This window comes from Hemiscyllium ocellatum, chromosome 30 (genome assembly GCF_020745735.1).
Source record: "Hemiscyllium ocellatum isolate sHemOce1 chromosome 30, sHemOce1.pat.X.cur, whole genome shotgun sequence".
Classification (NCBI taxonomy): Eukaryota; Metazoa; Chordata; class Chondrichthyes; order Orectolobiformes; family Hemiscylliidae; genus Hemiscyllium; species Hemiscyllium ocellatum.
Genome location: NC_083430.1, coordinates 47436598 through 48579490, shown reverse-complemented (window position 1 = coordinate 48579490; position 1142893 = coordinate 47436598). Strand labels below are relative to the sequence as shown.

The following is a 1142893-nucleotide window of genomic DNA, read 5'->3' as shown; positions in this document are numbered from 1 at the left end:
CAACCAGACCCTCCGGTCAATACTCCAGGGGCTTGGGTTTAATTCTGGTCGATGGCGAAATTTGAATTCACAATAACTATCTAGAATACAAAGATTGTCAATTGTCTGGCCTACTTGTGACTCCAGGTTCATGACAATGTGGTTGCCTCCTAAATGGCCAGAAAGCCAAAGTTCAAAGGAAGCTAAAATGGCAAAAATGTTGGCCCATATGAGCAAATAAAAATGATTTTTGTTTTTTGTATCTCATCAGTTCCCCACTTCCTGCTTTCCAGGAAGCATAGCCTTTATCACTGAGTCACACGGCAAGTTTTGTGTCCAATACTAGATAGTGAATATTTTAAAACTAAGTATCACTGGGAGAGAGAGGTGATAGGTGATCAGTTTAATCTGATGGTCGCAATGTCTCTTTGGCAGGCAAAGTGTGCTTGGGTGAGACTTCAACTGGTACAGGAATCAAACAGCTGCTGTTGGTGTCACTCTGCCTCACAAACCTGCCTCACTAGCTCCTGATGAAGAAGCAGCACTCCAAAAGCTTGTACTTCCAAATAAACCTGTTGAACAATAACCTAGCATTGTGCAATTTTTAACTTTGTCCACCCCAGTCCGACACTGACACCTCCACATCATCACAAACCAACCACTACACTACATGTTCACCTGATCCTCCATGGTTACTGCTAGGTGAAGTTGCTGGATAGATGTGAGAAATTAAATACTGACCCAGTTCCACTCTTTAATGTACAGATATTGAGGAAATCTTGTATCCCACTATCTCAGCTGAGATCAGCTACAGTGGGATTATCTCACCAAAGTTACAATCAAAAGCTGATCTGTTGAATTCAGGCAATCAGGTAATAAATTTGCTGAGTTATTGGTGAGCTTTTAAGCCCACTTATTCTTTTTTCTCCTTTGATTTATATTTTACCCCTTCAACTGTCAACATGCCCTTTCCTCCGTCAGTGTTGGGTCCATCTGGCTCTGGCTAATTGGCCACTCTCACATGTAAATTTGTAACATGAATTTGAAGAGATTGGAAGAGGAAAACCCACTGTCATTAGAGACACTTCCATCGGAAAGTGCGAGATGGAAATCAGAAGTGGGACTGCCAGCAATAATGTTCCCCTCATAAAAGCGAAAATCCTATGGAAATCTGAAACATACCGAAGAAATGCTAGAGAAACTCAGCAGACCTGAGAGAAACAGGGTTAATGTTTCAAATCCAATATAGTTCTACTTTCACAAAAAAGGGCACAAATAAGCTCTCAGAAATGTTAGGGCGTAGAAGGGTCTAGTGAGAGGATAGAATTGAAGGAAATCAGTATTAATGAGAAAATGATGCTGGGGATATTAATGGAGCTAAAGGCTGACAAACCAGCAGGGCCAGATAATCTATAGCCCAGAATATTAAAAGAAGTGGGCTTGGAAACAACGGTTGCCTTAGTGTCATCTTTCAAAAATTCAATAGGCTCTAAAGCAATTTCTACAGATTGGAGGGAGATATATCATAGAATCCCTACAGTGTGAAAGCAGGCTATCCATGCCATGAGTCCACACCAACCATCCAGACCCAACCCCCCACCTTATTCCTGTAACCCTGCATTTCCTGTGGCTTACCACCTAGTCTGCACATCCCTGGAAGCTATGGGCAATTTCCAATGGTCAAAGCGCTTCACAGGAGGCTCCCAAGCACTGAGGATGTCACCTAGAAAGGGGGCGAAACATTTGCAACAAAAAAACTCCCAGCTCAGCGAACAGAACCACAACAACGAGCACCCAAGCTACAAATCTTCTCACAAACTTTGATCAATGGTCAATCCATCTAACCTGCACAACATTGGGCTGTCAGAGGAAACTGGATCACTGCTGAAAACCCACACAGACATGGGGAGAATGTGCAAACTTCACACGTTTGTGTGTTGAATCAAACCCAGGTCCCAGTGAGGGAGCAGTGCTAACCACTGAGACACTACGTCCCCTCTACGCCACCCCAAATGGAGAACCACTCTGTAAAAAAGAAGGGAAAGAGAAAGTGAAGAGTTTCAGAACAGTTAGCAGTGGGGAAAATGCTGGCATGGATTATAAAAGGCATGCTAACACACCATCAAAGGCAAAGTTAAAGCTTGTAGGATAAGGACAATATTGAGAGTTGGTTGACAGACAGAAAACTGAGAGCGGAATAAATGGGTCTTTTTCTGAGAGGCGGGCAGTATATGATGGGGCATCACAAGGATCAATGCTTAGCCCTCAAATTTTCACCGAATACCTTTCCCTCTCTTACGAAATAATTTGATTAGCACTGCTGCCTCACAGCACAAGGGACCCAGGTTTGATTCCAGCCTCAGGTGACTTTCTGCATAGAGTTTGCACATTCTCCTTAGGTCTGCGTGGGTTTCCTTTGGGTGTTCCAGTTTCCTCCCACAGTTCAAAGATGTGCAGGGATTGACCATGGTAAATTCTGGATGGTTTCCAGGGATGTGCAGGCTAGGTGAGTTAGCCAAGGTAAATGCAGGGTTATGGGATAGGGTCAGGGTTTGAGTCAGAATGGGATGGTCTTCAGACGTTCAGTGTGGACTTGATAGGCCGAATGGCCTCTTTCTGCACTGTAGGGATTCTATGACTCAATATCAATGGGCTGGGTGAGAGAAGCAGATGCAACACAAAACTTAGCAGGATTGTGAGTTGTAAGGAGGATGCACGGTGAACTCAAGGCGATTTAGACAATTTGAGTGAGGGGGTAAATACATGGCAGATGCAATGTGCCTAAATGTGAAGCTGTAAACTTTGGTGTAAAAAACAGAAAGGAAGAGGTTTATTATATTGTGTGTCTTGGGAAGTGTTGTCACACAAAGACCTCTGGGCGTCCTTGTACTAGTCACTGAGAATAGACAGATAGGTGCAATAGTTGAAAATGTGTTGCTGGTTAAAGCACAGCAGGTCAGGCAGCATCCAAGGAATAGGAAATTCGACGTTTCGGGCATAAGCCCTTCATCAGGAATGAGGAGAGTGTGCCAAGCAGGCTAAGATAAAAGGTAGGGAGGAGGGACTTGGGGGAGGGGCGATGGAGCCCTACCTTTTATCTTAGCCTGCTTGGCGCACTCTCCTCATTCCTGATGAAGGGCTTATGCCCGAAACGTCAAATTTCCTATTCCTTGGATGCTGCCTGACCTGCTGTGCTTTAACCAGCAACACATTTTCAACTGTGATCTCCAGCATCTGCAGACCTCATTTTTTACCCGAAGATAGGTGCAATAAGCAATGATTTAATTTGATTTGGTTCATTGTCACGTGTACCAAGACAGAGTGAAAAGTATTGTTTTACGTGCAAACCAGACAAATAATACCTTATGTAAGTACATCAGGATAATAGAACAGAATGCAGTGTATAGTGTTACAGTGACAGAGAAGGTGCAGAGAAAGATCAACTCTGATATATGAGAGTTCTGATCATAAGTTCGATAACAGCAGTAAGAAGCTGTTCTTAAATCTGTTGGTTCGTGTTTTCAGACACCTGTACCTTCTGCCCAATGGAAGAGGATGGAGGAGTGTATAATCGGGGTGGGAGGGCTCTTTGATGTTGTTGGCTGCTTTCCTGAAACAGTGGGAAGTGTAGACAGCCTCAATGGATGGAAGGTTGATTCTTCTGATGGACTGGACTGTGTTCACAATTCTCTGTAATTTCTTACAAGCTTGGCCAGAGCAGTTGCCAAACCAAGCTGTGATGCATACAGACAGGATGTTTTCTATAGTGCATCTATAAAAATTGGTAAGCGTCATTGTGACCATGCCAAATTTATTTAGTCTTCTGAGAAAGGCAATTAGGAAGGCAAATTGTATATTGTTCTTCATTGCAAGTGGTTTGGAAGTAGGAATGTCTTGTTTCAGTTATACAGGCCTTCTGTGAGACCACATCTGGATATTCCATTCAGTTTTGGTCTGCATACCTGAAAAAGGAGATATGTGCCATTGAGGGAGTGCAACAGAGGTTCATCAGGGATGGCAGGACTGTCCTATGAAGAGAGATTGGCTTGACTGGGTTTAGAGTATTCACCAGAGTTTAGGGATCTTATTGATATGTATTAAGTTCTAACAAAACTGGACAGCCTAGATTCAGCAAGGACCCCAGAACGAGGGGACACAGTCTCAGGATAGAGGATAGACCAATTTGGACTATAATGAGGAAACATCTCTTCATTCCACAGGTAATGAACCTGTGGAGTTCTCTACTATTGAAAGCTGTCAAGGCTGGGTCATTGACTATGTTCAAGAAAGATCAATTTTTAGTTTTTAGAGCATCAAAGTATATGTGGGAAAAGCAGGAATATGGCATTGAGATAGAGAATCAACCATGATTACATTGAATGACAAGTAACTTCAAAGTGCCTACTCCTGGTTTCTATGTTTGGATGTATGAGAATGACTATATTAATTGCTTTCTTTATGTTACTAATCAAGGAACAAATTTTGGTCAGGGCACTGGGGAGGACTCTTAATACTTCCTTAAATAGTGGCACAGAAATGTTTACATCCACCTGCACAGGGAGATGGGACCTTATTTTTGTATCCCATCTGAAATTTAGTACCTCCAACAGTGCATCCTCAGTACTACACTGAAGCTTGGTTTTTGGAACTCAGGAATGGGATTTGAAGCAGGAATCTGATGGCTCAGAGATGATAGGGCTGCCAAGAGAGCCCCAGCTGCATTGTTCACCAGCTACGATTTGTTAATGTATAAGTTAGTTTGTCTTGTTTCTGTTATGGACTGGGATAGGAAATCTGTGTGAGGAGGCCAAGCCAAGTGGGTCTATTCCTGATGAAGGGCTTTTGCCCGAAACGCTGATTTTACTGATCCTCGGATGCTGCCTGAACTGCTGTGCTTTTCCAGCACCACTCTAATCTAGAATCTGGTTTCCAGCCTCTGCAGTCCTTGTTTTTTACCGAGTGGTGCAGACAAGCGACAGGTGATGATGGTCTCACTCCCATGGCTCTGGTGGGATTGGATAGCAGCGGCAAAGTTGGGAGATTGCCTCCCTGCCACTCAACTACTTGCTGAAGGATCACTCTTATCGACAACGCATCTTGTTTACATTGCTCCAGGATTACAGAACACTGCTGACACGTCTGTTTGGAAAATTACTTCCAAGCCATTAGCCTTAAGTTCAGTAACAAAAACAGAAATCATCAGACGCAAGTCGGGTCATTGGACTCAAATCTTTAACTCTTGTTCCTCTCTTCACAAATGCTGTTGGACCTGCTGAGTTTCTTCAGCAATCTCTGTCTTTTTTTCAGATTCTCAGCATCCACAGTTCTTTGTTTTAGTTGAATCTTAGTTTATTGTCAACAGACCTACACATCATAGGAGGGGAAACAGCAATGCAGAAACCAAAGGAAGTATGTGAATTTACTCAGAATGTCAGCAACATGCACTTACTTATAACAAGGCAATGATACATAATGTGGCTAGCTGTGACTCGGTGTTCTGACCTATAGGCACACAGGATTCTAGGGTCATATTCCACTTCAGACGCTTGAGCACTAACACAAGACTGACACTTCAGTGCCATCAGAGGGAGTGCTGCACTGTCAAAGACAGCACTGTTTTTCTGATGCAAAAGTTAAACCTTGAGGAGAAAGTGAGGACTGCAGATGCTGGAGATCCAAACCCTAACTACCTGATGCCTGGAAGAAGACCACCTTATCTTCCATCTTGGGACCCGCCAACCACACGGGATTAATGTGGATGTCACCAGTTTCCTCATTTCCCCTTAACCCACCTTATCCTGGCCCCAAGCCCCCAGCTCGGCACCGCCCTCTTGACCTGTCCATCGTCTTTCCAATCTATCTGCTCCACCTTCCTGTCCAACCTATCACCTTCTCCACCACCTTTATCTACCTTTCACATTGTCAGCTACTTTGCCCCCAGCCACATCCCCCTCCCATTTATCTCTAAACCCCCGGCCCATAAATCTCATTTCTGATGAAGAGCTTATGCCCGAAACGTTGATTCTCCTGTTCCTCGGATTCTAACTGACCTGCTGTGCTTTTCCAGCACCACACTCTCAACACAAAAGTTAAACCTCTGTCTACACGCTTGGCTGGTTGTAAAAGACCCCAGCGCACTATTTTGAAGAAGAGCAGGGAATTTATCCCCAGAGTCCTGGCTAATATTTATCCCTCAATCAATACCACAAAAACAACAGATTTCCTGATCATTACCACAGTGCTGTTCGCTGTGTTCATAAAATGGCTGCTGCGTTTCCCATGTCACAGCAACAGCTACATTTCAAAAGTATGTGATTGGTTCTTTTAGCTGTCTGGCTGCGTAAAGTGTTCTATAAATGCAAGTCTGTCTAAAGGGACATAGTTAAGGATAGTCTGTTAAATAGATGGCATTACAAAGGTGGAAGAAATGTCATTACTTCAGATTGTTGCTAAATGTGATATTATTACATTGTGGTAATGGTAAGGGGTTGATTTTCGATGCTATGTTAGATATTACTTTTGGGTATTAAAGCAGGGATTCATTCAGCAGAGACCAAGAATGGGACTGTTGACGACATTAAGAGCTTTCTATTTACAAAGCATATTTAATACTATGATAATGGTAAATACAGACTGTTGAACTTTAATCTCCCTCAACTGATTGTTATACCTGAGACTGAAACAAAGAGTAAATTATGTTAGAAAGAAAGCAACATCAACCCAAGATTGCCACCTGACCAGAGATTGAGGTGAGCTTTGTGGGACCCCTGTGGAATAAACAAAACCATCAGCACTGAAATTGCCATTTTTATCAAAACAAGACAACTGAGTCAATGTCAAGAAATTCACACCTCCTATTTAATACACAGGTGTATGATAATGTCACATATTGGTAGGTGGAAGACTCCCTGGTCAGATGGATGGCTTGGAAAGACAATGGAGCTGAACTTCAGAACAGACAGTGATATTTAGTTCACATCTGCTTTTGACCAGCAGAGCAGAGGAAAAGAAAGATAATTGGTAACAACAAGAACCTGAAATGCGAGAAGATGTGAAGTTGTTCATTTTGGAAGGGAGATAAAAAAAAAGAGTATTATTTAAATAGAGAAATACTGCAGAAAGCTGCAAACAAGGGGACTCGTGGGTACTTGCACACGAAACACAGAAAGCTAGCACGCAGGGACAGCGGGTAATTAGGAAGGCTAATGGAATGTTGGCCCTTATTTCAAGGGGCTAGATTAGAGTGGTGCTGGAAAAGCATAGCAGGTCAGGCAGCATCCGAGGAGCAGGAAGATTGACATTCCTCATTTCCCTTTGCCCCACCTCACCCCAGCTCCAACCTTCCAGCTCAGCACCACCCTCATGACCTGTCCTACCTGCCTATCCTCCTTTCCACCTATCCACTCAACCCTCCCCTCTGACCTATCGCCTCCATCCCCACCCCCATTCACCCATTGTACTCTTTGCTACTGTCTCCCAACCTCCCACCCCCCCTCTCATTTATCTCTCCACTCTGCAGGTCCCCTGCCTCTACTCCTGATGAAGGGCTTTTGCCTGAAACGTCAATTCTCCTGCTCCTCGGATGCTGCCTGACCTGCTGTGCTTTTCCAGCACCACTCTAATCTAGACTCTGGTTTCCAGCATCTGCAGTCCTTGTTTTTATCTTATTTCAAGGGGTTTGGAGTGAAAGAGTAGGGAAGTCTTACTTCAACCATACAAGGTGCTGATGAGACCATACCTAAAGTACTATGAATACGTTTGGTCCCCTTATTTAAGGAAATACTTTATTTCACTGGAGACAGTTCAGTGAAGTTTCATTAGGATGGTATCCGGTATGGAGGGATTGTCATATGAGCAGAAGTTAAGCAGGTTGAGAGTCTACTCACTGGAGTTTAGAAAGATGAGAAATGATCTCTTTGAAATATATGGGATCCTTAAGGGGCTTGAAATTGTGTTGCTGGAAAAGCGCAGCAGGTCAGGCAGCATCCAAGGAGCAGGAGAGCCGACGTTTCGGGCATGAGCCCTTCTTCAAGAATCCTTATGGGGCTTGACAAAGTAAATGCTGAGAGGATATTTCCCCTCATAGGAGAATCTAGAACCAGAGACCATAGTCTCAGAATAAAGAGGCAGCAATTTGAGAATCAGAAAACGAGGAATTTCTTCTCTTAGAGGGTTGTGAGTCTTTGAAATTCCTTGCCAAAGGGAGCTGTGGGAGCAGAGTCCTTGTGTACATTAAAGGCTGAGAGAGATTCTTGATCAGTCAGGGAATCAAGGGTTACAGGGAAAACACTGGAAAGTGGATGTGAAGAATGTTGGATCAGCCATTGAATGGCGGAGCATTTTCAAGGGACTGAATAGCCTACTCCTTTTCCTGTTTCTTGTAGTCTTTTGCCCTATCTGCCTATCTCCTTTTCCACCTATCCACTCCACCCTCTCCTCCCTGACCTATCACCTTCATCCCCTCCCCCACTCACCCATTGTACTCTATGCTGCTTTTTCCCCACCCCCACCCTCCTCTAGCTTATCCCTCCACGCTTCAGGCTCTCTGCCTTTATTCCTGATGAAGGGTTTTTGCCTGAAATGTCAATTTCGTTGCACTTTGAATGCTGCTTGAACTGCTGCGCTCTTCCAGCACCACTGATCCAGAATCTCGCTTTCCTTGCCTATTCTTTCATTGTCTTGGAAAATGGAGCTTGGTTAAAAGAGGTTTGGGAAAACAACCATTTCTCGAGAATGCAAAGATATTTACACATTCCGCTTTTGCTGAGAATACAAATCAATCATTAATTAGATTACTTACAGTGTGGAAACAGGCCCTTCGGCCCAACAAGTCCACAGCGACCCGCCGAAGCGCAACCCACCCATACCCCTTACCTAACACTATGGGCAATTTAGCATGGCCAATTCACCTGACCCGCACATCTTTGGACTGTGGGAGGAAACCGGAGCACACGGAGGAAACCCACGCAGACACGGGGAGAACGTGCAAACTCCACACAGTCAGTCGCCTGAGTCGGGAATTGAACCCAGGTCCTTGGCGCTGTGAGGCAGCAGTGCTAACCACTGTGCCACCGTGCCTCCCTTTGATGATCTCAGGTTAAGAATCAAACATCTCAAGGACTGTAAGGACTCTTTAACTGCATATTATTTTCCCTGACTGTATCAGACACTCTTCTCTTTAAACTCATCACCTGAAATTGAGGTATTTGTTTAATGTTGTGTTTTTATTATTTTGTCCTAAGGGTTAGTAGTAAATAAAATTTCTTTTTTGTTCACTTGAGAAAACCTTGATAATTGCCTCCTTCAACTGCTAACAAACTGTTTTTTTATTAAAGAGTGATAGGTGTGTGCAGAAAGGAAATTAAAATATTAAAATATTCCAAGATGTTGTGCAGGACCAAGAGGAGGATACAAAGAGGACAGTTGATTTCTTTCTCCTCAGCTGGTTGTAACAATGTTGATCAATATTCCAAGGTGCCTAATGGAAGCATTATCAGACAAAAGTGATAGCTTAGAGGCCAATAGATTAGTAAGCATACAAGCACTTTGGTTAAGATGACTTAATCAACAATTTAAGAGGAAGTGATAGTGCAGTGGTAATGCACCTGAGCTAGTCGTCCAGACATCTAGCTTAATGTTCTTGTGGTACAGGTTGAAATCCCATTATGGCACATAGTGATATAGGAATTGAGAGACTCAGTTCGATTAGACTAGATTAGATTCCCTACAGTGTGGAAATAGGCCCTTCCACCCAACCAGTCCACACCAACCCTCTGAAGAGTAACCCACCCAGACCCATTGACTAATGCACCTAACACTACAGGCAATTTAGCATGGCCAATTCACCTGACCTGCACATCTTTGGACTGTGGGAGGAAACCGGAGCAACCGGAGGAAACCCACGCAGACACGGGGAGAATGTGCAAACTCCACACAGACAGTTGCCTGAGGCTGGAATCAAACCTGGGACCCTAGTGCTGTGAGGCAGCAGTGCTAACCACTGAGCCACCGTGCCACCCGAAATTCAAAAAAACTAGCCTGATTGTAGCCACTAGGAGAAAGTGAGGACTGCAGATGCTGGACAGTCAGAATCAAAAAGTGTGGCGCTGGAAATGCACAGCCGGTCAGGCAGCATCCGAGGAGCAGGAGAGTTGATATTTCGGGCACTGTGAATTGTCATTAAAAAACCGATCTGCGTCTCTAATGTTCTTCAAGGCAAAACAGTTATCATTCTTATATGTGCCTCCTAATTCTCAGCACTGTGGCTGTCTCTTGACCGCTATCTGGCCATTTATAAATATAGCAATACTCATATTGCATCCATTTAGTTTTAAAAAGATCAATATTTCAGAGTTATGTGACTTGTGAACACATCAGACTGAGCACCGAATGTAACATTTTTAGATAGACAACTTGAGATCTTGTTTTACACAATGTCACATTCACTTCAGTTCTTAAAATGCTAAAAGTTCAACCGTTTGTTAATTTTTGACCTGATAGACATGACATGGATTGAGTGAACCTGTAACATGTTGAGAACATGGTCAGTGGTAATAATACGGCCTGAATTAAAGAGTAAAACCTCTCTCCAATGTTTTGAACTCAAAATGTATGCTCACACCCTAGTGAAGTACTCAAGGAGTGCAGCAATATCTGAGGTACTGTGTTTCCAAGGGTAAAGTAACAATCTGTCTAAGGTAGAGAGAAAATGTCTCAAGACACAGTACACGGAGAAACTTGATTCAGGTCTCTTTGTTTCCTTCCCTGCATTCAGGTGTTTAGACCCCACCCTGTTTTGAGAGCCTCTCCTTTGTCAAAAGCTGTTTATCTCCCACTGCCTTAACTATTCACAATGATTTTGCTTTCTCCAATTATATTTCTTTCCATCAACTCATGTGAGCCATTAAACTGTTTTTCTGTAACCTTGGTAGTTTCTGATGGTTTCTGCCTATCTTCCTTCCCCTTTGTTCACTTTGAATTTCTCCCAGTTCTAGAAGGTTAATCTATTGGCTGAGCTGCTGTTGCTATTGGTAACACCTTTTGTCTTTGCTGCAGATTTTGTTGACATGCTAATTTGACTGGTTCTTGATGAAAGACTTTTGCTCGAATGTTAATTTTCTTGCTCCTCGGATGCAGCCTGACCTGCTGTGCTTTTCCAGCACCACATTCTCAACTCTAATCTCCAGCATCTGCAGTCCTCACTTTCACCTAATTTGACTTTTTGTCTTGGGTTCTGCAATTCTTATATTCCCATTATTCCTGAAAAACTGTATTCAAATAAAATATCCAAAGAAAAAGCAACATTTTGTGAAAGCTGGGAAGCTAATGTTGATCTCATTCTTTGTGCACCTTCTTTGCAGCCATAACATTAGATTAGATTCCCTACAGTGTGGAAACAGGCCCTTCGGCCCAACCAGTCCACACCGACCCTCCGAAGAGCAACCCACCCAGACCATTCCCCTTAACTAATGCACTAACTCTACGGGCAATTTAGCATGACCAACTCACCTGACCTGCATATCTTTGGACTGTGGGAGGAAACCGGAGCACTTGGAAGAAACCCACGCAGACACAGAGAGAATGTGCAAACTCCATACAGACAGTCACCCAAGGCCGGAATTGAACCTGGGTCCCTGGCGCTGTGAGGCAGCAGTGCTCTGGTCGGTTATCCTAATGCACTTTACATAGTATGATCTGCCCATACTGCACACAAAACAAAACTTTTCACTGTACCTAGGTACAATGTGACAATAATAAATCAAATCAAAATCAAAATTAAAATTATTAAAGAAACCTTTGAACAGGCTCCCTCCAATGACAAAAGTTGAAATCAATAGCCAAATCTTTTCTGTGATTTAGGATGAACTCTGAGAAAAAAAGGTAACAGATTTGATTTTTGAGTTTATCACCCTTGCCAAACCTTGTGTTATTCCAAACAATCCCATTCTACAATTGGCTGCCAAACTTCACAATGCATTCATTTTGTAGCCAATCACCTCATAGTTTTGATGCATATTAGACTGCCCCTTCTGTGCAATGATTGGGGCTGAGACATGACTGTTACAAATCATTGGATAACTACATCAACAAGTCAACTGTGGAATTTATAAAGGGAGGGTAATGGGGGAGGGGGAAGTGATTCAGTGAAATGGTTCATTCTGGTGACTGTTTTTACTGAGTTCAGCAATTCTGCAGCCGTATTTAACAGTCATGGGCCAGAACTGCTCAGTTCAGCTTGGACTGTCAAATCGAGTCAGACGAAAGAGTCTCAAAAAGTACCTTTGGCAATTTCGCGTTGTTTTAGTGGGTGATTCTACTGTGGGCAAAACATCCATTGTGCTCCGTTTAACTGAAGGAACATTTAGAGAAGACCACCAGAAAACCATTGGTGTGGATTATTACATTCATGTTCTGGAAACCACACCAACAGTCAGAGTGAAACTACAACTGTGGGATACAGCAGGAGAAAGGGAACACAGGTTTGCACAAGTTTTACTTGTGGTCTTCTTTAATAGTTTGTGGAGATGATGTTTTTATCTTCCAATCTTATTTATCATAATAGTTAAAACAGTGAATGGCTGGAACTGGTTAAACCAGTTTTATTGCACTTGATCTAATATTTCTGTTAGCGTCGCTGAAATCTATGTGCTGAGTGAAATCTGAATGATGACTTTGCTTAATGTCAAGTTTATAATCAGATCTAATGATGCTTGACTTGCAAATGCTTCTCTATTGGCAGAATGCTGGATCTGACCCAAAGTCCATTTTCACTGTTGTTTACATCAACAGTTCTTCCTGAAGTTCAATCTTTCTCTTCAATAACCGCTTTCTCACTGACAATTAAAAAAATGTCAAATACCTAGATGCTATACTTTTTAAAATTTGTAGTATGCAACACTACTGAATCTGATCTTAACCCCTATCCACTTACAAGGAGTTTTAATATTTCACTCTATTTTCTTTGTGAGAAGCTGCATGTTATAAAGCCACGTTCTGCAAGTTAATGCAAGCTGTTCATCTCTTTGTTTGGATAGACTTCTCTCAATTGTGAGCCAGACTCAAATCTTTAAACTAAGGGACACTGTTAACAAGCTTTACATTCCATGGTAAATTCTTTTGATGGCTGTGAAAGCAGAGAGATAAAGATATCATCTGATGAAGGAGGTTTACTGGTGCTTGTTGGTTGTTTTGGGTGTGGGACTTCCCTTGGGTTGAGCAGAAGGTCAGGGGTACGAGGAGAGAGAGGAGGGGGTGTACCATGAGTAGGATGGGCAGTTTGTTTATTTTGGTCTCTGAAGGGAGGGAGATCATTTGAAATCTGTTCATTTAACCTCTGTGCTTTTCAAGCCTTTCTTTCTGAAGGGCACTCTGAAAATCCTTGGAATTGAGTGATCTCAGTGTTAGTTTGGTGAGGTAGTAGTGAAATGGTAATAACATTGGACCTGTAATCCATAAACCCAGGCAAATTTCACTTAGAACATGGGTTCAAGTCCCACCAGGGCAGTTTCTAGAATTTGAATTCAATTACTAAATCTGGAATATAAAAGGGAACAAGCCAGTTCCAGTAATGGTGGCCATGGAACTAACATCAGTTACTATAAAAACCCATCTGCTTCACCACCTTCCTTTAGGGAAGGAAATCTGCCATCCTTACCTGGTCTGGCCTCCATGCCACTCCAGACCCACAGTCATGTGGTTGACTATGAAGTGCCACATTCTAGCAAGTCACTCAGTTCAAAGCTAGCCTTATCAGCAACACCCATCTCACAAAAGACTGAAGAAACAGGAATAAAACCATTTTCTTCTGTGTGTGTTATTTGAATAGCCATAGAAATAACATACAATTTGTCCAAAAGCCTAATGATGGCAAACTGAAATTAGTAACCTCAAAAGCTCCACAGGGTTTTGTCCTTGTTTTTGAATTCTACTATGGCCTGAACCCTCCTCATCTGTTACCTGCTCCAACTCCTCCGAGATCTCAGTGCTCTTCTAATTTTAGCCATGCCATCATTCGTGTCACCTTCAGTTACCGAGATACCACACTCTGGAATTCCATTTCTACACCTTCCCATCTCTCTACTTCGCTTTCCTCTTTCAGGTTCATCTTAAAATCTATGTCCTTTGGTCATTGGCTTTAATAATGTCATATGAGGTTAGGTGTCAAATTTTCTTGTAATAACACTACAATGATGTACTTTGGGAACTTTCAGTAGATTAAAGGTGTTAGCTAGTTTGGAGAAGATTTATCGCTCAGATTGAGGTCTTACATCCAAATTAAAGGTGCTACGTAAATACAACACGTTGTAGTTGTTGGTATGGTTTATGCTTTTACTCTTCACTCTTTCAGGTGTGTGAGAATCTGAGACAATTTGTAAAAGTCAGATTAACAATCGGAAGCATGAGATTGAAAGCATTTAAATGTAGTAACTGTTCATATATTGTTCATATATCAATTTTTTAGATTGCACGTATAAATTTCATAATTCATGTTTGAGAATATAACTAAGTTTTATGTGCAGATATACAAATGGAAGCAAGAACAGACCTTTTAGCTCCTTGAGCCTGCTCTGCCAATCAATGTAATCAGTCATGGCTGATCTAGTGTCTCCTACTTGCCTATCTCCTTTTCCACCTATCCACTCCACCCTCTCCTCCCTGACCTATCACCTTCGTCCCCTCCCCCACTCACCTACTGTACTCTATGCTAATTTCTCCCCACCCCCACCCTCCTCTAGCTTATCTCTCCACGCTTCAGGCTCTCTGCCTTAATTCCTGATGAAGGGCTTTTGCCCGAAACGTCGATTTCGCTGCTCGTTGGATGTTGCCTGAACTGCTGTGCTCTTCCAGCACCACTGTTCCAAAATCTGGTTTCCAGCATCTGTAGTCATTGTTTTTACCTCAATCTGGTGTGGAGTCAACTCTACATCCCTGTCAAACCCCACAACCTTTGACTCCCTTGTTACTTAAGAAGCTATCAAATGTAACCTATCAATATGGTCAAAGACAGTGTCTTCATTGCTTTTTGGGGAAGAAAGAGTTATGCAATTAATTTTTAATTTGGTGACACTTCACTACAAAAAAACTGGTAATGATCCTGAAGTAAATTTCTTACACTTAAAATGTTGGGACCGTATTGAATTAAAAGAATAACGTTGAGAATGGTCGGACCGTATAGCAGCTGATGGGTTGCATCATTGAAGAACTGGAGACATGAAATCTGCCATTATTTACGTGGTTTCCTTAATTAATTAGATTAGATTAGATTAGATTACTTAGTGTGGAAACAGGCCCTTCGGCTCAACAAGTCCACACCGACCCGCCGAAGCGCAACTCACCCACACCCCTACATTTACCCCTTACCTAACACTACGGGCAATTTAGCATGGCCAATTCACCGAACCCGCACATCTTTGGACTGTGGGAGGAAACCGGAGCACCCGGAGGAAACCCACGCAGACGCGAATTAAAGGTGAGTTAGTTTGTAATTCTCACTGAGAACAGCTTTTGTGTGTCATGTTGCCAAGAAGCTGGATATTTTGAATTATAGTTGTGAATTCAGTTTTTTCACACACAATGCAGCATCAAATAGTGAGATTTTATGGTGTTAACACATTCTTCATCTACCTTTTCAGAAGGCTCTTTATTCTTCAGCAGCATGCTTCCCCCTGCCCCCCACCCCCACCTCGAGTCGTCACAAACTCTTCGATGCTGGGTGTATTTTAGGGCTTCGATAGCCCACCCCAGTAAGTTGTCTACAGAACCAAAAGCAATTATCCTGCAGTCGCCTCAATCGGGAGTTGAGAGGATGGTGCTGGAAAAGCAGAAGGTCAGGCAGCATCCGAGAAGAGCTGACATTTCAGGCAAAGGCTCTTCATCAGGAATGAGGCTGTGAGCCGAAGGGGTGGACAGATAAATGGATGGGGCTGAGGGGAAGGTAGCTGACAGTGCGATAGGTAGATGGAGGTGGGGGTAATGGTGATAGGTCAGAGAGGGGAGTGGAGCAGATAGGTGGGAAGGAAGATGAACAGGTAGGACAGGTCATGTGGGCAGTGCTGAGTTGGAAGGTTGGAACTGGGATAAGGTGGAGGGGAAATGAGGAAACTGGTGAAATTCACATTGATGCCATGGGGTTGGAGGGTCCCAAGGCAGAAGTTGAGGTGTTCTTCTTCCAGGCATTGGGTGGTTCGGGAGTGGCAATGGAGGCAGCCCAGGACCTGCATGCCCTTGGCAGAGTGGGAGGGGGAGTTGGTTGGTGGGGGTGTCCCGGAGATGTTCTCTGAAGCACTCTGCGAGTAGGCATCCTGTCTCCCCAAAGTACAGGAGACCGCATCGGTAGCAACGGATACAGTAACTGATGTGTGGAAGTGGAGGTGAAACTTTGATAGATATGAAAGGCTCCTTTGGGGCCTTGGACGGAGGTGAGGGGGGGAGGTGTAAGCGCAGGTTTTGCAATTCCTGAGGAGGAAGGGGAAGGTGCCAGGAGAGGGTGGGGAGGGAAATATATATTTCGTGGTGGGGTCCATTTGTAAGCGGCAGAAATGGCGGAAGATGATGTAATGTATACAGACGTTGGGGGTGGGGGGGGGGGTGGGAAGGTGTTCTGTCCTTGTTGCAATGCGAAGGCTGCATTTGAGGGCAGAGGTGCAGAAAATGGATGAGATGCGCTGGAGGGCATCAACCACCATTTGGGAGGGGAAATTGCCATCTTTAAAGAAGATGTATTTTATCGTGGAACTGGTCCTCCTGGAAGCAGATGCGGCGGAGGTGGAGAAATTGAGAATAAGGGAGGCAGGCTGGGACGAAGTGTAGTCCAGGTAGCTGTGCAAGTTAGTGGGTTTGTAGAAGATGTCAGTGTTGAGTCAGTCACTATTGATGGAGATGGAACGGGTCAGGAAGGGGAGGGAGGTGTCTGAGACGGTCCAGGTAAATTTAGGATCGGGGTAGAATGTGTCAGTGAAGTTGATGAGCTGTTCAACCTCCTCGCAGGAGCATGAGGTGGCACTGATGCTGTCATCAATGTAGCAGAGGAAAAGGTGGGGAATGGTGCCAGCGTAACTATAGAAGATGGACTGTTCTACGTAACCGACAAAGAGACAGGCAAAGCTGGGGCCCATGCAGGTGCCCATGACTACTCCTTTCATCTGGTGGAAGTGGGAGGATTCAAAAGAGAAATTATTGAGGGTGAGGACCAGTTCAGCCAAACAAATGAGTATGTTGGTGGAACTGTACTAATGGGGATTTCAGGAGAGGAAGTAAAGAAGGGCTTGGAGGCCCTGGACATGGTGAATGGAGATGTACAAGGACTGGATGTTCATGGTGAAGATGAGGTGTTGGGGGCCAGGGTAACAAAAGTCTTGAAGGAGGTGGAGGGTGTGGGTGGTGTCCTGAACTTATGTGAGAAGTTCCTGGACCAGGGGCGATTAGGACAGTATCAAGGTATGTGGAGATGAGTTCGGTGGGACAGGAGCAGACTGAGACAATGAGTTGGCCAGGTAGTCAGGCTTGTGGGTCTTGGGTAGGTGGTTGAACTGGGTGGTGCAGGGTTCCTGAACTGAGGTTGGAAGCTGTGGGTAGGAGTCAGCTGATGAAATGAGATTATGTACAGTCTGGAAGATGATGGTTTGATCTCACAACCTTATCACCTCGGGATCTCCCACCCATCTCTATCAACGGTGACCGACTCAACACTGACATCTTCTACAAACCCACCGACTCCCACAGCTACCTGGACTACACCTCCTCCCACCCTGCATCCTGTAAAAATGCTATGCCGCACCTCAGCCCTCAAACCCCACCCCTCCAACTGCAACAAGGACAGAATCCCTTGGTCCTCACCTTCTACCCCACCACCCTCCATATACATTGCATCATCCTCCACCATTTCCTCAATCTACAAACAGACCCCACCACCAGCGATATATTTCCCTCCCCACCCCTATCTGCTTTCCGTAAAGACCGTTCCCTCTGCGACTCCCTCGTCAGGTCCACACCGCCCACCAACCTTTAGTGCATAGGGCTGTTGAGGTTGGATTGTTGAGTATAGTCAAGACTGAAATAGATATTTTTAATCAGTTAGGGATATGGGGATATGACAATGCTGTGGCTTTGAGGTTATTTTGTCCTGTTTTGTTTTTTGGAGACGTTGTAAGGCTGAGGTAAAAGCAGTCTACCAAATTCCTTAGAGTAAACAGCTTGTGAGGCCTTGGAATTTTTTAAGTTGGAACAATGGAGCAGCCTGGAGCCAGCTCTCTCAGTTCAGGCTTTTTTTGTTTTTTTAGTGTTTAGGTTGACCTTTAGGCAGTTGCTGTTGTGAACTTGAAGTAGAAACAATCTTTTCCCTCCCTCGTTTACAGCTAGAAGCTGGGGTTTCTCTCTGCTTTTGGGTTCTATCTGTGACACAAACTTACACTGAAAGATGGGTGAGGAAAAATTGGTTTCAAATCCAAAGTTTTATGAGTTTAGTTAAAACACTAATGACAGAAAAGTGATTTCAAGCTGTGAAATCTATTCGGGTTACAAGCAATTATAAACCTAACGCTTAACTTATTAACTAGGCAGCATTGTATTCTGTCTATGTCTTTAAAAAAAAATAAATGGTGTACATAAAGGTAAAAACTCTATGGTGTTCAAGACATCTGAAACTATACTGGAATAGTTAATTAGTAATAGTTACTGTATCTATTATTCTGTTGTTTCCAATAGTTGTTATTCTAAATTCCTCTTTTTGTTGTATTTTAACTATTGTTTTTAAGCAGTGGTTTTTTTTGTTTAACGTTGACTGGTTAGACCATTCGCAATACATCTGGGACATGCACTTCACATCTACCTTTTTAAAAAAAGGAGAAGGGTAGGGTCCAGGCATGCACCTTTTAAAATATTTTCAGGGGGTCTGGTCTGGTCCATAAAGGGTAAAGGCAGGAAAGTGCAGTTGACGATGATCAGATCAGTCCTGATAACATTGAATAGTGGAGCAGATTTGATGGGCTGAATGGCCTATGTCTGATTTGTATCTTGTGGTACTGTCATAACATGTGAAAAACAGTTACTTCAAAACCTAAAGTATTTGTACCTTCAAAGGTTTTCCATTTTGCCTGATGCAGTGGCTATTTCCCACACTGTACAATTGGGTAGCTGACTTAATGTTTGCCTGAAATATGTTCTAAAAGTCCAAGAAATAGTGGAATGGATTTTGCAGTTTCAGCTTGTACTGGATATTTTTTGGGATTGGTAGAAGGTAGGGGACACATTTGGAAGAGAACTCATTCTATTTTACTTTATTGTATTCACGGGCTATTAGCTGGGAAAATCTACTTAGTGTGACATCACTCCAAGAATTAAAGTTATGCTATTTGTGATTCTCTTTCAGAACCATCACATATTCCCATCTCCAAATGATACTTGGTGGACTGCTGGTATTTGATTTAACAAATCGCCAGTCTCTTGACTACCTCACAAACTGGCTGGATGAAAGTGGGACTGTGCTTGACCAATGCAAGTGTATCTTCATCCTGGTTGGCCACAAGAGTGATCTGTCAGCTGAAAGGCAGATCTCTCAAGAGGAGGCTGAACAGGTAGCAGCGAATTTAGGGGTGAGATACATCGAGACATCAGCCAAAGATGACACTAACATACAGGAGGTCTTTCGCACTCTGGCATCATCAATCGCTGAATCAGTGAAAGCTGAGTGACAAGTGAAAGTCAATGGCTGTTTATTTTTAAACAAACTTTTTTGCCAATTGATTTTTGAAAACTGATATGTCATTTTGGTTGGTATTGTTAATTTTGGCAACAAATCTACTTTAAGTTGGGGTGAAAGATATTTCCCAAAAGGGAAAGCATATCCTTGATCAACACAAGGCACTTTCTTTCTAACAACTTGCAAACTCGACCAATGAATGAGGGACAGTTTGAGGATGATGTCTTATAAACAATGAGTAACTTCAGAGTGAAGACCTTGCGTACAATGGTACCGCTGCGTTTGTAGTTGTTTTCTTTTTATTTGTGTAAATATAAGATTGTCCCATGGAACCAAGATATTGTCATGCCATTCAGCAAGTGCTTTACTGATGTCAGCATAACTACAGCATCAGATAGTTACAACCAGTTGCCATTACATGTCTCGGTCCCTGCACAGAGAGTATAAACTCTCAACTTTTACAGGAAGATGGGTGAGGATTAATTGGTTTTAAATCCAAAGTTTTATGTGTTTAGTTGAAACAATAATGTCAGAATAGTGACTTGAAGCTGTGGAAATTTATTGGGTTTACAAGCAATTATAAACCTAATACTTATAAACTAGGCAGCATTGTATTCCATCCATGTCTTAAAAACATTTTAAATGGTACACATAAAGGTGGAAACTTTATGACGTTTAAGATCTCTGCAAGCAAATCTTTGTATTTAATTTTTATATTGTCTTCTGAAAATGACCTAAAATAAAATAAACCATGTTAGTTATCCAGATTCTGTTTAAAGATTTATTCAGAAATCCCAATGTGTTTTGGGCAGCCTAGCCAGAATTAATTTGTTGTTGTGACTAAATAGTAAGAAATTACAAGAATATTAACGACAGAATGCATAAACTTCAAAAATAGAATATGACAGCACATCCCAAACTCCCTACCATCCACGATGACAAGGGCAGCAAGTACATGGAAATAATACCATCTGCAAGATTCCCCTCCAAGACAATCACCATCCTGACTTGGAAATGGATCACTGTTCCTTCTGAGGGCTGAGGAGTGACAGATGGAGTTTAATTTAGATAAAGATGAGGTACTACATTTTGGTAAGGCAAATCAGGGCAGAACTTATACACTTGGTAAGTCCTGTGGGGTGTTGCTGAACAGAGAGATTTTGGAGTACAGGTTCTTAGTTCCTTGAAAGTGGACTCGCAGGTCGACAGAATAGTGGAGAAGGCATTTGGTACACTTGCCATTATTGATTAGTGCATTGAGTATAGGAGTTGGGACTTCATGTTGTGTCTGTAAAACATATTGGTTAGGCCACTGTTGGAATACTGCTACATGAATGATGTTGTGAAACCTTGATGTGGAGGAGCCATTATTGGACTGGGGTGTACAAAGTTAAAAATCACACAACACCAGGTCATAGTCCAACAGGTTTATTTAGAAGCACTAGCGTTTGGAGCAGTGCTCTTTTATCAGGTAGCTGTTATCAACAGCTACTGCTACCTGATGAAGGAGCAGCACTCTGAAAACTAGTGCTTGCAAATAAAACTGTTGAACTATAACCTGGTGTTGTGATTTTTAGCATTGTGAAACTTGAGTTCAGGAAAGATTCACAAAGATGTTGGCAGGGTTGGAGGGTTTGTGTCTTAGGGAGAGGGTGAATAGACTGGGGCTATTTTCCTGGAGTGTTGGAGGCTGAGGAGTGACGTTGTAGAGATTTGTAATATCATGAGGGACATGGATAAGGTGAGCAGCAAGGATCATTTCCCCAAGGTAAGGTCAAAAACTAATATAAAACGTAGAACGTTACAGCGCAGTACAGACCCTTTGGCACTCGATGTTGTGCTGATCTGCTAAACTAATCTGATGTCCATCTAACCTACACCGTTCCATTATTATCCATATGTATGTCCAAAGCCCATTTAAATGCCCTTAACATCAACGAGTCTACTACTGTTGCAGGTAGGCCGTTCCACACCCCTACTACTGAGTGAAGAAACTACCCCGATATCTGTCCTAAATCCATCACTTCTCAATTTAAAGCTATGTCCGCTTGTGTTAGCCTTCACCATCCGAAGAAAAAGGCCCTCACTGTCCACCCTATCTAACCCTCTGATTATCATATACAACTCGATTAAATAATCTCTCAACCTCCTTCTCTCCAACGAAAACAGCCTCTATTCCCTCCGCTTTCCTTGAAATACATTCCTTCCATACCAGGCAACATCCCAGTAAATCTCCTCTGAACCCTTTCCAAAGCTTCCACATCCTTCCTATAATGCAGTGACCGGAACTGTACACAATACTCCAGGTGCGGCCTTACCAGTGTCTTGTACAGCTGAAGCATGACCTCATGGCTCCGAAACACACTCCCCCTACCAATAAATGCCAGCACACCATATGCCTTCTTAACAACCCTATTAACCTGGGTGGCAACGTTCAAGGACTTATGCACCTGGACACTGAGATCTCTCTGTTCATCTACACTGCCAAGAATTTTACCACTAGCCCAGTACTCTGCATTCCTTTTACTTCTTAAGTGAACTACCTCACGCTTTTTCCACATCAAACTCCATTTGCCACTTCTCAGCCTAGCTTTGCATCTTATCTACGTCTCACTGTAACCCACAATATCCTTTGGCACTATCCACAACTCTGCCTACCTAAGTGTGATCTGCAAATTTACTAACCCATCCTTCTACGCCCACCTCCAGATCATTTATAAAAATGACAAACAGCAGTGGCCCCCAAAAAATCCTTGCAGCAGGATGAACATTTCCCATCAACCACCACCTCTGTCTTCTTTCAGTTAGCCAATTTCTGATCCAAACTGCTAAATCACCTTCACCCCTGAAACACCGTATTTTGTGCAATAGTCTACCATATGGAACCTTATCCAACATCTTACTGAAGTCCATATACTCCACATCAACCGCCTTATCTTCATCCACCTGTTTTGTCACCTTTGAAGAACTCAATAAGATTAGTGAGGCATGACCTACTCTTCACAAAACCATGTTGACTATCCTTAATCAAATTATTCATTTCTGGATGATAATAAATCTTATCTCTCATAACCTTTTCCAACACCTTACCCACAACTGAAGTAAGGCTCACAAGCCTATAATTACCGGAGTTGTCCTGACTCCCCTTCTTAAGCAAGGGAACAACATTTGCTATCTTCCAGTCACCTGGCACTACTCCAGTCGACAATGATGACATAAAGATTGAAGCCAAAAGCTCTGCAATCTCCTCCCTGGCTTTCCAGAGAATCTGAGGATAAATCCCATCCAACCCATGGGGCTTATCTATTTTCAGATCTTCCAAAATTGCTAAAACCTCCTCTTTGTCAAACTCAACCTCCTCTAATCTTATAATCTGTATCACAGTGTTCTCACTAACATTGCCCTTTTCCAATGTGAATACTGACAAAAAGTATTCATTAAGCGCTTCCCCTATGTCCTCAGGTTCCATACACAACTTTCCACTGTCATTTTTGTTTGGCCCTAGTCTTACTCTAGTCATTCTTTTATTCCTGATATACTTATAGAAGGCCTTGGTTTTCCTTGATCCTATCCACCAACAATTTCTTATGTCCCCCCTTGGCTCCTCTTAGCCCTCTCTTTAGATCTTTCTGGCTAACTTTCAAGCCCTCTGAGACTTCCCACCTTATCCTCACATGAGACTTCCCACCTTATCCTCACATAAGCCTTCCTCTTCCTCTTGACAAGAGCTTCAACTTCTTTAGTACCCATGGCACTCTGTCTTGACAGCTACCTCCCTGCCTGATAGGTACATACTTATCAAGGATCTGCAGTAACTGTTCCTTGAATAAGATCCACGTTTCAAGAGTGTCCATCCCCTGCAGTTTCCTTCATCATCCTATGCATCCTAAATCTTGCAAAATTGCATCATAATTGCCTTTCCTCCAGTTATACCTCTTTCCCTGCAGTATGTACCTATCCCTGCCCATTGTTATTGTAAACACAACTGAATTTTGGTCACTATCGTCAAAGTGTGGGCGGCATGGTGGTTAGCACTGCTGTCTCACAGCGCCAGAGACCCGGGATCAATTCCCACCTCAGGCGACTCTGTGTGGAGTTTGCACATTCTCCCCATGTCTGCATGGGTTTCCTCCCACAATCCAAAAATGTGTAGGTTAGGTGAATTGGCCATGCTCAATTTCCCGTAGTGTTAAGTGAAGGGGTAAATGTAGGGGAATGGGTCTGGGTGGGTTGTGGGTCGGTTTGGACTTGTTGGGCCGAAGGGCCTGTTTCCACACTGTAAGTAATCTACCTCCAAGTCTAACACCTGGCCGGGTTCGTTCCCCAGTACCAAATCCAATATGGCATCGCTCCTTGTTGGCCTGTCTACATACTGTGTCAGAAAACGCTCCTGCGCACATTGAACAAAAACGGATCCATCTAAACTACTTGATCTATTGTATTCTCCGTCAACAGTGGGGAAGTTAAAGTCCCCCATAACAACTACTGTTACTCTTATTCCTATCGAGAATCACCTTTGCTATTCTTTCCCCTATATCCCTGGAACAATTCGGAGGCCTATAGAAAACTCCCAACAGGGTGACCTCTCCTTTCTTGTTTCTAACCTCAGCCCAAACTACCTCAGTAGATGGAAAACTGGAGGGGAATAAATTTAAGGTGAGAGGGAAAAGATATAAAAGAGACCTAAGGGCCAACTTTTTCACCAGAGGGTGGTGTGTGCATGGAATGAGATGCCAGAGGAAGTGGAGGTGGCTGATACAATCACATTTAAAAGGCAGCTGGATGGGTATATGAATAAGAAGGACTTAAAAAGGATATGGGAGGAGAAAGTGAGGTCTGCAGATACTGGAGTATCAGAGCTGAAAATGTGTTGCTGGAAAAGCGCAGCAGGTCAGGCAGCATCCAAGGAACAGGAAATTCGACGTTTCGGGCATAAGCCCTTCAGCAGGATTCCTGATGAAGGGCTTATGCCCAAAATGTCAAATTTCCTGTTCCTTGGATGCTGCCTGACCTGCTGTGCTTTTCCAGCAACACATTTTCAGCTCTTAAAAAGGATATGGGCCTAACGCTGACAAATGGGATGAGATTAATTTAGGATATTTAGTTGGTGCAGATATGTTGGACTGGATGGTCTGTTTCCAAGCTGTATATTTTGATTCTAGATAAGCCATCGTTCTGAAAAAGCGACACTGGACTCTATATTAAATGGTTTCTCTCTTCACAGATCCTGCCAGAATTGCTGAGTATCTGCCGTACTGTTTCATTTTACTGTTATCACTGGTTTGATTTACTTAATTTCAGGAAAATAGAACTTCAGAAGTGATATGGTGAACTCTTCATACAATTTGGAGAATGTTACACGTTATTCCCTTTGAAATTTGGCATTCTTGTATCGGTCTTGAGTGTAAGATGAGAAGCATAAAGGTGTGGTTTGACCTCAGCTGGAGTACTGTATGGAGCTGAAGAATCACACTTTAGGCAGCATATTAAGGTCTGATGGAGAAGTGACCTACCAGAATAACAACAGGTTTGAGGGATTTCAAATGAAAGTTTATTTTACTTTTCACAGCTCTGAAGTAGATGGGACTTGAACCCAGACCTCTCTGGTCCAGTTTCCATTATAAACAAATTGACTCCCAGTTACCTTCACTGTCTATCCTCACACCCTTCTTTCTGTAAAGACTCTACTCCATTCTCCCAAATCCTCTACCTCCAACACACTTGTTGTGATGATACCATCTTCGTCAAGGAGGCTTTTTAAATGTTCACCTTCTTCCTCAACTGAGGACACCCCCAGCACCGTTGTTGAGAGTCCTCAGCTGGATCTGACCCAACTCCTGTGCTTCAGCCCTCACCCTCTCTCTTCCCTCCCACAACAGTAATAGTGTCCCCCTTGCCCTTACCTACCATCCCACTAGTACCCACATCCAGAGGATCTTTAGCTGCCCTTTCTGCCACCTCCAGTAAGATGCCACCACTAGATACATTTTCCCCTTTCCTCCCTTGTCAGCCTTATGTAAGGACCATTCCCTCTGGAACATCCTGATCCACACTCCTCCTTCACTCTCAACACACCCCAAGGTAATGGCCCCTACAACGCAGAAGGTATAGCACCTGTTGGTTAACTTCCTCCCCCCTCAGTATCCAAACGCCCAAACACACTTTCCTGATGAAGCAGCACTTTACCGACACTACACTCAATCTAGTCTACTACACTGGGAGCTCCCAAATAACCTCTTACCCCAAGCCTAATTTTCTACCTTTTTTAACAAAAACATTTTCCTAGCTACCATCAGTTCTGAAGGGTCATTGGCCAAAAACGTTAACTGATTTCTTTCCAGATGCCGTCTGACTTGCTGAACTTTCCAATGATTTGATTATTTTTTTCCACTCTGGCCTGGGGGCAGGGACACTACCATTGTGCACAAAAGGGTCTACTTCACTTTTTCTTTTCTCCCCAAATCACTAGTGGTCAGTTTTTAAAAATAGAAAAATACTGTTTGTTAGGAATAGATTTTTGTATATTTTTCCTTTCACCACCAAGAAAATGTTAATGTGGCTAATTCAACATGAACAAGCAAAGCCTATTAAGGGGAACAATTTCATATAAAATGGGAGGGGGAGGGATAGGGAGAGGAAGGGACTAAATCAAAATGGAGTTGGATGGAAAATTACACACTCCATTCTCTGCTTCACACAAAGCATTGAGAGCAGTGGTGGGTACCATGTGCTCCCTTTCAAATGACACCTGGGCTTGGACGTAACTGTGCAAGAGAGGCAAGTGGTTGGCAGAGATTACCCCCCTCTGCCTGGTCCTGCTTATAGTCAGCCTGGACAGATCCAGGAGCAAACCCACGAGGAGATCCTCAAATCTGCCCACATCCCTCTACACCAGGTGCCCAAAGATCAGGAGCATGGGGCTAAAGCGCAACCAAAACATTATAAAAGGTTTGTCAAGTAACTAAAAAAATGGAGTGCAAACATCCAAGACCGATAAACACATGGCCCAAGGTTGACACACACCACAAAACAAACAGTTGGGCTGCAAGTCCCTGAACTACCTCAATCTATTTTGAGGAAGGAAGGGCTCACAGATCCCTTTGAACATCCTGAACCTCCACTGGGTCATTCCAGGCCAACTTGGATGTGCTGAGAGCTGACCAGGTGACCATTTCAAAATTGTCCCAGAACCAGCTAGATTCTACTGCGACAACCTAGATGCTTTACCAGAAAATCCCAGAGGTCCCTGATGGGGGATGGGGAGGCATGTTTAATTTCTCACCTGTTCCAAAGTTAACTCCTGAAATGAACAGATTTCTGTTCTGGCTTTATAATGAGCTTCTCCATCAGCTGTGTCAGAGGGCATGACTCTCATCACAGACAGGAGGCAGGTCCTTTTGTTTTTATTGATTCAAGGGACACAAATCTCACTGAGTTGGCCCAAATTTATTGACCAACATGAGGGTTGAGGGGTTTCTACTGAAGAATTGAATTTAGAGAAAGATATCAAAACCGTGATCACAGTAAACAGTAACTTGAGAACTGCGTATGGTAGGGATTGTTCCTTTAATGCTACTTATTCTGTAGAGTCAAGGGAGTGTGTTTCATAAGACAAATTTCAGTTGTGCTGGTTAGTTGCATCAAACGTTTTAAAAAGTCACATTCAGTTGCCAGTTAATATTTGATCTGGTTTGATTTTAGTTTTCATCTTAAAATGAATTTCAATGTTAGGAATCATTTCTCTTAACTTCTAATGAAAATAAGTTATCATTGAACACAACATTACAGCGCAAATACAGGCCCCTCAGCCCTCTATGTTGGTCCAACCTGTGGAGTTAATCTGAAGTCCATCTATCCTACACTATTCCATTTTCATCCATATGTTTATCCAATAGCTATTTAAATACCTTAAAGTTGGCAAGTCTATTACAGGTAGTGCTGCAGGCAGTGCATTCCACGCCCCTACTACTCTGAGTAAAGAAACTACCTCTGACATCTGTCCCATGTCTATCACTCCTCAATTTAAAATTATGCTGCCTTCTTCTAGCCATCACCATCTGAGGAAGAAAGCTCTCAGACTCCACCCTATCTAACCCTCTGATTATCTTGTATGTCCCAATTAAGTCATCTCTCAACCTTCTCGCTAACAAAAACAGCCTCAAGTCCCTTAAGCCTTTCCTCATAAGGCCTTCCCCTCCATATCAGTCTCTGTGGGAATTGTAACATTTAATAAATGGAAATGTAGGACAGCATGAGCCCGTGCAAAGAACTGGTGCAAAATTTAGAATATAAAATTGTAGTTGTCGAATCTTGAAGAGAAGTTAACAAAGTGTCTCAGTCTTTTTACAGCAGCAATGTGTTAGGTTGATTCAGTATGAGAAAATCCATCAAACTTTGCCATTGTACAATAATGATTGGCACATAATAGTAAAACTAATTAAATATTTCCCAAGACTTGAAGTTGCTCATAAAACTAAGTTGCACTGAGTCTAGATTTTGAGTTCACAGCTCAAGTCATTACCATCATTTACACACAATTGTTACTTTGGTTAATAAATGGAACTATTGACATTTGGTCACCCTGAAGTCAGTTTGTGATGGGGACGGATTTAAAACTAGGCGAAAGTGAGGACTGCAGATGCTGGAGATTAGAGTCGAGAGTGTGGTGCTGGAAAAGCACAGCAGGTCAGGCAGATTCCAAGAAGCAGGATATTTGATGTTACGGACAAAAGCCCTTCATCAACAATGATCCCTCAGATGCTGCCTGACCTGCTTTGCTTTTCCAGCACCACACTCTCAACAATGATTTTAAACTGGCAGTGCAAAGGCAAACGTTTAATGATGGTGGAGATCTGTTAAGACTGATAGTCATTTACTTACATAATTAACCATAAGTAAATGAGCTCTATGTCAGAGCTGGAATGGAGTGTATTATACAGTGCTGTACAGGGATGGTGCATTTAGTCATGAGACACATTTTTACATCTATATATAAAATGGCAGAAGTGCACTATAAGCCCATAAAACAGAGGAGAGGTAGGTTATTCAGCCCAGAGTCAGTCATGCCATTCAATGGGTTCACAGCTGATCTTATAATCTTCCACTCCACTGTCCTGCCTTTTCCCCATAACCTCGGTTCCCTTACTGATTAGAAATCAGGATCTCGGCTTTGAACATTCTTAATACCCAATCTTGACAGCCCTCTGCAGTAAAGAATTTCACAGATTCAATACCACAAGGAAAAAAAATTCTCGATCTCTATTTAAAATTTACAATGCCCTATTTTGAGATTATATCCTCTGATCCTAGACTCTCCCATTAGGGAAAATAATCTCTCCACAGCTATCCTGTCAAGTTCTCTAATCGTTGTGTTTCAATAAGTTTGTCCCTCATTCTTCTAAACTCCAATGAGTACACAATATTCCAACAGTGGCCTAACCAATGTCCTGTACAGCCACAACATGACCTCCCCAACTCCTATAGCTGAAAATGTGTTGCTGGTCAAAGCACAGCAGGCCAGGCAGCATCTCAGGAATAGAGAATTCGACGTTTCGAGCATAAGCCCTTCATCATGATGAAGGGCTCCTTCCTGATGAAGGGCTTATGCTCGAAACGTCGAATTCTCTATTCCTGAGATGCTGCCTGGCCTGCTGTGCTTTGACCAGCAACACATTTTCAGCTGTGATCTCCAGCATCTGCAGACCTCATTTTTTACTCCCAACTCCTATACTCAATACTCTGACCAACAAACGAAAGCATACGAAACTCCTCCTTCACTATCCTATCTACCTGCAACCCCACTTTCAAGGAGCTAAGAACCTGCATTCCAAGGTTTCTTTGTTCAGCAACACACCTTAGGACCCTACGGTGGGACTAGTTTGGGTTGGGATATATGGTCGGCCTGGACGGGTTGGACCGAATGGTCTGTTTCTATGACTCTACTAGCCCAACCTACTTAACCTATCGTCATAGGGCAGTCCCTCCCTATACAATATTAGTCTAATGAACCTTCTCCGGTCTTTCTCCACGCCAGTATATCTTTCCACTGATGGAAACCAAAATTGTTCAAAGCATTTCAAGTGTGGTCTATGTAGTGCCTTGTATAGTTTTAATAAACCATCCTTACTTTTGCACTACATTTTAGTGGGCGGCATGGTGGCACAGTGAGGCACTGCTGCCTCACAGCACCTGAGACCCGGGTTCAATTCCTGACTCAGGTGACTGACTGTGTGGAGTTTGCACGTTCTCCCCGTGTCTGCGTGGGTTTCCTCCGGGTGCTCCGGTTTCCTCCCACAGTCCAAAGATGTGCAGGTCAGGTGAATTGGCCATGCTAAATTGCCCGTAGTGTTAGGTGAAGGGGTAAATGTAGGGGCATGGGTGGGTTTCACTTCGGCGGGTCGGTGTGGACTTGTTGGGCCGAAGGGCCTGTTTCCACACTAAGTCTAATCTAAGTCTAATCTAATCTAATTTCCTTTTAAATATAGTAGATAAATCTAATTGTATTATCAGCAAAAGATGGTTCAAAAGGTGTAGATTATAATTAAATACATTCACATTCAAGTTGAGTAATATTTTATTGGCAAAAATGGTCAACATTACCTCTATACAAAGATATGAAAACCAACTACTTAACACTCCACCAAAGGAAAGTCTCAATTTAACACGCTACCATTAATCAACAAAGAAACATCACTGTTTCATACACACACCATCCACTTTGTACAAGTCCTTGTATATTGTTTTCAAGAAGGATCATCAAGTACCAAACATTTTGGTACAATATGTTGGTACCAATACAAAGCTATCTCAGTTCATTTTCACAAAAAACCAAATACAATCATCCATTGCAGGTTCCTCAACAGAAAGGAGGATAAGCCTGAGAATGTTTTGTAACGTTCATAACTTTGTTGTAGAAATGGTCTGTTCAGCCATGCTTTACTTTTTGGTTGTTTTACGTATCAGTGCCATTCTCTGTAAAATAAAAAGCCACATGGTCATACAAGGATTTCAAATGCAATTCTTATTTGAAAAGATGAGTCTAGAACAATAAATATGACCTGGGAATGCAATCTATACGGATAAAATGAGAGAAAGCATAGAGATAAAGAATGAATTTGTCAAGCCAGACCATTGAGGTAATAAGCATTAACATACCTATAGTGAAACGAAAAGCATAATGTTTGTCTCGTGCACTTTAGAAACATCACAAAATATTAAGTGTAAAATTCGTACTTTCTGAAAGAACAGAGGATAGGCAAAAGCAGCAGTCCAATAGAATTACAGTTGTGTAAACCAATCATTTAATGAAATGCATTAATGCCCCTATTCACCCCAAAACATTGAGGGGCTGCTCCACCGAAAGAAATACAAGTTGTAGTCTGGCCATGTTTATCTCTCTCTACGAGGCTGGTGTGGGCACAGAGGAAGGAAGGAAGGAGAAGCACAACAATAGCAGTGCCATGGGGAGATTGTTAATTTCTTCGGTGGAGATGGTCATTGCCTGGCAGTTCCATGGTATGAATGCCACTTGCCAATTATCAGCCTAAGCCTGGATGTTGCCCAGCTCCTGCTGCAAATCGACCAAAGACAGCATCAATAACAGAGCGGTGACGAATGGTGGATGGTGACGAATTGTTGATGACTGTCCAATTTTAAGATCAGAAATAAGGATGGAGGGGAGATTGATGAAACAGATGAAAATGTTTGGGCTTCGGACATTATTCTGAGGCACTCCTCAGAGACTCGGATAATTGACTTCCAGCAACCTCTTCCTTTCTGCTAGGTATGACTCCAACCTAGTGAGAATCCAGCTCTAGATAGAGCACAAGTCTTTAATATTAACTCCTGTTAGTCATTTGATTGACATCACGATTGATGACTTGGTGTGGAAGAATTATAGAACCTAGATTGATTGTGGGATTCAAAACGCCATCTTCCCGTATTCTCTCCATTCCCCTCGATGCCTTTCACTATCTTAAAAAAAGAAAATCAAATCTTTCTTGACTGTACTCAGTGCCCTGGGCTCCACAGCACTGTGGTAGACAAGTTCACAGTTTGATCGCCCGCCAAGTAGAGAAATGTTTCCTCAAAAAATACGATTTCTCAAAACTAGAAAGCAATGTGGTCTGCCTACCTGATTAAGAAATGGTCCAAGTGTCACTATGTTATCGGCTAATAATGATTACTGCAGAAAAGTAAAGTTTTCACACTGTATTAAAGTACATTTTGAAGAAGCCAAACTTCTAACCTGTTTGTGAGCTTCTGTTGTGCAGGCCTTTTTATACGGCCTAATTTCATCTGAACCAAATCCTGGTATCCACATGTTCCACTGGCGTTCTGTGCAAAAGAAAAGTAGATATATTTCCTTACCAATTTTTTAGTGTCTCTGAGAATAAGATTCTCTCACAACTCTGGTGGAAGCAGTGCACTGGAAATCAAACCTGACTACACCACAAGCCAGACCAGAGGTGTCAATGTCTTATTTCATCACCAGAATTAGTTTGCTTCTCTTTACAATTGTTAACTAGAAGAGGAGAAACTTCAGACTCAGAATCTCTACAGTGTGGAAGCAGGTCATTTGGCCCATCGGTTCCAAACTGACCCTCTGAAGACCATCCCAAACACCCTTTGGTTTCTTGTTGATGAGATCACGTTGCTGTAGGTCACAGAATTATAGAAAAACTTCAGATCAGGTTTCAAATTCAGATGAGAAACAGAACATTGTGCTTTCAGCTCAAAGCTCTTGACTCCTACAGAGACAGCATTACATCTTCGTAATCTTTTTTGGAGACAATGTTAATATAGTTAAGTGAGGTCATGCATTTTCATAGAATCCCCTAGTGTGGAAACAGGCCCTTCGGTCCAACAAGTCCACACTGTCCCTTCAAAGAGTAATCCACTCAGACACATTCCCCTACTATCCTATACTTACCCTTCTCTAATGCACCTAACCTACACATGCCTGAACACTATGGGCAATTTAGCATAGCCACTACACCTAAACTAGCACATCTTTGGACTGTGGGAAAAAACTTGCAATACCCGGAGGAAACCCATGCAGACACGGAGAAAATGTGGAAACTCCACACAGACAGTCGCCCGAGGCTGGAATCCAACCCGGGTCGGGGTGCTAGAGAGGCAGCAGTGCTAACCACTGAGCCACCATGCCAAACGTGAAATCAAGGCAGTTGTTTCATGATGGAATGTAATGGAACAGAGGGATGTGGGAATTCAGGCACATGGTTCTCTGAACGTGGAGCCACAAGGAGACAGGGCAGTGAAGGCAGATTTTGGCACAATGGCCTTCATCAGCAAGGGCACTGAGTACAGAAATTGGAAAGTTAACATTGAACAGATATCTTATACAGGGTGTTGGTGAGGCCACACTTGGGAGTATTATGTTCAGTTTTGGTCACCTGCTATAGGAAAGATGTTATTAAAACAGAAAGAATGCAGAAGAAATTTACAAGGATGTTGCCAGGACTCATGGGTCTGGGTTTTAGGGAGAGATTGATCAAATTAAGACTTTTTGTTTAGAGCGTAACAAACTGACAGGAGTGGGGGAGGGGCTGGGGGTTCTTATAAAAGAGTGTATAAAGATCATGAGAGGCATGGATAGGGTGAATGCACCCAGTCTTTTGCCCAGGGTTGGGGAATCAAGGACTACAGGGCATTATTTTAGGGTTAGGGGGTGAAAAAAAGTGAACCTGAGGGGCAACTCTTTTACACAGAGGGTGGCATGCATATGGAATGAGCTGCCAGCAGAAGTGGTTGAGACAGGTACATTAACATTTAAAAAGCATTTGGAAAAATACATGGATAGGAAAGGTTTAGAAGGATATGGGCCAAGTGCAGGGAAATGGACATTTTGGTCAGCATGGACCAATTTGTGCCACAGGGCCTGTCTCTGGGCTGTAGGACTCTATGATTGCCCACAGCTTCAAAGTGTGCACCACCCATTGCTTAGGCGAAAGTGGGGACTGCAGATGATGGAGATCAGAGTCTAGATTAGAGTGATGCTGGAAAAGTACAGCAGGTCAGGCAGCATCCGAGGAGCAGGAAAATGGATGTTTCGGGCAAAAGCCCTTCATCAGGAATTAGACCTCATTCCTGAAGGACTTATGCACGAAACGTCGATTCTCCTGCTCCTCTGATGCTGCCTGACCTGCTGTGCTTTTTCAGCACCACTCTAACCACCTATTGCTTAGCAAGTCTCTGGACTGAGTAAAGACAGAATAGATTCATAGGACCTTTTTGTCTGTTTGCTCCACCAATAAAGAAATAAATCTGTGTTACATTGCTTTCCCAAGTCACTTGCGTCTTTGTCAGCAACAAATATACCATAATCTTCAAAGTTTGTGAGAAGATTTGTAGCTCGGGTGCTCGTTGTTGTGGTTCTGTTCGCCGAGCTGGGAATTTGTGTTGCAGACGTTTCGTCCCCTGTCAAGGTGACATCCTCAGTGCTTGGGAGCCTCCTGTGAAGCGCTTCTGTGATATTTCCTCCGGCATTTATAGTGGTTTGAAGCTGCCGCTTCCAGTTGTCAGTTCCAGCTGTCCGTTGTAATGGTCGGTATATTGTGTCCAGGTCGATGTGCTTATTGATTGAATCTGTGGATGAGTGCCATGCCACTAGGAATTCCCTGGCTGTTCTCTGTTTGGCTTGTCCTATAATAGTAGTGTTGTCCCAGTCGAATTCATGTTGCCTGTCATCTGCGTGTGGGGCTACTAGGGATAGCTGGTTGTGTCGTTTCGTGGCTAGTTGGTGTTCATGGATGCAGATTGTTAGCTGTCTTCCTGTTTGTCCTATGTAGTGTTTTGTGCAGTCCTTGCATGGGATTTTGTACACTACATTGGTTTTGCTCATGCTGGGTATCGGGTCCTTCGTTCTTGTGAGTTGTCTGAGAGTGGCTGTTGGTTTGTGTGCTGTTATGAGTCCTAGTGGTCGCAGTAGTCTGGCTGTCAGTTCAGAATGCTCCTGATGTATGGTAGTGTGGCTAGTCCTTTGGGTTGCGGCATGTCCTCGTTACGTTGTCTTTCCCTTAGGCATCCGTTGATGAAATTGCGCGGTATCCGTTTTTGGGGAATACATTTATAGGTGTTCTTCTTCCTCTTTTTGCAGTTCTGGTGTGCTGCAGTGTGTTGTGGCCCTTTTGAATAGTGTCCTGATGCAACTTATTTTGTGTGTGTTGGGATGGTTGCTTTCATAGTTCAGGAGTTGGTCTGTGTGTGTGGCTTTCCTGTATACCTTTGTGGTGAATTCTCCATTCGATGTTCTCTGTACCATCACGTCTAGGAATGGGAGCTGGTTGTCTTTTTCTTCATCTCAAGTGAATCGGATTCCTGCGAGTGTGGCGTTGATGATCTGGTGTGTTCTCTTTATTTCTGTGTTTTTAATGATTACAAAGGTATCATCTACATATCTGACCCAGAGTTTGGGTTGAATTTGTGGTAAGACTGTTTGTTCTAACTTTTACATTACTGCTTCTGCTATGAGTCCAGAGATGGGTGAACCCATGGGTGTGCCATTGATTTGTTCATATATTTGGTTGTTGAATGTGAAGTGTGTTGAGAGGCACAGGTCCAGTAGTTTGAGTATGTTGATAGGTTCAACGTCCTGTTGTCTGTTCTGTATGTCCAGCAGGTTGGCTATTGTTTCTCTGGGTAAAAACAATGACTGCAGATGGTGGAAACCAGATTCTGGATTAGTGGTGCTGGAAGAGCACAGCAGTTCAGGCAGCATCCAAGGAGCAGCGAAATTGATGTTTCGGGCAAAAGCCCTTCATCAGGTATAAAGGGTTTTGTCGATAGAGGTGAACAGTGCCGTTACATCGAATGAGACCATTGTTTCTTCCTTGTCTATTTCTGATGATGTCCAAGAATCCTGTGTTGACTGTATAGTGTGTCTGGATCCGCTGATCAGGTGTTTCAGTTTCTGCTGTAGTTCTTTAGCCAGTTTGTGAGATGGTGTCCCTGGTAGTGATACTATGGGTCTGAGTGGGATGTCTGGTTTGTGCACTTTAGGTAGTCCATAGAATCTGGGGGTGTTGTTGCTTTCAGGTTTCATTCTCTGTAGGTCAAACCTGGTTATCTGTCCGTTTTTTTGTATGTTCCTCAGCGTGTTGTTTATCTTATTGGTGAGCTGTGGGGTGGGGTCAAACTCCCTCTTTTGGTAGGTGTTGGTATCTGCAAGTAGTTTTTGCGCTTTTTGGATGTAATCTGATTTGTCCAGGATGACCGTCATTCTGCCTTTGTCTGCTGGTAGTATGATTATGTTCTTATCATTTCTTAGTGATTTTAGTGCTTCCCTCTCCTAGGGGTTGAGGTTATGTGTTTGTCTTTTCCTTGTTATCAGAGGTACGGTACTTTGTCTAACTGTTTGTTGTGTCTCTTCTGTCAGTCCATTGTTCCCGAGTGTGCATTCTCGTGTACACACCGGATCATTAACGCCAAACTCACAGGAATCCGATTCACTAGAGAGGAAGAAACATCGATTGCGCTGCACTTTGGATGCTGCCTGAACTGCTGTGCTCTTTCAGCACCACTGATCCAGAATCTGGTTTCCAGCATCTGCAGTCATTGTTTTTACCAGGAAGAAAAAGACAACCAACTCCCATTCCTAGACGTGATGGTACAGAGAACATCGAATGGAGAATTCACCACAAAGGTATACAGGAAAGCCACACACACAGACCAAGTCCTGAACTATGAAAGCAACCACCCCAACACACACAAAAGAAGTTGCATCAAGACACTATTCTAAAGGGCCACAACACACTGCAGCACACCAGAACTGCAAAAAGAGGAAGAAGAACACCTGTACAATGTATTCGCCAAAAACGGATACCCGCGCAATTTCATCAACAGATGCCTAAGGGAAAGACAACGGAACGAGGATATACCGCAACCCAAAGGACTAGCCACACACCGTACATCAAGAGCATTTCCAAACTGACAGCCAGACTACTGCGACCACTAGGTCTCATAACAGCACACAAATTAACAGCCACTCTCAGACAACAACTCACCAGAACGAAGGACCCGATACCCAGCATGAGCAAAACCAATGTAGTGTACAAAATCCCATGCAAGGACTGCACAAAACACTACATAGGACAAACAGGAAGACAGCTAACAATCCGCATCCATGAACATCAACTAGCCACAAAACGACACAACCAGCTATCCTTAGTAGCCACACACGCAGTTGACAAGCAACATGAATTCGACTGGGACAACACTACTATTATAGGACAAGCCAATCAGAGAACAGCCAGGGAATTCCTAGAGGCATGGCATTCATCCACAGATTCAATCAATAAGCACAAAGACCTGGACCCAATATACCGACCACTGCAGCGGACAGCTGGAACTGACAACCGGAAGCAGCAGAGACAAACCACTATAAATGCCGGAAGAAACATCACAGAAGCGCTTCACAGGAGGCTCCCAAGCACTGAGGATGTCACCTAGGCAGGGGACGAAACGTCTGCAACACAAATTCCCAGCTCGGCGAACAGAACCACAACATACCATAATCCCCTTTGCAGCTGCAAAAAAATCAATGATAAATGCTTTGTAGTCTTGTCATGACCAAATGACTATTTTCCATTGCTCATAATCCATAAATATGCATTCTCAACAAAAAAACTTTACAATAAGTAAAACATGAACAAAAACATAAATCACGATAAATTCTGATTAAAAACTCAAATAATTAAACTTGAAAATAGCAAGCACTTCATCAGCCAATAACTCAGAACAATATCAGAAATAAAGTCAGAATTATAACATTTAACCATTTTTAAAAAATATCTCGATTTTTGAATACTAATTGTCCTCCATGTAAAGTGAATCATGTTGAGATGATTCTGCCAGTGCTTCTGCTTGCTAATAAGTCATCATTATTGTTAATAATGATGCTTAGGCAGCAGTAATTATACATTGTTTTCAAACAAGACAGCTACACTACATCTTAAACTACAAAATTTTAAAGGCCAATCATTGCAGTAAATCCACATAATGCCAGGTACCAAACCATTACCTGGTTTTCGGGAGGATTATGCCAAACATCTTAATGAGGTGCTGATCAATCATTTCCCTTTGTTTCTATTCTAAACCAGATAACTAATCTTAAATGGGAGCGGATGGCTCGGTGGTATTAACTAGGAGACAGTGAGGTCTGCAGATCAGAGTTGAGAGTATGTTGCTGGAAAAGCACAGCAAATCAGGCAGCATCCGAGGAGCAGGAAAATCGATGTTTCAGGCCAGAGCCCTTCATCAGAAATGGTTCCTGATGAAGGGCTCTGGCCCGAAACGTTGATTTTCCTGCTCCTCGGATGCTGCCTGACCTACTGTGCTTTTCCAGCAACACATTCTCAACACTGATGATATTATCACTGGACTATTAATCTATAGACCCAGGTTAAGTTCAGGGGACCTGGGTTTGAATCCTCCGATGGCAGATGGCGGAATCTGAATTCAATAAAAATCTGGAATTACAAGTCTAATGATGACCACTGCTGGTTGTTGGAAAAGCCCATCTGGTTCACCAATTCCTTTAGGAAAAGAAACTGCCAAAGTACCATCAGAGATAAAACTCTTCACTAATTTGAGGAAGCCTTAACTCATGGTTTTTCCATAAACTGGTAAACATTATCAGATATTATTACAACTTGATAAATTCACAGATGCAATGCCTTACTGCTGCAAAACACAACAGCTTCTAATCAGACTCTCGCTGAATGGTTACTAGCTTTAAATAAGCACTTATACATAATTACTGGTGTCCTGGCCAATATTTATTCCACAATCACTACAAAATAAAAACAGATTATTTGGGTCTTAATGGTGTTTTTGGGATTACGTGGTGTGTAAATTGGCTACTGTTTCCTACATTATAACAGTGACTACATTTAAATGTATTTAATCGGCTCTAAAATGTTTTGGCATGTTGACAGGTCATGAAAGGCACTATAAAAATGGAAGAGTTTTGTATTTACTTGCAATTCATAATTATCTCTGTTTGAAGTTTATTTTCAGGGTGGTGTTTTATAAAATATCAAGATTAGAAATGTTTATTCAAAACATACCAAGATGCAACTGAACATCCTTTACTTCCAGTGTGTTTGACTTGCGGTGACGCGCTAGTTGACATGCAGCACTCACTACACTTTCAATAAAATCATCAGCAATCTGCAAAAGCATCTGCAGGTGGGAGAACAAAATCACTTTTGATTAGAGCATTCTATATAACAGAAGCTGGAATGTACGGTCCTTAGCTAAAGATGCCATGCAATTACAGATATTTCATAAATATTATGATATCACAGTCTGAAATATTGCTCGTGTCCAAATCAAACACGGTACACAATGAAACCTTTATCACGTATGAATCACATATGATTGCGACTTTAGATATACATTCAAATCAAAGTGCTGGAGAAACTCAGGACGTCTGGCAGAATCTGTGGACAGAGAAACAAAGTTTCAAGTGCAATATGACCTCTTCGGAACTGCCAAATATTTGAAGGATATACAAACATGCAGCGTCTATAGGATGTGGACATTACAAGGAGAGGGAAGGGCAAAGTTTTGAAGAGATTGCAATAAAGATTTAAAATTCAAACTAATATTTTAAAATGTGGGTGTTGGTAAATCAGCAAACACACAGACAATGTATTAGACAGACCTGGTGCAGATTAGAATCCAGGAAAAAGTTTCAAGATTTTGCAGGGTGTAAATTCCAAGGCTGCTAGGAGAGCATTAAAACAGTTGGATTAGTGACAAAATATAGTGGATGCTGGAAATCTGAAACAGAGAAAATTCTGGATAAACTCAGGTCTGGCAGCATTGATGGACAGAGAAAAACAATTAATGTTTATAGTCCAACGTCCAATAGCACTCAAAACGCTTTTCTTCCTCTGCCTCTCCACAGATGTTGCCAAATCTGCAATTTCTCCATGCAGTTTTTCTTTTTATTGGAATGATTGGGTATGAAGGTATCAAAAATATGGACAACACTTTCAGGATCAGGGAAATTGAAGGAAAGGCAGAGAGAGGCAACAACGTAGAGGTGTAATTTGATGGCCTCCAATAGCATTAGCAGATTAACTTCACATAAAAGTCATTTCACTTTTATTTTGTCTAAAACAAGAGGGCAATCCACTAATTCTTAGCACAACTAAACTTAGAATCTGTAACATAAGCTTTACAGATCTAGTCTCATCTATTCACAGACTCTTAAAAGTACTGAATTCTGAAGTATTAAAGGACTCGAAACATTAACTGTTTCTCTGTATAGAAGCCAGCAGACCTGCTGAATCTCTCCAACACTCTTGGGGTTTGTTTCAGACTTCCAGCATCTACCGTATTTTCCTTTTACTTAAATTCAGGCCCATTTCAACAAACTCAGAATTCCAAATGACTGACAAACCACAGACATGCAGCTCAGAGCCTGCCTAAACAGCTCTCAATTCACTTCCACTCCATTTTGTGGAACACACTCCAATTATATATTTTATTGCAATTTAGAGTTCAAATTTCACAGTTCTTTGTCAAACATAATGCATAATGGCTTCAGTAGGAATGCATAATGGATTCTAGACCCATGCCCATTCTCACCTTATTCTAATCTATTTTAAATGATTAACTTCAGACAAAACAAGCTGGCTTTACTTTGTCATCATGATGTGGAGGTACTGGTGTTGGACTGGGGGGGGGGCATAGTTAAAAATCATACAACACCAGGTTATAGTCCAACAGGTTATTTGAAAGTACTTTCAAATAAACCTGTTGGACTATAACCTGGTGTCATGTGATTTTTTTTTACTTTGTAGGTACAGCTCTCCCTACAAATTCTACCCCTTTAAACAGTATTATAACTATATTCCAGGCAGGACTACGGTATATTGAATTTTGTTTGCTGTTAAACTTAAAGGAAAAAGTACTTCTCCATGCTCATTCCATAGATTTTAAAAAAAGGTTTGCGTAAATCAATAGGTCTCCTCAAGCACCTTGAGACATTTCATTATGTTAAAGCTGCTGCATATATGCAAGTTGTTATTATTGGATAGATTTCTGATTGGACAAGTTTTATGTGGGGCAGGAGAATTGGGACTTTTAAGAAACAACTCGCTCTCTAGAAGCTGGAAATACTCCAGGGACCTTAAGCCTTCTCCACCATTCAGTACGATAATGACCTTCCACCTCAATTGCAGCCCTTCCCGCTTCACTATCCTTATACAGAGAGAGACGTTTCGTTGCCAGTTTACTGTCAATGATGCTTTCCATAGCAGGTTTCTGGAAACTAGAGATGGATAAAGCGATGTTGCTATGCATCTCCTTAGCCAATCAGGCCAAAGCATTGTGAAATAAAGAGAGTAAGGACTGAGCAGGAAATGTAAATCAAAGCGGGTGAATTCAATACAAAAACAAAGTGCTGGAGAAACTTGCAGGTCTGGCAGAATCACAGAGAGAAACAGAGTTTATGCTTTAAGTCCAGTGACCCTTATGGCCTCTACATTGCAAAGGGCAATGGGAACCTGCTGTCAGACACTTCCAAAATGATCAATAATCTCATTTGATCTGGTGATCTCCCCACCGTTGCCTCGAAGCTCATAGATACCCCCAATCCTGCACAGTCTGCTTCTACCTCCTTCCAAAAATCCACAAACAGCATTGCCCAGGCAGACCCATTGTTTCTGCCTGATCCCACTCCACAGAACTCATCTACTGCTTCCTCAACTTGATTTTTTCTCCCTTTGCCCAGTCCCTTCCCATTACATTTGCAATTCAGCCTACACTTTACGCCAGTTTCAGAATTTCGCGTTTGTGGGCTCCAGCCGCCTCCTCTTTACCATGGATGTGCAATGTCTTACAAACCCTCCTCCATCAGGATGGTCTCAGGACTCTCTGCTTTTGCCTGGAAAAATAGGCCTGAACCATACCCGCCCCTCACCACCCTCCCCCACCTGGCCTAGTTTGTCCTCACTTTGAGCAACTTCTCTTTTAACTCCTCTGACTTTGAAATCAAAGGGGTGGCTTTGGATACCCATATGGGCCCCGGTTATGCCTGTCTCTTGAGATACATGGAACATTTCTTGTTTCAGTCCTATTCTGGCCTCCAACCACAATTCTTCCTCTGGTACACTCTGAAGAAAGACTCAAAACATTAATTCTGTTTCATTAAAGGTTTTCAATTTAATACAAAAGTGAAGTCAAGGTAATTTTATGAATATTGGCAATGTTCTGATATCTTACTTAAGTGATTCTACACAGTGTCACTAACCTGTTTGACCACACCAGAAGCCCTTCTTGAAGAAGGGCTCATGCTCGAAACGTCAATTCTCCTGCTCTTTGGATGCTGCCTGACCTGCTGCGCTTTTCCAGCAACACATTTTCAGCTCTGATATCCAGCATCTGCAGTCCTCACTTTCTCCCTGACCACACCAGACTCTACAGCGAAGTTTGATCACTCTTCTCATCCATTGGGAATACACTTATTTCCAGCAGGGGTTTTTGGATAGTCCAGAAATGGAAGCTAATGTACTTTCTGGCTGCTGAGAACACAGACTTGGACCTGTTTGGTCTAAGTGGCTCAGCAGCAAAAAATGAGCCACTAAATGAACCGTTATATATTTTCTATCACCACACACATACCATCCTCTACCTCTCCCCCCCATCTTCCATTCAATGTATCACATGATGAAAGGATTGCTGGTTTGAAAGAGTGAAGACTCCATGGAAAAGGACTGAAGATAAATGGCAACTCTTACAATTATAGACTGAGAAATCTAGATGAAAACTAAGACCAGCAGTGTAAACATGAAATCAAGACTGAAGGAGTGTGTGTTTCTAAAAAAAATCATTCATGATTGTGGGTGTCACTGCCAAAGTCAAAATTTATTGCTCAAGTTTAATTTCCTTTGGCAAGAAGATTGTGTGTCACTTGCCTAAGTTATTGAGTGACTTCACAGCCCTTTCAAAGGCTAGTTTAGAGTTAAACATATCAGTGTGGGTCTGAAATCACAAGTATGCCAGACAGAGTAACAGCATGATTTTATAAGCGTCATAAAAGTCTATCTGCTTCAAACACCTTTACTGATATCACCTTTTCATGCCAGATTTATACAACTGAATTATAATTTTCCAGATGCAGCAGTGTAATTTGAACATGTCCCTGGCAATTTGTCCAATGCCTCTGGATTATTACTCTCAATATAATCACCATATTGTCACACCTGATAACGCAAACAAAAGGTCGCAATTTGCTAACATCCACATTATGACTTTAAAACTTTCAATTGAAAGAATAAGGGAGGAGAGCATACAATGGGCAACCTGAGAAGACAGTGTGACAGAAAATCATTAACACCCCAAAGAAATGACAAGTAACAATACTCTAACATCTAAAGGAGATTCTCAACAGAAATTACATTTCTGATGCAAATAGTACTGAAGCGTGACCTGGACTTTTTTTGCATAACAAACTTACTTCTTCGACATCTTCATCAAGTTGTTCATTTGGATCAATTTCTCGCACCAGGTCCTGTAGCTTCTTCTTGCTTAACACCTTAACAAAACAATTAAAGATGCAGACATTTTGCAATTTGAAACTCGGGTTTGGCGCTTCAAATAAAAATTGAAATTACAGATATTCCTTTAAAACAAATTAATGAATTTGAAGTGAGATTTGTTCCATGGCGTGACTCATTTTAGATTAACTCCTAATCAATTACCAAGTAACTACAAATATCATGCAGACACTGACATGTAGATTAGATTAGATTCCCTACAGTGTGGAAACAGACCCTTCGACCCAACCAGTCCACACCGACTCTCCTAAGTGTAACCAACCCTGACCCATTTCACTCTAACCAATGCACCTAACACTATGGGCAATTCAGCTTGGCCAATTCACCTGACCTGCACATCTTTGGACGGTGGGAGAAAACCCACGCAGACACTGGGAGAACGTGCAAACTCCACACAGTCACCCGATGCCAGAATCGAATCTGGGACCCTGGTGTTGTGAGGCAGCAGTACTAACCACTGAGCCTCCGTACTGCCCAGCAACTTATCTGTCAATGGGCTGGTTCAATCAAACTTTTGCAAGTTAAAGGTTGTACCAAGAGTGAAATGCTGCATTTGTTTTTGGTAAAATATCAATCCAAGCTCCAACACAGCAGTTGAAATAAAACTGTTGTGGTTCTGCTCGCCGAGCTGGAAGTTTTTGCTGCAAACGTTTCGTTCCCTGGCTAGGGAACATCATCAGTGCTGTTGGAGCCTCATGTGAAGCACTGCTTTGATGTTTCTTCCGGTATTTATATTGGTTTGTTCTTGCCGCTTCCGGGTGTCAGTTTCAGCTGCAGTGATTTGTATGTGGGGTCCAGGTCGATGTGTCTGTTGATGGATGTTCTTGCCGTTTCCGGGTGTCAGTTTCAGCTGTAGTGGTTTGTATATGGTGTCCAGGTCAATGTGTCTGTTGATGGAGTTTGGGGATGAATGCCATGCTTCTAGGAATTCCCTGGCTGTTCTCTGTCTGGCTTGTCCTATGATAGTGGTGTTTTCCCAATCAAATTCATGTTGCTGGTTGTCTGAGTGTATGGCTACTAGAGATAGCTGGTCGTGTCGTTTTGTGGCTAGCTGATGTTCATGGATGCGGATTGTTAGCTGTCTTCCTGTTTGTCCTATATAGTGTTTTGTGCAGTCCTTGCATGGTATTTTGTAAACTACGTTAGTTTGGCTCATGCTGGGTATTGGGTCCTTTGTTCTAGTGAGTTGTTGTCTGAGCGTGGATGTTGGCTTGTGTGCTGTTATGAGTCCTAAGGGTCGCAGTAGTCTGGCTGTCAGTTCTGAGATGCTCCTGACGTATGGTAGAGTGGCTAGTCCTTTTGGTTGTGGCATGTCCTCGTTCCTCGGTCTATCTCTTAGGCATCTGGTGATAAAGTTGCGTGGGTATCCGTTTTTGGCGAATACCTTGTATAGATGTTCCTCTTCCTCTTTTCGCAGTGCCTGTTCACTTCAATTGACAAAACCCTAGCCAGAGAAACAATAGCCAACCTACTGGACACACATAACAAAACACAGGAGGCCGAACCTATCAACAAGGACGGCATACTTAAACTACTGGACCTGTGCCTCACCACACACTTTACATTCAACAATCAGATATACGAACAAATCAACGGAACACCCATGGGATCACCAATCTCGGGACTCATAGCAGAGGCAGTTATGCAAAGGTTAGAACATACAGCCATACCACAAATCCAACCCAAACTCTGGATCAGATATGTTGATGACACCTTTGTAATCATCAAAAACACAGATATAGAAAAAACACACCGAATCATCAACGCCACACTCACAGGAATCCGATTCACACGAGAAGAGGAAAAGGATAGCCAACTCCCATTCCTAGACGTGTTAGTAGAGAGAACACCCAACGGAGAATTCACTACAAGGGTACACAGGAAACCAACACACACAGACCAAGTCTTAAACTATGAAAAGTAACCACCCCAACACACACAAACGAAGCGGCATCAGGACACTATTCAAAAGGGCCACAACACACTGCAGTACACCAGAACTGCGAAAAGAGGAAGAGGAACATCTATACAAGGTATTCGCCAAAAACGGATACCCGCGTCTCAGAACTGACAGCCAGACTACTGCGACCCTTAGGACTCATAACAGCACACAAGCCAACATCCACGCTCAGACAACAACTCACTAGAACAAAGGACCCAATACCCAGCATGAGCCAAACTAACGTAGTTTACAAAATACCATGCAAGGACTGCACAAAACACTATATAGGACAAACAGGAAGACAGCTAACAATCCGCATCCATGAACATCAGCTAGCCACAAAACGACACGACCAGCTATCTCTAGTAGCCATACACTCAGACAACCAGCAACATGAATTTGATTGGGAAAACACCACTATCATAGGACAAGCCAGACAGAGAACAGCCAGGGAATTCCTAGAAGCATGGCATTCATCCCCAAACTCCATCAACAGACACATTGACCTGGACACCATATACAAACCACTACAGCTGAAACTGACACCCGGAAACGGCAAGAACAAACCTATATAAATACCGGAAGAAACATCAAAGCAGCGCTTCACACGAGGCTCCAACAGCACTGATGATGTTCCCTAGCCAGGGAACGAAACGTTTGCAGCAAAAACTTCCAGCTCGGCGAGCAGAACCACAACAACGGATACCCGAGCTACAAATCTTCAATCAGATTTTGAAATAAAACTCTTTGCCCAATTTATTGCGAGAGAAATGCAATGATTAAGAAAATTGTATGTTAAAAACAGAACAGATCCTATATGATCTTCCCATTTCAGTTGTTCATGGGTATCTAGGGTTTCTGGCAAAGTAGGCATTTCTTGTTCATCTTTAATTGTCTCAAGGAGATTGCAGTAGATTGCCTTCTTGAACCAGTATAATCCATCTGCTCAGTGATGATATGGAGGAAATTCTAGATTTGGGTAATGAAGGAATTACTATTGTTCCAAGTGAAGACGGCTTGTGCTTTGGAGGGGAAACTGCAAGAAGTGTCATTTTTACACTTGTCCTATTGAGTGGTGGAGACTTTGGATTTGGAAAGCAATTTAGAGAAGTGGCCACCTGGTGAGCTGTAGAAGAGCATTTTGTAAATGGTACACTCTGATCATGGTATGTCTGTGATTGAGTAAATGCATACTTAATGTTGCGGAAGGGTGTACAACCAAGGAGATGGCTAGTCTTGGATGACCATGAGCTTAGGTTGTCATTGGAGCTGCACTCAGCCAGGCAAGTAGGAAGTATCCCTCTTGACTTGTATCTTCGACATGGAGATCAGGCTTTGGCCCGCTGGGTATTGTTCAGGTCTTGATATATATGGATACAGACTGTTTCAGTATCATTCAGGAATCATGAATGCTGCTTAACATTGTGCAGTGTTCAAATTGATTTTTGACCTTATGATAGAGCCAATTGCTAAAGCAGCTGAAAATGGTTGGGTCATGTAAACTGCCCTGAGGCACTCTTACAGCAATGTCCTAGCATTCAGACTAAGGGACATTTATCACACCATCTTCCTTTGTGTTTGATATGACTCCAACGAGAACACAGTTTCTTCCAATTTGTTCCACTTTTTTTTTTAAAAAAGGATTCTTTAATGCCTCTGTGCAGATGCTGTCTTCATGACAATGGCAGTCACTCTCTCACCTGATCTCTAGAATTCGGCTCTTTTGTCCAAATTTGCACCAAATCTGTAATGAGGGCTGGTGCCAAGTGGCCCAGGTAGAAGGCATTCCAGTCATTCATGGGTATTTAGGGCTGAGGAACTGCTACTAATAACACTTTTGATGACAATTTTCATCACGTTTCAGAAACTATCAGCACGGACGGGATGGTTGGTAACTGGTTGGATTGAATTTGTCCTGATTCTCACAACTTTTCGCATTGGTGAGTGAATTTTTATGTTTTATTCATTCATGGGGTGAGGGCTTTTTTGGCTAGACCAGCATTTATGGCCCATCCCTAATTGCCCAGAGGGCATTGCTGTGGGTTATGAGTCACATAGAGGCCAGACCAAGTAAGGATGGCAGACTTCCTTCCCAAAAGGACATTAGTGAACTAGATGGGCTTTTCCGACAGTCAACAATGGACTCTTGATTCCAGATTCCTATTTATGAATTCAAATTCCCCCACCTGCCGTGTTGGGATTTGAATCCAGCTCCCCAAAACATTATTGGGTCTCTGGACTAACAGTCCAATGATAATACCACTAAGGCCATTGCTTCCCTTGTATTAGTGTCGCAGATGGACTATAACAGCTCCAAGAGCTATTTCAAGGAGGACAAGTTTTCAGCACTATAGCTGGGATGTTTTCAAAGCCTACAAGTATTGTAAAATCCACTGTGATCAGCCATTTCTTGATATGAGTGAGCTTCACAAGGTTTGTATCACAAGATGTGTGAGTCACCTAATCTTGCAGGCAACAGGGAGTTAAGTTCCAACAGGGACTCGAAACTTGTCACTCTCTACCTTCCATAAAAACATAGGCTTCTTATCAACTGCTGTATAGCAAAATTGGCAGCAACCATTATGATAGCTGTACTCACCATTGCTTCATCTTTATACCGGGAGGTTAGGGATAAATTCTACAAAGAAAAATTTCTGTAAAGAGTGGAAGAGTTTATACTGAAAAGTATGACATTCAAATCACAGAGCTAAAATACCTGATTGCCTTCTGGACTCATACGTCCCCCTGAGCCTGGTGTTCCAGGTATCTTTACCACAGCAGTGCTATTAGCCATTGTATTTGGAGGTGGTGTGCTGGATGGATCAGGTTTTACTGAGGGAAAAGTTGTCAAATTTATTAGCGCTGAAGGTCCAAACTGGTTCATAATCTGTTGGGCTTTGGCCTTCAAATCATTAAGTTTCTCCAAATCCTGTTTCTGTTTGGGGTTGTGGGGGCCAGGACCAATCAGCTGTTAAAAATATAAAAGGAAAGCAATTTTTTTACAAGCTGTTTGTTAACAGTCTATATCTATGCTTTAATTTACTACGCATTGTCAGATTCTGAAAACTTTAAATTACACTATTCTTCCTCTCCAAGTCTGAAAAATGTAAACCAATATTACAATATTCGGAATCCTTGTTCCAAGTTGTTTCCAGAGTGAAGCTCGTTCATGGATTAAGTTACACCATTTTTCTTCAGATATTCATAAAGCACATTTATGATCTTATACTATGACTCAGTTCTCTATAATTTGGGAAAGCCAAAAAAAAACCCATCACCCATCTGAACTCTGAAACCAAATAAGCAGCATCACTGCATCTGTGCAATTGGAACAGGCTGGAGACTGATCTAACTGCTTCATTGTGATTGCAAATAATTAAATAATATATCTTTTGAGAAGTTATCAATTTAACATAAAACATGACTGCAAACTATGTTCACTGGAGAAACTGTACTGATGCATGAGGATCTTAAGAGGAGAAACTTAACGATTGTCACATGTTACATTGTAATATTAGCGATTCTTATCAGGTTTTAAAATTTCAAATAAAAGAAAAACCTTGTGGATGTTGGAAATCTGAGACAAAAAAGCACAAACAGCAAATACCCAAACATCCCTTCATTCCCTCAGAATTAGAGTCATAGAGTCACAGAAATGTTTAGAATGGAAACAGACCCTTCAGTCCAACTCATCCATGCCAACCCGATATCCTAACCTAATCTAGTTCCATTTACCAGCACCCGGCCCATATCCCTCCAAACCCTTCCTATTCATATACCCATCCAGATGCCTTTAAGTGTTGCGATTGTCCCAGCCTCCACCACTTCCTTTGGCAGCTCATTCCATACCCGTACCACCCTCTGCACAAACAAGTTGCCCCTTTCGTCTTTTTTATATCTTTCCCCTCTCACCCTAAACCTATGCCCTCTAGTTTTGGACTCCCCCCACCCCAGGGAAAAGACTTTGTCGATTTATTCTATCCATGATTTTGTAAACCTCTAAAAAGTCTCCCCTCAGCCTCTGACGCTCGAGGGAAAACAGCCCCAGCCTATTCAGCCTCTCCCTATAGCTGAAATCCTCCAACTCTGGCAACATCCTTGTAAATCTTTTCTGAACCCTTTCAAGTTTCACAACCTCCTTCCAATAGGAAGGAGACCAGAACTGCACAGCTGCAACATGACCTCCCAACTCCTGTATTCAATACTCTGACCAATAAAGGAAAGCATACCAAATGCCTTCATCACTATCCTATCTACCTGCGACTCCACTTTCAAGGAGCTATGAACCTGCACTCCAAGATCTCTGTGTTCAGCAACACTCTCTAGGACCTTACCATTAAGTGTATAAGTCCTGCTAAGATTAGCTTTCCCAAAATGCAGAACCTCATTTATCTAAATTAAACTCTATCTGCCACATCTCAGCCCATCAAGATCCTGCTGTAATCTGAGATAACCTCCTTCACCGTCCACTACACTTCCAATTCTGGTGTCACCTGCAAACTTACTAACTATATCACTTATGCTCACATCCAAATCATGTATATAAATGATGAAAAATAGTGGACCCAGCACCGATCCTTGTGGCACTCCTCTGGTCACAGGCCTCCACTCAAAAACAACCCTCCACCACCACCCTCTGTTTTCTACCTTTGAGCCAGTTCTGTATCCAAATGGCTAGTTCTCCCTGTATTCCATGAGATCTAACCTTGCTAACCAGTCTCCCGTAGGGAACCTTGTTGAATGCCTTACTGAAATCCAAATAGATCACCAAAAGAGAAAATGCTGGAAAATCTCAGCAGGTCTGGCAGCATCTGTAAGGAGAGAAAAGAGCTGACATTTTGAGTCTAACTGACCCTATGTCAAAGGTTTCAGATTCCAGCATCTGCAGTAATTTGCTTTTATCATATAGATCACGCCCACTGTTCTGCACTCATCAATCCTCTTTGTTATTCCTTCAAAAAAAGTAAATCAAGTTTGTGATATGATTTCCCATGCACAAAGCCATGTTGCCTATCCCTAATTAGTCTTTGCCTTTCCAAGAGTTGGAATAAATCGGTGTTTCTCTGCTTGGAAATCAGTGGGGAGTGGGGTCATTTTAGTTCAATTAAAGTGATTCACCAACTTCTCAAGCCAACTCACCAATCGATAATTACATGCACCTCAGCTCTTAATTCTTAGCACTCAAGAATGGTTTTGCTCAGGCCCTAAAGAGTTTGATGAATTTATGTGCAGTGTAGCAAAAGTTATCCATTTTAAGCTAAGCTACAATTAAAAGCACAAAAAGTAGCCTCAGCAACCCTGGTCTTAGGAAGGGGCAGAACGGCAATTGAGGAAAAAGCCAAAAAATATCTCAGAGGCTCTAACTGTCTATCTCAGAAGTAGACTGAGTGAGTAAATTTGGTTGGGCAAGGACAGAACGAGGTTCAATTAGGACACTCCTCATGCCCAAATAAAGTCTGCCAACATTCGTTAGTAAAGTTCACAGTGGAATGGTGCCACCTAGGTGAGAATATGGAGCACACTGATGCACACTGCTCTGCACTAGAGAGAAAGGATAACTCTAGGTGAAGAAAATAATTGCCCTGGAAACCCTACTGTTTACTGTGCAAAATATAGGAGTTGAGAGTGCCAAATCTGAGGCAGCATAAGGAAATGCAGTAAGTGTCAAGGGAAATACCACTGCAAAGCATTCAGTTCAATAAAGGTTCCTCTGTTTTTGCATGTAAAAGCACATTAAAAAAATTAATTAAAGGTTACCCCAGTAAACAGTTGACATACCAACTGCTCAGCAAGTCAGTATTCAGCCATCAAATGTGCAATGTGTCTGGAAGATACTTGCAGAATTATTTGGTATAATCAAATTTGCATGGCTTACGTTAGTGAAGTAAAAAGTCTCAGTTTTGCATATGATCATCTGATTCCAAGTTCCATTTTATTTCCCTTGCTTCAACCCACTGACAAATACCTCAAGAATCCTGACACTATCCAAGACAAAGCAGACTACTTGATTGATATTGCATCTGCAAACATCCACACCTTAAATATACCCACTAAAGGTGTAAACAAAGATGTTTTGCCAATTTACCTTCCCTCTGCCGAATTGCCCTCCATGCTTTAACAGTATTGATGACTATTGGGTTATGGCAATATTCCCTAACTGTCCTCACCTTGTCCAAAAACAGCAAACTGGTAAGGGGGCACCTTGCCTGGGAGACTTCAATATCTAGCCATATTGAATGAGGGTCCCCACAAACCCAATTACTTACATAGGTCAAAAGCGAGTTTAATTGGTAATTTTTAATGTCTGGAAGGTCTACTCCCTCCAATCTGTGAGGCAACTGCAGTTTGGCTAATTTAATGAGGGGCCGTTTATGGTGCCAGATAAAGGAGCTGAACCAACTGTTCAGTCTCCTGAGTGTTTGTTTATTGAAAATCAGGGGGAGCACCTGTATAGGGTATAGCAAACGAGGGAGAATATTCATCTTAATAAGCACTATCCGACCCAACCATGAGACTGGAAGTGCCTCCCATCTTTGGGGATCTTGTTTAATTTTTTCAAATAATTGAGTAAAATTGGCTTTGAACAGCCAATACAGAACTGGAGTAATGAATATGCCCAAATCCACAAAACCTCCCTGTGACCACCTAATTGGGAATCTATAATCACTCTCAAGAGCCAACTCTTTCGTAAGACCACCCATAGGCATAGCCACTGATTTAGCAAAATTAATCTTATACCCTGAAAAAGCACCAAACACGTGAATGCATTGTATCAGGCAAGGCACTGAGACTGCTGGATTTGTCAAGAAAATTAGATCATCATCTGCATACAGCGAGATCTTATGTAATTTTGACCCCACTCCTGAAGCGGATATATTGAGATCCCCACGAATGGCCTCTGCCAACGGTTCAATCACCAACATAAAAAGTAATGCTGAAAGGGGACAGCCCTGCCGGCTGCCCCTAGAAATATTAAAATTGCTTGATCGTACCCCGTTGGTAATGACCGCAGCTACAGGTACACTGTAGAGTACCTTAACCCATCTTATGAAAACTTCGCCCAGACCAAACTGGTCTAGAGTATAGAAAAGGTACAGCCACTCAACTCGGTCAAATGCCCTTCTCTGCATCTAAAGAAATCACCAATCCCTGTATTGACTGCTGTTGGCATGCTCGAATTACGTTAAGCAGCCTCCTAACGTTATTGGAGGATCTGCGGCCCTTTATGAAGCCCATCTGATCCTCTTTAATAATAGAGGGTAACACAGTCTCCAGCCTTAACACAAGAGCCTTAGAGAGGATCTTAAAGTCCACATTTAAGAGCGAGATGGGCCTGTATGAAGCATAGTCTTCCAGATTATTTCACTTATCCTTAAAAAAAGGGAAGATTGGCCTCTCGCAGAGATGGTGGGAGACAAACATGACTGTATGAATCATTAAACATATTCAGCATCGGGCCTGACAGTATACTTACAAATTCTTTATAGAATTCATTGGGAAGTCCATCAGGACCGGGCACCTTCCACTCTGAAGCTGCCTCACCGCTTCCTGCGCTTCTTGATCTGATAATGGGGCATTGAGAAAGGACTGTTGTTCGGGAGTCACACCAGGGAGCTTCAGATCTCTAAAAACAGATTCCATTTTGGCCTGCCCCTCCTTACAATTCGCAGACTGACACAACTTAGAGTAGAATCTCTGGAACGCCACATTAATCTTTTTAGAATCACGTTAGGTTCCCAGACCCTTCCCTAATCACTGTAATGGTTTGTGGGGCACTTCTCTTTCTGGCAAGGTATGCTAAGTACTTGCCTGGCTTGTTACTATGCTCGTATAACCTTTGCTTTGCAAAAGCCAGCTCCTTCTTTGCCGTCTGCGTGAGCACAGAATTTAGTGTAGACTGCAGTGCCGTAATCCCCTGTAGTTTGACCGATGAGAGTCTGTCAAAATAAGCCTTCTTGGCTGCCTTCAACCGTGCTTCAAGGAGACATTGCTGCTCGCCCTTCTGCCGTTTCCTACTTGTGGAATATGAAATAACTAACCTTCTGGCATAAGCTTTGGCAGTTTCCCAGAGAACAGATGAACTATCAACCAAGCCTATGTTGATGTCTAGGAATGCCCAAAATTCCCTAGAGAAATACTCCACTAACTTGCTGTCTATGAGAATAAAGGGATCCATTCGCCAGTATGTTGAATCCACTGTAATTTTAACCATGAGGTACACTGGAGCATGATCAGAGATGGCAATGTTACCAATCGTACAGGATGCCACCAGATCCAGGGTTACCGCAGGGGTCAGAAAAAAATCAATCCTCGTGTGACATCTGTGCGGATTGGAGAAAAACGTGAAATCCCTACCTGTAGGGTGGAGACACCTCCAGACATCCACCAATCCTAATTCCCCACACAAACCCAATAACTGTTTAGTTTGTGCAGAGGGTATCGAGGGATCTTTAGGCAGCCTGTCTACTGTGGGGTCCATGAGGCAGTTAAAATCTCCCCCTATAATGATGTGCTGAGACTTGAGATTTATCAGTTTAGAAAAAGCATCTACCAAGAATTTAAGAGGATGAGCTGGGGGACAATGAACATTTAAAATGCCATATTCTTCCCCATTTATCAAGGCTTTAAGAATTACAAACCTCCCGTATGTGTCTTTAACATATTCCAACAATTTAAATAAGAGATTTTTCCTTACCAATATAGCCACTCCCCTATTTCTGGTATTAAATGATGAAAAATAAACTCGGTCAAAGCCATTCTGCTGCATTTTCAGATGCTCCTTGTCATCCAAATGTTCTCCTGTAACAAAGCAATATCCACCTTCTCCTATCTAATACTTAAATTCCAGACAGGAGGAACCCAAACCACAATTGCTGAGCCTTAGTGTGGCATGGTCCACCAAATATAAAAACTACATAAACTAAAACCACTACATTTAACAAACATACAAAATTATTAAAAATAAAAAAACAAAAATCAGAAAACAAACCAACATATAAAGTGCCAATAGCGCTGAGTAGGGGAAGTCATCCCCTGCCCGGAGGGGGCAACTACCCGTCCCGAAGTGCCCATAAATAGGCATCTAACCATCTCAACCACCTTCACTTCTCCCAGCTAGAGCCGCATCACAAGCGCAAGTTAAAAAGAATAAATACCCCATAGAAATTTAAAATGTACATCTTAACCACCGCCAGACATAGTTTGAACCAAATCATCAATAGAGGAAAAAAAAGGGGAAAAACAAAGCTCCAACAGGATTTCCTCCATTTCTTTTACAGAATGATAAACACATACCCAAGCAACAATATTTATACATACTACAATTGTTTAAATTAGGTTAGTTTGTCCACAAAGTCTCTTGCCTTCTCCGATGTGTCAAAGAGATGCATGGATCCATCTAAGGTGATCCGAAGCACTGCTGGATATCTTGGAGTACTGAATCCCAAGCTCCTTCAATCTTCTCTTGATACCATCATATGACTTTCGTTTCTGGATCACCACCGCTGAAAAGTCCTGAAAAAACATGATCTTAGACCCCTCGTAAATTAGAGCCTTTGGATCCTTCCCCTGGAGTCTGGAAGCCTCCATGACTCTCTCCTTATTCCAGTAATGATAGAACCGCATCAGGAAAGGATGAGTGCGTTGACCTAGACCCGACCTCCGTGCTGTGACCTGGTGAGCCCTCTCTATCTTCAATCCTCTCATGCCAGTCTCCAAGTCAAGGAATTTTGGAAGCCAATCTTCAACAAATTCCCCAGGCCGCTCACGTTCCATACCCTCAGACTGACCGATGATCTGAATGTTCTTTCTCCTGTCCCTGTTTTCAAGATCATCCACTTGGTCACGCAAATTATGAACCTGCGTCTTCAGGACTTGGATCTCTTCCTTGAATGAACTGGCATCAGCTTCCACCACTGTGACCCTGTGCTCCACCTCATCCGTCCTCTTCTCCAGGTCTCCCCGCTGCTGCTCATGCTTCTACAGCATGAGAGAGACTGGAGCCAGCTTCTCTTCAATCTGTTTCCCCAACATCTCGCGAGATTTCGAGAGCTGGTTCACCAGATTCTGGAGAGTAATTGGCTCCGAAGCTGCTGCAGGCTGAGCTGCAGATGCTCCTCCTCCCTTTTTAAGGCATTTCTGGACAGCTGAAAATACAGGTAAGTCAATTTTTAAATGTTCCTTGGGGTTCCATAATCTTTCCAATGCCCCAAGAAATCCTGATGACCTGGGTTGGGTGGGTTAAAGGACCGTCCTGCTCCTGCTGCAATGCAAAGCTCTGCAGTATGATCTTCTCAGATCGCTGCCATCTTAGATCCCCATCTCCATAACTATCTTAATTCAATAAAGTTCTTACTTAAGCACAAATCAATGCCGTAAAAACAATTTCTGATGTTCCAAATTTAAAATCACTCCCTACCCATCCCAAGCACAAAGCATACACTGCTTTTACCTGCTGCAAAAATGAAAAGCACCAAACATACAAATATTATTGAAAATAAATTGTATAGTTCCCAAAGTTTTGTAAGTACAAGGATTAGCAACAACAATGCAATTAATGGAATACATTTCCACAGTTAGCATATATTGACAGTTCCTAAACATCCTTAGTTCAACCAATGTTTCAAATGTCTCCTTTCTAATGACATGCCTTCATTCAGAGATGCCCAAACTTCAGTTGTCATGAGCTATTCCAGAGAGTGCAAATATAGCCCTAATCGGGAAATAGCCGTAGACATTAATAAGCCCAGATATTACATTCTAATACCATGCAAGAACTGTAACAAATACTACATTGGACAAACAGGCAGAATACTAGCCACCAGGATACCTGAATATCAACTGGCCACAAAACGACATGACCCTCTCTCACTAGTATCCTTACATACAGATAAGAAAGGGCACCACTTCTTCTGGAACAATACATTCACCCTAGGACAAGCCAAACAGACACACACAAGAATTCCTAGAAGCATGGCATTCCAACCGGAACTCTATCAACGAATACATCGACTTGGACCCCATTAACCACCTGCTGAGAAAAAGAGCAGGAAACGACATCACCATTGGAAATGACATCACCACCCTAAAGAAACCCAAACATATAAATAGAAAGCAGGAATCATCAGCAATGCGTTGTCCGGGGCTCACTGAAGACATTACCTAGTAGGGTGACAAAACATCTGAAAATGAACCTTCCAGCTCAGTGAGCAAACCTACATCCAGAACCTCAACCTGAGCTACAAATCTTCTCAAAATTCGCTAAATCCATTCTAAAATTTATTGGCTGGTGGGATACTAAAAAGCAACCATTTTAAAATCCCCAAACCCATGGACATCAAACAGGGCAAACTAGCAGACAGGGATGCAAAAAGAATGGCGTTACATTGGCCTCAATGAATGGAATGCCAGGGATCTGGTGCCACATATCTCTTCAGCCTCAAACAGGAAAATATTGTTTTAATATCTGCTCCAAACAAATTCTCTGTGAAACTAGCTCAATTCTTTTTCCTAATTTAGCATCTCTTCTCAGATGTATCATTTACAATGCAGTGGCAAAGCATCCCAAACTGTGAATAATTCTCTGCTGTGGGTCTGTAAGCTGTTTAGGACAGGATTTAAGCTGCTCAACTTTTAACATTGCCACAATGAATGGAATCAGTCAGTGCTAGATTCACACTCAACCAGAGGTAAATGCAGCAAGCTTAATTTAACTCCGGTCACAAATTTCAGACCACTGAACTAAAAAATTCTGATTTATTTCAAATAAATAGAGCTAAATGAGTTTCCACTCTAAGACAGAGAAGTTACTTGGGTATTGAGCAGCTATGCAAAAGGTAACCACAGGTTTGCATTAAAACGGTACAAGGAGATTCCTTTGATACAATATTATTCTTTAGCAAAACAGTTTACATGATAAATAAAGTCTTCATCTGTATCCAGTTGTACTGAGTATCTCAAACCCAAATGATTCCCTGCCAGGTTAACATGTGACCTGATGATTGAAACTGGACTTATCAGTAACTCCAAACCACAAGTGAAATGGTTTGGTTTTGTCCACATTCATGCATTCCATCTTGAAAAAAAGTGTTAAAAAAAAATCAAGACATAAACAATTTATTCTAATCTTTAAAATTACTCATTCATTTGTCAAATGTCACGAATCTGCACACTTGTATTTTAATTGGAATACAAAAAAAGTCCATCATCCAGTTCTTAAAACAAAATAAAACTGTCATGAAATGAAATTTTGATTTCTCAGTCAAGATCATGAATAAACTCAGTAGCTTGTCACCAGATAGCATCACAATGCTTGCTCAAATTCTTGTCAAAGCCCAGAGTGCTGCACAGTTTTAAATCACATTTTCGCTTCCAGGAGAATATTTGCACAGCCAAGAATTGATTCACGTACTATTAAAAGTCTTACCAGTTTTTTGGATGTTGGGATTCAGTGTTCATAGTTCAGTCATGATAAAGGTTATATTTTTCAACATGCTGCAAGATTCTGCAGTGTCTTTGACATTGGCATGAGGTACCAAAGATTTGAAGGCACCTTCCATTTTACAACACTTTAATTTCTCACATTAGCATGATTTACAATTTTTAAAAAAATTAACCTCAATTGTGCTTCAACATAGCCCAAGAGTGTCAGTATTGTGAAGGTCTTCCCTCAACAGGACAAGATCCTCCGTGTCATCCAAATCACACTCAAATGGTCATAAAGATGATTGAGTCAATTTTCCATTTTGGGTGTAATTAGCAAACTGAACATAAAATGCACTCAAAATATGCACTGGCTAGATTGCAATTCAAATGTGATAAAAATCATTGTCACAATCACAAAGTTTGCTAAAAATTAAAGTTCAACTTCTACGCTTCTTTGGCTGATTCACACCAATTGCACTGACATGACAAGCATGAAAGAATGAAAACTCTTACCTCAGTTGCATCAACGTGTAGCAGTAGATTAATTCCTGCCAGTCAGTTTTAAAAAATGAAGGCAGCCCCTCTGTCTAGTGAGACCATTTACTTGCTCATGCCTCCAGACAGAAAAATCAGAAACTTATGGACAGCTGCTTAATTTTAGATTCAGCAACAATATCTTCTGTGCTACAGTGTTTACAGTAAAGTTATTGGTAACAGTATCATTTAACAGAAGCTTTGCTTTCCTGTCTGGGCATTTCAAGATAATAAGCATTTTAGTCAGCAACAGCAAGTATGACGACATCTAGTAACAAGGGACGTCTAGTAACAAGGGACGTCTAGTAACAATTTGTTCATCCAAATGAGATCTGTGCTAACATGCTTTAAAAAAGTTGTTTCATTGAAATAAACAAGGAGTTTCTACTAAAACTAGACACTAGAGATAATTAATGGCTTTAATGAAACCAGATACTGGTGCAATACTCTTCATATTTAGCAAATATGAAATCTTTACCTTGTCAATCATATGTCAAGTTATAAATTACAGACAACTCAAGCCAGAATTAAAACCAAGTAGCTTTAACATGCGATATTATGTTAGTTTACAGCAACGTACTTGAACCTTTATATCTGCATCAGTATTTTAAAGCAGGTCAAATTAAAATCCCATTAATATTTTGAATAGGAATGTTATTTCAATGGACTGTTTTGCTGATTTGATGACTTAAAGTCAGAGAATCAAACATATAAAATAGGAGAAGTAAAACATGTGGCTCTTCAAGTTCTATAAATTCACTAAGATCACAGCTGACCTGTTTCCACATTCCTATTCCACATCCCATACTCACAACCTTCGAATCCCAGCCTTTTTAGGCTGGGAATCTATCCATTTCTATCTTAAAAATGTAAAATGACCCCATGTCCACTGCTTGCTGAGGCAGTCGTTCCAAAGCCATACTTGGATTAAAAAAATTCTCACCTTTCTGAAAGGGCGCGTCTTAAACTGTATCAATTTCGTAAAGCTCCTTTGAATTAGCTCCAATACATTTACATCTTTTCCTTAAGTAAGGAGACCAAAACTGCACATAGTACTCAAGACGTGATCTCACCAATGCTCTTTTTGCTGAATAATATGTAATGAAGAACAGCATATTAGCCTTCATGATTAAGTGCTGTACTTGTATACTAACTTTGTGATTCATGCCTAAACACCTAATGCTTCTGTATCTCTGAATTCTGCAGTCATTCTCCATCTTATTGATGCTCTGCTATTTCTTTTTTCCTGTCAAAGTGAACGACGTCACATTTTCCCACATAATATTCTACCTGCTAGCTTTTCATCACTCACTCAACTGACACAACCATTAGAAAGCCAAGGCCTCAGAGGGTCCTCGAAGTATCACATTGATTTTAAAAATGGAAACGCAACAACTTTTAAAATAAAATTACATTAGTATTATAACAATTACTTTATGAAGAATTGATCAGAGTAAAATTTGAGAAAGATAAGCATACAATGTGTGTTAGAATCCAAAGTGAACAAAACAAAGACTAACAATATACTGCATATTACAGAAACAATTCAAGCAGCAGTTGTGCAATACTGACTTGCATTTTGAAAAGCAGAACGCGTGGTTATCTTTAAAGGAGTGATTTGCAAGCAGCATGCTTTTTGATTAACTAGCTTTGTATATACTCAGCAGCAAAAAATGAGCTGGTGTAGGTTTCAAACATTAATTTTGAGAAGCATCTCTGCTTTGTCAAAAAAAGACAAAAATCTTCTCCAGTAGGGCCTGGATTATGAGATTCAGCAGTAAAAACTTACACATGACTGGCAAAGTTAAGCTGTAGTTAGCAGCAGTATGCTCTAAGGTAAATGCAGTTTTGCTACTAAGTTTAAGAATACATTTCTAAATTTAGGAATTTAGGAAATACTTCATTCACACCATTGGGGCACAAAAATATAATTGATGCTGAGGAAAAATAATTCTGGTCTCCTAAGAGATCTTACACCACCTGCAACAGTGCTTGCCAAACCTTTTTGCACTGTGACCCCATTTTAAGGCTTGAAAATTGTTGCAACTCCCTCAGTGAAAACTGGGAGTAAGAACCTATTGGGGAAGAGGTACTATTGTTATAAACACTGAAAAATTTTCAGAGCAACTTCAAATTTTCTATTCACAACCTCCACTTTGGAAAACCCTGATCTATACATTTATAAAGCCGTGTATTTTAAATGATTATTTTTCAATTTGTCTCTTTTTTATTGCTGGAGGTTGAAGGGGATCAGTTAGTTTTAGACATGAGTACTACAGACCAGTACACATGGCTGAGTTTGGATAGTGCAATTTGGATGCGCAAAGGGGGGGGGGGGGGGAGAGAGAGAACTTAAGTCAGATTTTAATCACTAAGTATCAATCTGCATTGGAATTATATGTATGGATACTAAGGAGTACAGAACTGGAGTCAAACAGTCTGCTGCCACTCATTGTATCTGAAGCTAGACAATGTCACTGCCATTGTGACAAAGTAACTTCAGAAGAGAAGGAAAAAACCATGATATTTTTAAAAGAAGGTTATGTTACAGCTAACTTAGTGACCATGGCAAAATGGTGACTTTCTACTGGATTCACATCAGATATCTGCAATTAGGTTATTCAAATCACCAATGCGGAAGCAACAAAGCAAAATTTAATGCAAAACCCCTGTCAGTGTTTTGCTACTGCATTCTCTCACACCAGTTAAGGCCACTCAGGCGCTACTTACTGCTATCTGAGAGTCTAGATCTTTAATCACATCAGCTACTGCTGTAGGCCCAGATAATGAAGAGTTCATTGTGACATACTGCCTAAAAACAAACAGCAAGGATTAAGCCACATTTAGATTAACTGAATCTAGGACTGCAAATGCTTTTCAGAAGTGTCTTAACATAAAAAATTAATATCCTAAAAATTACCACTACCAAGTAATATAAATACAGGATTAATTCAAATACTAAGTTTGATAACTTCTAGAATATGTATCATTAATTTACAGTGATTCTATAATGCAGATGGGATGAATCTTTTATTTGAAGCAAGTAAAATCTCCTTGGAGAGATGTGGCTTTCCAATCCTAAATCCTGCTACCAGATTTCCTATTTCTCTCAAAGCTCAAGGAAGAGTAAATAAAAATGTCTGGCTGCAATAAAATGTTTAGCGCATTAGAAACCAAACCAAATTAACTAATTGTTTACAACTTAATTTGGGTTTCCCTTTCCAGTAGACCACTAGCTAATGACTGGAGAGGCGTGATTGAAGATAGGGTCAGGAAACCCTCATAATCAAATCGCTTACTGATACTTACAGAAGAGTGGACGTTTCAGGCGTAAGCCCTTCATCAGGGATGTAATGCTGCCTGACCTGCTGTGCCTATCCAGCACCACACTTTCCAACAGTTGCTGCAAAGTGCTGCTTTTAAACATAAGTGAGATTTTATACTTTGTGAACTCTGCCTCCTTTGATGTGAAAGAACCAAAAAGGAAAATATCACAGAACTAAAGGACTTTGGAAACAAATGGAACCACTCATTGAATCTCGAGGGTTGGTGTCATTGAATCATTTTCTCAGTATTTTTTCTTTTCTTCATTAATAACAGCAATGCTTCTTCATCTGTACCTATCTGTATGATGTTAGAGGAGATTTTAGACATAGATTAGAGGTTTAACTATTAGAGATATATGTCAATAGTTCAGAGCTGTTGGAGTCTGTTTACTGGTAATAAACAGTAATTCTTGTTAAGTGCAAAAACATTGTGTCTTGTGTTATCCTGAGTTTATCAGATTGGTAAATTAGTGACTTTGCGTAGTTTGATACAATTTTTAAACTTGCGTCCTCTCTGGGGAAAGCCAAGCTTGATTTCCAGAACTTTCCCCCATTAGTTGTAACACTCCCCATGATCTAACACAACTACCACCTGTTACTTTTGAAATATATGCTCATTTAAACTTGAGCTAAGTGCCTGTCAGTTCTGAAAAGCAAAAACAACCATGAAAAAGACTTTATTTATACAGTGCCTTTCAAAGCTACAGAACATTCTAAAACACTTGTGAAGTACAGAAACTGCAGTAATGCAAGGAACAGCATCCAAATTCCAGCAAGATCCTGCAAATAACAACTTGACAGAGTTATAGAGGTATACAGCATGGTAACAGGCTCTTCGGTCTAACTCATCCACACTGACCGGATATCCCAAATTAATCTAGTCCCATTTGCCAGCATTTGTCTCATATTCCTTTAAACCCTTCCTATTCATATACCCATCCAGGTGTCCTTTAAATGTTGTAATTGTACCAGCCTCCACCACTCTCGCTGGCAGCTCATTCCATACATGCACCATCCTCTGCGTGAAAAAGTTACCCCTTAGGTCCCTTTTTAAATCTTTCCTTCTCACTTTAAACCTAAGCTGTCTATTTTTGGATTCCTCCACCTCAGGGAAAATAGCTTGTCTATTTACCCTATCTATGCCCCTCATGATTTTATAAGTCTGTATTAGGTCACCCTTCAGCCTCCGATGCTCCAGGGAAAACAGCCCCAACCTATTCAGCCTCTCCCTGTGGTAAAAAACCCTCCAACACTGCCAACATCCTTGTAGTCATGATTTGGAGGCGCTGGTTCTGGGGTGTACAAAGTTAAAAATAAAAATCACAACACCAGTTTATAGGCCCACAGGTTTATTTGGAAGCACTAGATTTCAGAATGTTGCTCCTTCATCAACCACCTGGCATCCAAATAAACCTGTGGGACAATAACCTGGTGGTGTTGTGTGATTTTTACCTTTGAACATCCTTGTAAATCTTTTCTGAACCCTTTCAAGTTTCACAACATCCTTCCTATAGCAGGGAGACCAGAATTGAATGCAGTATTCCAAAACTTGCCTAAACAATGTCCTGTACAATCGCAACACAACCTCCCAATTCCTACAGGCAATGCTTTGACCTTTCAAGGCAAGCAAATCAAACGCCTTTTTCACCTAATCTATCCACTTGACTTTACTTTCAAGAAACTATGAACCTGCACTCCAATATCTCTTTGTTCAGCAACACTCCCCAAGACCTTACCATTACTGGGTGGCATGGTGGCACAGTGCTGCCTCACAGCACCAGAGACCCAGGTTCAATTCCCACCTCAGGCGACTGACTGTGTGTAGTTTGCACATTCTCCCTGTGTCTGCATGGGTTTTCTCCAGCTGCTCCGGTTTCCTTCCACAGTCCAAAAGTGTGCAGGTTAGGTGAATTGGCCATGATAAATTGCCCGTAGTGTTAGGTGAAGGGGTAAATGTAGGGGAACGGGTCTGGGTGGGTTGCGCTTCAGTGGGACAGTGTGGACTTGTTGGGCTGAAGGGCCTGTTTCCACACTAAGTAATCTAATCATTGAGTGTATAGACCCTGGAAGAAAGTGAGGACTGCAGATGCTGGAGATTAGAGTCGAGAGTATGGTGCTGGAAAAGCACAGCAGGTCAGACAGCATCCGAGCAGCAGTAGAATCAACATTCGGGCAAGAGCCCGTAATCAGGAATGTATAGGTCCTGCCCTGATTTACCTTTCCAAAATGCAGCTCCTCACAGAGTCACAGGGATGTACAGCATGGAAACAGACCCTTCGGTCGAACCTGTCCACGCAGACCAGGTATCCCAAACCCAATCTAGTCCCACCTGCCAGCACATGGCCCATATCCCTCCAAACCCTTCCTATTCATATACCCATCCAAATGCCTCTTAAATGTTGCAATTGTACTAGCCTCCACCACTTCCTCTGGCAGCTCATTCCATACACATACCACCCTCTGTGTGAAAAAGTTGCCCCATTGGTCTCTTTTATATCTTTTCCCTCTCATCCTAAACCTATGCCCTCCAGTTCTGGACTCCCCCACCCCAGGGAAAAGCACCTCATGATTTTGTAAACCTCTATAAAGTCACCCCTCAGCTTCTGACGTTCCAGGGAAAACAGTCCTAGCTCAAATCCTCCAACCATGGCAACATCCTTGTAAATCTTTTTTGAACCCTTTAATGTTTCACAACATCTTTCTGATAGGATGATGACAAGAATTGCACGCAATATTCCAACAGTGGCCTAACCAATGTCCTGTACAGCCACAACATGATCTCCCAACTCCTCTACTCAATATTCTGATCAATAAGGAAAAGCATACTAAACACCATCTTCACTATCCTAGCTACCTGTGATTCCACTTTCAAGGAGTTATGAACTTGCACTCCAAGGTCTCTTCGTTCAGCAACACTCCCTAGGACCTTACCATTAAGTGTATAAGTCCTGTTCTGATTTGCTTCCACAAAATGCAGCACCTCACATTTATCTAAATTATTCTCCACCTACTAATCCTCAGCCTTTTGGCCCATCTGAGCAAGATCACGTTGTACACTGAGGTAACTTTCTTTGCTGTCCACTGCACCTCCAAGTTTGGTGTCATCTTCAAACTTACCTATGATCGCATCCAAATCATTTATACAACTGGCCAAAAACAGTGGGCCCAACATAGATCCTTGTAGCATACCACTGGTCACAGGCCTCCAATCTGAAAAGCAGCCCTCTACCACCACTGTCTTTTAATTTCAAGTAGTTCTGTATCAAAATAGCTAGACTTTTTTTAGATTTCCTACAGTGTGGAAACAGGCCCTTCGGCCCAACAAGTCCACACCGACCCTCCGAAGAGTAATTCACCCCGTCCCACTTCTCTCTAACTAATGCACCGAACATTATGGGCAATTTAGCGTGGCCAATTCACCTGACCTGCACATCTTTGGACTGTGGGAGGAAACCGGAGCACCCAGAGGAAACCCACGCAGACATGGGGAGAATGTGCAAACTCCACACAGACAGTTGCCCAAGGCTGGAATTGAACCTGGGACCCCAGCGCTGTGAGGCAGCAGTGCTAACCATTGAGCCACCGTGCTGCCCCAAAGCTAGAGCTAGTGCTCCTACTATTTTGTATGATCTAACCTTGCTAGCCAGTCTACCATACAGAACCTTGTCGAACTCCTTACTGAAGTCCATATCGATCACATCCACCCCTTTGCCCTCATCAATGTCTTCATTACTTCATCCATCAAGTACGACTTGATTGTCACTTACTCAATCAAGTTCGTGAGACACGATTTCCCATGCACAAAGCTGTGGTGACTATCCCGAATCAGTCCATGCCATTCTAAATACATGTAAATCCTGTCCCTCAGGATTCTCTCCAACAAATTGCCCACCATAGATGTCAGGCTCACCAGTCTATTGTTCCCCAGCATTTCCTCACCACCACATTAGCCAACGTCCAGTCTTCCAACACATCCCCTGTGGCTATCGATGATCCAAAAGTCTCAGCAAGGGGTCCAAGCAATCACTTCCCTCGCTTCCCACAAAATTCTCAGGTACACCTGATCAGGTCCTAGGAATTTATCCACCTTTATGAGTTTTACAACATGCAGTACCACCTCCTCTGCAATATGGACATTTTTCAACATGTTGCTATTTATTTCCTTACATTCTCTATCGTCCATATCCTTCTGCACAGTAAACATTGATGCAAAACACCCCTATCTCTTGCTGTTCTAACATAGCCATTCTTGCTGATCTTTAAGGGGCCCTATTTTCTTGCTAGTTACCCTTTTGTCTTTAATTAAATGTAGAATCCCTACGGATTCTCCTTAACCCTATTTGCCAAAGCTATCTCAGTGTAGATGGATTGACCACAGTAAATTGTCCATAGTATCTAGAGATGGGTTAGCCCTGGGAAATACAGGGTGACAGGGGTAGGATACGGTAGTGAGTTTGGGTGGGTCACTCTTTGGAGAGTTGGTATGTACTCTATGAGCCAAATGCCTATTTCTACATTGTAGGGATTCTATGACCTATGCTCCCTTCTTGCCCGCCTAATTTCCCTCTTAAGTATACTCCTACTGCCTCTATACTATTCTAGGGAATCACTTGATTTCTGCTGTCTATACCGACATATGCTTTCCTCTTAGTCTTGACCAAAACCTCAATTTCTCTAGTCATCCAGCATTCCCTACATATACCAGCCATGCTCTTCATCCTATGAGGAATATACCGTCTGTGGATTCATTACGTCATTTTTGAAGGCTTCCTAATTTCCAGCCATCCCTTTACCTGCAAACACACATCCCCAATCAACTTTTGAAAGTTGTTGCCAGACATCAAAATTAGTCTTCCTTCAACTTTGAACCTCAACTTTTAGATCCGGTCTATCCTTTTCTATCACTATTTTAAGACTAATAGAATAATGATTGCTGGCCCCAAAGTTCTCCCCTACTGACATCTCAGTCACCTGCCCTACCTTATTTCCCAAGAGTAGGTCAAGTTTTGCACCTTCTCTAGGAGGTTCATCAATCAGAAAATTTTCTTGTATACACAAATTCCTCTCCATGGAGAAAGTGAGGACTGCAGATGCTGAAGATCAGAGTTTAAAAATGTGTTGCTGGAAAAGTGCAACTGGTCAGGCAGCATCAAAGGAACAGGAGAATTGACGTTTCGGGCATAAGCCCTTCTTCAGGACAAATTCCTCTCCATCCAAGCCCTAATACTATGGCAGTCTTAGTTTATGTTTGGAAAGTTAAAATTCCCCACCATTATTACCCTGTTATTCTTACAGATAACTGAGATCTCTTTACAAATTAGTTTCTCAACAATTTGGGGGTCTATCGTACAATCCCAGTAAAGGATTTCTTATTTCTTAGTTCCATCCAAATATCTTCCCTGGACATATTCCCAGGAATATCCTCCCAAAGTACAGCTGTAAATGCAATCCTTGATCAAAAATGCCACTCCCCATTCACTCATGCCCATCTTTCAATCCTTCCTATAGCATCTATACCCTGGAACATTAAGCTGCCAGTCCTGTCCATCGCTGAGCCACATCTCCGTAATTGCTATCCCAGCTCCCAGTGATGCCCTGAGTTCATCTGCCCTGTTAGACCCGCATCAAAATGAATGCAGTTTAACTTATCAGTCCTACTTCGTTCTCTGCTTTGCTCTTGCCTGCCATGTCTGTTTGACTTGCTCATTTTCCCAAATGTATCAGTCTCAGACTGATCTCTTTCTTCATTATCATCCCCACTCTTACTAGTTGAAATGCTCCCAAGCAGCTCGAGCAAATCTCCCGGCAGTATATTACAATCCTTCCAATTCAGGTGCAATCTGTCTTTCTTATAAAGGTCACTGAAACTCCAGAAGAGATTCCAATGATCCAAACATGTGAATCCTTCTCTTCTGCACCAGCTCCTCAGCCACACATTTAAGACAGAGCAGATAATTTGGTTTTGAGATATTGGGTAGGAGATAAATACCGTTGAAGACACTGGGGAACATTCCCCCATTCTTCCTTGAAAGCATATCAATAGATCTTCAACATTCAGCTGAGAAAGCAGTCAAGACCTTGGTTCAAATCTCCTCCACCTCCAACAATGCAGCATTGATAATGTCAATCTAAGTTCTGCTCAAGATTCTGGAGTGGGATGTGAGCTCACAACTCTGTGAATCGAAGTGTTTTACCCACTGAAGTCTTTACAAAAGGGGATTTCACACAAGTTACATCATTCCCACCAGGCCATTGTCTAATAAAGGAAATATAAAGTCTGATTCAATTATTCAGATATTTGAAATTTATTGAGGACACAAGTCAACATTTCATTTGGTAAAACAGAACTAGAATATTCTTGAGAAGAGTATGCAGCTGAAGAAACACAAGAATGCTGAATGTCAAATGATCAGAACAATTTATATTTCAACAGAAAAGTTGCTAACCTGCTTGGCATGTGGATTTTGATTTACCGACATTACCATGAAGAAACATACAGGGAAATACAGCCCCAGGGTAACTCTCACAAGGGACGGGTTTGAAAAGATTCATTTCTCATGGACAGATAGTCCATGCATCTAGATGCAAGATTCCAGAGTTTATACTAGAGCCAGGAGAGTTCTGAATGACATAGCGTCGGATGATGTGGAGTCTGTGTGGGTGGAATTGAGGAAACACAAAGGCAAAAAAACTATAATGGGCGTTATGTACAGATCTCCTAACGGTGGTCAGGACCAGGGGCGCAACATGTACCGGGAAATAGAGAAGACTTGTCAGAAAGGCAATGGGAGACTTCAATATGCAGGTGGACTGAGTAAATAATGGTGCCAGTGGATCCAAAGAAAGGGAATTCATGGAATGCTTACAGGATGGCTTTTTGGAACAGCTTGTCATGGAGCCAACAAGGTAGCAGGCTATTCTGGACATAGTGCTATGTAATGAATCAGACTTTATAAAAAATCTTAAAGTAAGGGAACCCTTAGGAAGCAGCGATCATAATATGGTAGAGTTCAGTCTGCAGTTTGAAAGAGAGAAGGCAAAATCGGATGTAATGGTGTTACAGTTAAATAAAGGTAATTATGAGGGCATGAGAGAGGAACTGACGAAAATAGACTGGAAGCAGAGACTAGCGGGGAAGACAGTAGAGCAAAAATGGCAGGAGTTTGTGGGTATAATTGAGGACACTGTATAGAGGTTCATCCCCAAGAAAAGAAAGATTATCTGGGAAGGGATTAGACAGCCATGGCTGACAAAGGAAGTCAGGAAATGTGTAAAAGAAAAAGACAGATCCTATAAAGTGGCCAAGAGCAGTGGGAAATCAGAAGATTGGGAAGGCTACAATAACAAACAGAGGATAACAAAGAGAGAAATAAGGAAGGAGAGGATCAAATATGAAGGTAGGCTAGCCAGTAATATTAGAAATGATAGTAAAAGTTTCTTTCAATACATAAGAAACAAACGACAGGCAAAAGTGGACATTGGGCCACTTCAAACTGATGCTGGAAGCCTAGTGATGGGAGATAAGGAAATAGCAGGAGAACTCAAGTACTTAGTGTCAGTCTTCACAGTGGAAGACATAGTAATATCCCAACAATTAAAGGGAGTCAGGGGGCTGAGTTGAGTATGGTTCCTATTACAAAAGAGAAAGTGCTAGAAAAGCTAAAAGGTCTTAAAATTGATAAATCTCCTGGCCCCGATGGACTACATCCTAGAGTTCTGAGGGAGGTGGCTGAGGAAATAGCGGAGGCGTTGGTTGAGATCTTTCAAAAGTCACTGGAGTCAGGGAAAGTCGCGGATGATTGGAAGATCGCTGTTGTAACCCCCTTGTTAAAGAAAGGATCAAGACAAAAGATGGAAAATTATAGGCCAATTAGCCTAACCTCGGTTGTTGATAAAATTCTAGAATCATCATTAAGGATGAGGTTTCTAAATTCTTGGAAGAGCAGAGTCGGATTAGAACAAGTCAACATGGATTTAGTCAGGAGAGGTCGTGTCTGACAAACCTGTTGGAATTCTTTGAAGAGGTGACAAGTAGGTGAGACCAGGGAAACTTAGTGGATGTGGTCTATCTAGACTTCCAAAAGGCCTTTGATCAGGTGCCACACGGGAGGCTGCTGAGCAAGGTGAGGGCCCATGGTGTTCGAGGTGAGCTACTGGTATGGATTGAGGATTGGCTGTCTGACAGAAGGCAGAGAGTTGGGATAAAAGGTTCTTATTCGGAATGGCAGCCGGTGACAAGCGGTATCGCTGCGTTGGGGCCGCAGCTGTACACGTTATATATTAATGATCTGGATGAAGGGACTGGGGGCAGTCTAGCGAAGTTTGCCGATGATACAAAGTTAGGTGGACAGGCAGATAGTACTGAGGATGTGGGGAGGCTGCAGAAGGATCTAGACAGTTTTCGAGAGTGGCCCAGGAAATGGCTGATGGAATTCAATGTGAGCAAATGCGAGGTCTTGCACTTTGAAAAAAAGAATACAAGCATGGACTACTTTCTAAACGGAGAGAAAATTCATAAAGCCAAAGTACAAAGGGATCTGGGAGCACTAGTCGAGGATTCTCTGAAGGTAAACATGCAGGTTGAGTCCGTGATTAAGAAAGCGAATGCAATGTTGTCATTTATCTCAAGAGGGTTAGAATATAAAAGCACCGTTGTGCCACTGAGACTTTATAAAGCTCTGGTTAGGCCCCATTTGGAGTACTGTGTCCAGTTTTGGTCCCCACACCTCAGGAAGGACAATACTGGCACTGCAGCATGTCCAGCGGAGATTCACACGGATGATCCCTGGAATGGTAGGTCTAACATACGAGGAACGGCTGAGGATCCTGGGATTGTATTCATTGGAGTTTAGAAGATTAAGGGGAGATCTAATAGAAACTTACAAGATAATACATGGCTTGGAAAGGGGTGGACGTCAGGAAATTGTTTCCGTTAGGCGAGGAGACTAGGACCCGTGGACACAGCCTTAGAATTAGAGGGAGTAAATTCAGAACAGAAATAGAGACATTTCTTCAGCCAGAGAGTGGTGGGCCTGTGGAATTCATTGCCGCAGAGTGCAGTGGAGGCCGGGACGCTAAATGTCTTCAAGGCAGAAATTGATAAATTCTTGATGTTACAAGGAATTAAGGGCCAAGGGGAGAATGCTGGTAAGTGGAGTTGAAATGCCCATCAGCCACGATTGAAAGGCGGAGTGGACTCGATGGGCCAAATGGCCTTACTTCCACTCCTATGTCTTATGGTCTTATGACCTGACTGACTAAAGCATTGCTGTCATTTTGAATGCTTTGGACTGAAAGTTTACAACTGTGGGTCAGTTGGAGCAGACTTGAAGGGACAACCTTGGCAAAAATAAGAGGGGAGGCCTAAGTAATCTCAGCTCTTGTAAGAATCTTTGAAACATTTCTCAGAACAAGAGGCTGATCTTCCAACTTCTAATAAGTATCTCTGATCTGAACTATTGAGTTTGCAAATCAAATGGGAGTAGAAAGAAATTTAAGTAGTTTGGTTTAAACTGTAAGTATTTTTGCTCACTGTATTTTTAACATTATTTTAAATAGACCATAAGACATGGGAGTGGAAGCAAGGCTATTCGGCCCATGAAGTCCACTCCGCCAGTTAATCATGGCTGATGGGTGTTTCAATTCCACTTACCCACACTCTCCCTGTAGCCCTTAATTCCTTGCGAGGTCAAAGTTAAAAATCACACCACACCAGGTTATAGTCCAACAGGGTTGAATTGGAAGCTCACCAACTTTTGGAGCGCCACTCCTTCATCAGGACTATAACCTGGTGTTGTGAGATTTTTAACTTTGTCCATCCCAGTCCAACACAGGCATCTCCAAATCATGACTACTTGCGAGATCAAGAGTTTATCAATCTCTGCCTTGAAGATACCCAGTGTCCCGAACTCCCTTGCACTCCCTGGCAATAAATTCCACAGGCCCATCACTCTCTGGCTGAAGAAATGTCTCCTCATTTCGGTTCTAAATTGACCCCCACTAATTTTAAGGCTATGCCCATAGGTCCTAGTCTCCCGACCTAATAGAAACAACTTCCCAGTGTCCACCCTTTCTAAGCCATGCATTATCTTGTAGTCCATTATATTAACAACGTGCAGCTTCCAGTATTTATGCTCAAGTTTGATGGTCAAACTCATGTTTTAAACCATTATTTAAATACCTGCTTAGCTTTTGCTGTAAAACCAACAAAATAAGTTACCAGTTTTTACCAGGATCCTAAAGAATGAAAAAACAAACAAAGTCCTGTAGTTACATAGTGCCCTTCATGATTACTGCACATCTCAAAATGCTTTTCACTGTTGTAGATGGTGAGGACAAAAAGATTAGAAAATAATCCCTTCCATTGTTAACAATACTTCTAAAAATCACAAGTTTTTTACAGAAATTTCAATTTTGCATATAGAAATCTCAAATTATAGATTTCATATAATAATAATTCTTCTAACAATCAAATCCATTCTTCTTTAATGGACTTGGACATATATTACTGTAACTTTGGTATCGCTACGTCAAATTCTGGAACTCCCTCCTTAATGGTATTGTAGGTCTGCCTGTAGTAGATTCAGCGCAGCAGTTCAAGAAGGCAGATCACCATCACTTTCTAGGAACAGGCAATAAATTATAGCTAGCCTGCAAAATCCACATTCCAGGTGTGAACATTGTTCTTTGAAAAATAGGAATTATTTAACTCCCAACACACCCAGCCAAGAAAAAGGAGACGTTAAGGAAAAACACACAGGATACTCAAACTATAGAATACCAGCTTTATGTGAATCGTGTACACTTAAATGTTTACTCAGTGGGAACTTATCAAGCCTTTTCCAATTAAATCTTATTAAACAATGGGGCATACAAATTTCATACTGTTTGCATCTCTTCAAAACATATTTGAGAATATAAGTAAATAAGAGTTAAAAGAGTCATTAGTGAGTCGAAAACGTGATAAGTTAAAATATAATTGTGTTGCAATTGCCCATAAAAATTTAAACAATTTACCATAATGGATTATGTTGTAAAACGGATAATAATGCATTAGAAAAGTAGAATGAAGAAATGAAATCTGCATCCCACAGGACATTAGATACTAATAGGCAGTCATGTATTTTAATGTCACTGGCCGAGACATCTCGAGCCCTGAACTGGTCTGGGAACATGGGCCCAATATCACCATGGTAGATGGCTAAATTTGAGTTTAATTTTTTTAAAATCTGCAATTAAAAGCTAGTTATTGATTGCTATTAAAACACACCTTGTTTATTAATGCCTTTTAGGGAGGGAAATCAGTTAACCTCATCTGATCTGGCCCACATGTGACTCCAGACTTCAAAAGAAAATAGACAGACCACCTGGCATTAATCTAAGCATCAGAAACAACATTTTAAAAGTCAACAGGGCTGTTTGCCAAAGTCCTCCGTACCAACATTTGGGGGCTTGTGTTAAAGTTAGTAGAGCTGTCACACAATAGGCCAATAACAGTCTGACAGTAACCTGTATACTTCAGACAGAAATCAGGAAGCCAAAAGGGCATGACATATTTTTGGCAAATAGAATTAAGGAGAATCTAAAAGGTTTTTACAAATACATTAAGGACAAAGGGTATGCCCCTTTGTTGACATAAGTAGGAGGATGTATTGGGTAGGCTAGAGGTTATTAAGGTGGACAAATCCCTAGGACCGGATGGTTGCTGAGGGAGGTGAGAGAGAAAATAGCTGGTGCCCTGACATATCTTTGTGGCATCCTTAAATACAGGTGAGGTGCCGGAGGACTGGAGGGTTACTCATGCTCATGCTGTCCCCCTGTATAAGAAGGGTAGTAGGGATATTCCGGATAAGTACTGACCAGTGAGCCTGACGTCGGTGGTGGAAAGTTGCTAGAGAAGGTACTGAAGGATAAAGATCTGTTTATATTTAGAAAAGAATGGGCTTATCAGTGATAGGTAACATGGTTTTGTGCGGGGGAAGATCGTACCTTATCAACTTAATAGAGTTCTCCAAGGAAGTGACCAAGTTGATGGATGAAGGAAGGGCTGTTGATGTCATATACATGGACTTTAGTAAGGCGTTTGATAAGGTTCCCCATGGTGGACTAATGGAGAAAGTGAAGTCATATGACGTGCAGGGTGTTCTAGCTAGGTGGATAAAGAACTGGTTGAGCAACAGGAGACAGTAGTAGTTGAAGGGAGTTTCTCAAAATGGAGAAAGGTGACCAGTGGTGTTCCACAGGGGTCAGTGTTGGGGTCACTGTTGTTTGTAATATACACAAATGATCTGGAAGAGGGCACTGCTGGTATTTTCAGCAAGTTTGTAGATGACAAGAAGATTGGTGGAGTAGCAGAAAGCATAAGGGACTGTCAGAGAATACAGGAGGATATAGATAGACTGGAGAGTTGGGCGGAAAAGTAGCAGATGGATTTCAATCCAGACAAATGTGAGATGATGCATTTAGGTAAATCTAATGTTAGAGTGAATCATACAATGAACAGAAGAGCCTTGGGAAAAGTTGATGGGCAGAGAGATCTGGGAGTGCAAGTCCACTGTATCCTGAAGGTTGCTGCAAAAGTGGATAGAGTGGACAAGGCGGCATATAGTATGCTTGCCTTCGTTGGACAGGGTAGTGAGTATAAGAGCTGGCAAGTCATGTTAAAATTGTACATGACATTGATTTGGCCGCATTCAGAAAACTCTTTTCAGCTCTGGTCGCCACATTACCATTAGGGCGTGGACGCTTTGGAGAGGGTGCAGAGAAGGTTTACGAGGATGTTGTCGGGTAAGAAAGGTGCTAGCTTTGAAGAGAGGTTGAGTAGGTTAGATTTATTTTCATTAGAAAAAAGGAGATTGAGGGGGTACCTGATTGAGGTTTATAAAATCATGAAGGGTATAGATAGGGTGGATGGAGACAAGCTTTTTCCCAGGGTGAAGGATTCAATAACGAGTGGTCACACTTTCAAGATGAGAGGTGGAAAGTTTAAGGGGGATACATGCAGCAAGTACTTCATACAGAGCATGGTGGGCATCTGGAATGCGCTACCAGCAGAGGTGGTAGAGGCAGGTACGGCAGATTCATTTAAGATGCCTCTAGATAAATGCATGAGTAGGTGGGGAGTAGAGGGATACAGATGCTTAGGAATTGACCGACAGGTTTAGACAGTACATTTGGATTGGCTCAGGCTTAGAGGACCGAAGGGCTTGTCCCTGGGCTGTAGATTTTCTTTGTTCTTGGTAACTAGAGAGAGAATAGGGTCCCTCAAAGATCAGCAAGGTGGCCTTTGTGTGGAGCCGCAGAAAATGGGAAGGGGTACTAAACAAGTGTTTTGCATCAGTATTTACTGTGGAAAGGATATGGAAAATATCGACTATAGGGAAATAAATGATGAGACCTTGAAAAATGTCCACATTGCAGAGGAGGAAGTGTTGGATGTCTTAAAATGCCTAAAAGTGGATAAATCCCCAGGAGCTGATCAGGTGGACCCTACTACTTTGTGGGAAGCTAGGGAAAAGACTGCTGGGCCCCTTGCTGAGATATTCGTATCATCGGTAGTCACAGGTGAGGTGCTGGAAGACTGGAGGTTGGCTAACACTGTGCCACTGTTAAAGAAGGGCGGCAAAGACAAGCCAGGGAACTAGAGACTGGTGAGCCTGACCTCGGTGGTGGGCAAGTTGTTGGAGGGAATCATGAGGGATGGAATGTACATGTATTTCGAAAGGCAAGGACTGATTAGGGATAGTCAACATGGCTTTGTGTGTGGGAAATCATGTCTCACAAACTTGTTTCAGTTTTTTGAAGAAGTAACAGGATTGATGAGGGCAGAGCAGTAGATGTGAACTTCAGTAAGGCATTTGACAAGGTTCCCCTTGGGAGATTGGTTAGCAAGGTTAGATCTCACGGAATACAAGAAAAACTAGCCATTTGGCTCAAAGGTAGAAGACAGAGGGTGGTGGTGGAGGGTTGTTTTTCAGACTGCGGGCCTGTGACCAGTGGAGTGCCACACGGATCAGTGCTGGGTCCTCTACGTTTTGTCATTTACATAAATAATTTGAATGCGAGCATGAGAGGTACAGTTAGTAAGTTTGCAGATGATACCAAAATTGGAGATGCAGTGGAAAGCGAAGAGGGTTACCTCAGGTTACAACAGGATCTTGACCAGATGGCCCAATGGGCTGAGAAGTGGCAGATGGAGTTTAATTTGGATAAATGCGAAGTGCTGCATTTTGGGAAAGCAAATCAGAGCAGGACTTATACACTTAATGGTAAGGTCCTGGGGAATGTTGCTGTACAAAGAGACCTTGGAGTGCAGGTTCATAGCTCCTTGAAAGTGGAGTCACAGGTAGATAGGACAGTGCAGAAGGTGTTTGGTATACTTTCTTTTATTGGTCAGAGTACTGAGTACAGGAGTTGGGAGATCATGTTGTGGCCGTACAGGACATTGGTTAGGCCACTGTTGGAATATTGTGTGCAATTCTGGTCTCCTTCCTATCGGAAAGATGTTGTGAAACTTGAAAGGGTTCAGAAAAGATTTACAAGGATGTTGCCAGGGTTGGAGGATTTGAGCTATAGGGAGAGGCTGAACAGGCTGGGGCTGTTTTCCTTGGAGCGTCGGAGGTTGAGGAGTGACCTTATAGAGGTTTACAAAATTATGAGGGGCATGGATAAGGTAAATAGACAAAGCATTTTCCCTGGGGTCAGGGAGTCCAGAACTAGAGGGCATAGGTTTAGGGTGAGAGGGGAAACATATAAAAGAGACCTAAGGGGCAACATTTTCACACAGAGGGTGATACGTGTATGGAATGAGCTGCCAGAGGAAGTGGTGGAAGCTGGTACAATTGTAACATTTAAGAGGCATTTGGATAGGTATATGAATAGAAAGGGTTTGGAAGGATATGGACCAGGTGCTGGCAAATGGGACTAGATTGGGTTGGGATATCTGGTTGGCATGGACAGGTCGGAACAAAGGGTCTGTTTCTATGCTGTACATCTCTGACTCTAATTAATTCAAGCCTTATAGACAACGCTCCAGACAACACTATCAACATCCTTCAGAGCTCATGTCCACATGCAGCAAGACATGAACAACATTCAGGCCTGGGCTGATAAGTGGCAAACAAAATTCGTGCCACACTCGTGCCAGACAATGACCTTCTCCAAAAAGACAGAATCTCAATATTGCCCCTTGACAGTCATAGTAATTACCACGGCAGAATCTTCCATCATCGTCATCCTGAAACAGCCACTTAAATATTGTGACTACAAGTGCAAGTCAGAAGCTAAGAATTCTATAGTGACTGACTCACCTCTTGCCTCCCCACTGTGGTCCACAATCCAAAAGGCACAAGTAATAAGTATGATTGAATACTCTACACTGGCCTGGATTAGTGCAGCTCCAACAACGCTCAAGGAACCATCTAGGACAAAACAGCCTTTTGATCCACCATCTTCAACATTCACTCCTTTCACCACTTATGCACAGTAACAGCAGTGTGCACTTTCTACACGATGCACTGTCGTAACAAAGCGAGGTTGCTCTGACAGTTCCTTCCAGACAGATGCCCTCTAACACCTTGAATGACAAGGACAACAGATACATGGAAACACCATTACTGCAAACCATGCACATCCTGCTTTGGAACTAAATTGCTGGTCATTCACTGTCGCTAAGTCAAAATCCTGAAACTCCCTTATTGAAGAGTACTATCAGCATCCCCATATCCAAAGGACTGGAGTGGTTCAACGTGGCAGTTCAATATCACCTTTTCAATGGCAATTCAGATTGGGGAATAAATGCTGGCTTAGCCAATGACATTCGTTTCCCATGAACAAGTAAGAAAGATAAAACGTTATAAAACAATTTATGTTAGTGCTCTACTCCTGACCACTACAAAAATTCAGCAAAGCAGATCTCGTCATTAATTTCTTTAACCTAAGGGTGAATCAAGTGTTTTCCTGTGGGGAGGTCTACTAATAATTATCCATCACCATTTGAAGTCCAGATTATGAGATCATGTAACAATTTTAATAATTATAAATTTATCTTCATGATTTTCGCAGGAAACATTAACAAAACCATACTGAAGACTTGACTAGACAATAAGTGTGCAGTTTTAATCTCCAAATTGCAAAAATAAATTGACATGTTGTAGAAAACACAAAAGGTTTGCAATTACACTATTCAAGTGAGAAACTGTTAGGGAGGACTGAAACAGCTGCAGCACATTTTAGAAAAGAGAAGGATGAAAGATGACCTAATAAAGACTGTCACAACTTTGAAGGGTTTGATGAAGTATACACGGAGACGGTGTTATCATTTGTGAACAGTTTAGAACAAGGGGCCATTAACACAAGATAGCTATGAATAAATCCGAAAAAGAATTCAGGAGAAATCTGTTCAATCTGACATTGACTAGAAACTGGAAGTTATGCCGTATGAAGTGGTTAAGGTGATTACCAGAGATGCAGTTCAAGGGTACATGCAGCAAGAAAGGAATGTAAAGACACATTGACAGGGTTAAATGAAGTTGAGCAAGAGGACGACCACGTGGCATTAAAACTTCAGTAAAGTGGACGGGTCCTTAACATGAGCCAAGTATGGCTCAAGTCCCACCTGTCCCATAGGTGTCACAACATGTCTAAAAAGGTTGATTAAAATTAACTGGACAAGTTGAGTTGAAGTAGATTATGTGCAGGACTATCTGTTGCCAATAATGAAAGAACATTCTTCAGCTAAGTTTTAAAAAAAAAGTGACAAGCCAAAATTTTAATGCGCTGCACACTCAGGCTGAAGTGAAATATTTGCTGTAGAATGGGGTATTTGAAATACTGGAATCTGAAGAGAATGAAGAATTAATAAGCAACGTATGTAAACATTTCTCTGCATTGAGAGAAAGGTCAACATGGACAGCAATAGAAATATTGCAACCTATAATGTTTGGCATAAAATGATATAAAATTGAAGCAGGCTATTCAACTCTTCAGGCATCACAATTATTTAGACCTTGACACCATTCCACACAAGCCTCACATCCCTTAATCTCCTGTGGATTCAAATAAAAATCTCATTCTACTTTGAATAAACTCCAGAACTCCATGGGCTGCAATGATTCACAAACTATCACCCATGTTCTAGTGGTAGCAGGCAGCACAGCACATTTAAAATTTCTATTCAAAAATTTCTTTTTTGTTTTATACAAAAATACTCCAAGGTATAAAGGAATCAGAACATTACCAAAGCTATTTATATCTTTACTCAATAATCACATTATGGAGGAGGCAGTAATTGGCACATAAGATTTAATCTGAAAAGGCTGAATTGCTCACTTAACCATGGAGTTCAAGATGGTATTTTATAATCTTTTGAGTATTCAACATTTGCTTATTTTAATTGTGCGTGTACATTAATGTGAGTGCGAGAGTCTATGCAAGAGTGAATGTGGTGGGGGCTGTGTGAGAGAGAGACACACACACAGAATGTGTGCGCATCAGTGAAGGGGTGGTGCAGACTCTGCTTCGCTCTCCCTTTGGGCCTGAGAGAGTGGTTAAGAGTCATTGAGTTATATGCACGGAAAGACACCCTTCGGTCAAACTTGTCTATGCCAGCCAGATAGCCTAAATTAATCTCATCCCACTTGCCAGCATTTAGTCTACATCCTTCTAAACCCTTTCTATTCATATATCCAGTCAGATGCCTTTTAAATGTTGTAATTATGCCAGCCTCCACCACTTCCTCTGGCAGCTCATTCCAGACACACACTCTGCTCTATGTGAAAAAAATTGCCCCTTTGGTCCCTTTTACATCTTTTCCCCCCTCACCTCTCACCTATGCAATCTAATTTGGATGCCCTGACCCTAAGAAAAGGACCTTCACTATTCACCCTATCCAAACCCTTCATGATTTTATAAATCATGCACCTATGTAAGAGTAGAGTGCATAACCAAGAGCAATGCAAACTCAGGTATTCTCTCTCTCTGGGCCTGTGTGTACATGTCTGAGTGAGTGTGTCACTAAAAGATTGTGTGAACATGGAGTAAGTTAAACAAGTGTAAACAGGGCGGTTCAGACTGCACTTCTCTCTCTGAAGAAGGGTCACTGGACTCAGAGTCATAATGTTATATATCATGAAAACAGGCCCTTTGACTCAAACCAGTCTATGGTGACCATGATGCCCACTCAGCTAGTTCCAATTGCCTATATTTGGTCCATATCCCTCTAAACCCTTCCCATCCATGTACCAAAACTAACTGCTTTCTCCCTACAGATGCTGCTACACCTGCTGGGTTTCTCCAGTAATTTGTTTTAGTGTGTTTCTTCTCTCTCTCTGGGCCTCAACGAGTCTGTTAGAGTGTGCAAATAGGGATAGTACAGACCCACTTCAGGCTCTGTACACAATAGAGACATAGGAAGTGTCTAAGATAATCAGAATGTATGCAAAGGCAGTGTAGATCCTACTTTTCTCTCCATCCCTCTCTAAGCCACTGAATGAGTCTATGACAGACTCTGAAAGAGAGAGACCAGGGACAATGCAGGACCCTGCTTCCCTATCTTGGGGCTAGTATGTGCTTGAAAGAGATACCAGGGGCATCCCTCTCTTTTTTGGGGCCTGAGAGAGTCTGTAGATGAGACCAGGGCTATTCAGACCCACTTCTCTCCCTCTGAACCTTTATATATGTACCTGTCTGAAACAGGATGTCTGACAGCAAGTGTCTCTATGAGAGACATAGTCCATGAATTAGAGTAAGTGCAGAGGTTATGTGAACTCTACTTCTCTCTCTGGGCCAGTGAGTTTGACCATGGAGGGTCTCCTCTTTCTCCAGTGAGCTGGTGTGTCTGCAAGAGACCAGAAGCATTGCAGCCCCTACCTGTCCCCTTCAAGACCTGTATGAAAGAGATCAGGGACTCCTTGGTGTCTTTCACCTCCTCTGAGCCAGTGTGTCTGCCTGAGAGAGCAGGGACAGTCCTGACCCATTTCTTTCTGTCCCCTTTTCAGCCTCAGTGAGAGAGCAGAGACTCTGATGTCCCCCTCTCAGGGCCTGTGAGTGAGAGAGGGGAGCTGGGGAGGGGAGGCGGGGAGTATCTGTCTCTGTTCCTGACCTAACAACTCGGCGCCCCTCATTCCCTGTCAGTGAGTCTGTGTGTGTGTGTGTGAGAGTGAGTGAGAGTGTGTGTGTGTGTGTGTGAGAGTGAGTGAGAGTGTGTGTGTGTGTGTGTGTGTGTGTGTGTGAGTGAGTGTGTCTGTGTGTGTGTGTGTGTGTGTGTGAGTGAGTGTGTGTGTGAGTGAGTGAGTGTGTGTCAGGGCCTGCTCAGGCCGCACTGTAGGAGTCTCTACACAAGCCGGGTGTAAGTGTCCCCCACTCGGTGAACCCAGGGGCCGGTCACTGCACCCCTGTGTGTGTGTCTCACTCTCACTCTGTCTGTCTCTCACTGTCTCACTCACCCAGGCAGCCGCGCCGCCTCAGCACCGGCGCCCTCCGAGCCGCGCCCCCACCATAACGAACACTCGGCTGCGGCCGCTCATTGTAAACCCGGAAACAGTCAGCCCTCACCCCTGACCCCTGACCCCTCACCTCCTGGCACAGACACAACACAAAAATACCATCAACTAATTTTTTAGAAAACCCGTGCAGAGATTGATGAATTATTCACAGGGAGATTTCGACGTTCCGATGTTTTTTTTTGTTGGCGCTCATGAGGAAATGCGCATGCGTACGACGTCAGGAATACTCGCGTGCAGGCTGCTCGGCGGCAGTTACTAGGGGCCGTTGCTAGGTGACAGTTGTTAAAGACAGTTACTAGGGGTTGTTGCTAGGTAGCAGTTACTAGGGGCCGTTGCTAGGTAGCAGTTGTTAAAGACAGTTACTAGGGGCTGTTGCTAGGTGACAGTTGTTAAAGACAGTTACTAGGGGTTGTTGCTAGGTAGCAGTTACTAGGGGCCGTTGCTAGGTAGCAGTTGTTAAAGATAGTTACTAGGGGCCGTTGTTAGGGAGCAGTTACTAGGGGCCGTTGCTAGGTAGCAGTTACTAGGGGCTGTTGCTAGGTAGCAGTTGTTAAGGACAGTTACTAGGGGCCGTTGCTAGGTAGCAGTTACTAGGGGCCGTTGCTAGGTGGCAGTTACCCTTCCACTGGCACGCTCATTGGTTTGGCTGAACTGGTCCTCACCCTTAACAATCTCTCCTTCGAATCCTCCCACTTCCTCCAGACCAAAGGGGGAGCCATGGGCACCTGTATGGGCCCCAGCGATGCCTGTCTCTTTAATGGCTACGTAGAACAGTTGATCTTCCGTAATTACACCGGCACCACTCCCCACCTCTTCCTCCGCTACGTTGATGACTGCATTGGCGCCACCTCGTGTTCCGCGATTCATCAACTTCACCAACACATTCCACCCTGACCTTAAATTTACCTGGACCATCTCTGACACCTCCGTCCCCTTCCTGGACCTCTCCATCGCCATTTATGACGACCGACTTGAGATTGACATTTTTTACAAACCCTCTGACTCCCACAGCTACCTGGATCATACCTCTTCCCACCTGATCTCCTGCAAAAATGCCATCCTGTATTCCCAATTCCTCTGCCATATCTGCTCCCAGGAGGACCAGTTCCACCACAGAACACACCAGATGCCCTCCTTCTTTAGAGACTGCAATTTCTCTTCCATGTGGTTGAAGATGCCCTCCAACACATCTCATCCACATCCCACACCTCTGCCCTCAAACCCCACCCCTCCAAGCGTAACAAGGATAGAATCCCACCTGATCCTAACTTTCCACCCTACCAACCTTCACTTAAACCGCATCATCCGCTGACATTTCCGCCACCTCCAAACGGACTCCACCATCAGAGAAATATTTCCCTCCCCACCGCTTTCCGCAAAGACCATTCCCTTTGTGACTATCGGTCAGGTCCACCCCCCCCCCCCCCCCAACAACCTACCATCCCGTCCTGGCACCTTCCCCTCCTGCACCCACACCTCCTCCTTCACCTCCATCCGAGGTTCCAAAGGAGCCTTCCACATCCATCAAAGTTTCACCTGCACATCCACCAATGTCATTTATTGTATCCGATGTGGTCTCCTCTACATTGGAGAGACTGAATGCCCCTTTGCAGAGCACTTTAGGGAACATCTCCAGGACACCCGCACCAATCAACCCTACTGCCTTGTGGCCCAACATTTCAACTCCCCCTCCCACTCTGCCGAGGACGTGAAGGTCCTGGGCTTCCTCCACCGCCGCTCCCTCACCACCCGACGCCTGGAGGAAGGACGCCTCATCTTCCGCCTCGGAACACTTCAACCCCAGGGCATCAATGTGGACTTCACCAGTTTCCTCATTTCCCCTCCACCCACCTTACCCCAGTTCCAACCTTCCAGCTCAGCATTGTCCTCATGAATTGTCCTACCTGCCGATCTCCCTTTCCATCTATCCACTCCACCCTCCTCTCTGACCTATCACCTTCATCCCCATCTCCATCCACCCATTGTACTCTTTGCTACCTTTCCCCACCCTCCTCTCTGACCTATCACCTCTATCCCCACCCCTATTCACCTACTGTACTCTTTGCTACCTTCTCCCCAACCTCTCCCCATTTATGTCTCCACCCTGGAGGCTCCCTGCCTGTATTCCTGATGAAGGGCTTTTGCCCGAAACGTCGATTTTCCTGCTCCTTGGATGCTGCCTGACCTGCTGTGCTTTTCCAGCACCATGCTAATAAAAAAGGCAATTACTAGGGGCTGTTGCTAGGCAGCAGTTGCCAGATGGCAGTTATTAAGGGTCATTGTTAGGCGGCAGTTGCTAAGTGCAGTTGCTAGAGGCCGTTGCCAGGCGGTAGTTGTTAAGGTTGAAGAGTGTGGTGCTGGAAAAGCACAGCCAGTCAGGCAGCATCCAAGGAGCAGGAGAGTTGGTGTTTCAAGCATGAGTTCTTCATTGGGAAAGTAGTTGTTAAGGGCAGTCAGTAGGGGCTGCTGCCTGGCAACTGTCAGTCAACCCCAGAGCATCAACTGTCCAACGGCCATTTGGGTAAGCAAGGAAGGGATTACATTTCTATATTGCTTTTCACTTTGCAAACACTGTACAAATTGGCCCTGTCTCAGTTTGACACTTCTAATGATGTGGGTTGAACTAGGTCAAAAATCATGTGACACCAAGTTATAAGTTTATTTGAAACTGCAAGCTTTAGGAGCCTCACTCTTTCTCCAGGTGCTAGTGAGACATTTATGAGGACGTTGGATGGTTACTTTGATCGAAGTAGTGAGAAAGGCTGTGGGGGAGAAAGCAGGCGATTGCAAGAGCTAGTGCAGGCACGATGGGCCAAATGGCCCCCTTCTGCACTGTAATAGCTCTGTGATACCTTTGAGTGACGTATATTGGCCTGAGGGAGGAAGAACTGTTGTCTTTTTTTAATTCATTGATGGGATATGGGTGTCACTGGCTAGGCCAGCATTTATCGCCTGTCCTAAAATTGCCCAGAGAACAGTTAAGAGTCAGCTACATTGCTGGGTCACATAGGTCAGACCAGAGAAGGATGGCAGTTTCCTTCTGAAGGACATTAGTAAACCAGATGGGTTTTTCCAACAATCGGCAATGAATTATCATTCCAGATTTTTGTTGGTTTTCAAATTCCACCCAGATCCCTAGAACATACTTGCACCTCTGGATTAACAGACAAGCAATAACAGCATCAGACCATCATTGATTATCATCAATGCCGTGGCAGTGGGATCTTTCACATACACCTGAGAAGATGGAGAGTGGTATATATTGTGTTGTGTCCATCAGTATATCTGAGTAGATATAAAAAATATTTATATATGGTATGGGTACATTCATTGTCACCAAGCCTACTTATTGGTATTTATCTAAGTTACACACAGTCAAGAGTGTGTTGCTGGGAAAGCACAGCAGGTCAGGCAGCATCCAAGAAGCAGGAGAATCGATGTTTCGGGCATAAGCCTTTCATCAGGAATGAGGCTTGTGGGCCGGGGGAAGGTAGCTGAGAAAGCGATAGATGGATGAAGATGAGGGAGAAGGTGATAGGTCAGAGGGGTTAGTGATGGACATGTTTGGATGGCGGTGCCGAGTTGGAGGATTGGGACTGGGATAATGTGGGGGGAGGAGAAACGAGGAAGCTGTTTAAATCCACATTTATCCCATGTGGTCCCAAGGCATCAGGTGGTAATGGTTTGTCGATGGAGGAGGCCAAGGACGTGCATGTCCTTGATGGAGTGGTTGAGAAAGTCTATAGCCTTAAAACTTGTCCTTAAACATTTAGACTAAAATGTAATGTTGAAGTGTCAAACACATTTGCTGCAAACGAGAAAATAGACATGCACGGAGGGTTGGGCCACAAACAAAGGGTGAACCCAAGTTATGCAGAAGATAAAAACATCTGTTCTCATCAAGTGATAACAGGATGCTCTAAGGCAATTAAGAACATTTGTCTTAACATCAGTGAATCTGTGTAAACAGGACACCGAGTGATAACATTCACAGCTGTTCCCTTGTGAAACTAATGACAGTGTTTGATTCTGAGCCCGAAACGAAACTCGGTTTCACCAAAAGTCTTGTAATTAACGGTCAGGTCCTATCAATTATAATGGATTCTTATTACCCCTTGCATGCTAGGCTGTGCTTTTCCAGCACCACTCTAATCTTGACTCTGATCTCCAGCATCTGCAGTCCTTACTTTCACCTGCTTAGCTAAGTGTCTGATAACACAGGAACATTTCACCCATGTTTAAATCTCTAAACTGTATTGAGAATACTACTGAGTAATTGATGATGAATAGTCCACACCCATGTGAATGAACACCGTCAATTGTTATCAAGTTTATACTCTATGTACAAGTGATGGTAAAAGGGGAGGTCTCTATAATGTTACATAGTCAGGTCTCAGTTCCAGTGACCTTATGCCATCATGACACACCTTCTTATATACATGCTTAGAGGCTACAAATTAATCCTCTACTCTATGCTATTGCAAAGAAACACAGTTGGATAATCTTTCTTTGCCTTGCATGGATTGTATGGGCAAGTTCACTTGGACTGCCTTGATAGAAGTCAAAAAGTCTGGCACTGGAAAAGCACAACTGGTCAGGCAGCATCCGAGGAGCAGGAAAATCGACATTTCCAGCATTAGCTCTTCATCAGGAATGAGGGGGTGGTCCAAGGGGGCTGAGAGATAAATGGGGGGGGCTGGGGGAAAGCTAGCTGGAAAGGCGATAGATAAGTGCAGGTGGAGGATGATGTTGATAGGTTGGAGAGGAGGATGGACTGGATAGATAGCAAGGAAGATGGACATGAAGGACAGGTCAAGAGGGTGGTTGGAAGGTTGGATCTGGGATAAGGTGGGAGGAGGGGAGATGAGGAAACTGGTGAAATCCACATTGATCCCATGTGGTTGGAGGGTGCCCAGGTGGAAGGGTGCATTCTTCCTCCAGGCGTCAGGTGGCTAGAGTTTGGCAGTGGAGAATGGCCAGGACTTGCATGTCCTTGGTGGAGTGGGAGGGAGAGCTAACATGTTTGGCCACAGGCTGGTGGGGTTGTTTAGTGCGTGTATCCCAGAGATGTTCTCTGAAACATTCCACAAGTTGGCATCCTGTCTCCCCAATGAAGAGAAGACCACATCGAGAGCAATGGACCCAGTAGGTGTTGTGTGTGGAAGTACAGGTAAACCTCTGTTGGATGTGGAAGGATCCTTTGGGGCCTTAGACAGAGGTGAGGGGAGAGGTATGGGCGCAGATTTTGCAATTGCTGCGGTGGCAGAGGAAGGTGCCGGAGTGGAGGGTGGGTTGATGGGGGTGCATGAACCTAACAAGGGAGGGACTAGTCTCTGTGGAACGCAGATAGGGTTGGGGAGGGAACATATATCCCTAGTGGTTGGTCAGTTTGTAGGTGGCGGAAATGGCGGAGGATGATGCGTTGTATCTGGAGGTTGGTCGGGTTGAAGGTGAGGACCGGGGGTTTCTGTCCTTGTTGTGTTGGGTGGGGTGGGGTTCAAGGGCAGAGGCACAGGAAGTGGAGGAGATGCACTGCAGGGCATCATTGACCATGTGGGAGGGGAAATTGCGGTCTTTGAAGAAGGAGGCCATCTGGGATGTTCTATTGTGGAATTGGATCTCCTGGGAGCTGATGCAATGGAGGCAGAGGAATAGGGAGTAAGGGATACCGTTTTTACAGAGACAGGGTGGGAGGAGTGTAGTCCAGATAGCTGTGGAAATTGATGGTTTGTAATAGATGTCCCTGTTGAGTTGGTCACCAGAAATGGAGATGGAGAGTCCAGAAAGGGGTGGGAGGGAGCGGATGTGTCCGTGATAGTCCAATGAACGTGAGGTCAGGGTGGAAGGTGGTAATGAAATTAATGAACCTTGTGGAAGCATAAGGCGGTGCCAACACAGTCATCAATGTAGTGGATGAAAAGATGGGGGATGGTGCCCTGTAGCTGCGGAAGATGGACTGTTCCCCGTTCCCGATGAAATGTTTTCTGAAATGTTCCGCAAGTTGGCCTCCTGTCTCTGCAGTGTAGAGGAGGAGACCATATCGAGAGAAACGGACAGACCACCCAATGATCACGTTCCACTCCCAGCAGCACAAGAAGTGCAAAACCTGCACCCATACCTCTCCCTCGCCTCTATCCAATGCCCCAAAAGATCCTTCCACATCCAACAGAGATTTACTTGTACTTCCACACACATCATCTACTGTGTTCATTGCTCTCGATGTGGTCTACTCTACAGTGGGGAGACAGGACACCAATTTGTAGAATGTTTCAGAGAATATCCCTGCGACACATGCACCAAACAACCCTACCACCCTGTGGCTGAACACTAACTCCCCCAAGGACATGCAAGTCCTGGGCCTCCTCCACCGCCAAACTCTAGCCACCCGACGCTTGGAGGAAGAACGCCTCATATTCTGCCATAGGACCCTCCAACCATACAGGATTGATGTCGATTTCACTAGTTTCCTCATTTCCCTCCACCCCCGCCATCCCAGATTCAACCTTCCAACTTGGCACCACCCTCTTGAACTGTCCCACCTATCCATCTTCCTTCCCACCTAGCTGGTCCACCCTCCTCTCCAACCTATCACCTTCACCTTCATCTTCATCTACCTATCGCATTCCTAGCTACCTGCCCCCCCACCCCTTCATCTCAGCCCCTTTGGGCCAACCCCTCATTCCTGATGAAGAGCACATGCTGGAAACATCGATTCTCCTTCTCAGATGTTGCCTGACCTGCTATGCTTTTGCAGCATCAGACATTTCAACTCTGATCTCCAGCATCTGCAATCTTCACCTTCTCCTCCTTGGTTTGGTAGCACTAGGGTTCATGTGTTCACGAGCGAGGTTAAGAATATTCGATTTTTGGTTTCAGAAATGCATCATACCCAGACAGAGTACTGCCATGTTCCATGCTTTATTTTCCTCCTTTCCAATTTGGTCATTAATTCAGAATCTTACCTGAAGCCATCTATAAAGGACTACAGCCCCGCCTAGATATCTCTACCCCTCAAGTTTCCATGAGTTAACCAAAAAAAAGGATTTTGATAGTGGTGATCAAATCGTGCAGTGTGTGGACAGAGTAGAGAGTATTTTTGTGCAGAGAATAGTTGGGATCTGAAATGTTCTGTCTCAGAGAGTGATGGAGGAAGATTCAAATTCAACTCTCAAAAAGTAATTGGATACATGCATGAAGTGAAAAAAAAATGCAGTGATGTCCTTGGAGTGAACTGGCTGACCTCCCAACCTCTGATTTCAGATAAAGTCAGAAACAGATGGGAAGATGGCCTTTATCAGGAAATTGATTTTCGGCCAATGGCCATATTCTCTCTCCGTCTACCCTAACATGATTGAAACATCCCTTCATTATAAGATTCGGCCCTTTGAAAAGGTCCACTGAATTATACAGTCCTACAGCACAGAATTAGGCCCTTTAGCCCAAATTAGTCCATGTCGACCAAAATGTCCATCAACCCGAGCCCTATTTCCCTGCACTTGGCCCACATCCATATAAATGTTTCCTATCCATGTGTTTGTCCAAATGTATTTTAAGTATTGTTAAGGTACATGCCTCAACCCCTTTTGCTGGCAGCTCATTCCATATGCGTACCACCCTCTGTGTAAAGAAGTTGCCCCTCAGGTTCCTTTTATTCTTTCCCCTCTAATCTTAAACTGATGCCCTCTAGTCCTTGATTCCCCAACCCTGGGAAAAAGACAGAGTGCATTCATCCTATCCATGCCTCTCATGATATTTTACACTTCTATAAGATCCCCTCTCAATCTCCTATGCTCTAAAGAAAGAAGTCCAAGCTTGTCCAACCTCTCCCTATTAATCAGACCATTGAGTCCCTGGCAACCTCCTTGTACAAAAGAACCAGGAGCAGGAGTAGGCCGTTTGGCCCTTCGAGCCTGCTCCACCATTCAATAAGATCATGGCTGATCTTTTCATGGACTCAGCTCCACTTACCCACGCTCTCACTGTATCCCTTATTCCTTTATTGTTCAAAAAAAGTTTTCCTTTGTTTTAAAGATTTACTGAAGTAACATAAACTACTTCACTGAGCGAGAAATTCCATAGATTTACAACCCACTGGGTGAAGAAGTTCCTTCTCCATTCAGTCCTAAACCTGCTCCCTCTAATCTGGAGGCTATGCCCTCTTGTCTGTGGTTCACCTGCCAGTGGAAACATCCTCTCTACTTCTGTCTTATCTATTCCATTCATAATTTTATGTGTTTCTTTAAGATTCCCCCCTCATTCTTCTAAATTCCAATAAATATAATCCCAGGCTACTTGGTCTCTTCTCATGAGCCAACCTCCTCAACTCCAGAATCAATCGAGTGAACCTCCTCTGCACCCCCTCCAGTGCCAGTACATCCTTTCTCAAGTAAGGAGCTCAAAACTGCACACAGTACTCCAGGTGTGGCCTCACCAGCACCATCTACAGCTGCAACATAACATCCTTGCTTTTAAACTCAATCCCTTTAGTAATGAAGGACAACATTCCATTTGCCTTCCTAATTACTTGTTGTACCTGCAGACCAACCTGCTGTGACTCATGCACAAGGACACCCAGGTCCCTCTGCATAGCAGCACGCTGCAACCATTCAAGTAATAATCTTATTTACTGTTATTCCGACCAAAATGGATGACTGCACATTTTTTAACACTTTATTCCATCCGCCAGACCCTTGCCCACTCACTCAATGTATCTATATTCCTCTGTAAAGTTTCCCAGTCCTCTGCATACTTTGCTCTGCCACTCATCTTAGAGTCTTCTGCAAACTTTGACACACTACACGTAGTCCCCAACTCCAAATCATCAATAACAATTGTAAATAATTGTGGTCCCGACACTGAACCTTGAGGCACACCACTAGTCATTGATTGCCAACCAGATTAGCACTCAATTAGCCCCATTCTTTGCTTCCTGTTAGTCAATCAGTCCCCTACCCATGTTAATACTTTACCTGTAACACCAACCATTCTCATGCAAATTGTTAATTTCTTCTGCATTTTTTTCAGTTTAATAATATCCTTGCTATAGCAAGGTGACCAAAACTGAACACAATACTCCAAGTGCAGCCTCTCTAATATCCTGTACAACTGCAGCATAACTTCCCAACTTCTAAATTCAGTGCTCTGATTAATGAAGGCCTGTGTGACAAAGACTTCCTTCCCTGCCCTGTCTACCTCTGACTCCACTTTCAGAGAACTGTGCATTTGAACTCCAAGGTCCCTCTGTTCCATTACACTCCTTAAGGCCCTACCATTCACCATGAAGCTCCTACCTTGATTTGACTTTCCAAAAACATAAACCTCGCACGTACAGATATTAAACTCCATTTGCCATTTCTCGGAGCACTTCCCCAGCTGATCAAGGTCCTGCTGCAATTTCTGATAATCTTCCTCACTGTCTATGACACCTCCTATTTTAGTGTCATTTCCAAACTTACTAATCATGCCTTGTACATTCTCATCCAAATAATTGATATTGATAACAAATAGTAATGGTCCCAACACTGACCCCTAAGGCATTCCACTAGTCACAGATTTCCATTCCGATAAACATCCTTCCACTATTACCCCCTGCTTCCTATCATCAAGCCAGTTGTGTATCCGATTTGTTAGCTCCCCTGGATTTCATCTCCTGTGGCTCCACACGGAGATGATCTTGTTGATCTTTGAGGGTCCGTGTTCTCTTTTGCTCTTGATATACTTGTAGAATCTCTTTGGATTCTCCTTTACCTTATCTGCCAAAGTGATTTCATGTCACCGTTTTTTTTAACCCTCCTAATTTACCCCTTCAGAGTGATCATACACCCCATATACTCCTCAAGAGACTGACTTGATTGCAGCTGTCTATACCTGCCATACGCCTCCTTCTTTTTCTTGACCAGAGCCTCAATATCTCTAGTCATCCAGTGTTCCCTACGGCTGCCAGCCTTGCCCTTCACACTAACAGGTAGATGCTGGCCCTGAACTCTTGTTATCTTGCTTTTGAAAGCCTCCCACATGCTAGATGTCCCTTTACCTGTGAACAGCTTTCTTCCTGTCAAATCCAGTCTACTACCTTGAAAATTGGCCTTGCCCCAATTTAGAACTTCAACTTGTGTGCCAGACTTATTCTTTTCCATATTTTAAAATTAACAATTATAGATCCCCTGGTTCCAAAGTCCCTCAACCTGTGAATGAATTAAAAAAAACCTCTTCCCTCACCTGAGGCGTGGTGGCCTTCAGATTCTCATCACTACCAGCCATCTCTCTCTAAATGTTTCTTTTTAATGAGAATGAATATGCTCAGAATGAGCTCGTCATGAAAACAAAAATACACAACACAAAGATTAGCCAGTACGTTTATTTACAGTCTTTAAAACCGGTTAATATATATTCTTATTTAACCAAAAGGCTTGTGTTCCTTGACGATTGAGTATATTCTTACACATAGTGCATACAGATCTGCAGAAAGGCAATGTACACACCTCAAATAATAAATCTAGCGAGGAACAAAAACATTTCCCTCATGATGTTCCATCTGTGTATGCACCATCTGCTATTAAAAATAAGTATTCTAGGGCACTAGAATAGCAATTATACTTGTACTTTTAATATGATAGTTATTCTAGTGAATGTCTAAGTACTGAATGGCAGTACTTACACCTGTTCACAGGCTTCATTAGGGTGCCCTGTGACTGAATTACTGCCAGTGATAACCATCGAACAGAGCTGAAATAAAAGGCTATAATTTGGCATGAATCTGAATTTGTTACATTATGTCAATAATCTCACATTTATTTTTGCCAGTAATTTAATTTTAGGTTTGCCAATTTTGCAAAAGAAATAACATTTACCTGCAAAGTGGATGTCGAAGGTGTTTGATTGACTTACGAAAATGAGCTTATAGAAATCATCATGTGGAACATGTTTTGTGATTCCAGCCCCCAGTGGTGTTGATTTGTGCAGTGAATGCTACGAATAGGCCTCCAGGGTTCTTTAGTATTTCACCCCAATGTCTTGTACAATCTGAGAATGTGATACTTGTAGGCTAATTAACCACCAAGGCATCACAACTGACCCAATTTGTCCTCAATCAACAAAGATATCTCAGCACACCCCACCAGATATCAGGTCGGAGAAATAATAGATTCCAGGGAGGAAAAGGGATTGTGTCAAATTTTCTTATTCGAGCTCAGTAAATGCTGACACTAAGCAGTGCTGTTATTGCCACTAAAGCTGAGATTACTAACTCGGCAGTGACATGATATTGAAGCTGAGATGTACAGGCTACCCATATAAAATTAACTGTGGGAGTGCTATCGTCAACACTGGTTTCCTGCAAAAGCTTGTAGATTCATAGGACATTGTTTAATAACACTGTTAGTCATATCCAGTCTGCAGCTAATAGAATTAATATTGCCATTCATTGTAGGCTGTAAATTCATCAATAAATGCCAATGTAAAGTAGGATCCTTTATAGATTTTAATGCTAAGACTATTCAATAACATGATTCAAATGTTGTTGCATTGTTAAGCTGTATAAACCAGATTAAAACATCTGACCTGTAAACAGAAATTGATAAAACATTCCTGAGACTTGTTTATGGAAACATTGGCCAAATGCAAAAGTTGATTCTTTCGCCAAGAGGCGAAACGATAACAATTGCTAGAAACATGTGGTATAAACAATGCTTTTGCTTTTCCTGATTGTCTGTTTTCAGTCTTGAGGAGGGAGTGCTCTCAGCACAGGATTCTGTCCACAGCAGTCAATGTTCCTGTTTGAATTGCTGATGCCAGTTTTCTGTGGGGCTGGAATTGTCCTGCGGGTTCTGCCTACAACATGGGAAGCTCCGGATTCAGTTTCAGGGAAAAACCTGAATTCTTGCTTTTGTTCAGATCACAATGAAATATAATATTGATCAAATGGTATTGAGCTGTGACTATTACATATTTTTTCCTTAAATATCCATGCTGTAAAAGTTATTTAATGTTTAATTGCTTGTATTTTATACACAATGTGCATATAACAGTTATCGCAGTAATATAGTGCATTTAATTACCAACATATTTCCTGCCTGACCCATACTCTCAATATTTGTATTAAATACAACTTTTTAAGTTTTTTGTTATATAGACTACTAAGTAGGTTTACATTTTCAGTAATTTCTGTTTGATAACCTTAGTAAGCAACCAAGTTAGTTATATGCACCAAGACCCATATGGGATATAGACTTTAATCCATACACTTTCTGCCCTTGTCCTTCTACTTGATAAAGGTTGTGTCAAAAAAAGACACAATAGAGCCGTACAGATGTACAGCACGGAAACAGACCCTTCGCTCCAACCTGTCCAGGCCGACCAGATATCCCAACCCAATCTAGTCCCACCTTCCAGCACTCGGCCCATATCCCTCCAAACCCTTCCTATTCATATACCCAACAAAACTTGATGATATTCCTTTTATTTGCAGAGACTGGTTCCCGGCCGATGATTACCTCATCTTGTAAATGTAAATATGCCACATTGCAAGCTTGACCTTTATAGTCACCTTTGAAATGGTGCCATGGGATCTTTCACAAGAATGGAAAGAGCTGATGTGACCTTGCTTTCTGTCACATCCAAAATGAGTTGTCTGGATTTCGAAAGCTGGGTTGGCAGTGTTTACTGACCACATTGTGACCCCAGTTTAAATGTTCGTGTTCTTGCTCATGAATGTAATTTGGACATCCCGTGTGCCAGCTCTCCCATTTACCATATAACATTTCTTAGTGCAAGATTGTGGACTTCTAATATGGATCACTGACTTGTGCGAACTCAATGTAGCATTCTTACAGTAAGCAGCATTTTTAATATCCAATTACAAAATCTCCTCAACATTTTAATGTGTCCATTTTCCTTATAGGAAACTCCAAATAGCATTTGGTACACCATTGTTCTAACAAAGGCAATGTGACCATACTCATGATATGTATCATCATGTCATATTAAGTGGCACCTGTAATAGGATAAAATGTTACAGCAGTTCAAACTGCAGAGCTACACAACAATTACTGGAACACTTTATTGAAGCCTACTTAATGAACCAATATTGGGGTTGATTTTACATTTGGCATTAATGAAATCCTGTATGATGGGTTAGACCTGGTATTTCTTTTCTTGCTCAATCCCAAAGGGCAGGGGGAGTGGATATAGAGAACCAGACAGAGGCACGACTCCCAAAGTGAGATCCATAGAAGATCGACTCTCTACAAGTCTCAGCATTGGTGCCTCAAGAATCTCAGGCTTTCTTGACAAGTTATTGCTGATGTCCATAGCCTCTTGAGGCAGGATCTGCTTCTCAGCAGACCAGTTGGGTATTCAATGCTAATGGCTCTCACTGGAAGGTCATCGCAAACCCCGTTCTCTGACTTTCTCTGAAGAATAGCATATGCTTCTACAAGATGGTAAAATAGGGATTTAGCAGCATGAGAAATGGATTATGAGGAGAGGAGGGAAAAATAATGTTTGTTGATGATGACCATCAAACATGATTGAGATTGACCATGAGAACCTTTTTCCATGTATGGAGTCAGATATTACGAGGGGGCATAGCTTTAAATTAAGGGGTGGTAGGTATAGGACTGATGTTAGGGGTCGATTCTTTACTCAGCGAGTCGTGAGTTCATGGAATGCCCTGCCAGTAGCAGTGGTGGTCTCTCCCTCTTAATGGGCATTTAAACGGGCATTGGATAGGCATATGGAGGATAGAGGGCTAGTGTAGGTTAGGTGGGCTTGGATCGGCGCAACATCGAGGGCCGAAGGGGCTGTACTGCGCTGTATTTTTCTATGTTCTATGTTCTATAAGGGAGACTCTGTGTGGGCTATTTGGATGGGGATGAGGGGAAGCGTTCAAGGGAAGAGAATGAATGGATTACCAGGTCTGTTGATCTGGGGGGGTGTTGCTTGTGAGATTACTGAGAAAATCGGGTTATGGGGCTTGGCACCTGAAAGTGCTAGGCCACTCACTATATCCATCTCATAAGGCCTTGAAATTCTTGGCACACTGTATCCAGATTACAGGGAACACATTTGTTCCACTTACTTCCTGGCTACTTGCATCCATACCTATTAGCACGGAGAGGCTAGTCTGTTCTTCTTGCTCATGGGCAACATCATCTCAGTCTCTCAGATTCTCAGCAGGACCCTCAAGTTAAGTGTTAGAGGCCTGGATGGACCAACCTTCCCAAATTTCTTTTATATTCCCATGGCTGCAGATGCCTCAGGAATCTTTGTAAGGTTCAGCAATTCTTACTATATTTCTTTTAACAAATGCAGTGCTTTATCCCTTCCATCTTCCATCCCAGGGGCACACTGCTAACGCTCACAGCAAAGCAAATGGATTCCCATCATATTAATATACTCCCATCATCCCATTCACCTCAAGTCAATTTCAGCTAATTTGGGTGGAATGGTGGCTCAGTGGTTAGTATTGTCCCTTCACAGCGCTAGGGACCTAGGTTCGATTTCAGTCTCGGGTGACTGTGGAATTTGTATTTTCTCTCCGGGTCTGTGTGGGTTTCCTCTGGGTGCTCTGGTTTCCTCCCACAGTCCAAAGATGTGCAGGTTAGGGTGGATTGGTCATGCTAAGTTACCCATAGTGCCCAGGGATGTGCAGGCTAGATGAATTAGCCATGGGAAATGCAGGGTTATGGGGATTGGGTGAGGGGGCTCGGTTTGGGCGGGATGCTCTTTGGAGGGTCAGTGCAGACTTGATGGGCCACATGGCCTCTTTTCACACTGTAGGGCTTCTATGATTTGATGAATTCCATTCATTCTCTATTCAGCCGAGTTCCTGGTGCAGTGGTTTGTATCTCCAAACAAATGTTTAATTTGTATTACACAATTCCAACTATGGTTCTGTATAAAATATAAAGTTACTATAGTCTTACCAGACCATACGGCTGCTCTCTCATTACAGGAAGGCAACTGATGATGGTTTGACCCAAGGGTCATCATACCTCAGGTGAGGGGAAAGATTGAGAAGGAGAACCTCAGATGGTGTGGGAATTGAACACATGCTGCTGGCATCATTCTGCATTGTAAACCAACCGTCCTGATATGCTGAAGGTACCATTGTGGAATAATTCTTGATGTAGGCATCACGTGATATATAAATTTACACAGGTAAAGACTTGCATTCATGTAGTACCTATTACAACCTCGGAGCATTCCAAAAAACTCTACAACCAATGACTTGGCTCTTAAAATTACGTCACTGTTGTGATGTAGGATATGTAGCAGCCAATTGGTGTACAGCAAAATCCCACAAATAACAAGATTATAATGACTCAATTGTTGTTCTCATAGGGATGTTATGTCCCATTAATCATTTTAGATTTTTGTTAGACTATAGTATAACCATTTTGCTATTGACAATTCTTTAATAAGAATATCTTGTCATTTCCACTTCACAGGGAGACCTGAACATTCAAAATCAAGAGAATGCAAAGAAAAAAAATTAAATTGGAAGAACATTAGATACTAGGATGTGATTTCATTGTTGTAATTTCAATGCAATTTTTTGTGAGAAGCTCTAAGATTACCCATAGATCATCTTCATGAATGACTCCGAGAAGTGGCTGCTCTGAAATTGCTTCCATGTATTTATTCTGTATTTAAATTCTGCTATAAAATCAACTCATTGTTTGTTAAAAATATTTCTGGGAATATAGCCTGAAGGTGTGCAGTGCCAAAGACTGTGAATCCCATCATTTTGAATTTCAAAAGAGTCTATACCAAAACCTAGACATCACATTTTATTAAGACAAATCTGATTAATTGTCGATTAAATAAAATCAGTTTTCTCTGTTGTAAAAAATATCTGTAACAAAAATGAACAATTAATGCATGCTCCCATCCAATCCTATTTTATGAAGTGCTTTTACCTATTCAGTACTTTAAAAAAATACATTAAATAACTTGATTATCAAAACATTCCCTGTTGGAAATAACATCATGTATTCAGAGTTCAAGGTTTTCACGTAGTGATATAACTCCTTGCCCTGGAGCTACAATCTGACTTGACCATCTGTTCCACCTAATTCCTACCATTTGGCATCGATAATAGTGTATTGCCAAATTTCTTTGAAGTTCAGGAGTGACAGGTGATTTTAAAGCGTACACAAGTACTTGCTGTTCATGTGCTCAATGGTTTATTGACAAAGTCATGAGGGCAGAGAGGAGTTATTTTGGTGTAATTTGCTCGACGTTGTACCTTTCTGCTTGCTGCTTTTGCCTTCTCGGTTTTGCTTGGTAGTCTTTGAGAAGGTTGAGTACACGACACAAACCTGTCTCTTGTCTAGTTAGGAGACGAGTATCGAGGCAGCACAGCTGGCTTGATTGAGGTTTCTATAGTGCTTCTTGATTGGGTGGAATGACTTTTACTATGTAGACATTTTTCTTTGTGGAGGGTTCGGAGTCTGAGCTTTGCTCAACAAATGGAGTAGCATACTCCGGCTCCTGGTTAGATAACGGTTCCGCATATTCATGGCTCTTCCCAGAGAAAGGGACATCATAGTGACTCACAACAAGTGGTATAGTGTAGCCATCGTCTATTGGAGGCTTGAAAGTAGATGAGGCTTTTTGGGCTGTTATCCCGACTTGAATAATGTCAGGCTCTGCATACTCTATTGGGAGAAAAATACAAAAACAGTTTTGTGTTAAATAAACAAATATATGATGGGTGGTGCCTTAATCTATGGCAATGAAGCAGTCAAGCAATTTTCAAAAGGAATGGTGTGATAGAAGGCTGTTGATAGTGGTGAGATATGGGCTACTAAGGAACAGAAACCAGAAAAAGGGATTGTCTTTCTTTTTAATCACAAAGGGTTAGTACTTCTATGATCACTACCACATCCTCCAACCCTCCTGGAATCATGTGCTCCTCTAATTCTCATCTTTTGTGCAACCATCATTTTAACTCTCTCGGTCACTATTGGCTGTGACTCCAAGTTGTCAAAGTTCCTCCCGATACATCTCCACCTTGTTTTTTAAACCTTCTTTCAGGAAAGAAATAAGTTAAGTTATGAGTTTGACTGTTTACATAAATTCCTGATGAAGAGCTTATGCTTGAAAAGTTGATCCTCCTGCTCCTCGGATGCTGACTGACCGGCTGTGTTTTTCCAGCACCACACTCTTCAACTATTTACATAAATTGGTTGCTAGTTTAGTTATTAGCACAACTGGGATTGTTTAACAAGTGCCAACACAGGATCACATCAGTTATGGACCAGACCAGAACCCCTCAACGTATTTTAAGAAGGTAGCCCATTCCCTAATGTTTTCTTATTTTAAAAAGGTAGATGTGAAATGCTATCTCTAGATGCAATGTGACTGGTCAAACTACTTGATGTTAAGCAAAACACAATTTATTTAAACACTGTAGTTAAAATACAAACAAAAGAAAGCAGAATTTAGAATAATAACTGAATAATAGATACAGTACCAATACTAATTAACTGTTCCAATTTAATGACATCTTGTTAATAAACCCCTTGACAAAAAGCTAAATTCAGACACACAGATTTCCGCATGCAGTTCTCCAGTCCAGGAGGGAACAACATCAAGAGAAAATTCAGAGACAGTAGCAGCCGAGAGACTGAAGCTCCCAATTCTTTTGAGGTCCCAAAAACTTCTGCTGAAAACAAACGCTAAAAACTGAAAAAACTAACTAGAAAGCCTGTTCGGTGAGAGCCGCCACAGTCCGGCTACTTCCATTGTTCCAACTTAAAAATAAAACTCAAGGTCTCACAAATTGTTCCCTTTCTTAGCGACAGCTTGGTACCTTTGCCGTACACACACCTCCCCCCCCAAAAATAAAAGGACAAAATAACCTCTTATAGTGACCGCACCATCACACATCTCACAGCTGATGTGTTGTTTTGAGGTTTGCAGGAGTGAGACAGTTGAATATAGTCTGTACTATAGTCGAGAGTGTGTCACTGGAAAAGCACAGCCGGTCAGGCAGCATCCAAGGAGCGGGAGAATCAGTGTTTTGCCTGAAAAGTCGATTCTCCTGCTCCTCGGATGCTGCCTGACCGGCTGTGCTTTTCCAGCGACACACTCTTGACTCTGACCTCCAGCATCTGCAGTCCTCACTTTCTCTCCCATGGTCTGTACTATGTCTATTTCAGCCAACTGAAAGTACACACTGTTTGATTCAATCAGCTGATCACTGGGATATACCTGACATTGTGCTGGTTCTATTACACTTGTCATTTCAGAGTAAAGGAATATTAATACAATCAATAAGCTTGTTAGGTTGCTTAAAAATGACATGTTTTGACACAGTGGAGGGTTAAGAAATATTAAGGTGAAGTACATTGGCCCAGATATTCTGATGGCCCTATCGCCATTTCTGTAGCTTAAACTGGAGTTGTAATCAGGACTATTCCGAATTCCCAATGCAGCTCGCTCCAAGCATGCAGCCCAGGAAGCTGAAAATTCCAGGGGGCTATTCCCCTTACTGAAGGTTTGAACGAACCTTTCAGCTCAGTCAGCACACCTACATCCAGAGCCTCAACCGGATCTACGAATCTACTCAAAACCTGCTAATAGTCAGAGAATGCTATAGTTCAATTAAGCTCAAAGTTACCTGGAAAAGTTGGAGGATTAAAAGTTGAGAGTGTGGTGCTGAAAAACTACAGATCAGGCAGCATCTGAGGAGCAGGAAGAGCTTATTCCTGAAACATCGATTCTCCTGCTCCGCGGATGCTGCCTGACTGGCTGCGCTTTTCCAGTGCCACACTCTCGACTCTGATTGCCAGCATCTGCAGTCCTCACTTTCTCTTTGGAGGATTAAAAGCCCACTCTAACTCCTGGATAAAACGGAGCACCTTACTCACCACCGATTCTGCAAATACAGCTCTCTCTTGATCAGAACTGACACCTCTACACTGGACCTGACCTCACTGGGTCCGATATCCACCCTCTGACCGATTCCCCCACCCTCATTCACAAACCTCACCACCCTCGATATGACCTGATCCTACTGGACCAGACACCCCTTCCCTTCAGCATCTCCTTCCCTGACATTCCACTCCACCCCCAGCCCAGATCCTTGCGGACATTCCTGCCCCCTTCCAAACCAAACCTGCCTGACCCGACACCAACCCTGATTCAAACCTAAGCAGTCTACCTTACCCTAAACATTCACCCAATGACCTGGCCCTTCACCTACCTTACACACTGACAATGTCAAAGTGATCTTCAAACAATTTAACTTTTCAAACACAGCAGCAAGCGATGTAATAAAAGGGACATGTCTTAGCATATAATGGGGCTCCTGAACTGAGTCAATTTGTCCAACCAGAACATTCAGAACAAACCAAACCTCGAGCTTTCGCCAGAAGAATCACCGACAGGTTGGAGGGCAATCCTAAGGAGGACTACTGCCTGTTAACTCTGTTATCACAGAAAGCATAATTTCTGGATGATCATATCTCACCTACATTATATGAGTCAAATTATAAGCCATTGAGGATTTTTTTACAATAGAAATTAATCAATGGGGATACACTGCATTTAAGGCAGAACTGTACTTAGCTGCAAACCCACGTAAGACCACAGAGTCCAATGGAGATGGGTACGCTAATTAATAGCAAGAATTACACTTTGAGAAAAGGAACACTATGTGATCTAGCAGAGCAGAGGGATTTGAAGGTTCGGAATCATACATCTTAAAAGTAGTTCCTCAAGTGAGCAAGACCATAAAAAAGGTAATGAGTACTTGGTTTAATGGAAACATGTATAGACTCAGGCGACTGTCTGTGTGGAGTTTGCACATTCTGCCCGTGTCTGCGTGGGATTCCTCCAGGTGCTCCGGTTTCCTCCCACAGTCCAAAGATTAGGTGAATTGGCCATGCTAAATTGCCTGTAGTGTTAGGTGAAGGGGTAAAGATAGGGGTATGGGTGGGTTGCGCTTCGGCGGGTTGGTGTGGTCTTGTTGGGCCGAAGGGCCTGTTTCCACACTGTAAGTAATCTAATCTAATAAAAAAACTGAAATGTAACGCTGAATCTAATAATCTTAAAAAGACCACAGGTGGAATAATATGTACAGTTTGGGCATTTACATTATAGGAAGGATGTTGAGTCAATAGAGAGACCACATTCTAGATTCAGCAGACCACATAAAAAAGGAGCAGGAGTAAGCCATTAGCCCTTCAAGCCTGTTCCGCCTGTGATGATGCTGTCACTTCAATAAAGGTAATTTTGTCCTGGATTTTTTTGTGGTGAGGTTGTAAAGCCAGAGTCTAAGAGTCTAGGGAGCTAGGCTTTTAAAACAAACAGGCTTTTGCCCGAACCGTCGATTTTCCTGCTCCTCGGACGCTGCCTGACCTGCTGTGCTTTTCCAGCACCACTCTGATCTAAACTCTAGTTTCCAGCATCTGCAGTCCTCACTTTTGCCTTTTAAAACAGACAGTTAACAATGGACAGGCAGTGGCCAGTTCTCCTAGTTCAGAGGTTTCTTGTTGGTTTAGCTGTAGCAGTCACAAGATGTGTGAATATCAGAGGGGTTCGAGTTTCAGTAAGTGATCCCTAACTGACTTTGTCCAAAATCCCTCTAGATGTTGTTCCCTCCTGTCTGTAAGATTCTGTGCATTAATGCATCTTTTTACCAAGGGGCATGTTTATGGGATGCTACTATATTGGAACAGTTAATTAGTTAAGTTACTGTATTGAATATTCGGTTAAGTTTTCCAATAGTTAAGTTATTCTAAATTCCACTTTCTTTTGTTCGTGTTTTGATTGCAATGTTTAAATTCATTCTGTCTTGCTTAAAGCAGAGTGGTTTGACCAATTGTATCACTCCTGGAACAGCCACTGCACATCTGACTTTAAAAGAAGAAAAAATCAGGCCAAGGCTATCTTCTTAAAATATTTTGAGCGTGTCTGGCCTGGTCCATACCACACCATTCAATATGGTCGTGTCTGATCATCCAATACCGTCACCTGTCCCTGCTTTATCCCCATACCCTTTGAAACCTTTAGCCCTATGAACTATATCTAATGTTCAGAATATTCAATATTTTTGCCATCGATCATTTTCTGCAGAAGAGAATTTCCACAGGTTCACCATTCTCTGGTGAAATGATTTCTCCTCATCTCAGTCTAGGCCAGGGCTACGTGCAGGGACATGAAGACTTTATATCTTGGACATTTTCCGATTTTTGGTCATTTTCCTTTTTCTTTTGGCTCTGTTTCTTTGATTTGTTCTCTCTTTTTAAAAAAAAATCTGGTTTTGTATGTTGTATTTTAAGATGCCACTGAAAAATGGAAACTTTGTACACTTTTCACTGTGCTCCTGTGTCCCTATACTTGAGTACAGATGGCACTAAAACATGACTAAGTCTAATTCTAAATGGTCTACCCTGTTTCCTTAGACCGTGTTCCCGGTTCTGAACTCCCTAGTCATTGGGAACATCCTGTTTAGTCCTGCTAAAATTTAATAGATTTTTATGAGATCCCTCCCCTCCCCCATCTACTAAATAGTTTCTCATGAATAAATAACAACAGAAATAATTTATTGAATAACTGCATGTGCTTTTGTTTGGAGAGGAAATTAAGGGATGGTTTGACAGAACCGTTTAAAAGTATAAAGGGATGAGATTGACATGGTTTGTTTTCAGTGATTAATGAATGTAAAATTAGGAGACACAGATCGAATTAATTAAGACCTTCAAGCTAGAGGAGGAGAAACATAAAAAGGGACACATGCAGCACTTTTCACAATCTCAGGACATGCCACCAAATGATTTTTAAAGTTGCAATGTAGGAAATGCAGGAGCCAGTTTGCACATAGTAATCTTCCTGACAGAATAATGTTCAGATAAGCAGATAATTTAGTTTAGTGATGCTGGATGAGGATTAAATGTTGGCCACTTCACTGGATGAGTTTCCCTGCTTTTAGATATAGCATTGTGGGATCCTTTATAACCACTTAAGATAGCAGCTAAGACCATAAGACTATAACAAATCGGAACAGGAATAGACTGTTCAACAAGTCTCCTGCACCATTCCATAGGATCATGGCTGATCAAACATTTCTCATTGGTGAAAGTGAGGTCTGAAATGTTGGAGATCAGAGTCGAGACTGTGGTGCGGGGAAAACAGAGCAGGCCAGGCAGTATCTGAGCAGCAGGAGGGTCAACTTTCTCATGTCCGCTTTCCTGCCCTTTCCCCTTAATCCTTGATTACCCTCCTGATCAACAATGTATATTTATCTCGGCTTTTCTGTGGGGCATCTCCGCAACAAACATTTAGCACAGCATCAAAAACAGAAATTGCTGGAAAAGCTCAGCTGGCCTGGCAGCGTCTGTTTTTATTTTGGATTGCCAGCATCTGCAGTTCTTTCAGTTTTGATTTAGCACAGCGCTCTGCACTGCAGTACTCCTATATTCCTCAGCACTGCAGATTCAAAAAGGTTGTAGTTTCAAGTCCCAGTTCAATGTGTACAGCTGAGCAACAGCTGATAGTGAGGCTCCACACTGCTAGAGTTTGGGATTGAAGCAGAAACCTTGTCTACATTAGAAGGATCAGTGATGGGCAGGCACAGGGGATTGGGACAGCTGCTCATGTGGAGCTGAAGCGTCGACTTGAACTGGTTGGGCTGAATGGCCTGCTTTTCTGGTGTAACTTTATTGTATAAAAAGGCACAAGCCTGAAGTCCATAGGAGTTAATTATTGCACTGTAGGCTGAAGGTACTTATAAACTGCTGGCCTTAGAGTTGGATGAGATGGCAGGCACACAGAGTTGTACAGCATGGAAACAGACCCAACTCATCAATGCTGAACAGATATCCTAAATTAATCCAGTCCCATTGGCCCATATCCCTCCAAACCCTTCCCATTCATATACCCATCCAGATGCCTTTTAAATGTTGTAATTGTACCAGCCTCCACCACATCCTCTGGCAGCTCATTCCATACACATACCACTCTCTCGAAAAAAGCTACCCCTTAGGTGCCTTTTAAATCTTTTCCTTCTCACCTTAAATCTCTGCCCTCTAGTTCTGGACTTCCCCACCCCAGGGAAAAGACCTTGTCTATTTACCTTATCCATGCCCCTCATGATTTTATAAACCTCTGTTATGTCACCCCTCAGCCTCAGACGCTCCAGAGAAAACAACGCCAGTCTATTCAGCCCCTCCCTATAGCTCACACCCTCCAACTCTTGCCGATATCCTTAAAGCTTTTCAGAACCCTTTTGGTAGGAGATTGTAAATTTCCAGTTCTAGTTTGAATTCACAGTCTTTCTGTATTTTTAATGTCATTTTGACACTTTAAAATGTTTTATGTGATGCATAACATACACATTAAACTGTTACATAGCAATAATTTAGTGATGATTTTAGATTCATCTATTAAATAGCGAAGAAGCAGGAAAACAATGTTATTTTCAAAGAACAATGCCATTAGTCTAAATTGGTACTCTGTCAAAATCTGACAGTTAGTAGCCTGTTTTTCTGATTTGTTTCACTTGGAAAATACACTTTCCTACATTGCTTTATTTACATTTAGTTTGCCTACATTTTTTTTAGATTATTTACAGTGTGGAAACAGGCCCTTCGGCCCAACAAGTCCACACCGACCCGCCAAAGCACAACCCACCCATTCCGCTACATTTACCCATTTACCTAACACTACGGGCAATTTAGCATGGCCAATTCACCTAACTTGCACATTTTTTGACTGTGGGAGGAACCGGAGCATCTTGAGGAAACCCACGCAGACATGGGGAGAATGTGCAAACTCCACACAGTCAGTCGCCTGAGTCGGGAATTGAACCCGGGTCTCTGGCGCTGTGAGGCAGCAGTGCTAACTGCTGTGCCACCGTGCCGCCCATTTCTTGTATATTACTTCCCACCTCTCACTACCTTAAATTCTTTGAGACCCCATTATCTACCTTCTTTGTGAGGATACAGGTCCCACCCTCGTTCTGTCCTGAACCATTGGTCCAGCACCTTTCTGTGCCAGAATGTGTGCTCCTACCTCACAGAAAGGAAGCCTTTCTTTCCATACCCTTTTAATCCAAGTGTTAATTCTCCTGATCTCTTGGCTCTTACACCAACTTACATATGGCGAGAGAAAGAATCTACAAATTATTCCCCAGGGTCTCTAATCCTGAGAGTATTACCCACTGGAGAGGGTTCGTAGAGTCATAGAGATGTAGAGCACGGAAACAGACCCTTCGGTCTAATTCGTCCATGGCAACCAGATATCCCAATCTAATCTAGTCCCATTTGCCAGCACTTGGCCCATATCCCTTCAAACCTTTCCTATTCATATACCTCCAGATGCCTCTTAAGAGTTGTAATTGTACCAGACTCCACCACTTCCTCTGGCAGCTCATTCTATATACGTGCCACCTTCTGCGTGAAAAAGTTGCCCTTAGGTCCCTTTTAAATCTTTCCCCTCTCACCTGAAATGTATGCCCTCTAGTGCTGGACTCCCCCACCCCAGAGAAAATATCTTTCTATTCACCCTATCCATGCCCCTCATGATTTTATAAACCTCTGTAAGATCACCCCTCAGCCTCCAACACTCCAGGGAAAACAGCCCCAGCCTATTCAGCCCCTGCCTGTTGCTCAAACCCTCCAACCCTGTCAACATCCTTGTAAATCTTAAGGGGATACATATCAAGAAAGGAGAAACAGGCTGGACCTCCTTGAAAAAAACCTAATAAAAGCATTTTAAACTCTGTAAAGCATTGAATATGAAGATTATCTTCTCTCTTGTGGAGAGGAGTGTAACTAGAAACCATCGATATAGGATAGTCACCGAAGAAACCCAATAAAGAACTCAGAACTTTCTTCTTGGTACTTCTTACTGCAGATGATAATAGTGTAAATGTGTTTAAAAGAAGCTAGACGAGGGTATGAAGGAAAAGATAGTAGAGGGTCCTGGTTGTAGATTGGGATGAGGGAAGATGTAGACGAGGCTTGAGTGAAGCATAAATATCAGTGTGGGCTGATCGGGCTAAATGGCCTGTTTCTGTGCCATACATTCGATGTAGTTTTCTGAGGCCTTTCAGTCCCTCATGTATATACTGGCCCTGTAAGAGCCACTTCCACATTGCCTGCCATTTTTTCCCTTCTAAGTATCTATCCAATTCACTGTTCCAAATATATACATATATAAATATTCTTAAAGGGCTTGACAGGGTAAATGCTAAGATGATGTTTCCCCTCATGGTAGGGTCTAGAGCCTGAGCCCATAATCTCAAAATAAATTGGTGTCAATTTAAGACTGAGAGGAGGAGGAATTTTTTCTGTCAAAGGATTATGTCTTTGGAACTCCTTGTCACAGAGAGTGGTGGGGGCAAAGTCCTTATGTATACTTAATGCTGAGATAGATAGATTCTTGATTGATAAGGGATTCAGGTCTCATGGGATAAAGGCAGGAAAAAGGATGTGAGGAATGTTGGAACAACCATGATCCTATTGAATGGGATGAATGGCCTACTCCTGTTCCGACTTCTTACCATCTTATATTACTAAAAGTTATTGTTCAATCTGCAAATACCTGTAGGGTGTTCTTGATCATAATTTGCTCCTTTTTTTGAAAAAAGAAAAGCAGTCCTTATCTCTCTCCGGTTTTTCTCTTCCTCTGGGAACGATGGCAACTTCATTGTTTTTTAAAAATGGGATTGTGAACTAGTACGCTGAATTTGATCCCAGGTCTTTGTGTTCTCGCCTGTATTTTGCAATGTTGGTAACATATTATTGGTCCGGGCTATGAAAGTTCAATAAATATTCAGGAGATAAAATCACCACAGAAAAGAACAATGAGAGTAATCCCTACAGAGGGGAAATAGGCCACTTGACTAAACAAGTCCACAACTCCCCTCTGAAGAGTTACCCAACCAGACCCATCCCCCTAACCTATTACTCTACATTTAACTCTTGGTAAAAACAATGACTGCAGATTCTGGATCAGTGGTGCTGGAAGAGCACAGCAGGTCAGGCAGCATCCAAAGAGCAGCAAAATCGACGTTTCGGGCAAAAGCCCTTCATCAGGAATAAAGGCAGAGAGCCTGAAACGTGGAGAGATAAGCTGGAGGAGGGTGGGGGTGGGGAGAAAGTAGCATGGAGTACAATAGGTGACTGGGGAGGGGATGAAGGTGATAGATCAGGGAGGAGGGTGGAGTGGATAGGCAGGTAGGACAAGTCATGGGGACAGTGCTGAGCTGGAAGTTTGGAACTAGGGTGAGGTGGGATAAGGGGAAATGAGGAAACTGTTGAAGTCCACATTGATTCCGAGGAGGAAGATGAGGCGTTCTTCCTCCAAGCGTCTGGTGGTGAGGGAGCGGCAGTGAAGGAGGCCCAGGACCTCCATGCCCTCGGCACAGTGGGAGGGGGAGTTGAAATGTTGGGCCACAGGGCGGTGGGGTTGATTGGTGCAGGTGTCCCGGAGATGTTCCCGAAAGCGCTCTGCTAGGAGGCGTCCAGTCTCCCCAATGTAGAGGAGACCGCATCGGGAGCAACGGATACAATAAATTATATTAGTGGATGTGCAGGTAAAACCTTGATGGATGTGGAAGGCTCCTAAATGCACTTAAGTCTCACATCCCTGAACATGACGGGCAACTTAGCATGGCCCATTCACCTAACATGCACATGTTTGGATAGTGGGAGGAAACTGGAATACCCAGAGGAAACCCATGCAGACGTGGGGGCTTCATGCAAACAGTCACCCAAGGCTGGGATCAAACCCAGTTCCCTGGCACTGTGAGGCAGTAATGTTAACCACTGAGCCACCTAATGGTTTATATTAAAGGGCTAAGATATAGTCCGAATGGCCCTACTTCCACTCCTATGTCTTATATGAAGAATAGCTCTTCCATTTAAGATAGATATGAGGCAGAATTTCTTCTCTCAGAAGATTATCAATCTTTGTAGTTCTCTATCTCAAAGAGTACAGTCTGGGTCATTCAACAAATTCAGGACTGTTAAACACGTTTTTGATGTACAAGGGAGTTGACAGTTACTGGGAGGGAAAGTGGAGTTAAGTCCACTTAAAAGATTAGCCATGACCTCCTTTTGAAGAATGCCATGGGTTTTATAAACTTATCTTAATACAGTTGAATTAAAATCAAAATACGCCTAAGGTTAAATTTCGATGTGGGCAAATTCCTGTAATTGCCTGTTTGAAGTGACAGGTGGCGCTGCTGCCCTTATTTTGAAGGAAGTGCCCATAAAAAGATTTGAAATCGCATTGTTTAGTTATTACAGAAATAAGGTGAACAAAGTTAAATTTACAGTAGCTATGCTCTCTGTCAATTGAATTCAGAAAATCAATGCAAAGTGGCCACACTTTAAAATAATATCAAACCAAGAAATGTGTGAAACTGGAGGCAGCTCAGAAATGACAGTTTGTTGGATAACATATTGACTAAACGTACCCATTTCGCAGTGATAGTCCCCTTATTAGATACTATACTGCTGCAAGATTCCTTGATTCACGAAACATGCCCTCATATCTATTAATAACTAATATTGATCACTTAATAGATGATCCACATTCATTTGAGTGGAAATTGATTGGCCTTCTGAAATGTCAGACTTTGTCAAACCTAAGATTTTCGAGGCTAATCAGAGTTTGTTATTTATTTGTCAACCGATGTCCTCTTGGGATTCGCTGGATTCAAGGTGGTGGGGAAAAGGCCAGAAAGTGGAGTTAAGGCTACTTAAAAGATCAGCAATGACTTTCTTCAAAAGAATACTACAAGGTCTTCTGTGAACATCTGAAGGAACATCACCTTTAACAATGCCAGGGAGAGTTACTGAACAAAGAGACCTAGGGATGCAGATACATAGTTCCTTGAAGGTGGAGTCGCAGGTAGACAGCGTGGTGAAGGCAGTGTTTGGTATGCTTGCCTTTACTGGTCAGACCATTGAGTATAGGAGTTGGGAGGTCATGTTGCAGTTATACAGAACATTGATTAGGCTACTTTCGAATGCTGCCCTCAATTCTGGTCTCCCTGCTATAAGAAAGACGTTGTTAAACTTGAGAGGGTGCATAAAAGTCCTCACTTTCCTCCTGCAGAAAAGATTTACAAGGATGTTTTGGGGCCTGGAGTATTTGAGTTAAAGGGAGACAATGAACAGGCTGGAGCGTTGGAGGCTGAGGGGTGACCATATAGAGATTTATAACATCATGAGGGGTATAGGTACGGCAAATAGCCAAGGTCTTTTTTCTAGAATGGGGGAGTCCAAAACTAGAGGGCATAGGCTTAAGGTGAGAGGGGAAAGATTTTAAAAGGACCCGAGGTTAACTTTTTCATTCAGAGGGTGATGTGTGTATGGAATGAGATGCCAGAGGGAGTGGTGGAGGCAGGTACAATTACAGAATTTAAAAGGCATCTGGATGGGTATATGAATTGGAGGAGTTTAGAGGGATATATGCCAAGTGCTGGGAAATGAGACGAGGTCAGTTTGGGATATCTGGTCGGCATAGACGAGTTGGACTTAAGGTCTGTTTCGGTGCTGTACGACTCTATGACTATAATACAGCATCCCTCATCAGCACTGCAGTGGAGTATAAACCTAGAATTTTGAAGTTAACTGAGAACAGTGGGACCTAAACCCGTTGCTTCTAACTCCAAGTGAGAACATTGCACAGCTTAATGCTGAGCTTGTTTAGTTGGCTCATTACAAGATCAGATTTTATCTTGGGCTTTCCACGTACCTCAGCTGATAAAGGTGCTAAGACCAAAACAACTGATCTTGTTGAGTTGGCTTGTTGAGTCTGTTATGGATTATAGAGTGCAGTGGTCTTGTGGCTTGGTAGTAGTGTCCCCAATTGGGCTAGAAAGTTCAGGTTCAAGTCCCGCTTGCTCCAGCGATATATCAGATGGATTAAAATAATCCAATTTGCTTTAAGTTGAAAGCTGTGAAGCATCAGCCAGGACTCAAGCCAGAAGCATATTACATTTTAGGGCTAAAATGTTAAGATCAAGGAACATTTTTGATGTGATATGATTAAAGTGTTTTAAATGGTGAAATGATTGGATATCCAGATGCATGTTATTAATATTTGAAAGGGATGTGAGCGCTGAATATGAATTTAAAAACCTAGAAACTAGATTAGATGAATTCCTCTTCACTCAGAATGATTAAACTCAGGAATTTATTACCAATTGTCTGTTAAAAATAGCGATTTTTTTTCAGCTGCTCAAGATGTAGTTGATTCAGTTTTTAAAAGGGACAAGAACTCTCAGCCTTGGAACTCCTGGCCTCAGCAAAGACCCGATGAGGCATCCACTCGGTGATCTTTGGATGGTACTTGGTGGTCTCTCAGCCTGACATGGCTACAGTGTGGATTTCTAGTCTCAAGGTGATACCAGAGTGAGCTCCCAGCTTTGTGAACCCTGAGGTGAAATTCAGTGCAGGCTGGAGTCAAGGCCCAGTCCAGGCTGGAGTCAAGGCCCAGTCCAGGCTGGAGTCAATACAGTGTAGACTGGATTGGAAGACTATTGTTCTGAACTTCTGTTTTTCTCTATTTTATAATTTTATAACCTAAATCTCTAACAGTGGACTTTCTTACTTCTATACTTTACCAAGAACTGTAATTGAAACAGCTAAATCTAGGGACCTTTGTGTGTGTGATGGCACTGTAAGGGGTGACTTGTAAACTTTTCACAGTACTTGTTTGAGCACATGTGACAAGAAAGCTAATTCTAATTCATTCTAAGGAGGCATAGTTCTAAAGCCGCCTATAAAAGAACCAACAGCAAAGTAAGGAAAAACTTTCTCACACAGTGAGTAGCGAGGCTATTGAATGCACTGTTGTGTTCTGAAGTTCGGAAGAAGAGTCAAACTGGACTTGAAACATGAACCTGTTTCTCTCTCCACTCAGATGCTGCCACAACTGCTGAGTTTCTCCAGCACTCTGTGTTTGCTTCATATTTCCTGCATCTGCGGTATTTTACTTCTGTAGAATGCACTGCCTGGAAATGTTGTGGATATGGGTTCAATTGAGAAATTCAAGAGAGTAATAGATGGTTATCTGTATAAAAATAATGTGCAAGGACATGGGGAAAAGGCAGGAGACTGACGTGGGGTAATGCTGTTCACTTAAAGAACCAGTGGAGGCACAATGGGCCCAATGGCCACCTTGTGTGCTATAACACTGAATTTCTGAAGAACATCGAAGACCATTAGGGTGGCACAGTGGCAAGCACTGCTGCATCACAACAGCAGGGTCCCAGGTTCAATTCCAGCCTCAGGTGACTGTCTGTGTGGAGTTTGCATGTTCTCCTTGTGTCTTTGTGGGTTTCCTCTGGGTGCTCCGGTTTCCTCCCACAGTCCAAAGATGTGCAGGTCAGGTGAATTGGCCATGCTAAATTGCCTGTAGTGTGAGGTGCATTAGTCAGAGGGAAAATGGGTCTGGGTGGGTTACTCTTCATAGGGTCAGTGTGGACTGGTAGGGCCGAAAGGCCTGTTTCCACACTGTAGGGAGTCTAATCGAAAAAAAATCATCTCAGGTCAATCGAGGGCTGGGAGAAGGGTAGCTACTGTTCCTTACATTGTTGCTGCAGTCTCCTGAGGTTTGGGGTTTGGAGATTAACCAACACAAGTGTTTTTATCTGTTTCTTTTGTCTTTCAGAGGAGACTGCGTGACAGAGGAGATGAGGATCAATTAATGATGCCCACTGGCTCAGACATGTCTGCATGACAAGGCTGGATGGACTTAATTCCTTCTTTTTCATCTTTTCTCAGTTGTCTTGACATCATAGTGTGGCAGCGGCTGGGGCCCAGCACAGCCCTGCATAGTGCGAGCAACGAGGCGGGAATTGGCAGCTGGCAAAGGACGTCAGCAGCTGTGACAGCGACAATCTGGGTGTCAGGATTGAAGCTTTGTGAACGGTAGCAAAACCTGGCCTGTCCGAGGCGGCCTGTCCAGGGACAGGGAGGGAAGGAGCCCTCTAGGGGTGAGTGACTGCGTGAGCCCTCTTGGGGAGAGTGAGTGAACCCTCTCGGGGTGAGTGAGTGAGCCCTCCCAGGGTGAGTGAGTGCGTGAGCCCTCTCGGGGTGAGTGAGTGCGTGAGCCCTCTCAGGCAGAGTGACTGCGTGAGCCCTCTCGGAGAGAGTGAGTGAGCCCTCTCGGGGTGAGTGAGTGAGCCTCTCGGGGAGAGTGACTGCGTGAGCCCTCTCGGGGAGAGTGACTGCGTGAGTCCTTTCGGGGAGAGTGAGTAAGCCCTCCCGGGGTGAGTGACTGCGTGAGCCCTCTCAGGGAGAGTGAGTGAGCCCTCTCGGGGAGAGTGAGTGAGCCCTCTCGGGGAGAGCACAGCTTGGAGCATCTGCAGGTCCATGGCTTGAGAAAGTACTGTAACGTTAGACTTTTTAAACTTTATTCCTATATTTTTTCAACCATTATATAAATAAGACTGTAGTGCTGAATTATTTAACTAATTTCTTTATTTTTCTATGACACGATTTTGTATCTCAGTGCTTCATACCTAGGATGGCATCATGTGTAGTGACCCTGTACACTTTCCACTGCACTCTGTACACCAACAAGACCTAAACCGAAATCTAATTGGTCTTTCTGCCCAACATGAGGCTGCTAAGGAACCTTCGGCTGAAAAGTGCAGTTGTAGAATGAAGGTAGGCTCTGCTAGTTTGTCGATAGCTGACATGCACGCATGAATGCATGGGAAATTTAAAGGTTCCAACCACATGTTTAATTCAGCGTTAAACCCTATTTTCAGGAGAGGAGGGAAGGAATGCAGGAAAAGAGATACAATTGACCAAGAAAACCCATGACACTTATTGATGGAAAGGAAATATATCCAGTACCTGACAAGTTGTTTCCAGTGATGTACCTGCCAGACTCATCCTCACTGGTGTAAGTAATAATCTCGGAGTCAGTGGGCTGGTGTAGACCTCTTTGACAGTTCTGCTTTTTGACTGACTTGTCACATACTGCAGATAAAAAAGAACATGTAAAATGAACAATATTCCTAGTTGGACATGTTTATGCAGTCCAAATAAATGAGCAACACCACAAAAGTACTTAGGGGCACACACTGTGTCTGAAAGACACTACTTGAAGTTCAACAGATGATTAGGCTCATTATAGTTTCCTGGATTTAAGACAGGGTTTAACAGTTTCAGATCATAATTGCAGTTCCCATGTATTAGGGCAGGAGCCATTGGGGTTGAGACGCTGTTATCATTCACACCTCTGCTCGACTCATCTTTTATTTCTTTACCTGTCCCAATATAATTCACAACAATGGTCCCAGGAACGAAAAGCTTAACATATGAGGAACTTCTGAGGACCCAATGGAGTTTAGAAGGATGAGGGGATCTCATTAAAACCCACAGAATACTGAATGGCCTGGACAGAGTGGGTGTTTCCATTGGTAGGTGAGACTAGGACCCGAGGGCACAGCCTTAGAGTAAAGGGAAAGCCTTTTAGAACAGAGATGAGGAGAAACTTCTTCAGCCTTCTGTGGTGAATCTATGGAATTCATTACCACAGAAGGCTGTGGAGGCCAGGTCATTGAGTATATTCAAGATGGAGATAGATAGGTTCTTGAGTTTCGAGGAGATCAAGGGTTACAGGGAGAAAGTGGGACAATGGTGGAGCAGAATCGATGAGCTGAATGGTCTAATTTCTGCTCCATTTCTCCCATCTCATTTCTTCTTTTCCTATCTCTTTCTTCCAACCTATCTCAAATCTTCATTTTAATCTTTCCTCCCTTCCTTCCCTGTCCTCATCCAGCCTGAAAACATGAGACATATTTTACTTACTGCAGTTCTCACAAGGAGTCATCAACCTGAAATGTTAACTCTGTTTCTTTTGCGACAAGTGCTGCCTGAATTGCTGAGCATTTCCGGCATTGTCTTTTTTTTAAATCTTACATTACACAAAAGAAACTGACTTCTGGATTTATTTCTGCACTCTACAGGCAAACTATGTGTTAACAGTTACTTTCAAAGATGATGGCTCAGTGGTTAGCATGGCTGCCTCACAGCACTAGGGACCTGGGTTCGATTCCACCCTCGGGTGACTGTGTGTGTAGAGTTTGCACATTCTCCCCGTGTCTGCATGGGTTTCCTCCCACAGTACGAAGATGTGTAGGTTAGGTGGATTGGCCATGTTAAACTGCCCCACAGTATTCAGGGACATGTAGGCTAAGTGGGTTAGCTATGGGAAATGCAGGGTTATAGGGTAGGAGGATTGGTCTGGGTGGGATACTCTTCAAAGGGTTGGTGTGGACTCGATGGGCCAAATGGCCTGCCTCCACACTGTAGGGATTCCATGATTGTATGAAAATTAGGGGCTTGGCAGGTTCACGAGGAAGGTAGGCTCTAGGTATTTGTAGAATCCAAAAAGAACTTACACCAATCCAATAAAACATTGAGATTTTCTCTAAGACAGAAAAGAAATTGGGAGTGTTCTCCATGGAGAGAAAGCTAGGAGGAGACGGCAGACAGGTTTTCAAAGTCATGAGCGGGCTAGAGGGAGCAGATGAAGATAAACCATTTCCACTCAGAAAAGGAACCAGTAAAAGACGACACAGATATAAAGTAACCTGCAAAATAGGAAAGGGTGAAGTGAGGAAAAATATGTTTCACACAGCGAGTGGAGTATGCAAACTAGAAATGTGATGGAGGCAGGTTCAATTGAGGAGTTCGAGAGGATATTGGATGATCATTTCAATAAAAAGTAACATACAAGGGTATGGGGAAAAGGCAGGAGATTGGCATGAGGTGATGAGGCTCATTTAATGAGTTGGGGCGGGCACAATGGGCTGAATGGTCTCCTTCTGATTCTGTGAAAACAAATCTCCAGCAAATGACTAATCTTAAAATCACAGCAGTCGAGAGTGTGTTGCTGGAAAGGCACAGCAGGTCAGGCAGCATCCAAGGAGCAGGATATTCAACGTTTCGGGCAAAAGCCCTTCATCAGGAATGAAACAGGACTTATGTCCGAAACGTCGATTCTCCTGCTCCTCGGATGCTGCCTGACCTGCTGTGCTTTTCCAGTGCCACACTCTCGACTCTGATCTCCAGCATCTGGAGTCCTCACTTCCTCCTTAGAATCACAGCATCCAATCCGAACCACCGACACTCTCCAGCCAACACTCCAAGGATGGCAAGGCTTGGAGTTCCCCAGCCTTTCAATGCACCATCTGCATTGCCATTGGAAGGGCCAGAAACAAGCCAGAATCAGGATTTGCTCGACACCTGTCTGTGTTTCAGTTCCTTAGCACAGTGAAGACTAAGAGGTGATTTGATAAAATTGTTCAATGCCATGGAGGGTTTAGATAGGGTTTCCTCTTGGAAAAAGACACTTTTCCAATATCTGAGAGATCAATAACCAAAGAACACAGAGCTGAGGTCATTTTTAACAGAACCAAAGACTACAAGACCAAAACATTTACATGCAACAGGTGACTAGGATTTGGAACATGCCAATGATTTCTTAGTATCCTTCAATAGGGAATTGGCTAAATACCTCAAGGAGAAAAAAAATGAAGGGATATGGGACTCACTGGATGGCTCTTCAAAAGATTCTGTGCAGACTTAGTACCTTGACTGGCCTTCTTTCTTTCCCTTTATTCTTTCATTGAATATGGGTGTTGCTGGTGAGATCAATTTTTGTTGCTTGCCCTTAATTTCTCTTTAATTGATTGTTTTGCCGGGCAATTTCAGAGGGCACTTATGAGTCAACCAAACATTGCTGAGAGTCTGGAATCACATGTAGGCCAGACCAAGTACAGAGAGCAGATTTCCTTCTCTCAAGAACATTAGACAATCCTTCTGTAGTGTACAATTCTGTGATTTCCACTTGGGCTTTGAAAGGTCAAGGCTGTTGCACACAGATGATGCATATCTCTGTCAATCACTGTTGTAGAGTCATAGTGATGTACAGCACAGAAACAGACCATTCGGTCCAACCCCTCCATGCTGACCAGATATCCCAACCCAGCCTAGACCCATCTGCCAGCACCTAGCCCATATCCCTCCAAATCCTTCCTATTCATATACCCATCCAAATGTGGATTATTTGGATGGGTAATCCATCCAAAATATTGCAATTGGACCAGCCTCCACCACTTTCTCTGGCAGCTCATTCCATACATGTACCACCCTCTGTGTGAAAAAGTTGCTCTGTAGGTCTCTTTTATATCTTACCCCTATCACCCTAAACCTATGCCCTATAGTTCTGGACTCCCCCACCGAAGGGAAAGGACTTTGTCTATTTACCCTATCCAGGCTCCTCATGATTTTGTAAACCTCTATAAGGTCACCCCTCAGCCTCTGATGCTCCAGGGAAAACAGCCCAGGCCTGTTCAGCCTCTCCCTATAGCTCAAATCTTCCAACCCTGGCAACATCCTTGTAAATCTTTTCTGAACCCTTTCAAGTTTCACAACATTTTTCCGATAGGAAAGAGACTAGAACTGCACGCTGTATTCCAACAGTGGCCTAACCAATGTCCTGTACAGCTGCAACATGACCTCCCAACTCCTGTACTCAATACTCTGACCAATAAAGGAAAGCATACCAAACACCTTCTTCACTATCCTATCTACCTGTGACTCTACTTTCAAGGAGCTATGAACTTGCAGTCCAAGGTCTCTTTGTTCAGCAACACTCCCTAGGACCCTACCATTAAGTGTATAAGTCCTGCTAAGATTTGCTTTCCCAAAATGCAGCACCTCGCATTTATCTGAATTAAACTTCATCTGCCACTTTTCAGCCCATTGGTCCATCTGGTCAAGATCCTGTTGTAGTCTGAGGTAACCCTCTTCGCTGTCCACTACACCTCCAATTTTGGTGTCATCTGCAAACTTACTAACTGTACCTCTTATGCTCGCATCCAAATCATTTATGTAAATGACAAAAAGTAGAGGGCCCAGCACCGATCCTTGTGGCACTCGACTGGTCACAGGCCTCCAGTCTGAAAAACAACCTTCCACCACCACCCTCTGGCTTCTACCTTTGAGCCAGTTCTGTATCCAAAATCACTAGTTCTCCCTGTATTCTGTGAGATCTAACCTTGCTAATCAGTCTCCAATGGGGAACCTTGTCGAACATCTTACTGGAGAACATATAGAGCACACCTACCGCTCTGCCATCATCAATCCTCTTTGTTACTTCCAAAAAACTCAATCAAGTTTGTGAGACATGATTTCCCATACACAAAGCCATACTGACTATCCCTAATCAGTCCTTGCCTTTCCAAATACACGTACATCCTGTCCTTCAGGATTCCTTCCAACAACTTGCCCACCACTGACGTCAGGCTCACCGGTCTATAGTTCCCTAGCTTGTCCTTACCATCCTTCTTAAACAGTGGCACCACGTTAGCCAACCTCCAGTCTTCCAGCACCTCACCTGTGACTATCGATGATACAAATATCTCAGCAAGAGGCCCAGCAATCACTTTTCTAGCTTCCCGCAGAGTTCTCGGGTACACCTGATCAGGTCCTGGGGATTTATCCACTTTTATACCTGTATACTTATCAACATTTGTGAGAAGATAGTTTCAAGGTGTAATGTGATGTTATCCATTGTCAAATAGCTAGCTCACCAGTCTGTTAATGCTCACTGTCTTTTCTCACACATAGGTGAGGCACTGAGACCCATGATTAGACACATGCACGACAAGATTCAACCACATTGGCAAAGCTCGTATGTTAGAAATTCAAGTGCTCTGTGACAATTTAGCTCTTTCTGCAAATTAACAAAATAATTTACCTGTTAGCAAAGAGCAGTCCATTCTTGGTCCAGCCTTCCTGCAGATAATAAAAATCTATCAGAAGCATGCGTACATGCACAAAATCTCACATTTTACTGAAATTACAATGCATCATAGATTTCACAGATAAGATTTCATCATCTGTGTAAAATTCCTCAAAATTTAGCAGTTTATATCTTTAAAAAGTGGCAATAGCCCTAGTCCACTTCAACATTCAAATACTTTGAAAAGTTTTGGTAGTTCTCAGTTTTTCTGATGTATAAAGTGTTCTGTTGTTACAGCAGTTCATTATGATGCACAAATTCTACTCCAATAAAAAGACATCTCTGTAATGCATCCTAATGCCACATTATTCAAATAAGTAGAAAAAGATTATGGCATATTATTATTGAAAGCAACATTCATTAACCTCAATTCAACTGGATTCAGAACTAAGCTACAGCTCATTGTGAACATTAACAATTCACAGCTGACTTGGGCATTTTAAGTAAAATTAATTCATGCAAAAGCCAACAGATATTTTGCAAGGTTTCAGCATTGTTTCCTGGTCTCACTATCTTTCAACAACTACAGTCTAAACCTGTTACTTTTCACTAGCTTTGAAAAGTTTAAGAAATTTGTGTTTCTATTTAAAATTCTATAATAATGCAAAACATGCTCTCAGTCAACTTGAAATAATTTCACTTAATTCTAAAAGATTGGAAGCAAGCAGGAATACATTTGAACATCCTGTTCTAATTATTGAACACTGAATTTTAATAAAATATGAGAAAGTCTCACCTTTTCATGCAGTATAGACATAGTAACAGGACAGCTGTAGACATGATTATTACAGAGCCAACTACAATAAGTATCAGCATCAAATTAAAACCTGGAAAAGAGTAATATAAATTTGAGTGTACATTTGTTTGAATTTTACATAATCTAAATGCAGATGCTTTACAAGTATCTTTGTGAATGCAAGCTTTCATCCTTGCTTTTCTAACTGTGGAAAGAACAAGGTATGAGCCCCCACCAGGACTAGCATTCATATGTAATTGCTGTAACACTAACAGGTTTATGTCCCTGTTTCATCTAATTGCTAGATGACTGTTTCCAAAAAGGACAATAGAAGTGTCACTATTAGACTTCAAACTCACAACCACAGGCCTCCCACAATATGGTGCTTCAGTAGTTAGCACTATTGCCTCACAACGCTAGGAGCCCAGGTTCAAGCCTACCCTTGGGTGACTGTCTGTGTGGGGTTTGTACGTTCTCCTTGTGTCTGTGCAGGTTTCTTCTGGGGGCTCCAGCTTCTTCCCACAGCCAAAAGATGTGCAGGTTAGGATGGATTGGCCCTGGGAAGTGCAGAGGGGGTCTGGGTGGGATAGTCTTCAGAGAGGCAGTGTGGACTTGATGGGCCGAATGGTTTGCTTCCATACTGTGTGATTTTGTGATTCAATAATGTAACTGTGCCAGAAGCTGTTCACTGGCTTTCCTAGGTGGCCATAGAGAGCAGAGCTGGATATCTGTGTGGCTAGGGCTTAGAAAAACTAATAGTCCATAAATTTAAAAAACTGTGCAATGGAACATTGGCCATAATCATTTAAATTTAATTAGGTAAATTTAGCTTCAACATAACTTATAGAACCAAGACTGTAGATGTTATTGTTTCTAAAGTTTGCATTAATGCATTTCAGAGTAACTCAATTAAAAAGGTGGTAGGTCCTTTTGCACAGGCAATAGCAGGCCACCAACAGCATGTGATACTCTGAGAACTGAGTACGTTTTTCAACTGTGGGACAGTGTACCGATTCCAAGTCTACACAATTATCAGGAGACCTAATTAAACCTCTCTCTCTGCTAAGGCAAGAGCCACTGAGGCTAATTGTAATGTCCGGCAGTCTACCAGCAGCAATTATTACCCACAGCAGGGATTAATTGGAGGTTAAACCTGTTTGTTAGGCTCCACCACAGTGACTGCACAATAGGGAAAAATGTTTTATTGATCTTTTACTATTCTTATTTTGTGTTTCTCAGTTTCCATTCAGACTCACTGTAGCTGTCAATGTGAACCACAAACTTATCTTTCTCTTTGAAAGGCAAGAGCTTGTGTTAACAAATCCTGCTAAAAACAAAAAACAAACTATATTTCCTGCAGTCAGATGCACTTAAAAACTTGCCAGTCATTGCAAAATCACTCTAATTGTAAAATTCAGCAGAACCTTCAGTAGAAAGATAAGAAGGCAAATTTGAGAACTGAGTAAGAGTTGGCATGGTGGCTCAGTGGTTAGCACTGTTGCCTCATAGTGCTAGGGACCCTGGTTTGATTCCCATCTTGGGCAACTGTCTGTGTACGGTTTGCACATTCTCCCCGTGTCTGGGTTGTGGGAGGAAACCCACGCAAAGATGTGCATGTTAGGTGAATTGGCTGTGCTAAATTGCCCATATGTTCAGTAATGTATAGGTTAGGTGCATTTGTTTGGGATAATAGGGTGGGGGAGTTATGCCTGGGTGGGTTACTCTTCAGAGGATCAGTGTGGACTTCTTGGGCCGAAGGGCCTGTTTCCACGCTGTTAACTCTGACTTTTCTCTGCAGATGATGCCAGACTTACTGAGTTTTTCTGCTTTTGTTTCCGTTTTACAACACCTGCTATTCTTTTGGCTCAATACCTAAAATGTTCACCCTGCCCACTAGATGGTGCAATCTCCTGCTTAATCCTCTCCAACTACTCTGAGTTCTAACTCCCCAAGAGAAACATAAACACAGAAAGCCCTTGGCTACTTTCAGGAAGAGCCAACTCATAAATTCTCCTCCCACATACTCAACTAATCCTAATGCATTCCAAAATCTCAGTTCATCAGACAATAGCCACATCTCTCAAAAGATGATGGTGTAGCTATTCTTAATTTATCCACTGACTAATAGTTCGAATGAACAACAGAACTCTGAAAACAGAAACACTGTCCCACATCTTAGCTGAGTTTTTCGCCAAGATATTTTATAAGTTGTTACTGCTTGTCATTTTAGATATCTTATTCAAATTACTTTCAGAACTTTTAAAATCTTCAACTTTGCACTCTTGAGCCTTTATTTCACCAAAAATATCAGCCTTGGCTTTCGAAGCCTTAGCTTTTAAATAAAAGATCCAAGTTTAGATATCATTGTTGCTGCCTTCCTCTGCCCTCTCTCTACAGCCTCTATGTAACCATAGCCTGATGTGGGGACCACAAAGAAGCACAATTCAAGTGTAGAGACACCAAAGGCTATGAAGTGTGTGATTTTGTTTTATTGAGATAGCAATAATTCCTAGAACTCTTATTGCTTCCCTGCAGCAAGCTCACATTATTTCTAAATCTTTCGTGATCCATCCACAATTTCCCATTGTGGCTGTGTAACTTTTAATGGGTATGGAATATGTTAAAGTTTATGACCCAGCATGTAGTAAAATTCCACACGCAATATTTGCAGTGTAAATACCTATCCTAATAAATCAAAAGCAACTCACAACTTACTAATTTTCTGCTCCGACAGATCTTTTGCTGTGCCAGTAAGTTTCAAGACTTCTGTTTTTCTGTAAAGGGCAGAATTTATTGCCCATCCCCAATTGCCCAGAGGGCAGTTTCAGAATCAGCCACATTGCTGTGAGTCTGGAGTCACATGTAGACCAGACCAGGTACGGACTGCGGTTTCCTTCTCTAAAGGACATTAGTGAACCAGATGGGTTTTTTTTCTGACATTTAATGATGGGTTCACAGTCATTACTGGACTCTTAATTCCAGAATTATTTGTTATAGAATTCAAATCCACACATCTGCTGTGGTGGGATTCAAACGCGGGTCCCCAGATCATTCCCTGGGTCTCTGGAATAACAGTCAAGGTTAGACAGGTGCTGGAAAAGCACAGAAGGTCAGGCAGGATCCGAGGAATAGGAAAAATCAACGTTTCAGGCAAAAGCCCTTCATCAGGGATGAGACTAATAGTCCAGAATGGACTGGATTAACTCCCTGGATTAACAATCCAGTGATAATACCGCTAGACCATCACCTTCTCATCACCTGACAATAGGGACACACTTAGTTTAACCAAGTGCAAAGATATTAGGTCAGATTGGCTCAATCAAGGTTTAGGAATCCAAGTGTGAGAAGTTGATGTTTAATTAATTAAAATTAGCCAACAAGCTCAAGCAGAACATTGATTTGTATTCTGCTGTAATTCCAGTATTGTCCATTAATCCCCATAGGTTGCTGGAGCTGACTGAGAACTGGACCAGTGATAAGCCAGTGGGTTAATTAACCAGGGATATTTGTAGTGTAGTTTGTCATATGTAGGTTACCTACTCTGCCACTTCCATTGAAGGGGTGTTATCTTGTCCCTCACACCTCTCCCAGAAAGATGCAGCCAACATCTTTACTAGTTGGTCATTAGATAGTTGCTGAGTGAATTATGAAATGAGAGGTGTCAATTATTTTGGGGAGCTCAGGAGGAAGTTTGAAAATACAGCTTCTCCATGAAAAGGTGCATGGTTGGTTCTGATCCACATTCCTCCGCCATGTTGAACTGGCAAAATGTGCACTGCAGCATCCCAATTACACTAAAATTGTTGGTCCAATCCCATTGGCTTTCAGAGAATTATAAAATCCCTACAGTGTGGCCCCAACAAGTCCACACTGACCATCCAAAGAGTAACCCACTCAGACCCACTTCCCTGCCCTATTACGTTACATTTACCACTGACTAATGCACCTAACACACACATCCCTGAACATGATGGACAATTTAGCATGGCTAATTCACCTAACCTGCACATCTTTGGATTATGTGAAGAAAACGGAGCTCCCAGAGCTTTGTTGTGGTGTTTTTACTCACTCGAGCAAGTTCAAATCAGGAATCATCAGCTTGTGCCACCTTCAGAGTGGAAATGTAACCTGGGCAATTTGAAGTGCCCTAGCTTCCCAGTTTCTGGATGTATGAATGGGGCCTTGAATTTTGTGTTGTCCTGATTATTTAAATAAAGTGAGGTCTGCAGATGCTGGAGATCAGAGCTGAAAATGTGTTGCTGGTTAAAGCACAGCAGGTCAGGCAGCATCCAAGGAACAGGAAATTTGACGTTTCGGGCCAGAGCCCTGATGAATTCGAATTTCCTGTTCCTTGGATGCTGCCTAACCTGCTGTGCTTTAACCAGCAACACATTTTCAGCTTATTTTTAGTGAGGCTGACACAATGAAACATCTTTTTCCAGAACTTTATGTTTTAGCTATTTTTATTTCTTCATGGGATGTGGGTTCCACTGGCTAAGCCAACATTTATTGCCCATTTCTAATTGCCCAAAGGGCAATTAACAGTCAACTACATTGTTGTGGGTCTGGAGTCACCGTGTAGATCGGATCACATAAGGATGGCCGTTTCCTACCCTAAACGACATGAGGGAACTTGGTGGATTGTTTCAACAATCGACAATGGTTTCATGGTCATCATTAGTCCATTAATTCAGATTTTTAAAAAAAATTAAATCCAAATTTAATCATTTGCCATGGTGAGATTCAAACCTGGAACCCCAGACATTATTACACAATAGTCTAGAGCTGAGCCGTTGTCTCCCCAAGCTCCAGATTTTAAACATTTGCAGTTTTTATTTGTATTTCTACAATTTTATGTTACCTGGTGAGTGCTTCTCCACCATCACTGGGTTTACCGGGGTGCTGCTTTCTGTGAGGTGCTCCGTTGGCTTGGGTAAAGGTTTGGAACTACGGGGAATAGCTGGAGAGAGACATAAGCAGAGTAAGTAAACCGTCAAACAAAATCTCATGGGAGACTCTACAAAGCAGCAGCATCCTCAAAACCTGATGCCTCACCTCAAGACAATTTGGAGAACCTTTTCTAGATATTTCAGCAGCAGGGAGAATGTTCTAGACATTCCCTTTTAGTCTCTTCTTTACACTATCATCTATGCTCCTCCCATTCATCACCTCCTAGTGTAATACATCATTCCAAGCATCTAATTCACCAAATGTCTTTCCCCAAGCCTCCCTCAATACCAGGTAACGGTCACTATCCACATCAAACACAATTTCATTTTCATGCAAGTGTTAAAATTCAGAGTGGAGAAAACCACTCAACCCCTTGACCCTGCTGCACCATTCAATGAAACAATGTCAATGACAAAGAGGTAGAATTTTAAAACGACAGGCGCGAGGTTCAGAGATTTGAGAAACCACTTTTTTCATCCAGAGGACATGGGGGTTTAGAATGCACTGCGTAGGAGGGCAGTTATAGAATTATACAGCACGGGAACAGACCCTTCGGCCCAACTTCGGCACCAAATGTTTTAAATGTTGTAATTGTACTCATCTCTACCAGTTCTTCTGGCAGTTCATTTCATACACACATCACCACCTACATCAGGTTGCTATTAAATCTTCCCCCTCTCGCCATAAAACTACACCCTCTAGTTTTGGACTCCACTACCCTGGGAACAAGATCTTGGCTCTTCACCTTATTTATGCCCCTCATGATATTATAAACTTCTAGAAGATCACACCCTCAGCCTCCTACACTCTAGGGAAAAAAAGTCCCCAGCCTCTCCATATACCTCAAACCTTCCATTCTAGATGACATCATTTCTGCATCCTTTCCAGTTTCCATCCTTTTTATAACAGGCTGACCAGAATTGTAAGCAGTACACCAAAACCAGCCTTACTAACGCCTCTTGCAGCCACAACATGACATTCCAACTCCTATATTCAATGCTCTAACCAATGAAGGCAAGTGTTCCAAACAGCTTCTTCATTGTGTTGTCTACCTGTGACACCACTTTCAAGGAACTATGTATCTGCACCCCTAGGTCCCACCGTTTGACAACACTCCCTAGGGCTGTATGATTAGCTGTGTAAGTCCCACCCTGGTTTGTCTTCCCAAAATACATTTATCTAAATTAAATTCCAACTATCAATCCTCGGGCCATTGGCCAAGCTGACCAAGATCTCGTTGTACACTTCGATGACCTTCTGCACTGTCCACTAGACCATCAATTTTGGTGTCATCCACAAACTTATTAACCATGCCTCCTATATTCTCATCCAAATTGTTTATACAAATGACAAACATAAGTGGACCCAACACTGATCCTTGTGGAAAATGCTGATCATAGGCCTCCAGCCCAAAAAACACCCCTCTACCACCACCTTCTGTTTCCTACCACCAAGCCAACTTTGTATCCAATTGGCTAGCTCTCCCTGGAACTCATAATCTAACCTCACTAACCAGTCTACCATTTGGAACCTTCTTGAAGGCCTTGCTAAAGTCCATAGATGAGATGGGAAACTGCACAACCTTTTGAAAAGTACTTGGATGAGGATTTGAAATATCATAACATTCAAGGCTATGGACAAATGTGGGAAAGTGGGACCAATGTAGATTGAGCAGTATAGACCTATTGGGCCAAAGGACCATTTCTGAATGACTCCATGATTGAAATCATGGCTGATCATGAAGGAGCCTTCTTTCTTTTTCTTGGGAAGTCCCTCGAGATGGAGGATGAATTTCTTCCCCTCCGGAGTTGTAGGGCCTGAGGTGACTGAGCAGTCCATTGCTGGATCCTTTGGATAGTGAGGAGGGAGGAAGTAAACGGGTAGGTGTTACACTGGAGGTTGATCTAATGACTCCACATTCCCACATATTCCAATAACCTTTCATGTTCTTGCTCATCAAGGATCTCTCTGCCTCTCCCTTATAAATACTCAAGGTCACTGCTTCAACTAGTAAAGGAATATAACAAATGCTGATAATTTAACTCTGTCTTGTCAAATGTAAATGATCTGCAAAGTGGTCGCCGAGTCTTTGATTGGTCTCCCCATTGTAGAGGAGACCACATTGTGAGCAGAAAATACAGTTGACTGGAGTGAGCGAAGTGCCCCATAATCACGGCTTCACCTGGAAGGTGAGTGTGCAGCCTTGCATAGTGAGGAGGGAGGAGGTAAAAGGGCGGGTGTTACAACTTCTGCAGAGAGGCTTCAGAAATGTCCACCTTTTTCCACAATCAAGGATTCCCTACCACCATGGCTGACAGGGCCTTCAGCTGTATTTGACCCATTTCCTGCATTTCTGCCCTCACCCCTTCTCTTCCGACTCAACACCAATAGATTCCCCCAAGTCCTCACTTGTCACCTCGTTAGCATGCATATCCAAAGGATCATTAGCTGCCATTTCCGTCACCTCCAGCGAATGCCACAACCAGAAACATATTCTCCTTCCTCCCTTGTCAGCCTTCCACAGGACCGTTCCCTCTAGGACACCCTGGCCCACTCCTCCCTCACTGCCAATACCTTCCCCTGCAACCTTCAGTGTAACACCTGCCCGTTTACTTCCTCCTTCCTCACTATCCAAAGGATCCAGCAATGGACTGCTCAGTCACCTCAGGCCCTACAACTCCTGAGGGGAAGAAATTCATCCTCCATCTCGAGGGACTTCCCAAGAAAAAGAAAGAAGGCTCCTCCATTCAATAACATACTCAGCTCTCGAAATTATGGGCAAGTTTATGGTGGTTTATGGAAAATCTCCAGCAACTGGGATTAAGACAGTCCAGAATCATTTCACATGGGATCACACAACTACAGAAGACAGCAGATTTTTGTACCGGTAATATGGCTAGCTTCAAATCTAGTTGTCCAAAGGCAAAGGCCAGTGTTAACTCACTGCACCGTTCAGTCCCCAGTTCCATTTATAATTTTCGAGAAATGTAGGAGAACATTTTTCCCTTCAATGGGGAGTGATCCAATCTCATAATGAAATAATCAGCTCAGGAAGGATTTGGATGTACCATGTGATCTCTGAGACGATGACATCATGTTAAAAGCCACATCCTTCTTCAATTTATACATAGCTGTTTATTTGTGTTTCAAACACAGTAATCAAAACCTTATGCAATTTATATTACATTATCTCACATCGGTGGTTTGAAAAATGATGGTCTATTTCTCTGTTTATAATAATTATCCAGTTCAGAGTGGACAAATATTCCGTACAGTTTCATCCACTGTAGTTTTTTCAGTTGCATGTTTTTTAACACATCTAGTGACTTCCTTCTAGTCTAAATTTTTTAATCCTCATTTCCTCTCTCTCTCTCTCTCCTACATTAGGTTTGTTGATCTGAACAACTTTCCTTAGGTCAGTGCTTTTTTTATTCTCACAGTTTGACCATCCACAAATCAGGGCAAATAGTTATTCACAAGGTATGTTGTTAAAATTTATGACGGAAAATATATTAAAGATCCTACAGTGTGGAAGTAGGCCATTCAGCCCATCAAGCCCACACTAACCCTCTGAAGAGCATCCCACCCAGACCCACCCCATGCCCGAGACCTAAGTTCATCTCAGAGATGGCTTGGAGAATGAGAAAAAATTGGCGATAAGAGCTGCTCCTTTTTTGAGGTTTTTTTAAGGTGTTGGAGCTGATTTCCTTAAATTCCAGGAGCAGCTATTACTTTTTTATAAGCTGTTGTATTGATTTAGAACTTTGGGGGAGGAAAAAATCAAAACAACAATACTTTAAAAAGAAAGAAGAGAGAACAAGGCCAGAGATGACATGGTGAGTGAAAAGGCGTCTGGATGGGTACATGAATGGTAAGGGTTTAGAGGGATATGGGCCGAGTGCTGGCAAATAGGACTAGATTAATTTAGGACGTCTGGTTGGCATTTTAGAGTTGGACCAAAGTGTTTGTTTCCGTGCTGTACGTCTCTATGACATAACGACTCAGAATCAAGTTTTGGTATATTGTCCAGGGCAGGTCGTTATAAATTGATTTCTCCTCCTGATTGACATTATGTGATTTTGGTTAAAATTTTACACTCTGACAATGGTTATATTACTGCTCATTCACTTCTGAAGAGACTACAGAAGATAGTTTCAAAAACAGAAATTGCTGGAAAAACACAGCATGTCTAGAAGCATCTGTGGACAGAAAGCTGAGCTAAGACCTCAGGTCCCATGACTCTTAACAAACTTAACACACCCTTAACAGAAGGGTCACTGGATCTGAAATGTTAACTCTGATTTCTCTCCACAGATGTTGTCAGACCTGCTGAGTTGTTTCAGCAATTTCTGTTTTGGTTTCTGATTTCCAGCATCCATAATTCTTTTAGTTTTTTTTGTTAATAGAGGACAGTTTTGGAGTTTCTGGTGGATCTTGGAACCACAACCTCTGAGTTATTGATCTGGGGCTGACATCATACTCAGCCAATATGAGTAACTAACATCGATGTACACCATCACCACACGCACACCTCTTCCCCCATCACAACAAAGAAAGCAAAAAAGATGAAAAGCAGGATCTTTACCAAATCGGATTCTTTGTGAGACCTTGCAACCAATCAGCTCCACCTTCAAAGCTATTCTTTGGTACCAGGTCTGGGGTCGAATTCGAATGTACCGCCCCACGAAAGATGGGATAAAATTGTTGCGAACCGATTGACGGTCATTCATGTTGCCTTGAAAAATCTTTTGGTTGAAAAGAGAAAGGTAAAAATACAACACAGAACAGAAAGGTAGGTGGACCCTCAGGAGGATGTTCTGGAGGTCTATAATGCAACATTCAATTATCAAGCATCGGTGTTAAAGTTTGATTGAGAATTACCTTGCCTTCCTTGTTGTTCCTAGTCTTATAGATTCTCCATGTTTTCCCATCTCTGCTGTAGGTAATCTTATATGTTTTCACATAGAAGTTATACCCATTTGTCATGCTGCCTTTGGTCACAATCCCTGAAGTTATAGATGTTGCAAAACACAGAGTCATTGACACAGGTGACAGGACATAATACACTGGAAAATTGTATTTATTTGTATGTTTTGAAACATTCATCGTCAAAATTGAGTTTACTCAATATCCTTATTTATAAAGTTAAAAATCACACAACACTAGGTTATAGTCCAACAGGTTTAACTGGAAACACACTAGCTTTCGGAGCGATGCTTCTTCATCAGGTGATTGTGTCAATCACCTGATGGAGGAGCGTCACTCCGAAAGCTAGCGTGCTTCCAATTAAACCTGTTGGACTATAACCTGGTGTTGTGTGATTTTTAACTTTGTACACCCCAGTCCAACACCGGCATCTCCAAATCATGATCCTTATTTATAAGAAGAGTTACATTTCACAATCACAGGACATGGCAAAATGCTCTATGACTGACAAAGTACCTTTCAAATGTGTTCAATGTTAGAAAGAACAACATACAGATGATTAATGTACAATGAACCCCCCCAAAGAGTGATGTGATAATGATCAGACAACTTTGTTTTTATGATACTGAGAGATTAATATTGGCCAGGATAACTTCTGCTCTCTTCTTCAAAATGGTCTATGGGATCTCAATAATTCCCATTAACACTTCACCTTCCCTTCCCACTCTGCCAAGGACATGCAGGTCCTGGCCTTCTCCATCGCCACGTCCTTACTATGCGATGCGTGGAGGAAGAACATCTCATCTTCCATCTCGGGACCCTCCAAACCCACAGCATCAATGTGGATTTCACCAGTTTGCTCATTTTCCCTCCCCCCCCTTCCATCTTATCCCAGTTCCAACCTTCCAATTCAGCACCACCCTCATGACCTGTCCTAACTGTCCAACTTTCTTCCCATTAACTGCTCCACTCTCCTCTCTGACCTATCATCTTTATCCCACCTCCACCTACCATGGGCGGCACGGTGGCACAGTGGTTAGCACTGCTGCCTCACAGCGCCTGAGACCCGGGTTCAGTTCCTGACTCAGGTGACTGTCTGTGTGGAGTTTGCACGTTCTCCCCGTGTCTGCGTGGGTTTCCTCCGGGTGCTCCGGTTTCCTCCCACAGTCCAAAAATGTGCGGGTCAGGTGAATTGGCCATGCTAAATTGCCCGTAGTGTGAGGAAAGGGGTAAATGTAGGGGTATGGGTGGGTTGTGCTTCGGCGGGTCAGTGTGGACTTGTTGGGCCGAAGGGCCTGTTTCCACACTAAGTCTAATCTAATCTAGTTTACCAACATACTGTCAGCTACCTCCCCCCAGTCCCACCCCCTCCAATTTACCTCACCACCCCCTCGGCCCCCAGCCCCATTCCTGATGAAGGGCTTTTTCCCTGAAACATCGACTCTCCTGCTCCTCGGATGCTGCCTGACCTGCTATGCTTTTCCAGCTCCATACTCTCGACTCTAATCTCCAGCACCTGCACTCCTCACTTTTGCGCATGGGATATTTTATGTCCACTGGAACAGGAGCAAACATGGCCTTAGTTTAACATTTCATTTAAAGGGTGGCACCTCAGAGAATTCAGCACTCCTTTGGTATTGCACTAGAGCTAGATTCTTGTGCTCATGTCTCTGGAGGGGCATTGAATCCACGGCCTTGAAGTTTGAGGGGCCAGGGTGCTCCCAGCTGACCCATGGCCAACCCAATCTTTGGGATGTTGAAGGTCATCAATTTACTTTGCTGTATGTAATCTCCAAACTCAGTTCAAATTAATTACCTCAAACTAAACTGATTACAAGTGCCTGTTGGCTCTGCTTTTGTGTCACTGATCTTCTCCCAAAAAATGGCATTCCATTGTCAATCCTCTCCCCACCTCATAACAATTCTCTCAGGGGAGCAATAGTTTGAAGGGATGACTGTCAGTTGTGAAAATTTCCACACCCTCAATGAAGTCACAAGTCTGATTAATGCTATTTGGAAGGTGTACCATTGTTTTTCCTCTAGTTATCAACCCATGTACCATGCTGCTGCATGCTTTGCTGGTAATAGCCTGTAAGCCCTGGTCCAATTAGTGGATAAAATCAGTTCAGCACACCGCAAGGAAGAGAGTGCAACAAATTAAACTGTTGAAATTATTGAATGTGCTGTCCATTTTCAGCCAGAGCTGACTGTGATACATTCCAATGGATATTGCCCTCTTTCTGACCTTAAACTATGAATACTCCTACATTTTATTGTAAATATTTGTGGTAAGCATACTTTGGCCAGCACCCAGAAGCAGAACGCTGAAGAAAAGGTGTCGGCCATTTGGCTGATTGAGCCTGCTCTGCCCTCAGTATGAGCATAACTGATCCTCTATCTCAATGTCATACTCCTGCTCTCTCCCCATACCCCTTGATGGCTTTAGCCTCTCACAACCTGCCTCACAGCACTAGGGTCCCAGGTTCGATTCCAGCCTCAGGCTGTGTGGAGTTTGCACATTCGCCCAGTTTCCGCATGGGTTTCCTCCCACAGTCCAAAGATGTGCGGGTCAGGTGGATTGGCTGTGCTAAATTGCCCAGAGTGTTAGGTGCATTAGTCAGAAAGAGATGGGTCTAGGTGGGTTATTCTTCGGAGGGTCAGTGTGGACTTGTTGGGCCAAAGGGCCTGTTTCCATACGGTAGGGAATCTAATCTCATCTATATTTTTAGATTCCCTAAAGTATAGAAACAAGCCCTTCAGCCCAACAAGTCCACACCAACCCTCCGAAGAGTAACCCACCCAGACCTACACTATATTTACCCCTAACTAATGCACCTAGCACTATGGGCAATTTATCCTGACCTGCACATCTTTGGATTGTGGGAGGGAACCACAGCACCTGGAGGAAACCCACCCAGACATGGGGAAAATGTGCAAACTCCGTACAGACAGTTGCCCGAAGCAGGAATCGAATCCAGATCCCTGGTGCTGTGAGGCAGCAGCACTAACCATTGAGCCACCGTGCCCCCTTTCTTACACATATTCAGTGACGGACTCCACAGCTTTCTGTGGTAGAGAATTCCAACTTCAGAGTGAAAATAAATCTTTTCATCTTTCTTCTAAATGTTCAATCCTGTGTTCTGAGGTTATGGCCTATGTCCTAGAACTCCCCAGCCTGGGAAAAATCATCCCCACATCCAGCCCTGTCAGAATTTTATATGTTTCAGTGAGATCCCCTCTTATGCTTCTAAACACCAGGCAATACATGCCCAGTCATAGTTTTAGAGTCATATAGCACAGAAATAGACCATTTGGTCAAACTCATTCATGCCGACCAAGTTTCCCAAACTAAACTAGTCCCACTTGCTTACATTTGGCCCATATCCCCCTAAACCTTTCCTATTTACGTACATGCCCCAATGTTCTTTAAATGGTGTAACTGTAGCTGCAGTTCATTTCACATAAGAACTCTCTGCGTGAAAAGATTGCCTCTCAGGTCCCTTTTAAATCTTTCCCCTCTCATCTTAAAAACAAATATGCCCCAGGATCAGTCTGCAGGTCCTCAGTGGCAAGTATATCCTTTCTCAGAAAAGGAGATCCAAACTGTACACAATACTCTGGGCGTGGTCTCATTAAGGCCGTGTACAGCTCCAGTAAGACAACCCAGTTCCAATACTCAAATCTTCTTCCACTGCAAGACAACCTATCACATGTCTTCCTAACTGCTCGTTGAACCTGCACACAGACTTTCAATGACTGACGAACACCCGAGTCTCTTTGGATATGTACGTCTCCTAACCTATTACCATTGGAAGAATATTTTGCCATTACTGAAGTTGATAATTTCATGCTGACACTGCATCTGCCACATATTTGCCTTTTCAACTTGTCTAAATAGTTTGAAGCTTCCTCACCACTCACAATCCTATTTAGTTTAGTTTCATCTGTAAAGTTGGAAACTTTACATCTGAATTCCTCATCCAAATTGTTGTTGTGTCTTGTGAATAGCTACAACCCAAGCACTAGCCCCAGTGGTATTCCACTCCAAAAAAAAAATCTATTTCCACACTTTGTTTCCTGTCTGCTAACCAATTCTCAAAACATGTCTGTATATAGCCACCAATCCCATTCTGATTTAATTTTCAGCACCTTATGTGGAATTTTATCAAAAGCTTTCTGAGAACCCATTGACATCACATCCACCGGCTCTCCATTACTTATTCTGAAAGTTACATCCTCAAAACACTCCAGTAGGTTTGTCGAACATGATTCCCTTTCATAAATCCATGTTGATATTTTTAATTGATATTTTCAAAGTGCCCAATTATCATATCCTTAAAAGTGGACTCTCTCATTTTACCTGTCACTGATGTTAGGGCAAAGATAGATTGATTTTTGAATAGTAAAGGAATTAAAGGTTATGGTGAGTGGGCAGGTAAGTGGAGCTGGGGCCACAAAAAAGATCAGCCATGATCTTATTGAATAACGGGGCAGGCTCGAAGGGCCAGACAGCCGACTCCTGCTCCTAGTTCTTATGTTCCCATTTCTTGTGTTCTTCTGTTAGGCTAACCAGGTCCTGCTTTCTCCTTCCTTTTTCAAACCACACTGAAGTATCCTCAAGAAAGTAAATCAGGAAGTACATGAAAGATACTTCTATTAAGCAGAAATTGAAAATGGAATTCTAGTTCCTGCTTCTCATGAAATGTAATGGTGTGTCCCTGTGCTTACTGGATTCAATATGCTTGGTTTTAGTTTTCTTTGGACATTTGCAATTGGCATTGCGAAGAGGTGTTGATCCCACTGAGGAGGGGCTTGGGTTCTTCTATGAAGACACTTCTAGTAAGCAGAACTTGAAAATGGAATTCTATTATAAAGCATTCAATAAGAAAATAACAAACAAAATGCACAAAAGCAGCAACGAAGATTGGCTTCTGGAGCAGAAGTGTCTGAAGCATATTTGTGAAATGAGGGTCCAATCTACAGGCAAGGTTATATTCTGGGACTGATTGAGGTGCTGAGCAACAGTGAAACAGATGGTATCTTGGTGCTGAATGCAGAACTTGGTCTTACCAATTCAGAACGATTGCAAACTACTTACATGCACATTTAATACTTGTAACTCAATGTCAAAAATTTTCAAGCAAATTTGAATGCACGCTATTATAGGTTAATGTATAATTTAAATGGGCTCTTTGACTCTGATAAAAATGGAATAGTGAGTTTGCACACTGCCTTTTCAGCTCTGAACCCAAGCCCCTACTCAGTGGGATCAATGCCTCTTCGCAATGCCAATTGCAAATGTCCAAAGAAAACTAAAATCAAGCAGTTTTGAATCCGGTAAGCACAGGAACACACCATAACATTTCCCATAATTTAGCAAAAAATTACTATCTCATTAGAAGGACGAAATAGGTATGCAAAAAAAAATCATCATTAACAAGTTGCAGGAATAGTTACACGTGGTTCACATCATCCAATAGCCTGAATGGGATTAACTTTTGCTCACAAACAAGAAACAAGTGTTGGCCACTTGGCCGTCTGAACCCACTGACCTGTTCAATAAGATCATGGCTGGCATGATTTTAACCTCAACACCACATTCTTGCGTATCCCCAATAATGTTCAAAATCTTTGAGAAACGTCAACCATAATTTGTTGAAACCAAAACTTGACTATGTAATATTGTACTGACCTGTGATGTTCTTCCGTTCTCCCAAGTCTATTTGCAGCCACTGGCGCTCAGTGGGTAAGTCGGCTGCCCATGCCCAGGGATACCCATTGTTGCTGATATTTGCTTTGTCAGGGGACCAGACATGCAACTCTCCAATGTTGTTCTTCTCTGTCCAAGAGGATGAGGCACTAAAATGTCTAGTCTTCAAGATGGTATCACAATCTAAGAAGAGTGAAACAAATGGTAAATTGGTGACCCTGAACAGGTATGTTTCCTTTTTGCTCAAGCTCTTCCTATCTACACGGTTTCAAGTGTCCTCCAAAGGGACGAATATAAATTTCAGATTGTATGGAGTGAATTAGCATTTCTTTTCAGCCCAGGCACTGGCAGTGGTACATTCATTGGTCAAGCTACAGATCTTAATAATGACTCATTTGCAGAGGCTGTAGATGGCAAGAAGTATCAATGGATCCAAATCAGCAAGGAGTCAGTCAGGGGTGAACTTCAACTTGTGATCGTCTGGTTTACACCCAGCAAATAAGCAGCCAAAAAAGCGAATGGAGTCTCAGCCACTCCAAAGAAACCCAAGGCCCTACAGATGCAATAATCAGGTGGATCAATAAATGGTTGATGTCCCCCATACCTTGAGGGTGACATATTGTGACACAAAGAATCCTTCAAAGGAATAACAAATGATCCTAAAATCTTACACAGCAAACAGCTGGTTATCTGTACCAATAACTAACTTGACACAGAATACTTTCGTAGCAAAAGCGAATTGAGCTAAACTGAATTTTATTCGCAAAAACATTTAAATCTTTTCAAATTCATTCTTAAGTAACACAGCAAAGTAGTAAAGGAAAATCAATTTGTTCATGTAGGTATTCAGTAACTGGATTTGCAACTTAGAACATTTTTAATTAATCTCAGGATATGGATATTTACATTCTCAGAAATGGCACAGATTACAATTTAGCTGAATCATAGCAGAATAATAATCCAGGGTTACTAGCCGCTGTCAGAATTGATGCTGTCATTTGATTTATAATGGGAAATATTGCAAAACATCTATTAACTCAATAAGCTAACTTCTGACATTACATTATCAGAAAGAAAAACAATTGCCAAAATTCTCCACTCTACAGACTAATTTCAGCAGCACAACTCAAATAAATGAGTATGTACTAAAACTGGACTATTAAATTAAAATCTGGGTTTTGTCAAATGTTTCACCTTCTAGTGGCACTGGACTGATAGCCATCTTACAAAAACATCATGTTTCATTAGCCCTGGTACACATCTCACTGCACAGGCTCGGAAATACCATGGTGAGAACTTCCTGCAGAGATTCTACAGCTCATAATTTTCACATTATCAATTGATTAAAAGAAATTTATTTACTTGACTTATAGCCAGTAGTATTTTAAGTTTATTAAAAGATGTAATAATATCTAAATTTATCTGTCTAATCCTATCATTGCATTCAGTAAGTCTTACAGATAAAATTGCACAACATCTACTTGAATCCAGGATTCCAGAGATATTCTAAATAACTCATTAACAAATTTTAATGTGCCCATTTTAATGAGTTAGAAATGAGTCTGTCAGATTTCATTCATCTAAATGTAGCAATCTCCAACCATCACTTTAAAATATCGTCTTCATTTATTGCTAGAAGTCAATAGATTTCTATCACTACTCCTAGGCATCACAAATTCTGGAACAGGAAATTACAATCTATTATGCAGTTAGACAGAAACTTGCTGTGTGGCGGATGGCTGTCATGCTTGCCCAGAGAACAGTAGTCACTGCTGTTCAAAATAGTTCATTGAATATGTTGGTACATTCCTCAGATACATGATAAAACCCTACATTAATGCAAGCTGGCTGTTTCTGCCAATTAAAATTGAGAGTCTGGTACAACCCTCCCCTCCGCATCCTAAAAGCTGTGGCCTATTAAATTCAAGTATAAATGCACATCAGAGGACTTTTGTAATGCAGAGGTAATGTCCCTAGCTCTGAGCCAGGAAACCTGGGTTCAAGTCCCACCTGCTCTAGAAGTGTGTCTTACCATCTCTGATCAGGTTGATAAGGCAAACTATCTATGTACGCATCAGAGGCAGAGGAAGGTCACTAGGCCTCTTTAGCCTCTGCTGTCATTCAGCAAGAACATGGCTGGTAAAATTGTGGCCTCAACTCTACATTTCTGGCTATCCCCTAATTGTTGGGGTGGGGGTGGCAGGGTGGCTCAGTGGTTAGCACTGCAGCCTCACAGTGCCAGGGACCCAGGTTCGATTCCAGCCTCGGGTGACTTTGTGGAGTTTGCACATTCTCCCTGTGTCTGCGTGGGTTTGGTCCAGTTTCCTTCCACAATCGTAAGATGTGGAGGTCAGGTGGATTGGCCATGTTAAATTGTCCATAGTGTAAGGGAATTAGTCAGAGAGAGTTGGGTCTGGGTGGATTGCTCTTCGGAGGGTCGGTGTGGACTTATTGGGCTGAAGGGCCTGTTCCCACACTGTAAGGAATCTAATTTTGACTCTATTATTGGTCAAGAATCTACTTATCTCTGCCTTAAATGTGTTCAATGACCTTGCTTCCACTGCTCTCTGGGGAAGAGAGTTCAAGAGTCTAAAAGAAAGGAACCATCCTCATTTTCATCGCAAATGGGAGATGCCTTACTTCTAAACGGTGTCCCCAGTAGCAACTTCTCCTACAAGGGGAATCTTCCACTCTGTCAGGCACCTTCGGTCATAGAGTCATAGGGTCATAGAGGTGTACAGCATGGAAACAGACCCTTTGGTCCAACCCACCCATGCCGACCAGATATCCCAACCCAATCTAGTCCCACCTGCCAGCACTCGGCCCATATCCCTCCAAATCCTTTCTATTCATATACCCATCCAAATGCCTCAAATGTTGAAATTGTACCAGCTTCCACCACTTCCTCTGGCAGCTCATTCCATACAAGTACCACCCTCTGTGTGAAAAAGTTGCCCCTTAGGTCTCACCCTAAACCTGTGCCCTCTAGTTGTGGACTCCCTGACCCCAAGGAAAAGACTTTTCCTATTTATCCTATCCATGCCCCTCATAATTTTGTAAACCTCTGTAAGGTCACCCCTCAGCCTCCGATGCTCCAGGGAAAACTGCCCCAGCCTATTCAGCCTCTCCCTGTAGCTCAGATCCACCAACCCTGGCAACATCCATGTAAATCTTTTCTGAACCCTTTCAAGTTTCACAACATCTTTCCAATAAGAAGGAGACCATGTTTCAATAATCATTACCCACACTTTCCCTTTATTGCCAAGTCTTATTTTAATACAACAGGATCAGTCTGGGATATCTGGGTCCCTGTGTCTCTAAAACAACCAGTTTTCACAGTCTCCTTTTTAGGAGTCCCTTCAACTCTCACCTCTAACACAAATGCAAGGACCTTAAGAATATCTTGGTTTCAAGAGATGAAATTATCTCTAAAAATATGTTCAGTAATATAAAATACAATGAGACTTTTCTATTTTAAAAGATGCTTTATGAATTGAAGTTATCCTCCCTTTTGACTCCAACACTAATTATTGGAAATATATTCCATGAAAACTGTAGTTTCATTTGGAATTTGGTTGGGGAAAAACATCAGTACTTTAACCAACCATCTTCTGACTGTGGGCCATAAATTTCACATGGTATAATTTCTTCCATTTGCAGAATTGTACTGACTGCTTCATCTTAAACGTATTGGTGCATTAACAGTTTTCAGGTTCCACTTGTAGAGATTGTTTAACCATCTCTGTGAACAATGTGGTGCCATTAAAGTTTGTTCTTTTACCTTTCCTGATTTCGATCCGTTTCTCAGACAATGAACCTCTGGAAGAAATGGAAACATTTAAGATTTAGAATGATAATTGAACCAGATTCCCTTAGTAAAATGTACTCCATTTCACTATTAAAGGAAATGTTTTTACAGTTTAAATGTGACACACAAGTCCTACTGGAACTTGCCAATGATTGGCACCTGACTATTTATGCATTGTTGGTGAGGCGGTCATGTAATATATATTAAATTGTATTTATAATACTCCATACTAAAACCAAACATAGTTCAAGTTCCAGCTTCCATCAATCCAGATGGTGCAACTTATGTTTTGTTTCTTAAGTTTGCCCTTCCCTGGCTCCTACAATAACAAATGAAAACCAAACCTAAATTAAATGTATTGTCCCATGAATGAGGTCAAGTTGTTCTTATTTTTAAAAAGAAATGCCTCAGTAAGTCCCGGAGGCACATTTTTCAGTCACAAAATGTTGCAAAATGCAATTACAGTGGGCAGGATCTTTTATTTGGTGTTGGGAGCTCAATGGCAGAATCAAGTCCAGGTTTCAATCCCATACTGTGTCAGAATTGGTCATCTGGACATAATTCTCCAAGGAATGGCAATAAATGCGCACTCAAGTGTGGATTCTGAGCGGCTTCTTGCTTGTGGAGGAGCGACAGGAAGTCCTCCTGCACTTGTCTGCCATTTCAGGAAGGGAGACAGAGGCTGCCTCATGATGAAGGCACTCAGCACTTTCAATCTCACACAAAAATAAAACTTGCCACAGCTGTGGCCAGCTTCCCGTTCCTTCCTCAGTGTGGGAATGGTGGGGTATATTTCTCTTTACATTGACCTCTGCCCTACCCCCTCATTCCCCAAGTGAAGTCATATTCTTTCAAAGCTTTTTGACCACCCCGCAGCATCTGCCTGTTCAAAGACAAATTCCTGTCAGTGTGGGATATGGGCATTCATCCCGACCCTTCCTCATAACCAAATCCTGCCCCACTATTTTTTTGCTATAAAACTAACGCAAAGAAAGGACATGCTGCAATTATGATTTTTGACAAAAGACAGGTCTTGTAATTAAAACATTAAGGGCTGAATCCCAAGGCTTTTCATCTTGATGAGATTTGCGCCATTCATTTTGGAGGGATTTTTGATGTAAGGTCCAACTACATTTCTCACCATATCTTACCAAATGATCCTGCCCCACTCTCTATGGCAATCCACATATCCAACTCTAGTCCCACCTGACCACGTGCTGTTACTGGGACTATTGGCTGAGGGGACAATGTACAAAGAGGGAAGGCATGGCAGGGCTGTTGTGAACATCCCAGTAGACTCAGAGTGAGTGAGTGCTTTGAGAACTAGCAAAGGGTAAAGAGGTACAGCCTGGTCCAGTCCAAATGCTGGGTTCATATCCAGATTGTGACAGTACTGCAACATTTCAATGATTGTTCCCAGTGTAGTATTGAATTGCAGAAACATACAGTACTTCAGAGATGTAGACTTGAACCCCAAGAGCCGTCTCTATATCACTGCTGTTCAAGATCAGGGTCATGTACTATGAGGACATTCAGGGCTGGTACATGTTGGATGTCAGTGTCTTTGGACTTGGGGCATGTGTGTGGCACATGCCCGTTAGACCATAAGATAGAGGAGCAGAATTAGGCCATTTGGCCCACCCTGCCATTCAATCATGGCTGATATATTTCTCAAACCCCTTCTCCCTGCAATTCTTGATGCCATGGAGTGCACCCTGAGATGTTGATGTCTGGTGTCCAATGTGGAGATACTTTGGAGCAAGCAATGAATTGTAGGTGCCAGGAACCAGCTCCAACTTCCATGTCGGGAATTCTCAACTAGTTTGACTGATACATTTGGTAAGAAAGGAAGCTTAATATTGAAAAGCTGTGTTGCACTAATTAATAATGTGTTTAACAAACAATAATTCCCCCTTCATTGTCAACTAGCCTCTGCCTCATGATAAAATTATCATGCTGCTCATAAAAAAGCAGAAAAGGTGCAGCGAGACGTGAGAGGAATTAAAATTTCTGCTGGTGTTCTCCAGCTTACCTGCTATAGCACTGGCACCATTTCTCTGGGCATTGTGTCTGTATACAGCAACAAACCATGAAACCCGCCAAAGAAACTACATCTTGGGTTTATCTTACTTACGTTTTAGTTAGAATTCCATTTGCAGAAGCTGCTTCATACAGAGTGATGCCTTTGTTCAGAACCACTGAGACTTGGCCTCCAAGTTCATCCGCTATTGCACCAGCATGGAGAGCTGTTTTACACAAGACAGATGTCTATGGGACAGGAAATAAGGTATTATCATCAACTCATTTCATAAGCATTGTGACTGCAGGCTGGACCGAGTCAGGATGGGTAGTGCCCTCTTCATTATTGCCAAATGTCTGCTTTCCTGACATTGCTTTTCACAATGCCTGAGGTCTCAGATGTACATAGCATTTGACAACAACAACCTCTACCTATGTAACTCCTTTATTCTAATGATATATCCCATGGCAACTTGCAGGAATGTTACCAAAAAACAGCAAGATGAGCCAACAAAATTTTTGGATGGAGTATGAATCATGTGGATCATAGCAGGTAGTGAATCTGTGGAATTCTTTAACGCAAAGGGCTGTTGAAGTTGGGTCATTAAGAATATTCAAGGCTTTGCTAGATAGGTTATTAATCAGGAAGGGAATTAAGGGTTACAGGGAAAAAGCAGGAAAGTGGAATTCACAGGTTTAGAGAGTTTGAGTTATCGGGAGAGGCTGAATAGGCTGGGGCCTTTCTGTCTTGGAGCGTTAGACGCTGACCTTACACAGTTTTATAAAATCATGAGGGACATATATAGGGTGAATAGCCAAGGTCTTTTACCCAAGATGGACAGTCGAAAACTAGAGAGCATAGGTTTCAGGTGAGAGGGAAAAGATTTAAAATGGACCTAAGGGGCAACTTTCTCACACAGGAGGTGGTGAATATATTGAATAAGCTGCCAGAGGAAGTGGTGGAGGCTGAGTACAATTACAACATTTAAATGGTATCTGGTTGGATACGTGACTCAGAATGGTTTAGAGGGATATGGGCCAAATACTGGCAAATGGGACTAAATCAGCTTTGGACAGCTGATCGGCCTGGACAAGTTGGCTGAAGGGACTCTTTCCTGTATAACCCTATCATTCAGTGGAGATGAGGATGATCCAAACAGCCACGAGCTCATTGAATGGTGAAAAGCACATGAGATGGGCTGAATAGCCTCCTTCAGCACCTATGCCTGATGATCTTACTGACGTATAGATAACCAAAAGCATAGTCAAAGAGAAAGGTTTTATGGATTATCTTAAAGGAGTAAAATGAGGCAGGGTATTCCAGAGCTTAATTTGGCAAATGAAGGCACAGAGTCTAATGGTTAGATTAGATTAGATTACTTACAGTGTGGAAACAGGCCCTTCGGCCCAACAAGTCCACACCGACCCACCGAAGCGCAACCCACACATACCCCTACATTTACCCCTTCACCTAATGATGGAGCCATTGAAACCAGAGGTGCTACATCCTGAATTAGAGGAATGCAGATATTTGCTTAAAATTTCCTTAAATCTCGCCACCTCTCTTTCCCCCTCAGGACACTACTTAAATTCCACCTTTTTAAGCAAACATTTGGTCATCTGCCCAATATCATCTTACGTGGCTTGGCACCTGATTTCCTTTCTACAAACACTCCCTGGGAAATGCCTTGGCTTTGTTATTCCATTAAAGGCACCATGTAAATTGAAGTTATTTTTGGTCAGGACAGTCATGCATTAAAATTTTACCATTTTGAAGTGAAATGGCCCTGTGTAAACATGTCACATTGTAATTACAATCTCCCATCAGTGGTGGCGCCATTGTGGTTTATAATTAAAACATTGATAGGAAAAGTACACAAGATTTTGGACATAATAAATAGAAGAGTTCATTGCTGATATTATTCAGCACTATTTCAATTTATTTATCCTTGTCTAGATTCTTTATGAGTACAACAGAAAAAATAAAGGGACCTTGGAGTGCAGTTTCACAATTTCTTGAAAGTGGAGTTGCAGGTAGACAGAATAGTGAAGAAGGCATTTGGTACATTTGCTTTTATTGGTCAGTGCATTGTGTAAATGAGTTAGGAGGTCATGTTGCAGCTGTATAGGACATTGGCTTGGCCATTTTTGAAATACTGTGTTCAGTTCTGGTCTCCCTGATATAGGAAGGATGTTGTGAAACTTGAAAGGGTTCAGAAAAGATTGACAAGGATGTTGCCAGGTTTGGTGGTTTTTGAGCTATAGGGAGAGACTGAATAGGCTGGGGTTGTTTTCCTTGGAGTGTTGGAGGCTGAGGGGTGACCTTATAAAGGTTTATAAAATCCTGAGGGGCATGGATAGGGTGAACAGCCATGGTCTTTTCCCCAGGGTAGTGGAGGCCAGAACTAGAGGGCATACATTTATGGTGAGAAGGGAAGGATTTAAAAGGAACCTAAGGAGCAACCTTTTCAAGCAAAGGGTGGTACGTGTATAGAATGATCTGCCAGAGGAAGTGGTGGAGGCTAGTATAAATGCAACATTTAAAATGCATCTGAATGCGTATATGAATAGGATGAGTTTAGAGGAATATATATGGACCAAATGCTGGCAAATGAACTAGATTAATTTAGTATATCTGGTCAGCACAGACAAGTTGGACTGAAGGGTCTGTTTCTGTGCTGTACATCTCTATAACTCTATCCAGATTGATCCATTTGGGTTCATTTGCAAAAAATTCAGCAACAAAATGAAAAATCCAAAGGACATTGAGCTGTCCATAGTGATCGTAATGAGTGGTTTAGCTTAAAACATTGTTTTATTATTGCTGTCCATACTTTTGCAGAACTACATAATGAGGACAAAACAAAACTGCACACTGTTTGAAATCTGAATATCACTTCCATTTGTTGCAGTGACAAATATGAAACAGTGATCTGGGAACGACAAGATGAATATATAATGCTTGACAATATGCTATTCAATTTCTACAGCAAGAGGGGAATTTGAACTCTGCATTAACTAATTGGGTTAAACATTTTAATTCTATTTCACTGAGAAAATCCTATACCAGGGCTTCACAAAGTGGGAGTTGAGGCCTCAAGTGGGATTGAGAGCTGAAATTTCGGGGCCCTGAGATGTCAGACAGGAATCTTTGGAATTCTCTATCCCAGTGGGCAGTCAATACTGAATCTTTTAGTACATTCAAGGCCGAGATCGATAGGTTTTAGAAATGTTTGCACAGTATGGGAATAAAGGAAAATGGGGGATTGGGCAGGAAAGTGGAGTTGAAGCCACTTTCAGCCAAAGTTTTATTGAATGAAAAACAGGCTAGACGGGTCACATGGCCAACTCTTGCTTCTGTTTATTATGTTCTTAGTGTAACTGTTTTACTTCTCATTACTGCACATAGAATTCAACATATTTAATTCTCTAGATCTGCCAAACAACAAAAAACACATGCGATTATGTACAACCTAGTCAGAAGTCATACAACGCCAGGTTATAGACAATAGGTTTACTTGAAATCACAAGCTTTCGGAGTGCTGCCCCTTCGCCAGGTGAAGTAGGGAAAAACGCAGAAGCACACTGCATCTGACGAAGGAGCAGTGATCTGAAAGCTTGTGATTTTACATAAAACTATTTGACTATAACCTGGTGTTGTGTGATGTCTGACTTTGTCCACCCCAGTCTAACACTGGCACTTCCATGTCATGAACAACCTAAATGCTCATAGCGGTGATATATAGATGATTTTCAAAAAATATTGGCTACTTGTTTAATGTATTGACTTATACTCACATCACGATAACCCTGTTGAAGGTTTCCCCAAACTTCACCAATGACATCTTTACAACCTGCTGGACAATATTTACTAGAAAGTATACAAGAGGAATGTTTACACAAAGCCAGTGAATAACAGTAAAGAGCTCAGTAAAGTCATCACTGACAGTAAATGCTGTATGAATTGTCCTCCAAAAGTACTTTCATGTTGCTGCTCAAGCATTATGTAAACAGCATTGGAAAAACCATTCAAACACAATTTGTGACCTTCAAGTGCCACATTCCTTTGTAAGTACCACTGGACCTTTAAAAACCACTTGGAGGGCCATACATATATTTTTTTTGTTGACTCCCTTTATGGATTCATGCACTGTTGCATTTCAAGAGATTGCTTGAGGCATTGAGTTGGCTTCCTTTATAAGGGCCCAGATGTTGTAGGAGAATAATGAGGGGCTACCAGAACTTCTGTTATTGCATAGTAAATCTGAACATAACTTCAGGCATCCACACATCACAGAGCCACATAAATTAGATTAAAAAGGGTTTAATGTTTAATTTATTTTAAATTTCCAACAGTAATTAAAATTTGATGAAATGAAATTCCAAACTGATGGCAGTTAATTTTCAGAAAATAGTGAGGACTGCAGATTCAGAGTCGATGTGCAACTGAGCAATAATCGTTCACCAGGACTGAAACGTTGACTCTCTTACTCCTTAGCTGCTGCCTGACCTGTTGTGCCACAGGTAATTTTCAGGGCCAGGGAAGTTATTTGGTTAGTCCACTTGTGGAGGACAGCGAGTTTGGGGGGGGGGTGGTTGGGGTGAGGTGGAGGGTGGGGGGGGAATTGTGGCTATGGCTGTCAGAGCCACTCCCACTTCAGGGTTTTTTTCAGGGTTGGAGCAGATTTCCTCGATTTCTTGGAACAGTAATTACTGTTTACAAACTGATGCATTGCTTTGGACAACACTGAAAGACATCTGGATGGGTATATAAACAGGAAGGATTTAGAGGGATATGCGTCAAATGCTGGCAAATGAAACTAAATTAATTTAGGATATCTGGTCGGCATGGATAAGATGGACCAAAGGGTCTATTTCAATGCCGTACATCTCTATGACACTACATCGACTTAAACATGGAAACTGGGAACTTGCTGTGCAAGTCGCCCTGCTCCTCTGTCAGTTCTGCTACACCGATGAGGGACTCGCCATTTACATACATGGATTTGCAGTTTAACCTTTCTCCAAGCACGAAATAAACACCCCAGAAAGATTTTGGGCTTGTTCATTCAAGGATAATCACCTTTTAATGTCTTAACTTCTCTCATTTTTAATTTTTGAATTGTTAACAGTGTGGTAAATTATAATTCCTAGCTATCCCTATGGCCCTGAAAACTATCTTTTCTCAGTTTGGAATCTCACTCTTTCAGATTTTAATTATCATTGAAAATTTCAAATAAATTACATTTTAAACACTTTTAACTCTATTTTATGTGTTTCTGCCATAATTTCTTCATTCTTCCATTCTTTTTGTTTAGCTTCATTTCCATGATTTTTAAAACTAATCTAACTTAGATTAGAAGTCTTCATCTTGGTTGGTTAAGGACGCATATTATTGCTTGTCATATTTACACAGGTCGCAGAGCCCTTATTGATGGAGTGTATTGTTTAGAATGGAATAACCTTATTGTCAAGAGACTATGGGTCCAATTTTACTCTCTGCAAGGACCGGGATTGAGTCTGGGTTAAAATGCAGACCATGCCAGAGTCTGTGGGCCCCACTAAATACAATGAACAGTGAACAATATTTGTTCACCGCTGTTACTAAAACCTGTGGAATTATAGTGTTCTTGACAGGATGCCACCAACGGTATAAGAATTCAGGGTGTAATGATCATAATATTTACTGCAGATAGCCAGTTGACTGGGTAATCACTTGTGTAAGAATCACAGTTAAATAAATGAGGAATTTTGACTGAGTACAACACACGATATTAACCTATTCACATCCAAATGAGAAACAGAGTATTTTCCTTTAAGTAGGAGTTCTAATCATGATTGAAGAAAAGAAAGAGTATCTCTTTGGGAGAAAACAGTGGGATGTAAGCCTGTAAATATGTCCATTAAAGAACTCTTAAGAAACATAGAATCCCTACAGTGTGGAAGCAGGCCATTCAGCCCATCAATTCCACACTGACTGGCTGCAGAACATCTCACCCAGACCCAACCCCTTAACCTATCCCTGTCACCCTGCACTTCACTTGGCTAATCCACCCAGCTTGCACATGCCTGGACAATATGGGCAATTTAACACGGCCAAGCCATCTAACCTGCACATCACTACATTCAAAAACTTGTTTGGAAAAATCTCTAAAACATAGATGTTGGAATATGTGGTCTAGTACATCTGCGATTAAAAAATATAAAAATTAACAGGGCATCTCTCTTGAAGGAGGGAAAGATGGACATCCACTGGAGAGCGGTGCAGCCTGAATTATCCTGGCTAGCTCCCTCTTTACACTGGAGACATTTTCACATGTTAAGAATGCAGCTGACTTTGGATATGTTGATCATATTCCATGAGCCACACGACATGGTATAAACCAAAGCTAGGCCACAGGAATTGACTCCTGATGAAGGGCTTTTGCCTGAATTGTCGACTCCCCTGCTCGTCGGATGCTGCCTGACATGCTGTGCTTTTCCAGCACCACACTTTTGACTCTAATCTCCAGTCCTCACTTTCACTTACAATATTTGACACCATAACACACTTATTTAAGTTTGCGTCTACCCAATTTCCCACCTGGATAAGTGAGTCAGTTTAATCTAGGAGAAGATGGCCCTGTATTTTCTCCCTGTGGTCTATATTTGTGAGCTGTGTCCAGGTTAAGTCTGGAGACTGGTTCTCTCACTCATCTCTGATAAGAGGACATAGTGTATAGATATTCAATTACTTTAACAGGATTAAATGAGACCAGAATGTCTGAATCTGGCGTGTAATGTATACGGAAGCCATGCATGGATTAACCTTCCCTATAGAAGCAGGGAATAGAAGTTGAGACGATTGCCCAAGTGACAAAAGAGGCTATGTATGAGAAGCCGTCCATTTAAGATGCATGCATGTGCCACTGTGCAGCTTTCCCAAAGGGATTGCATAGTGCAACAAACAGGTCATGTACAGTGATGAAAAATCAGAAGGATCGTTCAGGTTTTGTCTGTTTTTGTATCTGAAGGGATATGCAATAGCATATCAATTCACATAAAGAGATACCATTGCTCCATCTCTGACATCATTGTGTAATGAACAAGGATACTATTTGTACAAATATGAACATTACATCCCTGTGATACATTCTTAAGTGTCAGTTTATAATGTCAGTGATCATACATATTCAATGGCAGAGATAACAGTATGCTGGCTGCAAGTGTCTCTGAGCTCTGACCATAATGCAGGAAGCATTTTCTGTCTCCACAATGTTCCTACTAATTTCCAACAGTTAGGGTGTTGCAAATTTTGATAGGAACTTGATTGTTTCAGTGACTGTGGACTCCATCCCACTTCCTCCAGTTTATTTAGCTGTTATTTAGTGTTAGTTTATGAGCAACGCGATCGCAGGCACATCCACACTGTTAGTGAGTGAGAGCCTCAGCAAAACTTGAAGGCAGCTAATACTGAAGGAGGACAAATACACTATCTTTTCACAACTAAGAGTGGCTGAAGAAACATTCCCACATTCTGTTACAGGACTGTAAGAGATCACACAGCTCATGCTTACTATTTATAAATGCTTTAGACATGTGTTAGCTTCCAAATGTTACTGGCAGCCGCATTTCCTTTATGTGTCCTCTATAATCTGTGCACAGTTAAAAAGGTACAGCCGTGGTGGAAACCTTGTAAATACTGGACCAAATATTAATAAAAATATAATAAGAACCTATCCTACTTCAGGTTAAATGGCTATGCTGCAGTTTTGATCACTGTGCATAAATAACATTTAAATGCTTGACATTTTCTTTCAAGTGAGCTTCAATTCAGTGTTTACAATTCTAACTCGAAGTAAAAGTTCACAGAATCATATAGAGTGCATAGGAAATTATTCAACCCATCATGAGGGAGACTGTTCTTTAAAGGAACTAACCAATCCAATCCTCTTCTTTCCTCGTGGCCGTAAACATTTTCCCATTTTAGCAGTTCTCAGCGATAGATTCAATCCAACATTTACAAAGCAATGACAATTTATTTGTTGATTTTAAAAGCAGGATCGGGAAAAAAAACCAGTATGATATTAACACAGCAATTGTTCCCAGAAGAGGATTTTTGGCTCGCTCGCTTTCCTGTCACTGGATGTCATCCTGTAAACTCCCAAACAGAGGTGGGACCACTTCTTGATCGCTGTCATTTATCTGGACGACAATTGCCTGACTGCTTCCACATCAGCACACCAGCATTCCTGCAATTCTGCTTTCAAAACAATGCAAAACTTTCCATCAAGTCTTACAGCATATTCAACAAGGTTAAACTGCATTTCAACTTACGTAAAATGCCGCTGAAAATAATGTATTCCTTTATCCAGACAGGAAATCAAGTCTGCAAGAAACAAAGTATGGGTGCATTAATAAATGGAATGTGTCATTGTAATTTTGATAGAAATGGTTCTACCCAAATGCTTCTGCCCATCAAAAAAAAATCCGTCTAACTGCAACATTCCCAACTTAGGTGCCATCTTAGAATTTAATACACAAAACGTAAGAACATAAGAACTAGTAGACCACTGGCCCATTGAGCTCACTCTGACATTCAATAAGATAATGGCTGATCATTTTGCGGTTTCAGCTCCATTTACCTGTCCACTCACCATAACCCTTAATTCCTTTACTGTTGAATAATCTATCTTTACTTTAAAGCATTCAACGAGGTAGCCTCAGCTGTTTCAAATGGCAGGGATTTCCACAGATTCACAACTCTTTGGGTGAGGATGTACCTCCTCAACTCAGTCTTAAATATGCTCTCCCTTATTTTGAGGCTATGACCCATAGTTCTAGTTTCACCCACCAGTGGAAACCACCTCCTTGCTTCATTCTTATCTATACCTATCATAGTTTTATATGTTTCCAGTGTGAGGAGACACATTTTGGAAGAGGCATAATAAAATTAATTGCACTTTTCTAAAGAGTGTATCAGAACAGAGGGCATATGCCAAGTGGGGTATTGGAGCTAAGTGTTGAAATGAATGATCCCTACTGGAATTATTTACCTTTCTCCTTCAGACTGAAAGGTCCATATAAAATGATCCATATAAGGTCCATATAAAATGGAGGAGAAAGTGAGGTCTGCAGATGCTGGAGATCAGAGCTGAAAATGTGTTGCTGGAAAAGCGCAGCAGGTCAGGCAGCATCCAAGGAACAGGACCAGGAAATTCGACGTTTCGGGCATAAGCCTGATGAAGGGCTTATGCCCGTAACATTGAATTTCCTGTTCCTTGGATGCTGCCTGACCTGCTGCGCTTTTCCAGCAACACATTTTCAGCCCGTATAAAATGGAAACTTGGAGAATGTACTGTGTATAATACTAAGCACAAACAGTGAATATGTTATTGTACCCGGAACAATTACCAGATGAAAGGGATAATTGGAAGAATTTATTTTCATGCATTGGGACAATAGAGTGTAGAATACTTCACCATGAGCATCTCTTGAGGCAACTGGATTTGTTCAAGCTTTTTAAATTAGAATAGTAAATGGAAGAAAGACAGGCAAGTAAAATGAGTTCAGATTCCTCAAGTTGAACAGTCAACATCATCAAAGGTAGAATGAACAGAATAAACTCCCACAAGTCACTTTAATCAATGAACTGCTCGAACTTGGTTAGTGGCTGGATCCATACAATTATGTACATTATTAAATAAATACCATGTATCATCTAGAATTAATTAAACAAAGAAACAATCTTTCGTAAACATGTTATGCCAAGAGTTGTCACAGTTTTACAGAATGGAAAGAGGCCTTTCAGCCCAAGCTGCACTGGTCTGTTCAAAGATTGGTGTTTTGGGTGCCATTCACTCTCTTAAACACCTCATGAACGCCATTCTCCTTGAGCAGCCAACATGGTGGCTCAGTGGTTAGTAATGCTGCTACACAGTGCCACGGACCTAATTCAATTCCACTCTCAGGCGAAGTGGCTGTGGGTAGTTTGCACATTTGCACATAGTGTCTGTGTGGGTTTCCTCCAGGTGCTCTGATTTCCTCCCACTATGATGTGCAGCCTAGGTAGATTTGCAATGGGAAATGCAGGGTTACAGGGATAAGGTAGGAGGGGTTGGTCTGGGTGGAATGTTCTTTGGAGGGTCAGTGTGGACTTGATGTGCCGAATGGCCTGTTTCCATACTGCAGGGATTCTATAACCTAACGACATATAGTAGACTTGTACAGTAGTCCCCATGAGAGGTTTCCAGTCCTGTTAATGTATCACCTGTCAGTAACTCTGATAATGGCATGTGGGTCACTTGTAAGAAACAATTCTTTCTCTGTCACAGTTACACCTGTAGTTTTTGGTTTCAATTGTGGTACAATTCTTATAGTACTTGTATCACTTTGGTGTCAGCTATGTCTCAGGGGACAGTACTTATGCCTCTGACCCAGAAGGTTCTGGGTTCAAGTTTCATTCTAGGTCTTGAGCATATAAGTCAAGGCTGGCACTCTAGTGCAGTGCTGAGAGGTACTGCACTGTAGAGACGCTGTCTTTTGGATGAGATAATGAACCAGATCTCTCTCTCAGTACACATAAAAGATCCCACGGTAATATTTTGCAGAGGAGGGGAGTAAGCTCTGGTCCCAGCCATTATTCATCTCTCAAACAATATCATAAAAACAGATGAATTGAATTAGCTTTATTGCCACATGTACTCAAATGAATACAGTGAAAAGTTTACAAGTCATCCCCGCCTTGGTGCCAAGGGTATAGATCCTTGAGGACAAATTCTTAGGAAACAAAATAGAAAAATAAAGCAATAAAAAGTCTAGCATTGCAGACCTTCAAAAGTACAAAATCATAGGAATGAATTAGAAAAATGAAAGAATAAGAAGTACAGGATGAGAGTCCTCCCATGATAATTTAATAAAAAAGAAATTTAAAAGAAGAGGGAACTTAAGAATAAATCCACTTAATCTATTGCACAGCTCTGGGCTTGGGAACCCGAACCCCTGTTGGAATCCTGGGCCGGATACCGAAGAAAATGCTGCATAGAGTCACACACTGATCCAAGGTTAAAAATCTCACAACACCAGATTATAGTCCAACAGGTTTAATTGGAAGCACTAGCTTTAGGAGTGCTGCTCCTTCATCAGGTGGTTGTGCAGTACCTAGTGTTGTGTGATTTTTAACTTTGTACACCCCAGTACAACACCGGCATCTCCAAATCAAAACACACTTGTCCAAGCTGCATCACCAAGGCGCGGACGGATGCTGAAGGAAACAGCCACCGGGAGGAGTCCCAGGCTGTCACCTGAAAGGATTCCAGACCAGACCAGACCAGACCAGACCAGACCAGACCAGACCAACCATGCTGCCACAAAGACCATGCCCCCAGTCAATATCACATTCTGACAAAAGGTCACTGGAATGGAAACATTCACTATCTTTCTGTCTCACTGTTGCTGCCTGAGCTGCTGGGTTTCTCCAGCAATTCTGGTTTGTTACACATTGCAGTTTGCTGTGCATAAATTCTGCTTACATTACATTTCAAAAGTTTTTAATTGGCTAAAAAGTGCAGAGAGGCATCCATTGATCATGAAAGTTGATTTATAAACATGAGCCTTTCTTTTGGATTGAAAAAAAAACGACTGCAAGAATTTCGCTTTATGGACTGCAGTCAACATAATGGGAGAGATAGGAAGGGAGGAACCTTAGTGGCACTTGGAGATGGAAAAGAGCTTACTTATTGCAAGTTTTCCACCGATTTTTAGATATCTTTCTTCTCCCTCTCTGTGTTGGCTGGAGAGATAGATTCCCCATCATTAAATCCTCCACTTCAAGATTCACACCTTCATCCAGCAGCCATCCAGTGAAGCAAAGCATTAATCCAGAGTTCTAAGGATGGGTCACTCAACCCGAAACATTAACTCTGATTTCTCTTCACTGATGCTGCCAGACCTGCTGACCTTTTCTGGCAATTTCTGGTTTCCAGCATCCACAGTTCTTTTAGTTTTTCAAAAAGTTAATACATCTGGATTTTCAGCTACAGTCCAATTTAAAATAATGTTGACAGCGCCATTGATTAGGACAGTACCCAGAGCATAACTGCAAGCAGAAGTGACAATGTCTATCAATGGAGGCAGATGTCCGAGGGATTTAAAAGAAAGCCTCAACAAACAAGTCTTTACTTTTAGCTGATGTTGGAGGCAGTGAGACATAATAACTGACATAAAAAAAATAAAAACTTTAAAGTGAAACTGACTGTGTTTTGGAAGTCAGCTCCAAGTTTCACTCCCTCTAGCAAAGGAAACGTATGGCTGCTAACTTTAAATCTTATTAGCTTCATTCCTCCATTTGCAGAAACCAGGTTACTTCAGGACTTGCAAACTGAGTATTTGACAATGTTCATATTTATGAATGAGTGTAAAAATTCACTGAAAACTCTGAGACAGGAATGGAACAATGTATAGTTTTCCTGATAAAACCACTGCCGATGCAGAAGACAGAAATATAATTAAACAGGCTCATGTCCCACAAACACTATCCACTATACATCCTTATACTTTCAGTCATAACCAAAGCAATTAGATTAGATTAGATTACTTACAGTGTGGAAACAGGCCCTTCGGCCCAACAAGTCCACACCGACCCGCCGAAGCGCAACCCACCCATACCCCTACATATACCCCTTACCTAACACTACGGGCAATTTAGCATGGCCAATTCACCTGACCCGCACATCTTTGGACTGTGGGAGGAAACCAGAGCACCCGGAGGAAACCCACGCTGATACGGGGAGAACGTGCAAACTCCACACAGTCAGTCGCCTGAGGCGGGAATTGAACCCAGGTCTCTGGCACTGTGAGGCAGCAGTGCTAACCACTGTGCCACCGTGCTTGCATTTCCAGGACATTACAAATCGACCATTACAGCACTATGACAGATCAGACATGGTCTTATTGAAGGGTAGAGCAGTCTTGATGGGCCAAATGGTCTACATCTGGTTCAAAATGGCAGTGGTGTAGCAACATAGCCTGCATGCTCCTACCTGGAGTTCATCCGCTCTGTCTTGCTTTGACATTTTGTTTCCTTCTTCAACTGCTTTTTATCTTCCTTTAACCTTACTTACCGTCTGTAGAGAGCTCGGCAGCTTTAGTGGGTTTGATGCAAGGGGAGATAACTCCACAGAGCCGGTGTCCTGCCACCTGTTATTTACATTACAGCACCAGCCAGCTCAAAGCCTGTCACCAGCAAGACAGCAATCCCTACGATTCCTGTTTATATCTGGGCTCCCTGATTAACCTGGGCCAATAGCCCCAATCAGGGAACTCATATTCAATGATGTCCACCTGGCCAACTTCACTCCGTTCACCACACAGGGGCGTTTCCCTTCGATGGTGCAGGACCTGACAGCTTCAGGGACAGCTGCATTATCGAGACTGGCCCATCATGGAGTCATGGCAGTGGCGGTAGTATTGTTGGTGAGGCAAGATGGCACTGATGAATGGTGTCTGGAGTTGGCCGCCTCCTTTCTACTGGTGATGGTGTCTGCGTCGAGCTGGAAGGGCCCAGTTTCAGGCCTACAGCTGACACTAAAGAAGGACTGAAATGTTGAACTTTTTAACTTATTTCTTTATTTTTCTGCCTTTGTAGCTAAGATTTTGTTCCTAGGTATCTTTGTACCCAAGATGGTGCCAGGGATAGTGACTTTGCATACTTTTCACTCTACCCCTGCATCCCTATACTTAAGTATACATGATAACAAAACCTAATTCTAATTCTGTTCCTATTTCACATGGTCCCGATGTGTTAATGAACGGTGAAGTTTCTGTTTTAAGAATTAGGGTTAGGGGTGGAGTTCACCCAGGAGAATCATGAGATGTCCTTTACTGACACATCTACACCTTTCTATTGTACTTAATCTTGAAATGAAAGTAGAAGGATGATCTAGACATGTCAAGTCAATCACTGATATGTTGAAGTGTCATAGATTGAGTTTGTGACCTGATGTTAACTATGTTCCCAGGTGCTTACCCTGGCTGTGCTGTTATCAGTTTTCACTTTCACTATATTATGGGCAAAGATATGAACCAAAGAATTCAAGGGATACCCGAGAAGTTCGACTTTCTGAGATATTCCACCACAGTAAGACCTGATCCATTCAGTTAAGTTGCAGCCATCTTTCAATTCAGCCAAATCTCCTCCACCACTCAAACAGAGCAATCAACCTTCAATAGAAAAGGTAAAGTTTCCATAACCATACCAGAGCATACGGCTGCTCTCTCATGTAAATGTGATGACTGGTGGTGGTTTAACCTGAGGGTAGCCACACCTCTGGTAAGGGGAAAGATTGAGATGGAAATTCTTTCATATCAACTTCAGTCAATATGGGAACCGAACCCCCATTATTGGCATCACTCTGCATCGCAAACCAGCCAACCAAGCTAACCAAACTCAAATAGCTTGGGCATTTACGAAGGATTTCCCACATTTGAAATTGGGTCGGGGCCCCCCAGTTGGGGTCACAGAGAAATAACACGGTTATAATCTCCCATTCCCTTGTATTGTCCCAGCAATGGGAAGTAGGACCAATCACAACCACAGTCCTGACATTCAATGTTTTAATTGGCTCTGATCAGACGTACAGTTGGGTAACTTCATGCCTGTGTAAATACTTCAGAGGTTTCCATAGCGACATCGACAGAGATGGATGTGCATTTAGTGACTGGTGTCAGTCAGGATTTTCATCACAAAATTTTATATTTATATAACAACCTATAAATGCGACTATGCTCCTTTATTCGCTGACATATGGGAGTGAGTAAAATTTTAATGTTACGATGAGATCACATTGGGAAACAATTTGCAGAATGCTGCATTAAGGGTCACTGACATACAATTTTCTCCCATCCACCCCAAATAGGCCTAGTTGTGGTTTGTAGCTTGCCAGCGTAAGTTGAAATGTATGAAACACCAAGATAAATGTGGGAGGTCTCACAGAATCACAGAAGGAGGCCATGCAGCCCATCATGCCTGCACTGGTTACATTACCTCGTGTCAATCGCCTGCCTTTTCCCTATATTCCTGGACAACATTTCTATCCAAATAACCTTCCAATGTTCCTCTTGAATGTTTCATTTGAACCTGCTCCCATCATAATTCCAGGCAAGGCATCCCAGAGCGTAACTACTCGCTAAGTGAAAAAGCTTTTTATCATATCATCTTCGCAAGTTTACGCCCTCTCATTGTCTCTTCTTTTATCAGCTTCTGCATACCTACTCTACCCATTCCACTCACGAATACCACCACATGGGGGTTGGTAATGGGTTGAAAGGACTTTGTGGCTACTGCAAGGTGTAGGGAACATGGAAAAGCTCTGGGAGCACCCGGCAAACAGGTGGATCTCAGTGCTGATAGTGGACCCCCCATCACTGAACGCAAAATGCAACAGGAAAACAGCAGAGAAAATGCCCAGGGAAGGCAGAGTCCGTGCCAGTTTGAATTGCCAAAAGTAGGATCCAGGTCATTAGGACATTGAAGGGGTAAATACTTGAAGCAGGTGTTTGCAAATCCCAGTTACATTCAATTCGTAATCATTTCTTCACCCACTTACAACTGTTTTAGGACAGCTCAGAGTCCAGCATCTGCATGAAAACAAGATGAATATTATTGCAGTGTAGTGTTTGCCTTGAAATGTAGATGCTTTGGTTTCATGAACGATATTTTCTAGAGAAAAGAAATGGTGGTAATTCATCATATGCAGTGGGATGTGAACTGGTCTAATGGAATTGCATCGACTTTTAGATACAGTCACCATTAGCACTGCATTCCTCAGCACTAAGGTGGTTTGAATGAATTTAATCATTAAACAAGAAGAGGTGTCATGGAACTTATAAAAGTGAGGTGTGAAAATTATGTCAAGTAAGGTACTAATTCACTTCTGCTGTTAACTGAAACAAATTTTGAAAAGTAAATATTCGGCAGCTTCCCTTCCTGATTTTTTTGTCCTGTGCCTAACCATAAGAATTGGGCAGAATTTTCCTACTGGGCTTGGAAATGGGAAAAGCAGAATTTTGGTTGTCCTGTCGAGACGGCTCCCTGGCACGTTCCATCCTGTCGGCGGGAATCGTTCCCGGGCAAGCTCCTGCCCAATGTGCCAGTTCCACCCACTGGTCAGAGCAGATGCCACATTCCGCACTTGGGGTGGGTTTCTCCTTCCGAAGCTGCAGCCATGGTCACATTTGGATCGATTTGAAGCAGCTGAGAGGGAACTCAAGACTAAAGCACTCTTTCTATCTCTCACCCATGACAAGTAGCCAGAATCACTCCATAAACAAGGGCACACCATTGCCCTACAGTTTTCAGAGTCCACCCATTGTCCTTAATTCAACATTAATGAACCTTTTGGTTTCTAATTTGCCAAAGGAGCCAGTCCAAGCAAAATCACATTTGCTGTTAACATATTGAGGTCAGGAGTCACACAGCATCAGATTATAGTCCAACTGGTCTATTTGAAATTTCAGGTTTTTGGAGCATTGCTCTTTCATCAGGTGAAACGGAGAGAGGCTCAGAGGCAGGCTTCCCCCGATGAAAGGGCAGTGCTCCAAAATCTTGCGATTTCAAATAAACCTGTTGGACTATAACCTGGTGTCGTGTGATTTCTGATCTTGTCCCCTCCAATCCAACACCAGCATCTCCACATCATGGTTAACAGATTGAGTTATCAGGACCCTGTTTGACTTTAGAGTCCATATCTGAAATGAAAAACCTTGCATTCCTTTCAAATGTTCTTTTGTGTTATAAAAGAGCATCTGAAGACATATGTGGCTACATCTGAAGATATCTCAAGGGATGACGTACCTTGCTGCAGCAATCAGTACTGCTCAGCTTCGTGAACAGCTGCCAGGAACACCAATATCTCCTCTGTCCAGACTCTGGGTTAGAGCAGCAGCAACAGACTGTGGGGGTGAGTGGGGATTGGCAGCAAATGTGGGAAACAAGCACAAAGCTATTGCTGTTCCAAAACCGCTGAAGTGCCTGCAATCATCCCTCCAATGCAGACTTCGCAACCAATATTTGCAATTGGTGATGCAACTTCAGACTAGCCTAAGGTCACACATGAGATGACACCCAGTGGGAATGTAAATTGGTTTTTCTTTTTATTCAACACTCATCTGTCAAAGTGATGGGAGAATGCATGAAACATGCAAAACATAAGTGAGAAGCATATTTTGTGCTGAAGATTCATCTATAAAATGAGCAGAAGAGGCCCCTGTGTAGGCGTGAGCTCTGTAACACTATAGACGTACATTAACAGTGGTGGGCAGCATGTAATCTCCTGTTTGCAGTGTGAAGGGATGGCCAGATGGGATTTTTATACATTTGGCTAACAAAAAGGCAGATGTTGCTTTATATTGCTAACAGATGTGGACAAGAAAGAGGAATTATTTCAAGGAGCAATCTGATTTAAAAAAAGCATGTTTTTTTAAAAAATGTATTTCACCATTTAAAAAGGAATGACAAAGGTGATGCTCAGTGGCAAATTGACACAAGGATTGCCAGCATTGATGTGTAAAGAAAGCTGCGGTGATGGGATTCAGGGTCAGTCACCTTTTTCAATTGAATTGCCAATTCCAAACAGCCACTGCTTTGGCAAGTGGACATTTCCCCATCACTGAAAGGAGTGAAAAGGAGAGCACAGTTACATCCAACAGAACTCCTAATCTGCTCCGAGCAGCTGGAAGACTGATGGAGAACCTAGGAAGAAGTCACCAGCCCACACACTCTAGCACAGCTGATTCCAAGGAATGTACAATGTATGGAATGGGATCCCTAAAGGCATCTGTTGGAGGTTAAGGAACAGCTGCCCATTTGTGTGAAATGGCCACCAGCAGTTGGAACATCCAAATTAAACTCTTGACCATTTAATTGTCTTTTACTTTCAAATGAAATGATTCAAAATGTGCCATTTAGTTGATTTGTTCCTGATACGAAGTATTTCAAGTCCTGGGAACTCAGCATTGTTCAGAAAGAAAGCTGCAGCATATTCACTTAAGTTATTAGCAATTTGCTTCTTCATCAATATGAAGTTATAGATCTTAGAGAGAGTTATTGGGAGGAAATAGGAACGCCAGGAATGAAACAAAATACTGGATATCTGGAGCAAACACAGAAAATGCTAGAGAGACTCGGCAGGTCTGGCAGCATCCGTGGAGAGAGAAACAGAGCTAACATTTGAAGCCCAGTTTGGGGTGGCAAGGTGGCTCAGTGGTTAGCACTGCTGCCCCAATTTCCAGGGACACTGGTTCAATTCTAGCTTCAGGCAACTGCCTGCACATTCTCCGTGTGTCTGCGTGGGTTTCCTCCCACAGTCCAAAGATGTGTGGGTTAGGTGAATTGGCCATGAGAAATGCAGGGTTTCAGGGATGGGGTGGGTCTGGGTGGTATGCTCTTTGGAGGGTCAGTTTGGACTCAATGGGCTGAATGGCTTGCTTCCACACTGAAGGGACTCTTTGGCTTCTTCAGAATACAAAGAGGACATTTGGTCCCTGAAATCTAGTCAACCACTTAATTAGCTCATGGTTAATGAGGATTGTGGTCTGAAGGGGTGACTAGTAGCTCAGGGAAGTAGTTAGCGCTGAAAAGTGATTGGATCGGAGACTGGGTGGAGGGTGGTCAACTACTGGAGGGAATAGTACTTTCTCATATTCACTGACCGTGAGGTTGAGAGGAGAGCTGCTGGCCCTGCCCTGAGGTAGGGGTGAGTTACAGTTCATTCAGGGAGTCCAAGTCACTGGATGCCCTGACAAGCTCTCTCATTCCCCGGCTACTACCAGTGTCACTATGGTTATTAGAATGTGCACCAATGTTTTACAGCACCTCTTGCTTATCAGGTATCACTGCCTTCTTAGCAGTAAGCTCCAAAGCATTCCTTTACTCTTTATACTGAAAGTAAAGCTCATTTGACACTGTCCCCAACAAACGCTCCCAGGACATGTACAGCCAGTGGTTAGATGCAGAGTAAAGCTTCCTCTATTCTCTTTTAACTGAAAAAAAGCTAACTCTACTCTGCATCAAACACTCCTAAAACAGGAACTGCCCAGCGTTCGATAGAGTAAAGTTTGCTTACCCTGGCCCCATGAAACATTCCCAACCAGGAAAAGCACAGGGTTAGATACAGAGTGAAGTTTGCTCCACGCTATCCTCATCAAACCCTCTCAGCACAGTTCAGCATGGGCTTAGTTACAGGGTAAATCTTGTCTGACTCTTTTAAACAGACAGAGAAGCTCACTCTACTCCTTTAAACCAGACGTAAAGCTTCCTTTATCTCTTTTTAACCAGCCCTTGATAGGATACTCCATGGCACCCCTTCATACTGTGACCGTTACCTTTTTCTTCCCTCGTTACTTCAAACCAAACTGATTGGAAGAGTGGAAGCAGTATTTGGAGGTTCCGAAGACAGTGTCTCCTGTGACGATATGGGATCATGGGCATTTGTTGTTCTTTGTGACTTCACGCCATTTTCTCACACGGAAGCTGAGACGTTGAGTGCTAAAAGGCTGCTCAGCCTTGCAAGGCTGCAATGTGGAGACCAATCTCATTTTCCCAGTGTCCTTACAAAGGCTCTTTGCAGCATTAGTCACCACTGACTGATCAGGAATTGCTATTTCTAACCTCTATAGTCCGGAGACACTGAAACCACCTGCAGTCTTCCTAAATGGTTTTTTAAGTATGGTTCAATGTAATTCTAGTAATTTCTGTTCTTAATTCACGATTTTAGCATTGCCAAGTACTTTCTTCTAAACCTTCTGAACACCAGCTTTAGGCAACGGGTGATTAGGATTTGAATTGCAAAGCCAATGATGGATTTACATTCAATCACAGTATTCAGGGAAAAGGAATAAATGTTTGCAGGAGAAAACAGTAGCGAAAAATGAGAGAAGAGCAGGGGAGTGTGACTAAATGGTTGGATTTCGAAACAGCCAGCACAGATGTAATAAAACCATAAGCTGTAGAATAGAATAGAATATCCTTTATTGTCATGTATATTCTAGTACAGGAAAACAGTGAAGTTTTTACAATGGCTGCCTCTAATGGTGAAATCTTAGGTACAAGTACCTAGGTACAAGCCTTGGATACAAAAGAGGAATAAAAGGAAAAGTAGAAGTGTGGCTTACAGTATCTAAAGAACAGTTAGAAATAAGATAGTTATAACATAGTTAAAGAATTTACATTACAGTTCAGTAAAGAATTAGGTTATTCTGCGCATTGAAACTGCTCCTCCACTCAGTGAGATCATGATCGATCTGATAACTTTCAATTACACTTTCCTGCCTTTTCCACATCACCCTTGATTCCCTTACTGATTAAAAATCTATCTCAGCTTTGAATGTCCTTAATGACCCAGCCTCAACAGGCCTCTGTAATAAAGAATTCCACAGATCCAGTCTCCTCTGAGAGAAGAAATTCATCTTCATCTCTGTCTTAAATGAGTGAACCTCGAATTATTCTCTCTGGTTTTAGTCTCTCCCATAAGGGGAAACAACATGTGCCCTGTTAAGTCCCCTAAGAATCTTAAATGTTTCAGTAAGGACACCCTTCATTTTTCTAAATCCCAATACAAGTCCAACCTACTCAAACTCTCCTCATATGACAGTCCCTCTACACCCAGTGTAAACCTAATGAACCTTCTCTGGACTGCCTCCAATGGCAATATATCTTTCCTTAGATAAACTGTTCACAGTGCCCCAGCTGTGGTCTCTTGACAAAGGGTTTAAAGAAAGGGAAACTTTGCTAAAAATGATACAAAAACCACACTGTACGTGTTCCGTCACCAGTTATTACACAGAATGAGTTTGACATCGTATAATGTGATAACAGACTTTTGAATAGTCTTGTATAGCTTTATAAAAACCTCCCTACTTTCATACTCACTTCCTTTAAAATAATAATGATGGACTGAATAGTTTTCTGTGCTGAACTATTTTCTCATTATAAAACATTGAAATTTATTCTGAAGATTCTGGAGTTATTCTAACGGAGCAGAAACAGAATGAACCTCAAATAAAACTTCACTCTATTAGCTTGAAAAGAAAGGGTCACGGTGCTCCAAATGTACTCCAGCAGAAAGAGATTCCTCTGTCCTTATTCAAGGCAAACTAAATGAGGACTTGAGAGTTGAAATGAGCCATGCACACAAAGTTTCATCATGCTGTAACTGCAAACCCATTATCCTTGCAATTATTTTCTTGGGAGTTCAATATAAACTGCAACTGCTTTATTAAGACACAAAGACAAAATGGCTATTGCCAATAGCTTCTGTGTTCACATGGCATTAATTGAGTAGATCCTTCCTGAGTTAAACAGTGAAAACAGAAATTGAAACAGGCTGTGTTAATTGCAACAACATAAAATTGTTCTCTATTTAAACCTGACCTTAATTCCCAAAGGGAAAATGCATATGATTTAGACCAGTAGGCATAATTTTGATGATATATATACTGAATGTTGCAAGTATAGTCATTAAAGTAAACAGCATGGTAGACATATTAAACCTTCTAATCCTACTGCACTGCAAACTGAAATCTGGCTTTGTTCAGTTAAATTGACTTGTGAGTCAGACATAAACAAACATTCCAGTCTTTATCGTTTACTGAACTCAGACAGTTAGCCAATCAAATGTTTTTGCCATCAGGCAATCCCATCCAACACAATGAATCACTGAAAACTCAACCAAAATATGCAGAAGACAACATGACAGATCAGATACAGGAACTAGCTATCCAGGGCTGTCACCAAGTATGTCTACACAATGTAAAATGATTTGCCTTTCTCTGGCACCTTGTACAACTGCAGGCCATCCAAAGCATTTTCAGGTGAGAAAGTGGTTTCGAAATGCGACCATTTACTGTTGTGATTAGGGAAATGCGGCTGCCAATTTACACACAGCAAGCTCTCACAAGCAGCTTGGTGATGCGACTGGATACACTTCTGAGCCTAATGGTGTGTGAGGACATGGGGAAATCTCCCTTATTGTTCTTCAAAATGGTACCACAAGGAGATCAACAATTAATACATCATCGTTTTGGAGAGTTTCTGAGAGAGGATTGAATATAAAACTGCCAACGTGCACAAATGAAAAGCCAGTTAAACAGGGGAACGATGGAAATGTCCCATCTGAATCGAACTCCAATTTGTACTAATGCTGCTAATTCTATGTTTTCCTAGTTGTTACATGGTTTCTATTCTTGAGCTCTGGGTTGGTTTGGTCCAATAATTCCCAACAGGTGGCTAAGGCTTTGGTTTTGTCAGTCACTATATTCAATCTTAGACCTTTGAGCATTGAGAGTAACAGGGGCTACAGTCAAGCAACTTCCTACAGCTGATTTTGGACCACAGTTTGCAGTTGTGGAGGTTGACCCTCAGCTGGGGAGAACCTTGGAAAACTTAGAAGAAAACAAAAGAAGTTGGTAGGAATTCATCACTGGTTTTGACAGTGACATCCACATCCTGGGACTGAAGAAAAGCAAAACTACAAGCTCTGGTCACCATACTACCAGAAGGACATGGATGTTTTGGAGAGCGTGCAGAGAAGATTTACCAAGATGTTTGCCTAGTCTGGAGGGTTTTAGATATGAGAAGAGGTTGGATAAACTCAGTCTCTGAGGTGCAACCTGATAAAAATCTACAAAACGATGAGAGGCATAGATAAGGTAGATGGTCAGAGGCTATTTCCCAGCATGGAAAGGCCAACTGCAAAATGGCTCAGTTTCAAGGTGTGATGGGGAAGATTTAGGGGAGAAGTGCAGAGAAAATGTTTCACACAGAGACTGGAGAGTGCCTGGAGTGTACTGCCAGTGGAGATGGTGGAAGCAGGCACTTAAGCAACATTTAAGGCGTATCTTGGTAGACACATGAACAGGAGGTGAGCAGGAGGATCGAAACCACACATGGGCAATAAGTAATGGGTCTAAATAAGGATTCGGATTAGTGCAGGAATGATGGTCTGAAGGGCCTGTTCCTGTGCTGTATGAATTGTTCTGTATTGGTTATTAAGTACAAGTACAAATATAAGCTTAATATAAAGCAAACCTCCTCTCTGAAAGTACAAGGGATCAATGCATCGAAAAGAGCTATGTTATTTAATGTGTGTCGCACCTATTGAATCTTTTACTCTGGACATATTTCTTGACTAACTGGCTCAGTTATGCTATGAAACATGTCTGGAGTAGGTGGGACTTGAACCTGGATCTTATGGCACAGGTGCAAGAGCCCCTCCTTTACCATGTATGGTAAGCTCAGCTGACAATAAGAGGAACAGTCACCACCGTCTTCCAAGATGATAAGACTACTATTTTAGTGGCTTCAGAATAAAAGGATTCAAACTCCTGTTTGGCTCTTTGACCTTGACCACCCCCACGAGCTTTCTAAATGTACTCTGGAGTGAGCTGTCTAAATCTATCTCCTCAGCAAAGGCTGGGAACGCAAAACATTCCAAGGCAACTGTAACTAGCAGCTTTCTGGTCTCATTGCAAAATGTGATAATTACTGTTCTGGCCCCAGCACAAGATTACACAAAAATATTACAGACAGAGAGGCTATTGGCCACAGATTGCTCTCACTGCTTCAGAGGCAGGTTCCAATAATTGGGTTTAACAGCTTAAAATTAAATGGGCAGGTTGCAGCAATTTAGTCAGTATTAATCGGAGTTTGGGTTTGATCTCACACAATAGTTTCACACAGCTGAGAACAGAAAGACACAATTCTCCCTTTGCAAGATGCGCAGTCAATTAATATTTCCAAAAAACAAATGCAGGGAATGCTGGGGACACTCAAAGTCTGGCAGCATCCATAGGGAGAGAAACAGTTAAAGTTTCGAGTCTGGCATTACTCTTGTTCAGACCTTCAGCACTTCAGATGGGGCTGGCAGTGGGGTAATAGAGCAGTGTGCAGGCCCCTGAGACCAGAGCTCACTTGCACCATCTACCTTTACTTTTTATTCTTCTTTCGTTACACTTAAAAAAATACTTTTAACCTTACTGACCTTCTGAGGAATGCATAGATGGTATCAAGGTGCCCAGCGGATCACAGAGAAGATTTGTTTCTGGCGGTGGTAGCAGAGAAAGGTGAGATTGTGTTCCTGGTGGTGATGGAGGGAGGTGAGATTGTGTTCCTGACGGTGACAGAGGGAGATGAGATTGTGTTCCTGACCGTGACAGAGGGAGATGAGATTGTGTTCCTGGCGGTGATAGAGGGAGGTGAGATTGTGTTCCTGACGGTAACAGAGGGAGATGAGATTGTGTTCCTGACCGTGATGGAGGGAGGTGAGATTGTGTTCCTGACCGTGACGGAAGGAGGTGAGATTGTGTTCCTGACCGTGATGGAGGGAGGTGAGATTGTGTTCCTGACCGTGATGGAGGGAGGTGAGATTGTGTTCCTGACCGTGACGGAGGGAGGTGAGATTGTGTTCCTGACCGTGACGGAGGGAGGTGAGATTGTGTTCCTGACCGTGACGGAAGGAGGTGAGATTGTGTTCCTGACCGTGACGGAAGGAGGTGAGATTGTGTTCCTGACCGTGATGGAGGGAGGTGAGATTGTGTTCCTGACCGTGACGGAGGGAGGTGAGATTGTGTTCCTGACCGTGACGGAGGGAGATGAGATTGTGTTCCTGCAGTGATGGAGGGAGGTGAGGTTGTGTTCCCTTATGATGGCAGAGGGAGGTGAGAGTGTGTTCCCTTGTGATGGCAGAGGGAGGTGAGGTTGTGTTCCCTTGTGATGGCAGAGGGAGGTGAGGTTGTGTTCCCTTGTGATGGAGGGAGGTGAGGTTGTGTTCCCTTGTGATGGAGGGAGGTGAGGTTGTGTTCCCGGTGATGGCAGAGGGAGGTGAGGTTTTGCCCAGTGCCCGCTGTGGGTCCTGGAAGCTTCAGCGGTGTCTGCATTGTGAAGTGTGACCCTAGATGGTCTCATGGCAGAGACAATGTCTGGAGAGATTAGATGGCATTGTTGGATGGTAACATGGGTTCCAGCTGCTGCGACAAAGGGACTCAAGGCTGGCCCAGTGCTTTGTGCTGATGATGGTCTCCGTGTCAGGGTGGAAGAGCCCAGATCCAGGGCCATGGCTAAGCACTGAAGCAGGACTATAATGTTGAACTTTTAACTTTATTTCTTTATTTTCCTGCTTTATACCCAAGATTTTGTAATTAGGTACTGTTGTACCTAAGAAGCAGCCAGAGAACGGTGACTATATACACTTTTCACTGTATCTCCGTACTGGAGTACACATGGCAACAAAATCTAATTCTATTTCTAACTTTCAAAGTCACCAAAGCTCTTTAGACCAAGACCTTCCAAGATTACAAACTCAATCACCATGAAGCACAAGAGCAGCAGATACACAGAATATTACCAGCTCCCAAGTGCCCTTCCAAGACACTCATCAGCCTAACCGGAAATATATTGCTCGTAATTTCACCAGGACAGGATAAAATTCTGCAAGTCCATCTCTAATAGCACAGTGGGTGTACCCATACCACGGGAACTGCAACTGTTCAAAAAAGTGAAAGACCAGCACCTTCTGAAGAACAATTAGGGATGGGCAATTCATGCTGGCCTTGTTATTGATGCCATTTCTCTGAAAATCATTGGAGAAGATGCTGCAGGGATAAAGATCAGCCGTGGGGCAGCACAGTGGCTCAGTGGTTAGCACTGCTGCCTCACAGTGGTTCGATTCCAGCCTTGGACGACTGTCTGTGTGGAGTTTGCATATTCTCCCCATGTCTGCGTGGGTTCCTCCCACAGTCCAAAGATGTGCAGGTTAGGTGAATTGGCCAGGCTAAATTGCCCATTGTGGGGGTCCAGGGATGTGCAGGTTAGGTGTATTAGTCAGAAGTAAATATAAGATAACAGGGTAGGGGAATGAGTCTGGGTTGGTTACTCTTCGGAGGTTCAGTGTGGACTTGTTGGGCCAAAGGGCCTGTTTCCATACTGTAGGGAATCTATGATCTAACTGAATGCTGCAAAGGGATCGATCAGCTCAGGAACAGGCCCTTCAGCCCACAATGTTGTGCTGAACATGATGTAAAATGTAACTAGTCCCTTCTGTCTGCCCTTGGGCCATATTCCTCCATTTCTTGCATATTCATGTGCTTAAGGGGCTGAATCAAAGCCAGGCGAATGCTGAGTAAATCCTCAACCTGTTGCTGATCTTTAAGCCAGACTTGGGGGAGGGTTAACTCGCAGATTTTCCAACATCCGTTGGTTGTTGGGCTGTCTTCAGCCAGTCAGGCAGGAAAACCTGTAAAACAGACAGACATGGCGGAGCAGCAGATGGTAGCGCAAATCCGAGGAAGCAGAATGGGAACAGTGAGATGGCAGGCAGGCAGGTAGAGAGATTTATAAAGTGGTCTGTTCAGTCTGCACCCCTGCTCCTCCTAGCCCACAAGCAGTTTTGTAAAGACCTTGTAGATCCAATCTCTGTCAGCTCCTTCTACCTGTCACTTTTCCTGAGAGCCATCAACACTGGGTTAAAACAGAAACTCTAAGTGAAAGCAGACGGTCCTCCTTCAATAATCGATGTCCTCCGGGTGGGATGGCTCCCTGCCTCTCATTGGTTAAAACCAGAAGTGAGCACGGCCTCAGTCAGCTGATTAGGTTCCTGTTCCAAACTCTTAACTTGTTAATCTTTCCCCTGTCGATAATTCCCCTGATTTTGGGGGTTAAAAGGTATTCCCGTTATCTTGCAAACAGAACAAAATAATTCTGGGTAAATGTGATGTTCCCAGTTGTTTGAGAAGCAGTTGTGGAAACATGGACAGGAAGGGCTTTGTGTAATTTTCCACTTTTTCTTGCGGTAGATGATTCCCTGAGGAGTGACACAGCTCTGAATACCATAAAATCACGTCTGCAATTTCCTGCAAGCCCACCCACTCAGTCATCAAAGAGAGTAACCAGCAAATGAATCAGAGGGAGATCTTTTAACCACGTTGCTTCCGATTAATTGGAACTACAACATTTGACCCAACAACCGTTGTATTATAGCAGTGGTCATTCAATGATGACTGATTTTCTTTCCAAACCACATTAACTTTGACATTCTTCTTAAGTGATTTGACTGAAGTCTCTAAATATACTTTGGACACTTTATGCCTCACATGTTCAAAACAGTGATCACCAAATTCTGGCTGTCTCAGGGTCTTGTGCCTATGAAATAAATCTAGCTACCAAACAATAGGTTGGGTTAGATTTGTCTGTCCACAGAAAAGATCAAAGACAAAACATTGTCAACTGTATTTGCTTGATCGCAGTAATATGGAAAATACTAACATTGAAGTTGTACGGCAAACTCTGTAATGGCTCAGAAGTAAAGATGACAAACTAGAAATAAATTGTGTCCAAAATGCAGATGTTAAAGACCAGAATTGTAAGCCTATTTAAATAGTGTCCAGATATACACTTTTCTATTCAGAGTTTTATTCCTACTTATAAATCCTTTCCCTCTCCCTAACCCCACTGATTCCCTCACTCCTCGTTATACGCTGAGTCACTACCTGCAATTCATGAGGTCATCCTCCGACTCGTTTCCCCCTCCCCAACATTGATAGGTCCCGGTGAATTGCATGATCCTTCACAATGTATAGGGCATGTCTATTATAGCGTTACCTACACTTTTCTGTCACCCATGGGACACCATAGAAACACAGATGGCACTATAATAGACTGCATTGTTATTTGGGAACTTTGGCCCTCTACCTCATGCAGCAGGTGGCATCCATCAAACACAACGTCAATAACTGGACCTGGCTCCTGGCAACATTTAAGGTCTAGACGCTGCCATTTCTTAGACCAATGCCCAGTGAATCCACTAAGGCCCACAGTTTCCACAGCAATTCCTGAGGACTGGGCCTAGCCGACAGTAATCTCAGAGAATTGCTTACCTCCGCAGTTGCCCATAAACATCCCAGTGAACAGGACCTGGTGCACCCATCTCTTCCCAACCTTTCAAAATCCCTCCCTGTGCCTCTGAATTTCAGTCCAGGGGTTAGCGTGTGACCTGGATTGGGAGTCAGTCCAACCTTGGAAAAGCTCAAAAGCTGAGTGTTTGAAGCAGGCTGGATGGAAAGCCTACCTTGGTGATCCAGCACTGCGCTCAAAGTTTAACAATGAACATGAAAACAACCAAACAACTACTCACTCCTGCCTACCCCATACACTCTCCATGCTCCATCCACATCATACTGTGCCCTAAAATCTCCATAGCTCCTTATACCCTCTGCTACCCTATGCCCATCTACCCAACCTCATAGGAGAAAGTGAGGACTGCAGATGCTGGAGAGTCAGAGCCGAAAAGGGTGACGCTGGAAAAGCACAGCAGGTCAGGCAGCATCCGAGGAACAGGAAAGTCAATGTTTTGGGCATAAGCCCTTCATTAGGAATGATTCACATTTTCAGCACCTACCCAACCTCATAGCCCCAGTGCAACTTATGCCACCGATAATCTCCATGACCCAGGATATCCCCCTTGCCATCTCATATTCTGATGTCCAATACCTCTTTCCCTTCCCTTTCGCTTACTACCCACCATCTACGAGTCTATGTGCAAAGCTCTGGAGATATGCTGACAGTGTCTATTGTTGACGTATCAAAAAAAATTGAGACAAAAAAGGATTCAATACATTGAAATTCCCTCAACTAATCATTAAAATGATAACAAATATTTTACTGTGGTGCTTAACCCTGAAGTGCTTAATTCCAAAGTCAACTAATAAGCAGTTGAAGCTTTTTTAACAAGACTTCTTAGGAATGACATGTTTAGCAATAACCATCTGCTTTGTTGCAAACCTACTGGACTCTTTGAGATGTGACAGGATGGAGAGCACCTTGGTTTCTGGTCTTCAGTTGGGAACAAGAAGCCTGCAAGGAAGGGCTACCCAAGTTTCTGAATATAAAGTATTCTTGTTGAGTCCAGGGTAAAACTTACTTGTTCTTCTTAGTGAGTGATTGGAAGAAATTCTTAATATTGCACTTACTGAGCAAGCTGTATCTGTAGAGACTCCAGAGAAAACCATGCATGTTTAGTGACTAAAAAGCTAGAACAACAGAGTGGCACATTCTAGAATATTCTATGCTTTATCCTTTTGCCTTCATGAATAATGCAGTGCTTTTCGTTTTCAGACAGTCAACCTTTGCAGAGAAATTAGTTTTGATTTTTCATGGTTTTTATTTTTCTTTTCCCAAGGCATGTGTTTGTGCATTGCAAATATATTTGGGTGATATTTAGAGGGATTAGCATTTATACTTCTATATTACCAATTGTTGCATTTCTGTTGAATAAGCTTTATTTTGATAATAAACCTAAGAAACATGGTTGATTGATTTTTTTTAGTTTAAAACGTGACCTAGATAAAGTGTTTATGTGGTCTATTTCGGGAAGTGGCAAAGTATCTTCAGTTTACAAAAACAGAAATTGCTGGAAAAGCTCCGCAGAAATGGCAGCATCTGTGCAGAAAAATCAGAACTAACGTTTCAGGTCCAGTGACCCTCCTTTTTCCATTTATGTTGTGCCCCCAGAAGTAATGAGACTGGAGGATGTGTGCACCCCTCCAGCTTCCGTAGTAACGTTATCAACACAGCCAAATGCATTGCAGATAAAAGAGTACTCACCTGGATGATCAGTAGTGGCGTAGGAGAGCATAAATCCTCTTCCTGATATATGAGTGATACTTCTGAACTCCACAGTCACCACACTGGATGCTAACTGTAGTTGTGAAGGGATTCCATTCATATTGCCACAATAAGGACCTGCCAAAAGAATTTGTAGAAAATCTATTACTGTGTGATGTGAAGTAACTACATCACTGTAGCTGAAACATGACTGAATGGGAGAAAATTAAACAGAATACCAAAGTAGTTTCTCTGTTTAGTGTTGAAGACCTTAGTTATTAGATAATTTCTTCCACCTTTTCATTCTCCCCACCCACTCATGAACACAATATGGCTTTTGTTGGGGTTTCATTCGGGAGACCTGCTTGATCAGTTGAACGCTCTGCATAAATGAAACGAAGTAATCATTCCCATCGGCGCACATCAGAGCTTTATCGGGATTGCTTTCACCTTTGTGATTTGTGCCATGAAATATCACCTGGCTGGGACACAGGAGGAAACATAGCCGGAAAGAGTGGACACTGGTTACAGAATTGACCGGATGGTCACGTTGAGTAATGAAGTGAATTTGGGTGACAACAGCAGCGTGCATGCAATCCTCTCAAACTGATTTTTCATTCCCGGTCTTTCTACCGCACTTTGTACAACCATCAGACAAATCAAGAGCTTTACGGCCAACTGAAGACTGAACTGGAGGCGCTGAAATAGTGAGGGAAAGCAGCAGTCCATTTCTGCACAGCAAACTCTCACAAACAGGAACATGATAATGATCAGATAATCTGTTTTTGGGATGATGATTCAGGAATAAATATTGGCCCAGGACTTGCAGGATAACTCCCCTTTTCTTTTGAATAAAAATTATAGAAAAATGTAGAAAATAGGAGAATGACTAGGCCATTCAGCCTTTCAAGCCTGCTGTCCCATTCAAAAAGGTCATGGCTGATCATCCAACTCAGTCCCTTGTTCACATTTTCTCCCCATAACCTTGGATCCCTCTCGTCCCAGAAATGATATCTAACTCCTTCTTGAAGAAAATCATTGTTTTGGCCTCAAAGGCTTTCTATGGCATAGAATTCCATAGGCTCCCCACCTTGTGGGTGAAGACTCTTCTCCTCATCGCAGTCCTAATGCCTCCCCGCTGCATCCTTTGATTGTGATCCTTTGTTCTGAACTCCCTGGTCATCAGGAATATCCTTCCTGTGTTTATCCTGTGTAATCCTTTTAGAATTTTATTGGTCTCTATGAGATAGAGTCATAGAGGTGTACAGCACGGAAACAGACCCTTCAGTCCAACTTGTCCATGCCGACCAGATATCCCAAACCATCTAATCCCAACTGCCAGTACCTGTCCCATATCCCTCCAAACCCTTCCTATTCATATACCCATCCAGATGCCTTTTAAATGATGCAATTGTACCAGTCTCCACCACTTCCTCTGGCAGCTCATTCCATACATGTGCCACCCTCTACATGAAAAAGTTGACTCTTAGGTCTTTTTTATATATTTCCCCTCTCACCCTAATCCTATGCCCTCTAGTTCTGGACTCCCCCACTCCAGGGAAAAGACCTTGTCTTTTTACCCTATGAATGCCCCTCATGATTTTATAAACCTCTATAAGGCTGCCCCTCAGCCTCTGATGCTCCAGGGAAAACAGTCCAGCCCTGTTCAACCTCTCCCTATAGCTCAAATCCTCCAACCCTGGCAACATCCTTGTAACTCTTATCTGAACCCTTTCAAGTTTCACAACATCTTTCCGATAGGAAGGAGACCAGAACTGCACGCAATATTCCAACAGTGGCCTAACCAATGTTCTGTTACCGATACCTAGATATTTTTATCTTCCCTCATTCTTCAAAACTTCAGTGAATATCGTTTTAGTAATCCTAAATCTATCTCTGAGCCAAAGACCAAAGTCCACTGAAACAATGAGCTTCGATTAAAGGTGACTATTCCAACACGACAACTTTGACAAAGAGTTGACACAGTAATTAGGTCAATGCTCCCGTATAAAACAAAAGTTGGAAATATTAATATGAGAATCAGGAATGATTGGAGGACACAGTGATCCAGTAACTGCACTCTAATACATGACACTGGCTTCAGAGGGAGAGAGGCTGGTAGTGAAATGGGTGATGCGGTTGCTGGGATGATTGGAAAACAGAATATATGGTAGAAAAGTAAAATTATTACTGCTGAACTGAACTTAGATCATTCCAACTGTACTGCTTCAGCACTTTACACTCACAGTACAAAAACCGATACCAGAAAATTGGAAATTAAGAGATTCAAATAAAGTTGATCTGTTTGCATAGGGACAGTCCAGACAGATCAGGGAATCAGAAAGGCCAATGGAACATTGGCCCTTATTTCAAGAGGGTTGGAATATAAAGTAGTCTAACTGAAATTGTACAAGGTGCTGGTGAGACCACATTTGGATACTGTGAGCAGTTTTGGCTTTTCATTGAAGGAAAGATATTATTTCATGGAGGGGGGGGGCGGGGCAGTTCAGCAAAGGTTCACTAGGATGAGCCCTGGGATGGAGAGATTGTCTTATGAGCAAAGGCTAAATAGGTTGAGACTCTACTCACTAGAGTTTAGATGAATGAGACATGATTTCATTGAAACATCAAGGATTTTTTAAGAGGCATGACAGGGTAAATGCTGAGAGAATGTTTCCCTTCATGTGAGATTCCAGAATGAGACGGTTTAGTCTCAGAATAAAGGGGAACCAGTTTAGGACTGTGATGAGGAGGAATTTCTTGAGAGAGAGAGAGAGAGAGAGAGAGAGAGAGACCTTGGAAGTCCTTGCTACAGAGAACTGTGGGGGCAGAGTCCTTTTGTATATTTAAGGCTGAGGTAGATCAGTCAAAGAAACAAGTGTTTCAGGGAGAGGGCAAGAAAATGGACATGAGGAATGTCAGATCAGCCGTGATCTTATTGAATGGCAGAGCAGGCGTGAGGGGTCAAATGGCCTACTCCTGTTCTTATTTCTCATGGTCTTATGGTCTCAGATCCTGGTTCGGAGACAAATCACAAACAGGTTTACTTAATATCAAACTAATTTGGCAGGTTACATAGAATCATGATTGAAGTGTTTCCATCCAAAGTTTGGAATTTAGAAACTTTGGTTGACAGGATTACTTTATTCTAACTGCCTGTTTCAGTCACTTCATGAGAAGCAAAATATGGCAAACTAGGAATTTAAATGACCGATATAAACACAATAACTTGTAAAGCCTAAATAAGACTGATGCAAAGATGATTAACTGTGTTCTATTGTTCCATGTGAAACATTAAGTGATCTCTGTTCTGTGAACCATGCATTTATGATGAATTCTAATATGGTTTTTAATTTCATTTTTCTTTCATATACATGCATAATGCGATCTTGAGATTGAATTGAAACTCCCAATGAAAGCAAATGTGTGAATTATACAAGTGCAAAAACAAAATTGCTGAGAATGGTGAACAATTTGCCGTATAAAGTCAATATTACTGCGATGGCTTTGCAGCTGGTGCGTGGGTAGATGTAATTTGTGTGACCTTTCCTAACTATTAGCTTTAGAGCTTAGAAGGCAGAAATGAATACCGAACAATTTTCTGCCAGTAAAATGAAAAACCTGGACTGCCAAGATCTTTATTAAACAAAGAAGTGAAAACAATCTTGCATTTATGTCATGCCTTTCGTGACTTTAGGATGTTCCAATATGTATCTTTCGTTTTTATGCATTCATGGAATGTGGGCGTCACTGGCTTTGGCAGTTTTTAACTGCCCATTCCTAATAGATTTGCTACTCTATTTCAGGGGACGCTTAAGAATCAATCACATTGCTCTGGGCCTAATTGGCATGTGTGTCAGACTGTGTACAAATGGCTGATTTCCTTCTCTAATAGTGAGTCTGGTGAGATTTTACAACTGAAAATGTGTTGCTGGTTAAAGCACAGCAGGTCAGGCAGCATCCAAGGAATAGGAAACTCGACGTTTCGGGCATAAGCCCTTCATCAGGAATGAGGAGAGTGTGCCAGGCAGGCTAAGATAAAAGGTAGGGAGGAGGGACTTGGGGGAGGGGCGATGGAGATGTGATAGGTGGAAGGAGGTCAAGGTGAGGGTGATAGGCCGGAGTGGGGTGGGGGCGGAGAGGTCAGGAAGAAGATTGCAGGTTAGGAGGGCGGTGCTGAGTTCAAGGGAATTGACTGAGACAAGGTGGGGGGAGGGGAAATGAGGAAACTGGAGAAATCTGAGTTCATTCCTTGTGGTTGGAGGGTTCCCAGGCAGAAGATGAGGCGCTCCTCCTCCAGCCGTCGTGTTGTTATGGTTGGAGGGTTCCCAGGTGGAAGATGAGGCGCTCCTCCTCCAGCCGTCGTGTTGTTATGTTCTGCCGGTGGAGGAGTCCAAGGACCTGCATGTCCTCGGTGGAGTGGGAGGGAGAGTTAAAGTGTTGAGCCACGGGGTGGTTGGGTTGGTTGGTCCGGGCGTTCCTGAGGTGTTCTCTGAAGCGTTCCGCAAGTAAGCGGCCCATCTCCCCAATATAGAGGAGACCACATCGGGTGCAGCGGATGCAATAGATGATGTGTGTGGAGGTACAGGTGAACTTGTGGCGGATATGGAAGGATCCCTTGGGGCCTTGGAGGGAAGTGAGGGAGGAGGTGTGGGCGCAAGTTTTACATTTCCTGCGGTTGCAGGGAAAGGTGCCGGGAGTGGAGGTTGGGTTGGTGGGGGGTGTGGACCTGACGAGGGAGTCACGAAGGGAGTGGTCTTTGCGGAACGCTGATAGGGGAGGGGAGGGAAATATATCCCTGGTGGTGGGGTCCGTTTGGAGGTGGCGGAAATGACGGCGGATGATACGTTGTATACGGAGGTTGGTGGGGTGGTAGGTGAGAACCAGTGGGGTTCTGTCTTGGTGGCAGTTGGAGGAGCGGGAAGTGGAGGAGATGTGGTGGAGGGCATCGTCGATCACGTCTGGGGGGAATCTGCGGTCCTTGAAGAAGGAGGCCATCTGGGCTGTGCGGTGTTGGAACTGGTCCTCCTGGGAGCAGATGCGGCAGAGACGAAGGAATTGGGAATATGGGATGGAGTTTTTACAGGGGCAGGGTGGGAGGAGGTGTAGAGATTTTACAACTGTTGAGTGATCAGCGCATCAGAAACATTGATCAAACTATTTTATTTGTCAATGAGGTGAGGATGTCCCTGGCTAGACCAGCATTACTACCCTCCCCTAATTGTCCAGAGGGAGTTAAGAGTCAACCACATGACTAGGTTTGGAGTCACATGTTTATCAGACCAGGTGAGGATGGAAGATTTCCTTCACTGAAGGAGAGTAATGAATCAGATGGGTTTTTACAACAATCACCAGTGTTCGCCAATGGGCTAGCTTTTAATTCCAGATTTTTTAAAAAATTGAATTTAGATTTCAGCATCTATCCTGGTGGGATTCAAAGCCAGACCCCCAGAATATTGGCCTCAGTTTCGAGATTACAAGCCTAGTGACATTACCACCACATCACCACCTTTCCCAGTAACGTAAAGTTCTTCCAAAGTATTGTATTAGTAAGGTACCATTGCCTAGAATGGACCAGAGACATCTCTCTCCATTATAGAGAGACAATTAATTGTAAGAGAAATCACTCCACAAGCATAGGGAAAGGTGAGGAAGCAGGCCCTTTGTGAACTACAGTTAATATGGTGTAAATATTCCCGTTGGGCTGTAGAATAAAAGAGAAGATACTGCTTTAAACTAAGAAAACTTTTTTTATTCACTCACAATATAAATGCTAGGCCAACATTTATTCCCCAGTCCTAACTGTCTAACGGATAGTCAAGAGTCAAGCACATTGCTATGGGTCTGGAGTGACATGTCAGCCAGCCCAAGTTAAAATGGCAGTTTCTTTCTCTAAAGAACATTAAGGAACCAGATGGGCTTTATAACAATTGGCAACGGTTGCACGGTCACTTTTAGACGTTGAAATATGGATTTTTATTGAATTCCAGGTCCCCAGAACCTGGGCCCTGAGCATGTTACTTTAGATTAATAATCTAGCGATAATATCACTTGTCCACCACCTCCCCTTCGCAGTTTTAAAAACAAGTTGCTGAAACACATTATGAATTTTATCTCCAGTATAGTCCTATTCAAGCAGTGAGGGAGATTTCTAGACAGCAAGGCACTGCTTGTTTGTGTTTTGGGCAATTTCACCCAGAACCAGTCTTCCAATTGTCTATTTCAATTTCAAACTATTGTTGTAGGCTCAGGAGGCTTAGCATAGTAACAATCACATGATTGGTTTTTGGGCAGGTACCCACCACCGTTAGGTGCAGGTAAATCAGTAAAGCATCTAACCTGTGAAGGGAAAGCATTCAACCTTCTCCTCCTATTGTGTGGAAAAGTAAAAGAAAATCCCGGGTAAATAGCTATTTTCCCGCACATTTCTTTGTAAGTTGGTCTCTCAGCAAATCCCCTGTGGAAAAGAAAACACTTCCCAAACTAATGAAAGCTCCAATCGTCAAGCAGTGAATGAAAGATTGAGAAATGGTGCAGACATGACTTAGTATCATTCGGAAAGACTTGGAAAATTTGAAAGGAAACCAAAAAAGGTGTAACTCATCAATGACTGTGTTCCAGACTGCTGCCAGATCGGTGTCCCTCTGAGGTTTGTTTTTCCTTCTCCACCCACAGGATTTGTCTCTCGTTCCTTTGCATGTCTGTTTGTATGTATATGGGAATTTTAAAAAGGGGTAATGTTTAAGCTATTGCATTATAAGTTAGCTATTCATGATTCTTTTTTGCCATTGGTCAAAAATAGTTTGATCACAATAAATAGCCATTCCCTTGTTAATGAAATTAAAATTGGTCAGCATAGTCTTTAGCCTATATCAGACAGTTCAGTAAAATTAGGCATTTCATTAGTTTGCAACAACTCTGGGAGTAGTGGGACTTGATTGCAGCAGGAGAAAGTGAGGTCTGCAGATGCTGGAGTATCAGAGCAGAAAATGTGTTGCTGGAAAAGCGCAGCAGGTCAGGCAGCATCCAAGGAACAGGAAATTTGACGTTTCGGGCATAAGCTCTTCCTGGTGAAGGGCTTATACCGCGGTGAGTTGGGACGACGGAGATTGGACCTGGGCTTACAAACACCCCACCTCAACTTCTGGAGCATAGCAACAACTCCTTAAAAGGTTATAGACAAGCGAGTGTAGCAGATCTCAACAATCAGCTTGCCCTTTTGTCTTGAGTGTGGCGGCCAAGCAAACCACCAATTCTGAATCCACCATGAAAACAGCACAATTTCAAGCAGATTCCTCACATTTTGTTGTGCAGACCAAACCTGGAAAAGCCAGCTGAGAGGAGTGCCATCAAGAAATGGCTTTACTCAAAATTCAGGACTCGTCCTCAATTTGTGCCCTGTAAGTTTTAAAGATGAGGAAGGGAGAGCCCTGCAATTTCCAGCACACACCACAGTCTACAGTTTCCAATGCTGTTCCCACAGCACTATCCACCCCCTAATCTCCTGCAAATGTCTTGGCTGGGTTTAACATGACAGGTCATAGCAGGCTTGGCCTCTGCCAGTGTCCTTCCCACCCAGCTACGGTCAGAAAATACCACAAAGCTGAGCATTGCTTCCAAACTGCTCACGTTTTGGAAAGCTGCATGGATTGCCTCAGCGTCACCCTAGGGTGACGGGAGAGTAAGGAGTAATACTTGGTGCAAGATTAAAACTGAACTTGAGTTTACAACAGCTATCCTCCAACTGGCGAGGGAATTAACCTGTAAATCCTTCCAACACACATCAGCGGCAGAGTTAAGAACAGGAAAAAACTGTCAGCCATGTGACGAAAAATTAATCTGGAGCCTCCACCATTACTAACCATAGTCTGCAACATGTATGGAAACTGCGTGTTCAGAATCTCTGCCAATGTATCTCGTTTCTGGGGTAGTGATACTTCCTCCATTTGTTCTAATGGTCTGGACGTGTGCTGAGATTACATATAATCTGACTTCAGAAGGACTTTTCGTAATTTATATAAATGATTTGGATGTGAGTATAGGAGGTCTAGTTAGTAAGTTTGCAGATAACACCAAAATTGGAGGTGTAGTGGACAGAGAAGGAGGTTATCGGAGAGTACAACAGGATCTTGATCAGATGGGCCTATGGGCCAAGGAGTGACTGATGGAGTTTAATTTAGATAAATGTGGGGTGTTGCATTTTGGAAAGGCAAATCAAGGCAGGACTTATACAATTAATGGTCAGGTCATGGGGAGTGTTGCTGAACAAAGAGACCTTGGAATGCAGGTTCATAGCTCATTGAAAGTGGAGTCAAGGGTAGATGGGATAGTGAAGAAGGCATTTGGTATGCTTTCCTTTATTGGTTGGTGCATTGAGTATAGAAGTTGGGAGGTCATGTTGCTGCTGTACAGGCTGTTGGTTAGGTCACTTTTGGAATACTGTGTTCAATTCTGGTCTCCTTCCTATTGAAAGATTGTTGTGAAACTTGAAAGGGTTCAGAAAAGATTTATAAGGATGATGCCAGGGTTGGAGGGTTTGAACTATAGAGCAAGGCTGAGTAGGCTGAGACTGTTTTCCCTGGATCTTTGGAGACTGAGGGGTGACCTTATAAAGGTTTACAAAATCATGAGGGGTATGGACAGGGGAAGTAGCCAAGGTCTTTTTGCAGGGTGGGGGAGTCCAAAACCAGAAGGCATAGATTTAGGGTGAGAGGGGAAAGACTTAAAAAGAAACCTGAAGGGCATCGTTTTCACACACAGAGTGGTGCATATATTGAATGAACTGCCAGAGGAAGTGGTGGAGGCTGGTACAATTACAACATTTAAAAGCCATCTGGATGGGTATAAGAAAAGGAAGGGGTCAGAGGGATATGGGCCAAATGCTGGCAAATGGGACTAGATTTATCTAGGATATCTAGTCAGCTTGGATGAGTTAGACTGAAGGGTCTGTTTCCATGCTGTACCTCTCTGAGACTCCATGACTGTGTGGAGAAGTAATTTCGATGTTTCCAAATTGCCAAACTTCCAGCCATTAGAAGTAGTAAAATATAATACATAGGGTTTTCCACAGAAAGTATGTTACTGGCAAGGCTAAGTCTGTATCAATGTCCCTTGATAATTTTATCTATCACAGCACTGAACTGATATATTAGCCTTCCATGCTCATTAATGGAGTTCGGCAACAGGCCAGGACCAAAGCACCATTCACTTGAAGAAGATTATTGCAATGAGCTGCATCAGCTGTTCCACTAAGGAAAGGAATAAAATAAATAAGAATTCATAAATCACCAAGTTTATATCACGCCTGGAGGCTATATAACTCTGCGCTTGAGTTGACTCTCTTCATCTGTTTGCTACCACTTCTCTTCACTATACATTCAATTTTCAAACATTTTCCTTGTCAGATATTTATTCAATTTCTCCTTAGCCATTGGGATAGAAATTTATTGTTATTTTGGATGCAAATGTGGAAAAATGAAAGGCTCCCAAACTGTGAGGCCTGAGAATGGCTTGAGATGGGGCCTCATTATGATAATTTGAGGGGTTGCAGGCACTGGCCACAGGTTTTATAGGAAGTTTCTGGTAAGTGCTAGAGGAGGAGGTAATCTCATGCTTCACTCACATTTTATTTCTGTATTCTCTAAAACTTTGTAACTAAAGAAGCTGTGCCTAGGGACTTGTATCAAAGTAGGCTCTGTAATTAAGACCATAAGACCGTAAGGCATAAGAGTGGAAGTAAGGCCATTCAGCTCAACAAGTCCACTCCACTGTTAATCATGGACATTTCAACTCCACTTACCTGCACTCTCCCCATAGCCCTGAATTTCCTGTTGGATAAGAAAATTGCTGATGTACAAACTTTTCACTACACTCATTCAATATATGTGACAATAAAGCATAGAGAGCTTTGAAAAATCATCAATAATTTAAAGAAAAAGCTACTTTTGAATGTAGGGCACATCAGCCTCATTAATCCTGGACCTGCAGGGAATCTTTGGTACATCTTTGACCAAGTTTATGGTAATCTGTTCAATATCACCTCCTGTGGCTTGGTGTCAAAATGTTTTATTGATAAAACTTTGTAAAACGCCTTGAGTTATTTTGATGTGGTAAAGACACTATACAAACTCAAGTTGCCATTTTTGAATCTAAAATAAACTTGACATGCTTGATTTCCACTGCTGAAAATGTGTTGCTGGTCAAAGCACAGCAGGCCAGGCAGCATCTCAGGAATAGGGAATTCGACGTTTCAAGCATAAGCCCTTCATCAGGAATATTTCCATCCATAACCAAGCCAGAACCAGTCAACTCTCAGAAAAATGAAAACAATAAACTGAATCCTTACTAAATGAAATAAATTAGTACACTCATTCATAAAATAACAGATTCAATACCTGTTTTATGTGGTTGCCTTAGTAATTGTACAGTTTAATGTTAGGTTGGAAGGAAACGGAGTCCAAAATTGGGCCTCAGTGTATCTATTCTATATCTTGAATAGGAATCTGTCCCCAGTTAGGTCCATCTCCCATGATTTCTGGGAGAGCAAGTCCAATCTTAGAGATCATCAACATCAGAAATAAGTCTCAGAATCTCTTCCTTTTTAAGTGGAAACACCAAAACAAAGAAACAGCCAAGGAACCACATTATTTGCATTTCATAGTTTACCTTTACAAGGTTAAAGTCTATTGAGCAGCAAATGATAATTTACAAATGTGGGATAGTTCACCGTTTGATTTCCCATATTCAGAGAATTGTCCAATCTGCGTAAAACGCAGTTAGTTATTCTACCTTCCATGAATGTGTATACTTACTTCATTTAGCAAGGAATTTATTGATCTCATTTTTCTGAGAGTTAAATGGCATACAACTCGAGGTAACTAAATAAATATTCCAATCAAGCCTAGCTAATAATGTGTCTTAGGAAAACTGCTGACACCACTTTTTTAAATTCACTCATGAAACTTTGATCATAGAATCCCTTCAGTGTGGAAGCAGGCCATTTGTTCCATTGGAGCCAGACTAACCCACCAAACAACATCCCACCCAGACTACACCCTACCCCCCACTCAATCCCTGTAACCCTGCATTGTCCATTGTCTAGCCTGCACAATCCCGAGGCAGTATGGGCAATTTAGCATGGCCAAATCATCTATCAAATCATATACTGTGTGAGAAGTCAATGGTGAGCTACCTTCATGAATCGCTGCAATTCTTGTGTACAGGTGGATCCATGATGCCGTTAGGGAGGGAATTTCAGGATTTGATTGAGCAACACTGAAGGAATGGTGATATATTTCCAAGTCAGGATGGTCAGTAGCTTGGAGGGGAACTTGCAGATGGTGATGTTCCCATTGATTAAAAACTCCAAATTCAATTGAAACATTATACAGTTTGCTCAGTTAAAATTGCTGATCTCTGGAACATGACACGAAATTGAGTAGAGTAGGCTCATACTCCCTCGAGTTTAGAAGAAAGAGAAGAGATCTTATTGATCCGGTGATGACCAACGGATGCTGAAAGACTGTTTCCAATGACTGAAGAGCCCAGTACTAGGAGTCATGATAAAGGGGTGGGGTCGGCCATTTAGAACCAAGATGAAGTGAAATGTCTTCGCTTAGAGTTGTCAATCTTTGGAATTTCCTAACCCAGAGACCTGTGTATTCTCAGTATTGAGTCAGTTCAAAGCTAAGATTGATTGATTATTAGGAAAGCTGGGTTACAGGGATATGACAAGAAAGTGGAATTTTTGTGGAAGATCTGGATGATTCTCCTGTACCTTATGTTCTTAATCATTCTTTGGAAGTGAATAAGAGAGATCTACATCCACAATGTGTATGAAGTTTGACCTTTGGAAAGATGAGGAAGGTCAGCCATTTGAGATTCTCACATCAGGTTTTACACAAATACATCACGAAACTCTGAGAACGTACTGCCTCCTGTAGATCAGGCACAAGGTGATCACAATGAGCAGGTAAAACAACAAATGGACCTGAGATCTTAAATGAACCTAGAAGTTTATAAGTGGTTACAATTGTCAAATAAAATGCCAAAGTCGTTTTTTCCTAATTCATTGCCCAGGCACCAGTTCCCTGAAAAAAGGAGCAATCAGAATCTCGTGACAGGTAATTCACATGTTGGTTTGAAACAGTTAAGAACATGTCTATCAACCTGTCACAATTTATAAGAGATATTCAGAGCACTACATCATGAGCAATTGTTGTTAACATGCCGAGTATTTAACTTGGGCATCATGAGATAAACAGATAGTTAAATCAAAGCAGTGTCACACGTCAGACAAAGCCCCACTATAAAAGTATTTAGTCTGTACAGTATCACATCCGAATGTTGACATACAACCTACAGACACCAGATGCAATGGTGAGTCAGTCTGAAATACTTTGCACAATGTGACACATACTAAACAATGATATTTTTCAGTGTACAGAAATGATTAACACTATCAAACGAATGGTCAGAAAGGCAACAAACATTTATACAAAACGGTTTGCAGAAAGCTCCTTTATCAGCTTAATAACCATCTTGCTTTTTTAAAAGCAATAGAGTATGTAAATACAAACCAAAAGATGATATAAATCGGAAACACTTCTGATTTTGTTTGCGAGTATGTAAATATGTTGGGCCTTTCTTGTAAATGGGCGATGACTAAAGGAAACATTAACTCATTCGTTGGGCACAGATTTTGAAAATGGACAATGGCTTTAAAAATTGTCCCTTTAGTGAATGGTGAAAGGTGAGAAAGGGGAGTTGGAGCATGCTCTCTGGCACCTAGAGATCAATGTGATCCTCAGACCTAACTTCTGCCCAATCCCCTCATCTCCATCTCCGACAGTCAACTGGGCAGCAGAGTGACTCAGTGGTTAGCACTGCTGCCTCACAGTGCCAGGAACCCGGGTTCGATTCCAGCCTTGGGCGACTGTCTGTGTGGAGCTTGCGTATTCTGTCCGCGTCGGTGCGGGTTTCCTCCGGCTACTCCAGTTTTTCTCCCATAACCGAAAGATGTGCAGGTTAGGTGAACTGGCCATGATGAACTGCCCATGGTGTTCATGGGTGTGTAGGTTAGGTATATTAGTCAGGGGAAAAGTAAGTAATAAGGTATGAGAATGGGTCTGGGTGGGTTACTCTTCACAGGGTAGTTGTGGACTTGTTGGGCCAAATGGCTTGTTTCCACACTGTAGAAATTTTATGAATTCTGCGATCAACTGAGCAGCTGCAGCCTTTGGGGATAGAAAATGTCAATGATTTACAACCCACTGAATGATGAAATCTCAGTTCTAAGTGGCTGACCCCCTTAGGCCAAGGTTACAGGAGAATTTCGCCAGCTCTGATGTGGGAATGGAGGTGGTTAGGCCAGTAAAGTGCCAGGGGGTTACGTCATGATGGCGCTCCATGACGGTGTTGGCCTTGGAGACGGTTCCCAGTGAGGGAAACATTGACTTGGCTACCTGCCCAATGCAAGAGGACTATGATTTTGAACAGCTGAAGGTCCAATTATTTTCCCAGGCTGTTTGCAGGGTCAATGCAGGCCTTTTGTGTAGGAGGCTTCAACAGGAGGGAGTTGTGGGGGTGGAGTTGGTGGTCATTGCAGATAGAGATTTTGGCTAGGAAAAGGCTGGCTTGAAACAAAAGTCACCCTTACACTGGCATTGGAGGGAGTTTCCCTCCATTCACTGGGGCTTGTCTATTCGATCCAATTAGATATGTGGAGTAATGCTCGCTTTTCTGAGGGAACTTCCATTTTGAAGGACCCTCACTCTTTCAGATATCACCAGAGCGAGTGGTGCTGGACAGTCATGGCGTTTGAAAAATAAATCTTAAAAGCTTCTGTTTTTCTTGGCTGTGATACTGTTCATTACATGGATAAAACCCATAAAGGTGCAGCAGAATCTTGGAAAAGCTGAATAACAAAAGGAATAGTTGCAAACACCTTTCATTCAATTACAGTAAATAATCAGAAAGGTTCCAGATTATTACTGACCCCATTTTGGTATCCGTCTGAGGAGACATTCGGCACATGAACCCTAGGCCAATCTGGCTAGGTTTTTCTGCTCAAAGCAGTCTGTTTCCCCTCACACCCTGAAGGAAGTAATTCCTGGTCAGGAAGATATTCAACTGTGGAAAGCATCAGAACTAAAATCAATCTGCAACAACGCAGAATCCTCATAAGTATACTAAATACAGCAGGAATCCCTGAATAGTCAAGAGGATTGGTTTCCTAATGAATCCAGCCCAGCTCTGCCACCCTCACAATAAAACAGGAGTGCAAGACCCTTACTGAGAGCTAAAGAGCCAATGGCCTCAGAGACAGTATATGCAATGACTTATTTTTTAATTTCAAGAGTATACTTTATTCATAAAGAAAATCACATATATACACACAAACACGTATACATACAGACAGACAGTCACAAACAGTTTATTTCTGTACAGTAGCATATGAGGAAACAAACAAACATTGGAGTTTGACTCTATCCTAACAAACTAAAAGGCTTCTCTCACTTGAGAGAGACTATATTTACATGCACTTGAGGCAGCAAGAGGGTCGGAGAACTGAACAGGCCCCATTTAACTTGTGCAGAAAGACCTCAGATAGCGGTCTTTCCTCACTGTGCCTTGGTGACAGCTGCCCTGAGCTTCAGTGTGTCCTGCAGCACGAAGTCCTGGACCTTGGAATGTACCAGTCTGCAACACTCAGTCAGGGTCAACACCTTGCTCTGGAAGGCCAACAAGTTTCAGGCAGACCCAAGAGAATCTTTCACAGAGCTGATGGTTCTCCAGGCACAGATGATGTTTGTTTGTCTCAATGCGCATCCTGGGGAACAGCCCACAGAGCACACAGTCCTGTGTCATGCAGCTGCTTGAATGAACCTCAACAAAAAGCAATGTACTGACTCCCACAGCCCAGATACTCCAGACTGGCAGGGTAGGGTGCTTAAAGCAGAATAGTGAAAATTGTCACCAATATGCATCAAGTGCATTGCCACAAAGTGGAGAGAGGAAAAAGTAGAAAGAGGGTTTACCGTGGCAGTCTGAAATGATGATTAAGGAGCACTTAGTCAATGAGTCTGTAAGTGACTGCGCATATATAGCAGATTTCAGAGTTAAAAATAGTTCAGTTAAATGAAATTTGATTCTCATTCATTGTGGCAATGTACTTGATGTAGATTGGTCACAATTTTCAACTGCTGTGTATTAAACAACTGAAACTATTGAATTCATCTGGACTGTATAGACTAGCATACAGAATAACTTCAATTATGGAATCACATCCATATATAATGCATCTTCTCTTTAATAAGGACTATAAATGTAACCACAATTAAATCGAAGTTAAAATTACCTTTAAATGCTCAAAAAAATATTGAGTTCTGGATAACTTGCTGTTTTATCGTCAATTGCAGGATTTCAAACTAATTATTTCTAACAAATTCTCTGTGTAACAAAATCTCACTATATTTATTTACAGATGAGATGAACACCTGCCTTTTAAAAGAATTCATTCATGGGACGTGGTCCCATTGGTGGCACTGTTATCTCACAGTGCTAAAGACCTGGATTTGATTCCAGACCGGAGTTACTGTGTGGACTTTGCATATTTTCCCTGTTTCCTCATGGGTTTCCTCTCATAGACTAAATAAATGTAGATTAGGTGGATTGGCCATGCTGAATTACCCATTAGTATCTAGGCTAGGGAGATTAGCCAAGGGAAATGTAGGGTTATGGGGCAGGTCTGGGTGGGATGGTCCTCAGAGGGTCAGTGTGGGCTAGGTGAGCCAAATGGCCTGTTCCCCCACTGTAGGGATTCAATGATAATTATTCACTCCTCCCTCCATCCTCATAAACAAGCAAGGGTGGGGGTAATTCAAGATAGATTAGATTAGATTACTTACAGTGTGGAAACAGGCCCTTCGGCCCAACAAGTCCACACCGACCCGCCGAAGCGCAACCCACCCATACCCCTACATATACCCCTTACCTAACACTACGGGCAATTTAGCGTGGCCAATTCACCTGACCCGCACATCTTTGGACTGTGGGAGGAAACCGGAGCACCCAGAGGAAACCCACGCAGACACGGGGAGAACGTGCAAACTCCACACAGTCAGTCGCCTGAGTTGGGAATTGAACCCAGGTCCCTGGCGCTGTGAGGCAGCAGTGCTAACCACTGTGCCACCGTGCCACCCTTAACCCAAGATAGCTTGGGTTAAGGTTTTAAAATTTAAGAGTTTAACTTGCCACCTAACCCAACCCTTGTTTGCCACAAAAATGGTGAACACAAACTGGTAGGAGTGGAATACAATCCACTCTAAGGCTACGTTGATTACAGTTACTCACAAAAGCTTCAGCATTGAGAATTTTAATTTCAGTGTCAATGTTTGAATAAGCAAAGGACTTTGGCCCTTTAAGTCTGTACTTTCAATGTCACATGTAGTTTATTCTAACATGTGCTCTATTCCACAAACTTGACTGCCTGTGTCAAAGCAGCATATTAGTATTCTTCAGGCCCTAAAGGTGATAAAATAATTCCAGAATATTTATCCATTTTCAAATCTTCATTGTTCAGAAGAGACTTTCACAAGTAATACTTAACACCACATCAAAACAGTGTCATTTGGAATATGTCAACATAAGCTCTCACTGTATCACCAGTGCAAGGCTGTTTCACTTTGCAGCAACTCTGCAATTAAAGTCAAAGTTTTGACAAAGTTATCCTGGACTCGAAATGTTAACTGTTTCTCTCTCCACGGATGCCAGCAGATCTGCTGAGATTCTCCAGCATAGTCTGAACTGGATCTGTACGCTCTGTCTGAGGTGAAAGGACTGGTTTTGGGGTCGTGGCTCAAAGTACCAAAATTAAACAGAAAAATAATTTCAGACACCAGGCTGAAACAGACATTGCACTGTTAATTCATTTTGTGCATATTCTCATTTGTTATTTCCTGGTTGTCATTACAGTCATCAATCAAAATAGCAGCTCTTGAAATTAGTCACCTCCCTGTTGCTGTCTTTACAGAGTCATCAAATCACAGTGCTATTGAAGAATTAGACAGCAGCTAAACATCATTCTTTCAAATGTTTGAAGGGTCATGAATCTGATCAACACTTGTTCTTGGAATGTTTTCATTCACAAATACAAGAGAAAGATAGCAATAAAATGCTGCTTAAGTTTTTAAAAACTGAACTTAGAATAAATTCACAGTCCAGAAATACTCTGGCAACCAAGGCAGCCCAAATAATTACACAGTCTCAGAATCATCAACTACCTTAGAGTTTTGCAATTAAAAAGTCTGCTTGTGCCTGGAAAGGAGTAGAGAGTAAGAGGGCACAGGTTCAAAGTGATCTACAAAAGAACTAAATGCGATTGGAGAGAAAAAAAAGGCTTTATCACCTTGCAAACAGCTGGGGTCTTGAAGGTACTGCATGGAAGTGTGATGGAGGCAGTTCAATTGAGGTATTTAAGAGGGATTTGGATGATTACTAAAATAGAAACAATGTGCAAGTGTGTGGGGAAAAGATCGAAGATTGACACAAAGGTATAATGCTCTGTTGGACAAAATGGCCTCCTTCTGTACATTTGTGACTCTTCTGGGAATTTTCTTCATGCAAAAAATTTAAATGATCATTTTATAATTATAATGTATAAGACTGAAATGAAAGTGACTTTGAATTGTTGCACAACCATTGGAAATGTTCGGAGTAATTTGCTTTCTTAAAAGTATTTGTTTGTGCACTTTATATTAGTTCTGTCTTGTTGACTGGAGCTCAACACTAATAGCCAATGATTATCTTTGAGGATCATGCTGTAAGAATTATGATTGTTGAGAACTATTATTAAAAGACACATCCTGCCCTGAAGGCATTACATCATGCTGAGGTTAAGACCCACAAGCAATCTTGCTTTTCTTTAAAATCTTGCCCAGGATAATCATTCCTCATGTCTACCGCAATAGACTGTGTTGACAGACAATGCCATCATTGGGTGGCAGAGGCGACAGAGCTTGTTTCTGTCTCATTTCATGCTCACACATGTACCTTTCCAACAGATACTCCTGTGTAGCAATGAGGAGAAGGGATCTTCCATTCATTTTCCCCTTCTCTGGGTCAAGGAAGTAGGAAATACAGACAGAGTCAGAGTTGTACAGCACAGAAATGAACCCTTCAGTCCAATTTGTCCATGCCAACCAGATATCCTCAGTCCCATTTGCCAGCATTTGGCCCATATCCCTCTAAACCCTTCCTGTTCATGCACTCAAGATGCTTTTAATATGTTGTAATTGTACCAGCCTCCACCATTTCTTCTGGCAGCTCATTCCATACGGGCACCACCCTCCGTGTGAAAAAGTTGCCTCGGAAGTCCCTTTTAAATATTCCCCCTCTCACTTAAAGCCTCTGCCTTCCAGTTTTAGAATACCCTATCCTAGGAAAAAGATCGTGTCTAATTACCCTATCCATGAGCCCTCATGATTTTATAAACCTCTATAAGGGTCACCCTCCCCTTCCTACGCTCCCAGGAAAATAACCCCAGCCTGTTCAGCCTGTCCCTTTGACTAAAACCCTCGAACCCCAGCAACATCCTTTGTAAATGGGTGGTATTTAGTCCAGCTGACAAGGGTCCCACCTGCCTGAGAAGGCAATTTGTAGCAGAAAGGATTGATGTCACGAGAGAAGCTCTGCTTTCTGTGAGCCTTCCCATTTCAGTCTCAGTGGGTCAGAGGCAGGAGGGTGCGGGGGACCTCCCTACCCCATATCTTCTCAACCTATTAAATGCTCTCCCTCTGTCCAAATTCCCTTCTGTCCAAACTTCTGCCTGATGTGTGCAGTTCACTATGAACAACAGAAGAGAAGTGGTTGGAACTAGGACAACCACCTGATAAAGGAGCAGCGCTCCGAAAGCTGGTGCTTCCAAATAAACCTGTTGGACTATCACCTGGTATTTTAAACTTTGTACACCCCAGTCCAACACTGACACCTACAAGTCAAAAGCAGAAACTATAAACGGCTCTTTTCCAGCGTGGTCCAGTTCACACCACGTATTTTAAAGCAGCAGAAACCATTTGTAATGGTCCCATTATTAAACATTTTCTGAATTTCACACCATTATTTTGAGAAATTGGTTGTGTACCTCTTTTATAAACAAGACACTGAAGTTTCAGAACCTTTGAGAGAAACTTACAAGTGACGCATGGACTCAGAATATTCAGATATCAATAGGAAACATACGAGAATTCTAACGACTTGCATCTATATAGTGTTTTTAATGTAGATAAACATCGGAGGCTATTTGACAGGAGCACTATCCCATAAGGTCTGTCAACAAGACACATAAGGATATATTAAGCCAGGTGAAGGAGTTGTGGGTTTGAAGGTGCTGTCTCAGGAGCCCTTGGTGAATTTCTGACACATCAGATAAACTTTGTTTCTGATTTCTGACGTTGAGCATATTTCCCTGCGCTCTTGATGACTATATCACCGCTATTCACTTGATTGATGCATTTCATGATCCACTACAATGAAGGAGGAATGGGCAGTGTGGATAGCTTTAGAGAGGGTATTCTAGAGCACATGGCATTTGCAGCTAAAAGCTGCGTCACCAAAAATAGAATCATGATCAGGGATGCAAAGGAGGCCATAAATCGACAAGTACAGAGAGGTTGGAAAGTTGTTGTTGTAGGAGGAGGAGGAGGAGGAGGAGGGGGAGGATGAGGTGGTGGTAGAGGAGGATTCAGAGATAGGGAAGGGCGAGATCCTTAGAGATTTGAAAATGAGGCAAAGAATTGTGAAATTATAATCTTATTCAACTGGGACCCAACGCAGTCTCATTCGACTGGGAGCCAGTGTAAAGCAGTAAGCAGCAAGAATGCTGGAAGAATGGGAGCATCATTGATTTTGCCTTGATCCACTACAATCAAGTGCATAGCTGTGATGGTCATCAAGAGCGTCGGGAAATATGCTCATCGTCAGAAATCAGAAACAAAATTTTTATCTGATGCGTCAAAAATTCACCAAGGGCTCCTGCGACATCACCTTCAAACCCACAACCAGCAGTATCTACAGTGACAAGGGCAGCAGACACATGGGAAAGCCACTCCCTGCATGTTCTCCTCCAAGTTATTCACCATCCTGACTTGGAACTATATCATTCATCATCACTGGGTCAAAAATCATGGAATTCCCTCCTTAATAACATTGTGGGTTTACCACAGACTGCAGTGGTTCAAGAAGGCAGTCCACCACCATTTCTCATGGACAACTAGGAATGGGCAATAAATGCTGGCCCAGCCAGTGATATCCACACTTAACCCAATAAATGAATATTTAATAATTTCTCCAGGTGTGGCCTAACCATTCACCGTATAACCACCTTGCAATTGTGCTTTGTGTAATAAAAACTTATCCCATATACCTCCTTTACCACCTTATTAGACTTTTGCTCTTCCTGCCAGGATCTGTGGATAGGCATAGCAAGGTCCTTTTGATCTTCAGTATTTTCCAGGGTCCTCCAATTCCTTGCCTTCTCAGCTCTCCCAAATGCATTACCTCACATTTTTATGGGTTGACTCCCATTTGCCATTGCTTTGTACACCTGACACATCCATTGCTATCTTCCTGCAGTGTATGGCTATTAACCTCACTATATACCACCAGACCAGTCCTCATGTCTCTGTGACATCTTGGTCATACCTGTACTTAAATTCAAATCAATGATGTACACCACCCACAGACAGGGCAGCAGCACTGAGCCCTAAAGAGCCCCAGTGAACAGAGACATCTTGTCACAAAAATATCCATCTAACGTCACCCTTCTACTTCCTGCCTCTCAGCCAATTTTGGATTCAATGTGTTACTTTCCCTTGGATTTTATGCAGTCTTACTGTCTTGACCAGTCTGCCATGAGGTACTTTATGAAAAGTTTTGCTAAATTTCACATAAACCACATTAAATGCTTTACCCACATCAACACCCCTGGTTACCATCTCAAATATTTGTCAAACATTACCTTCCCTTAACAAATCCATGCTGACTATCCCAGGTAAATCCATGTCTCCAGTGCAGACATAATCTGTACCTCAAAACTCTCAACTTTCCCACCAGAGGCTAGACTGACTGGCCTGTAACTGCCTGGTTGTGAGGAATTTTAATGATGGTCTTGTGGTATCTCACCTGTGGCCAGAAAGGATTTGAAAATCATTGGTCCCCAGGGCTCCTGACATCTACTTGATGTTGTTATTTACCATTAGGCCAGTTTGCCTGTGGCTCATGTAGTCATCCTGAGATTATTACCTTGGAGGTTCTGCTTTTCAAGTTAGTTTCAAACTGCTCAAAAACATTCAACACCACCCCCTTTTCAGTCAAAGTCGTTGGTACCAACATGATCCCTTCCCTCCCTCTCCGAGTTTCTCTCCAGCCTTGAGGAGCTATCCTTAACCCTGGTATTAGACAAGCAACACAGCCTTCATGACTCATGCTATTGGCTGAAAACAATTTTGGCGGCTGTACGATGTGATCTGGCTCAGGACCAGGAATATAATTTTTAAAAACAAAGTTTGAGATCCCAGGTAGCACAACTAAACCACAAGATTTCCAAGTTTTGAACAAACAATAGTACATTGTACTAATCAAATTTAAAACAATAGTACAGTCTATAATGCATATATTTACACAATTTATAGTTTAGCATCCAGAATTAACCTGAAGCACATATCAATAACCATGAAGTACCTTATCAAAATATTTGCTCATGTTCACAAACACCACAAATTTATGACCCACATCAATACTTCTGATTGAATTTAATACACATCGTGACGTCGAACACTTCTTCCGCCACCTCCACCTCAGAGCTTATTTTTACAATCAGGACGCGCGCCCACCTTCCAAGGACCCCTTTGCCTGCCTCCAACACACTCCATCCACCTGGATACCCCGCGCTGGCCTATTACCCGCCCTCAACCTCTTCATTTGCAACTGCCATTGGGATATTAACTGCCTCAACCTGTCTACCCCTCCAACCTCTCACCCTCACAACGTGCAGCCCTCACTCCCTCTGCTCCAATCCCAACCTCACCATCAAGCCAGCAGATAATGGGGGCGCAGTGGGTAGTTTGGCACACTGACTTCTACACTGCTGAAGCCAGACGCCAACTCGATGACACCTCCTCCTACCACCCCCTTGATCATGACCCCACCCCCCCCATCACCAAACCATCATCTCCCAGACCATACAGAACCTCATCGCCTCAGGAGATCTCCCAGCCACAGTTTCCAACCTCCTGGTCCGGGAACCCCGCACAGCCCGGTTCTACCTCTTTCCCAAGATCCACAAGCCTGACCACCCTGGCAAACCCATTGTCTCAGCATGCTCCCGCCCCACTGAACTCATTTCTACCTACCTCAATGCTGTCCTATTCCCCCCCAAGTCCAGGAACTCCCCAAACATTCGAGATACCACCCATGCCCTCCACCTCCTCCAAAATTTCCGTTTCCCCGGCCCCCAACGCCTCATCTTCACCATGGATATCCAATCCCTCCACACCTCCATCCACCATGACCAGGGCCTCCAAGCCCTCCGTTTCTTCCTCTCCCAATGTCCCCAACAGTTCCCTTCCACCGACACTCATTTGTTTGGCTGAACTGGTCCTCACACAACAACTTCTCCTTCGAATCCTCCCACTTCCTCTAGACCAAAGAGGTAGCCATGCGCACCCATATGGCCCCCAGCTATGCCTGTCTCTTTGTTGGCTATGTAGAACAGTCCATCTTCCATAGTTACACCGGCACCACTCCCCACCTCTTCCTCCGCTATATTGATGACTGCATTGGAGCCACCTCATGTTCCCACGAGGAGGTTGAGCAATTCATTAACTTCACCAACACATTCCACCTTGACCTCAAATTTACCTGGACGATCTGACACCTCCCTCCCCTTCCTGGACCTCTCCTTCGCCATTAATGATGACCAACTTGACACCGACATTTTTTACAAACCCAATGACTCCCACAGCTACCTGGATTACACCTCTTCCCACCCTACCTCCTGCAAAAATGTCATCCCGTATTCCCAATTCCTCCGCATCTGCTGTATCTGCTCCCAGGAGGACCATTTCCACCACAGAACACACCAGATGGCCTCCTTCTTTAGAGACCGCAATTTGCCTTCCCACATGGTTAAAGATGCCCTCCGATGCATCTCGTTCACATCCCGTACCACCGCCCTCAGGCCCCACCCCTCCAACTGTAACAAGGACAGAACGCCCCTGGTGCTCACCTTCCACCCTTCCAACGTTCACATAAACCAAATCATCCGCCAACATTTCCGCCACCTCCAAATGGACCCCATTACCAGGGATATATTTCCCTCCCCATCCCTTTCCACCTTCCGCAAAGACCACTCCCTCCGTGACTACCTGGTCAGGTCCATGCCCCCCAACAACCCATCCACCCATCCAGGAATTGCAAAACCTGCGCCCACACCTCTCGAGGCCACAAAGGAGCCTTCCACACCCAAAGTTTTACCTGCACAACCACCAATATCATTTATTGTATCCGTTGCTCCCGTTGCGGTCTCCTCTACATTGGGGAGACTGGACGCCTCTTAGCAGAGCGCTTTAGGGAACATCTCTGGGACACCTGTACCAATCAACCACACCGCCCTGTGGCCCAACATTTCAACTCCCCCTCCCACTCTGCCGAGGACATAGAGGCCCTGGGCCTCCTTCACCGCCGCTCCAAAACCACCCGATGCGTGGAGGAAGAACGCCTCACCTTCCGCCTCGGAACACTTCAACCCCAGGGCATCAATGTGGACTTCACCAGTTTCCTCATTTCCCCTTCCCCACCTCACCCAAACTTCCAGCTCAGTACCATCCATGACCTGTCCTACCTGCCTATCTGCCTTCCCACCTATCCACTCCAACCTCCTCCCTGACCTATCACCTCCCTCCCCACCCCCACTCACCTATTGTACTCTATGCTACTTTCTCCCCACCCCCACCCTCTTCTCATTTATCTCTCCACCCTGCAGGCTCTCTGCCTGTATTCCTGATGAAGCGCTTTTGCCCGAAACGTTGATTTTCCTGCTCCTCGGATGCTACCTGAACTGCTGTGCTTTTCCAGCACCACTCTAATCTAGAACCCACTTATGATTACATTTGTCAAACATGACCTTACCTTCTCAAACCATGCTGACTGCCCTAGGATCTGACAATCTGAATCTCCATTGCAAATGTCAAGTATCCTGCAGAATTTTCATAACTTCCCCACCACAGGGGTGGTGGACTGTAATTTCCTGCTCCATTCCTTCCTAGAATTAGAATTCCTCACAGAGCACATCAATTTGCAAATCCCATGGATTTCCAGCAAACTTAGGTGTCAGTGACATGAGGTCACCAAATCCCATTTAAACATTTTAAAGATTCCTATTTCTTCTCTTGCAAAAATCTAGCTTTTGAACTCCTTCAAAGTGCCATTCTATCAACAGGTTGCCTCACCAGTTTCTCACACCTTCCTATCTACTCTCTCCTGGGTCTGGGAAGTGGGTCTCGATCACCAACTCTCAGGTGCAACTCCAGTTTTTCTGCAGACAGCTAGTTTCACCAAACTGGCACTGCCCCAAATTTTTCCAGTGGACCAAGAAAATACCGCTTGTGGACTTCTTTCACCCCACTCTCTGCAGCATTGATCTTTGATCCCCCCCACCCCCAACTGATCCTAGGGCTTTTCTCAAGTTCTAAGCTGCAAACACTTAGGTGCACCTACTGCCCTCAGGACTTCTGTGTCCTAACTACAAACAATTATCAAACTGTTCCTGGAATATTGGATTACTTAGTGTGGAAACAGGCCCTTCAGCCCAACAAGTCCACACCGACCTGCCGAAGCGTAACTCACCCAGACTCATTCTCCTACATTTTCCCTTCACCTAACACTATGGGCAATTTAGCATGGCCAATTCACCTAACCTGAACATTTTTGGAATGTGGGAGGAAACCGGAGCACCCGAAGGAAACCCACGCAGACACGGGGAGAATGTGCAAACTCCACACATACAGTCGCCTGAGGCAGGAATTGAACCCAGGTCTCTGGCGCTGTGAGGCAGCAGTGCTAACCACTGAGCCACCGTGCCGCCCACTTCTATCTTCCTGAGTCCCACCAGTAGAGAAACAGTGCCCTTCTCAACAGTTCCCAGCACACCTCAAGCATGGGGTCTGCTCTTCATTTTCCGCATTGGACTAGCAATAACTGACATCTGACTGTTTTGAGCGAGTAGTGAAAACCTCACAACAAACCCCACCCCTATTGCTAGGCAGAACTGGACATAGCAACCAGCAGTAGGCCTTAAAAGTTACTAATGTGTTCTGAAGAGTTCCTTAATGTTGCAATATTCACAGATAACTGGCTTGCACTGTACAAATGGATAGAACAATAGAAAATTTATTTTATCATATAAAGGAAATAAAGCAAATAGCATTTCAGGACAAATAACAATGATTACTCAATTTTTGGATTGTAAACTGCATGATTATGCTGCAAACCACCTATCAAGGTAGAAATTATTACTTACACCTGTACATGAAGAAATGACTGCACATGCCATCTCTGAAGTTAAATTGATGCAAACATATGCAACTGTTCACAGCATCGAAATGCAGAAGCAGCAACTACCAAAACCCTTTCATATTGCTGAGGACTTTGAAATCTGATTCTGTCCAAACTGCAAAATCATTCTTTCCTCTTTTTCCCATATCCAGAAATACTCTTAGAACCAACCGAATATTTTCTTCCCCCAAAACCCAAACCATCCATGGTATTTCCACAGATAATGCCAGACATGCTGCGTTTTTCAGCAATTGCTGTATTATTTCTGATTTCCGGCATCTGCAGTTCTTTCGATTTTCACCTGTGGTATACATTTTTTTGTCATCTTTTAACCACCAACAGTAAATCACTCATATTTTCCAGTTGATTAATTTATGTGCAAAGCCTATTAAGGGTCAATGCACAAAGGAGACAGAGATTGGGACAAAAGGGAAGGCTAAACCAAAAGAGATTTGGAAGGGTTAAATAAAGCACTCCATTCCCTACAGTGCCCACCACTCTCTAAAGGCATCGAGAGTATTGGTGGACACCATGTTCTCTCTCTCCAAAGACACCCAGGCATGAATGTAGTCATGGAAGGGCAGACAGTCAAACTATGACCCCCTTCACATCCCACTGCCTGGTCCTATTATTAGCCAAGTTAGCAAATCCCAGAAGCAGGCCCAGGGGAAATCCTCTGACTTGCCCATACCCCACCCCACACCAGTTGACTGAAAATCAGGACTGTGGTGCAACCAAAAGCACAAAAAAAGTTTTTCAAATAATTAAAATTGCCTATATGCAAGTTCCATGGACTTCACAAGACCACAAGACAAACAGTTGGGCTGGGAGTGTGTGCACCACAGCAATCTGTGGAGGCGTGGTACAGCACAATCCACCCAGGGTCCCCAATGGAAAGTGGGAGTACTCCTGTATCCAGCCCGCTGCAACGCAAAAATACTCATTGCACTCCATTGAAAAGAATCAATATACCCAGCTCAGCAATATGGTGGGCAATGCAATTCCTCCCAAAGTATAACACTTCTAAACTCAGTTCAAGAGTGCTTAGGGACCAGATTCACAGCAGATTGTCTTACTGACTGCAAGTTGGTCATCCATGTTAAGATATAACATTCTTTCAATGGAGCAGTTCGATGTATCACACAAAAAAAATTATACCAATTAAAATCTCCTACTAGCCATACTGAGCCAGTCCCATAACAGATCAGAATAGCTGCATGATAACACAATTTTGGCTGCATTTGCTTAATGTGTCTTGTTCCCTTTACACAATCTGGATATTGCCAGGGTTGGAGTATTTAAGCTATAGGGAGAGGTTGAACAAGGCTGGGGCGGTTTTCCCTGGAACGACAGAGGCTGAGGAGTGACCTTACAGAGGTTTATATAATCTTGAGGGGCATGGATAGGGTAAATAGACAAGGTCTTTTCCCTGGGGTGGGGCGGGGAGGTCCAAAACTAGATGGCATAGGTTTAGGGTGAGAGGAGAAAGATAGAAAAGAGACATAAGGTGCAACATTTTCACGCAGGATGGTGGCTTGTGTATGGAATGAGCTGCCAGAGGAAGTGGTGGAGGCTGGTACAATTATGACATTTGGAAAAGGTATCTGGATGGGTATATGAATAGGAAGGGTTCAGAGAGATATGGGCAAGGTGCTGGCAAATGGGACTGGATTAGGTTGGGATATCTGGTCGGCATGGACGGATTGGACTGAAGGGTCTGTCTTCATGCTGTACATCTCTATGACTTTACATTGACAAATTTACTCAGTACATTAACTCCTTACCATGACTAATGTTAGCAGGTGATGAACTATAGACTTTCAAGGAACTGGATGAACAATCCTCAGTATACTCAATGTCCAAGTCACCAAGCCTCAGAATGATATTCTTCCCTGATGCAACTCGCAGCTCCCATTTACAAAAGGTGTGGTTCGGGTAAGTGCCAGGGTAGTTCTTGGAAGCCAGAGTACCACTTTCAGGACCAAAGACTGTATGCCCACATCCAGAACCTGAATCAAAAAAAAGTGAAAAAACAGCACTAAATCCACATGGAATGATTAGACCGGTTGAAATTTCTTTCTTGATCATTTCATTTTACATAAGTAAAGACAGTGAACAACTTCATTAGAATATCACAAAAACACTTCCAATTACACATGTAAACAGTCTTTCTTTAAGTAAAGCATTGAGCAAAAAAAACCATCCTCAAATCCCTGAAGTTCAGAAACAAGTCATTCAACTCAAAGGGCTAGATTAGAGTGGTGCTGGAAAGGCACAGCAGTTCAGGCAGCATCCACGGAGCAGTAAAATCGACGTTTCGGGCAAAAGCCCTTCATCAGGAATACAGGCAGTGAGCCTGAAGCGTGGAGAGATAAGCTAGAGGAGGGTGGGGGTTGGGAGAAAGTAGCATAGAGTACAATGGGTGAGTGGGGGAGGGGATGAGGGTGATAGGTCGGGGGGTGGGGTGGGGGGGGGGGGAAGGGTGGAGTTGATAGGCGGAAAGAAGATAGGCAGGTAGGACATGTCATGGGGACAGTGCTGAGCTGGAAGTTTGGAATTGGGGTGAGGTGGGGGAAGGGGAAAATGAGGAAACTGGTGAAGTCCACATTGATGCCCTGGGGTTGAAGTGTTTTAGATTAGATTACTTACAGTGTGGAAACAGGCCCTTTGGCCCAACAAGTCCATACTGACCCGCCGAAGCGAAACCCACCCATACCCCTACATTTGCCCCTTACCTAACACTACGGGCAATTTAGCATGGCCAATTCACCTGACCCGCACATCTTTGGACTGTGGGAGGAAACCGGAGCACCCGGAGGAAACCCACACAGACACGGGGAGAACGTGCAAACTCCACACAGTCAGTCGCCTGAGGCGGGAATTGAACCCGGGTCTCTGGCGCTGTGAGGCAGCAGTGCTAACCACTGTGCCACCGTGCCGCCCATGTTCCGAGGCAGAAGATGAAGCATTCTTCCTCCAGGCATCTGGTGGTGATGGAGCGGCGGTGAAGGAGGGCCAGGACCTCCATGTCCTCGGCAGGGTGGAAAGGGGGAGTTGAAATGTTGGGCCACAGGGCGGTGTTGATTGGTGCGGGTGTCCCAGAGATATTCCCTAAAGTGCTCTGCTAGGAGGCGTCCAGTCTCCCCAATGTAGAGGGGACCGCGTTGGGAGCAATGGATACAATAAATGATATTGGTGGATGTGCAGGTAAAACTTTGATGGATGTGGAAGGCTCCTTTAGGGCCTTGGATAGAGGTGAGGGACATGGTGTGGGCATAGGTTTTACAGTGGCAGGGGAAAGTGCCAGGATGGGAGGGTGGGTTGTTGGGGCACGTGGTCCTGACCAGGTAGTCACGGAGAGAATGGTCTTTGCGGAAAGGGGTGGGGAGGGAAATATATTTCTGGTGGTGGGATCCGTTTGGAGGTGGCGGAAATATTGGCGGATGATTTGATTTATGTGAAGGTTGGTAGGGTGGAAGGTGAGCACCGGGGCGGTTCTGTCCTTGTTACAGTTGGAGGGGTGGGGTCTGAGGATAGAGGTGTGGGATGTGGCGAGATGCGTTGGAGGGCATTTTTAACCATGTGGAAAGGGAAATTCGGTCTCTAAAGAAGGAGGCCATCTGGGGTGTTCTGTGGTGTAACTGGTCCTCCTGGGAGCAGATATGGCGGAGGCGGAGGAATTGGGAATACGGGATGGCATTTTTGCAGGAGGTAGGGTGGGAAGAGGTGTAATCCAGGTAGCTGTGGGAGTCAGTGGGTTTGTAATATATAAAAAAAAAAATCGGTGTCAAGTCGGTCGTCATTAATGGAGATGGAGGGGCCCAGGAAGGGGAGGGAGGTGTCAGAGATGGTCCAGGTAAATTTAAAAAGGTCAGGGTGGAATGTGTTGGTGAAGTTGATGAATTGCTCAACCTCCTCGCGGGAGCACGAGGTGGCGCCAATGCAGTCAGTCAGTCAGTCAGTCAGTCAGTCAGTCAGTCAGTCAGTCAGTCAGTCAGTCAATGTAGTGGAGGAAGAGGTGGGGAGTGGTGCCGGTGTAATTACAGAAGATCAACTGTTCTACATAACCAACAAAGAGAGCCATTGCTGGGGCCCACATGGGTGCCCATGGTCTGGAGGAAGTGGGAGGATTTGAAGGAGAAATTGTTAAGGGCGAGGGCCAGTTCGGCCAAACGAATGAGTGTGTCAGTGGAAGGGGACTGTTGGGGACATCGGGAGAGGAAGAATCGAGGGCTTGGAGGGCCTGGTCATGGCGGATGGAGGTGTAGAGGGATTGAATAACCATGGTGAAGATGGGGTGTTGGGGGCCGGAAAACGGAAGTCTTGGAGGAGGTGGAGGGCGTGGGTGGTGTCTCGAATGTATATGGGGAGTTCCTGGTCTAGGGGGGATAGGGCAGTGTTGAGGTACGTAGAAATGAGTTCAGTGGGGCAGGAGCATGCTGAGACAATGGGTCGGCCAGGGTGGTCAGGCTTGTGGATCTTGGGAAGGAGGTTGAACTGGGCAGTGCGGGATTCCTGGACAATGAGGTTGGAAGCTGTGAGTGGGAGATCTCCTGAGGTGATGAGGTTCTATATGGTCTGGGAGCTGATGATTTGGTGATGAGGGGGGTGGGGTCATGGTCAAGGGGGCAATAGGAAGAGGTGTCCTCGTGTTGGTGTCTGGCTTCAGTGGTGTAGAGGTCAGTGCGACAGACTACCACGGCACCCACTTTATCTGCTGGCATGATGGTGAGGTCGGGATTGGAGGGTTGCGCGTTGGGAGGGTGAGAAGTTGGAGTGGGGGAGGTTGAGGCGGTTAATGTCCCGGAGGCAGCTGGAAATGAAGAGTCAAGGGCAGGTAATAGGCCAGCACGGGGTGTCCAGGTGGATGCAGTGTGTTGGAGGTGGGTGAAGGGGTGCTTGGATGGCGAAAGATGCCCTCCAACGCATCTCGTCCACATCCCACACCTCTGCCCTCAGACCCCACCCCTCCAACCGTAACAAGGACAGAACCCCCTGGTGCTCACCTTCCACCCTACCAACCTTCGCATAAACCAACTCATCCGCCAACATTTCCGCCACCTCCAAACAGACCCCACCACCAGGAATATATTTCCCTCCCCACCCATTTCCACCTTCCGCAAAGACCATTCCCTCCATGACTACCTGGTCAGGTCCATGCCGCCCTACAACCCACCCTCCCATCCTGGCACCTTCCCCTGCCACCGCAGGAATTGCAAAGCCTGTGCCCACACCTCCTCCCAAGACCCTAAAGGAGCCTTCCACATCCATCAAAGTCTTACCTGCACATCCACCAATGTCATTTATTGTATCCATTACTCCTGATGTGGTTTCCTCTACATTGGGGAGACTGGACGTCTCCTAGCAGAGCACTTTAGGGAACATCTCCGGGACACCCACACCAATCAACCACACCGCCCTGTGGCCCAACATTTCAACTCCCCCTCCCACTCTGCCGAGGACATGGAGGTCCTGGACCTCCTTCACCGCCGCTCCCTCACCACCAGACGCCTGGAGGATGAATACCTCATCTTCTGCCTCAGAACACTTCAACAGTTTCCTCATTTCCCCTTCCCTCACCTCACCCTAGTTCCAAACTTCCTGCTCAGCACTGTCCCCATGACTTGTCCTACCTGCCTATCTTCTTTTCCACCTATCCACTCCACCCTCACCCCCGACCTATCACCTTCATCCCCTCCCTCACTCACCTATTGTACTCTATGCTACTTTCTCACCACCCCCACCCTCCTCTCATTTATCTCTCCACCCTTCAGGCTTTCTGCCTGTATTCCTGATGAAGGGCCTTTGCCTAAAACGTTGATTTTACTGCTCCTTGGATGCTTCCTTGAACTGCTGTGCTTTTCCAGCACCACTCTAATCTAGACTCTGATTTCCAGCATCTACAGTCATTGTTTTTACCTATTCAACTCAATTCCACAACAACCCTCCAAAAACATCCCACTCAGTTACCCGATCCCTGCATTTCCCGTGGCTAACCCACTCAGCCTGCACATCCCTGAACACTACAGGCAATTTCCCTTGGCCGAGCCACCCTACCCTGCATATCTTTGGACCGTGGGAGGAAACCGGATCACTCGGAGGAAACCCACACAGACACTGGGAGAATATGCAAACTCCACACAGGTAGACAGTCACCCTAGGCTGGAATCGAAGCAGATCCCTGGCACTGTGAGGTAGCAGTGCTAACTACTGAGCCACCAAGCCACCGAAAACGACTGCAGACATGACAAATTTGAAGCAAATGGAAAAAAAAACATCGCTCAGTGTGTTAGCCTGCTTAATGTTGAAGAAAGGCAAGATAATTCTTTCAAACAGTATGTAATTTTTCCTCTTCAGACTCTACATTAACCAACATGTTTCACTTCAATGCAACTAAAACATGCTTCATGTCTGTATTAATGTACCATCTTGTGTGTTATGTCAATAAAGCTTTGGCAAATTTTGTTCATGTTCTGAGCTTCAGGTGAAATCTATTCACATTTCTGAACATGTTCTACACCACACCATCCCACACTCCAGTCATTTTCCTGGCTCTCTGTTTACCAGGAACAAAAAGTGATGGCTCTGAATTAAAATTAAAATTAAAATTCATCCTCACTGTTTCAGCAGCAGTTGCAGTGGCTACGGTCGTGATTCTAATGAGATCAGTAAGGTGGATCTCATACAATAAGAGTTCCCTGATTGGACCAGGTTAACAGCCCCAATCAGGGAGTCCAGGCCAATAGATTTGAACTGGAGTCTCAGGGGGTTCTGCTCACTCTAGGAGCTGGCTCTAAGCTAGCTGGGTCAGTGTCATGTACTACACACATGTAAGTAAAGGGTGACTTGGTGACAGGAGAAAGTGAGGTCTGCAGATGCTGGAGATCAGAGCTGAAAATGTGTTGCTGGAAAAGCGCAGGTCAGGCAGCATCCAAGGAACAGGAAATTCGATGTTTTGGGCATCAGGAATGAGGAGAGGGTGCCAGGCAGGCTAAGATAAAAGGTAGGGAGGAGGGACTTGGGGGAGGGGCGATGGAGATGTGATAGGTGGAAGGAGGTCAAGGTGAGGGTGATAGGCCGGAGTGGGGTGGGGGCGGAGAGGTCAGGAAGAAGATTGCAGGTTAGGAGGGCGGTGCTGAGTTCGAGGCATTCGACTGAGACAAGGTGGGGGGAGGGGAAATGAGGAAACTGGAGAAATCAGAGTTCAGAGTTCATCCCTTGTGGTTGGAGGGTTCCCAGGCGGAGGATGAGGCGCTCTTCCTCCAACCATCATGTTGCTATGGTCTGGCGATGGAGGAGTCCATGGACCTGCATGTCCTTGGTGGAGTGGAAGGGGGAGTTAAAGTGTTGAGCCACGGGGTGGTTGGGATGGTTGGTCCGGGTGTCCCAGAGGTTTTTTTTTTAAGATTAGATTACTTAGTGTGGAAACAGGCCCTTCGGCCCAACAAGTCCACACCGACCCGCCGAAGTGCAACCCACCCATACCTCTACATTTACTCCTTACCTAACACTACGCACAGACACGGGGAGAACGTGCAAACTCCACACAGTCAGTCGCCTGAGTCGGGAATTGAACCCGGGTCTCAGGCGCTGTGAGGCAGCAGTGCTAACCACTGTGCCACCGTGCTGCCCACAATTCTCTGAAACTTGGTAACAGGATACCTGCCTTTGTGGAGTTTGACTAAGTGTTATTAACCTTATTAACTTTCGAAAAGACTCTTTAGGCATTCAGCTGCTCACATACAGGGGATATAAAAGAGACCTAAGGGGCAACTGTTTCATGCAGAGGGTGGTACATCTATGGAATGAGCTGCCAGAGAGTGTGGTAGAGGCTGATCCAATTGCAACATTTAAAACACATCTGGATGGGTATATGAAAAGGAAGGGTTTAAGAGAGATATGGGCCAAGTGCTGGCAAGTGGGACTAGATTAGGTTAGGATATCTGATCGGCATGGATGAGTTGGACCGACGAGTCCGTTCTGTTTTTTAAGATTAGATTACTTACAGTGTGGAAACAGGCCCTTCGGCCCAACAAGTCCTCACCGACCAGTCACCCACCCAGACCCGTTCCCCTACATTTAACACTACAGGCAATTTAGCATGGCCAATTCACCTAACCTGCACATTTTTTTGTATTATGGGAGGAAACCAGAGCACCTGGAGGAATCCCACGCAGACATGGGGAGAATGTGCAAACTCCACACAGAGTCGCCAGAGGCAGGAATTGAACCTGGGTTTCTTACGCTGTGAGGCAGCAGTGCTAACCACTGTGCCTCCGGGCCGCCCACATCTGTGCTGCACATCTTTATGACTTGATGACTATGATTGTTTTTACATCAATCTATGTCCTTTAGGGAAGGAAATCTGCTGCCTTTACCACGCCTGACCTACATCTAATTCTTGACTCACACAATGTGGTTGATCCTCATCTGGCTAGTCAAGGATAAAAGTAATTGCTAGCCTAGACACACCCCACAAAAAGAGTGAGTTAATCAATGGTTCGGATATGTAGGTCATTGTACAGTATATTCCAGTTAGGTTGCAAATTGTGCAAAAGGTGTGCTGCATGCTGCACTGGAGCAGCTGTAAGCTTAGGTACATGTTAAGAAGGAAAGATGACGAGAAGTGTCTTGGAGAAATCATAAATAAATATAAAGGGTCTTCATTCTTTTCTTGATGTTTCATTGAACTTATCAAAAAGTAACCAACCAGCCCTCGGGAATGCTGTAAATAATGACTTAATGACTACCAAATGGAAGTTGACGCGTGGTCTGTTTATTAAGAGTACTGAAGTTACAGCGTTTGCCTGTGTGATCAAGACAATGTGCCCCTCTGCCCACAGCATGGCATAGCTTCACTGCTGCTTTGGAATGACATGACTTAACAGCAACACCAGTGCATAGCTTCCTCAGAGAAGCAAGTTAACTGTTATAGAGTCAGAAATGTACAGCATGAGAACAGACCCTTCAGTCCAACTTGTCCATGCCAACCAGATATCCTAAACCAGTTTAGTCCCATTTGCCAGCATTTGGCCCACATCCCTCTAAACACTTCCTATTTAGATACCCAACCAGATGTCTTCTAAATGTTATAATTATACCAGCCTCTACCACTCTCTCTGCGAGTTCATTCATTATAGTTCATGCATGAAACAGTTGCCTCTTAAGTCCCCTTTAAATCTTTCCCCCCTCGCCCTAAACGTATGCCCTCTAGCTCTGGACTCCCCAACCCAGGGAAAAGACCTTGTTTATTTATCCTATCTGTGCCCCTCATGATTTTAAAAACCTCGAAGGTCACCCCTCAGCATAAGATGCTTCAGGCAAAACAACCCCAGCTTATTTAGACTCTCGTTATAGCACAAACTGTCCAACCCTGGCAACATCCTTGTAAGTGTTTTCTGAACCCTTTCAAGTTTCGCAACACCCTTCCGATAAAACAAAACAAAGAACTGCTATGCTGGAAATCAGAAACAAAAAACAGAAATTGCTGGAGAAACTGAGGGGGTCTGGCAGCATCTGCCGACAGACAAACAAGAGTTCATGTTGCTGGTCACTGAAGAAAGGTCACTGGATCTGAAGCATTAGTTAAAGTTTTTCCAGCAATTTTGGTTTTTGTTTAAATGAACTGTTGCACTAGTTTGCGTGACAGAATGATTCGCTTTCCATTGACGGTCCTGTGAACTCAGAGTGGTTGAGGTGAATCAGCAAGGCCCCGTAATTCTATGCCTCCTCTCAGTAAGAACCTCACCCTTTCTCAGCCATGGTCTTCACCGTCCCACAGTTTGATGAGGTGACTCATTGTTTCAACTCCTAAAGAGCCTTCCACATGTCTCCCCTCTGTTCTGGTGCATGAAGTAATGATGTCACTGAGTGCAATGTTGAGGTTTTTTTTGGCTGCTGAACTTTATGAACTTTCTCAGAGGCCAGAGGAAAGAAAGGCTCAAGATAACTCAGTGCAAATTGTCAGATCTGTTCTTATTTCCAACAATATGCAGCACAATTAAAGCCCAACATTAGACACACAGGGAAAATATGTGGTCATAATTCGACATGCCTGCAGGAAATTCATCTCCTGCTGTTTGTATATCATCCATATTGTGCCCAACTTCTTAGCTGATGGTCTCAGAGAGGTTTTTTTGATGGCAATAATGAATTCAGCTGGACAGGTCCCTCCACCCATGTGCACTCTGTAAGATTAATGAGAAAATTCCAAGTTCTGTATTTTAAGCAGAGTACTGCAAGTTTATACATACATTCCCTGGATGTGGAGATCTCAGGAGCAGTGTGTAATGTTCCGGCCTCTGAGCCAGAAGCCATTATTCAAGAAGGCAGCAATGGATAAACCTGGAAACTACAGGCCACTCAGTCTAATCTTGATATGGGGAAGCTATTGGAAACAATTCTGAAATGATAGAATTAATTTGCAGCTTGTTCCATATACATACCACCCTCTGAGAAAAAGCTACCCTTCAGGTCCCTTTTTTAAAAAAATCTTTCCTCTCTCATCTTAAACCTTATGCTTTCTAGTTTTAGACTCCCCTATTCTGGAGAAAAGACCTTGGCTATTCACCCAATCTATGTTCTGCATGATTTTATAAACCTCTATAAGTAACCCTTCAGTCTCTAACACTTCAGGGAAAATAGCCCCAGACTATTCAACTTCTCACTGTAGCTCACACCCTCCAGTCCCAATATCATTCTCATAAATCTCTTGTGAACCCTTACATTTATCAACATCTCAACAACCAACTTGATCGACTCTTTTGGCGTGACTAGATGTGTAGATAGGGCAATACATTCAATGCAGTCTGCTTGGTCTACAGAGAGGCTTTTCATAAGATCCCCCTGGGGAGACTGATGGTGAAGGTCAGAACTCATGGGATCCAAAACAAAAAAACTTCAGCTAATTAGATCCAGAATGCTGAGGGGAAGAAAAGGGAGATGGCCAAGGGTGTTTTTGTAATTGGAAGCCTGTGGGGTTCTTGGGGATTAGCGTTGGATCTTTGTGATATATGTTTAGTCAGTAAATTTGCAGATGATATAGATTGGTGGGGTGGTAAGTAGTGAGAGGGGTAGCCTTAGATTACAGGAGGGTATAGATTGAACTGTCCATATGACCAGCCTTTGGTAAATAGAATTCAATCCAGATAAACGTGAGTTGTTCCCCATGGGCAGGACAAACAAGGAAAGTATTCACAATAAATGGTAGGACCATGGGAAGCATAGTGGATCAGAGGGACCTTGGGTGTGCAAGTCCACCAGTCCTTGAAGGTAGCAGGCAGATAATTCGTTAAGAAGGCGTACGGTTTACTTGCCTTTAGTAATAAAGGCAGAGAGTTTAAAGAGCAGAGGAGGTTATGCTGGTCCTGTAGAAAAAGCTAGTTAGGCAACAGCTGGAGTATTGTGTGCAGTTCTAGAATTCACAATATAGGAGGGATGCGATAGCACCGGAGAGGGCACAGAGGGAGATTTACCAGGATGTTGCCTGCACTGGAAATTTTTTACTTATAACAACGTTGGACAAACTGGAGTTGTTTCCCTTGCAGCAGAGGAGACTGTCGTGGACATGATTGGCATGTATAAAGTTATGAGGGGTATAGATAAAGGTAGACTGGAGGAACCTTTCCCCTTGGTGGAAGGACCTGTGGTGTGGGCTGGGGAGGGGGGGGTTGGAATAGAAGGGGAGGTGGTTTAGAGGGGATGCGATGAAATATCTTTTCATCCAGAGATTGGTGCGAATCTGGAACTCACTCAGTGCTCATAAGGGTGTTGGAGGTAGAAGCCCTCAAAACAGTTTAGTATTTAGATATACATATGATGCCAAGATATAAGACTATGGGCCAAGTGCTGGTAATTGGGATTAGAATAGTGAGGTGGTTGTTCTTGACTGTCAGAGACTTGATTGCTTGAAGGGCTGTTTTATGTGCTGTAGCCCTCTGCGACTCAGTTTAACTCTTGAAGACCAAGGAAGCTGCATTCATCACATGGCCAAACAGGTAAAGACAGGTCACTTAGGACATGAGAGGGAGTGGACTATCTTCAATTCAGAGTGGGGAAGTTTGGAGCTCTCGAGGCTTAATAATTAACTATTTTAAAAAACTCAGATTGGTAGATTTCTGCACAGTTAGGACAGCTAGAGACACAATAAGTGGGAGAGTGTAGAAAACTGGTGTTGAAGTAAAGATTTAGCTATGACATCATGGAGTGGTGGACCAAGTTCAAAACGGGCTGAATGGTCTATTGGTCAGGGATAGGGAAACAAGGGGTGGCTACTGAAAGGTACCACCATTGTTCTTGCCTCCAACCCTCTCTTCTCCCTAGCCCATGAGAAAAGTGAAAGATAATGGTCATAGGAAAAGATGGAGATGGTCTGTTGAGACATTCAATTGACTCTGTAGACAAGAAGAAAAAAAACAAAAAAAAGGTCAACACAGCCAGAAACGGTCCAATTCATTAACTTACAGGAGTGAGTGTGTGCCTGTGTATGACAGTGTTGGTTGCATATGAGAGTGAGAATTGGAGTGATTTTAATTTATTGAGTGTTAAGGACACCAAACGCTATTTCCTTCCTTTCAAAAAAAAACTTAGAAAACCTGTCTTTTGTAAGTGCCTTTTACAATCACAACATCTAAAATGGTTAATTTCTCACTGAATTGCCAAGAAAAGTCTTTTATAAACAGCTGACAGTCTACCGAGAGAGGGACAGAGTGGGAAAACCAATCCCCTTTCGCCTCCCAAGGCAGTAACAAGGCATACAGGTGACAATTCATTAGTTTGAAATCATTTAACTGTTATCTGTATAAATTGTTATTTATTGCACTGAGTAAGACAAACAAATATTTACAATAGATAGCCATTATCAAACCTCCTGTTTTACCCGGTGTTCAGGAGGTGTAACAGTAAGCACAATACAACCAAAAAAAAATTTCAGACTTTGAAAAATTATACACAAAAGTCACTGAGGAAAAGCATTTATGAAGATTGCAGGCGTGTTGTAGCATAATTAACTGAGGTGAACTCGTAACCAGGAACCCAAATGAGTAAACTCAGAACTCCCTTCTGAAACAGCCTCACGGTTGTACCTCCAGCACATGGATGGCTGCAGTTCAAAAAGGTAGCTTCACCACTATCTTAAGGTGACTAGGGATGGGTAATAAATGCTGGTTCAGCCAGTGACACCCATGTCTTATGAATTTAAAAAAATGCTGCTGTGTCCTCCTACCATAAATCAGCAAATTCTTATTCATGCAATTGCCTTACTATTTCTATAATAAAATCAAAGTGCAGGAGAAACACAGCAAGTCTGACTCTTCTTCAGTAAATATAAAACAAAGAACAGTGGATGCTGGAAATCTGAAACCAAAACAGAAATTAATGGAGAAACTCGGCAGGTCTGCAGAATGAAAACAGAGTTAACATTTCACATCCAGTGACCCTTCAGTTCTGGTCCATAATGGAGTCATATTAAACTGGAACATTAACCCTTTCTCTCTCTAAAGAAACTGAGTTTCTCCAGCACTGTTTTTATTTCAGATTTTCAGCATCCAGAGTACCCTGCCTTTACTACTTTACGCTGTTTTTCCACTTCATACAGAAACTGCACATTAGATTGGTTTTGGATGTTGCCTCAGTCATGTCGATTGCTTCTCTTTCTGTTTAACTTATTTGGTTATCCAATGTAATCGGAAGTTAAATATACTCAAGCAAAACCTGCTGGCAACTACATTTTCCTTCACTGGCTGCAGACACATTGGCCATTCTCATTATTTTCTTCAAAACTGGACACCTTCTGATAGCTTTCAGAACTTTCCTGGTATGTGATCTCTTGTGTGCAAACCTCAGAAGCCAGTTCAACTCCTGAGCATCAGTAGCAAGTCCCTTTCTTGCTGGGAGAACATTTGATGGTGACGTGCAGGTTAAACTTTCTAAACGCTATTCAGTCCATTTTGCTCCTCTACCTTGGAAAAACTGAATACCACACATCCTGAATGGACCAGAGAATGTTATTTATTCGACCTCAGTAGCTGTGTAACCACCGAAGTAATACTTACATCTTTTTCTTTCCCACCCCCAACAGCCACTTTAGTGAGAAGCCAAAACAGAAATTGCTGGAAAAGCTCAGCAGATCTGGCAGCATCCGTGGAGAGAAGTCAGAGTTAATGTTTCAGGTCGAGTGACCCTTCCTCTGTTCTGAATCATTAACTCGGACTTCTCTTCACAGATGCTGCCAGATCTGCTGAGCTTTTCCAGCAATTTTTTATTTATAGCATCTGCAGTTCTTTCAGGTTTTATTTAACTACTTAAACATTTTGGTTAATACATTCAAATACAATAGAGAGGTCTGGAAATCCGGGGGTTAAGTCTGGTATTGTAGCAAATGCATTAATGTAGGCAATAATTTAAATTCCACCTAACGGAAAAGTTTGCTAACCAAGGCGGTTGGTCTGATTTTGGAGTGACTTAAATATTTTTTGCTGCAAATAGGATTTCAAACAAGAATATTTCTCCAGGGAAGAGTAAGGTTGGAACGTTGTGACTTCACTTAAAATCATAGTTACTTCTACATCAAGTTGTAACTGTACACACCTGTAAAGAAAGCAATATTTTTTAGTTCAAGGGTACAGGCCAGGGGAGCTAGCAACATATTGATAATGTTAGCAATCCGCAGGCGACAGGGACACAGTGTTCAAATCATCCCACATTAATGAATAGAATTTGAATTCAGTGAAGAAATCTGGAACTACAACTAGCCTTGGTGATGATGGCCATGAAACCATAATTGATTTGTGTTTAAAAACCCACCTAGTTCATTAATGTCCTTAAAAGGGAGGAAATCTGCCATTCTGCCCCATCTGACCTACATAGGATTGTAAACTGACAGCAATGTGCAATAAGTGCCCTCTGTAATAGCTCAAACAAGTTACTTAATACAAGGACAATAATGAATGGACAGCAAATGATGGCCTTGCCAGAAATGATCATATTCTTTTTGTGGGGTAAGAAATGGTTTTTAACAATTAATTGTGCTGATTAATTAAAGTTACTTTCTCCAAAGATTGGCTGGCTTCCATTTTACAATAATCATGTGAACTGCAAAAATACATAGTCGTTTTTTTCCACCAACCCCACCCCCCCACCCAAAAGTTTCCTGGACAAAATTCAACTGAAGTATAACTGTGCCAAAATTGAAAATTAATATTGGCTCCATTAGGGCTTGCAACCATCTGTACCCGTTTATTCACTGTAGCAACTAGTAAATATGTCAAAAAAAAAATGGTTGAATGCTTTGCTTTTATGGAGCCAATCACAAACAAAAACCAAACAGGATTAAAGTTATGATGACCATAATGTAAATCTTCTATTAATAGATAATTAATTTGGCAGCTTTTCAATTCAGCAGCAGAAGGTTTGTTTTATCCACAGTTGATTCCAAGATAAAAGGTTTCTGATGACACTGTCAGGGAAGTGGGCAGAATACGATAATAGAAGTTTACAGCACAGACAAAAGGCGCTTCAGGCCAATGTATCCATGCCTAAATTATTCTAGCCCCATTTTCAAATGGCCCTGAATGCCTTGGCATGGCAAGTGCACATCTCCATACTTCTTAAAATGTTATGAAGCTTTCTTCCTCTGTCACCCTTCCAGGAGGCAAATGCCAGATTCCCACCACCTGAGATGAAAAAGATATTCCTCAAGTCCTTTCTAATCCTTCTGCCCCTTACTTTAAATCTATGCTCTCGGTCATTGGTGCCTTCCACAAAACATCCTCCTTGTCTACTCGATTGAGAAGCTTAAAAGGGGCATCAATCATGATCACCCCTCAAGTTTCCCTTGGGGTAGAAACTAGATACTTATAAAAGGAGCAAGAAGGTAACTAGAGAAAGGGTTGGCCCACTCAAGGACAAAGTAGGAAAGTTATGTGTCGAGTCAGAAAGTGGGAGAGATGCTTAATGAGTACTTTGCATTAGTATTCAGAGAGAAGAGGACATGATGCACATTGAGGTTAGGGATAGATGTTTGATTACTCTACGTCGTCAGCATAAGGAGGGAGATGGTGTTAGATATTCTAAAAGGCATTAAGGTGGACAAGTCCACAGGTCTGGATGGGATCTATCCCAGGTCACAAAGAAGAGAGAGGTAATAGCTGGGGCCTTGACAGATATCTTTGCAGCATCCTTGAACATGGGTGAGGTCCCAGAATTGCTAATGTTGTATCCTTGTTAAAGAAGGGTAGCAAGGATAATCCAGGTAATTATAACCTGTCAGTGGTAGGGAAGCTGCTGGGGAAGATACTGAGGGAGAGGATCTATTTGCATTAAGAAGAAAATGGGTTTATCAGTGATAGGCAACGTGATTTTGAGCAGTGAAGGTCATGTCTTAGCAATTTCATAGAATTATGAGGAAGTGACAAAGTTGATTGATGAGGGAAGGGCTGTAGATGTCACATACATAGGTTTCAGTAAGGCTTTTGATAAGGTTCCCCATGATAGGCTGTTGGAGAAAGTGAAGTTGCATGGGGTCAAGAGTGTATTGGCTAGATGGATAGACAACTGGCTGGGCAACAGGAGACAAAGCATAGTAGTGGAAGGGACTTTCTCAAAATGGAGACCTGTGACCAAGGGTGTTCCACAGGGATTCGTATTGGGACCAGTGTTGTTTGTGAGATACATAAAAGATCTGCAGGAAGGCATAGGTAGTCTGACTAGCAAGTTTGCGAATGATACTAAGATTAGTGGAGTAGAAAATAGTGAAAGGGACTGTCAGAGAATGCAGAAGAATATAGATGGAGTTCAATCCGGGTAAATGTGAGGTGACGCATTTTGGAAGATTCAATTCAAGAGCGAACTATACGGCAAATGGAAAAGCCCTGGGGAAAATTGATGTACAAGTCCATTGTATCCTGAATGTGGCAAACAGGTCAAAAAAGAGTGGTCAAGAAGGCACCATAACATGCTTTCCTTTAAAAGGATGTGGATGCTTTGGAGAGGGTACAGAGGAGTTCACCAGGATGTAGCCTGGTATGGAGAGCACTATCTATGGAGAGGTTGAGTAGATTAGGATTATTTTCAGAGAGGTATAGACAGGGTAGAAAGCAAGGAGCTGTTACCAGCCCCTCCCCCCCAGAGTGGGGACTCAATTACTAGGGGTCACAAGTTCAAAGAGAGCAGAAAAATTTAGTTGAGATATACATGGAATGTTCTTTACACAGGGGGTGGGGATTGCATAGAACACATTGCCAGTGGAGGTGGTAGAGATGGGCAAGATAGTGTCATTTAAACTGTATCTAGACAGATAGATGAATGGGCAGGGAGCAGAGGAATACAGATCCTTGGAAAATAGGTGACAGGTTTAGATAGAGGATCTGGATCTGCACAGGCTTGGAGGACCGATGGGGCCTGTTCCTATGCTGTAATGTTCTTTGTTTGTTGGAAACAACCCCAGTGTATCCGATATCTGTTTATAACTAATACTGTGCAGTACAGAAAGATGCCATTTGGCCCATCATGTCCATTCTGGTTCTATTACCCAATGCCAATCTCCTGTCTTTTCCCTATATCATTGAACACCATTTCTAGCCAGATAACCCTTATGAATGTCTCATTTGAACCTGACTCCACCACACTTCCAAACTCCCTACTCTAATTACTTGCGATATGAAAATGTTATTTCTCACATCAGCCTTGCTTCATGTGCACATCACTTTGAATCAGTACCTTCTCATTCACGTTTCTTCTACAAGCTGTAGCAGCTCCTCCGTATCTACTCTGTCCAGCCCGCTGACTTTGTAAACATCTACCAAGTGTCTTTCTTCTCTCAAAGGAGGACAGACCCAACTGCTTTAATCTATCCTCCTAACTGAAGTTCCTCATCCCTGGAACCACTTTGGTAGATCACTTCTGCACTCTCTGCCCAGTGTATTCACATCTTTCCCTTGATGTGGTGAACACAACTGTACACAATACTTCAGCTGAGGTCAAATGAATGTTTTGTACAAGTTCAACATCACCTCCTTCCTCTTGTACCGTAAGCCCCTATTAATAAAGCAGAGAACACCATATGCTTTACTAATTACTCTCTCCACTGTTCAGTCACCTTCAGTGATCTGTAGATACATGGACCCAGGCCCCTCTGCACCCCCTTTAGAGTTGCACCATGAAATTCAAAGAAAGGTTGAGTTGGACTGATGTGTTTTGTCGTCAATGGTAATTTGGAGAAGTTTAAACCAGTTCTCATTGTCTGAGGTTAGACAGGCCTTTTCTGCAGGATGGATTCAACAACCTACAAAGGATTTACTTACTCATTGTCACGACAAATGTATACATTCATTGTAGTCTTTGCAAATCAGATGGGTAAAGATCCATGTGGATGAGCATTGCCACTGTCACATTAGCTGACTCAAACAGAGACAAGGTGGTAGCACAGTGGTAATGTCACCGGCCTAGTCATTCAGAACTCCCAGCTTAGTGTTCTGGTGATATGGGTTCAAATCGTACCAAAAGCAGATGGTGGAAATTGATTTTTAGTGGAATAAAATCAGGAGTTAACTATGAGTGATTATCACAAAGTCCTATCTGGTTTCCTAAACACTAATGAAGCAAATTGTCTGGCCCACATGGAACTCCAGATTCACAGCAATGAGTTGACTCTTAATTATCTTCTGGACAATTACAGAAGGTAATTGCCAACATTATGCATTTGAAAGAAAAGGCAGTGGTGCTTTGGGTTCAGTTTCATTCCCGATGTCAGTGACATTATTTCACAGATGAACATTACATTTTGTAATGCTCCTGATTTTCCAATCTAACAGCAATTTAAGTTAATTAATAGTCAACCAATGCTGTCTAATATTTATATTAGGCAAACTATGCACAAGCTATACTTCACGCTTGTACAAACATGCAACTAAGTATTTATATTAATTGGTTTTCAACAATTAAGCAATGCAGGGTTCTGATTTTTATTTGCCAACTTGACAGGGAAGAAAAAAAAACACAGAATACCAGGCCATAAAGTCAGATCTTAATTGTCTAATTACAAGCTCAGGAAGTGGAATCTGTGAATGGTTTGATCCCAATGGGAACCAAATTTCAAGGAAATTCCAAACAGAGGCCTGGGCAATTTCATTCAGAGTAGCAGAAGAAATAAATTCAGACTGAAACCAATCATCCACAGTTTATGATTAGTAATCCAATCATCCCAAGCACTTCATTCATTCTAGTGGTGCTACAGTATGTTGCAACGGTTAAAGACACCACCCAAATGTTCCACAGATCAGAAATGCAATGCCTACCCAGGATTATGACTGCATGATCACTATTGGGGCAGCAGTTGAGACGGCAATTAGCTCCACTACCCCTGGGCTAGGGTGGAGGACAATTAATTTGGAATTCCTGCTTCTGATTGCTGACTGGTAAATCCAGGGGGGGGCGGTGAAGAAAGAGAGAGAGAGAAAAAAAACGAACATTGGACAAGGACAGGAACAAAGATGTGATGCTACTTGTGGTTGAAGAGCATGATGACATCCACTGTCTCAGTGCTAAAGAATAATAGCCCGGTTTGAGAGAGCAATTACAGCCCATAGGAAAACAAAAAAAAAGGGAATTATAAAATAAACATTAATTCTTCATTGAAGATGTTTTAATGTATTTTCTTCAACTGCTCAATAATCTAGACGTTTAAAATCTGATTGAAGATTTGTAGCTCGGGTATCCGTTGTTGTGGTTCTGCTCGCCGAGCTGGAAGTTTTTGCTGCAAACGTTTCGTTCCCTGGCTAGGGAACATCATCAGTGCTGTTGGAGCCTCGTGTGAAGCGCTGCTTTGATGTTTCTTCTGGTATTTATATTGGTTTGTTCTTGCCGCTTCCGGGTGTCAGTTTCAGCTGCAGTGATTTGTATGTGGGGTCCAGGTCGATGTGTCTGTTGATGGATGTTCTTGCCTGAAACTGTCAGTGTCTGAAACTGACACCCGGAAACGGCAAGAACATCCATCAACAGACACATCGACCTGGACCCCACATACAAATCACTGCAGCTGAAACGGACACCCGGAAGCGGCAAGAACAAACCAATATAAATACCAGAAGAAACATCAAAGCAGCGCTTCACACGAGGCTCCAACAGCACTGATGATGTTCCCTAGCCAGGGAACGAAACGTTTGCAGCAAAAACTTCCAGCTCGGCGAGCAGAACCACAACAATCTAGACGTGTTTCGACAGATGTTTGTCAACGTTACCTGCAACACTCTTTTCTGGTTCATTCATGAGATGTCGTTGCTATTGACTATTGCCCATCCCTAATTATGCTGCAGAAGGTGGAGGTGAGGTGCCATCTTGAACAGGTGAGGTCCATAGAGATATGGGTACACCCATAGTGCTGTTTGGGAGAGAGCTCCCAGACTCCAAGCTAATCTTTGGCAACAGGTATATCCCTCGGGGCAAAGCTCACAATTCCAATTGGGAATATGCACAAAGCAGCAGGACATGCTGACTATGACAGCCTTGTTGCCATGCAGAACATTAATGGGCAAAATATTGCTATTGGCAGCTCCCCACATCCTTCTCAAGGTGAAGTAGAGGCAGACAACAAATCCTGGTCCAGCTGGGGATGCCCATGCCTCACGAGTGAATTCAAAACAAAACATTCCGTGCACACAAGCAGTGTGTCTAACTGGGGCAATTCTGGAGGAGCTTTGCAAGTGATTCTGGGCTGGTATTAGATAATGGCGTGCAGTTGTTTGCTCCACTCAGCATCATGAGGAATCAGGGAGTAGGCAGAAGTAGGACTGTGGATGCTGGAGAGTCAGAGTCAAAAGGTGTGGCTCTGGAAGACCACAGTCAGTCAGGCAGCTTCCGAGGGGCAGTATAGTCAATGCTTTGGCCACGAGCCATTCATCAGGAAGGTGGGATCATGAAGGATCAGCTTCTGCCATCATCTGGGTATCAACAAATGTTAGACAAGGGCAAGAAGAATGAGAAAAGGGCAGAAAAGGTGCAGGGTGTTTACTTGTCGGAGTCCTAAGTACTGGACCAAGAGCAGCCATTCACTTTGATCAACCCTCCCATTCTGCATTTACTCACAGGACCACATTTCTTACAAGCACTATCTGGTTGTGTTAGTTCTCTCACTCCAGACTGATGCAGTTTTTTCTTCCTTTACAAAAATTTACAATACCATCAAACTATTAGAACCATATTTTTCCAAAGATTCTCAACTCATTGTTGTGGTTCTGTTCGCCGAGCTGGGAATTTGCGTTGCAGACATTTCGTCCCCTGTCGAGGTGACATCCTCAGTGCTTGGGAGCCTCCTGTGAAGCGCTTCTGTAATGTTTCCTCCAGCATTTATAGTGGTTTGTTTCTGCCGCTTCCAGTTGTCAGTTCCAGCTATCCGCTGCAGTGGTCGGTATATTGGGTCCAGGTCGATGTGTTTATTGATTGAATTTGTGGATGAGTGCCATGCCTCTAGGAATTCCCTGGCTGTTCTCTGTTTGGCTTGTCCTATAATAGTGTTGTCCCAGTCGAATTCATGTTGCTTGTCATCTGCGTGTATGGCTACTAAGGATAGCTGGTCGTGTCGTTTCGTGGCTAGTTGATGTTCATGGATGTGGATAGTTAGCTGTCTTTCTGTGTCCTATGTAGTGTTTTGTGCAGTCCTTGCATGGGATTTTGTACACTACATTGGTTTTGCTCATGCTGGGTATTGGGTCCTTCGTTCTGGTGAGTTGCTGTCTGAGGGCATTTCATACATCAAGAGCATTTCCGAACTGACAGCCAGACTACTGTGACCACTAGGACTCATAACAGCACACAAACCAACAGCCACTCTCAGACAACAACTCACCAGAATGAAGGACCCGATACCCAGCATGAGCAAAACCAATATAGTGTACAAAATCCCATGCAAGGACTGCACAAAACACTACATAGGACAAACAGGAAGACAGCTAATGATCCGAATCCATGAACACCAATGAGCCACGAAACGACATGACCAGCTATCCTTAGTAGCCACACACGCAGATGACAGGCAACATGAATTCGACTGGGACAACACTACTATTATAGGACAAGCCAAACAGAGAACAGCCAGAGAATTCCTAGAGGCATGGCACTCATCCACAGATTCAATCAACAAGCACATCGACCTGGACCCAATATACTGATCACTGCAATGGACAGCTGGAACTGACAACGGGAAGTGGCAGACTCAAACCACTACAAACAGCGAAGGAACGCTGTTTGTGGGCAGCACGGTGGCACAGTGGTTAGCACTGCTGCCTCACAGCGCCAGAGATCCGGGTTCAATTCCCGACTCAGGCGACTGACTGTGTGGAGTTTGTACGTTCTCCCAGTGTCTGCGTGGGTTTCCTCCGGGTGCTCCGGTTTCCTCCCACAGTCACAAAGATGTGCGGGTCAGGTGAATTGGCCAAGCTAAATTGCCTGTAGTGTTAGGTAAGGGGTAAATGTAGGGGTATGGATGGGTTGCGCTTCGGCAGGTCGGTGTGGACTTGTTGGGCCGAAGGGCCTGTTTCCACACTAAGTAATCTAATCTAAAGATCACAGAAGCGCTTCACAGGAGGCTCCCAAGCACTGAGGATGTCACCTAGACAGGGGACGAAACGTCTGCAACACAAATTCCCAGCTCGGTGAACAGAACCACAACAACGAGCACCCGAGCTACAAATCTTCTCACAAACTTTGAATTCTCAACTCATGCCAACAATGAAATAAGTAACTCATGAAAACACCCTTGTGCAGGCTGCCAATGTCTCGTTTACATATTCATTTTCCAATCCCCCTACTGATATGGAAAGAGAGTTTTGCCCTTTAAAGGACATGTCACAGAATCTGGGCAACCCAAAGTACATCACAACAGTAACAGCAGTCACTATAGGAAACATGGGCAACCAATTTGCACACAGCAAGCACCCACCAACATCAATGAGCTAACAGCCAGCTGATCTCGTTTTCTCAGGAATACTAACGGAGGCTGAAATATTGGCAAAGACAAGGGGAACATCTGCTCTGTGATTCTTTGAAAGGGGACTTTGTATGTCACTTTACCAACTGTTCAACGTTTCATCTGAATGCTGGATCTGGCTATGGAGTTTCTATGAGCATACCAGATAGCCTTGAGGAGTGACGTTGGCCAAAAGAGCCTGGATGCAAACTGCAGCTGCCTCTCTGTGTCATCAACTCTCAATTGCTGGAGGAAACGTGTCTATTGTTGTAAAGGGGTTAACTAGAATGATGAGAGAAGCTTTGCCCCATTAAGTTGGATCCTGAGAGGAGCAAACCAATATGCTTGTGTTCTCCCTGAACAGTTGTTCAAGCAGCAATGCATACTCACTCTTAGTCTCTTCTGAGAGATCAGGTTATTAAATAACTCTTGATTAGAGTGGTGCTGGAAAAGCACAGCAGGTCAGGCAACATCAGAGGAGCATGAAAATCGACATTTCGGGCAAAAGTTTCCTGATGAAAGGCTTTTGCCCGAAACGTTGATTTTCCTGCTCCTGACCTGCTGCGCTTTTCCAGCACCACTCTAATCTAGACTCTTCTCTCCAGAATCTGCAGTCCTCATTTTTCCCTATCAAATAACTGATACAATGTAAGTAGCTAATAAGTACTATGCAATAAACCTATTCAGTTTATCAGAAACAAGCCTATTTTCTGTTGAAGACTCAATGTGGACATCCTTTCCACTTGGTATCAGCAATGTGGACTAATGCCACTGGAAGGATTGATAGCAGTGAATCTACAAGGCATCTCAAACAATTCTGGAAAACACAATCACAGCATATACTGTGCTGAGAGAAGGGCAGATTTTGTCATACATCTATCAGGGGCACAGACATGGCTCTTCTGTTTAGGAGAACAGAGCTTTAAAACATTGATCTGAGGCTCTGGAAACCATTTGCTATAGGGGCCCCTAATTGCCAAGATAACACCCATTTGAGATTTCATGCCAATGGTTTGTGGTTGCAGACCATTCTTCCTTAGCCTCAAGGCACTGAGGTCACATTTAGCAACCCAGTAAGACTTATATTGGCCAAGAATTGAAGCTGAAATTTTCTGATTCCCCCAAATGGCATGCTGTAATTACTCAGAGAGCTATTGAGAACACCCATAGTTCAGAACCTTTGCTATCAGTACTTATTTATGTTTGTTTTAAACAAGGAATATGTTGATTTCATTGCCAGCAGCATCTGACCCAGAATTGGATTAACTGGACTTGAATGTTAATTCATTTACCCTTCATTGCTAAGGGTGGAATAGTTTGAGTTACTGTAAACGTGGGGGTGGGGGAGACATTTGGTTGCGATACTTCCGAATGCCACACAATTCTTTCATTTACAGTTTCACTCTGAAGACCCTTGTTGAAAGAATAATACGCACTGTGGCAGTGGCTTGCCAAACAAAAAGAAACACTGGGCTCCTTGTTAAATTGGGGAAATGTAACGAATTGCTAATCAGTGTAAATACAGGGTTACTTACATGCTATTTTATCAACAGGCAGATAGCATTGCTTTATTATACACAATAAATCTTTGAAGTTGGCAGGACAAGGATGTTATAAAAGTTAATGAAATCTTGGGCTTTAATAGAGGCACAGTGCAAAATCAAGGACATTATGCAAAATGTTTATAAATCAATAGTTTTATCTCAGCTGGAATACTGTATCCAATTTTGGACACTGCTCTTTAGGAAGGTTGTCAAGACTTGAGAGAGAGAGACAGAGAGACAGAGAGAAAGGGAGAGGGAGGGATAGATAGAGAGTGTGCAGAGGAGGTTTATCAGCAAGATACTGGAACACATTCTCTTTAGAGACTGGAGAAGCTGGAATTATTCCCCTCAGAGCAGAAAAGAGAGAGATTTAATAGAGACATGTTCGAAGTCGTACAGAGTTTAGTGGAGTAATTAATGAGAATCTGTTTCCACTGGCAGAAATATTGGTAACCAATGGTCACAGATTTAAGGTGATAAGGAAGAAAAGGGAGAGCGAGAGATAAGGAACAGTTATTTGGATAAGGATAAGTTATTTGCACACAGTGAGTTGTTTTCATCTGGAATGTACTGGACACAGGTTCAACAGTAACTTTTTATATATTGAGATAAGTTCTGTGATGTGTGAATAGCAACACTTGAAGAAACAAGAACTCGATCAGTTTAATTCTTTCAGGCTGCTGCTACAGCAGTCACTCCCAGTTCAGTCTACTTCAGTTCCTCGTGGGTTTTATTATCCATTACATGTTGTTATCAGGTGCAGCAGTGAAGTGTTCTATACTGAAACATTTATATGTAACACTTTAATTCTTAGCACTGATATATTCAGAACATATAAATTTAAAACTAATGTTTTGTCACATTAGAAGTGCCTTGGGAGATTTACAGGTATTTAACCATGCTAAATTATAATTAAACTATTAATCAAAAAATTGAGGTCTTTCTGTCTTCAGCTACTCTCAGCCCTGTTCTTTGCTTGAAGGTAAACATCCCATTTTCTCCTGTCTGCATATGAAAATAACGTGGATATATTGTACTTGGAGGAAGTTACAGCCTCTAGCATAGAGCCTTCATCTGATGTGATCAATGGGTCTGGGGCAGGAGACTGGCTATAACTGAGGCAGGAGAGTTGACACAGTTCTCTGCAGGAAAAGACTGAGAGTCCAGAAGGCAGTGTTGCCTGCCAACTTCCAGGGTTGGAGATAAACTTCCAGAGGGAAGGAAGGATCTGGTCATTGTGCTCCTTGTAACTGTCAATGATATAGGCAGGTCTAAAAACAATGTTAGTGTGAAGAACTAGGCACCACAGGAACAGTTCATTGGGAAATATAACAAAATTAATAATCAATGTAAATACAGGGTTAATTACATGCTGTTTTATCAACAGGTAGATAGCATTCATTTATAGCAAACAATAAATCTTTGAAGTTGGCAGGCCAAGTATGTTATGAGAGGTAATTAAACCTTAGGCTTCATTAATCGGGACATATGTAAAAGTGAGAATATTATGCAAAATGTTTGGTCGCGATATTTACTATGGTCATAAGCAAATTGGATCCAGAGCAAATTATTAGAGAGATGAACACATAACTAACTGGTGTGGGAGAAGAGGGTTTTGGTTCATAAGAGACTAACATCAGTAGTGGGGAAAGTCAAATGATCCATATCTGAACTGTTCTGGTGCCACTGTTTGAGCAAACCACAAATTGGGAAGAAGTGAAGGATTTAAAATTAAATTTGATCCTTTGTAGTGATTGTAACAAGGTCAGACAAGTGGACCTCAAAGAATACAAGTTGGAGCAGATTAACAGCCCCAGTCAGGGAGCCCTGGCTGACAGTTAGCAACAGGGTGTCAGACAACCTGTTCACTAGAGTTGGCTCCAAGGGAGGTGGATCAGTGTCAAGGACTCTCCATGCGTAGTAACGCCTGACTTGGTGATGTGATACTAGCCTCTGGAGTCTTCACATGGCAAGACAGAAAGAGATCAATTTGGGAAACGATAAAAAGATGTGACAGGAAGGAATAAAGAATACAAATCTCAGAGTAAGTTGGGAGATAAGGCTGGAAGTTAAGAAGTTTTTAAATGCACAAACTAAAGACTGTATCTGAACACATAGCATTCTAAATAGATAAACTGACATCTCAAATACAAAATCAATAGGATGATCTATTGGCTGCTGGATGACAAAGGTTGGGACCTGAATATTGAAGGAAATTTAGGGAAGATGTGAAGCTAGGTAAAAAGGTGGAGGGATGGCTCTGTTAATTAATGGCAGTGTTAACATCTTAGAAAGGGATGGCTGGCATTTACAAAACCAGGTGTAGAAGCAACTTGGGTACAGACAAAATATGATAAAGGCAAGAAGTCACTTGGGGGAGTGATGTACAGTCCCCTAAGAGTAATTACACAGCAGGATCGAGTATAATACCGAGATATAATAGGAGATGGTTTGAATAATCCAGCGACAACCATGGAGGATTTAAATCTATACTCAACAGGGAAAAAAAAATAAATCAAGGAGGCCTAGGCGAAGAACTTATAGAACGTTATCAAAATAGTTTCTTAGAACAGCATATTCCGGAGCCAACCAAACTGCAGGCAACACCAGAATTGGCATTGAATGACAAGACAGCATTAATAAATTGCTCATATTGGAGGTGCTGTAACTCAACTTTATTGGAGTTCTTTCAGGGAATAATGTGTGCTGTGGTTAAAGAGCAACTGGTGAATGTACTGTACTTAGATTTTTAGAAGACATCTGATAAGTTCTCATGTCAAAAAATACTTCAAAAATAATAAAGAAGGCTCATGCTGTCATTTGACACATGCACTAAAAGGTATGGTTAACGTTGCTGCTGACAAAGATTGGTTGGAAAGTAAGTTGTGAAGAGGTCATTAAGAGGCCACAAATGGATATAGATAGGTGAAGTGATTGGGTAAAGATCTGGCTAATGGAGTAGAATGTGAGAAAATATGAAAGAGTCTATGTGCAAAAGAGTTTCACTCTTATTGGTTGTTTGAGAGGAGTTGGACTGATCTTTCACTCACAGTACTGATTAACAGCATGAGGTTACTCCCAGATTGGTTTTAAAACCAAAATCTCACCTTGTGAATAAGGATCATCAGTCTCCTACGGTCACATCAATTCTTCAACTTGCATCTCCTCTGTGCACAGCTCCCCAAGTTGAGACAAGATCAGTAATGTGCACTTTACAAATTTTAGTAAGATATGTTTTCCAGATTTATGAAGCTCACTATACAACAAATGGCTGCTGGATTTTTGAAGAGGGGTTTTTCACAAAAGCAATGTGTGTGTGATAAAGGAAAAAATTTTTTTATATATAAAAACTACCAAAGCTACTGTGTGCTGTGTATGAGATGTTAAATACATCACAGATAAATATCAGACTGGTTTGTAAAAAAGACAAAATCACCAGAACATAGAGCTGCCCTGCTCGCTCAAAGAAAGGTGACTGGTGGTGGGTTAACTAGAAGATCACCACACCTCAGATGAAGGGAGAGGCTGAGAAGAGTTCTACATGGTAACTCCAGCTGATATGGGAATTGAACCCACACTGTTGGTACCACTTTGCATTGCAAACTAAACATCGGCTAACTGACTCCTAATTAGTTTGCGATAGGATGCTGTAACACTATTGGGAGCACAGAATTCATACAAGAACGAGGCCTTGCATTCACAGAGCATCTTTAAACACAGTAAAAGATTACAAAACACTTGATTAAAAAAAAACTGACACCAGAGTTACAAAAGGAGAAAGTAGATCAAAGAATTGGAAAATTCTGGGTTAGAAGGGTCATCTTACACAGGAATTTGTTTATTAGGGGTTGTAAAAACATTTGATCTTATATTTTGATGTGGTGTCATGCTAATGTCCATCTTCAAGCAATGTGCCAACGGTATGGCCCTTTGCATGACTCAATAATCCTTTGATTAGCATTGAGGTGATTACTAGTTCATTGAGCTCCAGGGTTCTTCTTTGGAGAATTCATACTCTTACCCTTTACTGTCTCTTCTTTTGACAAATTTATCATCAGACTCCAGGGGTTTGTCTGAAAGGAATTCCACTCTGTTAATCCTGATGTGATTATTTACCTTGAGCTGATGTTTGAACGCTTTCCAGATTTTTTTATACATCTTTCCAGCCTCCTATGGAAAGGCCTGATGTACTAATTCAACAAAGCCCCTACATTCTGATAGCAAACTAAAACTTTCCAAGGCTCTCTTCACAAGATCATTTATCATTTGGTCTGCAAAATAAAAAGGTGCAAAATGTTGCTTAAACAGCCACAATTCTGTAAAATGTACCATTGGCTGCCCAATCCATAAATAAAAGCAGAAAGAGTGGAGAAACTCAACTTGTATCTGTGCAGAGAGAAACAGAGTTACCCATTTCAAGACTTTTGTTTGGAATCCATACTTAGTTTGCACTTCATTTCTTGCTTTTTTTAATTTGTTCTGCTTTTCTGTCCTTTTGTTTTTCCCTTTTTATACTTCACTTTATTTTTCTGCTGTTCGTTACTTTACTGGATTGTAATTGTTTTTAAATTGCTCCTTTAAGAAAGGGAGGTCTTTAGTAACAGAAAGTAAACCAACTCCTCACTTTTTATTCCCTTCATCAGAAATTCTTGCTATTAGTTAGAACATAGAAAAGTACAGCAAGAAAAAAGTACCTTTGGCCCATGATGTTGTGCTGAGATTTAACCCGAATGTAAAATATAGTAACTTAACCTACACACCCCTCAACTCACTGCTATCCATGTGCATGTCTAGCAGTCACTTAAATGTCCCCAAGGACTCAGCTTCCACCACCACGCTGGCAACGCATTCCATGCATTCACAACTCTCTGCGTAAAGAACCTACCTCTAACATCTCATTTATACCTTCCTCCTAATATCTTCAAACTATGATTCCTTGTACCAGTCAATCCTGCCCTGGGAAAGTCCCTGGCTATTGACTCTATCTATTCCACTCATTACTTTGTACACCTCGATCAGGTCTCCTCTCTTCCTCCTGCTCTCCAGCGAGAAAAGTCCAAGCTTAGTCAACCTTTCTTCAGAAGACAAGCCCTCCAGTCCAGGCAGCATCCTGGCAAACCTTCTTTGCACCATCTCCAAAGCCTCTACCTTTCCTATAGTAGGGCGACCAGAACTGGACACAATATTCCAAGTGTGGTCTCACCAGGGACATGTAGAGCTGCAGCAAAACCTCGCGGCTCTTAAACTCGATCCCCCTGTTAATGAAAGCCAAAATACCATATGCTTTCTTAACAACCCTATCTACTTGGGTGGCAACTTTGAGGGATCTATGTACTTGCACACTCAGAACCCTCTGTTCCTCCACACTGCCAAGAATCCTGTCTTTAATCCTATATTCAACATTCGAGTTTGATCTTCCAAAATGCATCACTTCACGTTTATCCAGGTTGAACTCCATCTGCCATTTCTCAGCTCAGCTCTGCATCCTGTCTATGTCACGCTGCAATCTGCAGTAGCCCTCTAAACTATCAACGACACCTCCAAACTCTCATCTGCAAATTTACTAACCCACCCCTCAACCAGAGTTTTGTACCTGTACCCCTAGTTCTAACAACACTACCCAAGGCCCTGCCATTAATTGTATAAGACCTACCCTTGTTTGCGGTACCAAAAATACAAACTTTGCATTATCCAGGTTGAACACCATCTGCCATTTTTTCAATCCATTGACCCATTTGATAAAGATGTCTTTGTAATCTTTAAAAACCTTCCTCCCTGTCTACTATGCGACCAATTCTGGTTTTATGAATGCTTTGAAGTCCAGAGCGGTCATCCAGTTGATCTTCAAATGAAATTTCTAAGTATCCACGACTGGGAACATGGACTATTTTATCAACAGCCATTCCTGTCTACCATGATATTATTGTGTCATGAGCATGATCTGCCATTGTGGCTTGGGCTTGCCTCTAACAAATATTTGTACTTGATAAGACAATGTTTATGTTAGCACCAAAAGAAAAAAAAAGAGAACCAGACATGGATAATGTAGTATTGAATGTATCAGATATTTATCACAGCTTCTGATATGTGTGTGTCTTATAGTCACAGGCACTTCTATAAGTAAAACGTGAAGTCTGCAGATGCTGGGGATCAGAGGTGAAAATGTGTTGCTGGTTAAAGTACAGCAGGTCAGGCAGCATCCAAGGAACAGGAAATTCGACATTTTGGGCCAGAGCCCTTCATCAGGAGAAGGGCTCTGGCTCGAAAACAGCCCCAGCCTGATGAAGGGCTCTGGCCCGAAATGTCGAATTTCCTGTTCCTTGGATGCTGCCTGACCTGCTGTGCTTTAAACAGCAACAACATTTTCAGCACAGGCACTTCTATATCCAAGTGATTTGGTTACAAATACTGGCAGACTTCCATGAGAGTGTCATGCTTCAAGGGTCTCTAGACAAAATGGAGGCTAGACCTTCATACTATTAGGTCACAAAGTGATGATATCACAAGCAAATCATTGAATTATGTTGCACACTAACCATGATACTTTACACTACATGGAAACAGACCCTTCAGTCCATGGCCACCGTAATCCCAAACTAAACTAGTCATGCCAGCCTGCTCCTAGCCCATATCCCTCTGAGGAGAAAGTGAGGACCGCAGATGCTGAAGTTCAGAGTTGTCAGTGTGGTGCTGGAAAAGCACAGCAGGGCAGGCAGCATCTGAGAAGCAGAAGAATCGATGTTTCAGGCACAAGCTCTTCATCAGGAAGGTTTATGCCTGAAACATCGATTCTCCTGCTTCTCAGATGCTGCCTGACTGGCTGAGCTTTTCCAGCACCATACTCTCAACCCATATCTCTCTAAACCTTCCCTATGTACTTATCCAAATGTCTTTTAACATTGTAAATGTACCCACATCCACCACTTCCTCAGGAAGTTCATTCCACATACAAACCACACTAAAGATTTGCCCCTCATGATTTTTAAATCTTTCTCCTCTCACATTAAAAATGTGCTCCCTAGTCTTGAAATCCTTGTCCTGAGTTGTCTGAGAAAAGACACCTACCATTAACTCATCATTTTATAAACCTTTATCATGTCGCCTCTCAACTTCCTACACTATAGTGCAAAAAAGTCCCAGCCTTTCTTTATAACTCAATCCTTCCAAACCCAGTAACATCCTCAAATCTCTTCTGAATCCTCTCCAACTTAATAATATCCTCCTTATAACTGGGCAATGAGAGGCCTCATCAATGTCCTGTACAACCTCAATGTTACTTCCCAACTCCTATACTCAAAGGACTGAGCAATGAAGACAAGCATGCCATATGCCTTTTTTAACCTCCCTGTCTATTTGTGATGCAAACTTCAAAGAATTTTGTACCCTCTCTGTTCTACAACACTACCCAAGGCCCTGCCATTAATTGTATAAGACCTGCCCTTGTTTGCGGTAGCAAAATACAAATCTTGCATTTATCCAGGTTGAACACCATCTGTCATTCTTCAATCCGTTGATCCATTTGATCAAGATACCTTTGTAATCTTTAAAAACCTTCCTCCCTGTCTAGTATGCCACCAATTCTGGGGTCATCTGTAAACTTATTAATAATGCCTTCTATTTTCTTATCCAAATCATTTATATAAATGACAATAAAAAAAAGGACCTAAAACTGATCCTGTGAACACTGTTGGTCACAGGTCTCCAGTCTGAAAAGCAATCATCCATCACTCTGTCTCCTGCCATTAAGCCAGTTATGTATCCAATTGGCAAGCTCACCCTGAATCCCATGTGACCTATAACTTTACTAATTAATCTACCATGTGGAACCTTACTGAAGGCTTTAACTAAAATCCAAATAAAAAATGCTTTCTGCTCTGCCCTCAATCTTTTTGGTAAATTCCACAATACACTTAATCAAGTTTGAGAGGCACAATATTCCACACACAAACAACAAAGAAAAATGAACAGAAAATAGCAGGAAATCAGGAAAGACAACTGTACAAAGTTGTTAAATGAAAGTTCACTGAAGTTATTCAGGTTTCCATTTCAAAGTATGAAAGGGAGAAAAATTACAAAACTTAATTTAACAAGTGCAGAGTTGTTAGCACACAATGACTTAAAGTAATGTTATGCTTTAATAAAAATCATCTTCCAATGTACCACTTTACAATAAACAACACACAAGGTTAACAGATACTTTGCTTGTACTTTTCTAAAACATTTCCATATAGGCAGTTTCAAAACACACATTCTGGAATAAATATCCTGATAACAGAAGATACATTCCTCAACATGTTTAAGTTGCAAATTTAAGATCATTATTTATATTTAATTGGAACAATAGGAATCAAGTTCACATCTCCTTCAATTAGCATAATTGTAAAGTCTGGTAAATATGCAATTATAAAAAGTTAATTGCTAGATTGTGAACCTGTGCTGTCCACAATAAAAGCACTACATTTAGTTCAGGTGTTTGAAGTTTTAACATTTCCCTGAATATCCAATTTTCATTTAGATTAGATTCCCTACAGTGTGGAAACAGGCCCTTCGGTCCTACAACTCCACACCGACCCTCCGAAGAGCAACCCACCCAGACCCATTCCCCTACATTTACCCCTGACTAACGCACCTAACACTACAGGCAATTTAGCATGGCCAATTCACCTAAACTGTACATCTTTGGACTATGGGAGGAAACTAGAGCACCCGGAGGAAACCCACGCAGACACGGGGAGAATGGCAACTGTCTGTGTGGAGTTTGCACAGAGTCAGGAATTGAACCCAGGTCCTGGCGCTGTGAGGCAGCAGTGCTAACTGTTGAGCCACCGTGCTGCCCTAAAGAATTAAAATGAATTCTTGTGTAGACTATTGTCTAAATCACATAATTGGGCGATGCTTTGAATTTTAGAATAGAGTCATAGAGATGTACAGCATGAAAACAGACCCTTCGGTCCAACCCATCCATGCCAACCAGATATCCCAACCCAATCTAGTCCCACCTGCCAGCACCTGGCCCATATCCCTCCAAACCCTTCCTATTCACATACCCATCCAAATGCCTCTTAAATGTTGCAATTGTACCAGTCTCCACCACATCCTCTGGCATCTCCTTCCATATATGTAAGATCCTCTGTGTGAAAAGGTTGCCCCTTAGGTCTCTTTTATATCTTTCCCCTCTCACCCTAAACCTATGCCCTCTAGTTCTGGACTCGCCGACCCCAGGGAAAAGACTTTGCCTATTTATCCAATCCATGCCACTCAATTTTGTAAACCTCTATAAGGTCACCCCTCAGCCTCCGATGCTCCAGGGAAAACAGCCCCAGCCTATTCAGCCTCTCCCTGTAGCTCCGATCCTCCAACCCTGGCAACATCCTTGTAAATCCTTTCTGAACCCTTTCAAGTTTCACAACATCCTTCCGATAGGAAGGAGACCAGAATTGCACACAATATTCCAACTGTGGCCTAACCAATGTCCTGTACAGCCACAACATGACCTCCCAACTCCTGTATTCAATACTCTGACCAATAAAGGAAAGCATACCAAACGCCTTCTTCACTATCCTGTCTACCTGCGACTCCACTTTCAAGGAGCTATGAACCTGCACTTCAAGGTCTTTGTTCAGCAACACTCCCTAGGACCTTACCATTAACTGTATAAGTCCTGCTCTGATTTGCTTTCCCAAAATGCAGCACCTCGCATTTATCGGAATTAAACTCCATCTGCCAGTTCTCAGCCCATTGGCCCATCTGGTCCAGATCCTGTTGTAATCTAAGGTAACCCTCTTCGCTGTCCACTACACCTCCAATTTTGGTGTCATCTGCAAACTTACTAACTGTACCTCTTATGCTCGCATCCAAATCATTTATAGAAGTGACAAAAAGTAGAGGGCCCAGCACCAATCCTTGTGACATTCCACTGGTCACAGGCCTCCAGTAAGAAAAACAACCCTCCACCACCACCCTCTGTCTTCTACCTTTGAGCCAGTTCTGTATACAAATGGCTAGTTCTCCCTGTATTCCATGAGATGTAACCTTGTTAATCAGTCTCCCATGGGGAACCTTTGTCGAACGCCTTACTGAAGTCCATATAGATCACATCTACTGCTCTGCCCTCAATCTTCTTTGTTACTTCATCAAAAAAACTCAATCAAGCTTGTGAGACATGATTTCCCACGCACAAAGCCATGTTGACTATCCCGAATCAGTCCTTGCCTTTCCAAATACACGTACATCCTGTCCCTCAGGATTCCCTCCAATAACTTGCCCACCACCGAGGTCAGGCTCACTGGTCTATAGTTCCCTGGCTTGTCCTTACCACCTTTTTTAAACGGTGGCACCACGTTTGCCAACCTCCAGTCTTCCGGCACCTCACCTGTGACTATCAATGATACAAATATCTCAGCAAGAGGCCCAGCAATCACTTCTCTAGCTTCCCACAGAGTTCTCGGGTACATCTGATCAGGTCCTAGGGATTTATCCACCTTTAACCGTTTCAAGACATCCAGCACTTCCTCCTCTGTAATATGGACATTTTGCAAGATTCACCATCTATTTCCCTACAGTCTATATCTTCCATATCCTTTTCCACAGTAAATACTGATGCAAAGTATTCATTTAGTATCTCTCCCATTTTCTGTGGCTCTACACAAAGGCCGTCTTGTTGATCTTTGAGGAGCCCTATTCTCTCCCTAGTTACCCTTTTGTCCTTAACATATATTTGTAAAAAACCCTTTGGATTCACCTTAATTATATTTGCCAAAGCTATCTCATGTCCCCATTTTGCCCTCCTGATTTCCCTCTTAAGTATACTCTACTTTCTTTATACTCTAAGGATTCACTCGATCTATCCTGATCCCATCTGATCTAAGCTGATTAGTAGCTGCTTTGGAGACAAGATTTTAATACGGAACAACAATGGACCTCAGAAAGGGTGCACCCCCACATTAACGATTAGCTCAGTCCATTGTTGCTAATCACAGTTCAGCAAATAATCTGAGCATGTTGAATTTACTCTGTGTATTGATGCATAATTCTGCTAGCAGTGATTTTAAAAAAGGAGAAAGTACATATAGAGACTGCACTTGTAGAATGTACATGCAGAGCATTTGTAGTTATTTGGCCGTGTCTCCAACTGATTGGAGGGAAGGACATCATGTTGTCAGTATTTGTTGGTCTACATTGTCTCCCATGTAAACAACAATTTTCTGGTCTTCAAATCTCCCCAGGACCTCACTCCCTCCTTTATCTTTCACATCCTCCAATCCTACCATCCTTGGAGATCTTGGCCCTCCTTCAGTTCTGGCCCTTTGATCATCCCAATTTCAAATACTTCAGCTAGCACTCAATCCCCTGGCTCCAATTCTGAAATTCCTTCTTTTAATCTTCTCAACCTCTTAAGACCTCTTTCCTCCCTTAAAAGGTCCTTAAACTGACCTCTTTTGATCCATCTTTTGTTCCCTTCTGAAGGAAAACAGTGATAATGTTACTGGGAGAAGCAATCCAGAGATTAAGGTTAATGCTCTGGGGATCCCATAACAGCAGATGGTGACATCGGAATTCAATTTTTAAAAATAATCTATAAACTAAAGCTAGCCTAATGGTGACCATGTAAGCATTATTAATTGTGATTAAAATAAAAATCACCACGTGTATTAGGGAAGGAAATCTGTTGTCCTTATCAGGTCTGGCCTACATTTGGCTCAAGATTCACAGCAATGACTCAGACTAACAACTCAAGTGCATCAAACTGCTACAAAGTCTAAACAAAGGAGTGGACCATCAGGATTCATCGAACATCAACCTTGCTAGTGGAAACAACAAAGGCAAACTCAGCCTGGTCAACCCTGCAAGCGCCTTCTTTTTAACATATGGGTACTTGTGTCAAACAAGGGAAACTGTGCCACAGACTACTCAAACAATACCATAGCATTGTCATTATTCTCACTATGTCAGACCAATAGGACAAACCTATAGAGATAGTGAAACAGTTGGATCAAGTCAGGAAGGAGTTGCTGTGGAGTCTTCAACTTTGACTCCAAATCCTATGAAGCCCTGTGGCATTAGGGAAACATAAATATCAGGACTTTCCTTGCCTATCACCTGCTGCCCCTTCCCCATTCCCTGGCCTCTCAGCTGATCAATCAGCACTTCTCCATGCTGAATACTGATTGGAAGGAGAACTGAGGCAAGGGCACATAAGGTGTTCAGAGAGTGAGGGATTTTAATGTCCACCAGTGGTGACTCAGTGGAACCACTACTGGCTGAGCTGGTTGGATCCTTCAGGATGTGTAGCAGGTAGTGAGGAAGCCAACAGGGGAGAGAGACTTACTTGACTTCTTCCTCAGCAAATTATCTGTTGCTTCTATAGGAACTGCAGCAGTGACCACCAAACAGTCCTTTTGGAGACAAAGTCTCATTTTCTCATTGAAGATGATCTCCACCTTGTTGTGTGATACCATTGCTGTGCTAATTGAAATAGTGTTCAAACAAATCTAGCAATTCAAACCTGGGCATCCATGAGGCACTGGGCCAGCAGCAGCAGCAGTAAACAAAGCAGAAATTAAACAATTAACTGGAGGAGAAGGCTCCACAAATATCCTCACCCTCCTTGATGGAAGAGCCCAGCACATCAGTGCAAAAGAGAAGGCAGAAGCATTTCAGCTGAAACAATCTAGAGCTGGATGATGGTAATCCATCTTGGGCTCCTCCAGAAGTGCCCAGCCTCAGCCGATCTGATTCACCAACATGATGTTCAGAAATTACTGAAGGCACTGGATACTGCAAAGGCTGCGATAAAATACCAATACAGCACTGCTATTGCAGACGTGCGATAAAACTAGTTGTGCCCCTGGCCAAACTTTTCAGTACAGTTGCGACACTGACATTTACCTGACAATGTCGAAACTTGCCCAGATTGTGTCCAGCAGGAGAAGTCTAACCTGACTATTTGCTGTCCTATCAGTCTCCTCTCAATCATGAACAAAATGATGAAGGGGTTGTTCAGAGCTCTCAAGTGGTATTTGCTCACCAATAGCCTGCTCACTCACTCTCAGCTTGGGTTCTGCCAAGGCCACTCAGCTCCTGACCTCATTATAGCCTTGGCACCGACATGGTCAAAGGAGATGAATTCCAATGGTGAAGTGGGAGTGAGATCCCTGGACACCAAGGCAACGTTTGACTGAGTGCGGCATCAAGGAACTCAAGTAAGACTAGAATCAAACACAGTTGTTGTTGAAAAGTGTGGTGCTGGAAAAGCACAGCAAGGTCAGTAGCATCCGAGGAGCAGGAGAGTCGACGTGTCAGGCATAAGCCCTTTATCAGGATCAGGAATGGGGGGGTGGGGCTTTGGGGGGTAGAAGGGGACTGAGAGGTAAATAGGCAGGTGGGGTGGAATGTAGCTGGGAAGGGGATAGGTTGATGCAGGTTAGGGGGAGGGGATGATGACAGGTCAGAGCAGAGGGTGGAGCAGATGGGTTAGGACCCTCCCCTCCGACTTACATCACCCACCCACCTGCATCTACCTATTGCCTCTCAGCTACCTTCCCCCCTCATTTATCTCTCAGTAACCGTCCCCCTCCATTCCTGATGAAAGAATCCGAAACATCAACTCTCCATCTCCTTGGATGCTGCCTGACCTGCTGTGCTTTTCCAGCACTGCACTTTGACTCTGCAGTCCTCACTTTCTCTCTAAAAAGAAAGGCAATCAGGGTAAACACTTCACTGATATGAACCATTACTTGTCCGAGAGAAGATGTTTGTGGCTGTTGGGGATCAATCATCTCAGTCCCAACACGTCCCTGCAGGAGTTCCTCAGAGCAGTTTCCCAGGCCTAAGCATCTTGAGCTACATCAATGACCATCCATCCATCATATCAAAAATGGAGGAAATTCACTGATCATTCTACAATGTTCAGCACCATTTGCCAGTCTACAGATACTGAAGCAGTCCATGCGCAAATGCAGCAAGACCTCGACAACATCTTGGCTTGGGTTAACGAGTGGCACTCATGCCACACAGGTACCACTCAATGACCATCTTTAGCAAAAGAAAATATAACTATTGCCCCTTGGCTTTCAATGGCATTGATGTATATTGCACTTTTAACATCCTCGGGATTACTATGGATGGGAAATTGAACAGGATTGGTCATATAATTTCTACAGCTACAAATACAAATCAGAGGGTAGGAATGCTGTAGCATGTTACTTCCACCTGACTCCCCAGTATCTGTCCACAATCCACAAGTCAGATGTGATGGAATACTTCCTGCTTTCCTGGATGAGTGCAGCTCCAACAACACTCAAGAAGCTCAACGCCAGCTGAAGCAAAGAAGCAGAGTAGCACTCCATCCACCACCTTCAACACGCACTCCCCTCACCACTGATGCACACAATCACAACAATGTATACCATCTACAGGATGCACTACAGCAACTCACCTAGACTCCCTTGACAGTATCCTCTAAAATTACAACTTAAACAACTTAAATAGACCAGTTCCCCTTCGAGTCACACACTATCCTGACTTGAAACTGCTTCACCTTTCTTCCTTGTGGAGTCAAACTTCCTTTCCAACAGCACTGTACGTGCATCTACACCACAAGGGCAACAGTGATTCACTACCACCTCTTGCAGGACAATTAGAGATGGGTGGTAAATGCTCTAGTAAACAGTACCCATATCTCATGAATGACTATGAACAAGTGTTATTTTATGTGCTTAAGCTAAAACTTTATTGGACAGTACTCCCTTGGAGCATCTTGGGATATTTTATTGTATTTAAGGTGCTACAAGTTGTTATTCTAATAAATTTGAGTTAAAGTTGTCCAACTAAATTGAGAGAGTTCCCACAGTTGGATTTGATGCAAGCACAGTTTTGCTCAGAAATATCTGTCATGGTAGATGTTACAGGGAGAAAGTGAGGACTGCAGTTCAGAGTCTGCAGGCTGGAGATTAGAGTCAAAAGTGGGCTGCTGGTAAAGCAGAGCAGGTCAGGCAGCAACCAAGGAACAGGAGAATTGATGTTTCGGGCATTTCCCTGATGATAGATGTTCTAACCTGGTGCTTCAAGCAGTTGAAGAGTGCAGACATTTCTATTGAGGGATGCACAATTGAAAGTATGGGTGGTTGTTTGTTCATTTTTAGAATCGATTGTGGATTTTTCATGAATAAATGTATGGTGTTTATATATAGTCTTGGCATCAATGTGTAGCAAATACATTGACACTAAAACTGACTAAACTACAGAACATTGTGAACACAGCCCAGGCCATCAGGCAAGCTAACCTTCCATCCACTAACTCCGTTGATACATCTCAATGCCTCAAAAAGGCAGCCAACATTATCAAAGACCCTTCCCACCTGGTTCTGATCTTTCCAACCTGTTCCATAAGGCAGAAGGCACAAAATCTTACCCACAGGTTGAAGAACAGCATTTTCCCTACTGTTATTAGACTTCTGAATGGGCCTCAAATTTCAAATCTAATGTCGATCTTGTTTTTTATGCTGCTTCTTTGTAGCTGTAACTTTGTATTCCTCGTTCTGATCAATCACTCTGATCTTTGTATGATATGATCTGCCTGTATTGCATGTGAAATAATACTTTTCAACGTACTTGGGTATATATAAATAAATAAAATCACATCAAAATCAAAAATCTCCATAAATAGGAGGGTGTAGATTACCAGTACTGGAGACAAAAAATAACTTCATACTTGTCATTTGAACCTGAGTTTGACAATCATAGTTTATGATGATACCTATCCTGCACACTAATGTAATACTCTTTTCAAGTCCGCATTGACACCAAATAAATCAATTCAGAAGAAACAATATTGAACAGAAGACTCCCCTATGTCCTGCCCAAGTCACCACTATCAACAAACTCCCTAATTCTCCACATCTCCCGGACTCTTGCAATTTTAAGGATTCCCAATGATCAGTTATAAGTCCATTCTGTTCAATGTTGCACTTGTCACTTGAGCAGAGAAGTAACCTCTGCCAAATTAAAGCAACTTTTTACAAAATAATAGAAATAAGTGATAATATACATATTAATACAAATAAGCAATTCTCTCATACACTAAGAATTTCAGATAAATAAGCAGAGAAACACATTCTAGTCAGTCAATAGAACCATAAATCCCTACACAGTGTAAAAACAACCTATGGAGTCCACAGCAACCCTCCTAAGAGAGCCCCCCCCAGCCCTAACCCATCCCATTTCCCATGGCCAATCCACCTAGCTGCACATTCCTGGGCAATGTAGCATGACCAATCCAACCTAACCTGCACACCTTTGGACTGTTGGAGGAAACTGGAGCGCCCGAAGGAAACCCACACAAACACAGGGAGAATGTGCATACTCCACATAGACAGCTTGAATTGAACCAGGGTTCCTGGCACTGAGGCAAATATCTTGGTGTTTCTAACATTTTCTGAGTCTTAGTTCTGAGGAAGGGTCACTGGACCTGAAACATTATCTCTGGTTTCTTTCCACAGATGCTGCCAAATCTGCTGAGCTTTTCCAGCAATTTCTGTTTTTCCTTTCTGATTTCCTGTATTTACAGTTCTTCCGGTTTTTATTTTGAGTTATGTGTGATGACAAATCTAGCGTCAGCCCTGCATCATCCTCAATATTACCAAACCCTGGACAGCTCATTATGTTCCACAGAAATCTTTCAAACTCAGACTGATTGCAACAAATGACTGACTGTAATTATATATTGCTTCAACTCTGATAAATGTTACAGAAATTCAAGTGTAACCTCAAAAGGAAGCACCCACTTTCCACAGATCCCCACTCTCAATACAATGCCTTATGCCAAGCCAAAACTTCTGTTCTCTTTAACACGCTCAAGTCTACGTGCAACTTGAAAATTGCTCCCAGTTCAGGAAAATTGTTTCCTAAAATCTCATCGACGATCCTGAATAAAGGACAAGACATACCAGACTATTTGATAGACAACATGGAGAGGCAATAGCCTAGTGACCTTGTTTTTAGACTTACTTACAGTGTGGAAACAGGCCCTTCGGCCCAACAAGTCCACACCGACCCGCCGAAGCGCAACCCACCCATACCCCTACATTTACCCCTTACCTAACACTACGGGCAATTTAGCATGGCCAATTCACCTGACCCGCACATCTTTGGACTGTGGGAGGAAACCGGAGCACCCGGAGGAAACCCACGCAGACACGGGGAGAACGTGCAAACTCCACACAGTCAGTCGCCTGAGTCGGGAATTGAACCCGGGTCTCAGGCGCTGTGAGGCAGCAGTGCTAACCACTGTGCCACCGTGCCACCCACAGACTGTTAATCCAGAGACCTAGGTAATGTTCTGTGGACTCCTGTCATGGTGGTGTTTGAATTCAGGAAAATAAGAATCTGGAATTAAGAGTGTAATAATGGCCATGAATCTATTGCCAATTGTTGGAAACACCCATCTTGTTCACTAATGTCCATTAGGGAAGGAAATCTGCCATTTTGACTTGGTCTGGCCTACATGCGAGTCCAGACTGGTTGTCTCTTAACCACCCTCTGGGTAATTAAGGATGGCCAATAAATTCTGGTCTAGCTAGCACTGACCTTCTCTGTAGATGAATAAAAGGAAACCCATCTTTATCATTACCTTTTGTAGCTTGGTTCTAACTTACCAATGATGTGATCATCATTCCCAAAACCTTTTTCCCATGATCTACACTGTATTCAAAATGTATCATTCTACACCGTCTTCTTCATCCCTATAACAGCATATAATTATGAAGTACTGTTAACCATACAAAATGTCCCAACCTTGACTGTATCCTTTCACTAGGGACTTTAGTAACTCACCACAGTTTTAAGTATTGACAACATTGAAATAATGTCATGGCTATTTTGAAGATTAAGAAACCAAAGTACAGTCAAGTGATGCAGAGAACTTTGAGTGAACAGATAGATGAAGAAATCTGGACTTTCACAGTCTGCACATTGATTTCTAATGCTTTAGTCACACAATGAAACTGAGTGTAACATTTGAACACAGTATACAGCCAATATTAACTTATTGTTAGAAAATGAACAATACTTCAGTGATTGAATGAAAAGTGGCATTATAAGATTTTCTCCTTGGTGCCACAATGGACCTTTAAAGATTGTATTTTTTTTTAATGATAAAATTTAATTCAAGCAGCCATTTCAAAAAATCAAGTTCTATTACAACAAGATTCAGAAAAAAAATAAGCCCCCCCCACCCCAGATCAATAACAAAAATACATTTTGTGTTTTCATTCTTAAGCAGCTCAGGACGAGTTAAGGACTAACAATGTGAACAGCGCAACATCTCCTGAACAACTGGCCCAAGGGAGAACTGCATTCTCTTCCCATCACAGACAACTGCAAATTATTAAATGCATCAGATTTGAATTACAAGTACCCATACCAGCCAATTTGCTTTTGGCAGAGGAGTGGAAAGTTGCTTCTTTAAACAGTTTCTCACAGTATGAAGCTGAAATTGTGGCAATCATTAATTGTCGCTGGTAATGATATTAATCGTGATAATTACTATGTATGGAATAAAATAAATGTATCAACATATAGATACCAGGGGTGGATGGGAGTCATGTCAGAAAGAAGAGTGGTTGAACCCAATTTGCTAAAAATCAATCAAGATTGGTGTTGGAAGGAATTTACTCGAAATTTAGCCCTTCAATAAAGCTAACTTTATGTAATGCTCTGCTGCCAAACGATTAACTTGAGGACAGATTTACAACAAATTCCGTTGCTGCTCCTGCTGTTCAGCTGGCTCTCAAATGATCTTCTACTACAACTTCAGAGTGAAACATATAAAAAAAGACTGCAGGTTAATCATTAATTTCCTGAAATCTGCTTATTTGCCCTTTTGAACGGTGCACACACACAAAGTTGCAAATAACATCAGCCTACAAACATTCTAGATTCTTGTTTTGAATGGAAAAAAATAATCCTTTCTCTCTCTCTCTCGCTGCACGCAACTTCAGCTGGAAGTGGTCACTTACCCTGCTGTGCTTGTACAAGGTTTCTCCTGACGGCCAGGAGACTGAGTGTAGTCAATAACGTGAGCTGGAGATGCAGCTCTGATACAAGGTGAAGTGACACAGACATGTTTCACCAGGCACAGCGCTAAGCACCGTCTAATATTCGGCTGTCGGAGCGATTTAATGGAAGGCAAAACTAACAGCCCAAGCAAATCCAACCCTCCCTCCCCAGCCTTCTCCCTCTTATTGGCCCTGAACATCCGAGGAGACCCTACGAGTGGCTGCTCTCTCTATCAATCATTCAGGGAACGTATTTCGGATGTGCGGACCCAAATAAGGGCAGGAGTGACAATTTGAGGCTACTCTCCCAGCAGTGACAGAAGGGATGAAGGGCTGTCAGAGATGGGGCAGGAAAGCGAACCAGCTCCAATATCTCTTGCACATAAACCAAATCTACACTGGACCTTTCAGGGTTCTTTCCCCCCCTAATATTTCTATTCATTTTCGGTGTCAAAAAAAGACATAGATTAACGATTAGGTCAGAAGTCACAGGACACCAGGTTTATTTGAAATCACAAGCTTTTGGAGCGCTGCTTCACCTGACGAAGGAGCAATGCTCCAAAAAGCTTGTGATTTCAAATAAACCTGTTGGACTATACTGTGACGCCCTGTGACTTTGGATTTTAGTCCAACACCGGCGTCTCTGCACCATTAAAGATTAGAATGGAGAAGACTGAGGGGGGACTACGTTTTTCTGAGGGACATTGAAAGGTTAGATAGGGCAAAACCTTTCCCCCTCGAATAAAGTGGTCAGTAACCAGGGGGTACAGTTGAAGGTCAGGAGTAGAAGGTTTACTGAGGATTTGAGGAAAGTTCTTTTCATCCTGTGGGTGATGGGTGTGACTAGAACTCACTGACTGAAAGGGTAGTGAAAGTGGGAACCCTGAAGACATTTACAAACTTCTTACTTGAGGACCTACAGTGCTGTAGTTTTTGCATATTTAAAGCTGTGATAGATGTTTGATTAGTAGAGTTATCAAGAGTTATGGTAAAAACGCAGGAAAGTGGAAGTGAGGAATGTTTGATCAATCCCGATCCTATTGGATGGTGGAGCAAGCTCGAGGGGCTGAATGGCCTACTCTGTTCCTGTTTCTAATGGTCTTATACAAGGGTATGGACGAAGTTCAGGGAAATGGGATTAATATGTTTGATCGCTGGCAGGGGCATGTTGGACCGAAGGGCCTTTTTCCATGCTGTAGAATACTGTATAACTCTCTATGATTCTAAAATATGTCTTATAGAGCAGAAGGAGGCCATTTGGACCATCATGTCTGCACTGGCTGTCTGAGCATTTGAACTTAGTGCCAATCCTCTGCTTTTATCTATATTCCTGCACATTCTTTCCATCTAAATAATCATCCAATGCCATCCCAGATGTTTCAATTGAACCTGCCTCCAGCACACTTTCAGACATTGCGTTCCAGCCCCTACCCACTTACTGAGTGAAACAGTTTCTTCTCTCACCATGCATTTGCTTTATTGTGAAACACTTTGCAATTCTGTCCACTGGTTCTTGATTTTAACTGGCAACAGTTTCTCTCTATCCATTCTGTCCAGCCCTCTCACGGTTTTGAATGCTTCTCTCAAATCACCCCTTAGCCCCTTTTACCTCTTCAAGCAGGAACCTATCCAAGTGAAGTGCCTTATCCCTGCATCCATTCTCATAAATCTGTCCTGCACTCTCTATAATACATTCACATTCTTCCTATAGTGCAGTGCCAAGGAACATACACAATACACTGGCTGAGGTCAAACAATCATCTTATATGAATTCATCATAACTTCCATGCGCTTGTATTTATACTTCTACTAATAAAACTTCTATATTTTATCAACAACTCTCTCTACTTCATCTTCTGTCTTGGGATGCTTCAACCACACAGCATCAATGTCGACTTTACTTGTTTCCAAATCTCCCCTCCTACCACCTCATTCCAAATCCAACCCTCCAACTTGGCACCGCCCTCTTGAACTGCCCTACCTGTCCATCTTCCTTCCCACCTAACCTGCTCCACTGATCACTCTGAACTATCACAACCACCCCACACCTGCGTCTACCTATCACCTTCCCAGCTACCTTCCCCCCATCATCCTATCTATCTATCCCCTTACCCCCACCACATTCTTGATGAAGGTCTTATGCCTGAAACGTCAACTCTCCTACTCCTCAGATGCTGCCTGACCTGCTCTGCTTTTCCTGCACCATACTTTTCGACTCTGATCTCCAACATCTGCAGTCGTCACTTTCTCCAACTCGCTCTACCAGTCCAGTAACCTTCAGTTATTTACGTATATATTCACCCAGGTGTCTCTGGTCCTGCAAACCTTTCTAGATGACCTTTTATACTGTCTCTCAATGTTCTTTCTACCAAAGCATTATACCTCACATTTCTCTGTATTAAACTTCATCTGCCACCTATCCATTTATCCCATCAACTTATCAAGTCATTTTTAAGTATATCCTGTTCTCAGCCTACAATTCTACCAAGTTTTGTGTCATCCACAAGATTTGAAATTGTCCACTGCTCGCCAAAATCATATAATCAGGAAAAACAAGGGTCCCGTAACTAATGTCTGCGGAATTCTACTACAATCCTATTCCAGCCCAAAACAATATCCACAAACTGTCATTCTTGATTTTCTATCCCTCAGCCAATTTTGTACCATATTCCCTTTCATTCCACGACCTATTACTTTCCTCACAAGCCATCATAACTTTAAATAAATCTTCATTGCAATATTGTTTTCAGGCTGGGTGCAGTTTTCTACTTTGCGATTGTGACTATTTTCGAAGGTGCTTCATGTATTCTAAGTAACTCTGAGACATTTGCCAGCTGTGAAAAGAGTGAGATAAATGCAGGTCTCCATTTTAAGATTTCTGAGGTAATTATAAAACATTTCTCATGCTTTAAGAATGTCAAAAAAAACATCTTTCACGGCCGACAAAATGATGTCAGGACAGTGTGGAGAAATGGACAGACAAATTGCATGCTAAGTCCTGGAGAAACAATGAGATAAATAACCAGACAGTCAGTTTTTAGTAATGTTCATTGGAGGGTAAATATTCACCACAGTCAGTGGGATAACTGTCCTAAATGTTTTTCAGCAATTGCTATTGAATCTTCTGCATCAGCTGAGAGGACAATCAGGGTTTGGAATTAACATTCCATCTGCAATTTAGTCCAGAGGGTATTTTGTCAAGGAAGCTCTAATGCAGGATAAGAAGTGATGGCTTAGTGGTATTATTACTGGGCTATTAATCCAGAGAACCCCCAAAAAGTTCTGGGGATCTAGGTTCAAATCTGGCCATGATGTGTGGTGGAATTTGAATTCAATTTTTAAAAAATCTGGAATTAAGAGTCTGATAATGACCATGAATGGATAATTCGCTAATATCCTTCAGGGAAGGAATGCTGCCATCCTTGCCTAGTCTAGCCTACATGTGACTCTAGATCCATAGCAATGTGTTTGACTCAACTGCCCCCGGGCAATAGATGCTGTCTAGCCAGTGACACCCTCTTCCAATGAATGAAAAAAAAGAGATTTACTCAACCAGCTTCCAATGTAAAAGTGAAAGACTCCTTTACTCAGAAACATTGACATGAATTTCTCCAGAAGCAACATTTTCAAATATACTTAAATTTAATTATTGTGTCAATACCAGAATAGAAAACATGCTTTAGAAGAAACTGTTGTGTAGAAAAACCTGCTGTACATGGTCCAAACTTATTGTGCTGGAAAAGCACAGCAGGTCAGGCAGCATCCAAGGAGCAGGCGAATCAATGTTTCGGGCATAAGCTCTTTATCAGGAATGTGTAATATGATGAAGGGCTTATGCTCGAAACATCAATTCTCCTGCCCCTCGGATGCTGCCTGACCTGCTGTGCTTTTCCAATGCTACAATGTTTGACTCTGATCTCCAGCATCTGCAGTCCTCACTTTCTCCTAGCTAACTATACGGTGCCTTCCATGACCACAGGAAGTCCCAAGATGTTTCCAATGAATGCTTTCAAACTGCAATCACTGTTGTTTGTTAAGAAGCACAAGCAAGATCCCAAAAAGTCCAATGCTAATGACCAAATAACTTTTGTTTTATTGGTGATGTTGATTAAGGGATGTTCTACCTTGAAATAGTATCATGGACTCTTTGGCCATGCACTTGGTACAGCACCCAATTCGTTGGGCCAAACAGTAGCACATCCAACAGTGCAGGACTCCCTCAATACTACACTGGGAGTACTGGCCTGCAATTTTATTTTTACATTCACTTGTGGAATGTGGGCATCACTGGTTGAGCTACCATTTATTGCCCATCCCAGATGCTCTTGAGAAAATGGTGGTGAGCTGGTTTCTTGAATGACTGCTGTTGGGGAGCTAATGGCATTGCTGCTAGACTATTAATCCAGAGATGCAAGCTTATGTTCTAGCAACCTGGGTTCAAATCCTGCACTAGCAGATGATAGAATTTGACCTTAATATACATCTGGAATTATGAGTCTAATGATGACCACCAGACCATTGCTGCTTGTTGGAAAAACCTATCAGGTTCACTGATACGCTTTAGGGAAGAAAACCGCCATTCTTATTTAGTTTGGCCTACGTGAAACTCCAGACCCACAGAAATGGTGGTTGACTCTTAACTGCCCTCTGGGCAATTAGGATGAACATCAATGTCCACATCCTGTGAACGAATAAAAAGAATCTCGTTTGCTGTGTGTGATACTGTTCAGGAGGAAAGTCCAAGATTTTGAATCAGTGTCAGTGAAGGAACAACGATATATTTCTAAGCCTGTACACTGAGTGACTTGGAAACGTTCAGGTGGTGGTGTTCCCATGTATCCGGTGCCCTTGTCCTTCTAGATGGAAGTGGTCATGCATTTGGAAGGTGCAATCTGAGATCTTCAGTGAATTTCTACAATGCATCTTGAAGATGGTAACTGAAGGTTTGAGGATGTGGTGCCAATCAAATGGGTTGTTTCATCCTGGATGGTGTCAAGTTTCTTGAGTATTGTTGGAGGAGCGTCCATTCAGGCAAGTGCAGAATCTTCTATCACACTTCCAAGCTGTAGATAATTGACAGGCTTTGGGGAGTCAGGAGGTGAGTTACTCGTTGCAGCATTCATAGTTTCTGACCGGTTCTAATAACCACTGCATTCATATTGTGAGTCCAGTTGAGTTTCTAGTCAATGGTAATCCTTAGAATGTTGATACTGGGGCTTTAGCACTGGTGATGCCATTAAATGTCTCAGGGCAATGGTTACATTTTCTCTTATTAGAGATTGTCATTGGCTGTCATTTGTGTGGTGCAATGTTATTTCTCACTTTTCAGCCCAAGCCTGGATATTGTCCAGATCGTACTGCCCTTGAACGCAGACTACTTCAGTATCTGAGGAGTCGTGAATGGCACTGAACATTTTGCAGTCATTGGTGAACATCCCCACTTCTGACCTTACCATGGAAGGAAGGTCATTGATGAAGCAGCTGAAGATGGTTGGGTCTAGGAAACTATCCTGAGGAACTCCTACAGAGATATTCTGGAGCTGAGATGACTGATATCCACCAACCACAACCATCTTCCTAAGTGCCAGGTGTGACTTGAACCAGCAGAGAGTTTCCACCTGATACCCATTGACTCCAGTCTTGTTTGTGTTCCTTGATGGCATACTCTGTCAAATGTGGCCTTGATTTGCACCAAGGTCGTGGTGAGGTCAGGAGCTGAGTGGCCCTGGCAGAACCCAAGCTGGGTGTCACTGGCTATCACTGAGCAGGTGCTGCTTGTTAGCACTGTTGATGACATTTTCCACCATCATTTTAGTGCCCATGACTCTGGAGAAGGTAAGAATACAATGATATTTGGCATGGTGGCTCAGTGGTTAATACTGCTGCCTCATGGGTGCCAGGGACCCAGGTTCAGTTCTAGCTTCAGGCAGCTGTCTGTGTGGAGTTTGCACATTCTCCCCGTGTCTGTGTAGGTTTCCTCTGGTTTCTGCCCACAGTCCAAAAATGTGCAGGTTAGGTGAATTGGCCAGGATAAAATGCTCATAGTGTTCAGATTTATGTAGGTTAGGTGTATTAGTCAGGGGAAGTGGGTCTGGGTGACTTACTCTTTGGAGAGTCGATGTGGACTTGTTGGATCAAATGGCTTGTTTCCATACTGTAGGGATTGTATGATTTGAATGCACAATGAAAATAAATAGCAAGTTGTGTATCTGCTATATTTAAAAATAATGTTAATTTTAAAAAATATGCACTTATATTTGGCTGTTTTACTCATTTACTACTTTAAGTTCATTCCTAATTTGAAAATATCTTCCTGAGGATGTGTGGTCTGGGATCTATTATTCAGAAAGGAATGCAGGACTACCCAGAATTCCACACAAAATAAGAAACTGAGTGTAAGCAAATCCTAATTGAAGTAAATAAGCTCACCACAAAAATGCTGCTTAGTATTCAAGAAAACAAAGCTGGGAACTTACACATTAAGGGATTTAAATGAGAAGCAAATTACCCAAGGAATAGGAGACCAGAACTGTCTCTTGGCCAGTTTTTTGAAGTGTGGGCTCCACCTAATGGTGACAAGTGAAACTGTACCTTGATTCCCCGTCACCAAACCCGAGCATAATAAATAAAATTTCAATAAAACGCTTTGCTGCCGAGGTAACATTTCTGTCCTGGGCAGACTGCAATACTCCTGTGGAGCACAATGCGTGCCTGGGACGCAACATTTTCCGCTTATGCACTTCACACTCTCAAAGTTCCAATCCTGAATTCAATAACTTCAGAAACTGACCTCATGCCATCTGTTCCCCATTTTCTTTTACAGTCTCTCCCCTCCTCCTCCTCCCCCACAATCTTGACTTAGTTCTGCCTTGTTTACTTTGTTCTTGATAGAGAAGACCCATTTTTTCCCTTTCACATTTTAATTTAAACTCATTTTGCATCTCTTTTTCTCCATCATTACCAGCTCCTTCATGTTTTGCACTTGTCCTCCAACTGTATCAAAAATATATATAAAACATGTTTCCATCACCGTTCAGTTCTGAAGAAGTCATACTGCACTTTAAATGCTAACTCTGTTTCTCTCTCCACAGATGTGAGATACTGTGTTTCTCCTGTATTCTCCAGCATTTATTTCAAGCATAGCCCTAATTTGTTATAAATATATCCACTTAAAATATGACTAATCAATGACCAACAGGGAATTTCATAACAAAGATAGAAGTTGCTGGAAAAGCTCAGCAGTTCTGTCAGCATCTGTGCAGAGAAATCAGAGTTAGTGTTTTGGGTCCGGTGATCCTTCCTTAGAACTGAAATTTAGTCTTAAATTTTACAATTTCTGAGCACATTCAATACTGAATGGTCACTGGACTTGAAACATTAACTCTTTCTGTCTCCACAGATGCAGCCAGATTTGCTGAGTTTCTCCAGCTATTTCTTTCTCCAGCTATTTCTGCTTTAGTTAAGATTTCTCGTGTCCACAGTTCTCTGGTTTATATTTTAAAATGACCTTGTTTGCAACTTGCAAGGAATTTCCAGCTGACCATTCAGTTTCACTCATTAACCAAATTCTCCTCCCAGCTTTCTTCAGCCAGTGTCATCGATAAGTTCTTCCATTCATTTCTTCCTCATACGTCTCTTCAGCAATCTACTAAATTGATAAATTAAAATGCAGAACATCAATGTATTATTTGGGTGGCAAAGTGGCTCAGCAGTTAGCGCAGGGATGCAGGTTTGATTCCACCCTGAGGTGACTGTCTGTGTAGAGTTGACATGTTCTCCCTGTGTCTGTGTGGGTTTCCTCTGGGCACTCCAGTGTTCTCCCATGGCCCGAAGATGTAGAGGTTAGATGGATTGGCCATGGAAATTTGTCCTGTAGTGACCGTGGATGTACAGGCTAGGTGAATTAGCCATGGGAATTGCAGGGTTACAGGAGATAGGGAGGGTCTGTGCAGAGTTGATGGGCTGAATGGCCTCTATCTGCTCTGCAGGGATTCTGTAGAGGAAGTAGTGATTCAGAAAAGGATGAACAATAAGAAGGCACAGATTTAAAATCTTTAGTAAAAGAAGTAAAAATGATATAAGGAGCAATATTTTCACACAGTGAATGGTGAGGGACTAGATTGTATTGCCTGAGAGTGTGGTAAGGGCAGGGTTCAATGGAGGCTTTCAAAAGGGAATTAAGACCATAAGACAATAAGAAATAGGAACAGAAATTTATGAACAGAAATTCAACGCCCCCGAGCCTGATCCACAATTCAGAACGATCATAGCTGAATCGACATTCCTCACATCCACTTTCCTGCCTCTTCCCTTTAACCCTTGATTCCTTGACTTATCAAGAATCTATCTGCCTCAGCCTTAAATATTCACAAGGACTCTGTTCCACAGTGGCAAGGAATTCCAAAGACCCACAACCCCTCAAGAGAAGAAACTACTCATCGAGTCATAGAGTCATAGAGATGTACAGCATGGAAACAGACCCTTCGGTCCAACCCGTCCATGCCGACCAGATATCCCAACCCAATCTAGTCCCACTTGCCAGCACCTGGCTCATATCCCTCCAAACCCTTCCTATTCATGTACCCATCCAAATGCCTTTAAATGTTGCAATTGTTCCAGCCTCCACCACATCCTCTGGCAGCTCATTCCACATACGTACCACCTTCTGCATGAAAAAAGTTGCCCCTTAGGTCTCTTTTATATCTTTCCCGTCTCACCTGAAACCTATGCCTTCTAGTTCTGGACTCCCCGATTCGAGGGAAAAGACTTTGCCTATTTACCCTATCCATGACCCTCATAATTTTGTAAACCTCTATAAGGTCACCCCTCAGCCTCCGATGCTCCAGGGAAAACAGCCCCAGCCTGTTCAGCCTCTCCCTATAGCTCAGATCCTTCAACCCTGGCAACATCCTTGTAAATCTCTTCTGAACCCTTTCAAGTTTCACAACATTTTTCCGATAGGAAAAGACCCGAATTGCACACAATATTCCAACAGTGGCCTAACCAATGTCCTGTACAGCCGCACATGACCTTCCAACTCCCGTATTCAATACTCTGACCAATAAAGGAAAGCATACCAAAGGCCTTCATCACTATCCTATCTACCTGTGACTCCACTTTCAAGGAGCTATGAACCTGCACTCCAAGATTTCTTTGTTCAGCAACACTCCCTAGGACCTTACCATTAAGTGTATAACTCCTGCTAAGATTTGCTTTCCCAAAATGCAGCACCTTGCATTTATCTAAATTAAACTCCATCTGCCACTTCTCAGATCCTGTTGTAATCTGAAGTAACCCTCTTCGTTGTCCACTACACCTCCAATTTTGGTGTCATCTGCAAACTTATTAACTGTACCTCTTATGCTCACATCCAAATCATTTATGTAAATGACAAAAAGTAGAGGGCCCAGCACTGATCCTTGTGGCATTCCACTGGTCACAGGCCTCCAGTCTGAAAAACAACCCTCCACCACCACCCTCTGTCTTCTACCTTTGAGTCAGTTCTGTATCCAAATGGCTAGTTCCCCCTGTATTCCATGAGATGTAACCTTGCTAATCAGTCTCCCATGGGGAACCTTGTCGAACGCCTTACTGAAGTCCATATAGATCACATCTACTGCTCTGTCCTCATCAATCTTCTTTGTTACTTCTTCAAAAAACTCAATCAAGTTTGTGAGACATGATTTTCCACTAACAAAGCCATGTTGACTATCCCGAATCAGTCCTTGCCTTTCCAAATACATGTACATCCTATCCCTCAGGATTCCCTCCAACACCGACGTCAGGCTCACTGGTCTATAGTTCCCTGGCTTGTCTTTACCGCCCTTCTTAAACAGTGGCACCATATTTGCCAACCTCCAGTCTTCCAGCACCTCACCTGTGACTATCGATGATACAAATATCTCAGCAACAGGCCCAGCAATCACTTCTCTAGCTTCCCACAGAGTTCTCGGGTACACCTGAACAGGTCCTGGGGACTTATCCACCTTTAACCGTTTCAAGACATCCAGCACTTCCTCCTCTATAATCTGGACATTTTGCAAGATGTTACCATCTATTTCCCTACAGTCTATATCGTCCATATCCTTTTCCACAGTAAATACCGATGCAAAATATTATTTAGTATCCCCTCATTTTCTGTGGCTCCACACAAAGGCCGCCTTGCTGATCTTTGAGGGCACCTATTCTCTCCCTAATTATCCTTTTGTCCTTCATATATTTGTAAAAACCCTTTGGATTCTCCTTAATTCTATTTGCCAAAGCTATCTCATGTCCCCGTTTTGCCCTCCTGATTTCCCTCTTAAGTATACTCCTACTTCCTTTATACTCTTCTAAGGATTCACTCAATCTACACTATCTATACCTGACATATACTTCCTTCGTTTTCTTAACCAAGCCCTCAATTTCTTTCATCATCCAGCATTTCCTATACCTACCAGCTTCCCTTTCACCCTGAAAGGAATATACTTTCTCTGGATTCTTGTTATCTCATTTCTGAAGGCTTCCCATTTTCCAGCCATCCCTTTACCTGCGAACATCTGCCTCCCGTCAGCTTTCAAAAGTCCTTGCCTAATACCGTCAAAATTGGCCTTTCTCCAATTTAGAAGTTCAAATTTTTGATCTGGTCTATGTTTTTCCATCACTATTTTAAACAAATAGAATTATGGTCACTGGCCCCAAAGTGCTCCCCCACTGACACTTCAGTCACTTGCCCTGCCTTATTTCCCAAGAGTAGGTCAAGTTTTGCACCTTCTCTAGTAGGTACATCCACATACTGAATCAGAAAATTGTCTTGTACACACTTAAGAAATTCCTCTCCATCTAAACCTTTATCACTATGGCTGTCCCAGTCGACGTTTGGAAAGTTAAAATCCCCTACCATAACCACCCTATTATTCTTACAGATGGCTGAGATCTCCTTGCAAGTTTGTTTCTCAATTTCCCTCTGACTATTGGGGGGAGTCTATAATACAATCCCAATAAGGTGATCATCCCTTTCTTATTTCTCAGTTCCACCCAAATAACTTCCCTGGATGTATTTCTGGGAATATCTTCCCTCAGCACAGCTGTAATGCTATCCCTTATCAAAAATGCCACTCACCCTCCTCTCTTGCCTCCCTTTCTGTCTTTCCTGTAGCATTTGTATCCTAGAACATTAAGCTGCCAGTCCTGCCCATCCCTGAGACATGTTTCCGTAATTGCTATGATATCCCAGTCCCATGTTGCTAAACATCCCCTGAGTTCATCTGCCTTCCCGGTTAGGCCCCTTGCATTGAAATAAGTGCAGTTTAATTTATTAGTCCTACCTTGTCCCTGCCTGCCCTGACTGTTTGACTCACTTCTGTTCTCAGATGTACCCGTCACTGATCGATCTCTTTCCTCACTATCTCCCTGGGTCCTACCCCTCCACATTACTAGTTTAAATCCTCCCAAGCAGTTCTAGCAAATTTCCCTGCCAGTATATTAGTCCCCTTCCAATCCGTCCTTCTTGTACAGGTCACTTCTACCCCAAAAGAGATTCCAATGATCCAAAAATATGAATCCTTCTCCCATACACCAGTTCCTCAGCCATGCATTCATCTGCTCTATCCTCCTATTCCTGCCCTCACTAGCTTGTAGCACCGGAAGTAATCAGATATTACTACCCTTGAGGACCTCCTTTTTAAATTTCTGCCTAACTCTCTGGAATCTCCCTTCAGAATCTCAACCTTTTCCCTTCCAATGTCGTTGGTTCCAATGTGGGCAATGACCGCCTGCTGGCCTCTCTCCCCCGTGAGAACATTCTGCACCCTCTCTGAGGCATCCTTGATCCTGGCACCAGGGAAACAACACACCATTCTGCTTTTTCTCTGCTGGCCACATAAACATCAATCTGTACCTCAGAGTAGAGAATCCCCGAACACAATTGATCTCTTGCAATGAAGTGCCCCTCATTGCATTCGAGCCAGTCGAATACCAGAAACTTGGCTGTTCGTGCTACGTTCCCCTGAGAATCCATCACCCCCTACATTTTCCAAAACAGCAAAACTGTTTGAAATGGGCATATCTACAAAAGATTCCTGCACTAGCTGCCTACCTCTCTTACCCTTCCTTAGCCCATCTATGTGACTTTCCCCCCTTCCTATAACTGCCATCCATCACATACTGTAGCTGTTGAAAATTCCTCATTGCTTCTATCTGTCTCTCCAACCGATCCACTTGATCTGATAAGATTCGCATCCAACAGCATTTATGGCAGATATAATCCACAGTAATCCTTAAACTCTCTTTAAACTCCCACATCTGACAAGAAGTACATATCACTGCAAAGGCCATTTTTGCTCCTTCACAATCTACAGACCCAGAAAATAACACCGTCTTATTCCTCTACAAACACTGCCCCAGGTTAAATTAATAGCTATGGCTTATATTTTAAGTTTAATCAAGAGACTTATCTCCAAAACATTCATTATCAAGAAAGAATCCACTATACTCACTACTGCAGCCTTTCTCTTGGACAGACTTAAAACAACAATTAATGTATCTGATTCTGTGCTGTGAACTTCGCCCAACAGTTCCTCCAAGATTAGTTGTGAATTTCAATGTTAGTTAATTTTCCCAGATGCACTCCGATGTCCAGCGATATACGAATTCAAACAGCAAAGGCAGCAACTGTGCAGGTTCTCTCTTTCTCTCTCTCTCTCTCTCTCTCTCCTGCACTGTCCCCACCATGTGCTTCCTTTCAGCTCAGTATTAAATTTAAGCCCCTTTTTTCTGAGGCTATGCAATCTGGTCCTAGACTCTCTGTGTCAGGAACTATCTCCCAGCATTTACCCTGTCAAGCCCCTTAAGAATCCTACATGAACTGGATAGCTGTTTGAAATGAAACAATGTGCAGTGTTGAGGGAAGAGGCAGGAGTTTGGCACAAAGTCAATGTACATTTGTAAAGCTGGTGAAGACATGATTGCTGTTCTCCAGGCTGTAAAAATTCAGTGTTTCTGTTAAGCCTGTGGCTGTTATAATAGGTAAGGTATTGGCAACTCAAACTTCTTTCAATGTTGTCCATCTTTGATACATACCATAACCATGTTGCGAAAATGGTCAAGATATTTTCTCCATTTGATAAAATACGACACGCTATACAGAGGGAGTTGGATGCTAGTTGTTAATGGCTTACCAATCTTGCAGTTAACATCAGTTATCTGACAAACAATTAATTGATGAACCTCTGTTCATTTTTCTTTCGGAAAATAGTTGCCCAAAGAAAGAAGGAAAGACTTTCTTACCTGAGGCAATCAAAGGTATCTTCTTTCTGATATCTTCATTAAATGTTCCTTCACTCTATTGTCATCTGCTGTAAAGATCAACAACTGTTAGAATTCAGAAGATTAATGCTATTGCTGTAACTTCCTATGAGTGCTGCAACGTATTGAAGAGGAAAGACAGTCAGATCTCCAGCATCTGCAGTTCTCACTTTCTCCTAGGAAAGACAGTCTGGCATAATATGGTCTGTATAAATTAAATCCTATTGTAAATGACTCTTGGTTTAAAGTACAGTCATTTGATCAGGTTGAAGGGAACCAGTGGTGTTGGAATATGTGGGAGCAAATTACTGCAGATGCTGGAATCTGTGCTGAAAGCAAAAAAATGTTGGCCGGAGAAGCATCCATGGAGACAGAGCAAGCTAACATTTTGAATCTAGATGACTCTTCATCAGAGCATGTCTTGTGGCACCAATTCTCTGTGGTCACTCAATACTTGAAAGCACATTGCTTTGAGATTCTACAGCTTCTGAATGTGTAAACTGGTAACAGGTTTGTATACTAAATAAACATATCATTGACAAAGAAGGAAGATCAGGTGGGTGAAAGTAGGTACTGCAGATGCTGGAGATTAGAGTCAAGATTAAGGTGGTGCTGGAAAAGCACAGCAGGTCAGGCAGCATCCGAGGAGCAGGAAAATTGATGTTTCGGGCAAAAGCTCTTCGTCAGGAAGATCAGCCTCTCCAAGTGATAAAATAGAGACAGCATGGGAAATGCTGTACATGTGGAATAATTATTCCACTCTATCCATGCAAAGAACATGTGTCAGTGAGGTGAATGGACATATTAGCTTCCTGCGGCACTCTCTTGCACGGATTCTCAGGAATAATGGGGGCAAAACTCCTGGATGCAGAAGCTCCTCCAGATTAACACTCTCAGCCAAAGATAAATCTTTTTGTGGAGTGTGCTGGTAGCTGGAGTTGCAAAGAAGTAACAGTGTTAAGTTGTGAAACTTCCCGCAAACTAAATGCACTAGAATGGATCGGAGTTACTTTTGAGTGGTACAACAGAATATAAGGCAGAAAAGCATAAAATAGGTTACACAACCTCATACCCATTGAGACTTGGGTAGCTCAGTTTACTCCATGGAGCCCTCTCAGTACATTAAATAAGTGTGAGTCTCCATCTCTATCATTCCTATGCACCAAATTACTTTGAAGAACTGGACATAAAACATTTAATTGCAGAGAAACAGAAACACACCACCAGTGCTTTTCATTCTGCACTGATCAGGACACAATTGCAAGAATGTCAAATCTCAAAGGGAACAACAATTTATACTGCATGAAAGAAGGTGTTGAGTGGTTGTCACATGGATACTGGTCAGTGGAGACATTAGCTGAAAATGTGTTGCTGGTTAAAGCACAGCAGGTCAGGCAGCATCCAAGGAACAGGAAATTCGATGTTTCGGGCACAAGCCCTTCATCAGGAATTCCTGATGAAGGGCTTGTGCCCGAAACGTTGAATTTCCTGTTGCTTGGATGCTGCCTGACCTTCTGCGCTTTAACCAGCAACACATTTTCAGCTCTGATCTCCAGCATCTGCAGACCTCACTTTTTACCAGTGGAGATATTAGCACAGGAAATGTACCGATGAACGTGGTCAAGATCTTAGTTGTGAAAAGTGCTATATAAATGCAAGTGCTTTTATCTTTTACTTGCAAAATCTTACAAATATGTCACCTTTAACGAGCAGGGCAAACTCAGCAGGTGCATAGCATGCCACGTACTTCAAGCCTCCCTCCAAGTGACACACCATCCTATCTTGGACTCAGCTTGTTCCGATATAACATGATAGCTCTGTTCCCACATGATCCCACATTATAAGAAAATTGTGTAATAGCAGTACCATTTAAACCAATGGGGCTGGAATTGCCTTATAGCCAATACTGGGAAAGGAAGTTGTGTTCTATAAATAATGGTCTAAATTCTTCAATCACATTATAGGCAATTCACGTTGAAGAAACATGCGTTATAGCAGAACTGACTGCATATACCATCATTTTCCCATCATTGTCGAGTCAGAATTCTTAACCTTTTAATAGCACTGTACATCATACACACACCATCAGTTTTAGAATTTTCTTATGGATGGGTCATAAACAGCCTTACCATATCTGGAAATTCAATCTTAGCATTTCTTTGAAAGAAACTGCAGCAAAACCCTCTTCTGTCAAAGAAAATACCTGAGCAGATTTTACGTGTTACCATCCATGAAAATTGTAATCAGCCCTTTGTAGCTGAAAAGAGTTTATTAAAAGTAAACTCTCATGTCTCGTTGTCATAGCTTATGCTACCTTTTATTGGTCGACCAAACCTCATGAGTTAAAAAACAATTGGCACCAGCAATTCTTATCTGGAGTTTTCTTTAACAAAGATATAGTCAGTGGCTCAGGCACCAAGTGCATGTGGATCCTTTGTCAAAACAAGATTTCTACAGAAATTCTGTATCCAAAATGTGAAACACTTTTTTCTGAAAATGCTGTCTCACTTGCTGGGTGTGCAAGAACTTTTCTCTCTTTCTTTCAGCTTTCTGGCATGTGTAGTTTTACATTCTCAAAGTGAGGTTTAATTCCCTCTGCTGAAAAGTACACTTATACTTTGTAAAAGGGGACAGGATAGTGACAACACTTTATTACAATGAAGTTTGATGGTAGATTAATTGCTTTGAAGCTTATCCTCACATGCTCTTAAATGAACAAATGTCATAAGTGAAGTAAGTGTAGACCATTCACCCCCTCAAGCCTATTCCACCACTCAATGAGATCATGACCTACTTCCATATCTTTAGCCCATATCCCTTAATACCTCTACTTAACAAAATTATATATTTCTCAGATTTAAAATTAACAACTGATTCAGCATCCATTGCTATTTTTGGAAGAGAGTTTCAATCCTTTGTGTGTTGAAGTGCTTCCTAATATCTCTTCGGAATGATTTAGCTCTAATTTTCATTCTGTGTCCCATAGTTCCAGAATCCCTGACCAATGGATATAGTTTATCTTTATCTACCCTGTCTTTTCCAGTCAATATCTTGATGACTTTGACCAGAATTCTAAGAAGAGGAGTTCTTTCTGGGACCCTGGTCATAGTCTCCCCTCAGTCAACATCACAAAAAAACCCAGCGATCTGGTTATTATCACTTCAAATTTTATAGGAAATTGCTGGTTGATCATTCAGCTGCCATGATTATCAAATTACAACATTCACTGCAGTTTGAAAAGCACAATGCAATTACACGTTGTTTTTCTCTGATTCCTGCTATTGTTATTTTTCTGACCAGTCTTTTGTGAGGAACTGGATATAAGGGACCTCTACAGAACACCGAGGACCTAAGTATCCATCTATATTATTTAATCAATGTATCTGGAACCCAAGTTTGTTCATCCTCTTTGGAGATTTTGGTTTATGAGTGCTTCTGAATTTTGGAATGAGAGTTCCCCAACTTGTTCAACTATCTGTTTGAGACTAAACAGATATTCGAAGGGTATCACAACCAAATCCAGTTTAAAAAAAAAGTCACCAAGTATTTTCTAAACAGTCATTTGGTCATAAAAAACTTGAGTATTGCTAAAGAAGAGACACAGTGAGTTGAAACTTATCATCTTGCACTCATCAGGATAATTCACAAAAATACCAATGTCACGTGAAAACAACATTTATGCTATACAGGAAGAAAATGCTGATTGGTTGGCAAATAGATTCTAACTGGGAGAGCATTGCTGTGGAGAATGCACATTTATAAAATAAAGATGTAACTTTTAAAAATGCATTGATCTGATGATGGTTCCCACTTGCTACCAGAAAATATTGACATCCTCTACTTCCAATGTATTTTATTTGCTCTCCTAAACAACAATATAGGCATCATTTAGAGTCATAGAGATATATAGCATGGAAACAGACCCTTCAGTCCAACCTGTCCATGCTGACCATAATCCCATACTAAAGTCCTCCCACCTGATTGTGCTTGGCCCTCCAAACAAAGCTCTGAACAAAGAAAGCAAACAAGTTAAACGCCTTTTTAACCACCTAATCTATATGTCCCTGAACCCCCAGGTTTCTCTGTTCTCCAACACTGCTCAAGGCTCTACATATTAATTGTTTACGTCTTGTCTTTGTTTGTTTGATAAAAATGTCACAGCTCGCATTTTGCCAAGTTAAACTCCATCTGCCACTCTTCAGCTCATTGACCCAACTGATCCCGTTTGTGTTCCAATGCAATCAGTCAGCTATCATTTGATATCAAATACACCCAGAAACAATCATATTGCTTTTGTTTTGGCAAACTGGCAGAGTATGACGGCACTAAAATGTTTGCAGTTAGCATTATTTAATTCCCATCAGCGACCAGAAGCTGACCAAAGGCAATCATATGAGAATCTCAAAGATCACAAGACAAAATTTGACTAAGCTGAATACTCAGTAATGTACTGTATTGTGTTTCTTAGTATGACTGATACCATAGAATCCCAACAGTGTGGTGACAGGCCCTTCAGCTCAACAAGTCCACACTGACCCTCCAAAGATGATCCCACCCAGATCCATGCCCCTACCACACATTTACCCCGGACTAATGCACCTAACCTGCACACCTCTGAACACGATGGGCAAATTTAGCATGACCAACTCACCTAACCTGCACATCTTTAGATTGTGGGAGGAAACCAGATATCCAGAGGAAATGCACGCAGACACGAGGAGAATGCGTAAATTCCACCCAGACAGTTGCCTAAGGCCAGAATCGAGACCAAGTCTCTTGCACTAAGAGGCTGCAGTGCAAACCACTGAACCACTGCACGTGTTATCCAGTGCGTTATCCAGTGTGTTATCCAGTGTGTTATCCAGTGTGTTATCCAGTGTGTTATCCAGTGCATTATGCAGTGTGTTATCCAGTGCGTTATCCAGTGCGTTATGCAGTGTGTTATCCAGTGTGTTATCCAGTGTATTGTCCAGTGTGTTATCCAGTGTGTTATGCAGTGTTATCCAGTGCGTTATCCAGTGCGTTATGCAGTGTGTTATCCAGTGTGTTATCCAGTGTATTGTCCAGTGTGTTATCCAGTGTGTTATGCAGTGTGTTATGCAGTGTATTATCCAGTGTGTTATCCAGTGTGTTATGTAGTGTGTTATCCAGTGTGTTATCCAGTGTGTTGTCCAGTGTGTTATCCAGTGTGTTATCCAGTGTGTTGTCCAATGTGTTATCCAGTGTGTTATGCTGTGTGTTATCCAGTGTGTTATCCAGTGCGTTATCCAGTGTGTTATGCAGTGTGTTATCCAGTGTGTTATCCAGTGTGTTATCCAGTGTGTTATGCAGTGTGTTATCCAGTGCGTTATGCAGTGTGTTATGCAGTGTGTTATCCAGTGTGTTATCCAGTGTGTTATGCAGTGTGTTATCCAGTGTGTTATCCAGTGTGTTATGCTGTGTGTTATCCAGTGTGTTATCCAGTGCATTATCCAGTGTGTTATGCAGTGTGTTATCCAGTGTGTTATCCAGTGTGTTATGCAGTGTGTTATCCAGTGTGTTATGTAGTGTGTTATCCAGTGTGTTATCCAGTGTGTTGTCCAGTGTGTTATCCAGTATGTTATGCAGTGTGTTATCCAGTGTGTTATCCAGTGTGTTATGCTGTGTGTTATCCAGTGTGTTATCCAGTGCGTTATCCAGTGTGTTATGCAGTGTGTTATCCAGTGTGTTATCCAGTGTGTTATCCAGTGTGTTATGCAGTGTGTTATCCAGTGCGTTATGCAGTGTGTTATGCAGTGTGTTATCCAGTGTGTTATGCAGTGTGTTATCCAGTGTGTTATCCAGTGTGTTATCCAGTGTGTTATGCAGTGTGTTATGCAGTGTGTTATCCAGTGTGTTATGCAGTGTGTTATGCAGTGTGTTATCCAGTGTGTGGATTGTTGAACAAGCAACATGTAGGTAATGTAGCAGTGGGGCAAATATCCTCCTTTTCATTTTCCCAGTTCCTGTGTATGGTTGGCTGTTTATATGTGTACATTGTGGAACCTCAATCTGTGTTAATTTCAAAGATATTTATTGCTTCTATTCCTCATCGTTAGATAAAAATGCAGTGCATAGTAACTCACACCAGATGGTGTTCTATATATGAGGTACAGGATTCATGGGCCAACCATAAATAAGTGTTTTCTTTCAACTCATTCATTAGGTAGCATCCCCAGTTGTTCATATCAGATTGATCTTTAAGGTGAGATCTTTAACTTAGAGATAAACCCAAAGATTATCTTCTCAAAATAAATATAGTTCATATCAATAAGCTTGAGCTGTGACAGGCAGTCATGTGGTGCTAATAGCATATTTGGCCTGTTTTCGATGTCGATATTTTCTTTTCAGCTCCTCGTGTATCTTTTTCCATCCTATTCTCTCTTGAAGAGTCATTTAAGGCTGAGATAATTAGATTCTCAATCAAAATGGGAATAAAGGTTACAGGGAAAGGGCAGAAAGTGGATGTGAGGAATGTTGGATCATTCTATTGAATGGAGGAGCAGGCTTGATAGACTGAGTTAGAAATGAAAAAACTGCAGATGCTGGAATCCCAGGTAAACAAGCAGAAGGCTGGAAGAACACAAGAAGCCAGGCAGTGTCAGGAGGTGGAGAAGTCACTATTTTGGGTGTAACCCTTTCCCAATCCCAAAGACATTTTGATTTCTCTACTTCCTGATGCTGCCTGGCTTGCTGTGTTCTTCCAGCCTTCTGCTTGTCTACTTTGATAGACTGAATGGCTCCTCCTGTTCCTATTTCTATGGTTGAAGGAGCTGGCTCCTCTGTTGGCAGGTTACGGCTAATACCTTAGTCAGATGGGATCCTTGATGATGGTAGGAACCAGGGCTATCCAACTTCAGGAGGCATCATAAGTTGGTCTGATCCTTGGGTTAAAAAGTGAGGTCTGCAGATGCTGGAGATCAGAGCTGAAAATGTGTTGCTGGTTAAAGCACAGCAGGTTAGGCAGCATCCAAGGAACAGGAAATTCAACGTTTCGGGCCAGAGCCCTTCATCAGGAATGAATTAAGGGCTCTGGCCCGAAACGTCGAATTTCCTGTTCCTTGGATGCTGCCTAACCTGCTATGCTTTAACCAGCAACACATTTTCAGCTCTGATCCTTGGGTAATCAGGAATAAAAATCTAGGTCAGTTGCAGCTCTTCTCAATGACATTTAGACCTAATCACCCAAATTATCAGAGGTAGAAGACTGAGTTATGAGTAATTTTGCCTAATTAAGCAGGTTGGGGATTAGATTTCATTTTGTTTAATTATGGATGCAAGACATTTTCTTTTGGAAAAATGTCGCAGTCATCCAAAAATGGTGATGGGTTAGTTTTAAAAAAAATTTAAACAACTCAGAGGCTTGTTGTAAAAATTCAAAATCTGAAAGCACTGTTAGCTGATCACTGGCTTAAAAGTTGTAGCAGTTACTTTGGGGGAATTGAAACACTGCCATTGGAAATGAGAAATAGAAAGAGTGAAATAGAAGAACCTAAATTTTAAAAAAAGTGGCACTTTAGGATATTGACGTGATGCTCTTTGAAATGGTTGAATGGTTGAAAAGAAGGTGAGAGTAACTGATAGAGAAATGAAAAATGTTTGGCTCAGGAAAAGAGAAATGAAAGAAAGGTGAGAATAGAATTGGTAGTTTCTATGGCACAACAAAAGAGACAAGACACAATTTTTAAAACATTTCCTGTAGGAGCTGAGATAAATTGGATAGGAAAGTAAATGATAACAGACAAAAAAATGTAGGTCATATTTCTGAATAGCAAAGGGAGAAACTTAAAATAAATCCATAAAATTAAAGAAGAGAATGAGGATTATTAGATAAATTTAACTTACAACGTGACTTCAATTTTTTATGGAGCATCATACTGATACATTGTAAAATCAGATCCCAGCCACAGCAGGCTGCAGGTAAAGCTATCCTCCAAAGATAATTCAATCATGTTGTCTTTTTGTAATAGTGTTCATTGAAGTAGGATGTGAATGCACTCAAAATCATTTAGAGAAGCTTTGTCAGGATAAGCTTGTCTCCATGAAACTTCATAAAAATGACAGGTGACTGGATTGAAACATTCACGATCCTGAGAGTCCTTGATGGATATAGAGAGGAGTGTCCTCTATTGGGAGAAGCTAGAACTGGAGTCAATGTTTAAAACAAAAGTCACACGTTTAGAAAAAGGTTTTTATTTTCTTACAGAAAGTCATGAAGTGTTTTGAACTTCCTTCCTTAAAAGGTGCATGGATCAGCCATGCTAGATGGTGGAACAGGTTTGAGAGACCAAATGACCTAGTTCTGCTTCTGTGTTGATATGTCAGCCTCTGAGTTTCCTCTGTTCCACCAAATCTGACTTCTTAAACATCCCTGATTTACTGCAGCATCGGAAACCATACCTGTGTTTGGCAAGATATTAAGCTCCGGAACTGCCTCCTTTAAATCCCCTTGTCTCTCTCCCTCACTTTCACTTCCTTCAAAAAAAAATATACATCATGTCATTCAATATCTTCTTCTGTAGCGCAGTGCCAAACTTAAAATGCCTTATTCTGAATTTAATTAATGCAAATTGCTGTATGCATCTCAACTAAATTTTTAACACTTGCTGTAAATGTGCTTGGCAATGTTAAAAAGAAGTTAAAGTAGAAGTCAGCATCTTTATCTTGTCAAAAGGTCATAAATTAATATTTATTGTCATCTACATCAATAATGTTTCTCCATGGTTGGAATCATCATTGCCATCAATAGCGTCACCGGTAATCATTCACTAATAAGGATGACTGTCCATCTAGGGAATTCTGTGTCACTGGTCATGGGTTCTGTGGTTCCTTGTGTGACAGCCAGACCTGATCATCTCTGACCGCACATTTCAGAATGATGTTGGAATCACAGCAAGTACAGTTGCAGATTCTCCACAATAGAGGTCTCCATGTCATGTCTCCTCCAAATAAAACCCTATGTTCATTCCAAGTAAAATAAGAAAATCAATTACCAACTTTGAGTACCATCTGCGCATCATCATTTTACAGCCTACAGCAGCTATTTTTATTGATTATCAGGATGTGGGCATCACCAACTGGGCTAACTTTCATTGCCCATCCCTAATTGCCCCGGAGGAGATGGTGGTTATTCAGTCTCGGGTCAATTTATAAATTATAGGCCAGTAGCACTTGAACCAGGAAACAATTTATGACACTTCTCTGCAGTTACACTGTTATTCGCAGTGACCTAAAGCTCCTTGCTCTTGGTTACCTGACACACTCTCTTAACAGTGCATACATAAGAGCGGTGAACCACCTTCTTGAATCTCTGCAGTTCATGGGGTGCAGGTGGATTCACACTATTGTTCAGGAGCAAGTGCCAGGCTTTCGACCCAGTGATGGTGAAGGCATGGATTGAGGAATAGAAGGTCTCTCCTCGCAAATCCCACTGGCATTTCTAAGTGGTGGCTACCAATGTGGGCTAGAGTAACGTTCCCTCTGATACACAGATACTGCTGAGCTGGCATGTGGCTCAGATTGGCCAATCTGAGAGAAGGTGAGAACTGCAGATACTGGAGAGTCAGAGTCAAAAAGTGTGGTGCTGGAAATCCACAGCATCCAAGGAGCAGGAGAATCGATGTTTCCGCCATAAGTCATAGAGTCATAGAGTTATTGAGATGTACAACACAGAAGCAGACCCTTCGGTCCAACCTGTCCATGCCGACCAGATATCCCAACCCAATCTAATCCTACCTACCAGCACCCAGCCCATATCCCTCCAAACCCTTTCTATTTATACCTTATCCAGATGCCTTTTAAATGCTGTCATTGTACCAGCATCCACCACTTCCTCTGACAGCTCATTCCATACACGTACTACACTCTGCATGAAAAAGTTGACCCTTAGGTCTCTTTTATATCTTTCCCCTCTCACCCAAAATCTAGGCCCTCTAGTTCTGGACTCCCCCACCCCAAGTAAAGACTTTGTCTATTTATCCTATCCACACCCCTCACGATTTTGTAAACCTCTATAAGGTTACCCGTCAGCCTCCGACACTCCAGGGAAAACAGCCCCAGCCTATTCCACCTCTCCAAATAGCTCAAATCCTCCAACCCTGGCAACATCCTTGTAAATCTACTTCAGTCCCATTCCCCTGTGCCCCTTCATTCCTGATGAAGGGCTTATGCCTGAAATTTTGACTTGCCTGCTCTCCGGAGGCTGCCCAACCTGCTGTGCGTTTTCAGTGCCCCACTTTTCAGTTCAAATCACCAGTTTCCAGGAATATGGATGCCATATTAGAGGGGACATTATGCATGGACGAACACTGAGAATAAGTACAAGGTATGTGTGTGCACTCAAGATTGCTTACTAAATATTACAGTTTTCATTAGCACTGTAGGATTTCAATTGCATTTTCACTTACAGCTTGAAGCATTTTAGAGGTCAAACCATCTGAACTATAATCTTGTTTCTCCATTTCCTCACCTGAGGGTGCTGAACATTGCTCAAGTATTTTTGTTATATTTGTTCACAGGAAATGGGCATCACTAGACTGGCCAGGCCAGTATTTATTGCTCATTAGTAACTGCCCAGATGGGAAGGCAGTAAAAAGAACACAGAGCAGGTGGAGTCCACGCGTTTGAAGAATTCTCCTTGATTTTGTCTTATCCATTCATGGAATGTGGGTGTTGCTGGCTTGGCCCAGCAGTTATTGCCCATCATTAATTGTCCAGAGGGCAGTTAAGAGTCAACCACATTGCTGTGGGTCTGGAGTCACATGCAGGCCAGACCAGGAAAGGATGGCAGTTTCGTACCCCAAAGGGGATTTGTGAACCTGATGAGTGCTTCGAAGAATCAGCAAAGGTTTCATGATTAACATTAGACTCTTAATTCCAGACTCAACGTGGCAGGATTTGAACCCAGCCCTCCAGAAAGCTATCTGGATTAACAAACCTAGTAATAATCTCACAAGGCAATCACTTCCAGGTTTGACATCACAACTACTTAAGGAACTTTCCAGAGTTACCACCCTTTATTGTAGGTCTGCATAGAGAATGTTGGCATGCTCTTAGGTCTTTACGACATAGTTGTAGTCAATAGAACTAACAAAGAACAAACTAGCTCTTCCCAGAGACAGTTATTTATACATCAGGAAGCAGAACTATCCCAATATTTCTGAGATAACCCTTTCAGCCTAACTGCCTTATGAAATATTTGACACTGTACATAGTTGTTATCATGGAACTGATGCACACTTTTGAACTGATGGAACCATTTTCTTTATTGTGTCTCCCTCTAATGACACACTCAATAACAACAAAACATTAGCTATTTTCTTGGTTCAAATCAGCGACCAGGAATTACGTTTGGGACCTTCAGGTCTATATTGACATAATAACAAACAGAAGAGTGCCTTCCTGGATCAGTGGTGCTGGAAGAGCACAGCAGTTCAGGCAGCATCCAAGGTGCAGCGAAATCGATGTTTCGGGCAAAAGCCCTTCATCAGGAATAAAGGCAGTGAGCTTGAAGCGTGGAGAGATAAGCTAGAGGAGGGTGGGGGTGGGGAGAAAGTAGCATAGAGTACAATGGGTGAGTGGGAGATTGGATGAAGGTGATAGGTCAGGGAGGAGAGGGTGGAGTGGATAGGTGGAAAAGGAGCTAGGCAGGTCAGACAAGTCCGGACAAGTCATGGGGACAGTGCTGAGCTTGAAGTTTGGAACTAGGGTGAGGTGGGGGAAGGGGAAATGAGGAAACTGTTGAAGTCCAAATTGATGCCCTGGGGTTGAAGTGTTTTGAGGCAGAAGATGAGGCGTTCTTCCTCCAGGTGTCTGAAGAGTGCCTTTACCCACCAGAATGTTCATGCATCTATAACCTATAAAAGGTCTTGCTGCCCTGTGCATGTTCTGTCAACTTATTAAATTATACATTCCTAAATCCACATTTATAATTCTACTGGGGATGAGGAACTTTAGTGAAAACCTTTAGAGACAGAGTTAAGTTGCCCTCCTTACAGCAGAGAAAGTTACGAGTTGATTTAATTGAGTGTTCAACATCATGAGAGATATTGTTTTGGTAAATAAGGAGAAACATTTTCTGGTGGTTGAGGGATTAGTAATCAGGGAAACAGATTTATGGTAAAAGGACTGGAGGGCAGGAGATTTTTAGATTTGACAAAGCTTTGTCTTCTATTTTGCTGGTGGTGAAGGGATTGAAATCTAAAATAAATATTGTAATACCTGCAAAAAGTTCCAAAGTGTCATGACTGACCTCCACAAACAATCTAAGTGACCCTTCAACAAGTCTTTCCATCTTGATGGATCGATTCCAGCAAAGTGGCTCATTTAAAACATGAGCATTCTCGAGGGTGAAACCCTCATCACTGATGCATTTCAGTTGGTGAAGACTCTTGGCTTTAGGAAAGATACCTCAGTTTTCAAGTTCCACTGCACCAAGTTGGCTGGTGCTCCAGTGCTGTACTGTGGGAATGCTACTCTGCTGCAGAGACTACCTTTCAGATGAGATGTCAATTCAGATCCATAGTCAGATTAAAGCATCAAATGCTGTTTTGTCTGTCATGTAGAGATATGACTAGACTCTTCTACAGCAATCATTATTTGCTTCATTTGACCATTTATGTTCTGTTAACACTCTTTAATCTTGATAAGTTAAGAGACAGGTTTCCCATAAATTGCTAATCAGCATTGTGTTCCAATTATGCTGAAGGGCCAAAGGAATGCCTTGATGTATTGGAAACTGCTGACATAACTGAACATGATTTGAACACCAAGACACCACCTTCAAAAAAAGTGGGATCCAATAGAAATGGATAAGTTCTTTGTTTCCTTGAGTGAACTTGTCTCCAGGAGGCAGATGCTTGTTTACTTGTTCAATGTGTGGACAAACATTTTCTCTGCTGAAAGACAAGAAATCTTGCTACACTTCCTTGTTAACTGACCAGTGTGACAACTCCGGATTATGGGTTTTGCCCAACAAATATGAAACCAAACTCCTACTCAAGTTCATATGTCCTATATTCCAAAATGTCAATGCTATAGTAAAGAAACTGCATTGTTCTTATAGTGATTGTAACAAGATCAGCGCTGTGGTTCTCATTGAATATGAGTTCCCTGATTGGGGCTGTTAATCTGATGCAATCAGGGAGTACTGGCTGACAGATAAAAGCAGGAGTGTGAGAGGTTCTGTTCACTCTGAGAGCTGGCTCTGTGGGAGCTGGGTCAGTGTCAAGGACTCTCCCCTTGTCAACAAAAGGGTGACTTGGTGACAGGATATCTGTCTCTGTGGAGCTATTTTGATTCTCACTCAGTTTGATTTGATTAGTTTGGTTTGATTATTATTATGGATTGTTATGATAATAGCATTATCAGAACAAAAAAGGTTTTACATTACTTGCACCAAAGTTTCTTTTTTTTTTGCAACTATCCAATGCTTGAGCATTAATAACCCAGAGATGCTGGAGATCAGAACTGAAAATGTGTTGCTGGAAAAGCGCAGCAGGTCAGGCAGCATCCAAGGAACAGGAGATTCGACGTTTCAGGCATAAGCCCTTCTTCAGGAATGGCTGAAGAAGGGCTTATGCCCAAAACGTCGAATCTCCTGTTCCTTGGATGCTGCCTGACCTGCTGCGCTTTTCCAGCATTAATAACCCAGATACAATTTTCACACCCAAATGTGACTTCTCACCTGAACATCTGTCTAGTTCTAGCATAAAAGCTCAGAAGTAGTCACTGATTGGAGTGCCTGTCCACAACACTCAGGGTGTCTATGCAAGACCATCACACTAACTGTCTTCCAAATTGGATTCTGTGATATCAGCCTATTTGCAGAGGCAGATCTTTATGTATTAAGGAAATGCTGACAAAAACATAAGCAGAAAACTTCTGCGTTCAAACTAAACTTCTCTCTATCAAGGAAAGTCCCTGCTCTGGAAAGTTATTCACTCTACCTGTACATTCAATTGTCCATAATCTTCAGAGACATAGACCAAGTAAGATGTTATTTATAACCAGCAAGCACCATACGCTAAGCATAGGTGCATACTTTGCTGAGTGCAATTTTACAAGAACTTTTATTTAAAATGGAAGGAATTGCATTTATGTAGCAACTATCGTGAACACCTGACATTTGAAAGCATGTAACAGCCAATCAAATGATGAGTGATCATTGTTGCAACCCTGAAAATGTAGCTTCCAATTTAAACTCCAACATACACAGCAGTGCGATAGTGACCAGATCACCTAGTCCATTGTGGCGCTGAATGAGGGATAAATATCAGCAGGACACCAGCATAACTCCCTGCTATTCTCTGAAGTCTTGGGATCTTTTACATGCAGCCAGGAAGTTATTTGGGAATTGGCTTAAAATCTCATTCAGAGACAGCATTCCATGACTGACTTTTGCAGTAAAATCAAGGAGCAAGTTTTACACCTAGAACTTCATGATTTTGCAATGACCATGCTGCTAACTGAACCACAGCTGGCTCTCAAAGGAATACCAGATAAACGTACGCTGAGAGAGTTATGTGATCAGGGTGAGGTGAAGAGAGGTGGAAGGGTGTTCATGCAGAATGTAAACACAGCAGGAATCAGTTGGGTCAAATGGCCTGCATCTTTTGATGATTAGATCCCCGAAAGTGTGGAAACAGGCCCTTCAGCCCAATAAGTCTACACCAACCCTCCAAAGAGCAATCCACCCAGACCCATTTCCCTCTCACTAATGCACCAAATACTATGGGCAATTTAGCATGGCCAATCCACCGGATCTGCACATCTTTTTTGGATTGTGGGAGGAAACAGAGCACCTGGAGGAAACTCACACAGACACAGGGAGAATGTGCAAACTCCACACAGACAGTCACCTGATGCTGGAATCGAACCTGAGTCCCTGACGCTGTGAGGCAGCAGTGCTAACCACTGAGCCACCATGCCACCCCCTTTTTTAATTCTGTACTGTAATTCTCTGTAAGTACTGACTTTTATAATCTCACTTTACAGTTTCATATCTGAGCTAAGTTATGGGACCTTGTGGGAATTATGTTGGTGGGAGGTGATGGCATGACAGCATTGTCATTGGGCCAGTGATACATTGGAGTTTGTTTCCCACTACAATAGATGGCAGAATTTGATTCCTTTTAAAAATCTGGAATTAAAAGTCTAATGATAACCATGAAACCATTGTCTAATATCCTTAAAAAAGCATTGAGTTCACTAATGCTCTTGAGGAAAGGAAATCTGTCTTCCTTACCTGGCCGTGGAAGTGCTGGTGTTGGACTGGGGTGCATAAGGTCAGAAGTCTGGGCCAGGTGCTGGCAGATGGGACTAGGTTGTGTTGGGATATCTGATCAGCATGGACAAGTTGGACTGAAGGGTTTGTTTCTGTGATGTATATCTTTGTGACTCTATGACTCGAAGTCAGGCGGCACCAAACTATAGTTCAACAGCTTTATTTGAAATCACAAGCTTTCAGAACATTGCTCCTTTGTCAGGTGAATTGACTGGTAGGATAGGCCCAGCAGACTTAGTGGCACAATGATATATAGGAGAAAGAGTGTTGCCCTAGAAATCCTCATCATGTCATTAGATTAAACATGGGCAGAGAAATCTCCAACTGATTACCATGTCATGGAGTCCATTGCCTGATTAGTGTTTCTCTAATGTTGAATTACATTTAGAGGAAGTACTGTGGGTGACAGGGGTGCAGAATATATTCTGGTTACAGAACATCAAAGTTTTATCCTCAAGAACGTCTCCACAGCACCACTCCTGATCAAGTTGTTTGGATCCTAAAGGACATAGCTGTTGGACTGTGTCTGCAACAGGTAATGAGGGAACAAACAAGAGGGAAAAAACACACTTACCCTCCTCCTCATAAATCTGCCCACCATGGATGCACCTGCCCTATGCAGCATTGGTCAAAGTGACCTTGTGGAGACAATGTCCTTCTTAACAGAGTCCCAATCCTTCTCTGACTTCTTGTCTTTGCTTCAAAACAGTACAGTTAAGATTTACCAGCAACTGATTAAAAAGATGAAAGCACAACATATCTACCATGAAATAATTGACTGCGATGTCAAACATCTTTGCTTTACAGCTTCCTGTGAGAAAGGTTATTGTCCATGTCACCAGAATATTGCAAACTTTCAGTTTTGTGGTAAGTGTCTTATTCATGTACCTCTGCCTCCTCTTGGAGCCTATGGAAGGGTAAGTCCCATCTTGTTTGGATTTGATAAGTTTGAAGTTGCCTGTATCAAGACCAATCAGACTCATGTCTGGAATGTTATCTACATCTCAAAAGCATTTTGCTGATCCCAAGAAATATGTTAAGTTTCAAATTTTGTATGTTAAACTTTGTGTATTCCGCATACTGTATGTCAATACTCTTGGTGAAACATAACAGTTCCAATATCCAGGTCCTGGGCAAACCTATTAAAAGCACAGACAATAACTGGAGGAAAACATATTTGCAATGACCAAATTATTTTTGCCAGTTTGAAACAATGTGTAGTGTCCAGCCCATTAGATTTGCAAATGAGTGTGCATTTTCTATTACTTCTCATCATGAATATCACAAGCGAAGCAAATTGCAAATCTATCAGAGCTTCCACAATCCAATACACAAATGGCTACTTGTCAGAATTACATGCCATTTAGTTATTGTATGTGTGTAAATATACAGAAGCGAATGACAAAGATGTTCCTGATCTGACATTAACCCAATCTATTAAAGATTCAGTATGAAAATGACAATAAAGAAACAGACAGGCAAGAAATTACCAGCTGTACTAGAGGTAGGCCCGGAAGCAGGAGGGGATTGCTGATTAAATAATGGTAGAAGACATCAGGAGTTCAATATGGTCGCTTTGTCTTACTGAGGTAAGTCACCAATAATGAGAATCTCAGTGGGATGGCTACCCATTGCACAGCCAATAATGCCAATTAACTGCTTCATCAATTAAGAGCAACTCTGACAACTTCAAGAATTTGCTATCGTTGGGTTGGGGTATCGGGGCACTGTCATCACATGGAAGGCAAATGTTGGTTGCCGACTGGTAGATTTCCATTTCTGGAGGAGAGTCTTGCCAATGGACACTTCAAGGTGGCACCGCTCGCCCCTAACCTGGTTGATAACTCAAGGCAATGGCACTGCTACTGGAAATCATCTTTGAGGACATCTCAATAAGGGGGTGTTCTTTTTTTGCTTCTTGCAGCCTCAGGAATGTTCAGCTATAATAGGGGCATTGCCAATACTGCAGTATCACTGGCCTTCAACTGAGCAGGGAACTCTGGGAGGAGAGATACTATCCCCAATTGGCCAGTGGTCCTGGCAGTGGCTTTGTTATGGGAGAGCCACTGGTAAGATGCCATCCTGCATCCAGGGAACCTTCTATACAGGATGTGATTGTGGTCCTGGTAGTGGCTCTGTGAGGAAATTCTGACCATGGAATGTGTAGCATTTATAGTAAAGAGTGGAGGCCTGTGACCAGTGGAGTGCCACAAGGATCGGTGCTGGATCCACTACTTTTTGTCATTTACATAAATGATTTGGATGCGAGCATAAGAGGTACAGTTAGTAAGTTTGCAGATGACACCAAAACTGGAGGTGTAGTGGACAGTGAAGAAGGTGGCCTCAGATTACAACAGGATCTTGACCAAATGGGCCAATGAACTGAGAAGTGACAGGTGGAGTTTAATTCAGATAAATGCAAGGTGCTGCATTTTGGGAAAGCAAATCTTAGCAGGACTTATACACTTAATGGTAAGGTCCTAGGGAGTGTTGCTGAACAAAGAGACCTTGGAGTGCAGGTTCATAGCTCCTTGAAAGTGGAGTTGCAGGTAGATAGGATAATGAAGAAGGCGTTTGGTATGCTTTCCTTTACTGGTCAGAGTATTGAGTACAGGAGTTGGGAGATCATGTTGCGGCTGTACAGGACATTGGTTAGGCTACTTTTGGAATATTGCATGCAGTTCTGGTCTCCTTCCTTTTGGAAAGATGTTGTGAAACCTGAAAGGATTCAGAAAAGATTTACAAGGATGTTGCCAGGGTTGGAGGATTTGAGCTACAGGGAGAGGCTGAACAGGCTGGGGCTGTTTTCCCTGGAGCGTCAGAGGTTGAGGGGTGACCTTACAGAGGTTCACAAAATCATGAGGGTCATGGATAGGACATATAGACAAAGTCTTTTCCCTAGGGTTGAGGAGTCCAGAACTAGAAGGCATAGGTTTAGGGTGAGAGGAGAAAGATATGAAAGAGACCTAAGGGGCAACCTTTTAATGCAGAAGGTGGTGCGTGTGTGGAATGAGCTGCCAGAGGAAGTGGTGGAGGCTGGTACAATTGCAACATTTAAAAGGCATTTGGATGGGTATATGAATAGGAAGGGTTTGGAGAGATATGGGACGGGTACTGGCAGGTGGGACTAGATTGGGTTGGGATATCTGGTCGGCATGGACGTGTTGGTCCGAATGGTCTGTTTCCATGCTGTACATCTCTATGACTCTCTGATTCAAATTCATCTTCCACTTGCTGTGGTAGTATCAAGTAAAGTTCAGACTGTCTGTATTGGGCCAACACAAAATGGCGTTCTCGTGAACTACCTGTGTCCAGAAATCTCAAAGTAATTAGTAATAATTTCATATTCTTTTCTAAATAGAAAATCTTCCAAAATAACCCATTGTGTTATTCTGTTATATACTGACATAAAGTATTTAGATCATTAAGGATTTCAATTGCATTGTTTAAAAAAAAACTTTAAAGTCAAATTAAAATCCCACCCTGTCTTTGCTTGATGTCTGTTTTTGCATTTGCCAGAGACTGCCTACAATAGTGCCTATCCTCCATTATTCAATCTTCATTAAGATAATTGTGAGTAGGAAATTAAATAGACTGATCTTTAGGAATATGCACTATGAGCATTTGGCCCACTCAAACCTGCTCTACCATTCAATGCAATTGTTGCTAATATAAATTGAACCTGAAATCCACATTCCCATCTACCTCCATGGCCTCACCTTTCCTAGCTCTGTAGCCTGCAACTGCCTACAAGCCTCTAAAATATCTCATGTTGGTGTCTTGAGCATCCCCAGTTATAACTTCTTGCCTCTTGACCTCACATTCCCCTTTTAAGATGCTCCTTGAAGCCTATGGTCTTCGACCTGACTTTCCGTCATTTGCTCCAGTGTCATTGTATGTGCCTTAGTGTCAAATTTTGTTTTACTACACTCATTTGGTGCACATTAAAATTTTTGTTGATATTGAAAAGTTTTTGTATGATTCTGTTATGAACAAGAGCAAACCCTCTCAAAATATATTATGAGAATAGCCTAGACCTGGACCTTTTCTGATTTTGAAGGCATGTGCCAGGCATTGTGTTCTGGATAAAATTCATTTGATCAAACTATCAGTCTTGAAGCAAAACATATTTTATTCATACCCTATCGTTAAAATACAATTGAAAAAAGAAATTGGAACAACAGCTCTATTGGAAAATTAAACAGAATAATAGATTATTTAACTATTAAACAGTAACTGTTCCAACACAATAACATCCAAGAACTCACCCTTGGCCAATGCTAATTCAGTAAAACAGATTGTCACCCATGCAATTCTAGCAGCAGGAAGAGAACTCTCAGCTTTTATCATAGAATTCCTTCAGTGTGGAAACAGACCATTCGGCCCAACAAGTCCACACCAACCCCTTGAAGGGCAACCTACCCAGACCCATTCCCCCTACCTATTATTCTATATTTAGCCTGGACTAATGCACCTAGCCTACATCCCTGAATACTATGGGGAATTTATCATGGCCAGTTTACCTAACCTGCATATCTTTGGACTGTGTGAGGATACTGGAGCACCCAGAGGAAACCCGCGCAGACACAGGGAGAATGTGCAAACTCCATCCAGACAGTTGCCTGAGGCTGGAATCAAACCTAGATCCTTGGTGCTTGGAGACAGCAGTGGTAACCACTGAGATGCCATGGAGAAAGTGAGGACTGCAGATGCTGGAGATCAGAGCTGAAACATGCGTTGGTGGAAGAGCGCTTTTCCAGCAACACATTTTTCAGCACTGAGACACCATGCCATAACAGAGAGACGAAAAACATCTTCCACATCCAACTTCAAGACCCTAGCAGCAACTTCTACTGAAAAATTAAAACTAAAAGTCCTGGCTCTGACCCCACCCATTCAGGCTGCTTCTATTATTCCAGCTTAAAAAAAAACGAAGGTCTCACAAGCTGTTTATTTTAATTGACAGATTGGTACCTCTGTCTTAAAACTTGCCTTCAAAAAAAACTAGGACAAAATACACCCCTTAAAGCCGTAGTTTAATGACATTGCAAACCATTAGATTAGATTAGATTACTTACAGTGTGGAAACAGGCCCTTCAGCCCAACAAATCCACACCGACCCGCCGAAGCGCAACCCACCCAGACCCCATTCCCCTACATTTACCCCTTCACCTAACACTACGGGCAATTTAGCATGGCCAATTCACCTAACCTGCACATTTTTGGATTCTGAATTCGGATAAAAATCTAATTTGGAAGTGTTATATCATTTGTCCCATATCATGAGAATTTGTGACATAACAGCAGTTACAAACTGGGGCTATTGAGACTATTCACCAGAAATTTTGCCATACGCTGCTAATAAATGACACATCATATTCCCTTAGAATTGATTCTGTGTATTTATTGTCCTTTAAACATACCAGCTCCCATGTGTATGACTTAACTAGAATGTATGCATTTATAGAACTTTTATAGATCATCCTGTCTGTGAATATTAAGACTATTTTTAAAGGTAAATCGGGGTTAATTAGCATTAATAGGTGATAAACTCTAATTTAGCACATTTTAGCATGCTGCCAGATTTAAATTAAACTGGAACATTTGATGGGACTGTGTAATTAAAGAACTTAACAACAGGGAATGAATCACATGAGCTTTGGTTGTAATCAGGACTTATTTTCTGCAGGCAGTAAACAAAGTCAAATTGACAATGAAATCTCACAAAGCCAAGTAAATCTGACTATAAATTTTAGCAAGATGGGAAATCATGTCATTAATTGTTCTTTTAAACTTCATCTTATAAACTAACTGGCTAGTCCAGTTCTAACTGGTTCTGTCTAACAGTGACAGTTACCATTTTTTAAATAACTGTAAACAATGCTTATACAATAAACATTGCTCTAACGTATTGAAACCTCTTGGCTACAGCTGCACTAATAAATGAAAGCTCCTCTGCCTGCACTCCTAATATCAGCATCACATTCTCCTAACATGTCCTCAGGCTCTCCCCTCCTAAGATTGACACCATTGAATAGTGGTGGGATTTGATATAGATAGCACTATCTAGAACGCACATGTATGGCACGATGTAGTGAGTTGCGTTGGTGTTTATGTGGACAGATAACATGATTGAAAACTGCAGCAGGTCAGGCAGCATCCAAGGAGCAGGAGAATCAACGTTTCAGGCATGAGCCCTGAAGAAGGGCTCATGCAGGGCTTCTTCTCCTCCATACCCTTCCCGAAACATCGATCCTCCTGCTCCTTAGATGCTGCCTGACCTGCTGCGCTTTTCCAGCAACACATTTTCAGCTCTGATCTCCAGCATCTGCAGTCCTCACTTTCTCCTAGATAACATGATTGGGCTGGCTTGCAACCAGAGATACTAAGGCTGTGTCAGTGGTATTCAGACTGACTCTTCAGTGCAGTACTGAGAGAGTGCTGTACTGTGTTTTCTCATGAGATATGAAACTGAAACCTTCTCTTCCCGCTGAGGTAGCTGCACAACATCACTCAGTGCAAATTTGAAGAAAAACTGGAAGGTTCTGCCCTTGGACTTGTCCAAAGTTTATCCCTCAAAGAAACCAATGACATATTGGATATTGCTCATTGCTGTTTGTGGGAGCTTTCTGTGTATAAACTGTTTCCATCTAACAATATACTTCAAAGGAATTTCATTGGATGCAAAGTGCTTTGGTGCATTCTGAGGTCACGGTAGGTGTCACATAAATGGCAAATCCTTTTCTTCCAAAACCATAGTTACAGTTTTTAGATTACATAGGAAATAGAAGCATGAGTAGGACTGCTCTATCATTCAACATAATCACAGCTGATCATCCAACTCAGTCCCCTCTTCCTGCTTTCTCCTCCATACCCTTTGATCCCTTTAGCCCAAGGAACTATATCTAACTCTTTCTTGGAAACATTCAAAGCTTTGGCCTCAACCACCTTCTGAGGCAGAGAATTTCAAAAGCCCATCCCTCTCTGGGTGAAGGTATTTCTCCTCATCTCAGCCCTAAATGGCCTATCCCATATCCTGAAACTGTGACCCAAGTTCTAGTTTATTTAAGGAAACACAAATCAATTTTTAAAAACAGTTTGCTAACCCAAATAAAGACAGAGGAATACCAAACAAAGGACACTAAAAGAAAAAAAAGGATTATTCACTTTATACCATTTTTCCCAAAATTATATAGATTCTACAGCAAGCAGAGAGCCATTAGACTTAACTGGTCTTTATCAGTGTTTAGAATCTTCCCACTTTAATCTCTTGCACCCCCCCCCCCCCACCCCCGCCCAGCACCTGAAACCTTGTTTGTTTCTTCTATCCTGGTGTATTTGTCAATTCTCTGCTCAAGCATAAAATACTGCCTCTCTGCATCAACCATGCCATTTATTTAAAAATCATTTGTGGGATATGGGTATTGCTAACTAAATATTACCCGTCCCTAGTTGCACTTGAGAAGGTGGTGGTGAGCTGCCTTCTTGGACTACCACAGTCCCTGTGCTATAGGTATACCCACAATGCCCTTCGAGGGGAGTTCCAGGATTGGGCATTGTCTGTGATACAGAGTTCCATGTTCTCACCAAAATTGGGGTAAGTGTAATTCTGACTTTGCAAGTAGTATTTTAAAGTTTGAAAGATAAAGAAAATGAAAAATCTTCCATTTATCTCACACACACACACACACACACACACACACACACACACACACACACACACACACACACACCTCTTTAATGCCTCAGTTAAGCCTGTCTCCTCCACACTTACAGTGCATTGCATAATCTAACTCATCACTGAGTCAAAAAACTTTTATCTCACATTTCCCTTGCTTCTTTTGAAAATCATTTTAAATCCATGCCTTCTCATTCTTGTTTCTTTTACAAGTAGAAAATGTTTCTCCAAATCCATTCTATCTGCCTCATTCATGATTTTGAAATCATCTATCAGATCTCCTCTTTGCCTTAAGCACAGAAGAAACACAGCAAGTCTGGCAGAACTGTTGAGAGAGAAACAGAGTGAATGTTTCAAGTCTAATTTGACACTTCTTCAGAACCATTTTGTCTTCCTCTTTACAAGAGGAAGAGTCCCAACTACTTCAATCTATCCTCATACCTGAGGCTTATCATCACTAAAACCAATCTAGTATATCACTTCTGGACTCTCTCCAACGGGTTCATGTCCTTCCAATACTGTGGCACCCAGAACTGTACACAATAATCCAACTGAGTTCTAACAGTTGCCTTATACACGTTCAACATTACCTCATTGTCACTCACTCACACACACACATGCACACATTTATACACAAATGCTCCCGTTGATTTTGCATTGTTTTATAACAAGTTCATCAGTGCCAAACCTCTTGTTACTTAAATAAATCCAAGCTGTTCAACACTACAATACTTCTTCTTCATCTTCTCTTGACTGAAGGCTCTAGTGTAAGATCACGCACATGGACTTCCACAGAATTGGAAGGTCACATTGCCGTTATTTGTAATCGGGAGAAATTCTACAGCTGCACCATCTCTGTCCTTGCTCTGGTCACATTGGATGTTGCGTGTTTGTTATTGATGGCCCTTGATATGTGCTGAATTTGGCACTCACATCCATGTGGCCTGGTCAGCTGCAGTCACTTTTACAGGCAAAGTGGTCTGGAATGAAGAAGATTGCAATGCTCTTTTTACAGATTAAAATGTGTTGCTGGTTAAAGCACAGCAGGTTAGGCAGCATCCAAGGAATAGGAAATTCGATGTTTCGGACATAAGCCCTTCATCAGGAATGGCTTTCCTGATGAAGGGCTTATGCCCGAAATGTCGAATTTCCTATTCCTTGGATGCTGCCTAACCTGCTGTGCTTTAACCAGCAACACATTTTCAGCTGTGATCTCCAGCATCTGCAGACCTCATTTTTTACCCTCTTTTTACAGATTATCCTTGTAATGTTTGTATGAACCCTCTCTGCCCTGAGAGAGTTCCCCATCTGTTTCTGGATTCTGTAGCCAACCACATGGATGACAGGGCCTCCCATATGGGTTCTGAAGGGTTCCCATATTAAGTGCATCATACCATTAAAATCTCACTTTTATTCTAGTGCTGAAGTGCTGACATGTTTAAAATGGTCAGTTCATTAAAGGTCACAACTGGTAAATTTACAGGTCTCAAGACATTATTATGAAATAGTAACTGACACTGACATTTTGGTAGATCTTATAGATTTCAAGCCGCAGAATGAAATAACTGTCTTTCTAAGATCAATATGACTGAATTTGAAATGGGTGATCTAACATGTGACAGAACTCCTATTTTGAGTACTCATTTTAGTATAGACCCTTTAGGCAAAGGGTTAAGTTGAAATAAAACATTCATTTGGCTTTTGCGGTTGTTTTGGTCTTAAGCAAATCAAATGGAACAACTCCAGCCATTTGTTAAGATAAAGTCCCATTCTTTAATTTTTTTTGTGTTTCTTTACTCCCGCGATGGATAGATTTGGCCTTTAATAACAAAACCTAGTGGCTACTGGCCAGGATTTTATTTCAATACAGTCAGGAGTCTATTTGTCTGAAGAAGGTTTTGTTACATTTTAAAAGATCTCTCCAGCACACCATGACTGAAACTGGGCACAGATAAGACCAAGATGAAACCAAGTCTTATCTGACCACAACCTGCTCACAGCTATAAGATGAAAATAAACTCCATGCAAACAAAGGGTCTAACATTCCACCTTCTTTTCATGTATACTTAGTTCTACCGTAAGCAATGTCAAAGATCATGAGCAAATAGGTTGGAACGTGGTCAGAAAATGCAAACACAACAATGAAATTATTTATCTCATTAAATGGTAAGATTTGTAATTCCACTCCAATGGGTTAGCAGGAAGGTAATAGAATTTGTGGGATCCATTAGCAACCAACAATACATTTCAATTCAAAGATCAAAGTTTCCCTCATTGCACCCTGAACAACATCTGATATAAATTGTTTGAAGTTCTACTGTTAATCCTATGCCATGTGTATCTACATCAGTATGAGTTTCCTTATCTGTCAGAGGTTAGACACTTGTAAACACAGACTGTTTAGTACAGGTAGTCAGCAGTCAAAACATAAGAGAATTACATTGCATGCAATGTTCTGCTGTCACTGATGATGGATGATGCATTTCCTTTCAATGGTATTTTCTGCTTTGATTGTTTAACGAGTGAATATTTTTATTTTCTCTTCACTACTTTCATCAAAATGTCATTCATGCCAAATTATGGCAAGCTTTATTCTTGTAAATTAATCAAGGGAACAATCAAAAGGTCATTATGGAGTAAAGGGAAACTTTGGTAAATCATTATTTTAAAACCAGTAAAGGACTTGAATGATGAACAGCAATTAGGATCATTATAAACATCTGAACATTAGAAAGAAATGTTTGAAATTTTATTTTAGTTAAACCTGATAACATTACCTTCATCCATATTTCTGCAAGCTTAATATTTGTAAGTTTGAGAAAAGTAATAGCATGTGAATTAGGCTACCCTCAACTGGACAACAGTTATCATATTTATTGCCTTCTTTATTTACAGTGAGAAGGGGCAGAATTGTGAGCTCACATTCAATTGGGACAAGTTGTGAAATTAAATTTTAAAAACTTTTTTTTGGTCTGGCGCTAGGGAAGAAATAATATGAGAGTGTTTTTATTCGTGTAAAAACTCAACTGCTTCAATACATTAATAGAGTCATAGAGATGTAAAACACAGAAACAGACCCTTCGATCCAACTCATACATGCCAAACAGATATCATACTGTCATAGTGTGGTACAGCACGGAAACAGACACTTCGGCCTAACCAGTCAGTGTCAAACTAGTCCCACCTGCCTGCTTCTGGCCCATATTCTGGCCCATATCAAACCTTTCCTATTCATACATGTATGCAGATGCCTTTTAAATGTTGTAGTTGTACCAGCCTCCACCACTTCCTCTAGCAGTTCATTCCATACACGCATCAACCTATGCATGAAAATGTTGGCCCTCATGTCTTCTTTAAATCTTTTTCCTCTCACCTTAAACCTATGCTCTACAGACTCCCCTATCAAGGAGAAACATCTTGATTATTCACTTTATCTATGCTTCCCATGATTTTATAAACCCATTTAAAGTCAACCCTTAGCCTCTGACACTCCAGGCAAAATAGCCCCACCCTATTCAGCCTCTTCCTAATCCTCAAAAACTCCAACTTTGGCAACATCCTTGTAAATCTTTTATGAACCCTTTCAAGTTTCACCACATCCTCACTATGGCAAGGAGACCAGAATTGCACACAAAATTCCAAAAGTAGCATAACCAATGCAGTGTACAACTGCAACATGATCTCCCAACTCCTATACTTAATGCACAGACCAATAAAGGAAAGCATACCAAACGCCTTCCTTACTATTCTGTCTACCTGCAACTCAACTTTCAAGGAACTATGAAATTTACTTGCGGCAACAGAATTAGCCAACTTTATAGAGTCTAGATTGCATTTGATGCCAGTCTTACCAATGTGTTACTCTTCTTAAATTACAATAGTGCCCACATTTCAAAGTACTTTATTGGTTTTGAGAGGGATTGGGGCAGCTTAAGGCTATGAAAGATCTATATAAATTCAATTCATTCAATCTAAATATAGCTAAATCCTAGCATCTATGAAGTGAATTAGCTGACCAATCAATTGTAAAACAATAGCTGTGAGGCAAGAATCAACTGAACATAATAACTAGGAATGGACAACATTGGTGGCCTTCCCAGTGATACATATATTCTGAAAGTGAGTACAAAAATACAGTTCTAAAGCAAAATGAACAAACACGATGTCTCCTCCATGATGGACAAATGATCCAACAGATGTTCTACCTCTCTCTCTCTCACTCACACACACAAAGTAACAGAACTTGAATTAAGATGTAGTTGGTGTATGTACACATACTGTAAATACAGTTAGTCTCAAATTAGTGTTAATGCCAAAAGAAGGGTTCAGCTCCTGAGTGTGGGGTTCAGTCACTCTTAGTTCCTGCAGCAGGTTCTAGGGCACCACACAGCTTCATTACTAGCTCTGTAATGTTTTTGCTTTGGTTGACCTGGGGCTTTCTCATGTCCTCCTGCAGGAGGCCGGGACCCTATGTATCTCCTGCTCCAAATGGGGTCATGGCATTGAAAGATGAAGCAAGACCCTGTAGGTCGACTCAGAGGCAGGGCCCCATCAGTCGATGTTCAGTGTCAGCGGAGGCTGTGGGACCAGTGCAGCATGACTGTCTCCAGCTCGGAGCTAGTGGATGTGAAAGCAGGGACACCAGTGGTGGAGGAAAAGGAACAGATTATCATGACCCTGGGGACGATGTCAAATAGTGAAGGAGCAGAGAGGGTGAAGGCCACAGAGAGGGAATGTTGTACTTTTGAAGTTGATATCAATTTGATATCAACTTATTTGGTATTTGATATCAACTTATTTGGTATTTTACTATTTATACAATTCATTCAGTGATTTATTCTGCAATCCAAGATGGTGCCAGAATGTGGCGAAGTTATCCACTTTTCATTGTACCTAGGTACAAGTGACAATATCAAATAAATCTTATTAAATCTAAAACCGCAAAAATAAATTACTCAGACAGAGTTTATGTGGCAAGCTCTCAATCAACTGATTGTTGTTCATGGAGTAGGAGAAAGTGAGGACTGCAGATGCTGGAGATTTGAGTCAAAAGTGTGGCTCTAGAAAAGCACAGCCGCTCAGGTTCCAGGCATAAGCTCCTCATTGAGAATTCCTGATGAAGGGCTTATGCCCAAAACGTCGACTCTCCTGCTTCTCATATACTGCCTGACTGGCTGTGCTTTTCCAATGCCACACTTTTGACTCTAATTGTTGTATACACCTACGTCATTCTAATTCTAATAAAATACAACTTCAATGTCTCTGTAAAGACTCATTAAATACTTATGTCTGTATGTTAAACGTAAACTTCATTATTGTACAGGAGTCAGCCTTCAATCACAAATTGTTACAGAGACATTTCATTTTGATGATATGTGGCGTGATTATTTCATATTCTTGTAATTGTGTAAGCGAAAGGGTTAAGATCCAGAAGGTATAAATTTCAGGGAATTGGCAGATGAAACAACGAGGCAGGAGAATACCACACAGCAAGATTGCTGGGACTTGGAATGTGCCACCTCTGAGCGGGGCAAGGCAAATTCAATTATAGCATTTGAGTGGGGAGGAAAAGGAAGAATGTGCAGGTAGTGAAGAGGGCTGGTGAGCGGCAGCAAGTAAATGTCTCCATCAGAGAGCCAGTTCAGACATGTAGGGTTGAATGGCCTCCCTCTGTGCTATAACCATTCTGTGAATAAAAAAGTTAGATTACCTACAGTGTGGAAACAGGCCCTTTGGGCCAACAAGCCCACACCGACCCGCTGAAGCGCAATCCACCCATACCCCTAACCTAACACTACGGGCAATTTAGCATGGCCAATTCACCTGACCTGCACATCTTTGGACTGTGGGAGGAAACCAGAGCACCTGGAGGAAACCCACGCAGACACAGGGAGAACGTGCAAACTCCACACAGTCAGTCGCCTGAGGCAGGAATGTTAGCATCTTCCCCTCATAAAAGCAACTTTGCCATCTTCTCTTTATCTTATCTATCTTTTTAATAGTATTTATTTATTTATTATCATACATAATCTCCACTGCAGGCCTACCCCACTCCGACTCCTGCCAGGAGACCCCACTCTAGGCACTACCTCTACTAGAGCCAATAACTTGCTGAACATCTCTCTGTCGAATGTAAGCTGATTTGGAGATGCCAGTGTTGGACTGGGGTGTACAAAGTTAAAAATCACACAACATCAGGTTATAGTCCAACAGGTTTAATGGGAAGCACACTAGTTTTCGGAACGCCGCTCCTTTATCAGTTGGTTGTGAATATAAGCTGAACGGCCTAATTCCAGTATTGCCTGCCCTGCCTCAATATGCATGCATCAAAATCAGAAGGCTCCAGTCTTCATGACATTTTGAATGGATTAACACTTTCGCATATACAAATGCAGGACTCATTCATGGCTCAGTCGACATTGGGGTTAATGGATTTACAATACTGTCCTCAATGGTTAATTAAACTGTATTGGTACTTATCACTCTTACATAAGTTTTAAGATTGTCCACCTTTATTTGTTTCTGCATTAATGTTGTGCTCAGTTAAGGTGAAATGGTGACTTGGTTCAATAAGAAGCCTATAGGTCTGCCAAAGATTTTTTATTATTAATGCACCCAGACCCCCGGTCAAGTGATAAAGGCTCCAGCACTCAAAAAAGAGCTTTCCGCTTGTGAAAGCTCACCATCTAAGGTAAATCCTAATCAAAGTAATGGACAAGAATGGTGTCTGACCTCACTTTTCTAAGAATACATGAATGATATTATTGCAGCTGCCATGTCACCACTATCTTAAGAAGGAACTATTTTTCCACAATGAAGAATATAATCATTGGCTATGTGTTGTGTATCTATAAGCTGCCCACAATAGCATCACTGATTCTAAAATTCACATGATTTAACGGACAGTGTACATTTCATGGTATCAAATGCAGCTCAGCAAGATGAATGAAAGTTGTGCATATGGTAATTTTGAAAGATCACTTATGAATGTATGCGGTTACAGAGAACATGAATTATTTGGTTCAAGAATAGCTCATTACATAATAAGGCAGCAAAACCAGAGTATTTGAAAAAGTCCATAAGCCTTAATTAGCAAATTAGCCCATTCGATGTAGAAATCCACAAGCTATAATACAAGATCCATCTCAAAGCAGATAAAACTAAAAAAAACAAGATTTGAGATAAGTTGAAGGAAAATTATGGGTGTAAAAACTTAGGAATAGTTGTGAAAGGAAAGATTTTGAAAGGTGTTTTACAACAGTTTCTTCTACATAAATGTCTCAACATTACAATATAATGATCTTATCTGGAGTTTTGTGTACAGTTCCGGTTACCACATTGCAGAAAGGATGTGAATACACTGGTGAGGGTACAGAAGCCTTTTACAAGAATGGTTCTAGTTAATGAGACACGTTAATTATGAAGATAAACTGGAGAGGTTGGGACAGTTTCCCTTGGAGAGGAGGAGATTTGATACAAGTTTTCAAAATCATGAGGGAGCTGGATAGAGTGGATAGGGAAAAACTGGGTCCGCTAATTAAAGAATTGAATATAAGATTTAAAGCAACTTGGAAAAAGAAGCATACATGTTTTTTTTCTCACGCAGCGAGTAATTAGGCTCTGGAATGTACTGTATGAAAGCATGGTGGGGGCAGATTCAATGAATCATTCAAGAGGAACATTGGGTGATTGTTTGAATGGAAACAATGTTCAGGAAGATGGGAAAGGGTGGGAGATTGCTTTAATGTTTTGGGGAACATGATAGGCCAAATGGCCTCTTTCCACACTATAACAATTCTATGATTCTTTAAAATCCTGTTTAAGATAGTCAAGCTTATTGTACATGTTCTTTGCAAATTCTAAATCACAGTGACTTTTTTTCAATTCAAGAAGAAAGATGGAACCTGATGACAAAGGAAAATATCTTCTAGCCTATCATGCCGATTTTCTCCAATGTAACTTTGCATATAATTTGCCTTGCTTTGGCCCCCAACTTCTTAAAACTACCTGAAAGAGACGATTAAGCATTGGTACATCATCCAAAATCTTACAGTCTATATGTTTTCTCCAAGTTGAAAGGCAAAGATGGTTACATGGTTAATTAAAAGTAATAAGTGCAAAATGAATAGTAATAAAATTCCTTCAGGTATAAGCTAGACACACAAAACTGATATTCTTTCTAATCACATTATACAAAGGTAAAATAAAAGGTTTAATTTGCATTATAAGGGATACAGCTTTTTGCTTGACTTCCACAAGAGCACAAAACATTGACACTTAAATAACAATAAAAAATGGATGACAAGAATACTTACATATAGTTAAGTTCATTTTCACGTTGTTGTGTTTACAATAATACATCGAATTTGGATGTAGATATTCTTTATCACACTGCAGATTAAACAAGTTATTGTATTCACACTACATGTTCTCTCACATTAATAAGGTCTCTTTATGTACAGCCTAATTTGCCTCTTAATTAAAATTGCTTTTATTCAATCAAACCAGTGTGAATGACAGTGAAACACTTTAGTTATGTATGTCTCAAGGCTTACATTCTTTTCCTGCATTATGAGGTGTTGTAGTACTTAGTGAAAACACTTCATTGCTGAGCACTGTGGCATTTCTATTTTGTATTTTGGATAGTCCTGTTGTACAAAAATAGCAACCAGTTATACTGACAGTTCTTCACTCATGTGAAATGGTTTTAAATTTGTAATGGCATTAAACCAGTAGCATAAATCAGAGTGAAATAGCCAAGTAAATAGTGTTTAAATATTCTGACTAGTTTTTCTTCACTTCAAACTCTATAAAGTTTTCATTTTGCATTCTATTGGATGGACCATGAGACGATTGTTAAATTTGCTCTTGAGCGATATTAGAAATTTGACTCCAATTTAGACGTTGTTGAGAACAAATATATTACATTCTGTAGATTTTAACTTTCACTGCCCAGAAATTGAGGCAGATCCAGCAGTATAACTTGGATCTGGTGGATCCTATTGTTCAAAACCCACGCGGCTCTCAAACCAGTGTCCATAATGCCACTAGTACATCTAAGGTCAGGTTTGTGTTTACCTATGCTCTCTGAACAAGACTGACACCATTAATTACCACCCACCATTTGAGAAAGCTTCATAATATCTTTACAGGGACCTCATGCATTTTTTTTTGCAGAAGCAACAAACTCTTCAAAAAATGTTCTGTTCAGAGGATTAAATTTTGTAGTCTAATTCCCCAAGAATTACCCAAAATCTTCCTTGACAATTCATGTAGAAGTGGTTTGAAATCATATGAAATCAGGCTTCCAAAAAGGGAGAGGCACGTTTTCAGTAAACGTATGAGTAATTGATTAGTACTTGTGTTTAACTAAATGTAATATGTGTTTCTAAACACAACACAACCTCTTGTGGCAATGAGTATGGAAGCAGTTTAATAGATAATGTATGTGTCCCTATCAATAGGAAAGCTACATTCAGGGACAAAGAGTGTACAGTATTCAGTATTCAGCTACAACAGATCTGTTCCTGGGAAGAGAGGGAAGTAGAGTCAGCTGGGGAGGAAAAATGCAGCTAAAATCTTTAGTTCACAGAACATAGTCACTGCAGAAGAATGTGTTTGCTTGAATAACCATTAATGATTGTACTGACAGTCTTCATGACCTCAAACTGTATCAATTAAGATTAGACATGAATCTACATTGAACCATTTAGACAAGCCATGTTGGATAGTAACAACAGCAAAAAAATTGTGCCTTCAAATTTCATACAACACCAGTCACATCTAAGACAAAGATTCACCAAATACCATAAACATAATGCTTCAAATAATTAAGGCTATGTCAAATCAGCAGGAGCTTGCAGAAGTCATTAAAATATTTGTACCTAAGTTAGGTGCCCAAGATCATTCTACTATCAGTCTCAGTAATATATGAATTGTAATATCAACCAGGTTTCAACATTTGAAGAGTATTGTGCAATGAAGCAATTTCTTCATTTTGATTGTAGTTTCACTTTCAAGCAACAAGCCCATCACAACATCCCTGTGCAGTAGATACAAACCAATGGGAAGATTGAAACACCTAATTCAACTTAAGGAAAGTAAAGGAAAATATTTGGATTTATATATTACTTTTTTACAATGTCAGTTTGTCACAGAAGTGGTTAATGTGTGCAGCTGACCAATCAATTATTTTTAATAAAGATGATAATTACTGACTTGGAGACAAGGAGAATCTCCACCCCTCTTCTTTGAGTAGTGCTATGGGATTTTCCAGACCCTCACAAGGAAGAAGGTGGTGCTTCATCTGAAGAATGACACTAGATCTGAAAGATCTTCATCAGTGTCATCTTCTTTCAGTTTTGGAGCGAAGTCTAAATCTAAATTATGCATTCATGTTTCTAGAGTGGGGATTGAATTAATTAGCTTTTGACTCAAAAGTGGGTGCATCACCCATTGAACCAATCTATCCTATACTACACCCTATTGCAAAAGTGTTCTTATGATGAAATGGTAGTGTGCCTATCTTTCAGCTGGAAGGTCTGTGTTCAAATCCTACTTGCTCTAGTGGTGTATCATAGCAGACCAAACAAGTTGTCTAACATATCTTGTAGTGCAGTGCTGGTGTCCCCGTTTCTAGTCCAAGAGGGTCTATGTTCAAGTCCCACCTACTCCAAATGTGTTCTGAACAAATCACGGTGGCACAGTGGTTAGCACTGCTGCCTCACAGTGCCTGAGACCCAGGTTCAATTCCCGACTCAGGCGACTGACTGTGTGGAGTTTGCACATTCTCCCCGTGTCTGCATGGGTGTGCTCCGGTTTCCTCCCACAGTCCAAAGATGTGCGGGTCAGGTGAATTGGCCATGCTAAATTGCCCGTAGTGTTAGGTAAGGGGTAAGGGTGGGTTGCGCTTCGGCGGGTCGGTGTGGACTTGTTGGGCTGAAGGGCCTGTTTCCACACTGTAAGTAATCTAATCTAAAAATTGATTAAAAATATTGAGCTCAATTGCAAGGCAGAAGATCTTTTGGTTCAGCTACCAATGCTTCACTGAGAATGGATCCATGTCATTTTCTAAAACTGAAAGCACTTCCAAGCTACATACTACAAGCCAGAGGGAGTTTGGACTGAGCCAACCCTAGAAGATATCAATTCCTGAAATAGGGAGGAGGCACAGCAGAGTCTCTTGGCTGAATTGAAAAGAACCGGTGCAGAAACAACGATGCTTGACTGAACATTTTTTTAACTGATTTGCAAGATGTTGAATTACAGAGAAAAATGGGGTTAGAAGAAAGGGCTTTCCTGCTTTACAAAAAGGTTCCATGACATGGAAGCCATTCGTGTTGAGACAGATACTGTAGCAAAGGCACAAGGCATACAATGAGAGCTCCAGGATTACCTGCAGCAGCCGGAGTTAAACGTACTAGCCTAACCGAGTACATGATAGATTCACCTTCCTCAGTCCATGAGGTAACTCAATCAATTTGACACAAACAAAAACAGAAATTGCTGGAAAGGCTCAGCAGGTCTGGCAGCATCTGTGGAAAGAAATCAAAGTTAACTTTTCAGGTTGAGTGGCCTTTCCTCAGAACTCAATCAATTTATCATCCAGGCTTTCCATCAGCATCTTCATAAAATGAGATTATCAACTCATCTCCACTACTTGCTGTAATACTTGAGTAAGAAAGTAAAACGGATGAATGTTTCTCTCGTAAGTGTTGTTTTTTCATCAATAGATCCATTTTGGAAGATGAAATAAAAATTGGATAATCTTTTCTCTTTCCACAGCACCATTTGAACCACTCTCGGTGACGTGTGGTAATTCCAACTGACAGGTGTGAAGTGATCCTTCTTAACAAAATGGCTGGAAAAACAGAACCCAAAGAACACACATTTCCATGATGAGGCGTGTTTGATGTTTTTTAATCCTTTAATCACTGCGAAATTCTTCACATCAAAAAAAACACAAAGAGAGGGGGAAAGATAACTGAACCACTTTATGATAAAAACTGTGATTATCATTTCTTTTCAGTCCTGTTTTCCAGTTTCAGTCACATGAGAGCTGAAGGAATCCTCCTTTGCGATAATCTCACTGAATGCTTTTTCCTACAACATTTTTGCATGTGTTGTCCCACTTATAATGAGAGGGAGGTTAGCCCCCAAATCCATTGTTGACAGAGAATATGTACAAATAGGTGTGCCTATGTCTGTGTGTGTGCGTGTGGAAGTTTTCTCTAAGTCGTCCCCAAAGTCTTCCAGAAATCAGCTGAAGAGGAGTCCTCCAGGAAGACAGCAGGGTTGAGCTGTAACCGAGATCACAGTACATAATTACAGCCGGTACACTTAACCCCGGTGGCCACACATGTCTAAAACCAGAACACATCCTTAGCTCTGTCGTGGTTCTGAAGACCTGACAAGAAAGAGAGATGGAGGGAAAAGAAAGGTTGAAAGGAAACCAGGTAAAGAAATGAACTGCACCACCAAAGGAAGTTAACAGCCCAGGAATCCCAATTATCAAAGAACAATACAGCACAAGAACGGACCCTTAGACCTACCAAGCTGCATGGACACACAACGCCTTTCTAAACTGAACACTTTCTTTCACTAAGCTTTTGGTATCCCTCTATTCCCTGTCTGTTCATGTCCTTGTCAAGATACCTCTTAAACGTTGCTATTGTATCTGTGTCTACCACCTCCTCTAGCAGCATATTCCAGGCTCTATGTAAAAAACTTATCACTCACATCTCCTTTAAATTTTCCCCCTCTCACCTCAAACTTACATCTGTTATTAATCAACATTTGTCCCCTGGGAAAAAAGTCTGACTATCCATTCCTCTCATGAATTTATAAATCTCTATCAGGTCACCCCTCAGCTGCCAATGTCCAAGTGAAAACAAACCATGTTTGTCCAATCTCTGATCATAATTAATACCCTCCAAACCAGACAACATCCTGATAACCATTTCTGTTCCCTCATCAAAGCCGTCATATCCTTCTGGTAATGTGGCACTCAGAACTGAATGCAATATTCCAAACGTGGTCTGACTATAGTTCTGCACAGATGCAACATAACTTGCCAATTTTTATACTCTATGCTCTGACTGATCAAGCCAAGCCATTGTACTAACGAATGGCTTCACAAAATAATGTATATCCTGTAGCTGCTCACTGTAAAGAACTCTAACTCTGTTCAGAGGCTCTGCTCTCTCTCTTGAAGATGGACGCTCACATACAATCAATCAAACCTATACAAAACAATTTATGAAGCACAATCAAAATAGACACCAGGGGAGAGGGTGACACAACTGATCAGAAATTAAAAGTCATAAAGTTGCCAAATTACTAGATGAACGTGGAACAACAATGTCAAAAATTGCCTCCCAAAATACTTTAAAACTGAAACCACATGTTAATCGAAAAGTGAAAGTGAAGTGTTTAGTTTTGCAATGTGAGCCACAGTAAAGGTTAATTAATGTTAAGAACATGGATCAGAGCAGACAAGAAGTGGTGAATTGATTTTTTATATCTATTTTTAATAAACAAGTAATTCAAGCACAATCTACAAGAGATCTTCATCCAACAAGAGATTGAAGGTTGGAATGAATGGCACAACACTGCAGGATGTAATTATTGGGCAGTGATCTTAGATATTTTTAATTAACTTCTTCAATGGGTTATGATATACCTCTGAAACAGGTGGGATTTGAATCAAGGCATTCAGGCTCGAAGGCAGGGACACTGCGCTGAGAGTGCAGTTATTGCCCTGGTTCATTCATATTTCCACATTGACATTGATCCTTCTCCGTTTAACATTGGACAAGAGGCTTACCTGCTTCCACGTTTAAGTTTAAAGTTTGTGTCACTTCGGCGGTGGGGAAGACCCCTGTCCATGGGGAGCTTGTCTCTTGGCCGGAAATGGCTGGCTGCAGTCGGCTAGAGCGTAGTGTTGGCACCAGCAGGGAGCTGTAGCGGGGGTCCAGGTTGGGGTTGACTGGGTAGAGTTCACGGATAGTCCTGGGGTGATGGTACGCTGCACCCTGTGGGCTGAGGGAGGCACCCAGCGGGTAGTGCCAATGCTCCGGTGGCTGGGCTAGGTGAGGGTGTAGGGGGCCCGGGTAAGGCTCTGTGGGACTGAAATGGAGCTCAGCGGGGGGTGAGTCAATGCTGCTGCTGCTGCTGCTACTCGCTGCTGGGGCTGGGCAAGGGGCTGGCACCTGGTAATTACTGTCCCAAAAAGATGCCGGGAAATTGCGCTGAGTCAGAGATGTGCCCTCTGGAAAAGATGAAAAGAAAGCAAGGCTCGAGTTACTGACTGATACACAACTGAAAGCTTCCATTCTGAAGAAGGATCATTGGACTTGAAACCTTAACTCTGCTTTCTCTCCATAGATGCTGCTAAACCTGCTGAATTTCTCTAACAATTTTTGATTTTGTTTTAGAACCTTCACACCCTTTTTAGACGAAAATCTCTGGATATTTTTTCCCAATCAATCTGTTCAGAGATGTCATTATACACCTCAGGAACAGGTGACTCTTGAACCAGGACACCTGGATCAGAGGGAGGGACATTACCACTATGCCACAACACCCCCGATTACAGCTGTATTAAAATAGGGAACTGGTCTTCACATTGACACAAAATTACTGCAATTGGTTTACAAAACAAACAACTTGTTTGTAAAGCACCCGTAGCAAGTTTTTCTCTACTCATTACCGTTCCCCAGATTGCTGGACAGCAATAGATTGTTAGCATTGTAAATATAGATAGAATAGCCCTCCCCATGGCTCACAACTCCCCTCGACCTGTCTGAAAGACCGTGCCAAGATAGAAAGTGCTGCAAAAATTTAGCAGGTCTGGCACCATCTGTGGAAAGAAAAACTTGGTTAACTTTTTGAGTAACTGAATACCCAATTCTGAAGAAGAGTTTCTTGACTCAAAAGTATTAACTCAGTTTTCTCTCCACATAGTCAAGATTAGAGTGGTGCTGAAAAAGCATAGCAGGTCAGACAGGAGCTCTTTACCAAGAATCTCCACAGATGCTGCCAAATTTGTTGAGTTTCTCCAGCAATTTCTGATGCTGTTTCAGATGTCCAGCATCCAGTGTTTATGAGAACTTAGAATCCCTATAGTGTGGAATCAGGAGTTCTTGGTTTTATTAAAGAAGGTGCAGTCGTCATAGAGTCTTACAGCATGGAGACAGGCCCTTTGGCCAAACTTGTCCATGATGGGCAGGTTTCCTAAACTGAACGCGTCTCATTTTCCTGCATTTGGCTCATGCCATAGAGTCATAGAGATGTACAGCATGGAAACAGACCCTTCAGTCCAACTCGCCCGTGCGACCAGATATCCCAACACAATATTTTCCCATTTGCTAGCACCCGGTCCATATCCCTCCAAACCCTTCCTATTCATATACCCATCCAGGTGCCTTTTAAATGTTGTAATCGTACCAGCCTCCACCACTTCCTCTAGCAGCTCATTCCATACACACACCATCTTTTCCATGAAAAAGAACAGGTCTGGCAGTATTTACAGAGGCATACAGCACAGAAACAGACCCTTCAATCCAAATAGTCCATGCCGACCATGTTTCCAAACTAAACTAGTCCCACCTGCCTGCTTTTGGCCCATGTCCCCCCCAAACCTTTTCTATTCATGTACTAATCCAAATGTCTTTGAAATTTTTTTACTTCCTCTGGAAGTTCATTCTACCTACAAACCACTCTTTGTGTAAAAACGTTGCCCCTCATGTCTTTTATAAATATTTCCCCTCTCACCTTAAAAGTATGCCCTCTGATCTTGAAATCCCTCACCTTATCTATGCCCCTCTTGATTTTATAAATCTCTATAAGGTCACCTCTCAACCTCCTATGATCCAGTGAAAAAAGCCTATCCAGCCTCTCCTCATAACTCAAACCCTTCTTTCCTCCCAACATCCTGGTAAATCTTTTATGCAATTTAATAATATCCTTCCTATAGCAAGGCAACCAGAACTGCACACAATACTCCAGGAGGCCTCACATGACATCCTAACTCAATACTCAAAGGCCCGCGCAATGAAGGCAAGTGTGCTAAATGCCTTTTGTCTGTACGTGATGCAAATTTCAAAGAATTATGTACCAGATGCCCTAGGTCTCCCTGTTCTACACACTACCCAGGTCCCCACCATGAACTGTATAAGTCTTGCCTTTGTAGAGAAAAAGCAAATTTTCGAGTCCAGTCACCCTTAATCAGTGTTGAAAATAGCTGAGAAAGTGTGACCTTTATGTAATGATGGGATGGGGGTGTTGAATGAATAGAGTACATGGAGAATGTTCAAAGAGGGAGAGAGAAAAGGGACAGGTCATTGAATATATTTAAAAAGTAGATAGATAGGTTCTTGAGTATCAAGGAGATCAAGGATTATGGGGAGAAAGTGGGAGAATGGGATTGAGAAACCTATCATTGAATGTTGGAGCCGACTTGATGGGCTATGGCCTGATTTCTGCTTTTTGCTTTATTGTCTTATGGTCTTTCCTTTCCATATACCCATCCCGATGCCTTTTAAATGTTGCAATCAGAGACAGAAATATTGGTCAGGGAACATGGTGTTGTGTTGAAGGGGCATGCAACTGGGAGCTCAGGGTCATTTTTATGGAAGGAGTGTGTGTGTTCCACAGAGAGGTTGCCAGTCTGTCATTCACCTCCCCACTGTCATATAATCACTACAGGCCATTTGGTCCATCAAGTCCATAATGGACTTCCAATGAATATCCCACTCCAACCCAGCCCCCTAACCTGCATCTTTGGACTGTTGGAGAGGAAACCATCATCATCCACACAGACAGAGCGCGAAAGTGCACCTTCCACACAGGCAATTGTCTGAAGGCTGGGATTGAACCCAGGTCCCTGGCACTTGTGAAGCAGCAATGCTGGCCACTGGGCCACTATGCTACCCAGGGAGATCACATTGTGAGCAGTGAATAGTAGAATAGTAGGATAGATTGAGTGAAGTGCAGGTAAATCACTGTTTTACCTGGAGGATGTGCCTGGGGCCTTAGATAGTGAGGAAGGCGGAAATAAAAGGGCAAGTTTTTCATGTTTTGTTATTGCATGGGAGGATGCCATTAGGTGTGGGGGAGGTGTTTGGAGTGGGGGAGGAGAGGACCAGGGGTCCCTATCAAATGTTGGGGCAAATTACTGCAGATACTGAAAACAACAAATGCTGGAGATGACAGTGGGTCAGGCAGCACCCATGGAGAGAGAGCAAGCTAACGTTTCCAGTCAAAGTTAAAAATCACACAACACCAGGTTATAATGCAACCTGGTTTGTTTTTGGAAGTACCAGCTTTCGGGAGCGCTGATCCTTCATCAGGAAGCTGATTTCAACTCGAGAGGACTTGGCTGTTTTGGAACACTGTCGAATGCTGTCTACTATTAATGAAAGCGAGAATGTTTTTTTTCCGTGTTGGCGTTGATATTTTGTCAGGACGTGGGGAAAATTAGGCCGCGGGGAGGAGTGAAACACGGGTCAAAAACAAAATACACAAAAGAGACGTTCGGCCCATCGCGTGTGTTCTGACTCCTTGAGAAGACCGTGTTCAGCGACTTGAGGGAAGGCTGTGCTGTGTTTAGCGGCAGCCCGGAGGCGGGGGTGGGCTGGTGCGTGTTAGTTTAGATCAGTAGCAGCCTCTCTGCACTACAACGCTGTAGGTGCGCGCAGCGCGGGTGATGAGCCGCGAGTTCTGTGGCCACTATTGGAATTTGAAATTTAAAATAAGAGTATTGACCAGTGCACCGTTTAAAATAGGTCCGGTCCACGACCATCCTATTATTAGTCAGAATTCAGAAGCCATCACAAGGTCAAATCCCAGTCTATTAACATTAAAGCATTTTTGGAAACTCATGTTCTATTTTGAGGGCTGTATGTTGGAGATGTGTAACCGATTAAAGAGACTGATCTATAGACTCTGCTATCTGCTGACATTAATTACAGTCCGCTCCCTATTAACGACACACCAGGAAATGCAATAACGTGAGGAGAGGCAGAAGGGGAAGGAGAGAGTGTGCTGTGTAGTTTTCACTATAACTTCATCATTCCCCCTAACCCCAACGCAGTCATTGATTCGAAAATTTGACGCCATTCCCGTTTCTGTGTCAAATTTTACTCATTTTGGATCGGTTAGGGTGACCGCTGTTAATGAGGGAGGATGCCACACTCTCCTGTAAAATATTTACATCTGAAATACTTTCCTGAAGTTTAGTTCGAAGCCCGTTAGACCATTCAGTGTGAGCCGGACTTTCCTGGCGCTATTCTGGAAGAATTGTGAGAGATCCATTTTTAGCACTGGGAATCTGCGGGAATCCGCCCATTTTGGGATATTTTATTGGAGGAACTCAGCAGGTTTTTAAATAAAAGCAAATTACTTGAATGCTGGAATCTGAAACCAGGTTTTCTGATTAGATTACCTACAGTGTGGAAACAGGCCCTTCGGCCCAACCAACCCACTGAAGAACAATCCACCCAGACCCGTTCCCCTCTGAATGATGCACCTGACATTATGGACAATTTAGCACGGCCAATTCACCTAACCGGCACATCTTTGGGACTGTGGGAGGAAACCCATGCAGATACAGGGAGGAGAATGTGCAAACTCCACACAGACAGCCACCCGAGGCTGGAATTGAACCTGGGTCCCAGGTGCTGTGAGGTAGCAGTGCTAACCACTGAGCCACCGTGAAGATGGCATCCTGAAGGTTTAGATGGTTACCAGGGTTGGAGGATTGGAGCAACAGAGAGTAGCTGTATAGGCTGGGGGCTGTTTTCTCTCGAAGGTTGGAGGCTGATGGATGATCTTATAGAGGTTTATAAAATCATGAGAGGCGTGGATAGGGTAAATGGGGTCTTTTCCGTGGGGTGGGGGAGTCCAGAACTAGAGGGCATAGGTTTAGGGTGAGAGGGAAAATATTTAAAAGGGACCTTAGGGGCAACTTTTTTAAGTTGAGGGTGGTGCGTGTATGGAATGAGTTGCTGGAGGAAGTGGTGGAGGCTGGTACAATTACAACATTTAAAAGGCACCTTGATAGATATATGAATAGGAAGGGGTTGGAGGGATCTGGGCTAAATGCTGGCAAATGGGACTAGATTAATTTAGAATATCTGGTCCATGGACAAGTTGGACGGAAGGGTCGAGAGTGTGGTGCTGAAAAAGCACAGCAGGCCAGGCAGCATCGGAGGAGCAGGAGAATTCACGATTTGGAAAGTTCCTGATGAAGGGTTTTTGCCCATGCGGATGCTGCCTGACCTGCTGTGCTTTTCCAGCACCACTCTAATCTGGACTCTGATCTCCAGCATCTGCAGTCCTCACTTTCGCCGAGTTGGAGTAAAGGGTCTGTTTCCGTGCTGTATATCTCTATGACTGGAAACATTAACTCTTGTTTCTCTCTCCACAGATGCTGCCTGACCTGCTGGGTTTCTCTAGCAGTTTCTGCTTTTGTTTTAGATTGCTACATCTACAGTTCTTGTTTTGCCCTGTTACATTCATAATCAGTTATCGTTTTATGTTGTGTGGGGCTGTTCGGGAAAGGAGTACAGTACCCAGTCAGCCTCACCCAGTCTTGCCCAGTCTAACAGGCAACATGGCTTTAGGGCGGGCATTTCTGGTTATCAGATGTAGGTCAAGATATATCTTCCCTTTGCCCCATTTATTGCTCAGGTAGTCGAAAGTGAGGACTGCAGATGCTGGAGATCAGAGTCAGGAGTGTGGTGCTGGAAAAACACAGCAGGTCAGGCAGCATCTGAGGAGCAGGAGAAGCGACGTTTCGAGTATAAGCCGTTCATCAGGAATGAGGCAGAGTTTCAACCTGAAACGTGGATTCCCCTGCTCCTGGGATGCTGCCTGCTCTTCCAGCACCTCTGATCCAGAATCATTTATTACACAACCAACATCTTTCACAACCAACTACTGTCTGTGGGATCTTACTGTGCACCCTGTGACTGCAGCTGTTTCCTGCATCACAATAGTTCCTACACCTTTCAGGTACCAGCAAAGAAGCTGCAGATCTGATTTTTTTAAAAAAACAAAACCCAGAAATTGCTGGAGAAACTCAGCAGGACTGGCAACATCTGAGAAACAGTTCACGTTTAGAGTGCGGGAGGACTTCTCAGGAACTTGGAAAGGGGCATGATTGGATTTGAAACGTTAACTGTGTGTTCTCTCTCCGCTGAGGCCGCCTCACCTGGCGAGCTTCTCCAGCACTCTCGGTTTTTAATGTTTAAAAATATTTCTTTGGCTGCGAAGTGCTTTGTGGAGGCGCTATATAAAGGTAAGTTCCTTTCTTTAAAACTCCTTTGGCACGTTCTGTGGTTTGATTTTAGACCATAAGAACATAGAGTGGAAGTAAGGCCATTCGGCCCATTGAATCCTCTCCGCCATTCAATCATGGCTGATGGGCATTTCAACTCCAATTACCCGCATTCTCCCCGTAGCCCTTAATTCCTTGTTTTGTTCCTATTTGTTTGAGATAATAATTTAGCTTCTTATTAGGGGCTGAGTTAGATACATATAACCATCAGGCGTGAATTGGCAGGTGAGTGTAACACGTTCCTGGTAAACATTTATCATGTTCATTAAACCAAGAAACAGGAATTTGTTTTTTTTCCCCCCAATATGGGTCTATGGGCTGCCTGCAATCTCTATATCTGGAGGGAAACAGAAAGTAGTGAGGGACTGTTGGGCGGCGAGGGAGTGGGAGAGGCGGGTGGTGGGGTGAGTGTGCTGTGTTCTTTTTAAATAATTAGCCAAACATTTTTTTTGTATCCAACCTCTTTTCCAAGCAACCTGTTCAGAGATGTTATTACACACCTTTGGAACAGGTGGGCCTTGAACGCGGGCCTCCCGGTCCAAAGGTAAGGACATTAGGTGGCCATGTTCCCAACCCCAATGCAGTCGTTGATTCGAAAATGTGACCCCCTCCCCATTTCTGTGTCATATTTTCCTCATTTAGATTCGGTTGGGGTGACGGCTGTTAATGACGGAGAATTCTACAGTCTCCTGCAAAATATTCATATCTGAAGTACTTTTCTGAAGTTTTGGTTGAGTCCTGTTCTGAGGGCCCTGAGCAGAACATTGCTGGGGCCAGGGACCTGAAAGAGAGAACTTTGTGGGTTGGGAACCCGAAACCGTGAAAGCGCGGGAGAAATTCAGGAGGTTTCACAGATTTCTCTGGACTCGGCAAGAACTGCAATGTATACCCTCAATAAACAGCTGATCACACAGAGCGCAAATTCCCGACAGTCTCAGACAGTTCCTTGAAAGTGGAGTCGCTGGTGGACAGACTGGTAGGGTAGACATTTGGTACGCTTGTCTTTATTGGCCAGAGCATTGAGTTGGTTTGTCATGTTGCAACTGTATAGGACATTGGTGAGGCCACTTTTTGGAATACTGCGTTCAATTCTGGTCTCCCTGCTATCGGAAAGATAGTGTTTGAGGCTGAGGGATTACCTTGTAGAAGTTTATAAAATCATGAGGGATATGATCGAGGAAATAGTCAGGGTATTTTCCCCTGGGTAGGGGGGACCACACAGTTTTAAGGTGAGAGCGGAAAGATTTAAAAGGGACCTGAGGGGCAACTTTTTTCACACATAGGGCAGTATATGTATGGAATGAGCTGCCAGAGGATGTGGTGGAGGCTGATGGAAATGCAACATTTAAAAGGCATCTGGCTGGGTATATGATTGGAAGGGTTTATGGGCGAAATGCTGGCAAATGGGACTAGATTAATTCAGGACAACTGGCGAGTCTTATGAGTCTATACACAATCTGTATAATAGCACAGTTCAAAAAGATTGTTTTAAAAACAATATTTGATGCATTTGGGGGAAAAAAAACACAAGGGAAGGAGGAGGCACGCGCCTCAGAAATGCTGTGTTCACTGCGCTCGATTACCTGATGACCCTGCAGTGCTTTTCCTGGGTTTGTAACTCCTGCTCTCAGGGCTGTAGTTGCTCAGTGCTCTGGTAAAGTGCTCATCCACCGTGCTGCTGATATCCCCGTTAAAATAGGTGAAGAGAACACATTTGGAGTTGATGTACTCGGCCTCAGGTCTATCCTTGTCCAAGAGGGAATCCTCTTTGCCGGGGGCCGGGGGGCGGCCAGTGCTGCTGGTTCCACCTTCCATCGCCACTCCCTGAACTCGCGGGTAAACAGAGAGAGTCTGCACGGAGGAGATTGCGGCTCGTTAGAATGGTCAGGGAGGCTGGGAGATCTTTCAAATTTCAAAAATATACTCTATTCATTAAAATCTTTACATATATATAAAATCTTTTTAATACATATAAAGATTTACATTATATATATATAAAATACTCCCTTTATTCATTAAAATCTTTATATGTATAAACATTTTATATACATGTAAAGATTTATATTTTATATGAAGAAATTCCCTTTATTCATTAAAATCTTTATATATGCTGCTGCGCAGGACTGAACTGTGTGTGTGACAACAATTATATATATAATTTTTTAATTTCAAAAATATACTTTATCCATTAAAATCTTTATATACAAAGATTTATATTATATATTATATATAAACCCCTTCTATTCAGTAATAGAGAAAGATTTATATTGTATATAAACTCCCGTATATATAAAGATTTTAATGAATAAAGTTTTTTTATATTTTTATTATGTATAAAGATTCATATTATAGGTAAACTCCCATATATAAAGATTTTAATGAATAAATTACTGCAGATGCTGGAATCTGTACTGAAAACTACAAATGCTGGCGATCACAGCGGGTCAGACAGCATCCACGGAGAGAGAGCAAGCGAATATTTCCATCTCCAGCACTTGTCGTTTTCAAATGTATGTTCACTTAATCTGCTGCTGTGTAGGACCGAACTGCGTGTGTGACAATGTATTATATATATTTTTAATTTCAAAAATATACTTTGTTCATTAAAATCTATATATATATAAACTCCCTCTATTCATTAATAGAGAAAGATTTATATTATATATAAACTCCCTTTATTCATTAAAATCTTTATATATGGGAGTTTATATATAATATAAAACTTTCTCTATTAATGAATAGAGGGAGTTTATATGTATAATATAAATCTATATATATAAAATCTTTATATCTAAAGATTGTAATAAATAAAGGGAGTTTATATATATAATAAAAATATAAAAATCACTTTATTCATTAAAATCTATATATATGGGAGTTTATATATAATATAAATCTCTACTAATGAAGAGAGGGAGTTTATATATATATATATTTTAATGAACAAAGTATATTTTTGAAATTAAAAATATATATAATACATTGTCACACACGCAGTTCGGTCCTACACAGCAGCAGATTAAGTGAACAAACATTTGAAAACGACAAGTGCTGGAGATGGAAATATTCGCTTGCTCTCTCCCCCAGGATGCTGTCTGACCCGCTGTGATCTCCAGCATTTGTAGTTTTCAGTACAGATTCCAGCACCTGCAGGAATTTGTTCCGACAAAACATTTCAATTTGACTCTATCCCTCCAATACCCAGGCGGTGGAAGTTCAACACATAATGAAGCAAACTCTACCCCTCAGCACCTCCCCCTCCCAAAACCCTTCACAATCACATCGTTTTTTTAAGGAAAAGGGATGAACTTTCATTCCCAGTTTTCCTAGATGAAACAGGCACAGCCGCTCGCAACCTGAGCTTGATGGTAAATGGATTACTCCCACACTGCGGGGACACAGAGAGCTGAGAGACAGAAAATGAAATTGCTGGAAAAGCTCAGTAGGTCTGGCAGCATCTGGGTAGAGAAAACAGAGATAGCGTTTCGAGTTCCGAGATGCTGATCTTTTCCAGCAATTTCTGTTTCCGATTTATCCAGCATCCGCAGATCTTCTGGTGAGTGAGGCCGGTGATGGTTATACCCTACTTACCTGCGATAGGAAAGTGCTTCACATCTCACTCTGCATCACACAGAACCCGTCCTTATCTGTTGTTGCCCTCTCCCCGGGCTCTTACAGAGTGGAAAGAATTCCCTGTCGGATTTGGGAAATTCTTTCCGATTCCCTTACCCAGTTTCCCGTTTTAAACAGCGACGTGTCGGTGGTGACATAATTCGATTCCAGTAATAACACCCCACCCCTGGCTTTCCACTCGCCGAGCCCCACGTCCGTTCATTCGCTCCCACCGCCTCTGCTCCCATTGCCCGACAGCGCAGCCCCAACATGGGGTGGGTAGGTGAGGATCTGACTGTACCACATTAGGAGATGGAGGTGTGACAGGGAGAGGGAGAGAGAGAGAGAGAGGTGCGGGTTTTGGATTCGTTTGAGACAGGGAGAAGGGAGGTTGCTGGATTTGAATGTTTCACAGAGACAAAGGTGCATCGGGATGTCAACCTCTTATACGGAGACGTGCCACATGTGTTACCACAGTACATTGGCATTACTTGGAGGTGCCAGTGTTGGACTGGGGTGGAGAAAATCAGAAGTCACATGATACCAGGTTATAGTCCAACAGGTTCAATCTGAAAGTTTGTGATTTTAAATAAACCTGTTGGACTATAACCTGGTGTTGTGAGATTTCCAGCAATGGCATTACAATAGCATTACAACTCTGGGATTACAATTGCCCTTGGCATTACAACTCTGGGATTTACAATTGCCCTTGGCAATACAACTCTGGGATTACAATAGCCCTTGGCATTACAACTCTGGGATTTACAATTGCCCTTACCATTACAACAGTGGGATTACAAATAGCCCTTGGCATTACAACTCTTGGATTACAATAACTCTCGGCAATACAACTCCTGGATTAAAATTGCCCTTACATTACATCTCTGGGATTACAATTGCCCTTGCCATTTCAGTTCTGGGATTACAATAGCTCGTGCACATCACAGACACACTCCTCCTTCAACAGCAAAAGCGTTGATTTTTGTTTAAATGAGAATTTGAATAGAAAATTAAAGAAAACATTTCGCAAAGCGGCTCGGGCCCCAATCCCTGCTCTGTCCTAACCCAGGGATGGGGGGGGGGGGGGGGGGGGGGACATTAAGCAAAACAGCAGGTTCAACCAGAATGTTAAAACCAGAGACATGAGGAAGGGAAACTTTCGGAAACGATGTCAGGAATGATGGAGACAGACCCTTGCCGACTGTGTTTTCTACTCAGGGTCTCCCCGGAGGTATCTCTCTGAGCTCCTGTTGAGGGCATTTCCCCAAAGCAGCTGCTTTACCCCGGGAGTGGGGGGTAACCACCCCCGGGGGCTTCAACTCAGTGAAAGAATCGGCAGCTCCAACACCGCCCCTCCCCTGAGTTTAAAGGGACAGCTCCCCACCCCTTACCCTCACCACCAAGGAGATCCCCAATTTAAATCCGTTCCTTAGTAAGGACAGACCTTCGCCAAAGGGGAGAGCCGATTGGAAATATCACGTCCCATGGAACCGCTGCTCACTCGGTTTGCCCCAGTCCCAATCCCTCCCCCCTCAGCAACACCCCCTCCCCAGCACTACCCCCAGCACCATTTCCCCCCTCAGCAACACTTCCTCCCCCAGCACCACCCCCAGCACCACTCCCCCCTCAGCAACACCCCTCCCCAGCACCACCCCCAGCACCACTCCCCCCTCAGCAACACCCCTCCCCAGCATCATTCCCAGCACCACTCCCCCCAGCAACACCCCCTCCCCCAGCACTACCCTAGCACCACTCCCCCCTCAGCAACACCCCTCCCCCAGCACCACTCCCCCCTCAGCAACACCCCTCCCCAGCACCACCCCCAGCACCACTCCCCCTCAGCAACACCCCCTCCCCCAGCACTACCCCAGCACCACTCCCCCTCAGCAACACCCCCTCCCTCAGCACCACCCCCAGCACCACTCCCCCCTCAGCAACACCCCCTCCCCCAGCACTACCCCAGCACCACTCCCCCCTCAGCAACACCACCTCCCCCAGCACCACTCCCCCCTCAGCAACACCTCCTCCCCCAACACTACCCCAGCACCACTCCCCCCTCAGCAACACCCCCTCCCCCAACACTACCCCAGCACCACTCCCCCCTCAGCAACACCCCCTCCCTCAGCACCATTTCCCCCCTCAGCAACATCCCCTCCCCCAGCAACCCCTCAGCATCATTCCCCCCACCCCCCAGCATCATCCCTCTCAGCACTACCCCCCGTCAGTACCATCTCCCCCACTGAGCAGAAAGCACACTCTCAAACAGAAACTGCTGGAGAAACGCAGCAGCTCTGGCAGCTTCTGTGGAGAGAGACAGAGACATGAGAGAGGTGACGTTTCGAGTCCAGTGTGATCCTTCCTCAGGACAATCTGCTCAATCCGACCCGACTGGCCATTCAAATTTTCCGTCCAGGGGCTGCCTGCAATGTGACAGTGAGCAGGTACCGCTTTCCCTGTGAGAAATGATCGATCTCGGTGCCCAGTCCTACCTGTGCTGCATACGCTGGGGTGCTTGTGAAATAAGGGCGATGCGCTCCATACGTGTGGTACATAATATCCAGACAGCTCATGGTGAGAACAGGAGGTCATGTACTGGACAGACTCCAGGCTCAGACAGCTGAGAGCTCCATGCTGTCACTCGGAGGTCCCCCCACCCCAGCCCCCACACTGCTAGTCACTCAGAGAAACCCCAGGGTGTGTGTGCGTCTCTGTGTGTGGGTGAGTGACAGTCAGTTACTGGAAACAGCAGCGTGTGCTCCTGCAGCCGAGACTTTAAACCCCTCCCAGGGTCCCGGCTAACCCCGCAGCTGCCGAACCAATCGCCTGCAGCAGAAACAGAGACCCATGCAAATGAGAGAGACTTTCTTTGACAGGAATTTGGAAAAGTTGGATGTGGGTGGACCTTACTAAACAGTCCCCTCGGATAAAAACAGACACTGCATCGAAAATGATCAACAATTTTGTGAAAAAATTCTGCTAAAGAATTCTGAACGAAACAACAATAAACACGTCCCCGAATTTTTTAAAAAAGTTGCATATTAATAAACTGGTCCTGAAGATTTTGTGTAATTTCGGCTTTCCAGGACTCATGCCCCATAAATAGTTGTGGGATTTTAATCCTTGCTTTTAACGCGTTTGTGGAAATGAAGCATGAGATTGTCCCCTGAACGCCTGACTTGCTGAAGGTAGGAGTGGGGAATATTGCCCACTTAAAAAAAAGTTACTGCGCTTTCTTCGCCCACAACCTTTTGAGTTTGTTGCTGTCTCCGCCGCAAGTCAACATTTTCACAATCAGGATGGGGAGATTTAATAAAAAGAACTGTTCTCCCGGTTTATTCTAATTTAAAATACCAGCTCTTTCCCCACGTCTCACAAGTGACAAATATTTGGAGCTGAAGGCATTTCGTGTCGCCCTAACCTTATATTTGTGACTCTGGATAGTCTGATACCTGCAGGAGCCTGGAGCACAAACTGGTGACTTTTTTTTGTTAATTCCAGGTTAGTTTCAATCAAAACAGCCACTGGCATGAATCGATTTCCAGGCTTTTGTTGTAATACATCTGGCCTGATTTGTGAAAATCATGAGGAATTCTTCCTGGCATTAACAGCAGTAAATACAGACCACCATGAGAAAGCTGCAGGATTTAGGGACTTGAGCTCAAAAGTCAAAACTGGCAATCCAGGGCAACTCTGAACTGTTAGTATTCTACTTCTTGAACTAGAATGTTCTCAACTTCTTAAGTTGCCTTAAAACAACCACTCCACTCTAATGCAGTTATCCCCATTGTCAATATTTATCCCTCAATCAACATCAGACACATTGAAACATTACCACACCATTCTCACATTAGTGTGGATGGGAGCTTGCTGTGTGCAAATTAACTGCTACGTCTCCTAAATGGAATCAGTGATACAAAATGGCCAAAATGGTCTTGTATTGCAGAAGTGGAAGGTCTCAATTCGAGTTCCAGCTGTTCCTAAGGTGGGTAGATATTGGATGTAGGTTTGCTCACTGAGCTGGAAGGTTCATTTCCAGACGTTTCATTACCCTACTAGGTAACATCTTCAGTGGACCTCAGGCGAAGCAATGCTGAAAATTCCTGCTTTCTATTTACATTTTTGGGTTTCGTTGGGTTGGTGATGGCAGTTTGTTGTTCTTTTCCTCCTCTTTAGTGAATTTTATGCCATTATTGATGGTCTTGAAGGTTTCCTCTAACTTGTTTCATTTAGTGATGACAAAGGTGTCATCCACGTAGCGGACCCAGAGTTTGGGTTGGATGGTTGGCAGAGCTGTTTGCTCAAGTCACTGCCTCTGCAAATAAGCCTGATATCGGAGATCCCAGGGTGTTCCGTTGGTTTGTCTGTAGGTTTTGTTGTTGAAGGTGAAGTGGGTGGTAAGGCAGACATCCACTAGCTTGATGATATTCTCCTTGTTGATGAAATTAGTGGTGTTTGGTGTTTGGTGTATGTGTCTTTGGGTCTTTTAATAGTGTAGTCAGTGTTTCGTTGGCCAGGTTGATGTTGATTGAAGTAACAGGGCCATTACATCAAAGGAGACCATTATTTCATCCTCTTCCATCTTAGTGTCTTTGATGGTCTTCAGGAATTCTTGTAGGCATTCCAACCGGAACTCCATCAACAAACAAATCGAGTTAGACCCATGTACCACCCCCTGAGAAAAGGAACAGGAAATGACTTCACCATAGGAAATAACATCGCCACAGGAAATGACATCACCAACCCAAGGAAACCCAAACATATAAATAGAAAGCAGGAATTTTCAGCATTGCTTCCCCTGAGGCCCACTGAAGATGTTACCTAGTAGGGTAACAAAACTTCTGGAAATACACCTTGCAGCTCAGCGAGCAAACCTACATCCAAAACTTCAACCTGAGCTATTAATCTTCTCAAAACGCGTATGTAGACATTTTCTGACCAACTTGTTCAGAAACATTATTGCACATATTCGAAGTGGTAAGACTTGAAAGTTGGCCTTCTGGTTAAGTGGTACTGGCACTACCACTGTGGCACAAATGTCCCTTCTTGTATCTTTATTGCAGCCTGTAGACAATTGGATAGCTCAGTTGGCTGGATGGCTAGTTTGCAATACAGGATGATGCCAACAGCATAGGTTCAATTCCTGCATTGACTGAGGCTCACCCTCTCCCTTGCCTGGGGCATGGTGACCCTTAGTTTAAGCTAACTATTAATTGCACCAATCTAATGAGGCAGCAGCCCTGTAGGATGAGTGACTTTACCTTTATTGTAACAGATCCAATCAGGCTTATCAAAGTTTATGATAATATCACAAAATTACTTCTTTGGCCATAAAGTGCTTTGGTGTGTCCTGTGTGTCTTGATACTATCTAAATGCAGATCTTTATCATAACATTTTCAAGGAATTAAAATGACCCTTGAAATGTTTTTATCTTGTGTAAAACTTATGAGGCAAACCTTAGACATAGATAATCACATTTGAAAATAAAGTTGACCATTTTCAAATTAACCAATACTTTGCATCAAGAAAGAAGTCAGGGATGTACTACTGCAAAAAATATTGAAATATTGAAATTAAATGAAGTGGAAGTGCCGTGTTGGACTGAGGTGAACAAGGGCAGAAGTCAGACAACACCAGGTTATTGTCCAACAGGTTTATTTGAAATCACAAGCTTTTGGAGCATTGCCCCTTCGTCGGTGAGGTGGATTTCACCTGATGAAGGGGCAACACTCTGAAAGCTAGTGATTTCAAATAAGCCTGTTGGACCATAACCAGTGTTGCCTGATGTCTATCCTATTGAAAGTAAAGCATTTGAAGGAAAAACAGTCTCAAGTAAAAGGGCCAATCATGATTTTGATACAAATTCCATTATAAATATGCATGCAAATAATAATGTAAAAAATGGCTGAGAATTGCATAATTTAACTTTAAAACCAAAATTGCAATCAGATGACTTAAAAAGAATAACATTGACCCGCAGAAGTAGCATTTCATCAAAAGGTCACATTAAAATAAATTGCACTTTTCTTCAAAATGATTCTACCATTGCTGGCAATTCACGCAACATTTGATCCAATAACACAAACAACTCAATAACATTGAACTTTGGGCAATATTTATTATTGTAGCACTAGAATGATAAAATTGAAAATAAAGTCATGCTAGAGATTTATATCAGTTGACATACTGTTCTTCAGCAGACTGAGAGAGGATGAGAATCAGTTCTATTATTGCAGAAAGAAAACCACTATATGCTTTTAACATTTTTAGTCTGACAAGTAAACAAACTTAGAACTTGCTGATTGTGTTTTAAGTTATCAGGGAGATTAATGCAAACAAAAAAAAACTCTTCCACCAGTGAGTGGGAGTGAGAAATAGGAATGAGAAATAGCCAAGATTTGTTCATTGCAATCTCAACCTTGTGTTACTTTTCATTTAAGATTCAATGACAAGGACATCTTTTCAGCTACATTCATCAGATTATTAATAAAGATAGGTCATTTTTAACATCTAAAGTTTGCCCTCAAAATAACAGATTAAAACTCAGTTTATGGTTCATATTTTACTTAAGAGAAGGGAAACATATTACGGACACACCCAACATTATTTCTTACAACATCATTGTATTTAAACACTGTTGAAATCTAAACACATTTCACTGTTGCCTGCCATGATTCAACCATAACCAATTTCTCAGGACTTCAAAGCTAAGAATTCCTGAGTATAACATAAAACTGTGTATCATATGTACCTTTTTAAATAATTTAGCTACCTGTCCTGTTACTTTCTATCCTGCTGTCTGTAGATATGTACACAAAGATCCTTGCTATCTTTAGTACTTTCTAGGATTTTACCAATTGTAATATAAACTCTTTTCTTCTTAGCTCTCGCCATTACCCCAAAATTTTCCATGTTGATTTCAATGCGTCACTGCTGTGCCCACTGGCTAGTCTCCAGTTTATGGCTATCCTCTTTAATACACACATTACCAATTTTTGTGTTTATATTATCTTGATTATATTTCAAATCTTTAATATACACCGCAAACAGCAAGGGTCCCAGCCTTGAGCCCTGTGGAACACCAATAGAAACAGACTTCTACATACTATCATTTCCTGCTTCCTACCTCTCAGAAAACTTTGGATCCAAGCTGCTGCTTTGCTTTGGATCCCATGGGTTCCTACCTCTTTGACCTGTTCACTATGTGGGACCAGATCAAAAACCTTTCTAAATTCTACAAAGGCCGTATTATATGTATTACCCTTATCACCACTCCTGGGTACTTCCTTGGGTAATTTGATCATATTTGTCAAATCCATTCTGACGATGGCTAATTAATCTACATGTCTTCAAGCGCAGATATGTATATCCACCAGAATATTTTCTAAAAACTTCCCCACTGCTGAAAATGTGTTGCTGGTTAAAGCACAGCAGGTTAGGCAGCATCCAAGGAACAGGAAATTTGACGTTTCGGGCATAAGCCCTTCATCAGGAAACTTCCCCCCACTTCAAGTCAGGTGGATTGGCCTGTAAGTTATTGATCTACTACTTCCTCTCTTTTTAATAATGGGACAAGAATATCTGCTCAAGAAAGTTTGTAAGGATAAGCAATTATAGACGAGTCAGTTTAACTTCAGTGGTGTGATAGATTTTGGGGTCAATTATTCAAGATAGAGTTAGCAGTCATATGGAGAAAGGTGGGTTGATTAGGAAAAGTCAGGATGGATTTTTAGTGGGGAAATTTATTAACTTAATTGAGTTTTTTGAAGAGGTTACAAAAAGATTCGATGGAGATAATACCATTGATGTGAAGTATGTGGACTCTCAGAAGGCATTTGATACATTGCCAGGCAACAGACTTGTGAGAAAAGTCACAGGTCATGGCATAAAAAGGTCAGTAGCAACATGGATCCAAAATTGGCTGAGGGATAGGAAGCAGACAGTAATACTTAATGGATTTTTCCAGGCAGGAGGAAGGCTTATAATGGAGGTCCCCACAGGTGAATATTGGGGCTCTTGCTTTTCCTAAATATATTCATATTAGATTAGATTCCCAACAGTGTGGAAACAGGCCCAACAACTCCACACCGACCCTCTGAAGAGTAACCACCCAGACCCATTTCCCTCTGACTAATGCACCTAACACTATGAGCAATTTAACATGGCCAACTCACCTGAACTGCACATCTTTGGACTGTGGGAGGAAACCCATGCAGAACATTCAAACTCCAAACAGGGCAGTTGCCCATGGCTGGAATCAAACCTGGGACCCTGATGCTGTGAGGCAACAATGCTAACCACTGAGCCACCATGCTGCCCATAATCAATCATAGTGGTAAGAAGGGGATAATTTCAACATTTGCAGATGACTCAAAGCTTGGAAGAATTGTGAACAGTAAGGAGGACAGTGCAGAGTTCCATAGACAAGTTGGGAGTTTGGGTGGACAGGTGGAAGACGAGTTTCAATGCAGAGAAGTATGAGGTAATGCATTTTGAAGAACATTGGAAAACAACATAAAATAGGGCATTCAATTCTAAAGGGATGCCGGAACAGAGAGATGTAGGTGTATATGTGAATAGATCATTGAAGGCAGCTGGACAGGTGGAGACAGCAATAATGATCCAGCACCCTTGACTTCATTAACAGGGGCATAGAGGAAAAGAGCAAAGGGGTGATCATGTACTTGTATAAGACACCTGTTAGACCCCAGTCGGTGTATTGTGTACAGATTTGGGCACCACATTATAAGAAAGATGTGAACAAATTGGAGAGCGAGGAGAAGCAATTTATAGGAATGATTCCAGGAATGAGTTACTTCATTTATGAGGATAGATCAAAGAAGTTGTGACTGCTGAATTGGAGAGAAGAAGTCTATGAGGAGATTTGATAAAGGTTTTTGAAAATTATGAACAGGCTGAATAGGATAGAAGATTGGCCGAGGTGATGCTCATTTGAACAGGCAGTGCAGCCAACTAGCCTCTTTCAGTGCCCAAAGATTTCTGTGATTCTGTGACAATGCTAACAGTGTTCCAGTCCAGTGGCACTTTATCTGTGGCCAGAGAGGATTTGATAATTACTGCCACAGCCCCAATATCCTCTCCACTGCTTCGTCAACAGGCTGGGATCCAACTCATTGAGGATTCATCCACCTCTAAGGCTGCTAAACACAGCAGTACCTTCTCTCTCTCTTTCTCTCTCTCTCTCTCTCTCTCTCTCTCCCTATTAATTTCTTCTAATGTTTCACAGTTCTGCACCTTGATGTCTGTACCTGTGTTGCCTTTTTCTGTTGTGAAAATTGATGTAAAGGATTTTTTGAGGACGATGCTCATATTTTCCTGATCAACACATAGATTATCTCTGTGGTCACTAATGTTCCCTTCTCTTTTCCTAGTTATTCTCTTGCTCATTAGGTAATGAAAAATATCATTTGGGTTTCCTTTATTATATTCACCAATGCACTTGTTTAGTTTTCCAAATTTCCCTTTTAAGTTGTCATAGAGTCATAGAGATATACAGCACGGAAACAGACCCTTCCGTCCAACTCATCCATGCCAACCAGATATCCCAACCAAATCTAGTCCCATTTGCCAGGACTTGATCCATATCTCTCTAAACCCTTCCTATTCATATACTCATCCAGGTGCCTTTTAAATGTTGCAATTGTACCAGCCTCCACCACTTCCTCTGGCAGCTCATTCCATACACGCACCACACTCTGTGTGAAAAAGTTGCCCCTTGGGTCCCTTTAATATCTTTCCCCTCTCACCCTAAACCTATGCCCTCTACTTCTGAACTCCCACCCCCAGGGAAATGATTTGTTTATTTATCCTATCCATGCTCCTCATGATTTTATAAGCCTCTATAAGGCCATCCCTCAGCCTTCGATGTTCAATGGAAAACAGCCCCAGCCTATTCAACCTCTCCCTATAGCTCAAATCCTCCAACTCTGGCAACATCCTTGTACATCTTTTCTGAACCTTTTCAAGTTTCACAACATCCTTCTGACAGGAAGGAGACCAGAATTGCATGCAATATTCCAACAGTGGCCTAACCAATGTCCTGTACAGCCTCAACATGACCTCCCAACTCCTGTACTCAATACACTGACCAATCAAGGAAAGCATACCAAATGCCTCCTTCACTATCCTATCTACCTGCGACTCCACTTTCAGGAGTGATGAACCGGCACTCCAATGTCTCTTTGTTCAGCAACACTCCCTAGGACCTTACCATTAAGTGTATAAGTCCTGCTAAGATTTGCTTTCCCAAAATGCAGCACCTCGCATTTATCTGAATTAAACTCCATCTCCCACTTCTCAGCCCATTGGCCCAACTGATCAACATCCCGCTGCAATCTGAGGTAACCGTCTTCGCTGTCCACTACACCACCAATTCTGGTATCATCTTCAAACTTACTAACTATATCTCCTATGATCATATCCAAATCATTTATATAAATAATGAAAAGTAGTGGACCCAGCACCGATCCTTGTGGCATTCCACTGGTCACAGGCCTCCAGTCTGAAAAACAACCTCCACCACCGCCCTCTGTGTTCTACCTTTGAGGCAGTTCTGTATCCAAATGGCTAGTTCTCCATGTATTCCGTGACATCTAACCTTGCTAATCAGTCTCCCATGGGGAACCTTGTTGAATGCTTTACTGAAGTCCATACAGATCACGTCCACTGCTCTGCCGTCATCAATCCTCTTTGTTACTTCTTCAAAAAACTCAATCAAGTTTGTGAGACATGATTTCCCATGCACAAAGCCATGTTGTCTATCCCTAATCAGTCCTTGCCTTTCCAAATATGTGTAAATCCTGTCCCTCAGGATTCCCTCCGACGTCTTGCCCACCACTGGCCTCAGGCTCACTGATCTATAATTCCCTGGCTTGTCCTTACCACCTTTTTAAAATAATGGTACCACGTTAGCCAACCTCCAGTTTTCTGGCACCTCACCTGTGACAATCGATGATACAAATATCTCAGCAAGGGGCCCAGCAGTCACTTCCCTAGCTTCCCACAGAGTTGTAGGGTACACCTGATCAGGTCCTGGGGATTTATCCACCTTTACGCGTTTCAAGATTTCTAGCACTTCCTTCTTTGTAATATGGACATTTTTCAAGATGTCACCAGCTTTTTCCCTTCATTTTTCCATCTTCCATCTCGTTCTCCACAGTAAACACTGATGCAAAATACGTATAGTATCCCCCCCATCTCCTGCGGCTCCATACAGAGACCACCTTGCCGAACCTTGAGGGGCCCTATTCTTTCCCTAGTTTCCCTTTTGCCCTTAATATATTTGTAAAAACCCTTTGGATTCTCCTTTTTCCTATTTACCAAAGATATCTCATGTCCCCTTTTTGCCTTCCTGATTTCCCTCTTAAGTATACTCCTACTACCTTTATACTCTTCTAAGGATCCATTCAATCTTTCCTGTCTATATCTGACATATGCTTCCTTCCTTTTCTTAACCAAACCTTCAATTTCTTTACTCATCCAACATTCTCTATACCTACCAGCCTTCCTTTTCACCCTAATAAGGACTCTTGTTATCTCATTTCTGAAGGTTTCCCATTTTCTGGTCATCTCTTTACCTGTGAACATTTGCACCCAATCAGCCTTTGAAAGCTCTTGCCAACCATCAAAATTAGCCTTCCTCCAATTTAGAACTTCAACTGTTAGGTCTGGTCTATCCTTTTGCATCACTATTTTAAGAGTAATAGAATTATGGTCGTTGACCCCAAAATGCTTCCCCACTGACACCTCAGTCACCTGCCCTGCCTTATTTCCCAAGAGTAGGTCAAGTTTTGCACCTTCCCTAGTAGGTACATCCACATACTGAATCAGAAAATTTTCTTGTACGCACTTAACAAATTCCTCTCATCTAAACCCTTAACACTATGGCAATCCCAGTTTATTTTTGGAAAGTTAAAATCCCCTACTATAACCACCCTATTATTCTTACAGATAGCTGAAATCTCCTTATAAATTTGTTTCTCAATTTCTATTGCCAAATCTATTGCTCTACAGTTCTTTCTCTTAACTCCTTTGGTTCACTCCCTTGTCTTCCATCTAATAAGACTTCCTTTGGGATCCTTCTTAAAACTCAAGTCTTTTGGCACCTGGTTCTAACAACATTCTTGACACAGTATGGTCTTTGAATGCAATGTATGAAACAATCTGTACCAAATAGTAATATGGTGCAAACATTCTCCCTGAGCACCATTCCTAGTGAATTAAAAACAAATCTTAAATTCCAAATCAGCAGAAATCTATCAGGTATGTTTATAAATTTATCAGCACGTCAGAAATAGTCTTCCCCAAAGGAACAAACTTGAAGGAAAATCTTGACCATCTTGAAAGCAATTTATAACCAATTAAATACTTTTTGAAGTGTGATCACTGTTGCGATGTTGGAAACTCCACAGCTAATTTGCACATTGAATCCCCCCCCCCCCCCCCCCCCCCCACCCCTTCCGAACAGCATTGTGGCAATGTATAAAGAATCTACGTTTTGTGTTATTAATTGAGGAATTAATATTTGCTAAAGACTGATCTTCTTGAAAACATTCCTTGGGATCCTTCATATCCATTACCAACAGCTTCCTCAGTATCTGCACTGGAAGACTCAATTTTCATGCTTAAGCCCTGGCCTATAGAATGGCTGTTATGTCGAGAACATTGTGATTCAGAGGGAAGTGTTCTGCCAACTGATGGCAGAGTCACAGGTTGGCAGTTTCACATTCGTTTAGATATACACCAAACAGTTTAAACAGTTTGAATTCAGAATGATCAGATCAGAGCTAATTTTAGAAGTGAAACATATGCTAGGTTTTACCGTTATTCATTTATATGACATTATACTATATTGGATGGGAAAAGGCTTATGACAGTTGGAAAGGAAAAATCTGCTCTGAAGATAAAGGCTATTCTTTTAAATTTATGTTTTTGATCATTGTGGACCACTCTGAATGTATCTGTCTTCACAGCAATGTAATATTGGGTAGACATCTGCTGTCTGGTATGGATTTGTGTGATATGAGACTTATTTTCTCTAAATATAGTGTTGAGTGAGTGTCAAACCCTTTGCATGTTCCAGCAGACAGCTAATATTTAGCTTCATGGTGGTCTCCACACTTACTTAGTGATTATTGCTTCTTCTAGCTAAGTGTTTCCATTTAATGTTCATCCTTCTCTGTGTGCCTCATTCTCTGGACAAGAAAGGCCAGACTAGTAACCTGCTCTCAGTCTGGCATTGTATAAGCCAAGGTTCAATAGCTAACACCCTCACCTCCTCAGTCAGAAGGTTAGGAATGCAAGTTAGGAATAGAGTACAACAGTCTAAGGCAGGCTGAACCTCCAGTGCGGCACTTAGGGAACATTCCATTCTCTTTGTTGAAGGAGTGCAGCACTGTCAATGGTGCTGTCTTTCAGCAGAAGTGTTAAACAGAGGCCCTGCTTGCTTTTTCAGGTGATTGGAAAATATCCCACACAGCATTTTTAAAAATAGGAGAGTTACTCAAAGAGTCCAGGCCAATAATTATCCCATGACAGCATCATAAAAACAGACTATCTGGTTCTTATTACATTTCTGTTTGTGGGATCTTACTGTTTGTAAATTGGTGGCTTTAGTTCCCACCTTACAAGTTATGAGAACTTCAAAATACTTTGTTGGATTTAAAATATCTGGCTGTTATGAAAACTACTGTTCTAATCTGAATGTTCCTTTCATTTTAGACTCTATATTAAACTGATACATGATATTGTGGGTCTATCTGTTAGTCAGGACACATGAAGAAGGGCTCATGCCCGAAACATCGATTCTCCTGCTCCTTGGATGCTGCCTGACCTGCTGCGCTTTTCCAGCAACACATTTTCAGCTCTGATCTCCAGCATCTGCAGTCCTCACTTTCTCCTTTAACCTACTGTAAATCCTCTTGCAAGGATGCCTTCTTTGAAGAAGCTCTCTTCCTCCCTCTACAAGGCTCTCAGTGAGTTCCTCTCTCACTGCACCCCCCAGGTCATCTCCTCTGCCCAGAAGCTCTTCAGCCACATTCTCAAACAGACTCGCTACCACAGCCACTTCTCCTTCCTCAGCACCTGTCTACGGAACCGACTGATCCTGCACGGACTCCGGACTACGTTCAGATCAACAACATTTGGACCCAGCCAGGACAACCAGTACCTACAATAAATCCGAAGCCTCCAGCAACAGACCTCCCTCCGGATCCCCCGCTCCACGCTTGCAGCCATGCGTCGCTACCTACATTCCCTGCAATTAGCCCTACCCCAGCTCAGGACAACACTCTCACAGACTTGCAAAGGACCTCTACATTCCTGAAGAAGGGCTCATGCCCGAAACGTCGATTCTCCTGCTCCTTGGATGCTGCCTGACCTGCTGTGCCTTTCCAGCAACACATTTTCAGTTCAGGACACATGAACCTAGGTAAGAGAGCTGGCAATATTTATGATAAACACGTTGTTTATTCCAAATGATCCATCCACAAAAACCACAGACAGAAGAATGTTGAGTGAATGTATTATGCATTGAGCTGCCAAAGTTACCAGCACTGATAGGTTTGAATAATCATTTGGACTAGCCAATGGCTGTGAAACAGGCATCCTGTGACTTTTATTCAAGTTTACCAGCTGGCTGGATGAGAGTTCAAGAGTTGGATTGGCTGATGAATCATTAGCTACTGGTAAGGGTAGTCTGGTTAAAAATGAGGTTACAGGATTTTAGAGTTCAATGCAAGTGCTGGTCAAACCTGTATCCATTGAGTAACTTTCTTAACCATGAACAGAAAAAGTAGAATTCCAAATGTTAATTCCAGAAATGTCCACTGGAATTGAAAGAACAAAGCTGTTTAGATAAGGGCACATAGATATTGCTAAAACTGGCAGTCTGACAATGGAAACTATGCCTTGGAGCCTGTTACAATAACTTTAATGATGTGTAATATGTTGAAATTCCCAAGTTCCTGTGTATGCAGGGAAGCTGTTCAGCATCTAAATCCAGGGTTGTCAAAGAGAATGCAAGAGAGCCAACAGTTAATTTTCACCTCTTAAATGTGGACATCTTGTTTGCACAGATAATTAATCTTCAGACCAATGTGATGGATTAACAATAATACCACCTTCCCAAATAAGATTATTAGAATGTTCCCTCTTGCTTAGAAAGGCATGGCAAGATATTAAAGCAAAAACAGCTGCAATTTTGAGGCTATGAGTAGCTGTGAATAACACTGCATTTTGACCGGGTGAAGACATTATATTTTGGATTATGGGGTTTGACCTGCTGCCACCAACATTGCCAGAAACCACGTGGCCATCACTTTATTCTGTTTGTAGTTATTCTATTTTATTTGAGGTTATAGCTGTATTGCACTGCTGCACTACCATGCAGAGTCATGATCTATTTTTTATGACTATTCAGTGTGAGCATGAATATTAAAAACACCTCAGTCAGCTTGGGAAGAAATAAAAAGAAAATCTGGCTATGCACCTCATTGTTACCCCCTGCTACTTTGTTCACAGCTGAATTCATTGAGTTGGAGATGCTGGTGTTGGACGGGGTGTACAAAGTTAAAAATCACACAACGCCAGGTTATAGTCCAACAGGTTTAATTGGAAGCGCTAGCTTTCTGAGCACCGCTCCTTCATCAGGTGGTTAGGGAGCAGCGCTCCGAAAGCTAGTGCTTCCAATTAAACCTGTTGGACTATAACCTGATGTTGTGTGAGTTTTAACTGAATTCATTGAGGATTGCTTTCTATCTTGGAATCATGTCTCAAGGAGGATAGATTGAAAAAAAAAACTTCCATCTATTCAAAAAGACAATTCTTGATGCGTTTGTCCTTTATAGTTACATTCATGATGCTATGGACCAGCTCAAACCTTTTCAAAAGATAATCTAGATAGTAACATTTTCTTATTTACAAGGTAAATGTAAGGCATGGCGTAGATGCAATTCTATTGGAGAAACTATCAAATTTAAAACAAAACACACTTTATTCATCCACTATAATTAGAATACAACAAAAGAAAGAAGAAATTGGAATAACTTGACTCTATTGGAAAATCTCTATACAGCACCTACTACTAATTAACTGTTCCAATATAGTAACATCCCACAACCTTTGGCAAAAAGGTAAATTCAGAAAACAGATTGTCTCACATGTAAGTCCAATAGCAGGCAGAGAAACCCTGACTATTGACTATAACTGAGAGAGGCAAAAAATAGCATCCACTTCTTCAAGGCCCCAACAGCAACCCTAGTCACCCAGGAGGAAAAACATCAAGCGCAAACTCAGAGAGAGTGAAGAGCTGGGAGAGATTTACTGCAGCGTCTAACCCTGCTGAGTTCCCAGCAAATACTGCTGAAAGCTAAAACTAAAAATCATAGTTCTGTAAGTGGGAGTTTAACCACACCCATTCAGGCTGCTTCTATTGTTACAACATTTAAAAGGAATATCCGAGTCTTCACAAGTTGTTTATTGTCTCATAGACTGCTTGTCACTTGTCCCCCAATCTCTCTCTCTCTAAAATAAACCAGATCAAAACCACAGTAACCTTACAATGGCCATCAGACACTCACACATTGCAACTCTGGAAGAACTTTTGAAGCAGTGTCTCTGTTGTAATGTAGGAAATGTAACAGCCAATTTGTACACAACAAGCTCCCATAGATACCAAATGATAATGAATAGGTAAAATTTGTGTCTCTGATGTTGGTTGAAGGATGATATTAACAAAGACACGTGGGATAATTAATCCTTCTTTACAATAGTATCATGAGATCTTTTGCATTTACCCAAGTGGCTAACTGGAGCCTGGGGTTTAATATTTTTAAATTCAGCAGTGTAGCATGCCTTCACCACTGTATTGGTGTTCCAGCCTTAATATTTACACCCAGATCCCACAGTGGGACTTGTACCTTGAACCTTGTAACACAAAACTGACAGTGCTACCACTGGATCATGTCACGGAGCTCTGTGTGATATTAAACACCACTTTCAAGTCAGTTACAATGGGATACTGAAAAATAATCTTGACTTTGGTGTTTCAATGTGTTCATCTTTTAAAATGCAATTTGTTCAGCTGGGTTGTGGAGAAGTTAAAATCATACCACTAATAAGATACAATTGTACTTCAGGAAGGAGATCACTGAGGATTCCGGACTGCCCATGTAAGGTATTGGTCAGTTTTTCTATTCATTTACAGGATGTGGGCAGCACCAGCTTGGCCAGCAATTATTGACCATTGCTAATTGCCCAGAGGAGGGTTAAGAGTTGACCACATGGCTATCACTTCATTCCATTTCTGTTACAATTTGTGTCTGGAGTCACATGTCGGTCAGACTAGGTAAGGACAGCAGATGTCCATCCCTTAAGGACATTAGTGAACCACTTGGGTTTTTCGGATAACCAGCAAAGGTTTTATGACCATCATTAGACTCTCAATTCCAGACTTTTATCGTATTCAGATTCTACCAGCTACCCTGGCAGGATTCAAGCCAAGGTCCCCAGAACATTGCCTGGATTAACAGTCCAGCAAGATTGCCGCTAGGCAATCATCTCCCCCTTCAACAATCGTGTATCTGTTCAATTGCTTAGACTTTCTTCAGTACTTATTGAAACCCTTGACTGACTTTGAAAAGCTTCTTGTCTTCATCATAGAGTTTATCTATTTGCATAAAAAACATAATGGAAGCATACAGAAGGTGTAATCTGCATGTTTAACTCCATCTGAAACTGAAGAGCTTGGAACAACTTGGGGGCCCATTCGTCTTAATCCGACCTCTCTAACTGACGGTGAAAGGCAAAAACCTTAAATTGAATCATTCAGACTTCTTCACCACCACCTCTTAAATCCACAACATCCATCACTGGGAATTACTAGGGCAGCAGTTTCCTGGGAACACCATCACCATGTTCCCCTCAAAATTACTCATCATCTTGACTCAGGACTACATCACCATTCCTCCACAGTTGCTGGGTCAAAATCCTGGAACTCCCTTCCAAACAGCTCTGTGGGACATACCTATATCCCAAGAACTGTAGCAGCTCATCACCACCTTCTTAAGAGCAATTAGGATGAGCAAGAAATGCTCACTTAGTGAGAAAGTCCCATGTCCCATGAATGAATAATATAAATAAGACCAGCAGTTTGCAGGACCTTTCGTTCTTCTTGTAGCCAAGTTCAACTAATCCCCACAAACCAAAACTAAACAACTTATCACAACCCTTTCACTCAGCTTACACCCAACATAGTATTATGTCCAGAAAGTTGGATGCATCACATACTCCCATAGTATCGTGAGATCAAAATGCACATAACTTCTTAAAAGACACAAAAGAATGATCTTTTTTGACAATTCAAATGAAAATAAATATTGATTTGCATTGGTGATTCATTCCACACAATGAACATCTTACCTTATTTAATTCTTTCTAATCTAAAATCTGTTCTCCAGTGTGTATGACATTATATGACAGTGTACATCTTGATGAATGACGGAGTCGACTTAATCGGCTAAATGGCCTACATCTGCTTTGACATATTATGCCCTATGGATAAAAAGCCCTATTTGTTTCCCACTTACTGGAGCAGTCCATAACAGTAAAACTTGTGGTTGTGTTACAGTGAGAAAGCTACAAGGAATACAGTTTTGCTCTTTGACCTCCGGTGTTAATCTTGCCGTCTTCTGCTGACCCTTTTCCAGTGGGATAATAAGGGAAAATAAGGCCAAGACTGCAACGTCTTCAGAGACCCATGCTGATGCTGCAGATGTCAGGAAAGGTGAAAACGTCTTTTGTTTTCACCTGAACTCCAGTTTCTTCCTGCTTCTCCTGATTGCATTAATTATGCCAAAGTTTAGCTCCAGAAGGAGCAGCCACTTCTTTCCTGTCAGCCACATCAGTCAACTTTGTCAAGCTGTTTTACCGTGAAAGGCATCATAGCCACATTTGATTATACTCCACCGAATACCCATATTCAGAACTCTGAAATAGGAGGACAGCATTCAGCTGCTCAAGCCTGCTCCAACATTCAGTTAGATTCATGGCTGATCTATCTCCTAACTCCAATCACCCACCTTGCTTCAGTTTTCTTCAATACCCTCAGTTGCCTAATAAAAAACTATTTAGCTCAGTTTCGAAATCTTCAGGTGATGCCTCAAAAGCTTCATGAGGAAAATATTTCTGGATTTCCACTTCCCTTTTGTCTGAGGTAGTCTTTCCTGACACCATCAACAAAGGGCCTGCTTTTGAGGCTAAGCCTGCCAGTTCTGAACACCATATGAGACATTTTTCTCTCTTTGTTTACTATTCCAAGCCCTTTAAATCATTTTCAAAATCTCAATTAGACCACTCAGGGGAATACAAGCCTAGCACATGAAAACTGACTTCATAACTTAAACTCTTGAGCCCTGGCATCATCCGTCAACAGCAGTCACTGACCAGAGATCAGGAACAGAAGTTCTGCTTGATTTTCTCCACCGTCTTAATCAAGGATTCTAAGACCAGTTATAATATTTATTCCAATGAGATCAACCAAGTTAGCACCAGTGATGGTTCAAAGTTTGTGAGAAGATTTGTAGCTCGGGTGCTCGTTGTTGTGTTTCTGTTCGCCGAGCTGGGAGTTTTTGTTGCAAATGTTTTGTCCCCTTTCTAGGTGACATCCTCAGTGCTTGGGAGCCTCCTGTGAAGCGCTTCTGTGCTGTTTCCTCCGGCATTTTTAGTGGCTTGTCTCTGCCGCTCCTGGCCGGTTGTCAGTTGCTGTCCTCAGCAGTGGCCGGTATAATTGGGTCTAGGTCGATGTGTTTGCTGATAGAATCTGTGGATGAGTGCCATGCCTCTAGGAATTCCCTGGCTGTTCTCTGTTTGGCTTGCCCTATAATAGTGGTGTTGTCCCAGTCGAATTCATGTTGTTTCTCATCTGAGTGTGTGGCTACTAAGGATAGCTGGTCGTGTCGTTTCGTGGCTAGTTGGTGTTCATGGATGCGGGTTGTTAGCTGTCTTCCTGTTTGTCCTATGTAGTGTTTTGTGCAGTCCTTGCATGGGATTTTGTACACTATGTTGGTTTTGCTCATGCTGGGTATGGCGTTATTTGTCCTGGTGAGTTGTTGTCTGAGAGAGGCTGTTGGTTTGTGTGCTGTTATGAGTCCTAGTGGTCGCAGTAGTCTGGCTGTCAATTCAGAAATGCTCCTGATGTATGGTAATGTGGCTAGTCCTTTGGGTTGTGGCATGTCCTCGTTCCGTTGTCTTTCCCTTAGGCATCTGTTGATGAAATTGCATGGGTATCCATTTTTGGTGAATACCTTGTATAGGTGTTCTTCTTCCTCTTTTTGCAGTTCTGGTGTGCTGCAGTGTGTTGTGGCCCTTTTGAATAGGGTCCTGATGCAACTTCATTTGTGTGTGTTGGGGTGCTTGCTTTCATAGTTCAGGAAATTGTCTGTGTGTGTGGCTTTCCTGTATACCTTCGTGTTGAATTCTCAGTTTGCTGTTCTCTGTACCATCACATCTAGACTGCTGCCTGCTCGCCATAACCCTTAGCAGTAGGCTATTCAGTCCAATGAGCATACTGCACCATTCCAGTAGATTGTGGCTGATCATATACCTCAATGCCACTCTTTCACATTATCCCCATTTCTCTTCATGCCATGTTTAGATTAGACTTAGATTAGACTTACAGTGTGGAAACAGGCCCTTCGGCCCAACAAGTCCACACTGACCCGCCGAAGCGCAACCCACCCATACCCCTACATTTACCCCTACCTAACACTACGGGCAATTTAGCATGGCCAATTCACCTGACCCGCACATCTTTGTGACTGTGGGAGGAAACCGGAGCACCCGGAGGAAACCCACGCAGACACGGGGAGAACGTGCAAACTCCACACAGTCAGTCGCCGGTGTATCTAGAAATCTACTGACTTGTGTCAGGAACATGCTCATTGATTGAGTTTCCACAACCCTTTCAGATAGAGAACTACAAAAGTCCACCACCTACAGAATGAAGAAATTTCTCCTCATCTCAGTCTTGAATGGCCTATCCTTTGTTTTGTGACAATTCCCGAGCTGTAGACTCACCAGCCAGCAGAAACATCCCATCTATAATCACCCTGCCACGTACCATGTAAGAATTTTGAAGTTACAGCAATGTTGATTCTCATTTTTCAAAAAATTACAGACCCAGTTTCATCAATCTCTCCTCATAAGACAAATTGTTCATCCTCTCGGTTATTCTGGTGAACTTCTGTTGCACTTCCTCTATGGCACGTATATGGGGCAGCACAGTGGCTCAGTGGCTAGTACTGCTACCTCACGGTGCCAAAGACTCAGGTTCAATTCCACCCTCAGGCGGCTGTCTGTGTGGAGTTTGCACGTTCTCCCCGTGTCTGTGTGGGCTTCCTCCAGGTGCTCCGGTTTCCTCCCACACTCCAAACATGTGCAGGTTAGGTGAATTGGCCATGCTAAGTTACCTATAGTGTTAGGTGCACTAGTCGGAGGAAATTGGGTCTGGGTGGATTATTCTTCAGAGGGTCAGTGTGGACTTGTTGGGCCAAAGGGCCTGTTTCCACATGTTAGGGAATCTAATCTAATCATATCCTTCCTTAGATAAGGAGACTAAAACTGTATACAATATCCCATTTGTGGTATTACCAGGGCTATGGGAAGTGTATAATTTGCTTATGCCTGAAACATTGACTCTCTTGCTCCTTGGATGCTGCCTGACCTAATGTGTGTTTCCAGCGCCACATTTTTCAACTCTGATTTCCAGCATCTGCAGTCCTTACTTTCTCCTTTACCTTTAATCAGGCGAGTTTTAAAATAGAGAACCAAACAAAGTCGCTAAGGAGCAAATGTGCAAGGTAGTAACATGGTGTATTCCTATACAATGGAAAGCTTGTAGCTCAGCTTAAATTTAGCTTGCATTTGACACAATTGGAGAAGGGGCTGATGCAATGCAAAAGTCCTGGCGAATGTAATGCCACATATTTTAGTTGCATGTCCCATTTCCAAAAACTTATAATAAAAACATAAAATTCCTTTTGAGGCAAGTTGTTAAATGTAGTTTATCAGTTCAACATTTTCTTCCCACTCTCTGTTTAAAAGTGAAAGCGTTTGTAAACTGGTTTCCTACTGTGAGGTATGTTTAGAACTATGTTAAATGGTGCTTGGAATTGATGTTATTAATAATCAAATACCTCATATAAAATGCACTAGTTCTTGTAATTGTACAACAAAATGTTAGTAAGAAAAACAGTCCCTTAATCCCAAGGACTGATCATTTGTATGTTTGGTAATATTATGAGAAAAGTGTTCAGAGAACTCTTCTAGTAGTTCAAATGATAATGAAAATGTTTATCAGAGCTGAAAATGTTTCAATTAATTCTGAGTCTGTACTAATTTCATTGAAGTGGCATAATGAATGATCCAGTTCACTGCAATGCCCTGCGAACTGGAGCAGGGCAGAGGAAGATCAGCCAGCGATCTCAGTCACTATTCAGACTCTTGCCAAAATGTGTGGCTGTGTGGATCTTGGCTGAAAACACACTTGCACTTTGGCTGTAATGCCAGCCCTGCCCCTATGCCCTCTCATATAATTCAATAACTTGCCAAAACTCAGGGTGTAGAATGCTTGGTCCACATCAAATCAGTGCACAGCATTTCTGGGAGGGAGGTGAAAGGAATAAAAAAAGGGAATTAGCTGGCAACAAGGTAAAATCAAAGAATGTTTAAAATAAAATGAGAGAACTGCTGAAACTATTATTTTTAATTAGCCCATACTTTTATAACATGCCACTGCAAGATGCTTCATCAGGCGTCCATACAAAATGGCGAACAATTAATTGTTTCTACGAATATTTGAATTAACTTTGCAGAAGCCGACAATTGTCCGGTTGAAAATATGCAGCTAATGCTTGGTGTGTAATGTTTGCCCAACCTACTGGATCAGAAGTTCCCCAAGTTAATCTGACTAGATGGCTGGAGTGGGGTTCACTATGTTATAGAGTTTCAGGTTTAAAGAGTCTGGCTGTGAATTTCCTTGGATTTTCTAGTGTCATTTGGCACATGGGTGATGGAGACCGAGAGTAATATGGGGATATTAACTATAGTCAGTAGAGAACATGATTGGATATTTGGGAACAAACATACCAATGTGAAACATTGAAACGCTAAGTGCATGATAAAGAAACATCTAGAGGCAGATTCCTATTCGCTGCTCTAGCAATTGATATCCAGTTAAAGCTTTATCATGTATGTTTCCTATGTGGCATGAATAAAATAGCTAGGAAGAGGCTGTTGGTATACCCTGAAGGGGGTTAGCTGGCTCTGGACAGATGTGCCATCTTCAGCCTTTCCCACCTGTGGCCAGATTGTCGTCCAAGAAATTTGTCAAGTTTTCCATTGCACAACCCATCCCCAAAGACTGATAAAATTCACCCTGAGTCAGTTGCTTCTATACACTACACTAGAATACTGAATTGTAGAATCATTACAGTGTGGAAGCCATCCATTCAGCCCACACCACCCCTCCAAAGAGCATCCCACCTAGACCCAGCCCCCCCCCTTACCCTATCCCTGTAACCCTGCATTTAGCAAGGCTAATCGCCACCTTTGGCGATACACATCTTTGGACTGTGGGAGGAAACTGGAGCACCTAGAGGAAACCCACACAGACATGGGGAAAATGCGCAAACTCCACATAGACAGCCGTCCTAGGGTGAAATCAAATCCAGGTCCCTGTGAGGCAGCAATGCTTACTACTGAGCCATCATACTGTCCAATGAGAACATGATTTTAAAAACTCAGGGTACATTATTCCAACACAACAAGACTACATCGGCAGCTGCTGGGACAGAATGCAATAGCTGCCATGATTGTCACCATAAACACATGTTGATAAATTTAAGGATTTGAAAGCCAACTGCTGACAGTCAATCAGGCTGGTGGAACTTTCACAGAGATGCAGCAACAACAGTTGTAATGACAGTTAACACATAAATGCTTCAACCCACAACTAGTAACTGCAACAGCTGGCTCAAATCATTTGTCTTTGCTGTGTCATTAATTTTTCGTAAGGACAGATAACTCAAAGTGACCAAACTAGGAAACAATTTCGGGTGGTGACTTTTTGCAAAGTGGGAATTCAATCTGAAGCAGATCAAAACATATTCAGGTTAAAAATAAACCAATAAACTATACAGATGGGTTGAAAATAAGTAAGGCAGCATCATAAAATTAGAGTTCAAGATAACAGCTTCTAATTGTTTGCTGTCATCTTGCTAGCAATATAACATCTTCACAAGGACAAATATCCCATAATTCATAAACATAGCAATTTTACTATTTCATTCAACATGTCAACAGAGATGAATTACCTCAAATTAATTAAAATTTGGTGCATTTGAGCTGATGTAGAGTGGCTTCAGATTGGTTAGCAGAAGTGATTTGTACAGCTCTATAACTGTTACATATAATAACAGAATGTAGAAGCAGGAGAAGGCCATTCAGCCCTTTGAGCCAGCTCTGCTATCTAATATGATGTAGATCGCAATATTGATTTCCAATTCCAGAAGTTGTTGCTAAGCATGGACTCCAAGCATGCTGCAGAATTCATAAACAATTGTCAGGATTATTTCCATGCAGCTAATTTTGCCATCTGTAATGGTATCTTAGATGCATTGCCTGAATTGCTCAGTTATAGGGTCATAGTATCAGACAGCACGGAAACAGGCCCTTCAGTCCAACCAGTACATGCTAACCATTATCTCAAACTAAATTAATCCCACTTGCCTGCACTTGACCCATATCCCTCCAAACATTTATTATTAATGTACTTACCCAAATGTCTTCTAAATGTTGTAACTGTACCTGCAGCCACCGCTTCCTCTAGAAATTTATTCCATATGCAAACCATTCTCTGTGTATAAAGGATGCCCCTCATGTCTTTGTTAAATCTTTTTCTCCTCACCTTAAAAATATGCTAGCAAGTCTTGACATCCCCCACCCAACGGAGAAGACACGTCCCACTCACCTTATCTTTGCCCTTGATGATTTTATAAACCTCTATAAGGTCCCCCATCAACCTCCTGTACTCCAGTGAAAAAAGTCAGAGCTGATCTAGCATACAATTTTACTCTCCTTATAACTCAAACCCTGCATTCCTGGTTTTATAAATGACACATAACTCTTTACCCACAGCTCAGCCACAATCATTACACAATCTTCATCTTGTACCTAGGCGCAATCCTTGACTCAGATGAAGATGTTTAATTCAGATAAATGCAAGGTGCTGAATTTTGGGAAAGCAAATCTTAGCAGGACTTATACACTTAATGGTAAGGTTCTACGGAATGTTGCTGAACAAAGAGACCTTGAAGTGCAGGTTCATAGCTTCTCGAAAGTAGAGTCACAGGTAGATAGGATAGTGAAGAAGGCGTTTGGTATGCTTTCCTTTATTGGTTAGAGTATTGAGTACAGGAGTTTGGAGGTCATGTTGCAGCTGTACAGGACATTGGTTAGGCCACTTTTGGAATATTGCATGCAATTCTGGTCTCCTTCCTATCAGAAAGATGTTGTGAAATTTGAAAGGGTTCAGAAAAGACTTATAAGGATGTTGCCAGGGTTGGAAGATTTGAGCTATAGGGAGAGGCTGAATAGACTCGGGCTGTTTTCCCTGGAGAGCCGGAGGCTGAGGGGTGACCTTATAGAGGTTTATAAAATCATGAGGGCCATGGATAGGATAAATAGACAATGTCTCTTCCCTGGGGTGGGGGAGTCCAGAGCTAGAGGGCATAGTTTTAGGGTGAGAGGGGAAAGATATAAAAGAGACCTAAGGGGCAACTTTTTCACGCAGAGTGTGGTACGTGTACGGAGGCTAGTTCATTTGCAACATTTAAGAGGCATTTGGATGGGTATATGAATAGGAAGGGTTTGAAGTATGGGCCGGGTACTGGCAGGTGGGACTAGATTGGGTTGGGATATCTGGTCGGCATGGATAAGTTGGACCGAAGGGTCTGTTTCCATGCTGTACATCTCTATGACTCTATGACTCTAAGATATAAATGGTGAATTCTCTGATCATGACACAGTCCCCACTGCCCTCCGAAAAGAGAAAGAAAATATAAAGCTGTGGTTGCTGTTGACTCAATGTCTGCAGCAAAACCATTTGGTAAAACAGGCTTGGAAAAGATCAATATCAGTGGTATCCTCCTGCCGACAAAAGTATGTTCAGCACAACCTCATTATATACAGTGACTGTCTTATGTCAGAAAGAAAACTCCAAAAGACATTGATGAACTGGACCCTGTATTTCCAGGGTGGAAAACTATTTCCTCTGCCAGGTCCTGTTTTATCAATTCTTAAATGGTCAAGGTTCCAGGGGAGGACAAAGATAGTCCATCAAAGACACTCTAAAACTCTCCTTGTACCAGTTGAGCATTGACATTACTGACAGGGAATAGCTTGGTACCAATTGTTCACAATGGCCCCAATCTGTCCCTTAGGCTATCATGTCTTGCTGGAAAAGTGCAGCAGGTCAGGCAACATCCAAGGAGCAGGAGAATTGACATTTCGGGCATAAGCCCTTCTTCATATGCCCGAAACGTCGATTCTCCTGCTCTTTGGATGCTGCCTGACCTGCTGCGCTTTTCCAGCAACACATTTTTCAGCTCTGATCTCCAGCATCTGCAGTCTTCACTTTCTCCTTAGGTTATCATGCTTTGAATCACAATATCTTAATGATGAGGCAGGGCGGTGGCAGAGAAAGAAAGAGAAGGAAGCAAATCCTGAACTCTGGAATGGACTACCTGGTGGGACATTCTGCCCATGCACACAAAAATATTTGGGCCAAGAATCTACCTGTTCAGTCGCAGCAAAACCCACAACAGAAACTCACAACAAAACCAGAAATTGCTGGAGAAACTCAGCAGGTCGAGCAGCATATGTGGAGAGAAAGCAGAGTTAATGTTTTGGGTCTACTGACCCTTCTTCAGAACAGAACTGAATTGTTGAATTTCTCCAGCAATTTCTGGTTTTGTTTCAGATTTCCAACATTTGCAGTTCTTTGTTTTATTTCAGCAGAACCTCATAGCATCTTCCACAAGTTGGAGGGCAGCCAATCAAGACAGTTATAAAAACAGGATCCAAAATGAAATATTGTTTTTGTACAATTACTTTTAGAGTAGCTTGGAAAATTCAGTTCAAAATAATGGGAATTTATTTAGGAAATAAACTGCAATGTTATGAAAAGTGTGACTGAAATTCTCAAGAACAATTGCTGCTGTTTGTTAGTTAAACTGGGTATTTAATTGTAATTTTTACAAATTGGTTTGCTATATTACTAGAAATAGTGAACGAAGTAATTATTCCACATAGTTTGCAATCAGATTTTGTTGGGATTTAGAAAGGAGTTGTGAGACATGTTGTTAAAGTTTGTATAGATTTAAGATTGAGAGAAACTTTGGATAAGTGCAGCATCTTGCTCCAGCTGTAAAGTTATATAAACACTGTGGCTACAAGAGCAGGTCAGACAATTCTGAGTAACTGATCTCCTGACCTCTTGACTACATTGAGGAGAATAATAAAGATATTCAAAAGAATAATAACAAGTTGTTGGAGTGGGTAGTTAAGTGGTATGTTCAATGATGTTCAATGTCGAGAAGTGTTTGGTTGGAAGACGATGGAGAAAAATATAAAATAAAGGGTACTACTTTAAAGGGTATGCAGGAGCAGAGAGACTAGCATGTACACATACGTAAGTCATTGATGGTGGCAGAATATGTGGAGAGAACAGTTAATGAAGTGTAATATATCGTAGGCTTTATGAAGAAGGGCATATAGTACAAGAGTAAGGAGGTTATGCTGAGCATGCATAAACACTAGTTAGGCCTCAGCTGGAGTATTGTGTCCAGGTTTTCATGTCACATTTCAGGGGGGATGAGTGCAGAAGATGTTTACAAGAATGGTTCTATGGATCAGTTATGAGATATTTTGGATGCACTCCTGAGACCATTGGATAATTATTTAAATGGCAATAATATGCAGGATTTCCAGGCAATGGCAGAAAAATGGCACAAGTACACATTCGGAGACACAAAGAAGAAACAATGAGACAAATGGCCTCTTTCTGCATCATAAGAGTTTTCTGATTCTGTGTGAATCCTCAAGGCCATGCATCATGTAAAAAGCGCAAATCAGGAGTGTGCTGGAATACTTCTCACTCGCCTGGATGAGTGCAGCTCCAAACACACTCAAGAACCATCTAGGACAAAGCAGCCCAATTGATTAGTTCCACTAGTTTCAACATTCACTCTCACCACCAAGAATATTGGTATCAGTGTGTACCATCTATAAGATGCACCACACAAAGACTCCTTCAGCTATACCTTCCAAACCCATGACTTCTACCATCTAGAAGATCAGAGGTGGGAGATGTAGACATCAACCTGACTTGGAAGTATAGGGCTGACCCTTCACAGTTTCTGGGTCACGATCTTGGATTTCCCTCCCTTACAGCATTGTGGATCATATTGAGCAAGGTCATGATGCTGTCAGCAATCCACAGTTTCCTGTATGTGTGCAAATCAAGCCAGGTTGGGTGGGGTCAAATGTTGCTTGGAACGCAGGAAGTGACAGGTACGAGTGAGATACTATCTAGTCTGTCTGCTACTGCACAGCACAGCACAGAGCCCAATGTGCTGATAACCTCCACACCTACTCATTAAAACTCATGCTTGATAATGTAAACATTTTAAGTTTATGAGGCATAACCAGTTTTGGGAAAGCTGAAGATGGACACCTGAGCAGTGCCCAGGCTTAGTGGTACCAAGGACAGTTGAGTAATATTATATCCTTGTTTCATTCTGCTGCTAAAGAATGTTTACAGAATCTGCTGAGTTAAGGAAAAGATCAATTTTATTTAAGAAGCAACTTATCATGGTTTCATCTTGCCACGAGGCTGGAGAGATAGCAAGATCATGTGACCTTCCAACTTCATCTGTGGGAGAATATACTCTATCCCAATAACATGCAGTCAGAGCTGTTTCCTCACACAGCAAACTGATTGTCGTGGGTCTTTCGTGACTCAAGATCCTGATGCACAGTATTCATTTGCCTTGAAGAAAAGGCAGAAAGGTCATGGTTCAGCCAGTGTTCTCTAAAAGTTGCTAGCATTGAGTTAGGAGAGTACTGGGGATGATCACACCCAACAGAGGAACTAGCATTATTGAGAGGCGTATTACATTCAGACTACTTAAGAACTGCTTTTAAATGGCCTTATATGAGGATTGCACAAGATTAAAAGCCCCTGGCCCAAACTGCAACATGGAATCATGACAAAACTGCTGGAGGTTACAATATATTCACTCACTGACAGTATGTCAGGAAATTGCTCATATTTATTGAGTGAATTTCTCATCCAGCAAGACACTTTTACAAGACAAACTCATTATTTTATGGACTGTTTTAGTACTAAAAGTTCCCATGTTTGAATTCCCGGTCTGCATGGAATTAGCTGATGTAAGGCAGGATAATAATTGGGTAGCTAATTGGTCCCTGGACTGGAGAGGATAAAATATCTGCCTGGATTAGTGGTGCTGTTCATTATTCAGTTACCATTGCGGGAAAGAGTGTTTTGAGGACATCATTTGACAGTAGGATCGAGTTCAGTTGGTACGTGTTGCCGGCTCACACAGACTGGTAACACTAAATACCTAGACTCAAACATAATAACTGGCCACTTGTGTAAGATTCTGTGGGTGTTCAGACACTCTTGGGAATACTGCAGAAAAAGAAATGCTTCACACAAGACAGGAGAAATGAAAACTGAAAAGAAATAACTTGTGCTGTGGTTACTGACCATAATTTAAAGATTCACAAAAATGCAATAGACAGTCAGAGTGCAATAAATTTTGAATAACTGGATACAGTTCAACTATTTCTAAGCAATATTTAAAGGGTGAGTTCATAATGGGCAATAGTCATGCATTTATCCTGCAGAAAAAAATACAAATTACGTGAAGAACGGAAGTGATCTAAAAATTTTTAAACTTCAGACCAAGTTGAACAAGATACTTTTTTTTCCCAGATTTGGTTGCAATAGTAGTTTATCAGTAAGTACTTAACTCAGACTGACGTTTTCAAAATTCATTCATGGTATGTGAACATCATTGATTGGGTCAGCAGTCGTTGTCCATCCTAGTTAATTCCAGAGATGAAAGTCTTGTCTTATGAAGAGAAATTGAACAGTTTAGGTCGACAATTGCAAGCATTTAGGAGGATGAGAGGAGGGCTAATTGAGGTATACAAAATGCTGAAGGTGATTGACAAATTAAATATATATCTGAAGTTTTTTCTTGTGGTCACAGTTTTAGGCTAAGGACTGGTAGATTTACACCAGAAATGAAGAGGAATTACCTCACTCAAAGGGTCATGAATCTGAGGAACGCACCACCCCAGAGTATGGTGGAAGCCAGAACACTGAATAAATTTAAGGAGAAGAGAGTTAGATTTTTCATGAGTTATGAGTTAAAGGGTTATGGCGGGTGGGCAGGATAAGGGAGTTGAGGCTGAGTTGGGACCAACCATGATTGCATTAAATTGCTGAGCAGGCCAGAGGGACTGACTTGCCTACTCCTTCTCCTGGTTATTATGTTCTAGTTGCCTTTGGAAAGGTGATGGTGAGCTGCCTTCTTGATCTGCTGTCGTCTGTTTGGTGTAAGTAGGCTCACAATACCATTAGAGAAGAAATCCAAGGATTTTCACCCAACTAAGTATATTTCCATGTCAGGCTGGTGAGTGGTTTGGAGGGGAACTTGAAAATGTATGTGCTGCCTTTGTCCTTCTAGATGGTAGGGTCAGGGATTTGGAATGTGTTATAGAATTTCTGTAGTGCATGTTGCAGATTGCACACAGTGCTGCTACTGAGTGTCGATGGTGGATGGAATAAGGTTTGTGGCTGTGAAGCCAATCAAACATGTTGCTTTGTCCTGGATGGTATCAAGTTTCTTGAGTGTTGTTGGAGGCAATTGGGGAGTATTCCATCACAGCCTGACTTATACTTTGTAGATAGTGGTCAGGCCTTGGGGAGTCAGGAGATGAGTTACTTGCTGCAGTGCTCCTAGTTGCTGACCTAGCCACTGTGTTTATATGGCAAGTCTGGTTCAGATTTTAGTCAATGGTCACTTCCTAGTTGTCAATAGTGGGGCACCTAGCACTCGGAATGCCACTGAATGTCAAGGAGCCATGGTTAGATTGTTTCTTATTGGAGATGGTCATTGCCTAGCTCTAGTATGGGATGAATGTCACTTACCACTTGTCAGCCCAAACCTGGATATTGTACATATATTGCTGCATTTGAACACGGGCTGCTTCAGTAGCTGAGGAATCACAAGTGGTGCTGAGCATTGCTGAATTAGCGCAAACATCCCCACTTCTGATTTTGTATGGAAGGGAGGCCATTAATGAAGCAGCTGGAAATGTTTGGGCCGAAGTCATTAGCCTGAGGAAATCCTACAAAGATGCGCTGGAGTTGAGATGACTGATGTCAACAACCACGGCCATCTTCCTATGTGCCAGGTATGACTAACTAGCAGAGAGTTTTTCCTGTGATTTCCATTGACTCTAGGTTTGCCAGGGCTCCTTGATGCCACACTCAGTCAAGTGCAGCCTTGAAATCAATGGCAGTCACTCTCCCCTCCCCTCTGGAATTCAGCTCTCTTGTCCATGTTTGAACAAAGGCTGTAACGAGGTCAGGAGCTGAGTGACCATGGCAGAACCCAAGCTGGGCTTCACTGAGCTGGTTATAGCTGAGCAGACGTCACTTGATAGCAGTGTTGATGACACTGATGATTGAGAGTAGACTGATGTGACGGTAATTGGCTAGATTGGATTTTCTCTGTTTTTTCTGTAAGGACACACCTGAACATTTTTCCCCATTGTTGGCTAGATGCCAATGCTGCAGCTGTATTGGAAGAGCATGGCGAGGTGTGTGGTTAGCTCTGAAGCAGAAGTATTCAGTACTTTTGACAGAATGTTGTCAGGGCCCGTAACCTTTGCAGTATCAAGTGACTCCTTCCATTTCTTTGATATCACGTGGAGTGAATTGAATTCGCTGAGGACTGGCACCTGTGATTCTAGGGACTTCTGCAAGAGGCCAGGATGGATAATCCACTTGGCACTTCTGTTTGAAATTGTTGCAAATGTTTCAGCCTTATCTAATGCACTAATGCTCTTGGGTCCCTGATCATCAAGGATGGGGATATATGAGGAGTTTCCTCCTCCAGTAGATTGCTTAGTTATCTGCCACCATTCATGACTTGATGTGGCAGGACTGCAGAGCTTCGACCTGGTCCATTGGATGTGAGAACACTTAGGTCACTCAATAGCTTGCCACTTATGCTGTTTGGCATGCAAGTCGTCCTGCTCAGTAACTTCACCAGGTTGACATCTCACTTTTCTCTTTGCATGCCTCCTGAACTCTTGATTCAACCAGGATTTTTCATTCTGCATCCTTGCCCCCCTCAGTGCTCCTTCCAATTGGCGTCTAACACAGAAAAGCATGGAGGCGGATAAAGCAAAGAGGTGGGTGATATTTGGCATTTCGCAGCAAGTTTCTTTACCCTTGTCTGACCTGATGATGTGAGACTTCATGGGGTTAAGAGTTAATGTCATGGACTTCCAGGGCAACTCCCTCCTGACTGTACACCACTGTGCTGTCACCTCTGTTGAATCTATTCTGCTGATGGGACAGGACATACCCTGGGTTGGTGACAGCATTGTCCTGGACATTGTGTGCAAAGTATCATACTGTGACTGTATCACATTGTTGCTTGAATAGTCACTGAGATGGCTCGATCAATTCTGGTCCTAATCCCCAAGGCATTGCTAAGAAGGATTTTCAAGGGTTAAGGGCTGAGTTTTTCAATTTCCATCACCTCAGTCTGTCCTTTATTGAAGTTTTCTTGTGGTGTGATTCAACTCAATGGCTTGCTACGCCATTTCAAAGGGCATCTAAGAGTCATTTGCATTCTTTTCGACTGGATTCACTAATGCAAGCTAGACCAGAAGAGAACAGCAGAATTCCTTTCTTAAAAGATATTAGCGAACCAGATGGATTTTTATAATAACTGATTCATGGATTTCATTCAGCTTTCAATTCTACATATGTATTGATTCCAAATGTTGTCGTCTGCTGTAGTGGGATTCAAACCCTGCTCCCCATAAGAATACATGGAACTCTCGGTTACTGGTCCAACACCAATAGTAACTCTGTCATCAACAATATAAACTTATTCTTTACTCAATCATTTTTCGCATTTTAAAAATATTTAATTGTGTTAAATTTTTCAAAACAGAATTCTGATGAGTGTAGGTCAATAAGAACTCCAATCCCAATACTTAATGAATATTATGGATGGCATGTAGCTAGCTAATGATCAAACATGGTGTATCAGTCATGATTTATGTAAATCTTGCGATGCAGTATGAGTGCCTTTATTGTTGGGTCAGAAATCCAATGAAGGTGCAGTGTGTCATAACATGTCTGAACTGCTTGACTAAAAAAAAGTTCAAAGCTCCTGAGGTGCTGTGGTAATGTCCCTACCTATGGTTCAGAAGATCTTAGTTCAAATCCCACAATGAGTAAGAATTTGTCCAAAAATACTTCTTAGGGTTGTTTGTTCATTCTTCTTGGTAGGTGAGTCTTGGGAAAAGCCAAATAAATGTTTTGGTGAACCCATTCATCAAATTGAGCTTCAATTTTAAAGAATCACACATCAGTATAGGCTCAGAATAAATGTGCATTATTGAAAGACAGAAAGAACTGACAATAAAATAGACATCTTAACAGAAAATCACAAGTTGTGAACCTCAGCCAATTATTCTCTCAAACCGAAGTAATATATCAGAAGGTGACTACAGGAGTATAAGTTGGCAGGTGATGCTAAGGTCAAAACTAGATGGGCACCCATTTCCATTGAATGCTATCTATTGAATAGATATCTTTATTCTATCATGTTTTCATTTTGGTCTCATTGAAAGATCACTCCCAAAGGTGGACAACTAAATACTCTGCCACTTGTAATGAGCAAAATCAGATAAGATATTTGGATTGTGGAGTGTATTTTTTTGATGCATACGTACAATTTAAAGGATAGGATATGTGCCAGTATCATAGCCTTGAGAATCTTTTAATTAACATTGTTGGGGTTAGCATACACTATTCTTGTTTGGCATTTGGAATGCAGTTGACCGATTTCAAAAAGGAACAAGCAATGTGTGGAGTCAGAGGAGATAGGGGAAGCACTACATAAATACTTTTTGACAGTGTTCACTATAGAAAATGAAAATGTTGCCAAGGAAGATACAGAGATACTTGCATCTAGACAAGAAGAGATTGAGGTTCACAAGGAAGAGGTATTAGAAATACTGCAGAGTATGAAAATAGACAAGTGCCCTGGGCCGGATGGGATCTTGGAAGCAAGGGAAGAGATTGCCAAGCCTTTGGCATTGATCTTCAAATCATCATTGTCTACAGGAATAGTGCCTGACGACTGGAGGATAGCAAATGTGGTTCCCTTGTTCAAAAAGGGTAATAGAGACAACCGTGGTAATTACAGACCAGTGAGTCTCACTTCAGTTGTTGGTAAAGTGTTGGAAAAGGTTATAAGAGATAGGATTTATAACCATCTAGAAAAGAATAATCTGATCAGGGAGAGTCAGCATGGTTTTGTGAAGCGTAGGTCGTGCCTAACGAATCTTATTGACTTTTTTGACAAAGTGACCAAACAGGTAGATGAGAGTAAACCAGTTGATGTGGTGTATATGGATTTCAGCAAGGCGTTCGATAAGGTTCCCCACAGTAGGCTATTACACAAAATGCGGAGGAATGGGATTGTGGGAGACAGCAATTTGGATCAGTAATTGGCTTGCTGAAAGAAAACAGAGGGTTGTAGTTGATGGAACATGTTCATCTTGGTGTCCAGTTACTAGCGGCGTACCGAAAGGGTCGGTTTTGGGTCCACTGCTGTTCGTCATTTTTATAAATGACCTGGATGAGAGTTTAGAAGAGTGGGTTAGTAAGTTGCGGACGACACTAAGGTCTGTGGAGTTGTGGATAGTGACGGAGGTTGTAGTAGATTGCAGAGAGACATAGATAGGATGCAGAGCTGGGCTGAGAGGTGGCAAATGGAGTTTAATGCGGACAAGTGTGAGGTGATACACTTTGGATGGAGTAATCGGAATGCAAAGTACTGGGCTAATGGTAAGATTCTTGGGAGTGCAGATGAGCAGAGAGAGCTCGGTGTCCATGTACACAGATCCCTGAAAGTTGCCACCCAGATTGACAGGGTTGTTAAGAAGGCATACTGTGTTTTGGCCTTTATTAATAGAGGGACTGAGTTCCGGAACCAGGAGTTATGCTGCAGCAGTACAAAGCTCTGGTACGGCCACACTTGGAGTATTGTGTACAGCTCTGGTCACCGTATTATAAGAAGGATGTGGAAGCTTTGGAAAGGGTGCAGGGGAGATTTACTAGGATGTTGCTTGGTCTGGAAGGAATGTCTTAAGAGGAAAGGCTGAGGGCCTTGAGGCTGTTCTCGTTAGAGAGAAGAAGGTTGACAGATGACTTAATAGAGGCATACAAGATGATCAGATGGTTAGATAGGGTGGACAGGGAGAGCCTTTTTCCAAGTGTGGGAACGGCAAACACGAGGGGACTCAACTTTAAAGTGAGGGGAGATAGGTATAAGACAGAGGTCAGAGGTAGTTTCTTTACTCAGAGAGTAGTAAGGGTATGGAATGCCTTGCCTGCAACAGTAGTAGATTCGCCAAGTTTAAGTGCATTTAGGTCGTCATTGGACAGGCATATGGACTGACATGGAATAGTGTAGGTGGGGTGGGCTTCAGATTCAGGGTGGCGCAACATCGAAGGCTGAAGGGCCGGTACTGCGCGGTAATGTTCTATGTTTAAAACTGGTATCACCAATGAAATGAACCCTTACTTTATATATTAAAATTTGTGGGATGCAGCGAGGATCTAAGTTAATATTTCATTGAAGCACTATAATTAGAATGATAAACTAACACATGACTGAACAGCAGTACCTAGAAGGATATTTACAGTTGCAATATGTGTTTGAAACAGTTTTTCAAGTATCCAGTTCTGGCTTGTTAAGTGTGTGGCATACTAGAAACCAGATATTTGACCTGGGGCAAAACATTTGGCTTTGGGTAACAATACAACCACTTTGTGCCAGCACAAAGCTCTGGGGTGAGTGTGGCCTCTGTTACGGTTTGAAATCAAGGTTTTTTTTCAAGAAAACAGAACGACTGCAGGAACAGTTTTCTCTTTCTTGCAGAAAGCTGAGAGCTGAACTGTTTCATTATCCAGTCATCTAACACCAGAAATAAGGCACAATGATAGAAGCATCTGAAAGCCAATCTTATCGCAACACAAAGGAGCAAAACATTTTTAACAAAAGTCAATGCAAAGTGATGCACACAATTTAAAAATGTAATTGCCTCACTAAAGATAAATCACTGAATAAACACAGGCATGGAACACAAAAGCATTTGATAATGAACTTTCAACATGAACACTGATTCAGTCTCAACTGGAGTATTGTGACCAATTCTGGCACTGCATTTTATGAAAAATGTGAAGGCTTTTGAGAAGAGACAGAGAAAAAAAATATGAGCAGTTTTCTGGGGGATTTCGTAATGTGGATAGATTGAAGAAACTTGGGTTGTTCTTAGGAAACAGCAGTTTGAGAGGAGGTTAGATAGAAGTGTCTAAAGTCAAGTGGGTTCTTGGCGGAGTCATTAGACAGACGTTGTTCCCATTGGTCGAAGTGTCAAGAACCAGAGGACACACATTTATGGAGATTGCTGATAACAAAAACATCATGAGTGACATAGTGAGTAGTTAAGATCAGGAATGCACAGGCACTGCCTGAATGACTAGTGGAAGCAGATTCAATTTCAGGTTTCAGAAGGAACTTGGATAAACACCTAAAGGGGAAAATATATGCAAGACTATTTGAAGAGGGTTTTGCTGTGGAACTAGGTTAATTGCAAACAGCCATCACAGGTTAGTTTGTGTTGTAACTAATTCAGGATATTTTGTTTTAACAAGAATGACAAATTACTAATACCATCTCATGTAAATACATTTAGGTTCCCTGGCAGTTCAGTCAATATAGAATGTGTTAGGGTATAGAGGCAGGCAGATAAGAACGTTCTCAGTTTTAGTCCTTGAGTAAGCTGATACTGACCAGGAGAATGAAGGAGATGCTGCAGTTGGTTTGAGTGTGAGTGAGTGTTGGAGATTGGGACGTTTGATGAATAACCAATCCTGATTGCCAGCCAATGGCCCATGTTAGAAAATGTGATGCTGTTAACATTTGAGCGTAAGACCATGAGATATAGGAGCAAAATCTGTTCTACCATTCAATGAGATCATTGTTAATTTGATAATCCTCAACTCCACTTTCCTGCCTTATGCTTATAACAAACTGATTTCCCTCACTGATTTTGGGTGAGGGTTAAATCAGTGCTTGCTATAAACCCCTCAAGTGCAAATAACTCACCTATATTCATTATTTAACCACACAACAGAAGAGTGTAAATTTGATGAGGTGACACAAAGAGGTACTGATTCAAGTGGAACTATAGCAGATATATAAACTACATTTTCAAGTGAGTCGATGAAATGATCTGTTTTTTAGTTTGTCTCTGGGGACTGTGCACATACCAATACAAAGTATTCAAATGGAATCTTCAAGTATCATGGGAGAAAAGGATTTGAGATAATTGGATCAAATCATAATTCTCTCATTTTACACTTCTGATGTAAATTCCACTTATGATGGAAATCTGATCAACCTGCTGTGACTACTACACAAATTTCCATCACCAACAGCATGTCATTATAGTTCAGAAAGCTGATATTGGTAATTTCCCTTATAAACATCAAGATAGAAATTCAGAATAAAAATTGTTAATTAATTAACCAAAAATATAAAATTTCTTATGTTAAACATCATAAAATTTAATGTCAAATGTTGTTTAAAACAAATTCATAATTCAATTGGAACCCCAAACTTGTATGTATTTGAATATGTATCATTTATTGAGACCCACTAGCAATTAAGCTCTGACTGGCATGACCCCTGTGCATCTTTAACAAAGTTTGTGTTGGAAAAGGCATAAATTTTAGTGGACATTAGAATAGTCCATGATGCACGGAATGATATAATGGTCCTGACCTTATAAAACCAGCTATCCTTTATTGCTGTTTCATAGGAGTGCTGCTGATAAATAGCATAGAGAGAAAGAAATTCAAAGAGATGTACAACATGGAAACAGACCCTTCAGTCCAACTCATCCATGCCAACCAGATATCCTAACCTAATCTAGTCCCATTTGCCAGCTCTTGGCCCAAACCCCTCTAAACCCTTCCTATTCATATACCCATCCAGATGCCTTTAAATGCTGCAATTTTACTAGACTCCATCACTCCCTCTGGCAGCTCATTCCATACATGCATCACCCTCTGTGTGAAAAAATTGCCCTTTAAGTCACCCTAATCCTATGCCCTCTAGTTCTGGACTCCCCCACTCCAGGGAAGAGACTTTGTCTATTTAACCTATCCATGCCCCTCATATCTCTATATTAAAAGTGTTATTGTGTTGAGTGTCTGATAATCTCATCAGGCCTCATAAATCCTAGCATCAATTTTATTTTGAGAGCAGTTATTTCTGTATTTTGATATCTGACCTCGAGAATAGATTTACCGTTATTTTCCATCTGGGTGACTCAACATTAAGTAGTGCAATGTGCCCTCTGAACTTCATCTCTTAACTGTCTTATCATTAGTTGGATGGAGCTTGCTGTTTTTAAAAACCAGCAGAGGGCAACTAAAAAAGCCATGGTAGTGGGGAGAAGGTGAAATATGAGGGTAAACTAGCTAATAATGTAATAGAAGGTTGCAAGAGTTTTTCAAATATATAAAGGGTAACAGAAAACCAAGAATGGTCATTGAACCACTGGAAAATGAGGCTGGAGAAATTGTAATGGGGAACAAAGAAATGGCAGAGGAACTGAACAGGTACTTTGTGTTCTTCACAGTAGAAGACACCAGCAGCATACCAGAACTTCATGAGAGTCAGAGGGCAGAACTGAGTATAGTAGCCAACAGGAAAGAGAAGACGATGAGGAAGCCAAAAGTTCTGAAGTTGGATGAATCGCCCAGACCAGATGGACTACACCCCAGAGATTGAAGGAGATTGTAGAAACATTGGTGGCAATCTTTCAGGAATTATTGAAGTCAGGAAGGATCCTAGCAGCCTGGAAAATGACTAATGTAACACCCTTGAGCCCACTTGACTGTCCATTATCCTTCCCATCTATCTGCTTCACCCTCCTCTCCAACCTAGCACCTTCTCTCCCACCTTCATCTACCTTTTGCATTCTCAGCTACCTTCCCCTAGCCCAACCCCCCCCTCCTAAACATTTGTCAACCCTCCCCCCAGCCCACAAGCCTCATTCCTGATGAAGGGCTTATGCCTGAAACATCCATTCTTCTGCTCCTCGGATGCTGCCGGACCTGCTGTTCTTTTCCAGCACCACACTCTCGACTCTGATCTCCAGCATCAGCAGTCCTCACTTTCTCCTAATGTAACACCCTGGTCTAAAAGGGTAGGGAGGCACAAGACAGAAAATTATTGATCAGTTAACCTGCCCTCAATAATTGATTAGATTAGATTAGATTAGATTAGATTCCCTACAGTGTGGAAACAGGCCCTTCAGTCGAACCAGCCAACACCAACCCTCCGAAGAGTAACCCACCCAGACCCATTTCCCTCTGACTAATGCACCTAACACTATGGGCAATTTAACATGGCCAATCCACCTGAGCGGCACATCTTCTTGGACTGTGAGAGGAAACCGGAGCACCCGGAGGAAGCCCATGCAGACACTGGGGAGAATGTGCAAACTGCACAATTGGTAAGATTTCAGAGCCCATTATTGAGGATGAGATTGTAGAATACTTGGAAGTGTAAGGTAAAACAGGCTGAGTCAGCAAGGCTTTGTTAAGGGAAGGTCATGCCTGCCAAATCTGTTAGAAATCTTTGAAGAGATAATGAGCAAGTTCGGCAAAGGGGAGTCAATGGATGTGATCTATTTGGATTTCCAGAAGGCCTTCTACAAGGGGCCACACAGAAGGCTGATAAATAAGATAAGAGCCCATGGTGTTAGGGATATGGTTCTATAGATCAAGGATTGGCTGACTGGCAGAAGGCAGACGGCAGAGAATATGGGAAAAGGGGTCTTTTCCATGGTGGCAGGTAGTGACTAGTGGAGTTCCACAGAAGTCAGTTTTGGGACCACAACTGTTCAAGTTATGCATTAACGATGTGGATGAAAGAACTGAGGGCATTGCTGTGGTGTTTGTAGATGACACAAAAATTGGTGAGGGACAGGTCGTATTGACGAAGTGGAGAGGTGCAGAAGGACTTGAACAAGTTACGAGAGTGTAAATCGTGGCTAGAGTGGATGTGGAGAAGATATTTCCACTAATACAAGAGACTGTGACCTGAAGGCACAGCCTCAGAGTAACGGGATAACCTTTTAGAACTGTGATGAGGAGGACTTTCTTCAACCAGAGGGTGGTTACTCTGTGGAACTTTGCTGGAGAAGGCAGTGAAGGCCAAGTTATTGAGTGTCTTTAAGACAGAGATAGATAGGTTCTTGATTAGTAAGGGGATCAAGAGTTACAGGGAGAAGGCAGGAGAATAGGGTTGGGAAATATAACAATCATGATTGAATGTGGAGCCTAATTCTGGTTCTATATCTTGTGGATTTATTTTCTCATGAAGGAAATTAAGAATGAGATTGCAAATACTTGGAAATATGAGATAAAATAGGCTGAGTCAGTGAGCTAAAATTGTTCCCAACAAAGTACTATAAATAGCATTGCAAACAACCTTCAAGGATTTTTTAAAAATAAATTAAAACATAAATCTTGTGCCTAAATTAGGTCATTTATCATTCACTCAAATCAAAACACAAGCTTTGGGTCTGGAATGCACCATTTATATGTCAATGGATTTGAAATGAAACCAGAACATTTTTCTGGATTAAACCATATCCAGAATTTGTTGGACTACAAGACCAGGTTTCAGATTAATGACAGCAATTATAAGATGGCATTGACCAAGATGAATTAACCTATCAACGATACATGGTCTCTTAAGAGCGGTCAGTGCAGAGCACCAACAACTTGCAGGATTGTAGCAGCCTTAACAAATTAAGTTATCACAAGTCACTTTATGGAGCATTCCAATACAAAGTTTGATGCTGAGCCACAGCAAGTGATGTTCAGAAAATTGGCTGACGGCTCGTTTGAAGAGGAATGTTCTAAAGGAGAGAAAAGAGACAAAGGCAGCGACACTTGAATAGGGAAATTGAGGAGCTCAGGAGTGAATTAGGTGAAGATAAACCAGCAATTAAAATTGTCTGTAGAAAATGATTCAGCATTACTATTTTTCCAATTTTAGATACCCCCATTCAACATTGTATGAAGTCTTGATGTGCAACAGCCAATAGAAATTTGCGATGTTACAACAATAACAACACTGCAAAAAAACTTCATGAATGGGAAGGGTGCAGAGGGGCCAAGTGCTGGCAAATGAGACTAGATTAGGTCCGGATATCTGGTCGGCATGGACGCGTTGGACCAAAGGGTCCGTTTCCAAGCTGTACATCTCTATGACTCTATACCTCTATGTAAAATAGTTCAGAATGCCCTGAGGTTGCAACAGATTCTATACAGGGGCCTTGTGGTAATGCTAGTAGACCAGTGGTTCTGAGTGACAGGCAGATACGCTTGGAGCCTTTGTTCAAATCCCACCATGGTAGCCAGTGGCATTTAAATTCAATTAATGAATCTGGAAATGAAGCTAGGCTCAATGATGGTGATCATGAGAATGGTCATTGTTTCCTATCAAAATCCATGTGGTTCACTAATGTTCATTCGGGAAGGGAATCTGCTGTTCTTACCTAGTCTGATCTACATCTGACTCCAATGAAAACCATAAGAACTGCAGACGCTGTAAATAAGAAACAAAAACAGAAGTTGCTGGAAAAGCTCAGCAGGTCTGGCAGCACCTGTGAAGAAAAATCAGAGTTAATGTTTCGGATCCGGTGACCCTTCCAGTTCTGAGGAAGGATCTCCTGACCCAAAAAGGTTAACTCTGATTTCTCTTCACGGATGCTGCCAGACTGGCTGAGCTTTTCCAGCAATTTGTGTTTTTGTTTCTGACTCCAATGAGGTTTCCTCAATTGCTCTTTGAAAATGGCCAAAGAAACCACTCAGTTCAAAGGCAATAAGGGTGGGCAACAAATACTGGTCTTTACAATGTCTCCTAATTTCAATGAAAATACAAATGTAAGTTTTTCCTTTGTTTCATTTTGTTTCACCTTGTCTCAGCTCCAACATTGTCACAGCAGCAAGGAAAATCTATTACATTGTTGACAAAATGTTTTATTGTAATCCTTTTAAGTGGATTTGCACATACAAACCCACCAACACTCTCAAACAAAAACTAACAAACTTAAAAGACCCAGTACATCCCATGGACAAAACCAACATCATCTACAAAATTCCTTGCAAGGATTGCCACAAATACTATGTAGGACAAAGAGGAAGAAAGTTAGCCACCAGGATACACGAACACCAGCTAGCCACAAAAAGACACGACCCTCTCTCCCTTGTAGCCCTACACACGGATAAAAAAAGCCACCTTTTCGACTGGGACAACACATCTATCCTGGGATAGGCTAAGCAAAGGCATGCCAGAGAATTCCTAGAGGCCTGGCACTCCAACCACAACACCATAAACAAACACATAGACCTAGATGCCATCTATCAATCCCTCAGAAAATGAACAGGAAATGACATCACCACAAACCCCAGGAACCCCATCCAAGAGAAAGATATAAATAGAAAGCAGGAGGCAACAGCTTCGCTTCACTTGGAGGTCGCCACTGATGATGTTACCTAGCCAGGTAATGAAACATCTGGATATCAAACCTACAGTTCAGCGAGCAGACCTACACCCTAAACCTCAACCTGAGCTTCAAACCTTCACAAACCTTGCATTTGCACATATGTTCAACTATGCCCACTTTGGAGAGATAAACTGATTAATTGAAATAATTCATGTTAAACCTCAGTATAAGAACATGACAGTTAGATTTGTAAATCAGATTTGTGTACAACATGCCATGCGCCTTTCACTTTAGCAACATAGGAATACTTTCAAGGCTTATTGTGTTGTGAAAGGTCATACACAGTAGCTTTGGAGTCTTCAGTTCATCCACATTTTCCATATCTGTCACTAACAGCTATGTTTGTTTCTCTATGTTGCATTGTAGTTAAGTGGCAAGTAGCATCCAGAAGAACATTTATTTTATTTACCAGGTGTGTCCAAGTTTCAAACTCAGATTTCAATAAGGTCTTGAGGTAGTTATAGGATAAGTTTGTGCAAATGTTTCACATGTTCACATTGAATGCCTTTCTCTGCAATTTTAATGTAAGTATTATCAGTTTAAAATAAATGTAGAAGTTAAGATACATCAGTACTGCTCTACACTCTATTGTAAACCCTTTTTCTGGAATATGGAAGCAAAATATTCACTATTGACAGCAATTTAATGATAATTTGGGTACTTAAATGAGAAAGTATCATTTTTCTTTTATTGATAAATCGAGTTTGACTGTTTCTTAGTAACCCTGATGTAAGTTACATTTCATGATTAATTACAGAAACATTATGAACATTGATCATTTTGATTAAAAATCCATTTTAAATCCACAAAAGCTGTGTCCTGGCAAAAAAAGGCAAGTATCTCCCCAAATGCAAAAAGAGTTTGAGATGGCTGCAAGATAAACTTGTGTGAGTGTTTGACACATTCGTGTGGAATGGCTTGCTCTGTTATTTTATTGAAAGCATCATCTGTTTAAAATAAATGGGTTAGCACCGAGTTACTGTTGTTAAAATAGTGCAGGAAAAAAATTTATACCAATGTTAAGTGATTCTACACAATTATCCCATGGTGTAACTTCAAGGCCTGTGAATATTTAGAGACTATTTTCATGTCCTGACAGGATTTAATTTTTTTTTGGTTTTTTTTTCTCTCTAATGTTTGCCAATCAACACAACACCTGGTTCCAATTTTCTTGAAGTTGTTCTATGAATCATTTCAACACCTTAGCTGTTTGAAACATTTAGAATTGTTAGAACTTCTCCACTTGCATGTAATACTATAAAACCATAGGATTGGTAACAGGGGTCGGCCATTCTGCCCCTCAACCCTGGCTGATCCCACATTCCTCACGTTTTAGTAATCTTTTCTATAGGCTTGATATCACCCCATGGCTTTCATGTTCAAACCCCAAGATAACATTTGCATTTCCATTAAGCTGTTATTATGGACAGTTACGAGAAAGTGAGGACTGCAGATGCTGGGGATCAGAGTCAAAAGTGTGGTGCTGGAAAAGCACAGCAGGTCAGGCAGTATCTGAGGAGCAGGAGAATCGACGTTTTGGGTATAAGCAGGTCTGGCAGATGTTATCATAATCTTATGCCGGAAACATCAACTCTCCTGCTCCTTGGATGCTGCCTGACCTACTGTGCTTTTCCAGCAACACACTCTCGACGTTTATGGACAGTTGCGTCTGAATTTTTGCCTTTAATGACTTATGAGCCTCTCCCCCAAATTTCCTCAACTCATTCACAGGACTGGAACAGAGCCAATCAGAGTGTAACTCGTGCATCTTCATGTGCAGCTCACTCTTCAATCTATGTCACCCATATTTGAAAATGATGAAAATTGATGGCTTTAGAGCAATTAAGAATACTCAATGCATTAATAACGCATAGAAACTGTGAACAGATATAACAGAACTAATTTTATACCATGTTTGTTATTAAATGCACCACTGATATGTTCAAACAATCCTTCATATGACAACTTTCAAGACAGGTATTTCTTCTACCATCCCTCAAGGTGTCTGGAAACATTCCCATCTCATTGATTTATATTGAGAGGGGGCCTTAGTATGTTCTCTGGGCTGGAATTGCTTGTTTGAAGTAAAAGTTGAAGATGTCTGGAAGGTTTTAATCATGATAACAATGCAGTTTGGAAGGTGAGTGTACAAGAGAATAGTTTCAACACAACTACACTATTTCCGAAAAGATTATGATAACATCTGCCAGACCTGCTGAGTTTCTCCAGCAATTCCTGTTTTGTTGGTTTCCAATCTCATGTACTGTTCTGCTGAAACGTCATCAACTCGAAATGTTAACTCTGGTTCTCTCTGCACAGATGCTGCCAGACTTGCTGAATTTCTCCAGCATTCTCTGCTTTTATTTTGGATTTCCAGCATCTGCAGTATTATATCTTTAAATCTTTTTCAGACCTGGTTGATCTCACTAACTTGATTGAACTTTTTGAAGAAGTGACAAAGATGGATGAAAGCAGAGCAGTGGACCTTGTCTACGTGGACTTTGGCAAGGCTTTGGACAAGGGTCCATGCAGTGAACAAGGTTAGATCACATGTAATCCAGGAACAGCTAGCCATTTGGATACAGAATTGACATGAAGCAGGAGACAGAAGGTAGTGACAGAGTGTTGTTTTTGGACTGGAGGCCTGTGATGAGTGGTCTGCTGCAAGAATCAGTGCTGGGTCCACCGCTTTTCATAATTTATAATAAATGATTTGGATGTGAATATAGGAGGTGTGATGAGTAAGTTTGCAGATGACACCAAAATTGGAGGGGTAGTGGACAGCAAAGAAGGTTATCTCAGTGCACAACGGGAGCTTGATCAGATGAGCCAATGGGCCAGGGAATGGCAGATGGAATTTAATTTAGATAAATGCGAGGTGCTACATTTTGGAAAGGCAAATCAGGGCAGGACGTATACACTCAAAGGTAGGGCCCTGGGGAGTGTTGATGAACAAAGAGGCCTTGGAGTGTAGGTTCATACTTCCTTAAAAGTGGAGTTGCAGGCAGACACGATAGTGAAGACAACACGGTTCACTTGATAAACACCGAAAGAACAGTGGATGCTGTAAATCGGAAACAGAAACAAAAAGCGCAGGAAAGGCTCAGCAGGTCTGGCTGTATTTGTGGACAGAAATCAGAGTTAACATTTTGGACTCAGTGACCCTTCCACATAACAGGGTTTATTGGTCTTATTGTCTTTATTGGTCAGTGCATTGAGTATGAGTAGTCAAGTCATATCTGTACAGATCATTGGTTAGGCCACTTTTGGAATACTGCATTCATTTCTGGTCTCCCTGTTACAGGAAGGATCTCATTAAACCTGAAAGATTTCAGAAAAGATTTAGAAGGATGTTTCCAGAGTTGGGCGGTTTGAGCTACAGGGAGAGGCTGAATAGTTTGGAACTGTTTTCCCTGGAATGTCGGAGGCTGAGGGGTGACCTTTTAGAGGTGTATAAAATCATGAGGGTCATGCATAGGGTGAACAACCAAGGTCCTTTCCCCAGAGAGTCCAAAATTAGAAGGCATAGGTTTAAGGTGAGAGGAGAAAGACTTATAATGGACCTTAAGAGCATTTTTTTCATGTAGAGTGTTGTGAAGCGAGCTGCCGGAGGAAGTGGTGGAGACTGGTACAATTACAACATTTAAAAGGCATCTGGATGGGTATATGAATTGGAAGGGTTTAGAGGGTTATGGGCGAAATGCTGGCAAATGACACTAGATTAATCTCAGATCTGGTCAGCATGTCACTTGAATCGAAGGGTCCGTGCTGTACAGATGTATGACTCTCTGATTCTATGATTTGGGATGGTGTTATAGTATCCAATAAAGCAGACAATCATTCACAAAAGAGACACAAGCAACTCCTCTGGACTATGTACCTTCACTGTGTCTTCATGGTGGGATATTGCATGGCCACCCTCATGTATCCATTTCTCGGACATGCAGTTGGGATTGGGTTCTGTGGAATTTTTCCCAGGTGCACACTCCTGGCACTCTATCACTTATCATCTCTACCAGTATGTAGCACTGGAGAGGGGTTATTCAAGGTATTTCACTGACATCAATCCTCTTTTGTCATTCCTTTATCTTGGACCTATCTAGTAATTAGTGGTCAAGAATATATCACCAAAGGATACTTACAGCAGAAGCTCTGTTCTTAGGTAACAAGAGGCTTTATTATATAATGGCAATAAATACAACAATGTTAGATCGGACATTGTTATTTGGTAGAGGTGATGGTGCAGTGATAATTTCATTGGCCTAGTTATCCAGAGAACGAGACTAATTCAATGCAGACATAAGTTCAAATACCACTACAATAGGGATTTCGACTTAAATTCGATTGATGAAGTCGAATTGAAAGCTAGTCACTGTGAAACTATCAGGAAAGAACATCTACTGGTCTTTATCCATCCCCTACACATGACTGCAGAACCAAAGTAATATGGTTTATTCTTACTTGTTCTGTGAAAAGGCTGAGCAGCTACTCAGTCCAAGGGTATTCTGGGATGGACAACAAAGGAGTTGGTACAGTCACATGCACCCTTTTAGGAAAGTAGAGTAGAACTCCTTCACTTCACCCACAGAATCCGCGATATCAATAGAATGTGTGGAACTAATATAACATGAACATTAACCTTTTCAGAACCATTTATCAGTTCAATGTTTTGAGTGAGTTAAAATTGGTCCTATGAACAGGTCCCAAAATCCAACTTGCAAGGATCCCACAGACAATTCCTAGAGAGTCAAACTGTCACTTAAAGTAAAACTGACAATGCAAAAGTTGTACTTTAGTACCTAGGATGAGTAAGTCTAAGAAACATAAACTCCACACAGGACATTACCAATATAAATATAAGACATGCTATTTTGCAGTTACATTTTTGCCTGTGAAAGGATGTAACACCTCACACAGAGAGATACAGTACCTTAACCTTCAAGCAATTTCAAACTAAGACTTCAGCACCAATTTTCCCCTTGACAATGGTATCCCAGGATTTTGCAATGAATCTTCTGCTGTGAAGAAAATTCTCCTTGGTGTCAGCACTTGGAAAGCATTAGTAATGTTTATATATCTTCACGAGTAGGAGAGAAAAAACAGCTCAGAATGAGTGAGAATACTAAAGGGCTCCATGGAACCATGTTGATGCAACAGCTCGGATGTGCACATAAGGTCAAGATGAGTTCATCCACTGTTCAAGCCAAAAGCAAATGATAAACATTAACATGAACTGCTTCAGGCAGACTTAGATTGTTTTGTAAATGTGTACTGTCATATATTGGGCTGATAATTTATGATGGTTTAAATGTCGTATTCATCAGAGTTGCCTCCATAGATGGGTGTCATCATTTACTGTTTGTGTGAATGAGGTCACCATCCATTTATAACTTGAGGCTTGCTGCCAGCCTGTCAGCATCTGCCTCTGATGTGACAGCACCATTGGTGTTTTAAATCACCTAGTCATGTGCTTGCATCCTGGTGACCTGGGGCCCAGGCGTAAACTTAGAAACTTACCCTGTAATTCTAGTCGAGAGGCATTGGTGGGACAGCTGAAGAGAAATCACAAGGACATGATGTAAGTCTGTGCTGTGAATATGTTTGACAGCAGTTAGACAATTTGGCAGCCCATGTTATCGCCTTTTGATTTATTGCAACAATCACATCTTGATCTAAGAATGCCTAGTTTAACACCAAGCATTCCATAATTCAAAAATAGATTTAAAGAAATGAAGCATGTAAATAATACAATAGTGGAAACTATACAACATGCAAATTAAATTTCAGTCTGATGTAGTCCAAGTGATAGATCAACTGCTTTCCCTTTTGAGTTCCTGAATCACCTTCCATCTAAACAGAACTTTCAATCATCAGTCTAACATTTCTTTCTTGAGAAAAGCTTGTGTTTTAAAAGTGTTTTCATGAAATCAATCCATGCCCTAACATTGCAAGCCAATGACTACAATGATAGATTGCCAATTCACTTTGAATTCTAAGCTCCATACTCCAGGTATCAGGAAACACACCTATCATTGTACAAAATGGAATGATTTGTTTTTGACAGGCTTGTAAACAGAGGAATGTGCAATGTTATGGTCTGCATATTTCTCTATTGGAAATGTGTTACCTCTGACACTGAATAACACATCTTTACAACAAAACAGACAAAACTTAACTTTTCAGGTGGTGCATGGGATTCAACCTTTGTTGGAGTCAGAGACCAGAGTTTGGAGGTGTAGGAAGAAAGGGCCTTTCTGTTGACTGTTCAGATAGACTTAGTTGCAAGGTTAGTTTAAATACAAATTAGCTCTACTATCTGTTGGAACACTGCCCTCTGGGATCTAAAAGGCAATGTAAATGTGTCCTGGTTCACTGACTGATGTTATCATTCTGCTGATTACATCCACCAGTATAAATGCCTGAAGTCTTGCAAAACTGACACATTACAAACATTCATTGTGAAAGTGATGTCAAGTCCATTGCAGCAAATTCCTGGCAAAACTCTCAGTTTGAAGCACTTACAGATAATCAAAAAAAAACTATCTGATACAGTGTTATCATGAACATAAATGTGATTATACAACAATAAACATGAAAGTGGAAGTTATTGGCAACTTCTGATAATTATCCAAGCACCAGTCAATGCGAGGATAAACCATTGGTATGCAATTGCCTTGTGGTACTTCTTGGGTACACAAGAACCTGAGAAATAGGAGCAGGAGTAGATTGTTCAGCCGAGTGAATCTGCTTTATCATTTAGCACCATCAAGGCTGATCTTGGGCTTTACCCCCACCTTCCTTGTCCTCTCCCCATCTCAGTGATTTTGTGGAGGGAACAAAAGTCAACTTTCCCCAACTGTAAATGTATTCAGCAATGGAATATCCACAGCCCTCTGAGGTAGAGACTTTCAACCCTTTGACTTTTCCTCGTATTAACCCTAACTGATTGGCCCCCTCATCCTAAGACTGTATCCCTTTGTTTTAGACTCCACAGTGAGTAGAATAACCTCTGAATGTCTACCCTATCGTGCCCTACAGAATCTTCTATGTCTCAATTACATCATCTCTCATTCTTCTAAACTTCAGAGAATGTACTGAATCTCAATATCAACTTTTCATCCCAAAGACCAATTTAGTGAACCTTCCCTGGGGCCACCTCCAATGCATGCTTATCATTTCTTCAATGTGGAGACCAAAAATGCACACAGTAATCCACGTGTTGTGTCCAAAATCCAGTACAGTTTTAGCAAGATTTCTTTATTTCTGTATTCTAATCTATTTGTGACAAAGTCCAACATGTAGTTTGGCTTCCTAATTACTTGCTATACCTGTATTCTGCCTTTTCACATTCCTTCTACATGCACGACCCAAAACACTTTGAACAAAAATACAAATTGCTGATGAATCTCAGCAGCATCTGTTGAGAGAGAAACAGTTACCATTTCTGATCCAGTGACCCTTCTTCAAAACAAAGGGTCTGTGCTGGAGTAGGATAACTGAATCCAAAATGTTAACTCTGTCTTCTGTCCACAGATATTGTCAGACCTGCTGAGGTTCAACAGCAATTTCTGTTTTCATTTTGGATTTCCAACATCTGCATTCTTTGTTTTATTTTGTCTCTTTGAACATGCTGCACAACTTTTCAAAAGTATTGTTTTTGTATTCTTTTGAACAAAGTGAATTACTTCACATTTCCTTACATTATAATCCATTTACATATTTTTGCAACCTCTTTATGTCCTCTCCACAGCTTATCTTTAAATCATGAGCAAATTTAAATAAATTACTCTCTGTCTCTTCATTCAGGTCATTAATGTAGATTGTAAATAGCTGAGGTCCCAGCATTGATCCTTATGACACACTGCTATTCCAATCTGCAACCTAATAATATCCCATTTCGACCTATCCTTGCCTATGTAGGCTATCCATTAACCAGAGCACTATTCTTGCTAATATATTACTCCCAACTCCACAAGCCCATATCTTGGACTGTTAAACTTTTATGCGGCAGATTATTGAATGCCTCTTGGACATTCAGGTATAGTACATCTATTGTTCTCCTATTTTCTGATGTGCTAGAATTGCATAATAGTATACAAGTCTCAAGTTAAACTAAGTTCAAATATATTGCATGATGCAGACTATAGATGGGCCAGGAAATGCAACAGCATCTCTGCAGAGGTGCACTAATGGCATAAGTAAAACTCCATTAAAAATGTGGAACCTGTATTATAATACATAAGAAATAGGAGGTGGTCTTATAACCCCTCAAGCCTGCTCTATCATTGAATAAGAAATAGGAACATAGGAACAGGAGGAAGCCATTTAGCCATTCAGCCTGCCCTACCATTCTAGATCAGGGTTGACATCCCCTTGCCCTACTATTCTAGATTAGGGTTGACCATCTTGTCAATACCATTTTCCTATACTACCTCCAAATCACTTAATATTATTGGTTTCTAGAAGCCTATAGGTTTCTAAAACAAAGTCAATAATTACTGGAGACACTCAACAGCATCTGTGGAGAGAAAGCCAAGTTAATGTTTCAAGTCAACATTTTCTTTGTTGTTCTCAAACTATTGATTTCTGTCTTGAACCTGTTCAGTATTTGAGTTTTCACGATTGAATTTTTATTTAGTCACAGTGTGTGCCACTGGCTAGGTCAGCATTTGTTTCCCAGAGGTCAGTTCAGATTTGGAGGAAAAAGCGAGGTCTGCAGATGCTGGAGATCGGAGCTGAAAATGTGTTGCTGGAAAAGCGCAGCAGATCAGGCAGCATCCAAGGAACAGGAAATTCGACGTTTCGGGCATAAGCCCTTCATCAGAAATGAGGAAAGTGTGTCCAGCAGGCTAAGATAAAAGGGACTTGGGGGAGGGGCGATGGAGATGTGATAGGTGGAAGGAGGTCAAGGTGAGGGTGATAGGCCGGAGTGGGGTGGGAGCGGAGAGGTCAGGAAGAAGATTACAGGTTAGGAGGGCGGTGCTGAGTTTGAGGGAATCGACTGAGACAAGGTGGGGGGAGGGGAAATGAGGAAACTGGAGAAATCTGAGTTCATCCCTTGTGGTTGGAGGGTTCCCAGGCGGAGGATGAGGCGTTCTTCCTCCAACCATCATGTTGTTATGTTCTGGCGATGGAGGAGTCCAAGGACCTGCATGTCCTTGGTGAAGTGGGAGGGGGAGTTAAAGTGTTGAGCCAAGGGGTGGTTGGGTTGGTTGGTCCGGGCGTCCCAGAGGTGTTCCCTTTCAGGTCAGTTCAGAGTTAACCACATTGCTGTGGGTCTGGAGTCACAGGTAGGCCAGACCAGGCAAGGATGGCAGTTTCCTTCCCAAAAGACAGACTGCTAAGACATTGACCTCTGAACAAAGCCTAGAAGATGATAAAGATGTTCTTACATGTGTTGAATGCCTTCCTGGTGAATATCATCTCAAAGCAACGTTGATTTTCCTGCTCCTCGGATGCTGCCTGCCTTCTGACCCTTTCCAGCACCACACTACAATCTACCAAGGAGAGTTCCAGCTGCCCTCACCTACAGCAAGATAGCCAAGATTGACAAGTTGGTGGCCACTTTGAGTCAGAAAGTCTTAAAAACAAAAAGAAAGATAAGATGGTGAGGAATTAAGAATTCTGAGGAGCTGCCAGCTGATGATAAGCAAGTGAAAGAACAGGAGGTTGTCATCACAGAACACAGAAGAATAAGCATGATAAAGATAAAGAATAGAACAAGAAAAATAAAGGAGAAATTGAAGAAGCCTGAAGTCAAATACATTGGTAATGTACTAACAGCAAAAGTGAAAACATTGTCCTGGATTACTAATCCAATGATAATACCACTATGCTGTGCAATTGCAATGGGACACACAACAAAAAGTAGCTTTCACTAGAATCAAAATATAAGATCAACAACTCGGCATGTCTGGAATTCATCAACCCAGCAGAGGCAGTGCATTTTCAGGACAAACATCTTGCACTGATCAAGCACTCACCATGGGAATGACACTCCTCAGGGAAGGATCATTACTCTAGGAATGAAACCAACAACAGCAATTTGCACACATCTCTTTAAAACACCCTGAACGCCTCAGAGACATTGAAAGAAAAATGTGCAGAAACTGATGGGAGTGGGACAGGCTAGAAGTATTACAGTTCTGTTCCCAAATAATATTTTTTCTTTGTCTATCACACATATTTGGAACTTCAGTAACTTGAAACTTCAAATGAGAGTGTTGCTTTTTTCTTGCTTTTATTCATGAGAAGGTGCATATTGGAGACATGCATTTGTAAAGATGAACATACTGATACTGTCTTGTAATCTCTACCTCTCCTGCACTATGTTTTTATTTTAGCAGCCATTACACATATTATTTGTGACAAAATCAGTCTCTAAGTGTACTTCAATGTGCTTTTTTGGAGCATGGATTTCTCCCAGAATGGAAATTTGAACCTTCAAAAGTGAGATATTGATTGCCAGAGTGACCTATGTCTGAATACAGTAGCTGAATACTAGTGGACAATCCCTTTAGCCCAGTGGGATTAGCATTGTGCATTATACAGGACTATAAATGTTTGGACTTTAGCAAAACAGATAACCTGTTAAAAAACAATCAGATGACAGATACTTCTGGTTAGTTTTACTGCAGGTGACTACAGTAGCCATTAAAATTTTGTGTTATTCATGCAATAAGACTCTTTTGAGATAACTTCCCTTTTAGGCATATTAGCATCAGAATGCTTTTGACTGACTCGATCCTTACAGAACACATGTTTTCTCAGATGCTCCCATGTATTTTTAGATATCAACTTCATCTTGGATAGGATCATTTTACTGTGCATGGACATTTGTTGCTTTGACAGGTCTGAGTTGATGTTGACAGGGATTCACTGTCGTTAAGCTCTGAAAACATTTGGCTGCAGCTGCAGACAAATCCATGTCTGACAGAAGTGACTGCTCAAAGAGTGCTGCTTTGCCCAGTTCACTGAGCAGCAGCTCTGTAAGAACCTTGGGGCTCAGTGTTCACTTCCCAATCCCCAGACCCACTGCCAGAAAGAGATGTCCCAACACTTAGTGTCATAGTGTCATAGAGATGTACCGCATGGAAACAGACCCTTCTGTCCAACCCGTCCATGCCAACCAGATATCCCAACCTAATCTAGTCCCATCTGCCAGCACCCGGCCCATATCCCTCCAAAACCTTCCTATTCATATACCCATCCAGATGTTTTTTAAATGTTGTAATTGTACCAGCCTCCACCACTTCCTCTGGCAGCTCATTCCATACATGCACCATACTCTGTTTGGAAAAGTTGCCCCTTAAGTCCCTTTTATACCTTTCCCCTCTCACCCTAAACCTATGTGTTATAGTTCTGGACTCCCTCACCCCAAGGAAAAGACCTTGTCTATTTATCCTATCCATGCCCCTCATGATTTCATAAACCTCCATGAGGTCATACCATGCGTTCAATACTCCAAGGAAAACAGCCCCAGCCTATTCTGCCTCTCCCTATAGCTCAAATCCTCCAACCCTGCCAACATCCTTGAAAATCTTTTCTGAACCCTTCCAAGTTTCGCAACATCTTTCCGATAGGATGGAGACTAGAACTGCATGCCATATTCCAAAAATGGCCTAACCAACGTCCTGTACAGCTGCAACATGACCTTCCAATGCCTATACTCAATGCTCTGACCAATAAAGGAAAGCATACCAAACACCTTCTTCACTATCGTATCTACCTGCGACTCCACTTTCAAAGAGCTATGAACCTGTACTTCAAGGTCTCTTTGTTCAGCAACATTCCTTAGGATTTTACCATTAAGTGTCTAAGTCTTCCGAAGATTTGCTTTCCCAAAATGCAGCACCTTGCATTTATCTAAATTAAATTCCATCTGCCACTCCTCAGCCCATTGGCCCATCTGATCAAGATCCCGTTGTAATCTGAGGCAACCTTCTTCGCTGTCCACTACCCCTCCAATTTTGGTGTCATCTGCAAACTTACTAACTATACCTCTTATGTTCATATCCAAATCATTTATATAAATGATGAAAAGTAGTGGACCCAGCACCAGTCCTTGCCAGTGCCAAGGAGACAAATAAGTAACCACATTCAGGAATATTGCTCAATTAATGTTGCTGAGCTCCTGAGGAAGAAGTGCCAAAAAAAACTCCTGCCCTGATCCACTTACTGGATGCTTCAGCAATTCAATGTGGTACCTTGAGCTGACCAAGTAACTCTCAGTATAAGGCTCCAGAAAGAACACTGTGTGCTCAGGGACATATACCCAGCTCAGGGTCTGTACCAAGTTGTTTATTTGTTCTTTTAGCACTCACTCTGAACCTGCCTCAATGCTCGTAGCATCCTCACATTCCCTTGCCTCGTCTCTTTGCGCTTTGACCCTGAAGCCAGAGACAACAGGCTCATCTATTCCTTTCTGACTTGCCATTAGTGCAGACACAAAGCCAGGAATATTGCCCTGGTTATCAGCAAGCCTCAGTCCAGTCTTCACTCAGCAGGATCCGGAACAGTTAGTGAAGTATAGCTTCTAATACCATTCCAGGGGCTTGGTCAGCCAATCACACAGGTCATCCACTTATCTCCATCCCACCTACCATCCCTGTGGCCCCAAGCCCAGTCCTTTATTTGTCTCTCAGCCTACGTCTCCTCCACATTCCTGATGTAGGGCTTATGCCCGAAATGTTGACTCTCCTGCTCCTCGGATGCTGCCTGACCTGCTGTGCTTTCCCAGCGCCACACCTTTCAACTCTGACTCTCCAGCATCTGCAATCCTCACTTTCTCCTAATCACTCGGGTCAGTCAGAGCCAAGGTAATCTTGACAGAAGGGATGAGGAGCTGATTGCCTTGACTGTTTCTGCCCTATTGTGGCTGTTAACTTACTGTAATGAGAGAATTATTAAGGAGAGGGAAGTGTAAGGCACATTCATTACTACTGGTGCTGGTGGGATGGTTTTCCACGTAGGCAGAAGTGGGTACTGCAGATGCTGGAGGTTAGAGTCAAGATTAGAGCGCTGCTGGAAAAGCACAGCAAGTCAGGACGCTGCCTGACCTGCATTGCTTTTCCAGCACCACTCTAATCTTGACTCTGATATTCCAAGCGAGTGAGTGGGCAGCACAGAGAGCACATGGGATTAGTGGTGTTTGTAGGGTGCAATTGAATGAGGGAAGATGTTACAAGGAAGAGTGAGAGTGGTGCAGCATGAGCCTTGTTGGGAGATACGTACAGGAATAGAGATAGAGTGAGTTGTGAGGTATTAGAGAGAAGGTGGTGGCACTTACGTTGGGAGAGTGAGGGGGGAGGTCATTGACTTTCTTCCTATAGGGTTGGCATTCCTCCAGGCGTCTGAGACTGCTTTAGCCAGGGTAACCCTCAGACCAGGCTGTGATCTGGTGTCTTAGTCTCCACTGTTGGTCCTGGTGATTGAGGAGGTCTTGCCTTTGCAACAGCCCATCCAGCCGGAACTCCAAGATTCCATCCACAAAGCGAGTTGTCGATTTTCCCGTGTCTTCTATGTCCGAGTCAAATGTCATGAATTGAAAGGATAGGTCCAGCCAGACTAAGCGCCAGGACGTGCACTACCACCCAATAAAGGTGCCAGGATTGCCTGCGAATTCAGGGATTGCCACTGAGTGGTGAGGTGCTCGAGGAGTAACGTGTAAGGAAATAGAGCCAAAATCAGATATAATGGATAATATAAGGGGAGGGGATTTAGATAAATATGGTGAGAAAACCCACTAAACATCATGGCAGGAACCCCCATCCCTGCAAAAATCAAACCGTGACACAATTTGAACTTAGCCGAAAAGAAAATAAGATTCAGCTCACTGCCTCAAATCGACTTTCAGAATCCGTAAGGGAATTTTCAGGCATTTCAATTGCCTGAGCAATCCATTCCATGAACATTGCTGTCAGAAAGAGACATGAGTGAAATGAATGGCCTCAAAGTCTTCCATTGAGATGCCTCAAACAACTTTCATGTACATGGATCATGTATATTTTGGAGTTAGGCTGAGGTAGTCTTCAGCAGTAACCCAAGCTATCTTTAGAAATCAAAAATGAGGCTGTCAAAATTGCCTTTGCCTGATTGCACTTGGGAGCCAAGACAGAGACGCCTCAGCAACTGAACAGCAAGGGTCACTCCTATTGATTTTCAAACGCTAAATGCTGGAACTCATGTCTTACCCAGGGGCCGGACTTCATTCCTTAAAAATAATTTGCATTATTAGGCTAAGCTTTCAAAACAGAAATGAAAATTCTTTAATTTAGTTCTGCATGATCCAGAAATCTCTGAGCTATGCGGTGAGGCTGAACAGGCTGGGGCTGTTTTCCCTGGAGCATCGAAGGCTGAGGGGTGACCTTATAGAGGGGCGCAGATAGAGTAAAAAGACAAGGTACTTTCCCTAGGGTGGGTGAGTCCAAAATTAGAGGCCATAGGTTTAGGGTGAGAGGGGGAAGGTATAAAGGGACCTAAAGGGCAACCTTTTCATGCAGAAGGTGGTACGTGTATGAAAACAGCAGCCAGAGGAAGTTTAAAAGGCATCTGGAATGGTATATGAATAGGAAGGGTTTAGAGGGATATGGGTCAAATGCTGAGCAACTGGGACGAGATTAATTTAGGATATCTGGTCAGAATGGACGAGTTGAACAGAAGGGTCTGTGTCTGTGCTGTACATTTCTATGATTCTATGACAGTCAACATCATTTCAATCTCAACCAGTAGGTGGAGCAATATGGTGTGATAGGGCCTTGCTACAAGGCTGCAATAAATAAAACAAAGCAAATGGTCATTCACTTTGAGAACGGTACTATTAAAATACTCCATGTACGATAGTGGCATGACAATATTGGAGAAATTAATTTGCAGGTTGGCACATTGGTGTCATTGCCAGAATAGTAAATGTACTAGGAAAATGCTCAATGAGAAACAGATACAAAGATAAAAGATGGATGTTTTGCAGCTCATTGTTTGAGCTTGCAGCAGGTGAGCACGTACATTGAGTTTAACATCTTGAATTCAGGACAAACGTGTGTGTACAAAACTGCCTTTACATATTACAGAACAATAAAGTAATCAAAATCCCATTATCAAAGAGAAACACTTGGTGGTGGTTTAATCTGACAGTCACCACAGCTCAGATGAAGGGAGAGGTTGAGAAGGCAGGATTATACCTTCAAGCCCAAACTGTTTGCACTATGGCAAATTGAAAATCCAGCAGCCCAGCCAACTGAGCTAACTGACTCCCATGTTGCATCGCTATTATATAGCATTGATGTCTCAGCTTTTTCATCCTGGTCTGCACCTGAAAACTCATTTTTTAAAAAATGCATCAATACAGAATAAAGTCGTCATTAAAGCATTAGAGATGTATCAACTTTTAATAATATAGCAACTTTAATGTCAAGGCATTTCCCAAGAGTATTATCAGAGAATGTTTGACACAAAGCCACTGAAGTTGATGTTAGGGCAGCTGCAATCAGTCCAAAGAACATCTTCAAGGAACGAAGACAGACCATGAATTGGTGAGACCAGTTAAGATATTTAAAGGTTTAAGAAAAGAACACCAAAGACTACAGTTTGTGCAGATGATGCCGATGTGCCTATAATGGAATAATTACAATTTAGACTGCTCAAGATGCCAGATTGGCAGAATACAAATATCTTGTGGGGTAATGAGGCTAGAGGAAGGTGCAGATTGAGAGAAGGACAAGTCTATGGAAAGATTTGAAAACAAGGATTTTATTTGCCACATGTAAGCAAATATGGAAATCTTTCCATGTTGATAATGTTAGGAGAAAGTGAGGACAGCAGATACTGGCTAGGCAGGGTCACAAAATGTGATGCTGGAAAAGCGCAGCAGGTCAGGCAGCATCCAGGGAGCAGGAGAGTCGACGTTTTGGGCATTAGCCTTTCAGCAGGAATGCCAAAGAACAATATTGCAAAAGAATGCTGAATGTTGATATTGTGGTGGTAAGGATGGCTGAATGTTGTGTATGAGGACTTCCTGTACCTCTTCAAATAGTAACGTGGGATTTTTCACCAACTGAACTGACAGGACCTGAGTTAATAACTTATTCAAAAAAGAATGGAGAGGTGTAATAATAAAATAGTGTTAGCCAAGAATCATTTATTTTTGGAATAAGACCTTGTTGTAATACATACACTATAACTTTGATTTTGAGTTTCACAAACTAAGACAATGCTTACTGGTGACCATTACAATAACTACAACAGAACAAAAAGCACAAAGATATAAAAGTTTGATAGATTATTTGCATGTGGAAAATATACAGAGGCAGGTAGGCTTGCAAGCAGGTTGGCTTCAAGTTGTAACATTAGGTAATCCAGAAATGCTGAAGGGTTTGCAGCTGTTTCAAATGTAGATGCCTGTTATTGTCAGTTGAACATTTTCTTGCATTTTTTTTTAACTAATCTAAAGAAATCTAAACACCCAATGAACAACATTACTTAGAAGTCAACCTGCAAACCCCCCAGAAAACTTGCTAACAACTTGCAAAAAAAAAGAGACTAAGAAACTGCCAACTCCAAAAGTAATGGAACTGAAAATTAGCTGTACGGAAGCCCTCATAATAAAAACCATTGTGAAAATGCAGGGAATTAAACGATTATACTGTATGAAAGTAATTGCACTAATGGTTCAGTATTGCACCCTATAATTCAATTACATGTTCTGTAAAAGCACTTTCATATGTAGCGTTTGGAGTTATTCACAATGGGAATGCAGTGGGATATGCACATATTATGACTGAAACTGCAGTTAAACTAAATAGTCCATTAATTGTAGCACAGGGAATAGAAACCTAAAGTGCACAAATATGTGATGTTTCACTTGGAGAGAAGAAATATATCAAGAATGAAATGAAGTCTGATACCAGCTGCTTCATCAATGATCTTCCCTCCGTCAGAACTGGGAATCTTTGTTGATGATTGCACCAATGTTCAGCAGCATTCGTGTCTCCTCAGACACTGAAGCAGCCTGCGTCCAAATGCAACAAGATCTGGAGAATATCCAGGCTCAGGACAATAAATGGCAAATAACATTCACATCATGCAAATGCCAGGCAATGACCATCTCCAATAAGAGAAACCTAACCACTGTCCCTTGACATTCAGTGGTATTATTATCAGTGAATCACCCACTGTCAATATCTTGGGAGTTACCAACTGGACCCACCATTTAAATACAGTGGCTACAAGAGCAGGTCAGAAGCTAGGAGCAAGTCATTCACCTTCTGACTCCCAAAGCCTTTCCACCATCTACAAGGCACAAATCACGAAGGTGATGGAATACTCCTCACTTGCCTGCATGAGTGCAGCTCCAACAAGAAGCTTCCAGGATAAAGCACTCTGTTTGATTGGCTCCACATTCGCAAGCATCCATTCCCTTCACCACCAGCTCAGAAGGAGGAGTGTGTACCATCTACAAGATGCACTGCAGAAATTCACCAAAGATCCTTTGCACCCTTCCAAACCAACGTCTGCTTCCATCTAGAAGGACAAGAGCAGGTAATACACGGGAACACCACACCCTGTGGGTTTCCCCTCAAGCCACTCACCATCCTGATTTCAAGTATATCACTGTTCCTTCACTGTTGCTGTGTCAAAATCTCTGAGGGAAGTCCCTACCTGAGAGCATTATGGGGTCAAACTACAGCAAGTGAACTGCAGCAGTTCAAGGAGACAGCTCTTCTCAAGGGCAACAGCCAGTGATATCCACGTCTCACAAGTGAAAAAGAAAGTCAAATTCTTGAATGGGATGGTGGGGGTAATGCATCTACAGTATATGCACCTGGCATCTTTGGTACGCTGGTACATTTCCCAGCAGCTTGAAGAGCATTGTGCTTCCAGCAAGCATAAGTCATCAAAGTTTGCAGCAGTTTTAAAGTAGAAACATACCTTAAATATTGAAATAATAAACTGGTACCAAAACAAGCAGTAAACCTGCACCATCAGAAGGCAGCTAAGAAAATGTGATGCTAAAAGCCTGCAACAATGCAATTACAATCACAAACACAGCTACAGTATGCTGTCTGTGATGAGTCTCCCTTTCCTCTACCTTTCTACAACCCGTCATTTCTGGCCTATTTGTCATCTGGATGCCATTCTGCCTCATGCCAGTGCACATTTTCCACATGTACGTGGTCTGCTAAACATTGGGACACCCAACTTTACTCAGATGGTGCTCCTACAGATCCTGTTTCGAAATGAGAGGACATTTCCCAGTTACCAAAAACAAAAGCCTGAATGCTACATTTTTTTTTGGAAAAATGGCAGGTGCATTTTTTTTTCAGAGGGTTTTCATCGTGAGGCCTAGCAAGTTTTTTCACCACATCTTACCAAACTCATTTCTTACCAAACAAATTATCTCACCCCTACAGTGCCACCCTTGCCGATTCTAGTCTCATCTAACCACATGCCGTTCCACAACCCAGTGAACTTCCCAGAATTGACATGCTCCCTGGCTTTGGCCCTTTTTAAAAGATCTTCATCATTTCACCTGTGTCAGTGCCAGCATCTTCACTCTGATATCTCATCCTCCTGCTATCTCTGCTCCTGCACCAACCTGCCCCAAGTCTCAGGCTCTACACTCTCCCTACTGTCTGCGGCATCTTCCCTCCATGTCACCAGTAACCCTGTGTGTTCTTTATGTTGCCGACTTACTCGCTTGGGATACCACCCCAACAGTAGCCAGTCTGCCTTCCACTTTCATCCCCCTTAAGAATTCCTTCATTACAGGAAGTAATCTGCCCACAATAGGGCAGAAAGAGTCAATACCTGTTGTGCGTTACCCAACATTCAGTTCCTCACTCCTTCAGTGAAGACTATCTGACTCTGACTGACCTGAGTGATTGGCCAGCCATTTCCAAGCCCCTGGACTTGTATTGGAGACTATGCTTCACTAACTGTGCTGGGACCTGCTCAGCGAAGGCTATCTCCTTTTCTTGACTGAGACCTGCAGACAACCAAGCCTAGCTTCCCAGCTTTGTGTCTGCACTGAAGGTTATGGCAACACACCTGTCATGTGAGTTTCATATCTCTGACAAAGAGCAACACTGCAGGGCAAGGCAGAGATGCTATGAGCTTCGAGGTTGACTCAGAGTGAATGAGCGCTATGACAATGAACGAAGAGCCCAGAGCTGCAGTCTGGTTCAGTTCATGAGCTGGTGTGTGTCCCTGGGTGTACAATGTCCTTGCTGCTGTATTACAATGAGAGTTACTGATGCAGCCTGATGCGCAGCATTGAATTGCAGAAGCATCCTGGAAGTGGATTGGAGACTTTCTATGAGGGTTCACACAGACTGGCAGATGCCAAATGCCAATTTCCTGGGAGATGAGGTGTGTGTGGCCAGTGCTTATTGTTGTCTAGTTCCTCCTTAAAACATATTAGATAACTCTGGCCAGAATATAATGAATGAATTTGTCCAAGAGTCCCACAATATCGAAGTGGTCAAATCATTACAAACTCAAGCCAGTACCAAAACAAAACAGCCTCAATTCTATGAGAAACAAGTTATAATAACCTTTAATACTAAGCATACTCTCTCTAATCCTATTTGACTCCTTAAGCTTACAATACTTCCTGAATCTCTTGTAGATTTGTGCACCCTCTCTCTCTCTTTTTCTGAGTCTATGGAACTGCAAAGCTACTTTCCCTCTCCCTCTTTGTCTCTGAGTGTACCCCCAGGCTTGGTACATTGGCAAGACCAAGCAAACGCTATGACAACGGATGAATGGGCACTGCACAACAATCACCAGGCAGGAGTGTTCCCTCCAGGTTGGAGAACACTTCAGCAGTCCAAGATATTCGGTCTCGGACCTTCGGGCGACCATCCTCCAAGATGAACTTCAGGACAGACAACAATGCAAAGTAGCCGAGCAGAGGCTGATAGCCAAGTTCGGTACCCATGGGGATGGCCTCAACCTGGACCTCGGGTTCATGTCACACTACAGGTGACCCCACTGCACTATACACTCACACTCACACACACAAGCGTGCGCGCACACACACACAGACACAAACACACACTCTCACACTCAAGCAGACCCTCTCTCATGTACAAGCTCTCTCTAATATGCACAAACATACACTCCACCACACTCACACCCATACATGCACCCTCTCACAGGCTTAGATCCCATCACTCACACAAACATACACACGCATTACCAAGCTTGCACACACGCAAACACATGCTTTTTCACGTGCACTCACACTTACACTGACATGCACACACTGACATGCACACACTTACTCTGTCTCTCCTGCACGCAAACACATATATAAGTTCATGGTGTGAATTTGTATTTGTAGAACTATATTTGCTGATACATTCTATTTTGCTCAAAAAAGCAGAAGCTGCAGGAGTCAGTCCATGTAATATTTTGTAAGTTCCACTTTGGAAATAGAACCTGTCTGACTCAAGATTGGGATACAGACAGACTCTAACCTCACATTTTAAAGCATTGTCTGAGCTGAGATGTCACCTTTTGTGCTAAAACCTTAAGTTAACTTGAGAATGTGACTTAAAAGAAATTATGGGATTTACATATTAAAGAATGAAACCAGCAAACCATTCTAAAAGATGAAAAAGTAAACAATCTAAGTTTGTTCAATATATGTCAGCTGTATGAGATTGTAATCTTTTGCAATAAATTCTGTGTATCATTGTCGTCCTGTTCCCCTCCCCCCAAGACAAAGCAAAATGCTCAGAGACACAGTATGGTTTTACCTCCTTCATCTTTAGTCCAAACCCCAGAGGGAGAGAGAATAATTGCCCATGTGCACAGAGACAAGAGTTCACAGTCTTCTCTGGAACAGCAGTTTCTCAATGAATTATACAGGCATTTACAGGGAGGAGCATCCAGTTATGGCAGCATACATATTAATTGGGTGACCGTTATAATCAATGAATATCAATAGCAGAGACAAAGCCCTTTACTGTTATATAATGAATGTTCTGAACCTTGGTAACTGGGATTCATACAATGGATACTTTTTGCCTTGTTAGCTGACCGTGCATACTGAATGCTACCAATATTGTTAAATGGTTCAATAAAAGGAGTGCTTTTCCACCTTGTTAACCCATTACCCTTGTCTCTAGCACCCCGTTGTTCACTGTAAGTGCGTATCTGATCTGAGTCATGCTCAGCCGAACCTCGCGTTTCATAAAAGTCAGAACTTAACTCTTGCCCTGCCTGCTTATACCCTACAAACATTCTTATTATGATTCTGCTTTAAACCATCTGATGTAGAAGCAGCACTTCAAAAGCTAATGCTTCTAAATAAACCTGTTGGATTATAACCTGGTGTCGTGTGATTTTTACCTTTGTCTCTGGACGGTCAACGGGTCTCTGCCTTTGACCATGCTGGTCTCCTCAGAAGGTCCAAGAGGCTGCAAGAGAGAATGGTCTCCAGATGAACCCCATTTTCATGCCTTTTTGGAAGGTTTTCTCAAACATTCTATAATTTTGGCCAATCAGGGAGACTCATCAATAGTTTGAAACATTGTCAATAATTTGATGGCATGCTCCTGTTTGTTTCTTTGTGTAGTGGGACCTGGCGCTTTTCTATCTTGGCCCTGCTTTGTTTGGGATTTGGGATATATCTGTCTAGGATAACCGATGCCTTTTACATTATGCTAATGTCATTAAAACATAGCTGCGGTGTTGCAGCATATCTGGTGTCTAGGTTTTGTGAGTTTGGAGTTTTACTTAGTCAATATACTCAAAATCCCTTGCTGTTTGACCAAATTAGTGATCTATCTGTATTTTAGCAACCAGGAGGCTGCTACACCGTTCAGCAAGTGGGGAGCTGAAGTCTCACTCTGTCTTCCATATTGAGAATTCTTCACGTTTAGTTTGTTTGTCAGGTTGGTAAGTTGGTATGTTGACTATAAATGAGGTGAGTTGTACCTTTCAGAAAGCGTTTAACCAGCTATAATCTCATTAATTCGCAGCACACTGTTGCCTATTAGGAAACTTGCCTCAATACTCGGCAAATGAAATAAGGTACAGCAAGCTGCTTTCAGTGCAAGATAGGCCTTGATACAAATAGCCCACGTCATTCAGGCCCTTCCAAGTGTCTGTCAGTGTCCTTCCTTCCTTCAAGATTGCTGGGTCAAAATCCTGGAACTCCCTCCCTAGTCTGGCTGTCCTGACAGCAAAGGGACTGCAGTATTTTAAGAAAGCAGCTCACCGCCATCTTCACAAGGGGCAATTAGGGACGGGCAATAAATGCAGCCCAGCTAATGACTCCCACATCCCACAAATGAATGAATACGATAAGTTTCCACCCCAAGTGTCAATTATCTTTTGTCAAAGAAGCTGAGCATCTCAATTCACAAATTCCGTGAAATTTAAGACTGCCTTTTATTTCAAGGTTACTAAAGAAAATGATTACTTTTCAAAATTTCAAGATACCAAATGGTCTAAAGGTTGAAGTCTTATGTCTCAAGACCTTCTAATTTTGCATGTTTCAGTCACAGTTACACGGTGGCTCAGTGGTTAGCACTGCTGCCTCACAGTGACTTGGATTCGATTCCAGCCTTGGGTGACTGTGTGGAATAGAATCCCTACAGTGTGGAAACAGGCCCTTCAGATCAACAAGTCCACACCGCCCCTCTGAAGAGTATCCCACCCAAACCAATTCACTCCAAATTTACCCCTAACTAACACACCCCTGAACACTATGGACAATTTAGCATGGCCAATTCACCTAACCTGCATATCTTTGGATCGTGGGAGGAAACCCATGCAGACATTGGGAGAACTTGCAAACTCCACGCAGACAGTCACTCGAGGTGGGAATTGAACCCAGGTACCTGGTGCTGTTAGGCAGCAGTGTTAACCACTGAGCCAGTGTGTTGCTCCCAAGTTGCACATTCTCCCCGTGCCTGTGTGGATTTCCTCCAGGTGCTCTGGTTTCCTCCTAAAATCCAAAGATGTGCAGGCTTGGTGAATTGGCCATGCTAAATTGCCCGTAGTGTCCAGGAATGTTTGGGTTAGGTGCATTAGTTGAGGATAGATGTAGAGTAATAGGGTAGGGGAATAAGTTTTGGTGTTCAAAGGGTCGGTATGGACTTGTTGGGCCAAATCACCCGTTTCCACAGTGTAGGTGTTCTATGGTTTTCATAAACACAAATACATTTAATGTAGAATGATCATGTCAGCTACTAAAGCAAAGCTGTGAGTAGAATGGTTTTATTATGCCTTGTCTCGATATTAGATAAGCCTTAAAAGATGTCGACGTCACACAAAAGATTACATGTATCTGTTCAAGCACAACAGCAGCTTGTTCGAGCTTAAATTTAAGCCCTCACTGTGTACACTTGTGGCCCTGGTTTAGCAACTTCTCTGTACAGGTTGCGTTTGTGGTGCACTGCACAATCTAAGGTGTTTATTCCTCCGCTCATTCTCAACAGCATTCTTTTTCAAACTGGACCCTTGACCTCACTGATCTCAGGTGTCAACTAAAAGCTCATAGATAAGGAACTTAAAGCATGCTTCTACAGCCAGCTTCCTGCAGTAACACGGTTCACAGCCCAGCTAGAAAAGACAGTCTGCAGGCAGTGTCAAATTACTCTGCATTTGTACACAGGAGGAAGTCCCTGGACTGACATTTATTCCAGCCCTTCAAGCCTTAAAACACCCATTAATTCCAAGCTCTGCTGTCTCATATGGGGTGACAAACAACTTCCCTAAAAATTGACAAAATAAATCCTATCTCAGCAGACTAGATGTCCAGGTAACTCATTCCTTGCTCTCAAGTAAAAGTCTAAAAGGTAGCTCAATCACTCAGTGAGTCTGTGAATGAGAAAGTTAATTCAACTGTACTTTGTAACGAATTAAGTCAGATCTTTCTTTTAAAATTTAAAAACAAGACGTGATAGAAACAGAATGGAATAGGTGTATATATTTAAAAGGCATCTGAACGGGTACATGATCAGAAAAGGTTTAGAGGGATATGGGCCAAATGCTGGCAACTGGGACTGGATGAATCTAGGATACCAGTCAGCATGGCTGAGATGGACTGAAGGGTCTGTTTCTGTACTGTACAGCTGTATGCCTCTATAACCCCAGGGTGTGGAATGTACCAGTCTATAATACTCAGTCATAGGCAGTTCTGTGCTTTGGAAAACTATGCTAGAATACAGATACTTTAACCCCAAATATTTACTTTCTTCACAATATTCGTAAAACTTTTTAAAGTTCACATTGAACATTTAGTAAAGTGCAACACATTACAATTCTCTTCCGATATTTCTGGTACTATCCAAGGCCCTTAACCATAGTATACCAAGGTGCTAGAAACTCTGCCTCCATATTTCTTTTCTAACACGCTAACCAGAATTATTTATGATGGTCATGGTTTAACCAGGGTTTGATGTAAGTTTGCATTACTTCATTATTTTTCAAATTTATTCCTTCACAAATAAGGATAAAATAATGTAAGTTATGACAATATATCGTGAACAAAGTATGTATTCTTCATGCTTAAACTGCGTCTAAACCAAAACTGATAATCAACTTTAAAAAAACGACATGATGCACAAAATACACCAGCTCACTGGAAAATGCTTATTGCACTGTTTCTGAGCCTTAGATAACAATTGAATTGAATTGAATTGAGTTTATTGTCACATGTACCAAGGCACAGTGAAAAGCTTTGCCTTGCAAGCAATACAGGTAGATCACATAGTTAAGTAGTATAGATAGTAACTAATGGATAAACAATGGCAAAACCAAACGCAGAGGTACAGGCAGATGTTAAGAGTTTGTGAGTCCATTCGGTATTCTAACAACAATAGAGTAGAAACTGTTGTGAAACTGGCTGGTGCGTGTGTTCAGGTTTCTATACCTTCTCCCCACTGGTAGAGGTTGCCAGGGTGGGATAGATCTTTAAGAACGTTGGCGATCTTTCCTTGACAGCAAGCCTGGTAAAATAAGAGTAAGCAATAAATTGCTGCATTTCAAAATTGTGGGTGTGTCTTGAGGGTTTTTAAAGCCTCCACTTTAGCTGTTCCCAATCTCATTCCATGTTCCCGTGTGGAATGTTATGTCTGGACACCTCCACTAAAGGCAGGAGTTTAATTAATATAGGATTGAGCCTCTGATGTAACTATGACTTTGGGAGTCAGATGATGGACGCTCTGTTAGAAAGTAGAAACTAGAGCAGCTCAGAGGTGTCAGCTGCAAACTTATCAGCGAATCCCGACAGTGTGGAAGCAGACCTTTCAGCCCATCAAGTCCACACAAGCCCACCGAAAAGCATCCCAACCAAACCCAGTCCCCTACATTTCCCAGGGCTAATCCAACTAGTCTGCACATTCCTAGACACTATGGGCAATTCAGCATGACTAATCCACCTAACCTGCACATGTTTGGAATGTGGGAGGAAACCAGAGCACCCCCGCGCAGATATGGGGAGAATGTGCAAACTCCACACTGACAGTTCTTTGAGGCTGGAATTGAACCCAGGTCCCTAGCACTGTATGGCAGTACCACTAAGCCACCATTATCATGAAATTTCCTCAGACACACCATTTGAAGTAATACCTGGAGGTCAGGCCCGAGCCTATCTGAACAGTGGAACCCAAAATAAAACCCTCCAAGTACAGAGAGCAAAGGGAGATATCTGGATCTAATATCTCGTCAGGCAGCAGATTTTGAAGCAATGTCAGCTCTGGCCTTTGGCCTGGGATTGAACACAAAGCAAAAATCAAATTATGTACAACACCGACTGGATTCATGAATGTACAAGTGTATTTATTTGTCAGAGACCAAGATCCTTTGGGACCATTTCAATAGTTCTCATAAAGTTTGCATATACGTGTGTGTGAATTAAGACTAGTGACTTTTAATTAGGAGCCTGTGTGCTATAGACACCAAGAAATAGGAAAGAAAGTACCTAAGGGATTCTCATCTGACATATTGTAACATATATTCTGACGTCATGAACATTATTCAGCAATGTAAGTTGGGATGGGAATACTCTGAACTGCTTGAAGTTCCATACTGGCAGCTAATTGGAGTACTCTTCAGGTAGTTTAGAATATAGTTACAGAGCCCACAACATTATTTGACAGTGGGGAAATATCCCAAATCAACATTTGTTCCTGAACCAACACCACAGGTTTTTTAAAAGGAAGAAATCATTCTTTGATAAAAGCTTGTTAGTGAAATCATCTCCTCTTCCATAAAAGTAATACAATGGCCCAGTTGTATTATTGCTGTGCTGTTAGTCCAATGATTCAACTCCTCTTGTGACAAACGGTAGAATTCAATTTTAAAAATTCTTGAATTAAGAGTCTATGGTAACTGTAAAACTGTTATAATTACCAGAGAGAAAAAAAAAATCTGGCTCAGTAAGGTCCTTGAGGGGAGGAAATCTGTTGTCCTTACCTGCATTGACCTACATGTGACTCCAGGCCTGCAACAATATGGTTGACTTTCAATTGCCCTCTGGATAGTTAAGGATATACAATAACTGTTGGCCTGGCCAGCGGTACCCACATCCCATGAATTTAAAAAAAGGAAAATGTCATTTACCCCCTACTCCTGTCTTTGTGAGTTGTTCAGTTATAACGACACCTGCTTCTGTTGTAGGGACATAGACCTGCGTTCCTTTCCCACCAGAGCAGAAAGTGAGTAATAATTGTGCAAGGTTTGCTAGCAGCTTCAGCAACCTGAGGAAACAATGAGGATTGGACCCAATATTTGTGCAAACTAGCAATATTTCTTAATGATTAAATGACAGATGGATCAGCAAGAACTTCATTCGTGCCTTCTTTCATTTGGTCTCAGTTTCACTTGATTTGACAATATCCATCATGAGGTAAAAACAATGACTGCAGATGCTGGAAACCAGATTCTGGATCAGTGGTGCTGGAAGAGCACCGCAGTTCAGGCAGCATCCAACGAGCAGCGAAATCGACGTTTCGGGCAAAAGCCCTTCCTGCTTTTGCCCGAAACGTTAATTTCGCTGCTCGTTGGATGCTGCCTGAACTGCTGTGCTCTTCCAGCACCATTGATCCAGAATATCCATCATGACACATTCCAGCTATTGACATGTAGCTGTCATAATGTGGGCGACAACAATGTGATGTGTTGATCAGAAGTTTACACAGAGGTTTTTGTCAGATCAATGACTCATTCAAAATGCAACATCTGCCTCATCTTCCCTTAAAAGTGGCTGCTCAGTCAGTTGCCTAGTACCAAGTGTGTTCCAAGGAGCAGTAACCACTACTGGGATTCCAAACAGCCCTCGAAGAATGAACTAGACAGCTAAGTCTGGGTTTTTTGCAGTGACAGGGGTTGGACGTGGACATGGACTATATTTTGGGAGGGGATCTCTGGTTGGCATGGGACCTCCAAGAAAGATGGAGTCCTAAAATCCTCACAGCCTCCAGAATGGCCGCGCTGAAGATGAAAGGATTTGGAGGAGCCATTACGGACACTCTTCCTAGTAATTGACTCATGAGTTTGATATTGAAGGTTGAGGCTGGACCTGGTCCAGGGAAGAGTATAATGGATGGACAGATTTTTCTGGATAATTTGCATTCATGCAGCTAAAATCATCAATAGAAGGAGCTCCACAGACTGAATTTGAAAAGCTGCATTGGAAATCTGAAATTGCAACAGAAAGTTTACAAATGCACTGCTGGGAAGGTCACATTTGAAAATAAGGATATGTTGACACTTTAGATGTAACCTTTGACCAGGGGTACCTTTTGACGTACAACACGAAACAGACCTTTCAGTCCAACTCATCCATGCCAACCAGATACCCTAACTTAATCAAATCCCATTTGCCAGCACTTTGTCCATATCCCTCTAAACTCTTCCTATTCAGACACCCATCCACTTGCCTTTTAAATGTTGTAATTGTACCACTTCCTCTTGCAGCTCATTCCATACATGCACCACCTCTGCTGCCCTGGAGGTTCCTTTTAAATCTTTCCCTTCTCCCCCTAAACCTATGCCCTTAAGTTCTGGATTTCCAACACCCCAGGGAAAAGACCTTGTCTGTTTACCTGATCCATGCCCCTCATGATTTTATGAACCTCTGTAAGGTAACCCCTCAGCCTCGTTATCACATTTGAAAATATTTCATCTTATTCTTGTTCTGTGCTGATTACTCTCGTACACAAAATCTTCCTAACCCATCAATAGAATGACATATTTTAGTTAACCAATATGTTTTTACATAAGCATACAAAGTAAAATCTGCTAAAGGTGAACAGAGGAAATGTAATCCATTTGCGAGTTATGGTAGAAGTTTAGCCATTGATAAAATGCAACACTTCTTGACCATTGGTATTCAGTAGATAACAATGGGAAATGAATATCTTGTAATCCTTTAAGAAACATCACTAAAGAATCCTCAAGGGGGATCTGTGTTGAACAGACAACTCAACCAACAATATGTTGAAAGGGTGAAATTTGATTCACCGTTTTGGGCAGGGCAAAAGTCTTCAATAGAACTGACACTGAACTGATCTTGTTAGATTAGGATTTTCTATCACCAACTCACTCAGGAATTTCCACTTAAAACAGAACTTCAGATGCGAAAGCAAAGAGCCCAAAATCTCCTGCAAGGTTTTGAAATAAGTGGGGAGTTATGTGGTTTATTGCACAAAGAATCATGAATGAACTTAATTCCACTCCAACACCAATCACATATCAAGCAAATCAATAGAATGTATCTCTTGTGTGCTTCATTCCATTTATGATAATTTGCTTCTAATTTTCAGCTACAGGAGGTGCAGAGTGGCTTAGTGTTTAGCCCTGCTGCCTCATAGCACTAGGGACCCAGGTTCGACTGTCTGTGTGGAGTTTGCACATTCTCTCCGTGTCTGCATGGGTTTCCTCCAGGTGCTCTGGTTTCCTCCCACAATCCAAAGATATGCAGGTCAGGTGAATTGGCCATGCTAAATTGCTCACAGTGTTAGGTGCATTAGTCAGGGTTAAATTTAGGGGAATGGTTCTGGGTGGGTTACTCTTTGGATGGTCGGTATGGACTTGTTGGGCCGAAGGGCCTGTATCCATACTGTAAGGAATCTACTCTAATCTAATCACTGGGTAGCAGCAATGTAAAATGGAGTGACAAAAGGGCAAGTCTATCCCTGTCAATCCCTGGCCTCTGTTGGTAAGTCTTATGCTTCCACTGGCTTCTCAATCCCCCAGTTAATGTTTCAGAGACACTTAAAGGAGGTTTGAACCCTTAGCATGAAGCATGTTGGTCCACTGGCATATGGACATCCCTGAAGGTCATGAACCAAATTCCCAGCAAAGAGACAGCATCCTCAGGAGAATTAAAGGTTAAAACTGAAGGGAACGTAAAGGCAGGTTGATACCTCAGGTGGCTGTGGTTCTGCTTATCTCCATCCCCCACTCCATCCCAGATGGTAACATTGAAAGACAAGCCAGGACCCATCGGTCGAATTGGAGCCAGGACCCATTGATCGAGGTCCAGCATTGGAGGTGGCTGTGGGACCAGGGCAACGTGACCATCTCCAGCTCAGGGATGGTGGACACAGAAACAACTGCACTAATGGCCGCAGAAAAAAAAGCACGTTGCCAGGGATGATGTGGAATGGTGGTAACTGGAGGAGTTGAGAGGGTGAAGTCTACGCAGAGGGAAAGATGACCTTTTGAACCTGTTTCAGTTTTAGTAAAGCTGAAAATGTGTTGCTGGTTAAAGCACAGCAGGTTAGGCAGCATCTCAGGAACAGGGAATTCGACGTTTCGAGCATAAGCCCTTCATCAGGAATGAGAGAGAGTAGCCAAGCAGGCTAAGATAAAAGGTAGGGAGGAGGGACTTGGGGGAGGGGCGATGAAGGTGGGATAGGTGGAAGGAGGTCAAGGTGAGGGTGATAGGCCGGAGTGGGGTGGGGGCGGAGAGGTCAGTAAGGAGATTGCAGGTTAGGAGGGCGGTGCTGAGTTGAGGGAACCGACTGAGACAAGGTGGGGGGAGGGGAAATGAGGAAACTGGAGAAATCTGAATTCATCCCTTGTGGTTGGAGGGTTCCCAGGCGGAAGATGAGGCGCTCCTCCTCCAGCCGTCGTGTTGTTATGTTCTGCCGGTGGAGGAATCCAAGGACCTGCATGTCCTCGGTGGAGTGGGAGGGAGAGTTAAAGTGTTGAGCCACGGGGTGGCTGGGTTGGTTGGTCCGGGCGGCCCAGAGGTGTTCTCTGAAGCGTTCCGCAAGTAAGCGGCCTGTCTCCCCAATATAGAGGAGGCCACATCGGGTGCAGCGGATGCAATAGATGATGTGTGTGGAGGTACAGGTGAACTTGTGGCGGATATGGAAGGATCCCTTGGGGCCTTGGAGGGAAGTGAGTGTGGAGGTGTGGGCACAAGTTTTACATTTCCTGTGGTTGCAGGGGAAGGTGCCGGGGGTGGAGATTGGGTTGGTGGGGGGTGTGGATCTGACGAGGGAGTCACGAAGGGAGTGGTCCTTGCGGAACGCTGATAGGGGAGGGGAGGGAAATATATCCTTGGTGGTGGGGTCCGTTTGGAGGTGGCGGAAATGACAGTGGATGATACGTTGTATGCGGAGGTTGGTGGGGTGGTAGGTGAGAACCAGTGGGGTACCTCCTGCCCAAAATCCACAAACCTGCCTGCCCCGGCCGACCCATTGTCTCAGCCTGCTCCTGCCCCACCGAACTCATCTCCCAATACCTCGACACGGTCCTGTCCCCTTTAGTCCAAGAACTCCCCACCTACGTTCGGGACACCACCCACGCCCTCCACCTCCTCCAGGATTTTCGCTTCCCCGGTCCCCAACGCCTTATTTTCACTATGGACATCCAGTCCCTGTACACCTCCATCCCCCATCACGAAGGACTCAAAGCCCTCCGCTTCTTCCTTTCCCGCTGCACCAACCAGTACCCTTCCACTGACACCCTCCTCCGACTGACTGAACTGGTCCTCACCCTGAATAACTTCTCTTTTCAATCCTCCCACTTCCTCCAAACTAAAGGAGTTGCCATGGGCACCCGCATGGGCCCCAGCTATGCCTGCCTCTTCATAGGATATGTGGAACAGTCCATCTTCCGCAACTACACTGGCACCACCCCCCACCTTTTCCTCCGCTACATCGATGACTGTATCGGCGCTGCCTCATGCTCCCACGAGGAGGTTGAACAGTTCATCAACTTTACTAACACCTTCCATCCCGACCTGAAATTCACCTGGACTGTCTCAGACTCCTCCCTCCCCTTCCTAGACCTTTCCATCTCTATCTCGGGCGACCGACTCAACACAGACATCTACTATAAACCGACTGACTCCCACAGCTACCTGGACTACACCTCCTCCCACCCTGCCCCCTGCAAAAACTCCATCCCATACTCCCAATTCCTTCGTCTCAGCCGCATCTGCTCCCAAGAGGACCAGTTCCAACACCACACAGCCCAGATGGCCTCCTTCTTCAAGGACCGCAGATTCCCCCCAGACGTGATCGACGATGCCCTCCACCGCATCTCCTCCACTTCCCGCTCCTCCGCCCTTGAGCCCCGCTCCTCCAACCGCCACCAAGACAGAACCCCACTGGTTCTCACCTACCACCCCACCAACCTCCGCATACAACGTATCATCCGCCGTCATTTCCGCCACCTCCAAACGAACCCCACCACCAAGGATATATTTCCCTCCCCTCCCCTATCAGCGTTCCGCAAGGACCACTCCCTTCGTGACTCCCTCGTCAGATCCACACCCCCCACCAACCCAACCTCCACCCCCGGCACCTTCCCCTGCAACCGCAGGAAATGTAAAACTTGCGCCCACACCTCCACACTCACCTCCCTCCAAGGCCCCAAGGGATCCTTCCACATCCGCCACAAGTTCACCTGTACCTCCACACACATCATCTATTGCATCCGCTGCACCCGATGTGGCCTCCTCTATATTGGGGAGACAGGCCGCTTACTTGCGGAACGCTTCAGAGAACACCTCTGGGCCGCCCGGACCAACCAACCCAACCACCCCATGGCTCAACACTTTAACTCTCCCTCCCACTCCACCGAGGACATGCAGGTCCTTGGATTCCTCCACCGACAGAACATAACAACACGACGGTTGGAGGAGGAGCGCCTCATCTTCCGCCTGGGAACCCTCCAACCACAAGGGATGAACTCAGATTTCTCCAGTTTCCTCATTTCCCCTCCCCCCACCTTGTCTCAGTCGGTTCCCTCAACTCAGCACCGCCCTCCTAACCTGCAATCTCCTTACTGACCTCTCCGCCCCCACCCCACTCCGGCCTATCACCCTCACCTTGACCTCCTTCCACCTATCCCACCTCCATCGCCCCTCCCCCAAGTCCCTCCTCCCTACCTTTTATCTTAGCCTGCTTGGCTACTCTCTCTCATTCCTGATGAAGGGCTTATGCTCGAAACGTCGAATTCCCTATTCCTGAGATGCTGCCTAACCCACTGTGCTTTAACCAGCAACACATTTTCAGCTGTGATCTCCAGCATCTGCAGACCTCATTTTTTACTCTCAGTTTTAGTAAAAACAATTTAATATTAATTTATTCTGTATTTTACCATTTATACATTTTATTCAATAGTTTATTTTGTAATTCAAGATGGTGCCAGAATGTGGCGACATTATACACTTTTCCCTATACCTGGATACAATTGACAATATTAAATAAATCTAAATAAATCAAACTGTTTCATCTTTCTGGCAATTCTACATCCAGGCTCAAGTAAAGCTCTACATTTCTTTGAACCTAACTAGGGAGATTGAGAGGGTTCCCAGATGTTCAGTTAAAGCAGTTTCCCTGTATTTTTTTTTACCTAGGCTTACACCAGTTCTAATGAACATGGAGGCACAACCAAAGTGTAAACTCCCAAGGCAAGTAGCTGCCAGAGACTCCCCCTGTCAACGACGAGAGAAAGCAAGTCTCCTGCCTTTTGCATCTATTGAGAACAGCCATAAATTTGGCCTAAAGATTTCATAGCAACAGGAGCCAATGTCATTATTCTGGTGTTTTGGAGATTTACGTTAGTCCAACTGAAGGGTTGTATTGCATTTCCTGTGTGTTTCTCTATGTTTTTCTTCTATCACAAGCTGTTAAACAAATACAATCTTTGCACTATTGCATTTTTTAAAACATGCAGTGCTTAACTTGCATAACTAGTTTGATAACTTTGAACTTTAGTTTATATAGCATCTATACAGTTAGGAGATAATTTTATTAATATGCATGTTCCTCACTTTCCTCAAACTACATTTCTATCCTTACAGTGATTCTGCTTGTTTTATGATCCTGCATATAAATCATAACATGTCTGACTCTAGTGCTCCCAAGAAAATGTAGTGAAAAACAAGGAGATTCTGTGCATAATTTCTGTCTACCATCAGTAATTTTTCAGCTTAGGGCCATGCAAATATTAAATTGCAGAAACATACTACATGTTTTGAGACTGAGCTTGGAGCATCTGTATTCAAATGATTAAAAGCGACTTTTTATTGTTACATTTATTTAATATTTGTGATTAGAGTTGTTCAGTTATTGTTTCCAAAGTACTTGGCTAGACTGTTCCAGAGCATTCATTTTGATTTATGGATGTGAGTTTGGAATATAAGAAACAGGGCACTGTTTTGTGCAGGTACATTTTATCAGTTCAAGCAAGCAAGTACTTTCTGTTTGTCAGGTGTGGGAAAATTATCTGTCAAAGCAATTGTGTGTACCTTTTCACAGATCGACAATTCTGTGAAGGTGGTTCATTTCTTTAAAAAAGACAAGCTGGGATGTAGAGGAGTATTGTAGAGTGGAAAACTTGGATAACCAAGGATAAATCAGGATCTTGATTCTCCCTCTTCTCCCCCATTAAATCATTGATGTAACTTCAGTCTGTTTCAACTCCACGAGTTAGCTTTGTACGTGACATCGTGGCCCCACTGCAGTGTGCAAACACAGTGCAAGGAACCAGTTAAATCAAATGCTTTAACCGACTGTGGTTATTCTAGGGAGGTACCAAGATAAGTCAATTATCTCATCTACTATGGAATGACTGGAGTCCATATATGTATAAAGAACTGGAACATTGAGGGCTCCAGCACAATGTCAATAATAATACCAACCATTTCCAGAGGACATTAGTGCCTCAAAACATTAACATACAATTTTCAAAACCTGCATATTTTGTAGACGGTTTATAACTTTAAAGTTATGTTTTTTTTATCATACTGACTTTTTTTTTACTCTTTTCATGCTTTTAATTCCAAAACAATTAAAATGTTTACATAACTGGTCAGATTAAGACCACACTGGTTTCTAATAATTTGTTACTGAAATTTACCCATGAAAGGATTTTGTGCTCAAATGTTAGTAGTTTATATTGTATGAATGATTTGGATGTGTCGGTGTTGGACTGGGGTGGACAAAGTTAAAAATCACACAACACGGGGTTCTCATCCAACAGGTTTATTTGGAAGTGCAGCTTTCGGTGCACTGCTCCTTTAGGTTATGCACAACCTCTTAATGAAGGAGGGAAACTCCGAAAACTAGTGCTTCCACATAAACCTGTTGGACTATAACCTGGTGTGTTGAATGGAGGCAGAGTCTTTTATAAAGCAGTTTGGTACAGCATGATGTTCAACCCTCTGCAGAACTGCATGCCAGAGTGTGTGTAGATTGAACAAAGAATGGTGAATACTTGAGCTAATTAAGAATGATTTTATAGCTAGTAGATAATATTATCTTTCCTGTGAGACTTAAACATCTCACTGACAGGCTTCTGTGATTTTGGTGTTCTGTTTTTTTATCTTGCTCATCCAGGTGATGCTCTTGATGAGGAATAGGATATTTTCATGTCACTTAATGAGACTAGAGCATCTTACTTCAACTATACCAGGTGCTGGGTGAGACCACATTTGGAGTAGTGCGGACAGTTTTGGTTCCTTTATTTAAGGAAATATATCATTTCACTGGGGGCAGGTCAGAGAAGGTTCACGAGGATTGTCTCTGGTATGGAGGGATTGTCTTAACAAGTAAAGGTTAAACAAGTTGGGACTTTATTCACTTGAGTTTAGAGGAATGAGAGGAGATCTCATTTTAAAAATATCAGATTCTTAAGGGACTTGACGAGTTAAATGCTGAGAAGATGTTTCCCTTCATGGGGTAGTCTAGGACCAGACAGCGTGGTCTCAGAATGAAGGGGCACCAATTTAAGACTGAAATGATGAGGAATTTCTTCTCTCAGAGGGTTGTGAGTCTTTGGTAATCCTTGGTACAGAGACCTGTGGGAGCAGAGTCCCTGTGTATATTTAAAGCCCATTAAGAATCCTGTATGTTTCAGTAAGCTCACCTCTCAGTCTTCTAAACCCCAGTGAGTAAAGTCCCAATGTGTTTAACCTTTGCCCATAAAACAATCCCTCCATTCCAGGGACTATCTTCATGAACCTTCTCCGAACTGCCCCCAAGAAAACAATATCTTTCCTTAAATAAAGGGACCAAAATTGTTTATCACCCTACAGGTGTTATCTCACTAACACCTTACACATTTGCAGTAAGACTTCCTTGCTCCTGTACTCCAGCCCCTTAAAATAAGGGCCATTTCATTATCCTTCCTGATTAGCAACTGTGTGCTAGCTTTCTGTGTTTTGTGCATAAATAATTCCTTTGCCACATGCTCGTGAGATTCTCATCTCATTTTTAAAAGCGTGGATGGATATTTGGATGTTTACCTCAACATTGTTAATCTCATTATTCTGCTCTGGCTATGTTTTACCAATGGATGTTCCATTGCCCATGATGCTCAGGGGCTGGTAAGATTCCACCCACAGGTATTAATTAAATATCTTTTCATAATTTACCCAATGTACACAGAAGGTGGTGTGTGTATGGAATGAGCTGCCAGAGGAAGCGGTGGAGACTGGTACAATTGCAACATTTAAAAGGCATCTGGACGGATATATGAATAGGAAGGGTTTAGAGATTATGGACCAAATGCTGACAAATGGGACTAGATTAATTTAGAATATCTGGTTGGCATGGATGAGTTAGACTGAAGGGCCATACATCTCTCTGACTCTATGACTCTAATCTGCTAATTTTTAGATTGTAGTGAGAGTCCTGCTTCCAGAAGTTACTTGGAGATGGTACTGCACCCAGTCCACTTTTTTTGCAATATATCATCTGCATAATTCAAGTTCTAAAAATGCAATAGAAGATATAAAACCTAAAAAAAACCACTAAACAAGAAAACCAAAGAACCGCGGATGCTTGAAATGAAAGATAACACACTAAACACTCATGAGAACCCCACCATAACTTTGATGCAAGAGTCCCATTGACAAAATTATAAATGTAATCATGATATCACCTTCGCAGTGAAGTATCTGTCCATTCAACTGCATCTTCTCTCTTTTCAACCAAACACTTTTCCAAAAGCAGCATAACCAAGCAAAAGGTCAGTGCCTGTGATAGCAAGAGTTCAAGTGGGGCTATGGGATTGCAAGATGCAAACAACAAAGACTAAGTTCAGACCAAGTTGCAAAAATCCTGCCCCTGCTCTAACAGACCCTCACTCTCACCGTTCTCACTAAGGGGTGGTGACAATTTTCTAACCTCAAAATTGGTTCATAGTGGGCAAACATTTACAAGACACTGCACCATAAACTTCATCGAAAGGGTAGACATCAAAGAGTATCTTCAAGAAGGAGGGAGAGATAGAAGTGTGGTGAGATTAAGCAATGGGAATTTCAAAGATTTGGAACCTAGGCAGCTAAAGGGGAAGCATGGTGGCTCAGTGGTTAACCCTGCTGCCTCACAGCGCCAGGGACCCAGGTTCAATTCCCACCTCAGGCAGCTGTCTGTATGCAGTTTGCACATTCTCCGCGTGTCTGCATGGGTTTCCTCAGGATGCTCCAGTTTCCTCCCACAGTCCAAAGATGTGCAAGTTAGGTGAATTGGCCATTCTAAATTCTTAGGTATTAGGTCCATTAGTTAGGGGAATGGGTCTGGGTGGGTTGCTCTTTGGAGGGTTGGTGTGGACTTGTTGGGCCGAAGGGCCTATTTCCACACTGTAGGGAATCTAATCTAATCTAATCGAAAGCAAGATCACAAACAATTGGAACAATTAAAATGAAAAATGCATGAAACAGCGCTTTGTGGAACTTTAATACAATAGAGCAGCAAGTCCGATTTTGTTCAGTCTTTGCACTGTTACATTATTGTTGCTTTAAACTCGTGTTTATAGTCCTGTGTTGAATTAAGACATCCTCTGTACTTATTTTCTTTTCTTAATTCAAAAACAGTAGGTTTTATTATGATAGCTATGTTTGTGAATTCAAATTTTCTCCCAATGCTGTTGGTTGTGGCTTTCACAAACACCCTGTTGTTTGTTCTCCAATAGAGGTCAAAATCAAGACCCAGGATGTTCTACTCTTAGATTTTGGCACATTTCCTATAGATTTGTAATGCCATGGTGATTTAATGGAACATTTTTATTGGAAGGCTTGTCTAGGGGATTTGAGTGCTGACCACTGCTTTTTCTGGTTTAATCTGCAGAAAAAGTCAACTCCATTAAAAAAAAATTGAAGAAATTTGCTGGGTGTGACAAAACATTTAATTTGACTTTGTGTAACTCTCTGAAATGGAACACCTAGTACTCTCATGTCAAGATTTATTTTGCAGAGCCAGCTAAGAGCAATTCCCCACAGATGTCATGAATGTTGGCCCCTGAACAACACAACATGGCTCAGCTTCAGAAAACAGTGCATTTTTGGCATTTATACACTAAGCTGCCATATTAAACTTTACAAAACATTGACGGATCAAATCTTTGCCTTAGTAGACATGTTTTTTGAAGTGAGAGGACATTAACTTCCAGTAATATCTGCTCTGGTGCTGTTAAAGTATATAAATATGTTTTAATGTGTTTTCTTCTCGATGTTGTACTTTTCATTGAACTGTTTCATTCCTTTATGTAGTCAGGATGAAAGAATGCAGCAGATTAAACATTGATTTGATCTGTGGCTTCCCAGGATTCATGGACAAACAAGAGTGTGTGGCTGTAAAGGAGAAGACAGTAGTGTTTTGAAGATGTGAGTGTAGTGTACCTTTAAGAGAGTTAAAAGCTAGCAGTGACAGCACCAAGTGTTCTCAATAAGACACAAAGTAATGTGTGGTCCAGCTACTGGGGTAGCTAGGGTAGCTGGTTGCCTGGAGACAAAACAGATTCAAATTAGGCCAATCAGTCTAAATTAAACCCTGAAAGAATACCAAATTCCAATCAAAAGTTTAATATATTGACAATCTTAAAAGCCAAAGACACAATTCGATGCTTTGGAGGTATAATACTGGGGAAAATTAAACAGTTGGGAGGAGAGCTGCCATGCCAACAACATGAAGAGACTGCCTGAAAATAGCTCTCTCTAAAACGTACCTTTGTCAAACCGTGTCCTGTGAAGCATAATCTCTAAGAAGAAGAGACAGGAAGATCCAAATAGAAGATTTGACAGTTGGCTGGTTTTGAAACTTTGAATTTTTGGTAAACCTTAATTGGGGGGTTTCATCGGACTAGTAATATAAAAGGGGAAGATAAAAAATAGTTTAGATGAAGGAGTTCTAATTAGTTGTTAGTTAATTATTCTCTGTTATATTTTAAGAAATAAAGTTGTTACTTTTACTTTAACTCATTCTTGGCCTCTTGAATTTCCACAGATTACCGCACGGGATAAATCTTTTCTGTGTTGCTGGTTTAAATTAAGCAGGTGGGTTTACCTTGTGTCAGAACAGTAGAATACATGAAGTTCTAGAGATCATTATTGGAGAGTGACCCAGAAGCAAGTTGTATTGTGTACTTTTCTATTTGACTTCTTGCAGTGTGTATGAGGTTTCTGTGTACATGGGGAAAGGAAGGCAAGGGAGCATCACTAGACAAAACACTAATAATTTGATCAGCCATATAATAAAATAGACAGCATTTAAATCAGTACATTGCATTTTGTGCTAGAGGAAAAAGAAGCTTCTTCCATCAAGGCACAAGTGCTGAATCTATCGGGATCTCTGATGCAGGAAGAGGACACTTTGCCCATTTTGACTTTAACAACACTTTGCGAGAGTAATCCAAACCCAATATCACTGCTGTCTATCCAAGCCAAATGATGACAGAAGAAACAAGAGACCAAGCTTTTCCTTGATGGATGGTTCATTCACAGGATGCAGCTTTACAAATCTCTGTCCCCTGAAAACTATCCCCAATGTCCCTGCAGACTCCATTTTGTATTCTGTTTCAGTATGCTATGCTGCAACTCCGGTGTAGTTGGGACTTGAACACAGACCTCTGGTCCAGAAGTACAGATGCTACAGCAGTCCACGAATTTTAAAACTAAAGAGGATTAGTGAACCCACAGCAGAAGGGAATAGAAAACAAGAGCACAAAAGGTGCAAAATTATTTTTTAATGAAGCTGTTTGGACAGGTTAGGACACAGAGTTGATGGAGTGTGAGCATGGATTTTCTGGCCTAGACATGGAAACCCCACCACTATGCCACTAGACTCTCTTTTCAGATGTGATCCCAGCCCAGTTCTAAAAAATCCATCACTTCTCTATCTTTAACCACATAATTAACAACTATTTCCACTTCCCCTGCTATAGCTGTATATATTCATTGGTCTCAATGATTTACCTATTCTTCCTTAAATAAAGTATCTTCCTGTGACAAAGAATTTCCACTTTTATCTATTTAATCTGCACCTTCATGAACTCTAGAAGTTCACTGTCTGATGACATCAGATTCTCACATATACAACAAAATAGGGCTCATCACAGCAACACAAAGCAAAATACTTTAAATATGGAAATCTGGAATAAAAACAGAAAATATGCAGCAGATCAGGTATCATCAGACAAAGAAGTAAAATGAACGGTCAGTTGGACTACTTGTTTACATTAGGACAGGTTGATAGTGAGGAGGCTATAGAGCAACTTGATGAAAAACCCATCACAGCATACATCATCATGACAATCTGGGAATATATTCCAACTTGAACAGAAATGACTATGAGGCAGAGGCAGAAGGTATTTGTTTTCAAATAAAAGTGAATCCAATTCTTCCATTGGTTACTTTGAACTTAACACCTTTATAAGGCTATGGGTGGAGTGTATTTAAACAGGATTGGGGTTCAGTGGAACAGTGTGAAGGTCATCATGTAACCTGTTGTCATCAGCTTGAGTCTTGGTCTATTTTAATTTACCTGGAGAAAGTGAGGTTTGCAGATGTTGGAGATCAGAGCTGAAAATGTGTTGCTGGAAAAGCGCAGCAGGTCAGGCAGCATCCAAGGAACAGGAGATTTGACGTTTCGGGCATAAGCCCTTCTTCAGGAATTTACCTGGATCAGGTTTGGCTATAGCATTGAGGCAGCCTCAGAGAGTTTAAAATGGCAGAACAAATTCAATTATTTATTAAATAATGCTTTAAATACATTTATATTTTGCGTTATATAATTATTATAATTGTTAAAATGGTAGAACAACTTTAACTATTTATTTAAGAATGTTTCAAATGCCTTTGTATTTTAATTGCTAAATTAACCAGTCTACCATGGCAACAAAAGGCAAGGAATGTTTCTCCTTCAAAGGGCTAGACAGAAAACAACTAAAGATACATTTGAAGCAGTTTAACATCAGTAAGAAGGAGCAAACAGAGGTATACTGGTGTGAGAATGCACACTGTGAAACCTACAGTCTCACAATGAGTTAACAAAACCCATTTTTGTGCAGCTGCAGATTTCTGTCATTCAGTCACTTTACAGAAACAAGGTCTCACAAGCCACAGATATCATGTGGAGTATAACTGGCAGACCAGATCAGTCTAAACACAGGACTTTGGCAGACGAGGCAACCTCACCATGTCACCCCTCTCCAGTGCCCATTGAGTTATGTGATACCTAGACCAGGTGTTTGTCAATCTCTAAAGAGGCTTGGATTTGTTTCCAGTATTACTTATGCACTTAGTGCATTCCTGGGTCTTAAAAATCAGCACACTTCCCTCCTTTGACTGATGTATTCAGATATCAGCGTAAATGTAAGTCCTGCAGTTATTGGCAGGTGTTAGTTTGGTTTTCATGATGAACATTCAATGCTCGGTCAACAGAACACATTCTCGCAATTCCTAAAACTGTGGCGATCCTTGGTCTTAACATGGTTTTACCAGAAGTTGACATGTCTGTATTTGTCAAAAATTATAACTATATGAGTTCAATACAATGCCATGCATATACCCTTCCCCCATAGCTTCAATAAAATAACAACTGGTTAAACTAGCCATACAATGTTGTGAGTAAAGAAAAGTGGAAGCATAGATGTAGAGCTCGGGCAGCATTGAGAAAGTAAATGTGAGTTAATGGATTATTACATCATGGACTGTGACAAATGAATGAACAAGCATTAACTGCAGTTTAGACTCAGATGCACCAAATAATTCTCATTCATCTTCTAAATTGCCAATGATTATTTTCTCATTTTATTTCGTGATCTTTTGTAAATGTGTCCAATTTAGCACAGAACGACCTCATCTTTAAAAGCAGTTTTGTTTTTCTTTACGATTGGAAATCCTTACGCTTGTTCCCCAAGAGTAAACTTTGATTTTGTATCATCAGAGATATATACAGGAGAAGCTTGTCAATGTCTACTTGGAATGAACAAGTGATCACCTATTGCATTGCTCATGATCTCTGGCACAATGAGGAGAAAATTTGATTGTACTGGTTTACATCTGGCCAAACAAAATGTGTAACAAGGATTAACAGTGGCAAATGAGAAAGTCTGTGTCTAATCATGAATTTTCATTGCAAATAAATACCTTTGATGTTGCTGTTTGTTGCATATTCCCTATGGATAACTTGTCCATACCAATGCAAAATACTCCTTGCTCTAACATGACTTCTCTTTCTTGAAATCAAAGTGTGATATTGTCTGTAACATAAAATGAGGGTTAAACCTGACTGTGTAATATGCTAAAGAGATGCGAACATAGAACATAGAACAGTACAGCACAGTACAGACCCATCTGCCCACGATGTTGTGCCAAACATTTATCTTAATCGAAGACCAACCTAACCTCCATACTCCTCAATTTACTGCCATCTATAGACTTGTCCAGCAGTCGCTTAAATATCTCTAATGTCTCTAACTCTACTACCACTGCTGGCAGTGCATTCCACACACCTACCACTCTCTGCATAAAGAACCTAGCTCTGACATCTCCCCTATACCTTCCTCCAATCACCTCCAATTATGACCTCTTGTGACAGCCATTTCTGCCCTGGGAAAAGTCTCTGGCTATTTACTCTATCTATGCCTCTCATCACCTTGTAAACCTCTACCAAATCACCTCTCTTCCTTCTCTCCTGTGTGAAAAGCCCTAGCTTACTCAACCTCTCTTCATAAGACAAGTCCTCCAATCCAGATAACATCCTGATAAATCTCCTCTGCACTCTGTCTAAAGCATCTATATCCTTCCTATAATGAGATGGCCAGAACTGGACACAATATTCCAAGTGTGGTCTCACCAGGGACATGTAGAGCTGCAGCAAAATGTTGCAGCTGTTTAACTCAATTCCCTGTTAATGAAAGCCAAAACACCATATGCTTTCTTAACAACCCAATCAACTTGGATGACAACTTTGAGGGATCTATGTACGTGGACCCCAAGATCCTGTTGTTCCTCCACACTGCTAAGAATCCTGTCTTTAACCCTGTATTCAGCATTCAAATTAGATCTTCCAAAATGAATCACTTCACATTTATGCAGATTGAACTCCATCTACCACTTCTCAGCCCAGCTATGCATCCTGTCAATGTCTTGTTGTAGCCTGCAACAGCCCTCGACAATATCTACAACACCACCAACTTGGGAGATATTGGCAAACCTGCACTTCCATCCAAAATCATTAATAAAAACTACAAAGAGCAGAGGCCCAAGAACAGATCCCTGCAGGACACCACTGGTCACCAACTTCCAGGCGGAATACTTTCCATCCATTACTACTCACTGTCTTCTTTCAGCCAGTCATATCTGTATCCAGACAGCCAAATGTCCCTGTATCCCATTCCTCCTAACTTTTTGAATGAGCCTACCACGGGGAACCTTATCAAATGCTTTACTGAAATCCATATGCACAGCATCCACTGCTCAAGCTTTGTTAACTTGTCACATCTTCAAAGAACTCAATAAGTCTTGTGAGGCATTACCTGCTCTTCACAAAGCCATACTGACTATCTTTAATCAAACTATATTTTTGCAAATAGTCATCAATCCTATCTCTCAGAATCCTTTACTGTACCTTGCCTACCAGTGATATTAAGATGGACTGGTCTGAAATTTCCAGGGATTTCCCTATTCCTTTTCTTGAATAGAGGAACAACATTCACCTTCCTCCAATCATCCAGTACTACTCTTGTGGGGAGTGAAGATGCAAAGATCATCACCAGAGGCTCAGCAATCTCATTCCTCACTTCCCGTAGTAACCTTGGATATATCTGGTCTGGCCCTGGGGATTTATCTATCTTGATGCTTCCCAGAATTTCCAGCACATCCACTTTCTTAATATCCATCTGTTCAAGCCTATTAACCTGGTCCACGGTGTTCTCACTATCAAAAAGGTCCCTCCCTCTCGTGAATACTGAAGCAAATAATCATTTAGGACCTCCCCTACCTCTTCAGACTACAGGCACAAGTTCTCTCCACTATCCCTGATCGGCCCTACCCTCTCTCTGATCATTCTTTTAATCTTCATGTAAGTGTCGAATGCCTTTGAGTTTTCCCTAATCCTTCCTGCCAAGGCTTTTTTGTGCCTCCTCCAAGCTGTCCTCAGTCCATTTTTGAGTTTTTTCCCAGTTACACTGTAATCCTCTAAAGCTGTGCCAGATCCTTGCTTCCTCAACCTAAAGTAATCTTCCTTCTTCTTTTTGACGAGAAGCTCCTCTGCTCTTGTCATCCAAGGCTCCTTCACCTTACTATTCCTTGCCTGCCTCAGTGGAACAAAATTATCCAACATTCGCAACAAGTGCTCCTTAAATAGCCTCCACATTTCTTTTATGCATTTCCCATAGAACAATTGTTCCCAATTTATACTCCACAGCTCCTGTCTAACAGCAGTATAATTCCCCCTCCCCTAATTAAATACCTTCCCATGTTGTCTCCTCCTATCCCTTGCCATCGCTATGGTAAAGGTGAATCACTGTCACTGAAATGCGAACCCGCCGAGTGATCTGACACCTGGCCTGGCTCATTGCCTAGCACCAAATCCAATATGGCCTCCCCCCTAGTCAGCCTATCTACATAATGAGTCAGGATTCCTTCCTGGACACACCTGCCAAAAGCAGCTCTATCCAGACCATCTGCATTAAGGAGGTTCCAATCAATTTTGGGGAGGTTGAAGTCACCCATAATAACAATTGTGATACATCTTCACCTTTCCAAGATCTGCTGTTGAATCTGTTCTTCCACCTCTCTGCTGCCGTTGGGGCGGGGTGGTGGTGGGGTGTCAATAGAAAACACCCAATAAAGTGACTGCTCATTTCCTGTTACTGACTTCCACTCATACTGACTCAGTAGACAAAACCTCCTCAACAACCTCCCTTTCTGCAGCTGTGATGCACTCTCTAATTAACAATGCTACTCCCCCTCTTCTGTTACACCCCCTCCCTGTTCTTTTTAATATTCAGCAACTATTCCTGACCCTGTGAAATCCATGTCTCTGTAATGGCCACAACATCATAGTTCCAAGTACTGATTCATGCTCTAAGTCCATCACTCTTATTCCTGACACTCCTTGCATTTAAACAGACACACTATAACCCATTCCTTTGCCCTATCAGCTGTATATCCTTCCTGACAGACACTCTGCATTCTATTTCTGCCTGTTCAACAACTACCCTCTCCTCTGCTTCCCATTCCCCTGCCGAACTAGTTTAAACCCTCCCGAACGCTCTAGTAAATCTCCTGCCCAGGACATTGGTGCCCCTCCAGTTTAATTGCAATCCATATTTCATGTACAGATCCCACTAACCCCAGAAGGTACCCCAATGATCTGCGTATCTGAGGCCCTCCTTCCTGCATATGATGTACACTACAATGGGAATAGATGCCATGTAACATGATGGTTCTCACTCATACCCCTAAAATGAAGATACAGTAAGAAGTAATCACTGTTAGTAATTTTCAAAAAAAAACGAAGTTGCAATAGTCCTTACCTCAGCAAACTCTGTCACTATTCCTCAGCAAAACAATGAGACCAAGAATATATCTGCATTATGGTTATCGGCGCAGTCTGCCAATTGATGTTTATGTCAGTAATAACCTCACCAGGCAACAATAAAAGATGTTTTGTACACTCCCAAACCTTTTGACTGGCAGATGTAGTGCTCTAATGATGCATTACCACAGGGCAATAAATGCAATCCATATTTAATGTACAGATCCCACTAACCCCAGAAAATACCCCAATGATCTACGTATCTGAAGCCCTCCTTCATACATATGATGTACACTACAATGGGAACAGGTGCTATGTAACATGATGGTTCTCTCTCATACCCCCAAAATGAAGATCCAGTACTTTAATACATAACTTAAGACACAAAATCTGCTCTGAAATAATGACAAGCCTCAAAACTCGCAACATTTCTTGTAAATTAGAACATGTTTGTGAAGAAAGGTTACACGTGAAATTGGGAATTCACAAGACAGTCGCTCGCCCAGACTGCATGGCAATGAGAAAGGTTCACGAAAGGAACCTCAGAACCGGACCTCAATTAAACCTGGTGAAAACTTGTTACTTTTAACTGGGACACAATAATCATAACGTTATAACAAATAAACTATCAATGAAAAGAAAGATCTTTTATTCCAATCTTTACACCTTTGAGACAAAGCAGCTGTCACCAATCAAGATTTGGACTTTCAGGCTTGATGCATTTGAAACACTAGACGTTTAGCTCAGACATTTATTCTGCCTTCAGGTAGATAATACTGAAAGTCTGATAACTCATGCAGAGTTGTCAACATGTAATAGTTATGTAACCCAGAAGCAGCGGACATCAATGCAGGATGCACTTGTAGCGGAGTTATGCGTGCACATGCATTTGCAATTTGTTTCCGCAAGAAAGCAAACAAAAGTATCCATTATCCTCCTCATTTTCAAAAAGAATGTTAACCATTTGATGGTTTAAGAGAGGAACAAAAATATATCCAAATACCAAATATAAGTTTTGAAGATGAATAATGCTGGACTCAAAACAGCAATTCTGTTTGTCCCTGCACAGATGAAGCCAGACCTGCTGAGTTTCTCCAGCACTTTCTGTTTTTATCACTTGACCCAATTAGCCCCCAGGTTTATTGCTTAAATAATTGGTCAGATTAACTCCAGATCACTCTTACTCTTAAAAGAGTAGAATTATGCTTATGAATTTATATTGTGGTTGCAGGAGCAGATCAGAGTGTTGGAGTTCTGAAGAGTCTGACTCCTCTAAGCCTGTCCACCACCTGAAAGGCACAAGTCAGGGGTGTGATGGACTTTTCTCCATTTGCCTGGATTCATGCCATATCAACACTCGAAAGTCTAAGTATGATCCTGGCCAAAGCAGCCCACTTGATTGGCACCACGTCTACAAACATCCTTCCTTCTACACTGCTCAGTAACAGCAGTGTGTACTATCTACAAGAGACACAGCAGAAATTTACCAAAGCTCGTTGAACAGCATCTTCCAAACTCACAACCACTTCCATGTAGATGGAAAAAGGCAGCAGATATGCAGGAATAACATTTCCTGCAAGTTTCTATTCAAGTCACCATCGTGACTTGGAAATATATTGCTGCTCCTTCAGTGTCAAAACCCTGGAGCTTGCTCCCTAACAGCATTGTGGGTCTAAATCACACCAAATCAGATCAAAAAGGCAGCTCACCATCACTTTCTCAAGGGAAATTAGGGATAGACAATAAATGTAGACCCAGACAGTAATAACCACAGCCCAAAAAGAAATAAGAAAATGATTTACTAGACACAAATATTTTGGCCCAGATTTTGAGGTCTCTGGATTGTCAAGATCCTCTGATAAAGTTTCTGACTCAGAGTTAGCATTGGCAAGTTCAGACATTTCTGATTTAACTGATTAATTACCCGGGAAATGTTAGATGGAAAACTCCTAGTCTAACTCCTGGCTAACTATACAATGGACTGAGTCCGACTTCACCCTAACCATTGAATTCTGCTATGACACCCGACTCTCCCGGACGTATTGACTCCCCACTGACCACTTATACCTCCTGCTGACTCCTGACAGTCCTATTGACCTGATCTGGCTTGTCCCAACCTCACAACCCTGACTGGATTCAACAACCCATCTCATCCAGTCTGCACCCTATCGGATTTCCATTTTATCGAGCTACATTGTCTGCCCTTATTCACATTCCTCATTCATCTTACTGTTATGACAATGGATCAGAATTCTGAAGTATTATTTTTAACTTTTAATTCCAAAATGAGTTTTTTAAATGAGGGCTGTTACAGACAAAATAGACTATAGATCTACATTCAGTGTTATCTGTCAAGGTCTCTGTTGCCCCTATAAATGTTAGAGAAACTTTAAACACAGAGAACTATAACAGGAAGAGATAGCTAGGGGCTTGGCTACCTTGTCCCTCTCATCAGAAAGCCATGTCTTGCAGGCTGGCAATATACAACAAAAACTGACTGCAACAATGGTTTATGTATACCAGTGAAGAAGATGTACCAGTGAACTGAATCATTTGTGTACTCCAGCCTAGGTCTGAATGCTTGGGTACTGGGAAGGTTCTACACTAGTCAACTCTGCACTGTAAGTAAAATTTATCTTTCATTCTGAGTGGTAGAAGCCAGCAAATTACCAAGTCAGACAGATGGAAACAGGACAAAAAGAGCTCTCATTCAGACTAATGCCAGACAATCACTGTCAAAATGACTGCAACTAACTACAAATTTATGAACCCCAAATTCAACTGTTCACTATCTACCCAGAGCGACTGATCCAAATATCTCTTAACTTTTTCCTGCTTTCAGAGTTACTTCATATTCCTAATCTGCATGTATGTTTTTTTTGCCCTTAGTAATTAAACAAAACTCACTTTTATCCACTTAAGAAAACCTGGTTAAATTATCTCCAATTGAGCCATAATTTAACAACAGTGACGATGAAGGGCAGGGTGCCAAATTAAGATTCAGAACCAAAATTATTCCCTGAGCTATGTGCAAATTGGCAGAGGGGAAATCAGGCGAGAGAGATGAATGCATGGTTCAAGGACTGAGGTGGGAGAAGTGGGATCTAATCTATGGGGCTTTGGCAGCAGCAGTGGGGTAAGTGAGATTTGTACCCATGGGACAATCTCCCCTGAACTGTGCTGGGGTGTAGTGTTCTTGCCAATTCAGAATTAGGGAAGTAGAGAGTATTTTAAACTGAATAGTATGGGCAAGAGATCAAATTTGGGATGGTGAACTGGGGACGATGAGGTAAAGCATCAAGATCAAATAGGAAGGTATTAATGAAGAAACTCATGAACAGATGGTGACAGGAAGAGAGAGGGAGAGAGAGAGAGAGAAAAAGAATCTAAGAATCAATTAACAGGTGGGACCAGAATTTACAAAAAGACTAAAAGCGATAAAACTGAAGGTTCTGTGTCTGAATACACACAGCATTCAAAACAAAATGGATGAACTGAGAGGGTAAATAGAAATCAATTGGTATAATTCAGTAGTTATTACAGATAGCTGCAGGATGGCATGAAAAAGATCCATTTACACCTATTCCCTGTTCCTTTTTAGCCAACTGATTTTCTATACATGCAATGAGCTTCTACTTTCATCATAACCTTTGATATGGCACTTCATCAAATATCTCCCAGAAATCTAAGTACAATGCAACTGCTGGTTTCCCTTTTTCGACAGCGTATGTTACTTGCTCAAAGAACCCCACTGGATTGGACAAACGTGATTTCTGTTTCACAAAGCCATGTTGCTTGGTAACCATGAACTTAACTACGTGTTCCGTTATATCTTCTTCAACAGTAGCTTTTAACATTTTCCCTATGACAGATGTTAAGCAAACTAGTCTGCAGTTTCAGGTTTCTGCCCCACCAGTTTTATTTAGAAATGAACCAAATTGTCCAAGTGGTGAAAGATTGCAGAGGTCTGAGATGCAGTGAGATCAAAGTGTCCTAGTACATACATCACAAAAGGTCCTACAAGTATCTTGGAAGGCTAATCAGATGTTACCATTTATTTTGTAGGGAGGTTATACTTCAGTTATCCTGGTCACCGGTGAGCCCAAGACTGGAGTTCTGTCCATAGTGTTGTTCACCTTATGTAAGGATAGATGTTAATGATTTGGAGGTAGTTTGGGGAAGGTTTATCAGACTAATACCAAAGGACATTTGCTCCAAAGGATTTCCTTGTTGCATACGACAATACTGCATCGCAGGGCACAATCCATAGTCACCAGCTGCTCTCACCTCTTTTCTATAGCGTTTGGCATCCAGTATTTGTAAACCGCTCATGATCATCGCTGCACCCCTCCAATGCACCCATAAGGCAGCCCTATGAGAATGTGTATAGGGTATAAGTAGGCAGGGAAAGAGTTCTGAATTTTCTAAAACAAGAGATGAGCATGATTAGATAAAAACTTGCAGTTAACAATGGGTGCTTGATGCAAGGGTAATGGGTTAACAAGGTGGAAGCATTCATTACATAGAGCTGTTTAACAATATTGGAAGCATTCAGTATGTAAGGTCAGTTAACAAGGGGAAAAATATTCGTTATGTGAAGCCAGTTAACAAGATTAAGAACATTCATTATAGAACAGTAAAGGCTTAGTCTCTACTAATTGTTGATTGTAACGGTCACCCAATCAATATGTATGTTGCCATACCTGGATGGTCCTCCCTGTAAAATGACTAAATAATTCATTGAGAAAATGCTGTTCAAGAGAAGGCCAAGAACTCATGTCTCTGTGCATATGGGCAATCATTGTCTCTCCTTCCCGGAATAAAGACGAAGGTGGTAAAACTCTACAGTGTCCTTGAGTGCGTTGTTTCGACTGGGGGGAAACAGGACAGCTCCAACAGTATTCTATTAGAGTATTGGAGCATCAGAGAGAATTACCTTCTCGATCTCACTTAGGGTCAGACATAATTGTGGCGTCAATTCCCAGTCATGAGAATCTAATAGCATCTTCCTTGATTCATAATATAACTGACCTTGGAGTTTCTCAGCCTTTCAAATAACCCTTCAGGTTTTTTAACCAAACACTTCTGGTCTAGAATTAAACTAAACTCCTCACACTGAGGTTACCACTTTCTTAACAGTAATAAGCCACCTGTCTTTCTCAAGAGCAATTGTTTCATACATCTCATGGAATAATAATTGAATAGGTTGGCAACTTATTGTTAAATGTATTTTTGCAAAAAAAAGTCATAAGTTTTATATGTCGTCATTTCATGGTACCTAAATTAATGACAGAAGTCATAATTAAGAAGAAAATAAATACAAGTTCATCACAATTCAATTAATGACTACTAAGCAGGAAAACTGGACTGAATTCACCAGGCAGGGCTGGGCTGAGACTGTTTGCTGTGGCAAGATGAGACTGGGACAAGAGTGCCACCCCAGTCCAATCCAAGTCTTGAACAAGGCTTATGTAATGCTGCCTAAGCAGAAACTATGAAGTTTTCTTTCAACCTATGGGTGTTTTTTCTGAGCCCCAAAACTATTTCAGAATCTTCTATTGAAAGCTTAGTGCACTATTCACTTACTATTCACTTTGTTCAATTTGACAAAGACTTTGGGTACTGAATCAGGCTGTCTTGCTTGAGATCCTGTCGAAGTCTCCAAGTGTATTACTTGGGTCTGTACATCTTAAATAATGAAGACTAAATAGTCAATGCAACTTATACCTATTTCTATCACACAATAAACTACCTTTTGTTATACAGGACAAGCCTCTTCTTGTCAAGTCTCATCAATGGACTATCTTCAGTCACTGATAGTTTGACAGACCCCTAGACTCATGATAGAAAGGGGGATGGTGGCAACCCCATATTTGAGCCCCCCAAAGCATGATATGACAGGTATGGTTGTAAAGTATGGAGCATAAAATTAGTATGACCATGTTCCTTGAAAGCTATCCATTATTGCTGTTGATACTTCAGCAGCTATGATAGGGTTGTGGTGTACATCCACTGCAATGCCTATAATTGCTATAACATTAAACTACAGCAAAAGACGTGTGATCTACAGCCACAGTCATGTGAAATAACAAATGAAAATACAATAGCCATGAAAATCTACACTGATTGAAGTATCATGGGCAACACAGCCAGATGATCAAGGCCAAGGGCATAATAGGCTTCCCTCATGATTGATAGGGCAATCCTATCCAGACAAAAGATTGCAATGAAAAGGCTGAGAACCCAATAAAGTACAAATCTTTTACAAATTGCACTTGAAAGAATGTGGCGCCTAAAGATGAGATTGTACCTGTTTCTGGAGCCAGAGAAACCATCAAAGAAGAGATAGAATCAGATGTGACCACAATACCTGGCAACTGTTAGTAACAAAAAAAAGGAAAAATACAGCTGATAATTGATTTAAATACTGCCGGTGTACAGTTTCAGGGGAACTACTTTTTTTCTCTTATGAATGACCTAAAGTTTGATTTTTTTCATTTGGCACTGCCAATATTTAAGTTCTATGTTGACAACTGCAAATTTTACATTTATGATGTATATTTACACTTATTAAGAAATATACAATGTAAATACAAGACATACTGCTCATGACGTAGTAGTGTGGAATTTCTGTCTCCTCTCTTTACTTGCAATGTTTGTCTGCAGTGGGCGATTCCTTTCCAACTCAAACTGTGTAAATTGCTTCATTGTGATCAATTACTCCATATCAATTTGGGTGAATCTGTGAGCTTTTATACAGGACAAAATTCCACTGGTCTCCTTTGAATAGGATCCAGAATCTTTTATCTGTAACTAAGAACAGATAGGCCTAGTTTTAACGTCACTTAAAAATTGGCACTTCTGACAATGCAGCACTTCTTCAATACTGTAGTAAAATCAAGTCTTCCACACTCAAGTCAGTGAAATTAATAGGCATTATTAAACATAATTATAATTATTAAACATAACTATTCAAGAGAGATCGTAAAAGAGAATATGCTTAGCAAACCTACAAACTAAGTTCAGCTCCTTACATACATGTATTCTTGAAGTAAGGTTATTGTTAACCCTGTACTTCACTGAAATGACAACCTTAAAGAATAGCAGCCTAATAAAGCTATCAAAGTTTTGCAAGTTCAATTTCCATATCTACATTTGTTTTCTGTGGATAAAGTTTTTAAAAGTTCTCTCCTGGAAAATTGGTTGTTCATGTGATTAACTGCCATTTTAACAAAGACATTCTGCATGCAAAAAATCAGATTGTTTGCACAGGTATTAATGAAATATCAATTATATATGCTAAATTTATTCATGTGTTATACATCAGGAACAAATAAAACAGACTCAAAGCAAAATGCATCCACAGCATAGACCTTGGAAGGCAATAGGCAAGAGTCTTCATTAAAGCGAAGGCCTGCTTTCACAGCAATATAATGGTTATAGAAGTAGATGCTAGTTGATTTCTAATAGCACCGTTGGATTATTAACGGTAAGTTGAAAGATTTCTCATTGTTGATTCTGGTGGACCCTGATGTCGATGTTTTAAATGGTTACTTTGCATCAATCTCCGCTACGAAAGTTGCTCACCAATAAATGTTGCTCTGGCAGTTGACTGTGGCAATGCATTTGTCAAAATGATTGAGATATAATCCCTAATAAAATAAATAAGATCTAGAATACTGCTCATGATGACATATAACCTAAGGATGCAGAAAGAAATGGATGTTGCTGTAAGCAATGCCAGTGTTCACATGTTGAATTGCTTGTCAGGACCTTGGTTGTTCCCGGATATCCAGGTCAATACTTTTCTCTCAATCAACATCATCAAATAGAGTATCATAACTTGATCACATGACTATCTGTGGAACTTCTGTTATGTGCAAGTTGCTGCTAAGTTTCCGATGTGACAAGGTGACTACACTTCACTGTCTTTGGTATTCTCAGCTCATGAAAACCACTATTTAGATGCAGTTTTTTTGTATTTTCTACATACTGTTTGGATTTCAAATGTTCAACAAGACAAAAAGTTAGAATTCAGGAATTATATAAATCCATTTGATCAACTTCAGTTTAAATTTTTGTTGCTAGAAGGAATAATTAAAGATGGGTTCATATGTGTGAAATTCTTCAAAAGGCTTCTTGAAAATTTCATATCTTGCCAACAAAGTTGTTTTGAGAAGGTTTCAAAAGTTGATAGATAAGGGTCTATGAGGCTGGATATCTCTGCAACTGAATTAGGTGGAGATAATGGTTTCACCAGTGTCGATCTGTTCATTTCTGATTGTAAACAATTTATATCAAAAATGTAGATGAAACTTGGTAACAGTTAGGGATGACTTGAGGAGGAGGTGGTATACTGTAAAATCACTGGACTTGTAATTCAAACTCCCAAACTAATGTGACTTAGTTGTGACTTCAATTCCCATTCATGAGAATCTGATAGCCTCCTCTCTGATTCATGATATCATTGAGCTTATACTTTCTCAGCTTCACATAACCCCTTTAGGGTTTTAACCATGCACTTCTGCTCTCTGGTCATAGATGATGGTGACATTTGAATTCAATTAAAATCTGGAGTAAAAACCTAGCCTAATGGGGACCACAAAGATATTGCTGGAATTTGTAAATGCCTATTTGGTTCACTCATATCCTTTGGGAAATTAATTCTGCCGTCCTTATGTGGTCTGGCCGACATCTGACACTTGATTTCCTATGGAATGGCCAAGCAAGCTGGCCAGGGGGTTAACAATAAACAGTGATATCCACGTGTTACAATTGAGTAAAAATAAAATCAGCCTTTTGCAGAAGATATGGATCCAGATCCTGAAATTTTCAAAATGATCAATTATTATTGCAAGTTAAGACAAATTGACAATTTGTATTTAGAATGTTAATGTTTTAGAATGTTGTGGGTTGTCTCAGCTGCTGTGATGGGACTTTGAAGGAGTTTCTGGAGCAGTTTATTGGAAATGGATTAGCCTGCAGCCTCCTCTGTGAGAGGAATACTCCTCACAAAGAGATTTCTTTTCTTCAGCTTTTGTAGTTCCAAAGCAGGGAGAAACCTCAGGGAGGAGCTGTGTAAATGATGAGTTAATACAGTGTGGTGCATGTGTGCATGCTACTGATTGCCTCTTCAAAAACGTTTTCAGAAAATACTACACAAACTGTGTCTTTAATAAACTGTACCTATTAAAAATGAAGGGCAGAACTTGTTTTGGATAAGGAAGTGATCTTTTAGTTGATAGGTTAGAGAATAGAAAGGAACAAAGACAGACTATATATTAGTTTAGAGCATATTTCTGTATGTAATGATGTTTCTATTGACATAAGCACTTATGTTTCCACCTCATGAGAGGGCAACAGGAGGGATGCAATGGGTTGTATCCCTCTACAGGGGACCCTTTGGCAGCACCCAATACCCAGGCAGGGCAGGAGGACTGGCTGGCCTGCTTGGAGCACAGCCATCAGGGAAAAAATGAGACAAAATGAGAAGTCACACGACACTAGGTTCGAGTCCAACCTGCTGCTCCGAAAGCTTGTGATTTCAAATAAACCAGTTGGACTATAACCTGGTGTCATGTGACTTCTGATTTTGTCCTGTTAGCTAGGAAATCTTCAAACCACATGTTATCATCTACACCAAGAATTTTTAATGTACACAGTATTCTTTGATGTGGCACCTTATAAAATGCCCTTTATAAATGTACGTACAAGCTTCCCTTGATGAACAACACATCTACAAATAACTCCAATAAGCTTGATTAAGCATGCTTTCTTTTCTCAAAATCATGTTGACACTGCCTGATTTGCTTAACTTTTTAATAGTGCCCTGCTATAAACTCTTTAAATTTAACATCTTCCCTTTCACCAATATCAAGCTCATTAGCGTCTTACCTTTCCTTTTAAAAAAAAGTAGTGACATTCACTATTTTTAATTCTAATGGATCCTTCCCTGAATCTGGGGAATTTGGAAAATTAAAACCATGACATCAACTATCTTACTAGGTGTTTCTTTAATGACTCTTTGATAACTGATCATTGATAATTACTCGAAGGGAGGTGGATGTGCTTTAAGTGAAAGGAAAGAACGTTCCTTTATGTTGAGTTTTTACAACTTTAGAAGATCCCAAAGTAATGGAGAAGCGATGACCGAGTGGTATTATTGTTAAACCACTAATCCAAAGACCTGAGTAATGTTCTAGGGGCCCAGATTTGACTCTCATAACAGCAGATGGTGGAATTTGAATTCAATTTTAAAAAATCTGGAATTAAGAGACATTTTCGACTGTTGGAAAGACCCATCCAGTTCACAAAGGTCCTTCTGGGAAGGAAACTGCCATTCTTATTTGGTCTGGCTAACATGTGACTCGGACCAACAGCAAGGCAGTTGACACTGAACTCCCCTTTGGGCAATTTGGGTTGGGCAATAAATGCTGGCATGGCCAGTGACCATTCCTAATGAAGGGTTTATGCCCAAAACGTCGACTCTCCTGCTCCTCAGATGTTGCCTTACCTGTTGTGCTTTTCCAGCGCCACACACTTTGACTCTGATCGCCAGCACCTGCAATTATTCCACTACCTCATCCTGTCATTGAATTTTAAAAACACTTACTGGGCTACTTTGAAAATGTTGTTATGTCAGAAAGATGTTGCTCAATTTGAGTATGGTAACTCTTTCAAGCAACAAGAAGACAGATGACTAGATTTTCTTGTTTAATGACATTCAACAAAGGATAAATAATGCCCAGAACATGAAGGGACATCTCTGTTCATTGTTTTGTTGCTGTATGATGGAATGGAACAAAGACAATGCAGGTGATAACCTTTTGCTTGCCATCATTGTTATATTTTGTTCACACTCATATTTATTGAGTAGTGTCTTTTAGTGAATACAATTCGAAAAGGTTATATTAAATTATAGATATCAAATACTGTCACAAATCATAGGTGAAAATAGACAAGAATTTATGGTTATTATTTAGCAACAGCTACGCTTCAACAATTTCCACGATAATGAGGTTGCAACAAAAGCCTTTACTGAGACTAATGGAAACGAAGGTCAATAAGGAATTTAATGGCATTTCTCTATTGCTCGTTATTAAAGTGATAAAAGTTCATAAGCTGTTGATCAATGTTTTCCTTATAATATGCTACTAAATCACATGTTAGAAAAATAATGTTAGCGTGTAATTAACAGATGAATCTGTGATTCCAAGAGGAATAACAAACAGTAGGAGTTCTATTCAATGCAGCAGATTTTGCTTTATTTTCCAGTTGCATAATCATTCCTCAAATTAAAATACAGAGCAATTTCACAGCAGGCGAATGGTTTGAAAGCATTCTGTACTCTAATTTAGCCAAAATGTCATTCACCCCCCACTACCCACCTCCCCCGAAAATATTTATCCTGGAATTCATTGATTCACTGCCTTGCATGTCTGACTTACTGCTGTAAAGATTGCCAGGAGGATGAGCGAGAATTTACAATGACAAAGCCATGAGCAGCTCAGAATCCTTGCGTGACAGGAATGTATTCCAGGTTGAATGAAGGAAGGGTTCTATATAAAGCTAGATCAATAGCTCTGTTTAATTACTGATCTCTTACCTTACCCTAACCCTGACCCAATCCACTACCCAGATAAATATCCATATTTAATTACTGGTCCCTTAACTAACCCTTACCCTGACTGAACCCACTACATAAATAAATACCTATGTTTAATTTCCTGATCACTTAACTAACCCTTAGCCTAACCCAATCCATTATGTAAATAAGTAACCACGTTTAATTCCTGATCACTTAGCTAACTTTAACCCTAACCCAACCACTACACAGATAAATGACCATGTTTAATTATTAATCCCTTTATTAACCCTAACCCTAACCCAATCCACTACCTAAATAAATACCCGTATTTAACTACTGATCCCTTAACTAACCTTTACCTTAACCCAATCAACCATTAGATAAATGCCTATGTTTGATTCCTGATCACCTAACTAGCTCTAACCTGAACCCAAACCACTGTACAGATAAGTAAACATGTTTAATTCTTAATCCTTTAACTAAACCTAATCCTAACCCAAACCACTATACAGATAAATCACCATGTTTAATTATTAATTCCTTTACTAACCCTAATGCTAACCCAATACACATATTGAATTACTGATTCCTTAACTAACCATAATCTTAACCTAATCTACTACCCAGATAAATAACCATATTTAATTATTAATCCCTTAACTACCCCAATCCAGTACCCAGGTAAATAACCATGTTTATTTACTGATCCTTTTACTATTCCACTAACAGTTTTGAAAAGATTCCTCAAGGCAGAAATGAGTGGACTTGAGAGAAAAGACATCTATTCCCTCTCAATAACTGTCAGGCATGGCTCAGCAATCTCCTTTCTGAGTTGAGGCAATGAAAATACAAGTCCCATTCCATAGACTGGAATTATACAAAGAATTCGTTTACCTAAGGTTTGGGGCTAAGTGCGTTTGCTGGTGATGAACATGCCACAACCACTGTGAGAAAACTCAATCTATTGTCCGCCAATCAGTTCATTAACTGACAGTCCAGGTCAACAGAAGCTTCCAGCCGGTCAGAGCCTGACACCTCCCGAAAGGTGTCAGTCGAGATCTACTCAATGGCAAGAAGGTATTGTTGCTGGGTGGGGTCACAGGGAGAGAGAAGTAAGGTGGATCCATGGGCAAAATGGAGACTTTAAGAGATCATCCCTCCAATGCACCTTATCCATGCTCCCAATTACTCCAAGATGAGGGTAATTGGATGCCTCCCCACCAATGCAGTGAGGAAATTAGCCATCTTTCTTGCCCGCTGGGAAGGCAGGTGAATGGGGAGGTGACTATTTTGAGGCTCGTAAGTGGTCATTAGTTGAATACTTAATGGCCTTAATTTGTGTTGGGTCAAGAGTATTCACCATGAAACCTATTGCCCAGAGCCTACTTAATCAGTTGATGAGAAAGAAGCGAGTGTTTCTCCAGGGTCAAAGCATCTGATTATTTCCCACTCTTTCCACCTCTCCCAATACCTCAAGAAATGGGAAAATCATATCCATCGCCTCTTCTGTCAGATTGATATAAGGAATCCCATAACATGATTTTTGAAAGGAGAACAGAAGGTTTAATCCTTTCTTCCCTGCTAATATTCATCCTCAGTCCACACTACTAATGGAGATCATCCAATCATTATCTAATTGCTGTGTGTGGGATCTTACTGTTAAAAATTAGCTGCTGCATTTCCTACATTTCCAATAGTGACTGTGCCTCAGAAGAACTTCAGTATTTGTAGCACACTTTAGAACAGCTTGAGATTGTCTTTTCACTCTTTGACAGGACATGGACATCACTGGTTAGGCAAACAGTTGCTGCAGGCAATAGTGGTGAACTGCCATCTTGAACCAGTGCAGTCTCAGACTAGGAACGCACATACTGTTGTTAATGAGAGAGGTACTGAGATTTCAAACCAACAACGCTGAAGGAACAGGTAAGGTTTGATTAGATTAGATTACTTGATTAGATTACTTACAGTGTGGTTGTCTGTGGCTTTAGGGAAACTTGCAGTCCATGTTAGCTGGTGCTGTATATATGTAAGTCTTTATTTCGTTTGAATTTTTAAATATCTTTCCCAAGCAGTTAAACAAGATTGTAGTTTTCCACTCTCACCCTCCAATCTCTCAATCTAACAAAACTCACTTATTACAAAGAATTTCCTTTAAACTAGAAGGAAACCTATTCTTTCTGCAAACAATTTAGTGTGTTGATGTGCATCCTCCAACCATGCTAAGTGCTTTTGTGGTTTCTTGCAATAGATGTGAACAGATAACATGGTACTATTATGGAATGGAGATCTATAGAATTGATTCAATGTTTTCAGAATGCTTCACCAGGCATTAAATACTTGATTTTGTCAAGATAGAGTAGACTACAAAAACTGTAAATGTTTTGTCAATGACATATTCTGTGTATTCAGTTTTATGCGTGAAGGTAGCATTACTGCACAGCACTGCTGCCCAAAAGATACTGAGGATGACAATGGAATAAATGTAAAGACTCCATAGCCCCACTAGACTATAGGTCTGCTCTCTATTAGAGAAGGTCAGAAGTCACATGCCACCAGGTTATAGTCCAACAGGTTTATTTGAAATCACAAGCTTTCGGAGCGCTGCTCTTTCATCAGGTGAAGAGAGCCCCGAAAGCTTGAGATTTCAAATAAACCTGTTGAATTATAACATGGTGTCTTGTGACTTCTGACCTTTTCTATCCCAGTCCAACAACGGCACCTTCATATCATAGCTCTCTTAAGAAGGGAGAGAGCTGGTGGTGGGTTTAACCTGATGGTTACCATGCCTCAGATAAGTGGCCAGGTCAGGAAGGAGAGTCCGTACAGGAATTGCTGTTACCTGATTCTACACTGCAAACCAGCCATCCAGCCAACTGAGCTAACGAAAGCAAGCTGAAAGCTAAGCAATCAGTGGCATAATGCATTACTTCAATACTATGAATAAAGGTTAGGTAACATCAATGAGCAATTCCAATATAAATAATGTGGAGGTGCTGGTTGGACTGGGGTGGACAAAGTTAAAAATCATTCAACATCAGATTATAGTCCAACAGGTTTATTTGGAATTACTAGCTTTCAGAGCACTGCTTCTTCTTCAGGTAACTAGTTGGGCAGGATCATAAGACACAGAATTTATAACAAAAGTTTACAGTGTCATGCAATTAAAGCGATATATTGAACAAACCTAGATTACTGTTATTGTTGTGTTCTGTTAGTAGATCATCAACCAAATACATTAACCCTGTTTCTCTCCATAGATACTGCCTGACTGTTGGGTAGTTCTAACATTTTCTGTTATTATTTCAGTTTTCCAGCATTTGCAATTATTTTGTTTTGGGCTTTCAAAATATCCTCAGTTTACATAATTTCCACTATTGTCATAACCACACCAGAAATATCTTCAGAGGGATCCATTAACAAAGAGTTTTGCCATTGCTTGTCTGGAGCTCCCATGTAGGTTTGCAGTGTTTAAACATAAAAATAACAAGCAGCAAAAGCTTAAATCTTTAAACAAGGTAAAGGTTAGTTTATTACAAAAGTACTGCCACAGTTATTCAAGTAAAAGTGATTAGGTTGTTAGTTCAAAATATACTTATGCAACAATTAAAGGTAGGTATAGATAAAAGGTACTTATAAATATGAAACTATGATCAATCTCTAAGAACAGTGCAGACCCGCACCTTTTCTTAAGACTTCGCTTTTCAAAGTGAAGGGGTTGAAACCTGAAATGACATTCAACAGCTGTGGGGGCTTCCATGGTTGAAAAGTTAGTATTTTCCAGCGTAAGTGAACTGAGGAAGTCAGCCGGATTTGAGAAAAAAAAGGAAATGTTTCTTGTCCCTCACTAGTTCTGTGTGGACAGTTAGGCAGAACATCAATTGATTTTTGTATGGCTTCCTCTTTCCTTGGTCTCTTTAGCCAAGATTCCTCTCCTAAATGGTATCTGTTAGAATCCATCTTTGAGTTTACGAACAAAATGACTTTCACAAAGTCTTTATCACCAATGAAACAAAATGGCTGCCACGTTAACTTCAATTGAGTCACGGTTTCTCCAGGATAATAAATTCAGTGAGTTTTGAGAAGATTTGTAGCTCAGATGTAGTTCTGGATGTAGGTTTGCTTGTTGAGCTGGAAGGTTCATTTTCAGACGTTTCATCACCATACTATGTAACATCGTCAGTGAGCCTCTGGGTGAACCACTGGTGGTGTAGCCCGCTTTCTATCTATATGTTTGGAACTACAGAAGCAATCATCCCAACATCCACAAACAAAGCTGCATCAGAACATTAGTTCAACAAGTCAACATACACTGTAGCACAGAGGAACTACACAGAGCAGACAAAAATCACCTAAAACAGTGTATTCAAAAAGAATGTACACAATAAACCCAGTCCACCGATTTCTCAGCAACAAACCCAAACAAACAGACAAAATGCATCCAGAAACCCCAGCCACTCTCCCCTACATCAAAGACATCTCGGAAATGACTGCTAATCTACTCAGACCCCTTGGCACCATGGTAGCCCGAAATCCACCAACATACTAAAACAGCAGCTATGAACTTGAAATACCCTATGCAGACAACAAGTAAAACTAATGCCATTTACAAAATACCATGCAAGAACTGTAGCAAATACGACCTTGGAAAATTAGCCACCAGGATATGTGAACATCAACAAGCCACAAAAAGACATAACTCATTTTCACTGGTATCCTTATATATGGATGAGGAAAGACACCACTTCAACTGGGACAATAGGTCCATCCTAGGACAAGCCAAAAAGAGACATGCATGAGAATGCCTAAAAGCATGCCATTCCAACCAGAACGCTATCATCAAACACATTGACTTGGATCCCATTTACCACCCCTGAGATAAAGAGCAGGAAGTGACATCACCATAGGAAATACTGCCACCACAGGAGATGACATCACCAACCCAAGGAAACCCAAACATATGACTAGAAAGCGGACTACACCACCAGTGCTTCATTTGGAGGCTCACTGAAGATGTTACCTAGTATGGTGGTGAAACATCTGAAAATGAGCCTTCCAGTTCAGTGAGCAAACCTACATCCATAAAAATTCAATATGTTTTCTGTTTAGCATTTTCAAAGAAGCTTTTTGAACTCTCACACTTTGTGAAGGGCCAATCTTGATGTTTGATAGTTAATTGAATTCCACCTGGCTCACTTTCTGTATCTTCAGGGCAGGTGCTGGCCCAGTGGTTTTACCACCACTCTGTCATTTCAACAACCTAGGTAACATCTGGGGACCTGGGTTTGAATCCTGCCACAGCAGATGGTAGGATTAGAATTCAATTTAAAAATCTGGAATTAAGAGTCCATTTGGCTGACTAATGCCCTTTTGGGAAGGAAACTGCCATCTGCACCTGGTCTGGTCTACATGTGACTCCAGACCCACAGCAATGTGGTTGACTCTTAACTGCCCTCTGGGCAATTAGGGATGGACAATAAATGCTGACCTAACCAGCAATACCCTCATCCTGAGAATGAATAATGAATAATGTTGCTTAGATTAACAGATTTTGAACCACACAAATGTAACAAATAGTTGATTGCTGTGAATTCCATCTTTAAATGATGTTTATAACTTAAGTTAGATGTTTGCATTGCAAGTTACAGATATTTTCTCTTAGAAGTCTGCAGCATTAGGATTATATCGTTATGACATTATCATATAAAGATCTCTGACTAAGAACTGAATTTCAGGCACAATCCATATTTTACATTCTCTGCACCATTGCATTTCATGACAATAGATTACAAGGAACACCATTAACGCAAACAATATTATTTTCCAACTCCATGGTGCATGTCACACTCGTATTTTAATTGCCTATTTGTCAGTGAAATTTCCTGTCATCATCTGTAGATGTTAAAAACACTAACTGAACCTTTTAACCAAACTAAATGTTATTTTCCGGATCACCCTGCTCAATGATATTACCACATATCTCTTGAACCAATGTCTCTCAGCCCAGAGGTAGGAACACTACCACGGGGCAGAACAAGAGCAGTAAGGCACTCATTGCCCGACGTTAGTAACACATGAAAATTAATCAAATTAATTTGCAATTTAAAGTAAATCAGAAATTCTAGTTGCATAACTGAGGTAATAGTGCCCTCTAGTGTGAAAAAGTGATTTTTAAAAAATAAGCCAAACATCTTTATCAACTTTGAACAAAAATCTGCTACTGGTTCCTCCAAAGTTGTAATGGATGTAATCCAAGATGTTTCATATTATGTAGATGAGATTTGAAAGTCTGAAAATCTATTTGCCATGAAATGATAATCTGATAATCTTGTTCTTACCATCATTGGTTCATTAACCATATCGGATTGCACATGATCTAAACATTTGCATTCTCAGAACACATACAGTTCATTAAGAAGGCACCATTTTGATAGTTATATCTGCCTATTACAGGCAAGAATACTATATACTATCATCTCTGAAATTCATGATTTTTCAACTCGTTTCCTCTTGAACTTTCTACTTGCGACACTGGATATTATTTTTAAAGGAGACTATTGAGACACATTGTGTCCTTTGGAGCAGATGAGACTTGCTCATAGAACTCCTAGTCCTAAGGTAGTGACACTACCACAATAGCCCTCCTGTGACTCTAGATTTTTGCTTTTATTCTCCTAATCATCCCAAAACAATGATCCAGCCCTTGCTGGTGACTGTGGAATGGATGGATTTTGAGAGAAGCTTAAGGCTCTCATTTAGGATGGGATGGGCACAAGGTATGTGAGAAGGGGGATTTCCACATGTCATTCAGGCTTCAATGGGGAGACAGTGGATTGTGATTACCACCTTGACTATGCAGGAGAAAGTGAAGAATGCAGATGCTGGAGATCAGAGTCAAAGAGCATGGTGCTGGAAAACCACAGCTGGCCAGGCAGCATCTGAATTTCGATGACTCTGATGACTGTTCGATGACTGATGAAGAGCTTATGCTCAAAACGTTGACTGTTCTTCTCCTTGGAGGCCGCCTGGCCAGCTGTGCTTTTCCAGCACCACGCTCTTCAACCTTGACTATGGAGTAGGCCAGAAGCTGCAGGGTGAGAGGACATTAGATGTTTAATCAAAGGGTTATTTGGAAGTGTGAGAAGCCACAGAGCTGGTGGGGATGACAGATACAGCAACAACAAAGTGTACACGAAGGTGTAGGGGGTTGGTTTTAGAGCATGAATCTTTCAGGCAGAGTGTAGAACTCGCTCTCAGGTTTGAGACCCGAATACCTTCCACCTTCCACCAAATCTCAACTGCGTACCAGGATGAAGGGCTTATGCCCAAAATGTTGATTCTCCTGATCCTCGGATGCTGCCTGATCTGTTATACTTTTCCAACACCACACTCTCAACTCTGATTTCCAGCATCTGCAGTCCTCACTTTCTCCCAGATGCAAATCTAAACTAATGATCTCTGTAAAGAGATGTGAGTTGGGGAACTCATCATTCACTGATCTTTTGTAGTACAAAAGCAAGCAGCCTCTGTTTATGCACAAGAACAAATACAGCTTCTGTGTTGTCCGTCCTTAACCTTTGCAGTTATTCAACAAAAGTTACCATTATCAATTGTTTGAACATTTTGCACCAACCACATTTAAGAACAACAACACCTTTTGTTCTGATGGCTGTTTGGGAAACCTTACTGACATGGAGGCCGAACGTCATGTGACAGAAGCAAATTTAGTTTCTGAGAGTTCCTTCTGCTGAAATTCGGAGTTTCCCTTAAAATAGAATTATTTTAGCACTCCATATTTAATAATCCCTGTTTAGCATGGGGATACAGTAGTAAATAGTCTCCCACACACAAAAAAAGGTTTATCTAGGGTGCCACACTACCCTATTAGGAAAGTAATGCTTTGAAAAATAAGAAGTTTTGTTCTTGGAAAGAGTGAAAAGTTTTCACATGGAGATGGGTTAGGGATCAGTGGTCAACTTGTGATCATGAACGGCTGCCCATGCTCATTGTCTGAGAGGGGTTGACACAGGAAAGATGGCTAACCACCCCAAAGTAAGGTCTAACAACAGGGAACAATGTGGAATGGGGAAGAGGCTGGATTCAGGGCAAAGAGCCACCCTTACATCAGCCTGAGAGAAGAACAATAACTGTTGACACCAAAGGCTGCACAGCATCAGGCCAGAGGTTGGACGCTCTCCATTGCAAGACCACCATCCCTGCTTCCCCATTCCAAAACCACCACCCCTACTCCCTCTTTGCAAAACCACCATCCCTACTCCCCCATTCCAAACCCACCACCCCTACTCTCCCATTCTACAGGGTGGTTTTGCAATCATGAAATGTTCTCTTCTGTTACTGTCTTATACTTGTTTTGGCCAATTAACTAATGTGTCATCTAAACTGCTGCTTCTCAACAAACTCAATCTACCTTCAGGAACTTGCTATAAATTAGTGACTGCCTCTCCATGGTCACTATATTCGAGAAACCTCTTCAAAATCTATACTTCAAGTTCCTTAAGGTAAGAGGGGCACGATGAGTTTTACCATGATCATTATTAGTTTGAGAGGCATTCAAACACAGACCCTTCTAACCCTAATCATCATCTGGCCTTCATCATAAGACTGCAAGATGCAGGAGGAGATATAGGCCATTTGGTCTATCAAGTCTTGTCTGTCCCTTCAATGAGATCGTGGCTGACCTGATAATCTTTGATTCCACCATTCCTGCCATTTCCTCATAACACTTGGTTCCCTTACTGATTAAAAATCTGCCTATCTCGGCCTTGAGAATTACTTAACAACCCAGCCTCGACAGCCCTCTGCAATAAATAAATCCATAAATTCACTATAAATGCTGTTGGATGCGAATCTTATCAGATTGAGTGGATTGGTTGGAGAGACAGATAGAAGCGATGAGGAATTTGCAACAGTAGCAGTATGTGATGGATGGCAGTTATAGGAAGGGGGGAATGTCTCAGATACAGTCACATAGATGGGTTAACTCCAGGAAAGGTAAGAGAGGTAGACAGCTAGTGCAGGAGTCTTTTGTGGATATACTCATTTCAAACAGGTATGCTGTTTTGGAAAACGTAGGGGGTGATGGCTTCTCAGGGGAACCTAGCACAAACAGCCAAGTTTCTGGTATTGAGACTGGTTCTAATGCAGGGAAGTATATGCTGGCTTCCAAGAGATCAATCGTGTTAGGGGATTCTGTAGTCCGAGGTACAGGCAGACGTTTCTGTGGCCAGCAGAGAAAAAGCAGAATGGTGTGTTGTTTCCCTGGTGCCAGGATCAAGGATGTCTCAGAGAGGGTGCAGAATGTTCTCATGGGGGAGAGGGACCAGCAGGAGGTCATTGTCTACATTGGAACCAACGATATAGGAAGGGAAAAGATTGAGATTCTGAAGGGAGATTACAGAGAGTTAGGCAAGAATTTAAAAAGGAGGTCCTCAAGAGTAGTAATATCTGGATTACTCCCAGTGCTACAAGCTAGTCAGGGCAGGAATAGGAGGATAGAGCAGATGAATGCATGGCTGAGGAGCTGGTGTATGGGAGAAGGATTCACATTTTTGGACCATTGGAATCTCTTTGGGGTAGAAGTGACCTGTATAAGAAGGACGGATTGCACCTAAATTGGAAGGGGACTAATAAACTGGCAGGGAAATTTGCTAGAACTGCTTGGGGGGATTTAAACTAGTAAGGTGGGGGTTGGGACCCAGGGAGATAGTGAGGAAAGAGATTGATCTGAGATGGGTATAGCTGAGAACAGAAGCGAGTCAAACAGTCAGGGCAGGCAGGGACAAGGTAGGACTAATAAATTAAACTGCATTTATTTCAATGCAAGGGGCCTAACAGGGAAGGCAAATGAACTCAGGGCATGGTTAGGAACATGGGACTGGGATATCATAGCAATCACAGAAACATGGCTCAGAGATGGGCAGGACTGGCAGCTTAATGTTCCAGGTTACAAATGCTACAGGAAGGATAGAAAGGGAGGCAAGAGAGGAGGGGGAGTGGTATTTTTGATAAGGGATAGCATTACAGCTGTGGTGAGAGAAGATATTCCCAGAAATACATCCAGGGAAGTTATTTGCGTGGAACTGAGGAATAAGAAAGGGACGATCACCTTATTGGGCTTGTACTATAGACCCCCCAATAGTCAGTGGGAAATTGAGAAACAAACTTTAAGGAGATCTCAGCTATCTGTAAGAATAATAGGGTAGTTATGGTAGGGGATTTTAACTTTTCAAACATCGACTGGGACTGCCATCGTGTTAAAGGTTTAGATGGAGAGGAATTTCTTAAGTGTGTACAAGACAATTTTCTGATTCAGTATGTGGATGTACCTACCAGAGAAGGTGCAAAACTTGACCTACTCTTGGCAAATAAGGCAGGGCAGGTGACTGAGGTGTCAGTGGGAGAGCACTTTGGGGCCAGCCACCATAATTCTATTTGTTTTAAAATAGAGATGGAAAAGGATGGACCAGATCTAAAAGTTGAACTTCTAAATTGGAGAAAGGCCAATTTTGACGGTATTAGGCAAGAACTTTCGAAAGTTGATTGGAGGCAGATGTTCTCAGGTAAAGGGATGGCTGGAAAATGGGAAGCCTTCAGAAATGAGATAACAAGAATCCAGAGAAAGTATATTCCTGTCAGAGTGAAAGAGAAGGCTGGTATGTGTAGGGAATGCTGGATGACTAAAGAAATTGAGGGTTTGGTTAAGAAAAAGAAGGAAGCATATGTCAGGTATAGACAGGATAGATCGAGTGAATCCTTAGAAGAGTATAAAGGAAGTAGGAGTATACTTAAGAGGGAAATCAGGAGGGCAAAACAGGGACATGAGATAGCTTTAGCAAATAGAATTAAGGAGAATCCAAAGGGTTTTTACAAATATACAAAAGGTAACTAGGGAGAGAATAGGGCTCCTCAAAGATCAGCAAGGCGGCCTTTGTGTGGAGCCACAGAAAATGGAGGAGAGACTAAATGAATATTTTGCCTCAGTATTTACTGTGGAAAAGGATATGGAAGATATAGACTGTAGGGAAATAGATAGTGACATCTTGCAAAATGTCCAGATTACAGAGGAGAAAGTGCTGGATGTCTTGAAATGGTTAGAAGTGGATAAATCCCCAGGACCTGATCAGGTGTACCCAAGAACTCTGTGGGAAGCTAGAGAAGTGATTGCTGGGCCTCTTGCTGAGATATTTGTATCATCGATAGTCACAGGTGAGGTGCCGGAAGACTGGAGGTTGGCAAACATGGTGCCACTGTTTACGAAGGATGGTAAGGACAAGCCAGGGAACTATAGACCAGTGAGCCTGACGTCGGTGGTGGGCAGGTTGTTGGAGGGAATCCTGAGGGACAGCATGTAGATGTATTTGGAAAGGCAAGGACTGATTTGGGAGAGTCAACATAGCTTTGTTAGTGGGAAATCATGTCTCACAAACTTGATTGAGTTTTTTGAAGAAGTAACAAAGAAGATTGATGAGGACAGAGTAGTAGATGTGATCTATATGGACTTCAGTAAGGTGTTCGGCAAGGTTCCCCATGGGAGACTGATTAGCAAGGTTAGATCTCATGGAATACAGGGAGAACTAGCCATTTGGATACAGAATTGGCTCAAAGGTAGAATACAGATGGTTGTGGTGGGTTGTTTTTCAGACTGGAGGCCTGTGACCAGTGGAGTGCCACAAGGATCGGTGCTGGGCCCTCTACTTTTTGTCATTTACATAAATGATTTGGATGCGAGCATAAGAGGTACAGTTAGTAAGTTTGCAGATTGGAGGTGTAGTGGACAGTGCCAAAATCGCCGACGGACTCGCGACCCCCACGGCTACCGGGAATGACAACTGCTCTTTCGTCGCCACAACCATTTCCACCCCTTCGGCTGCCGTCGCCGCAGCCACTTCCGCCCCCACTGACATCACTAACCTGCATGACCGCAACGCCTCAGGTGTCTCCGCCCCCACGCCGACTTTCGTCATCACACGTAACCCCGCCCCCACACCGAATTTCGTCACCACGCATAAACCCGTCCCCACGCCGAATTTTGTCACCACGCGTAACCCCGCCCCCACGCTTAACCCCGCCCCCACACCAAGCTTCGTCACCACGTCTAACCCCGACCCGACGCCGATCTCTGCCCCTGCCTCTAACCCCGCCCCCACTCCCAACTCCAGTCCCACACCAGGTCCTAGCTCCCAACCTTGCCGGATCTTCACCATTCCTCCAGACCTCCCCCTCTCTGAGGATGAAAGATCAGTCCTCAGCAGGGGCCTCACCTTCGTTCCCCTACGCCCTCGGATTAATGAGTTCAACATGCGGCGAGATATTGAACAATTCTTCCGCCGCCTTCGCCTCCATGCCTACTTTTACAACCAAGACTCCCGCCCACCCTCTGACGACCCCTTCTCCCGCCTCCAACACACCCCATCCACCTGGACACCCCGTGCTGGCCTCTTACCCGCCCTCGATCTATTTATAGCCAACTGCCGCTGTGACATTAACCGACTCGACCTGTCCACCCCTCTCACCCACTCCAACCTCTCACCCTCAGAACGTGCAGCCCTCCACCCCCTCCGCTCCAACCCCAACCTCACCATCAAACCGGCAGACAAGGGAGGCGCGGTAGTAGTTTGGCGCACCGACCTTTATACCGCTGAGGCCAAACGCCAGCTCGCGGACGCCTCCTCCTATTGCCCACTTGACCATGACCCCACCTCCCACCACCAAACCATCATCTCCCAGACCATCCATAACCTCATCACCTCAGGGGATCTCCCATCCACCGCCTCCAACCTCATAGTCCCACAACCCCGCACCGCCCGTTTCTACCTCCTGCCCAAAATCCACAAACCTGACTGCCCCAGCCGACCCGCTGTCTCAGCCTGCTCCTGCCCCACCGAACTCATCTCCGTGTACCTCGACACGGTTCTGTCCCCTTTAGTCCAAGAACTCCCCACCTACGTTCGGGACACCACCCACGCCCTCCATCTCCTCCATGATTTTCGCTTCCCCGGTCCCCAACGCCTTATCTTCACAATGGACATCCAGTCCCTGTACACCTCCATCCCCCATCATGAAGGACTCAAAGCCCTCCGCTTCTTCCTTTCCCGCCGCACCAACCAGTACCCTTCCACTGACACCCTCCTCCGACTGACTGAACTGGTCCTGACCCTGAATAATTTCTCTTTCCAATCCTCCCACTTCCTCCAAACTAAAGGAGTAGCCATGGGCACCCGCATGGGTCCCAGCTATGCCTGCCTCTTCGTAGGATATGTGGAACAGTCCATCTTCCGTAACTACACTGGCACCACCCCCCGCCTTTTCCTCCGCTACATCGATGACTGTATCGGCGCTGCCTCGTGCTCCCACGAGGAGGTTGAACAGTTCATCAACTTTACTAACACCTTCCATCCCGACCTCAAATTCACCTGGACTGTCTCAGACTCCTCCATCCCCTTCCTAGACCTTTCCATTTCTATCTCGGACGACCGACTCAACACAGACATCTACTATAAACCGACTGACTCCCACAGCTACCTGGACTACACCTCCTCCCACCCTGCCCCTGTAAAAACTCCATCCCATATTCCCAATTCCTACGTCTCCGCCGCATCTGCTCCCAGGAGGACCAGTTCCAATACCGTACAGCCCAGATGGCCTCCTTCTTCAAGGACCGCAGATTCCCACCAGACGTGATCGACGATGCCCTCTACCGCATCTCCTCCACTTACCGTTCCTCCGCCCTTGAGCCCCGCCCCTCCAACCGCCACCAAGACAGAACCCCACTGGTTCTCACCTACCACCCCACCAACCTCCGTATACAGCATATCATCCGCCGTCTTTTCCGCCAACTCCAAACGGACCCCACCACCAGGGATATATTTCCCTCCCCTCCCCTATCAGCGTTCCGCAAAGACCACTCCCTTCGTGACTCCCTCATCAGGTCCACACCCCCCACCAACCCAACCTCCACTCCCGGCACCTTCCCCTGCAACCGTAGGAAATGCAAAGCTTGCGCCCACACCTCCTCCCTTACTTCTCTCCAAGGCCCCAAGGGATCCTTCCATATCCGCCACAAATTCACCTGCACTTCCACTCACATCATCTATTGCATCCGCTGCACCCGATGTGGCCTTCTCTATATTGGGGAGACAGGCCGCCTACTTGCAGAACGCTTCAGGGAACACCTCTGGGATGCCCGAACCAACCAACCCAACCATCCCGTGGCTCAACACTTTAACTCTCCCTCCCACTCCACCGAAGACATGCAGGTCCTTGGACTCCTCCATCGCCAGAACATAACAACACGACGGTTGAAGGAAGAGTGCCTCATCTTCCGCCTGGGAACCCTCCAGCCACAAGGGATGAACTCGGATTTCTCCAGTTTCCTCATTTCCCCTCCCCCCACCTTGTCTCAGTCGATTCCCTTGAACTCAGCACCGCCCTCCTAACCTGCAATCCTCTTCCTGACCTCTCCGCCCCCACCCCACTCCGGCCTATCACCCTCACCTTGACCTCCTTCCACCTATCACATCTCCATCGCCCCTCCCCCAAGTCCCTCCTCCCTACCTTTTATCTTAGCCTGTCTGGCACCCTCTCCTCATTCCTGATGAAGGGCTCTGGCCCGAAACGTCGAATTTCCTGTTCCTTGGATGCTGCCTGACCTGCTGTGCTTTAACCAGCAACACATTTTCAGCAGTGAAGAGGTTTACCTCAGATTACAACAGGATCTGGACCAGATGGGCCAATGGGCTGAGAAGTGGCAGATGGAGTTTAATTCAGATAAATGCAAGGTGCTGCATTTTGGGAAAGCAAGTCTTAGCAGGACTTATACACTTAATGGTAAGGTCCTAGGGAGTGTTGCTGAATAAAGAGACCTTGGAGTGCAGGTTCATAGCTCCTTGAAAGTGGAGTCGCAGATAGATAGGATAGTGAAGAAGGCGTTTGGTATGCTTTCCTTTATTGGTCAGAGTATTGTGTATAGGAGTTGGGAGGTCATGTTGCGGCTGTACAGGACATTGGTCAGGCCACTGCATGCAATTATGGTCTCCTTTCTATTGGAAAGATATTGCGAAACTTGAAAGGGTTCAAAAAAGATTTATAAGGATGTTGCCAGGGTTGGAGGATCTGAGCTACAGCGAAAGGCTGAACAGGCTGGGGATGTTTTCCCTGGAGCGTCGGAGGTTGAGGGGTGACCTTATAGAGGTTTACAAAATTATGAGGGGCATGGATAGGATAAATGGACAAAGTCTTTTCCCTGGGGTCGGGGAGTCCAGAACTAGAGGGCGTAGGTTTAGAGTGAGAGGGGAAAGATATAAAAGAGACCTAAGGGGCATCATTTTCACGCAGAGGGTGGTACGTGTATGGAATGAGCTGCTAGAGGATGTGGCGGAGGCTGGTACAATTGCAACATTTAAAAGACATTTGGATGGGTATATGAATAGGAAGGGTTTGGAGGGATATGGGCCGGGTGCTGGCAGGTGGGACTAGATTGGGTTGGGATATCTGGTTGGCATGGATGGGTTGGACCGAAGGGTCTGTTTCCATGCTGTACATCTCTATCACTCTGTGACTCTATGACTCTACTGTCTGGGTGAAATAATTTCTCCTCACCCCTGTCTTGACTCGGTGACTCCTTTCTCTGTGACTTTCTGCTCCCAAATCCTCCCACAATTTTTGCATCAATCCCTCAGAGATGTTCATATTTCAATATGTACACAAAGCTAAATAGGGACAAAATGCTATAGTAAGCTCCATTACAATATCCAGATTACTGCAGTCAGCGCTTAAAACATATTCTTCAATCAGAACAATACGCAGAGTCAGATTTTGGATGTAAATGGGGTTTTAGACATCATCCACCTTGAATGAATGAATAAGACCCATAGGTTGAATGAACCTTTTGCCCCAACACAGTGTGCAGCTTTGATTGGGCTCACAAGCAGACAAAGTGACTATAATTGTGGAATATGATTGCAGATGAGAATATACCACAAGGCGTTCCCCTTAACTTTGTAATCATTAAAATCCACGCCAAAGCAAGCCGTAGGCAGCACGTTGGCTCAGTTGGTAACACTGCTGCATCACAGTGCCAGAGATCCAGGCTCGATTCCAGCCTCGGGTGACAGTCTATGTGGAGTTTGTACATTCTCCATGTGTCTGTATGGGTTTCCTCTGGGTGCTGCAAGGATGTGCGGGCTAGGTGGATTAGCCATGGGAAATGCAGGGTTATGGAGACAGGGTAGTGGGGGTGAGTCTGGGTGAGATGATCTTCAGAGTGACATGTGCGCTCGATGGGCCGAATGGCCTTTTCCCACACTGTAGGGATTCATGATTACAGTCGCATTCATAAGTGTAGAAAGATGTGTGAAATCTCTGGCCAGCGTTTCTCAGAGATGAGGAATGCCTTTCCACAATAACATGGATCCTCCCTGGGATATATGAAGGCTCTGCTTAATTCTGACATGGTCACCATTAACCCAATCCTGCAGCTAACCCATCATTAACCCAATCCTGCAGCTAAAGCAACTGCCAGTTAGACAGTTTGGGGTTCAAAACCTATCATAGAAAGTGAGGACTGCAGATGCCGGAGGGTCAAAAAGTGTGGCGCTGGATAAGCACAGCAGGTCAGGCAGTATCCGAGGAGCAAGATAATTGATATTTTGGGCATAGGCCCTTCACCAGGAATGTGCATATGTTTACAGAGGTGAGATTCCTTTTATAAAGCAGTGTCACCCATGCCATCTATGTGTTTTTGAAAGGTTTTCTTTTTCCCTGCCCACCCATTATATCTGGGTGAAGTCTCGGGTTCCTTGGCTGAGATGGAGGGGGCCTGCCCTTGTGATGGAGCCTCTTTACCTCAAAAATGTGAGTAGGCCACCCTGGTGTCATTTGAGGCTAGAGGGTCCAGGCATGTTAAATGGTTGCTGCCCAGATACAGGCCCATCTTCCTCAGCTGAGCTTCCACAGGCTTAGGGAAGAGCCAAGGACCTCCAGAGTGTCCTGAGAGGAGACTTCAGGAGGGTCTGTACGTGGTTCCCCCTGACCTGAGTGCTTACCGGTCCACCTAGACCAGAGTCCAAGTACATCATACACATGTCAATTCAATGTTTATTATATACCCCAATGGCTAAAATGATACAGATCTGTATGCATTTCTGACAGCTCCTGAGCATTCTGCAGGACATGGCTGCCCACAGTGGCTATCATTTTGAGTGTGGACATGCATGCTACCTGTTAGCATGTTACTGATAACATTAATCGACTCTCTCAAGCTTCTACCAGTTTAGAGTATCTCTGTCTACATGCTCTGGTGTCTGTCTGCACATTTGTCTGAAGTTATTAATAGTTGACACCATCACGTCATCTCCATGTCTGGAACTCAGCAGGTGCCTGATCTCTGCCAGTCCTCCGAATGCCAGTGACCTGGGCCATTTCCTCTTTGACCAGCTGCAGAGATCACATCTATGATGTGCTCTCCAGATGGTGGTCTGAGTCGCATACAGATAAAGTTCCCACCGAGGTCTCCAAGCTGATGGACAGTGGAAGGCTCTTAACTGCTCCAGTTAGAAATGGGCAATAAATGCTATCCTCACTATGGACATGAATGAATAAAAAAGAAATTGTGTTGTGAGAGCAGATTTGGCTTTTTTTTTAAAATGAGCCTTTCCTTTCCTTTCATGTTAGATATTTTTGGTGATTTCAATATTCATCAAGGTGAAGATGTTGATGTTGGGAAACGTTAGATTTTCCAACGTTGACGACCAATCATTAAGCAGCTCAAAGTTAAAAGCGACAGATGCAAAGTGAACTTTTACATATTCCTGAATAACATCTTTACCTCAATCTCAAACTCAACGAATTGCATCCATGTCATAGGTTGTTATTCCCTCCTTCAGGCCAAGTGAAATTGCTAATATTCCCACATGTGGACAGAAGATGTTGAGAATGATTTCTGAATAGAGTGGATACAAAACATTTACAACATCCAACAGAATTGGATTTTGTGACAGGCTCGATATGAAACTTTCACTTTGATGATCTGGATGTAAATGTCCAAGGATGTCTGTCAGTATTGTGGAATCATGTTCAAATAATGAATGAGACCAGTGAATGGTGAAAATAGCCTCTTTATTGAGCATCCGCAGTTGTACAGTTTGAGGCTGCAATGGAATCTAAAGCACAGTGTTTACAGTAGCCCTTTTATACACCGTTCTTACACACATTAACATTTTAGCATTATAGCATTACATCGTTGCATCTACTGTACACAAAGGTTTGCATGACATCTGTCCTGGGGAAGTAGGAGATGATTTAAACATTTGTTAAATGCTGCTTGTTACTCCTGATGGGATTAGAGTATCTGTCAAGTCTGCTTGCATAGTTAAGAAGTGTTAGTCCTTTTGTCTTTTAAGTTAGTGATATTAGTAAAAATATTAGACCTATAGGATCTGAATAAGTTAAAAATTATATGTGTACTCAATAAAAGTATAGAGGATATCACATTGATCTACGACAGCTTGGTAGTGAGGTTTTATTTACTATTATCGGCTTTGACAGTTCTTTACTCTTGCAGTTTCACAGAAGTGCTGTTTTGATCATAAGTTTCTTAAAAGGGATAGCAGACCTATTTAGTACATATTTAAAAGGTCCATACTAGTTGAGGAAACTGTTTGATATTCTGCTAATTAATATTATAAACTTTCCATAGTTTCAGGTGAGTCATGGAGACATGGTGATGGGGATGGCATTGTTTGGAATAGGTTACAGTATTAACCCTTAGTCAGAGGTAGCCTTTGTTACAGAAGCTGCTTGCAACATTGGGCCAATAAGGATTAAAAGGTCTAAAACATCCCTGACACTGTGAAGCAACAGTGCCAACCACTGAGCTACCGTGCTGCTAACTGAATATTTATTTACTATTACTGGCTTTGATAGTTCTTTACTCATGCAGTTTCACAGAAGTGCTGTTTTGATCATATATCTTTTAAAGGGGATAGCAGCCCTATTTAGTACATATTTAAAAGGTGGATATACTAGTTAAGGAAACTGTTTGATATTCTGCAACCTAGTCATGTTCTGAGTGATGGTTGCTTAGGGCTAATTAATATTATAATATTTCAGTTAGCTCACTGGCAAATATTTACATAAAAGCAAGGTACAGCAGATTTGGAAATCTGAAATAAAGTGAAGTGCTGTAGAAATTTATCGGCTCTGACAGCATCTATGGAGAGAAAATAACAGAGGGTATAGAATGAAGCCTGTGGCGAGATGTGGGGCACAATTGGGCAACAGGTACAGGAAGGATAATCTTGATGTTGGGATTAACTTGCACTATCTTCCATGGTTTTGAACAGCAGCATCGGCAAGATTCTTCTCAGGCAACGGTGACCTGCCAATTAATGGTTATTTTTGATTGTTGCAAACAGACCAATTCACTACATGGATTGTCAGGCTATCTTACCAAACTTGCCAAATGGAACAAATGGTAAACTGAACAAAGCAAATGGGAATGAAAGTGCTAACTATAGTGAAGGAGTGATATCGATTTTAACAAATAGATGTTAATGGTAGCATAATATAAGTCAGCTCTGCTGACAGCAAATCCATGCAAACATGACACAGGGCGGGGGGAGTATGGAGACATAATGTGGATATGTTCCACAAAGTGGTCACCACAGTGTAGAGGAGAGCACATTTTGAACAGTGAGTGCAGTAGACTCGTTTGAAATAAGAGCTGAAAATGTGTTGCTGGTTAAAGCACAGCAGGTCAGGCAGCATCCAAGGAACAGGAAATTCGACGTGTCAGGCCGAAGCCCTTCATCAGGAATGAGGAGAGGGTGCCAGGCAGGCTAAGATAAAAGGTAGGGAGGAGGGACTTGGGGGATGGGTGATGGAGATGTTATAGGTGGAAGGAGGTCAAGGTGAGGGTGATAGGCCGGAGTGGGGTGGGGGAGGAGAGGTCAGGAAGAGGATTGCAGGTTAGGAGGGCGGTGCTGAGTTCAAGGGAATCGACTGAGACAAGATGGGGGGAGGGGAAATTAGGAAACTGGAGAAATCCGAGTTCATCCTTTGTGGCTGGAGGGTTCCCAGGCGGAAGATGAGGCACTCTTCCTCCAACCGTCGTGTTGTTATGTTCTGGCAATGGAGGAGTCCAAGGACCTACATGTCCTCGGTGGAGTGGGAGGGAGAGTTAAAGTGTTGAGCCACGGGGTGGTTGGGTTGGTTGGTCCGGGCGTCCCAGAGGTGTTCCCTGAAGCGTTCTGCAAGTAGGCGGCCCGTCTCCCCAATATAGAGGAGGCCACATCGGGTGCAGCGGATGCAATAGATGATGTGTGTGGAGGTGCAGGTGAATTTGTGGCGGATATGGAAGAATCCCTTGGGGCCTTGGAGAGAAGTAAGGGAGGAGGTGTGGGCGCAAGTTTTGCATTTCCTGCGGTTGCAGGGGAAGGTGCCGGGAGTGGAGGTTGGGTTGGTGGGGGGTGTGGACCTGACGAGGGAGTCACGAAGGGAGTGGTCTTTGCGGAACGCTGATAGGGGAGGGGAGGGAAATATATCCCTTGTGGTGGAAATATATCCCGTTTGGAGTTGGCGGAAATGACGGCGGATGATACGCTGTATACGGAGGTTGGTGGGGTGGTAGGTGAGAACCAGTGGGGTTCTGTAAGTCCAAGTAAAACATTGCCTCAACGGAAGGTGTATCTGGGGCTTTGCACGATGAGCAGGATGGAGATAAAAAGACAAATGTTAAACCTTCACTGATTACATGGGATTTTAACACAAGGTTAGTGCAATGACTTAGTAGTGACAGAGGAGCAGACTAGGGTGTCACAGAGGGAACATGTGACATTTAAATGATTTATTTCTTTAGTCAGCAGCTTCATCTTTGCAAGTCATGGCTTTGTTGCCACATGCTAGGAGGAATACGTTCTTTTTTCCTGCAAGAAAAGTAGAATAGAGAAATGAAAGCAGATGTGAAATCGAAATTGGCGTTTCCTTGATGACAATGATACTGTTTTTCAGACTGGAGGCCTGTGACCAACAGTGATCCACATGGATTGGTGCTGGGTTCACCTTTGTTTCTTATTCGTATGAATGATTTAGATGTGAATGTAGAAGGCATGGTTAATGAATTTGTGGACAACATCAGAGTTGGTGGTCAGTGAAGAAGGTGATCTAACATTACAAAGGGATCTTGATCAATTGGGTCAATGGACTGAAGAGTGGCAGATGGACTTTAATTTGGATAAGTGCAAGGTATTGCATTTTGTTAAAACAAAAAGAAGTGGATCTATAGAATCTTACATGAATTCATGCAGTTTTTAAGCAAAAGAAGCTGGGCGGTACCCTGAACAATGGGTTTCAAGATGCCTTCAACATAGCCAGAGAGGTTCTCACACAGGGTCCCAATGCCTGATACGATGGAACATCCTGGTGTGTATCTTCGGAAGGTAGCTTCTGTTGCACCACTACTGATTTCTTATAGGAGGTCAGCACCCACAGACCAGTCAAACCGGGAACATTCCTCGTCACAATGGACGTTCCAGCACTCTACGCCAGCATCCCCCACAATGACAGCATTGTGGCAACAGCCTCTGTACTCAACACCAACAACTGCCAATCTCTGAGCACCCATCCTACACCTTATCCTCGACTGCAACACTTTCACCTTTGACAACCAGTTCTTCATCCAGACACACAGAACAGCCATGGGGAAGAAATTTGCACCCCAATTTGCCAACATTTTCATGCACAGGTTCAAATAAGACTTCTCCTCATGCAGGACTTCCAATCAACACTATACACCAGGTATAGTGACGACATTTTCTTCCTCTGGACCCATGACAAGGAGTCACTGAAACAACTACACAATGATATCAATGGGTTTTATCCCACCATCAAACTCACCATGGACTACTCTGTACTATCTGTCTCATTCTTGGACAAATGCATCTCCATCAAGGATGGAACTTCAACATCGCACTCTACCACAAACCCACGGATAACCTCACAATGCTGCACTTCTTCAGCTTCCACCCAAAATATATTAAAACAGCCATCTCCATGGACAAGCCCTACACAGACACAGGATCTGTTCAGATGAGGAGGAACATTATGGGCACTTGAAAGTTCTCAAGGTTGTCCTCATAAGAACAGGGTACGATGCTCAATTCATCAACCACCAGTTCTGACGTGTACAGCGAAAAACCATAATGACCTTCTCAGGAGACAGACAAGAGCTGCAACCGACAGGGTACCCTTCATTGTCCAGTATGTCTCAGGAGCTGAGAAACTATGCCATGTTCCTCACAGCCTGCAACACATTACCAATGAGGATGAGCACCTCGGCAAGACCTTCCCCACGCCTCCACTTCTCACTTTTAAACAACCAGCAAACCTCAAACATATCATTGTTCGTAGCAAACTGTACGGCTTTCAGGACAATACCACACAACTTATCATGGTAGACGCTGCAAGACGTGTCAGAGTGTCGACATGGATGCCACAATTACGCGTGGGGTCACTTCCCACCATGTACTCATGTGACTTAGCCAATGTTGTCTATCTCATACGCTGCAGGCAAGGATGCCCCGAGGCATGGTACATTGGTGAGACTGAGCAGAGACTATGCCAACAAATGAATGGGCACCGCACAACAACCAACAGATGGGAATGTTCCCTCCCAGTCGGAGAGCACTTCAGTGGTCTGGGACATTCAACCTTAACCCTTCAGGTGACCATCTTCCAAGGTAGACTTCGGGACAGGCAGCAACGCAAAGTGGCCGAACAGAAGCTGATAGCCAAGATAGCTGATGAGGGCCTCAACCGGGACCTTGAGTTCATGTCACACTACAGGTGACTCCACTGCACTACACACAGACACACACAAAGTCCTACAGACCCATACACTCATGCAGACCTCTCTCATACGCTCACACATACACTCCCACACTCACGCCCTCTGACAGACATATACCCTTTTACACTCACACTCACACATACACATACATACACTCTCTCACAGACACTCATATTCCATCTCCCACACAAATACACCCATATACGCATGCACACATATAAGTTTGTGGGGTGAATTTGTATTTGTAGAATTACATTTTATTTTGCTCAAAAACTGCTTGAATCATGAACTGCAAAAACGGTAAATCCCTTTTTTAGATTTGAATCAGTGTGAACATTGAGGCACTAACAGCCTGACACAGGACAGCTCACATCTTCAATGCATTATCTGGGCTGGCATGGCACCTATTATTAAAGTTCACTTGGAAATGTAACTTGAAGAAAGTTCTGGAATTTACATATTAAAGAACTGAAACCAACATGCCTATTCTAAAAGATGAGAGACTTAACAAATTATCCAGGTATTTTTCAATATATAATTTCAGACACTGTAAATTTTTGCTACAAATTCTGTGTCTTACGATCTTATACTCCACAACCACCTGATGAAGGAGCTGTACTCAGAAAACTAGTGCTTCCAAATAAACCTATTGGATTATAACCTGGTGCTGTGTGATTTTTAAAGTTAAAAGTAGAGTGGTGCTGTAGAACAGAGAGACCTAGGGGTTTTGGTGCAAAATTCTTTGAAGTTTGCATCACATATAAATAGGAGACAGTGAGGACTGCAGAAGCTGGAGAGTGAGAATCTAAAAGTATGGCACTGGAAAAGCACAGCTGGTCAGGCAGTATCCAAGAAGCAAGAGAGTTGATGTTTCGGGTATAAGCCCTTCATCAGGAATGTGGAGGGGGGACCAGGCTGAGAGATAAATAGGAGGGGGATGGGGGTTGGAGGAAGGTACCTAGGAAGGCGATAGGGAGATGGAGGTATGAGGTGATGGTGTTAGATTGGAGGGGAGGGTGGAGAAGATAGGTGAATCAGATAGGTGGGACAGAAGATGCACAGGTCGGGCAGTTCAAGATGCCGGTGCCAAGTTGGAAGGTTGGGTCTGGGATGAAGTGGGGTGAGGGGAGATGAGGAAACTGGTGTAATCAACATTGATGCCATGTGGTTGGAGGGTCCTAAGGTGGAAGGTGAGGTGTTCTCCCTCCAGGCGCCGGATGGCCCTCTGCTTGGAGGAAGTACACCTCATCTTCCACCTAGGGACTCACCAACCACATGGCATCAACATTGATTCTTGATGAAGGGCTTATGCCTGAAACATTGATTCTCCTGCTCCTCAGAAAATGCTTGACCTGCTGTGCCTTTCCCATACCACATCACGTACATAAAGAGTGGTTAGGAAGGCATTTAGTATGCTTGCCTTCAATGCTCAGACCATTGAGTATAGGAGCTGGGATATTAGTTGAGGTTGTACAGGATGGTGTTGGGGCCTCTTTTGGAGTTCTGCATACAGTTCTGGTCACCCTGCTACATGGAGATTATTTTTAAACTGAGGGGATGTTGTCAGGAATGGAGGGTTTGAGTTATGGGTACAGGGTGGATAGGCTGAGACTTTTTTTCACTAGAGCTGAGGGTTGACTTATTAGAGGGTTCTCAAATCATGAGGAGTGTAGATAAGGTGAATGGTAGGTGTCTTTTCCCTAGGGTGGGGATTTCAAGACGAGGTGCATATATTTAAGGTGAGAGGAGAAATATTTTATAAAGATATGAGGGACTTTTTTTCGCACAGAGAGCAGCTAGTGTGTGAAATGAATTTCCAGAGGAAGTGGTGGATGTGGATACAGTTATAACATTTAAAAGACATTTAAATTAGTACATAAATAAGCAATATTTAAGGTATATGTGCCAAGTGCTGGTAGGTGTGACTAGTTTAGGATATTCAGTTAGTGTGGACTGGTTGAACCAATGAGTCTGTTTCCGTGCGGCATAACTCTATCATCAGGACAGAAATGGTAACTGTTTTCTTAATATTTTGAAGCTTAAAGGAAAGATTGTAGTCCAAAGTCTTTCAGCTCTAGCGTCCAGTCCCTTGGCATTCTGTGTCGGAGCCTTCAAGCTGACTAGGAATGTACTTTGGAATTTTATTAAGGCACCTCAGTGTGGAACATGGTGCATGGAGGAAAGTTTAATTCTGCTGCACTCTCTATAATAGCCAAGGTGAAATGTTTTGCCCTCAGGCTGAGTGATAACATAGAATATACATTGTAAATATCAAAAGCATTACAATTGTATTAAGGCATCTCAGAGCAGAACGTGTTGAATGGAAACAAGTCTCAGTGCACTTTCTAAAATCTTCAAGTCAAAATGAAAATGCATTTTGTAATGCACATCAACAAGTTTTGAAGAAAGTGCGTTTTTCAGCAAAAAGATTTGAAGCCTAGAATTTGAGTTAGAGGATCAGTTATGATCATGAACATTGACAGAGTATGCACTATGGTCCAAATGACCTCCTCCTGCTATAGTCAGCACAGAACTGTGGATGCTGGAAACCTGAAACAAAAACAAAAACAAAACGTGCTGGGGAAAAACAATAGATCTTTTGGAGAAAAAAACACGAGTTCACATTTTGAGTCCAGGAACCCTTCATTCGAACTAATGGTTCACTAATGTCCTTTAGGGAAGGAAACTGCATCCTTACCTGGTCTGGTCTACATGTGACTCCAGACCCACAGCAATGTGGTTGACTCTTAACTGCCCTTTGGGCAATTAGGGATGGGCAATAAATGCTAGGCCTAACCAGTGACAACCTCATCCTGTGAATGTTATTTAAAAATGCTGAAAAGAGTTGGTGACATGTAGAATTCAGACTGATGATGGCATGGAGTTGGTGGGGAGACTCATGGAGGTGGTGCCTCCTCCTAATTTCTATGTTTATATACCCGGATAGGATGATTCAAAACTTTAATACCTCACAAACTGTATAAATAAATTAAAGAATCCCTTTTATAGAGAAATATGCACTGAGTTTTAATGTCAGTCCCAAAAGATGCAAAGTAACTTATTTTACCCAATATAATTCCCATAATTACTATTCCATGTGTGCAGTAAACCAACAAGGGTAGAATTCATCCCATTCCACCTCCGTCAAATATACTGTACAACTGATATTATCAACTATCAGTAACAGCAGAAACTTTATTCAGGAAATAATTACTTTCTAGAACTTACAGTTCAAGAATCAATAGAAGAAAGATTTTTTTGTTTTATTTATACATAAAAATATTTAATGTATAGAAAATAATAAGAAATTTAATTTAATTTAATTTTCAATATATTGAGCAAAACCAGGAACATAAGAATACTATTCAGCTGGTCACACAGAAAATGAGTGCTGCTTAATAAAGACATGTTTTGTCAAATTCTTTCATCTTGCACACACCTGGGCAATTCACAAGAAATACAAAATCAACGGGGAAATCAATATTTATACTGTATGAAAGGAGAGTGCTGTGATTGGCTGGCAAGTGGACTCTAACAGCTCGAGATATTGCCATGGGGAATGCACCAATGGGAGAGCTGGTGGCATTGTGGCATTCTTACTGGACTGTTAATCTGGAGACGTAGGTCATGTTCTGGTAACTCAGGTTTGAAACTCACCACAGCAGAGGATGGAATTTGAATTGAATGAAAATCTGCAATTAAGCATCTAGAGATAACCATGAATCTGCTGTTAATTGTCGGTAAAAACCTATCTGGTTCACCAACATCAGTTAATGAAAGAAAGTTGCCATACTTTCCTGGGATGGCCTAATTTGTGACTTCAAACCCACTGCAATGTGTTGCCTGACCAATGTACTCTCAACTCTGATCTCCAGCATCTGCAGACCTCACTGCTCCCTGTGTATTAGCATAAACCATTTCCAGATCATGTGTGTGTGCCACACTCTGAGCCCTGCTGCCAATCCTAAATTTGTTTTCAACATAATTCTTTGCACCTTCAGGAATATCCAGCAAATGTTGTCCAGTGGAGAATACCACCTAATGTTGGACAGTGTTTTGCAACTCATATTTTGAGTTCAATATGTGTCTTCTTCAGAAAATGAATGAAAAATAATATTTCCAACTGATTATGTTGATTACATTTTTAACTTCATATAATGTTTTCACGAAGTAGGTTTTCTACTTTCTGTCACCTATAGAGAAAAAAATTCTCCTGTGAATGTGCCCATTATTGCAATAGCTGCCAGTTCTCAAAATTGGGAATCCCTGCAAACAGCAAGTTAAGTCACCTTTTCCTGTACTAGATCTTATTTCAAAATAAATGCAACAATCAAATTATTTCTTACACAACATCACAAGCATTCACTGCAGACAGATAAAAAAAACAAACCTTTTTACTTTAAATATCACTGTCAGCAAACATTTCAAGTTTCTCAACCACAATTTGCACAATTTTGGCGTACAGCTAGTCTCAAACTTTATTGATTGTTAACAAAGTCATAATGATTGGCAACACAGAGGTGAAGAGTTTTCAATATTGTTCATTACGAAAACAAATTTAATAATGTGGTTCATTTAGTTAGCTGCAGCAGTTTCAGGCAGTGCCAAGGGCTTCCTAGTGGTCACTGCTGGGACTGCAAGTTATTCCAAGGTGAAGATGCCGATGGCTCCCAGACACAAGTACAGAGGAACCTCAATTATCTGGCATTCAATTATCTGGATATTGGATTACCCAGAAAGATTGCAAAGTCCCGATGCTTGGCTAAACTCTGTTATCCGGCATTCGATTAACTGGAATTCAATTAACTGAATGAAATACTGTCAATGAAATACAGGTTCCTCTATAATTCAAAAACCTTGGATTGGGAAGTCTCGGCCAGCTTCAGGAGGGAGACAATGCTGAGAAGAGATGCATTTTGTAAGTCTGGGGGAGAAGATCTTGGGTTACTGTCCCCAGTGCACAAAGGGCACCCCTTTAAGATAATGCCTTCTCTTCCTTTCCACACTACCAATTTTATAAAACAGGCAGCCCCCTCCCATCCATTTAGCCCATTTCAACCCTGTGTTATTTTATAGGTGTCAACTGAGCAACTATAGGGTACCTCAGGGGTGGTTGGTGAGTTGGGACCAGCCCTGTCTTACATGTAACCCCCTTCTGCCCCCATTGAAAACACAATGAAAACACAGCCCCTCATCTTTACACTGAGAACTTGACTGCCTTCTGGACTCAACACTGAAATGAATACTTGAGCTATTTCGTTTCATGCCTTTTGCTGGTTCAGTTTCTATTTTTCACCAATTTTATCTCTTCATTTTTTACTCAGGAGGCTGCTACCTGGTCTTTCAAACCTCATCTGGACTCAGCTGTTGTTTTTTCACTTCACCTATTTGCGCTCTAACATTCTTTAACCAGCAAATCATTTGCCAAAATCTTTCCTGCACTCCAACCTATTGGAGACCTTCCTTCCTGATTGCTCTCTCCCTTCCCTCTCAACTGCTCAGCACCCAACCTTTCCTCAGGTTTTGTTCAAGTGTTGTTGAGCTACATTTTTAACTGCTTTTCTTCTTAAGTACTGCCTGACCCATTGAGTATTTCCAGCACTTCCTACTTTTAAATTAAGTTATTTTTGCAGCCTATTTAAAAAAAACCGAGAAACATACCCTTGAATTGCCAGATATAAAATATTACTTTATCATCAGCAAAGAAGGCAGTCCCCTTCATGAAAATGAATATGTTTTGAATGGGAAGTTCTCAATGATTTTGCAGGGCCACATCAGGGCAAGAATCAGTGACGGGAAGCACAGTTCACTTCTTTGGGCTCAACCTCCCATTTCTTTTCAGAACAAAAAAGAATCTACTTGATGGTAGAGTCACCAATTCTTTGCAGCCCCTCACTTATCTCTTCACCACACTTTGCCTGAAGTAAGTCCTCACAAAGTACATTTGTCACTTGTCAGTGGTTGCATTCGGTTCATCCCATACTTGTGAACTGCATTGCATTATTTCAGAAGACCCAACTACAGTTACAGAGCAGGAGACACCTCAAAGAAAATTCACCTCATGTCCCCTGTTTTAGTATCATATGCAAATTTTCACATATTTCTGCCAGAAGGATCATTAGAAGCAAACCTAGAACAGCTCTCCATGCATTACTGAGGAGCAGGAGAATCGACGTTTCGGGCATAAGCCCTTCTTCAGGAAGGATTCCTGAAGAAGGGTTTATGCCTGAAACATCGAATCTCCTGTTCCTTGGATGCTGCCTGACCAGCTGTGCTTTTCCAGCAACACATTTTTCAGCTCTGATCTCCAGCATCTGCAGTCCTCACTTTCTCCTCATCCATGCATTATTACCCACTTATATCCATTTGAAGAAACTGTCCTCATCTCTTAACCTCATCTCTAATCTGTTTTTAATCTAATTTATTCTCAACCACCTAACACCATATTCCTTAATCTTCCCTTCTTCCCTTGCCCTTTTTATTGAACTCACATTCCATCACGATGTGGCGGGATTCGAACCAGGTCCTCAGAGCATAACCTGGGCCTTGGTATATTAGGAGATCATGGCTCAGTGGTATTATTGCGGGACCATTAATTCAGAGACCCAAGTAGCACTGCTGCCTCACAGCGCCTGTAGACCCGGGTTCAATTCCCGACTCAGGCGACTGACTGTGTGGAGTTTGCACGTTCTCCCCGTGTCTGCGTGGGTTTCCTCCGGGTGCTCCGGTTTCCTCCCACAGTCCAAAGATGTGCGGGTCAGGTGAATTGGCCATGCTAAATTGCCCGTAGTGTTAGGTAAGGGGTAAATGTAGGGGTATGGGTGGGTTGCGCTTCAGCGGGTCGGTGTGGACTTGTTGGGCCGAAGGGCCTGTTTCCACACTGTAAGTCTAATCTAATCTAATCTAATGTTCCTGGGACCTGTGTTGGAATCCCACCACAGCTAATAATGGAATTTAAGGTCAATAAAAATCTGGAATTAAGTCAAATGGTAACCATGAATTCATTGTTGGGGAAGAAACCATTTAATTCATTAATGTTCTTTATCAGAAGTCTCTACCTGGGTGTGGCCTGTATGTGAGTCCAGATGTACAAAAAGGTGGTTGACTCGGTCCCTCTCTCTCACGGTTGGTGAATCAAAGACTAGAGGGCATCAGTTTAAGGTTAGAGAGAAAGAATAAACGGGAATCTGAAGGGCAACTTTTTTACAAAGAGGGTGATATGCATATGGAATGAACTGAGGTGGAAGTGGTTGAGGCGGATACATTAACAACATTTAAAGGGCATTTGGACAAATGCATGAATAGGAAAGGCTTAGAAGGATAAGGGCCCAAGTGCAGGGAAATGGGGTTAGCAGTTGTTGTAAGTAATGAAATGAATTGGCTTTGCACAGTGGGGCCAGTGGGGCCACTGATAACGCATCTAATTGCAAATCAGAGATTCTAACTTTGACTCCTAATTTAGGATGGCACAGTGGCTCAGTGATTCACACTGATGCCTTCCAGTGTCAGGGATCTGCATACAATCCAGTCTTGAGTGACTATTTGTATGGAGTTCTCAGATTCTCCCTGTGTCTGTGCGGGTTTGCATCAGGTGCTCTGGTTGCTTCCCACAGTCCAAGGACATGCAAGTTCGGTAGATTGACCATGTTAAATTGTCCATAGCATCCAGGGATGTGCAGGTTCGATGGATTAGCCATGGGAAATACTGGGATGGATGGGATGCTCTTTGGAGGGTCAGTACAGACTTGATGGGTTGAATAGCCTCTTCTGCACAGTAGGGATTCTATTATAGGTCAGCTGTGAACATGATATGTAACAGCCCTCTTAGCCATACTGCGTATTCAGGGTTTTCTTTCAGTATGTTCCAGCAGTCAGCCAGTTTAAACAATTCCCTATTTATCTGGAGTTTAAATAGAACAGTCTACTTGTAAATTGCAAAATCCATGAAGTTTCTGTCTTGTGCTGTTCACTTATTTCCATTTAAAAAATGAATAATGACCTAATATTACCAAATGCGTTACATTGTGGTATCACTTACAGTACTTCATGGCTTTTTCGGATTTACAGTAGCTGCATGTGACAATATGTTCCTGTTTTGTTGGTCATTGAGGTCAAAGATTCAAATTTCCCACATGTTGGATACACTGAAAATGAAAATTAAATCTTACAAGGAGTGATAGTATTTTGTCTATACCCCATCCAAATGATTATAGATTCTGACAGGGACTGAGTGTTTGGAATAAAAGTCAGAGATAGAAAATATAATGGCAATTTCACACCACCAAGCGTGAACGCCTGTTACTGGATGTCAGTAATTATATATCATGCTCACACTACTTGTGGTGTGTATCACAAGAATTCCAGTTGCCACTTCAAATACGCCAAAACTTGCTGTACTTTTATCAGTCAGAACAGACAGGAATTTTCATTGTTTCTCAAATTATTATAATACTTCAGTCTTTTTGTAAATTTGCTTGTGTTCCCCCAATTTTACCTTATTTGTTGACGGGTTGTGAGCATTGCTGACAATGCCAGAATTTATCTTCCACCCATAATTATCCAGGGGAAAACAGCAGTGAGCTGCATTCCTGAAGCATTGTGGTCATGTGCTGTTAGGGATGGAGCTGCTGTGATAGTGAAGGATATTCCCAAATCAGGATGGTGTGTGACTTGGAGCCGGACGGTTCGAATCTGTGTCTGTTACCTTAGTCGTTCTAGAGATTGTATGTTTGGGAAGTGTTGTTGCCGAGTAGTGGGGTGTATCTTGTCGCATCTACCATTCCTGTGAACCGGGTGCAGGAGAAATGAAAGCTTAAGGTGGTGTTCGGGTGTCAATCAACTGAGTTGTTTTGACCTGGAAGACGTTAGGTTTATCGGGATGAGTGATTTTAGATTTTTATTTTTCCAGGCAGGTGTAGATATTCCATTAGACTCCTAACTTGTGCCAAGTGGATGATAGACAGATTTGGGGAATCACGAAGTGAGGTACTCTAAATTCCCAAGTTCCGATCTGCTCTTGAAACCTCAGTATTTTAATCATTCAGTTTTCAGTTCACCAGTAACCTGAAGTGATGTTGATGATGGGGGACTGACAGACTCCATTGAATGGTGATCCAACTCCATTGAAACTCAGGGTGAGGTGATTGCATTTTCTATTGTTGGAGATGTGTATTGCCTGGCTGAAGTGTTACTTGACACACATTCGTCCAAGCCTAAATCCTGTCCAGGTCTTGCTATATGCCAGTCGGGACTGCATTAGTATGAGGAGTTGCAAATTCCAGTGGATACTATGCAGCCTTCTTCTAAACAGCAATTCAAAGCCTTTGGTTGGGTTTGGTAACAAATAAAGTCAATGAAGCATTTGATTTTAAAAAGTTTGAATATGGCACTTTTTAATTCAAGGAGGAGAAAGTGAGAACAGTAGTTGTTGGAGATCAGAGTCGAGAGTGTGGCACTGAAAAAGCACAGCAGGTCAGGCAACATCCAAGGAGCAGGAGAATTGATGTTTCGAGCATAAGCCTTTCATCAAGAATGATGAAGAGTTTATGCTTAAACGTTGACTCTCCTGCTCCTCAGATGTTTCCTGACCATCTTGTGCTTTTCCAGCACCACACTTTTTGATTTTTTTTATTCAATCTGAGCTAGGATTTAACAGCAATTGTACTGTGTAATGGAGAATGATTTTAATATTTGGTCTTTCTGGTGAGCTGTTTAGGATGTGCAAAGGTTGTTTTGACACACAAGGCTACTAATCCAGTGGCATTGCCACAAAACCAACACCTTTCCACAATCTGTTCCTCCTATCCACAAATTACAACAGCAGACTTCACTCTGTCCCATAGGTTTTTCATGTTTCTTCTCCAGTTAACCTTTATGTTACATGCGTGTATGATCGTCATTGAAAGTGGGTCACCTGGTCTTATTTATGTCTCTGTTTTAGGAGGAAGAGAGAGATGAAAGGGATTATTTACAGAAAAGGCAAGATTTAGAACTCTGTTCTGTTATCGTACTTAACATCAAGAGAAAAAAACATTTGAAGATTCATGTTCTGCCTTAACCTCAATTTCTTGATATCAATCTCACAGCAAAAGGATGTTTCAGTCAGCCAAGTTTGACATTTAACTAACTCTTGCTGGCAGTAACATGTGAACAGGCAATATTTAAATCAACAATATTTGTTTCCTGAATGATGAGAAGTCACATTGTTTAGAATAGCTGTGTTAGCATAAGCGTTATTCATGCTACTACTTTGGTTCATATCAAGTTTCATTCTAAGTATTAATATACTCTGATTGACACAGGGCACTGAAAATTTATGAAACATACTGGACTGGAAAACATATATAAATACATGTATTTGCAGTTTTAAACAAGTTTTTTGATTGGAATAAAGTTGTGTTTTCACATTAAAAACATTTTCTCTGTATCAGTTAATGGAAGAATAAAATGTGTGACTTCCCTTCAACAAGAAATTGCCTCCTGAATTTCCTAAACAATTAAAAAGACCAATGCTGGGAACACTTCTGTCATGCTTAAGTTAACTGTATCTTGAGATGAAACATCCATTTCCTTTTTTTTCCAGTCAGTAAGCAAAAAACCTTATGATTGACAGTTAGGCAAATATATAAAATGTCTGCATTTCCTTGATTCTGTCATTCGAGGTTTTAGTTGACTGGAGTCTAGTCTCAATAGATCTCTGGTAAAAAGACATCTACAGGTGAGAAATACAGTCAGTTTCAATTATACTATCTCTGAACAGGTTGGTTAGAAAATATATTTACAAGGACCCAAATTTAAATTTATTTGTTTTCTAAACTTTGAATTAAATAATATGTTAATCTTTTAATGTAGAATGAAGTTTGTGATTTTAGTAGTTACTGTGGCATTGGCGAATGCTCTCAACCTCTCTATTGAAGATTTGGAATGGATTGCCTGGAAAAAGAAGTTTGGTAAGTTATTTTTCTTGCTCTTTATTTGTTCACTTGGTTATGTAAGTATTGCTATAAATCCACTAAGCCTGTTTTATCTTCTATACAAATGTCTAGTGGGTTGAAATTTAAGTTGAATTGTGGAAACGCTGCCAGATTATAAAACCTTTTAAATCTTCGTAATATTGTTTTCACATAATTCTGATACGTTGTTGGCGTTTTCCAACTTCCAACTTAAGGGCAGTTTAAGAGTGTAGAAAGGTTTGAGTTTCAGTCAGTCTGGCACACCATTTAGAGATGGCAAAAAGATACATCAAGAGGAAATTTCCACAAGTAATATTCCCCACCCCTCGCCCCCTCTCTCTGAGCTGCCAGGCAATGTTGATGATCAACAAGAAAGAATCTAACTACATATTCTGACATTCAATGGTATTATTATCATCAAATACCCTATCATGAACATATTGAAGCTCACCATTAAAACCTAACTGAATCAGCTACATAAATACTGTAGCTGCAAGAGCAAATTAAATCTGATTAAATCGAATTAAGACTTGGACATGTTATCATGATTGCTCCACAGTTCACCACAATTAACTTGCAGAGATTACCACTGACCAGAAATCCAACAGGATTTTCCATACCAATATTATGACTCTAAGAGCAAGTCAGAGGCTGGAACACCATGGTGATTAGAAAAGGGATCAAGGGTTATGGCTAGAAGGCAGATTGAGAAACATATCAGCCATGGCTGAGTGATGGACCAGACTCAATGGGCTGAATGGCCTAATTCTGCTCCTTTACCTTACGGCCTCATGGCAACTTACTGCCCTACTCTCCAAAGCCTGTCCATTATCTGCAAGGCACTGGCCAGAAGTGTCATGATATATTCCCCAATTACCCCTGCCCCAACAACACTCAAGAGGCTTGAAATCAACTAGGACTAAGGGATCACTTGATTCGCACCGAGGCACTCCTTTATTGAGTTATTTATTATCACGTTTATCTAGAATGATGCATTGAAAAGTGTTTTATCACCATAATATGGCACCATTTTGCATTACAAAAAGAATAAGAAGCGGTTACACCAATAGAGTTCATCTTCTGCACATAGGGTCTTCACACTCAGCTCCATGGCTTCTGCAAGCTGTCCAGGGTCTCACGGAGTTTTGCTCCGGGTGCAATAATGACAACCCCTCCAAGAGTCTAGGCTTCATGGCGTACAAAAGCCAGGAGTCAGCACTCTGCGTATCACACCTCCGCAGCGATCTGCCACCCCACCACGTGTACCCGCTCTGTGCACTCCCTGCAGCCAAAGACTCACTGACATCCTTCTGGCTCCCTCACGACATCAAAAGATGAAGAAAAGAAAAAAGAGAAAGATGAGAAAGGACAGAGGGATGCAGGCAGCCTGGAGCAGATGGGCTCAGGAACCCAAACACTGCCTACTGTGCCTGCTGCCATCTTATGTCAGTAACTTGTTCTCTCTAGTGCTAGCACCTGGCAGCTGTGTATGTACTCCCAAACTCTTGTTCAGCAGCACCATCCAACCCACAGCCAATAGACAGACAAGGACAGCAGATGCCAGGGAACACTACCACCTCTAAGTCATCCTGAGTTGGAACCCTGCTATCATCCTTCATTACTGAAGACCCTGGGACTCCCTTCGATATGCTGATCTCAAATGGACTGCAACTATTCAAGCAATCAGCTCACCACCACCATGACAAGGGAACTTAAGAATGGGAAATAAATACTGGCTGTGTCACAATTCCCACATCCTGTGACTTAATAAAAAATGTATTCGGAATTCTTCTTTGGAGAAAAACGGGATATGTAATCAGAGGGTGAATCGGGAAGGTGTTAATCGGGGTCAGTGGGTCAACAGGAGGTGATCACGGGGTCTGCTGATCCTGGACATTGAGGTGGGAGATGGGGAACACATCCGATGTCTGAGTGGAAAGGATATGCTGATGGACTTGTGGTAGGGTGGAAAGGTGCAAGATCTGAGCCTGATCGGTTCGAGGGAAGGTTGGAAGACTTGTGGAAGAAAGTTTTAAGGGAGCATGGATTGGAAAGGATCCTCAGGTCAGCAACTGGATCCAGTAGTCTGGTGTAAAGGCTTGTGATTCCATCAAATCCTCACCATGCTGATGAAGCTGGAATGCTTGATGGACAGGAATGTGGAAGATAGAAGTTCACTTTCAAAAGCAGAATGATAACAAGTTAAGCAGCCTCATTACCATATTGAAAATATCAATCCCTTGCTTGGATTGGGTTGAATGACTTCTAGACTTGGTTAAAATTGGAAATGGCTGGATTGGATTTGTGTTGGCAAATGTCTGTTCAACCCTACTCAGCCGAAACCTTCTTCCTTCCATAGGTTAAAATGTTGGTTAGTGTGGATTTCAAAAATAATTTCTGCCATAAATTCTCATTGGACCAATGAGAATTGGTCCAATACTTGGTGGCTCAGTGGTTAGCACTGTTGCTTCACAGTACCCTAAACCTGGGTTCAAATCCACCCTCAGAGTGACTGTCTGTATGAAGTTTGCAAATTTTCCCCAAGTCTGTGTGGGTTACCTCCGTGTACTCCAGTGTCATCCCACAGCCCCAAAACGTGCAGGTTAGGCAGATTAGTCACAGCAAATTGCCCATGTCATTTGGGCTTGATACTGTGAGGAGCTCCAATATGCTGTGTATTGAAGCGTTTTGGTTTGAGGACTAGAGCTTTGTCACAAATAGAGATAAAGTTCAGTTGGACACAAGACAATTTGTAAGCTGTAATATAAGCTGCATTGCTTAGCTGAGGCTCAGAATTTACAGAAGTCTTTGTGACTGTTTCAGACATTGCTGCAGCATAACTGCAGTCCAACCTGGGCAGTTGGTGTTTCTTATAAAACAACACAACGGAGGACATCTCAATTGTGTAAAAGTGTAATGTGGATAACAGGGAATGAGCAGCCCCTGGCGAGAGGTTTATATAAAGGCTGCTGTAAGAAAAGAAAAGCACTGAGGATGCTGGAAATCTGGAATAAGGCAGAATGTGCTAGAGAAACTCAGCAGGTCTGGCAGCATTTGTGAAGTCAGAAGCAGTGTTAATTTTCTGAGTGCGGTATGACTCTTCTTCAGAATCGAAAGGAGTTGGAAAAGATGGTTTTAATGCTGTTGAACAGGAAGGGAGGAGGAACAATAAAATCATAAAGTATACTGGAGTAGCTTAGTAGGCCTGTGAAAAAAGAAACAGTTAATGTTTCATGTTAAACATGACTCTTCTTCTGGACTTGAAATTTTCATTCTGTTTTTCTCTTCACAACTGCTGCCAAACCTGCTGAGCTTCTCCAGCACTTTATGGTTTTATTAATATTTTGGTTTTATTAGGAGAGGAGTAGAAAGGAGAACAAATAGCAAGGGTGCCCGGGGGAAAGGCAAAGACAGTGATAATGGTGCAATAGGAGAGATAGGGATGTGAAATCAGAGTGAAATGAGTCTGTTGTGCTGAGAGTAGAGCCAGCAAGACTGAAATAAAACACAGCTGGGGAATGTAACTGGAGTCCTGCCTCGGGCAACTGTCTGTGCGGAGTTTGCACAATCTCCCTGGTCTGCGTGGGTTTCCTCTGGGTGCTCCGGTTTCCTCCCACAGTCCAAAGATGTGCAGGTCAGGTGAATTGGCCATGCTAAATTGCCCATAGTGTTAGGTGCATTAGTCAGGGTGAAAACAATGACTGCAGATGCTGGAAACCAGATTCTGGATTAGTGGTGTTGGAAGAGCACAGCAGTTCAGGCAGCATCCGAGGAGCAGCGAAATCGACGTTTTGGACAAAAGCCCTTCTCAGGAATATAGGTAGAGAGCATGAAGGGTGGAGAGATAAATGAGAGGAGGGTGGGGGTGGGGAGAAAGTAGCACAGAGTACAATAGGTGAGTAGGGGAGGGGATGAAGTTGATAGGTCAGAGAGGAAGAGCTTCAGGGCAGAGGAAATGACCACCCTGCAGGCACTCTGCCTGTATTCCTGATGAAGGGCTTTTGCCCGAAACATTGATTTTACTGCTCCTCGGATGTTGCCTGAATTGCTGTGCTTTTCCAACACAACTAATCCAGAAGCTGGTTTCCAGCATCTGCAGTCCTCACTTTTGCCTAGTTGATTTTACCCCAACTGTGAATCCTCTTGCAAGGATGCCTGCCTTGAAGAAGTTTTCCTCCTCTCTCTACAAGGATCTCAGGGAGTCTGTCTCCCATTGCAACTCCCAGGTCATTTCCTCTGCCCTGAAGCTCTTCCTCTCTGACCTATCACCTTCATCCCCTCCCCCACTCACCTATTGTACTCTATGCTACTTTCTCCCCACCCACACCCTCCTCTCACTTATCTCTCCACCCTTCAGGCACTTTGCTTGTATTCCTGATGAAGGGCTTTTGCCTGAAACGTCGATTTTATTGCTCCTTGGATGCTGCCTGAACTGCTGTGCTTTTCCACTAATCCTGCATTAGTCAAGGGTAAATGTAGGGGAATGGGTCTGGGTGGGTTACTCTTCGGAGGGTAGGTGTGAACTTGTTGGGCTGAAGGGTCTGTTTCCACACTGTAAGTAATCTAATACAGAGGTCACACTCTGAAGTTGGGGAACTCAATATTGGGTCCTAGAGACTGTAAAGACTCTAAACAGAAAGTAAGATGGCGTTCTTCAAGCTTGCATTGAGTGTCATTATAACGTTGCAATTCGCCAAAGGCAGAAATGTGAACATGGGACCAATTGTTGCTAATCTGTTATTATCTGTTGTAAACTAGTCACCAACTACTCAGTGAAATTCAGTTTAGGAAGATATATTGAATATCAGAATCAAAATAAGAAAGCCTAATCTGTTGCAAAAAGATTTATAGGGAATCACAGAATTTAATATGCAGAAATCAGTCAAATTGAAAGTGAGGCATCCCATAGGTACAATTAAGCTCCATGGTAATTCATGTAGCAATTATAGATGTGGCATGTTATTCTTTCAGCTTTTTTAAAATTTGTGAGATTTCAGAAATGTCAGGGTTTTTTTTCTTTTTTTGTCAGTCCTATTTATTTCAGTCAATATAACTCATGACAATATGTCAGTATCACTTAAACAGACTTCCATATTTTATAAACATTACATTATAGCGTGTCCAATAGAATAAAGATCACCATCTTAACTTGGATCACATGAAGCATGACAAACAATGAATACCCCAAAGCTAGCCCAGGAATGTATATATCTGTGAATGTAATGATTGTATAAAAAAGCCAGCTGTAATAAATATCTTTCAATGTGATACTTACCTTGCCAAGTTTCTTCTGTCATGAGAAATAAAATAAGCATTGGTGGATCAGTTAAAATATCTTGCTGGAGGCAAAGCCCACTTCACGTCTTTTCTTTCATTCTCTCTCTCTCTCTTTCTCTAATCTACCTTCTCTCTTTCCTCTTCCTGTGTATGACTGAATTCATCCCCCTGAATTCACCACCTTGTTAAGGTCTACTGTAATTTATTTCACCATAAATCCATAAATATCACAGGTTAGGGAGATTGATTGTCTAGTTCACTTGGGTCCCTGATGCCCTGGTTCCCTTTTTTCACCAATACAGGCTCACATCTCTGGCAACTTGTCCGTGAGATTGAGCTGAGCTGAAGGGTACAAGGGCAAATCCAAAGGCAGATGTTGTTTGTTACCCATTATGGCAAAATCTGCCCAATTGATTCCTTTCCTTCAGATTTTTATATTATCAATTGTTCTCAATTAATAAAAATATAACCTTTTATGTTGCAATGAAGACTGTTATTCTGTTTTGCTTTAGGGATATTGATGGGTTACATATTTGAACTTATTACACTTTCTACATCATGTCCATACATGTCTTGTCTATATTGAATTTTAAATGTATTTGATGCATTAAAAAAAAGTTAATTGACCATGGATCATTCTTCTAAATCGATTCAAAGTAACTCGCTTAATTAGACTTTCACTCAGGAATTGAGAAGATAAAGTGACTACTTTAATCTGTTCCTTTAATTCAAGGTAAATTGTACTCTTCCCTCAAAGAGGTAGAGTATCGTAAGGAGATCTGGCTGACTAACTGGAAGACGGTTATAGTGCACAATATGCTGGCAGACCAGGGGCTGTATAATTATCGACTGGGAATGAACGCTTTTGCTGACCTGGTAATTCATTGTTTACTAGTTTCTTTGGAGGTGCGTCTACAATGCAGCATTTGTATCGTGCGAAACGGTTTCTGTTTTTAAAAGATGCCGCAGTTGCTTTGCAAACTTGGAGTTGGAGCTTGAGTTAGATTCACAGAGAGAGGTGGGTAGAATACTCTCATATTTTAACACTGCATTCACTGTGCACCAGCAAAGCAGGTTTAAAAAGTGTCATGGGTTTTTCTTTAATGGCCCTGTTGATTTTAAAGTTACCTGGAGTGAGACCACTATCATTTCCAATTATTTAAAATGTAATGGGTGGGAGGGAAACTTGGCAATGACATCAGCTCTCCCTTTGCTGCAGAATCCAAGTTCCAACCATGGGATATCATCTGGCTAGTGACAGGAACCTACTGCAGATGCTGGAAATCTGAAACAGACACAGAGAATGCTGGAGGAACTCAGTAGGTCTGACAGCATCTGTGGAGAGAAAGCTGAATGAATGCTTCAAGTCTGGCATAACTTGAATGCTGGATTAGTGGTGCTGGAAAAGCACAGCAGTTGAGTTGCTGAGTTTCTGTATCGTCCTTTGTGTAACTGATGGTCACAGAGTGACAGCAGCACTAGTGGTGGTGTTGTGTTCCTGTGTGCTCAGGGACTCCAGGTCATAGTGGAAATATATTCTTTTTACACGCCTGGAGTAGTCAGGAGCTGTGCAGATGGTAGATGCTCCAATACATTGACCAAGAATCTCTCCCACTCTTACTGCCTGTCAATGGCACATGTTTCATCCAACATCCAAGTCCTCATTGGCAAATTGGATGGTCAATGCCCCTTTATCTGATATGTCTGGGTGCAATAAACAAGAAACACACATGGCAGCTATGGATAGCCAGTGTCTGGCCAGGAGCAAGGCTGGATTTTAAAGATTGCACCAGCATCAAGGATCTTATGCAGTCCCAGCAGCAGGCAATATATCCATCTGTAGTTGGAGGGAGAATACAACCAGTGGGATGCCAAAAAGCATGGTGCATTGGTAATGAGGCAAGTTTGGGAAGATAGCATGAGAAAACTCATTTGAGCTTGTGGACAGAAACCCTTCATGAAACTCAGCAAGACTGATGCTTAACTAATTTTTGGCAATATTTAGCCCATGCAGTCCCTCACTGCACCAGATGGCCTCCATATACATCTTTCATGATTGTAATTAGCTAGTCAGAGAGTTATCAGATATACTGACAGTAGACTTTAGACATTACTTTTGCTATAAATCTATCATAGTGTTGTCCAAAATGAATAACATTCTCATTTACTCATCACCACAAGTCTTTATATCTCATTCATTTTAAGGAATCTGGCCAGTGTTACTAGTCAAGCTATTATTCCACAGTTCTTTATTCACTCAAGGGTGCGTGTGCATCATTGGCTGGGCCAGCATTTATTGCCCATCCTAGATTGTCCTTGAGAAGATGGTGGTCTTTTTGTACCACTACTGTATGCTGTAGGTAGACCTACAATACCCTTAGGGAAGGAATTCCAGGATTTGGACTCAGCAATGCTGAAGGAACAGCAACATTTTTCCAAGTCAGAATGGTGAGTAGCTTGGAGGGGAATTTGCAGGGGGTGGTATTCCCATGTATCTGCTGCCCTTGTCCTTCTAGGGGAAAGTGTTTGTGAGTTTGGAAGCCTCAAAGGAGCCTTGGTGAACTTCAAAACTAATAACATTAACAATTTTAATGATTTTTTTTGCAGAAAAATGAAGAATATAAAAAATTGGTGCTTGGCAACTGCTTGAGAAACACAAATTCCACAAAGCATGCCACATTCCATTCTTTGCCCTTTAATAATGTTGATCTTCCAGACAGAGTGGATTGGAGAGATAAAGGCTATGTCACTCCTGTGAAAAACCAAGAGGATTGTGGTTCGTGCTGGGCATTCAGTGCAGTAAGTCTGAATTGTGCAGTCTTACTTCACGATAAAGATTATGTTTAATCAGAATAAAACATTACATTCTGGTATTTTTAACATTAGATAAGCAAATCTTTGATTAAGTTGAAATACGTAACTTTATGATCGAACTCTGAGGTTGTAATATCAATATTGACTGAGCTTGAACATATAAAAGATCCTTCCATACTTTAGTGTTAGAAGGCATAAGCTCTGCAGCTTGGTAAGATATTGAGGTATCTTCAATACATGAATAAGTCTTTTTGTACAATTCAACCATATTTAATATACTAACCTCCCGATACCTTTACTGTTTTAATGGGTTTTCTTAATTAAAATCACCATAGTCCCAGTGGACTGCACTGTCATTAAACAGAGATGACTGGTGATGGTTTTAACCTGAGGGTCATCACAACTCAGGCAATGTGAGAGATTAAGAAGGAGAGACTTTCATGATAATCTCAGCTAAGGCGGGGGGATTGAATTGGTGCTGTTGGTATCACACTGCATTGTAAACCAGCTGCGATAACCAACCACTTCAGCAATTTGTAATACTTAGATTGAAATACATGTTTCTTTTTCATTTTTTAAAATATGTTTTGCCTGTATGTGATTGTGTGCTTATTTTTAATCACAGACTGGATCTTTGGAAGGACAGCACTTTAGGAAAACTGGTAACTTAGTTTCTCTGAGTGAACAGCAGCTTGTTGACTGCTCCAGTGATTATGGAAATTCTGGCTGTGACGGTGGATTCATGGATAATGCATTTCGTTACATAATAATGAATGGAGGAATCGACACTGAAGAATCGTATCCATATACAGCAGAGGTTAAGAGAATCTTGACAGAGTATTCCATATTGAATCACGGCTTCAATTCACATAGGAACAACCGCCTTTACACATTTAACACAAAATCCTACATTTCCCTTAATCAAATGAAAGCTTAACAGATATTAACACAAAAGCATGCATATGATTTGATCTTTTACCTGTATTTTTTGATTCCATGTCTGCACAAAGACTAGTTGCATTAACTAGCTTGATATTGGATTGAAGTGCGATTAAATACCTGAAAAATTATTGATCCTTGAACCCAAGTGGATCTTTAATGGACTTTTTAAATCAGCATATTGCAATTAAAACAGTTACAATGAAACAACCACGCTACATAGCCCAATATATTCAAAGGATTATTTTTTTCTTGAAGGCAGTGCAAAAGTATGTCTTTTTTTCTGTGAATTGCAAGAGCTTTGCTCCCTGGTCATTGGAGTTCCAGCTGATATCCATCATAGGAATGCAGGAGTTCCCAAGGTCCACCAAGTTCACCTTCAATTATTCCAGTAGTTGATTATGCAATGATAATAGTGATATTGACTAATCACAGCTATTAATCTCTTCCATGGTACTGTTAAGGTCATAACTGTAGATCTCAACATCCCCTGGATTATAAAGGGTTATCTTTATCCTAAACTGCTGACTATGGATGAATGAACTGTTTGCTACAACTTGCCATTCAACTAGTTCATAACTATCCTGCATTTTATTCTCACATCCAGCTTTATGACTGAAAGCGAGAAGCTCCTGACCCAAGTCCCAGTCCATTACATTTTAGCTGTGGAAGGAATATTCATGATACCATCCAAAAGGTTGATTCTCCCAAGCTTTTGCCCATTGTTCACCAAGAGAGAATGCATGCACTGAGTTACCATACAAATCTTTGTTATGTTGCTTTTTGTGATTTCCATTTCATTTACCTTGCAAGTTATTTTAATTTGTTCTTGCTGTGTACATGAGGCTGGAGAGATTCCAGTTATTGGCCTCTCTAGTTGCAATATTGGAAAGTTCCACTCATCTGAGGAAGCCCTTGCAGTGTAAGTTCTCCTAGAGTGGTGCTATGGAGGCTGTAATTGGGTATGCTTGTATATGGATGCATGTTTAATCAGAAATAATAGATATTTAGGTAAATGTATTACTTTTATTACCACAAAGGAGGTGTTGGAACACAGAACAAAATTTCAAAATTCGCCAAAAACACCAACTTGGGAGATTTGGCAAATACTGAGAATGGTAATAATTAATTTAAAGAGAACACAGGCCAGCAGAATATGCACAAAAATGGCAAATCAAATTTAATATAGAGAGAAATATGGGTGGCACAGTGGCACAGTGGTTAGCACTGCTGCCTCATAGCGCCAGAGACCCGGGTTCAATTCCTGCCTCAGGCGACTGACTGTTTGCACATTCTCACTGGGTTTGCTACAGTTTCCTTCCACTGTCCAAAGATATGCAGGTTAGGTGAATTGGCCATGCTAAATTGCCTGTAGTGTTAGGTGTAGGGGTATGGGTGGGTTGCACTTCAGTGGATCGATGTGGACTTGTTAGGCTGAAGGGCCTGTTTCCACTATTGTAAGTAATCTAAAACAAAAGAGGTGTTGCATTTGGCAAAATAGATAGGGAGAGGGAATTGAGGCTAAATGATATTTTAATAAGGAGTTATACAGACCCAGCTAGGAGTTGAGATGCATAAATTTTCGAAGGTGGCAGGACATACTTAGAAAATTGCAAACAAACAGGATCTTGACCTTCACAAATGAAGACACTGAGTGAAAAAGCAGAGAGGCAATAACCAGAGTATTTTGTCCAGCTTTGGTCACCCCACTTCAGGAAGGATGAGAGGGTAGGATGTGGATTTTCCAGAAAGATTTCAAGGATTTGAGATTTTAGTGAGATAATTAGGTAGGAAGAGATTGGGTTATTCTTGGGGTAAAGAAAACTGAAAGGAGAGTTGATAGACATGCACAAGATTAAGGCAGATGCAGATAGAGCTAAAAAGGGAAAGCTGTTCCCATTAGTAGATGTTGCAAGAACAGGGAGACATTGATTTAGGGTTTGTGAAAAAGAACTATTTTCATATAGCAAGTAGTGACAAAGTTGGTATAAGTAAAGACTAATTTCAAAAGAAAAGACGTGCACCTGAGGGAAATAAACGTGCAGGGGGATTGCTGTGGAGAGCTGTAAAAGTAAAACTATAAAATGGTAAAAGGGACCTAGTGAGCTGGTATTATGGCAATGTGGCTCTAAGAAAATCAACCACATAATCATTAGTGATGTCTGCCTAAAGGGGCAATTCAAATCTAAATATCAAACTAATTCCCAGCTGCATGCTTCATTCAAAAAGTTCAGAACTGAACATGGTAAGTTGAATAATTAGTGAGTGGAGTTTATCTCAGTGAGTGGCTATGAATAGCTGATATTAACAGACCCACTATTTATTTTACTTTTATCGATACCAATAAATATATTACATTCTGAGCAGTCTTTTCTATGTATAAAACTGTGGCTAAATTCAGTCTCCGCTAAGAGAGGTCACTAGCCGTTTCTCAATATTATCTTACATCTTGAAAAGGAGGAATGAACAGGATTACTTGGAGAATTGGCACTAAGTACATTTTTCATTTGCAAAGCTGGCGCAGTGACAATGGGACGAATGGCCTCCTTTGTGCTGTATCAATTGTGGGCGGCACAGTGGCATAGCGGTTAGCACTGCTGACTCACAGTGCCAGAGACCCGGGTTCAATTCCCGCCTCAGGCGAGTCTCTATGTCGAGTTTGCATATTCTCCCCGTGTCTACGTGGGTTTCCTGCGGGTGCTCCAGTTTCCTCCCACAGTCCAAAAATGTGCAGGTTAGGTGAATTGGCCATGCTAAATTGTCTGTAGTGTTAGATGAAATGGTAAATGTAGGGGAATGGGTCTGGGTGGGTTACACTTTGGCGGGTTGGTGTGGACTTGTTGGGCCAAAGGGCTTGTTTCCACACTGTAAGTAATCTAATCTAAATTCTGAAATTTAATTAACAGACCTAGTCATTTTTGTATCCCACCCAGTACCTTTCTGCACCCCACCAAATCTATTCAGTGTTTTGAAACACTGGAAATTGCCAGTGCCATGTCATAAGCAATAATGCCTACGTTTTACATTTGCACACCCAATGGAAACAACAGAAAAAATACAGACGTGGCAAAACTGTTTTTGAACATGTAGGTGTTCACTTCTGATAAGGTATATAACACATGGCATTCAGCACATTAAGCTCTGCTGCTTTTGTTCTACTTTTTCAGGAAGGATTATGCAGCTTTAATCCAGAAACTATTGGTGCTGTATGCAATGGGTATATTGATCTACCCGAGGGAAGTGAGGCTTATTTGCAAATGGCAGTAGCAGACAATGGACCAATCTCCGTTGCCATTGATGCAGGTCATCTATCATTCCAATTATATTCCTCAGGTAGGCATTTGGATGGAATAAGTTGCCTTTTGGATAATTCGTTGCCCATTTACATTATGCAGTTTTATGATTTAACATCTATGGCACAGATTCTTGTTCCAGTGATTCATATGATGAATTTGGGTGCAGAAAGCAATCTACACATCAGATATACCAAATCTGTATATTTTGAGCTATACAAAGTATATGGATGCAATTTATAGTCACTTCTGTTGTGCAAAACCGAATCCCTGCTCAATGAGATGGAGTGAGCTATTACAAAGGCACATAAGCTAGATGACAAAAGATCAGGTTGAGCATAGAGGAAGAAGTCATGTAAGAAATGTACTGTCATACTCATGGGTGAGCTTAATCTATGTGGAGTCCACAATTTAGCTTTCTCAGATTAACAGGGGAGGCAGGCGTGTTAGATGTTGACTAATTTCCCACTCCCACTGACAAGAAAGCTCTCCATTTCACCCTCCAATCATCTTGCTAAGGGGTGATTGATGATCTTCTTGAGCTATTGCAGGTCTCAACAGTGGTGTTCTGGGAAAAGCCAGCATATTTCTGGCTCCTAAAGCCCATTGGTCAAGCCTGTTCCTCATGCAATCCAACAGTGAGGAGGTATAGGGAGAGGGGTTCAGGGGAGTCAGAGCAAGGGCAGGAAGTTGGCTTTCAGAGGCCACTACCTTGCACCCCCTCCATTCATGACTCTTCAGGCAAATGGAAATATCCCCATAACCTGGCAGGCGGGTTGCCCCAGTTATCCCGTCTGGAAACCATTTATTTTTCCAACTTGCCAGGAAGGCAAGTAATTGGGGAGGTGTTGAACTGAAGACAATAAATGCCTGCAAATTGACCAAGGATGTTACCTAGACTGGAACGGTTTAGTTATAACAAGAGGCTGGATAGACTGGGATATTTTTTCCCTGGAGTGTAGGAAGCTGAGGGGTGACCTTATAGAGAATTAGATTTAGAATTCGAAGTCTAAAACTAGAGAAGTCTAAAACTTAAAACTAGGTTTAGGGTGAGAGGGAAAGCATTTAAAAGTGACCTGAGGGTCAACTTTATCACACAGAGGGTGAAGCGTGTATGGAATGAGTTGCCAGAGGAAGTGTTACAGATGAGTACAATTACAACATTTAAAAGGCATTTGGACAGGTACATGAATAGCAAACATTTAGAGGGATGTGGGCTAAATGCAGGCAACTGGGACTAGTTCACTTTAAGAAACAGGATTGGCATGGATGCATTGGGCCGAAGGGCTTGTTTCCATGCCGTGTGAGTCTGTAACTCTTTATTTTGTGTGGATCAAAATATTACAGACCACATTTCATAATGTGGAATACTTGTTGAATAAGATGTCTTCATTACCTCTGACTTTTCCTTTATCAGGGAATTGTAAGTGTACTCGTCTTTTGTTGCCTGTTCCTGGAAAAACATTGGTAACTTTGTTCCTTTTTGAATGCAGGTGTCTATGATGAGCCCTTGTGTAGCAGTGAAGAGCTGAATCATGGTGTTCTGGTTATTGGATATGGAACATTACATGGAAATGACTATTGGCTGGTTAAGAACAGGTAAAGGCATCAACTACTGCCTTGCAAACACCACACATAATCCAGGCCTTGGTTAGTTCAGTGAGCTGGATTGCAATAATAAGTGTTGCTAACAGCACGGGTTCAATCCCTGCACTGGCTGAGAAGGACTCACTGCCTCAAACTCTCGTCTTGCCTTAGGTGTGGTGACCAGGTTAAACCTCAACCAGTTGTTTCTTCTCAAATGAGGATGTAGTCATCTGGGACTGATGATACTTTTTGATTATATAATCCATAACACTGACTTAACCCTGCTGAACATTTCCTGGTATTGTCTCAGTTTTCACAGAACACTGGCTTGTTTGTTTTCCCTTATTCTTTCATGGGATCAGGGCATCGCTGGCAAGCCCAGCATTTGTTGCCCATGACTAATTAACCTTGAACTGTGTGGTTTGCTCATCCATTTTCATGTGGCTATTAAGAGTCAATTATGCTGCTGTGGATTTGAAGTCACATGTGGGCCAGACCAGAGAGGGCAGCACAGCAGATTTTCTTCTCTGACTAACACCGGCGACCCAGATGTTATTTTTATTTCTCAACAACGGGCAATTGTCCCATGGTCACCATTAGTGAGACTAGCTTTCTTTTCCAAATGTAATAATTACATTTAAATTCCACCAAATTACACTTGATAACAATTGTGTTTCATAACCAAGAAAAGAGACCATCCGTATTGACTGTTTATGTTTGCAGAATAAAGTAGTTAACTAATGATTAATGGGATTTATCACCTTGGTGTCATTTTCCACTCCTCTTACAATGAGCTCATAACAAGAGATCAGTTTGGTAACCACTGAACTTAGGAGCACTGCACAAACAAGAAACTTTCCCTTCTGAAAGCCCAATATAGTTCTGTTCAGCCGCAGATGGTTAGAATTTATTATTTGAAACTATTTCCAAAAGATCAGCAACTTTTTTTCTTTCGGTTGTTTTTCCTCTTCCATGCTCAGCTATTTTTTTTTAACTTTCTACTTTGACAACATACACAGCTCACTGTGTCTTTCATTGAGCATATTGTGATTGACAGGGATGTCTTTGTAGCAATCATGACAATACCGTCGAGAAGCTTTACTTGGTGTTCTTAGATACGATCAAATTTCATTCCCATATTGTTTCTTTATTTTGAAATGCTTATCCTCAGGGATAAAAGAGCAGGGAAATCTCAGTAAAAGCAGGAATTAATTTATCAAAATATTTGATCCTTGTCTGTCATTCCACATTCCCTTGGCATTTTTCTTCCCAAGCTCTGGCTTCTGAGTTGAGGACATTCGGACCAGGTGCTCCAGTTTCCTCCCACCAAACAAAGATGTGCAGGTTAGGTGAATTGGCCAAGCTAAATTGCCCATAGTGTTCGGGAATGCATAAGTAAGTGAATTAGTCCAGGGCAAATATAAGATAATTGCCTCAGAGCTCCAGGGACCCAGGTTCGATTCCAGCCTCAGGCAACTGGCTGTGTGGAATTTGCACATTCTCCCAGTGTCTGTGTGGGTTTCCTCTGGATGCTCCGGTTTCCTCCCACAGTTACAAAGATGTACAGATCAGGTGAATTGGCCATGCTAAATTGTCAATAGTGTTAGATGCATTAGTCAGAGAGAAATGGGTCTGGGTGGGTTACTCTTCGGAGGGTCAGTGTGGACTTGTTGGGCTGAAGGGCCTGTTTCCACACTATAGGGAATCTAATCAGATCTTCAGGGATGCATGACTGACGTGGTAGAGGGCATCTTCGGAGCTGTTTTAGCTGCGTTTCTGCAGCTACAGCAGACAGAATTTGTTGGTCTGTATCTTTACTTCTATAAAAGGGTATTTATTGCAGCAGCCAACAGTAATCCTAAACCGTTTCGGATTCAGTCAAGGAGGCCTTATTTCACTGGCACCTGATGGAATAGTTTCCTTTGGGTCCTTGGTCAACTTGTGTGCCTTTAACTTGAGATACCTGACCAGCCCGTAAGGTGGTAGCTGGGGTTTACAGTCTAGGGGCTGGGCTGTAGTTAAAAAGCTGCCTTTCAAAGTCACACTCTGGCTTCACACAATGAGTATTCACATCATAGTCCCTGTGCCAGAACCTTCCTGCAGAATACTTAATTCAGCTTTCTGCTACACCAGATTTTCCAGGGATCAGGAAGTTAGATGCAGTATTTTTGCAGTGTTTTGTTATTATTTCTTAATTGGGTATTGGAGAGTGAAAAGTGAGGTCTGCAGATGCTGGAGATCAGAGCTGAAAATGTGTTGCTGGTTAAAGCACAGCAGGTTAGGCAGCATCCAAGGAACAGGAAGTTCGACGTTCCTGATGAAGGGCTCTGGCCCGAAACGTCGAATTTCCTGTTCCTTGGATGCTGCCTAACCTGCTGTGCTTTAACCAGCAACACATTTTCAGCTATTGGAGAGTGAAGTTAAACATGAATCAACACAAGGATGTCATCTACAGTGCCTGTAAGAGTAATACATGAACATTTAAAGGAAAAACATGTAACATGTAGTGTTGTAGTTTAATATGCGATTTCCTACATGACATGATATTATGCACATCAACAAATGAATGTTCATGCAAACATATACTGTTATGGAAACACACTTCATTGAGTTAGATCCAATGCAAAGGCAGCTTTAACATGCTTCAATTTCCACACAAGTATAAATGCCATTGAAATTCTAAAACATTTTCAGCTGCCTCTGTTAAATTCCACATTCCAATAAAATCAAAATACTGCAGATGCTGGCGATCTGAAATAAAAACAGAACGTACTGGTGCAATTCCATACGCCTGGCAGCATCTGTGCAGAAAGAAACAGATTTTTAAGTCTGATGCTTCATTGAAATTGTAATATTGTTCAGAGTAATTTGAAGATATATTTGCACAAAAACTTAAGAACAGAAGAAATAGGAACTGGAAATACTGTCTGGCTAAGGTTTTAACATTTTGGAATATTCATATTTCATCATTTTCTTTTTGTTAGCTGGGGTACAGACTGGGGCGATGAAGGATTTATTTACATGTCAAGGAACAAGAACAATCAATGTGGAATTGCGTCTGCTGCCAGCTTTCCTGTGGTTTAGTCTAAGTAAGTTGCCTTAGTCAATTTATTTCGAAAGGGAACATGGTGACTTTATGAAGCGACCAGTGATGGTGCCTGGAGGTTGTGGTGGGAAGGGTAGAATGGGTAGAAATTGGTGGATGATCTTCAGGTCTAAAATGGGCACAATGCTGAGAGATTCAGCAGTGGCTGGCCATAGAAAATTGGTGCAGGTTTTGAATTACTGCTAAATTTATCATGTTTACCAACATTTGGGTAATGTTGCCAGATGCACAAAGCCAAGGATTCTGTCACAGTAGGGGAGCAGGTTCTAGGATGTTGACCTGCAAGATAATAATGAAGGAATGGCAATATAGTTCCAGATCATGGTATGTGGCTTGGGAAAGAGTCTGAAGGCAGCAGTGTTCTCATGCAGCAGCTACCTTTGTCCTTCCAGCTGGAGGTGGTGGGTGTTGTCAGAGGAGCCTTGGCACATGGCTGCAGTGCAACCTATAGATGGTACATACTGCTGGCACGGTGCTTCAATGATGGAACTTTTAAGATGGCAGATGAGCTGCCAATCTAATGGAATCCTTTACCTTGGAAGTTTAACACGGTTGAAGAAACCCTTTTGGAAAATGTGTTTTCTGATGAGTGCAGCAGGGGTCAGAGCAGAACAGAAGCACTCAGTTTCAAGAAAAATCCTCCTGTGGAGCTAAGAGGAGCAGCAACCACACCCCCTCCAACCTCTCCCATGGTAACTCCACCATCGGTAATCCCCACAGTTGTAGGAGTCAAAGTCAGGCTACTGCTCTTCTTGCAAGATGATTAACACCTCCTCACTTCAATGCAAAAGCTGCCAATAAATATCTTTCCTTCCGCTGGTTCTAAGCCAAGGCAAGCGAATGGTAAAAATAAGGACAGAACAAACCAAAACAGAGCATTTAATAAATAATTTACTTCTCCAAACATCAATAGATAATGATTGGGACTGAGGTTACATCCCATCAGTCACTGACATGAAGAGCTAGTATACTTGTCACTTTTATTAAAAAACAATTCACTCCAACGTAGGCTGTGCAGAAAGTTTATTTTAGACACAGAAATGATTTCCTGTCCATGACTGTGGGTTCATGGCAGACACATGTTTGTGGTCATGAATTTGCAACTTAATATTTGTGCATTTTTACGACAGTTATTTAAAAAAACCCTTTACCTTTACAATGTTCACTTCATAAGCTTCGGACGTCCCTGCATCCTCACAGTTGATGAAGTACTTTTGAATTACAGACAGGTTGTAAAGTAGAAAGTGTCACAATTTGTACACAGCAAACTTCCACAAATAGCATGGTGATAATGAGCAGATAATTTGAATTTATCACATTAGTTGAGCATGAAACATAGGCCAGGACACTAGTAACACTAATTAAAGCAACAAAGGATAAAAATAAACACGTACATTTGCTCATTGGGTAGATCATTTTTGCCCATTTAACTTCCTGTTGCTGCTTTGTTGTACCAACCTTAAACTGCTCTGCTTTTCTTCACAGATTTTGAAATTCGCAGTAATTCCAAAATGGTGCCATGGTGGATACTGAAGGATGCTAATATAAAATATTATATCATATAGCATATTTTTGAACCCCAATCACTTTTAATAAATTGTATAATGCATTATAAGCCATTGCTGGATACATTTTGTTTTGCTAGTTTAGTTTCTCATAGGCAATGAAACCTTATTGTTTATGCATGTACTGAGCCATAGTATTTTGAGGTTTTTTTTGAACAAGATTTGTACATTGGAGATGTTCATACACATTTTTATGACATTATACTTCAGTCCATTATACTCTCCAAGATATTCTGGAAAGTTAACTGGATTTATCTGGTTCTGCTATTGATGTACGTCGCAATAAATATGTCATTTTTAACTTCAATATTTGCTGCTTCTCATTAGCTCTGAACTATTTGTGCACACGTGCAGCATGCCCACGATGATGAAATTGAACATAAGAACCCTTGAGAGGGTGGGGGTTCTCTGTTTTCTTAAAGTACTGCAGCCTTTGCGGTTGATCAAAAACATTATTAGGAAGCAAATTCCAGGGTTTTGATTATTTTCTTTATTCATTAATGGGAAGAAGGGCATCTTTGGCATCTTTGTCTGGGTATCAGACTCATGACAGAGGCAAGGAAAGGGATGAGGGATATTGAATGGGAAACAGGAGAAAGAGAATGGGTGGAGGATATGATGAAGGGCTGGGAAAGGGAATGAGTAAGGGACATGGAGAGAAGGGCAGAGGACAAGGAGGAGGGAAGGATGGAGACAGTGGAGGAAAGGCATGAGGTAGAGTGAGAGGGGCAGGGAGGATGGAGAAGGGGGTGAGAGAGACTGAAAAAGGAGAGGTTGAGAAGGTGGTGGGAGTTGAAGTAGGGGATTTGTGAGGAAGTATACGTGGATTTTGGAGTTGGGGAAGGTGGGGTGGTAGGGTTGGTGCAGTTGGGGAAGTCAGTGATACAGGGGTTGGGGAATGTGTGCTTTGGGGTGTTCAGTAGCTTTAGTTTTAAATACACTTTAATAGAAGAAGGCTTTTCCATTCCAGCTACCTATGCACATAACCTCCCACCTTGTTCCTGTGATTAAAAGTCCTCAGCAGGCCAAGCAAGTTCAAGGTGATCAAGTTTGAGATGGAATAGTTGATGTTGCAGGAATTTATGGAAGATCCTGGACAGCTGATCCTTGCTCTGTGCTGAGGTTCGTACACACACTATACACGTAGCGACATCTTTGGGTCACAATGCTTAATGGAGCTGAATATCTCAATGTTTGCTGCTAAATCAACTAGAAGTCTCGTCATTTTCTGCTTGAATTCTGTACTGTTGCAGCTGTAAGGGACCATATCGCTTTTTGGAGACTAAACTTTGAAAAATGGAAGTTAAATACTGTGATGTGACTAAAATATGCCCTGCAGCTTGAAGATCAAGTAGAAGTGTGTGCATACAGCCTTTGCTACACAAGACTATGTTTTTACTTTTAAAAATGAGATACAGTTGCATCAGGAATCATTGAATTAAGGAAAGACTACCTTGCGACAGCTTTTAGGTTGGTTCAGCAACAGAACTGGGACTGCAATGCAGCTAGCAATACTGAGAACCCAATAACCAAGAAAAATCTCTCTCTCTCATCTCTGTAAGTGAAATGAGAAAATAAATCAAGAGATCCAAAAGAAAGATGTTTGATACAAGAGAGGAACTAGTCATCCCAATCAGTTACTGAATCAAAGGTCCACTATCACTCTGCAGACCACATCATGTCCTCATTACTATAATCAACTGAACTGTGAGAAATAACTCGCCACCTTCTGGTCTGCAATTGCTTTCTCTACCTATATTCCCCGACCATTAATATTTCTGTCACACCATCCAATTTTATTTGTGAATGAATGTATGTAAATGAAACTCTGGTGGGGCAGGGTTTAATCACATAATAGTAAATTAGCAATCCTTTTATTTGCAATTTCGTAAAGATTAAACTTGTTTAAAAAAAGGATGGATTTTCATGTTAACGATGAAACCTGGTGCAAATTATGTTTTTGTTTTATTCGCTTTTGGGGCATGGGCATTGCTGGTTGGTCAACATTTATCACCTATCCCTAGTTATTACCTTCTTGAACAGCTGCAGTCCACCTGCTGTAGGTAGACCCACAATGCCTTTAGGAGGGGAAATCCAGGATTTTGACCCAGTGACAGTGAAGGAACGGTGATATGTTTCCATGATTTAGAGGTGCCAGTGTTGGACTGGGATGGACAATGTTAAAAATCACACAATACCAGCAAACTACTATAAATTCTGTGTCCTCTGATTCTGCCCCACTAACAATCTGATGAAGGATCAGTGCTCCAAAAGCAAACAAAACCCGTTGGACCATAACCTGGTATTGTGTGGTATATTTCCAAGTCAGGGTGGTGAGTGGCTTGGAAGGAAACTTGCAGCTGGTGGTGTTACCTTGTATTGCTTCTCTTGTCCTTCTAGATGGGAGTGATTGTGGGATTGGAAGGTGCCATCTAAGGATTTTATTACTGTAAGTGAATGTCACTTGTGAATGTGGTGCAAACAAAGCATTCGTCCTGAATGTAGACAGTTAGGCAAATTGATCATCTTGGTAACTTAATGGGGTTTTTAGACATTTATGATGACTCGAGAAATAGTGTAGCTCCATTATTAGTGTAACACGGTGAATTCAAAAGTATGTTCATTTTTCAGAAAATAATGTTGCCATATAAGAAGGCTTACTATCAATCACCCTTTTGTCTGCCTAACCTTATTTCTCCTTCTCTCTTTCTCCCTCTCTTGGTGCTCCATGTCCACCCCTTGCTCATTCCTTTTCCCACCCAATACCACTTTTTCCTGAGATGCTATCAGTTCTGAGAAAGGGTCACTGAACTCAAAAGTTAACTTGGTTTTCTTTCCACAGATGCTGCCAGACTTAATGAGCTTCTCCAGCAATTTCTGTTTTTTGTTTCAGATTTCCAGCATCTGCAGTTCTTTGTTTCATTTTCTTTTGCTTTTTGCACACATTTATACTTGAATAGAACTTCAAAGCCCTCAAGCCTGTTTCACTACTCAAGAAATCATGGCTGACATAACTCCACATAAAGCCTCTTCCCACACTCCTTTCTTCCACTTAAAATTTAAAATTGACTTAGCAATAATTCATATGGAACAGAATTCCAAACCTCGAGCACATTTTGAATGCAATGTTAATCTAATTCTTGAACAAGCTGCAGCTAATAATCCTAAACTCCTCAATCAACAGAAATCTCTACCTGCCATTCTTGCAACCTTAGATCACTCATCCCTAAATTTCACCAATTATAACCATGGATTGTGTAATTCACCTTGTAATCTATTTCATGATAGACCAACTCTGCACATTCCCCTGCTCCACCTCCTCACCCCCACTGCCACCACACACCTCCCATCTAACCCCCACAAGGCCACTGTGTCCTTCCTGATGCCTGGTACATAAGACTGCTCATCGTATTCCAGGCGTGATATGAGCAGGGATTTGTAAAGCTGCAGCACAACTTCTGTCCCCTTTTAGACCTAGAAGCAAAGGTTGAGCATTTATTCACCTTTTTGATTACTTTCTGACGCATTCCAATACATTTTAATTATCTATCTGCATTGATCCCCAAGTCACACTGGACCTCCATAGTATCAAATTTTCCACCATTTCAACAGTATACTGTTTAACCTTCTTAAGTCTAAAGTGGATGACCCTACACTTGCTGAGTAAAATCACTTGCTAGTTTTGTCCAGTCCATAAATCAATGAATATCTCTTTGTAACCATATACTTCTATGATCAATGCTTATGCTACCTATCTTTCAGACATGAGTAAACTTGGATATGTCACAATCCCAACTTCATTAGCTCAGTCTCTCTTCTGCCAATTGCAGCCTCTCTCTCTCAGGATATCTTGCTCACTTAACTCCTGCTCCACTTCCCTGAATGTTCCTTGCTCCCTCAGCTCTGATAACATATTTCTACCTATTTCATGGTCATTGACCTCCTCCTTCCCATTCCACCTGAACCACCGATGTTCAGGGATCAGCTCTGCTTGTAACCTCTTGTAGATGGCTCTCAATTTGACCAGCATTGAGCAGGAAGCTAATGACAAATCATTACTGAGGTCCCATTGTTGGTAGATTCTTTTCTTGATTTCAGTGTATTGTTATGAAGTTGAAGGCGTGTACTGTACCTTTAAGAAAGTGAGTGCTGTTTGCACTGAGAGCTTACAAGCACCTGCCATATGATTAGCTAGCTGTCGCAGAGTGTACTGGAAAATTGAAAATATGTAACATTTGGCTATGAAATAGATACCTGAGTAGGTTGGTGTTTTGACAACAATATGAATTCAACCAATCAGTTTAAACCAACCAGATACTAAAACCCAATCGAATTTGAATTTATTACCTTGCCAACATTGAACCAATGAGAAAATCTGATTTTGGGTGGATAAAAAAAGCAAGCAGTTTGAACATCAGACAGAGTAACTGCCATTGACAGAATAACTGCCAGTGAAGCACTCTCTATCAAATTTACCTTTTCATATCAACATACTTGCAGTAAAAGAAAGAAGGCGGCCCAGGGAGATCTTTAGCCAGAAGAAGACAGACACCGATGACAATAGTGCTGTCTGGTTTTGAAATTAAGTTGAATTAATTTTAATAAGTGTTTTATTGGAACAGAATATTGTTATAGAGTTAGAGACAGATAATAAGTAGTTAAGAGAAAGAGGTGCTTAGAGTTGTGAATAATTGTTGTTTAATTTTCACTTTTAGAGTTAAGGAATAAACAGATATTATTTTCTTTAAATATTGGAATTTAAGAGTCCCCTGCTACTCATACTTTAAGATTACAAGACAAGATGAGCATTTCTGTGTGTTTGATTTAATTAACAGAAGGGTTCAATGCCGTGTCGTACCAGAATCCTGCTCCCTCACCTTAAATACCATTTGAAACTGTGGTTTCTCAACCTGCTTTAGGAACTATTCTGATAAAAAAGTCAATAAGTTGAAAATTACTCAGACAGGATCTAAAGGAGAATGCCGGAAGTCTGAAATAAAAGCAGGAAGTTCTGGAGCTACTTAGCAGCTCTGGCAGCATCTGTGGAGAGAGAGAGAGAACAAGAGTCAGCGTGGAACCACTCTATAGCACTTGGGTACATTCAGGGAAGAGAGACAGTTAGTGTGGAACCACTCCCCAGCACTGGGGTACGTTCAGGGAGAGAGAGAGAGAGAGTTAGCATGAAACCACTCCCCAGCACTGGGGTACATTCAGGGAGAGAGAGAGTCAATGTGGAACCACTCCCCAGCACTAGGGTACGTTCATGGAGAGAGAGAGAGTCACCATGGAACCCTCCCCAGCACTGGGGTACATTCAGGGAGAGAGAGAGAGTCACCATGGAACCCTCCCCAGCACTGGGGTACGTTCATGGAGAGAGAGAGAGAGTTAGCGGGGAACCACTCCTCAGCACTGAAGTACATTCAGGGAGAGAGAGAGAGAGTCACCATGGAACCACTCCCCAGCACTGGGGTATGTTCAGGGAGAGAGAGAGAGTTAGCGGGGAACCACTCCCCAGCACTGGGGTACGTTCAGGGAGAGAGAGAGTTAGCGGGGAACCACTCCCCAGCACTGGGGTATGTTCAGGGAGAGAGAGAGAGTTAGCGGGGAACCACTCCCCAGCACTGGGGTACGTCCAGGGAGAGAGAGAGAGAGTCACCGTGGAACCCTCCCCAGCACTGGGGTACGTCCAGGGAGAGAGAGAGAGTCACCGTGGAACCCTCCCCAGCACTGGGCAGTTGCAGGGAAAGGAAGGAAGAGAGAAACAGAGGTGGAAGCAGGAAAAGTTCAAAAACAAAAGGGGGCATGGTTTGGTCAAAAAGAAGATAATACTGGGGCATGTGGAGAAAGCAATGGATCTGGAGAACAGCAGAATCATTACTGACAGGTAACATCTGAACAAAAAACTAGGAATGAAAGGAATATTTGGGTCCATGGATGGTGAGAAATAGGCAGATAAAGGGGCAGGAATGGCATGTCAAGTACTCATGTGTGATGGGAAAACTACTCAGGGGGAGGTGACAAGGAAGTTGATCAGAGTATTGCAGAGATAACTGCCTCTTAAGAATACTGAATGATAATGGACTAACAAGGTTTTGCTGAAGAAGCACATAATCCTTTGAATGTGGAGGAAGGTGAGGACAGGGGAAAGCCTATCATGGTTCTGAGAGAGCAAGGGGAACGGGTGAGAATGAATGCTGTCCCATGGGAATCCTGGATAAACCAGAATATTTGTTTCTCTATTTTCTCAACATTGAGCTCAGGGGTTGCAGAGCTGGGAGATTTTCCCGCTTCATTCATCCAGTGTTGCATTCTGACACTCTCACAGCAGGTATAGTATTAAATGTATTTCCAAGACAGACACATGGCCATTCAGCCCAACTGATCCATTCTGGTGCTTACACTCCACTTCTTTCCATCTCTCCTCAGCTAACTCCTATATGTAAGATAGAGACACATTGTAAATTTCTCCATATTCTCCTCTGAGTCAGGCACAAAAGAACACTCCATTCTGTCAATGTCCATGTCCAACATCAGGTATCCCGTACCTCACCGTAGTGAGGATGACTCTTCCATCTCGTCACCCCAGCCCCAGACAATGCTCCCTTCCCAAGCTATGCAAGAACAAGAGATGTAATCTCTGCCATTTTTATCTCTCCCATTTCTCTATTCACAATTCCAAATACAGTCAGTTCTGCTACAACACGTGCTTTCTCAATGTGAATTGGCTATAACGCGACTGAAGTATTTCGACCATTGTTTGTAGAATGTGAACTTTCCTTACCTGTGTTGGCTATAACAAGATTCTGATCCCATTGGTTTAAATGGCACAGCTATTACACCATTTTATTATAATGCAGGATAACAAGAACTATCACCTTATATCAAAACAGACTGTAGCCCTTCCTTTCCAATTTATTTTCATGCATTAGTGAGTTCACAAGTTTCTGGTATAAACTATCAGATTCACGCATGTTAAACATCATTTATTTTAAGGGCGAGTTTTCTAGTGAATGAAGTTAATAATTAATTTGTAAGTATTTCCATAGCCATGGTGACTTATTTTACAGCAGCATGTGAGACTTTCTTTGACAGCATTAATTGGTTTTTGTTGATCATATAATGTTTTGTGATTTTAGAATTACATTTATTGTCATGTATACTATGTACAGCAGCACAGAAAGACAGTGAAACGTTTGCAATGTCACTTCTCACGGTGCGAACTTCGATACAAATCTGAGATACAAAGCAGAGAATTAAAGAAAAAAAGGTAACATTACCTGACAGAGACTCATAGTATAAGTTAGAAAATAAGAAATAAGTCTAAATGATAAACATTGCAGTCAGATAAACAGATTCCAGATGAACATTACATTGTAGTAAATCAGCACAGGGGATTTCCATGTGTGATCTGACTTCCCTGCATGTCGTTGACTACCCCCAGTCCAATAACCCCACTCTGCACCAGCCCACAGCCCACTCCGCTCCAGACCTGAGCCCACACTGCTCCAGACCACAACCCACTCCGCTCCAGCCCACAACCCACTCTGCTCCAGCCCACAACCCACTCTGCTCCAGCCCACAACCCATTCCACTCCAGCCCACAGCCCACTCCACTCCAGCCCAAAGCCCGCTCCACTCCAGACCACAGCCCACTCCGCTCCAGCCCACAGCCCACTCCCCTCCAGCCCACAACCCACTCCGCTCCAGCCCACAACCCACTCCACTCCAGCCCACAACCCACTCCAATCCAGCCCAAAACCCACTCCGCTCCAGCCCAAAGCCCGTGCCACTCCAGACCACAACCCACTCCACTCCAGCCCACTGCCCACTCCGCTCCAGCCCACAACCCACTCCACTCCAGCCCACAACCCACTCCAATCCAGCCCAAAACCCACTCCGCTCCAGCCCAAAGCCCGCTCCACTCCAGACCACAACCCACTCCGCTCCAGCCCACTGCCCACTCCGCTCCAGCCCAAAGCCCACTCCGCTCCAGCCCACAACCCACTCCGCTCCAGCCTACAACCCACTCCGCTCCAGCTCACAACCCTCTCCGCTCCAGACCACAACCCACTCCGTTCCAACCCACAACCCTCTCCGCTCCAGCCCACAGACCACTCCCCTCCAGCCCACAACCCACTCCCCTCCAGCCCACAGCCCACTCCGCTCCAGCCCACAACCCACTCCGCTCCAGCCCACAGCCCACTCCGCTCCAGCCTAAAGCCCACTCCGCTCCAGCGCACAGCCCACTCCACTCCAGCTCATAACCCACTACGCTCCAGCCCACTGCCCACTCCGCTCCAGTCCACTGCCCACTCCGCTCCAGCCCACAGCCCACTCCGCTCCAACCCACAAACCACTCCACTCCAGCCCACAGCCCACTCCGCTCCAACCCACAACCCACACCGCTCCAGCCCACAGCCCACTCCGCAACAGCCCACAATCCACACCACTCCAGCTCACAGCCCACTCCATTCCAGACCACAACCCACTCTGCTCCAGCCCACACCCCACTCCGCTCCAGCTCAACCCACTCCGCTACAGCCCACAGCCCACTCCACTCCAGACCACAGCCCACTCCGCTCCAGCCCAAAACCCACTCCGCTCCAGCCCACAGCCCACTCGTCTCTCCAGCCCACAACCCACTCCGCTCCAGCCCACAACCCACTCCGCTCCAGCCCACAGCCCACTCTGCTCCAGCCCACAGCCCACTCCACTCCAGCCGAAAGCCCACTCCACTCCAGCCTAAAGCCTACTCCCCTCCAGCCCACAACCCACTCCTCACCAGCCAACCTCCTACTCGGCTCCAGCCCAAAGCCCACTCCGCTCCAGCCCACGTCCCACTCCACTCCAGCTCACAACCCACTCCGCTCCAGCCCACATCCCACTCCACTCCAGCCCACAACCCACATCACTCCATCCCACAACCCACTTCACTCCAGCCCACAACCCACACCACTCCAGCCCACAACCCATTCCACTCCAGCCCACTGCCCACTCCGCTCCAGCCCACAGCACACTCCGCTCCAGCCCACAGCCCACTCTGCTCCAGCCCAAAGCCCACTCCTCTCCACCCCACAGACCACTCCTCTCCACCCCACTGCCCACTCCGCTCCAGCCCACAACCCACTCCGCTCCAGCCCACAACCCACTCCACTCCAGCCCACTGCCCACTCCGCTCCAGCCCACAACCCACTCCGCTCCAGCCCACAACCCACTCCACTCCAGCCCACAGCCCACTCCACACCAGCCAACAACCCATACCCCCCAGTCCACAACCCACTCTGCTCCAGCCCACAACCCACTCCCCTCCAGCCCACAACTCACTCCGTTCCAGCCCACAGCCCACTCTTCTCCAGCCCTCAACCCACTCCGCTCCAGCCCACAGCCCACTCCACTCCAGCCCACAGCCCACTCCACTCCAGACCACAACCCAGTCCGCTCCAGCCCACAACCCACTCCGCTCCAGCCCACAGCCCACTCCCCTCCAGATCATAGCCCACTCCCCTCCAGCCCACAACCCACTCCGCCCCAGCCCACAACCCACTCCGCTCCAGCCCACAACCCACTCCGCTCCTGCCCACAGCCCACTCCACTCCAGCCTAAAGCCCACTCCGCTCCAGCCCACAGCCCACTCCACTCCAGCCTAAAGCCCACTCCCCTCCAGCCTAAAGCCCACTCCGCTCCAGCCCACGTCCCACTCCACTCCAGCTCATAACCCACTCCGCTCCAGCCCACAGCCCACTCCGCTCCAACTCACAAACCACTCCACTCCAGCCCACAACCCACTCCGCTCCAGCCAAAAGCCCACTCCCCTCAGACACACAGCCCTCTCCGCTCCAGACTACAGCCCACTCCGCTCCAGCCCACAACCCACACCACTTCAGCTCAGAGCCCACTCCATTCCAGACCACAACCCACTCTGCTCCAGACCACAACCCACTCCGCTCCAGCCCAAAGCCCGCTCCACTCCAGCCCACAGCCCACTCCGCTCCAGCCCACAGCCCACTCCGCTCCAGCCCACAACCCACTCCGCTCCAGCCCACAGCCCACTCCACTCCACCAACAACCCACTCCGCTCCTGCCCACAACCCACTCCGCTCCAGCCCACAGCCCACTCGTCTCTCCAGCCCACAACCCACTCTGCTCCAGCCCACAGCCCACTCCACTCCAGCCTAAAGCCCACTCCCCTCCAGCCTAAAGCCCACGCCCCTCCAGCCCACAACCCACTCCTCACCAGCCCACCTCCTGCTCGGCTCCAGCCCAAAGCCCACTCCGCTCCAGCCCTCAACCCACACCACTCCAGCCCACAACCCACTTCACTCCAGCCCACAACCCACTCCACTCCAGCCCGCAACCCACACCACTCCAGCCCACAGCCCACTTCACTCCAGCCCACAACCCACACCACTCCAGCCCACAACCCATTCCACTCCAGCCCACAGCCCTCCCCGCTCCAGCCCACAACCCACTCCGCTCCAGCCCACAGCCCATTCCGCTCCAGCCCACAGCACACGTCTCTCCAGCCCACAACCCACTCCACTCCAGCCCACAGCCCACTCCGCTCCAGCCCACAACCCACTCCACTCCAGCCCACAGGCCACTCCGCTCCAGCCCAAAGCCCGCTCCACTCCAGACCACAACCCACACCGCTCCAGCCCACAGCCCACTCCTCTCCACCCCACAGCCCACTCCGCTCCAGCCCACAACCCACTCCGCTCCAGCTCACAACCCTCTCCGTTCCAGCCCACAGCCCACTCCCCTCCAGATCATAGCCCACTCCCCTCCAGCCCACAACCCAATCCGCTCCAGCCCACAACCCACTCCACTCCAACCCACAGCCCACTCCGCTCCAGCCCACAACCCACAACCCACTCCGCTCCAGCCCACAACCCACTCCACTCCAGCCCACAGACCACTCCGCTCCAGCCCACAACCCACTCCGCTCCAGCCCACAGCCCTCTCCGCTCCAGCCTAAAGCCCACTCCGCTCCAGCCCACGTCCCACTCCACTCCAGCCCACAACCCACTCCGCTCCAGCCTAAAGCCCACTCCGCTCCAGCCCACATCCCACTCCGCACCAGCCCACAATCCACACCACTCCAGCTCACAGCCCACTCCATTCCAGACCACAACCCACTCTGCTCCAGACCACAACCCACTCCGCTCCAGCCCAAAACGCACTCCGCTCCAGGTCACAACTCACTCCACTCCAGCCCACAACCCACTCCATTCCAGCCCACAGTCACTCTGCTCCAGCCCACAGCCCACTCCGCTCCAGCCCACAACCCATTCCACTCCAGCCCACAACCCACTCCGCTCTAGCCCACAGATCACTCCACTCCAGCCCACAGCCCACTCCGCTCCAGCCCACTGCCCACTCCACTCCAGCCCACAGCCCATTCCACTCAAGCCCAAAACACACACCGCTCCAGCTCACAACCCACTCCGCTCCAGCCCACAACCCACTCCGATCCAGCCCACAGCCTACTTCACTCCAGCCCACAGTCCACTCCACTCCAGCCCACAACCCACTCCGATCCAGCCCACATCCCACTCCGCTCCAGCCCACAGCCCACTCCACTTCAGACGCCAACCCATTCCACTACATCCCACAGCCCACTCCGCTCCAGCACACAGCCAACTCCACTGCATCCCACAGCCCACTCCGCTCCAGCCCACAACCCACTCCGCTCTAGCCCACAGATCACTCCACTCCAGCCCACAGCCCACTCCGCTCCAGCCCACTGCCCACTCCACTCCAGCCCACAGCCCATTCCACTCAAGCCCAAAACACACACCGCTCCAGCTCACAACCCACTCCGCTCCAGCCCACAACCCACTCCGATCCAGCCCACAGCCTACTTCACTCCAGCCCACAGTCCACTCCACTCCAGCCCACAACCCACTCCGATCCAGCCCACATCCCACTCCGCTCCAGCCCACAGCCCACTCCACTTCAGACGCCAACCCATTCCACTACATCCCACAGCCCACTCCGCTCCAGCACACAGCCAACTCCACTGCATCCCACAGCCCACTCCGCTCCAGCCCACAACCCACTCCGCTCCAGCCCACAGCCCACTTCGCTCCAGCACACAGCCCACAGCCCACTCCGCTCCAGCCCACAGCCCACTTCACTCCAGCCAACAGCCCTCGTCTCTCCAGCCCACAACCCACTCCGCTCCAGCCCACAGCCCACTCCACACCAGCCCACAACCCATACACCCCAGTCCACAACCCACTCTGCTCCAGACCACAGCCCACTCCGCTCCAGCCCACAACCCACACCCCTCCAGCCCACAACTCACTCCGCTCCAGACCACAGCCCACTCCGCTCCAGCCCACAACCCACTCCGCTCCAGCCCACAACCCACTCCGCTCCAGCCCACAGCCCACTCCACTCCAGCCCACAGCCCACTCTTCTCCAGCCCACAACCCACTCCACTCCAGCCCACAGCCCACTCTTCTCCAGCCCACAGCCCACTCTTCTCCAGCCCACAACTCACTCCGCTCCAGCCCACAGCCCACTCCACTCCAGCCCACAGCCCACTCTTCTCCAGCCCACAGCTCACTCCACTCCAGCCCACAGCCCACTCTTCTCCAGCCCACAGCCCACTCTTCTCCAGCCCACAGCCCACTCCACTCCAGCCCACAGCCCACTCTTCTCCAGCCCACAGCCCACTCCACTCCAGCCTAAAGCCCACTCCCCTCCAGCCTAAAGCCCACTCCACTCCAGCCAAAAGCCCACTCCCCTCAGACCCACAGCCCTCTCCGCTCCAGACTACAGCCCACTCCGCTCCAGCCCACAACCCACTCCTCACCAGCCCACAATCCACACCACTCCAGCTCACAGCCCACTCCATTCCAGACCACAACCCACTCTGCTCCAGACCACAACCCACTCCAGTCCAGCTCACAACTCACTCTGCTCCAGCCCACACCCCACTCCGCTCCAGCTCAACCCACTCCGCTCCAGCCCACAGCCCACTCCGCTCCAGCCCACAACACTCTGCTCCAGACCACAACCCACTCTGCTCCAGACCACAACCCACTCTGCTCCAGCCCACAGCCCACTCCGCTCCAGCTCAACCCACTCCGCTCCAGCCCACAGCCCACTCCACTCCAGACCACAACCCATTCCACTCCAGCCCACAACCCACTCCGCTGTAGCCCACAGATCACTCCACTCCAGCCCACAGCCCACTCCGCTCCAGCCCACTGCCCATTCCACTCGAGCCCAAAACACACACCGCTCCAGCTCACAACCCACTCTGATCCAGCCCACAGCCTACTTCACTCCAGCCCACAGTCCACTCCGCTCCATCCCACAGCCCACTCCGCTCCATCCCACAGCCCACTCCGCTCCAGCACACAGCCCACTCCGCTCCATCCCACAGCCCACTCCGCTCCATCCCACAGCCCACTCCGCTCCAGCACACAGCCCACTCCGCTCCATCCCACAGCCCACTCCGCTCCAGCACACAGCCCACTCCGCTCCAGCCCACAGCCCTCGTCTCTCCAGCCCACAGCCCACTTCACTCCAGCCCACATCTCATTCTGCTCCAGCCCACAGCCCACTCCGCTCCATCCCACAGCCCACTCCGCTCCAGCACACAGCCCACTCCGCTCCAGCACACAGCCAACTCCACTGCATCCCACAGCCCACTCCGCTCCAGCCCACAGCCCACTCCGCTCCTGCCCACAACCCACTCCGCTCCAGCCCACAACCCACTCCGTTCCAGCCCACAACCCACTCCGCTCCAGCACACAGCCCACAGCCCACTTCACTCCAGCCCACAGCCCTCGTCTCTCCAGCCCACAGCCCACTCCGTTCCAGCCCACAACCCACTCCGCTCCAGCACACAGCCCACAGCCCACTTCACTCCAGCCCACAGCCCTCGTCTCTCCAGACCACAGCCCACTCCGCTCGAGCCCACAACCCACTCCGATCCAGCCCACAGACTACTTCACTCCAGCCCAAAGCCCGCTCCACTCCAGACCACAACCCACTCCGCTCCAGCCCACAGTCCACTCCACACCAGCCCACAACCCATACCCCGCAAGTCCACAACCCACTCTGCTCCAGACCACAGCCCACTCCGCTCCAGCCCACAACCCACTCCCCTCCAGCCCACAACTCACTCCATTCCAGCCAACAGCCCACTCCAATCCAGCCCGCTGCCCACTCCACTCCAGCCCAAAGCCCACTCCACTCCAGCCTAAAGCCCACTCCCCTCCAGCCTAAAGCCCACTCCGCTCCAGCCCACAACCCACTCCTCACCAGCCCACCTCCTACTCGGCTCCAGCCCAATGCCCACTCCGCTCCAGCCCACGTCCCACTCCACTCCAGCTCATAACCCACTCCGCTCCAGCCCACATCCCACTCCACTCCAGCCCACATCCCACTCCACTCCAGCCCACAACACACTCCGCTCCAGACCACAACCCACTCCACTCCAGCCCACAACCCACACCACTCCAGCCCACAACCCATTCCGCTCCAGCCCACAGCCCACTCCATTTAAGCCCACAGCCCACTTCACTCCAGCCCACAACCCACTCCGCTCCAGTCCACTGCCCACTCCACTCCAGCCCACAACCCACTTCGCTCCAGCCCACAACCCACTCCGCTCCAGCCCACAACCCACTCCGCTCCAGCCCACAACCCACTCCGCTCCAGCCCACAGCCCACTTCACTCCAGCCCACAACCCACTCCGCTCCAGTCCACTGCCCACTCCACTCCAGCCCACAACCCACTTCGCTCCAGCCCACAACCCACTCCGCTCCAGCCCACAACCCACTCCACTCCACCAACAACCCACTCCGCTCCTGCCCACAATCCACTCGTCTCTCCAGCCCACAACCCACTCCGCTCCAGCCCACAACCCACTCCGCTCCAGCCGACAACCCACTCCGCTCCAGCCCAAAGCCCACTCCTCTCCACCCCACAGCCCACTCCGCTCCAGCCCACAGCCCTCTCCGCTCCAGCCCACAACCCACTCCGCTCCAGCCCACAGCCCACTCCGCACCAGCCCACAACCCACTCCGCTCCAGCCCACAGCCCACTCCACACCAGCCCACAACCCATACCCCCAAGTCCACAACCCACTCCACTCCAGCCCAAAGCCCACTCCAATCCAGCCCACAACCCACTCCACTCCAGACCACAACCCACTCCGCTCCACCAACAACCCACTCCGCACCAGCCCAAAGCCCACTCCGCTCCACCCCACAACCCACTCCGCTCCAGCCCACAGCCCACTCCACTCCAGCCCACAACCCACTCCACTCCAGACCACAACCCACTCCGCTCCACCAACAACCCACTCCGCTCCTGCCCACAATCCACTCGTCTCTCCAGCCCACAACCCACTCCGCGCCAGCCCACAGCCCACTCCGCTCCAGCCCACAACCCACTCTGCTCCAGCCCAAAGCCAACTCCACTCCAGCCCACAACCCACTCCGCTCCAGCCCACAGCCCACTCTGCTCCAGCCAACAGCCCACTCCGCTCCAGCCCACAGCCCACTCCGCTCCAGCCCACAGCCCACTCCGCTCCAGCCCACAACCCACTCCCCTCCAGCCCACAACCCACTCCGCTGCAGCCCACAGCCCACTCCACTTCAGCCTAAAGCCCACTCCCCTCCAGCCTAAAGCCCACTCCGCTCCAGCCCACAACCTACTCCTCACCAGCCCACGTCCTACTCGGCTCCAGCCCAAAGCCCACTCCGCTCCAGCCCACGTCCCACTCCACTCCAGCTCATAACCCACTCCACTCCAGCCCACAACCCACTCCACTCCAGACCACAACCCACACCACTCCAGACCACAACCCACACCACTCCAGCCCACAACCCACTCCGCTCCAGCCCACAGCCCACTCCGCTCCAGTCCACTGCCCACTCCACTCCAGCCCACAACCCACGACCCACAACCCACTCCAATCCAGCCCACTGCCCATTCCGCTCCAGCCCAAAGCCCACTCCGCTCCAGCCCACAACCCACTCTGCTCCAGCCCACAGCCCACTCCACTCCAGCCCACAACCCACTCCACTCCAGGCCACAACCCACTCCGCTCCACCAACAACCCACTCCGCTCCACCAACCCACTCCGCTCCAGCCCACAATCCACTCGTCTCTCCAGCCCACAACCCACTCCGCTCCAGCCCACAGCCCACTCCGCTCCAGCCCACAACCCACTCCGCTCCAGCCCACAACCCACTCCACTCCAGCCCACAACCCACTCCGCACAAGACCACAACTCACTCCACTCCAGCCCACAACCCACACCACTCCAGCCCACAACCCATTCCACTCCAGCCCACAACCCATTCCGCTCCAGCCCACAACCCATTCCGCTCCAGCCCACAGCCCACTCCATTTCAGCCCACAGCCCACTTCACTCCAGCCCACAACCCACTCCGCTGCAGCCCAAAGCCCACTCCGCTCCAGTCCACTGCCCACTCCACTCCAGCCCACAACCCACTTCGCTCCAGCCCACAACCCACTCGGCTCCAGCCCACAGCCCACTCCACTCCAGCCCACAGCCCACTCCACTCCAGCCCACAACCCACTCCACTCCAGACCACAACCCACTCCGCTCCACCAACAACCCACTCCGCTCCTGCCCACAATCCACTCGTCTCTCCAGCCCACAACCCACTCCGCTCCAGCCCACAGCCCACTCCGCTCCAGCCCACAACCCACTCCGCTCCAGCCCACAGCCCACTCGTATCTCCAGCCTAAAGCCCACTCCGCTCCAGCCCACAACCCACTCCTCACCAGCCCACCTCCTACTCGGCTCCAGCACAAAGCCCACTCCGCTCCAGCCCACGTCCCACTCCACTCCAGCTCATAACCCACTACGCTCCAGCCCACATCCCACTCCACTCCAGCCCACAACCCACTCCGCTCCAGACCACAACCCACTCCACTCCAGCCCACAGCCCACTTCACTCCAGCCCACAGCCCACTCCACTCCAGCCCAAAACCCACTCCGCTCCAGACCACAACCCACTCCACTCCAGCCCACAACCCACACCACTTCATCCCACAGCCCACTTCACTCCAGCCCACAACCCACACCACTCCAGCCCACAACCGTCTCCGCTCCAGCCCACAACCCATTCCGCTCCAGCCCAAAGCCCACGTCTCTCCAGCCCACAACCCACTCCGCTCCAGACCACAGCCCACTTCACTCCAGCCCACAGCCCACTCCTCTCCACCCCACAGCCCACTCCGCTCCAGCCCAAAGCCCACTCCTCTCCACCCCACAGCCCACTCCGCTCCAGCCCAAAGCCCACTCCTCTCCACCCCACAGCCCTCTCCGCTCCAGCCCAAAACCCACTCCGCTCCAGCCGACAACCCACTCCGCTCCAGCCGACAACCCACTCCTCTCCACCCCACAGCCCACTCCGCTCCACCCCACAGCCCACTCCGCACCAGCCCACAACCCACTCCGCTCCAGCCCACAGTCCACTCCGCACCAGCCCACAACCCACTCCGCTCCAGCCCACAGCCCACTCCACACCAGCCCACAACCCATACCCCCCAAGTCCACAACCCACTCCGCTCCAGCCCACAACAAATTCCACTCCAGCCCACAGCCCTCTCCGCTCCAGCCCACAGCAAACTCCATTTCAGCCCACAGCCCACTTCACTCCAGCCCACAACCCACTCGGCTCCAGTCCACTGCCCACTCCATTCCAGCGCACAACCCACTCCAATCCAGCCCCCTGCCCACTCCACTCCAGCCCAAAGCCCACTCCAATCCAGCCCACTGCCCACTCCGCTCCAGCCCAAAGCCCACTCCGCTCCACCCCACAACACACTCCACTCCAGCCCACAACCCACTTCGCTCCAGCCAACAACCAACCCTGCTCCAGCCCACAGCACACTCCACTCCATCCCACAGCCCACTTCACTCCAGCTCACAACCCTCTCCCCTCCAGCCCACAGCCCAATCCACTCCAGCCCAAAACACACTCTGCTCCAGCTCACAACCCTCTCCGATCCAGCCCACAGCCCACTTCACCCAGCCCACAGCCCACTCCACTCCAGCCCACAGCCCACTTCACCCAGCCCACAGCCCACTCTACTCCAGCCCACAACCCACTCCACTTCAGCCCACAGCCCATTCCATTCCAGCCCACAGCCCACTCCGCTCCAGCTCACAACCCACTCCCCTCCAGCCCACAGCCCACTTCACTCCAGCCCACAACCCACTCCGCTCCAGCCCACGTCCCACTCCACTCCAGCTCATAACCCACTACGCTCCAGCCCACGTCCCACTCCACTCCAGCTCATAACCCACTACGCTCCAGCCCACATCCCACTCCACTCCAGCCCACAGCCCACTTCTCTCCAGCCCACAACCCACACCACTCCAGCCCACAACCCACTCCACTCCAGCCCATAGCCCACTTCACTCCAGCCCACAACCCACTCCACTCCAGCCCAAAGCCCACTCCGCTCCAGCCCACGTCCCACTCCACTCCAGCTCATAACCCACTACGCTCCAGACCACAACCCACTCCACTCCACACCACAACCCACTCCCCTCCAGCCCACAGCCCACTTCACTCCAGCCCACAACCCATAACCCCAAGTCCACAACCCACTCTGCTCCAGAACACAGCCCACTCCACTCCAGCCTAAAGCCCACTCCCCTCCAGCCTAAAGCCCACTCCGCTCCAGCCCACAACCCACTCCTCACCAGCCCACCTCCTACTCGGCTCCAGCCCACATCCCACTCCACTCCAGCCCACAACCCACTCCGCTCCAGACCACAACCCACTCCACTCCAGCCCACAACCCACACCACTCCAGCCCACAACCCACTCCGCTCCAGCCCACAGCCCACTCCGCTCCAGTCCACTGCCCACTCCGCTCCAGCCCACAACCCACGACCCACTCCGCTCCAGCCCACAACCCACTCCAATCCAACCCACTGCCCACTCCGCTCCAGCCCAAAGCCCACTCTGCTCCAGCCCACAGACCACTCCACTCCAGCCCACAACCCACTCCACTCCAGCCCACAACCCACTCCGCTCAACCAACAACCCACACCACTCCAGCCCACAACCCACTCCGCTCCAGCCCACAGCCCACTCCGCTCCAGTCCACTGCCCACTCCGCTCCAGCCCACAACCCACGACCCACTCCGCTCCAGCCCACAACCCACTCCAATCCAACCCACTGCCCACTCCGCTCCAGCCCAAAGCCCACTCTGCTCCAGCCCACAGCCCACTCCACTCCAGCCCACAACCCACTCCACTCCAGCCCACAACCCACTCCGCTCAACCAACAACCCACTCCGCTCCTGCCCACAGCCCACTCCCCTCCAGCCCACAGCCCACTTCACTCCAGCCCACAACCCACTCCGCTCCAGCCCACAGCCCACTCCCCTCCAGCCCACAGCCCACTCCCCTCCAGCCCACAGCCCACTTCACTCCAGCCCACAACCCACTCCGATCCAGCCCACAGCCCACTCCCCTCCAGCCCACAGTCCACTTCACTCCAGCCCACAACCCACTCCGATCCAGCCCACAGCACACTCCCCTCCAGGCCACAGCCCACTCCGCTCCAGCCCACAGCCCGCTTCACTCCAGCCCACTGCCCACTTCACTCCAGCCCACAACCCACTCCATTCCAGCTCACAACCCACTCCGCTCCAGTCCACAGCAAACTCCTCCTCCACAACAGCCCACTGTGTTCCAGCCCACAACCCACTCCGCTCCAGCCCACAACCCACTCCCCTCCAGCCCACAACCCACTCCGCTCCAGACCACAACCCACTCCGCTCCAGACCACAACCCACTCCCCTCCAGCCCACAGCACACTCCATTCCAGCCTAAAGCCCACTCCGCTCCAGCCCACAACCCACTCTGCTCCAGCCCACAACCCACTCCGCTCCAGCCCACAACCCACTCCGCTCCAGACCACAACCCACTCCCCTCCAGCCCACAGCCCACTCCATTCCAGCCCACAGCCCTCTCCATTCCAGCCCACAGCCCACTCCGCTCCAGCACACAACCCACTCCGCTCCAGCCCACAACCCACTCCGCTCCAGCCCACAACCCACTCCACTCCAGCCCACAGCCCACTCCGATCCAGCCCACAGCCCGATCCACTCCAGCCCAAAACACACTCTGCTCCAGCCCACAACCCACTCCGCTCCAGCACAACCCACTCCACTCCAGCCCACAACCCACTCCGCTCCAGCGCACAGCCCACTCCACTCCAGCCAACAGCCCTCTCCATCCCAGCCCACAACCCACTCCACTCCAGCCCACAGCCCATTCCATTCCAGCCCGCAGCCCACTCCATTCCAGCCCACAACCCACTCCATTCCAGCCGACAACCCACTTTGCTCCAGCCCACAACCCACTCCGCTCCAGCACAACCCACTCCATTCCAGCCGACAACCCACTTTGCTCCAGCCCACAACCCACTCCACTCCAGCCCACAGCCCATTCCATTCCAGCCCGCAGCCCACTCCATTCCAGCCCACAACCCTCTCCACTCCAGCTCACAACCCACTCCCCTCCAGCCCACAGCCCACTTCACTCCAGCCCACAACCCACTCCGATCCAGCCCACAGCCCACTCCCCTCCAGCCCACAGCCCACTCCCCTCCAGCCCACAGCCCACTTCACTCCAGCCCACAACCCACTCCATTCCAGCCCACAAACCACTCCGCTCCAGCTCACAACCCACTCCGCTCCAGTCCACAGCAAACTCCTCCCCCCCAACAGCCCACTGTGTTCCAGCCCACAACCCACTCCGCTCCAGCCCACAACCCACTCCCCTCCAGCCCACAACCCACTCCGCTCCAGCCCACAACCCACTCCACACCAGCCCACAACCCATACCCCGCAAGTCCACAACCCACTCTGCTCCAGACCACAGCCCACTCCACTCCAGCCCACAACCCACTCCCCTCCAGCCCACAACTCACTCCATTCCAGCCAACAGCCCACTCCAATCCAGCCCGCTGCCCACTCCACTCCAGCCCAAAGCCCACTCCACTCCAGCCTAAAGCCCACTCCCCTCCAGCCTAAAGCCCACTCCGCTCCAGCCCACAACCCACTCCTCACCAGCCCACCTCCTACTCGGCTCCAGCCCAATGCCCACTCCGCTCCAGCCCACGTCCCACTCCACTCCAGCTCATAACCCACTCCGCTCCAGCCCACATCCCACTCCACTCCAGCCCACATCCCACTCCACTCCAGCCCACAACACACTCCGCTCCAGACCACAACCCACTCCACTCCAGCCCACAACCCACACCACTCCAGCCCACAACCCATTCCACTCCAGCCCACAACCCACTCCGCTCCAGCCCACAACCCATTCCGCTCCAGCCCACAGCCCACTCCATTTAAGCCCACAGCCCACTTCACTCCAGCCCACAACCCACTCCGCTGCAGCCCACAGCCCACTCCGCTCCAGTCCACTGCCCACTCCACTCCAGCCCACAACCCACTTCGCTCCAGCCCACAACCCACTCCACTCCTGCCCACAATCCACTCGTCTCTCCAGCCCACAACCCACTCCGCTCCAGCCCACAACCCACTCCGCTCCACCAACAACCCACTCCGCTCCAGCCCACAACCCACTCCACTCCTGCCCACAATCCACTCGTCTCTCCAGCCCACAACCCACTCCGCTCCAGCCCACAACCCACTCCGCTCCAGCCCACAACCCACTCCGCTCCAGCCCACAACCCACTCCGCTCCACCAACAACCCACTCCGCTCCTGCCCACAATCCACTCGTCTCTCCAGCCCACAACCCACTCCGCTCCAGTCCACTGCCCACTCCACTCCAGCCCACAACCCACTTCGCTCCAGCCCACAACCCACTCCGCTCCAGCCCACAACCCACTCCGCTCCAGCCCACAACCCACTCCGCTCCAGCCGACAACCCACTCCGCTCCAGCCCAAAGCCCACTCCTCTCCACCCCACAGCCCACTCCGCACCAGCCCACAACCCACTCCGCTCCAGCCCAAAGCCCACTCCTCTCCAGCCCGCAGCCCACTCCGCTCCAGCCCACAACCCACTCCGCTCCAGCCCACAACCCACTCTGCTCCAGCCCACAGCCCACTCCACTCCAGCCCACAACCCACTCCACTCCAGACCACAACCCACTCCGCTCCACCAACAACCCACTCCGCTCCACCAACCCACTCCGCTCCAGCCCACAATCCACTCGTCTCTCCAGCCCACAGCCCACTCCACTCCAGCCCACAACCCACACCACTCCAGCCCACAACCCATTCCACTCCAGCCCACAGCCCTCCCCGCTCCAGCCCACAGCCCACTCCATTTCAGCCCACAGCCCACTTCACTCCAGCCCACAACCCACTCCGCTGCAGCCCAAAGCCCACTCCGCTCCAGTCCACTGCCCACTCCACTCCAGCCCACAACCCACTTCGCTCCAGCCCACAACCCACTCGGCTCCAGCCCACAGCCCACTCCACTCCAGCCCACAGCCCACTCCACTCCAGCCCACAACCCACTCCACTCCAGACCACAACCCACTCCGCTCCACCAACAACCCACTCCGCTCCTGCCCACAATCCACTCGTCTCTCCAGCCCACAACCCACTCCGCTCCAGCCCACAACCCACTCCGCTCCAGCCCACAGCCCACTCGTATCTCCAGCCTAAAGCCCACTCCGCTCCAGCCCACAACCCACTCCTCACCAGCCCACCTCCTACTCGGCTCCAGCACAAAGCCCACTCCGCTCCAGCCCACGTCCCACTCCACTCCAGCTCATAACCCACTACGCTCCAGCCCACATCCCACTCCACTCCAGCCCACAACCCACTCCGCTCCAGACCACAACCCACTCCACTCCAGCCCACAGCCCACTTCACTCCAGCCCACAGCCCACTCCGCTCCAGACCACAACCCACTTCACTCCAGCCCACAGCCCACTCCACTCCAGCCCACAACCGTCTCCGCTCCAGCCCACAACCCATTCCGCTCCAGCCCAAAGCCCACGTCTCTCCAGCCCACAACCCACTCCGCTCCAGACCACAACCCACACCACTCCAGCCCACAGCCCACTTCACTCCAGCCCACAACCCACTCCGCTCCAGCCCAAAGCCCACTCCTCTCCACACCACAGCCCACTCCGCTCCAGCCCAAAGCCCACTCCTCTCCACCCCACAGCCCACTCCGCTCCAGCCCAAAGCCCACTCCTCTCCACCCCACAGCCCACTCCGCTCCAGACCACAGCCCACGTCTCTCCAGCCCACAACCCACTCCGCTCCAGCCCAAAGCCCACTGCTCTCCACCCCACAGCCCACTCCGCTCCAGACCACAGCCCTCTCCGCTCCAGACCACAGCCCACTCCGCTCCAGCCCACAGCCCACTCCGCTCCAGACCACAGCCCTCTCCGCTCCAGCCCACAGCCCACTCCGCACCAGCCCACAACCCACTCCGCTCCAGCCCACAGTCCACTCCGCACCAGCCCACAACCCACTCCGCTCCAGCCCACAGCCCACTCCGCACCAGCCCACAACCCACTCCGCTCCAGCCCACAGCCCACTCCACACCAGCCCACACCCCATACCCCCCAAGTCCACAACCCACTCCGCTCCAGCCCACAACCCACTCCGCTCCAGCCCACAGCCCACTCCGCTCCAGTCCACTGCCCACTCCATTCCAGCGCACAACCCACTCCAATCCAGCCCCCTGCCCACTCCACTCCAGCCCAAAGCCCACTCCAATCCAGCCCACTGCCCACTCCGCTCCAGCCCAAAGCCCACTCCGCTCCAGCCCAAAGCCCACTCCGCTCCAGCCCACAGCCCACTCCAATCCAGCCCACTGCCCACTCCGCTCCAGCCCACTGCCCACTCCGCTCCAGCCCAAAGCCCACTCCAATCCAGCCCACTGCCCACTCCGCTCCAGCCCAAAGCCCACTCCGCTCCACCCCACAACACACTCCACTCCAGCCCACAACCCACTTCGCTCCAGCCAACAACCAACCCTGCTCCAGCCCACAGCACACTCCACTCCATCCCACAGCCCACTTCACTCCAGCTCACAACCCTCTCCCCTCCAGCCCACAGCCCAATCCACTCCAGCCCAAAACACACTCTGCTCCAGCTCACAACCCTCTCCGATCCAGCCCACAGCCCACTCCACTCCAGCCCACAGCCCACTCCACTCCAGCCCACAGCCCACTCTACTCCAGCCCACAACCCACTCCACTTCAGCCCACAGCCCATTCCATTCCAGCCCGCAGCCCACTCCGCTCCAGCCCACAACCCACTCCATTCCAGCCCACAACCCACTCCATTCCAGCCGACAACCCACTTTGCTCCAGCCCACAACCCACTCCACTCCAGCTCACAACCCACTCCCCTCCAGCCCACAGCCCACTTCACTCCAGCCCACAACCCACTCCGCTCCAGCCCACGTCCCACTCCACTCCAGCTCATAACCCACTACGCTCCAGCCCACGTCCCACTCCACTCCAGCTCATAACCCACTACGCTCCAGCCCACATCCCACTCCACTCCAGCCCACAGCCCACTTCTCTCCAGCCCACAACCCACACCACTCCAGCCCACAACCCACTCCACTCCAGCCCATAGCCCACTTCACTCCAGCCCACAACCCACTCCACTCCAGCCCAAAGCCCACTCCGATCCAGCCCACAGCACACTCCCCTCCAGGCCACAGCCCACTCCCCTCCAGCCCACAGCCCGCTTCACTCCAGCCCACTGCCCACTTCACTCCAGCCGACAACCCACTCCATTCCAGCTCACAACCCACTCCGCTCCAGTCCACAGCAAACTCCTCCTCCACAACAGCCCACTGTGTTCCAGCCCACAACCCACTCCGCTCCAGCCCACAACCCACTCCCCTCCAGCCCACAACCCACTCCGCTCCAGACCACAACCCACTCCGCTCCAGACCACAACCCACTCCCCTCCAACCCACAGCACACTCCATTCCAGCCTACAGCCCACTCCGCTCCAGCCCACAACCCACTCTGCTCCAGCCCACAACCCACTCCGCTCCAGCCCACAACCCACTCCGCTCCAGACCACAACCCACTCCCCTCCAGCCCACAGCCCACTCCATTCCAGCCCACAGCCCAATCCACTCCAGCCCAAAACACACTCTGCTCCAGCCCACAACCCACTCCACTCCAGCCCACAACCCACTCCGCTCCAGCGCACAGCCCACTCCATTCCAGCCGACAACCCACTTTGCTCCAGCCCACAACCCACTCCACTCCAGCCCACAGCCCATTCCATTCCAGCCCGCAGCCCACTCCATTCCAGCCCACAACCCTCTCCACTCCAGCTCACAACCCACTCCCCTCCAGCCCACAGCCCACTTCACTCCAGCCCACAACCCACTCCGATCCAGCCCACAGCCCACTCCCCTCCAGCCCACAGCCCACTCCCCTCCAGCCCACAGCCCACTTCACTCCAGCCCACAACCCACACCATTCCAGCCCACAAACCACTCCGCTCCAGCTCACAACCCACTCCGCTCCAGTCCACAGCAAACTCCTCCCCCCCAACAGCCCACTGTGTTCCAGCCCATAACCCACTCCGCTCCAGCCCACAACCCACTCCCCTCCAGCCCACAACCCACTCCGCTCCAGCCCACAACCCACTCCGCTCCAGCCCACAACCCACTCCGCTCCAGCCCACAGCCCACTCCGCTCCAGCCCACAGCCCACTCCACTCCAGCCTAAAGCCCACTCCGCTCCAGCCCACAACCCACTCCTCACCAGCCCACCTCCTACTCGGCTCCAGCCCAAAGCCCACTCCGCTCCAGCCCACGTCCCACTCCACTCCAGCTCATAACCCACTACGCTCCAGCCCACATCCCACTCCACTCCAGCCCACAACCCACTCCGCTCCAGACCACAACCCACTCCGCTCCAGCCCACAGCCCACTTCACTCCAGCCCACAGCCCACTTCACTCCAGCCCACAACCCACTCCACTCCAGCCCAAAGCCCACTCCGCTCCAGCCCACAACCCACTCCGCTCCAGACCACAACCCACTCCGCTCCAGCCCACAGCCCACTTCACTCCAGCCCACAGCCCACTTCACTCCAGCCCACAACCCACTCCACTCCAGCCCACATCCCACTCCACTCCAGCCCACAACCCACTCCGCTCCAGACCACAACCCACTCCGCTCCAGCCCACAGCCCACTTCACTCCAGCCCACAGCCCACTTCACTCCAGCCCACAACCCACTCCACTCCAGCCCAAAGCCCACTCCGCTCCAGCCCACATCCCACTCCACTCCAGCTCATAACCCACTACGCTCCAGACCACAACCCACTCCACTCCAGACCACAACCCACTCCACTCCAGCCCACAGCCCACTTCACTCCAGCCCACAACCCACTCCACTCCAGCCCAAAACACACTTCACTCCAGCTCACAACCCACTCCCCTCCAGCCCACAGCCCACTCCATTTCAGCCCACAGCCCACTTCACTCCAGCCCACAACCCACTCCCCTCCAGCCCACAACCCACTCCTCACCAGCCCACCTCCTACTCGGCTCCAGCCCAAAGCCTACTCCGCTCCAGCCCACATCCCACTCCACTCCAGCTCATAACCCACGACGCTCCAGCCCACAGCCCACACCACTCCAGCCCACAACCCACACCACTCCAGCCCACATCCCACTCCACTCCAGCCCACAACCCACTCTGCTCCAGACCACAACCCACTCCACTCCAGCCCACAACCCACACCACTCCAGCCCACAACCCATTCCACTCCAGCCCACAGCCCACTCCGCTCCAGCCCACAACCCATTCCGCTCCAGCCCACAGCCCACTCCATTTCAGCCCACAGCCCACTTCACTCCAGCCCACAACCCACTCCGCTCCAGCCCACAGCCCACTCCGCTCCAGTCCACTGCCCACTCCACTCCAGCCCACAACCCACAACCCACTCCGCTCCAGCCCACAGCCCACGCCACTCCAGCCCACAGCCCACTCCACTCCAGCCCACAACCCACTCCACTCCAGACCACAACCCACTCCGCTCCACCAACAACCCACTCCGCTCCTGCCCACAATCCACTCGTCTCTCCAGCCCACAACCCACTCCGCTCCAGCCCACAGCCCACTCCGCTCCAGCCCACAACCCACTCCGCTCCAGCCCACAGCCCACTCCACTCCAGCCTAAAGCCCACTCCCCTCCAGCCTAAAGCCCACTCCGCTCCAGCCAACAACCCACTCCTCACCAGCCCACCTCCTACTCGGCTCCAGCCCAAAGACCACTCCGCTCCAGCCCACGTCCTACTCCACTCCAGCTCATAACCCACTCCCCTCCAGCCCACATCCCACTCCACTCCAGCCCAAAGCCCACTCCGCTGCAGCCCCCGTCCCACTCCACTCCAGCTCATAACCCACTCCGCTCCAGACCACAACCTCCTCCACTCCAGCCCACAGCCCACTTCACTCCAGCCCACAGCCCACTTCACTCCAGCCCACAACCCACTCCGCTCCAGCCCAAAGCCCACTCCGCTCCAGACCACAACCCACTCCACTCCAGCCCAAAGCCCACTACGCTCCAGCCCACATCCCACTCCACTCCAGCCCACAACCCACTCCACTCCAGCCCAAAGCCCACTACGCTCCAGCCCACAACCCACTCCACTCCAGCCCACAACCCACTTCACTCCAGCCCACAGCCCACTTCACTCCAGCTCACAACCCACTCCCCTCCAGGCCACAGCCCACTCCATTTCAGCCCACAGCCCACTTCACTCCAGCCCACAACCCACTCCGCTCCAGCCCACACCGCACTCCACGCCAGCCCACAGCCTAATCCACTCCAGCCCAAAACACACTCTGCTCCAGCTCACAACCCACTCCGATCCAGCCCACAGCCCACTTCACCCAGCCCACAGCCCACTCCACTCCAGCCCACAGCCCACTTCACCCAGCCCACAGCCCACTCTACTCCAGCCCACAACCCACTCCACTTCAGCCCACAGCCCATTCCATTCCAGCCCGCAGCCCACTCCATTCCAGCCCACAACCCACTCCATTCCAGCCGACAACCCACTTTGCTCCAGCCCACAACCCTCTCCACTCCAGCCCACAGCCCATTCCATTCCAGCCCACAGCCCACTCCATTCCAGCCCACAACCCACTCCATTCCAGCCGACAACCCACTTCACTCCAGCCCACAACCCTCTCCACTCCAGCCCACAACCCACTCCCCTCCAGCCCACAGCCCACTTCACTCCAGCCCACAACCCACTCCGATCCAGCCCACAGCCCACTCCCCTCCAGCCCACAGTCCACTTCACTCCAGCCCACAACCCACTCCGATCCAGCCCACAGCCCACTCCCCTCCAGGCCACAGCCCACTCCCCTCCAGCCCACAGCCCGCTTCACTCCAGCCCACTGCCCACTTCACTCCAGCCCACAACCCACTCCATTCCAGCTCACAACCCACTCCGCTCCAGTCCACAGCAAACTCCTCCCCCACAACAGCCCACTGTGTTCCAGCCCACAACCCACTCCGCTCCAGCTCACAACCCACTCCCCTCCAGCCCACAACCCACTCCGCTCCAGACCACAACCCACTCCGCTCCAGCCCACAGCCCTCTCCATTCCAGCCCACAGCCCACTCCGCTCCAGCACACAACCCACTCTGCTCCAGCCCACAACCCACAACCCACTCCGCTCCAGCCCACAACCCACTCCACTCCAGCCCACAGCCCACTCCGATCCAGCCCACAACCCACTCCGCTCCAGCCCACAACCCACTCCACTCCAGCCCACAACCCACTCTGCTCCAGCCCACAACCCACTCCGCTCCAGCCCACAACCCACTCCGCTCAAGCCCACAACCCACTCCATTCCAGCCCACAGCCCATTCCAGTCCAGCCCGCGGCCCACTCCATTCCAGCCGACAACCCACTTTGCTCCAGCCCACAACCCACTCCACTCCAGCCCACAGCCCATTCCATTCCAGCCCGCAGCCCACTCCATTCCAGCCCACAACCCTCTCCACTCCAGCTCACAACCCACTCCCCTCCAGCCCACAGCCCACTTCACTCCAGCCCACAACCCACTCCGATCCAGCCCACAGCCCACTCCCCTCCAGCCCACAGCCCACTCCCCTGCAGCCCACAGCCCACTTCACTCCAGCCCACAACCCACTCCATTCCAGCCCACAACCCACTCCGCTCCAGCTCACAACCCACTCCGCTCCAGTCCACAGCAAACTCCTCCCCACCAACAGCCCACTGTGTTCCAGCCCACAACCCACTCCGCACCAGCCCACAACCCACTCCCCTCCAGCCCACAACCCACTCCGCTCCAGCCCACAACCCACTCCGCTCCAGCCCACAACCCACTCCGCTCCAGCCCACAGCCCACTCCACTCCAGCCTAAAGCCCACTCCGCTCCAGCCCACAGCCCACTCCACTCCAGCCTAAAGCCCACTCCCCTCCAGCCTAAAGCCCACTCCGCTCCAGCCCACGTCCCACTCCACTCCAGCTCATAACCCACTACGCTCCAGCCCACGTCCCACTCCACTCCAGCTCATAACCCACTACGCTCCAGCCCACAACCCACTCCGCTCCAGCCCACAGCCCACTCCACTCCAGCCTAAAGCCCACTCCCCTCCAGCCTAAAGCCCACTACGCTCCAGCCCACGTCCCACTCCACTCCAGCCCACAGCCCACTTCTCTCCAGCCCACAACCCACACCACTCCAGCCCACAACCCACTCCACTCCAGCCCATAGCCCACTTCACTCCAGCCCATAACCCACTCCACTCCTGCCCAAAGCCCACTCCGATCCAGCCCACAGCCCACTTCACTCCAGCCCACAACCCACTCCGCTCCAGCCCAAAGCCCACTCCGCTCCAGCCCACAACCCACTCCGCTCCAGACCACAACCCACTCCGCTCCAGCCCACAGCCCACTTCACTCCAGCCCACAGCCCACTTCACTCCAGCCCACAACCCACTCCACTCCAGCCCACATCCCACTCCACTCCAGCCCACAACCCACTCCGCTCCAGACCACAACCCACTCCGCTCCAGCCCACAGCCCACTTCACTCCAGCCCACAGCCCACTTCACTCCAGCCCACAACCCACTCCACTCCAGCCCAAAGCCCACTCCGCTCCAGCCCACAGCCCACTTCACTCCAGCCCACAACCCACTCCACTCCAGCCCAAAACACACTTCACTCCAGCTCACAACCCACTCCCCTCCAGCCCACAGCCCACTCCATTTCAGCCCACAGCCCACTTCACTCCAGCCCACAACCCACTCCTCACCAGCCCACCTCCTACTCGGCTCCAGCCCAAAGCCTACTCCGCTCCAGCCCACATCCCACTCCACTCCAGCTGATAACCCACTCCGCTCCAGCCCACATCCCACTCCACTCCAGCCCACAACCCACTCTGCTCCAGACCACAACCCACTCCACTCCAGCCCACAGCCCACTTCACTCCAGCCCACAGCCCACTTCACTCCAGCCCACAACCCACTCCACTCCAGCCCACAGCCCTCTCCGCTCCAGCCCACAGCCCACTCCGCTCCAGTCCACTGCCCACTCCACTCCAGCCCACAGCCCACGCCACTCCAGCCCACAACCCACTCCGCTCCAGCCCACAGCCCACGCCACTCCAGCCCACAACCCACTCCACTCCAGACCACAACCCACTCCGCTCCACCAACAACCCACTCCGCTCCTGCCCACAATCCACTCGTCTCTCCAGCCCACAACCCACTCCGATCCAGCCCACAACCCACTCCGCTCCAGCCCACAACCCACTCCGCTCCAGCCCACAGCCCACTCCGCTCCAGCCCACAACCCACTCCGCTCCAGCCCACAGCCCACTCCACTCCAGCCTAAAGCCCACTCCCCTCCAGCCTAAAGCCCACTCCGCTCCAGCCAACAACCCACTCCTCACCAGCCCACCTCCTACTCGGCTCCAGCCCAAAGACCACTCCGCTCCAGCCCACGTCCTACTCCACTCCAGCTCATAACCCACTCCGCTCCAGCCCACATCCCACTCCACTCCAGCCCAAAGCCCACTCCGCTGCAGCCCCCGTCCCACTCCACTCCAGCTCATAACCCACTCCGCTCCAGACCACAACCTCCTCCACTCCAGCCCACAGCCCACTTCACTCCAGCCCACAGCCCACTTCACTCCAGCCCACAACCCACTCCGCTCCAGCCCAAAGCCCACTCCGCTCCAGACCACAACCCACTCCACTCCAGCCCAAAGCCCACTACGCTCCAGCCCACATCCCACTCCACTCCAGCCCACAACCCACTCCACTCCAGCCCACAGCCCACTACGCTCCAGCCCACAACCCACTCCACTCCAGCCCACAACCCACTTCACTCCAGCCCACAGCCCACTTCACTCCAGCTCACAACCCACTCCCCTCCAGGCCACAGCCCACTCCATTTCAGCCCACAGCCCACTTCACTCCAGCCCACAACCCACTCCGCTCCAGCCCACACCGCACTCCACGCCAGCCCACAGCCTAATCCACTCCAGCCCAAAACACACTCTGCTCCAGCTCACAACCCACTCCGATCCAGCCCACAGCCCACTTCACCCAGCCCACAGCCCACTCCACTCCAGCCCACAGCCCACTTCACCCAGCCCACAGCCCACTCTACTCCAGCCCACAACCCACTCCACTTCAGCCCACAGCCCATTCCATTCCAGCCCGCAGCCCACTCCATTCCAGCCCACAACCCACTCCATTCCAGCCGACAACCCACTTTGCTCCAGCCCACAACCCTCTCCACTCCAGCCCACAGCCCATTCCATTCCAGCCCACAGCCCACTCCATTCCAGCCCACAACCCACTCCATTCCAGCCGACAACCCACTTCACTCCAGCCCACAACCCTCTCCACTCCAGCTCACAACCCACTCCCCTCCAGCCCACAGCCCACTTCACTCCAGCCCACAACCCACTCCGATCCAGCCCACAGCCCACTCCCCTCCAGCCCACAGTCCACTTCACTCCAGCCCACAACCCACTCCGATCCAGCCCACAGCCCACTCCCCTCCAGGCCACAGCCCACTCCCCTCCAGCCCACAGCCCGCTTCACTCCAGCCCACTGCCCACTTCACTCCAGCCCACAACCCACTCCATTCCAGCTCACAACCCACTCCGCTCCAGTCCACAGCAAACTCCTCCCCCACAACAGCCCACTGTGTTCCAGCCCACAACCCACTCCGCTCCAGCTCACAACCCACTCCCCTCCAGCCCACAACCCACTCCGCTCCAGACCACAACCCACTCCGCTCCAGCCCACAGCCCACTCCATTCCAGCCCACAGCCCTCTCCATTCCAGCCCACAGCCCACTCCGCTCCAGCACACAACCCACTCTGCTCCAGCCCACAACCCACTCCACTCCAGCCCACAGCCCACTCCGATCCAGCCCACAGCCCAATCCACTCCAGCCCAAAACACACTCTGCTCCAGCCCACAACCCACTCCGCTCCAGCACAACCCACTCCACTCCAGCCCACAACCCACTCTGCTCCAGCCCACAACCCACTCCGCTCCAGCCCACAACCCACTCCGCTCAAGCCCACAACCCACTCCATTCCAGCCCACAGCCCATTCCAGTCCAGCCCGCGGCCCACTCCACTCCAGCCCACAACCCACTCTGCTCCAGCCCACAACCCACTCCGCTCCAGCCCACAACCCACTCCGCTCAAGCCCACAACCCACTCCACTCCAGCCCACAGCCCATTCCATTCCAGCCCGCAGCCCACTCCATTCCAGCCCACAACCCTCTCCACTCCAGCTCACAACCCACTCCCCTCCAGCCCACAGCCCACTTCACTCCAGCCCACAACCCACTCCGATCCAGCCCACAGCCCACTCCCCTCCAGCCCACAGCCCACTCCCCTGCAGCCCACAGCCCACTTCACTCCAGCCCACAATCCACTCCATTCCAGCCCACAACCCACTCCGCTCCAGCTCACAACCCACTCCGCTCCAGTCCACAGCAAACTCCTCCCCACCAACAGCCCACTGTGTTCCAGCCCACAACCCACTCCGCACCAGCCCACAACCCACTCCGCTCCAGCCCACAACCCACTCCGCTCCAGCCCACAACCCACTCCGCTCCAGCCCACAGCCCACTCCACTCCAGCCTAAAGCCCACTCCGCTCCAGCCCACAGCCCACTCCACTCCAGCCTAAAGCCCACTCCCCTCCAGCCTAAAGCCCACTCCGCTCCAGCCCACGTCCCACTCCACTCCAGCTCATAACCCACTACGCTCCAGCCCACATCCCACTCCACTCCAGCCCACAACCCACTCCGCTCCAGACCACAACCCACTCCGCTCCAGCCCACAGCCCACTTCACTCCAGCCCACGTCCCACTCCACTCCAGCTCATAACCCACTACGCTCCAGACCACAACCCACTCCACTCCAGACCACAACCCACTCCACTCCAGCCCAAAGCCCACTCCGCTCCAGCCCACGTCCCACTCCACTCCAGCTCATAACCCACTACGCTCCAGACCACAACCCACTCCACTCCAGACCACAACCCACTCCACTCCAGCCCACAGCCCACTTCACTCCAGCCCACAACCCACTCCACTCCAGCCCAAAACACACTTCACTCCAGCTCACAACCCACTCCCCTCCAGCACACAGCCCACTCCATTTCAGCCCACAGCCCACTTCACTCCAGCCCACAACCCACTCCTCACCAGCCCACCTCCTACTCGGCTCCAGCCCAAAGCCCACTCCGCTCCAGCCCACATCCCACTCCACTCCAGCTGATAACCCACTCCGCTCCAGCCCACATCCCACTCCACTCCAGCCCACAACCCACTCTGCTCCAGACCACAACCCACTCCACTCCAGCCCACAACCCACACCACTCCAGCCCACAACTCATTCCACTCCAGCCCACAACCCACTTCACTCCAGCCCACAACCCACTCCGATCCAGCCCACAGCCCACTCCCCTCCAGCCCACAGCCCACTTCACTCCAGCCCACAACCCACTCCGATCCAGCCCACAGCCCACTCCCCTCCAGGCCACAGCCCACTCCCCTCCAGCCCACAGCCCACTTCACTCCAGCCCACAGCCCACTTCACTCCAGCCCACAACCCACTCCATTCCAGCCCACAACCCACTCCGCTCCAGCTCACAACCCACTCCGCTCCAGTCCACAGCAAACTCCTCCCCCACAACAGCCCACTGTGTTCCAGCCCACAACCCACTCCGCTCCAGCCCACAGCCCTCTCCATTCCAGCCCACAACCCACTCCGCTCCAGCCCACAACCCACTCCGCTCCAGCCCACAGCCCACTTCACTCCAGCTCACAACCCACTCCCCTCCAGCCCACAGCCCACTCCCCTCCAGCCCACAGCCCACTCCCCTCCAGCCCACAACCCACTCCGCTCCAGCCCACACCGCGCTCCACGCCAGCCCACAGCCTGATCCACTCCAGCCCAAAACACACTCTGCTCCAGCTCACAACCCACTCCGATCCAGCCCACAGCCCACTTCACCCAGCCCACAGCCCACTCCACTCCAGCCCACAGGCCACTTCACCCAGCCCACAGCCCACTCTACTCCAGCCCACAACCCACTCCACTTCAGCCCACAGCCCACTCCATTCCAGCCGACAACCCATTCCATTCCAGCCCACAACCCTCTCCACTCCAGCTCACAACCCACTCCCCTCCAGCCCACAGCCCACTTCACTCCAGCCGACAACCCACTCCGATCCAGCCCACAGCCCACTCCCCTCCAGCCCACAGCCCACTCCCCTCCAGCCCACAGCCCACTCCCCTCCAGCCCACAACCCACTTCACTCCAGCCCACAACCCACTCCGATCCAGCCCACAGCCCACTCCCCTCCAGCCAACAGCCCACTTCACTCCAGCCCACAACCCACTCCGATCCAGCCCACAGCCCACTCCCCTCCAGGCCACAGCCCACTCCCCTCCAGCCCACAGCCCACTTCACTCCAGCCCACAGCCCACTTCACTCCAGCCCACAACCCACTCCATTCCAGCCCACAACCCACTCCGCTCCAGCTCACAACCCACTCCGCTCCAGCCCACAACCCACTCCCCTCCAGCCCACAACCCACTCCCCTCCAGCCCACAACCCACTCCGCTCCAGACCACAACCCACTCCGCTCCAGACCACAACCCACTCCCCTTCAGCCCACAGCCCACTCCATTCCAGCCCACAGCCCACTCCGCTCCAGCCCACAACCCACTCCGCTCCAGCCCACAACCCACTCCGCTCCAGCCCACAACCCACCCGCTCCAGACCACAACCCACTCCCCTCCAGCCCACAGCCCACTCCATTCCAGCCCACAGCCCTCTCCATTCCAGCCCACAGCCCACTCCGCTCCAGCCCACAACCCACTCCGCTCCAGCCCACAACCCACTCCACTCCAGCACAACCCACTCCATTCCAGCCCACAGCCCACTCCGCTCCAGCCCACAGCCCACTCCGATCCAGCCCACAGCCCAATCCACTCCAGCCCAAAACACACTCTGCTCCAGCCCACAACCCACTCCGCTCCAGCACAACCCACTCCACTCCAGCCCACAACCAACTCCACTCCAGCCCACAGCCCATTCCATTCCAGCCCGCAGCCCACACTATTCCAGCCCACAACCCACCCGCTCCAGACCACAACCCACTCCCCTCCAGCCCACAGCCCACTCCATTCCAGCCCACAGCCCTCTCCATTCCAGCTCACAACCCACTTCACTCCAGCCCACAACCCTCTCCACTCCAGCTCACAACCCACTCCCCTCCAGCCCACAGCCCACTTCACTCCAGCCCACAACCCACTCCGATCCAGCCCACAGCCCACTCCCCTCCAGCCCACAGCCCACTCCCCTCCAGCCCACAGCCCACTTCACTCCAGCCCACAACCCACTCCATTCCAGCCCACTGCCCACTTCACTCCAGCCCACAACCCACTCCATTCCAGCCCACAACCCACTCCGCTCCAGCTCACAACCCACTCCGCTCCAGTCCACAGCAAACTCCTCCCCACCAACAGCCCACTGTGTTCCAGCCCACAACCCACTCCGCTCCAGCCCACAACCCACTCCCCTCCAGCCCACAACCCACTCCGCTCCAGCCAACAACCCACTCCGCTCCAGCCCACAATCCACACCGCTCCAGACCACAACCCACTCCGCTCCAGACCACAACCCACTCCCATCCAGCCCACAGCCCACTCCATTCCAGCCCACAGACCTCTCCATTCCAGCCCACAGCCCACTCCGCTCCAGCCCACAACCCACTCCGCTCCAGCCCACAACCCACTCCGCTCCAGCCCACAACCCACTCCGCTCCAGACCACAACCCACTCCACTCCAGCCCACTCCGATCCAGCCCACAACCCACTTCACTCCAGCCCACAGCCCACTCCGATCCAGCCCACAGCCCACTCCCCTCCAGCCCACAGCCCACTCCCCTCCAGCCCACAGCCCACTTCACTCCAGCCCACAACCCACTCCATTCCAGCCCACAGCCCACTTCACTCCAGCCCACAACCCACTCCATTCCAGCCCACAACCCACTCCCCTCCAGCCCACAACCCAGTTCGCTCCAGCCCACAACCCACTCCGCTCCAGACCACAACCCACTCCGCTCCAGACCACAACCCACTCCCCTCCAGCCCACAGCCCACTCCATTCCAGCCCACAGCCCTCTCCATTCCAGCCCACAGCCCATTCCGCTCCAGCCCACAAACCACTCCGCTCCAGCCCACAACCCACTCCGCTCCAGACGACAACCCACTCCGCTCCAGACCACAACCCACTCCGCTCCAGCCCACAACCCACTCCACTCCAGCCCACAACCCACTCCGATCCAGCCCACAGCCCACTTCACTCCAGCCCACAGCCCACTTCACTCCAGCCCACAGCCCACTCCGATCCAGCCCACAGCCCACTTCACTCCAGCCCACAACCCACTCCGCTCCAGCACAACCCACTCCACTCCAGCCCACAACCCACTCCGCTCCAGCACAACCCACTCCGCTCCAGCCCACAACCCACTCCGCTCCAGCCCACAGCCCACTCCATTCCAGCCCACAACCCACTCCACTCCAGCCCACAGCCCACTCCCCTCCAGCATAAAGCCCACTCCGCTCCAGCCCACAACCCACTCCTCCCCAGCCCACCTCCCACTCCACTCCAGCTCATAACCCACTCCGCTCCAGACCACAACCCACTCCGCTCCAGACCACAACCCACTCCCCTCCAGCCCACAGCCCACTCCATTCCAGCCCACAGCACACTCCGCTCCAGCCCACAACCCACTCCGCTCCAGCCCACAACCCACTCCGCTCCAGACCACAACCCACTCCGCTCCAGACCACAACCCACTCCCCTCCAGCCCACAGCCCACTCCATTCCAGCCCACAGCCCACTCCGCTCCAGCCCACAACCCACTCCGCTCCAGCCCACAACCCACTCCGCTCCAGCCCACAACCCACTCCACTCCAGCCCACAGCCCACTCCGATCCAGCCCACAGCCCACTTCACTCCAGCCCACTCCGATCCAGCCCACAGCCCAATCCACTCCAGCCCAAAACACACTCTGCTCCAGCCCACAACCCACTCCGCTCCAGCACAACCCACTCCACTCCAGCCCACAACCCACTCCGCTCCAGCGCACCCCCCACTCCACTCCAGCCAACAGCCCTCTCCATCCCAGCCCACAACCCACTCCATTCCAGCCGACAACCCACTTTGCTCCAGCCCACAACCCACTCCACTCCAGCCCACAGCCCATTCCATTCCAGCCCGCAGCCCACTCCACTCCAGCCCACAACCCACTCCGCTCCAGCACAACCCACTCCGCTCCAGCCCACAACCCACTCCGCTCCAGCCCACAACCCACTCCATTCCAGCCGACAACCCACTTCACTCCAGCCCACAACCCTCTCCACTCCAGCTCACAACCCACTCCCCTCCAGCCCACAACCCACTTCACTCCAGCCCACAACCCACTCCGATCCAGCCCACAGCCCACTCCCCTCCAGCCCACAGCCCACTTCACTCCAGCCCACAACCCACTCCGATCCAGCCCACAGCCCACTCCCCTCCAGGCCACAGCCCACTCCCCTCCAGCCCACAGCCCACTCCGATCCAGCCCACAGCCCACTTCACTCCAGCCCACAGCCCACTCCGATCCAGCCCACAGCCCAATCCACTCCAGCCCAAAACACACTCTGCTCCAGCCCACAACCCACTCCGCTCCAGCACAACCCACTCCACTCCAGCCCACAACCCACTCCGCTCCAGCGCACAGCCCACTCCACTCCAGCCAACAGCCCTCTCCATCCCAGCCCACAACCCACTCCATTCCAGCCGACAACCCACTTTGCTCCAGCCCGCAGCCCACTCCATTCCAGCCCACAACCCACTCCATTCCAGCCGACAACCCACTTCACTCCAGCCCACAACCCTCTCCACTCCAGCTCACAACCCACTCCCCTCCAGCCCACAACCCACTTCACTCCAGCCCACAACCCACTCCGATCCAGCCCACAGCCCACTCCCCTCCAGCCCACAGCCCACTTCACTCCAGCCCACAACCCACTCCGATCCAGCCCACAGCCCACTCCCCTCCAGGCCACAGCCCACTCCCCTCCAGCCCACAGCCCACTCCCCTCCAGCCCACAGCCCACTTCACTCCAGCCCACTCCATTCCAGCCCACAACCCACTCCGCTCCAGCTCACAACCCACTCCGCTCCAGTCCACAGCAAACCCCTCCCCCCCAACAGCCCACTGTGTTCCAGCCCACAACCCACTCCCCTCCAGCCCACAGCCCACTCCTCCCCAGCCCACAGCCCACTCCGCTCCAGCCCAGAACCCACTCCTCCCCAGCCCCCAGCCCACAGCCCACTCCCCTCCAGCCCACAGCCCACTCCGCTCCAGACCACAACCCACTCCCCTCCAGCCCACAACCCACTCCGCTCCAGCCCACAGCCCACTCCATTCCAACCCTCAACCCACTCCGCTCCAGCCCACAGCCCACTCCGCTCCAGCCCTCAACCCACTCCGCTCCATCCCACAACCCACTCCGCTCCAGCCCACAGCCCACTCCGCTCCAGCCCACAGCTAACTCCTCCCCCCCCCAACAGCCCACAGCGTTCCAGCCCACAGCCCACTCCCTTCCAGCCCACAGCCCACTCCGCTCCAGCCCACAACCCACTTCACTCCAGCCCACAGCCCTCGTCTCTCCAGCCCACAGCCCACTGCGTTCCAGCCCACTCCCCTCCAGCCCTCAACCCCCTCCGCTCCATCCCACAGCCCACTCCGCTCCAGCCCACAACCCACTCCGTTCCAGCCCACAACTCACTCCGTTCCAGGCCACAACCCACTCCCCTCCAGCGCACAGCCCACTCCGCTCCAGCGCACAGCCCACTCCCCTCCAGCCCTCAACCCCCTCCGCTCCATCCCACAGCCCACTCCGCTCCAGCCCACAACCCACTCCGTTCCAGCCCACAACCCACTCCGTTCCAGGCCACAACCCACTCCCCTCCAGCGCACAGCCCACTCCGCTCCAGCCCACATCCCTCTCCATTCCAGCCCGCAGCCCAATACACTCCAGCCGACAACCCACTCCGCTCCAGCCCACAACCCACACTGCTCCAGACCACAACCCGCTCCACTCCAGACCACAACCCACTCCGCTCCAGCCCACCACCCACTCCGCTCCAGCCCACAGCCCACTCCTCTCCAGCCCCCAACTCACTCCACTCCAGCCCACAACCTACTCCGCTCCTGCCCACAATCCACTCTACTTCGCTTCATGCCTCCAAACCACTCCACTCCACTCCTGCTGCTATCAACTCCAATGTAATTTTTCTTTTTATTAAAAGTAACTTTAGAACCTTAGGAATTAAAGAGGTAGAGAATAAAACAGTAGATATATGATGTTTCCTACTCCAGCATTACCATTTTGGATTGGATTTATCAATGTAGACTATCATGCTTTACGTTTGCTCGAATGTTTTACACTGAGTGCTCTGTAAAGTTTAAGGGAAATACCCATGGTTTAGAGGGAGATAGTTCTTCCAGGTTAATTTGTTTTGGGGTGGTTCTGTGAAGTCTTTGGACAGAGAAGGTTGTATGCAACAGTGCTTCTGTAAAGGTGAGAATATAGTAAAACTAGACTTTCATTAAATAGGGAGTTATTGATAATCCCAAGTCAGAAGTGTTGGAATAAAACCCTGAACAGGTTATTTGAATCTGAATGATTTAAGCTCACATGTATGATAACTCCACAAAGAAGACCTCAGAAGGGGAACAGATTTCTTTCCCAAATGGATGTTAGTGAACCAGATGGATGACAATAATCAACAATGATTTTCTTTCGGCTAACTTTTGAGCCTAGAATTTTCTTAAATTAAAATGTTCACCATTTGCCATGATGGGATTCAAACCTAACTCCACAGAACATTAGTCTAGGGCTCTACATTACTAATCCACACACAGGAAGCTCCAACAAATGACAATGTGACAATTGTAACAATGTTGTCACTTTAAGAAATTTATTTTGTCCTTTTTTTTAAGAGAGCGTGTACAGCAGAAGCACCCCAAGCTGCCTCTAAGAAAGTAAATGATTTGTGAGGCCTTGGGGCTTTTTTAAAATTGGAACAATAGAAGTCACATGGCCAGCTCAGATACAGATTTCTACTTGTTGTTTTAGTTTTCAGGTTTAATTTTAAGCAGAAACTGTTTGGGGTCTCAAAAGAGTTGGAAGCTTCAGTGAATGTCTCCTGGATGCTACTTTCTCTGAATCTTCTCTTGATGTTGTTTCCTCCTAAATTAGAGAACTGCATGTAATAATCTGTGTCTGAATTGGCCTTTTTGTCAAGGGGTGTTTATGGGATGTTATTATATTAGAACAGTTAATATTATTATTATTATTATTATTTGGTTACGTTTTCCAATGGTTAAGTTATTCTTGTTTTTGTTTATATTTTAACTGTAGTGTTTTTTAAAATTCTGTTTTGCTTTATGCTGAGTAGCTTGACCAGTCAAATCAAATCACAATGGAACATGGGACTTCAGATTTAACTTTAAAATAAGGAAGAGTTAGAATCTAGGCTACCTTCTTAAAATATATTGAGGGTCCATAACGCAATGATGAGATAATCTGATGGCAGTGTTGCTGGTTGAGGGATAAACAGTGGAAAATGTGTTGCTGGTTAAAGCACAGCAGGTTAGGCAGCATCCAAGGAACAGGAAATTCGACGTTTCGGGCATAAGCCCTGAAGGGCTTATGCCCGAAACGTCGAATTTCCTGTTCCTTGGATGCTGCCTAACCTGCTGTGCTTTAACCAGCAACACATTTTCAGCTGTGATCTCCAGCATCTGCAGACCTCACTTTTTACCCGAGGGATAAACAGTGCCAGGATACCAAAATGAATTCTTTTTTCAGTTTGTGATCTTTCCACATTACCTTTTTAAAAACTCATTCACGGGATAAGAGAGTCGCTGGCTAGACCAGCATTTATTGCCCATCCCTAATTGCCCAGAGGGCAGTTAAAAGTCAACAGTTAACAGCCCCTTTTCAGTGGTTCTAGAGTCACATGTCAGCCAGATTGTGTAAGGATGGCAGATTTCCTTCTCTAAAGGACTTTAGTGAACCAGATGGGTTTTTATGACAATTGAGAGTTGCTTCATGTTCATCACTAGACTCTTAATTCTTTCTGTAGTGATTTCAAGCTTCATAGATTCAAACATCGGTCCCCAAAACATTAACTGGGTCTCTGATCAATAGTCTACCAATATTATCACACAGCCATTGTCTTTCCACAAAAATACCTTAACATTAAATCCAAAACAAATCCATCAATAGAGCTCTCCCTCGCAATGGAACGAAAGACTGGACACTGTGCTAAACTCTCCAGACTGGGATATACGTACACCGAACAGTGCGCTGGTCTGGGTAGGTAGAATAAGTGTGCACATCAAAACTTGTCAGGATTTTTGAGCACATGTACATTTTGTGCCAAGTGTCAAACTTCTACAGAGTTGGAAAAGCACAGCAGGTCAGGCAGGATCCAAGACCTCATTCGTGATGAAGGGCATATTCCCGAAACGTCGATTCTCCTGATCCTCGGATGCTGCCTGACTTGCTGTGCTTTCCCAGCACCACACTCTTGACTCTGATCTCCAGCAGCTGCAGGACTCACTATCCTCTTCTACACAGTTGGCAATCTACACTAAACAAAAGAATTTTAAAATTTGTTGTGTCCAACTAAATGATTTATTGCTTTGGAAAGGTAAAGTACAGCTATGGGAACTTTGCCAGCAATATACGGATGAATAAAATTATAGTAGCTCCTAGCAGTGCAAAGAGTGCAACAACTATACAGCTAATTAAACCTACAGTCACCACGAGTTCTTCCACATCAACAGTGTTGCTTACATTAAGCTTATGGGCACATAAGCACCTACAACCCATTATCAGAACAGAAATGACAAGTGCCAAGTGAACTCCCAAGAGTAGAAAGACATCACGCTCTAGATGGTTTTGTCGGTGGGATTGTACTGGGTCTGGTGTGGGATCTTTTTTTTGAATCTCTGCAAAACAAAACAAAAAAAGTAGGTAACATTTTAAAATGAAGCCTCCAAAGATAACGCGTGTGGATTGAATTGTCAGAGAAAGTGGCAGTGCAGGTTCAGTTCTAATGTTTAAAAGGCATTTGGATAAGTTCATGAATAGAAAAGGTTTGGAGGGATAGTTGCCAAATGCACACAGGCGAGACTAGTTTAGTTTGGGTTAACATGGAGAGTTTGGACAGAAGGGTCTGTTTCCATGCTGTATGACTCTATGATTCCACAACACCACAGTGTTACCAGACCATGGGGCTACTCTCTCATTAATGAGAGTTGACTGGTGTAGTTTTAATCTGAGAGTCACCACGCTCCAGGCAAGGGCAGAGGTTGAGAAGGAGAGTTTTTCTTTGAAACTGAAAGAACTGCAGATGCTGCAGATCATAAACAAAAACAGAAATTGCTGGTAAAGCTCAGCAGGTCTGGCAGTATCTGGGGAGAGAAATCAGAGTTAATGTTTCGGGTTCGGTTCTGAGGAAGGATAAATGGACCTGAAACATTAACTCTGATTTTACTTCACAGTCAGTGCCAGACCTGCCAAGCTTTTCCAGCAATTTCTGTTTTTTTTCCTTCATGGTAGCCTTGGCCAGTGTGGGAACTGAACCTACTCTGTCAGTGTCCGTATACAAGAAAATGTAAGGTACTTTGTACAGTAATATCCACCCCCGGCACCTTCCCCTGCAACCGCAGGAAATGTAAAACTTGCGCCCACACCTCCACACTCACTTCCCTCCAAGGCCCCAAGGGATCCTTCCATATCCGCCACAAGTTCACCTGTACCTCCACACACATCATCTATTGCGTCCGCTGCACCCGATGTGGCCTCCTCTATATTGGGGAGACAGGCCGCTTATTTGTGGAACGCTTCAGAGAACACCTCTGGGCCGCCCGGACCAACCAACCCAACCACCCTGTGGCTCAACACTTTAACTCTCCCTCCCACTCCACCGAGGACATGCAGGTCCTTGGACTCCTCCACCGGCAGAACATAACAACACGACGGCTGGAGGAGGAGCGCCTCATCTTCCGCCTGGGAACCCTCCAACCACAAGGTATGAATTCAGATTTCTCCAGTTTCCTCATTTCCCCTCCCCCCACCTTGTCTCAGTCGGTTCCCTCAACTCAGCACCGCCCTCCTAACCTGCAATCTTCTTCCTGACCTCTCCGTCCCCACCCCACTCCGGCCTATCACCCTCACCTTGACCTCCTTCCACCTATCCCACCTCCATCGCCCCTCCCCCAAGTCCCTCCTCCCTACCTTTTATCTTAGCCTGCTTGGCTACTCTCTCTCATTCCTGATGAAGGGCTTATGCTCGAAACGTCGAATTCCCTATTCCTGAGATGCTGCCTGGCCTGCTGTGCTTTAACCAGCAACACATTTTCAGCTGTGATCTCCAGCATCTGCAGACCTCATTTTTTACACAATAAATCTGCAATTCCAAGTTTGTCACATGCAGCTGATGTAGCTCTCTAGTTTTGGGTGGGATTTTAGTGTGAATGACTTCATGTTCAAAACATTACCAAACATTGGAAGAATTGCTGAGGTGGACAAGCAAACAATGCAAATATTTTACTTGTAACAAAATTCCACAAAAGCAATGATATTAATGACTACACTTTTCAACAGTGTTGATTGAAAGAGTTGGGTAATTGGGAGACTGCCCTTTTCTGCTTTAGTTCAAGTAAACTCTTAATGTCCTGCGTGGCTGAACAGTTATTCAGTTGAAAAGAAAAATACTTTGGCACTTCGAAAACAAAAACTGACTTTAGACTGAATGTAGAAAGAAAATGAGCTCCCCACCTTCTAAATGAAATTTTTTGAATGTTTCTTGACTGTAGCAGCATTTCAATTCTGGCAGCATCCTTTCAGGAAGAGGGGTCTTATGCTTCAAATTAAGGGCATTAGTGAGATACTCCTGGAGTACTGTGTACAGCACTGGTCAATTCTTTTTAAGAACTGAAACAGGTGACTGGCGCCTCTTATCTCTGGGAAAAAGAATAGCAAGAGGAGAGCAAAGAATGGGAATCTCTCAGTCACATGGAGTGGTTGAAGTAGAAAGGATGGATACCTAGGAGTGGAGGCTTCATGAGGAAGAAGATAACAGCGAGGGATAGAGAAAGTATGAGAGCAACAAATAAAGAGACTCTGGTGTTGAGCAATTGGACCAAGCAACTGGTTTCTGTAGATTTTTGTGCTGTCCATTTCCTGTTGTACCTGTTTGACAGTAACACCAGGACTAGCAACAAGACTCTGAGCATAAATTGCAATCAGAATGCTGGACGTGGGTTGTTCATTTCTAGTTTTGTACATTCAACCAGGAATCAGCCTTTGTTTTTTAAAACAGCAGAACATTTTTCTAACTATTCAGTCACATGGGACTTTTAATGTTTTCTTGAAAAAAGGCAAAAAATGGAAACAATTCAGACAAAGTATCTCACACTTTCACTGGGACTGGGAGGGTTGTTTTATGAGGAAAGGTTGGACAGGCTAGGTTTGCACCCGATGGTGGTTCAGAACAGTAAGAGATGACTTGGACTGAAGCCTACAAGATCGTGTGTGGTTCTGAGAAGGGGGGGATGTGGTGAGGATGTTTCCTCTTTGGAAGAATCTAGAATCAGGAGTCATTGTTTAAAAATTAGCGATTCCAGTTTATACAAAGTTGAAGTAAATTCTTTTTATATCAAAGGGTCATAAGTCTTCAAAACTTTTCAAAAAGGGAATGGAAGCAGAGACCTTGACTATTTCTAAGACAGAGGTAGATAGTTTCTTGCTAGGCAACGTGGATTTGAGGTTACAATCATACCAGCCACGGTCTTATTAAGTGGCGGAACAGGTTTTAGAGGCTGAATAGCCAACTCTTGCTGTTTATTCTGATGTATCCCAGAAAATGTTTTTCTGCATTTTTCTAATACTCCAATATTCTGTTTGTAGCACACAGTTTGGAGCTATCCATAGTACTCAGTATGCAGATCCAATTTAAATTTAACTTTGCCTTTCTGCTTTTGTATTTTCACCAGCTAATAAGCCACTAGGCAAGTGAATGAGTGACCACAAACTCAAGTGCTGTTTGAGTTCTTATAAAACAAACTTATGTTAACCAACAGATTTCGCAATCGTGCCCATGTTCAAACTGAACAAAATGATGTTTTTTTCCAATCCTGTTTCAAAGTTAATTTAAATTTAAATTTTAAATATTATCTATAAATTAAAGTTTGAAATTGGAGTAAGGCCAATTTTGACGGTATTAGGCAGGAACTTTCAGAAGTTGGTTGGGGGAGGGTGTTCGCAGATAAAGGGACACTTGGGAAATGGGAGGCCTTTAAAAATTAGATAACAAGAGTTCAGGCACACTATGTTCCTGTTAGGGTAAAGGGCAAGGCTGGTAGATGCATGGAATGCTGGATGACCAGAGAAATTGAGGATCTGATCAAAAAAAAGGAGGCAAATATTAGGTATAGACAGCTGGGATTGAGTGAATCCCCAGAGGTGTACAAGGGCAGTAGGAGTATACTTTAAGAGGGAAATTGAGTATGCAAAAAGGGAACATGAGATGGCTTTGGCAAATAGGGTCAATGAGAATCCAAAGAGATTCTTTAAATACATTAAGAGTAACTATGGAAAGAATATGGCCCCTTAAGGCTGCCTATATGTGAAATCACAGGAAATGTGTGAAATACTAAATACGGTGGCACAGTGGTTAGCATTGCTGTGTCACAGCGCCTGAGACCCGGGTTCAATTCCCGACTCAGGCGACTGACTGTGTGGAGTTTGCACGTTCTCCCCGTGTCTGCGTGGGTTTCCTCTGGGTGCTCCGGTTTCCTCCCACAGTCCAAAGATGTGCGGGTCAGGTGAATTGGCCATGCTAAATTGCCCGTAGTGTTAGGTAAAGGGGTAAATGTAGGGGTATGGGTGGGTTGCGCTTCGGCGGGTCGGTGTGGACTTGTTGGGCCGAAGGGCCTGTTTCCACACTGTATGTAATCTAAATCTAATCTAATATTTTGTGTTAGTAGTTACCATAGTTATCGTGGAGAAGAATGTGGGAACTAGGGAACTTTGGGGAGTTAAATAGTGATAGCTCGAAAAGTTTCCATATTACAGAAGAGGTGCTGGAGGTTTTAAAAATGCATAAAGGTGGATAAATCCACAGAACCTGATCAGGTGTATTCCAGAACTTTGTGGGAAGCTAGGGAAGAAATTGCTGTGTCTCTTGCTGAGATGTTTATATCATCAATAGCCATAATTGAGGTGTCAGAATACTGGAGGGTGGCTAATGTAATGCCATTATTTAAGAAAGTTGGTAAGGAAAAGTCAGGGAACTATACAGCTGTGAGCCTGATGTCATGGTAGGTATGTTGCTGGAAGGGATTCTGAGGGACAGGATTTAAACACATTTGGAAAGGCACGTACTGATTAGGGATAGGACTGCTTTTTGTTATTTATATCAATGATTTGGGTGTGAACAAAGGAGGTATGGTTAGTAAGTTTGCAGATCCGACCAAAATTGGTGTAGTGGGCAGTGAAGAAAGTTATCTCAGGATACAACAGGACCCTGATCAGATGGGCCAATGGACTGAGGAGTGGCAGATGGAGTTTAATTGAGATAAATGTGACAAGTGGCACTTTAGTAAGGCAAACCAGGACAGGACTTATACAGTGAATGGCAGGGTCCTGGGGAGTGTTGCTGAACAAAGAGACCTAGAGGTGCAGGTGTATATTTCCTTGGAATTGTAGTTGCAGGATAATGAAGAAGGTGTTGGGCACATTTGGTTTCATTGGTCAGTGCATTGAGTACAGGAGTTGAGAGGTCATGTTGGGGCTGTACAGGACATTGGTGAGGCTACATTTGGAACGTTGTGTTCAATTCTGGTCTCTCTACAGGAAAGACTTTGTAAAACTTCAATGGGTCAGAAATGATTTCCAATGATGTTGCCAGGGTTGGAGAGTTTGAGCTACAGGGAGAAGCTGAATAGACTGGGGCTTTCTTCACTAGAGCATCAGAGGCTGAGGGGTGCTGTTATAGAAGTTTATAAAATCACGAGGGGCATAGACAGGATGAATACTCAAGGCCTTTTCCGTGGGGTGGGGGGGGGGGGGTCTAGAGGGCATTGGTTTAGGGTTAGAGGGGAAAAATTTTAAAGGGATCTGAGAAGCAACTATTTTACACAGAAGGCAGTGCGTGTATGGAATGAGCTGCCAGAGGAAGTAGTGGAGGCTGGTACAGTTACAACATTTAAAGGGCATCTGGATGGGTATATGAATAGGAAGAGTTTAGAGGGATATGGGCCAAATGATGGCAAATGGGACTAAATTAGTTTAGGATATCTGGTCGGTGCAGATGGGTTGGACTGAAGGGTTGTTTCTGTGCTGTATAACTCAATGACTATTTACTTGTAGGATATTCCTAATCAGCTCTTCATGTCTAATGACCAACTATCACATACTTCATTCTCTGGCTTGTTGAGAACATTTGCAACATAATTATCTTCTCCAGACCACTGAATAGAAAATATCTATGTTGCTCTTGGTAATCAACCTGCTCAGAGATGCTTCCATTGAGGGCTACGGAGATAAGGCTGGGGAAATAGGATGAGCTGGATAGCTCTTTTTGGAGCGATGTCCAGACACGATAGGCTGAATGACTTCTCGCGGTCCTGTAAAATTTGCAGGTTCTATGTTATTACACACCTCTTGAACACAAGCCTCATAGTTCAGAGGTAGGGACACTACCACTGTGCTACAATAGCAACATCCAGGAGATCAGCTCATGATTAACATATGCTGCCCCTCGTTATATCCACTTGTGGAAACAACTTAACGCAGTGCCTTTATCACAAACGTATCCGAATTTGCTCAAGTCTGCTAAAGTGATCTGACAATGACAACCAGAGTCTCCAAGTTAATGTTGATGTTCGTGCACAAGGTTACCTTCCTCTGTTGTGATATTTTCTTCTTTGACAGAAATATCATTCTGTTCTCCCAGGCTGATGACTTCACTGACCTAAAACATAAAAAATATTTGTATTTAATCCAAATCGTCCATTTCCCAAAGAGGGGTGGAAGGTATATAAATTTGTGCTTTTGTTGCAGAATCAATATTGTGGGGATGCATTAAGACTTAGTGTCAGAGATGGGTGAGTTGTCAATTTTGATCTCATAAATTTACAAGATGGACTATATTGTTGGGTGCAACATCTGAATGCACATGTGTGTTTCCACCACACAGAATTCTATGGAGGGACCGATAAATTTGTAGAAGCTACTCTGGTATATCTTGCAGCTCTCAAAAATACCAAACTCAATAACTCCCATTAAACGTTTGTTGTCTCGTTCTCCCTCAAATAAGTTAGATAACTCTGACAAGATGGTTAGGAATGACTTTGTCCAGGTGTCCTATATTACCAAAGTGGTCAAATCACTAAAAGCACAAGCCAGTACCAATGCAAAATAGTCCCAACCTTATTAGGAAACAAGTTGTAATAGCTTTTACTACAACACAATACAATCTCTAATCCTATTTTGTCCCTTAAGCTGACAATACTTCCCGAGTCTCTTGTAGATTCGCACAGCCGCATTCTCTCTCTTTCTCTATGGGATTGTGAAGTGCTTTCTCTCTCTCTCTCTCTCTCTCTCTGGACAGTAAGTGGGTCTCTGCATTTGACCATGCTGGTCTCCTCAGAAGGTCCAAGAGAGGATAGTCTGCAAATGAATACTCTTTTATATATTTGGATGGTTTTCAGGAACCTTCTATAGTTCTGCCAATCAAGGAGATCCACTTAACAGTTTTTTAAAAAATCAATCATTTGATTGGCTTGCTACTGTTTGTTTCTTTGTGTAGCAGGACCCAGAGTCTTTCTGTCCCTTTTGTTGAGTGGATAAATGATTGGGGATATGTCTATCCAGGATAACTGATCCTTTTACATTATGCTAATGTCACTAGCACCTGGTTTCTATGTTTGCACCATATCTGGTATCTGTGTTTTGTGACTTCACAGTTTTACGTGGTCAAGATACCCACCATCCCTTGCTGTTTGGCCAAGTTAGTAATCCATGTTGTTGTGGTTCTGTTCGCCGAGCTGGGAGTTTTTGTTGCAAACGTTTCGTCCCCTTTCTAGGTGACATCTTCAGTGCTTGGGAGCCTCCTGTGAAGCGCTTCTGTGCTGATTCCTCTGGCATTTATACTGGTTTGAATCTGCCGCTTCCAGTTGTCAGTTGCTGTCCGCTGCAGTGGCCGGTATATAGGGTCTAGGGTCTGTGTCTGTTGATAGAATTTGTGGATGAGTGCCATGCCTCTAGGAATTCCCTGGCTGTTCTCTGTTTGGCCTGCCCTATAATAGTGGTGTTGTCCCAGTCGAATTCGTGTTGTTTGTCATTCGAGTGTATGGCTACTAGGGATAGCTGGTCGTGTCGTTTCGTGGCTAGTTGGTGTTCATGGATGCAGGTTGTTAGCTGTCTTCCTGTTTGTCCAATGTAGTAATCCATGTTTTAGCAGCTGCTAAATACTCCACTCAATATTTTCACAATTTTCACTTTAGTAGGAAGCATTTGTGCTCCAAAATGTTACATTGGAAAGAAGTAAGAATTGGGTCCAGAGGCGTTTCACCAGGATGTTGCCTGGATTGGAACATTTTAATGAAGAAGAAAGGCTGGGTAGGTTTGGGTTGTTTTCATTCGAGCAGTGAAGGCTGAGGTTGAGGGTGGGGGGGGAAGGTGGGGAGGGGTGACCTGACAGATGTGTATAAAATTAAGAGGGGTTTGGACAGGGTAAATAGAAAGCAGCTGTTCCCATTATTTGAAAGTTCAGTTATAAGGGTGGCATTATTTTAAGATGAAGGGCAACAGGTTTAGAGGAGATTTGAAGAAAGGCATTTTCATCCAGAGGCTGTTGGGAATCTGGAATGTACAGCCGAGGAAGATAGTATTTTTACTCTCTTTACAATCTTTCCAAAGTATGTGGAAGAGCATCTGAAATGTCATAACATTCAAGGCTATGGGCTAACTGCTGGAAATTTTTTTAGATTAGATTAGACTTACAGTGTGGAAACAGGCCCTTCGGCCCAACAAGTCCACACCGACCCGCCGAAGCGCAACCCACCCATACCCCTACATTTACCCCCTACCTAACACTACGGGCAATTTAGCATGGCCAATTCACCTGACCCGCACATCTTTGTGACTGTGGGAGGAAACCGGAGCACCCGGAGGAAACCCACGCAGACACGGGGAGAATGTGCAAACTCCACACAGTCAGTCGCCTGAGTCGGGAATTGAACCCGGGTCTACAGGCGCTGTGAGGCAGCAGTGCTAACCACTGTGCCACCGTGCCGCCCACTAAGTGGAATTAACGTAGACATGATGGGCCAAAAGGCCACTTTGGTGCTGTGTGAATCCATGAGGTGGGGAAGGTCATTGTTTTCTTTTAAATAAATTCTAGTTTCAGTTTCCAGAGAGCAAAGTCAGAATAGCACCAAAGGGAAGAAAATGCCAATACGCCCCGAGTCACACTGTTTGATAGCCGTTCCACTCACTCGCCACCTTCCACATAAAGCAAGCTAACTATCTTCGTCAGAGCTTGGCCAATCTGCAACTATGTGAAACCACTGGCGTGATATTCCCAGGCCTGGTTGAACATCCATGGGGTGGAATACTTACGGTGAGCGTTCACTGCTAAAGAGAAATACAAGAAGCAACTTTCACACAGCAAGCTTTCACAAACAACGCTGACAAGATATTCAGTTTTAGTGATGCTCATCAAGGAAAGAGATTGGCTGTATATTGTGGAAGTGTCCATGTCTGTTCCTCTTTAAAGTGTGCAAGGAATCTTTTCATCAATTTGAAAGTTCACAGCAGGGCTGTAAGTTAACATTACATCAAAACTATGTGGCACCCCTCACCAACGCACTGAAATGTCATCCCATGTTGCTCCTGGGTGCCCTACACTCAACCATGACCTTTTCTTCGGCTTCTCTGCCAAAGGCAACCCTCATCTGACCCACCTTCATCTGACCCACCCTCATCTGACCCACCCTCATCTGACCCACCCTCATCTGATCCACCCTCATCTGACCCACCCTCATCTGACCCACCCTCATCTGACCCACCCTCATCTGATCCACTGCAGGTTAAGGCAGGCCATTCCTGATGAAAGGGTCTTATCCGAAATGTCGATTCTCCTGCTCCTCAGCTGCTGCCTGACCTGCTGTGCTTTTCCAGCACTCTGCTCTTGACTCTGAGGCAGGTCCCTAATCCAACCCAGCAGGAACAGGTTCGAGTCCAGTTCTGTTGGTACAAATCTGATTCACACCGTACATCCAGCAAACCGAGCCATTTGTTCCCACCTCCCTTCCCATGCCCCACTCTCCACCCCACCATCACTGCCACCACCAGGAATTGGAGTTGCTGTGGCAAGGTGCACTTCTGCATTTATTGTCTTGACGGGAGCTACGGACCATCTGGTAAAGGTCCAAATATTTTCCAATGCATAGCTGACCTGGAATCTATTTCAGTCTTACTGCCTACTTTTTTTTATTTCAAAAATATACTTTATTCACAAAATTATTTGGATCTCTTTACAACTGGACATGCCATTCTTGTGCACACATTACATTTCTTTACATACAGACATCAAAATTTATTTTTCCTATATACAAATCTGTACATTTACTATCCAGCTCTTCTGCTGAGGTGTCAGTGGAGCCCAAATGACTGGGTGGGCCTTCTGTTCTTCTTAGGCAGGCAGATGTTACACGGTGGTCTTTCCCCACCGCGCCTTGGCAGCAGCTGCCCCAAGCTTCAGCGCGTCCCTCAACATGTAGTCCTGGACCTTGGAATGTGCCAGTCTGCAACACCCAGTTGGGGTCAACTCCTTCAGCTGGAAGATCACCAGGTTTCGGACTGCCCAGAGAGAGTCCTTCACCTTACTGCTTACTATTTTTTTTATTTCAAAAATATACTTTATTCATAAAATATTCATAAAATATTTGATACACTGTACATTTGGTAATGCCATACATATGTCAACATTTACATACACAGCTCAGAATTTTCATTATTACATACAGATCTGTGCATTTCTCACTCACACATTGAGCCCAAATGACTGCATGGGCCCCCTGTTCTTCTTAGGCAGGCAGATGTTACACGGTGGTCTTTCCCCACTGCGCCTTGGCGGCAGCTGCCCCAAGCTTCAGCGTGTCCCTCAACACGTAGTCCTGGACCTTGGAATGTGCCAGTCTGCAACACTCAGTCGGGGTCAACTCCTTCAGCTGGAAGATCAACAGGTTTCGGACCACCCAGAGAGCGTCCTTCACCGAGTTGATGATCCTCCAGGCGCAGTTGATGTTCGTCTCGGTGTGCGTCCCGGGGAACAGGCCGTAGAGCACGGAGTCCCGCGTCACGGCGCTGCTCGGGACGAACCTCGACAAATACCACTGCATTCCTCTCCAGACTTCCTCTGCATAGGCACATTCCAGAAGGAGGTGTGTGAAGTCTCTTCCCCTCCGCAGCCACTTCGAGGGCAGCGTGCGGTGTGGCTGAGAGTCCGGGCGTGCATAAATGATCTCACAGGGAAAGCCCTTCTCACCACCAACCAAGCCATGTCTTGGTGCTTGTTGGAAAGTTCTGGCGATGAGGCATTCTGCCAAATTGCTTTGACAGTCTGTTCAGGGAACCACTCGATAGGATCCACCCTCTCCTTTTCCCGAAGGGTCTCAAAGATGCTACGTGCTGACCACTTCCTGATGGACTTGTGGTCAAAGGTGTTTCTCTTCAAAAATTTCTCCACGAAGGACAGGTGGTAGGGAACGGTCCAACTACTCGGAGCGTTCCGCGGCAGCGAGGCCAGGCCCATCCTTCGCAACACCGGGGACAGGTAGAACCTCAGTACGTAGTGACACTTGGTGTTTGCGTACCGGGGATCCACGCACAGCTTGATGCAGCCACACACAAAGGTGGCCATCAGGGTGAGGGTGGCATTGGGTGTATTTTTTCCCCCGTTGCCCAGATCTTTGTACAGTGAGTCCCTTCGGACCCGGTCCATCTTTGAACTCCATATGAACTGGAAGATGGCCCGGGTGACTGCAGCGGCGCAGGTTCTGGGAATAGGCCAGACCTGTGCCACGTACAACAGCAATGACAGTGCCTCACACCTGATGACCAGGTTCTTTCCCGTGATGGAGAGCGACCGTAGCCTCCATCTGCCCAGTTTCTGCCTCACTTTACTGATATGCTCCTCCCAAGACTTGGCGCACGCCTCAGCCCCCCCGAACCAAACACCCAGCACCTTCAGGTGGTCGGTCCTGATGGTGAAGGGGATCGAGGATTGGTCGGCCCAGTTCCCGAAGAGCATGGCCTCGCTCTTGCCTCGGTTTACCTTGGCCCCCGAGGCCCGTTCGAACTGGTCACAAATGCACATGAGTCTGCGCATGGACAGAGGATCCGAGCAGAAAACGGTGACGTCATCCATGTACAGGGAGGCCTTAAAACTGTCCCAGCTCCAGGAAAGTATACAGAATCTGCTCCTGCTGCAGATGATGGGGGTCGATGTCACGGAGGACCTCAAGGAGGTGAAGGGCCAGCAAGCCTCGCTCTTCTCCTCGGAGGCTTCCAAGATAATCTTCCGGTCCAGGGTCCGCTCGGTAGAGCAGGACGAGACGTGCTCACGTTTCTTCTTCCAGAAGGTGCACAAAGAGAGCTCCGTGCTCAGCAGCCTGAAGGAAGAAGACGGCTCGATAACGTCATCTCAGGCTGATGTCATGAGGATCAGTAAATCCTTCTATGCCAGTCTGTATGACGCGAAGCCGACCGACAGCGCGGCCTCCCAGTCATTCCTGTCGTCTATCACGGAGGTCTTAGACGACAGAACACGCGAGAGGCTGGACCAGCCGCTATCTCTGGACGAGCTAACCAAGGCCCTCGAGTCCTTCGAAAAGAATAAAACTCCCGGAAGCGACGGCTTACCGGTCGAGCTCTATTCCGCTCTGTGGGACTTGATTGGCCAGGACCTGCTGGAGGTGTATGTCAGTATGCTTCAGGCGGGTACCATGAGCGAATCCATGAGGAAAGGCATCATCACCCTCATCTACAAGCAGAAGGGGGAGAGGGAGGAACTCAAAAATTGGAGACCGATCACACTGTTGAATGCGGATTACAAAATCCTGTCAAAGGTAATCGCCAACCGGGTCAGGTCTGCTCTGGGGTCGGTGATTCACCCCGACCAAACCTGTGCTGAGCCGGGCAGGAAGATCGCTGAGAGTCTCGCACTCCTCAGGGATATGATTGCCTACGTGCAGGACAGAGGGTTGGACGCCTGCCTGATCAGCCTGGACCAGGAGAAAGCCTTTGACAGGATATCACACAGGTATATGAGAGATGTTCTCTCCAAAATGGGCTTTGGGGAGGGAATCTGCAATTGGATCAGACTGCTCTACACCAACATCGTCAGTGCAGTCTCAATCAATGGGTGGGAATCAGATAGCTTCCCAGTCAGATCTGGAGTCAGGCAGGGCTGCCCTCTCTCTCCTGCCTTGTTTGTGTGCTGCATAGAGCCATTTGCCGAGTACTGCTTACTATTAGCATTGGGTTGGAAAGGTTTGCAGGCTGATACTAACCTGTTTTGGCTACATAATGATTGCACTTATGTCTGCCAAACAACTCCTTGAAGTAACAGTGAGTACACCTCAAAAACATTGAATTCCCCCTAATGTACCTTGGATATCTTGAGTTTGTGAAAGCAGCTATGCATATGCAAATTTCTTTGCTATTACGCTTTTAAATCATTGGATTAGGACATGAGCCCAACCCCTGCAAGGTAAGAACATTACCATAGATCCGAGGCAACTGGAAGAGAAACTATATAATAAAGGAGACAGATTAGCAACTCAAATGGTTCTTTTGATGCGACACTGAATGAATATAATTAGTGTGTACAGAAAAACAGCAGTAGGTCATTTAAAACCTTAAACTTGTTCTATTTGTAATGCAATTCATTATTAGCTCACCAGGAATGAATATTAGAATGAGACCACCGCTGGTGCTAGGTAAATTTACCTTGATGTGATCTGATAATTGGAACAGTGTTTCAAAGGCCAATTATGGTGGCCGAGTTGGTGCATGGATGGAGGTGAATAAAGATTTGCATAGGTCATGTATTATTAAATAGGATGCACTGACAAGAGTTTGTATATGAGACCACTCTCATCTGCCTGTCTCAATTTCACACTAAGATGTCTATAATTGTCAATTCTGTCATTGCAGGAGTTACTTATAACCCTACTTTAATTCTGTACAGTTTTAGGATTCTGATAGAGTTTATCAGAACTACTCAACTAATCCATCTTTCAATCTCACTTCTAACTCGACACCACCCACCATACATCTCTCACTGTACAACCTATCAGCAATAATTGCAGGTTCAATGCAGGAACCATCACTGGAAATAGACATGGCTTAGAATTCTCTTGGTATTATATAAACTGGTTTATAAACTGAAAAATCATGAACTTATACTGGGAGGCTTTAGACAGTACTGATCTCAGATGGACAGGTAAAAACAAGGACTGCAGATGCTGGAAACAGATTCTAGATTAGAGTGGTGCTGGAAAAGCGCAGCAGGTCAGGCATCATCCGAGGAGCAGGAAAATCGATGTTCCTGATGAAGGGCTTTTGCCCAAAACATTGATATTCCTGCTCCTCAGATGCTGCCTGACCTGCTGTGCTTTTCCAGCACCACTCTGATCTCAGATGGAGTATTAATATTCACATTGTGAAAATTAGGGTAAAACTTAACAGATTGAATAGCTGGAAGATAATATAAAGCCCAGGAACGTAAAATATTGGACGCCACTGCGGCACAGCAGCCCAAGAGCTCTGAGTAGCAATTATGGAAACCAATGCAATCTATTTCTCTCATCTTCCAAATGAATTAAGGAAGTACTCAGTCGAGGGCACTTGAGCTTCATTGGTTGTACAATGATACAGAGTGTCTCACAGAATGTGAAATCTGTGCTGTTTGGTTTCAAATATATACATAACATGTAAACAAAAGCAAAACTCACAAATTAGCATCTACCAGCCTCCAAAAGGATCAATTATTTTTCTCCCACTTGTGAGTTGGAGCAGCATGATAATAAGTGCTATGGTCTCTATGCACCCAACTCCATCCCTGGCTAAAAGGTCTGTTTGGGAAGGACAACTACCCTGTAGACATTTAATAGCTAATTGGCTAGAGGCAGGATTTCCACCATTCATAAGTGCCACCTTAGAAAGCTGAGACAATCAGTGCCAGTAGCGGTAATGGGAGCGCTGGTCTCTGCTGGTAATACATTCGGATACCATAGAGTTGATTTGCCATAGATCGAACCAGTGCAACCCTTTGGAGGCTGGCAGAGTCTAGGTTCACTAGCGTCCTTTAGGGTAGGAGATCTGCCATCTTTACCTACTCTAGCCTACATGTGACTCTAGATCTACAGCAAGATAGGATTGGCTCTTAACTGCCCTCTGGGTAATTATAGATGGGCAATAAAAGCTGGCCCAGTCAGCAGTACTCATCCCATGAATGAATGAAAAAATGAGTGCCATCAGTTCTGATAGCAGAACCTCCTCCAGAACCATTACCACAACTTCCACAAATCCAGTCTTCAGACTCTTGTATTTCCTGGGTGAGAGACCTCACTCACTAACCTTGGGCTACACTCTACTCTTGATCTTTTTTATTCAAAACAAAAATCTTCCTGCTTTAGCAATGGCATTGCCTCTTATATGAAGAAAATCAAGGTTTAATCACAATTGATGCTGTAACTACACCATTTACAGGGAAACAGCAGGAAAATGGATGTGAAAAGTGTTGGATCAGCCATGATCCTATTGAATGGTGGAACAGGCCTTGGGGCTGAATGGCCTACTCCTGTTCCTCTTTCCTGTGATCCTAAAAATAAGACACAGCAGTTTGATAAATACAGGCAAATAAACAAAATGTAATTTATCGACAAGCCAACCTTGTTAAACTGGAATGCAAAAAAAATAATGACATTGAGGAGAAAATGACATGACAAATTGTATGCTGAATATTTGGGAAGGAGAGCATTATTTTAAAAATGAGGTGGAAAACAACTAACATGATCAGGAGATACAATAGCTAATTATTAATATTATTTATGGTAGGTTAAAATTAGGCTTACATTTTTCTGTGAGAATTGCTGCATGAGATCAACTAGTTATTATTTATTGATTTGTTTCATTTAACACAGAAGGGCAACGATTGAGGAACAATTATCTTCCTCCCAGCAGTGGCCTCATTACTTATTGTAAAGGAACACAGAGATATAACAGTTATAAATGCAGAAAAAAATGTCGATTTCTTTCAATTTGCACAAGAATTGTATTTTCATTTGATCTCAAAATATATTCAATCAAGAAAGCCCAGTTAAGTTTCATGTTTCATTTGTACTGAATACTGTAAAGTCTACCAATAGGTGCATGAAAGAATAAATGCAAAAATGGTAATTACGTTACATCTATTCATTCGATATTTTTCCAACCTAGAATTCCTGAGATAAATCCATTTAATATTTCAGTGAAACATCATGTATAAAAGAGGTATTGCTGCAGTTTAAGGATCTGATAAGCCTGAAGCAGAAAACGATATGTGCAAAACAGATGTCACATGTGTGCAATGCATGAGACTCTTTGAAGTCGGGGATGAAGGATGTTGGGGAAGCAAAGGGAGCTTTATTACAGAATCACAGGATTCCTGCTGCAAGGAAGGAGGCTATTCAAGCCATCGTGCCTGCACATCACTCAGATGAACCACCTCTACTTTTTCCACTATATTCTTGCACTTTGTTTGGACAGAAACCATCAACCAATACCCTCTTGAATGCCTCAGTTGAACTTGTCTCCATCATACTTCCAGGCAGTGCATTCCACACATAAACTGCTCACTGAGCTAAAAGAGTTTTTATCTTTTGCATGTAAAAATCACTTTAAATCTGTGCCTCTTTTTATAAGTGGGAACAGTTTCTCCCTATCCTCTCTATCAGCACACTCACAATTTTGAAAACTTCTAATAGATATTAAAACTTCCTTCTCTCCAAGGAGAACCATCCCAACCTTTCAATCTATCCTCATTAACAGAAGTTCCTGTGGAACCAGTCTTGTAAGACACTTCTGCACTCACTCTCCGATGTGTTCACATCTTTCCAATGTGTTCACATCTTTCCTATAATATGGCACCCAGGACTGTACACAATACTTCAACTGAGCTCTCGCAAGTGTCTTATGCAAGTTCAATATCATCTCCTTCCTCTTCTACTCTATGCCCATTTAATAAAGCAGAGAACATTGTATGCTTTACTTATTGAACTCTCCACCTGTCCTTCCGCCTTCAATGATCTGTGCACATATAGAACAGGTCCATGTACTCTGCATCCTGTTTGAGAATTACGTGCCTCATTTTATATTGTCTTTCCATGTTCTTCCGACCAAGTGCATCACCTCATACATCTCTGCACTGAAACTTACCAACCACTTATATGCCCACTCCACCAACTTGTTAACGGACTTTTCAAAGTCAACACTGTTCTCCTTACAGTTTGCAAGTCTTCCAAGTTTCGTGTTATCTGCACATTTTGAAATTGTCCCCTGCACATCGAGATCTAGGTTATTCATATATATCAGGAAAATGAAGGATCCCAATACTGACCCGAGCAAACTCCACTGCAATCCTTCCTCCAGCCCTAACAGAACTGAGTCTTATGTGTTAATGAAGACAGAAAGTGCTGGAAATACTCCGCAGGCCTGGGAGCATCTGTGGAGAGAGAAACCCTTCCGAAGAAGAGACATACCAGACTTGAAATGTGAACAGTTTCTCAGTCCATGAATTCTGCCAGAACTGCTGAGTTCCTCCAGCACTTTCTATTTTTAATACCGAGATCTAACAATAGCAGTTTTTTTTGTTTTACTTATAGAACATAGAACAGTACAGCGCAGTACATGCCCTTCGGCCCTTGATGTTGTGGCGACCTGTGAAACTAATCTGAAGCCCATCCCACCTACACTATTCCATTTTCATCCATACGTCAATCCAATGACCATCTAAAGGCCCTTAAAGCTGGCAAGTCTATTACTGTTGTCGGCAGTGTGTTCCACACCCCTACTACTCTCTGAGTAAAGAAACTACCTCTGACATCTGTTCTATATCTATCACCCCTCAATTTAAAACTATGCCCTCTCATGCTAGCCATCATCATCTGAAGAAAAAGGCTTTCACTGTTCACCCTATCTAAACCTCTGATTATCTTATATGTTTCAATTAAATCACCTCCCAACCTTCTTCTCTCCAACGAAAGCAGCCTCAAGTCCCTCAGCCTTTCCTCATCAGACCTTCCCTCCATACCAGGCAACATCCTAGTAAGTCTCCTCTGAACCCTTTCCAAATCTTCTACATCCTTCTCATAATGCGGTGACCAGAACTGTATGCAATACTTCGAGTGCGGCTGCACCAGAGTTTCGTACAGCTGCAGCATGACTTCATGGTTCTGAAACTCAATCCCTCTACTAATAAAAGCTAACACACTGTAAGCCTTCTGATGAAGGGCTCTTGCCCAAAACGTCGATTCTCCTGCTCCTTGGATGCTGCCTGACCTGCTGTGTTTTTCCAGCACCACACTCTTGACTCTGATCTCCAGCATCTGCAATCCTCACTTTCTCCTTCTTAACAACCCTATCAAACTGGGTGGCAACCTTCAGGGATCTATGTACAGGGACACCAAGATCCCTCTGCACATCCACAGTACCAAGAATCCTACTATTTGCCCAGTACTCTGCATTCCTGTTACTCCTTCCAAAGAGAACCCCTCACATTTTTCTGCATTAAACTCCATTTACCATCTCTCAGCCCAGGTCTGCAGCTTAGCTATGTCCCTCTGTAACCTACAACATCCTTCGGCACTATCCACAACTCTACCGACCTTAGAGTCATCCGCAAATTTACTAACCGATCCTTCTATGCCCTCATCCAGGTCATTTATAAAAATGACAAATAGCAATGGACCCTAAACAGATCCTTGTGGTACCCCACTAGTAACTGAACTCAAGGAAGAACATTTCCCATCAACCACCACCCTCTGTCTTCTTTCAACTAGCCAATTTCTGATCCAAACCACTAAATCACCCTTAATCCCATGCCTCCATATTTTGTGCAATAGCCTACCGTGGGGAACCTTATCAAACGCCTTACTGAAATCCATATACACTACATCAACTGCTTTACTCTCAATCACTTGTTTGGGCACCTTCTCAAAGAATTCAGTAAGGTTTGTGAGGCATGACCTATCCTTCTCAAAACCGTGTTGACTATCCCAAATCAACTTATTCCTTTTTCAATGAGTATAAATTCTATCTCATATAACCTTTTCCAACACTTTACCCACAACCGAAGTAAGGCTCACTGGTCTATAATTTATTATCCACCCTCAATGTCAAGCATTATCTGTGAATACTTGATATTGAAGATGCATTCCAAATGTGGTAAGTGTTCAAGGTTCCACATAACAAAGAGGCAGATCAGAAAGCAAAGTTTTTACAAAAGTTTTTGAATTAAATTTGATGACATTAAATTGAGACACAGTGTTCATAAACAGGAGAAAGATAATCATGAAAAAGATATTTTAAAAAAACTTCAAAGTATAAGAAAAAAATTGCACCTTACAACAGCTGGGTAAACCAGCAGATGCTGTCATTGTAGATCTGAAACACCCTGAGGACTTTAACTATCTGCTCAGCTTGTTTGATCCTCCAGACAGGGACAACAGTATCCAGAGGGAATTGTGAATCTCTCTTTCAATTAGTATGGCAATGGAAAAAGATGAAAGAACATTCAAGATGAAACCTCAGACTGACACTTACTAGTGACTGACTCCTTGGTCTGTGATCCCACTTATAACAAGAAAGTGTCTTTACCTGTAGTTTGCTTCTGTACTGCACTGTCTATTTTGATTGTGATTTTACTGTTCAAGTTGAGGGGATGCCAGAATTGAACACTTTTTGGATGAGAGTGACCAACTCCCAATTAGATATTTTGCCAATTTCCTTTTGGAATTATCAAACTTGTTTCACCTGCTGTCTCTATCTATTCCTCAGTTTAAATTGGAATTGGAAACCTGAATCACTGTGTCACTGATGTTGATAACTAAATTTATTCAGCAAATAACTGGATCATTGCTCTTCTCATAATCATAACCTTTTCAAAGGGAATAAATGTGAAGTAGCTCCACAGAACACAGAGTCTAAAACTTTGTGTGATCTATTAGCATCTCTGCTCCACATATCCTCCCTTACACATTTATACATATATCACACACATTCTATCACAGAAAATATTACTTTCTAATTTTTAATTTACTTTTTTAAATGTAAGTATCATTTAAAATATTGTTTTGAAATATATAGAAATCTATCAATCTCTGCCTTGAATGTGCTCAAAGACGAAGCTTCCATATCCCTCTGGGACAGAGAAATCCTAAGACTGACCAACCTCTGAATGAACAAACCAATACTAAACGACCTACCCCTTATACTGAAACAGTCTGATTTAGAATCCCCAAGCCAGGGGGAGGCAGCCCTCCTACATCTGAGCTGTTCAGCTCTGAAATAACTCTGTATTCCTGAGTGGGATCACCTCTCACTGAGAGTGGAGAGAACAAAGGCCCAGGCTACTGAACATTTCATCATAGGACATTATCACAGGAATTACTTCAGTGAACATCTGTTGCACTCTGTCTACAGCTAATCAGATCATTGAGATTTTCATCCAAATCATATATATATTGCAAACAAGAAAGGTTCCAGCACTGATCGTTGCAGTCCACCACTAGTCACAGACTTATAGTCAGAAAGCATCGCTCCACAATTAATTTTCTGTTTTCTATGACCAAGCCAATTTTGCGTTGAACTTACAATTTACTGTGGATCCCATGTGACTTAATCTTCTGGACTCGGCCTACCATGAGGTACATTGTCAAATGCTTTAGTTAAGTCCATGTAGGCCATGTCCACTGCCCTACTCTCATCAATCAGCTTCATCATTTCCTCAAAAAACTTTTTAAAAATTTGGGGGACAAGATCTTTGCTGCACAAAGCTATGCTGACCATTCCTACTAAGTTCATTATTTTCCAAATGCAAGTAAATCCTATCCCTAAGTAATTTTTCCAATAATTTTGTGACACTCATCAGCCTATAATTTTCTAGAATAATATCCCAGTTACCCTTCTTAAACAAAAGAACATCATTGGCTACTCTCCAGTAATCCAGCACCTTGCTTGTGGTGAAAGAGAATCCACAGATCTCTGTCAAGACCTCAGCACTCTCCTCTGTTCCCTCCCCCATTATCCTGGGATAGATCACATGGGGTGTTATCTATCTTCATGTTTTTCAAGACACGCAACACCTCCTCCTTCTTAATATTGACATGCTCTAGAACGTCAACATATCCCTCTCTAATCTTACCATCATCGACCAGTCCTTCTCTCTGGTGAATACCAATGCAAAGTACTCATTAAGGACTTCACACACTTCCATTGTTTCCAGGCATATATTCCCTCCTTTGTCCTTGACTGGACCTACCTTTTCCCTAGCTACCCTCTTGCTCTTAATATATGTATAATCTGCAAACTCCTACTTGCCAAGAACATTTCATGGTCCCTTCTACCCCTCCTAATTCCTTGTTTAATTTCTTTCCTGTTTCCTAAACCATACATATGCTTCCCTTTGCTTTTCTTTTTGACTAAACTTTAAATATTTCTTGTCATCAAGGGCTCCCAACACTTGCCATCATTCTATGATAGTAAATTTGAGCTTGTATCACTTTTCACTGACCTTGGATTTCCTCCATTACTAAAGAATGTCCACAGCCCATACATTCCAAACCAACATTCCTGAGAGTCTGGTCACCTTGCCATAGAAAGGATTTTATTAGACTGGACAGGGTGCAGAAAAGATTTACTAGGATATTACTGAGACTGGATAAGCTGGGGCATTTTTCACTGGGGTGTGGAAGGTTGAGGGTTAACCTGATAGAGATTTATAAAATCATGAGGGGGAGTGGAATGAATAGCAAAGATCTTTTCTCTAAGGTGGGGGAGTTCAAAACTAGGGGGCATATTTTTAAAGTGAGAGAAGAAAGATTTATAAGGGGCCTGAGCAGCAACCTTTTCACACAGAGGGTGGTTTCTGTGTGGAATGAACTGCCAGAGGAAGTGATAGATGCAGTTACAACATTTAAAAAAGAGTTGGACAGGTACATGAATAGGAAAGGTTCCGAGGGATATGGGCCAAATACAGAAAAAATGGGCCTTATTTTAGTTTGGGAACTTTGGTCAGCATAGACAAGTTAGACGGAAGGGTCTGTTTCCTTGTTGTATGATTCTATGACTCTGGGAGGTTGGGCTTATTCTCCATGGGTTACATAATTTCTTATTGAACATATAAACAAAGACAGCAGCAGGCTATTTGGTCCCATATGAATGTATTTAATAAGATCATGGTGGTTATGATTTGATGTGTGTTCTCTTGAATATGCCAGTTTATGTAATCACGTTCTGTATGCAGCCGTACTGGAGCATCAATGGTGAACCAGGGTGTGTGCATGCGTGCGTGTGACTTGTTAGTGTGCAGTAATCCAACAATGTTTCTTGTCCAGTCTTTAGATTTATCAAATATAATTTCCCACCTTACAATGGAAGTATAAACTCTCAACGTTCAGTGATGCCAATCCAATGCCATTACCATGCTGTCACTTGATCCACATTAGCAAAGAGAATATCACCCCAACTGCAATCAAGTAACTCTTGGTTTCCATGACTCGATACCTCACAATATGATGCGTTTCCCCAAAAATCAAACAATTTTTCCTTCGCAAGGGAAATGGTGCAAAAACGCCAATAGTTTCACTTGTTCTTAAATTTGAGTGCTGGTTTAACACAGGTGAGCCAGTGAAGGAATATTCTCAATTACGGAGTGGGCAGGTTAGTTGACCCAATAGCTAGTTTGCAATACAGAGTAATACTAACAACTCGGGTTCAATTCCCACACTGACTGAAGGTCCCACTTTTTTCCCATGCCTGAAGAGTGCTGACCCATCAGGGTTAAACCCCTGCCAATTGTCTGTCTTTAATGGAAGAGCACCCCTACTGTCTGGCAACTTTATCTTCTTTATTCTCAATTAGAAACACTTACAGGAATTTCAACTTCTTGTTTAACCTCCGTTTTGACTGCTGCACTATCCTTCGCTGGACATGTTAGTAACGTTTCTCCCAGCAACTCGTCCTTTATGATTATCTGACACAAAAACAGGAAAGTAAAGAATTGTTAAATAGAAGAAGAATGTCAGATCTTGTGGTGCGTTTCCTTCCCACTCTTACCTTGTAGCATGATCCACGAATGATAGCTTTAGAGCAATCACATATCCGCCATGCAGAATGGAGAGCCTGGCTCTAAGTGATCAAGATTAATTTCATATAACCTCTGATTTTATGGGAATAGCATAGAACATAGGTGTAGGAGTAGGCCATTTGGCCCTTCAATATGATCATGGCTGATCAGGCAATCTCCCGCTTTCTCTCCATATCCAATGGTCCCTTTAGCTACAAGGGCCACGTCCAACTGCCTCTTGAATATATCCAACAAACTGGCCCCAACAGCTTCCTGTGGGAAAGAATCCACAGGTTCACAACTCTCTGAGTGAAGAAATTCTTCCTCATCTCAGTCCTGAATGGCGTACCCCTTATTCTTGACTGCTTCTAATCCTGCTATAATCAGGAAGCACTGATGCAGTTTCAATCATAAGTTCAGTTCCAGAGGTAGCACGGTGGCTATTGGTGCAAGGGACCTGCGTTCAATTCCATGCTTGGGTGACTGTGTGTCTGGAGTTTGTACATTCTCCCCGTGACTGCTTGGGTTTCCTCTGGGTGCTCTGGTTTCCTCCCACAGTCACAAAGATATGCAGGTTAGGTGGATTGGACATGCTGTAGTGTCCAGGGATGTATAGGCTAGGTGGATTAGTCATGGGAATTGTAGGGTCAAAGCAATGGGTGGATCTTGGTGGGATGCTCTTCAGAGAGTCGGTGTGGACTTGATGGGCTGAATGACCTGCTTCCACACTGTAAGGATTCTGTGTTTGTTCTGGTTGACTCTCCTTTTTAAGTCGACTGTGTGCTGCTTAAACAGACTCTGCCAAGTTAATAAATGACTTGCTTTCAGTCATGTCTTAACCGCTACTTCACCCCAAGCTCATTGGTGGAAATGGACCCTGTCTATTTACTAGTTGGCCTGTGGTAAGATACCAATCACCTTGGAGTTGACGATGAAATCTGCTGTTCCTATACTTGATTTACACAGTGCTAGACATTAGAAGATCAGATCAGACATGTCACCCTGACTTATATAGAGTATACTGTTGTTTCATTGCTGCTGCTAGGTCATGGTCTTGGATCTCCGCTCAGATTGGCATTATGGCTGCAATGGTTCAGGAAGGAGTCTCAGCATCACCTTCTCAGAAACAGTTAGGGCTCAGCAATGAATGTTGGCCGAGCCAGGGATGCCCACATCCCGTGAATAACTCATCCTGGCCTGTCCCCTCCATGATACAAAGCTGGGTGGATAGATGATCAATGAGGAAGGTGAAGAGAAGCTTTAGTTGAGCTTGTGGGCAAATGCATGTCAGACACAGAATAATGTGGGTAACCATGAGATTACCTACTTTGGTAGTAAAAACAGGAAGGCTGATTATTACCTGAATCTGATTGAGAAAGACAGAAGTTGAACAAAACCTGAATGCCATTGTACATCAGCCACTGAAAGTAAGCCTTCAGATGCAACAGCTGGTCAAGAAGGCAAATGGTACGTTGGCTTCCCAGTGACAGGATTGGAGTATAGGAGCTGGGATGTCTTGCTGCAAATGTGCAGGGCCTTGGAGGGAATGCAACACAGGTTTACCAGCCTGATTCCTGGGATGTCAGGACTCTTGTATGAAGAGAGATTGGATTGGTTAGAACTGTATTCAATGTACGTTTGAAGAAGAAGGCCGGATCTCATAGAAATCTATAAAATGCTGTAAACGTCAGATGTTCCTGATGGTGGGAACCAAGCTTCATAGTTTAAGGATACAGGGTAGGCCATTTAAAATTGAGATGATGAGAAAATTCTCCACCCAGAGAGTGGTGAGCCTGTGGAATTCTCTGTCACCGAAGGTGTTGAGACCAAAACTCTGAATGCTTGAAGGAGGCGTTGGATGTAGGTCCCAGGGCCAAAGAGGTCAAAAGGTATGGTGAGAAAATTGGAACGATGGTGAGGGGGAGTAGTTTTGGTGTGGTTGAAATTTCAAAATATGCACGTTGGGACGTTATTCACCTAATCCTCCATATCAGCCCACCCATCCACTTCCCTCTCCCTGGAATGGCTCCATTACGATCATTCATTTCTTTGTCGTGGAATGGCTGGAATTCTATTTATACATAAGCGCATTAAATCATGTCAGGATTTGTTACTCTTGAAACCTAAAACTGTAAATTACAAAGGCAGCTGCTGTGAAGAGTAATTAGCAGAAATTATTTGATTTTCTTGCCTCATGAAGTATTTTCCAGATGCTAATTTCCTCTCAAATGAGATATCATGGACTGGTAACATTAAAGGGGAGAAAGGAAGCTCAGGAGGAAGAAGTAATCACAGAACATCTTGCGGAATAACATCTCATCTTCAGACTTGGCACTTTATAGTCTTCTGGACTTAATATTAAGTTCAACAGACTGCGAACCAACTCCCATCCCTTCCCTTTTGTTGGCTTTACTTGTTCCATTCTCTGTCACCATACCTTCTCTCCCTTCCCCCGACCTGAGTGGGTCTGTCTGTTCTTCCGAGTTGGGCAGTTAGACACACCATTGTTCTGCCATTCTCTCATTCTCATCACTTAATCCAAAATATCAACATCCTTTGTTCCCCAGCACTCCAAACATCACCACCCCCAAACCCCACCCTTCTTCCCACAACTGCCCCCTCCACACTTCACTTCAGCTCGGATGAACAGTCATGTAGACTTGAAATGTCTTTCTCCACGGATGCTGTCTGACCCGCGGTGATCTCCAACATTTGGTGTTTTCCGAGTTAGCCTCATTCGATTTCAATTTGGTTTGGCTCAGCAAGTGCAAAGATTTTTCAGAATCCAATCAACCCTAGCTACTTCAGAAAGCTGATCTTATTTATGTGTTATAACTGCATTTCCCCCACCAAATTCAGTAGATGCCATGGAATTACGAAAATGAACTAATAGCCTTAAAAGCCGCCTGTGAGAAATAAGTTTGACTTCAGTTTACAAAACTTGCTAAACACACCAGGAGATTTTGTTCAACCGATACAAATCTAACACGGTTGAACTCTTATTCATCTTGCTTATCTCAAGGGAGAACTTACAACAGCCAAGTAACAAAAAATTTAATTGAAAAGCATTGAGTTTAAAATTGAGTCTTAAGTAGATGTATACAAATGCCTGTAAATTTGCTTATATTAACCTCTTTCACAAGAATTCTTCGCTGCATTTAGCTAGCACCCTGTGGTGTCTATGGCGGTCCTTTCTTCTCAGATTCACTACTGTGTGGAAGCAGGCCATTTGGCCCATTGAGTCCACAACGATCCTCCAAAGAGCATCCCACCCATCCCCCCATTTCCCATGGCCAATCCAAATAACCTACACAACCCTGGACACTATTGGCCATTTCCCATGATTAATCCACCAAACCTGCACATCTTTGGACTGAGGGAGGAAACCAGTGCACCCGGAGGAAATACACACAGACACGGGGAGAATATGCAAACTCCACACAGACAATCACCTGAGGCTGGAATTGAACCTGGGTTCCTGGTGCTGTGAGGCATCAGTGCTAACCACTGAGCCACAGTGCTGCCCCACTCTCGTTCATTGAAAATCAACAATCTGGTAATTCTTTACATTGTCACTTAATAGGAAAACTGTCTTTGTCTTCTCTTGGAGAACAGTAAGGGAGCACAGTACGGTGAGTAATCAATTTCTTTATTGCATAGGCATTTTGTCAAGGTATCTAGATCTACTTTTTATGCACCAAAGTTAAATAAGATAACCACTGCGAGGGAGTGCTGATTAGGATGAAGTCACCACCAGAACAATATTCCCATTAGTCTATTCAAAACAGGAGTTAAAAAGTGTGGCGCTGGAAAAACACAATAGGTCAGGCAGCGTCTGAGGAGCAGGAACGTTGATGATTCGAACATAAGCTCTTCATCAGGAATGTTGACTCTCCTGCTCCCGGGATGCTACCTGAGCTGCTGTGCTTTTCCAGCGCCACATCTTTTGACTCTGACTATCCTTCATCAGCAGTCCTCACTTCCTCCTATTCAAATAAGGTATCAACAAACTGCAACGACACTAATTCGTGACTGGGCTGCTTCACATACTGAGATCCCACTGGTTGTGAAAGATCTTTGGCAGTCTGATGGATGCCATGGGCACCATCTTCAGATTGACCCAGGTGCAAGCAAAACAGCAAAGGAGAGGCAAGGGGCCCAAACCAATATCCTCAGCGGTCCCACGCACACTGCTCATGTTGATGTCAGTATTAAGAGATCCACGTTGTGCCCCATCTTTTGGTAAGCTGGGTGACTGAAGGTCAGCAAACCTTAAAAAGGAGAAGAGCCAAATATTTAGGAATAATCCTTGGTTAAAAGAAAATGATTGAATCTTCTCACTTCAAATACGTACAACTCAGTCTCCTCCCACAGTTTCAAGAAGGGTTGTGGCTCAAATAATTCTAATCCAGAATTGAACAGGGAGATGGATCCTACAAAAACGTGGCACACCCTAAATATGAGTACCACAATTATGCATTCTAACATAATGTCAATATCATCAAATGGGAATACTACCATCGACAAAGTCCCTTTCCAAGTCACACATCATCCTGACTTGGAAATATTTCAGTGTTCCTTCACAGTTAGTGAGTCATAATGCTGGAACCCCCCCCACCCCCTTCCTTCCAGCACTGTGAGTACATGTAAAACACATGAACTGCAGAGCTTCCAAACAGCTGCTGAACATCACGTTCCCAAGATCAAATGCAATAAACTCTGCTGATTAGCTGATTATCAATATGGAGGAGAAAGTGAGGACTGCAGATGCTGGAGATCAGAGTCAAAAAAGTGTGGTGCTGGAAAAACACAGCAGGTCAGGCAGCATCCGAGGAGCAGGAGAATCAACGTTTCAGGCATAAGCCTGATAAAGAGCCTATGACCAAAATGTTGACATCTACTATACCTTGGATGCTGCCTGACCTGCTATGCTTTTCCTGATTACCAATGTGGAGAAAGTGAGGACTGCAGATGCTGGAGACCAGAGTTGAAAAGTGTGGTGCTGGAAAAACACAGCAGGCCAGGCAGCATCCGAGGAGCAGGAGAGTTCTCAGGCCTGCTGTGTTTTTCCAGCACCACACTTTTCAACTCCGATCTCCAACATCTGCAGTCCTCACTTTCTCCTAGTTGATCTTAACCTACTGCGAATCCACTTGCAAGGATGTCTACCTTGAAGAAGCTCTCCTCCGCCCTCTACAAGGATCTCAGTGAGAGAAGAAGGGCTTAAGCCCGAAACGTTGATTCTCCTGCCTGGCCTGCTGTGTTTTTCCAGTAACACACTTTTCAACTCTGATTATCAATGTGCCCCACACTTAAAGGGATAGGAATGCTGGACATTGAATTGTTTGGGAAAAAGATCTAAAGACCTTGGAGTCAAACACTATGCTCTCAACTTTCACTTCAGAGACCTGAGCACAAAATCTAATTTGGAATTTCACTTCAGTACTCAGTGTACTTCACTGTCAGAGCTACTGTCATCTAGGTGCATCGATGTGGACATGTTGGGTCGAAGGGCCTGTTTCCACACGGTAGGGATTCTAATTCTAATAAAATTCAAATGCCACATCAGCGTGGAAGTAAGATATTCTGCATCAGTATTTGAAGAACGGGAGTTCATTGAATGGTCGGGCCAAAACTATCCTACAACTGTGTGCCCAATTTAGAAGTGGAATCCAAAACTGAGAGTTTAAAGACAACCACAAAGCAACTGACAATGTACTGCGCAGACTGCTCTCAAGGGGTCTCCTTGAAGATAAAGTATGAATGCATGGCCGCTGTGCAGCTGTCAAAAGAAATTTAAATATAGCTCATCTTGCAATAAATATATTGGTCATAAATGCACTTGTTCAACATAGGAGAGAAAAGAAATAGTAAGATATGCTGATGATGTGAGATAAAATGGGATGAAGCTCCTATGGAACATAGCAAGTTGGGCAAGTTGACCATAAGTCCATCAGATGTCAGAGTTGAAGCAGGCCATTCAGCCCATTGAGTCTGCTCCACCATTCAATGTGATCACGGGTGATCTGAATAAACCTCAACTCCACTTTTCTGCCTATTCCCTACAACTGAATAAGTGAATCACTTATTGATTAAAAACCTGTCTATCTCAGCCCTGAATATACTTAACAGCACTCTACAGCCTGTCTGTACCGTAAATTCAATCGAGCTAATAAGAAATATCTGGTCATATATTTCATTGCTCTTTGTAGAATGTGGCCACATTCAGATTGACTGGTATATTTCTTATATTTCACCTGGATTCATTGAAAAGTATTTCACTGCTCCAAAAGCACTTGTGACCTCATGAGGAACATATAAATGCACATTATTTCCTTCCTAGTGTGATAGTTTTCATGTATAAATCACAAATGATTGTGCAACTTTGAACCTCTCTGCCTCACAAGACAGCAGGGATGGAATCATGGAATATGGTTAGCACTGCTGCTTCACAGCGCCAGAGACCCGGGTTCAATTCCCGCCTCAGGCGACTGACTGTGTGGAGTTTGCACGTTCTCCCCGTGTCTGCGTGGGTTTCCTCCGGGTGCTCCGGTTTCCTCCCACAGTCCAAAGATGTGTGGGTCAGGTGAATTGGCCATGCTAAATTGCCTGTAGTGTTAGGTAAGGGGTAAATGTAGGGGTATGGGTGGGTTGCGCTTCGGCGGGTCGGTGTGGACTTGTTGGGCCGAAGGGCCTGTTTCCACACTGTAAGTAATCTAATCTAATTCAAAAAAGGTGGATGGTGGATATATCTTGCTAGGCAGGGGAAGTGATAGTTGTACGGGTGGATGGGAATGTGGAATTCAAAATACAAAAAGATCATCCATGATCTTAGCAAATAATGCCAGAGGCTCAATATGAATGAAGTAATCTGCCTCTGCTCCTATTTTGTATGCGGGAAGCATTTTCACTGATAATTGCACTTTCATCCCTCGGATTTAGGTGTGAATTTGATCGGGATGTACAAGATGAAAGTTTCCGTGCCACTTATTAATCCCCACATAAAATCTTTTTGGTCAGAGTTGACCCATTTCTTCCTGAGCACAGATGTGCTCTTTAAGATCTATCTATAGTTCAGGGCAATTGTCAATCTCAACCAGAGAAGCTCGTAAAAGAGAAAAATAATAGAATCACACTCCCTGAAAGGAGTTAGGCTCTTCAAAAGCCGAAGCCAAACCATTTTTTTGGAGCAGTTGGAGTTTTACTCTGAAGTTGGCTGTTCTATATTTGATCTAAATGTATTTGACCCTGACACTGAATGGTAAATGGTAAGAATAGAAATGTTCCATTCTTCCAGACTGATATCCTTTACCCTGATGAGCATGATATCAATTTGCATTATTTTGCACTCTTTCTTTCCTGGATTCCCTTCGCCCATTGAAATAACTGAGGCAAATACGCCCTCTTCACTCTAGTTAAAATAGATCTCCCGTCAGGGGCCTCCATTGATTTGGCTCCTTTACTGAAATGAATAAATTGCACTGAGTTTGCTTGTTAATTCCTCAAATGGTAAGGGTATAAGGAATAGGAGCAGGAGTAGGCTAATCAGCCCATCAAGGTGATAAAAACAATGACTGCAGATGCTGGAAACCAGATTCTGGATCAGTGGTGCTGGAAGAGCACAGCAGTTCAGGCAGCATCCGAGGAACAGCGAAATCGATGTTTCGGGCAAAAGCCCTTCATCAGGAATCAAGCCTGCTCCATTATTCACTAAGATCATGGTTGCTCTGATTGTAACTTTCACCCCATTTTGCTGCCTCCCCTCATCATCCTCAATTCCTTGAAGATCAAAAATCTGTTGAGCTCAGGCTTGAGTGCATGCAATGACTCAGCATCCACTGCTGCCTATGGAAGAGAATTCTGATGATACTCGGGAAAAGAAATGTCTCCTGGTCTTAACGGAATGGATGGGTAATTTTACACAACATTGATGAGAGTTCAGCCATTGCCGTGCAGAGTAAAGTAACCCTGCTTCCATGTACCAAAACTATTGTAGTCTGTGCAGCCATAACCTTGTTTTGCCTGGGTTTCTGCCTCAGCCCATTGTATTTGCTGTTGCTAAGTCCCTGTGTGTAGTGGGGCCCAGGATGCTAAACCGTGAAAATATAAAGGCTGCAAAGTGACACAAAGAGAGCATTTGCCTGAGATAATGTGGAAAGAGGACCATCAGAAATTCTCTTGATGATGAGATAATTTATTACAAATGTAGTAAATAGCATAAATGGCAACGCACTCAAGTCGGGAGAAAGTGAGGACTGCAAAGGCTGGAGATCACAGTTGTAGAGCGTAGTGCTGGAAAAGCACAGCTGGTCAGGCAGCATCCAAGGAGCAGGAGAGGTTTGGCATAAGCGCTTCATCAGCTGACTAACTCAGAAGGTGATGGAGTATTAAATTGGACCAATAATTTTTTTTGGAATTACGTACAATGCACAGTGTGGGCAGAGGTCGTTTAGCGCATTATGGCCCCTTCTGGTAATATGCTCCATTCAACATTTATTACATTAAAGGCAACAGCTACCAACAGGAAGTGATGCCATATCATGTGACAATGTGGAGCAGGATTTACTGCACAGGTGTTATGCAGGGATCTCCCCACTCTTTACATCATTCAGTAAACAGTTCTGCTTACCAAGATGTGCTCCATGCCCATTTCCAATCATGTTTACAATGTATTTTTAGCTTTCTTTTCCCTTTAAAAGCATCAACGCTGTGTACCTCAAATACTCACTCTGGTACAAGTGGGGACAGGAGCAAGATCAGAGTCTAATAACCTGGCCCAGGGTTGTAGGATTCAGCTTTCGGTATGGGGAAAAGAGTGAGGGCTTACAGCGCATTGAACAGGGACTTGTGACAGGAGAAGCAAGGGTGACCATGACTTCTGTCCCTGGCAAGGAGTTCCACATCCTAACAATTCTTTGGGTGAAAGAGGTTTCTCGTGCATTCCCTGTTGAGTTTATCAGTGAGCATTTTATATTTATGGTCCTTAAATCAATAAACCTGGAAAAAGAAACTTATAATGAGGTGGGATTTGGTGATGATGTAGGGAGCTATCATTTCCTGGAGATGTCCATGTGCCATGAGTTGCTAGTTAAAGTATAAATGATGTAATTTGGTGCAGCCAATAAATTTCCCACATCAAGACTCCACAGACATCAACTGAATGAACCGCCAGACTGTCTTATTTTTGCTGATGTTATTTGTGAAAGGAACTCTGCCAAGGACACAGTCAAAATTCCTGGTTAAATGGAGCCATGAAATAGAGAGAAAATTGTTCTGTCTACTGCATTGTCCAATCTGCTTATTGTGTTCCAGAGCTCTAACCCTGGGCTTCTTTCAGATGATGGTGGTGGAGAGGAGGTCAGACAATTTTATATTTCTCTGAATAACTAGCGAAGCAATGATAGAGACAGAGAAAAAAACTTTAGCCAAGTTTGCAATCACTGGCTTCCAAATAAGTGCCTTTAAATAAGTTAGTGAAAAGCACAAAGAATCTTAAAGCAGCAATTTAATATTAGAATCGTAGAATCCCTACAGTGTGGAAACAGGCCATTTGGCCTAACAAGTCCACTTCGACCCTCCTTTAAGCATTAAGAATGCCTGCAGAACAAGAGAACCTGGCATTATAATGGGCCAAGCACTCTTTTAACTTCTTTTAGCACACTAAGTTAGTGAAACAATGAATGTTACAGATGGGAATCCTACAGGGGTCTCAGTGAAGTTAGTGATGGTGAGATTTCTGGCAGAATTGGGTGAGAGGGCCAACGATGACCATCTTGACATTGGGAGGAAGCTGATGCATTTGCCAAGGAACACGGTGATTTTCTTGAGAGGCAGTAGTGAGTGCCAATTAAAAGGAAATACACTGCAGTTCACCTGATTAATATTCCGCTGATAGAGCAACTACATGAAGTCTGTGTCTGCAAACTTCAGCTCAATTTCATTTGCAAACATTTCTTTGACCAAATACAGTGCATTCAGAGTGATTGCGCTGATGTATCAAATGCTGGTCAAAGGTGATTTGCACCATGCCATTTGTACTTGCAAATTAAACATTGCTACTAACCTCTGCATCACTGAGGTGACAAAGGCATGAAAAGAGGTGAATGTTGGTTGAAAAAGTCCCATCACATGTAGAACTTGCAGGGGTGCTGTAGGACAAGGGAAAACTGCTTCATTCGTATGTGATGATGGTCTGTACTGAACGCAGATGACAGGTTTGTTAGGGGATTGGGTCCAGGTTGGGAGTGGGGTTAGAGCACAGCAGGCATGTCCTGTATTGGTCACTCGGCTGACATGGCACACTCACCAAGCAGGTGAATATGGTGTGACTGGGACCATGGTGAAGCAAATAATATGTGTGCTGAATATCCAGTTCCACAGCTTAGAATTCTCCAGTCCAATCCAGACAAATGTGTCTCACAACGTCCTAACTCACTCTGCTCTGCACAGGAACCAGGTGACATGATAGATGCTGAGGAGTTGGGGGAACAAGAGAAATCATCTGAGGAGCAGGAGGAAGAAGCTCTCCTTGTCCATGATAGAGCTCAGTAGTACCAGGCACTTCTAGTCAGACAAGACCTGATTGACATTCAGTTCCAGTTGGTGAGAACTAGGAGATCATCATGGACTGTAGGATATTTGGTGGTCATGATGCCAGCATTTTGTTTGCATTCCGGAGGTGAACTGCAGTCTCTAACGGTTTTTTTTTGTGTTCACTTTAGGTGGTTGCCAATAAAAGGTCATATTTAGAATGGTCATATTTAGAGTGGACATCAATTGGTTATGGGTCTCCTGTGGAGACACAGGTAGCATTGACCCAGAGAGGCTGTTTAGACAGGAAGCAAGTGAGGGCTGGTAAAGTGTGTGCATGTGTGGTTAAACAGTGACAAGGGTGAGAGAATTGGGCAGTACATAGCAGGGAGTGTCAGACATGCTGGCTATGTGCAGTGAGCAGTGAGTGGCAATGCTGGATTGCCAACGATTTGTCCAGGTGCACACTGGCCTTTTGAAAATGATGTGTAACAAGTGCTGGTCTTTTGGTGAATATCCAGTGAGTGCCAAGTGTATTCAGATAGAGTCAGATGGGAGAGATGCTATAGGGTTGGGCCAAGTAGTAAATAAGGTACTTTTGATACGATGTGGTAAAAAATATTGCTGGGCCTTGTGGTGTGAATCCTTCCAAAAAAACGCACACTTAGCCAAAAGAGCTTAAAAGCCTCTATAGCTTAAATTCTGTGTTACATTTCACTGGAGTTGGCAACGGGTATTTTCACTGGCAACAGTGTTACAATAGCTGCCATTTTATAATCATTGTGCATCACCATGAGCATTGACAATCTAGCCACTGCTATTCCACTCGTTTTATAATATCTCCTGAATGTCTTCACCTTCCAGCTGTCATTTTCTCTCAATCCTGAAATTTCTAATATCAAAATAAAAGGGTTTGACCCTTTAAGCCTTGCCTTGGTATTGTTGACTGACAAAGTATTTATATTCACTGTCAGCCAGTTTCTGAGACTGGCAGCAACTCCGGGAGATTATGCAGATGAAGAAAATCTCAAAGTCACTGTATGTGACTGCACACTCCTCTGCTAGATGCATTGTTGAGGTGCCTTGGAGTGTAATCCTGAAGAAAGCAGTCAATTCATGAAATCTCAACTTTTAAGCTGCTAGTTTCATGTAAAAACATCATTGGATGAGATGTAACAGGGATTACAATAGAACACTGCCTTCAGAATTATAACCAAACATCCTTACTGGCTTTGCAAAGCAATTTATGTATTTGCAAAATATTAAATTTCTCCATTATGATAAACTCCAAATGTTTACGGTAATAATATTTTTAATATTGATGATTTAGCTTTCATATAAAGCCAAACATAATTGTTTATTTCGTTATCTGAATATTCTTCACTTTTAGGCTAAATTAAGTACTTCGGACTTTGTTTTTTTTTCGGTCAGTGAGCGTGTGTTGATTTGATTGGCTGCTTAACCCTATGCACGGATATCGCTACTGTTATGTGCCTGGAGATACCCTTGACTTGACTTAGCATTAAACTGTCATTGGAAAAGTGAAACTCTGCAACCAGAGGGATTGCTCAATCTTTGTGTAGAACTTCCTTTGTCCTTACATTTCTACAAAGTTTCGGCTGAGATTATATGGTCAATACATTTAGAGTGAAGTTGCAACAGATGATCATATTTTTTAAAATGTTGTATATCCTTTAATGAAACATTATTATTAGGAATGCCTCAACCTCTCTCTAAAGCCTGTAGGTGGACTGATTTTTTTTCTCCCGAAATCTTGGCACAATGCAATGAATTTGAGTTGTGCAATTTGGCCATGCAAGGCTTATTTAATTTCTCAGGCTGTGTTACATTCAGTCAGTTGCACTGGTGGGATATCAGTCGTTGCCTTCCAAAACATCATGCTTCAGAGCTTTTATTTAAGTAATTTTGAAAAACAACAGGACAAATTTTAAACAGCTTTAGGGAGTTAAAATTGATGTTATTTTTAAAACAGAAAAGGAAGAGGGTTATGTGTGAATGAACTCAAGAGCAAGATAACAATGTGGATGCTCTGAAAATCTGTCCACTGCAGCATTTTTCATGTTCATTAAAATCCAGAGAGGGCTAAACAGAAAAGGAGGCCTAAGGTCAGAAAGGAAGAAATGGGCAAGAGAAACTAGATTCCATAAAAAAAACCTATTCAGAGATAAAAAAATCTAACAGGACTAGACAGGATAAATGCAAGAAGGATGTTCCCAATAACTGAGGAGCCCAGAATCAGGGGCCACAGTTTGAAGATATGGGTAAGCCATTAAGGACTGAGATAAGGGGAAACTTATTCACCCAAAGAGTGGCGAGCCTGTGACTATGTTACAGCAAGTGGTTAAAGCCAAAACATTGAATGTTTTCAAGAAGGTGTTAGAGGACTTATACACTTAATGGTAAGGTCCTAGGGAGTATTGCTGAACAAAAGACGTTAGAGTGCAGGTTCATAGCTCCTTGAAAGTGGAGTCACAGGTAGATACGATAGCAAAGAAGGCGTTTGGTATGCTTTCCTTTATTGGTCAGAGTATTGAGTACAGGAGTTGGGAGGTCATGTTGTGGCTGTACAGGACATTGGTTAGGCCACTATTGGAATATTGCGTGCAATTCTGGTCTCCTTCCTATTGGAAAGATGTTGTGAAACTCGAAAGGTTCAGAAAAGATTTATAAGGACGTTACCAGGGTTGGAGGATTTGAGCTATAGGGAGAGGCTGAACAGGCTGGGGCTGTTTTCCCTGGAGCGTCGGAGGCTGAGGGGTGGCCTTACAGAGGTTTACAAAATTATGAGGGGCATGGATAGGATAAATAGACAAAGTCTTTTCCCTGGGGTCGGGGAGTCCCGAACTAGAGGGCATAGGTTTAGGATGAAAGGGCAAAGATATAAAAGAGACCTAAGGGGCAACCTTTTCACACAGAGGGCAGTACGTGTATGGAATGAGCTGCCAGAGGAAAAGGTGGAGGCTGGTACAATTGCAACATTTAAAAGGCATTTGGATGGGTATATGAATAGGAAGGGTTTGGAGGGATATGGGCCGGGTGCTGGCAGGTGGGACTAGATTGGGTTGGGATATCTGGTCAGTGTGGATGAGTTGGCCGAAGGGTCTGTTTCCGTGCTGTACATCTCTACGACTATATAATTCTTAGAGCTAAAGGGATCAAAGGGTATGAGAAGAAGGTGAGTTGGATAATAAGCCATGATCATATTAGATGGGAGAGTAGGCCCAAAGGGCCAAATGGCCTGCGCCAATGCTATTTATGCTATTGGCCACCCCTGCAATAGAAGTAAGTTGAACCCAGGCCTCCTAAACCAAAAGTAGGAACAATACCACTGCAGCACAAAGGCCTATCCAGTTGGGACGAATTGGTCGACACTACTTCCAAATGTAAAAGAATAGCAGATGAGGAATTTGATCCATTGACCACTGTTGTATGGTCAGAAAGTACATATCTGCATTTATTTATATAAGTGTCATTTTCATTTTCAAAAGAGTTAAATGGTGAAGCCAACCTGATGATTGGAATTTGGTAAAGGTCACTGAGTTCTGATTATGAAATGTTTTAATTTCTTAGACCTATGAGGCAGGGAGAATGTCAGAGAGAAGTGTTTAAAACCACTGATTCCTGCTGAGACAGTATTTAGCTTCTCAAGATCCACTTTTGTGGAAATGGGTGGAAGCTAATGGTAAAGGGAAGAGTGGGTAGGGAGCTAATAACAGGATGATGGATAATATACCAAATAGGAGAAAGTGAGGACTGCAGATGCTGGAGATCAGAGCTGAAAATGTGTTGCTGAAAAAGCGCAGCAGGTCAGGCAGCATCCAAGGAGCAGGAGAATCGACGTTTCAGGCATGAGCCCTTCTTCAGGAATGAAGAAAGTGTGCCAAGCAGGCTAAGATAAAAGGTAGGGAGGAGGGACTTGGGGGAGGGGCGCTGGAAATGCGATAGGTGGAAGGAGGTCAAGGTGAGGGTGATAGGCCGGAGTGGGGGTGGGGGCGGAGAGGTCAGGAAGAAGATTGCAGGTTAGGAGGGTGGTGCTGAGCTTGAGGGTTAGGACTGAGACAAGGTGGGGGGAGGGGAAATGAGAAAACTGGAGAAATCTGAGTTCATCCCTTGTGATTGGAGGGTTCCTAGGCGGAAGATGAGGAGCTCTTCCTCCAGCCGTCGTGTTGCTATGGTCTGGCGATGGAGGAGTCCAAGGACCTGCATGTCCTTGGTGGAGTGGGAGGGGGAGTTGAAGTGTTGAGCCACGGGGTGGTTGGGTTGATTGGTCTGGGTGTCCCAGAGGTGTTCCCTGAAACATTCCGCAAGTAGGCGGCCTGTCTCCCCAATATAGAGGAGGCCACATCGGGTGCAGCGGATGCAGTAAGTGATGTGTGTGGAGGTGCAGGTGAATTTGTGGCGGACCAAGTAGGCAAGCAAGTTAGTGATGGTAGAGAAGGGAATTTTTCATAGGAAGGTGAAATGGTAAGGAACATATTTGGAATGATGGGACAGGGGTAACATGATGGGGAAAACCACTCAAGTCCACATTTTTTTGCAATCTTCCATCTCATTGCAGGTCAGAACACCACTAAAAGGTAAATCAGGACAAAGGCAAAACAGCAAAATAATTAAAGCAGTAATGCAGAGCAGGAAGAAATACACTGGAGCACAACAGGAAATTGACATCACACAAACATCAGATAGAGCAAGTGGGCAAGGTAAGGAATCACAAAACTCACATCATCTTGGTAGTCTTCTTCCAAATCTGTTTCTAATTCCACAATGTCTACAATGTCGAAAACTGCTTGTTCAGTATTTTTGACAGGTGGCTCAGTTGGTATGACAGATAGATCTGTTTGTATAACTGTTAGGCCAGTCTCTGGGAGAGGTTCTTCATCATTTTCTGGTGTTTCTTCTTCTTCTGGTACCTTATAACAATAAGAAAACGTGGGGAGAAAAAATGATTCCAGCTGCTAAATTAAAGGGCAGAGATCAAACCATGATTATGCCTGTCTGGTTTTAAGATCTGGCTTTTCAATACAATATATATATGTACCCAATATATAAATATATATTTTAATAATATTGCTTTGACCTGTTATGTCACATATATTCATGGCAATCATAAACATCAGTGAGATTAGAGGGTAGCAGCCACATGGAAGTCTGAGGTAAGTTTCCCTCCAAGTCACACACCATTCTGAATGAATCATCATTCCTTCACTGTGACTGAGACAAAATCCTGGAATGCTCCCCGCCCCCGAGCACTGCGAATATAATTCCGAGCTGATCTCACGTCTCAAGGGCAATTTGGGATGTGAAATACGCATAGATACTGTGAAGTGCTGATTGAGGACGGAATAATGACCAGGAAAATTGGAGAATTTCCTGTTCTACAAATGGAGCCACAAAATCTTTAACATTCACTGTTAATATCCAGGATCTTGAGGACTGCAATTCCAACATTACAGGAATTATAATTCTATGTTGTTCGTCTGGTTAGAATCAATACTAAAATATTGAAATGGGGTTGATTCCAGAAACTTCTTTCTCAGTTGGCCCAATATTGCACACCAGTAGGCTATATAAATATTTGGGATCTTGGTTTCATTGTTTTTCCAAGGTCAAATGAAAAATATCAGGACCAGCTTTCTGGAGCTTAAGTAGTCCGTCATTGACTTGTGCTCAAACTGTGTCAATATTGACACCCAGTTACATAATTTCAGATCCATTTTGTGGCAGCATTTAGCCAGATTGAGCTTCTGGAAATTATTGCTGTGTAGAATGAATAACACAGTCTATGTTATTGATAAAACTTAGAAACTGACATTGCTTAATGCAAGAATTAATGATTCTTCACATCTGAAAATGCAGCATCAACCAGACCATTTTGAACTTTACCACAACTCGATAACAAATTTGATGTAAATCCGGGCTTAAGATGTTCCATTGTTACTTTATCAGGCTCCACCAAATTCAATTCTATTGATTGATCAGTCTCCTTGGCCACTTACTGCTCACCTCATAGTTAGCTGTTAATTTCCATGATTGGACTTTGTCAAGCTAATCTACAGCTTTGGAATCACTGATTAACTGAAGGAACCAAATCATCATTTTAAGTGACTATCTTATTGGCTTTATAGCTGGAGCAGTTAATAGAGACTTTATTGTAAAGATTTTCTCAGTTTCCAATGATTTCTATTTGCGCCTTTCCATTCAGAGGTATTGCAAGACTAAAAGAATGAACTGATTGCTGTTCTGTCTGTGATATTTCTACAAAATGGTTTCAGTTGCATTTCTTCTGTGAATATTAAAAGGGCAATTCTTCAGTAAAAGAAGTTGAGCTACTGGAAGTGAAACTCATCATAGTCACAGATGGCTGGAACCTGCTCTCTCGCAGAGAGAGATAGAGAGAGAAAAAGAGAGATAGAGGGAGGGAGAAAGAAAGAAAGAAAGAGAGAGAGAAAAAGAGAGAGAGAGAGAAAGAGAGTGCTTGTACTAGTAATAAGATTAATGAGAAGGTCACCTTGCCTCGGGTGTACATTGAGATTGATAAGGCAAGGACTTCATGTTGACCTCAGCCAGAATGGGAATTGGACATGCACTGTTGGTATCATGCTATCACAAACCAGCCATCCATCCACCTGAGCTAACCAAACCCCCGATGTCTTTGTCCTGGATGACAGCTGGAATTGGGCCAGGTGAGACTCCCTGCTTCTTCCCCCGATCAACTCAATGTTGTGGCCCTATTGCACCCACTTTGAGAAGGAGGCAGGTGGGCTAGGCCAATAGGAATAGAGCAATTGCTCTCAAGACTATTGTCTTGGGTAGAAGCAAAATAGTGCGGATGCGGAAACCCGAAACAAAGTGCTGGAGAAACTCAGCAGGTTTGGCAACAGCTGTGCAGAGAGGAACCAAGTCAATGTTTCGTGTCCTTTATGTCTCTTCTTCTGAACTTTGAAGAAGAGTCAATTCGCACCTTAACAGAATTACGGGCTTACCTACAGCACATGGACGGTTCAAACAGGCAGCTCATCACCACCTTCTCAAGGGCAACCAGGGAGGGAGCAATAAACATTAGCCCAGCCAGTGACACCCACATTGCACATAGAAACATAGAAGATAGGAGCAGAACGAGGTCATTCTCTGCCATTCATCACGGTCATGGCTGATCGACCGACTCATTGGCCTAATCCTACTTTCCCCCCATAACCTTTGATCCCGTCCCCCCCAAAGTACACTATGCAACCACCCCTTTTGGCATCAACTACTTCCGGTGGTAATGAATTCCACAGGCCCATCACTCTTTGGATCTCTGTCCTAAATGGTCTAGCCCGAATCCTCACTAGTGAATTAAAGTAATATGGGATTTCGTTCTTACTCTCTCCCTTTAGTTTTTTTTTCACTTAAGCATTGCCCTTATCAGGCTTTGATTGTTAATGTTTCAGTAGCAACATGGTAGTGGAAATTATAAAGTTTTAGCATCATGTTGTCTTTTTACCGTGTCACTTCACGTACGCACATCACATGGGTGGTGCGGGGAAAAAAATAAGCACTACGCTTGATTCCCCCTTTGAGTGCAGTGGTAGAGAGAAAAATAAATAAACAAGAGATTCAAGAGGTCTCCTCAGCATATGGCCTGGCTTTGATCTGACTGGTCACAGCCCATACACAGTGCATAAGTAAATAAAGGGTGATTTGGTGACAGAAAAGCAGCCTCTGTGCTGTATAGTTCAAATATACTTTACTCAAGTGATTATAACTAAACTAAATCTATCATAAATGAAGAAAAAGGTCATATGGAGGCTTGACACGTTAACTCTTTCTCTCTACACATCATGTGGAGGTGTCAGTGTTGGACTGGGGTGGACAAAGTTTTAAAAAATGACACAACACGAGGTTATAACTGGTGTCCTCTGATTTTTAACTCTCTCTACCCAGATGCCGCCAGTGCTGCAGAGTTGTCCGGCCTATCACCCTCACCTTGACCTCCTTCCACCTATCCCACCTCCATCGCCCCTCCCCCAAGTCCCTCCTCCCTACCTTTTATCTTAGCCTGCTTGGCTACTCTCTCTCATTCCTGATGAAGGGCTTATGCTCGAAACGTCGAATTCCCTATTCCTGAGATGCTGCCTAACCTGCTGTGCTTTAACCAGCAACACATTTTCAACTGCAGAGTTGTTCCAGCATGCGCTGATTTGTGGGATCTTGCTGTGCGCAAACTGTTTACGGTGTTCCTTCTCCAGACTCAAGTGGCCGCAGTTGCTGTGTAACAGCCTTGAAAGCTACTTCTACTGAAATCGGTGAAACTGTCGGATGGATGCGAATGAAATTCGTGTCACAATCATTCCTTTTCAACACTCTCCCCAAACAAAAAAAAATCGACTTGACACTTACTTCAAACTGAATTTCAATTGACTGTTTAGCAGGCAGCAAGGCAGTGAAGGGCTGGTGGAGTTTGAACTCGGGAGAGCTAATGAAATCCAGGCTCTTGGGGTCTTTGGGAGTGACCCAGTTTCCGGAGGGAGGGTACAGTGGATCCAAGAAAGAGCTCTTGGGAATAGCATCATCCCCGGGCACAGTGACAAACAAGTCGTGGTACAGCACGTTCAGTGAGAACGCTGTAGTTACCGCAATTAAAACTCCACACCAGAACGACATTGGTGATGGTTCATCACAGCTCAGAAGCTGGCCATGGTCCTCGTTCACCACCCCACCCAAACACTTTTTTGGTGTTGTGTTGAAAGATGTTCCGATCTGAGCGACAGCCCCTTTCTGGAGAGTCACAGAATTAACATCGTTCTAGAATCCCGGAACAAAAAGCGAAAGAACTTGGTGTGGAACTTCCCGAGATCAGCTGGTTCGGAAGATTCCCCGCTGGGCTCAGCGCCAAACCTGCTACCTTTTCGTCTCACCTTCATCTTCATGAGTGCAAAGGCCTCCCAAATTTCCACCAGTGGCTGGTATATATTTCCAATTTGCTGCAGAAACAATAATCTCGTGGGGAGTCAGTCCTTTGAAAATGGACACAACGCATTTAGGAGTTTACCCTCCTCTTGAAGTATCTCAAAGATCAATTTAAGATCAAATAACATGATTTATACAAGGATTTTCACCTTCTCTGCGGCTGTAACATTGTACTGTATTCTTTGCTCTGTTGTCTTACCTTATGCATTTTGAATGGTATGATCTGCTTGTACTGCACACAACAAAACTTTTCACTGTACCTTTTTTAAAAGTCATTTGTGGGACTGGGGCATTACTGACTGGCCAGCATTGATAGCCCATCCCTATTTGCCCTGAAGAAAGTGGTGGTGAGCTGCCTTCGCGAATCTCTGCAGTCCACTTGTTGTTAGTTGGCCCACAATGCCGAGAGGGAGGTAATTCCAGGAGCTTGACCCAACCACTGTGAAGGGATGGCAGTTTATTTCCAAGTCAGGGTAGTGACTGGCTTGGAGGGGAACTTGCAGATGGTGGTGTTCCCAAGTACCTGCTGCCCTCGTCCTTCTAGATGGAAGTGCTCGTGGGTATGGAAGGTTCTGTCTAAGCATCTTTGGTGAATTTCTGCAGTGCGTCTTGTAGATATTACACCCTGCTGCTATTGAGTGCCAGTGGTGGAGGGATTGGATGTTTGTGGTGCCAATCAAGCGAGTTGCTTTGTCATGGATGGTGTCAAGCTTCTTGAGTGTTATTCGAGCTGCACCCATCCCCATTCAGAGTACATCTGACAATAATAAATCAAATCAAATTATTTCACGCTCTTTAGACTCACAATTGGAAATCAGGCAATTAACACAAGCAAGCTGAATCAATGACTACAGAATTTTGAATTTCTGTTGGGGCTCTTGTGCCACAGTGGTAGTGTCCCAACCTCTGAACCAGGAAACAGGGTGGCACAGTGGCTCAGTGGTTAGCACTGCTGCCTCACCGTGCCAGGAACCTGGGTTTGATTCCAGCCTCGGGCGAATATCTGTGTGGAGTTTGCGCATTCTCCCCGTGTCTGCATGGGTTCCCTCCGGGTGTTCCGGTTTCCTCCCACAATCCAAAGATGTGCAGGTTAGGTGGATTGACCATGCTAAAAATTGCCCATAGTTTTAGATGCATTAGTCAGGGGAAATGTAGAATAATATGGCAATGGGTCTGGGTGGGATACTCTTCAGAGAGTCAGTGTGGACTTGCTGGGTTGAAGAGCCTGTTTTCACACTGTAGGAATTCTACATTCTAGGAAACCTGGGTTCAAATCCCACCTGCTCCAGAGGTGTTTAATAACATCTCTGAACTGATTGGTTTGGAAAATATCTGTTGAGTTTCTGTTTGACCTTACAGTTTGGGATCATTTTGTTTAAGATAAATGCAATGAATTCCATTGTCGTTGTGGTGCTATTCAAATGGTGTGTTTTGGGAGGAAAAGGAGATGTAGACTATTTTCTAAATGTAGAAAGGCTTCAGAAATCTGAAGCACAAAGAGACTTAGGAGTCTTAGCTCAGTGTTCTTTTAAGGTTTACATTTAGTTGGCACTTAGGAAGGTAAATGTAATGTTAGCATTCATTTCAAGAGGGCTGATAGGTAAGAGCTGAGCTGTACTGCTGAGGCTGTATAAGGCTCTGGTCAGACTGTATTAAGAATATTGTGAGCAGATTTGGGTCCCATATCTAAGAAAACATGTGATAGTATTGGAAGGAGTCCAGAGGAGGTTTACAAGAATAACCCTGGGGATGAAGGGCTTGTCACATGAGGAATGGTTGAGGGTTGAAGCTTTGTTCTCGATGGAGTTTAGAAGGGTAAGGGTGATCTGCCTGAAGCGTACAGAATACTGAGAGGCCTGGATAGTGTGGACATGAAGAAGATGCTTCCACCAGTAGGAGAGATTAGGACCTGAGGGCACCTGAAGGGTTGACTCTGAGATGATGAGGAATTTCTTCAGCAAGAGATTGGTGACTGTACTGAACTAATTGCCACAGAGTTGTGTGGAGACCAAGTCATTGAGTGTAATTAAGACAGAGACAGATAGGTTCTTGACTGGAAAAGGGATGAAGGGTTACAAGGAGAAGGCAGGAGAATGGGTTTGAGAAACATGTAAGCCACGACCAAATGGCAGAGTAGATTTGATGGGCCGAATGGCCGAATTCTGCTCCTACATCTTATGCTTTTATGGAATTAAATGAGGAATGCAATTTTGGCCAGAGATGAGAAAGATAAAGTTAAGAAGTTGCTGGTGGGTGTGGTGCACAGGCCCCTAACATACCTATGCATTAAGATAAAGTATAGAGGGAGCAATAACAGGTTTAATAGAAAGATATGGCGGTAATCATGGGGCACTTTTATTTGCCTAAATTGGGAAAATCAGATGAGCGAAGGAGTCTAGTTAAATTCTTAGAATGTTTTTCAAACAGTTTCTTAGAACAGCAACCAGAGAGCAGATTACAGTACAATTAGGCATACTATCGTGCAACAAGGTAGGAATATTGCTGTCATAGTGAAGATGGCCCTAAGCAGCAACAGCCATAATGTGATTGAATTTTGTATTCAGTTTGACAGAGAAAAGAGTGGTTCCAAGACTAATATTTTAAATTTAAATAAGAGAATTATGAGGGCATGAAAATATAGCTAGTTAAAATGAACTGGCAAGTTAGTTAGGGTTTAGGCCAAAAGATGTATGGCAGCAGATACTTCAGGGGATACTTTGGAATACACATGATTGATACATTGTAATGAAAAAGAAAATGAGTTCAAGAGGGAGGACCCATCATCGGTGGTTTAGTAAAAAGGTTATGGCTAGTATCAAACCTACAGGAAAAGCATGTGCTATGGACTAGACCAAACCCCCTCAAAATATATGAAGAAGATATCTTGACCCTAACGTTTCCTTACATGTAAGACCTTATGTGCCAAATACTTGACTGTAAGCAAAACCTACTTTATTTTTACACTGCAGTCGAAGTACAGACAAAATAAAAAGAAAAGAATTAGTTTAACGGTTAACTGCTAAAATTCTTTATAAATTCATTCCAAACTTCAGATGAAACCATTCAATCCCAGGAATCAAAGTATTTCCTCTTTGTCAATGGTATGGGAAACTCGCCAATAACCTTTGTTTCCACATCCTGTGGGGCCATTTGCAAAGTCTTCAAGTAAAAAGTGAGGTCTGCAGATGCTGGAGATCAGAGCTGAAAATGTGTTGCTGGTTAAAGCACAGCAGGTTAGGCAGCATCCAAGGAGCCGGAAATTTGATGTTTCGGGCCAGAGGCCTTCAGCAGGAGGGCTCTGGCCCGAAACGTCGAATTTCCTGTTCCTTGGATGCTGCCTAACCTGCTGTGCTTTAACCAGCAACACATTTTCAGCTCAGGGCCATTTGCAAAGTCAAGCCTGCCTCCCAAAGTCAATAGAAAAATTCCCATAGATGTTCCAAATGTTACTTCCATGTTTGACTAAAAGTCACCAGATCATTGATGAACACCACACAATTAGGTAATCCCAAAATTATGAGTTCATCTTTAAAGTGTGATTGGTATATTTTTTCATACCAAATGGTATGACTTTAAACTGCACCGTACATTCGGTATCACAAAAGCAGAAATTTCCTTCATTCTTTGGATAAAGGTACCTGTCAGTATCCTCTGGGTAAGTCCAACTCAGAAACATAAGTCCTTTGCCCCAGTTTCTCAATACTGTTTTCCAAATGTAGAATAGGATATGAATCAGATCTTGTAACTGCATTGACTTTGTGATAGTTGACACATAATCATTGGGTACCATTCGGTTTTGACATCATTATCATGGGTGAGCTCTATTTGATGCAAATCACATTGATTATATAGTCTTTGAGCATTCATCCAATCTTTTCTTGAAGCTGCGCCAACTTTGCAGGAGTTAGTCCATAAGGATGTTACTTATTTGGAACAGCATTTCCTGGATCTACATCATGTGTAATTAGATTAGTTCTTCCCAGTTTATTCCCACGTTATTTCCCCATGTGATTGTGTTATGAATCAGATCAAACCTCTCCAAAATATATTAAGAAGATAGTCCAGATCCTAACATTTTCTTATTTTAAAAGTAAGTGTAAAGTGTTGTGTGATAGATGCAATTCAATTGGTCAAACTACCAGGCATGAAACAACACACTTTATGCATACACAATAAGTAGAGTCATAGAGATGTACATCATGGAAACAGACTCTTCGGTCCAACCTGTCCATGCCGACCAGATATCCCAACCCAATCTAGTCCCACTTGCCAACATCCCGCCCAGACCCCTCCAAAATCTTCCTGTTCATATACCCATCCAAATGCATCCTAACTGTTGTAATTGTACCAGCCTCCACCACTTCCTCTGGCAGCTCATTCCATACACGTACCACCCTCTACGTGAAAAGGTTGTCCCTTAGGTCTCTTTTCTATCTCTCCCCTCTCACCCTAAACCTATGCCCTCTAGTTCTGGACTCCCCGATCCCAGGGAAAAGACTTTGTCTATTTATCCTATCCATGCCCCTCATAATTTTGTAAACCTCAATCAGGTCACCCCTCAGCTCCGATGCTCCAGGGAAAACAGCCCCAGCCTGTTCAGCCTCTCCCTATAGCTCAAATCCTCCAACCCTGGCAACATCCTTGCGAATCTTTTCTGAACCCTTTCAAGTTTCACAACATCTTTCCGATAGGAAGGAGACCAGAATTGCACGTAATATTCCAACAGTGGCCTAACCAATGTCATGTACAGCTGCAACATGACCTCCCAACTCCTGTACTCAGTACTCTGACCAATAAAGGAAAGCATACCAAATGCCTTCTTCACTATCCTATCTACCTGCGACTCCACTTTCAAGGAGCTATGAACCTGCACTCCAAGGTGTCTTTGTTCAGCAACACTCCCAAGGACCTTACCATTAAGTGTATAAGTCCTGCTAAGATTTGCTTTCCCAAAATGCAGCACCTCACCTTTATCTGAATTAAACTCCATCTGCCACTTCTCAGCCCATTGGCCCATCTGGTCCAGATCCTGTTGTAATCTGAGGTAACCCTCTTCGCTGTCCACTACACCTCCAATTTTGGTGTCATCTGCAAATTTACTAACTGTACCTCTTATGCTCACATCCAAATCTTTTATGTAAATGACAAAAAGTAGAGGACCCAGTACCGATCCTTGTGACACTCCACTGGTCACAGGCCTCCAGTCTGAAAAACAACCCTCCACCACCATCCTCTGTCTTCTACCTTTGAGCCAGTTCTGTATCCAAATGGCTAATTCTTCCTTTATTCTATGAGATTAACCTTGCTAATCAGTCTCCCATGGGGAACCTTGTCGTGTGCCTTACTGAAGTCCATATAGATCACATCTACTGCTCTGCCCTCATCAATCTTCTTTGTTACTTCTTCAAAAAACTCAATTAAGTTTGTGAGACATGATTTCCCATTCACAAAGCCATGTTGACTATCCCTAATCAGTCCTTGCCTTTCCAAATACATGTACATCCTGTCCCTCAGGATTCCCTCCAACAACTTGCCCACCACCGAGGTCAGGCTCACTGGTCTATAATTCCCTGGCTTGTCTTTACTGCTCTTCTTAAACAGTGGCACCATGTTATCCACCCTCCAGTCTTCTGACACCTTACCTGTGACTATCGATGATACAAATATCTCAGCAAGAGGCCCAGCAATCACTTCTTTAGATTCCCACAGAGTCCTTGGGTACACCTGATCAGGTCCTGGGGATTTATCCACCTTTAACCATTTCAAGACATCCAGCACTTCCTCCTCTGTAATCTGGACATTTTGCAAGATGTCACCATCTATTTCCCTGCAGTCTATATCTTCCATATCCTTTTCCACAGCAAATACTGATGCAAAATATAAAATACAGACTAAAAAATTGCCCTAACTGTAACTCTATCAAAATGCCTAACAAAACAATAGATATATAAACTACTAATTAACTGTTCTAATATAGTAACAGCCTATAAACACACCCTTGACAAAGGCAAATTCAGTAAAATAGATTGTCACACATGCAATTCTAACAGCAGGAAGAGATTCCCAGCTTTTAGCTCGAGCAGAGAGAGGAATGAGAGCTTCCACATGCAGCTGCAGGACCCCAGCAAATGCAGAAAGCTAAAGCTAAATATTTTTGTTTTGTGAAAGCTTGCCCCCACCCATTCAGGCTGCTTCTGTTGTTACAACTTTTAAAAAAGGCTTTATAACATGTTTACTTCTTTTGCTTTGGAGCAAAAATGCTCATCATCTCTGACTCAACCTTTTTTCAACAAAAGAACCAGGACAAAATACACATCTTAAAGGCATAGTATCGTCATGTATGTAATTGCACAATATAGATGACAGGTCAGAACATTGGGTAGAATATAAACGTAGTAACAAATTATTAATGGAGGAATTGATGACCAAAGAAAGCTAGCTAGATATATAAAACAGATGGTAAGAGTTTCTGTAGATATTTAAAAATTAAAAAGAGTTGAAGTGAACGTTGGCCTAAGAAAGTGAACCTGGAAATTAATAAGAGAAAACAAGTACCTGTTAGATAAATTGAGTAGGTATTTCTATTGTTCTTTGCTCTAGAAGATACCATGATCATCTTAGAAATAGCTGTAATTCCGGAAATAGAACAAAGAGAGGTATTATGTTGTGAAGAGGATATAAGAAGGCTATAATGGGATAAAGATAGATTGTATATGATAGGAAAAAAAATCAGACAAATAGGGTATAATATGGGGAAAAATGAGAATGCTTTTTATGGTAGAAAGAATCAACTAGATACATATTATTAAAATTACAAGAGATTGCAAAGCTTTTGGTGCTGGGTGTGCTAACGTGTGAATTGTAAAAGCAAAGTATGCAGATACAGCAAGTAGCTGAAAATGTGTTGCTGGTTAAAGCGCAGCAGGTCAGGCAGCATCCAAGGAACAGGAAATTCGACGTTTCGGGTGTAAGCTCTTCATCAGGAACGTCGAATTTCCTGTTCCTTGGATGCTGCCTGACCTGCTGCGCTTTAACCAGCAACACATTTTCAGCTCTGATCTCCAGCATCTGCAGACCTCACTTTTTCCTCGAAGATACAGCAAGTAATCAGGAAGGCAAATAGAATGTTATTATGATGTGGAGATGCCGGTGTTGGACTGTGGTGGACAAAGTTAAAAATCACACAGCACCAGGTTATAGTCCAACAGGTTTATTTCACAGGTATGCTCCACAACCATCTGATGAAGGAGCAGCGCTCCGAAAGCAAGTGCTTCCAAATAAACCTATTGGACTATAACCTAATGTTGTGTGATTTTTAAGAATGTTATTATTTATTGTGAGAGGAGTTGAATACAAAAGCACAGAGGTTATATTTCCATTATACACTGTATTAGGGAGATTGCATCTGGCGTACTGTGTATAATGTCAGTTACCTTATTTAAGGAAGGATGAAAATACATTGGAAGAGTTCAGGGACTTTTAACCACAGCAGTACTTGGAATAGCCTATTTGTCTTATGAGGGAAAGAAGGACAGTCTGTCCATTTGTGTTCACTGGTGTTGAGAGAAGTAAGAGGTAAATTGTTTGAAACACACAAAATCCTGAGCAGCTTTGACAGAGTGGATATGAAAAGGATGTTTCTTTTTGCAGGAGAAGCTAAAATCTGGAGTCACTGTTTATAAGGAAGGAGTTGACCATTTCAGAGCAAGATGAAGAGAAAACTTTTCTCACAGAGGGTGATGAGTCTTTTTAAACCCTTTCTCAAAACAATGAAAGCAGAGTCCTTGAATATTTTAAAGGCAGGGAGATCCTAAATAAAGTCATAGGAGCTGAAAGTCTTTCTGGAGGAGATGGGAATGTGAACAGATCGGTCATGACTTAATTGACTGGGAGAACAGGCCAGGGCCTAGTGACCAACCTGAACCATTGGGATGTTTTTATTATGTGTTTTTAACATGAAAATGAGCAGACTGGATAACTGGTGTAGAGTCACAGAGTCATAGAGATGTACAGCATGGAAACAGACCCTTCAGTCTAACTCTTCCATACCGACCAGACAGCCCAACCCAATCTAGTCCCACCTACCTGCACCCAGCCCATATCCCTCTAAACCCTTCCTATTCATATACCCATCCAGATGCCTTTTAAATGTTGCAATTGTACCAGCCTCCACCACTTCCTCTGGCAGCTTATCCCACACATGCACTACCCTCTGCAGGAAAAAGTTGCCCCTCCTCACCCAGGTCTCTTTTATATCTTTCCCCTCTCACTCTACACCTATGCCCTCTAGTTCTGGACTCTCCCACTCCAGATAGACTTTGTTTATTATCCTATCCATGCCCCTTATGATTTTATTAACCTCTATAAGGTCACCTCTCAGCCTCCGATGCTCCAGGGAAAACAGCCCCAGCCTATTTAGCCCCTCCCTATACCCTGGCAGCATCCTTGTAAATCTTTTCTGAATCCTTTCAAGTTTTACAACATCCTCCTGATAGGAAGGAGATCGGAATTGCGCGCAATATTCTAAATTTTTGGATTGAGTCTAACTGACCTTCCATCATTAATACAACTTGATGAACTTCTGCCCAATTCTCATCCGCCTGTATATGTGATAGTCTCTTCATTTTTTTTGAAAAGAGAGTAACATTGTGGGATACTCTGAGAGGGAGCTGGAGTTGAACTTGCTCACTAGGGGTCAGCAATCACTGCAACAGGAATCCACATAGTCCGCTGGAAACCAACAACAAACATTTCCAATGACAATTTACAGGCTCCTCGTTTTGTCTTGACAGAGAACAAAGATCGCAGGGCGAGTCGCCTTTGTTTTATTAGATTAGGAACCGTAGCCAGCCGCGTGAAAACAAATGTCCCCTCCACCAAAACAAAAGCCAAGCGGAGAAACCAAATGAAAGAAAGATTGATGAAGGCGGCGGCTGGGAAACAATGCAATTAGGGGCGAAGGGATGAAAATGCAAATAAAATGTCAAACGTAAAATAGAAGCGGATTCAAAATGTGGGGCTGGGAAATGAGACAAACTGGATGTGGCAACTTAAATGGTTTGGGTGTGAGTTGGACAGTGACTATCTGAGTGACTGGGAGGGAGAATGAAATAGAGGAGCTGCTGAGGGGGAATATAAAATCAGACACCCCTCCTCCCCCCGATGGAAAGAATTGATGATAATATTACTCCCACCACACCCAGAGCCACGTGGTTTGATCTTTTGGCTGCAGAACCTGTGTTCTGTGTTTGAACAAGCGGGTTCCCAGTTAAGAGGAGCAGGGGAAGGATATTATGCACAGCCCAGCGGCTGCAGACTGAATCTCTTGTCTTCATTCTGTTAGAGGAAGGGCTATGGACCCGCTCAATTTCAGCAACACCCGTGTTTAGATTTCCAGCATCACAGATCCGCTGTCGGAGAGAGAGAGAGGGGAAGAGAGAGAGAGAGAGAGAGAATGGACAGTAACATCTGAAGGTGTGGCAGACCGTAAGAGGCGAAGTCTCAACATCAGGACTATGAGAAGGAAATGAGAAGCGGACTAGAAAGGGACCCCTCCTGGTCTGCCTAGGGTCCTCCCCAGAATCTCTGACCTTGCCGTTGTGTGAATGGTGCACGGAGTATGCTGACCAGCAGCAGGAGGTGCTTGGTGTGAGTCAGTTTCAACTCAGCCTCGGCTCCTCCGGTGTTAAACCCGTTCCAGGTTAATCTTTCCTGCTGCCACTGCCTTCCAGCTCGGTACCATGGGGAGATGCAATGGGCGCTGCACGTTAATCGTACTCTGCAGTTTACAGCTGGTAAGTTGGGTTGCAAAAAAGGGATCTGTTTTTGTGCAGTGATTGTGTGGTTTTGGGAATAAACGCGGGCTGTTGTTGTCTGCTATTGTCCCCCGGGGGAGAGTACAGTTAAACCCGTGGACATGAGATTCAAGCTGTGTCCACTTTGCTGTGTATTTGTGCTGAGGTTCAGAAACTCTTCTCCAAAAGGACCTGGATTATTTTCCAGTCTGTGAAAATCTCTTTTTATAATCAATAATAGCGGTGAGAATAATTTAATCTGGTCAATGTGCCTATTTTTTCAAAAAATGTGTGGTACTCCAGTTCTGAACGAAGCCATTCCGTCTGTTAATTTCAAAGTGACAGGGACATGGCATTGTCGGATAATAGTTTTACACACTTACACACTTTACAATACGGTTCAGTGCTGCACAGGATAACGAGCTGCTTTATTTTTTTAATCCATGTTACTCTGGTTACCTTACAGCAGTTGCCTTGTCTGGGTCTGCCGCGGGACTTGTCAGATTATTGAAGGCTTTTATGAAGTGTTTCCGTGACGAGGGGGTTAAGTCTGTGCTGTTAAGCGGGTGGCATGATTACAGTCTGGCACTGCCATTCATACTTCCGATCAACTGTGAATTTTGTGCGTTTTGTGATGTTTGAAATGTGCAAGTACAGGAACCAATCCCTTGTCTCAAGACTGACCAGATTGGGGTAGGTGAGAGAGATGCAATCAATTATTCCTGTTGATGCGAAAATGTTGAGACGGGTGGACATACAGCCCGGAATGGTTACAGGTTGTCAGACTGCCCTTTTAAAATTCTGAATGTCTCCCTAATTAAAATTGGGAGGCAAATGTTTCATCAAGAAAACTCCACTGTGTACAAAATGTGCTCTCTGTCTTCTCTCATTCACACACACACACAGTACTAATCACCAATTATAACAAATTAACAATGATTTAATCTTAACTAATAGGACAAGGGTATTACTGCATGTCGTCTTTATAATAATGAACCATTAGATCTTATTGGATTCACCAAGACATCTAGACCATGGCAAATCATTCAGGTACTGTCAAAAACTTTGGTCTCTGAATCAGTGTCCCCATGACAAGGCTGGTTCAACCTGGATAAGGGAGATCTCCATAATACTCTGCATTGAGATTAGTGGTTTGGAAGAATGCTAGATTCAATTCCCATTCTCTAGGGATGCTGATGAAGATACCTGTATTCATACAAGCAAGTCGCGTGTCTGGCCAGTTCCACGATTGTATAGAAACAGCTCAGCATTTAAAGCTGAAAACTAAAGTCAAACCCTTACCAGGCCTTTGACCTAACCACTGTGATGTATGGCGTGGACCCAGGGGTTTACTATAGGCACCATTCAAAGCTCTGCAATTCTACCAAATGTGCCATCATAAGAAAATGTGATGACATGGCAATATCACAGCAATATGCTTGGGCACTTCTGGTGCACTGGTAGTGTCGGTACTTCTGGGCTAGAAGAGCCAGATTCAAGTTCCACTTGCTTTAGGCTGTGTCGTGACCAGTCTGAAGAGATTGATTGATTCAAAAATAACCAAATGTGATATGGACTGTGGGCTCCTCAGCATGGAGATCTTCTTTCAGAAACATCACCATGAGTGGGCAGGCTTTGCTTCCTGCCTAGCTGATTACAGAATTCTCCAGTGAAAAACGTTTGGACCTTTCTTTCTGGGCATACGATTTCAAGGTGGTCAGTACAAATGATACTGGATGGAACAACTGTGGCTGACCATTCTCCATCTTGGGGGAACACTGCAATCAACTGGAGGTGAGCACTGATATTTGGTTCAGCACATTTTGAGAGTCATTTTAGACCAAACCCTCAACATCTGAGGCAGCCAGATGAAGGTCAAAGATCAGTGCCACAGTTATACAGATGTTGCCCAGAAGTTGTGAGCTACCAGTTCTGTCAATGTCTGTGCCAATCTCACCACAAACTCTTCAATCATGAGAGGATCCGCAAGATGATGCAATCGTTTCTAATCTAAATCAATGAGGAATCTACCAGTCTCATGGTGACAGAATATGACTCCAATCAGGTGTTGGCTAGGATGAAGTTGGCTTTCTATTCCAAGAGTGCTTTTCCCAAAGACATGCCCTTAGTTCATTGTCTGCTGTTGCTTAGTTCTGGGCCTGTAGTTATTTTCCTCCCTTTGGTAGGTTTCTGTCTGTGGTTTACCATTGCCTTTCACTCTTGGAGATCGACAACAAGTCTATCTCAGCCAGTGTGGGCATTGAACCCATGCCTTTGGTGATTGTGAATCTGAACCACACAATAGCCATCCAGCCAACTGAGCTGGCCAGCATCTTCTCCCTGCCTCGCCCGCTCCTTTTCTGTCATCTTTAAGGTGGTTAAAAATTTGGGAAATCTAGCTGGAATTTATTGTTGCTTGAGGTGAGTATTGATTTGACTACAAGATTTTTTAAAAATGCAGCCAAGCTTGGGCTGTGATTTCTATTTGGAGTTATTACAGAAGCTTATATTCATCATGAACCAATTGCAGGAGATGCAGGCCAGGTGCACTGTGTGGTATTGCAGTGCTCGGACATGTGAAATAACATTTGAGTTACAACTTGAGAACAAAAATGTCTGATTCAGAATAAGGGGAAAATTGAGTAAGGATTGATTTGAAAGCACTCTCTCTCCTGCTGGAGAAACTCAGCAGATATGGCAGCATCTGTAGAGAGAAAGAAAGATTCACTATCATCAGTCCAATATGATCTTTCAATGGAGAATTCTAAAGAGGATTCATTCTAGTCTCAACATTAACTCTGTTTGTCTTTCAGCAGATGTTGATGCACTTTGTTCTTCAAATCTCCAGCAGCCCCAATATCCTTTTTTGTTCCTATTTTCCCCTCCTTCATAAATTCTGTTACTCATGTGTAGATCCTTTTTAGCAATGCTACATTCATCTATCAGTGCTGACTTTCACAGGTTCCTCCATCATTCAGGTTATTTTGTTTTCGGTCTTGTTTATGAATCTGTCCATCAATTCTGACCCCGATATCTACAGTCCTGGCTCCACTTCAAGTGTTGCTTCTCTTGAGACCAATCTGGAACTCTCCTACCAATTTTTGCTTTTGCTTTTTTGTCATTTTGTTTGTTGGACATGGATTCTACAAGTTATAAACCAAGATGGGGTGATAGAGGTAAGATCCAGATCCACCATGAAGTACCTAAATGGTGGAACAGGTTTAAGAGACTGAACGGCTTCCTGTGCATTCCTTTCCTTCATTGCATTGTTGTTGATTAGTGTCTTCAATCAATCCCTATTGGAAATTCAAGAAGTTGCATTTGCAACAAAACATTTGAACAATGCAGAAGAGTTCTTGTATAGAATGCTTGCCCTCCTCTGTCTCAGTGACTCATCCAGATAATCTGTATTATGACATGAATGCCCATCCATGTCTATTGAACAAAATGTTGAAATGTTTGAGAATGTTATAACATGTGATGTCACCATGGCTGTGTGGCTGAGGGAAATGATGAGATAAAGCTATTCCACAAATAGATTCTTCAATTACATAGTAGTGGCTTTGTTGAACTATTTGCATTTGTGAAGGTATGTGTAAAATCTATTTTTAAGTAATTTGTCTTTGCACAGTGCCCATAGTGATTCTGTGCCAGTGCATGCCTTTTTCCACATAAATGTAGAAGATCCATTTGAAGTCTGCAAGTTAGTTCTTAAATTATCCACATTAAATATAATTTGTGAATTATAACTGAGCTCAGTCATCCAATTTGGAGGGGACTTTGTGCATTGGGACATCAGTAAACCATTCCTTCCAACTTACTTGTTCCAATGGTTACTGCCTGTCATCAAAGTTTCAAGCAAGGCTTTTACTCAATGTTTTTTTGCTGCATTTTAGTTGTGAGCTTTTCCTGTTGCTTGTTTATGGTTGGTTTGGCTTTCCCTGACTGACTTCAGGAACTCTTGGATTTAAGTCCAGTCCAGCATGTAGATGTGAAATCCTTAGGTGATTGATCAGTGCTGTAGTGTCAGATTGGCAAACTTTACAGATGTTGAATCAAAATGTTTAGGTGAACCTACAATTTAAAACAAAAAATCCCTATGATGCATTTTGAAATAACTCCACAGAGCCTGGTATCCTGTCACCAAGTCACCTTTTATTTACATCTTCGCAGTACTTGACACTTGTCCAGCTTCCTCAGAGTGAGCAGAACCTCCAACACTGCTGGTTAAATCTGTCAGCCAGGGCTCCATGATTGGGCTGTTAACCTGGTCAAATGAGGGAGCTCATTCTATGAGGTCCCACCTGGCTGACTTCATTACAATCACAAAACATGTTTGTTTAAGAGTTGAGGAACAGAAGTAGACCATTCAGTATCTCAAACCTATTCTGCCATTTTAATAAGGTCATGGCTGACCTATGGCCTAACTCCATATAAAATCTTTGGTCCATATTCCTTTTGCTTCACAAAACAATGATCTATCTCAGTTTTTAAATCTACCAACTGATCATCTGTCATTTGTAGAAGAGAATTCCAAATATCTAACAACCGTTTGTGTGTAAAAGTGCTTCCTAACATCTCTCCTGAACAATTTGGCACTAATTCCCCTGGTTCTGGAATCCCCAATCAGTGTAAAACGTTTATCTTCATCCACTCTTTCTTTTTCTTTGAAGGCTTTAATCTGATCACCGCTTAACCTTCCAAATGCCAGAGAAACCAGGGCTAATTTATGTCAGCTGTTCTCACAACTTCTAAAGTCCAGGCATCATTCTTGTAAACCTATATTGTGCTCCCTCCAAGACCAGTATATCCTATTTAATGTGTGGTTCATAGATGTGCTCACAGTACTCCAAAAATTTGAAGTTCTGCATAGCTGACACAAAGTCTAAATCCTTATACTTAAGTGCTCTAGTTATATATGCCAATATTCCATTAGTTTTCTTGATTACATGAGGCGAGGGATGAAGTAGACAATTTGCTTATTTATCTCTTCGCTGTTTTGTGGAATCTTGTGTGAAAAGTAACAAGTGACTGCACTTTAATTCATTTTGGCTGTAAAATTTGGCTGGTACTGCAACCTCCGAATGTTGAACTTTCTGAACCATAAAGATATTTTCTTTGGCAGAAAAATCAAGTGAAATACAGAAAAACATAATCCTGCCTTTTCTTTTGATTTCTTTTCTGCAGGAGGATTCTTCATGCCTCCAGCAAGATTAATTTTTTTTTAGACTTTGACTTCATTTTTGTAATCGCATAAAGAAACTGGCATTCACTATATCCATATGTAACGGTCATTTGAAGCATATCCTCCAACTTCGTACATCAAGTGTTTCTGATGTTGTAAAATATTATGCATCTTGTCATGTCTTTAGAGACTTAAACTGATGGGTCCAATTAAGAACACTTGAATAGATTCAGAAAGATTGGAAGTGGTTATAAATTAGTGTCGTGGTTGTAACCATCAAGGTTGGACAATGTTAGGGTGGGGAAGTTCTGTGTACTCTTTTCACATATCTCTCTTCATCTCTTCCATCCCCATTTGGAGATCAGGAAAATGTAATTTAAAAATATGAGCAGGGCAATGGGATTAGAGTAATTTGTTCTGCTGCAGAGAAGCCACTATTGTGAACCGCCTTCTCTTAATCAAGTCTTTATAGGTTCTGAAATTCAACACCCAGAATGTAAAACGTGTGATAATGATTTGGCTGTTTGTTTAGACTCACCAAGTGACTGTGTGTCCATTCATTGTTTCACTCTAATCTATTTCTATGCATGTGTTGAAGATATTGTTTACCATCTGTGACGCTCTAAAGTGAGGTCATTGAAAACATTTTGGACTATTTGGCTTTGTGAGCCCTGGTCTATCATTCAATAATAGACAATAGGTGCAGGAGTAGCCATTCTGCCCTTCGAGCCAGCACCACCATTCATTATGATCATGGCTGATCATCCTCAATCAGTATCCTGTTCCTGCCTTATCCCCATAACCCTTGATTGCACTATCCTTAAGAGCTCTATCCAACTCTTTTTCTTGAAAGTATCCAGAGACTTGGCCTCCACAGCCTTCTGGGCAGAGCATTCCATACACCCACCACTCTCTGGGTGAAGAAGTTTCTCCTCAACTCTGTTCTAAGTGGCCTACCCCTTATTTTTAAACTGTGCCCTCTTGTTCGGGACTCATCTATCAGCGGAAACATGCTTACTGCCTCCAGTTTTTTCGTTATTCAGCAGCAGCTACTGGGGCTGTTGAAGAAATACAAGCTGCTTTTCTTGTCGCTGTTAGAGCTAAAAGCTGGGGTTCTTCTCATGCTGCTGCAGTTGCCTGTGAGACAATCCTTTTTTTTTCTGAATTTGCCTTTGTCAAGGGTGTGTTTATGGGATGTGTTTATAGGCTGGAACAATATACTACATTGTGTTTAGAACATAGAGCATAGGACATTACAATGGAGTACTGGCCCTTCGGACCTTGATGTTGTGCTGACCTGTGGAACCAATCTGCAGCCCATCTATCCTACACCATTCCTTTGACATCCATATGTTTATCTAATGACCGTTTAAATGCCCTAAAAGTTGGCGAATCTACTACTGTTGCAGGCAGTGCGTTCCATGCCCCTACTACTCTGAGAAGATTGATGAGAGCAGAGCAGTAGATGTGATCTATATGGACTTCAGTAAAGCGTTCCCCATAGGAGACTGATTAGCAAGGTTAGATCTCGTGGAATACAGGGGGAATAGCCATTTGGATACAGAACTGGCTCAAAGGTAGAAGACAGAGGGTGTTGGTGATGGGTTGTTTTTCAGACCGGAGGCCTGTGACCAGTGGGGTGCCACAAGGATCGGTGCTCGGCCCTCTACTTTTTGTCATTTACATAAATGATTTGGATGCGAACATAAGAGGTACAGTCAGTAAATTTGCAGATGACACCAAAATTGGATCTGGAGTGGACAGTGAAGAGGGTTACCTCAGATTACAACAGAATCTGGACCAGATGGGCCAAAGGGCTGAGAAGTGGCAGATGGAGTTTAATTTGGATCAATGTGATGTACTGCATTTTGGGAAAGCAAATCTTAGCAGGACTTATACACAATCTAATCTTAATCTTAATGGTAAGGTCCTAGGGAGTGTTGCTGAACAAAGAGACCTTGGAGTGCAGGGTCATAGCTCCTTGAAAGTGGAGTTGCAGGTAGATAGGATAGTGAAGAAGGCATTTGGTATGCTTTCCTTTATTGGTCAGAGTACTGAGTACAGGAGTTGGGAGGTCATTTTGTGGCTGTACAGGACATTGGTTAGGCCACTGTTGGAATATTGCGTGCAATTCTGATCTCCTTCCTATCAGAAAGATGTTGTGAAATGTGAAAGGGTTCAGAAAAGATTTACAAGGCTGTTGCCAGGGTTGGAGGATCTGAGCTACAGGGAGAAGCTGAACAGGCTGGGGCTGTTTTCCCTGGAGCGTCGGAGGCTGAGGGGTGACCTTATAGAGGTTTACAATATTATGTGTGGCATAGATAGGATAAATAGACAAAGTCTTTTCCCTGGGGTCGGGGAGTCCAGAACTAGAGGGCATAGGTTTAGGGTGAGAGGGGAAAGATATAAAAGAGAACTAAGGGGCAACTTTTTCACACAGAGGATGGTACGTGTATGGAATGAGCTGCCAGTGGATGTGGTGGAGGCTGGTACAATAGCAACATTTAATAGACATTTGGATGGATATATGAATAGGAAGGGTTTGGAGGGATATGGGCTGGGTGCTGGCAAGTGGGACTAGATTGGGTTGGGACATTTGGTTGGCATGGATGGGTTGGACCGAAGGGTCTGTTTCCATGCTGTACATCTCTATGACTCTGACCCTACTGTTGAATAGGAAAATGAATCTAATTTCTTCTTTCTTTTGTTATATTTTAACTAATAGTGTATGAATAAAGCATATTTTGCTTCAAATCTGGAAGTTTGACCAATTAAATTGCATCCAGAATGCAACGCCTGGCTCTTGCCTTTGAAATAAGAAAATATTAGGGTCTAGGCTGTACTCTTAATATGTGTTGAGGGGGTTTGGTCTGGTCCATAACAGGAGATGTATTTTGATGTGGGGGTAGGGTCATCTATAATTGTGTGATAGCCAATTTCTAGATGAGCAAACTGAAATCTTTTTCAACGCATGAAGGCTCAGACAGATTATGCTCACAAAGCCAATTATTATCTGTGAATCCTCTGACCCGCAGGACCTTTTGATATGCATTTTCAGGCTTGACACTATCTCTACTCAACGGCTGCCAGAAGTTAGCTTCTTGACACTGTCTTCAATTTGATTTTTTTTATGCCTTTGACTTTCTAACTGAGTGTTACCTTTAACCACACTTGGAACCTGATGTAGATTATAATGAGTGTAGAGTGAGAAGGTGAATCCCTTCAGAATTGCAGCTGAGATTGATGAACAATGAACTATGCATTTTTGATGTTGCTTTTTGTTACATTGAAATCAGTTGTGTCTTGAATGGTACTTACACGGGTGCAGGTGCTAATAGACAGAGAGACCCATTGGCATTCAATTAGCCAAAACAAGTTTGCTTTCTATTGCTCCCATGGCAATACTTCAGAGTTAGATTTTTACATTAAATTGAAATAACAATATCTGAATATTTTAAGTAGACCTCGATTGTTATAAAAGCAGGGTTCACCTGATGCCTCTCTTAATAATGATAATCTGCCATTCTTACCCAGTCTGGCTGTCACATGACTCCAGTCCCATAACATGTTTGGTTCTTTCCACCTATCCACTCCACCCTCTCCTCCCTGACCTATCACCTTCATCTCCTCCCCCACTCACCCATTGTACTCTATGCTACTCTCTCCCTACCTCCAACCCACCCAAGCTTATCTCTCCACGCTTCAGTCTCTCTGCCTTTATTCCTGATAAAGGGCTTTTGCCCGAAACGTCGATTTTGCTGCTCGTTGGATGCTGCCTGAACTGCTGTGCTCTTCCAGCACCACTGATCCAGATGTTTGGTTCTTTAACTACTCATTGACATGGCCCAGCATGTATTAAAGGGCACGTTGAGGTGGGCAGCACTGATCTTCCCAAAAGTGTTCTCATCCCACAAATAGTAGGAGAAACCCGCAATTCACCAAGAAAGAACCACCCTCAACATGGGGGAGTGTTGCTGATGATTTCAGTTTTGCTTTTCCTATCTTGGGCAACCTTCCCATACCCAAAATCAGTTTGAACACTGAATTTGAGTGAGGAAGAGGAGAAGGACAACGTACACCAAAAAGCTGCCTGTTTCTTTTTAATCAATGAATCCACGACACCTCCCTCTGAGAAGCATCCAGTTGTCTTCAGGGCACTTACTCTGGTGCTGGTGAGCTCTGGTAGCTTGGTCTACACACTCTTTAGTTTGTTCATGGGAAATGGGAATTGTTGACTAGGCCAGATTTTGCTTTATTGCCTAGTGGCCATTTGAGAGCCTGAAATCGCATGTAGACCAGACCAGGTCAGGATGGCAGATTTCCTTCCCTAAAGTACATTAATAAACCTGATAGGTTTTCATGACTGCTTTTGAGATCAGAAATCATATGGCACCAGGTTATAGTCCAACAGGTTCATTTGAAATCGCAAGGTTTCAGAATACTCCTCCTTCATCAGGAGCAGTGCTCCAAAAGCTTATGATTTCAAATTAATTTTTTTTTAATTTAGATTAGATTAGATTACTTACAGTGTGGAAACAGGCCCTTCGGCCCAACAAGTCCACACCGACCCGCCGAAGCGCAACCCACCCATACCCATGCCCCTTACCTAACACTACGGGCAATTTAGCATGGCCAATTCACCTGACCTGCACACCTTCGTGACTGTGGGAGGAAACCGGAGCACCCGGAGGAAACCTACGCAGACACGGGGAGAACGTGCAAACTCCGCACAGTCAGTCACCTGAGGCGGGAATTGAACCCAGGTCTCTGGTGCTGTGAGGCAGCAGTGCTGTTAGACTTTACCTGGTGTCATATGACATTTGACCTTGTCCACCCCAGTCCAACACCAATACCTTCACATCATGACTGTTGTTATGATTACAATTACTTTGACATTAGATTGGCTTTTATTTCAGATTTTTTAAAATTCACCTGGTGATGGGTCTGTAGAGAGGTTCAACCCCATGTTCACAGAACTCCAGTCTGAGGCTCTGGATTATTAACCCAGTGATATTCCTGCCATTTGTTAGCTTTGGAATAGAAAGTGATTTTTTGATTTCCAACTTCTAAATTTATCTTACACCCATTTATTATTTAATCTCCTTTCATCACGGCAAACAATTTGCCTGGATTGAATTTTGTAATTGCACTTTTTGAAAACTTCAATTACATCGCCCCAAGTCTCCACTTCAGCAAGTGCTGTGGGTATTTGATTTTGTTCAGATCCCTCTCTAATCGTGAAGGGTTATTACATTGTCGACAAATCCCTGATTTCCAGATGAAGGATTTCTGCTTATTCCACTCCAATTGAGTCAGAACACAATCTTTGGTCAGACCTGACCTGAAGGCTGTGTTCAAACTACTTGATTGAATTTTTGAGTTCAATTTCTCAATGACCTTTTATGACTTTTTTTTAATTTAAAAAGAAAAATCAGCACTAAATTATCACGTTGTCAAGTTCAAATATTTTGCTTTTTAATTCTATTCACTTTCCGACTGAAATGATAGCAGTTGACAGCCTGGGTTTATATACCAAACAAGGGGCAATTTGCATTGCTGAATTGAATGAACATCAAACAAAATAGATACATCAATCCATTAAGAGGGCAGGACAGAAAGCCACCTAGACTTTTTCCTTCCCTGATTGTGATTAAAAATGCCATCAATAAGTGGGGCCAAGAGAATACTGAAGTTTTAAGACTCTTTAGTAGCCTCTTGAGTGCAATATTAGCTTAGTCCTGATAGATTTCCAGGCATTTCAAATCCTGTAGTTGCTGGGAATGCAAGAATACTGTTTTGATAAAATAACAGTGATAAATTGGCTTGCAGTTGTCACCATCCCTCTGTCAATAGACCACTCCAGAGAAGAATTTGTGTTTTCCACTTCTTCTTTTTCTCCCTTCAGCAGGAAAGAAGAAAGCAAATATTCCTAAATCTCCTGTGGATGTTGCTCAAGGTGAGACCAAGAATAAAACCAAAAAATGACATGGTTAAAAATCACACAACACCAGGTTATAGTCCAACAGATTTATTTCGAAGCACTAACTTTCAGAGCGCCGCTCCTTCCTCAGGCGCTTTAATTTTGTCCACCCCAGTCCAACACCGGCACCTCCAAGTCAAAAAAAGACATGGAAGAGATATTGAAGTAGTCTTTCCTGTTTCTTTTCCCAGCACATACTAGTTTTCAGCAGAAAGGCAACTGAAAAGTAACCCATAGAAACTTTATTTTGTATGTGAAGTGACTGAAGTAGCAGATTATTTAGTTGCATTAATTTATACTTTTGAAGCTTTCATATAGACCAAAACCCAATGTAGCTTTCCACTGTGCGTTTGGAACTTTCTGGTTGGTGGAGGGCCGGCATGCTGACAAACTGATCGTGTATTTCAGTAAATTGCAAATGCTGTTTTTATTGAAATGTGAAATTCACACCGAAACAACAGGCTTTCTTAGTGAAATATAAACCAAACAGTTCTGAACTCTGCTGAGGTGAAATTAACAAAACTAAAGGTGCTGTTCCTGACAGTGGATTGGAATTGACTGTCACCCCTGCTCAGTATAGGAACCATCACATACCCAACTTTGATGTAAATCTTGGGAACACAGGATCAGATCTTGCAAACAATAGGCACTACCTTTTATAGGCCATAACCTATTTCCATTTGGACCCATCCATTCCCTCCGTCACCCAAAACATGTCAATTGGTCTCTGTGCCATTGCTGTTCAAGTCCTGAACCACCATTCTCCTTCCAACTTACCCCAACTCATCATTGCCACTACTGGTTACCTAGTTTCTCCTGCTTTCCTCCCTTGTGACATCAAGTTAGACAAACAAAACCTTCGTCATTTCCGCCACCTCCAAACAGACCCCACCACCAGGGATATATTTCCCTCCCCTCCCCTATCAACATTCCGGAAAGACCACTCCCTCCGCGACTCCCTCGTCAGGTCCACACCCTCCACCAAGCCAACCTCCACTCCCAGCACCTTCCCCTGCAACTACAAGAAATGCAAAACTTGCACCCACACCTCCCCCCTCACTTTCCTCCAAGGCCCCAAGGGATCTTTCCATATCCATCACAAATTCACCTGCACCTCCACACCCATCCTTTACTGCACCCGATGTGGCCTCCTATACATTGGGGAGACAGGCCGCCTACTTGCGGAACATTTCAGAGAACACCTCTGGGACACCTGCACCAACCAACCCAACCACTCCATGGCTGAACACTCTAACTCCCCCTCCCTCTCTGCCAAGGACATGCAGGTTCTTGGCCGCCTCCATTGCCAGACCATGGCAACATGACGCCTGGAGGAAGAGCACTTCATCTGCCGCCCAGGAACCCTCCAACCAGAAGGGATGAATGCAGATTTCTCCAGCTTCCTCATTTCCCCTCCCCCCACCTTATCTCAGTCTCAACCCTCGGGCTCAGCACCACCTTCTTGACCTGCAATCTACTTCCTGACCTCTCCGTCCCCACCCACTCTCCGGCCTATCACCCTCACCTTAACCTCCTTCCACCTATCGCATTCCCAACGCCCCTCCCCCAAATCCCCCCTCCCTACCTTTTATCTTATTCTGCTTGGCACATCCTCCTCATTCCTGAAGAAGGGCTTATGCCTGAAACATCGATTCTCCTGGTCCTTGGATGCTGCTTGACCTGCTGCACTTTTCCAACAACACATTTTCAGCTCTGACCTCCAGCATCTGCAGTCCTCACTTTCTCCAAACAAAACCTCCAGTCAGATCCATAGATTAAAGAATCTTGCCTGGTGAACACACCTTTATTTATGCCTTCAGGAGATGCGAGTTGCCCAAGTATTGCTGAGTTAATTTGAAACCTCCTTTCAAGATTTTGAAATGCTCTCCATTGTGTGTTCTTTGTATGTAGATGGATGGAGAATAAGTTCCTGCTATTGGGTGGCAAATGATGGATCCACCACTGGTTGCCAAGTTTATCCCAACAGATGTCATCCTGGCATCAAGAAAATGAGCTTTGGTTTCAATCCTGGATTCCTGAACTGAGACCCCATCCAATTCTGTTCTGGCTTTCAGTCCCTGTCCTGCAGCATCTCCATCAGGCTTCTGTCATGCTTGGCCACCACTGTCCACTTCACCTAGGCCTTTGGATAGTAATGGCAGTTATGTGCTCACATAATGCCAATGGTATTTCATCTGAATACATAACGGACTCTTCCAACTTGAGATGAAGGTCTTTGTCACCTACCATGTAGAATTTATAGTTAGTCAGGGCAGTGAAGGGCTGGATATGAACCCACCTCCTCTTTTAATAACTACCTGCTCTGAAATCAAGACCAGCCCTCAAAACCAGGAAAGAACAGAACACTCAAAGTAAGTTAAGAATATGAAGTATTTTGTCACAATGAATTAAAAATGCACTGATATACATTTTAAGAATGGAGTGAATTCACAAAGATATCCAGGATAAATGTGAATTTTTAATCATTAATTTACTAGTTTGCATAAAATTTTGTGTGAAAAGAGGGGCAAAAATATTCTGTTGAGAAATGCCTTCAGTTCATATTTTTGTTGTCCATTCGTGACTGTCGGTTGCTTAGCATATCAGAAGTAGACACAGCTTAGTCTATTCAAAGTGTGTAAACAATACAATGATAACTGAGTGAAGACTGCAATGTTTATCCTGAATACAAGACTATGAAAGTTCATGAACAATACTCCCACATAATGATCATTCTGGAAAGAGTCAAACCAGGGAACAGTTAAATCAGTGACCCCTTGAAGTCTAATACACGTCTTTGAGTTAGCTTTAGAATTCTGTTTGCAGCCTGTTGTTAATTCCAATGAGTGATGATTGTCAAATGTACTTTTATATATTTCGATGACTAGTGTTTTGTAAGTATGGAAGTATAAGCTGTGACTCATTGGGTAGCATTCATCTCTGCAATAGACGTTTGTGGATTCATTCGTACTACAGAGTTTGAGCTCAAAGCTCTGGGCTGAAACTTCAATGTTGGTGCTGTCTTACAAATGAGGCATTAAAGCAACATAATGTCTGCCTGAATGCAGGTGGATGCAAAAGATCCAGGAGTTTGATTACAAAGAAAAATAGAGAAATTCTCCTTGGTGCCAATAATTATTCTTCAGTTGATGTTACAAAAAGAGATTACCAGTCAATATCGACCGCTGTTTGAGGGAGCTTGTTGTGAGCAAATTGGCTGTGGCACATCCTACATCGTAACAGTGACTACACTTCTTCAAAGGTTTTCGGTTGACTCTAAAGCACATTGGCATGTCCTGAGGTGGTAAAAGGCCGTGTGTAAATGCAGTTTATTTTCAAATGAATGCTGCCTCTTTCCTGGCAACACGTATTTCATAACTCTGCCTGAAGCTACAAGTATTCCTGTCACTTAAATTGAGATTATCTGTCTATCTGTGTCTACTGGGCAAACTGCAGAATTGGAGCATTTGTTGTGAAAAACTAGCAGACAATTTCTGTGCTTCTCTAGGATCTATCCTAATGCCTGCAGATAGCACCCGCCGGAAATCAAAGCAGTTACTTCTGGTCGGTTTCTTGTTTTATTCGGTGTCCTGTATAACTACACTTGAATTAGCATAGTAACTTCACAGTCCCTTTTTATTCTGGTTTGTCTGATACCAGTCAGAACATTGGGTGGCAGCACCATGGTAGGCAGGGTAGAATTTCAAGATGATGTATTGAAATAGTTGAGACTGTTATGCTGAGATTTGATGCCTTGTTTTGTCTTTGAGACACCATAGAAAATGCCAGGCTTATACACTGAGCAGCTGCTGAGGAACAAGCACAAACCAGTGTTCCTCTACGCCAGCTGGATAAATTTCACTGAAACCCTACTGCTAATTGAATCCCAGCTCTACAGTGAAGAACAAAACTAGATTCTTTTTTTCCTCCTCCTCTAGTAGATTTATTCATCAGATGCAGCTTTGAAAATCTTTGCCTGCTAACTACCCACCCAGTGTCCCAGCTGACTCCCTCTCTATTCTTTTGCATTTCTCAAATCAACTAATTAACTACTTAATTCGCTGGGTTGGTTTTTCCTGCGTTTTGCACTCTGTGTGTATCGGGGCAATTTTCCACTTTGTCAGGGCGGATGGCAGGTTTGTAGCTGCGCTGGAACAGCTTGGTTAGGGGCGTGGCAAGTTGTGGAGCACAAGTCTTCAGTACTATTGTCAGAGCCCAGAACCTATTGCAATCTTCTATGTCCTCAGTCGTTTTTTGACATCATGTGGAATGGAATGAATTGGCTGAACACTGGTACCTGTGACACAGGGGACCACTGGAAGAGGCAGAGGTGGATGGTCCACTTGCTACTTCTGGCTGAAGGTTGTTGAGAATACTTCTGCCTTATTTGTTACATTCATGTACTGGACTCTCCCAACATTGAGGATGGGGCTATTTGTGGACCTTCTTCCCTCTGTCAGTTGTTTCCAATTATCCATCACTATTCATGATGCAATGTGATGGGACTGCAGATCGGTTCTGTTGGTTGTGTAATTGCTGAGTTCTGTCTATCACTTGCTGCTTATGCTGTTTTATATCAATGTATGTAGTTCTGTAGGGGTTCACCAAGTTACTAACTCCATTTTGTAGCAGGTATGCTCTCCTACACTCTTCTTCCTTACATTTGGACAAAGAAAAATAATGCTTTGCTCACACAACCCTTAGTTAGACTGTGTTCATCAGATTAGATTCCCTACAGTATGGAAACAGGCCCTTCGGCCCAACAAGTCCACACCGACCTCCTGAAGAGTAACTCACCCAGACCCATTCCCTCTGACTAATGCACCTAACACTATAGGCAATTTACCATGGCCAATTCACCTGGCCTGCACATCTTTGGTGAGTCGGAGGAAACCCCGTAGAGACAAGGAGAACATGCAAACTGCACACAGACTGTTGCCAGAGGCAGGCATCTAACCCGGGTCCCTGGCAGTGTGAGGCAGCAGTACTAACCACTGAGCCACTGTACCACCAATGTTATGTGATTCACTAATATGATGATTTCAGCTTTAATAATCACTATTGTAACATTTGCCAGAGACTCCATGTGCTTCACGTGACACCTATGTAATCCACTATATCAATTACTTTCATCTCATTGTGGTTTTGACTCTTGTCTTTTCCAACATTTTCGGGTGGAGAGTCCTCATATTTCAGTTCAGTTAGAGCCGTAACACCATAAGATGTAGGAGTGGAAGTAAGGCACATCGAGTCCACTCTGCCATTTAATCATAGCTGATGGGCATTTCAATTCTAGTTACACAGCAGAGATGTGATCATTTTTAATGACAACAAAGCTGAGGAAACCCTTCACCCCCCCCCACCCTTTTCCACCTTCCAATGGGACAAAGGAGCAGCGCTCCGAAAGCTTATGACTCCATATAAACCTGTTGGACTGTAACCTGGTGTCATATGACTTCTGACTTTGTCCACACCAGTCCAACACTGCCACCTCCACATTATGACCATAAGGATGATCAGATACATTTTGGATGGTTGCTTTGGAGAACAGAAAAGCACATTAAAAAAAACCTCCAAACTATGAAATGTAAATGTGTACTGTGTGAAACTTCCCGTACAGGGAAAATAGAAAAGGAAATGAGGGCAGTTTCATGTTTGACTGGATAGATGAGTTTCCTCATTGTTTGATTAAATTGTTGATATTAGTTTAGATTCCCTACAGTGTGGAAACAGGCCCAACAAGTCCTCACCGACCCTCTGAAGAGCGACCCACCCAGACCTATTCCCCTACATTTACCCCTACACCTAACACTACGGGCAATTTAGCATTAAATTCACTTAACCCCCACATCTTTGGACTGTGGGAGGAAACCGGAGCACCCGGAGGAAACCCATGCAGACACAGGGAGAATGTGCAAATTCCACACAGACAGTTGCCCGAGACGGGAATTGAACTCGAGTCTCTGGCGCTGTGAGGCAGCAGTGCTAACCACTGTTCAGATAGTTTCATTTAATTCCACTTTTGTTAACCAGTATGGTCAAACTAATTGTGGTCCTTTTCAAGGGATGGGTTTTAAAAAGGAAAGAGAATTTCCATTCATGAAGGTCCCAGGTATTAAAATCAGATTGCATTCAAAAGGATATTTGTCAATATTTTTCACTATGGTGACAAATGTGTATTGAAAAACTTTAAGGTTCATTAAAATGCAGCCAAAGTGCTCAATGGATTCTGCAGCTAACTGTCTAGTGAAGAGGTATCTGTCTTCAGGAGATAGCACTTACCTCCACTTTCGAAGGTATAGTGAAGGTTTCGAGATACACAACCAAAAAAACAATTTCACAGGCATCACAAAGAGACTGTCACTGATCAATTAGAATTTGAACTGTCAATGATTGATTTTAAATATTTTATCTAACTGTATTCATACTCAGCTGGGCAGTCCTCTTGTAACCAATAAACTGGTTGCTGCAGGTGGCCTACAGAAGAGTTAGGGTTTCCTTCAGGTTTGAGTGTGAGTTTTGAGAAGATTTGTAGCTCAGGTTGAGGTTATGGATGTAGGTTTGCTCACTGAGCTGTAAGGTTCATTCCCAGACGCTTCGTCACCCTTCTAGGTCACAACGTCAGTGGGCCTCAGGCGGAGCACTGCTGATAACTTCTGCTTACTATTTATATGTTTGGGTATCTTTGAGTTGGTGATGTCATTTCCTGTGGTGAAGTCACTTCCTGTTCTTTTTCTCGGGGGTGGTAGATGGAGTCTAACTCAATGTGTTTGTTGATAGAGTTCCGATTGGAATACCATGCTTCTAGGAATTCTCATGTGTATCTTTGTTTGGCTTGACCTAGGATCGATGTGTTGTCCCAGTCGAAGTGGTGTCCTTCCTCATCCGTATGTAATGATACTAGTGAGAGAGGATCATGTCTTTCTGTGGCTAGTTGGTGTTCGTGTATCCTTGTGGCTGGTTTTCTGCTTGTTTGTCCAATGTAGTGTTTTTTTACAGTCCTCGCATGTTATTTTGAGTGTGACCTTGGATGAAACTGTCAGACGGGTTTAGGCAGTGCATTCTAATGCTCATTTATGCATCTTTGCATCAAGGTGCCGCCCATTACATCTTTCTGTTGGAAAGAATGCATTCAATTAACATCAGCAACAACTCACATTCTGTACTGTAGGATGCTGGGACAGAAGGGGAATATGGTACCACCACTGCTGTCTGAGCATGGCTTGACAGAAGTGTGTGTGTGTTTGTGTGTTTGTGTGTGTATACATACAAGCTGGTCATATTTGATATTTCCTGGTAGCACAGTGTTCTACTAACTAATCTGACAGCTGAGCGGCAATGTAATTTCAGATTATTTCAATGGCAATGCTGATGAAGCAATCATGCATGCTAAAAATTATAGAGTAAGGGCTAAGGGAAATTATTTATCCTGTCCAGTTTCAATCTAGTGTAGATAGGTTCACTGCATTCTATTAGTTTCAAACTAAGGACAAGAAAGATTGCATTTGTAATGCTTTCAAAAATAGTTTGAACATGTGGACCGTGAGAAATAACATCCACCTTATTAGAAATGTTGTGTATTATTTCTTATTTATCTTGATAGACACAAGTGGGAGGTGAACTGAGGTATAGAAACTGCATATGAGCAATAAGTAGCAATATAAAAGGCTTAGGATCAGTCTTAGTGGGCCAGAGTGCCTGTTCTTGTATTGTATTTCCTTTTCTATTTGTTGAACGATGGAGGCCCAATAAAAATGGAAAAGATTTACAGAGACACTGCCTTGTATTGACAGACTGGTGAGCATTAGTTTCTTCTTGATAATGCTTTTTTACTGTTGAATAGCTTCATTTGCATGCCATTTTCACTTTTTATTTGCTTGTGGTGCTTGGGTTGTAGTGCTAAATAATTTTTTCCATAATGTCTTCCTGTGTTGGCCTTCCTGAAGAAGGGCTCATGCGCGAAACGTCAATTTTCCTGTTCCTTGGATGCTGCCGGACCTGCTGCGCTTTTCCAGCAACACATTTTCAGCTCTGACCTCCAGCATCTGCAGTCCTCACTTTCTCCTTGGCCAAATAAATGTCATGTTATTGGCTCCAAGTTTATCCAGCCAAAGAGCTTCATTGAAGAACCAGCACTGATTCTGGTTTAATAAGTTGAATGAATTTTTGTGTTGGAGTTTCTCTGACATTGTCCTTTTAATGCAGGAAACTTTATATAAAATTCAAATTGTTGTAGGCCATTTGTTGGGAATCCAATCCTTAGTACAATCAGAACTTGTGATGGTGGTTCTCCTTTTGTAAGCTGTTTGCTTTTGTTTCGGACAACCTGTCAAACTGAAGTAGCCTCTGCTCCCTATAATTTTAATGCCTGCTTCTGCCAGTTTCCTTTACACTTTTTCACAAGAACAGAGAATTCAGTCGGTTTTTTTATACCGTGGAGTCATACTTCAGAGAAGGTGAATGCTAGGCTGCCAGAACTTGTTTCACTCGTGGTTCCGAACATTTTATCTGAGATGTGTTCCACAGATTTTATTTGTCTGGATTTAAACTCAAACCTACGAACAGTTACTGAATAATATCTTAACATTCTGCGCAAACTATTTCCTTTCTGATGTGGTGCCAAAACCTTTTTAAGCAATTGGGTTCAGTGTCCATTGTTCTGAATTGGGATCCAATTGGGGAATTAAGACTTTTCATGTGCACTGACTATTGTTGTCCTTCTTAGTTGTGTAAGTAATGGGTTTGGAAGATGCTGTCAAATTAACATTATGTTTGCATGTTTGAGGTATTTGTTCTGTTTGCAAGAGGGATGACTTGGAAATTGTCTACCACACATGAATCAAGCAGGTAACACATTGGCACAATAAACATATTTTGATTGTATGTTTTAATATTCTGTATATTGTACTGATCTACTGAGTAACTGGATGAAAGATATTGGGAATATTGATCAGAGATTGTTGACGTGAGGCAAAATTAATGCAGACGACTATGTGACTGAACTTCAGTTTCATGATGTACTGTTTGCTTAAATGTGCCCGTTTTTGCACAAATTAAGAGTTGTTGGAGAAGGAAATCTATGCAAGAGTTGACAGTGATTTCATTGGTAGCACTCTTCTTTCTGAGTTAGAAAATTGAGTTCAATTTCAAGGAATGGGATTTGAACACACACTCCGGGCTGCACTGACAGGCACCAGCTTCCTAATGAAACATTGAAAGTAGTCACAGAGATGGTAAAATGTGCCGTATAAAGTAATGCATTTAAATGTTTGCATTGTTTCAGATTTTCTTTGCTCAGCAGCTTTGCCTTTGTCTTATGGGAGCATTCAGTATTCTGTTTTAGCTTTAAATTTGAATATTTTAAGGAGTTTATTTCTAGAATGTTCATCATTGCTGTTCATTTCTCATACAATCTATTGCTGAAAATGATTCCTACTTGCATTCTTGCGTACCCTGAATCATCTGAAAAAAGTGAAGATGATTACTCTCTTGTAGAAGCACCACAAGTGAAATATTACATTAAAATAAGTTAACTCCACTCAAATGAAGTTTGCGCAGTTATTAGTGGAGCGCAATGTGTGGGAAACTTGGTGTGTTTTGTTAACATATTATGTCACATTTTAGCATTGTTTAAAAAATTAGTAGTATTAAATCAAATGGCCTTTGACGACCTTGGAATGTTCATTTTGGAAAAGTTAATTATGGCTGCAGTGGTATGGAGTCCAGGCAGGACTGACAGTAAAACTGACAGAACATTCCTTTTATATCATACATACTAGGTTCTTCAGTTAGTAATATTTTATTTTATGGTTGTAAATTTTCATCTCTTAAATGAACCACATAATTTATGTCTGCCGAGTAATTAATGACTTATTTGTATTGCCTTTTTGAAATGAATATCTTAATTATAGCACTTACCATAACAAATAATTCATTCCATCTAGTGCTGTACTTTCCCTTCAGATGCACTTGAGTTATGCAAGTTTACTACTGTCTAATGAAAGATTTGACAATGTATTGAATTTATTTTCAACAGAGAACAAAGCAAAAGTACTGTTGATGGAGGGAACTAGTGTTATGCATCACATTCACATCCCCTCAGAAATAAGGTTTTGAAAGTAGATAGCTGCTTTCAAGATGGATAGTGGTATCTGCATCATGAAACAATGGAATCCCTTCAAGATATGATGAACTGAACATAAAGAACAGCAAAGAATTGTGGATTTAAAAACCAGAGCAAAATTATGCTTCTGAGTATTTACTCCTCACCAATCCAAGGCAATTTCATTTCCTTTTTTTTACACGGCTGCCCACAACAACATGGCTTCCCACAGTTGAGTTAATTTTCCAATTATCTTTTTATGGTACACTTTGGTTTTACTATAAGGCTTTGCATTCAACCATTTCTTTTATATGCTCACAGTGCTCGGATCTTCAAACTAAGGGAAAGCAATGCCTGAAGGGTTTGCCAGGATCACTGCTACATTTGCTACATCCCAACCCTAGTCCAGCAGTCAGATTTATTGTTTATCTTGTGATCTACATGTACTTTTCTTCTTTAACTCAAGCTAACCCCTGATGAAATGGGCCTCCTGTTACAGTGGCATTTAGTTAAGTTAAACAAGTCTTCATTATTGAAGATTCTGTGTAATATAAATATCACATTGCTGAATGCATTGACTTAATAAGCCTGTTGTGTTTAATCTTAATGGGTTGAGGACTAGATGGCTGTGACTAAATATGTTTCATGACAACTTGAAGCATGTTTCTGTCAGATTGAAACAGCCAAAGGCCTTGGTGTAGATGCTTGCTTCTTTGGGATAGATGGATTCCTTTGTTATACACTGTGAAGTGTGGTAATGTGAAATTACTCTCCTGACTACATATTAGGTTAAGGACTGCTTGAAGGGAAAACCTCTTAAGTGTCAGAATTTGCAAAATGAACAGCTGCAAGTGACTCGTTCATCTTTATAACAGTCTAGTTGGTTTTTATTTCAGGAAATAGTGTATTTTATTGAATTACCTCCACAATCTATTAAATGCACGGGATCTCTCTGTTTGCAGTGCTGCAGTGGGGTTGTGATATTATTTCTGTAACTTAAACTAAAAAAAAACAATATGCACACTCCATCTTTTATGTGGTCGTTATGTAGTTTTACAAGGTATCATTGCAGAGTCATGCAGCTCCAAAAGAGGCCATTCTGCCCATCATGCTCCTTTTAATAGGGATATCCCATTCGTCCCACTCCCTACTCTTACTCTTGTAGCTCTGAAAGGTTTAATGTCTTTTGCCTTTTTTTATAGTATCTGTTTTTGTCGGCTGTGCATTTCAGATCATGATAACTCACCACAAAGTAATGGTTATTCACCTCTGTGTCTTTTTATTTTATAAAAACCCTACATGACAACAAATCTTTTTTGACCTTCTCTGCTCTAAGGAGGACAACCCAACCCATCTCTACATAATTGAAGTTTGTCTTCCCTGACACCATGCTGGTAAATCTCAGGGCACACCTCCTCAGTGCATTGAGGATTCTCTCTCATTGTAATCCTAAGGATATGTTATTACTTCACCAGCTACAAGCCAAAAGGTAACTTTCTTTGTTTGGCTATGAATAAATGCATGTTTTACTTGTCATTTTATTAAAGATGTGAACCTGCTTGACATGAATACAAATATTTCTGAAAATAGCTCTGGAAAATATAGTGCAGGGAGAAAGGTGGGTTGATTGGACAGCTCAGCTAAAGAGCTAGCAGGGGCACAGTGGGCTAATGGACTCCTGTGGCATAACATTCTGATTCTGTAGCCAACACATGTGTAACAAAGGTGGGCATGTGTACGTTGTCGATCTGGGTAGCTATTTTGGCGATTACATTAAGAATGACAGCCATCCCTCTTCAAAATGAGCTAATTGTTGGTGTATTAATGGTCAATAAAGTTAAATTTAAGTTAAAAGTCTGGATGCATGTGAATACAGCAATACATCCTAATTGAAGGGAAGGACGGGGATGGTAACAGTTTGGCTTCGGAGATCATCGAGCCCACCTTGTCATGGGGTTTTCTTGATGCGTCTCAATTATCCCATTGGTGTCTGTGCCTTCTTGAAATTCATTGGAGGCAAAATTGAGTGTTTGGCTTTGCTCTTGTGTACAACATGAGACAACAAAATCTCTAATTTTGCTAGGTTGTAGTTCCAAGTAAATCCAGTTGACTCAGACAATATTGAGGCATTTCTGGTAGCTGCCTTAAATGAGTGCTACAACTTTCATTTTATGAGACAGATACCTTGCCTGTTTGAGTCATGAATTTTGCTCTGAAATTGGTTTAAAAACTCAACAGAGCATGCACCGTGCAATCTATTTTCCAGGCAAGTAGCTGCTCTGAAATTACAGGGTGCATTGAAGGGTATCAAGGAAGATGACAGAGATAAGACAGAAAGGGGAGAAAATAATTCCTTTCTTTAAAAACAATGACATTTTATGAGAGTAAGGTGCCTTAATTCGCCATATACTCCCATCCACCAGACTCCCCTCTCCCTGACCGCAGTCCATGGTTAGTTGCACTTTCTCTTCCCACTGTTGAATATCAAAAGGTTGCCCATGGTGGGACACAGATGCACGTTGACAAAAGTGGATACCCAGTCAAAGCAGCGCATGTGAAGAGAGATGGTTAAAAGTTTGTTGAAAAGATTGTATTTTGACAGAGAAATAATGGAAGAGCTGGGGGCATGGGCAAGTGGTGGAAGAGGAAGGAGGTAAGGGCTTAAGAGGGAATCTGAGTAGGGGATCAACAGAAGTGATGGGTTTGTGTCAGAAACAACAATGACAGTGTTGGAATCTCAAGCATTTGCTACTGGATTGAAAAGGTGTCCGACGAGGTGTTGCACAACACAACGTGGTGCACCTTGAAGAAGGCAGTTGTGAAATTCCTGGTGTCATTCTCTCCCACACTTCACTGACTTGTGTTCTTCTCTTCACACCACCATCATTATTCAGTCGTCATATGAAGACTTCAACAGAGGTGGCAGCTGTGGCTCAGTGGGTAGTTTCTTCTGAACCATCAGATGATGGGATTAAGCCTCACTTGAAAGGTTTGAGTGTGTTATTTTGGTTGACACTCCCGTTGTAGTACTGAGAGAGTGCTACACACTTGTTTCAGTTGAGATGTTGAGCTTGCGATCCATCTCCTGCCATGTTGGACATACTGGGTTTTGGAGCATTGTTGAAAGATCAGGAACATTCCCCATTGTCTCATATGTAACCATATTTAAAATGGGTCATCTGTTTATGGAATGTTGGGATATGTACATTGGCTGTCATATCTTCCTCCCCCCCCAACACCGAAATAAAAAAGCTACATATTTCAAAACTATTTAATTAGCTGCAGTCGGTTCTGGGGCATCCTGGGATGGTGCAGGTTGCTGTATCAGTGTTAAAAACTAAAGTTGCCATATACCCAGAGGACCACTCTTTCAAAGAAAGAAACAACTGGCAGTGGTTTAACCTGAGGGTCACCACATCTAAGGCAAGGAGAAAGGTTGATAAGGTGGAACTTTCTCAGTAACGTCAGCCACTGCCAGAATTCAACCCACACTATTGGTGTCATTGCAAATCAAATGTCCAGCCAACTGAGCTAACCAGCCCCCAAAGTTGCCGTAGTCGCAGAGAACCTTAGGGGCTGCTGTCTCCATTCGAGGGAGGCCTCTGGTTGTGAGTTTAACCTAAGGATGGCCATGCCTCGAGTGAGGACCAAGGTTGAGAAAGCAAGACCTCCTTGGTGACTTTACCCAGTGATTGCATCCACACTGCATCAAAAACTAGCCATCCGAGTGACACACCATTTGATGGAACAGACTTATTGAAATGAAATGCGCTGTCATCCAAAATAAAAATCTCATGAGCTAAGATTGCACTCTTTGATGGTCTTCTGATTGGACGATGATTACAGTAGATTCCCAACAGTATAGAAATAGGCTCTTCAGCCCAACAAGTTCACACCGACCCTCCGAAGAATAACCCACCCAGACCCATTACCCTACCCTATATTTATACCTGACTAATGCACTGAACACTGGGTAATTTAGTATGGCCAATTCACCTGACCTGCACATCTTTGGACCATCAGAGGAAACCGGAGCACCCGGAGGAAACCCACGCAGGCACTGGGAGCATGTGCAAACTCCGCACAGTCAACCAAGGCGGGAATCAAACCTGGGTCCCTGGCACTGTGAGGCAGCAATGCTAACCATTGAGCCATCGGCCCATCCAATGGAATGGTGTATTTCAGAATCTGGGAATTATTTATAGCCACCAGCATTTTCCAATCAATGTGACATCTTTAGGGTGGATTTGGAAAAGTGGGGGTGACTGCCTTTTCCTTTAAAAATGCATGGGGGCACTCTAACTCTGGACATGTCCTCCATCACTTGCATTTTCACTCTCCTGGTCATTCAGAACTGAAATAGTTAATTGTACAAAGGTGGCATGTGTTTTTTTTTGGAAGGCTATACAGGCAAGAGTGGAGCAAAAGTATAGTATCTATTTCTTTCTGAAGTCCACACTCAGCCATTTTTTGCTGTACTTCTGAAGTTTTGACTTGCCAATTATATTAAAAAAATAAAATTGGCATAAGGTTTTTTTTTAATAATGTGGTTTATTTTTGCACCTGACTGATAACCGATTTGATGCTGGAAATAACATTTTCACACTGACTGCAGCGAAGTGAATCATGAGGGAGAGAAGCCAGCTGGAAAAATAACTAAGAGGAAGAGCAGTGTGATGGAAAATATAATGAATTTGTCTCATCCTGCTTTTTTCTCTTTTTGTTTTTAGAAGGTCAACAACCCCATTTTTGAAACTAAATGGTTCAAAGCTTTGGAGCCACAGGGATGTAGCATCTTAAACTGATGCAGTTTGTTCACTGTTTAACAATACCAAATCCCCAGATAACAGTCAGATCAAGGTTGCAATTCCTACATTTTTGGCGGGATTTCTGTCTCATTTACTTGCTTCTAAAGGCCATCACAACAACAAATTTCTCTCTCTCTCTCTTTCATGAGTATGTTCCAGTTGCCAATTTTGTCCAGAATTTGTTTTCACTTAGTCATATAACCGGCTAGATCTGTGCTGAACTTAGAAAATAAATGTTTATTTTAACCCCTGACTTTTATCAATCCTGGTTCATGACCCATCTATTTAGATTAGACTTACAGTGTGGAAACAGGCCCTTCGGCCCAACAAGTCCACACCGACCCGCCGAAGCGAAACCCACCCATACCCCTACATTACCCCTTACCTAACACTACGGGCAATTTAGCATGGCCAATTCACCTGACCCGCACATCTTTGTGACTGTGGGAGGAAACCGGAGCACCCGGAGGAAACCCACGCAGACACGGGGAGAACGTGCAAACTCCACACAGTCAGTCGCCTGAGTCGGGAATTGAACCCGGGTCTTCAGGCGCTATGAGGCAGCAGTGCTAACCACTGTGCCACCGTGCCGCCCATTTAGCTTGGTCTTTAACTACCTAACAGATTTATTAAACCGCTTTTCGAAACAAAAGTAAATACTAGCAGCAATGAAGCGTGTTTCACAGTGGCAGTTCAAGCTAGCGGGTTTATGGTCATGTAATGACAATGATTATTAGATTACCAGCACAGAGGCTGATTGTTTTAAACCTTGCTACAGAAAATTGCCAAACTGTGTTCAATAATTTGGGCAAGAACAGAAAAAGAAAACAAAGATATCGCACACTTCATAATCTTGGTGCATCTCAAAGTCTTTTGCAGTTGTCAAAGTAAATTTTGATGTGCAGTTACCTATTTTTACTCTTACATGGGGTGTGGACATAACCGTTGAAAATGTGTTGCTGGTTAAAGCACAGCAGGTCAGGCAGCATCCAAGGAATAGGAAAGTCGACGTTTTGGGCATAAGCCCTTCATCAGGAATGAGGAGAGGGTGGCAGGCAGGTTAAGATAAAAGGTAGGGAGGAGGGACTTGGGGGAGGGGCGATGGAGATGTGATAGGTGGAAGGAGGTCAAGGTGAGGGTGATAGGCCGGAGTGGGGTGGGGGCGGAGAGGTTAGGAAGAAGATTGCAGGTTAGGAGGGCGGTGCTGAGTTGAGGGAACCGACTGAGACAAGGTGGGGGGAGGGGAAATGAGGAAACTGGAGAAATCCGAGTTCATCCCTTGTGGTTGGAGGGTTCCCAGGCGGAAGATGAGGCGTTCTTCCTCCAACCATCGTGTTGTTATGTTTTGCCGGTGGAGGAGTCCAAGGACCTGCATGTCCTCAGTGGAGTGGGAGGGAGAGTTAAAGTGTTGAGCCACGGGGTGGTTGGGTTGGTTGGTCCGGGCGTCCCTGAGGTGTTCTCTGAAGCGTTCCGCAAGTAAGCAGCCCGTCTCCCCAATGTAGAGGAGGCCACATCAGGTGCAGCGGATGCAATAGATGATGTGTGTGGAGGTACAGGTGAACTTGTGGCGGATATAGAAGGATCCCTTGGGGCATTTACTGTCCATCCTTAACTGGGGGTGAAATGGCCAAGTAAGCCACTAAAGAGTCAGCTGCATTGTTGTAGATCTGGAGTCACATGTATCTCAGACTGGGTAAGGATAGCAGGTTTCTGTATTGAGGAACTAGAAGAGTTTTTCTAGAACAGTTAATGGCCAAGAAACTAGCATGTTCTTAAAGTATAGTCTGCAAGATATTGGTTAGGCCACTTTTGGAATGCTATATTTAATTCTAGTTTCCCTGCAAAAGAAGAGATGTTGTTAAACTTGAAGGGATGCAGAAAATATTTACAAGTATATTGCTGGGGTTGGAGGGTTTGAGCTATAGGGCGAGCCTGAATAGGCTGGGGCTGTTTTCCTCGGAGGATCAGAATATGACAGGTGACCTTATAGAAGTTTACAAAATCATGAGGGGCAAGAAGAGGGTGATAAACCAAGCTCTTTTTCCCAGGGTAGAGGAGTCCAAATGTAGAGGGCATAGATTTAAGGTGAGAAGAGAAAAATGTAAAAGGGACATAAGGGGCAACTTTTTCATTCAGAGGGTGGTACGTGTATGGAAATGAGCTGCCAGAGGAAGTGGTGGAGGCTGGTACAATTATAACATTCAAAAGGCATCTGGATGTGTATATGCATAGGAAGGGTTTAGAGGGATATGTGATGGAAAATAGAAGTAGATTAGTTGGGATATTTGGTTGGCGCTGATGAATTGACCCAAAGGGTCTGTTTCTGTGCTGTACAGTTCTATGACTGTTTATTAATTGACTTTAAATTCCATCAACTGCCATATAAGAGTTGAACCAATGTTCTGGAACTTTGCCTTTTGGGTGACCAACCCAGGGACATTACAATATGCCACCAATGTACACATTTAATGCTGGCCCATATTTAGGAGGTAATTTGCACACAGCAGTGTTCTCGAAGTAATAATGTGAGAATGGCCAGAGAATCTGCTTGATCTGTTTACATTGGCTTGGACATGGGGGTGAGTTGGGAGAGGAAATTTGCACTGGTCTTCTTTGCAGTAGTGTCATGGGAGCTTCTTCTTGGCCATGGTGCCTCAGAATCCAGGAAGGCATCTGTCAGACTGGATGAGTTCTTCGATGAGTGAGAAGTGTGTTGTTGAGGAGAAACTAAGATTCACAACTCCAGGTCAGTTCCCTTCTTCCTGTGATGCCACCATGGCATCTCTTGGTCAAGTCGGTGAACCAGAAAGTGGCTTGTGCCCTGATGGATCAGGAGATGTCATGTTGAGCAGTCAGCATCTACTTCCACTGAGTCTGTATTAATTCTTTCTCACTTCAGGAAACCCAGAGCATGTCCTATATACTTATAAATCCTGGATGTAGGTTTGCTCGCTGAGCTGGAAGGTTCATTTCCAGATGTTTCATTACCCTACTAGGTAACACCTTCGGTGGCCTCCGGGCGAAGCACTGCTAGATTAGTTTAGATTAGATTCCCTACAATGTGGAAACAGGTCCTTCAGCCCAACAGGTCCACACCAACCCTCCGAAGAGCAGCCCACTCAGACCCATTCCCCTACATTTACCCCTGACTAATGCACCTAAAACTACGGGCAATTTAGCATGGCCAGTTCACCTAACCTGCAAATCTTTGGACTGTGGGAGGAAACCAGAGCACCTGGAGGAAACCCACGCAGACATGTGCAAACTCCACACACAGTTGCCTGAGACAGGAATTGAACCTAAGTCCCTGGCCCTGTGATGCAGCAGTGCTAACCACTGAGCCACCATGCCTCCCCTTTCGTCTGTCTACCTCTTTCGTCTGGAGGAAGTGGGAGGATTGGAAGGAGAAATTGTTGAGGGTGAGGACCAGTTCAGCCAAAAGAAAGTGAAGGGTACTGATGGGAACATCAGGAGAGGAAGAAATAGAGGGCTTGGAGGCCCTGGTCATGGCGGATGGAGGTGTATAAGGACTGGATGTCCAGCGTGAAAATGAGGCATTGGGGCCCAGGGAAACGAAAATCTTGGAGGAAGTGGGGGCCTTGGGTTGTATCCTGAACTTATATGCAGAGTTCCGAGACTGGAGGGAATAGGACAGTATCAAGGTATGTGGAGATGAGCTCGGTGAGGCAGGAGCAGGCTGAGATCTTGGGTTGGCTGGGGAACCAGTCCACATTCAGGACTCTGTCAGGATCTTACCAAGATATCAGCTTTTCTGACCGAATCTGTGGAGTGGTGCTAGAACACATGACCTACTAACATAGAGGAAAGAACTGTATTGACTGAGCCACAGCTTGCGTGTGTGATTATTTTAACATGCCAGGTTATTATATTATAACTCAGTTGGTTTATAAATGCCATTCATAATGGGAACATACCACTCAGTGGTTCTGGCCTCCTCAAATTCAACATTATGTCAAAGAACAATATGTCATTGGCAAAGTCACTATTTATTTGGGGCAATGTTTTAAAGCAGAGGTCGGTGTGTGTATTGAATGAGCTGCCAGAGGAAGTGGTGGAGGCTGGTACAATTGCAACATTTAAATGGCATCTGGATGGGTATATGGACCAAATGTTGACAAATGGGACTAGATTAATTTAGGATATCTGGTTAGCATGGATGAGTTGGACTGAAGGGTCTGTCTCTGTGCTGTACATCTCCATTGTTCTGAAAGCCAAAAGGGTTAACAAGGAAACTTTGGAATAGCTCTGACCATTGATTGACATAATATATAAATATCTGTCTGTTCTAGTCTGGTAGTTCTAGTTTGACTGTTCTAGTCACTTGTAGTTTGAATTATTAGTCAGTTCTACAATCTAGACCTGGTTACTATCTTTAGAGGCAATTAATGCTGTCTCTAATGTGTATAGTTCACTGGTTTAAGCTAGTGTAATGTGTCGGCTTTTCTATGATGTAATAAACCACTTCTTGTTGCTCAAGTACATGTCTCTTCTGCCAAAGACCTCCTTGTGGTTAACCCTTCGGCATTCAATACTTGGACAGCTTGTATCCTGAGCTAGTACAATAAAAAGGGTTCGTGGCAGCAAATCTACCCAAAGAAGATCCAAGCAGAGTCCAGTGGTGACTGCAGGTACCTCTTACAATGTTTAACATCCTTGAGGGTGATGCCCTTGAACTATTAAACCAATTTACACACAGACACACACACAGACACACACACAGACACACCTGTCCCCAGTCTGAATTCGCTGGTGTATAGCGAGCTTGGATGAACTCTGGAATCTTTTCCTACAGTAAGTACAGCTGAATAGTGTCTTCTGAGTGAATTTGTGTATGTGTGTGTATTGAGGCTGGAGGAAAGCTTACACCACTTTCCACAAGTGACTTCCTCCTTGTCCTATGATAATCCACACAATGATTGTGCTGCCATAGAGCCCTACACTTTATTCCTGTTTTCCTGAAGATTAGCAAATGAAGTGACCAGGTGCGTCTATGAAGCTTGCCTCTGCCATGATGGCAAAACATGACAACACTTGCTTTCTTTTCCACCACCACCACCACCAATACAATGTCCGAAAAGCAAGCAACCTTAAACAGATGCTTTGAGAAGCAAGTAATGTTACTATCAAATGGAGATGGTTGATTAGACACTCCCATGCTAACATTGCACACATTCATAACCACATTTAAAAATCGCACAACACCAGGTTATAGTCCTTATAACCCCAGTCCAACACCAGCATCTCCAAATCATTCATAACCACATGCTTGATAAAGCTCCATTTATTTTTGAAGGAAATAGATTTCAATTGAGGTTTGTTTTAAGTTCTGAGAAGATGTTCTTTACCTTTTTGGCCGTGTACAACCTATGCAGCAAGGTTAAAGTCTCCGACAGTGTGACTGAATAACTAAAGCTGCTGAACACATTCAGAAAATGGGCCAGGCAACATTTCTGCAAATATTGAATTCAGTAACAGCTGCCAGTCAAATGCATTTAGGCAAATCATACAAAATGCTTGCATTTCAATTGAATAACTTGTCCTTAACTTTTGGATGTTCCTGTTCAGGCAAAGGAATAATTATGACAACTATTTCAAAATGAAATTGAACATTTTCTTCTGTGTTCATAAAGAATTAGAATTTGTAGGGCATTTTGTCAAAATGGTCATTCATTTGTGATCCACACAAATCTCCTCTTACTTTTATCCGCATAATCTCCTGTTCCTTTCCTTTCACTCGTATTTAACAGATGTGCAGGTGCTGGTGTTGGACTGGGGTGGACAAAGTTAAAAATCACAGGACGACTATAAACTGGTACTTAACAGGTTCATTTAAGGGACTCTCTAATGATTCAGGTCAACTGTATTCCTATGTGAGACCAAGTTCCATATTTTAACCACTCCCTGAATAAAGCACATTCTCTCAAGTTCAGTATTTGTCTAACTCTAATACTTTTTCTCATGTTGTTTAGCCTTTATCTAACACCTCAAAGCAATATTTTGACCCAGCAAGGAGGGAGATTAGTCTCCTTTATTAACATCCTCTTGGATAGTTACAACAATATTGTTTAGTACAGATATCTCACTTCAATTTATAAAAGAGTTTTTACTGCCTGCGGCCTTGTTTTATGTATTCTTGAGTGTAACACTGTTGCTTTTTCAGGCTGAATACTCTGCAGGCAACATTTCAACTCCGGTATGGGAATTTATCGTGCAGGTGTGAATTAAACATGCGACGCAAATTTTTTGTTGCTAACCTAATTGTATGGTTTCACTCTCTTAGGAAGTGCAGACGGATTTTGTATATTGCACCCTTCCTCCACAAAGCGTTCTTCAATCTGTCGTCAGGTGATAACAGCAGCAGGCACTTTGGGGAATTGCAAATCACTTTAGTCCATGCAACATGATGGGCTTTGCATATCGATAGTCCCTGTTTACTGTTATTATAACAATGAAAGCATCATTTCTGGGTATATAATGTTGAATTCTTTTGTGGTTGAGTTATAAACCCTTGGTGCATCAATACTGGATTTGACCTGGCATTCTTTAATTCTAATTTCATTTGTATTTTTGTCACTGATGATTTGATCCTTGTTTCACCTGATGATGATGTCTGCAAGCTTTTGGTTCTGGAATACTTTTATATAGTTCCTGATTCCTAAATAGTAGTTGCTCTTCATTGTTTAACTGTCTCCTAATTCCATACCTCCAGCTGAAGTAATTAATTTTGAACACCGTGTCCTTTGCAGTTAGAGCAAGAAGTGAAATCTTTTGAAGTTCAATCTGTACTAACATTGTCCAGTGAATATTTAATCAGAAAATTCAAATGCAAGATCTTCTGATGTACACCATTACACACAATCTTTACAGGGAAGGTTACAGCAAATGGCGATAGTCCAAAGATGTTCGAAAACATGAAAAACCATTAGCAGGATTAAAAATGCTCCTTGATGTTCACAGGTGTCCAGTAATTATGGAGTCAGATGAGGTACAAGCAATTTCCTTGAGCAACTGTCAATGTAATTGAAGCCAATCTATTTAATGAATTGGTCTTGTTGTCACCCCATTAAACTGATAGAATAAAGGATTATCACTCCTCCAGATGATATGGGCAATGCCAACTTGACCCACACTTATTATCTTGAGAAGGTGGTGCAGGTGAGCCAGCAGTTCATGTGATCTAGTTGAGGCCAGAATTGGGGAATACCCGGAGTTTGACCCAGTGAGGGTGAAGGAAAGGTGACTATATTTCAAAGTCAGGATGATGTTGTGATCTTACAAGTGGAAGCATTCCCATGTATCTCCTGCCCTTGTCTTTTGGGATGGTAGAGAGCACTGGTTTGAGAGATGCTGTCGATGGAGGAGGCTTGGTGACTTGGTGTCATGCATCTTGTAGATAGTACCCAGCACTGTACTGGTGGTGAAGGGAGTTGATGTTCAGGGTAATGATTGGGATGTCAGATGTGGGCTGCTTTGTTCTCACTGTTGCTGAATGACTTGAACATTCTTGGAGCTGCACTTATCCAGGCAAATGAGAAGTATTCCATCACACTCCTGACTGTACCTTGTTGGACAGTCATCATAAAGATTCCTTGTTGTGACTTAATTTGTCTATAAGGCATTTTAAATGAGCTGAAAACTGCAACAGTGTTGAAAGCACTATACTAATATACTTTTTGTGATTGAACAGTAAAGAACGGTTAATGAATCTCTTGAACAAACCCATTGGTTTTCTCTGGTCAGTTTTTGGTGAAAAGGGTCTCGCTAACTGTACCGTTGGAAGATGGGTCTGAGAAAGTAAAAATGCCTTGAATCCATTCTGACCCATTCTGAACTGTGTTGCTTTTTCTTTCTAACAGATTCTACATTTTCATTTATGTCTAGGCTGGCTTCCAAAGGTTCATTCTCTGGAATCTTGTTCATATAAATTTCTATGTGGATCCCTACTTTCTTTATCACTCTTCCAACTGAACTCAGTTCCTGGTCCAGGAAAGCCTATTTTGTTAATTTTTCATTTTCCTTCATTTTTACAATTTTTCCAGGTCTCCACTTCCTCCCTAACTTTGTAACCCCTTCTGGCTCTACATATACAGACATAGAGATGTACAACATGGAAACAGACCCTTCAGTCCAACTCATCCATGCTGACCAGATATCCTAAATTAATCTAGTCCCATATCCCCCAAACCCTTCCTATTCATATACCTATCCAGATGCCTATTAAATATTGTCATTGTACCAGCCTCCTCCATTTCCCCAGCAGCTTATTCTGTACATGCACCACCGTTTGCGCAAAAAAATTGCCCATTAGGTCCCTTTTAAATCTTTCCCCTCTCAACCCAAACGTTTGGTTCTGGACTTGCCCCACCTGAGGGAAAAGACTTGTCTCTTTACCCTATTCATGCCCCTCATGATTTTATAAACCTCTATAAGGTCAGCCCTCAGCCTCCGGTGCTCCTGGGAAAGCAGCCCAGGTCTATTCAGCCTCTCCCTATTGCTCAAACCCTCCAACCCTGGCAACATCCTTGTAAATCGTTTCTGAACCCTTTCAAGTTTCACAACATCCTTCCAAAGCAGGGGGACTAGAATTGCACACAATATTCCAAAAGTGACCTAATCAATCTCCTGTACAGCTGCAACATGACCTCCCAACTCCTGTACTCAATACTCTGACCAGTAAAGGAAAACAACAAGCCTTATTCACTACCTATCTACCTGCAACACCACTTTAGTGGAACTATGAACCTACACTCCAAGGTGTCTTTGTTCAGCAACACTCCCCAAAACCTTACCATTAAGTGTATAAGTCCTGCCCTGATTTGCCTTTCCAAAATGCAGCACCTCACATTTTTGTAAACTAAACTCCATCTGCCAATCAGCAGCCCATTGGCCCATCTGATCAAGATCCCGTTGTACTCTGAGATAACCACCTTCACTGTTCAATGCGCCTCCAAATTTGGTGTAATCTGCAAGCTCATTAATCATACCTCTTGTATTCACATCATATCGTATCTCTACCTTCTTCCACTTATGAGGTTGTGCCAATTTTAATCATGTTGACAATCTTTAAACACCTTGGTCCCATGCTCTGGAAATCCTCCTCTGTCCCTTTTTTTTGGTAATTTCTTTTGGCTTACATTATGGCTAATTTTATAATCCTGTGCGAAGCCTCGGGAACGTTTTTCTATTTTAAAAAGGTAAACTTTTTAATTCATATGTTTTAATGATATGTTTATATTTTGTGTCTATGGTATGAATGGATCCTCCTCAAAATGGGCAGACACCCATTTGTTTGGGAGAGTTGGTGGGGTGGGGGAGGAACAATTGAAAAAGGTGCACAATTTTCTGGTTGGTGTATCCCACATTTGAGCAATTGTGGCCATTTTCTAATGATGCATGCCTATTGCAGGAAATTAACTCATATCATTTGCAAAGCAGTCCACTAATAGTGGTGAGATCAATATTTATCCATATTTATTAGCCAAGGTTGTTTGGAGGCATTTAGTCTTTGTGACCTTGTTACTTGTTACCTGCAAACGGTCTTGATTAGTCTGTAGTAGTACTTGGATTAGAGTCTAACATTAGATTAGATTACTTACAATGTGGAAACAGGCCCTTCGGCCCAACAAGTCCACACTGACCTGCCGAAGCGCAACCCACCCATACCCCTAACCTAACACTATGGGCAATTTAGCATGGCCAATTCACCTGACCCACACATCTTTGGACTGTGGGAGGAAACCGGAGCACCCGGAGGAAACCCATGCAGACACTGGGAGAACGTGCAAACTCCACACAGACAGTCGCCTGAGGAGAGAATTGAACCCGGGTCTCTGGCGCTGTGAGGCAGCAGTGCTAACCACTGTGCCACCGTGCCACCCACTGTGTGTGTGTGTGTGTGTGAGTGAGAGAGAGAATAACATTGAGACGGTATCTCCTTCTAGATGAGCAGCTCTTCAATTGAGCAAATTGGAAGCTATTCCAACTGAGTTGAGTTTCTGAGAGTTGGGATGGAATAGCATAGCTATTGGCTTTTCCATGAATGAGCCAGCAGCCTGAGGAATGCTACCATCAACAAAAAGAATGCTGACCTCCCCTTTATTAAAAGAAAGTATTATGCATACTTTTTTCCAAATCCTGTATACTGTTGCACCTCTGATATCTCCAAGATTTCTGCATTTTCCCTCATCCTTGATTTTCATTTCCCTGTTGTTGGCTTTTGCGTCTTAAGTAGCTGAGACTGTAACCTCCTGTAATTCTACCCCAGAACACTCTCCACCTCTCTCTTTTTAAGGTAGACTTCTTGCAACACATTACAACTTCAGTCCTAATCTCTCCTGATTTTGTCTGATGACCTGTTAGTGATGTGTGTTGATATCTTTACTATAGTAAAGGTACTAACTGCAGTTGTATTTGATTAAATTCTAATGACGCTTTGAGTTCCGAATCATTAAGAAATCCATGAGGAAGATTGCATCTTTACAATGCTCTATGTTGGAAAGTGTTCTGAATGTACCAAGTATGGATTTCATGCGTAGAAGCCAAGATATGGCAACATTCCACAAGAAACTGAATTGTTGCAAGTGTAATTAAAACATGGATCCTTTTTAAACTCCTTCCTCTGTTGGTATAAGTTTTTATATGGTAGCTCCACATGGACAATATACACACAACAGTTTTCAAAACACTGAAACATGTTTTGTTACTTCCTGCCCACCCACCCATCGAAACCACTGATTATCAGAATTAAGTTTCCATTTTATCATTCCATAGTTTGCAATTTGTCACAATGATGAGAATTTTCAGTGTGAATGATTATTTGTCAGGTTTATTTTGATGCATTCTGCAGTGGGATCCAAGCTAAGTAGGTTCTTTAGAGAATTCCATGGCTTTGTGGAACAACAGATGTCCTTGCCACCTTGGACAGTCAGCAGGTGCAATGATAATACAATTTTGAAATGGAACCAGATATCCTATCCCAAGATGGTCCATTGCTAAATTCTTTAGCATTTATTTTGGAAAAGAAAGGTTTTGTTTCCACGATTTTGATCATCACCTGGTTGCATTTTTGACATAGTACAATATAAATGCAGGTGTTGGTCACAGAAGTTCAGAATGATATGACGATTCAAATTTACTCGCATCTCTAGGCAATGTCAAAATCTGAAACATGAAGATAATCATTTGGAATAATTGAGTTTAGATTCCCATTTTTTTTAAGCGCTACTGGCCCTAGTAAATTAATATACCCACGAGAACCTCACTTAATGTTCAAGAAAATCAATGCCTTCAATGCTTAAGTTCACTGTTGCCATGGAAACAGAGGCCTTGGCCAGCTGACTGTTTGAGGAATATTGATATAAAATGCTATTAGGCAACAGTGGAACAAAAGCGAAATACCATGTAGACATCTGAAAACAGGAAATGTTGTGAACATTGAGCAGGTCTGTCAACATCAAGTGAGTGGAGTGGAGCAAACAATTTCAATCGATGACCAGCTATCAAAGTCAAAAAGTGTGGCGCTGGAAAAGCACAGCTGGTCAGGCAGCATCCGAAGAGCGGGAGAGTCGACGTTTCAAGCATAAACTCTTCATCAGGAATGTGGGGGAGGACCAAGGGAGCTGAGCAATAAATAGCAGAGGGGTGGGACTGGCGGGGAAGGTAGCTGGGATTGCGATAGGTAAATGAAGGTGGGGGTGAAAGTGAGAGGTCTTGGAGCAGATAGATGGGAAAAAAGTTGGACAAGTAGGATAGTTCAAGAAGGCGGTGCCTGGTTGGAGGGTTAGATCTGGGATAAGGTGGATGGAGAGGAGATGAGGAAACTGGTGAAATCAACATTGATCCTGTGTGGTTGGAGAGTTCCAAGGCGGAAGATGAGGCGTTCTTCCTCCAGGTATCGAGTGGCTAGAATCTGGCGGTGGAGGAGGCCCAGGATCTGCATGTCCTTGGCAGAAGGGCGGGGGGGGGGTGGAGTTGAAGTGTTCGGCCACAGGGCGGTGTCCCAGAGATTCCACAAGTTGATGTCCTGTCCCCCCAATGTAGAGGAGACCACATTGAGAGCAATGGACACAGTAGGTGACATGTGTGGAGGTTCAGGAAAATCTCTGCCGAAGTGGAAGAATCCTTTGGAGCCTTAGATGGAGGTGAGGGGGGAGGTGTAGGCGCAGGTTTTACGCTTCTTGCTGTGGCAAGGGAAGGTGCCGGGAGGGCAGGGCCGGTTGGTGAAGGCATGGATCTAACACTAGAGTCATGGAGGGAATGGTCTCTGCAGAACACAGATAGGGATGGGGAGGGAAATATATCTCTGATGGTGGGGTCTGTTTGTAGGTGGCAGAAATGGCAGAAGATGATGTATTGTATCCAGAGGTTGATGGGGTGGAAGGTGAGGACTGGGGGTTCTGTCTTCGTTGCGATTAGAGAGAGTTCAAGGATGGAGGTTTGGGAAGTGGAGATGATGTGTTGGAGGGCATCGTTGACCACATGGGAAGGGAAATTGCAGTCCTTGAAGAAGGAGGCCATCTGGGATGTTCAATGGTGGAATTGGTACTCCTGGGAACAGATGCGGCAGAAAAATTGGGAGTACTCACTTTCTCCGACCAGTTATCAAAATAAGGCAAGTTTGAACGGTTACCCACTAGTCTCTGTGGTGAGCTGATGACTTGCCAGACTACCTAGCAGCTCTTGGCTGTGTTCAAGATGTGTGTGATGTAAACGGAGATTTGTACATATATATTTACTGTCACTTTTTTTTAGATTAGATTACTTACAGTGTGGAAACAGGCCCTTCGGCCCAACAAGTCCACACCGACCCGCCGAAGCGCAACCCACCCATACCCCTACATTTACTCCTTACCTAACATTACGGGCAATTTAGCATGGCCAATTCACCTGACCCGCACATCTTTGGACTGTGGGAGGAAACCGAAGCACCCGGAGGAAACCCACGCAGACACGGGGAGAATGTGCAAACTCCACACAGTCAGTCGCCTGAGTCGGGAATTGAACCCGGGTCTCAGGTGCTGTGAGGCAGCAGTGCTAACCACTGTGCCACCGTGCCACCCACATAACACTTGTTATGAGTTTGGATTTATTTTTATGTGATTAGGTTTTCTGTGTGTCTGAAGTTGATTATTAACTTGTAAGTATTTCTGTAGCTATGGTGATTTCTTCTAAAACTTGCTTTTGAAGCTTGGCTTTAGAATGAAGGTGTTTTGTTGCAGTAGTAATGGAATTTTTTTTCTTTAGCTTCTATAGCACAATGGGTTCCAAAACAGTGGGGCTTCGGTTTGTTAGTGTTCTGGAGCTTGCTCTCTTTTGTTGTAAGTTGAAGACAAACAATGGGCATTGCCAAGTGAAAGACTTGTAGTTTGACTTTTGACTTAGGATGGCTGTGTAGAAAAGTGCTCCTGAGAAAGGAGAAATACATAGTGAACTCTGTTCTCTGGATGAGGAGTTAATATGAGCCCCACACCAGAGATGTTGGGATAAACCCTGAAAAGCTGACTGCGTTTTAGTGGGTGTTTGATAACTCCAAGAAGAATCTATCTCCATTCCAGTCTAACCTTTTAAAATCACAAATAATCTAAATCTACTGAGATATTATATGCATGGATGCTGGGGTGAGTATTATATGATGGATGTTTTAGGTACTAGACACATATTGTTCTTTTTAATTGGAGCAGGCAGGTGGGGCTAGTTTAGTTTGGGATTATGTTTGGCATGGACTGGTTGGACCAAAGGATCTGTTTCCTTGCTGTATGACTCGAGAATGTTTTAGGATTAATGGAATTTTATTCTTAGTGTGTTAAACTTCTTTAGAATTTGTATTCTAGCTAGTTAGTTTGGATTACGCTATTTTCTCCTAATTTATTTTGTTACAAATTTCCACTTTATTGTTTCTGTGAGGGACTACTTTGTGAGATCATATTTTTATTTGTTTTGGTGTTATCTATCCAGGCTTGTGTCTGGTAATAACATCAGCTGGGAACATAACACCTTCTTATAGCAATCAGTGGAAGATCCTCCATCTGAGCGTGTACATTAGAAATGCACAGCCACTTAGCAGTGTTTCAAACTCATGCATTGTATACGTGATCTGAGCACGGTTGGAAGTCTGCATTAGTTTATGCTTTTGCTTCTTGAAATGCCCAGCTTGTTCCATGTTGCCTTTGTGAGCTAAACTTAGTCTGGCACAGAGAGAAATCTCATTTGTGTAACACTCTCTTTGGCACTTCATAACTGTCTCTCTGAAAACCTGCAATGCCCTTCACTTTTCAGGCACAATTCAAGAGGTACTTTGCACAAAACAAGATCCCACCGAGAACAATCAGAGAAATGTGCATCCAGTCCATTCAGTGAGGGAAGAATGTTGGACCATCCTTTTTGGGAATGCTGTACAGAATAAAATAATCCCTGCAGTCCCTGTAATTTCTTTCCCACTATGTAGCAGGGCTTCTGGAAGGGAGGTTGCTGTATCAGCACAGTGATTGTAATGTATGAAACCTCCAAGTGACTGTACCAAGAAGGTTTCTTTTTAAGCAGTGTTCAGCTGAAATGTATTTCTCCAGTCAGTGAGTAAACACTATTGCATGGGGAGCCACTACCTGCAATCACCTACTGTTCATCTCAAAAACAACAAATTCCATTCACTCGCCAAAAACGCTAATTCTCGAGCTGAACCTCCCTATCTTTACAACCATGATGTTTGATCAGAATAGAGGGTGGGGAAGAAGTCACTGATCCCAGACCGTTCAGTTGCTCATGCCAATACTGTATATTTCCACCATCCTCTGCAGTTTAGCTTGGGGGCTAGTTAGCTCAGTTGGCTGGACAGTTGGTTTGCCATGCAGAGATACGAACCGCATGGGTGTAATTCTTGCACTAGCTGAGGTTACCACAATGGACTCTCCTTCTCAACCTCTGGGTGGTATGGTTAGCACTGCTGTCTCACAGCGCCAGAGACTAGTGTTTGATTCCAGCCTTGAGCAACTGTCTGTGTGGAGTTTGCATGTTCTCCCCCTGTCTGCTTGTGTTTCCAACAAATGCTCCAGTTTCCTTCTACAGTCCAAAGATGTGCATGTGAGGTGGATTATTAGGAAATGGGTAAGAGGCTGTGTCCGAGTGGGATGCTCTTCAGAGGGCTGGCATAGACTCGATGGGCCAATGGCCTTGTTCCACACTGTAGGGATTCTATGATTCGCTTCCATTGCCTGAGATGTGATAAAATAGTATCCCTATTTTAAATTAAACTTTCTTGAACTAACTTCACAGAGGACAGTATCCTTCACCAAGCCACCCTTTATGTACACCCAAACAAAGCTTGACTTTAGAGCTGCCTCATTCAGAGTCCAGTACCTGAGTGTCAGTGTCTCTGACCCTTGCCCATTTTATGTGTCAACCAGGACTTCCCGATAAACAGCCCCAATTAGGGAGCTCCTATTCTATTGCATCCAGTTGGCTGACCTCGTTACAATTAATACATTTCTTACTGTCATTGGATTGGCTGGTTGTGTTCAGAAAGCTGGAAATTTTGACACTTGAATCATTCTGGTTCCTCTGTGTGCTTGTAAATTTATGTACACTATGCAGTTGACTGAGATCTTAATGAGCTCATTTCAAAAGGAAGTTCAGGCACTGGTTTGGAAGTTGCAGCTAACATTTGAAAATTGGCCTCGTGAGATGAATATAGATTTTTTTTTTCAGCACCAAGTCCTAATTTATTGTGACACCCAATCCCCTGGATTCTGTTATTGTAATGTAAAATTTCCTTGATGCTGATAAAAGTGCTGACACTAATTTTTGACCCTGTACCGTTCTCTCAAATCCAGACAGGTCTTTTAAACATTCAGTTCAGATTTATTTCCTCCCCACCTACACTCCAGTGACTGTGTTAATTTCTGACAAGGTACCATATAAATGCTGAACTCTGGATACTTTAATTATCAGGATTATATACAGGGAAACCGATTTAGTAGGTGGAATGAGGTGTATATCCCAGATTTACCATCGCAATATCTCATTAATCTGCACAGCTGCCCAAAAATGATATGTTTCTCCATTCTCGTTCTGAACTAAATGATCTTTGGGAGGACCTGATCCATAGGGGCGTGTGATATTTTGGGATGATCATTTATAAGTTAGCAGCTGAACTACTTCATCTACCAAGGGACCAAAATTGTTTAGATTGCACTTTTCTTCAATAAGACATAATAATAAAAGCCTTTTTAAAAAGCTATTGTAATTCTCATTCTGCAAGACGTTCTTACTACATGCCTTTAGATGCCACTAGTTTCAGTTCTCACAATGAGCATTCCTGACGAAGGACCTATTCCCAAAACGTTGATTCTCCTGCTCCTCGGATGCTGCCTGACCTGCTGTGCTTTTCCAGCAACGCACGTTTTGAGTCTGACTCTCCAGCATCTGCAGTCCTCACTTTCTCCTGCTTAACTGTTAACACTTGAGTGGATCAATGCCAAAGCAGAGCACCAGGATCTGTTAATGAGAGAAATGTGAGTAAAGAGTTAACTATGCCATTTGCTCTATGAACTGCTCCTGTGCAGTTGTGAAAAGAGGTATTGGTCAGTGCATTTGAATATAGGAGTTGGGAGGTTATGTTGTGGATGTATAGTTGATTGGTTAGGCCAGTGTTGGAATTCTGTGTGCAATTGTGGTTTCACTGCTATAGGGAGGATGTTGCGAAACTTTGAAAAGGTTCAGAAAAGATCTACAAGGATGTTGGCAGGTTTGGAGGATTTGAGCTACAGGGAGAGGCTGAAAAGACTGGGGATATTTTCCCTGGAAAATCATGAGGGGCATGGATAGGGTAAATAGACAAGATCCTTTCTCTGGGATGGAGGAGTCCAGAATTAGAAGACACAGGTTTAGGGTGAGAGGGGAAAGATATAAAAGAGACCTAAGGGGCAATGTTTTTATGTAGAAGGTGGTGCATGTATGGAATGAGCTGTCAAAGGAAGTGGTGGAGGCTGGTAAAATTACAACATTTAAAAGGCACCAGTTGGGTATATGAACAGGAAGGATATGGAGTGAAATGGATCAAGTGCTGGCCAATGGGACTGGATCTGGTTGGCTTAGATGAGTTGGACCGAATGGTCTGTTTCCATGCTGTACATCTCGGTGACTCTTTGTAATAGTAATGGCAGAGCACATGGAATGGGAATGTGACTCTGTCCAGCTCCAGAAGATGTCCTCTGTTCCAATCATTTGCATGTAGCTATATTTAACAAAGCCTGTTAATGCTCCTCTGAATATATTATATGTGGAACAATGACAGCACTGATTAAAATGACCAGATATCATTGTAGTTCCAAGAACAAAAGTTCAGCAATAAAAAAAGGAAGACCGGACCGACTGGGCTTTAGAAGAATGAGGGAGGATCTCATAGAAACGTATAAAGTCCGGATGGGACGGGACTGGCTTGATGCAGGAAGAATGCTCCTGATGTTGGGAAAGTCCAGAACTAGGGGTCACAGTCTAAGATTAAGGGGCAAATCACTCAGGGCTGAGATGAGGAAGAATGTCTTCACTCAGAGTTGTGAAATTCCCTGGAATCCTGTCCCACAGGAAACTGTTGGGGCCACTTCGTTAGGTATATGCAAGTGGAAGTTGGACGTAGCCCTTGCGGCTAAATGGATCAAAGGGGTATGGGGAGAGGGTGCAAATGGGATACTGAGATGACATGATCAACTATGATAGTATTGAATGGTGGTGCAGGCTTGAAGGCCTAGTCCTGCACCTACTTCGATGTTTCTATGCTAAGAAGGAATTTGTCGTTCTACAATTCTTCACTCCATAATGAGTCATTTTTGGAGAGTATTGGCTCCTGTGCTGGCAAACAAATTAACAAGGCATATTCATGTAGTTAGATGCATGTAAGACTGTCTTGCGCCTCAAGCTCCATATCTCATTCAGAGAAACGTTACATTGTCTCAGTATAGAAAACAACTGTGGTTATAGGAACAGAATTACCCCAGCAAAATGTGGGGGGGATTGCACATAGTCATAGAGTGATAGAGATGTACAGCATGGAAACAGGCCCTTCGGTCCAACCCGTCCATGCTGACCAGATATCCCAACCCAACCTAGTCCCACCTGCCAGCACCTGGCCCATATCCCTCCAAACCCTTCCTATTCATATACCCATCCAAATGCCTCTTAAATGTTGCAATTGTACCTATCTCCTCTGGCAGCTCATTCCACACACTTACCAGCCTCTGTGTGAAAAGGTTGCCCCTTAGGTGGCTTTTATATCTTTCCCCTATCACCCTAGACCTATTTCTGGACTCCTCGACCCCAGGGAAAAGACTTTGTCTATTTACCTTATCCATGCCCCTCCTAATTCATTTTGTTTTAGTTTAAAAGGCTTCTCTTTCACTTTTTGTGTTTGCTCTTTGCTCTATTTATTGGAAATCAGGAAAGCAATAGAATGAGTGTCATCACCATTTGCCAAGTCTTCGCCAGGATCACAATGTATTCTTGTTGTCTGTTTGTGCAGAGGTCATTGGATTTGGCTTTGCATCAATAACTTGCTTATTTAAGAAAATTCCTGACTCTGTTCAGAGATCAGTCTGCAGCTTCTAAATGGCATTTACACAAACATGTTAACGTAATGAAATGACTTGGCCAGGATTTTTTTTTCAACTTGAATAGAGAATTCGATCATGCTTCATTTACTGTGACAATTCCAGTGTGTACTTTTCGTTCACTTAAAATATACAAGTGGTAGCTTGTTAAATAATCCACACCTGAAAAATATGATAGCAAAGCTCTGTTAAATATAATCCACATTCTGAAATTTGCCCCTGGAATGAACTTTGGAAAAGGAATCTCCCTCCACTCTAGTTTTCCTATTTGTTCTTTTACATCCACTGTATTCCATTTCAGCTCGTGGTTCAATTGTGAGAGTGTCTTCCCTTTTGTTTTGTTTTGTTTCGCCTCCCTGGTTCGGTTGTACAAATGCGATTGAGGGATTCTTCTTCTATTCTTGCAGATTTTACCAAGTTTTGGCTTCCCGGGAAGAGGTTCCCACCATCTTTGTTGGGATGCCACCACCCGATACCTTTTCCACCCTTGCGCCCCCCCCACCACTGCATTCAACATTCCAGAGGAACCATTTCCTCTTCAAGGTTTGTGCGAAGATTTGTAGCTCAGAACTGACAGCCAGACTACTGCGACCCCTAGGAATCATAACGGCACACAAACCAACAGCCACGCTCAGACAACAACTTACTAGAACAAAGGAGCCAATACCCAACATGAGCAAAACTAATGTAGTTTACAAAATACCATGCAAGGACTGCACTAAACACTATATAGGACAAACAGGAAGACAGCTAACAATCCGCATACATGAACATCAACTAGCCACGAAACGATACGACCAGCTATCCCTAGTAGCCACACACTCAGACAACAAGCAACATGAATTCGACTGGGAAAACACTACTATCATAGGGCAAGCCAGACAGAGAACAGCCAGGGAATTCCTAGAGGCATGGCATTCATCCACAAACTCCATCAACAAACACATCGACCTGGACCCATATACCAACCACTACAGCGGACAGCTGAAACTGACACCCGGAAGCGGCAAGGACAGACCACTATAAATACCGGAAGAAACATCAAAGAAGCGCTTTGCAGGAGGCTCCAGAGCACTGATGATGTCGCCTAGCCAGGGGACGAAACGTTTGCAACAAAAACTTCCAGCTCGGCGAACAGAACCACAACAACCATTTCCTCTCTTGTACGTTTCTCCTGACAATTCCACCTTTCCCATGGCAAGGGGGAAACCAACCAGTGAATCTAACACTTGCTGGACCTCAGCTGGAGTTGTGTGCCATTATTGGTACCACACCATACCTGGTCCGCACTCTGGAAAACCAGATCACAATGGTGTGTTTCTCCTCCCAGCTTACAGGCAGAAGTGTATGAAGTAGGTGTACAAAATCATGAGGTGCATTGATAGGATGAATACATACAGTCTTTTCCCCAGGGATGGGGAATTGAAAACTAAAGGGCCTGGGTTTAAAGTGAGAGGGGAAAGATTTATGAAAGACCTGGGGGATGTGGGGTGGGGGGGCAACTTCTTCTCACAGAGAGTGGTCTGCAGATGAAATGGGCTGCCAGAAAAAGTGGTTGAGGCAGGTACAATAGCAAACTTTAAGAACATTTGGAGAGGTACATGGATGGGAAGGATTTATAGGGATATGGACCAAATGCAGGCAATTGGAACTTGCGGAGTGCCCAGCATGGACTAGTTTGGGCCAAAGGGCCTATTTCCATGCTGTATGACTTTATGGCTATAAGCTGAAGTGAGAGGATCCTTCACAGAAAGAAGCACAGTGTTGGTCTGAGGAAGCAGAAGAGCTTCTCCAGGACTGTTGGAATTGATGGCGTGGACCATATTCAAGAATTCAGTGGGTAACCTCGACAAGTACACCATGACCATCACAAACTTCATTAGCAAGTGCATAAAGAACTGTGTGCAAAAGAAATCAATCCAGGTGTTCCTCAGCTGAAATCCTTCGATGAACTGGGAAATCCACCACCTACCAAAGACCAAACATGCAGCATTCAAGTCGGAAGACCCAGAACAATACAGAAAATCCAGATATGTTCTCTACAAAGCCAAGGGGCAGTCCCAGACCAAGTTAGAGGCCCAACCCAATTATACAGACTCCTGCCATCTGTGGCAAGGTCTACACAACATAACAGAATACAAAATGAGGCAGAGCAAGATATCAGACACAGACACATCCCTCCCTTAATATTTTCTCTACTCGGTTTAAGCACCATGCTGGTGGTGTGGTTTCACCTGCCCCGACCTGTTCCCTCCATCGTCACTGCTGATCGGTCTTCCTGCCAACATTGTCAAAGACCCCTCCCACCCCAACAATGCTCTCCTACAACCTCTTCCATCAGGCAGAAGATCGAACACATGCACCAATAGCTTCAAGAACAGCTTCTTCCTAGCTTTTATTAGACTGCTTAATGGACCTCTCTAACTTCAAATAATGTTACTCTCGCTTTGTGCATCTCTTATGCAGCTGTAACTTTGTATGCCCTGTTCTGTCAAACCCCCTATGATCTTCACGCCATTGTTTGCTATGATCTGTCTGTACTACTCGCAATATAAAGCTTTTCATTGCGCTTGGGTACATATGACAATAAATCAAATCAAGCATAAAGGACAAAAGGGTAACTAGGGAGAGAATAGGGCTCCTTAAAGATCAGCAAGGCAGCCTTTGTGTGGAAGCACAGGAGATACTAATGGATATTTTGCTTCAGTGTTTACTGGGGAAAAGGACATGGAAGGTATAGAATGTCAGGAAACAGATGGTGACATCTTGAAAAATGACCATATTACAGAGGAGGAAATGCTGGATGTCATGAAATGCATAAGAGTGGATAAATCCCCAGGACCTGATCAGGTGAACCCTAGAACTTTGTGGGAAGCTAGGGAAATAATTGCTGGGCCCCTTGCTGAGATTTGCATCATCGATAGTTACAGGTGAAGTGCTGGAAGACTGGACGTTGGCTAATGTGGTGCCACTGTTTAAGAAAGGTGGTAAGGGCAAGACAGAGAAATATAGACCAGTGAGCCTGATGTTAGTGATGGCAAGTTGCTGGAGGGAATCATGAGGGATAGGATGTACATGTATTTGGAAAGGCAAAGACTGATTAGGGATCGTCAACATGGCTTTGTGCATGAAAAATCATGTCTCACAAACGTGATTGAGTTTTTTGAAGAAGTGACGAAGGGGATTGATGAGGGCAGAGCAGTAGATGTGAGCTACATGGACTTCAGTAAGGTGTTTGACTTGGTTCCCCATGGGAGACTGATTAGCAAGGTTATATCTCATGGAATACAAGGAGAACTAGCCATTTGGATACAGAACTGGCTCAAAGGTAGAAGACAGAGGGTGGTGGTGGAGGGTTGTTTTTCAGACTGGAGGCCTGTGACCAGTGGAGTGCCACAAGGATCGGTGCTGGGTCCACTACTTTTCTTCATTTATGTAAATAATTTGAATGTGAGCATAAGAGGTACACTTAGTAAACTTGCAGATGACACCAAAATTGAAGGTGTAATGGACAGTGAAGAAGGTTACCTCCGATTACAACAGGATCTTGATCAGATGAGTCAGTGGGCTAATGAGTGGAAGATGGAGTTTAATTTAGATAATTGTGAAGTGTTGCATTTAGGGAAAACAAATCTTAGCAAGATTTATACACTTAATGGTAAGGTCCTAGGGAGTGTTGCTGAACAAAGAGACCTTGGAGTGCAGGTTCATAGCCCCTTGAAAGTGGAGTCACAGGTAGATAGGATAGTGAAGAAGGCATTTGGTATGCTTTCCTTTATTGGTCAGAGCATTGAGATAGAAGTTGGGAGGTCATGTTGCGACTACACAGGACATTGGTTAGGCAACTTTTGGAATATTGTGTGCAATTCCAGTCTCCCTCCTATCGGAAGGATGATGTGAAACTTGGAAGGGTTCAGAAAAGATTTACAAGGGTGTTGCCAAGGTGGGAGGAGTGGAGCTATAGGGAGATGTTGAATAGGCTGGGGCTGTTTTCCATGGACCATTAGAGGCTGGGGGGTGACCTTATAGAGGTTTATAAAATCATGAGAGGCATGGTTAGGAGAAACAGATAAATTCTTTCCCCTGGGGTGGGGGAGTCCAGAACTCGAGAGCACAAGTTTAGGGTGAGAGGGGTAAGATATAAAAGAGACGCCGAGTGTGGTACGTGTGTGGAATGAGATGAAAGTGGAAGTGGTGGAGACTAATACAATTGCAACATTTAAAAGTCATCTGGATGAGTATATGAATAGGAAAGGTTTGGAGGGATATGGACTGGATAATGGCAAGTGGGGCTAGATTAGTATGGGATATCTGGTCAGCATGGACAAGTTGGACCAAAGGGTCTCTTTCCGTGCTGTACATCTCCATGACTCTAAATCAGATCATTGTTGGAACAATGTGAATGCATTGGAGAGAGTGCAGAAGCGATTTCCAGGAGGATGAGAAACTTCAGGATTAGGATCGATTAAAAATGTTGGGACTGTTCTCCCGGGAGAGAAGGAAGCTAAGAGGAGAACTGATAGGTGTTTTCAAAATCATGAGTGGGCTGGATAGAGAAGATTAGGAGACACTGTTCCTGCTTGTACAAGAAAGAAACAAGATTAGCAAAAGATGAAAGGTGACATGAGAAACAAACTTTTTCACCCAACAAGTGGTTAGGTTTTTGAATGCACAGCTGAAAATGTGTTGCTGGTTAAAGCACAGCAGGTCAGGCAGCATCCAAGGAACAGGAAATTCGACATTTCGGGCCAGAGCCCTTCATCAGGCTGGGGCTGTTTTCGAGCCAGAGCCCTTCTCCTGATGAAGGGCTCTGGCCCGAAACGTCGAATTTCCTGTTCCTTGGATGCTGCCTGACCTGCTGCGCTTTAACCAGCAACACATTTTCAGCTCTGATCTCCAGCATCTGCAGACTTCACTTTTTACTCTTTTGAATGCACAATCAGGAAATGTGATGGAGGGATATTGAATTGAGGCATTCAAGAGGACATTAGATGATTATTTGGATTGAAATGGTGTGCAGGGATCTGCAGAAAAGGCAGGAGATAAGCACTGGGTAATAGAACCAGTGATGGGCTGAATGGTCTCCTTCTGTGTTGTGACATTCATTTTTCTTTTAAAGATGTGGTTCAGAGTTGTTGTCGCTGTGATAAATATGTATAACATCAGATGCACAAATACATTTACAGTCAGCCTGGGGAAAAGGCAGAAGTGTCTTCATAAAATTGGGCTGTCAAGCTAATAAAGGAATTTGGTTTCTGTTAGACGGGCTTGAATCACAGAAGATTTGAGCCAATTGCTTGTTAACAGAGGGCAGGTCACTACTGGGATGGGATACCTCTTTCCTTGGAAACTCTGCACAAGAATATAAAAAAAATTACCAGCAAGGTGCAATAAATCATAAATCGCATGAAGTTTGTGCAGATTAATCAATAACATTGATTCTGTAGACAGGGTTTTTCAAACCTCCATTAATAGCTTACAGTATGTTGCCAGGTTCCGATTACTTGTAAATTAACCATCTTGTCATTCATTTTTCTTTTGTTTTGGGATAAAATTATAATGTGATCCCCAGTGAACTTTAGATCAATTAATTATCCTGCTTCCTGCGCTAAACTGATGCTGAATTAGTGGTGGGATAAAGGCAGTTTCAATAAACATTGTTCATCGTTAGACTGTACTTGGTGCAAGTATAACAGAATCCTAAATTAACATGATTGCACAGACTGTATACTATTTCAATAAGTTAGACAGAAAGCTTATGTTGGAATATCAGTATAATTTATGCTAAGGTGATTTCAACCTCTCTGCCCTTGCCTGAGGCGTGGTGACTCTCAGGTTAAAGATTTAAGACTCCAGTGTTCTTACTTTTAAGTATCGTAATGTGAGAAAAATAATGGATAAAACTGCCTGAAGGGCAAAATTCTAAATGTCCATTGAATTGGAGTTGCAGCCAAACTTTAAATTCTCGTCCTTCCCTGTGGATCCAGCATTGTCATGAGACAGAATTTAATTCCTCCTTAAATTATAATTGCCTCTCAATCTTTTTCAAAAATAATCTGACCTTCACAAACACTCTCTCTCACCAGTTTGGCATAATCTTTCACCATGAACCCAAATGATATTTCAGACATTTTCTGGCTTCACCTGGAGGATTGTATTTACCCGTTTGTATTTTCTAGCTTTTGGACATTCCAATGTAATACTGAGGGAGCGCTGCAGTGCTAGAAGTGCAGATTTCAGACCCTATGTTAAATTGAGGTTTTGCCCATTCTCTTGCGGTGCATGTACAAGATCCCATTGCATGATTTTGTAAAAGTGGAGCTTGCCTGATGTCTGACCAATATTCATCCCTCAGTCAACATCTCAAAAAAAGATGATCTAGTCATTTGTCACGTTGCTGTTTTGTGGAGTTTGCTGCATGCAAATTGACAGAATTTACTGCAGCAATGATAGCACTTTAAAAGTTCTTTGATGGTTGTCCGATGGTCATGAAAGGTGTGATGTAAAGTGCAAGTCTGTCTTCTCCTTATGCTTTTCTGATCAGGCCTTAGGAATTCTTAGAATGAGCAGCAAACCAGGAGAACTGGAGCGCATCCGAGCATTTGTGGCTTGACAATGTTTTTCCTTCTGGGAGAAAGTGAAGTCTGCAGAGTGTGGCACTGGAAAAGCACAGCAGGTCAGACAGCATCCAAGGAGCAGGAGAATTGACGTTTCTGACATTAGCCCTTCATCAGGAATCTGGTGATGGGCTTATGCCTGAAACATCAACTCTCCTGCTCCTCGGATGCTGCCAGACCTGCCAACACCTTTCCTTCTGTCATCTAACAGATTCCAATGTTTCTGGGATGGTACTACACATGAACCCCATAAGTAATCAGAGGCTTCACAATCTGACATGCAGAAGTAAAATGGGGAGTGCAGACTGATTACTACCTATTCTACAGACGATGTGATTTTATATATTCATTTTCCGATAATCCATAGTTCCAGTTTTCTATCTGGGTTGCATGTTGTAAAATTCCTCCTTTTAAGTGCAACATCTCTTCCTCCTTACCCTTCTTCGACCTCAGTCTGGCTTTAGCTTTTATTGATGCTCATTTGTCCTTTCTCATGAGATGCTAAGGTTCGTTAGGAGTTAAAATGGCTCATAATGACTGTAAAAGACCCGCATCTGTGAACTCGCCGCTAGTGTTGAGACAGGAGTAATGAAAGCTGAAGTGCATTTTCAGAAAAATATGGGCCATGATTTTCTTTCACAAGCTTGAAGCATGAGGTGTGTTATAAATTGACACAGGATTTGGCAGATCTTGCAGAAACTAATTTTGCTGGCTTTTTAAAAAAAAATGAATAAGTTACTTTCTGCTGGTTAGATAATATTACTTTAGCTGCTGTATGAACTCGAGTTCTGAAGAGTCTGACTAGATTGAGAACATTGACTCTGCACAGATGCTACCAAATTTTGTCCAGTATATCTGGGTTATCGTTTCCTTGATGATCAAACTGCTGACTATCAAACTGGAATTTTGAGATTATCTCTGTTAGTGTTTCATGGTATATCCCACTACGACATCAGATTTTTTTTTTCTCCTCTTCACCTCCAATTCAAAGCAAATCTCTTTGAATCATAGAATCCCTATAATGTCAAAGGAGGCCTTTTGGCCCATTGAGTCCATGCTGACCTCCTGAAGAGCATCCCCACCCAGACTTACTCCTTACCTGATCCCCAGAACTCTGCATTTCCCATGGCTAGTCCACCTAACCTACATATCCCTGGGCATTACAGAGCAACTTCCCGTGGCCAATTCACCAATCTGCAAATCTTTGGACTGTGGGAAGAAACCAGAGTATCTGGAACAAACTCCAAGGCTGGAATCAAACCCGAATCCCTGGCACCACGTGACAGTAGTGTTAACCACTGAGCCACTATGTCGCCCCCATTGTTGTTCTTTTTACTGTCAGTTAAAGATCGGTTTTCTCATTTTTTCCATAGAGAGTACTCGTGAGAGTGAGGGCCTAGGCTGAGGCTGAGCACTGTGCTGGAGCGATTTGCTGAAACTCATTTTTCAAATCACTGGCTCTGTGTCGTGCTTTGTATTCCTGGAACTCCCTCGTGCCACCTGAGCTGATAAAATGAATAGACAATAGACCAAAGATATAAGGCCCAGAGAGAGATAGAGGATGCTGATGTTAGTGTCCAGTCTGGTCTGAAAGGATGCTTCAGACCCAATGGAATGAGTGAGCAGGTGATGGATATAATAATTCAGATTAATTGCGTGTAACTTTAATAATAGAAATAAAGGACTGTAATTTAGTTAAGCAAATATAGGGAGCTAATAATCAGTGTTAGTGAGTTTTAAGAAGTTGGTAAACTGCTTTAAAGCTCACTTTTTTAATAAAAGTGAATTTCGACTCTGTGTTCAAAAGCATTTATCTCCCAGTGTGTAACAGTGGGAGCAGAGGATGATGGAGTAAAATGTAAGTTTTTTGTTAGCCTTATGGCCAATGGAAGAATGAAGTTACAATATGCATCTGGGCTATTTCTTTACCAAAGAGGAAATGAGATAAGGCTTTAAGAGTTTTGTCACCATGTAGAAGCAAGGTAAACAGTATTTTCAGAATTGGAGCTTGATGATTTGGACAGATTCTTCACTTTCATGGATAAAATTGATTAAAAAGATGGTTTATTATTTGCTTATGAGGCATTAGCTGGGCTTTGACACATTTAGAAAGACTGAGGGTAGCACCATGAAAGACTACATAATGGAATTCTGTAGATTGTATGCAAGACTGTTTAAATTTCACTTAGAAATTCCCCAATCAGTGCTGGCCTTTAAATTATTGAACTGTTCCAAATTCTCAAATATGGACAGACTTCTAGTTTTGACTGGAGTTAAATTTGTGGATGAACTTGCACATCCAGAATAAGTGTTGGAAGCACAAAAATCCCAGGAAGTATTTACTTTCAGTAGTGCAAAAAGGGCAATTGGTGATATGACAGAAATGCAGGACACAATGTTAACAAATTGGCAAGACTGTCTTGATAAGGGTCATAAGTGACAGTATGAAAGGACAACTGTAAGAGAAATGCTATTGCTAATTTTGAGAAGCAAAGAGAATTTGGGATATATGATAAGAGGATGAACAGCAGAAAGGCTCAAGAGGTAGTGAAATAATTCCATGGAGCCCAGTATTCCATTACTAAGTCACCCTTATTTACATATGCATGACCAGCTAGCTCAGAGTCAATCCCTGGAATGAGGAGAATCCCTGAGAATCCTGTTTATATCTGGGGTCCCCGATTGGCCCAGGTTAGCAGCCCCAATCAGGGAACTCATTCAATGAGATCCACCTGGCCAACCTCATTCCAATCCCTACAGGTAGTCAATTTATATTTGTGGTGTCATTCACGGGAACTTAGGAATAAACGTAGGCCATTCAATGAGATTATGGTTGATCTGTGGCCTAAATCCATATGCCTGAATTTGGCGCATGTGCCTTCATACCTTTTGCTTAACAACAAAAAAAATGAATCTTTCGATCTAAACCTAACAATTGATCTCGCATATACTGTTTGTGGAAGAGAGTTCCAAACCCTTTTGTGTGTAGAAGTACTTCCTAACATCTCTCCTGAACGGTCTGACCCTAATTCTCAGACTATGCCCCCCAGTTCTTGAATCCCCAACCATAGAGTCATAGAGATGTACTGCATGGAAACAGACCCTTCGGTCCAACCTGTACATGCCGACCAGATATCCCAACCCAATCTAGTCCCACTTGCCAGCACCCAGCCCATATTCCTCCAAACCCTTCCTATTCATATACCCATCCAAATGCCTCTTAAATGTTGCAATTGTACCAGCCTCCACCACATCCTCTGGCAGCTCATTCCATAAATGTACTAGCCTCTGCGTGAAAAAGTTGCCCCTTAGGTCTCTTTTATATCTTTCCCCTCTCACCCTAAACCTATGCTCTCTAGTTCTGGACTCCCCGACCCCAGGGGAAAAACTTTGTCTATTTATCCTATCTATGCCCCTCACAATCTTATAAACCTCTATAAGGTCATCCCTCAGCCTCCAGCACTCTAAGGAAAACAGCCCCAGCCTGTTCACCTCTCCCGATAGCTCAAATCCTCCTACCCTGGCAACGTCCTTGTAAATCCTTTCTGAACCCTTTCAAGTTTCACAACATTTTTCCAATAGGAAGGAGACTAGAATTTCATGCAATATTCCAACAGTGGCCTAACCAATATCCTGTACAACTGCAACATGACCTCCCAACTCCTGTACTCAATACTCTGACCAATAAAGGAAAGCATACCAAGCGCCTTCTTCACTATCCTATCTACCTGCGACTCCACTTTCAAGGAGCTATGAACCTGCACTCCAAGGTCTCTTTGTTCAGCAACACTCCCTAGGACCTTACCATTAAGTGTACAGGTCCTGCTAAGATTTGCTTTCCCAAAATGCAGCACCTCGCATTTATCTGAATTAAACTCCATCTGCCCATTTCTCAACCCATTGGCCCATCTGGTCCAGATCCTGTTGTAATCTGAGGTAATCCTCTTCGCTGTCCACTACACCTCCAATTTTGGTGCAAACTTACTAACTGTATCTCTTATGCTCGCATCCAAATCATTTATGTAAATGACAAAAAGTAGAGGACCCAGAATCGATCCTTGTGGCACTCCAGTGGTCACAGGCCTCCAGTCTGAAAAACAACCCTCCATCAACACCCTCTGTCTTCTTCCTTTGAGCCAGTTCTGTATCCAAATGGCTAGTTCTCCCTGTATTCCATGAGATCTAACCTTGATAATCAGTCTCCCATGGGGAACTTTGTCGAGTGCCTTACTGAAGTCCAGAGAGATCACATCTACCACTCTGCCCTCATCAATCGTCTTTGTTACTTCTTCAAAAAACACACTCAAGTTTGTGAGACATGATTTCCCACTAACAAAGGTATGTTGACTATCCCTAATCAGTCCTTGCCTTTCCAAATACATGTACATCCTGTCCCTTAGGATTCCCTCCAACAACTTGCCCACCACTGAGGTCAGGCTCACTGGTCTATAGTTCCCTGGCTTGTCTTTGCCGCCCTTCTTAAACAATGGCATCACGTTTGCCAACCTCCAGTCTTCCAGCGCCTCACCTGTGACTATCGATGATACAAATATCTCACTGAGACCCAGCAATCACTTCTCTAGCTTCCCACAGAATTCTCGGGTACGCCTGATCAGGTCCTGGGGATTTATCCATCTTTAACCGTTTCAAGGCATCCAGCACTTCCTCCTCTGTAATCTGGACATTTTGAAAGATGTCACCATCTATTTCCCTACAGTCTATATCATCCATATCCTTTTCCACAGTAAATACTGATGCAAAATATTCATTTAGTATCGCCCCCATTTTCTGTGGTTCCACACAGAGGCCGCCTTGCTGATCTTTTGAGGGGCCCTATTCTCTCCCTAGTTACCCTTTTATCCTTAATATATTTGTGAAAACCCTTTGGATTCTCCTTAATTCTATTTGCCAAAGTTATCTCATGTCCCCGTTTTGCCCTCCTGATTTCCCTCTTAAGTATACTCCTACTTCCTTATACTCTTCTAATGATTCACTCAATCTATCCTGTCTATATCTGACATATACTTCCTTCTTTTTCTTAACCAAATCCTCAATTTCTTTAGTCATCCAGCATTCCCTATACCTACCAGCCTTCCCTTTCACCCTGACAGGAATATACTTTGTCTGGATTCTTGTTATCCCATTTCTGAAGGCTTCCCATTTTCCAGCCGTCCCTTTACCTGCGAACATCTGCCTCCAATCAGCTTTCGAAAGTTCTTGCCTAATACCGTCAAAATTGGCCTTTCTCCAATTTAGAACTTTATCTTTTAGATCTGATCTATCCTTTTCCATCACTATTTTAAAATGAATAGAATTATGGTCGCTGACCCCAAAGTGCTCCCCCACTGACATCTCAGTCACCTGCCCTTATTTCCAGTTTGTCTTTATCTCGTCTGTCTTGTCCTGTTACTACCTTGAAGACTTTGATCAGATCACCCTTTATCCGTCTAAGTTCTCGACAGAAAAAAAGGCCTAATTTGTATAATCTCTCCTAATAATTTAACTTCTGAAGTCCAGGTATCATTCTTGTAAACCTTCGTTGTACTGTCCCTGAGGTCAATAAATTCCTCCTGAAGGAGTGGTGCCCAGATCTGCACATATTACTCCCATGGGGTTTAACCAGGGTTTTGTATAACTGCAGCACAACTTCTGTATCCTTGTTTTCCAGTCCTTTACTTATAAAGGAGAGCATTCCAGTAAGTGTCTTGATTATTTCCTGTGCCAGTTTTAAAGATTCATGCACTTGAACCCTCAAGTCTCTTTGATCATCCATTGTATTTAACGTCGTACCATCTTGAAACTACCCTGCTCTAACCTTTCAGGGTCCAAAATAGGTAACCTCACACTTATTTACATTGAATTCCATCTGTCATAGTTTTGTCCATTCACTGAGTCTATCAATATCCCTTAGTAATTTAATGCCATCATTTACACTGTCATAATGTGACTTTTGAATCTGTGAGCGGGTGGAATTGACTGGCTAAAACAATACCGAGACAATGACTTTTGGAATTCTTAAATTCCTAAACTTTGTCCGGTTCAGATTTGAGAATGATAACATACTAAAGTTTTTGAAAAGATTGATCACACATTGCAAAATACTCTGAATCAATAATTTTATTCACAAATGTAGTGACTCAGAAATACTGTTGTTATTACGTGGACCATCGATGAAAAAGAAACTGGAGATGGCAAGCAGCAAGCTAATTTGTTTGGAAAATCTGTGAATCAGGACATTATTGTATTCCTTTAATAAAACACAATCTCCCTGCCAAAGAAATTACAGTAGTGTTATTGACATGTAGAGGAAGAAATTTAGAAGACAGAAGTTGAATGTGTTCCAATTACGTGGGCAATTTGCTCATCTATTCTTCAAAAGGTTAAAAATGGTAGTAAAGAATGCTGGAATAAGACACTGGGAGGATGATAAACTCATCAAAACACTGATGGACGCTGTCACAACCGATAGCTAGATTTTCCTGAGCGAAGGATTTCAACAAGGTTGTGGCTATGGATTCAACATTTTGGGATCAAGAGAAAATCATTTTTTATTTTATAGATTGGGCAACCAGATTCTGTCAGTTGACAATAGTATAGAATAAAATAAGAAAACAATTGTGGATAAAGTAATGGAAAAGTTGATAGGACCAGAACCAAACTTGAACCATCAGCAAGATTTCTCACTAATAATGGGGTATGGGATTTAGCTAATGACTAACGCAGAATTTGGATATCAACATATTAGTTATGAATACAGCATCAACAAGTACCTTTCACAGTGGGGTAGTAAAAGGAACCATTCAGTACTTGACAAAATTATAATAGTTTAACAGAACAGCCAAGCTGAAAATTATCATCTGCATTAGTGTAAGTTGCCCATGCTTAGAATTTATTGCAAATGGTTAGAGGATATAATCCACATCGGTTAGCTTTTGGAAGGAATCCTGGATATTTTCCCTATCAATGTTTTCAGAGATTTTAAAACACACCTTAGAAGCAGCTGAGTCTTGAACTAACACTCATAGGTCAGAGGTAGGGACATTACCACTTTGCCACAATAGTCTCATCCTGGAGTGAATCCTAAAGTTCCAACAGTAATAACATATCCGCCCCAGTTTGAGAAAGCAATTCAATTAGCTCCACATTTTTGGAGATTTGAATGCACTGCATGAAGGCAGAAAGACTTTCATTAAAGCTGAAATCTCAAAGAATTCAGTGAAACCTTAAGTCAGATATGACCATCAGAAACCAGTTTCAATCAGGGTGATACAGTTTATAATAACAGAGTGCAGCGTAAAGAATGGAAAGGCCTGGTGATGTTTATTGGTCAAGACAGGAAGATAATAATTGTACAAAATGAGAACCAGACTCTACCAGTATATTCTTCAAAGATGCTTGATATGGATTCCAAATTTTCAGATTTTTGAAGGAGTTGTAGAACATGACATGGATCCAGGTACCTCTTGTACCCAAATGTTGCACAGCTACCACACATTAAGCTACCGTAACTGACAGTTATGGACAGATCAGTTGTGAGGTCCCAAAGGAAGAAAGAAACAGAAGATGGATATATTAAAAATTAACTTGTGTAAATTACTTGCATTAATATGAGGACCTAATAATCAGTGGGGTGTGAGTTTTATGAAGTGTGCTGAACTCTCCCTAAAAGAATGGACTTGGACTCTGTACAATAACATTTATCTCATTGCTTATAACAGCTTGCCAGCAATGCAACAGCCTTGCCAGAATTTCATCTGTACAACCAGTTGCAATATTAAATTTATTCTATGCAGCTTTCTTAAGGGTTTGACCTCCCAGCATTTTTCTCACTGAGACCATAAGACCATGAGTTCAGTCAGTACTGCAGCTTGGGTGTGTGATTTGGTGCAGTATTGAGAGAATACTGCATTGCAAAAGGTGATACTCTTTGGGTGAAATAAACTGTGATTGAGCCATTGAAAGCTGATCTGTTAGAAGAACTGGGAGGTCTTGTGTCCTGACCTTCATTGTCCTCTTTGAGCCCTACCATTTTTAAAAAAAGGTCCATTCTCATCACGTATCTCACCACTGATTTTGGGATCCAACTATGCGCAAAATGTTGCTGTTTGACAGTGTTTGATATACTCCAGGTAACCTAATACAATATGCCTGAAATGTTTGAAAGAGAAGGTGCTAGTATTCTATCCAGTTTGATCGCCCTAACATCTCACCAGCTGCTGATACAGATGTTTGTCTAAAATAAAATACAGTTGCTCTGCTTAAGTAGCCAAGAGATTTGAAAGGCTGAGGTGCCATTCTGGGATTTAGTTAATGATTGCAAACAGGCTTGACCTTCACTTGTGTTCCAAAATTCATCATCATTTGCAGTTTTGCTGCCATCTCTGAAGATCCATCAGGTTAATTTTTAAATCAAAAGTTATTTCTCATCTTATTGTGATAAGACCTCAGACTAAACTCTTTGCTAACTGGATGCTATTTTAAAATTGTCTGTATTTTTAATTTCAAATTCCATTTTTCTCTTGTGCCCTGTCTATCAATTAGATTAGATTACTTACAGTGTGGAAACAGGCCCTTTGGCCCAACAAGTCCACACCGACCCGCGGCCCACCCGGACCCATTCCCCTACATTTACCCCTTCACCTAATACTATGGTCAATTTAGCAAGGCCAATTCACCTAACCTGCACATTTATGGACTGTGGGAGGAAACTGGAGCACCCAGAGGGACCCCCACAGACATGGGCAGAATGTGTAAACTCCGCACGGGACAATCGCCTGAGGGTGGAATTGAACTCAGGTCCCTAGCGCTGTGAGGCAGCAGTGCTAGCCACTCAGCCACTATGCTGCCCAGAGCTAAAACATGAGCTGATGAAAAGCACAAGGGAGAAAAACAAGAGAAATGAGAGAAAGAGTTGCTGGTTAACAGCCCAACTTACCCAGGTTGTGATCTTGCACAACTTGCTAAATAAACTAACCATCGGCAAAACCGGACATGGAAAGCAGAGTGGAATTAACCAGCTGCTGCTTTCAGGAGATCGGCATGTGCCACAGACAAAGAACAAAGAAAATTTATAGCCCAGGAACAGGCCATTCAACCCTCCAAGCCTGAGACAGTACAAATCCACTGTCTATACCTGTCGCTCAATTCCTAAGCATCTGTATCCCTCTGCTCCCCACCTCCTCATGCATCTGTCCACACGTACCTTAAATGAATCTACTGTACCTGCCTCTACAACCTCTGCTGGCAATGCGTTCCAGGCACCCACCACCTTCTGTGTAAAGAACTTGCCGTGTGTATCCCACTCAAACTTTTCACCTCTCACCTTGAAAGCGTAATCCCTCGTTATTGAATCCTTCACCCTGGGAAAAAGCTGAGCTCTATCCACCCTGTCTATACCCTTCATGATTTTGTCGTCCTTAATCAGGTCCCCCCTCAATCTTCTTTTTTCTAATGAAAACAATCCTGACCTACTCAATCTCTGTTGATAGCTAGCACCTTCCATACCCGGCAACATCCTCATAAACCTCCTCTGCACCCTCTCCAAAGCGTTCACATCCTTTTGGTAATGTGGTGACCAGAACTGTACACGGTACCACAGAGCAAGGCAGGGCCAGCACCTGGTCCAGGCTTTCCATCAACCTGCGTCTAAAAGACAGGCAAATGGGGGAATTTTTGTTGTATTGTTATAAATTCTTTAACTTTTGCCATCACTTTGGAAATCAAGCTCCGCTATTCAATGTGCAACCTTAATGAGATAAAGCAACCAGTTCAGTGATTTCTATTTGACTGCATTCTTGGGATGTCTCAGCAGTGCATCCACTGGATTAGATTAGAATCCCTAAGTGTAATTTAGGATTTCTATATGTAACTGTACTTGTACAGACTCTTGAACCTGCTGTCAGTTTGAGAAGTAATGACCATAAATACTGTCATTTTCGTTGTTATAACTACAAAATCAGGGTCAATGTCTGTTTGCATTGTTTTAAGAAACTCTGATCCATGTGAATTATGTAATAAACACTAGCTCCAGTTCAGCTCCAAGCCATTCACAACTTTTCAGTTCACATTTTTACAAGGGATTCAGTATTTAAAATGACAACTCAATCATTCATCCAGTAGAGAATTCCAGAAATACTGCTCTGTGCAGTACCTTGTGGTCAGGAAGACAGGAACCATGTTTGATGCCTCGGGTAGATTCACATGAACATATGAATTCAACTCATGAATAGGCTAGTCAGCCCCTTAAGCCTGCTCCATCATTCAATAAGGCTGACCTGATTATAACCTCGCATCTGCAATTCCACCTAAACCCCTTCCTTAACAACCCCGACCCCTCTCTGCCTTAAAACTACTCAAGGTCTCCGCAGCTAACACTGTTTTTCAGGAAGAATGCTGCAAAAACACTTAATTCTCTGAGAAAAAAGATTCTTTGTACCCGTTATAAATGAGTGGCCCCTGATTTTTAAACAGTAATCCCCCGGTTCTATCTACTTCCACATGAGGAAACATCTTCTTCACATCTACCCCATCAAAACCTCATCTTGCATGTTGCAATCAAGTCACCTCTTAGTCTTTGAAACTCACAACAGAGACAAGCCTACCCTGTCTAAACGCTCCTTAAAAACCACCCATCTCGTTCTAAGTATTAGTCTAGTAAACCTTCTCTGAATATATGTTCTTTCTTAAATGTAGAAACCAGTGTTATCCACAGTGCTCCATTTGTAGTCTCTCTAGTGCTGTTTATAACCGATGTAGAAAGTAGGGAGGTTGTATTCCATTCTACTTGTGATAAAGAGTAACATTCCACTAAGTTTCCTAATTACTTGCTGTACCTCTTCCTCTGTGATTTGTATATGAGAACACCGCATCTCTCTCTGAGTTCATCTCAGAGTTCTGCAATTGCTCACCATTTAGATAATTTGCTTTGTTGTAATTCTTCCAGCCAAAATGGGCCATTTCACATTTGGCTACATTTATTCTCCATTTGCTACATTTTTGCCCAATTGAGTTTATTAATAACTAGCCTATAGTATAGTAGCCCTTTTTCACAACTTATTTTCCTACCTATCTTTGCATCATCAGGAAATTTGGCAAGGGTCAAAGCCACAGTAAATTGTAAACAGTTAAGGTACCAGCACTATGGTATATCCACTCATTACATCTTGAAACCAGAAAAAGATCCATTAACCTCTGCTTCCTGTCAGACAGCCAATCTTCTCTCCATGTCAATATGTTACCCCTTACTTTTATTTTCCGCTATAACCTTTGATGTGGCACCTTATCAAGTGCCTTCTGGAAATCTAATCAACCAGTTTGCTTTCATCCACAGCACGGTTTACGTCCTCAAAGAACTGCAGTAGATTTGTGAAACATGATTTCCTTTTCAGAAAGCTGTGTTCAATCTGATTTACCCTGAACTCAGCCAAGTGCCTTTCTGTAACGTTTTTATTAATAGATCCACTGCCACCAATCCTTCTTATCAAAGTTACTGATACCAAGTGAGGAAGGATACCCACAGGATGTCCTTGGCAGAAGATCGGGTAGGCCTTGCTAAACCAGAGTAATAATAGCACAGTACTTTACAACTGGTTACATTCCATCTAATATGCAGAATAGCCTCTCGTGAGATAGCAGGCTAGAACTAAAAGTTAGTACACTTGACTGTCAGTTACGAAGAACTAAGCGCTGAACTGGTACATGAAGCAATTAGCTACTCCTAGGAGGGGTCCTTTATATTCTAAAGAGTGGCACTTATCTTGTGATATTGGTTAACCCTTTGTGGGATTTATTGTGTTGCATAACACTTCACTCTTAGATTGCTGGGGGTGTGTAACATGTCCACAAACAGCAATAAGTTCAACCCAATTCATAACTTGCAAATCTGTGATCCTCTGGTTTCATTATGTAGCGAAGAGTAGGAAAGGTTTTAGAGCTAAGGTAGCTGGTTGGAGTTCAGATCAGCCATTATTAGTTGAACAGCAGAACATGCTAGAGGGGCTGAATGGCCCAAATCCTGTTCTTATATTCCAAAATACACAAAGGAGATTGGCATTTAATCCCTACAATCACAAAAACAGTGATTTTGTTTTAATGAGGTTTTAGACTAATAAAGGTTGAACTCATACTGCTGCATAAATTGAATCGGGAATTCAGTCTGCCCAGAGATGGAGAGCAAATTGGTCATTAATATTTTGTTTTGGAAGCAGCTATTTGTTACAGGTGATTTGAGCCTGAGGGGGGTAACAGGAGTGCAGCTGCCATCTTCTTTAATGTCACTTACTTCAGGATTTCCAGTCGTTTCAAGGACAACTAGGTTATTAGAAAAGAGGAAGGGGTAGAAATCTGAGCATGAAGAAAGACCAGAGTACGAGTGCCTGAAGGCTTCATTGATTTGTTTTCTTATACCTTGCAAATGGCCCCCATCTGCTGACCTGTAGTCTCCACGCCTTGAGGCTCCTGCACCGTGGACATCACTGTGCAGTCCAATGTTATTACAACACTGACTTTGAAATGGATGCGATATTTATCATGTACGTGATTTAAGATAAAATAGCATGCGCACAGCCAAATTTCCAGTGCAATGTGATTCATTTACGTGTCTCCTTGGCAACAAGACAGATAGTGTGTAGTGTATGCAATTCATCTCATCTGTTCTGATTTGTCTTCAGTGGCCAAGTATATATGAAGAGCTATAACCTGTTTGAAGTGTTTGGAAAGATTAATGAAGATTTTGCTGTAAAAGTCTTGTTGCTATGCAGTCAAACGGACAGTTGAAAGAGATTTGCTACAATCTGTGATACGGCAGATGGGCAAGGAATATATTTGATTTGCTATGTTTGTTTGTGCTCCAAGGTATAAATTCTTGTGCGGAGCAGTTTAAGGTTTTTTTTAATACATTGTTCAAATGTTGTTTGACTACATAATACAAGATAACAATCATAGCAGGAAATATAACTGTCCAAAATATATAGGAGTTTTCTTTACTTTTTTAAGAAAGGTATTTGCGACTTGCCATTGCAGAAAATAATGGTTATCAGAGAGTGAGTGTAGAAGATGATTTTCATCAAGTGATTCAGATGACTTTGATATTATAAAGAATGAGGTTTCAATGATTTGTAACAACTGAAATTCCTGATGAAAGATTACAGCTCTGAAATTGCTTCTCTCTCTCTCTTCTTCTCCCCTGTCTGCCTCTCCTCCTCTCTGTCTCTAGTCTTGCTTTCATTCCTATAATGCTAACATTTGATCAAATATACTCACCACAAACCATTTGTAAATCGGAAATGATGTGGATAAATTCTAAATGGCTCTGTTACTAAGCACCTGTGGCAAACACTGGTATTTTTATGGTGTCTGTTGGGGCGAAATGTTTGTTGAAAATGTTTTGACTTTGGGCTCAGTGGATAGTGCTATTGCCTCTGAATCAGGAGGTTGTGTGGCCTAAACTCCACTTGAGAAACCTGGCTATCAAATTTAGATTGGCGCTCCAGTGCAGGAGTCAAGTAATGTTGTGTCATTTTATCTTTTGAATGAGACACGACTTCTGTTTCTACTTTTTCTGGTGAGAAATGTTTCTTTGGTGTACAAGGGCAGTGGTATGAGGAGAATTGCTTCTTCAGAGACTGACACGGATATGAGGACCCCAATGTCCTCCTTCTTTGCTGTAACTATCCCATGATTCTCACAAATAGTCGTCTTGTTTTTAAAGCACCAGTTAATTTAGTAATGACCACATCACTCTTTGTGGGACTTATGGGCTGGTGTGTAACCCCATATTGTAGCAAAAAATACTGATCACAAAAAGGACTTCCTAGTGGGAAACAGTTTCAGGAGTTCCTGAGGTTATGCTATATAGACGCACATTTGATTTTTACTTGGATAAAACCCTGTAAGCAACAGATGTCAAGTGATCAAAATGAGAAATGAACCATACTGATAGTCAGGGAGGTAAAAGATAAAATCACCATAGCCTTACTAGACTATAAGAGAGAGACAACTGATGGTGGTTTAACCTAAGAGTTACCACATTTCAGGAAAGAGGAGTGGTTGACAAAAAGAGTCCCTCATGGTAACTTCTGCCAATGTGGGAACTGAATACATATTATTGGCATCACACTGCATCACAAACTGGCCATTCAGTCAACTGAGTAACCAACCATAAGTAAGGTAAGCAACCTTGTCATTAATATTTGTGCCAAGCCAGAATACATCAGGAAGGGAGATGCTTTGTAATTAGTGATGACATGTTAAAGATGTCAATTGTATCATCACTTTGACAACTTTGCTGGGCATAGATCACTGGGTGGTTCATATCATTTTTGGAGAAAGGCAGTGGGAGAGCAACAATGTCCCTGGACTATTAATCCAGAAGCTCGGGTCAACATTTTAGGACAAGGATTTGAATCCCATAAGAAGAAGACCATAAGAAATAGGAACAGGTGTAGACCATTCAGCCCCTTGAGGCTGTTGTGCTGTTAAAGTGGAGCATGAACCATTTCTCACACATCCAATCTCTTGCCCTCTCCCTGTAACCCTTGGTACCCTTACTGAGCCAGAATCTATCTATCTTGGCCTTAAAAACACCCAAGACTCTGCCTCCCAGCTCCTTATGGCAATGAGTTCAAAGGTTCACAACCCTCCTGAGAGAATAAATTCCTCATTATCTAATCTTAAATTGACACTCCTTAATTCTATGTCCTGTAATCCCAGACTTTCCCATGAAGAGAAACATCCTCTCAGCATTTACCCTGTCAAGCCCCTTAAGAATCCTGTATGTTTCAATGAGATCATCTCTCATTCATGTAAATTCCAATGAGTAAAGTCCCAATCTGTTTAACCTGTAAATGTAAGACAACCCCCTCCATATCAGGGATCATCATGGTGATCCTTTCTGAACTGCTTTCAATTAAATAATATATTTTCTTAAAAAAGGGATCAAAACTGCTCACAGTGCTCCAGATGTGGTCTCACCAGCCCCTTGTTCAGTTGCAGTAAGATTTACCTATTCCTACCCTCCAATCCCCTGGAAAATAAAGGCCAACATTCTATTAACCTCCCTGATGGTTGTAATTGAAAAGCGAGTCTAATGGTCATGATTTGAAGATGCCGGTGTTGGACTGGGGTGTACAAAGTTAAAAATCACACTACACCAGGTTATAGTCCAACAGGTTTAATTGGAAACATACCTGATGAAGGAGCAACGCTCTGAAAGCTAGTGAATCTGATGGTGACCATGATTGTCGTAGAAGTTCACAAATGCTCTTTTTAGGGAATGAAATATGGCATCTTTATCTGGTCTGCCTTAAATGTGACTCCGGCACAGTGGTTAACACTGCTGCCTCACAGTGCCAGAGACCCGGGTTCAATTCCAGCCTCAGGTGTCTGTCTGCGTGGGTTTCCTCCGGGTGCTCCAGTTTCCACCCACAGTCCAAAATGTGCAGGTTCAGTGAATTGGCCATGCTAAATTGCCCATGGTATTAGGTGAAGGGGTAATTGGGTGGGTTGCGCTTCAGTGGGTCGGTGTGGGCTTGTTGTGCCGAAAGGCCTATTTCCACACTGTAAGTGATCTAATCTAATCTAATCAAACCCGTAACTATGTGGTTGACTTTGAGCAGCATCTCAGCAACTAGGATTGGTTGTGCCACTTTGGAATATTGTGTGCAATTCTGGTCACCCTGCTAAGGGAAGGATGTTGTGAAACTTGAAAGGGTTCAGAAAGGATTTACAAGGATGTTGGCCAGGACTGGAGGATTTGAGCTATAGGGAGAGGCTGAACAGGGCTGGGGCTGTTTTCCCTGGAACATCAGGAAGCTGAGGGGTGACCTTTAAGAGGTTTATAAAATCATGAGGGTCATGGATAGGGAGAATAGTCAATGAATTTTCCCTGGGGTGGGGAGTCCAAAACTAGAGGGCATAAGTTTAAGGTGAGATGGGAAAGGTTTAAAAGGGACCTAAGGGGCACATTTTTCACACAGAGGGTGGTACGTGTATGGAATGAGCTACCAGAGGGAACGGTAGAGGCAGGTATAATGAAAACATTTAAAAGGCATCTGGATAGGTATATGACCAGGAAGGGTTTAGAGAGGTTTGGGCCAAGTGATGGCAAATGGGACTAGATTAATTTAGGATATCTGGTCGGTATGGACAAGTTGGTCTGAGGGGTCTGTTTCCATGTTGTACATCTCTATGATTCTATGACTATAATGGACATGAAATGCTGGCCTAGCCAGTGACACTACATCCCATGAATAAATTTTAAAAGATAATACACTGTTGCAGCTTCAAACACTTGGTCAAATGCAGAAAGATTCCTTTGGAATCCAAAAGTTATCATTCAGTTGGAAAGTTCTTTGGTTGTAAACCCACAGTAACCTGTACAAGCAATTAAGATCTTTAAGCTAAAAACTGTGTGTAATACTCAGGTATATTCTCCATTCTAGCCAAATGGCCCATGTTGGTGTCTGTGCCTTTGGGTCTTATTACTTTTAGTAAGCTTGGCTAATGGCGGCCAGTATAGAGAACGATTATTTTGCTGTAATGCCCCAGTTTGTAAGAACTGTGCATGATATGGGAGTGCTGCTAAAGTTGAGTCTTTCAGAAATTGTTTCGTTACTCTTTGACAATTAGGTGTTCCAAGACCTTGTCCCAGTGCTCTGTTATCTTCTCATAACTCCTTCAGTCCTCTATCTGTGAAAGCTCCTCCAGTGGGTGGTGTCACCATCTCCATTCTCTGCATTCAGATTTTTTTTATAAGGAGAAGCTGTTCATACAAAGTTATGAATGTAATGAGCTGTTTCACTATTATGCAGGCTGATGGAATCTACTCATTTTTGAATCAGTCTCTGAGTTAAAATATAAGTGGGACCCAGAATTGTTTTCCTCACATTCTGTGTCCTCTGTTACAACTGAAAAATCTATTTCGGTTTCACTTCTGAATTGGCTTGAAATTAAAATCTCAATTTTAAAGACAACAAAAGATTCCAGGTTTTTGAAACTCATTGCATCCATCTTGACACCATTTTGATGAAGGAATTTGGGCATTTGTGTATCACACCTTTTTTGTCATGCTGCAAAACATTTTGTTGCAATTGGACAGGTTATAGGTGCTTCCAGAATTACTCTTTGCCAGTTCCTCCAGCCTTCAGCTTCCCAGCTCCAATCCACTCCAGATTTCTTTTTACTTATTAAAGGATGGCCAGCGTTGTGAAGTAGAAAGCAGCCAAATTTTACATGGCAAGTTCCCAAAAACAGTAATGAGATCACGACAAGGTAATCTAATGTTGCTTGACAGGCTCATATAGACCAGGGCTCCATCAGGAACTTCCCTCATGATTGTGCTCGATGAACTTTAGCGGTTGCAGAAAGACCGCTGGGGTTTCCGTTTGACATGTTGGACAGTAAAGTGCTCCCTCAGTCCAATGTCTTAAGTGGAACATCAAACCACAATGGAGGGTAGGATTACAACCCACTGATTCAAGGCTGGTACACACTAATGCCAGTTAACCAGTAGAGCATGGCGTGGATTATTATGAGAGAAAGAGGAAATGTGTCTAAACTTCCAGCAAATAAATCATGGAACATTCTGAATGGTAGGAAGAAAGAGGCTTTCTACCTTGGAGCAAGAAGATCTGCAGTCAGAGATATTTGATGAATTGTGAGAAGGGAAAGCAAAGTTTTGATTACATTGCACAGATGTTCCAACTCAAATAAAACATGAATGTAGCTCATTCTTCTCAGACACTGACATGATTCCCCTATTGGTTCCCCATCTTGAAGACGAAAGCTGCCTGAGCGTAAAAGAGATCTTAACAAAAAGTCTGCCTGTGTAGATTTAGTAATGTCAGCATCAATAAAGGATTAATTAACAGTTCAAATGATGTCCATTAATTTACATTTAAAGATTTTTTTCAGACTGTGCACAGTTATGTGGTTCAAGGCTCTTGTCTCCCTTGATGGATGTGGGGCCCTGATTCAGAGAAGATACCCTGAGGCAGCAATTTGAAGTTATACTTTTAAAAACAAAATCCTGAGCCTTTTGAGAAACCGGTAGATGAATTTACTGCCTTGATTTTTTTTCTTTCCCACCATGGCAGCCACCACCACCTCCCTTCCCAACACAACCTCCTATCCACCTCATCTATCTTTTATCCAGTCTGACTTCAGGAAGTGCCTAAACTGATAGATGGATACGAATGTCTGCCAGCAGGGATTCTTTGTTTTGCTTTAAAAGAGGGTGTGGAAGAAAGGGTGATGGTATCTCTGAACCACAAATGAACACACTTGGCAAATTATCAACAGATCTACCCATTCAAAAAAAACAAAGGTGTTTCTTTACATGGTGCTTGGGGAAGTGGAGGTTTTGAACTGATTAAATTCAGCTCCATACGTCTGGAAGGTGTCATCAGTCCTATTTGAAGGAGAAAGTTTGCACTATTTAAATTGTTAATAGAATGTGGTTTGCATTCTTTGGGTACGTGTATTATGGTTGGTTTGAAATGTGAGTCGTCCTTGTATATTTTCTGTTTGCTGTTCCTTTTCTATCCTTTCTTTCTTTTGTTTTTCTCTCTTGCTGTTCCTCTTTGAGGAGGGAATCAGAGAAAGATTCTGAAGGTAATGCTTTCCATGATGCTATGGTTTGTCAGTTTCCCTGTTTCTGTGTATCAATAATGCTGGTGAGTGCTGGTTATAGTTAATCCTGCATGCCCCAGATTAGATAAGGCTGTTGATTCTGATATACCTGTGCACTGGTAACTGCTCTTGCCATGTTGTGGAGATGCCCGTGTTGGACTGGGGTGGAAAAAGTTTAAAAATCACACAACACCAGGTTATAGTGAAACTGGTTTAATTGGACAAAGTTAAAAATCACACAACACTAGGTTATAGTCCAACAGGTTTATTTGGAAACACTAGCTTTCAGAGTGCTGATCTTTCATCAGGTGGTTTTGAGCAGTGCTCCGAAAGCTAGTGCTTCCAAATAAACCTGTTGGACTATAACCTGGTGTTGTGTGATTTTTAACTTTGTCCAATTAAACCGGTTTCACTATAACCTGGTGTTGTGTGATTTTTAGCTACTGCTCTTGCATAAGAGGCACTGGATATTTATCCAAGTGCAGCCCCTGGTAGGTACCTCAAATAGTTACACTAATATTTAATGCTTGTGTTCTTAGGCTGAGAACACAGTAGGCTTGGAATAATAATCCAGAGAGCAAAATTCAAATCCCACATGACAATTTGAGAATTTGAAATCTGAAAATAAACACTGTGTAGCATTTTGGATTGTTTTAAAAACTCACGGGGGGATATTTGTGCCCTTGCCTAATCTGTTTTATATGTTGCTCCAATCTCACACAATGTGATTGATTGAATCTTGACTGCTAATTCCCTTAAGTATAACTAATGGTTGACAATAAATGCCAGTGATTCCCATTTTGCAAGCGTGAGTTTGAAAATAATATGTTTTTTGTCCATAGTCTCCAAGTGCATTCATCAAGTACAAATAGCAAATATATATGCTATACACCTCTATGTGCAACATTTGAAGACCTATATATTCACAAAAAAGAGCTTAATTTGTGTCAGGGGGTTGGACAGCTCAATGGCTTGTCATGGAGAGTGACACCAATAGCATGGGTTCAATTCCTGCACTGGCTGAGATTACTGTGCAAGTCTCTCCCCCACCAGTCATATGTTTGTAATGAGAGAGCAGCCCTACAGTCCAGTAGGACTGTGGTGACTTCAGTCTGTAAGTATGTTACAGTTTCTTGAAGTCGTGGATTTGTTCGCTGAGTTGGTGTGTTTTTCTGCAAACGTTTCGTTGCCTTGCTAGGTGACATCATCAGTACGTCTTTAATATGGTGTTGGTGGTCTGTCCCACTGGGATTTATATGTCTCTGTTTGTTGGTATTTCTGCTGCAAATGTGTTGCTGGTCAAAGCACAGCAGGCCAGGCAGCATCTCAGGAATAGAGAATTCGACGTTTCGAGCATAAGCCCTTCATCAGGAATAAGAGAGAGAGAGCCAAGCAGGCTAAGATAAAAGGTAGGGAGGAGGGACTAGGGGGAGGGGCGATGGAGGTGGGATAGGTGGAAGGAGGTCAAGGTGAGGGTGATAGGCCGGAGTGGGGTGGGGGCGGAGAGGTCAGGAAGAAGATTGCAGGTTAGGAGGGCGGTGCTGAGTTGAGGGAACCGACTGAGACCTGCAATCCTCTTCCTGACCTCTCCGCCCCCACCCCACTCCGGTCTATCCCCCTCACCTTGACCTCCTTCCACCTATCCCACCTCCATCGCCCCTCCCCCTAGTCCCTCCTCCCTACCTTTTATCTTAGCCTGCTTGGCTCTCTCTCTCTTATTCCTGATGAAGGGCTTATGCTCGAAACGTCGAATTCTCTATTCCTGAGATGCTGCCTGGCCTGCTGTGCTTTGACCAGCAACACATTTGCAGCTGTGATCTCCAGCATCTGCAGACCTCATTTTTTACTTGAAGATTTTAACCTACTGCGAATCCTCTTACAAGGATGCCTTCCTTGAAGAAGCTCTCTTCCTCCCTCTACAAGGATTTCAGTGAGTCCCTCTCTCACTGCACCCCCCAGGTCATCTCCTCTGCATAGAAGCTCTTCAGCCACGTTCTCAAACAGACTCGTTACCACAGCCACATCTCCTTCCTCAGCACCTGCCTAAGGAACCGACTGATCCCACACGGACTCCCCACCTTGTCTCAGTCGGTTCCCTCAACTCAGCACCGCCCTCCTAACCTGCAATCCTCTTCCTGACCTCTCCGCCCCCACCCCACTCCGGCCTATCACCCTCACCTTGACCTCCTTCCACCTATCCCACCTCCATCGCCCCTCCCCCTAGTCCCTCCTCCCTACCTTTTATCTTAGCCTGCTTGGCTCTCTCTCTCTCTTATTCCTGATGAAGGGCTTATGCTCGAAACGTCGAATTCTCTATTCCTGAGATGCTGCCTGGCCTGCTGTGCTTTGACCAGCAACACATTTGCAGCTGTGATCTCCAGCATCTGCAGACCTCATTTTTTACTGTTGGTATTTCTGGTTCTGTATCTGAGTGGTTTGTATATGGGATCCAATTAAATCTGTCTATTGATTGAGTTTTGGTTGGAGTGCCAAGCTTCAAAGAATTCTCTGGCATGTCTGTGTTGCCTGTTACTAGGATGGTTACATTGTCCCAGTTGAATTTGTGTCCTTCATTGTCTGTGTGGTTGGAAGTGAGAGAGTGCTAGTCATGTCTGGCAGTGGCGAGCTGATGTTTGTGCACTCCTATGGTCAGTTTTCTTCCAGTTTGTCCTATGTAGTGTTTCTCACAGTCTTGCAGGGTATTCTGTAGATAATGTTCATCCTATTGGATATGAGTGCCAGATCTTTAAGCTTTGTGAGGAGCTGGTGAAAGGTGTTTACTGGTTTGTGGGCTACTAAGATTCCCAGGGGTCTCACTTGTTAGGTGGTTGTCTCTGATATGTCATTGATGTACGGTATGGTCGCTATTGTGTCTGGTCATTTCTTTTTTCATTCACTCAGTGATGTGGGAGTCACTGGCCAGGTCATTTATTGCCCCTTGCTAGTTGCCTTTGAGAAGGTGGTGGTGAACTGCATTATCTAACCACATCAGTCAACTGTTGTAGGTATACAATAGAGTGATAGAGATGTACAGCACGGAAACAGACCCCTTCAGTCCAACTCGTCCATGCTGACCAGATATCCCAACCCAATCTAGTCCCACCTGCCAGCGCTTGGCCCATTTCCCTGTCAACCTTTCCTATTCATATATCCATCCAAATGCCTTTTAAATGCTGTAATTGTACCAGTTCCTCGGGCAGCTCATTCCATACATACACCACCCTCTGCATGAAAAAGTTACCCCTTCAGTCTCTTTTTAATTTTTCCTCTCTATCCCAAAACCTATGCCTTCGAGTTCTGGACTGCCCAACCCCAGTGCAAAGATGTTGCCTATTTATCTTATCTCATGATTTTATAAACCTCTCAAAAATCACCCCTCAGCCTCTGATGTTCCAGGGAACACAGTCCCAGCCTATTCAGCCTCTCCCAATAGCTCATACCCTCCAACCCTGGCAACATCCTTGCAAATCTTTTCTGAACCCTTTCAAGTTTCACAACATCCTTCCTATTGAAGGGAGACCAGAATTGCACTTAATATCCTAAAAAAAATATACAAAATTTAAATGTTTTAAAGGATAAAATTGTACTTCTCATGATAGGTACTTATGAATGCCCAGTGGGCAGTGGCCTTTCTTAAAGAGGAGGTGGAAAGTGATAAAAGGAGATGGTAACTTATTGATGTTTAGAAGGCTATGAAGTTCTTTGCCTGGGATCAGGAAGTTGCGTTGCATTTTCTTTCTATGGCTCAAGGACATTTGCAGAACATGGCTCATTGCTGCCACTTTGATGATGAGAAGCCAAACCAATTGATGGGCGGCACGGTGGCACAGCAGTTAGCACTGCTGCCTCACAGCACCGGAGACCCGGGTTCAATTCCCGCCTCAGGTGACTGACTGTGTGGAGTTAGCACATTCTCCCCGTGTATGCGTGGGTATCCTTCGGGTGCTCCGGTTTCCTCCCACAGTCCAAAGATGTGCAGGTTAGGTGAATTGGCCATGCTGAATTGCCCGTAGTGTTAGGTGAAGGGGTAAGTGTAGGGGTATGGGTGGGTTGTGCTTCGGCGGGTTGGTGTGGGCTTGTTGGGCCGAAGGGCCTGTTTCCACACTGTAGGCAATCTAACCAATTGGCACATTTCATTGATCACAACCAATTTCTTCCTGTGCAACTAATTCAGCACCATATCATGATGTCTATTCACCCACTGAGCTGGGTATCTCAGAGCTGATTGGTTGTTTTTAGTATAAAAGCAAGTGATGCATACTTGTGGAGAGAGAAACTAGTGAGAGCATTTTGTTGACCATATTTCACCAACTGGTTTTGAGCACATCCACTTTCACCTATTACCTTTCAAAACATTAAAACATTTTGGATAAAGTTGTACTTTTCATGGGGGTAGAAAGAGAGCGAAAAGCCAATGGTGATCTGTCCAGGTTTATCAGTTAAGGAGGCATTATTAGATTAATATAGGTGCACTGGACGTGGTACATCGGTGTCATTAACATTGATTTTCTTGTTTTTTTGCTTAGCCTATAAACATTTGGAAGGTTATACAACTAAAGCAGGAAGAAAAATGCAATGTTATAGTGGTGGTGTGTAATTGTTTCATCTGCATTTGATCATATTTTTGGGTTGATTTGAATAGAGTGGCAATCATCCTTCTTTGTTTAAAAGTAATATGCAGTTGCCTCTTTAAACAAAAAGCTGAAAATGTGTTGCTGGAAAAGCGCAGCAGGTCAGGCAGCATCCAAAGAGCAGGAGAATCGACATTTGGGGCATGAGCCCTAATTCAGGAATCCTGAAGAAGGGCTCATGCCCAAAACATCGATTCTCCTGCTGTTTGGATGCTGCCTGACCTGCTGCGCTTTTCCAGCAACACATTTTCAGCTCTGAGTTGCAGTCCTCACTTTCTCCTCTTTAAACAAAAACAAAAGAAAGTGGACATACCTGGTCGATCCTGCATTATACATCCATCCTTTGGTAATCACAAAACATAATGTCATGCAATTTGTTCCTTGGAGGAATAGAAGTCTGGAGAAACTCCATATTTGAGGATCCCACAGAATCTTTTACAAAGAAGATGGATTCTCTGTTTAACATTTCCTCCTGAAGGAACATGCTTTCACAGTGCATCTTGTACAATCCTGTAATATTGACCGATTAACTTCTTGAGTAAGAGCTTGAAACTTCAAATTTCTGCTTCAGGAGCAAAATAATAAGGAGTGCTACCGAATGAACTGAGGCAATTCAGCCTCCAGTGTAATGACTGTAAGGAACTAACCTCTTGCATATTTAATGGCTGTTTGTCTCTTGGAGGACAGGATTTCTATAAACAAATAATTTAGCAAGACTTCAGTGAATCCAGTTTAGCTGCTGGTAATGATCATTGACTTCTCAGAAGGGCAAATGAATAAGGAGGCCATCTTTGACCTATGTCTGACTGCAATCCTGTACTATACCAAAGCTCTACTGTAAAAACAAAATGCAGTCACTGAGCCTGATGGAATTATGGTTCATGATCTTAAAATTGGACTTCGTCTATGAATCCAAGCATTAAAAGGTAACTTGATATGTCAGTAGTTTTTCATTTAAAGTTTAGAAACCCCCAACCAGTGCTGTAAAATTGAGAATTTGAGTGTTTCGTGTTGTATAAGATTTTGAACACGTGATCTCTTGGTAATCAATCTCTTGTTGCTATTGTAACCTTAGTGAGCATGAACATTTTTTTTAACTTTGGAGTCGCAGCTTGAAAGTAAGACAAATCTCAAAATATTTTGAGTTTGTGCACCATCGATGGAGTAAAGCTAACATTGAATATGGTGGAACAGCAGGAAAATCAAGAGCTGTTAAATTTCTATCATCAATTTAACTGCAAAACAGCTTCAGGGCCAAATGGCTCCCTGCTTTCCCTATGACTGTGAATCCACAGCGATAACCAGTAACCTGGCAGAATAGGCGCTTTATAGAGACAGGTGAAAACGTGTGGCAATTGTGTGTTCAGCCTTTCATAGACTTACTTTGGTACAGAGCACAAAGCATATGCCTCTGAAATGTCCCAGGGTATCGCTGATAAACAGGGAGACCAGAACAAAGAAAGCAGCATAATTAATTAGCTTAGAATCTCCGTCTGGCATGTCCTTATTGTCAATATGTTCGGAATCAGGACGCTAATTATTAGTGTAAAGCTACCTTGGTCATTAAATCATTCTACACAGGCTAATATAACACACCACTTGAATATTCCATTCCCTGTTGACAATATTCAATATTTACGCTGTCCTGTGAACCCAATATCTGTTATATCTTTGTCCACGACTTCTTTTGGGTTGTTTCTCTGTCTGATGTTTCTTCTAAAGCTGTAGGTACAGTTTGTTCTTTCCCCGTGGCAGATTGGACAAAGAGAATTTCTCATGTGGCAGATACTGAAAGCAGAGACCACTCTGTCAAACTAATCAGCAGAAAGTCTGTTTGCACAATACATTCATAAAAATGAGTGAAAAGCTCTGTTTGGTTCACTGAAAAACATCACAGCGAGAAATGATTTGCATGCAGAAGCAATGGGGACATCTGGTGAAATATTTAGCTCCCATTTTGATTTGACAAACCAGAACGCTTTTATAGTTAGTTGAAATGATTCCAGCATTCACTGCATTCACTTAACTGCCATTTAGGTTTGTCTAATACATTGCACCAGTTGTATGACACTTTGGTCTTTTACTTATAGCATTTGTGTCCGATGTATCCTGCCCCACTATCTACCTGACAAAGGAGCAGCGCTCTGAAAGCTTGTATTTCAAATAAACCTGTTGGACTATAACCTGGTGTTGTGTGATTTTTAACTTTGAAAATATGGACACAAAGTGCACAACCTCTTAAAGTTCTTTCTATTTTTCCTGACTTCTGCTAGCTGTAGTGTACTCTCTTCCCACACCCATCTCTACTACCAACAACACCACTTCCAAACAGGCCATTGACTGTCCTAAAAATGCAATGGGTTCCTCAGCTCTGACCACTTCTGCTTTGAGCTGACCCAAATAGTCGGTTTAGTGGTTGATCTGGTGAGGTCAAGCAGTTACACCTCATACAGTACCAGTTCCCTGATTTCTACTGTTAATCTGGTCCAATTGGGGAGTCCGAGCTAACATTAAAAGGTGAATGTAGGGGGTATTAGGCCCCCTGAATGCCTGACTCAGTGAGAGGCAGTTTTGTTGTCAAAGGCTATGCAATTGTGAATAACGGGTGACAGGATTCTAGCCTCTGTTTATGCTTCAGGTATGCAACAATGACGCACCAGCTTCTGTGTGTAACAGGACTTAGATTCAGCGATTCAAAATGTCTGCTCTCTTGTGCTTATAGCAGCTTGCCTACAGTTTATTTCTTTTACCAAATAACTATGTCTATGTTTAATTAGTCATACATAGTGAACAATTAACAGATGCTGAACCTTGTGTGTTTTTGGCTGAGTGTGAGTTGTGGCGAGTTATTTTGGGGATTCTCACTGGGAAGCCCAACAAGCTTTCTCACGGTATCTTGCCAAACATTAACTTTCTACACAATTCTATAATGTCTCTAATGTCCAATTTCTGCCCCATCTTATCACACACCATTTCTAGAACAACTCTTCACTCAATGGACAGCTGAAAGATGACCAGCATCCAATACATCTTTCAACCAATTAACAGAACTAACTGGATCAGCATCAAAAGAATTTCTATCATGTTCTTCTTCATGCAAGGACGTTCTGTGAAGCAGTTTTGATGTTCCCTGAATGAGGCTTTTTGTTTTGTCTAATCTCCTCCTTCCAGTGTCATTCCTGATGAAGGGCTTATGCCCGAAACGTCGAATTTCCTATTCCTTGGATGCTGCCTAACCTGCTGTGCTTTAACCAGCAACACATTTTCAGCTGTGATCTCCAGCATCTGCAGACCTAATTTTTTACCCTTCCAGTGTCATTCTCAACTATGCACCACAACTTCTCACTAGGTCGTCTCAACTAAAAGTAAGATGGGGTATTGATTGCGAAAAGACATTTATTCTGTCTGGTACGTTCCTACAAGCTTCTGATCCCCAAAATTTATGTGATAATTGCATAGCTTGAAGAAAGTATCACGGAGGGGTCTCTCTGTGCAGTGCTACAAATGCTTTGTGATAGATCGCGATTTCCTCCTTTTTCTCTCTTGTGGTTTTTCATTAGAAGGTAATCCTCAGATCTGCCCATGGCTGACGCTGCGTTGATTGATCAGTCTGGTGCTTGGAGGGCAGATTAGTTCATTTCTCTGTCGGGCACAAAGTTAGTTATGAAGGTTTTGATGGATCGGTGCATGACCTTTTTGTCTGTTCCATCAGCCTCAGCTTCTGGGAACAAGAAAAGAATCTGTCCTCACCATGGAAACCTCAGAAGAGCTTTTTGGGAATGTTAACCAGAGCCAGTCATGTTGCAATTATCACACTTCCTGTTGTCCTTGCATTTAACCTGGCTCAGTGATTGAAAAGATAAAGCAGTCAAACATTAACCCAATTTCCTAAGCATGCATTTTTGCCAGGTAGCCTAGTAGACTTTGAGAAGTGCGCAGCACTGTCGCACTCTGCAGTTTGGGAGGGAGAAGACGGAATCTGATATGATGGTATTACAATTGAGTAAAGACATAAGGGAGGAGCTGGCCAGAGTTGATTGGAAGGGGGGCCTAGCAGAGAAGATGGTGAAGCAGCAGTGACAGGGGTTTCTGGGGGTAATTTGGGAGACGGAGCAGAAATTCATTCTAAGGATGAAGAAACATACTAAGGGAAGACGAGGCAACCATAGGACAAGGTTGTCAGGGGCAGCATAAAAGCAAATCCAAAAGCAGACAGTGTGGTGGAGATTAATGGAAAACAGGAGGATTGGGAAGCTTTTAAAAACCAGTGGATGATCACCAAAACAATAACAATGAGGGAGAAGATGAATCACAACAGTAAGCTATGTAGTAATATAAAAGAAGATTACAAGAGTTTTCTTTTGATATCTAAAAGGTAAGAAGGATATATTGGACCACTGGAGAATGAGACTAGAGAAGTTGTAATAGGGGACAAAGAAATGGTGCCAGAACAGAATCAGTACTTTGCATCAGTTTTCTCAGTGGGAGATGCCAACAATGTACAGAACTTTGAGAGTCAGAAGCAGAGGAGAGTGTAGTGACTATCACTGAGGAAAAGGTGACAGGGATGATGAAAGGTCTGAAGGTGGACCAGGTGGACTACATGCCAGAGTTCTGAAGGAGGTAGCTGAGGAGGTTGTAGAGGCATTGGTGGTGATCTTTTCAGAATCACTGGTCTCAGAGAGGGCCCCAAAGGACTTCAAGATGGCTAATGTAACACCCTTGTTTAAGAAGAGAAGGAAGCAGAAGACAGGAAACTGTAGGTCAGTTAGCCTGACCTCAATCATTGGTGAGATTTCGGAGTCCATTATTAAGGGTGAGATTGCAGAAAACTTGGAAGTGCATGGTAACATAGGACTGAGTCAGCACAGCTTTGTCAAGTGGACGTCATGTCTGACATATCTGTTAAGAATTCCTTGAAGAGATGACAAGCAAGTTAGACAAAGGAGAGCCAATGGACATGATCTATTTGGATTTCCAAGGTGCTGCTCAGGAGGTTGCAAAATAAGAGCCCATAGTGGTAGGGTCAAGGTACTGGCATGGAGAGGGGATTGGCTGACTGCAGAAGGCAGAGAAAAGGGATGAAGGGGGCTTTCTCAGGATGGCAGCCGGTGACCCGTGGAGTTTCACAGGGGTCAGTGTAGGCACCGTAACCATTTACTTGATACATTAATGATCTTGACGAAGGAACTCAGGGCATTGTTACTAAGTTTGCAGATGACATAAAAATAGGTGGAGGGACATGTCATGTTGAGGAAGTGGGGAGGCTGTCAAATGACTTGGTCAGGATAGGAGAGTGGGCAAAGAACTGGCTGCTGGAATTCAAGGTGAGAAAGTGTGAGGTTATGCATTTTAGTCAGAAGAACAGACGTGTAATCTATTTTCTAAATAGGGGATGGCTTGGGAAATTTGAAGCACAAAGGGACTTGTGAGTCCAAGTTCAGGAATCTCTTAAGATTAACATGCAGATTCAGGTGGTGGTCAGGAAACCAAATGCAATGTTAGCATTCATTTCAAGAGGGCTGGAGTACCAGAGCATAGTGTAAAAAATGAGGTCTGCAGATGCTGGAGATCACAGCTGCAAATGTGTTGCTGGTCAAAGCACAGCAGGCCAGGCAGCATCTCAGGAATAGAGAATTCGACGTTTCGAGCATAAGCCCTTCATCAGGAATCAAGCCCTTCCTGATGAAGGGCTTATGCTCGAAACGTCGAATTCTCTATTCCTGAGATGCTGCCTGGCCTGCTGTGCTTTGACCAGCAACACATTTGTACCAGAGCACAGTGCATTACCGAGGCTGTGTAAGGCTCTGCTCAGGATTCATTTGGAATATTGTGAGCACTTTTGGGCACTGTAATTAAGGAAGGAAGTGTTGGGGATGAAAGGCTTGTCATAGTCAAAGCGGTTGAAGACTCTAGGTCTATACTTGATGGATTTTAGAAGGATAAGGGGGGATCTGATTGAAACTTACAGAAAACTGAGAAGCTGGGAGGGAGAAGATGTGGGGAAGATATTTCCACATGTAGGAGAGATTAGGACCTGAGGGTACAACCTCTAGAATGAAGGGATGGTTTTTTTCAGAAATGAAATGAGGAACTTCAGCAGAGGTGGTTAATCATTGGAGCTCATTGCTGCAGAGGGTTGTGTAGGCCAAGTCACTGAGTGAATCTTTAAGACTGGGATAGATAGGTTCTTAATCATTACTGAGAGAAGGCAGGGGAGGGGAGTGGGGTTGAGAAACACATCAGCTGTGATCCAATGGTTGAGCAGGCTCAAATACTATTCCACTGTTTCCTACTCCTATATCTTACATTGACACCATATTGGAAGTACAGCAGTTCCTTGCCTCATTATAAAGATCATCCCTACTTTGTTTCGATTATGTAGAATACAAAATGCTGTTCATCTCGGAGTCAAGCCTCTTGTTAGAAAAATCTGTAGCCCCTGTCACCTTGTCATCTTAAAATGAAAGGTTGTAGCTTGAAATCAGTTAGCATCTCTCGTATGGAAACATGACTCAGGCTTCAAGATAAGCGAGTTGCAAATCAGCTGGAAAACAAAAAAATGTGTTTACTTGTTATTTTGTATTGACAGACTAGTTTTAAATTGGTAATTATTTAATTCATCGCCAGCTGAAATAGGGATGATAGCAAAATCAGCCACTTGTTTTCCAGGGAAATGGATGAAAAAGCAAGACAGAGTACATTAATAATGTAAGGACAGGCTGGGACATGAAAACTAATTGTACCTGGCAGGATTTGTAATATATGCAGGAATAGTTCACTGTTTTATTGTACTCTAACCAAAGCAAAGTATTGCTCGCTAAGAATGATGGAAAATGACGACTACTCATAATGAAGACTGAAACAAAGACATGTTCCCTGTTCCAGAAATTATAAATTAATGGGAGGGGGAGGGGTGCTCCCTCATTTTTAGCTATTTTTGTGACCGTTGTGAAATGGATTTTCTAACCTGACTCTTTCCACAGCCATGGTTTGTTTTGATCGAGTCAGATTTTTTTTAAACTATAATTCAGGTAATATAGAAAGATGGGGTGATGGGGGAGTAATTTTTCCACGCTGGTTAGATCTCAGACAGAGTAATGTGTCTAATTTTGGATCCCATAGTTTGAGAGGGATTGCAGAGCCAGCTCAGAGAGGCGGATTCCCAGAACGGAACCAATGATGGCGAGACTTCAATTCTGTGGGGAGACTGGAGATACTGGGATTGTCCTCCTTAAAGCAAAGAAAATTTAAGACTAAGACATTGAAGGTTTTGGAGAATTTTGTATCAGTGTAGCGAAGGAGAAATTTCTGAAAATAAAAAATGCTGGAAATCACAGCGGGTTAGGCAGCATCCATAGAGAGAGAGAGTAAGCTAGCGTTTCGAATTTAGGCTGAGCTTTTCCAGAAACTTTTGTCTTTGTTGTTGATGTTGAATTATAGTAAAAAATGAGGTCTGCAGATGCTGAAGATCACAGCTGCAAATGTGTTGCTGGTCAAAGCACAGCAGGCCAGGCAGCATCTCAGGAATAGAGAATTCGATGTTTCGAGCATAAGCCCGAGATGCTGCCTGGCCTGCTGTGCTTTGACCAGCAACACATTTGCAGATGTTGAATTATAGTTTGCTTTCCCTTGGTGTGATTGCAAAGTCTCCCAATTAGAGGCTGCAGTGATGTGGTCAGTCCTGGGATCTTACTCAGTCAAGCACCAAATAATCCCATTGCAATTGAATCTTGCTCCGACCAGTTTCCCTCATTCATCGTCCATGCTTTTCACAAGTGGTTAACTTGTTGTTTGCATCAGACCTAAATAGGTCTTATTGTCTTTCAGTGATGTCACATTTATTCTACTAAAATCAAAACCTTTACTCGATTACAGAATGATACAGCACCAAGGAGGCCATTTGATTGTTCAAGGCAGTCTGGCTATTTTGGAAAAGTTTATTTGTTGGTTCCACACTTGCCCTGTTATAGACTCATAGAGATGTACAGCACAATACAAACCCTTCAGTCCAACTTATCCATGCCAATCAAATATCCTAAATTAATCTAGTCCCATTTAACATAGAAAAAAAACATAGAAAAATACAACGCAGTACAGCTCCTTCGGCCCTTGATGTTGCGCCGACCAAAGTCTACCTAACATACACTAGTCCAATAACCTCCATATGCTTATCCAATGCCCGCTTAAATGACCATAAAGAGGGAGAGTTCACCATTGCTACTGGCAGGGCATTCCATGAACTCACAACCCGCTGCGTAAAGAATCTTCCCCTAACATCTGTCCTGTACCTACCACCCCTTAATTTAAAGCTGTGTCCCCTCGTAACAGCTGACTCCATTAACAGAAAAAGGTTCTCAGTGTCTACCCTATCTAAACCCCTAATCATCTTGTACACCTCTATCAAATCTCTCCTAAACCTTCTTTTCTCCAATGAGAATAGCCCCAAGTGCCTCAGCCTTTCCTCATACGATCTTCCTACCATGCCAGGCAACATCCTGGTAAACCACCTCTGCACTTGTTCCAATGCCTCCACATCCTTCCTATAGTATGGCGACCAAAACTGCACACAATAGTCCAGATGAGGCCGCACCAGAGTCTTATACAACTGCAACATGACCTCAGGACTCTGGAACTCAATTCCTCTACCAATAAAGCCCAGTACACCATATGCCTTCTTCACAGCACTATTTACCTGGGTGGCAACTTTCAGAGATCTGTGTACATGGACACCAAGATCCCTCTGCTCATCCATTTGCCAACACTTAGCTCATATCTCTATTCATACTCATCCAGATTCCTCTTAAATGTTGTAATTGTACCAGCCTCGACCACTTCCTCTGCATGCACCACCCTTTCCATAAGAAAAGTTGCCCCTTAGCTCCCTTTTAAATCTTGTCCCTCTTGCCTTAAACCTATGCCCTCTAGTTCTGACTCCCCAACCGATTGACCTTGCTAGCACACTGCAAAAATAAATTTCAAAGTATGTATTCCATTTTCCTTTGAAGGTTACAGTTAGGAAATATTTATCCTGTTCCCTTTTTAGCAGTTTCTTGGAAAGGACCTGTTTTTCAGCCATTTTAATCAATTTGACATCTAGACGAGTGCTCCACCCAGGAGATTTTTTTGCTATGGGTTTGTCAGTGCTGTTGAACTGCAGCTAAACAGATGCTGCTGTGAACTCTATCCAAGAAACTATGGTGATTCTTGGCACCAAATGAATTCTTGAACATAATCAATGCATTGGCACTATTTATTAATTAAATATATAAAGATATACCATCTCCTTGTTCATGTGGGAAAGTATTAAGTTACGTTCAAATCTCTTCCAGAAGCTCAGTGAATTCTTTGAGGGTGTTGGAAAGGTATTAGCCTCTTGATTGACAGCAAGAGGTGTTGGTCTGCCTGCTGTTCATGAATTATCTTTGCCAAAGGGTGTCTCATTTCTAATTTCCAGTTCAGACTTGGTTATAATCTGCTTGCAGTGTCAGTTTCTCTCTCTCTGGCTGTTCCAGGCACCAAGGTTCATTCAGTCATCATAACCTGAGGCACAAAAGATGTCAGTTTTGAAACTAAAGAAGCCCTTGTTTTTAGAAGGTTTGGTCAGCTGACTAAGTAATGTGAGAAAAAGAAATAATTCAGACAAACACAAGTAAAATAGTTAACAGTTAATGAAAACATCTGCTTGGTATAAGAGATCAATAACTGATGATTTGACTGACACATCCCAAGAGCACAATTATGTTGAAAAATCATTGATGTCTATCTTTTAACACAAGGCTGCAGACAGATATGGAATTTTGGAGTAGAATTGTGCTCAGAAGTTGCCAATTCCAAGTGTCTTAGTTCCTTTTTGTTGTTGTGAATCTGCATTTGAAGGAAAGTTTAATGTGTATGATTTGATTTGTAATAGAGAGGGAGCAGGGACTTTGAAGGTGATGAGAATGTACTGAGGTAGAATCACCTTGCTGCTTGTCCATGATATCTTGGTTGGACATAAGATGGTCAGAAATGTTGCCAAGTGTGAGAAAATGAACTTACATATTAAAATTTGATTCTTTGTGTGCAATAGCGTTAAGCTCATATTATTTATATAGTGAGTGTAAAATGTGCAATCACAAGGAATTGTAATGGGAAGTAGCAGAGAGACAGGGGAAACAAGATGAATCTGGGAGAAAGGGATATGTTATAATGCTGGTGGGTGTTGTGTAGGTCTGCTAACTCTCAATGTTGCTACTCATGATGAAACATGCTGCTGCTATTCTCTCATTGCTGGAAACTACAGGGCCCGCTCAGTCTAGTGAGAGGGAAGAAAGCCACTTTCTAGTTTAACCAGAAAGGTCTCCTGTAGTTACAAAGATATAACTGAGTACGGGAATGTTTCATCTCACTCCTTCAGATCCGAAGCAGTTTTGCCCACAGGTCCATATGAAGACATCATTGTAGCTGATGGTTACACAGTATTAGCCTTTTCAGCACTAATTGGATGAGATTGAAAACCATGGGAGGAGGCAACATATAAAGCACCAACACCAATATAGGCTAGGTAGTTAAGTAGTAAAAAGTGAGGTCTGCAGATGCTGGAGATCAGAGCTGAAAATGTGTTGCTGGAAAAGCACAGCAGGTCAGGCAGCATCCAAAGAACAGGAGATTCGATGTTTCGGGCATAAGCCCTTCTTCAGGAATGAGGAAAGTGTGTCTTCTGCAGTCCTCATTTTCTTCTCGAAGATTTTAACCTACTGCGAATCCTCTTGCAAGGATGCCTTCCTTGAAGAAGCTGTCTTCCTCCCATTCCTAATGAAGGACTTTTGCCCAAAACGTTGAATTTCCTGTTCCTTGGATGCTGCCTGACCTACTGTGCTTTTCCAGCAACACATTTTCAGCTAGGTAGTTAAGTAGTCTGTATGTTTTGTATCTTCTATGTAATTGTAGATTATCTCCTATGATTCAAATTCCAATATTATGGAAGATGCTTTATATCTAACATTGCCTGAAGGACTGAAGCTTTGTAGAATTGTGGACAATGGATTTACTTCAAGTTTTGTGTAAACACCTGGAAAGTTTCCTTTAAAAAGAGATCTTGGAAAGTTCACTGCGGATATTAGAGAAAGTAAAAATCACAACACCAGGTAGTAGTGTAGGATTACAAGCTGGTGTTGTGTGACTTTTAACTATGTCCATGCCAGTCCACTTTCAAATCATGACATTAGAGAATTTTATTTTTAATTGAGACCTCCTATAAATCAATGATGATTACTGCAAATTGCATTGTTTTTATTAAAGCAGATACTTATTCAATGACCAGCAGATTATTTGGTTTATTAAGAAAATCAGTTGATAGATCACCTTGCTAAAAAGCTGATAAGGATAAGGTATTTAATGCAAAGCCTTTGAACACCCTTTGGCAAAAGGAAGTACGGAAAAGGAATCGGAGACTGGAAAGTGGGCCACTTCCACTTCTCTGAATCACCTGCCACATGTTGTGGTGGGCAGTACTGCTCTGGATCTGGCTCATCAGCTACACACAGACCCGCAGTATCCATAGACAGGGACAGGAATTTCCGTGTGGACAATCATACATATTAGCTGGTGATTGCTGCTGACTTAATTGATTATTTTTTGATGACCAGAAAAAAGTATCATAGAATCATAGAAATGTGCAGCATGGAAACCAGCCCTTTGGTCCAACTCATCCATGCCAACCAGATATTGTAAATTAATTGAATACCATTTGGTGGGCATTTGGCCCATATTCCTCCAAACCCTTCCTATTCATGTACCCATCCAGATGCCATTTAAATGCTGTAATTGCAACAGACTCCACCACTTCCTCTAGCAGCTCATTCCACCCACGCACCATTCTCTGTGTGAAAATGTTGCCCCTTAGGTCCATTTAAATCTTTCCCCTCTCACCTTAAACCTATGCCTTCAAGATTTGGACTCCCCTACCCTGGGGAAAAGATCATAACTATTCATCCTATCTATGCCCTTCATGATTTTATAAACCTCTATAAGGTCACCCCTCAGCCTCCAATGCTCCAGAGAAAACAGCCCCAGCCTAGTCAGCCTCTCCCTATAGCTCAAACCCTCCGACCCTGGGAACATACTTTGTAAATCTTTTCTGAACCCTTTTAAGTTTTACAACATCTTTCCAAAAGCAGGGAGACCAGAATTGAATGCAGTATTCAAAAACTAATGTCCTGTACAGCCGCAATATGACTTTTCAACTCAATGCTCTGACCAATAAGGGCATGTGTACCAACCGCCATCTTCACGACCCTGTCGACTTGCGATTCCACCTTCAAGGAGCAATGAACCTGCATCCAAGGTCTCTTTGTCTGGCAACCCTCCCTAGGATCTTCTATCTTAGGGAGTGGTGAGGTTAGAATAACAGTCCTGTCGTCCAACCTTAGTTGTAACACCCGTAATCAATCCAATATTGGTAGGCACAGAGTTTTGTTTGCCTGTAAACTGCTTCTGTGTTGGCAATGAAAGGGCTTATAGTACTTTTACTCACATATGTTTGAAAATACCAGTCTAGATGATCATTTATGACTAGGTATAAACAATGACTGCAGATGCTGGAAACCAGATTCTGGATCAGTGGTGCTGGAAGAGCACAGCAGTTCAGGCAGCATCCAATGGGCAGCGAAATCGACGTTTCAGGCAAAAGCCCTTCATCAGGAATAAAGGCAGAGAGACTGAAACGTGGAGAGATAAGCTTGGGGAGGTTGGGGGGTGGGGAGCATGGAGTTGCAGTGGGAGAGGGACTCCCTGAGATTCTTGTAGAGAGAGGAGGGAAACTTCTTCAAGGCAGGCATCCTTGTAAGAGGATTCGCAGTAGGGTTAAAATCAACAAGGTAAAAACAATGACTGCAGATGCTGGAAACCAGATTCTGGATCAGTGGTGCTGGAAGAGCACAGTAGTTCAGGCAGCATCCAACGGGCAGCAAAGTCGACGATTTCGCTGCTCGTTAGATGCTGCCTGAACTGCTGTGCTCTTCCAGCACCACTGATCCAGAGATCACTTATGACTGCAGATTGAGTGACTGGGCAAATTGATTGTGTGCAGTAAACAATCGCTGAATCCTTTTTAAAATGTGAACAGATGGCTACTTGTGAAAACATCCAGTTTAAGTGAAACATTCATCAAAAGAAGTGGTTCAACTCTGGATGCATTTTAACATTATTAAATTGTAAATCCCAGCAGATTATTCTGCTCATTCAATGGGGAGCTCACTGGAGCACAATAGTGGGACCTACAAAACTGTGCCCTGAGTAAGGTCAGTCCCTTTTAGAGGGAGGAAGTAAGGAAGTCCCCAAATGATATTTAAAGCAAATTTATTTGTTTAGTCTGCTGCCTGCAGCAAGGAAAGTAACAATCAATCTCCCTGGGGTAAGAATTGAGTATATTGACATTTGACTTAATGGTCGAAATCGTGCCGGTGTCATGCATGGAGAAAATTAGGATGAATGTTAATGGATCTCTGGACAGTCTGATGTGGAACTTAACAATGGCGAGGGTGTCTCAGTTGCAAGCTCCCTCAGCTTCACCACCTTTCCGTTTATTCACACCAAAAAGAGCATTTCTTAAGATCATGCAATTTTACAAAAAGCGAAGTGTTAACCATCCCTGCACAAACCAATTGGCTTTTATGTTTGTCTTCCATTTGGACCAAACAGTTGGAGAAATCAATATAGTCTAATCAAATGCCTGAATACATTCTAAATTGTCACACAAACTGCCAGAGACTCCGAAAGTAATAGTATGAAACTCAACCAGTTAAATGAGAGTTTCAGTCTATTACATGAATATCAATAAATGTAAAGACAGGCCTCTTGCCCTCCTTGTTAAGTCTTTTTTCCCCCCAGTTTTGTATTTATCCAGATATAATCTGATTCAGGAGAGGTCGGTAGCTTTACTGGGTTACTGAAGCAGAGTTATTAGCCATTTTCAAATCCTGTACAGGCTGGTAATGAAGCCAATCAAATCACTGATGGATCAAAGAATGCACTCACAGAGTGGACCTTTTGATGAGGAGAGAAAGACGGTAAACAAAAAAAAAACAAAGAACTGCTGATCCTGCAAGTCAGCAACAGGAGCAGAAAAATGGTGGTTGCCTGTAGGACCTTCACTCATTGAGTTAGAAATCACATGACACCAGATTATAGTCCAACAGGTTTATTTGAAATCACAAGCTTTCGGAGCGCTGCTTCAAGGAGCAATTAGACTCTAACCTGATGTGGTGTTACTTCTGACCTTGTCTACCCCAATCCAATACTGACACCTCCACCTCACAGAGTCACAATAGCACACAGGAAACCTCCCTGTATTAGAGAATTGGATAGGGTTTGACAGGAAATATTCAATGTTAGAATGTTGAAATTATGCGGCACTTACCTTTTTCAGGATGATAGTTCCTTTTGATTTAAAGATTAAGACTTCTCACAGTTGTCAATCACAAACCAGCTAATTACCTGGTTACACCTGGATCTGTGATTTAGTTCCTTAAAAGGACAAACCAACTCAACCCAGATGGTGTTCAAATTCCCTCAGCACTTGGATGATGAACGTGAATTGGGTTTTAATGAACAAATGGAGGCCAATTCATGGAAGACCTAACTTGGTTGGGAGGGGCAGAGGAAACAAGATTTCATTTTAAATACACTCTCCAAAGGTCCCTGACCCAACTGAACCATTGAAAGACATCGGATGTAAATTTGGGTAAATTGCCTTCGTTTGTTCAGTGGTGGGGGTGACCTTTGTTCGACTGGTCACCGTTAGTTCTCATTCTGTACGGTACAGTACCCATGAAGTTATTGGGATGAAACTCAAGTGGGGACAGGGAAAGAGTGAGCATGGAGCTGGGTGAAGTTGGAGCAGGGAAGGAGAGGAAATGATAGTAACTAATTTAATTCAAGAACAATTAGTGATAGAGCCTTTTTTAAAAAGTGGGTGTACATTTTGACTTCTAAGTTGCTGTTTGATTAATGTAGAACTTCTGATGGCTTTTACTTGTAAAAATGAACTGAACATCTGTGTGGAAGTGATTGCTTTCTGAAATTTGAAAGTACAATTTAATACATTACAATGCAGATGCACCCAAACAGGATGCTGACGCATGTAAATGAGATAGTTATGAACAACACAGAAAATGGAATATATGGATATAGCTTTCCTTCATTACCCACCCTACATTATCTCATTCAAGCCTAGAGACTTATCATAAAGTCTAGGTCATACATGAGCACAGAATGGGAGTGTTGCATATCAATTTTTAAATTGATACCCTATATCTGCTTTCCCTGGTGGACATAGAAGGTGCAATTGCACTTTCTTCAAAGAAGAATTAAACAAATTTTCTTGATGTTTGGACAATATTTCTCTGTCAACCAACATCACTAAAACAAATCATCTCTCCACTATTGTATTTACGGGACCTCTGTCTCTATAGTTTCGGATCACTTCTCACGTTATAACAGCAGACACAGCTTCCAAAAAAAATTTAATTGGTTGTCAAGATCATCCCATGATGGGGGAGAAAGGCAACGTCAGTGCATTTTTACCTTTGTCGTTTTATCACTTTTTTTGCATGCTCCAGCCTGCACCTATCAGCTTGTGGCTTACATTTTGTTTAAGGCTGTGAAGTGTGCATGTATGGAATCTGCTGTCAGAGGAAGTGGTAGAGTTACAACAGTTAAAAGATATTTGGACAGGTACATAGAAAGGAAGGGTTTAGAGGGATATGGGCCAAATGCAGGCAAATGGGACTAGTTCAATTTGGGATAGTGGTTGGCTTGGATGAGTTAGACTGAAGGGTCTGTTTCCATGCTATATAACTCTGAATGGAATGCTTGTCATTGCAACATCTAGAACGAATCTGTGTAATTGCAACAAAGGGAAGAAAATCCCATGAACAAATGCACAGTCTACTATGAAAGAAAGATGATGTCCTTGGAACATCCAAAACTGGTATTTAGCAAGGTTCTGGTGTAGTAGACAAGTCACGCACAACAACCTTCTACCAACAGCCACAAAACATTGAGCTGATAATCCATTTTAGCCGCTATGGTTAAGTATCACTATCGACCAAGATATTTTCCCTGCTGATCAAAGAAAGGTGCTGTGTGATCCTGTACATCTACCTGAGGACAGACAGGGTCTCATTCGGAGGTGGTTCCTCCCACAGTGTAGCAGTACACCAATACTGTACTGATGTGGGAAGGAGGTGGCAGAGTGCTGATGTCATTGCACCAAGAATATGGAACCTCAAGCAGCAGTTGTGGGGACATGCATTTGAATCCCACTGTGGTGGACGGTGATGCTGAATTCAATAAAAATCTGGAATAAAAAAGGTCTTTTTTCCTTTGGCAGTCCCTCACGGTTGAAGACTTTGCAGGGTAGTAGGTTCTGTGGTGGCTGGATAGTCTAATCTTAGAGCTGCAGACACTACCACCAGAGGGGCAGGTGGTGTTTGGAAAATTGGGAGGATGGGAAGCTCTGGGATTCTGCATGTTCCTTTTACTCAGTGATGCTCAAAGAGATTGGTGCCTTTGCAGATGATTCATCTCTAGTTTAGGCTTTTTTTAGAACGAGTGATTCCCATCTGTTGGGAATGTTGCAATTATTTAGGGAGGGTTTCAGAGTTTCCTCTGCCCTCCCAGTGATCATTTACAATTGCAGAACTGGAGTGGAGCACTCATTCATAATGTAGCATCCATTGCAATTGGCCATGTGTGACCAGTGACTCAACATTGAGGACATGGCCTGAAGAGGACCTGCTCAATCCTGTCAGTGGATTTGCAGGATTTTTTTGAAGGTGGCTCAAAGGTGATCTTGTATCTACTGTCAATGTTCATTTTAAAAAAAAGATAATCTGAAGAAGGGTCACTGGACCTGAAATATTAACTCTGCTTTCTCCCCACAGATGCTGCCAAACCTGTTGAGCTTTTCCAGCAATTTCTGATTTTGTTTTTAAAAGAAAATCTCTTTCACTCATGTCCTTTTAGTAAGGATAGAAATCTGCTGTCCTTATCTGGTCTGATTAAGTTTGACTTCAAACCTATCGCAATGTGGTTGATGCTTAACTATCCTCTGGACAATTAGGGATGGCCAATAAATACTGGCTTAGTCAGAGACTCCCATATCCCATGACCAAATTAAAAAAAAGGCTATACTGATATCTACCTTGTTTATGTGCCCGTTTGTGTTATGATCCTATAATGTACTGATTTAAGCTTGTGTGAAAGTCTTGCTGAGAAAGTGACATAAGTCTCAATGGGAGGGGATACAAAGCTGAATTTTCATAGCACAATAAGGCAAAAGATAAAGATTTGACTTTCTGTCCATTAGTTTCAATTTTCACCCCAAAAGTTTAATACGTAACACCATCAAGACATTAAACTGATTACTAAAACTGGCCTTGACTCTGATAAAACAAACAACTGAACAAGTTGAGTTAAGGATAAAGAAAAGTGCTCATTGAGGCATAAGGTTGCACAACATGGAAGCAGACCCTTCGGTCCAACCAGTCCATGCCAAACATAATCTCAAACTAAACAGTCGCACCTGCCTGCTCCTGACCCATCTCCCCCCTATTCATCTACTTTGCTATTCATGTACTTATTCAATGACTTTTAAATATTGTAATTGTACCCACATCCACCACTTCCTCAGGAAATTCATACCACACACGAACCACTCTCTCTGTGTAAAAAAAAATTGCCCCTCATGTCTTTTTTAAATCTCTCTCCTCTTACCTTATAAATGTGCTCCATGTTTGCACCATGCAGATAATTCAGAGAGATGACAGTTGTTACTAGCATTTACAAGTTTATTGCCTTCCTATTAGCGATGACGAGACTCCTGCTTTGAGTTCATGTTTGCTGGCATAATCACTTGGAATTATGTACTAAAAACAAATTGTTATTTAGCTTTGAGTAAAAATTCAATCCAAATGGTAATAAAGCTTGGAAACGCTACACGAGTACAGGGTGCCCTTTTATTGGTACAATATAAACAATCCTGTTATATTACTATGTTCCAGCTTTAATTTGAGTGACAGTCCTTTAAGGCAGAATAAGGTAATGGTTCTACATCCAGAAACAATACAACTCACTTAAAGTGATCAGCAATATCTGTCAGTGGTAGCTGTGTTCACATTTCTCTTAGCTTTTTGCTACCTGACCTCCTGTTGCAGGTCTGGCAGTGCCATTTATAAACATTTCTCAGCAGTTGTAGAGGACTTAACCACCTCCAAAGAGGAGCATATGCAGAAGATTGCTTTTTAAAACATTCATTCATGGGGTTTCACTGACTGGGCCAGTGGTTATTCCCAATCCTTAGTTGCCCTTGAACGTGGTGGTGAGGTGGCTGCAGTTTATTCAGTATAGGTACGACCAGTGGATATGCCAGTCGAGTGGACTGCTTTGTCTTGGATAGTGTTAAGCTTTCTTGAGTATTAGTGGAGCTGCATCCATCCAGGCAACTGGGGAGCATTCCATCGTATTCCTGACATGTACCTTGTAATTGGTGGATAGGCTTTGGGAAGTTGGGAAATGAGTTAGCCACTGAAGTATTCCTCGTCACCGATATACTGTTTGAGCCACTGTATTTACATGGCGAATCTAGTTCATTTCTGGTCAATGGTAACGCCAGGATGGCGATTTTACAGGTGCCTGTTTAGTTATTCTGCATGTAGTTCCATTTATAGTAGGCTAATTTTATTGGTCTTTAAGCAAATGTGTGGAGTTTGCATGTTCTCCCCGTGTCTGCGTGGGTTTCCTCTGGGTGCTCCGGTTTCCTCCCACAGTCCAAAGATGTGCGGGTCAGGTGAATTGGTCATGCTAAATTGCCCGTAGTGTTAGGTAAGGGGCAAATGTAGGGTATGGGTGGGTTGCGCTTCGGCGGGTCGGTGTGGACTTGTTGGGCCGAAGGGCCTGTTTCCACACTGTAAGTAATCTAATCAAATGTTTATGTTTTCATATCTGACCTGTCCTATGGTTAAAATAAAGATCCAACTTTTTCTGAAGTTGTTTGCGAGGCCTGAACAAATAACACCTAGAATTACACAATGGTTATAGCACAAAATGAGACCATTCTGGGTGGCGTACCTATACTGGCTACCCGCAAGGTCAACATCGAAGTCAAGAGTGTGGTGCTGGAAAAGCACAGCAGGTCAGGCAGCATCCGAGGAGCATGAAAAGAATCAACGCTTCGGGAGCAGGAGAATCCTGATGAAGGGTTTGCTCCCGAAGCGTTGATTCTTTTCATGCTCCTCGGATGCTGCCTGACTTGCTGTGCTTTTCCAGCACCGTACTTTCAACCCTGATCTCCAGTATCTGCAGTCCTCACTTTCTCCTTCTGCAAGGTCAACACGTCTAGTGCCTCTATCCCCCCCCCCTCTTTCTTTTTTTTCTGTAACCTGGCATTTTAAAAAATCTTTATCTATTCATCCCATTCTCTTTTTTTTAGAAGGTGAGATCATGAGTTATATGTGAACTGATGTCCCCAACTTTAACTTGTGTTTGGTATTGTATGTTTGAGTTGCATTGTCGCATTGTTGGTGGAACATGTAATCACAGTGAGTGAAAAATAATAACCCATTTCTTGATTATGAATATTAACACACCACATCCGGAGCTGTTCTGGTATTTGACTGATGCCTTGTGCTTGCACACTAATTTGGAGTAGCATTTAAATAGATAGTTGTATTCTGTTGTTGCCAGCATGGACACCGTCCTGGACTATCTGTGAAGTAAAACTTGCATTTTGTTTTAGCAGAGAAAAGCTAAGCTATCGTACCAGCCAAAGGAGGAGCAGGAAATCCTTTCCACCCACTTGAGCATATCCCAGTTGCAAAGAATTTGCTGTTTGTGAGGGACAGGTATTGTAGAGTAGACTCCTAACCACATGTGCAAGATCCTGCTCTTGTCAGCTTTAAAATTTTTAAAATTCTTTTCCAATACAATGAATCATAGAATCCCTACAGTGTGGAAACGGACCCTTCAGCCCAACAAGTCCACACCGACCCTCTGAAGAGTAACTCACCCAGACCCATTCCCCTATTGTATTATCCTATATTTACCCCTGATTATGCACCTAACCTATGCATGGGCAATTTAGCATGGCCAATTCACCCAACTTGTAGATTCCTGAAACACTTACTGAAAATAACACACTACGGGGCTCAGTGCTCTTGTTATTATAAAAGGCTTCACGAGAGAAGAAGAAAAGGATAGCCAACTCCCATTCCTAGACGTGATAGTACAGAGAACACCGAACGGAGAATTCACCACAAGGGTACACAGGAAAACAACACACACAGACCAAGTCCTAAACTATGAAAGTAACCACCCCAACACACACAAACGAAGCTGCATCAGGACACTATTCCAAAGAGCCACAACAAACGGCAGTACACCAGAACTGCAAAAAGAGGAAGAGGAATACCTATACAAGGTATTCGCCAAAAACGGATACCCGCGCAACTTTATCAACAGATGCCTAAGAGACAGACCACGGAACGAGGACATGCCACAACCAAAAGGACTAGCCACACTACCATACATCAGGAGCGTTTCAGAACTGACAGCCAGACTACTGCGACCCTTAGGACTCACAACGGCACACAAACCAACAGCCACGCTCAGACAACAACTCACTAGAACAAAGGACCCGATACCCAACATGAGCAAAACTATTGTAGTTTACAAAATACCATGCAAGGACTGCACAAAACACTATATAGGACAAACAGGAAGACAGCTAACAATCCGCATACATGAACATCAACTAGCCATGAAACGACACGACCAGCTATCCCTAGTAGCCACACACGCAGACAACAAGCAACATGAATTCGACTGGGAAAACACTACTATCATAGGGCAAGCCAGACAGAGAACAGCCAGGGAATTCCTAGAGGCATCCACAAACTCCACCAACAAACACATCGACCTGGACCCAATATACCAACCACTACAGCGGACAGCTGAAACTGACACCCGGAAGCAGCAAGGACAGACCACTATAAATACTGGAAGAAACATCGAAGAAGCGCTTCGCAGGAGGCTCCAGAGCACTGATGATGTCGCCTAGCCAGGGGACGAAACGTTTGCAACAAAAACTTCCAGCTCGGCGAACAGAACCACAACAACGAGCACCCGAGCTACAAATCTTCGCACAAACCTTGAAGGCTTTATATAACTTGATTATCTCTGGTGTTGGGAGATGTAACAAAATTCATGCATAAAAATTCCCCCAAGGTAAAGAGTTGAAAGAAAAGGCTTACGTTTTACTCCTAACTTGCTGACAAGAGTTTTTCGTACTCTGTTTCCCAATGTGTTTTTTTTATTTGGGAGGGAAAATATGGGCTGATGTAAGTTTACGCTGTGATACTATTCACAGAACTTGGTTAGCAAGGTTGTTGTATATATGCTAACGTCCTCCTTTTCAGTCATAACATGCTGTACTCTGATCAATAATTAGCCTTAATTTTTATTTCTGAAATGCATGCTGTCTTTACCAGTACATTACTTCATGGCAGGTGCAAGCAGGAAATGCATGCTGTGTTGTGAGGATGTGTGGAAGTTTAAGGTACACCCACTTTGCATCAATGCTGATGTCATTTCAAAATGGCAGCCACCATGGTTCACTTAGAGTCATAGAGTTGTACAGCATGGAAACAGACCCTTTGGTCCAACCTGTCCATATATCCAGATATCCCAACTCAATCTAGTCCCACCTACCAGCACATGGACATATCCCTCCAAACCCTTCCTATTCATATACCCATCCAAATGCCTCTTAAATGTTCCAATTGTACCAGCCTCCTCCACATCCTCTGGCAGCTCATTCCATACACTTACCATCCTCTGCATGAAGAAGTTGCCCCTTAGGTCTCTTTTATATCTTTCATCCTAAACCTATGCCCTCTAGTTCTGGACTCCCCGACCCCAGGGAAAAGACTTTGTCTATTTATCCTATCCATGCCCCTCATAATTCTGTAAACCTCTATAAGGCCACCCCTCAGCCTCCGACGATCCAGGGAAAACAACCCCAGCCTGTTCAGCCTCTCCCTATAGCTCAAATCCTCCAATCCTGGCAACATCCTTGTAAATCTTTTCTGAACCCTTTCAAGTTTCACAACATCTTTCCGATAGGAAGAAAACCAGAATTGCATGCAATATTCCAAGAGTGGCCTAACCAATGTCCTGTACAGCCGCAACATGACCTCCCAATTCCTGTACTTAACACTCTGACCAATAAAGGAAAGCATACTAAATGCCTTCTTCACTATCCTATCTACCTGTGACTCCACTTTCAAGGAGCTATAAATTTGCACTCCAAGGTCTCTTTATTCAGTAACACTCCTAGGACCTTACCATTAAGTGTATAAATCTTGCTAAGATTTGTTTTCCCAAAATACAGCACTTCGCATTTATCTGAATTAAACTCCATCTGCCACTTCTCAGCCCATTGGCCCATCTGGTCCAGATCCTGTTGTAATCTGAGGTAGCCCTCTTTGCTGTCCACTACACCTCCAATTTTGGGGCACACTTACTAACTATACCTCTTATGCTCGCATCCAAATTATTTATGTAAATGACAAAAAGTAGAGGGCCCAGCACCAATTCTTGTGGCACGCCACTGGTCACAGGCCTCCAGTCTGAAAAACAACCCTCCTCCATCACCCTCTGTCTTCTACGTTTGAGCCAGTTCTGTATCCAAATGGCTAGTTCTCCCTGTATTCCATGAGATCTAACCTTGTTAATCAGTCTCCCATGGGGAACCTTGTCGAACACCTTACTGAAGTCCATATAGATCACATCTACAGCTCTGCCCTCATCAATCTTCTTTGTTACTTCTTCAAAAAACTCAATTAAGTTTGTGAGACATGAATTCCCACGCACAAAGACATGTTGACTATCCCTAATCAGTCTTTGCCTTTCCAAATACATGTACATCCTGTCCCTCAGGATTCCCTCCAACAACTTGCCCACGACCGAGGTCAGGCTCACCGGTTTATAGTTCCCTGGCTTGTCTTTACTGCCCTTCTTAAACAGTGGCACCACGTTTGCCAACCTCCAGTCTTCCGGCACCTCACCTGAGACTATTGATGATACAAATATCTCAACAAGAGGCCCAGCAATGACTTCTCTAGCTTCCCACAGAGTTCTCGGGTACACCTGATCAGGTCCTGGGGATTTATCCACCTTTAACATTTCAAGACATCCAGCATTTCCTTCTCTGTCATCTGGACATTTTGCAAGATGTCACTATCTATTTCCCTACAGTCTATATCTTCCAAATCCTTTTCCACAGTAAATATTGATGCAAAATATTCATTTAGTATCTCCCCCATTTTCTGTGGTTCCACACAAAGGCCGCCTTGCTGATCTTTTGAGGGGCCCCATTCTCTCCCTAGTTATCCTTTCGTCCTTAATATATTTGAAAAATCCCAAAAGATTCTCCTTCATTCTATTTGCCAAAGCTATCTCATTTCCCCGTTTTTCCCGCCTGATGTCCGCCTTAAGTATACTCCTAATTCCTTTATACTCTTCTAAGGATTCACTCGATCTATCCTGCCTATACCTGACATATGCTTCCTTCTTTTTCTTAACCAAACCCTCAATTTCTTCATTCCTGAAGAAGGGCTCATACCCGAAACTTCGATTCTCCTGCTCTTTGGATGCTGCCTGACCTGCTGCACTTTTCCAGCAACACATTTTCACCTCAATTTCTTTAGTCATCCAGCATTCCATATACCTACCAGCCTTCCCTTTCACTCTGACAGGAATATACTTTCTCTGGATTCTTGTTATCTCATTTCTGAAGTCTTCCCATTTTCCAGCTGCCCCTTTACCTGTGAACATCTGCCCCCAATCAGCTTTCAAAAGTTCTTGCCTAATACTGTCAAAATTGGCCTTTCTCCAATTTAGAACTTCAACTTTTAGAACTGGTCTATCATTTTCCATCACTATTTTAAAACAAATAGAACTATGGTCGCTGGCCCCAAAGTGCTCCCACACTGACACCTCAGTCACCTGCTCTGCCTTATTTCCCAAGAGTAGGTCAAGTTTTGCACCTTCTCTAGTAGGTACATCCACATACTGAATCAGAAAATTGTCTTGTACACACTTACCAAATTCCTCTCCATCTAAACCTTTATCACTATGGCAGTCCGAGTCGATGTGTGGAAAGTTAAAATCCCCTACCATAACCACCCTATTATTCTTACAGATAGCTGAGATCTCCTTACAAGTTTGTTTCTCAATTTCCCTCTGACTATTGGGGGGTCGATAATACAATCCCAACAAGGTGATCATCCCTTTCTTATTTCTCAGTTCCACCCAAATAACTTCCCTGGATATATTTCCGGGAATATCCTCCCTCACCACAGCTGTAATGCTATCCCTTATCAAAACACCACTCCCCCTCCTCTCTTGCCTCCCTTTCTATCCTTCCTGTAGCATTTGTAACCTGGAACATTCAGCTGCCAGTCCTGCCCATCCCTGAGCCATGTTTCTGTAATTGCTATGATATCCCAGTCCCATGTTCCTAACCATGACCTGAGTTCATCTGCCTTCCCTGTTAGACCCCTTGCATTGAAATAAATGCAGTTTAATTTATTAGTCCTACCTTGTCTCTGCCTGCCCTGACTGTTTGACTCCCTTCTGTTCTCAGCTGTACCCGTCTCAGATCGATCTCTTTCCTCACTATCTCCCTGCGTCTCACCCCCCCACCTTACTAGTTTAAATCCTCACAAGCAGTTCTAGCAAATTTCCCTGCCAGTATATTAGTCCCCTTTCAATTTAGGTGCAATCCGTCCTTCTTGTACAGGTCACTTCTACCCCAAAGAGATTCCAATGGTCCAAAAATGTGAATCCTTCTCCCATACACCAGCTCCTCAGCCATGCATTCATCTGCTCTAACCTCCTATTCATACCTTCACTAGCTCGTAGCACTGGGAGTAATCCAGATATTACTGCTCTCGAGGACCTCCTTTTTAAATTTCTGCCTAACTCTCTGTAATCTCCCTTCAGAATCTCAACTTTTTCCCTTCCTAAATCATTGGTTCCAATGTGGACAATGACCTCTTTCTGGCCCCTCTCCCCCGTGAGAACATTCTGCACCGTCTCTGCGACATCCTTGATCCTGGCACCAGGGAAACAACACACCATTCTGCTTTTTCTCTGCTGGCCACAGAAACGTCTGTCTGTACCTCGGACTACAGAATCCCCTAACACAATTGATCTCTTGGAAGCTGACGTACCCCTCGTTGCATTAGAACCAGTCTCAATACCAGAAACTTGGCTGTTCGTGCTATGTTCCCCTGAGAATCCATCTCCCCCTACATTTTCCAAAACAGCATGCCTGTTTGATATGGGTATATCTACAAAAGATTCCTGCACTAGGTGCCTACCTCTCTTACCCTTCCCGGAGTTAACCCATCTATGTGATTATACCTGAGACTTTCCCCCCTTCCTATACTGTTGCTGTTGCAAATTCCTCATAGTTTCTATCTGTCTCTCCAACCGATCCACTTGATCCGATGAGATTCGCATCTAACAGCATTTATGGCAGATATAATCTGCAATAACCCTTAAACTCTCTTTAAACTCCCACATCTGACAAGAAGTACATATCACTGCAAAGGCCATTTTTGCTCCTTCACAATCTACAGACCCAGAAAATAACACCGTCTTATTCTTCTACAAACACTGCCCCAGGTTAAATTAATAGCTATGGCTTATATTTTAAGTTTAATCAAGAGACTTATCTCCAAAAACATATAATCAACAAAGAACCCATTGTACTCACTAATACAGCCTTTCTCTTGGACAGACTTAAAACAACAATTAACCTCTTTTCATCTTGGAGTCCAAATTGACCCCTAACCCCGAAGGAACTTTGCAAGACCTTCAATGTTCAACTTGTGTACTGTCATCTCCGGTAGCCTTTTAATCTCAACGGTAATAAATCTCTTGGTTATATATTGAGCACCACTTGCTCAGGCGCATGTCCTTTAGAAGGTACCATGGTGGTATGTTTGTATTAGCTCTTGTGTATATGCTTAACCTGTACTTTTGTATGTCATTCTGCTTTTTCGTGGCACATGTCTGATAGCTTTTTACTGTTGATGTGGTGGCTGAGATGAACACCACAGAAAGCCTGGTCATCTTCTGAAATTTCACTTTCACTTGGTTGACCCTGGACTTCATTCTACTCCCATAAAGGTCTAACAGGGAAAAATGGGGGAAGGATGACTTTTCTGACCAGGAAGTCCAGTATCAGGAGGTCAAAGTCTAAGGATTCAGTGTAGGTCATTTGGGACTGAAGTAAGGAGAAATGTCTTCATCCAGAGAGTTGTGAGCTTGTGGAATTCCCTACTACAGAAAACAGTTGAGGTCAAAATACTGAATGTTTTCAAGATGGAGTTAGATCTTGGGACTAAATTGATCAAAGAGCTTTGGGAGAAATTGGGAAAAGGGTTCTGAGTTTGCTGATCAATGTTGATCCATGCCAACCTGATATCCTAGCCTAATCTTGTCCCATTTGCCAGCACTTGGCCCATATCCCTCTAACCCTTCCTATTCATGTACCCATCCAGATTACTTTTAAATGCTGTAATTGTACCACCTTTCCCCACACCCTCTGGCAGTTTTATGAAGGCCAACATCATCCCTGTGCCTAAGAAGGCTCATGCAGCATGTCTCAATGACTACCGCCCAGTGGCCCTAACTTCAGTGGTCATTAAGTGCTTTGAAAGGCTGTTCATGGCATTAATCATTTCCAGCCTCCCCACTACACTTGACCCACTCCAGTTTGCTATCGGACCAATAGATCCATGTCAGGTGCCATATCATTTGCCCTTCACTCCTCCCGAGAACATCTTGACACCAAGAACAGCTACGTAAGAATCCTACTCATTAACTATTGTTCAGCCTTCAACACTATTATCCCCTCAAGGCTGATTACTAAACTTAGTGATCTCAGACTAAGCCCCACTCTCTGCAACTGGATCCTCAGTTTCCTGACCGACAGGACACAATCAGTGAAGATTGGGGACAATATTTTATCCTCACTAACGCTCAACACTGGAGCCCCCTACTGTACTTACTGCATACCCATGATTGCGTCGTCAAATACCAACTAATTCCATTTACATGTTTGCTGATGACACCACTGTAGTAAGTCGAATCTCAGATGGCAATGATACAGACAGAAGGTGAAAGACCTGGAAGGATGGTGCACTGAGAACAACCTAGTTCTCAATACTAGCAAAACCAAGGAACTCATTATTGACTTTCGGCGGGTTGTTACTCATAACCCCCTACACATTAATAGCACAGAGGTGGAATGAGTGGAGAGTGTCAAGCTCCTGGGAGTGGTCATCCACAACAAACTTTCTTAGACTCTTCATGTGGACGCACTGGTTACAAAGGTCCAACAACGCCTCTTCTTCCTTAGGTAGCTGAGGAAGTTTGGCATGACGGCGAAAACTCTTGCCAACTTTTATAGGTTCACCATAGAGAGCATTCTACTTGGATGTATCTCTACCTGGTATGGCAACTGTACCATTCAAGATCGGAGATAGTTACAGAGAGTGGTGAACTCGGCCAGGACAATCACAAAGGCCAACCTCCCACCTATAGAATCCATCTCCCAGGCCCACTGTCAAGGAAAGGCCACGAGCATTCTCAAAGATCCATCCCATCCTGACAATGCTCTTCTACAACCTCTACCATCGGGGAGAAGGTACAGAAGCCTGAACACATGCACCAGCCAGGTTCGAAACCATTTCTACCCTACTGTTAGAATACTGAATGGATTCACAAACTCTTAACATTCACCTGTTTGTGTTTTTGTTTTTGTTGCTGTTTACCTATTATTTACACATCTTCTATTTGACTCTGTAATCTGCCTGCATTGTTCGCAAGACAAAGCTTTTCACTGTGCCTCGTTACACATGACGATAAATGCAATTCAACTCAGTTCAATTCGGCTCATTCCATACATGCACCACGCTCTGCATGAAAAGGATGCCCCTTAGGGCCCTTTTAAATCTTTCCCCTCTCACTCTGAACCTATACCCTCTAATTCTGGACTCCCTCACCCCAGGCAAGAGACTTTGTCTATTTATCCTATCCATGCCCTTCATGATTTTATAAACTTCTATAAGGTCACCCCTCAGCCTCTGACACTCCAGGAAAAACAGCCCCAACCTGTTCAGCCTCTCCCAATAGCTCAAATCCTCTGAAAGAAATTATAAAATCCACTAATCTCTGGACACAGGTGAGGCTGGTCAATGCAGAAGACTCTTTTTTTATAGAGTTTTGAAACTTGCATTTTTATTCTGGATACCTTTTTGGAGCTACATGGTGTGGATCATTTAACTATTAAAATCTCAATAGCAGGCTTTTTTTTTCAAGAAAAGCATGATCTTCTAACTTTGATTTTAAACAGAAGGCAAGTATTTTCTCTTCTGGCTAGTCTGCGCCTTACCTACAGATCTGCACTTACAGGAACTAATGTTATTGATTGCCTGAATGCTTTAATGTCTGGGGCCATTAACCAGTTGACCTTCAGTCATGTTTCTAAATATTCACCTTCAGGATGTTGGACTCTTTTAAGGAAAGGGCCACTGCAGTTAATCATGATGTGCATTTAGTGTCGTTTAACTGATGAGTTATGTTATCTTGCAAAACAGAAGAAACTAGTACATGCATAACATGGTATTGAAAGATCCATCAGATGTTCATTAAAATTACTAAAGTGTAAAGTATTACATTCATTGATACCTCACATTTCTGGGCTAACATTAAATGATTGCAAAGAGTAACATACTTCCATCAGTGTGTAATGAAGTGGATGTTTTCTCTTGGAAGGCAATCTTCAATGAGAGATAATTGTTTTGGGCTAAGGCGTGCCAGATTTGAAACAAATAAGAAGGAATTATTTCTCTCAAAGGGTTATGACTGCGGGATTCACCATCCCAGAGTGAGGAGGAGATAGACAAATTATTAATGAGTTGAAGGATTATAGAGAGCAGGCAGGAAAGTAGGGTTGAGGCTGAGATGAGATTAGCTGTGATCATATTAAGTGGTGAAGCAGACTCGAGAGGCTGAATTGCCACTTCTTGCAAGGGTTCTTATGTTCTTCTTTCCTTTTGAAGATTAGTGATTTGTTGCTATGACAACCAAAATCGATGTAGAGGAAAGGGTCTATTGCTTTGATATGACTTGTGAGCAACACCCCTCTAATGTTTTCACTCCACTGTTGCTTCTTTCAATATCCTTGAATGCATCTCATCTGATTCAGGTTCTTATCACCTTTTAATTCCTGAAAACTTATCCAATACCCCTTTTAACAATTTTAAATGCTTTTTATGGTTCTGAGTCTCCTCCTCTGTCACTGACCAAGGTAGTATCATCCTGAGAGATAAAGACAGAGATGTAAAGTATTAATTTAACATCTGAGCCATACTTCTTGTGTCTAAGTGTAAATCTCTCTCTTGATCCCTCACTAGGTCTAATCTGTCTCTACTTTCTTTTACTGCAAAGTCGTTTTATATTAGTTGCTGGTATTTTTTCATAATTCCTCCTTTGCTTCTCATATTTGTTTTTTCACTTCCCTTCTGAACATTTCATATTGTTCTTGCTTCTCAGCTGAATTTAATAGCTGACACCTGCCATAAACACACTGTTAATTTTTATTTTTTTTAACAAAGTTTCTCACCTTGCAGATTGTAGCTATGCAGACAATAGTTAGGGGAGAGAAATAATGCACTGTTATTCTATTTGTTTGTTGTATAACTACATGTTTTATAAGGTGGTTGAATAAAGGCATTTTAAAAATACCAGTCAGTTGACAGATTCTGATAAATTTTAACACTTTGGGTGACTCAGCATTCCTGAGGAGAGATCTGAACTTAGACCAGTCATGGACATCTCCTGTTTCAAAGTGTTTAGTCCTAATAGCCATATAGATGCTGCTGCTTTAAACAATGCCACAAGTCCAGTCTGAAACCTAATCATATAGCCACTTAAAAAAGACAAATGAAAAATGATCACAAACCACCAGCCACAGAAATCAATTATTGGTTCATGTCCTCTTCCTTCCAATCAGATTGTGGTTTGAATTGATGTGTCCTGTTCACATTGTACCCCCCTCCAGTAATTGTATTTAACTCTTCTGTGAAACAAAACCCACCATCGATACTCTAGACATTGAGCAAAGTGCCGCCACACTTCTCTGGAAGGTTTGCTTTATCGACCCGATACAGAAGGACTGTTTTGTGTGGAATGCCCAAATGTTACACTAAGCCTTGAATTTGAGTAAACAGCATGTGAGTCTTGCTGAAAACAATACTTGTTGTGTTTAAGCTTTTTATCTTGTCATCAGGACAATTTGCAAGAATATCATTTTAAGGGGGAAACAACATTTATACTTCCAGGAGTGATTGATGTCAAGTTGGGCTTAAATTATTGTTCTTGAAAATTGTCTGAGTGCAAGACAAAAAAAACTTCACTAGTACTTGAGTTCTGCACCCACAAGCAACTATTTAAATATAATGTCTAAGATAACAGTAAGATGTTATGTGCATTTATTCTTCATTTCAATCTATCCCTGACCCACACTCTCCCTGACCCACACTCTCCCTGCCTGTGATCTTCTACACCAATTCTAGCCACTTGTTCTCTGCAAATATAATGGCTCCATCATTGGAGGCTGTGCCTGAGTCCCTAGACTCTGGAATTCGCTCCCCCTTGCTCTTCCCCCTTTTTGGATACTCATTGGTACTTCATCCCCACGTGATTGAGAATTTGGTCAACTTACATGCTGTGCATCATTCTTTTTAATATTAATCCTCTAAAACATGTTGATGTTTTTAGTCAAGGTGCTATCCAATGCCTGAGCGAATGTAGAAGCACTCTTAACAAGAAATCCCATCCATCAGGATGTGAGGGACTGTTCATGGGAGGCACTAATGGTGATGTGTACGAATTGTTCAGTTGCTTCTAAGTTGTGTATCAGAATGTTTTAGTAACAGTAATGCACATTTACTCTGAAGGAGTAAACCAGGACTGCAGATGCTGGAGATCAGAGTCGAGAGTGTTTTGCTGGAAGAATTGACATTTCAGGCATAAGCCCTTCATCAGGAAAGGCCTTCATTCTTGATGAAGGGCTTATGCCCGAAATGTCAATTCTCCTGCTCCTCGGATACTGCCTGACCTGCTGTGCTTTTCCAGCACCACACTCTCAATCCTGCATTTACTCTTAAGTATAGCCTGAACTGTAGCCAATGATTTTACAGGATCTCTACAATTTAACTAGCTCTTCAGAACAATGTAATAAACCTAATGCTATTCATTACACTTCAGCCTGTCTTCTGTTTGAGACTATGTGGATGCAGCCCATTGTGGAAATGACTCCTGATATTTATAGTATAGGATCATTGATTATAAATTCATACAGTACAGAAGGAGTTCATTGTCCTTGTATTAACTCTCTCAAAGATGTCCCTTATGTTTCCCTTTCAAGACATTATCAAACTGCCTTTTGGAAAGTTATTGAACTTGGTTTAACCATCGTTTCTGGCAGAGTATCCCAGATCAGTGTAACTTGTTGCATGAAAACAATGATCTGCCTGTCAAAGAATTCTAATGGACTCGAAATGTTCACTCTGTTCCCTGCTGAGTTTCCCAAACACTTTCTGTTTTTAATTAAATGAATTCTCATCTTGCCTTTAGCATTTTAGAAGGATCTTGTGTGAAGAATGAGATGTATGACCTCCTCTCAGTCAATGACCTTGGTTTGAACATTACTTCATGTGGATGAACAAAAGTTTATATTTTCATGTCCGTTCTGAGACAACTTTAGAACAAACCCAACCAGGTACACATTTCAAAAAAACTTAGAAACTGGGAGATTTGAATAATGCATCTGGTACAAGAGTGAGAGCATCAGTTTGGGTATTACCATATTTTTTAAAAGTGCTAAAATTGGATTCTGAAACACAAATCCAAGGTCAGTCAACAACTGAGAAAACACTTAAGTTGATCTAATTTACTATCCCTACTACCCCTTCTGTATGCTCTCATAACCAATTGTACCCAAAGACTCTTTTTCCCATGGATGCTTGATATTTGTGCATTTTTATTTATGTTGAATTAAGAACACAAGAAATTGGTGCAGGAGTCGGCCATTCTGCCCCTCAGTCACTCTAACATCTGCTGCATCGTTCACTACACTTGTGCTTGGTCTTCACTTTCCCACTCAATCTTCATGGATTCTCGGGAGGGGATGCATTTTCAGAGCTTCTACTCTGGGGCCTTCTCAGAATCTTTTCTACTTTGCATTGAAATCCCACAGCCCATTCTTCCAAACTTCCAACGAACATTTTGTATGCTTGCCTTTACTGGTCAGTGCACTGAGTATGAGTTGTGATTTCATGTTGCTGCTGTGAAGAGCTTTGGTTAGGCCACTTTTGGAATAAATACTGTGTGCAATTCTGGTTTCCCATCAATAGGGAGAGGCTGAATAGGCTGGGGCTGTTTTCCCTGGAGTGTCATTGGCTGAGAAATGACGTTATAGAGGCTTATAAAATCATGAGGGGTATGGTTAGGGGAAATAAGCAAGGTCTTTTGCCCAGGGTAGGGGAGTCCAAAACTAGAGGGTGTAGGTTAAGGTAAGAGGGGGAAGATATAAAAGGGATGTAAGGCACATCTTTTCCACGCAGAGGGTGGTACGTGTATGGAATGAGCTGCCAGAGGTAGTGATGGAGGCTGGTACAATTAAAACAGTTAAAAGGCATCTGGATGGGTATATGAATAGGAAGGGCTTAGAGGGATAAGAGCTAAATACTGGCAAATTGGACTAGGTTAATTTAGCATAACTGGTTGGCATGGACATGTTGGATCAAAGGGTGTGTTTCCGTGCTGTCCAGCTCTATGACTCTATGAATGTATAACAACGGCGAGCTTTATCGTCACTCTACATGATAATATCTTCCCAAACCACCACCATCACTTCCCCCACCGTGCACCGTCCAGTGAAATTTTGTTCCCATGGCCCCCTTTAAGGCCTTTGTAGCAATGTGACCCAAACTATGGAGAGATGTGGTCCGAGCAGAGGTCTGTGTATTGCAAAGACAATCTCTATTTCTCCACTCCAAACCCTTTACAATAAAGGCAAACATCCAATTTGCTTTTATTTGCTGTACCTGCAAGTTAACTCATAATGAATTGCCCACACGAATCCCCAGATAAGGAGATTTACTTATCCCTCACCTTTGGCAGGAATAGCAAATGAGAGTATGTTTTTGGGAAGGTGTTGAGAGTATCCTCGAGACTTGCTGTCAGGAAAAACATGGAAGTCGGGTGAAAGCAGCGAAAGGAGCGCACCGCTACACCAATTCCCTACCCACCCATTCCCATGAACACCTTCTGCCACAAGTGTAACTGAGCTTGCAGTAGCCCTGTTGCTCTGTACTGCCATATTACCGACTCACCCTGAGAGTGGGAGAGAGTCATCCTTGCCCACAAGCAACCACGATGATGGTGCTCCCTCCTTAGTGTTGAACAACAGAATGACATTGCTACCTTCTGTTATTGGGGTGAAAAAGAAAAGAGAAACTAAATTGCTGACAACTGCCTTATGCAGCAAGGTGGTCTATACTGGGAGTTACCTGTACAACACTTGCAATTCACAAGGGTCCTAGTTTCTTAGTCACTGATTTAAACTTTAGACAACAAGAAGCCCTTTTTGAGTTGACTTATGAGACCAATCTGTACAATTTCTCAAATCAGAATTGTAAGTGCTGCGAGCAGGTGTGTAAATGACAAGAACTCAAAGAAAAAACCTGTTGAAAGCTTGCTTGTATAATAATTGCCTAAAATAAGCATCAGCCTGGCTTGGAACAGGATGAGTGTACTCTTGTAATTTGAACTGTCTTTAAAAATACCATCACTGATTTTACTATCAAAGATTTCATAAAATAGGCAAATGCAATCAACTGCAAAGTTAATTATATTTCTTCCCAGCAATTGAGTGATATCATTGGTGAGGGAGCTTTCTTAAGGTAATCTGCATTTTCTTTTCTTTTATCCCTTTATGGTAGTTCAGTTCCTTGGGAAATGGATAATCTCAGGAGTTGTTGTTATGGGAAATGTGGTTGTTGGTCCAAAAAGGTAGTAGTTGGTAGTAAAACATGTAGAGTTTAAGTGGGAGACGAGAAGGGGCTAGTGCAGGCAACACATCTGTTGGATGTCAATTAGGCTCAGAAAGTGTCTCCAGAATGTGCCCCAACAAACCCTGTTGATTTGCCTGTGTCTACATGGTTATGGTGTACCTTGCTGATGGGTACTCAGTGCCTGTTGAAAGGACTGGTATCAGAAATGGGTTTGTCAATACCACTCCTCTGCCATGACCCCTCCATTCTGACCCCCATTTTGCTACTCACTGGTGTCCAGGATCTAATTATGATCCCTACTGGGATCTTTGGTGCGTTACTGACAGTCACCAGGATGTGCAGGTGCAGGTGGTGCTGTTAGCACCAGAGCTGCTGATCTCTGGCCAGCTGGTTTTGGAGTCGAGTTGGATTTCGGATTTATGCTTTTGAGCTCTTCAATGTCAGCATGACCCCAACGCTATCAAGATTCTCTCCAGATAAATCTCATTCTCATCAATTTCCTCTGCACTTTGTTCAAGACTTTGACATTTTGTCTAAGTTATGATTCCTAGAACTGAACACTTTACTTGAGCTGAAACTGGTGATTTATAAAAGGTTAACATGATTCCTCCTCCAATTCCTCACTAGTTTATTCTGTTCTGACCTCAGTGATCACATTCCAAAATGTCCACTTGGGGAAAAAAAAGCTCTGATTTAAATAACTGTATGGGTGGCACGGTGGCACAGTGGTTAGCACTGCTGCCTCACAGCGCCAGAGACCTGGGTTCAATTCCCACCTCAGGTGACTCTCTGTGTGGAGTTTGCACATTCCTCCTGTGTCTGCGTGGGATTCCTCCGGGTGCTCCGGTTTCCTCCGACAATTCAAAAAAAAATTGTGCAGGTTAGGTGAATTGGCCATCCTAAATTGCCCGTAGTATTAGGTGTAGGGGAATGGGTCTGGGTGGGTTGCGGGTCAGTGTGGACTTGTTGGGCCGAAGGGCCTGTTTCCACACTAAATAATCTAATCTAACTTTAAAAGGTTTAACATATGAATGAACCTTTCACCATCAGGACGTCCCAGAACTTTTCCAGCCAATGAATTGTTTTTTGAAGTAGAATCACTTCTGTGATCTGGGAATGTGGGAAATATGGGAGCCAGTTTTCCCAAAGCAAGGTGCCCACAAACAGCATCAATGGAATGATCGGACGCTGTTGGAGGTGTGGACAAAGGATTGAATATTGGCCAAAGATGGCAGGGAAAATGCTTACGTCCTCTTTCTAACACTGGCCATGGAATCCTCTGCATCCTAAGGAAGGTTAATAAATGGTTTGACATAGAATCCGCATCACTTAAACTGATCATGTTTATCATTGAGGGTATCTGACAAATGATCCTAACCATTACCATAAAATCTGTTACAAAGTGTTAACGTTTTCAACAATTTCAGACATTTCAGTACTTTGACTTAGAAGCTCTGCTGATTTTAGGCAAGATCAACCTTCTTTCTTTCTCTTTCTCTCCCTCTTTCTTTCTTTCTCTCTTCCTTTCTCTTTCTCTCTTTCTTTCTCTCTTTCTTTCCTTCCATCTCTCTATATCTCTTTCTTGGATGCTGCTTTAAACCTTCTGAGTACTTGTCCTATCGGTTCTGTCTGGCTCAGTGTTAATTTTGTTTGATAATGCTCTCCTGAAATGCATTTGGATATTTCACCATACTGAAGCCATTAAGGCTGTGGCGATGCACCCTGTGATGTGCACTTACTCAGCTTGTGAATGTTTAAAATTTTACCTTTCTAAGGTCTGCAACAACAGCTCTCAACTTCAAGGATTCAAACTCTTCACTTAATTTCTCTGACCCAGCACAGAGTTTGACAATTACCATGTTGTTATTTTGTTTATTAGTAACTTACCTATAGCAATCAAATGGGCAATTAACTTACAAATGCAGCAACTTTATAAGAGACACAGGAAGATTACTTGCGAGTTGTAATTTTGCAATTGTCTGTCACCTTTTTTGCCAATCCACAATTGGAGGTGTCAAAGTTATTGGCTGGCTTGTATACTAGTGACATTAGGAATCATTAAGATTCATTAATTTTTTTTCAGAAAACTTGTGCCAAAGTAAGTGCAAATTTGTTGATTTGTTACAATTCATTCCAGAGGGTCTGGTAATGCACTGACAGTGTCTCCAGCCCAGATTCAAGTCCCACCTGCTTCAGAGGTGTGTTTTGACATCTCTGAACAGGTCGATTAAAAAATATCTACAGGTCACCCCATTTAGCAGGCTAATCAAGTTAGTATGGTAATGCTTACAATTGTACTAAAAGAAAGATACTGGAGGTCTTAAATAAAAAGAGAGAGCGCAAGGGAAACTTTGCTGCTCTGATAGCATCTGAGGAGATAGAAACAGCGTTAACATCGCAAGGCCAATAATACTCTTTGGACGTCAATGTCTGTAATTGTGTGTGAACTATATTTTTGAGCATATAATGGCATTGAAAATTGTGCACATGGATATGGGATTTGCATTTGGCTCTACAGTCTGCAAAGTGCAACCTGATATAATACATGAAGGTCAGTTTTGACCTGAAGATGAGGTTTTGAGAAAGGAAGGACTCTAGAAAATCAAGATGGGGGAAATATTTCCTTTCCTTGCTGTCTCATAAAATGATTTATAAAATGCCCGATTTACCATTTTATTCCAGCTCGCATCCAGGCTGCCACTGCAGCAGTCCCTCAAGTTATGACCTCAGCCAAAGAATCTTCAACTGCTTTATCAATGATCTTCTCTGCATTGTAAGACCATAAGTAGGACTTTATCCTGGTCACTGTGTAACATACAGCAAGACCTGGCCAACATTCCGGCTTGGGCTACTCAGTGACAAGTAGCAATTGTAAATGTCACCAATGGCCATCTCCAACAAGAGAGACAGTCCAGCCACTTCATTTATGACATTCAATAGCATCACCCTTGCTGAATTTCCCTGCATGAACATACTGAGGAGGAAGGCGTTACCACAGACCAGAAACTTAACCAGGCACACACATTCTGTGGCTGCAAGAGTTGGTCAAAAGCCACTTGCCTCTAGACTCCCCAGAGCCTTTTCATAATCTATTAGGTGTGGCTGGCCATGGAATGGAATATTGTCACTTGCTTTTGAGACAAATAGATGACGTTGTCTTAGATGGTGTTGAGCTTCTTGAATGTTAACATCCATCCCACCCAACATCATTCCTTTCATTATAGCTGCAGAGTATCAATAGTCTGTACCACCTATTGTTGCAGTCTGTACTGCAACAATAAGCCCTGTCACATGAACATAAAAATCACTCATGAGGCTATTTGAAGAAGTGACAGGGATGATAATGATCCCACTGAACTGAACATTGCTGATTATCTGGGCTTTTGCTGTGTGAGAATTCCTGAAAAAACTTGGACCTAAATCAGCCTGGGATCTGTGACCTTGAAGGTTTTCCACCATGGGTGTCTGGGATGCTCGGGGATTCCAGGTCAGTTTGAGGTCTGTTCGTGGGTCCTCCTTCCTCCCCATAACTTTGTCTTATTTCCTTTGAGATCATTGCCCCCAGGGATATGGCAGCCCATTTAAAGTTCCATTCGATGTTCAGAGTTGCAGCAAGAACTAATATTTATGAAGGTTGAAGCAGCACATTTGAGGCTGCAATAGTTATGCAAATGAGGGACTGTAATTTTTAAAGAGAAAATATTAAATTGCACATTGAAGAGAACAAAGTTCCTCGGTAGACATTTCTCTGCTCCATAATCACTCCTTGGACTATCATGAATATGCAAATGAGCAGATACCAGCCACAGTGAATAATAGCTATTGTAAATTCGTTGGTTCCTCGGTACTCTGAAGGGAAAGGCAAGTATAAAGCAGCCATTCATTGAAAAGGTGTTCAATGGCCATCTCATCATACTGAGGCTTTAATGAAGTTTCTTTCCTGGTCTATGCAGATGGCATTTAGAACAATGCAAAGTCTTAGAAGGCCACTCTCTCCTGATGACTTCGGGTAAAAAATGAGGTCTGCAGATGCTGGAGATCACAGTTGAAAATGTGTTGCTGGTTAAAGCACAGCAGGTTAGGCAGCATCCAAGGAATAGGAAATTCGACGTTTCGGCCATTCCTGATGAAGGGCTTATGCCCGAAACGTCGAATTTCCTGTTCCTTGGATGCTGCCTAACCTGCTGTGCTTTAACCAGCAACACTTTTTCAACTCTCCTGATGACTGTCTGTTTTAGCTAGCTATTGGAGAACTGCAATTGTAAACCTTCATTTGTAGCAGAGGAACCTACTTTCAAAACAGACTGTGTGCCATGGAATCACCCACTGATGGGACATCATGGTAGCCATTTTATTGCCAACATTGCTGGTTGCGTTTTGGTGGAATGTGCACTTGTACGAAGCCAGTAATATTCACATTGAGCAAGTTGCCAAATACTCCCGTCAGATGATGGAAGAGTGGTTTCAGAACCATGGCCGTTGAGATCAGACTTTGCCCATAACAGTGCACACAAATTTACTGCAACTCATGGAAGGAGTGAACAATGTGAACAATGCCCTCTGGGAAACATTGGTAAGTGGCCATGAATGAGAAGCATGTGCTGCTTGGTCAGTTGTTGTTTTGCACATTTCAGATGATAAGTAACATGTTTGAAGTCGCAAACTGGAACATTTGAAATAACTGCCTGAAAGGCTAATGATTCAGGATCAGATACATCACAATAATGAGTCACGCATTTGATTTAATCACTTGTTGTAATTGGCTCTAAGTTAAATATTAGAATGAATATGATTGGAGTCACCTTTGGCAAATGAGGGGAGAAAGATGCATGTTTTGAAAAGAATAGTTGGCTGATTTTGAAAGAATGTCGAGTTGAAAGGTAGCAGAAGTTGGGTTAGTTCATGGAGGTGATGGTGGAGGTGAGTTTTGGTCCAATATGAGACCCAGTTGCATTGGAGAGGTGGGCTCGAAGTGGCATTATGGCGGCCGAGGAGGCAGTTTAGGGCCAGTGCAGTACCTGGTGGCATCTGCATTGACAAGGTCCAGCAGGGAATCATAGTGGTGAGAACATAGGTGAAGGCAAGGTGGTGCTGAAGATTGGCACCTTCCATTCCAGCAGCAGCAATGTGGCAATGGAGACTCGTGTCTCACCACCAGACCCACAGCCTATAGCAGAGCACCTCCCAAAAAGGACTGTAAAGTTGAACACATTTTCTTTTTATTTCTTTATTGTCCTGCCTTTATATTCTATGTTTTGGTTTCTTTTTCTATGTTTTAAGGTGGCGGCGGGGAGAGGCGACACTACGCAACACTTCCTTCGCTCTATTTTGTAACAAAGTATTTGTGACAATAAATCAAATCAAACCAAATTAAATGTGTGGGTGCACATGGTTCAATGCTAGAATTAGACATAATTTATATTTACGGTTTAGACTATTGAAGCTAAAGCATAATTTCTAAATTGTAAGCATTACCAAATTAGGAGAAATAGCTAGAGCTAAGGATAATGGTAGCATTACAGGTCGACATGAGTACAATTACAGTGGACATATAATTGACAAATGATTGCAAAAGTGATGTGTGAGGCATTACATTTTGATAATAAAATAAAGAGGTCCCCTATAATCAGGAAGCAATTTATATGGGATAGGAGAGTAAAGGGGCTGAGAGTCCAAAATACAAAATAGTGACGCAGATTAATAAGGCCATGCAAATGGAACACTCAGAGTTTATTTCCAATCAATAAAATTGAAAATGAGAAAAATCAAGTCAAATTTGCATTGCATGTTGGTTTCAATAAAGGCAATTAGCTCGATTAAAATATTGCTAGCTTAGTGCAGGCACACAGTCCTCTACTAAAAGAAAGAAAAATCAGCAATGCTGTCAGTAAAATGAACACCTTCATCTCCTTTCAAAGACAGAAGGATCTAAAGCTGTACGGAGATATCAAAATCCAGTCAGACATTTCTTTTTTGTGCATCCCCTGAATTTAAATTCACCCACAGACATTTCTGCATTTAGAACAAAAGGATTATTACAATAACTTTGAAAGAGAAGAAACTTTTAAACATTGGATAACTCACGACCATTGGAAATATTCTTTCATTACTGTATTGTTTCAGGATGAATGAGAAGCAGTGGGCTTCTTTCTGAAGACCCTTTCATGGCTGTTCAAAAGATTCTGGGCATTGATGGTCTTTATTCTTGTTATAATGAAGAAATCAGGCCTTCTAATCATTGTATCTCATGCCCACACTCTCTAAATGCTGGTTGCACACCCATAGTCCAAGGCGCCCCCTCTCCACACTCAGTTCATGACCCTCCAGCACCAACTCCATGGCCCTTTATCATGCATTCATGTTTGAGATCACAGAAATCCACTAACCTGTTTCAACAGCTGAGCCTCAGAAAACATGGTCTTGATCTCTGTACGTTTGACTTGGGTTATTTATACAAGATTGGGGTTTCAGGTGCTTACTGATGGTTCTTTAAAATCTGAGTGATCAACACTTTTATGGCCCTGTAATAAAAGGACATTTTTAAAACATAGTGCATAGTTATGAATGAAGGAATTTTTTTCTAAAGGTTTTGTTTTGCCAAGTCTGTTGTCACTATTGGTATTGGTTCCATAAACGTATAGTGGGCCAGTGGCACAGTTTGACACAGGAAGCCTGAGGACTATGGGGTGGATGATAGAACACAGAGTCATAGAGTCATACAGCTCTACAGCATGGAAACAGCTTCAGTCCAACTCATCAATGCTGACCAGATACCCTAAATTAATCTGGAGCCATTTGTCAGCACTTGGCTCGTATCCCTCTTAACCCTTCCTATTCATATACCCATCCAGATACCTTTTTAAATGTTGTAATTGTACCAACATCCATCACTTCCTCTGACAGCTCATTCCATACACACATCACTTTCAGCTTGAAAAAAGTTACCCCTTAGGTCTCTTGTAAATCTTTCCCCTCCCACCCTAAACCTGTGCCCTCTAGTGTTGGATTCCTTTACCCTGGGAAAAAGACCTGGACTGTTCACCCTACTTATGCCCCTCATGATTTTATAAACCTCTACAAAATCGCCCCTCAACCTCCGACAGCCTGACATAGGTAGTATGAGGAGGTTTTATTGAATTTGCCTTTCAAAAAGGTTTGTTTGTGCAGAAAATAATTCCTACCTCTGCATTGAGTGACAGCTCTATAAAAAGCTCGCCCAATGCCTGGAAAATTGCAGAAGATGTAGCATGTGCTAGTCTTCCCTGTGGGACTGACCAGGTTTAGACTGTAAGGTGGGGGCTTGGAACTCAAAGCCCTTTAACAGGCCCTATTGGACTCCAGAAAGCTTGGGAATGAGATAAGGAATCTTGGAGTCAGGACCTTTCAAAAAGAGCCCCCCTGTCATACCAAAGGTCCAAGCCTTTGCTTTGGTTATAAGAGCATGCGTGTAAGAAAATAAACTGGGTGGTGGTGTTGGAGATGGGATGCCAATGATGGAATGCTTGCCATTCAAGTTAACAATCCTCAGTCTGTACCCTGTTGTACTGCTTAAGTATTTCGAGGTGACAGCAACTGTTCCTTGTCCCCTGTACTAGTTTATTTCAGCACCAAGTAATCAACATTATAACTTCATAACCCAATTGTTACTAACATCTGACAACTGCCAGTCTCTCCCTGCTTCACCATTCAATAATATCATCCAACTCAGTCCCCTGTTCCCACTTTCCCCTATACCCTTTGATCCCTTTAGTCCTAAGAGCTACATCTAACTCTTTCTTGAAAACATTCAATATTTTGGCCCCAACCACTTAATGTGGCAGAGAATTCCACAGGCTCACCACTCTCTGGATGATGACATTTAACCTCCGCTGAGTCCGACATGGTGTACTCCATTAAGGAGCATCGCTCCAAAAGCTAGTGTGCTTCCAGTTAAACCTGTTGGTCTATAATCTGGTGTTGTGTGATTTTTAACTCCATTACCTTCGACTGTGATCCATTGTTCTGGACTCTCTGGTTATTGGGATCATCTGTCCTGAGTTGACCGTGTCTAGTCCCATTAGAATTTTGTGTGATCCAACCCCTTTTGCATCAACCCCATTTTTCTAAACTCCAGGGAATATAGTCTGCACTGATCCGGTTTCCTTTCATGTGTTAGTCCTGCCATCCCAGGAGTGAGTGTACCTGATTTGTGTTGTGTTGACAGTTTCATGCTTAACAAGAGACTCAGGTGAGACAGCCTTTTCCTTTGTGAAAGTGCTTTTTTATATATATTTATTTTCTTCTGGAGATGTAGGTATTGCTGGCTAGACCTGAGGTTTATTGTCTATCATCTATTCCTTGTGAAAATGGTACTGACTCCCACCCTGAACTGCTGCAGTCTCTGGGTATGATTTGAGCTGTTGAGGGCAGGGGTGTATTTTAAATAAACTATTTTCTGTCAATTTTAATTTGTTCTTTTTAAATACACTGCACATTGTTGCAATACTGGAGAATCTCGAAGTTTTGGAACATCACTGTTCAGTCATGAAGAAATCCAGTTTTTGAGTGCTTATGAGCACTGCAGCATCTGACCTGAGAGTTTGTTAATGAGCAGTCATCCTGTTATCATACTGGAGCTGCCAAACTAACAAAAAGTTTAGCTTTACACTGACTGGTTTTCTTCACACACACTTACATTCACACGCACACGGCACACACACAAGTTTTCTTCACACGTACTCACTCACACACAAACTCAATCACACTCTCACACCTTCTCTCACATGCACACACAGACTTTATTTTTCAATACACAGATTTTCTTCCCACATGTACAAAAACTGTTTTCTCTCTCGCTGTCACATACATTACACACACAGGGACTAGTTTTCTTCTCTCTCTCTCACACACACACACACACACACACACACACACACACACACACCTCTCTCACTCTCACTCTCACTCTCACTCTCACTCTCACTCTCACTCTCACTCTCTATCTCACTCTCTCTCTCTCTCTCTCATACACTCTCTCTCTCTCATACTCTCACACATGCACACTTGCTCACACCCTCTCACGCACACACTCGCTCTCACATACACTCTCTCACACACTCATACAATCACTCACTTACTCTCACACACATACACTCTCTCACACATACATAGAGATACTCACTTTCTCGCATACACAAACTCACTCTCACACGCACACACATGCCTACTCCGACATTCTGTGTCTCTCTTTCACACACACACACTCTCTCACTCTGTCACACTCTCTCACACATATATGCACACTTTCTCATACACATACAGAGCCACACACACACACACACACACACACACACACACACACTCTCTCTCTCTCTCTCTCTCTCTCTCTCTCTCTCTCTCTCTCTCTCTCTCTCTCTCTCTCTCTCTCATACTCTCTCTCTCATACTCTCACACATGCACACTTGCTCACACCCTCTCACGCACACACTCGCTCTCACATACACTCTCTCACACTCTCATACAATCACTCACTTACTCTCACACACATACACTCTTTCACACATACATAGAGATACTCACTTTCTTGCATACACAAACTCACTCTCACACGCACACACATGCCTACTCCGACATTCTGTGTCTCTCTTTCTCACACACACACACACACACTCTCTCACTCTGTCACACTCTCTGTCACACATACATGCACACTTTCTCATACACATACAGAGCCACACACTCTCATACTCCCTCTTGCACACACATGGTCACCCTCTCATTCTGTCTCGCGCACACATACGGACAGGTTTTCTTCACTCACGCAATCCCACCCTTTTATTATTCTTGTCTGCAGAGGGGCTTTCACCTCAGAATATCAAAGCCCTGAGCAAAACAGCTGAATCCAAACGCCTTTTTCTGAGTTACATATTATCCTAATTATTATGCGTCTCGCCAGATATTCTACAGGGAATGCAATGTCGACCGATCCAGTGCCTGAACAATTTCCATAGTAACTAAATGACATCTAACATTCAGCACAATGACGGCCAGCACTGAGGCATCCTGGATCTCTGCAGGCCCTGATTTGTTGATTACAGAAATATGTTATGGTGAAAATGAAACAGATGAATAAAAGCTAGTGAATAAAACATGAGCTTGTTTATTGCAGCAGGGGGGCTGCTACCAGCAGTGAAATGGACTCCGTTTTGAATAGGTTTGCTGGTTTGTGCAAGTAATTCAAAGACATGGGTTGTCAACAGAACCCTGTTTTATGCTTTGTAGTGAAGGATAATTACTCAGTGTTCTTGCACTCCATGCATGTACCTAGGTCTATTTATTGCCAGTACTACCATGGCATAGCACAGAAGGTATTAAAACAACAATAACTTATATTTCTATGTATTGCTTCAATGTGATCAAGATTTTTCCCAATAAGTTTCAGATGAACATTAACAGACCAATTTTGGTACAGAGGCACACAAGGACATAGAGTCATGGAGATGTACAGCATGGAAACAGACCCTTCAGCCCAACTTGTCCATGCCAACCAGATATCAGAACCCAATCTAGTTCCATTTGCCACCACGTGGTCCTTCTGACCCCTTCTATTCATATACCCATCCAGATATCTTTTAAATGTTGTAAATATACCAGCCTCCACCACTTCCTCTGGCAACTCATTCCATACATGCACCATCCTCTGCATGAACAAGTTTCCCCTTAGGTCCCTTTCAAACTTTCCCCTCTTACCCTAAACCTATGCCTCTAGTTCTGGACTCCCCCACTCCAGGGAAAAGACTTTGCCCCTCATGACTTTATAAACCTCTATCAAGTTATCCCTCAGCCTCTGACACACCAAGGAAAACAGCCCCAGCCCCAGGCTTTGAAGAACATCTTAAAATAGGTAGATTAATTTATGGAAGGAATTTCTGAGCTAAGAGGTAAGTAACCAAGTGTACAATGATTCCTGTGGGGGAAATGGGGCTTAGAAACAAGGAAGTGGACAAGAAGATTTAATGGTGTACCAATTGTAGAGGCATATCTCTTGTCCTTTCTATCATGTAAGGTCTGAAAGAGTTAATATAAAGAATGCCTGAAGCACTCTGTTATGATGGTTTCTTATGGATTTAGTAGGAAAACAGCTTAAGATCTCAAAGGTGTGAAACATAAAATTTAAGTCCTCTTCATAGTCTCTGTAACAACATCATTACCATTGGTGTTTATCTACTTTATGGCTGATTAGATTAGATTCCCTACCGTATGGAAACAGGCCCTTCGGCCAAACAAGTCAACAACCGACCCTCCGAAGAGTAACCCACCTAGACCCATTTCCCTCTGACTAATGCACCTAACACTATGGGCAATTTAACATGGCCAACTCACCTGACCTGCACATCTTTGGAGCATCCAGAGGAAACCCACGTAGACACGGGGAGAATGTGCAAACTCCACGCAGTCACCTGAGGCCAGAATTGAACCTGGGACCCTGGTGCTGTGAGGCAGCAGCGCTGACCACTGTGCCGCCCTGACATGCACTAAACTACATCTTGCTTAAGACAAGGGTGTCTGATCGTTAAACTAGCCAGTAGTTTTCTCCTCCAGCATCAAACAAGCTCTACAAACCCTTACCCTAAAAGAGAATGGTGGTAGCAAAAATGGTGAGCCATTATGCTGAGTATGCCATGCAACAGGTGATCAGTCAGGGTGGTGTGTACAATGTTTCTGTTATAATCTTTGTGAGCAGTTTAAGCCAGAGAGAAATAGGAAACATTTCTCAAACAGGAACATTTGTATGGCTGTGGAATGCACTTGTGGAGTCAGTGATGAAGTTGAGACCATGTGAACTTTGAAGAATGATTAGGTGATAAAAGGGAGTGCATGGAATGAGAGTAGGATTACAATTATTCTTCGTGGGCCAGATAGTCATCAAGTTTAAAGGATGTATTGTCTGTTTCCATGCTGTCAGTGGCAAGGTTCCACATGAACCCCTTCCCAGACCTCTTCGTCCAACCTGATCAGTCCTTCCATTCTTGTGTCTTGTCTTTGTCTCACTTTTCCTTAAGTGAATAAAATGAAGACTGGTGCCTAAGGGTGCCATATACATTATGTGTTAATTTATGTGCTTTATCCCATTCTTATCATCAATTCACTGTATTTCTAGACTTTGCTGAGCCCTGTCCTACACAGCAGTTGGCCCGTATTGTTGTAATCTGGTCTGTCCCCACCAAGGAGTTATCACTAAGTCACATGTTTGCACAAAATGTATTTGCTCAAGACACGCACAGGTCTTTTAAATGATTGCAAATGTCTGGCTGTGTGCGGGAAAAGAAGTGACCGTGCACTAAAATGTGAGCCCAATCAAATGAAAAAACTTTGTATGAATGTTGGTTATCACCCTTCTGCGCTTTAATGCTGAACAGCAATTGGTATGTACTCCATTCTTAGAAAATCCCTGCACCACCTCTTCTGACCCTGCCCTCTTTATGGCTATGTGACCCATGAAATTATCAGTCTCCCGTGTTCTGCAGAATATGTTCAGCTTGGTGTGAGCTACATGTTAAAGTGCCCGGACTATCATCCAATCACATGTCCTTCAATTTGTGTTGCAGACGTTTCGTCCCCTGTCTCGGTGACATCCTCAGTGCTTGGGAGCCTCCTGTGAAGTGCTTCTGTGATCTTTCCTCAGGCATTTGTAGTGGTTTGAATCTGCTGCTTCCGGTTGTCAGTTCCAGCTGTCCGCTGCAGTGGCTGGTATATTGGGTCCAGGTCGATGTGCTTATTGATTGATTGAATCTGTGGATGACTGCCAAATTGGGACAGCACTACTATTATAGGACAAGCCAAACAGAGAACAGCCAGGGAATTCCTAGAGGCATGGCACTCATCCACAGATTCAATCAATAAGCACATCGATCTGGACCCAATATACCGGCCACTGCAACAGACAGCTGGAACTGACAACCGGAAGCGGCAGATTCAAACCACTATAAATGCCGGAGGAAAGATCACAGAAGCGCTTCACAGGAGGCTCCCAAGCACTGAGGATGTCACCTAGACAGGGGACGAAACGTCTGCAACACAAATTCCCAGCTCGGCAAACAGAACCACAACAATGAGCACCCGAGCTACAAATCTTTTCACAAACTTTGAACATGTCCTTCATTCATTCCGAACACTGAACATTAAAACTATTCAGATGTAAGGCCATCACAAATATTAGCACTTTCTTGCTAAATTTAAAGAAAGCAGTTGGGCAAGCATGGTGCTCTATTGAAGTGCACAGCCAACTCCATCACTAATAGGGCATACCACAGGCAGTGGGTATACCTTAAGTCCACAAAGAGTGCCCCGTATTCCAGATGCCCAGACTGCAGCTAGTTACATGCTATGAAAGATGAACTAAAATATCTCACAATCTACAGATATTTATATTTGTTTGGAAATAGCTCAGCAAATTGATATTTTATGATGACTTTAGAGTCCACTATGTACACTGAATGAGTCTAGCAGATAAATGATTAAAGTAGAGTAATACCAGGTGGGGAAACAATGCCACTGCAAAGAAATTGCCTTTATGTCCCACAGAGGTTTGATTGTTAATAAACTGACTGTAAAATATTGAGTTTGGTGTAGAACCCAGGAGACAAGCTATGAATGTGACAAAACTCAGTGGGGCATGTATTGAAATAACACTGTTGCCACTGAAATGCCATTGATGTCTCCATCCTCTGTGGACCAGTCCAGGGTAAAGTGACTCAACAGTAGCATGTTGCTGGCACATCGTCTGCACTGGGTGACTAAATTATCTGCTGCCCTTTCTGGATATAAATAGCAACCTTCTACGAAGAGCACGTGCTCCCAGCTTATGTGGAAAGGCTGTTTCCTCTTACAGGAGAATCCAGAACGAGGAGGCCAGTTGTCTGTAAAATAAGGTGGTTGCCCATTTACTACAGAAATGTGGTGACATTCTTCCTCAGAGGAGCATAGACAACAGGAGCAGAAGAAGGCCATTCAATCCACCTCCAGCCTGTTGCACCATTTAATGTGGTCATGGCTGATCATCGAGCTCAATACCTGAATCCGTTTTGTCACAAGAGCTACATCTACCTCCTTTGTGAAAATACATAGTGGTTTCACTTCAGCCACCCTCTGTGGCAGTGAATTCCACAGGCTCTCCACTCCCGGGGTGAAGAATTTTCTCCTCCTCTCAGTCCTAAAAGATTTACCTCTTATCCATAAACCATGACCCCCTGGTTCAGGACTCCTCCATCATCAGGAACATCCTTTCTGTATATAAGCTGTCTAGTCCTTTAAGAATTTTACAGGTGTCTGAGATTCCCCCTCTTCCCCCCCCCCCCCCCCCCCCCCCCCCTCATTTTTCTAAACACCAGTGAATATAATCCTAATGACTCAATCCCTCCTCACACCTTGTCATCCCAGGAATCAATTGTTGAGACTCGTTGGAACGCCCTTCTTGAAAAGATACTGAAAACAGTACTTTGGAATATTTTTAAGGAAGAGGTGGATAGATTCTTGGTACAGAAGGCAAAAAACTTTATTTGACTAGACCAGGTCGCTGGTTTGAGGTTACAATTGAATTAGCCCGTGATCTTATTGAAGGGTGGTGCAGAGTTGAGAGGCTTACTGCCCTGTTCCTGCTCCTTGCTCATACGTTTGTAAACCGTGTGCTGGATCAGTCCATGGTGGCCCTTTGTCCTAAACTCCCTTTCAGTGCAGTTTACAGCTGGCCCAAAAGGTAGCCCCTATGTGAACAAGGCCAGAACTAAATATAAAGTAAAAACGCTTGCTACAATTCAACACTGAACACCAACATATTTCCCCTTCTGTTATGATCCTTTCTGCAGTTAGCACTGAACCAGGCAGATCACTGAGTCAGACCTGTCTTGTTAGATCCTAACTTTGTGTTAAAAGTCCATAATTTTAAAAAAAACCACAAAAAATGAAAGGTTCATTGAACAAAGAAAAAGAAGATGAACTGTATCACAATAGACAAAAAAAAAGGGAGGTTGGAGAGATTTAATTGCAGACATGAGAAAAGGATTCAAACTATTATCCCTTTTACCTCAGCACAATCCCTACAATGATGGAAAAGCTCAGTGAAGATTCCCCATTATTTTAACAGTAAGGCTCCTTGCTCACACTTAGACTGGTCAAGCTTCAGCCAGTTTCCCATCAGCAAATGTCTGTGCAGTTATTAATATCTCTCCCTGAGATATCTCTCGCAAGTTGTAACCAAAGTTTTATTACTTTTAATCTTTAAAATAAATCAACGTGTTCCCTCAGTTCAGCTATCCAGCTGCCTTACCTCCATTCCATTTACCATAGCCACACTCTCAGACAGAATATCTGACCTGTTGGATTGTTCTGTCATTCTTTGTTATCACTGGCCTCCTGTTGCTAGACATTAATCCAACTTTGTTTTTTCAATGGACTGAGTTGTTAACTTCTCAGTTCTTCAGATTAAAGCTGTAAAACTTCATTGAAAGCCATCTAGGCAAAACCGATCTCCAGACTCCGCTTTACTATAGATCCAAGCTCACAAGTGAAAAGCAAAAACAACTGTGTCTACCCCTCCATGCACAAACTGCAAAATATAATTCAAACATGAATATTAAGAACAAATATTGATCTTAATAAATCCCTGGATTGTCATAATATGTTGGAGAAGGCATCGGCACTGTGGTAATGCCTCTAGATGAGTAAATCAAAGGTCTAGGCTAACATTCTGGAAGTATGGGTGCTCGTGAAATTTAAACTCAGTTTTAAAATCTGGAATTGAAAACTACTATCATGAATGGTGACCAGGAAATGATTACTGATTACTGTAAAAGCCCATCTGGTTCACTAATGTCCTGTTAGAGAAGGAAATCTGTCATCGTTCACTGGCCTCCATGTGAGTCAACAAGATGATTGACTCTTAACTGTCCTGTGAATTGGCTGAGTGAAAAGCCCAGTTCATTGGGCAGGTAGGAATAGACGACAAAGAAACATGACCATCCCATCGAAGAATAAAAATAAAAGATTGCGGGCTCCCTTCCATCCCATTCTTTTTTGCAAGAACTCAGTTGGAAGATCTTGGAGTGTTCAGTGGTCGAAGATATTGTTTTTGCTTCCCCCTAGGATGGATGCCTGAATAGACATGGCATGTAGGAACCTGAACAGATTATTTTAATTTTCACAGGTTCCTCTCTGGTACTGTGGTTCAAAGGTCAATTGGTAAGTTGGATGAAGCATCAGTTGGTGGTTGTAACTGACTGGAATCAAACTTGGGATCATATTGATCTGAAGAACTCAAGTTCCAAATTATAGCAACAGGCAAAAAGAAATGTTGGAACAGCAGGATTCTCTCTTTCCTTTCTGTTACTCCCCTCTATCAATACTGCAACATTCATTAATCCAGAAAGGAAGTAAAATGTTTGGTATGGTGGCGCAGTGATTAGCTCTGCTGCCTCACAACACCAGAAACTTGGGTTTGATTCCACCCTTGGGTGGCAGTCTGTGTGGAGTGTGCATGTTCTCCACATGTCTGTGCGGGTTTTCTCCAGGTGCTCCAGATTCCTCCCGCAGTCCAAAGACATGCAGGTTAGGTGGATCAGCCACGGCAAATGCAAGGTAACAGGGATCAGGTGGGATGTTCTTCAGAGGGTTGTTGTGGACTCAATGGGCAGAATGACCTGTGTCCGGACTGTAGGGATTCTATGATTCATTTTGTATTGAGAAACTGCAATGAGCAGCAAAATTAAAAAAAAAAGTATTCATGAATGTGAATGGTGCAAATAATGCCTTCCCTTGGTCACTTGTGATGTTGGTATGGAGTTATATAGAGACAATGCAGTTTGTATGGTGAAGATAGTCCCATAAGAAAGTTAAGTGATGGTAAACCAAATGAATTATAGAATGTCTACGATGTGGAAACAGGCCATTTGGCCCAACAAGTCCCTACCGACCGTTCGAAGAGTATCCCACCCAGACTCATATCCCTACCATATTACTCTACATTTTCCCTGACTAATGCATCTAACCTACACATCCCTGAATTCGATGAGCAATTTAGCATGGCTAGTTCACCTAACGTGCACATCTTTGGACTGTGGGAGGAAACCCATGTAGATATAGGGAGAATATGCAAATTTCACGCAGACAGTTGCCTAAGGTTGGAATCAAATCCAGGTCCCTGGCGCTACGAGACAGCAGTGCTAACTACTGAGCCATTGTGCTGATTTTATAAGGATATGATATTGTTACAAAAAGTTATCAACTCCATCATGAACAGCCACAGTTGTACTTTGTAATCCAGCAGGAAAGTCAGCTGCACAGCCACCTTGAGCCCAGTCTATACCAATGCCTAAGATAGTGTTATAATGCATTTAATCGCTCTGCAATAATCTTCTGGTACTTGCTGTCTGTAAGAACTCAGTTTCAGTCTTTGTGCTGCCAGAGTAAACAAAAGAATAAGGTTAGAGAGCACATCTCAGAACACTATTAGTAAGAATTGAGTTGTTCCAGTGACAGTAAGTAAAGCCCACATCCCACGAATGAATAAAAACAAACTCAAAGAAAATAAAAATGAAAACCCTCTCATGGCTTTGATCTCTGTTAAACTGAGGCTATAAGGCAATACTGTGACCTTTTGAAATGGGCAGATGGGGATGAGGATATGGTTTTCCCATTTCTGAAGTACTCGGTTATTGTGTTGATTCCACTTCCTTGCATTTTGATTGCAGTGTTGGCTGTTTGAATGTATTCAGGTGGCTCTTTATCTCACAGAATGTGTTCTGAGAACGTCTGTGTGGAAATTAAAACTTCTGGATTTTCAAATTCTGGGAACAAACCCAACTGAGCACATAAAACTCAACACATGCGTTCATTAGAACTCTCCCTGATGTGCTTTTATATTGGCGTTCACGCACACATGCACAGACACTGTTTGTCAAAAAATAAGAGAGAGCACTTTGTGTATGAGAAGGAGTGATGAGGAAATACTTTGCAGTGATGGAGCTATTTCCACTTGAGTGGAGAAGGTAATAAGGAGATTTAATAGGGGGCTTCAGAATAATGACAGGTTTGGATAGGGTGAATAAGGAAAGACAATTCTGTCTGGTTGGGGAGTCAGTGACGAGCATTATTAATCTAAAAATATCATTAAGAGAGGTGAGGGGAGAGGTTGAGAAATATTTCTTCCTGCAGATGGCTTTTCGAGCGCAGAGTATTTTGCCACTGGGCATAGTTAAATCAGAAACCATTGCATCTTTCCTGTGAAAGGAGGTTACTGTTTGAAAGCAACGGGATTATTTTTGCATCATGATTTTGAAACAGTTGGGCATAACAAGGACTATGGGCTTGGGAGCAGGGGTTCATCTAGGGCTTCTCCAGTGAATTGGTGCCTGGGTTTATGGTTCCAGAGCTGTGTTTCACCATCAGATCCAATGCTAGCAACTTCACACACAGCAAGATCCCACAAATGGCATTAAGATAGGTGATAAATTATTTTCCTTTTGATTGTAGGAGGATTGTAGTAATATATTCCATTCATACATTCATTTTCCCATTAGGACGGGCTAAAAGAAAAAGCTCTTGGCCTATTCCTAAGGGGCTCCTGAGTCTGGATCCAATGAGAAAATACAGGAGCAATGTTTATAGAACATAGAACATAGAACATAGAAGGATACAGCGCAGTACAGGCCCTTCGGCCCTCGATGTTGCGCCGACCGAGTCCTACCTAACCTATACTAGCCCAATAACTTCCAAATGCCTATCCAATGCCCGCTTAAATGAACATAAAGAAGGAGAGTTCACCACTGATACGGGCAGGGCATTCCATGAACTCACAACCCGCTGTGTGAAGAATCTACCCCTAACATCTGTCCTATACCTACCACCCCTTAATTTAAAGCTATGTCCCCTAGTAACACCTGACTCCATTAGCGGTAAAAGGTTCTTAGTATCTACCCTATCTAAACCCCTAATCATCTTATACACTTCTATCAGATCTCCCCTAAACCTTCTCTTCTCCAATGAGAACAGCCCCAAGTGCCTCAGCCTTTCCTCATAAGATTTTCCTACCATTCCAGGCAACATCCTGGTAAACCTCCTCCGCACTCGTTCTAAAGCTTCCACATCCTTCCTATAGTATGGCGACCAAAACTGCACACAATACTCCAGATGAGGCCTCACCAGAGTCTTATACAACTGCAACATGACCTCAGGACTCCGGAACTCAATTCCTCTGCCAATAAAGCCCAGTACACCATATGCCTTCCTCACAGCACTATTTACCTGGGTGGCAACTTTCAGAGATCTGTGTACATAGACACCAAGATCCCTCTGCTCATCCACACTACCAAGTAGCCTACCATTAGCCCAGTAATCCATCATCTTGTTATTCCTGCCAAAGTGAACGACTTCGCACTTAGCTACATTGAATTCCATTTGCCACATTTCCGCCCAGCTCTGCAACTTATCTATATCCCGCTGTAACCTACCACTTCCTTCCTCACTATCCACAACTCCACCGACTTTCGTGTCATCCGCAAACTTGCTTACCCAGCTTTCAAGTCCTTCCTCTAGATCATTTATAAAGATAACAAAAAGCAATGGTCCCAAAACAGATCCTTGTGGTACACCGCTAGTAACTGCACTCCAAGATGAACATAATCCATCAACTACTACCCTCTGTCTCCTTCCAGCCAGCCAATTCCTAATCCAAACCTCTAATGTATCCTCAATGCCATACCTCCGAAGTTTTAGCATTAGCCTACCATGGGGAACCTTATCGAACGCCTTACTAAAATCCATATACACAACATCTACTGCTTTACCCTCATCCACTTCCTTAGTCACCTTCTCAAAGAACTCAATAAGGTTTGTGAGGCACGACCTGCCCTTCACAAAACCATGCTGGCTATCCCTGATCACGTTATTCCTACCCAGATGTTCATAAATCTTATCCCTTACCATTCTCTCTAAGACTTTGCCCACCACTGAAGTCAGACTCACTGGCCTATAGTTACTAGGGCTATCCCTACTCCCTTTCTTGAACAATGGGACCACATTCGCTATCCTCCAGTCCTCTGGTACTATTCCCGTTGACAATGACGACATAAAAATCCAGGCCAATGGCTCTGCTATCTCCTCCCTAGCTTCCCATAGGATCCTGGGGTAAATGCCATCAGGCCCAGGAGACTTATCTATATTCATCCTTTCCAATATTCCCAAAACCTCTTCCCTGCATATTTCCAGGGCATATGTTCTCTTTTACTGCACTTCTCCTCAATGGTGACTTTATTTAAATAAAGAGTCTTTAGCCGAATAACATATTCCAAGATGCTTCACAGGAGTGTTAGCAAACCAATTTTAAGCCAGACATGGAAATATTGGGACATGTGCATTAAAGGAGGTGTGAAAGACAAAGCAACTCAGGAGGGAATTTCAGAATTTAGGCACGAGGCAACTGAATGTCTGAATGATTGAAATCAGGGAATCTAACAGTAACCCTCCCTCACTCTGAGTAAGTCCATATGCCAGATTAGTGGTGAATCTATGGAACACCTTGCTGCAGAGGGCTCTGGAGGCCAAGACATTGAGTGTATTTAAGGCAGAGGCAGGTTCTTGATTATTAAGGGGATCAAGGGTTACGGGCAGAAGGCAGGAGAATGGGATTGAGGAACAAATCAGCCGTGATCAAATGGGCTGAACGATCTAATATCTCATGGTCTTATAGTCTAAGATGTAAGAACAGAAGTAGAACTTTCAGCCCACCTAGCCTATTTCATCATCCAATATGATCATGACTGAGCTGATCCTCTCAACTCCACTTTCCTGCTTTGCCCATAACCCATGATCCCTTAAAGTAGGCAACATTGTGGTTCAAGATGGATATAATTTACGCTTTTGGTTTGAGTTATAGGTTTTATGGCCATAAGGATGATCATTTTTGTCATAGTTATTGTGATAAATTGAAACGTTAAGTTGTTCTGAATATGCTCTTGGAAGCGTTTTTTATTATGAGGGTCAATAACTGAAAACATTTTCAAAACATTACACTTCTTCAGTTGAAATTTGTTTTTAAAAGGAAATGAATCATAAAAATTATTTGTTTTTAAAACAATAATTCCGTTCAGTCCATTGATCTCTTTTCTATTTACATTTCATTCAATACATGTATTTTATTCAGTACATATGTAACCTATGCCTTCACACACTTGGAATCACTTGAGCTAGAGATGCTTTATTTCTGTTTTCCATGGTCTCCCGATAGTTTGGAGTTTGGGCAGTTTGTTTTCGAAATGTGCAGACCCCCCTCTTTCAGGACTGAGACAGCTGAAGGCAAAATTGCTGTGAAATGATGACAATCTGAGTTACACGGGAGGCCAAACATTGGGGCGTAATTTTAATGTGAAAGGCTGGATGATTAGAGGGGATTTGAGGAAAATACATTTTCTGCCAGAGAGTGGTGGGGTCTGGAATGCACTGCCTGAGAGGGTAATTGGAACAGGAAACATCACAGCCTTCAAAAAAGTACTTGGTTGAGCACTTGAAGTGTCACAACATTTGAGGATGTGGCTCAAGTGTGGGAAAATGGGACTAGTGTGAATTTAGGAGAAAGTGAGGACTGCAGATGCTGGAGATCAGAGTCGAGAGTGTGGTGCTGGAAAAGCACAGCAGGTCAAGCAGCATCCAAGGAGCAAGAGAATCGACATTTCGGACATAAGCCCTTCATCGCTGTGGCTGTGGTCGCGAGTCTGCTTGAAGATGTTCTGAAGAGCTCCAGGGCAGAGGAGAGGACTTGGGGGTTGGGGGAGGGGTGTACAGTGAGAGAGGGAGCCACTGAGATCTTTGTAGAAAAAGGAGAATTTTTTCAAGGTAGGCATCTTTGGAAAAGGCTTCGCAGTAAGGTTGAAATCAACTTGGAGAAAGGGAGGACTGTAGATGCTGGAGACCAGAGTCGAGAGAGTGGTGCTGGAAAAGCACAGCAGGTCAGGCAACACCCGTGGAGCAGGAGAATCAATGTTTTGGGCATAAGCTCTTCATCAGGAATTAGTGCAGATTTAGATTACTTAAGCTGGTGCAAACTCGATGGGCTGAAGAGCCTCATCTGTATTATAAGATTGGACAATCCCGGAGAGCTCTGAGGGCTGTAGAGTTGGGTGAGCTTACAGAGGTGGCGCTGCTGTTACCTGAAATACATGTCTTATGATGTCACCGTGGCATGTGATCTGATGGAAGCAAGGTCTTTGGCTCCATCTCACTGAGTCCTCTTGCAGCCTGACACTCCGAGAGAAATATACAACCTTTTGCTTCTGGATTGCTTAGCTTGACATGCAGATGCCTGTGATTGTAATATGTGTAGATACCAGGAGCTGTGGTAAACGCTTCGTAATTCCTATATTACCCACGTTTTGTCAGGTAATGTCAGGTATGAAAATCCAGCTCAGGTCAAATGCTCATCACAGCATCCTCAGGAGATAGTAAAGGCAGAACAAATCTGGATTAACAGCACTGGCCATTTATAAAGAAATGGCATCCAGATATCACACCAAATTGTTAAAGGACCATGGAGAGAATTGAAAATTGTGACAAGAATTTTAAAATCAAGACATTGCTAGACAATTGATACATCTGAGGGCATTGCTTCATCATGCAGGAAGGGTGAAATGAGAATTTTAGTGTTACATTGCATAGATAGAAACAACACTGCCACCCACTATGGAGATTTCATTTGTTTTCATTTCCTTTCTTTTAGTGTTGGCAAAAGTTTGAGCTGGAGACACTGGGAGCAGCTTTTGCTAGTTCTGTTTCCTCGCATATGCTTGCAGGTTTCGGTTCTCAAATCCTGTACATCTAGTTAAAATCAGTCAACCATTGAATATGCTGCTTGCTCATGATTGCACATGTAGACAACTACATTTCACTGCAGTTTGTGTAGATTGCAAAAACATATGTCCTATATTTAACCTGCATCCCAATTTGCAGGAAATGGTTCAACAGTACCCCAAAATACAAGTCATTCCCCATATCCTGCTGATGTACAGTAGTTTTTCATTCTGTATAAATAGTCTTATCTATAGGAGCACTGCTAAACCACACTGTGTTGTTTTCTTACACTGCATTGATTATGTAAATTGCCAAAAAGAGTGCCTAGAACACCTGTTATGTTTGTAAAATCAATTAGGCATAAACATTTTGGATTATCCAAAAAGCAGAAATCATTTTGTTTTGCTGTTGTGCCTTGGGAAATCACCTTCTTTCTCCTTAAAACTATTGCTTCATATCCATTTGGCATCGTGGTGAACTAATGGGACACTGTGTAAACAATGTGGTTACTATTTGCCTGAGTGTAAGGTCAGGACTTCTTACCTTCATGTACTCACCTGCAAAATGTTTGATACCATACTGGGACACATCTATCTACTTCTTGACCGTCGCATCTACGTGGGGGTCCAGGGCAGATTATTGGTTACCGTCATTCCGAGGAACTTGATGCTCCCAACCCTCTGCACCTCATCTCCGTTGATGTAGATAGGGGCTGTGCTCTCCTTCTTTCTTCCTGTAGCCAATGATCAGTTCATTCGTTTTGCTGACATCGAGCAAGAGGTTATTCTCGTTACATCACATCACCAAGTCCTCGACCTCCTCCCGGTATTCTGATTTATAGTTGTTTGATAGCCATCCTACCACAGTGTTGTCATCAGTAAACTTGTAGATAGTGTTCATAAGGAAATTCTACACAGTCATGGGTGTACAGAGAGTACAATAAGGGGCTGAGGACATATCCTTGCAGGACACCAGTTTTGAGGATTATCGCAGAGGAGGTGCAGTTGTCTATCTCCACTGATTGCTGTCTATTGGCCAGGAAGCTGAGGATCCAGTGGAAAGGGTGGAGTTGAGATCCAGTTGTCAGAGTTTTGACATTAGTCTATTAGGGATTATGGTGTTAGGAGCCTGGTGTAGGCGTCTTTGTTATCCAGATGTTCCAGGAATGAGTGCAGAGATAGGAAAATGGGATCCACTGTGGACCTGTTACATTGGTAGGTAAACTGAGGGGGATTCAGGCAGGCTAGGAGACTAGAGTTGATGTGGGCCATGACCAGCCTCCCGAAGCACTTCATGATTATAGAGGTCAGGGCCTTCATACGTACAGGGCTAATCTGATTGATAGTGAACCCCATTGCATGTTCACACAGCTCTGATCTCCCATGGTGACAGTGAGCCAACCTTTAAGCTGTTTCCCAACACACCAAGAGCTTTGTGCCATTACCCAACATCAGTTGGGATGTCAAGACCATCCGATCTTTAACTCTGGGCAGTCATAAAAATGAGAGACTGCAGACTGAGATCAGAGTTGAAAAGTGTGGCGCTGGAAAAGCACAGCTGGAATGTCCTGATGAAGGGCTTATGCCAGAAACGTTGACTCTCCTGCTCCTCAGATGCTACCAGTCATAATGATGACTCATGTTGTTGAGGTTTTCCACATTACCACAGTGTGCCAGATACCAGGGAAAAGCCTGCTTTAATGAAAGAACAATGCAGGTGCTGTAAATCTGAAATAAACACTGCAAATGCTGGAGAAACTCCACAGGTCTGGCAGCATCTGTGGAGAGAGAAACAGAGTTAACCTCTTGAGATGCATGTGACATCTTCTTCAGAACTGGACTCAACGTTTACTTTGTTTCTCTCTCCATTCTAAAACCCTACTTCTGACCAACCTTCTCTCTGCCCCTCAAATATCGTTCCGTTCAACCTAGAATAAGAGATGCTTTGTCAGTCAAAGTTCTAGAACTCCCTTCCCTAACAGCACTGTACGTGTAACTATGCTCAAGAACTGCATTGGTTCAAGATAGTGATTTGCCATCACCTCCTTATTGATATTTAGAAATAAACAGTGATCTTGGTAAAGTAAAATTGCCTATTTCAGTTTGACAATCACCTTGCAAAACCTTGGATATCAAGACCACTTCCTTTTTAAAGCTCACCAATCACATCTTGTATACATAGAGAAACAACTGGCCAAATGAAACAGAAAACTGTTATCAAGGCAAAACACACTGGGAAGGAGGAAGGCAGCTGAGAGGTGATGAGGTAGTGAAGACGCTATACCAATTTGCAAATATTCCCTTTCGAAAAAGGTCAGTACTAAGGTTTCCATAAGCATCACTGACCATGGCGTGATATGGACGTGGGGGTAGGATAGTTTAGGATCTGAATGAAACTTTTAGAATACTGAGAGGCTTGAATAGCGTGGACATGGAGAAAATACTTCCTCTTGTAGAAGAGACGAGGACCCAAGGGCACAGCCTCCGAGTGAAGGGATGACCCTTTAGAACTGAGATGAGGCAAAATTTCTTCAGCCAGAGGGCGGTGAATCTGTGGTCATTGCCGCAGAGGGCTGTGGAGGCCAAGTTATTGAGTTTATTTAAGACAGAGATAGATAGGTTCATGATTGGCAAGGGGATCAAGAATCATGGGGAAGAAGGCAGGAGAATGGAGTTGAGAAATACATCGGCCACAATCGAATAGTGGAACAATGGCCTAATTCTACTTCTATGTCTTATGGTCTAATGGTCTTGAAGGAGCGAGACTGGTGGCATCTGGTGCTCTTCAAAGTCTCCATAGTAATGTCTATCATTTAAATGTATCCTGTGACCAGTTGCTCATATGCAACAAACTTTGCCTTATTAATTGCAAGAGGTTTTTCCAGTTAGACCAGGAAGTGGTTTTCCTCTACCATAGTAGACTGAGCAGGCCATGTAGCTTCCCACATCTTAAAGAGGATGATAGCAACAGTTCATACAGAGTAGGGAGCTGACATGCCCATACAACAGTGCACCTTTAGACTAAACCAAAAACGAAGGAACTCTGGATGGCAGCAGCTGTGAAGAGAGAAAGCAGAGTTAATGTTTCAGGTAGAGTGACCCTTCTTCCATTTTAGTGCACCCTCAGATTAAATTGTTTTCGCAATGTAAATACGATCTCACTATTTAAAATATCGGATTTATTGTAAAGATGTTGAATGTTCAAATAATACCACATAGAGTAATAGAGTCATGCAGCATGGAAACAGACCTCTCCGTTCAACCAGTCCGTGCCGAACATAATCCTAAACTAAACTAGTCCCACCTGCCTGCTCCTGGCCCATATCCCTCCAAACCTTTCCTACTTATGTATCTATCCAAATGTCTTTCAACTTAGTAATTGTACTCACTTCCACCACTTCCTCAGGAAATTCGTTATATTTTCCCACTTACTTTCTGATCTCATAATTCTTGATTATTTAAGCTTATCTCTCTGCTTCCTCTCACAGTTTTCTAAGAAGCCTAAACATAGTTCTATATCGTGAATAACATCTCTCTTTAGTAACATACATTTTACACCCCAAAATATTCCTCAAAGTCTGGCAAGAAGCATAATCCACTCTTTTTTTCAGAAGGAAGATTGAAAGACTTGTTACACTGGGACACTCTGAGATAGTGAAAGTAAGGAAGGTGATGGCCAAGTGGTATTATTGCTGGACTGTTAATGCAGAGACCCAGATAATGTTCTGGGGACCTGAATTTGAATTCTGCCACAGCAAGTCGTGGAATTTGAATTCAATAAATATCTGGAATAAAGAATCTAGTGATGACCATGTGTTGATTGTCAGGAAAAAACCCACCTGGCTCACGAATGCCCTTTATGGAAGGAAACTGCCATCCTTACCTGGTCTGGCCTAGGTATGTCTCCAGAAGCACAGCAGTGTGGTTGACTCTTCACTGCCCTCTGAGCAATTAGGGATGGGCAATAAATACTGGCTGAGCCAGCAACGCCCTCATCCTGTGAACAAATAAAGAAAAAATAGTTACTTTGTGTTGTATCGTCTTTGAGATACCTTTTGTAGTGTAGCCACTGATGTAATTGCATCTATCTCATGCTTCTGAAGATACAAGAAGTTGCAATAAAATAATAATCAATCAGGTGATTTGTTTCAGGTATTGGCTGAGGGATAGATGTTGGCCAAGGCATAGGAAGAGTTTGTCAATTAATGCCATGGAATCATTTTCATCCACCTCAAGGGGCTGATGGATCATTCACTTACCATCTCACCTTAAAGGCACCTTTGATGTCTTTGGCAAATTAATTGTAAAATACTTTGAGGTGTGCTGAGATCATGAAAGGCATGACGCACGGACAAGTCTAGCTTTCTTTTATTTGTAACTTAGCGGCTCTCTGTGTATTTCAGTGACACTCCTTCAGTGTTCATTGATCCGCGAAACCTAATCCAGTATACAACCAATGAGCGTCAATACCAGGGCCCTATTTACCAAACCTTCTGACAGGGGTTTCGTGCAACAGTGGTACCTTTTTATCTTTTTAGTTATTAGTCCTCCTTTGATTCTCAATAGGTGGTTGGAAAGAGGTCATAAACCATTTCGATACAAACCAGCCATTCACAGAAACAAAAAAAATTGAAGGTACAAATTTGGTGTGGGGATTGTCGGTGTCGGGGGTGAGGGGGATGTGTTGATAAATAATCAATAAATGTCATTGGCCTGCCTAATTTGTGTAAACTTATCTCTGAATTTACCAGGCTGAGAGGGAAAAAGATTCTGATCACCAACTGAGAATCTAATGGGGGTCTCAAAGTGACAAGGGACAGTATATGGGAAAGCTAGGATTTAAGTGGTGGTCACTAGCTGACATGGGGAATAATATTTAAAAGGTTGGGCGAGGCAATGTTTGTCTGGGAGTTTCACACCTTGATATTTAGAGACCCCAGTATATATCAGCTGTTGTATGACCACAAGCAGTTATAGAACCTTTCCCTTCAACCCCTTAAAATTTGAATTCAAGAAAAATAATGTGGTGATATTGAGAAAGTCATTAGACAGTTATTAGGCTAATTAAGGACAAAGGGCGAAACCCTTGGAATAGTTTTGATTTCCCATCCTCACTCAGGTCTCAGCACTGTGCTGCCCACATATTTGTGACGAATTGATGCTCTCGCTTAACTTCACACAGGATGCAAAATGTAAATTGTAATACACCTTTCATTTATGACTACTCAAATAGGTCATTCTAGACAGCTTTAAATGTAATTAACATCATTAAACTTCAAATTTAATATTCTGTGTATATTTGAATTTTGTTTGGTTTTCAGTCATTTGTTCTCCAGAATAAGGTGGATGGTTTTGCAATGATTATACAAATAAAAAGCAACATGGATAACATCAGCAATATTGTCTAATTCGTTAAATTTCAGCATTTGCTCCAATATTATTTTCTCAGGTTAACAGCCTTACTACAGATGGCAGGAGTGCATGTTTTCCTTTTCATTGCATCTTCCATTCTATCACAAGGTTCCCCCCCCACCCCAGCCCCTTGCCAGTAAGTTCTGGGTTTTGCAGAGTGGGCTCATATTGTAAGGGACCACATCTGTATTTGTTTGGACTGCAATTTGAAATGGAAGTTGAGCCGTTGTCATGCTGAAATACTCGGAGAGTTTTGCAACTTGGGAAAAGTCAAGTAGTAAACACTGCAACAGTGCAATAATTGAGTCAAGACACTGAGTTAGAACCTTCTGAGATGGATGGTTCAAATTCCATTGTGGAAACCTCCTGAAATCCTATCAGTGCGATCCTGAGCGAGTGCTGCACTGTCAGGAGGGGCCATGAGCTGTAAAATCGAGGCTCTGTCTGCTGTTTTGGATGCAATGCAAAACAATGAAAAACCATATGATCCTGTGATGGTCTCAGTGTTTGCAGGAACAGTTCACTGTGAATTTGGAGCCACATCCCTACTTCACAACTCTGATAGTGCAAAGCGAATTAATTGTAAAATACTTTGGGCTGTGCTGAGATCATGAAAGGCACGATTAAAGGACAAGTCTAGCTTTCTTTTAGTTGTAATTTAGAGGCTCTCGGTGTACATCAGTGACAATCCTTCAGTCTTCATTGATCCGTGCAAGGCAATCCAATATAGAACCACAGAGTGCTTTCCATTCCAATAAACATTAAAGCCAAGGCCCCATTTACCAAAGCCAACATTGTCTAGCCATTTGTTAGTTTACTCACTCACTCCAGTTGTTGTTTCCAATCACTTGGAGTGCAACACTGTGGAGATACCTAACAACAAACAGCATGAGGACAGACCATTCAGCCTAATTGGCAAATTATCATGTTTATGCTCTGTATGAACCTCCTCTCACTCCTCATCATCTTCACCCTAATGGCATCGCCCCCCCCTCCCCCCCCCCCCCCCACTCTCACTCCTCATCATCTTCACCCCAACGGCATCGCCCACCACTTTCACTCCTCATCATCTTCACCCTAACGGTATTGTCCACCACTCTCACTCCTCATCATCTTCACCCTAATGGCATCACCCCCCCACTCTCACTCCTCATCATCTTCATGCTAACGGCATTGCCCCTCACTCTCACTCCTCATCATCTTCACCCTAACGGTATCACCGCCCCCCCACTCTCACTCCTCATCATCTTCACCCTAATGGCATCACCCCCACACTCTCACTCCTCATCATCTCCACCCTAACGGCATCACCCCCCACTCTCACTCCTCATCATCTTCACCCTAATGGCATCACTCCCCACTCTCACTCCTCATCATCTTCACCCTAATGGCATCACCCCCACACTCTCACTCCTCATCATCTCCACCCTAACGGCATCACCACCCACTCTCACTCCTCATCATCTTCACCCTAATGGCATCACTCCCCACTCTCACTCCTCATCATCTTCACCCTAATGGCATCACCCCCACACTCTCACTCCTCATCATATTCACCCTAACAGCATCACTCCCCACTCTCACTCCTCATTATCTTCACCCTAATGGCATCACCCCCCACTCTCACTCCTCATCATATTCACCCTAACAGCATTGCCCCCACTCTCACTCTTCATCATCCTCACCCTAACAGTATCGCCCATCACTCTCACTCCTCATCATCTTCACCCTAATGGCATCACCCCCCACTCTCACTCCTCATCATCTTCACCCTAACGGCATTGCCCGGCACTGTCCTCTCACTCCTCCTCATCTTCACCTGAACAACATTACCTGCCACTCTCCTCTGACTCTTCTTTATCTTCATCCTAACCACGTTGTGTACCACTCTCCTCTCACTGCTGTTTATCTTCATCCTAATAGTATCACAAATCATTCTGCTTTCACCCTCTTCATCTCCACTCTAACAGCATCTTCCACCACTCCCTGTCACTCGTTCTTTACCCTAACAGTAATGCCCACCACTCAGCCCTTTCTCCCTTGTGTTTATCTAGCTTTTCCTAAAATACATCTATTCTCATCAACTCACCCACTCTAAAGAAGCTTTTGAATTCCCTTCTGGATTTAATATGAACTATCATTTGGCCACTACTCTCCCCTGAAGTGGAAATAGCATTTTGCCATTTATCCCATTGAACCCTTTCACAAATGAGAGGGTGGTAATGGGGGAGGAGGAAAACGGAACATTTCAAGCTAATGGCCTGGTAAACTAATCCAGGCAAATTAGTTGCATGTCTTAAGGTAATGTGTCAGAAATCTAACCTGCCTCTTCTGTTACCCCAACCAGATAATTTTGCAAACGCACACAATACACAGTAAGCTTCACTATTGTTCTGTGAGAGCTGCTTAGAAGCTGATATATTCTGACCAATTTAATAAGCACAAATTCTCTACCCATTTCTAAGCAACAAATTGATGGACTGTGCTATAACCTAACTAACTGTATTGTTATAGGATGAAGCTATTTAGCCCTTTGAGCCTGTGCTGTTATTCAGTTAGATTATGGCTGATTTGTGTCTTAATTCCATGTACCCACTTAACCCATAACTTATCCATAACCACTTAAAATCCGAACCAAATAAATATCTACCAAGCTTGAGAGTTATACTTGTCAACCTGACCCAGCATGCTGTTTGGGGTGGGGGATAAGGTGAAGGAAGAGTTTCCAGATTTGCAAAATCTTTTGTGTAGAAATGTGTCTTGACACTGCCTGAACAACCTGGCTCTCGTTTTAATCTTCAACCACCTTTGGTTTGGATTCCCTACTCAACAGGAAATTCCCCACCCAGTCCACTACATCCTATATTTGCTGTAAATACTTTGATTACATCACCCCTTTGACATTCAAGAGTATACAAGTCTGGTCTACACAACCTATTCTCAATAATTTCACCCTTCTGGCCTCAGTATCCTTCTAATGAATCTGTGTTACACCCCACGAAGGGCCAATATCAGATCTTAAACTGCATGGAGTACTTTAGCTGGGCTTGATGTAAAGTTCTGTAGAGCTGTCTTGAACTTGGTATGTTTGCAGGAGCCTTTTCCATGGATTTACAAAGTTAAAAATTACACATCACCAGGTTATAGTATAACAGGTTTGTTTGGAAGCACTAGCTTTCGGAGCGCTGCTCCTTCATCAGATGGTTGAGGAGTATGAGATCGTAGGACACAGATCGTAATACTGTAAGATTCTGACGCATTTTCCATGGACTGGCCTGTGGGGTTTGTGGAGAAGATTTTATGTTGTCTGCTAATGGCTTCCTGTCTCCACTTTGTATGCAGTTTAAAACAAATTTAACAGTGATCACTAAAGGCTATAGCATCTAAGCACGGAGTTTGGTTATTCTGTCCAAAATCAGTGATGGACAGTAGCACAACATTGCTTCAGGCTTCAGCCCTACACAAAGTGGGAGCCTGCCTGGGCTCAGAGAGGGTTATGCTCACTGGTGGACTATCGTGTAGTCAAGAGGATGGAGTCGAGTCTCAGCTAACTGGTTGAATATTGGTAACTGAAAAGAGAAGTGAGAGCTAGTCAAGCTTTGAACACTGTCAATCTTGACAGCACTCCATCAACTCCTCTGGTCACGTTTACCAACCTCATGCCAACTGCCTCCCACCCTGGGTCAGGATGACCATTGACCTTGGTATGTACATGTGCTGGCTGAATAGAATTGCACCAGTTTCACAGAAAGTAAAGCAACAAGAAGAAATGCATGTTTAATTGTATAACGACTTTTTTAATGCCAAAAAGACTTTTATCGTGGACCCTAGAATTTTTTTATAATAGTGGCACAGTGGTTAGCACTGGTGCCTCATAGCACCAGGGTCCCAGGTTTAAATCTAACCTCAGGCGACTGTCTGTGTTGAGTTTGCATATTCTCTCTGTGTCTGCTTGTGTTTCCTCCAGGTTCTGCAATTTCTTCCCACATTCCAAAGATGTGCAAATTAGGTGGATTAGCCATGGGAAGTGTGGGATTATGGGATTAGGGTAGGGGATTTGGATGTTCTTCAGAGGGTCAGTGTGGACATGGGATGGGGTGGGGGGTGGGGGGTGCTAATGCAATGCTTCCATGCTGCAGGGATTCTATGATAGGTGAGAGGGGAGATGACATACTACAGAAACAAGATTATGGACCCCTGTCCTATTTTGCAATGAATTCTGGTTTGCTCAGCTAGAAGTGATTGTGTTTGGAATATAAATAATGCCTCTTACTCTGCTGACGAAATGCACAATTCTGCTCAAATTGTTTTTTTTTTCAATGTGTTTCTATCTTCCCCAAGAATGGACCTAAATGAGCATCTCACATTTCAGGGAATATGTAAAAGTTCAATAAAATGTAGAAAACAGCAGAAGATCAAATCAGCCAATTCTTTCAGGCTGTCCTTTATTAAGTTTGTCAATTTCTAAGGCACAATCTCACTTATTGGGTTGAACATCTTTTACAGCCAATTAACCCTCCCTTACCACGACTCTCCCCCTGCACCCACATTACTTTCTGACCCTGACTTCTGCATAGCCCCCAGACTCTCACATTTGTTTTGTGGTTGGAGCAAAAGCATTACAGTATGATTATGATATCATCAATATACCTCAATTGAGCTCAAATAACCTTCAGCCAATTAGTTTCTAACCATAATCTCCGGGGTGATTGGATTTACTAAACAGCTTTATATTTCAGTCCTAATGCTTGCATAGTCAATACTTCTGATAAGGCAATATGATCTTGTGACATACAAATTATTGACTGCTGTTGTGATTATGTTCCTACCGTTGCTAAAGTCAGTCACCACTTGCATTATCTTTAATTCCAACTGACTTGCGGTGCCTTTTCATATCCATGGTACTCGAACAGTGAAGTAGCATTGCACACCCTTAATTTCCTGCCCAGCTAAGTGTGAATGAATTCCTGGCATTTCGTCAAGTATAGTTTCCTTCCCTTGTTTTTATTTGGCAAATAATTCACATTCACGCATTCAGAGGAGATCATCTGGAGATTAGTTGAAGGCGGATCCCTCTGCATGTGGCCTGTGAAATAGTAAAGGGTACAGGGCAAGCTGTGCAGAAAAATATCTTACAATGTCAACCAGAGAGCCAACTGAGGACTGGCAGAACTCCAGACTCAGACACCTGAACTTTTAAAGACAGGAGAACAACTTGACAAACCTGTTTTTTTTAATGAAAAGAATATAGTTTTACGAACAGGGTTATTGAGAAAAGCACAGGGGTTACATTAAATCTATGGGCATCATTGATTAGGTCACCATTCGTGTATTACTTTTACTTTCAGAGATCTTAATTCAAGAAGGATGCCTGTCTTGTGCCAGAAGTTTGTTGAACAATAATGTACTTTTGCACCTCACTGCAATTCTCTGACTCTTCATGGATAAACTTGAACATCAAAAGGCAGTCAGTTAATTCACTTGGGCGCATTATAACCAGACATCAGTCCTGTTCTTTTTTAATTAAACCAACACCAAATTCCCGCATGTCACTAATTAAAAGATAACTCACAGGCACTACCCACCAGGAGCAGTGCAACAATAACTAAAGGGGAGAGAAGGAAGGAGGGAGCACATTGAATTGCAATGGAGTTGGAAGTAGTTGGAAGCAGTAGTAACTCCACCCTCCACATTGCCCACCTGTCTCTCTCGCTAAAGGCTTCAAGAGTCTCGATGGACACCGTATGCTCCCTCGCTAAGGACATCTAAGCAGTAGAGAGGCTGGCAGTAAGGAGGTATGACATGGTCCCACAGTCTACTGCCTTGACCTACTGGATGCTACTTTGGCTATGCCCATGAGGAGGTTGTCCGGCCTGATGTCAGTCCTGTGTTTATTAACTAAGTAAAAGAACAATTAACACCCACTGATGGACGTCAGTCCTCTTCTCACTCACTCCTCATATTTTTCACCTGACATCAGTAGAAACTGCTGATTGATATTTTTTTCCGAAAAAGGCACCATCTGTAGACCCTCACTTCGGCTTCGCTTGGGGTCCACTAACTTGACAAAGACTTTTGGGAGGGGAGCTAGAACCTCTCCTGATTTGTGAGGTCCACCTCTGTCCAATGAACTGTTGAAGGAGTTTTCATCTGCAAAGTCTTTGTTGAAATTCACAAATTTTGATGATTTTCATGCTCGGCATATCAAGAATGGAGTTGCGTTTCAACATTCGTCATCAGTGTTAGTAATTCCTATTTTGGACATAGGATAGGTTCAGGATATATTTCCTCATGACTGTCCGGGATGTAAATCTTCAATGACAACCTTTAAGTCTCCTTTGGTTTGCGTATTGTTTTTCTAGTGACTGCATGCTGTCTTTGTCTGACTAGTCATGATTTGGAGATGCCAGTATTGGACTGGGGTGTACAAAGTTAAAAATCACATAACACCAGGTTATACTTCAACATCTTTAATTGGAAGGACTACCTTTCTGAGCGACGCTCCTTCATCAGGTGAAGCAGCACTCCGAAAGCGAGTGCTTCCAATTAAACCTGTTGGATTATGACCTGGTGTTGTGTGATTTTTAACTTTGTCTGGATAGTGTGACGGTTGTAATACTACCTGGTCTTGAAGCATGAGCAGTTTTGTGTTATAAACATATATCATAGATAGAGAAACGATGGTCAAAACCCAATTCAAGTCACCCAGTGGGAGGGAGAATCATGCTGTTTGTGGGACTGATTTCAATGTGATTCCCCAAGGTGAAAGGTCAGTATGGCCTTTACAAGTGTGACCTGCAATCACTTGCCACATTAGTTCTCTATCCACTTCAAACTCTGACCTCTCTGTCCTCAGTCTTCTTTTATATTATGTCTTGCAGCAGATTTTGACACACCTTTAAGAGACATGCTCGTAACTGGTCACCAAGTCAGGGCAATTTTATAAAGTTATCGGATTCCATCCTCTTGCAGCATAAGAAGCGCGCTGTTACACATTGCTTAGTTTAAACCCAAACACACAAGTGCCTTGATTGTAATGTTCACATGCAAATACCAGGAGCTGAAATAAAAGGTCATTGAATTCTTTAGTGGCAGGTCATCCAAATCTCATCCATAGGGACCTTAGAACTTTGTGGGAAGCTGGTAGTGGCCGCTGGGCCTCTTACTGAGATATTTGTATCAATGATAGTCACAGGTGAGGTGCCGGAAGACTGGAGGTTGGCTAACGTGGTGCCACTGTTTAAGAAAGGTGATAAGGACAAGCCAGGGAACTATAGACCAGTGAGCCTGACGATTGTGGTGAGCAAGTTGTTGGAGGGAATCCTAAGGGACAGGATGTACATGTATTTGGAAAGGCAAGGACTGATTAGAGATAAAAAGGTAAAAACAATGACTGCAGATGCTGGAAACCAGATTCTGGATTAGTGGTGCTGGAAGAGGCACAGCAGTTCAGGCAGCATTCAAAGTGCAGCGAACTCGACGTTTCGGGCAAAAGCCCTTCATCAGGATCCTGATTAGAGATCAGGATTAGAGATAGTCAACATGGCTTTTTGTGTGAGAAATCATGTCTCACAAACTCGATTGAGCTTTTTGAAGAAGGAACAAAGAGGATTGATGAGGGCAGAGTGGTAGATGTGATCTATATGGATTTCAGTAAGGCATTAGACAAGATTCCCCATGGGAGACTGATTAGCAAGGTTAGATCTCACGGAATACGGGGAGAACTAGCCATTTGGATACAGAACTAGGTCAAAGGTAGAAGACGGAGGGTGGTGCTGGAGGTTGTTTTTCAGATTGGAGGCCTGTGACTAGTGGAGTACCATAAGGATCAGTACTAGGCACACTACTTTTCATCATTTATATAAAGGATTTGGATGTGAGCACAAGAGGTATAGAGATATAGTTAGTAAGTTTGCAGATGACCCCAAAATTGGAAGTGTAGTGGACAACGAAGAAGGTTACCTCAGATTATAACGGGATCTTGATCAGATGGGCCAATGGGTTGAGGAGTGGCAGATGGAGTTTAATTTAGATAAATGTGAGGTGCTGCATTTTGGGAAAGCAAATCTTAGCAGGACTTATACACTTAATGGTAATGTCCTAGGGAGTGTTGCTGAACAAAGGGACCTTGGAGTGCAGGCTCATATCTCCTTGAAAGTGGAGTTGCAAGTAGATAGGATAGTGAAGAAGGTGTTTGGTATGCTTTCCTTTATTGGTCAGAGTATTGAGTACAGGAGTTGGGAGGTCATGTTACGGCTGTACAGGACATCGGTTAGGCCACTGTTGGAATATTGCATGCAGTTCTGGTCTCCTTATTTGAAAGATGTTGTGAAACTTGAAAGGGTTATAAAATCATGAGGGGAATGGATAGGACAAATAGACAAAGTCTTTTCCTTGGGGTGGGAGAGTCCAGAACTAGAGGGCATAGGTTTAGGGTGAGAGGGGAAAGATATAAAAGAGATCTAAGGGGCAACTTTTTCACTCAGATGGTGGTACATGTATGGAATGAGCTGCCAGAGGATGTGGTGGAGGCTGGTACAATTGCAACATTTAAAAGGCATCTGGATGGGTATATGAATTGGAAGGGTTTGGAAGGATATGGGCCAGATGCTGCAGGTGGGACTAGATTGGGTGGGATAGCTGGTTGGCATGCACAAGTTGGACCGAAGGGTCTGTTTCCATGCTGTACATCTGTATGACTCTGAGATGACAGGTGCTTTCCCAATATGACAGTATGATAAATATATTTAATGTATCTGACCAACTCTTGTAAGTTCCAGGGAAATGGAAAAACAGCAATTCATCAACATGAAAACAAGATATTGCAGACGCTGGAAATCTAAATTAAAAATTCTCAAATGCTCAGTAGGTCAGGCAGCATCTGTCCAGAGAAATAAAGCTAACATTTGGAATTGAGAACATTTTATCAGTTCCTGTTGAAATAGCATTTCATCTTTTGATTGGACACTTTGCAAACTTTGATATTCAACATTGATTCATGCAGTTTCAGGTTGTAAGCAGCACTCTGATTTTATTCAGCCCCACAGTTACTGGCTAAACTTTATGCTTTTCATTTAATCCCTCTTGCCCTCAGCTATATGAAAGAAGTCCCCTTTGTTTTGACTTTTCCACTTCTTGCCCCCTTGCATTTTCTTATTTCTGCACTTGTTCAAAAAGTGCATAAGCCCTGAGATAATGTCTTGCATGTAGAGAGGTTTCAGCCAAGCTAAGCACAATATAGGAGAATCTAGAGCCAGGGTCACTGTTTAAAAATCTGTGTCACTAATTTAACATAGAGATGAGACAAATTTGTTTTTTTCGGAGGTTCATGCATCTTTGGAATTCCTGAAAAGCAGACACTTTTTAAAGACAGAGGGTTTTTAGACGTTCATTCATGGGTGTCACTGGCTGGGCCAGCAATTATTGCCCATCCCTAAGCCCAGAGGACAGTTAAGAGTCAACCACATTGCTGTGGGTCTGGAGTCACATGGAGGACAGACCAGGTAAAAATGGCATTTTATGTCCCTAAAGTGTATTTGTGAAGTAGATGGGTTTTTCCAACAATCAGAGCTGAAAATGTGTTGCTGGTTAAAGCGCAGCAGGTCAGGCAGCATCCAAGGAACAGGAAATTCGACGTTTCGGGCAAAAGCCCTTCATCAGGAATCCTGATGAAGGGCTTTTGCCCGAAATGTCGAATTTCCTGTTCCTTGGATGCTGCCTGACCTGCTGCGCTTTAACCAGCAACACATTTTCAGCTCTGATCTCCAGCATCTGCAGACCTCACCTTTTTACTTTTCCAACAATCAACTCATGGCCATTATTAATTCCAGGTTTTGTTTTTATTGAATTCAAATTCCACCATCTATTGTGGCAGGATTTGAGCCCAGGTCCTCAGGACATTACCTGAGTTTCTAGATTAATAATCCATTGATAATGCCGCTCGGCTATTTCCTCCCGTAAATAGATTGTTTGTTAAGCAGAAGAGAATGGTTATTGGGAGGGGAGCAGTTAGGGGATGGTGTAGATCTGAGGTTACAAGCAGCCCAGTCAGAATCCTCTGAATGGCAGAACAGTCCTGAGGGGCTGATTGGCTTACTCCTGCTATCATTTCTCATCATCAGAATAAATAAATGGAATTTTTTCTTTTCTGCATCAATCCATAAAGAAGCAATTTCTAGAGACAGTATTGACTCAGACAAGATCCTTGTTTCTGCCGCATGATAGTATTGATTCATTATTTAGGGAAGGCAAAAAAAAAAGAAGAAAGTACCAATGTTAGGTGTTACTCAGATATTGCTGACCATCAACTAGTTGGGATTTTTTTTTCAATGTGCTGATGGGTGACCTGATTGAGATCTTCAGGGTTGCCATTATCATAGAACCCCTCCAAGTCCATTTGGCCCAATGAGTCCGCAACCAGACTCCGCCCCCTTACCTTATTCCGTAGCCCCACATTTCCCATGGTTAGCCTACCCCGCCTAGCTTACACATCCCTGGATACGATAGACAGTTTCAGCATGGCCAATCCACCTAACCTGCACAGCGTTGGACCGTGCTATGACACAGAATTGACAGCAGATGAATAGGCCATTCAGCCCAACAGATTCATACTGGGCTTTATGGATCTCCATTGGAGTTCCCTCTCAATCAGAGTGTATTCCTCCAGATTTTTCTCCCTCATCTGGCTTTCCCTCAAATATTATTTTCCTCAAGTATTCCAATTTGCACAGAATAAAGATGGTGACAAATAGTGTCATTAGGATGGTCAGGGAGATTCCTTTGAGTTGGGTTGTTCACGTCACCACAAACTGTGGTTGAAGCAGAGACAATGAGTGAAAAGGAATTGAGGCGACTCCTTGCATTCTTATCATGTGGAAAATTCTGGATAACAGGAGATTCTTCTGGTATGAATTATCTTTGTATTGGGCAATGACATAATTTTTGAAGTCCACTCTGTTGTCAGTCAGTGACGAGGACACTTCTAGAATAACTGCACCACAAAAAATTCTTACTTTCTGGACACAGTACACATGAGACTAAATGACAGCAGAATAACAGAAATAGAAGCACCTCAGCACATTTTTCTACATGAAATGCTTTTTGTCCTGACTCTTTACTTGTTTTGTGACATGACCAAAGAAATAGAAACACATATTTCCTAACACCCTCAGAATCATATTTGTTACCTTAATTCTGTGCATGGTAGAGGAGTTGAGGCAGATAGTTCTTTCAGTACCTTGCAAGGTGTCACAGAATTCAGATATACCTGGTCCTCTGCACTGACCTTGCTTTCCCTCCAGAAAAGGGAATTCTCACATTGCACAAAGATATGGGTTTCAAGGTTTCTGCAGCATTCTCCTCTCAATGGTCTGATTAAAGTAAAAAGCTGTTAGGGAGGAGGAACAAGAGGACATTTATGAAAGTTTGGTAACATATAAAGAAAGATCAATAATGAGGAGTGAGGTGCTGTGAAAGATTTCAGCAACTGTGTTGCTGTCATAATCTAAAACAGTTTCTGGCAAACATTTTTCATATGTTATGCTTGAGTCAAGACAAGTTAATTGGCAAATAGTCTTGATATGTTGTACTTCTCCTCAATTAGGGCATTAGCCTGTTCAGCAGCTGTAATCTTCATACCAGAGCTCATTCAATCACCAAGAAACAATGGATGCAGAAGGTAATGTTTGAATGGAATTCTGCCAAAAATCAAAGGTGTTTTGACTTTGAGAAAGCTTGAGGTGGTTTTGTCAGAAACTTTCTGACAACTGACATCAGTTTTGTTTCATCACATCCCCAAATAAAAGCAAAGTACTGCAGATATTGGAAATCTGAAACCAAAGGAAAATGCTAGAGAAACACAGCAGGTCTGACAGCATCTGTGGGGAGAGAAACAGAGTTAACATTTCAATTTATAGAGTCATAGAGATGTACAGCACAGAAACAGACACTTCAGTCCGACTCATCTATGCTGACCAGATATCCTAAATTCACCTAGTCACATTTGTCAGTGTTTAACCCAAATTCCTTTAAACCCTTCCTAATCATATACCCATCCAGATGCCTTTTAAATGTAATTATACCAACCTCCACCACTTCTCTGGCAGCTCATTCCGTGCACACACCACCCTCTGTGTGAAAATGTTGCCCCGTGGGTCCCTTTTAAATCTTTCTCCTCTCACCTTAAACCTATGCCCTCTAGTTCTGGACTCCCCCCACCCTGGTTAGTTTGGAATGACGCTTCTTATTGTTAAGAAGAGTCAGGCTGGACTTGAAACTTTATCCATATTTCTCCCTGCACAGATGCTGCCAGATCTGCTGAGTTTCTCCAGCATTCAATGTGTTTATTTCATAACCCGTCAAATTGTAACTTTGAAGTTTTCACCAGTTTGTAATGATTAAGGTGAAATTTGAAGAATGTTTTTAAAGATTGCTTTGTTTTTTGAAAAATATCCCTATCCCTCCCTCACTTTCCAAATGCTGGATGTTCCGTAGTTAAAGGTGTAGTGCAGTGGCCATGGTAGAATTGGGGGAGACCCTTATGACCCATAGACCATAAGACAAAGGAGCAGAAATTAGGACGTTCAGCCCATCAAGCATGCTCCGCCATTCAGTCATGGCTGGTAAGTTTATCAACCCCATTCTCACGCTTCTCCCCATAATCTTTAATCCCCTTTGCAATCAGTAACTCATCAACCTCTGTTTTAATCATACCTCAAAGACGTGGCCTCTTCACAGATTCACTGCTCTCTGGCTACATATCTTCGCAGGAACCAGGAACTGAACACAATATTCCACTTAAGGCTGAGCCTGGGTTTTGAATGAGTTTATAACACAATCACATTGCTCTTGTACACACTGACAGGGGGACTCGGGCTTCTGAACCCGGGGCTCTTCCACTCTGTCCACTTTTCTTTCTCTTGTTTTCTTTTTCTCTTTTCTTTCTCTTTGTTGTCTTTACCTCTTGTTGAAGAGCTCAGTAGCAGTGGTGGCGAGTGAGCCCAGTATGAACTTGTGGCAGCAACATTGGAGGTGAACTTGGGTTCCTGCTGGTACCTGCATCCAGTGTAGATTCATGGAGGGAGTGGCAGAAGTGAGTCTGGGCCCAGTACATCAGTTGGCTGTATTGGAAATGACTGTGTCAGCTCGGTGGGCCCGAATCAGACTCAGTCGGGCTTGGGCCAGTGTGTGGTACCTGGCAGCATCAATGGTGTCTGTGTTAACGAGGTCCAGCAAGGACTCATGGTGGAGACAGTAAGGACGGCAGATGCTGGAAACCAGAGTCAATAAATGTGGAGAGCTGGAGACGCATAACAGGTCAGGCAGCATTGGAAGAGCAGGAAAGTTAACATCTTGGGCCGGGACACTTCACCAGGACCCTTCATGAGTACTGGCCTGAAGCACTGACATTCTTGCTCCTCTGATGCTGTCTGACCTGCTGTGCCTGTCCAGCTCCACATCCATTGACCTGAGGTAGCCAAGGTGTCAGTGGGGGCAAAATGGTGCCAAAGAGTGGCTACTTTTGTTCCAGCAGATGGCGGTGTGGAGGAGGGGTTCCTGCCTGGCCACTTGGCCAATGGCCCATGGTTGTTGATGGAACGTTTAACAATAAGGGATGAAAAGTTGAACACTTTAATTTTTTTTGCTGTTACATTCTATGTTTTGGTTTATCTTAAGATGGCGCGAGAGAGTAGCGACATTATACAACACTTTCCACTATATTTTGTAACATGACACATGACAATAAATAAATCAAATCAAATCAAACCTGTTGTACTTGACCCATGAAAGTCAGAGCCATGACCTAAATTCTTGCTCCTCGTGAATACTGCGGACTGTTGGCTTAGACAATGGAATCAAAATTCTGGGAGGGAACATAACCTTGTAACCAAGAGAAAAGCTTGTATGAACCAAGCCAAGAAATTCACAGTTCTGTCCAGTGATATGCCAACAAATGCGACACAGACTGAGAAACTGACCGGACTCATCGAAGGAAAAAGAAATTCATCACGCATTTACAAATAGTTTCATTGGGTCACCAGTTTGTCCTCATGAGATAATTATTTGTCCGTTCATAATAGTGACAATTAAATTGGTATTACTCAAAAGCATAGTCATGCTTATACCATAAATCATACTTCTGAATGACTTAAGGTGATTCATAATAAATTCATAAGTCACTTTTTCTTTCTCCCTTGTGATTATAGGAGTTGTACCAGCTCTGCCGTGAGTTATGTAAGCTCTCTCAACCACTTAATGAATCAATATCTTTCACTTGGTCCTTTCTTGTCCTGACTACAGACAAAAATAACAAATCTTCTCTTCTCCTTTGTCTCTCTCTCTCCATCTATAAGTATCCAAGTCTAATGTAAGTAAATGTATATGTACATACCTATGCTATATATTTTAATAAAAGGGAGACATGTTTGTTCTTATAGATAACAGGACAAACTGGGGAATTTCAAGTGATCACCAGAATTCATACTGCAGAAAGGAAGGATGCTATTTGGTTGGCATCTTTGAATTTTTTGAAAATTAGCATCTTCTCTCCCTGTGGTTCCATCCACGATCACTATCTCTCAGTATATTGTATCCTAGCAACAGGACAGGCCCACCCTAGGTCATACACAGTTGTCTGCCCGTACACAGTCTTTTTTTAATTTTGAATCCATACAATGCAGAAAGAGGCCATTCAGCCCCAATGAGTCCTAATGGACCCTAAGAAAAGCATCCCACCCAGACTCACACCGCTATCCTGTCCCTGCAACCCTGCATTTCCCATGGCTAATCCACCTAGCCTACACATCCCTGCACATTATAGGCAATTTAGCATGGCCAATCCAACTAAACTGCTCATCTTTGGACTGTTGTAGAAAACTTGAGCACCTGGAGGAAGCTCATCCAGACACTGGGAGAGGGAGTAAACCCCACACAGTCACCCAAGACTGAAATATATGCCAGGAACTCCAGTTTGATTCCATGAGTTTGCACGTTCTCCCCATGACTGTGGGTTTCCTCCGAGTGCTCCGGTTTCCTCCCCCAGTCCAAAGATGTGCAGTTCAGTTGGATTGGCCATGCTAAATTACCCTGTAGTGTCCAGGAATGTGCAAGCTAGGTGGGCTAGCCATGGGAAATGCAGGGTTACGGGGATAAAGTAGGGGACTGAGTCTGAATGGGATGCTGTTTGTAGGTTTGGTGCAGTCTTGATGGACTGAATGGCCTCTTTCTGTACTGTAGGAATTCCATGACACTGTCAGGACAGTTTGTCAATGTAGTCCTCAACTTTCTCTCTAGACCCCAAGATTCTCATGGCATTAGGTCAAAAGTGGGCAAGGAAATCTTCTGTCCTCAGCTTAAGGGTAATTATGAAGGTAAGGTTGCTATAGTCTTACCAGAAACAAGTAAGGCTGCTGTGCAATTGGAGAAATACTACTGGTGCTGGTTTAACCGGAGGGTCACTGTGTCTCAGGCAAGGGGAGAGGTTGAGAAGGAGGGTCCTTTCTGGTAACCTTAGCTGGTGCAGGACTTGAACCCAATCTGTAATAATCAATTCACACGACAGGCCAGCCATCCAGCCAACTGAGCGAACCAACTTGCAAGGGTAATTCTAGAGGGATGAAGGTATTCTTATTCAAAACGAGCTAGAGAACTAGCCTGAAGGGAAAGTCAGTAGATAAGCACTGCTGGACATTTAAACAGGTATTTCACAGCGCTTCCAGTCAAAAAGACGGATTTGATGAGAAGAACAAGCCATTGAGCAAAGATGGCTAAGGAGGGGATCCAGTCAAAACAAAGGTATACAAGGTGACAAAAAAAATAGCGGATGTCAGAGGGTTGAGATTTTTTCTTTCCAAACCAGCAGCTGATGATTGAAAAGCTAATAAATAGAGAGCAAATTGGCAAGAAATGTAAAAAAAAAGCACAAGCTGCTGTGGTATACAAAAAGAAAGTAGCTAATGTGAGTGTGCGACCCTTGGAGGATGAGACTGGCATGTTATTAATAGGAAAATGGCCGATAATTTAAACCAGTATTTTGAATAGGTTTTTGCATTGGAGGACACTGTAAGTATCCCAAAATGATCAGATAAGGTGCCAATGAGATGAAATATCCTGTAACAGTCTCTATCATGAGGGGCAAAGTATTTGACTAACAAATGGGACTGAAGACAGACAAGTCAACAGAATCTGTTGGCCTGCATCCAAGGCTTCTAAAGGAATTGGCTGCAGAGGGTGTGAAAGCAAATCTCGTCTCCCTGCTATAGGGAAAATGTTGTTAAACTTGAAAGGAATCAGAAAAGATTTACAAGGATGTTGCCAGGCTCAGAATGATTGAGCGATAGTGAGAGGCTGAATAGACTGGGGCTGTTTTCCTTGGAGCATCGGAGGTTGAGAGATGACGTTATAGAGATTTATAAAATCATGAGGGGCTTGTATAAGGGTGAATAGACAAGCTCCTTTCCCCAGGGTGGGGGAGTCCAAAACTAGACGGTATTGGTTTAAGGTGAAAGAGGAAAGATTTAAAATGGACTTAAGAGTTAACTTTTTCACACAGAGGTTGGTGTGTGTACTAAATTAGAATTCCCACAGTTTGGAAACAGACCCTTCAGCCCAACAAGTCCACAGCAACTCTGCAGAGAGTAACCCACCCAAACCCATTCCCCTACCCTCTATTTACCCTGACTAATGCATCTAATCTACACATCCCTGAACATTATAAACAATTTTTAGCTTGGCCAATTCACCTATCCTGCACATCTTTGGGTTGTGGGAGGAAACCAGAGCACCCGAAGGAAACCCACACAGACACAGGGAGAATGGGCAAATATCACACAAACAGTCGCCTGAGGCTGGAACCAAACCTGGGTCCCTGGCGCTGTGAGGCAGCAGTGCTAACCACTGAGCCACCATGCTGCTGATAAGACCATAAGACATAGGAGTGGAAGTAAGGCCATTCGGCCCATCGAGTCCACTCCGCCATTCAATCATGGCTGATGGGCATTTCAACTCCACTTACCCGCATTCTTCCTGTAGCCCTTAATTCCTTGTGACATCAAGAATTTATCAATCTCTGCCTTGAAGACATTTAGCGTCCTGGCCTCCACTGCACTCCGCGGCAATGAATTCCACAGGCCCACCACTCTCTGGCTGAAAAAATGTCTCCGCATTTCTGTTCCGAATTGACCCCCTCTAATTCTAAGGCAGTGTCCACGGGTCCTACTCTCCTCACCTAATAGAAACAATTTCCTAGCGTCCACCCTTTCCAAGCCATGTATTATCTTGTAAGTTTCTATTAGATCTCCCCTTAATCTTCTAAACTCCAATGAATACAATCCCAGGATCCTCAGCCATTCCTCGTATGTTAGACCAACCATTCCAGGGATCATCCATGTGAATCTCTGCTGGACACGCTCCAGTGCCAGTATGTCCTTCCTGAGGTGTGGGGACCAAAACTGGACACAGTACTCCAAATGGGGCCTAACCAGAGCTTTATAAAGTCTCAGTAGCACAAGGGTGCTTTTATATTCCAACCCTCACTTTCTTAATCACAGACTCAACCTGCATGCAATGCAGCCTGATGATGCAATAATAGTTGGAAAATAAGAAGTGAGGATGATACAAAGTGAATGGATAAAAATGACAGATGGAACACAATATGGGAAAATGTAAGGAAAATGTATTATCCAGGGTTAGTCCAGTGGAATTGGTCCTCTTCAATTACAACATTTAAAAGACATCTGGATGGGTATATGATTAGGGAGGGTCTGGAGGGATATGGACCAAGTGTTAACAAATGGGACTAGATTAATTTGGAACATCTGTTCGGCATGGACAAGTTGGACAAAGGGTCTGTTTCAGTGCTGTACATCATTTCCTCAGCACAATATACCCTTGCACCTATTCTTTGTATCATCAGTAAATTTGGATCTATTGTAATGTGGTTCCATCTTGCAAGTCATTCATCTGGATGGTAAATACACATGGACCTAGCACTGATCTTTGTGGCACTCCACTTGTTACATATTTCCCAACCAAAAAAAGACCTGCTCATCCCGACTCTGTCTTCTGTGCATTATCCAAATCTCAATCCATGCTAGTACATTATCCCAAATACTGTGAGCTCCTACATTTTACAATATCCTTTTACCAAATGCCTTCTGGAAATCTGAACACACAACATTAACCAGTTATCCTTAATGAGCAGATGTTTATTATATCGCAAATCTATCAACCATGATTTCCCTTTCATAAAACTACCTTGACTCTGTTTGAGTCTGTTGTGTTTTACTAAATTTCTTAATAAAGGACTCTAGCAATTTCCCAATGACAGATGTTACGCAAACTGGCCTACAGTTTCCTGCTTTCTACCTTCCTCTCTTCTTGAACATGGACATCACCTTAATGGTTTAAAATCCACTGAAATCCTCCTATAACCAAGAGTGGTAGAGATGTCCAGCACAGAAACCGATCCTTTGGTCCAACCCATCCCATATCCCTCTCAATCTTTCCTATTCATATACCCATTCAGTTGCCTTTTAAATATTGTAATTGTACCAGTCTCCATTCTCCCCATGTCTCTGTGTCCTACCACCCGTCATTCCAAAGACACCTTGTCAGTTATTGGATATCCACCAAAAGACTGGCATCACTGGTGCCCACTCTATCTTGTACCCAGATGAACACAGGCATTCTGGATGTATCCTGTGTGTCCAAGAACTGTGTTTCTGAAAGTGCCCGTGTCTGGGTGGATTTCTTCCAGGTGCTCTGGTTTCCTCCCACAATCCAAAGATATGCAAGTTGGGTGAATTGGCCATGCTAAATTGCCCATAGTATTCAGGGATGCCTGTGTTCTTCCAGGTACACCAGTGATGCCAGTCTTGTGGTGGATATCCAATGAATGACAAGTTGTTTTTTGGAATGAGGAGTGGTAGGATGAGTCTAGCATCAGATGAGAGGGGCAGGGCAGGATTAATGAGGCGAGTTTGGTAAGAGACAGCGAGTGATCCCACTTGGCCTCACGGAGAGAAACTCTCTGCGAAACTCAACAAAATTGATACTTAGCCAAAAGAAATATCAGGTTCAGTCCATTGTATCTTCCTTAAGGCTTGCAAATGACAATATAATGTATCAGATGTCTGTTATACATCATGGAGCCATTTCTACCACAGTTTGATTCGGATAATAATCTTTGTTGCATTTGTAGGGGATGATAGGCCGGTAACTATGAGTATCTCTGTTCCCTTCAGTCAGCTTACTGTGTGGAGAGAGAGAAAGAGAGAGTGAGACAGTGCAAAAATACATCAGCAAAGTCCAAAAATATGTTTTAAAAGGAGCTATTCAATAAATCTGAAGCTTTCTCCAGATGGTTGTCAAGGAATGGAAGTGAAATGACACCTTTGGATATTAACTGTTGACCAATTACCCTGGTCAAATAGAAAAAAGAATTGGGTGAGCTTAAAAAAAACCCACTGGCCTGTAAGGAACATCTGATTTATGGGCCTGAAGATCAGTGTTGAATGGTAAAATGGATTGAAGTGTCATTTCTGCACTGTACTTGGGATTAGATTATTAAATGAGTTGTTAGGTTTCATACAGGTGTTGCAAAGCCAGCCTTGAGTCAATAGATAGTCAGTGCTTACACTGTGGACTCTCGCGATGAAGCCAGTAATTGGTTATTACTTATCTAAAAGTTATATCCTAAATGAGTCAAACACAACATTTCAACAAAGTTTACTTGTTAGTTTGTATTCTTACTGACTTCAGAGACCAGACCAGGAAAGTGCCTGCGTCTGTGGGCCTTGCATGATGAAATGACTGTGCTTGGCTGTGATTCCTCCTCATTGACACCAGCTTGGCCGGACTCACACAGGAACTAGAGACAGCGTTCGAGGAACCAAGGGGCATTGATGGTCATGGCCCACAGGACACCTAATAGTCATGTCTCAACAGGATGGGCCATATCAATATACTGCATTGAAGAGAAAGCTAAATAAACATGACAGCACAAAGGGTCACAATGATGCTGATAGGGTTAGATTAAGAGGAGTGGGATTTGGTTCAGTGGAGGATAACCACCAGCAATCGACTATTTGAGGTGAATAGTCTGTTTCTCTCCTGTATGTTGAATGTAATCATACCCTAGAAGCATGGAATACACCCAAATATTTGGATTACATGACCCCAGACCACTTCAGGAATTACGCATGCTGCTAAGCAGCCAAGTTCCAACTTTCAGCTCCAGGAGGTACAGTTGCAAATGTTCTTACATAGAATATACAACACAAAAACAGTCCATGTGGCCCAACCAGTCCAGGCCAGTATTCATGTTCCACTCTACCTTATCCCTCTTCTCCTAACTGTATCCGCATAGTTAAATAATTTCTTCCAAGTTTTTATTTAGATTTCCCCAAATGTATTTTTTTAGTTATAAATCCATGCTGAAGACATGAGGTAATTGTGGAGGCAGCACCAAGTTTGAAAAGAACAGTTTTATTCCGTCATAGTTACAGAGCTTTAACAACTTGAGTTCCAGACTCGGAAACAATTCTTGGTCAATGTGGTACAGAAGAGGCATTAGTCTGTAGACAATGCTTTGTGTCATGAGATGGGATTAAACTGAGATCTTCTGTGATTACGTGAATGTGGGCCTGACATTATTTAAATGTGTTTGCAAGCTCTCTTGGCTTATTTATCAATGTTTTCAAGAGGACAGGACATAGCAGTAATATTACTGGACAAGTAATTTGCTAACATCCCAGAGACATTAATTCAAATTCACTGTGACAGGTGAGGAAATTGAAACTCAAATAATTCATAAATCTGACATAAAATGATCATCTCAGTAATGATGATGAAACTACTAGATTGTCCTTTTAAGAAAACATTTGGTTCAGTTGAGAAAAGTAAGTTTGTCATTTTTATCCACTCTCACTTACACAACTTGAGCAATACAGTTTGTTCTTAATTTGCGGAACGCTTCAGAGAACACCTCTGGGCCGCCCGGACCAACCAACCCAACCACCCCGTGGCTCAACACTTTAACTCTCCCTCCCACTCTACCGAGGACATGCAGGTCCTTGGACCCCTCCACCGGCAGAACATAACAACACGACGGCTGGAGGAGGAGCGCCTCATCTTCCGCCTGGGAACCCTCCAACCACAAGGTATGAATTCAGATTTCTCCAGTTTCCTCATTTCTCCTCCCCCCACCTTGTCTCAGTCAGTTCCCTCAACTCAGCACCGCCCTCCTAACCTGCAATCTCCTTCCTGACCTCTCCGCCCCCACCGCACTCAGGCCTATCACCCTCACCTTGACCTCCTTCCACCTATCCCACCTCCATCGCCCCTCCCCCAAGTCCCTCCTCCCTACCTTTTATCTTAGCCTGCTTGGCTACTCTCTCTCATTCCTGATGAAGGGCTTATGCTCGAAACGTCGAATTCCCTATTCCTGAGATGCTGCCTAACCTGCTGTGCTTTAACCAGCAACACATTTTCAGCTTAATTATTCTCTGAAATGGTACAGCAAACCATTCTATGTGTTACTACCTTCCAGGCAAGGCAAGCAATTATAATTCAGCAATACAAATCTTGCAAAGAATGTAAATAACTGTTTGGTTGTACATTACTTAAGTGTATTGCTGAAAAAAAGACATGCTTTGTTGAAGCTTTACATCTTGCACTCATCGGGATAATTCACAAGAATACCAATTCAATGGGAAAACCGACATTTATCGTGTATGACAGCAGAATGCTGTTTGATTGACAAGTGGACTCAAATGGGTCGACTCATTGACAAAGAAAAGGCAGGTATCTCATAGTTCAAGCACTAGGTAAAGCTCACTGTCTCACGCTGCTGCTCTGCAGTAGCTACACCACCTGTGTTCACTTGCAGAATGAATTCATCCATGTGAAATTATTTTTGAGTTGCAGAGGGTAGTGTAAAGATATTTTATAAATTCAACTTCAATGGTTTCTCTCAATTGGAATAACTCCAGAACTGCAGGAACCTTGCATATCTACAGCAGCTTTAGAACAGCAAACCTCCCAAGTTGCTTCAGTAGAAGGACAAATGCTGAGCTATAGTGATTGTGGTCAGGAAAGATGGCAGAATGCTTGCCTACATAAGGATTTTAAACAGTATTTTTTAAGTACAGTATAGTGAAGATATGAGGTACAGAGTTCATTGTCAGGAAGTTCAGGATGAAAAAATGCAGATGATTGCAGAGGTTAAAAGTAAAGCTGTTGCAAGAATTTGATGATGAAGACCTTGAATTCAATACACTAAGAGACAAGGAGCCAATGTTTGATCATTTGGGACAGGGCTAATGGATCACAATTCAAGATATAAGCATCTGGCTTAAGGTAAGTTGGAGGATATAGAACAGGAAGACAGCAAAGAAAACATTGTGTCCATGGGATTTGCCTTGATTTTTCTTTCATTCATTCTTGGGTGAGGGTGTCACTAGCTAGGCAGCATTTATTGCCCATCCCTAATTGCCCAGAGGGCAGTTTCGAGTCAAGCACATTGCTATGGGTCTGGAGTCAGACTGGGAATCAGACCAGAAAAAGATGGCAGTTTTCTTCTCTAAAGGGCATTTGGGAACTAGATGGGTTTTTTTTCCCCTAATAATCAACAATGGTTTCATGGTAATCATTGTAGTCATAGACTCATAGAGATATACAATACAGAAACAGACCTTTCAGTCCAACTTGTCCATACCGACCAGATATCCTAAACTCATCTGGTCCCATTTGCCAGCATTTGGCCCATATCCCTCTAAACCCTTCATTTTCATGTCCCCATCCAAATGCCTCTTAAATGTTGTTATTGTACCAGCCTCCACCACTTCCTCTGGCAGCTCATTCCATGCGCGCACCACCCTCTGTGTGAAAAGGTTGTGCCTTAGGTTCATTTTGAATCTTTCCTCTGTCACCTTAAACCTATGTCCTCTAGTTTCAGACTCCTCCACCCTAGGAAAATGACCTTGTCTATTTATCCTAACCATGTCCCTCATGAGTTTATAAACTTCTATAATGTCACCTCTCAGCCTCTGATGCTCCAGGGAGAACAGTCCCAGCCCTATTCAGTCTCTCCCTATAACTCCATCATTGCGCTCTTAATTAGTTTTTTTAAAGATTGAATTCAAATCCAACCCCAATTGAATTCAAATTTCACCATCAGCCATGATGGGATTTGAACCCAACTCCCCAGAACATTACAACATTACCTGAGTGTCGACGTTAATCGTCCAACATTAGACACATGAGATCATCATCTCCTCCTGAGAGAAAGTGAAGACTGCAGATGCTGGAGGCATCAGAGTCGAAATGTGTGGCGCTGGAAAAGCACAGCTGGTCAGACAGCATCTGAGGAGCAGGAGAGTTAATGTTTTGGGCATAAGCCCTTCATCAGGATTGTGGGGTTGGGGAAGGGGGGCTGAGAGATAAAGAGGAGGGTGGTGGTAGAGGTGGGAGGAAGGTACCTGGGAAAGCAATAGGTAGGGGAATGATGGTGATAGGTTGGAGGGGAGGGTGAAGTGGATATGTGGGAAGGAAGATAGCATTTTTGATGTTATAAGTGTTTCGGGCTGGACATATATTGCAGTTCACACTCTCCTCCCTGAAGGTGCTGCTTAAAGCCTGCCTTTTTCAACCAGCTTTCCCTCACCACCTCAATTTGTGCTTCAATGTCAAATCCTGTTACCGTTGTACTGCATTCAATGAGCTATATAAATGCAAGATGTTGTAGTGTCAATGTCAATCTCCATCAGATCTGGAGTAGTGCAGACTTGATGAGGATTAAAGCTGTTGTTTCATTGCCTTAGCAATGCACAGAAAAAGAAAACAATGGAGCAGTTAAGAGTTCGATGTTTCCATTTCTCTCAAGAGGCATTGCTGTCAGTGTTTTTCAGCACAGCTGATTTGTGTGAATGTTTTTGGCAGTTTTGTGCTGTGGATTTCAGCTCAGCAGGAGTTGGGTCAGATTGCAAAAACTCATTTGAATTAGAACTCTGGTAACTGTCAGACAGCTTATTCATCCCAGTTATGTTCCCGAGTTGGAGATGAAAACTTTTCCTTTTTCGTTTCCTTCATTTTTATTCATTTAGTCTCAAATGGAATGTGGGCATCACTGTCAAGGACATGCTCATTGCTCATCCCTAGGTCATTTCAAAGGACAGTTTGGAGTCAGCCACAATGTCATGGGTCTGGAGTCACATGTAGGCCAGACTAGTCAGGAATGGCAGATTTCCTTCATGGAGTCATTGTCATACCACCTGTTAGCAGATCCTTCAGCCCAACTAGTCCACATCAACCTTGTTCCCAACTAAACTAGTCCCACTGTTCTGCATTTGGCCCATATCCCTCCAAACCTTTCCTACTCATGAACTTATCCAAATGTCTTTTAAATGTTGTAACTGTATCTGCATCCACCACTTTCTCTGGCAGTTCATTCTACACACCAACCGCCCTCTGTGTAAAAACAGTTTCCCCTCATGTCCTTTTGAAATCTTTCTCCTCTCACCTTAAAAATGTGCCACCATAGTTTTGAATTCCCCTACTCTGGAGAAAAAACCCCTGCTATTCACCTTACCAATGCCCCTTATGATTTTATAAACCTCAATAAGATCACACTGCAATCTCCTATTACTCAAAAGGATATTATTGAACCAGATGGGTTTTGTTTTGTGACTATCTACAAAGGTTAGCATGAAATTCTAATTCCAGACTTTTATTGAATTTAAATTCCACCAGCTGCTGTGGTGGTGGGATTTGAACTTATGTCTCGACAGGATTATGCTTGATCTTTGAATTCATTGCCTCCCCTGTTACTTTGAATCTGTCCAATTTATGGAATTTTGAAAATACCAGAGGAGTCCTCAGGGCAGTATCACTGGCTACCCATCACTCGGCTTTCTGGCAGAGGTTTCATGCACAATGTAGGTTACAGAATTCCTCTTGTCGGCTCTTAGATCAGGGAAGCAGTGGGTACGACTGAAATCTCCCCAACATAACAGTAAAAGGACAAATCCGTTTGAAACAAAATCACCAAAAAGCTCACCTCTAAGTCCTCTGAAAATGTTTGTGAGGACGTGATTGTGTCAAATAGTATTCAGTGACAGAGAGAGAGAGAGCACTTCCATTATGTGTGAGAGAGGAAGGCTTGACTATATTTCAAATTCAAAATTCCATTTGGTCATTGTTTATCTAGAGCCAAATGAAAATTAGACAATAATCCAAGTGCTACATCGTCTTTACTTAGTAATCTTCAGTGGATGTAGATTTGGGCATTTCCAAGTGTTGATAATTCAAAATTTAGCCACATAGATAATAATCAATGAATTATGTATAGCTTTCAATTTTTTGCAAGAATCGTTTTTGTGTTTTTTAAAAAATTTTTTTTTGTTTCCTTTTTCCTTTTCAGCATGGAAACAGACCCTTCAGTCCAACTATTCCATGCCAACCACATTCTCAAACTAAATTCTCCCACATGCCTGCATTTAGCCCATATCCCTCTAAACCTTTCCTATTCATGTAATTATCTAAATGTCTTTTAAGTATTGGAACTCTGGTAGTTCATTCTACACATGAACCAGTCTCTGTGTAAAAATGTTGCTCTTTATGTCCTTTTTAAAACTTTCTCCTCTCACCTTAACAATACTTCCCCAAGTTTTGAACTCTCCCACCTGAGAGAAAAGACCCTGGCTATTCACCTTGTCAAAGCCTCTTCAAGGTTAGACTGGTGCTGGAAAAGCACAGCAGTTCAGGCAGCATCCAAGGAGCAGGAAAATCAACGTTTCGGGCAAAAGCTGTTCATCAGGCTTTTGCCTGAAACGTCGATTTTCCTGCTCCTCGGATGCTGCCTGAACTGCTGTGCTTTTCCAGCACCACTTTAATCTGGAATCTGGTTTCCAGCATCTGCGGCCCTTGTTTTTACAAAGCCTCTTCAAGTTCACCCATCAACCTCCTACAGTCCAGTGAAAAAAGTCCTAGCCTGTCCAGCCTATTTTTTATATCTCAAACCTTCCATTCCTGGCAACATCCTGGTAAATGTTTTCTGAACCCTCTCCAATTTAAGAATATCACTACAATAGCACGGTGGCTAGAACAGGTCTCACCAACATCCTGTGCAACCTCAACATGACATCCCAACTTCTCTACTCAAAGGTGTGAGCAATGAAGGCGAGCAAGTTAAACACCTTCTTAACCAACTGTGACACAAATTTCAAAGAGCTATGAATCTGAACCTCTAGGTCTCTGTTCTACAACACTATCCAGACCCTGACCATTAATTGTAGAAATCCTGCCTTATTTGTTCCTGCTATTACACCAAACATTACACTGTGTTATCACTGTTAATCATATTCAAAGCCTTCATCTTAGTCATTGTTTCTCTAAATCCAAATCAAAATTAGCCACATTTTCTGTAGACAATAAACAATTCAAATTCTACATCTTTATTTGATGATCTTCTGGAACTGGATGTAATTTGGGAGTCTGTAAAGGGTTGGTTGTTCAGGATGCAGCCACATAGATAACAATCAATGCACTCAATTTTCAAATCCTTTTCATTCAATTTATGTTTGCAAATGTTTGCCAACTTTTTTGAAAAAGGTTGTGTAATCTTTGCGTCTGTTTTTAATGGGCATGTGCGAATGATCCTGTGTTTTCCTTGCAAAGTTCTCCCGATCGCCTCCCGTCATCTCTTGGCTGTGTTTATGTTGAGGCCTCCAGTCGCAGTTTCTCTGTTTTTCACACAGTAAGTGCAGAGATGGGTCTGAAAGAGGGGGCAAGTGGGGTTCACACATTAAGGATTATGTTCCTTAGCCTGTTACACATTCATGTCCTGAAAAATCTCCAAACATTAGAATTAAGTGGCTCTTTCCCCTCCCTGCTGGAATCTTCTAGGTGCCATCATCTGGGTAGCACATCACTTTCTGCAGCTCGCCCTCTGTTCATCACCACCGTCCACCCACAGATGTATTCTAGATGTTTGAATTCACTCCAGACCAACAGGAAAGCAGCCTTTTTTTGACTGCAGGCTCATTTAATCTTATAGTACTAAAGAGGCCCTTTGGCCCATCAAGGCTGTACCACCAACAAGTACCATTTGCTACTACCTAACTTCCTGTGCTTTTTCATATTATCCTTGCACTTCCAGTTTGGCATGAGCTGACAGAATAATCTGGGGAATTGGCAATCAGTTGGCTGCCTTATCAAGAGAAAACAATAAAAGCATTATATAAGAAGAATCAGAGCAGTGTAGCAGAGTGCCTTGGTCAAGGATAAGCCTCCCAACTAGAAGGAGCCAGCTTTATTCTGGGTTTAGTCATGCTGTCAATGCATGTCATCCCATTGGCAGTAACAGTGCTCTACAGATGTCCTTCACAGTTGCACATACACACCCAAAAATAACAATTGTACAAAATAAAATTTGACATGGTTGCTTGGATTTTGTCTTTAAACAGGCAACAAATTGAAGTGGGAAGTTTCAGAGAAGAGTGCTGGAGAAACATGTCCTGTTTAAAATGGAAGCTTTATGTAGACGGCGCTGTTAAACTGGCAGATGTGAAAGTAAAATGAAATATATCGAAACATAATTCGGGCATCAGTGGTCCATCTAATCTGCACTCTGAGAATTTAAAGAAGAACATTTTGTTGTTTAGATTAAAAACCAATGAAAATACCACTCTGCCAGAGGATAGTCAGTCATGACAGATGGGATAATATACAACAAGGAATAACCAACGCTATCCGGTGAAGAGTTTGAATAGATTGTCTGCAGAATCACGGCGATAGCTTGTTGGAGCCAGAGGTGAAGTTGCAAGAGAATCTGAAGAATTGGAAGAAAATGTTGCCATCCAGTAATATCACACTTCAACTTTTTAAATGTTTTCTCTATTCCAATCACGTTTTGTGATGTAATGGATTAAACTAACGTCCCTGCTTTGCATTTAGTTTTCACATGAAACTGCATTCAGTATGGATTAGATATAGCCTAAAATAATTCCTATGTTGTCCTCCAACCTCTGTTTGAAGAAGGAAGTTGGTGTTATGCAACATAACATTTTTAACATCTCATATTTCTCATTCTCGTGTTAGTCCAAAGAAGTGCAGACATTTTCTGCTAAAATATGGGCTTTTTTTGTCACAGCAAGTGAGGGCAGCACGCTGGCACAGTGATTAGCACTGCTGCCTCACAGCGCCAGGGACCGGGTTCAAATCCAGCCTTGGGTGACTGTCTGCGTGGAGATTGCACGTTCTCCCCATGTCTGCATTGGTTTTCACCGGGTGCCCCAGTTTCCTCCCACAGACTAAAAGGTTTGCAGGTCAGGTGAATTGGCCATGCTAAATTGACAATAGTGTCAGGTGCATTAGTCAGGGGGAAAATGTAGGGAAATGAGTCTAGGTGGTTTATCCTTCGGAGGGTCTGTGTGGACTTGTTGGGCCAAAGGGCCAGTTTCCACTATGAAAGGAATCAGACTGTCCACCGATTTCTCAGCAACAAACCCCAACAAGCAGACAAAACACGTCCAGAAACCCAAGCCACTCTCTCCTACATCAAATACATCCTGGAAAAAAACTGCCAGACTACTCAGACCCCTTGGCATCATGGTGGCCCACAAACCCACCAACACACTAAAACAGCAGCTTGAACTGAATGAAACTGAAATATCCTTTACAGACAACAAGCAAAACTGGTGTCATTTACAAAATACCTTGCACCAGGACGGCACCAAAACTAGCCACCAGGATACATGAATATCAATTAGCCATAAAAAGACATGACCGACTCTCACTAGAATCCTTACGTAAAGATGAGGAAGGACACCACTTCAACTGGGACAACACATCCATCCTAGGACAAGCCAAACAGAGACATGCACGAGAATTCCTAGAAGCACGGCATTCCAACCGGAACTCTATCAACAACCACATTAACTTGGATTTATTACACTCTGATAAAAAAAATGACATCACCAAAGGAAATGATGTCACCACAGGAAATGATATCACCAACCGAAGGAAACCCAAACATATAAATAAAAATCGGGCTGCACCACCAGTGCTTCATCTGTAGGCTCACTGAAGATGTTAGGAGACGGTGAGGTCTGCAGATACTGGAGATCAGAGTTGAGGGTGTGTTGCTGGAAAAGCACAGCAGGTCAGGCGGCATCCGAGGAGCAGGAAAATCGACGTTTTGGGCAGGAGCCCTTCATCAGGAATGAGGCAGGGAGCCTTGGGGTTGGCCCCAAATGTTGATTTTCCTGCTCCTCGGATGCTGCCTAACCTGCTGTGCTTTTCCAGGACCATACCCTCACTGACGATATTAGTTGTCAGAAAACAAACCTTCCAGCTCAGCGATCAAACCTACATTCAGAATTTATCTCATAACCAACAATTAGCTGAAATAAATTATCTGATTCTTTATCTCACTGCTGCTTGTTGCACCTTTCTGTATGAAGAAATAGCTTGAAGGTGACTCATGGTTAGCACTGCTGCCTCACAACACTAGGGATCTGGGTTCAGTTCCAGTCTCAGGTGACTGTCTGTGTGGAGTTTGCATACTCTCCCTGTGGCTGCATTAGCCTCCGCTCACAGACCAAATATGTGCAGGGTAGGTGGATTGGCCATAGGAAATGCAGGGATAGTCTTCGGAGGGTTCATGTGGATTTGATGTGCGGAATAGCCTGCATCAACACACAGTAGGAGTTCTGCATTTTCTTATGTTTCTTGGTGACTCAAAAAGTTACTTGACTGACTGTAAAGTCCATCAGAAATTGTGAAGAAACTTTCAAAATTACATTTCTTTCTACCTCACTGTTCCACAATTAGGAGTCCCTGAGATTTACAGTGGACTCTGCGTAGAATATAGAGCCCACATTCAATATGTATCTTCAAGGCTGTTTGGTATCTGGTCAAGATACACAAATAAGTTCCAATGTTAGGCAACACAGTAGTTTTATAGATGAGAGAAGATAATTACAAAATACATAGATGATTAAGTGAATCAGCAAGTCTGTGGTCAATGATGTTCAATGTAGGTTCTGTGAGGTCACACATCAAATTTTGAAAAAAAAAAGCATAAGTTTTATTTTCTTTCCAAATACAAGAACTTAGATGTCTAGATGCACAAATTACTTAAAGTGAATCCACAACATTTTCACACAGAGGGTGGTGCATGTGTGGAACGAGCTGCCAGAGGAAGTGGTAGAGGCTGGTACAATTACAACATTTAAAAGGCATTTGAGTGGTTACATGAACAGGAAGGGTTTAGTGGGATATGGGCCAAGTGCATGCAAATGGGACTCGATTAATATAGGATATCTGGTCGGCACGGAAGAGTTGGACGGAAGGGTCTGTTTCCATGCTGCACATCTCTAGGATTCTGTACTAAAAGTAATCATAACGTCTAATGAAATACTCGCTGTTTTCTCGAAAGAGGTGGAAAGCAAAGTACAGGAAATTGTACAGGCCGTTCTTCTGTAATGAGATGGTTACGTTCTTGTGCAACCCCATGTTATAGAAAATACACTTTAGAAATTGCATTACAGCCAATACATGTTTTAAAAGTTTGTACTTTAGAAACAGTATCCCCAATTTGTCAATTGTCAATCGTGAATTGCGAATTCACGTTAATGAAGTATGTGTTATAGCAGAATGACCTGGACCAAAATTGTTCAGAATTTTGTTTATGCTTCATGAGTGAAAAATGCAGAAAAATGCAGGATTACTGTAGTTTTGAGCACAATACTGCAAATTGGCTTTAAAGGAGACACAATACAGGTTTACCAGAAGGATGCCAGGGCATAGAGTTAAATTATGAGGATAGACATCATTGAAATGCCATTGTTTAATTGAGTTTGGAAAGCTGAGGCATGGATGAAATCAAATGTTTAGAATGATAGACAGATTTGATAGAGTAGATAAACTATGTCCTATGGTAAAGAATTTCAGAACAAAGGTACATTGACTTAAAGATAAAACTGAGTCATTCAGGAATGAAATCAGAAAGATTATTACACTTCCATGGATCTAGAATTTTCCCTTTAACAGGCTGTAGACACTGTACCTATTGCAAAGTTCAAGTTTGATGTTGATAGACCTTTAATTAAGCATTTCAAGTAAGATGGGTCAAAAAATGAATGAATGGAGCTGGAACACAGATCAAGCACACTCTTGTAAGACCATTAGACATAGGGACAGAAGTCAGCCATTCAGCCCATCAAATCTGCTTCACCATTCAGTGAAATCGCTGTTGATCCAATGATCCTCATCTACTCATTCTTAACTTTTCCCCATAATCTGTGGTTCTCTGACTGATTATAAATCTGTCTTTCTCAGCCTTGAATGTACATAATATCTGAGTCTCGACAACCCTCTGTGATAAAGAGTTACACAGAATCAGTACCATCTGAGAGAAGTCATCTGTGTCTTAAACATTATGCCCTCTGGTCCAAGACTCTTCAATTGAATGATATAACTGATTAGAGGGGTTGAATGTCATAATCTTGTATCTCAAAGACACATGCTATGTACATATTTGGAAATACCCTCAACCGAATTAGTCAGAAATTATGCAAGAATCTCATGTGTACAATGAATAGATAATGTAGAATAGTCAATCAATTAATGCTGTGTGATACTGTTTAATTTCAACCTTGAGAATTATGCATTTGCAGACTGATTATGAATAATGTTAGAGAAAAGCAAAGCCTATTCTTTCTAAAATAAAGTTGCTATCCTCCTACTTATTGTCTCACAATAATATATCATTTAACTCACATCTTGCACTACCCACCCAATCTTCATGGAAGCATGGGGCTTTCTACCATACACACCAGATTCATGTCCTTCCAAACACCTCCATAGCTAATTACATACTATCTGCTGGACATAGACATGAGGAGCCATGTTGAGTGTTTAATAAAATGAATTTCTAACAATCTAGTAGATGTTTTAGTTCTGCACAATTGCTAGGTTAAAAAGTCTACCTTCCTTTAATGTTTTCAGAATAACAAGTAATGGTTAGTGGGGAAATGGAAAATACAGGGCTCCGTGAGACAGACATATAAGAAACTGCTGAGAGGTTATACTGCAAAATTATAAAAGGGAAAAGCATCATTAGAAAAGGGAAAAACATTGTCTGAAAAGACCATGCGAAATCTTGCACTGTCCTGTAACTGATGACTGATGATCACTAAAATCCTGCTGGGAGGTCACACAGGAGAACAAGGTCACACAGGAGAACAATGGGTAGCGGGCAGTAATTACAAAATAGTCACCTCTTTCTTCGATGTTTGAAATCACATACTACGATCGTTTTAGTTGAGTAGAAATGCTTCATGTGCAGATTTGAAAGACGATTAGAATGTGTGAATTGTTCCCCAATCATTCATTAATTCAGTTGAAGGGCACTTAGCTTTTTTGCAGGATTGCCTTTTGAAATTGGGTTGATAATTGGGAGTAGACATCATGTACACAACGGGCATTAATTGATTTCATTTTGACAGGCTCTCTGAGACTACATGATCTGGAACAGCATTTCACACAAGCTGAAGTAGATAAAGAAATATTACTGGATGATTTTCTTTGTTTGAATTGAAAGACTAGGTGAAGAGCCAAGACCCACAGTGTAATAGAACTCAAAGGGGTAAAGAACAGCAGATAAAATGAGAAACCATAACTGAGTGAAATCTCGACAGAATATGAGATGTCGATGGAGGGAGAGAGGAGAGAAAGCAAGGAAATGGATTTGGCAACTATAGTGTGCCTGAAATGGTTTAAGTCGGTCTTAATGATTGTCTAATGGGATTGTCTCATGCAATCCAAGTTACCTTATTATTTACTTTTCATCAGGATTTACTAATCCATCACCAGACATTTTGTATTCCCACAATATCTATTTTATATTCGACAAACAACCCTGCGTTGCTAGGTGAAATTCTTCATCGAACTGAGTGGCTCACTTAAGGCAGACAATATTTTCCAATGACATCTGGCCAAGGGTGAAGAGGGCTTGGTGATCACAGTGTCACAGCATCACTCCTTCCCCTGTTCCCCTGAATCATGGATTAAACTCTAGGGTTTGAATGGCCTACTCCTTCTATTTCTCCTGTTTTTGTGCAGTTTGCAGTCTGTATAAGATTACGCGTTATACAGCCAACTTTGTTTTAACCTTCACCTTATGAACTGGCACTTTATTATGTACCTGAAATACCACCATGAGATTTGCTATATTATTCTGTCCAATTATGATAGGTTTAAAATATTTATTTATCTCAATGTGAATATACTGGTTGTTCAATTGAATGTCCACACCAAATATTGAGAATTGGTTCAATTTTGAGGCAATTTCTCCTCAAATGCTGTGATCCCACAATGTTTGAATAGTCGGTTAAGGCGCGAGTGAGAAGGCTCTCTGCCTCTAAGTGTTATTTAAGGCAAAGTTGCATCATTACTTAAGTGATCTATGCTGTAAATAAAGTGTAACAGTGATGTGTATGCCCCCTGCAAAAGTTTCTATTACTTAGTGTGTGTTTTTATATTGATTTTCCAGAATATTTGATCAACTGCTTCACTCCTGGTCCCAGTGAATAAAATGTTTGCTGTATTTTGTGTACAAGATAAAACATTGGATATACAAACTTACACTAAAACCACACCTAAGACCGCTACTCAGATCCCGCCTTGTCATGAGTTGATGGGCTGAAGGGCCTTTTCCATGCTGTTCCAATCTATGACTATGATGTGACAAAGCAACTTCTCAACAAAGGGGTGAATGTAAGGCCCAGCAAGACAAAAGGAGTATGATTCATTTCCATAACTCATGGGAAAGCTGCTCACATAGCAACCGACTTAACAGCATGACAGTGACATTTTGAACCTGGCTCCATACGGGTTTCACAGAACTGGTCATATTGCACAGGCAAATCAGCAGACAATGGATTGTGTGAGCAGCAGGTCAATTGAGCTTTTGATTTAGGCATAATCTGTGAGTCAAACAGGTCTGCTTGTCAAATTATCTGCCTTCAAAGTTCATTTGCTTTTTAAAAAAATGTAACCACAAGTGTTTGGATATTGACCTTTTCTTTCCATCCATGCAAAAAGACTTCATTCTGCAAATTTACTGCCAGCGTGAGAATATTGAAGTGAAAGGATTTTTAGTCCCATGTCTCAATTTTAGCTCCACTGTCTACATGAAAAGATAAAAAAAGTATTTGGGTTGAAACAGATTTTTTAAGCTTAATTGCATTGACTTTCACATGGATTTCAAAGGTGCAGAATTCAACCAAATGTTATTGATAGTGTGGATCAGGAACCGCAGTGCACAGATTATAATTAATTGGCCATAAAGCTAGGGAAGGTGAAGGGAATTCTGTTTTACACTGACTGACTGACTTACTGGATTGTGGAATGCACTGCCCGAAAGGGTGGTGAAAATCTATTTATTAGGTAAAAACAATGACTGCAGATGCTGGAAACCAGATTCTGGATTAGTGGTGCTGGGAGAGCATTTCTGAGTTTCAAGTGAATTGGATCACCTTAAATATGCAGTGCTGTATGGATTGGTCAAGTATTTTAAAGGGCTAGAGCACTTTAATGGGCTCAATGGCCAGTGCTGTATAATTCCACACTGTGTTCACTTTTCTTAGTTTTTCTCCATTTCTAACTGGATGGTGTTCACAGCTTGGATCCTGAAATAACAGCACCTAGACCAGTATCCTGTCACCAAGTCGTCCTTTATGTACATATGTACAGTACACTGGCTGTGGCCAACCAGCTTGGAACTGAATTGTCAGTCCCTGAACTGAGGAGATTCTAAATCCCTTGTTTATATCTTTTTTCTTTATGGAATTGAGAATGCAGTGTTCAATGTGTCGGAAGAAAACAGAAATGCAACTTTCTAAAGGAAACTGGGTAAGCACATGAGTGGGAATGATATGCAAGGTCACAAGAAAATGGTAGTGGGTGGAATAGCTGATTGTTCTTTGTAAGAACCAGTACAAACATTAGAGGTTAAATGCATAGCCTCCTCCACTAACAATTCTTTATAACCCTATAATTTAGTAAGGAAGGGCAAATAGTTTTTATCATTAGTTGACAATGATTGCATTGAGAAAGAGGATTGGAGGAGCTTCAAGGGCATCCAGTTCACAATTCACTGTTGAAGTATCTGCACAGAGGTCAGTATCCCTTCACCAAGTCACCCTTTACTAGTTAAAAACAATGACTGCAGATGCTGGAAACCAGATTCTGGATTAGTGGTGCTGGAAGAGCACAGCAGTTCAGGCGTCATCCAACGAGCAGTGAAATCTTTTAATTTGATGTTTCGGGCAAAAGCCCTTCATCAGGAATAAAGGCAGAGAGCCTGAAGCGTGGAGAGATAAGCTAGAGGAGGGTGGGGGTGGGGACAGAGTAGCATAGAGTCAGAGGAAATGACCTGGGATTTGCAGTAGGAGAGGGACTCCTTGAGATTCTTGTAGAGAGAGAGTAGGAAAACTTCTTCAAGGCAGGCATCCTTGTAAGAGGATTCGCAGTAGGGTTAAAATCAATGAGGTAAAAGCAATGACTGCAGATGCTGGAAACCAGATTCTGGATCAGTGTTGCTGGAAGAGCACCGCAGTTCAGGCAGCATCCAACGAGCTAGTGCCCGGCCAGCCAGCTCAGAGTCAGTCTCTTGAACTTAGGAGATTCTAAATCCCTTGTTAATATTGGTCAGCCAGGGCTTTCCTAATTGATCCAGCTTAACAACCCCAATCAAGGATATCATAGTCAACAAGATCCACCTGGTTCCAATTACTCCAGATCCTGATCCAGCAGTGTCATCCTCCCTGTGGTCTCCTTCCAATATTCAGATATGAAGTGAGAAGGAGACGTTTGGTTTCAGTGGCTGTCACAGCCAGGGGCGATAAGGAAACACAGTGCAATGACTCCGCTATCAACCACACCCTCTTTCACGAATACAGAAAGGGTAATTGTTCCCCATGTCTATTAGAACTTAGAATCCCTACAGTATGGAAACAAGTCCTTTAGCCCAACAAGTCCACACCGACCCTCTGAAGAGTAACCCACCCAGACCCCTACCTTATTATCCTATATTTACCCCTGACTAATGCATCTAAGCTACACATCCCTGAACACTATGGGCAATTTAGCACGGCCAGTTCACCTGGCCTGCACATCTTTGGATTGTGAAAGGAAACCAGAGCACCCGGAGGAAACCCATGCAGACACAGGGAGAATGTGCAAACTCCATACAGACAGTCTGCTCAATGTTGGAATTGAACCTGGGTCCATGGTGCTGTGAGGCAGCAGTGCTAACCCCTGGGCCACCGTACCATCCCGCTACTGAGTGTCTCTGATGGAAGGAATGGATGCTTGTGATGTACTGTCAGTCAAGCTGCCTGCTTTATCCTGGATGGTATCAAGTTTCTTGGAGCTGCACCCATCCAGACACGTAGATAATAGACAGGATTTGTGGAGTCAGGAGGTAAGTTACTCACCGCAGTATTCCAAGCCTCTGACTTGCTCTGTAGTCACTGTAGTTATACGGTGGGGCAGCTTAGTTTCTGGTGGAATGTAGATCCTTGATGAACCTGCTGAAGATGGTTGGTCTAAGGACACTATCCTGAGGAACTCCTGCAAAATACCCTGGAACTGAGAAGACTGATCTCTAACAACCATAGCCATCTTCCCATAACTCCAACCAGTGAAGAGCTTGCCCCCTGATACCCATTGATTCCAGTTTTTCTGGAGCTTCTTGATGCCACACTTGGTCAAATGCAGCCTTGATGCCAAGGGCTGTCCCTCTCCCCTCCCCTCTGGAATTCAGCTCTTTTGTCCATGTTTGATCCAAGGCTGTAATGAGGTCAGGAGCTGGGTGGTCCTGGCGGAACCTGAACTGGGTGTCACTGAGCAGGTGCTGCTTGATAGTACTGTTGATGACACCTTCTATCACTTCACTGATGATCGAGAGTAGATTGATGAGATGTTAATTCGTCGGGTTTGATTTGTTGTAATTTTTGTATACAGTGCATACCTGAGTAATTTTCCACCATGTTGGTAGATGCTCGTGTTGTAACTGTACTGGAACAAGTTGCAGAGTGTAAGTCTTCAGTACTGTTGCCAGAATGTGTCAGGGCACATAGCCTTTGCAGTATCCAGTTCCTCCAGTTGTTTCTTGATGGAGTGGCTAGATGGAGTGAATCATTTACTAGCAAATTGGTCACTGTAATGCTGGAGATCACTGTGGGAGGCTGAGAGGGATCATCAACTTGGTACTTTTGGTTTAAGATTGTTTCTAATACTTCAGCCTTATCTTTTGCACCAATGCATCAGTGTCTTCCATCATTGAGGATGAGAATATTGTGGAGACGCCTCCTCCAACAAGTTTATTGATTGTCCACCACAATTCACGACTGAATGTGGTAGGACTGCAGAGCTTAGATTTGATCTGTTGTTTGTGGGATCGTTTAGCTATGTTTTTCACTTGTTGCTTACGCTATGTGGATGCGAGTAATCCTGTTTCGTAACTTCACCAGGTTGACATCTCATTTTAAGGTACGTCTGATATGGATCCTGGCCATCTCTTCTACAAATATCATTCATTTCCACCCTAATTGTATGTCAAACCTTCAATCGTAGTCTTCCATTTCCCTTTGCACACTCCTTGACTGTCCAATTATATCTTCCGGTTTCCTCGCTCTTTCCGCATGTGCTGACTGATCCTCCAATCAGAATTTCCTTCTTCCCACTCATTGCTGTTGGTTTTGATGCTGAACTCCCAGCTGCCTTAATGAGATCTGGTCCTCTTCTGCAGCTCGGTGACCTTTGAACTAGGAGAGATCTGAGCGTAAAAGGAGGAGTGGGGAAAGGCGGAAGCAGTGGGAGTTTTACTTGACAGACGCGATTAGAAAATAATGATGAGGGTGAGCTTTGCCTCTGACTAAATCCTGGGAATGTTTAGACTGAGCCATAGAAATTGGACTTGGACACCTCCGTGCTGGCAATGGGCAGGGTACTGACTCCAGTTCTCAGGATGACCAGAAGCTGGGCAATCAGATTGGAACTGGATCACCTAGGCACAGAAACTCTTTGTTGCCTGCCTAATAACTGGATTGGGCACTTGGATTCGACTGTTCCCATGAAGACATCCCAAATTCGAAGGTCAAAGGTAAGAAATCTGAAGATAGGAATGAGAGGTGGAATCTGCACTTGGCTTAGAAGAAGTCTCCTCAAAGAGACCAATCAGGAGCTGGATTCGTGATTCATCCACTTGAGACAACAATGTCACTGTGAAGCTTAATCCTAACGGTAAACCTGACACCATAATCCTGATAATTTAACCCCAGTTCCAAACTACTCATCTCAGCATAATCAAAATGGCCGCAGTAGCAGGCAAGGCAGCACTCTGGGGCTCCAGACCCTGTCTGCTTCTCACTACCAGGCCTGCCACATCCTTTTTTCTCTTTTTATCTTCTTCTTTTCTTTTTCATCTTCATCTTCATTTTTTCTTCTTTTCGGCGGTGATGGTGAAAGAAGGCAGCATTGCCAGCGGTGAGAGTGGGAGCAGACAGCCAGGGGCAAGATTGAACCCTTGCAGAACCTAGAACATTATAGTGCAGTACAGGCCCTTCAGCCCTCAATGTTGCACTGTCCTGTGGAACCAATCTGAAGCCTATCTAACTTACAGTATTCCATTTACATCCATATGCCTATCCAATGACCATTTAAATGCTCTTAAAGTTGGTGAGTCTACTACTATTGCAGGCAGTGCATTCCACTCTCCTACTATTCTCTGAGTAAAGAAGCTACCTCTGACATCTATTCTATACCTATCACCCCTCAATTTAAAGCTATGTCCCCTCATGCTAGCCATCACCATTCAAGGAAAATGGCTCTCGCTGTCCACCTGATCTAACCCTCTACCTTATATGTCTCAATTAAGTCACCTCTCAATCATCTTCTCTGTAATAAAAACAGCCTCAAGTCCTTCAACCTTTCCTCATAAGACCTTCCGTCCATATCAGACAACATCCTGGTCAATTTCCTCTGAACCCTTTCCAAAGCTTCCACATCCTTCCTATAGTGCAGTGACCAGAACTGTACGCAATATTCCAAGTGTAGCCACACCAGAGTTTTGTACAGCTGCAGCATGACCTCGTGGTTCTGAAACTCAATCCCTCTACCAATAAAAGCTAACACTCCATATGCCTCCTTAATAACCCCATCAACCTGGGTTGTGACTTTCAGGGATCTATGTTCTAAAGTGAATCACATCACACTTTTCCACACTAAACTCCATTTTCCACCTTTCAGCCCAGCTCTGTCCCTCTGTAACCTGCAACATCCTTCAGCAGTATCCACAACTCCACTGACCTTAGTGTCATCCGCAAATTTACTAACACCTCCTACGCCCTCATCTAGGTCATTTATGAAAATGACAAACATCAGTGGCACTATAACGGATGCTTGTGGTACACCACTAGTGACTGAACTATAGGATGAACATTTCCCATCAACCACCACCCTCTGTCTTCTTTCAGCTAGCCAATTTCTGATCCAAACCGCTAAATCACCCTCAATCCCATGCCTCCATATTACATGAGGACTGAGTGTCCAGTGTGGCCAGGCATTTATGGACTGTGATGTTGAATGTTAATTGTGTTTCTTTGTTTTTCTATATTTTTTATTAAGAAGGACTGTAATGTTTAACTTTTTAACTTTGTTTTCCTATTCTTTCTGCTTTGTATCAACGTTCTGTGCTGAGGTACCATTGTACCTGAGATGGTGCTGTCAGTGGCGACTTGTAAACTTGTCACTGTACACCTGTGAATACATGTGGGGAGAAATCTAATTCAATTCAAATGCAACATTTAACCCTACCCCAACCAAAAAACCCAAATAAACAAATAGGCTTCAGCAATGGAATGATAGATAAAGATTTACTGATTTATTTCTGCAGACACCGAGATCCAGATTTATATGTACAATATTGGCATTGCAATCTTTCTCACAATTTCATTTAATATTCTTCATTTCTTTTATGTAACAGTTTTTAAAATGTGCATATCAACATGACTATTCCAAAAATGTGAACCAGTAAATAATATTGAAGAACATAATTGAATCTGGACCACTCTATGAAAATGATCTTCTATTGTGTGAATTGTACATAAAATTGTCTAATCACTGCTACGTGAACACACAGTATTACATTACGTGAGCCATCTTTCACATCATAAGGTGGATTTCTTCCAGTAACAGATCCTGTGTAGAACAACAAAAATGTGTAATCACTCTCATAAAGTTCTAATTTTTAATGTAAGGTATATGTTTAATTATAAATGAAGAATTTTATTCATGCTAATACATAATTTTCATTTACAAACATTAATTGTGGGGCTGGGTGGAGGTAGATGACTGAAGGTTTGCTGAGGGTACTTCATACTCTCCCCCAGTGTTGCTTTCTAGCACAGTACTTCAGGATGAGGATCTAATATATGTGTTCCACACAACAACAGCATGCCTCTTCAAACAATCAGACTGATGGTTCCTTACTGAGGCGTGCAATGTCTAAACAGGAAGCATGAATTATAATATTTAATTCAATGGAAAAATCACTTACAGAATATAAAATGAAGTGAGGAAAGGCAACATATGAACAAAAATCAGCAGTATGCCATTTGGCCCTTCGAGTCTGCTCTTCCATTCATTGAGATCATGGCAGATCTGATTTTGAGCTCAACTCTACATCACTGCATATCCCCTAATAATCTATCATCCCCTTGATCAACAAGAATCAATCTGCCTCTGCCTTAAAACTTCTTAAAGATTCTGAAACCACTGCCTTTTGAGCAAGGGAATTCCAAAGACTGACCACCCTCTCTGAGTAAACTGTTACCACATCTCTGTCTTAAACAGGTGACACCATTTTGTTCAATTGTGACCCTTAGCCCTAGATTCTCCCACAGGAAGAAATATCAAGGCAAGATGATATGAGGGAAAAGATTCAAAGTAAGTTGACAAAATTTGTGTTTATCTTTCAAAACAGTAATTAAAATGCAAAGATTGAGAACCTACATTTATATAAAATTATTTTCAGTGCCAGAGAGATTATTTGAGAGTAGTTAAGATTTAATACACCATTACAAATCCATTTACATCCAATTGTACCAACCCATTTGTTTGTGATGTGGTTAGTGGTTGGAAACCACAATGTCAAATTCGCCATGAATTTGAATGCAATCTCTGGGCAAGGTGCATCTTTTTTTGAAGAGCAGAGCAAACTCAGGGTGGGGGCAACTTCCTGCTATCTGCATCAAATTGCTTCCGTGTGGTCACCGGATGTTGCTATTCTCTTATTCCATGCCTGTGTGCATTGTTAACTTCACTATTCGAATGCTACATTTCGGGATATTGATGTGCCCATACAAGCAATATGTATGTGCTCTGCTGGAATGGAAGGAAGTAGACTACAAGACCAAGGTAGGAATGGTCCTTATTGTGGTGATTGGAATGAGATCAGCCAGTTGGACCTCTTAGAATATGAGCTCCCTGATGGGGGCTGTTAATCTGGTCCAACCAGGGAGCCCTGGCTGATATAAAAGGGTGAATGAACTAGGTAAAAACAATGACTGCAGATGCTGGAAATGAAGGCTTTTGCCCAAAATGTTGATTTTGCTGCTCGTTGGATGCTGCCTGAACTGCTGTGCTCTTCCAGCACCACTGATCCATAAAAGGGTGAATGTCAGTGATATTGATAATATATTTAACCTGTCTAGTCCTGTCGGAATTTCAAGTGGATCTCTCCTCCATCTAAACGTCAATGTATATATTCCTACACAATCCAGTCTTTCTTTGTACGTCAGTCCTGCCTCTAAGAATCATTCTGGTAAACCTCCACTGCGCTCCCTCCATAGCTATAACGTCTTCCTTTAGATAAGGCGACCATAACTACACACAGTATTCCAGCTGTGGTCTTACCAAGGCCTTGTACAATTGCACTAAGACATCCCTGCTCCTGTAGAGAAAATGAGGAGTGCGGATGCTGGAGATCAGAGTCGAAGAGTGTGGTGCTGGAAGAGCACAGCAGGCCAGGCAGCATCCGAGGAGCAGGAGAGTCGATGTTTCAGGCATAAGCCCTTCACCAAGAATGAGGACTTCCTGATGATGAGCTTATGCTCGAAACGTCAATTCTCCTGCTCCTCGGATGCTGCCTGACATGCTGTGCTTTTCCAGCACCACACTCTTCGACTCTGATCTCTAACATCTGCAGTCCTCACTTTCGCCTTGTTATTTGAACAGTTTGAGTTATATTTTGAAGCTATCTCCATCCATTCCCACAAGCTGGTTAATTGTATTTGAATCGACTCCCTCCTCAATTATTAAATGATATTAACTTCTGAAAAACACTCTCATCTAGACAATAACAGTTTTCACATAACTTGAAATAATAAGAATGAGAGTGATCTTCCCAGTCAAAGTGATCCGGCTGTGTGAAATTAAGGTTCTGCAGTAGACTGTGCTGGCTGACAGGTTAGGATGAGATAGCAACAGCAAGTTTCCCTTTACTGTTTTGACATTTTAGCGGTCATTATTTCAAGGCAGTTTCTGAATGTTTGGATTCTACACCCACAGAGAGGCTGTGGATTTCCATTTATTACTTATGTTCACAACTGAGCTATAGAGAGTTTTTGGAAAGTAAAGGAATTGAGAAAATCAGGGTGAGCCAGAAGGTGAAATCTTTGATTTGTTAAATTACTGTTGCTCCTGTTTCCAATGTTTTTTATGTATCGAATTATCACCTATATTGTAGGAAAGATGTGGATGCTTTGGAGAGGGTTCAGAGGAGGTTTACCAGGATGCTGCCTGGACTGAAGGGCTTATCTTATGAGGAGAGGTTAACTGAGCTCAGACCTTTTTCATTGGAGAAGAGGGGGAGGAGAGGGGACCTAATTGAGGTATACAAGATAATAAGAGGCATAGGTAGAGTCGATAGCCAGAGACTATTTCCCAGGGCAGAAATGACTAACATGAGGGGTCATAGTTTTAAGCTGGTTGGAGGCAAGTATAGAGGGGATGTCAGAGGTGGGTTCTTTACACAGAGTTGTGAGAGCATGGAATGCGTTGCCAGCAGCAGTTGTGGAAGCAAGGTCACTGGGGACATTTAAGAGACTATTGGACATGCATATGGTCACAGAAATTTGAGGGTGCATACATGAGGATCAGTGGTTGGCACAACATCGTGGGCTGAAGGGCCTGTTCTGTGCTGTACTGTCTATATTCTATGTTCTATATTGGCCTTTAAGATGTTATTTAAAAACTGCCTTTACCCATTCTTTTAGTCGGCTGTCCTGGTAACATCTTATGCAGCTTGGTGTCAAAACCTGTTTAATATCACTCCTCCCTTGGGTGTTTGACTACATTAAACAGTATATATAAATGCACATTGTTGTTGTTGTGGAGGAATGGACCATTGAGGAGAGTCTGGCCCGCTTATGTTTGTGAGCTCCTGAGGAGGAAGGAGATGATGTATCGAGCATTTATTTGTAAGAGAAATATAATGGCTCTAACCTCAGGTGGAACGAGCAAAGAAAGCCTATTGTTTATCCTTGATCCTATAGCCATTGATAAAATTGCTGATGATAAAATAATGGCACAGTGGCTCAGTGGTTTGTGCTACTGCCTCACAGTGCCAGGTTCAATTCCAGCCTTGGCTGACCATGTGAGATTTGCACATTCTCCCTATGTCTGTATGAGTTTCCTCCCATCGTTCAAAGATGTGCAGGTTAGGTGCATGGGCCAGGCTAAATTGCCCATTGTTGCCAGAGATATGCAAGCTAGGTGGGTTAGCCATGAGAAATGTAAGGAGGGAGGTGGGTCTGGGTGGGGTGCTCTTTGGAAGGTTGCTGTAGACTTGATAGACTGATTGGCCTGCTTTCACACAGTAGGGACTCTGAGTGTGGTCAGTGAGGCAAAGTTGCTCTTGATCTTACAAGCCAATGGCTAGCGACAAACGCTGGCCTTGAAGGCCTCCTGCTCATCAGTATCTCTTTCCCTCCCTCATCATCTCAAATTTCCCCATTGGACACAACCTGACAGGCCATGGCTAAGTTGCACCATTTACCTGGTTATTCAAACTCTCACATGTTTCGCTTTGCGAACAGCTGCAGTCCCAGCAGTGCCCAGCACTCCCAGTGGTGCTGCTGGTCGTTTGTTTGGTTTGCAGCTCTTGAGGTGGTTGGACATCCTGTCAGCTGGGTGTGAAAGCCACAATCTTGAGTAGTAAACTGCTCGTTGAGGGCAAATTCTGATCTCGGTGTCTTGGCCAACAGAGGAGAGCTTACTCCAAATTTTGGCCTGGAGTGGCAGATCCACCGAAGCCATGAAAACCTATGACAATGGTGTCAAGACCAAATGTCAAAATATTGAATAGAAGGAGACCATTTCCCCGGTTGTTTAAATGGTAGAAATTTCCCCGAGGTGATGACATTTGACGTTCATGGATTGAATTGTACCAATATATGCAGATGTAATTCACTTTCCATTGAAAACCCACATTGTGTGAAACTCTGGAATTTTTCAAGTTTTTCTGGGAATCCTAATGTCCAACCTTGACCATTAATCTGTGAATGTGGGAAAATAAAGTGAGCTGCTTGAAAAGAAAAAGAACGCAAATTTTCTTGAATTTGGGATCTTCAAATTGTCCATTTCTGTCTTTATTATATTCCATGACAGAATTTTTATTAACATTTTTTCTTTTAAAAACACAAACTAGTGGTCTCGGTTATAGGAGATAGTGCGTTTGTTTTCACTTTTTTTTTTGGAAATATCTCAGTTTCTTCTCTGGTGAGATTGACGTTTACTGAGTATCTTGATCAGATTAATGTTCTACAAGTCTAATGTGTTACATTCACTTTGATTTGATCTCTCCTTTGAGCAGGCTAGAATATCAGCTCCGAAGACTGGAAGGTTCCGAACAACCTCTTTCACTGACTGTATTCAATTAGTTTGCTTTGATAGCAGTATATGTGCCTCCATTTTATCAATAGCAAGAGGATCAGGGATATGCAGTGTGAATTCCTCTCTTATTCCTCCTGACATAACATCCCATATCTTCCTCTTCACTCTCTGCACCCTCAATGTGTCCGAATCGATGCTCGGTCCACCAAATACTGTGACTCCTTCTTGTTCAGCACCTTGCAATCATAAACATTCCTTACTGTCCTCACTGGACCAGCCCTCCACAACATCAACAATGTGCATTTAAAAATTGTGTTGCTAAATCAGGAGGAGGCAATGGCCAAGTGGTATTGTCGCTGAACTGTTAATCCAGAGACCCAGGGAATGTTCTGGTGGCTTGGGTTTGAATCTTGTGATGGCAGATGGTGGAATTTGAATTCAATTTTTTTTAAATCTGGAATTAAGAGTCTATTGATGACCATGAATCAATTGGTGGAAAACCCCACCTGGTTCACTAACTTCCTTTTGGGAAGGAAACTGCCATCTTTGCCTGGTCTGCATATGACTCTAGACCCACAGCAATGTGGTTGACTTTTAACTGCCCCCGGGCAATTAGGGATGGGCAGTAAATGCTTCCTAGCCAGTGACACCCTCATCCTGAGAATGAATGAATTAAAAACATGAGGCATAGGTCAGACTACAGCTCAAATACAGTGAATATTTGTGGGCTGTTTATCTAAGGAAAGTTACTCTGGTGTTGGAAATAGTCTGGAGGAGGTTCACTCGGCTGATGCGAGGTGTAGAGGGGCTGTCTTAGGGGCAGAGGTTGAGTAGATTGGGCCTGTAATCCTTGGAATTTAGTAGAATGAGAGGCAACCTTATTAATATTTACAAAATTCTTGGAGGAGTTGACAAGATAGATGCAGAGTTTGATTCCCTTCATGGGCTAATCTAGGACCAGAGGACATAGTCTCAATGTAAGAGGTCACCCATTTAAAACAGAGATGAGGAGGAATTTATTCTTTCAGAGGGTATTGAATCTGTGGCATTCTTTACCATATAGGGCTGTCGAAGCCGGAACATTAAGTATATTCAAAGCTGCGATAGACAGGTTTTTAATCCGGCAGGGAATCACGAGTGATGGGGAAAAGACAAGAAAGTGGACTTGAGATTATCAGATCAACCATGATCTCATTGAAGAGTGGAACAGACATGATAGGCTGAATGGCCTACTTCTGTACTTCTTGTCTTGTGGTCCTTAATGTTGTAAAGTATCAAAGGGAGGAGTGATGTCAAACAGGATTTTAACACTGAACTACTCCTGACCAAAAAACAGGGTAAAGAGCTGTCTTTTAAGTAACAACTTAAAGAGTAAGAGAGGGGACTTTAACAAAAACACAAAAACATGGGAGACAAGAGCAGGAATAATTTAGTAAAATTAATGACTTCACCTTCTGGTGTATTCCCATTTATCTCAAATCCCTCAGTAAGCAAAACTTATTGGCTGCAATTGTTAATATTTTTAACAAATGGGGAGCTACAGCCCCTGTGGAGTAGAGAATTCCAAAGCTTCACAAACCATGTGAAGACATATCTCCTCCTTTCAGTCCCGCATGACTGATCGCTGATCTAGAGGTGATAGCTCCTTCTAAACTGGCCATTCAGGGGAATCAGGCAGTTCAATGAGATTACCTCTCATTCTTCAAAATTCTAGGGAATGAAAACCCATTCTACTCAATCTCCCCTCATAGAACAGCCTTCTCACCTCAGGAACAGAAGTGGGGAGTTTTTTTGGGAGGCAATACAAGGAGATTACAGCTTTTGCTGTAATCCAGTCTAAGGCACGGCTGCTAGTAATTAATTTGGGAATGCACAAGAAGCCAGAGAGATCAGAGCAATGTCGGGCAGGAGAAAGTCATGAGATAGAAAAAAAAGCGAGTGATTTGATGGATCTATTCTTATCAATCTTACAGGTTTTTACAAATTGAATTGGACGTTACCCGAATCTCTGCTCCCTGATCAATTGTCTCTTTTATTCTTTGACTGAGACAGGATGCTGCAGTGTGGCTTTGGACATATACTCAGATGTTATAATTCTGTCACGTTTCTCAAATAGTAATTATTCAAACTGTGATTTTGTACAATTGACAAGTCCAAGGTCAAACCTAGTATCCCAAAGTGAGATGGTTTCTCCTCCTGACGCAAGGATTCTGGATGTTATTTCCTGAATCTTTCACACTGGGATGGGAATCCATCCCAGTAGACAATTTATGTTCCTATAGCGACTGTATTGTAATAATATTAAAGCTGTTTCACAGGAGTATAGTTGTGTCTTTGGGTGCAATTGTGAGAGTCAAAAATGGTTAGTAACACTGACTGGAAACTGTGTATGAATGCTGCTGGAGAGTAAAGGAAGTTATATTCTTTCAGTGGATAGCTACTGAACGTGTGCAAAATGACAATGGCGTAGCGCTGTCAGATCACAATGCCCTAGTTTCAAAGGCTCTGGATGGGATCCCCTGTCATATTATCCTCTGTATACAATGAAGCCTGTTGGTGTTCACCCATTAGTGTGTTAAAAACACATCACTACAGTGGATGGGATAGGAGTGGGTACAACCCATAAGACACAGGAGTAGAATTAGGCCATTTGGCCCATCAAGTCTGCTTTGGAATTCAACATAGCTGATGGGTTTTTCACCCCATTCTCCTGCCTTCTCCCAGTAGCCCTTGATCCCCTTACTAATCAAGAACCTATCTATCACTGTCTTAAATATACCCAATGACTTGGCCTCCACAACCCTCTGCAGCTATAAGTTTCATGGATTCACCGCATTTCAGCTGAAGAGGTTCCTCCTCATCTCAGTTCTAAAGAGTCTTCCCTTCACTCTGTGTCTGTGCCCTCGGGTCCTAGTGTTTCCTATCCCAATGACCTAGAAGCTGAATGGCAACATTGCCAATACTATCTTCATTAATCAAGGCACTGGAATGCCACAGGTACCTGTAGGAATCCATCCCAGCAGACAATTTATGTTCCTATAGCGACTGTGTTGTAATAATATTAAAGCCGTTTCACAGGATTATAGTCAATCATTTGATTCTGAACGTTGTGGAAAAATCAGAACTGGTGGCCAAAAGCTTGGTCAGAGAGAGACATTTTCAGAAGGGAAGAGAAAGAGGTGGAGGAGTTGATGGAAGGAATTCCAGAGCTTGGGAGTCCAGGGAGCTGAACAGAAAGCTGCCATAGGGGGGCTGTGATGGCAAGAGAGAGAAACCTGGGAAAAGGAGCAGCCAAGAACTGGGGAATGCAGCCTTGTGTTTCTTTGTGAGCTCCCTGCAGCATTTTCTGAAGGTTAATTGGGTAACAGTTAAAGCAAACGAAAAGAGCACCCATGAATCAAATTGCAGCCTGTGTCACGGAATTGTCAAAATGCAGAGTGTCCTACCTGGTGAGGATTTGATGTCAGTGGGATGTCTGGAGTAGAACAGCTATTTATGTAGCACTTAAAGAAAAGGACAGAGTTTCTGCAAATGGCCTACGTATTCTTACAAAATGTCAAGGATCTTTCCTGCTGATTTTTACGGTGGCTGATGAACTCGTGTCTCAATGTTCCTCTGTAATGAAAGGATTTTAACAAGCTGCTCTGCTACCTGTGAAAAATTACATCCACCAAGACTGAACATTTCCTATCACTGCCTTCATTTTATCCTCAGTTAGTTACTGTGCCTTCAGCTCATGCTGCTAACACACTGTCTGCAGGCTCTAAAAAGCCAACTCCGTTGTCACCAATGATAGCTGCTTGGTTTTACCTCCCAGTTTCTCCTGAAATCTGTCAAGTTAAATCTTGTTTCCAGAACTGAGCACCTGTAGGTATGGAATCCTATCTTAACCACGGTCAGGTAGATGGTTGACTGCTAGGAATAGTAGGAGGGTAGTGCAGGAGTCTCCTATGGCTGTCCCCATCTCAAACAGGTATGCAGGTTCGGATAATGTAGGGTGGGATGGCCTCCCAGGGACTGGCTCTGTTGTAAGGAGGGGTCTGTCAGGTTCCAAATGGTTGATTGTGATAGGGTACTGTCTAGGCTGGGGCACAGATAGATGTCACTGTGGCCGTCAGGATGTGTTGCCTCCTTGGTACCAGGGTTAAGGATGTCCCGGAGAGGGTGCAGAATATTCTGAAAGGGGAGAGTGACTTGCAGGAGGTCATTGTACATGCTGGTACCAACAGCATAGATAGAGAAAGGAATGAGATTCTGCAGAGAAAATGTACAAAACAGGACAGGAGGTTAAAAGTAAGTCCTCAAGGAGAGTAATATCTGGACTACTTCCAATACCACATGCTGGTTCGAGTAGGCATTGATGGTTAGTGCAGATGAATCTGTATATCTGTGCTTTTAATTTATGTTGCCGAAAAAATGAACCTTCCCACTTCCCAACCAGTCCTTTACCTGTGAATAACCTCCCCCAACCAACTTTTGAAAGTTCCTGTCTAATACTGTACGTATGAACCTTACTCCAACTGAGAACTTTAGCTTTTTGATCAATCCTATCCTTTTCTACTATTTTAAAACTGATAAAATTGTGATCATTGGCCCTAAAGTGCTCCCTCATTAATACCTCAGTTACTTGCCTTGCCTTATTTCGCAGGAGAAAGTTAAGGTTTACACTTTCTCTAGTAGGTACATCCACAGATTGAATAGGAATGTTTGCGTGTGCACACTTAACAAATTCCTTCCTCTTCAAGCCCTTCACACTATGACAGTCCCAGTCTATTGGAAAATTAAAATCCCCTTGATCAGATGGGCTAATGGACCAAGGAGTGGCAGATGGAGTTTAATTAGATAAATGCAGGGTGCTGCATTTTGGTAAGACAAACCAGGGCAGGACTTATACGGTTAATGGTTGGGTCCTGGGGAGTGTTGCTGAACAAAAGGACCGAGCTGTGCAGGTAAATAGTTCCTTGAAAATGGGGTCACAGGGTTGACAGGGTGGTGAAGAAGACATTTGGCATGCTTGCCTTCATTGGTCAGTGCATTGAGTAAAGGAGTCAAAAAGTGTGGTGCTGGAAAAGCACAGCCGGTCCGACAGCATCCGAGGAGCAGGAGAGTCAACATTTTGAGCATATGCTCTTCATCTGCATTGACTAGAGGAGTTAGGAAGTCATTTGGCAGCTGCCCAGGACATTGACGAGGCCATTTTAGGAATACTGCAATCAAATCTTGTAGCCCTTCTAGAGGAAAGTTAAACTTGAGAGGATGCAGAAATTATTTACGAGGATTTGAGCCATAGAGAGAGGCTGGATGGACTGGAGCTTTTTTCCCTGGAGTGTCTCTGGAGGGATGGCCTTATAGAGGTTTATAAAACCATGAGGGGCATGAACAGGGTAAAGAGACAAGGTCTTTTCCCCAGTCAGGGGAGTCCAAAAGTAGAGGGTGTACATTTAAGGTGAGAGGGGAAAGATTTCAAAAGGACCTGAGGGGTAACCTTTACACGCAAAGGGTGGTGTGTACATGGAATGAGCTGCCAGAAGAAGTGGTGGAGGTGAGTACAATTGCAAGATTTAAAAGGCATCTGGATGTGGTTCATATATAGGAGACTAGGACCCGTGGACACAGCCTGAGAATTAGAGGGGGTAAATTCAGAACAGAAATGCAGATACATTTCTTCAGCCAGAGAGTGGTGGGCCTGTGGAATTCATTGCCGCAGAGTGCAGTGGAGGCCGGGACGCTAAATGTCTTCAAGGCAGAGATTGATAAGTTCTTGATGTCACAAGGAATTAAGGGCTACGGGGAGAATGCGGGTAAGTGGAGTTGAAATGCCCATCAGCTATGATTGAATGACGGAGTGGACTCGATGGGCCATATGGCCTTACTTCCACTCCTATGTCTTATGGTCTAATAGGAAGGGTTTAATGGAATATGCGCCAAGTGCTGGCAAATTGGACCAGATCAGATTGAGATTTCTGATAGGCATGGACAAGTTGGATCAAATGGTCTGTTTCCATGCTGTATGATTTTGTGACTGTACGTGTTCAAGCACAGAACCTCTGTTATCGCCTCACTGCAGTCGTACTTTGTCAGAGGTTCCATCGTTCAGATACATTGTGGCCTGCCAGTGTATATTGGCATACGCTGAACATTGAAGATCACGTGCCATTATTCAAAGGGCTTTTGCAAACTTCCATAACTATTCTTATCTCCAAAAAACACCAAATACATAGCAATGTTTGCTTTTAAGTTGCTGTTTGTGAAGTCTTTCTGAACAGCTACTGTATTTGCCTACATATTGGTTGCAGCTCAAAGCAATTCATTGTATTTGAAGCGCTTTGAGAGGTTTCTGAAAGATGTTATTAAGGTGCTAGATATTTCTACCAGTGATCCAGTGCAGCTGATTTTACTCCATAAAGCAAACTGCCTAGCTGAGCCTGACCCACATTAAAGACTGTGCATTAATTCATCTGCCCACACTGCCTTCTCTGGATCCACCAGAAATTGCAGCTGGTTGTAAGAGTCATTAATACAAGTAAGTTTAGACATGAAAATTGATTGCTTGGGTTTCTGGCTGGTCTTTAAGCTCTGCAAATCAGAAGAGAATTGAAGGGAAAATATTGCCTCCAGTGTTTTTACTCAAAGAATATGGCTATCCTATCGTAGCCTCATTCAACATTCAGAAGTTCATGGGAAAAGATTGCAGGATTAACGCTTAAAATTTTAACCCTCGACTTCATCAGCTAATCAAGTTGTTAAGAGAATTGCAGAGATATCATTATAGCCTACGTCAACTAGTTTATCTGCTGGAAAATATTGGAATTCAGAATTTGTTGTATACACTGTTAGAGGCAAGGTAAGAGGAATGTAATAGCTTTCTGTTGTCCCATTACTCCGTAAAGTGTAGCATTTACTTAAATGTTTTACCTAGTTACTAAGATGGCCAGTTGCAAAGTATCAATGTTGGGTTTATTGGAATAAATGAACTATCAAACAGATTTGTTGAAACATCAAAACTATTGATTTATTATAAAAGCTGACTCACTTGACAAAGATCCAAAGCTGATTATCACTTTGTTTGAAATGTGGAAGTACAAATATTTAGCCTTCTGTATGACCCAAAACACACGGATCTCTACACAAGCCAATTAAAGGAAAAATAAAGAATGTTTCTCTGCAAGAATTAATCATGGAAACAAAACACTTTGACCAAATACTTGTTAGTTCTTGGAAAATAAGACCATGAAACATATGAGCGTAAGTAGGCCATTCAGCCCATAGAGTTTGTTCTGCCATTCAATGAGACCATGGCTGATTTGATAATCCTCAACTCCACTTTCCTGCCTTTTCCTCATAATCCTTGATTCCTTTCCTGATTAAAAGTCAATCTATCTCAGCCATGAATATACTTAATGACCCAGTCTTGACAGCCCTCTGTGGGAAAGAATTCCACAGATTCACAATTGTCTGAGAGAGAAAAAATTCCTCTTGATCTCTGTCTTAAATGTACAAGGTTATGCCCTCTGGACATAGACTCAAATTAAAATAAGATTTAAAAATTAATAAGATTAATATTAAAAATAAAATTAGAAGTTGTGAAGTCTTCCAGATTGTTTTTAGTCTGGTGTCCTTGTGCACACAGACAGCCCAATATGCACAGAGTTATCGTTAGTGTCTCTCCTGATGCAGTTTGTTCAGGAGATGTTGATGGGAAGTCTTGTCAACACTTTTCAGGGAGAATTGCTAAGTTCTTCAGTTTTCATACAAATTCTCTTGACTTTTCTCAAGGGGTCAGAAAAGGCTAAGCAGAGATTTGTATCTCGTCAAAAGGTACACTCTAATTGAATTCCAAACAATATCAAGATAGCCACTGCTCCTGATAGCCATAAACACAGACATGTGACTTCCAACTGAAGTCATCCAGTAAATGTAAATTTAAGAAGTGTGTCCTGGTAACCATTTTAAAAAAACAGGTCCAGCAATCTATTCCATACTCCAAATGAACCATTAGTAATAATCTTTTAGCCAGGAATCTTAAAAACAATGAATAATAGAAATTGTCATTATGATATCCAGCAATGCAAGACCAAGAAGAGGCTGTTCAGCCCCTCAGATCTACTTATTCATTCTAGTAGATCATAGTTGATCTGCATCTAATGCCAAGGAAGATTACTAGTGGAGTTACCCAAGTACCCTTGCTTTTCCTGACAAAGATTAGTGATCCAGACCTTGGTGCATAGTGGACAACTTCACAGTCTGCAAATGACACAAAACTTGGAAGCATTGCAAACTTTGGGGAGCACAGAGTAGAACTCCAAAAGGACATTGACATATTTGTGGAATGGAGAGTTAGGTGACAGATGGACTACAATGTGTGGAAGTGTAGGGTGATGCATACAGTTTCCTGTACTTTATTAATTGGGACATTGAGGGAACAGAGAGGTTTTGCTGAAATTCTATGAGACACTATAAGGCCTCAGCTAAAGTATTGTGTACGGTTCTGGGGGCCATACATCAAGAAGGACGCGAATGCTTTGGAGAGCATGCAGAGGTGGTATATGGGAATGGTTTCAGAGATGAGAAACTTTGATTCTGAGGATAGACTGAAGAAATTGGGACTGGTTGCTTTTGAGAAGACTAGGAAGAGATTTGATAGAAGTTTTCAAAATCAGAATTCAAAAATGGACTGAGGAGAGTTGGGGGGTTGGGCAAGAAAAAGCCTGGGCAAGAAGGGTTAGGGAAAACCGAAAAGCATGTGCAGTGGAGATTTACCAGGATGCTGTCTGGATTGGAGGGCATGTCTTATGAAGAGAGGTTGAGTGAGCTTGGGCTTTTCACACAGGAGAGAAGGAAGGGAGGTGACTAAATAAAGGTGTAGAAGGTCGTGAGAGGCAGCCAGAGACTTTTCCCCAGGGCAGAAATGGCTGTCATGAGGATTCATAATTGTAAGGTGATTGGAGGAAGGTATAGGGGAGATGTCAGAGGTAGGGTGTTTATGCAGAGAGTGCTGGGTGTGTGGAATGCACTGCCAGTGGTGGCAGTAGAATCAGAGACGTTAGGGATATTTAAGCAACTGCTGGACAAGGATAGATGGCAATAAATTGAGGAATGTGTCAGTTAGGTTGATCTAAGATTAAGATAAACACTGAGCACAACATCATGGGCCAAATGTGCTGAACTGTTCAATGTTCTGTGTTCAATGTTCTATGTTCTACAAGTAGCCTAGACGAAGTAACAATGGAGAAACTAACCACAGTAACAAGAAGAATGTGAATGAGAGGAAGCAGATTTAAAATAATTTACAAAAGAAGCAAGTGCAATGTGAGAGTATTTTTTTAATGCCGTGAATAGTTAAGGTCTGAAATGCAGTGCCTGGAAATGTAGTGGAGACAGGTTCGATCAGGAAGGCAATAAATGATTATTTACAAAGAAACAATGTGCAGGGTTATGGGCAAATGGGAGAAGAATAGCACTAAGTTATAAAGCTCAGTTGGAGAGCCAGCTTAGACACAGTGATGAGGTGAGGTGCTGTTTGTGACCTTGAGTAACTTGGCTTAACATGCAATGCCAAGACCATGGAAAGAGATGCAAGTCATTCAGCCTCTCAGGTTAGGTCAGGACTGATTTTTAAAACAATATAAATCATGAAAGTAGTTCAAATGTAGATATTTATAGACCCTTTTCTCTCTTGCCTATTTCTGAACATGAATTTTATTTGCTGTTTTTAGATCATTGCATGCTATCAATAGTCTATTCTTGTAGAACAGAGTGGTGTAAGGATTAAGTATGATCCCAGTAATCTGCTTTACAGATTTACACATCTTTCTGCAGTGATTGCAACAAGGTCAGCCTCCTCAGAGAATATGAGTTCCCTGATTGGGGCTGTTAACCTGACAATCAGGGAGCCTTGGCTGATAGATACAAAGAGGAGGCAGAAGTGAGTACTGCAGATGCTGGAGGTTAGAGTCAAGACTAGAGTGGTGCTGGAAAAGCACAGCAGGTCAGACAACATCCGAGGAGCAGGAAAATTGATATTTCAGGCAAAAGCTTCCTGATGAAGGGCTTTTGCCCGAAATGTTGATTTTCCTGCTCCTCAGATGCTGCCAGGCCTGCTGTGCTTTTCCAGCACCACTCTAACCTCAACTGAGATATAAACAAGAGTGTCAGATATCCTGTTCACTCTGAGAGCTGGCACTGAAGGAGCTGGATCAGTGTCAGTGACTCTCCACATGTAAATAAAAGGTATGTTAGTGATGGTTTAGTGGCCTGTGTGGAGTTATTTCCACATTGAAGAGCTTCAAGGATATGTTTTACCCTTGCATTTGACAGTCATAGAGTTATACAGATGTACAGCACAGTGAAGGACTCTTCAGTCCAACTCGTCCATGCTGACCAGATATCCTAAATAAATCGAGTCCCATTTGCCAGCATTTGGCCCATATCCCTCTAAAGCCTTCCTAATTGTATACCCACCCAGATGCCACTTAAATGTTGTAATTATACAAACTTGCAACACTTCCTCTGGCAGCTCATTCCGTTAATACTCCACCCTCTTTGTGAAAAGTTTGGCCGTTAGGACCCTTTTAAATCTTTCCCCTCTCACCTTAAACCCATGCACTTGAGTTCTGAACTCCCCCATCCCACGGAAAAGTTGATTTACCCTATCCCTAGTTCTAGGCTCCCCGACCCTAGGGAAAAAACTTTGCCTATTTACCCAATCTATGCCCCTCATGATTTTATAAACCTTTATAAGGTCACCCCTCAGCCCCTGACGCTCCAGGGTAAACAGTCCCAACCTGCTCAACCTCTCCCTATAGCTCAAACTCTCCAACCCTGGCATCATCCTTATAAATCTTTTGTGAACCCTCTCAAATTTCACAACATCCTCCTTATAGCAGGGAGACCAGAATTACATACAGTATTCCAAAAGTGGCCTAACCCCACCACCAGAGATATATTTCCCTCCCCACCCCTATCAGTATTCTGCAGAGACCATTCCCTCCGTGACTCCCTCGTTAGGTTCACGTTCCCCCCACCAACCCATCCTCCATTCCTGGAACCTTCCCCTGCCACTGCAAGAGGGTGTAAAACCTGCACCCATACCTCCCCCCTCACCTCTGTCCAAGACACCAAAGGGTCTTTACACATACAGCAGAGATTTTTGTGCACTTCCAATTATGTCATCTACTGTGTCCGTTGCTTTTGATGTGGTCCCCTCTACATTAAGAAGACAAGACACCAACTTGTAGAACATTTCAGGGAATATCTCTGGGACACACACACCCAACAACCTCACCGCCCTGTGGCTGACCACTTCAGTTCTCTCTCCCACTCCACCAAGGTCTTGCAGGTCCTGGCCTCCTCTCCTGCCAAATCCAAGCCACCTGACTCCTGAAGGAAGAACGTCTCATCTTCCAAGGAAAACACCAAGGAATGCAGAGAAGAGCAACCGTTGTTGGAAATGCATTGATCCAAATGGAGCGAGAAAAGAGTGGTGGTTTTACACGTTGTCAGGGTGCTCGCCAGCGCAAGATGGTGGAAGACTCTGCAGTATGAGTCTGATGTGATCTACCCATGACTGCCAATCAAGACTGCAATTATATCCAGAAACTTGGAAAATAGGAGTAGGGGTAGGCCATTCAACATCATGGCTGATCATTCAACTCGGAGTCTTGTTCCCAATTTCCCCTCGTGCTTAGATCCCTTTAGCTCAAAGAACTTACACCGAACTCCTTCTTGAAAACATTCAATCGTTTGGCCTCAATAACTTTCTGTGGCAGAGGATTCCACAGGCTCAGCTCCCCACTCTCTGGGTGAAGACATCTCTCCTCATTTCAGCCCTAAATGGCTGACCTTTTTCCTTAGTCGGTGAGCCCTAGTCCTAGCCTCCCTGATCATCATGAACATCCTCCCCATGTTTACCCTGTATAGTCCTGTTAGAATATTATAGGTTTCTAGGGATCTTCCTTCATTCTTCTGAATATCAATTAGTACAATCCTGAATATCCAGTTTCCCGTCATCCATCATCTTGGCATCTCTGAATCAGTCTGTTAGAACATTCTTCCTCAGATAAGGAGCCAAAAACTGCAGACAATATTCCTTGTGTGGTCTCACCAAGGTGCCGTCCAATTGCAGCAAGACATCCCTGTTCCTGCACTCAAAACCTCTCATTGTGAACACAAACGGACCATTTGCCTTCTTCACTGCCTGCTGCACTTGAATGTTTGATTTCAGTGACTGTGTACAGGGACACCCAGGTCTCACTCCACTTTCCCAGTGTATCATCGTTCAAACAATTATCTGCCTTCCTTTTCTTTAACAAGGCATTTTACAAGTCACTGGATTAAGTTGTCAATGCTGCTCTGCTGAATTTATATTGGCTTGTCTCAATCTTGCTTTTCTTTAACTAAGTGGGCAAGGAATTACCTCTGAAATGCTGTCCATAATAATAAAATATTGTCATACTTTTAAAATAAAAATTTGGTACATTCCAGATGCGAATACAGTGTTCTTGCCTGTTCACTATTATTTGCATATAATGACAATAACTAGCTGCTAAGTTTTGACCACTCTCATTAACTTTTTATTGTCATTGCTATGTATCACATTGGGGATAGCACTCACTAATCTTAAAGCTTCTCTGATATAATGTGAGCATTTACACAGATTCTTGACTCCTGTCATGTTTTGGCCTATATATGTGATGAATGAACATTTTCTGGAATCCCAGCTTCAAAGGAGGCAGATGCTTCAGCCAGAATGCAAAATGCAGAGCAGTTGTTCACAGTGAAGGTGCTGTTGGTTTTAAAATCTAATTCTATACTGGATTCCACAGATCCCGAAAGTAAATTCAAAGTGAAATCATTATTCCTTCTTCCCAATATTTTTGCATACAACAATAGTTGAGATTGCAACATGGAAGCAACAATTGGACCATGTTGCTATTTCTCCTCCATGTCAGTTTTGTTGGTTGTTTCTGGTCACTGAAGTACACCTTGTACCACACTGAAGACATTACCCTCCTCTCATTCCTGAAAGCAGTTACCTGCATCTTCAAAAGTGCTAAGTAGGGGTAAGCTGTGAATCATCAGATTGCAAACAGTGACAGCTCATGATTATGGAGCTCTTCTAACTCCTCCTTCAGAGGGATGCTATCGAACCATCCTTGACACCTGACCACTTGAGAGATTTAGATGGGCTGATCAAACAGGTAGGTTTTAAGGAGGGTCTTCAAGGGAACATGGAAAAGTTAAAGAATTGGAGAGATGTAGGGAGGGTCATTGGAGAGATTAGACTCTCACTTGTTAAAAGGCATGACTTCTCATGGTTGTTCAATTGGAAACATGAATGCAGAAGCAGCCAGCCATAGCTGAGCACAGATATCACTGACAATTGTAGAGCTGAAGAAATTTACAGAGCGAGACTGGAGGTTGGCCACCAAGGGGTCCAAAAACTGAGATAGAGAATTTTGAATTCGCAAATAGTCAGGGGTAAACAAACCTGTGACAAAGGGGCACCTGCTGGAGTTGACCAGCCAACGTGTGACTGAGAACAACACCAATAGCACAAAGTTTGATTCCCATTCCAGCTGAGGTCAACCTAGAGCAGACCCTTCCAGAGAATAACAGCATAAGCTATAGTTCAGAGAGCGACCAAATATTGAGGTTGCTACCTGAGGAGAAGTCAGTGATGAGTTACTGAGCTCATGGTGAGCTGTTCAACTTGTCCTCTGTTATGTCAGTTGCAAGTAATTGGATTGTTACAAAAGCAAATAAAGGAAGGCAAATAGACCATATTAATATCAATATTAATGGACATCATTGCAAATCCAAGGACCACTATACTTCTCTCAGGAACAAAAAATCTGCATCATTAAAATTGCTTCAAGTAATTAAACCCACCATAAATATTCTTGCAGCTTATTCTTGCCATCCCCACAAGCATTAACTTCAATAAGCTCTGAGCTTGCTTTAATCAAAGTTAATTATTAAATCTGGTGACTCGTTAAGTTGCATTCACTCTCCAGATTTTGCAAACAGAAGAGTGCCATGTTCCCTCTATCAAAGCTCCTTTGCATCCCATTTATCCTTTTGATCAAATGATCTGGGAATTTTCTTGTGTAGGGTTTGGTTTATGGTACTAGAATTGATCAAAAGAATGCTTCACTTTAAAATAGCCTTGAAAATTCTCACCATTCCCTGAGCTCCTTCTCATGACTTTTTCTTGTTTTTCTTTTGATCTACTTTGTTCAGTTTCACTTTTTAAATATAATTTAATACGTTTTGGCAGAAAGATCATGACTACAGCGAATCTCCTTTGCATACCTGTTTCAAAGGGAAATGCTCTTGGATACTTGGGAGATGCCACGTTGAAAATCCTGCACTGTTTGTGAGATAGTGCAAGTAAATAAAGCCAGGCACGTTATCCAAATAATCCTGTTAAGAAGTTACAATTCTTATCCCTTCATCCCAGTATGTGTGCAGCTTCCTTTTAAAGGTCTTTTTGCATCTAGCTTAAGTAAATATTTCCAAACATTGATCAGTTGTTCTACTGAATTGAATTGACTGATATATTGCTACTTGCATTTTACAGTGAATAATACAGTGAAAAGCTTCAACTATTGCCACAATCCAGCACCATCCCTATTGTTTTTATACCTTTCCATGATCTGCCTGCACACCTGTTCCTCTATCTCCCTCTTGAGAGAAGGGCAGAACGAACAGCTCAATGTTCCATGGTTTAGATGTTTCAGGCGTGATAGAAAGACGTAAAAGGGGAGGCGAGCGTTGCATTACTGATTAAGGAGAATGTCATAACTATACTAAAAGAGGACATTTTGGAGGGTTCATCCAGCGAGACCATGTTTGTAGAACTCAGGAATAAGACAGATGCAATCACTATAATGAAATAATACTATAGGCCTCCCAATAGCCAGTGGGAGATAGAGGAACAGGTGATTAGGCAGATTATGGAAAGGTATAAAAACAATAGGATTGTCATAGTGGGTGATTGTAACTTTCCCAATATTAATTGGGGCTCCCTTAGTGCCAGGGGCTTAGATTGGGCAGAATTTGTTAGGTGTATCCAGGAAGGTTTCTTGAGACAATATGTAGATAGTCCAATGAGAGAGGGGGCCTTACTAGACCCTTGTATTGGGGAATAAGCCTAGCTGCATGATCAGGGTTTCAGACAGGAATATTTTGGGAATAGTGATCATAATTTGTAAATTTTAAGATAATTGCGCATTAGGAGTTAACTGGTCCTCAAGGGGAAGGCTAATTACAACAGCATTAGGTAGGAAATATAGAAATTATATTCTCAGCAGCTGTTTGAGGGTAAATGCACATGGGCCATGTGGGAGTTTTTAAAAGCAAGTTGGTGAGACCTCAGGACCAGCATGTTCCTGTGAGGATGAAAATTAAGGATGTCAAGATTCAGGAACATGAATGACGAGAGATAGTGAAGGATTAGTCAAAATAAAAGGAAGCAGATGTATGATGAAATCAGACAAAACCCTTGAGAAATATACAGGAAGTAGGAAGAAAGAGGAGGGATAAAAGGGGCCATGAAATGTCATTGGAAAGTAGGATTAAGGAGAATCCCTCAGCATTTTATATAGATATTAGGAGCAACAAAGTAGCTAGAAAAACATGGTAGTTTATTCAGGGACAAAGAGAATTTATGCATGGAGTCAGTGGAAGTGGTTGAGATCCTTAATGTGTACTTCACATCACATCACATCACAAAGAGAAGATCATGGTAAGTTTAAGGAGGGGAATGTTGATATTTTGGGGCATGTCGATATTAAGAAGGAGGAAGTCATGGAGTCATAGAGATGTACAGCACCAAAACAGACCCTTCAGTCTAACTTGTCCATGCTGACCAGATATCCCAGCCCAATATAGTCCCACCTGCCAGCATCCGGCCTATATCCCTCCGAACCCTTCCTATTCATATACCCATCCAGATGCCTTTTAAATGTTGCAATTGTACCACCCCCACCACTTCCTCTGGCAGCTCACTCCATACACATATCACCCTCTGAGTGAAAAAGTTACCCCTTAGGTCTCTTTTATATCTTTCCTCTCTCACCCTAAACCTATACCCTCTAGTTCTGGACTCCCCGACCCCAGGGAAAAGACTTTGTCTATTTATCCTATCCATGCCCCTCATAATTTTGTAAACCTCTATAAGGTCACCCCTCAGCATCCGATGCTCCAGGGAAAACAGCCCCAGCCTGTTCAGCCTCTCCCTATAGCTCAAATCCTCCAACCCTGGCAACATCCTTGTAAATCTTTTCTGAACCCTTTCAAGTTTCACAAGTTTTCAGGTGTTTTGAAAAGCATTAATGCAGATAAGTCCCAGGGTCTAATGGGATCTAACCCAGGAGACTGAGGGAGGCAAGAGAGAACATTGCTGGACCTTGGAAGAGGTCTGAGTATCTTGTTTAGCGAGGTCCCAGAAGACCGGAGAATAGTTAGTGTTGTGCCTTTGTTTAAGAAGAGAAACAGGGATAATCCAGGAAACTATAGGCCAGTGAGCATTACTACAGTGGTAGGGAAATTACTGGAGAAGATTCTTTCCTCGCATTTGGAAAATAATGAATTTATTAGGGATAATCAGCATGGCCTTGTGTAGGGGAGGTCTTGTCTCACACATTTGATTGAGTTTTTCGAGGAAGTGATCAAGATGATTAATGAGAGTAAGAAAGTGGATGTTGTCTATGTGGACTTTAGTAAAGCATTTGACAAGGTCTCTCATGGTAGGCTGGTCCAGAAGATTAAGTCACATGCAATCCATGGTGAGTTGGGAAGTTGGGTACAAAATTGGCTTGGTCAGAGCAGACAGAGAGTATTTGTGGAAGGATGTTTTTCTGTCTGGAGGTCTGTGATCAGTGGTGTTCTGTAAGGATCAGGGATGGCATCTCTGTTATTTGTAGCATACATATATAAATAAGTTTGATGACAATGTAGGTGGTCTGATTAATAAGCTTGCAGATGACATAAAAATTGGTGTAGTTGTGAATAGTTGAGAAAGATTGTCAAAAGATACAGCAGGATATTGATTAGAACAAAGAACAAAGAACATTATAGCACAGGAACAAGCCGAAAAGTCGATTTTCCTGCTCCTCGGATGCTGCCTGACCTGCTGTGCTTTTCCAGCACCACTCTAATCTAAACTCTGGTTTCCAGCATCTGCAGTCCTCACTTTTGCCTACAGGAACTGGTCTTTTGGGCCTCCAAGTCTGCACCGATCCAGATCCTCTATCTAAACTTGCCACTATTTTCTAAGGATCTGTTTCGCTCTGCTCCCTGCCCATTCATGTATCTGTCTAGATACATCTTAAAAGATGCTATCATTCTCGTCCCTACCACCTCTGCTGGCAACATGTTCCAGACACCCACTATCCTCTGCATGAAGAACTTTCCATGCATATCGCCCCTAAACTTTTTCCCTCTCACTTTGAACTTGTGACCCATTGTAATTGAGACGCCCATTCTGGGGAAAACATTAATTGCTCACCACTCTGCCTGCAGCTCTCATGGTTTTGTAGGCCTCAATCAGGTTCCCCTCAACTTCCTTCTTTCCAATGAAAATAATCCTAATCTGCTCAACCTCTCCTCATAGCTAGCACCCTCCAAACCAGGCAACATCCTGGGGAACCTCCTCTGCATCCTCTCCAAAGCATCCACATCCTTTTGGTAATGTGGTGACCAGAACTGTACACAGTATTCCAAATGTGGCCAAACCAAAGTCTTATCCAATTGTAACACAACCTGCAACTCTTGTACGTAATACCCCGTCTGATGAAGAAAAGCATGCCATATGCCTTCTGGACCATTCTAATGATCTGCGTTGCCATCTTCAGGAAAAAATGGAACTGAACACCCAGATCCCTCTGTACATCACTTTTCCCCAGTACTTTTCCATTTATTAGGTAAAAACAATGACTGCAGAAGCTGGAAACCAGATTCTGGAATAGTGGTGCAGGAAGAGCACAGCATGCCTGAACTGCTGTGCTCTTCCAGCACCCTTTTCCATTTATTGTATAGTTTGCTCTTGAATTGGATCTTCCAAAATACATCACATCACTTTTGTCTGGATTGAACTCCATCTGCCATTTCTCTGCTAATCTATCTATATTCTGCTGTATTCTCTGACAGGCCCCTTCACAATTTGCTACTCCACAGTCTTACTGTCTAAATTATCACCAAGATTAGTTGGAAAGTTGGGCAGGTAAATAGTACATTAAGGTGAGTTGATGCCTTTTGGGATGTCAAAAGCAAGAGGAAAGTATAAGTTAATAGCAGGACCCTTAGGAGCATTGATGCCCAGAGGGATCTTGGGGTGCAAGTCCATAAGTCCCTGAAAGTGGCAACCATAAGGTGGTAAAGAAGGTGAATGGCATGCTAGCCTTAATTGGTCAGGGCATTGAGTATAAGAGTTGGCACATCATGTTATAACTGTCTAAAGCTTTAGTTAGGCCACATTTAGAGTATTGTGTGCATTTCTTGTCCCCACATTATAGGAAGGATTTGGAGGCTTTGGAGAGGGTGCAGAAGAGATTTACCGGATGTTTCCTGGACTGGAGTGTGTGAGGTGTAAGGAGAGGTGAGAGAAACATGAGTGTTGGAGGCTGAGGGGTGTCTTCATAGAAGGATATAAAATTATGAGGGGCATGGGTAGGGTGGATAATCAGAGTCTTTTTCTCAGGGTGAAAGTGTCAAATACTAGGGGGCATAGGTTTCAGATGAGTGGGGAATGTTTAAATGAGATGAGTGAGGTACACTTTTTTACACAGAAGGGTGATAAGTGCCTGGAAGGTGCTGCCAGAGGAGGGCGTAGAAGCAGATATGTTAGTAACATTTAAGAGGCATTTAGATAGATACATGACCAGGCAGGGAATAGAAGGATATAGACCATCTGCAGGCAGAAAGCGATTAGTTTAGAATGACATCATTGTTGGCACAGACCTGATGGACCGAAGGGTCTGTTCTTGTGCTGTGCTCTATGTTCTATAGGTGATAGAACTTTGTGCTGTATGAATGGCATGTTGGCTCAGTGGTTAGCACTGCTGGCTCATAGCATCAGGGACCTGGGTTCAATGCCAGCCTAAGGCAACTGCCTGTGTGGAGTTTGCACATTCTCCCTGTAACTGTGTGGGTTTCCTCCCATAGTCCAAAGATGTGCAGGCCAGGTGAATTGACCATGCTAAATTGCCATAATTTTCAGCGATATGTAGATTAGGTGCATTAATCAGAGATAATGCAGAGTAATGGGTCTGGGTGGGATATTCTTCAGAGGGGCGGTATGAACTTGTTGGGCCAAATGGCCTGTTTCCACATTGTTGGGGTTCTATATTTTCTCTCTCATAGATAGGTATATTAGAATAGCAAGAACACATTACAAGCGAATCCTGAATTCTTTCCAGCCTTCAACAAGCAGAAGTTCCGGCAATCTTAAGCACTGTATTTCTTCTGTGACTGATGGCGTAAATAACCAATTGCATCTGGCGTGAGATTAATATCAGATTCCAATCACTGCTGGAGAATCCTGGAGGGAAAAATAGCTTTGAGCAAATTCAGGTCAAGTAACTTGCTCCAATGTGCTCACTTAATTCACAGTGAAGTTAAATCTAGCATAAACGACTTGGGTTTCCGATTCTGTCTTCTCACCATACGGTGAGTACAGGGATTCAGTCAGGTAGGCATATGTGTAGTCTGCTCAGCCTGATTATTGCACAAACCAATTACAGGGAAGAAGACAACATATTTGCTCAATTCGGCTGTAAATTGATAAGCTCATTCCTGAGTCTGCCAATATATCATCTCTTAGCTCTTGGCTAATACGTAAGGCAGTGTTTAATTTCACTGCTGCTAACTTGATTTAATCTTCTATTTGTATTTTTTGAGATGTAATACAATAATGTGCCAAATTTGGCAGAGTTATGAATTACATCAACCTACAACTTTCAATTTAGTTCAGGCATACAAATTGAAAACAAAGGTTGCAAATTCCATTCCCTGGAGGTGGTGCAAAATGATAAATAAGTTGGCACATTGGCACTGCAGAGATACCTACTCCCTTTTCACCAACTCACCAATTAGGGAGAGGGCAAAAAGCACCACTGATGACTTTCATAGGTGCATCATTGCTGGAATATTACATGGTCAGTTAATGGCCTTGTTATGGTCTCAACTCTGCACCTCCCTAATTCATGACCTCCCCAATGGGGACTAAAATACAAGCTCATCCCACTGGAAATGACCTGCTCAATGAATTGCAAGGGGCCTCTATTTTCTCCAATTGGAGGGACTTGGGGATGCGGTCAGACGTGGCTGGGACTCTGAAGGACAGACAAATGACTTTGTCTCTGATCCCCTGCCTCTGTAAACGCAGAGTAGTCCATCACGCAGCCTCTCATCCTTTGAAACCATCTATGCTTTACACTGCCTCAGGAAAAGCAACCAACAGAATGAAAAACCCCTCCCACCCCAGTTATACTTCCTTTCACTCTCTTCCATCAGGCAGAAGATGTAAAAGTTTGTATACACATAGGAACAGATTCAAGTACAGTTTCTTCCCTGCTGTTATCAAACTTTTGAATGGACCTCTTTAATATTAATGTTGATTTTTCTCTCTGCACCTTCTCAGCATCTCTAACACTGTATTATGCACTCTGCTGTTACCCTGATGCACTTGCACAGTACGATCTACCTGTAAAGCACACAAGGCAACACTTTTTACTGTACCTCACTCCACCTGACAGTCATAAATCAAATCCAAACAAATGATCCTTAATATCTATAAAGCCACTTCCCCGTCAGCTTTGTTGAAGAAAGGGAACATCTCAGCCAAAAGGTTAAAAATGCAAATCCATACCATTCTCCTGTGACAACTAAAGCAGGGATAACATTTCAGGTGTTGGCTATTTTTTTGGAATGAGCTTTTCATCAAAGCATTCCTTACTTGATTTATTTTTTAACTTAATTCCGGGACTGTATCTGTTGCTGGTTGGACAACATTCGATGCCCATTGTGAATTGGTCCAATAGAGTATTGATGGGCCATGCTCTCAATTCACTTCCATCTTCTCACCGTTTGGTACAACTGAATGACTCCCTAAGTGACCTTACGGGGGTACTTCAGAGTTAACCACATTGACTGAAAATTGATGTAGGTTAGTCTGGATAAAGATGGTGAGGTATTCTTCTCTGGAATGCATTAGTGATCTAGTTGGGAAGGTTTCATAACCACTTTTACCATCAATTGCTTGGATTTAGGTTTTTTTTGTCTCATTTCCAGTTTTTACTTTGGCTCTCTAATATGGCAGACAGGAAATTAGATATTTGAACAATTATTTTGGCAACTTCAAGGGGCCTATATGGAAGAGGAATTTGTTAAGTGTGTACAAGAAAATTTTCTGAGTCAATACGTGGATGTACTGACTAAAGAATGTGCGAACCTTGACCTACTCTTAGGAACTGAAAATGTGTTGCTGGTTAAAGCGCAGCAGGTCAGGCAGCATCCAAGGAACAGGAAATTCGACGTTTCGGTCATAAGCCCTTCATCAAGAATGAGGAAAGTGTGTCCAGCAGGCTAAGATAAAAGGTAGGGAGGAGGGACTTGGGGGAGGAGTGATGGAGATGTGATAGGTGGAAGGAGGTCAAGGTGAGGGTGATAGGCCGGAGTGGGGTGGGGGCGGAGAGGTCAGGAAGAAGATTGCAGGTTAGGAGGGCGGTGCTGAGTTCGAGGGAATTGACTGAGACAAGGTGGGGGGAGGGGAAATGAGGAAACTGGAGAAATCTGAGTTCATCCCTTGTGGTTGGAGGGTTCCCAGGTAGAAGATGAGGCGCTCTTCCTCCAACCGTCGTGTTGTTATGTTCTGGCAATGGAGGAGTCCAAGGACCTGCATGTCCTCGGTGGAGTGGGAGGGGGAGTTAAAGTGTTGAGCCACGGGGTGGTTGGGTTGGTTGGTCCGGACGTCCCAGAGGTGTTCTCTGAAACGTTCCGCAAGTAGGCGGCCTGTCTCCCCAATGTAGAGGAGGCCACATCGGGTGCAGCAGATGCAATAGATGATGTGTGTGGAGGTGCAGGTGAATTTGTGGCGGATATGGAAGGATCCCTTGGGGCCTTACTCTTGGGGAATAAGGCAGGGCAGGTGACTGAGGTGTCAGTGGAGGAGCATTTTGGGGCCAATGACCATAATTCTATTAGTTTTAAAATAGTGATGGAAAAGGATAGACCAGATCTAAAAATTGAAATTCTAAATTATGGGCGGCACGGTGGCACAGTGGTTAGCACTGCTGCCTCACAGCGCCTGTAGACCCGGGTTCAAATCCCGACTCAGGCGACTGACTGTGTGGAGTTTGCACGTTCTCCCGTGTCTGCGTGGGTTTCCTCCGGGTGCTCCGGTTTCCTCCCACAGTCCAAAGATGTGCGGGTCAGGTGAATTGGCCATGCTAAATTGCCCGTAGTGTTAGGTAAGGGGTAAAATGTAGGGGTAGGGGTATGGGTGGGTTGCGCTTCGGCGGGTCGGTGTGGACTTGTTGGGCCGAAGGGCCTGTTTCCATACTGTAAGTAATCTAATCTAATCTAAATTGGAGGAAGGCTAATTTTGATGGTATTAGGCAAAAACTTTCTAAACCTGATTGGGGGCAGATGTTCTCAGGTAAAGGGACAGCTGGAAAATGGGAAGCCTTCAGAAATGAGATAAGAAGAGTCCAGAGAAAGTATATTCCTGTTAGGGTGAAAGGAAAGGCTGGTGGGTATAGGGAATGCTGGATGACTAAAGAAATTAAGGGTTTGGTTAAGAAAAAGAAAGAAGCATAAGTCAGATATAGACAGGATAGATTGAGGGAATCCTTAAAAGAGTATAAAGGCAGTAGGAGTATACTTAAGAGGGAAATCAGGAGGGCAAAAAGGGGACATGAAATAGCTTTGGCAAATAGAATTAAGGAGAATCCAAAGGGTTTTGACAAACATATTAAGGATAAAAAGGTAACTTGACTAGATCGCCTCAAAGATCAGCAAGGCAGCCTTTGTGTGAAGCTGCAGCAGATGGGGGAGATACTAAACTGGTATTTTGCATCGGTGTTTAATGTGAAAAAGGAGATGGAAGATATAGACTGTAGGGAAATAGATGGTGACACCTTGCAAAATGTCCATATTACAGAGGAGGAAGTGCTGGATGTCTTGAAACGCATAAAAGGGGATAAATCCCCAGGACCTGATAAGGTGTACCCGAGAACTCTGTAGGAAGAAGGGCGGTAAAGACAGGCAAGTGAACCTTAGACCGGTGAGCCTGACCTCGGTGGTGGGCAAGTTGTTGGAGGGAATCCTGAGGGACAGGATATACATGTATTTGGAAAAGCAAGGACTGATTAGGGATAGTCAACATGGCTTTGTGCATGGGAAATCATGTCTCACAAAGTTTATTGAGTTTTTTGAAGAAGTAGCAAAGAGGATTGATGAAAGCAGAGCAGTAGATGTGACCTATATGGACTTCAGTAAGGTGTTCGACAAGGTTCCCCATGGGAGACTGATTAGCAAGGTTAGATCTCATGGAATACAGGGGGAACTAGCCATTTGGATACAGAACTGACTCAAAAGTAGAAGACAGAGGGTGGTGGTGGAGGGTTGTTTTTCAGACTGGAGGCCTGTGACCAGGGAGTGCACAAGGATTAGTGCTGGGTCCTCTACTTTTTGTCATTTACATAAATGATTTGGATGCGAGCATAAGAGGTACAGTTAGTAAGTTTGCAGATGACACCAAAATATTGGAGGTGTAGTGGACAGTGAAGAGGGTTACCTCAGATTACAACAGGATCTTGACCAGATGGGCCATTGGGTTGAGAAGTGGCAGATGGAGTTTAATTCAGATAAATGCGAGGTGCTGCATTTTGGGAAAGTAAATCTTAGCAGGACTTATACACTTAATGGTAAGGTCCTAGGGAGTGTTGCTGAACAAAAAGACCTTGGAGTGCAGGTTCATAGCTCCTTGAAAGTGGAATCACAGGTAGATAGGATAGTGAAGAAGGCATTTAGTATGCTTTCCTTTATTGGTCAGAGTATTGAGTACAGGAGTTGGGAGGTCATGTTGCGACTGTATAGGACATTGGTTAGGCCACTGTTGGAATATTACGTGCAATTCTGGTCTCCTTCCTATTGGAAGGATGTTGTGAAACTTGGAAGGGTTCAGAAAAGATTTACAAGGATGTTGCCAGGGTTGGAGGATTTGAGCTATAGGGAGAGGCAGAACAGACTGGGGCTGTTTTCCCTGGAGCATCGGAGGCTGAGGGGTGACCTTATAGAAGTTTATAAAATTATGAGGGGCATGGATAGAGTATATCGGCAAAGTCTTTTCCCTGGGGTCAGGGAGTCCAGAACTAGAGGGCATAGGTTTAGGGTGAGAGGGGAAAGCTAAGGGGCAGCTTTTTCATGCAGAGGGTGGTACATGTATGGAATGAGCTGCCAGCAGAAGTGGTGGAGGCTGGTACAATTGCAACATTTAAGAGGCATTTGGATGGATATATGAATAGGAAATGTTTGGAGGGATATGGGCCGGGTGCTGGCAGGTGGAACTAGATTGGGTTGGGCTATCTGGTCGGCATGGACGGGTTGGACCGAAGGGTCTGTTTGCATGCTGTACATCTTTATGACTCTATGACTCTTAAGCTAGAGAAGTGATTGTTGGGCCTCTTGCTGTGATATTTGTATCATCGGTAGTCACAGGTGAGGTGCGGGAAGACTGGCGGTTGGCTAACCTGGTGGCACTGTTTAAGAAGGGTGGTAAGGACAAGCTAGGGAACTATAAACCAGAAAGCCTGGTGTCGGTGGTGGGCAAGTTTTTGGAAGAAATCCTGAGGGACAGGATGTACATGTATTTGGAAAGACAAGGACTGATTAGGGACAGTCAACATGGCTGCATACATAGGAAATCATGTCTCACAAACTTGAGTGTGTTTTTTGAAGAAATAACAAAGAGGATTGATGAGGGCAGAGCAGTAGATATGATCTATATGGACTTCACTGAGGCATTGGACAAGATTCCCCATGGGAGACTGATTAGCAAGGTTAGATCTCATGGAATACAGGGAGAACTAGCCACTTGGATACAGAACTGGCTCAAAGGTAGAAGACAGAGGGTGGTGGTGGAGGGTTGTTTTTCAGACTGGAGGCCTGTGACCAGTGGAATGCCACCAAGATCGGTGCTGAGACCTCTACTTTTTGTCATTTACATAAGTGATTCGGTTGCGAGCATAAGAGGCACAGTTAGTAAGTTTGCAGGTGACACCAAAATTGGAGGTGTAGTGGACAGCAAAGACGGTTACCTCAGATTACAACAGGTTCTTGACCAGATGGGCCATTGGGTTGAGAAGTGACAGATGGAGTTTAATTCAGATAAATGCATTTGGATGGGTATATGAATAGGAAGAGTTTGGAGGGATATAGGCCAGCTGCTGGCAGGTGGAACTAGATTGGGTTAGGATATCTGGTCAGCATAGATGAGTTGGTCCGAAGGGTCTGTTTCCGTGCTGTGCATCTCTCTGACTGTATCTCAAATTATCCACCCTGTATTGCAATAGTAGTAGTCTATTTTTCCACTGAAGCATTGTGTGTTACGCAATTGTGTTCGATCTTTATACATTTTGAATAGAGATTGCGAAACACGATCTTAAATAGTCAAGGAGATATTGTGAGCAAATCTTCCATTTATTGACAGAAAAAAGGACCCTGGCTGAATAAATAGAGAGAGAGAGAGAGAGAGGGAAAGACATTTGACATTCATCCCAAACAGTTAATCCAATGAATTAAGTCATTAACCGAGAAACATTTTTTAAAAAATTGATTGAACTGCACACTGTCATAATATCTGAGGACAATTCTATGAAGGTCAGCATCAAATTATCTTGTGCCTGCAGTGGATGATCAATAATTGACCAGTGATAAATATTGCATGAAATAACCAACAGGAAAGTACTTCCCATCTCCTTTGCACACACCTGCCTTTAACATAAACACGGCTGCTGCAGAAAATTGCCAGGTATTTCATAATGCATTTTGAAAGGCCGCTGAATGTCCCTCCAAGCTTGTCTCCAGTCTCCAGTAATTGAAAATGGATCCCATAGTAACTGCTGCAAGCAACCTGGTGTCTTGGTGTCTGAAGAAAGATAAAGGAATTTTCTTTAAAAGTTGTTATCTGCTGCTAACAGCAGGAACAGATGGTTTGTGTCCCCAATATTTGGAATGGCACGGTGGCTCAGTAGTTAGCAGTGCTGCCTCACAGTACCAGAGACCTAGTTTCGATTCCCGTCTCGGGTGACTGTCTGTGTGGAGTTTGTACGTTCTCCCCGTGTCTGCATGGGGATTGCTCTAGTTTTCTCCCATAATCCAAAAATGTGCAGGTTAGGTGAATTGGCCATGCTAAATTGCCCATAATGTTCGGTGCATTAGTCAGAGGGAAATGGATCTGGGTGGGTTACTCTTGGGAGGACAGTTGTGGACTTGTTAGCCTGAATAGCCTGTATCTATGCTGTAGATAATATTATCATTAGATGATTAACATTATCCAGCACAGACTCTTGACAGCGGCAATGTTGGTAGATGCAAGATGGCGTTGAACAATGGTGACTCTATTCCAGCAGCTGCCATGGCACCAGACCAGTGCGTCATGCTGGTGATGGTGTCAGCATCGTGGTGGAAGAGTCAAAAAGTGTGGTGCTGGAAAAGCACAGCAGGTCAGGCAACATCCGAGGAGCAGGAGAGTCAACAGTTCAGGCATAAGCCCTTCATGAACAGAATAATGTTGTTTGTTGTGATGGGAATTGAATATTAAAGTAGGGAGGTCATGCTTCACTTAAATACTGCACTCGTGAAACCATATCTGAAGTATTGTGGGAAGTGGATTTATAGCAGCCTCTTAGCTGCTAAAACACAGATTGCTAACTTAGCCAAACAACAAGGAATGATGGGTACATAGGCCAAGTAAAAAGCTGAAGTCACAAAATCCATGAGCTGGATACGGTGCAAACACAATCAGGTAAAAGGCATCAGTTATCTTGGACAGACATATCCCCTACAAATTATCCACCAAACCACCGACGGCCCAGACAGAAAAGCACTGGGTCCTGCTACACAAAAAAACAGACAGTAGCTTGCCATCCAGATGAGTGACAGTGTTTCAAACGATTAGGTGAATCTCCCTGATTGGTCAGAACTGTAGAAAGTTCAGAAAACTATCCTAAAATGTATAAAAGCAGCTTTCACCTGCAGACCACTCCTTTGAGTGCAGGCCTTCTGAAGAGACCAGCATGACAAGAAGCAGAGACCAACTGACTACCTGGAGAGAGAGAGGAAGAGACAAAGCAGCTCTGCAGACCCACAGATAGAGAGAGAGAGAGAGAGAGAGAGAGAGAGAGAGACCCTTGGAAAGTATTGTAAACACAAAGGACTAATGAATAGGAGAAGAGATACAATTGTTTTCTATTAAAGGTTATTGCAACTTGTTTCCTAAGAGACTGTTTACATTGGTATCAGTTTGTGTTCATGGTGATTTAGCTTCAGTATTTGGGGATACCTGGGAAAATACATTCATGACATTCTAGTTGGAGTTGTCTAACTTGTTTAAGGAGGAACTAGACAACAGTCTCATTATTAAAAGAAGATGTAGTGTGTTGGATACCCTTCACAGACGGCTTACTGAACTCATACAAGGAAAGTGTGGATTGTGTTATGAGGAAAGTTTGGACAGGCCAATCTTGTATCCACTAGAGTACAGAAGAGTAAGAAAGGACTTAATTGAACATATCAGATCCCAAGGGATCTTGACAGAGTGAAAGTATGAGGGATATTTCCACTGATGGGAGAATCTCTAGCAACAGGATCACTGTTTAAAAATAAGGGATCATGTTTATGACAGAGATCAGGAGAATTTTTGTTCTTACAGATGGTCATGAGTCTTTGGAACTCTCCTTAAAAATGTGGTGGGAACAGAGTCTTTGAAAATTCTGAAGGCAGAGATGGGTAGCTTTGCACCAGCATCTAATATCTGCAGTTTTATTTATTTTATCCTATTATTGTAGCTTGCTTTGAGATTAATCTTCTGATGACTAATAGATTTTCCAGCTCTATTATTTAAGAGTTTTACTATGAAATATATCTGGTCAATTTATTGAAATGCCCACACTTACTTCCTTGTTTTTGACTCGTACATTAGTGAACATTTACGACCCTTAAGCCACAGTTCTCATGATTCTGAGAGAAATACTTACATCGATGATGGCTCTCAACATTGATCACAAAATGGTGTGATAGTTTTGTTTTGCTTGGTGCTGGGGAATAGATTACCATTTATTCACTGTCTATAATGTTTGACACAGTGGTCTAACATCTGTTCTGTACACTTTGTTTTTATCTTCCTGAGCCTGATGGCTTGACCAGGGCTATTTCTGTAGTCTTGAGACAAATACAAACTGACAGTTTGAGAGACTGCCAAACAAGCATGCTTCATGCTAATCACAATTGCTGAGAACAATACAGGTCCAATTACCTTTCCCCTCCAAAGTTTCACACCTTCAATGCCCACTGTCCTTATTTTACCTGCCCTTAGAGAGGATAGGGAATGTTAAACATTTCCAATAAGAATAACTGCATTGAAAATTGTGGTTGGCAAATTCAATCCATGTTATTTCAGAAGGAGGCCATTCAGACCATCCTGTGTACTATCCTTGGAGCAATTCCACTGCTACATTCTTTCCATTGCAAGCTGTCTTCTGCTGTTTCAAATATTTAGCCAGATTTCCTTCAGAATTAGAATTAGAATTAACTTTACTGTCACACGTACTCAAATCAATGTCCTCAGAGAAAAGTTTACAAGTAGCCACTTACATCGCCATCTTAGGTACAAAGATACCTGGGTACAGATTCTTAGTACAAATTCTTCAGGGAAAAGCAAAATTAGAAACATAAAGAAATAAAATGTCCAGCATTACAGATTGTAGGAATAAATTACAACATTTGAAAGGCATCTGTGTGGATATGTTGGATAGGAAGGATATGGGCCAAATGCTGGCAAATGGGACTAACTTAGGATAATAAGTAAATTTAGATTATTGGGTGGCATGGTGGCTCAGTGGTTATGCACTGCTGCCTCACAGCACCAGGGTTCCAGGTTCAATTCCAGCCTTGGGCGAGTGTCTGTGTGGAGTTTGCACATTCTCCCCGTGTCTGTGTGGGTTTCCTCCCACAGTCCGAAGATGTGTAGGTCAGGTGAATTGGCCATGCTAAATTGCCTGTAGTATTAGGTGCATTAGTCAGAGGGAAATGGGTCTGGGTGGGTTACTCTTTGGACGGTTGGTGTGGACTGATTGGGCTGAAGGGCCTGTTTCCACACTGTAAGGAATCTAATCTAATTTAGGATATTGGGTCAGCATGGATGAATCGGACTGAAGGGTCTGTTTCTGTGCTGTACAACTCTCTGACTATATGCCCCTACTGAGCTGCCTAACGCAGGATAGTTGACAACATCTTCTGATCTGGATGTATCGAGTGTACAATATCTGCTGTGATAATCTTCCAGAAACTGAGCTCCTGCAAAAATGGTCTGTTTCTGTGCTGTACATCTCTATGACTCTAAATTAAAAAGCTCAGAATAACAGTTCTCCCAATCCAGACTGCGCTGACGCTAGCCTCCAGTCTGCACCTTGAAGCCAGGACACCATTCTGAAATCATCCTGAGAAGTGAAGTCCACACTGAGACCACCATGAACAGTGGTCAGTCTGAGAACTGCCACGTCATGTTTAAAACATAGGGTTGACTTTGCCTCAACCATTTCATATTGTGAAGCCTTCCATACACTGTCTATCAGCTACATAAAGAATTTTATTTTTCCTGGGGACTCTCCTTAATTGTTCTGTGACCATTTTAAAATGATGATGACATGTCACTGACAGTCCACATAGTTTGAGATGACAATTGCATGACATGATGCTTTTGAAGGATTTTATTAAGTGAGGTTAACAAGACACTACAGTGCTGTTCCCCTCACCTACCTGCAATAGCTTCATAAATGGCTGCCTTTTAAATAAGTGTTAATTTGGCATCTTCGACTGAATTTCCGGTTGCTAGGATTTTCCTTTGTTTTCAGCAAGCTATTTAAGTGTCAGCTTTGGAAATAAATTTGTCGATGTCACAAAATTAGAAAAACTTAGCTGTGAAATACCTTTTCTCTCAGAATCGTAAAGCATGTGTGACAGTTTTATTGTCTCTGACTGGGCTGGTGTAATCATAGAGTCTGTTCATCTTCAACGTGTTGGTACTGATCTCACATTTTATCTGCTGTTTCACCGAATGCTAAAACAAGATTGGATTGAGATTTGAGTTGCTGCCAGTAAGATAATGGCTGCACCTATGTATTCTGGTCAAATTATAGCTTTGGGGCTTTTAAAGATAATGTTAGTTCTCTCTTTGGATGTCTGAAAATGTGATTCCTGCGGACTTAGATTGTAAAATGCAACAGTGAGCCCTTAGCCAGGCTGGTTCACAGAGAGCTTAATGCTCCACTCAAGCCCCTCTCCATTTAACCCTATCAGCATATCCTTTGAATACTTCCTGCCATATACAGTTTTCTAGCTTCTCTGTAAATTCATCTGTTCATCTCATGTTATTCACCTCCATGACTGTTTGTGATGGTCAGTTCGACATTTAGATTCATACAGTGCGGCAAAAGCCCTTTGGCCCATTGAGTCTGTACTGACACGTGAGAAACACTTGACCCTCAACCTAATGCCATTTACCAGCACTTGGTCCACAGCCTATAAATATTATTACCTATCCAGGTACTTGCCTCTACCACCCTTCCAGGCAGTGTATTCCAGACAGTCACCACCCTCTGGGTAAAAACATTTTGTCCTTACATCCCCCAAACCTCCTGCCTCAGCTTGAACCTCTGACCCTCATGATTAAGAAAGCAAATGCAATGTTGTCATTTAATTCAAGAAGGTGGGAATGTAAAAGCAGCAAGGTGCTTCTGAAACTTTATAAAGTTCTGGTTAGGCCCCATTTAGAATACTGTGTCCAATTTTGGGTCCCCACACCTCAGGAAGGACATACTGGCGCAGGAGCATGTCCAGCAGAGATTCACACGGATGATCCCTGGAATAGTAGGCCTAACATATGATGAACAGCTGAGGATCTTGAGATTGTTTTCATTAGAGTTTAGAAGATTAAGGGGAGATCTAATAGAAACTTACAAGATAATGCATGTCTTAGAAAGGGTGGATGCTGGGAAGTTGTTTCTGTTAGGCGAGGAGGCTCGGACCCATGGGCATAGCCTTAGAATTAGAGGGGCTCAATTTAGAATGGAAATGAGGAGACATTTCTTCAGCCAGAGAGTGGTGGGTCTGTGGAATTCATTGCCACTGAGTGCAGTGAAGGCAGGATGTTAAATGTCTTCAAGGCAGTGATTGCTAAATTCTTGATCGCGCAAGGAATTAAGGGCTATGGGGAGAATGCGGGTAAGTGCAGTTGAAATGCCCATCAGCCATGATTAAATGGCGGAGTGCATCCAAGGAGCAGGAAAATCAATGTTTCAGGCAAAAGCCAGTCATCAAAAGCCCTTCTTGATGAAGGGCTTTTGCCTGAAACATCAATTTTTCTGCTCCTTGGATGCTGCCTGACCTGCTGTGCTTTCCCAGCGCCACTCTAATCTTGACTGTGATCTCCAGAATCTGCAGTTCTCACTTTCACCTAAATGGTGGAGTGGACTCGATGGGCCGAATGGCCTTACTTCCACTTCTATGTCTTACGATCATGACTGACTCTACTACTCAAGGGAGCAGCTGCTCCTCATGCACTCTGTCTATGCCCCTCCTATGTCAATCTTTTTTTACCACACTTTGGTTGAAGATGAGGCTTTTTTTAAATTTGCTTATTTATGACTATCCTATATTTATACTCTTTGAGAGTGCACCTCCTACAAACTGTTATTTAATTGCCTCTACCTTGTCAAATCTTTTCATGATCTCGAAGATATCTATCAGGCGGTTCCCCCTTCCTAACCATTCACAATCCACGTCAAAGACCTGGGTGTGGGGGACGAATTTCAGTACTTCAAATTTTGCAGATGATACTAAAACTTTGTGGGAATGAGAGTTTTGAAGAGGGCACAAAGAGGCTTTAAAGCTGAGGGAGTGTGCTAGAGCATGATGATGGAATGCAGTGTAAATAAGGGTGAGATTATCCACTTTGGTAAGAGGAACATAGGTGCAGAATTGTTCTCAAAAGGAGATTGATGTCCAAAAGGACCATGGTACTACTGTGCACAAATCACTGAAAGCTAGGTGCAACAAGCAATTCAAAAGGCAAATGTTATGTTAGCCTTTATTGCAGGGGAATTTGTGTAAAGCAGCAAAGAATTCTTGCTACATTTGTATAAAGCACTGGTGAGACTGGACCTGGTGTGTTATGTGCAGTTCTGCTTCCATTGAATGGACTTGTTATGGAGGGAGTGCAGTGGAGGTTCATCAAATTGACTCCTGGATAGTGAGACAGTCATATGAGGAGAGGTTGAGCAGACTGGGCCTGAATTCATTTGAAGAATGAGAGACAATCTCAAGGAAATTTGCAAAATTGCTAAAGGGATAGACAAAGTAAGAGCAGAGAGGATGCATCGCCAGCATTGGGACACAGTCTCAAAATAGAAGACAAACTATTTAGGGCTGAGATGAAGGAGGAAATCTTTCACTCAGAGGGTGGCGAAGCTTTTGAATTCTCTATCCCAAAGAGCCATGCAACTTCAGTAAATTCAAGACAAGTATCTCAGTGCTTATGACATTAAAGAGTCTGGGGATAGCATGCAAATAAAATGTTAAGGTAGGTAATGCAATATGATCAGGAATGGCCAAACAAGCTCAAACAGCCAAATAGTCTCTTTTTGCTCCTATATTCCTACATTCCTTTAGCCTCCTTTTTGAGAGAAGAGCCCAACATCTTCAATATTACACTTAAGTAAATCCTCATTATTCTGACATTAGTCTTATGAATTCATTTTCCAATATCTTCAATGTCTTCATTTTCTTTTTATAATGTGGAGCCAATACTGCTCGCAGTGCTGCAAGAGTTATTTATTCAAGGTCACACCAGGCATGATGATATTCCAAATTTTAAAATAAGTTGCCCCTTTTTAAAATGGACTTTGAAGGCTTCTATGTTTGCTGGGAAAGGTTATATGAATGTTGTAACTGGATTAGTAGTGTTGGAAAAGCACAGCAGTTCAGGCAGCATCTGACGAGCTGTGTTTTTCCAGCATCACTAATCCAGAATCTGGTTTCCAGCATCTGCAGTCATTGTTTTTACCTGAATGTTGTAACTGCAAAGCTAACCAAGCCCCTGGAAATGTCTCACATGGATTTGAGGGACAAGCCTCGAAAATAACACCTTTCTGTCGATTGTACCATATTCAAGGCTTACTCTAAAATAATAAGTTCCTCGACTTTGACAATAGATTTGCCCAGGCCTTAAAGGAGATTTTATCCAGACTGGTTATCAAAGACAAAGTGCAAAAGACTCCTATTAGTCATAATACTCATGGTAAAAGAATATTGCCACCAATCCTCTTTCCTTTAACTCTGTTTAAGGGTTTTTTGATTTACAATGATCAAGGATCAATGACTAATGAGCCGTGCCTTAAGCAGATGTAGCTTATTGCATGATAGCACTTAGGTACATCTTGCACTAGTTTGGTCGATATGGTTTTAGTGACAATGAACTGAGAGTAGAGTCTTCACTCCACAAGGTGCAAAACTGTTCTAACTTATTATCAAATTAGGTGGAGTCTCCAAAGTTAACCCTTTCAGAACCATGACCTTAAGATATCTACCATCTTTTGCATAGTAATGGCTTCTTCATTGAATCATAGAATCCCTACAGTGTGGAACTAGGCCCTTTGGTCCAACAAGTCCACACCGACCCTCTGAAGAGTAACCCACCAAGACCCATTCCCCAAACCTAATGCTCTATATTTACCCCTGACTAATGCATCTAACCAACACATCCCTGAACACTAAGGGCAATTTAGCATAGCCAATTTACCTAACCTGCACAACTTTGGATTGTGAGGGGAAACCAGAGCATCGGGAAGAAACCCATGCAGACATAGGGAGAATGTGCAAACTCCACACAGTTACCCAAGGCTGGAATCGAACCAGGGTCCCTGGCGCTGCAAGGCAGCAGTGCTCACCACTGGGGGCCACCGTGCTGCCCTGTGACCAAAACTCTTGTGTTATTGTGAAAAATTATTGATTTCCTTCCAATATGTAGCAATGGCCATTCATTAGGAGATTGAGTTGTGTTGGTCTTGAAGCCCATTTTATACAGAACACCCTGGCAGTTCGCACAGCAGTGTCACCAAAGTCACAATCACAGAAACAAGGCTGCAACATGCTTTCCAAACTTCAAAGCTTGCGACCTTTCAAAATACTTCTTGAAAATGTTTGGAAAACTCTTGAGTTCACCGGCCAAAGAATTGGACCACCAGCCAGACGAACAGTCAGAGCAGCCAACACACTGCGCTGCCCTTCGTACCAGCTTGACAAATTGGGAGCTCAGCTGTCAGATACCGAACCTCAACCTTCGCAGTGCAAAAGCTCTCTCCCTCCCTGGACACTTAGCAACAAGTGAATTTTTAAATCAAATTTTAATATTTGATAGAAGCATGTTTCCTTCTCTTGAATTATCTTTTTTAGGTGTCTGTTGTGTTTTTGATGTACTGATGGCCCTTTGAATGCGTGTGAATCAGTAATACTTGCTTAAATCTATAGAATTCTACTGATGGTGACTTATTAATTGACTGTACACTGACAGGTATTTTGAGAACATCAATCTTTTCAAACTAAACCATACTGATTATAGACAGAAGGGAAGATGTGTTGGGGATTTCAGTCTCGCTGTCTCCCCTGTTCTTCATCACTGCGTGTCTACTTTTCAATTCTATTCGTTTAGAAATTGCGATTGCTTAATTTGCTATTTATGGTTTTATTAACCTGAGTTGGTACTTTTAGTGTTCTCTGCATCAGTGCTCCATGATCCTGATCCTGCCCCCCGCCCGTTAGACTCTTATTATATAAACAGTATGTGGCCTCCTTATTCATTCCATCAAAATGCACTGCCTCTCACACTTATCTCCATTCAAATTCGCTTAGCAGGTGGTAAGATTGCCATTAGAATTTAAATTAAGGTTGAACTCAATGAGCTAAGTTCAAGTCAAAGATTCAGATTGCAGAAATGAAGCTTAAGTCAAAAAAGCAATGTTGTTTAAATCAGTTAACCTCATGCGTGCAATTCTATTTAGTTAACTGTAAGTGGATATAGCAGATTGTGGTAAACAAGTATTCTCAAAGGCCATTGTATAAAGTCGAGATGGTGTAACAAGATAACTTTAGAATTGAAACCCTCAAATGCTTTAAAGTTTACTGCATTTTAACGATAATGTGTTGAAATAATTATGTCGCCTTTAATGATATAAAGTATCCCAAGGTGCCTCACAGGAATATGATCAAACATAATTTGACATCAAACCGCTAAAGGAAATATTGGGGCAAGTGATCAGCAGTTAGCTGAAAAATGTTGATTTTAAGGAGCATTTAAAGGAAGGAGAGAGGCGAATAGGTTTTGAGAGAAACATGAAGTTTTGGGCCAGGCAGCTGAAAGCATGCAGCGAATGATGAAATGGATGTGCCTGAGGGAGCAAAATTGGACAAGTGGAGTGCTCTTGGAGGACGGAAGGGCTTAAACAGGGTTAGAGAGATGGTGGGAGGTGAGGCCAAGGATAGATTTGAAAAGAAGGAAGAGAGTTTTAAGATTAGAATGCTACCAGACCTGGGAGAAAAAGCAGACCAGAGAGCATAAACATAAACAGAAGTTGCTGGAAAAGCTTAGCAGATGTGGCAGCGTCTGTGAGGAGGAATCAGAGTTAATGTCTGGTGATCCTTCCTCAGATCTGATGGTAGCTCGGAAAATGTCGGTTTATATGCAGCAGATTTGAGGAGGGGGGAGCAAATGATAATTGGGGATAGAGCCCAAAGAGAGAGAAGAACAGTTGGACAATCAAAGAATTCGATAGCGATATGGCTAATAAGGTGGATAGTTGTTAATGGAGACTATCAGCGGCTAACATTAGATACTATGTAATGGCCATCTATGTGATAATAAGGTCTGCTGTATGGGATAGAGGGCTAAGACATTGGGGAGTTCAGGCCATTGAATTAATAAACTTGATGTCGAGGCCAAAGAGCTGCATGGTCCTCCAGCAGAAAATGAGGTGTTGTTCTTCCAGCTTGTGCTGAACTTCACTGGAGCACTGCAGCAGGTCTGAGACAGAGACATTGGGCTGGGAAAAGGGTGAGGTGTTAAAGTGGCAGGCAACTGGAAGCTCAGGATCTTTTTTGTGGGCAGAATGTAGATGTTGTGCAAAGCGGTCACTCAGCTCATGCTTTATTTCCCCAATGTAGAGGTGATCACATTGTGAGCAGTAAGTGCAGTAGACTAGATTGTGTGAAGTGCAGATAAAATGCTTCTTCAGCTGGAAGGTATATTTGGACCCTTGGACACTGAGGAGGGGGGAGGTGAATGGGTAGATGTTACACCTTCAGCGGTTGCAGGGGAAAGTGCTGTCAGGGTGTGGGGAGGGTGTTGGGAGTGAAGGAAGAGTGGACCAAGGTGTCCCAGAGAGGATGGCCCCTGTGGAAGGTGGACAAGGTGAGGAAGTCTGGGGGTGGCCTTACACTGAAGGTGTTTGAAATGGTGGCTGATGATTTCCCCCGCCCTCATCCAGGTCTGACCCATCTCCCACAGTTCCACCCTCATCGCCACTCTTCCCTCCCTCAACAGAGATAGGGCCCCTCTTGTCTTCACCTACCACCCCACCAACATTGACATTCAGAGGACCATCAGTCATCATTTCCACCACCTCTAGTGAGAGGCCATCCTGAGATACGTATTTCCCTCCCCTCCTTGGTTGCCTTCTGAAAGGACCTTTCCCTCTGGGAGACCCTGGTCCACTCTTCCTTCCCTCCCAACACAACCTCACAGCACCTTTCCCTACGACTGCTGTAACACCTGCCCATTTACCTCCCCCTCCTCAGTATCCAAGGGTCCAAATATACCTTCCCATGTTCTGCCCACAAAAGAGACCTTGAGCTTCCAGTTGCTTTCTACTGTAACACACCACCCTGTTCCCTAGCCAACATCTCTGTCTCAGGCCTGCTGCAGTGTTCCAGTAAAGCTCAACATAAGCTGGACGAACAACACCTCATTTTCCACTTGAGGACCCTGTAGCGCTCTGGACTCAATATCGAGTTCAATAATTTTAGGGCCTGAACTCCCCGATGTCTTAGCGTCCTACCCCACACACCAAACCTTATTCTCACACAGTCTGTCACTCCCTATTGTTTGTGTTTAACAGTCCCCATTAACATTTATTCACCCTCCCAGCCAGATTGTTATCTACTCCTTGTCTGTACAACTGTTCCCCTCTCTTGTTGAGCTCTATCCCCACCTATCACTTACTCTTTACCCCCTTCCCCACGCTAACCTCTGCATATAAACCAACATTTTCCTAGCTACCATCAATTGTAAGGGTCACCAGACCTGAAACGTTAATGCTGATTTCACTTCAAGATGCTGCCAGACCTGCTGAGCTTTTCCTGCAACTTCTGTTTTTGTTTCTGATTTACAGCATCCCCAGTTCTTTCAGTTTTTAGATCAGAGATGTCAAGTGAAGGGGATATGGTGCAAATTCATGTATGCACCGCAGTGTTCTGGTGAATTCATAAAACGAAATATCCTATAAAGTGGCCATGGCAATATGTTGGTAATATTGTGAAACTCTTGTGAGGGAATTCAATCACCATCCCTGGCATTGCTGAGTTGGGCATCTGCTGGTCATGCTCCACATTAAAACCTTGCTCTTGTACAGACACATTAACCCAGTCTTTGCTCATTGTGAATATTTTGACTATACTCCAAGTATGCTAAAGCATGATGATATGCCACCCTTAAAGTTTTCTATATTATTCTACTGAGGTATTCGTCATCATCATTGGTGGTCCCTCGCAGATGACGATAACTCTCATCCACTCCTATGGTGTGTTTGCAAGTATCTGTACAGATGGGTGTGACTCCCATAAGCTGTGTCACACTTGGGGCAGGTGATGGTCACAGGAAGAGGTGGGTTGGACATTGGGTGTGGCAGCGCACTCTTTTCCCTGTTTTTGCCTGGCTTTGGCTTTGTCTGATGACAACACGCTGGATATCAAAATGTTCAAAGCAACCCCACAGCTTTTTCATCAAAGCAAAGGGTCTCAACTCAATTTGATTCTTCCCCCTTCCCCTCTATTTCAAAAAAATTCCAACACAAATTATAGCATCCACGTGTGTGTTGGGAGAAACCAAAGGTTAAAATCTCCATAACATTTGCATAACGAATAAAATAACCCACAGTTATTGATGTCAAACATGGTGTTGGCTGTTGCAATCCAAAATTCCAGAATTATTACTAACCATTTCATTATATATGCGATTGGGAAATTTGTTTTGCTTTTGCCGTGGAGCAATTAAGATATCCAGCAATGCGGCATAATGAGGTAGTTCTATTTATATTCGTTTAGGTGGGTGTCTGTTGTATTATTATCTCCTACACTGGGTTTTTAATAAGACTCCACTCTATATTTTCCATAGGAATCCATAATCTCTGCAATAATGAATAAATCCAATTGTTCCATCAAGGCATAGATTGTAAACTGAAATAGTCTGTTGCTGTCTTGTATTACTGGAAAATCAATCGGAATGATTGTATTTTTTGTATTAGCGATTGCTTCACTTATTTTTCATACTTTTACAAAGAGTATTTGCTGTCTTTGGGCAAGACAATAGTGTAAGTTTTTTTCACGGGATTTATAATCTGAAGGAGTCAAGAGTGTGGTGCTGGAAAAGCACAGCAGGTCAGGCAGCATCCGAGGAGCAGGAAAATCGACATTTCGGGCCAGAGCCATTCATCAGGAATCTTTCTCCTTATGGTCTAAAGGCTCGGGTACACTGGGTCGATCCCACCATACATGGTGAAATTTGAATTCAATTACTAGATTGGAAAATCAGAGCTGGTCTCATGGTGACTGTGGGTCTGACCTTCATGTGACCTAGTTGAATCTTAACTACATCCTGAAGTCACCCCTAAACATATTTACCTATATCAAACTACTTCAAGGTCGGATAAATGATTTGAAACCATATAATGTAGAGTATTCACAAGGGCAGTAGGGATGCGTAACGATGCTGACATAACCAGCACATCCCATTTTAAAAAAAGTGAAGTCCCACTAGCTCCCTTTACTCATTAGCATTTTCTCACACACCAATGTAGTGTATCACTGGTCAGTAACTAAAGGGGTTTGCTAAACCTTCCTGAATTGCTCTGAAATCTCCAGGAGAGAACATTCTTTTTTCAGATTTTTAAAATCTTTTCATTGACTAACTGTTAAAAACAAATGCTGGAGATGCGTTGGATGGTTGGAATAGAGAGATCATCCAGGATTAACTCATGTTGCAACCAATATCCCCTCTAATTTTAGACGTTGGACCCCTAAGTTATGAGTATAGTAAATTTAAACCAGAATGAAGGTCAGACATTGGACAATGATGAAGTGTACAAGAATTCCTCAACATGCAGTTTTACCAGGAACCCAATAACATTCACACTCTCACTTATATTACGAGTATCATCATCTGGTGGCAACCCATAAGACCATAAGACATCGGAGCAGAATTTAGGCCATTCAGCCCATTGAGTCTGCTTTGCCATTCAATCATGGCTGATAAGTTTCTCAACCCCATTCTCCCACTTTCTCCCCGTAATCCTTGACAGTCAAGGACCTACCTGTCTCCATTTTAAATGTACTCAATGACCTGACCGCCACAGCCTTTGTGCAATGAATTCCAAAGATTCTCCACTCTCTGGCTGAAGAGGTTTCTCCTTGTCTCCATTCTAGAAGGTCTTCCCTTTACTCTAAGGCTATGCCCTCAGGTCCTAGTCTCTTCTACCAGTGGCCCTGAGTTTAAATGACAAGTTATGAAACTGATTTCAACTAGTTTGTGAATTCCCTGCCTCCCATCAGAAAATGCTCAGAATTATAATTTAAGAAAGAAACACAACTCGTCACTGATGACCAGCAGGGCTCAGGGATGTGGCAGCCTATGGAGTGGCTTATATATGACCCCAGCTCTGCTATACGTTTTTCTTTATTCACTCATCAGACGTGGGCATTGCTGGCTGGGCCTGCATTTATTGCCTGTCTCTAGTTACCCTTCAGGAGGTGATGATGAGCTGTCTTCTTAAACCACTGCAGTCCATGCACTGTAGATAGACCCACAATGTTGTTCGGGAAGGGAGTTCCAGGATTTTGACCCAGCGACATTGAAGGAACGGTGATATATTTCCAAGTCAGGATGGTGAATTGATTGGAGAGGAATTTTCAGGTGGTAGCGTTTCTGTATGTTTGCTGTCCTTATCTTTCCAGGTGGGAGTGGTCATGGATTTGGAAGGTGCTGTCCAAGGAGCTTTGATCAGCTTCGACAGTGCATCTTGTAAATAGTACACACTGCTGTCGCTGAGTGTTGGCAGTGGAGGGAGTGGATGTTTGTGGATGTGGTGCATCTCAAGCAGACTGCTTTGTCCTGGATGGTGTCTAACTTGCTGAGTGTTGTTGGAGCTGCACCCATCCAGGCAGGCGAGGAGTATTTCATCTCACACCTGACTGGTGTCTTTTTTAGATGGTAGAAGGGCTTTGTGAAGTCAGGAGTCCTGCAACCTGAGTCAGTGACTCACTACAGGATGTCCCACATAATGAGAACGAGCCACAACAGTCCACAAATGTTTCACTCTGAACTAGAGAGAGAACTGGTTCTGTTATGTGAGGGACTCCATTTAGGCCTGGGGCCAGCATAGGATCCTTCATGGCTGTCAGACAAACTGGGAATGAGTAGACACACCCCAGCCTTACCCAAGATACCAAGATACCAAGGACAAAGAAAGGAACTGAATAAAGTATTGGGGAAATGGGGGGTGGGTGGTGGTTTGAGAGGGTTCTAGTATTAGAACGAAACCAACCTGAGCCAATGCATAAATCCTTCTGGTTTGCTCTTATGGAATAAAAATAGGACTCAGGAAGGCTTTTTGGTTGATCTTGGGCCACCCAGATAGCATCACAGCATTGAATTATTAATTAAATAGTTCTAGACGTTAGGTTTATCAAGAGATCCATTCAATGTAAAGTTCATTCTTCACTTGAACAAAACCTTTCCTCCAAATCTAGTTTTCTCCTCCAGGTAGTTAAAATCTAAGATGTGTCTTATCTTTACTGTTGTATGATCCCAGTCACTTTAGGTTAAGTTCTCTTTATCCCACTTTCAGAATCTGAAGCCCCCGTAAGGGATCATGCGTGTATTCACTATTTAGCTTTTTGAAATCAACTGATGCAGTTGGTCTTTTGACGACATGCTATGCATTCACGAGATGTGATTCTCTCTGTTACAGCCTCTCCCCAAGACACATAGCTGCAAGTGACAAGCTAACTCACTGAGTTTTTCTCATTAAGCTCTAAGAAAATCTCTGGCCTTTTTCTGGCACTGTCTACTTGAACTGCTAAATTAGCTTAAGACTACTTTCCAGCTCTGATGGTGTGGAGACAGCCAAACCAAACTGCCTTTCTCCTTGTATGGATCATTTTCCTCTTAACCAATGCATTTATGGCCCCTCTCCATCTATTTCTTTCTAGTTGTAAAAGTTAAATTTATTAAACACTTAAACAATTATTTTACCAGGTAGCTTATCTCGTCTTTCAGCTTAAATCATGTGATGTCTTTGAAATTCTGTTTTGACTCACTGCTAAAAGATAAGTTTCTAACTTTTAAACGTGACACAAGTCACCTTCACAAAATTAAAAATCAAAATCCCATTTGCATTCACTTTAAAATCCAAACTCCCTAGTAATAATCGTATATTTTACACTGTCCTCACACTATTAAATTTGCAGTGTTATTCTGAATTCACATTATTTACTTTGCTAATTTTCTTAAATGACTCCATTTTCTTCTTAGTCTGCATTATTTTAGTGTTGAACAGAATAAAAATCCAAAGAAAAATATTGTGGATGTTGGAAATCTGGAATAAAATCAGAAAGTGCTGGAAATGCTCAAGAAAATCAGGAAGCATCTGGAAATAAAGTGACATGAGTGTTGACCAGAAATAAAAATCACAGTCAGATTGCCACCCTACTCTTATTGTGTTTCGTTCTTACTGAGTTCTGCATTCCTAGCTGATACTTCGGATTCTGGCTCAGTCAGAAGGGCTGCATGTTTCTGAAATTGAACAGTTCCCTCCTACAGCAGGATAGCAGTGTCAAACCATGCCCCCTTTTGTATTCAGACTCTTTGACAGCAATTGTAAAAGTGAAAATATACAAAGTAAGTGTTAGGGTGGCAGTTGATTAAGGACTGAGGGTGTCAGGGTGATGGGTGGGTAGGGTGCACGTTATGTAGGGTGTGGGGGTAGAGTGCCAGGTAAGTGATGGAGTGTTTAAGGAGGTCACGTCAAGGCTTGGGGTGCCTGGTCCAGTCGAGGAAGCAGTGTTAGATTCAGCAGTGGAGGAAGAGTGTAATCATACTGATTAGAGTCAGAAGAATATGGAGGTCTTAGAGAATTACAGGGCTGCCAAAAGGAATTTGAAAGGAGTGAGCTGCTGGATGTATTTGAACATTGAGTGAAAACCTTGAAATTCAAGGCACTGACTGACTGGATTCTGTTGCAAGTCCTAGACACACAGTTATAGAGTCACACAATATAGTAGAGGCCCTTTAGCCCATTGAGCCTGCACTGACTAAGGAAATAATGTCATCACCTATCTAGACCGACCCCACTTTCCTGTACCAGGCCTATTGCCTTGAATGTTATGACATTTCAAGTGCTCATCCAAATACTTTTTAAAGGTTGTGGAGGTTTCCTGCCTCAATCACCGTCTCAGACAGGGCATTCCAGATTCCCAACACACTTTGGGTAAAAAGGATTTTCCTCAACTTCCTTCCTTTCACCATAAAATAATTCCCCTCTCATTAATGACCCTTCAACCTAAGGAAACAACAGCTTCGTACTCACTCTGTCCATGCCCCTCTTAATCTTATGCGTCTCAATCAGGTGCCTTCTCAGTCTCCTTTGCTCTTAACAAAAACAACAACCCACGCTTATCCAACCTTTCTTCATAGCTAAACTGCTATAACCCAGGCAACATCCTGTTGAATCTGCTCTATCCTGCCTCCAGTGGGCTGGCCGCTATACTCCGGCTGTGGCCTAATCAAAATATCGTACAGCTCCAACATAACCTCTCTACACTTAATATCCGCACCATGACTGATTAAGAATGCTCCATGTGCCTTCTCAACCACCATATTAATCAGTCCTGAAACCGTTTGGGATCTGTGGACAAGCATCCCAAGATGCCTGTGTTTCTCTGAGCTTCCCAGTGTCTTGCTATGCATTGAGTGCTCCCCTGGCTTGTTTCTTTCAAAGTGCATCACCTCACATGTTTCAGGGTTAAATTCCATCTTCCACTGATCTGCCTATCTGACCAAGCCATTCATGTCATCCAGTAACCTCCAGTAATCTTCTTCCTCACTATTAACCACTCAACTAACTTTCTTGTCATCCCCTACTTATCTTCTGCCCCACATTCTCTTGTACATTGTTATTTATATCATGGCTGAAAATGTGTTGCTGGAAAAGCGCAGCAGGTCAGGCAGCATCCAAGGAACAGGAGATTCGACGTTTTGGGCATAAGCCCTTCTTCAGGAATGAGGAAAGTGTGTCCAGCAGGCTAAGATAAAAGGTAGGGATGAGGGACTTGGGGGAGGGGCGATGGAGATGCGATAGGTGGAAGGAAATCAAGGTGAGGGTGATAGGCCGGAGTGGGGCGGGGCGGAGAGGTCAGGAAGAAGATTGCAGATTAGGAAGGCAGTGCTGAGTTCGATGGATTTGACTGAGACAAGGTGGGGGAGGGGAAATGAGGAAACTGGATAAATCTGAGTTCATCCCTTGTGGTTGGAGGGTTCCTAGGCGGAAGATGAGGCACTCTTCCTCCAGCCATCGTGTTGCTATGGTCTGGCGATGGAGAAGTCCAAGGACCTGCATGTCCTCGGTGGAGTGGGAGGGGGAGTTAAAGTGTTGAGCCACGGGGTGGTTGGGTTGGTTGGTCCGGGCGGCCCAGAGGTGTTCTCTGAAACGTTCCGCAAGTAGGCGGCCTGTCTCCCCAATATAGAGGAGGCCACATCGGGTGCAGCGGATGCAATAGATGATGTGCGTGGAGGTGCAGGTGAATTTGTGGTGGATATGAAAGGATCCCTTGGGGCCTTGGAGAGAAGTAAGGGAGGAGGTGTGGGCGCAAGTTTTACATTTCCTGCGGTTGCAGGGGAAGGTGCCGGGAGTGGAGGTTGGGTTGGGGGGGGTGTGGACCTGACGAGGGAGTCACGAAGGGAGTGGTCTTTGCGGAACGCTGATAGGGGAGGGGAGGGAAATATAACCTTGGTGGTGGGGTCCGTTTGGAGGTGACGGAAATGACGGCGGATGATACACTGTATATGGAGGTTGGTAGGGTGGTAGGTGAGGACCAGTGGGGTTCAGTCCTGGTGGTGGTTGGAGGAACGGGAAGTGGAGGAGATGCGGTGGACGGCATCATCGACCACGTTTGGGGGGAATCTGCAGTCCTTGAAGAAGGAGGCCATCTGGGCTGTACGGTATTGGCACTGGTCCTCCTGGGAGCAGATGCGGCGGAGATGAAGGAATTGGGAATATGGGATGGTATTTTTACAGGGGGCAGAGTGGGAGGAGGTGTAGTCTAGATAGCTGTGGGAGTCAGTCGGTTTATAGTGGATGTCTGTGTTGATTCGGTCACCCGAGATAGAAATGGAAAGGTCTAGAAAGGGGAGGGAGGAGTCTGAGACGGTCCAGGTGAATTTGAGGTCAGGTTGGAAGGTGTTGATAAAGTGGATGAACTGTTCAACCTCCTCGTGGGAGCACGAGGCAGCGCCGATACAGTCATCGATGTAGCGGAAGAAAAGGTGGGGGGTGATGCCAGTGTAGTTGCGGAAGATGGACTGTTCCACATATCCCACAAAGAGGCAGGCATAGCTGGGGCCCATGTGGGTGCCCATGGCAACTCCTTTGGTTTGGAGGAAGTGGGAGGATTGGAAAGAGAAGTTGTTCAGGGTGAGGACCAGTTCAGTCAGTCGAAGGAGGGTGTCAGTGGAAGGGTACTGGTTGGTACGGCGGGAAAGGAAGAAGCGGCTGACTTTGAGTCCTTCGTGATGGGGGATGGAGGTGTACAGGGACTGGATGTCCATGGACAATTTCAGTGATAGACTTGGTGCAGGTCAGAATGTAGACATTAGTTTTTTATGAATATGAGTTTATATAAGGTGGAAGCTGGGAAACTGATCAGGAAGTTGATGGAATGGTGGTAACAACAGCACTGCTTTTCCAGTCATTCCTTTTAACTTGGTCATACGGCGCCCAATATTAATCTCTTGGCTTTCCTCCAAATTCCATCAGACTTGTATATCTCCCTTGTGTTTCAGAATGGTCAGGTCACCATCCTTTCAGACCGGACTGACTCAGTAAATTACGGACTGAATCTGGCAAATTAGCTGGTTAAAATGCAGTAATTAGAAGCTTTCACTGAGCTCGTTGTGAATTCTGTTGCAAAGCCATAGAGCAAGTAGGTGATTCTGAAACTTCAAGAGTTAACTTGTGAAGCCAAGTTGTATAATCCTGTTTGGTCTGCCTTGGAGTTTCGAACACCGAGAGTGTGAAAATAATCAGGGTGCTAGGATTTGACGTGGTCTAGACAGAGAAGTTCCTTTTGTGGGTGAATCCAGCAGTTGGGACAGCACCTCTGTGACATTCAGAAACAATTCTTCACACAAAAGTTGGTAAATATCTAGAGCAGAAAATGTGTTGCTGGAAAAGCGCAGCAGGTCAGGCAGCATCCAGAGAGCAGGAGAATCGACATTTCGGGCATGAGCCCTTCTTCTCATTCCTGAAGAAGAGCTCATGCCCGAAACATCGATTCTCCTGCTCCTTGGATGCTGCCTGACCTGCTGCGCTTTTCCAGCAATACATTTTCAGCTCTGATCTCCAGCATCTGCAGTCCTCACTTTCTCCTCGAAAATATCTAGAGCACACTCTCACCCAAAAATTGTAAGTTTTACAGAGTATATAGATCTTATGTCAGGTAAGAGTTTTCAAGGCATATGAATCAAAGGCAACTCAATGGGATTGTGGTACAGTTCAGCTCAGGTCTCATGCAGAATTATTCCAAGGGCCTCTATTCAGCTCATACAACACAATACTGAATGAGTCCTCAGGTGCACTTCAGAGTCCTTCACAATTTCAATGGAAGTACTGAGCATAGTGAGCTGCTAACAACTCCTACATGAATTCTACCTTTGCTCTTTACTTTCTCTGCAAGCTACCATTAAATCACAGCACATCAAAGGTGCATAAAAGTGATATCAGAACAGCAACATAGAGCTCGCAAAATGCATTAACCCTTCCCAGTCATGTCTAATCTTTCTGTTGTTGTGCTCATGTTGCCCTTTTAAGCCCCATGCTGATATAGTCATCATTAACCATTTCAATTATTTTGTTCATTGATCAGATTATCAAAGACATCGATCAGTGAATTTCACCAGCTCCTGTGCCTAAGATGATATCTGCACTTTAGACCTGCACTTTAGACCACCCACCTCACATTTGGCAGAAGCTCATAGAATCCCTCAAGTGTGGCAACAGGCCCTTTGGCACAGCAAGTCCACACTGACCCTCTGAAGAGTATCCCACCCAGACCCATTCCTCTACCCTATATTTATCCCTGACTAATGCACCTAACCTACACATCCCTGAACATTATGGGCAATTTCCCATGGCCAATCCACCCTTACCTATACATCCCTAAACACCGTGGGCAATTTAGCACATCTTTGGATTGTGGGAGGAAACCCACACAGACATGGGGAGAATGTGCAAACTCTACACAGACAGTTGCCCGAGGCTGGAATTGAACCCGGGTCCCTGGCGCTGTGAGGCAGCAGTGCTAACCACTGTGCCGACCCACCACTTTACAACCATGCTGACCCAGGTTGTTTTCATTCATTGTGCTAGGGTGTGTAGGTAGAGTTTACTCCTGTTCCCACTTTAGGCAGTTTGGCATGTAGGAATATGTGGAGTTAGAATGGAAATGGTAGCCCCATTAAAATCCACCAGTGAGCTGCATTGTGTGGTCAGCCAACAAGGCCATGGAATATTATATTTGCATCAGCATTGGATTGGTAAATGCCGACACTAATGGAGTGTGGGAAGATTAGTTTATCTTATGTTGTGAGCCCACGTAGAATTTTGTGCCATTGATTTGAAAAGATTAGATCTGTGAACAAGTGGCTAAATTTATCAAAGCTAAATTTCATTGTGAGCTCTGGTTTGGTTTTGATTTCCGGATGTATAGAGCTGGAATTACAGGACATTGATTGACTGGGTTCAGACAAACTTCTCATCATAACCCCTGGGGCCTCAGTATAACTACACCATTGAGCAAGTCCAGGGCATTGTAAATGGCTGCCCAGGACATAAATTACAGATCTCACAAATATATTCTGTAAATAATTTAGTCCAGAAGATGTTTGTGAGTCTTCTGCCTGAAGGCAGGTTTGATCCACAGGGCTGAGAACTCTATCACATGTAGGGTACACAGGTGGATCCTGAATTGACCCCAGACTGAATAGGGATCAAACTCTGATGCGGCTCCAATCTGATCCAACTTAACCAACCACATACCCTCCCCTGGAGTCAGAGTCAGAGTCAAACATGTTGGACAAACACAGCAGCTCTGACAACATCTGTGGTGAGAGAAACAGAGTTAATGTTTCAAATCCAGTGACCCTTCTTCAGACCCCATCTTACCAGACTCAAAACATTAATTCTGTTTTTCTCTCTCTAAATGCTGTCAGACCTGCTGAGCTTCTCCAACAACTTCTGCTCCTGTTCCAGGTTTCCAGCAGTCACAAGGTTGTGCTGTGGCAACAAACCCTTTTACATACATGTTGCAGTTTGGAGTTATGGAAAGGGAGGATAGAGGGTCCCATTTTCTTCCAGTATGTGACTGACCATAATTAGTGTGGGTTGGATAGCTCAGTTGTCTAATCAGCTGATTTGCAATATGGAGTGAGTCTAACAGCGTGGGTCCATTTCCCCAACTAGCTAAGGTCAGGCTTTCTCATTACCGTTCGCCTGAGGTGTGGTGACCCTCAGATTAAATTCCCCACCAATCAGCTCCCTTTTCTAATGAGAGAGCTGCCTTATAGTTCTCTGAGACTATTGAGGAGAGGTGGTGGTGTAGTGGTATTGCCACTGGGCTAGCAGTCCAGACCGAACAGGTTGATGCTATGGAAACACGGGTTCAAATCCACGTGGTAGGTAGTAAACTTTGCATTCAATAATTAAAAATGAACTCTGGGATTGAGAGTCCAGTGATGACAATCCCATCTGGTTCACTAACATCCTTTAGGGAAGCAATTCTGCCATCCTTACCTGGTCTGGTCTCCACATGAACTCTAGACCCACAGCAATGTGATTGACTCTCAACTGCTCCCTGGGCAGTCTGGACAATAAATACTGGCTTAGCTAGTAACATCCACATTCTATGAACAAATAAACAAGATCAATAAAAAGCTGATCTAGTGGCAATTATAACATGAACAATGGTTGTTTTAAAAAGCCCACTGGTAAACTAATGTCCTTTTAGAGAAAGAAATTTGTCATCCTTAATTGGTCTGGCCGACATGTGACTCCACACCCACCGCAATCTGGCTCACTCTTAACTACTCTCTGGACAATTAGGGATTAGCAATAAATGCCAGTCTAATTAGAGATGCCCACATCACATAAATAAATTATGAGAAAAAAACTCATTCATTGTGTGTGGGTGGGAATTATACAAGTTGATACCTGGCAATGATAAGTACTCACCTTCTTTGGTCATCCAATCTCGGCATGGAGTGTGAACCCAGAGCTGCTGGTGCAGAGGCAAAGTGAAACTGACACCTGGAAGCGGCAAGGACAGACCACTATAAATACCGGAAGAAACATCAAAGAAGCGCTTCGCAGGAGGCTCCAGAGCACTGATGATGTCTCCTAGCCAGGGGACGAAACGTTTGCAACAAAAACTTCCAGCTCGGCGAACAGGACCACAACAACGAGCACCCGAGCTACAAATCTTCGCACAAACCTTGAACAGAGGCAAAGTGTTACGCACTGCTACACAAGCCCTCCTCAACCCCAAATAAAAAGAGTCCTTGCCCAGGTATTCTGGAGAAACATCTTTATCCAGTCATTAGTGAGATTAGAGAATAACAAGCACAAGGATTGGAGAGCTAGATGAGGAAATTGTTGGTAAAGTGAGATGAACTAAGGTGGAAGGAGCTAGAGCATAATAGGTCAGTTTGACTGAATATTATGTTCCTCAGCTAGACATTCTATATAACTTTGTTGACAGACTCATCTGTGAAACCTCTGCATTCACCCAAATTAAAGATAAATCGGAATTTCATGTGTTGTAGCATTGATGGCAGCACCTTGTATTGGCCCTGCACCCTTGGATGACCATTTGATATATTTGAGGAAACGGTTGGCTGAGAGAAGAAGCAGTTTAATGTCTGGGTTGGTTTTCAGTTCCTTTGATGTCAATGTTGTGATATGGATGGAGGAAATCTGTCACTGGGATTGTTGCAAAAGAAAACAGTCTTGAAATGCAGTTACACTCTGCTTCCATCTGATAAATATTTGTGGAGGAGGTATTCTGTAGACTGTCTGACCTTATCACTGCAGGCTCACACACTGATATTAAAACATTGGTTGGAGACATGGTCAACTGGAACAGTAGCACTGGCCTATCCCATGGTGATTCTATGTTTTGACAGCTACGTTCTAGCTCTGCGAGATAGGAACATTGTGAAACTAGTAGAATAAACAAGTTGGACTAATTGCTGATGAAAATTGGGAATTGCACACATGTATCTTAAAGGGAAGCATTGAACCTAAAGTGTCTTAAACTGAGTGCCTGCTGTAGTTTCTTAAGTATCAGAACATTTTCTTTTATCTTCCAAATTTTCATAACACTTCACCCAACTTCTATCATTGACAACCATGCCTCAAGCAGTTTAGGCTCTAAACTCTAAAATTTCCCTTCTAACCTTCTACACCTCTCTCTCCTCCATTTCGTCTTTCTTAAAAATTACCTTTTTGACCAAGTGTTCAGTCAACTGTGCTAATATCTTCATTCAAATGTGGCTCAATGTCAAATGGTGTTTAATAATGCTTCTGTGGTTTAATGATGTTTTTACCATGTTGAAGGTTTTATAATAAATGGAAGCTGTTGCTGTTTATTGGTCTGCAACAGAGAGCCTTTGGAGAGAGACTGTGATGTTTGTCTTTTTAACTTTGCTTCACATGTTTTTCTAACCTATGGTCATACTGTGTGTGGCTGGAATGTAACCTTTTTCCTTCATTTCTCTATTCTGTAACTAAGGCTTGTATTTAGGTACTCTGTACCTAAGATGGCTCTGAGTGGCAACTTATAAACTTTTCTCTGTCCTCATTTGAGTACATGTGACAATAAACCTGATGAAGGGCTTATGCCCGAAACGTCGAATTTCCTATTCATTGGATGCTGCCTAACCTGCTGTGCTTTAACCAGCAACACATTTTCAACTGTGATCTCCAGCATCTGCAGACCTCATTTTTTACACAATAAACCTAATTCAATTCAATTAATTTGTTCATTGTGGACCCTTTTGCAATGTTCTAAATGAGGAACAATATACTGTTAGGTCGAAGTCTTCACCTTCACTACATGAACTGCAGGATAAAGGCCACTATCAACGGTTGTAATACCCATATGCTGGACATTAGTCAGCAAAATTCAGGCAAACAATAAGTAGCCATGGACATTTGTTGGGTTTTCACCTCACTGCTGCATTTATGCCAATGCAATGATGATATGCCAGCTTTTAGTTCTAAAAAGGAGCTTGTTTACAGTGCTTTTAAAATGCCCACAGCAAAGCTTCCAGCTTACTTTTAGTCTCTGTTCCACTAACCATAGCCACATAGTTGACTTGATTTGATTTGATTCAATATTGTCACATGTATCAAGACACAATGAAAAGTATTGTATTGCCTGCTAACCAGACAAATCATACTTTGCCTAAGTACATCAGGTAATACAACAGGATACAGAATATTGGGTTACAGTGACAGAGAAGATAACAGAGTAATTAAACACCAAACAATTGGACACTTAAATATTCAATCACGGTCACGTTTTATTTCTGGGTTGGGTGAAAGGGGAAATGAACAAACCTCTTTGAGAACTGACCTTGGGTAATTCCTTCTTGAGAAACTTAATGGCACTGAAGCTTCTCCGAACTATATCCAAAATGTACCTCAGACATAACCCCAAATTCTATCTGTCTGATGATTAATGTGACAGCTCCCACATCCTTGGGGAGCTAGTCTGTGGCATTAATATTCAAAGTCTTTAGCCAGTTCCCATTGGATACATGAAGACAGACCAGCTCACAGCATCAGTTGGACCCAGCTGTGAAACTGTTTCGTATCATTTGGTGCTGCTATAGAATTAAACACATCCAGTCGCTGAAGGATTTGAGGTGACCTACTGTTTGCCAGTGATTTTGTGGATTCAATGAACTGTGACTTTGTTTAGGTGCTGTAGAAAAAATAGGCATCAACTAGATAGGACAGATGTCGGAGAAACGCTGGGATGTGGCATCAAGAACAATTAATCCAGGATTTGAATAGAAACATTGATGGTTATAAGGTAACAGTGGATTGTAAGTGAGAGCTCACTGATCGTATCTGCACTTTCAGGAACTCTATTTCATCAATAGCTTTCTTGGCAGACTGAAGCTATAATTGCAGTGGCATTAAATTAAACTAATTCACCTTAGCTTATTGATTTATTATTTAATAAATTGCCATATAAAGCTGGTGGATAGGAATATGAATGTGCAGAAGTATCATTCTCAATCTGCCTTTCTTGTGCACTCTATTATCAGGATTCATTGGATTTTCAGCCAGTCTTATCCTCCGTTGCTGATAAATTGAGATTCTCTTCTACTGACTCTTGCACACCCCACCTTTTTCTCTCACTCCTGTCAGGACTTCCTGCCCAGCTCTGGCACAGTGGTTGTAGTGACACATCAGTGACCATATCTCAGGGCTGTCATCATCTTCAACCTCACAGAAAATAACTCATTGCAAAGCTCAAAGTGAACCGTCTCTCTCATCCACTTCTAGCTGAAGATAATCTCTCACCTCATTTTTAAAAATTCTCTTGGAGGATGTGGGCATCACTGGTGGGACCAGGATTTATTGCCCGTCCCTAGTTGCCCTTGAGAAGGCGGTGCGTGCTACCTTCTTGAACCGCTGCAGTCCATGTGCTGTAGGTAGACCACAGTGCCATTAGGGAGGGCATTCCAGGATATTGACCCAGCAACAGTGAAGGAATGGTAATATATTTTCCAAGCAGGAAAATTAACGTTTTGGGCAAAAGCCCTTCATCAGGAATAAAGGCAGGAAGCCTCCAGGGTAGAGAGATAAATGGGGGGGCTGGGGGGGGAGCGGGTATGACCTGGGGGTTGCAGTGAGAGAGAGAGAGACTCACTGAGATTCTTGTGGAGAGAGCAGGTGGAACTAGCTTGGGTTGGGATATCTGGATGGCATGGACAAGTTGGATCGAAGGGTCTGTTTCTATCTGTACATCTCAATGACTCTATAATAAAACACTGCTCCAGGCTAACTTAATACTTATTGCTTATATTTTTAAGTTTAATCGAGAGACGCATCTCAACAAAAGTTTAAATCAGAGTCGTGCTGGAAAAGCACAACAGGTCAGGCAGCATCCGAGGAGCAGGAAAATCGACGTTTCAGGCAAAAGTCATTCACCAGGAATCTGATTTTGCCTAATTGATTTTAACCTTACTGCGAATCCTCTTGCAAGGATGCCTGCCTTGAAGAAGTTTTCCTCCTCTCTCCACAAGAATCTCAGGGAGTCCCTCTCCCACTGCAACCCCCAGATCATACCTTCTCCCCAGCCTCCCCTCCCTCCCCTCCCTCCCCCCTCATTTATCTCTCCACCCTGGAGGCTTCCTGCCTCTATTCCTGATGAAGGGCTTTTGCTCGAAACGTCTATTTTCCTGCTCCTCGGATGCTGCCTGACCTGCTGTGCTTTTCCAGCACCACTCTGATCTAGACTCTGGTTTCCAGTATCTGCAGTCCTCACTTTTGCCTCATATATTTCCCAAGCCAGGATGGTGAGTGGCTTAGAGGAGAACATGTGGTGTTTCCATGTATCTGCTGCCCTTGTCTTTCTAGATGGAAGTGGTCATACATTCGGAAGGTGCTGGATAAGGATCTTGGGCAAATGTCTGCAGTGCTTCTTGTAGATGATACACATTGCTGCTACTGAGCACTGACAGTGGAGGGAGTGAATGCTTGTGGATGTGATTGTGATTAGCAATGTGATTGCCAAGTTTGAATAGAGCGAGAACTTAAGTGCTTTAAAATGGGAAAAGTCGTTCAAACTACTTAATCTTTGTGAAAACTCCAATCCTTTCTTAGCATCGCTCCCAATCTTTTCTGTCTCTGTACCTGTAGAATAAATCAAAAGTGATTGTTAGGAGAGGGATTGAGTAAAAGGCTCTGGTAGCCATTTCAGAACTCCAAAATATTCATTGTGCAAGTAATTGTTTGACATAGTCAAAATAAAAACTTAATTATTCCAGTATTGCTCACTGCTCGTATTTATATGAGGGATTTTGTTCCACATTCAGCCCTTGATCCCACAGTGAGACAGCACAGCTCTACTCCATGCTGCCCATTGAGGGGGTGGATTTTATCAGACCCTTGGAGGTGGGTTTGGAGGTAATGGTAGTGGTGGGTGAGGAAAATTGTGAAAGTAGAAAGCTAACCTTTTCCCCAAGGCAGGCCCTGTGTACTGATAGTAACTCACCCAACAGCAGTGACAGACCAGCTGAGGTTGTTCATGAAGGAGTTGGTAAGTAGAATCGATTATGTGCACAGATCATTGAAGGTGGTAGGACTGGAGGACAACGCATTCAACAAAGCATATAATATTCTCAGCTTTATTAATAGGGCCATAGGTTTTCTGATGAAGGGTTTTTGCCTGAAACGTCGATTTTCCTGCTCTTTGGATGCTGTCTGAACTATTGTGCTTTTCCAGCACCATGCTGATCTAGAACCAGACAGTGCAGGTGTAAAGAGATAACATTGAACTTGTACAAGACACTTGTTAAACCTCAGCTTAAGTATTGTGTACAGTTGCGTTCACCACATTATAGCCATGATGTGAAGGTGCCAGTTTTGGACTGGGCTGGTCAAAGTCAGAAGTCACATGACACCAGGTAACAGTCCAACAGGTTTATTTGAAACCATCAGCTTTCAGAGCACTGCTCCTACGTCATGATGAAAAGCTTGTGATTTCAAATAAACCTGTTGGACTATAACCTGGTATCGTGTGACTTCTGACTTTGACCACTTTCTAGGGAAGATGTGAATGCATTGGAGAGAGTGCAATAACGATTTGCAAGAATGCTTCCAGGAATGAGAAATTTCAGGATCGATTGAAGAATGTGAGACTGTTCTCCCTGGAGGTTGAGAAGAGATTTGATTGAAGTTTTTGAAATCGTGAGCAGACTGCACAGAGTGGACAAGGAGAAACTGTCAGAGCAAGTGGGCATAGATTTAAAGTGACGGGCTCGTGAAGCAAGGGTAATAAGAGTAAAAGATGTCTTCACACAGCGAGTAGTTAGAGTGTGAAATGCACTGTCTGGAAATACCTTAGATTAGATTACCTATAGTGTGGAAACAGACCATTTGGTCCAACAAGTCCACATAGACCCTCTGAACAGTAATCCACCCAAACCCATTCCCCTACCCTACATTTACCCGATTAATGCACCTAACACTATGGGCATTTTAGCATGGCCAATTCACCTGACCTGCACATCTTTGGATTGTGGGAGGAAACCAGAGCACCTGGAGGAAACCCACGCAGACACAGGGAGAATGTGCAAACTCCACACACAGTCGTCTGAGGCGGGAATCAAACCCAGGTCTCTGGCGCTGTGAGGCTGCAGTGCTAACCACTGGGCATGTTCAATTGAGGCATTGGAGAGGGCATTGGATGGTTCTTTGGAAAGAAATGGTGTGTAAGGATATGGGGAAAAGGTAGGAGATTGGCACTAGGGGATAGAACTGGTGCAGACATGGTGGACTGAAGAGCTTCCTTCTGTGCTATAACAATTCAATGACTGTAAATCCATTAATTGGCATTTTCCAGGAGCAGTGGGCTTTCCTCGCTCCTTGTGGGACCCCCACTGCTTCTGTAGCTTGCCAACCCCAATGAAATGAGTGTATTGGAGACTGGAGTGCAATGAAAATAAGATACAACCTGCACATTACAGGTTCAAATTGAACAAGCTGTCAGCCATTTCCAAGCAGAGCCTTACCCTCATTAGATTATCTCCCAGATTCTGACACAACAGATAGCGCTGGAGATGAGGAGGTATTTTACATGATGCCACCTTGCCCCATTCTCCTCAGCAGCACTTGATCTCACCGCAGACATGCTGAAGGCTAACGAACTTAAAATATGCAGCAACCTTCATGACTCACTGGCCTGCCGTCCCAGATTGGGCAGCTGATCCCGTCATTGCATTTGTCCTGAGAGGCTGTATTGGCAATTTCGATGATTCTCACTACCTGAGAATGGTCTCCCACTGTCCATTAAGAATATGAATCAGCCATTGTGTCAATTCTCTTTGCTCAAGCTCTCCAATTAGGTACACTCCCCAATACTCTTTCTTCAGACCACAGCACATTTCCCATTTCAAGCATTCATCCAATTCCCTTTTGAAACTTATTATTGAACTTTCCTCCAGTACCCTTTCAGACAGACTAGAAAAGAACTCCCCAAATTGGGGAGGTGGGGGGAGCTCCAACTGGGGCAAGGAGCTAAAAACATGGCGGGGTTGTGAGCTCAGATGCAGTAATGGTCTTCTGTTCCTCCACTGCTGAGTGAGTTGATAGGACAGGCTTCAAAACTCAAAATGGGGTAAATGTAGAAAAACACCCGGGAAGCACAGGGCCCTCAAAGGAAAAGCAGATTCAATCCCTCCAACACCAGTGACAACATTTATTTATGAGATTTTATTTCCCCAGAAGTTTCAAAATTAAGAAACGGTGAGCCTGAAGAGGTGTCGGCTTGAAAAGGGTTAGGCCATTCAGCCCGTCGAGCCTGCTCCACCATTCAATATGAACATGACTGATCTTATCTCAGCCTCAACTCCACTCTCCTGCCCAGTCCTCATAGTCCTTCAACATTATATTAACTCAGTGTCCCAGTATCCACTGCACCCTGCGTTAGTGCAGATTTATGACCATGGGAGAGAAGCAATTTCTCCTCATTCATGTTTTAGATCTGACAACTTTTATCCTAAAACTGTCACCTCTCATTCTAAATTGGCCCACATTTGGAAACATCTGCTCTGGGCCTACTTTGTCAATCTCCTTTAGTATATTCCTGATGAAGCACTTATACCCGAAATGTCGATTCTCCTGCTCCTCAGATGCTGCCTGACCTGCTGTGCTTTACCAGCACCACACGCTCCACCCTTTAGTATGTTGTATACCTCAATTAGATCTCCTCTCATTCTTCTAAACTGCAGAGAGCATCAGCCAAAATATCAAAGTTTTCGAAGTTTGAAGTTAAGGGTCACGATTTGTGAAGGGACTTCCTGAGAACATTAGCTCACAAGAGGCTGGAAAACCCCTTCCATAGCATTTACATTCCTAGCAATGGAAGGCCTTCTGTGTATAAAATCACTTTGCACTCTGGTTGAGAAAGGGTTTATAATATTTGGGCACTTTTTGCAATTAGAATGGCAAATGGAAGAGAATGATAATTGGTTGTAATTAGATGTAATATTGTCACGGTTCCATGGTGTGTTTGTCTGTGATCCAGCCGAATAAACACTGATCAGTTAGTTAATTGTTAATGAGGACAGGTCTATGGATTTAATTTGTATTCCATCTTTGTTCAGTATCTAAAAGGAGTTATAAATAAAATATGATTATGTTGCACAGTCCTTTTGATTATTTTAGATTTTGCAATTATACATCTAAATTTGAGTTGTACAGGAATCTTTCTCGTGGTAAACATCGATCATCTTCTGATTCAATAGCAGTGTTTTAAATCTCTTTCTGCAGGCATTTAGCGTAATGGTCAACTCAGCTTTTTAGATTTACATTTTTCTGCAGCTCATTCTGAGAGGGTTTTGCAAATGACCCTCTGCAGAAAGGTAACTGCTGAGAATGTTATTTTAGTACAACATTGAAGCCTTTTAGTATGAGGCCTGTGGAGTTTGATCACAGTGCTACAGACAGTTGCAGTAGGCCAGGTTCAGTACAAAGCACAGGCTTGCAAGCTCACATTACAATGCGCTTACTGTGTACTGTCCGTTTACAAGGAAATAAAAGCTAGGAACAGGAGTGGCAATTCAACCCAGGGAGCCTGTCCTATCATTTAATACCATCATGGCTGATCTCATCATTCCTGCCCACTCTCCATGACCCTTCAACCCGTTACTAATTAAAAATCTGTCTATCTCCTCCTCATCATCCAGTTTTACTGAGATTGCACACACCACCACTTTAAACAAAAGAAAATATCTAATACCCTTTGATTTGATATAAATTGATGCTTGATTATGATCGTTGATGTAATGTTATCAGTTACATGATTAACAGCATTTGTAACATCCCTGTAATCATAGAAAATAACCATTACGTCTCCACTAAAATTGTTAATCAATTAACTGAAATAACTACAAATCTTTTGGAGGCTATGTGAAATCCAAGGCCCCTAAGTCTGGTGATGCTTTGGGCCTCTTGACCAACCCAGTTAGGTTTAAGGCCCACTCATTCCCTAAGTTTTCTTAATCTTTTGCCCGTGAGCAATGTGGGGTTCTCAGGCCATAGAAACAGAACCAGACAAAGCACAATACACAATGGTTGTTTTATACAGACATGGAATGTGATAGCCTGGTGATGTTACCACGAGATAATTAATCCATAGGCCCAGGTAATGTTCCAGGACTGGGATTTGAATCCCACCATGGCACATGGTGCAATTTAAATTCAATTAAAACAAATCTCTGGAATTCACAGCCTAACGAAACTTTTGCTGATTATAGGGGAATTTTTGTTTCAATAATGACCTTTAGGGAAGGAAATCTGCTATCTTTACCTGGTCTGGCCTACAGATCCACAGCAATGTGTTTGCCCCTCTGGGCTATTAGGGATGGACAATAAACATTGGCTTGGCCAGTATCGCCCACATTGCTTTAATTAAGCAATTAGCTCCGTGCTTTCTCTTGCATCTTACAACTCTATTGACAGGAGTTGCTATATCTGGCAGCTACAAGTGACTGATGTATGAACATTGATCTTTCAAAAGAGAATAACACTGCAAACATTGAATATAGCCAGCGTTGTACAAAATATCCGTATCAACATCCACGTGAAGGCATATTATTCCTTGTGGATTTTATTCTCTATTCCTGAGATGCTGCCTAACCTGCTGTGCTTTGACCAGCAACACATTTGCAGCTGTGATCTCCAGCATCTGCAGACCTCATTTTTTACTCGAAGATTTTATGCAGGGGCTGACCAAAACTAGAGACCCTGGATATAAAGTAGTCAACTATCAATAAATCCAGTGGAGAATTCAGCAGAACCAAGGAAAGAGAAGTCATTGTCATAAAGATATATCTGTGTGTATGTGTGTGCCTCTCTCTTTGTAAGGGACAATTAAATGAGTATTTGAGGAAGATAGGGATGCAAGATAGGGAAGGGTGAGATGTGTTTGAGCATAAGCATTTGGACCAATTGTGATGAATTAACTTGACCAGTACTGTACATTCTGTGTGATGTTATCAAAACTAGGATATGACACTTAACGTAAAAATATCAGTGAAAGTAAGTACATGATGAATAGAATATAGTTGTAGACAGAAACTCAGAGAACCAGGAAGTGCATCACTGATAATATCTTGATATCTGGGGTAGAAGTCTACTGAGATTGTACAATTCACTGGCCAGGACACATTTCATTTCAAGTACTGTGTGTAATCCTGGTTGTTCTGAAAGATTGAGACTATGGGCAATAGAAAGAGAGGAATATAAAATGTTAAAAGGTTGCATTTGATAAATTCAGATTGTTGCTTTAAAATAAGTGAGGGTGCATAAGAACAACAGAATGCATTTTGTGAGAGAAGAAAGCAAATTTAAATCAAATGGTAGAAGAAGTATTATCAGGCAAGGGAATGTCTGGAATGAACTGCATAGCAACGGCACTGGGACATGATTTACAAAGTGTTCCCATGGAGGTGGATCCTAGACTGACAACAGTTAGACTAAAGAGCTAGCTCCACTGGCTGAGGGAGGTTTTGGCTTCTCTGACATTCCAGGTGTTTCTTCACTCAGCTGGAGTAAGCACGAAAGGAGATGCCAGTGAGGAGCATGGGTAGTCATTTCAATTTTGGGGTTTGATCTTAACCCAGATAGAAAAAAAGTGAAAGTCTCCTGACTGTGACAGCTGAGGAGCTCCTAAGATAAGCTTGCAGTGAGTCCAGCTCAGATCCTAATGGGCAGAAATATAATTGCTTGGTTGTACCAAAAGAAGTCAAAGCTTTTTGTCATGTACTCATCAGGACTGGGATGCGAGAAACCAAAGTTAGAAAGTGAACATCGATTTATACAGCATGAGAGGAAGATGCTGATTGCTTAGACTTTGGTCAACATGGAGATGCAGTAGAATCTATTGACTGTCAATCTTAACTTAGCTGATCAAAAAATAAATCTGTCCAGAACTTGGGTATTCACCTGATAAAGCTACTAGGATTTCTGACATGGCAAATGGACTGATACAGTCAAGGATTATTTTGTGATGTGGGTCTGAGAGAAAGTGGAGGCCTCCACACAGCACAAAGTTCATGTATTATTTGACCCAAATCTATCTGATATAGATGATGATTAAAAATCTAGTACTGACATCCCTCCATTACCGAGTATCAAAGTTAAGGAAAACTTACAAATATTACCATTAATGAGGCATTATAATCTATACTGATATTAAATACTGATTCCTAAATGTATGCAGATGAATGCTTACAACAGTGTGAAAGTTAGTTGTAAAAGTAGATAGAAGTTGTATTCAGCTGTTCAAATTCTTATTATCATAATTGAATTTGGAGTGTGAAGTAAAGTTGATACAGATACATGCAAAGAAAGAACAACCTGATCTATATTAGGATTTTGATTGTCAAATACATCCAGTTTCTATGAGTGTGATGGAACTTCTTTGCTCAGGTCCTTTTTATATGTCTGTGCGGATTGAGTTAATCATTGGATTCCGGTTCCTAGCTATTAAGGCACTAGAAATTAAATATTTTATCAACAATTTCTGCCCCATTTACACATCAGTGATTCCTGCTGAAATATGAACACAAGGACAGAATTTGGCCATTTGGACCTTTGAGACTATTCTGCTATTTGAATATATTTTCAAGTAAAGCCCTGCTGTGGTTCGAAAGAACAAAACAGAGGTAGTGAAATTACCTCATGAAAAGAGCCAGCACAGACTCAATGGGCCAAATGGCCTTATTGGGACCTGTACTTTACAATGATTCTATCTCAACTTCATCTCTCCAACTTGGTTCTGCAACAGTGAATACCTTTGCATAACAAAAACTTCAATAGCTCTTTGGGGGAGCAGGTTCTAAATTTCCACTGCTCATTGGGATGAAGTAATGCTTCCTGACATCATTATGTATCCTGAATACTCTCGCTCTAATTTGCAGATGATTGTATATCAATTTTTATAAACTCCCTCACCCACAGAAATAGATTTTCTCTTCACTTTATAACAATCCTTTAAAGTCATTCAATTATTTTCGATGTTTTTGTGATGACTTTGATTGAAGGCGACGTTGGATTTGGTTGTGACTGCTAGCATGATACTATAGCCTCATACTATTCACTTTGTATGCCATTTCCTGGCCAGTTTTTTTGGGAAGGGATATGGTATTAGTCCCAGTAGTGAGATTGCAGTTCGATGTGTAACTATTTCATTCTTTACCATGAATGATGGAGCATGAAGCAGAGTAGGGGGAAACAGCCTGGCACCCAGCAAGACTCATAACCTCAGGAGATGAGGAAGAGAAGGGAAGGTTGGCAAATTGCTTTACTTTGATCGCTACACTGCAGGAGTTTCGGCTGGGCTGCCTGCAGAATCAGGAGATGTTGTAAATTGATGTCTGCAATTATATCTTAACCTGTGCGTCAAACTAAAAGCTCTTTGTCTTCAATGATGTTTACTATAGCAGTCTTACTGGTGGCAATACTTGTGCATTGATTTACTGAGTCTTCGGTTATTTTGAAGGTTGGTTAGCTCAGTCGCCTGAAAGGCTGGTATCCAACGCTAACAGCCTGTGATCAGTTCCTAGACTGGCCCGGGTTACCTCCTTTTCAACCCCTTCCCGCATCTAAGACGTGGTGACCCTCAGGCTAAACCATCACCAGTCCAAATGAGAGACTGGTCCTCTCGGACTATGGTGACTTTATCTGCATTCAGCAAAGAGAGACCCCAGTGTTGGCTTGGCACAAGTTTAGTTTTAGCAATTTGTTTTCTAAACTGTATTTTTAAAACAATAATGAATAAAATATCATGACAAAATATTGGCTTGAAGATCACAGAAAGTGTCATAAAATTCAACATCTTCTCTGATACAGCATTTTTGGTGCCTCAATACTCCATAATGTACATTCCATGTCCGACATACTGCCTGAGGACGATGCATTTCAAATTGAAACTTGCAGAGGCCTGTTGTGATCTCCAGTGTTTGTTGTTTCCAGTAATTCAGTTTCCTTTGTGCAAGCTCAGTTTGGCCAATGCAAGGTTAAGGTTTATCCAGCCCTGAGGGTGTGCATTCCCTGAGACGTGCCATGTGCTGTCCCTGCTCACTTTTGGGTACGTGCTGATGACAAAGAACATGTGATCTGAATCCCTGTTGTGAGATTGCACATAAGGAAGGTTAAGCCTTGAAACTTGCAACACAATCTCCCATCATTCTCCTGTCTCCATCGTAAATACAGTTTGACGCCAACAGAAGGATCTATTTATTAAGAGTGCGCACTATTAAAAGGAAGATAATCTGCGACATTGCTAGTTACAAGACAGTGAAGGTGCCATTTCCGTTGGGTGGGAGATGTAGTGTCAGAAGCAACAACTACGAGGTGCTGCTCCTGGTGTGAATTCCAGTCAGTGCTAAGATATTTGAACTCTGCAGAGGTGGCAGAACATTTGGCCCCAGTTCTCTTGGGCTATAGGAAAGGAAACACACGCGTTTACACACACTTTTCACTCCCTCAGCATTTCCCAAAGCATCAACCACTTTAGCTGTATAGTCACTGTCATAACCTAGTAGAAGAGCAGCCAGCATGTACACAGTAAGATCCCACAAGGAGACGAATGCCCAGGTGATCTGTCTTTTGAGGCATTGATTGATGGCGTAATTGTTGGTCAGCACATCGAGAGGACACCCTGCTCTACTTCGACCAATGATATGTGGGATTTTGTACATTCAGGGGAGATATTTAAGGCACATAAAATGATGCAGCACTCAGAAAGTACCACATTGAATCAGGAGCAGGAAAGAGTCAGCAAGGATTCCTGCACCTAGAGTCATAGAGTTATGCAGCATGGGAACAGACCCTTCGGTCCAACTCATCCATGCTGACCCGATGTCCTCAATTAATCTTGTCCTATTTACCAGCACTTGGTCCATATCCTTCTAACCCCTTCCTTTTCATATACCCATCCAAATGCCTTTTAAATGCTGTAATTGCACCAGCCTCCACCACTTCCTCTGGCAGCTCATTCCATTCACGCACCATCCTCTGTGTGAAAAAGTTGCCCCTTAAGTCCCTTTTAAATCTTTCCCATCTCACCTTAAATCTACGGCTTTTAGTTCTGAACTCCTCTACCCTCAGAAAAAGGCTTTGTCTATTAACCCTATCCATGCCCCTCATGATTTTGTAAATCTCTATAAAGTCATCCCTCAGCCTCCGATGCTCCAGGGAAAACAGCCCCAACCTGTTCAGCCTCTCCCTATAGCTCAAACCCTTCAACCCTGGCAACATCCTTGTAAAGCTTTTCTGAGCCCTTTCAAGTTTAACATCTTTCCTACAGGAGGGAGACCAGAATTGAATGCAGTAATACCCAAGTGGCCCAGCTAATTATCAGTAACATGATCTCCCTACTCCTATACTCAATGCACTGACCAATAAAGGCAAGCGCAACAAATGCCACCTTCACCACCCTGCCTACCTTCCAAGGAACCACCATTGTTCAGCCAGAAGAGTAGGATAGGACAGTGCAGTGAAACTACCATACACTTGGTTGCAAACCCATCAGAGTATTGAGTAGCCTTCTTCAGGATAACTGAGAGATGTTGACATGTACGTACCCTAGTATCGTGGCTTCAGAGAGGAAGGAAACAAACTGCATGAGGCAAAATAATCATGAAATAACAACACACAGCTTGCTATTGCTATAGGGTCAAACAATTAATTGCTTAAGACAGAAAACGAGAGTTGTGGTTCAAAGTGGGAAAAGACGAAAAGAGAAATGCAGGAAACGAAACGCTGGAAATAAATGAATGCACTGCACAGGAAATGTGGATGTGAGTTTTAGTGTGATACATTAAACTATTCAGCTAGTATTTCTGCACACAGGATGCTGCAGCCAGGAAGCCATTCCCTAGGGAGCTGCACTGTCTGAATAATGAATGGACACACAGGGGCTTTGTAGTGTTGCTGTACATCATCCAAGAAAGCGTTATGGAAGCAGCTTTTTCTTTTACAAAAGACTGTATGGACTGTTCATTGCAGAAACAAATGAGCCATAATTAAGAATAAATAGCAAAGATCAATCTTGCACTGCACTCTCAGGCCTGAAGTTGAGGTGTAGCCCTGCTTTTCTTGTTAAATTGAGATGCCTCGATCAAGGTCCAACCCTCCACTCGATAAGAAATATCTGCAAAATTGGTTATTTAAAGAAACAGTTAAGAATACTCATAATCTTGAACTAGAAGCCTGTAGTTTTAAGAAGGGAAATGCTACTTTTTGAAACTGGGCTATTGAAGTAAACCCACCCCAGAGTTATAGGAGCTGTGTTTATTTTTAAACAGAATCTGTCTGTATTCTAACTTGTATCAAGGCCCATTCACCCAACACCCGAATGTCTACCGGCTTAAAAAGACTTCTCAACTGGTGACATGTTGACTTTGAACTTTAAAACATCCTTGTTTTTCATTCCATCCACGGCTTCTTCATTCTGTGCAGCCCCTACCACCCCCAAAACAGTTTTCCCCCTTCACTCAACCACCATCCAGTCGCAATCTCTGGAATTTTCTGTAGTCCAACAATATTTTTCCCTCTGGCTCTCATCTCTCCAACCCTCCAGTTCTGGGCTCTTGTATATCCATGATCATTGCCTTCAGTTGCCTGAGCTCTTCAGTCCTCCCGCTAACCCTCTGCATGTTTTTACTTTTTTGATTTACACTACTCCTTAAAACATACTAAATGTTTGGTCTTCTTGCCTGGTTCAGTGTCAAATTGTGTTTTCTATCACTCCTGTGAAGCAGTGGAGGATGTTTTACTCAGTTAGCCACAGGATTATAAAACTAGGGCAGCACAGGAGAAGGTTATACAACCCATCTTCTCTGCATTGGCTTTTCTAAGGAGCAATTCATATACTATCCCTCTTCTACCCTCTCCCCACAGCATTGCATTCCCCATCTTTAGATGGTTGGACTGTTTAAAAAATGTAGAAAAAGCTTATGGCACAGAGGGAGGCCAGGGCGAAAGTGAGGGCTGCAGATGCTGGAGATTAGAGTCGAGTGTGGTGCTGGAAAAGCACAGCAAATCAGGCAGCATCCGAGGAGCAGGAGAGTCAACGTTTCAGGCAAAAGCCCTTCATCAGGACTGAGAACAGAGGGAGGTCACTCTGCCCATCATCTGCACAACAGCTGAGAAACAAACTACCCAGCCCAATCCCATTCTCCTGTACTCAGTCCATATCCCTGCAGGTTTCAGGACTTCATGTGCAGACCTAGACACCTTAGAAATGGTTTGAAGCTTTCATGCCTTGGTCACACTTTCAGGCAGTGAGTTCCACACCCAGCTGCAGAAAGGTGTCATATAAGTGCAAGTTGTGGTTGTGGAGATAGAATGCTGCATTTTTGAGGGATTGAACTACAGGGAGTCCTAGCTCTCGCTAGCTGGTTTGATATTAATGCCAGCTTTGATCTGAACCAGTAGGAAAAACATTTCAGTGTGAGGTTTGACATCCATCTACTGAGGAGGAGAAAGTGAGGACTGCAGATGCTAGAGATCAGAGTCGAAAAGTGTGGTGCTGGAAAAGTACAGCAGGTCGGGCAGCATCCGAGGAGTCAATGTTTTGGGCATAAGCCTGACACGACCTGATCTGCTGTGCTTTTCCAGCACCACACTTCTCGACATCCGTCTACTGATGTGCTGCAAGGTCCACTATTAGATCTGTGTATATGTTACATTGAAGAATGATGGAACAAGTGTCTGTGGTTGTGATTTCCTCATTCAATGTGCTCATTATTTCAGTCAGTCCCATTGTGTGTAGTTACCAAGCCAAGCACAGCCACTTCCTAACAGAAAATAGATGGAAAGATTATAGTGAAGCGATCATATTGTAATAAACAAGCTTTCATGTTTTTAAAATTCATTCGAAGGTTGAGGGCATTTCTGGCTGGGTTGCCCTTGAGGAGGTGGGGGTGAGCTGTGTCATTGAACTGCAGTGGCCCATGTGCTGCAGCTTGACTAACAAAGTACTTAGAGAGGGAACTCCAGGATTTTGACCCAGCGATATGGAAGGAACAGTGATATATTTCTGAGTCAAGATGGTTTGTGGCTTGGAGCAAAATTTGTAAGTCATGGAGTTCCCATGTACCTGCCACCCTTGTCCTTCCAAATGGGAGTGAATTTTTGCAATGCACCTTGGAGATGGTACACACTGCTGCTGCTGTTTGAGGAAGTGATGTCATTCAAGTGGGCTGCTTTGTCCTGGATGGTGTCAACCTTCCTGAGTGCTGTTAGAGCTGCATCCGGTCAACTGGGGGATATTCTCTTGACTTGTGCCTTGGAGACAGTGTCCAGGCTTTGGGGAATCAGCAGGAGAGTTACTCGCTGCAGGACTCTCAGCCTCCGACCTGCTGTTGTGGCCACGGTATTTGTATGGACAGTCCAATTCATCGGTGGTAACCCCACAATTGCAATTGGAATGCCATTGCATACAGTCAGAGTCATCCAGCACAGAAACATAACCTTCAGTCTAATTCAACTGTGCCAACTAGATATCCTAAACTGATCTAGTCCCATTTGCCAGCATTTGGCCCACATCCCTCTAAACTCTTCCTATTCACATACTTATCCAGACACTTTTTAAATGTTGTAATTATTGAAGGTGGTGATGATTGTACTGTCCCCTGTTTGAGCTGAATATTGTGGCAAACATTCCCACTTCTCACCTTATAGTGAAGGAGAAGTCATGGATGAAGCCGCTGAAGATGATTGGAGCTAGGACACTTGCTGTGTGAAAGCTGATAATCCTGCCCAAAATAGCAGTCTCGTTTTTCTTGCTTGGAAACAAAAATGCCAGAACTGAAAGTTAGCTCTGTTATTTCCACAAGCTGGGGAAGCTCTGTATGAAATTTCATAGACCACTGTTTCTGTTCAGGATCATAGGCGCTGTGGCATAAGGTTGGAAAGGCTCCTATGTCTCCCTCTCCAACATTTGTTCATACATTGTTGGCACCTTTCACAGCACATAATTTTCTCAGTACTTCGCAGAAGTGTTATCAAATGAAATTTGACACACCACCTGCAAGTTACCCTCTAAGCTGAATTCCATCCTGACTTGGAAATACATCACTGTTCCTTCAGTGTCTCTGGGTCAAAATCCTGGAATTCTCTGCAAAAGGGAATTGTGGGTCAACCGATAGGACATGGATTGCAGTGATTGAAAAATGCAGCCTACCCCCATCTTTGTAAGGGGGCAACTAGAGACTGGGAGTAAACATTGGCCCAGTCTGTGGTACCCCATCAAATGAATGAATTAAAGAAAAAAGAGATTTGGGAGGAGCTTAAGGAGCTAAGGGTCCAGGATCTAGAATTGGAATATCGCAGAGATGTCTGGGTTGAAGCAAACTGAGGGAAGTTGTTGACTGGCCAGGAATTTTTGATCTTTCCTAGTTGCCTTGGGAAATGGGTAGTGACCCTTTCTGAATGACAGTAACCTGTGAGGTTGCCCCCACAATGCTGTTCACTGAAGAGTTCCAGGATACTGACCCAGCGATGATGAACCAATGGTGGGTAATACATCAAAAGAAAACTTTGAAAGCTGTGAGAGCTGTTCAGGGGTAAATTCATTCCCAAGTAGATTCTTTCTCAGTCCTTCCACACCTTAGAGATTACAGGTGTGGAAGGTGATAGTGCCAAGAGACCTTGCTGAGTAGTTGAAGATAATACTCAGGGCAGCCACCATGCATAGGGTGGGCGTGTGGGTGTTCTTGACTGACTGGATTAAGAATTTGTGGTAAGGCCTATATAAGGAGACAGACTGCAAGGAGAAATGACCACATTTGTAGTTCTTCATATGGAAAGGTGTGGTGCAGCAGTAATGTCATTAGATTGGTAATCTAGGACCTTCGGGTAACGCTCTGGGAGCATTAATACCGTGGGAGACCATAGACTTTGAATTAAAATCAAAAATCTAATGGTGACCATGTAACCAATGTCATTTGTTGCTAAAAGAAATCAGGTTCACTGATGTCTTTTAGGGAACTATTGACATGCAGTAAAGCCCATGAAAAATGATACTTTGTTGAAAGAGATCTCTCTGAGTTTTTAGGCATTCCATTCTCAGAGATACAGCGTTGCAGGTTCACCAACCCTGAAAAAGGGTTGAGTTTCAATTCTTTCCATTGTGATAAATTGCACATATTTTTAAGTTTGCCTAATATCTTAGCTTCCACCAAAATTCTCACCTGTGTTACAAGTATTTATTTCGCTCTTTAAGCTAGCATTGGGATCTAGGTGGACAGCTTGCTTGGATGCCACTAGCAACTTCCCATGCTAAACCGCGAACAACCTTTTATTATCCTAAACTTTAAAAATTATCCTAAACTCCAAAAATTAGCGCACAAAGCATTTTCATTTCAAAATTAACTTAATCTGTTTTCTCACTGCTTAATTTTAAACTGGACCATTAGCTCATTTCAAGCTGATATTCCTTCTGTCACTCTCTCTCCTCTAGAATCATGCAGTAGGTAAGAGAACTGTCAGCCCATTAACTCTGTAATGTCACAAATACACTGCTACCTACACAAGTAGTGCATTGCCACACCAGGCTCATTGCTTTGAATATTCTGACATCGAAGTACTTTATGACAGTTGTGCTGTCCTACTTTCAGGCGTTGCATTCTAGACCCCCACCACCTGGAACAGATGTTTCTCAAATCTCCTGTAAAACCACTGCCTTTCACCTTAAAAGTGTGCCCCCATTGAGTAAGGGGTACAGCTGCTTTCGAACCACCCTGTCCATACCCCTCACCACCTCTGCCAGCTTTTTCTCCCTTACCCATCTTTTGTATATTCTGCTATTTTGCAGAGATATCTAGCATCTGCTCAGAGCCAGATTTAAACAATCTGCAGCCATTAGGTGAATGAAACTTGTGTGAATGAACCGACATAGTAGCTTTGGTGATGTGATGCTGACAGATATCACAGTATATCAGGTTAGCTCAGACTGCTGATTTCTCAATCATTCCATCTGTATCACAGATGGGCCAACAGCACCTGGATACACTGATTCCAAAAAGAGAAAGGGTTATTATTAAATTCACACTCAACATCAATTCATCACCCAACTCATTAGTAAGGATATAAATTCTCTAATTTTAAAAATTGATCGGATTAATTAGTTGTATCAATATTTCTGTGCAGATGTTATACTTGCCTCAGTGATTAAATTAGAGTTTCTGATGCTAGATTAACATCCTCATCTATCATTTATGTTGAAAAAAAATGAGAGAAACATACATTTATCAAATGCTCCTCATGATTTCAGAATGTCCTAAAGTGCTTTGCAGCTAATGAGGCACTTTTTGACACGTAGTTTCTGTCTTAGTGTAGGAAATGCAACCATCAATTTGTACACAACAAACTCCCACAAACTGTAGTGTGATAATGACTAAAAAATTGTTTCTCTTAAACATGTATTGATTCAGAAGAGGAAGAGCCACCCTGCTCTTTAATACAAGATAGTCCATTCCTTGATTCATTGTCTAATTGGAAAGGTAGCACCTCCAATTCCCTCTGCTTTTCCCTGGAGTGCCAGTCTGCACTTCGATTGCAGCACCCCGTGAATCAGAGGCTGGGGGTGCCATCTCCATTAAAACTGAGCCTATGCAAGTGGACAAATCGGGGGTTGACATTCAGCAAATGGAAATGCCTTCAAACAAGTAGAACACTCTTAATCCTTTATGGGATTGTTGACCCACATTGCCAGTTCAAAGCCTTGAGTAGACCATGAGTAAGACTCCACAGTTTGAGTGGATCAGCGTAAGAGAGGGCAGGATCTTTACTCACTGAACTGTTGCTCGTGTCATTTACTGTTTTGAAAGGCCAAAACCTTCATTCTGCTCAATTTTTTGAACAGCCATTATCCACATCTAAGTTGATTGATGTGCGATATACACTGGACAGTGCGAGCTGTTTCCAGAACAATTAGCATCTTATTTACAATGGCTTCGACGGTACATCTTTGAAAAGAGGTGAACATTCCTTGTCTATGGAGTCCTGACAATTCCATTAAAGATCAAGCTCCCAATGCTGTTGATTTTACAGCAAATGACACTGATGTCCACACTCACCAAGGCAAAATACTGTGGATACTCGAATTACTGACAGAAAATCCTATACGTACACATCAGGCTTATGGAGAGGGAAACCAGGTAACATTTCAGACCAGTGGCCTATTGCCAGGACTGGGAGAAAGCTTAAGATTTGTTGGGTTTTAATCTGGCAGCGAGGCAGGGAAAGGTGTGATATGAACTAATGGGAGAATTTACAACAAGCTGGAAGGTGAGAGCGAATAGTAACAAAAACAAACCAAAAACACGAATGGGACAAATTTAGGAGCAATATCAAACTGAAAGAGGTGAAGTATTTGGAATCAACCTGTTTGGACACATTTTGAGATATTTCCAGTGCAGATGGAACTTGAACTCCTGCATTCTGACCCAGAGGTAGGGACTCTACCATAGAGCCGAGAGTGTGGTACCGGAGAAGCACAGCAGGTCAGGCAGCATCCGCGAAGCAGGAGAATCAACATTTCGAGGATAAACCCTTCTTATGAGAGATAAAGGCGCTGTGAGATAAATGGAAGGAGGATGGGATTGGGGGAAGGTAGCTGAAAATACATAGATGTAGGTGAGGAAGAAGGTGACAGATCAGAGAGGAAGGTGGAGCGGATAGATGGGAAAGGTAATGGACAGGTCAGGAGGGCAGTGACAAGTTGGAGGCTTGGGACTGGGATAATGTGGGGGAGGGAGAATGATGAAACTGTTGAAATCCACATTCATCCTGCATGGTTGCAGGGTCCCAAGGCGGAATATGAGGCATTTTTCCTCCAGGTATCAGGTGGTTGGGTTTGGTGATGGAGGAGGCCCAGAACCTGCATGTCATTGACGGAATGGGAGGGGGAGTCGAACTGTGGGGTTGATGGGTGCAGGTGTCCCAGAGATGTTCTCTGAAATTATCCGCAAGAAGGTGTCCTGCCTCCCCGATGTAATGGAGACCACATCGGGTGCAACAGATACATTAGATGACATTGGTGGCAGGGGAAGATGCGGGGAGTGGGGTTAGGGCTGGTGGGGGACGTGAATCTGACAAGGGAATCACAGAGGGAATGGTCTCTCTGGAATGCTGAAGGGGTGGGAAGGGAAATATGTGGGGTCCATTTGTAGCTGGTGGCGGTAGTGACGGAGGATGATACGATGTATATGGAGGTTAGTGGGTTGGAAGGTGAGGACCGGGGGTGTTCTGTTCTTGTTGCATTGGGAGGGTGGGGTTCAAGGGCAGTGGTGCGGGAAGTGGATGAGATGCATTGGAGGGCATCATCAACCACGTGGGAAGGAAAATTGCGATCTTGGAAGAAGGAGGCCATCTGGGACAGAGCCCTTCCTGGTCCTCACCTTGCACCCCACCAACCTCTGCATCCATCGCATCATCCTCTGCCACTTTCCGCCACCGACAAACAGACCCCACTCCACACCCTGTCAGTGTATCCCAGAGACCATTCCCTCCGTGACTCCCTCGTCAGGTCCACATCCCCCACCTGCCAACACCTCACGCTCGGCAGCTTCCCCTGCCACCGCAGGAAGTGCAAAACCTGCGCCCACACCACTCTCCTCACCTCTGTCCAAGACCCCAAGGGATCCTTCCACATCTGACAGAAATTTACCTAAACCTCCACCAATGTCATCTACTGTATCCGTTGCACCCGATGTGGTCTCCTCGACATCAGGGATAAAGGACACCTTCTTGCAGATCATTTCAGAGAACATCTCTGGGACACCTGTACCCAGCAACCTCACCATCCCTTGGCTGAACACTTCAACTCCCCCTCCCACTCCATCAAGGACATGCAGGTCCTGGGCTGCCTCCATCGCCAAACTCTTACCACCTGACGCCTGGAGGAAGAACACCTCATATTCCACTTTGGGAACCTGCAACCACATAGGATCAAAGTGGATTTTACCAGTTTCCTCATTCCCCCACCCCCCACATTATCCCAGTCCCAAGTGTCCTGTTTCTGTGCTGCAAATTCGATGTAACTTTTGATAGCTCCAATCTATGTTATCCAATAACAAAGTGATTAAAATGGCTGGAGTAACTTTCTCACTGTGATAAGTTGGTAGAAATGAAATAAATATAGACATTAAATAGAGTCTTGTTTCAGCATTACTACGGACTGAAGGGGTGGTATCAGGAAGCAGTATTTGTACATGACAATGGTTCTGATGGATTTAATGTTGAAGCTGTATTAGGGTCCACCCAATCTGATGGTGTCACATAGTCTGTGGATGGGGAAGAGCAGTCCTGGGACACAGTGTTTTCATTAAGACTTAACAGTGATCTATCTTTTACCTCTGCTAATTAGATAGTCCTTTTGATCCAATACAGAAAGGAGGATTGATAGCAGAACTCTATCCCAATGACAATCCAGCAGTGGTTAATACCATAACATGTGACATGGTGATCAGTGGTGGGATTCTTGCAGAAATACCTCAAGGTAACAATGAGGCAAAAAAAAATCAATTCAACACAAAAGGAAATATTTTGGCAGAAAAGTAAGTTTTCCACTTTCAGAAGATTTGCACTTTAAGAAGAAGACTCACAGTCAGTAGCAGCAGCAGCATAGCACCATCAGCACTGCAGAAGAAAACTTTCACCTCAGAGTTGGTAAGACTCATACGAGCCCCTACAGTATGGAAACAGGCCATTCAGCCCATCAAGTCCACAACAACCCTCTGAAGAACAACCCACCCAATTGCCCCATCCCTGTAACCCTGCATTTCCCATGGGTAACCCACCTAACTTACATATCGCTCAACACTATGGGGAATTTAGCATGGCCATTCGACCCTAATCTGCATATCTTTGGACTGTGGGAGGAAATGGGAGCACCTGGAGGAAACCCACCCAGACACAGAGAGAATGTGCAAACTCCCCACAAACAGTCACCTAAGGGTGGAATTGAACTCAGACCTCTGGTGCAATGAGGCAGCAGCGCTGACCACTGAGAGTAGAAGCAGTGAGAGAGCCTCTACAGAAGTGTTGCCTTTGAGGATTGTTGAAAATTTTATCACCACAGAAAATGGAGTTAATGTTGGGCTTTTTAAAGCAAAGCATTTTTGCACAAAAATGGAACACTCGCCTGTTGGAAATTCAAATACAATGTATTGCCTTTGTTCATTCGACCTAATATCTCCTGATGTGACTCAGTGTGAAAACTGGTTTGATCATGTTCCTGTTTTACAGATCATTTTACAGAGTAGAAGGTGCTACATAAATGTAAGTTGTTGCTGTGTAGTAAAGAAGTTGCCAGTCCAGTCTCTTAATAGAAAGCCACTCAGACCATAGTAACTTAACAACAGGCCATTCAGCCCCTCGAGCCTGTTCCGCCATTCAATGAGATTGTGGTTGATTTGTGGCCTAACTCCAGATACTTGGCTTTGGCCCATATCATGGAACACATTGACATAACAAAAAAGTATCTATCTGAGATTTCAAATTAACCACTGATGCTGCACCCACTGTCATTTGTGGAAGAGAGTTACAAACCTCTATCATACTTTATGCGTAGAAGTATTTCCTAACATGGCTCCTGAATAGTCTGGCCCTAATTCTAAGACTAAGACCCCAGTTCTAGAATCCTCAACAAGTGTAAATCATTTATCTTTATCTACCCTGTCTGTTCCTGTAAACATCTTGAAGACTTTGATCAGATTGTCCCTTAACCTTCTAATTTCTGGAGAACTGAAACTGAGAAAGGGTTTGGAGGGATATGTGCCGGGTACTGGCAGGTGGGACTAGATTGGGTTGGGTTATCTGGTTGGCATGGACGGGTTGGACCGAAGGGTCTGTTTCCATGCTGTACATCTCTATGATCCTATGACCTGAAAGCAGACTCTGGTTCCTTGCCTGTTGTTGTGCAGCTCCCTTACCTTCAAGATCTCCCCTTCCTCCAATTGCAGTGACCTTTGATCTCACAATGCCCTGAACCCAAGGCAGGCACTGGATAGCATTTCATATTGGATCTTGTGAGCAGCAAAATGAGCAAATTTCACGAAGGGACAACTGCCATAAAATAACAAAAGAAAAGCAAAAAGTCATGTGCAGTGCCACCAATTTAGCAGAAATTTACAAGCAGTTTTGTTTCACTGCACAACAAAACCTGCTGTGGAGGAAGATATTTGAAGATGAATACAGAACTAATAAATAGAAGGCAGGAAGCAATAAGTCTTTGAATATATCACCAGATGCTCAATGAATTGGTGCAGCAAGTGTGTATTTGTTGTGTCAGATCACGATGAATTTTAAATGTCATCAGGTCTTGGTGCTATTGACAAGTTCCGTCTGCAGGCAATGATGGATTGAATGATGAACTAACTCTTCAAATGGCATTTTGAAGCGTTCTATTTGCAATTTGTAATGCTGCTTTCCCACTTCATTCCATTTGTTAGATTTGAATTAATCATCAAACACGCTTCTCTGCAGTCAGCTTAAATCCACACAAAAGGAAGACTACTTTTGACCTGAAAGACTCACTCGTGTCTTCACTGTAAAATTTTTACGTCTTTCTGTTTTTTCACCCATTGGTGCCAAAGCTCACCTTCATTGGCATTTCAAGATTACTAAATTGAACAATATTTAAACAGGACTGTGACAAATTCCCGTCTATTGTTTTGACAAAGAATGAAGTGTTTACGGCTTTGTTGAAGGGACAGACAAAAGAGCTGAATCCGAACATATAAGAGAACAAGACAGCACAAAATGCCATTTGGCTCACTCTGTTTCTACTAGCTCTTGAAAAGAGGAATCGGATTAGTCCCTTATGTCCTTGTCTTTCCACATAGCCCAAAAGAATTATTAATTTTCAGCCTTCCTTCCACTATCATTTTGAGCGATAAATTCCAGATTGCAACAATTACATTGAAAACAAATTCCACACACTCCTTTCTTTTCTTTGACAATCATGTTTAAGCTGCTGACAGCCACTTGTAGAAACAATTTCTTTATTCTGATTGATTCATTATTAGCCTCACACAGCATAACCTTAATACATCAGCACAACAAAGTTTTGTTAAAATTGCCAGTCAGAGTGAACAATGTGTACACAATCAGTAGATAATGTTATGGACTAGGCCAGACCACTCAAAACATTCTTAAGCAGGCAGCCCAAATCATAACTTTGCAATTTGTTTTGGGGTGTGTACAGTGAAAATTACCCAGAGTAAGTTAGCGAGCTTGACTACCAGGTTTTTCAGCAGACAAAAATTTATTCACAAAATTACACAATGAAGCACAAATAACAGAATAAAGAACCCCTCTAGAACTCAGCCTATCCAAACTAGACTTAATTATACTGCTCCGAATATACACAACAGTTCAATAAGCAAACTCCCTTTAAAAATCAGTATAAATGGAATACATGCTTACAGGTTGAGGTTGAAGGGCAGGAAGAGAGAGTGAGAGTCTCCACACAGCTCCCTGCTGAACTCTCCACCAGTCCAGACTGTACAAAACAGCTCAGCTCAACTAGAGAGCTGACCACTCCCCTTTCTCTATACAGGTCACTTCTAAAATATGGCCTGAAGTCTCATCTGTTTACAAATAAACAAAAGGCCTCTCAAAATCCTTTTCATATCTATACCAAACCAAACTGGTCAGACCCCGGCCCGGTTTATTACCCCTCTGAAACAAATCAAGGACAATATATCCGAGAGCCAAGGAACAGCTTTTAAAAAAAAGGGGACTAACTTTGTGACACCTCCCCCAATAAAAAAAAACAATCAATACCAAATTAGGTCTTCATTTTTAACCATTCAAAACCTGGTTAGTAGTCTAAACACACATATACACTATACTAATGATAAACATGCAAATATGACAATTCCATGCAAATTCAGGCCGTAGTACACTCACCACTGACCACCTTGGTATCTCATTCAAGTTTCACTCACTGATGGGCAATCACATTTTCGTGACCTTCCTCATGTACAATTGTCAAATGGAATGGCTGCAACAACAAGTTCCATCTCAACAGGCTGGCATTTTCGTCCTTATGTTTTTCCACAAATGTCAATGGGTTATGATCAGTATATATGAGTGTCTCAGATGCATTGCTGGTAATATAAACACTGAAATGTTGTAATGCCAACACCAAGCTCAAAGTCTCTTTCTCCACCGTTGAATGTTTTTGCTGATGAACATTCAACTTCCTGGAAAAATACCTAATGGGGATTTCTATTCCCTCGTCATTCTCCTGCAGGAGCCCCACACCGACACCCACTTCACTGGCTTCAATAGCCACCTTAAAAGGCTTCGTATAATTCAGTGTGGCCATTACTGGGGCAGTGGTTAACACAGGTTTTAGGCTGTCAAATGCCTTTTGATGGTCTGCTGCCCACTGAAACTTCTTGCTCTTTTTAACAATTCGGTAAGGAGAGTAACCACAATGCAAGAGTTCGACCACACTTTCGGTAAAATCCACCCAATCCCAGGAACCATAGTACTGCTTTCTCCGTTGACAGTGTGGGCAATTCCCCAATTACTTTTGTTTTTGCATCCCATGGGGCCATTTGTCCATGTCCAATAACTTGGCCCAGGAAGGTAACTTTGACAATTTTAGCTCGGTTTACCACCAAGCCTACATTCCGAAATCACGGGTCATCAATACACACCACACAGTTGGATTGCCCGGCAACGACCTTATCAGTCTCTGAAATGTGGCTGGAGCGTTTTTCATACCAAATGGCATGACTTTGAACTGACATAGTCCAGTTGGCATTACGAAAGCTGAAATTGCCTTTGCTCTCTCTGACAAAGGCACCTGCCAGTAGCCTCTGAGCAAGTCCAACTTAAAAATGTAAGTTACTTGTCCCACCTTTTCGACACAGTCCTCCAACCGCGAATGTGGATATGCATCAGTCTTTGTAACGGTGTTGACTTTGCAATAGTCCGCACATAACCATTGCGTACCAGCTGGCTTTGGCATCATGACTATGGGGGAGCTCCAGTCACTGCAACTCACTGATTATGCCATCTTGGAGCATGCGCTGTATCTCCTTCTGAACCTGTGCCAACTTTAGAGGATTATGCCTATAAGGATGTTGCTTAATCAGAACAGCATCTCCTATATCTACATCATGCGCAATTAGGCTAGTGATTCCCAGTTTATTTCAGCATATCTCCCCAGGTGATAGTAATAACTCTTTTAGGTCGTTTTGATTTTCTTGTGGAAGGTGACACAATAATTTATCCCAATTTTTGACAACTTCCTCATTGTTCAATTTGATTTGAGGAATGTCCAATTCAGAATCCTCTGACTTTGCCTCTTCCTTCTGTGCTGTAATCATGAACACCTCCTCCCCTTGATTTCCTTCCCTCTCAAAATATCTACATGACACGCTGTGTGATATTTCTTCCTGTCTGAAGTCCTTATCAAGTAGCTCATCTCACTCGATTTCCTCTCGCTTTGATAAAATCCACTAAATCTGGCTTTTAAAGGCTCACCTGTGACTGGAAGTAACACGTGTACCTTATCCCTAATCGCAAAATTGCGCATTTGTGACTTCTTATCTGCTTCCTGTTTCATTGTGTGCTGTGATACTTTTAAATGCTGTCTAGCCAACTCTCCAATTGTTCTCTAAAATTTGACACATAGTCAAAATGGATGGTCTCTGAACTCTGACTTATTAATTTCCCCTTAATCAATTATAATGGTCCTTTTATTTAATGCCTAAACGTTAATTGAAATGGCCTGAATTTGATCGATTCATTCGGAGCATTTCTGATTGCAAAAAGTACTAACAAAACTCCCTTATCCCAATCATCTGGATAATCCTGACCATACGTCCTCAACATGGTCTTTAGTGTTTGATGCCATCTCTCTCGCACTCCCTGTGATTCTGGATGGTACACAGTAGATTTGAATGACTTTATTCCCATGTTATCCATAACCTCCTTGAATAGTTTGGACATGAAACCTGATCCTTCACCTGACAGGATCTCTATTGTTGTGGTTCTGTTCGCCGAGCTGGGAATTTGTGTTGCAGACTTTTCGTCCCCTGTCTCGGTGACATCCTCAGTGCTTGGGAGCCTCCTGTGAAGCGCTTCTGTGATCTTTCCTCCGGCATTTGTAGTGGTTTGAATCTGCCGCTTCCGGTTGTCAGTTCCAGCTGTCCGTTGCAGTGGCCGGTATATTGGGTCCAGATCGATGTGCTTATTGATTGAATCTGTGGATGAGTGCCATGCCTCTAGGAATTCCCTGGCTGTTCTCTGTTTGGCTTGTCCTATAATAGTAGTGTTGTCCCAGTCGAATTCATGTTGCTTGTCATCTGCGTGTGTGGCTCCTAAGGATAGCTGGTCATGTCGTTTCATGGCTATTTGGTGTTCATGGATGCGGATTGTTAGCTGTCTTCCTGTTTGTCCTATGTGGTGTTTTGTGCAGTCCTTGCATGGGATTTTGTACACTACATTGGTTTTGCTCATGCTGGGTATCGGGCCCTTCATTCTGGTGAGTTGTCTGAGAGTGGCTGTTGGGTTGTGTGCTGTTATGAGTCCTAGTGGTCGCAGTAGTCTGGCTGTCAGTTTGGAAATGCTCTTGATGTATGGTGTGTGGCTAGTCCTTTGGGTTGTGGCATGTCCTCGTTCCATTGTCTTTCCCTCAGGCATCTGTTGATGAAATTGCGTGGGTATCCGTTTTTGGCGAATACATTTATAGGTGTTCTTTTTCCTCTTTTTGCAGTTCTGGTGTACTGCAGTGTGTTGAGGCCCTTTTGAACAGTGTCTTGATGCAACTTATTTCGTGTGTGTTGGGGTGGTTGCTTTCGTAGTTCAGGACTTGGTCTGTGTGTGTGGCTTTCCTGTATACCTTTGTGGTGAATTCTCTGTTAGGTATTTTCTGTACCATCACGTCTAGGAATGGGAGTTGGTTGTCCTTTTCTTCCTTTCTAGTGAATCGGGTTCCTGTGAGTGTGGCGTTGATGATCCGGTGTGTGTTCTCTATTTCTGTGTTTTTAATGACTAGAAAGGTGTCATCCACATATCTGACCCAAAGTTTAGGTTGACATCTAACAGGAAGACAGCTAACGATCCGCATCTATGAACACCAACTAGCCATGAAACGACACGGCCAGTTATCCTTAGTAGCCATACACGCAGATGACAAGCAACATGAATTCGACCGGGACAACACTATTATTATAGGACAAGCCAAACAGAGGACAGCCAGTGAAATTCCTAGAGGCATGGCACTCATCCACAGATTCAATCAATAAGCACATCGACCTGGACCCAATCTCCCGGCCACTGCAACGGACAGCAGGAACTGACAACAGGAAGTGGCAGATTCAAGCCACTACAAATGCCGGAGGAAAGATCACAGAAGCACTTCACAGGAGGCTCCCAAGCACTGAGGATATCACCTAGACTGGGGACGAAATGTCTGCAACACAAATTCCCAGCTCGGCGAACAGAACCACAACAACGAGCACCCGAACTACAAATCTTTTCACAAACTTTGGATCTCTATTGGTAACCTGTATCTAGTAAAGTATTTAAGTAGTTCTTCTACAGCCCTTTTAGTTGTGATGTTGCATAATGGGATTGCCTCTGGAAATCTAGTCGATACATCCATTATTGTTAATAAATATTTATTTCCATTTTTTGTTTGAGGTATTCGCAAGACTCTTGCGAATGGTTCCTCAAATGTTGGAATAGGTATTAAAGGTGCGGATCTTATTACTGCCTGTGGTTTTCCAATTAGCTGACATGTATGATATGTCTGCCAAAATTCAGCTACATCCTTGTGTAGTCCAGGCTAGCACAATGTCTGTATTTTAGCCTGTGTTTTCCTCACCTTTAAATGGTCTCTAAGTGGTAGATCATGTGCTACTTGTAGCACCTCCTTTCTATACCATACTGGCAAAACAATTTGATGAATCTCTGTCCATTTCTCATCTGCTTGAATGTGTGATGGTATCCATTTCCTCATTAAGACACTATTTGTTAAGTATTAACAAACAGAAATGCATTCACTTACTTTCTCTGTAAATTCATTTTGATATAACTGTTTAAAGTTCTCATCTTTCTGCTGTAATTCAATCAGCTTAGTACATCTAAAGATATTTTCATGTTTACAAAGTTGTTCCTGCTCTGTCCCACGTATTTGATCAAGGAAAGTCTTGGTTAAAGCTATGTCAGCTTCCTTAATTGTGCCTTTTGATCTCTCCTGCTTCAGCTTGTGCCCCTGTGATCTTGTGATCACACAAATCAGGGAAAATTCCTGGATAAACATTCTCCATGTCTTCAGTTGACTGTGTCTCCACTGGCTTTTCAATGAGATGAGGCAGCATGCCTACTGATGAATCAGCCATGTCATTTGCAAGGGCAAATTGTATTCTTGGAGCTGAGAGTTTATCCAGTACTCCATTCGGAAATTCTCCACTCTTCCCTGGACTCTCTAACTTCACTTTATATAATTGAGCACTTTTTTGTCTCACCATGATTTCCTTTACCTGTACCTTTTCTGGCAATAGTCCCTCAGGAGTACATATCTCCTCACCTTTCAGCATTACAAACTGAGAGGATCCTGTGTCCCTTAATATTGGAATCTCCTTAACTACTGCTCCTAGCCTATGTGAATAAACTTTACCCTTACATGTATTGTTTTTAAGCAAATATGGCACATCCCCCTTAACCAACCTCTGATCATCTTGTGTATCTGAGGCAGTTGTCTAACTTCCCTTATGTTTTTTGTTACTAGTCCAACAAAACTTCCAGGCTTGTCTGGTTTTCCTACATCTGGCTTTCTCCTAGCCCACCAACACTGGGATTTCATGTGGCCCACTTTAGTACAATGAAAACACTGGAGCTTTTTAACTTCTTTCCTCAAGGGCTTCTTTTTTACCCGGTGACAAATTACCCTTGTGATCTTCACTGAGATCTATCTTTGCCTTTCCACGTGAGGATTTCTCTTTGCCCCAGTTTCTATCCCTCATGGACTGAAATTGATCCTGGAAGCCAAATCCGTGTTTTATGGGCCAGCTCATAAACATCGACCACTTCAGCTGCTAACCTTACTGCTTTAACACTGCTCTTCCACATGGGTTTGCACTACTTCCTCACTGAGTCTACAGTCTTTATCTCCAGCCTTTTAAGCTGACTTCCCTTTTTCAGTGTCAGTATTTGAAGTTCAAAAGCTCTCGCATTTTCCCTCTCTTCTGTTTCTAATTATAACTCAGGCTGTTTCATTTCTGCTGGCCTTTCCTTATCTCTCTCCGCTAACGCAAGCTGCTTCATTTGCAACTGAATCCTTGCCATCGCTATAGATTCTGATGGTTTCTCCAACAAGTTTAAATGCTGAGCTACTGCTGTAATTATCTCTCCTTTTCTCACAGAAGCAGGCAGCTCCAACCCCAGCTTCTCGGCTAATTCCTGCAGCTTGGTCTTATTCACTTTTTGCAAAATTTGTAAAGTCACTGCATCCACATCCACATTCACAAAACTTTTGGCCATTCCTATCCCAAACTTTGTCTACCCAACCAAACCAACACCCAAAATAAAGATACTAACACCTACCACTCGCTGGTTAAAATCCCGAAAAGAGCCCCCAATCTGTTATGGACTAGGCCAGACCACTCAAAATCTTCTCAAGCAGACAGCTCAGATCATAACTGTGCAATTTGTTGCAGTAAGTGTACAATGAAAATTACCCGAAGTAAGTTAGCAAGATTGACTACCAAGTTTTTTTAAACAGACAAAAGTTTATTCACAAAGTTACACAATGAAATGCAAAGAACAGAATAAAGAACCCCTACAGGACTCAGTCTATCCAAACTAGAGTTAATTATGCTGTTCTGAATATTCACCACAGTCCCAACAAGCAAGCTCCGTTTAAAGACCAGTATAAATGGAACACATGCTTACAGGTTGAAGCTAAAGGGCAGAAAGAGAGACAGAGACGGAGAAAGCGTTTCCATACAGCTCACTGTTGAACTCCTCACCAGTCCAAACTGAACTAAGTTGCTCAGCTCAGCTAGAGAGCTGACCACTCCCCTTTCTTTATACAGGTCTCTACTAAAACGTAACCACTTTGGTCTGAAGCCTTATCTGTTTACTTATGAACAAAAGGCCTCTCAAAATCTTTTTCATCTCTGTACCAAACCAGACTGATTGGAGCCTGATTTATTCCTCCTCTGACAAAAGTCAAGGACAGAATATCCTTGCGCCAAGGAACAGCTTTGAGCAAAAAATGGGACTAACTTTGTGACAATAATAATCTACTACTGGTGCCATGGAAAAGACAGGGGATTGGGGAACTGGAGTATCAGATAGTATCAGATTGGCCAAGATTGTTAAAATAGTTACTTTGAGTTCAAGACCCACTCCATAGTTATGAACATCGAGTTTTGGTTGATACTCCTGTGTGGTACTGAGGGAGTGCTGCACAGCCAGAAAGTGAGATGTTACCTCAAAGCCTCATCTTCCCACTTAGGCAGATGCTTTTTTTTATATAGAAACACAGGAGTCTTTTCTTGTGCCCTATCCCATCCTTATTCCTCCTGCACAATCACAAAAACACATTGTCTGGTCCTTATCATACATCTGTTTGTGCGGGGATCGATCCTTAGATTACAGAACTAATTACTTCAAAGCACTTCAAGCCATCTTAAAGCTTCGAAAGTTGTCATATAAATGAAAGTCTTATCTGTTTCCAAAGCAGAAAATGAGAATGCCCTTTTGTCCTTAGAATATTCTAAATCTCAGCAGAAACAACAGTATATTGTCACTTCTTTAGGACAAAACACAGTGACAAATTTACTTGCAGCAAGTCCCTATGATCAGCACATGAAAACAAATATTTATTGAGCTGTTTTGGGGGTTATTATTTAATGAAGAATGTTGGCCAGGACATTAGGATGCCTAATTCTGTCCCCTAGGAGGAGAAAGTGAGGACTGCAGATGCTGGAGATCAGAGCTGAAAATGTGTTGCTTGAAAAGCGCAGCAGGTCAGGCAGCATCCAAGGAGCAAGAGAATCGACGTTTCGGGTTCCTGAAGAAGGACTCATGCCTGAAACGTCGATTCTCCTGTTCCTTGGATGCTGCCTGACCTGCTGCGCTTTTCCAGCAACACATTTTCAGCTAATTCTGTCCCCTCCACATTTCACTTCAACTCTGATGAGGAATCATGTCGACTGGAAACGTGAGCTTGCTCTCTTTCCATGGATGCTGCCTGACTCCATGTTGTGATCTCCAGTTGTTTGCACTATAGATTCCAACATCTGCAGTAATTCGTTCCTGTATTAGGATGCTTACTTTCCTTTAAATAAAACTACAGGGTCATTTCACATTGAAAATCAGGATTTGGTTTCATGTCTTGTCCCTACCATTGAGCTTGGAGGCCTGGGTTCAAGTCCCACTTGCTCCAGAGGTGTCACAATGTGCCTGAGCAGGTTGGATGAAGTTATTTATCAGTTCAGTTGGTCTCATTGGCTAGTTTTGCTGGTTTTTCTGCGAGGATCTGGAATGGAAGTGAAACCAGCACCTCCTGCAGGTTTTCCTGTCTCCTGCTGTCAAGATGGAGACACTCTCCCTCTTCAAAGGCTATGAGGATGTTAACCCCCTGCCCTTTCATAGTCTGAAACAGAATCCATGATCCCTTCTCAATTTTTAAAAATAAATAAATATTAATAATTCTTCCCATTGTAATCTCAGTTTAAATTATGAATGTCCCAGTATTGCCACAAACACTAAATTCTTCCAATTAACTGCTTCTGTTTAACTCCATCCTCAATGTCACGATAATTATTGTGAATAATTACTGTGCTCTGTAACAGTACTGTTCTCTCATTATAAATGCAGGTTCTGCTCCTTGCTCTCCTCCTGAGTGCTCCGGTTTCCTCCCACAGCCTAAAGATGTGCAGGTTAGAGTGGATTGGCCATGCTGAATTGCCCATAGTGTCCAGGGATGTGCGGAGTAGGCAGGTTAGCAATGGGAAGTGTAGGGTTACAGGGATGGGGTTGGGGAGTTGATCTGGGTGGGATGCTCTTTGGAGAGTCAGCGTGGACTCGATGGGTTGTAGATTCTTTGATTTGTATGTGAAGGTGTACATCAAGTTCACGCCTTTCAATTCATTGTGCAAGGGACTTTTCAGTGGCTGAATGGAATGTCCCAAAAGTTGGAATACTTATAATCCTGCTCAAACTTCTGACATGTCAGTGATTAATGCCGCTAACTTATAACAGCGATCTTTGATAGAGAACAGGCTTTAAACAGTTCATAGGATGTCTGAGATGGAGTTGAAAAGAGAATAGGTATTAACTGCGTAATTCAGAAGAGTGATGTTGGACTTGAAATGTTAATTCAATTTCTCACTGCCCAGATGCTGCCAGACCTGCTGACAGTTTCCAGAACTTGTTGGGATTTTTAAAAAATACTGATTTCTGGCATCAGCAGTGTTTTGTTTTTGTCCCTGCTTCTGATGTTGACATCTGAATGAACACACCGACAAGAAAGGTTTAAATTGATGCAATTCAGTAGATTCATAAATGAAGGAGCGGGTCTCGAAAGTGGTGGGTGGTATCACAATGGGATAGCCAGCGAGCTTCAGGACAGAAGGCTGCAGGTGGCAGTAAACTGCAGATATTTGGAGTGACAAAAGATGGGAAGTGGGGTCCCACAAAGATCACTGCTGGTACCACTAGTGTTCATGATTTAAATTATATTTACATCAAAATATTGGACCTTGAATTCAAAAAATGATTTCCACATTTGAGGATCACACCAAAGTCGAGGTGGTAGTCAACATTACGGGGAAGCATTTGATAAAAAGAACAATTTGAAAATGCATTTTTCATGTATAAATGTAGAGAAATAAGGAGGTCACATAGTACTTTGAAATTAGAAGTCTAACTGGAAACAGAGGAACTGGGGCAAAGGAATCGAGAAATAGTTACAGAAATTATTAAAAGTAAAGACACTGGTTAGTGAGGCAAAACAAACCAAGCACTTGGATTGTTTTTAGAGCAATAATATTGAGAAATAAAAGAGTTATGCTAAACTTGTATCAGATTTGACTAGACCATATTTTAAAGTGGCCTGACCACACTGTAAAATAAAAGATGTAGGAGCACTGAAGCAGGTGCAAAACTGTTTACAAAGTGGACACTAAAAATGCAAAGGTTACGCAGGAAAGGATGCAAAGACTATACTTCTGTTCTCGTGCAAACAGAAAAATAATGGGCTGAGCGAACAGATAACTTTAACAGTTGAAAAGGTTTTGACAGAGTACAGATAAAAAGAGTGGAAGAGAAAAGAAACAGCAGCCATGAGTGCAAGATGAAAGCAAAATACTGCTGGAAATCTGAAATAAAAACAGAAAATGCTGGAGAAACTCAGCACGTCTGGCAGCATCTGTGGAGAGAAAGCAGAGTTAATAACTTGAGTCTATATGGTTTCTTTGGGACCAAAATATGTCAGAGCAGAAGGAGGCCATTCAGCCCATCAAGCTGAAAAAACCTCTCTAATCTTTCTGGAGGCAATCAGCTCTCCTCAGGAATGCTGTGCCCTGTAGCTGATGAATCATTCAATGAGATCAGGGGTGATCTGATAATCCTCAACTCCACTTTCCTGCCTTTTCCCCAAAATGTCTGTCTCAGCCTTGAGTATAATTAATGCCCCGGACCCAAGAACCCTCTGTGGTAAAGAATTCCACAGATTGATTATCCTCTGAGAGAAAGTATGCCTTCTTATCTCTGTCTTAAATAACAAACCCTTACTCTGAGATGCTACCTCTGGTCTCAAGCTCTCCCACAAGTGAAAACAACCTCTCCCCATCCACCCTGTCAAACCCCCGAGACTCTCAAATGTTTAACTAAGATCTCCTTCCATTGTTCTAACCTCCAATGAGTATAGACCCAACTTACTCAACCTCTCCCCACAAGGACAATCGCCCCACACCCAGACTCGCTCCAGTGAACCTTCTGTGGACTGCTTCCAATGTCAGTTTCCACTTGTCACCAAGAAATCAAACAGGGAATTCAGACAAAACCTCTGGTGAGAACATGGAACTTGTAGCCTCGTGGTGTTGTCAAAAAGGAGAGACCTGTCCCCATTAAATAAATGCACAGCATTCCTGAGGAGAGCTCATTGCCTCCAGAAAGATTAGAGAGTTTAAAGTTACGTGGGCATATGAGAAAGAATGGGAGGAGACCCAAGGGAAATGTAGACGTTAGGAAGAGCTAGTTGGGTTGAGCGATCTGTCTCTCTATGTACTGTGTAATTCTCCATGATCAGTTAAGTACTGCATCATCTTTCCTAATCCTGGACGATTTCTTGCAACATTTGAAGCTGCATTATAGCAAATTTACCACAATATGTTCCTTCTAAAGTATGGCTTCATCAGCTACAGGGCACAGCATTCCTGAGGAGAGATTCCAGAAAGATTAAAGTTTTATTTTAATTGGTGCATGTTACTTGATTAAAATATATTAGTTTAATTTAGCAAAGAAAGAGGTTGTGGCTTTTAATCAGAACAATTGTCAGAGTTTGTGAGAGGAACACAACAAATGGGAAAATGGAAAGGTCATTAGCCACTGAAAGGGTTCAAGAGTTAATGCTTTTTTACATTAGATTTTCATGTGCACTAATGTCAAAAGATTTGTCCAACTGAGAGCATTAAATATACATTGTGCTCGTGGTATCCTTGGCACTAGCAGGTGGCAGAGAAATTATTTCAGAGCCTGAGCACAGCATTTATTTAATGAGGACAGGTCTCTCCTTCTCAGTCACTAGGCAGACTGTTCAAGTGATAAATGCCCTCATTTGTGGTACTCAACAAAGCTCCAACGCGTAGTACAGCAACGATAATGAACGGGGAGACACATCCATCATCTGTTACTGCGTTAGAGAAGACAAATACCCCCACTGTGATCAGTCACTTCAGAGAGGAAATAGCCAACACAACAATTGCCCCCTGATAGGAAACAATTGCATCATATCCCAGCACCATTGTATTATCGTCAAAAGCAATACAAATAAGAGCAGGATTGGATTCTTTTTATTACTGTATTCAGCAACAAAAACAGGGGGTCTGGTGCTCTTGTTATCAGGAAATGAAATTTCTAATAACACACAGGAAGAGGCAAGTCAGTTAGGAAAGAAGGAAGAAGGAATGTAGTTAGTCTGGTGTTGCATTGCACGGACAAGGAGTCAAATGGTCTGTGTCATCCGACCCTCTGTTTGAATGTGATCGAGTCTCTGGTAAATGGCGAACCTGCAGTTATATCGCTGTTTGTAGCATCCACAAGACATCCCAGAGTGATTCATTGAAGATGTCATTTTTGAGGTGTACAACAAGATCCCATAAGAATCTTAGAATCCCTACAGTGTGGAAGCAGGCTATTCAGCCCATTGAGTCCATACTGACCTCTGAAAAGCATCCCACCCAGACCCACTCTGCTACTCTGTCCCTGTAAGCCTCCTTTCCCCACGGCTAACCCATCTCACCTGCACATCCCTGGGCACTAGAGGCAACTTAGCACAGTCAATCCACCCTAACCCACACATCTTTGATTATGGCACACACCGACACCTACATGGTAAGTTGGACCTTCAATCTGGACCTTCTGACCCACAGGTAGGGACAATACCACTGCCCCTCACGTCACATGAGCTTGTATTATGGTGTGGACAGTGTATTATTCACTAACCTTTAATCAACCTGCCCAGCTATTTTATTACACAGAAACAAAAACACAGAAAAAACTGTGGGTGCTGGACATCAGAAACAAAAACTGAAACACGCAAGGTCTGACAGCATCTGTGGAGAGAAATTAGAACTAGCATTTTAGTCCAGTGACCCTTTTTCAGCAGGGTTATTGCACAGCTTTGGAAGTGGTGGGACTTGAATATCTATTGACCTCAGTTAGTGTTGTTAATTCATATATCTTATTTCAGATAATATGCCTAGATAAGTAGAGAGCTATTAATTTTACCTCATGCAAGATTTTCCCCTTTGACCTAATATGCTGCTCTTTTTATGTTTGTACAATTTGTCCCTTCTTGTCCCACTCTGGGTATTGTTACCTAAGAAACTACCCTGCAATTGTGTCATCGTTTGGTTTGTGTGTATATCACCCCTCCAGAACCTTCTCCGCCTCGTCTATAAATGTTATGGTTGCAAGAGCAGGTCAGAGACTTGGAATTCCGCAGTGAATAACTCACCATATGCCTCACCAAAGCCTGTAAGGCACAAATCAGACATGTGGTGGAAAACTTCTGACTTTCCTCAATAGGTGCAGCTCTGACAACACACAACAAGATTCACACCATCCAAGACAAAGCTGTCAGCTTGAATAACACCCCATCCAACACTTACTCACTTCACCACCATGAGTGGTAACAGTGTGTACCACTTATAAAATGCACTGTGGTCGCTCATCAAAGCTCCTCCAACGGCATCTTCCAAACCTTCATCGTATCTCTAAGATCAAAAGTAGCAGGTACATGGGAACAGCACCTATTACAGGTTTCCCTCCAAGCCTGACTTGGAAACAGATCGCCATTCCTTCAGTGTTGCTGGATCAAGACCTTGAAACTCCCTTGCTAACAACACCGTGGGTGTCACAACATCCTAGGGACGGCTGTGCTTCAAGAAGCCAGCTCACACCACCCTTCCCAGGCCAATTGAGGATGGACAATAAGAACTGGCCTTGGCAGTAATGCCCACAACCTGTGAATAAATTCAATAAAGGATAGAGTGAATAAAGATATCTCGTGAATCAAGTAATTCTTGAATGCCAAGTAGACCACCAGCATTTCAAGTTTTGTATATCGCTGCCATATTCCTGAAGATTTCTTCAAGAGTCCTCCTGCTCCTATATTTCCACAATTGATCAACCCTTACAATCATGTTTATGGATCTCTGCCTTCCCATCACTGTTAGAAGTAGTATGAACTTTCCATTACCTGATTGGACATTTCTTGACCCCAGTAAAACATGCTGGCTCTTTTACTGGAGTAGAGGAAGTTAAAAGAGAGATGTTGGTGGATATTTTTAAAAATTGGAAAAGGTTTTCATAGAATATCTCAGGAAAGATTTTTTCTTCCATTTGATAATAATGATGAATGACACTCAAAAACTAAGAAATATTAAGAGAAAACAATACATGGTGGTAACAGTTAAAAAAAGACTATCTTTGGCTAAGTGAAAAATCACACGACACCAGATTATAGTCCAACAGGTTTAATTGGGAGTACACTAGCTTTCGGAGCGACGCTCCTTCATCAGGTGATTGTGGAGGGCTCAATCGTAATACAGAATTTATAGCAAAAATTTGCAGTGTGATGTAACTGAAATTATACATTGAAAAATTGATTGTCTGTTAAGCCTTTCATCTGTTAGAATACAGTGATAGTTTCACTTCTTTCATGTGTAAATCACAAAACCCTTTTTTTAAAGTTGCATTCTCGGATTAGCTGTTAACAATGGTGATAGCCATTGAAGGTGTTAGCCCCCTGTGTTCTCTGTCTATGACCTGATGTTTAGATTGATTTTAATCTAAAAAGTGAGATAAGAGTTTTACATAAATTCATGCAGTTTTTGAACTCAGAGTTCTACATGAATGTATGCAGTTTTTCAGCAAAATGCAATGTAACTCTGCAAGTACAAATTCACCCCACAAAATATATGTGTGCATGTGGGTCTTTGTCTGTCTGTGTGTGTCTGTTTGTCTGAGGTGGGGGTTGTGAGTGTGAGAAAGTGTGTGTGTGTGTGTGTGTGTGTGTGTAGTGAGTGCAGAGTGCCTTAAGTCTGTGAGGGGTGCATGTGTGAGTGTGGGAGTGCATGTATCTATATGGGTGTGTGTGGGTGTCTGTGTGTGCGTCTGTGTGTACTTGTGTCCGTGTGTATGTGAGAGTGTATGTGTGTAGGAATATCTGTGTGTGTGTAGTGCAATGGTGGTCACCTGTAATGGGACATGAACGCAAGGTCCCGGTTGAGGCCCTCCCTATGGGTACCGAACTTAGCTATCAGCCTCTGCTCGGCCACTTTCCTCTGCTGCCTGTCCCGAAGTCCACCTTGGAGGATGGTCACCCGAAGTCTGAGCCTGAATGTCCTGGACCACTGAAGTGTTCCCCAACTGGGAGGGAACTCTCCTGTCTACTGATTGTTGTGCAGTGCCCATTCATCCGTTGCTGTAGCCTTTGCTCGGTTTCCCTAAGGTACCATGCCTCCGGGCATCCTTGCCTGCAACGTATAAGATAGACAACATTGGCTGAGTCACATGAGTACCTGCCATGTACAAGGTGGGAGGTGTCCCCACGCGTAATGGTGGTATCTATGTCCACAATCTGACACGTCTTGCAGCGTCCACCGTGACAGGGTTAATGAAGCCGTCCTGAGAGCCGGGCAGTTTGCTATGAACAATGATCTGTTTGAGGTTTGGTGGTTGTTTAAAGGCAACTAGTGGAGGAAGGTCTTGGTGAATGGCTAAGTGGACTGGGTAGACTGCAATAGATGCATTTAATAATCCCAAATTCTGTTTTGTTGACAAAAGCATGTCTGACTCCTCAGAACCAGGTTCTAATACTTCAGCTCAGTTTTCATTCAGGAGTTCAGAAAGAGTACAACTACAAGTGGAGTTTTGGAGCAATGGATTGGTGAATGGTTTGATGAATACAAGAGACAGGGGTAGTTCCAGAACTACTGTGGGAAATATGGTATTTGTTTTGGCTGGTTCGGTCAAAGATTCAGCATAGCCTCATCAGCCCATTACTGATGAAGGGCTTTTGCCCGAAACGTCGATTCTCCTACTCCTCAGATGCTGCCTGACGGGCTAGGCTTTTCCAGCACCACAGTTTCAACTCTAGCCTCAGTGTTGCAAGGTTCTACTTGGTACTGCAAGAATATACCTTTACCCAAGGTTATTGAGAAGCTTATTAGGAAATTTTAAAATAAATTGTTTGCTTCCTTAGGGGAGAGAGACACCGATATGGGTTTTGCTCTCTCACAGTGTCAAAGATCATTTGCATCCATATTAATAGGCAGGGTCTCATTATGGGTTGTAACACCACTGCAATTAGGATCCAGCACACTGCTTATAAAAGAAACTGCACCTTTGTACTTTATCTGCAAAGTGACTTGACTTTCTAATCCAGGTTGGCACAGTCCCCATTAAACGCCACCAAATGTTTTTAGCGAGTTTGAAAATGCTGCACGACAGGGTTTCTCAATTATTCTGTTTATAAAGGCCAGCTGTCCCCAGCTGGCAGATCCCCAAAATATCCTGATGAATCTTCTCTCTGCCAAAGCGACGGACGACATACTCCGGGGTGGATGGGTGGAGTGGGATGTTCATATTGCAATACGGAAACCTTTGCTCTTTTACACTCAAGCCTTCTTTTGCAACAGTCCACTCATTAAAATGAAGCACATTTGACAATATAGTGAATGTTCAAAACAACAACTGCATCAATGCAAAGTCTGCTCGGAGCAGTACACTGTTTCGCTGGAATAAGCCAGGTTTATATTGATTATTGAAGGAGGCAACATTTCGAAGATTCAAGCAAAACTGTAAGCTGGGAGTGCACAGCAGGTCAGTCCACATCACATGGAGAGAGGTTCAAGTTTCAAATGAGACGTTCAAAGACCAAAAAAGTCAATTTGGCTGGTGTAGGTTGACATGATCCAATGATATTTCTCACTTTACTTTGTCGTCTTCAATTTTCTGTCCAAATTTCTCCCTGGAGTTTCTCCTTTATTCTTCTTGCAGCTGTAATTGTTCCAGGAGTATATCCTTGTGTTGCTGCCTCCATTCCTTCATGCCTCCTATTTGATTTTGTTGTGTCTGTGAGCCTTGAGACAACCTTTTATTGCTGCCAGCGCAGACTTTTAAAACAGAATTGCATAAAATATAAGCTATTAGAAGCCACAAGACAAAACCAAACACTTGGCAAATTGCTGGATGTGGGATGTATCATTTCAATATGTAATAAACAAAATATATGCGTTGAATTTATGCATTAGGCCATAAGGTATTGAGATTAAATAGACCTAACTCTTAATTAGCACAGTTTTAAGAATGTTTCTATGGTACATTTGCAAATAAAATAATCTTTAAATCAAACTTGAAGGTGATAGGATGGAGACACATTTTTCAGCTTTTGATTCTCAGAATTAAAAATGACTTCTAACAGCAAAACCAGAAAAGCTATCAGCTCAATGTTATTAGAAGCAATAATGGTCACAAAAATAAAACCTATTCGAACCAAAAGCAAAATTAATAAGCATCTTGTAGCACAATGTATTTATATCAGATAGGTTTAGTTAGAACGCAATGATGTTTTTCATTAAAATAATCATTTGAATCATTTATCCTCAGAATGAAAACACAGCTCTATTAATTTTCTTAAATTTTATTTAGGTACATAATGCAATCCAACTGGAAAATGTTGGGATATAAATGTGATCTGACCCAAGAGGTCCAAGTCTAAGTCCAACCTGCCCTGGATGTGTATTATAAGATGTCAGGACAGGTTGATTAAAAATAATTACATTGACACTTATCATGGGTTTAGAGCCTTCTGGTGGTGCAGTGGTAGTGCCCTTACTTCTGAGCCCAGAGGCCTGAGTTCAAGTGCTGCACAGGTGTGCAGTAACATTTTTGAACAAATTGAAGCGATGTTTGAAGGTCCCCAGCCCATGCAGTTAATGCTGATGAACTGTTTAGGTGCAAGTGACATGAGGGTCGAAGCTCCCAAATTCACCATCAAGTCACTTCCATCTAGAAGGACAAATGCAGCAGATACATGAGAACAACACCCCTTACAAAGTTCCCTTCCAAGCAACTCCCCATCCTGACTTGGAAATATGTCACTGTTGCTTCAGTGTGGCTGGGTCAAAATTCTAGAATGCCTTCTTAATGGTATTGAGCATCTACTTAGGGCATGTGGACTGCAATGATTCAAAAATGCAGCTCACCACCACCTTCTCAAGGGGTAACTAGAGTCGGGCAATAAATGCTGACCCAGTCAGCAACCCCACACCCATGTGTGAATAGGCGAACAGGATCTGAATTTGCTGGAATTGGGAACTGGGTTATGAGTTAAATTTCTCCCTCCTCTTCATTTAGCACCAACTATTTGGACACCATGGGTAGCTGAGGGTGATGGTTAACAATGGATGTGACCAGGGCAATATGGTGTCTGGAATTGTAATGAAGAATGGAATAAAATCAATCTCCTTTACCAAAGAGGTTTAAAGATATAGAGAAGGGGGAGCAAAGGAAATGGGGCAAATTTAAATCAGCTTAAACATAGCTAAAGGAAATGTGATTGAAATGTTGGATTTTGGGAAAACCAGGAGACAAAAGATTTTAGCTCTTCAACTGTTCAAATTTAAATAATCAGTCGTAACAATTTACTACATGCAGTAATGAGACTGGATTATTTCAGTTATTTATGTGCGGGAGTCAGTGATGCAATGATAGCGTAACGAAATGAGTAAGCCAGAACCCCAGGTTAATGTTCCAGGTGCATGAATTCAGATCCCACCATCATAGAATGGTCAAATTTGACTTCAATTTAAAAATATGAAATAAAGAAGAATCTAATCCAATGGCAGTTGTTGTGAAAACCCATCTGGTTCACTCAGATCCGTTCGGGAAGGAAATCCTTACCTGGCCCGGTTTATGTGTGACTCCAGATTCATGACAATTTGATTGATTGTAAACTGCCCACATGCACTTCGGGATGGACAATACATGCTGTTCTGGCCAGCATGCCCACCTCTCCCAAATGAGTTAAAAACATATTTCTTTGCTTCAAATGTATTGTGGCCCCTCAGAGATACAAGCTGTTCTGTTAGTTGCTCTGTAGCTGGTGATGTAGCAATCCTAGCTTTCTGCAGCAAATTTATTTTTTCTGCACAGCTGAAATTCAGCAATTCCCTGTCACGTACTGAAAGGTGGAAGTTGACATTGTGTTTTTGCGTGGCTAAGGGCAGAAATCTTGGAATTTGTGCCAATTGGTAACTCATGCCATGTACCCTCCAGGATTGTTGTCACATTTCTAGTCCACACTTTTGGCAGCATATACCATGAACTCACTCTCGTTGTCTAAGAAAATTCTGGACAATTTTATCCTCTTCGGTTGACATTCAGTGGAAGCCCTTGTATCTGCTGAGGGCACTGAGTAGGTACTAATCCTGGCTGCGATTGCTACTGTCCTATCCAATGCCAAAAGCTAGCTAAAGCCCATAAAATGTGCTGTTTACAAAATTAACTGCACTCAGTTTGTAACTGTGTCTTGAAAGAGCCTAGACACCCCATGAGAATCTTCAATGGTCCATTGTTTTAGCCCCTGATAATTGACTGAAGACAGGACCAATATATCACCATTTAATTACATAAATGGGGCATTGACATTATAAATCCGGAAACCTCTTGAGAGCCTCTGCTGAGTGAGATGTACGTGCTGCCTTATGTAAATACCTGATTCCATGGGACTACCTAGTAATTAGTGAAAGGGCCCAAAATCCCAGTGTATAAAACAGACAAAACACAAGCAGCTTCCAGTGATTAGCAGGACCAAGGCTGAGCGAAACGGTGAGATATAGTGTCTAATTAGAACCAGCACACGATGTAAAGTTTGTATTTTTTTTTGAAAGATTGATATGACAGCTATGGAAATCATTTCAAATAACAAGTGGTAACACTTCAAAGAAAATAAGCATTGGGACTGAATAAGTGGCTCTGGGACACAACTGTACAAGCATTTGAGTTAAAACGTTTCCCTGAAGTTCCTCTGGCTCATGTAAAATAAATGAGTTGACCAATCTGATAGATACTGCAGTGTTTTGGACAGATGAATTTACTTTTCATTCACTCATATTTGCAAGTCACCCACCAAAAATTTGCTCATTAAAACGTTCAGTTCTATCAAGAGCTGTCTGTTCCAGGCTTCATTACTGAAACAAAGGGAGAGCGACTGTCCTTCAAGTGCACATGGTGAGTGTGGAACAAAAACATACTCAAGAAAGTGAAGTCAGTAGAGATTATGGGGAAACTCTCCAAAAATGATAGTCAAACCCAACAAGAGGACAGATGGATTCGCCTGCTGGAGGTCAGGTTCTTCAGGAGTTCCTCAGGCAAGCATCCGCCATCCAACTCTCTTTAGGTACTTCATTAATAACCTCATCAGAAGATAATGGTAAATCATCATTGTCCTACCAGACCATAGGGCTGCTCTCTCACTACAGAGAGGTGGTAGTTTAACTTGAGAGTCACCAAGCCTCAGGTGAGGGAACCAGTTAAGAAGGAGAGTTCTTCCTGGCAAGCTCAGCCAGTGGGGAATTGAAACCATACTGTCAGTGGCACTCTGACCAACCAAGTGAACTAACTGAACTCCTCTCTCATCAATTAGTAATATTCAAATACACATTCAGGTGAGTGTGGCAGTAACTAGCTCCCTTTATTTTCAAGCACTCCAGATTATTTTATTAAGCAATGACTGTGTAAGCTAAGAAAGAGCCATTGGTGTGTAGATACCATAATGTGCTCATTCCCAGATAAAGTATCATCAGGTGGTCAGTTAAACATCTGCACATACCCTGCCCACAATCTGCCTTTCTCCTCCCCTACCTTCCCCACTCAAACTTGCCCTCCCAAATACCCCACCTTCCACACTCTCCCTTTGTTTCAATAGCACTGATACATTTTATGTTGATCAGGAGGGGATTCAATTCCACACAAACAGCCACCCAAGGCTGGAATCGAACTTGGATCCCTGGTGCTGTGAGGCAGCAGTGCTAACCACTGAACCACCATGCTGCCTTATTGAATGGCGGAGCAGGCTTGAGGAACTGAATGGCCTACTCCTGTTTCTATTTCTTATGGATTTATGATCTTTGCCTTTTTTTTCTTTTAAGACAGTAAGATCCTGAGGGATCTACACAAGATGCACATGGGAAGGTTGTTTCCTCTTGTTGGGGGTTCTTGAACAATGGGGCACTGTTTAAAAATAACGGGTTTAACCATTTAAGGCAGAGATGAGAATATTTTTTCTCACAGAGGGTCATGAGTTTTTTGAACTCTCTTCCTCAGAAAGATGGTGGAAGCAAAGCCTTTGAACATTTTTAAGACAGTGATAGAGAGATCCTTGATCAACAAAGAGGTGAAAGATTATTTGGGGTAGCCAGGAATGTGAGTAAACTCTTCAGCAATGATCTTACTGAATGATGGGGTAGACCTGAAGGGCTAAATGGCCTTCCAGGTGAAGTTTTTTAAATGCAGTCATTGAAGTACAATCATTCTGAGATTATAGGTCCAGAGGTTCCTTGAAGCAGATCCTGCCAAATCATCAAAATTGAACTGATACCTTTTTAAACCTCATTCATGAGAGGTGAGGCTCATTGGCTGGGCCACCATTTATTGTCTATCCCCCGTTGCCACTCGAATTAATTTGTACGGGCCATTTCCAATGGAAGTGTAAGAGTCATTGGCGTTACATAGTTCTGGAGTCAGAACCTGCTAACGAAGATAGATATCCTCTCCAGAAGGGCATTAGTGAACTGGATGGAATTTGATGAAAACCGACAATTGTTCGGGCTGGCTTTTAATTCCATGTGCTATTGATTCAAAGTTCACTACCTGCCACCATGGGATTATGAACCAACACCGCATAGGCCAGGAGCCTGAATCTTCACATTATCAATCCCAGTGACACTGTGCCACTGCCTTCCCCCAGTGTACTGTGCTTGAATTTAACCCTGGAAGTGGGCCACTGGGAGGTGCAACACGGTATTCGGAATGCTGATAAATCATTCCCACTTCCAGAACTGGCCACTGTGAAGAACCCTGTATGTCTGTGCAGGGGCTGGGAAAATGAGAGAATCGCTGTTCTTAAGACTACTAAACTGTTTTTCACTGAACTCATTGTGAAGTGACTGTAGTACGGGACGAGGGTTGCCTTTGTTTGGTTATTATTTCAGAAATTTGGATCGTACGAGCAGTCTGAATGTAACTGTTGCTACAGCAACCAATATTTGAGTGTCATAATTTTAAGTCATGAAACATGAAGATTCTATCCGGTGGTGTGGTCGATAACTAATATGACTTGCTCATAAAACTGCCTTCATTCAGAGTTATTTTTTCATTTCCATTCTAATACTGCAATGTAGCACCATGGACTGCTGCAGTGTCTCAGGTGCTGTCTTCCAGATGAGATATTCAGCTGAGCTTCCAGTTGACCTCACAGGTGAATGCGAAAGATTCTATTGGGACAGGTACACAAATGGGAAAGATTTAGAGGGATATGGGCCAAATGCAGGCCAATCAAACTTGTTCAGTTTAGGACATCTAGTCTGCATGGACAAGTTGCAGCGAATTGTCTGTATCCACGATGCACAATGCTATGACTCTGTCACAGTTACTCCCTAAACCAATCTCTATTGACCAACATCTTATTGGGATCTTGCTACTCACAAATTGGTCATTACATCTCCCTACATAATAATGGTGACTGTCATTCGATACAAATCCATTCACCATGAAGTTCTCTGGACCATGCTGAACTTACAAAGGATTTTCTATACGTGCACGACTTAGCTTATATAATGAGAGTGCCATTTATGTTCTGTACATGAATGAATTCCTCGAGGACTTTCAACAGCTCTCAAAACTGAATCCATGCAAATTCAAATAAGCCTGTTAATTGTAGCATAACTTGTCAGGAAAGCGTTTCATTATTTTCAGGGTTTCAAAAGATTTTGTTTCAGTCATGGTTTATGCATCCATCACTTCCTGACAGAAACGCACCAGGAATTATGCCACAACAATAAAAATTTGACATTTAATCCATCCGTAAAAACATTTCCAGACCCTGTTATTTCTTAACAGCGACTTCAAGGTTTCTATCATCCCATTAACTGAAGAACGTTTGGCCCCATGCTATTTAGCAAGCTTCTCAGTATTGAATTTATTCGATATGGAGACAGGAACTGACCAAGGATCCCTGCAAACTGGTGATGTGTATGCCCAGGTTAATAAATGCAGACAAATAATTGGGTTCACACCAGTGCAGTGGCACAGGAAGCAGCAATTAGACAAATGGTTTTATCTTGTAATTGTTTGTTGAACAGCTGGATTAATAATTAATTTGCATCTTTGGCTTCTAGATATATTGGTTGTCCAGCCAAGCTCTGGTCTATCACTCATCGCTGAGCCGTGTTAATCAGAGGTTTTTGTAAGAATTGTAAACCCTACCTCATTTAAAATGGCAACTTCTGACAGCTTTCCCACACAACATATGCCTTCAGATATGTGCTGTGAAATATGCTACAGTTCTGCAGAGCCATCACTGTTGAAATAAGTCCTTTAGAAGAGTACTGTGCTTGTAAATGGCAAACACTAATGGATTTCTAGAAAAGATTAGGGATCGAGTGGTCTGAATAATGAGTCCTGGGAGTCCAGTTGTTCCTGATTCATTGCTTTCCTTATGCTTTTTAAAGAAGGAATCAGCAACGTACAGATGATGGAGAACACATGATGGATGACTGCGCAACAACAAATGACTGAGAAATTTTATTGAATGATTTGCTGAAATTCATCTTTTTTAATCCAAATACTGCTCATCCTGTGTTTCTGCAAGATGCGGCTGATATCTTGCTACTCCTTAAGTGGCACTTTACAGTTTAAGGGAGGTGGTGGAGTAGTGGGAATGTCATTGGGCTCATAATCAGAAAGCCCCACCTTAATGTTTCAGGGGCAAAGGCTCAGATCTCATCATGGCAAATTCTGCAATTTAAATTAGTTGAAAATCTCTGACCTATCACTTCCATCCCCATCCCCATTCACCTATTGTACTCTATGCTACTTTCTCCCCACCCCCACCCCCCCCACCCCCCCCTCTCATTTATCTCTCCACTCTGTAGGCACCCTGCCTCTATTCCAGATGAAGGGCTTTTGCCCAAAACGTCAGTTTTCCTGCTCCTCGGATGCTGCCTGACCTGCTGTGCTTTTCCAGCACCACTCTAATCTAGACTCTGGTTTCCAGCATCTGCAATCCTTGTTTTTACCTAGTTTAGAGGGTAGTTTAGTGGCAGCCATGTTGATTGTTGTGGAAAACCTTCGGATTCGCTAGCATCCTTTAGGGAAAGAAAATGGCCATCCTTACCTGGTCGGGCTCATGTGTAACTCCAGACCCAGAGAAATGTGTTTGCCTCTAGTCAGCCCTCTGGGCAATTACAGATAGACAATAAATGCTGGTCCAGTATTGCCACCCACATCCCATGAATGAATCAAAAAACAGAGAACCTGAGATGATATAGGCAATACACAATTGTGTGGTACATTTAAATCAGTTGAGGCAGTAGACTATTTATTCTGTATACCATAAAGCTTTGCATGACCTCACAACGTCTTAGAATGTGTCATAGCCAAAGAGACACTTTTGAAGTATTATTTTTAATACTTTACTTTTACAGTAGTAATGGGCAGGGATATGTGTATACTAAAAGGAAAGAGGTATAACTGAGAGAAAGGCAATCATGATGCAATTAAGCAAGAGTTAGAATGCGTAAGATGGGGAAGGAAACTGCACAGGATGGACACTCTTGAAATGTGGATCTTATTCAAGGAACAGCTAGTGGGGGTCCATGATAAGTGTATACTTCTCAGGTAGGGAGGTAGCTGTGGAGAGAGGGAGCCATGGATTACTAAAGAAGTTGAAGCTCTTGTCAAGAGGAAGAAGGAAGCGTATGAGAGGATGAGGTGTGAAGGCTCAGTTAGGGGCCTTGAGAGTTATAAGTTAGCCAGAAAAGATCTAAAGAGAGGGCTAAGAAGAGCCAGGAGGGAATATGAGAAGTTGTTGGTGGACAGGATCAAGGAAAACCCTAAGGCCTTCTATAGGTCTATCAGGAATGACTAGAACCAATCAAAGATAGTGGTGGAAAGTTGTGTGTGGAATCTGAGGACACAGGGGAAGTGCTTAATGAATGCTTTTCATCAGTATTCACATTGGAAAAGGGCAATGTTAGTGAGAATGTGGAGATACAGGCTACAAGATTAGATGGGACTGAGGTTGACAAAGAGGAGGTTTTCTTGCAAGAGGCTGAGTTCGAGGGAATCGACTGAGACAAGGTGGGGGAGGGGAAATGAGGAAACTGGGGAAATCTGAGTTCATCCCTTGTGGTTGGAGGGTTCCCAGGCGGAAGATGAGGCGCTCTTCCTCCAACCATCATGTTGTTATGTTCTGGCGATGGAGGAGTTCAAGGACCTGCATGTCTTCGGTGTAGTGGGAGAGGGCGTTAAAATGTTGAGCCACGGAGTGGTTGGGTTGGTTGGTCCGGGTGTCCCAGAGGTGTTCCCTGAAGCGTTCCGCAAGCAGGTGGCCCGTCTCCCCAATATAGAGGAGGCCACATCGGGTGCAGCGGATGCAATAGATGATGTGTGTGGAGGTGCAGATGAATTTGTGGCGGATATGGAAGGATCCCTTGGGGCCTTGGAGAGAAGTGAGGGAGGAGGTGTGGGCGCAAAGGAGGTGGTTTTGACAATTTTGGAAGATTTGAAACTAGATAAAACCCCAGGGAAGCCAGGGAGGAGATTACAGAGCATTTGGCTTCGATCTATATGTCAGCATTGTCAACAGGAGTAATGCCAGAAGACTGGAGGATAGCAAATGTTCTTCCCTTGTTCAAGAAGGGGAGTCGGGACCGCCCTGGTAATTTTACGCCAGTGAGCCTTACTTCGGTTGTGAATAAGGTGTTGGAAAATGTTATAAGAGATAGGATTTATAATCATCTGGAAAGGAATAATTTGATTAGGGATAGTCAACATGGTTTTGTGAAGGGTAGGTCATGCCTCACGAACCTCCTTGAGTTCGTCGAAAAGGTGACAAAACAGGTGGATGAAGATAAGGCGGTTGATGTGGTGTATATGGACTGCAGTAAGGTGTTTGATAAGGTTCTATATGGTAGGTTATTGCACAAAATACAAGTTTCGGGATTGATGGTGATTTAATGGTTTGGATCAGAAATTGGTGAACTGAAAGAAGACAGAGGGTGATGGTTGATGGGAAATGTTCATCCTAGAGCTCAGTTATCAGTGGTATGCCGCAAGGATCTGTTTTGTGGCCACCGCTGTTTGTCATTTTTATCAATGATCTGGAGATGGGCATAGAAGGATGGGTTAGTAAATTTGCAGATGACACTAAGGTAGGCAAAATTGTGGATAGTGCCGAAGGATGTTGTGGGTTACAAAGGGACATAGATAAGATGCAGAGCTGGGCTGAGAAGTGGCAAATGGAGTTTAATGTTGAAAAGTGTGAGGTAGTTCGCTTCAGAATCAGTAACAGGAATGCAGAGTCCTGGGCTAAAATTCTTGGCAGTGTAGATGAACAGAGAGGTCTCAGTGTCCAAGTGCATAAATCCCTGAAAGTTGATAACGTTGTTAAGAAGGCCTCTGTGTTTCGGAGCCGCAAGGTCAGGGTTCAGCTGTACAAGACATTGGTAAGGCCGAACCTGAAGTATTACATGCAGTTCTGGTCACCGCATTATAGGAAGGATGTGGAAGCTTTGGAGAAGGTTCAGGGGAGATTTACTAGCATGTTGCCTGGTGTGGAGGGAGGGTCTTACAAGGAAAGGCTGAGGGAACTGAGGCTGTTTTCAGTAGAGAGAAGAAGGTTGAGAGGTGGCTTAATTGCAACTTATAAGATACTCGGGTTAGATAGGCTGGACAGTGAGAGCCTTTTTCCTCAGATGGTGAAGGCTAACATAAGGGGACATAGCTTTAAGTTGAGGGGTGATAGATTTAGGACAGATATCAGGGGTAGTTTCTTCACTCAGAATAGTAGGGGCGTGGAATGGCCTGCCTGCAGCAGTAGTAGACTCGGTGACGTTAAGGGCATTTAAATGGGCTTTGGACATACATATGGATAATAATGGAATGGTGTAGGTTAGATGGGCATTGGATTAATTTCACAGGTTGGCACAACATTGAGGGCTGAAGGATCTGTACTGCACTGTAACATTTATGTTCTCTCTCTCTCTCTATGGACTATAGTCAGTGTTGTAATATCGAAAACACAGTGACCAGCATGTAAACAGCAATGTAATAGTGACTAGCTAATCAGCTTCAGTAATCTGTGATGAAGGATAAATATTGGCCAGGACATCGAGAAGAAATTCCCTTCTCTTCCAAGTATTGTCAAGAGACCTTTCAAACCTATTTTAAAATGCAGGTCTTGGTTCTTGCAATAGGATGTTAACTTGGATTTCTGTTCAGCTTTCTCAGCTAAGTCCTGACCTTCCCCCTATCTGACTCTGAGGTGAGAGTGATATAATTGGATATGTAAACGGAGGACCAAATGAAATTGCTGAGCATTACTCACCTGAGCAACATCAAAGAAGTGCCAGGGCACCCAGGTCAGTTTAGATGATGTGTTTAAGTCTCTCGGGTAAGATTTCAACTCCAGCGTTCTAAGTTGGAAGTGGGAATGTTACTATCCGAGCCATGACTGAAGAACTGAAAAACCCATTGGGCTGTTTCCCACATGATTTGCAGGTCTCAACCTTTTTCAGTTGGATCATAACAACATGATGAAAGCCCAAAAGGTGAGTGGCATATTTTCATTATGAGGGAAAATAGCCAATCATTAAGCTTCACTTTATGATTTCAAATGATTATGTTTCTGGAAAGCAGCGCTGTACAATAAACAAGCCTATTTAAGAGGTATAGCTACAGCTGGTGCAAGAAGACCACAGATTACGCCTTTGGTTCAGTTACAGGTTTAATGGTAAAATGTCACACAGGTTATAGTCCAACAGGTTTATTTGGAAGTACTATAACCTGGTATTATGTGATTCTTAACTTTGTCCACCCCAGTTCAACACCGGCTCCTCCACATCATCTCTAATGAGAGCAGTGCTGTGGTGACTTTACTTTTAGTTTTTTCCTCGTTGAAAAAAAATTATAAGTTGTAATAATTGAGAGTTACGTCTATTTTGATATTTTTGGTACTGATCATTAAACTTAATACAAGCATTTTGTTTTATATTTGCAATTGTGCATCCTACCAGACACAATTGGCAATTTGCCAAGTTGTGGTGTAACAAGAACAAATTTTAAATTCTCAGTAGTTTATACTTAGATCATTCTGTTTGAAAAGACTCTTCCCTGCAAAAGGTTGTTGACCTATGGCTTAGACAGTAAATTTTGATTGGCTTTTCAAACAGACATTGAATCCCTATAGTGTGGAAACAGGCCCTTTAGCCCAACAAGTCCACACCAGTCCTCTGAAGAGTAACCCACCCAGACCCATTCCTTACATTTACCCTAGACTAATGCATTAACCTACATATCCCTGAACACTATGGGGCAACTTGGCACAGCTAATTCATCTAACATGCACATCTTTGGATTGAGGGAGGAAACCAGAGCACCTGGAAGAGAATGTGCAAACTCTGCACAGACAGTTGCCCAAGGCAGGGATTGAACTCAGGTCCCTGGAGCAATGAGGCAGCAGTGCAAACCATTGAGTCACCATGTTTGTGTGGACACAGCATGATAGTCTAATATTTCAGTCTGAAACTCAGGCTGAACAAAGGTTACTGTCGAGTTTTTCCCAAAAGCTAAGTGTATCTTTCTGCTTCCTTTCTCCAGTCCTGGGTATTGGGTTCAATTGTAGTACTGTTATTGACCTAACTAACTGAGCAGAATGGTGAGCACAGATCTTGACTTAGACAGTGGTCAGCACCTGGTCTCCAGCTTTCTCAAGACAAAGTCTCAAAAGTCTAAAGGGAAACATGTAAATCAAGTAGTTCTCATCTTGCATTTTCACAAGGTCCCTGTGGTCCCTCGCCAAACGAAGCATGAAAATGCTAAAGGGGGTACTGGGTTTATGGGAAATGCTAAAACAAGCAGAGGCCAAATAGAAAAGACGGCCTGGCCTGTTCTGTGAATTTTATCAGATTGTGAAAGATGCTACAATACATGACATCTTCAAGGACTTCAAAGCTAAAAAGAATCCTGATATTATTTTTTATTAATTTATTTGCTGTGGATGTTCCTGGCAAGGCAGGATTTATTGTCCATCCCTAGGAACTCCTGAGAGGATGGGGGTGAGCTGCCTTCTTGAACTGCTGCAGTCCATGTGCTGTAGGTAGACTCACAATGCCCTTTGAGAGGGAATTCCAGGATACTGATCCAGCAACACTGGTGATATATTTCCTAGTCAGGATGGTGAGTAGTTTGGAGGGGATCTTGCAGGTGTTGGTGTTCCCATGTGTCTACTGCCCTTCTCCTTCCAGACAAAAGTGCTTGTGGGTTTGAAAAATATGGTTGAAGGAACCTCGGTGAATTTCTGCAGTGCATTGTTGCTACTGTGCATCAAGTTGAATATTGAAGATGTGGATGTGAAGCCAGTCAAGCAGCTACTTTGTCCTGGGATAGTATCAAGGTTCTTGAGTGTTGTTGGAACTGCACCCATCCAGGCAAATGGAGGGAATACTATCATTCCCATGACAACATCTTGACCAATCAGAGTACCTGACAGATCTGAGAACCAGGACTGACTGTTAACTGTTCTTACTGAATCTCCATGCCAACTGATGGCCCAATCATCTTCCCTCACTGCATAAATTGGTGTCCTTTATTTCCTGTGCCCTACTCTAAATGAGTGTCAGACAAAACGCTTCTACTTCTTGTTTGATTTTAGCAATGGTTAAGTTCTGTATTATTAAACAAGTATTTATCTAGTACTTTCTGATGTACCATGTTGAAAGGAGTGAGATTTGGCACAACATAAATTGTTCTGTACCCAATACTCTATCACTGTCATTGCAGGACAGAAACCTTTAGGACATAATGTTTGCAGAGACAGTGAATTTAAAAATGACGGATATAACGAAAACAGAAATTGCTGGAAAAGCTCGGCAGATCTGGCAGCATCTGTGAAGAGAAGTCAGAGTTAACGTTTTGGGTCCAGTGACCCTTCCTCAGTGAGCTGTTATGATGGCTGGAGCTGTGCAACTGATTTTCTGGCAACTGTGGTTCAGCACAATCCCAGAACGTTTGGCTTCTCAAAACAAAAATTGTGTTAAAATATTTTCTGATATTTTGAAGCCCAGTACAAGGTAGTCATTAAAATCTTAATGCAACTCAGCACAGTCCCGTCCCAATCATTAAGTATCTAATCCCAGGTGATTCTTCTTCAATCCGTCAGTAGTTTTCTTGTCCTGATGCTAAACATTGAGTGAAGATTTGTACCCCCAGAATTTAATTTTTCTTCCTTGAATAGATTCAGAACAACAATGGGTTTACCATGATGGGAATCCACTGTTTCCTAAGGCATTGGGAGAGAAAGAGGACTCCCAGAAAAAAAGGAAAGGATGGCTTTGATGGGGCTGGATCCGAGAAATGTTGTGAGGGTGTGAAAGGTGCTACAGTATTTGCACTTTTGTTGTCAAGTAGGTATGTCACCATGGAAAGGATGTGGCCACTCAGGCTTTAACAGCTGATAGCCTGGAGTTCTGAATCCATCACTTTGTCCTTACACAGTATCTGCAGCTAAAGTGAGTATCAGTACATGCTTTGACTCGTACAATGGACCCATCACTGATTGAGAATCAAAAGGTGTGGTGCTGGAAAAGCACAGCAAGTCAGGCAGCATCCAAGGAGCAGGAGAGTCGACGTTTCGGGCATAAGCCCTTCAGCAGGAATGCCCGAAATGTCGACCCTCCTGCTCCTCGGATGCTGCCTGACCTGCTGCACTTTTCCAGTGCCACACTTTTTGACTCTGATCCCCAGCATCTGCAGTCCTCACTTTCTCCAACACTGATGGAGATGAGCAAGCCTGATAATATTTAGCTGGACAGGCACCTCAATCACAGCCAGACATCCTCAACATGATGCCAAGTGAAAAGAAGACTAACAACCACTTGGACTAGAATAGACTAAGAGAGGACAGCCAGCATAGATTTATTAAAGACAAATTGTATTTGACTAACTTGATGAGATTTCTACTGAGGTAGTAGTGAGGACAGATGAAAGTGGTATATTTGATGTTGTTGATGTGACCTTTACAAAGGCCTTTGATAAGATGTTCCATATTAAACTTGGGAACAAAGCTAAAACCCACAAGATAAAAGGCACAGCAACAGCATTGGCTGAGGAACAGTAAGCACAGAGTTATGGTGACTGGCTGTTTTTTGAACAGGAGGATGTGATCGAGTGAAGTTGAGACTCTGTCATGTTAAGGCAGGGAATAAGCTGCTGCTAATTTCCTCAAGGCTGGAGTAATTTGATGGAGGTGTGTGAGATAATAAAGTAATCAGAGACAATAAACAAAAGGAGACTGTTATCATAATATGATGAGATTGATAAGCAAAGGACATTGATGTTACAGAAAAAAGACAGGGGTGACTCGAGGAAAATCTGTTATTTCTGCTCCGGGGTTGTGGGTTTGTAGTGCACTGTCTGTTATTTCTGTTTCCAGGGGTGTGGATTTGCAGTGCACTGTCAGTTATTTCTGCTCCCAGGGGTGTGGATTTGCAGTGCACTGTCTGTTATTTCTGATCCCAGTGGTGTGGGTTTGCAGTGCACTGTCTGTTATTTCTGTTTCCAGGGATGTGGATTTGCAGTGCACTCTCTGTTATTTCAGCTCTGGGGGTTATAGATTTGCAGTGCACTGTCTGTTATTTCTGTTCCCAGGGGTGTGGGTTTGCAGTGCACTGTCTGTTATTTCTGTTTCCAGGGATGTGGATTTGCAGTGCACTCTCTGTTATTTCAGCTCTGGGGGTTATAGATTTGCAGTGCACTGTCTGTTATTTCTGCTCCCAGGGGTGTCGGTTTGCAGTGCACTGTCTGTTATTTCTGCTCCCAGGGGTGTGGGGTTGCTGTGCACTCTCTGTTATTTCTACTGCCAGGGGTGTGGGTTTGCAGTGCACTGTCTGTTATTTCTGTTTCCAGGGGAGTGGATTTGCAGTGCACTCTCTGTTATTTCAGCTCTCGGGATTATAGATTTGCAGTGCACTGTCTGTTATTTCTGCTCCCAGGGGTGTGTGTTTGCAGTGCACTGTCTGTTATTTCTGTTCCCAGGGGTGTGGGTTTGCAGTGCACTGTCTGTTATTTCTGTTCCCAGGGGTGAAGGTTTGCAGTGCACTGTCTGTTATTTCTGTTTCCAGGGGTGTGGGTTTGCAGTGCACTCTCTGTTATTTCTGTTTCCAGGGGCGTGGATTTGCAGTGCACTCTTGTTATTTCAGCTCTCGGGGGTATAGATTTGCAGTGCACTCTCTGTTATTTCTTCTCCCAGGGGTGTGGGTTTGCAGTGCACTCTCCGTTATTTCTAATCCCAGGGGTGTGGATTTGCAGTGCACTCTCTGTTATTTCTGCTCTCAGTGGTGTGGGTTTGCAGTGCACTGTGTGTGATTTCTGTTTCCAGGGGTGTGGATTTGCATTGCACTGTCTGTTATTTCAGCTCTTGGGGGTATAGATTTGCACTGCACTGTCTGATATTTCGGCTCCCACGGGTGTGGGTTTGCAGTGCACTGTCTGTTATTTCTGATCCCAGGGGTGTGGATTTGCAGTGCACTGTCTGTTATTTCTGATCCCAGGGGTGTGGATTTGCAGTGCACTGTCAGTTATTTCTGCTGCCAGGGGTGTGGGTTTGCAGTGCACTGTCTGTTATTTCTGCTCCCAGGGGTGTGGGGTTGCAGTGCACTGTCAGTTATTTCTGATCCCAGGGGTGTGGGTTTGCAGTGCACTCTCTGTTAGTTCTACTCCCAGGGGTGTGGGTTTGCAGTGCACTGTCTGTTATTTCTGCTCCCAGGGGTGAGGGTTTGCAGTGCACTCTCCATTATTACTGATCCCAGGGGTGTGGGTTTGCAGCGCACTGTCTGTTATTTCTGCTGCTAGGGGTGTGGGTTTGCAGTGCACCCTCTGTTATTTCTGCTGCCAGGGGTGTGGGTTTGCAGTGCATTGTCTGTTATTTCTACTCTCAGGGGTATAGATTTGCAGTGCACTCTCTGTTATTTCGGCTCCCACGGGTGTGGGTTTGCAGTGCACTGTCTGTTATTTCTGTTCCCAGGGGTGTGGGTTTGCAGTGCACTGTCTGTTATTTCAGCTCTTGGGGATATATATTTGCAGTGCACTGTCTGTTATTTCTGCTGCCAGGGGTGTGGGTTTGCAGTGCACTGTCTGTTATTTCTGCTGCCAGCGGTGAGGGTTTGCAGTGCACTGTCTGTTATTTCTGATCCCAGGGGTGTGAGTTTGCAGTGCACTCTCTGTTATTTCTGCTGCTAGCGGTGTGGGTTTGCAGTGCACTCTCTGTTATTTCAGCTGTCGGGGGTATAGATTTGCAGTGCACTGTCTGTTATTCCTGATCCCGGGGTGTGGGTTTGCAGTGCACTGTCTGTTATTTCTGCTGCTAGGGGTGTGGGTTTGCAGTGCATTCTCTGTTATTTCTGCTGCCAGGGGTGTGGGTTTGCAGTGCATTGTCTGTTATTTCAGCTCTCAGGGGTATAGATTTGCAGTGCACTCTCTGTTATTTCGGCTCCCACGGGTGTGGGTTTGCAGTGCACTGTCTGTTATTTCTGTTCCCAGGGGTGTGGGTTTGCAGTGCACTGTCTGTTATTTCTGCTCCCAGGGGTGAGGGTTTGCAGTGCACTCTCCATTATTACTGATCCCTGGGGTGTGGGTTTGCAGTGCACTGTCTGTTATTCCTGATCCCAGGGGTGTGGGTTTGGAGGCACTGTCTGTTATTTCTGCTCCCAGGGGTGTGGGTTTGCAGTGCACTCTCTGTTATTTCTGTTCCCAGAGGTGTGGGTTTGCAGTGCACTGTCTGTTATTTCTGCTGCCAGTGGTGTGAGTTTGCAGTGCACTCTCTGTTATTTCTGTTTCCAGGGGTGTGGATTTGCAGTGCACTCTCTGTTATTTCAGCTCTTGGGGATATATATTTGCAGTGCAGTGTCTGTTATTTCTGCTGCCAGGGGTGTGGGTTTGCAGTGCACTGTCTGTTATTTCTGCTGCCAGCGGTGTGGGTTTGCAGTGCACTGTCTGTTATTTCTGCTCCCAGGGGTGTGGGGTTGCAGTGCACTGTCAGTTATTTCTGATCCCAGGGGTGTGGGTTTGCAGTGCACTGTCCGTTATTTCTGCTCCCAGGGGTGAGGGATTGCAGTGCACTCTCAATTATTACTGATCCCAGGGGTGTGGGTTTGCAGTGCACTGTCTGTTATTTCTGCTGCCAGGGGTGTGGGTTTGCAGTGCACTCTCTGTTATTTCAGCTGTCGGGGGTATAGATTTGCAGTGCACTGTCTGTTATTCCTGATCCCGGGGTGTGGGTTTGCAGTGCACTGTCTGTTATTTCTGCTGCTAGGGGTGTGGGTTTGCAGTGCACTCTCTGTTATTTCTGCTGCCAGGGGTGTGGGTTTGCAGTGCATTGTCTGTTATTTCAGCTCTCAGGGGTATAGATTTGCAGTGCACTGTCTGTTATTTCGGCTCCCACGGGTGTGTGTTTGCAGTGCACTGTCTGTTATTTCTGTTCCCAAGGGTGTGGGTTTGCAGTGCACTGTCTGTTATTTCTGCTCCCAGGGGTGTGGGTTTGCAGTGCACTCTCTGTTATTTCAGCTCTTGGGGATATATATTTGCAGTGCACTGTCTGTTATTTCTGCTCCCAGGGGTGTGGATTTGCAGTGCACTGTCTGTTATTTCTACTCCCAGGGGTGAGGGTTTGCAGTGCACTCTCCATTATTACTGATCCCAGGGCTGTGGGTTTGCAGTGCATTGTCTGTTATTTCTGCTCCCAGGGGTGTGGGTATGCAGTGCACTGTCTGTTATTTCTGCTCTCAGGGGTGTGGGTATGCAGTGCACTATCTGTTATTTCTGTTCCCAGAGGTGTGGGTATGCAGTGCTCTGTTATTTCTGATCCCAGATGTGTGGGTTTGCAGTGCACTCTCTGTTATTTCAGCTGTCGGGGTATAGATTTGCAGTGTACTGTCTGTTATTTCTGATCCCAGGGGTGTGGGTTTGGAGTGCACTGTCTGTTATTTCTGCTCCCAGGGGTGTGGGTTTGCAGTGCACTCTCTGTTATTTCTGATCCCAGGGGTGTGGATTTGCAGTGTACTGTCTGTTATTTCTGTTCCCAGAGGTGTGGGTTTGCAGTGCACTGTCTGTTATTTCTGCTGCCAGGGGTGTGAGTTTGCAGTGCACTCTCTGTTATTTCTGTTTCCAGGGGTGTGGATTTGCAGTGCACTCTCTGTTATTTCAGCTCTTAGGGATATATATTTGCAGTGCAGTGTCTGTTATTTCTGCTCCCAGGGGTGTGGGTTTGCAGTGCACTGTCTGTTATTTCTGCTGCCAGCGTTGTGGGTTTGCAGTGCACTCTCCATTATTACTGATCCCAGGGTGTGGGTTTGCAGTGCACTGTCTGTTATTTCTACTCCCAGGGGTGAGGGTTTGCAGTGCACTCTCCATTATTACTGATCCCAGGGGTGTGGGTTTGCAGTGCACTGTCTGTTATTTCTGCTGCTAGGGGTGTGGGTTTGCAGTGCAGTGTCTGTTATTTCTGCTCCCAGGGGTGTGGGTTTGCAGTGCACTGTTATTTCTGCTGCCAGGGGTGTGAGTTTGCAGTGCACTCTCCGTTATTTCTGCTGCCAGGGGTGTGAGTTTGCAGTGCACTCTCTGTTATTTCTGCTGCCAGGGGTGTGGGTTTGCAGTGCACTGTCTGTTATTTCTGCTCTCAGAGGTGTGGGTTTGCATTGCACTCTCTGTTATCTCAGCTCTCGGGGGTATAGATTTGCAGTGCACTGTCTGTTATTTCTGTTCCCACGGATGTGGGTTTCCAGTGCACTGTCTGTTATTTCTGCTGCCAGGGGTGTGGGTTTGCAGTGCACTGTCTGTTATTTCTGCTCCCAGGGGTGTGGGGTTGCAGTGCACTGTCCGTTATTTCTGATCCCAGGGGTGAAGATTTGCAGTGCACTGTCTGTTATTTCTGATCCCAGGGGTGTGGATTTGCATTGCACTCTCTATTATTTCTGTTTCCAGGGTGTAGATTTGCAGTGCACTGTCTGTTATTTCAGCTCTCAGGGGTATATATTTGCAGTGCACTGTCTGTTATTTCTGCTCCCAGGGGTGTGGGGTTGCAGTGCACTGTCCGTTATTTCTGATCCCAGGGGTGTGGATTTGCAGTGCACTCTCTATTATTTCTGTTTCCAGGGGTTTAGATTTGCAGTGCACTGTCTGTTATTTCAGCTCTCAGAGGTATAGATTTGCAGTGCACTCTCTGTTATTTCTGCTCCCAGGGGTGTGGGGTTGCAGTGCACTGTCCGTTATTTCTGATCCCAGGGGTGTGTATTTGCAGTGCACTCTCTATTATTTCTGTTTCCAGGGGTTTAGATTTGCAGTGCACTGTCTGTTATTTCAGCTCTCAGAGGTATAGATTTGCAGTGCACTGTCTGTTATTTCTGATCCCAGGGGTGTGGGTTTGCAGTGCACTGTCTGTTATTTCTGTTTCCAGGGGTATGGATTTGCAGTGCACTCTCTGTTATTTCAGCTCTCGGGGTTATAGATTTGCAGTGCACTGTCTGTTATTTCTGCTCTCAGGGGTGTGGATTTGCAATGCATTGTCAGTTATTTCTGCTGCCAGGGGTGTGGGTTTGCAGTGCACTGTCTGTTATTTCTGTTCCCAGGGGTGTGGGTTTGCAGTGCACTGTCTGTTATTTCTGCTCCCAGGGGTGTGGGGTTGCAGTGCACTGTCTGTTATTTCTGTTCCTCCGCTACATTGATGATTCTACTGGTGTCACCTTGTGCTCCCACGAGGATGTTGAACTACACCTACATCTTTCAATCCGACCTCAAATTCACCTGGACCATCTCAACTCCCCCCTCCTCTTCCTGGACCTCTCCATCTCCATGTCCAATGACTGACTAAACATGGACATCTACTACAAGACCACCAGCTCCGACAGTTACCTAGAGTACACCTCCTCCCACCCTACCTCCTGTAAACACGCCATCGCTTATTCCCAATTCCTCTGCCTCTGCTGCATCTGTTCCCAGGATGATCAATTCCATGTCAGAGAGTCCAAGATGGCCTCCTTCTTCCACGATCGCAGCTTCCCTTCCCACATGGTTGATGATGCCCTCCAGTGCATCTCCTCCACTTCACCCACCACCGCCCTTGAACCCCTCCCCAACGCAACAAGGACAGAACCCCGTCTGGTCCTCACCTTCCACCCCACCAACCTCTTCATGCAAAGCATCATCCTCCGCCATTTCCGCCATCCTCAAACGGACCCCACCTCCGAAGATGTATTTTCCTCCCCACCCCTATAAGTTTTCCAGAGAGGCCATTCCCTCCACAACCCCCTTGTCAGGTCCACACTCCCTCCACCAGCCTAGACCCCCCTCCTGGCACCTTTCCCTGCCACCGCAGGAAGTGCAAAACCTGGGCCCTCACCACTCCACTCACCTCAGAAGCATGACTACTTGAGTGGGTCATTTAGCTCCTTGCTTCATCATTCGACTGGATCGCAATTGATCTGCATCTCAACATCATCATCCCTCCTTTGCTCCATAGCTGTGGTACCTTAGCTCAAAAAAACTTGGCATCACCATCCAAATACAACATGTTAATTGACCTGGCATGCGCACCTTGGAACATGGCTGTGATGTGGCAGGTGGCAAGTTCCAGGTCAGACCATAAAACATAGGAGCAGAAATTAGGCCATTCAGCCCATCGAGTCTGCTCTGCTAGTTATTCGTGGCTGATAAGTTTCTTAATCCCATTCTCCCACATTCTCCCTGTAATGCTTGATTACCTTGATACTCAAGAACCTATCTATCTCAGTCTTAAATATACTCAATGACCTGGCCTCCACAGCCTTCTCTGGCAGTGAATTCCATGGATTCCCCACTCTCTGGCTGAAGACATTTCTCCTTATCGCCATTCTAAAAGGTCTTCCCTTTCCCTAAGGCTGTGCCCTCGGGTCCTAGTCTCTCCTACCAATGGAAACACCTTCCCAATATCCACTCTGTCCAGGCCATTCAGTATTCTGTACGTTTCAATTAGATACCCCTAATCCTTCTAAACTCCATTGAGTATAAACCCAGAGTCCTAAAACTTTCCTCATATGTTAGGCTTTTCATTCCTGGGACCATTCTCATGAACCTCCTCTGGACACGCTCTAGGGCCAGTACATCCTTCCTGAGATATGGGGCCCAAAACTGTGCACAATACTCCAAATGTGGTCTGACGAAAGCCTTATATCCTCAGAAGTACATCCCTGCTTTTATATTCAATTCCTCTCAAAATAAGTGCCATCATTGAATTTGCCTTCCTAAACTTAGTAAATAGGGAGAGAATAGGCCACCTCAAAGATCAGCAAGGCAGCCTTTGTGTGGAGCTGCAAGAGATGGGGAGATACCAAATGTCTATTTTGCATCAGTGTTTACTGTGGAAAGGGACATGGAAGATATAGAATATCAGGAAATAGATGGTAAATATAGGGAAATAGATCTTGAAAAATGTCCTTATTACAAAGGAGGAAGTGCTGGATGTCTCGAAACACATAAAAGTGGATAAATTCCCAAGACCTGATCAGGTGTACCCTAGAAATTTGTGGAAAGCTAGGGAAGTGATTGCTGGGCCCCTTGCTGAGATTTGTATCATCAATAGTCACAGGTGAAGTGCTGGAAGCCTGGGGGTTGGTTGATGTGGTGCCACTATTTAAGAAAGGTGGTAAAGACAAGCCAGGGAACTACCAACCAGTCAGCCTGACATCATTGGTAGGCAAGTTGTTGGAAGGAGTCTTGAGGGACAGGATGTACATATACTTGGAAATGCAAGGACTGAATATGGATAGTCAACATGACTTTGTGCATGGAATATCATGTCTCACAAACTTGATTGAGTTTTTGAAGAAGTAACAAAGGGGATTGATGAGGGTAGAGTGGTAGATGTGATCTATATGGACTTCAGTAAGGCGTTTGACAAGGTTCTCCGTAGGAGACTGGTTAGCAAGGTTACATGTCATGGAAAACAGGAGAACTAGCCATTCAGATGCAGAACTGGCTCAAAGGTAGAAGACGAAGGGTGGTGGTGGAGGGTTGTTTTTCAGACTGGAGGCCTGTGACCAGTGGAGTGCCACAAGGATCGGTGCTGGGTCCATTACTTTTCATCATTTATATAAATGATTTGGATGTGAGCATATGAAATATACTTACTAAGTTTGCAGATGACACCAAAATTGGAGGTGTAGAGGACAGCGAAGAGGGTTACCTCAGATTACAAAAGGATCTGGACCAGATGGGCCAATGGGCTGAAAAGTGGCTGGTGGAATTTCATTCAGATAAATGCGAGGTGCTGCATTTTGGGAAAGCAAATCTTAGCAGGACTTTACACTTAATGGTAAGGTCCGAGAGAGTGTTGCTGAACAAAGAGACCTTGTTGTGCAGGTTCATGGCTTCTTGAAAGCAGAGTCATGGGATAATGAAGAAGGCATTTGGTATGCTTTCCTTTATTGGTCACAGCATTGAGTATGGGAATTGGGAGATCATGTTGCGGCTGTACAGGACATTGATTAGGCCACTGTCTGAAAATTGCATGCAGTTCTGGTCTCCTTCCTGCTGGAAGGATGTTGTGAAACCTGGAAGGGTGCAGAAAAGATTTACAAGTTGCCAGGGTTGGAGGATTTGGGCTATAGGAAGAGGCTGAACAGGCTGGGGCTGTTTTCCTGGAGCATTGGAGGCTGAGGGGTGACCTTATAGAGGTTTATAAAATCATGAATGTCTTGGATAGGATAAATTGACAAAGTCTTTTCCCTGGGGTGGGGAGTCCAGAACTAGACGGCGTAGGTTTAGGGTGAGGGGGAAAGATATAAAGAAGACTAAGGGGCAACTTTCTCACACAGAGGGTGGTAGGTGTATGGAATGAGCCGCCAGAGGAAGTGGTGGAGGCTGGTACAATTGCAATATTTAACAGGTATTTGGATGGGTATATGAATAGGAAGGGTTTGGAGGGATATGGGCTGGATCCTGACAAGTGGGACTAGATTAGGTTGGGCTATCTGGTCGGCATGGACCAGTTGGACTGAAGGGTCTATTTCTGTGCTTTGTATCTCAATGACTCTATGACTCTAAACCTGCAGTTTACCTTGAGAGAATCCTGGACGACAACTCCCAAGTCTCTTCACACTTCAAATTTCTGAATTTTCTCCCCATTTAGAGAATAGTCCATGCCTCTACTCTTCCTACCAAAGTGCTTTTTTTCACAATTTCCCATGTTGTACCATCTGCCACTTCTTTGCCCACTCTCCTAACCTCTCCAAACCTTTCTGCAGTCTCTCCCTCCGCTCCTCAATGTTACCTATCACTGCCTATCTTTGTATCATCTTCAAACTTCGCCAGAAAGCCCTCAGTTCTTTCATCTGGATTGTTTATATGCAAAGAGAAAAGTTGTGGTCCCAAAACTGAGCCTTGCGGAACACTACTTGTCACTGACTGCCAGCCTGAGAAGGACCCTTTTATCCCCACTCTCTGCTTTCTGCCGGACAGCCAAGCCTCTATCCATGCTAGCACCTTGTCTCTGACACCACGAGCCCTTATCTTGCTCAGCAGCATCCTGTATGGCACCTTGTCAAACACCTTCTTGAAGTCCAAGTCGCTAACATCCATTGGCCCTCCATGTTCTAATATGCTCGTTACTTGGAGTCATAGAGATATATAGCACTGAAACGGACCCTTTGGTCCAACTCGTCCATGCTGACCAGATATCATAACCTAATCTAATCCAATTTGCCAGCATTTGGCCCATATCGCTCCAAACACTTCCTACTCATTTACCCATCGAGATGACTTTTAAATGTTGTCATTGTGCCAGCTTCCACCACTTCCTCTGGCAGCTCATTCCATAGATGCATCACCCTCTGTGTGAAAAAGTTGCCGCTTAGATCCCTTTCACATCTTTCCCCTCTCACTCTAAACCCAAGCCCTCTAGTTCTGGACTCCCTGACCCCAGGGAAAAGACTTTGTCTATTTATCCTATCTATGACTCTCATGATTTTATAAACCTCTAAACGGCCACCCCAAGCCTCTGATGCTCCAGGGAACACAGCCCCAGCCTATTCAGCCTCTTCCTGTAGCTCAAATCCTCTAACATCCTTGTAAATCTTTCTGAACCCTTCCAAGTTTCACAACATCCTTCTGATAGAAGGAGATCAGAGTTGCTTGCAATATTCCAAAAGTGGCCTAACCAACATCTTGTACAGCTGTAACATGGCCGCCCAACTCCTATACGTAATGCTCTGACCAATAAAGGAAAGCATACCAAATGCCTTCTTCACTATCCTATCTACCTGCAACTGGAACTGTGAACCTGCACTCCATGGTCTCTTTGTTCAGCAACACTCCCCAGGATCTTACCATTAAGTGTATAAATCCTGCTCTGATTTGTTTTTTCAAAATTCAGCACCTTGCATTTCTTAAATTAAACTCCATCTGTCACTTCTCAGCCCAGTGGCCCATCTGATCAAGATCCTGTTGTAATCTGAGGTAACCTTCTTCGCTGTCCACTATACCTCCAATTTTGGTGTCACTTGCAAACTTACTAATTATACCTTTTATGCTCCCATCCAAATCATTTATATAAATGAGGAAAAGTAGTGGACCCAGCACCGATCCTTGTGGCACTTCACTGGTCACAGACCTCCAGTCTGAAAAACAACCCTCCACCACCACCCTCAGAGCCAGTTCTGCTTCTGAATGGCTAGTTCTCCCTGTATTCCATGAGTTCTAACCTTGCTAACCAGTCTTCCATGGAGAACCTTGTCGAATGCCTTACTGAAGTCCATATCGCTCACGCCCACCACTCTGCCCTCAACAAGCCTCTTTGTTACTTCCTCAAATAACTCAATCAAGTTCCTCAAAGAATTCTAGCAGATTTGTCAGGCATGACCTCCCTTGATGAAACCATGCTGACTTAGCATTTTGTCAACAGAATTATTGGGGAGTGGCTGATTATCTTTCACATTAATTAGTGAATAAAGTTAAAAATCACACAACACCAGGTTATAGTCCAACAGGTCTATTTGGAAGCACTAGCTTTTGGAGCACTGCTCTTCCACAACCATCTGATGAAGGGGCAGTGCTCAGAAAGCTGTGTTTCCAAACAAACTTGTTGGACTATAACCTGGTGTTGTGTGATTTGTAACCTTGTACACCCCAGTCCAACACTGGCATCTCCCAGTCCTTAATTTGTCAGATATTAATGATGAAGACCTGGAAAATTTGTATGTGTACACAGCAAGCAACTTAGAAACACAGATATATGAAATCCAATCCAACCAGTTGGATAATGCATTAACCATTAATCCAGCGTTGTATTTGTTATGACAGGAATGTACATGCACATGGGAATGTAATAGCCTCCTGGTATTATCGCTCGCCTCTTAATCCAGAAGCCCAGGTGATGTTCTTTCAAATCCTGCCATAGCCGATGGTGGAATTTGAACTCAATAAAAGTCTGGAATTAATAATTTGAAATAACTGCACAGATGCCAGTATGTCATCACTAAGTCAGCCTTTATTTGCATGTGCACGATATGTGGGCTCTGACCATCTGGCCCAGGGCAAGTCTCTGGAATGAGGACTGAGACTCATGTTTGTATCCATCAGCCAGGGCTCACTGTTTGGAGCCGTTAACCTGAGCCAATCACGGATCTCATAGTTAATGAGACCCACCTGGCCCTCGTTCCAATCACTACAGAATCTAATGACGAGTATGAAAACGTTAAGGGAAAAACCCATGAATATCATTCGGGAAGGAAGCTGCCATCCTAACCTTGGCTAGCCTAGGGGTGACTCTTAACTGCCATATTGGCCGCTAACTGCTGGCCTGGCCAATGATGCCTACCTGCCGTGAATGAATAAAATAGAGGGAAAATCCTTCTATTTGTAGCAAATCCAGAGATGTTCAAGTGACTCAGTGCAGTTCTGCACTCCCATCCATAGAATAAAACCTTACAGATCATGAGGATCTCAGCTTTTCATTCCTAGACTTTATTAGGCTTGGCAGTTATTGTTTCCCAGGTTGCGCTGATGCTGCTTTGACCTCAATTGACTTCAGTAGAAAAGGGAATCAGAGAGTACTGCTGATTCCCCATCACCTGCTTTGTTCAATGGCTGAAGGCCAATTTCATTCCAAAATGTAATGAACGCATTGTATGGTCTTCTAGGTAGCAGAGAGGAAGCGAAAAACCCTCGGGATCATTTAGCAAACAATGAGATGTGGCAAGGCAGACTATACAGATAGATGCAGCATGATCATCCACATCATCTTCATAATTCCGATCCTTAACTCCTGATGTATTTGCAAGGGGTTAAAAAAATTCCTGAACGACAATTTAGATTATTTGGGTTTAGGTAGCAATTAATAGAGACGCAGTGAGGAAGTGATATGAGTGAAACGGTGTATCTCAGTGGCTGTCTATCAAATCCACTGACAGGCTGCAATGCCAACTAATTAAAACAACTTAATTAATCAGTACAAATTACATCAACCGGGCCCTTGCTGCCCTGAAAATTAATGCAGTGCTCACTCCAATAGATCCTTCCATTCATACGAAAAGCTTATTATTCACAGGAGCACAGCACAAAATACCGGATAGATATGTACTTAGATGTACACCAGATATATGCAATTACATGCGTCATCCCTAACAATGGAAGTTTCTCATATTTTTTTGAAGTGTGAAGCGGCTGTTAACATCCCACCGCACTGGCAGCATAACCCATTGGATGTCCCACCAATCAGCTCATAGAGAGGCCTCAACGTTGGTATGCCAGGCACTGAGGAGCTACCAGCCATTCAAAGGCCAGTAGCTCTGTGTCCTAAAGACCCTGGGTCAAGGCTTACTCCTCAGGGGATTCTAATAATGAGAGAGTGAAATAATAGCACAGAGGTTGGTCTCCCGTCAACAAGTCTACTATTACTTACACGTGGAGAGTCCTTGACACTGATCCAGCTCCCTCAGAGCCAGCTCTCAGACTGAACAGGATGTCTGACATTTCTGTTTATATCTGTCAGCCAGGGCTCCCTAACTGCTGCTGTTAATCTGATCCAATCAGGGAACTCATATTCTATGAGATTCACTGGCTGACCTCATTACAATCATTACATTTTTACCTAGTTTGGGATGGATACTGTAGTGAATATGGGTCAGGCAGTTTAGAGGCATTAGCAGAAGGCTAGCTTTCAAACATCGTGACCTTGCCCCCCCCTCCATGTCTCCATATTCTCCCGAATTAGTCCTTATCCCACTTCATCACCCCTCACATACCTCATACACATCTACATGCCTTTGGTTCCCCCTTCATGTTCCTTCATTTCCCTCATGCAACCTTCCATACTCTGTCATATTCCTCATGTTCCCTCCATGCTCCCTGATATTCCGCATGTTCCCTCCTCGGTTCCTGATATTCACTATGCTGCCTCCACGACCTCCATAGTGACTCACTACGTATCAATTCTGGGCAGATTTCAGGAGCTCTGTCTTTGAAATAGACATGAAAGAACAAATAAGCTTTTATAGCTGTCATTCAAACAAAACTCACAGTGAAATGGTGATCCAAAACAAAGGCTCCTCAGGTGGCCAGTCTTTTAGAAAAACAAACAAAGATCTATTTCACTTACTTATCAAATATAGGTAATCCTTTAATAATCTCTTCAACCTGTCAATTGAAATAAGAACATTTCCTTGTGAGTAATTTTGGTACTTCTGAAACTTAGCCAAGCATTAATGTGGATTCGGGTAATTGAACTATTAAGTCTGGGTCCTGCCATTTTTATATGTTTCCTGATTCAGCGAAAATCTAGATCACTCCCATTTTCCTGTCTCTAATGTTTATATGACACTGTGTGGCATTTAATAGAGGTGACAGGAGTATCAATTATTGGATGGAGTGCCAGTGAGAGCCTCTCTCACCTCTTTCAGGAATGCCTCACAATCAGGCACTTAAATAGACACCAGTGGACCTTTTTCCTGATCGCAGATTCTGTCCCAAAGAACTATGGATAATCAAAGGCTGACATTTATTGAAGTTATTAATTGCTCAGCAATGCCACTTCAGAGATAGTGGTAGCTGCCAATACTGCACCAACCTGAGGTCCAAGATCGCCAAGTGACCTTTTCCAAATGTGAGCTGAAAATGTGTTGCTGGAAAAGCACAGCAGGTCAGGCAGCATCCAAGGAGCAGGAGAATCGACGTTTCGGGCATAAGCCCTTCTTCAGGGCTTATGCCTGAAACGTCGATTCTCCTGTTCCTTGGATGCTGCCTGACCTCTGCACTTTTCCAGCAACACATTTTCAGCTCTGATCTCCAGCATCTGCAGTCCTCACTTTCTCCTTTTCCATAGGTGCCACATGACGAGGTGGAAGAGATCATGGAGGAAGGTGGGGAAATGGGGATTGACAGCAAGAGCTGTGGAATGGTTCTGTACAGGTTCCTATATCTCAATGTCAGATTCCTTGATTAGATACGAAATGCCTCTGAACAAGACACCCCCCCATCTACATTCCCCATCTCAATTAGTGGTGGTGAATTGAGTCCATTAATTGTCCACTTGACAGCCTCAGTCAGTGACAGAGTGGGAAGCATATTGAAGAATGTTTCCATACCATATTTAATTGCTTCAGAGGAAATTAAATGGCTAAATCACCACCCGCCATGCTCCTGCCCAATTGAATACCCACTATCACAAAGCATGTCTCTAGGGAGGGAGTAAAATGCCACCCTTGCTGTGTGCAAATTGGCAGCTGTGTTCTTTTCACAGCAGTGATGACATGTTTGTATAAAAGTACTGAAACTGTAAAGTGTTTTGCAACATACTGAGGTTCTGTGTAAATCTTAATTATTCGTTTCCAGCAATTCAATCTTCAGTTTGCCTAAAATACCTTCTGGTCATACCTTGTTAGACACTAATTGATCGGGGTATTTGTAAGTCAATCTCAGTGGACTGGAGGATGGCAAATGTAGCTTGACTCTTTAACCTAAAGGAGGTAGAGAAAAATAATATAGGAACTACATGGCAGTGAGCTGAGCCTGAAAAACAGGGGAAATACCGATGAGAAAACATTCAATTTATGAAAGTAAAATCTTATTGGACAAACCTGCTAGAGTTTTTTGAGCTTGAGACATTAGAGTCAGGGACAAGCAGGGGTAGTGGAGTCAGAGGTTATGGTGGGTGACAGTGAGTAAGGGAAGATATTGCACGCAATAAAGAGAGTGGTGGAGCATGAGTCTCGATAGCAGGTTGGTACAGCGGCAGAGATGGAATGAGTGTGAGGTGTCTGATAGAAGATGGTGACATTTACACTGGCAGAGTGAGGGAACTGTGATGTGGATGAGCCAGTGTTGGACTGGAATGGACAAAGTTAAAAATCACACAACACCAGGTTGTAAACCAACAGGTTTGTTTGACAGTACAAACTTTTGCAGTGTTGTTCCTTTGTCAGGTAACTAGTCAGGCAGGATCGTAGGAGACAGAGTGGGGAAGGTCATTGATCTTCATCCTAAAGGGCTAGACATTCTGCTAAACAGCTGAGAGTGCACTGAGCTCTGGGGCCACCTTGGCTGTGGCTAGGCAGGATCTGATGATGTGGCCTCCACTGCTGGTCCTGAGGAAAGAGGAATTTCGCATCTTTTCACCACTCTGTCCAGCAGGACCTCCAGGACCCTGCCTTGCAATGTGAGCCCCCTCTCTCTGAGCTGACTTATTGGATATAATTCTGCAAAGGGAATAGACAGCTTTTGCCAAGAAGAACCTATTCCAATTTAATTAAGAGATCCAGTTTTAAAATTAAACTCCCACAGCAGTCTCGAGTTCAAATGGAACATGGCACATTGCAAATGACATTGAATGACCACTCCAAACTGTTCCCACTCTCATGAAATTGTGATCCCACTTGGACTCTCCCAATGGAGGATTGGGTTCACATAAATAGCAAGAACCTACATTTATTTGGCACTTTTCACATCCTCAGGCCATTCTATATCCTTCACAACCAATTAATTCATTCTGAAGTACGGTCAATGTTGTTATTGAAGCAAATATGATAAATTTGCACAAAGCAAGTCCTGCCAAGTGACTGGTGTACAATGTTGATTTTAATGAAGAGTGACACTTCAGGAGTCATACACAGGGCTTGTTACTACAGTGGAAGTGTCACCTATGGCTGTACACAGGATGACAGCTGGATAATAATGCAGTGAAGTTCAATACTAGTCAGTAATAAAACTCCTTGTTTCTTTCTTACTCTCTGTGCCTCTCTTCCATTCATTCTTTCTTCTCTCAAGAATCTTGAACTGATTTCAATAAATTGTATGTCATGCATTAAAACACTGAAGCTTTACAAAGAAACCTTTTGACAATAATTGAACTTATGAGTTGCTGTTCCAGTTTTTAATGGGGCCTTTATATTTTCCAGCCAAATTTATCAAACATTCGTTGAATGTTGAAATGTATTTATGAAAGTTGCTAATCGGATGACGGATTTCAACAATAAAAGAATCATATTTTAACTAAGAGTCTCTCTTGAAAGCTAATGAGAAACAATTCTAAAGAGTATCATTTGGCTGTGAAAAGGAAGAAATTTGATTTATTCGATAAAACACCAGCCTAAGCTGCCTTTTCAAGAGCACTTGAAATTTTTAATGAAAATATTGGTCTTCTTTGTAGTGAAGGCACCAAACTGTGACCCCCCAAAATGATTCTCTACTCAATCCTTGTAATGCAAGAATAAAAAGGTACTTATTTGAGCTAAGCAAATCCTTGCATTGTTAACCCATGTGCAGTTAACTTGCAGCCTTTAGACTAAGTAGGATTTTATACAATTATTGTGCAGTGAAGTGATTGTAAGCTTTTGTTTTAACTTCCCTCATTTCTCAGTGTTATTTCTCCTTCTCTGTGCTGGTTCATGCTAGGCACTCTTTGAAAGCATCAACTTCCACCCATCATTACTTCTCCAAAATGCCTATTTTTATTGATGTCCAAATTCATAAAGCTTTCTCCCATTTCTATCTATGCTATCAGTGCCCTGTCAGAACCTATCAATTTCTAAATCACCAAATATCTGGTACACAGGCAAGTCCTGTTGCAACTCAGGGAGGCATCAATCTTTTACTAAATGTCCAGACTTTAAAATATTCCACCTGATGTTTACTTGCAAGGTCACCAGCCTGCAATCCTGCCCTGGCTTTTTCTCACTCCATGAGATCATAAGATATAGGAGCAGAAATTAGGCCATTCAGCCCATTGAGTCTGCTCCGCCATTCAATCATGGCTGATAAGTTTCTCAACCCCATTCTGCTACTTTGTCCCCAACACCTTTGCTCCCCTTGATAATCAAAAACATACCTATCTCAGTGTTAAATATTCTCAGTGACCTGGCCTCCACAGCCTTTGTGGCAGTGAATTCCACAGATTCCCCACTCTCTGGCTGAAGAGGTTTCTCCTCATCTCCATTCTAAAAGATCTTCCCTTTACTCCAAGGCTGTGCCCTCAGGTCCTAGTCTTTCCTATCAATGGAAACATTTTCCCAATATCCACTCTGTCCTGGCCATTCAGTATTCTGTAAGTTTCAATCAGATCCTTCTAAGCTTCATTGAGTATAGTCCCAGACTCCTCAAACATTCCTCAAATGTTAAGCCTTTCATTCCTGAGACCATTCTCGTGAACCTCCTACAGACCCACTGCAGGATCATTACATCTTTGGTGAGGTATGGGGCCCAAAATTATTCATGCCTGCATTCTTCTGCACTTTGCAAAAGAGTGAACTGAAAGGAAACTTGCTTTATCATTGCAAAAGGAGGCAGTTTGGCTTCACAAGGAGGATGTTCGATCTGCAGGCTGAGGTCCCAGGGAATCCAGCCAAACAAACAAGGTCATTGGATTCCTTTGTTTTCCATCATCAAATTCACCAAATTTAACACACTACTGTCATGTAAGTGTAACCCTATTCAGGAACATCGAGTGAGCAGTGTTGTTCTGAAAGCGATGAAAGGAGGGTCCTTTGCACTCTATAGCTCACAATATAAATTTAATTGTTTTGCCTGGTTTCTGGTATGGCTATTTGAATGCTTTCTCTGTGTTTGACTTAAAAACTTAAATATCCATCAACTAGGTTTTTTTTCTCAAAGTGCTGTTGATTTAGAGCCATAGAGTTGTATTGCACGGAAACAGACGGGCGGCACGGTGGCACAGTGGTTAGCACTGCTGCCTCACAGCGCCAGAGACCTTGGTTCAATTCCCGACTCAGGCGACTCTGTGGAGTTTGCACGTTCTCCCCGTGTTTGCATGGGTTTCCTCCGGGTGCACCGGTTTCCTCCCACAGTCCAAAGATGTGTGGGTCAGGTGAATTGGCCATGCTAAATTGTCCGTAGTGTTTGGTAAGAGGTAAATGTAGGGGTATGGGTGGGTTGCGTTTCGGCGGGTCAGTGTGGACTTGTTGGGCCGAAGGGCCTGTTTCCACACTGTAAGTAATCTAATCTAAAAGACCTTTGGTCCAACTCATCCATGCCAACCAGATATCCTAAATTAATCTAGTTTAAAATCACACAACACCAGGTTATTGTCCAATAGGTTTATTTCGAAGCACGCTTTTGGAGCACCACTCCTTTAGGTTGTCCACAAACACCTGATGAAGGAGTAGTGTTCTGAAAGCAAGTAAACCTGTTGAACAATAACCTGGTGTTGTGTGATTTTTAACTGTGTTTACCCGAGTCCAACACCAGCACCTCCAAATCATAAATTAATCTAGTCCCATTTGCCAGCATTTGGCCCATATCCCTCTAAACCCTTCCTATTCATATACCAATCCAGATGCCATTTAAATGTTGTAATTGTACCAGCTGCTACCACTTCCGCTGGTAGCTCATTTCATACATACACCCTCTGCGTGAAAAAGTTGCCCCTTAAATCCCTTTTAAATCTTTCCCCTCTTACCTTAAAACTTTGGCCTCTTGTTTTGGACTCCCTCATCCCAGGGAAAAAGACTTTGTCTGTTCACCCTATCAATGGCCCCTCATGATTTTATAAACCTCTATAATATCACCCCTCAGCCTCCGATGCTCCAGGGAAAACAGACCCAATCTATTCAGCCTCTTCCTATAGCTCAAGCCCTCCAACCCTGCCAACATCCTTGTAAATCTTTTCTCAACCCTTTCTGTTAACACACTCAGTTTGTAACATGAAATATTAATTACCTCTTTAAAGAACCCAAAACACTCACGCAAGCACGCAGATATACACCTAGTGAAGAAAACATTCTCCCTGTGAAGATTCACTTGGGAAATAAAAACATTTTAAGCTAATAAGTCTCAGTTTGTGAAGGCAAGAATGGATACGGGGTGGGATATTCAGCTAGCTGTCAGTTCTGGTGTTCTGCAAGCGTAGGTGAGTACCCCACATATGCACAATTGTGGTAGGAGTCTTGGCAGATGCAACTTGCTCAGGAATCACAATATTGAGGAGCTTTTCAGTCGCTCTCCAAGTATATGATCAAGTTTCCTAATGAATTCACACAAAGGTGTTTCTGAACCAAGTCACATGAGCTGAGCAGCTTGTTCTGGAACAAGCAGAACTGTCTTAACAACTATTTATAAGAGCTATTTGTTCAAGCAACCAAGACTAGTTATTATCTGCAACATAGAATGTACACACAGAAAGAAGACCATGCTGATGATTCTGTTCCATGCTCCTGTTCTGTCAACTAACACTATTAGCATCATTTTATTTTCCTTATTCCCTCATGCATACCTAACTTCCCATTGAATCCATTCCTCATGGAAACAAATTTCACTTTTTATCTGTCACTGAGTGATCTGTTCTTATTATCTCTTCCCTTTCCTCAATTCCATGGACAAAACAGTCATAAATATTTATATTCTATGAAGTTTTCTTTTACATTTCTGTGCAATATTGACATTAGTGTCATTAGATCAACTTTAAATTTTTGTTGTCCAAATAAGTAAAAACTACTTTGCAAGTGAAGCTGCTCAGCTCACGTCTTGGCCAGTGATTATCCTTCGACCGACATCACAAAAAACAAATTGTCTCGCTGCTGTTTTTGGGAGTTTGCAATGGGGTTTGAGACATCCTCAAATTGTGACAGGTGTTAGGAAAATGCAAGTCTTTCTGTATAATCTTGCTTTTTCACCATATTTAACAGGTAGCATAATGCCTCATTTGTCAATCTTTCTGCTTAAAGCCACCAGTGATGACCTCTGTGGCTGTGACCACAGTGTGCCACACTTCCTTGGCCTCCTTCCTTGCCATTGTGTCCATCATGGAAGTCATGATCCAAGCCTATGTAACAGTCCTTACGTTCTACTCCTATTATCTGAATGCTGCTGGTCAATGTTCATTCTCTTTGGTTGGATTTTCCTTAGAATCCTTTCTTGCCCTTTCCAGTTCTCCATTGTCCAAATCCCAACTTTCAGCATGTTCATAAGCAAGCATTCAACTTGTGTTGATGTTGATATTAGCTCATGGCTAATTGAATACTTCCTACATTTGACAAAGGGATACATTTAGACAATTGTTTTTGGATTCCTGCAAAAGCCATCCATAGTTGCTACTCATCTCCATCTTTGTCAGTCTGAACCAGGCTGGTCATAATCTCCGAAGTTCAACTACCAACATCCTGGTCTACAATACTCTACCAGCCCATTCCTTATTGACCTCCACATCTTCCAATGAAACAATTGAGTGATCTCACCCCTAACTATCATGCTCTTCAAAGTATGCTCCCTAGTTTTGAAATCCCCCACCCTGGAGAAAAGACCTTTGCTATTCACCTTAGCTATGCCCCTCATGATTTTATAAACTTCTATTGTGTTACCCCTCAACCTCCTACACACCAGTGAGAAAGATCGCAGCCTATCCAACCTCTTTTTAAAACTCAAACTCTCCAGTCCACGAAATATCCTGAAAAATCTTTTCTGAACCTTCCCCAATTTAATAATATCCTTCCTGTAACAGGGTGACCAGAATGTCTCACAGTACTCCTCACCAATATCCTGTACCACCTCACTGGTTAAAATAATTGGAAGGTTCTCATTAAGAACAGCTGGACATTGATTTCCTTCACCTTTACTGTTTTCACTTGCAGTTGCTGACTCGAAGCTCAGGGGTCAGTTCCATGTGGATATGAATATGCACATATCAGCATTTGAGAGCGTAGAAATTAAACATTGTGAGAAATGTAGTTAGTAGAAAGTGAGGACCACAGATGCCGGAGATCAGAATCAAGAGTGTGGTGCTGGAAAAGCACAGCAGGCCGGGCAGCCTCCGAGGAGCAGGAGAATCCATGTTTTGTGCAAAGCCCTTCATCAGGAAGGGCTGATGATATTCCTGATGAAGGGTTTATGCCTGAAACATCAATTCTCCTGCTCCTCGGACGCTGCCTGACCTGCTGTGCTTTTCTAGCACCACAACTCTCAAGAACTGTAGTTAGTAAGGAGTCTCTTTCTGCTCACTTGCAATATTTTTTGTGCTGGTATTTATGGAGTGGATCAGATTAATAAAATCCCATAGACAAATAATCATATCAGTATATTACATCACACTTACATCGATGCATCAGCTTAAAGGGATTAGAACAGAAAATCGATGCAAAGCCACTCTATCGGCTTTCTACTGCAGGACTCTAATTGCCAATAATTTAGTGATGTGTAATTTCTCATAAATATTTCACAGTTTGTACATTGCCCCAAGTTGAAGCATGAAGTTTAGGCCGATGGGTTTGTGTAAAAGCCTTTAACCATGCAAGGGATAATATTTCAGCAAGCATGACCATACTGAGTCTCTGGGAAGCACTATAAAGTGAGATTAATTGGACAGCTCCTTCAAAGAGCTACCACAGGCATGATGGGCCAAATGGCCTTTTTTGGGCTATCTGATTCCATTCTCTGTATAGCAAGGATGCTCACACAGCAATATGCTGAATGAGCAAGAAATTGTTTCTGGTGGTGCTGACTGAAGGGGAAGATATTGATCATGGCATCAGCAGTCCCGAATTGTTGTATTATTACCTTCAATGTTAACTTCAACCTTTAAAATGGGAGGGCGCTGCACTTATACTCAATAAATGAGTCAAGTGAAAACACTTCTGTCAATGCATTATCCCCTGTGTGTCACACGAGAACATCAGTCGAGATAATGTGCCTAACTTCTAAAGTACAACTTGATCTTGTACCCTTCGACTCAGGGGAACAAGTTATCCAAACTGAGCCAGTTAAAACAGGTCTATTCCTTTTTATTATATATAAAAGGAGCTCACAATTTAAGAAATGTTCTCTTAGCTGTCCCAGTATTTTGCTTGAGTTAGCACCATACTGTCCTGTCATGACCTGAACTCACATAGTCAGACCTTCCAACATGTAACAGACCCGCTGTTGTTTCTCCACACCTCACAGTCTTCCATGCCTCATGTGGCATCTCATTTCTATGTCAGCTGGAAATTACTTGGGTCAAGAATGTTTGGGCATGTTTCCTGTTGTCCTCTTCATGTGTGCCACAAGGAAGGACAAGCCTAGACGCTAAATTAGATTAGATTACTTACAGTGTGGAAACAGGCCCTTCGGCTCAACAAGTCCACACCGACCCGCCGAAGCGCAACCCACCCATACATTTACCCCTTACCTAACACTACGGGCAATTTAGCATGGCCAATTCACCTGACCAGCACATCTTTGGACTGTGGGAGGAAACCGGAGCACCCGGAGGAAACCCACGCAGACACGGGGAGAACATGCAAACTCCACACAGTCAGTCGCCTGAGGTGGGAATTGAACCCAGGTCTCTGGCGCTGTGAGGCAGCAGTGCTAACCACTGTGCCACCGTGCCGCCCTAAAGTACCTTCCATCGGTGAGTAGCCATTTATACTGTCATTGTGTAATACAGCATGGACCCTTCAGTCCAACCAGGCCATGCTGATCATGTTCCCAAATTAAACTAGTCCCACTTGCCTGCACTTGGCCCATATCTCTTCAAACTTTTCCAATTCATGTACTTATCTAAATGTCTTTTAAATATTTTAACTGTATCCGCATCCACCACTTCCTCAGGAAGTTCATTCCACACACGAACCACTCTCTGTGTAAAAAGGTTGTCCCTCATGTCTTTGTTAAATCTTTCTCCTCTCACCTTAAAAATGTGCTCCCTCGTCTTGATACCCCCACCCAAGGGAAAATATGCCGGTCACCTTCTCTATATCCCGCATGATTTTATAATCCTCTATAAGCTCACCTCTCCACCTCCAACACGCCAGTAAAAAAAAACTCCTAGCCTATCCAGCCTATTTTTATAATTCAAATTCTCCATTTCCCCAGGCAACATCCTGGTCAATCTTTTCTGAACCCTCTCCAATTTAATAATATCCTTCCTGTAACAGGATGACCAGAACGGCACACAGTTCTCCAGAAGAGGCCTCCCCAACATCCTGTACAACCTCAATAAGATGTCCCAACTCCTATACTCAAAGATCTGAGCAAAGGCAACTGTGCTAAATGCCTTCTTAAAGTTTAACCTTTCACAAGTTTCCAACTCTTCTGCCCCTAAAGATTCACTGGAGTCTTTCTGTTGGCCATGCCTTGTAGCCCTGAGCATGGATCCCTGAGTTGAGCCTGGATCAGCTCCCAATAGGATGCAGTTGATCCTGAGCTATGTACTCTGCTATCATGTTCCCAGCAGAAACCACGAAATAAAGAGAAGGAGTGCTCGCCAACTGTCTAATCCCGTGCTTCAGGTTCAATTGTAGCTCATATTTCTCCACCTTGAGTCAGGTCAGGCATCTCAACAAAGTCCAGTTCAAATGCCAGTGAGTTTTGTTGAGGTCAGAATGGGCTACTCCAGTAAATATGTTCCCTCTAGGTTAGGGAATCATGACCTACTTCTGGAACGTGGAGTGTGTTCTTTTCACATTTAACAAGATTAGATTAGATTAGATTGCCTACAGTATGGAAACAGGTCCTTCGGCTCAACAAGTCCACACCAACCCTCTGAAGAGTAACCCACCCAGAAGACCCATTCCCCACATTCACCCCCAACTAATGCACCTAACACTATGGGCAATTTAGCATGGCCAATTCACCTGACCTGCACATCTTTGGACAAGTAAACAATGAGTGATGCCTGAGTTGGATGAAGAGATGAACTGTAATATATTGAAGCTTGCTGCATGTACAGGTAAAAAGAAAGCTGTGGGAAGCATACTGAGAGGCTGCAAAGTGATATAAACAGGTTTAAGTGAGTCAGCCACAAAGTGACAGATGGATTATGACGTAGCAAAGTGTAAAGTTATTCACTTTGCTTGTTAGAATGGACCAGAAAAGCTGAATACTTTTGAAAAGGATTGAAGCTGTAGATGTAGTTGGTCAAAGAGACTTGGGTGTGCTCACACAAATAATGCAAAATGTCAGCACGCAGATTCCACAGGCAAGCGATGCATTGGTCTACACTGGAGGTTGGGGATACAGGAATAATGAAGTTTACTAAATTGGCAAGACCACATCAGGAATATCAGGTGCAGTTTTGGTCTCCATATTTAAAGAAGGAGGCAGCATTGGGGATATTCACTAGGTTGACACTTGAAATGAGAGGGTTTTGCTACAGTAAAAAGCCTTTATAAATTAGGCTGCTATCCTCTGAAATTTAGAAGAACAAGAGACGCTTTCACTGAGATGGCCAAGATTTTGATGGGGCTTAAGAGAATGGACACTGTGAGTTCAGGCATCTAAAACATGGGGCACAGTTTTAGACTGAGGGGCCACTCATTCAAGACTGAGGTGAAGCAAAATTACTTCAGTCAAAGGCTGGGATTTTGTGAAATTCTCAACCCCAGTAGGGGGTAGGTGCTCCATTGTTGAATATATTTAAGACTTGAACATAGAAAGATTTATAGTCTCTGAGGAAATCAAGTGGAGTTGCCAAAGATCAGCAAGGATGGTATTATTAAATGATGGAGCATGTTGACTGGCTGAACAGTCTATCCCTGCTTCCATTTCTTGTATTCTTAAGTTCTATTTATGGCTCATCATTCAGGTCTCAAGTACCAATGGTCTTCTATATGTTGGCTCTATCAAATCTTTTTCAAAATCTGCAAGAGATTAATCAGGTCACACCTCAATCTTCTTTTTTGGTTGGCAAGCATTGGACAGCCAGCCCACTGGATATTTCTCAATGGTCATGGCTTCCGGTTACTGACAATACAATCTCCAGTTCCACCTCATCCCTCTGTTGCTATGGAAGGTAATGGGTGGGGTCACATGATGTGTGCACAACGTTGCCCCCATTGTGAAGCATGCGAGCGATCTGATTGATATTCCCATTAAAAACGGTTGCTAACTCAATTACAAAACACGTCATGTTCATTCATCACACAGAAGGCTCAGGATGTGCTGAAAGCTGACCTGAGAGCCACTGGAGACGTTCCTGTGAAAACCTTTCCTGAAGAAATGAGAAAAGCTCCCTTGAGTGCTGAAGACATATGGACAGAGAAAATGGAAATGACCAGATGAGGCAACACTGCTCACTGGAGTATTATCAAAAACTGAACCTCTTTACACTCATCTCCTCAATACTGAATAATTAACAAATTAGCCTACAAAGGCACTGAAGTGATTACATTTAAGAGACACCACGCACATAATTGTCTTTCTATGAAATAATTTTTGCTGAATGAGTACATTTTGCCGAAAGTGCAGAATATTATGGGATACATTTTAAGGTTGGTTTCTGATGGCTTCTCTTTTCATTAAACTGCCATCAGATCACCTGTTTGAAAAATTAAACAGCAATTAATAAGCACTGCGCACAAGGGGCAGTGCAACAACAAAACCAGGGAAGGATGAGAAGAGAGGGAGGAAACTAAATTAAAATAGCATTGAAAGGAAAACTATTTCAGAAATACACTAAAGTTCCTCAGACAGCACCTTCCAAACTCACGACCACTTCCATCTAGAAGGGCAAGGGCAGCAGATACATGGGAACACCACCACCTTTAAGTTTCCCTCCAAGTCACTCATCATCCTGACTTGGAAGTATGTTGGCGTTCCTTCACTGTCACTGGGTAAAAATCCTGGAATTCCCTCTCCAATGGTATTGTGGGTCAACCCACAGCAGGTGGACTTCAGCGGTTCAAGAAGGCAGCTCACTATCACCTTCTGAAGGGCAACTAGGGATGGGAAATAAATGTTGGCCCAGCCTGGGGTGTCTACACCCCACAAAATGAATACACAAAAAAAAAACTTCAGCCCCTATGATGCCCACCTCTCTGGTTTCTGATCATTTGATATGGATGCTAAATTGTATTCAAGAATATTCCTGTGGTTTTTGACCAATGAAGCTTTAATTAACGTTAATATACAAAATGAAAAGACCAAACTCAGGTTTGTATGGCTAGATAAACTATTTCCACTTCTAGAACTAGGGACATTGCCTGAGAACGAGGGCCAGATTGTTCAGGAGAGTTGTTAGGAAATACTTCTACATACAAAGGCTGGTAGATATTTGCAGCTCTCTTCCAGAAATGACAGTGAATGCTAGATCAGTTGTTAATTTTAAATCTGAAATAAATAACTTTTGTTAAGTAAAGGCATTAAAGGATATGTACCAAATGCAAGTATATAGAGTTAGACCACAGGTAAGTCGCGATCTCATTGAAAGATGGAATAGGTTCAAGGGGCTGAATAGCCTTCTCCTGTTCCTATGTTCCTAATTCTTTCAATCCAAATGTTTGCTAGTGCGACTCAGGAGGCGTTAAACTAGTAAGGTGGGGAATGGGAACCAAAGAGATATTGAGAAAAGGGATCAGTCTGAGGCAGGTCCAGTAGGGAAGAGGAGCAAATCAAGGCAAGTAAGAGCAAGGCCGTAGAGAATTCTTGACTGTACCCACCTCAGACCGATCCCTTTTCTCAATATCTCTTTGAGAGGATCGATGTTTCAAGCATAAGCCCTTCTTCAGGAATGGAGAAGAAGGGCTTATGCCCGTAACGTCGATTCTCCTGCTCCTCGGATGCTGCCTGGCCTGCTGCACTTTTCTAGCACCACACTTTTCAACTCTGGTCTCCAGCATCTGCAGTCCTCACTTTATCCTAAGAAATAGCATCACCATGGGAAATGATGTCACTACAGGAAATGATGTCAACAACCCAAGGAAACCTAAACACATAAATAGAAAGTGGGCCATACCACCAGTGCTTCATCTGGAGGCTCACTGATGATGTTACCTAGTATGGTGATGAAACAACCTTCCAGCTCAGCAATCAGTGATGTGTAATCAATTGGAGGGGATTCTGAGGGACAGGATTTATATGCATTAGAAAGGCAAGGATTGATTAAGGTTAGTCAACATGACTTTGTGTGTGGGAAATTGTGTCTGGCTAGCTTGATAGAGTTTTCAAAGACGTGAAGAAGATTGAAGGAGACAGAGCAGTAGAAGTTCTCTATATGGACTTCAGCAAGGCATTTGGCAAGGTTCTGCATGGTAGCCTCGTTAGCAAGGTTAGATCACATGGAATCCAGGAAAAGCTTGCCAGTTGAATACATAATGAAATTATGAGACAGAGGGTGATGGTGGAGAGTGGTTTTTCAGACCAGAGGACTATGACCAGCGATGTACTGCAAGGATCCGTGCATTTTGTCATTTATCTAAATGATTCGGATGTGGAAATAGGGGGAATGGTTAGTAAATTTGGAGGTATCAACAAAATTGATGGTGTAGTGGACAACGAAGAAGGTTATCTCAGATTACAACAGGACTTTGATCAGATGGTGCAATGGGCCGAAGAGTGGCGGTTGAAGATTAATTTAGATACATGTGAGGTGTTGCATTTTGGTGAGGCAAATCAGGGCAGGATTTATACAGTTAATGATAGGATCCTGGGGAGAGTTACCAAAGAGACCTCGGGATGAAGATGCATTGTTCCCTGAAAGTGGAGTCACCAGTGCATTGATCAGTGCACTGAGTATAAGAGTTGCGATGTCATGTTGTAGCTGTACAGGACATTGGTTTGGCCATCTTTAGAATATTGCATTCAATTCAGGTTTCCCTGCTACAGGAAAGATGTTGTGAAATTTGAAAGTGAACAGAAAAGATTTACAAGCATGTTGCCAGGATTGGACAGTTTGAGGTATGAGGAAGGCTGAATAGAGTCATAGAGATGTACAGCACGGAAACAGACCCTTTGGGCATAGGCTAGGACTATACTCTCTGGAGCATCAGATTCTGAGGGATGACCTTATAGAGGCTTATAAAATATTGAGGTGCGTTGATATGGTGAATAGCCAAGGTCTTTTCCCCAAGATAGGAGAGTCCAAAACTAGAGAGTACAGGTTTAAGGTAAGAGGGGAAAGATTTAAAAAGGATCTAAGGGGCAACTTTTTCACACAGAGAGTGATGGGTGTATGGGATGAGCTGCTAAAGGAGGTGGTAGAGACTGATACATTTACAACATTTAAAAGGCATCTGGGTGGGTATATGAATAGGAAGGGTTCAAAGGGATATGGGCTGAAAGCTGGTAAAATGGAACTAGATCAGTTTAGGATATCTGGTCAGCATGCACGAGTTGAACTAAAGGGTCTGTTTCTGTACATCTCTATGGCTCTCAAAGAAAACTTTCTGTGGATTAGTGCTGGCTCCTTATGGTCTCCTTGAGTCAGGAACATAAATCGAAGGTCATTCACGTTAAATCTGAGGCTTTAGAAAAATCAACTAAACAGTAAGACCTGTGATCTTTGTCGCGATAAAGATGAGCAAGGAGGATTTTGACATAGCATCTGCTCAGTGTTTCTCTGTGGGCATATTTCCCACTTCCACTGCCTCCAGATGGGACATATTATGCTGAGTAATGCATTAGAAAATACTGTTGGAGTGAAGTACTTTGTGAATTAATGTGTACCACCTGGGAGTCTTTCCAGTCGACAAAAACCTGTCCACTGAGAAGCCTGCACTCACTTAGACAGAAGGTCAGTCTGAAGTGTTGGTGTTTACAAGTGAAATTATTCAGACTCTGTTTATTTTCTATCAGTTTCAAGTCCTCCCATTGTGCGAAACCTGTTTCCTCTCGACTTGTAAAAGCTGGGTGTGCATCTCCTCATACTGGCCCGATTTTCATCGAGGGAAGGGATGGCCCATTTATCACATGAAGTATGAAGCAGATAACTAACAGGAACAAAAACAGAAATTATTGGAGAAACTCATCAGGTCTGGCAGCATCTGTGGAGAGAGAAACAGAGTTAACATTTCTTGACCAGTGACCCTTCTTCAGAAATGGGATGAATATCTGTTCCTGTTTTGCGCACTCAGTGCTTAAAGTAGGTTTGTACACGACAGCTCCAATAATGTCAATCTTGCAGCCTCCTGGAAAGTACAATTTGAAGAAGGTATTACTGGAGTACAGTATAAACAAAGCTGTTAAACGAGTGTCTCTAAATGACATACTCCAACCAACCTGGGATATCTTCCAGAGTAACAGCACATCCATAAATGTTCATATACCATCCCCACAAATCTCCTTCCAGGAAATAGGATAATGAAATCGGAGAATGCTGCAGATGCTGGAAATCTAAAGCAAAAGCAGAAATTGCTGGAGAAACCGAGCAGCTGTTGCAGTGTCTATGGAAAGCAAAGCAGAATTAATGTACTATGGCACTGGCACAATTCAGAATAATCGTATGGCCCAGGATTCTGAATGTAGACACGATGATTGTTACTTATAATAGGCATAAATTTCATTTATTCCTTTTGTAAGAAGCATTACTTTTCAATTCAACCTTTTTTCAGTTGATTGGTTTAATATTGATGTGTTCCTTGTCCTTTAACTTGCGCTTAGATTTATGTAGGTTTTGTACAAAGTATGGATCATGCATTCTTAAACAAAAATCTCATGGCAATTGGACACTGATGAACGTGTTTTAAGTATCTATTCGCAAAGTTCTGCCTTGCCTGGAGAATTAATGGTGCAATCAATGTGGTTTCACTCAGTGCTATCCACTTGCTTTCAGAATGAAACTATCAAAACTGCAGATTTAAAGATGCTGCATTTATCTGAGGGATCCTGATGGGATGGTGAACCTTCATTTATCTGCTCCAACCTTCTCACTCAATTGAGGACCAAAGGACGGGCAGTTTCGAAATCTCGGGAGCCCAACCATGAGAGTTGGTGCTGCTGGGATAGTTGGGAGATCGAGACAATGCACACTTGGAGAGAGGTAAATTGATAAAGCTGCTGGGGTTCAGGTAGTATAAGCTGTTGGAGCTGCTACTCATGATGAAGGTCACTATCACCATCTTCTTGAAGGGGACAAAGTGACATAGTCTGGTTGATCCAATGAGGGAGGAGCACCCTACTCACTAGTCTAACTAGAAGACCCCTCTTGTGGTTAACAAGGTATACTTTTTTGCATGTTAGAATCACAGTGCAGAAGAGACCCTTTGGCCCATCATGACTGTAACAGCAAAACTACACCAAATCTACACTAACACCACTTTCCAGCACCAGACCCATAGCCTTGAATGTTGGTCACAGGTTATAAAGATAGGACACACATTGTTACAGGAACTTTGAGAGAAGTTAGATTTTGGGTTTTACTCCTTCAAGATCCTATGTTGTTCTGTCCATCATTAGAGGGGGTGGTGCTTATAGTACTCCTCAGGGTTAACCCTTTCAGACCTGAATGCAACCCCTGAACATGCAGGCAGACCACTCGAATTGAGGGGAACCTCAGTAGGGGTCTTTTTGGGTCTGCTGTCCCTTTTTCTGTTAGCCTCTTCATGCCATGGAGTCTTCAGCATCCATTATCCTGTCTGACTGCCATGTGGATACCAACCAATGGGCAGCTGGCCCAGGGCACGGTTACTTCCTCATAGTAGGGATGTGCCAGGGAGCCATCTCAGTGTGGTTCCTTGCTATTTTCCTGTACCCTTGCCCCAGCAAACCAGGACCAGGAGAATTGTGTTCAGAATTTCCACTGTCTCTGGAGAAAATGGTGAGCCTAACAAGATGGAGCAGAGTGTGAGCAAGGGACTAAGGGCATGAATGTAACCGTGGAGCGTACTTACCGCAAGATCAACGTCAAGACTTGTCTCTCATTCATTGGACACTCACAGTGAAAAATGTTTTGTACAGTGTTGGAGGATATTGTGCAACTGGGATGGGATTTAAATACATACTTGCAAAAGAACATTTTTGCAGGTTTATAGGGAAAGGGCAAATGGATGGGAGCAATGGGATAGCTCTTACAAAGTACTGGGTCAGGTACAGGCTCCACAGATGGGCAATGAAATCGATGAATGGCTTGATTAGAGAAAAGATAGGAATTGGCACATAAAAATCCAATGGTCACGACAAGCAAAAAGCTGGGGATCCTCCATTACTGATCGTCAAAATCCAGTGCATTTTTATAGCTTTGATGTGGAGGTGCTGGAGTTGGACTGGGGTGGACAAGGTCAAAAATCAAACAATACTCAGGTTATGGTCCAACAGACCTATTTGGAAATACTAACTTTCAGAGCTCTGCTCCTTCCTCAAGATCCAGATTTATTTCAAGTCATATATCTATGTCTTAATCTGACATCTGGTTTGAATTTTTGACAAAACCTCCAGAAAAGAAGTAATAAAACCAGACCTCAGCTTAAAACAAAGACAGATTGAAAGTGGGATCTCAAACCATTGTCTAACTTGAGATATCACCTCTTGTACATTGATAAAACATTTAATCATCTAGGGACAAAGACTTGAAATAAATCTGGATTTTGCATTTTAATCAGCAGTCTACCTCTTAATTGATTAAAGGATTCAACAAAGGCATCTAGTTTTAAAGTTGTTAACTTTTTACTTATCAATACTGTGTCTTATACCTCCCTATCACACCATACCTGAGAAAGGAGCAGGGCTCCAAAAGCTTGCAATTTCAAATAAATCTGTTGGGCTATAACCTGGTGTTGTTCGATTTCTGATTTTTTTCATAGTTAAGATTAGTTGATGGAGTCTGTTTGTACTTGTCCCACTTTGTATTTGGTGATTTGACCCATCATTAACTGTTGTTTCAAACAATGATCGGTGATTTATAAGCAGATGTACGCAGATTCTCAATGAAATGATTCTCTTTAATGTTTGTTTGCAGTTCCAGAAAAGTCATGGGTGTAGAGCAAGCAGTCTGTCTTGACATCTCTACACATTTTGTTTTGGATTTTATTTCCAGAGCAAGTATTTGTGTGGCACCTCGTTTGATAGAAACAGAAAATGTTGGAAATACTGATAAGAGCTAGCAGCATCTGTGAAGCAAGACAGGGAACCTTTCCTTCAGAATTGAAAGGTTAATTCTGTTTCTCTCTGCAGATATCATCAGACCTGCTGAGCATTTCTGGCATTTCTTGTTTTGATTTTAGATATCCAGCGTCCACCATATCTTGCTTCTGTTGTAGTGGACTGGAGAGTTCTGACTAGCAAAACAGAGTCATTGTTCGTTCAAAGTAGCAAAATCAATAAAGAAAAAGCAGTCAATTCCTACTCCTGACAAAGGTACCATTTAATTCCCAACCAAAACACTAATGTGTATTAGCTGAAAACTCCAAACTGCAAACACTTCAGGCATACTTAAGTCAGGAATAGACTCACAATTGTACACAACATCTTTATGTTTAGCAGTGTTTTGAAGCATTTCAAAAATAAACTGCCACTTGTTGTATCAGCAAACAAAACATCCAGTTTATGTCTACATTACAGCAGGATTTCAGTGGGGACCGCTGTTCCCAAAGTATTTCTTTCAGTGACACTGTTTGAGGATGACTATTAACCAAGACACTGGAAGAACTCCCTTATCTCTGTTGAAAGGTGCAATTGATCTTTGATGTTTTTCTGGAAAAGAAAGTGAGATTTCCTTTTCAATAACGCCTTGTGTGATCTCAGGGTTTTACAGACTGCTGCATAGCCAATCAAGCTAATTAGCACATTGTGATGCCAAAAGTGTCGCTCTCATGGTGTTCAACAAGATCCCACAAACAACAACATGACAATGATCAAACAATCTGTTTTACTGATGCTTGTTGAAGGATAGGTTTTTACTGGGACATCAAGGACAATTTCCCTGTTTGTAGAAATAATCAGTCGTTATATGACACCAGGTTATAGTGCAACATGTTTATTGGACCATTGCTCCTTCGTCAGGTGAAGTGGACTTCATTCAACAAAGGGGTAACGCTCTGAAAACCAGTGATTCCAAATAAACCCGTGGACTATAACCTGGTGTTGTGTGACTACTGACTTTGTCCACCTCAGTCTAACACTGCACTTCCACATCTTAGAAATAATGCTATGAGATTAAACTTCGATGGATGTGGAAGGCTCCTTTGGGACCTTGGATGGAGGTGAGGGGGGAGGTGTGGGCACAGGTTTAGGAATTCTGGTGGTGGCAGGGGAGGTGCCAGGACGGGAGGGAGGACTGTTGAGGGGGCATGGACCTGACCAGGTAGTCACGGAGGGAACGGTCTTTGCAGAAAATGGATAGGGGTGGGGAGGGAAATACATCCCTGGTGGTGGGGTCCATTTGTAGGTGGTGGAAATGTCAGTGGATAATGCAGTTTATGCGAAGGTGGGTGGGGTGAAAGGTGAGGACTGGCGGGTTCTGTCCTTGTTATGGTTGGAGGGGTGGGCTTGGAGGGGGAGATGCAGGATGTGGATGCGATGCCTTGGAGGGCATCTTCAACCACGTGTGAAGGGAAATTACATTCTCTAAAGAAGAAGGCTATCTGGTGTGTTCTGTGCTGGAACTGGTCCTCCTACAAGCAGATACGGCAGAGGTGGAGGAATTGGGAGTACGGGATAGTATTTTTGCAGGAGGTAGGGACTGTGAAGGGGGCTTTAAGTCCTGACTGCCTGCCCTTGTTGGATGTATCTACACCACATGGACTGCAGTGGTTCCAGAAACCAAACACCATCACCTTCTGAAGGGTGACAAGGGAAGGGTAATCAATGTGATACTGACATCCGGTGGGTAAATAATTTTTAAAAACTGCTCAGTAATTTTGAAAGCATCTGAGGAGAGAGAGAGAGAGATGTCAGCTTTCAGTCAAGTGTGAGTCTTCCTCAAAACAGGTTGCTGCACAGTAACCTCTGTTGGATGATATAAGACAGGACCAATTCAAGCGATGATTTGGCATGGTCTCCTGAAACATATTACCGAAGTGTAAAGATAAAGCACAGTCAATTGTGTGAGGCAGTGACTGTTGACTGACACTTAGGAGCTAAAATCTGTGTAAGCCAGTGACTTTGGGGAAAACCGACAAAACTGAAAGCTACACATCCAGCAAACAATATCCTGCAAATGGTGTAGAATGTAGTTCCAATATACCTTGCTCATCGATGGGAAAATTCCACAGTCTGTGACCACTCTCTCATTGACCATACCTTCACATGTCCAGGTATTATACACTGGATTTTCCTCCCTACCTGACACTTCACCTCCCTCTCTTCCCTGAAAATACATTTTTGAATTAAGCCGTTGGTAAACCCATTCAGAATGTGCTTCTTGGGCTTGATGACCATGTCTACATAATATGATTCTAATACCAACAAAAACTTGCATCTACACAACACCTTTAATTAACACGTTTACTTGAGATTTACAAAGAAAAAGAGGGACGTTATTATTGTACTTAATCCAGTTTAAGTCAAAGTTGCTCTGATTTTCACAAACACACACATACACACTCACATACATAGACACAAATACATAGACACTCACACATAGACACTCACACATACACACATAGAGACACACACAGACACATGGAAACATGCACACATTCCTTCTCTCACACATTCTTTCTCTCACACACACACAGTCACATACACATACTAACTTATGCGCATGCTCTCAGACATCATTCACACTTACATGAATAAATTACAATGTAGGAGGACACATTAAGCAATTTAGCATCCAGTACAATCAGAGGAATATATGACCCTTAGTAGTTGGCTTTTGGACTGAATTGTTAAGTTCTTTCTTTCTGAGGTTCTTTACACACACGATGCAACTGCAAACACCAACCTCTGTGAGCAACAACCAAATTTATTAAACAAGGTGCAGTACAAGCTTTATGGAGGAACCTTTAGCACACACCTAGCAGGGCTTCCAGGATCGTGGCAAAAACTCTCTCAGAACAAAGGAAACAGGCCTTCTTTTATACAAAATCTTTACATCACAGTTAGTAATGCCTACAAGACAATCCCCAACCTCACAGTCACATGCCATTCAAACACAGTTCAGTGATTACTTCATTCTCAGAAACAATGTAAAACAAGTCATCCCTTAATGGTCAAATCGTTGCAAATCATTTTTTGTTACTGTAAAGGAGTAGTAAAATTCCAACTACTAACATTCTTATTGATTTCTGAATTGGGGATGACAATGTAAATAGTAAGAGATGACACTGTAAATGGCTTCTGAATAATGACTTTGAATGCAAATGACTTTGAATGCCAAGAGATGGGAATGTGATTTCCTTACAATCTACCTGTAAGTCAAAGGCATCCCACCTTAGCCTCGTGACATCCAATTTCCTAAAGGTGAGCAGAGCAAATTAAATCTTTAATATCTCAAGATTTGACTTTTTTCAGCATCAACGCAGTTTGGATGTGCAACTGTGTAATATACTGGTTTTTCTGAAGACAGGAATTACTGAATTACTTTTCTAAATTTCCGCCTATGTCACCAAAATGGTCAAAATCAGCAGACTGGGTTAAAACCTGAAAGTTGGATTTGGGGGAAGAGAGGGAGAAAGAGTCTTGTTTTTTTGACCGGTTCTGCAGAAAAAAACAGTTGCTTAATCAAACAAATGTACTAGCTGGTTTGTCATATTACCATATTCCTCCAGTTGACCGATACCCCAACATGGCCATGGCTAACATATTTAATTTGAATAACGTTATGTGCTCATCTTCTCCAGTTTGATCAATTCTTGTCAGAGCATCATTGGGAAATGTTCCTTTAGAATGGATTTATTTGGAATGGTTACAAATGGCAGTTTCATCTGCTTCCTCCATCCATGAGAAAAATCAGTCACAAGCTTTGTTTCAGTTATTTGCTGCTGTCCCATTTACTCCATCTGTCAATATTTCTTTGACAGTTTCATGAATTACCACATTGTGAAGGTGCTGTGGTTTCCTTTACCAAATAAATTGGTCTTTGAAGAGTTAACTATGCCCAGAATCGTCAATTGGACATTGCAATCCCACTCGTCACACATCTTGAAACAAACTGTCCAAATCAGCCTGGAGAGAATCTGATGCCAGGGAATTACTGATCTCTGCACCTCATCTTTTACCACCCATAGGGTTTAGGGGAAAGGGTAAATGGAGCAATGTTGGAATAATCTTTAACTTGACAGCATTTACTCTGCAGATCCACAGCAACAGGAGACCTCATGGTTCAGACCTCATGTTATAGTGGGATTTTTAAAAGCAGGTGTGAGAATAGCCATTTGCATTACAAAATAATTTGGATATCAAATTAGGATTAGCAATTTGATTCCCTTGTATTTTTCGCTCACATGTTGCTACTCTAGGATACTATCCAAACATCTCCCCTTCCCTGTCTACCTCACCAGCACCCTTCTTGGTACCTCTGCTGCTCCTGTTGTCAGGCAGTGCCCAACATCCAGGCTGAAAGGAGTTGCAGTTTCCACCAATTAAATGATTTGAGGGTTATTGTCCCCAAACCTCTGCCCTGCACCTAAAAGGTATTCTTGCCCCAGTCACTCTCTCAGGCTGGGATGGTTTATATCGAACAGTGGCAGTCCATTTAACTCTGAGCTGAACATCCAATCTCCTATTCTCCACATCTGAAAGGTCATCAACCTCCACCTCTGTATTCCTGTCCTGCCTCAATCAGAGGTCTGTTGCTGACTCCACATCCATGTTTTTCCAAGGACAATATAGACTTTACAGCGCAGAGACAGGCCATCTGGTACTACCAGTCAGATTGACCTTTATGCTCCACTTTATCTTCAACACGTCCTCCTTTGCCTATCTATCAATATGTAGCCCCATTCCTCTCTTCTTCGTACACTAATTGAACTCCTCCTTAGCTGCATTGCTGCTATTTACTTTCTTCAGGACTGTCCTTTATTGATGACACTGATTTTTACTCTTTCCCAAAAGTGAAAACGCTCTCTTGTGTTTACTTTATCAAGGCCTTTTATCATTTTAAAGATCATGAATACAGCGCCCCTCAGCCTTCTGCTTTGTTAAAGATCCCAGCTGTTCCTCTGTTCCTGATAGAAATGTGTTGGCAGTCTGGTATCATCTGCTTAAATCTTCTTAGCACCGCTACCAGATCCTGCAAATCCTTTCTTTAGTACGGCAACTAAAATATTGGTTCTCAAAGGGTTAGAATTGAAGATTGCATTAGGCTCCACTCAATCTGATAACGTCGCACATTCTTAGCAGGAGAATTGAAGAGTCAATCCAATGTCCCGATGGACACATTTGTGATACCTCTGATACCTGATGACTTTGTCACGACACCCAACTAATCAATGTAACTTATATCTTCTGTATCAAACAATAATCTCCATCCTGTTGTTAGGTCAAGTGCCTCTTCTCATTCATACTGGTTAATAGTTTCTCCTGTACCACAGCTCGTTAGATAGGCTCTTAGACCTAGCATCCAGAAGCAGAACTTCACCCCTAAGACCAACCACCACTGGTTGGTACCACAACAAGTGAGACACAGTTCTCCGAATGTGATCAAACAAAAGTTCAATGTAATTTCTGCACTTTTCATTTCTGTCTGTAGGAGGAAATCCACACAGACACACGGAGAACGTGCAAACTCCACACAGACAGTTGCCCGAGGCTGGAATTGAACCCAGAACCCTGGCGCTGTGAGGCAACAGTGTTAACCACTGAACCACCACCTTACAGCCTCCTTACAGATATTAATCTCAGGACTTAGTTTGTTTTTGTTATGGTCTTATCAGCCTGTTGCACTACATTTAATGATTTGTGTATCTATTCCCAGGGCTCACTGCTCCTCTGCCTCACTTACCTGTGTCGCAGAATTTCGCAATTGGGTCCCATTCAGCAAAGCAATTGATGTCATAATTTGTTGCAGTTTTCCTTGATGTCAGCTATTCATCCAAATTTGGTGTAAACCTTTTTTAAACTGCACATTCGCAGGCTGTAGGCTGTGCTGGCTAGGCCAACATTTGATGGCCATCTCTGAGCACTTTTAAGAAACTGGTGCCTTCTTGAACCACTGCAGTCCATGAGAAGAAGGAACAGCTATTAGGGAGAGAGCTCCAGTATTGCTTGGATGCACTGACATTGAAGGAATAATGATGCGGTTCCAAGTCAGGATGGTTTGTGGCATGGAGAGGAATTTACAAGAAGTACATTTACCGGACATTGGTTAGGCCACTGTTGGAATATTGCGTGCAGTTCTGGTCTCCTTCTTATCGGAAAGATGTTGTGAAACTTGAAAGGGTTCAGAAAGGATTTACAAGGATGTTGCCAGAGTTGGAGGATCTGAGCCACAGGGAGGTACTGAACAGGCTGGGGCTGTTTTCCCTGGAGCGTCGGAGGCTGAGGGGTGACCTTATCGAGGTTTACAAGATTATGAGGGGCATGGATAGGATAAATAGACAAAGTCTTTTCCCTGGGGTGGGGGAGTCCAGAACTAGAGGGCATAGGTTTAGGGTGAGAGGGGAAAGATATAAAAGAAACCTAAGGGGCAACTTTTTCACGCAGAGGGTGGTACGTGTATGGAATGAGCTGCCAGAGGAAGTGGTGGAGGCTGGTATAATTGCAACATTTAAAAGGCATTTGTATGGGTATATGAATAGGAAGGATTTGGAGGGATATGGGCCGGTTACTGGCAGGTGGGACTAGATTGGGTTGGGATAGCTGGTCGGCATGGACGGGTTGGACCGAAGGGTCTGTTTCCATGCTGTACATCTCTATGACTCTATGACTAAGTGTCTGCTCTTTTTGTTCTTCTGGGTGGTGAAGATCATTGGATTGGGAGTCTGGCAGGATCTATGGAGAGAGAAACATAATTCATATTTTGAGTCCATTATGAATCTTCTTTGGAACCAGTTGTCTTAATTTTCTGTTTCCCGGCCTTGCTAACTATTCATTTCTCTCCTCTCACATTGCATGCACTGATCATGTTTTCTTCGCTCCAGACTCAACAATTCTAACATTCTCCTAGCTGTCTCCTACTTTTTTATCTTTATAAATGTCATGGGGGTACATTGTTGCCCACTGCAAATCTCGCTGGCTTTGATTGCTGGGTCCACCACTTCCTCAAAATTGAATTCTCTTTTTCATATTTAGTTCCTCCACAGCATCTTTATCTTGTCAAACATGGAACAATCAACAAACAATGTGATACAAGTTTTAGCCAAGATCTAATTAATCACCAAATAAACATGAAATGACTGAATATCAAATAGGCCAGAGCAGTGAAGGAGGAGTAGTAAAACATATTAAAGTAAAGCCGCAGGGTTCTATGATAGAAATTTTGTGAAGCTTTGTTAATGTGGCAGTGGTATTAGATAGCTGAGAAATGAAATAATAATGCTTCAATGTTGTAAAAAGGCAAAAAGCATCAGTCTGGAACTTATAGGCTTGTTAGCCTGCCACCTACAATAGAGAAGAACATTGAAGTCAATTATTTCTTTAAGAAAGAAAACTTTCTAACACACTGGATGACAATGAAAGTTCTAAATCCAAGTGAATGTGGCTATTTGTACCTAATTGATCCACTGGGTTTCTCTGGGGGTGGAAGCAATGAGAATGGATGAAGAGAATAAAATTGGTGCGGTACATCTTGATGTCAAGGAAGTTTTTGATTAGATAACTCACCAGAGCCGTGTGAAAGGCTGTGGTTTTGGAGAGGTTGTTGCAAACTGAATAATGAGCCAATGTGCTAATGGTTCCCACTGAAAGGTTCAGTGAACAAGCTTCACCGGTGATGATCCTGGAATTGTATATTCTGTTTTAATTCACTTGTTGGACATGGGCATTTCTGGCATTTATTGCCTGCCGCTAGATGCCTTTGAGAAGATGGTGAGTCAAAATGTGTGGCACTGGAAAAGCACAGCAGGTCAGGAGAGGAACAGGAGGAGAATCGATGTTTCAGGCAGAGTGCGTTCATCGGGATTGTCGACTCTCCTCCTCGGATGCTGCCTGACCTGCTGTGCTTTTCCAACACCACACTTTTTGACTTTGATTCTCCAGCAGCTGCAGTCCTCGCGCTTTCTCTCTCTCTCTCTTTGAGAAGCTGATGGTGAGTTGTTGCAGTTTATGTGCTGTAGATAGACCCACAGTGCCATGAGGAGAGGGAATTCCAGGATTTTGACACAACAATGATATATTTCCAAGTCAAGGCTTGGAGAGGATATTGCAGAGGATGGGGTTCCCATGTATCTGCTGCCCCTACCCTTCCAGATGGAAATGGTCATGAGTTTGCTTTCTAAGAAGCTTTAGTGAATTCCACAGAGCATCTCGTAGATAGTACACACTGCTGCTACTGATTGTCAGTGGTAGAAGGAACAGCATGTTTGTGGATGTGGTGCCACTCAAGTGGGCTGCTTTGTCTTGGTTGTGTCAAGCTTCTCACGTATTGTTGGAGCTGCACTCACCCAGGTGAGTGGGAGTATTCTATCATACTACTCCTCTTACTTATATTTGTCACTGAACTCAAAACCTTTTTCTGGCCAGCTACATGAGAAAGAGAAATGTGTGTGCACAAATGTTTATGAATGATGGTTTTTCATTTTAGAGGTGTATGTCATAAGACATCAGATTTGAATATTGAAGATAAAACATACAGAGTTGAAAATCCACAGGGAAATTGGACATTTCACTTTGTTTACACAAAATGCAATATTCTTGTCTGCAAAGCTTTGAAGAAGAATTGTTTCAGCAAACACATCAACAAGTGGAGGAAGCAATTGGATACATTTGTTAAAGAAAATTGAAAGCTTTCTTGAGAGATTGGACAGGAGAGGACAATCTACCAAGAAGAGGGAGGCTGGCTCAATGGATTGCCACTTTGCTGTTTCAGGGCACTCATAAAATGAAAGGCTGAACGAATCTGTGCTTTCATTATACTTACTCAAACTAAATGCAACTTGCCTTAGTGGAACTTCCAATAAAAGAAAAAGAAAGAAATATATGCATTTCTGTAGTGCTTTTCCAGATCGCCAGATATTTCAAAATGCTTGAGTCCAACAGAGCGCTTTTGAAGCAGAGACATTATCATGATGCAGGAAGCATGTCAGCCTATTCACACACAGTCATGTCCATAATCCCACTGCTATGGGATTGTGAGCAAGTAGTCTGCTTATTTTGATGTGATTGAGAACTCCTCAGTTCTCCTTTAAAATAGTGCCAAGGAATCCATTGCTACCACCTAAGCAGTCCAATATACAGTATTGTGAAACTTGAAAGGATTCACAAAAGATTTACAAGGATGTTGCCAGGGTTGGAGGATTTGAGGTAGGGAAGATGTTGAATAGGTTGGGGCTGTGGATAGGATAAATAGACAAATTATCTTCCCTGAGGTGGGGAAGTCCAGAACTAGAGGGCATAGGTTTAGGGTGAGAGGGGAAAGATATAAAAGAGATCTGAGGGGCAATTTTTCCACGCAGAGGGTGGTATGTGTATGGAATGAGCTGCCAGAAGAAGTGGTGGAGGCTAATTCGATTGTAACATTTAAAATGCATCTGGATGGGTACATAATTAGGAAGGTTTGGATAGGGAGGGATATGGGCCAGGTGCTGACAGGTGTGTCTAAATTGGTTTGGGATATCGATTGGCGTGGATAAGTTGGACTGAAGGGTCTGTTTCCGTACATCTCTATGACTCTAAATAGTACAATATTTGAAGGATAGCTCCTCTGAGAGCTGAGCATTGCTCCAATACTGCACTGTAGTGGAATGTTTGTCTCGATGTTCTGTTCAAAGTCTGCGCTGGGACTGAAACTAGAAGTATTTGGGTCAGAGGTGAGTTTGTTATCCATGGAGCTACTGCTGGGAAAGTGCGAAAGAAAGATATTTAGGATCCTTGACTAGAAGCTTGGTGAAAGTTTTTTTTTATCCATTCGTGGGAATATTTTTTGATTTGATTTATTATTGTCACATGTACCTAGGTACAGTGAAAAGTTTTGTTTTATATGCAGTGCAGGCTGATCATACCCTACGTTAGGGTAATAGAACAAAGTGAGGAATACAATGTTACTCTGTTAAGCTGCAGAGAAGGTGTACAAAGAGCGAGATCAATATTAAATTTAAAATTTGAGAGGTCTATTTGGAGTCTAATATCAGTAAGGAAGAAGCTGTTCTTGAATCTGTTGGGATGTGTGTTTAAGCATGATGGAGGAGGTTGGTAGAGAGTATAATCAGGGTGGAAGGGGTCTTTGATTATATTAGCTGCCTTCCCAAGGCAGCAGAAAGTATACATTAGAGTAGATTCCCTACAGTGTGGAAACAGTCCCTTCGGCCCTACCAGTCCACACTGACCCTCTGAAGAGTAACCCACCCAGACCCATTTCCCTCTGACTAATGCATCTAACACTATGGGCAGTTTAGCATGGCCAATTCACCCGACCTACACCTCTTTGGATTGTGGGAGGAAACCAGAGCACCCAGAGCAAAACCCACACAGACACGGGGATGAATGTGTAATCTCCATACAGACATCGCCTGAGGCTGGAATAAAACCTGGGACCCTGGTGCTGTTTGACAGCAGTGCCAACCACCGAACCACCGTGCCATTGAAATGGAGTCAATGGATGGAAGGATGGATTACATAATGGACTGGGCTGTGTTCACAACTCTCTGAAGTTTCTCACAGTCCTGGGCAGAACAATTGCTATTTCAAGCCATGCTGCATCCTGATAGGATACTTTCCATAGTCTTTCGATAAAAATTGATATGAGTCTGTTGATGGCATTGACTGGATCAGCATTTATTGAGCATCCCAAGTTACCCTGGAAAAGTTGGGGTGAGCTGCCATCTTGAGCTATTATAGATACACCCACAGCACTGTTAGGGAGGCAGTTCCAGGATTGGAACAGCAATATATTTTCCCGTCAGTATGTTGTGTGGCTTGAAGGGGAACTTGAAGGTGGTGGTATTCCCATTCTTCTCGTACCTCTGTCCTTCTGGAATGTGGAGATCGAGGGTTTAGAAGGAGCCTTGGTGAGTTGTTTTTGTACCTTTCTTAAGAAGCATCTTCAGGTGGATCACAGACATGCAGAAGTATAGGTAGTGTATATGGAATGTAGGATTTTGACAATGAAGGCACAGCAGGTGAATGGTAGAGCAATGTAACTTGGGAATACTCAAATGGCCAGAATTGAGGAAGTACAGAGTTTCTGGAGGCCTAGAGGAGGTGTGAGAGATAGAGAGAGAGAGAGAGAGAGGCATATCCATGGAGGGATTTGAATATGCGTATGAGAAGTTTTAATTTGGAATCGTTGCTGGATAGGAAGCCAGTATAGATCAGTACAAGCATGATGGGTTGAAGGGAGTTAGTGCAACTAATGATACAAACAGCAGAACTTTGGATAAGCTCCAATTTGAGGAAGCCTTTTCTTCATTAGTTCCCCTTGCCAATAAAGGAAGAAGGCAATTATTCTGCTTGGCAGATGTATCTCTGTGGTCAAACATGGTTTGAAATGAAGATCAAATAAGCATTGCCAGTATTTTTGCTGCATCTAAACCGTTTGTTCTCCACATAACCTTTTGCAGTAAAAGCCTTGAAGGACATCTCCATAATTAGTATTTTTATTTCAGCAACAAACAGGAAGAGAAGGTACGTTCTTAAGATGTTACTACAGTCAGGTACATAAACAATGAGGCGCAAGGAGACTGCAATTAAGCTGAACTGTTTGCTCAAAGAATTACAAATTAGTGTACCATGGAGCAAACTAATTAGGCGGTAATGAAGGAGTAAGTGTGTACTGCTACAGTGAAGGTTTTAGTTGGGTATAATCAGCACCAATTAGTGAAGGAATCGCCTTGCAAAATGCCATAATTTTACCCTGAAATTGGCAACCCAAGAAAGGCTCTTTATTCAGACAGACGCAGCACAGCAATTTACATGGATAGCAGCAAAAAAAGATAGTTTAAAAAAAGCAAACTGATTACCAGGTCCAGCTATGTATTTCATTAACGTTCAGAATGTGACCTTTTCTTTAATAGCTCAATTGGATGTCTCTCATTTAACATTTAAAGCTACAGTGCTATTATTGTCAAGGTCACTTGTAGTAAAAGCATTACATATCCTAATGAGTGTTAGTGTGAGAATAAAAAAGATTTTCTTCAAGGATTTGGGTCCATTTTCTGAGAGGACAGCACTTCCGCAGCGAGACATTGAAGATGCACCACTAAATCAAAACACTTCAGCTCTTTCACATGTGATGAAAAATCCAAAACACTGTTTCAGAGAAGCAGAAAAGAATTCACTTTGGTGTCCTGGCCAATATTCGTTTCTCAATCCAACATTCTTAAAAACAGTGTTGTCTCAAATCTGCATGGTTATGTAGTTTCTCCAAAGCTCCCTCTATGCCAGTGAGATTAACTTCCATTTTCCGGACTCTCACAAAACAGCATCGGAGGGCATATTGCTCGCTGTACTGCTGTTTGGGGGCCTTACTGAGGGAAAAGTAACTGCTATCCTTCCTACATAACAGCAGTTACCTGCAGAAACAAAGTGTACATCATTGCCTGTGGAGCGCTTTGAGACACCCTCGTTGTTAATAGTGCTATAAAAGGCAAGGTCTTTTTTTCTATTCCCATTTCATTCTTCTCATGAAGCCTCCGTTTACCGTAAATGAAGTGAAAGCTCCAATTACTGCAGGAGCTCCTGTTAGAAAAACAGTCAGTTCTGCTATAACATGTGTTTCCTCAACGCAAATTTGTTTTAATGCAGTTGAAGAATTTAGACCGTTGTTTGTAGAATGTGAACATTTCTTACCTGTATTGGCCCCATTGGCTTAAATGGCTCTGCTATTGAGCAATTTTCTTATAACATGAAATCTCCCAGAGCGGATCTATCATGTTATATCAAAACTGACTTGTATGTAATTGACAGCATATAATTTGGGTCCAGCCAAATTAAATCAATGTTAAAAAAAAACTTGTTCATTGTAATTTTTACAATCAAACAAAAGAAAACCTACTCTCTGATCCCTCTTCAGTACTATTCAATGCTAAGTATTCATTGAGTATCTTGGTTTGAGATTTGGACTGGGGCTCTTTCTCTTCCTGATATTGTTTTCCTCACAATTTTCTTTTTAGTGCCAAGTCTGGGTCTCCTCTCTCTGAATCTGAAGCTAGTCATCTCAGAGCTGGTCTCTTTTGACAACAATAAATAACCTGCTCCCTGTTTTTATAGCTTGTATTCCACCAGAGTCACTCACTTTTTCCCTCCGTACAGTCTTGGTCTAAACATGGACAAAACAGCAGAACTCCAGAGGTGAGGCAAGGTCAGGTTCGACCAAGTGCAGCATCAAGGAGCCAGAGGAAACTGGAGTAAACAGGAAGCACAGGCTAAACTCCCCTCTGGTTGAGAGCCATACCTGTCATAAAGGGAAATGATTTTATTTGTTGGAAATAAACCATTTTACTTTCAGCACATCTCAGCAGGAGTTCCTCAGCGTAGTGTCCTAGGCCCAACCTTTTCAGCTACTTCATCAGTGACTTTCCTCTACCATTATGTTGGAAGTGGCATGGTTGCTGATGAGTGTACAATGTCTAGCACTATTCACAACTCCTCAAATATGAAGCAGTCCATGTCTATATGCAGAAACACATGGATAATATTCAGGCTGTGACTGCAAGATTTTGCCAAAAATGTTCTAGGCAATGGCCAACTCCAATAAGAGAAACTCCAACCATTATTCCTTGACATTCAATAGCGTAACCATCCTAAAATCAACCCCTATTGCCATCATATGATTAATACTGAGCAGAAACTCACCTGGACAAGCCATGTCAATATTGTGGCTACACAGCTGAACAGAGTCTGGGAGTTTTGCAGTGAGTACCCCAACTCCTGACTCACCAAAATATTTCCACTACCAACTAAGCATAGTCATGAACGTGATAGAGTGTCCTACACTTGTCTGGATGAGTTACAGTAATTCCAATAACATTCAAGAAGTTTGACCCTGTCCTGGGCAAATCAGCCCACTTTGTCAGTACCCCATTCACTACATTAACCATTCACTCATTCCACACAATGGCAAAAGTGTGCACCATCTATGAGGTGCACTGCAGCAACTCATCAAGGTTCCTTCATCAGGACCTTCCAAACCCATGACTTGTATCATCTTGAAGGCAAAAGAGCAGCAGGTGCAAAGGAACACCACTACCTGCAAGTCACATAACATCTCGCCTTGCAACTATACCACCATTCCCTGAGTGTCACTGAGTCAAAATTCTGGAGCTAACATCCTCACAACATTGTACATGTACCTATACCTGATTGAGCTTAGTCATTGAAATTAGTGGCTCACCACTTCTTTCTCAAGGATAATAAATGCCAGCCTCATCCACATGAAACTTTTTTTAAGTTCTGCAGATTTACATTCCAACATGATCCCTATGTTGTGTAAAACCACCCAAAATGCTGCATCATTAACTAATAAACATCAGGTTGGTTTAGAATCTCTCCAACATTGTGAGAATTTCAGTGTTGAGGAAATGAGTAGTTCATATGTCCCTTATTCTGTTAAGCTCTCAGTACTACAAGTAAAATCAGCACTTATACGTACGTTGTCAAGTGCTTACATTAACAAGAAATAATTGTGTTGATTTACTTTCAGATAAAGAGCATGTTGTGTATTGTGTGGGTCGATATAACAGTAACCTTTTAATACAAAGCAGGAGTTGCAGTTTCCATTTAGAATCAATACTGAATTGTTTCCATTGGCGACAAACATTTATCTGACAAGGAGTCCCGGAGACATTGATGGCTTGTGGTTTGTCTTGCAGGAGAACTTGTAGAACTAAACTTAATGTGTTTTTATCGATGAGAAGGACCCAAGGTTCTACGTATTTTAATCGCTGACGTTACAAGTTGACCTATCTAAGTGACCATTCCAAAGAAACATCTCAGCAAAAGCAAAATTTAAGTATCAACGCAACTTGAGATTATTTTCTACAGAACATCAAGGAAACTGAAGGAGCGGGGTATCCCATTTACTAGTGGAACACTTGGTGTTTTGAATGTAGGGATTTAGAAATAATCCTGGGGTGTCTGTTGGCTTATTTGCAATTTGCAGTGTGATACCATAGTGCAGGTTCAATTTTTCTGCCAGCCGAGAAGGCCCCACCTTCTCACTCTTGCCTGAGATGTAGTCAACGTTGCCCACCACCAGTCATCTCCTAGGACTATGATGACTTTACTATCGACAAGTGTCTTTATTTTCAATTTCTTTTATGTTGTTTTACAAATAGACTTTAGATATTTGTTACTTATTGTGCATAGGAGCTGAAAATGTGTTGCTGGAAAAGCGCAGCAGGTCAGGCAGCATCCAAGGAACAGGAAATTCGACGTTTCAGGCACAAGCCCTTCATCATGCTCTTATTGTACATAATCAATATATTTGTATATAAAGAGCAGTTTGAATCCACAAAGGAAGTCAGGTAAACCTCAGGAGGTTATGATTTTGTCGCCTTTTGTGATCCCTTAAATATAAAAATTTGTTGTTTTGTTCAGAATATACTGGGGCGTGACAGCTGAATGACTTATGACTTTGTGTGACAAGGTACATTGATTTACATTTCTTAAAGATACAGAAGTGGCTTTCAAAATTGAATTGAAGGCTCCAATGAAGTTAGGCAGAAAGAAAGAAATCTTAGTTACAGGTTAAGGGAGGTTTAACTTCCCAGGGACTGAAGGTAAGAATCATGTGACAGGATTTTGGATTTTAATAATTTTATGCTAATGAGCAAATTAAAACCAACATGGATAAAGTATTGATCAAACGTAAAAAATTATTAAAACATTGCTGATGCTGAAAATATGAAGCAAAAATGAAATTGCAGGAGAAACTCTACAGGTCTGGCAACATCTGTGCAGGTTAGTGTTTTGAATCCAGTGATTCTTCATCAGTCATTGAACTTGAAACATTAACTCTATTTCTCTCTCCACAGATGTCGCTAGACCTGCTGAGTTTCTCCAGCAAATTCTGTTTTTACTTATGAAAGGTGGTTGACCTGAAACATTAACACTCTTTCTCTCCAGATGGTAGATGACTTGCTAAAGGTTTCTCACATTTTTGTTCTGGTTACAAAGAAGGCTTCTCTCTGTACTGCAGCTGTTGGGTGATGCTAATCTATGTTCTTATCCTCATTTGTGCCCACAATACTGATGTCATTCATAATTGCAAAACCGTGAATGATGTACTTCCCTTGATTACCATTATGGAGGAGGAAACTAGGATAAGATATCTTGCAGTGGTTTAATGTAATACATCGTGGACTGTCTGGCCCCTGGCTCAATTATCTAGATCCTGTTGGTGACTAAGATTTTTTCAACATTCCAAAAGACAGACTTTCTTTTGCATTTTTAACTTCAAGCTTGTTGGAAAACATTAGCACCACTTAATTAACTGCAAGATACTTGCTTGGAATTAAATTAGATCACATAGAAACATGACATATCACACATTTCCTGTTTATTTTTGCTGTTTTACATTTTCAGGAAAGAAGTGGCAGAGATAGCATTTCAGGCAGAGGTGTTAAAATGGAGTGTCTAATTCAGTAGGTAATATGGCACCATATAAAAATAGCAGATGTCAGAGGAGAGGTACAAGTATGCAGAGAAACTCAGTAACTAAACAGAAATAGAGCTTAGCCTTTCATGTACCAACCTGATAAAGAACAACCAGTTGATCAAGAGAATGCAGAACATGCAGCGTTTTAAAGAAAGGGACCTTAGTTCTGTGGTTGACTGTTCAGTGGTTGATTACACTTTAAAACGGTTGGCAAGACCCAAGACAATAAAAGGAAAAGATGAATTATAGAGACCCTTCGGTCCAACTCGTCCATCTGACCAGATACCCTAAGTTAATCTGGTCCCATTGGCCAGCACTTGGCCCTATCCCTCCAAACCCTTCCTATTCATGTACCCATCCAGATGCCTTTTAAATGTTGTAATTGTACCAGCCTCCACCACTTCCTCTGGCAGCTTGAACCCTTTTAGTGAAGCTTCCTGAGCCTTTCCTCACAGTCAGTGAAGTCAAACCTGCTGTTATATTCTTATTGTCCTTCTCTGAGTGTTTTCCACTGACCACATCTTCAAATGGATCAGCAGCTACAGCTGGGTTTTGTGCCTAATGTGTAATCTCGCAAATATTTTACAGGTTGTTATATATTTCACACACTAATGTAGGGTTACATGGAACATTTGATATTGTAACAAGATGTTTGGTCCAACTGGTCTGTGGTAGTGTTTGTTATCGACATGGACCTTCACCTAACCTTATCTTCTGATTTATTTCCCTCTTATGTACTTATCTAACTTTCTCTTCAACGTATCTTTACTATTTATCTCAATCAGTCCTTGTGCTAGTAGTTCCACATTCTCATCACTCTCTCAGCAAACAATTTCTCCTGGATTCCCTTTTGCAATTCATTAATGACTGTCTTATATTTATGTCCCTCAGTTGTGGTCTCCTTCACATAAGCAAATATCTTTTGACCTAACCTATCAAACTCTTGCACTACCTTCAATATTTCTATCATAACATCCCTCAACTTCTCAAAACCCCTTCTGAGAGGAGTACCCTCTCAGTTCCAGTATCGTATTTGGAGTATTGTTTTGCCTTTCCTCTAGTGCCTCTATGTAGTAGACAAATATTCTGACCAATCTATGTGAGTTTAATATGATTCTTCTCGTTTTGTATTCTAATTCTCCCGAAAGGATCCTTGGTGCTTTATGCATATTTGAAGGTCTTGTTAACACCCATCACCCCTTTCTGTGATTTATGTTCCTGTCCTCCCTTTGCTATTCTACTCCATTACAGTTCCTATTTTCCAAGGAGTAATTACCTCTTTTTTTTAAATCAAATGGCACCATTTTTCATTGTTTACATAAACAGTTATTAGTCACCTATTTTATAGCTATATGCAGGTAGTCATGGTTTTCCTTCATTGTTCATGTGATGATGTCACCTGCCCAGAAGGTAGTGAAATAACTCGACAGAGGGCAGTATCCCGTTATATACACGGGCAGAGTACACGACACCAACCCAGCAAGCACAGAGCAGGCTCCTAGAGAGGACAGAACCTCTGACACTCCTGTTTATATCTGTCAGCCAGGACTCCCTGATTGGACCAGGTTAACAGCCCCAATCAGGGAACTCATATTCTGAGGTACACCTGGCTGACCTCATTCCAATCGTTAGAGTAGACTGATGCCCTAATGTCTTTACACACTGTGATCCAGTCAGCTAGAGCTTACCCATCCTTTGATTTAATTTTGATTTGGTTTATTGTTGATACATGTTCCTAAGTACAGTAAAAAGCTTTGTTCTGTGAGCAGTACAGGCAGATCATACCAAACAAGGACATACAGATCATAGGGTGCTTAGACAGAGCAAGGCATACAAGGTTATGGCTGCACAGGAGATGCACAAAAGCAAGATCAACATTAGATTTGAAATTAGAGCTATCCAGTTACCCATCTTGTCCTTTCTCACCCCTGCTTCCCTTTCCTACAATGTCTGTCAATCTTCCTGCGAGATATCTGTCTCTTTTTACTATCTGTTCCAATGATACAGGAATGAATTGCACTTTTTGCTCTTTGATGTTGCTCACTAAATCCCATTTTGTCTCCAGCTACTTCCATCACTTTCTGTATGTGTCAGAAATGTAAAATTCCTGTTGTGTGACCACATCATGAATATATTCCAATTATCAGTAATCTGTCTGTTTGCTGCCCATGTCTCTATGGCATGCAACATATTACATCTTCCTCAGTATTAAGCAGAAGGTCCACATTGGTGTGATCACCGAATTTCGGAATTTGTGCTTCCAATTACTGATATTATGATTGTCCTCTTACACCATGAATAGTGGCATGGGTTCATCAAAACACAATCGATTCCAGGATTTAGCTCACGGACATCAAACAGCTTTTACAGGGCATGCAGTCCTGTGTTCTGCACCCAGAGTTAATCTGTGAATTTTGAGCAGCAAATAATACATTATTAATCAATGACCCTCTTTGCAAATGATCCTCCACTTTCTGCTAACAATGTTGTGTACATTTCCTGAGTAGACCAGGAACATGGCTTAGAAGTTAATGATAATAATTGTTGTTAATTACAGAACACTTCATAATCAGTGGATTTTAGTGTAAAAAAGATTTTTGAGACAGGGTAGCATCTTAAATCAGAAGGGATAAACTTGTCAGCGAGTTGAAATCTCAGTAGTGTAGACACAAAACCTCAGTCAAGGAATGGATTTCAAAGATAGTGGATGAAAAATGAAAGAACTGCGGATGCTGGAAATCTGAAACAAAAACAGAAATTGCTGGAGAATCTCAGCAGCTGAAAATGTGTTGCTGGTCAAAGCACAGCAGGCCAGGCAGCATCTCAGGAATAGGGAATTCGACGTTTCGAGCATAAGCCCTTCATCAGGAATGCATTCCTGATGAAGGGCTTATGCTTGAAACGTCGAATTCCCTATTCCTGAGATGCTGCCTGGCCTGCTGTGCTTTGACCAGCAACACATTTTCAGCTGTGATCTCCAGCATCTGCAGACCTCATTTTTTACTCGGAGAATCTCAGCAGGTCTGGTAACATCTGTGGAGAGAAATTAGAGTTAATGTTTTGGGTCCAGTGACCCTTCCTCAGAACAAGGACAAGTTCTTGTTGATGAGATAAAGCACTCTTCACAGAATCGATCGCCAAAGGTGGAGATGCCTGAGGATGATCAAGAGCTGATTAGATTAGATTAGATTACTTACAGTGTGGAAACAGGCCCTTCGGCCCAACAAGTCCACACAGACCCACCAGAGCGCACCCACCCAGAACCAGTCCCCTACATTTACCCCTTTTCCTAACACTACGGGCATTTAGTATGACCAATTCACCTAACCTGCACATTTTTGGACTGTGGGAGGAAACCGGAGCACCTTGAGGAAACCCACGCAGACACGGGGAGAACGTGCAAACTCCACACATTCAGTTGCCTGAGGCGGGAATTGAACCTGGGTCTCTGGCGCTGTGAGGGTGATGTCTGCAGAAGACTGTGAGTTTCCAAACAGATGATCACAGATAACTCTAACCCCAACAACCTTGCAGGTCTCAGCACTAGTCACGACACCATGACATTGGCTGCCAAAGTCACTATGACCTGTTCTGAGGAAGGGTCACTGGACCCAGTCACAGAGTAGCTAAGACCAACAGTGTAGGTGTATTTAAAGAAAAGCTAAGTAAGTATCTGTTTGAGAAAGAAATTGAAGGAAAGGTTGATGAGGAGGTTTGTGAAGCATTAATGCTGGTAGAGACCAGTTGGGCCAAATGGCTTCCTAATTCTTTGTCTGTAGAATGTATAAGCTCATACCAACAAGACACAAAGTCTTTGTGACATTAAATGTGAAGCATTGAATCCTGCCACTTACCCATGTGAAGATACAGACAGAGAAAAAGATTCAGAGCAAAGGACAATAAAAATGACTCTGTTTTTAACTCAGTTACCTAAAAGAAAGACAAAACATGCCATTAATTTATCTTTTTACATTTATTCTTAGCTGTGACAATAAAGTCCAATCAACAACTGAACTGATTCTCTTTATCTGTCATTTTTGTGTTCTCCTGGCCATCTTGACAGGCCTGATGTATGGAACATTCACTTTTATTTGTGGCTTATATTCCTAATTTCTGAATCTTTGTGGACATGAATAACTCAAATACATTTCAGAGAAGGCTGGCTAAGTCACAGGGGAGGTCGTGCTGTCGATATCCTCTCAGCCAGAAGGTCCCACTCCTTGACCTGAGGGCCAGAGAAGGTTCAAAGCACAAATCTTTCCAATGTGCCCAGTGGTGGATGGTAAGAGTGGAAGAGTGTCCTGATCAGTGTATTCACCACAGGATGGTACTTATCAGTGTGACAGGCTGTTAATCATTCCAGGAAAGCTGAGCTGGGGGGACAATGTGAGCATATGTATTAGTCTGCCCCATGAGCCACTAGATGTCAGAAGGGGGAAAGGAATAGAAAGTGAAAATGCAGGGAATGAGTGCAAGAAGGCTCATCTGTTGTAAACCCACGTCACCTGTTTCTGTGGTGCAGAATTCAATGTAATTTCTTGACATGTTGTGCATGATGGATGCCCAGAATAGAACACAATTAAATTCCCTGACCCTGTCTTGATCTACACAGGAACTAAGAAGGAAGAGAACCCACAGGAATCCTCTGAGAGCCATTGTACTCAATCATTACCCAGGTACCTGTAAACTGCTCAAAACTCTGGGGAACAAGTGTCAGGAGGAGCAACAAATGGGCCTTAAGTCCTTTGCATATGGAGGATAAATAATTAATGTTTCAAGCGATGTCGTTCGAGTAATTTTTTAAGTTGTTGCTATTTTATTGATTCAGTGCAGATTTATTGCCAATATGCACCAAACAGCTGAGAGGATTTGTTGCCATGTGAAAAACAAGACTCCAAATGGCTCAATGAGTTGCTTTTAACTCGATGAGGTGTGTATATCATGTTCTATTTCCCAAGGCTCATTACAGTTCAGAAGGGCTACATTTCTACTTCATGGCTGTATCTCGTCCTTGTTTCAAGGCCAGTCGATGTTATTCACTGAAGGCTCAACTCCTGAAAACAGGTGCAGCAAATCAATCTGTGTTCATTTAGGAATGGACATTTCAACTGTCCTGTTAATGAGGACAAGTTACACTACAAGCAGCACAAGTATTCCCAAAGTCAATGGACTCATTCAGTTTTTTTTGTAAAGCTATCAGCAGCTGCTATTATGAATTTAATACCATTTGGCCATTTACTTAAACATTTTGACTCGTGAAGAAAGAAGACTGGAGACCTTTCCGCTGAGTCCTCAGCTAATGGGTATTCCGAAGCTGAGGAACGTCCCCTCATCTCTGTTTACTTGCTTCCAGAGTGTCTGCTGAATTGTCTGCCAGAGATCCTTGCACAGTGCCAAGTGCATGTTCCCGCTAAGAGGTCTCTTTTGTACTGAGCAATAACTTTGAAGTATTTTACCATGCAAATAATCAAGATCCAAAATAGCTGTTATGAAACATCCTTAAGTAATCATATTTCAACAATGTTGAGGATGAAAGGAATATTCTACTAAATCGAGACAACGAGAGATGAATGAGTACAGATGGCAGAGTCAATAAGAAGGCCATTAGCATGCTAAGGATTGAAATGGCATTGAGAAACAGCATAACTAAAGCTGCAACTGTTTCCCAAGGTCATCTGAACCTTGAGATGTGTTACCAGTTTAGAATATATTACACAGTGCATTATTGTAATATTTCTGAATATAATAGCTTTCACTACAATTTGTATTTTCCTGTTGGATTAGTTGATGGTGATAGAACCTTTGGAATTAGCAATAGTCAGAGAAGCAATACAGCCCTACAGAGTAACACAACAGTGACGCTGTAATTATTTTACAGGAATAAAGGTAAGGTTTCCATTGTCTTACCAGACCAGAGGCTATTGTCCCATGAGAAACCGATAACTGAGGGTCACAGGTGAGGGGAGAGGTTGAGAAGCAGCGTCCATGGTAACCTTAGCTGGTGTGGGAATTGAGCCCATGCTGTTGACTTCATGTTGCATCATAAACTGAGCATCCAGCCAACTGAGCTAACTGACCTTGTATGAGCAATCCTACCAATTTCTCATTCTGATTTAGATTAGATTACATACAGTGTGGAAACAGGCCCTTCGGCCCAACAAGTCCACACCGACCCGCCGAAGTGCAACCCACCCATACCCCTACATTTACCCCTTACCTAACACTACGGGCAATTTAGCATGGCCAATTCACCTGACCTGCACACCTTTGGACTGTGGGAGGAAACCGGAGCACCCGGAGGAAACCCACGCAGACACGGGGAGAACGTGCAAACTCCACACAGTCAGTCGTCTGAGTCGGGAATTGAATCCGGGTCTCAGGCGCTGTGAGACAGCAATGCTAACCATTGTGCCACCGTGCCACCATCTCATGCAGTGATGCGGATGAGATCTGTATTTGGGGTGAGCCTGTGGAATTCACTACTGCAGAGAGCCTTCATGGCCAAAGGATTTTATGATTTCAAAAGGGAGTTGAATATAACATCGCAGCTAAAAACTTTCAAAGGAGAAAAGCAAGAACAGACGATTGACTTGGATGATCGGCCATGATCGTATTGAGTGGTATACCATGCTCGAATGGTCCATTCCTGCTCCTATGTTCTATGTTTCTCTGTTTGTTGCAAGGAATTATTTATGAGCAAAGAACTGTGTTCATGAGAAAGTAGAAAGATCAGGGTGTGCCAGCCGGAGCACTGTGACCACAGAGAATTTCCATGTGATGAGCCCAGCTGAGTCGAAATATCTCTTAGTATTTTAACTGAGGGTTATGTGATGCAACCTCATTCCCATTGTATCAGACAGTTCATAACTGACATCATGAATAAGCTCCGCCCATCGGTTTCAGCTTGTTCTGCTGTAACGCACGTTTCGCCAATGCGATTGACAAATACAGGACACTGTTTTTAAAGTGCAATTGCATCACCAACACTTTAAGCGCTTTTTTATTATGCAATTTTTGTGTAGCGTGGGTTCGCACAAGAATGCAACTATGACATAATAGCAGAACTACCTGTACAAAGCACTGTTCCTGAGAGGAGCTAACTAGTGTTACAAATGTGTGTTTGCAGTTAGCAGTTCAGTTCTAGTCCATGTTGCGATGTAATACTTATTCTTCAGTGCAGCCTGTGATCTGACAAGTCTTTCGTGTAACTAGCTATGAAGTAATATGCCATAACCCTCTTCTGTTTTATGAAGACTGAGTTTCTCTTCTGCCAAAGACTGTGTGCGTGGGCATTCTTGCCTCCCAGTATCTGTAACTTACAGTGAGAGCAATTAGATGAATTAGTGACAGTGAGCTTACCCAAGCCATCTCAGTTCCAGTGGACAAGACCTTACTGGCAGAGTTGGATTTGAAAATACACCAAATTCTTCCTCGCATGCGTCTATACACAAGAATTATAAAAATGTCTTTGAGTCTGTGTTCAAAAAGTCAGATTTGAGAAAATTTTTGAAGACAAGTGAGCCGGAAAGGGGAAGACATTTAACCACATCGGGCACTGGAATCTCAGAAGTCTGTCATTGTTGTTATATTGAGAGGAGTTCACAATACAGAGTAAACCAGGTTGGATGGATGAGGAATGTGATCCAGAACAGAAGTCACCAGCAGTTGGTGGGTAACACCTTGGGGTGAATGCCAGAGACTAGGATACAAGGGGTTAATAATGGGCTCTTGCAGATCAGATTAATTTTCTGTCGAAGCTCTGAGTGTAACATTGCTGCTCTGTTTTACTTTGAACTGTGTGAATTTTCTTTGGCCACAGAATGAATCATGGAGCGGTTCTAATGACGACATTGTGTCTGATGGTGATACAAGTTAAATTCCTATCCTGACATGTCTGATCTGATTGGTTCAAACACCAAAGGAAGCCATGTACTTGGAATATTAGAGGGAAAGGAAAGAGGGAAGTTACTCAGATGATTTCCTTCCTTTTTCATTCTGAGAGCTGTGGATCCAGAGCATATTATTGCTAGCAGACATACAGGAGGGCAGAACTGCGACACACAGTGTGTTATTGTTGTAACTTGCTTTATGTTGATTCTGTAATGTCATGTATTATCACTGTCTGAAACATGCATTTCCATTATTTTTCAGGCAGCTACTTTGGAGAGACAGATCTTTGATTTTCTGGGCTATCAATGGGTTCCTATCCTGGCCAACTTTTTGTACATTATGGCAATCATCCTGGGTATCTTTGGAACCATCCAATACAGACCCAAATACTTAGTTATGGTAAGTGCGTCATTTGGCTTGTAACTGTTATAGAGTCATAGAAATGTACAGCACGGAAACAGACCTTTCGGTCCAACCCGTCCATGCCGACCAGATATCCCAACCCAATCTAGTCCCACCTGCCAGCTCTTGGCACATATCCCTCCAGATGCCTTTTAAATGTTGTAATTGTACCAGCCTCCACCACTTCCTCTGGGTAAAAACAAGGACGCAGATGCTTGAAACCAGAGTCCAGATTAGAGTGGTGCTAGAAACGCACAGCACGTCAGGCAGCAACTGAGGAGCAGAAAAATCAACATTTCAGGCAAAGCTGAAGGGCTTTTACCTGAAATGTCGATTTTCCTTCTCCTCGGATGCTGCCTGACGTGCTGTGCTGTTCCAGCACCACTCTAATCTAGACCCCACTACTTCCTCTGACAGCTCATTCCAAACACGTACCACCCTCTGCATGAAATAGTTGCCCCTTAGGTCCCTTTTATATCTTTCCCCTCTCACCCTAAACCTTTGCCCTGTAGTTCTGGACTCCCCGACCCCAGGGAAAAGATTTTGTCTATTTATCCTATCCATGCCCCTCATGATTTTATAAATCGCTATGGGGTTACCCCTCAGACTCTGACGCTCCAGGAAAAACAGCCCCAGCCTATTAATCTCTTTGTTTAGCTTAAATCCTCCAAGCCTGGCAACATCTTTGTAAATCTTTTATGAACCTTTTCAAGTTTCACAATATCCTTCCGATAGGAAGGAGACCAGAATTGCACGTAATATTCCAAGAGTGGTCTAACCAATGTCCTGTACAGCTGCAACATGACCTCCCAACTCCTGTACTCAATACTCTGACCAATAAAGGAAAGCATACCAAATGCCTTTTTCACTATCCTATCTACCTCCGACTCCACTTTCAAGGAGCTATGAACCTGCACTCCAAGGTGTCTTTGTTCATCAACACTCCCCAGAACCTTACCATTAAGTGTATAAGTCTTCCTCTGATCTGCCTTTCCAAAATGCAGCACCTCACATTTATCTGAATTAAACTCCATCTGCCACTTCTCAGCCCATTGGCCCATCTGGTCCAGATCCTGTTATAATCTGAGGTAATCGTTTTCACTGTCCACTATACCTCCAATTTTGGTGTCATCTGCAAAAATACTAACTTTACCTCCTATGTTCACATCCAAATCATTTATGTAAATGACAAAAAGTAGAGGACGCAGCGCCGATCCTTGTGACACTCCACTGGTCACAGGCCACCAATCTGAAAAGCAACCCTCCACCACCACCCTCTGTCTTCTACCTTCAAGCCAGTTCTGTATCCAAATGGCTAGTTCTCCTGTATTCCATGAACTCTAACCTTGCTAACCAGTTTCCCATGGGGAACTTGGTTGAATGCCTTACTGATTTCCATATAGATTACGTCCACCACTCTGCCCTCATCAATCCTCTTTGTTACTTCTTCAAAAAACTTAATCAAGTTCGTGAGACATGATTTCCCATGCACAAAACTGTGATGACTATCCCTAACCAGTCCTTGCCTTTCCAAATACATGTACATCCTGTCCCTCAGGATTCCCTCCAACAACTTGCCCACCACTGACATCAGGCTGACTGGTCTATAGTTCCCTAGCTTGTCCTTACTGCCCTTCTTAAACAGTGGCACCATGTTAGCCGACCTCCAGTCTTCTGGCACCTCACCTGTGACTATCGATGATTCAAATATCTCAGCAAGAGACCCAGCAATCACTTCTCTAGCATCCCACAGAGTTCTAGGGTGCCCCTGATCAGGTCCTGGGCATTTATCTACTTATATGGGTTTCAAGACATCCAGCACTTCCTCCTTTGTAATATGGACCCTTTTCAAGATGCACCATCTATATCGCTATATTCTATGTTTTCCATGTGCTTCTCTACAGTAAACACTGGTGCAAAATACTCATTTAGCATCTCCCCCATTTCCTGCGGCTCTACACAAAGGCCACCTTGCTGATCTTTGAAGGATCCTATTCTCTCCCTAGTTACCCTTTTGTCCTTAATGTATTTACAATAATGCTTTGGATTCTCCTTAACCTTATTTGCCAAAGCTATCTCATGTCCCCTTTTTGCCCTCCTTATTTCCCTCTTACGTATACTCCTACTGCCTTTATACTCTTCTAAGGATTCACTTGATCTCTCCTGTCAATACCTCATATATGCTTCCTTCTTTTTCTTAACCAAACCCTCAATTTCTCTAGTCGTCTTGCATTCCCTACACCTACCAGCTTTTCCTTTCACCCTAACAGGAATACACTTTCTCTGAATTCTCGTTATCTCATTTCTGAAGGCTTCCCATTTTCCCATCTCTTTACCTGCAAACATCTGCTCCCAATCAGCTTTTGAAAGTTCTTGACTAATACCATCAAAATTGGCCCTCCTCTAATTTAGAAACTCAGTTGTAAGATTTGATCTATCCTTTTCCATCACTATTTTAAAGCAAATAGAATTATGATCGCTGGCCCCAAAGTGCTCCCCCACTGGCACCTAAGTCACCTGGGAGGAGAAAGTGAGGACTGCAGATGCTGGAGATCAGAGCTGAAAATGTGTTGCTGGAAAAGCGCAGCAGATCAGGTAGCATCCAAAGAGCAGGAGAATCAACGTTTCGGGCATGAGCCCTTCTTCAGGAATGAGGAAAGTGTGTCCAGCAGGCTAAGATAAAAGGTAAGGAGGAGGGGCTTCAGCACCGCCATCCTAACCTGCAATCTTCTTCCTGACCTCTCTGTCCCCACCCCCACTCCGTCCTATCGCCCTCACTTTGACCTCCTTCCACCTATTGCATCTCCAACGTCCCTCCCCCAAGTCCCTCCTCCCTACCTTTTATCTTAGCCTGCTGGAGACACTTTCCTCATTCCTGAAGAAGGGCTCATGCCCGAAACGTCAATTCTCCTGCTGTTTGGATGCTGCCTGACCTGTTACGCTTTTCCAGCAACACATTTTCACCTAAGTCACCTGCCCTGCCTTATTTCCCAAGAGTAGGTCACATTTTGCACCTTCTCTAGTAGGTACATCCACATACTGAATCAGAACATCTTCTTGTGCACACTTAACAAATTCCTGTCCATCTAAACCTTTAACACTATGGCAGTTCCAGTCTATGTTTGGAAAGTTAAAATCCCCTATCATAACCACCCTATTATTCTTACAGATCGCTGAAATCTCCTTACAAATTTGTTTCTCAATTTCCCTCTGACTATTAGGGGGTATATAATACAATCCCAATTAGGTGATCAACCCTTTCTTATTTCTCAGTTCCATCCAAATAACTTCCTTGGATGCATTCCCAGGATGAATTCCCAGTTAAAATTTCAAAACCCACTGATGTTTCTCCAGCAATTTCTGTGTTTGTGTGAGAGATTTAGGAAGTTTCCTGTGCCAATAAATTAAAGACACCAGCATGAAAGAAAACCAGAAAAAGTAGTCGAGGTTGGGGTAAGAACGTAAAAACGCCAGCATGATGTTAATGCACTCTTACATTAAAGTTCAACAGCTCTCGAGTGTTAGACTTGCTAATATGGCTTGTTCGGGTCATCACCGTGGTAACAAGCATCTCAGGAAGTCACTCACTGTTGGCTGTGAATTCTGCACAGAGCAAAGCCCATTTGTTTTCCCAATCCAATGCAGCAAATCTAAGTGTATAAATACCAGTGTGTACTTTTCATTCATTCAGGGTTGGCTTTTCTGCTAGTTACTCTATGAAATATCTCCATACTGAAGTGGATCCTTTAACTGAATTGCTAATTTAACACAGCTGCCAACTATTTGTTGGTGCCAGAACCTTATTTTGTTAGAATATAAACCAGTGTATTTGAAAAGTCTTAAATGGCTTGCTTTGAAATGGAAGTCCATGTGCTCAGATACTGCCCCCAAGAGCTCGGCATTGGAGGACTGAATAGTTGTATAGTGCCTCAGGGGTACATTACACTCAGCACCTTCAGCAGTGACCCACTGGATACTCGCTGTTTAATGTGGCTGTATTCAGGCCACCTGCCTATGGGATAATGCTGGGATTTAATATTGCTGCCTCTATGGGTCTTACTATCAAAACAAAGAAATGAAGGGTATCTTATTGGGCAATGGAGCAGTTGAAAAGACTGTAATTAACTGTATAGTTTCAATTCTAGTGGAGCAAGCACTATCACTGACATTGAAACAAAAGCAATATCGCTGACAATCTCAAATAAAAACAGAAATTGCCAGAACTACCCAGCACCCTTGGAAGATCAGATTGCATGGGGGAGAAACCAAGAGAATGTTTCAAGGCAGTGACAAAAAAATTATCCTACTTCAATGTTAACTCTGACACTGATTTTATACATTCTCATCATATTCTTGAAGGAAGCTGCTCCAAGGGATTTAGTGATTTCAGTTTCGTAGGTTTTCCCTCTCCCAGTGACAACCGAAACTGGGGCCAGGTCAGGGGGATCACCTGGCATTCGGCAGCAGTAATGTCAGTAAATGGGTCAGCAATAGTGGTATGCTTACCCAGTAACTTTTCAATGTGAATTATTCCATGGGATGTGGGTTTGGTGGCAAGGCCAACATTCATTTTCTGTCCCTAATTGCCCTTGATCTGAGAACTTTACTCGACCATTTCAGAGCACTACTTCAGAGTGGCAAGGTGGCTCAATGGTTAGCACTGCTGCCTCGCTATACTAGGGACCTGGGTTCAATCCCAGCCTTGGGTGACTGTTTGTGTGGCGTTTGCTCTGGTTTTCACTCCCTGTGCAAGTTAAGTGGATTGGCCATGCTGTCAAGGGACATACAGGCTAGGTGGAATAACCATGGGAAATACAGCATTACAGGGATGGGATGCTGTTCAGAGGGTCAGTATGGGTGGATGCCTGCTTCCACACTGTAGGGATTCTATTACATTCAATATCATGTGAGCATGTGATGCCAACTCCTATCAGAATGGAGAGCTGCCACCATCCCTATTTCTGGCAAAGTGTACAGTGTCTTCTTTTGCTTACGTGGTAGAGGGAAATGATTAGATCGTCTCATAAGAAGGGGCTCCTATCTTAAATAAGATGTAGGTTATTGCATGACGGCAGTCTTCCACTCACACCAATACAGACAGACATCCTAAAAACTGAAATAAAGCTCAATAATTATATTAACACAATAATTGTTTTTAAACATATATAGAACTTATTATTGTGGAATTTGGCATTTCACAGATATGGAATTAGTTTATCAGGACCAATCATTCTGAAATTAGTGATTCATTTGGATGTCAATTACATTACACTTGATATGCTAAGATACAGCTACCTTAAGGGTTCTTACATGAAGAATAATGGTGTAGAATAGAATATTCTCACCAGCTGCTGTTTGCAAAGGAGTTAGCAGTACATCCAGTGGAGGAGAGTGAACTCACTATCAACAGCTTCTGGATTTCCATGTCATTCTGTGCATGTATGGACTCCATTGATGTTGGAGCAGAAAAAGGCTATTCAGCCCATCGAGTTTGCTCTGCTGTATGATGAGATCACAGATGATTTGATAATCCTCAACTCCAGTTTTCTGCCTTTTCTCCATAACCCTTGATTCTGAACCTAATGTCATTGCCAGCACAAAATCCAAGCCTCCGTTTTCATAGAACAGTACAGGCCCTTTGGCCTCGACGTTGTGCTGGCTTTCTATCCTACTCTAAGATCAAACTACTCTGCATACCCTTCATTTTACTATCATCCATGTGCCTATCCAAGAGTCGCTTAAATGCCCTTAATGTCTCTGACTCTACTACCACTGCTGGCAGTGCGTTCCACACACACCCACCACTCTCTGTGTAAAGAACCTACCTCCTACATCTCCCCTCAACCTTCCTCCAATCACTTTAAAATTATGCCCTCACATGATAGCCATTTCTGCCCTGGGAAAAAAAAGTCTCTGACTAATCACTCTATTTACCTCTTTACACAGAGGGAGCTTGACCTGCTGAGAGTTTTAATTGATCCTGTAGTTTGTATTGCCTTATTCTTGGGAAGAAACCAACTTGTACATATATTCTATTCTTCAATATAGAGTCCACTGAGATACTCTTGAGAGAAGGATAAGAACTTGCAAACAGTGTAAGCCTCAATAAAAAAAATACTGAGTAACCTAATAACAGTAACAAAAACAGGAATTGCTAGAAAAACTCAGCAAGTCTGGCAACATCTGTGGAGAGAAAGTAGTGTTAACATTTTGGGTCCAGTGACCCTTCTTTTTAAGTTCTGTTTTTGTTTCTGATTTCCAGCATCCGCTGTTCTTTCAGTCCTTTAATATAATAAGAGTGCTGGATCACAGCAGTAACAGAGGCTTGAATACTAGAGATGGCTATCTCCATGCAAGAGTCAATGAATGGCTCAGTAAGCCCCAGCAACAGTGGAGAAATTGATAACAGTTTAACTCCACTAATGCTCTGTTAAGTGGATGGCAGAATTGAGATGAGCAGGTTGCTTAGTCTCAGCTGTGGCACAATTGGTAGCAACCTGGTTCTGTAGTTAAGAGGTTCTGGGTTGTCATCCCATTTTAGGTCTTAAGCACAAAAATCAAAGGTTGACACTACAGTGCAGTATTGAGACAGTCCTGCGCTGTCAGAAGTGTAACCTTTTCTTGAAAAAGGTGTTCAACGGAGATCCTGTCGCCCCATGAGGTGGATGTAAAAAAGTCCAATGCAATATTTTGTAGGAGTGGAACTACCCCTGGTGTCCTGATCAATATTTATCCCTCAATCACTTACACAGAAAACAGATGACCCAATCAGTATCGCGCTTCAGTTTTGGGCTCTTTCTGTACACAAATTGACTGCCACAATTCCTGTGTTGAAAATCTGGCTAGGCTTCAAAATTATCTCAATAGCTATCAAAGGCTTTGAACTGTATAATGGGACTGAAAGGAGCTGTTATAATGGCAAGTCTTTCATTTCTCTGTAGTATTTTGTAGGAATGTTATTGAATCATATTTTTGTTCAATAGGAAGTTCTTGATTTTATTTCATCAAGACTTTTTGTAATTTATCATCAATAACGGTGACTGAAAACATCATGTTATTGAATGTACTTTTCAGTGACTCTGCTCATTTACTGGCCCTTGGGAAAAGGGATGGGAGATACTTTCAAATTAATCATTCGCTGATGCAGGTTTAATTCCAGCCTTGGATGACTGTCTGGGTAGAGTTTGCACATTCTCCCTGTATCTGCGTGGGCTCGCTCTGGTTTCCTCCCACAATCCAAAGATGTGCAGGTCAGATGGCTTGGCCATGCCCATGGTGTTAGGTCAATTAGTCAGAGGGAAGTGGGTCACCCTTCAGAGGGTTGGTTGGACCGAAGGGCCTGCTTCCACACTGTAGGGAATCTAATCTATTCCATTGGCATCACACACACACGCAGGGTTTGAGTTTGGGCGATGGAGTAAAACCAGTCATCCCAAAAATGAGGAGAAACGCAGAACTGGTTGTCAACTGTCATTCAAATTCATTCAGAGCCAAGATCGACCCTCTCAGGATTGTGCAGGATTGACACAACAATGACTGGAGCAAAAATAAAATTTAAATGTATAAAAATAAAAGGTGGAAATTGAGTTCAAAATTGTTAAAATGTACAAGCATTAGAAAATTAATCTATTGTTGAGGCTTATGCCAAGTGGATGACTGCCATTGCTCCAAGTTCTGCCTCTTCAATAACACTGGGGTCAGATATCGAGTCAATCTATTCAAAGGATATCTTTAATGCACTCAGAAGCCTGCTGCCCTATCCTTCTGAATAGAACCCTGTGTTTACATCCCTAGAAATGGCACTGTAGTCTTTGCTGCTGATGATGAGAAAACTCTGCTGGCTTGAACACAATCAAAGACTTGTTCAAGGTCAATCGAAAAGCTTCTAAAAATAAATTAAGAATAGAGAAGACTGTTGTGGCCATCACACCTTCGCAGACGAGTTGTACGTCAGAATGTAAACTTCACTTGTTTCTTCCTGCCCCAGAAAGGAGGCAACTTGCCGTGTGCATCGTGTTTTTAATAGGAGAGGCTTAGAACAGGCGGAAGGGTGAAATGCTGCCAGTGTCAGATTGGACATCCATTTACAAACTGCCCATTAAAGTCACTGTCCATTCTACACCCTGCCCATTAAAGTCACTGTCCATTCTATACCCTGCCCATTAAAGTCACTGTCCATTCTATACCCTGCCCATTGTAGTCACTGTCCATTCTACAGCCTGCTCATTACAGTAACTGTCCAGTCTACACCTTGCCCATTATAGTCACTGTCCATTCTACACCTTGCCCATTACACTCACTGTGCTTGGATGCTGCCTGACCTGCTGCGCTTTTCCAGCAACACATTTCCAGCTCTGATCTCCATAATCTGCAGTCCTCACTTTCTCCATTACAGTCACTGTCTATTCTACACCCTGCCCATTACAGGCACTGTCCATTCTACACACTGCCCAGTATAGTCACTGTCCATTCTACACCCTGCCCATTACAGTCACTGTCCATTCTACACCTTGCCCATTATAGTCACTGTCCATACTACACCCTGCCCATTACTTTCATTGTCCATTTACAAACTGCCTATTATAGTCACTGCTCATTCTCCACACAGCCCATTATAGTCACTGTCCATTCTACCCCCTGCCCATTATAGTCACTGTCCATTCTACACCCTGCCCATTACAGTCACTGTGCTTGGATGCTGCCTGACTTGCTGCGCTTTTCCAGCAACACAATTTCAGCTCTGATCTCCAGCATCTGCTGTCCTCACATTCTCCATTACAGTCACTGTCCATTCTACACACTGACCATTACAGTCACTGTCCATGCTACACCCAGCCCATTATAGTGACTGTCCATTCTACATTCAGCCCATTATAATCACTGTCCATTCTACACACTGCCCATTACAGTCACTGTCCATTTACAAACTGCCCATTATGGTCACTGTCCATTCTACACCCTGCTCACAATTGGCACTGTCCATTTTACATACTGCCAATTATAGGCACTGTCCATTCTACACACAGCCCATTACAGTCACTGTCTATTCTACACCCTGCCCATTACAGTCACTGTCCATTCTCCACGCAGCCCATCGTAGTCACTGTCCATTCTACACACAGCCCATTATAGTCACTGTCCACTCTACACACAGCCCATTATAGTCACTGCCCATTCTCCACACAGACCATTACAGTCATTGTCCATTCTACACCCTGACCATTATAGTCACTGCCCATTCTCACGCAGCCCATGACAGTCACTATCCATTCTACACCCTGCCCATTTCATTCATTGTCCATTCTACACCCTGACCATTATAGTCACTGTCCATTCTACACCCTGCCCATTACAGTCACTGTCCATTCTACACCCTGCCCATTATAGTCACTGTCCATTCTACACCCTGCCCATTATAGTCACTGTCCATTCTACACACTGTCCTTTATGGTCACTGTCCATTTACAAATTGCCCATTATAATCACTGCCCATTCTCCACACAGTCGATTATAGTCACTGTCCATTCTACACCCTGCTCACTATTGGCACTGTCCATTTTACATACTGCAGATTATAGGCACTGTCCATTCTACACACAGCCCATTATCGTCATTGTCCATTCTACACACAGCCCATTATAGTCACTGTCCACTCTACACACAGCCCATTATAGTCACTGCCCATTCTCCACACAGACCATTACAGTCATTGTCCATTCTACACCCTGACCATTATAGTCACTGCCCATTCTCACGCAGCCCATGACAGTCACTATCCATTCTACACCCTGCCCATTTCATTCATTGTCCATTCTACACCCTGACCATTATAGTCACTGTCCATTCTACACCCTGCCCATTACAGTCACTGTCCATTCTACACCCTGCCCATTATAGTCACTGTCCATTCTACACCCTGCCCATTATAGTCACTGTCCATTCTACACACTGTCCTTTATGGTCACTGTCCATTTACAAATTGCCCATTATAATCACTGCCCATTCTCCACACAGTCGATTATAGTCACTGTCCATTCTACACCCTGCTCACTATTGGCACTGTCCATTTTACATACTGCAGATTATAGGCACTGTCCATTCTACACACAGCCCATTATCGTCATTGTCCATTCTACACACAGCCCATTATAGTCACTGTCCACTCTACACACAGCCCATTATAGTCACTGCCCATTCTCCACACAGACCATTACAGTCATTGTCCATTCTACACCCTGACCATTATAGTCACTGCCCATTCTCACGCAGCCCATGACAGTCACTATCCATTCTACACCCTGCCCATTTCATTCATTGTCCATTCTACACCCTGACCATTATAGTCACTGTCCATTCTACACCCTGCCCATTACAGTCACTGTCCATTCTACACCCTGCCCATTATAGTCACTGTCCATTCTACACCCTGCCCATTATAGTCACTGTCCATTCTACACACTGTCCTTTATGGTCACTGTCCATTTACAAATTGCCCATTATAATCACTGCCCATTCTCCACACAGTCGATTATAGTCACTGTCCATTCTACACCCTGCTCACTATTGGCACTGTCCATTTTACATACTGCAGATTATAGGCACTGTCCATTCTACACACAGCCCATTATCGTCATTGTCCATTCTACACACAGCCCATTATAGTCACTGCCCATTCTCCACGCAGCCCATGACCGTCACTGTCCATTCTACACCCTGCTCATTATAAGCACTATCCATTCTACACCCTGCCCATTACAGTCACTGTCCATTCTACACACAGCCCATTATAGTCACTCTCTATTTTACACCCTGCCCATTATAGTCACTGTCCATTCTACACCCTGCCTATTACACTCACTGTCCATTCTACACACTGTCTATTATAGTCACTGTCCATTCAACACCCTGCCTATTACACTCACTGTCCATTCTACAAACTGCCCATTATAGTCACTGCCCATTCTCCATGCAGCCCATGACAGTCACTGTCCATTCTACACCCTGCTCATTATAGGCACTATCCATTCTACACCCTGCCCATTTTAGGCAGTGTCAATTCTCCAACCTGCCCATTACAGTCACTGTCCATTCTACACCCTGACCATTACATTCATTGTCCATTCTACACCCTGACCATTATAGTCACTGTCCATTCTACACCCTGACCATTATAGTCACTGCCCATTCTCCACACAGTCGATTATAGTCACTGTCCAGTCTACACCCTGCCCATTATAATCACTGACCATTCTACACCCTGCCCATTACAGTCCCTGTCCATTCTACACCTTGCCCATTATACTCACTGTCCATTCTAAAAACTACCCATTATAGTCACTATCCATTTACAAACTGCCCATTATAATCACTGCCCATTCTCCACGCAGCCCATTATAGTCACTGTCCATTCTACACACTGTCCTTTATGGTCACTGTCCATTTACAAACTGCCCATTATAGTCACTGCCCATTCTCCACACAGTCGATTATAGTCACTGTCCAGTCTACACCCTGCCCATTACAGTCACTGTCCATTCTACACCCTGCCCATTATAATCACTGACCATTCTAAACCCTGCCCATTATTGTCACTGTGCATTCTACACCCAGCCCATTATGGTCACTGTCCATTCTACACAGAGCCCATTATAGTCACTGTCCATTCTACACCATGCCCATTATAGTCACTGTCCATTCTACACCCTGCTCATTATAGTCACTGTCCATTCTACACCTTGCCCATTATAGTCACTATCCACTCTACACCCTGCTCACTATTGGCACTGTCCATTTTACATACTGCAGATTATAGGCACTGTCCATTCTACACACAGCCCATTATCGTCACTGTCCATCCTCCACCATGCCCATTAAAAGCACTGTCCATTCTCCACTCATCCCATTATAAGCACTATCCATTCTCCACACAGCCCATTACAGTCACTGTCCATTCTACAACCTGCCCATTACAGTCACTGTCCATTCTACACACAGCCCATTATAATCACTGACCATTCTAAACCCTGCCTATTATAATCACTGTCCATTCTACACCCTGCCCATTATAGTCACTGTCCATTCTACACACAGCCCATTACAGTCCCTGTCCATTCTACACCCTGCCCATTATACTCACTGTCCATTCTAAAAACTACCCATTATAGTCACTATCCATTTACAAACTGCCCATTATAATCACTGCCCATTCTCCACACAGTTGATTATAGTCACTGTCCAGTCTACACCCTGCCCATTATAATCACTGACCATTCTAAACCCTGCCTATTATAGTCACTGTCCATTCTACACACTGCCCATTATAGTCACTGTCCATTCTACACCCAGCCCATTATGGTCACTGTCCTTTCTACACCATGCCCATTATAGTCACTGTCCATTCTACACCCTGCTCATTATATTCACTGTCCATTTTACGCCCTGCTCACTATTGGCACTGTCCATTTTACATACTGCAGATTATAGGCACTGTCCATTCTACACACAGCCCATTATCGTCACTGTCCATTCTCCACCATGGCCATTAAAAGCACTGTCCATTCTCCACTCAGCCCATTATAATCACTATCCATTCTCCACACAGCCCATTACAGTCACTGTCCATTCTACACCCTGCCCATTACAGTCACTGTCCATTCTACACACAGCCCATTATAGTCACTGTCTATTTTACACCCTGCCCATTATAGTCGCTGTCTATTCTCCACCCTGCCTATTACACTCACTGTCCATTCTACACTCTGTCTATTATAGTCACTGTTCATTTACAAACTGCCCATTATAGTCACTGCCCATTCTCCACGCAGCCCATGACAGTCACTGTCCATTCTACACCCTGCTCATTATAGGCACTATCCATTCTACACCCTGCCCATTTTAGGCAGTGTCAATTCTCCAACCTGCCCATTACAGTCACTGTCCATTCTACACCCTGACCATTACAGTCACTGTCCATTCTACACACTGTCTTTTATGGTCACTCTCCATTTACAAACTGCCCATTATAGTCACTGCCCATTCTCCACACAGTCGATTATAGTCACTGTACAGTCTACACCCTGCCCATTATAATCACTGACCATTCTACACCCTGCCCATTACAGTCACTGTCCATTCTACACCCTGCCCATTATAGTCGCTGTCTATTCTACACCCTGCCTATTACACTCACTGTCCATTCTACACACTGTCTATTATAGTCACTGTTCATTTACAAACTGCTCATTATAATCACTGCCCATTTTCCACGCAGCCCATGACCATCACTGTCCATTCTACACCCTGCTCATTATAAGCACTATCCATTCTACACCCTGCCCATTACAGTCACTGTCCATTCTACACACTGTCTATTATAGTCACTGTTCATTTACAAACTGCCCATTATAGTCAATTCCCATTCTCCACGCAGCCCATGACAGTCACTGTCCATTCTACACCCTGCTCATTATAGGCACTATCCATTCTACACCCTGCCCATTACAGTCACTGTCCATTCTACACCCTGCCCATTATAGTCACTGCCCATTCTAAAAACTACCCATTATAGTCACTATCCATTTACAAACTGCCCATTATAATCACTGCCCATTCTCCACGCAGTTGATTATAGTCACTGTCCAGTCTACACCCTGCCCATTATAATCACTGACCATTCTAAACCCTGCCTATTATAGTCACTGTCCATTCTACACACTGCCCATTATAGTCACTGTCCATTCTACACCCAGCCCATTATAGTCACTGTCCTTTCTACACACAGCCCATTATGCTCACTGTCCTTTCTACACCATGCTCATTATATTCACTGTCCATTTTACACCCTGCTCACTATTGGCACTGTCCATTTTACATACTGCAGATTATAGGCACTGTCCATTCTACACACAGCCCATTATCGTCACTGTCCATTCTCCACCATGGCCATTAAAAGCACTTTCCATTCTCCACTCAGCCCATTATAGGCACTATCCATTCTCCACACAGCCCATTACAGTCACTGTCCATTCTACACCCTGCCCATTACAGTCACTGTCCATTCTCCACCATGCCCATTATAGTCACTGCCCATTCTCCACGCAGCCCATGACCGTCACTGTCCATTCTACACCCTGCTCACCCTGCCCATTATAGTCACTGTCCATTCTACACCCTGCCCATTATAGTCGCTGTCTGTTCTCCACCCTGCCTATTACACTCACTGTCCATTCTACACTCTGTCTATTATAGTCACTGTTCATTTACAAACTGCCCATTATAGTCACTGCCCATTCTCCACGCAGCCCATGACAGTCACTGTCCATTCTACACCCTGCTCATTATAGGCACTATCCATTCTACACCCTGCCCATTTTAGGCACTGTCAATTCTCCAACCTGCCCATTACAGTCACTGTCCATTCTACACACTGTCTTTTATGGTCACTCTCCATTTACAAACTGCCCATTATAGTCACTGCCCATTCTCCACACAGTCGATTATAGTCACTGTACAGTCTACACCCTGCCCATTACAGTCACTGTCCATTCTACACCCAGCTCATTATAGGCACTGTCCATTCTACACACAGCCCATTATGGTCACTGTCCTTTCTACATCATGCCCATTATAGTCACTGTCCATTCTACACCCTGCTCATTATAGTCACTGTCCATTCTACACCTTGCCCACTATAGTCACTGTCCATTCTACACCCTGCTCACTATTGGCACTGTCCATTTTACACACAGCCCATTAACGTCACTGACCATTCTCCACCATGCCCATTATAGTCACTGCCCATTCTCCACGCAGCCCATGACCGTCACTGTCCATTCTACACCCTGCTCACCCTGCCCATTATAGTCACTGTCCATTCTACACCCTGCCCATTATAGTCGCTGTCTGTTCTCCACCCTGCCTATTACACTCACTGTCCATTCTACACACTGTCTATTATAGTCACTGTTCATTTACAAACTGCCCATTATAGTCACTGCCCATTCTCCACCCAGCCCATGACAGTCACTGTCCATTCTACACCCTGCTCATTATAGGCACTGTCAATTCTCCAACCTGCCCATTACAGTCACTGTCCATTCTATACCCTGCCCATTACATTCATTGTCCATTCTACACCCTGCCCATTATAGTCACTGTCCATTCTACACCCTGCCCATTATAGGCACTATCCATTCTACACCCTGCCCATTTTAGGCACTGTCAATTCTCCAACCTGCCCATTACATTCATTGTCCATTCTACACCCTGACCATTATAGTCACTGTCCATTCTACACCCTGCCCATTATAGTCACTGTCCATTCTACACACAGCCCATTATAGTCACTGCCCATTCTCCACACAGCCCATTACAGTCACTGTCCATTCTACACCCTGCCCATTATAGTCACTGTCCATTCTAAAAACTATCCATTATAGTCACTATCCATTTACAAACTGCCCATTATAATCACTGCCCATTCTCCACGCAGCCCATTATAGTCACTGTCCATTCTACACACTGTCTTTTATGGTCACTGTCCATTTACAAACTGCCCATTATAGTCACTGCCCATTCTCCCCACAGTCGATTATAGTCACTGTCCAGTCTACACCCTGCCCATTATAATCACTGACAATTCTAAACCCTGCCCATTATTGTCACTGTGCATTCTACACCCAGCCCATTATAGGCACTGTCCATTCTACACACAGCCCATTATGGTCATTGTCCTTTCTACACCATGCCCATTATAGTCACTGTCCATTCTACACCCTGCTCATTATAGTCACTGTCCATTCTACACCTTGCCCATTATAGTCACTATCCACTCTACACCCTGCTCACTATTGGCACTGTCCATTTTACATACTGCAGATTATAGGCACTGTCCATTCTACACACAGCCCATTATCGTCACTGTCCATCCTCCACCATGCCCATTAAAAGCACTGTCCATTCTCCACTTAGCCCATTATAAGCACTATCCATTCTCCACACAGCCCATTACAGTCACTGTCCATTCTACACCCTGCTCATTATAGGCACTATCCATTCTACTCCCTGCCCATTATAGTCACTATCCATTTACAAACTGCCCATTACAATCACTGTCCATTCTCCACGCAGCCCATTATAGTCACTGTCCATTCGACACACTGTCCTTTATTTTCACTGTCCATTTACAAACTGCCCATTATAGTCACTGCCCATTCTCCACACAGTTGATTATAGTCACTGTTCAGTCTACACCCTGCCCATTATAATCACTGACCATTCTAAACCCTGCCTATTATAGTCACTGTCCATTCTACACACTGCCCATTATAGTCACTGTCCATTCTATATCCTGCTCATTATAGTCACTGTCCATTCTACACCCTGCCCATTATAGTCACTGTCCATTTTACACCTTGCCCATTGCCAGTCACTGTCCATTCTACACCCTGCTCATTATAGGCAGTATCCATTCTACGCCCTGCCCATTATAGTCACTGTCCATTCTGCACCTTGCCCATGACAGTCACTGTGCTTGGATGCTTCCTGACCTGCTGCGCTTTTCCAGCAACGCATTTTCAGATCTGATCTCCAGCACCTGCAGTCCTCACTTTCTCCATTACAGTCACTGTCCATTCTGCACCCTGCCCATGATTGTCACTGTACGTTCTACACCCTGGACATTCCAGTCACTGTCCATTCTACACCTTGCCCATTATAGTCACTGTCCATTCTCCACCTTGCCCACTATAGTCACTGTCCATTCTACACCCTGCCCATTATAGTGACGTCCATTCTACACCCTGCCCATTATACTCACTGTCCATTCCACACTTTACCCATTATAGTCACTGTCCATTCTACACCTTGCCCATGACAGTCACTGTGCTTGGAAGCTTCCTGACCTACTGCGCTTTTCCAGAAACGCATTTTCAGATCTGATCTCCAGCACCTGCAGTCCTCACTTTTTCCATTACTGTCACTGTACATTCTACACCCTGCCCATTCCAGTCACTGTCCATTCTCCACACAGTCCATTATACTCACTGTCTATTCTACACACCACCCATTATAGTCACTGCCCATTCTCCACTCAGCCCATTATAGTCACTGTCAATTCTCCACTCAGCCCATTATAGGCACTGTCCATTCTACACCCTGCCCATTATAGTCACTGCCCATTCTCATGCAGTCCATGACAGTCACTGTCCATTCTACACCCTGATCATTATAGGCACTATCCATTCTACACCCTGCCCATTTTAGGCACTGTCAATTCTCCAACCTGCCCATTACAGTCACTGTCCATTCTCCACACAGCCCATTACAGTCACTGTCCATTCTACACCCTGCCCATTATACTCACTGTCCATTCTAAAAACTACCCGTTATAGTCACTATCCATTTACAAACTGCCCATTGTGGGCGGCACGGTGGCACAGTGGTTAGCACTGCTGCCTCACAGCACCTGAGACCCGGGTTCAATTCCCGACTCAGGTGACTGACTGTGTGGAGTTTGCACGTTCTCCCCGTGTCTGCGTGGGTTTTCTCCGGGTGCTCCGGTTTCCTCCCACAGTCCAAAGATGTGCGGGTCAGGTGAATTGGCCATGCTAAATTGCCCGTAGTGTTAGGTAAGGGGTAAATGTAGGGGTATGGGTGGGTTTCGCTTCGGCGGGTCGGTGTGGACTTGTTGGGCCGAAGGGCCTGTTTCCACACTGTAAGTCTAATCTAATCACTGCCCATTCTCCACGCAGCCCATTATAGTCACTGTCCATTCTACATCCTTCCCATTATAGTCACTGTCCATTCTACATCCTTCCCATTATAGTCACTGTCCATTTTACACCTTGCCCATTAAAGTCACTGAACATTCTACACCGTGCCCATTGCCAGTCACTGTCCATTCTCCACCTTGCCCATTATAGTCACTGCCCATTCTCCACACAGCCCATTGTAGTGACATCCATTCTACACCCTGCCCAATATAGTCACTGTCCATTCTACACCTTGCCCATGACAGTCACTGTTCTTGGAAGCTTCCTGACCTACTGCGCTTTTCCAGCAACGCATTTTCAGATCTGATCTCCAGCACCTGCAGTCCTCACTTTCTCCATTACAGTCACTGTCCATTCTACACCCTGCCCATGATTGTCACTGTCCATTCTACACCCTGGGCATTCCAGTCACTGTCCATTCAACACCTTGCCCATTATAGTCACTGTACATTCTACACCCTGCGCATTATAGTCACTGTCCATTCTACACACTGCCCATTAGAGTCACTGTCCATTTACAAACTGGCCCTTATAGTCACTGCCCATTCTCCAAACAGTCCATTATAGTCACTGTCCATTCTACACCCTGCCCATTATTGTCACTGTGCATTCTGCATCCTGCCCATTACGGTCACTGTCCATTCTACACCCTGCCCATTATTGGCACTGACCATTCTACACCCTGCCCATTATTGTCACTGTGCATTCTGCATCCTGCCCATTACGGTCACTGTCCATTCTACACCCTGCCCATTATAGTCGCTGTCTATTCTCCACCCTGCCCATTACACTCACTGTCCATTCTACACACTGCCTATTATAGTCACTGTTCATTTACAAACTGCCCATTATAGTCACTGCCAATTCTCCAGTCACTGTCCATTCTACACCCTGCTCATTATAGGCCCTGTCCATTCTACACCCTGCCCATTTTAGGCACTGTCAATTCTCCAACCTGCCCATTACAGTCACTGTCCATTCTCCAACCTGCCCATTACATTCATTGTCCATTCTACACCCTGACCATTATAGTCACTATCCATTCTACACCCTGCCCATTACAGTCACTGTCCATTCTACACACAGCCCATTATACTCACTGTCCATTCTAAAAACTACCCATTATAGTCACTATCCATTTACAAACTGCCCATTATAATCACTGCCCATTCTCCACGCAGCCCATTATAGTCACTGTCCATTCTACACATTGTCCTTTATGGTCACTGTCCATTTACAAACTGCCCATTATAGTCACTGTCCATTCTACACACCGCCCATTATAGTCACTGTTCTTGGATGTTTCCTGACCTGCTGCGCTTTTCCAGCAACGCATTTTCAGATCTGATCTCCAGCACCTGCAGTCCTCACTTTCTCCATTACAGTCACTGTCCATTCTACACCCTGCCCATGATTGCCACTGTACGTTCTACACCCTGGACATTCCAGTCACTGTCCATTCAGCACCCTGCCCATTATAGTCACTGTCCTTTTACAAACTGGCCCTTATAGTCACTGCCCATTCTCCAAACAGTCCATTATAGTCACTGTCCATTCTACACCCTGCTCATTATAGTCACTGTCCTTTTACAAACTGCAGCTTATAGTCACTGTCCATTCTCCACACAGTCCATTATAGCCACTGTCCATTCTACACCCTGCCCATTATAGTCACTGTGCATTCTGCATCCTGCCCATTACAGTCACTGTCCATTCTACACCCTGCCCATTATAGGCCCTGTGCATTCTACACACAGCCCATTACAGTCACTGTCCATTCTACACCATGCCCATTATAGGCCCTGTCCATTCTACACACAGCCCATTACAGTCACTGTCCATTCTACACCTTGCCCATTATAGTCACTGTCCATTCTACACCTTGCCCATGACAGTCACTGTGCTTGGATGCTTCCTGACCTGCTGCGCTTTTCCAGCAACACATTTTCAGATCTGATCTCCAGCACCTGCAGTCCTCACTTTCTCCATTACAGTCACTGTCCATTCTACACCCTGCCCATTCCAGTCACTGTCCATTCTCCACACAGTCCATTATACTCACTGCCCATTCTACACACAGCCCATTATATTCATTGTCCATTCTACACCCTGCCCATGATAGTCACTGTACATTCTACACCCTGCCCATTTCCAGTCACTGTCCATTCTACACCTTGCCCATGATATTCGTTGTCCATTCTCCACCTTGCCCATTATAGTCACTGTCCATTCTACACCTTGCCCATGACAGTCACTGTGCTTGGATGTTTCCTGACCTACTGCGCTTTTCCAGCAACTCATTTTCAGATCTGATCTCTAGCACCTGCAGTCCTCACTTTCTCCATTACAGTCACTGTCCATTCTACACCCTGCCCATTATAGTCACTGCCCATTCTCCACTCAGCCCATTCCAGTCACTGTCCATTCTACACCCAGCTCATTATAGGCACTATCTGTTCTACACCCTGCCCATTTTAGGCACTGTCAATTCTCCAACCTGCCCATTACATTCATTGTTCATTCTACACCCTGACCATTATAGTCACTGTCCATTCTACACCCTGCCCATTACAGTCACTGTCCATTCTACACACAGCCCATTATAGTCACTGCCCATTCTCCACACAGCCCATTACAGTCACTGTCCATTCTACACCCTGCCCATTATAGTGACGTCCATTCTACACCCTGCCCATGATTGTCACTGTACATTCTACACCCTGCCCATTCCAGTCACTGACCATTCTCCACACAGCCCATTATACTCACTGTGCATTCTGCATCCTGCCCATTACAGTCACTGACCATTCTACACCTTGCCCATTACAATCACTGTCCATTCTACACCTTGCCCATTATAGTCACTGTACATTCTACACCCTGCCCATTTCTAGTCTCTGTCCATTCTACACCTTGCCCATTATGGTCGTTGTCCATTCTCCACACAGTCCATTATAGTCACTGTCCATTCTACACCCTGCCCAATATAGTCACTGTCCATTCTACACCTTGCCCATGACAGTCACTGTGCTTGGAAGCTTACTGACCTACTGCGCTTTTCCAGCAACGCATTTTCAGATCTGATCTCCAGCACCTGCAGTCCTCACTTTTTCCATTACTGTCACTGTACATTCTACACCCTGCCCATGACAGTCACTGTCCATTCTCCACACAGTCCATTATACTCACTGCCCATTCTACACCCTGCCCATTATAGTCACTGTGCATTCTGCACCCTGCCCATTACGGTCACTATCCATTCGACACCCAGTCCATTACAGTCACTGTCTATTCTACACCCTGCCCATTATAGTCACTGTCCATTCTACACCCTGCCCATTATAGTGACGTCCATTCTACACCCTGCCCATGATTGTCACTGTACATTCTACACCCTGCCCATTCCAGTCACTGGCCATTCTCCACACAGCCCATTATAGTCACTGTGCATTCTGCATTCTGCCCATTACAGTCACTGACCATTCTACACCTTGCCCATCACAATCACTGTCCATTCTACACCTTGCCCATTATAGTCACTGTCCATTCTACACCCTGCTCATTATAGTCACTGTCCATTCTACTCCTTGCCCATGACAGTCACTGTGCTTGGATGCTTCCTGACCTGCTGCGCTTTTCCAGCAACAAATTTTCAGATGTGATCTCCAGCATCTGCAGTCCTCACTTTCTCCATTACAGTCACTGTCCATTCTACACCCTGCCCAGTGTAGTCATTGTGCATTCTCCACTCAGCCCATTATACTCACTGCCCTTTCCATACACAATCCATTATAGTCATTGTCCATTCTACACCCTGCCCATTATAGTGACATCCATTCTACACCCTGCCCATTATAGTGACGTCCATTCTACACCCTGCCCATTATAGTCACTGTCCATTCTACACCTTGCCCATGACAGTCACTGTGCTTGGAAGCTTCCTGACCTACTGCGCTTTTCCAGCAACGCATTTTCAGATCTGATCTCCAGCACCTGCAGTCCTCACTTTTTCCATTACTGTCACTGTCAATTCTACACCCTGCCCATTCCAGTCACTGTCCATTCTACACACTGCCCATTATACTCACTGTCCATTCCACACACTGCCCATTATCGTCACTGTCCATTCTACACACTGCCCATTACAGTCACTGTCCATTTGCAATCTGCCCCTTATTGTCACTGTCCGTTCTCCACACAGTCCATTGTAGTCATTCTCCATTCTACACCCTGCTCATTATAGGCACCGTCCATTCTACCACCTGCCCATTATAGTCACAGTGCATTCTGCATCCTGCCCATTATAGTCACTGTCCATTCTACACACAGCCCATTATAGTCACTGTCCATTTACAAACTGCCCATTATAGCCACTGTCCATTCTACACCCTGCCCATTATAGTCACTGTGCATTCTGCATCCTGCCCATTATAGTCACTGTCCATTCTACATCCTGCCCATTATAGTCACATCCATTCTACACACTGCCCATTACAGTCACTGTCCATTTGCAAACTGCCCCTTATAGTCACTGTCCATTCTCCACAAAGTCCATTATAGTCACTGTCCATTCTACACCCTGCCCATTATAGTCACTCTGCATTCTGCATCCTGCCCATTACAGTCACTGTCCGTTCTACACCCTGCCCATTATAGTCACTGACCATTCTACACCCTACCCATTACAGTCACTGTCCATTCTACACCCTGTCCATTACAGTCACTGTCCATTCTACACCCTGCCCATTATAGTCACTGTCCATTCTGCACCCTGCCCATTACAGTCATTGTCCATTCTACACCCTGTCCGTTACAGTCACTGTCCATTCTATACAGTGCCCATTACAGTCACTGTCCATTCTACACCCTGTCCATTACAGTCACTGTCCATTCTACACCATGCCCATTAAAGTCACTGTCCAGTCTACACCCTGCCCATTATAGTCACTGTCCATTCTACAACCTATCCACTGTAGACTCTCCTTCGTTTAGAATCCTAGCCATTTTACATCCTGTCCATTCTACGCTGTGGCCATTCTACCCCAAGCCCATTATAAATACTGCCTGTTCTACCCCATACCTTTTATACACACTGCCCCTTCTACACCCTGCTCAGTTTTCACTTCTGCTGCTTTCCATGGAAGGGTAATTGGTCAGGGTTATGTTACAGCTAGGTTACTATGGTGTGCTGGTGCCCATTTACACCCCACTTGCAATCCTTAATGTTTTAGGCCATGGAGGCTAAGTATTTTGGTAGTTATTCAGAAAGAAGTGGTAAATGGATGCTGCTGAACAATTGTATTCACAAATTAAATTAGACAAATTAAATGTGAAGTCTTGAAAAAATATTAAAAATAACTACAAACTGCTGTTACAATCAAGTGTAATTCAGAATGATTCCTGTTTTAAGTTACTTTGTTACTGGCTGAAACACAAGTCACATTAACATTGAATTACACATGAACAGGCACAATTTGTGGTAATCACACAAAGTATAACAGCTCAGTGGTGGTGTCCTAGCGATAGAAAGAGAGAAGGTATCCTGGAGGAGTAACAATAATTTATGTCTGCAAAGTGAATCAGGGTTCAGCTAAATGAGTAAGGAGAGCTTTGACGTCAAGAACCTGACTAAAGGTGATAGCAATCACAGCCGCTGTCCAGTTATCAGAGGTGGCTTGAAACACAAACACCTCAGTAATAACCGAATTTCATTTAGTGAGAAGAAAATTGATGTGCATAAGGGAGAAAAGCAAAGAAAGGTGTGCTGATTGACTGAGATGGACAAATTAGGGTTGGAGGGAAGATTGTGTGGAGAATAAACACCAGATCATCAATCTGGCTGTGAATCCTGTTTCTGCACCATCATTTCCGTGTAATGTCACTCGTTTCTACAAGAGGGAAAGAACAGCGGAAATCTACCAGAAAAGGTCAGGCAGAGATTGATAAGGTTTTTAACTCAGGCCTGACCAGACAGAAAAGATACCACATATGACAGAAAGAAGACAATGCATTTAACAAAATTCCGTTCTTTAGGAGCATTAGAACATACAACAACAACTCGCACTTGTATAGTGACATTGATGTATTCAGTCATTCCCAAAGTTCTTCACCGTCAAACAAATTTTGGCAATATAGGAATTATTTTTTTACACGGGCTTCAGACATTGCAGCAGTTTTTGCCCTTTCCTAACTGCTTATTGACCCAAATGGTTAGCAAGGACCCTTACAAAGAGCAGTTACGAGTCAACCACATTGTTGTAGGTTTGGAGTTACTGGTAAGCAGGACAGATTTACCTCCCTCGAGGACATTCGTGAACCAGATGGGTTGTTATGACAATTTTTTGCAAATTACGACAAATGACAGTGGTTACTTGTTTACAATTAGACTAGCTTTCACTAATCCCAATTTTTAAAAAAAATTGACTTCAAATTTCACCATCTGCTGTGGTGGGACTCAAGCCCCTGTCATTGGAGCATTAGCCCAAGGTTCTGAATTACTAGCCCAATGGCAATAACATGATGCCACTGCCTTCCCAGAGCGGGAGTAGGCTATTCTGCCCTTCAAACCTCCTGCACCATTCAATAAGATCATGGACAATCTAGGCATGGCCTCAATTCCTGTCTACCCACACTCCCATTGCCATGACTCCCTTGTCTCTCAAACATCTGTCTAACTCAGCCTTGAATAAGTTCAATGGCCCAGCCTCACTGCTCTTTGGATAGTTGAGCAAAGGCTTGGCCAAAGAGATAGATTTTAAGGAGAATCTTAAAGGAAGAAAAAGAGGTGGAAAGTTGTAATGAGGGAATTTCAGATCTAACCCAATGGTGGAATTGAAATCGGCGATGGACATTAGACCACAACTAGGAAAGCGTACTGATCTCCTGTTGTCATCCTGTCGGAGATTGCAGAGATGGAGAGGGATAAGATCAAGGATGAGTTTGAAAACAAAGTTAAAAAGTTTAAGATGAAGCTGGGCTCAACTAGGATTGAAACAATGGCCGTATGTTTGGAATGAAACACAATAATCCAGTCCCAGAAAAAGTGTTTCGGGTACCAAGTATAGACCAGATCCATAAACTCATTCCCTTCCAAAGGTGATGCTAAACGGACAGTTGATTTGTCATTATGGTTGCAAATAATCTGTTGCACAAGGAACAAAGAGCTGACCAAGGCATCAACTGAAGCCCATTGCTTTAATGAGCTCAAGGTCTCTGTCCTGGAGTAAACCATGTTTTGAAGGTTCTTTGTGTTGATCAGTGAAGCAATCACTTATTGTGTTCTGGCAGTTGTTAAAATGTAAGCTCTTATTGAGTAGTTAATGCCTATTGGCACAGACAGTTGGATAGAATAAACAAAATCAGAAATTACTGGGTAATCTCAGCGAGATTGGCATCATCTGTGCTGAGAAAGCTGAGTTAACATTTCGGGTCAGAAGCAAATGATTACATTTCCTGTGAGAACAGAAGTAACATTCCAGACATAGTAATAATTCAGTAAATAGAAGGAAGGCAGGGAGGGAACGAAAGAAAACCAAGGAAGTAGCACTGAGCAATTTGTTGCAGATGAGTGTTAACAAGACCATAAATCCTGACAGATTTCTAGGGTCTTAAAAGAAGATGGTAATGATACAGTTCAGGTGTTGATTTTAATTTTTCAAAATTTCTTGGATTTGGGGAAGTTTCCATTAGATTGGAAGACAGTGAATGTTACTCCTTATTCAGAAAGGGAAATAGAAAACAGGGACATACAGCCCAGTTGGCTTAACATCTGTCATAGCAAGATGTTTGAAATGACTAGCAGAGATGTTAGAGTAGGGTACTTAGAAAATTCAAGGTAATAACGCAGAGTCAACATAGTTTTGTGAAATTGAATTCGTGTTTATCTAATTTATTGGGTGATTAGAAGAAGAAACAGGTACAGTGGATGAAGGGGCATTGGTAGATGTACAGTGCACAGATTTCCAGATGACATTTGATAAGATGCTACATCAAAAATTATTGCTGAAAATTAAGGCTCATTGTGTTGTGAGGAACATATTAGTATAATAGAAGTTGAGAGAGTAGTGCTGGAAAAACACAGCAGGTCAGATAGTAGCTGAGCAACAGGAGAATCAACATTTCGGGCATTAGCCCTTCATCAGGATGGGGTTTATTATGTGTCCTTTCTGATGAAGGGTTTTTGCCCGAAACGTCAATTCTCCTGCTCCTCAGATGCTGCCTGACCTGCTGTGCTTTTCCAGCACCACTCTCTCAATTCAGATGTCCAGCATCTGCACTTTCTCCTAGCATGAATAGAAGACTGACTAGCGAACAGGAAGCAATGAGAAGGCATAAATGGGTCATTTTATAGTTGGCAAGATGTAATGATTGATGTGCCCCATGGATCAGAGCTGAGGGAATAACTGTTTGTAATTTGTATCAATGACTTGGATGAAGGGACTGGTGATGTGCTTGCTAAGTTTACTGATGACACAAAAATAGATAGAAAGGTAATTTATAGTGAGGACATAAGGAGTCTACAAAGGGATGTAGATTGGTTCAGTGAGTGAGTAAATAAGTGCCAAATGGAGTAAAATATTAAATTGTACATTTTAGCAGTATTTTTTAAAAAGAAGTATATTATCTAAATGGTGAGAGACTGCAGAGCAATGAGATGCAGAGGGATCTGGGTGTCATAGTGCATGAATCAGAACTAGCCAGTATGCAGGTATGGCAAGTAATTAGGAAAGTTAATAAAATGTTATTATTTATTTCTAGAGGAATTGAATACAAAGCTAGGAAGGCCCTGCTTCAGTTATACAGAGCATTGGTGAGACCCCGTCTGGAATTATTGTGCATTGTTGGACTCCTTTTTTAAAGGAAGGATGTGAATGAATTCAGAGAAGGTTTGCTCAACTAATACCTGGAATGAGTGGGTTATCTCAGAATTAAGGGTTGGACTAACTAGAGTTGTATCCATGGGAGTTCAGAAATGAAAATTGAGACATTTAACATCCTGGACAAGGTGGATATGGAAAGGAAGAATTCCTGTGGGATGATCAAAATCCAGGGGTCACTGTATTTCTTCTTTAAAAAAGATCAGAGATGAGGAGACTATTTTTTTTCTCACAGAGAAATGCTAAGCTTTGTAATTTTCTTCCTCAATAGACAGTGGAAGCGTAGGCTTTGATAATTTTTCAGGCAGATAGATTCTTGGCAAGCAAGGAATTTAAAGATTATCAGGATAAAGGGGAAGGTGGAGTAATTAGATCAGCCATGATGTTATTGAGTGTGAAGCAGGCTTGAGGGACTGAATGGATTACTCCTGTTCCTAATACTTATCCATATGAAATAAGTCAGGCTATTCATTATAACATTTTTCCTGAAATAGGCAGGAAAAATCTTCATGAACATAAACCAATATCTCCATTCTCTACTGTATTATGTTAGTTCAGTTCAGGTTTAACTGTTAACTCTTAGTCACAGTAAGCCATTCACTGGCAGCTCTTCACCCTTTCTATCACTTTATAAGGCAGTATCTTTAATGATACGAGATCACTTTGTTCAGGCTTAACTGCCACTTGAATTTACTTAGAAGTGAAACTATATTTGGAATGAAAAGAGAACTATTTCACTCACTTTCTGGAACGAAGTGGATTTTGCAGCATTGAATAGTCTGAAATTCTTCAAGTTTCTAATAAAAAGACATATCTAACTGGTGTGTCTGAAGCTGTACATGCGTGTATCTGAATAGATACAAAATGCTGCAGTAAAAATAGGACCGGGTCCCACTCTCAAGGTGCAAATGAAGACCAGTTTTGAAAACTGACGTCCAGCATCCCAAGAATGTCAGATAAATGTCTGACCCATCATGGGGTTTGATCAGTGTGCAAACAGTCAACTAGAACAAGCCAAAACAATTTAACTAAGGCTTACAGACTTCCCTTTGGGACATTAGAAATGCCCTGAGCTGACTCAGCAATGACTCATCCAACATCTTGAGCTGATATTTCTTTTGGCTTTGTAGGTTCTTTCCCTTCCTCCTAGCTTACTGTGCTAAACGTAAATGCAGATAATTACAAAGGAATGAGGGTAGAATGTCTGGAGTGGATGCGGAAAGGGGTTTAGCAGAAAAGATATTGATGAACAATGGCAGATGTTTAAAAAAGTATTTCATGATTCACAGACAAGATCTATACCAGTGTGGAGAAAGAATTCTAGGGTTCTTAATCCTAGTTAACCAAAGAACTTAAGGATAGTATCAATTGATGAAAAAACGCATACAATGTGGCAAAGATCAGTTGTAAGCGAGAGAAGATTGGGAATGTTTTAAACCAAAGGATAATAAAAAAAATGAGAAAATACAGATTGAGGATAACTGAGCAAATAGTAGTAAAAATGGACAGTAAGAATGTCTTTAAATATATAGAAAGGAAGAAAGAGCCAAAGTCAACATAGGCCACTTACAGAATGAAGCTGTGGAAATAACAACAGCAGAATTGAATAAAGACATCATTCTTCAGGGTAGAAGACACTAATAACATTCCAAAAATACAAAATAATCAAGAGATAAAATGAGGGAATGAAGAGATAAACACAATAACTATCATTTGAGGGAAAAAGAAGGGAAATTACTGGAACTAATGGCCAATAGATCCCTAGATCTGATGGGTTGCTTCCTGGGATATTAAAGGAAATAGTTACAGAAATAGGGCTTGCACTATTAATAATCTTTCAAGAAGATTTTTTTAATTATTCAATCATAGGATGTGGACATCACTGGCCGGCCAGCATTTTTTGCCCATTCCTAGTTGCCGTTGAGAAGGTGGTGTGAGCTGACTACTTGAGCCATTGCAGTCCATGTGCCTTTAGGGAGGATATTCCAGGATTTTGTCCCAGCGACAGTGAAGGAATGGTGATATATTTCCAAGTCAGGATGGGTGCATGGCTTAGAAGGAAACTTGCAGAGGTTGGTGTTCCCACGTACCTGGTGCGCTCATCCTTCTAGTTTGGAAGGTGCCGTCTGAGGATCTTTAGTGAATTTCTGCAATGCATCTTGTAATTAGTACATGTTGCTGCTACTGAGCATTGGTGATGGAAGGAGTGGATGCTTAAGGACGTGGTGTGAGCCAAGCAGTTGCTTTGTCCTGGATGGGATCAACCTTTTCCAGTTTCGTTGGAGTTGCACTCATTCAGGAACGTGGGGGACATTCCATCACACTCTTGACTTACACTTTGTACATGGTGGATTGGGTTTAGGGAATCAGGAGGTGAGTTGGTCATTGCAGGAGTCTTAACTTTGGAGCTGCTGTTGTAACTACACTGTTTATGTGGTGAGTGCAGTTGAGTTTCTAGTCAATGGTAACCCCAGGATGTTGATATTTGGGGATTCACTGATGGTAATACCGTTGAATGTCAGGGGATGGTGGTTACATTGTCTGCTTTTGGCGATGGTCATTGCTTGGCATTTGTGTAGCAAGAATGTTTCCACAAGCAGGGGAGACTAGGACCCAAGGGTACAGCCTCAAAATGAAGGGATGACTGAAATGAGGATCAGTCAGAGGAGGATGAATCTGTGGAACTGATTGCCACAGAAGGAGGCCAAGTCATTGAGTATATTTCAGACAGAGATAGATAGGTTCTTGATTAGTAAAGGGGATCAAAGATTTCAGGAAGAAGGTAGGAGAATGGGGTTGAGAAACATATCAACTATGTTCAAATGGCAGGGCAGATTTGATGGGCTGAATGGCCTAATTCTGCTTCTATATCTTATGGTCTTATGGATCAGAGTTGGGAGAGAAATATTTAGAGCCAGTGATTCAGCCATGGCTCTATATAGTCCTTCATGGCTCAATCTCAGCTCCACTTCTGGACACCATGCTGCGTGTTCAGTGAGTGCAGTGTTGTTTGGATGTTGTCTTTGTTAGAACAGATTGGAAAATGGCTGCCTGCAGTGAGTGCACTCATGGCACAGCCCACATGGCTATGGCAAGTCAGGAAGCACGTTCAAGCAGTCTTGCATTTCTAACCGAACACCAACTGCTGTCTGCTGGCAGGATCAATAAACCTGCAGAGGATTCTGTCATGAAACAAGCACAATCCAATTTATACCCTGTGGGTTAGTCAGATGTATTTCTACTGACAGTGAAGCCAATTGCTTGATGATGGTATTCCATTTATTGAATAATGGAAGGCAAAGGTTGCATGGATCCATAGCTAACTCACACACCCAGGATCATCCAGGCTACCACGTTATTTACAGAGCCAGTCATGAAGACCATACTGGTCACGGTGGGGGATTAATATTTCCAAAGATTCTCCTTTCAAAGATTATCTTTAACTTGACTATTTCTTGTCCAAAACTTTCTGGTGCACACAAACCTTCTCTGTGCATCCATGATCATTGGTAGTATGCTTAAAGTCCATCTTAGTTTCATCTTTGAGATAAACACATGCAGCAAGACAAAAATATTCCTTTCTGCCTCAGCTCAGCCTGGTCTGAAAGTTGTCGGTGTTAAGGAGTTAAATCTGGATCCAACATGCTGTCACAGTCAAGATTATTCCCTGAAAGTTTCAGGGGTGGTGTAATGGTGTGATGGCTCCGAAAAATGCGTTGCCCTGCAAAATATGGAGCCATAAGAACTGGCCACATTTATTTGGTTGTACTCAGTTAGTTGACGCCAGTTGGAATCACCACAGAAGTTGCTCAGAATGTTTAAGCTGCTTTGGACTAGGGGAAGGGAAAGCTCAAGTGGGTTCTACAATCCTAATCAGTATTCCACAACACTCTATATCCCTACTGAATTGTGTGACGATACCATGGCTTTAAGAATTGCATATTGTCCTGGAATTTTTTTATGAAGAGAAGTTGAGACAGAGGTATAGAGTGGTCGACTCGAGGCCAATAAAGTAAACAGCTTGCAAGCCTTTGGGTTTTTTAAAGATTTGGAATAATAGAAGCAGCTTGAATGTGTGGGATCAAACTCCCACAGAACCAGGATATTTAGTTTTACTTTTCTGCAGTTGCTGGGGTGGTGAAGCTGGGTGTGGAAGCTATTATTCCTTTCTCTGCTACAGCTAAAAGCTGGGATTCTCTTCCTGATGCTAGATTTGCATGTGAGACAATCTGTTTTACTGACTTTGCCTTTGCCCAGGGTGCTTATGGAATGTTGCTATATTGGAACAGTTACTGTTTAATAGTTAAATAATCTACCATTCTGTTAAGTTTTTCGGTAGAGTTGTCCACAACGTGACACTTGGCTTTATCATAGAGTCATACAGTCCTACAGCATGGAGACAGGCCCTTTGGCCCAAACTGTCCATGGTGACCAAAATGTCCCTTCATATTAACCCCATTTTGCTGCACTTGGCCCATATCCTTCTAAACCTTTCCTATCCCTGTATTTGTCTAAATGTCTTTTAATTGTTGTTAATGTACGTGCCTCAACCACTTTTGCTGGAAGCTCATTCCATATGCGTACCACCCTCTGCATAAATAAGTTGACCCTCTGCTTCCCTTTTATTCCTTCCCCTCGATTCCCCAACCCTCGGATGTATTCACCCTCCCATGCTTCTCATGATCTTATACACTTCTATAAGGTCCATCCGTCAATCTCCTATGCTCGAAAGAAAAAAAGTCCTAGCTTGTCCAACCCCTCCCTATAACTCAGGTCATTGAGTCCTGGCAACATCCTTGTGAATTTCTTCTGCACTCTTTCTAGTTTAATAACATCCTTCCTATAGCAAGGTAACCAAAACTGAACACAATACTCCAAATGCAGCCTCACCAATGTCTTGTACAATTGCAACATAGCTTCTATACTCAATGCCCTGACTGATGAAAGCCAGTGTACCAAATGCCTTCTTCACTGCCCTGTCTACTTGGGACGCCACTTTCAGAGAACCGTGCACTGAACATCCACTACACTCCTTAAGGCCCTACCGTTCACCATAAAACTCCTACCTTGATTTGACTTTCCAAGATATAAGGTCTCACACTTATCTATATTAACTCCATTTGCCATTTCTCTACCCACCTCCCCAGCTCATCAAGGTCCTGCTGCGATTTCCGATAACCTTCCTCACTGTCCGCGATACCATCTATTTTAGTGTCATCTGCAAACTTACTCATCATGCGTTATACATTCTCATCCAAATCATTGATAACAAACAGTAATAGGTACAGCACTAACCTCTGAGGCATTACACTAGTCACAGGCCTCCAGCCCAACAAGCATCCTTCCACCATTGCCCTCTGCTTCCTACCATCAAGCCAATTTGCCAGCTCCCCCGGATTCCAAGCGAGCAAACCTTATCAAAGACCTTACTGAAATCCTTTTAGACTATGTCTACAATCCTAGTCACTTCATCAAAGAACTCAAACAAATTTGTGAGGCATGATCTCCCATGCACAAAGCCATGCTGGCTATTTCGAATCAAACCCTGTCTTTCCAAGTGCATGAATATCTTATCCCTCAGAATCTTCTCAAGTACCTTACCTACTACAGATGTTAGGCTTACGTCTATAGTTCCCAGATTTTTCTTTGCACCCTTTCTTGAATAAGGTCACAACAATCTCTAACCTCCAGTCGACTGGGACCTCAGCATGGTAATCAATTGTACAAAAATATCAGCCAGGACCCCTGCAACTTCTACTCTAGCTTCTTACAGTGTATTTGTATATATCTGGTCAGGACCAGGAGATTTATCCACCTTCATACATTTAAAATAAGAAAAGTTAGAATCTAGGCTATCTCCATGACATGTTTTGAGGGGGTTTGGTCTAATCCATTAAAACTGAGTGTGCAGAGGAATAGGTAAAACTGTGACATCTCAATGGAGAATCATCAGTGGGCACAAAGTGGGCAATTTAAACTGTATATACAAATACCTGGAATCAGATGAACATTTATCAGAGGCTAGGATCGGTCTGCTTGTTAAATTGGTATTGCAAATTATCTTGTTGGTCTTCCAATGAGCATATCAGGATTGCAATAATACTTGCTCCATTATCCAACATCACCACCAAGGTCTTCAGGAGCAGATAGGAAACAGAACCAGTGGGTGTGAGCTGTCACTTGGTACCCATGTCCCAGGGACTGTGGTGTTTTGCTGAAAGGTTCAAGGAGCTGATAGCAAATAAATTGAGTCAGAAAGCCTCTTTGAGTTGCACAGCACTGGAGAGTCAGGTGAAAGCCTAAACTAATCACTTCGTGCTGGGAACTTTAGGTAGATTAATTTGTTCGAATTCTCCTGACAGAACTCATGTGGGTTTGTCATGCATACAGTTGTAGAGTTACATCTTGTCCCATTCTATACTGGAGTGTTAATGGAGCAGGAGTGCAGTGTTTAGAAGTAATCACCTCTTCAGTCAGTGATGTGAATCTATTCAGATTTTAATTGCATTTCTGAACTTCTAAATGAGACATTTTACACAAAACTTCATAATTGATCCTGCAGCAGCTTATTTGACATAATCTTATCTGGTGCAGACTGAGAATGTGAAATCACCCTGAACAATATTGGCAAATGAACACATTAGCAAGAAAACAAAATACCGCAGATGGAGCAGATCTAAAATAAATATAGAAAGCACTCGTAATGCACAGTAATTAAGGTAACATCTGTGGAGAGAGAAACTGATTTGATTTTAATTCTAGGACTGACCTTTCATTGACATGTGTGGTCGAAATGCTTTTGTCTGCTACCTTAGCCCATCCGTTAAACTTTAACACGCTGAATATTAATGGCATGGAGCAAGTTCAATTTCTGACATGTTTGAGGCTTGTCTTCATTTGCAAAACCTAAAAACAGACAAAAGTAAGATTTCAAAGTTGCAGGAGTTATGTAATGTTTGTAATTTTTGCAGCTAAGTTCATCTAGTTCCAGTGCCCTCAATATTAATCTATGCTATTCTCAGGATCAGGGTAAGATGGTTCCCAAGTCTACCTCATACAGATCAGGAATCAAACCTGGGCTGTTGGCATAATTCTAAATTATGCAGCAGCTGTCAAGCCAGAAATTACATGACACCAGGTAATAATCCAGCAGGTTAATTAGAAATCACAAGTTTCAGAGTGCTGCTCCTACATCATCTGCCTTCTGACTTTGTCCACCCCAGTCCAACACCGGCACCTCCACATCAGAGCAATCAAGTCAACTGAGCCAAAGGAATGCCAACATTTACTTTATTGCTATAAATTCAAAGAATGAGACACAAAATAAAAGGAAACATCTTGATCCTTCTTACCTGTGCTGGCTGGTTAGCGAAACTTTCAATAGCATTATCCGTTAATTCCTTCAAATGACAAATGGAGCAGACAGCATTTTCATTTTAAGGCTTTCATTATCTAATTTGCATTCCACACACCACTATAGTTATTTAGGCATTGTTCCTGCACTCCCTCACACTAGGCTGCTTTCAGCACTGGCATAGGGCTATTGGGATAGACTGTTGAACCTCTCAAGTTTCTTCTGAGCTCAATTCAACCACGGCTGATCTATAATTGTACCTATCTGTCTCGGATTTCCAGCCTCACTTCACATCCATGCCTGAACAAAAGGCTACCAAGCTCAATTATGAGATAGGACTGTTACAGATGGAGTATATGGGAGAGATGGGTGTAGTTATCCTCCCCTCCCCACTCCTATCCACTTTCTGTAAAGACTGTTCCCTCGGCGACTACCTGGTTAGGTGCACACCCTCTAACAGTGCATCCACCCCCCCTCCCCCCAGCACCTTCCCTCTCACCTCCATCCAAGGCCCCAAAGGAGCCCTCCTCATCCATCAGAGTTTTACCTGCACTTCCACACATCAGTTACTGTATCCATTTCTCCCAATGCAGTCTCCTCTACATTGGGGAGACAGGATGCCTACTCGCAGAGTGCTTCAGAGAACATCTCCGGGACACCCGCACCAATCAACCCTACCACCCCATGGCTCAAAATTTCAACTCCCCCTCTCACTCTGCCCAGGACATGCAGGTCCTGGGCCTCCTCCATCACCACTCCCTAACCGCCCGAAGTCTGGAGGAAGAACGCCATCTTCCGCCTCGGGACCCTCCAACCCCGCAGCATCAATGTGGATTTCACCAGCTTCCTCATTTCCCCTCCCCCCACCTTACCCCAGTTCCAACCTTCTAGCTCAGCACCGTCATCTCCTCTGCACTGAAGCTCTTCGACCGTGTCCTGAAACAGACCCGCCACCACAACCACACCAGCTTTCTCAGTACTTGCCCCTGCAGCCAACTGATCCCACATGCACTCCTGACCACAGCACAGTTTGGATCATTTCCCCTCCCCCCACCTTACCCCAATTCCAACCTTCCAGCTCAGCACCATCCTCATGACCTGTCCCATCTGTCAATCTTCCCTCCCACCTATCCGCTCCACCCCCCTCTCCGCCTATCACCTCCATCCACCTACTGTACTCTCAGCTACCTTCTCCCCAGCCCCACCCCCTCCCATTTATCTCTCCACCCCCAAGTCTCCCAGCCTCATTCCTGATGAAAGGCTTTTGCCCGAAATGTCGATTTCTTGCTCCTCAGATGCAGCCTGATCTGCTGCGTTTCTCTAACCTTGACTCTAGTCTCCAGCACCTGCAGTACCCACTTTTGCCTTCATGAAGTTATCCTTTACACTGTATGGAGTAAAGTTGTCTACTGCAGCAGGGATGTCACATCAGGACGTCTCCAACGATTGTAGATCAGTCTCCAGGACCCTGCTGTGGACAAGCTGGGAGAAAAGTCAGAGGGACGTTAAAATATTATTTTTGTTTTTTGTCATTTTCTTTGAACATTTCCCTCTGCCAGGTATAAAAATGGTGAAGTTGGAAGACAAAATGCTGCCATTCAAGCATGGGTAAAGATTCTTTTTGTTTTCTGATTGGTCACTAAAGGCAGTGTGTCACCAGGATGGATATATTACCAACGACTGGCTGGAGAGTGGGCAAGTCATGTGATGAAACCTCCAGGAATAGGTTTAATCATAATTGGCAACCTTATTGGCCTTTTAAAGCATAGGAGCTAGAAACAAGGGAAGTCTTGCTTTGCCAATGGATAAATCATGGTTGACCTGGTTGTGGGCTTATCTCTCTTCTTCTGCATTCCCTCCCCAATGCTACATTCAAACCCCCATCCACCACCAATCATAACCACGACTGCCGTTTTGAGTAAAAATCTATCAAACTCAGCCTTCAACAAACACAAGCACTCAGCCTCCACTGCTTTCAGACAAAGAGAATTCCACAGACCACCAAGCTTCTGAAAGTAAAAATAATTCTGCTTCTCTCCATCTTAAAAGAGAGATATCTTATTTCTAAACTCTGCTCCTCAGTTGCTAGCTTCCCCATAAAAGGAAACATTCTCCAATTAAGTCTGCTCACAATCTTATATGTTTCGATAAGACCTCCTTGCACTTTTTGAACTCCAATGGGTATCGGCCAAGTCTATCCATCTCTTTGCCATTGGATAAGCCATTCATCCCAGAATGAGTCAAGTGAACCTCCTCTGAACTGCTTCGAATGCAATTCTCTACGTATGGAGACCACGTGTGTTTGCATAGTCCAGACGTGGTCTCACCAATACCATATACAGCTGCAGTAAGACTTCCTGTTTTTAGATTCCACTGCCATCACACCACAGGAAGTAGGAGTAGGAGCCAATTGGTCCCTCGAGCCTGCTCCCTCATTCAACAGGATCATGACTGATCTGATGACATTCCTCACGTTCACTTTCCTGCCCTTTCCCTGCAACCCTTGATTCCCAGAATGATCAAGAATCTGTCACAGCCTTAAACATACGTAAGGACTCTGTCCCCACAGCTCCCTGTAGCAAGGAGTTCCAAAGATCACAACTCTCTGAGTGAAGATGTTCCTCCACATCTCGGTGTTAAATTGGTGCTCCTTTATTCTGAGGCTGTGCCCTTGGGGTCCTCAGGTCTCCCATGAGGGGAAACATCCTCTTGGCATTGATCCTATTAGACACATTAGGACCCTTTATGTTTGAATGCGATCACCTCCAGTCAGTAGGGTCCCAATCTTTTTAGCCTTTTTGAAATAACTGCACAGAGGCCGGAATCCCATCACCAAGTCCCCCTTCATTTACTTGGGCACTGTAGACTGACTGTGGCCAGCCAGCTCAGAGTCAGTCCCCTGAACTGAGAAGATTCTGAATCTCCCAGTTGTTTTTTTTTTCCTTTTCTTTTTTTAAAGTGTAAAAAAAAGTGTGTAAATCCTTATTTATGTACCACCACCAAGAAGAAAGGAAACACCCGAGTGGCCAGTGACAAGCAGTGCCCTTCTCAAAGGGCACTGCTGTGTGATCAAACAGTGAAGGGGAGGGCAGGGATTAAATCAGAATAGAGTTGGAGGGGGAAATGATGCACTCCACTCCCTGCGGTGCCCACCTTTCCCTGCTCCTTCAAGGACACCCGGGCTCTTCTCCTGGTTGTATTTTTTCTTTTTTTCGTTTTTTCTTCTTTTTTTATTTTTTTAAAATTAACCCTCACACTACCGCCTAAGTGCGGTAGTGCTTATTTTTCCCCAGCACCCATGTTGTGTGTGTGCAGGTTTGAGACACAGTGAGACACACAAAGTGCACAAATCTTTAATCAATTTCCACCACCAGGAAGATAGGAAAACACCCGAGTGGCCAGTGACAAGCAGTGTCCTTCACATCAAAGGGCAATGCTGTGTGATCAAAACAGTAAAGGGGAGGGCAGGGACTAAATCAAAATAGAGTTGGAGGGGGAAATGATGCACTCCACTCCCTACAGTGCCCACCTTTCCCTGAACAACTCCGGGGTGTTGGTGGACACCGCGTGCTCCTTCTCCAAGGACACCCGGGCTCTTCACCTGGTTGTACTTTTTTTTCTTTTTTCTGACACCTTTGAGCAGGAGAATCCTTGCACAAGTGCACACACTCACACTGATCCAGCTCAAATAAGGGAAAACACCCGAGTGGCCCACTGACAAGCAGTGCCCTTCACATCAAAGGGTAATGCTGTGTGATCAAAAATTCCTGTTTTTTTTGTTTTTTTGCAGTAGTGCTTAACACTCCTTTTTTTTATTAAGCCCCGCACTGCCACCTAACTGCGGTAGTACTTATTTTTTCCCAGCACCCATGGTGTGTGTGCAGGTGTGAGACACAGTGAGAGACACAAAGTGCACAAATCTTTATTCAATTTCCACCATCCGGAAGATAGGAAAACACCCGAGTGGCCAGTGACAAGTGATGCCCTTCACCTCAAAGGGCAATGCTGTGTAATCAAACAGTGAAGGGGACAGCCGGGACTAAATCAAAATAGAGTTGGAGGGGGAAATGATGCACTCCACTCCCTGCGACGCCCACCTCTCCCTGAACAACTCCAGGGTGTTGGTGGACACTGCGTGCTGCTTCTCCAAGGACACCCAGGCTCTTCTCCTGGTTGTATTTTTTCTTCCAGACCAGGAAGATAGGAAAACACCCGGGTGGCCAGTGACAAGCAGTGCCCTTCACGTCAAAAAGGGCAATGCTGTGTGATCAAGCCTCTTTTTTTTTCTTTTTCTTTTTTTTTCTTTTTTTTAGGAAGAAAGGAAAAACACTCCTGTTTTTTTTTAATTAACCCCCACACTACCGCCTCACTGCGGTAGTGCTTATTTTTTCCCCAGCACCCATGGTGTGTGTGTGTAGGTGTGAGACACAGTGAGAGACACAAAGTGCACGAATCTTTATTCAATATCCACCACCATGAAGATAGGAAAACACCCGAGTGGCCTGTGACAAGCAGTGTCCTTTGCATCAAAGGGCAATGCTGTGTGATCAAAACAGTGAAGGGGAGGCCAAGGACTAAATCAAAATAGAGTTGGAGGGGGAAGTGATGCACTCCACTCCCTGCGGCACCCACCTCCCCCTGAACAACTCCAGGGTGTTGGACACCGCGTGCTCCTTCTCCAATGACACCCGGGCTCTTCTCCTGGTGGTATTTTTTTTTGTGAGACACAGTGAGAGACAAGGTGTACAAATCTTTATTCAATTTCCACCACCAGGAAAAGTAGGAAAACACCCGAGTGGCCAGTGACAAGCAGTGCCCTTCACATCAAAACACTCCTGTTTATTTTTTTTTCTTCTTATTTCACTACCGCCTAACTGCGGTAGTGCTTATTATTTTTATCCCCAGCACCCATGGTGTGTGTGTGCAGGTGTGAGACACAGTGAGAGACAAGGTGTACAAATCTTTATTCAATTTCCACCACCAGGAAAAGTAGGAAAACACCCGAGTGGCCTGTGACAAGCAGTGTCCTTTGCATCAAAGGGCAATGCTGTGTGATCAAAACAGTGAAGGGGAGGCCAAGGACTAAATCAAAATAGAGTTGGAGGGGGAAGTGATGCACTCCACTCCCTGCGGCATCCACCTCTCCCTGAACAACTCCAGGGTGTTGGTGGACACTGCGTGCTCCTTCTCCAATGACACCCGGGCTCTTCTCCTGGTGGTATTGGTCAGCCAAGGCTTTCCTGATTCACAACTACAATCAAGGATTTCCTAATCAGCAGATCCAGTTAGTTCCAACCACTACACTTCTCTCATAAAACAATCCCTCCATACCCTCAGATAGAGGAAAAAAATCAACTATCAAAATATGCGCATGTAAATCCTTTAGACAGAACTAAGCTTACTCCTATTTGTTCAGTCCAAGACTTTGTTTTCAGGCATTTTGGATAGTTACATGTTAAGTGTTGAAATTCTTCAGTCACTAAGACAATATTGTATTTCCCCTACAAGAACATGTTGATTGTATTACTGCCGTGTTTATTCTCCCTTATCCTGCTAAGATCAGTTATGTTGAACTGTGCTCAGTCACAGGAAGTATTTCTTTACCCAGGGATTCACAAACAACTCAAACAGATTGTCAGGGGAGTGGCTGAAAACAAGGCCCTGAACTGATTTAGGAAGCTGCTAAATCCTGGAATGGGAGCTGAATATATTATTATTTCCAAACGATTACCTTGTGTGTCAAGGTTGTCTCTATTGCAGAACTACTGAATGTGGGTTACAATTTCAAAAATATAGAACACACCTTTACTTGCATGATCCCTTTCATGTCTCCAGGATATCCCAAAGTCTTTTACACCAATGAAGCTCTGTTGAACTGCAGTCCCTATTGTAATGAAAGAAATTGGCATCAAATTGTGGACAGTATGCTTCCACCAATAGTAATCTGATAATAAACACATCATCACTTTTTCAGATAATGTTTATAGGATAAATATTTCTCAGGACTCTAAGGGGAACACCCATGATCTTTCTTAAATCATGTGGAGACAGGTTTTTAAAAATTTACTCATGGGACAGGAGCGTCGCTGTCTGGGACAGAATTTATTGCCTGTCCCTAGTTGCCCCCCTTGAGGAGGTGGGGGTGGACTGCCTTCTTGAACTGCTGCAGTCCATGTGCTGTAGGTAGACCCACAATGTCCTTAGGGAGCGCATTCCAGGATTTTGAACCAGCGACAATGAAGCAATGGTGACATATTTCCAAGTCAGGATGGTGAGTCTCTTGGAGGGGGTGGTGTTCCCATGTATCAGCTGCCCTTGTTCTTCTAGATTCAAATGGTCATGGGTTTGGAGGTGCTGTCTCAGGATCTTTGGTGAATTTCTGCAGTGCATCTTGTAGATGGTACATACTGCTGCTACTGAGCATTGGTGGTGGAGGGACTGGATGTTTGTGGATGCGGTGCCACTGAAGTGGGTTGCTTTGTCCTGGATGGTGTCAAGTTTCTTGAGTATTGTTGGAACTGCACTCATCCAGGCAAGTGGAGAGCATTTCAACATACTCCTGATTTATGCCTTGAACATGGTGGATAGTCTTTGGAGAGGCAGAAAGCGAGTTAGTCGCAGCAGAACTCCAATCTTTTGACCTTTTCTTATAGTCACTTTGTTTATGTGGCAAGTCCGATTCAACTTCTGGTCAGTGGGAATGCCCCGGATGTTGATAGTGAAGGATTCAGTGTTGGTAACACCTTTGAATCTCAAGATATGGTGTTAAATTTTATCGATTATAGATGTTATTGGAGATGGTCATTGCCTGGAATTTGTGTGGCATGATTATTACTTTCCACTTGTCAGACCAAGTCTGGATATTGTCCATATCTTGTTGCATTTGCACATTGACTGATTCAGTATCTGAGGATTGGGAATGGTGCTGAACATTGTGCAATCATCTGACCTTATGATGGAGGGAAGGTTATGAATGAAGCTGCTGAAGATGGTTAGGTCTCGGACACTACCCTATGAATATTCTGCAGAAATGTCTTGAAGCTGACCTCCAACATCCGTAAACATATTCCAACATGCCAGATATAACATCACCCATTGTAGAGTTTGCCCCTGATACCCATTCATTTCAATTTTGTTCAGGTCTCTTGATGTCACACTTGATCAAATGCAGCTTTGATGTCAAGGGCTCTTAACTCCCCTCAGGATTTCAGTTCTTTTGTCCATGTTTGAACCAAGGCTGTAATGAGGTCAGGAGCTGAGTGACCCTGGTGGAACTCAAACTGGGCATCACTGAGCAGGTTATTGCTGAGCAAGTGCTGCTTAATAACACTGTTGGTGACACCTTCCATCACTTCACTGATGATCAATAGTAGACTGATGGAGCGGGAATTGGACGGGTTGGATTTGTCCTTTTTTTTTGAGTACAGGACATACCTAAGCAATTGCTGTACTGGAACAGCTTGGCTCAGGGAGCTGCAAGCTCTAGAGCACATAACTTCAGCACCGCTGCTGTAATATTGTCAACCTGTGTCTTCAGCATTTCTTCACATCACAGAAAGTCAAAGCAAATTGCCTGAAGTGATGCTGGGATCCACTGGAGGAAGCTGAGAGGGATCATCTCCTCAGCACATCTGTGTGAAGAGTGCTGTGAGTGCTGCGGCTTGATATGTTGTAGTGATGTGTTAGATTCATCCATCATTGAGGATGAGGATATGTGTGGAGCCTCTGCCTCCAGTGAATTGCTTAAACATCCACTACCATTCACAACTGGATGTGGCAGGACTGCAGAGCTTAGGTTTAATTCATTGGTTGTGGCATCACTTAACTCTATCACTTGCTGCTTATGCTGTTTAGCATCCATGTAGTCCTGTTTGGTGGCATCACCAGGTTGGCACCTTATCTTCAGGTGTGCCTGGTGTTGCTCCTGGCATGCCCTCCTGCACTCTCCATTAAATCAGGATTGATCCCCTGGCTTGATGATAATGTTTAAGTGGGGAATATGCGGGCCATGATTGTGCTGGAGTACAATTCTGCTGCTGTTGATGACCCACAGCACCTCATGGATGCCCAGTCTTGAATTGCTAGATCTTTCAAAATCTGTCCCATTTAGCACGGTGATAGTGCCACACAACACAATGGAGAGTTTTCTCAATAAGAGTGGGGTCTTTGTCTCCACAAGGACTGTGAGCTGGTCACTCTGACTGACAGTGTCATGGACAGAAGCACCTGCAGCTGCAGCTTGGTAAGCATGATGTCAAGTATGTTTTTCCCTCTTGTTGCTTCACTCACCCACCACCCAGCCCAGCAGCTATGTCCTTTAGGACTCGACCAGCTCACTCAGTAGTACTACTGCCGAGCCACTCTTGGTAGTGGATATTAAAATCCCCCATCCGGAGTACCCTTGTCACTCAAGTGCTGTCTCCAAGTATTATTCAATATGCAGGAGTACTGATTCATCAGCTGAGGTACGATGGTACGTGGTTTCCTCACCCATGTTTAACCTGAAGGCATGAGACCTCATGGATTCAATGTTGAGGACTCCCTGGGCGAATTCCTCCCGACTGTATCTCACTGTGCCACCACCTCAGGTAGGGCTGTCCTGTCGGTGGGATAGGACCCAGAGATGGTGATGGTGGTGTCTGGGGCATTGTCTGTAAGGTATGATTCCATGAGTATAACTATGTCAGGCTGTTGTTCAAGTACTCTGTGAGGCAGCTCTCCCAATTTTGACACTAGCCCCCCAGACGTTAGTAAGGAGGACTCTGCAGGGTCAGTATGGCTGTTTCTGTCATTATCTTTTCCAATGCCTAGGTCGATGCCAAATGAACCATCTCATTTCTTTGAGACTTTGTGGCGATTGATACAACTGAGTGGCTTGCTCAGTGATTTCATAGAACACTTGAAAGTCGACCCAGTTGCTGTGGGTCTGGAGTCACATGTAGGCCAGACCAGGTGAAGATGGCACATTTCCTTCCCTGAGCGTAGTGAACCAGATGGCTTTTTCCTGAAAATCAGCAGTGGTTTTGTGGTCATCATAAGACTCTTAATCCCACATTCCATCTGCTGTTGTAGAGTTTGATGCCGAGTGCCAAGAACATTGGCTGATTTTCTGGTTAATAGTCGAGTGATAATGCCGAATGGTCATCACTTCCTGTGGTGTATTGATAATGACACTGGATTAGTAATCCAGAGCCCAAGTAGATGTTCAAACCCCAAACTACAGACAGGAGGTGGAAGACCTGGAAAAATGATGCACTGAGAACAACCTAGCTCTCAATGCCGGCAAAACCAAGGAACTCATTATTGACTTTCGACGGGATGTAACTCATTCCCCCCCTACACATTAACAGCACTGAGGTGTAATGAGTGGAGAGTGTCAAGCTCCTGGGAGTGGTCTTCCACAACAAGATTTCTTGGAATCTTCATGTGGATGCACTGGTTACAAAGGCCCAACAACGTCTCTTCTTCCTCAGGCAGCTGAGGAAATTTGGCATGACGGTGAATACCCTTGCCAACCTTTATAGGTGCACCATCGAGAGCATTCTGTCTGGATGCATCACTACCTGGTATGGCAACTGTACCATTCAGGATCAGAGACAGTTACAGAGAGTGGTGAACTCAGCCCAGACAATCACAAAGGCTAACCTCCCATCTAGAAACTCCATCTACCAGGCTCGCTGTCAAGGAAAGGTCATCAGCATTCTCAAAGATCCATTCTTCTCTGGCAATGCGTTTCTACAACCTCTACCATTGGGGAGAAGGTGCAGAAGCCTGAACACACACACACACACCGACCAGTTTTGAAACAGTTTCTACCTTACTGTTGTTAGAATACTGAATGGACTTACAAACTCTTAGCATTCGCCTGTACCTGTGCTTTTGTTTTTGCTGCTGTTTACCTGGTGGTGGAGGGTTGTTTTTCAGACTGGAGGCCTGTGACCAGTGAAGTGCCACAAGGATCTGTGCTGGGTCCTCTACTTTTTGTCATTAACATAAATGATTTGGATATGAGCATAAGAGGTACAGTCAGTAAGTTTGCAGATGACACCAAAATTGGAGGTGTAGTGGACAGCAAAGAGGTTTACCTCAGCTTACAACAGGATCTTGATCAGATGGGCCAATGGGCCGAGAATGGCAGATGGAGTTTAATTCAGATAAATATGAGGTGCTGCATTTTGGGAAAGCAAATCTTAGCAGGACTTATACACTTAATGGTAAGGTCCTAGGGAGGGTTGCTGAACAAAGAGACCTTGGAGTGCAGGTTCGGAGCTCCTTGAAAGTGGAGTTGCAGATAGATAGGATAGTGAAGAAGGCGTTTGCTATGCTTTCCTTTATTGGTCAGAGTATTGAGTACAGGAGTTGGGAGGTCATGTTGCGGCTGCACAGGACATTGGTTAGGCTACTGTTGGAATATTGCTTGCAATTCTGGTCTCCTTCCTATTGGAAAGATGTAGTGAAACTTGAAAGGGTTCACAAAAGATTTACAAGGATGTTGCCAGGGTTAAAGAATTTGAGCTATAGGGAGAGGCTGAATAGGCTGGGGCTGTTTTCCCTGGAGCATTGAAGGCTGAGGGGTGACCTTACAGAGGTTTACAAAACTGTGAGGGGCATGGATAGGATAAATAGATAAAGTCTTTTCCCTGGGGTCGGGGAGTCCAGAACTAGAGGGCATAGGTTTAGAGTGAGAGGGGAAAGATATAAAAGAGACCTAAGGGGCAACTTTTTCACACAGAGGGTGGTACGTGTATGGAATGAGCTGCCAGGGGAAGTGGTGGAGGCTGGTATAATTGCAACATTTAAGAGGCATTTGGATGGATATATGAATGGGAAGGATTTGGAGGGATATGGGCCGGGTGCTGGCAGGTGGGGCTAGATTGGGTTGGGATATCTGGTCGGCATGGACGGGTTGGACCGAAGGGTCTGTTTCCTTGCTGTACATCTCTGTGACTCTATTTACTTATTTATGCTACTTAACTCTGCCTGTATTGCTCATAATAAAAAGCTTTTCACTGTGCCTCGGCACACATGACAATAAATTCAATTCAATTCAATTCATTGTGGCAGCTGGTGGAACCTAAATTTATTGAATGAAATTTAAAATTGAAAGCTCTTCTCAATAATAATAACAATTATCGATTGTTGTGAAAGTTCTTCTGATTCTTTAATATCCCCCCCAGGTAGGAAATCTGCCATCCTTATCCACTCTGGCCTGCGTATGACTCCAGAAATATGTGATTGACTCCATGGCCAGTCCTTTGAAAGGGCTGAGTAAGCCTCTCAATTGAAGGGCAATTAAGGATAGGCATGAAATGCTGACCTTGTCGGTGATGCTCATATCCCATGGAAGTACAAACCAGCCTCCAGTGTGTTATATCCTGTGAAAGGGCAGATTGTAGGTTGGGGAGCACAGGTTAAAACTTCACATGAGAAGCTGTCACCTCACAGTGGTCCCTGGGGAGATTCAGCCCAGATTTGATGCTCAGACCCGAAAGCAGATCTTGAACCTATAACCTTCTGAGGTCAACATTGAACACATAGCTGAGAGTGAACCAAGCAAGAGCAGTCCCACTCAACCAGTAATGGAGGAGAGGTAATAGAATAGGATAATGAAGTTAACCATGTCAACCAGCAGCTTCAAGACTAGCTTCCTCCCTGTCAATAATAGACTGATGAGTGGACTCTCCAGCTTCAGATAATGCTGCTCTGCCTTGTACATGTCATATGCAGTGTAACCTGTCACGCCTGACTCTGTCCAAGATTTTTATATTTTATCATCCGTACGTCCTCGCTTACTAATATCTGCCTGTACTGCTCGCAAACAAAGCTTTTCACTGTACTTAGGTACACGTGACAATAAATCAAATCAATCGATCAATCAATCAATCAACGTTTTTGGAAGCCTTGCCATGGTTGTATAAACAGGATTGAATAATCTGGGAAACAAGAATCAAGTTTGAAATTAACCCACAAGACAAAACATTCAAAGCCCAAAAATATATGTTTGATGAAGTGAAATAGTTAAATTGGATTCAATGAATATAACAAAGAGTATCTCTTTGTATGTGTGAGACAGGAAGTGGGGTATGCATGCATTAATTATTATTTCATACTAATGCCCGTCTAAGATGACTCACTTCATTTCTTACATTGTTTTAATGTTATTAAGTTCTTTAAATTGTTTAATTTACATATCAATATTGGGCAACCTGAAAATCTGCAATTTGAAATGGAAATTTTTTACTAAATGTTGTCAGACAGTTTTTAATGTCTGATATTGTATAGTAAAGTGCACACATTAGTATGCCAGCAAATGCGTCTGAATTTTTTAAAAGTGAAATACTTACAGAGGCCTCAAATCTGAAATGAGTACAGTAACTGCTAGATAACTGCTAGATACAGCAACTGAGTCGGGTTCAATTCCCGACTCAGGCGACTGACTGTGTGGAGTTTGCACGTTCTCCCCGTGTCTGCGTGGGTTTCCTCCGGGTGCTCCGGTTTCCTCCCACAGTCCAAAGATGTGCGGGTCAGGTGAATTGGCCATGCTAAATTTCCCGTAGTGTTAGGTAAGGGATAAATGTAGGGGTATGAGTGGGTTGCGCTTCCGCGGGTCGGTGTGGACTTGTTGGGCCAAAGGGCCTGTTTCCACACTGTAAGTAATCTAATCTAATCTAAGTAATCTAATCTAATCTATATATTCATGTCTGAAAGCATCTATAGAGTGAGAAACTGAGTTAATGTTTTGAGTCAATGACCATTCTGGGAAAAATCTCATTGACCTGAAATATTAACTTAGTTTCTTATCCACATCTGTTATCTGGCCATCTAAATACTTGCCTGAAGTAATGGTGGAAAAAAACTCTATTGGAAATAATGTGCTTCTCTTCTGTCTCCTTGTTTACCTCTGATTTCTTTCACCTTAACATCGGCAGCTTTGATTTCATTTAACTGGGTTCTAAGCTCAAACATTCCTAACCCTCTCTGCCTCTCATCAAAGAGTCATACAGCACGGAAACAGATCCTTCTGTTCAACCAGTCCATGCTGACCATTAGCCCAAACAAAACTAGTTCCACCTGCCTTCTCCTGGCCCAAACCTTTCCTAGTCATGTACTTATCCAAATGTCTTTGTAATTGTACCAGCATCCGCCACTTCCTCTGAAAGTTCATTGCACACACGAACCACCCTTGGTGTAAAAGATTTGCCCCTTATGTCTTTCTTTAAATCTCTGCTCTCTCCTTAAAAATGTGCCCCTAGTCTTGAAATCTTTTCAGAAAGTTATTAAGGTGTGTCTTTTTGTCCAAATTGAATCATGAGTTGAATATTTACTAAAAAATACCAGGTACACTGATTCTGTTCCCTTCTCACCTCATTTGATTGGATCAAAGTGAATCTGTACCTCTTGTTGATGCTTTGTTTCTAGAATGATTCCAGGTACTGATCCCTGCAGATATTGTTTGAGAGTCAACTCCTGTGAAGAGATTGTGATGGGCTAATTGACAAGTTGGTAGCACTCGTAGCTGTGATGCTGCCAATGGATCTTCGTCTTAACATTTTGAGATTTTTTTTCTACTCTTTAATGATTTTTTTGTTCTGCCTTTTTTTTGTATTTTGTTTTGCTTGATGATTGTCAAACACATTTAACTTCAGACTGGCTGAGACTGTGGTTGATTTGTTTAATAATCTTTGGAATGACATGAAGTGTAGTTTTCTTTCAGTGAATGGTGTTCCTGTGAAGCAACTTGAGCCATTTTACTGCATCAAAGGTGATAGATGAAGGCAAGGTGTTGTGTAATGGCATTGTAAACACAGTTCTGAGGAATGTGTCCAAATTTTAACAAGAATACCTGAGGTTTTGCTTCTAAATATATTCATAATGTATTACAAATATTAAGCAAGGGAGTTCCCATGGCTAAAGGCAATGCCGTCTAATCATTATTTTAAGCAGTATTTGGATGAGATCCTAAAATGTGGCATCACAGTCTTATTCTCCAATAATTAAGAATGAATATTGTTTGAAAACAGTTTCACAAAAGCACCACATCCACAAATATCTACTCCCTCCACCACCAATGCTCAGTAGCAGCAATGTGTATTATCTACAGAACTTCACTGAAGGTCCATTGACTGCACCTTCCAAACCCACCACCACTTCCAACTAAAAGAACAAGGACAGCATATATGCAGGACCACTGCCACCTGCAAATTCCCCTCCAAGCCACTCACCATCCTGACTTGGAAATATATTGCTGTTCTTTCACTGTCGCTGGGTCAACATCCTGGAATTTTCCTCTGAGGGCATTGTGAATCTAACTCCAGCATATGGACTGCTGCGGTTCAAGAAGGCAGCTCACCACCACCTTCTCAAGGGCAACTAGGGATGGGTAATAAATGCTGTTCCAGCCAGCAACACTCACGTCTCACAAGTGAATTAAGAAAACGAAAATACAAAACTGGTCAATCAACCATCCAATAGAAAGTGATGTTCATAGTTTGCCAAGCCTACCTCCTCCTTGCCTTATAGATTCCAAACCTGTTGAAAATTCTTGGTAGCACTTCAATTAATAAGCTCCATCATTCAGCTAGAAGAAAAACCTTTCTGAAACTATTTCTCAAGGATCAGCTTTCTTAATGGAATCTATCTCTAAATCCATTAAGAACTCAGGAACATTTCCACAGAAACATATCCCGACAGCTGCACTCAACCACCTTCAGCTTATGACTCAAAAATATTGGCACTATTCTGAATCACAAGCTAGCTTTTCAGCGAAACATAGAATCCCCACAGTGTGGAAACAGCCGTTCGGCCCATCAAGTCCACATTGACCCACTGAAGAGTAACCCATCCAGACCCATTCCCCACATTTACCCCTGATTAATGCACCTAACCTACACAGCCCTGAACACAATGAGCAATTTAGCACAGCAATTCACCTAAGCCGCACACCTTTGGATTGTAGGAGGGAACCGGAGCACCTAGCGATACCCACGCAGGTACGGGGAGAATGTGCAAACTCCACACAGACAATCACCCGAGGCTGGAATCAAGCCTGGGTTCCTGGTGCTGTGAGGCAGCAGTGCTAGCCACTGAGCCACCGCTTCTTAATTAATTCTCAGGATGGGGTATAACTGGCTAGGCCAGCATTTATTATCCATCCCTTACTGCCCAAAGGGCATTTAAGAGTCAATAGGAAGTGATGACCTAATGGTATTATAACTGGACTGTTAATTCAGAGACCGAGATAATGTTCTGGGACCTAGGTTTGAATCCTGCCATGGCAGATGGTAGAGTTTGAATTCATTAAATATCTAGAATTAAGAGTCTAATGATAACATTGTCTGATTGGCAGAAAAACCCATCTAGTTCACTAAATGTCCTTTAGGGAAGGAAGCTGCCATCCTTACTTGGTCTAACCTACGTGTGACTCCAACAGTTGACTCTGAACTGCCCTCAGGGCAGTTAGAGATGGACAATAAATGCTGGCCCAGCCAGTGATGCTCTCAGCTTGTGAATGAATAGAAAAAAACATTGCTGTTGGTCATAAGTAGGCCAGACCAGGTAAGGATGGTAGATTTCCTTCCCGAGAGGGCTTTAGTAAGTCAGATTTTTTTTTATACTGGATAATTATTGTATAGTCATCTTTAGAATCTTAGTTCCAGATTTGTATGAACTCAAATTTCACCACTGACCTTGGACAGGACTCAGGCGACTCAGGCGACTGACTGTGTGGAGTTTGCACGTTCTCCCCGTGTCTGCGTAGGTTTCCTCCGGGTGCTCCGGTTTCCTCCCACAGTCCGGCGGGTCAGGTGAATTGGCCATGCTAAATTGCCCGTAGTGTTAGGTAAGGGGTAAATGTAGGGTTATGGGTGGGTTGCGCTTTGGCGGGTCAGTGTGGACTTGTTGGGCCGAAGGGCCTGTTTCCACACTGTAAGTAATCTAATCTAATCTAGGATTCAAATCTGGTTTCCCAAGGCACTGACTGCGTCTCTGGAATTATCATCTAGCGATAAGACCAGTAGGCCATCACCTCCCCCTGGACTGCCTGAGCTATCGAGTACCCTCATGTCAATATCATACCTGGATACTTTAACGTATGTCAATGTCAACCTCAGTGCGAGCATGTTTTCGCCAAGAGCAATATAAACATCCATCGGGACCAATATAATTGCAAAATCACTTCAAGGTACATGCATGGGTGTCAAAGTAAACTTTTGAAGCAGTTACACCTCAAATGCAAGGAAATCAATGCACATTTTTATGTGTGAATTCTTACTGTGATAATATTTTTGAAAATTTGCATACCAAAGGTTTTTGCTTTATTAAACCTTTTTGCAGTGTGAGGTTGACCAGTCCCACTGAGTTTCTTTGAATAGTTTGAGCTTTGAGCTTTACCATACTAGCTAGTTATGGTAAAGCACATCAAGCAGTAATAGCAGGAGTTAAACAGCCTTACTTCATAATCTACATTTCATTCTCCGCTATTGAGTGAAATGGAAATGCATTTTAGATATGAATAAGTTATTAAGTAAAGTGACAATTACAGCAGCAGTCAATCCTGTCTCATGGAGGTCTAAAATTACTAGAAGCTGTCAATGCTGGGTCCACATAAGTTATTAAATAATGCAAACTATGCTGTCTCTGACCAATAGCGGCTATGAAATATCATGCATGCATTTCAAATACATATTGTTGGGATTTCTTCAGTCCTATAAGGTTACAAAGAGAGTGTTTACAATAGAATAGAATCCCTAATGTGTGGAAGCAGTCCATCAGCCCATCTAGCCCATACTAACCTGCCGAAGAGCATCTCTATAACCTGCATTTCCTATGGCCAATCCACCTGCACATCTTTGGATTGTGGGAGGAAACCAGAGAAGGAAACCCACACAGGTACAGGGTGAATGTACAAATTCTACACAGACAGTTGCCCGAGGCCGAAATGAAACCCGGGTCCCTGGTACTGAGGTAACACTGCTTAGCACTGTGCCACCCACTGAGCCTATGAATTTCAATCAGCAATTAACTCAGAGCATATCAAGATACCATTTTGCAGTTAACTTATGGCACACAGTAGTGTGTAGGAGTATGGTCCCTCTTAATTGATATTATCGTTTGGTCATTCATGACAGACTGAGTCTCCTGAAGATATATTTCATAAACCACTATATTTCCATTCTAGTCTGGATGTATATCATGTTGTCATGCTAAACAGTGAAAGAATTCAAAGCAACACTCCAGGTTAACTTGAGACAAATCTAAATTCGCAGCATTTATACAAAGCGGTCTGATATCTACATTAACATGCTGCAGCAACTCACATCTCTCTTCAAAAATCCATTGGATTTCACAGTAAGATGTCCCCAGTCCTTCACTAGTGAAACAACCTGAACCTGGTTCAAAAGCTTTGTAACTTTTCCGTGTCAGAGTTAAAAGTTGTTTCCATACTATACAGTTTCCTTCTCTTTGTATCACACCGTATGATGTCAAAATGCATTTTTCAATCATCTTTTCAAATATACTCGGCAAAAAGTCTCGAATGCACTGTGTATAATTTGTTGGATCACTCAGAATTAACTGTTCCTGCCTCTGTAACCTCCTTCAACCCTTTGGAACAGCGACATTCATTTATACAGTGCCTTATAATGTGGTCAACGTTCCAAGCACTTCAGTAGAATGTTAGCAAACAAAAGTTAATTCTCAGCCACATTCAAACACGTGGGCAAACTTTTCATCACAAATATGGGCTTAAAAAGTGTCTTTCAAGAGAGAAAAGTGATATTGAGATGTGTGGAGATTTAGGGAGGGAATTCCAGAGCTTGGAATTGAATGTGCAGCTGTTGTTGACAGAACAATTAAAATCAGGGCAAAGATCACAACTGGAAGTAGAGCAGATATCTCAAAATATAGCAGCCTGGTACAAGCTGCGTAGATGGGGGGGAGGAGAGATCAGGGATTTGAAAGCAAGAATGGGAATTTTGAAATGGTGGGAGATGGTGACATAGTAATAATGGACCAGGAATTCAAAAGCCCAGAGTACCTTGCACCTCTGGCTTCAACCCTGATCATGGAACCTGCTAGAGTTTAAATTCAGTCAATAAACTGGGAGTATAGAATTAGTGTCTGTGATAGTGACCATGAAACTATCATCAATTGTCATAAAAATGCATGTGATTCACTAATGTCCCTTAAAAAAAGAAATCTGCCATCCTTACCTGGTCTGGCCTACCTGTGTCTCCAGACCCACAGCAATGTGGCTGGCTCATGAATGAGTTGAACTGAAGGGTCTGTCTCTGGGTTGTACAACTCTATGAATCTATGATTTCATAACTCTTAACTGCCCCTTAAATGGCCTAGTTCAATGGCAATTAAAGATGGGTAACAAATGCTGGCCAAACTATGACGCTCACATCCCACTTAAAAAATTTTTTAAAAGTTAAGCTATTGCTCAAATAAGAACCATTGGAAGTTAACGAGCACTGTAGGTGCTGGAAATAACAGCATTTGATATGAGTTTGGCTTTTTGACAAGCTAAGGTTTGTGAAGGTGAAATATAGCAAATGGCTCAACCAGTTGAAATTTTACAAGAATGTATCTGTGCAATGTTTTCACCATGAGGAATGGAACAATACTATTGCAGTGTCGCAGAAGGGATAACATTTCACCTGCTGTAATCCCTGGTGTTAAATGCAATACTCAAAAAGCAGCCAGGTCTCACTTTGCTAATATCTGTCAACTTGCATCTGAAACTTTTGTGACAATTTTAATCCTTTCACAGCAGTTGGAACAATCAAGTAATCTCCTCTGTTCATCATTCCAATTGACCTGAAATACATGTCACACATAGAAAGAAAGGATGACGTACAATTATATAATCATTTTCACAACGTCATAAGATCCAAAATGATTTAGGACCAACAAAGTACTTTGAAAGTCTAGTCTCTGGTATAATACAGGAAGCCCAGCAGCCAGTGTGTGCATAGCAAGCCCCTACAAATAGCTATGTGATCTGATGGCTAGGGAGGTTTGGGGTTCTTTGAGGCACTATTAGCCGGACACTTGAGGATAACTCCCTTTTACTTCTTTCAGACTGTGACATGGGATCTTTTATGTGTAACTGAGAGGGTAGCTGGATAATATACAGTCTAATATCTCATCTGAAGGCATGGGTTTGACTGTGCAGCACTCCCTCGGTCTTGTCATTGGGAGCATCAGCCCACGTCATGTGATTTGGTCTCTGGTGTAGCCTTGCAACTCAAGACTGGGGAAGTGTAACCAGCTGAGTTCCAGCTAACAATGTAAGGAAACATATTGCATTGTATAGAAAAAAAAAGAAATTAATCAGTTATATTGTGAACAGAACTTTCCGTGTCTAAAGTGTTTTTTTTTCCTTTGTTTTATACAGTATGCAGGATGGCTGGTGCTGTGGGTGGCCTGGAATACATTCATCATTTGCTTCTATCTAGAGGTTGGGCAGTTGTCACGGGTAATTATCTTCCTTATGATCCAAAGAGATGCTTCTTACAATGTACTTAATCAAAGCATGCAACCCATAGCTCATTTATGAGCTTCCTTCTTGTCTGGCTTTCTAAATATAGAGATGAAATGCTTCTGAATTCACATCAAAATGCTGTTAGCCTTACAGTTTTGCATAACTTTGATTCTCTACTTTGAACAGAGGAAATTATTTGAGACAAAGTTAGTTTTCTAGAACTATACTTCAGGCTGGGGAGGGGCCAAAATATCTCAGTGGTAGAGGACTTTGTATTGACTTTGGTGGAGGTTGCCAGAGGTTAACTGTGAAGCAGGGGCCATTCGCAAACGTGGCTTTTGTGGAGGTGAATGTGCGAATGAGGAACTGGGACTGGGGGCAGTGAGGAAGTGTGATGTCCTGGAGAATACTGTTGCTGGGTCAAAGTCTGTGAATTCTCAACCTGACAGGACTACAGGAGCACCTTCACCGACCACACATTCATAAAGATTCACCAACACCTTCTCAAAGGCAACAAGAGAGAGATGTGCAATAAATCACAGCCTTGCTGACCAGGCCTTCATGCAAGGAATGGGGGAAATAAAGATGGAAGGTAACAGGCTGGCCAACAGAAGAGGTGAGGGTGGAGAAGCCAGTTCAGGGTTCAACAAAATGTCTAACTTAAATTCTGCTGGGCTCTAGGTGAGTTGGCAGGTCAGTGGTTTAGAGAAGTTTGCAACAAGCGAGTTTATAAAGTATGGATGAGGACTGAGCATGTTGTCAGTGTTGATCTGAAAGACGTTAAGAATTGTCCCGGGCTTGACAATGGTCAAGTAATAATGTCATAGAATAATAAGCCAGAAGTTGCCACGGTGCCAGATTTTGATATCATGTTTATAAGTGTGGAAGTGATCACACCTTCGCAGCCTATGTATGACACGCAGCATGAAGGCCAACAGAACAGGATTGCCAGGAACCATCATACTAATATAATAACTTGCTGTCTCCAGTTGCTGTTTCTAACTCTCTCGTTGTATTCCTGTTGCATCAATGAAACAGCCCTCATCAAAGTCCCATAGTCACTGAATCACAAGCCCTCCTCCACCGTATCTCATTCAGCCACGGTCTGTCAATGACAAAACAGATCCTGCCTCACTGTAGCAGGGAATGGGAGAAAATGGACACCGAGATCACATGATTCTAGATCAGCAAGAACTTGCATTTAAATAGTGTCTTTAACATGTGGTGAAACTTTGGTGCTCCCGTGGTCTCTATCCCCCTCTGTAAAATGGAACCTCACCCTCTCAGCAAAGGCAATATATATCCAACCGGGCTCCTCTGTTTCAGTGAAAGAGACTGAGAGAATATTACTGACAGAGGAGGACATCACAACGACAAGTACTTGTCTGTATATGATGCCATTAAATGCCATAAGCTGTTCCTTCGCAATATTGACAAACAAGTGAGCCATTTGGGAGGGATTAGCATAGATGACCACACGCATGGACAAAGAATTTGGCTTTAAAGGTACACTTCAAGCTTGGGCTTTTCAGGGTTAATGTCGGGAAGTTGTAATTCACACATTATAAGGAGAGCTGGGACCTTTTTTACTGTAACGTTGGAGGTTGAGGTGTGAACTGATACAGGTTTATAAAATCATGAGGATATTGGGTAAGGTGAACAGCAGGTGTCTTTTCCCTTGGGTACAAGATTTCAAGACTAGGAGGTATATTTTTTTACAGTGAGAGGAGAAAGATTTAAAAAAGACATGAGGGGCATTTTAATTTTTGCACAGAAAGTGGTTTGCGTGTGGAAGAAAGTTCCAGAGGAAATGTTGGATGTGGGTACAGTTATAATGCTTAAAAGATGAATAAGGAATGTTTGGAAAGATATTGACCATGTGCAGGCAGGTGGGGCTAGTTTAGCATGGACTGGTTAGACCGAAGGGTCTGTTTCTGTGCTGTATGACTCTATGACTCAAAGAGTAAAAAGTGAGGTCTGCAGATGCTGGAGATCAGAGCTGAGAATGTGTTGCTGGTTAAAGCGCAGCAGATTAGGCAGCATCCAAGGAACAGGAAATTCGACGTTTTGGGCATAAGCCCTTCATCAGGAATGAGGAAAGTGTGTCCAGCAGGTTAAGATAAAAGGTAGGGAGGAGGGACTTGGGGGAGGGGCGATGGAGATGTGATAGGTGGAAGGAGGTCAAGGTGAGGGTGATAGGCCGGAGTGGGGTGGGGGCGGAGAGGTCAGGAAGAAAATTGCAGATTAGGAGGGCGGTGCTGAGTTCGAGGGAATCGACTGAGACAAGGTGGGGGGAGGGGAAATGAGGAAACTAGAGAAATCTGAGTTCATCCCTTGTTGTTGGAGGGTTCCCAGGCGGAAGATGAGGCGCTCTTCCTCCAACCGTTGTGTTGTTATGTTCTGGCGATGGACTCCTCCATTGTTATGGGTAGGTGATCATTAGTGATATTGTCACTGGGTCAATAGCCTAAAGACCCCAGTAATGTTCTGGGGACCTGGGTTTGAATCCCACCACCACGGATGATTGAATTGTGAATTCAGTAAAAATCTAAAGTTAAAGATTTAATGAAACCATTGTTGTAAGATCCCATGTGATTCACTCGTGCCTTTTCGGGAAGGAAACCTACCATCCTTATCTGGTCAGGCCCATATGTGACTCCAAACCCATTGTTTTGTAATTACTCTAAACCCCGCTTCAGTAAATAAATTAGATTAGATTCCCTACAGTGTGGAAACAGGCCCTTTGGCCCAACAAGTCCACACCGACCCTCCAAAGAGTAAACCACACAGACCCATTTCCGTCTGACCAATGCAACTAACACTATGGCCGATTTAGCATGGCCAAATCACCTGACCTGCACATCTTTTGGAATGTGGGAGGAAACCAGAGCACCCGGACGAAACCCATGCAGACACGGGGAGAACGTGCAAACTCCACACAGACAGTCACCCGAGGTGGGAATTGAACCAGGTCCCTGGCGCTGTGAGGCAGCAGTGCCAACCACTGAGCCACCGTGCCGCCCCTTTTTGAAAAGCTGGCAGAAATGCTGACTCTGCCAAAAATGCCCACATCCCATTAATCACTATTTTAATAAAAAACAACAAGGAGAGTTAGACATAGAGTGAAGACACAGAGGCTAAATGGCACTCTCCTGAATCTGATAATTGTTACTTCTGTAACTGATACCGTTTTTGTACAGTCACGATGTGATAAACCTGCTATTAAGCTGATTTCTGTTTGAGTAAAACCAACTGAGGAACTTCCTGTCCTGGTTGGTTATTTGCCAGACGTCGCCCGGGGAGAATTCAGTGGAAGTACAACATGGGCAAATGTGGAACAGGTGAGTGGCTTGTGAACCCATTGTGCCACAAAACATCCAGTGCACGTGGCATTGGGTGAAGAGTGCTCTTGCAGCAGATTGTTGCTTACAATGATGCTGCATCGATGTCATCATGGTTTACTGTGTTCAAGTGAGTGTGGTACTCACTGTAATCTATCACCTTGCTGCTTTTGGACAGCTTGACATGACAGGTCCGCTAGATCAAACTGTTACTTACTGTGGTACCTGTATTCACGAGAGAGATATTGGCCTGAAGGATTTGAGTCTCCATCTCAACCTGGTGTCCACTTCCTGTCAGCAGTGGCACTAATTCAGTCGAAGCAGCAGTTATCCAATGCACCTTTGAGGTGCAACTTCTTCACATTGAAATGGCAGCTCAGAAAGAGGCCATTCAGCCCAACAGCTCCACAAAAGCCTCCTCCTACATTTCTACGAGAGTGCGTGAGAAACTCAACAGCTCTGACAGCAGCAGTGGAGAGGGAGACAGAGTTAACATTTTGAATCCAGTGATCTATCTTCAGAACAGAGAGCAGCTGAGAAATGGTGGTATTTACGCTGACGATGAGAGGTCGGGTTGGGATGGTGGTGGGTGGCAAATGAGTGAGTTCAATAGATGGAGACTATGCTGATAAAACCAGAATCAAACAAAGGGTTCACTGATGATAGACAGGGAGGCAGATAAATGCTGAACGGGTGCTAATGGGAAGTGTGACGAGATGAAAATGGGTTGGCTGTGCTGGGAACAACCCATATGACAACCCAGGAACTACAGGTTTGGGTAATGACCATGGAAGAGAGTGTTCGCATTCTGAAATTGTTAAACTCAATGTTGAGTCATGAAGGCTATCAGATACTTAAGAAGAAGGTGAGAGAGTATTACAGCAAGTCCATGACAGAGATATTTGCCAGGGAATACGGTGGTGTGTTAAAGTGGGTAGTATCTGAAAACTATGAGGACAGTCACGCATGAGGACAGAACGCAGGCCCACAAAGCAGTCACTCAGTCAGAGATTCATCTCTGAGTGTGAAGGAGACCACATTGTGAGCAGCGAATAAAGTAGACTAGATTGAGTGAAGTGCAGGTAAATCGCTAGAAGGTGTATATGGGAAGGTGCCCTGGATGGGTAGGGATTTAAGAGTGAAGAAGGAGTGAGCCAAAACGTCCTGAAGGAAATGGTCCCTGCAGAAGGCTGACAAGGGAGGCAAGAGGAACCTGTGTCTAGTGGCAGTATCCCCCTGGAGATGGTGGGAATGGCAGCTAATGATCCTTTGGATGTGGTTGCTGGTGGGATGGTATTTGAGGAACGGGAGATCCTATTGATGTTGTGGGGGGGGGGGTGGTTGGAAGAGAAGGGATGAGGGCAGAAGTCTGGGAACGGGACAGACACTGGGCTGAGGTTCTGGGGAATCCTTGGTTGATGTGAAAGGTGGACATTTATGAGGTCTCCCTGTGCATGACAGAAATGGAGAAACTGGGAGAATGGAATAAAGTCTTTACAGGAAGGGTATGAGGATATATAGGAGGAGAAAGTGAGGACTGCAGATGCTGGAGATCAGAGCTGATAAATGTGTTGCTGGAAAAGCGCAGCAGGTCAGGCAGCATCCAAAGAGCAGGAGAATCAACGTTTTGGGTGTGAAGAAGGGCTCAGCTATGAGGATATATAGTCCAGGTAACTGTGGGACTGGATGGGCTGTGGTGGATATTGGTGCAAATGGACACAAAGATGTCGAGGAAGGGATGGGAGGAGTCAGAGATGGACCAAGTGAAGGTGAAGGCAGGATGGAAAATGGATGCAAAATTGATTAACTTTTCCAACTCTGAAAGGAGAGAGAAGCAGCATGATGTTCCGAGAAAGAGTTATGGGGAGGGACTCAAGTAGGATTGGAACAAGGCATGTTGCATGTTCCCTACAAAGAGACAGGTATAACTGGGCTGCTTGGCCACAGCTTTGATCAGAAGAAAATGAGAGGAGTTAAAGGAGAAGTTGTTCAAAGTGAAGATGAGCTCGTCCAGATGGAGGAGGGTGGTGGTGGATGGGGACGGTACAAGCCTTTATTCCAGGAAGAAACATCCTGATGGGGGATGGACACATAAAGGGATTGCATGTCCAAGGTAAAGGGGAGAGGGCTAGAGCCCGCAAACCAGAAATTCTGAAACTGACATAAAGCATCAGAAGAATCGTGGACGTAAGTGGGAAGGGACTGGACAAGGAAAGAAAAGATCACGTCAAGGCTGGAAGAAATAAGCTCGGAGGGGAAGGAGCAGCAGAAACATCGGGCCTGCCCAGAGAGTCCAGTTGGTAGAAATTATCAACAGGATAGAAGCGAGATGTACTATCAGCCATGATCATGTTGACTTCTCCACTTCTTGATGCTGCCTGGCCTGTTGTGTTCTTCCAGCCTCTGGTTTGTCTACCTTAGATTCCAGCATCTGCAGGGTTTTTTTGTCTCTAAATGATCATGGTGCAGCAGGTTTGAAGGACTGAATAGCCTCCCCGCTCCTACCTTGTATATTTCTATTTTTCTGTAGTTCCCTAACCCTGTAGATCCCTCTTCAACAGGATATTATTTCCCTGTTACACAATCGCCCCATGGTGCTCTGTGCCAGTGCCAGTTTCAAAACTAAATAAACCCATTTGAATTTGTGTCAACTTAACTTATTTGAACAAGGCTGTACAATGAGAGGTATACCAAATGGTGTCTGTGCGTGAAATCCAGCTAAACTTACAAACTGCACGACCTTCATCAAGCTGAACATGAACAGCTGTGTCTGGCAACTGAGCACAATCCACCTCCTGAACACCCTCTGGACATTATTGTTTTAATCATCTGCCTTCAGGAGTTATGTCTGTGTCCAACATTTTCCAACAGATGATGCCAAACATATTGGGAAGTATGGACCATGTCATATACCATAAGGGCGACATTCTCATCCACTGGGTCCACTCAAGCACAACGTAGCAATAGCTGGAGAGTTTTAAAAAAGTTGCAAGTTGCTATAGCAAGTCTGAATTGGGCTATGTTGTCCAGGCAACAGAGAGGATGATGACTGAGGAATATTACAGACTCCATCAATCTATAGGATTGTCGACCAGCTAGGAACATTCTTTCCCTCGTCCACCAATTCAACGTTCCTCTACTCTTTGAACCAATGATCAAGCAGGGTGTTGGACTAAGCATCAATAGCAATTATTTGAGGAAATGCTAATTTCATCTGAATTCCTTATGCACTGTGATTGTGAACTTCCAATGATGACTGCAGCTGGTGCATCATATACAGGCCTGAGAGCAGTTGTATTCGAGATCTTTGGCGTTTTGATAAATGAGAAATGACCACATTGAAGCATATAGGATTTATAAGGGACTTGCCAGGACAAATCCTGAGAAGGTGTTTCTCCCTCATGGGAGAGTCTAGGATCAGAGGGCATCATCTCAAAACAAAGAGGGGCTGATTTAAGACTGAGACAAAGAGGAATTTGGTGTCTCAGAAGATTGTGAGTCTTTGGAACTCCTTGCCCCAGACAGCTGTGGGTCAGATTTCTTGACGACATTTAAGGATGAGACAGATAGATTCTTGATCAGTCGAGGAATCAAGGGTTACAGGGAAAGGGCAGGAAAGATGATGCAAGGAATGTTAGATCAGTTATGATCCTACTGAATGGCAGAGCAGGGTCAAGGGGCCAAATGGCCGCCTCCTGTTCCTGCTCCTTATGGTCTTATGGAATGATCAGGCAGCCAGTCTGTTACATTTCAAGAATACTCACTGACCTACAACAACGTGGGCGGCACGGTGGCACGGTGGTTAGCACTGCTGCCTCACAGCGCTAGGGACCCGGGTTCATTTCCCGCCTCAGGCGACTCTCTGTGTGGAGTTTGCACATTCTCCCCGTGTATGCGTGGGTTTCCTCCAGGTGCTCCGGTTTCCTCCCACAGTCCAAAGATGTGCAGGTCAGGTGAATTGGCCATGCTAAAATTGCCCATAGTGTTAGGTGTAGGGGTATAGGTGGGTCGCGCTTCGGCGGGTCGGTGTGGACTTGTTGGGCTGAAGGGCCTGTTTCCACACTGTAGGTAATCTGAAAAAAACAATATTTCTCCATAGAGGAAGAAGAACTTGTGAGAACTTCTCTCAAGATACCTTGGATCTACTGGTTTGGATTGAACAGAAAGGGAACCACAAAGATGTCAATCAGTATCCAGATATTTTGATTGCAGCTGATGTGGGATGACATGGTTGTGGAATATGTGGAATTGAAAGGGAATTAGATTACAGTGGAGACTGGATCAAGGATATCCATCATTTACCGGCGAAGGAAGATGCAAAGCTTTATCCAAGAAGCTGAGACTTTGGTCATGCACTGTTTACCAGCCGCAGTAGGGAAGAAAAAGTGTTATACCTGAAACATTGACTTCTCCACCTCCTGCTGCTGCCTGGCTTGCTGTGTTCTCCCAGCCTCCCTGTTGTCGACCTTGGATTCCAGCATCTGCAGTTTTTTTGTCTCTAAGAGTAGGGAGGTTACAGGTATAGAATGAAACATATTTGTGTGATGAAGATAATGCACAGATCCCCACATCCCGCCCTGATGGATGACCAGAGGATGTCCCCAGTAATGCTACCCTGTGGCAGCACTTTGAACATCATCACATCAGAACTACAAATGATGGTTTGGAACATGATGACAAGCCTGCTTTGGTGAATGTAAACAATCCCATGGCACTAGTTTAAAGAAGGGCAGGTTGTTATCCTTAAGGCCAAAAGGCATGAGTAGCAATAGGCCATTCAGCCCATTGAGGCTGTGCTACCGTTGAATGAAGTCATGGTTGATCGGATAATCCTCAGCTCCACTTTCCTGTCTTAATAACCCTTGATCCCTTTACTGATTAAAAGATCATTCCATCTCTTGAATATAGTGAACAGCCCCATCTCTAGAGCCCTCTGTAGCAAAGAGATCCACCACCCTCTGAGAGAGAAAATTCCTCCTCATCTCTGTCTTAAATAAGCCACCCCTTACTCCGAGATGAAGCTCTTTGTTCCTAGATAAAAGCAAATTACTGCGGATACTGGAACCTGAAACCAAAAGAGAAAATGCTGGAAAATCTCAGCAGGTCTGGCAGCATCTATAAGGAGAGGAAAGAGCTGACGTTTCGAGTCTAACTGACCCTTTGTCAAAGCTGATGCAGTGCTCTTTGTTCCTAGAGTGTCCCACAAATGTAAACGATCTTTCTGCATGTAGCCTGGCAAGTCCCCCAAGAATCTTATTTGTTTTGATAGTCATTTCTCATCCCTGTAGTCCTGACCAATACTCATTCCCCAATCAATATTACTAGAAATAGAGCAGCTTGTTATTATCAAGTTGCTGTTTGTGGGAGCTTGCTGGGTACAAATTGGCTGCGGTGTCTCCTACATTACACTGGCACCTCGTTGGCAGTGAAAGCACTCTGAGGTGTCCAATGTTGATGAAGGATGCTGTAAATACAAGTTTTCCTTTTTTCTGCAGAAGCTCCAAGGACAGATGGCAGGGTCAGCCTTTTGTGTGAAGCTTATTTTCATTCATTCATGGAATGTGAGCCTCATTGTCCATCATTAGTTGCACTTGAGAAGGTGGGAGTGAGCTGCTTTCTTGAACCGCTGCAGTCCATGTGCTGTTAATGGATCAACAATTCCCTTTGGGAGAGACTTTGGATAGTGTTCCCATGCATCTAGATGGATATGGATGTGGGTTTGGAAGGTGCTGTCTAAGGAGCTTTGGTGAATTTCTGCAGTGCATCTTCTAGATGGTACACACTGCTGCTACTGAGTGCTGGAGGGAGTGAACTTGTGGTGCCAATCGAGCTGGTTGCCTTGTCCTGGATGGTGTTGAGTTTCTTGAGTGTTGGAGCTGCACCCATCCAGATAAGTGGGGAGCATTCCGTTACACTCCTAAGTTGTGACTTTTTGATGCTGAACAGACTTTGAGGTGCCAGGAGTGAGTTACTCACTACAGTATTCCAAGTCTCTGATCTGTTCTTGTAGCTATTATATTTAAATGTCTAGTGCAGTTGAGTTTCTGGTCAATGGTAATTGTGTTAGTGTAGGATTCAGCGATAGATTGAAAGTCAAGGTGTGATGGTTACATTGTCTCTTGTTGGAGATAGTCATTGCCTGTCATTTGTGTGACATGAATGTTACTTGTCAGCTCAAGTCTGGATATTGTCCAGATCTTGTTGCATTTAAACATGGACGTTTCCAGTATCGGAGGAGTCATAAATGGTGCTGAACATTGTGCAATAATTGGTGAACATCTCCATTTCTGACCTTATGATGGAGGGAAGGTCATTGATAAAACAGCTGAAGATGGTTGGGCCTAGGACACTTGGCATGTATGTGACTGTTTCCAGAGCAGAGGAAATCTGTCTGTACTCAGCATTAGGCTGCTGGTATGCAGTTTAAAAATAAGGTTGACGGGATTGGTTTAGCCATTAGAAAAGAGCAAGATCACCTTTCTACCTAAAATGTTTTTAAAAATCTCAATATGTAACAAAGTGCAGGCCATGCAATTGAAGATTTTACACAGGGCTCATATGGCACCAGAGAGGCTAGCTAAGTTCAAGAGGGGAGCGTCTCCAGGGTGTCCCAAATGTAAAATTAGTATAGGCCTTCTTACACACTGTTACAATATCCGGAGAGTCTGGACTGCTCTAGTAAGGAAATCCTGGGAATTGAAGTCAAAGTGGTCCCAGTATTTCTTCTGGGGTTGCCACATTTGCCCTCTGTGGGGGAACACGGGAAGAGACTGTGTAACATTCTTATCCACTGTGTGAGGAAGAACATTTTAATGAATCGGATTTTGGAAAAAGCCCCAGGTCTTATGGGGTGGTGCAGGCTGGTGATGGAGCATCTCCCCCAAGACTACCTCACAAATATGGTGCACCACAAAATGGAGCAATTTTATAAGACGTGGCAGCTTTCTAAATTATGTTGGTGCAGACTTTTATTAATATTATTAATTATTAATTAGGACCGTGATATAGCCGTGGGAATCAGTTTGGGCACCAGTGGGGCCCTGGGAGGGGGAAGCTGGGGGAAACAAAAATACAGGTACAATGATTGGTGCCCAGGGGTGGGAGCTTTAGTGGAGGTGTGGTGAGTGAAATAGAGTAAAGTAATGTGAGATAATTTAATTTAATTTAAGCTAATTCGAATTCAGCTTAAGTTAATTTTTATTTAATTTGATTGTAGTTTAGTTTAGGTTAAGTAGTTATGCTTATTCTGGTAGAATAGTAGGTAGTTTATCATTAATAGTATTGTGATATGATATTGTGGCACTACCTCTATCTTTTTGTATTTTGGTATTGTTTTTTATCCTGTATATAGTTGTATCGTAAAAGATTTGAAAAGATTTTCTTTTTAAATATTTATTTTTAAAAAGCTTTGTACCTAAAAAGCTATTTTTCATTAAGCAATTTCACATGCAACACAGTTTTCCTGACCCCAACCTTCCATTTGAAGACATAAAAAAACAAGCAATAGAAGCAGAATTGCTTCTATATTGCCCTACCCTTTAGTAAGGTCATGGCTGATCTGATTATGGCCTTAAATACATTTTCCTAGCTGTTCTGTGAAATTCAAATTCTTCAGCTTCCATTATTCCCTAGTGCAACAAATTCCAAAGATTCATAATCCTATGTGCAAAGACATTCCAATTCAGTTCCACCTTAAATGAATGTCCCTGATATCCTTAAACTATACACCTCTGTAATTCTAGATCCCCATATAGAGGTGTACAGTATGGAAACAGTCCCTTCAGTCCATCTCTTCCATGCCTACAGATATCTTAACCCAATCTAGTCCCACCTGCCAGCACCCTGCCCATATCCCTTCAAACCCTTCCTATTCATATATCCATTAAGATACCTTTTAAAGTTGCAACTATACTAGCCTCCACCACATAGTGATCATCACCATGTCACCAAATATCATCTCAGCATTTACGTTGTCAAGCTCTATCAGAATTCTCCATATTTCATAAGGTTGTGAACACCAGTCAGTGTAGGCCCAACCCATTTACATTTTCTTCACAAAACATCCCGAAAATCAGTCAAGTGAACTTTCTCAAAACTGTTTATAATGCAAGAATATTGCTTTTTTAATAAGGACACCAACATTGTACACAAGTCCCCTGCACAATTGTAGCAAGACCTCCCTTATTTATATTCTGTCCCCCAGCATTGAAGGCCTGTAGTGATTGCAACAAGGTCAGCCAGGTGGACCTCATATAATATGAGTTCCCTGATTGGGGTTGTTAATGTGTGGTCCAGTTAGACAGCCTTGGCTAACAGCTAAAATGGTCAGACATTCTGGCACTCTGTGAGCTGGCTCTGACAGAGCTGAACCAGAGTGAAGAACTCTCCACGTGTAAATAAAGAGCAACTTGGTGATGGGTTACCAGCCTATTTCAAGGCCAATGTTCAATTTGCTTTCTTAATTACCTGAAGTATTGGCATGCTAACTTCTTGTGTTTCATGTGCAGTGACAACACATTTCTCCGAACTTCAGCACTCTGCATCTCCCCACATTTGAGCAATATTTTGCTTTTCTGATCTTTGTATCAAAGTGCCTAGCCTTGCGTTTTCTTGCACTATGCCTGATCTTACCTGACTATCTTCCAAATTTATACTCACTCATGAACCTTTCTTTGTATCTTCAGCAAATTTCACTTGATCTCTTCGTCTCAGTATTGTTATGGAGTGTAAACACTCAAACACTTGTAAATATCTTTCTCTGTGGCACTCCACCAGTTTGTTTGCTCAGCTGTATTTGGCTCATCTATCAAGATTGCCTGTTTTCTGTTAGTGAGCTGATCCTCACATATGTTAACATGCCCCCAAGACCATGGAACCTTTATCTTCTGCAATGACCTTTACTGTGGCACCTTATTGAATGTCTTTTGGAAATCCAAAAGCACCATGCCAGCTGTTTCCCATTGTCTGCTTATTTGTTCCATCCTCAAAAACTAAGTAATTTGTCAACCACGATTTTTCTAACAAAAACCACGCTGACAATGCTTGACTGTAATATAATTTTCTAAATATCCCACCACCATGTCCTTAATAATCGATTCCAACATTTTCCGAATGACAGATATTGGGCTAACTGACATAGAGTTTCCTGCTTTCTATCTCCAGAGACCTATTATCTTGGAATAGCATATTTGCTTAGCCAAATTAGGCTAGAAACCTTTGCAATCTAATTAAGGTACAGAGGCCTGCACTCAAGAATTATAAAGTTAAAAGCTATCAAAGTAACACTGATAAATTGAGGAGAGTGAAAGGTTACCAGAGGTCATTGGAGGATAAGGACATAAATTATGCAGAGAACAACATTAGTAGGAGTCATTTATGCCAAGTGCATTTAAAAGTTTGGGAACATTATTGGGATGGAAGGACATAAGGGAAAACAAGAACAGAAATAAATTGCTTTGAGATACACACAGCACGCAAGTGATGTACTTTCAAACTTTTGCAGTACAAGACAAAAAATTGTGGTAAAGCAGTTCACTGTTGAGTGAAGGGATGTAGAAGGAAGATGACATTAATTAAACATGTGTGTATTTGCCTTAGCTACATTAGATGATCCTGAGGGGTTTTCTTATTGAACATTGAAGGATTTGGTATGCTTTTCAATAGATTTCTCTAGAGTCATAGAGTTGGACAGCATAGAAAAAGACCCTTCCGTCCAACTTGTTGATACTGTTCAGATATCCTAAATTAATCTAGTCCCATCTGCCAGTATTTAGTCCATACCCCTTATCCAGGTGCTTTTTAAATGCTGTAATTGTACCAGCCTCCACCACTTCCTCTGGCAGCTCATTCCATACACATACCGCCCTCTGTGTGAAAAATTACTGCTTCGGTCCCTTTTAAATCTTTCCCCTCTCACCCTAAACCTAAGCCCTCCAGTTTTAGACTCCCCATGCCAGGGAAAAGACCTTGTCTATTTACTCTATCCATGCCCCTCATGTTTTTATAAACCTCTACAAAGTTATCCCTTGTAAATGCAATCACTCAGTTTTTCAGCTGGTTTTTAACATGTTGACATGGACAAATGAGTGAACCACTGATAGCACCACATCATCCAGTCAACTTACTATTGGAATGAAGGCAGAAGGCTCTCTCCCTGTAAGTCAGGGTTCCTTCATTGTGCCTTATTGGTAGCAGTTTCACCTGAGTTAATAAGTTGTGGATTTAGATGTGAATTGGGAGCCCAGTGCATTACGTCACTGAGGGAAGGGTAACATCATTGGAGGAATCGCTTTTGGATAAGACATTAAAGGAAAATCCCATCTGCTCTCAAATGCCCACATACTATCCCGTGTAATATATAGAACAGTGAGGGAGCCTAGTTCAGTGTTTATTCCTCAGCTGACACCTAAAATAGATTGTTTGATCATCGTCACATTGCTGTTGCTGGTATCTTGGCAGCTGCCTTCCCACATTGTGATGGTAACTCCACTTCAAATGTACCTCGCTGGTTGTAAAGTGTGCTGGGAAATCCGACAGTTCTGAAAGACAATGTGGAAATGTGAGCCACTCAGCTTTCAGCACTGCAAGTAGGTGAAGAAATGATTGTAACGTAACTGTAGCTGCAGTTTGCAAATGTATGGCTCATACCTTTGTTCCTTCAATGACCCAGCGGATCCCAGGCTTTCACCCATTGAACAGATACTGATCCACCCACCCTGGGCACTATCGCAGCCATTGTCCAATTGCTGTTAGAATCTAGTGCACATCAAGTGCAGGTGGGGGATGGACCTCAAGGTGGACAGTGTACAGACTGTTTCTGTGACTGCCAGTACCAGTGCCCCCTGACCAAGAGTGGCCCCCTCCCTTGACTGGACTGAGGACTAGCTCCCACCCACTTTCCAAGATGGCCAATATGATTGAGTGAACATGCAGCATGTTCAGAAAGATGCACATACTATAAGTGTTACATTGATGTCTCGGCGTCTCCTGTAAAGCAAGATATCCCACTTCCTGGGCAGATCTCTAATACCAACGACCTGTCTGTGTGTCTGTGCTAAAAAGCACATCAATATGGCAGAACTGACAGCCTTTAGATTCTATGCTCAAACATGTTTCAACAGCATGATTTGGACGAGCCGGAGTTGGACAGGGTTGGACAAAGTTAAAAATCACACTACACCAGGTTCTAGTCCACCAGGTTTATTTGGAAGCGCTAGCTTTCGGAGCAGTGCTCCTTCATCAGGTGGTTGGACTATAACCTGGTGTTATGTGATTTTTAACTTTTCACACAGCATGACAGGGAAAGGCATGGCCATTGCGAGCATGAAGGTAGGTGCTAAGTAAGTGAGAGCTAAGAGAGCAGCCCTGCGATGTAGCCTGGCGCACTCCGTGAACAGAGTAAAACTGAAAGAATTGCCGTAAATTAGAAATAAAAACAAAAATTGCTGGAAAAGCTCAGCAGGCCTGGCAGCATCTGTGGAGAGAAAGCAGAGTTAACATTTTGCATCTGTCACTGTTCACAAAGTGTCCTCACAGCAGCCTTACAATACCCAGTGTTGGTGGGCTCTGCCCTGCAGCTCTCTGCTTCCTGCATGTGGATCAGAGATGACAAGGATCCAATATTGGCGAACGTTGGGTATCAGTATTCGTGGATGAGAGGTGTGGGTGGCTGGTTGCAGTGAATCATTCTTGGAGATGTTCCATGCCAACATAAACACTGTGCTCGTGAGGAGCTGCAGTTACCAGATACCTGCTCTGGATCCATGGTGAGAATCTTCAGTGTTGAACTGGCTTGGTGTATGTGAGCGGACAGGAAGCTGCATTTTAGTGAGATGGAATGTACAGTCAACAAGGTGTTCAAAATCTTCGAGTAAAAAATGAGGTCTGCAGATGCTGAAGATCACAGCTGCAAATGTGTTGCTGGTCAAAGCACAGCAGGCCAGGCAGCATCTCAGGAATAGAGAATTCGACGTTTCGAGCATAAGCCCTTCATCAGGAAAGGTGTTCAAAAAGCAATAATTTGTATTAACCAGCATCTCACTGCCACCCACTGGACACAGTCACTTCAATGGCTGGCAGATGCATAAAACATACAGTGAATTACTCTGAACGTCTCACACAATTCTGTAGAAATTTTACCAGAGCCCACAGCATTCCAGCCCCAATAAGATTCTGCTCCACTTCCCAGTCTGCATTCATCACCATTGACTCCATTGTCAATCTTGAATAACTTCAAATACCACTGCCTTTTGAGGATGTAATTCTGAAGATGGACAAGGGAGATCCAGTGGATGTAGTGTACCTGGACTTTCAGAAAGCCTTTGTTAAAGTCCCACATAGGAGGTTAGTGAGCAAAATTAGGGCGCATGGTATTGGGGGCAAAGTACTAACTTGGATTGAAAGTTGGTTGGCTGACAGGAAACAAAGAGTAGCGATAAAGGCTCCATTTCGGAATGGCAGGCATTGACCAGTGTGGTACTGCAGGGATCAGTACTGGGACCGCAGCTTTTTGCAATATATATTAATGATATAGAAAATGGTATTAATAGTAACATTAGCAAATTTGCTGATGATACAAAGCTGGGTGGCAGGGTGAAATGTGAGGAGGATGTTAGGAGATTACAGGGTGACCTGGACAGGTTAGTTGAGTGGACAGATGCATGGCAGATGCAGTTTAATGTGGATAAGTGTATGGTTATCCACTTTGGTGGCAAGAATAGGAAGGTAAATGGAGTCGAGTTAGGTCAAGGGGCAATACAAAGAGATCTGGGTGTTCTTGTACGCCAGTCAATGAAGGTAAGCATGCAGGTACAGCAGGTAGTGAAGAAGGCTAATAGCATGCTGGTCTTCATAACAAGAGGGATTGAGTATAGAAGCAAAGAGGTTCTTCTGCAGCTATATAGGGCCCTGGTGAGACCGCACCTGGAATATTGTGTGCAGTTCTGGTCTCCACATTTGAGGAAAGACATTCTGGCTATTGAGGGAGTGCAGCGTGGGTTCACGAGGTCAATTCCCAGAATGGTGGGACTATCTTATGTTCAAAGATTGGAGCGACTGGGCTTGTATACCCTTGAGTTTAGAAGACTGAGAGGGGATCTGATTGAGACGTATAAGATTATTAAAGGATTGGACACTCTGGAGGCAGAAAACATGTTTCCGCTGATGGGTGAGTACCGAACCAGAGGACACAGTTTAAAAATAAGGGGTAGGCCATTTATGACAGAGATTAGGAGAAACTTCTTCACCCAGAGAGTGGTGGGTGTGTGGAATACTCTGCCCCAGAGGGCAGTGGAGGCCCAGTCTCTGGATTCATTTAAGAAAGAGTTGGATAGAGCTCTCAAAGATAGTGGAATCAAGTGTTATGGAGATAAGGGAGGAACAGGATACTGATTGAGGATGATCAGCCATGATCATAATGAATGGTGGTGCAGGCTCAAAGAGCAGAATGGCCTACTCCTGCACCTATTGTCTATTGTCTATTCTGGGGAAGAGAATTTCACAGACTAGCGAGCATCTGAGAGAAAAAAAGTCACTCTCTTCAGCTCTGTCTTAAAGGGTGACAATTTATTCTCAAACTATGTCTGCTAGATTTAGTATCTAAACCTCTCCCCAGAAGAAACGCTCTCCAGGTTCCTGCCCTGCCTGGTCTCTTTATGTTTCAATAAGATCATATCTCATTCTTTTTAACTTCAATGGATGTTGACCCAACCTGTTCAACTTGTCCTCATAAGAAAAGCCCTGTATCCGGGAATGATTCAAGAGAACCTTCTCTGAATTGCTCCTAATGAAATTGCTTTCTTCATATAAGGAGGTAAAAAGTGCCAACATACTTTTCCTGGAATGTTTGAATATCTAGTGAGCTATTCCCTGCTCCTCGGGACCCTCCCCAATAGTCTCAGACTCTACTTTGGACAGTTCCAGAGTACTTGTCTTAGTCGTTAATCAGAAAAACATTAGTCTAACTCCTGAGGAACCACAAAGCCCTCAGTCACTCACAGTGACCATTCCACTCCCATGCACCACTCCCTCCCTCCACTGCAATCCCTCCTTGAGCCCCCAACAAAACTCCCAAACCCTTCGATTACCGCCAACATTGCATGAGTTTCCCTAACCAGATCTGGCCCCATTACCCAATTAACCTGTCAATCCTAACCCAACCCAACATAACCTCAGGCCTGGCTTCTATTCACAACCATCCACCCACCTCTCAACCTGGTCTGACTGCCCCCTGACTTTCTTTTTGACATCTTCACAGTTATCTTCCTCAAACCTTCTATTCTTGTATCTCCAAATGTCTCTGTCTCATCTCTCATGTTGTTGACCCAAGTATGCCATTCCAGCTGTTGGCAGTTTGATATAGGAAATTGAAAAACCTGGCCTTCCCCCAGTCCCAAGCAGACACTGTGTGATCGAGAATTCTCTCTAATGGATACACTGGTGTGTTTTTGATGGATATTAAAGTACAGCTTTCACAAAGCCAAAGACAATCTGACACAATCTAGTTGGCCCTGTCATTTTACTCAGGAGACTTTTACTTAACCCACTGTCTTCGTTTCTGGCCCATTATCAATTTTAATCTGACTTTGCTCCTATGAATCGACACAGGACATTGCACTGTATTACAAGCACTTTATAAATGCAACTTGCTAGTTGGCTGGCAACTCATCCCCAAGCGCAACAACATTGTACCCTGCACTATATGAGGTCTCATTATCAGAAAAACCTGACTCTCGCCAATATCGAAACCATCTTCTAGTGCATCACATCAGTGAAAATGGCATAACAATGAGGGCTTTGCAAATCCACAAACTCTGCTCCCTCATCAACAAATCTTCATGGCAAATGTTTGAGTTTGAACCAGGCAGGTGCCAATCGTAGAGTTGATTTTGATCCTTTGAGGAATTTCCCAACCACCTTCCTCCAGCACCAGGGCCAGTCCCCTCCACCTTTATGACATTGCCTAGCTGCTCCCCTCCCAGCTCCCACCATGTGCAGGGAGACGACAATGTAAATAACCCAGATACAGAATTGCAATGAATGTCTTTAAGCCTTCATAGATCACTGAGAGGGTTAAAAAGACTCACCCTTTGCCGTTACAGTCGCAACATTAAACTGAATTCAGCCCTTAACTGCCGAGAGATATTTGAACTTACCTAAAGCCTGATCCCAAGAGGACCATATCTTAAGGTCTGCCATTAATGGAAAGTTTTTGATTAAAGTGCTATTGTCATTCCTCTGGGGAAGCTGTGCAGGTCACTCATTATAATAATGGCTCAGTGTAGCTCAAAACTGCTTCAAATGGAAATAGCACAACTGAGGACAATTATCCTTTTGATATTGTGATTCAGAAGACTTTAAAGTTTTGATAAGGCCATGTTTTATTTACTTCTAAACCAGAAATGCGGGATGTTAACAGCTTTATCACCTCAACAGCACTGTTAAAGGTCCCAAGGTACTTCACCGAAGCAGCAACTGCATGAAGTCCAAGTTTCACAAACAGCCATAATCAATCTAAAAGCAGCTTGTTAATTGTACCGTAGATTTTACATGATCAAGAGATATTGGAACAACTTGATCAAAGAGGCAGGTTTTAAGGAACAACTTAAAGGGGGGGAGCTAGCCGGGTCTAAGTTTAGTGAGGATATTCCAGAGCTCAGAATAGATTACTTACAGTGTGAAAACAGGCCCTTCGGCCCAACAAGTCCACACCGACCCGCCGATGCGCAACCCACCCAGACCCCTACATTTACCCCTTATCCCACACTACGGGCAATTTAGCATGGCCAATTCACCTGACCTGCACATCTTTGTGACTGTGGGAGGAAACCGGAGCACCCGGAGGAAACCCACGCAGACACGGGGAGAACGTGCAAACTCCACACAGTCAGTCGCCTGAGTCAGGAATTGAACCCGGGTCTCTAGCGCTGTGAGGCAGCAGTGCTAACCACTGTGCCACCATGCCGCCCATAGAGATGACTAAAAGCACAGCCACCAATGGTGAGGCAAAAGTAGCTACATTCTCACATGGGACCAGAGTTAGAGGAAGATGGAGACCTCAGGGGGTTGTAGAACTGGTGCCAGTTACAGGGGGGCGGTGCATTAGAATTATGAGGGAGGTGGCAGAGTGCTCCATTCCCAGGCGGAGAGTCAGTCTGACCTGTCTGACTTGTCAAAGCCTACCCCCACAGTGAGAACAGGCTGGAGCTCGGCTGAGTGAGATCAAGAGAAGGCTTCTGACCCTGAGGAGACAGGAAGTCTTTTTCCTGAGAGCAGCTGACAAATCCAGTCAGTGCATGATTAGGAGCACTGGAGACAGGTAGGTCTCAGATGATCAGGAAAGGGAGACATGAGAGAGCCCCAGCTGGGAGAGATGAGGGTGGAGTCTGGGTCATGGAGGGCAGGTTGGGAAAATACCAACATCTGAGAGGGGAGGGGGCACCTTTTCGAAAGCCACTTTCACACTCTGACCCACCTGCTATTTCTCAGTGTTCACAGTGAGGCCTTTTATCGCCTGATCTTTCATGACTGGCTTTTCCAGAAACACAGACTATACAATCTCAAAAAGGAACTCCATCTCGTTGCTGTTTTACGATGGAAAGATTTTCATTCCACAGTCAGTCAAAAGGTAAGTTTAAACGTTCCATATCAACATGAGTGAATATTAGTGACTGAGCGGATGGTGAGTTGGTAAGTGTTAGACCTCAGCTGGAGTCTTATGGACACCATGTTATAGGGAAGATATGAATTCATTGGAGAGAGTGAGGAAGCGATTTAGATTAGATTAGATTTACAATGTGGAAACAGGCCCTTCGGCCCAACAAGTCCACACCGACCCGCCGAAGCGAAACCCACCCATACCCCTACATTTACCCCTTACCTAACACTACGGGCAATTTAGCATGGCCAATTCACCTGACCTGCACATCTTTGTGACTGTGGGAGGAAACCGGAGCACCCGGAGGAAACCCACGCTGACACGGGGAGAACGTGCAAACTCCACACAGTCAGTCGCCTGAGTCGGGAATTGAACCCGGGTCTTCAAGCGCTGTGAGGCAGCAGTGCTAACCACTGTGCCACCGTGCCGCCCACATGAGAATTTATGAGAATGGTTCCAGGAATGAGAAACTTCAGTGATGAGGATCGATTGAAAAAGTTGGAACTGTACTCCTGAGTGAGAAGAAGGCTGAGAGGAAATTTCATAGGGGTTTTCAAAATTATGCATAAGCTGGGGAGAAGTTGTTTCCACGAGTAAATGAGTGGACTAGGAGAAATTGAGGACTGCAGATGCTGGAAATCAGAGTCGAGAGTGTGGCGCTGGAAAGGCACAACAGGTCAGGCAGCACCCAAGGAGCAGGAGAATCGACATTTCAGATGTAAACCCTTCATCAGGAATGGCTCCTGCTCCTCAGATTCTGCCTGACCTGCTGTGCTTTTCCAGCACCACACTGTCGAATAATGAAAGGGCGTACATTTAAAATGATGTGCAATCGAAGGGAGGTGATGTGGGCAAAAATGTTTTCACCAAGTGATTAGTGAGGGGACAATGCCCTGACTGGAACTGTGATGGAGGAAGGTTCAGTTGAAGCATTCAAAAGGGACGTTGGCTGGTTATTTGGAACGCAGAGCAGGTACCCAGATTATCAGCTCCTCCTCCCATCCTTCCTTTCACTGAGGTCATCTTTTAACTTATTTTGTTGTTGTGGACCATTTACTCAAGCCTGCTGGGCACTTGTGTAGACAAGAAGCTTTACAGAGCTGTGCTGTTGACTCAGGGAAACTGTACAAGGAGAGCTGAACGTGGGACCCCAGTGCATCATTCTCCTGAGCTATTATCTTTGTTCAACTAAAGCCCTAGCTGCTAAATTAGTTTTTCTTTCAAAGGAAGAGAGAAAGATGGTTTACATCCTTGTGGAGATTGACAATGCCATGCCTGTTAACTGTACAACGTTCTTAGAGACACCATTTCGTACAACAGAAACATGATTTCTTGTTATACACCGCTATATATAAGCAGTCGATAATCACTGAATGGAGAATTACTGCAATAAATGGGAGCGGTAAAAATCATTAACCCAAAGCCAACCCATTTCTGCAAAATGGGAATAGTACCTATTAAAGGCAGCACAATGTTATCATGGATTAGTGAGCTTCTTATAAAGTGTAGTCAGTAGAATAAACTTTACAGTAAATACTCTCTTCCCCCTTCATCAGCTGTTGTTTGACTTAACCAAAGGTAATAGCAATACAGACTCATAAAATGTGGGGCTGTTAATCTGATAGCAGGCTAATTCTCCTCATTCAGGGCGTCTATGCTTGTAATGGAAAAGTTCAACTATCTTCTGGACTCAGTGTGCTGAATTTATTCGCCCAAGGTCTAGTCTGAATTTGGCTGCTTAAAATGCATTAATTCTGATATTTCTAAGAATTCAACTTCATAGTTGCACCATTCATTCCCAATATTGGGCATCATTGGCAAGGCTGGCAATTATTGACTGCCCCTAGTTACCACTTGATAAAGTGTTGATGGTTCACCTTCCTGAACCACAGCAATTCATGTAGTTAAGGTATTCCTGCAATGCTATTAGGTGGGTAATTTTAGTAACAATGGGGAAGTAAGTACAGAAGGGTATTAATGCATTGGAAGTAGTTCAGAGAAGGTTTATAAGACTAGTACCTGGAGAGAGCGGGTTGCCTTATAGAAAAAGGAGACACAGATTAGGCCCTGTATCCTCTGGAGTTTAGAAAGTCAGAGGTGACTGAATTAAACCATGTAAGATCCTGAAGTGACTTGGCCAGGTAGCTGTGATATCCTTTTATGGAAGATTCTAGAACCAGAGTCATAGTTTAAAAATAAGGTGTTCCTCCATTTAAGAGAGATGTGAGGGGAAAATACATCTCTGAGGGTTGTCTTTGGAATTCTATTCCCAAAAAGGCAATGGATAAAGAATCTTTACATTTTTTTTTAAGACAGAGGTAGATAAATTCTTGGTGACCAAGGGAATGAAAGATTCTCAGGGATATGCAGAAATGGAGAGTCAACTTTCAAACCAGATTCAATATGATCTTATTGAATGGCAGAGCAGGCTGAAAGGACTAACTTGCTACTCAGCGTGCATTGTTTATGTTTGTCTGTTCGACAATCCACATCCCCCCTGAAAGGTGCTGCTGTTACTTTACTCCTTGTTCATGAAGCTTGCGGGTTTGGAAGGTGCTGCTCAAGATGCTTGGAGTCATTGCAATGCATCTGGTGAATGAGACACAGCTGCAATTACACTTGGGTAATGGAGGGTGTGAGTGTTTATACTGGTAGACCAGGAACCAATTAACCAGCCTACTTTATCCAGGGTGGGGCAGGTTTTTGGACATTATTGAAGTAGCATGCATCCGGGGAAAGTGGTGACTATTCTATTACACTTATCACCTGTGACTTCCAGGTGGTGGAGATGTTTTGGGAAGTTAGAAGCTGAGCCAGTTCGGGAATAGAATCGTGGACTGGTTACAGAACAAAAGAGGTCATTTGGCCCATCAACTCTGTGCTAACTGCCTGCAAGAGCGGTTCATGTACTCCTTGGACTTTCCAGGTGATGCTGCAAATGCTTTTGCCTGAAACATTGATTTTCCTGCTCCTTGGATGCTGCCTGACCTGCTGTGCTTTTCCAGCACTATTTTAATCTTAACTCTGATCTCCAGCATCTGCAGTACCCACTTTCGCCTAGTTTCAGATGCTGCCTATTTCTCTTTTGAAAACCACTTTCTCTTCCCACCCTTTCAGACAACATACACCGAATCCTAATCACTCACTACATGAGAAACAATTGCATGTTGTGTTTGGTTCTTTTGCTAATCATCCTACATTTGTTTTCCTCTGGGTTTCAATCCCTCTGCAATGGGAGCAATTTCCTTCAATCTACTTTGTCTAGAACTCTTGTGATTATTGGCAAGCAGATGTGAACAAGGTGGGATACAGGCAGCAGAGTTTTGAATAAGTTTTAGTTTATGACTGAGAGAAGGAAAGCACTGGGATAGTCAAAGGAGACAAAGAGCGTGAACAAGGGTTTACATCAGAAAATAGTTATAGAAAATGACCATTTAAGGGTGGCACAGTGGCTCAGTGGTTAGCACTGCCACCTTATAGCACAAGGGATCCGGGTTTGATTTTAGCCTCAGGTGACTGTCTGTGTGGAGTTTGCACATTCTCCCCGTGTCTGCGTGGGTTTCCTCACACAGTCCAAAGATGTGCAGGTGAGGTGGGCTAGCCATGGGAAATGCAGGGTTACAGAAATGGGGTGGGTCTCATTGGGATGCTTTTCAGATGGTCAGTGTAAACTCAATGGGCAGGCTGGCCTGCTTCCACACTGTAGGGAATCTATGATTGTGCTCAATAATATCATGTCTGATCTGTGACCTAATACCTCTGTTGGGATTTTCCTAACATGCTTTGAGAAAACAAAAATCTATTAATCTCGGTTTTAAAATTAACAATTGTTCTAATATCAATTGTTGTTTTTGCTGGAGGATTCCAAACTTCACCTAGTCTTTACTTGAGAAAACATTTCCAAATTCCACTCCTGACTGATCTGGCCCAGATTGTTAAACTACACGCCTCAAATCCCCCATTGAGCAAAAATAGCTACTCATAATCTACTCGATCTATTTCTCTTACTATCTTGAAAACTATGATAAGATCACTTCTCAATCTTCTACATTCCAGGGATACAGTGCAGTTTATTTAATCTCGCCTCATGACTTCGCCTTTTGAGTCCAACGATCATTCTGAAAGAAGTCTATGTTGCACTCTGTTGAAGCTAGATTTATCTTTCATAAGATTTCAGGATAAGGGGTCACCCATTTATGACAGGGATGAGGAAAAATTTATTCTCTCAGAGAGTGGTTTATCTGTGGAATTCTTTATCGCATAGATAAAGGCTGACTCATTAAGTTTATTCAAGGCTGAGATGGACAGATTTTTAATCAATAAGGGACTCAAGAGGTGTAGTGATAAGGCAGGAAAATATAGCTGAAGATTATCAGATCAACCATGATCTCATTGAATGGCAGAGCCAACTCAATGGGCCAAATAGCCTACTTTAGCTGATATATTTCAAGGTGTGATTCCCAGCTAGCTCACAGTATTCTAGGTATGGTCTAATCAAGACTTTATATAGTTGGTGCTTTATTCCTATCCCTCGTCATGTAATGTTGACTGAGCCTATGATCTTATGGTCTGATACAACATGAAGGTACAAATCATACAAACCCTATGGTACAAAGAACAAAGAACAAATAAAATTATAGCACAGGAACAGGCCCTTCAGCCCTCCAAGCCTGCGCTGATCCAGATCCTCCATCTAAATCTGTTGCCTATTTTCCAAGGATCTGTATCCCTCTGCTCCCTGCCCATTCATCTGTCTAGATACAGCTTAAATGGCGCTATTGTGCCCGCCTCTACCACCCTCCGCTGGCAACACATTCCAGGCTGAAAATGTGTTGCTGGAAAAGCTCAGCAAGTCAGGCAGCATCCAAGGAGCAGGAGAATCCTGATTCCTGAAGAAGGGCTCATGCCCGAAACGTCGATTCTCCTGCTCCTTGGATGCTGCCTGACCTGCTGCGCTTTTCCAGCAACATTTTCAGCTCTGATCTCCAGCATCTGCAGTCCTCACTTTCTCCTAACACATTCCAGGCACCCACCATCTTCTGCATAAAGAATGTTTCTCGCGTATCTCCCTTAAACTTTTCCCCTCTCACCCTGAACCCGTGACCTCCAGTAACTGAGTCCCTCACTCTGGGGAAAAAGCTTTTTGCTATCACCCTGTCTGTACCTCTGATGATTTTGTAGACCTCACTCAGGTTCCCCCTCAACCTCTGTATTTTTAATGAAAATAATCCTATTATACTCAACCTTTCTTCATAGCTAGTGCCCTCCACACCAGGCACCATCCGGGTGAACCTCCTCTGTGCCCTCTCCAAAACATCCACATCCTTCTGGTAATGTGGCGACCAGAACTGTATGCAGTATTCCAAATGTGGGCAGACCCAAAGTTCTATACAGCTATAACATGATCTGCCAATTCCTGTACTCAATACCCCATCCAATGAAGGAAAGCATGCTGTATGCCTTCTTGGCCACTCTATTGACCTGTGTTGCCACCTTCAGGGTAAAATAGACCTGAATGCCCAGCTGTTTTTGTACATCAGTTTGCCCCAGGGTTTTTTCATTTACCGTGTAATTCACTCGAGAATTGGACCTTCCAAAATGCATCACCTTGCACTTGCTTGGATTAAACTCCATTTGCCATTTCCCCACCAAACTCTCCAATCTCTCTATATTCTGCTGCATTTCTGACAGGCCCCTTCCTCTCTGTTATTCCACCATTCATAGTGTCATCTGTAAACTTGTGCAATAGTGTGGAAACAGGCTACACCAATCACCCAAAGAGCATCCCACTCAAACCAGCCCCTCCCATACCTCTATAACCCTGCACACCCCCACAGCTAACCCACCGAGCCTGCACATCCCTGGATACTATGGGCAGTTTAGCATGGCCAATCCACCAAGCCTGCATACCTTTGGACTGTGGGAGGAAACTGGAGCAAACCCAAAGAGACACAGAGAGAATGTGTAAACTCCACAGAGTCACCGGAGGCTGGAATCGAACCCGAGTTCTTGGCACTGGGAGGCAGCAGTGCTAACCACTGAGCCATCATGCCAAGATGCTATTGAAGATGCATTCTCTAATTGTTGTTAACTCAACATTGTGCGTCCTGACTTGTGTTGATTTTTTTAAAAATGTATTCGTGGGATGTGGGTCCCACTGTCTAGGTCAACATTTATTGCCCATCTCTAATTGCCCAGAGAGCAGTTAAAGGTCATAGAAACATAGAAACAGGAAAAGGTTATTCAGCCTCTTGAGTCAGTTCCTCTTTTCAATGAGATCACAGCTGTATTGTGGCCAAACTTCATCTACCTCTCCATGTGCCTTAATGCCTTTGCTTAACAAAATATTATCCATCTCAGACTTAAAATTAACAACTGATATTGCATCAGCTCCTGTTTTAGAAGAGAGTTCCAAACCTCTCCCACCCTTTGAGTATAGAAGTGCTTTCTAACATCTCTCCTGAACAGTCTGACCCTAATTCTCAGACTCTACCCCTCATTCTCAAATCCCCAACCAGTGGAAATAGTTTATCTATCCTGTCTTTTCCTGTTAGTACCTTGAAGACTTTGATCAGATCACCCTTAACCTTCTAAGTTACAGGGAAAACCGACCTCATTTGTATAATGTCTCCTCTCAACATAACCCCTGGAATCCAGGTATCATTCTAATAAACCTATCTTGTACTCCCTCCAAAGCCAATATATCCTTCACAGGATGTGGTGCCCAGATCTGCTCACAGTACTGCATGGGGTCAAACTATGGGAACTTAAGCATAAAGTCAGCATCCTTGTATTTCAGTCTTTGAAATATAAAGGCCAGCATTGCATAAGTCTCACTGTAGGAGTAAAATTACTGCAGTTGCTGGAGTCTATACTGTAAACACAAATGCCAGAAATCGCAGCAGATCAGGCAGCATCCATGGAGAGAGAGCAAGCTAACGTTTTGCGTCTAGATTATGCTTCACCAGAGTATTCCATTGTCCTACCAAATTCAAATTGAATCAACCACATCGCTGCAGGTCTGGAGTTCCATGTAAGCTAGACCAGTTAAGGATGGCACATTTCCTTGCCTGAAGGGCCTTAGTGAAACAGAGGGTTATTGTGACAACTGATGGTGGTGAGATGGTCACCATTAGGCCAGACTTATATTCAAATTTTTTTTTAAATTCAGATTTCACCAGTACCAAGATTGGAACCCTTGTGCCCAGAGCATTAGCTTGGTCTTCTGGATGATCAAACCAGCAACATGACAGAAGCACTGAGGTGTAACGATGCAGAAGGAGGCTATTTGGCCTATCATGCCTGCACCTGCTATCCCCGCTATCCAACCCCCTCCCTAAAATGATTGACATTATCAATAAAATCTTACAAATAGTCCTATTGGTGTGTGTATGATGCAGATTATAAGCATAGCAGCATGGTGATTGCAGCTTTGATGTACAATAATATTATTGTGTTTCGGGATTGGGGTTCCCCAACCCCACTCCCACCCATTTCCTGTCATTCGATTCGGTGTTCCTCCCTCACACAGTGGTGTTCAGTGGTAACATCCTTTCTCGTTCTCAGTGAAGGCACTTTTGATTTTCACCCTTCGCTGGAGGATAATGCCCTTGGGCAGGGGGAAGATATCAGCTTTGTTTTCTGATTTATTCACAACGAGTACTTTGCTGCAATATTGGGCTGGCTCAGCAGCATTCTGATTGGCTACTCATTGGTGTGAAAGAGACTGATGGTCCAAATGGTGGCCTGGGATAAGCTCATTAACATTTATAAACAATCAAATGAAACATGTGAGAGGGTCCAGCTTCTGAATTATTTATGTGTTCAGAAACCACAATTAAGAGATCTATTAATCATCAGAAATATGATTTGCCAGTCACCTATCACCTCTTCCATTGCAATTACACAGACTTTTATCTTTGCATTGCAAGCCACATAGATGGACAACAGACTAGTGTGCAACAGAAGCAGTAGGAGTCTCCTCTAATTGCATCTTGTTGTGGTAACATTTCCTGACATTGGGAATCTCATTATATTCAGCATTGGCTAATTACAGTACTGACTTCACTTTGCACAGTACTGCACTGGCTGTAAAATCCTTTGAATGTCCTGAAGTAATGGAAGACTTTACCTAAATGCAAGTTCTTGCTTTTTTTAATTGAATTGCCTTGAGAATATTTGTGACAAGGGAGATAGACATGGAAAAATCTGAGACGGAGGAGGCAGTGATGCTTTGGGACATTTGCAGCAAAAATGAACTCTGAGTGAAACCAGCGATTCAGATATTTCAGTCACCCAGCACTCCCCAACCCTGTTCCTCACACAACTCCAACCTAGTCTAATCAAACCGCTTGTAACAGCAGAAACTCAGGGTTAGATTAGATTAGACTAGACTATTTACAGGGTGGAAACAGGCCCTTCGGCCAACAAGTCCACACCAACCCACCGAAGCACAATCCACCCAGACCCATTCCCCTACATCTACCCCTGCACCTAACATTACGTGCAATTCACCCAACCTGCACATTTTTGGATTATAGGAGGAAACCGGAGCAAACCCATGTAGACACGGGGAGAATGTGCAAACTCCACACAGACAGTCGCCTGAGGTGGGAATTGAACCTGGGTCTGGTGCTGTGAGGCAGCAGTGCTAACAGTGTGCCACCGTGCAAAAGGATGTTAGGGAAGTGCAGTGGGTGAGGATGGATCAAGAGGGTAATGGGCTCAGAGAGGTCAGAATTTATAAAGAATTAAAAAAAGCAGAGTGGTACGGTGGCTCAGTGGTTAGCACTGCTGCCTCACAGTGCCAGGGGCCCAGGTTCAGGTCCTGCCTTGGGTGACTGTCTGTGTGGAGTTTGCAAATTCTCCCCATGTCTACGTGGGTTTCCTCTGGGTGCTCTGATTTCCTCCCACAGTCCAAAGATGTGCACATTAGTTGAAATGGTCATGCTAAATTTATCATAGTCGGGGTAAATATAGGTTAGGGGAATGGTCTGGATGGGTTACTCTTCAGAGGGTCAGTGTGGACTTGTTGGGCCAAAGGGCCTGTTTCCATATTGTAGGGAATCTAATCAAAACTTTTTAATATAAAGTGGTCTCTCTCAATAAGGTGACCAAATTTGAGGCGACTTGGTGCTGACTTGGACATTGAAATTACACAAACCTATTTCAGCAAGGTGAAGGTGGCCATTCCATCAGCTACACTCCATTGAAGATGGATCTCAGATGTGGAAGCAAAATGTCCAATCCATTGTACCAATATTTCCCAAGTCAACGATGACTTGAGAAACAAACACCTTGCAATTTTTAATCTCTGTATGAAACTTGCAAAGTTGTTGGAAATCCTTGAGTTCAAAATTTGTTTTGGGGAGTGACATAAGACAGGTGCTATTGATTCTGCCTGTCCTACTCCCCACCCTTTATTCCATCCTGTTGCAGTCAGTGATATCAAATAAGGAGCATGAATCATCATATGGCCCCCTTGAGTCTATTCCTGCCATTCAGTGAGAACAATGAGTGTGGCACGGTGGCTCAGTGGTTAGCACTACTGCCTCACAGTGCAGTGGGCCTGGGTTTGATTCCAGCCTTGGGTGACTGTCTGTGTGAAGTTTGAATGTTCTCCCCAGTCTGTGCGGGTTTCCTCTGGGTGCTACGATTTCCTCCCACAGTCCAATGATGTGCAGGTGAGGTGGATTGGCTATGCTAAATTGTTTGTAGGGTCTAGGGATGTGAGCACTAAGTGGATTAGCTATGGGAAATGCAGGGTTGTGGAGATAGGGCTGGGTCTGATGGGATGCTCTTTGCAGGGTTGGTGCAGGGATGGGCTGAATGGCCTCTGCACTGTAGGGATCCTGTGTTCTGGTTACCATACATTTCCACCTTCCTCTGACAGCCTTTTAGTCTCTTGCTTATTAACAATCTCTGCCTTTAAGGAGTCTGCTTCCACCACCTATTGAGGGAGTTTCAAAGACTTATGATTTTCCATGCAAAAAAATTGTCATTATCTTTCTTAAACGGGTGACCCCTTATTTCGAAAAAATGAGCCCCAGGTCTAGATAATTGTTTATTAGAGGCTGTGTCGAACACATAGCTGATCCCATTCTAATTAAGTTTCTGCTCCCCACTCTGTTGTTCAGTTCATTGATGTGAAACTGTTATTCTCATCTAATGTGCTGTTGTCCCATTCTGTACCGCAGAGATTCAAGGTTATTGTGTCTTTCTTAATCACAACTGAGTGCTAAATTGTCAGAACGGAGAAAAAGAAAATAATTACATGGAAAAGAGCAAGAAGCAGCGAGCAAACATTCCTCTTCTTTTTTTCAGGCTCGTGAAGGATCAAGAAGCAAACACTACAGCTTTTGTTTTCTTTCGAAAGATTAGTCAGTACAAAATTTGTTTTCAAATCAAAAGCTGATGCTTGTCTTGAGAGCTTGGTTTTCAAGATATAACTGCAGTTCTGACAGTGAAGTCTGTGAATCTTATCTTACAACTTCCAAGGAAAGGAACGTGTGCACTCTGGTAAAGTGGAACAAGTGGCTTGAACTCTTAGAGCTGATTGTAGGACAGCTGCCTGCTGTAAGGGTAATTCATAGTACAGGTTAAATGACCTCATCAAACAGGAAGGACATTTGTACTTGATTGATTTTCAATCAAAATACAATTAAATACTGAGTGAACATGATATTTTAAAATGTCTTTATGGAGTCCTTAAAACCAATTGAAGTTGACTCTTGTGTACACAAGTTAGCTTTATGCTCATCTTCACCGTGAAACCTTGAGGGGGGCGGTACTGAGCAGAGGGCTGTCTTGTCTTGACCCAGGGTCTCTCGTTTCTGGGCTACACCAAGGTTCAAGGGTGATCCTGGGAATACCCGCTGCCAGACTGTCAATATTCCCCTGTCGTTTGGATATCAGCACACGGTGTTCCGTCTGAGTTCAACCATTCCAATACACTCCTGACTTTTCTGGATATTCTTCCCTCTGTAACCTTGCGACCATCCAAAGCTCTGCTGCCTGTGTTTTGGCTTTCATTCCCCTAACACCTCTCTGCTTGCCAACGTTCATGGGCTCCCAGTAAAATAATGTCTAGATATTTTTGAATCCTTACTGAAAATGAGTTGCTGGAAAAGCGCAGCAAGTCAGGCAACATCCAAGGAACAGGAAATTCGATGTTTCGGGCATAAGCCCTTCATCAGGAAGAGCTGATTAAGGGCTTATGCCCGAAACGTCGAATTTCCTGTTCTTTGGATGCTGCCTGACTTGCTGCACTTTTCCAGCAACTCATTTTCAGCTCTAATCTCCAGCATCTGCAGAGCTCACTTTCTCCTCCATTTTTGAATCCTTAGCAAATTTTCATATCTCTCCATGGCCTTTCCTCACCCCATTCCTGTAATTTCCTCCGGCTCCACATCCCTCTATCAGCACACCTCTAATTTAAATCTCTCATCCATCCCTGGTTTTTAATCTCTCTACCATTAGTAACCACACCTGCAGTTGCCTAGGCCCCTCCCTAAACCCGAAACCTCTCAGCTGGTTCTTTTCCTGAGAGAAAGTCCTTTTCCTTTCTGGTCTTTTCCAATCGGGGTAATCCCGCAGTTTTGTATCAATCCAACAGGATACAATCCATAGACTGTAATGCAGAAAGCAGGAAATCTTCCATTTCTATTCTATAAATTATGGAGACCTGCATTTTGCAACACCTTGTATGTTAAAGAGCTGTAATTGTACAATTCTTTTATTATTTTGAGCTTTATTTTGATTTGAATGATTATCTATAAGCACGTTGTGAATGATGATTCCTTTTTCATTTGTATTGCCATCACCAACTTCCTTTGTTCCCCTCCTCCCTTCCTCTGTTACTTCTTCTCTTCCTTATTTTCTCTCTCTCTCTTCCATTCTCCCTTTCTCTCTCTTTCTTTCTCTGTCTCTCACTAAGTTTTTAAGTGTCACCTCTCTGGCGTTCACTATTGTATTGAGTGGATATTGATTCTGTGAAGTGTTTTTACAGTTAAAGGCATAATATAAATATTAGTTATTGTTATTCCGAGGAAGGTGAGGAAACCAAAATAAAACAATGGAACTTCCAGGTTTTTTTCTGTTAAATCACCTAGTTCACACAAATATCAACTGAGCCTGTAGTGGGGACAATGTACACTTCACAGTTAGTGGTATGTTCTAATTTAAGCAATGTCTGTGGGCCTTATGTACATGAATAAGTATATTGTGTGAGGACACTGTTACCCTTGGGAGTGAATCCTCCGATGGATGGATATCGCTGCTTGTGCATGAGGAACTCCACTCTGCAGTAAGTGAAAAAAATTACTGGGTGGGAGAGAAAGCCATAAAATGAAACTGAAGTTTCTAAATCCATCAACTCTTTTACAGAAGCAACACAGGATGCCTTTGATAAACAAGTTCCTAAATTTATGCCTTCAAACCATGCTGGTATCAGCAGAGTTTCAGTCAACAACTTATGACTTTTCTGCTCTTTGCTCCAGGAGAGAGTTGCAGGAGGTTGGAGACAATGTCCACATCCTGGTTAAAAGACATGTTCGAACCGACAGATCTCATGCATCTGCTAGAGACATGACACATGGTCTGATCACTCCCGTTAATGGATGTCATTATTATATCCACACAGCCATGCTCCGAGCAGCTACTGTGCTGACTCTCAAAGTGCAATGAAGACAAATGAGAACCCTGCTGCAGATTGTGCTCAGACAGCAATGTAGGTGAGAGGTCAAGAGGTGCTGTGCATAGGATGCAGCAAGGTTAAAAACAGTGGGAGAATGGGGTAGGGAAATTTACAGCGAGTATTCAATAATGCCAGCTTTATTTGTGTGAAAATTCACATTTTTAATACTATATTTAATGACCAGCAGATAATATCATCTCAATGTGTGTCGGAGTGAATGCTTTCTCATGGAAGCTAGCTTTGTGATTTAGGAAAAGTAGCTTATTAATAGAGGTGGGGAAAGATTTGTCACCTTTATACCAGTTTGATAAATGTAATGCAGATTTGATTCAGGGTCCTCTGACTGTTAATCACAATAGTCACCAAGAAGGGTCAGGCGGTAGGAGAGGAGGTTGTGAAGAGTCGATGAGTATCTTTACATGCATATTTCACTTCCATGTGGAATGCTTCACACTGATTTTGGAATTCCAGTTATTGATTAATACATCCTTGACCCAACTGTCTTCTCCAACTAACTGTCCATCTCCACGATGCCTCTCCTGTCCCTGGATATCTACCATTCCCATATTCTTTGTCCTGAAAACTCTTTGTTCAACTCCCTCTGACTCACAGCATCGAAGTGAGTCCACTCGAAGGTATTCCATGGATAACAGTTGTCACTGTGGTGACTGTTTATATGGTGCATTGTTCTAGCCCATCTTTCTCTGTGATTCAGCACAATCGATCTGCCGTTATTTCTCCTCCGTGAAACAATTCCCTTTTGAAGATTATTATTTATCTCCACCACAATAATGCCTGCCAAACATTGAGTGAGGAATTCCATTCTGAAGTTTGCTTTACTGGGAGATGAAAATTCAAACTTATAAAAATATTACGACATACATGTGCTCAGTTAATGGAACAGAAACCATGCAATGTGCACTGGAGCCCGGAGAGGGGCAGGCAGTCTTCCTTTCTCCTACCTCCATCTGCTCCCAATCCTATAAACTTGCTTGAGCAGGAACCTGCTCAAAAACTCTTGGCAGGTTTGAATTGCAGGAAAGCTGAGATGCAAAGCTCTTGAGACAAAGATTGCTGCATGTACAATGTATTATTGTGCATGTTATTCAGTACACCATCGTGCCATGTTCCCCAGATGTAACAACCAGACAGGGGAAGCAATTGGGAAAGACCAGCGATCCATGCATGCTCCTTTTCCATGGTGAAAGTTTTGGACATTGCATTGCCGCAGGATTTGGATTTCCTTTGCCAAGTCCAACCTTGACCCAACCATCTGCAATTCAAACCATCTTTTCTTTCATTCTTTGTTGATGTGGGCATCACTGGCTGGCTCACTATGTATTGCCCATACCTAATTGCCGTGGAAAAGGTGATGGTGACTTGCCTTCTTGAATCACCGCTGTTCTTCAGGGTAGGTACGCCCTCAGTGGTGTTTGGGAAGGGAGGTTCAAGATTTTCACCCAATGACAGTGAAGGAACAGCAATACACAGTACTTCCAACACAGAATGGTGAGTGGCTTGGAGCGGAATGTGCAGAGGGTTGTGTTCCCATGAATATACTGCCCTTGTCCTTCTAGATGCAAGTGGTCATGGAATTGGAAGACGCTGTGTAAGGACATTTGGTGAATTTCTGCAGTGAATCTTATAGATGGTACACACTGCCGCTACTGAACATCAGTGGTGGAGGGAGTGGGTGCTTGTGTATGTGGCGCCAATCTCATGGGCTGTTTTGCCCTGGATAGTGTCAAGCTTCTTGAGTGTTGTTGGAGCTGCACCCATCCAGGCAAGTGGGGAGCATTCCATCACACTCCTGACTTGTGTCTTGTAGATGACGGACAGGTTTTGGGGAATGGGTTATGGAAATGTATTTAGCCATAATTTGCAACCTTGTGGCCTGGCATATTCTCTACTCAACCATTACCATCAAGCCAGGGGATCAATGCTGGTTTAATTAATTGTTTCCATGCTGTATGACTCTATGGTATTCCAGGAGTGGTGGCATTAGGCATATCTACAAATGAGGGTTCACGGTGGGGACTCAAGACCCAGGACTATTTGCATATCATCCAGCAGAAGCAGCACACCAAAGAGAGGCCTCAGCTATCCTACAACCAACAGGTCAGCTCTGACCTCTCCAGAGTCGAGAATGTGGTGCTGGAATAGCACAGCAGGTCAGGCAGCATCCAAGGAGCAGGAGAATCAATGTTTTGGGCATAAGCCCTTCATCAGGATTCTCCTGCTTCTCCTGCTCCTCGGACGCTGCTGACCTGCTGTGCTTTTCCAGCACCACACTCTCGACTCTGATCTCCAGCATCTGCAGTCCTCACTTTCCCCTGAGCTCTGCAGTGCTGCCCCATGAATGGCGTTAGCAAAGAATCATGCTGTCGCATGACTTGCCTGTAAGACAGCTCTCCCAATCTTACCAGCTATTAGGAGGACCTTACAGGGTGGACAGGGTTGTGTTTGTCCATCAGTGTACGCCAGTAGATTAGGTCTTACCTCTTACTTTCTTTCTGTCTCACTGTTGGTGCTGACTGGATCTACCGAGATTCATGGAATGGAGTCGACTTAGATCAAATAGAATCGATGAGACTGCCATTTAAAGTGAGTCACATCACCGCTAGATTGTGGCTGTTCAGAATACAAGAAAGGTATTCATTGGATCAGGCAAGTGCAGAGTGGGGATGGGATTGTGAAAGGAGTGGAAAGGATGGTAGATGAGAAGATAAAGACAGAACAAGGTGGACAAGCAGGACCACTTCAAATGTAAAGTCACCATCCACCTAACAGACCATAAACCGGAAAGGATTCTCCTTCTCAACCTCTCCCCATGCCTAAGGCACGATAATCCTCAGCTTAAGCCACCACCAGTCACCTCTCTCAGGGAGAGGTTGAGAGAAGGTGAGGCCTTCATGATAACCTCAACCACTGTTGGAATTGAACCCACGCTGTTGGCATTTCCCTGTAGCGCAAATCAGTCATGCAGACAACTGAGCTGAGCAACCCCAGCTTAAACTGGAAAGGACATAAACATGGGAGAATCAGAGAGACAGAGACAGAGGGTAGAATGTTTGAGCACAGGAAGAATTGAGCTGGACGCTCTCTTAGCCTGGCCACTGATAATGATACATTTTGTACAACTACCTGAGGGGCAGCCCCAAGGCTGTGTAAAATATTCTATCTAAGAGATGCTCATACGAATACTAAACACATGATTATGGTCGAAGCTTCCTTTCAGATGTAACAACATTGATATTCATTTGACTGCTTCTCTGAGACATGCGGTACAACCAAAATGATCTATCATTTGGCAGATCTTTCGCAGGTCTGGAAGTTCTCTTTGCGTACGTGGTTTGTTGTTATATAAACACACATGGAGTATGAGTTGATGGATTTGCAACTTAAAGGAGAAACTTGCTGTTATTTGATGTGTCAGTAATCCTCAGTGAACAGCAGGGTTATTGTTAATTCAGAGTGCAGTGTCTCCAAGTTTCACGCCAGACACTGGGACACCTGACCACAGGCTGACATCTCAGAGCAGTGTGAACAGACATCCTGCACTAATGAGAGATGCCAACCTTCAGATATGATGCTAAACCAAGATCCTGCTTGCTGTTGAGGTGAACGTAAAGTATGATTGTTCATCTCCAATAAGCACATCTTATTGTCCTCACTGCACTAACCATGAGCAAATATTTATTAGTTGGTTACTATTGGTTGTACGCACATTCCTGTGTTTTACCAACTAATAGTAACTTCAACCCTGAGCTGCTGCATCACTGCATGGCGCAGGAATTGCACTGTCTCGGATCGTAAGACCCTCCAACGGATACTGAGGACAGCTGAGAGGATCATCGGGGTCTCTCTCCCCTCCATTACAGACATTTCCACCACACGCTGCATCCAAAAGGCTAACACCATTGTGGAAGACCCCACACGCCCCTCACTCAAACTCTTCTCCATCCTGCCATTTGGCAGACGATACCAGAGCATTTGGTGTCTCACGGCCAAACCGTGCAACAGTTTCTTCCCCCAAACCATCAGGCTCCTTAACACAGTATGATCAGACTCTATTCCATCTGAAACTCCTTCCACGATATCGAGTTGCTGCTGGAACAACGTTTTATTAATTATCATTCTTGTATTACGCTGTAATTTGTACACCACTGTGCCTATTGTCTTGACCTGTCAGGAATTACTGTGCTGTTTTGCATGTTTTGCACTTCTTGTGCACTTTATCCCGCCCCGCGTGTGATCGTGTAGAACATAGAACATAGAACATAGAAGGATACAGCGCAGTACAGGCCCTTCGGCCCTCGATGTTGCGCCGACCGAATCCTACCTAACCTATACTAGCCCAATAACTTCCAAATGCCTATCCAATGCCCGCTTAAATGACCATAAAGAAGGAGAGTTCACCACTGATAAGGGCAGGGCATTCCATGAACTCTCAACCCGCTGTGTGAAGAATCTACCCCTAACATCTGTCCTATACCTACCACCCCTTAATTTAAAGCTATGTCCCCTAGTAACACCTGACTCCATTAGCGATAAAAGGTTCTTAGTATCTACCCTATCTAAACCCCTAATCATCTTATACACTTCTATCAGATCTCCCCTAAACCTTCTCTTCTCCAATGAGAACAGCCCCAAGTGCCTCAGCCTTTCCTCATAAGATTTTCCTACCATTCCAGGCAACATCCTGGTAAACCTCCTCTGCACTCGTTCTAAAGCTTCCACATCCTTCCTATAGTATGGCGACCAAAACTGCACACAATACTCCAGATGAGGCCTCACCAGAGTCTTATACAACTGCAACATGACCTCAGGACTCCGGAACTCAATTCCTCTGCCAATAAAGCCCAGTACACCATATGCCTTCCTCACAGCACTATTTACCTGGGTGGCAACTTTCAGAGATCTGTGTACATGGACACCAAGATCCCTCTGCTCATCCACACTACCAAGTAGCCTACCATTAGCCCAGTAATCCATCATCTTGTTATTCCTACCAAAGTGAACGACTTCGCACTTAGCTACATTGAATTCCATTTGCCACATTTCCGCCCAGCTCTGCAACTTATCTATATCCCGCTGTAACCTACCACTTCCTTCCTCACTATCCACAACTCCACCGACTTTTGTGTCATCCGCAAACTTGCTTACCCAGCTTTCAAGTCCTTCCTCTAGATCATTTATAAAAATAACGAAAAGCAATGGTCCCAAAACAGATCCTTGTGGTACACCGCTAGTAACTGCGCTCCAAGATGAACATAATCCATCAACTACTACCCTCTGTCTCCTTCCAGCCAGCCAATTCCTAATCCAAACCTCTAATGTATCCTCAATGCCATACCTCCGTAGTTTTAGCATTAGCCTACCATGGGGAACCTTATCGAACGCCTTACTAAAATCCATATACACAACATCTACTGCTTTACCCTCGTCCACTTCCTTAGTCACCTTCTCAAAGAACTCAATAAGGTTTGTGAGGCACGACCTGCCCTTCACAAAACCATGCTGGCTATCCCTGATCACGTTATTCCTACCCAGATGTTCATAAATCTTATCCCTTACCATTCTCTCTAAGACTTTGCCCACCACTGAAGTCAGACTCACTGGCCTATAGTTACTAGGGCTATCCCTACTCCATTTCTTGAACAATGGGACCACATTCGCTATCCTCCAGTCCTCTGGTACTATTCCCGTTGACAATGACGACATAAGAATCCAGGCCAATGGCTCTGCTATCTCCTCCCGAGCTTCCCATAGGATCCTGGGGTAAATGCCATCAGGCCCAGGAGACTTATCTATATTCATCCTTTCCAATATTCCCAAAACCTCTTCCCTGCATATTTCCAGGGCATCCATTCTAATTATTTGTGATTCCATATTCACATCAGCAACAGTGTCCTGTTCCTGAGTGAATACTGATGAGTGAATACTGATGAATACTGATACTGATGAACTACTGATGTAGTTTGTGTTGTCCATGTAGCACCTTGATCCTGGAGGACCACGGTCTCGTTTTTATTCTATCAGTTGTATATAGTAGAAATGACAAATAAAGGTATTCTTGACTTGATTTAACTCTTGAATTTGCTCACACCATTGGCAATCCAGAGGGTGCAAAAGGTGCTATTTAAATGCAGGGTTCTTTTTCGCTCTGCAGTTTCCTGCTCTACATTCTCTGTAATGTGGCCCATAATCAAGAAACTGCCGAGCTGCCTCTTTTGTTAATAATCAGCTCTGGGCTTGGGTGAGTGGATCAAATTTGTGGCTTCTTGCTATTTTCAAATATTGATTTCTCCGGCTTTTGAACTTAATCAGGTTTGAGATGAAGGCTTTCGTGCAACAGGGTGAGAAATTGAACCTGATTTTCTTTGTAAACTAAAAGAAAGTAAGATGTGCATTTAAATAGCACCTTACTAAACCTCTGGAGTCCCAGATCACTTCACAGCTCATTAGTTACTTTTGAAGTGTTGCTGTGCAGGAAGCGCCGCTGTAGATTTGCATACAGCCAAGATCCCACTGACTCATATTCAATACATGAATACATTATTACTCATTGATTGGCAAATCAAGGTTGTCCAAGTAATTTAGAAAGTTCTGCAGCACTTCTTTGAATAGGAGCAAACATAGAACATAGAACTTAGAAAAATACAGCGCAGTACAGGCCCTTTGGCCCTCGATGTTGCGCCGATCCAAGCCCACCTAACCTACACTAGCCCACTTTCCTCCATATGTCTATCCAATGCCCGTTTAAATGCCCATAAAGAGGGAGAGTCCACCACTGCTACTGGCAGGGCATTCCATGAACTCACGACTCGCTGAGTAAAGAATCTACCCCTAACATCTGTCCTAAACCTACCTCCCCTTAATTTAAAGCTATGCCCCCTTGTAATAGCTGACTCCATACGTGGGAAAAGGTTCTCACGGTCAACCCTATCTAAACCCCTAATCATCTTGTAAACCCTATCTAAACCCCTAATCATCACCATGGGGGATCTCAGATGGCCTCCCAAGAGGGCAGTTGGGACCTTGATTTGACATGCCTTCCTTAAGACAGCTGCTTCTGACACGAGTCTGCAGTCATGCCAGCCTGGATTGATGCTAAAATCAATGGTGGGGGTGGTGAGGCAAGTTCTGTAAGGCTGCCAGTCAGGATACTTGCCTTACAATCTCGATGCAGATGTGCTGTACGGAAATCAGAATGGGTTCAAAATTGCTGCCCATCAAAATATTGGTTAAACTCTGAGTTCTACAGCGGATACTCCAATGTCAGAAATCAGGGTTCTGAGGAAGTGTCACATGACCTGAAATGTTAATTCTGCTTTCTGTCCACAGATGCTGCCAGACCTGCTGAGTTTTTCCAGTAATTTCTGCATCTGATTTACAGCATCTGCAGTTCTTTCAGGTTTTATCATGATTCTGAACTGCTTTCAAACCTGAGGGACATTGGCTTAAAAAAGATTGAACAGAAATAATGCCATATCCAGGCATCAAGTGTGGGTCACCTTGACCATTCTACTTTCACGGAGTATATAATTATATAGAACCATTCAATGGACTGGCAAAGTGCATTTTCAGGCCTGCTTTAAGAGCAGAAAATGTGTTGCTGGAAAAGCGCAGCAGGTCAGGCAGCATCCAAGGAGCAGGAAATTCGACATTTCGGGCATAAGCCCTTCATACAGTCAGACATCACACAACACTAGGTTCTAGTCCAACAGGTTTATCTGAAATCACAAGCTTTCAGAATAAAGACAAAGTGCTCCAAAAGCTTTGGATTTCAGTTCAACCTGTTGCATTATCAGCCGATGCCATGTGACTTCTGACTTTGTCCAACACTGGCACCTCCAAGTCTTAAACTGGAAGCAAAGGAATTGCTTTGAGATTCACAGTTTGTTGGCCAAATGTGAGAAGTCAGCTTTGATACTACTCCCCAGTGGGACAGTAAAGTAACCGTAGGATTGCTGTCTTATTAGGGAGAGACATGACCGGTGGTGGATAAACTTGAAGATCACCAATTCCAGGCAAGGGTAGAGGATGAGAAGGAGGGATGTACGTGGTAACCTCAGTCAGTGTGGGAATTGAACCCATCACTTTCCTCTCAAACCAACGGTCCAGCCAACAGAGCTAACCAACCCTGAATGATGCCACCTCACTGTTATGCAGAGGGCTGGAGATTTGTTGCTGCTGGTGATTAAGAGCTGGGAGAGGTGGGGAGCTCCAACAGGAATTTCTGCTGCTTGAGATTCATGCTGTTTCACTGAGAGGTAACGGTGCTACACACTCAGCCCCCACTGCCATTTCCAAAAGCTTCAGATCCCCAGAACCTACCGGGAGCATCATCACAGCAGGGAACCCCATCTTCTCGTGATCACAGAAGGTGTTGTCGTGTAAACCTTGTTTGGGTGGGCTGTTCCACAAACAGGACTTGCCCTTCACCCAATCTTTGAACACTGTTCTCCTGTTAACAGTTCAAGTCAACAATTACACTCTATTACAGCATATCAGGCCATTCAGCTCAATTGGTCTATGCCAGGGTATATGGTCCACATGATCTCCCTCCCAATCACCTTCATTTCCCGTCATCAATGCATCTTCTGTTGCTTCCTCTCTCATATGTTTATCTAGCTTTTCCTGAAATCCATTATTCAGGTGCCAGCCTCTAACCTGTTAAGATTTCAGACTTTATGCAGCAGGTGACTTTACAATAGCTTGTCTGTCTCTCTCTAAGTAGCTTTGGTGTCAGAGCTGACGTCTCTTTGTTTACTCTGTTGTCCTGCATCCTCCATCTCGCCTTTGAATGTTCTCACTCTTTGAGCCCATTCCTCAGTGTGGCAACAATGCTTCTGTCCTTCAACTTCCACCTGCCCTTCTCAGTCTCATCTGAAATCCTGATCCTCTCACAGGGCTTATTTTTCAACAGCTTGCATTTACGTAGGTCTTTTCAATATTGTGAACCTTCCCCCTTCCCTGAGCACTTGACAAGAACATCACCAAAATGTGACACACGGCAATTTAAGGAGCTTTAGGTCAAGGGATGGTTGGTCAACAAGGAGATGAAGGACAGGGGAGGAGTGTAAGACAGGAATTCCAGAGCTGAGGACCCAAGCTGCTGGATGAACAGCCATTAACAATGGGATAAGGAAACCAGAGATGTGCAGGAGTCCACAATTGGAATATTCGGGCACATATTGAATGTGTGTCATAGTTTGGAAAAAGAAAACAGAAGGATTCAGTAAGGCGTTTGACAAGGTTCCCCATGGGAGACTGGTTAGCAAGGTTAGATCTCATGGAATCCAGGGAGAACTAGCCATTTCGATACAGAACTGGCTCAAAGGTAGAAGACAGAGGGTAGTGGTGGAGGATTTGTTTTTCAGACTGGAGGCCTGTGACCAGTGAGTGCCACAAGGATCGGTGCTGGGTCCACTATTTTTCATCATTTATATAAATGATTTGGATGGGAGCATAAGAGGTATAATTAGTAAGTTTGCAGTTGACACCAAAATTGAAGGTGTAGTGGACAGTAAAGAAGGTTACCTCAGATTACAACAGGATCTTGATCAGATGGGCCAATGGGCTGAGGAATAACAGATGGAGTTTAATTTAGATAAATGTGAGGTGCTCCATTTTGGGAAAGCAAATCAGAGCAGGACTTATACACTTAATGGTAAAGTCCTAGGGAGTGTTGCTGAACAAAGAGACCTTGGAGTACAGGTTCATAGCTCCTTGAAAGTGGAGTCGCAGGTAGATAGGATAGTGAAGAAGGCATTTGGTATGCTTTCCTTTATCGGCCAGAGTATTGAGTACAGGAGTTGGGAGGTCATGTTGCAGCTGTACAGGACATTGGTTAGGCCACTGTTGCAATATTGTGTGCAATTCTGGTCTCCTTCCTATCTGAAAGATGCTGTGAAACTTGAAAGAGTTCTGAAAAGATTTATAAGGATGTTGCCAACATTGGAGGATTTGAGCTAAGGGAGTGGTTGAATAGGCTGGGGCTGTTTTCCCTGGAGCGTCGGAGGCTGAGGGGTGACCTTATAGAGGTTTATAAGATCATGAGGGGCATGGATAGGATAAATAGACAAAGTCTTTTCCCTGGAGTGGGGGAGTCCAGAACTAGAGGGCATAGGTTTAGGGTGAGAGGTGAAAGATATAAAAGAGACCTAAGGGGCAACTCTTTCACTCAGAGGATGATACGTGTATGGAATGAGCTGCCAGAGGAAGTGGTGGAGGCTGGTACAATTGCAAAATTTAAGAGGCATTTGGATGGGTATACGAACAGGAAGGGTTTGGAGGGATATGGGCCGGATGCTGGCAAGTGGGACTAGATTGGGTTGGAATATCTGGTCGGCATGGACGAGTTAGACTGAAGGGTTTGTTTTCGTGCTGTACATCTCTACGATTGCACAAATTGAGATGTACCAAACGTTTGGTGGATCAAACAGTCAGAAGAGTAAATGAAGACGATGTTTCTTGGCTTTGATTGGACGTAGATATCCATCATCTGTTGGTGAATCACTCTTGCAAAATTGCAGTAGTAATTCCAACATCCCCGCAAATTCAAACTCTCTGAGAAAGCAACTTCTGTCAATATATGACCCCATATTCTTGGTTCAAATGCAAAATAATGTGGAATTTCTGCAATAATAGGATATTGCTAACAGATATTGATGTCTGTATATTGTAAGGAAAGATATAGATCTTTATGTGAGTAGTGTCTGTGAATCTGTATGTTGTGTGTGTACATGTATGCAGCACATACACTAGAAAGGAAGATGTTAATAACTGAGAAATCTTTATTCAATATTTTGTATGCTATGATGTGTTTTTTTAATTGTTTTTTGCCAGCCTTTTTTTACTTTAAGTTGCTTTTCTTCAACAATTCTGCAATTGTTAATCATTCAATAGCAATCTCCTTGTCTTTCAAGTTCACATCATGCTTTATTTTCCCAGTCTTGGGTTTTCTAGCTGGTGCTTTGTAGTTCAGCTCCACTGGTTTCAGGAAAGGGCAGCTGACCTCATTAGTATCTTGGCTGTGCCTCACTCCCCATCGCTTCCCTTTGTTTCTTCAGCTTTGTTGCTGCTGTTTCCACATTGCTCTCTCTCCGCGTTTGTTTTCTTGTTGCCTTTCTCCACCTCCATTACCACGGCTTTTCAGGAGCTGGACTAATCCATGCAACTCTTCATGTGTTCCTTTTTATTTACAAATTTTATTAGATTTCCTTGGACGTTAAGGGAAAGCCGAGAAATTATTGTGCCTGAAATTAACAGACTGATATTTAACATCTTTACATGGAATGCCTTGGACCCAGGCACTAACTCATTTCATACAAACAACTAATTGTCTTCATTACTGTAGGATGTGAAGGATTGCTTGGATCCACATTAAGAACTTGTCCATTAACTCATATCTCTAGGCTATGAAAGCGGATGGAGATTACTGATTAAGATTGACTGTGGAGACAATAAGGGTCGGGTTAAAAATTAAATGCAATAAATAAAAGGAACTCCGAGACAGCAGGAAGTTCAGGAGAATTCGCTCTGCCTCACTATATCATTCCAAAAATCACTGATGTCCAAAATGCTCCTGATAGACACGAGGGTGTCTGTAAAAACAGTGCCCCTTAATATTCATCAGTACTTTAATAAAACCTGAGTCCCAGTGTTCTATCTCAGCCAATCCTTCAATTTCCAGCATTATTAGATTATCTGACCTTTCGAAGGCAAAGCCTTGCAGGCATTCTAGAAATGTGACGGGCGTCACAGTAACCTTTTACAGCGCCTAAACATTAAGGAGTGTGGCTGTCACTGCAGCACTTTACTCAGACAGGAGATGCAGAATCAACTGCAAGATGTCTCAAAATTATCATCCTGAACACGCACATTTCAGGCAACTAACTGCTAATTAACTAACCAACTAACCACCTACCAGTTTCTGGATTTTAACAGAAAAATGCATGGAATCTTGAATCAGCATCAACACACTGTTTCAAAATATTATCTTTTCAGTCATCATGAGCCAAAGGCTCTTCTCATGTGTATTCACAGAGTCTTTACCACACAAAATGATGCTGTTCGGCCCATTGAATCCATGTTGACTTGATGTCAAGCAACCCAAAATCACAGGACAGGAGGAGGCCATTCAGTCTGTTATGCTAATCTATTCTAATCTATTCCCTGGTGCCAATCTCCGGCCTTTTCACCAGTTTAACCAAAACGTCATCCAAAGCCCACTTCAATCCAGTCAGTTCTACCTTCCCCATTTACCTCACCTTGCCTGTTTACGTGCCCCCTCTGTTTTCCTTTTGAAATGATTGCTCATTTTTGTCCTCACTAACTGTTAGGCGGAGAGTATCAGGTAATCTTTATTTTGATCTGCACACAAAAGATTTAGCTCCACATTAACTCGTGTAATATTTATTTGGTTTCCAAGAAGTCCAATTTTTTTTTTCCATTGTGACTCATCATTGTTGGGACAATAGCCACCGGTGGGAGGAAAGGGCCCAGTGGTGTTTTCACTGGAGTGTTAATCCAGAGACCCAGGCAAAGTGCTTTGAGGGGTTAGTAATGATCCACATCAACTCCAACCTCCCAGACTGCTTTGGTCCTCACCTACAGGTCCATGGAAGACACCATCTCCCTGGCCCTATGCTCATCCCTGGAACAATGACAGATTCCTGTTTATTGACCTTAGCTCTGCCTTCAACACCATAATTCCAACCAAACTCATCCCCAAACTCTGAGAACTAGGACTCTGCTCCCCGCTCTGCAACTGGTTCCCCAACTCCCTGACCACAGACCTTGAGTAGTAAAGGGAGGCAACAACACCTCCTCCATGATAATCCTCAAATTCAATGCCCCACAAGACTGCATACTCGGCCCCTTTTTCACTCAGGACTATGTTGCCAAATTCAGCTGTAACTCCACGCACAAATTTGCTGATGACACAACTGTCATGGGCCGGATCTCCAACAGTGATGAGACAGAGTACAGGAAGGGGATAGATAGCTTAGTGGCATGATGTAAAGACAACAATCTGTCCTTCAATGCCAGGAAAATGAAGGAGCTAGTTATCGGCTTCAGGAAGCAGAGTAGAGGGCATGCCCCTGTCTGTATGAATGGGGCTGAGGGGGAGAGGGTCAAGAGCTTCAAGTTCCTCAGAGTGACAATCAGCAACAATCAGTCCTGATCCGTCCACATCGAGCTACTGTCAAGAAAGCCCAGCAACGCCTCTACTTCCTCCGAAGGCTAAGGAAATTCTGCATGTCCACAATGATGCATGCCATATTTCATCGATGTGTCATAGCAAGAAGCCTATCCACATGCACCACAGCTTGGTATGGCAACTGCTTTGCCCCAAGACAGCAAGAAATTACAGTGAGTTGAACACAGCCCAGTCCATCACGAAAAGCAATCTTCCTTCCATTGACTCCGTCTATGCTTCCCACTGCCTCAGGAAAGCAATCAACATCATTAAAGACCCCTCCCACCCTGGTTACACTCTCTTCCGGCCTCTTCCATTGGGCAGAAGGTACCAAAGTTTGAAATCCCGTACTGACAGATTTAAGAACAGCTTCTTCCAAGCTGATGTCAGACTAATGAACGGACCTCTCGTGTATTAGGGTTGACCTTTCTCTGCACTTTCTCTATAGCTGTAACACAATATCTGCATTCTGTTCTATTACCCTGATCTATTTATGAATGGTATGATGTGTTTGGTTAACACACAAAACACTGTAACTCGATACATGTGACAATAATAAATCAAATCAAATCAATATTCTAGGGACACCTGGTTTGAATTCCACAACAGCAGGTGGTAGAATTTGAATTCAATAAAAATCTGGAATTAAGAATCAAAGGATAACCATGTGTCAAATGTCAGGAAAACCCATCTGGTCCACTCATCTCCTTTAGGGAGGGAAACTACCTGGTCCAGCCTACAAGTGACTGGTGGCACGGTGGTTCAGTGGTTAGCACTGCTGCCCCACATCAGGGAGGGATCTGGGTTCGATTCTAGCCTCAGGCCACTGTCTGTGTGGAGTTTGCACATTCTCTCCATGTCATACGGACTTTGTCCAGGTGCTCTGGTTTTCTCCCACAATCCAAAGATGTTAGGTGCGTTGGCCATGCTAAATTACCCATGGTGTTCAGGGATGTGTGGGTTAGGTGCATTAGTCAGGGGAAATGTAGGGAAATGGGTCTGAGTGGCATACTCTTTAGAGGGTAGGTGTTTACTTGTTGGGCTGAATGGCCTGTTTCCACACTATAATAATTCTATAAGTGTTGACTCTTAACTGGCCTGTGGATAATGAGGGATGGGGATGAATGCTGGCCTGGCCAGGAATGTCCTCATCCCATGAATTGATGAAAATGAAGCATTAGTTATTACTCTTCCTGTCAATGCCAACTTTAAGGCTGAGATGGATAGATTTTTCTTTGGAATGTTGATATGAAGCAGAGGCAGATAAGTCGAGTTGAGGAACATATCAGCTATGATCTAAGTCAATGGAATAGCATTTTATTGGGTGTTTAAAGGCCCACTGCTGTTCCTCTGACTCAGCCATCGAAAGACTTTTGGATCTTCTCTTCCTTCTGCCTCAGAAAAGCACCAACATTGTTGAAGACCCCTCCCACCCTGGTTACACTCTCTTCCGATGATAGCCATTGGGAGATGGGCACACTCATCTCACACAGCACTGATCCCAGAGACATTCCTACATCAATCTCACAAGCATTCCATGATAGTATTCCCCATCTGAAATGAAGAGTCCTCCACAGGGGCTGGGCTGGGGGAAAAGGGGATGCAGCTGTGAAATACACTTGGAGCCCAGGCTGGTTACGGGCTGTATATGTCCAGGGCCTACTTGAATTTCATGATGGACAGAACCTTTTATCCATTCTTAGCAACACTGCATACTAATAACACACCCGTACCACCACAGTGTCTACCGTTACTCTAGCGGAAGCAACAGTGGATATGATGCATTGTCACAATCCAACTACGAACATTTGATGTCAGCTCAGTCCCAGAATGAGCAGTAAGCAACTGGCAGATAGAAGGTGATTGGACAAGGTGCTAGTCATTCCTTCCCCTGGACCAACTGAACCCTGGTTGTAAGGATGCTGAGCAGTCATGAGTACAGCTTCTGGGCTTAGTCACCTGAGAGGATAGTAGCTACAGAGCAGCGAAGGGTCACTGGAGAAGCAATGTCAATATGTATGTGTGTGTCCATGTGAGTATGTGCATACATGTCTGTGTGTGTGTGTGTCTGTGTGTCTGTGTATGTGCCTGTCCATGTGAGTGTGTGTCCATGTGAGTTTGTGTGCGCATGTCTGTGTGTATGCGTGTCCATGTGAGTGTGCGTGTGAATGTCTGTGTGTGTGTGTGTGTGTGTGCGCGTGCATGTCAGTGTATGTGTCTGTATCAATGTATGCTTGTGCTTATACATTTTAGAGATGTGTGTGTATGCTTCGTGTGAATACAATCAGAAGAAGCTGTATCTGTTTAGTGCCATCTAGTGGTCCGGAGTGAATTGAAAACATCTCCATCAAATGCGACGAACAGATTTGCATGTGAGATTTTTTAACAGCTGTAAAAGCACCTCAGTGGAGCCCTGACATCATTAGCATTGATCCTTAGCAGTGTTAAAAACAGTAAACGAGAAAAGAATGTAAGTGAAGAATACATGATTGAATGTCTCCGAACTCTGATTTTAAACTCTTGGAGACTGTGACAGTCAGGAGTGTTTGAAGGAGGGAAAGGGTTTATAAACAATTCTGTGTCCCTGGGATAGAGTGAAAGCTGGGAAGATGCAGGAGGAGACTCCAGGGATTTTTTGGGAGCTTGATAAAGACAGTGGCGCAATGATCACAGTGGAGTGAATAAAAGAAGATTAAAGGATGTTTCTGACAGAGAGCAGCTCCGAGCTTTTTGACTGGATTTTGTGTCCATTGTGATAGATGCTTGTTTTGACAGGGCTGCATTTACCTTCATGACTACCCTGATCTGAGCTAGTTCAGTATCACTCGGGAGCTGTGCTGTTTACTTGGATGTGTCTCTGACCTGCCAACTTCAGATTCAGTGGTTGCATACAAGACATTGCCTGTGTCAATCTGGCTCAGGTTCCTGGTTTGAGAGGGCTGGAAGGCTACATTATCAATCTTACACTGAAGAGTCATTCCACCAACAATGAATTAATCATCTTACAAAAGGGCACGACTTCCTTCTAACGTGTCACACCTGGAAGCCAGCCTGTCAGTCGGTTCCGTTCTTGTGATTTGTACAATCTTGGCTGGAATAGGAAAGACATTCTGAATGAGTTTGATGGGAGAGCGAGGCCGGGCTCTAGTGATGGTTCTTTTACCTCTATTTGAAAATCTCCTCTCTCTCTGTCAGCAGGAAGGATCCTGTATGAAATGGTTTTCGGCAAGAAACTGGAAGACAGAATTATCATTACAGTGACACTGAGCAGCAATTAACTCCGAGCCAGCACCAAGTTAACAGTGCGGGCAAGGGGAAAGTATCAGGAGAGGGCAGAAGTGGTTTCCAAGAACAGTTCCACGGATGAGGAAGTTCAGCGATGAGGATAAATTGTGAAGTTGGGACGGTCCTTCTCAGAGAGATGAAGGCTTAGAGGCGATCTGATAGAGGTTTTCAAAATCCTCTGATCGGAATAGGGAGGGAGAAGATGATCCCAAATATAAAAAGAAGAGTGAAAGGGTCTGAATTTAATGTGATGAGCAAGAGAAGGAACAGTGAAGTGAGGAAAGGCTTTTCACTCGGGATGTCGTTAGGGTATAGACTGCACCAACTGGGAAGTGGTAGTTTGCCTGAGTTATTTATTGGATGATTATTTAGATAACAATAATGTGCAAGGGAATGGAGGGAAAAAGCAGGACGTTGGCATGAGGTAATGTTGCTCATTTAACGAACCTGTACAGACACAATGACCCAAATGGTCTCCCTCTGCATCGTGACACTCGGTGATTTTGGGACTCCTTACTAAGTGCAGGGGCATGGGGGCATTGCTGGCAGGGGGTAACCGGAACTTTGTCATGTAGTTGGCTGTCTTTGAATGCCTGATGCCAACACTGGCTGCCCTGTACTACCCACACAGAAAGGAAGGAGACCATCTCATGAATCAGTGCCAACCATATGTCAGGTCCTCATTAGGGTGAAGTGATCAGAGAGTCACTCTCCTCCACCCTGTGCAAAGTGTTTTGCCTCTTTTTTTTGTTGGCTTTGTAATACAAAGACAAGAGGCTTCAACCATACAATGGTATCTTGAGATTTTGGTTAATGTTAACTCCACTTTCTCTGCACAGATGCTGCCAGACCTGCTGAGTTTCTCCAGCAATTTCTGTTTCTGAGATTTTGGTGCCTAGCTGGGACCCAATCTAACCGGACATGGTCCCTTAGGACGCCTTCATATCCTTCGGCTATCTGCTTCTCTTTTGGTTACCATAAGAAGACTCCAATAAGATATAGAGATCAGTTTTACAATCAATCAAGCCACACACTCACACTTGAGTTCAGAGTGATCTCACAAAGAGCTTGGTTCAAGTGATGGTAGAAATGGGAGTAGGAGCCAGTGAGTTACAACAGATGGTGTGCACATAGTCCATGTCGGTATACACATGGACAACAACTAAAGATAGGATCAAGATCAGCTGTGATGCCCTCCATAGTGAATCAGTCTAAGGCACTTACAATTCAAACTAATTTATAGCTTTGGAGGATGTGCAGGACTCTGGATCAGTCTGCTGAGAGAACTCTATGAAAAACACATGATCAATAATTCTCTGTCTGCAAAAGTTTGTCCCGTTGAGCATCTGACACACACTAAAACCTGAGCGACTGAGACATCTATTTGCAGACTTGCCTAGTTTGCTCAGACCAGCTGCAGATCCTTTCCCCGTTGAAACGCAGTTTGACAGGCAATGGTCAAATCAAGAGAAATTCTGCAACTGTCCTGCATGGATCAGTATTGAGTTTCCCACTAGTCTTTCAGCTAAGCATGTGGCCTCTTTCAGTCAGTGACTGGAAAGGTTACCCAAAGCTATGTGCAGCATCACCCACCTGCTCCACTGAGGAGAAGGGGAACAAAATGTGTCCTGTATTGACAGCTACTACTTACATTGCTTGATCTAAGTTAGTATGCAGTACTTCATGCTGTGCAATTCCTAAACACACTATACATCATGTTTCCTGTTGATAAGTGCCACAAGTTTACGATGTGAAGTAAACCCTCTTTTGTGCTGAGTGAGTAACTGAATAAAAGTAACAGAATTGGCCATCCTAGCTGGTGAAATGCAACAGCCCAGAGATGCTGCAGACTTGAATAAAAATAAAATACTGTGGTTGCTGGAAGATGTGAAGCAAACAGAGTTTCCTGGAGATAGTTCTGAAGAAGGGTCACTGGACTCGAAGTGTTAACGCTGTGCCTCTCTCAGCAGATGCTACCAGCCTGTTGAGTTCCTCCAGTATTCTCTGGGTTTGTTGTGATACAGAAGACTGGGTCTGATTCGCACAATGCATCACCAAGCTCACAATCTAGGGTTGTGTGTACTCATAAGTTCAGACTGTAGCTGTATTATCCAAGTGTCATTTTAGCCCTGAGGATTTCTCTGCAGGAAAAGTAGTCAGCACACAGACAATCGACCTGAATCATAACGATTGGAATTGTGTGACATTGAGTTGACCAGGACACACTCTTTTAAAATTAAGATTTATTCTCATGTGTATTCAAGTGCAGGGATACAGGAGTACAGCAAAAAGTAGACAAAGTCACCATTCCCAGCGTCATCTTGGGTACAAAGGTGCCTAGGTACAAAATCTTAGGTAGAAATTAGAAAAGTAAAGAAAGAAAGAAAGTTAAGACTTCACCATTCCAGTCCATCTGAAGCAGAGAAAGAGAGAAAATAAATAAAAGCAGACAAGTCCATACTGGGCTTTCCCTCAATGAGAATGATTTGTCATGAGGAGGTCTTGGCCGTGCAGTGGGTGTTGTTCCTGCTTCTGAGATAGAGGTTCAGGGTTCAAGTTCCAGACAGATGACACAGGGAGGTGCACTCGCATCATATACAGAAAGGTTGATTGCCGATGTGTAAATCCTACCAACACATGCCAATGGCAGATGGTAAAAATGGGAGCTTCCTGGTCAGCCATATGTGCCAGAAAGAATGTTAGAACATTAATGATGGCTATCCACAGTTCCAGGTTACATTGTACACATGAATGTATGCATCACAGCAATTCAGACTCCCTGAGTGAACAATGGAACACACCATCAGCATCACAGCATTTGCACCAAGAAGTCATTTAATATCTTGGTATATCTGCATATCTGCAAATTGGTGCAAATTTTGACATAAAACAAATTTACAAATTTAGTTGCAGAGTATAGCATTCATTACACCAATTAACACAGAAATAACCCACCAACCCAAACTTCAAACAGTTTTTGTGATTTTTGAGTAGATTTGTAGCTCAGGTTGATGATAAGTCTGTAAGTTATCTCACTGAACTTGAGTTTGTTTTCAGATATTTTGTCACCATACTGGGTAATATCATCAGTGTGAGTCTCTGGTGAGGCACTGGTGGTATGTCTCACCTCTCTATTTATAGGTCTCCGTTTCTTAAGGTGGGTGATGTTATTTCCAATTTTTAAGGGAAGGTAGATAGGATCTAAATCGATATGCTTATTCATGGAGTTCTGGTTAAAATGCCATGCCTCTAAGTGTGTTGGTAGGTTTGTGGGCTACCATGATACCAAGGTGTCTGAGGTAGCTTGGAAGTCATTTCTGATATGTCTTTGATGTAAGGTAATGTAAGATTGTATTGTGTCTGCTTGTTCAGGTTTGTTTCTGAGGGATCGATGGATTGCGTTTATGGGAACCCATTTTGTTTTTGAAAATGTTGTATGGATATTTTCCTTCTGCTTTTTATGGTTCTTGGGTGCTGTAGTGTGATGTAGCTCGTTGAAATAATGTCTTAATGCAGCTCTGTTTGTGGGAGTTTGGGCAATTGCTATCCCATTCCTAGACATGACAGTTGAACGTACGAATAACAGTCATAGAGATGTACAGCACAGAAACAGATCCTTCAGTCCACTTGCTCATGCCGATCAGATAATCTAAATTAATATTGTCCCATCTGGCCCATATCCCTCCAAACTCTTCCTATTCATAAACCCAATCAAATGTCTTTTAAATGTTGCAATTGTACCAGCCTCCACAACTTCCTCTGGCAGCTCATTCCATACACGCACCACCTTTCGCGGGAGAAGTTGCCCCTTAGGTCCCTTTTAAATCTTGCCCATTTCACACTAAACCTATGCCCTCTAGTTCTAGACTCCCCCAACCCCAGGGAAAAGACTTTGTCTATTTATCCTATCCATGCCCCTCATGATTTTGTAAACCTCTATAAGGTCGCCCCTCAGCCTCCGATGTTCCAGGGAAAACAGCCCCAGCCTGTTCAGCCTCTCCCTGTAGCTCAAACCTTCCAACCCTGGCAACATCCTTGTAAATCTTTTCTGAACCCTTTAAAGTTTCACAATATCTTTCTGATAGGAGGGAGACCAGAATTGCACGCAATATTCCACAAGTGGCCTAATCAATGTCCTGTACAGCCGCAACATGATCTCCCAACTCCTGTACTCAATACTCTGACCAATAAAGGAAAGCATACCAAACGCTGCCTTCACTATCCTATCCACCTGTGACTCCACTTTCAAGGAGCTATGAACCTGCAATCCAAGGTCTCTTTGTTCAGCAACACTCCCTAGGACAGTACCATTAAGTTTATAAGTCCTGCTAAGATTTGCCTTTCCAAAATGCAGCACCTCACATTTATCTGAATTAAATCCCATCTGCCACTTCTCAGCCCATTGGCCCAACTGGTCAAGATCCCATTGTAATCTGAGGTAAACTTCTTCCTCTCTACTACACCTCCAGTTTTGGTGTCATCTGAGAACTTATTAACCTTAACCCTTATGCTCACATCCAAATCATTTATATAAATGATGAAAAGCAGTGGACCCAACATTGATCCTTGTAGCACACCACTGGTCACAGGCCTCCAGTCTGAAAAACAATCCCCCACCACCACCCTCTGTCTCATATCTTTGAGCCAGTTCTGCATCGAAATGGCTCATTCCCCCCGTATTCCATGTGATCTAACTTTGCTAACCAGTCTCCCATGAGGAAACCTGTCGAATGTCTTATTGAAGTCCATATAGATCATGTCTACTGCTCTTCCCTTATCAATCCTCTTTATTAGTTCTTCAAAAAAACTCATTCATGGATCGGATAAATAGACAAAGTTGTTTCCCTGGGGTGGGGTGTCCAGAATTAGAGGGCATAAGTTTAAGATGAGAGGGGAAAGATCTAAAAGGGTCCTAAGCGCAACTTTTTCACACGAATGGTGATGCATGTATGGAATGAGCTGTCAGAGTAAGTGGTGGAGGCTGGTACAGTCACAACATTTAAAAGGCATCTGGATGAGGAAGGGTTTAGAGGGATATGGGCCAAGTGCTGGCAAATGGGACTGGATTAGGTTAGGATATCTGGTCGGCATGGACAAGTTGGACTAAATGGTCTGCTTCCACGCAGTACATCTCTATGACTCTGATCAATGGGGACTTTTATCTGCTGAAATTTGCTTTTCGATCACCTGAGTGGATGAGTAGGCAACTTGACCAATCAGGTTTTCTGTCTAAGCCTTTGTAGAAGTTTTAGTTAAGGATTGATATGCCATGTGGATTATCGCATCATCCCAGTAACATGGGACTTGTGTTACTTAAAGAAGCTGGGATTTGACTTCTTTGAGGGGAGATGTTTAAGGGGAGATTTAACAGGGGTGCTGCAAGTGACAGGCCCAGTGTATTTGTGCTATCCCATTGAAAGAACACCCCAGCTTGTCCCATTCCTCCCTCTTGCCTGATATTCCTGCATGTTTTTTTTTCTGTTTTGAAATATCCAATTACCTTTTGAAAGTTATTATGAATCTCCATTTGCCCACCCTTTAAAACAGTTCATTTCCAATTATTACATAGCACTTTGTTCAAAAACAAAAGTCATTTTCTGTTCCATCGACTTGAATTTCTTTGAAATCTGGCCACTTGCCTCTCTGCAATGGAAACGATTCTTTATTTCTCAAGACCCCTCCCAGCTTTGAGTGTCTCTGTTGAAGGACCCTTTAACTACCTTTCCCTTAAATACAACAATCCATTCAGCCTTTTTTTGATTTCTTTATGATGGGAACAGTGTCTTTTCTCAGGCACAACACTATCAGCCAAAACAAAAGTCGACAGCCCGACCTTGTCTCAGAGCTGCGAGAGAATAACCCATACAATTTACCCCAACCTCACGCAGATTTATCGGTCCCTTCCGTGGAAAGTTTGGCAAACCCACAGTGGAGCAGTTGTCACCTTTATGTTGATTCACTCCCTTTCAGACATGGGACAAGGTACCTGCAGGGAGTGTCAGCTATACAGAGCCCCCAGCGCTGAGCTGCTTCCCTCTTACACCTCTCCCTACCTCCGTAACACACCCCTTACCCCCATATCCCTCTCTATCTCTGTAACCTCGTCCAGCTCCTACCCTCCTCCCTATCTCAGCAGCACACCCCTCACCCTTTACACCCTTCCCTATCTCTGTAACTCACCCCTCACCTTCTACACCCCTCCCTACGTCAGTAGCACACCCCTCACCCATACACCCCTCCCTATCTCTGTAACCTCGTCCAGCTCCTACATCCTCCCCATCTCAGTAGCACAGTCCTCACCCTTACACCCCTCCCTATCTCTGTAACTTAACCCTCAATCCTCTACACTCCTCCCTATCTCTGTAACTTACCCCTCACCCCTACACCCTCCCTATCTCTGTAACTCACCCCTCACCTTCTACACCCCTCCCTATGTCAGTAGCATACCCCTCACCCGTACACCCCTCCCTATCTCTGTAACCTCGTCCAGCTCCTACATCCTCCCCATCTCAGTAGCACAGTCCTCACCCTTACACCCCTCCCTATCTCTGTAACTTAACCCTCACTCTCTACACCCCTCCCTATCTCTGTAACCTCCTCCAGACCCTACACCCCTCCCTATCTCTGTAACCTCTTCCAGACCCTACAACTATCCATGATAATCTGCCTATCTCTGACATGGGCCTCCTGATCACTGATTCTAATTATTTCACATCGTTGACTGCCCTTTTAGCTACCAAGGCCCCAAGTTCTGGAAATCCCTCCCGATAGCTCGCCAACTCTCTCCCCATTTCTTCTTCATTTGGTCAGTAACTAAGGGTCACAACTTCACGACTGCTGTGAAGAGAGTTTGGAGGGAGATGAGAAGAAACTCCTTTCCTCAGAGAGTTGTTGGGATTTGGAATGCGCTGCTTGGGAGAGGTGGGGAGGCAGATTCCAAAGGAGGTTTCAAACAGAGCTGGATGTCTATGTAAAAGTGATGGAGTTATAGAGCCGGAGAGTGGGACTAGTTGGGTAGCTCTTTCAGGAGATGGTACAGACATGATAGGCCAAATGGCCTCCTTTGTGCTTTATGATTTGATTAAGTTGCTGCTCTTTGGCCAACTTTTTTTAGCTGTCTGTCAGGGTGTTTTTGTTTTGTTTGGTGTCAATTTCTGTCTGACAGTGTTTCTGTCCTGGCAAACACTGACATTAAAGGTCCTGCATGGTTTGATTTGATTTAATTTAGTTCATTATTGCCACATGTAGCTAAATACAGTAAAAAGTTTTGTTCTGCATGCAGTACAGCCAGATCATAACATAGAAGGACGTGGAGATCATAAAGTGATGGAACAGAGCGATGAATACAAAGTTACAGCTGCAAAGACGGAGCAAAAAAAGCAAGATCAGGATTAGATTTGAAATGAGAGAGGCCCATTCCACAGTCTAATAACAGCAGGGAAGAAGCTGTTCTTCAACCTGTTGGTATGTGTGTCTAAGCTTTTGGATCATCTGCCTGATGGAAGAGGTTGGAAGAGATTATAACTAGAGGGGTCCTTAATGATGTTGGCTACCTTGCCGTGGCAATGAGAAGCATCCCTTTAGCGCTAAGAATTATATCTAACTCTTTCTTGAAATGTTCAATATTTTGGCCTCAACTGCTTTCTGTGGCAGAGAATTCCACAGGCTCTCCACCCTCTGGGTGAAGACATTTTTCTTCATCCCACTGTCAAATAGCCTTCCCCGTATCCTTAAACCGGGACTCGGAGACAGTAAGGACTGCAGATGCTGGAAGCAAGGGTCAATAGATAGGAAGCTGGAAAAGTACAGCAGGTCAGACAGCATCCAAGGAGCAGGACAGTCAATGTTTCAGGCCAAAACACTGACTTCCCTGCATCTCGAATACTGTCTGACCTGCTGTCCTTTACCAGCTTCATAGCTATCGACTCCTTAAACTGAGACACCTGGTTCTGGATTCCCTAGTCTTCAGGAACATCTTTCCTATGTTTATCCTGTCTATTCCTGTTAGAATTTATAGAATGATCTGGATGCAGGAACTGACGCCATTGTTGCTAAGTTTGCAGATGACGTAAAGGTAGATGGAGGGACAGGCAGTGTGGAGGACATGGAGTGACTCCAGAAGGACTTGGACAGACTAGAAGAGTGGGCAAACAAGTAGCAGATAGATTACAATGTGGGAAAGTGTGAGGTTATGCACTTTGGTGGGAAGAATAGAGATGTAGACTATTTTCTAAATGGGGAAAGGTATCAGAAATCTGAAGCACAAAGGGACTTGGGATTCAAAATTCAGGATCCTTTTAAGGTTAACGTGCAGGTTTGGTTGTCAATTAGGAAGGCAGATGTAATGATAGCGTCTATTTCCAGAGGGCTGGAACACAAGAGCAGAGATGTTGAGGGCTATCTCAGGCTCTGGTCAGACTGCTTTTGGAATATTGTGAACAGTTTTGGGCCGTGTATCTAAGGAAGGATGTGCTGTTCTTTGAGGAGGTCCAGAGGAGGTTTAAAGGAATGATCCTGGGGATGAAACTCTTGTCATATGAGAAGGACCATGGGCCATATAAGGAGTACTTGGTGGAGTTTAGAAGGAAGAGGAGGGATCTGATTGAAGCTTACAGGACACTGAGAGGCCTGGAGAGAGAGTGGATGTAGAGAAGATGTTTCAATAATAGGAGAGACTTGCCCTGAGGGGACAGCCTCAGAGTGAAGGGACGGCCCTTTAGAACTGTGATGAGGAGGAGTTTCTTCAGCCAGAGGGTGGTGAATCTGTGGAACTCGTTGCTGTAGAGATCTGTGGAAACCAAGTCATTAAGTGTATTTAAGACGCGGATTGATTGGTTCATGATTGGTAAGGGGAGCAAGGTTGAAGGGGAGAAGGCAGGAGAATGAAGTTGAGAAACATATCAGCCATGATCAAATGGCAGAACAGACTTGAAGGGTTCCATGGCCCAATTGATGGTCTGTAAGCATCCATGAGCTTCCCCTCACTCATTTAAAGAAATCAGTTTGGAAATGTATAAGCAGCACACAGTGCATGAAGTGTTGGCTTTAACAATTTGCCGAAGACTTAAACTGTGAAGGAAGAGTTTAGTGGCACTATCCCCAGCATTCTGTCCAAGGGCGGATGTTTTCAGAGAGGAGATGGAGATGATAAACCTAGGAACTGGATGGCGAAGGGGGCCAGAGATTCATCCTTCAAGTCTGGAATGGATTTACCTATTGATCATTACCTATTCATCATCACCTGTTGATTATTACTTGTTGATAATTACCGAGTGGTCATTAGTCCTGTCCAATACCACAGCCCCAAGCCCAGTATTTGGCAATTTCGAGGTACCAGGGCGAGCTGTCCTAGAGGTGGCCAGAAGGTGCGTCAGGGCAGACCAAGAACCGGGATGGGCGTATGGGTGGGCTACCTTTGAGTGGCCGGAAGGTGGGAGGGATGGGAGGCTTGCTGGGGTGGGGTCTGTATTCTATGCACTGTTTCCTATCTAATAGGACTGTCTTGTATGTATTTGTTACTGTTATGTTTGTGGTGAGTGAAAGTGGGATTTGAGGTTTGTCCTCATTTCCCTGAAAACTGGTTGTAAGGCGGGGTTTGGGGCCTGGCTTTGCCACCCCTTTCTCCTGTAAACTGCTGTTTTTCGTATACGGCTGCTCACGTTAACTGTTTGTTTGCACTTTGTACTGGTTAGTAAAAAAAAATTATTGGCAATCTCACTCAGAAACCCAGGTGGACAATTGACAATGAAATGGAAAGAGTTGAAATGTGTGGTGCTGGAAAAGCGCAGCAGGCCAGGCAGCATCTGAGGAGCAGGAGAATCGACGTTTTGAGTATAAGCCTTCTTCCTGAATTCTCCTGCTCCTCGGATGCTGCCTGGCCTGCTGCGCTTTTCCAGCACCACACTTTTCAGCTCTGATCTCCAGCATCTGCAGTCCTCACTTTCTGCCAATGAAATGGAAGACACTAGAATGAAAAACTTACTTCTCAAGAGATACTGTTTGAGTGGAAAAAATAGATTCATTTTGCTTGTTTATTATCAGATTAACTGGTAAGTTCTATTTTTAAGCAAAACTTGATTCCCTGATCCTTCTTTAACTATTTCAGAAGAAGATCTTAGGGAAGATAATATGGTCTAAATGATACTGAAATGTAGAGACAAAGGTTCTTGTTTACTGCCTCTTCCTACTGGGTTACTAGCCAATAGTTAATATGGTACCATTTGCGTCAGTACCTTAGCAAGGACAATTGGCTCGATCTGATGCTCTTAATTACCACTTGTTGACTTGCGGATGTCAGATGGCATCAGGAGCTGACTGACTGGAATATCTCTCTCCCTCTGACATCACTGTGACCTCTACGCATTATGCAGGAAGCTGCCACACTGTCTACCCAGGCTCTCACACAAAGCTTCACCCTGGTGAACACATCAGCACAACCAGTACCTGACCCCACTTCCCTGCAGATACTGTTAATGGCTGTCACATACATCAGGATGTTGTCAAAAACACTTTGCAAATGACTTCTCTTTTATCACTATCTTTGTCCCTCTTTGTTCATCCTTCATTCTGTTTCACTCTCTTTCCTTCAATCCCTCTTTATTTTTGTTTACTTTCTTGCTCTCTTTAATCCTCAACATCCATTTTTTTTCTTTTGTCTTTCTCTCCCCCTTTAATTCTCTCTTCTGTTCTTACTGTCTTTTCCCCACCTGGTCAATTAAACCTGACAATGCTTCCTGCCTCAGGGAGAATGACCATGGGACAGTCCATAGAGGCCTGTGAGAGTAACCATGGAGACACACCCCAACGTGAGTTGGAAAAGCAGGAGAATTGGAGGTGACCGAGTGCGGGGATGGTCTTTACATCTCTCAGGTTGGAGTACTTTCGAGTAGAGAGTTTAAACACAGGTAACACTTCTCAATCTAACACCACTGCCTTTCCAGGAGTTGCTGGAAAAGCTCAGCAGGTCTGGCAGTATCTGTGGATATGATCAGTTCTGAGGAAGGCGGAAGTGAGTACTGCAGATGCTGGAGGTTAGGGTCAAGATTAGAGTGGTGCTGGAAAAGCACAGCAGGTCAGGCAGCATACGAGGAACAGGAAAATCGACATTTCAGACAAAAGCCCTTCATCAGGAATCCTGATGAAGGACTCCTGCCTGAAACGTCGATTTTCCTGCTCCTCGGATGCTGCCTGACCGGCTGTGCTTTTCTAGCACCACTCTAATCTCAGTTCTGAGGAAGGGTCACTCGATCCAAAACGAGATAAATCTGAGTTAACGTTTTGGGTCGAATGACCCTTTGACTGATCATCTCCACAGATGCCGCCAGACCTGCTGAGCTTTTCCTGCAATTTCTGTTTTGGTTTCTGATTTCATAGGACAGTTCTTTCAGCTTCGATCGCTGCCTTTCCAGTGGCTTCTTTCATAGGACCCCAGTGACGACAGTTCAAGCCAGCTAAATAACAGGGCAGGACTAATGACCCGTCCTTGACTAAGAGCATGAGAGAGTTACTGACAGCAAAATGACTTGCTCAATTCAAATACATTGCAGAAAATATAATCAGAAGTGAAAATTAAAGCTGCCCACACGCACACAGACACACTCATATATAGAGCAAATAGTTTTACGTCTTCTCTGGAATTCATTGAAAAGATTGATTGACAATGAGTTGTGCTTAGCTGGGTTAGCACAGTGGTTGGGAACGGGCAGATACGTGCTGTCGATTTGATTCATGATTCAGTTCAGTCAATGTATGTTGGCAATGCTCAGAACTAATTAACTGTAACAAAAGAAATTTATTTCTAAACTCTGGTCATCACTACAGTGAAGGCAAACTTGATTTATTCCAATGTCAAGTGCCTGTAACGAAAATTCAATCTGTTTGCCAGTCAGTAACGTTCTCTCTGTAATCGTTATTGCAATAGCTTATCTTTTTCTCAAAAAAAACCTCAAAAATGCTCTGCTTCTTGTGAAAAATCCAGTCTGTGTTTCAACATTTATTATCTATTTCCACGATAATATCTAAACAATAAGAGCTATTTGGGAATGACTAAGAGACATTAATCTGCTCAAAGGAATTTACATGATGTTATAAATCATGACAAGTAAAAGTTGATTAGTTAGCAACTGTCATTCTAACGCAGGATTACATTAGTGCTTTAAAATCATTCCAGTGCATTTGTTACATATAAAATATATACATACAATATATAATGTTCCTTTTTTATGAGGTGGTTTTACTGTTTGAGTCATTTGTCACTGTCAGCTGCATTTACTGCTATGTTCCCTCTGCAATTCTGAGATTCTGATGGCAACTCCAGCATACAAACATGTAAGAATGTCAAAAAGGAACAGGATCAGCCACCAGCCCCTCAATCTCGCTCTGCCGTTTGAATAAGATCTGCGGGCGGCACTGTTAGCGATTTGCGCTCTAGCCTCACAGTGCCAGGGACCTGGGTTCAATACCAGCCTTCAGGCGACTGTCTGTGTGGATCTTCCACATTCCTCCCGTATCTGTGTGGGTTTCCTGTGGGAGCTCTAGTTTCCTCCCACAGCCCAAAGATGTGCAGGTTAAGGTGGATTAGCCATGTCTAAAATGTCCAGGATTGTGCAGGGTAGCTGGATTGGGTTAGGGAAATGCAGGGTTTTAGGGTGGGTCGGGGTGGGATGCTCCTCAATGGGTTGAATGCCCTGCTTCCACACCGTAGGGACTCTGTGATCTGATTGTGTTTTGAATTCCATATTCCCATTTACACTCAATATGCTTTGATTTCCTTGTTTTACAAGGGTCTACCTACCTCTGCCTTAAACATGCTCAATGAGCTGGCCACCACTGCACTCTGAGGAAGAGGTTCAAATCACACTCAGAGAAAAAAATTATCCTCATCTGTGCCCTAACAGGATGACCCTTAATTTTCAATCTGTGGTTTCTAATCTTGGACTCACCCACAAAAGGAAATATCCTTTCCATGTCCACCTTGTTAAGACTATTGTCTTTTAATGCAAGCCAGGATCAAATACAAGTCACCCCTGATTCCTGGAATCTCCAGTGGGAAGAAACCCAACCTGTCCAACTTACCTTCATCAGCCAACCCATCCATTCAAGATGTCAATCTCATGAACCTTCTCTGAATCACCATCGATGTATTTACATTCTTCTTTAAATAATGAGACCAAAACTGCACTGAGTGTTCAAGATCTCACCAATGCTCTGCATAACACACCTACTTTCATGTTCAATATCTCTCATAAGGCACAATGATAGTCGTTGAAAATGTGTTGCTGGAAAAGTGCAGCAGGTCAGGCAGCATCCAAGGAGCAGGAGATTTGACGTTTCGGGCATGAGCCCTTCTTCAGGAATGAGGAGAATTTGCCAAGCAGGCTAAGATCATGATAGTTGTTCTCTGTTTAAGTCATACTTCTTAAAATCTTCCAAGTGCACAACTTCACATTTTCCCAAGTTATACTCCATCTTCCCTGAGCCTTCTGCACTCAATCTCGAGTTCAACAACTGTAGGGCTCAAGGCATCCTTTCCCATGTCCTTACCCCAGCCCCCACACACTAGGCCTTGTTATCACATAGTCTGCTATTACATACAACCCATTGTTAGCCACTAGTTGTCCCCATTGGTAGCTATTCATCTTCCTCGGCTGATCATTATCCACTCTTTTGTCTATCCAACTGTTCTTCTTTCTCCTTAGTCTCTACCTCCACCTTTCATTTACTCCTTACCCCCTCCCCACTCTTTCTTCTGCATAAACACCAGCTTTTTCCGAGCTCCCATCGGTTCTGAGGAAGGGTCACTGGATCTGAAATATTAACTCTGCTTTCCACTGATGCTGCCTGACCTGCTAAATTTCTCCATCAGTTTCTGTTTTTGTTTCTGATTTCCAACAGTTTTTTTTTGGTTTCCATTCATTCTGGTGGGTCTCTGGATAGAATCCTCTGGCATATCATTCTCTGCACACTTCACCTTCTGCGTGAAAAAATCGCCCTTTAGGTTCCTTTTAAACCTTTACCCTCTCACCTTAAATCTATGCCTTCTAACTTTGGACTCCCCACCTGGTGAAAAGATTCCGTCTATTCATCCTCATGATTTTATAAACTGACATAAGAACCCCCCCCCTCCCCCAGCCTCCAATGTTTCAGGGAAAATAGCCCCAGTCTATTCAGCCTCTCCTTATAGCTCAAACCCTCCAACCCTGTCAACATCCTTGTAAATCTTTTCTGAACCCCTTCAAGTTTCACACGTGTTTCCAATAGCAGGGTGACCAGAATTACACACAATATTCCAAATACCTATACAACTGCAACACGACCTCCCAACCCCTATACTCAATGCTCTGACCAATAAAGGAAAGCAGCCTAAATGCCTTCTTTACTTTCCTGCACATCCACCAATATCATTTATTGTATCCGTTGCTCCTGATGCAGTCTCCTTTACATTGGGGAGACTGGACGCCTCCTAGCAGAGCGCTTTACGGAACATCTCTGGGACACCCGGGCCAATCAACCCCACCGCCCTGTGGCCCAACATTTCAACTCCCCCTCCCACTCCACCGAGGACATGCAGGTCCTGGGCTTCCTCCACCGCTGCTCCCTCACCACCCGATGCCTGGAGGAAGAATACCTCACCTTCCGCCTGGGAACTCTTCAACCCCAGGGCATCAATGTGGACTTCACCAGTTTCCTCATTTCCCCTCCACCCACCTCACCCCAGTTCCAACCTTCCAGCTCAGCATCGCTCTCATGACCTGTCCTACCTGCCAATCTCCCTTCCCACCTATTCGCTCCACCCTCCCCTCTGACCTATCACCTCCATCCCCACCCCCATACCTTCTCCCCAGCCACACACCACCCCCACCCCCCCATTTATCTCTTCACCCTGGAGGCTCCCCGCCTCTATTCCTGATGAAGGGCTTTTGCCCAAAACATCGATTTTCCTGCTCCTTGGATGCTGCCTGACCTGCTGTATTTTTCCAGCACCACTCTGATCTAAACTCCGGTTTCCAGCATCTGCAGTCCTCACTTTTGCCTTCTTCACTATCCTATCTACCTGAGACTCCACTTTCAAGGAGCTATGAACCTGCACTCCAAGGTCTCATTGTTCAGCATCACTCCCCAGGACCTTATCATGAAGTGTATAAGTCCTGCCCTGATTTCGCTTTCCAAAATGCAGCACCTCACATTTATCTAAATTAAATTGCATCTACCACTCCTCAGCTCATTGGCCCATCTGATCAAGATCCCATTATACTCTGAGGTAACCTTCTTCACTGTCCATTACACTCCTGATTTGAGCAGAGAATGCACAGTAAATACTGATTGTTAATTGTTTTGTGTACAGATATAGCAGTGCAGTCACTGACCCAACCAGTCAGCATACTGTCAATGCAGCCAAGTATACCACTCTCTATAAATAGTTGCTCGTAGTCTTGACCCCTCCACAAAGATGGCTCGTTATCAGAGATGACGAAGGTACTGCACTGTATTCCAGGAAGGTTTTCAGGTGGCAACCAAAGAGCAATTGCAATTAAAAGCAAATTCTAGCCAGGTGTAAATCATTTTCTTTGATATCTGTTTTGTTTCATTGTGACAGCATAGGGAGGATTCCACCAATTTCTGTAAGGAAAGGTTTGTAGCATCACAGGAATAGTCTGGAATTTAGAAGGCACAATATACAGTTCCATCTAATCCACACCCCAGAGCTGTATATAGCAAGGGAGGGTGTGAATAGGAGAAGAGACAAATGGTGATTTAGTTAAGGAACTAGCATAGTGCACGCAAAACCTTAACTTTGTTTCTGTCTGCTACAGATACTGCCAGACATGCTGAGTTTCTCCAGCATTTTCTGTTTGTACTTAACAAACCAATGACTGAGTTCTGATCCCCAGGACACTACTTTATTGTAATGAAATTCAATCGATTAATTAATGTGTAAGTTGGAACTAGAAGATAACCAAGAAGTGGGCAGATTGTTGTAAAAATCCAACTAGATTCATGAATGTTCTTCAGAGTAGGGATCTACACCACTGCTTTTGTCCCTAGCCAGTTGACATTTTAAAAGTCACATTTTAGATTAGATTGGAAATTACTGTCAATGGAAGTTGTGAGTATTTGAGCTGTTTGTTCCAACGCAGGGTACCATCCCAACTACTGAACAGTCACGTAGACTTGCATCATCAGTGGGAAATTGCCTGACAGATCCACGCATTACTCTTGTCTCTCACAAGGTGGTTGATTTTTAATGCCTTCGGGTGTTCAATGGTCACAAATTCTGCCTTGCTTTTGTCACACACATCCGAGGAATGTGAGATGAAATGGAAGGCTCCAACTTGTTTGATTTCACAGTGCACTGATCCATTAAATTAACCCATTAAACCCTGCAGCTGACAACAGCTCTGTTAAAACATATTCCCCAAGGTTTCATCCCTCCAACTGTCCCACCCAATCAACCCACTGACCCCAACTGGAGGTTTAACCTCCAACTGTCCCACCCAATCAAATGACCTTGTCTCATCACTAATGTTTTTATAACTGATACACATGAATATTTTTTAAAAACCACGATTTTTAACTACCCCTATAATATAGAAGTTGCTTGCGTCAATATCGAGGAGATTTATCTTTAATTCCTGGTAAGTTCAGGAGAATCCTGAAAGATTGACAGTCCTAATGAAAACTCTGGTTATGGCCAATTTTTATTTTTGTGCGATCATGATTAATGACTTTGACCCAGTGAGGTAAATACTGATGGTCCCTGTTTGCAGATGTTCTTTGGTGTGTTTCTAAGAGTAAAGAGACCAAAGGGAAATATTTAAGAATACTAATGTTGTTAAGAGAAGATTAATGCAGTGGTAGAAAATGTGTCCCTGACCTTGTAGGATCTTGAAGGTGACACAGAAAGATAAGCGTTGTCAATTTAAGCAGCTCACTTTAAACTGGTCTACCAAAGAGGGGGAGGAGAAGCTGATTTTACATTGTGAATTTAATCTTATTATCCAGAAACCTCCCAAAACTGAGAATGTAACCAGTTTTCTGTACTCTGAACCCTAACCCTCAACCTTTTCCAGTCAGTATCCACGATGGTTGTCCTGTCTTTACACCAATCTTTTTTTCATTTGAGACTTCCTGGCAAACTTCACTGCTAGATTTGAATCAGCATCTTATTTGTATTGAGAGAATTTCAAGTGAAAGAATTGAGGCCTACATAGCAAGGTGATACCAAGCCTCTGGTTGACTGAGATCGTCAGATGATGTAGGACGTAGCTTGGGTGGGAGCTCAGTGCCAGTGAGTATTGCATGCAGTTCTGGTCACCCTTCTATGGAAAGGATATTATTAAACTAGAAACAGGGCAGGAAAGACTAGGACATTACCTGGGCTACAAGGTTTGAGTGATATAGATGGGCTGGGACTAGGAAGTCTGAAGACCAGGAGACTGAGAGGTGATCCTATGGAACCAAAGTAAATCATGAGAGACATTGATAAGGTATACAGTCAACTGCTCTTCTATGCCTGTCTCTTTGTAGGATGTGTGGAACAGTCCATCTTCCGCAACTACACTGGCACCACCCCCCACCTTTTCCTCTGCTACATCGATGACTGTATCGGCGCTGCCTCGTGCTCCCACGAGGAGGTTGAACAGTTCATCAACTTTACCAACACCTTCCATCCCGACCTCAAATTCACCTGGACTGTCTCAGACTCCTCCCTCCCCTTCCTAGACCTTTCCATTTCTATCTCGGGCGACCGACTCAACACAGACATCTACTATAAATCGACTGACTCCCACAGCTACCTGGACTACAACTCCTCCCACCCTGCCCCCTGTAAAAACTCCATCCCATATTCCCAATTCCTTCGTCTCCGCCGCATCTGCTCCCAGGAGGACCAGTACCAATACCATACAGCCCAGATGGCCTCCTTCTTCAAGGACCGCAGATTCCCCCCAGACATGATCGATGATGCCCTCCACCGCATCTCCTCCACTTCCCGCTCCTCCGCCCTTGAGCCCCGCCCCTCCAACCGCCACCAAGACAGAACCCCACTGGTTCTCACCTACCACCCCACCAACCTCCGTATACAGCGTATCATCCGCCGTCATTTCCGCCAACTCCAAACGGACCCCACCACCAGAGATATATTTCCCTCCCCTCCCCTATCAGAGTTCTGCAAAGACCACTCCCTTCGTGACTCCCTCGTCAGGTCCACACCCCCCACCAACCCAATCTCCACTCCTGGCATCTTCCCCTGCAACTGCAGGAAATGCAAAACTTGCGCCCACACCTCCTCCCTTACTTCTCTCCAAGGCCCCAAGGGATCCTTCCATCTCCGCCACAAATTCACCTGCACCTCCACACACATCATCTATTGCATCCGCTGCACCCGATGTGGCCTCCTCTATATTGGGGAGACGGGCTGCCTACTTGCGGAACGCTTCAGGGAACACCTCTGGGACGCCCGGACCAACCAACCCAACCACCCCGTGGCTCAACACTTTAACTCTCCCTCCCACTCCACTGAAGACATGCAGGTCCTTGGACTCCTCCATCACCAGAACATAACAACACGACGGTTGGAGGAAGAGCACCTCATCTTCCGCCTGGGAACCCTCCAACCACAAGGGATGAACTCAGATTTCTCCAGTTTCCTCATTTCCCCTCCCCCCACCTTGTCTCAGTCGATTCCCTTGAACTCAGCACTGCCCTCCTAACCTGCAATCTTCTTCCTGACCTCTCCGCCCCCACCCCACTCCGGCCTATCACCCTCACCTTGACCTCCTTCCACCTATCACATCTCCATCGCCCCTCCCCCAAGTCCCTCCTCCCTACCTTTTATCTTAGCCTGCCTGGCACCCTCTCCTCATTCCTGATGAAGGGCTCTGGCCCGAAGCGTCGAATTTCCTGTTCCTTGGATGCTGCCTGACCTGCTGTGCTTTAACCAGCAACACATTTTCAGCTCTGCTCTTCTCTGTAGTAGGGGAGTCTACAGCTAGAGGGCATAGGTTTAAGGTGAGAGAGGAGAGATTCAAAAGGGTCCAGAGGGGAGATTTTTTCACACATAGGGTGGAGAGTTTCTGACTGGGCTGCTGTTGGAGGTGAGTAGAATTTCATTAATTAAGAGCATTTGGACAGGTATATGGATGGAATTGCTATGGTGGGATAATGGAGCAAATGGAGACAAATGGGGCGAGTGAAAACTGGGCAGCATGCTGTAAACCTCCATGACTCTATCTGATCTTTCTATCAATGTATAAGCATACCAAAAAGGAGCAGGAGTTGGCCAATTCAGTCCCTTGAGCCTTCTCCATCATTCAATATTCACATCTGATCTTATATCCAATGGTCTTAATGTGTTATGTCATTGCCCACATATTTCTCAATATTAAATTTCATCTGCCATAGGTCAGCCCATTTCGAGAGTCTATCTATGTCTTCCTGATCCTAGAATCCCCTCCTCATGGTGCATTGTGTTCTAAGCTTTGAATCATCTTCAAACTTTGGAACTATTCGGTGTTCCTTTCAATGCTAGACATTACAACAAAAGGAGCAATGATCCCAATACTGACACCTGGGGGTAAAATAAGGAACTGCACAAGTCAATCAAAGTCCTGTTGTAGAGGACAAAATAGTTGTCACACTCTCTGTCCTGCAGTAAGACCTGAACTGTGTATCAGCTGCAGATCGAGAACTGGAGAAATTTCACCAGCAAAGACTCGACCACATCGTCCCAATTCACTGGGAGGACTGGCATTGAAGTTGCCTTTACAAACATTCAGGTGAAAGCACATCAAGACCATCACCCCAGCCAAGTCCGTTTTCTCAACTACACAATGGCCCGTGATCCAGGAAAGACAAAGAAAGTGCTACCAAGGCCCTCTGGAGCTCTCCTTAAAGCACGGCAGTGTTAACACTGACGACAGAGCGGAGCTTTCTATCTGTTATGCAAGATGGTGACAACCCATCCACCGAGCTGCCTCATGCTTTGAGTCCAAACTTTGAGTTAATGGTGAGGCGGAGTGATAACTCACTCTGAGAGAAGGAGACTGGGGGAGCCAACCCTGTAACTGGATACCGTGGCCTCCTGCCCTGCGGGATGAGAACCAGCAAAGTTCAGTCGCACGGGAAAGCAGAAAAGGAACTCGTGACCCTGAGTTGATGTTATTCTGGAGCTGAGCGACAGTCAATAATGATGAGCTCCCTCCTGCCTGATAAATAGCCATTTACTACCACTCTCTGCTTCTCTTTTGCTTTCTGTTAGGCAGTCTCATAAGGGCACTGACATGACCCTTTAATCCAAAGGACTGCTGTGCTTTGAGGAGAAATGTGGAAGCAGGTGGAATCACTTCCACCAGAATTCACTGTGTCTGATGCAGTGAATAATTAAAGTGAAGCATAAAGACAAGGGAAGGTTCTCTCTTTAACTCAACAGCATCACTCTTGCAGCTATTGCTAACACAGTGATACTGTGAGCAAACCACACTAATTGCCTCACAAAAATGTACAGAGTACAGGAGTTTATGGAACCAGTTTACCCTGGGGTGAAATTCAGTGAGAAAAAGCATGTCTGTGTGTTTGGTTGCAATGTTAATGACACTTTTATTGTGCTTACGTCTCAGTTACAGGCTTGTGATGACTGTTTTGTTAAAGTTTAGGTGAGTCGGTAATACCTGGATGAATTTCCGCATGCTGCTTCTTTTTTTCTTGCTGAATGTATTAGCATGAGCTTGCTGCCTGCACGCTCCATTATCACAGAAGTACAGGCACTGTTCCAATAGGATTAAAGAAGCTTTTCTCCCTCCCTTATGTGAGACGTGGGTGACAGCAGCAGCTTGTGTCTGTGCTGGGTAGATAGTGCAGCAGTTGACTGTATCAAAGGGTACTTTATGCTGTCCAGATTCACCATTAATGCAAGTTAATAGTCTTCCAGCAACAGTAAAGATTAAGGCACACAGCGTGCATTGCGATTACTTAATGTACTGTAAAGCATCCAAAATAAAGCTGTTTTTAGTCACAAATACACGATTACTTTCTTATTCGCCCTTGAATGTGAGAGAATTTATTTTCATTAAATGCCAGGACAGAGGGAGCACTCACCCTTGCTGCTGTTAATGCACACACATTATTTAGACAGCATGTCCCGCTGCTGAATCTGAATTTGTTCCTGAGTGCCAATTGTGTTCCAATGTTTCTCCACCCAAAGATGTTGACTCTGTGTCATTTTGCCAAATGTCCACTCCTGGCACCTTCTGGGATTTGCCACCTAAGCCACTGTGTGTTGTACAGAGTAAAGGTGGTTTGAGCTGGTTTGGTGTCATCTTCCCTCCTTTGCCTTTGCTTCACCTGAGGCCCATCTGGTGATTAATGGGAGAGGACACACCATCATGGAGTAGCTACAGAAGAGACACTGATCTGAGCCAGCAGGAAGGGTCGTTCATGATAGCACAGGTACAGCTACATTGTCGTGGTTCTGTTCGCCGAGCTGGAAGTTTTTGCTGCAAACGTTTCGTTCCCTGGCTAGGGAACATCATCAGTGTTATTGGAGCCTCCTGTGAAGCGCTGCTTTGATGTTTCTTCCGGTATTTATAGTGGTTTGTTCTTGCCGTTTCCGGGTGTCAGTTTCAGCTGTAGTGGTTTGTATATGGGGTCCAGGTCGATGTGTCTGTTAATGGAGTTTGTGCTCGAATAGCACTGATGATGTTCCCTAGCCAGGGAACGAAACGTTTGCAGCAAAAACTTCCAGCTCGGCGAACAGAACCACAACAACGGACACCCGAGCTACAAATCTTCAACCAGACTTTAAACAGCTACATTTGTTCGGGTATAATGACTAGGACATTGCTGAGCTGGTACAGACCCATCTGCCAACGAGAGTACTTAGATTAGATTAGATTACTTACAGTGTGGAAACAGGCCCTTTGGCCTAACAAGTCCACACTGACCCGCCGAAGCACAACCCACCCATGCCCCTACATATACCCCTTACCTAACACTACGGGCAATTTAGCATGGCCAATTCACCTGACCTACATATCTTTGGACTGTGGGAGGAAACCGGAGCACCCGGAGGAAACCCACGCAGACACGAGGAGAACGTGCAAACTCCACACAGTCAGTCGCCTGAGGCGGGAATTGAACCCAGGTCCTTGGCGCTGTGAGGCAGCAGTGCTAACCACTGTGCCACTGTGCCGCCCTACTTAGAGGGCCAGAGTTGAAAGTCTGAAGATCAGAAACTGGGATGATGAGGTTCCACAATATGGAGGTGCCGGTGTTGGACTGGCAGACAACACCAGGTTACACTCCAACAGGTTTATTTGGAAGTACTAGCTTTCAGAGTGCTGCTCCTTCAGGTAAACTAGCTACCTCTGAAAGCTAGTAAAAACAAATAAACTCGTTGGACAATAACCTGGCATTGTGTGAGATTCCATAAGTCAGCTGAGGGAATCTTTCTATCGAGCAGTATCGAATTGACTGCAGTGGGGGACATGGATAACCAGTGAGAGAGACGCCGAGTGGAATAGGCTGTGGGTGACAAAGTACCGGACTATTACAGGTTGTGGGCTGTGTCACAGCAGGAATCAACACATACTCAGCACAGTCCAAGCATCAACTCAGGACATGGTAAATGAAAAGAAAAATTTGCACCATTCACAACCTCAGGATGGTCCAAAATGTGAACAGCCAATGAAAGAATGTTAAGGTCAATTCATTTTTGTAACATAACACAGAAGAAGTTTCAAGATTAAAGTTGTGTGGTACAATGTTCACCTTTTTAAAAAGCATCAGAATAATGACTAGATCAACTGCTTTGTGTGATAATAATTAAGAGAGAACTGTTAGCCAGGACACGGTGTTGGAGTGGTGTAATTCCCCTGCTTTCTACAGAAAAGTGCCACAGTACAGGACCTTTCACATCCACCTGAGAAAGCAGAGAGGGTCTTAATTTAAGATTCCATCTCCCAGTGTGCAGCCCACCCTCAGTGTCAGCCTGGTGGTCTCAGAGTGTGGCTCAGGGCCACTGACTCTGGATGACAAACCTGAGCAAAGCGATTGCTCAGCCTTTCAGCTCCACTGCCAATGTGGGGTTGATGCAGTGTGAAAATCACAACAACTGGCACCTCAGACAAAACGGAAAGGATTCTGATTCAGAGGAGTGGAGAAAAAGTCAAGCAGAGACCGAGAAACACTTAATTTAAATAATATACACCACATCGGAGTTAAGCTGGAAAAACAAAGCCATGCTTAAACAGCAAAGATAGAAAATAAGACGCGGAAGCAATTTCCTGCTATCTACACTCAGATTAAAGTCTGGTGACAAGAAATCAGTTTTTTAGCTTGTCAACTTGCCACCTACAATCTTCAAGTCTAAGTTCAGTTTTTTTTAGCCATGAGGGATTAGTCCATAGGCAGCAGTAGGAAGGGATGCTGGACAGGAAAGATTCCTCAAGCAAAATCATGATATTCTGAGTTACAGTGATCACTGTCTTGGAATCTCACACCAACTAGCAGTATCAGGTTGTCGATAATAATGATGCCCCCAGTGAATTATCCAGCCACAAATTGGTCCCATGCAGCTGAAACATGAATCCCCTTCTGTCATTTTATCATGTTTGTCATGCCAGTATTCGAGCAGCATGACTTCTGTCAACAAAACACACATTCGACCAGTTTCCAGAAATCCTGAGCATCAGTCGCCTCCAGGTTTATTTCTCTATGTCTGCAGAACAGATATTTTATGGGGAAATACTAAGAGTACTGCTTCCTTTAATTCTGAAGCAATACCTCATGCAGCTGTTTGACTGTGTAGATGAGACATCCATGCAGGTTTTTATCTTGCAACATTTTTGAGGGGAGTTTGAAAGAGAGCTGTGGGGATAGCGTGGACTGCAGATGCTGAAGATCAGAGTTGAGAGTATGTTGCTGGAAAAGCACAGCAGGTCAGGCAGCATCCGAGGAGCAGGAGAATCAACATTTCGGGCTGGAGCCCTTCCTCAGGAATGCAAAGGGCTCTGGCCTAAAACGTCGATTCTCCTGCTCCTCGGATGATGCCTGACCTGCTGTGCTTTTCCAGCAACACACTCTCAACTCTGAAAGAGAGCTGTACCTAGCTAAGGAGCTTGAGCCTCTGACCACGCAATGAGCAGGCCAGGGCAGCTTATTGTGCTAAGATCGACTGCGGTCTAGAGATATTGAGTCCTACCCCACCACCACCACCACCACCACCATCACCAAACCCCACCCCCTCCCATCCCCACCCCCACTCCCCCCAGCACCTTGTTGTTTCTCAGTTGGCACTGAAGCTGTGACCATACCCTGGGAGAGTCAATGTAATTGTTTCTGCTGAGCAAAGAGGGGCTTTGGGGCCAGTATTCCTTGAGTTGAGGGTGGTGTGTAAAGATCTGGAGGTCTCTTCAACCCCAGACGTCTCAGAGCAAAGGAAACAGCAGGACTTTGAGAAGTATCTGCCCAGAGACAGTATCTCCTCATCTCCTCAGGTTTAGACAGCTCCTATAACTTGTTGGAGAAAATCCTGATGCATTGGGAGATGTCGCTACATTGCTTCCATTGTTTGTATCTGTGCTGGGGAAGGGCCATGAAGATCTTAGCCTCTGTTCTTGGACATTTTTATTCTATTTGGCTGTAAATGTCAGCACTGTTTTATAGGGCCACTGTTCTGTGTCATGTTGCTGGTGTATTTTGGTTATGTGTAGGAATGGTGCCTGCAGTGAATTTCCATAAGAACAATAAATATGTACAAGCATGGGCCTATAAGCCCGGAACAGGTTTTATTGATCATGTACTATCAAAGACACAAGTGAGATCGGTCATGTCACACGCAGACTGAAGGACAAGGAGTTTGATTCCTCAGCTACATTCAGTTGAGACATTCACCACCATTACCACCAGCTCAATCCCTTCAACAGGCCTCCATATCCCCCAAAGAAAATACCAGAAATCCTGCTCACGACAGGCCAGTGATTTTTAATCAGAGTGATTGAAATCAACCTTGATCCATGGTCTCCTCTTTATCATGATCAGCCACACTCAGTGGCTGGAAGCACATGTTGGTTCAGGTGCCACTTCAGAGACAGAGCATATATGCTCGCCTGACACACCAGCACCTGAACTGAGGCAGTACTGCACTGTCACAGATGCCATCTTTCAAAGTGAGTCTTTAAACCGAGGTTGGGTCTTCCCACATGAATGTGGGAGTGTGCTATTTGAAGAAGAACAGGAGAGTTCTACCAGTTCCCTGGCCAACGTTCATCCTCCAACTCAGTGTTGTTCATGGGCTCTTGCTGTGTACAGACCGATTTCCCCCTAAGATCTGTGTCTACCCTTCAAAACTACGTCATTGCTTGGGAAGTAGTCCAGAGCCTCATCAAACACGGTGTAACCTATCATATATCTGTGAGCCTTTCTCCCCTTCACTTATTCAATGTACAATTTGAAAAAAAAAACACATTGCTGAGAAAGTGGGGGTGTCGGTATAATTACAATGCTTAAAAAGCATTTGGATAAGTACACGAATAGGAAAGGTTTGCGAAGATATGGGCCAGGAGCACAGTTTAGTTTGGGATTATGGTCAACATGGACAGGTTAGACCAAAGGGTTTATTTCCATGTTGTATCACTCTATGGCACTAATTCAACACAGCTTCATTTGGAGGCTCACTGATGTTACTAGTACGGTGACGAAACATCTGAAGATAAATCTTCCGTCTCAGTGAGCAAACTTACATCTAGAACCTCAACATGAGCTGCAAATCTTCTCAAAACTCATCAGTACAGAAACTTACAGAATACTAGATACGCACAGCACCGCCCCTATCATTGCGGTGGTAGTTCTTTTGAAAGAAATAACCAGGAATCTCTCCCTTTTGCACTTCCCTAAAGCCCTGCCACTTCTTTTCCCTTTTTCTTAGTGGGCACAAATTGATGACCATTTGCTCTTTTCACACCTAGAATACAATTGGTGTGTATTGACATTACCTGGCCTTAAGTTCGATCAACTTTGCCAAAGCTTTGTAGGCTACCTTTGTGGATAGATTTATACAATCACAGAACTGTTATGGTTTGGAAAGAAGCCCTTCAGCCCATCATGTCTGCACCAGTTCTATCACCTGCCGTTTCCCAATAAGCTATTTCTATCCAAATAATTGTTCATTGGGGGCAGCACGGTGGCACAGTGGTTAGCACTGCTGCCTCACAGCACCAGGGACCCAGGTTCAATTCCTGCCTTGGGCATCTGTCTGTGTGGAGTTTGCACATTCTCCCAGTGTCTGTGTGGGTTTCCTCCGGGTGCTCCGGTTTCCTCCCACAGTCCAAAGATGTGCAGATTATGTGAATTAGCCATGCTAAGTTGCCTGTAGTGTTAGGTGAAGGGGTAAAAGTAGGAGAATGGGTCTGGGTGGGCTGCTCTTTGGAGTGTGGACTTGTTGGGCCAAAGGGAATGTTTCCACACTGTAAGTAATCTAATCTAATCATACCCTCTTGAATGCTTCAGTTGAACTTGTCACTGCAACATTTCAAGATATTCCTAACTCTAACTACTCACTGTGTGAAAAATTACCCTTGTTTCACTTGCACATCACTTTAAATCAATGTTCCTCGCGTTCCTTTTTTTTCTTTCATGAACAGTGACAGCTTCTCTCCCCAGCCTGTTCGTGATTTTGAAAACTTCTACCAGATCTCCACTCAGCCATCTTCTCTCCAAGGAGAGCAGTCCCATCTTCTTCAGTCTATCTTCATTACTGAAGTTTCTCATCCCTGGAACCATGCTTGTAAATCAATTAATAACAAGCCATGCAAATACAGAAACTAGAAAAAAGTACAAAATGTACCCAGTCTCAGGAAGATTCAATCAAGTTCCCCAGACTTGTGCTTTGTGTATGACTCGGTGAAATGATTCTTATCATAAAGTATTTGAGGGTCAAAAAATATGAAATGAAATCCCAGGGAGGCTTGTCAACGAGTGCTGCTAAAATGAGCTAATTTTTTGGAGCAAGGAATAGCATTTTTCATCATTAGCAAAGCCAACTTAATTGCAGCTGTCTCACGATCTTAAACAAGTAGGGCTCTCTGTGTTCCTCCATCGGTGCTTTCCATCAACTCTGAAAGTTCAAATTTGTCTTCAGCCAGTCCCAACCGCTGCAATCCCATCATTCTCATTTTTTTTTACTGCTTTTCTACCTTTATGATGCCCTAGACTGAACACTTCACCAGCAATTATAAACAAATACATATTCAACACCTAATGACTAGCAACATACACGGACATTAACATGGTCAAAAATGTCACAAATGTTATCAAGTAGAATTTGACACTGAGCCATTTGGGAATTTTTAGCACAGTGAAGTTTTGATCAAAGAGTCATGTTTTAAAGGGAATATTAAAGGTGTAGAGAGAGGTGAGGAGCATTCGGAAAAAATCCCAATGCCTGAAGTGGGTATAAGAGTGCAGTTCCTCACTTCCTGAGCAGGTGTTAAATTCAGTCAATGGTCCTCACAACTGGAGTGCTTCTTGCACCTTTCACTTCTGCATGATGTGATTTGTTATTAATTTATTCACAAAGGCTGCACAGAGAGCATTGTCAACGTTGATTGAGCAGCTGACAGAGAAAGGTGCAGAACCACAAGCATTTCTGATAAGTCCCCTGATAGCTTTCTTCTGTTGGTCTTTGGACTGTAGGAATGTTCAAGACCATAAAGTGTTGAAGTTACAACATTATTAGCTGTTTCAAAGCACATTTTTGTATAAAAATTCAAAACTCGAGTTATTTTACCTCAAACTGCCTCTCTTTTGGGTTTTGCTTTGCCTTAAGGTCCTTGTATTATGAGGACATTTGATAGAGTCATTGCATTGTACAGCATGGAAACAGACTCCTTGATCCATCTCAAACGCGCTGACCAGATATCCTAAACTAATCTAGTACCCATTTGCCAGCACTTGCCATATCCCTCCAAACCCTTCCTATTCATATACCTATCCAGATGTCTTTTAAATGTTGCAATTGTACCAGCCTCCACCACTTCCTCTGGCAGCTCATTCCATACTCGAACCACCCTCGGCATGAAAAAGCACCCCCTTAGGTCCCTTTTAATCTTTCCCCTCTCACCTTAACCCCTCTGGTTTTGGACTCCCATTCCCTGGGGAAAAAGACCTAGACTATTCACCCTATCCATGCCCCACATGATTTTATGAACCTCTATAAGGTCACCCTTCAACTATAGGGCAACTAAGGAGGTAAAAACAATGACTGCAGATGCTGGAAACCAGATTCTGGATCAGTGGTGCTGGAAGAGCACAGCAGTTCAGGCAGCATCCAAGAAGCAGCGAAATCGACGTTTCAGGCAAAAGCTGATGAAGGATTCCTGATGAAGGGCATTTGCCTGAAACGTCGATTTCGCTGCTCCTTGGATGCTGCCTGAACTGCTGTGCTCTTCCAGCACAACTGATCCAGAATATAAGGGCAACCAACCCTAGCCTCTTCAGCCCCCCCCCCTCCTCCCCGCCACGCCCCCATAGCTGAAACCCTCCAATCCTGGCAACGTCCTTGAAAATCGTTTCTGAACCCTTTCAAGTTTAACAACATCTTTCCATTAGAGTGGGGACCAGAATTGAATGCTGTATTCTAAAAGTGGCCTCACTACTGTTCCATACAGCCACAACATGCCATCCCAACTCATATACTCAATACGCTAACCAACAGAGGGAAGTGTGCCAAATGCCGCCTTCACTTTCCTGTCTATCTGCAACTCCACTTTCAAGGAACAATAGACCTGCACCCCAAGGACTCTTTATTTGGCAACTGACCCCAGGGCCCTACCATTAAATGTATAAGTTCTGCCCTGATTTGCTTTACCAAAATGCAACTCCCCAGATTTATCTAAATTCCATCTGCCACTCCTTGGCCTACTGGCCTATCTAATCAAGATCTCGTCATCCTCTAAATAACCTTCTTCACTGACCACTACACCAACAATTGTGGTGTCATCTACAAACATACGAACCATACCTACTATATTCACATCCAAATCATTTAGGTAAATGACAAAAAGCAGTGGACCCCGCGCCGAACATTGTGGCACACCACTGGTGACAGGCCTCCGGTCTGAAGTCCAACCCTCTACCACCACCTCTGTCTCATACCTTCAACCCAATTTGTATCCAATTGGCTATCTCCCTGGATCCCATGTGATCTAACCTTGCTAACTAGTCTACCTTGTCGAATGCCTTACTGACGTCCATATAGACACCGTCTACCCACTCTGCCTTCATTGATCTTCTTTGTCAACTCTTCAAAAGACTCAGTTGAGTTAGTGAGACATTTCCCATGCACAAAGCTGTGTTGACTATCCCTAATTAGTTCTTGCCTTTCCAAATACATTTAAATCCTGTCCCTCAGAATCCCCTCCTGATTTTGCAATATGATTGTCTCTTTGCAAATGGAATGGTCAAGGGAAATATCATGTGGCGGGAGGTAGGGTGGGGGAGATGGGGTAGTGCAGTCTAAATCGGAGTGAGATATAGAAACAGGAGAAGACATTTCAGCCCTTCAAGCCTGCTCAGCCATTTGGTCTTGGCTGATCCTCCAGTTAAGTCCCCTATTCTACTTTCTCCCCAGCTTTTGATCCCTATAGCCCTCAGGACAATCCCAACCTTCTTCTTGAAACAATTCAATGTTTTGTCATCAAATACTGTGTGTGGCAATGAATTCCACAGGCTCTCAGGGTATAGAATTTCTCCTCATCTCAGTCCCGAATGGCCCAACTTGTAACCTTAAATGATGAGTCCTGCTTCTGATTGGGAACATTGGGCATCACCATTATTCAGTGTCAGTCATTTTGAGAACAATAAAATAGGAACAGGAATATGATGCTCATCCCCTCTGAACTAGCTCTGCCTTTCAACAAGACCATGGCTAACTTGGATCTCACACTTTCCCTCTCAGCCTCTCCCTGTATCCATCAATTCCCTTAGATCTCAAATTCTCATGTCTTCTGTACAATCAACAATCCACGGACCTTTTGAGTAGAGAATTCCAAATCTTCACAACCCTCTGAATGAAGATATTTACAACATAGAACAATACAGCACGATGTTGTGCCGACCTGTGAACTAATCTAAGCCCATCCCCCTACACCATTCCATCATCATCCATGTGCCTATCCAAGGACTGTTTAAATGCCTCTAATGTGGCTGAGTTAATTACATTGGCAGGTAGAGCATTCCACACCCTTATCACTCTCTGAGGAAAGAACCTGCCTCTGACATCTGTCTTAAATCTATCACCCCTCAATTTGTAGTTATGCCCCCTTGTACAAGCTGACGTCATCATCCTAGAGAAAAGACTTTCACTATCCACCCTATCTAATCCTCTGATCATCTTATATGCCTCTATTAAATCCCCTCTTAGCCTTTTTCTCTCCAATTAGAACAGACACAAGTTTGTCAGCCTTTCCTCATAAGACCTTCCCTCCAGACCAGGCAACATCCTGCTAAATCTCCTCTGTACTTTTTCCAATGCTTCCACATCCTTCCTATTTAGGGGCAATCAGAACAGTACGTAATACTCCAAGTGCGTCCGCACTAGCGTTTTGTATAGTTGCAGCATGACATCACAGCTCTGGAACTCAATCCCACTCCCAATAAAACCACACACACCGTATGCCTTCTTAACAGCACTTGTCAACCAGGCTGGCAACTTTCAGGGATCTATGTACATGGACTCCAAGATTCCTCTGCACATCTACACTACCAAGAATCTTTCCATTGATGCAGTATTCTGCCTTCCTGTTATTTTGCCCAAAGTGAATCACCTCATATTTATCTGCATTGAACTCTATTTGCAACCGTCTGCCCAGTTTATTGAAGTCCCCCTGCAACCTGCAACATTCTTCCACATTGTCCACTACTCCACTGACTCTAGTGTCATCTGCAAACCTACTAACATTACCTCAATCCAACTAATCTTACTCAATTTTACTAACCTTATCTCTCCATATCTCAATCCCAAATCCTGAGAAAGGACAGATTCAAAACATTTGGATGTTTCAAAAGTAAAGGTTGCCAATTTCATTTCAATTGAAGAATCACAATTAAAAATAATCGAAATCAAACATTGACGTTTTACTCAAACTCCAGATCCAAGCTTGGGGCAGGCTCAGGAAGGATGAGGAAAGCAGAGGCTCAGTTCAGGATTTTTTATTTTGCTGAAAAGTCTGCAGCTAGGATTGCTGATGCATGTGGGAAAGAAAAAAAGAACACAATTATTTCAGAAGTCTTTGAGCAGTCAGCTTAGATTTTCAAAATACACTGATACTCAGAGATGAGGATGTTCAGTTGCTGTGGTAACAGTATCTTGGCTGTATTGTGCTCTAAGGCCAGACCACCCTAATTTTACAGCTGCTCTTTGCCTGGTTTATTACATCCACTCAAATAATTTGTCAGATTTTGCTTACAGCTAAAATATTACTGTAGGCCACTTCATGGACTCGTAGGCACAGCCTTAGAATTTGAGGGGGTCAATTTAGAACAGAAATGAGGAGACATTTCTTCAGCCAGAGTGGTGGGCCTGTGGAATTCACTGCCATGGAGCGCAGTGGAGGCCGGGACGGCAAATGTCTTCAAGGCAGAGATTGATAAATTCTTAATCTCACAAGGAATTAAGGGCTATGGGAAGAGTACGGGGTAAGTGGCGTTGAAATGCCCATCAGCCATGATTGAATGGTGGAGTGGACTTGATGGGCCAAATGGCCTTACATCCACTCCTATTTCTTATGGTCTTATGATCTTATTACAGAGTAATATTACTGTTGATACCACATAAAGTACACAGCATACAAATTGGTCCTTCAGCTCATGTGTTCAAGGCAGCATTCACCTCTGTTAGCACTGTGTCTCAAATTTAATCAGTATAATCGTCTACACCTTTTACCCTCATCCACTTATCCAACATCCTTTTCAATCCTGTTCAAACAGTCACTTAATTGTACAGAATCTGAACATGGCTGGTAAGAGGGACATGTTGCCAAAGAGTTTTTGTCTTGTACTCTGGTTCACACAGTTATGGGAAGGATCTTATTAAACTGAAGAGTGTTCCGAAGATATTTATCAGAATGTTGCCAGGTATGGAAAATTTGAGTGATAAAGAAAGGCTGATTAGGCTGGGACTTTTCCCACTGAGCGTAGGAGGTTCAAAGCAGTTTATAAAGTAATGAGGAGTAGAGATAGGGTTCATGGTAGTTGTCTTTGCTCTAGGGTGGGGGATTTCAAAACTGGGGGATCGTTTTTTAAGGTGAGAAAAAGAGATTTAAAAAAGACAGGAGGGGCATATTTTTTGCACAGAGGGTGGTTTGCAGGTGGAATGAATTTCCAGAGGAGGCAGTGAGTATGTGACATTTACAACATTTAAAAGACGTTTGGATAAGTACACGAATAGGAGCGGTTTAGAGGGATATGGGCCGAACTCAGGCCGGTGGGACTAGTTTAGTTTGGGAACATGGTTGTCACGGACTGTTTGGACCAAGGATGCTGTATGCCTCTATGACTGAAGACAGGACAAATGTAAGCATGTCAAATTTAAAATGAACTGCAGGAATATGGCATCCATTGCAGTAATCATGGTACTAACTGCAGGTCTTGTGGCACAGTAGGTAGTATTCCCAGCTCTGGGTTCGTGTCCCACATCGGTCTTGTTGGTCATGGAACATCTGTTCATTTTGTGACAAAACCATGTGACCATCCTGGAGTCATGGTCTGTAAATCATCCTCGAGTCATAGTCTGTAAATCTTTCCTATTCATCTGAAGGCTGGCTGTAAGAGCCGAAGAAGCTACTAATCAGTCATCTTGCAGAAAGCAACATCAGACCACTGCAGTACTTTGTCCATTAACTTGGACCAAACTAATGGAAGATGGCAGGCCAAACCTCAAGAAGGCAAATGGAGGGAAAGACAGAAGTGGCAGCATACGTAATTGTCATAGTTGAAATTGGCATTCTTGCTTTTGCCCTGATGAAAGACTTCAGCAACATGTCCCTCTTCTATTGCCTCAGTTATTCTTTATGATGACAAATTCCCAAACTGACATTCCCAGGCCACAGAAACACTGTCATCATAAGACCAGGTCAGAGGCCAGGGATACTGCAGTGAGTAACTCACCTCCTCACTCCCCAAAGCTGTCCACCATCTACAAGGTACAAGTCAGGAGTGTGATGGAATATTACCCAATTGCTTGGATGAGTGCAGGTTCAACAATACTTACAAAGATTGATGCCATCTGGAACAAAATGACTCAATTAATTGGCACAACATCCACAATCATCAACTCCCACTACCATGGACTCTCCGTAGCAGCAACGTGTATTATCTACAAGATGTACTGCAGAAATTCACCAAAGATTCTCAGACAGCACCTTCCAAACTCACAACCATTTCCATTCAGAAGGGCAAGGGGCAGCAGTTACATGGGAACACCACCCTCTGCAAGTTCCCCTCCAAATCACTCACCATCCTGACTTGGGAAGTATATCGTCATTCCTTCAGTGTTGCTGGGTCAGAGGTCTGGAACTCCCTCCTGGGTCAGCCTACAGCATATGGACTGTAGCAGCTCAAGAAGGCAGCAAGAATTGGTTATAGTGTTCAGGGGAAATGGAGAGTAATAGGGTAGGAGAATGGTTTGGGAGGGATATACATCGGAGGATGGTGTGGACTTGTTGGGCCAAACGGCCTGTTTCCACACTGTAAGGATCCTATGACTTTACGATTTCTTGCTGCAGATTGTACCAGATCTGCTGAGTTTCTCCAGCAATTTCTGTTTCTGTTTCAGATCTCCAGCATCTGCAGTTGTTTGTTTTATTACACACTATAGCAGGCTGGAGGGGCTGAATGGTCCATTACTGTTCCTATTTCCTAGGGTTGGAAAAATAAACTTAAAGGAAATGCTTGGAAAGGAATGGAAACCAAATAATGTTCAAGTTTCTTCAAAGCTGAGCATCAATGAGTATAATGTATTGATGTTCAGCAAAGGCAAAACCCTCCCTGGGTTAGCCCACAGCAGGTGGACTGCAGCAGTTCAAGAAGGTCGCTCACCCCTACCTTCTCGAGGGCAACTAGAGACAGGCAATAAATGCTGGTCCAACCAGTGATGCCCATGTCTCATGAGCGAATAAAACATTTCTTGCAACACAGATGTTGCTCCTTAATTCCAGTCTGGATTTATTAATGACTATCTTATATTTAAGACCACTAGGTCTGGATTCCCACAAATGGAAACATCTCTGCAGTTTTCCAATATGTCAAAATATTGTGTTAAATCCCCCTTCTGTTTTTTGCCTTCGAGGGAGAAGCCCACGGGCTTGTTCTATCTTATCTGGTTAGTCAATCCTCTCAGTTCTGGTACAATACTGGTACAGTACTGTGCTTTCTCAAACACTTTAGTACCAGAACTCCAAGTGTGCAATAACCGAGGTTCAATAGATGTGTCTTACAGAACAGCCTCATGCTAGAGTGCAAAGTGGGGTGGGTTGTAAAATGCTCATTAACTCAAAGCTGACTTTTTCCCAGGGCAGAAATGGCTATCACAGGGGGCATGATTGGTGATTGGAGGAAGTTTAGGGGAAATGTCAGAGGTTGGTTCTTTATACAAAGAGTGGTGGGTGTATGGAATACACTGCTAGCCACAGTAGTAGAGTCAGATACATTAGAGACATTTAAGCAACTCTTGGATAGGCACATGGATGATAGTAAAATGAGGGATATGTAGGTTAGTTTGATCTTAGTGTAGGATAAAAGGTCAGCACAACATTGAGGGTCAGGATTTTGGATCCTGACCCCACATCCACTGTACAGTCTTCTGCCAGCTCTCCTGAATGTTGAACTGCTGTTTACCCAGGTAAAGCAGGAGTTTGGCATATCTTTCCAAAAACTGTTTCCTTATAATTCCTAATTCAATACAGACACATTGCCTTTACTGTGCTGCACTGTTCTATGTTCTATGCTGTGTTCTGTATGGATGGCTTCAACTTCGATCAAGATGTGATTTCTCAGGAGAGTGAAGAACATTCCACACAGAGAGGGAGACACAGAGTAACAGAGGGTGAGCATTGAAGTGGTGGAGGGTGTGGATTTTAAAGTTCTGATGAAGAGTCATTGGACTCAAATGTTAACTCTACTTTCTGTCTGTGTGGACTTTGCACATTCTCCCCGTGTCTGTGTGGGTTTCCTTCAGATGCTCTGATTTCCTCCCACAGTCCAAAAATGTGTAGGTTGGGTGAATTGGCCATGCTAAATTGCCCATGGTGTTCAGAGATGTGTAGGTTAGTTGCATTATTCAGGGGAAATGTAGAATAATAGGGTAGATGAATGGGTTGGGGGGGTATATTCTTCAGAGGGTTGGTGTGTACTTGTTGGGTCAAATGGCCTGTTTCCACACTATAGGGATTCTATGATTGAATGATTCTATGATTTCTTCCTGCAGATGGTTTCAGAACTGCTGAGTTTCTCCAGCAATTTCTGTTTCTGTTTCAGATCTCCAGCTTCTGCAGTTATTTGTTTTATTACACACTATAGCAGGCTGGAGGGGCTGAATGGTCCATTACTGTTCCTATTTCCTAGGGTTGGAAAAATAAACTTAAAGGAAATACTTGGTAAGGAATGGAAACCAAATAATGTTCAAGTTTCTTCAAAGCAGAGCATCAATGAGTATAATGTATTGATGTTCAGCAAAGGCAAGAACAGAGATAATTAAACACCGGGGAGAAACTAAAGGAGTTGCTTTCTTGGACAAAAATGGAAATAAATAACTGTAACAATATGTGAAGGAAGAAATCAAATGGTTAAGAGATTTCAAAATAAAAAAATAATGATTGGAAGTGTGAATGAGAGAAAAGTGAAGTGGGATGATGAATTAGTTGTTATGACTGGAGTGTCTTGAGAGTCTCAACTTAGCTATTTGTTTCTGATGTACCATCTCCTTTGGTACCTTGATAGATTTTTTTATCCTAACCCCACATCCACTGTTCAATCTTCTGCCAACTCTCCTGAATATTGAACTGCTGTTTACCCATGTAAAGCAGGAGTTTGGTATGTCTTTCCAAAAACTGTTCCTTCATATCTCTTAATTCAATACAGACACTGGTTTGTTCTTTCTCCTTCCTAATCCACCCCCGTTACTCAGCAAGATCAGGCCTTTCCCTTATCAAACCACCTCCAAATGATCAAATCCTCCCAAACAATCAAATAACAAACACTGTCCACCAGGAGGCAGTGCCATAGTAACAAGAAGAAAATAAAAATGTGGGGAATCAAGGGAGGGTACTAAGTCAAAATAATGTGTGAGGGGGAGATAATGCATCACCGACCTTATGGTGCCAGAAGGATGTTGGTGAACACTTCCTGCTCCCTCTCCAAGGATATCCAGGCATGAGCATAGCCGCAGAACACAGACAGGCATTCACAGTTTTATACAGTATTTCCCAATTAATCGGTTCAGAGATATTATTGCACACCTTTGGAGCAGGTGGGTCTTGAAACCAGGTCTCCTGTCCCAGACATAGGGACATTACCACTACACCACAAGTATTCAGAGTCGAACAAATGACCAATGGATATCATCTGTTTCCTATTATATTTTGGGCGTGACCTTAAATGGACTGTCTTTTACAATATTGTCACTGAAATGGTTGCATCATATTGGCGTTCAATAAAATCAACTTGCCTTAGTCGTGGTCTCTCAGTAACTTTAGACAATAGACAATAGACAATAGATGCAGGAGTCGGACATTCTGCCCTTCGAGCCTGCAGGGTCAGGTGAGGGGAGAGGTTGAGAAGGTGAGTCCTTCATGGTCATCTCAGCTGTTTTAGGAACCGAACCCTCACTGTTGGCATGATTCTGTACCAGAAACCAGCCATCCCCAGGTATCCATCTCCCGATATAAGCAGAGACTCAATGACAGTAGTTTTAAACAAACAGACTCACCGATAGACTAACTAGATTGAGTGCAACACCAAGTTTACAATCCATTGAAACCAGTGGTGAGTATCAGCCAGCAAACCGACATCCAAAAGGTGGTGAATATTTATTAGTTGGGGATATGGTCAACTGAAGATCCATTCGATCCCACAGCTCTTCCGACTGGAGAGTTAGCGCTGGAAATACGTTGACTTTGTTAGCGATGTTATGAGAGTTACAAAGGGGAAAAGAACAGCTTACAGTTTGCAGATGGCCTGACCATTTATTGATTTTTTTTTACATAATTGCATTTAAACTGTTTGCTGTTTGCAATGATGTACAACAGTGGCTAAACTATTGTCTCAGCCTTGCAAATGTCGAAGTGGTCTAGTTGCAGTGTTAAAAGTCTTAGGACATTACAGGTAATATTGAGATATTGAAGTCAAGATACCAGGACATCTGTAACAATTGCTAATACCAAGATGCCAACTGATACTTCATATTGAAGGAAGCAGCCAGAGTCCTGCTACAATGCTGCTCTTTTATCGATTTATTCCATCAGGATTTAAAACCAGCCTTCCACTCAGCTGTGTTAGACCTTTGAAATTAATTTCCAAGTTATGTAAGGACAACATTACGCTGCATTGATTTCTTTTCTTTATTATTCAGTTGCTTCTAATGCACGTATAATTGCCTCTCACATGATAACAGCAAATCTTAATCGATAGCGAAGTGGTACTGAAATCTATTTGTCAGTCAAATTAAACTTTTCTTTCTCTTGTCAGAGCACTCACTGTTTTGTTGGAGAGAGTTGTTTCTGTTCTCTGCTTCTCTGTGATGTTTATCCTTTATGAAGACAGTTGGCAAGTTGTTATTTTATTCATTACTTTGCAGAATTGGGGATGGCAGTGCACTTCTGAAGAAGGGCTTATACCCGAAACGTCGATTCTCCTGTTCCTTGGATGCTGCCTGACTTGCTGCGCTTTTCCAGCAACACATTTTTCAGCTCTGATCTCCAGCATCTGCAGTCCTCACTTTCTCCTAGCCGTTCATCATCTTACTACTTTCTCTAATTTCTGCTCTCAGTGTGTAGCTCTGTGGTTGTATGCTGGCTCTGGAATGAAAGTTATTGCTTATACTGTCTTGGCATCAGTGACTATAGTCCTTGTACGAGTTGTAAGAATCACCCTGATCTTCCAGTTATTGGCCATTTTGCTTTTGTGCTAGTTCTCCTGCTAAAAGGTCCGCTGCAGAGTTTCAGTGAAACTCACTACAAAAGGAATAGCACCTCATTGTCTGCTTCGGTGCTTTATATCCTCAGGACTCAACTTTGAACTCAACAGCTCCTGACCATGAGCTCTATCCTCCAGTTTTATTCCACCTCCATTCTGCACATGCCCTCCCCCTGCCCTGTGTCTTGTGTACATGGGTTTCCTGTCAGCAAAGTCAAACTATCTTTGTCTACTCGCACCTACCAGTAACACCTATGGTGCATCTAGACTGAAAACATCAAGTGCTGAAGATCATGGTGGATCATGTGTTGCTGGTTAAAGCACAGCAGGTTAGGCAGCATCCAAGGAATAGGAAATTGGACGTTTCGGGCATAAGCCGAAGGGCTTATGCCCGAAACGTCCAATTTCCTATTCCTTGGATGCTGCCTAACCTGCTGTGCTTTAACCAGCAACACATTTTCAGCTATGATCTCCAGCATCTGCAGACCTCATTTTTTACCCTTTATCATGGTGGATCAGGCAACATCCAGGGAGACAGGGCAAGCTAACATTTTGAATCTAGATGATTCTTCATCATCACTCACTCACTTTCTGATGAAGAGTCATCTAGACCCAAAATGTTAGCTTGCTCTCTCTCCCTGAATGCTGCCTGATCTGCTGTAGTTTTCAGTACAAATTCCAGCATCTGCAGCAATTGCTCCTCCTATGTTCCATCTGGATTTATCCTTTACCATCATTAGCACGACCTTTCCTATTGGTCTAGGCATCCTCCACTATCGGTTCCATTCCGTCTTCCTCCCTCATTTTCAACAGCATTAAACCCCTTCGGTCCTGAAGATGAGTCTTTGGTCATTAACTCTGTTTCTCTGTCTGCAGATGCTGCCAGACCTGCTGACTTTCTCCAACTCTTTCTGTTTTTTCTTAACATTACAACAGTACTGCTGGCAGCTATAACAGTAACAGCAGTATGTTGTATCAGCAGTAACAGGAGTATTATCAACAGTGATGACACTAAGGTTTCTGATGGACGTGGATTTTTCTTATTGTGCTGCTCACAGACACCACAGGGTTAAAGAAACCCTTAGGTCTTTTTTTTCTCTCCAGGAACAGCTCGACAGGCTGAATGCCCACTTAATTTTCTGTGTTCCACACATTCGTTACTCATAGCAAACATTTTCTTCGATTCTTTCACTGGCAATCGTTAAAATTATTCGATGACTCTGTGAATGTTATAGTTCTTCTTTTTCCTGCTTAGATTTCATTTCCAAATGTGACCCTGGCCTGTACCTCAGGCTTACACCTTTGAGAATTTGTTTTTCAGTCAAGATTTATTTATATGAAAAAAATTACAGAAACAACTGTTTAAAACAAATTCTGACAGAAAAGTGAAAAGTAATTACTCATTGTTTTTTTTTCCTCTCACATTTTATCAGGAAAATGCTTTCAAGCATCAATTACAGAACATTGGGTCATTCAGTGAATGTGCTCCACCATTTTGGTAACCATGGTAGCAGTTCTTTAAGTCCAACACTCTGTCCACTCTCCATTATCTCAGATGCACTGCCTCCCTTAAGTATTTAACTCAGTAGCATCAGTGTGTACTATCTTCAAGATGCACTGCATAAATTCACCACAGATCCTTAGACAGCATTGTTCAAACCCATGCCCGCTTCCACTAGCTGCCAATTGTCCAGGTTTTCTTGAAGTCTTCAGGAATTAAAGGTTAATCACTGGGACGTTGCTGCAAATGACATCGAGGAGAAAATCACTGGCGGGTTAAGAAAAATACCTTCAAAAAATAAGTTTCCTTCTGTTCATTGGCTATAAAATTGAACATTGAGATAAAGGCCGTTTGACGAACTACAAAGAATCAGTAAAGATTCATTTTCCACTTAGCATCGACAAGCAAGGTACCTGTGGAAGGTCATCTCTCATGATTAAAATTAGGATGATGGAAGCTGGGTTTGCAACATTAAGGTCATTTGATGAAACCTCCAGAAACATGTCCAACCAGAGCTGGCAATCCTTATTTATGGTCAACTTTTGATCATCCCTAGTTGCCCAGAGGGCAGTTAAGAGTCAACCACGTTGCTGTGGGTCTGGAGTCACATATAGGCCAGACCAGGAAAAGAGTGCAATTTCCTTCCCTAAGGGGATTCCTCCCCCCCCCCCCCCCCCCCCCCCACAAACAATCAACAATAGTTTTCATGAGACTCTTAACTCCAGATTTTTATTGAATTGAACTTCTACTTCCAGGTATGGTAGGACTTGAGCCTTGGTAGAACATGAGTCTTGGATAAACTGTCTAAGTGATCTCACTGCTAGGTCATTGTCACTCCCCCCACCATAGGTTTGTACTAAATATGAAAGATGAGCAGACATGCTCAGAAACCATTTTGTACTCAACTCATTGCAATACTGAGATAACGTGACTTAAATTTGCAACCTATGGTGTTGATATTTAATGTGCAGTAGCTGATATCTGTCGCAATTGTTATTCTTTGTTCTGGGACAGGACTGAATGGACAGAATGTTCTTTCTACATCACAAACAGTTTATACCCTGTGGTAGGAATACCAGGCTCCAGGGTTGGTTATACCATCCATCAATGTACATTGCTTATAATAATGTCTCTTCCAGTCTCTTAACTGGACATTTGGTAGTTATCTTACACCATTGTTTGTGATGAACTCACTTCCTGTCTTTTAATGCCAGAGGTTAGGTTACCTCAGGAGACAGTGAGGTCTGTAGATGCTGGAGATCAGAATTGAGAGTGTGTTGCTGGAAAAGCACAGCAGGTCAGGCAGCATCCAAGGAGCAGGAAAATCGACATCAGGAATGTCTCTTGATGAAGGGCTCTGGCCCGAAATGTCAATTTTCCTGCTCCTCAGATGCTGCCTGACCTGCTGTGCTTTTCCAATAACACACTTTCAACTTTTGGTTACCTCACCCTTGTGCAAGGTCAGAATTGTCTCCTTCATACCTGTTTCACTCACATTTGTCTTGAAGTTTGGATTTTCATATTGTCCATGGTTTTGGGTTGTTTGAACCTTTGCACTTTGGGAAAGTCATGTCCTTCACTGGGATCAGATGGGTGGGCTATTGACAACAGCAGAGTGTGAGAATAATGGTTAAACTGATATAACAACTCCTCGAAAAGAACTAATAAATGCAGCTACCGGTAACTTTGTTCTAAGCAATTTAAAATGCACAAATACTCAAACATAAGTTTATTAAGACTTTCAAAACTTACAGAAGTGCTGCCCCATCAGGTAATATACCCTACTGGAGGCAAAACCATAACAATCTACAGATGCAATACATAAACTGTGCAGTTTAGATTTTATCATATGCATGTGTTTTTCTAAAAGAAAAGAATAGCAATAAACCAGGTCAGTAAAATACTTCAATCACTCTTGGTAATGGTTTTCTGACTGTTAGTTTGAATTCCTTATCGATTTTAGACCTTGCACACTTGTGAAAGGTAGTGTGCAAATGAAGCAGGGGTGGTTTCTTATATTCTGTGGGAAAGCTGATTGGACTATGCAAACGTTTTCGTGATTTATTTGACAAGATCCATTCCGCGCAGCATATACCTACTTGTAATGTATGGTTCTTGTGTCCTGTGTTATAATGAGATTCTCAAAACATGGGCCAATACGCTGAGGAAACTTCATTCAACAGCGATTTACTGTAATGTATTTGTAGCTGTTCCTGCCAGCCCTCTAGGAACTAATTAGCATTCTTTCCAAATTAACTGAGGGTTACACTGAGACAGATTCTAAACCAAGATAAGTCATCTCTGCCCATCCACCCCCATCTGCCCACATCCCCTCCCTCCCCTCGCCCACCCTCATCACCTCCCCCTCACTCTCCCTCCCCTCACCCGCCCACATCCCCTTCCTCTCACCCACCCACATCCCCTCCATCCCCTCACCTGCCCACATCCCCTCCCTCTCACCCACCCACATCCCCTCCCCCTCACCCACCCACATCCCCTCCCCCTCACCCACCCACATCCCCTCCCTCCCCTCACCCGCCCACATCCCCTCCCTCATCTTCACCCGCCCACATCCCCTAACCTTCACCTGCCCACATCCCCTCACCCACCCACATCCCCTCCCCCTCACCCGCCCACATCCCCGAACCCTCACCCACCCACATTCCCTCCCCCTCACTCACCCTCATCCCCTCCCTCCCTCTCACCCACTCACATCCATTCCCTCTCACCCGCCCACATCCCCTCCCACTCACCCGCCCACATCCCCTCCCTCCCCTCTCATCTGCCCCCATTCCCTCCTCCTCACCCGCCAACATCCCCTTCCCCTCACCCGCCCACATCCCCTCCCTCCCCTCTCATCCGCCCACATTCCCTCCCTCCCTCCCCAGTTGCTACTTCCCCTGCTTTTATTGTTTACAAAATGTATTGGACTTGCCAGGTTAGTGATTCTATGAAAACAAGTCACATATTAAACATTAGAAATAGGACATGGATGGGACCATTCTGGCCATCGAACCTGCTCTGCTGGTCACTGTAATAATTGCAGATCTTCGGCTTCAGTTCGACTTTCCCTCCAACTTCCCATATTCCCTGATTCCCTCAGATTGAAAAGCTGACTATTCCAGTTTTAAATGTGTTCAATGTTGGAGCATCCATAAATCTCTGGGGTAAAAAGTTCCAAAGAATCACAAGGTTTATGTGAAGAGAGTTTCCCTCATCTCACTTCTGAATGATGGGTTCCTCCTGCTAGGACAACGCTTCTGTATTCCAGATTCTCCAAAATGAATCTTTCTGGAATAATCAGTAACAAGTGCACATTTAGGAATGATCTTACTCAAAGAAAAATACCTGTGCAAAATGCAACCTTATTTACTTAACCTTCATGACTACTGTGTCTACATTTAGGAATGAATGCTGTGTGGATTTCAACCAATCTTAAATTTGAAAGTTTAGCACTGTGTCAATAGAGACACTTTTATAGCAGTCAATGATTGAAGACAGGGCAGGAATTACAGTAATCATTCTGACTTAAAGTAACCAGAGTCTAGTTTACATTCAATTTCAATAATCCATGAACTTTTGAAAAACAGAACTCTTGCTGAAACCACAGCAGAGTCTCCCAATGGAAATTAGATAATTTCTTCCAAAGGAACAGCAGTGACTGGGGGATATTTACAAAGTTTGCATGTGTAAAATCAACCCTAGTCCCTTAGTGCTGTGGAGTCCTAGTGTAATGGGACAGAGACATTGTCCAATCATTTCCCCTTCAGGGACAAAGTGAGGACAGCAGATTCTGCAGAATCAAGAGTCGATAAAATGTAGTGCTGGGAAAGCACAGCAGGTCAGGCAGCATCCGAGGAGCAGGGGAGTCAACGTTTTGGGCATAAGCCCTTCATCAGGAATGTGGAATGGGAAAGGGGATGAGAGGGAAATAACAGGGTGGGGATGGGGCTTGGGGGGGATGGTAGCTGGGAAACTGATAGGTGGATGCAGATGGGGCGTAATTGTGTTAGGTCAGTAGGGAGGGTGAAGCAGGTAGATGAGAAGGAAAGTGGATAGGTAGGTCAGGTCAAGAGGGCAGTGCCGAGTTGGAGGGTTGAATCTGGGATGAGGTGGGGGGGAAGGGGAGATTGGGAAACAACCATATTGCATCAACATCAACTTCACCAATTTCCAAATGACCCCTCCCTCCACTTCATTCCACTTCCAGCCCTCCAACTTGGCACCACCCTCTTGAACTGTCTTACCTGTCTATCTTCCTTCCCACCTATCCACACCATCCTCCGCTCTGACCTATCACCATCACTACCCTACCTCCATCTACCTATTGCCTTCCTAGCCACCTTACCCCCAGCTCCATCCCCTATTTATCTCTCATCCCCCTTCCCCCTCCACATTCCTGATGAAGGGCTTATGTGTCGATTCTCCTGCTCCTCAGATGCTGCCTGTCCTGCTGTGCTTTTCCAGTGCTACACATTTCCATTTTGTCCTGGGTTCAGGCTTTCCTTGTTATTTAACTCCTCTATAATACAAGCATCACTACCAGGGGCCACTAGAACCTGCTACACCAACAGGAAACTCAGGCATGTACCATTGGTGGATGGGCAGGGATTGGAAATGTCAGGAAATTAATCCATTTCAAACACACTATATCAACACTTTTTTTATAAATAACATGGAAAGATTGTTACTGTCTAAGCACTCACACACTGACATTGCAACCCAGATTTCTTGGACGAAAGCATTTTTACCTTTTCATGCAGTTGACCAGCCATGATTATATTGTTAGTACAGCAGCTATGAAGGGCCAAAAAGCCTATTGAGCCTTTTTGATAAAGTTTCTAGTTGTCACATTGGCAGGTGAAATTCCTCCTGTGAGTTACTTTAGTAAGAAAGAGTGGCATTAATCCAAACCTTTTAATTATTGTTGGGAATGATTATGTACCACTTAGTGCTCCCACACTCACCCTAGTGCTTAACAAGCTTTGTTACATTTTGTTTTGCAGGACAGAGACTTTGTCATGACCTTCAACACCTCACTGCATCGCTCGTGGTGGATGCAGAATGGACCCGGCTGTGTGGCAACACAAGTGACTTCTGCTGACCAGGCTCCTGAAGACCATCACGTTATCACAGTGTCAGGCTGTCTCCTTGACTACCAATACATTGAAGTCACCAGCAGTTCCTTACAGATCCTCCTTGCAGTTAAGTGTTTACCTTCGCTTTCCCTCGCAAAGAACATTGAGGCAAGAGATGTTACCAGGCAAGGCTGCACCCATGCAGGGAGGTGATGGCCTAGTGGTATTATTGCTGGGCTGTTAATTTAGATAACATCTGGGGACCTGGTTCAATTCCCACCCTGATCGATGGTGGAATTTTAATTCAATAAATATCTGCAATTAATGATGACCATGAGTCATTTGTCGGAAAAACCTACCTGGTTCACTAATGCCATTTGGGGAAGAAAACTGCCATCTTTACCTGGTGTGGACTACATGTGACTCCAGACCCACTGCAATATGATTGACTCTTGATTGCCCCACTGGGCAGTTAATGCTGACCTTGCAAGTGATGCCCTCATTCTGTGAATGAAAAAGCAAAGCAATCTTAGATTTCTGTTTCTCAACTGAGAGGCAATGGAGGAAGCCCATGGATTATTGCACAAGAGACTAACAAGATAATGGAGAGCGGGACAGACTGTATGACAAACTGGTGATTAGGCGAAGCCAACCTTAAGTTTTTGAAAGACTGACAGGCATCAGGAATTGTCATATTTAAGAAGCAATAACAGAAATTGCTGGAAAAGCTCAGCAGGTCCTGCAGTGTATTTTATTCCACCCGAAACGTTAACTCTGATTTCTCTCCATTGATGCTGCCGGACATGCTGAGCTTTTCCAGCAATTTCTGTATCTGTTTCTGATTTACAGTATCTGCAGTTCTTCTGGTTTTTATCATATTTGAGATCTTGGGGAAGTGAGGGGATCAGGATTTAATGTGAGCAGCTTTGACAGGGTTGTCACAGGATCACACCAAAAACCTGCATCTCATTCCCACTGGAAAAAAGGACAATTTATCCTCATTTCTGGCAGCAGAGCAGCATAGGTAGGGATAAAAATATAAGGATTTTGAAATCAGCCCTTCTAGCTGGGACTGTAGAGAAGGGAAGAAACTAAAATATCTTGAATGTCTGCATTTTAAAATGAACAATTGGAGCTATGAAGACCATTTTTGTTTTGAATGTAAAGGTCATCAGCTCAAGAAACCAACAGAACTTTAATCCACTTAAACATTAATCCTATAAGAAATAATTTGTGTTTAATTTAAACTTCAGTGCTAACGGCCACAGGGATGTAATTATCTCTAATTTTGTGTGATGCGAGATTGTGGTAACAGTGCATAGTAATGCATTAAGCAGAGGAAGGTTGAGGGGTGATCTGATAGAGGACAGTAAGATTATAAGGGTCACAGGCAAGGTGAGCAGAAAGCTGAGTTCCCCTTAATCAAAGGGTTAACAACAAGGGGGCATGATTACAAAATTAAAGGCGAGAGGTTTAGAGGGGATTGGAGGGAAAGGTGGTGGGAATCCGGAATACACTGCCTCGGAGGGGAGTGAGGTGGGAAACCTCACAAACTTTAAAAACTACTTAGATGAGCAACTTGAAATGTCTTAACATTTGGGCCAAGCGTGGGAAAGCAGGGCTAGAATAGATTGTAGTGTAGTTTTGGTTTACAGAGTTGATGGGCCAAAGGGCCTGTTCTGTACTGGACGACTCTATGATGCTAGCTGCTAACAACTCACTTTATGGTTTGAATGACTGGTTATAAAGGGGAGAAAGTGAGGTCTGCAGGTGCTGGAGATCAGAGCTGAAAATGTGTTGCTGGAAAAGCGCAGCAGGTCAGGCAGCATCCAAGGAACAGGAAATTTGACGTTTCGGCATTCCTGATGAAGGGCTTATGCCCGAAACATCGAATTTCCTGTTCCTTGGATGCTGCCTGACCTGCTGCGCTTTTCCAGCAACACATTTTCACCACAAATTTTAGGAACAAGTTAAACTAATGACTAGCATTAGGTTGTCAATTAGATGCAGAATATCATTGATAATCTATATATATAATATAGATCATCTATATATATGTATATATCGATGATCTATATTATATATAGGTGTGTGTATAAATTATATATGTATAAAATCAAAAGCATTTATGCTATGAATCAACTTGTTTGATGTGGTAGGTACTTGACATATGTGAAAGTTTACTTACAAGTTTGAAATCAGAAGAGGAAACATATTTCACAAAGTTACCAAGGATTGAAATTAATTCAATCAGAATTACGATTGAAATTGGTGATAGAGACATCAATCAATACACCAAGCCCACAATGCAAAGGAAAATCTGACATTTTGAGGACCAACACTTATTGTCCATCCCTAATTCCCCTTAAAGTGATTGACTTGCTGGGACATTTCTGAGGACTTTAAGAGTGAACCACATACCCGTGGGTCTGGAGTCACGTATTGGCCAAACCAACTAAAGACAATGGATTTCCTTCCCAAAAGAAGATGAATGTATCAGATGGGCTCTGTTTACATAATTGTCTGGTAGTTCTATGATTATTATTAATGAATCCAGGATTTTATTTCAGATTTATTAATTGCATTTACATTCCCCCCAGCTGCTGTGGTGAGAACTGAATGCCAATCTCAAGAACATCCCTGTTTCTGGATTATAAATCAAGTAACATTAGCACTATGCTATTGTTCACAATAGTGTGAATTTAAACAGTCAATCTGTTCATTTTTATGCAAATATTTGAGCATATATTATGAATTAAGAACAATTACTCAGAAAATCTATTGAAATCTGTTACTAATTGAGCTTCTATTAACTAGTGAAAGTGTCGATATGAGATCATTTCTTTGACATTAGCAGAAGTTATGAGGAAGCTCCTGGATCCATGACCCCATTTTCCACCTCTGTCTATCCACTGCCTCAGTACAATTATTGACCTTGAAAGAGAAGCCATGCCAATTAGAGTATAAGATGTGTGACCCAAATGGAAATGAAAAATGGAAAAGGCAATCTCTTTCTCTATCCTGGTACCAATTGTAAATAAAATGCTCAAACCACAAGGGAATAACACAGAAGTTTGATTTGCAATTTCACTGGCTCACCCTCTCAGGAACCTATGAAGTCTTAATGTGACCTTGTGTGTATCAATTTGCCACAGATTCCATTCCTATTTATATCTGATGGGAATACAGCTATGAGAGATCTTACAGGATAAGTTATTGTGCCTATTTTGTAACTGGAAGGGAATAAAGTTCTTGCATAACAGTCAGGTCTTCAGTACAGGAGGGTCAGTACCTAGCAGACACGGATTTATAATAATTGGCCCAACAGGTCAAGGGGAGTGGTGAAGAATTTTCTTGTGCTGCTAGTTATTATGCTCTGAGACACAATACCTGAAATGGTGATGGAAGCAAATTGAAAGATGGCTTTCAAATCAGAATATGAGCTTTATTTTAAAGAAAGTGCAGACTTTTGGATAATCAAGAGATTAATTGAATAGCTCTTCCAGAGAGCTGACAGACATAATGGGCCAGATGGCCTCTTTCTGCATTATATGATTCCATGAGTGGGACAGAATGAAGGAAACAGATCTCACTGTCCAACCTTTTGCCTTTATGTACCATTTAGAGATGTACAGAGTGGCCCCCGTGTCACAAGGCTGGTTCTTTTTCTCAAAGTTCTTGTGTCCTTGATTCTTTTCAGAGGGGTCATAAAACAGCCCAGGCTTCGGAACGGCTGAGTTGGTGCAGAGACAAATGGTTTATTGGGGCCCTTTTTGTTTAACCCTAAACAGATGATACCTCAGGCCAAAGGCTGTCACGATTTTGAAATAACTTGTACAATGAAAGGGAATGGCCAGTCCTGGCAGCGGAGGGTTTTTTGATTCAGCTGTAGCAGGGGATGTGTGAAGCAAGCTGCTGGACTTCTGTCTCTCCTTGCAAACTGTGAGCCTGGGTTTGATTTTACCTTCTGTGCTAATGGATGTGTGTGTTGGGACTGTTGCACATATTTTTGGAACAGCATTATTAAGTGGGGGTTTGGATAGGATAAGTTATGTGGTATTCTGTTTTCTGCTCTTTGGGTTTCATTCTGTAATGTTATAAATAAATCCTGTTTGTTTAAAACTTGGCAGTCAACCCAACTAATCTACACCGGGAATGTCCACCCTACACCCAGCTAAACAAACAGCAAAGTTATGGTCTGGGCTACTTGCTTAAAAATGTTTTGAGGGGTCTGGCCCAGTCCATAACCTGGATCTGTGGGTCTTGTTTCTGCTGTTTCAGTTACTCACAGTTTACCGCAGCCAGAACATAATATAGGGAATGTTGTGGAAACAGCGTCCAGGAGGCTGCCAGGAAGGTATGTTTCCCATTGAAATGAATGGGTTCACACCTATCCACGGTCCCAGACTTCCCCAGTCAGTCCTGGAGCATATCTCCCAGGAGTATGGGGGGACAACTGTATTACAAACCCTTGTGGGTCACATACAAATTACCATTAATTTCAGTTTATCTCCAGTTGTTGCCATCAACAAATGTTGAACTAATGATTTAGATTTAACTATGAGATAACAGAAAGACACAAACTATTTCAAATGTTCCTGTTCCCAGAAATGACCAGGTAACCAGGCTGACACACAGGTTAGAGAACACAATCACTTGCATTCACAGCTGGAAAACTGATAAAAACTGGCCAAAACCTTCAAGAAATGTTAAACATCAGTAAAACAAAAATCCATAACGTGTAAAAGCAAGTAGCTACACTAAAAATGCAAAGGGACCCAAACAGGTACAAATGTGATTGGTCAAATGAGTTCCTTTCTATATCATTCCATAAGGACGAAGTGAGGACTGCAGATGCTGGGGATTAGAGACGAAAGAGTGGTGCTGGAAAAGCACAGCAGGTCAGGCAGCATCCGAGGAGCAGGAAATTCAACATTCCAGGCAAGAATCCTTCATCAGAAATCTAATGAAGGGCTCTGGCCTGAAATGTCGATTCTTCTGCTCCTCAGATCCTGCCTGACCTGCTGTACTTTTCCAGCACCACACTCATTTTGTAAGGAGTTAATTCCTTCACTCTTAGGATAACTTTTAAGTGTTAAATTAATAAGTTTTTTTTACACTGTAGAGCCCAGTGGCACTCATTTTTGGAAAATGGCCATTTTGGGAACTTAATTGGTGCAGCATCCAGGATTTCAGAATCTACTGAGGCAGGGGCTTTGGGGATAAGGAGAGAGACTAGCTGTTCTCCATATTGACAAAGGGGAAGTGAAAAGAGGTGTCAATAGCCTATGCAAGCAGGGTGAGGGACTCCTATTTGTGGTTTCCTGCTATGTAAGACTGATCAGCTCTGAATAGACTAGTAGCCAGCCAACTGGCAGTCAGAAGGTTATGTGGTACTGGTTGCCTAATTTCACTGTGACAGCCATAGTTTAGTCATTGTGTTTCGCCTTAGAGTTGGAAGGTTGAGCCCTTTTGTCCCACACTGGAGACTTGAGAACAAAATCCAGGCTGATTGAGGGAGTGCTACTCTCCCAGCAGTGCTGTAATTTAAGAATCAAATGTTAAACCCATTTGCCTTGGATGGGTGTAAAACATCCTACAGCGTTTTTCAAAGGAAGAGGTTCTGCTTGGTTTCTTCACCAATAATTATCCCTTAGCCAACGTCGCTAAAATCGATTTATCTTGTTATGGTTTGTGGAAGTCTAGTATGCCAGTTGTGCAAGACAGTTGGTTCACTCAATTGTCTGGACAGCTGGCTTGTGATGTAGTGAGATGCCAACAGTGTGGGTTCAATTCCCGCAGCAGCTAAGGTTACCATGAAGGATTCTCATTCCCAATCCTTGCCCCTCACCTGAGGCATTCTGACCCTCTTGTTAAGCCGCCGCCATTTTTCTGTCGAATTAGATAGCAACTCAACGGTCCTGTAAGACTATGGTGACTTTACTTTTTACACCAGCAAACTTCTAAAATACTAAACATTAATTACTTTAATGCAGTTGGAGAAATGTTGAGAGCATGTGCTACATATATAAGGGTCTTGGCCTAATCAGCAGACTTTAGTATCAACGTGCTCAGTTTCTCACAAAACTATTGGCCTGATTAAAGCACTTAGACTTGCAATAGCCTTTCATCCCAGAGGTCCCCTCCCTCATTGGCCTGCTCCCTCCCCTTTTTGATTGCTGCCTCCTCCGGTCCATTCCTGGTCACCTCCTCACAATCAGCTCGGAACAGCTGGACACTGACATCCCCCTTCATTGTTGAGCTGCATAAGGATATTTAATATCCAATTTTCCCCTGGACCAAGGGATCACTTCCTTGGAAACCACTAATCCTGAGGACGCAATGGCAGAACATCTGAGGACATTCAGGTCCAATGCGATGTTAATCTCATTTGCCTATCACCCCACTGCATAACAGTCCAACCCCCATTGGGCTGTCTTAAAAGGTTCAGGAAGGACTCTGGTGCTTGTTTTGTTGAGTTTTTTTAACGATTTCTCATATCGAACTACAGGATACAAGTGGTGTGAATTGGATGTCAAAGCAACGCTAAGAATTTAATACTTCAATGACCATTTTGTATAACTTCAGTTAAGGATGTTATTGAACTGGAAAGATGCGGAAGAAATTTACAAGGATGTTGCCAGGATTCAAGGGACTGAGTTATAAGGAGAGATTGGACAAAATAGGTCTTTTTTCTTTAGAGCTTAAGAGACTGAGGGGGGAATCTCATAGAAAAGTGCATGAGATTGTGATATGATTTGGAGATGCCGGTGTTGGACTGGGGTGTACAAAGTTAAAAATCACACAACACCAGGTTATAGTCCAACAGGTTTAATTGGAAGCACACTAGCTTTCGGAGCAACGCTCCTTCATCAGGTGACAGTAGTGGACACAATTGTAAGGCACAGAATTTATAGCAAAAATCTACAGTGTGATGTAACGGAAATTATACATTGAAAAATACCTTGATTGTCTGCTGAGTCCTTCATCTGTTCGAGTACAGTGATAGTTTCACTTCTTTCATGTGTAAATCACAAAACCCTTTTTTTAAAAGTTGCATTCTCAGGTTAGCTGTAACAATGAGTATTAGCTAGACAATATGTTGAAGGTGTTAGCCACCTGTGTTCTCTGTCTATGCCATTATGTTTAGATTTATTCTAATCTCAAACTCTGAGCTCAAAAAACTGCATGAATTCATGTATAACTCTGTTACCTTACTTTTCAGATTAGAATAAATCTAAACATAATGGCATAGACAGAGAACACAGGGGGCTAACACCTTCAACGTATTGTTTAGCTAACAGTCATTGTTACAGCTAACCTGAGAATGCAACTTTTAAAAAAAGGGGTTTTGTGATTTGCACATGAAAGAAGTGAAACTATCATGGTATTCGAACAGATGAAAGACTCAACAGACAATCAAGGTATTTTTCAATGTATAATTTCAGTTACATCACACTGTAGATTTTTGCTATAAATTCTGTCCCTTAGAATTGTGTCCTCCACTATCACCTGATGAAGGAGCGTCGCTCTGAAAACTAGTATGCTTCCAATTAAACCTGTTGGACTATAACCTGGTGTTGTGTGATTTTTAACTTTGAGATCATGACATGGTGAATGCCACTCAGTTTTTTTCCCAGGATTGGGGAATTGAGGACTAGAGGGCATCAGTTTAAGGTTAGAAGGGAAAGAATAAAAGGGAACCTGAGGGGCAATGTTTTTACACAGAGGATGGTATGTATATGGAATGAGCTGCCAGCAGAAGTGGTTGAGGCGGGGACATTAACAACATTTAAAAGGCATTTGGACAAATACATGGATAGGAAAGGATCTTTTCCAGCACCACTCTAATCCAGAATCTGGTTTCCAGCATCTGCAGTCATTGTTTTTCCCTTAAGAGGATATGGGCCTAGTACAGGGAAATAGGGTTAGTGTGGATGGATGTTTTGGTCGGCATGGACCAGTTTGGGCTGAAGGGCCTGTTTCCGTGCTGTAGGACTCTATGACTCTTTGTTGCCTTGTACCTACTCAGATCCAAGAACTCAGTGATGCCAACAATGCCAAGTATCTTTTGTCAGAAAAGCATCAACAGAATTGGACAAGCAATCAGAATGGAGGAGTGAGAAAAGCATAAAAGCAGACCATAATTGTCATTTTGTTTTGTTTAAAAGCAGCATAAATTTCACTGAAAGGAAAATTGGCTGTTGTTCCTGACGGCTGCAGTCAGAATGCTTCAACTAAGAATTAGGTTGTGAATTCATCAAACTGTATCATAAATGGTGAAAAGTTCAATAGAGGGGAAATAGCAGCTCTGTGAAATCATTATTCATATGGGAATAAATCATCCTCTCTGAAAATGGAACTTATTTAGATGCATCTATGATTGAGATTTATATACCATACATACTCATGTACAAGTTGAATTTTCTAGACTATTTTTAAAGATAAATTTATGGGGTTGACTATTACACGGATACTACTTTTGAGGGGCTGAAATTCATGCAGACCAAATTATGGTAATTCCATAAATGCTACAGGGGAATTGAGCTCAGCTTGGCTGCACACAGAGAGACTCTGACCTGATGTGTCCTAAACTTTTGTGCCAAATTCTTCCATTTCCCTCTATTTTCTTATCCACCGTTGTTTGTTTTTCAAACTAACATTTTAAGCTTTTGTTTCTGTAAGTAAAATAGTTCAGACATTTAACTCTCATATAGTCTCACTGATCATTGTAGACGTAAGAAATCGTCAACAGCTACCTGGTAATTATAGCAAACTAAATGCATAGAGGTCAATCCTCTATAGGAAAAGATGGTGCGATCAACTTTGTATCACACTAATTATACTAATTATAGCACCCGTTCAATAATGAACTTAAGAAATCTATCGCCTAATGTTGGTGTGAATTATACATCAAAACACATAATAGCATGAAAAACAAAATTATTCCTTCATCGTAACAATAATGTACAGGCACGAGGTGCCAGAGTTGGACTGGGATGGACAAAGTGAAAAATCACACAACAGCAGGTTATAGTCCAACAGTTTTATTTGGAAGCACTAGCTGTCAGAGCTAGCTACCTGATGAAGGAGCAGCGCTCCGAAAGCTTGTACTTCCAAATAAACCTATTGGACTCCAACCTGGTGTTGTGTGATTTTTAACTTTATGTCCAGGTTAAAATCTTGACTCACAAATGTTGATCTGTTATCTGTGAAGAACTAGGGTGACTTTTATATGAGATATATGGAAAATTCCAGACTTTTTGGCAAAAAATAGGGGTCAATGTTAACATGAGATCGATTTTTACTCAAGTATATACAGTTCTCCTATTTCACAATGTCTATCCCTCTCTCTCCTCTTGCCCCCTCCGCCTCCCCAACTCTCCCCTTTCGTCCCTTGCTGAAGATACAGGCTCACGCTGGGTTTGTAGGTCTTAGTCTTGCAGCTGTCTCCCAGGAGAGTTCCAGCATTAGTTGACTCCTCCGTTTGTCACCCTGTGTTAGTTGCACACTTGTTTTTGGCTCACAAGTGGTGGTGTTGTCACCAGACGAATAATCTAGAGCCGAAAAGTGTGGCGCTGGAAAAGCAGAGCAGCTCAGGCAGCAACCAAGGAGCAAGAGGGTCAACATTTTGGGCATAAGCCCTTCATCAGGATCCGAGTAATCCAGAGCCCCAAACTACTGTTCTGGGGACATGCTTCAAATCCCACCACGATAGACAATCAGGTTTGAACTTAATTAGAAGATCTAGAATCAAAAAGCCATTTGAATAGTGACCAGCATTGTGGTGAAAAACCCATCTGGTTCATTAATGTCTATTAAGGAAGGAAATCTGTCATCCTCATGTGGCCTGGCATTTTTGTAGCTCCAGACCCACAGCAACGTGGTTGACACTGAACTGCTTTGTGAGCAGTAGATGTTGACCAAGCCAATAATGACCACAATCCCATGAATTGGTAAAACAAGTCATAAAGGTTTGGTCTTTTCATATGCTAAAGGAAATAGTTACCTTAGAGAGTCCCATACAGGTTCACTTGACTATATTGATGGGATGAGGGATTTTTCTAGGGAGAAGGATTGACTTGAATACTTCTTCAAGCTTAGAAGATGAGAGGTCATCTCTTGAAAACATGGAAGTTTCTTAAGGGGCCTGACAAGGTGGATGCTGGGAGGATAATTCTTCAGGCTAGAGAATCTAAACTCTGGGACCCCAGTCTGTGAATCAAAGTTCTGGTGTTAAGGACAGTGAAGTGGAAAAATTTATTCACTCAAAGGTTTATAAATCTTCAGAATTTCAATGCTACAGAGTTGTGATTGCTTAGTCATTCAGCTTATTCAATATCAAGATCGATGGATTTGTGGTGGCTCCAAGAGTTAAAGAAAATGGATAAAGGGCAAGAAAAGGGGAGATCCAGTCAAAGATCTACAATGATCTCCTCGCCATCTTCTCAAGAGCAACTAAGGACACGCAATAAAGTGCTGTCCAGCCAGTGATGCTCATGTCCCATGATTGGATAAAAAAAATCTTTTTGAAGGATGAAGAAAGTTTGAGAGACCAAAAGATCTACTTCCAGGTTTATTCCAGTCTTAGTTTAATAATCAGGGCTCACCCATTTCAAATGGAACTGAGAAGGAGTTTCGTTTTTGGTTCTCTCCATTGAGACGTGGTGGCTGAGTGGTTGCAACTATTCAACGCTGGGTTAGATACATTTTTCTTCAGAAATTAAGTCAAGGGTTATACTATTAGAACTAGAATAAATGAGTTTTGATCTCCAACCACAGCTTCTCTATCAGATCCAGCTGACTGTGTCTTACTGATGCAGGCTATCCACTCTCCTTCCTCATTTAGACTGACTCAACAACATCGACTGACTCATCTCCTTACTCAATCATTTCCAACTGACTTATTTAATAATTTCAAGAGATTTTGGAAAGCCCTAGATTGGCAGTGGTGAAAGATTCTGATCATCGGTACCCACTCTTGGGTGATCCCTTGGCTCTTTGGTATTTAACTGAATATTGTTATCATGTCCACTTCCATCAGTCCAGGATGTTTTTTTTCTCTCAATGCATTCATGAAATAAGGACATCACTGGCAAGGTAGCATTTATTCCCCATCCCTAATTGTCCAGAGGCCAGTTAAGAGACAGCCACATTGCTGTGGGTCTGGAGTCATGTGTAGGCCAGAGCGGGTAAGGATGGTAGTTTCCTTCTCTAAAAGAGGTTAGTGAACTAGGTGGGGTTTTTCTGAAAATCGACAATGGATTCATGGTCATCATCAGATTCTTAATTGCAGATATTTGTTGAATTCAAATTCCACCAGTTCATGCTTTCAGAAAAGTAACTAAAGAGTGGAATGTTGTTTCAAGATGTAATTCCATGTGCCTGCGATGAGCATCACAGGTCATTTCAATAGAATTGCTGTAAATTGATCTCATAGAGTCATAGTGTTTGACAGCATGGAAAGAGGCCCTTTGGCTCATTGTGCTTGTGGCAACCACCAAGTGCCTATCTACTCCAGTCCCATTTTCCAGCACTTGACCTATAAGCTTACATGCTATGGCACCTCCAAATGATCATCTAAGTACTTCTTAGATGTTCTAACAGCTTCTGCCTCTACCACCCTTTCAGACAGTGAGTTCTAGATACCAATAAGCCTGTAAGGGAAAGAATTCTTCCTTAAATCCCCTCTAAAACTCCTGCCCATTACTTTAAAGCTATGCCCCCCTGAAAAGTTTCTTTCTCTTCACCCTGCCAATGCCCTTCATAGTTTTGTACACCTCAATCAGGCCACACCACAGCTTTCTCTAATCCAAGAAAATAAAACACTCTGTTTAGTCTGTTTGAGGGTGGTGAGTATTGACCTGGGCAGCTAGGAGGTCACACATGCACATGGGCTAGGTCCCTGACCCGTAGCAGAAAACTCTTCCCCTTCTGGATTATCAGGAGCTGGGCATGCACATTCATTGTGTATATAAATGTTCAGAGTTATAGATTAATGATTGTTCAACTGCATAAGAAACAAGCAGATATGAGTTTAAATCTCACTATGACAAGTTTGAATAACCTGGTCGTTTTTGATAATGAATATATAAAAATTTCACTGGATGACTCACACACTTTAGGAAGAAGGCAGTGATGTTGTGATAATGTCACTGGTCTGGTAATCCATTAGCCTAGGCTAATGTTCGAGAGAAATGGATTCAAATCCAACCATGACAGATGGTGAAACTTGAATTCACCCAATAGTGGCCTTGTAACCACTACAGGTTGTTGTAAGAATCCATCTGATTTACAAATGTTCTTCAGGGAAGACAATCTGCCATCCTTACCTGTACTGGCCTACATGTGACTCCAGAACAACAATGTGACTCACTTTTAACACACCTCTGTGTAATGCCTAACCAGTGACACCCTTATTCCATGAATGAAAATATCTGTCACTCCTATATGATACAGCTTGCATTGACCAGCCCTTGCTAAATGGTTTATTATTAAGTCACCCAGGTAGAGCAATGGGTATGTAACTGATCTAACAATCTAAAGGACTGAAAGCTGCTTTCTCCATGGCAATGTCTCCATCAATTAGATTGGACTTGCCTACCAATCAGTACCCTTTTCTTCTGTGGTATAGAGTGTTGTGATTGATCAAAATTTTGCATTCTTTGTCCTGTTGAGTGCAAGTCAAAAATTTTCAGCAACGTGTCTCTGTTTAGCGAGATCTAAAATTGCAAGAATTTTTTTTATTGTTGTAACATTAATTGCTTTTTCAACTATGAGCTGTCAATAAATGCCTCTTTGTCAGTGACATACAGATGTAAACTGTATCACATGTGAAGCAAAGTTGAAAAGGTAAATACAATGTCTTTATGATTTTGCTGATTTGGGGTTAAAACTGTGTCTATTATATGGAAACAGACAAGCATCTTTACTTAATAATGAAGCCACATATATTGGATTTTCATTTGCCTGATAAGTGTGTTTACTCTCTTCTGTTAGAAACCAATCCCAGTGATGTAGTGAATCTGATCTAGGTACAATTTGGCTGAACTAAGTGTGAATGTTAATGCTAGGGTTTAATATACTAAAGTCAAGCAACCAATCAGTACAGACACCAGTGGGTGGTCTCCCAATTGATCAGTCAAAGGCATCTCCATTAAGGCATTGGTTTTTAGGGATTTGCAGGAGGTGTTTAATTTGGAAGAAGATGGTTTAAAGCGAAAGCTTTCCATTCACTGAACATCACCACTTTCTGCTTTGGACAGCCGGTCTGTAACCTTGGCTGATTTGACCATGTCTCCCCTCCTGACTGACCAGTGGTGGGCCAAGCAGCATTCCAGATGTTAGAATTATGTTGTTTACAAATGCATAGATTTCATGCTGTAAGTGTGTGTTTGTGCGTGTATGATTTTTTTGTGCATGTAGAACCAATCCTGGGAGACCCTGGCACCATCCCATTTATCCAACACATTGTCCATTAAAGTAGAATTTAATGGTGTGTTTTATTCATGTACTGGATGTGGGCACCTTTTCCTGTTGTCGATTCCTAAGTGCCCTCATGAAGGTGATGTTGAGTGACTTTGAGAGTGGCCACAGGCCTCACAATTATGCCCCTCAGCAGTGGGAAACACAGGCCTGACACATTCAAAGTTATGGATTATCCCATTCCATAACCGACTGTGCTCTTTCCTGGTTTTCCCCAGTGCTGTCCTATAGGACTGGTACCATGGAATGAAACAGAAATCTTCCTCAGAACCAGCAACTGTAAAACAGGGGTCAGCTGCTAAGACTGCTCTGTCACTTGCCTGCAAATATCAAGCTTTAAGTTCCTTGCCCTTTATTTCTGTCTATCTCTGCTTAGTTTTTGGCCACTCCAGTCTTGGCATGGGCAGCACGGTGGCTCAGTATTTAGCATTGCTGCCTTACAGTACCAGGGACCCGGGTTCGATTCCAGCCTTGGATGACTGTCTATGTGGAGTTTGCACATTCTCCCTGTGTCTGCATGGGCTTCCTCCAGGCACTCCAGTTTCCTCCCACAGTCCAACAAAATGCCAGTTCGGGTGGATTGGCCACGCTCAATTGCCCATATTGTCCATGGGCATGCAGGCAAGGTGCACCAGCCATGAGAAATTTAGGTTAGGGAGATGGGTCTGGGCGGAATGCTGTTTGGAGGGTCTTTGTGGACTGAATGGCCTGTTTCTATACTGTAGAGATTCTATTAAAAAGGCAGATGTGCGGTTGAGATATTTTCACCATCTTACAACAAATGGTCACCCATTATCTCTGCAGCTCCACGTCAGGTTTTCAGGCAATTTTCCGCTTCTGTTGCTCTTTTTCCTGAAGCAATCTGAGAGGGAGAACAGGGGAAACTTGAAAGCAACAGCATAATAACTTTGGTTCCAGTCAGTTCAGAACCTGCCAGTTTCTAGTCTAAACTTCACCAAAGCCAGAAGTTGTTGGCCTTTATGTCAGAAATTGCTGAAAATAGATACTGACCACGGGCGAAGAGGGCAGTCTGCAATAACTACAACTCTCCAAAAAAGAGTCAAAAAGTTCACAAGTAAGAGAAGGAAAAATTTATAATTAATTTGAAATCCATGACCTTCTGAGTTATTGTTGTCACCAGTGAGTTTGATATCTCAAGCTGATTGTTAAAGACAACTGGTGGTCTCACACCATCATTAACTGTTCTCATGTGATGGAAAGCAGCCATTTTAAGACTTTGTCTTGTAATATATTTAAAGAATTATAATTAATGCTTGAAGCTGAATATCAGAGGATTTCTGAGGGTGTTCGATAAAAGGTGGTTAAAGCAAGGGATTTTCAAATAAAGGTCAAGCTATGTGTACACAAATGTGTGCGTATCCAAATGAGTGTGTACAAATGGGTGCATGTACAAATGTGTGTGTTAAAAATGAGAGTGTGTGAGCAGTGCATGTGTGTAGCATATGTTAGCATATACATGTTACAAATGTGTGCATTGTAAAATTTCAAGACATGGGTGTGGTGCTGGGAAGACACAGCAGGTCAGGCAGCATCCGAGAAGCAGGAGAATTGACGTTTCAGGCATAAGCCCTTCATCAGGTATGCTCATTCATGATAAAGGGCTTATGCCCGTAACATCGAGTCTCCTGCTCCTCGGATGCTGCCTGACCCACTGTGTCTTTCCAGCACCATACTCTCAACTCTAATCTCCAGCATCTGCAGTCCTCACTTACTCTATGCAAAATTGCATGTGTATGTACAAATGAATATTTGCATACATTTTAGATTAGATTAGATTTCTTACAGTATGGAAACAGGCCCTTCGGCCCAACAAGTCCACACCAACCCTCTGAAGACTAACCCACCCAGACCCATTCCCTCTGGCTAATGCACCTAACACTATGGGCAATTTAGCATGGCCAATTCACCTGACTTGCACATTTTTGGACTGTGGGAGGAAACCAGAGCACCCAGAGGAAACCCACGCAGACACGGGGAGAATGTGCAAACTCCACACAGACATTTGCCCAAGGCAGGAATTGAACCCAGGTCCCTGGTGCTGTGAGGCAGCAGTGCTAACCACTGTGTCACCGTACCTTCCCAAATATATAAACAAATACTTATACGTTTGCATAAATGATTGCGTGTAAAAAATGAGTGTGGGTGTAAATGTGTGCACATGTGTTTGTACAAATGTGGGTGTGCCTATATGCACACTTTATCATCTCCTTCTTTCTGAGGGTCCTTTATTCAACGGTCAATCCATCTTCACCCAAAATATGTGCAGCTTTTTCCACTGCGTTAGTAATTTTACCATTTCAATTGCACTTCCTTTTATTTATTCACTAAAGTAAACTTCTTGGGTTTTATACTTGTAAAGGCTTTGAATATCAAAGAAACAGTGGCAAATTTCCATAAAACTCTGCTTTAGCTGTCAGTTACACTGGTTATGGAGATAGTGACTGGAATGATACCGAGAATAAAAAATCTCTACGTAAGAAGAGTATTTGAAAATTATTGCTTTTTGACCATAATAAAGAAATTAAGGGAAAAAACAAATAGAGATTTGGAGGTAGATAATTATGGAAAACTACTGCTTTGAGACTGTTGCTTGATTTGCATTCTGATATTTGAAGGGCAGAACAGTGAAAGATTGCTTCTATTCATCGGTAATTAGTTAAAGAGGAGGTTTAGAATTTTGACTTAGAATAGTCACAGGAATTATAACTTTTAATCCACACAAAGACCAGTTTGAAGTTGAAATATTTTGCCATAACTAATGATTGAAGTAGAGTCTGGAATAGTGTTGCACCAATAAACACTAGGAAATGCAAGTGTTAAATTACAGACAGGCTGCTGAACTAAAGCAAAACACTGAGGTTGCTGCTAATATGAAACAAACACAGAGAATGGTCAAGAAACTCAGCAGGTCTGGCAGCATCTGTGGGGAGAAAGCTGAGTTAACATTTCCAGTCGGGATAGCAGCTAGGATAAACTGGCTGCTCCTCGGATGCTGCCTGAACTGCTGTGCTCTTCCAGCACCACTAATCCATAAACTGGAACTCATGTTGAAGATGGGAATTGATGTCTGGGGTGGTGGCGGAAGGGTGAGCAGATAGATGGAGACGGTCCAGAGAGAAAGAGAGATATGGAAGGGGCAGGCAGACGAGGGGATTGGTGATAATAGGCCAGGACAGAAGAGAAATTGAATCAGTGAGAGTTGAGAGTAGGGGTGAATTGGTAGACTGTGCTGAAATCAACCCATGTTATAGAATCATGCCACATAGAAACTGACCACTCGGCCCATCATGTCTATGCCAACCAACAAATACCAAGCTACACTAATCCCATTTCCCTGCACTTGGTCCATAGCCTACTGTGCCCTGGAATTTTATGTGCTCATCCAGATGCTTCTTCAATGTTGCAAGAGGACCTGCCTCCACCACCCCCTCAGGTAGCTCCCTACACATTTAGAGTCATAGAGATGTACAGCGTGGAAACAGACCCTTCGGTCCAACCTGTCCATGCCAACCAGATATCCCAACCCAATCTCATTACACCTGCCAGCACCCGGCCCATATCCCTCCAAACCCTTCTTATTCATATACCCATCCAAATGCCTCTTAAATGTTGCAATTGTACCAGCCTCCACCACTTCCTCTGGCAGCTCATTCCATATCCATAACACCCTCTGTGTAAAAAAGTTGCCCCTTAGGTCTTTTTTACATCTTTCCCCTCTCACCCTAAACCTATGCCCTCCAGTTCTGGACTCCCCGACCCCAGGGAAAAGACTTTGCCTATTTACCTTATCCATGCCCCTCATGATTTTATAAACCTCTATAAGGTCACCCCTCAGCCTCTGACGCTCCAGGGAAAACAGCCCCAGCCTGTCAGCCTCTCCATATAGCTCAAATCCTCCAACATTGGCAATGTCCTTGTAAATCTTTTCTGAACCCTTTCAAGTTTCACAGCATCTTTCCGATAGGATGGAGACCAGAATTGCATGCAATATTCCAACAGTGGCCTAACCAATGTCCTGTACAGCCACAACATGACCTCCCAACTCCTGTACTCAATACTCTGACTATTGAAGGAAAGCATACCTTTTTCACTATCCTATCTATCTGCGACTCAAGGAGCTATGAACCTGCACTCCAAGGTCTCTTTGTTCAGCAACATTTCCCAGGAACTTACCATTAAGTCCTGCTAAGATTTACTTTCCCAAAATGCAGCACCTTGCATTTGTCTGAATTAAACTCCATCTGCCACTTCTCAGCCCATTGGCCCATCTGGTCAAGATCCTGTTGTAATCTGAGGTAAACCTCTTTGCTGTCCACTACACCTCCAATTTGGTGTCATCTGCAAACTTACTAACTGTACCTCTTATGCTCACATCCAAATCATTTATGTAAATGACAAAAAGTAGTGGACCCAGCACCGATCCTTGTGACACTCCCTGGTCACAGGCCTCCAGTCTGAAAAACAACACTCCTCTGTAATATGGCCATTCTGCAAGGTGTCACCATCTATTTCCCTACACTCTATATCTTTCATATCCTTTTCCACAGTAAATATGGATGCAAAATACTCACTTAGTATCTCCCCCATTTTCTGTGGCTCCACACAAAAGCCGCCTTGCTGATCTTTGAGGGGCCATATTCTCTCCCAAGTTACCCTTTTGTCCTTAATGTATTTGTAAAAACTCTTTGGATTCTCCTTAATTCTTCTATCATCCTTTGGGGGGAAAAAGAATTTTCTCAAATCTCCTTGGATCCCGAATTAGCTGTGCTGAAAGCCACACATCTACTGACCGGACCAGGGTATGGGTAAAGGACGGAATCAGGCTCTACATTTATTGAACTGGATGTTGTGTCCTAGAGAAGCCTTGTTTCCCTCTCCACAGATGCTGCCAGACCTGCTGAGCTTCTCCAGCCATCTCCGTGTTTCTTATTGATTTGTTGAAAGCTGATTGGGTACGACAGGTTTAATCATGCCTGTAAGAGACAAAGCAACAGAGAGAGAGCAGGACAGGCCCAATCCCTGTCCTTTTGCTCCAGCCCACACAGATTGGGCCAAATCAGTGACAGAAACATCTCTGTAGCTTCAAGAGGAAAGGGAGATGCAATTAAAAGGAAGAAGGGAAAATGGCAAGGGAGTGGAATTCAAGTTGGCACACAATGAGACCATCGGTTCCACCTTTGGTGAAGTTACCTCATGATCCTCCACCTCTGCTCCTTTCCCATGGTCCTGCACTTCTTCACCTGGACACATTTTTATTCAATACTCTTTTTAAAGTTTCTATTGAATCTCTGCCCTTTCAGCTGATGCATTCCAGAGCTCACTGTTTAGAAAAGTATGTTGCCAGTTCTGGTTCTTCTGTCAATAACTTGTCATCTGTCTCCTGAACTTTATTCACTCATCAGATGTGGGTGTCACTGACTGGGCAATAATTTATTGCCTATTGATCTTGAGAAGGTGGGGCTGAGCCGCCATCTTGGACTACTGCAGTCCATGTGCTGTACATAGACCCACAATACCCTTTGGGAGGTCATTTTAGGATTTTTGACCCAGCAACACTGAACGAGCAGCAATATATTTTAAAGTCATGATGTTGAGAGGCTTGGAGGGGAACTTGCAGATCTTGGTGTTGTACCCATGTATCTGTTGTCCTTGTCCTGTATGGGAGTAGTCGTGAGTTTGGAAGGTGCTAGCTGAGGATCTTTGGTGAATTTCTGCATCTTGTAGGTGGTACACACAGCTGCTACTGAGCCCGGTGGTGGAGGGAGCGGATGTTTGTGGATGTGGTGCCAGTCAAGTGGGCTGCTTTGTTCTGGATGCTGTCAAGCTTCTTGAGTGTTGTTGGAGCTGCAAATGGAGAGTATTCCATCGTACTCCTGCCTTGTGCCCTGTAGATGGTGGACAGACTCTGGGAAGTCAGGAGATGAGTTGCTCACTGCAGAATTCTTAGCCAGAGTAATTGTACGGTGTGTCCAGTTTTGTTCTTTGTCAATGTTTCTGGGAACCCCCCAGGATGTCGATAGTGGGTGCTTCAGTGATGGGAATACCTTTGAATTTCAAGAGATGAAGGTTAGATTCTTTCTTGTCATTAGCCTTGCATTTGTGTGGCACAAATGTCATGTTGCTGAACACAGTAGTTCCTCAATGTCTCGAATAAATACATTTGTGACTTGAACACCTTTATCAAATATCTAATACACATTGAAATGCTCTTATTTTATGATGTAGGAAAGACAGCATTTGCACACTGTGAGGAACCACATATCGCAATGAAATTGTTATATATTGTACCCATGTTTTGTTATATATTAGAACTGGATACAATCACAAAATCACAGTATAGTTATAGTGCAAAGGTTCTGAAGGAGGCCATTTGGTCTATTTTTTAAGGTACATGTATTTTAGTGGGGAAATTTCATATCTGCACCCAGTGAAGCACATTGTGTGAGTTAAAGCTAGTGGGAATAGACCTGAGGCAGTTTAAATAGGGTCTCCAATTTACAAGCAGCCTGCAAGAATTAAACAGATAGAGTTCTGATTTCTTCAGTCTTGAAGTATAATTATTCAAACAGCACAAACACATGTTAACATGCTAGGGTTTTAGGTGTTGGCTGAGGAATAAATATTAGTTAGGACACTGGGGAAAACACCCCACACTTCTTTAACATTGTGTCCTATGGGATCTGCTCTATCCACTTGAGGTCTCACCAGAAAGATGACATCTCCAACAGGATCTCTTCTGTTCTGCACTGTAGTCTCAAAGTTTGCAGCCTTGTGATGATAGCCACTGAGGCACAGCTGTGCACTAGATCTTTAGCATTTGCCTCATGAGACAAACAAGAGAGTCCTATAGGGTTCCTGACAACACAGGAGAAGCAGCTGCCATGTCAGTTTATATCTTACATTCTGGTCTGAGCCTTGAACCAATAACCTACACGTCTCAGTGACTGGAGTGCACAAACTGAGCCAAGTGTTGTGTGTCACCTGAGGCGATGAGATGCTTGCTCAGGTGATGGAGACACAACTGAGAGAATCCTCGGCTGTTGTTCCCCTGACAGTCTAACACCTTCTATGTGAATTCAGCACAATAAAGCTGTTGATGGGCTAGTGTCACCCTATGCATATGACTACAAGAATTAGCGATGAATATATTAAACAACAGATACATTGGCTTCTACTCTGCTACAAAAACAAGAGAATTGTATTTCCTAGTACACAGAAAGAGATTGATAACACAAAGAAAGGGCGGGTTATCTCTTATTCAGGGTATTTAGAAGATCCATTGTTCAGCTTCAAGTCTTTTAGTTTATTAAACATGCCACAGGCTAACATTAAGGAGCATCCCATTCTATTTTGTGATGGGAAAGACATTGCTCTGCAGCAATAAGCCTTTGTGATGTGCTTCTGGTCTTTGGATAAGGTTTTGGAGGCCTGTGACCAGCGGTGTGCCACAAGGATCGGTGCCGAGTCCACTACTTTTCAACATTTATATAAACGATTTGGATGGGAGCAAAGGAGGTATAGTTAGTAAGGTTGCAGATGACATCAAAATTGGGGGTGTGCTGACAGCGAAGAAGGTTACCTCAGAGTACAACAGGATCTTGATCAGATGGGCCAATGGGCTGAGAAGTGGCAGATGGAGTTTAGTTTAGGTAAATGCGAGGTGCTGCATTTTGGGGAAGCAAATCTTAGCAGGACTTATACACTTAATGGTAAGGTCCTAGGGAGTGTTGCTGAACAAAGAGACCTTGGAGTGCAGGTTCATAGCTCCTTGAAAGTAAAGTCTCGGGTAGATAGGATAGTGAAGAAGGCATTTGGTATGCTTTCCTTTATTGGTCAGAGTATTCAGTACATGAGTTGAGAGGTCATGTTGCGGCTGTACAGGACATTGGTTTGGCCACTTTTGGAATATTGTGTGCAATTCTGGTCTCCTTCCTATTGGAAAGATGTTGTAAAAGTTGAAAGGGTTCAGAAAAGATTTACAAGGACGTTGCCAGTGTTGGAGGATTTGAGCTATAGGGAGATGCTGAACAGGCTGGGGTTGTTTTCCCTGGAGCTTTGGAGGCTGAGGGCTGACCTTATAGAGGTTCATAAAATCATGAGAAGCATTGATAGGGTAAATGGACAAGATCTTTTCCCCGGGGTTGAGTGTCCAGTACTGGAGGGCATAGACTGAGGGTGAGAGGGGAAAGATATAAAAGGGAGCTAAGGGGCAACTTTTTGCGTGTATGGATTGAGCTGCCAGAGGAAGTGGTGGAGGCTGGTACAATTACAGCATTTAAAAGGCATCTGGGTGGGTATATGAATAGGAAGGGTTTAGAGGGATATGGGCCAAGTGCTGGCAAATGGGAATAGATTAGGTTAGGATTTCTGGTCTGTATGGACAAGTTGGACCGAAGGATCTGTTTTCATGCTGTACATCTCTATGACTCCAAACAACTGTTGAGAAACCATCATTTGATGGATTTAAAATGCACTGTACTGTATAATTCTCCCTGTGAATGTAGCCCTGTTGCTTTGCATTGATTCATTTTTAAATTTACTCCCTCAGGGGATCAGCTCTCAGTTTGATTGCCTGTTGGTGAACATATCTCTTGGCTAGACCACGATTAAGGACCACCACATAAGGTCTTAAAAAACAGGAGAAGGATCCGGGCATTTGTGCCCATTCAATAAGATCTTGGCTGATCTCAGTGAGGCCTTAACTCCACTTGCTGTCTACCCCAAAGCCCTTGACACCATCATTGGCGCCAGGCATCAGTCCAGCTCAGTCTTGAATATATTCAAAAGAATTCCAAAGATTAACAATCCCCTCCACGTCATTTCAATTCATGGACCTATACCTTAAATGGGAGGTCCTTATTTTTAATGGTGCTCCTAATTCTTGAATATTACTTGAGAAAAACCATTCCCACTGCATCTAACCTGTGAAGAGCCCCTCAAACTTTTATGTGTCAATGGGAACCACCTTTCATTCAGTCAAACTTCAATGAGTATAGACCCTACTCACATGACCTTTCCTCATAAAATATACTATGTCATTGTTGAGAATTAGCCTAGTGAACCTTCTCTGAACCCTTTCCAATGGAAGCATGTCCCCCCTGAGGTGAGGAGATCAGAACAGTATGTGTGACTCCAGCTTGGCCTCACCATTAGCAAAAGCCAGAAATTGCTGGAAAAGCTCAGCAAGTCTGGCAGCATCTGTGGAGGGAAATCAAAGTTAACATTTCAGTTGAGTGACCCGTCCTCAGAATTGACCCCTGAGGACAGGTCACTCGACCTGAAACATTAACACTGATTTCTCTTCACAGATGCTGCCAGACTTGCTGAGGTCTCCCCACGATTTCTGTTTTTGTTTCTGCAGCTCTTTCGGTTTTTATTTGGTCTCACAAAAATCTTGTACTGTTGCAGTAAGGCCTCCCTGCTTTTATATCCCGTTGTCCTTGCAATAAAGGCCCGCATTCTATTTGCTTTCCTGATTACTTGCTACACTTATCATCAGATCCTTACTGCTCATGTGAAAATGCCAAATATAGTGATTGTCAGTCGTTAGTCATTGAACCACTCATTGCTCTTATTGGGAAGTTCACTTGTAAGCAGGCCGCTGGCTGGGAGACCCTGTGGGGCACCACATGGTCAAGTAGCGCAATGTAATTCTCAGCCTGGGCTTGGTTATGAAACATGATTGCTGAGGTACCGGTTTGGAAAGGAGCTGGGATCTATACCTCAGCTTTGTGTCACTGCCTTCAAGGAGGGGCGAGAAATCGAAATTGGGGCAAATAATAAACCCTGCCTTTTTGTTTGTTCTCTTGCAGCTCTGTGGCTTTGTCTACGCCTGTTACGTCAGCAAAGTCTTTATGGAAGAGGAAGACAGCTGTAAGTGACTGACGTTCTTACTCAGGATGATGCTTCGCCTTTGGTAACACTGCAGGGAGAACCATAGGGTGGGGTGGGTTGGTGGGATGGGGGGGTGGTATTTTAACCTGATTCTCGGCTCGGGAAATGTGTGAAATGCCATTTTTCCCACCGCCACAAGCCCCCTCCCCAAATGCTACGGCAGTCCACCGATCTCATTGGAAAGTATTCTCAGGTAGAGTTGGAATGCTCCAATCCAATTGGTATGTCAGTATGTGGGTCAAGTTAAAATTGCTTCTCCCAAAGTTTTATACATGAGCCAAACTCTAAGACATCAATCCTCTTGGGAATAATCGCAGGAAGAAGTAACAAAACAGTTGAGTCATTGAAGGTGCTGTATAAATGCAGATTGTTGTCTCTGGGGACAGTTTTTCAGAGTCTGTCCATAGGATCTGACGTTTTCATACAGTAATTCCAGTCATTTCAACTGAAATGTTTCCACAGGGTAGACACATAGAAATATTGGGTGCAAGAGCATTGTTTGTTACCCTGAGTAAAACTATCTCAGGCTTAACTGGAGGTAGCGAGATTGAATTCACTTTCGACAAAAGATGTTGATGCACTGGTGATCGTTGTTCAAAATTCAGTCCATTTTGTGATGGTACCTACAAATCGGAGAGTTGAAAATGGAATCCTGCTGTTACAAAAAATGGGGAACTACAGACCCATCGCCCAAGGGAAAAGACCAGAAACTATAAGACCATAGGAAGTAGGAACTCGGCTAGGCCATATGGACCCTTGAGGCTGCTCCATCATTCAATAGGTTCATAGCTGGTCTGACATTCCTCATGTCCGATTTCCTTCCCTTTCCCTGTAACACATGATTTCCCCGACTGATCAAAAATCAATCTATTTCAGCCTTAAGTATATACAAAGTTAAAAATCACACAACACCAGGTTAGAGACCAACGGGTTATAGTCCAACAGTAGTGCTCCAAAAGCTTGTGCTTCCGAATAAACCTGTTGGATTATAACCTGGTGTTGTGTGATTTTTAAATTTGTCCCCCCCTCTCCCAGTCCAACACCGGCTCCTCCACATCATGAATATATACAAGCACTCTGCCCCCTCAGCTCTCTGTGACAAGGAGTTCCAAAGAAATTTTTCCTCATCTCAGTCTTAAATTAGTGTCCCTTTGTTCTGGGACTATACCCTCTGGTCCTAGACTCTCCAAAAAGGGGAAACATTCTCTCAGCATTTATCCTGTCATGCCCCATAAGAATCTGATATGTTTCAATGGGATCACCTCCCATTCTTCTGAACTCCAATGAGTCCCAACCTGTTTAATCTCTGCTGTTAAGATAATTCCGCATACCTGGGGTGACCCTTCTCTGAACTACCTCCAAAGGAATAACACCTTTTCTTGAATAACGAGACTAAAACTGTTCACAGTCTTCGTTGTGTGGACTGACCAGCATCTTATTGCAGTAAGATTTCCCTACACTCCCAATGGGCCATCATTCTGTTAGCCTTCCTGCTCACCTGCTGCATCTGACAAAGCATGGCATTCCTGAGCATTTAGGAAATAATTGTCTGGTTAGGCAATGTGGATTTTTAAAGGGGAACTCTTGGCTGACAGACCTGATAGAGATTTTTTGAGGACATTACAACAGAGTTAATAAGGGGAAACAACGTACATGATGCATCTGAAATTTCATAAACCATAGAATGCAGGAGCAGAAATAGGCCATCCAGCCCATCGAGTCTGCTCCATCATGGCTGATCTGATCATCCTCAAATCCACTCTCTTGCCTTTTCTCCATAATCCTTGAATCCCTTCCTGATTAAAAATCTGTCTCTCTCAGGCTTTACTTTCCAATGGGATAAAGAATTCCACACATTTTCCATCCTCCGCAGTTGCTCCTTACCTCCACCTGTATGGATCCTGCATCAGCTGATGCCTGACTCCTTCTTGCAGATGGATTAGTTTCATCTTGCACTAACAAAGTCACCCCATCACCTCTCCCTTCCTGCCTGCCCTTTTGAAAGGTTACAAATTCCTGAATATTTAGTTTCCACCTTTGATCTCCTTGTAACCATGTCTCTGTAATGAATCTAGGATCATACCCAGTAACCTCTATATGTGCCATTAATTTGTTTATTTCATTGTGAATATTATGCGTATTCAAACATTAATTTGACCTTTTTGTTTTCTGTTTCCTCTTTGTCCGTATTTACTGGGTTTTTTCAGACTTTCATACTCTGTCCGTTCCTGTCCCATTCTGGGTATTATGGTCAAACACATTACCCTTTCACTTTGCAAGCTTTCCATTCCCCCCAGTCTTGAGCCCTCCCCCTCTAATTAGTTTATCGCCCTCTTTATAGCCCTAGCTCTTCAGTTCACCAGGACACATGTCAAACACCTTTGATAAAGTCCCATAAAAGAGTTTAGGAGGAGGATGCAACAGACCTCCAGGCGATTTAGACAGGCTGAGTGTGTGGGCAAGAACAGGCAGATACAATCATACAACACAGACACAAACCCTTCAGTCTCACCAGTCCATGCTAACCATAATCCCAAACTAAACTCGTCCCACCTACCTATGCTTGACCCATATCCCTCCAAAATCTCTTATTAATGAACTTATCCAAATGCCTTTTAAACATTGTAACTGTACCTACATCCAACACTTCCGCTGAACCATGAACCACTTTCTGTGTAAACAAAAAATTGTATCCCATGCCTTTTTAAAAATCTTTCTCCTCTCACCTTAAAAATATGTCCCCCAATCTTGAAATTCCCCATCTTAGGGAAAAGACACCTGCCATTCATCTCATTTATATCCTTCCTGAAGAAGAGCTCATGCCCGAAACATTGATTCTCCTGCTCCTTGGATGCTGCCTGACCTACTGCGCTTTTCCAGCAACACATTTTCAGACCTCATCTATATCACTCATGATTTTATAAACCTCTATAAGGTCACCTCTCAACCTCCAATGTTCCAGTGAAAGGAGTCCCAGCCTATCCAGCTTTCTTTTATAACTCAAACCCTCCTTCCTCACAATATCCTGGTAAATCTACAGATTAATAATATCCTTCCTATAACAGTGAACTGGACACCTTTACCATCCCCTGAGAAAAAGAACAGGAAGTGACATCACCACAGGAAATGACATCACCAATCCATGGAAACTCAAACATACAAGTAGAAAGCAGGAAACATCAGAAGTGCTTCATCTAGAGACTCACTGAAGATGTGACCTAGTATGGTGATGAAACATCTGAAAATGAACATAAAACATAGAAAAATACAGCACAGAACCGGCCCTTTGGCCCACGATGTTGTGCCGAGGTTTTATCCTAATGTAAAATATAATAACTTAACCTAAACACCCCTCAACTCACTGCTATCCATGTGCATGTCCAGCAGTCGCTTAATGTCCCTCATGACTCTGCTTCCATCACCACCGCTGGCAACACATTCTCTGTGTAAAGAGCCTACCTCTGACGTCTCCTCTATACCTTTCTCCTAATATCTTAAAACTGTGACCCCTCGTACCAGTCAACCCTGCCCTGGGGAAGAGTCTCTGGCTATTGACTCTATCTATTCCTCTCATTATCTTGTACACCTCGATCGCGGGCTTTTTCAATCATTCTTCATGAGACAAGCCCTCCAGTCCAGGCAGCATCCTGGTAAACCTTCTTTGCACCCTCTCCAAAGCCTCTGTATCTTTCCTATAGTAGGGCGACCAGAACTGAACACAATATTCCAAGTGTGATCTCACCAGGGACTTGTAGAACTGTAGCAAAACCTCATGGCTCTTAAACTCGATCCCCCTGTTAATGAAAGCCAAAATGCCATATGCTTTCTTAACAACCCTATCCACTTGGGTAGCAACTTTGAGGGATCATGTACTTGTACACCCAGATCCACTCTACCAAGAATCCTGTCTTTAATCCTATATTCAGCATTCGAGTTCAGCCTTCCAAATGCATCATTCTGCATTTATCCAGGTTGAACTCCATCTGCCATTTCTCAGCCCAGCTCTGCATCCTGTCTATGTCATGCTGCAGCCCGCAGTAGCCCTCTATACTGTTGACGCCACCTCCAACCTTTGTGTCATCTACAAACTTACTAACCCACCCCTCAACCTCCTCGTCCAAGTCATTTATAAAAACTACGAAGAGCAGAGGCCCGAGAACAGAGCCCTTCCAGCTCAGTGAGCAAACCTACGTCCAGGACCTAAGTACCTTTTTATGTACATCATAAAGAGTGACATAAGGAGTGACATGCTAGGAGCTAGTAGGGTGGCACGATGGTAAAGTGGTTAGCATTGCAGCCTCACAGTGGCAGGGACCTGGGTTCAATTCCCACCTTGGGTGACTGTGTGGAGTTTGCACATTCTCTGCGAGGTATTCCTCCCACAATCCAAAGATGTGCAGGTCAGGTGAGTTGCCCGAGTGTTAGGTACATTAGTTAGGGGAATGGGTCTGGGTGGGTTACTCTTCAGAGGGTTGGTATGCAGTTGTTGGGCTGAAGGGCCTGTTTCCATACTGTAGGGAATCTAATCTAATGTCTGTGTAACAGGTAATTTGGAAGACAAATGTTGAATCTTTGGAATTCTCTACCCAGAGGGCTGTAGAAGCTCTGTCTTTAAATGATTCAAGACAGAAATTGATAGACATCTAGTCACTCATAACTTCAAGCCAAATGGGGATAGTTAAGGAAGATGGTTTTGAAGCAACTGATGGACCAGCTCCTAGAACGGTGAAGCAGGCCGGAGCAGCTGCTAAGGTGTAGATCTCACTGAAATCCAGTAAGTGTCCCCGGCCAGCTCAGGAAGAGTACTCCCCTGCCATCTGAAACCACGTCTTCCTGCCCTTCCTTACCACAGGCCTCCTTCCCTGTCAGCCAACTGTCTTTGCTCAAACATTTGGCCTGGATCTTGTTGTTCTTTAGACCTTCTATGGATGTGATTCTACAGAATAAAGTTCTAAGTTTGCATGTACCCACAGTGATGACAGAGTACATTTAATTCAGGAGAGTAATTTATAATAGTCTCACTTGACAACTGCTTCCTTTCATGAAATGCAACTTTCAATGTAATTGCATTCTTAGTCATGGTATAGTATGAGTCCAGAATTTCATTTATTGCAAATTAGTCCATCGTGCTAGGGTTTTGCAGAGATTTTGCATTAGATTATAACCACCTTGAAACCATCTTGGTAAAGAAAGCATTTACTTTATCCTCATAAAGAGTGACATATAGATTAGGTTACTTAAAGTGTGGAAACAGGCCCTTTGGGCCAACAAGTCCACACCGACCCACCGAAGCGAAACCCACCCATACCCCTACATTTGGCCCTTACCTAACACTATGGGCAATTTAGCATGGCCAATTCACCGGAGCACCCGGAGGAAACCCACGCAGACACGGGGAGAATGTGCAAACTCCTCACAGTCAGTCACCTGAGGTGGGAATTGAACCCGGGTTTCTGGCGCTGTGAGGCAGCAGTGCTAACCACTGTGCCACCGTGCCACCTTATGTTGGAACCTAGCGTGTATGTACAACATACTATAATCATTTTCAACCAAAGAAATAACCTTCATTCATAATTACATCAGGCCCTCTTTGTTAGATTGATTCCCCAATTATCACCAAATATGCCTCCACTTTTCTCAATTGTTTACCTAATTGAGAGGTGGACCTGTTTGGATCTACAAAATACTTGTAGGAATCAGCAAGACAAATAAGGGTAAAATGTTGCCCTGTGTTCAGGGGTCTAGAAGCAAGTGGTGTAACTTAAAATTAAGAAGGTTTTCATTTGGAACTGAGATGAGGAGGAACTGAGCCTTAATCTCATTGACAAATTATAGCAGATCAGGTGTGAGGGGCTGAATGATTTGAGTTCCACACGGGTCAGTTGGTATTGTTACTGTTATTGTTATGTAGCCACTTTCTTCATAGTGAGATCCTACACACGGCCTTGCATGAACAATATTTGCTTGAAGGATGAATGTTGCCCAAGATTCCATGACAGCTTCCTGCTTTGTGATTTAGAACAGAGCCCTTAAGATGTTAAGGGTTAATGTGAGGCCATAGCTGTTTAATCGACACCTTGTATCCTCACAAAGTATTGAAATTTGTATCTAATCTGGAATTCCTGGCGAATAGAGGTTTCACAAACTTGCTTTAGCATCAGACGCTGCTCCTTGAGATGCTAAGAGAAACAGGCAGAGGGACAGAGGGGATTGGGCTTTTGACCAAAACTTCGATTTTCCTGCTTCTTGGATGCTGCCTGACCTGCTGTGCTTTTCCAGCACCACACTAATGTTGACTCTAATCTCCAGCATCTGCAGTCCTCACTTTTGCTGAGGGATAGAGGGAGCAAGCCTTCCAGTTCTGTTTTTATAAACTCCCTGATTTGATCAAACAAAGCTGCTGCCTGAAATATAGTTCCTTTGTGTATTTCCATGTCTGGTTCCATTTTTTTGAACTAGGATAATGTACAGGCAAGGTTCAGCCCAATAGGTGAAACTTCCAGAAAGTAAATCCAACAGGAGATATCATGTTGATGACATGTTAATTTCAGTTCAGTTTGGGCCTTGTTTATTGATGGCTTCATGAGCTTGGCTCAACTTGATCTGGTCTGAAAATGTGTTGCTGGTTAAAGCACAGCAGGTCAGGCAGCATCCAAGGAACAGGAAATTTGATGTTTCGGGCAAAAGCCCTTCATCAGGAATCATCCTGATGAAGGGCTTTTGCCCGAAACGTCGAATTTCCTGTTCCTTGGATGCTGCCTGACCTGCTGCACTTTAACCAGCAACACATTTTCAGCTCTGATCTCCAGCATCTGCAGACCTCACTTTTTACTCAACTTGATCTGGTGACCAATGTAACTAACTTAAGCTAGTGCTTCGCCTTTTATAAAAAACCATGATCGATCCCAAATATTACAGGAAACCAAAACCTGATTGTCCATTTTTACCACTAGGATACCAAGGCCCAATGCTTCCATCCACCTCTGTATCCTACAATTTGTAGAGATTCCTTATTGAAGTTCTTAAGAATTCTTATCACCAAGACAAGCAAACTGACCTTCCTGCACAGCCCCCCACTGCTTTCCTGCCTCTAGCCTACTTTGGAAAAGCATTTGTAAGCTGCAATGTCACTGTCTCCTGTCACTTTCACTGAAAGACCTGCACAGGTGTCACACCTTTAATGGAGTGAACCACCCCAAGTTGCTTCACAGGAATGTCAGGGTTTGACACTGAGCTGCATACGGAGGCGTTATGACAGGTGAGCAAAAGCTTTGTCAAAGAGGTTGGTTTTCATGAGAATGTTAAAGGAGGAGAGCAAAAGGGAGAGGCTTCTAGGGAATAGGATCCTGGTCACTGGAACAATAAGATGTTGGAATGATGTACTGCTGCAAAACAATGTACTTGCTCTTTGAAAGGGCAGGCATTTTCACGGAAGGGTCCAAGTGATCGTCTGTGCTCGGTTATTCTTTGTTTCTGTGATATTCTGCGACACAACTTGGATAAAGGGATTGGAAAAGAGGAAGGATGTATCGCATGAGTGATCAGGTTACTATGCTTTTTCAACCCCTCCCTAGTGTTTCGGCTCTCTCCATTCTGTGCTGGTAGCTAAAGCTAGGCTGGAGACTTGACGTCCACTGATTAACCAGCTAGATAACACTGCTGCTTCTGACAGCTGGTAACACAGAAACGTGGGAGGAAGGCAAGCACAGGTTACTGACTTGTGTTTTGATCAAAGAATTGAGCCTGCCGAGGAGGAGATGAAAGCAAGTGATGGAGGAAAAAAAACAGTAAACTAGTGGTGCACCAAATCTTTGTTAGCGCTTTGTACAATTTTAAATAATTGTGATACGGTTATACCTACAAACCTGTGCTGATCATGAATGATTATGAACAGTGTCATGTATGAATAATAGTATAACTTCACAACAAAAGTCACATGATACCAGGTTATAATCCTAGTTAAAAATCACACAACAGCAGGTTATAGTCCAACAGGTTTAATTGGAAGCACACTAGCTTTCGGAGCGACACTCCTTCATCAGGGATAGTGGAGGGCTCAATCCTAACACACAGAATTTATAGCAAAAATTTACAGTGTGATGTTAATGAAATTATACATTGAAAAATTGATTGTCTGTTAAGCCTTTCATCTGTAGAATACAGTGATAGTTTCACTTCTTTCATGTGTAAATCACAAAACCTTTTTTTAAAAAAAAAGTTGCATTCTCCGGTTGGCTGTTAACAATGGTGATAGCTAGACAATATGTTGAAGGTGTTAGCCCCCTGTGTTCTCTGTCTATGACCTGATGTATAGATTGATTCTAACCTAAAAAGTGAGATAACGGAGTTTGACATAAATTCATGCAGTTTTTGAGCTCAGAGTTCTACATGAATTCATGCAGTTTTTGAGCAAATTACAATGTAACCTGCAAGTACAAATTCACCCCACAAAATAGATGTGTGCAGGTGGGTCTTTGTGTGTGTGTGTGTGTGTGTGTGCGTGTGTGTGTGTGTGTGTCTGGGTTGGGGGTTGTGAGTGTGAAAAAGCGTATGTGTGTGTGTAATGAGTGCAGAGTGTCTTAAGTCTGTGAGGGGGTGCATGTGTGAGTGTGGGAGTGTGTGTGTCTGTAAGAGTGTGTGTGGGTATCTGTGTGCGTGTCTGTGTGTATGTGTGCCTGTGTGTATGTGTGTATAGGAGTGCCTGTGTGTGTGTGTGTGTGTAGGAGTATCTGTGTGTGTGTGTATAGTGCAATGGTGGTCACCTGTAATGTGACATGAACCCAAGGTCCCGGTTGAGGCCCTCCCTATGGGTACTGAACTTAGCTATCAGCCTCTGCTCGGCCATTTTCCTCTGCTGCCTGTCCCAAAGTCCACCTTGAAGGATGGTCACCCGAAGGTCCGAGGCTGAATGTCCTGGACCACTGAAGTGTTCCCCAACTGGGTTATAATCCAACAGGTTTATTTGAAATCACAAGCTTTCAGACCAAGCTTTTTCACTATCCTATCTACCTGTGACTCTACTTTCAAGGAGCTATGAACCTCCACTCCAAGGTCTTGTTGTTCAGCAACAGTCCCTAGGACTTTACCATGAAGTGTCCAAATCCTTTGCTTTCCCAAAATGCCACACCTCACATTTATCTGAATTAAATTACATCTGCCACTTCTCAGCATACTGGCCCATCTGATCAAGATCCTGTTGTAATCTGAGGTAACATTCTTCTCTGTCCACCACACCTCCAATTTTGGAGTCATCTGCAAACTTACTAACTATACCTCTTATGCTCTCATCCAAATCATTTATATAAATGACATCAATTCCAGATTGAATCTCGCTGTGATGCTTACTCTACATTAGGAAGATTGGCACTTAATGTCCAGGTCTACTCAAAGAGTACAGCCACTAATTGAAGTTCTCCTCAACTCCACCCAGTGTAAATGAGGATAAAACAGTCAGGAGCGTATCAAAGAGTGCAGTGCCTTGTTTCAAGATTCCTGACAGATTATTTTCAAATGATTGTCAGAACATTTCCTAGCAGCTGAACTTACACTGGTGGGATCTGCATTGATGTTGTGACAAAGCTGCTCCTTTAACAGGGTTATGCTGTCCTTATCTTTTTTATAGAGGGGTCATAAAAGCAGCAATTCTGAAAAATCTAGGTTTGTAGGGTTTTAGGGCCAGTCTGATCATAGCTAATGGATTCTGCCTCAGGTAAAAGAACATAGAACATTACAGCACAGTTCCGGCCTTACGGCAAACAGTCAGTCAGTTTTGAGACTGCTGATCCACGAAACAGCTCCATGAAAGAAGGTGTTCCATGCTGAATCTCTCTACCATCTCTCTCTCTCCTGTAAGTCCCTGCCTGTGATTTTCCCTTTTTTGCCAAGGGGTGTTTATGGGGATTGTTGCAAATATTTGGAACAGCATCATTAAGTTGGGATAATCTGTTTCGATTAGGTTAAGTTATTCTACATTCTGCTTTTTTTGTGTGTTTCATTTGGTAAACTTGTAGATAAATTCTGTTTTGTTTACAGCTAAATGGTTTAACCAGCTGCATCCCTCCTGGAATATCCACATACACCTGCTTAAAACAACTGGCAAAGTTAGGGTCTGGGTTACTTTCTTGGAATGTTTTCAGGGGTCTGGCCTGGTCCATAACAATGTCAAATAAAAATACATTATTGTCCTCTAATATTGGTCCTCCACTCTCATCATAGTCTCTCTTCTCTCAGGTGGTCAACCTGTCATTGTTTTACACTGGCTGTTTTACTCCTCACTTTTATTACTGGCCTATCCTGACTCGATAACTACGAATCCTGCGAGGTGTCAGGTCACTGTAAAGTGACTTGTCTTGTAGATATGTTTGTGTGCATTTATACATTTGCTTTTATGATCTGAAATGATGCCAATCCTGGCCAACTCAGATCTCAATGGGAAACCTGACTTTATAGATGACATTTTTATTTCTCCAGTCATTTACGATAGTGCTTAGTCACTGACTGTACTTACACGGGGCTGCCAATGTTCTTTCAGAAAAGAAGACATATTTACTATCTACATACATATAGTACAGTTTGAAAAGATCATAACATAAACAGCAAAACAAAGTTTCAACATGTTTCCCAGCAATGTTCGTTATGGATACTCAATCCCAGGAAAGTGTCACTCCTGTCTGAAGTCTTTAATATCTTACTTAACTGACACTTCCCAGGTTTCATTATCTGGAAACTTCTTTCCAGTTCTGACAGCTAGAAAATTTCCACACAAATTCTCAAAGCTGTGCACTTTGTGAATTAAGAACCCTACTGCTGCTGTGTACAACAGTTCTCCTGAACTGAAAAATTTAAATCTTTTGAAGTGAATTCAAATCGTTAGCGGCCCCTCATCTATCTTCTCTGCTTATTGTAATAGTTCAACTTGGTAAACACTTCAGCCATTAACAAAATGGGTATTAGACTAAGCACCAAACTGGATTCACAGTCATTACCAGTCCCTGTGCTTCCTTCAAGGGTTCTGGCTGGTGTTTCTCAAAAGGACATTGGTGAAGTATGTGGGGCTTTTTTCTACAATCTGTCAGTTTCTTTGTCACCCTGTCGATGCCTGCATTTTATTTCCAGATTTTAAAATTCTGAATTTGAAATTCTCGAACTGCCATGGTGGTATTTCAGTTTACTGGATTTGTTATTTAATAATTTAATATTTACTTCAATATTTAATGACTGGGAGAATTTAATATTTCAAATGCTGTCAAGAAATAGGTGTTACACATTTATATCTCCTCCATTGATTTCTGACTTCAGTACTATTGGTTCAGGCCTTTGCATCAGTCAAGGTGTTTGAAAAAGAGAACAGGGCTGAATGCCTTACTGCTAGCCCCTACACCTTATGGTCTGTGGTCTGTTTGAACTCAGCACTTAGTGGGCGGCGCGGTGGCACAGTGGTTAACACTGCTGCTTCACAGCGCCAGAGACCTGGGTTCAATTCCCGTCTCTGGCGACTCTGTGTGTTAGGTGAAGGGGTAAATGTAGGAGAATGTTTTTGCCCGTAGTGTTAGGTGTAGGGGAATGGATCTGGGTGGGTTGCACTTCGGAGAGTTGGTGTGGACTTGTTGGGCCAAAGGGCCTGTTTCCCCACTGTAGGGAATCGAATCTACGGGGCGGCACGGTGGCACAGTGGTTAGCACTGCTGCCTCACAGCGCCAGAGACCTGGGTTCATTTCCTGCCTCAGGCGACTGACTGTGTGGAGTTTGCACGTTCTCCCCGTGTCTGCGTGGGTTTCCTCCGGGTGCTCCGGTTTCCTCCCACAGTCCAAAGATGTGCGGGTCAGGTGAATTGGCCATGCTAAATTGACCGTAGTGTTAGGTAAGGGGTGAATGTAGGGGTTTGGGTGGGTTGCGCTTCGGCGGGTCGGTGTGGACTTGTTGGGCCGAAGGGCCTGTTTCCACACTGTAAATAATCTAATCTAATCACTATGTTTAAATGGCCTTTTGTGTTTGGGTTCCTTTGCCTGTGATTCACAACCTGGTGACAAAAGTTAGATCCATTGGAAATATGAAGCAGGGTTTTTTCTCTGGGTCCTGGCCCCAGAGAATCAAGGGTGCACGCTTTCACAATATATTTCAATCCCTTTTCCCTTCACAAATGCAATTATTTCACTAACACACTGTTAGGAGGCAGAACCTGTTCTGTCTGACTGTTAAAAATGAGTCCCATCTACACACAAATAAATGTTAATGAATATCTTTAAAGGCTACAGATGGTGCAGGTACATGCCAAATCCATAGTAGATTAGCTGTCGATTTGGAGTTACTTACAGACATAAGAACGCGAAGCAGTTTTTTTTTGCAGTGAGATACAACTGCTGCCTTCTGTGAACTAGAAGGTTTTGAACGTGCTTCAAACAGAAACATTAAACTTCCAGCTGAACTGCCTTTAAACGCGCCTGCTCTTCCTAGTTATGAATATTCCACTTGAATAATTAATATGTTCTGCTTGTTCGGGTGAACATGAAAGATACCATGTCCCAGTTTGAGGAAGGAAAGAGAGTTCTCTCACTGTCCTGGCTAACATCTGTCTCACAACCTGCCTCACTAAACAGGACAAGTCTGTTTTTCTTTTCATTGCTATTTGTGAGATCTTGCCCGTGCAGCAATTAGCTGTCATCCTTACCCACGCAACAACAGGGCTGGATGTTGAAAATTAATTAATTGTCTAAAATTAGGGACATTCACAAAGGTACCCATCCAAAATGAATTGTACCTTCTCTCTCTGTCTCTCTCCCTCTCTCTTTACCATTCTGCCTTCTATCTCTCTTGAAAATCTCGTGAATCTCTTTGACTCATTGTTCTGTGATTTATTCCCAACCCCACAGCACCTCCCTGCTCCCCAACCATCAATAGCTGAAGTAGCTCCTGTTGTGCTAAAATAATGGTATCTAACAACAGAGGCACTGCGTACAATTAGCCATGATTTGGAGATGCCGGTGTTGGAATGGGGTGGACAAAGTTAAAAATCATACAACACCAGGTTATAGTGCAACAGGTTTAATTGGAAGCACTAGCTTTCAGAGCGACACTCCTTCATCAGGTGGTTGTGGACAACCTGAGGGAGTAACTCTTTAAAAGCTAGTGCTTCCAAATAAACCTGTTGGACAATAACCTGGTGTTGTGTAATTTTTAACTTTGTACAAATAGCAAGGTATTATGAGATGACAACCCCTGACGACACTTCAAATGTACATCATTGACTGAAACACTCTTTGGAGTATTCTGAGCCATGAAATGCACTGTCAATGTAAGTTGCTTCATTAACCTATGGGAAGAGAGATAGGTCACATTGCTCCTTAAAGCTGATTTGCCATTCACTATCAATATCACCAATTCACTATTCAATATGCTGGAGTCTACATGTGTCTACACGTGTGTGTTTATGTGTGTGTGTATGTATATGTGTGTATGTGTGTGTGTGTGGATGTATATGTGTGTGTGTGTGGATGTATATGTGTGTGTGTGGATGTATATGTGTGTGTGTGTGTGTGTGTGGATGTGTGTGTGTGTGTGTGTGGATGTACGTGTGTGTGTGTGTGGATGTGTGTGTGTGTGGATGTATATGTGTGTGTGTGTGGATGTGTGTGTGTGTGCGTGTGTGTGTGTGTGTGGATGTATGTGTGTGTGTGTGTGTGTGTGTGTGGATGTGTGTGTGTGGATGTATATGTGTGTGTGTGTGTGTGTGTGTATGTATGTGTGTGTGTGGATGTATATGTGTGTGTGTGTGTATGTATGTGTGTGTGTGGATGTATATGTGTGTGTGTATGTGTGGATGTATATATGTGTGTGTGTGTGTGTGTGTGTGTGGATGTGTGTGTGTGGATGTATATGTGTGTGTGTGTGTGTGTGTGTGGATGTATATGTGTGTGTGTGTGTGGATGTATATGTGTGTGTGTATGTGTGGATGTATATATGTGTGTGTGTGTGTGTGTGTGTGTGGATGTGTGTGTGTGGATGTATGTGTGTGTGTGTGTGTGTGTGTGTGGATGTATATGTGTGTGTGTGTGTGGATGTATATGTGTGTGTGTATGTGTGGATGTATATATGTGTGTGTGTGTGTGTGTGTGTGTGTGTGTGTGTGTGTATGTATGTGTGTGTGTGTGTGTGTGTATGCATTTGTTGTATTTGTGTGTAGATAAGAATCAATCCATGGTGTGATTTAAATAGGATCTTTCATGGTGCTTTGCTGAGAATCAGCACAATTACTTGGTAAAAGACAAAATCCATGATAGGCTGATAGCACCATTTCAAATTTAAATATTAAAGTTTACAGAGTCAGGGAAAGAATGAAACAGATTGGACAGTTCTATCAAAGAGCTAGCACAGGCAGGATAGACTGAATGGCCTTCTTCTGTACTGTTTTGTTCTATGATGTGATGTCAAATTTCCAATTTCTTTCACAGTCTTGACTTTCCCTATCTTAGTAATCCCCTCCCCTCCTATGACTGTCTGAGATCTCCGTTCACCTAATTCTAACTTGCATCTCTTCAGTTTAATTACTCGACCGTCGATGCCAGATCCTTCAGCTATTGGGCCCTAAAACTCTGGAATGCTTTCTGTTTCTGTGACTTTATTGAAACTACCTGAAAGACAGCAAACCCAGTCAGGGCCTCATGGTTGAAGTCACATGACTGGGGCTGGGAGGATGCACATTGATAGAGATTTCATTGCAGTCTGAAGTATTCCCCTTTCACACAAAAGACAAAAAAAAGTTGCATGCACATTATCATGTGCTTTTTATGTTAGCCAAGGTACCCACTGTAATTATGATTGTTCTCATCCATGAGCAGTTTGCTATTCATGTCCATCTCTGCATTTATGGTGAAGTCTTTCATCCATGTCAGTCTCTTAATGGTACCTTGTCATGGGCTGCTGGAATGGGTAATGTTCTTTCTCCAGAAAGAGCCATTCCCACATCATTGGTTGTTACCTCTTGTTTCTCCATTTCCATCATTGGGCTGCTGTGGACCTCTGGATCTGATCGTTGTTCTATTGACTGTGCAGGCATGGAGCTCACATCTTCCGGACCAGCAGCCCCATATTTGAGGGATAGCTTCTCCAGCTGTCAGTTCCTGTGGTCACTGTGGTATATCTGGTTACTCACCTCCTCAGGACCCAGTGGAGCAGCGGTAATGACACCGACTTGTATTCCAGAGCCCTATGTTATTGCTCTGGGAAGATGGATTTGAATCCCACCATTGACAGCTGATTAAATTTGAATTCAATCAAAATCCGCTATGCCAATGGTGACCATTTTTTTAAAAACATATCTCGTTCACTAATATCTCTTAGGGTGAAAATCTGCCATTCTTACCTGGTCTGGCCTACATGTGACTCCAGACCCACAGCAATGTGGTTGACTTGTGACTTCCTCCTGGAAAATCAGGGATAGGCAATAAACCCTGACCTAGCCAGCGACGCTTGCTTCCCATAAACCAATACAAATCAATTTCTGCTCTTTATAGTCAAGGTGGCAACCACTCGAAGTAGGTCCCAAAGTTCTTACATGGACTGACACCTCTTGGGAGTGTTGAATGTTTATACCCTGGCTGGTACTCCAATGCTCAACTCTGTCAATGGTTTAGCACTCTTGTACAAGTAAAATTTGACTTTCTGCTGTTTCGCCTTGATTTTGTTAACCATGCCTGTTACAACTTCATGACGTCAGTTGGAAAAGTAGAGAGAGTGCACCAAGCCATTAGACTCTGTACTGGGCTACTCTCCATGACTTCAGGAGGCATGTTTCTCCACTTGAGGATTGCCTTGTATACATCTGTGTGGGATTTGCTCAATTTCTTTATGATTTACTTGGCGATTGATATTGCTGACCCAGCCTTCCTGTTGCCTGGGGATAGTGTTGAGATGTTGCGCGGTGAATCTTTTATGAAATGGTTGTATTTCTTACAGACAAACTGAGGGCCATTGTCTCTCGTGACAATGTAGGAAATGACAGAATGGCTGAAGTGTGCTTTTAGCCATTTAATAATCTCAGCATTAACCATTGAGGTCAACTCCCAGAAGTTAGAAATAATTGTCTATCATAACAAAATAAACAATTCCTTGGGTATGAGAAGGTCGGTCCCCAGCTTCATCCATGGTCTATCTGGGACATTGTCAGCAGCTCTCTCACTTGCTCACCTAGGTACTGATCGCAGGTTCTGCACTGGCTGATGTCCTTGATGTTGCTCATGTTTGGCCAGGAGACCTCATCTCTTGCCTTCCTCAGATTTGACTCACTTGAGTGGCTTGCATGGATACACATCAATTCACCTTTTCCATCAAATCTTTAGGGGTAATGACTCTATTTCCTTTGTACAATATTCCATGTTGGGATGTCAGTTCATCTCTAACACGGTCTAACATCAGCAGGTGTCAGGGTTGGGGGTTTGCAGATGGATGACAGCCTTGTGGTATTATGGCTGGACTGTTAATACAAAGAACAAGAAAATACTCTGGGGACCCAGGTTCAAATTCCACAATGGCAGGTGGTGACCATGACTCCATTGTTGATTGTTGGAAAAATCCCCAATGGTTCACTACTGTCCTTTAGTGAAGGAACTCTGTTCCCATTACCTCGTCTGGCCTGCACGTGGCTTCAGTCCCCCAGCAATGTAATTCACTCTTAACTGCACTCTGGGCTATGAGGAATGGCATTAAATGCTAGCCTGGCCAGTGACAACCTCATCATTACTTCCTGCCAAACCCAGAGAGTTCCATTTTATGGGGCTGTTCACTTGATTTGAGCAAACTGCTTGTTGGGTGGATTCAATGCCTCTGCTGGATTGACACATACTCTCAGCTTCCCAGGTTGGCTCACTGATAACATGTAGCTAATCCATTCCTGTCAGAGTTGTCACTTTCTTGATTACTCCCTTCTTTTCCAACTCTCCTACCTTGTATGTCAGGCTGGCCTGGATGGCAGCTGCTGAGCTGATCTCCCACCTTGTCTACTTCAAGATAATGTTCTCCAGGAAAACATCCGAACTTTGGAAACTATCAGTGTACTTCCCTGGGTTCTGTTCCATGTTCAATGAGATAATGTGCCATGACACATTGCAGATCCCAAAAAGCGTTGCCAGTTCAAACGTTACTTTAGCTCCGGATGAAGCGAGTGCCTTTTGCTTGCCATACTGTTGGAATGTATATTTATATTTAAGGACTGTGTGATGGAAGTGAAAAATATGGAACTGTTTGTACATTTTCTGAATTGAAAAGAGTTTGCTATGTAATTTAATCAAACTTAACATGTGCTATAAACCACCTGCCGTTTACGGGAGAACAATCACATGACCTTGGGGAAAAGGTAAGCAAAGGTATTAAGAAGATAACATTATGGCCCTGAGTTACTGCCAGACCTGGTTTTGAACAGACTATGGGTCTTCTATGTTCTCTGTTGTATGGAAACCCTTTCTGGATTTGCTTTTCTGTCTAATAGACCTACGTACCAATAAGGAAGGCATCCCCGAAGCCAGAAGTCCCTCTCCTATTCTCAGCAGAGGTTTCTGGGAAGATGATAACGTTTCCAAAATACCAGTATTTCTGAACGCTTTCCAGACACTCAGATCCACGTTAATTGCAATCAGAGCTGAACACCTTCTCAGTCTATAGTTGCCACTGGAATAGCCCAGTACAAAGTGAGGTCTGCAGATGCTGGAGATCAGAGCTGAAAATGTGTTGCTGGTTAAAGCGCAGCAGGTCAGGCAGCATCTAAGGAGCAGGAGAATCGACGTTTCGGGCCAGAGCCCTTCATCAGGAATGAGGACCTGCTGCGCTTTAACCAGCAACACATTTTCAGCACTGGAATAGCCCAGCAGGTCAGGCAGCATCTGAGGAGCAGGAGAGTCGATGTTTTCAGGTATAAGCCCTTCATCAGGAATGTGGAGGGAGAAGGGAGCTGAGAAATCAATAGGAGGGTGGGGCTGGGGCTGGGAGGAAGGTAGCTGGGAAGGTGATATGTGGATGTGGTTGGGGGGGTAATAGCTGCCCTCTGAAATAGCCTGAGCTCATTTCGAGACTAATTAGGGATCAGCAAAAATTGCCTGCTTTAATAATGGTGAGAACACATTCCATGTAACAGTAAAACAAAAGAAACTGGGAGGGGTAGGGGAGTAAAATCTTCCTTGTGTTTCAGGGTCAAGCGTATCTTGTAACATTATTATGAAATGCTTTAAGGTGTTTTATGGCAAGGGTGCTATGTAAATGCAAGTTGCAACACAAACCTCTCGGGAAGATGAGCAACTCAGGAGAATGGAGTGCAGACCAACAAGACGATAGTGTCAGTCAGACCAGAGAAAAACAGCCAGTGCCAATTTACAAAGCCATGTCCCACTGAGAGTCAACACCCTAGGCACTTTGCACTCTTTGGATAGTTCCTGAATGAAATAGATAGGAAATGTAGAGTATCCAAATGATTCACTGTCAGCGACCCTGAATGTGACAAGATCCTGGCAGCATTTACACCCAGTTCTCTTCTCCAGACACTCGTGCTGATGAAGCAGACGTGAGACTCTGGCATGCAGACAAACTGAATGTGTGGAAACTGTGAGCCGAACACCACATGGTGCATGCACTTCACACAGCTGGGAAGCCAAAATATTTTAAAAATATACAATAAAGCCAAAACATATTGAGTACTCAAGGTTTGGAACTCCAATAAAAAGATGCAAGGTCTTTTTTTAATTAACAGAATGAAAAGTCAGAAAGCACAAAAGGTGGCCCATTCATCACCCTTAACAATTTCTCCATCGAATCCTTCCACTTCCTCCAGACCAAAGGGGTAGCCATGGGAACCTGTATGGGCCCCAGCTATGCCTGTCTCTTTGTTGGTTGCGTAGAACAGTCGAGCTTCCGTAGTTACACCGGCACCACTCCCCACCGCTTCCTCCGCTACATTGATGACTGCATCGGTGCCATCTCGTGCTCCCGTGAGGAGGTTGAGCAATTCATCAACTTCACCAACACATTCCACCCCGATCTTAAATGTACCTGGACCATCCTTGACACCTCCTTCCCCTTCTTGAACCTCTCCATCTCCATTAATGATGACCAACTTGACACTGACATTTTTTACAAACCCACCAACTCCCACAGTTACCTGGATTACACCTCTTCCCACCTGATCTCCTGCAAAAATGTTATCCCGTATTCTCAATTCCTCCGCCCTCTCCATACCTGCTCCCAGGAGGACCAGTTCTACCACAGAACATACCAGATGGCCTCCTTCTTTAGAGACCGCAATTTCCCTTCCCATGTGGTTAAAGATGCCCCCCAACGCATCTCTTTCACATCCTGCACCTCTGCCCTCAGACCCCACCCCTCCAACCGTAACAAGGACAGAATCCCCCTGGTGCTCACCTTCCACCCTACCAACCTTCGCATAAACCACATCATCTGCCGACATTTCCGCCACCTCCAAAAAGACCCCACCACCAGAAATGTATTTCCCTCCCCACCCATTTCCACCTTCCGCAAAGACCGTTCCCTCCGTGACTACCTGGTCAGGTCCACGCCCCCAACAACCTACCTTCCCATCCTGGCACCTTCCCCTGCCACCGCAGGAATTGCAAAACCTGCACCCACACCACCTCCCTCACCTCCATCCAAGGCCCTAAAGGAGACTTCCACATCCATCAAAGTTTTACCTGCACTGTTTGTATCTGTTACTCCTGATGTGGTCTCCTCTACATTGGGGAGACTGGACGCCTCCTAGCAGAGCGCTTTAGGGAACATCTTTGGGACACCTGCACCAATCAACCACACTGCCCCGTGGCCCAACATTTCAACTCCTCCTCCCACTCTGCTGAGGAGATGGAGGTCCTGGGCCTCTTTCACTGCCGCTCCATCACCACCAGACACCTGGAGGAAGAACACCTCATCTTTCGCCTCAGAACACTTCAACCCCAGGGCATCAATGTGGACTTCAACAGTTTCCTCATTTCCCCCTCTCCCACCTCAATCCAGCTCCAACCTTCCAGCTCAGCACTGTCCCCATGACTTGTCCTACCTGCCAATCTCCCTTTCCACCTATCCACTCCATCCTCCTCTCTGACCTATCACCTTCATCTCCATACCCATTCACCCATTGTACTCTTTGCTAACTTCTCCCACCCTCCTCTCAGACTTATCACCTCCATCCCCACCCACACTCACCTATTGTACTCTATGCTACTTTCTCCCCACCCCCACCCTCCTCTCATTTATCTCTCCACCCTTCAGGCACTCTGCCTCTATTTCTGATGAAGGGCTTTTGCCCGAAACGTTGATTTTCCTGCTCCTCAGATGCTGCCTGACCTGCTGTGCTTTTCCAGCACCACTCTAGTCCATTCAGCCATCATCCCTGTTCTGGGTCCTTTCCAATTAGCCACACTCCAATGTTTTTTCCCCAGAAACCTGCTAACATGCCTCCTTCAAATTTATAACCAATTTCCTTGTGAAGATTAATATGTTTAATAGACAATAGGTGCAGGAGTAGGCCATTCGGCCCTTTGAGCGAGCATCACCATGCATTACAATCATGGCTGATCATCCACAATCAGTATCCTGTTCCTGCTTTATCCAGACCGGCCTTGTAGTCAGTGCATTCCATTATGTGACAAAAGAGTGTAAAAAATATTCCTCATTTCTCCCCGTACAGACAAACTTGGACTAGGAGTCAACAATTCGACCCCTTCAACCTTCACCATCATTTTACATGATCATGGCTAATCTGATTATAATTTCAAATCCACCCTGATAACCTTCCACCCTTTTGCTTAGCAAAAATCTCTGCTTTTAAAATATTAAAGGACTCTGCTTCCAGCATCCTTTCAGGAAGGTGAAGATACCATAGTTTTACTCCCTGATTCGAGAGGTGACTGGTGGTGGTTTAACCTGAGGGGTTGGATTGAGAAGGAGAGCCCTCCTTGGTAATCTGAGTCAGTGCAGGAATTGATCCCACATTGCTGGCATTACTCTGCATTGCAAACCAGCCATCCAGCCAAATGAGCTAGCCAAGAATTCCAGGAGCACAGGAGCTCTTTCCTGATGAAGAGTTTATGCTTGAAGTGTTGACTCTTGTGCTCCTTGGATACTGCCTGACTGACCGCTCTTTTCCAGCACCACACTCTTTGACTCTGATCTCTAGCATCTGCAATCCATATTTGCTCCACAGAGCTCAAGACCCTCTGAGAGAAAAACATTTGCCACATCTCTGTTTTGAATGGATGATTTTTAAACAGCGACACCTACTTCTATGTTCATGCCCAAGAGGAAACATCTTTTTCTTATCCGGTCTGTCAACATCCTGCAGGATCTGTTATCGAGTCAGAGAGTCACAGAGATGTACAGCACGGAAACAGACCCTTCGGTCCAACCTGTCCATGCCGACCAGATATCCAAACTCAATCTAGTCCCACCTGCCAGCACCTGCAATCAAGTTACTGCTTACTCTAGTAGGGTGATGAAATGTCTGGAAATGAACCTTCCAGCTCAGCGAGCAAACCTACATCCAGAACCTCAACCTCAGCTACAAATCTTCTCAAAACTTGGAAAGGGCCTTCTTAAAAAGGGAATAAAAAATGTGTCGAGCTTTCAAATCTCCTCAGTTCAGGGGACTGACTCTGAGCTGGCTGGGCCGCAGTCAGTGTACTGTGCACATATCAATAAAGGGTGAGTTGGCGATAGGATACCGGGCTCTATGCAGTTATTTCAATTAGCTTTTGCAATTACTTACTGTACCTTTTGTCATTCATTTTAACTCCATTGACACTGATCACCATCCCTGCTGCCTGTGCAATAAAGAATTCCTGATCCTCTCCATAAAAACCTATCGTAATTTTGGAGACCTCTACCAAAGCTCTGTCTAACCTTCTCTGCTACAATGAACATCAGTTCCTCTAAATAACTGGGAGGTTGTCATTCTTGATAACATCCTGGTAAATCTTTGACATCTTTGCTAAAGCTGAAAAGGAAATTGCAAGACCTGCGCAAAGATCTATTAGATCAGGTTGCTTGAATGTCGCTGAAAAGAGAGATGCAGTGAATGTCCATTATCATGACATTTAATATAACACAAACTCGTTTATAAATCAAAGGTCTCAAGGCCTTCAAATTCTCGACAAAATGAAATCCTGCAGATATTGAACAACTTTAAATATGATTTTGTTATAGATATATCCTAAATATTTTAAATAAAACCTTAGTCATCAATTATATTTTAAGTAATGAAATAAATTGATATCTTTAAATATGATACATTTCTCTTTCATGTTTCTTTGCTTCAGCTTGGGATCATCAATCTTGGGTCCAACTGGAACACTGTCTTGTTTTGCCGACCCCCAAAGTCCACATTGTAATGGATTTTCACTGTATGCCAAAATGTTTCACTTTGCGCTGACCATCGGGATGAGTGCAGGAAAGCCCAATTCTAAATGATGAGAGGACCTATGTTGTTGGCATCTCCAATGCTGCACTTGCAGGAATTCTGTAATTTAGATCTTGTTCTATAGAATTCCTACAATGTGAAAACAGGTTGTTTGTCCAAACAAGACAATGCCAACCCTCCGGAGAGTATTCCACCCAGACTGACCACACCCCTCCCCCCACCCTATATCCCTGCATTTCCTGTGGCTAATCCACGCATCCCATGCTATGGGCAATTTAACTTGGCCAATCTACCTAACCTGCGCATCTTTGGACTGTGGGAGGAAATTGGAGCGCCCGAAGGGAACCCACGCAAACTCAGGGAGAATGTGCAAACTCCACACACACAGTTGCCCTAGGGTGGGATTGAACCCAGGTCCCTGGCACTGTCAGGAAGCAATGCTAACTACTGAGCCACCATGCTGCCCGGTATCTCTGTATCAAGTATAGTCACAATCACTTGTTTATACAGAATACTTTTAAGAAAAGAAACAGGTTCCAAGGTTGCGTTGCACATTTCAGTGTTATTCAAGATCAAGATTCATTGAAGATCACATCACTCCTATTTCTCCCCTGAGGGGAGAGTACAATTTCTTGACATCCACACCACTGCTCCTATTCAGCCTTGTCCATGCACTCTCATTTTGATGGAACATTTGGTGCCACATTCCAAAATATTGCTGCATTTTCCTCCAACAACACTGCTATTCTTTACAGAGCTGCAGGAGGTATTGCACCCTGGAAGTTCTCATTGCTAATGATCCGATATTCTCCTGTTCAGGGGTGGGGAGTGTAGGGGTGGAGAATCAAAGCAAAACCTTATCCCAGGGTCCCATCATTGACTTCCCTGTTTCATTAACCCCTATTTACGTAAAAAAGGGACTTTCATCTCTTCAGTCAAAAAATTTCAAAGCCCTTTTGTAAGCAATAGCTAACTCTATACGTGTGATTATGTAAATACATTATCAGCAGCCATTTTGTGCACATAAGATCCCACAAACTGCAAATGATTGCCAAATGAATTTGTTTATGAAACGAGGCATAAAATGGAAGCTTGTTGTCTTGTACTCATCAGGATTAATGTGAAAAAAGCCAAGGTTGGAAGGGACCCACAATTTATACAGTATGAGAAGAGGGTGCTGATTGGTTGGCATGCTGACGCTGCTAACGGTCACTGGATTGGTAATAAAAAGAGATCTGAGCAAATTATTTAAAGAATCATATCATGGCAATTTGAGAATTTGAACTCAGTTGAAGAGATCTGGAAATTAAAAGCTGTCATCAGTGATGAAAAAGAACAAACTAGTTGTCAGCTTGTTGTAAAAGTCCAAATGGTTGGTTCACACTCTTTATTTGTTCTTGGTTTGATTTGATTTGATTTATTAGTGTCAGATGTACCTAGTTCAGTGCAAAGTTCTGTTTTACCTGCAGAACAGGCAGATCATATCATGCAAAGTGCATGAGGTTAATAGAACAGAGCCAGGAACACAATACTACAGTTTCAAAGGAGGTGCACCAAAAGTGGCATCAATACTAAATTTAAGATTTGAGAGGTCCATTCAGGAGTCCAATAACAGTGTGGAAGAAGCTGTTCTTGAATCTGTTGGTGCATGTTTGAAGCTTTTGTATCTTCTGCTCAATGGACGAGGTTGGGAGGGATTATAACCGGAGGTGGAAGGAGTCTTTGATTATATTGACTGCCTTCCTGAGGCAATGAGGAGTTTAGATGGAGTCAATGGATGGAAGGTTGCTTTGTGTGATCGACTGGGCTGTGTTTATGACTCTGTTGTTTCTTTTGGTCCTGGGAAAAGCAGTTGCCATATCACGCTGTGATCCATGCGGGTAGGATTCTTTCAACAGTGAATCTGTAAAATATGGTAACTGTCTTCATGAACATGCTGAATGTCCTTAGCCTCCTGAGAAAGTAGACATGTGGTTGTGCTTTCTTGACTAGAGCGTCAATGTGGGTGGACCAGGACATATTGTTGGTGACCATCACTCCTTGGAACTTTAGACAGAAGGGTATCTTCAGGCACGTGTAGTCTGGCCTATATATGACTCCAAACCTACACGTAGACAGTTGACTCATAAATGCTCTGTGAAATGGCCTAGCAAACCCAGTCAGTTGTATCAAAAGGCTACACCTCTGGGGTTCAAGAGGAAAGCTTGCTGCTGTTTCTCAGGGCTGCCAACAATGGACACTAACTGAGAGCAACAGGTTTCCAGTGCTCTCTTCAACAACTGTGTGTGCTGAAGAAAACACCGAGAGGGCTTGCATTTATGCTGCACCGTTCATGGATTCAGGATGCCTCAAAGCATTTGAAAATGAAATGCTTTTTGAAAAGTACCGTTGTAATGTTGGACAAGGCAACAGTTGATTTGTGGGCAAAGTCAAAAATCACATGACACCGGGTTATAGTCCAACAGATTTATTTAAAACTACAAGCTTTCGGAACACTGCTCCTTCCTCAGTGAGAGAGAATACATTGGACACTGAACTTGTAGTAAAAGATAAAAGGGTCGTACAACTGATACAAAAGCATTGAACAAACCTAGATGGCTAATAAACCTTTAATCAGTTAGAATGGAGGTGCAGGTTCAGATTGATTGATATGTAAATCCCAGAATTTATTTTAAGTCACTGCCCCAAAATAACTTCAGATTGTGGGCAGTAAGCTCCATCAGCAAGGACATGATGCTCAGGTCATATTGGGTAAAGAAGAGTTTGGTTTGGGGTTGGGGGTTTTGGCATCGGATGGCATCCGCACCTCAATTGGAACTAGTTGAAAAATGGAAATTTATAGAATGTAACCGAAAGATATAAAGGTGAGCATCGCTCATTACAATTAATTATTCACACTGAGACATAGTCATTGTTTCTCTTTTGTTTTCAGTTGATTTCATTGGAGGATTTGATTCCTATGGCTACCAAGCCCCACAAAAGACCTCTCACCTACAGTTGCAGCCTCTGTACACGTAAGTGCTTCACTCTCTGCTGAAGGTAACGTTGCACACCTCCCCACAAATTCAATCCAAGCTGCTGTCTTACTTTCCTCCCTAGCACTTCATTCCAGCACTTAGACCTTCCTTTGATATTCCAGGGATAATATTCCATACTTTATCCTTAATGTCTGTCTGTGAAAATGTTTTTGATATTATTACTTGTTTCAGTGTGCTAGCTACTGCTAATTGCCATTCTCAGGGAAAAGCCAGAGATCAGAGAGCTGTGTGGAGCTTTGAATCTTGTAATCACAAGCGTAGGCAGAGAGCTGGGTTCGGAGATGTCATTCCTCTGCTTGGTGGCCAAACTGAGCAGAGTCTGCATCCATAGACATAATGTCACGAGCTCTCACCCTCGCCTCCACACCCCTCCCTGGAGAGGGTGCGGGGTGATTTATGGATGGAATGAGGAACTTCAGTGACAAGGATTGATTGAAGAAATTGGGACTTTTGGAAAGTGAAAGGCTGATAGGGGATTTGATCAAGGTTTACAAAATCATGTGCTAGTTAGAGTGGAGAGGGAGACATTGTTTCTGCTCATAATGAAAGGTATAGATTTAAAATGATGTTGAAGTGAAGGTAATGTGAGAAGGAAGTTTTCTCACCCAGTGAGTAGTTAGGGTCTGAAATGCACTGCATGGAAACCTGGTGAAGGCAGGTTCAATTGAGACATTCAAGAGGGGCGTTGGAACGTTATTTGGATAGAAATGGAGATCTCGAATAGGCAGGAGATTGGCACTAGGAGACAGAATTGGTGTAGGCATGATGAACCAAATGGACTCCTCTATGCTGTAACAATTCACTGATTCTGTGATATCCCCTGGGACGATTTGATGAGGAAGGCATCCTGAGGAAAATCCATCATCAATCCTCACCCAGTGCCCAGGCTGTCAGAATAGGTCACATGGTGGCAATGATTTGTTTCAGGTAACAGGGCTGACCCTCCCATGAGGTGGGGGTAGTGTTGGTGTTGTGGGGGGGTTGGGGGGAGGGGTGTGTGTGTGCGGAGGGTGCAGCGTCGGTGGTTGGCCAGTGGCCAATGTGGCCAACTCACCCTGAGATCTCAGAGAGTGAAATGGCCTCAGGCAACCTGCAAGAAAGATTGCAGGAGCATTAAAAATAATGACACAGCATCTAAACCTTCCTATTCTCAATGTTGATATACGTGCAGCTCCAAAACAGACCATTTTCCCCAAATGGTACATTCTGGCCTTTTGACTCATCTCCAGCTTCCTTTCTCTAATATAAAAGCAAGTTACTGCGAATGCTGGAATCTGAAACCAAAAGAGAAAATGCTGGAAAATCTCAGCAGGTCTGGGAGAAGGTGAGTCATGGCTCCAGAAGCAAAGGTAGCAATAAAGAGGTGATAATGACAGTGCATAGAGAGATTATAGGGAGATTAGGAGCTGTGAATGACCAGGGCTGGAACCAGTGCTATGTGACTCACCTTCTCTCACCCGAGTATAAATACCTCCCTATTTCTCCCTATTTTTTTAGCTTTGACAAAGGGTTAATTAGACTCGAAACATCAGCTCTTTTCTCTTCTTACAGACGCTGCCAGACCTGCTGAGATTTTCCAGCATTTTCTCCTCCTTTCTCTAAGTCATCTTACCTGAACAGCCGAATCTTATTTTCCACCATGTACTTATCTAACTTCCCCTTTAGTTCATTCCCTGCTCCTTCCAAAGGCACCCTGCAAATTCAAGTATTCATCCTTAGAACTCCTACAAAGCAGAAAGAGGGCATTCGACTCATCTAGTCTACACTGAACTTCCAAAGAACATCCCGCTTACATACTATCCCCACAATTCTGCATCTCCCATGATTTTACCATCTAGCTTGCACATCCCAAGACGCTACGGTCAATTTAGCATGGCCAATCCTCCAAACCTGCATACCTATGGACTGTGGGAGGAAACCCACAGAAACACGGGGACAATGTGCAAACTCCACACAGACAGTCGCCCGAGGGTGGAATCGAACTCAGTGCTAACCACTCAGCCACTGTACTACTCCTACCCCAACTCTCTATTAATGAGGTAACTTGGGATGCAGAGAGTGGGATCTTGACTGACAATTGGGGTGATGGCCTGTGGAGCTAGAATCCTGCCGGGGGCAGGTTATTCAGGCAATGGGAGAGAGAGCGGAGAGATGCTCAGGTACTAAACATAACAGAGTACAGTGACTTCTGGATGAGTGATCAGGGATATGCAGGCTAGGTGGATCAGCCATGGTAAATGCAAGGTTAGGAGGATAGGTTGGGTCTGGAGCCTATTCAGAGGGCCAGTGCAGACTGATGGGCCTAATGGTGTCTATCTGCACCATAAGGATTCTAGGACACCTTTCAGGTCGAACGTTCCAGATCATAATTTGGTGCACTTAAAAACAAATTCTCATCTGTTCCTATCGACTTTTGCCAATTATATTAAATCTCTCTCCTCTGATTACCAACCCTCTCACCAGTAGAAGCAGGGGGATCTCCCAGTCTATTTCATCAAAATCTCTCAGAACTTTGAATAAATGAGTTAAATCCACCCTGCCCACCCCGTTATCCTGTTTCACTGTAAGAACAATCCTCGCTTCCCATTTTCTATGAATTCGATCATTGTGTTCTGTTACAGTGTACAACAAGCTCAATTAACTGGGAGTCTGGCTCACAGTTCACCCAGACTGACACACGCTACCCAACCACTGGTTACAATTACTACTTATTATTAAATATTGCAACCATTGAATACTTATTGAATCCTTCTCCACTGTATAACATACTTAAAATTCAGTTCACATATTTAATCCTTTTGAGTTATTGAAAGGCCCTTTCCACTTGTAAGGTCTGCATGGCTTTTCTTACATGTTTGCTAAAATAAGACAATTTTGCTGCATTTTTCAAACAGGATATTGCAAAGCTGGTGGATCTTTGACATTAATTTCAGGGAATAGAAAGTTTGTGCCAGATTGTGAAAGAAATTTAAGAAATGCATAATGTTTTAAAGAATGGAAACAGAGTAGGCATGTACATCAACATTTGTGCATAAATTACCATATTTTAACTAAAGCTGGAATAATACATATCATTTCAAGCAAACGGTAACATGAAATTATTTCTTGAATATGAAGTGAGTTGGATTTTTCTTGTATCTCAAGCTATGTGCACCCCCTCTCTCTTTTGCCCAATCTAGCATTCATTTCTTTCCTCGTATGAACCCAGCTTCTTATTTCTCCATCTCTTTCTCTTTTCCTTCATCTCTCTTTAATACTCTCAGTTGAATGGCTCTTGGTTTTATAAATGAGAGTGCACAGCGTACACTGAGGTAGTACAAAACTAGGCTGATCACTTGGCAGCCATTGGTAGCTGCAGAAGAGGGAAGAACATTATCTCCTCACCACATTCTTCTTATCTTCTGATCACTGGTGGCTCTGGCTAGAGTTCCCTACGCTCATTCTGAAAGTGTCCGAGAGCTGTTGAGGGTGGCTCTCCCTCCAGTTTTCACTGCAGTCTGCTGAAAGCTGGAGTAATGCTTATCCCAAGTGCCATGCCATATCAATGAACTCTCCGGACCAAAGAGAGATGAAGTATCAGCGAAAGTTTCCACCTGTAGGTTGGGGGAGGTGGAGGTGAATGTTGTAAATATTAATTAGTCAGCAACAAATCAAATAAAGGATTCAGGAGAAACCTCTTGAGCTGGAGGGTGGTGAGAATCTGGAACAGAGTGGTTGAAGCATTTATGGAGAACCTGGATAAGAACATCTGCAAGAAAGAGTAAGAAGGAAACGTGACAAATTAGTGCTTATCAGAGCATCATTTTGATGGGCTGAATGGCCTGTTATTGAGCTGTAATTTCAGAGTCATTGATGTGGCACGCCAACAGGATGAGGTTAATTTTCAGATCTCACTGAATTCACCCTATCAGGGCCAGGTCAAAATTGTTAGTCACCCAGACATGCCTTAAAGCTAATGCCCCCAAGCCTACACGTTACACTTTACCAGATGAATACAGTAAAGCACTCTATACTCCCACACCCACTGAAGTCTGTTAAACAATGGGTGAGTGTAACCCACAGCCTGCCCTCAGCTCTTGTTTCAGTTGCTACCCCTTTCCCAATTATGCTGTTTCTATCACCACAGTCCCTCTCCAGCTCACTAGATTCCCTGGCTACACTCCCACCCCTCTTGTGACACTTGGACCCACCTCACAAGATCCCGGGAGCTTTGTGAACGCTTCAACTTAGAGTCATAGAGTCATAGAAATATACAGCACGTAAACAGACCCTTCAGTCCAACTCATCCATGCCGACCAGATATCCTAAATTAATCTGGTCCCATTTGCCAGCACTTGGCCCATATCCCTCTAAACCCTTCCCCTTCATATTCCCATCCAGATACCTTTTAAATGTTGTAATTGTACCACACCTCCCATTGCAGGAGTTTGATGCTCGAATTCGATAGCTGAATTCTACATTGGGAAGAATAAATATTCTATATTTATAAATGAATAACATTTTACAAGAAAATAGGGAATATTGTGATTCTGTTTGTCCGTTCACATTGTTTTCATAAGTTATCATACATACACTGAAAAGTTGCCTTTTTTCAGGGCACCATAGGGCTGCTGTCTCATTAGAGAGAGAGAGAGAGAGACTAATGGTGGTGGTTTAACCTGAGGTCACCACACCTCAGGCGAGGGGAGAGGTTGAGAAGGAGAGTCCTTCACGATAACCTCAGCCGGTGTGGGAATCGGACCCATACTCATGACATCTCACAAACTGGACATCTAGTTAAACTGAGTAAATGCGAAGAAGTGTGTAATATACCTCACTTGACATGATATGTATCTCCCCGCAACAAAGTTGATCAAACTTTCAAATATAACTTTTTGCATTTTCTGTTTGGTAAATACAAAAAAAATTCCTTAAAATGTTTCCTTTGTGCAATTTCAATTTCTCTCAGCAACGTGGAAGGTCCAGCTACTTTTTCTCACCTTATAGAGGAACAAATTGTAAGTTTTGGTCAACCTTTGTTTGGAAACATTTCATTGACGACTGGTCACAGAAACAGGAAGGGTCAAGATGATGCAGAGCGCGAACATCAAGCTGGGGCACACGATCTCAGCTTTTCATCAAACACAACATTCAAAGTGTCTTGTGGTGATGCACACTTCGCAATAGCTCTGATTCACCAATCTGAAGCACTCACACCTTTGGAATTCCCATGTTTTAAGGCCTCCTGCAGATTCAAGCAGTGTTCCATAATCTGCTCTGATTTGCTGTTTTGCAAACTGTGAATATCAGAGAGGAAGCCAAACACAGCACTAATTTGAGACGTCTGTGTGAATTTTTCTTCCACTGATTGTATCTCTGCTTGATGTATTGCCAAATAAAAATTCCTGTCGAATTTTCCCTGGAGATTCTGAATAAGCTCATGGTATGGCTGCTGTTGGGGTGATGATCCCCAGTTGGATCCACTTCCAGCTGGGAAACCCCCCAAATGGGTTAGGATCCCAAGGGGGGAGAGGTGAAGGGGCCTCTCTTCTGAATTTAATCCCCCTCTCGGTTGCTCACAATAAGCTGAAATAAGAAGGATCCCTTTCCTCGTGGATACCTTTCCCAATGCAAATGCATTTATATTTTAAAACAGTTAGCTGACAGTCTTATGTCCTGCTGACATTTTGACTTTGATTTCATTGTTTTACTTGGCTTCCAGCATTCAGAGCAAGTAAAGACCTTTCCTTACCTGTGTGTCTAATGGCTGTCTGTACTTACACATCAGCCTATTGACGCATGCAGTGTCAAGAAGTGTGGCACTGAAAAAGCTCAGCTGATCAGGCAGCATCTGAGGAGCAGGAGAGTCAACATTTTGAGCATAAGCCCTTCATCAAGAATGCTCAAAACATCGACTCTTCTGCTCCTCGGATGCTGCCTGATCAGCTGTGCTGTTCAGTGCCACACTTTTTGACTCTGATCTCCAGCATCTGCAGTCCTCATTTTCTCCTGTTAACACGTGTAGACCAGAGTTTGCAGTTTATTTTAAATCCCTTTTTTTATCATCCTGGATTTGTAAAGTACAAACGTGTTTGCACTTTAGGACATTATCTGCACGAAATGGCTTCCTGCGGATCTCTGTAGCCACATGGGATCCCTGTCCTGTTTGATTTGAATTGCATCTCTGCCTTTAAAGGTTTGCTATTTGAAGTTCCTTGGCACCTTCAGTGGGACATTCCAGGGTTCCTCTCAGAGCTTTGCCAGACACTCACTGATTTTACATCAGCAGTTATCTTTGTCTTTATGTTTTCTTTCAAAAGAAAACTCTTTATAATTGAAAGTTCGATATGTCAGTTTTTGACATGCCTGAAAAGATTCATGAGCTGCTTCCTCTTTCTCTTACATTGGACCAGATCTGGTTCAAAGAATGCCAAAATCTCCACATCCACACAAAGCTCCCCCCCGTGTGTTCATTTAAGACCTTTGTCTCTCCTGCAGTATCTAAGAAACATCCTGGATTCTGTCACTTGTTTAAAAGCATCATGTATGTCAAATTCCATCCTCTAAAGTTGCTTATAATTCAGGTAAGTCTCAAAGAGGATGTCATGCCAGACAACAAGAGAAGCCACAAGCCTGAACCCAAGAGCTTGTGCACTGGCTCGTGAGATATTGTTTGACATTCCTTTGTGGATAAAGTACTCGGAGATTTCAATTTGGGCAAAATTGATCTCATGCATCTGATAGTGAAGAGGTTTAGTCAGAGTCATACAACAGAGAAACGGACCCTTCAGTCTAACCCATCCGTGCTGACCATCATCCTAAACTAAACTAGACCCACCTCCCTGCACTCCCTCGAAACCTTTCCTATTCATGGACTTATCCAAATGTCTTTTAAACATTGTAACTGTACCCACATCCATCACTTCCTCTGGGGGTTCATTCTGTATGTGGACCACTCCATTAAAAAGCTGCCCTTCATGTATTTTTTAAAGCTTTCTACTCTCATCTTACAAATATGCCCCTAGTCTTAAAATCTCCCATCCTAAGGAAAAGACACCTGCCATTCCCCATATATAAACTCCTCATGATTTTAAAAACCTCTATAAGGTCATCTCTCAACCTTCTACACTCCAGTGAAAAAAGTCCCAGCCCTATCCAGCCTCTCCTTATAACTCAAACCCTCCATTCTTGGCAACATCCTGGTAAATAATTTCTGAAATTCCCAAGCTTTCCAATTCCTAAAACCGGTATCTATTGAATTTGATAGGAAGTAACTGAAAGGGTTAACTGACACCATGAGGAGCAAGGATGGCCTGGTGGTACTATTACTCAACTGTTAATCCAGAGACTCAGTTAATCTCTGGGGACCCAGGTTTGAATCCTGGATTTGGATTTTGGAATTGAATTCAATAAAAATCTTGATTTAAGAACTTAATGATAACCATGAAACTATTGTCAAATGTCAGCAAAACCCCATCCGGTTCACTACTGTCCCTCAGGGAAGAAAATCTGCCATCCTGACCTACTCTGGCCTACACGTGACTCCAGACCCACAGCAATGTGGTTGACTTTCTGACCAGTTAGGGACGGACAATAAATGCTGACTTGGTCAGCATCGCCCTCATTCCCTTCAATGAATTTTTAAAAAAGATCAGCTCCACTCCTGGGAGGTATAGGTTACTGAATCTGGTGGGGCTAACCATTCTGTGCGAGAAAGGACCAGTTGTAATCTGCAGGACCAGTTGCCAGTGTCAAAATGAATGCTGTAGCGATTGACTTGCTCTCAGGTCTCACAAGAGGCTATCAAGTAGCTGAGATGTAATGGGACTAGTTGTTAAATCCTACGTAATGAGCCTATTCTGTTTATCAAGACAGAAGCTATCTTCTGCCAATGACTTGGTGTCAGCATCCTTCCCCATTTGGTATCAGTAACTTACACACATACTGATGAGAAGGATTGATGGCAGTGAATTTACCCGAGGCATCTCAGACGATTCTGGGAAACACAACCATGACATTTGGCATGGCATGGTGGCTCAGTTGCTAACACTGCTGCCTCACAGCCCCAAAGACCCCCCCACCCGGTTTGATTCTAGCCTTGGGTGACTGTCTATGTGGAGTTTGCACATTCTCTCTGTGTTTGAGAGAACAAACCTGCAATCCAAAGGTGTGAATTGGCCAGGCTAAATTGCCTATAGGGTAGGGGAATGAGTCCAGGTGGGTCACTTTGCGGAGGGGCAGTGTGGACTTGTTGGGCCGATTCCATGCTATAGGGAATCTAAACATGTGCCATTTTTGACAGAGGAGTGAACTTCACCCAAAATACCAGTTTGAAGGCATTAATGCAACTTTTCTCTGTTTAATTTGCTCAGTGGTTTCACTGTAAGCTTAAGCACATGGTCATTAGAACTTCCCAATAATGTATTAAAGCTGAGAAACGCACATGACCATGTTGTACTCAGTGAAAGAAAGCCATGACCTGCAAATGACACTCGGCAGCATCAGTGGAAACCAAATTCAAACTGCAAGGAGCAAGCAAAGTTTGTAAATTATTATCCCAAATTCTTCATTGGACACCATTATTTTATCACATTCGTATTGTTCCTATTACCATAGCCTTGACTACCAATGTTTTCATTTGGAAATAGCATCTTTTCTAAGTGGTAAGGGGTTTCTCAATGAACACGAGTTGTCTCTGTCAGTGATACAAATTCAAAGAAATCTTCCATTCTTCTTTCAGGTTCCCAATGATCAGTGTTTGCAGTTATCTCCATAAATGAATATGGTCACAATCATTTATTCAATGTGGTCTACAATCTACAGTGACTGAAAAGTACTTGGCAACACGAGAGATCTTATGATATTATCCTCAGGGTTGGATAAGAGCTGAACCAGTCCATTCTGGGTCTCATTCCCATGTGTTTTGTCTGTTTTGTTTATAAAGATGATCATGCACAACAGGGAAGAACAAAGGTAGATATTTGACAAAATTCACGAAGTTCCCATGAGCAGGAGCCTGCAGTTTTTCTTTATTCCCGGAAAGGTCAGCTTCCATGTTTGAAAAACTCTCACTAAAACAATCAGTTGCTCCAGAATTTATTTCCAATTCGTCACTCATTGTTTAATGAGGCACAATTTTTTTTTCATCAACCCCTGTTTTGGACTTCAATCACAATTCAAGTTTTTTCCATTTTTGAAAATTCTCCAGATGTTCTCAGATCCCTGTCAGTCACTGTTAGTACAACATGCATATTTTCCACTCTTTTGAACTTTTATCAGAAAAAAAAGTGATAACAAAAATCACACTACTTCAGCTATTTTCAAATCATCCTGCTCAGAGATGTGGGACTATGAACCCAGCCTCCTGGTTTAGAGGTAGGGACACAATCACTACACCAGAGGAGATCCTTCATGGTACCGTTAAACAAATGGTAACAGAGATAAAACACAATGTCCTTTACTGTGAAAGACTGAAGCCACTGATGATACATTTCTTTTCCATTACCAAGTACCTTCTTTTATTAACTCATCGAAAATGTTCTTTGGTTCTGATCTCTGGGCTGGTGAACTCTTGGGCATGTTCTGAACCATACTTCAGCAAAGTCTCCCCCACCAGACCAGCACATTTCAGCCAAGTGGCATGGTCACCATTGTCCACACTGCACTGGTGACAGGCTCATGCCCTTTCAAATCTTGACCCTGGTGGAGTTCTTTGTTTGGCTCATCATCTTCCAGATCCGAATGTTCCTCAAGCTCTCCTTCCACTTGTGACAGGATCGGCTGAGCTGATGACTCAAACTGAGTGTGGATTCATCCACTGAGCCATGGTTAATTTCCTCTTCTTGATGTTGTGAGCAAATTGACTTCAGAAAGGATTCCTGGTTCAATTTTCCTTTTCAGCCTCCCTTTTACAATAAAATATCCCAGAAAACTTCCTTCCATCTCTTGTTGCCATGATGCCATGTGACTTTAAGTGTTCCCTGGATTTTCTCTGACCAGAAGAGCTTACTGTCCTCTCTCTCATCACCCTTCCTACTGCCAGCCTCTGCTTTTCATTGCCCTGCCTGCTCTGCCTTTTATGAATTTTCAGATCTCCAAAGACTCTGCGTTGACTTGGAGCAGGAGATTGCAAAGTTCTCCCACAGCCAGATGGCAGACTCCATTAAAGGGAGGCACAGTGGCTCAATGGTTAGCACTGCTGCCTCACAGTACCAGGGATCCAAGTTCGATTCCACCCTTGGGTGACTGTGTGGAGTTTGCACATTCTCCCAGTGTCTGCATGGATTTCCTTCGGGTGCTCCAGTTGCCTCCCAGAGTCCAAAGATGTGTAGATTAGGTGGATTGGCCACACTAAGTTGCCCACAATGTCCAGGAATGTGCAGGCTAGCTGGGTTAACCATGGGGAAAGCAGAGTCATAGGGCTATGGTAGGTCTGGGTGGGATGCTCTTCTGAGCAGCGGTGTGGCCTGCTCCGCTCTGTGGGGCATTCTATGATTCTAAAGATTGGGGCAGCTGTAATTAGCTCAGACTCACTCACTGTCAGAACCAATGGCATGAACAACAGCAGAGGACAGGTCAGGGCAATTCACAGGCAAGAAGGGGGGAGGGTGGAGTTGGAAGGAACGCTGAAGACGATCATTGAGCAAAGAAAGTGATGGAAAATGGGCCTCAGAGCGGCCGCGAGCAATGAGTCACAGTATCAACATTGCGACAGGAGCACAAGGAGCAGTAACGACGTGAACAAATCATGGCATTGCGGGGGAAGGGAAAACACAATAAACACGGGCAGGTGGAGGGAACTGGTTGGGAAGCTGTCATCAAGGTGGATGTGGAACTAGGGAAGAACTGCCTAACTGCCTGCTTCAGAACATTTCAGATGGACTGATCTGAAACCACGTAGCACCCCTATAATGATCAAATAGTTAAGCAACCATCAGAGATTAATCAACTCGGTGGGTCACTTCATTTCAAATGATCAAACACATTGCAAGATATGAAACAAACAGTTCGGCAAACCAAACCAGAAGTTGCTGGAAAAACTCAGCAGGTCTGGCAGCATCTACGGAGAAAGAGAAAGCAGACACAACATTTCGGGTCCAGTGACCCTTCTTCTCAATGGTCACTGAGGAAAGGTCACCGGACCCGAAACGTTAACTCTGTGTGCTCTCCACAGATGCTGCCAGAAACGTGTTTTTGTTTCTGATTTCCAGCATCTGCGGTTCTTTGATTTTTTTTTGTTAGTTCAGCAAACCTCAGGGATGTATGTGTTAGGTGCATTAGCCAGGGGAAATGTAGAGTAATAGGGTTGGGGAATGGGTCTGGGTGGGTTACTCTTCAGAGGGTCAGTGTGGGCTTGTTGGGCCAAAAGGCCTGTTTCCACACTGTAGGATTTTTAATTTTTTTAAAAAAACCAACCGCGTGTCCAGAATGTAAACTGGCGTAGAATCGCAACACAGTGCGCACAGTATTCACAAAGCCCTCAAAGTTGGACCCTCCTAAAGAGAAAGTACATTCAACAACTCTTGCCCTGAACCCTCAAGGAAGTGGCACAATATAATTTTAATATTCCAGATACCAATATTTCACCATGAGTGGCCCCTCCACCCCAATTCTAGCCCTCCCTACACAAGTGCCGAGTTCACTGGTTGGTTACATTAGCTCCCCTGGCCCCCAAATCCCCTCCATTCCAGCTGATTGAATTTCCAGGTTTTACAACACGTTAAAAACATTAGATCTATTTGAAAAAGCATTTTTTTTTAATAACCTCCAGCACTTTTAATGCAAATTGCTGCATCTCAAAGTGATTAGGATGAACAATTTGTCATCCTATTATCTGCAGAAGAGTGTGTTCCCTGGATTGGAGAACTGGATAACAAGTTCAACAGAGAGAGGATGAGCTGAGAGCTCTGATTAGCTTTGCAAAGAGAGCAGAAGAGTGAAATTTGCAATCCCACCAATTATATTTTAATTAATATTTTCAATGTTATTTACTTACACATTATTTTACAGATAAGAGGTTAACTTATCACATAGCTCAGATTCTTTGAAAGTACCGTGTAATTAATTTGTAACTTGCAGAGTACTTGAAGTCCTCGCCAAACAGAGTGTTAAATCATTGAGTAGAATTCATTTAAATCTGCAGAACTCTTGTCCTTTTTGATGTCCAATTGTCTCCTTTATTCTTCTTGGAGAACCAGTATTAGGCTTGGAAACCTACAGAGAAACAGTGTCCCTTTGAGCAGAGAGATTCCCTACTGGCTGCTACATTTGTGGAATGACTGTTCTCCATAGAACACAAAATGTTAAGGGGTTATTTAATTGAAGTGTTCCAAATCTTGAATGGCTTTGATTGAGTAACTGAGGAATGGTGGTGAGCAAAGTGATTTAGATTGAAGATAATTAGCAATAAGTGGGATTGTAGTTTTTAAAATGTACATTGTGTAGTGATTGTAATGAGGTCAGCTGGGTGGAGCTCGTAGAATATGGTTTCCCTGATTGGCACTGTTAATCTGGTCCAATCAGGGAGCCCTGGCTGACAGATAATCAGGAGTGTCAGAGGTTCTGATCACTTTGAGCTTTAGCTCTGAGGGAGCTGGATCACTGTCAAGAGCTCTCCATGTGGAAGTAAAGGGTGACATGCTGACGGGATACCAGCCTCTGTGGAGGTAAAGCAAACGTGTAGGGCAGCAGGTGGATGGGGAAGGGAAGATGTGGGAGGGTTGAGTGGCAGGTTGGGAAATGGGTTGTTGGTGAGTACAGAAGGTAAGGTTTGAGTGGACGTTTAGGGATAGTCAAACTGAGGGAAATGAGTCAGGCCAATGTTACAGATAGGAGTGGAGGGGTGTAGATGGTGAGTTCATCTGAGATGTACAGTCACCTTCGAGTTGGAACTAGTTTTAATCCATCTAACCTTTCCTTTGTAATTATCCAGGTAAGAAAAGCAGAGAATTCTCTAAAGTCCCTGATTGTAACTCAGTGCTAAGTCTTCCCTACAAGCCACAGACACTGGCACATCAGAAATGTAGACTTCCTGGGAAATGTCTGCATTGTCACTGCCCATTGAAGTTCTGAAAGGTCCCTACATGTATTTTGCAGGGCTAGGAACCCATCTTCAAACCCATTTCTAGTACATAAAAATAATAACTGTGAATAAGAGTCACATGGTCAATGTATTAGCTCTCAGAGGGAAACAAAAACAAACAGGGGTGTCAGAGGTTCTGTTCACTCTGAGAGCTTGCTCTGAGGGAACTGGATCAGTGTGAAGGACTCTCCATGTGTAAGTAAAAGGGGACTTGCTGACAAGATACCAGCCTCTGTGGGGTTATTACACACTGTGTCATTGTGTGTGAAAAATAAATTATACACAGCTGCAGGTAATTTAGGGAAAAATATAAGCAAAAGAAAATGTACATGTTGAGTCATAATGATCCGGTCTTGTCAACTCTCTAGCTTAAGTAGGTCACTGGGGGTGCCTGGTACACACCTTTTTCCCTTCAAAGACATAGCTCCGCCTAGGCGAGACATCCAAGGACTATATCCAAGTTCTCCAAGTGCTCTTTATTGGTCTTCTCTGTTATTAGCATGTCGTCTGGATAAATGGCGAGCTGGGGTAGACCTTGTAAAATGTGCTCCTTCATTCACAGAAACATTGCACAGGCTAACAATACCTCAGATGGCACTCATATATTGGTATAAATCCTTATGGGCATTAATTGTAGCATACTTCTGGGAATCCTCATCTAACTGCATTTGCAAGTATGCATGGTTCATGGCCAACGTCGTGAAGGACAGCGCCCCCTGCCAGCTTTGTGAGGGATTGGTCATTTCTCCCACTGTTTGTATAAAATCCCCACAAAGGCAGACCGACCCATTGGGCTTTCACAATTGGTACAACCAGTGCTGCCCATTCTAGAAACTGCACTGGTTGGATGATTCCTGCACTTTCCAGCCTCCTGATTACTGCCTTTACTTTTGCCCGTAAGGCAAATGACACTGGCTGGGTCTTGCAGAATGGTGAAATTGTTTCCTTATGGCCTTGGCCCTTTTGATAGTCCCAAGACTTTCCTGAAGAACGTTAAGGTATTTGATTAGGGTTTCACTCAGGCAGCCATAGAGTCAAACCGGCATAGAGATGTGCGGTACGGAAGCAGACTTTTCGTTGCAACTCATCCATGCTGACCACATTTCCTAAACTAATCTACTCCCATTTGCCAGCATTTAGCCCATATCCCTTTAAATCCTTCCTATTCATATACCCATCCAGATGCCTTTTAAAAGTTGTAATTGTACCAGCCTCCACCACTTCCTCTGGCCGCTCATTTCTTACAGGCAGCACCCTCTGCATGAAAAAGTTGCCCCTTAGGTCCCTTTTATATCTTTCCCCTCTCACCCTAAACCTATGCCCTCTACTTCTGGACTCCTCCACTCCAGGGAAAAGACTTTGCCTATTTACCTGATCCATGCCCCTCATGATTTTATAAGCCTCTATAAGGCTGCCCCTCAGCCTCTGATGCTCCAGGGAAAACAGTCCAGCCCTGTTCAGCCTCTCCCTGTAGCTCAAATCCTCCAACCCTGGCAACATCCTTGTAAATCTTTTCTGAACCCTTTCAAGTTTCACAACATCCTTCCGATAGGAAGGAGACCAGAATACTGAATTAATTAACTGACATTTTCAGCTCTTTGCTATTAGCAGCGAAAATTATTCTTGGTGATCAGACAGTGTCCAATAGTAGGGAGACCAGAATTGCACATAATATTCCTAAAGTGGCCTAATTAATATCCTGTACAGCTACAACATGACCTTCCAACTCTTATACTCAATGCACTGACCAATAAAGGAAAGCATACCAAAGGCCTTCTTCACTATCCTATCTAACTGTGACTCCACTTTCAACGAACTAGAACCTGCACTCCAAGGTCTCTTTGTTCAGCAACACTCCCCAGTACGGCATGGTGGCTCAGTGGTTAGCACTGTTGCCTCACAGCACTAGGGGCTCGGGTTCGAGTCCCACCTTGGGTGACTCTCTGTGTGGAGTTTGCACGTTCTCCCTGTGTCTGTGGGGGTTTGCTCCAGTTTCCTCCCACAATCCAAACATGTGCAGGTCAGGTGGATTAGTGATGCTAAATTGCCCATAGTGTTAGGTGCATTAATCAGAGGTAAATTTGGGTTGGGGAATGGGTCGGTGTAGACTTGTTGGGCTGAAGGGCCTGTTTCCATACTGTAGGGAATCTAATCTAATTATTAAGTGTATAAGTCCTGCTCTGATTTGCCTTTCCAAAATGCAGCACCTCACATTTATCTAAATTAAACTCCTTTGCAACTCCTCGACCCATTGGCCCATCTGATCAAGGTCCCATTGTACTCTCAGATAACCTTCTTTGCTGTCCATTACTCCTCCAATTTTAGTGTCATCTGCAAACTTACTAACTATACCTCCTATGTTCACGTCTAAATCATTTATATAAATGACGAAAAGCAATGAACCCAGCACTGATCCTTGTGGCACACCACAGGTCACAGGCCTCCAGTCTGAAAAGCAACCCTCCACCACTAACCTATGTCTTCTACTTTTGAGCCAGTTCTTTATCCAAATGGCTAGTTCTTCCATTTGATATATATATATATTCAATCTAATCTTGCTAACCAGTCTACCATGCAGAACCTTGTTGAATGCCTGACTGAAGTTCATATAAATCATGTCCACCACTCTATCTGACCCAGAGTCCCTCTGTTCAGGATCTGTCCTGAGTGTGACAATGCAATTGCCTTCACTCAAGTCGTACTCCCCAAGCTCAGTCAGACTGGCGAAGGTATCCACTTCCATCAGAGTACCCTGTAACTCAAATGCTTCACTTGCCACTCCTTCCGATGATAAAGCCAGCTGTTGTGTCTGTTTGAAGTCCAGTTGGGTTTCAGCTACTAGGCGCTTTCACTGGGTTACAACATTAATCTCATGTACCATATAGTCTTTCAGCACCTAATTAATGGTTAGACCAAAGTCACAAGGTTCTGCCACTTGTCTTAACCTAATCAAAAATCCCAATATTGACTGCCTTTTTCAAATTGTGTAAAAATGATAGTGACTCAGAATTAGAGGACGTTTGGGATTATAATATTCTTAAATAAATCCATCAACTCTTGGAAGACTTTAGTGTCTGATACCTCAGGAAATATTAGACTCCTTATAACCCAGAAAGCTACAGGTCCACAAGGGGACAGGGGAATTACTCATCACTTTTCATCTGCCCCAGTGTCTTTTGCCTAGAAAGAAACCCATTAATTCTTTCCACATACTGAGTTAAATCTTTAACAGCAGAATCAAAGGAATCAAACTTCCCAAACAATGGCATGATGCCAGAAATGTTTACTCCAACACAAAGATAAGCATATTTCTTCAGGAGTGTGCTTTCCCCTCTCACCACTGAAGTACCTCCATCTAGGCTGTCACAAGTCACCCTTTAGTTACACTTGGAGAGTTCTTGACAATGATTCAGCTCCCTCAGAGCCAGCCCTCAGAGTGTTAGAATGTCTGACACTCCTGTTTTTATCTGTCAGCCAGGACTCCCTGATTGGACTAGATGAACAGCCCCAAGCAGGAAACTTGGGCCTAGTCCTTGGATGTTTCTCCCAGGTGGGCGGATGCCTTAGAAGGGAAAAAAATGTGACCTACTTAGGCTAGAGTTGACAAAACTGGATCATGATGACTCAACGTGTACATTTTCTTTTGCTTATATTTTTCCCCAAATTACCTGCAGCTGTGTAGAACTTATTTTTCACACACAATGACACAGTGTGTAGTAACCCCACAGAGGCTGGTATCTTGTCAGCAAGTCCCCTTTTACTTACACATGGAGAGTCCTTCACACTGATCCAGTTCCCTCAGAGCAAGCTCTCAGAGTGAACAGAACCTCTGACACCCCTGTTTATTTTTGTTTCCCTCTGAGAGCTAATACATTGACCATGTGGCTCTTATTCACAGTTACTATTTTTATGTACTAGAAATGGGTTCGAAGGTATACGTTCCTAGCCCTGCAAAATACATGTAGAGACCCTTCAGAACTTCAATGGGCAGTGACAATGCAGACATTTCCCAGGAAGTTTACATTTCTGATGCGCCAGTGTCTGTGGCTTGTAGAGAAGACTCCAGCACTGAGTTGCAATCAGGGACTTTAGAAAATTCTCTGCTTTTCTTGTCTGGATAATTACCAAGGCAAGGTTGGATGGATTAAAACCAGTTCTAACTCGAAAGTGACTGTACATCTGAGACAAACTCACCATCTATACCCCTCCACTCCTATCTGCAACATTGTCCTGACTCATTTCCATGACTCCAGTAAACTTGATCTCTGTCCAGTTTTAACTCCCCTTCCATCCCAACCTATCCCCAAAATCCACTCAAACCTGACCTTCCGTACTCACCAATAACCCATCTCCCCTCCTGCCACTCCACCCTCCCACTTGCAACCATACACTCACTCAATAATTTACCACCATCTTACCTTCTCACCCATTCATCTGCTGCCCTACACGTTTGCCTTAGCTTCACAGAGGTTGGCACCCTGTCAGCTAGTCACCCTTTACTTACACGTGTCGAGCCCTTGATACTGAGCCAGGCCCTCAGAGCCAGATCTCAGAGTGAACAGAACCTCTGACACTCTTGTTTATGTTTGTCGGCCAGGGCACCCTGATTGGACCAGATTAACAGCCCCAGTCAGGAAACTCATATACAAATGAGGACTACCCGGCTAACCTTATTGCAATCACTACAAAACCTCCTTCAGTAGTCTCTCTCCAAAGAGAGTGTGATCGTCTCAGACTATGGTGACTTGACCTTACTAAGCCATGTCTAAAGTCTGGTTGAAGATTTGTAGCTCGGGTGTCCGTTGTTGTGGTTCTGTTCGCCGAGCTGGAAGTTTTTGCTGCAAGCGTTTCGTTCCCTGGCTAGGGAACATCATCAGTGCTATTGGAGCCTCCTGTGAAGCGTTGCTTTGCTGTTTCTTCCGGTATTTATAGTGGTTTGTTCTTGCCGCTTCCGGGTGTCAGTTTCAGCTGTAGTAGTTTGTATGTGGGGTCCAGGTCGATGTGTCTGTTGATGGATGTTCTTGCCGTTTCCGGGTGTCAGTTTCAGCTGTAGTGGTTTGTATATGGGGTCCAGGTCTATGTGTCTGTTAATGGAGTTTGTGGATGAATGCCATGCCTCTAGGAATTCCCTGGCTGTTCTCTGTCTGGCTTGTCCTATGATGGTAGTGTTTTCCCAGTCAAATTCATGTTCCTGGTTGTCTGAGTGTATGGCTACTAGAGATAGCTGGTCGTGTCGTTTTGTGGCTAGCTGATGTTCATGAATGCGGATTGTTAGCTGTCTTCCTGTTTGTCCTATATAGTGTTTTGTGCAGTCCTTGCATGGTATTTTGTAAACTACGTTGGTTTGGCTCGTGCTGGCTATTGGGTCCTTTGTTCTAGTGAGTTGTTGTCTGAGTGTGGAAGTTGGCTTGTGTGCTGTTATGAGTCCTAAGGGTCGCAGTAGTCTGGCTGTCAGTTCTGAGATGCTCCTGACGTATGGTAGTGTGGCTAGTCCTTTTGGTTGTGGCATGTCCTCGTTCCGTGGTCTATCTCTTAGGCATCTGGTGATAAAGTTGCGTGGGTATCCATTTTTGGCGAATACCTTGTAGAGGTGTTCCTCAAGGACGGCATACTTAAACTACTAGACCTGTGCCTCACCACACACTTTACATTCAACAATGAGATATACAAACAAATCAACGGAACACCCATGGGATCACCAATCTCGGGACTCATAGCAGAGGCAGTTATACAAAGGTTAGAACATACAGCCCTACCACAAATCCAACCCAAACTCTGGATCAGATACGTCGATGACACCTTTGTAATCATCAAAAACACAGAAATAGAAAAAACACACCGAATCATCAACGCCACACTCACAGGAATACGATTCACGAGAGAAGAGGAAAAGGATAGCCAACTCCCATTCCTAGATGTGTTAGTAGAGAGAACACCCAACGGAGAATTCACCACAAGGGTACACAGGAAACCAACACACACAGACCAAGTCCTAAACTATGAAAGTAACCACCCCAACACACACAAACGAAGCTGCATCAGGACACTATTCAAAAGAACCACAACACACTGCAGTACACCAGAACTGCGAAAAGAGGAAGCGGAACACCTCTACAAGGTATTCGCCAAAAACGGATACCCACGCAACTTTATCACCAGATGCCTAAGAGATAGACCACGGAACGAGGACATGCCACAACCAAAAGGACTAGCCACACTACCATACGTCGGGAGCGTCTCAGAACTGACAGCCAGACTATTGCGACCCTTAGGACTCATAACAGCACACAAGCCAACTTCCACACTCAGACAACAACTCACTAGAACAAAGGACCCAATAGCCAGCACGAGCCAAACCAACGTAGTTTACAAAATACCATGCAAGGACTGCACAAAACACTATATAGGACAAACAGGAAGACAGCTAACAATCCGCATTCATGAACATCAGCTAGCCACAAAACGACACGACCAGCTATCCCTAGTAGCCATACACTCAGACAACCAGGAACATGAATTTGACTGGGAAAACACTACCATCATAGGACAAGCCAGACAGAGAACAGCCAGGGAATTCCTAGAGGCATGGCATTCATCCACAAACTCCATTAACAGACACATAGACCTGGACCCCATATACAAACCACTACAGCTGAAACTGACACCCGGAAACGGCAAGAACATCCATCAACAGACACATCGACCTGGACCCCACATACAAACCACTACAGCTGAAACTGACACCCGGAAGCGGCAAGAACAAACCACTATAAATACCGGAAGAAACAGCAAAGCAGCGCTTCACAGGAGGCTCCAATAGCACTGATGATGTTCCCTAGCCAGGGAACGAAACGTTTGCGGCAAAAACTTCCAGCTCGGCAAACAGAACCACAATAAGCTCTGTCTAAACACCAACATTAGATTGCTGAGGTAAAAGGGATAATGAGATAACAAGGAATGGGATTCTGTGGTTTTTTCTGCTACATTCCCTTTGCTAGCTTCAATAAGAGAAGTGAATTTTGCTTCTATGCTTTTCAATGTTGTGTCTCTCTATTAAAGATTTCAAAAACATATTTGTGCAGCAGATCATTCAATCCACACCTCTGCCTGCTCTTTGCAAATTCTATCCAATTCCTTTTTTCTCCTTATTTTATTCCCTTCAAATATTTAACCAAATCCCTTTCATTGATGAACCTTAACAAGGAAGGCACTCGGTTTTCCACTGAGAGGAATTAAACTAGTCAGCAGGCTATGGATGCTAAATAAATCTAAGTTGTTGTTGAACTGACACAGTCACATAGATCCAGTTAATTTGGTGTTTTCAGTTATTGGAGTAACTAGTTAGTATTGATGTTTGTTGGAGAGTAAAGACCTTAGATGTGAACTCCAGTGAGGATTAATCAGCCTGCCCAGTAATAACCAGACAGAATTTCAGAGGATTTTGATCAGAATTCAGCAAAAGCCTCTTGAAAAGAGGTGAACAGTTAATCCTGGGGATATCTTTAGCTGCACTCATTGCCACCAACCCCATACCAACCCTCACTATCTGTGTTATCAGTATCACTGAACTCATCTACTCTGTCCACCACCACTAACCCCACCAACAGGTCACAAATCTCACAATGTGAGTCTTTCCTTAAACCACCACAATAACAAGTCAGACCATGGCTAACCAAGAAATCAATTTCACTGCAATTGTCCATGTTAAAAGGTACGAGTGACAAGCAATTCTTAAAACCTGGTTTGTGAGGAACCATTTTCACATTCCAGTGGTCATCGGTAATTGTGGTTTAGTCTTTGTTTAAATATTCACAAGCCAGAGGCTGGTTACGTTTGATAGGGTAGAAACAGAGAAGAACTTTCTACTTGTCAGAGTACCGTGAATAAGGGGCCATTGATACAAGGTCATAAATTCATCCAACAATCCAGGCAAATCTTCTTTATTCAGAGAGTGGTTAGAGCGTGTGACTGACTGTCAGAGGGAGTGGTGGAGCCAGGCAGCATCGATTCACGAGGGAAAGCAGAATAAATCTGAGAGCGAGAAAGGAATAGAAGGTCTTGATGATAGGCTGAGATGTTACGGGTTTGGAAACGGAACTTTTCTTTAAACAATATCATTTTATTTTTATTATTAAACTGTTTAAAATGATGCCACAGATCATGGCGACAAATGAAAGCTTTTCATAGAATCATCATTAGATCCTTAGCGTATGGAAGGAGGCCATTTGGCCCATCAATGTCCACATTGACACCCCAAAGACCCACCCCCGCTCCCTATCCCTATAACCCTATATTTCCCATGACTCGCCCACCTTGCCTGCACCTCCCTGGACGCAATGGGCAATTAGCATGGCGAATCTACCCTAACCTGCACATCTTTGGACTGTGGGAGGTAACTGGAGCACCCAGATGAAACCCACACAGACATATATTTACTCTGTTTAACTGTACTCACACTGTAAAATACACATGACAATAAAAAAAATTTAATCATTAAAAATTATTCATTCATCCATTATTAAGGCTTGAGTGAAATATAAACTGGAGGAGGGGACAGTGGGGCTGAATGGCCTGTCCCTGTGCTGTACATCAAATGAAATTCAGGTGAGCAAATATTGGGATTCCATTTCCATGGGTTGATAAATAAAACATTCAAAACCAGGAGATGAAGTCTTCAGTGAGTGCGGCTACTCCTGTCTTTCTGATCCATTATTAGAGTCATAGAGATGTATAGCACGGAAACAAACCCTTCGGTCCAACTTGTCCATGCCAACCAGATATCCTAACCTAATCTAGTCCCATTTGCCAGCACTTGGCTCTACCCCTCTAAACCCTTCCCATTCATATACCCATCCAGATGCCTTTTAAGTGTTATAATTGTACCAACCTCCACCACTTCCTCTGGCAACTTATTCCATATAGGCACCACCCTCTGTGTGAAAAAGTTGCCCCTTAGACCCCTTTTAAATCTTTCACCCCTCACCCTAAACCTATGCCCTCTAGTTTTGGACTACTCCACCCCAGAGAAAAGACTTTGTCTATTTATCCTATCCACGCCCCTCATGACTTTATAAGCCTCTATAAGGTCACCCTTCAGCCTCTGACGCTCCAGGGAAAACAGCCCCAGCCTATTCAACCTCTCCCTATATCTCAAACCCTCCAAATTCCCTGTAAATCTTTTCTGAACCCTTTCAAGTTTCACAACACCCTTCCGATAGGAAGGAGACCAGAATACTGAATTAATTAACTGACCTTTTCAGCTCCTTGCTAGTAGCAGCGAGAATTATTCTCGGTGATCAGATAGTATTGTCTCCTGTTTTTTTGAAAACCTAATAGACTGCATTCACCAATCCAGAGTCAAGAAAAATATGTTTCTGTTCATTACAATCAAATGGACAGAGATGTAACAAGCCATGTGTATTTTTAAAGTTGATTAAATATTCTGAGTCATTCTCTGTGCAGGTCTCTGGTTGTCATTCATGTTGTGCCTTGTGACATTGTTTTTATTGCACAGTTTATTAAAGTGAAACATTAAATCACAACTTCCTCACCAGGCTGCTTAAGCAGTTACTGTCATCACAGTCACTTATTCCAGGTGCTTTACTTCTTCCTTGTCAGTGACATAATGGGGTAACAATTCCTTAAAACCTTTTCATATGTCAATAACTTTGCAATGTAGAAACTGCATGAAGAGTTTTATGACATTCTTAAACAAACAGAGACATGCCAAACAGATTCTTTTTCTCAAAGAAAGCTTTTCTTTAAAGATTTAGAAGGTATAGAGGCAGATTACCTATCTCATACATATATCTCAGATATATATGTGTGTATATAATATATATATATATATATCAAAGGAAATAAAGTGGGTGATCATTCTAGAATGTTCAGAGCAGATGAACTGAATGATTTGCAGTGTCACTAAATACTTGTCATTCTCTTGCAGGATTCCATCCAGGAACACAGGTAGGTAAACCGCACATGTCCATTCAAAACTCTCCTCTTTCTTTGAAGACTGGATTATAGTGAAGCTGTTCAGTGGATCCATCAATAAGCAAAGGCTTCATGTCACCTCCTTGTATCTTTCATATAATTTGATAGCAAGCATTTGTCGACAAATGTTTCCATTTCCAGATGTAAATAGGACATCAGTAAGATTGGCTTGTTTGGTGAGTTTCTGTCCCCTCGCAGAGTTCTTTCAAAGTTCTTGTATTTTCAGAATGGCAGAAAGCTTTGCGATCAAATGCCATAGTTCAGTCCTTGATTCTGGGCTTCGGTGGCACAGTTCAAAACTGTAATGATAAAGTTCCAAATTGATACTAACAGCCCATGAAGTGGGCAGTGGAGAGGGCGTAGCTTTATCGTTACATGTACTCACAGGAAAATGTTCACAATTCACCACTTACGGCACTATTTTAGGAACATAGGAACCCAGATACTGATTCTTGAGTACAAATTCTTAGAAAAAAAATCAGATGATATTGAAGTGAGAAGTCCAGAATAACAGACATTCCGAAGTACAAAATCATAGCAATAAATTAGAAAAATAAAGAGATAAAAAATTCTGAATAACCGTCCTTCCACAATGATATCACAAACAACAAGAAATTAAAAAAGAGAATTTAAGACAAAGTCCATTTCACCACTCTGGGCTCAGGTACCTGACCCCCTCCCCCCACCACCCAGTATCCCAGTTCAGACCCACAACAATGCTGACTGAAACGCCCGCAAGGCAACTGAAGCTGCTTAAAGGAATCGCAGATTGGAGCAGACCACTGAGGAGATGCTGCAGATCACTCGAGGAAAGCGTGCACCATTAGATTTTGGGACCAGGGCCCACCATTTATTACACTCATCATCATTGACTGTCTCTCAGTGCTAGATGATGTCTCTTCAGGGTTGTGGGTTTCTGCTGTGGGTGATCATGTAACCAAACAGCAGACCTTCAACATAGATAACTTCAGGCACATATAGGACTAGGGGGGTCCCATGAGCTAATGGAATCCAGGTGCTTCCTTTACCTTCTCTGCTGCAACTCTGCCTTATCATGAAGATGTTTTTTAATTCATTCATGGGAAAGAGACATCACTGATGTGCCAGTATTAATTACCCATCCCTAGTTGCCGTTGAGAAGGTGGGGGTGAGCTGCCTTCTTGACCCACTGCAGTCCATGTGCTGTAGCTACCCCCAAAATACCATTAGGGAGAAAGTTCCAGGATTTTGACCCAGGGACACAAAGCATGATACAACCTAATGGGCATAATGTCACCATTCTTGGATATCAGACAAATGCAAGAAAAGTATTGAGAACAGCAACAACAAAAACCTTTAACAATGAAACAAAAAGTGCAGATGTTGGAAATCTGAAACAAAAACAACAATTGCTGGAGAAACTCAGTAGGTCTGGCAGCATCTGTGGAGAGAAAGCAGAGTCAATAATTCGAGTCCAGTGACCCTTCTTCAGTTGCTGCCAGACCTGCTGAATTTCTTCAGTGGCTCCGGCATCTGAAGATGGGTCACTGGACTCGAATCATTAACTCTGCTTTCTCTCTACAGATGCTGCCAGACCTACTGAGTTTCTCCAGCAATTGTTGTTTTTGTTTCAGATTTCCGAGATCTGCACTTTTTGTTTCATTTTTAAAGTTTTTTTTGTTGCTCTTCTCAATATCCTTCTTGCATGTGTCTGATATCTTCCACAAAGCCTTGAGAATTACCGAGTCAAATGCTATGGTTACATTTCTGGATACAGTTCAGATTTGTTTGGTAGAAAAACAGAAATTGATGGAGAAACTTAGCAAGTTTCTCAGAAGGTCGGGTGGCATCTGTGGAGAGAAAGCAGAGTTAATGATTCGAGTCCAGTGACCCATCTTCAGATGCTGCCAGACCTGCTGAGTTTCTCCAACAATTTCTGTTTTTCTACCAAAACAAATCTTTATTGTATTCAGAAATGTAACCTTTGCATTTGACTCAGTAATTCGCAAGGCTCCAGAGATATGGACAGCCAAGAAATCTCATCACAATCCTGCAATTGCTTCGCGATGGTGTGATTACACTCATCTTGAGTGGGAGATCTGAAACAGATGCCTTCAAAGTCCAAGTCAAGCCATTCTGTGATGGCTTCCATATTATTTACAATCTCCCTAACTGCCATTATTTACTTCACCAAAGATCAGCTGCCCTCTGTTGTGAGTATTAATGCCGTCTAAATGTCCAAAAGCCGGGGGAGGCACATCTGTGCTGCCCTCACAGTCGGTCCGCTTTCCAAGGTTTTTTTTTAATCTACCTGTTCAGAGATAATGGGACATGAATCTGGGTCTCCTGGCTCAGAGGGATGGATACTACCACTGCACCACAACACCCCTTTAAAGGAGGACTGCAACAGAAAGGTTCTGCTAAATTCTCCCAAAACGCAGGAACTTTTGCATTTCCAATCTACTGCTGTCCCTACTGAGCTATTCCAACCTGCCCGTCCTTGCCTCTGTCATGGGTTGATCTGGAAGGGAAGACAGGGAATCCTTTGCAGGAAAATCTGAAGCTCAGAACGAGTCAGTGTTGTCACTTACAAGAGGAAGAACATTTAGAAAATCAGAATTTTTCTGTAAAATGCATCTCTGAATTCTCATTAAGCTGCAGGTAATAAGTCAAATCACTTAAGCATCAAATGGATTTTGTTATTACAGTCAAAAGTTTATCAAGTGAATTAATTTCTGCTTTCTGTTAGTACTCATATTAACTAAGCAGGTGTTAATGATTTGATCTAAGCAATTACTAGCACATTACTTACAGAGAAAATGTAGTGAAATTTTGCCAAATTATGTATTGAGCTTCTTGATCTATTTGCTCAAAACCATATGGAAGTTATCAGTTTGACTTCATATGATGGTGTGAAACAGATAAAAGCAAGTCAGCACCCATTTTACAACCCTCCCCGTTTATATTTCTGTTTACATTGCCCCGATATCCTTTGACTGCAGATGTATCCCCAAAAATAATCATGAAATAGCTGGAAAGATTCAGCAGTTAAGTCTGCAATTCAGACAGGAATAGATCTGGACCCAAAATGTCAACCCTTCAGTAATCCCTGCAGAGATTGACACTTTGCTGTCTGTCTGTCTACAGCTTTATATGCTCTGGTTTCTGAGCTCCAGTATTTGCACATTGATGCCTTTTACAGCATCCTTAACTTAATTCAGTAGATTTCAAATAACATATACAATTATGTCTGAGTCTCCATGTCAAGTGTATGTGACCATTTGCTCTCTTTGTGATTTTCCCAGAGTCCTCTGTTAATGTCCTTAACATGTGTACAGTGTATATGTTAATACCATTGAAGTATGCTTTACAACTTTGGTAATGACCATTAATATAGGAACATATGAACAGGACTAGGCCTCTCAATCCATTCAACCCTCTCCACCATCTAATATGTTCATAGCTGACTGAGCACTTGTACCCAAACTGTCCCTATAAACCTTTATGCATAATAAGAAGTCTACCAGTATCCACCTTAAACATACTTAAAGATTGTGTGCATTATTTGTGCTGATTCCTGTTACTGTGTATATTATTTGTAGATTTTCATTTCCATTAATGTGTCCATTACATGTGTTAATAATCATTAGTGTTTATGTGCAATGCACAAGTCTTAATTCCTAGCTGTGCATTCATAACATATTCACAGTTCTGTGACCAGCATGTTTAAATAATAGTCTGAATATATGTCTGTATGTAAATAAAAGTCTGTATATGAGTACAATACTGTGTATGTGTGTGTTGTATATGAGTGTGTTTCTATTTCTGTGTCTGCGTGTGCATATGAGTGTATTTGTATATCAGTGTGTGCTTGTATGTGACTGTGTTTGTATGCTAGTGTGTGTGCATATTAATGTGTGTATGTGAGTGTATCTATATACAAGTGTGTATATATGACTATGGTTGAATTAATCTGTGTGTATACATGAGTGTGTTTTGTAGCTGAGTGTTTGTGTGTATATGAGTGTGTTTCTATGTAGTATGAGTTGGAGATGCCGGGTAATGGACTGGGGTGGACAAAGTTAAAAATCACACAACACCAGGTAATAGTCCAACAAGTTTATTTGGAAGCACGAGCTTTCGGAGCGCTGCTCCTTCATCAGATAGCTGTGGAGCAGGAGCAAACAATACAGAATTTATAGCAATTTACAGCATTGCAAGCCTTGGCTATGAATTCTGTGTCTTATGGTCCTGGTCCTGTGCAGAAAGGTGACTTTTTTTTCATAATTTCCTTTGAACATTTTATTTATTTGCTTTTAAAGAATTGGCAATAGGAAGGGGAAGGCTTTTTAAACAAGCAAAACGAAACCTCCAGAAATATATCCCAACTTGAGCGGGCAACATCTGTCACTTGGTGACCCCATCAGGGACCCAGAGTGAGGTCTGAGGGTATGTTTCGGAGGTAAACTGACCACTTTAATTTCAGGGTCTAATTCACTGTGATTTCTTTTCATTCCCAGGGCAGAATAAACAGGGGACGTCCTGGTCTTAACGAGGCAGGAGCAGAGAACGTGAGCCACTGGAAGAGTCTGCACCAACTGTCAGAAGCAGACACTGTTCGGGGGATTTTGTTAAACAATGAGAATGCTCCAAGAGGCAGATGGAAAGAGATGGAGAGAGAGAGAGGGAGAGAGAGAGAAAAGCAGCAGAAGGATTTGTGGGGGAATCAGACAACAAAAGTTCAGCTGTAACGGTTGTAAATTTCATAGATACTTCACTGAAACCAGAGAATTTGCTATTTTATAGAGTTAGATAGAAAGTACACTGGCACCCTCTGATGTTCAATGTTCATAATGACTGGCTGTATTCACAAAGCAGTTCTTCCTTTGCGAGATCTCCCTTTGAAATGCAAGCGTCTGAGTGAGACCTGCTTCCATGGAGATGAGTGAGTGGAGGGATGCCGTGTGGGATGGTATGGAGAAGGAGGGTGGTGTAGTAGGGGATGGGAATTGCAGAGTTTATTCACTCCACGGCCTTTCCAGTCCTGGAGGTTTGATGGGAACGTGTCTAGTTGGGAAGAGCCACTTGAGATCTTAGCCACCTTGGTGAAAGGCTGTGAGAGGCCCAACTGAAAACCCCAAACACTGGAGATCACAGTGGGTCAGGCAGCATCCACGGAGAGAGAGCAAGCTAATGTCTCCAGTCGAGATGACTCTTTATCAGAGGGGAATGTGAAACCCCACAGTTGTTAGCAGAGGCACCATTAGTCAAGGTTAACAGAGTGAGCCCACTGACATAGACTGGAGAAGCACATCAAACCCACTCAGCTCCTAGAGACAGGAGACTGCCTGTGAGGGTTCTCCCAGGTTTGTTCTGTCTGTTGTTTGCTTTCCTGGAGGCTGGTGATTGTGAGCTGCACTTTGCGTTAATATTTAGAAGGACAGCGTTGATTCAATTGTAGAACAACCCACATGGTTGTGGACCCAGTCAGTGAATGGGAATCCAACAGTCACATGATGATGCAGTGAATACCTGGGAGTTGCTTGCCAATGTTGGTCTTGAAAGACCTTAATGTGGTTGAATATGGGTGCTGTGTGACTGTGTGGTGTGTGGGGTTCGAGGAATAAATACATGGTATATATTCAGGCTTTAGGTTGGATCAGACCAAACAGATAAAAGCCTCCACAAGATGGAATTGCTGATAGCTGGCTTTAGGCTGAAACATTTTCATTCCTTTTAAACTTTGTACTGACTGAACCAAGACCACATCATGCAAATTTATTCCCATCGCTAAAATGTGATTGTCCTATTGGTGCTGTCGAATGGTTCCTGAGAGTTTGCATATCAATATAATCTGGCTCTGCTTCAGATAATTATGGCACAAAGGTGATATTACAGAAAGCGTAACCCAGTACTCCACAGACAGGAGCTCAAATCCCACCTGGTGGAGTCGAAAATGAAAAGCTTGTTTCAGTATAGGGCTAACTGGTTCACTAATGAGCTTGATATCTTTATAGTTGGTGGTGTAATATGGTTAGTGGTGATGTCAACATTGGCGCTACTATACAGTTTGAGATTAACTTTTGATCGGTGGTGTCAGTGCCCCAGTTCCTTGCTTTTTGCTGAAGTTTGTTGTTATTGGATTCTTTTCCACAAACAAAGACATGTTGGTGCCTCTCAAAAAACCCCACAAAACTAGCATCAAACGGAAAAAGTGACCTCCAGACCAAGATGGGGTTCTGGATTGAGATGGACCTCAGGCTCGGTGAGCATACTGTCTTTATGAACTTTGTTTTGACTTTTACTTCCATTCCATCATGTCTTAGTCACCACTGCCACTATCTAAAACAGAAGGTTTCACATTCAAAGCCAATTACTCTTGCTGGCCTTTCTCATCTGAGGTAAAAAGGCTTGGATGCTACCTGTTCTTCCAGCACCACTCCTATCCAGAATCTGGTTTCCAGCATCTGCAGTCCTCGTTTTTACTCAGTTATATTCTAATTGGCAGCTCGGGCACCATTTATTCTGAATCCCACAACTTGTTCAATGCTCATCTTCTCCCGTTTCATTTGGGAGAGAGGTGGCAGTCGAAATGATTGCAGACAGTGGCAGGTGGGAGAGTGACCAAACTAACTTTCTTGCCTTTTGTGCAGTGTGTTTGTTTGAGGTTTGTCTTGTTCAGTGGGGGATTGGTCGGTGGGTAGGTTTGCAATCTCAGTATTTTGGCTGCGCTCTGTATCCAGTTCCTTGGGCCACTTGGTCTTTGTGCTGTTTGACATTTCTAGACCAATGAGGTGAGGGTGGGAGGGGGTTGCTATTGGCCATGGTTTAGTAGTTTAGGAGCCGATCTGTTTAATATATCAGTTTCTAAGCAGTTTGGAAATCCAGTATCTGGTTGTTTACTGAATGTATTTCTCTGTTTTGGTGGAAGAACGATATGACCCCTGTTGGTGTAGAGAGGTCCATGCATTGACCTTTAGCTAGCTTTGATAAACCAGAGTTTGAATGCTGCTCAAATTGAAGCTGCTCTTTCCCCCTTTCACCTACTTCCCAAATGGAAGCGAAACTGGTTAATGAGAGAAACAAAAAGACGGACCTTGATCCTCCTTTGTATTGAGGCAATATTTGGCTGAACTGGGGACCAATTGTTCAGCACCTGTAGCCACTTCCCTCCTGGCTTGCTAAATTCAAGATACTCTTTCTCAAAAAAAAGAGAGTGCTTTTTGTCCTTTTAATGGTTACACACACCAATTTGGAGTTCAGACGAATGAGAGGTTATTTCATTAGAATTCTTCAAGGGCTTAACAAGGTTCTGAGAGAACGTTTCACCTTGCGGAAGAGCCTGGGACCAGAGGGCACAATCTCAGAATTAAGGGGCACCAATCTAAGATTGAGATGAGGAGTAATTTCTTCTCTTGGAGTCTCTGAAACTCCTTGCCACAGGGGGCTGTGGAGGCAGACTCCCTGTGTATATTTTAAGGTTAAGGTGGATAGATTCTTGATCAGTCAGGGAATCAAGGGATTTGGGGAAAGTGCAGCTGAGAAGTGTTGGATCAACCATGATCCTGTTCAATGGTGAAGCAAGTTCAGAGAGGCCAAATAGCCTATTCCTGTTCCTATTTGTTACGGTCTAATTTGCAGGGTGCTTCATCGAGATCTTCTGGGTTTAGTCTGCATCCACTCCAGCTGAGGGGATCGAAGTGAGCAACATTTCTGGGGCAACTCTTCCCTCAAAACAGAACTGGGGACACCCTGGGTTCTGGAATCCCCTATGTGGAGCTAGGCCAGGTTTTCCCTTGGTATAGCCCTGAGTGAGCTCAATAATGTCAATCTTCAGAAAGACCTGAACCATCCTCAGAGCTGGGATGGTTGAGGGTGTGGGAGGGGGGGTTGGAGGCCGGTACATTAGAAGGGGATCACTCAGAGGGCAGTCGTTTCAGCACCTCGACCATTCTGAGACCTGTTATGTGAATACAGCCACTGGTCCAGACGCCTTAAAACTTTTTTTGAGAACTACTGAATGTGTATCACAGCTTTTCTGCCACACATTATCTTTGAAAATGTTCCTGTACAAGATTATCATTCTGAATTTTGTAAAAGCAGGTGAAAAATAAAGAAAAAGGCTGCTGCCAAGTTTAATAGCAGACTGTGTGCTGATTTGAGGGAGTATTTCCCTGTACTCCTTTCCTGTCTTTGAAAGTTGCTCACACAAAAGACCTGCATTCCCAAACGTCCACCGCCTCAGCCCATCTAAGAACACAGCAATAGATGGGCAGGTTGTGACAACTGAAATGGAGGAGACACGGCAACCGATGTACACAGCAGCAGCACCCCACCCCACACACCCCTCCACCCCCACCCCCACCCCCACCCCCACCACCCCACTCCAACACACACGTAGCAGTGTGACTATGAGCAGATTGTCTGTTTTAGTGATGTTGGTTGAGGGAGGAATATTGGACAGAACACAAGGAAGGCATCCATTGTGCTCATTTCCAATACAGATGGCAGGTGGGAACTTGCTTTAATGTTTCATTTGAGGACTGGCAGCACTGCATCAGTGTCCCATCAGTGCAGGGTCCCATCAGTGCAGTGCCCCATCAGTGCAGTGCACCATCAGTGCAGTGTCCCATCAGCGCAGTGCCTCATCAGTGCAGTGTCCCATCAGTGCAGTGTCCCATCAGTGCAGTGCCCCATCAGTGCAGTGTCCCATCAGTGCAGTGTCCCATCAGCGCAGTGTCCCATCAGCACAGTGTCCCATCAGCGCAGTGCCCCATCAGTGTAGTGTCCCATCAGCGCAGTGACCCATCAGCGCAGTGACCCATCAGCGCAGTGTCCCATCAGTGCAGTGTCCCATCAGTGCGGTGTCCCATCAGTGCGGTGTCCCATCAGTGCAGTGTCCCATCAGAGCAGTGTCCCATCAGAGCAATGTCCTACCAGGGCAGTGCCTCATCAGTGCAGTGTCCCATCAGTGCAGTGCTCTATCAGCGCAGTGTCTCATCAGTGCAGTGCCCCATCAGCACAGTGTCCCATCAGTGCAGTGTCCCATCAGTGCAGTGCCCCATCAGCACAGTGTCCCATCAGTGCAGTGTCCCATCAGGGCAGTGTCCCATCAGTGCAGTGCTCCATCAGTGCAGTGCCCCATCAGTGCAGTGTCCCATCAGTGCAGTGTCCCATCAGCGCAGTGCCCCATCAGTGCAGTGCTCCATTAGTGCAGTATTCCATCAGTGCAGTGCCCCATTAGTACAGTGCCCCATCAGCGCAGTGTCCCATCAGTGCAGTGCCCCGTCAGTGCAATGTCCCATCAGTGCAGTGCTCCATTACTGCAGTATCCCATCAGTGCAGTACTCCATTAGTGCAGTGTCCCCTCAGTGCAATGCTCCATTAGTGCAGTATCCCATCAGTGCAGTGCTCCATTAGTACAGTGCCCTATCAGTGCAGTGTCCCATCAGTGCAGTGTCCCACTAGTGCAGTGTCCCATCAGTGCAGTGCCCCATCAGTGCAGTGCTCTATCAGTGCAGTGCCCCATCAGTGCAGTGCCCCACCAGTGCAGTGCTCCATTAGTGCAGTGCCCCATCAGTGCAGTGCCCCATCAGTGCAGTCTCCCATCAGTGCAGTGCTCTATCAGTGCAGTTCCCCTTCAGTGCAGTGCTCCATTAGTACAGTGTCCCATCAGTGCAGTGCCCCATTAGTGCAGTGCTTCATTAGTGCAGTATTCCATCAGTGCAGTGCCCCATCAGTGCAGTACTCCATTAGTACAGTGTCCCATTAGTGCAGTGCTCCACCAGTGCAGTGCTCCATTTGTGCAGTATTCCATCAGTGCAGTGCCCCATTAGTACAGTGTCCCATCAGTGCAGTGCCCCATTAGTGCAGTGCTTCATTAGTGCAGTATTCCATCAGTGCAGTGCCCCATCAGTGCAGTTCCCCATCAGTGCAGTACTCCATTAGTACAGTGTCCCATCAGTGCAGTGCTCCACCAGTGCAGTGCTCCATTAGTGCAGTATTCCATCAGTGCAGTGCCCCATCAGCGCAGTTTCCCATCAGTGCAGTGCCCCGTCAGTGCAGTGTCCCATCAGTGCAGTGTCCCATCACTGCACTATCCCATCAGTGCAGTGCCCCATTAGTGCAGTGTCTCCCCAGTGCCGTGCTTCATTAGTGCAGTGCCCCATCAGTGCAGTGCTCCATTAGTACAGTGCCTCATCAGTGCATTGTCCCATCAGTGCAATGCTCCATTAGTGCAGTATCCCATCAGTGCAGTGCTCCATTAGTACAGTGCACTATCAGTGCAGTGTCCCATCAGTGCAGTGCCCCATCAGTACAGTGCTCTATCAGTGCAGTGTCCCATCAGTGCAATGTTCCATTAGTGCAGTATCCCATCAGTGCAGTGCCCCATCAGTGCAGTGCCCCATCAGTGCAGTGCTCTATCAGTACAGTGCCTCACCAGTGCAGTGCTCTATCAGTGCAGTGCTCCATTAGTACAGTGCCTCATCTGTGCAGTGCCCCATCATTGCAGTGGTCTATCAGTGCAGTGCTCTGTCAGTGCAGTGCCCCATCAGTGCAGTGTCCCATCAGTGCAGTGCTCTATCAATGCAGTGCTCTATCAATGCAGTGCCCCATCAGTGCAGTGTCCCATCAGTGCAGTGCCCCATCAATGCAGTGCCCCATCAGGGCAGTGCTCCATCAGTGCAGTGCCCCATCTTTGCAGTGCTCTATCAGTGCAGTGCTCTGTCAGTGCAGTGCTCCATCAGTGCAGTGCTCTATCAGTGCAGTGCTCCATCAGTGCAGTGCTCTATCAGTGCAGTGCCCCATCAGTGCAATGCCCCATCAGTGCAGTGCTCTATCAGTGCAGTGCCCCATCAGTGCAATGCCCCATCAGTGCAGTGCTCTGTCAGTGACGTACCCCATCAGTGCAGCACACCATTGTGCAGTATACCATCAGTACCAGCACTCCATCAGTCCTGTCGCTGGGAGCATCAGCATTGAATTCTCAAGTAGAGTGGCTCTTGAACACACAAACATTCTGATTCAGGCGAGGTTGGCACTCAATAAGCAGCAGCTGACCCAAAAGCATTCTTTTCCAACTCTCGCATCTTTCGTTCTGTCATGATGCCTAGTCCTATCCTTGGATTGCTTTCTATCCAGTTCTGTACACTTGTGACATCATTGACAGATGAATATTTGTGAAACCTAATAGTTTTGTACCATCTGGTGTCCCAACTGTTAATAGTCTGCATCAGTGCTCCTAATGTGTTCTTATGACTTGGGCAAAATCCTCATAAATAATAATAAGAAAATGCCGAAGTAAATGTCAAATTAAAAAATCTTCATCGGGAAAAGCAGCTGTTGCTGTAAGTCGGTCATCGTTAACCTTTGCATTCAGTGTCCTTGGCCAAACAAAATTTCAATTTTCTCACTGTGAACTAATTCAGCAGATGCTTGAATATTTAAAAGTGGTGTGAGCACAGTATTGTACAAAATAATTATTCCCAAACTGTTTCTGCTCAACTATTTATGGAGTGACTGTCCTTTAATTAAGAGCTGGTAAGCTGTCGGTCTGTCTGCCCATAGAAAGGTCTCTTTTATGTCGAAGCTGTTAAAAGTATTGTCCCTTTGGGAATATAGAGTAAAAAGTGAGGTCTGCAGATGCTGGAGATCAGAGCTGAAAATGTGTTGCTGGTTAAAGCGCAGCAGGTCAGGCAGCATCCAAGGAACAGGAAATTCGACGTTTCGGGCATAAGCCCTTCATCAGGAATGCTTCCTGATGAAGGGCTTGTGCCCGAAACGTCGAATTTCCTGTTCCTTGGATGCTGCCTGACCTGCTGCGCTTTAACAGCAACACATTTTCACCTTTGGGAATATAGACCAGGAGAGATCCCGATTTAATTCCTGGTGTCTGCTACGTTATTAAATAACAGTTAAGGTGCTGCAATTGAAGCGAAAGCTAAGTTAGGTAAAAGAGTTGCATTTAAGTAGCATCTATCATGACTTGAGGATATTTCAGCACACTCCATGGTCAATGAAGTGTTTTTTTTAAAGGCAGGTAGGGAAACAGGGGAATCAAATGGCACACACCAAGCTCTCCTCAGCCGTAATACGATAATGATTGAATAATCTGTTTCATATTTTGCTGTTAATTGAGTGATGAATATTAGCCAGAACATTAGGTTACGAACGAGTTCCATTTTTTCCACTGTTCATAAGTCGAACGTGTGTAAGTTGGAACAATTACAGGCTAATCAGTCCACCCATCATTAGGATGAAACAACTTACTTAACTCGAATTTTTAAAAATGAGAAATCTGAGGTCAGTTTGTAAGTACGGGATGTTTGTAAGTTGGCCGTTTGTAACCGGGGTGCTTCCTGTCATGTCAAACAGTCTTTTAGCTTTGTCATGATTTGGAGATGGCGGTGTTGGACTGGGATGGACAAAATTAAAAATCACACAACGCCAGGTTATAGTCCAACAGGTTTAATTGGACGCACTAGCTTTCAGAGCGACGCTCCTTCATCACCTGATGAAGGAGCGACGCTCCGAAAGCTAGTGTGCTTCCAAATAAACCTGTTGGACTACAACCTGGTGTTGTGTGATTTTTAACTTTTTAGCTTTGTCTGAGAGATCAGGTGGGTCCACCATTTACTGTCTTATTCGAAAGCTGGCAACAGCAACATTTCTTCCTCCGGATGTTCAACAGTTTGGATTAGAGAGGAGATAAAAACCGCCTGGAAGTGCTAGTACGATGCGAGATACTGCCTTCACCTTGCACAAGGTACATGTATTGAGTTTAATTTATTATCAACCAATATTATTAACTAACCATGATTAAATATCGTTCTAGGACCTTGGTCAATTTTATCAGACACTGGCTTGATCATAAAATAAGATGCTATCACTCCTGGGGGGAATTTAGACTATCTCAGTTATCTTGGAGTAAAACAGATCTCATTGCTTTGCTGTATCAGAGACTATCCACCTGGGTTAACAAACACAGAATGTGCTGGAGAAACTCAACAGGTATGGCAGCATCTGTGGAGAGAGAGAGGAACAGAGTTAATATTTCAAGTCCTTATGACTTTTCTCTGGATTCTTCAGAAAGTATCAAAGACCAGAAGATGTCAGAGCAGAAGCAGGCCATTCGGCCCATCCAGTTTGCTCCAACAGTCAGTAAGATCATGGCTGATCTGATCATTGTCAGCTTCACCTTCCTGCCTTTTTCCCCTTAACCCTTGATTCCCTTACTGATTAAAAATCTGTCCATCTCAGACTTGAATATACTTAACAACCCTTGAAATCCTCCGCAGTAAAAAATTCTGCATCATCTGAGAGAAAACAATTTCTCCTCATCTCTGTCTTAAATGAGTGACCTCTTAGTCTGAAATTATGCCATCTGGTCCTGGACTCTCTACATCTAACCTGTAAGTCCATAAAAAATCTTACATGTTTCACTAAAGTTGGGTCTCATTCTTTGAAACTGCAATGAGACCAGAGCCAACATACCTAACATATCCTCTTGATATAACCCCTCGTAGCCTGGTGAACCTGTTCCAGACTATCACCATAGTGGGCTAATCTGCAAAGTTCTCTCCCCTCACTTTGCTTTAAGTAATACTCTGTATCAATCTGGAAACTAGCACTTTGGGAAATATCTTCCTTTGGTCATCGTTATAAATTTTAAAGTCAATTAACATTTTGTTTGGTTTGTAGACTTTCCAACTTTGCTGTTTGCAGTCTTAATGTCTCTCTATATCTTCCTGCACTTTGCTCTTGGCAAAGATTCAAAGTCTGCATTCACAGTTCTTACATTTTTAATAATTATTCTAACACTTCAAATTCTACATTAAATTGGTTGCTTCAATCACACTAGTCTGATTGGAAATCAGTGATGCTGAATGACCACTGGGTGGGAACATGTTCAGACTCCACTGTGAAATGTTCCAATAGCCAGCTGCTATTGACCATCTCTACTCGTCATGCAGTCTGTCACTTCCCAGAGGTACCAACAGCAACAAGATCCCAAGGTAGAGTTTAACTTGACCCAGTAAAAATGTTCTGTAGTAGAGCAGAAATTGAGAACTTTCCTCCCCAACAAAATGCTGAGACTGGGGCTCACTTGGACCCCTAAAGTTCAGGTTGCTAGTCTTTTGTTGGGTCAGACTAATGTGGGATGTGAACCCAAGGCTAACAAATGGAATGAATCACAGATTGACCAAGATTAGCTTACATGGTGAAATGGCCTTGAGCTGCTATATGGCCTATTCCTGTTTCTATCTTCCCATCACTTAAACTGTCATTTTCTTAAAGGATTCCTGGGTCTTCGGCTCCCAGATTCAAACAGACACTCTCCAATGTGAATCTTTGATGGGTTGATTGACACTAGTTCCAACGTGGCCCAACTCACACTCGCTTCTGTTCATCGCCCAGTCTGGGGCTTGCTGACCTACTTTAGCTCACAGCCCAGTGATGCCTCCATTTTAAAATTCCCTTCCTTGATTTTAAATCCCTCTGTGGCCTAGAGCTTCCCTTTGTTTCCCTCCTCAGTCCCTAAAACCCCTGGAGATCCCTGTGTGCTTCGAGCTCTGGAATCCTGCACATTGCGATTGCTGCCCTTTCGGTGCCCATGTTCAGTTACAGAGGCCCTAAGGTTTAACCTCCCAGCAAGCTCCCACTTACATCAGCACTTGGTAATGTAACCAGATGCCTCCTTTTGTAGCTTAGCGTTTGGGTACCAAGAAACAGAAGTTGCTAGAAAAGCTCAGCAGGTCTGGCAGCACCTGTGAAGAGAAATCAGAGTTAATGTTTCAGGTCCAATGACCCTTCCTCAGAACTTCCTGACAGACCTGCTGAGCTTTTCCTGCAACTTCTGTTTTTGTTTCTGATTTGCAGCATCTACAGTTCTTTCGGTGTTTGGGTTGTTTGATGATATTCCTTTGAAGTCTCTGTGCCTGTTTTACTATGTCAAATGAGTTGTATAAATGTAATTAATTGTTGGAGAAAAATAGAAAATAGGAGCAGGAGTAGGCGATTCAGCCCTTTGAGCCTGCTCCACCATTCAATATGATCATGGCTGATCATCCAACTCAATAGCTTGTTCCTGCTTCTCCCCCAGATCCTTTGATCCCTTTAGCCCCAAGTGATATATCCAAATCTTTTGTGAAATCATACAAGTCAGCCTCAACCCCTTCCTGTGGTAGCGAGTTCCACAGGCTCACCACTCTCTGGTGAAGAAGGTTTTCTTCGTCTTGGTCCCCATACCCTTTGTCTGTGACCCCTGGTTCTGGATTCCCCCATCTTTGAGCAGATAGATCGGATAGTGAAGAAGGCATTTGGCATGTTTTCCTTTATTGGTCAGAGCACTGAGTACAGGAGTTGGGAGGTCATGTTGCAGCTCTGCAGTGCTTTGGTTAGGCCACTGTTGGAATACTGTGTGTGAGTCTGGGCTCCTTCTTGAAACTTCAGAAAAGATTGACAAATATGTTGTCAAGTTTGGAGGATTTGAACGATAGGGAGAGGCTGAATAGGCTGGGGCTGTTTTCCCTGAAATGCTGGATGCTGAGGGATGACCTTATAGAGGTTTATAGAATCATGAGGATCTTTTCCCTGGGGTCAGGGAGTCCAGAACTAGAGGGCATAAGTTTAAGGTGAGAGGGGAAAGATATAAAAGAGACCTCAGGGGTAACTTTTTCACACAGAGGGTGGTACATGTATGGAATAAGCTGCCCGAGGAAGTGGTGGAGGCGAGTACAACTGCAACATTTAAAAGGCATTTGGATGGGTATATGAATAGGAAAGATATGGGCCAAGAGCTGGCAAGTGAGACTAGAGATATCTAGTCAGAATAGACGAGTTGGACCGAAGGATCTGTTTCCTTGCTGTACATCTCTATTACTCTGAGAACTTCCTTCCTGCATCTGCTGTCAAGGCCTGTCAGAATTTTATAGGTTTCAATGAGATTCCCCCTATATTCTTCGGGGCTCCTGTGAAAGTATTCCCAACTGATTTGTCCTCTCCACATGCAACAGCACCGTCATCCCAGGAATTGTTGTGAACTAAACTTGCAGGTTTAAACGTGTTGTCCTGTCCACATGCCAAAGTCTAAGTTGTCACGGAATTGAAAAATTTGAAAGCAAAGCTGTAGTGTGTGTTTCTAAAGGTAGTCTGTTAGGACCTGTTGGTGTATGAGTCAATGTTATTGGAAGCTTCATGTTCTGCCTTGCAGGAAGATCAAAATTGTTTCCATTGGCACAGTTGAGTAACTGGCTGTGGGGTTAGCTGATATTCTGGTGTTCGGCACTATTGTTTACCTAGAAAATTTATGAAGAACCAGCCAAGTGGCTTCCTTCTGTGCTTAGCAATTCTGTGATTAGACAAATTAAATTAGACTGATAACAAGGGAAATTGCACACAGCCTCCAAGGAGCCCAGGACCTGATCAGCTTACAGGAACTGTTGACATGTTGAAGAGCAGTTAGGCATCCCTCCCTTCAACCTTGTTGATCCAGTTTATAAGCACCTGGCTGTTCTTTACCTTTATTCCACTTAACCTTCTTCATAGCCCTTCAAAACCTAACTTATTTTGATGTGATTTTAAGGGCTGTATCTTCCATTGCTGTCCCCAACAACCACAAGACTGGGTGTAAAATAAAATCCATGTAATCTGTAAAAAAACAGTGCAGCAATCCTTCAGCTCACAAGTATCATCGTGTCCTTCCTGTTTCCACTTAATGTGTACAGTGTTATGATAATGATAAACATAGATTTTAAATATTCAACTTCCATTATCTGATTTTAACACCTGAGATCTTTGTGGCCTAAAGTGATTTTTATAAGGGAGAGAGGCAGCCCTAAAACAGCTCCTGTGATTCCCCAAATACAGATTGAGAAACCCTTGCAGAATTCATTAAAGTCACTGCACTGAAATTAAAACTCCAAAGATTGTGAAATCAGATTACTCGCGTGATAAGATCACATACTGGGAGATTCTACTGGGAAAACCAATGAAGGAAGACTCCAGAATATACAAATAGATGCTATTTCAGCAGCTGCTTTTGAGCAGCAAATCAGAGAGAATCAGAACTCATAAGAATAAATCTGGAGGTTTCATTGCCTCTCTTTCCCTGTTACTAACAACTTCTGAATTCAGTAACTGGCGAAAAGCAACCTGAGAAGATGACCATTCACTGAGAAAGCCATAACTATTCAAATGGGATTCGCAGTAGGTGTTTCAGAGAACACCTCTGGGACACCCGGACCAACCAACCCAACCACCCCGTGGCTCAACACTTTAACTCCCCCTTTCACTCCACCAAGGACACGCAGGTCCTTGGACTCCTCCATCACCAGACCATAACAACATGACGGTTGGAGGAAGAGCGCCTCATCTTCCGCCTGGGAACTCTCCAACCACAAGGGATGAACTCAGATTTCTCCAGTTTCCTCATTTTCCCTCCCCCCCACCTTGTCTCAGTCAAATCCCTCGAACTCAGCACCGCCTTCCTAACCTGCAATCTTCTTCCTGACCTCTCCGCCCCCCACCCCACTCCGGCCTATCACCCTCACCTTGACCTCCTTCCATCTATCGCATTCCCAACACCCCTCCCCCAAGTCCCTCCTCCGTACCTTTTATCTTAGCCTGCTGGACACACTTTCCTCATTCCTGAAGAAGGGCTTATGCCCGAAACGTCGAATCTCCCGTTCCTTGGATGCTGCCTGACCTGCTGCGCTTTTCCAGCTCATAACTATTCAAATGTCTTGACTGCTGAGGAACAAGACAACAGTTGGAGACTCAACTTTCACTCTTGCAACTCAAGGATTCTAAAAATGTTAAACAGTCACTTGTTTTCATCTTCCTATTTGTAGACACCCTCCCTGTTCATTCAAACTTATTACCTGTGTTTAAAAAATGAGGTCTGCAGATGCTGGAGATCACAGTTGAAAATGTGTTGCTGGTTAAAGCACAGCAGGTCAGGCAGCATCCAAGGAATAGGACCTGGATGCTGCCTGACCTGCTGTACTTTAACCAGCAACACATTTTCAACTATTACCTGTGTTTGTCTATATAGTTTATGTCTCATTTTATTGCTTTTTCTTGGGGTAAGTAGACAATAAAATGCCTTTTTATTTAATGCAAGAGAACCTTGGAATTGGTTCCTTAATTTTGGTCTCTCATTGACTAAGATTTATTTTAGGTGTCATATCTGCATGCTGAAAAGAAAGTAAAAATATCTATGTTTGACTGAGAGTGGGTTAAAAAGCCCTTTCTCTCCTTACCTGGTCGTAACAAATTTGAAGGTTCAGTCCACGAAACACTCCCAAGTAAAGAACAGAGTCAGGAAATAAATTGTTCATCCAAAAAACTGTTTCTTTTAAAAAAGCAAAACAAAACTACAATAAGGTTTCCTTGAGTCTCTAAGACTAAAAGCATTGAGATGTCTCTGGTTATATTAACGCTTTTGAAAAACAGGATAAAATAACTGAGGAAAATTAAAAATCTTATCCTTTAAATAATTAAAAGGGGTAGCTAAGCACTTAAAAGTTGACTTAATGCCTAATAACCAGAGAAAAACAGAACAAAAATTACGAACAGAGTGTCAAATTGGCTGGAGGTAATAAAGATAATGCTCGACAGATTATTTGAACTTGGAATGGGAGAAATTAGAATTCGAACAGAAAAAGATGGGGAAAACATATCGAGGAACAGAATGGAGAGATAGAGAAAGGCAGGAAAGAAAAGGAAAATTCCAAGAAAATTAAGAATGAGGGGATTTCCAACAAAAGAAAGCAAAAGAGAAAAGGAATGTAGTTTTGGAAAAGCTTGAGCTGGGAAAATAGATTGAAAGCAGCATTGCTGAGAGAACCACACCCAACTCAAGGGCTGAACAATCTGGGTTCGTCCATTGAATCCCCATATTTAATGAGGAAGAGATGGAAACCTTATTTATCTCTTTTTGAAGGGTTCAGCACAGCTGTTCAAGTGGCCAACTCAGCAATGACTGATTAGCAAAGATCACAAAGTTTCCTTTCCTTTGAGTAGAGTGCCACTGATCATGAATCAACCAAAAGGACATTTCTTTCTGTCTATCAGCTCAAACCAACCTTTCAGATGCAAAACATTGCATATCCTAACCAAACATCCTGACCAGGCAGAATCCAAAATATGAAGAAGGGTCACTGGACCCAAAACTTTGACTCTGCTTCTGTCTTCACAGATACTGCCAGAACTGCTGAGTTTCTCCAGCAATTTCTGTTTTTGTATCCAGAATATGAATCACGTTTGACCAGGCATTTAAAATTAAGACATCCTATAACAACCGTGGTGAAATGATTCACGTCGATGAGTCCAGGAGCTCTATCCTCTTTCCAATCTGGATGTACGTTGAGAAACAGATGGTGGCTGGTCCCAGACCATTAGTGGTTCTGGCTGATGTCTATGAGTCACACACAGACCCAGAGACTTAGGGAGGCTGGAGTCTGTAACTTATCACAGATCAGGGATAGATAAGGACAAGACAAGGTACCTTTGTCTCACCCATGAGACAAGTTGGAGAGAAAAAGGAGAGAGAAAACAGAAGTAGATTGAATTATTAAGAGGAGAGATCTAGTTGTGAGACAGGACAGAAGCTGACCCCCACCAAGAGATTTCAACCACCAGGAAACTAGGACACGTGAAGACAAGTTGTTAGTTCCCGAGTTCCACAGAAATTCAAGGTGCAAGACATGTATCTCTGACACTAAAGGTGGGTCAGTGTCTGCTCAGGTATGACTGCTGACTCGGATAGATATCAGGAGTTTGGGTCAAAAGAAAATGATGACCACAGACTGTTCTAAACAACCAAAGTAACTTTCTCCAAGAACAGAGTGGTCAGTGATTTGCTTCAGGAAACTAAAAGATTTTCCACCAAGAAGCAAGTTAACATCCACTCTGCAGACAAGGGGTCCCTGAGGAGTATGTAGATGGGCTATATTGTGTGTGTGTGTGTGTGTGTGTGTGTGTGTGTATCTGCATACTCATATGCTTAATACTATTTGCTTTTTCTCAGGATTGTAGGTAATAAAGTTCCTTTTTCTTTCACTCAAGTAAACCTTGGAATTAGCTCCTTCATTTCAATTAGCAACTAATTTCTGGTTAAGGTATGATAGCAGCAAGCTAAGCAGATTAAAATCTTTTTGGAACTGAGCAAGAGGGAGTTGATCATAACAACACACTTAGCTTTAAATAATCTTCCTTTTTAAAAAAAGCCCTGTTTCAGGATTGGCGTCTGGGCAATAAATAGAACATACAACACACCCAACATCATTATCCAATGGTCTGCAAACCTCTTTAAACCCTGGATAGAAATTTCAATAAACCATTCTAGAGTAATAGAGATATCCAGCATGGAAATAGAGTCTTCGGTCCAAATCGTCCATGCCGACCAGGTATCCTAAATTAATCTAGTGTGTGTGTGTGTGTGTGTGTGTGCGTGCGTGCGTGCGTGCGTGCGTGCGTGTGTGTGTGTGTGTGAGACACACACACGTCGATTCAGTCTTTTTTATATCGGATTCCCTGATGGTGCCATGTGTAAACGGTAGACATGGTTTGGAGATGCCGGTGTTGGACTGGGGTGTACAAAGTTAAAAATCACACAACACCAGGTTATAGTCCAACAGGTTTAATTGGAAGCACTAGCTTTCGGAACGCTGCATCTTCATCAGATGAGTTGTGGAGCAGAATCATAAGACACGGAATTTATAACAACAGGATTGCAGCATCATGGAATGTAATATTAAACACATTTAACTTCAGTCTTTCATCTTTTAGAGTGATCATATTAGTTTCAGTTCCTTCATATGTAAATCCAAGAATTTTTTCAAAGTTACATTCTCAAGATAGGTTTAACAATAGGTGCTATCTCAGCTCAGATAATGCATTGAAGGTGTGAAGTCTGTCTGTCTCCTAATGTTAGGTCAGACTAATTCTATTTCTAAAGAGGGATTTACAGAATCCATTCAAACAAACAGAATGGTGTGTTCCCTGGTGCCAGGATCAATGATGTCTCAGAGAGGATGCAGAATGTTCTCAAGGGGGAGAGGAGCCAGCAAGAGGTCATTGTCCACATTGGAACCAACAACATTGGAAGGGAAAAGGTTTGGATTCTGAAGAGAGATTACAGAGAGTTAGGCAGGAATTTAAAATGGAGGTCCTCAAGGGTAGTAATATCTGGATTATCCCCGGTGCTACGAGCGAGCGAGGGCAGGAATAGGAGGATAGAGCAGATGAATGCATGACTCAGGAACTGGTGTATGGGAGAAGGGTTCACATTTTTGGTTCATTGGAATCTCTTTTGGGGTAGAAGTGACCTGTACAAAAAGGACAGATTGCACCTAAATTGGAAGGGAACTAATATACTGGCAGGGAAATTTGCAAGAATTGCTTGGGAGGATTTAAACTAGTAATGTGGAGGGGTAGGACCCAGGGAGATAGTGAGGAAAGAGATCAATCTGAGACAGGTACAGTTGAGAACAGAAGCGAGTCAAACAGTCAGGGCAGGCAGGGACAAGATAGGACTAATAAATTAAACTGCATTTATTTCAATGCAAGGGGCCTAACAGGGAAGACAGATGAACTCAGGGCATGATTAGGAACATGGGACTGGGATATCATAGCAATTACAGAGACATGGCTCAGGGATGGGTAGGACTGGCTGCTTAATGTTCCAGGATACAAATGCTACAGGAAGGACAGAAAGGGAGGCAAGAGAGGAGGGGGAAGTGGCATTGTATATAAGGAATAGCATTACAGCTGTGCTGAGGGAGGATATTCTAAGAAATACATCCAGGGAAGTTATTTGGGTGGAACTGAGAAATAAGAAAGGGATGATAACCTTATTGGGATTGTATTATAGACCCCCTAATAGTCAGAGGGAAATTGAGAAACAAACTTGTAAGGAGACCTCAGCTATCCGCAAGAATAATAGAGTGGTTATGGTCAGGGATTTTAACTTTCCAAATGTAGACTGGGACTGCCATAGTTTAAGGGTTTAGATGGAGAGGAATTTGGTAAGTGTGTACAAGACAATTTTCTGATTCAGTATGTGGATGTACCTACCTGAGAAGGTGCAAAACTTCATCTACTCTTGGGAAATAAGGCAGGGCAGGTGACTGAGGTGTCAGTGGTGGAGCACTTTGGGGCCAGTGACCATAATTCCATTAGAATTGAAATAATGATGGAAAAGGATAGATCAGATCTAAAAGTTGAAGTTCTAAATTGGAGAAAGGCCAATTTTGACAGTATTAGGCAAGAACTTTTGAAAGCTGATTGGGGGCAGATGTTCGCAGGTAAAGGGACAGCTAGAAAATGGGAAGGCTTCAGAAGTGAGATAACAAGAATCCAGAGAAAGTATATTCCTATTTGGGTGAAAGGGAATGCTGGATGACTAAAGAAATTGAGGGTTTGGTTAAGAAAAAGAAGGATGCATATGTCGGGTATAGACAGGATAGATCGAGTGAATCCTTAGAAGAGTATAAAGAAAGTAGGAGTATACTTAAGAGGAAAATCAGGAGGGCAAAAAGGGGACATGAGATAGCTTTGGCAATTAGAATTAAGGAGAATCCAAAGTGTTTTTACAAATATATTAAGGACAAAAGGGTAACTAGGGAGAGAATAGGGCCCCTCAAAGATCAGCAAGGTGGCCTTTGTGTGGAACCACAGAAAATGGGGCAGATACTAAATGAATATTTTGCATCGGTATTTACTGTGGAAAAGGATATGGACAATATAGACTGTAGGGAAATAGATGGTGACATCTTGCAAAATGTCCATATTACAGAGGAGGAAGTGCTGGATGTCTTGAAATGAGTAAAGGTGGATAAATCCCCAGGACCTGATCAGGTGTACCCAAGAACTCTGTGGGAAGCTAGAGAAGTGATTGCTGGACCTCTTGCTGAGATATTTGTATCATCGATAGTCACAGGTGAGGTGCCGGAAGACTGGAGGTTGGCAAACATGGTGCCACTGTTTAAGAAGGGCAGTAAAGACAAGCCAGGGAACTATAGACCGGTGAGCGTGACCTCGGTGGTGGGCAAGTTGTTGGAGGGAATCCTGAGGAACAGGATGTACATGTATTTGGAAAGGTAAGGACTGATTAGGATAGTCAACATGGCTTTGTGCGTGGGAAATCATGTCTCACAAACTTGATTGAGTTTTTTGAAGAAGTAACAAAGAGGATTGATGAGGGCAGAGCGGTAGGTGTGATCTATATGGACTTCAGTAAGGCATTTGACAAGATTCCCCATGGGAGACTGATTAGCAAGGTTAGATCTCATGGAATACAATCAGAACTAGCCATTTGGATACAGAACTGGCTCAAAGGTAGAAAACAGAGGATGGTGGTGGAGGGTTGCTTTTCAGACTGGAGGCCTGTGACCAGTGGAGTGCCACAAGGATCAGTGCTGAGTGCTCTACTTTTTGTCATTAACATAAATGATTTGGATGCGAGCATAACAGGTACAGTTAGTAAGTTTGCAGATGACACCAAAATTGGAAGTGTAGTGGACAGCGAAGAGGGTTACCTCAGATTACAACAGGATCTGGCCCAAATGGGCCAATGGGCTGAGAAGTGACAGATGGAGTTTAATTCAGATGAATGCGAGATGCTGCATTTTGGGAAGCAAATCTTAGCAGGATTTATGCACTTAATGATAAGGTCCTAGGGAGTGTTGCTGAACAAAGAGACCTTGGAGTGCAGGTTCATAGCTCCTTGAAAGTGGAGTTGCAGGTAGATAGGATAGTGAAGAAGGCATTTGGTATGCTTTCTTTTATTGGTCAGAGTATTGAGTACAGGAGTTGGAAGGTCATGTGCGGCTGTACAGGACATTGGTTAGGCCACAGTTGGAATATTGCGAGCAATCTGGTCTCCTTTCTATTGGAAAGATGCTGTGAAATTTGAAAGGGTTCACAAAAGATTTACAAGGATGTTGCCCGGGCTGGAGGATTTGAGCTATAGGGAGAGGCTGAACAGGCTGAGCTGGAGCATCGGAGGTTGAGGGATGACCTTATAGCGGTTGACAAAATCATGAGGGGCATGGATAGGATAAATAGACAAATTCTTTTCCCTGGGGTCAGGAAATCCAGAACTAGAGGGCATAAGTTTAGGGTGAGAGGGGAAAGGTATAAAAGAGACCTAAGGGGCAACCTTTTCACACAGAGGATGGTATGTGTATGGAATGAGCTGCCAGAGGAAGTGGTGAAGGCTGGTACAATTGCAACATTTAAAAGGCATTTGGACGAGTATATGAATAGGAAGGGTTTGGAGGGATATAGGCCGGGTGCTGGCAGATGGGATTAGATTGTGTTGGGATATCTGGTCAGCATGGACGGGTTGGACCGAAGGGTCTGTTTCCATGCTGTACATCTCTATGACTCTATGACTCTGTAACCACGAAACCACAAACAGATCATTGCTCACAGCTGTACATTGTTCAGCATTCCTGCTTTAAAAACAACGGGCCAAAGATTTGCTGCTAAATTTCCTTTTGATTTTGAAGTTTCTTTCCATGAGACTTGGATCAGACAGTCTTTGTTGTGGATCTGAGCACATCAGAAATGTAATACAGAGCAGGAGTCCACTTTCCACATTCGCTCAGATGTTTTACATCAGTTTCACAACATTTTTTCTTTTGCAGTAGGCGGTCTGCCCTATGGGCAAAAACATGTCTTGGAGTGTTCCTGTACGTCATTGTCAACAAATACCACTCCCAGCAATGCCTCACATCGCAGGGCAAATAGGCCTTTATCTGTGCTGTATATACTGTTAATCAACCTGCTCCTACAATTTATAATCCAGCACTGAGGCAGGTATGACATGAACCTTCTGGTCTAGAGGTAGGGACACTACCACTGCACCTCTCTGTGCCAAATCATTGTTTCATTCTGAGATCAGCCACAAATTGAGTGATAGAACAGCTCATGGAGCTGAACAATCTACTTCTGTTCCATGCCTATTGACATTGGTATCTTTAACTGAGAGAAGGTGCTGACTATCAAACATAACATCTCGAAATATTAACACAAAGACATTGACGGCTGGAGATTTTATTGAATCTCACAGACCGTTGCATTGAAGGATTGCAATTGATGGCAGGCTTGTGGCACTCTCTCACTGCCCTCCATGGTTACAAGTTTAATTTCCTGATTAATTGTGTACAGCAAATCCATCCTGTCATCGGTTGAATAGGAAGCATCTGAATCTGAGGGCTCTGCTCTTGCCTAGAATTGCAATCAGGGAACCGATGAACCATAAACATGGTGGATCCCATCAGAGGCCTCCTGACACCAGCACCACCATGTCCTGTGGTTGCATTAAGCTGCTGTTTACATTGAATCATATTCTAGGAGGTCAAGGTCCCTGAGCTGGCTGACACTGGAAAACATGCTTCCAAAGGCAGGAGAAGCCTATCACACCCAAGAGGCAGGTACAATGTTTCAAACAAACACAGACAATGCTGGAGAAACTCAGCAGGTCTAACAGCAACTGTGGAGAAAGAAAAACAGTGTTAATGTTTCGAGTCCAGTATGACTCTTCAGTTCTGAAGAAGAGTCATACAAGACTCGAAACCAGCTGCAAATGTGTTGCTGGTCAAAGCACAGCAGGTTAGGCAGCATCTCAGATGCTGCCTAACCTGCTGTGCTTTGACCAGCAACACATTTGCAGCTGTGATCCCCAGCATCTGCAGACCTCATTTTTTACTCGAAGACTCGAAACCAGGTTTATTTGGAAGTACACACTTTCAGAGCGCTGCTCCTTAATCAGGTAGCTAGTGGGGCAGGATCATTAGGGCACAGAATTTATAGTAAAAGATCAAAGTGTCATACAACTGATGCAAAGTACTGAACAAATCTAGATTGCTGTTAATTCTTAAATCCCAGAACTTCTTTCAAGTCACATTCCCAAGATAACTTCCAATACCGGCACCTCCACATCATGACTTGAAACGTTTTTCTCTCTCTGTGGGTAAGATGTTACCTCTGGGAGGTGAATCTGAAATAGGGGTGGAGTGGCAGCATTTAAAAATAAGGAGGATTCCACTTAAGATTGAGCTGAGGAGAGTATTTTTGTTACTCAGAGGGTTGCGAACCTCAGGGGTTCTCTATCACAGAGGGTCAGGGAAGCTCAATCTTTGAGTAGGTTAAAGGTAGTGTTTGATGGATTTGGACTACCCCGGCATACAGGGTTATGGAGATGGGAGCGATAAAAGCAATTGAAATGTTTGGCCCGTGTTCTGAATAGTAGGGTGGCCTTGATGGACTGAATGGCTTATCTCTGTTTCTAGAAATACTCAGCAAGAGGCATTGCAGGATAATGGAGGGATCACATACAGTCATAGAGATGTAGAACAAATGTAACAGATGCTTCGGTCCAACTCGTCCATGCCGACCAGATGCCCAAACTTAATCTCGTCCCATTTACCAGCACTTGGCCCATATCCCTCTTAACCCTTCCCATTCATATACCCATCCAAATACCTTTTAAATGTTGTAATTGTATCACTCTCCGCCACGTCCTCTGGTAGCTCATTCCACACATGCACCAGCCTAACCCATCTACCCGACTGTATCTGTGGTTCTTCTCCCTCCCTGAAGCTGCCATCCATCACACCGCCTCACTCCTGTACACTCCTCATTGCCTGTAACTGCCATTCCAACCTCTCCGTGTGACCCGATAGGATTCGCAACCGAACACACTTCATGTATACACCGTGCACCAACACAGGAACTGAAGTGGGTGTAGGTCACTCTGCCCCAGTCCGCCATGCAATGAGCTAGCAGAAGGACCTCCAAGGCTGGTGCAAGTGACTCAACTCATGAGATCACACTTTTCACAAGAACTCCCTTTTCAAACTAGCCAGAGGGTGTCAAGTGACACGTTGAAATCTCCTGATATAGAAGAAATTTTAAAAGTGTGTCTGAATTGCTGGAGGTTTGCTTCTGGATTGATGAGACTGTGTTGACTCATGCTGCCTGGAAAATAATACAGAGATCATTTGGTGAGTCAGACAGCATCTTCAGAAGTCACACGACACCAGGTTCTAGTCCAACAGGTTTATTTGAAATCATTAGCTTTCGGAGCACTTTGAGATTTTAAATAAACCTGTTGGACTATAACCTGGTGTCATGTGACTTCTGACGTTGCCCACCCCAGTCCACCACTGGCACCTCCACATCAACACAGCACCTACGCAGAGATTAGCCTGGTTTCCGTTTCACCGTGAGTCCCACATTCCAGTTTCAGTTCCTCTTCAGCCCCAGCCTCTGGGAGTTCACCACTCAATGGCGTCACTCATCAGCTCGAAAAGTTGGCTTCGGCAATTCATCCTGACGAGTGGGTGGAATAGCTTCCTCTTCTCTGGTTGCTTCCTTTCTGCTGAAAAACAGGTCATGGTGGAGAAAGTCAAGGCACGCATTTCTGCCGCACTTTACACAGCCTTAGGGTGTTGTCTTGTTGGAATGGAGGATTGGAAGAGGAATGCGTGGGGTCCAGGGTGCGTCATCACACCTCTCAGGCATGTCTCGAAGCCGAGAGAATTACAATGAAAATTGAGCAAGCAAAACAGAAGATTGAAAGGTGATCTGACCAAGGCATTTAAAGATATTGATAAAGGGTTTAACAGGGTCATTGCAGGGAAACTGTTGCACAATAAAATCAAGCGATGATATACGCAGGAGATGTGCAAGGGGAGTTTTTCACACAGAGAGTGGTAGCAGCCTGGAACACACTGCCCGTAGAGTTGGTTGAAGAGGCACATTGGTAACATTTAAGAGGCATCTGGATGGTTACAGGAAGGGAAGAGAGGGAATGCAGACTGAATAAGGGCAGAAGGTTTGTTTTTAGTTTAGGGTCATAGAGTCATAGAGATGTACAGCATCGAAACAGACCCTTCGGTCCAACTTGTCCATGCCAGCCAGACATCCTAACCTAATCTAGTCCCACTTGCCAGCACTTGGCCCATATCCCTCCAAACCCTTCCTATTCATATACCCATCCAGATGTCTTTTAAATGTTGCAATTGTATCAGCCTTCACTACTTCCTCTGGCAGCTCATTCCATACACGTACCACCCTCTGTGTGAAAAGGTTGCCCCTTAGGTCTCTTTTATATCTTTCCCCTCTCACCCTAAACCTATGCCCTCTAGTTCTGAGCTCCCCCACTCCAGGGAAAAGACCTTCTCGAGGGAAAAGACTGTTTATCCTATCCATGCCTCTCATGATTTTGTAAACCTCTATAAGGTCACCCCTCAGCCTCTGGCGCTCCAGGGAAAACAGCCCCAGCCTGTTCAGCCTCTCCCTGTAGCTCAAACCCTCCAACCCTGGCAACATCCTTGTAAATATTTTCTGAACCCTTTCAAGTTTCACAACATCTTTCCGATAGGAAGGAGACCAGAATTGCACACCATATTCCAACAGTGGCCTAACCAATGTTCTATACAGCTGCAACATGACCTCCCAACTCCTGTACTTAATACTCTGACCAATAAAGGGAAGCATAGCAAACGCCTTTTTCACTATCCTATCTACCTGCGACTCCACTTTCAAGGATCTATGAACCTGCACTCCAAGGTCTCTTTGTTTAGCAACACTCCCGAGGTCCTTATCATTAAGTGTATAAGTCCTGCTAAGATTTGCATTTTAGTTCAGGCATGATAATTGGCACAGGCTTGGAGGGCCAAAGGGCCTGCACTTCGCTTTTGTTCTTTCGTGAAGTCAACAAGTCAATCCCTCACACAAAGGATAGGAGGAATATGAACTTGGCCCATTTCATCCCATCTCACCAACAGCACTCCCCAATGTCCTTCCCAACAAAAGCTGTGGAGGCTGGAGGACAATAGGAAATTGAAGACTGAGTTTGCTAACAGGTCATTGAGGGGATATCCTTATAGACACTATATGGAGCTGAGGAAGGTGAGTGTTGGGATGCATGATCTAATGTAATGGCTGAAGAGGATCAAGGGGCTGAATGGCCCCCTCCTATTTGTATTGTTTCCTGTTTTCCTCGTGATATTTTTGGATAGAGGATATAGCCACCAATCCTCATTGCTCTGGCCTGGTCCACGGCCCAATTCAGTTTACAATGGCAGAGAGTCAAAGACAATTCGGTCTTACTGAGATACAATTCTTGTCTTAATCAGACGGCGTTTATTCTTTAATTGCAATTAGGTACAAGTTACTTCAGTTAGATAGCTATTGTTATTAAAACTCTCGAGAGGGCTTCTTGTGGCACAGTGGTAATGTCCCTGCTCCTGGACCGAGAGGCCTGGGTTCAAGTCCCACCTGCTCCAAAGATGCCGAATAACATCTCATAATAAAAGCAGGTTGATTTGAAAAATAGATTAAAGTAAATAAAAACGAGACTCCCTATCTCTCCCTCACCTGTTGTGGCCAGCATTGCCCTTAACGAACTTTGTATATAATATCAACTGGAACACACAGTGATTACTTTGACGCTGGTTCCTAAGTGGGAATATACAATGGGTGATTTGGTGCTTGGCAAAAAGCCTTCAGTTGTGTGTAAGAGCACTTCTGCACGTTAAAAATAAGACTGATGGGGAAAGGGTTCTCATGGTGCAGTGCTAGGGTTCACAGATACCTCATAACACATTTGAACAGGTTGACTAGAAAACTTACAAGAAAGATGAATATGGAAAATGAATGACATATCAAGATCCAAATACATGTACATCCTGTCCCTTAGGATTCCCTCGACAAGGACTGATTAGGGATAGTCAACATGGCTTTGTGTGTGGGAAATCATGTCTCACAAACTTGATTGAGTTTTTTGAAGAAGTAACAAAGAGGATTGATGAGAGCAGAGCGGTAGATATGATCTATATGGACTTCAGTAAGGCGTTCAACAAGGTCCCCCATGGGAGACTGATTAGCAAGGTTAGATCTCATGGAATGCAGGGAGAACTAGCCATTTGGAAACAGAACTGGCTCAAAGGTAGAAGACAGAGGGTGATGGTGGAGGGTTGTTTTTCAGACTGGAGACCTGTGACCAGTGGAGTGCCACAAGGATTGGTGCTGGGCCCTCTATGTTTTGTAATTAACATAAATGATTTGGATGTGAGCATAAGAGGTACAGTCAATAAGTTTGCAGATGACACCAAAATTGGAGGTGTAGTGGACTGCGAAGAGGGTTACCTCAGATTACAACAGGATCTGGACCAGATGGGTCAATGGGCTGAGAAGTGGCAGATGGAGTTTAATTCAGATAAATGTGAGGTGCTGCATTTTGGGAAAGCAAATCTTAGCAGGACTTATACACTTAATGGTAAGGTCCTAGGGAGTGTTGCTGAACAAAGAGCCCTTAGAGTGCAGGTTCATAGCTCCTTGAAAGTGGAGTTGCAGTAGATAGGATAGTGAAGAAGGCGTTTGGTATGCTTTCTTTCATTGGTCAGAGTATTGAGTACAGGAGTTGGAAGGTCATGTTGCGGCTGTACAGGACATTGGTAAGGCCACAGTTGGAATATTACGTGCAATTCTGGTCTCCTTCCTATCGGAAAGATGTTGTGAAACTTAAAAGAGTTCAGAAAAGATTTACAAAGACGTTGCCAGGGTTGGAGAACTTGAGCTAAAGGGAGTGGCTGAACAGACTGGGGCTGTTTTCCCTGGAGTGTCAAAAGCTGAGGGTTGACCTTGTAAAGGTTTACAAAATTATAAGGGCATGGATAGGATAAATAGATAAAATCTTTTCCCTGGGGTCTGGGAGTCCAGAACTAGAGGGGATGGGTTTAGGGTGAGAGAGGTAAGATATAAAAGAGACCTAAGGGGCAACATTTTCACATAGAGGGTGGTACGTGATTGGAATGAGCTGCCAGAGGAGGTAGTGGAGGCTGGTACAGTTGCAACATTTAAAAGGCATTTGGATGGGTATATGAATAGAAAGGGTTTGGAGGGATATGGGCCGGGTGCTGGCAGGTGGGTCTAGATTGGGTTGGGATATCTGGTCGGCATGGACGGGTTGGACCGAAGGGTCTGTTTCCATGCCGTTCATCTCTATGACTCTCTGGCTCTATTCAGCACTATTCTCCCAACTTCCTCACCCAAGATTGGATGACATCATCAGAGTGGATGGAGCTTCATGCAATTTCCAGCATTAACCCTTTCAGATCCATTAGTCACCCCACATTCCCAAGCATTAACAGCACTAGGTGAACAACTCCTAGAGTGTGAGGCGAGTAAAAGCTGTCCTGTCATCCACAAGATTATCTTCAATAAGTTCATTCAGACTTGACCATGGAGCAAGGCACCTGCTTCAATGAACTCAGGGTTCTTTCTGAGTGCGCTGGCAGTGTTTTGAGAAGCGTACAAAAACACAGTGACCTTGATTGGGAGGTTTCTCGTCCACAGGAGAACTCATAACGAAGATTCACATCAGCATTTTTACCTGGGGCAGCAAGAGGAACAGTAGATGGTTTTGCACAACTTCATGGAGGGGTGTTGTTGTAGCCTTGCAGTTCTGAGCAGCCATTTCCTGGCTGTAGGACTGGTCCATGAGGAAGTGATAAAAATCAAGGACCCCCACCCGGAATTAGAGGGGTGCAGAGTTCTCAAAGGACAGAAGGTGTCCATCGAGCAGGAAGAAGTTACAGAATTGGCTAATGGGTAAGGCCATGGAGGGGATTAGTAAAACATGAAAAGGAATTTTAAAATTGAGGCATTTCCAGATTAGTCATCGGGAGTTGGGCAGTGGCTAGAAGGGACATGGTGCATGTCGGGTTACATGCAGAGGTTTAGATAAATTCAACTTTACAAAACAGGAGAGCAGCCAGGAGAGCAGTAGAATAGTCTGAAATGTTTTGGAGCTGCATGTGAGCTGACGCAGAGGGAGTGAAGGAGATAAAGATGGAGGAAGACCACTGAGGCAGTGGGTTTATTCACCACATCCCACCCTACCCAAACCAGAATGTCCCAGCTTCTGCCTCATTGTGCTTTAGCCAGAAACAGGAAGATTCATTCGTAATCGGTGGCATTCTCATTCAGAGGAATGTAACATATCTTGACTTTCAGTCTGGAATGGAGATTATCAGACAAGCGTTTAGCATCTGGCCATTCTCACTTATTGGTGTGACATCCTTGAACAGCATAACCCACTCCCCTGGTCTCTAATCACAGTAAAGCCAGCCCTAATGGGAGACAGTAAAGGACAGACATATATCAGAAAGGACAAAGAGAGACAGAATAACTGTGGAGAAAGATTAGTGAAGCATTAAGTAGTCTGGAAAGTAATATTTAAGGGGTCATTTCACTGGAGAATAAGAAATATTGAACAATAATGATCGCTACCTCAAAATTCACAAGGACATGATCAAAAGACAGAATTAGAAATGCTTGAAATTAAATTTTAAAGAGAAATGGTAGAGGGATGGAGAGACCTGGGACTTACATTTGCAAATCTTTGGAGATGACAGGATCAGGATAGTTGTTAAAGGGCATTTGGGGTTCTGTCTTCATGTTTAAACGTATTAAAGAGCAAGGAAGCAACGTTAAACTTCTACAAAGCTTGGCTGAGTCCCAACTAGAAATTGCTGCCATTTTAGGAAGATATACTCAAGAAAAATGTTGTTTTATCAGGTTCAAAAGGAGTTAATGTTCCTGTTCCATTGGCTCCACCCATTCTGCTGATGTCACACAACCTGTGATTGGTGACAAGA

The 1142893-nt window shown here is 43.2% G+C and overlaps 7 protein-coding genes across 14 annotated transcripts; 3 read left to right on the top strand and 4 right to left on the bottom strand.

Annotated features, from left to right (window-relative positions):
• Positions 1–12115: 12115 nt before the first annotated feature.
• LOC132830026 (ras-related protein Rab-39A-like) lies at positions 12116–20436 on the top strand. Its single transcript, XM_060847487.1, has 2 exons — positions 12116–12458; positions 19346–20436. Exons 1-2 carry the CDS (start codon positions 12190–12192, stop codon positions 19665–19667), a joined length of 591 nt encoding a protein of 196 aa, XP_060703470.1. The 5' UTR covers positions 12116–12189; the 3' UTR covers positions 19668–20436.
• A 9794-nt stretch (positions 20437–30230) lies between these two features.
• Positions 30231–81033, bottom strand: taf12 (TAF12 RNA polymerase II, TATA box binding protein (TBP)-associated factor). 4 transcript variants are annotated; one of them, XM_060847328.1, is made up of 8 exons: positions 80934–81033; positions 60896–60977; positions 47925–48176; positions 47808–47846; positions 43167–43244; positions 38764–38878; positions 31923–32011; positions 30231–30646 (listed from the first exon to the last, which is right to left on the bottom strand). In XM_060847328.1, the coding sequence occupies exons 2-8, from the start codon at positions 60962–60964 to the stop codon at positions 30611–30613; spliced, it is 678 nt and encodes a 225-aa protein (XP_060703311.1). In that variant the 5' UTR covers positions 60965–60977; positions 80934–81033; the 3' UTR covers positions 30231–30610. The 4 variants fall into 4 exon arrangements, with proteins under 4 accessions (XP_060703311.1, XP_060703312.1, XP_060703313.1 ...); XM_060847329.1 differs by having other exon boundaries at positions 60896–60973; XM_060847330.1 differs by lacking the exon at positions 47808–47846.
• Positions 81034–96642: 15609 nt separating this feature from the next.
• si:dkey-34d22.1 (discoidin, CUB and LCCL domain-containing protein 1) lies at positions 96643–238855 on the bottom strand. Its single transcript, XM_060847378.1, has 15 exons — positions 238698–238855; positions 196965–197189; positions 169570–169707; positions 148257–148308; positions 143739–143811; positions 140056–140189; positions 137895–137932; positions 134096–134296; positions 128359–128483; positions 128063–128222; positions 123389–123487; positions 118528–118618; positions 117747–117784; positions 112829–112954; positions 96643–97654 (listed from the first exon to the last, which is right to left on the bottom strand). Exons 1-15 carry the CDS (start codon positions 238801–238803, stop codon positions 97377–97379), a joined length of 1884 nt encoding a protein of 627 aa, XP_060703361.1. The 5' UTR covers positions 238804–238855; the 3' UTR covers positions 96643–97376.
• A 48041-nt stretch (positions 238856–286896) lies between these two features.
• On the bottom strand, positions 286897–375824 carry LOC132829977 (transcription cofactor vestigial-like protein 2). 4 transcript variants are annotated; one of them, XM_060847417.1, is made up of 4 exons: positions 301442–301655; positions 296924–297191; positions 288825–289268; positions 286897–287298 (listed from the first exon to the last, which is right to left on the bottom strand). In XM_060847417.1, the coding sequence occupies exons 1-4, from the start codon at positions 301520–301522 to the stop codon at positions 287258–287260; spliced, it is 834 nt and encodes a 277-aa protein (XP_060703400.1). In that variant the 5' UTR covers positions 301523–301655; the 3' UTR covers positions 286897–287257. The 4 variants fall into 4 exon arrangements, with proteins under 4 accessions (XP_060703400.1, XP_060703401.1, XP_060703399.1 ...); XM_060847418.1 differs by lacking the exons at positions 286897–287298; positions 301442–301655 and adding exons at positions 287308–287405; positions 375764–375824; XM_060847416.1 differs by lacking the exon at positions 286897–287298 and adding an exon at positions 287308–287405.
• A 56569-nt stretch (positions 375825–432393) lies between these two features.
• Positions 432394–451572, top strand: ctsl.1 (cathepsin L.1). The gene is made up of 9 exons (XM_060847620.1): positions 432394–432449; positions 432584–432681; positions 438695–438837; positions 440569–440760; positions 441401–441592; positions 444882–445047; positions 446501–446606; positions 449579–449683; positions 451186–451572. The coding sequence occupies exons 2-8, from the start codon at positions 432585–432587 to the stop codon at positions 449676–449678; spliced, it is 996 nt and encodes a 331-aa protein (XP_060703603.1). The 5' UTR covers positions 432394–432449; position 432584; the 3' UTR covers positions 449679–449683; positions 451186–451572.
• Positions 451573–493592: 42020 nt separating this feature from the next.
• Positions 493593–535793, bottom strand: LOC132829825 (uncharacterized). The gene is made up of 6 exons (XM_060847190.1): positions 535788–535793; positions 535270–535674; positions 531612–531800; positions 516145–516246; positions 499842–499914; positions 493593–493882 (listed from the first exon to the last, which is right to left on the bottom strand). Exons 1-6 carry the CDS (start codon positions 535791–535793, stop codon positions 493593–493595), a joined length of 1065 nt encoding a protein of 354 aa, XP_060703173.1.
• A 9318-nt stretch (positions 535794–545111) lies between these two features.
• Positions 545112–1118276, top strand: nkain1 (sodium/potassium transporting ATPase interacting 1). 2 transcript variants are annotated; one of them, XM_060847489.1, is made up of 8 exons: positions 545112–545633; positions 890766–890903; positions 944307–944387; positions 1038266–1038463; positions 1061656–1061716; positions 1087075–1087156; positions 1110187–1110206; positions 1114733–1114851. In XM_060847489.1, exons 1-8 carry the CDS (start codon positions 545580–545582, stop codon positions 1114762–1114764), a joined length of 666 nt encoding a protein of 221 aa, XP_060703472.1. In that variant the 5' UTR covers positions 545112–545579; the 3' UTR covers positions 1114765–1114851. The 2 variants fall into 2 exon arrangements, with proteins under 2 accessions (XP_060703472.1, XP_060703471.1); XM_060847488.1 differs by lacking the exon at positions 1061656–1061716 and having other exon boundaries at positions 1114733–1118276.
• The last annotated feature ends 24617 nt before the right edge of the window (positions 1118277–1142893 follow it).

Bases quoted from the DNA above. Each gene is read 5' to 3' on its own strand.
- ctsl.1 (XM_060847620.1), top strand. From the start codon at position 432,585: ATGAAGTTTGTGATTTTAGTAGTTACTGTGGCATTGGCGAATGCTCTC. The intron at 438,838-440,568 runs GTAATTCATTGT...TTTTTTTTGCAG, and splicing joins TGAACGCTTTTGCTGACCTG to AAAAATGAAGAATATAAAAA. The intron at 440,761-441,400 runs GTAAGTCTGAAT...TTTTAATCACAG, and splicing joins CGTGCTGGGCATTCAGTGCA to ACTGGATCTTTGGAAGGACA.
- LOC132829825 (XM_060847190.1), bottom strand. The intron at 531,801-535,269 runs GTAAGTGTCAAG...TATTGTTATAAG, and splicing joins CAATTGAAATTCAGTTTGAA to GTACCAGAAGAAGAAGAAAC. The intron at 493,883-499,841 runs GTAACCTTGTGC...TTTGTTTTGCAG, and splicing joins AAATATCACAACAGAGGAAG to AGATTCAAAAAAAAGATCCC.
- LOC132830026 (XM_060847487.1), top strand. From the start codon at position 12,190: ATGGGCCAGAACTGCTCAGTTCAGCTTGGACTGTCAAATCGAGTCAGA. The intron at 12,459-19,345 runs GTTTGCACAAGT...ATTCTCTTTCAG, and splicing joins GCAGGAGAAAGGGAACACAG to AACCATCACATATTCCCATC.
- taf12 (XM_060847328.1), bottom strand. From the start codon at position 60,964: ATGAACTCTTCATTATCTGGGCCTACAGCAGTAGCTGATGTGATTAAA. The intron at 48,177-60,895 runs GTAAGTAGCGCC...TATTTTTAACAG, and splicing joins ATCTAGACTCTCAGATAGCA to CTGATTGGTCCTGGCCCCCA. The intron at 32,012-38,763 runs GTATGTTTTGAA...TCTTTTGCACAG, and splicing joins GGATGTTCAGTTGCATCTTG to AACGCCAGTGGAACATGTGG.
- LOC132829977 (XM_060847416.1), bottom strand. From the start codon at position 301,522: ATGAGCTGTCTGGATATTATGTACCACACGTATGGAGCGCATCGCCCT. The intron at 289,269-296,923 runs GTAATCGAGCGC...CATCTTTTCCAG, and splicing joins AAGCACTGCAGGGTCATCAG to AGGGCACATCTCTGACTCAG. The intron at 287,406-288,824 runs GTAAGCCTCTTG...CTTTCTTGTCAG, and splicing joins AAACTTAAACGTGGAAGCAG to GTCTTCAGAACCACGACAGA.
- nkain1 (XM_060847488.1), top strand. From the start codon at position 545,580: ATGGGGAGATGCAATGGGCGCTGCACGTTAATCGTACTCTGCAGTTTA. The intron at 944,388-1,038,265 runs GTAATTATCTTC...TTTGTTTTGCAG, and splicing joins AGGTTGGGCAGTTGTCACGG to GACAGAGACTTTGTCATGAC. The intron at 1,087,157-1,110,186 runs GTAAGTGCTTCA...ATTCTCTTGCAG, and splicing joins CAGTTGCAGCCTCTGTACAC to GATTCCATCCAGGAACACAG.
- si:dkey-34d22.1 (XM_060847378.1), bottom strand. From the start codon at position 238,803: ATGTCTGTGTCACTTCACCTTGTATCAGAGCTGCATCTCCAGCTCACG. The intron at 134,297-137,894 runs GTAAAAGAACAA...CACTCTTCTTAG, and splicing joins ACGGATCGAAATCAGGAAAG to ATTGTGATACCATCTTGAAG. The intron at 123,488-128,062 runs GTAAAGATCCTG...GTCTCTCTCCAG, and splicing joins CTCACAAAGAATCCGATTTG to CTATTCCCCGTAGTTCCAAA.